The sequence below is a fragment of the Trichosurus vulpecula genome, chromosome 4 (genome assembly GCF_011100635.1).
Source record: "Trichosurus vulpecula isolate mTriVul1 chromosome 4, mTriVul1.pri, whole genome shotgun sequence".
Classification (NCBI taxonomy): domain Eukaryota; kingdom Metazoa; phylum Chordata; class Mammalia; order Diprotodontia; family Phalangeridae; genus Trichosurus; species Trichosurus vulpecula.
In genome coordinates this window covers 67,760,518-68,873,362 of record NC_050576.1, presented here as the reverse complement: position 1 = coordinate 68,873,362, position 1,112,845 = coordinate 67,760,518, and the positions used below count along the sequence as shown (strand labels likewise).

At 39.0% G+C, this 1,112,845-nt stretch overlaps 7 protein-coding genes and 1 non-coding gene across 15 annotated transcripts; 4 read left to right on the top strand and 4 right to left on the bottom strand.

Moving 5' to 3' along the window:
• Positions 1-15,110: 15,110 nt before the first annotated feature.
• TNN (tenascin N) lies at positions 15,111-88,648 on the bottom strand. The gene is made up of 19 exons (XM_036753168.1): positions 88,237-88,648; positions 83,949-84,323; positions 83,333-83,596; positions 75,247-75,432; positions 74,204-74,293; positions 63,047-63,310; positions 60,865-61,128; positions 58,640-58,903; positions 55,455-55,718; positions 47,446-47,709; positions 44,809-45,072; positions 42,745-43,008; positions 36,699-36,829; positions 33,274-33,406; positions 32,230-32,381; positions 22,859-22,955; positions 21,797-21,964; positions 18,453-18,616; positions 15,111-15,263 (listed from the first exon to the last, which is right to left on the bottom strand). Exons 1-19 carry the CDS (start codon positions 88,646-88,648, stop codon positions 15,111-15,113), a joined length of 4,173 nt encoding a protein of 1,390 aa, XP_036609063.1.
• A 53,439-nt stretch (positions 88,649-142,087) lies between these two features.
• MRPS14 (mitochondrial ribosomal protein S14) lies at positions 142,088-149,014 on the top strand. The gene is made up of 3 exons (XM_036754592.1): positions 142,088-142,174; positions 145,195-145,353; positions 148,579-149,014. Exons 1-3 carry the CDS (start codon positions 142,130-142,132, stop codon positions 148,759-148,761), a joined length of 387 nt encoding a protein of 128 aa, XP_036610487.1. The 5' UTR covers positions 142,088-142,129; the 3' UTR covers positions 148,762-149,014.
• A 1,188-nt stretch (positions 149,015-150,202) lies between these two features.
• On the bottom strand, positions 150,203-165,703 carry LOC118846262 (calcyclin binding protein). The gene is made up of 6 exons (XM_036754590.1): positions 165,392-165,703; positions 156,845-157,064; positions 154,479-154,575; positions 154,079-154,178; positions 151,692-151,786; positions 150,203-151,118 (listed from the first exon to the last, which is right to left on the bottom strand). Exons 1-6 carry the CDS (start codon positions 165,410-165,412, stop codon positions 150,962-150,964), a joined length of 690 nt encoding a protein of 229 aa, XP_036610485.1. The 5' UTR covers positions 165,413-165,703; the 3' UTR covers positions 150,203-150,961.
• A 10,741-nt stretch (positions 165,704-176,444) lies between these two features.
• RABGAP1L (RAB GTPase activating protein 1 like) lies at positions 176,445-857,406 on the bottom strand. 5 transcript variants are annotated; one of them, XM_036756234.1, is made up of 26 exons: positions 857,327-857,392; positions 793,934-794,114; positions 791,720-791,909; positions 783,961-784,171; positions 781,607-781,781; positions 776,379-776,536; positions 772,404-772,514; positions 763,243-763,309; positions 755,648-755,750; positions 749,042-749,208; positions 735,278-735,419; positions 694,585-694,678; positions 680,492-680,642; positions 476,267-476,380; positions 451,847-451,921; positions 436,460-436,585; positions 433,489-433,632; positions 371,122-371,163; positions 327,741-327,869; positions 213,124-213,216; positions 203,040-203,150; positions 188,021-188,125; positions 184,518-184,601; positions 181,506-181,577; positions 179,871-180,068; positions 176,445-177,692 (listed from the first exon to the last, which is right to left on the bottom strand). In XM_036756234.1, exons 2-26 carry the CDS (start codon positions 794,069-794,071, stop codon positions 177,540-177,542), a joined length of 3,153 nt encoding a protein of 1,050 aa, XP_036612129.1. In that variant the 5' UTR covers positions 794,072-794,114; positions 857,327-857,392; the 3' UTR covers positions 176,445-177,539. The 5 variants fall into 5 exon arrangements, with proteins under 5 accessions (XP_036612129.1, XP_036612131.1, XP_036612132.1 ...); XM_036756235.1 differs by lacking the exons at positions 176,445-177,692; positions 179,871-180,068; positions 181,506-181,577; ... (1 more) ...; positions 188,021-188,125; positions 203,040-203,150 and adding an exon at positions 212,619-212,925 and having other exon boundaries at positions 857,327-857,406; XM_036756236.1 differs by lacking the exons at positions 371,122-371,163; positions 433,489-433,632; positions 436,460-436,585; ... (13 more) ...; positions 793,934-794,114; positions 857,327-857,392 and adding an exon at positions 335,977-336,688.
• GPR52 (G protein-coupled receptor 52) lies at positions 620,862-623,633 on the bottom strand. The gene is made up of 2 exons (XM_036756239.1): positions 623,413-623,633; positions 620,862-622,509 (listed from the first exon to the last, which is right to left on the bottom strand). The coding sequence occupies exon 2, from the start codon at positions 622,296-622,298 to the stop codon at positions 621,219-621,221; it is 1,080 nt and encodes a 359-aa protein (XP_036612134.1). The 5' UTR covers positions 622,299-622,509; positions 623,413-623,633; the 3' UTR covers positions 620,862-621,218.
• Positions 757,881-757,984, top strand: LOC118849297. The gene has a single exon (XR_005010343.1). It is a non-coding gene; the product is annotated as a U6 spliceosomal RNA (small nuclear RNA).
• A 125,973-nt stretch (positions 857,407-983,379) lies between the features above and the next one.
• Positions 983,380-1,056,736, top strand: RC3H1 (ring finger and CCCH-type domains 1). 4 transcript variants are annotated; one of them, XM_036754081.1, is made up of 20 exons: positions 983,380-983,459; positions 1,011,895-1,012,265; positions 1,018,888-1,019,008; positions 1,022,985-1,023,224; positions 1,025,723-1,025,898; positions 1,026,822-1,027,022; positions 1,029,310-1,029,442; positions 1,034,345-1,034,463; positions 1,035,417-1,035,529; positions 1,036,989-1,037,270; positions 1,037,584-1,037,798; positions 1,041,856-1,042,226; positions 1,042,775-1,042,939; positions 1,047,554-1,047,706; positions 1,049,693-1,049,906; positions 1,050,135-1,050,225; positions 1,051,030-1,051,162; positions 1,052,884-1,053,033; positions 1,054,016-1,054,131; positions 1,054,949-1,056,736. In XM_036754081.1, the coding sequence occupies exons 2-20, from the start codon at positions 1,012,035-1,012,037 to the stop codon at positions 1,055,097-1,055,099; spliced, it is 3,375 nt and encodes a 1,124-aa protein (XP_036609976.1). In that variant the 5' UTR covers positions 983,380-983,459; positions 1,011,895-1,012,034; the 3' UTR covers positions 1,055,100-1,056,736. The 4 variants fall into 4 exon arrangements, with proteins under 4 accessions (XP_036609976.1, XP_036609975.1, XP_036609974.1 ...); XM_036754080.1 differs by having other exon boundaries at positions 1,054,946-1,056,736; XM_036754079.1 differs by having other exon boundaries at positions 1,052,857-1,053,033.
• A 12,337-nt stretch (positions 1,056,737-1,069,073) lies between these two features.
• On the top strand, positions 1,069,074-1,101,938 carry SERPINC1 (serpin family C member 1). Its single transcript, XM_036754082.1, has 7 exons — positions 1,069,074-1,069,240; positions 1,085,382-1,085,754; positions 1,089,328-1,089,543; positions 1,091,132-1,091,269; positions 1,096,281-1,096,677; positions 1,098,663-1,098,727; positions 1,101,686-1,101,938. The coding sequence occupies exons 1-7, from the start codon at positions 1,069,089-1,069,091 to the stop codon at positions 1,101,860-1,101,862; spliced, it is 1,518 nt and encodes a 505-aa protein (XP_036609977.1). The 5' UTR covers positions 1,069,074-1,069,088; the 3' UTR covers positions 1,101,863-1,101,938.
• Positions 1,101,939-1,112,845: the final 10,907 nt, after the last annotated feature.

Below are 1,112,845 nucleotides of genomic sequence, written 5' to 3'. Positions count from 1 at the left end.
GAAATTTTAACATCCCACCAACTCAAAACGAAGTCCCTACCCACTTAAGTGAGTACATCAATTTCTCTAATGGAAGAAGAGTTGTATATTGAATTTGGATAGTCAGGTACAAGAAAGAAGCAAGAGAATGGTGCAGATGTTTACAAGATGGTTATGTATAAACATACATCCCTAGTAAGCATACATTCGAGATATATCCCCAGCCCATGCAAGGCTAAAGAACTTTGGGAGGTAGGCCATCATCCTTATGGAAAATGTGAAGAACAGACAATCCCAGTTAATAAATGAGTATGTTTCAAAAAGGAGTATAAATTCTAAATCAGTTTTTTTTTAAATGGAAACTCATTTCCCTATGGAAGCAATGTCATAAATGATTTTTCAGTGCCTAGACCACTTAAAACCATATTAAACCCAAAGTGTCATAATATAGAGGCAGCCACCCATAGGGGTTAGCTTTACTTAGTGTGGAGTCAGGAATATCTCCTGCCTTTGATACTAGCTGGGTGACCCTGAATAAGTCATTTAACATCTGTGTTCATCAAGTGACTGACTCCCCTAGGTCACACAGCTAGTTAGCTTGGAGTCAGCTTTCAAACTCAAGCCTGTAACTGACTCCCAATCTATGATAACACACTCACTGCCTCCAATGAGGTTGGGCTCTAGTTCAACCAAACATTACAACCTATCCACCATTCAGTTGTCCAAACTCCAACCTGGAAAACCAAAAATCCCTTGGCAGAGGGCATGGAGACTCCATCCCACTGCTCTCCTGTCCAGACTTTTCTAAGGCATGAAAGCAACACAGAATAGATCTGAAGAGTTCTAGGGAGAGTAGGGACAGTTAAAGGAAGTTCTTCTCATCTCTAGGCTGGAGCTGGGTGGTTTCCCCACCCCAGCTTGGGGAGAGTCGGGGAAGGAAGAGAAGTGAGCCCAATTCAAGTGGGTGATAGGAAACAAAAGAAAGGAAGCAGCAGTCTCCTTGGGGAGAAGCCAACAATAGTAGCCTCTCGCAGGAGCTTGAGAAGTGGGAGAACAGCCTGCCAGGGGGAGCTGCTCGTGAGTTTGTGAGTCATATGTTCATAGGTCTATCACTCTATCATTTCTTTTTATTTCCCTGCAACGTAGCCCAAGCTTGGAAAACACCCTAATATCTTTCTGGTACCCTGAGCCCCTCACCCCTTAAAGAAGAATTGCTTCTGACTTAGAGTTGGCACCACTACCTGCCATGTGAAAGATAATTGACAAGTAATGGCCCTGACCCATGTTTGAGATGCCCTGCCCACTCCCCCAGCTAGCTCCAGTCGTCTTCCCATCTTCTACTCCCAGTCCCCAGCCACTGCAAAATCAGATGACCAGAGGGAGAAGCATGTAACATAATAGTAAGTAACAAGCATATTAGGGGTGGGGAGGGGGAGACATCACCCTGGACTTCGGACTTCACAAGTAGCCTAGTCACCATGGAACAGGTCTCCCTGTGTGTGTAGTAGGTTCTCCTTTGCCTGGATATACTTTGGCTCCATACAAGCAATAACCAAAAGGTCTCCTCTCCTCATATGTGTCTGTGACCCAGCACACATGTGCAGAAATTTTCCAGAAGAAACTAATTCCCTTCTAGTGTTGGCACCCTATGGCACTGGAGACACTTTGTTTTCCTACCCACCTTGCCACTCCCTGTTAATTTCTAGTTCATTTTCCACCTCTTCCTTTTTACACTTTTTCCATCACCACACCTTAGGGTCCATTTCTTCCTCTCTTTCCCCAGACTCTTCTGCCAGTGGTACCTACTATATAATGCCTATTCCCTCACTGCCATTGTGTGGCTACAATCCTAACCTCTCTTAGGAGGACAAAGCTAAAGTGAGTCAGTGAGGAGTATAGGGCCTGGACCAACAGCCAGTAGAACCTCTTCCCGGCTTTGAGGGGTAATATGCCTAAATCAGCACAGCCCACGGGAAGCTGGGGCAGAGGCTTCCCCTCCTTCAGGTTTAGAGCTGAGACAGCTCAGCGAAATTCAGCAGGGCCAAGTCAAAGGCCACCTCTCCCCAGCACTCAATAGGTTCACTTGGTTGGCTTATTTTTATCTTTTGAAAACAAGTATCAATGAACTAATATACTTGCACATTGGTATTTTATTTTCTGTACAGTTTGAACAGAGAAAACGTATTTAAATAAAATAAATCAAGTCTTTCTATCTCCCTGCCAACCTCGCTGCAACTTTTTTGGTATTAAAGATCACCCTTTGTGGTTTGTCGGACAGAAGCCATTCTTGGGGACTCGTTGGGGAAAGGGTCCTTGCCCCAATCAATTCGTAAGCTTCATTCTAGAACCTTACAGACCTTTCAAATAATGGGAAGAAAAGTTTCTATAGGAAGAAGAATGACACCTTCAGCCACTGGTGAAAGCGACTTGTGGCTAGGCACAAAAATGACATTTTCTGAAGGACTGACTTCAGAAGGAATACATTGATGGTCCCATTCAGCATTTAGAGTACCCTTTCTGCAGTGAGGTCAATCGATCTTCTTGATGGGGAGAGGGGCCAGAGATAGAATTCTGAGACAGCTCTGGGATAGGGGAGTTGCGGGAAGAAATTCAATCAAGGGGCATTTTGTTTTTATTGATTTGATCCTGGCAAAGATTTACATGTGGTGGAGTGATTATGATGGTCTCTGATTTTTGTCCTAATGAAGATATTTTAAACTGATTTATTTTGCTTTGTCTTACACAGAATCAGAGAGAGAGAGAAGAGGAGAGACAGAGGGAGAGAGACACAGAGACAGAGTCAGAGACAGAGAGGAACAGAGAGATACCACAGAGAGACAGAGAGAGAAGGGGGAGGGGAAACTCCTTTCCTTCAAGTAAAAGTGGCATTGACTTTACCCTTTGATCTTAACCTCCCTGGAGCAGACAGCTACTACCTTCACCTAGGGGAGCTAGGTAGGGCAGTGACCTGGAGTCAGGAAAAGCTGAGTTCACGTCCAGCCTCAGATATATACTAGCTATGTGTCTATGGGCAAGTCATTGCCTCAGTTTCCCTATCTGAAAATGTGAACAATAATATCTCCCTTCTGTTGTCTTATCTCAACCCTTATTTCCCAAGGTTGTTGTGAGGTTAAAATGAGGTAATATCTGTAAAGTACTTTGAAAACATTAAAGCACTATATAATTGCAGATGATGATGGTGACGATGATGATGATGTTGCCTCCTCATTTCTCACCTTGCTGCAGTACTTTTTATTTCTCTTACTTCTTACTTCTCCACCATGTTCTAGGAAAGTTATTATTGGGATAACTTTATCACCCCGTAAGAGCTCATTATACCTTTTCCTCCTCCCCCCTCCACCTTTTTCAGCTTCCTTTCATGTTGTCTTCATCCGTTAAATTATAAGCTCCTTGAGGGCAGGGACTGACTTTCTTTTTTTATATTTGTATCCCCAGTGCTTAGTATAGTGACTGGCACATAGTAGGCACTTAACAAATGTTTGTTGACTATTGATTATTGACTACTATCATCACATTGGGCTCACTTTACTCTTCTCTCTCACTGGGTATTCCAAATTTTTTCTGGACCCTTTTAGACCTGCATCAAAAATTATCAGGGTGGGAGACTGGCAGTTGTTTATTCAAGACCATAGCCAGGCACAGATCTTAACCACTTGTACAGACCAGAATAACCCCACCCCAACCAAGACCCCTCAGGCTCCTGTATGTCTTGCTACATGCCTAACAGACCCTCCATTCATTCAGACTCCATAAGACATAAGAATGATCACATTGGCTCTGACTCAGTCCACCCAACCCAGCCTTCTTCTGTCCTCCCTAAAAAGGCACCAAAGAATGTGCTTTGGAAGGGCGTGGTTGTCTTACTTGACTTCAGCTTCCAAGATTAAGGCATTTTTCACCAACCTTCACCCAAACATCTTAGTTTCCATTAATAATCTTTTTTGAAAATGCCATGCATGAAAATTTTCCTTTAAGGCCTGAAGTGCCACCTCTTCCATGAAGCCTACCTTGGCTCTCCTAGGTCAGAGTGATCTCACCCTCTTCTTCAATTTCATACAGACCTTTATCTGGACTTCTTTGTACTTTGAGGCAGGTGGTTGCACAGTGGCCTAGAGACAGGAAGACCTGAGTTCAAATTTGGCCTCATATACTACCTGTATGACCCTAGGCAAGTCCCTTAATCTCTGTCTGCCTCTATTTCTTTATCTGTAAAATAGAGATAATAGGTTAATAACTGCACCTACCTCCCAGCATTGTTGTGGGGAACACATGAGATGTTAATCACAGAGGACCTGCATGTAATAAGCTCTGTACAAATGTTAGCTATTAATATTTATTTGATTGTCCCTTATATCAAAGTTATTTGCATTCAAGTTCCTTCCCCTACTGTGTGCCTGTAAGTTCCTGAGGCCTGGCACAGGATCATACTCAGAGGGGAGACTTAGTAAATGCTCGCCCATTGAATAGAATTGAATTTCTATTTTCTGCCTCTACCACCACTAAGTTCTCTAAGTCAACCATCTTCTCTGTGAAATGAGGGGCAGTCACTGAAATAGGAACACTCAGAGTCATAACTAGGACATGACAATGAGGGCTTTATACCAGGGTGCCAAAGTTTAGAGGGCTCGGACAGCACCTATATCCTTTCAGCAAGTAGGTAGAAATGACGAAGCATCTGTTTAGCGATAGCATAATTATTTAAACTAGGAAGCTACTGCACAGTTTCCTCCCAGAAGCAACCCAAAGCAAGCTCGCCCCTGGCAGCACCACTCCACTCCCTCCTCCAGTGAAAATTCCCCTTTAGCAGTTTCCAGATATGCCAGGGTCTCTGCATGGGGCCAGAGATCCAAGGTTTCCCTTCAAAAGTTTGAATTTATCTTAAAAGGTTGATTTGGGGGAGGGGAGGTTACTCCTTTCATGCTGCTTGCCCTGGATTATGTTTCAGGGCTGGCCTCAGGCAACAGAATTGTTAGGATTTTATTTATATATTTATTTATATATCGGACCCTATTAGGATGGATAACAATAACAAATGCCCTTACATTATAAAGGCTAGCTCTCCTCCACCTATGGTCAGTCATTAAGGGCAATGATCTAGCTGTCCTGAGCTCATACTGCCACCTGATGACCAGAATGGGAAACTCTCTGCCCCAACATATCTTCCCAATCACCTTTCCTGAAGAAAGGAATGATGCTGTTCATACTTGGCTCCTTTTTTTTCCCACTCTCCACCCCCATTAAAGCTTAGTTTGTTCAACCTCAATACCCCGCTTTTACAAATAGATAGACATCCGCTTTACTTCTCCTTCTCCTTCCTCCCTCCCTTCCCTCCCTCCTCTCCCCCTCTGTCTCTCTCTGTCTCTCCCTCCCTCTCCCTCTCCTCTCTTCCTCTCTCTCTCTCTCCTCTCCTCTCTCTCTCTCTCTCTCTGTCTCTCTCTCTCTCTCTTCCTCTCTCTCCTCTCTCTGTGTCTGTCTGTCCTGTCTGTCTGTCTCTCTCTCTCTCTCTCTCTTCTCCCCCCACCCCCATTTGTGAGTCAAAAAAGATGGTAATAACAGATCATGAGAAGAATCTTGGCATGTTAGAGAGGGCTGGCCTTAGAATCAAGAAAAGCAAGGTTTGAGTCCCACCTCAGACACCTATCAGTCAATGGCCCACGGGCATGTCCTGTAACCCTGGGTGCTCCTGTGCTTCTCAGCAGTAGAGGGAGATTCCATAATAGGAATTCCCCAAACTGATGAAATCACAGGTCCAGATCAAAAACAAAATCACAACCTTGAACTCTAGGCCATGTGAGTTATGCAGATGAAGGGGACACAGCATCTTTACCATGGCATTATGGTACAGGGGAACAGGTACTTATTCGGAAGTCAGAGGACCCGAGTTGAAATCCCTGCTTTGCTTCTTACGTGCCTGCACTAGTTAAAATAAGAAGCTCTGTGAGCAAATCCTTTGTTAATTATAACAACAGCTAGAATTTATAGAGAGATTTAAGGTTTCCAAAGCACTTTATAAATGTGTCTCACTATATGTATGCGATATAATATAAACATATAATTACATTTCTAGAATATTGACATTACGTGAAGACGAACATTCGGTTATGAATTCCTTGATGGCAGGGACTTGTCTTTCTTCCTCTTTCTGTATGCCAAGTGCTTAGCACAGTGCCTGGATAAATGTTGATTGACTGACTAACAATATAATAGCTAGCATTTATAGAGAGCGTTGAAGTTGCAAAGCACTTTACAAAGGCTTTATTTGTATAGATATGATACACACATATTTGATACATATCTATTATACACGTATATGATACAATATAAATTATAAATATGCATTTAAGTATAATAAATGTAAATATATTATATTCATATTATATTGTAACAACAGCCAGCATTTATCTAGGCACTTTTAACATTTGCAAAATGCTTCAAACATGCTCTCAGTTGATCCTCACCATAGGCCTGTGAGGTAGGGGCTATTATTATCCCCATTTTACAGATGAGGCCAAGAGAGATTAAGTGCCTTGCCCAGAGTCACCTAAAAAATGTCCAAGGGAGGATTTTGAACTCAGGTCTTCTGACTCCAAGTCCAGCACTCTATCCACTCCCCACCTCGCTTCCTACCTCAGCCTCAGTGCCTTCATCTGGAAAGTGAGAAGGGTTGGTTTAAATGTGTATTTTCCCCACTCTGGAGGAGAGGAAAATCCATTGTTTGCTAAGTAGAAGAGGTGGCGTTTGAGTGGCTCAAGATGAGCCAATATTGCCATCTCCTGGCAATGGCTGGATAAAACCAGGCCTGCTTCACGCAAGGCATTCGTGGGCTGCACACAGAGAGTATCCAGCTTCTGATTGTTCAGTTCTGTCAAATAGATGTGACCCCTTCTTGAGGTGTTTACAGTAATGACCAAACCATTTCAGCTAAGGACTTTAACAAAAGATGAAGTCTTTCCCGGAAAGGTCCCAGAATGTGTCCTCCCTGTGCCTTTCTCTCACACCCCCAATAAAACTATAAATTACAATCCTTTTCTGTCAGAAAATCTTCCACTTCCCAGTCTTCTCCAGGCTCTTCATTCCTTCTTTTCCTGTGCTAAGCTCTAAGGCTACAAAGTCCCCACCTTCCAGGTGCTTTCTGCCTAATGGGACAATATGAGACATCCACCAATAACTATGATAAAAGGGAGAAATGTAAGGGCAAAAGGGAGGGACACCAAGAGTGCTCTGAAGAAATTTGAGAAGGCAGAGATCACTTTTAGCTTTTCAGGGAAGGCTTCTCAGTGGTGGCACCTGAGCAAGGACCCGAAGTCCTAAGAATCTGGCATAAGATGCAAAATACCCCCACATCTTGGAACATGCTTCTCTAGTACATGCTGTTCCCAGGGAAAAGTTGTTGCCTATAACGAGCAGTCTTTAACTCCATAATCAAAGGACCATGGTGGGGAGGAGGGAGACAGACAGTATAATGAATCAGGTTTCAGCTTGATGCCAGAAAAAAAAAACCTTTCTGACAATAAAAGCCATCACAAAATGGAAGGACTACCTCAGGAGGGAGGCTTGGGGCCACCCTCACTGGAGGCTTTTAAGCAAAGGTATGTCAAGTATGCTACCTCAGAGCAGGGGTTCTCCACCTTGCTTTGTGTCCTAGACCCTTCTGGCAGTCTGGTGAAGCCTATGGATCCTTTCTCAGAATAATACCTTTAAATACATAAAATGAACTATGTAGGACTATGTATTTTGCTAATACCAATTATATTGAAATTAAAGATGTGATTTTTTTTCCCATCCAAGTTCATGAGTCCCCTGAATTTCCTTCCATGGAATCTTTGAGGGTGTATGGACTCCTGGTTAAGAACCACTGGAGCAGATTTCTTGTTCAAGTGTCCCTTCTATAATCCTGGGACCAGGCCTTTGACAGCCTTTAAGACAATCTTTATCCTAACATTGACCTTTTTACATACAGTTATCCCTTCCACATAACAACTTTCCCCGTCTCGGTTTCCACATATCATGGGTCATAATAAGAAATTAAATGGGAATTCTCTGCAGAAGCCACAGATGCACACAGACCAGCAGACAACACAGAAAAGGTTTAGAAACTCAGAAATGCATAAAATATTTTTAAGATAGCATTGTACAATATCAACATATTTTTTTCTTTTAATACCATAATAATTTAGAATTCTTCTCTGGTAAGAAGGGAGAGCCAAAAATTTTTACATGGATCTTCCAGATCATAGAAGGGACAACTGTACTCAGTCTTGTCTTTTCTTTCCCCAGTATTTCAATTGTCTCTTCATTCACAGTGGAGAAATTAAGAAATCATCTTCATTTAGACTTCCCCTATTCCATCATTCTATTTTCAAAACCCGAACGGTGTCTCTTCAAACACTTGCCCTCTCCATCTCGCTGAGACTTCGACAGTCATGCCCTTGACATGAGGCCTTTCCTGAGCCCCCACACATAGTTATTAGTGTCCTCCCTACATTCTGAATAGTGCCTTTTTACTTATCTCCGATACATGATTCTATTCAGTACTCCTTGAGGTCAGGGACTATTTTTTTTTGTCTTTGTGTCCTCAATACACAGGGCCAAGCCTGCAATGAGCATTTAACGAATTTCCCACTCCCTTTCAAATTTTGCCTACTGTATTTCAGTCCTCTGTAATATCTCCATACTGCTGTGGAGAAAGAAAGAAAGGAAGGAGAAAAAAACAAAGGGAAGGAAGGAGGAAGGAAAGAGGGAGGAAGGAAGGAAAAAAAGGAAGAAAAGAAGGGAGGAGGGGATATAGGGAAGAAGAAAGGGATCAGGGAAGGGGTTATAAAGATCAAATGACATTATTTGTAAAGTATTTTGCAAACCTTAAAGTGCTATATAAACACTTAATAGTGCTGTATAGACACTAAGTAATAGTAGTAGAAGCAGCAGCAGCAGCAGTAGTGTCTTCTGTATTGATCAGATCACATTTAGAGTATTGTATCCAGTTCTTAGTGACATGTTGATAGAAGACTTCCAAGCTCTAGGGTACCCGGAGGAGAGTGACCAAGACGTTGAGGGGTCTTCAGATTAGATCCCAAATGGTAGCCATTCCATGGAGGTTAGTTGAAAGAACAAGAGATGCTTAGTCTGGAGAAGAGAAGACCTGGGAGAACATGCTGGCTGTCTTCAAGGATTAGATTTATTCTGCTTCACCTCAAAGGGCAATAGCCAGAAATTACAAAAATGAAAATTTGGACTTAATTTGAAAAAAAAAAACCCTTGCAAACAATGAGAGCTGTCCCTGAATGGAAAGGGCAACCTCAGGAGGAAGAGGGTGGCCCTTCACTGGAGGTCTTCCAACAAAGACTGGGTGACCATTGGTTGGATGCATTGCAGAACTGATTCTTGTTCAGGTCCAGGTTGCATCAGATGTCTCATGAGAATTCTGGGTGTCTGTGAAAGAGATGAGTGTACTCGACCTGCTGGATCATAGAACCAATGGACACTAGCAGGACTGAAGAAAATTAACTAAGAGGAACCTGAAATATTTGAAAGAAGGAGCCTTTAAGTACGTCACAAAAATTAATATGAACTTGGACCATAATGTGTTGGACTGGACCTAAAAGACAGCAGGATTCAAGCTAATATGAATGTGAAGACAAGGTTTTCAATGCTTTACCATGGTCCTGACGCTGCCCTCCTTCTAGGCCACAGCATCGGGCTGTTGGTCTCCTATAAAAAATAACATAATTCTGTGGCACCTCAAGGTTAACCCAGTGCTTTCCTCACAGCATCTCATTTCCCAATGCCACCCACACCACATTGTCTGGTGACAAATGTCTAGATGCAAGCTTGGCCGGTACAATCCAGATAAGCCACATAGACTGGAGCCGTCCAGGGGTGTCATCAGCAGTTGCTTCCTCATCTCTGATGTACGCTGAGTGGGGGTATTGGAGCAGTACAAGCCAAAACCCCAGGCCAAACCTCAAAGCCACTCCTCCACCCCATAATGGCAAAGGGAAGAAGGCCCCAGACCAACACCACAGGAACCACAGCCCGTGTTTCCTAGGGTCTAGCGGCTTCTCCCCTGCCGCTAAATCTAACCAAAGACTAACCGCCGTCCCTCCTCACCATGCTGACGCCCCATCCCCTCTCATTCCCACCTTTGCCTGAGGTAAGCTAGACCTCGGCTCCACTTCAACCCTCGGGCCCACTATCCTCTTCCCAACAGGCAATGGTTGGGACCATCTGCCTTGTCAGTGGGCTCCAACATCCCCCGGGTTTTGCTATCTTTTCTGATGATTTGCCCCCCCCAAACCCCAAGGCCCATCCGGTTTCCATCAACTCCAGAATGGAACCCTCCTATATGTGTTGTCTCCCCTAATTAGAATGGGAGCTCCTGGAGAGTAAGAATTGTCTGTTTTCCTATTTACATTCTCTGCACTTAACACAGTGTTTAATGTAACATAATAGTAACAACTAGTATTTCCACAGCACTTTAAATATTACAAAGTGCTTTACAAATATGATCTCATTTTAACCTCCAACAATGTTAGGAGGTATGTGCTATTGTTATCATCCCCGTTATAAAGATGAGGAAACTGAGGCAGACAGAAGTTAAGTGGCTTACCCAGGGTCGCATAACTAATAAGGGTCTGAGGGAGGATTCGAGCTCAGATCTTCCAGACTCCAAGTCCAGGGCTCTAACCACTGTACCGCCTAGCTGTCTACTGTGTGTTTGGCACATATTGAGTGCTTTGTCCTTTTTTTTTTCCTTTCCATTCCATTCCAGGAAATAAAGGCTGGTCTCTATATCTGCAAGTCATTTGTACACGAACAGCTAACCTTGAGAGACAGCATGCCCTGGCTCTGGGACAAGTCACCTAACATCCCTGGGTCTCAGTTCCACATTTGTAGAATGACAGGATTAGGCTAAATGGATTCCAAAATCCTTTCCAACTCTATGATATAGATATCTATGATGTCTGCATCTCAGTATCCTTAGCTTCTCCTCCCCCCCACCCAGAAATCTCCACACTACCAGATCCCATATACCTCAGCTGTCCCATCCCCTCCTTGGAAAAGATTGGTTCAGGGAGAGCTACATTAGGCACAGCAGCACCTTCATTCACTTCCACCCCGACAGCCCACCATCTCCTGAACTAGGGAGGCACAGTGGTATCATGGGTAGAATGTTTGATTTAGGGTCAAGAAACCCTACTTTTGAATCCCACTTGGATTTCATCATCTACAAAATAGAGCCTTAAATCCCACTTCATTAAAAACACCAAGTCAGTCAAAAAGCATTTATTGATTACTTCTTAGGTGTGTACCAAGCACTGGGAATACAATAAAAGGCAAAAACAATCCTGCCCACAGAGAACTGACATTCGAATGAAGAAAACAACCTGTAAATAGTGAAGTACGTGATATAGTCAGAGAGTACCGAGGAATCTCAGAGGGAAGCCAGCAGTAGAGAAATACGAAAGAGTTCCTACAGAAGGGACATCCAGAAGGATTTGAGCTAAGATGAAGGAAACCAGAGGAAGTCCAGGAGAGCCTGATTACAGGAGGTGTGGAAGAGGGGAAAGTAAAAGGCAGAAAGAGGACTTTACATCTGATCCTGGAGGTAACAGGGAGCCAGTGAAGTTTACTGAGTGAGGCTCAGGAGGGTGAGGGTGTGATTATGGGCACACTTAAGGCTTTGCACCTAAGATGGATCACAATAGGAAAGACTTGAGTTCAGGACACCAGTTAGAAAACTATTAACAATGGTACCAGAGAGGGGTGATGAGGGCTCGAGTTGTGAGTAGAGAAGAGGGGGAAGATGGAAGGAATGTTTTGAGGGTAGAAACAACAAGATTTGGCAACAAACTGGATACGTGGGTGAGAGTGAGGAATCAAGGGTGAGGCCAAGGTCTCGAGCCTGGGTGAATGGGAAGATGGCAGGATATGGTGAGACAAATGGTCTCCACCATTGTCAAAACCATTTGGTGTCCTTGAATAGGAGATGCCAGAAGCTTTCTCTAGAAAGATTACCTCACCTCTGCTGTCTTAAATCAAATGCACCGCTTAATTGTAAAAATGTTTAGTCATCCCACTCTTTCCTGCCCTTCAGCAGGAAGTGTTTGTTTCTCCATCCAAATTACAGATGCCGCCAGCTGTAAGGCAAATGTTCCCCTAGATGCCACCCCCACCCCCATTTGGTCCTTCCTTTCCTGTACTCCTTCAAAAGGCTCTAGCTGGCTTGAGAAAGCCAATTGGTAAATTTTCATTGATATCTCAAAAATCAACAACTTCCACAAAGCGGGGCTTGATTTATTATTTTGCTGATTCACAAGACAAGAAAGTGGGGGGACAACATAGATAGAGCACCAGGCTTGGAATCAGGAAGACTTAACTTCACAAGTTCAAATCCAGCCCCAGACGCTTACTAGCTGTGTGACCTTGGGCAAATCGCTTAATCCTGTTTGCCTTAATTTCTCATGTATAAAAAGGGCTGGAGAAAGAAGTGGCAAGCCACTATAGTATCTTTGCCAAGAAACCCCAAAATGGGGTCACAGAGTTGGGCAGGACCAACAACAACAACAAAAAGAAAGTGGGAGAGAAAATATTAATAATGTGAATTAAACATAAAAGTGTGATCTGTGTTACTTTTATTTTTCAGAGAGCTAGTTGGGTTTTTTGTTTTATTCTTTTTTTCAGAGAGCCAGTTGTTAAACATTTACCAACACACCACTGGCTATTCCCCATCCGACCTAAATTGTTACAGAACGTTGCTTATTAGCTATGTAACCTTTGCAGAGGGAGCCAGGTGTGGAGATAAGTTCTGCTTAAAGAAAGACTAGTCTTTTGTCTAGAGTCATTTTTCCATTATGTGGCTCCCTAAGCTAGTTTAGGACAAACTTTCTAATTTCATTCCAAGGATAAAATGAGATAATATTTGAAAAGCACTTTGCAAACCTTAAAGCACTATATAAATGCTGCCTGGGTATTATTTATCTTCTACTCTGCAGACATACTGGTGGGCAAGAGTTTTTCAAACCAGATTTTGTCAACCCAGGCTGAGAAATTCCTCAACATCCTCAACAGTGGTAGGGAAGCTTAGTTAAAGGGAGAATTTGAGTTGGAAATGCCTACAATTCAAGATATGTAAAGGAAAGAGACAAGGTTGGATCTGGGAATTATCTGCTGAGATGATCATTGGACTCACGGAAGCTAATGACTATGGATCTCACAGGATTATTGTGAGGAGAGGGTGCTATGATCTGAATGCAATTTCTACATGTTTAATTATGATTAGGATTATGATTCCTTTTGCCCCTGTGAAGTAATGTGAGTTTGGTTATTCGCATTTCACAGATGAGCAAATTGAGGCTCAGAGAGAATTAGATTCAGGATTTAAACCTAGCTCTCCTATCCCTAGGAACAAGACTTTTTTTCAATTATATTGCACTACAGTGTGGGCAAAAGAATGAAAGGAAAAAAATTGTAAGATGATGACTTTCCTTTGAATATCCCTCCCAGGTGATTTCCAAATGTGGAGGCATCAAGGCCCTACTTCTGCGTGAAAGGGTTATGGATGACTAATGCCTGAGCTCTGGAAGTACACTGGGCTTTTACAAGGCATTTCCTTCCTTCTCTCCCTCTCTTTCTCCCGGCTCTTCAACTTTTCCACTGTCTCTATTAGCCATCAAACAAATAATAGGGCCTCACCCACCAAGTTCCTTCACTGTGCACAAATTATAACTTCCTGAACACTTGAGTAAAATGTTGAGTTCACATATATTTATGTGGAGGTGGGATCAAAAGAAAGTTGAGAAAAAAAAAGTCAGGGAGTTTTTTTTTTTTAATCAAGTGATTAATTATTTTTTTCAGGAGTAGAAATGTAAGGTACTGAAATGGTCATCAAATTACCTAATAGAAAATGTTCCATAATGGCAGGGAAAAAGCCAAAAATATCTGACTTTTCTGAGTCTCCTATACCAAGCATTAAGGCTTCTGAGTCTATTGTTTGGGGGCTTCACAATATCAAGCAATTTCAAAAAATTCAGGCACAAATAGTTGCTTAACAGCACCAAGCATTAGTGAAGGGTCTGGACAAATGAGCGAGGCTAGGCACAGCAGGGAGGAGCTAGAAACTCTATGTATGGCATAACAATTTTTAAAACACACCAAATTATTTTAAGTCTGAGTAGCTACAAGACTAATCTACAAGGCAAACAGCTCCATGAAAGCAGTTACACAGATTAGACTAAGAATTGTCTTGGGATGGAAAATGGCTAGCATAGTAAAAAGCTTTATTATCTAGCATATTGGGAGAGGAAGGTTTCAGAAAAATTTCCATTAACTATGAGTTTCAGGGGGCCTCCCCACCCCTGCCTTCGTTCGCCATTTCTTTCCTTGCTTTCCCTCCCAATACCTGTAAGTGAGAGAAAGAGCAATGATGCACCCAATGCCAAAGCAGAAATGAGGGGTGGCAAATGCAGTAACCTCATCACAGCTGGACCATTCTATCCCCATTGGGTGGTCTCACTGGGTAGACTATCAATCAATCAATTAACAAGCATTTATTCAGGGACTACTTATGAGCCAGGCACTGCAGATACAAAAAATAGAACAGTCCATGCCCTCAAGGAGCTTACATTCTATCAATGGGCTGACACATGTACATACAAATACATACAAAATATATACTGAGGGAATCCAAGAAATAGCAGTTTCTGGAGCTTTCCCAATTGGTAAAGAGCTAGATGACATGTGTTTTACAGAATTCTCAGGCCATCTCATGTCACTAGAGCATCACTAGAGCATGGGTAAGATTGAACATCCTTGCCAGTATGGTATTAATTTCCCCCTCACATGCCATGCAACCACTTTTTAAAAAATCTAAATCCTAAGTATAGATAATGTTGCATCGGTGACAATAGAGAGGGAAAGGGTATCGCCATGGCTTGGGGCTTGGCACAATGTACCTGTAGATTGGGTTTCTGAAGAGAACAGAAAGTAGAGATCACACACATTCCCCATATAGCCACTCAGATCTGAATTCAATTTTAGCCAATGGGTAATCTACCCACCCCCATCCAAAATCTATGCAGCTTTAACTGATCTCTTCTCATTCTGGCTTCCGGTCAGTTGGATCTTCTGTCAATTATTCTCTTTCCTGCCAACATCCTTTTCTTTCTCCCCAGCACATGCCTCCCACTGAAACCATGAGGGCGGATCTTCAACTCCACATAAGGGATGGAGAATTCATGTCCTTTCCATGGCTCCCAATTCACCCCCTAGAGGAAAAAAAAAAGCCAAGAAGACCCAGGAGACTTAGGAGACAAGAAGGGATAATGGATAAAGACCCTTGTTTGCCTGCTAAACCATTTCCTGTTGGAATATTAGAATGGTAGAAGAAAAGAAAGAAACTGTGGTACAGTGGAGACTAGTACAGGAGACTAGACTCTGGCAGGAGACCAGAATTCTAATCCTATCTCTGCCCATAGCTTAGGCAAGTTCGCACCACCTCTCTTGACCTCAGGTGTCCTCTGTCTAAAGTAAGAACATCAAATTATCTGCTTATAGGAAGAGGGCTGACCAGAAGATCTCCAGAGGTCCATTCCACCTCTATCACTGGGCCAGCCAAGAGGAACAATGGATAATCTGTAGAACTTGGAGTTAAGATGACCTGAGTTCTCCTGCTCTGTCTCAGACACTTACTAGCTGGGCAAATATCTCTGGGCCTCAGTTTCCTCATTTGTTCCCTCAAATTAGGGGGTTGAATTCAATGGCCTCTAAGGTCCCTTCCAGAAATTATATGATCCAAGCAGTGATTAGAGGTTTTCTGATGTGGAAGATGAGACCTTTTTCCCCCAAAATGTCTTCCTCTTTTTGAGAAGTCTTAGCCCAATCAGAATGATACTTGGAGATGGAGCTGCCTTATCACTCCTGACAGAAGCCCCAGGAGATCTCAGTATGAGCAAAATGGGAAAGCAAAGTGGGGGAAGAATCTGTAGAATCTATATGCACACACACGCATGCACACATGCACGCGCGCACACACACACACACTCACCGTCACAAAGGGGGAGGGGCATCAATTATTGAAACACTCTTATTGGCAAGTTGTATAAAAGCAGTTCCACTTCAGATTGCTGGTTTTCTCCTCTGGAGAAACAAATAGCTCACTAAAAACTAAATTCTGTTTTCTGTCATTTGACTGGTGAGTTCAATAATATTCAATTCACTTAATAACCTTGTGACCTGGCCAAGGGATGACCCAAGTGACCATTTTTATGTATTTTAATTTGTGAGGTAAATAATAAATAAGAGTTAAATGCTTTGCAGCCTGTGAGGCAACCCCATTAACCAGATGAATGTCTTTCATTAGAGGATCTAGTGAGGGTTTAAGGCATGCTACTGGCTCATTCTAAATACCTGCTCAGAGGCTCAGACTTCACTATTCGATCTTCATCACTCGGGGCCCTGGCCCTTTCATTGCTGGGTGCCTAACCTCACTTTTCCCATCATCTGTGGATTGGGAGGAACCCTGGTCAGGCCAGTACTAGATAAATCAAAATGCAATGGAGAATCTGGCCTTCAAGTAGTTTACAAAGTGTTTTACTCCCATCATATCATTTGCTCCTCCTTACTCATTCTCCATTGCAGCCAAGCTGGCCTGCACGCCATTCCTCTAGCTTGGCACTCCTTCTTCTGCCTCCGAGCCATTGGCCTAGAATAGATTGCCTTCCTCACCTCATCGCCATGACTTTAGAATCCTTAGCTTCCTTGAAAGCTTAGAACTCAGGAGCCAACTTCTACAGGAAGCCTTTCTTGGATTTAATACTTTCACTTTCCTCAAATTATACTGCATTTAGTTACTTAAAAGTTGTATCCTAGAAGGTAAGAGTCACTTTACAATTTTATCTTTGTGCTCTGCACACAGTAGGTGCTCAATAAATGCTTATTGAATTGATCTTCACAAACCCAGAGAGGCAGTCATTATTTTTCTTATAAGGAACTGAGGCAAAGAGGTGTTAAGTGACTTACCCAAGGTCATCCAGTTAGTAAGACAGTATCAAATCCTTCTCTGACTCCAAATCCAGTGCAAGAGATCCATCCTATAACTACTAATGATGATGTTTGTGGAAAAGAGACCTAGGGAAAAGGAGCTAGACCAGACTAGATAAAGCTAGACCCAGGATATACTAGGTATGAAGAGGGGTGCTATTCAGAGACACGAATGGAACAACCAGTGAAGAAATCTTTAGAGCACAGGAGGGCAGAGGACTCTATCTCAGACGCTAGCCTGGCTTAGGAGCACATGAAAAAAAGAAACTGGTTCAGAGAAATTCCATGGGTAAAATCCAGGGGAGCCTCTGAGTCAGAGGTTGGGTGGTTTGGAACAAAGTAATTTCATGGGTTCAAACAGACAGGGCCTTGTTTTCTGAGGCCTCCAAGAACTTGAGAGAAATAGTTGTAGCCTTGAACGAGGCATTCAAGTGAGGGTAAGCCAGGAAGGGGAATGAGATGTCATTATGAAAGCTTGATTCATATTTAAATCTCTATGAAGGTGAATTAGGTATATATTGTCACATTGTCTTCCAAATTTGTACATAATTTGTCCCCCAAGTTCACCCTTGAATTTTATCAAGGAAAAAAAAATGTGTGCACTTTAAATGCCTGACTCAACTTTAGGCTGATACAATCACAAGGAAGAATGTGGGGAAGAGTCCAGGTCCCAAAGATCTGGAGAAAATGTGGTACAGTGGAGAAACTGTCATAGTAAGGGCAGCAAAAAGTTAGCTAAGCAGTAGCAAAAACCAGCCCAGAGGATTTCTGCTTAGGAATAGCCTCTCAATCAATTCTTTTCAACAATCACATGAGCCTATCATGTGCCAAGCATGATGGTAGGTAGGCTCTAGGATTCAAGGACCAAAGGAAACAGTCCCTGTCTTCCAGGAGTGTATATTCTAGGCAGGGCATAGGGGAAGGGAGAAGAGGTGGGATACAAAATATGTGTAGATAAATACATGCAAAAAAATAAAACATGAAATAAATACAAAGTAATTTGGGGGCAAAAGGAGCACCACCCGCTGAAGAAGCAGGAAAGACTTCTTGAAGAAAATGCTCCTTGAGCTGAGCCTTGCAAAGACTTAAGGTTGCCAGAAGGCACAGATGAGGAGGAAGAACATTCCAGGTTCAGGGAACAGCATGGACAAAGATACAGAAATGGGAAATGGAACGTTCTACACAAGAACAGCAAGGAAGCCAATGTGGCTGGAATGATAAGCGCTGGAATGATAAGCAGTTGAAGGAAGATTGTGAAGGGCTTTAAATACCAAACAGGAGAGTTTGTAGCTTATCCTAGAAGCCAAAGGGATCTAGTGACCCTTCATGAGCCACAGAGTGACATAACCAGACCTGTGTCTCACCCTCTGGCACTAAAGAGGAAGTCTCTCTGAAAGAATATGTCTGCAGTTTACCTCACTGTGCTTGGTTTCTCCATATCGGCCATTGGGGTTTGCCAGGTGGCAATTCTTATACCACCAACCACCATGATGTGTCAGGGCACAGTTGCTGAGAGCAATATCATTGTCTCTGTCAAAGGTGGTGAATTTCCATCCATTGTGATAAGAGAGAGCATCACCTGCAGGGAAGAGATGGAAGCAGAAAGTCTAAGACAGGTACCTAAAGGGTTGACAGTCTTTGGTCCATAAGGAAAAAAGCATTGTAACATGATAGGAGTATAGATTTATAGCAGAAATGAACCTGAAAAGTTACCTAGTATAAGTCCCTGACTTTACAGGTGAGGAAACTGAGACCCAGGGGAGAGGTTAAGAGACTTGCCTAAGGTCACACAGACATCATAAAGTACCATGTTCTAAAACTGACAGGTGTCATTTTCTTGGCCAGACATCTTTTCACTACAGATGCTACCAGATAGTTTAGAGAAGGAGGGATAGCATTATTTTAAATGTATACCTATAGCCTTTTTTTTGCATTCACAGTCTAGTTCTATCTTCCACTTGGGTGATTCTCCATCATCTCAAACTTAACATATTCCAAAACTAAGTTAACCCAATTTCACCCCAAATAAGGATCTCCCCTGGAATATCCTTTCTGATAATGCCACTATCATTAAGGTCATTGGATCATAAATTTTGAGTTGGAAGGAGCGTTAGAGGTCATCATCTATTACCTTGCTCATTTGTTGTTTTGTTGTTCAGTAGCTTTTAGTCACGTCCAACTTTTCATGACACCATTTGTAGTTTTCTTGGCAAAGACACTGGAATGATTTGCCATTTCCTTCCCCAGCTCATTTTACAGATGAGGAAACTGAGGTAAACAAGGTTAAGTGACTTGCCTGGGGTCACAGAGCCAGTAAGTGTCTGAGGCCAGATTTTAACTCAGGGAGATGAGTCTTCTGCATTCCAGGCCCGGCATTCTATCCACCGTGCCATCTAGCTGCCCCTACCTTGCACACAGTAGGCATTTAATAAATATTTGTTGTATGGAGTGGAATTGAATAGTACTCTAGCTCTAAACTATAAAAGGATTCTTGATTCGTCCCTCATATATTCAATATCTCATATTTTTTTCAAAATGTCTCATACTCATAGCTATGTCTCCATTCTACTCTGTACCTGCTACCATTACCCTAATCTAGACCTTCATTACTACTCCTATGTTATTATAATAGCTACTTGGATAATCTCCCAGACTAAAGCATTCCTATCTCACATTCACCACACCCACATCAATCCATCCTAGATCTCTGTGTCCAACTATCTACTTTAAAAACTTGTTTTTGTCATGTTACTCCTAGACTCATACAATTTAGCTGGGTTACACAGTACATGGCACTAAGACTCAGGAAGACCTGAGTTCAAATCTGTCCTCAGACAGAGGCCTAGAGTTCCCAGATTCTATTTATCTTCCCTTTTCTGAAAACCTGGCTAATGTTTGCTCTTTTCCAGGCCAACAGAGCCTCTCCCATTCCCTAGAACCTGTCAAAGATCTTCTTCAGAAATCACCTCTGCCACTTTCTCCAATCCCTGCCTTAATCTGGGCTTGGTGACTTGAGCTCATTGAGGGCAGCTGGGGGCTGCTCTCTCACCATCTTCAGGCCATCTTGGATTTCAGCTCTCTCTAATCTCTCTTTGTTTTGTCATTTCCCAGCCAAAAATCATTCTCATTGGCAGAGAAAAAAGGAAAAAATAAGGCTTGAACATCCCTTCTGTCCATTATCATCTTCCTGCTAAAAACTCTTTCTGTCATCCACAGCATTCCTCCCCAGCCTGATCTCATCAGGAGAATTAGGGCTTCTGGCACTTTTCTTATAGGATCATGACACAGTTTTGTATTAATCCTCTATAACTCTCTTTCATCTCCTGTGCATGTCTTTAAAAATCTAAGTTGGGTGGTGAGTGCCTTTGTCCAATCTCATTTGTCTCTTTCAGATAATCCTTCCTTTTCCTCATCATCTGAATCATTAAAGAGAAGTTCTTTGCAGCTTCAGAATTTCATTCTTAAGAGCTTCTCCTCCCCGCTGTGTTGCCTTCTGCAGTAGAATTTGAGTCAATGGGATCACAACCCTTTACACTCTGTCCTTTCAGTATTTAGAATGCATGGCAGAGAATGTCTGCCTCTGTCAAATTCTAGCCTACTCAGGCACACAAATAACATACTATTTTCCTCTCCAAGTCTTTGCTCATATTTTTCTCCTCTCTTCTCAGCTTTCCAATCCCAAACATCCATCAAGGATCAGCTTGAGTCTCCCTTCTCACCATGAAGCCTCCTTGATTAGTCCAGCTCTTACTAACGTTCTCTGACCCCTCCTCTAAGCTCCTATGTCAGACCTGTACCTACAGCCTATGGTCCACAGCTTAACCTTTGATGGTATGCTGTCGGGTATACTGATTACTTTGTTTTATTAGTCTCACTTGATGATCACATTTACCACCCCTTTACAACTTTGGACCCTCACTTTGAGATCCCTATGATTATTTATCTTTATACTTAGTTGGGTTGGTGACCTCAAAGAATACTTCCTTTATTCATGTAACCAATCAATCAACAAGTATATTAAGAGCCTGCTATGTGATAGGCAATAGGATATAAGGAGAAAGGAAGAAAGAGAGAGAGAGAGAGAGAGAGAGAGAGAGAGAGAGAGAAAGAAAGAGAGAAAGGGAAAGAAGGAAAAAGGGAAGGAAAGAAAGAGAGAAAGAGAGGGAGAAAGTGAAAGGAAAAAGAGGGAAAGGAAGAAAGAAAGAGAGAAAGGGAAAGAAAGAGAAAAAAGAGAGAGAAAGAAAGGAAGGAAGAAAGAGAGAGAAAGGGAAAGAAAGAAGGAAAAAGGGAAGGAAAGAGAGAGAAAGAAAGAGGGAAGGAGAGAAAGAAAGAAAGAAGGAAAGGAAAAAAAGAAACGAAGGATGGAAAGAAAGAGAAAGAAAGGAAAGAAGAGAGAGAAAGAGAAAGAGGCCTTTCTTGATCCCTCAGGTGCCAATTTCTTCCACTCAAAATTATCTAGTATTTACCTTGTTTATATTTTGTATAGACTTATACATACATACATACATATACACATACACATACACATGTCATTCCCTTGATAGAATGAAAACCCCTTGTCTTTGGTGTGCCTGGTGCAGCACCTGGCACAATGTAGGTGCGGAATCAGTATTGACTTATTGGTTGATGGATGCCATGCCTAGAACTTAATAAATGCCCATTGATGGATGGATGATGGCGTAAGCCTATGTGCTCTCCCCAAACCCATGGCGTGCAGCAACCAAGTTGTCAGACTCAGGAGCAAGCCTGGCGTCCTTACCTGCAGTGCCTCTGTATTTCCCCACGGTCAGCTTGTATCTGTCCTTGCTAGAGGCCACTTGGAAGAAGTCATAGACCGCGTAGGCAGATTCGTTTGCTGTCTGTAAATCTACCCGCACTTCATAGCGAACTGGCGTTCCAGTCGTGAGATTGTGTAGCTTCTCCAGTCCTGAAATAAGGAGTAAGAGTTCAATTAATCCACCATTCAAAAAACACGTATTGCACCCTGACTGCCAACGAGACACCACGCGGTATCTGAGGCCCATCATGTAAAACCACTCTCCTTTGCTTTTCACCCTAAAATGTATTTCTCCATATGATGGGGAAAGGGTAGAAAGGGGAGGGGAAGCAAGGAAGGATTTCATGGATCAAGCCACCATTGATTTGTGACCTCCTTGGGCAAGCTACCTTCCAGCTGTCTAATCTTTAAAATGAAAGACATACTATTTGTCATCCATTTGACTCCCCCAAGTAGCACTTGCATTAACTAGTACAGCATCAGAAGGATGTCTATAGCTAAGGGAATAGCAAATACTATCCATTTTTGCTTAATCAGGAGCTAAGGATCCAATGTGTTGATCTTTGAATGCTCCAACCAAGTGCTCCTCACTTTCTCGGCCCTTTCCTTACTCATTAGCACCTTCACCACAGCTGAGGCAGGAAAAAAGGAAAGGGGATAAAATCCTAATTACTGACATTAGTGATGGGGCTTCAGGGAACACTAAAATTGCTAGAGGGACATTGGATCCATTGTTCCACCAGCTCTTTCTGTCTCTTTCCACATAGCTGGCATTTAGCTTTTCTTGGGCTCCAGCCAAATGATAAAGACTGAAACACAGGAAGAAATGCTGCTCTCGCAGGACCTATCCCCGGGTTTCTTCCAAGCCCAGTGTTAGAAAACCTGACCAGAGAGACCTCACCATATGGCCACTCTGATCCGTAGACTCTACAGGCCCATTGTGGTTAGGACCCACCTCTGAATGCTGAGTGCTTCAGGCTGCCCAGCCTTTCAAGGTAGGGAGCATCCTCACCACCATCCCCTAAAAATGGTTAGAGCTCATACCAAACCAGAACTCCCTCATGGGATCGCCAAAACCTTCCACATAGCTCCTCCAACGCTTGAAGAAGTCCAGCTGCCCCGTGTTTCGTCTCTGAAATACCTGTCGTGGGAGAAAAGTAGGTGACATTTCCCCCCTTAAATATATAGATATAGTTCTATAGATGTTGCTGTTGTTCCAGTTAGATCCGACTCTCAATGACTCCATGGTGGGGTTTTCTTGGCAAAGATACTGGAATGTTTTGCCATTTCCTCCTCCAGCTCATTTTACAGATGAGAAAACTGAGGCAAACTTTGTGAAGTGACTCGTCCGGAGTCACACAGCTAGTAAGTGTCTGAGGCCAGATTTGAACTCATAAAGATGAGTCTTCCTGACTTCAGGCCCAGTGCTCTATGTTCTGTGCCACTTAGCTGCATATATATATATATATATATATATATATATATATATGCATGCATGTTTGTATGTGCACATATATACACACGCATATACATACCTGTGTGTATGTGTATGCATATGTATATGTGTTTATATATATACATATGTATTCATATATGTATTGTGTATGTGTATATACAGATATATACATACAAGCGTGTATAAAACTGAGTACAGAAAAGGAATAGCATCTCTCTCCCCTGAGGTATGACTGAGGGGGAAAGGAGTAAAGATTGTTATATGCAGACTTGTTGGTATTCTCCCCTGTTTTTCATATCATTATTATTTGTGGTAGCTCTTTCTAAAGTACCCATTGTGTGCCAAGCATTGCACTGGATGGTGGGATGCCTCAAACAATGAGATTCATACTCTCTGTCCTCAAGGATTTCATGTCGTCAGGAAGTCAGACAGAAGAAGATGATGGGGAGTTTGGGTTGTGGGCAAGAACAAAAACATTCTTGATTTCTTCCTCTAAACTCCTGGGCCTTTGAGCATCAATACAACCCTTAATCATGTGTCTCCTTGTATTATTATCTAGCAGTTACATGTGAGTTTCTCCTTGGTGGGGGGGAGGGTACAATTAGATCAAAAGACATTAATTCTTTTGTGTGTTACGGAGCCCCTGGTCAGTCTGGTAAAGCCAGACTGGACCCCTTCTCAGAATCATGTTGTTAAGCGCGTAAAATAAAATACATAGGATTACAAAGAAAAAGAACTACATTGAAAGAGTTGTCAAAATATCTTTTTTAAAAAACAGATTGATGGACCCCCAAGAGCTTTTGACTCAGACTGATGTCAGAGACTTTGTGGGTTTTTTTCTCATGTCCCCTTCATTGCCAGTATATTCAGAAAATAAATAACCGACATTTATGGGATGTTTTCCCCTGGGGGCCAGTGGTGTATCATTAGCCCTGTTTTGGAGAAGATATAACTGAGGTATATAAACAGGGAGTGATTTACTCCATGACCACGGAACTCACAGTGGCAGTTCTGCCAGGATTCTAACCAAAGTTTTCTGACTCCAATTCCAATGTTTTCTACTGCACCACACAGCCTTTTCAATAAATATTTGTTGAATTGAATGATATTAATGGAGACAATAAGAGCTGTTTTCTATTTCCTTTTCAGAGCATGTATTCCTTCCTTTGGCAGCTAAGTGGAGCGGTGGATAGAGCACTGGGCCTGGAGTCAGGAAGACCAGAGTTCAAATTTGACCTCAGACACTAGCTGTATGACCCTGGGCAAGTCACTTAACTCTTTTTGTCTCAGTTTCCTCATCTGTAAAATGAGCTGGAGAAGGCAATGGCAAGCCACACTAGTCTCTTTGCGCAAAAAAAAAAAAAAAAAAAAACAGAAGAGTAGGACAAGACTGAACAATTCCTTCCTTCTTCCCTCTCTCCCTTCCTTCCTATTTCTTACTTTCTCTCTTCCTTCTTTCTTTTTTTTCCTTCCTTTCTCTCTCCCTTCCTTTTTTCTTTCTTCTTTCCTTTCTTTCTTTCATACTTTTCATTATCCTGAGAGGGCAGCTTTTTCCAGCCAGGGTAAATCAAATCTTTTCAAATGTGGCAAACCTGAAAACCCCATTTGTATGTGTAATGTCTCCACCTCTGTGTACCATCAGAATTGACAGCAGATAGCTCAGCTTGACCATAATGGCCAGGCAAAATGCAATCATAACTAGGCTTAAAATGGATTCTCTCTTAGCAAAAAGGGCAGCCTGGCAGTTCTCTTCTCTCCTCTGTCTACTTTCCTTTGTGTTCATTTAAATGCAGAGGCAGAGTTGAAAACCCAATCATCCATCCTTCTTCCTACCCTGCTTCACAACATTTGCCTTGAGGCAAGAGAATTAGAATGCTAGCTCTCCCGAATTGATAAGATACACTACATCTGGATTCTGTTTGTTCCTTTTACTCTTTTCAGGAGGAGGAGCAACCTTAATCCCATCCATTTCCTTTCCAAGGATGCTGCTACAGGCTCAGGTAGGGAAGTTTGTTCCGATCCTTCCTTGGTGTTAATAATCCATGGGCCAGTAGCACAGGAGCCACGGCAAAACCAAAAAGGAAAAAGCACCTTCCACTTAGGAGAAGCTAGGTGGCACAGTGGATAGAACACCGGGCTTGGAGTCAGGAAGACTTGAGTTCACATCTGGTCTCAAATGCTAGCTGGGTAACCCTGGGCAAGTCACTTAACCCTGTTTGCCTCAGTTTCCTTATTTGTAAAAAATGAACTGGAGAAGGAAATGGCAAACCACTCCAGTATCTTTGCCAAGAAAACTCCAAATGGGTGTCACAGAGAGTCAGCCACTACTGAAATGACTGAACAACAACAACCTCTCACTTAGCTGAGACACAGCCTTTATCCAAAGGCCCTGACTCTTCAAAGCTGCCACATGACGCTTGATATCTTTGTTTGAAAAGTAAGGAGCGCAGGCACATGTTTAGGTACGCCCTTCCTAAAACTAAAGGCAACACTGGTTCCGTGAAAATATGACTTTAACTGAAACAATGTTTGGGGGCATTTGACTCCATAAGCAGGGAGCAGAACAGAGCAGAACTGGAATAAAGTGGGTGAGGGGGTGTGGAGGGTCAGGCAAAGGAGATGGAGTACTGATGAGCCTAGCAAGTTACAGCAGGGATGGGGTTCAAGATGTCATGGCAGGATGTGCTTGTAATGTCTTCATGACGCGATTGGAGCATTTGAGCTCTCAAGCAGAAGTAAAGAAAATGAAGGAAGTGATTGGGCTGAGTCATAGGATCATTGATCAACAGCTGAAAAGGACCTCAGAGATCATCTGGTCCAATGCCCTCATTTCATATATGAGTAAACCGAGGTCCAGGAAGGCTAAGTGACTTGTCCAAGGTCACAAAGATAGTAAGTGTGGTGTGAGAGGAAGGATTAGAACCCAGGTCCTCTGACTCTGGAACCAGGAGCAGGGGTAGAATCCGTGTCTCCTGACTTCCCAGTCAGTGAGTCTGATAACCACTGGAAGCCTACAAGTCCTTTAAGAATCTGACACTTTTTTGTGGGCCTATCAGAGCACCTGCACGGGAAATGTTCTTGGATTTCCTCTTACTAAGGAAGACAATGATATCCCTTTATATAAAACTCAGTCATGTGACATCACTTGAGACCAAAGGCTAATAAAACATGGCTTTTCTATAACACAGCCCTGTCTCCCCTACCATGCCCCTGTCCCATCCCCCAACTCCAGGATTCTAGATTTTTTCACTGTATCTCCCGTCAACATTAAGGATTCCAAGGTAATTTTGATACCAGGCTGAGAATGGAAAAGTTCCTTCAGGGCACCTGGAAGGGAGACTCGAGTCTTGACCCTGGACAAGTCTTAACATCTCTGTGCCTCAGATTCCTCATCTGTAAAGTGAAGGTATTTGACTCAGTGGCCCCCAAGGACCCTGCTAGATTTAAATCTTTGATTCCGCGATGCTTTTAGATAAAACAGCAGGCTTGGCCAAACGTGTCCTTGGATTTAGGATCAAACAAGCTAGATATCTACCAGAGAAGAAGGAAAGCCATCTTCCCTTCCAGCTCTAAAGGTCCACAACTCTTCAATTCTATGAATTTGAATTTATACCTCAGATGAGCCCTAATATGCATGCAGTAACTCAATAAACTCCAGTGGCTCCTTATTACCTCTAGGATTGGCTATAAAGTTCTCTGTGTGGCATTTATAGCCTTTAACAACCAGGTCGCAACCTGCCTTCCCAGCTTTACTGCAAATTACTTCCCTCCACTCACACTTGGGCACAGTCACATTGGCTTCTGGCTACTCTTCATACCCAGCACTCCATCTCCCACTCGTATTGCTTTGCACTGGCTATGCCCCTTCCCTAGAATGCATTTCCTCACCCCCTCCCCCGTCCCCTTTCCCCCCCCCGCCCCGCCCACCTCTTATGATCTCTCACTTCCTTCAAGGCTCAAATCAAGCACCCTGATGTCCTATACCCCGTCCCAAGCTGTTAATGTTTTTCCTCAAAACACAGCCTTTAATCTATTTTGTATAAATTTTGCACGTATCAATATATGTACATGTTATCTTCCTCAACTAAACTATAAGTTCTTTGAGGACAGGAACTATTTTTGCTTTTATCATTGTAACCCCAGAACCTACCACAATGCCTGGTACATTTGTTGTTTTTTAAGTCATGTCTGACTCACCATGACCCCATTTGGGGTTTTCTTGGCAAAGATACAGGAGTGGTTTGCCATTTCCTTCTCCAGTTCATTTTACAGATGAGGAAACTGAGGCAAACAGGGTGAAGTGACTTGCCCAGGGTCACACAGCTAGTAAGAGTCTGAGGCTGGACTCTACCTACTGCATCACCTAGCTGCCCTCATGAACTACCTAGTAGAGTAGAAAGAATGCTGGATGGACCAGAAGTCAGGAGAGACCTGAGTAGTGGGCTTAGCTTTGCTACTTAAACTCTAATCCTTGGTCTCTTTAGCTATAAAATAAAATCAGACCAGATGATTTCTCGGGTCCCTTCCAGCTCTAATATGAATGCCAGCTGTTGCCTCTTAATCATCTGAGCCTCATAAAGCTTTCTATGTAGGCAGAAGCACTCACTACTCTATAATATTTTACCTTGAAAGCAACAAAACATCAAACAATTTTTCTGATGTATCCTGAACCATTCTCTACTTGGGACCTAAGGGAGTCTTACATGTCAGATCTCCCCTTACTTTGAGCAAAAACAAAGTCAGGCAATTTTTTAAAAATAGTGAATAAGAAAGAGGAATTTTGAAGAAACAATAGGTGATAAATATTGGCATACAGAGATTTAAGACTGAAGGGCCCATATTGGAAATTGAGAAATCTTACACACTCTTACACAAAAAATTTAGAATAAATGAGCATTGCGCTCCTTCAGCTCTCTGTGGATTCTCCTCTGGAACCTTAGGCCACATTTTGTCACAGGAAGTTCTTAGACAAATCAGCTACAGATTTAATTTCTTCTCAATACTTCCCTTAATTTTCTAGCTATTTCTGATCTCCTGGCATAATGAATTAATTCATAATGAGGGGAGGGACTAAATCAATACATGAAACCTCAAAGAAATGGCTCCTTAAGGAGCTCATCAACCTCTTGATGGGGTGATTTTCTAATTACTTTTCATATTTGTCATTACATTGGAGACTTTTTGCCACCTTCTTGCAGGTGAGGTGCCATGTCTTCACTCCTCTCTAGGGTCTACCCTGAACTCTCCAGCCCACGGAGTAAACCTATTCAATAAACTCCAACAGCTCCCTCTCCCCTCCAGAACCAAATATAAAGTCTTGTGTGGTTTTCAAAGCTCTTCATAACCTGGCTCTCTCCTACCTTTCCAGCCTTATTACACCTGCTCCCTTCCTTGTACTCCGCAATCCAGCCACTAATGCCTCTTTGCTGTTCCTCAAACAAGACACTGCATCTCCAACTCAGACATTTTCACTGTCTGTCCTCCATGTCTGGAATTCCTTCCCTCGGCCTCCTGGCTTCCCTCTGCAAGAAGCCTTTCCCAATCTTCCTTAATAGCACTGTCTTCCCTCTGAGATTTCTCCCAGTCTATCCTGGCACATAGTAAGCATTTAATAAATGCTATTTGCCTGACTGACTGACTGACTCTCCACAGGGGCCTAAAGTGGATACAATGGAAAAAGTGCTGATTCTGAAATCATAGGACCTGGATTCAAATCCTACCTCCAATTATTTGTTGCCTGGGTGACCTTGGACATGTCACTTAGCCTTCTTAGGCCTCAGTTTCTTTACATGGACTATGAGGGGTTGGACTAAATGGCCTCTGAGGTCGCTTTCACCTCTAGACCAATCATACTAGCCCCTGGATTCAAGTCCCACCTTTGACACATATTAGCTGTGTTGACCTTGGTTAAGTCTCTAACTTTCAAGTGGCCCAGCAAATTCTTGAACACTCTAAATTACAAAGCAGGTGCTGACCCACGTTGATAAAGAAAACATCCTTTCTAGGAATTCTCTACACCAACAAAATCATAGATTCGTTTTGGGATTCTTTTCAAGCCAATGGAAAGATCTGCTATTATGGTCCACAAGCCTTTCAAGATGGAGAAGATAGAAAACAAATATGGAAATGTGGTTCTAGTCTACATAATAAGACTCTAAGTTCTCCCTGATGTTCCTAATTCCAGCTCCCAGCCAAGTCTCTTCTGCCCTCTGCTAAACAGTGAACTTCCTGCCTCCCACTCTACAGAAGATAGCATTCAGCAGCTTGGAACTGCTTTCTAAAGGTGGCCCATAAAAACCAATGAATTTCCTGAACACCACAGATGCTGGAACCACCAACAAAACGTGGTAGGGAGAAGTTAGGGAATTCTGAATACCTCCTGAAGTGTGTTCGCTTTGGGGAGAGAATTGGGAGAGCCTAAATTCACACAATTCATCTTGGGAGACTTGGACAGAAAACAAGAGCTGGGGGAGGTTCACATTGGTTAAACTAATAGTTGGCACTGGTTGTTGCTAAGTAACTTTATTATTATTGGGGTTGATCTCCACGTTCTAGGAAAGAGCAAAGGTATACTGCAGTCAAATAGGGAGGACAGACATTTCCAGGCAGGCTGACTCATCAGATTACCACGAAGAGATGTCTCCTTCCCTTCTTTGCCTAGGATCTCAACAGCCATGAAAGACAGCTTGAAAATTTTTGCCTAGTGATCAACCATAGGCACAATTGCCCAGAATTGAGGCTTTGAGCCTGAAGGGACAACATCTATTGAGTTACAATGGTACAGATGAAAAGCAGCAGGTATAGCCTTGTAGATCTGGTCAGGCGGAAGGCTGCCCACATTACTCTGCTTTCTGTCCCTTTTACAAATCAATCTGGAATTCCCACCCAACCCAATTATTGCCTTTCAGCCATCAGAGGCAGCTGTGCGGTTAATAAGTTTTCTTCTTCACTGCTTAGCAGACAGGATCATTTTATCTGTGGTTGCTCCAGTCCATTTGGCTTCAAAGGCCCCCTGAGCAAATGAGTAAATGAATAAAGTTTGAGCACCCTGAGTTTATGCTTCCTCCCACCTAAAATGAGCCAGGGATGGCAAAACCAGAGCACTGCAGGGCAGTGGGGGAGAGGAAGCAACAAGATAATGTGGGTACAGGCTAGAGAGGATCAGATTGTACTCAATGGCATCTCTTCAGTTAATTGGATGAGTCTGATCTGATCAGGGTAGGAGCCTCAGTGAATTATACAGACACGGCTCTAAGAGAATAAAGCCAAGAAGCAGGCACTTCTGAGAGGGCCAAAAACATCCTACTTTTGTCATCCTGACCCAAGTCTCAAATGCCCTTGTTTCTGTCAAACAGAGCCAGGGCCGCTGTACCTGGGCAACAAGTCTTCATTTAGATGGCCAAGGCAAATGACCCCTATGTAGGTGACCCTGTTCTAGAATGCCTCCAGATAATGTGTTTTCAAGCCAAGAGTGGATTGAGCTGGCTGGCTATTAACATGCTATTGCAGTGGGAAATGTGGGAGAAGAGGAATCTAATCTCAGCTCTGAGACTCATTTGCTGAGTGACAAATCAGTCAGTAAATAAACATTTATTAAGCACGTACTGTATGCTAGGCACTAAGTTATACACTGGGGTTACAGATAAAGGTAACAGATAGCCCCTGCTCTCAATGAATTCACATTCAATGGTAGAGAAAACATGTAAATAATTAGATCCATACAAGATATATACTAAACAAATAGAAGAAAATGAGTGGAACGCAATATCCTTGAGGGCAGGGGCTATTTTCCTTTTTTGTTTCTATAGTGGATAGAGAGAGGAACGGCCTTCACTTCAGGGGTTCATGACTTGGAGTTCATGGATCTCCCCCAAGGGGTCCAACTTTAAATTTCAGGGGATCCACAAACTTGGTTGGGAAAAACTACATCTTTATTTTTCACTGACCTCTAACTAAAACGTAGCATTTCTTTCCATTACGAATTTTTTTAAAAGTTCTGGGATGAGGTTCATAGGCTTCACCAAGTCTAGTCCAAGTCCAGTCTCTGATAACATATTGACTGTGTGATCTGGGGTAAGTACGGTTCCAGGCCACAACTACAAGTTGCTAAACAGTTGTTGATCTGCATTCATAGAGGGCATTCCCTCACCAGGAGTTCTACACCAATGAAATCACAGGTCCACACATAAACAATTTTTTTAAGCCAGCACCTTGCAAAATGCCTGACACAGCTACCTCTTGGATCGGATTTAACTCTTCTGTGCCTCAGTTTCCCCATAAGTGTTGTTATGAAATTCGTAACACAGAGACTTGGGAGCTTTCTTAAAGGTAATCTTGTCTGAGCCCCCTCCTCTTCATTTTACGGTTGAAGAAACTGAGTTCTCAGCAAAGGCCATTGATTGTCCAAAGGCCACCCAACTAGCAAGGAGCAGAGCTGATATGGGAAGCTAGATATTGTGTATAAAATCACTTTGAAAGTATAAAGGACTATGGAAATGAAAGGCCTTAGTATTGTAAACTGAACAGCTAGGTCTTTTTATTTTTGTATCTACAAGGAGGCACATTAAGCCTTGATGTATGTAAGGGAAAACTGCCTGACAATTAGAGCTGCCCAAAAGGGGAATGCTCTGACTTAGGAGATAAATTATTTTCCCTCACTAGGGGTTTTCAAGCAAAGATTGAATGACTACTTATTGGGGATATTGTAGGAGGGATTTATTTTTGACTTTGTGTTGAATTAGATAATTCAAGCCTGGTTCTTTCCAAACCTTGAGAACACAACTTTTTTTTTAATAACTAGTATAAATCTCCTTAAGTAATGCTGCAGGCAAATAGTTTTTCTATTCCACAGAAAATGAAGAAATTAATTTCCCAAGGCTTTGTAAAGAAGATCTTGCCAATCCTTTGGCCAAGAAACAAATGACTAGGTGAAGAACCCTGGGAGAACCGAGTTACTTACAATCCATCCGCCACCATCAGTGTCCATGTCACAGTACACTTGCATGGGCTGGTTGACATCACCATGCAGGTAGATGGTATACATGCCACTGCCAACGTCTCCATTCTGTTGAACCTCACTGCAGTCAGATGGGTGGGGGAAACGAGCCTCAACTGGGAACCAAGTAGAGAAAGCATCATTAAGGGAAGGGAAAGAAATTGTGAGTATAGCTTTTCATTATTCTGAGAGGTCACCATCTGTTTGGCTATTTTGTACTTTGTTGTTGAGTCATTTCAGTCACGTCTAACTCTCTGTGGCCCCATTTGGGGTTTTCTTAGCAAAGATATTGGAGTGGTTTGCCATTTCCTTCTCCAGCTCATTTTACAGATGAGGAAACTGAGGCAAATGGGGTGAAAAGTGACTTGCCCAGGGTCATACAGCTAGTGTCTGTGAGGCCAGATTTAAACTCAGGTCTTCCTGACTCCAGGCCTGGTGTTCTGTCCACTGCACCACCTAGTTGCCCAAGTACCTTATATAGTCTATCTTTCCTGCTTTGCTATCCAACAGTTCTCAAATATGTCTAACAGAGGTGTCTTACAGACATCTCCCTTCCCCCCTCCATATATATATATAGATAGATAGATATATAGATATATACATACATATACACACACACATACATATACATGTATATATATTTTTTGTATATGTATATACACACATGTGTATCTGTATTGTATATATAGGCATATATACGTATATACATACATATATGCACATATATGTACACACCTCTAACCCCCCATATATATGCACACACATACATGTAGATCTATACACAGACATATATCTATTTCTACAGATATATATGTGTATGTGTGTATCAGAGTAATTTGGACTTCTAAGAGCAGCCCTTAATTATAATTCATTTTCATTTCTTCATTCTTACAGAAGCCATAATACTCCACCCACTTGCTCCTTTCTAGACCTCCTCCCTCCTTTTCTGGTACCTGCCATATACAATGCCCATGACATATTATTTCCAGGCTCAAGACCCCATCTTACCTGTGGATAAGTTGGTAGATACTTTCCTGCTCCAGCGAGCACCCTTAAAGGCTACCAGAGAGACAGTGTACCTTACTCCTAGCCCAAGGCCTTGCAGCTCAAACCTCTGGTCCCGAGGCCCCAGCTTCACCTCCTAGCATGCAAACATATGTTACGGAATTAATTATTCAACTGGATGAGTTTGCTTCAACCAGAGTATAATGTTATTCCATTGGATGAGTTTGCATCAACTAGAATATAACATGCAATAGAGGCATTGCAAACTGGCCACATTGTGGTTAAAGTTGGTGCTAGATTTTCGGATAGTTTTTATCACCCACTGGTAATCTCCAATGCCCCTCCCTGATCTAATCCAGAATTAATCAATCAAAAAGTATTTCTTGAACACTTATAATGTACAATAAATTTTGTTAGGCATCGCAGAAGACAAAAGGAAATAGAAGATGGAACTTTTTTCAAAAAGCATACAATCTAGTTTGGGAAGCATAAAAAAATGAACCTAAAAAGATAACTAAAAATATAGAACGGACGACATGACATAATGGGTAGAGAACTGGCCTCAGAGCCAAGAAGACCTAGGTTCAAGCCTGGTCTCTGAGACACATACTAGCTGTGTGACCATGGGAAAGATATTTAATCTCTCAGTGCTCCCAGGCAATTGCCTGACTGTTACCAGTGAATTGCTAATCTTAATGGATAGAGGGAATATCACTACAATGGAGAGTTACTCCCCACTGATAAATTCACAGATTAATACTGTACCCCACCCCGAAAAAAATGAAAACAATGTGGGATGGAATAGTGTACGGTAATAGTATGGCCCAAAGAATGATACAGACAGAAAGCGATATAGGAGTTCAGAATAGGAAGAGAACATCGTGAGCTATGCTGTTTGGGAAAATTTAATTAAGGAAATAAGACTTAAGTGAAGCTTAGTGGGGCAGCCTGGAATTATGTAGAGGAAATGGGAGAACGTTCTGCAGGAAAAAAAATAATGCATAATGGTACAGAGGCATATTTAGAATCTGCTCAGGGAATAATAGTGAGAGATAAGATTGGAAAAGTAGGCCGTGGCCAGAATTTTGCATCCCTACCCCATGGCATAGAGCTCATTGACTTGATTTGACCTTAAATATGAGGAGAATGAGTTTGCACTTTATCCTGTAGGTAATGGGGAACCATTCAAAGATTTAAAGCAAGGGAGTAACACATGGAAAGCCATATTTTAGCAGCATTGAGCAAGATGGCTTTGATTCATTGTTTTGGCAATCAAAATGGGCTCTTAGCACTTAATTCAACCAAGTGCCCTTGAAGATTTTGGCCTTTGTTTCCTTTGATTAATTCAGTGTCTTTGATTGAGTCTTACTAGGTGCTAAGCCCCAGGTCCAAACCCCTATGTATTAGGTGCTAAACCCATGTGGGTATGAAGCCTTCAAGGTCCTAGGGGGAGGTGCTAACTCCAGAGCCAATAGTAAGAGCTTAGATAATGCTTGATGATGGCTAAAGAGTGCATAAAAAGGGAAGACAGAGCTATTTGCTTAGGGCTGTCATTCTTGGTGGCAGCACTGATGTGGAGACTCCAGGCAGCTATAGAGCCCTCCAGCTTGTAAACCTGGGTGTTGGGACTTTGTTAAACTCTGGTAACTATGCATTGAGATTTGAATCAGACAAGGTCTGTTGATGTTTGTAATTTGTTTGTATTTGCTTTGAAGCTCAGGGTGCTGGCTTTTCCCTCTGAACTGAGTGAATGATATTTGTATGGTGAATTTAAAGTAAGATTGTTAACCCCTTAACGTTGCTTTTCCTTAGTAAAGCAGATCAAAAGAACCTGGGCTTGCAGAATTCTGTGAGCTGGTTGTTGTTGGTTTTACACCCTCACAGCAGCTGCTAGCCAGATTGTTGCAACATTCATGAGAAACTGAATATTACATAGGAAGTTACTATAATGAGGATAATAACTGACATTATGCAGCACTTTCACAATTATAAAATAATTTATATTTTTTATCTCATTTGAGAGTAGAGTTGGAACTCAAACCTTGGGCCCTCCTGATTACAAATCCAATACTCTTTGCTATCCCCAGGTGTCCTTTATTTTTTGGGGGGGTTGGAAGAGGACTGGTCTGAATCTGTGAGTTAGTTCAGTAGGCAGACTCCCAGTATGGAAACTCCTTCCATGTCAAAGATTAGCAATTACCTAGTAATTTACCAGGAGGTGCCTGGGAGCCCTGAGAGTTTTAGCATACCTAGTCCTAGAAATAGCATTTTAGACCTCTAGAGTTGGCCCTCTCTGATCTCAACAAGTGATGATACCACATTGCTCAAGTACAACAGATATAGGCTTAAAGTATGGTGAAGGCAACACAAAAGACATCAGGAAAAAAAACAAAACAAAGCCTCGATAAACAAAGCAATTTCAGAGATACCATTCAATCCCAAGCTGAAATGAAGACATGAAGGATTCTGGAGGATGGAAATTTTAGTTCTCAGATGGTAGGATTAGTGATGCTACTGTAACACTACCAATATAATCCTTTTCTTGCCCCTTCCTCCAACACATGCCTCTATGGAACCTGTGGGGCTTGGTCTACCAGAGACCGAAAGCTACTAAGCAAAGAGAATTCTTCCTGCACATCCTGATATACAGAATCAGTCAAAGACATGAGGCCTACAGAGCAGTAAATCCCAAAGCTCTGAAATGGGAATGTCCTATTTCTAGTGTTAGCTATGTTAAATTTGAAGATAAGTAATGGTTGTTGAACCATTGTTTTTTCAGGATGTAAGTTCCTTAAAGGATGTGACATTTCATTTTTTTTTTTTGGCTTTTATCCCAGTGCCTGGCATATTAAGGAATGCTTATAGAACTGGATTGAATTGAATTGAGCTGAATTAAAGACATTTAGGGAGAAAAAGATAATCTTTTGGGCAAAGAGTAGAGTGTTTATCACAAGTTTTTTAAGTGGGAAGTTTTTATTAGGGTGCAGAATGTAAGTCTTATTTTGACAAGAGGGCCTCAAAGGTAGTCAAAGGACAAAATATTGTGAAAAATGTGGCCTCAAGTATTACTCTCACCCAAGATTATTTTACCCCAGACAGGCCAAGACTGGTAGCTATCATTTATCCAAAATGTATATCTATCCAGAAATCATTAAATTGTCATGCTGGGGAAAAAAAAATTGTCATGCTGGGACAGTTGTGACATGGCACACGCCTTCTACTATTTCAGTAAAATGGGATTCACTTCAGAATAACCAAGTCTAGCATGGGAGCTCTGCACATAGTGGACACTCAATACATATTTGTTCATTGATTTATCAGATTGTCACATTGCCCAGTGGTCACCAAGATGGCTAACTGAGCTCAGGTACTTTAAATACAGGTGAGCAAGAGAGGGACAGAAAGAAAAGACACAAAAAGTCAAATACCTTGCTGGTGCCATCTGGAGCTTGGTAAGTTAGAATATAGCCATCAATCTGAGCAGAAGGTGGCATCCAGGTCACAACACCACTAGATTGGGTCACATCAGATGCACGGAGGTTTCTGGGAGGGTCGATATCTGTTTATAAAGAGTTGGTTAATTATTGTTATTAAAGTGGAAAGAAAAAGAAAAGTATATGGGAAAGGAAAGAATGAAAACAAAGCATAATGACAAGGATGAGGAGAGAGGAAAAGAAATAGAAATAGAGATAAAAAAGAGAAAAATAAAGTATATAGAACGTATATATGTATATATGCATATATATATACATGTATATGTATATGTGTATATCTCTGGGGACAGTTTTTAGAAAAGCATTCCATTGCAGTGAGACAAGAAGACATGAATACAGAGATAATGAATTACCGAATAGAATACAGAAAGATAAAAAGAGAAAGAAAGGGTAGTGGAAACAGGGAAAGAATGAATGAAAAAAAATTATTTATTAAGAGCTTACCATGTCCTAAGCAAAGAGAGACAGACACAGAGACAGAGACAAAGAAATGAGACTCTGGCTTTTTTGTTTGTTTGTGTTCCATGTGGTCCACATAAGCTCCAGATGGAATCATGGGTTATGAGAGTTTCTCTGTAGGCAAGAAAACCTAAAATTCAGCAGCACTGTAATTCTCAATTATAATATCTGGGCATTTATCTTAGTTGTTGTTTTTTTTTTTTTTTACCATCCCTAAGACGTGTCTTGAAATTTCCATCTTAAAAAATTCCTTGTTGGAAGTTACTTTAATTTAAGCAGTCCCCCAAAAGATGCCTCCAGGCTAAAAAATTTCCACACAAGGTCTCAGCTCAGAAGTAAATTACTGTGTTTTAATAGGAATCAAACAACTATTGTTCTGAAATTAGAGCTTTATGGGTACTTTGAGTTTCTATAACATCAACTTGGTCTGATTTCCTCAAGTAAGAGGACTGGCATACCTTCTGTTCTTTCCGTTACATGGCAGAATCTAATTTCCTGCTTTGGAAATCAAACTAAATTTAAAAAATAAAAACCTTAACATTAAAAACCAGTTTGTTTTGGTTTAACCCCTTGGTGCCAAGATTCTTCCTCAGAATATGTTGGCTATTAACTGAGAAGAATATAAATTAAATTAAGTGAAATCGCTTGTGGTATACAGTGATGCAAATAAGGGTTGCAGAGTTCGTATGTTCTAGAGATGAAAGAAATCCTAAAGGACAGCTAGTACGACTCCATCATTTTATAGAAGTAAAGCACAGAGGGGATGTAATCATAGATTTTTAGAGTTGGAATAGACCTTAGCAGGAAAGTTAAGGGATTTCTCCAAAAATCACACAGGTAGTTAGTGGCAAAGCTGGAATTTGAACCCAAGCCATGTTATCTGACTTCATATCCTTTACTCTTTTCAGTTCACCAATCTGAACACTTATTACTAACAAATGGCACCACCAAGAGGCTTTCACTTTCTGATTGTTTCTCACTTCCGCCAACCTCCACCCCTCCCAGTCCCAAGTCTTCCCAAAAGAGTAGAGTTACTATTGAACTACTCTGTACCTTCCTTGTGCATCTCCTTAACCCTCTTCCATGACCCCAGTCCATACTCTAATGTCAGATTGGTACAACCAAATCTCCTTTCAGCAGGTGATTGTTGAAAGAACTAAACAACGAATGCTCAGAAGCCAATATCACTGTAATATGAAACAATAAAATCGCTTTGGTAATGGTCGCCAGAGAGTCTTAAAAAGTCAAACATTTTATACTTTGGGCACATCAATCAGCATTTGCACAAGCTGGGTCTGCTGTGTCAGATGCTGGTTAGGTCTGAGACTCTGAACCAAGCACACACCTTTTGTTTGCTTCTCTTTTCCCATCTAAAATAAAATGGAAACAATATTATGCACCATCTTCTTAACTTTACAGAAATAAAAGAGTAAATGAGATCATAGTATATGAATAATCTGTGGTTTTATCAGAGTGGAAAACTTCCCTCCACCAAATAACAATAGATCTATGATTTGGTGACTTAGTCTTGGGGAATTTCTTGGAGAGATTTTAGAATCTATTATTAAAGAGATAAGTGAACACCTAGAAAAAGAAACAGTGGTCCCAAAGAACTAACCTGGATTAACCACAGTAGTGGATCAGAGGACTGCTATAAAGTTTACCTAGCCTTCAGGAAAGTATCTCATTGTATATGTGTGGAAAAGACGGAGAAATATGGGCTAGATAATACTTCAATTAGTTGGACTAAGAACTGGTTGAATGCTCAGATATGAAGAGCAGTCATTGATAGTACCACAATTGGGAAATAAATATCCAATGGGACACTCAGGAATCCTGTGCTGAATTGTTAACATTTTTATCAGTCACTTAGTTAAAGGTATCAAATGAGTATAGGACATAAAACCAGGAGGTATAGCAAACACACTGGATGACAGATGCAGGTTCCAAAGAGAATCTGACAAGCTAAAACACTGGACTAATATTAATCAAATGAAACTAAATAAAGATAAACAAAAAGTCTTTTATTTGGATTCAAGACATTAATTCAAGGAAAGGAGATAAACAAAAGAGAAAAGGATTGACTCTGCAAGGTAGAGGTCTGTGAGCTCGACTTCAATTTCCAATAAAATTCTAGAATACATTACTAAAAGGATAGCTTGTAAATATCTAGAAAAGGAAGTGATGATCACAAAGAACCAAGCATAATTTCATCATGGACAGATCATGGGGGAAAAAAGATTAGATCATGCTTCTCAACTGAGAAATGGTTGAAAGATTTGAAAGGCAGTTCTCAAGAAAAGAAATCCCAGTTATCACTAAGCATGTGAAAAAATGCTCCAAGTCACTAATAATTAGAGAAATGCAAATCAAAGCAACTCTGTGGTTCTATTTCACACCCATCATATGGTAAAATTGATTAAAAAGGGGGGGGGAAATGGAAAAAATTTAGGGGAACTGTGGGGAAAATGGGCATCTTGATGTACTTTTAGTGGAGCTAAATGGTAGAGCCATTATGAAAAGCAATTTGGAACTTTGTCCAAGAAGTTAATAAACTGTGCATACCTTTTAACCCAGCAACATCATTATTAGGCCTACACATGAAAGCTAAAAGAAAGAGAAAAGGGTTCTTAGGTATAAATATTTATAGCAACCCTTTTGTAGTGGCAATTAACTAGAAACTAAGGGGATGCTCATCAATTGGACAATGGCTGAACAAATTCTGGCATATGAATGCAATGAAATATTATTGTGCCGTATGAGATGAAGAAATTATTTCATAGAAACTAGAAAGATCTACATGAACTGATGTAAAAAAAAGATGTAAAGATGTAAAAAGAAAAAAGTGATCAGAATTAGGAGAAAATATCTACTATATCAATACTGTAAAAAGGAACAATTTTTATTGTATTTAGCTTCTGGGACCACATTTTAGGAAGAACTTTGATAAGCTGGAGGGCAGTAATTAGAATAATAATGATACTTGAGTCCATACCACAGAAGAATCGCTTAAAGAAACTGGGGACGTTTAACTAAAGAAGAGTCTTGGGAGAAGGGAACGTGATAGCTGTCTCCCAGTTCTTGAAGGGCTGCCACATGAAAGTTGAGTTAGTCATGTTCAATGTTGCCCCAGACAGGAAAAATGAGGCAAAACTGTAAAGAAGCAGCTTTTAGGTTTGATGTCAGGAAAAACTGCCTAGCAATGAGAGCTGTGTAAAAGTAGAACTGACTGTCTCAGGAGAGGGCGGGGGAGTATTTTCTCATTGGGGGTCTTGAAGAAAAGTCCAGGTGATCACTTGTTACTTTGTCTTGTTATGAGGATTTTTAGAGGGTGTGGCTTGGGTTAGATGACCACTAAGGTTCCTTCCAACTCTGAAATTCTGCAAGTTGCTTGAGATAGATACAGGTTAAATGACTTGCTGAATGATGTTCTCCTCCTCCTCTGTCTCCTCTCCTCTCTTTTCTTCTTTCTTTTCTTCCTTCTTTTTCTTCTTCCTCTTCTTCTCTTCCTCCTTTTCCTTCTTCTCTTCCTCTTTCTCCTCCTTCCTCTTCTCCTTTTCCTTCTTCTCTTCCTCTTTCTCCTTCTTCTTCCTCCTCTTTTCCTCCTCTTCCTTCTTCTCTTCCTCCTTCTCCTTCTTCCTCCTCTTCTCCTCCTCTTCCTTCTTCTCTTCCTCTTTCTCCTTCTTCTTCCTCTTCTTCTCCTCCTCCTCTTCCTTCTTCTCTTCCTCTTCCTTCTTCTCCTTCTTCCTCCTCTTCTCCTTTTCCTTCTTCTCTTCCTCCTTCTCCTTCTTCTTCCTCTCTTCTCTCTCCTTTTCCTTCTTCTCTTCCTCTTTTCTTCTCCTTCTTCTTCCTCCTCTCTCCTCCTTTTCCTTCTTCTCTTCTCCTTCTCCTTTCTTCTTCCTCTTCTTCTCCTCCTCCTTTTCCTTCTTCTCTTCCTCTTTCTTCTTCTCCTTCTTCTTCCTCCTCTTCTCCTCCTTTTCCTTCTTCTCTTCCTCTTTCTCCTTCTCCTCTCTTTCTTCTTCTCTTCCTCCTCCTCCTATTCCTCTACCTCCTCATCATCATCTAGAGACAGCTTGTAGAGCAGACAGAGAGTGAGCCTCAGAGTTGGAAAGACCTGGTTCAAGTCCCAGCTTTGACATATACTGCCTCTGCAGTCCTGCACAGGTCACTTAACCTCTTGGTGCCCCCAAACATTTCTCAAGGATTGTAAGAGGCACAGAAGTAGCCAATATGATGTGATGGAGGGAGTTTCCTCACCATGAGTTCCATATAATACTATATGAGTTCTCAGCATTTAGCACAGTGCCTCATACTTAATAATTATGTATTAACTAACTATTAATGAAACCACAGATTTAAAATTATAATAAGTGGTATATACTTATGCAACATTTTATAGTTACAATATACTTTACCTATATTATCTCCTTTTTTTCTCACCACTACCTTGTGATATAGGTAGTATATGGATAATTCTTCCCATTAGACAAATGAGAAAATGCATAGACTTAGAGGCCAAATGACTTGGCCAAGATCGTGTAGCTATTTGGGCCTTGAACCCAATCCAGTTGCTTTTCCACAATGCTGCTTTATAACTAGCTAAAATCTGCAACCTGAGGATTAGAGCATGGGCAATGATAAACTCAAAGAAGCTCTTCTGGAGGCTCATGCATAGGTAGAAAATAAATCCCGGTGGGAGTGATAGAAAGATGGAAACGTGAGTTCAAGTCACATGTGCAACACATTTTCTTTCCACCCACACAGGAAATGTTGTTGGCTTTGAGAATCCAGAAAAGGAGATCCAGGCTCTTTTGAAGGTACTTTGAGTTTGAGGTACTTTGAGTTTCTTTCAGGGGCACAGAAGGTAGGAGAGAAGGACTAGATAAAAACAAAGTATTCCAAACTCAACCAAAGAGTAAATTAAATATGTGCCATAGAATTAGAATTAGGTCTTTGTTCTGGTACCAGGCAACTGTCTAAGACTTAGCTACTAAATTATGCCAACTTTGCCACTTTTTATGTGGGACTTTGGGGAAGATATATAATCTTTCTGGGCCTGATTTTACTCAACTGTAAAATGAGGGGATTAGGCTACATGATATCTATGGTGCCTTCCAATGTAAGTCTATGAGTCTATGATTCTTAAAAGGATGGCTATCAGCATCAGTGGGGAGTATCCCACACAAGAAGTTCCCTTTGTTGACAAAATCACAGATCCTTCACATAATCAAGTATTCCCTCTATATACCTGCATAGTTAGCACATACATGACTTGGCACAAACAACCCAAAGGAGGCGTTACTCAGAGACTGTTGTACACTAGGATTCTCTGAGACCCTCTACCCATCACTTGAGGCCTATATAACACATAGAAAACAAATATGGCATGCAAGAAAGCCTCAAATATTGGAGGCAGAGGCTTTATTATTCCCTCCTCCCTAATCAAAACAAACCTTCAGAATTGAAAGAGAAAAGACTTCTTTTTCTTCTGTGGGTAACTTAATAGTGGGCCCCTCATTACCTGTCAATGCATTGGTGTTGGCTTTCTTGCTTTCTCGATCTCCCTTCACAGCCCAGACATAGACAGAGTAGTCCATTCCTGGCTTCAGGTCTGTCAGGATAGTGGCAGTCTTGGCTTCCTCTACTGGTATCTCTTTGGTCTCTCCATCAGCTGAGGTGTAGCGCACCATGTACCTGTCTATAACAGCCTGGACTGGGTCCCAGGATATAGTCACTGTGTTCTCTGTCACCTGGTTAGTCATCAAATTCTTGGGATCATCAATGTCTTCAAGAAAAAAATTTGGGGAAAGGATAAATATTGGCACCAAGTTGGCCACCGTCCCCAATCCACCTCCATCCTCTCATGAGAGTGAACTTCTAGAATGAGCATCAGGATCACGCTCAACACAATAACAAAGCTATTCCCTTCATGGCCACCTGGGGGAGCTAAGGGAGCAATTCTCATTGCTCCCAAACCAGTTCCCATTCCCCTAGGTCCATCTGAATTCATTTTCTTAATCAATAGCAAGGCTTCATTATTTTTATTTTTTATTTTTTTTAATTCACGGGACAACTATTTCTATAACAGTACAATAAAAAGATGATTGCTCATGAAACTGCAAATCTCCTATGCACAATTTGCTATTCCTTTCAAATATATAACAAAATTATCATGTAAATTTCTTTGTTTTCTTCCCTGCCCCCCCCCCCACTCTAGAGATGGCTATCATTGACACAAAACTTCTATTTATCAGTTCTTTCTCTTGATGCAGATAGTATCTTTCTTCATATGTCCTTTATCATTAATCTTTATTTTTAAATTTAATTTTTTTCGTTTATAAACATTTGTTTTCTTTCTCCTTTCTACCTTTCATTTCAAAGAAAAAACAGAAAAACAAAACCATTTTAATAAATATGTAACAGAACAATAAAAAGATGAGTGGAACAGGATCTTCTGAGCAGCATTTGGAGCCACCAAATCACTGATTAAACAGCCTCTGCTGTAACTTCCAGGATTCTTACTTGCTTAGAATTAGAGATTTCTTTAGAGTTGGAAGAGACCTTAGAGAGATTATTTAATACAGACCTCTCATTTTATAGATTTTTAAACAATTTAAACATTTTGCTACCTGGACATTCCTTTGGACATCTCCATCATGCCCCCCATGAACAATCAGGAATCTTATCATCCTGCCAGATCACATGAGCCTTGGTAGCCACACCTCATCAGTACCTTCTGCTCCTCTGATTACAGGGTGGAGCAAAGAGATCTTCTCAAAACCTCTATTCAAGAAGGGCACTCTCTTCACTTCCTACTCAGCTACATTCCTTCAGACTTCTCCCACATGCCCAAGCCCACGTCCCCACTTCTGGGAACCTTCTCTCCCACCCCTCCCCACCCTCTTTTCAGTTTCCTTCTATGTGTTGTAACCTCTCCCCATTAAACTAAGATCCTTGAGGGCAGGGACTGTTTCTTTTTCATATTTTCATCCTCATTGCTTAACATAGTGCCTGGCTCATAATAAATATCTATTGAACTATTAATTATGATCACATAGATGAAGAAACTAATTGAGACCCCAATAGGTTCACTGGCTTGCCCAAGGTTGCACAAAGTCCTATGACTCCTAGTCTAGTGTTTCTTCCATTCCACCGTATTACTTTTCCTCACCTATAAGCAGTGGTGTGCTGGTAAATGTTTAACAACTGATTCTCCAGGGGAAAAAAAAATCAATATACTTTTAAATTTAATTTGCATTGTTAACTTTTTCTCCATCACTTTCTTAAGTTGAAACAGTCAACAAAATAATAAATCAAGCCCTGATTTGTAGAGTTTGCAGATTTCTGAGATCTAAGTGCTTACAATGAAAATTTGAGAATTGGCCTTCACTGGTCAGTTTGAGCTGGCCTCCTGCTTATATCTCTGTAAAATGAACTTCTCCATCGCAGCAGATCGATCTCAGGGTGCCTGAGATTTTGGAAAAAGCTGGCTTCTGCTAGATTCCTTCAGCAATGTCACAGTTTAACATCAGCTGACTATCTCTGAGTCAATAAATTGGTTTCTGTTTCTCTCCTCTCCTGTTACCTGTAAGGGCTTCAGTATTGGCTTTCTTGCTCTCCCGGTCTTCCTTCACAGCCCAGACATGAACAGTGTACTCCATGCCTGGCCTTAGGCCTGTTAGTATAGTAGTAGTTTTGTCCTTCCTCACTGGCATCTCCTCGATCTCTCCGTCAGCTGAGGTGTATCGTACCATGTACCTGTCTATGTTGGCCTGGACTGGGTCCCAGGATATAGTGGCTGTATCCTCTGTCACTTGGTCAGTCACTAAGTTTCTAGGGCTATCAATCTCTGAAAGAAAAAAAGATAATCGGTACAGAATTATTAATAAGCACCAAAGTATATGATCTGAAGTTCATTTATCTTAGTCTGAGATAATTTCAGGCCCTTCTTGCTTTTCTGTCTTGTCATTACTTTCAAATTGTCTCACTTGCCCTAGGTGCAAGCGTGTCTCCCCAACTTATTGACTAGTTTTACACGAAGACAGAATGCTATATTAGAAAAAGCACAAAATTAGAGATCAGAACTCATTCTCTTCGTCTCGTAATCCTATCCCTCTTCCTAACTTCACTATTTCTGTTACGGGGGCTGGAGTCCCACCATTGTTTCAGTCACTCATTTTTAGAACTTGTCCTCCTCAGCCCTTCACTTTCATTCATCTCCCAAACAGCTACAAAGTCTTATGCATTCTACCTTTTCAGTGTCTCTTTTATCTATCTCTTTCCACCGAAATAGCCATGTCCTTAGTTCAAAAGTATTACAATAGCCTCCTGATTGGTTTCCTTGCAACTAATCTCTCCTTTCTCCAATCCATCCTCCACACAGCTGGTAAAATGATATCCCTAAAGTATAGATCTGTGAATGTCGCTACCCTCAATTACAACTTTCAATGGCTCCTTACTGCCTCTAAGATAAAACTCAGACACCTCTAGTTAGCATTTAAAGCCTGGTCCACAGTCTGGTTCCAGCCTGTGTTCTGAGGTTGATTGCACATATTCCCCTTCACATCCCCTACATTGCAGACAAATTGGCCAGACAACATGAAAACAGCTACTGTACAAATAATAGAGAAAGGATAAGTAATCACTGGAAGTTGGAACGCAATTGGAAGTAATCAATAAAGGGAAGACACAATTGGGGGGATCAGGAAAAGCTTATTACAGAAGATGGGGTTTTAACTAGGACCTGAAGGAAGTCAGAAAAGCCAGGAGGTAGAAATAAGGAGGGAAATTGTTCCAGGCACTGAGGGACAGACAGTGAAAAGGCCCAAAGTCTGGAGATGGAGTATCTTGCAGCAAGTGTCAATGGCAGGGGAGTAAGGTGTAAGAAATCACTAGTCATAGTGGCGTATATACAGAATTGTAAATCATTCCAGTGAACAGCACTCTGCACCAGGACCCAGACATAGAGGAGCATGCTTCCTGGCATTAGGGATCTTCTCCCACTTCAGATGTATAGGTTCCTCCATGAGCATGCACAACCATACTTCAAAACAACTTTTGGTCTGCCCCTTTCATAAGCCAGCTACCCGCTTAAGGACAAAAACTGGACGTTCTATCATCTGAGCCATCCTGTTCACCGATGTGACTGTGCCCATGGCTAGACCGTCTTTGTCCCAGGTGAGAGATTTTCTGGTTACAGTTCCTTGTGTATGGCACTACTTTCTCACTAAATCTCACTAAAGACTAATGGATGTATCCTACCCTCATCATTTCCCATCTTATTGACACCCCAGACTTCTAAAAAGGTTCTAATGAACTTAGATGAGTCACATCTATATCTATTATAGCCACTGTTCCCTGGAAAACCTATTGTCATTCAAAATTTTAACTTGAGGTTTCATTGTAGCTACTGTTACAGCAGGTACTTTCGGATTTTTAAATTCTCTCTCTCATTTGTTCACAGTAAGACCCAGAAGTACAGTCTAAGAAGACAAAAGGGGGAAGACAGAGCCAAAACAAGAGTCACGGAAGTTTTTGCCCAATCATGGTTTAGAGAACATTACAACTAAGCCCCAATTAATATGAATGATAAATATCGTGAAGAGGTCTCATGTATTCAAATTTGTACTATTCAAAGTTATAATTATGTAAAATGTGGTTATTGGTTCCAACCTGATGGAAATAGGCAGTGCGAATTCAAATAATGTTTCCACTTCACAAGATTCATTATTTGTATTAATTGGGACCTTACTTATACAAAAGTCCTAATTTAAAAGAAGTTATTAAAGGGAATTAGAATTGTAGGCTATGTGTAATGAAGGAAAAAGGAATATTGGCCCTCTTACTCATAAAATATCATTCTGTACCACTGTCAAAGGAAGGAAAAAGGCTTGGATAAACCAGCTAGGAAGCAGCCAGGTGGATAGGGAGCAGGGCCTGGAGTCGAGAAGCCCTGAGTTCAAATTGGCCTTAGATCCTTACTAGTTACGTGACCCTGGGCAAGTCTCTTAACCTCTCCATGCTTCAGTTTCTTCAACTGTAAAATGTAGTTAATTATAGCACTAATCTCCCAAGGTTGTTATGAGGATCCCATGAGATACTATAAAGCACTTAGGATAGTGCATAGCACATAGTAGGTGTCTAATAAATACTTGTTCCCTTTTATTCCCCTGTAGGTCTACTTTGTAATCTCTAATGTTTTCATCTTATCATGATCGATCACCTGTTGGGGCTTTGGTGTTGGCTTTCTTGCTCTCCTGGTCTCCCTTCACAGCCCAGACATGAACAGTGTACTCCATGCCTGGCCTCAGGCCTGTCAGGATGGTGGTGTTCTTGTCCTTCCCCACTGGTATCTCCTTGGTCTCACCATCAGCTGAGATGTATCGCACCACGTACTTGTCTATGACAGCCTGTACTGGCTCCCAGGATATAGTGGCTGTGTCCTCTGTCACCTGATCAGTTATCAGGTTCTTCGGATCATCAATTTCTTTAAGAAGAATGTTTGGAAAAAGATTAGCATTGACATCAATTTAGTCATCAGCACCAAACAATCTTTATGAGTATTGATGGAGATGGCAAGCCTCTAGGACTCTCATCATAGCCATCTTCTACACAACAAGCAAGCCGTTCCTTTCATAGACACCTGAGGAAGTCCATGGAACAGGTAGTTCCTGTTCCCCATTTCCAGGGTCTATTCTAAGTTCATTCTTTTGGACCTCCCTGGATATAGATAACTTCTCAAAGAGAGAGAAGAATGGATCCACCTGAGAAACAACTCTCCTACAACAGAAGTAGTTAGTCTTACTATTTAAGGCCAACTGAGAACATCTGAATAAACAAATTATGAATTTCCAGCAAGATGGCTGAGAGATTGTATATAAGCCTAGTTCTTCCTCCTCACCTTAAAAATAGCTAGAAATGTGCCAAATAAACTAAAAGAACAATTAAAATGTTGAATGGAAAGAAATTCTCATGGAAAAACCAGGACAGATATTTTAGAATTGAGGAAGCAAAGAAAAGAAATAATATGGGGTAAGATAAAGCAAGGAAAATTTTTCAGAGAAGAATAAAGCTATATTAACTATACCTAGAAGGGGGGAAAAAGAATGGAATGACCATAAAAAATCTGAGGGTGCACAGAAGACCTAATAAAATAAATGAAGGAGAAAAAAGAAATGTGAAATTAGAACTCAGTGAAAATTTTTAAAAATAGAATTTATAGCTTTAAATAAAGCAAAGAGGGGACAGGACAACCTGATAAAGAGAATGGAGGCAACAGAACTCAAAAACTCAATAATACAACAAGAATTATTAGAACAAAGTCAAAAGATAGTAAAATCAGAAAAGAAAACATTAGGTCACTGCATAATCAACCTGGAAGACAAGGCTTGGAGACAGAATTTTAAAATCACTTGTGTTCCAGAAAACTATGATGAAACAAAAATCACAAATGCAGTATTTCAGGAAGATATAAAAGAAAATTGTTCGCAAGTACTGGAATCAGAGAGTAAACTATAAGATCCACAAAATCCAAAGGATACAACCAGAGAGAAAACCTAGGTTTATCGCCAGTTGGATGGTCAAGCTCCAGAGTTCCCAGTGGCTCAGAATCTCAGAGTTTGAAGGCATCTAATCTCATCCACATCTGTACAAGAAACTCATCTATAACATAACCAATAGATGGTCATCCAACCTTTGCTTGAGTATTCTCCTGAAGGGGAGCAGCTACCTCCTGCAGCAGCCCATTTCAGGCAACCCATTTCACTCTTTAATAGCCCCGACTGTTAAGAAATTTCCTAAAAACAAGATTAAAATTGCTTCTTTACGACTTAAACCAGTTTCTCCTTGTTTTGCCTTCTGGGCCCATGCAGAACAAGACTAATCTCTTTCCCATGTGACAGCCCTTCAAATACATAAAGACAGCTATTGTGGCCTTGTCTTATCTTTTTTTTTTTTAATTTAAATCTTCTCAGCTCCTTCCATCCTGGCTGCCTTCACGCAGACATACTATAGTTTATCAAAATAGCCCTCACAACTAAAACAGTACTTTACAAGTAGTTTCCTCAGAACAAAATACAATAGGACTATCAGTTAGAATAGACCATTGGGCCTAAAGTCTGAAAGATCTGAGTTCAAATCCAGCCTCAGACACTTACTAGCTATGTGACCCTGGGCAAGTCTCTTAACCTCTGTTTGCCTGTTTCCTCAACTGTATGTTTTATACAAATATACTGTAAGATGAGGATAATAATAGCAGCTATCTCCCAGGGTTGTTATGAGAATCAAATATTTGTCATGTACCTGGAACATGGCAGACACTTAAATTCTTGTTCCCTGTCTTCCTACCTCCTATTATCTTCCTGGTTTTGAACATTATACCTCTTTTATGGCATTGTAATGTTATATTAACTTTCATGGCTACCATATCAAGCTAATAACTAAGGGACTTCGTAGTCCACTAAAACCATCCTTTTTCAGATAAAAGGCTGTCTGGCCAGGCCTCTTCAGTCTTATACTGTGAAGTTTGGGTGTTTTTTTTCTTTTTTTTTTTTTGGAGGGGGGAAGGCAGGGCAATTGGGGTTAAGTGACTTGCACAAAGTCACACAGCTAGTAAGCGTGGCAAGTGTCTGAGGCTGGATTTGAACTCAGGTCCTCCTGACTCCAGGGCTGGTGCTCCATCTAGCTGCCCCTGGTGGGTTTCTTTAACTCAATTGTAAGACCTTTTACCTTTATCAAATTTTCTTATTAGACTTTAGCCCAATATTCTAGCCTGTGATTCTATTATCCAGGGTATAAACTCTCTATTTAAGCTTTGTATCATTGCAAACTGGATATCAGCATCAGCAGTACCAGAAAATCAGTAATCATCAAAACTATTTAGTATTGGCTAAAAAACAGAGTGTTGATCGGTGGAATAGATTATGTACAGTATACAGAAGCAAATAAACGTAGTAGCATAGTGAAGACCCTCACTATTAAGATAAGCTTCAAATAGACATGTGACTTAGGCATGATTTATTACATCATAAACAAATTAGAGAAACAAAGAAGAAAATTCCCTTACAACTATAGACAGGGAAAGAATTTGTGATGAACTAAGCGATAAAGAGGATCAAAGGAAATAAAATGGACAATTTTGATTACATAAAATTTTTAAAGTTTTGTACAAAAAAAATCCAATGTGGTTAAAATTAGAAGAGAAACAGTTAACTGGAGGGGAAAAAATCTTTGTATTGAGTTTCTGTGATAAAAGTCTAATAACCAAGACATACAGGGAACTAATACAAACATAAGAGTAAGAGCTATTTCTCATTAGATAAATTAGCAAATGGTATAAAAAAAAACAGCTTTCAAAGGAAAGAAATCCAAGCTATCAACATCATATGAAAAAATGCTCCAAATTATTATTAGAAAAATGCAAATTAAAGCAACTCTGAATTTCTACCTCACACCCATCAGATGATCAAAAAGAAAAATGACAATTGTTGGAGGGGTTGAGGGTAAACAGGCACATTAATGTCCTGAAAGGGGAGCTGTGAATGGGTCCAACATTCCGGAAAGAAAAAAAAAGGAAGGGGAGCAGTTTAAAATTCCAAGAAGAAAACAAAAGGTCAGAAGGAATCAGAGAGTAGCAGGAGATTTTGTGAAAGTTACGTGTTACCTTATCTGGACTAGGAAAGGGAAGGTAATTTTTTTTAATGTATCAATTATAGTGACAGAAGTAGAATAAAATAAGCAGGGAATTAGGATGAAATAAGAGGGAACAAAGGTATATGAGTCAGAGAGTGTGATCAAGGAGGTTGCTACTGAAAAGGGAAGATTATAAAATAAAAGGAAAAAAATTGTGATTGAAGCCTAGGCCAAGAAGGGAGAGTAAAGAGAGAAGCCTATGATCAGATTATTCCAAGCAATACAGAATTTGTGTACCTTGCGCAGCTAAATGGTGCAGTGGATAGAGTGCTGAGCCTGGAGTCAAGAAGACTCATCTTCCTGAGTTCAGATGTGACCTCAAACACTAGGTGTGTGATCCTGGGCAAGTCACTTTACCCTGTTTGCCTCAGTTTCCTCATCTGTAAAATGAGCTGGAGAAGGAACAAGCAAACTACTCCAGTATCTTTGCCAAGAAAATCCCAAATGAGGTTTTGAAGAGTTGGATGTGACTAAACAACAACAAAAGCTCAAAATACAGATTTCTTTCTTTTAAATGGGCTGGAGGGGAGCAGGGAGAACAAAAAAATGTTATAGCAGCATTTGATAGAGAGAAAATAAACTTAATCACAACTATGAACGTTAATAGGATAAATCTATCCATAAAATAAGGAGGAGGGTGGCAGGATGAATTAGAAACCAAAGTCTAATAACTTACTATATGCAAGAAAACATGCTTAAAACATAAAAGATTCTTACTGTTATAATGATGGGTTGGAGTAGAATTTATTATGACTTTACTGGATCCAAAACAGCAGGAGTAGCAATCATGAATTTAGACAGACAACAGTAAAAACAGACACAGTCAAGAAACAAACAGGGAAACTATACAATATTATGCTTAAAGGCACTGTAGATCATAATTTCTAAAAATCAGCCAAGACCCAAGGAATGAATTAAGGCATGAAGAATAAAAGATTTCTCCCTTCCTGGGAATGTGCATTACTAGAACATTTCTGGATGCAAAGGAGAGAAATAGGTATAGTAATTTCTCAAATTATAATTCTTTCTCCATATGACAGAATAAGCTCTAGTCTCCCCAAGCATTGACTCCCACCTAGGCTCCCAATAAGTTTTTCAATTAGAGAAACACATCTATTGATGCTGCATTTTGCCTTTGTGCTGGTAAAGGATTGATGAGTCTTTCTAATTCTCCTTTTATTACCAGGGAAGTTACTTAGGTTATATCTCCAGAGGGTCACTGCAGTAGACTATGGTATGGTTAATGCAGTTACTTCAACTACCTTTACAAATGATATCTACTAAATGCAGATAAATGAACAGTAAGGTAACACATTATTGCTGAGCAGGAATGATTTGGTATGTCATGCTTTGATCAGAACATTCCATATGTGCAACATGTAAACCAACAAAGAGGCCCACCTAGAATAGAGGCTAAAAGCTGGCTCTCTTCTGACCCAAGAATCTATAGAATGACCAACTTATTAGCCATTTACCATAATCCTCTCTAGCATAACCTATGGTCAGGAGCTCCACTAAGAAATTGCTTCGTCATCCCAAAAAAGCAAACCTGTGACCCTCAACAAGAGGCCAGCATACGTGGTCAGCTCCATTACCGCGTTACAACTTTCCTCTAAGTCACAGGAATATCTGCCAACCAACTGAGATACTTTTGGAATACACTACTAAATGACTAATATTTACATAGCATTTTAAGGTTTATAAAGTGTCTTTCAAATTTTATCTCTTTTTACCTTCAAAATAAGCCTGAGAGGTAGGTGCTATTACTATCCTATCCATTCTGCAGTTGAGGAAACTGAGGCAGGCAGCGCTTAAGTGACTTGCCCAGGGTCACAAAGTGAGTAAATGTCTGAGCTTGGATTTGAACTCAGATCTTTTTGACTCCAGGTCGAGTACTCTGTCCATTGTATCTCCTCGTTGCCTCAGCTAGGTTTAGCAAGGGACCAGAGCACATACTCCACTAAGGGGGTAGGTCATATGGTCAGCTCAATGAGAAGCGCTCTGGTGCAATAGATCTCCCAATTACCCTGTTACACAGAGATTTCCAATTCCTCCTGAATGAGAACTTTGATGGTCCAGACTGACATCAGCCTGCAAACCTGACCCTGACTGGTGTGTCTCTTCTGAACCCCGAAAAGTGGCACCTTTGCCTAAATTACTCTTTGACTTTGACTGATCTACCCTCCTGTCAAACCCGACCTTTATATGATGCCATAATTTTAAAATAAAATATTTAAATAAAATAGTAAAAAAGAATTCTTTAACTAATAAAGCAATTAAAAAAAAACCAGACCTGTGAATTTCATTGATATAAGAAGCTGCTGGTATGTTTCCAATTCCTCCTGAATAAGGATTTTGATGCTCCTGATTGACATCAGCTTGCAAACCTGCCACTGACTGGTGTGTCTCTTCTGAACCCCGATAAGGAAGAATCATTTGAAAAGCTTGTAAAAGTGGCACCTTTGCCTAAGTGCACTCTTTGACTTTGACCGATCTACCTTCCTGTCAGAGCTGACCTTAATATGATGCCATAATTTTAGAATAAAATATATAAATAAATATTTTAAATAAAATAATAAAAAACATTTTTTAATTAATAAAGCAATTTTTCAAAAAACAGACCTTTGAATTTTATTGATATAAGAAGCTGCTGGTAAGGAAATTTCCTCTACTAAGGTAGGTCACCATCTATGCCGCAACTTATAGTCCCAGAGATTTGCCTGAAGCAATAAGAAGTTAAATGATTTACCCAGGGTCTCTCAGCATATGTACTCAATCAACATTCATTAGGCTCCTATTATGTGCCTGGCACTGTGTTAAACACTGGTGATACAAAAAGAGGCAAAAGACAGTCCCTGCCCCCAAGGAACTCACAATCTAATGGGGGATATAACATGTAAACAAATATCTACAAACAAGCTACAGACAGGATAAATATGAAATAACTAACCATGGGAAGGCACTAGAATTAAGATGGGTTGAGAAAGGCTTCCTATAAAAGATGCGTCAGAGGCAAGTCTCCTTCACTCTGCTATGCAATAAACTCCAATGCCTCCCTATCACCTCTGGGAACAAATATAAAATCTTCTGTTTAATATTTAAAGACCTTCTTGGCCTGGCCTCTTCAACTGCTGCAGTCTTCCTGTGTCTTATTCCATGATCCAGCAGCTTTGGCCTCCTTGCTATCACTCACACATGACATTCCACCTCTGAACTCTGATTATTTAGTCGCCACCTCCATACCCAGAATTGCCTCCCTCTTCACCTCGGTCTCCCAAAATCCCATTTTCTGCAAGAAGTCTTTCCTGGTCCTCTTCAATGGTAGAGTCTTCCCTCTGAAATGATCTCCAATGTTTCTGCATACAGTATATCTTATTTGTGCATAGTTGTTTGTATGTTGCCCCCCCTTCCCCAATTAAAGTATGAACTTCTTTAAGCCAATTACTGTTTTTCGTCTTTTTTTATATCATCAGCACTAATCCCAGTGCCTGGTGCATGCGTAGATGCTTAGTAAATGCTTGTTGCCTTGATTTCCTGATTCTGAGAGCAGCTCTTTGTAAGCTCCATCACATCATCTCTCAAAGCAGTTCTTAATTGGAAGAGGGAGTATAGACAGCCTGACTGGGAAAACTTAAATTGTTTATGAAAGTAGAGAAAGGAGTAAACTTTGAGAGTTGAGAAAGGACTTCGGAGGTAAACTAATACAGTCGTCCTGTTCTATGAAATAGTACATGGAGGCTGGGAGGGGTGACATTACTCCCACAGAGCAGCAGAGCCCAGACTAGAACTCAGGCCTTCTCTCAGTCCGTCAGACCACATACATTTATCATGCACCTACTATGTGACAGGCACTGGGCATAAAGAAAGGCATAAGATTATCCCTGCTCTCAAGAAGTTCACAACCTAAATTCTGGCTCCATATCCAGTACATTTTCCATTATATTCAGCTTCTAAATGAAGTCAAAAATAGAGAGGAACACTGAATTTGCAGTCAAAGAGCTTGAGTTGGAATCCAGGTCTGGTACTTACCACGTTTGACACTGGGCAATCACTGACCTTCTCTGAGTCCCAGTTTCTCTAGACGGAACTAGACTAGATGACCCCTAAAGTTCAGTCAAGTTGGTATTTTAGTCTAGTCTTACCCTATACATGAAAAGATGACTTCTGAAGAAAGAATAGAATGCCAAATCTCAAAAAGAACCAAGAATTAAGGTTAATTACTAACAGCTACAGAGCAATTTTAAATTGGTTTCATGATAGAACAATGCCCAGGTATATCACAAATAAACCCACAAACAACAACAACGACAAATTTCTCTTCTCTCCCTTGGCAGCCCGACGGAGAGACCACTAGATGTGAAGTTAAAGAACCTGAATTTGAGGCTTGATTTGATGCTTCCTGGAATATGGCTTACCCCCTACTCCTCAGCTGCACCTTCTATAAAACAGAGATCATCATGTTTGCATTACCTGCCTGACAGGACTGTTGTTCAGGAAGCCCTCTGTGAACCATCAAGTCAACAAAAAGATGAGAACTCTTACCTGTTGGGGCTTTGGTGTTGGCTTTCTTGCTCTCCCGGTCTCCCTTCACAGCCCAGACATGAACAGTGTACTCCATGCCTGGCCTCAGGCCCGTCAGGATGGTGGTGGTCTTGTCCTTCCTGACTGGCATCTCCTTGGTCTCTCCATCAGCTGAGGTGTAGCGCACCATGTACCTGTCTATGTTGGCCTGGACTGGGTCCCAGGATATAGTGGCTGTGTCCTCTGTCACCTGATCAGTTAGCAGGTTCTTGGGGTCATCAATTTCTTCAAGAAGAAAGTTTGGAGAAGGCTACGTGTTGGCACCAAGTTGACTATGGTCCCAATCCATTTTTACCAGAATAGGTGGAGGTGGAGAGTTTCCAGAACCATCATCAGGCCCCCCCGCCATAATAACAAAGCTATCCTCCTCATAGCCACCTGCAAGATTCCACAGGACTGGAAGTACCTAGTTCCTATTCCTTATGGTCTATTACTATAAGTCTGTTCCTTTGGGCCATTTCTGAACTTGCAATTTCTCAGAGTTGGGAGAACTGGATCTCTCTTTGGAGCAGCATTGGAAGCCACCAAACAAAAGCACTGAATAGACTGACTTTCAGTAGGATCTCCAAGTCATTCATTTATTATTTCACTTAGGGCTTCTTTTCTGAAGAGCCAGTGGATCTTTTAGTAAGACTCCAGGAAATTGGATTACAAGTAGTTCAGTACCTGGACTCTAGGAAAAATTGGACAAGTTCCTTAAAGCTCCACTGTCAATATGAAATCTCTCTCTCTCTCTCTCTCTCTCTCTCTCTCTCTCTCTCTCTCTCTCTCTTTCTCTGTGTGTGTGTGTGTGTCTCTCTCTGTCTCTCTCTTTCTCCCTCCCCCCCCACACACATATACATACACACAATTTATTCCACTTTCAGGCCACGTTACCTTGACACCATATACCGGAATCATGGCATGATATGACTTAGGGTTCAGTGGCACCTTGTGGAACCTCTATTACTAATTTCTCATTTTGCATTGGAGGAAATTGAGGTGCTAAGATGTTAAATAACTTGCCCAGGGTGATACGGGTAGTAATTAGCAGAATAGAACTGAACAACTGTCTGACTCTAAATCTAGCATTTTTTCCAATATACCTGTAATAATGGGGGGAATCAGAGGAGTACCACTGACCTCCCAGTCTAGTGCATATGGAGCATGCTCACTGGTCCTTCTGATGGTCAGACGCCATGCTAAAGAAAATTCAAAACCGGGGATTTCTGACCGGTCCCTATGTGCCTCCCCCTGGACTGGCCACTGAGCAGCAAGATTCGCCCACTTGGTACAATTTAAAAGAAGAGGAAACATCCACTTTCACCCTCTTCTTCCTCCCTCACCAAGGTATGGCTAGGAATTCTGAGAGCTCTTCCTCTGCTGATTAGGGCAGGGAAGGGAAGAGAAAGAAGAGGAAGAGGGGGAGGAATTTTGCCACCCTTCCCCATAGCTGGCAGTGTTAGTAGGTGCACATGCATAGCAACAAGAACATGAGCTGCCTAGGTGAGCCTGAGACCTTCTAGCTGTCTCTAACGCATTCTGGTTTTGTTTCTCTGAGCACAGATACCCAAATGGCAATCCTGAAATGGACATTCCCAGGCCTGGGGGCTTCCTTGTGGACTAAGGGGTCTGAAGTCATTAAGAAGTCCAAGTGAACTGCAGCAGGAGGTGCTTCTTACAGCTTTGACACTTCTCTCTGAAGAGGTGACCACAGCCAAGGGGAGGAGCCCTGTCTCACTAGAAATGTGGACCTTGAGGAAGTAGCTCAGTACAGAGACAAAGTGGGAATGAAATGACTGTCCTTGGCTTGTTGGCAAGCATTCATTAAGCGTCTACTATGTGCCAGCCATAGTACCAAGCATAATAGAAGGAAAAAAAAGGAACACAGTCCCTGCCCTCAAAGAGTCTACATTCTAATGGGGGATGACAACATACAAAAGGGGATTAAAAGGGGGCAGGGTAGGGAAGAAGTCCTGAAAGTCAGGAGCAGAGCCAGGAAAGAAGTGAAGGAGTGAGTTTGGCTGGGTTAGGCATTTCATCAAAATGTAGGCTCCAGGGGAAACTTGACAATGGTAGGAGGGTCCCTCAAAATCTTTCCTGTTTTGGTGTTTTAAGTACCAATCTCCAGGCAAGTATATTAATAGTTTCATTTTAAGTCTTTGTCAATGCATACTTTGGAATCTTCCGTGTATTACATACTTCTCTTGGGGTAAGAGGAATAAATAGCTGTCCTATACCTGATATGTAAGTAGTACATCGAGTATCTTTCTAGAAGGAACCCTAATTATCCCCTTGAGACGAACCCTAGATATGAGTCCTATATAAGCTTTAGATGATTTTTCCCTGGGGCTCTGGGTAGTGGCATAAAGAACTGGGGGCCAAAAGAGCCTCCCTTTAGAATCTAGCCTTCCTCCATAGTGAATATAGTCCCTGTGAGTCTAGAACTGGACCCCCTCAGTGGGAGAAAGAGTGATCTGATCTGATCCCTTGTTCTAACAGGTTTTAGGTCCAGCACCATCCTTCCTACCCTACACCACATGACCATCCCATTGGTAAGTCTTCTAAGACAGTAACAACCTTACAATTAATTTAACATCAGCTAGGTATTTCTGAATAAGAAATCCAGTTTATGTCTTCTCTCTCGGCGTCATAGAATAGTGCTGAATTTGGAGCCAGAGGACATGAGTTAATAAGAACAATGATAATAAAATAATAAGAATAGCTGTATTTATATGGTGCTTTAAAGTTTGCAAAGCACTTTGTGAATATTATCTCATTCTATCCCCCACAACAACCCTGGGAGGTAGGTGTTATGATCAACATTTTACAGATGAGGAAACCGAGGAAACAGAGGTTAAGTGACTTGCTCGGGATTACACAGCTAGTCAGTGTCCAAGGCTAGATTGGAACATGGGTCTTCCTGAGTCAAGGTGCAGGGCTTCACCCATCGTGCCAAAACTATAATAGAAATCATTAGATTGCTACTTAGTAGAATTTGGTCCTTAGAAAATTATTTAATCACTGTGTGCCTTAATTGCCTCTCCTATAAAACAAGGATAATAATACCTGCATGCCTGCCTCACAGGATTGTTATCAAGAAAACACTCTGAACTATGAAGCGAATATAACAAGTGAACCGTTATTTGTAATGATGTTTTGGTTACCTGTTGGGGCTTTGGTGTTGGCTTTCTTGCTCTCCCGGTCTCCCTTCACAGCCCAGACATGAACAGTGTACTCCATGCCTGGCCTCAGGCCCGTCAGGATGGTGGTGGTCTTGTCTTTCCCCACTGGCACCTCCTTGGTCTCTCCATCAGCTGAGGTGTAACGCACCACGTACTTGTCTATGTTGGCCTGGACTGGGTCCCAGGATATAGTGGCTGTGTCCTCTGTCACTCGATCAGTTATCAGGTTCTTGGGGTCATCAATTTCTTTAAAAAGAATATTTAGAGAAGGCTAAGCGTTGGCACCAAATTAGCCGCTGCCACCAATCCATCCTTATGAGCGTGGGGTAGAGATGGCAAGCTTCCAGAAATACAGGACTTAAGAATCACAGGACGTGAGAGCTGGAAGGGAGCTTATCAACAAAGCGCTCTTCAGTCAGTGATGTTATTGCTTTCATGGCCTGAGAGTGGGGAAAGGGAGCTAAGGAACAGAAGCGTACTTCCTGGATTTACAGCTCCCCAAAACATGGGCAGAACAGCTTCTCCAGAGTAACCTTTCCAACCAGCAAAACCACTGGTTAAACGGATCTCTCCCAGGGGCAGCTAGGTGGCACAGTGAGTGGAGCACCAGCCCTGGAGTCGGGAGGACCTGAGTTCAAATCTGGCCTCAGACACTTGGCACACTTACTAGCTGTGTGACCTTGGGTAAGTCGCTTAACCCCAATTGCCCTGCCTTCCCCCCCTCCAAAAAAAAACAAATAAAAAAAATTTTTTAATTGATCTCTCCCATACCATCCAGGGCACATATTTCTTACTTAAAGACCATCACAACCTAGCCCCAACCTCTGCATTCAGGTCTCTCTGGACACTATTCCCCCTCCCACATCCTGCAATCCAGCCGTATATACCATATGTGATTCCCCTGTCTCTGTGTCTGAAATATACTCCCTTCTTACCTCTACCTCATGGAATTCCTCTCTCTCTTCAAGATAATAATGACAGCTAATATTTATATGGCGCTTGCCGTGTGCCAAACACCGTGCTTTACAATTATTAGTTCATTTGTTCCGCACAACCACCTCGGGAAGTGGGTGCTATTATCATCCCCGTTTAATAGATGAGAATGCCGAGGCGAACAGCACCACCTTCTACAAGAAGCTTTTCTTGACCGCCCCCCTCAATCAACTGCTACTGTTCTCCCTCCCGAACTACCTTATATTTAACTACCTCATATTCATTCGTATTTATTCTCTTCATATTTATTATGCATTTGCTCATACGCGTTTAATATCTCCACCATCAGAACGTAAGCTCCTTGAGAAGAGGGATGATTCCATTCACTGTATTTGTATTCCCTGACCCTGGCACGATGCATGGCACATTTTTCAGTCATGTCTAACTCTTCGTGACCCCTTTGGGGGTTTTCTTGGCAAAGATACTGGAGTGGTTTTCCATTTCGTTCTCCAGCTCGTTTTACAGATAAGGAAACTGAGGCAAACAGGGTTGAGTGACTTGCTCAGGGTCACACAGCTAGTAAGTGTTTGAGGCCAGAGCTTGGCACATAATAGGTCCTTAATAAATGCTTATTAATTGGCTTACTAATTGATTTCACGTCGGACTTCTTCTTTGCGGAGATCATTACTTTCTATTTGTAAGGATCCTAGAAATGGTATGTGTTTCAATAAGCAAATCTTAGTAAAAGTTTAACTAGTCTCCTAAAGAGGAATTATTAATACAAAATGTCATCCGTTCATATAAACCAATTTAGAAGCCATTTGAACATAACATTGTGGCCAGTGCTGTGACCCATGCTGCCATCTTGCTGTTTCTCTCAGATCTTTTAACACTTTAAAATAATAAGTTATTCCAACTTGCTATCACAGGTACCAGACAGCAATAATCTTAAGATTGGCCACCAGGTGGCCACCTATCAATGAGAAAATGGTGGGGGCAAGCAAGGAGTATCTGCTCCCATTGACTGCCAAGAGTAGTAAAAATACCACTGAATTTGCACTTAGAGAACATGGGTGTAAAATATGTTTGTCACTTAATAGTTTTGTGATCCTGGACAAATTATTTCACCTCTTAGCCTCAGTTTGCTTGTTTTTAAATTGGGATAATAATACTCATTGGCCATAGCTTTTTAAAAAAAAAAATTTTTTAAACACATCATGGATAGAAACGTGTTACCTAATGTGAGCTAGTAATGGTACATTTCCTTCTGTTACCTGTTGGGGCTTTGGTGTTGGCTTTCTTGCTCTCTTGGTCCCCTTTCTCAGCCCAGACATAGACAGTATAATCCATACCCGGCCTCAAGCCAGTCAGTAGAGTGGTGGTCTTGTCTTTCTCCACTGGCATCTCCTTAGTCTCTCCATCAACAGAAGTATAGCTCACCAGGTACCTGTCTATGACGGCCTGAACTGGGTCCCAGGAGATGGTGGCTGTATCCTCAGTTACACGTTCCGTTACCAGATTGGTTGGGCTGTCAATTTCTTTAAGATAAATATCCGGGAAGAGAAGTTTAATGTTTATAATCCTGAAAGGCCAGCATATACACAAATAAGGATTATCTGGAAAAAAATGTCCAAGTTCATTTTGCTATGCAGCAAATGCTGCATTTTTCCAACCTAAAATCAGGACACGTGGCCAGACAAAAGACAGCCTCACAAAAACCAGGACATGTGGTTTTTTCCAAAACCTCATTAGAAGTACTTTCTTTCATAAAACAAGGACCATTCCAGAAAAACCCAGGACATATTCACTTTAATTACATGCCAAGAGTTGTGGTGGTTTAAGCCTTTAACCCAGTGGTCTGAAATTCCAGTGGGAGTTAATATCCTATAATCAGATGTAGGTCTTTTAGATAAAGTCAACATTCCATTTTAACTGCTAGAACTCTGTCCTCAAATTGTCTTCTGAAAAAGTTTCAATTAATCCCCAGTTTCCTCTGCTCCTTATTTTCATGTTATATACTATTTTTATGCCTGTTCTTTGAACTTCAAAGACATTTTAATTCAATGATTCATAATTTCACTAGCATGGGTAATCCTGCCACCAGTACAGATTGTAACCCTTCCAGGCCTTAGCACACAGTCTTAGTGAGTTTCTGTGGCTAAAAAAAATCAGCTAGCCATTTGGTTATAAGCCTCTACAAAATTAATTTGCTTAGACTAGGACAATAGGTATGCTATTCATTGCCAGGCAATATGAAGATAGTTGTGATCAAATATTTGGAGGGGAACCACAAACAATTGGAAGCCACCAGGAAAGCCCTCTTATAGAGGAACCACTTGAGTAGAGCCTTGGATAGAATCCTAGAGTATAAAAAAGAAGCAAATCAGTCAAAAGAGAGAACTAGGCAAGCCCATATTAAAAGACTTCTCTGCACAGTAGGTTCTGCCTAGATGGTAGCCACACGGCACTTGTTTCTCATGCTAAATGCCAATTCCTATTCAAACTCAAACACTGAGCTTACAATTTATGTTGATGGCAGAAAGAAGTGCATTAACTACAAATGAACCTGTTTTCAGCAACCACCCATCAAGAAGACCATTTCTTTTTATCTTTGAAAACATAGGTGGTCTCCCTAAGCAGGCTGCCCTGGATTAATGGATAGCGCCAATCAGAGTGGAGGATTGAACAGAGAAAGTATTACATTGCCGCTCCAGAGTGAAGTCCTATGGTGTCCGTGGGCCTCACAGTTGACTAAATGTCTATAGGAAGGATGTAAGCAGGTCGGATTTATGAAAGCTTAAAGGCATATTCAGTACATTTGTTTCTGTCACATTGGAATGCTAACCATCCCCTTATTTTCTGAAAAAGGCCTACATTATATGCATAGTACCCACCAGTCACTGCAAACCAAGATAAGCTTTCAACTCTTTTGTCAGCCAAATGTTTCAAGCTTTCATGTCCAGAAATGAAAATTAGAAAGTGTCAGCTAATTCTAGGAAAATGCTGCATGAACTTACAGTCCAATTAAGTGTGACCTGCAATATGGAGGTGGAAAAAAACAACTACATATGTGCTAAAGCTTATTTGAGGCTAAAAGGCAAGATTCAATTATGAAAAGAAATCACGTTTGTTTCTCTGAATATTTTGACACCCCAGCTGTCAAAACTGGGCACCAGTCTCCTGATGCAAGATCACCCTTCTCCCTGAGGGAGTTTCTCAGTTTTTATTTTCCTTCTCTCCTTGTGAGAGTCAGTGTAATGCAGTTCTCTAAACATGAGATCTTGAGCCATGTGTAACCATGGACAAATAACTCCTCTAGGCCTGTTTCCTCATCTGTAAAGTGGACCTAAAAACGCCTGTACCTCATGGGATTATTGAAAGCATGGAGTGAAATGAGGACTATAAAAGCACCGTGCAAATCTTAGTCACCATAAATACGTCAGCTATCATTGTTACCTGTTAAGGCCTTGGTGTTGGCTTTCTTACTCTCTTGGCTCCCCTTCTCAGCCCACACATGGACGGTATATTCCATGCCTGGATTCAAGCCCGTCAGAATGGTGCTGCTCTTATCCTTCCCCACAGGTGTCATCTTGACCTCTCCGTTGGCGGAGGTGTAGCGCACTATATACCTATCTATGAGGGCCTGGACAGGATCCCAGGAGACAGAAGCTGTATCCTCCGTCACTCGATCAGTCACCACATTGGTGGGACTGTCAATTCCTTCCAAAAAAAAAAATATCTGAATGAGGAAAGTTAGCACTGGAGGCATTTGGGGGGCTGTGGGTGAGGAGGGCTAGCACAAAAATATTCACTGTCTTGTCATTTCTGTCCTTATTTGAAAACTTGCAGGAGGCCTGTGTATGCTTTTCCTTTCTCTCATTTGTTTAACTCCTTTCACAAGGTACCTAGCACTGTCCCATACCTAGATAGGTGTGCCAAAGGCAGCTAAGTAGCACAGTGGATACAGTGTAGTCAGGAAGGCCTGAGCTTGACTCTTGCCTCAGCCTTAGCAGCTATGTGATCTTGGGCAAGTCACTTACCCTCTCTCTGCCTCAGTTTCTCCATCTGAAAAATGGGCATAATAATAGTACCTAACCTACAGGGTTGTTGTAAGGATCAAATGAGAAAATACATGGAGAACTCTTTGCAAATTTTAAAGAACTATCTAAAGGGGACTCTTCTAGGGATCCGACGGCCTAAAAAAATGTGCTGCAGTGACTACTCATGCTGTGATAGGGAGCCCCAGGAAGCCTCTGGGGAACTTCCAGGGAATCTGTGGCTTCACTAGGTAAAGGCTCCACAACTACATGCAGAAGGATGGTATCTCCAACATCTTTTATAGTACATATCAAAGATGATCAGCGGAGCCCCTTGATTTGCTAGGGTGGGGTACCCTTCACTGAAGGAAAAGTTCTCTGACCCTTTCCTGAACACCAAAAACATGCCTTGCTGAGATGACTCTCAGTCACTTCTTATGGCCAATTCCGACGACTAAGGGATTATGTCAAAGATTCCTGGTGACAGATCTAGGAAGAGTTGCCCACCTTGCAAGTTATAAGAATAACAGAGGAGAAATAGCTCTTTGTTTAAGAGATTCTCTTATAGCAGTTTCTCTTCCCCAGACTCCACTATGTGTGTGTGGATAGGGAGATTGGGGGTGGGAAGGAAGGAGCTCCTGATTGGATTTGCTGCACCATGTCGAGAAGGCACATGTTCTCCAAAAGGGGGCCAGAGACCAAAGGAGGAGGTCAGAGTACACATACAGCTCCATGAGAGCTGTTTTACTCAAGCACATGAGAGGGTTCCCCTGATCATGCTTCTACCACAGTAACCTCCTTCTGTGCCTCTCACCTTCAGTACTGGTGCTAAGGGGCAGTAGGCACATACCCAATGCTTTGGGTGAGACACTTGAATCCAAAAAAGTTGAGGGGAGGGGGAAATGAATAAGAAACATTTGAAACAGAAACAAGAATGCTAAGAAGAGAGATCAAGGCTTCCTCTAAGTCTCAAATCTTTTCTTAATAGGCATAGTCTTGAAGAGTGAACCACGCCCATATGATGTAGGTGCTAACCTACCTTTCTCAAACTCCATTCCAAGATCTATATCATATCCCCAATGACTGTAGAAACTATACTTAATAGGGAAGCTTCCTGTATGTTTTTAGTATCTAAGCACAGAGTGAAAGGGATGAAAAGAAAGAAGGGAATACCATATGAGCTGATTTAAATGGAAAGGAAAACATACTCCTTTTCCCTCTTCTTTCCTCCCCACTCTCTAATCTAAAGATGGCTACTGAAAAGATCTATCTCCTCTTGGCAGTACTTCCACTTCCCAATACTCAGAAATAAGTGTCTGGCAATAAATAGATGTGGAAAGGTGGATAATTTAGGGTATTTCCATGATAAAATCTTCAAGGAGAAAGGTCAGTGCCAGAAGAGGCAAGCTCAGCAACTCTAAAACCACCCAGCATTATATCAAAAAGCTATGGGTATGATTAAGCAAATTTTCCATTCCAGATTCAAATGCTGGATACTCTTTGAGTAGCTAGGGATTCCTGGCCAAGTCAGAGATGAGTAACAGCTGTAGGAATTGCTAGACAGACTTCTCCCCCATATCTTTCTGCTCTGATCTCCTCCACACATTAAAGAGATAGCCTCCTACCATTTGAAACCACAGACTTAAGCTGGGACCTGCCTCTGATCAGTCTAGAAGAAAAAACCCAAAGGCTCAGACACATGGTAGGTAAAACCTTTAGATTTACAGCTTTCATTTTAATATAAGAAGACATCCCATTTCTTCAAGAGATAGGGACAGGGTCTAGACATGCAATTTCACTGGTATATTGAACTCCTTGGTGAGGTACTCCCTCTACCAAAACACGTCATCACTTTCACTGAAACTTATATTCTTAAAGAATTGCCTAGAGAGCCAAGAGTTTAAGTGACTTGCCTGGAAGGAAACTCAACTTATAAAAATATGAATTTAAGTAACAGACAAATTAGGAAAGACTTGTGACATTACAAAGGGATGTATCCCAAAGTTCTCATAGTGAAAGATTAGACTTAATCTATACATTGCCAATGGTAATGCCAAGCAACATACAGTCACAGGCAAGAAGGTCTGAGTTAACACGTTAATCCATAATTTATCTTTCAGCTTTTTCAATTAGGTGACCATAAATTGAAGGAGCTAATCTTGGAATATTAGGGATTCAAGGGGGAAAATTTTTTTTTCTTGTGCTGGGCCACTAAGAAATAAATGTGGAAGTAAAGGATACTATAGGCCTCTAATTAAAATTATTTCTTTCTGAAAGCGTATAGCAGTATTTTAGACCAAGGTTTCAGCCAAGCCCATAGCTGGAAACAATGGCAACCATGGCCATGCATTAAAGGCATGCATTCCACCAAGGCTTGTGTTCCAAAAGCCTAGAGGATGTATCATATGCCATAAGGAGCAGTCTGAGGATATCACATGCCATAAGGAGCAATCTGAGGATATCACATAAAGGCATTGGGGGGAAGGGAGTAGCACTGAAGGGGAATGTTGCCCTTGGGCACATGAGTTCCTATTAGTGTTCTTCTCCACTTGTAAATTCTTTGGGTATTTTCTCTTCCCATTGACTGTGTGTCCATGTGGGAGAGTGTATCCCAGGTTTATGGGGATAGGTTTTGTTGTTACTTTTCTTACTCTACCATTTCAGTAATGCCTTTGCTTTGAGCTAATTGTTTCCTTTATCTGACTATCAAAAAGAAAACACAGATAGAGATTCATGAACTATATGCTTATGTGTTCTGACTCAAAGCGTACTTCGAAACTGGGAAAGTAGTCTACTAAAGGACCCAACCTATAATTTCAGGTTGTGGGGGTAGCCACTGGGGATGCTACCACCTAGGTATTTCCTGTGTTCCCACCACAAAACTGATAACTTTTTCCCCACAGATTTCAGTTATGTTTCATTATGTCTTAAAGAAACCCAGCTACTTGCCTCACCCTGGGCTACTTGTTTTACACTTGTTTCCTACCTTCAGCTCAAAGAATAGTAATTCAGTGGCTAAAAATTTAAATTCTGACCTCTAAGAAAATTGTCAAGATGGTTCTACCACTAACTTATTTATGATTCATTGAAAAATAGAAAATGCCAGCAAGGGCCAACTCTAACACAAGAACTGCCTGAATAGACTAAGTCATATCAACTTGGTTTTTGTCATCCATTCTCCTCGCCCAACAAATAGGAAGCAGTAAGGAAGACAGCATGAAAGTTTGCAAGCTGGCTGCCCCCAAGAATTGTCTTTTTACTCATTCTTGTCATTGGAGGTAAAGTATAGATCCTGAGAATAATTGCTCCATCACACCCAAAGGCAAAAAAATGCAAACCCAGACCCTAGCTCCCCAGAGCAAACTAGGGCAGCACTGTGATTAGTAAAGGCCTGCAGGGAGATTCAGTGTTAGAACTCATTGACCAAAAGTCAGATGAAAGAAAAACCTGACTTTCTCAATCGAGTCCTCCAGCTAATCATTTATTGGTATGCCTTGTGACAGCTGGGCCACTATGGTAACTGAATTCAGTAACAGCTTTATACTCTGAGTTGCCAATAGATTTTTTTTAAATCATATGTGGAGCTGACCTACTTACGGAACCCTCCTTCAGCCTGATTGTAAATCTGAAGTAGCAGTAATTCTATAGAAGTACAAGGTCTACAATGTCTTCAGCATTGTTTTGGCATTACACATCCAGGCAGAATTAGGATAAAGCGTTTGTTATCCCTGGGTAAGGCTGGAAAAATTGTGCTCGGCTGTTTTTGAAAAAGTGTACCCTCTGTTACTCTCTACCATAGGCTTTGAGTCTTCACCATAATGCCTGGCACTTGACATCCCCAGATAAATATCTAGTTATGGTAAGTAAACTCTCCATAGAGAGAGTAAACTCTCCATAGCACATAGGTATTTATTTGATTGTGGCACGAAAAACATATATATTCATAAAACACAATTGTTTACCAGGATTAAGTTGTATTATTTCTTGTTATTATATTGAACTGATAATAACAATTGGGGATAGTCATTGGGGCTAATTAATAATGAGCTGGGCCCAAAATTTAACGGGAGCAGAGCAGGCTAGATTGTTCTTTTAATGACCCCAAACCTCTCCTTGAAACAAAGGCTCGCCTTTACAATCCCAATAAATTCTACCAGTGTTGTCTGGATGTGAGACATGGAACAATACAGTCCCAGAAGAATTTAAAAGTAATATATCACTAGAAGACAATGGTGGCTCTGAGTAGGCAGCAGCACATTACAAAGAAGAAATTATGAAGGAGAATAAAGGATATTGTCAAAGAAATATATGAGTGAAAAAGAAAATGAAAGAATGAGGGATAATCGATGGACAGCACATGTCCTCCATTGGTATCCTCATAATGACAAAAGAAAACCCATTGGGCACATTCTATAATAAATAAATGGTCAAAGTACGAAAAGGCAGTCTTCAAAGAAAGAAATCCAAGCTATCAACAACCTTATGAAAAAAATGCTCTAAATTCTAATAATTAGAGAAATGCAAATTAAATAACTTTGAGGTTCCCACTACCAGAAAACCTTGTTCTTACCCAGAGACTCCTCAATTACAGCTGAGTCAACAGATGCTTTTTCTCCCCTTGGTTCCCCTGGACCCTTTGTTGTGGTGCATGGCCCTGAGACTTTGGCTGGTGTGAGCCAGACCAACCTCTTATTGGTAAGCAATAAAGGCAAAAAAGTTAAACATTTTTTGTTCTAAAGGATTTATCTCTGGTTACCAGTCCTTAAACTCTGACATAGGCCTTTAATATCAAAGTTCGGGGCTAGGAAAGCAGGGCCTATTTGAAAAAAGGAATTTTTTTAGCCAAGAAAGTAAGTATGAAAAGATTGTTCTGTTTTTCAGATGAAAAGTTTGATTAAAAGTTTCCCTTTGCAAAATACATATTTTTAACTTGTTTGGTTATTTTTAAAATCAAGCTTAGTTAAATCATAGTTGGTTGAATGAAAAATAATGTTCCTTATAGTTGACTATTCAATAGTAAAATTCCCTGGGTCCTCACCCTAATGAAATGTCATCCACATGCCTATTGCTGAGAAGTCTTTTGGTTGATGAACATAGCAGGGAGAAAGAACTGTTTTCTCTTTCAACATTCTTTGCCTGCATTCCCTTGGTGGAACATCAGGCATGGGGGTTCTGTATACACATCTTCCCCTTTCCATGATCTATAGGTTCATGTGGTTCAGACTCTTCAGCCACACCTGGAGGATTGGGAGGGCACAAAGGAGAAGGTTTTGCGAGATAGAGGTAGACAGCTCCAGCTAGGAATCCAACCTTTTTCTTTTCTTCTCCCTATGTTTAATAATGTGTGGTCAAAAGATGTTGAGTATCTGAGTCTTGTGAATGAAGCTGGTTGTAACCATAGATAGGAGAGTCCAACTTTAGAGTGTTGTTGTCCAGTCATTTCAGTATGTCTGACTATTTGTGCCCCCATTTGGGGTTTTCTTGGCAAAGATACTAGAGTGGTTTGCCATTTCCTTCTCCAGCTCATTTTACAGATGAGGAAACTGAGGCAAATAGGGTTAAGTGACTTGTCCAGGATCACACAGCTAATAAGTGTCTGAGGTCAGATTTGAACTCAGGGAGATGAGTTTTCCTGACTCCAGGCCCGGTGTTCTATCCACTGTACCACCTAGCTGTCCAGGTTTAGATTTGGGGCTCTAAAGCCATAAATTCCATATTTTTAAATGTTTTGAGCAATATTCCATTTTATTCCTAGCTAAATTCTGAAACTTAACTTCTAGGATAGTGGTGGTAAGGGGAGCACTCTAGGCCTTCACAGGCTAGGTGCCCTGATTTTTCAAAGGAGATACTGCATTCTTTGGGGAGGTTTAGCTCATACAATCAAGAGCTGGGGACTGTGATATCTACTGGTGCGGTTCCTATCTCCCACGTTACTTGTGGGTGATCTCTTCCTATCTACCACATCACCTGTAGGTGGCTCAAGGTGAGTACCACCTGGTAACACAACTCACCTATTACACTCTCTTGCTAGATAATTAAAACATTAACACTGCCCTCCTATAGACTTAAGGAAGAATCATGAGTGCCATTTTGGACTGCTGCCCCTACTGTGACTCCAAGGGTCACATGAAAGGTGGCCCTCTTACATGGAACCTAAACCTACCAACATAGAATTTTTCTGCCTCTTGCTATCTGAGGCCAAGTAAAGTAAGATGAATCCCTCTTCCATGTAACAGTCCTCAAGAGAATTGAAAACTGCTAACATGCCCCACTTTCTCCTATTCCTTCTACCTTCCTTCACATATTCATGTTTTCATTTCTCTGTACTAAATAGTCCCAGTTCCTTCAACCTGGAAATGCAGTCAGGAAGACTTGAGTTCAAATTTGACCTCATACATTTACTAGCTGTGTGACCCTGGGCACATCACTTAAGTTCTCCCAGCCTCAGTCTCTTTACCTGTAAAATGTGCCTACCTCCCAGGGTTGTTGTGAGAATAAAGTCAGATAATATTTGTAAAGAGCTTTGCAAACCTTAAAGCACTATGGACACACTAGTTCTCTCTACTATCACAGACACCCTCTTATGTACATGCTTCAGTTTATCACCGTCCTTCCTAAAATGTTCCACGGAACTGAACACAGCGATTTATCTGTGATCTGATCAGGGCAGAGAACAGCTCAACACCACTTCCCTAGTCTTGGACTCTAATGCAGACTGGGATAATAGTTGGGGGTGTTTTGTATTTAGTTGTCATATAACTGTTGAGTCATGTTGAAATCCTAGCCCACCCTTTGATTGTTTCTACTACCTAGCAGTAACATCTAGCCGTGTGTCCCCCATCCTGTACTTGTAAAATGGATTTTTGAATCCAGGTGAAAGAACTTCATTAGCTATGGGGGATTCTTTGTTTGAGGGTGTGATAAGCCTTTTTAATATGTTATGAGATTCTACCAATTTCAGTTCAGTCATTTTTTCAGTCATAACCAACTGTTTGTGAACTCATTTGGGGTTTTCTTGGCAAAGATACCAAAGTGGTTTGCCATTTCCTTCTCCAGCTCATTTTACAGATGAGGAAACTGAGGTACACACAGTGACTTACCCAGAATCATAGAGCTACTAAGTGTCTCAGGCCAGATTTGAACTCATGAAGATAAGTCTTCCTGATTCCAGGTCTGGTACTCTATCCACTGTATCACCTAACTGCCCTGATTCTACCTTTACTTCAGCCTAAACCAAGGTTTGGCAACCTACAACACATAATATCAAAGGAGGCCATGGGAAATGGCTAAGGTGGGTTCTAAATAAGACTTCCTTCTTGGTGCCTCACCATTTCACCTCTAATACACCTATCCTATATTCCGCCTTGATTTAAGATACTTGAACTAAACCTTCCTAACGTATTAAGTAGTAATTCAGCTATTAACTAATAAGGATTAAAATATAATGTCTTCTCTGAAATGTTTCGATTGTAAAAGAGAGCCCTTTCAAAAAACACTCTTTAGGCCTTGTCGATGAATAAAGGTGCCAATCCCTGCCCTACAGATGTCACAAATAAGAAGCAAAGGTTAACTGCATGTCTCTGCTGAACTAGAGAGATTCTAGTATAAGGTGTATCCTACTTAAATAGCAGGAAGGGGTCAAGGATAAGAGTACATTTTTATCGATGACTTTCTAGAAGGCCAAGAGGAAAGACTAATATCATCTAATCACAGACTCATCCAAATAAAGAAATATGGTCCATTTGTATGTTAGAAATAGAATAGGACAGATTTAGTGTCGAAGTCATTATCATCCTCCTTCCCTACATGAAAGTATAAGAAAGGACAAAGATTTGAAAGCCTGATATAACTCAGGTAAGTCATTGGGACAAGGGATTCGTTAATTCACATCAGTGAATTAATTCACATTCATTAATTCACATCCTTCCTTATACTAAGTTATTGGAAAACTCAGACACATGCTTTAGGCACTATGAATTAAGGTACTCCAGGGGGATTATCTGACTGAAATGGAATCTGAGCCGATATAATCTAATTGAAGTATTCTAGAGTCTATCCAAAGCCAGAGTTGTCAAAACTATCTAAGTTGATGATGGAGCCAGGGCAGGCTTGTGAGAACCAAAGTGGTGTCTCTGGCATGTATCAGAGATTAAGATAGAATTATAGCTTCTCGTTTGGCAGTGGAGAGCTATGACATCATTGTATCTCCCTAAGAAAATGTTTAAAGATTCCAAAATTTAAAAAGAAACAAAAAATGTGGTCTTGGACTGATTTTTTTCCCATCATATTTCAGCTCTGAGGAACTCAAAATGGCAGCTTTTTCTGAGTAGTTGGTGGTGGTTTTGTGGGAGATTTTAGTCATATGAATGTGAACAGCCTCCTCAAGAAAAAGTCATAGAAATTGTATCAATTAGTAAAAACTGATTGTCTCTAAGTCTCTGAGGGAGAAATTTCACGAACCAGAATTTTGGTCTGCATTTTTACTTGCTGCCTTGAGAACTGGCCTAGTTCTGAGACTTGGTCTCATTTTTCTACAGGCAGATGCTGAGTGCCGACTGTCAATCCAACCCTTCCCTTTAACTAGCGATTCAAACAGAAAAATACCTGAAATGTGCCATTAGTTTCTCTCATTGTCGCATGTGCTACTCTTGAATTCCAACTCATTTTCACTTCCTAGTCTGAGGATAAGGGGGTGATAAAAGTTTGTAGAAAACTGACTTTTCATATTAAGAAAAATAAATTGGATTGGTATTAATGGTTCTACTGAATTTGCAGCTTTCTTCTCAAATCCATTTTCATCTTTTTTTTTTTGTTGTGCAGATGAAAAATGTAATCCCAGTTTGTTTTGAATCCAATTATCTTTGCCATGCTTTTGAGATCTAGCTTCCTCCAGCTTCGTATTCAACAAAAAGTCAATTGAACAAATATTAGTGAAGCCCCTCCTGCTTCACTAGGAAGCAATAGGGAAGCTAGGCCCTTCACTAGGCAAGAGAGGGAGTACAAAGGTGAATTAGACATGAACCCTCGGCTTGAGGAGTTTACAGTTTCATTGCAAAAACGGGACTTGAAAAGTGAAGTAACAACAAAAGACAATGTGGAGTTAATGCCCTGGGAATTCTGATCACTATGAGTTAGAGCAGCTTCATGGAATAAACAGAACATGAGCAAGGCTTTGTGGGATAGATAGTATTGGGATAAAGGCCAGAGGAATAACTTGAGGAAAAATAGAGTCAAGAATAAACAAGTCATGTCTAAGGGGCAGTGAAAAGACCAGCCTGATTATATGGAGAAACAATGGGAGATAAATTTGGAAAGGCACGGTGGGGCCAGATTATGAAGAGCCTTGAATGAACTCATGGGGAGTGAAAAATGACAAATGATAAAACTGAGGGCATTGGTAATTGTACCAATCTCCATGCCTGGGGCCCATTGCTTTCCATATTTTCCCACTTAACTTCAGTTGACATGAAATGTTTAGAGCAGTTCTCTTAAACCATGACACTTTGGTTACTTTAGTTAATGGATAAACAAGACAAGACCTTGGCAACTTCTGCAGTGTGTGTCTTCATTCTTCTTCTAACAACATTTCTCTTTCCTCCCTGCTGTCAATTTCTGGTATAAGGAACATGAGTCAATTGTAGGTAGATAAACTTATAAAACATAGAGAAGCAATGGAGGATGGAACCAGCTTAAAGAAAACTTGAAAAGACATCCAACAAAGCAAAGGAAACTTGGGGGCATTAAAGGTAAAAAAAAAAATGGACAGAGGAGAAAATAGGAGAAAAATGGAAAACATCTGTAAATATAACTCTAACAAACTACTTTCACAACTGAGGACAGTGTAACCACATTTGGATTATAACATCATAGTCCCAAATGTGTTTATAACAGAGATAGAAATGGCACTAAAGAGAGCAAAAATGGTGAAACCCACTAGGATAGACCTAATGTATGTACAGAAAATCTGACGGAGGCAGCACAACTGTGAAGACATTGAGGGATTGTTATATGAAGTTATCTGAAGAAAAGGAAGATGCCAAAGACACACAGGGGCAGGGAGAAACTCAGACTAAAAACAATGGTGACTGAGAAAATAGCAACCACTACCAACTTACATGCCTACTTTGCCACCTATACAAAATACTTGTAATTTTCATCTATACCCAGATCCAGGCCATCCATGCTGAAGGTATTACTGGTATGGAACAAGCAAATTTTTGCAAGTGATATTCAATAATGAACCACTGTTACATGACAGCAAAAGTCTTGGGATGATCAACTGATTAAAAGCCATCATAGCCAAGCTATCAGAGATAACCTTTTTCCTCCAAGACTCCCAGCATTAAGAAGAGATTGCTGTGACCATGAAAATTTTCACTAACACACTAAGTCGGCCTCCCTCCACCCACCCACACACCCACCCAAATGGACATCTGTCCAGAAAAGGAATGTTTATCCATAAACTTGTTCTTCCCTACTTCTCATGGGACCCAGAACTTTTATCTAAGGATGAAGGAAAATTGCCAAAAAAAAAAACCCAGCATGAGGAGAGGTAGATGTCCAAAGGAGCCCTTACCAGTGGTGCCACTCAGGGAAATTGGTTTGCCTTCCAGCCCACCTCTTATGGGTATCACAGTGATCTTGTAATCAGTCCCAGGCTGCAAACCTAGAAAGGAACCAGCAGGCACAGCATTAGGGATTACTGACGATGGCTAACTCCCAGGCCAGAAGTCCCAGAGGTCGTCCAGGTTTCCTTTGGACCAGGAGCAAATGAGATACTGAGCTTCTCCTTGGAGTACACATCTGAAAGGCATGGTAAGAGCTGATCCTAACGCAGTCAGGACTGGCCCGTAAAGAATTCCTTTATTTAGTGGCCTGCCATTCAGTAGATGTGCTGTCAGAAGGGTAAGGCCACTTTGCTGACAGATACAGCTGATTAGATTTTCTTCATTTGTGGGGAAGAAAGCAGTAGGGACCGACGCTTGCTTCATGATTTGCTCTGTGGTCACAAGTGGCTTTCTAGTAACTGAAAAACACTCCTGCTAGGGTCTCTCTCTCTCTCTCTCTCTCTCAGTCTGAGGCTTTCAATGGCTATCCAGCCACTGGGGCAGCTCAACTGTCAGTAATTCTTAGGATGGAAAGTCAGATTCAGTAGATTAAATCTGCACACATGGACACACACACACACACACACAAACACACACACACACACACTCATGAGAAAGGAATCCTTGCTAGCAATCAGATCCATTTTCAGAAGTAAGCACCAGAGCCAGGATTAGATCATCTCAGACCACATCCCCCACTGAAACCTTCTAAGCAGGCAAACATGAGAGAAGGCAGTCATCAGTAGAATATTGGGGCAGGATCTGAAAGCCAGAGGAAGGTTCTAGCTCAGTCAGGAAGTTTATCGTGTCTAAGGAATTCAGGGATGAGGCTTCAAGTGTACCCAGTACTCTCTGTGTGGCACCTGAGTTACTGAGAAGTAGGCTTCCCAGAAGCAGACCTCAACCTCAGAGACACCAATTCCCTCTTTTCCCATAATCCCCTCAGTCTTTGCACTGGACATCAGGCCACATACTAAGTTAAAGTTCCATCAGCAATTTAAACTTTTCTTACCTGTGATGTCGTATCTGCTCTTGGGGTCACTGCTCTTGGGCACAGTCACCTCCTCCACCTCCTGCCCTTGCAAAGTGCCGTACCTGAGTTTGTAATAATCAACTTCCACAGGCGGGTTCTCCCATTCCACATCCAGGGAGTACTCTGTCTCATCAGTCACCCAAGCAGTGCCAATCACAGACGTGTCTAGGGCAGAAGAAGAGTAAAGGAGAAAAAAAAATAAAAGGGAAGTAAGATGAAGAGACGTGAACAGATCTCCCACCAGCTCCCAAGCCTTTGTGTGTGAAGTAATGAGCACCACTTCTCTGACAACCTTGCAACAAAGACCTTGAAGATGCTCATGTTAATTGTACCTTTTCCTCTTTCCTGTTCACCTCCATTCCTATTCCCTTACCAACAGACCTTTGCCTTCAAACCCTCAGCTCTCTTCATGCCCAGAATGCCAGGCAGTCTTCCAAGAGCCGCAATCAAGGAACAAGGGCTGGTACAAAGTACTTCGACACAGTGACCAGATTTCCTTGTGTTTTTATACTTGTCTCTGCCTCTGCTTTCAGGGAACTGGCTACAAGACATGAGGTCCAGACACCTTGATAAAGAAGTTTAAAAATTAGCTTGAAGGTGGTGCAGAGAGTAGAGCACTGGCCCTGGAGTCAGGAGGACCTGAGTTCAAATCTGGCCTCAGACATTTGACATTATTAGCTGTGTGAACTTGGGCAAGTCACTTAACTCCAATTGCCCTTCCTCACTACCCATTTCCCTCCAAAAAAAAATTAAAAATTAAAAAAGAAAGAATTAGCTTGGAGAAGTCTAAGACATTTCCTATTGATTACCTCCATAGCAATCTGACCACACACTTTCTCAGCTTTTCCAATTCCATCGTCATCTTCTCCCCTACTTAAGCCACCGTAATCAACTAATCAATAAGCATTTTTTAAGTCAGAATGCCAGGCCCTCTACTAGATCACAGGAACATGAAGATAAAAAGGAGCTTATATTCTAACAGGGGAGATAAAATGTGGACATGAAAGTATTTACAAAATACATAAATCTGAGATAAATGGGGAGGAGCACTAGCAGCCAAGAGAATCAAGGAGGTGATGAGTAAACATGAGGCAGGTAGGTGGTGCCATAGTGCACAGAGCACCGGGCCTGGAGTCAGGAAATTCATCTTCCTGAGTTCAAATCCAGCCTCAGACACTTACTAACCATGTGACCCTGGGCAAGTCACTTAACTCTGTTGGCCTTAGTTTCCTCATCTGTAAAATGAGCTGGAGAGGGAAATGGCAAACCACTCTAGTACCTTTACCAAGAAAACCCCAAATGGGGTCACAAAGAGTTGGATACGACTAAAACAACAACAACATAAGTGTAAATATACTCTAGGCATATGGGATGCATGAAACAACCCATCTCTAGGAATCCTTTATTCCATTTCCTCTTCTTAAACCTTTAATGTGGAGGCTTAACAAGGGTCTGTGCAAAGGTACGGAGTCAGATCTTAGATCTTGCCACTCTTGGGTATGTACGGTCTTCCAGACTCAGAACATTTCAAATTCCACAACTTCCCATTCTCTCACTCTTATAAACATCAAACTCATTCTTTGCCCTCATTCTCACCTTTAATCCCTTGCCCCATCCCTTGCTAGTCTGAATAATCCTATTTCCCCACTCCTCTGTCAGGAACACTGAGTGTCGCCAGAGAAAGTCATAAAATTGAGCTGATTTCACCCTCTATAAACTCATGCTATATGGCTTCAATTGGCTTCTCACTGTAGCTTTGCCATCCTCCAGTCCTACACTCAGTGACTCATTTCATGCCCCACAGATATTATGCCAATTATTTTCCTTCCCTCAGAAATATAGCCCAACACTTAGTACACAGATGACTTAGCCTTCTGCTTACTTCACTAAGAAGATTAAAGCAATTTCACATGAACTCCCTCAGCAACCCACCTCCTATATTTCAAAGCATTTTTCAGCATGATCTCCCATTCCCTCTGCCTCCTTTCTCTTCCCTGTCCCGTCCCTTACGGCCTCCTCCAAAAACATTCCCCAGGAATTGTCTTTCATTTCTCCTCCACTGGCTCCTTCCCATCCTTCTACAAATGCACTCATCTCACCACAATCTTAAAATGATCATCTCTTTGTCGTATACTCCATCGAGCTATAATCCCATCTTTTTTCTCCTTCTTTACTGCTAAACTTCTTGAAAAGGTTGCATACACCCCACTTCCTCACTACCCATTTCCCAAACCTTAACGACCTAGCTTCTGCTCCCACCACTCTACTGTAAATATCTCCAAAAGGTCACCAGTTCTTAGTGTCCGTGTGACAATAGGCAAATATCGACCTTCCTGGGGCTCCACTTTCTCATTTGTATGTAATGGGGCTTTTGGAGCATGCCCAGATCACTTAACACAGGGGAATCTCTAAGGGGGCTTGCCAGAGCCTGTACAGATTCCCTAACATGGAGGCCTTCCCCCTGGGATGGGCCCAGAAAAGGAGGTGATCTTAAAACAGGCAAGACTGAGACAGTCCATCTCTTTGTGTCTCACACTCTTTCATGCTGCGCCCGGAGAGTGAAGGTCACAGTTCACCCAAGGCCCAGGACTCCTAATTAAGCCTGTGAGAAGTGAAGGACTTCTTTTCCCTGCTCTCCCTCTCTTCTACCCTAAATCTAAGAAATGAGCCTGGGGGTGCTTGTTTCTGTTCTCTTTCATTTGTCTTTCTCAGTTTCAGGTGCCAATGGTGATCCCCACCGGACACGGGAGCTCAAGCCATGGTGGCCAGATTGTAAGCAGGATGGTGCAGCCAGGCAGCCCGGCAGGGAAGCCTGAAGAAGCCAGGGTGCCTGGGACTTAAGCCAGAAGGAGGGATTCCTTTTGTGTATGGGTTGGATTAAATGGCTACTGAGGTCCTTCCCAAACCTTAAATCCTGTGATTCTGGATAAGACAGGTGAGAAGCGGTCAGGACTGCATATATAGATTCAATAGTCATGATAATGAATTCGATAGACAAGGGAAAGAGTGAAGACGTTGAAGAGAAAAGAGCTAAGGACAGACCATTGGGAAAGATCCACATTAAAGGATGGGGCAGAGAAATAAATAGTGGTTAGAAGGGTAGAAGAACCAGGAGAAAGTGATATCACTGAAATCATAGGAGGAGCTAGAGGGGGAGATCAACTGTTTTCAAAGCTCTGGAGAAGAAAAGGAGAATGAGGGTTAGAAAAACGTCATTGGCTTTGGTAATTAGAAGACCATCAGCTCATAGGATCATAGGATTTGAGAGCTAAAGGGGACTTGGAAGTCAACTAGCCCAGCCCCCTCACTTTACACGTAACACTGCTACCCTGACCCCCATTGCACGAAGGCCGGTTAGGTTACATTTCACAACTCCTTAAAAAGGAAAAGGTGTCCAAGATCTCAACAAATGGCTCCAGACTCCACTGATGGTGTTTCCCCAAATGTGAGGGGTGGGTCCCCTGTAGCCCAATTCCATTTAGCAACTTAACAATCCTACTAGCTTTTACAAAGAAATATTAACTTTAAAGGTTACCACCAATCAATTTCGAAGTCCTACTGACTGCACCTCCACATCTCTTGAATTTCTCCATTCCTCTACTGCCACTATCCTTATAAAGATCCTCATTATCAACTGCCCCTACTATCGTAAGAGTCTTCCAGACTTCATTACCTGTCTTCCCCACCAATCCATTCCTCATACCACTGCCATAATAATCTTTCTTCTACATAAATTGAGTCATATTATACCTCTGCTCAAAATTTCTTCAGTAGCTCCCTATTATCGAAGGAGTAAAGTTCAAATTCATTTTTCTAGCACTCAAAACCCTCCAAATCTTGTACTAGCCTTAACTTCCTATTTTTATCTCGTATTGCTTTTCTTCCATGTACTCTATACTCCCAAACAAACTAGATCAGGTTGGGGAACCTGCAGCCTCGAGGTCACATGTGGCCCTCTAGATCCTCAAGTGTGGCCCTTTGACTCCAAACTTCACAGAACAAATTCCCCACCCCTGAACTAGACTATGCTTTGCTCCCCAAACATGGCCCTTGCTTCCCTGCCCCAAATGCCTTTGCTCACCCTGATGCCTATGCTTGAAATGCTTTCCCTCCCCCTCTTAATCTGCTGAATTTCTCTCCATTCTTTAAATTCCAACAAAAGTTCCCAAGCCTTCCTAGTTCCTTTCTTCATTCGTTCATTCATTGATTCAATCAGCATTTATTAAGTGTTTGCTATGTGCCAGACATTGTGCTAGGCAGAAAACAATATGTACATAGAAAATTAAATACAAAATATATACAGAGTCATAGGGAAGGACAGCGCTCACAACTGGGTGTTGAGACAGGCTTCCTATGAGAGATAGCGCTTGAGCTGAGCTTTGGAGGAAACCAGGGATTCTACAAGGTAGACATGAGGAAAGAGTGTATTCCAGTCATGGAGGCCAACCTTTGCCAAAGCAGAGAAACCAGAGATAGAATATCCTATATGTAGCACAACAAACAGGACAGCTGAGGTCAAAACTATTTTCATAATAATACAAAGATGTCTTAATTTCAAATCAGATGCTGCTCTAATTAGATCTAATAGAAACTGGTAGATATGACTCACATAAACAAAAACTCCTGGGAATGGGGGTGTGGTCCCCAATAGTTTTTCAGAATGCAAAGAAGTCCTAAGTCTGTAAAGTAGGAGAATTGCTTCCAATGAAGACACTCCCTCTGCAAATATAGATTAGCACCTTCTCTGATCACGGTCATACAAACAATATGGGTCAATGACAGGATTTGAACTCAGGTCTTCTGGACTCTGAAGGTATCCTCAATAACATACTGGCTGACTACATTATGAAGGGCTTCAAAATTTAAACAGAAGAGTTTTTATTTCATCCTAGAGGCAAAAACTTTTTGAATAGGAGAGTGACATAGTAAGGATTGCACTTTGGGAATATCACTTTGACAGCTATGTGGAGGCTGGATTGAAGGGAGGAGACCCTGGAGGCTGAAGAGCTATTACAATAGCCCAGGCTGGAGATAATGAAGGCCTGAACACAGATGGGGGCTGAGAAGGCGGAGAGGAGATGGATGCCAGATATGCAAGACTTGGCAATTGATCGGAGGTGGGAGTGAAGGAGAGGGAAGAAAGATTAAAAAATGCAGAAGGAATGAGGAGAAAATATAACCCCTTCCCTTTCGCAGAGGTAGGAGAGTGTGGGTTTAGAACACAACATATACTGTCAGAATCAGTAACTTTTACTCAAGTGGGTTTTTTCCTCTTTTTTTGTTGTCCTTCATTACATAGGATGGTTTGCCAAGTCAGGGTAGAGGGAAGGATGTACCAGAAATTAAGGTGATATAAAAACAAAAGATACAAATAATTTTTAAATGCGAATTTTTCCTTAGAGATTTGACCTAAGAGGGAAAAAACTTGAGATGATTCCAGGGAAGACTAATGAAAAAGGTTAAGAAAGAAGGATAAGTTCGAAGAAATTGGGATGATTTTTCAAACAGAATAGCAGAAACTTAATAATTGTATTTGAAAACATTTTAGAGAAAGTGACTCCCAAGCCAAGTTCTCCCTGGGGACAAAGCCAGAGAAAATGGGTTTAACTTGAATCAGGAGAGACATAAAGACAAATTTCGTGGTTAGAGAATTTTATGAGTTTTTGGTGCAAGGGAGATTATTCAAACCTTCTTCCTCTTAAGATCTTTCGGAAATAGATTGCTACTCATTAGCCTAAAATGGTCGAAGTGCCACCTACTCTGCCTGAAACCAAGGGTATCAACCAGACAGTTTTCAGATGCTCTTTAATCATTCTTAAGCTAGCACTTTTTTATCTTCTAGCTATTTGAAAGGGAGACATAATAAGGGGCTTCTCCCTTCATCTTGACTTATTCCGGGTTAAGTGACTAACCTTTCTCACCCCCAATTTCCTCATCTGTAAAACGAACTTAATAATAACACATACCTCACAGAGTTGTTGCAAGAATCATATGAGATAATGAATGTAAAGAGCTTTAAGCACTACATAAATGCTGGCTATTAGTATTGTCATCAATAATACTGAACTAGCCTCCAATTTGAGCTTCCTTCCTCCGGTCTCTCCCCTCTTCAGTCCATTCTCCACATAACGCCAAAGCGATATTTAGAGTTGGGAGGGACCTCAAAGGTCATATAGTGCAACCCTCTCAACTTACAGATGAAGAAACTGAAGTCGAGTGACTTACCTAAGGTCACACAAGGAATAAAGTAGAAAAGGGAGGATCTGAACCCAGGTCCTCTTTCCATTATAGACTGGACTATATTGTTCAGCATCTTAGAGTCCTTTAGAACTCGGCTCTAACAGCCCTCTCCAATCTTATTTATTAGAAATTGCTCCTCTTCAAGTATTCTACAGTCTAACTGGGACTTTTTGTTGTTCCTCTCAAATGAAATCCCACCTCCTATATCCTTGCTTCTGTATAAGCTGTACCCCATGCCGGGAACACAGTCCTTCCTTTCCTCTGCTTCCTGGTATCCCTGGTTTCCTTCAGGACTTGGCTTAACACGAGGGCCTTTATGACCTTTCCAACCACCAGAACTCTTCCCTTGTTGATTTTGTATACTCCATATACATATAATACATATGTGCTTATATATATGTATATACATGTATGTGTGTATATGCGTGTGTTTATACATATATGCATATATGTATATAGTCTCCCCAATAGAATGCAAACTCCTTGAGGGCAGGAACCATTTTATCTTTTTCTTTTGTATTCTCAGCACCCACTACAGTGCTTGTCACACTGTAGGTGCTTAATAAATGCTTATCAATCGATTACCACCTAGGAAGAGGAGCCAATTGAATCTCCAATCTTCTTCCTTGTGAAGTATTTGTAGTAACAGGGAAGAACAAATTCCATGCCGGGGGTTGCCAAGTCACTCAATGCTTATTTTTCCTTTTTCCCCCCCAAGGTAAGATTTGTGCTAGCATTCCTCATTGAATCGAGGCGACATGACAATGACCCTGTAGAGCTCTGCCAGCAAAGCATAAGCTCTGGCAAGTCTTACCAGACTGGACAGGCTCTGAGCATTGGCCTAGTAATGGACTGTGGCTGGTACCTGAGGACCAGCCCAGCTAAGTTTGGAGCAGGCTGGTGGCTGGATGATGAATTTCCCAATCTCAACAACAACAACTCATGAAGACCATCTACCAAGGCCAATAAGGCTTGCTCCCTGTGGTCATGCCTACCTTGAATGCCTTTACAGATCCTTGAAGTAAAGTCAAATTAGGCAACACTTAAGTCTTCTGCCTAACAGTGTCATGCATGGGGTGGCTCAACTTTGACCTCAAATCTAGGTGTGACTCAGGAGCTGCTTGGGCCCTCCAGTACCAAACCACAACTGAGGTGGGCCCAAGAAGGCCATAGCCACTCAAGATGTTGAGGGCATAGGGTCTGGGGTTGGTGTTCCAGGACCCCTCGGGCATCTCAGTGTACCCTAAGAAGTTTCACTCGGTGTGAGAAGCTGATTATGTGTAGGGAATAAATCCCACCTCCTTTGCACTTCCAACATTAAGGTGCTGCAGGCTTCCAAGGCTTACCCAATCTAAAACCTCACAAGTTAGTCTCAGAGGCAACCTTTTTGCTATCATGGATCACTCTGGCATTCTGGTGAAACCTATGGACCCTTCTCAAAATAATGTTTCTAAATGCATAAAATAAGATACAAAGGAAACCAATTATCTTGAAATACACTTGTCAAAATGCCTTTTAAAACAAGTTCATGGATCCCAGGTTAAGAATCCCTTAAGAAACCTTAGAATTTAGGCACAGGTCAGGACACTTAGCTGCCTAAATGTGAGAGCCAGATAATAAAATCTGTATTGATCTAAGGGGGATTGATCAGTGCCTGATATATAGTAAGTGCTAAATAAATGTCTTCTCTGTCTGTCTATCTATCTACTTACTTTGTTGGTTGCTAACAGATACAAAGTTTGGGCTTGGATGATTTTTGATTTGGTTTGGTGGTAGAGAGCAAAGTGAGGGTCTTCTCATAGCCTGCCATCCCTATGTCCCTTACCTGTAGAGGCCAGCAGATGCTGTGGGTTACTGGAAGTCCCCTTTTTCACATTGCGTAAGTTGATAATGTACTTGGTGCTGGGCTTCAGGTTCTGAATCTCGTAACTCAGCTGATCTTTGGGGACTTTAATCTGCTTCATCAAAGTATTTGCCCCCAAGGGATAATAGCTGAGCAGGTAATGGTCTACATCCACTTCTGGATCCCAGTTCACCAGCAGAGAGTCCTCAGTGCTTTTGAGTAGGTGCAGACTCTGAGGAGTAGAAACTAGAAACAAAAGGAGTGGGGAGAGACAGAGGAATCCATCAGTATGAATTTATTAAGCACCTCCCAAATCCTCAGTCCTTTCCTGGAGGCTAGCAGAGAACCCAAAAAGGTAACTGAGGAAGGCAAGCAATGTCTAAAAACAAGGGACATGATAGTCCCAGGGTACTTTGACATGGTCAGACCACATCTAGAGTCTTATGTACAGTTTTAGGCACCACATTTTAAGAAGAACACTTACAAATTGGAGAGGGAGGAAGGAAGATGGAAAGGGAGAGAAAGGAGAGGACAGAGAGGAGGAAGAGGAGGGAGGAAAAGTTGGAATAGGAATGGCCTGGGAAGAGGTGGTTCTCACCCTGCGAGCAGTCCAGGCCAGTGAAGCCCTCCTCACAGTAACACTCTCCTGTGTCACAGAAGCCATGGCCGCTGCAGTCATTGGGACATCTCTTCTCACTGCAGTCCTCTGATGTGAAATCCTCGTAGCAGTGGCAAACACCCCTCACGCAGATTCCATTCCCACTACAGTTCTCAGGGCAGGGTAGGTAGCCACAGTCCTCACCAATGTAGGGCTCATCACAAATGCATTGGCCATCCACACAGCGCCCATGGCCACTGCATCCCCCAGGACAGCTGGGGAGGGAGCAGTAAGGGCCTTCCCAGCCTTTGTCACACCTGCATCCACAAGTGTCTTGGATGAAAATTCCATGCCCACTGCAGAGGTTGCTGAGGCCTGAGCAGAAAAGTATCAGGTACCAAAGAACAAAGAGAGAAGAAGGGTGGGGGAGGTAGGAGAAAGGAAAAACAAAAATGATGATTTGGAAACACCAAGGGATACCTGAGAATCTTCTTCCCCGGAAATCTTAGAGAAATTACATTCTATTTCATGTCATCTGTTCTATCTATTGACATCGATTCAGGCATGATTTGTAGGCAGAGGTAGGGGGCAAGACTCAACTAAAAAGTGGTTCATGGGGAGCGATGAAGCAGGGCCTGAAACCAACCTATTTCAGACTCTCTCATGAAACCCATCACTCAGTCCACTTCTTCAGTTCTCCAATGTAAGATTAGACAAACCACCTCATTTCCCCTTTCTTCTCATTCCAAGTAACAATTACATGAATTCTCCTGATGCTTTGCCTTCTCTGTGATTCTCTCTTTTTTTAGGGGGGTGGGGAGAGGGAGCGGGAACAGGGGACCAGATCTGTGATTTTGTTTGTTTAGAAAAATCCCAGTGAGGAAACCCACAGTGCCAATATAGACCAGCATCTGCCCTACAACATATAGTAACAGAGAATTGTAACTCCAAGGTCAATTCTCTATCTGTTACACAATGGTTGCCTCTTATGGTAAATCCATAATACATTATTATAATAACTCACATTTATGAGAGGCAATATGATACGAGGAATAGAGAGCTAACCTTAGAATGATGAATACCTGTAATCAACTCTCTAAGGTGATCTATTTAAGAGGAGGTGCTGAGCTGCACCAAGAGGAAGGGGTTTCCTCATCTGGGAGATCCCTATTCCAAAGAAACCATAGGGCTAATCCTCATACCTTCTATTTACATGGCCCTAATTTAAAGTTTTCAAAATGCTTTCGTATGCATCAGCTCATTTGATCCCTCCAAACATGTCATGAGGTAAGCGATGTAGTTATCATCCCATTTTTTTTATGAGAGACCTGAGCACCAGAAAGGTCAAGTGAAGTCCACAGTCACACAGCTGTGATAGTGACAAGATTAGGATCCAATAATTTTCTTATTCCTACCCTAGGGTTTTCTTATTTTCTACCTGTTGCAAAAGGGACTCTAACTGCTTTGAGAGATGTTAGATTACTGAATAAATACAAAGAAGAACTTAATCACAGAAAGAGGCAGGGACTATTTTCCCCAGGATTGATGGCTTAACTAGAGTTCAGGTCTCCTGGTTGGTAAACCAAGGAATCCTGCTTTTACTTGTTACATAAAACTGAGAAGGCTAGGATCCTGCTCTCTGAACTAAGGCCAAATAAAATTCAGGGGTGGTGGTTCAGACCAACTAGAAGATGGTACAAAACAGCCAGGTGGCTTGTGTAAAATAGTAAAAAGAACCCTGGCTCTGGAGACAGAAGATCTGGATTCAAAATCTAACTCTGCTGATACCTCTGTGTCCATGGAAAAGTTTCTTCACTTTTCTGAGCCTTGGTTTTCTCATGTGTAAAATGAGAGAGATAGACTAGATTGAACCCAAAGTTCCCTTCCTACTCTAAATCCCATGATTATCCAGGGATAAACATATCTTTTGGGGGGATTAACCAGACGCAGGGTTTTTTTTCCCCACAGATGTCAGTTTTCACTGTGCCTATAGTCAGAATTGAGTGATGGGTGGATTAACAGTGGAAATAAGGTCTCAAATCTCTATGTGCCCTCATCCTTGCCTCCACATTGCAGATGGTCAAGCCCTCCATGACTTCCTGTCTTCTCATGCCCTCTCCTGTTTCCTATATCACCTCCCTTTCTTCCTACAATGAACTTCCAAAATGGACTATGACCATCTTCCCTTCCTTTTGGAACATCTGTATCCCATGTATAATGACTCCATGTGCATTATATTAAGGATGTTATTACACCTCTCTTTCTACCTCAACTAATCAAGGTGGGTTTTGTTAACTTTCAGTCAGAGGGGAATCTAATTGGGCCCTAATTTGGAAAAAAAAAAAGAAGATAGACCACAATAGCACAGAGTACAGTGAGAGGAGGCCAGTCAGCTGTGGGACCAAATGACCTAGACATGGCATCTCTCATCATTGAAACCCAGAGCTTGGAATGAAAAGAAAGACTCCCTGCCTCAGTTACCAAGAAATCCCTGTTCTCTGAGTCTGGGCTTCCAGTCTAGTACCGATACTTTAGGACTCTATTTGAGGAAAAATCAGGAAACTAGGGGACAGATCTCAGCTGATGTGGTAATGGGGGGGGGGGGGGGAGGGAATGTATAAGAGGGGGAAGGAAGCCTAGCTCCTTCAGAAACATGAGGATTTAGAAATAGCCTGAGTACGGAGTAATCCACCAAAAATAGACCACCCCACCCACACCCCTCACTCATATTAATTTTGCTGGGAAAGGGTCTATGACTTACTTTACCTTCTCAGAGACGTGGTGGCCCCTGAAGTGCCACTTTTTATTCACATCATTTTCCCACACTAACTTTGCCCTCTCCTCAAGACGCATCTGTTCAGGCCTCTGTCTTAACTCTAGGTGGAGTCCAACCAAACTGACACCACACAGAGGTGGGTAGCATTGTAAATAAAGACTCGGAGGATGTGGGAGCCCCAAGGAAAAGGGTTACCTACTGGACACATTTGGAGGGGGAAGGCCATAGAACACTAGGGAGAAAGCAGCAAGGTCCATTGGAGGCAAGGCAGTGTGGCCCAATGGAAGGAGTACTAGACCGGTGGCAGAAAACCTGGCTTTGAATTCAGGCCCTGCTGTAACCTTGGGTGATCTGTGTCACCTCTCCAGCTTTCAGTTTCCCCATTTTTAAAATGAGGGGGGTTTGTCGTTGTTATTGTGTCGTTTCATTCATGATCCGCTCTCCGTGACCTCATTTGGAGTTTTCTTGGCAGAGACACCAGAGTGGTTTGCCATTTCCTTCTCCAGCTCATTTTACAGATGAGGAACTGAGGTAAACAGGGTGAGGTATATTATGATCCCTTCCAGCCCTAAGAGACTTCTAAGCAAGATTTATCTGTATGAAATAAACAGCATTTACATTTTAAGTAAGATAATATGCAAAACGGCATATAATATCTGAGTCAACATTTGGGGCCTGTTTGTTTGTTTTTAATTAAAAAATAGAGCTCTATTACTGTTTGTAACTCAGACGGTTAACATCTTCCTTGGGGCTAACACGGGATTTGTAGGGAATGATAATAGCTAACGTTTATATAGAACCTTAAGGTTTGAAAAGTGCTTTTTATATTTTGTATCTCATTTGTTTCTCACAACAACCCTGTGAGGAAGGTGCTGTTATTAATCCCAATTTTATATATGAGGAAACTGAGGCTGAGAAAGGTTAAAAGGCTTGCCCAGGGTCACATGTCTGGTAAGTATCTGAGCCAAGTTCTAAATGCAGATCTTCCTAACTCCAAGTCTGGCCTTCTCTCCACTATGTCAGATAGCTGACTATATGACCAGTTGGGGAATTCTTTTTTTTTTTAATAATTACTAAATTGGATTTTTTTTCAATTAGCAAACATTTATTTTCTCTCTTTCCCGTCTTCCCTTTGCTCCGAGAAAACCTTTGCAATATAGTTCAGCAAAACAAATTCCCACATTGGCCATATCCTAAAATGGAAGCATTTAGAAAAGACTGAAGAGCTCTGATCAATAAAACCATCTGCCATGATTTCAGGGCACTAATGAGACCTCCTGTTAGGTCATGAACTAAATATGTAGCTGGGTAATTCTTGACTGAAATCCAATTCCAGAGGTCTGGAACCTGAGGTCTTAGAGGTCTCATGTTCCCAGCAGCTGTTACCATGAAGCTCCTGTCTATGCACAGGACGACAGCACCCATGAGGACCCAAGGACCTGGAATGCCACAGGCATTATGGACCATGGCTCACACTGGAACCATCCTTCAGAAGACAGGACATGCATTTACCTGGGGCTCCCTGGCAGCACTGCTGGGTACCACACTTCTCCTTCATCTCTGCCATCTCTTCCTCCAGCTTCTTCACCCGGGCCAACAGGTCCTGGAGGCTGCCTGACAATTCGCAGTCTCCCCTTGGGGTCTGAAGGCGGATATTGTGCCGGAAGATGATATTCTGTTCTTCGCCAGCCTCCCCAGGGAGGAGCAGCCTTCCCCCATCATCTCTGAGTGGTTCAGGATCAGCCTCCACCTGGATCAGGGAGGACTTCGGTACATCAATCTTGTAGGTGTGGCTAAACATGACCTGCTTCTCTTGATTGCTGCAGATGACAGGGTCAGGAATTGCTGGAGCTGATGCTGTCTGTTGTATGGACCAGAGCAAGAGCCCCAAAGGGAAATAAAATATATGGTAGAAACCCATCATGGGCTTCCTTGGAGCAGAGGAGAGTAGATTCTTCCTGGAGGCCTGTATCCGGAGAAAGAAATAAAGAGAGTCATAGGACCATAGAGTGGCAGTTAGAGGCCATTGTGTCCAGCCCCACCACATACTTTACAGATGAGGAAACGGAGAACCAGAAAAGTCGATTGATTTGCCCACAGTCACACAGCCAGTAAGTAGCAAAACTAGGACTCAAACCTAGGTCTTTTGACACCACCCCCCTCCCCAAGCCTCATTTACGGATTTCAGGAATTTCCATGGACATGACGCAACACATTGGTCCACTATCTCCTGGTAGCTTCCCAGAGCAGGATGTTGAGCCCAGATATCTGCTGTCCTTCTTCCACTGCCATCATAAGACCCACAGCCCCTGGGAGGCTGATGACATAGACCTTTAACCTCAAGCAGTGGATGCAAGTCCACAATTCATTTCCTCTGAGTACCACAAACTACCTCCCCATCCTGTTTTGCTATAACTCTAGGTTGCTACCAAGTTGAAATAGATCAGAACCAGACTACATTGACATGTAACTTAGAGGTCTTAAAAATCAACTAGATTTTAAATACTACTCTTGTGCTAACCCAGCAATAACGCTGAAAAGTCAATCTGATTCTTTACCAATTACCAATTAATACTCCATCCTCTCAGAAGTAGAATTCTGCAACTACTTTGGGATGCCTGGGGAATTTTGGAGAGTGTGAATTAATTAATAAATCAACCAACAAGCATTTACTAAATACTTACTATGTTCAAAGCATGGTGCTAATTGCTAGAGATATAAAGAAAAAGAAAAATATTGTCTGCCCTCAAGGAGCTTATATTCTAATGGGAGAAGCAACATGTACATATAGGTATGTACAAGATCCATACAAAGCAAATACAAGATAATCATTGAGGAGAAGGTACTAGCAACTGGAATGGGGAGAGGAGGGAGGAAAGGGCTCCTGTAGTAAACTGTGCTTGAGCTGAATTGAAGGAAACCAGGGATGCCAAGAAGCAGAGACATGAAGGATAGCCAATGCATGGAGATGGACATGGAGTGTTGTTTATGAGGAACCGTTGAGTGCATGGATGGGAGTAATGTGTAAGAAGACCATTAAGATAAGAAGGGGTCAGGATTTAAGTTCCAAAAAAGTGGGGTTTATAGTTGATTCTAGAGGTCATAAGGAACCAGTGGAACTTATTTAGTGAGGGGAGGGTGGCACAGTCACATTTATACTTTAGAAAGATCACTTTGGCAGCTGCATGGAGGATAGATTAGAGTGGGGGGGGGAGACTTGAGCCAGAGAAATGAGTTGGGGGCCTATGGCCACAGTCCAGGCAAGACGTGATGAAGGACTGAGATAGGATGTTGGTTGTCTGAGCAGGGAGGAGGAGATGTATATGAGAGATGTCATGGAAATGGATACAACAAGATTTGAGAATTGTTTGGAATTGTAGATTGAGTAAGAGTGAAGAGTTGAGGATGACATTGAGGTTACAATCCTGGATAAATGGGAGGATGGCGATACCTTGAACAGTGACAAGAAAGATAAAAAGTAGAGGGATTAGATGGTTGGGGAGGGGAGATGAAATAGTAAGTTCTGTTTTGGAAATACTGAGGTTGAGATGCTTTGGGGACATCCATTTAAAAATATCCTATAAATAGAGATGTGGAACTCATGAGAGAAACTAGGGCCAGAAATATAGATTTGGCAGTCATTTACATTAGGATCATCCAAATCATTCATTCATTGACAGCAAGTAAGCACCTACTGCGTGCCACTGTCAAAAACTCCCCCTTTCTGGTCAAAAACAAAGCTGTAAAAGTTAACTCCTCCTCTCTCCCTGTCCTTTTCATCTCACTAATCTTCTTAGACACAAATCGAGTGCAGATGGCTTTCTAAAGAAGTTTTGAATCAATGCAAAATAGCCCACAAACTCTTGCCATAAACCACAGCAGGGCTGCCCAAAACCTTCCCTTACAATGTTTGTTTTTGGAGACTGGAAGATGAGAACCCCTAGAAACCCTAGCATTAGCCCCCAGTGTTACTTGTCATCCTCAGCTGCAACATGATGTCCTTGCTAATTACAGTCCTAAAGATTCCACACATCATTCTCAGATTTTCCTGGGCAGGCCAATTGCTCAAAAGAAATTGGGGAGCAAGGGGACCTTTTCAACCTAGCACATCTGTCAAGTGCATAAGGAAAAAAAGAATTCTTCTGAATTTTCCACCCAACACTCTAAAGGAAAGAGATTTTCCTTGTTGTTTTAACATGTAGGGAAGGGAGTGATGTAACCAAATTTCTTAGCATAGGCAGATGTCTGTTGGTGAGAGAAGGGGACAGATGGAGGGGGAAATAGAAATTAGTGGTTCAAAGATGTACCACTAATGGATGAAGAAGATTTTCCTAATTTTAAGGACTATTAAAATGAGAAATTGTTTCCCAGGAAATGTAATGGAAATCCCACAGATATGTATTGTAAAACTTCCCTGCTAGGTTCCTAGGCAACAGAGATGATATCTAGTAGGTCTTTTCACCCATAATTTCTCTAGTTCTGCCCAGGATAGCATTGAAGGGACATGAGATGCTATGAATAGTAAGACTCCAAACACAAGTTGATCTCCATTTTCTTGGGAGAAGATCTATGAGTTCAGCCCTCTTGATCGCCAACTAAATGAGATCATTCCTTGCTGTCTCCTCCCCACAGGCAGCCTCAGTCTGGGTTAGTGTACATGCGCTGAAAGAATCCATTAAGAGGCTCATTAAATAAGGTGAATGTTTTCTTCCCTGTTAAATTTAAAAGGGTTTTCTTTTGAAAGTGAGGGATTCAAGGCATTTTGTGGGTATTTTATTAGAATTTTCAAGGCATCTTATTATAGTGGCTAGACCATTGGCCTTGGAGTCAGGAAAATCTGGATTCAAATCCTTTCTTTGATATTTGCTAGCTGTATGAGCATGGGCCAGTCTAAGCCTCAGGATCCTCACTTATAAAATAATAACACCACTTCCCAGTGATTCCATGAAGCTCAAATGTGATCATCTACAGAAATGCCACTTAGTGCTGTATTAGTCAATCAGTAAAGCCTATGGCTCTTCTCTCTTGGCATCGATAATTCCTGTCTCATTGAAAGACAAACTACAGATCAATTGAAACTTTTTCCCATCAAAGAAGTGGCTTGTTAACGTGAGTAGTTATAGACTTCCTTTCCCCGGGGGAACACTGGAGAGTATTAAATTGTTCAACTATTGGATAAAACTGGAGAAACTACTGTCTGTCTGGGATGGTTTAGTGCAGGGTTATTAACCTGGGATCTGTGAATTTAAAAAAAAACATATATTTTGATAGGGAACAGCTAGGTGGCACAGTAGATAGATCACCAGCCCTGAAGTCAGGAGAACCTGAGTTCAAATCTAGTCTCAAACACTTACAAGCTGTTCAACTCTGAGCAAGTCAACCATAATTGCCTCAAAAAGAAATATTTTGATAATTATATTTCACTATGATTGGCTTCCTTTATAATTCTATTTATTTTATCTTATGCACTCAAAAACATTATATGCTTCACCAAGACTATCAAATGGGTCCATGTCACACACATGAAAAAAGGTTAAGAACTCCTAGTTTAGATAAAGGTCTAACTAGGGACAGGGGGATGGTAGATGACTCCTCCAAACCAGTGGTTAGATGACTTACTTTCAATTCAAATTCTCTGAAAAGAAACTGGCACACTGGGATAGGGATGAATAATACTGTCTGCCCTGAACAAAGAGTTGAAACCAATTCCTAGCCACTGCTACAGATATTTATATTTAATGACAGGGTTTTCTCCCTCCCTCCTCACCCCAAAATTACCATTAACCACAAATTGGTATAAATGAGGGTACCATTTCTGGTTTTAGAAGAACTCTCCTATCCGTGATTTCCAAAAGAGTCACTTAGGAAGATATTCCTAATGGTCTAAGCATTTGGGCAGACACCAATGCATTATACATAATCTCCATCTCTCTTCCTACTGAGTATGTGATTCTAGTTATTTCCCCAATCCACGCCTCAGTCTCTTCACCTGTGAAATTCTACTTTAGCCTTTTATTCCAACCCACGGGAGTATCAGAATTGCCCAATAACTGGTTTCAAACACTGCTAGAAAATCAGGTTTAAAATACTGCTCATTCTAAACTCAACAAGAACTAAAGACATTTGCTTCAATGGGATGGGAAAATTGATATCAATGTTTTAACTTTCAAGAAAATGTCTGATGGCCGCAGAGAAAGACATGTTCATAATAACCAGTAGCAGATCCTGACATTTTAGGGAGACAAATGGACTAATGGCAGGACCTTGTCTATGTTTTTGACAACCCTGTTCCCACTCCCCTATCTGCCCCTCCCAACACACACACACACACACACACACACACACACACACACACACTTTCCTTTTGCCAAGACGTTTCTTCCCCTAAGGAATCTAACAGTCCTTAGCAAACAAGTTGTTATTCGTTCACATCCAAAAGAGATGTAGCAATCCTGAGGGCTTCCCAGAGTTACAGCCGCAAGGGTCAAGATTCAAACTTCCTGACCAAGGTAAGACTCTTATCCACCAAACATTTAACGCATCAGCTGAGGCAGCTAAGGGTCTAGCATCCTAGCGCCACGAGAACGTGTCTATTGTGCTTTGCGATGGAAGTCTGACCCTGCTCCCACATCGTTACAGGATGAGGGTCAAGCTGCTCCCTATGGGAAAAAGCCTTTTACTCTCCCTCTGAGCTCATTCAGATTCTTTCTCTGCACCTTGGTCCCATTGATCTAATTTTGCTGACTTTGCAATGGCCTTTGGCTAAAGTAACAAGGTGCTGACCTGCGTTTAGATCGGGAAACCACTCAGAATGTATTGACTTTCCCTCAGTGTCATATCCATAACTCGATACTCTATTTATTTTTATAAATGTTACCATGGCAACTGTGGAAATCCCATGGTCAAAGTCAAATGAATATCAAATCCAGCCGACTCAAAAAAAAATTAGTATTTTTGAGTGGGGCCCTGAACTTGGGGGCCAAGCAGAATCCAAAACTGAGTCCATTTTTTTTTCTGGATAATCCAGGCCAAACTTCCTCTTTAATTTCAACAGGCAGAAGGTCATGGGGGGTTGGGCTTGAATTATCAAGATAATTAAGACTGTGACACCTTGGCCAGGTATTAGAACGCCACAACTGTCTGTCAGCAACATGCTTTTCCTGACAGGAACCAGAAACCATCCAGTGCTTGAGAGGCAGGATGGTGTTTAAAAAAAAGGCAATGTCACAGAGAGGAAAGACTACTCACTTCAGAGTCAGGAAAGCTGGGATCAAATCCTGGCTCTGACATTTATTTGTGTGACCTTAAGCAAATCCCTTATCCTCTATGACCCTTGGCCTCTGCTTCCCACAATGGGGATAACTGTCCTTGTATTACCAACCTCACAGGGTTGCTATACAGAAAGTACTTTGCAAAGTTCTGTGATTACTACACGCTCAGAGAAAAGGGCATCATGGCCCCGAGTCAGGTCACCTGCTCTGTTTAGCCAATAAAATAGCCAACAAGCTGTGTAACCTCTGGAATTTAACTTCATCTCCCACATTTCCTCATCTCTCAAGTGAGGACTGTAGGATTTATATCTGAAGGAGACCTTAGAGTTCATCTGGCCAGCATTATTTTGCAGATGAGTAAAACTCTAAGACTCTCAGCCTCAGTTTCTTCGTCTGCAAAATGGAGGATCTGCAAAATGAGCCCTTACTCACAGGGCTGTTGTGTGGTTCAAATGAGATAACATATGTAAAGTACTTTGGAAATGTTAAAGCACTGTATAAATGCTAGCCATAACCAGGACAGGGCAAGGGAGCTTTATCCCAGGCATTCCTCCACCCAGCAATGAAGCATTCCATTTTGCCACCCATCCCACTTCTCTTCTCATACACATAATACACACAGTGAGGAAGAGACCTGAATGAATACATGAATACATGATACATGAACCTGCTTGGCTTGGGTCTGGTCTTTCCTGGTTACACTGACTTCACATCTCAAGGGAAGGATTTAAAGTTATCCCTGTCTAGGGACAGAAATGGTAGTTTATGGAGGAGAGATCAATTCCACTCCTGTGGGACTCCCTAGATGGGCTGTGCACAGACTAACGAGAAGCTAGTTAATAAGAATAAATTTGATGTTACCTTCAAAACATCCTCTTGTCTGTATTTCCTTCCAAACTTTCTGTTCTCTTTTGTGCATTTTAAAATATGTCTCTGTGGCCCTCTTTTTGGGGAAAGGGGGTCATCACTATTGCTAATCCTCTCTCCTCTCACCCCCTTCCCCAATTAAAAACTGAAAAAGAAAAAGAAACCCTCCAATACCTGTTTCTCAGTCTTCACTCTTCTTGAGACTTCGTGGCAGGCTGTTGATCACCTCCTGGATACGCTCTCCTCCCTGGGATTTCATGACAATAATCTTTCCTGGTTTTTCCTCCCAGGCACCCCTCCTTCCCAGTCTTACACAGGTTCTCAGTCTCCTTTGCTGGATCTTCATGTCCCAAAGCTAAGCATGATCCTAAGGCTCTCTCCTGGACCCTCCTCTCTACTCTGCCCTTTTTCTCCCTGATTTCATTAGCTCCCATGGAATCATGTCTTTATCATCTCAGGTGTACAAATGGCAGCTCTAATTTCTCTCCTAGCCTCTAGTCCTGCTTCACCAACTGTTAGACTCTGTGTGGTTATTTCCTAGGCATCTCAAACTCAACACATTTAAAAGGGAAATCATGCTTTCCCCTCCAAACTTGAACTCCCATCTATCTAGTGGTGCAGTGGATAGAGCCTTGGGCCTGAAGTCAGGAAGACCCAAGCTTAAATCCTGCCTCATACACTTACTAGCTGTGTGACCTTGGACAAGTCACTTAACAACTTCTGTTTGCATCAGTTTCTTCATCTGTAAAATGCGGATAATCATAGCATCCTCCCTCCCAGAGTTGTGATGAGGATTAAATGAGATAATTGTAGAGTGCTTAGCCCAGGGCCTGGCATATAGTGGGTAGTATGCTAGTTGTTGTAATTATCATTAGAATCATGATCCTTCCATTCACCCAGGTGCAGAACTTTGGCCTCATCTTCCCTTCTTCTTTCTCCCTTATCCCCACATACAATGACTTGTCAAGTCTTACTAACTCACCTACAATGTGTCTCCCCTCATCTCTACTCCTATGAGGAACACTAGTCTAGGATTTTATCTGCACTTAACTAATCAGCTACAACAGTCTTCTCCAGATTTCATTTCCTCTCCTCTACAATCCAGCCTCCACATGGCTTCCAAAGTGATCTTCCTGAAGCACAAATCCAGCTGCGCTGCTCCTCTGCTCAAAAACCTTCTCTGGATCCATTTTACCTCTGGTCTAAGATAAAGTTCCTCTGCTTATCATTTGAAACCCTTCACAGTCTGGTTCCATTCTACCTTTCCAGGCTAATTTCACATTTACTGCCCTTTCTGCCCTCTACCTTCCAGGTGAATCCGCCAGCTTGCTGTTCCCTGTACTGGGCATTTTATCTCTCCCATCTCTGTGCTTTCGCACACAGTGGCCAGTTAGTGGCATGAACTCCTTCTTGACCTCGACCTCCTAGAATCCCTACCTTCCTTCAAAGCTAAGCTCACATACCACCTCCTACCAGAAGGCTTTCCTGACCTCCTTAGTTATTAGGGCTCTCTTCCTCCTCAAATTATCACATGTATCTTGGCGTAGTCTATCATCCCAAAAGAATGTAAGCTCCTAGAGGGTGGAGACTGCTTTTTGTTTTGCCCTTGTACTCCCAGAGTCCTATACAGTGCCTTTTGATTGAAATTATATCTTGTCATGGTCCCCACAACCATTCAACCAGTTAGTAGAGTAGGTAAGGACCTAAGTGGCCGGAATACGGTAATAATTAATAGGAAATAGGCACTAAGAGTGTGAGGAAGGAACAGAGACGTCACTTGCCAAAACTGCCTCCTAAATGAATTAAGGCCACATCCAGAGACTATGTGCTGAATTAAGAGAAGCTAGGTAGGCCCCAATAAGTGGCCCTTGGTCTACAAGCTGCAGATAAGCACCAGACATTCACAGTAAAACCAGAGAAACGTTATGCTAATAAGGCAACCCTAAGGTGGTACAGATAAGGTTTAGGCCATCCCCCCATCAGAACCCTATAAAAATAGGATCCCTAAACCTTGCCCCATGAGTACTCCTCCAAGTGCAATGGGTCTAAGCTACCAGTTTCCAACTCCCCTCTGCAGCTATTTAAATGGTTCTATGTGCCCCTCTCCCTCCCAGGCTGTCTGCCTCCCTCGCCCAGCCCATTCCCCATTCCATCTGCCCATCTACTCTTTGTGCCTTATTAAAGTATCATTGATTCCTTGTTTGCTGTCAATGTGATCTTTCCCAGTGAGTATCCAAAGAATTGGGCTTGTTCACCCTCACAAAACCAGGACCTCCTCGTGGTCTCTTCCATTACAGTATAAGCTAGATACCTGGGCTGAGCCTTAATTTGTCAGCAGCCACGACTACCACGGGCCTGCATCTCCCCCTGAATCCACCGACAGAAAGCAAGGACTGACAAGGAACCCTGTGCCCCTCTGGATAAGGACTGGCCCTCAGGCTGGGCTTAAACACCAGCCTTGTACAAAGTTAATAAATGCTTATTAGATTGGATTGGAGTAAATTACAAGCTGCCAGATGATCCAAATGGATGGGCTTTTCTCCCCACTCATGACAGTGTCTTATAGTTTCTGTGTCCCTATCCCCCATCCCCAACTGATAGCGACTGTCCTATCTCCTGTCCCAAGTACCAAAAGTCCTAGTTTTAGCTCTGTAGATAAGGAAACTGAGATCCAGAGAGGTAAGTGACTTCCTAAGGCTTTATAGGAAATAAATAGAAAGGAGTTAGGATTTGAACCCAGGACCTTTTACTCCGAAGCCATCACCCCCACAATTCCACTACAACATGCTCCAAAAAAGTTTTATCCAAATGTGACAATATCTGTCCCACCATATCTAATTTGTCCATCTATAGTCAGAATCAAATGAGATAATGTTTATGAAACACTGTTGAAAGTACTAAATAATGATAAAGTATAATCATTATTCCTCAGGCAAATTATAATTGGACGAAATTAGATTTTGTCTCAGGCACAAATTAAGAACATTAGGTTTGTTCTTCTCTTGACTCTAGATCACTTCCCTATAGGAGTTTAAACTATAACAAAAGAGAGCAGAGTGATGGAAGAAATGAGAAACTGGCATTACAATATTGGTATTATTAATTAACAGTATATTAATATTAATCATTGGTATTTACATAGCTCTGGGTTTACCAATAACTTTTTACAAATGAACAAAGCATAATGAGCCTGCAAGATAGGTAATATTGTCCCCATTTTTATAGACTAAGAAATTGAAGTTTCAGGAAATTGAATGATACCCAAGGTCACACAGCTAGTAAGAGGCAGAGCCGGAATTTGAAACCAGACTTGGCACCAAAAAGGGACATCAAATTTAGTTCATAAAGGGACCGTAGATAACATCTAGTCCACTCTCTCCTCATTTTATAGATGGGGACACTGAAGCCTAGGAAAATCAAGTGATTCACCTAAGGTCACTGTGTCATACAAAAAGTTTGAGAGACACAATTTCTGGGTAATTAATCCTTGTATTAATCCTACTAGCATGTAATTAATAAAAGGGGTCAGTGACACTCTCAAACGCCAAAGAGGGGAAGCAACAACTCCACCTGGTAAAATAGTCTAGGTGAGGTAAATTTTTGGGAAAGGTCAGGCATCTCCCCAATAATTTATTATTTCCTAATCATTCTTCTTAGTCACACAGGTGATAAATAGCACCCCCAGGTGCTTTAAATCCAATGCTCTCGCTACTAGACCATACTATTTATACGTCTTCTACCTTCCTCAATACCTTCCATTCATTATCTCCAAAATCTACAAGTAGCCATCTGTGTCTTCCTAAGACACATCTAGCTTCTATGTCATTTGGAGATCAGGCATTACCAAATGGGAATTTCTGTCCTTTTATATATGGACAGAGGTAGGTGGGTCTATAACTAAGGCAGGGTAGTTTGGGCTTTGCCCAGGACAGGAATTTTGCAGGGCACTGACAGTACCTTCCTGAAGCACTTTCTCCCTCCCCCACCCCCACCCATCTCTTTCCCCAGCAGCAGTGGAGCTACCTGCCCTAAACTAGACTTTTTCTACTGGTATCCTTGCTCTCTTGGCCACTCCTTCTTCCCTAGGTAGTCCTACTTTCAGCAGGTGAGAACCTATGGTGTCCCGATGTGTACATTCTCCCCCACTCATACATAAAGTCCTAGGCCTGCAGTCCAGAAGACCTGAGTTCAAACCTGGCCTCAGACCATGAGACCCCTCGGCAAGTCACCTAACCTCTGCTTGCCTCAGTTTCCCCAACTGTAAAGTGGAGATAGTAATAGTACCTACCTCCCATGACAACATGGGGATCAAAAGACAATATTTGTAACTTACTTAGCACCATGCCTAGCACTTAATAAACGCTTATTTTCGTCCTTCCCACCACACTAGACTCCAGGGGAGTTTTCCCATCTCCTACCATTTGCCACTGGGGAAAATTTTATTAGTGATAGCTATAAAATATAATATAGTATTCTAGAAAATAGTTTGGGTTCCTTTTAACAAAATATGCCGTCTTTCATATATGAAGATGACACCAAAAGATCCAGCTACCATTAAAAGGGAAAGTTCTCTGAGATTCTCAGTAAATTTACACAGACTCACTTTCACTCACTCAGTCTCCGTGAGGACAAATAGCACACATTTGTAAGATACAGCTAGGTCCTCCAACCTGAAAGTATTTAACCAGCTTAGCCAATATTTTATTACCAAAGCTGGTCATTAAATGGGTAAGGATCTATGTCCAGCCTCATACTGAGCTAGGTTTTGTTTGTTCATTTTTTAATATGAGTTATGCACATCTAACATAGTATGTATATATAATATATATACATAATATGTAACATGTTTTATATATGTAGCTATGGATATAAAATATATCTATGTCTAAATACACATCTATCTATATACCAAATTGTGCATGGATTTGGGCGTAGAAGGAGTAAAGGAAAGAGGGTAGAGGTGAGGGAAGCACCACAGTTATAAGTAAGGATGTTCTTACTGATGTGACCTATAATGGTTATACTTCCGTTTTTCACTTGTGAATTTTAGTTTTGTTTTGGATAATCCTATATATGGGTTACATGTGAATATAGGCAAATCCCTAAGCCTCTCAGTGCCCCAAGAAACTCTCTACGTTTACTCACAAATGAGTCACCAATCCAAATCTATTAAAGGAGCTTCTGTGATAAAGGTTCTTACAATGATGAAATTATAGGTCCAGACCAAAGAAAAAGAGATATCGGTCATTGGAGTAAGGGGTTCAGCCCATGGCCAAGGAACTGTGCGGCTAAGATTACCAACCTGTACAGAGAACAAATGCAATAGAGAGCTGGCCTCATGGCCAGGAAGTCCTAAGTTCAAATGCTGCCTAAGATAATATGTGACCCTGGGAAAGCCAGTTAATCTTTCTCAGCCTCAATTTCTTTATCTATATGAGGAAGTTAAACTCAATGACCTCTAAGGTCCTTTCCAGCTCTCAATCTATGATCATGTACCCAAGCTGGTCTTCTGAGCATGACTAGTTTGGCTGACATGGAGCCCATTGCATCCCCTACCATGTTCCCTACTATGTAGGTGTGGGTAGCCTCCTCAACCGGCTGCCTGCTACATTAAAACTGGTAAGACCAAGAGGATCGCTCTCTTTTCCATCTTTTTAGCCATGGGCTCCTTGTTAGCCAAATTGGAACATGGGCATGCTCAGAAGGCCAACCGAGATTACAAGCTAATGGCTAGCCCTTGTTGGCTGACCAGATTCAAGTACTGCTTCTGAGATGTACTGGCAATATGACCCTGGGCAAGTCATTTAACTAACCTCTTCACATTAGTAGAGGGAGTCTCTTCCCTAGGAACTCTGTAAACTAAGGAAATCAGAGGTCCAATTCAAAAATATACTATATTCTACTGGATCCTTAGCATAATACAGAAACTGGACCTCTTGGGACTTATGCCTGCCCTATGAGACCTTCTACAACCTGTGGCTCAAATAGCTGCCAGTAGCTTCCACAGGGGCAGGGAACACTGTCCACACGCACTTTCTTGGGAACAGTCTACTGCCCACATTTCAAACCAAAAACAAAATTTTTGAAAGCAAAACCTCCAACCACAAGACAATTTGGGAGCAGCCCTACAATTTGCTTACTTCTTCTACAGGAATTTGGGCAGCAGCCCAAACCAGGCTACTCAAGGGAAAAGGTACTGAATGAGAAGACCTGGGCCTAAATAGGTAATCTTGGACAAGACGCTTCACCCCTCTGGGCCTCAGTTGCCTTCTGTGTAAGAGGGGAGGATTGGACTAAATAATCCTTAAGGTCTTGTCAGTCTCTAAGAACTTATTCTCCAAGGCTCAATACATTTTTGTTGAGTGATTCAACAATGAGAAGGAAGAAACCCTCTATAAAATAATGCCAACCAAATTCTTTATCAACCACCAATGATTTTTCCTCCTCTTGGGGGAAAAAATTACCAAAGTTTTTCCTTTACTCTTTCCCTGCCTCTCAAGTTAGGAAGAGTTTGGGAAATGACAGATTCTGAGGAGAGCTGTTTCTATGTGGAAACACACTCTACCACCTGTTCTACTGTGGGGACTAAGCCTTGCATTCTCTTTGCTTTTACCAGATGAGCTTTCTGCTTTCACAGGATCAGAGATTCTCTCTTGGCATAATGCTACAGTCTCTTAAGATACCTTTGGAAGACGTGAACTCAAATCCTCCCTCAGACACAGACGGAGTGTGATCCCAGGCAATTCACTTAACCTCTCTTTGCCTTATTTTCCTAATCTGGGAGTAATACTAGTACCTTCTACCCAGGATGGTTGTGAGAATCAAATGAGAATATATATGTAAAAGGGCTTTGAAAACTTTTAAAAGCCCTATGCCTTCTATTATTGTTACTGCTTGCCAGCAGCACATTCTCCCTAATACCCAGAGACCTTCAGTCCTCATTGCTAGCTCGTTGTTCATATAAGAGTGGTTGATTATTACTACTTTGAGATTTTGCTTACAGTATATTGTACTTCTTTGTAACTCAAATTCAGCACTTATTAAAGGAAACCCTGACTGTTACCAAAGAATGTTTTTCAACATGAGTACACCCCAACATTTAAAGATATTTTTCCTCTTAATTAACAGCCAAAGGTAAAAACTAGTGAAGTGCCCTGATCAAAAGCAAGAGAACTCAAATTCTAACCCTAGTTTTTGAAGGAAAATGGGATGACGACAAAAATACCATCAAAATTATAAAGAAAATACCCAAAGAAAGCACAATGAGAGAGAGAGAGAAAAAGAGAGAGAGAGAGAGATGCTGAAATACAAATAAAATAAATATCTTCACATCGGTTTTGTTTGATTTTTTTACCAAACAACCAGAAGACAGCTTTCCTAGGAGTTCAAAGATAGCGCTACTTTCAATTTACATATTGTTTATCAATATTCTTTCATTCAATTTCAATAAATTCCCACAGGGTAAATAGGCAGTGAGTTTGCATTTTCAAGTTAAAGACATTGAGGCAAGAAATATCAAAATGATGCGGTGAGCATCACATGGTAAATCCAGGCTCGGGGGTTGGGGACTCTCACGGTAGAAGTGTTTTCCTTCACCAGCCATCTAACATATTGTCCCTAAAGCCCACTATCCCCTTCAGCCACCTTCCTTCTCTCGTCGATAAGGGTTTGAAAATTGAGATCCTTACCTCAGAAGTTACTGGGCACACCCCAACTCTTTTGCCACCTTAGGAGAAAGCACTCTTGAGGGCTTAAGTCTGTCCTGGATCTCCTCTGCCCTCTTTTGTTCCGGAGAACCCTTCTTCCCTCTCTGAGTTTAAATCCTTTCTGGATAAGACCAGGATAGCCAATAGGGATGCTTGGGTGTTGCCCTTTCTTGCAGACAGGGATTCCATTTGAGATCCAACAAGGAATTTCTTCTCCCACTCCTTATATTAACTGGAAAAAAGATGCACACTTTTCCCCATTTCTTCCTTCTGCTTTGTTTACACGGCAGCTAGAAACACTGGAGGATGTTTCCATTTAAGCAGATGCAAAGCTAGGCTATTAAAAGGGTTAGAATGTCTTGTGGCAGGGAAGCGAGGTCTTTGGATGTATTTCTATGTGCTTATTTGTACAGTCTCTTTCCTGTCTCGGGGGTTTCTGAGTCCTTTCCAGTATCTCTTTAAGCTGAACTCTCAAGCATGTAAGAAGTTCTTTGTGGTCAAACAGAATGGAGTAAAGGCATTTATGCTGCCCTCTTGCCATTGTAGTGTAGTTCTATGCCATCCAAAGCAGTGTAGTACAGTAGAGTGAGGCCTGGATTTGGAGTTAGAAGAACTGAGTTGTGATCTCAAGCTCCTTGTCTATTTCTTCTTTCTGTCCAGGTCGTCCACAATAAATTCCAATGACAAAATCCATTCTTTTTCTCCTTCCTTTAACCTCTCAAATACTTCCTGCCATACTTTACCTTTCTGGGCCCTAAATTTCCTCAAATGAGTATAGGTGGTACACTTTATAGAGCTCTGGACCTAGCTGTGCGACCCTGGGAAAGACATTTAACCTCTTTGTTACTAAATTTCCTCGTCTGTAAAATGGGGATGATAATAGCACCTACCTTTCAGGATTGTGAGAATCAAATGAGAAATTCGTAAAGTGCTTTTGCAAACCTTAAAGAGCTGTATAAATGCTGCTAGCTATTACTATCATTATCATTATATACAATGCTAACCTACTCTTCCTGCTATGAATCTGTTTTCTTTTTAATAAGGTAGACCTATCCAGAGTTATAGTTGAGTCATAGTTCTCCCGAGTAAGTCATCACCTTTGAGTGCTACTCTTCTCGCACTCGCTGCACCAAAAAACTTGAACTTTAGTCCTGATTCTCTCAGCTTTGAAAGCTGAGATTTTTGGCTTATCTTGCCGAGATAGCCACACAATGTCACAAAGTCTCCTCTCTATGGGTTATCTTCCCCTATTAGAACATAAGCTCCTTGAGGACAGAGACTGCCATGCTTGCTTGTATTTGTATCCTAAGCACTTAGCAAAGTGGCTGGCATATAGTAAGTGCTTAATAAATATTCTGCCTATCTATCTACCTATCTACTGATCACCCTATCTTCCTCTGCCTTACGTTATACGGCTACATGACCTTTCAGCTGACACATTATATGGCTCTACTAAACCATCTTTGGAAGAACAAATAGTTTCTTTCTCCTCTTCAGAAAGTGCCTCAGATCTGTTTTTAAGCTCCAACTGTGAAGGTGTCTTTTCTCTACTTTTAAATTCCCTACCATCCTGGCAAGAGTCAAACGTCTTTTTTTCCATATTGAAGCTTTGTTTCTATTTCCTTTAGGAATCCCCCTATCTATCCTAATAACTTGAAGGGAGAGAGGGAGAGAAAAAAAGAATAGAGTCTGCACACTGGAGGTCAGTGTACTTAATTTTGAATCCTAGAAAAATTATAGAACATGTCATTAAAAAGCTGCTTGGCAGACATCCACATAGTGAATGAAAGAGTCAGGATCCAAAAAAAAAAAGTACTTGACAGACTAGAACATTGAGCTGAATCTAATAAGATGAAATTCAATAGAGAGAAATAGAAAGTCCTCTCCTTAGATTAAAAAAAATCTTTACAAGTATCATAACATCTAAATAGGGAAATTGTAATCACAAAAGTGCTAGCATAGCTTCATCAAGTATAAGTCATGCCAATCTAACCTCATCTCCTTTTTTGACAGGACTAGTATATGAGGAAAATGCTATAGATATAGCTAACCTTGATTTTAATAAAGTATCTCATTCTAGTCTTGTAGAGAAAATGGGGAGATAGGGATTAAATCAGAGGTGTCAAACTCGAATAGAAAGGAGGGCCACTAAACCATACATAAGATCCCTGCAGGTTTCATATTGACTTAGAAACCCTCATTTTAATATTATCTGCATTTTATTGTATTTATATTTATTTTGTTAACTATTTCCCAATTACATTTTAATCTGGTTTGGGACCTTTTCACAGGCTTCAGTTCCTCAGGTCAGGCTATGTGCCTGATGCCTCTAGTTTAGATGATAATATTGTGAGATGGATTGTAACAATTTGGCTAGCAGTAGCTGTTGAGGTGGAAGACCCAACAAGAGCAGCACACAGGAGGGCTGCCAGCACAAGTTCTTTGATCTGCTTTTTTAAGGGAAGCAACTTTAAGGGGTTAATAATCTCACTTTAATCAAACATACATATATCATTCGCTTAGTTCAGGGGGAAAAGCCAGCACTCTGAACTTCAGAGCAAATACAAACAAATTACAAACATACATTACATAAACAGAGCAAATAAACATGAATCAACAGACAGGCCTCTTATCTGTCTGACCAAATCACAATAGTTACCAAAGAACCAATGGGTCTGGGTTAGCAAAGCTGCGGGGGCGGTTACAACAGCTTGCCCAGAGTCTCAACACTCCTTCCATGAGTGAGCCCCAAATGCAAGAAGCCAACCTCTGACTTTATATACCCTGTTCAGGGTCCAAGGGTGTCACAACATGCAACATAAACCCACATGACCTAAAAGCTTCTGGCATCACAAACATGTGACTCAAACCCATGTAAACTAGGCTTTCCCTAGAGGTAAGCAGGTCATCAAAGACTCCTGATTTAATCAAGAAACAAAGGCCGGATTAATCAAGAGCACTTGATTAAATGAGTGCTGCAAAAGAGAAAACAGTAAAAAAGTCCCACCTTAATTACTGACACATGGATTCAGAACTAGTCCAATAGTTGGACTCAAAGTGTAGTTGTTAATGATTTAGTGTCAGCATGGCAAGAGATTTCCAGTGGAGTATCCTCAGGATCTTTACTTGACCCTTATACGTTCCTTGGTGCGCTCATTAAATTTGCAGGTAACACAAAACTGGAAGAGAGAGCTAACACAGTAGATGACTAGAGTCAGGCTCCAAAGACTGATTGACAGATTAGAGCATTGAGCTGAATCTGATATGATTAAATTCAATATGGATAAATGTAAAGTCTTGCCCTTAGATACAAAAAACATCTGTGCAGGCATTATAATAACTTCTGCATAGACAGTAATTAGTCTGAAACAGACTATAAGCACATCAGCAGCATGATGCATCAGCCAAGAAGCTAAACGTGTTCTTGGGCTATGTGAAGACAAGCATAGCTTCCAGGAGCAAGAACATGATAGCGTCACCATATTCTGCGTTCACCAGACCCCATCTGGAGAATTCTGTTCAGTTCTGGGACTTCTGGCTGAAGGAGGACATTGATAAGTTGGAGAGTATCCAGAAGAAACCATTCATAATGGTGGCTCCTAAGCCAATGCCAAATGAGGATCTGTTAAAGGAGCTGGGCATGACCAGCATGATGAAGAAAAGGCTCAGAGACAGCATACTAGCTGGCTTCAAGTAATTGAAGGACTATCACATGAAGAAAGTACTCAACTTGCTCCATTTAGCCCCAGAGGACAGAACCAGAAGCAAAGCATGGAAGCAGCAGGATCAAATTTAAGCTCAATGTGAGAAAAGCTACCTAACAATTTGTTGTTATTGAGTCATTTTTTCAGCCTTGTTGGGCTTTTTGTGACGCCATTTGGAGTTTTCTTGGCAAAGATACTGGAGTGGTTTGCCATTTCCTTCTCCAGCTCATTTGACAGATGAGGAAACTGAGGCAAATAGGATAAAGAGACTTGCCCAGGGTCACACAGCTAGTAAACATCTGAGGCTGGATTTGAACTCCTGACTCCAGGGCCAGAGCTCTATCCACTGCGTCTCCTGGCTGCCTTTCAATTAGAGCTATCCAGAAGTGGAGAGTGACCTCAAAGTGATAGATTCCCTCTCCTTAGAGGATTTCAAACACAGGCTGGACTAAGTACTATTCATTTTATGTAGGGGTTGGACTAGATGAATCCTGAGTACCTTTCTGATTCTCAAACTTAGTGAGTCTATATAAAAATGCCCCATAATAAAGACCTACTGCTCTAACCACCTAACTCTTTTGTAAAAGCCTCTGTAAGTCACAAAATGGCTAGAGTAAAATGAGCCAAAAGTAAAAAAAAAAAAATAAGTTAAAAAAATAGTTAAGGAAATAATTAGCTCAAAGCAAAGCGTTGCATGTTGTCTTGGTCAACTTCATTATGTCGGTTTTCTTTCTTACAAAATCACCAAACCAACAAATAAACCAATGAGTTTAATCTAAGGAAGTCTGAGATGGTTTCAACTGGTTTGAAGTTGGCCTGTGCCAGTTTTAGTTGGAGGCTATTTTTTCCGCTGGTACAATTGGTATTAATCTAATTCAGTTGAGTAAAAATGAGTCAGAACTACACTGTCAGGATACCTGTTTTGACTCTTTGCTTAGGCTATAAATAAAAGTTATTTTGAACCTATGATTTTGTTTGCCCCTCAATTTATTTTTGCAAAATAGGAGGAAACAAAATGATAAGAATGTGTGTTGGGAAGTGAAATCCTAGCCTGTTCACTGGGCAAGAATAAGTGACTCTTAAAATAAACTTAACAGACTGTGGGTTTTGGCAGAGGAAGAAATGAATTTCTCCTCAAGGCTAAGAGTGACCTCAGTCTCGCCTCAGATAATATTTGCCTCTCCTGGATCAATATATTTTTATATCTGTCTCAGCAAAAGTGCATAGGATTTCTCTTTCCCATAATGATGGACATGAACCAGTGCTACATGGGAATAGAGGACCAAGAGGATGGTACCAGGCCAAGGACTGAATCAAAAAGTCCCTATAAGTTAATGGGCTCTAGGAATTAGCCCCCAGGAACATTGATCTGATGATCACTTATCTCCACTATCACAGATTTTTTTAAAGAATCCATGCCATCTATGCTTGATTAGGATTTGTTCTTGTAGTTATTCACTTATCATTAACAATAATAGCTAACTTTATGTAATAATAACTATCATCTACATATTTTTACTTATGGTATCTCTTTGATCCATTCCACAACCCTGAAAGGTAGAGGTTATATATGTCCCTATTGTACAGCTGAAAAAGCTGAGGATAAAAGAGATTAAGTGACTTGCAGCTGGGTCACAAAACTGACAAGTTTCTGAGATGAGATTTACATTCGGTTCTTTATCCATTGCACCACCTACCTGCCTCAAGTGTTTGTATGTCCAGTCTCATTTGATCTATTATTTCTTGATTTCTCAGTTCTTGAACATGAATCTTGAACCAGGAGTCAAATGGCATTTCAATTTAAAATTGGATCTTCAAAGTAACTACACAGAGGAAATTCATGCTGGAGTCAAGACAACAAACTTGACGGCATGGAAGGACCAGGTTTTAATAAACTTGAAAGAAGAGAACTGACGGATTAGGAAAAATCATGGACTACATTATTAGGGATAGGGACTAGGCAAGATTTCACCAGGAATTTTTTTTTTTTTTTTTGCAATAGACCACATCTTTAAAGTCACACAGTTAACTAAAATGGTTAATAAAACAGTTCACAACCTGTGGGTCATGATTGAGGGATGGGGTGGGGAGGAGTCATAGATCTACAAATCCATTTGTAAATCTCCAAATAAGCAAAAATATCTTCCATAAATTAGATAAGTAATGTCTTTCACACTTGTATATTTTTTTCAAGTTTTTAACATTTCTGTGATTAATTTAACAAAAATTTATTTAAAAGCATTATTTAATTCATAGTAGCTTTTTCATTACTATCATGTAGGGAACTCTCGAACAGCTTTTTACTAAATCAGAACCTAGCATTTCAGGGGCAGAGACCGATGTTCTGCTGAGAAGAGGATGAGGATGATGGCCAAAGTACAGGCAAAAAGTATGGCATGGAAATGGTAGTGAAGCCTAGGGAATATATGGTCCCACTGTGATTAATGCATGTTTTTGTGCTACTCCTATTCAGCCATTTCTCTCTTCCTTTTCCTCTCCCTACTTCGCTTCTCTCCTACCCTCCCCACCCCCACTCCCCATCAGCTCCAAGTTCTAATCATGGCCTATGATCAAATCAATGATGCTATTGTTCCCATATGATACAGGTCAGTCTATTCCCCTGTGGTCTTACTATCTCTATAGCTTTCCAAACCAAAGTGCCCCTCCTTGGCCACTACTGCCCTTTATGTGTTGTCTTCCTCATTAGAAGGTAAGCTCCTTGAGAGGCCAACCCCAGTCATCCTGTATGTTTTGCCACTGGACCCAAAAGGCTCCAGATGAGAAAGTGAGGCTGGTGACTTTGCACGGCCCTCCCTCACTTAAATCCAATTCACGTGCAAGTCATGGCATCACTTTCCTGATGTCATTGTCCTCTTCAAGAAGGAAAGACAAACAACAATAATGAACAACAGCGAGCTCCTTGAAGGCAGGGACTGTCTTTGCTTTTGTATTCATATCCCCAGCACTTAGCACTGTGCTTAGCACATAGTAAGAACTTAAGTGCTTTTTTTTTAATTCATTCATTCATTTTTTAAGTATTTAATAAAGTAGAGCAGAACATAACTTTAAAGGTTTTCTTCCAAAGTGTGACCACAGAAAAAATTTTGTTCACTATTCCTTTGATTACTAATATGAGGTAAGGTGTTGATGTCATTGGTCCTCTTTGAGAATGAGGGTCTTCCCCTCCCAGAATGATTTTTTCTTTTTGAGTAGGTAAAAGAGGCCATTTTTCCCTCATTTCTTACCTCATCTTAATCACTGAATGGGTGTTTCCTCAGACAAACTGAGACCTGGAAAAGACATTGTCTCAAAGAGACCAAGGTCTCCCACTGCATCTGAGGCCATCTCCAGTCATGCTGATCTATGTCTTGCCACTGGGCCCAGAGGAGGAGAGAGTGAGGGTGATGATTTTGCACAGCCCTGCCTCATTTAAGTCCAATTCATTTGCAAGTCAAGACATCACCTTTGAGAAGGACAAACAACAATAAACAAACAAACAAACAACAGTGAGGTAAGGAATAAAAGAAGAAAATGTGTGCTCACTAAAAATATTTGCCATTGTCATTGAAGATGTCATGAGCAGAGTTCAAAAGGAAAAGAGATTGACCTATAGATGACAAATCTTCCTCCAAATACTTTTTAGATGGCATTATTCCGATTACATCAAACCCTAGAATACTATAGGGCCTCCTCAAAGAGAGCCGTGACCACTCACAATACATCAGCCTCACAAATCTCACAGGAAAAATCAAACAGATGAGGAATCCGTGTTCAGAATATCAGGTGGAGTTAGATGGACAGCACACTGAGCTGGTCTATCATTGAACAGGTACTGCAGGAGAAGAATGAGCTGGGCCCAGAAGAGACTGGGAGATAGAGAATAGTGAAAAATTTATAGCACATTCGAGGATTCTCTAGCTGCCCTTTGACACAAGAATCCACCCATCCAATAGCACTGCTGTTCTATTGACTACATAACTACAAATCACAGAACAGCAAAATTTCTGGAGAGTCAGAATTGTGGATCACTCCAAATTCAATGGAGAACTGAATAGCATCCTTCGATGGTGATTTGCTTCCAAGAAAGAATATAAAAGAGCCAAGATGGAGGCTGGAAAGCAGGGACTAGCATGAGCTCCCTGCCAAGTCCCTCCAAAAACCTATAAAAAATGTCTCTGAACCAATTCTAGAATGGCAGAACCCACAAAACAGCAGAGGGAAGCAGGGCTCCAGCCCAGGACAGCCTGGATGGTCTCTGGGTGAGGTCTATCCCCCATGGAGCTGGGAGTTGGGAACTGGGAGCTGGGAGCTGGGAACGGAGCAGAGCCCAGCGTGAGCAGTGCAGACCAACCAGACCAGCAGCTGGGCGGAATGTGCCCTACCACCCTGAATCAGGGAGCTGCGGCAGTTACCAGACTTATCAACCCACAAACACCAAAGACAGCGGAGAAGGTTAGTGGAAAAAGCTGCGGGAGTGGAAGGAGTTCAAGGTTCGGCTACCAGCCCCGGGGGCAGCGGAAGTGGGGCAGCTACAGCTGCAGTTGCTTCTGGCCCCAGGCCCACCTGGTGGGAGGAATTAAGTGGCGAATCAGAGCAGGAGTGCACAGCCTGCTGAAGATTTAAACCCAGTCCGGGTTGGGGGTTCTTGGGGAAGGAGCAGTGCTGGTGTGGCAGAGCTGGCACATCCCCCCCAAACGTGGAACATAGAACTCTTTAGTCTACAAGCAGTCGTACCCCGCTGAAAAACTCAAGGGTCAAGTTAGTTGGTTGGGAATATGGCCAGATAGCGAAAACGTACCCAGATTGAGTCTCAGACTTTGGATTCTTTCTTTGGTGACAAAGAAGACCAAGACATACAGACAGAGGAAGTTAACAAAGTCAAAGAGCCTGCAACAGAAACCTCCAAGAAAAACATGAACTGGTCCCAGGCCACGGAAGAGCTCAAAAAGGATTTGGAAAAGCAAGTTAGAGAAGTAGAGGAAAAATTGGGAAGAGAAATGAGAAGGATGCGAGAAAACCATGAAAAACAAGTCAATGACTTGCTAAAGGAGACCCAAAAATATACTGAAAAATACACTGAAGAAAACAACACCTTAAAAAATAGACTAACTCAAATGGCAAAAGAGCTCCAAAAAGCCAATGAGGAGAAGAATGCCTTGAAAGGCAGAATTAATCAAATGGAAAAGGAGGTCCAAAAGACCACTGAAGAAAATACTACTTTAAAAATTAGATCGGAGCAAGTGGAAGCTAGTGACTTTTTGAGAAATCAAGATATTATAAAACAGAACCAAAGGAATGAAAAAATGGAAGACAATGTGAAATATCTCATTGGAAAAACCACTGACCGGGAAAATAGATACAGGAGAGATAATTTAAAAATTATTGGACTACCTGAAAGCCATGATCAAAAAAAGAGCCTAGATATCATCTTTCAAGAAATTATCAAGGAGAACTGTCCTGATATTTTAGAGCCACGGGGCATAATAGAAATTGAAAGAATCCATCGATTGCCTCCTCAAATAGATCCCAAAAAGAAATCTCCTAGGAATATTGTCGCCAAATTCCAGAGCTCCCAGATCAAGGAGAAAATACTGCAAGCAGCCAGAAAGAAACAATTTGAGTATTGTGGAAATACAATCAGAATAATCCAAGATCTAGCAGCTTTTACATTAAGAGATCGAAGGGCTTGGAATACAATATTCTGGAGGTCAATGGAGCGAGGATTAAAACCTAGAATCACCTACCCAGCAAAACTGAGTATCATGCTCCAAGGCAAAATATGGATTTTCAATAAAATAGAGGACTTTCAAGCTTTCTCAGTGAAAAGACCAGAACTGAATGGAAAATTTGACTTTCAAACAGAAGAATCAAGAGATGCATGAAAAGGTAATCAAGAAAAAGACCAAGAAAAAGAAATTGCAAGGGACTTACTAAAGTTGAACTGTTTTGTTTACATTCCTACATAGAAAGATGACAAGTATGATTCATGAGACCTCATTAGGGTAGCTGAAGGGAATATGCATATATATATGTTTATGTATATATGTAAGTGAATGTGTATGTATGTATATCTATGTATATATCTATTATATATATATTATATATATATATATATATATATATATAGAGAGAGAGAGAGAGAGAGAGAGAGAGAGAGAGAGAGAGAGAGGGCGGACACAGGGTGAGTTGAACATGAAGGGAAGATATCTAAAAGAAATTAAGGGATGAGAGAGGAACATACTGAGAGAGGGAGATAGGGAGAGATAGAATGGGGTGGATTATCTCCCATAAAAGTGGCAAGAAAAAGCAGTTCTGTGGGAGGAGGGGAGAGGGCAGGTGAGGGGGGAATGAGTGAACCTTGCTCTCATCAGATTTGGCCTGAGGAGGGAATACCATACATACTCAATTGGGTATCTTACCCCACAGGAAAGAAGAGGGAAGAAGATTAAAAAAAAGGGGGGATGATGGAGGGCAGGGCAGATTGGGGTGGAGGTAATCAAAAACAAACACTTTGGAAAGGGGACAGGGTCAAGGGAGAAAATTCAATAAAGGGGGATGGGTTGGGAAGGAGCAAAATATAGTTAGTCTTTCACAACATGAGTATTGTGGAAGGGTTATACATAATGATACACATGTGGCCTATGATGAATTGCTTGACTTGTTAGGGAGAGTGGGTGGGAAGGGAAGAGGGGAGAGAATTTGAAACTCAAAGTTTTAAAAACAGATGTTCAAAAACAAAAAATAAAGTTTTTGCATGCAACTAGAAAATAAGATACACAGGCAATGGGGTGTAGAAATTTATCTTGCCCTACAAGAAAGGAAGGGAAAAGGGGATGAGAGGGGAGTGGGGTGACAGAGGGGAGGGCTGGCTGGGGAACAGGGCAACCAGAATATACGCCATTTTGGAGTGGGGGGGAGGGTTGAAATGGGGAGAAAATTTGTAATTCAAACTCATGTGAAAATCAATGCTGAAAACTAAATATGTTAAATAAATAAATTTAAATTTAAAAAAAAGAATATAAAAGATATTGTCTGAGAAATGGAGAAACGTATGACTAGAAAACAAGGTGAGCCAGTCTTCTGAGAGAGCAGTGGATAACAGACGGAAAGCTTCGGTGTTTTACTAGTACCCAGGGAATGTTAAAGAAGTTAGAATAAGGTCTCTGGTACACAGGTAGATGTTTGGAACAGCAGCCACACTGGCATACCCAGGACGGCCGCTAGCGCAGCTTCTTAGATCTGCTTCACTATGAAAGATAGCTGTTTAAGGGGTCAACGATCCTTTTCAATTACATAAAATACTAACAGAGAAAATACAGAGCAGAGAAATAAAGACCAACAGACAGGGCTCTACTGCCTGAATCAAAGCAATATTGCTATACACTTTCCATACCTCCCTGGATTGAGAGAGTCTTTAGCTCTGAGCAGTGGGGAGCTCTGAACATAGGGCCACTCAGAATCTCGACCAGGGAATCACAAGATCCTTCTCATAAGCAAACTCCCAAAGCAAAACTTCACCTCTCAGAATACATACTGTTTTGGCTAATAGGCTCAGAGCCTGAAGCCATCACAACCCTCACTCAGGGCCTAATTAGCTTATTAGCAAAAGGCTTCGGGCAAGCAAGCTCCTCCTTAGGCAAGTCCCTCCCTCAGTGGGCTCCATGTGAGGCCTATTAATGGGTGGGACATTACAACGTTCAATTGCATATTTATAGGAGGACATGGACAAAAATTAAAGTTTTCATTTGTAGAATTGAGAAGTTTCCATACTGATGAAATCACAGATGCATTAAAATGAAACTGAAGTGACAGAAGTTACCAAAAAATTTTACTAAAGATCACCTCCTTTCTTCTCTGGAGGTCTTAGAAGATTCCCCCTAAAGTGGAACACAGTTAGACCACTCAGGTAGGAGGTGACAAAAGTAAGAATTCAAATCACAGAAATGTAGAAGAGTCCAGCAAACAAATACTAAATATCAGTCTACTAGTAAAACAAAACAAACCAGACTGCCTTGCCCTTACACCTAGAAGAAGTATTTAGAAGCTCTGTAACTCTTGAGGGATCTTGTCTCACGTGTGTGTCCCCAGAAAAGCGATGCAAGATGCTCTATGGAGCTGCATCCATTCAAAATCATTATTTGTGAGCCCTTACTGTTATGTTTACTTTGACTAGTCATCCAGATGATATAACCAGTTCGAAGCAACGAAATTTAATGAAATTGTGTGTTAAGAAAAGTAGCAATGGAATATTCCTAAACAAAGCTGGGTCACACCCTTCCATAAATACATAGATCATCAGTGGGAAGGGTAGATAAGCATGGGAGAAATCATGGTAACACATATTAAGGGAGCACATAATGGCCAGGCCACACATGTGGAGGGACAACTCATGTTTCTGATGCTACAGGGCTACTTATGTCTTCTGGTAAGAGCTCCACACTGTTCATTTTGACCCTGCTCCTTGATGGGCACTGAACCTGGGCATTGCATTGTTTGTGTGCCATTTCTAAATGGTTGTTGTAGCAAAGGCGCTCTGTCTCCCCCCACCCCAACTTCCCTCTGCCACACACGCAGAGATTTTCAACTGAACTATATGTGTCACTATGTTGGTCTCATTGTCTCTGCTGGGCAATGATCTCTACCATCAACTTCTGGGCTTCATCTCATGAGGGCCATCTGCCAACCATCTCAACTCCAGTCTCTTTGGATATGGTGACTGAAAAGCCTGTCTCTGATTGGGTCAGCCTGAAAATTCTTTAGTCAAAGTCAGAGGCTCTATATGAACCACTACACCTAACAAAAGCCATGGAAAGTACTCCCACACACACATAACTATATATCTATACACATACACACACACACAGAGCCCTGTGTGTGTGTGTGTGTGTGTGTGTGTGTGTGTGCGCTCATGCATGCGCATGTGTGTCTCAAAAATATCAAGGTTGGATGGTATATCTTGGCCAGCAAAACAAACACAAAAACATTCCTTGTCTCGAAACAAATCCTATCAGTAAAGTCAGTGTTTTTCTCTACTCACCTGACACAAATAATTATTCATCTTAGACAGCAGGTCAGCAGCTATTTGACTGTGTATTTTTATACATAACCTTAGGTATACAGTATGTTCCTTAGAGTTTCTAGCACAGTAGTAGACACATAATAGATGCTCAACAAAAACTTTTTAAATTTTTTGTTGCCAAAAAGTAGTTTAACTTGCATTTTATTTCTTTATTTGCTTGCTTATTCATTCATTTATTCATTTTATTGGATTCCCGAATCAGCCCAACTAGCTTGTTTATGTGTCGTAAGTTGGGTCTTGGAATTACAGTACTGAAAGGAACCTCCAGTCTTTTATTTTATTTTCTTGTCTGCACCTAAACCACCTAGAAAAAAATGTCTAGCAAAAGAATACCTCTCTTTGAGAAGAAAGGAGTGATAAATGGCTTTCTGACTGTCATCCATTGGAAGGCCAGAAGTGTCTGCCTTGGGGTGGGGGGCTGGGGGGGTGGGGAAGGTCTTGTCATAATCTGAAACTTTTAACATGAGTGGATTGTACTCACATTCATCAGTGGAACGGTCCTGATTTCAGTCCTAGATGAAGGTTTTCAATGAGACTTAGGTCACAAGAATCTAGTCTAACTGTAAGGGGGAAGCTATGTAGCCTGGGATTGTTCTTGCCACTAAATTAGGAACTAACCCAGATAGAAAAACTCATCTTCTCTGCCTCTTTATTTCTCACCTATAAAACGGAGACATTCGGGAATGTTGCTACATTGTTATCCCTTAACAAACTCATAGTCTCTGGAATAACAGCGCCTAAAAGTGTTTCAAGATCTTAACTGGACAGAGAAAACTGATATCACATGAGCAAGACGAAATGAAGTCTCTCCACTTCCTAACTCTAAATCAACGCAGGAATGGGCCCAGGAGATCTCCTTCTGAATATGATTACACTCTCATAATCTAATAAGAAAACCCAGTCCTTTCCATGTTCCACTGAGTCACAGGTTCCCTTCTCTAACATTCTCTGATGCATCCCCACTGTCTGGAATAGACTTCAGGCTCATATGACTCCTCCCCCTCCCCCCCCACAAGAAAATACAATTTATTCTCCACTGGTTGCCATAGGGCTTCTTTTCTCAGGGGTGTAGGGTTACTCCTAGGCAACTGTGGGACAGGCAACTATCCCATATCATGCAGGGGAAAAGCCACACAGTAATGATGAGTTTTGCTAGCTAAATGTAGAAGGTCACTCACTGCCTTTTAACCAACTTGTGCTCTTTTTCCTTGGAACCCAGAATTTATGTCATTCACAGAGAGACTAAGAGTAGCAGCTCAGGCGGATCATCTGTCTTTTACCAGGGAAATTCAATGCTTTCACCCAAAGGCATGGTCAATAGTATTAGAGACATTAAAGGCAAGCTAATGGAGTAGAATTCGCAGCTAGTTCCTAAGATGCCCTTCAAGTTACCAAGACATTTAAAATTCATCTATAAAATCGTTACTAAAGCTACCCTTTCTTTTTTTGATCAGGATCTGAGTAGCCTAGAGGGAAGGAAAAAGAAAAAAAAACAATTCCAGAGGGTGGCAGTCCAGCAGCTGTGTGTGGTTTGATCAAGGCCTGAGTCTGACATGTTTGCCCTCTACCCAAATTTTTTAATGATAATATTCAGCATTTAAATGCTACAGTATGTCTTCCCCACCCTTCCCTGTGATGTTCTACCCTGCAGTTTGGCATGGAAAACTTGCCTTTTGAAGAAAATTTTCCAATTCTGACTTTCTCTAGTTGTACAATCATGGAATCTGAGCTGCAGAGATCTTCAGCTCCCATCTTCTCTAGGCCAGAGCTGAACTGGAATCCTTTCTGCACCTTACCCAGTAAGTGGCCATCCAGATTTACTCAAAGACTTCCAGGTTTGGGGGTTGGGGGAGAGACATATTACCTCTAAAGACAGTTCTAATTCTCCCCAAGTTTTTCCTGACATTAAGCCTAAGTCTGCCTCTTTGCACCTTCTGCCTTTAGTTCCTAGTTCTGCCCTCTGGGGACAAGTAGAATAAGTTGAATCCCATCTTTTTAACCAGAGAACACTCCGAATATTTGAAGCCAGTTGTCATATCCTCAGTGGGTCTTCTCATCCCTGCTTCTTTCAACCAATTCTTTTACTGCATGACGTCCAGGCCCTTCATCGTCCTGATGGCCCTCCTCGGAATATGCTCCCGTTTATAAATGTCCTTTCTAAATGTGGCACCCAAAAGCTAACATACTCAAGACATGATGGGATGAGGGCAAAACACAGTAGAAGTATCACCTGCCTAGTTCTAAACCCTATCATTTAGCTCTTTCCTGTTATTATTCTATTTCAGTGGTTCTCAAACAGTGGTCCACCCCAGACCCTTTCAGGGGATCCCTGAGGTCAAAACTATTTTCATAATAGTGCTAAGATGTTATTTGTCTATTAAAATACTCTTCCCTTTTCTTTTTTTTTTTAGGGTCTGCTTTTAAAACTTTGAGTTCCAAATTTTCTCACCTGTCCCCTTCCCACCCACCCTCCCTAAGAAGGCAAACAATTCCACATAGGCCACACATGTATCATTATGTAAAACACTTCCACAATACTCATGTTGTGAAAGACTACCTATATTTCCCTCCATCCTATCCTGTCCACATTAATTCAGTTTTCTTCCTTGACCCTGTCCCTTTGCACTCCCTTCTATCATCCCCCCTTTTATATCCCCTTCCCCTACTTTCCTGTGGGGTAAGATACCCAATTGAGTGTATATGTCATTCCCTCCTCAGGTTAAATCCAATGAGAGCAAGATTCACTCATTCCCTCTCACCTGCCCCCTCTTGCCTTCCTACAGAACTGCTTTTTCTTGCCACTTTTATGCAAGATAACTTACCCCATTCTATCTCTCCCTTTCTCTCTCTCTCAATATATTCCTCTCTCATCCCTTAGTTTTATTTTATTTTTTTAGATATCATCCCTTCATATTCAACTCACCCTGTGCCCTCTGTCTATATATGTGTGTGTGTGTGTGTGTGTGTGTGTGTGTGTGTGTGTGTATTCCCTTCAGCTACCCTAATACTGAGGTCTCATGAATTATACACATCATCTTTCCATGTAGGAATATAAACAAAACAGTTCAGCTTTAGTAGGTGCCTTATGATTTCTCTTTCTTGTTTAGCTTTTCATGCTTCTCTTGATTCTTGTGTTTGAAAGTCAAATTTTCTATTCATCTTTGGTCTTTTCATTAAGAAAGCTTGAAAGTCCCCTATTTTATTGAAAGTCCAAGGGGTAGCTAGGTGGTGCAGTGAGTAGAGCACTGGCCCTGGAGTCAGGAGGACCTGAGTTCAAATCTGGCCTCAGATACTTGACACATTTACTAGCTGTGTGACCTTGGGCAAGTCACTTAAACCCAATTACCCTGCCCCCCCCCCAAAAAAAGTCCATATTTTGCCTTGGAGCATTATACTCAGTTTTGCTGGGTAGGTGATTCTTGGTTTTAATCCTAGCTCCTTTGACCTCTGGAATATCATATTCCAACCTCTTCAATCCCTTAATGTAGAGGGTGCTAGATCTTGTGTCATCCTGATTGTATTTCCACAATATTCAAATTGTTTCTTTCTGGCTGCTTGCAGTATTTTCTCCTTGACCTGGGAACTCTGGAATTTGGCAACAATGTTCCTAGGAGTCTTCTTTTTGGGATCTTTTTCAAGAGGTGACTGGTGGATTCTTTCAATTTCTATTTTACCCTCAGGGCAGTTTTCCTTGATAGTTTCTTGAAAGATGATATCTAGGCTCTTTTTTTGATCATGGCTTTCAAGTAGTCCAATAATTTTTAAATTATCTCTCCTGGATCTATTCTCCAGGTCAGTGGTTTTTCCAAAGAGATATTTCACCTTGTCTTCCATTTTTTCATTCCTTTGGTTATGTTTTATAATATCTTGATTTCTCATAAAGTCACTAGCTTCCACTTGCTCCAATTTAATTTTTAAGGTGGCACTTTCTTCACTGGTCTTTTGGACCTCCTTTTCCATTTGGCTAATTCTGCCTTTTAAGGCATTCTTCTCCTCTTTGGGTTTTTGGAGCTCTTTTGCCATTTAGGTTAGTCTATTTTTAAGGTGTTATTTTCTTCAGTATTTTTTTGGGGTCTCCTTTAGCAAGTCATTGACTTGTTTTTCACGGTTTTCTTGCATCACTCTCATTTCTCTTCCCAATTTTTCTTCCACTTCTTTCACTTGCTTTTCCAAATCTTTTTTGAGCTCTTCAATGGCCTCAGACCAATTCACACTTTTCTTGGAGGCTTTTGATGTAGGCTCTTTGACTTTGCTGACTTCTTCTGGCTGTATGTTTTGATCTTCTTTGTTACCAAAAAAGGATTCTAGAGTCTGAGTCTGAGTCTGCGTCCTTTTTCGCTGCCTGGCCATGTTCCCAGCCAACTACTTGACCTTTGAGCTTTTTGTCAGGGTATGATTGCTTGTAGAGTAGAGAGTGCTTTGTCCCAAGCTTTAGGGGCTATGCTGCTGTTTTCAGCGCTACTTCTACTCCACTGTCACTCCAAGCTCTGCCACAGCAGCACTCCTTCTGCCCCAAGAACCACTAACCAGGATTGCGGCCTAGATCCAAGCAGGGCAAAACAAGACCTGCACTCCTGCTCTGGTCTGCCGCTTGATTCCTCCCACCATGTGAGCCAGGGACTCAGGAAGCAGCTGACGCTGGGGCTCCACCAACTGCCACCCCCAGGGTTGGTGGTCGGACTGCTCTCTAACCCCCTCTAGCAGCTTACCCACTAACCTGCACCGTGGTCTTTGGCGTTTGTGAGTTGAGAAGTCTGGTAACTGCCACAGCTCAATGATTCATGGCCTTAATGCCTGCTCTAGTTGAATCCCAGTCTAGTCTGTCCTGGCACGGCCCATGCTGGGCTGTGCTCTGCTCCCAGCACCACGCAATAGACCCTTCCCAGGAACCATCCTGGCTGTCCTGGGCCGGAGACCTGCTTCCCTCTGCTATTTCATGGGTTCTGCAGCTCTAGAATTTGTTCAGAGCCATTTTTTATGGGTGTTTGGAGGGATTTGGAGGAGAGCTTAAGCAAGTCCCTGCTTCCCAGCCTCCATCTTGGCTCCACCCCCTTCCCTTTTCTGACAACATTACTTGTGTAAGGCCAGATTTTTTTTCATATACTTGCCCCAGAACCATATATCACAATAAATTGAATACTGAAGAAGATATGAGATTCTAAGTGTCTACTACTAAGCCAAACATTAAAGATTTTTGTAAACATAGGTAAACCAAGGTCACTCTTCTCATTATTTTTAAAAATACCATTATTTTTCATAAAACTGTTATTCATGTGTGATATATTTATTGTTATTCTTTTAAATTCATAAATATTTAAAATTTTCATCCTTTTAAATTTCTAATATAGTAAATGTCAGTATATAAAACCCACATAAACAAAAGCTCTCTCGGGGCCTCCATTTTTAAGAGTATAAAAGAATCATGAGGCCAAAAAAGTTGAGAATTGATTTTCTATCCCAAAACTAGTGTTTTAGGGTTTGACACCATAAGCCTATCACTAGAGCTGAATTAAACTGTGAGCTCCATGAGGGCAGGACCATTTTTGTGCCTTTCTTTTTATTTCTAGTAATTAGCAAAGTGCCTGGCATATAGTAAGTGCTTAATAAATGCTTATTGATTGACCAGCACTGACTCTGGAATCTGAGGATGTAAGCTCACATCTCACCTCTGCTACTTACTATCTGTGTGACCTCAGGAAGTCATTTAACTAGCCAGCTTGGTTGAGCAGCTCTGAGCCTGGAGCCAGAAAGACCTGAGTTTAAATCTGGCCACATACATTTACTTACAGTGTGAGCCTGGGTAAATCTTAACCTCTTTCCCTCTCAGTTTCCTCAACTGTAAGATGAGAACACAGGGATGTTGTGAGGACCAAACAAGATGATATTTGTGAAGTGCTAAGTATGGTGCAGTAGGAGCTTACTAAGTGCTTGTTCCCTTCCCCTACCTTCTCTAGACCTCAGTTTCCTCTTCTGTAAAATGAGAGAAGTAGACTAGATTGATTCCAGTGTCCCTCCCAGACAGGATCTTATGACAATAAAGTGCTAACTTCATGTGGGGCAGTTCTCCAGAACAGATTGGATACTGGGGTCAGTGGTGGACTCCCAGGGCCTTCCCTAGTTTAGAATCACATACTCAGAGAAAACCTAGCATCTTTTTGCAGATCAGCCATAAAGAAGCCCAGTGGGCACTGAAGGCATTTGTGCAAGCATAGGCAGTGCTCAGTGAAGTCAATATTAAGCACTTACTATGTGCCACACACTGTGCCAGGTGCTCACACTTCTTCTTCAAAGAGGACTAATGACATCACAGGGATGATGTCTTGACTTGCTTGTGAATTGGGTTTAAGTGAGGCAGCGTTGGGCAAAGTCATCAGGTCATCAGCCTCATTCTCTCTTCCAGAGTCATCAAAGTCCAGTGGCAAGGTAAAAGTCAAGACAACTGGTGACAGCCCAGGATGTAGTGGACAACCTTGGCATCTTCCATGTCTGACCGAGCTCTTTAGCTGCCTTCATGGCCTTTGGAATGAATTGTTCTCATCTGCCCATTCTGCCAGCGGAAGTCTTCACATCCTTGGGTTGGACATCCCCATACCTCGCCAGTGGGTCTGAGGCCCATTGGTTACCCTTAACCTGGTATAGCCTTATACTGAGATAGTTTTAATGTGCTGTGGCTCCTGCACATGCTACAGTTTTTTGGAGTATAATTTTTTCACTTTATTTTTTTTTGCTTTTTTTGTAACATGGCTAAAATGGAAATATATTTTGTATGATTTCACATATGTAATTGATATCATATTGCTTGTCTTTGCAATGGGTAGGGAGTGGAGAGAGGGAGAGAAATTAGAACTCAAAAAATTTTAAGGAAGAATTATAAGTAAATACTTTTTAAAAAATAATATATTTTTGATGTCTTACAAATCAAATCAAAATGACTTCAAACTAAAGAGGTTGGGGGAGAGAGAAAACTACATATACATCACCTAGCTAGATACCACACAGAGTAGCTACAAGGAAAAGAGGTTAACAAGAGACAAAATCCAAGAACCAAAACGAAATTTAGGCACTAAGATGACCTAAAGACCTTGATGCAAAGAGGCAAATTTAATCTTATAAATACTACTGAGACTTGTTAGGATGGAAAAATTCATAACAGGAACGTGGTCCTAGATGAGTACTTTCCAAAGAAATGGGATAAGTAAAAGGATGGTGAGGGCAGCTAGGTGGCATAGTTGATAAGAGTGCCAGACCTGGAGTCAGGAAGACTTGAGTTCAAATCTGGCTTCAAACACTTACTAGCTGTTTGACCCTAAACAAGTCATTAACCCTGTTTGCCTCAGTTTCCTCATCTGTAAAATGAGCTGGAGAAGGAAATGGCAAACGACTCCAGTATCTCTGCCAAGAAAACCCCAAATGGGGTCACACAGGTGGACACAACTGAACAACAACAAAACAAAAGGAAGGTGGGATGCGATTTATTATATATTAAGATCTGCTTTGTGAAAAATTATGAGAAACAGAACAGGAAAGCCTAGTGGAAAGAATTTGGATAAAGATAAACGTAGGGAGAAATAAGTGATATTTTGTCATCCAGTTATACTATAAATCACTTATATGAGAGAATAGATGAGGAGATTGGGCACTGAGGCATAGTATAATACTGATGGGAGACTTCAATTGGGTAGGCATCAGGGGAGTTCTCTCTGTCCCAAAAAGAGAGCAACTAATGACTCAGGGCTCGCAAATCCAATGCAACATTGAAGTTCCAGTGTATCATCCAGCACCCACTGCAGAAGCATCTGACTGTCATACCAACCCCTACTTTAAAGCTGGGACATACCTTTTTGTGTTAATACAGTTCTAATCAGACCAATAGGGGCTCAACAATTATTGATAAATGTTCAAAAAAAGAAAGCAGGGAAGGAAGAAAGAGGAAGAAAAACATTAAGCACTCCCTGCAACAGGCACTATGCTAAGCACTAGAGATAGAATTTTTTTTAAAAGAGAGACAGTCCTTGTTCTTCAGGAATTTATATTTTAATAGGGAAAGACGCTTCATAAAAAAGGAAAGATGATTAGAAAAAAGAATTTTGTTGTGTAGAGGAGGTGCAAACAGGGAAGAGGAAATGGGAGTGGTGTAATGACCTGAATGAATGAATGGTCTGATGGAATATGAAGCTGAAGTATTTGCTCCACACTTAGCACAGTGCAGGTACTTAATAAATGCTACTTGGCCTGACTTAATTTGACTTGGTACCTAGGGCTAGCCTGCAGAAAGAGTGGGCTAGTCTGCACACTTTCAGTTACCAATCAAGTGGGTTGGGCCCTAGTGCAAGAGCTGTAGAGGATAAATTCCCCAGAGACCAGGGCATGATGATGGAGATTCTGGTGTCTCCTTCCCCTCCCTAATTCCTAATCTCTCCCCATTGCCCACTCTCATCTCAGACCACTGACCTCTTAGATTTAGAGGTGCCCTGGAAAATCGTACACAGAATAAGACTCCACTCTCCTCATCATACAGAAGACAACACAATACTTTTCTGAGCCCCTTAGTGTATCCCCTGGTCTAGAGAGGGTACATACAGTTCATTCTGCTGGGAAAGAAAGGTTAAGTGACCAATGGTTGTACTATTACCATCCCATTGATGACAAACATCTCCCTCTCTACCAAATAGCCATTAAAACTCTCAACATGTGAGAGTGGGTAGACTATAGCATGGTAACCAGCAATGCATGGCTATACATTTGCTTTGGCACCCAATTGCTTTTATGAGGAGTTGTCTGTCTGCTAGCCTTACAGAATAAAGAAAGTCACCTTGCCAGTAACCCTTAAATGAGAACTGGCAGTCGTATCCTATGTGTGGTCTGTATCCCTTCCATGAAGAGGTAATCAGCACTGGCCATGAGAGCCTAGCAAATAACTGCTAGTTTGTTTATGTCTGTGCCCTTGGTGCTAACACTGAGCTATAGAAATGCCTTGCAATCCTTTGTTTAAAATTACAAACTATAAGTGAGGCAAAAATTAAAGAGGTGGCAATGTTTCTCTGTTAAAATTGTGGAAATGTGTTCCATCCTTAATGAACCACAACTGGATAGAAAATGAAATCATGTCTTTACAAAAAATTAGCTTTGTTTGCAAAGATGTTTTCAATTTAATTCAACAAATATTAATTAAACATCTGCTACATGCAATAAATTGTGCTAGGAACTAGGGATTTAATGGCAAAAACAAAAGCCTCAGCCTTCAAAAAGTTTATATTTTACATTAGGGAGGAGGGCGCCATAGAACACATACATGTTTTGCTTTTGTTAAATCCATTAGTGCCCACAAATAAGTACTTTGGGATTTAAATTTCATTGTCACTAACAAAGTTGCATCTAAACATAAAAATGGCTTACAAGTACTTCTGGGAAAGGCAAAGAAAAGAAATGGTGGCTTTGGCTTTATCATACGCTAAAAAGCAATGAGAAACATTTCATGGGACATTGGTCATCTTGTGCTGCAAGGCTCATGATAAGGAACCAAAAATAAAAAAAACATCATGAAAATAAATGCAGCTTATGTACTAACAGTGATGGCAGGGAATGAACAGGTAGAGGGATTCCTAAAAGAACTTAATAATACTCTCCAAATTAAATCAACACGCACTTTGATACTCAATATCTTCAATGCCATTGTGGGTCAGGATGAGGAGAAACATTTCAGATGTCATGGTTTAGGAAGAAGGAATGAGAAAGATTAAAGACCACAAAGATATCTTATGCCTTTACATTTTGTATATTTTCTTTTACAAAAGAATTGGTAGGCACTGAACATAGTGAGTACCAAATGATATTTTATAAATGAAATTGTATTTTGACAGGAAAAGACTCATAAATGTAGGAGTCATCTTTGAATCAACTGTCTTTGTATAGTCATACCACAGACCTGTCAGAACAAAGATCAGAATTAGTGAAAAGTCAGAAAAAAAAAATAACAATAGGGAAAAGATAGAGCATAAAGTTGAAACAGCTCAATTCTAAGCTATTTAAGCAAGTAATTGATAATGAAAATAGAAAATTTACAATATGAATTATAACATTTTAACCAGAAATTTAAGCTATACAAACTAATTGCCACAACACAAAGATCAAAAGAACCATTTAACACACTTAGTAAACAGAGAGATATGATGGCCAAAGGCAACACCAGGTTAGAATGTAGATTTATTTGTAAAAATCTAAGAAAGGGGGATGATGGGTGATTATGAGCAATATCACCTTATAAAACAGAAAGAAGCAGTGGAGAATAGAATCAAATTAAAGAAATTTGGCAAGAGAGCCAGGGAAATGAAGCCATCCCAAAAAATTTAAGGATGAAAAAAGAAAGGCAACAGACAGAAAAAAAAATGGAAAAAATCTGCCAACGATTATTTCAAGAAATTGTTTTCAGTCAAGGATAGTGAAACCATGAACACATCAACTCATATCATCACAATTCCAAATGCACATATAAGAGGGGTAGAAATAGTTCTTAAAAGAATGAAGACAAAAAAGGAGCTGTATCGGAGCAAGTTTATATAGAAGACATTCAAGGCATAGGTGATAAAATTGTGAGAGATTGAATCACAAGACATATGAAAGAAGGGAAGATTCCAAAGACATGGAAAAAATCTTGAACATTATTAACCCTCCTCCCCTCCCCCCCACAAAGTGCAAGAAAACATAAGCAACTAATGGCTTTTATGCCTACTTTCCCATCTACACAGTCCTAAACCCTGAACTACCACAATGGAATGGAGGCTTAAACCAAAGGCAATAGAAAGCTTCCTCAATCCCTCAGGAGTATCCCTACAATTCCAAGGAAGGAGATTTAGCTAGTCTTACTCTGGGGGACAGCAGCAACATGCAGCGTTGGTAGATCTAACTCATTGGTATGAGGGAGGGGGTTGGGATAAGGATCCTCAGGGTTTAAAAGGGTGATATTAGGAATCATAAAGATTGTATCTCCCGACTCTCCATAGGTAGAAAAGGACTACAGTGACTGATTGATCAGCAATGACCCCAGTCCCTTTGCCAATGGAGTGGACTTAGCCAGGAACTAGAGCAGTGTTGCCGAGCTATGCAACTGATCTGTAATCCTCCCTCCTTCCTTTGCAATTGAAGAAGCTGGAAACAGGAAATACCAGTGAAAGAAGTGAGCACGTGGCAGCTTCCCTAATTGGAGAGACAAGAAAATTGTGTTTTTTTGTTCTTTAAAAAACTTTGTTTATTAAGATGTTTTCCTAAAAGAACAGTCCAATTAAGCCAAGGCCAGAATTCACTTGGAAAAGCTGGCTGGTCAAACCCTGAATTTCAAAACCTATTATTATTTCTCCCAGAGTCATGCAGCCAGCACCTCAGAAATGACAAAGGACAGGAAACATCCCTCAGGAATCCTGTTTGCCCGGCCAACATAAAAACCATAATCCAGTTTAATCAGTAAATTTTGGTGAAGCACTGTGTACTTCATAGGCAGCATATTCTGCCTAGGGTCATTCATTTGTACCTTAAACAGAGGAGCTGACCTTTTTACAAACCACCGGACCACTTAGTCCATTTCATTGTGCCTCAGTAAGTAAAAGATCTTACTGAGGCTGAAGAAAGATCAGTCACCATTCAATTTCATTTCAACTCCATTTCACAAATGCTTATTAAGGGCCTACTATGTGCAAGACAATGTGCTGGCTGCTAGAGATACAAAGACAAAGCAGTAACAACAAAAAAACATTTCTGCCTCTGAGGAGCTAAGACCTCCAAGGAGAGATGTAGGCAGATGAGTAAGTGCAAGGTAATTTGAGAAGGCTGAGTGCTGCTTGATAACTTTGGAAGGGATGGCTCAGCAAAATATTCTACTTGAAGGCAGTACCTGAGGGAACCCTCAGAGGAAAACAAGGATTCTGAGAGGTTGTGATAAAAAGGGAGAATATTCCATTCAATCCAACAAACTTTTATTGAGTACCTACTATGTTCAAAGCACCATGCTAGGCATGTATATTCCCAGGCATGGCGGGCAATTGGGGTAAAATTATGGAGGCACAAAATGAAATGCCAAGTTAGGGAATGAGGTAACAGTTCAGTTTAACTGGAACATAGAGAGGTTAAAGGAGAAGAATAGGGAACAAAACTGGAAAGATAGCAGAGGGTCTTGAATACCAGGCTGAATAGTTTGTATTTTATCCTAAAGGCTGTCTGTAAGCAAGGCAATGGGATTATCTGATCTGTTCCTACATTAATTTGGTAGTTGTGTGTTGAACAGATGATAGAGGGGAGAGACTGGGAACAGAGAGACCAATTAGGAGGCTGTTAGAGGAGCCCAACTGAGAGCCGGTCAAAGCCTAAGTGAATAGAGGGAAAGAAGGCAACACATTCAAAATACATCATGGAAATGGAATCAACTAGACCTGACAACTCACTGAATATGGAAGGTAAGGGAAAGGGAAGAAGCTAGGATGTAGCTATAAACCTGAGTGACAGGGTCAATGGTAGCACAAGTTTAGAGGAAAGATGATATTTTTAGTTAGCCACAGGTTGACTCTGCAATAATGAGCTATCTAGATGGAGATATCCATCAGGCAGTTGTAGACTGAGTGTTGGAGTTCAGAAGAGAGGTTAGCACTAGGTGTTTAGACCTGGGAATCATCTTTGTAGAGATGAACATCGAACCCATGGGAGATAATGAGACTGTCAGAAGAGAGAGAATAGAGAGAAAGAAAGGGCCCAGACCAGAGAGTATGGGAGATAGATAAGGAACCACCAAAGAAGACTGAAAAAGGAGAATCAGGCAGGTGGGAGATGATTTCTCACCATTCGAATTATTCTGCTGCAACTTGGTCACTAAGCATCCACACATAATAATCCAAATAACTATCCCTGACACTACTAAGGGAAATCAGAGATGAGATCAAGGCTAGGTAAAATTTTAAAATGGGGGTAGCTAGGTGGCACAGTGAATAGACCACCACACTGGCCCTGGAGTCAGGAGGACTTGAGTTCAAATCCGGCCTCAGACACTTGACACACTTACTAGCTGTGTGACCTTGGGCAAGTCACTTACCCCCAATTGCCCTGCCTTCCCCCCTCCAAAATCATTTAAATGAAGCTTTTACAACAGATATGATGGAAATTCTTCAAGAGTTCTTCTCCTGGAACAAGCCATAATGGATCTCAAGAACGATTCTAAAACAAATAGAATGTGAGCATCCAAAGACCCATCTTATAGATAGAAAAATATCTCTAACTTTATAATCTCTATCTTGAAGTAATTTTTACCTACTGTAGTCCTAAATATACTAAATTAACATTTCAAATAGAGTTAGATTCTGTGAAAAAGGGTCTTAGACTAATGCAAGGAAATGCTACTGCTTAATAATGCAACCATGACATAGAAGGAAAGGGTCATCACTGGCCTAGATGATAGTGTAGTTAGATGAATTTGAAACTAGTTGAAGAAGTAAAAGAAGACTGGGCTGATGTCAGCTTGGAGAGAGGTATCTGTCAGAAAGCCCCAGGGATATGTACTTGGCCCTATAATGTTTGGCAATTTTAATAGTTACTTGGATAAAGGTATTAATGAAATGCTTACTAAATCGACAAATGGCATGAAGGGAGAAGAGATTGCTAACATACCAGATGACAAAAAATATCTTTGCAGTCTAGAACAATGACCTACATGAAACAAGATAAAATTTAATAGAGATAGATATGAAGTCCTGCACGTGAAGTCAAAATAAAAATCAACTTTGTAAATATAGGGTGGGGAAAAATAGTTAGAGATTATTTCCAGTGAAAAAGATCTGAGGTTTTTAGTAGATTGAAAGCTCGATATAAGTTAATAGTGTGATGTGATGGCCAAAAAATGCTAATAAAACAATAGATGGCATTAAGAGAGGTCAAGTATCCAAGACTAGGAAGGTGATCATCCCACTGTATATAATACACTGGATGTTATTTTCCCATATTTACAGGCATTGCTAACATTCACCTATGATTATTTTGTACTCGTAGTTTTTACAAAATAAAATCGACAACATTTTTGCTCATGCTTCTGAAATAAAATATGAATTAAGTATAGTTAATTTCACCCTACTTATTGACTCCTCTACTTCTAACCAATCAGTCAATCACCTAATCAATAAACATTTATTATCTACTATATGTCAATAAACATTTATTAAGTATCTACTATATGTATCTACTATATATACATTATGCTGTAAACACTGAGGATACAAAGAGGTAAAAGATACTCTCTGCTTTTGAGAAGCTCATAATGTAATGGAAGAAACAACAGACAAATATAGACAAACAAGTTATATACAGGACAAGTTGTAAATAATCAGCAGAGGGAAGTCATTGGAAATGAGGAGTTAGGAAAGGTTTCCTGTGTAAGTTGGTATTTTAGCTAGGACTTGAAGGAAGCCGGGGAATCCAGGAAACAGAAATGAGGAAATTTCAGGCACGAGGGATATCCCAGAGTTTGGACACTGTTTTGTGTGCGGGACAGCAAGTAGGCCAGGGTCACTGGATTGCATACATGGTGGGGTGGGAGGGGCTGTATAGCGTAAGATTGGAAAGAGAAGGGAAGGGCAAGTTATGAAGGGCTTTGAAGGTCAAACAGAGGATTTTATATTTGATATTGGAAGTGATAGGAAGTGGGGGTATATTGAGTGGGGGACAAGGGTGACATGGTTAGATCTACACTTTAGGGAGATCACTTTAATAGCTGAGTGGAAGATGGACTGGAGTAGGGAGAGATTTATAGCAGGCAGATCAACCAGCAGGCCACAGCGGTAGGCCAGATGGAAGGCAACAAGGGTCTGCATCAAGGTGATAACAGTGTCAGTGGAGAGAAGGGAACATATTCAAAATGGACAGGCCTTGGCAACAGATCGGACATGAAGGGTGATAGAGGGTGAAAAGCTGAGGATGATATGGGATTGGGATTGGGAGAATGGTGGCACCCTCAACAGTAATTGGGAAGTTTAGAAGTGGAGAGGGCTTGAGAGGAAAGGTCATGAGTTCAGTTTTGAACATGTTGAATTTAAAATATCCACAAGGCATCCAGTTCGAGATGTCTGATAGGCAGCTGGAGATGCTAGACTGGAGGTCAAGAAAGAGATGAGTCAATCTGAGAATCATCAGCATGGAGGTGAAAATTGAATCTGTGGAAGCTGATGAAGTCACCAAGGGAAATAATATAAAGGGAAAAGAGAAATGGACCCTGTGGGACACCTAAAGTTAGCATCGCCTACATAAAGATCCAGCAAAGGAGACTGAAAAGAAGCAGTCAGATAACCAGGAAGGAGTAAAGTCATAAAAACCTAGAGAAAAGAAAGTTACCAAGAAGAGGAGGATGATTGACAGTGTCAAAGGCTGCAGAGAGGTCAAGAAAGATGAGGATTTCAAAAAGACCATTAGATTTGGCAATCAAGGGATTATTAGTAATTTTGGATGGAGCAGTGTTGGCTAAATGATGAGATTGGAAGCCAGACTGTAGAGTTAAGGAGAGAGTGAGAGGAAAGGAAGTGGAACCCTCTGTTGCAGACAGTCTTCTAAAGGAATTTAGCAACAAAAGGAAGGAGAGATACGGGATGGCAATTAACAAGGATGGATGGATCAAGTTAGGTTTTTTTGATTGACTTATTACAAGACCTTGGATTAGGTCTTAGTTTCACAACCTGTAAGATGGAGTTAATGATTCCTTCAACCTGACTCATCAGATCCTTGAGGATACCCTCGGTACCTTTATCCTGTAAATCAATTCATCAATAAGGTTATGCCCCTCTACTTCTTTTGTTTCTCAAATTAAAGGGCCATTATAATTACCAAGTTTTATTATACCAGAGAATTGCATTGCTCCCATCGCTAACTTTCTTTTGTTTGTGCTTCTGTTCTTTGATTCCTAGAACTTTGTATTTTAATAAATGTTAATAGTAATATAATGCCCTTTTCCTGAAGTGGAAGGGGAAACCAAATGCAGCAAAGAGGGGAAAAAGGGAATCTGACAAAATGTCTCTTCAGTAATTATGTACATCCCATACAGACAAATGTACTTAAAAGCAAAATAACCACATGTGTGGCTTTCTTCCCCCTTCTTCATTACATCATATTTTCCTGCTGGAACACCATTCCCTATCATTCCTACAAATGTTCCTCTCCCAGGAGCAGACCCCTGTGGTTTATACAAAGCATTAAGCTGAGGTTTTATGCAGCCTGCCAGTTCAATTCAGTGATTGAGGCATGGAGTCTGACGTCACCCAGTGAGGACAGCCTTCAGATGACTACGCTTGCTAGGAGTCTGGTCTTTCCAACCCAACAGGAAGAACACTTTTATTTGGTCTTGTGGTCCTATGACACATGGGGATTTTAAAAAGAACCAGGTCACAAAATCACAGAATCATAGAATCACAGTGCTAGAAAGGATTTCAGAGATAACCTAGTCAATTTTGGAGTTGAGAAAACCAATGTCCAGAGAAATGAAGTGACCTACCCATGGTTACACAGCTCAGTATACTTGAGATTGGTAGTGTTGGGATTTGAACCCAGGCTTTCTAAGTCTAGCGCTCTTTTCGCTACACTGGTTGGAGGAATTTTCAGGCTAGAAGGATACCTAGAGTCATCATTCCAATTCTAATGCCTTTCAGTGTCTACATAATAGGTCTTATCGTCTCTTCATTGCAAATGCATGACAGAGTCCCAATCTCTCTATTAGGTAACCAGTAAAAGAGAATGCAATCTGAGCCCCATGGCTATATAGCAGAGCAGATGTTAGAATCTTAAAATGCTAGATATGAAAAAGAACCTTAGCAATCATTTCATCATGGGATCATAGACTTAAAGCTGGAAGGAACCTAAGAGGTCAACAAGTCCAACCTTTTCTCTTTACAAATGAGGAAACTGAGGCCCAGAGAGGTTAAATGATTTACTCAAACTTATAAAGCTGGTTAGTAGAAGAACCATATCTAGAATCTAGGTCTGCCGTCTCCAGTCCAGTATACTATGTTGTTTTCAGCATCAAAAAGTTGTTCCATTATAGACACCAATGAACTAATGAATTTACATGTTTCACTTATTCTTTTAAGAGCATTTGCTGTGTTGCGAGGGTGGGTGAGGCCAATCAGTAAGTGAAAGATCTTTCCCACCCCTTCAATAGGCCTCAGGTGGGACCAACAAAGGGAGGTTTGTTTGTAGGCAGACCTAATCCCTTTACTTACTAGACACTAAGCCTCAGGAGCACACCCTTTTGCTGATTGGACCCGAGGCCTTCGGGCCCTAAAAAGAGTATATAGACCCAGAAGGTAGTAATTGGGAACTGAGAATTCTGAAGTCAGAAGAGAAGCCAGAATTTAGCCCAAGGAGAAGGAGTCAACAGAGCTGCAGAAGGAGTTAACATTGCTGCAGAAGAGAGTGCTGATCAGAGAGTGGAAACCAGGGAGCTTCAGAGACCAGAGAATTGAGGGGGGTAGCGAATGAAGGCAAGCAGACAGTTAGGATTCGTGAGTGATTGTTTACAGGAAGGCCCTAGCAGGTGGGAAGGTTACAGGATGACTTGGTTCCTTCCTGTAATACTGTGTTATAATTTCCTTGTTGCTACATTGAGGTGGGCTTACTGGTTTTGGAATATAATTACTGCTATATTGAATTGGAATTACTGGTCCTGGGATTGGATTCTCTGGTGTCTAAATAAATGTTAACCTTCCTCAGCCTTCTACCTAGAGAGTTTTTCATACTTTGCAATTCCAAACCATTCAGGCATGTTCATGGTCATCTTTGAGGTCATGAATCTTGTCTTACTGATACAGGGTGGTATCTGGTGTTAAAGAACCTGCAGAAGACATTGTCTTCTTTACATTCTAGGGAGTTGGAAGCAACATGACAGTGAATAGGGCACCAAACTTCGAGTCAGGAAGACTGGGTTCAAATCTCATCTTAAATACTTACTCGCATTGTGACCCTGACTTTCCTTTTTCATCTGTAAAATAAAGGGATTGGACCTGATAGATTCTTAGGGTCCCCTTTAGCTCTAAATCTATGAGTGGTAAACATTTAGAATCCCCCCTCCCTGCTAATTTATTTTTGCTTTTATCTCTTTTTTCTGTAAGTGGGAGACAAAAGTTAGAGATCTAGATATCTATGGATTATACCAAGGGAAAGGAAAAGAAAAACATACTATATACTAGAAAGCTGATATCCAAAGAAGTCAACAAGTCAAAGAGCATTTATTAAGCATTTACCATGTGGCAGGCTTTGTGCTTTGCACTGGGAATACAAAGAAAGGCAAAGAACAGCCTCTGCCTTCATTTTAATGGGGGAATCAACATGCAAACAATTATATACATACAAAATTATATATTTTTGGTAACCTGGAGGTAATCTCAGAAGGAATGCACCAGCAATGGGAAGCCCATCCAGAAAGCTTTTGTAATAGTTCAGTAGTGAGATGATGGGCTGCCTGCACCAGGATGATGACTCTATGAGCAGAGAGGAGGGGATGTACATGAGAAATGTTGTTAAGGTCAAATCAACAGGCCTCGGCAACAGATTGGATGTGAGGGGTGAGAAAGAATGAGGAGTTGAGGATGACACCTAATTTATGATACTGGGTCACTAGCAGATTAGTGGTACCCTCTTCAACAGTAATAAGTAATTTGGAAGAGGAACATAATTTTTGGGAAAAGATAATAAGTTTAGTTTCAGGCATAGGGAATTCAGTTTCAGGACATCTGATTCAAGAAGTCCATTATGCAGTTGGTGATGTGAGTAGTGGTCAGAATAGAGGTTAGGTTGGGATAAAAAGATCTGAGACCCATCTGTGTACAGATTATAATTAAATCCATGGGAGCTGATGAGATCACCAAGTGAGACAATACTGAGGGAAAAGAAAAGAGGGCCAAAGACAGACCCATGGGGAACACCCACTGGAATTTAATCTAGTAAATCAATTTATCAACCAAAAACTTTTACTGAACACCTTCTGTATACTAAGCACAATGCTGGGCACCACGAGTAAATAGAAGACATGCACAAGACATGGTCACTGCCCTTACTGTTTGTACTCTATTGGGAAGGAAAGACAAATACAAATAACACAATAAAAAAACCAATACTGGAATTAGATGCCAACTATTGTTGACACTGCGGGGGAACAGAAGCAAAATACCCTCACATACAATTTTTACAACTCCTTTTCCTTGGCAAATCAGGACAAAATTAAATTAGATTAATATAATAAGCCCCCTGCCAAACTCCTTATGGGTTGGGGGTTTAAGTGTACATAGAACCTTGGTAGCTTCCCTCATATACAACAGAGTAACCTAAGTTTCAAGAAGTTGGACTAGGTGAGCTTTCAAGTCCCTTATTACTCCAAACAATTCCATTGAAATGGTTATGAAAAAGGAGAGACAACTTCATGATTGTATAGGATCTTCTTAAGAAGGGCTGAAAAATTGATAGATTGATGAAGATTTTCAAAAGGACTCAAGACAGAGGAGGAAAAGAAAAGGGAGAATAGGGATATTAATTAAAAATTCACTATCAATGATTTGGATATTGTGGGAATGTAGGGCAAAAGTTGCCACCTGCACTTTGATCTTTCAGTCTAGTTAAGTGAAGGTAGAGGATATTCTTGAAGGTTCTATTGCTAGCAGATGGGGGCAAGGTAGGGGTTGAAAGGAATTTACTCATTCCAGCCAAAATATCAGATGGGCTCGGAAGAGAAATCAGTGTCCAAAATACAGATTTGACCTTAGGGATCTTGCTATGCAGGCTAGGTGCAACTTAAGATTTGCTTCACAAAAGAGCTATAATAGCCCTGAGGTCATTGGATAGTTTACAAATGAATTGGAAGTATCTCTTGCAGAGAATGAAGTCACCTGGTAGGTATGATTCAATGGAGAAACAGCAAGGGCCAATAAGAGTTCAGTAGAAAGAAAGTAAATAAGAAAACAGCCCCACAAGTGTTATCAAAAGATCAGCAAATGAAAGAGTAGCTTTATGGGAAGGTAATAAGATAAAACTTCCAATGCAGACAAGTGTTCCACCTGGGTTGTAACCTTTGGAGCACAAGTTAAGCAGACTGTTTTTTCTGCCAGTGATGGCACAGGAATTTGTGGGAAAATGTGCCCCTGCGTTTATAAGAGGACTTTTCCTGCTTATTTATATTACTACTGTGTGAGGTAAATAAAATGGGAAGACTTCACAGGGAAGATATGTATAAATATAAATATATATATACTAAAATATATATATATATACTAAAATATATATTACTAAAATATATATATATATATATATACTAAGAAATGTTTAAAAATCAAGAAATAGGAAAGTGAAAAAAAAAATTCTGAGGCTGTGAAAGTCTGATGGCTCAGCCTCTGGGAAAGTTTACCCCGAAACTTTTTGTTCTTTCTTCTGGTTCTGGTTTAAAGATTTGCTCAGTAAGAATAGGGTCATAACAACCTGTTTTTCTCCACTGTAAAGAATGGAGAGGGTTTCCCCCTCCCCTTACCCTATTCTCCTTCTTCCGATTTATAGATGTTACCTCAGTTGTAATCATTAACTAAGGGAATGGGAATCGGAGTTTCTGTGCCTCAATTTCCCGGTTCTTTGTCCAGCTTCACGCTCAGATTGTAAGCCCACCTCCCAGCCAATGGTGAGAAGAGTCAGAGGTGGGCGGGAATTCTCTTGTGTTAGGTATAATTATGCGTGCCTAGCCCCTTGTAAAGCGCCTTCCTTGCTGGATTTGTTCTAGCGGGGGATGCCCAATTCTTGAGAATTGAATAAAATTTATTTCTGTTCTCACCCTGAGATGGCTCCTTATTAACTTTTAATTGGTGAGGGTCTTTCATCCCACACACTACTGTGTTTAACTAAATACCTTTGCTTTGAGTTAAGGTATAATATAGTTTGGCTATTTGCTTTGTTTTGTATTTGTCTTGTTTTGTTTTGATTTGATTTTAGAGAAAAGGATTGGAGTAGGGCTCGTGGTATATGGTTTTAGTTAGATGCCAACTGAAAGAGGGAGATTGAGTACATTGAATTTGGGTGTAGCTGTTTGGAGCCCACAATGATGAGAGCTTGGGCTACAAACTAAATGTTTTTTGTACAAATGAAAACCGGCCAAGGGCATTGCAAAAGAAAGTAGGTGTATCCTCACCACCAGAGTCAGCTTGAAACATTATGTTTCAGTCTAGGCCACAAGTGAGCTGGCAAAGTGTACCCTGAGGGAAAATTAAGCCAGTCCCAAACCCCAGAACAAAATATATAGTTCATTCTTAGGAGTTACAAGGTGGTATTCAAATGCACACATGTGTACACATATGAAGAGAATATATTCATAATAAAAATTAAGATAACTGTAACAAAGGAAGCTAAAAAAGAGCAGGAAAAGAAACTCAACACGATTGGCCCCAGAAAGCTCAGGATTATCCCTCTTCCTAGAACAGGACTTGGAGTCAAACCAAGGAGTCATTCTCTTTCCACACTTGGTAGGTAAAAGCATTTCATTTAAGAGAAAAGCAGAGTGAATCAATGTCACTTATACTGAAGGAGGTGAGCTGAAAATAAAGATTCTGGATGCCATCACCATCCCCCCAAAACATTTATTTAAATGCCTGTTATTTTCAAGGTACTGTGAAATAAAAGCACTGGAGATACAAAGAGGTAAAAGACTAACTCCCTGTTCTCCAACAATTTACAATATAATAATTCATAGAAGTCACTGCATTTACACAATGCTTGGAAGACATGGAGTGCTTTGCATACATGAGTTTATCTGATCTTCCTGTCCTCTGATTCCTACGAGACAGAAAATGAAGATGTTATTGTCTCTGGTTTCCAAATAAGTAAACTGTGGCTCAGAGTGGGTAAAGGGATTTCTCTAGGGTCATAAAGCTATTAAATGACTACCCCAGGATTAGAATTTAGGTCTTCTGACTCCAAAGCCAGTTACTCTTTGAATGACATATTCATTACAAGAAAGGTTCATCCTAGAAAAAATGAAAGAACATACTGGTTCTTTTTTCTTCTACGACCCAGAGACTGGTGAACCTGGGTTTTGATGCCAGTTATGCTACTTGTTTTCTGGGTGACCTTGGGCAAGTCACTTAACCTCTCAAGGTCTCAGTTTCTTTATTTTTAAATTAGGAGGGAATTTAGATCTCTATTAGGATATAAGTTCCTTGAGAGTAGGGTTTTTTCTCTTCTTTATATTTGCATCCTTAGAACCTAGAACATAATAGACACTTAATAAACACTTGTCGATCGTTCAATTGGATGACTGATTGACTGGTCCCTTCCAGATATGTCTCATGATCCAATGATTATAAGTCAGGCACACAGAGACTTGACCTGAGAGAAAAGCCTAGGGATAATTTGAAGAGCTAGCTGGTATTTTGTGCTGACCCTTCCTGACTTTCTTGACTTGATAGTTAGCATCTATTCAGTTGGTCAGAGCCTGGTCAAGGTAGTGGGTTCCTTCACTCTATGTCCCTCACCCAAGGGTCAGCATTCTCACAAATCTGTGAAGGTATGGGTAGGTGTAGGCAAAACTATCACAACTAATGGACAAAGGCTACTATAAACACATTCCCTTCTGATGATGGGTTGGAAGTGTCAGCTTCATATATAAAGGACAACACTTTAAAAAGCCATTCCGCCCCCCCCCCCTTTTATTTCACCCAGCATACATGACAGGATAACTAGAACTGATTTTGGGGGCACTCTGCTCAGATGAAGCACCAGCACCACCTTGTGTGCAAGTCATAAAACTTGTGTCTATAGCACAAGACTGGAATCTAATTGACATGCCATACAGGTCAGTTCCTGCAGCAGCACCTAGTAGTAAGAAGGTGATGTTTCCCACACTTTACTGCCAAGGTACTAAGTCAATCAGATCTGGTAATGATGTTTAATGGGTTCAGATAAAAAAAAAAAGACAGATGTTTCACTCATCCCCTACATATAACACACCATCTCATAGTCTGAGTAGAAGGAACTAAATGTCCAACCTGGTGATACTGTAGTGAGCATACAGTTTTCTCATGGTGCAGGATTTTCTACTTAAATGACTTCTAATTTGAGGAACAAAATAAAATGCAATCTTTACATTCCTCCCAATTTCAAATGCAGGATCAAAGGAAAAGAAAGGCTTCCCTCCTCCCCCCAACTCTTGCTACTAGATCTAATTTTCATCTTCCCCAGCTTTCTTTTTCTTTCCCCACCCTTCTTCCCCTTCTGTTCAGTTTTCTCCTCACAGTCACTACCACCACCATTCTGGCCCCACATACAAATAACGTGCACTGAACACACATGGACCACCCAAAGGCTCTTCCTCTTTCCCAGGAATCTCCTCTCACTTTTGGCCAAACCACATCCATCTCTTATGTGGGAGAGAAGAGACAGGAACATCATGTCCTCTCTTGGGGAACAGCTGCTGGTCAGCAGGAAGGAGCTGGATATGGAAGAAGTGGTAAAGCCAAGCACATGGGGGTATGTATGTGTCAGCTTTGATGGATATAGATGTCATATGGTAGGGTCAAGCCCTGCCATCTGGACTGTTCTCGCCATCAGACTTTCAGGCTACACTAATAGAAAATTGACTGGCAGAATTTAACACTTCCCATTTTTAAGCAATATAAAGAACCTTAAATAATTATTGGATTATCTTCTCCAAAACCAAAAGGTATTAAGGAAATGTTACCTATCCACCTGAGGAATAACGGAACAAAGGGGTAGAGATTAATTCATCTGAGAAGAGCAGATAACACAGAAATGAAGATGAGAAAGGACAGGGAGAGGAGGGAAGGAGGAAATGACTGACTTGCTGGTAGATGATGTGTGGTACGAATTTACGAATCCAAGAATTAAAACAGAGGCATCCCAAGGTGAAAGTAGAAAGGAAAATTTATTATGATCCCACGGGAAAGGGCAATTCTAGGCACCAAAAGGACTGGGGGTCCTCTCAGTGTCAGAAAATTGGGGTGTTTATATAGGTCCCTAACCGCAATTCCCCCTCCCAACCTCCTTCCTCTCAGCTTGCAGACGTAAGCTTTGAGGGTACAATCTGGACGCGATAAATCTATCCCAGGGACAATGGCAAGGAACAAATAGTATGGTTATTTTTGACAAGCAGGTGAGGGACATAATCTTCCCACCATTCTTATCCCATTCTCCAATCAATCTGAAGTGATAAATCTATCTTAATGACAATGACAACGAACAAATGGTTTGGTTATCTGTGACAGGCAGAAGCCAGTTGTTGGTTACCTCATCATCATATCTGTGGCAAACTAGCCTTTCCCATCACCCTTACACCTGTGACAGATATCCCCAGCACCCTTACACCTTGTCTCCCATCATTCTTATACCTAACTGGTCTTGCACGTCTACATTGCACCTGGCTTTCCGGCTTCTCATCCATTCTTCTCCCAAGCTGGGGGTCCCTTATCCTGGGGTCAATGCACAGCAGGTGAGCATCCTGTGTCCTATCCTTACTTTCAGAGGATTTTATGGTTGCTGACATATTCACCTCAACCCTTCCTTCTTTCAGGCCTCTCGCCATTAGGTAAATACACAGGATGTGACCTATTCTTAACCTCGGGGGCCTTAGGGTTGCTAGCTTGGCTTATAGAGGGAAAAACATCTAAGTAGAGAAATGGCTTTACAGAAAGGAAAATATCTAAGTAGAGAGATGGGACTCACTATCCTACTTATTTCTATTTATTTAATTTGTCCTCTTTCATGAGAGGTCTTCACTCGTTCCACACAATGGGAAGTTTCTTGATTTTCTGGCCAAGACTCTATACTGGTCCCCAAGAAATGAGGATAATCCCTTTGAAGAGGCATCACAGATTTAGGGCTGGAAGACACCTTAGAGGTCACCTAGTCTGACCCCCTCATTTTAAAGATGAGGACACTGAGGTTCAAAGAGATTATTACTTGCCTGATATAAGTAGTAAGGAGCTGGAAAGAGATTTGAACCTAAGGCCCCTACCTCCAAATCTAGGGCTCTGAAGACACAGCCACAGGCTCATCATCTACTACCTTTATGCCACTAAAAAAGAAAATAGGTTAACTTTAAAAGTATCAGAGGATTCTGAACTAAGGGAAAAACAGTCTCTAGATATTTTAAAATAAAGAAATCCTTAAACATAAAACCTTAGGACTGTTTCTTGATATCCTGTACTTTTTAAGTCCCAGAACATCCTCTGAGGGTCTTTGAAGTGGAAAGCAGAATGTAAGGTCCTTCTGAACAGGAGGCAGTTTTCTTGTAGCCCCAGACCAGCCACAGTATCCCAGTCTATCATCGTGGGCAGCTCCTTAATAAATGTTTTCTTGTTTGTTAAATTGAAATTTTAAGATTCTCCTTTGCTCTTCTTCCTTGTTCACTTCTGTTTTCTAATTGGGCTCTTTATACTTTATCTCATGGGTCATAACCGTTTCTTAAAATGATCATATTAGCAGTCCGAAGCCTTATCTTGCATTTCTATTGGTCCATTCATTGTCCTGTCTCACCAGTCAGCAGCTGTACTCCAGAGAGGAGTGAGAGCTTCTACTTCTATTGTTTCTGCCACACTTCCCTGCACAGGGTTGGGCATACATCGGGTACTCAATAGATACTTCAGACAGGCAGGCAAGAAGCACTTATTAGGCACTTATTGTGTGCCAAGAACTGTGCGAAGGAAGCACCCGGGATGCAAAGAAAGGCAAAAACAATCTCTGTCCTCAGGGAGCTCACACACTAATGGAGATAACTAGGAATAATAATAATTATATTAAAAATTAACAATAATAATAGGAAATAATTAGGCCCATACAAGATTTATACAGAGTAGATCAAAGGTGATTAAACGAATTTTTTTAGAAAGGAAAGAACAAAAGCTTTAGCTATCAGGTTACCTTCCATTTACTCTGTGATGATGATGATGATGGCTAGTATTTATATAGTGCTTATAAATATTGTCTTATTCGATCCTATTATCTCCGTTTTACAGAGGAGTAACCAGACTTGACCAGGATCACTCAGTTAATAAGCGAGTGAGGCAGCATTTGAACTCGGATCTCCTTGACTCCACAGCGCTCTGTTCACTAATAACTAGGCTCTTAAAGTTTTACGGTTTGCAAAGCGCTTTACAAATAGTTTATTATTCTGTCCTGACCCTGGGAGGCAGGTACTATTATTATCAGCTCCATGGAGGCTGAGAGCGTTTAAAAGGCTGGTCTCCAGGGTCCCACCCTTTACCCCTGGGCTGCCCCAGTAAATTCGGTTACTTATACTTGGTCTCTCCCATTAGAATGGCAGCTCCCTGAGGGTACGGACCAGGTTTATCCCTTTCTTCTCATCCCCGGCGCTTAACGCAGAGCCTGGCACATAGTGTGCGTTTTTATAAATGTTTGTGGGCTGCTTGACTAAGAGAAGGGAGGGTGCTTTTGATCTGTTTCTAAACGTCACCTGTTTTCGCCCCTGCACGCTTGTCTTTTTAAACACTTAGGTTCTATCACCACCCAGAGTGAGCAGAGGCAGGTAACGCAAAATCTGCCTGGAGGTTGGGAAATGTGAGCAAGCGCAGTGACGTCATGGGAGGGGGGGAGCACCTCAGCCGAGCAGTCTCACTGCGCATCCTCCTAGCGCATGCTCACCAGGGATTTCCTTCTCACCTTCCCCGCCCCCTGTCACGGCACGAGGCCCCGCCTCCCGGTGTCACTTCCTCTCCCCTCCAGTGTCGATAAAGTTGCGGAACTTTGAATGTCGTGTCCGGCAACATGGCGGCCTCCGTGCTGACTTCTCTGGTGCGGTCCGTACGTCAGGTCAGTGTCGCGCGTAGTGTGCTCCTTCTCCCTGCTCTTTTGTCCCCCGGCCGCTCCCCGACCCCCTAAACTGGCCGGCCCGGAGACCTCCCGGGGGAGCAGAGGAATGAGCGCACGAGTGTAGACAATTATATGGAGAGAGCCGGAAGCACCTCCGAGGTCATTGGGCAAATGAGGAAACTGAGGCCCCAGATAACAGTGCTGATGATTAGAACAATGGCTAGCATTTAGACGGTGCTTTTAAGGTTTGAAAGCGCTCCTTTTGATCCTCATAGTAGCCCGGGGAAGTAGGTACATTATTATGACCTCCATTTTACAGGTGAGGAAACTGAGGCAGGGGGCGGATAAAGGACTCAGCCAGAGTCATCCCTCTCGCAGGTGGGGTGTCTGAGCAGATTCGAACTCGGGTCCTCTTGACTCTGGTTCGATGTCTCCACTGGGTCACCCAGCTGCCCAGGCCTCTCGGGGACCAAACCGCAGAGTGGACTTTTGAATCCAGGCCCCTTGACTATCGTCCTCTCTTCACCCCCTCGGGGGGTTCTACGCCCCCCGCAGGCAGCCTCGGGCCCTGACATGTACAGGGCGCTTTAAGGTCTAGGGAGTAATTTACAAATACTGCCTCGTTTCAACCGCACTGCAGCCCCGGGTGCTGGGTGCTGTCATTAAACCCGTTTCACAGGATAGGAAACTGAGGCCGGAAGAGGCTTGCTAAGGGTGCGTTAGAGGCGGGGTATGAAGCCAGCTGCAGAATCTGTGAAAATCATAGATTTGGAAGAGAGGAACCTCCCACCCCTGCTTCAAGCCCATCATTTTAAAAATTAAAAAAAAACCGAGAAGGGGCATTGCTTGCCTAACATCGTACAACCAAGTAACAGCCAGGGCGTGAATCTGGGTCTCCTCAAAGCCCAGGGGACCTTGCAGTCATTAAACAAATACTGAGCTCCTCTGGAGGATACAAAGAAATCACTCCCTAAGTCCTTCAACTGCTTAACCCAAGGCTTTTTGGCTTCCCGCTTGACCGCTGCAGCTTTTGACATGTTGACCAACCCACATGGTCCTGGATGACTTGTGTGACCCTGTTCCCTCCAGGTTCTTTCCTAAGTCACTGACCATCTCCTGCATGGAAGGTTGTGTCTTGGGCACTTTTCTGTATCTGTACATACTCTCTGTACTGTGATCACCTTGGCTTCCAAAGGATCATTATCATCTCTACACAGATGAATCCCAAATCCAATCCAGACTTCTGTCCTGGACGCCTGTCCTGCATCTCCAGCTGCATGCTGGACGTCTGCAAACTCAGCATTTCCAAAAACAAAACCTAACCATCTTTTTCACCATGGTGGGCAGCTAGGAGACAGTGAATTTAGAGCATGGTACTTGGAATCAGAAATACCTGAATGCAAATCCTGATTCAGAAACTTCCTTTGTTGGGTGACTCTGGGCAAATCACTTAACTGCTTTCTTCCTCAGTTTTCTCATCTGTCGAATGGGCATAATAATAGAACCATCTCAAAAGATCTTTGTGGATCCTGTGAGGTAATACGTAAAGCACTTTGCAAACCTCAGCAAGCATTTGTTAAGTGCCTACTATATGACAGACATAGGCACTGGGGATACTAACACAAAAAACATGCTGCTGCCCTCCAGAAGCTCACTTCCTATTGGAGGGAAACATACATGGTTAAGTAAATATTTTAAAATGTCTATATTATATGTGAAATAGTTTGAGGAAAAGCACTCAGGGGGGATCCACAAAGCCTTGTGTGGCCAGGCAGTACTAGGATGCAGACCCTGAGTCATTCTTGACTGTTCCCTCTGCCTCCCTTGCTCTCGTATCCTATTAGCTGCCCAATCTTCTTGATTTCATTTACACAACACCTCTCAGCTCCATCCCTTTCACTTGTCACAGTAGCTGTCCTCAGCCAGGTCCCCAGCCCCTCTCTCCAGGACTATTTCAATAGTTCCCTAATTGATTTTCTATTTCAGTATCTCCCTTTTCCATTCTATCTTCCACACAGCTGCCAAATTAGTACACTTAAGACTGACTATATCATTCCCTTGTTTTTGCTTCTAAGACTCCTCAACCTAGCCTTTCGAGCTGTCTGTTATTTGGCTCTCACTTACCTTTTCAGATATTTCATGTGACTTCCCTTTGCGTATTTGTGTTCTTGCCAGACTGGCTTGCTTGATATTTCTCCAAAGTCAACATTTTCTTATCTTGGTACCTCCAATTCTGGAACATATTCCTCTTTATCTCTACCTCTTAAAATCTAAAATTCCTAGTTTTCTTTAAGACTCAGCTACAAATCCCTATTCAGAACCTTTGCTCATCCCCTCAGTTATAATATTCTTTCCCTCCTCAATTTTCCTGTATTTACTTGCCTGTATGTATGCTATTTTCGTTCAGTGGGAAGTAAGTTCCTTGAAAGCCAAAATTTGTTGTTATTTTCTTTGTATCCTCAGTACCTGGCACTGTGCTTAGTGTATAGCAACCGCTTAAAAATATTTATTGAATGAATGACCTCAAGGAATTCTAGGATAGTAAGAGAACAGGGGTTGCTCACATGGCAAGAGCAAGGAATGACAGACAGGTGGTCAACTAGAGTCCTCCATGGTACCCTCATGATATTGGGAGAAATTGAGGAAGGCTTCCGGCATGCTGGGTGGACTAATGGGGAACCTTTGGGAGAACATAAACAAAAGTCCCATCGGATGAGGGAGGAATGGATGAATTGCTGTGTCCCTCACTGGAGGAACTCCAAGATTACAAATCTGTCTGAGTGCATGTCACCTTCCCTTGGTAGATTATAAGCTTCTGGAGGGCAGAAACTGTTTCGGTTTTTCTCTTTACTCCCTGCACCTAGTGCCTTCTCTAGAGCAAACGCTTAATAAATATTGAATTAGAAATATTAAGTTACATTGCACAAAAGCTATAAAGGGGGTGGGGGATTATCAGCACAAGGAACAAAGCATCAATTTTACAGCCTTTTTGGGTTTGTTTTTTTTTTGACCATCGTTAGATGGTTCCTTTTTCAGGTACAGGACAGATAAGAAGTTACTATGTGGATTGGAGAATGCTTCGTGATGTAAAGAGGAGAAAGATGGCCTTTGAATTTGCAGATGAAAGACTTCGGATCAACTCCCTCAGAAAGAACACTATATTGCCAAAAGATCTCCAAGTAAGTTTATTTAAGATTTAAAGCTAAGAAATTACACAAACAAATTTTCTTGAAACTGTCCTCAAAATGCCAAGGTTCAAGAATGCTATTCACGTTTAACTGCCCTTTCATCCATTGTATAATATGATCTTAATCATTGTGACATTTTATCCAACACATATTTATAAGCTACATACTGTGTGCAAGGCACTGTGAAAGACACTTTTGTAGTCACTCTAAAAGAATCAGAGAATTGGAGGGCCCTGGTATCTTGAGGACCACTCACCTCTCACCTGAAGTCAACCTTGCAACACCCATGACAATTCCTACCTATCATTCAAGGCAAATCTCTATGAGCCATATCATTCTCCTGTGGCTTAGCCATCTCCCTTACGACCGTTTGTTTATCTTTTATTGTTCTCTGAAGGGGTGACACAACTTTTGATACCTCACAAATCCCAACAGAGGGTTCAGTATGAAGTATGTACAGGAAGCCTTAGAGGTACATGGTAAACTGGAGCTTGTTGCCGCTTCTCACTGCAGTTCATCTGACAGAAACCTCCCACCGCAACACAGAAATAGCCTTGAAAAGTATGTGACTGACTTGTAGATCAAAAGGGCAGATGCCAATACATTTAAGGCAAGACACTAGCTATTTCTTTTTGTCATTTTGTACAAGGTCCCTAACATCCAGCACTACTCGTGATAGAGGAAAAGGAGGAAGATATATATATATATATTTATATTTTTATACATACACACACATCTATATACATCCACTGTGTGTGTGTGTGTGTGAGTGAGAGTGAGTGAGTGAGTGAGTGAGTGAGTGAGAGAGTGAGAGAGAGAGAGAGAGAGAGAGAGAGAGAGAGAGAGAGAGAGAGAGAGATAACCTCATTTCTGTCTTTACTAGCCCAAGTATATCTCTTTGGGAAATAAGTTTGTTGGGTTTAAAAATTGCCTATGGCTGACTTTTTTCCATGCCAGGGCATATCCTATTCTGTGGTTAAGCTCTGGCCTTAATTCTACAAAAAAGTGAACCTAGTCATGGTTAATTTCATCTATAGTAATTAATGTAAAGCTCTTCAGTAGGGTTGATAAATCAGTTTATATGATGGGAGAAATGTGGACAAAGCAATTCCTATCAGTGAGTCAGGAAGCATTTATTAAGTGTATACTGGTGGCAGGCATTGTGCCAAGTACTGGGGCTACAAAGAAAGGCAAAAAAGGTCCCTGCCCTCAGGAGCTGACAATCTAATGAGGCAGACAACGTGTAGACAGCTATGTACAAACAAGCTATATACAGCAGAAACTGGAGATACTCTCAGAGTGAAGAGACTAAGGTTAAAGAGGACCTGGAAAAGCTTCTTAGCAAAGGTGGGATTTTAGCTGTGACTGAAAGACAGTCATGGAAACCAGGAAGTGGAGATTGCTAAGAAAACCAGGTAGGAAGGGACCAGATTATGAAGGACTTTTAAAGTCAAACAGAAGATTTTACCTTGGATGTGGGAAGTAATAGGGAGCCACTGAAGTTTGTTGAATACGGTGACATGGTCAGACCTGTGCTTTAGGGGGCTTTGGTGGCTGTGTGGAGGGTGGATTGTAGTGGGCAGAAACTTGAGGCAGGGAAACCACTTAGAAGGCTATTGCAGTAATCCATACATGAGGTAATGAGGGCCAAAGGAAAGGAGTGTCTATGAGAGATGCTATAAAGGTAAAAATGACAGGAGTTTGCAGTAGATTGAATACAGAGGTGAGAACGAGTGAGTTGAGGATAAAACCTAGGTCACAAGCCTGGGAGACTGAGAGGATGGTGGTGCCCTGTGTAGTAATAGCAAAGTTAAGAAGAGGGAGGATAAGGGGGGACGTTAATGAGTTAAGTTTTGAACATATTGCATTTAAGAGATAAAAGAGATATCCAGAGATGTCTAATAGGCAGATGGAGGTCAGGAGAAACGGTAGGGCTAGATAACTAGATCGTGAATCATCTGCCTTGAGATGAGAGTTGAATCCCTAGGACCTAATTTGATCACTAAGCAAAATAAAACAAGGGAAAAAGGACCCAAAACAGAGGCTTGGGGGTTTCCCATGGTTAGTGAGATCCGGATGAAAGTCCAGCAGAGGACAGGGAGGAATGGTCAGACCGGTAGGAGGAGAAACAGGAGAGAGCAATGTCACAAACATCTAGAGAATGTATCAGGACAGCATGAAAGGCTGCAGAGAGGTCAAGGAGAATAAGGATGGAGAAAAACCCATTAAGAGTTCATTGGTCATTTTGGCAAGAGCTCTTGCAGTTGGATGATTTCAGAAGCCAGATGACAGAGTCAAGAGGAAAAGTGGAGTTATTGATTGTAGGCAGCCTTCTTGAGGTTCATGTGGAAAAAACAAAATCAGTTCTGAGGGCTTTAGTAGATTGCAAGGTCATTATGATGTGTGTGACAGTGTGACACACAACCCAACAAAATGTAGTCTTAGGCTGCTTTGAAGAGTTAGTGTCCTGAACAAGGAAGATGCTGGTACCACTCTACTCTGTCCTGTTCCGAGCACACCTGGAGTACTTTGTTCATTTTTAGAAAGTCCACTCACTGACCAGCTGGACCGTACCCACAGGAGGGCATGCAAGCTAGTTAGGAAACTGGATACTGTACTGTGTAAGAGTCATTGAAGGCATCAGAGGAATTTAATTGAGAAGACTAGTAGGGCAGAGAGCAGCGGAGGGTGAAAGATGTCACCTTAAGTGTTTAAAGAGCTCTCATGTGGGAGAGATACGTAGATGTGTTTTGCCAGATTCCAGAGTGTAGAATCAGATGTAGTTAGAAGGAACCTCAGCATTCTAGTTCAAGCCCTCCATTTTACAGATTAACAAGCGTGAGGAGGCTAAATGCTGTCCCAACCAATGAGTTTCAGAAGCTGCAGAGCTAAGTGTAGACTCATTGTGAGAAAAAGCTTCTGAATAATTAGAACTGTTCTTAAGTGTAATGAGTTGCCTTGCCTTAAGAAGTAGTCATGTCCTCACAGGAGATCTTCAAGTGGAGGCTGAAAGCCACTTCTCAGGGGTAGGGGATTCTTACTGGCTGGACTAGGTGACATCCAAATTCACGTTCAATTCTGAGATCCTGTGAGAATGAGAGTAAATCCCTAAAAAGCCCTGAGAAAAAGCTTGTTGACTTTCTCCACTGGAAAATTCATATAGACTGCTGATACTAATGAATAAAAGTTAGACAGTGATACTCTTTTTTTTCCTAGGAAGTAGCAGATCAGGAAATTGCTGCTCTTCCCAGAGATAGCTGTCCTGTCAGAATACGAAATCGTTGTGTTATGACGTCTCGACCCCGGGGAGTGAAGAGGCGCTGGAGACTCAGCCGGATTGTCTTCCGGCATCTGGCTGATCATGGACAACTTTCTGGGGTCCAGAGAGCAATCTGGTGATTCAACTCTAGCACCTAATTACAGCAAAGTGGACACCGTGCTTGAGTGTTTGACATTGTCATTAAGTAATGTGACCACCATCATGAATTAACAAGCAGTAAACCATAGCCCCATGGTAGAACTGCTTTCCTTAAGTTGATTTTTTAGCAGAAAAAATCTTGGTATTGTAGAAATCTTTGGAGAACTGAATTGCTTTCTTATAATTTAGCTTGTTAATACTGGTAAAGAAAAAAAAAGATTTTGATGTGAAGAACTTTGTCTTTTTACTTTATTTCTGCTTGGTTTAAAGCAAAAGTACACTAAAACCCTGCTACTTGGAAGTGCAGGGGAAGGCATCTGAATCTTGGAAGGCTCTGCTAATGGAACACAAGCTCTGGAAGGTCCTGTTAAGCTGGAGTCGAGTCAGGTCAGGTCAGGTCAACAAGCATTTATTAAACACTTTATGATGTGCCAGGCATTGCCCTAATGCTGAAGATACAGAAAAGGGAGTGGGGAGTAGTCCTTTTTCCCAAGGGCCTCACAGTTCCATGGGAGAGAAAACATGCAAACAACTTAAGTACAAACAAGATATATACAGGATAAATTAGAAATACTCTCAGAGGAAAGGCACCAAGGTAGAAAAGCTACTTCCTGAAGGTAGGATTTTAGCTTTGACTTAAAAGTCATGGAAGCCAGAAGGTAGAGATAAGAAGAGACAGCAAGAGCAAATTCCAGACATGAAAAATGACTAGTGAAAATGCCTGGAGTTGGAAGAGTGTCTTGTTCAAGAAACAAAATGAGAGTCCATGTCACTCATTGGATTATAGAGTACAGAGTAGGTGAAAGAAGACTAGAAAGATGGGAAGGGGCCAGATTATGAAGGACTTTAAGAGCCAAACCAAAGATTTTACATTTTATCTTGGAGGTAATAGGGAGTTTATTGAATAAGGTAACATGGTCAGACCTGCACTTATGGAACATCACTTTGGTGACTGTGTGGAGGGTGGATGGTGGACTGTAGTGGGTACAAACCTGAGGCAGGGAAACCAAACAGAAGGCTACTGCAACAGTCCATGCATGAGGTAACAGGAGCCATCATCAGAGGAATGGAGTGTATAGGAGAGGTGCAGTAAAGGTAGAAATGATGGCAGTTAGCAGCAGATTGGATAGAGGTGGTGAGAGTATTTAAGTGGCATTTCCCAATCTAATCCAGTGTTAGTCAAGTTTAAACAAGCAGAGGTTGGGACAGAGGTTTCTAGATTATCACTGTTTTAGGGGTTGGCCATTTTTGTCCCAAGGGGAATTACTTTCATTCATTCCATTTATAACTTAAGGTAATAACTTTAAATTTTTTTATATCTTCCCAAGGAATCAGATAAAACTTTTACTATGTTATATTCCTCTTCTGTCGATAATCTCTGGCAGTTAATGATGAATGCAAAAAAAAAAAAAAAGACAAAGATTGCTAGTTATGTTTTCTTTATTTTATTACTGTTATTGACTGTTAAATTCAAGAGGAATTTGAGATTAGTTCATAACCATTGTAGGCTTATTTGTTCTCAGTTATGACTTGTTTGAATTTTTACTATATTTTCAAATAATTCCCTAATATTTATAGACATGCCTTGTGGTAACACCTGGTTATTAAGTTAATCTTTCAAACTTCAATGAAGTGCCCTTTATATTAATTATAACAGTAACTGAACATTCCCCCCTCCCTGTTCCTTAAGGAGCAAGGGCCAATTTTTACCACAACCTATTAACGCAGGCTCACACCTCAAATTTTACAACCGCTCCTCCTAAACTAAAATACCAAGTTGAAGCACTTGACTAGATGTCCGTGCCAACCTTGAAGGAAAAGCAAGATTATTTTGAGCGTAGTCAACCCTTTTAATTGTGCAGATGAACACCAGAGATAAGGAATATATAGCTTTTTAATTAGCAAGACTTTTTTTTGACATTGAAGTGAGGAAACAATGACCCTTTCTTGCACACAAAAACCAGGGCACTAAGGCAACTTTCCTTGAAAGAAGTGTTTTAAAATAAGCATATTTTATTTTAAATAAATCCTCCAGCATGAAATGGAAAGAGTTCACCACGGTCTTTGCTTGGAAGAAGGCTGTGTAAACAATATACTTGTCAGATGCATCTGTGCAGCTTAGCAACAGTTCCTTATTGGAAAGGCTATTTCCACATTTGTGGCTGAAAGGACTTTTTTACCTCAAAATTCACTCTCTCCTTTGGCTTGTTTCTCCCTTGACTCTACCCAGGCTTTATTAATAGTTCTCTTCATTTCATCATCTCCATCTTCATAAATTTTCTTCAAAACATTCATCAGCCCCTCACTAGGATCTGTGTCATTATCAAAGGAAGATTTTCTGTAGAAAAAAGAAAATGGAATAAAGCTTTACAACAAAACTTCCCTGCAATGAACAAATATCAAATCAGAAAAAATGGTTTTTTTTTTAAATGTCCTACATTCATTTGGGTCAGTTAGACCACCCAGTTAGAACACAGTGCTCTAGGAGGCCAAGGTTAGATAACTTAAGCTTCTTCCCCAACTCTGGCTAGCTGCTTCAAAGAAACATGCCACTAATCACAAGCTGGCTGGCCCAAAAGAGAGGGTTGGCTAGCTAAGTTCAATTCATTACCTTAAGACAACAGAACATGACACACCCCATAAATATCACTGGACTTAAAAGTGTAATAATTCCTAATCACATGCTTTCCTCAGGATCTGCTTTGACAAAGAGAAGCAGCAAAACTTTAAGAAAACAATTGATTAGCCCCCTTCTAGCCAGCAAGTCAGGTTATAACCCCGCCACCCCCCTCCAACAAAAACCACTCTGTAAAAACCTAAAGTGTCCGCAGTTCAAAATCGGTACACAGCACAATCATTTTGTACAACTATCTAAGCTGCAATTCTTAGAAATATAAGGAAAAAGACTCACTCCTTCTCTTTGCATTCTTTCTCCACCTGGGTCAGGTAATCCCATTTCTGTTCCTGCTTCTTTTTGCATAGTACAAGAACGGTATCAGTCTTGATCTAGAAGAGCCGGGAAAAAATACAAACTTTAAGATACAACAGATTCTGTATGTGTATTCTTTGATATTCATAACTTTTCCACTCCATAAATAATTTATGCATTGTCTCACCTGACCCCTAGAAATCCTCTATGGTTTGCCAGAAAGTACACATTGAGCAGTGCCAGGATCTGAACCCTTATCTTCCCATCTTCAGTTTAGTGATTTTTCTACTATACCACACACTCAATAACAAGGGGGACTGTAACATCTTGTAACAGCTATGTTAACAGCGTTGCGTTAGGGACAAATGAATGTGCTTTGGCAGATATAAAATGCCACAAAACTACAAGGATGAACAACAGTTTGTAGTGAAAAGACCACTCAATTTGGAGTCAAAAGGGCCAGGTTCATGCTCTGCCACTTACAAGGTTAATTCTAGTTCTAAAATCATTTTTCCAGAGGTTATTAGCGTAAATGCTAATAAGGTTTTACCACAGTAGTGAGCCACAGTTAGTAAAGTGAAGGGTTGTCACGTAGAAAGGGTTAGGTTTGTTATGTGTAATCACAGAGGACACAAATAAGAGGTATAGGAAGAAGCAGATTTTGCCTTAATATAGAGGAAAAAATTCCTATTAGAGCCGTTTAGAAATGAAATGGAATAGGCTGCCCCAACTGATACCAGTTTTTCTGTCATGTGAGGTATTATCAAGATGACCACACGTTGAAGATACTCCTGGTTGTACCAGATAACCTCAGGGTTCCCCTCCAGTGGTAAAATTCTGTGATTCTTATCCTACTATTTCTTATCCACACATTCCTCAGAAATCCCCCATAGATGCTTCATAGTTAACCTCTTTTAGTTCTCTAGCTAAGCCCTCATTACGTTGGTGTTTCAGTGCCCATAGATTTCTTTTGTGGGCATCCGAGTCCAAACGTGTCAGTTCTGCCACTGATAAACTATATCATTTTAGAAATGGTGACAGATCTGTGTTCCAGTCTCATCTAGATTTGCTCTTGGGATGATACAATTCAGTTGGGTCTCACACCAAGCTTCCTGCAGACTCATTTCCTCCTCTTCCTTTTTCACTGATTTGTGCTAAGCTACTGCTCATTATTTTGCACGACCTCCCTTTATACCACCATTTTGTGAACAAGTAAATATTTTAAACCTTTGTTGCTGTGTCTCTCCAAGGAAAATGTTTGCCAACTATAGTTAAGGAGCTATACTCTGGTTTACTTGTTGTGAGGACTGTTTTCTATCAGTTGAAATTCCAAGGAAACGGTAATATCACTGCTTCCAGTCACCTGTTACTATACATTTATCTCACTGTGAACAGTTTTATGATTTGATTGGCTGCTCACTAATTTCACTTGCTAATGACTAAATTTTATTTAAAGCTTTAACCTCTCAGAAAATAAATTATTAATCGCCGTAACTGTCTCCAGAAACCATTTCTATTTCTAAATTTCAACCACTGAAAAAAACACAGATTGGAAGATAAAAAACACTACTAAACAATGGAATCGTATGCCAACAGCAGAATTTGAGGTTTACAAAAGTAGCTATAACCTTGTGCCAATGTCTAATTTTATCTCTATAAAGAATTACAGAATAGCAAATATGAATAGTTCCACTATATGATGCTAATTATAAGTAATCTGAAAGGAGGTTAGTTTATATTAGTAGTAAATATAGGTTATAGAATTTTTTAAAGGCAGTTTCATATTTTTATTAGTATTTATCAACCTCCCAATAGAAAAGAACCTTTAAAGGACTGTCTTTAATGAATAAGAATAATATTTTTATACATTTCTTTTGAGACTGGGCTGGAAGTGCAAGTGGCCACTCTGGGGCCTGACCCCACTGCTGATATCATAGAAACTGTGACCACCTCTGTGTCCAACTATCCCTTCCTAGCAGCCTAGTGGCTCCCCATTTCAAGGAAGTCACCATGCTGATGCCAGACAGTGCTGACATCCCCCTTGGCTTTAGCTCAGAATTCTCAAATCAAAGGGATCCACCAGCTTCACTTAGCCTCCTTAGAACCAGAATTATTGGCATGTGCTACCATACCTGGCCATAAATGCCACCACCTTCCACCCTGTATTTTCTAAATGCTCCAAATAGCTTTTCCTCATTTTCATTACAGAGCAATCACTTTCCCCCATGATGAGGAAAAAAGCAAACTTCAGCCCAACCTCTGAATTTTCAAATTTAGACTTAGCAGGGTCTGAGTTAATTAGATTGTACAATGCAATTATACAATGATGTACTTTAAAAAAAAAAAAAGGAAAAACCTAGAAGACTCACCTTTCTTAAACTACCTTCTACAGAGATGGGCTTCAAGAGGTTGTTGACAGTCATAGAGTAGTTTTTCCCATTAAGATTCTTTACAAGAACTTCAAATGACCTATAAGGTAAATAAAATGATAGATGCATTATCTTCTTGGTTCTATGAGACTCTTAAGATGTTAAGGAAAGTGGCCAAAAAGCCTGAAATATTAGGTTGTCTTAGGGCCTTATAATCCCTGCTGCTCCCTGCAGGATTTGATGAGCTAAGTCCCAAATATAAAGACAGATTTTTTAAAGTCACAGAATGGAGAAATTGATCACAAAATTAAACAGACTTACAGGAAATTTATCACGACTAATAAAGCAATCAATGAAGGACAAAAGGCCGTGTATATTCCAAATTACATTGTACACTCACCTCTCTGTGAACTGCACCTGTACATTCTCAGTGGGGACTTGCTGAACACCTTTTAAGGTGATGTAGATTTTCACATATTTATCTGATTGATCCCATCCTACACACAAAGAAAGGTAGATTAGCCCAACAACTCTCTGAATTTGCTCCATAACACAATAGGTAGCTATGGCTCATACTTCTACTTGGTAATAAAAATAGACAATGGAAGGAATGTAAGAATGGGAGTGTTTCTTATGTATACAGTAAAAGTTCATATTCATAAAATACCTTATTGGTTTACAAAACTCACAAGTATATAGTGTAAACACTGCAATCCTCCATTTTGCAGATGGGAAAACTCAGGCTTGGAGAACTTAAGTGTTTAAGTGATTTTAGTAAGCTAAAGTGCTATAATTCAAACTTAATTCTGCTGAGTATATATCCCACAGTGCTGTGCTGGCTCCACAATTAACCCCATCAATCACAAAAGCAAGGCCTAGAATTAAGAAGCACAGAACTAGAAAAGACCTCACAATCTTTTAGAAAATGTGAAAGCTAAATACATTCTTGTCATGTACCTTCTCTTCTACACTTATTCTGGTGGTTTACTCAGCTCTACCACCTGCATTAAAAAAAAATTTTGGTTTCACAGCATTTTCCTACCTCTTTATGGTACTTTAAATGTCTAGTTCTTTATCCATTAAGGTACTTTATAATCATAGTGTTCTACAGTTTTTAAGGTGTATTCACATACACACTCAAGACAAGAGACTCAAAAGTTCACAGACCCAATGTCACATGGCACAAAAATCAGGACTTGAACCCAAGTCTTGCGCCTCCTAGTCCAGCGACCAAGGGATTTAGACAGAGACCTTTGAGATACTCTCATTCAAACCCCTTCATGTTGTTAAGGAAAATGAGGACAAAAAAAAGTGAAATAAGCAGAGCTGGGCTCTGAACTGAGGTGCACTGGACCCAATCTGGGGGATCCTGCTACTACATCTTCCAATCTAAGACATCAGTATTCTGCTTCAGGGCCTTAAAATAGCAGGTACCAGCAAATATTTATTATATGCCCCACAGGGCACATACTGTCTTTTTGCCTTTCTCTGTATCCCTATTGCTTAGCATAGGGCCTGGCACACAGCACGTACTTTATAAATGCTTGTTGACTGACTGACCAAGGATACTTTTTAACAAGAGCTTGTATTCTTTCCCCAACCCGCTTAAAATGTAATGAATCCTCAATCAACATTAACATGTACATAAACTACATATAAAAGGCATGGTTTAGTTATCAGGATGGAGTAGAAATGTGGATGTTATGTAAATGAATATTGACCAGGGTAGACTTCTAACAAATATGTTTGAGCCAAATTTTAAATAAGAACAATGCAGGAAGGTAGAAAGAACACTCAACTGGAAATCAGGAACTAGGAATGGAGTCCAAGCTTCCTTAACCTTTTTTGCGAAATGGACCCCTTTGTCAGTCTGGTGAAGCCCATGGACACCTCAGAATAAAGTTTTTAAATGCATAAAATAAGATACATAGGATTACAAAGAAATCCAATTATATTGAAACACTTATCAAAATAATTTTTTAAAAAGAGTTAACGGATTCCAGATTAAGAACCCATTATCGACCAAACTCTACCACTTAATTAGCTATGTGTTAAACAAATCACATCAATGGAATCACAGAATTAAAAAACTGGAAATGTTAGGTCATTTAGTCCAATAGCATAAATATACAACAGGGAACTAATTCACGACTTCCTAATTCAGTCCATTCTACCTTTTTAAAAACAGCTTTCTAAATTCTTAAAAGTCTTCTTTAAAATGAGTCAAAATCTATCTCTATTCCTAGATCTGCCCTCTAAAGCCAAATAGACCCTCTTCCACGTAACAAGTCTTTAAATATTTGCAGAAGCAACATTTCCCTCCAATAAATTTTCTCTCCTTAGTTCTTTCAATTAAAGCATGCTCAGATGGCATTCCAACCCTGTAAGCTTCAGTTTTCATGTCCCTTCCAACACTAAAAATCAATGATTCTGCCATAAATATGGATTTCTTGTCTCAGATAATTTCTGTGGTTGGTTAGCAGAGGGCAGAGAAAGACTAGAAAGCATTATTTAGGATACACTGGATCCTGAACCCTTCTCATCATTAATTTAAACAGTCTAGCTCTCTTGCATAGGCCTTTTGGGATGCAGTCTTGTTTTTCTTCTTTAGCACTGAAAAAGAGGGATTCCTCAGATTAAACAAGAACTGTGAAACCCTCTTACCGCCTCCTACCATTTACAACAATGAGCACAACAAAAAAAAAATTCATGTGTTGGTGAGTTCACAAAGAAGCAAGAGCTGGGATGTGGGAGCAGTAATCGTACCATAATTGTTGATTTTCACTGTGTACCCGACTGAAATGGGGGCGACCACAGCGGCTGGTTTCTCATTTTCAATGGCTTCTCCTTTCTCCTGTCCCTTCTGCTTTGTCTTGTGCTTGATCTCGGTTTCTAGCTTGGATTTTTCTGCTGTTAGGACATCACGGACTCTTTTCCTAGTGGCCTTTCCCAGCAACTCCTTCACTTCTTCCAGGTCTTTCCGTAGCTGTTTAAAGACAACAAAATACTTTTACTGTGACTTAAAGGATAAAGATCCATTTATTATACCCAACTTATACCCTAATTATTGAAATAGAAATAAGCTCTTCTCTGTTATTCTGGCTTGGTAGACCTCCTTGACGTGTGATTTTCAGATTTGGAAAGGACTTCAGAGTTCAACCTATACTTTACCAAAAATCTCCTCTACAATTAACCTGCCTGACAGGTACCCAGGCTTTTCTTGAAGCCCTCCTGTGAAGGAGAACCAATTCACCTCCTGAGACTTATCATGCCACTTTGGAATAACAAGTTTTCCCCTTATATCAAAACTTAACCCACGAATTCCACCTATTGTTTCTAGTCCCCCAAAGGTAGGACCTAGCAGAATAAATCTGATCTCACTTCCATATGGATAGTCCTTCAAATATTCAGAACTATCATGTTCTTCCTCAGTTTTCTCTTCTCTAGACTTAACATTCTCAGGTCCTGAAACAACAATGTTGCTAACAGCTGCTGTGGGTGTGTAAGACCAACAACACCAGCACACAAGAGGGCTGCTAGCACAGATTCTTTGATCTGCTTTTCTACGGAAAGCAACTTTAAGGGGTTTACAATCTCACTTTAATTAAACATACATATATCATTCACTTAATTCAGTGGAAAAAGTCAGCACCCTGAACTTCAGAGAAAACACAAACAGAAATTACAAGCAGAAATTATATAAACAGAGCAAATAACACAAAGTAGCAGACAGGGCTTCTGTCTGTCCATAGCAATACATGCAGTTACTAGAGAAAGCAGCACCAACGTCTGGGTTTTCAAAGCTGGGGAGCTCTTTAACGGCTACCCGGAGTCTCAAATGGCCAAACTGCATGAACACTCTTCCAGGGAGTGAGCTCCCAAGCAAAATGCTAACCTTAGAGTACATATACACTTCTTCAGGGTCAGAGGGCCTCACAACCACGTGACTCAAGGTTTCTTGTGACTTAAGCAGGTCATCAAAGACTCTTGATTCAAAGGCACTTGATTGCCTTAATGCTGCTGAGAAGCACTCCAAAAGAAAAAAGTGAAAAGTCCCACTTTGCTTGCCATTACAGATCCTTCAACGAATCTTCTTGTGGAATGATCCCTAAGGCCCTTCACTATCCTGGGGGTCCTCTTATAAATGCTCTCCGCCTCTACATCTTTCTTAATGACCCTAAATTCTCACTGGCTTTTCCTTTCTTCCTGTTGAACGAGCTTTTTTTTCCCTTGTGCCCCTTAAAAATACCCCTCAAATTGATAGTCAATTTTGAATTCCCTAATCAACACGACATGTTTCACTGGATAGATAACTTTCCCTATTTTGGAGTGTTTTATTTCTTCATCACATATTTGAAAAAAGAATCATATAATCAGAGCTGGCAAGTATATAAGAAATGTACTACCCTGTCCAAAATATCCAGCACGATTATTTCCTTTCTGAAGCTCTGCCATGATTGAAAAGCTACAACCTCCCTCAAAACAGGCAGCCCTAACACCACTACGTGTTATAAAAAAATGAAAGGAAAAATAAATGAGTGGGTATATGATGACGGCACAACTTATTAAAAAAAAACCTGAATTCCCAAACCTACCTATCGGACCTTGGGAAAGTCAGCGAAATTGCAGGGGCTAAACTGGATGTGCTGAGGTCCCTCTAGATCTATGATCTTATGAAGTGGGACCACAATCCCAAAAAATTCACAGCCTACATTTTGTGCAACTTACATAATTACGACACTATACTATATGCCAGACTATTTGGATGGAGATCTGATTTTTCTATGCCTCGGGATTTTTCTATACTGAACAATGTTGTTCCCGTGATATCAGCCAATCTATGATGTCTTTGAGTGCACTTAATATAATGTAACACCAGTGCCAGTCTTTGGAACTCAGTGATGTACTTTAATGGTTTCAACAGTAATGGCATAACTACTAATGTTCAGATCATGCATATGGTCCTGCTGCTCATGGAACATTTATTTCTTCAGGTATGTGAAACAAAGCACATTTATCTAATACTATCATTCCAGTTCTCTTCCTACTAACTGAACTCTACTAGGGCTATTTCTTAAAAGTCAATGCATTCAGCTCTTTTTGGGGGAGCAGATGCAGAGGTGATTAAAAGTCTTAATGTTTACCTTGTGTTTTATGGAAACTCCCAGAGACTAGCCTATCTTTGCCCTATCCTAACTCTTTTCTAGTCTAGCCCTACTACCAGGAGCCTGAATTTAGAGAAAAAAAAATGGGGTGGAAGGGGAAGAGATGGAAAGGCTGCAAATGATCCCTACCTACCAAAATCATATTTTTGAATAATTAACGGCTGACTATAAGCCACCTTAAAAAAAAGGAAATTAAAAAATAATGTATGTTCCTGCTTTCCTTCACACAAACACATATTAGTCTAAGTATGAGTTATCTCAGTTTATTTTAAGATTCTACCTTGATGGGGTAGAACAAGTATTTTAATGGAGTTCCTGGCTTAAAAAAAATATCTAACAGCAAAAAACACTGAATGAATTGTACATGGACAGCTGCTAAAATAAAGACTAAGTCTCAAGCAGATAGAATGGTACTTGAATCATGACCCCTTAAACATGCCTTATTCAGAACATTTTAAAAATACATAATACAAAGCACAGCCAAGAAATTTATAAAACTGCCTTTTCTAGCTTAGCTGCATAAGTGCATTGTCACAACGGTATTCATGTTTAGCTTGATGTAAAACAGAAAAGGGCATTTTAGTTCAAAGCTACTATTTCTATCACAATATTTTTACGGAAAATAAAACTGATAATCTGTACTGTACTGAAACATTTTACAGTAAGTCTTATATTCTCCTAATATAGCATTTGGCTAGAATTAACAAAAACTTACCAATTTTCCTAAATAGATGAATATTTTGCCTTTAGAAGAACATTTTAGTAAAAATCAAAATTTTGACACAGACCGATTTTTTTTTAAATCACTCATTTCTTATCAAAAGCTATCACAGCAAGGATGCTTGTAGAAGTCATTCACAGTGCAAAAAAACTAGCTGTGGCCAGCATCTCAAAATTCCATAGTAGAGGAAGCACTATATAGTATGACATAGGGACAATGTAATCAGCATAGATCCGTTCCCAAATAGCATCCCCAGGCCCTCTATATCTAGTTTTCACTCTTAAATAACCTTTTAAAGCCATGTCCCCTGAGGTCTATAGTTCTGTACCTAATGGCTTCTCAGCCCATGTTATGTGAACACATAAGCACCCTATTATTTCTCCCTCCTCCCCAATCTGAGATCCTCTCACTTTACTGAAAAACAAAACAAAACAAAAAAAAATCTAATCAAAGCTCCCTTCTCCTCACTGTACAACCCCTTGATATTATCCCTACAATTTCCTCCTGATGAAGAGATTCCCCTTCTCATCAAGGCCAACAAGTCCTTCATTCTCTCCTCCCTCTGGAAAGTTCCTTCTCTTCTACTACAAACATATGCAAGTCTCCTCTATGCTGGGCAGAAACTCTATCATCCTGTACTTCCTTCTGTCAAAATCCTTGAAAAAGCCAACTATATGCTGGCTCCATCTTCTTTTCTCTTATTTTCTTCTTGACTGCCTGCAAAATGGCTTCCAACCTCACTCAACTGCACCTGCTCTCTCCAAAATGAACAATGATCTATTGGCCAATCTCCATCCTCCTTGGCCTCTCTGCAGCACCGGATCCTTAACTACCTTCTCCCTCTTCATCTTTGTGACACTGTTCCCTCCTGGTTCTCCTCCCATCTGACTGCTCCTTTTCAGTCAAGTCAGTCGGTCAACACGATAATAGGTGCTGCGGTTACTAAGAATGACAAAAACACAGTACCTGCTCTCAAGGAACTCAGTCTAATGGAGAAAACAACATGTAAACAATTATGAACAAACCACCCCCCAAGATAATGTGGAGATAATCAACAGAGGGAAACCACCAGCATTAAGGGCAATCAAAAAATGCTTCTTGTAAAAGATGGAATTTGAGATTTAACTTTAGGGAAGCCTGGCAGATGGGAGAAAGGGGAGAATTCCAGTATGAGACAGCCAGGGAAAATGCTCAGAGTTGGGAGATGGAGTAACTTGCAGAAGAATAGCAAGAAGCCCAGTGTCACTGGATCAGAATATGGCTTCTTTAAAGACCACGTAGGGGAATTCTATATTTGATCCTGGAGGTGATAGGGAGCCACTGGAATTTGCTGAAGGAGGGTGGATGGTGGTAGGTGGTGTGGACAATGTCAGACTTGTGCTTTTGGGAAAGTTATTTTGACAGACAGGTGGAGAATAGGCTGGAGTGGGGAGGTTTATGGCAAGGAGATTAAATAAAAGGCTGTTGCAATAGTACAGGCATGAGATGATAGGGGTGTGCACCAGGGTGATGGTAAAGCCAGGAGAGTAGAGGGAATATGAGATGTATGAAGGTAAAACTGACTGGCTTTGGCAACAGACTGGATATGCAGGGATTTAGGATGATACTTAGATTGTTAGTTTAGATGACTGGTAGTGGTACCCTTCCCAGTAATAGTCCAAGAAACAGAAGGGTTTGGAGAGAAATGTAATGAGTTAGCTGAGTTTAATGTTTATGGGACATCCAGTTCAAGATGTATAATAGTCAGTCAATTAGCATTTATTAAGTGCCTACTATGTGCCAAGAACAGTGATAAGGGATAGGGGTACAAAAGGGGGCGGTAAACAGTCTCTGCTCTCAAGGGGCTCACAGTGTAATGGGGGAAGACAATATGAAAACAACTATGTAAAAATACAAGATATACATAGAGTAAGCTGGAGACACATGACTGTAGGTCAGTAGAGGGCTGGACAAGTAGATATGAAAATTAACAGATAATAATTAAATCCATGGGAGCTAATGAGATCACCAAATAAAATAGTTTTGAGGAAAAAGAGAGAACCAAAGTCCCAAGTTATCAGATGAGGACTGGATGAACAAGTGAGGAAATAGGCAGGAGAACGGGGATAGTGGTGGCAAGACTAAAGTATCCAGAAGGTTATCAATAGTGTCAAAGGAAAAAAAGTCAAGAAAGATGAGGACTGAGATGGGGCCATTAGATTTTGGAAAGACCAGTTTTGGTAGACTGAGGTCAGGAGTCAAAAGAAAAAAAGGCAAGGAGACACACTGATTATAGACAGTCTTCCCCAGAAGTTTGGCTGGAAAAAGGAAGAAGAGATAGGATACAATTACAGGTGGGGATGTATAACTCTAGTGAGGATTTTTCTGAGGATGGGAGAGACACAGGCATATTTGTAGGCAGTAGGAAAGCAACCAGTAGGTAGATAACAGGAAGATGGAGGGATGAAAAGGAGAGAGGTAGAGAAATAGGGAATGAGGGGGAGAGGGGAAGGGAGAGGAAGGAGAGAGATAAAAATATAGTTGAGAGAGGAGTCAATCTGTTAAGAAGAAATGGGATAAATTGTGCATGTAAAGGGGTTTGCTGTGGCAAGAAAAGGGCTGCTTCTTATGTGAGATGGGGTAGAGGAGATGGTGACAAAAGGCAAGTGAGTGATGTGAAATGAAGAGGAAGGAAAAAGAGAACCTCTTGGCAAATGGCCTCAATGTTTTTAGAATCAGTATCCTTTGCTGATTCATCATTGCTATGTACTACAACGTTCCTTTCTGGGACTTTTTCTCTATTTTGGTCACTTGATCTGCTTTCATTGGAGCCGGATAAATTCTCTCTCTCTCCCCAGTGTCTCTCCTCACTCCAGTTAGTCCTACATTTCCAACTGCCCAATGGACATTTTCAACTGGATATTCTTGAGACATTTCCAACTCCACACGTCTAAAACACAACTCATCTTTTCCCTAAGCCCATTCCTCTTCCAAATTTCCAAAATATTGAACAAGGCAACGCTATCCTTCCAATTACCAAGGTGGTAAGTACATACAACCAGGTTATTGGCATTTAACTATCTTTCCAACCTGGCTCCTTCTACCTCTCCAGACTACTTACCGTTTACCCAGCTGTCCTCCGGAATACGCTAGCATACTTACTGTTTGGTACACAGGACACCCAATCTCCTGTCTGTGGTTTTGTACTGGCTGCTCCCCATGTTTGAAAGCACTTCCTCCGCAGCTTGACCTCTTGGAACTCCTAGTTTCCTTCAAGCCTCAGTTTAAGTGCCATCATGTATATGAAGCATTTCCTAGTTTCCATTTGCTAGGGCACCCCAAACTACCTTATGTTTATTCTGTCTGGATTTAATGTAAACTTCTGTGTGAACATGTGCTGTCCCTTATTAGAAAGTAACTTTAAGGAGAGGACAGTTTTCATCCATTTGTGTGCAACAAGCGCTGCAAACTATTTATTACCCGAGATTCCTCATCTACTAGCCTTTAGATGACCAGCAATTTTGATTGTGTATTCCACGATCACAGCAACATACATCCAGAAAAATGGACAATAGCAATCTAATTTATTCTTTGTCATACACATCATTTCCAACTTTGTAGTCATGCATAATTCATCAGAAAAATTTATTTCCAAGTTGCCAGATACAAAATTACTAACTCACACATTAAAAAAAAATTCTATTTGAATAGTGATTGCTGTTCAGTCCTTCATGACCCCATTTTGGGTTTTCTTGGCAAAAAATACTGCAGCAGTTTGCCATTTTCTTCTCCAGCTCATTTTACAGATAAAGAAACTGAGGCAAACAGGGTTAAATGACTTGCCCAGGGTTACACATCTACTAAGTGTCTGAAGCCAGATCTGAACACAAGAAGTCTTCCAGGCTCCAGGTCCCCATTCTATCCACTGCTCCGTAGAGATTACCCCCAATCAATGACATAAACATATATGTTGGTTAATGTGAATATATGAGGTAGATATTTCCAATTTACTCAGGGGATAAACAGCATTGTTTGTTAGCAATATAAAGATGCCTGGATTTGGAACTGATACTTGTGTTCCAGGCCCCATAAACGCTGAGCCTCAGTTTCTCCATCTGTAAAATAATACCTGCTGGGGCAGCTAGGTGGCGCAGTGAGTAGAGTACCGGCCCTGGAGTCAGGAGGACCTGAGTTCAAATGTGGTTTCAGACACTTGACACATGTACTAGCTGTATGACCTTGGACAAATCACTGAACCCCAATTGCCGTGCCAAAAAAAAAAAATACCTGTAGTAAGTACCTTACAACAATGTTGTGGTAATCAAGTCAAATAATGGCTGGAAAACACTGTGTATTTTAAAAGTAATTAACGCATAATAGATGCGTTAATACTCCTACGAATAGCCTACTAGTCTAACTGCTCACTTTTACAGAGGAGGAAACTGAAGCCTGGGAGGTACAATCACTTACCCGAGATCACACAGTTAATTAGTGGCAGGGCAGAACATAGAAACTAGGTCTCTGTTTAAGACTGTTCTTTGTACTCCTGCAAGCTGAAAGGCACAATTATGTCTCTGGGGGTTAACCCTTTATCAGACGGGCGCAACTATACATAGATACGTAATTCACTACACCCCCGAGGCTGCTCCTCTCCTAAGTTCTACAATTTGCAAACTGAAAAAATGTAAAACTGTGGGGAGCTTAACAAATTCAGGTTTTTAAACAAAGTTTAAATTCGGAGGTAAAACTGAGAGTCAGTGTCTTTATGATGCTGAAAAACAAGATCTCAAGATAAAGCGCTGTTACTAACTTCGGACTCCGGCCGTGACGGTCCCTTTCCTAACAAGTTTTCCTCGGTCTCGGTTACCGGGAGCAGGTGTGGACATGCCCGACACATCCGTCCCAGTAAATCCTCTGGGGAAAAACGAAAGTGCGGGACCAAGGTCACGCCCTGCTCCTTTACCCTCCGAACGCGCGGCCCGACGCCCGGAGCCCTCCTCGTTAGCTCGGCGCCTATTTAACTCTCTACGTTCACAACCACCGCGGGGTGTCAGGCCCGCCGCCCCAGCCTCAAAGCCGCCCTGGTCCGCGTTAAGTTGCACTCCTTCCCGGTACGAGGCGCTGGACGGAGCTACGGGGACGAGGCCCGGCGGTCAGGAGCCCTCTTCACTAGGCCGGCAGCATCGGGGGCTATCGGGAGGGCTCCGGCGCTGACACCACCTGCCTGCGGCCCGGGCTCTCTCCCGCCCGGTCCCCCGGGCCACGAGGAACTTTCCCGCGGGAGCCGAGGCTTCGGGGGCCGCGCCACCGCACACTGGAAGCGGGCGGGAGAAGGGGCTTTGCAAGAAGCGGGAGCGGGGCCCACAGGAGAAGGACGGCGCCGGGGCATGTGCGGAAGAGCTCCCGGGGACCGCACGGGCGGGAAGGGTCCGGGGCGTGGGGCCTTACCTCCTCCAGGGCTGCCGCCATGGCTTGCCGCCACCGCCAGGAGTAACGCGAGCTGCGACCACGCAGAGGAGACGCCCCGGGATCCCACTCCGCAAGGACTGGGCTCAGAGCGCGGACCCTACTGCCACGAGCCGCTGCCCCCAGCGCCTCCTGCGCACGTATCGGATGTTCGCGGGCCGCCCTCTACGCCGCCTGCGCGAGGACCGGCCCGGCACGAGCCGCTCCTTAGGCCGCCTGCGCGAGGACGGACCGGACGCGTCTCGGCCGGTCTCCAGAGCCGCGCCCCCTCCTCATGGCCCACCCCCTTCCTCTAGCGCGAGATGCGTCTGGAAGCTTCGCGAGCCACCCACGTGGAGCCTCCGCCAAGTCCTAAGCCCCGCCCAGTCAGCCTCTCGCGCATGAGCCCTGCCTGCGGAAGCCAGCGTCGCGCGGCCACGGGAGCTGACTGGCCGTTGGAGGAAAGAAACGCAGCCGCAGCTCACCCTACGACCGGAAGGATTTCCCGATCGTGGGTGATTAGTGGGCCAGGCCTGGAGCGTCCGCAGTTTTGCTTCCTCTTGGACGCTGGGCCGCCCCAGGGCGCTGTGATCTTGCTGAAAGCAAAATCTTGAAAAACTTGTGAGGCCCGAAGCCGATCGGCCTATCGTGGACAGAAGAGGCCGATTTAAAGTGGAAGGCTACTTGGGTCTTTATTGTTTGAGCTTACGTCACGTCACCGCCAGTTGCGGGGGCGGGGCCACTGCTCCAAGGGGTGGGGTGCGGGGGTCCTTTGCTGCACCTGCCCGCCCTGGCGGTCTCGGCCCCGTCCCCCGCCCCCCACCTGGAGACGGCTCCGGATGTAAATGCCAGAACCACACCAGGCTGGTCCTGGAAAGTCCGTGTCTGTACGTGTACACACTCTCGGGCTGTCTCTGTTGATCCCTACGGTCCAGTGCAGACTGAAGTCAGGAAGCGCTTATAAAGCACCAGCTGCTGGCGCCGTGCTCTCCTCTAGGGGTTTGAGGATACAAATACCAAAGTGAGACCAGCCCCTTGCTGCCTTCTCAGCAATATTAGGGGCTTCCTTCAGCGTGCCAGGCATTGTGCTAGTAGATGGGGATGCAAAGAAAGGCAAAAACAACCCCTGCTCTTAAGGAGCTCGCCATCGAATGGGAGACGACAAGCTGTGTGCAGATGAGATACATGTACTAAGCTGCAGGTGCTCTCAGGGGAGGCGCGAGCTTTGAGGGGGACCTGCAAAGGCATCTTGCAGAAGGTGGAATTTTAGCCAAGACTAGTAGGAAGCCAGGAAGTGTAGAGGAGGCTTCCTTATTCCCCGAAAGGCCCACAAGTAAATACAAGGCAGATTACTAAAAAGGAGGGTCTCACGACCGGAAGTATCAGGAAGGATGCTGGGCCGAGGGTAGTGCAAGGGAAAGAATCCCGGATCGGAGTTAGAGTTCAAGTATTGGTACAGTTACTGCTTAATGTCTGTAACCTTGAACAAGTCATTTTCTCTATCAGTAAACTGAGGGTGCTGGACTTCATGAGCCTCAAGGACCCTTACACCTCCAGATTGGTGACTTTAGGTGGAACTTAGAATGAACCTTAAAGAGGTCTAGAATTCTGAAAAGGTTTGGGTGATGAGGAAGAGCATTCTGTCTCTGGGGGGACAGTCAGTGCAAAGGTATGGAGGTGGGAGTGTATTGGTACCCCCTCTGGAAACTAATACAACTGTAAGAGACACTTGGTTTTGTGGTTTGGATACACGAAGGGTTAGGGTTAAATTCGCGAGGCCTTTAGGGTTAGGGTTGGGTTAGGGTTAGGGTTAGAGTCGGAGGTGCGCATTTAGGGTTTGAGGAAGAGTAATGTGTGATCAGCCTAGAAATGTAGGTGGTCCACCAGAGGGGGATAACCAAACAGAGGAGTTTTGCATTTTAAATAAAGTTGCTAGAGCTTCTGGAGCGGGGGATGACATAGTAAGACCCGTGCTGTAAAAAGGTCAGTCTGGCAGTTCTGTTGAGAATGGATTGGAGTGGAATGAGATTAGATGTAGGGAAATTAGTAGATTGAGGCTATGGCAATATTGATGGCCTGAGCCAGATAATAACTAAAATAGGTAAGGTAGAGAGTTACAACACAAATTTCCAAGTGAGGTTTGAAGGAACAATTAAGACAGAAGGAGTCTGGGAACCTACCCTGAAGGCGCTGGCATTTGACTTGAGCTTTTAAAGAAAGGGCCAAAAGGCTAAAAACAGGCATAGGAGACAGTCTGGTGTAGGGCCCAAAGGTCCAGGGGTCAGAGGCTTTAGTTATCCCATGTCAGGCTAGAGTGTACTAGAGCATGGGCAGAGGAATAAGAGAGAAGGCAGGACAGGTAGGATGGCGTCAGATTTTACTAAAGGGCTTTGAATACAGGCAGAAGGGTGTGAATTGGGTAGTTACTGAGTAGAAGAGAGCCAGTGAAGGTTTTTGTGCAGAGTGACATGAAGAATGGATTGGAGTGGGAACAATAGAGGTGGAAAGACCTGGAAGGGGGCTATTGCAGTAATTCACTATCCCACATAATAAGGGGCTGGATTAAGGTGGTGGCAGTGGAAACAGAGGAGAAGAAACACTTCATTGCCCCTTCTTCCACTTCTCAATCCCTTACAATCTAGATTCCAACCTTTCTCCAACTAAAACTGCTCTCTCCAAAGTTGTGATCTCTTAGGGCCTATTCTCAGGCGTCTTTGTCCTTGACCTCTCAGGAGAGTTTGACTTCTCCCTAGGTAACTGTTCTTTCCGGGGTTCTTGTGGTGGTCACAGCTCTTCCCTGGTTCTCCTACCTGTAACGACCATTCTCCCTTTCATTCTATTGCTGGATCATCATCTAAATTCTATTCCCTCAGTAGAGGGCAGGTCTCTGCTAACCATGGGTACCCCAGGCTCTGTCCTGGGCATCCCATTTTTCTCTACATCTTTTTTCTTGGTGGTCTCATTATTTCCTGAAGTTTCAATTAATTAACTATGCAGATTATACTCCAACTTATATATCCAGCCCCAGTCTATCTCCTGAACTCCAGTTTCATATTACCAAATGCCCACTGGCCATCTCCACTTGGATGACATATAGTTATTGTAAACTCAACATTCTCAACAAAATATCTTTAAAATATTCAGAACCATTATCTTTCCTCCTGAATACATGCCTCCTCTAAACTTCCTGTTTCTGTTGTACACACTACCCAGTTTTGCAACTTTGGCATCATTTTCCATTCTTTCCCTATCCCCCCATATCCAATTATTTGCCAAGTCTTGAAGATTCCACCTGCACAACATCTTCAAATCCATCTCCTTCTCCACATTCCCATGGCTAACACCAGATTATCAAATTAGATAATATTTGTACAGCACTCATTTACAATGCTTGGCATATAGTAGGCATTTAATGTATTTTTTCCTCCCCCCTTTTAGGCCTTCATCATCTCTTGCCACCTCAGACAGCTAGGTGGTGGAGTAGTTAAGAGTGCTGGGTCTGAGTCAGGAAGAACTGAATTCATCTTCAGCCACACACTTACCAGCTGTGTGACCCTGGGCAAGTCACTTAATTTCTGGCTATCTCTGTTTCCTCTTCTATGAAATGGGGATTATTAATAACAGTACATCCCTTCCAGGGGTATTGTTGAAAGAGATTATATTTACAAAAGTGCCTGGCACATAGTAGCATTTAATAAATGCTCGTTCCCTTCTACTTCCCCCTCTTTCCTTGAGCATTGCAATAGCCTCCTAATTGGACTGCTGGCTTCTAGTCTTTTCTTCTGTCCAATCCGTCATCCATACAACTGCCAAAAGAATCCTTCTAAAGCACAACTGTTCCTATGTCACTCCCCTGCCTAAGAGATTTCAGTGATTGCCTGTTGCCTTTAGGTTTTAATACAGAGGTCTCATCTTGGCCTTTACTACCAGGTTTCTAGCCTCGTTTTCAAGACTTACAGCACATTACTTCCTTTTGCACACATTACATTTCACTAAAAATAAACTGTTTGCTGTACAGCCTGAAGTTATAATTCCATCTCCCACCTCCATGTTTTGGCTCATGTTCCCCATGCCTAGACGGCATTCCTTCTGTCCTCTACTTCTTGGAATCCCTAGCTTCCTTCAAGATTTAGCCCATGTGCCCTCTCCTGTGGAAACCCTAGGTGTCAGTCCTCAGTCCTAAAAATCATTATGTAAAAACAACATTTGTGTTTATAGGTTATATCCTCTGATAAACTCCTTGAGGGCATGGAATGTTTTTTTTCTTTTCATCCTTATGTTCCTAGAACCCAGCAGAATGTCTTTACCATTGAGGGTTGGGGATGGGAAGGGAGGAAAGAGGTAGGTCTAGACCTATTGTTTCTAACATTATACTCAGTGTTTCCCAGCCTTGGATGTCCCTACCTGTAAAGCAGTCATAAAGTACATTAGCACAGGGCTTAGCACATAGTAGGTGCTTAATGTTTGCTTCCTTCTCCTGTTTAGGGCCTCATCATCTCTTGCCATTAATTATCCCCATTATCCTCATCCTAGTGGTGAGAGGTGTCTTCTTATATCTCTCCTTTCTGGCCAAGCTCGTTTATAATTTTGCAACACTTTTTTTGTGGTTGTTTTTACCATTTACACTATTATAGTCATTGTGTATAATCTTCTCCTGGCTCGGCTTACTTCATTTTCTTAACATCACAATAATAATTGATGACATTCATGGCCCACAGTTTGTTTTGCCATTCCTCAAGATGCCTCAGTGGGCATCTATTTTGTTTCTAGTTCTTTGCTGCCAAAAAAAATAAAAGTGCTACTAGAAGCATTTTGCTGTAAATGAAGCCATGATGATGTCATTTTTCAGCTCAAAAACGTTTAGGGAATCCCCCAACCTGATATTTTTAAGCCTCTTAACAAACTCCAATCAACTTCGTCCAGACATTTCACATGACTTCCCATCATTGGGATTAAAAGGGCTTTGCAGAATAATTAGATGAGTAGGTCCAGTGCTAGAGGAAGGAATGGAGCTGCCAATCAAGCCAATCAACCAACAAGGAAGCATAATGCCTACTACTTACCAGGCACTGAAGATACAAAGACAGACATGAAACAGTTCCTCTCCTCAAGGAACTTTGAATCCTAATAGGAAGACATATGTACATATATAGGTGTATACAAGATACATATCATGTAGATGCAATGTAACTATCAAGGAAAAAGAATTTTGGAGAGGGGGGGTGGTATGGAGTGAGAGAATGGACTAAAACAGGTCCTGCAGTCATCAATATTTATTAAGCATTTACTGTGTTCCAGGGACTATGTTATGCTCTGATACAAAAAGGCAAAAAAAAAACCAGTTCCTGCCCTCAAGGAACATATATTCTAATGAAAGAGACAACCAGTCACTAACTAAACTCATAGAAGATCTATGCAGAGTAGATGAGGGTAGTGTGAAAAGGGAAGGTGTGGCCAGCTGGGCGCACTAGGAAAGTTTTCCTGTAAGATGAGGGATTTGAACTGAGTACTGAAGGAAGCCAGGGACCCCATGAAGTGGCAGTGGTGAGGGGACAGAGCATGGGGGACATAGGCAATGAAAAGGTCAAGAGACAGAATATGGGATAGCCTATACAGAGAACTGTAGCTAAGTTGTGTAGTATGTGGAAGGGAGTGAGAGTTGAAAAGTTAGGAAGGGGCAAGGGTTGAAGATCCTAGAATGCCAAACTTGGCAGTTTATGTTTGATTCTGAAGGTAAAAGTCACTGAGTTTACTGAGCAGGACCATGGCATGGTCATGTTCCTAGGGCAGCCAGGTGATAAGTGCAGAGTGCTGGACTTAGTTCTGACCAAGCCCTGTGACCCTGGGCCTGGAGTGGGGATGAGGCAGGAAAGCCAATGAGGAGACTGCCGCAATGATCTAAGCAAGTAGTTGCTGTGTGAATGAAGAGAAGATTCCAGATGTGAGACATATGAAGGTAGAAACAGCACAACTGGGCAACTGATCTGACATATAGAGTGAAGGTAAGGGAGAGTTTAGGGTAATGCAGAGATTACAAATGTAGGAGCCTGGAAGGAGGGTGCCTTTGATAGTGCCTTTAACAGAAATAATGAAGGCTGGAAGAGGGGAGGGTTTGGGGGGAAAATTTGTTAACAAATTTACTTTGGGGCATATTGAGTCTTCGTGTATTCAGGAAATCTGACTTCAAATGTCCGATAGGCAGCTGGCAATGTGAGCTTGAGCTCTAAGGGAGGAGAGCCTGGAACTGGGTATCTGCAGAGAGACAAGAGCTAGGCCCTCCCACCCCAGAGAAAGGAGAGGGCCAGAGACACTGCATAGATGCAGCACTCAGCTTCTGCCGCCTCCCCCATGAGGGAAATATCAGCAAAGCAGGGCCAGACTCAGGACCAAGGCTGATTGTTAGCTTGTAGGGCTCATCCTGGCTCAGGGTTGAAGGGAGTGAGAAGCATTAACAACTTAGAAAAACAGGCTCCTGGCAGCCATTTCCTTTGTATTTCTTTTTATTTTACAAGGGATCAATCATTCACACAATGAAAACAAGATACCCTCCAAACAAGTTCTTAACAATTAGAAAAGTAAACATTTGTTGAGACAATGTACAATAAATCGCACTTTTCATAGCAAGCATTTACATTGATAATTGTACCATACATAATACATGGATTTATGGAAAACATCTAATTGTCAGTGGTCCCCGATTTGGGGAACAACGTGGTCAGAAAGTTTCTCCTTGTAGCCTTTATAATATTTGCATTTGGGGGGGTGGATGTCAATCAATTCATTTGTTTTAGAACTTGTATTCAGAGGTATAGATGAGTCATAGGAACAGTATAGGAAAGCAATTAGCACAAAGGTGATTTCTTTTACCTCCTGGTCAGTACAAAGACAGGGATCAGAAAAAGAGGGAGAAGGGTGGGTGGAGAAGGAAATCTTTTTTTTCTCATTTGAAATACAAGATCCATGAATTATGTAAAATACTAAAAATAGAGAAACTGGTGCAAAAAGCTATTAAGATATCTTGGATTCTGGGACCACCTCCAGCATCACTTCTGTGCTTTGATGACACTAGAGTCCTTTGATGTATTTATATTTTTGTAATTCAGTTTCATACATATTAGTCTGTGACTAATATACAGTTTTCTCCAAATTACATACATACTGAAACCTTTACACATTAAATAATTTCCACTGAATAAAGGACATTTCTGAAAAATTTTCCTGCCCATTTTTAGATAAAAACATTCCCAATAAAACCTTCCAAGAAAATCTGTAGTATAAGCTAAGGAAAATATGGACATGTCATTAATGGTTCTGTTTTACTAACATAGTCCTCTGGCCATGTGCTAGACAATAATTCTGTATCTGAGGTAATTTACTCACCCTCAAACTGGGCAAGGAAAGCCCTAGCAGCCAGCTGTTATCTATGAAATGACTCTGTAAATGTCTCCTTTTCAAATCCTAACTCCAGATCTTTTCATGCTCAGTACTTTCTGTATCTTTAGTTTCCCAGTTTAATGGCTTTTGTAGGGTCAGGGAAATTCCATAGACAGTATCCACTCCAGTATTATACAGCCCCCTTTGTGAAGGGAAAATAAGACCTTCCCTTAAGGATGAATTTTGTAACATGTGGGCCAAAAGAAACATGAACTTGGCAGCCAGAGAAATGAAGAAGAGATAACAGTTAATGGGAAAAACAAGACTGGGCACTGTGCTGGCTTCCGATCTGCTGTCTCAGATTCCCACGTGCCTTGGTATGTGGGGACACGCACTATGTGGGCCTAACAGATAAGCAAACTGTTCAGGAAGTCTATCTAATCTTCAAATTACTGAAGTTTGCTCGTTCTTTTGACTATCTGGAAATGAAGCAAGAGAAGCAGGTTATTCAGGATCTTGTTTAAGCTTATTAAATCAACAACTTCCTTAATCATTCATCAAAGGGACTGTTTTCTAGCGGAAAAAAAAAACAAAACAAGCTGCTGAAATATTTTACTGAGAAGCAAAAAATCACATGATTGACTTACACGGGTGCTTGATGAACACAGTCAATCAGTACTTAGCTTTCACTTAGCGACCCAAGAAAATGAACTTTTGCAACAAAGTGTCTGTCACAAAGTTACATTTGTCATCCTCATTCTAAGTGACAGGTCATCCCTTCCAATATTCCAAGACTCTTAATATGGCTTTTGAGACTCTCAGAGCCAAAAGTTGGGTCATTCGGATTTTCCATATTTTCTCTCATACTGAGAAATTAAACCATCAGGTTATTACTTAATAATAGAGTGTTTTAAACAGATAGGAGAGGAAGAGAACCCACTATGTAGGGAGACATTCAAAAGGTTGGGGAAACATAAGAGAAAGTAAAACACTGTTAAAATGTTGGTGACTTCAGCAAAAAAGATTATTTTGAAAAGAAAAATTAACCCAAACCAATGGAAAAGAACGTTGATTTAATAGGTAGGAAAGACAGAGAGATGTGTAGGTTGCCTTGCAAGATAAAGAGTATATGCCGAACTGGTACACCTAGCAATGTTTCTGATAAGCACTTGTAGAGGGTTAAGATCTTCTCTAAAGGAAATTGTCTACATAAATATAACTACTTATGAGATGGTTCAGGATTTGGGAAGCTATTAAACACATGCACTACTAAATTCAGCTTTGTTTTCTTTGACCTTTAAAGAAAATAAGAAATTTTAAAGAAATAAAATCTTCAAGATATGTATATAAACTAATTTAATAAATAGTACTTAATTTAGTATGTAAAGAGGTGGGATTCAGAATTTGTCCCCCCAAAAACTAATTATTTTTCAAAATGTTGTAAACATTGGATTTTGGAAAGGATTTGTTCTGCACTCTGTATGTAAGGGAAAGACTACAAGTGAATTAAGATTAAACAACTATGTCAGAAAAACACTCCATTGTGCGTAAGAATTTTCAGGTTTCTCAGCTGTCTTTTTCTTGGTTCCTAGAAAGAATCCAAAGTGAAGAGGGGCAGTTTATATAACCCTCTCAAATTAACTGAAGTCAATCCATTAATCGACAAGTACTCATTAAGGGCCTCCCACACAAAGATGAAGCAGCCCCCTGCCCTCACTAAGATGCTGACATCTTCAAAGCTTCACTTGTCCTTGGGCGTGCCGCTAGGAAGGGTGCTATTCCAGCATATTAAATGAAAACTACATCTTACATATCAAACTTTGGTCCTTTCATCTTGCATCTTTCCTGCTGCTGGTGGCAAATAGATACTTCAGCATGGGATAGACTAAGCTCCTGGCACGGCAGGTCATGCCACACATCGCCATTGGCACTAGACGGGAGAAGAAGCAACTCAGCACTATTAATATACATCACTGAAAGCACTAAATGGAATTCTGAAATGTCTTAACTTTCCTTTCAAAACAAAACACCAGTTTCTAAATCTGTACAACATGTAGATATGTTTTTTTCTCCATCAGATATACATTGAGTTGCATTAGTTTTATTTAAAATTAAAGTGCTGTTCTTGTCAGAAAAAAAATGATGAAAATGATGTAGAATTTTAATATTCACTCACTTCTACATAAACTCTGTTAAAGTAATCAAAATATAACTTCTAGTATTAAGTTCTACACATTTCATCTTGGGATCCAAAAATTCAACTGAACCTCAAGATTAGCCAGCTGAGTCCAAATATCAGTTTAGATGTAAGAACCTGATTTTTTTTTTTGAGGGGGGAGGGAGCAATGGAGGACGAGGAGTCTGTGACAAACATGGTCTATATAACCATTCTAGAGGCATCTACAAGACTCCTGTCCAAGTCTGAGTAGGCAGCATGCAGCAACTTTATTTTTTCTTCTCAACTAAGGATAACCTTGCAGCATAAGCCCAATTCTGCTGGTTCTGAGAAGTGGAAGGCAATGGGGTAGCTCCATGGGATCAGGCCCCAGGAGAAATGAGCATCTTCTGCTTAGTTGGCAATTTCATTCAGGAGGCTGAATCAAGGTAATGGGGTTTATGGGAGTCAACGCAGAAATGCCAAATAAATGGAGGCCAATGTAGCATGTTATAAGGTGCCATTTTATACAGAAAGCATTTTCTAGCCATTATTATATACTTTGGAGAAGAGTGCATACTTTAAAAACCAAATTGTAGCTAACACCCAAATCAAAGTTGACACAATAATGAACTAGGTAGTATGACCATCAGTTTATAAGTTAACACATTCAAAACTTTTAAGTTCAGTTTATCAAAAAGGTTCTTATTTCTCAAAATGTAGTTGGCCACTAGCAAGTGGCTAAAATAGTTTTCACAATTTTGAAAGTGTTACACAATTTTCTTTTTCTAATAAATGTTTTCATGAAAAATGTCGGACAAAACCATCCTCCTTTGAGGGAGCCCCTATTTGAGTAGGATGTGAAGAATTAAACAATGTGTTTTTGTGAGTTTTTTCATAAACTGTTACAGTTGAGGGGTACACAACTCTTTAGGATTAAATAGTCCTTTCTAGGGGAAGTGGGCAAGACATTCCCTATGACTGAATTTCAATAAATGCCTTAGGAATGAAACTATAATTTGATTACGGATTAATCTTCCCAAAGTAAAACATGGCACAGATAAGAGTCTCACTGGCACTACAGCTTCAGATCATTTGCAAACAAGATGCTTGACAATGAAGCCAGTCATTGACTAATATTATTTAACTTTATTGTATAGACCTGATGGAAGAATTAATTTGAGTTAAAAGCATTTGGGTCCAGAGGACCCACCCCCTACTCCTGAACAGATAAGATGGAAAACTTAATATACAACTAACATCTTTGGCCCTGTTTGGGAGACTTCCTGGCAAGGCCTTTTTATATAGGCATGTTAAATATAATTTAAAAACATTTCCATCAAATTTCAAACTATAGTTTTACCTTTCAATGAAATAAGTATTTCTATAAACATTTTATGTTCAATCAAAAAATGTTACAAATGCCTTTGCCCCTCTCCACCTTTGGGATAAAAAGGGCACATTTTTAGATAGTTACAGAAATCAGGAAGAGTTACACAGCATAAGACTAAAAAGTTGGCCTTTACTTCCCCTTTCCGTATCTTTAACACAAAACTGTTACAGCCAATTAGTGTTTCCTCAGCTAGTGCTCATCCAAATTAAATGGCATATGAATTCACTGGTCCTGTCCTCCTACTTACTTTTCATTCAGAAGTTCTGATTTCATACTAAGCCCAACAGCTGTATCTGGATATTCCTAGGTGCTCTGGTGAAAGTTTTCTAAGGCTACTCCTCACAAAAATACCTTTTGCATTACACATCCACAAGACTGTCTGTCATACCTGAGGCCATGCACACAGGCAGACTCTTGAGATTCATGGATGGAGTTCTTAAAAGAACTGAGGCCAAGGTGATATAGGCTTTATTTGAGTTTGCTGAAATCCCAGTTCCCTTGCTCTAGTGTGCACGCCAGAAGACAAAGGATAAGAGAGCCTCTGGAACATCAAACATCTATGTAGGGAGCTCATTTCCAAATGAACCCAGCAGAAAATTTTTTTTAAAAAAATGAGTCTCTTTTCAGGAGATTAGTCTGTGGTCATTCCTCTTTCCAAAGCAAAGTGCTTCTCGGTAGGATGTTACCATCCCTCTTGTAAACTACTGGGATCATGTCTAGGATAAGACCTAGACAGTGATCATGGCCTGCCCCTACAATGTGCTTTATTTTAAGTTTCAAGTCCTGAAAATGATCAAGGCTTAAATTTTAATCTCTTCCTTGCCCTGACTGATATCCCATCTCCCACCATGTCAACCCTGAAATAGCAAAAAAATCTACTGTTTTATGCAAGATACAAAATAATTAGGAATAATTAGTTCTAAATAAAACATTTAACTCTGAATTATTTATTTCCAACTTAACATCTAGATATAATAAAATAAGGTGTAAAAAGGTTGATGGTGGTTTTTAGTGAGGAAGGTGGAAAATAGATATTCAACATAAAACAGGACTCTAAAGAACTTTCCTTTGAAAAGCATCACACCAGATGAATGAAAGATGCTGAAGGATTTCAGTTTGAGGCTTGCCCCCTGGCCTTCCTTACTTCCCCTCAAAGGGATACTGGGACAATCTGCCAGGGCTTCAGTTGCTTGAATCGTTGTGTTCTTGGGTGTGGAATTTGACAGGAACTACGTGCTCTCTTTGGGTGGCTGGGATGGCTGAGGCTGCTGGGGTGGCTGTGTGCCTGTAGCTGTTTTGATAGAGTTCAGGGTTTTGCTAAACCAAGAGTTTTTTGCAGCTTGAATTTCATTCATGAGGGCTCCTCTCTGGTGTTCAAGCTCCTAAAGAAAGAAAGAAAGACAATCATTGAGGTCGGGGGCCTCTTTCTCTGTATTTAAAACCCTTCAGTACAGCTGTTTAGCTATTTCTAGATCACTGAGGATAGTTTTCATACCAGCAATAAATTCTACTGACTAGAGATGGAAGGCAATGAGGGCAGACATCCCTTCAAGAAACTGGGCAGTGAAAGCAAGGAAGAAAAACAGCAGCTGCTTCCTAGGTTTAAATGGCCTGTAAGATGGTCTGGGAAAGAATGCTGGCCCGGGAGTCAGCTCAGATTGGGACCACTCCCTACCTGTCTTAACTGGCCTTCAATGTCCTCACTGGAAAAGATGGATGTTGAGTCAGACCATCTTCAAGGACCTTTCCTGCTCTAACATTCTAAGACAATCATCTCCCTGTTTTAGGAAAAGGCATGTACTTATTTCTTCTGAGAGGTGAAATAGAACAATTTTCTCTTCAGAATTCCAGTATTAAGTTTGGGTTGAACTCTTTGATATAATGTCAGGTTGGCATTTAATATTTACAATATATTTTATTATGGTGATAGACTATGCTAGGTACTGTACAAGATTAAAAAAAAGATATATTTCTTTCCTTGGGCACTTAAAAAGGTGTCTCACATCTCTAGAGCAGAAGTACATGTAATGACAATGGGTGTTTTTTGTTTTGGGGCATTGGTACAATATCCAACCACTGTAAAGGAGATGGAGAAATTTGGGCAACAGATACTGAAGCCTTGCCCACCATGGGTGTGATGCCTGCACACATACTTGCCAGTGATTAAGGCTGCCAAAGCCTTAAAGAGACAGAAAGGCTGAGGTACAAGTCATGACAAGAAAGGGGAAACAGAATACCATCCAGGGTGCTTTGGGCAGTAAAGGGGCTTAATAAATGGTTGTGGAAGTGAATTGTTTAAAATTCCTGGGTAAAGAAATGCAAGGGGCTGGGCTGCAGGCACCACAGAGACTGGGGATGGGGACTCAAGGCCAGAGGGTAGAAAAAGGGAAGAATACTCAGCCTCAGTGAAGTGATGCTTTGTCTCTGGTGGCACTCTTTATAGATACAGCACACTACCCATGTGTTAGAGGTCAGAGAATTTCTTTTTCTCTCTTCCTTTTTCCTCTCTCTGTTCACTTCTCTCTGTCTTTCTCTCTCTTCCCCTTCCATATTGGGTCACTATTTTGTCCATGATGGAAGTATAGCAGGCACTCTCTGATCCTAATAGACTTGAACCTATTGCTGACATGGAAGCTTAGACCTGCTCCATATCCAACCTGGACTGGCTTGCCCTCTTTAGATAGCCTGGTGGGTCTCCACTCCTGGAGGATCACCATATTGCTGGAGGATTTAGTGCAGACACTGGATCAGCTTTAGTTTTAATGCAGCTTAGAATGCCTGATCTCAAGTGATCCACAAGTCTCATTAGCAGGGATTACATGTTATGCCACCATGGAGGGAATTTCCCCTAAAGGATGTTAATTTACAGCTAGAGAAAGAGATTATGTAGAAGAGACTTTCACAAGATTGTTTGAAAAGGGGTTTAAAGGGAGGGATGAATGGCTAGAGAGAAGAAAACTTGAATTATGTCCTCAAATATTTCTTCCATTTTTAGAATGTTTAATTATTTGTAAGACATATGCCTAGTTTTTAAAACTCACAAAACGTGTGTGTGTATGTATGTGTATGTGTGTGTGTCTATGTATATTATAGCAAGCCAAGCAACTATGATCTGACCACCTTACAGAAGATGGTCTCCATGGATTGCTATGCCTGAAAGGTTCACTATTTTGTGGCCAACATGGTGATGAGCCTTTCTGAATTTGGCCAGACCAAGTGGTCCTTTACCAAGAGACACATGTAGCCCGTTGACAGGCTGACATCTACAGCCTTTCCAGCTTAATAACAGTATTGCTTTCAACACCTTGGGCTGGTCTCCAACCCATGATGAAGCAACAAAGTAGAATGATGATAAGTAAAAACAAGTGCAGGTTCCTTTCTTAGCTGTGTTTACAAACACACGGAGTCAAAAGCAAGTATTAAAGAGAAAAGAAGAGCCAAACACTTGGAGTGAATGGCAAGCCCTCCAAGAGTCTGGAGAAGGGACGCCGGGACTGAAAGTGCCCAAACACTTCCAGCTGTGAACGCCTTCTCAATGAGTCTGGCAGCAAGTCACCAACCTGGATTTTACACTTGGCCTCCACCAGCTGCAGTTTGGTCTGGGCCAGTTCCAGCTCCATTTCCCGCAGTTGTTTCTTGAGTGAGTCCTTCTCATCATCGATCTCAATGCCCTGGTTTTCTTTGCTTATAGTTGCTAACTTCAGCGCCCCTTCCTTATTGAAAATCTCACTGCAGTGTTTGCACGCCATCACCTTCCCCTGCAACATCCAAGCAGATAAGCAATTACATCTCATTTCATGGGACTGATCATTCCCTAGAACACGCTTGTTCCTTGTGTGCTTATGTTGATACTGTCTGTGGGTGCAGAAACTGTATGGTGGAAAGAGGGCTAGATGGGCAGCAGGAAGTCTTTCGAGCTCAAATTCTCCGATCCAATCATGTAAGTGCTTGGAGCCTCAGCTCTTTCATCTGTAAATTCAGAGGATTGTACTAGATGATCTCAAAGGGCCTTACAGGGAGACCTATTCTGTAGCAGGCATTTTTCTTGTATTTCCAACTCCACTGGAAGAGGCCACAAGGCCACCCAGTACATGTTCTTGGAACCTGACAATATTATATCCCAGGAATCTAAGCACAATAGCCTTCTTCTCCAAGAGAAGGGGAAGAGAATGAGCATTTATATAGCACCTACTATGTGCCAGGCACATCCCATGTGATCCTCACAACCCTCGGAGGTAGATGCCATTATTATCGCCAATTTATAGTGGAGGAAACTGAAGCAAAACAGAGTTAACGTTAAGTGTTCAAGATTCTACTGTGAAGTGTCTGAGGCAGAATCGGGATTCAGGTCTTTCTGACTCCAGGCCCAGTACTCTGATCCACTGTGCCACCTGGCTGCCTAAAAGATCTTCACAGATCAAGATTTCTCAGAATTCTGCTTTAAAATCTAACTTTGCCTAAAATGAAATATATCTCCTTTAATGCTCAGCCTAAATCTAGATGCCTCCTCTGACAAGTGAAGCCTATATCATCTTCCATTCTCAGAAAAGGTGGAAAATACCTGGACACTGTCTCTGAAAAAAATTAACTCCACCCCCAAATGAATGAGTTTGTTCTCCAAATTTAACATGTAAATAAGAAGGTTGCCCACTAGGTGGCAGTATGTAAGCAGAATCTTTGTTTTCTCTCCAAAGTAGATTAGTTTGGCTGATTTGGTTGAAGATAATTAGGCAATCAGCACACAAATATTTATTGAGTACCTACTAAATCTTTTGTTGTTTATGAAAATACATAGGGTGTTATGAAGGATGATGTATCTTCTAAGTTTAAGCCACAGCTCTCAGGGAAGCTGCTGGTAGGGCTGACTTACCTCTCTGAAGCAGAGTCTGGGTTAACATATGTGATCTTGAACCTCTCCCCTTATTGCTTGCTTTTTCCCTGTCCAACTCTCAGGTCCACACAGGTAAGCATAAGCCTTCAAATGGCAGAGGAGAGGGCCATACAGAGCCAAGGGAGGGAAGTACAACATTAGTGCTCAAGAAGGGAATGCCTCCTGGGAATGGACATGTGTAGAATCTGACGCACTTATGGACTGGCTTGTTGATGAGGCAACATAAGGTAGTGTTTCCCCTGCTATGTCCTCATGTAGCGTGCGTACATGTGGAAGCAATGGTGCTGAAGTTTCACTCTCCTACCTTGACAACTTCTAGCTCCTCCTTGTTGGCTGCTTGTTGCTTTTCCAGTCTGGTACTCAACTGGGAGCAGATCTAAAGAAGAGAAAAAGAGTTTCTTTGTTGGAAGAGGCCAGCTTTTTTATAAACTGTGTGCATCGTTATTGTTAGCATCTATATAGCACTTCAAGTTTTTCCACAATAACCCTGGGAGGTAGGTGCTAATTATTATCTTCCATTTTACAGATGAGGAAACTAAGGTTGAGAAAGGTTAAGTGATTTGCCCATGGTCATGTGGCCAGTAAGTGCCTTCTGAGGCAGGATCTGAACACAGGTCTTTCTGATTCCAAACCAACTCTAATGTTTTGTGCACTGTGCTATTTAGCTCTGAATCAACTTTTAGGTTTCAGAAGACATCTGGTCCTGTAAATCATTGACCATCTTCCCCTCTGTGTTTTTGCAGGAGGAAGTCTAAAAATGTCATTTCAAACTGAAGGGGCAGCTCTGAAGAGGTAGATTTAGCTTTTTCATTTCACTGACTCACTGGTCACTGACAAATAACTTCATGTTTCAACTTAGAAGCAAGCAACCAGCTAATATTGTCTGAGCCCCAACTTGTTCAGGGTTGTGGAATCTGATGAGCCACCACTTTGGCTAAGCCTCCTTGGGCAGAACCACAAAAATATCCTTTGAGGAAAACATATAGTGAACAAGTCAAAAATAAAAACTACCCTTAGGTAATTTGGTCTGAAATGAGATGTCCCCAAGCAAGGAGGAGTTTTCAGGCTTTTGACGCAGAAAAGGGCCATTTTTGTTTATAGACTATCTTATACAAATAAAAACTGCTATTCTATTTAGTATCTTCTCTGCATGCCATTATTTTTTAAAACATTTATATTTTAATTTTTCCCCAATTACATGTTAAAGCAATTTTAAACATTTTTTAAAAGTTTTGAGTTCCAAATTCTACCCCCCCAACCCCCCGATGGTAAGCAATCCAGTACAGGTTATACATGTGCAATCATGTAAAACATTTCCATATTAGTCATTTGCTACATAGGAAGATTCAAAAAAAAGAATGAAAGTGAAAAAAGGCATGCTCCAGTCTATTCAGACAATATCAGTTCTTTTTCTGAAGACAGATAATATGTTTCATCATGAGTCCTTGGGATCGTCTTGGATCACTGTATTGCTGAGAATAGTGAAGTCATTCACAGTTGTTCATCATACAATACTGCTATTACTGTGTACGATGGTTCTGCTCATTTTGCTTTGTATCAGTTTGTGTAAGTCTTTCAGGTTTCTCTGATTATCATTCTACTTGTAATTTCTCATAGCACAATAATATTCCATTACAATCACATACCACAACTTGTTCAGCCATTCCCCAATTGATAGGCACCCACCCCCTTGATGTCCAACTCTCAACCATCACAAAAGAGCTGCTATAAATATTTTTGTACAAGTAGGTCCTTTTCCTATTTTTAAAAAATCTCTTTGGGATATAAACCTAACGGTGGTATTGCTACATCAAAGAGTATACATAGTTTGATAGCCCTTTGGGCATAGTTCCAAATTACTCTCCAGAATAGTTGGATCAATTCATAATTCTACCCACAGTGCATCAGTGTCCCAGTTTTCCAACATCCCCTCCAATATTTATCATTTTCATTTTTTGGTGTGAGGTGGTACCTCAGAGTTCTTTTAATTTGCATTTCTCTAATCAGTAGTGATTTAGAGCATTTTTTCATATGACTATAGATAGCTTTGATTTCTTTTTCTGAAAGCTGCATGTTTATATCTTTTAACCATTTATGAATTGGGAATGACTTATATGCTTATAAATTTGACTCAGTTCTCTCTATATTTGAGAAATAAGGTTCTTATCAGAGAGACCTGCTGCAAAATTTTTTCCCCAGTTTTCTGCTTTCTTTCTAATTTTGGTTGCACTGGTTTTGTTTGTGCAAAAACGTTTAAATTTTATATAAAATTATCTATTTTACATTTTGCAGTGCTCTCTATATCTTGTTTGGTCCTAATTTCTTCCCTTATATATAGATCTGAGAGGGAAACTGTTCCATGATCTTCTAATTTCCTTATAGTATCACCTTTTATTTCTAAATCATGTACCCATTTTGACCTTATCTTGGTATACACTATGAGATGTTGGTCTATACTTAGTTTCTGCTATATTGTTTTCCCAGCTGTTTTTGTCAAATAATGAGTTTCTGTCTCAAAATCTGGGATCTTTTGGTTTATCATAAACTATTACTATGGTCATTTACTGCAATGTACCTAATCTATTCCACTCATCCACTATTGTATTTCTTAGTCAGTACAAGATTGTTTTGATAATTACTGCTTTATAATACAGGTTGAGATCTGGAACAGCTAGACCTCTGTGTGTCATTATAAAGCAAATGAAATCAAACTGATCCCAGAGGTAACGTGGGACTCCCTGGAATCTGCTGACTTAGGCAGGACATGGACCGATTTCATTTTGGTAACTGTGTGGAGAATAGACTGGAGTGAGGATAGACAAGACAAGGAAGGAACCAATCTAGAGGCTACAAGAATAGCCACATGGGAAGTGATGAGGGCCTGAACTTCGGTCACTATGGAAGTGGAGAGAAGAGGATGTTGTTGAGAGGCGCGGAAGCAGAAATAACATGATTTGTCTTGTCAACTGAAGAGATACAGGGAAGAGAGAGGAGTCAATGATGAGGCCAGCCTGCGAATCTAGAGGGCTTTTGTTTTTAGCCTAGTCATTTTTCATTAACCTTCTTCTCCCCTACCCCAGCGATATCTTCCTTGAAACCATAGCAAGGACAACAAAACTTAAACCAGTAAGCACCATGACAGTAGAAACCATGCCTTAACCAAATTCTGTATCTCCCAAGCACCCTTAATAAAGGGTTTGTTGAAATAAGCTGAATGCAAACTGGTTCGATCTAATTTAAAAACTTACAAACTCTTGTTGAAAGAAAAAGGAGCAGTTTCTGGTGCCCCGTCTGAGAAGAGAGGGCGCTCTCTTACCTGTTTGTACTCAGCAATGATGGCCGTTGTTTTCTTTATTTCTGATTCTGCCTTCTCGAGCTGTCTCCTAAAGACTTCTTTTAGCTAGGGAATGCAAGAAAGAGGAAAATAAGGGACAGCCCATGATCAGGCTGGTTTCACAAAGACCTTTCTTTAAGTCTTATCAATCACAATAATAACAAGAACGATAAATGCAGACGATCTGCACTTCAGATGGAGTGCCATCTTATGAGACCTAATCTTCAGAGACATGATGAAGCTTGCCTTTTTTTCCTAGAAAAGAATTTTTTTCTGTGAACATCAACAGTCAGTCAACAAAAATCTAATAAGTACTTACTATGATCCAGGCACAGTGCAAAGCACTGGGGATTAAAAAAAAATCAAAAGACAGTCCCTGCCCTAAAGGAGTTTACAATCTATGGGGGAAGACAAAAGACAAAAGGAAGGTAAAAAGTGGGGAGGGAACAACTGGAGAGCAATGTTACAATATTTATTATATTTGTTATTTACTAATTGGTACTATTAAATAAATACAATTTAGTGCCTATCCAGACACATTCTGAAATCCTAACACAAATGCAAAGTTACTGAAATTCCAGTCTGCAATTGCCTGCCTCTTGTTTCCCTGAGAGGGCTTTTATTCTCTGAGTCTCCAGACAGTGCAGTGTTATAACTGAGCCAGGAATAAAGAAACAAAAGTCTATCCATCTACCTAGCTGGCCACCTGCCACTGCTGTTCTCCTAGAGACGAGAGTCATGAAGGTGGTGTCAAAAGACAGAGAGGCAGTCAGTGCAACGGAGTTAGGAAAAAACAAAGGTCACAGGACTCTGGAGGATGAAGGAGGCAAGCAGTGAGCCAGAAGAGCTACGTTTCCACAGGAAGTCAGCCCCTGCTCCAGGCACGTAGGCACCTGGATTTCTTACAAGGAATGATCACAGTATAATTATAAATACTGCATTTAAAACCATAGCCCTGTATTTTAGCTTAAGAGCTCTAGAATTTTAGGTGCAGAAGCATTCATATGGGAGCCCCGTGAAAAGGTGTGCTCAGATATGCCATATTCATGAACAAGAAAATTCTGTTCAATACCATGGTATCCTCATCCAAATGAATGAAGAAAGAGCATCTTCTGGTACAGTTGCCTATATTATTAATGAGTTGGGCTAGAGATTCACTAATTTGTAAAACACTGTAATTTACAGCTGGTCTCCCTATAATTAGAGTTTGTTTGTGGGATCTCATCATACTTGTTACCTCATGAGATGCTGAGAGCAATCTGTAAATTTTGCTGATATAGGCCTTGCTAGTCATACTTATTTCTGTCTTTGAGAATGTGTTATTTGGAGACATGAACAGCAAGTGATACCAAGAAGAGGAAAAGAGACTAGGTTCCTGGACAAATACAAATAGTTATCTATCTGCAGAGGCAAATTTTAGCTCAATCTAAAAGGGAAGGCTTCCCAGCAATTAGAACTTCCCAAAAGCAGCATGAGCTGCCTCCAGTGGAGTCTCCCATTACCAAAGGTCTTCCAGTACAGGGTGGCTGGATGAGCGCCACTTGTCAGAGATGTTAGAGAGGAAATTCTATTCAGCTGTTGGTTGGACTAGATCAGTAGGGCCAAACTAAAACAGAAATAGTTCCCAGGAGGCTCATGTGGACTTCAAAAATCACAAATTAACTATCTGTGGTATTCTTATTTTGTTAAACATTACCAATTACAGTTTAATCTGGTTCAGCTGGAAAAAAGAGCAGAAGTGGGTGATTAAAATCCATTGTCAGTTCATACCTTCTCTGCCAAGAGTTTTTTTCTTCCCAAATTAAACCTCCTACTAAAGTTTCCACAAAACAAACAAAAAAACCCAAAACAAAACAAAGAACCGGCCCCCCCCACAAACAAACCTCCCCAGGAAACTGCTTTGAAGAAGAATATAGTATAGTAGACAGCATTCTGGATTTGTAGTTAGGGGACTGGGGTTTGGATCCTGGATCTGTCACTTACAACCTTGGTTATATAAATTATTTAACCTCTCTGAGCCTCAGTCCCCTTGCTTGCATAGTAAAGTAGTCACAATTAATGGCTTCTATCTCTTTCTGCTCCAAATCATAAAGCCAAAAGTTTTACCTCCTTTCTCTGGTTAAGGTGGTAACAAATAACAAAACGGAAAAGAGACAGGTGGGAGGGTCCAAGTTTCAAAGACCTAAGATAACCCATAAAATGGAAATTAGGTCCAAAGCTCATAAAAGAAATCAGGGCTAGGGTTCATGCCAAATGGCCCAACGCTTTTTTTTTTTGTCACTGTACTGAAATTAAAGTGACTAGCTGGTTTACAGCTCTGAGAAAATGCTAAAATTACATGTTGCCCTTTAATAAATGAATTTATTGGTGGTTGCTCTGGTTTACCTAGTTCTAATTCTTTGAAATGCTAGGTATTATAGGATAGATATTTGGCACTATTTCTGTCTCAGAATAGAACTTAAAATATACAAGTCAACAAAAGTTAATAATCAAGATTTTAACAAGTCTACAAACTTTACTATTGCTTGGTTCTACTAGTAAAATTCTAAGTAAGCACTTTCAAAATTGGCTTTTGGCTGATGCACTAGTTGGTTGTGAAGAAGACCTAATGCATAAAACAAAACTACATGAGCTTTTTTGGCTCTTGTTTCTCACACTCAGAATCTAAGGGATCCAGAGCACAGGTGAAGTGGTATGTTCTTCCTTGGGGAACCTACTGACTTAACACTTGGGGCTAAAAGTCTATGATGCTGCAAATACCGTACTGTATTCCTTTGTAACAGCAGTCTCTATCAGTTAAGTCTTTAATGGATCACAAGATCATAGATTTTGAGCTGGAGGAGACCTTAGAAACTATGGAATGCAACCCCCTCATTGTACTGATGGGGAAACTGAGGCAGAGAGAGGCAGCATGAGCAAGATCACACAAGTAGAAAGCGGCAGCTCTCTTTTCACGATACCATGCTGCAGGGTGATGGCCTGAAGTCTGGTCCCCAAAGAATTCTAGAGCTCTAATGGGAACATCTCAACACCATGCTCCTAAGATGAATGAAGGGAATTTCTCCTGATTGGCCGAAGGAGTGTGCAGCAACACCCATTGAAAGTCACCTCCAATGGCTTTATCGAAGGAATTTGATGTCATTCATTGTCTTATTAAAGAGCCTGGATCATGTCTCTCACATACTGAATTTAGAGCAAACTACTGAATAGCTTTACTTGGAATACATTACTGAAGGCAACCTCCATAAATATTCCTATTTCTTTTTATAAAAGGCTGCACATGAAGAATATAGCCTCTCCACACCCCCCAACTCCCAATGGAATTTATAGGCTCAATGCTTCATTCTAAGAAGATAATTCTATAGGTTCCCCCCGAAAGCTTCTTGATTTTGAATGAACACGCTGCTATAGCTTTCTTGTTTGTTTTCTGAAGATGTTTAGCCCTTAGTCAATAAACCTACTACTATAAGAGTGAGTCAGAATACCTGAGCAGTTTCTTCCTCTTGTTTCCTCTTCTCTTCTTCAGTTTCCACTAGTCTCTGTTTGGTCAGGAGCAGCTCTTTATTTAAAACATCTGCCTTGTCTTCAGCCTGTAATCACAGGGAAATTAAATGTCATGAGTGGGCGTGCATTGTAGCATTTCCTATAGCCTTAAACAGTTTTTGAACACTGGGCAATTGTTGATATGGCTATCTATAGATATGTGGATATTATATGTAATACAACATACTTATCTATTGTATCCATCCATATATCAATCCATCCATCCATCCACAACCATGTCTTATTAAAAGATGATGATACTTTGTTTGAATGTCCCCCAAGATTCTCTCTTGTGCCCTTGTCTCTTTTCTCTCTTCACCCTTTCTCTTAGTGATATTGGTTCATGAATTAAATTATCTCGGAATCACAGACTTTAAGAGGCAGAAAGGCCCTTAGTGGTCTTTAGTCAAATTCATAGCTGAAAAAGAATCCCCACAATCACAAGCCCTATGAAGTCATCTAGCCTCTTTGAAGACCTCCATTTTTATACAAATGATGTTGAAATCCCTATAGCTAGCTCTCATCCCTCCTCTGAACTCCAGGTCTTCATTACCGACTGCTTGCTGGCCATCTCCATTGGGATATGCCATAAGCAGCTCAAAGTCAATATGTCCAAAGTGGAACTTCCCTGTTCCCCTAAATCCACCCCTCTTCCTAACTTCCTTATTTTGATTGATGGCACTAGTATCCTTTTAGTCACCCAGATTCAGAACTTCAGAGTTAACTTTTATTCCTTCTTTCCCCTCCCCCCATCTCCAATCAGTTGCCAAGTCTTGTCACTTCTACCTCCATAGCATCTCTCACATCTGCCTGTCTCACCACCAAAACAGTCACCACCCTAATTTAGGTACCTGGCACTTCTCAATTCCAGTATTACAACAGTCTTAGGTTTGTTCTCTGTTCCCTCTCTAATCAATTTTTCACATAGCCGCCAAATTAATATTGCTAAAAGCAAAGATCTAACCAAGTCATTCCCTTACTCTGAAGCTTCAGTGGTTCCCAGCTGCTTCTAAGGTAAAATTTTAAATCCTTAGGTTGGCATTTAAAGCCTTCCACAATATTTCTCCCACTTTTCTTTTCAAACCGACTTTCCATTATCATCCTTCATGTTCTTCCCAAGCCTTTACACAGGCTGCTGCCTAGAATGTACACCATCCTCGCCTCTACCTTTTAGCATCTCTACCATCCTCCAAGGCAGTTAGGTGGTACCATAGTGCACAGAGAGCCGGGCCTGGAGTCAGGAAGACCTGAGTTTCAATTTGACCTCAAACACTTACTAGCTGAGTGACCCTGGGCAAGTCACTTCACCCTGTTTGTCTTAGATTCCTCATCTGTAAAATGAGCTGGAGAAGAAAATGACAAACCACTCCAGTATCTTTGCCTAGAAAACCCCAAATAGGTCACAAAGAGTCAGACATGACCAAAATGAGTAAACAACAACAAACAATAAGACAGCCGCCAAAGCACAGCAGGAGAACTGCCCCAACTTTAGACTTTTCCTGATTCCCTTAGCAGTTGGTCAATTTGCACAAATTTGCACGTACTTATTGGTATGCTTGTTATATTTCTTCCAGTGGAGTATCAGTACCTTACAGGTGGGGATTATTTCATTTTTGCCTCAGTACACCCAGTGCCTTGCACACAGTAGGCTGTAAATAAATGTTCGTTGACCGGAATGGAACACTAAGGGCTGTTCATAGGCTTATTCATTCATGGGTAGTGGCTGCAAAGGCTGACAGCTCTTCTCACTCATGGCCCATGAAGACTTTTCTCTGGCATAGAGCTACAACCGCCAATTGTGAAGCTGCCATGATCTGCGATACTCTGGCTCTGGAACACGTTGTTGGGCACATAGACTTTATTCCTAAAGAATCATCCCATTCCTCACAACCATGTGCAGCCTGTCCCATCTGTGGCTGTGCTGCTGTTTTCCATCAGTTCCTACAGTCATGTTCCATTATTTGAAATTGTGCATCATCGAGATGTGTCAACTCTCCATGCTTATTATTACCCCATTTCAACTTGATATAGAACAGCTGGCTGACTGTCTTGTTACCATCTCTTCTCTGTATAGAAACCCCTACTTGTCCCCATGCTCTAACAAGTGCCAGAGCAATCAAACCCAGTGGCTCCTTTTCACCTCTAGGATCAAATACAAATTCTTCTGTTTGACATTTAAAGGCCTTTCCAATCTGAACTCAATCTACTGTGTTGGCCTAATTATACCTTATAACCCTTTAAGTCCTTACTCTACAGTCAAACTGGCTCTCTCACTGTTCTTCATGCTTGGAACTCCATCTCACAACCCTAAGCCTTTGTCCCTGCTCATCCCTCGTGCCTGGAATGCATGACCTCCTCACTTCCTCCTCTTAGAATCCTTCGCTATTCAGCTCACGCACCACCTTCTACATTCTGAAGCCTTTCCTGATCTCTCCAGGTGCTTGTGGCTTCCCATCCTGCCCCCCAATCACTTTGCATCTATTTTGCCTTCACCTGTATGTGCCCGAGTCTCCTTCAACAGAATGCAGGCTCCTTGGGGACAGGGACAATACCTAATACAGTACCTCTCCAGAGTAGGCATTTAAGAAACATTTTTTGATAAACTGAAATTGAATTTCAGAGACACTTATGTTTATGCCAATTGTTGGTAGCAAGAAGAGACTATAGACAAAGAAATACATGCATAGGTAAAACAAGCAAAGTGGAAGAAGCCAAAATGGTTCTCTGAATTGGAACTCTGAATTGTAAGAAGCTTGGAATGCAAAGAAAAAAATGGGATCCAGAATGAATGAGGGGACAGTGTAATTAACAAATGTCTCAGAAGTACATGGACACTCAGCTGAATCAGCAAGAGTAGGTCAGGCAAGCTGGCCCCAAGTGCTAAAGAAATTCTCCAGGCAGAATCCTGAGAAGCCACTAAGGCTGGGCTCTAATCATTGGTGCAGAAAACAGTTTCAGCTGAAGACAAAAAAGTTTCAGGCCTAGGGCTGAAGGCATAAGAACTCTATTTTCAATGTGTTCAAGAAGAGATGAATGTTGGAAGAACTGGAAATGCCTAGAGATGCCTAAACTGTGTGGTTTTAACTTACCAAACCTGTGTGTAAGCTGTATCCCACAAGCCTCTCAGATGGTGGCACATTCTGAGCTGCAGTGGACTTGGGGTGAGGTAAGGAGTCCTTTGGGAGAAGGCTACAGACTCATTTCTCCCTGCAGGAGTAATACTAACAGCCTGGGTAGAGGCAACCACAATTCACTGAAGCAGCATAGGGATCAGGCAGGGAACTTTCTGTTTGTGTTCCTTCTTACGCCACATGTCTAGCCCTGAAGAGCTCTATCGTATTTTTGTTTGTTTGTTTGGGGAGGAGGTTACATTTTGAGTTCCTCCCAACACCGCAGTAGAGGAGGCCAACATTTGATACAGATATATATATGTGAAACCATACAATACAAACTTCCATATAGCAGTTCTTTGTCTGGAGGTGGAGAGCATCGTTCTTCATAGGTCCTCTGTAGTTGATTTGAATATTCATATTACTCAGAATAGCTTAGTCGAGCTCTGTGGCACAGTGAAGCTGGCAGAGTGGCTACGCTCTAGGACTGCGTACGTCATTGTCCTAGAGCATACGCATTTTTCACATTGCAACTGTCACATCTTTGTCGTTAGGGATTTTGCTGCTACCAGAAATTTGTGATACAACAGACTCCCCTCACGCTATCATTTGTAGGTACGCTAGAGATTTTGGACAAAATACACATATATTAGGGTGTCCCCAAAGTCTTAAAACTGCCCTGCTTTTGGGACATCCTGTGTGTGTGTGTGTGTGTGTGTGTGTGTAATTGGTTTTCTTTTTAATTCTACGTATTTTATGCATTTAAAACATGATTCTGAGAAAGGGGCCATAGGCTTCACCAGACTGCCAAAGGGGCTCAGAACACAAACAAGGTTAAGAGCCTTGGAATTAGTACAACTTCTCACTCTATGCAGAAATCTCTTCTATAGCTCACTTCTGATGGACGGTCATCCAGGATCTAAAAGAACGTGCTAGGTGTCAGGGAACTCACTACTCACTACTTTGGGAGGCAGCTTGTTCTGCTGTTGAGTAGCTAGCATTTCTACAGAACTTCAAAGTTTGCAAAGTCCTTTACAAATATTATCTCATTTTATTGTCAGAACCACCAGGGAAGTGGTGCTATTATCATCTCCATTTTACAGATAAACCAAGGCAGACAGCTGTTAAGTGCTTTGCCAGGATCACACTGTTAGTGTCAGCAGTCTCATATGAACTCAGGTCTTTCACATTGACCTGAAGTCTACGTCTTGTAACTTCCACGTAGCTCTACCCTCTGAAGAAAAGCATGATGACTTTTTGGATGTCTGAAGACAGCAATAGTATCATATCTCCCTTTTGTCTTTTCTCTTCCAGGCTAAACATTCCGAGTCTGTCTATCTGTTTTTGGGAAAAGAATTCTCTTGTAACCTGAGGATAATTCCCTTTAGTTATCTGGTTTGTTGGTTTTATTTTTCTATTTAAGGTTTTTAAAAAAAAACATATTTTTGGTTTTTAGCTGAGGTTCTGTAGTGAGAATTCAATAGGCATCCTACTACATGCTCACGCTCTAAGATAGTTTTGAGTTTCATGACATAATAGTTTGGATTTGGGCAATAACAGAAACATCAGTGGCAAACACAAACAAGAAGATTTCTCTTAGTAATTTTTAATTAGCACTTAAATGAATGCCTATATGACAACCATTCATTAATATTAAGTAAATAACAGTTCCTGTTGTGCACACTTTTTGTAAACAGTCTCTCAAGTCTCACTTTATCCATAGATCTATCAATACATACTATGGCTGTGCCACAAAACAAAACTAATATGGCAGGGTTCTGATTGGTATGCTTTCCCTACTTGGGCAGAGTTTCTTTTGTTAGTGGGTACTTCATACTTAGTAGCACAGAGGTTCTATGTCATGATGCTCCCCAGGGACCATGAATCATAAAACACTTTGTTTTAGAAGCAAAATTGGATACCACTCACAACTTCAAATCTGGCCCCATTTTGCTAATCCACTAAGAGTAGGGTCGACCCAAGGCAGGAGCATTAGTGTTATGAACTTACTAACAGCAAGGATCAACCTGAGGCAAGTGTGAATAAATAATGCTGCAGTCTTGGGTCCCATGTGGCCAGAGATCCTGTAACTGCAGTTCGACTCAGCTTAGCTCTTAGCTCTGCTCTAAGACACAGCCCTGTCAGAGGGCGGGACTGTATGCTATTAGTAAAACAGAGCCAGATTTGAAGTTGTGAGTGTGGCATCTAATTTTGCTTCTAAACAAAGTGTTTTATGATTCATGGTCCCTGGGGAGCATCATGACAGCACAAGTCATCAACATCGACACTTACTGAGAACCTCAGTGCTTCTAAGTGTGAAGTACCCACTAACAACAGAAATTCTGCCCAACTATGGGAGGCATACCAATTAGAACACCGCCATATTAGTTCCTCTAATAGACTTCTTAAAAATGTCTGAGCTGGGGGTATCAAAGTAACATGGCACATGGACATTATATATGCCACAATGAAACATGTGAGATAACCAGTTTCTTTTCTGAACAAAATGTTCAGTTCTCTCAGAATAAATAAGGTCCCTTCATACTTCCTTGAAATACTTTTTGAAGAAACTGGCAAAACAAGATAAGAAATTAGCAATCTACTTTATATGTTTCAAATGGGCAGATTCTGGCCTGGGAAATAAAAGGGAAGGGATGGTTCTACTATTTTCCTAAACGGTTAAAAGGATTTTAAAAAATTATTAAAGTAACAGGGACTCAGAGCTCCTACTGGAAAGGTGCCAGTTGCTTCTTTTCTCCCTATTTAAAAATTCCTTTCCAGGAATGGAAGGGATGAAAAGAGCCAGAAAAAGATATGGAGAACTGCATCTTTCTTTCCTCCCTGGCAGATTCTTCTCTGAGGTAGCTAAGAAAAGGAGAGACTGAGAAAGAGAAAATTGAGGGCTCAGAGAATTTTTAAAAATCTATTTTCAACTGGGCTCTCACTGTTACACAGCGATTCTTTTATTTTTCTCTGATTGACTCTTGATTATACTTCCCCTCCCCACCCCATGAGTGTTCCAAACCTCTTCCAAGTTTCTTCTCAACCCCACCCTATACTCATCCACCTACTCCCTCAAGCAGATAATTCTGCCTTCTCCTCTACTGAACTGGCTGTGGGCTTCCTCATTATTCCATCTTTATCTCGCTGTAAAATCCCTTTACATCCTCTCCCATCCTTACTTCCTTTATTTGAATCTCTGAGAAGGAGACTCCTTGCCAAGCCTAGCCCCTCTCTTTCACTGAATCACAGAATCTCTGAGCTGAAAGAAACTTCATAGGCCATCAAATACAATCAGTGTTGGCTTCTAGGTTTTCTATTTACCAAGTGTGTACATCCGGCTCTTATGAGAAGCATTTCCCTCTAGTGAGGGAGAACACATTCTCATTGGAAGCAGTTCATTCCATTTTTGGATAGTTCTGACCATTAAGGCATTTTCTGTACGTTAACCCTAAATTGACCTCTCTGAAACTTCCAAGCATTACTGCTCATTCTGCCCTCAGGTGTAAGCAGAACAAGTGGAATTCCACTATCACATATTACCCCTTCCAACACTTAAGGTAAGCGTCATGTCCTAGCTAATTCTTCTCAAGGCCAAGAAGGCTTCTCAGATCCTTCCAATGATCCTCCCTATGGATGGTATCATCTGGAAGCCTTTCACCATCCTGCTCCCACTCCCCTTCTCTTTCCATCCCCTTCAAATGATGTCTCATCAATTTTTTCTGTTTTCTCCTTTAATCTCGATCTTTCCCTACAGCCAGATATGCCTAGATCTTTATATTTATTATCCTAGCTTTCTCTTACCTCTCCCTGTCAGACTCCTAGGAATAATGGCTACATTTGCTGCCTCTTTTCTCGCTGCCCACTCACTCCTCAATCCTTGCAGCTTTGCTTCTAGACCCACCACTTTCCTTGAAATCGCTCTCAAATGGCACCAATGATCTCTTCACTATGAAACCCACCGTCACGTCTTAGACTGCGTCTTCCCTGACCTCTGTGAAGTTCTCGGCACTCCTCTCCTCCTACATGTCTCTCTCCTCTCTTCATTCCCACAACGTCATTCTCTCCTAGTTACCTATCATTCTGTTCCTTCCCAGTATTGTTGGTTGTATTGTCATCCATCTCCTCCTCCAATATTGAAAGATTCTCCTAAGGCTGTTTTAGGTTCTCTGCTCTCTACATGTTCTCCTTTGGTCCGCTCATCAGCCCCCACTAGTCCATTTATCATCTCAGGATCACAGAATCTCAGAGCTGGAAGAGATCAGAGGCCACTAATACAACCTGTGCCTGAAACAAAAATCCTCTCTATAGTGTCCCTGAAAAGTGATCATCCAGCTTTTGTCTGAGGACTTCTGGTGAGGAGGAATCTATGACAAGTTCTCAGTCTGCGTCATTACGAAGCCCTCCTCATCTCAGGTATCCTGGGCACTATCATAACTAACTGACAGTGTACCTTCTTTTTAGCTGTTTGGAACTGGGATGAGGGGAGAGCTGTAGAATAATGCTCCCTTCCTTCTACCTGGTTCCAACCAATACAGGAACTGTCCTCAGCAGGTCATGGATCTGATTCAAAACCGACTCCTTCCTTATAACACAGCCAATACTTTTGCAGAGCTGGTAGAGTCGATGGAAGGAGATAAATTATTGTCTCACCCTTAGGGCAAAAGCTGAGGAGTAGTATTGGATACTGGCAAGAAGCAACATGACTAGGATTATATGACTGGGTTTGTCACATGACAGGACAATTGGGGCAGGGGATCGAGTGCTGGGACTAGAGTCAGGAAGACTCATCTTCCTGAGTTCAAATCTTGCCTCAGACACTTACTAGCTGTGTGACCCTGGGCAAATCGCTTATCCCTATTTGCCTCAGTTTCCTCATCTGTGAAATGAGCTGAAGGAGGAAATGGAAAAACACTCCAGCATCTTTGTCTAGAGTCATTTTTTACAGGTGTCTGGAGGGATTTAGGGGAGAGCTTAAGCAAGTCCCTGCTTTCAAGAAGCCATCTTGGCTCTGCCCCTCCCATCAGTTCTCTCCAGTACCTTTGTTAAGAAAACTCCAATGGGGACAAGAAGAGTAAGACACAACTGAAATGACTCAAAAACAACCACAAAAGGACAGTTATCAGTTGTTAATCAAGTGTCTTCTTTCCCCCAAGAACAACTATGTCTTATTCCATTGTTAGGGTTATTTCTTTAGAACTATGACTTTATTGCTATAGGGGATCTCCCAGATGAAGAAACTACCCTGCTAATGCAGGTCTGCACCTTCTCTTCAAGTTATAAGTCTTACTGAGTGGTCTGGAGCAACAAGAGGTTACAGAGACTTGCCCAGGGTCACACAGCCACTGTGTCTCAGAGGTGGGTTAAGAAACTTTAATTGCCTAACAGTAACTATTTATTTGCAAGTTTATATGGAGTTAGGAATTTCCCATGGTATTATATGTACTTGATATCAACCTTACTGAGTTTATACTATGTGGTTATTACTGAGCTAATAATTTGCTCCATAAACCATGTGTCTTGTGGTCCACGTTAAATGTTCCTCTCTCAAGCAATGCTGCTATTTTGTGAGGTTCAACTTTTAGGGATTCTTGTGACTGTGAACAGAAGACCCCAAGGATACTTGCCCCCAAAAGATATGGGGGCATAAGGAGGCCTGATAACAACACCAGTAACACCCCAATCTATGAACATCAGTCCCACACTGTGAATTACCCACCAGACATCACCAGGATGTTCTGTTTGCACCAAAGCTAACATGAGCAAAACAGAACCTGTTATTTTCCCCCACCTAGCCAGGCGGTCCCTCTTACAAACCCCTCTATTTCTGCAGAAGGCAGACTCATTTCTGAGTCGCTCAAATTTGTAAACTCAGAGTTAATCCTGACTCTTACTTCTACTGTCCCCCTTGCTGCCCTGCTGCAGGTTATTCAAAAAGTTGCCAAATTTTGTTCATTCTTTCTCTGGACAGCCCTCACATTAGCTCCTTTCTCTTCCATCACCTCCTGTCTGAACTTTTGTAAGACACTCTGTTTTAGTCTGCTCAGTCTCTCCCCTCTCCAAAACACTGCTGCTCCACACGGCTGCTAAAACAATCTTCACCAGGCCTAAGTCTGACCCTGCCATTCCCTACTGCCTCAAGAATAAAACAGAAGTGTCCCCCGCCTCCCCGCAACTTACCTTACCAGACTTATTTCATATCATTCCCCTTCACAGTGCTGAAGTTTCAGCCAAACTGGACTTCTTGCTGGTTCCCCACGTGACACTCCCATCTTCCATCTCTGTATAGCTGCACAACTGTCTCCTGAGCTTGGAGTCAACTCCCCTTTCAGTTCAGCCTTTCAGAATCCTTGTCCTTTAAGTCTCAGCTCAGGTTCTAACTCCACCCCTTAGCCTTCCTTGATCCCCACTCCCCTCTCCGCATTTGCTCGCTTCTCTCTTTTCAGATTTCTTGGTATCATCTTTGAGTCTCTGTTGTATCACTTCCAGCAGAATGTAGCTTCACTGAGGGAAGGTAACATCCCACTTTTGTGTTTCTCTTTGCTTTGGTTTTGTATATGTACACACACTTAAAAGAGGCTTCAATCTGTGGGTTGGGGTCCTGATGCTGAGGAAGCCTAATGTCCAGAGGGCTGAGAATAAAATCAGGTTCTTATTTTGAAATTGAGCAAAAGAGGGAATGGACTAAACACATTCAAAGTTAGAATAGAGTACACTTGTACCTTAGAGTTTTTTAGCTTTTAACAAACAAAATCAGAAAAATCCTTGAGGGCCAAGATTATTTCTTACTCATCTTAGTATCTCACCAAACACCAGCTTCATGCTAGTATGTAGCAACTGCTTAACAAAAAGTTATTGAACTGAGCAACTTTATCAAAATGTTATGAAGTTTTTAAAAACTGCTTGTTACCTCAATAAAGAGGGTTTTTAAAAATGAGGTACAGAAAAATCTGTTGCTAACTTGAATCAAGTGTAAACATTTTAGCAAGTGCCAGTCATCAGTTTTGACCCTGATTGTGGCATCCTCCGTAGCCACAAAGGCTTCAAGGGGAGGTTATTTTATGAGGTATCCCAGGTTCCCAGTTTTTCTGTCATAGTTAAAGGCTAATCCCTTGTAGCTGGGTCCCTAGTTCCACTATCCCTGGCAATGTTATAGTTAACAGGGGCAGTTTCTTGGAAAGACCATTTGATTCAATACTGCAGACTCCAAGGAGGCAGTGTATTTGTTCACTTAATATGCATCAGATGCCCCCAAGCCCACCCCTCTTGCTAATTTTCCTACCATTCTCCCCACCTCTCAGCTTGCAATCTCAATGTCATCTCTCCTCACCCAAAGTTACCCCACATACCCATTTTGTTTCCAAGCCTGTCATTGTTACCTTCACAACAACTCTTGTATATGTCCCCTTATCTCTCCATTCAAATTAGCTTCATGTTGGTGGGAGGCTGGTACAGTTGCTTCATGACTAGACAAGAGCCTTCTCTTTGGTCTTCCTGACTAGAGTCTCTCTGCACTCCAGACCACTCTCTAGTCACTGGCCAAAGTTATCTTCCTAAGTGGAGGTCTGAGCGTGTCACTTCTCTACTAAATAAACTCTAGTGCTTCTCAATTACTTCTAGGATCAAATGCAAAAATACTCTTTTAAAGCCCTCGTCACCTGGCCCCTTTCTATTTTTCCACCGTCTTCCCCTTCCTTCCCCTCCACGGACTCAAGGATTCAGTGACACCGGCCTTCTTGCTGCCCCTCCACATGATAGTATCTAGTTACCTTGTGTCTGTTCACCCCGGCTGTCCCCCACACCTGGAATGCTCTTTCTCCCTTCTGCCTCCTGGCTTCCATGGCCTCCTTCCAGATTCCGTTAAAATCCCATCATCTTTAAGAGGCTCTTCCCCTCCTTTCTCCTACCCCAGTGTCCTCCCTCTGATCTGACCTTCCACTGTTTACACTCAGCATGTATCTTGTATGTACTAGCTATGTGTAAGCTCTCCCCCTCATAAGAACATGAGTACCCTGGGGGCAGGGACTCTTTTTGCCACACTTCGTCTCTCCAGTGCTCAGCATGATGCCTAGTATATAGTAAGCACTTAATAAACACTTGCTGACTGACAGACTCCTTCCAAACTGATTTACTCCCATTTTCATAGTTTCCATTGCAGAAAAGTACTATGTCACCTCCAAGCTTTGGAAAGGCAACTGTATCACCTCCAAGGAGGTAAAGCTGAAAGGGGAGGAGATGTAATGACTAAACCTATGGTCTAGCATTATTAGAAAGTGGGTTTGGTCTTTGACCCTGTCTACCATGGAGGGAGCAAGAATTTACCAGCTAAGGTTCTATTTCTTCTTATGCCTAAGGACAAGAGAGCAGGGCTGCCTTGTGTGCCTCTCCCTTTCCCTTCTGTCCCTCTCTTCCTCTCCCAGGAGCTGAAAGATCCATGCTTTTTTATCCAGGAAGGCCTAGCTGGGCTTAGGTCAGCTACTGATTGTAATGCATTTTAATTGTCTTTACAGAAATCATCACGTGCTTTCTAATTTTAGAATTATTTTTTAAAGATTTTATTTTTATTACTGATGAGCCACACACTTGGTAGTTCAATTTACACTCAACTGATATGCTTAGTACCAAGCTAAAAATTCTCTCATAACCTCTATTTTGAAAATCCCCATTTAATACTTTCCTCTTTAAAGCTATGTAGTTACTTTGGGGGTTCACTTTTGCTGGTATGCTGAGATCAACATCAAAAATCAACCTCAAAAGATTTTGAGGTACAACAGGAAATACTTGGGAGAAAGTGTGGGGTGTTCCCTTCTGCTACCAGCCTCATTAACAGCTAAGACCAAGAAACCTTCAAGGTCCTTTCCACCCTAAAATGAAGAAATCACTTTTTGAAACGCTTCCCTCTGACACTGAAACTTCAAGAACAGAAATGGTTACTGACTATCTCTGGGCTTTTCCATCAAGCCCCAGAAACCTCTTCATCCAAACAAAGACCACTTCCCAGACTTCCTTAGTTCCCTTTGCCCCTGGGGCCCCTCCCTTGAGGGTGGAGGGCTCCTCCCAGAACCTGCAAGCAGGTGAGCCATCCCTTCTTTCCCTCCCTCCCTGCACTGTACTCCTCGGGACTGCTCCATTATGCCCCCATGCCCTTTTCAGCTCTCTTAGAATAGAAGTTCCTTAAGGGCACAGACCCTTTTTTGTATTTGTATTCCCAGAACTCAGCACAATGCCTGGCACATTTGGTGTTGTTCAATTATGTCTGACTCTTCATGACCCAATGGACCACACCATCCCAAAATCCATTGGGTTTTCTTGGCAAAGATAATGGAGTGGTTTGTCAGGTCCTTCTCTAGTGGATTAAAGCAAACAGGTTAAGTGACTTGTCCAGGGTCAAACAACCAGTGAATGTCTGAGGCTGCATTTGAATTCAGGTCTTCGACTCCAGGCCAGTGCTCTATCCACTGAGCCATCTAGCTGCCTCACCTGGCACACAGTAAGTGCTTAATAAATGTTTGCTGACTTGTCTTCTTGATGTGTCTTCTCAACTAGACTATACATTTTGAGTTCAGGGACTATGATTTTTTTTAATCACTCTTACTTCTTACCTTGCATAGTACTATGCACCTTTTATGTGCATCTTCCTTGGGAAAGATACTACAGTGGTTTGCCATTTCCTTCTCCAGCTCATTTTACAGATAAGGAAACTGAGACAAATAGGGTGAAGGGAACTGCTCCGTGTCACACAGCTAGTAAGTGTCTGAGGCCAGCTTTGAATGCAGGAAGATGAAGCTTCTTGAATCCAGGCCTGGCATGCCACGCACTGTGCCACCTAACTGACCTAAAATACTTGTAGGATATATCAGTTTAGGGGTATTCATGTTAACAGCCATTATAAACTGTGTTTTATTGGAAAAAAGGGGGCTTTTCCTACCGAGGAAATATTCTCAGTGCAGTGGCTAAGAGGCCACACTCTGCTGGACACTCTGCTGCACCACCAGGTTTCTCAATTTCATCACTATTGCCTTAATCTGGGTGCCTTCCATTGTCAGAGGGAAGCACTCATTTGAAGTATAATTTTTCAGACTAGCTAAGTAGAAGAAGAAAATGCTGAATAGATGGACTCAAAAAAGCAAAAGCAAATAACCAATTCTCCTGTAAATAAAAGCTAATCCCTTCTCTCTCTCTGAGGACAAAAGCAATTTCTAGAAATATGTTGGGAATAACTTTTCACTATCTTCCAGCCACCATTTCCAAACCATGCAGCCTCCACTCTGACCAACATGGTTATCTGCCCCTCCCCCACTTACCAGAACCTTTGATTCTGTCCCAGGGATCAGCCAAGGCTCTGCTAGGTGAGCCATCATCTTTCCTGCCTAGAACCAGACCTCCATTGTACTTCCCAGAGACCATTTCCAACCATGAATGCCGCCATGCACGTATTCTCCCACCCTTTTTCCTGCTTCCCTTTATGTGCTGTCTTCTGCCCATTAGAACATAAGCTCACTGAAGACAAAGACTGTCTTGCTTGCTTTGCTTTATCCATGTATGTACTATATTACTTCTAACTTTTCATCACATAGATTACACATAAATTAAAATTGGTTTGGACTAGCAGACTGAGGGCTAGCCTTGAAGTTAGATAGTCCTGGATTGAAGTCACACCTCTGACAAATTAGCTATGTGATCATGGGAAAGTCCCGTAAACTCTCAGGGCCCAGGCAGCTCTCTAAGACTATACGTAACTGATGAGTTGCCAATGAAATCAAAAGTGTAGATAATTCCAGCCGTCAGACCCAAACTTTATACGTAATGTCAAGGATAAATGGGAAATGGATGGATTTGCACTGATAAAACACGGAGGAAGAAGGACCCGGACAAAATTTCCTCTCCTGTTGCTACACTTTCAGTCACACCTTCACTTGAATAACCTCCAACAATAGTCTTGACAATGAATATTTGAAAAACAGGAAGGTGTTTTACAGTGAAGTCTTTCCTGTCAGATCTCTTTTGAATCTCCTGTAACTACTGACAGCTAAAGCAGCTTGATAGCTTGGAAAGAAAGGCACCATATTGTTATTCTTTAAACAGAACTGGGCTTGTTGCTAACTAAGCCCATGACATAGACAAGTCATTTCTTCTGTGGTCTACCTGTCTTCCAAGTCCTGGGCACCAATGAGCAAAGTGTGCTCCTTGGCATCTTAAGAGCTGACTAAATGTCAGTGATATTGTAAAAGGGTTATGTGTGAGACAGGGGGTTGGACCAGACCTCTTAGGAAGGTCCTTTCCAACATAAGAGTCTGATTTTCCAGGCTCCCCCCCCACCCCCAGACAGGATTCTTGATACCCTTCCCACACTGATGGTCTCCCACTGTTACACTTTGTTGTTCGTATCTATAGGTGGAGTTTTCAAAGGGAAGCAGAACTCTAAAGTTGACAGCATTATGGGAAAGGCCAAGATTAAGTCAGTACCTGCAGCTAATCCACTTATGGTCCTCCTAGGTTTGCTAAATGCCCCCTGAACTTGTGTCCTTTGTACAAAACTTCCAGATTCACAACAGCTAAGACACTTTGCAGAATTTCAGCTGGCATCAATGTACCCCTAGAGAATTTTTTCCTGGCAGCCACACCTGGCAGTTGGCGGTTTGGGAGGAGCAGGTGAGGGGGTAGAAACTAGAGAGGTTCAAAGGCTGTGGTGGGGTGGAGGGGAAGAGTGGGTCACATACTCTTTTAGAACCAAGAAGAAGCCAACTCTCTCCTAACAGCAGGCACTGTTTACTTCTCTCACCAGAGGGAAGACTTTTCTTTAAGGTAAGAGTCACATTCTTAATTCTACTTCATGTATGACTAGTTTTACCTGGTCCAAGTCATTTCGCAGAGCGATTTTGCTGGTTACAAGTTCATGAGCAAGGTCATCATTCTCTTGTTCTAGCCGCATGCTGGCTTCCTGCAACCTCCGGTTCTCTCTCTGTGAAAAAAAGGCAAGAGCCAAAAGGGAAAGTGAACACCTGTACAGACTAGCAGAAACAAAAGGCAGAGGGTAGGGGAGGGGGGAGGGGGGCAAAACAAGGGTGAATCTTAGAAGTGTAGGTAGGAGAAGGCAGACGTGGCACAGTAAGGCAGGACTGCTGTTTGGGGGAAACAACAGTGAGTTAAGCCAGCGGTGCAGATGCAGTACTCTACCCAGCAAAATTCCCAACTCCCCAGTACGCCCTCAGATGAAACACATTGCTATAAAAAAAGGAAAAGTCTTCCAGACATATTCTCAGCTCTAGGCCTTTACCTCACTATGTTTTAATACAGATTTAGAACCTCCATGTGGGCCAGAAACACAGAGAAGAATCAGTTCCTCATCCCCAATAGGAAACTGCAGACCATGGTACTAGAACTGGAGAAAATATTAAGAGATACTTCTAATCTTTTTTTTTTTTCAAAATCAGGCAAAAAAAAAATCAATCATGTTTTATTTAGACTACAAGCCTGGAAATCAAGATACTCAGGGTCTGCAACAACTCATAACTGTGAATAGCCAAGCAAACTTTTGCGGACCCCAATTTCCCTGTCAAATGGAAGCAATGGTATTGAAGATAATATCTGAATGGCAAGGAAATCATTGGATGAAAAGCACTGTATAAATGTAAATTACTGGGCTAGATTCCTCTGGGTCATTACTAGAGTTCTCAGTCAAGTCAATGAGAACACCATTAGCAAAAGGTATGGCTAAGAGATCCCACCCCATTGCAAAAAACAAAGTCCTCTGAAGCTTCCATTCTTCCATAAAGACCCCCAGAAATACTCTATCAACAACTGGATTATTTATCTTAACATTCTTCCTACACTTATGATTTTGAGAGATATAAACTTAATTTTTTTTTAAAGAATAACAATTTGGTGCCTTTCTTTCCAAGGTATCAAAATGCTTTAGCTGTCATTAATCACAGGAGATTCAAAAGAGATCTGACAGGAAAGACTTCAATGTAAGACACCTTCCTGTTTTTCAAATATGCATCGTCAAGACTATTTTCTGCAAGACAGGCAAAAATTCAAGCAAAGGAGTCAAATCCATAGCTCTGGGAAATACTGCAATAGAGTGAACTGAATAGAGCACTAGGAAAGACACTGCTATTTGTGGACCTCATTTAAAAATAAAATAAAACAAACCAACCAGAGAGCTCAACAAAGTAGGTGACTGCGTGATGCTCCTAAGTGTATGCCAAACAATCTCATGCACACTGTGGACTATGTGCTGATGGGTGGGCCACCCCTACTGAGCTAACCTCCAAAGGCTCCACTTGGGGGTCTTCCCAAGACTTAGGGTCTCTCCACTTTCCACTGTGAGATGTACAGAAGATAGTGGCAAGTTTTGGAAAATTATTCTAAGAGCAACACTGTAAAATTTTTATGTTGATAAATTTTTTTGGTGGTGGTGGGGAGTCCCAGAAAAAAAAAAACCTTTTTTACAAGAGCATTCTTTTCCCTTTTGAAGGTTGTTTCCTACATAGGACACACTGGGACAAAATACAGCGTAACAGCTTGTAATCAAGTCTGAAGTATTGCCTTACCAATAAAACTTTCCAAGACACTCCTTAAATGAAAACGTTTACCCCTCAGTAATTCTGTCTGTCCCTTCAGTGGAGTCTTTCAACTCTATCCCACCCTCCTAAGCATGATGAAACAGTTTGCATGTCACAGAAAAACAAAATCAGTGTCCCCATCACATCTTTCTAAATTCTACAAGAGACAACAAATTGTACACAAAGGCCAGACAATCCTGCTTTCAGTACCCTTCTCTGACAACATCTTTTCTATGGGCTATGAGCTATGTGTGGGGACGTTTCTGAAGCCCTTTTTTTTTTTTTTTTTTTTTTTTTTTTGGTAAAAATTTTTAACAAGGCCAGGAAACAGGTATTTTGCAAACAACTAGTCTTCAGTTTCAATAGAACTTGTGCAACACAGGTTGCACGGTAAAGGAGCTTTGTAATTTCTTTCATTTTGGTGAGTTCCTTTTGCGTAGTCTAAGAAAGGACTAGTCTTTTATCTCAGCTAAACAACTTCACTGCTTCTTAAAACATTCTTGCATAACTGTCTCCTAGGCATACAAAAGTCCCCAGAGAACTACATTTATATTATACTGACTGGACTATAAGGAACAAGGAGAAGTTTGTAGCCTCTAGGGTTCTTCAGGTTACACTGTAGAAGTGAGTGAAATGAGTCTCCAGCTAAAGGTGCTGGATGTTTCCCGAGCAGTATTTGGTTGAAAACCTTCCTACAATGTCCCAAGGTAATCAACCATCTGACTTTGGATCAGAGATCAGCTGACCATGTTTTGTTTTGGTTTTTTTTGGTGGAACAACAACAAAAAGATGAGTTCACTTTCGATCCTGGCCAGAAGTAGGAATTCCATATTAAAGTAATTACTGGAATTGTAATAATCCTTCTTTAGAGGAATACAGGCTAGAGGAAGATCTTATAGAAACCAGGAATGTCGGACGACCCCCTTAAGATAGGTACAAAGTAATGGGGTGGGGTGGGGGGCTGTCCCCCTTCGCAAGAAGCTTCAGTTCAGTGTCTGCAAAGCAAGCAGCACGTGAGGTCTCAGGCTCCTGCTTCACTCACAGACAAGTGGGAAAGCAAGCAAAGTGGCTAAAAATGCAGTGTCCTCCTCCTCTTCTTCCTCCTCCGGGGAATGTTACAAAAAGGAGAGACTATCTGTTATGCTAGTGAATAAATCACTGCTACTGAAGAGAGTCATTTCCAAAGACCAAGGAAACCGCCTGACCCTCTTTTCCTACAACCAGCCACAAGCCAAAGGAAATAAGGCTGCATTATTGGGCTGGCTGTCCGGGCCCCTACTGTGAAGGAACTGTAACTGACGGATTCCTTGGGAGAAACCTCAGGGTTATACAAATGAACACTACACTAAAAGGAAGAGAAGAGACTTTCATTTTGATGTATTTCAGAAAGCTTTGTCTAGGTCATTCTGAAACCTGGGCAAGGAATCTCTCTTGCTATGCATGGAGAGTGATTTTTGAGATTTAGTTTGATGGCCAAGGGGCTCCTTTGTCTTTGTGGGAGCATTCTATAATCTTGCACAAGCAGACCAGTCAGACTTGCTGAATGCTCAGAGCTGGTAAACAGACAATTGCTTCCTGCTCCCTCTCTGAAGAGACTGCAGTAGGCACTGTATTTCTAACATTTACAATTCTCACTTGACTTGAAGCACCCTCCAATATCACTTGGCCGACAGCCTCTGAATAAAAAGAGGGAGTCCTTTCCTCCTGGATTCTCTTCCCCTGCTCTTCCATAGGGGAAGGAGGTATAGCAGGGAAAGTTTGGTGAATAACTTTGAGAGGAGGATACTGCATTTTCCAAAGAGACAGACACGATTACAGACATACACAAATGAAAAACTTACCTCCTGCAAAGTCAGAGACCAACTACTGTTTTCAATCATAGGTACAAAAATAATGGAAAAAAGGATATCCAATGAAATTTAAATGCCTACTAATAAAATTAGGAAACAGCAACAACAAAAGAGACACTTGTTAATTCTATTTTGTTAATTTTTTCTCCTTAGAGCCTTCTCTATGACAGCAAACATTTGGTGAAAGAAAGCTGACTTGAGAAAGCCAGTGGGCAAGTCCCAACTCAGGAAGACCGATAAACTCAAACTCCACCCTCTCCATGATGCTATTCTCAGCTTGCATGACGGATGAATATGTTTGTACATAGCATGATTAGTAGTCGTGGTGTAAGTTGTTTCCACTGCTGTCATGAAAGCTGGGTGGGACTCATTTACATGTACAGTGTCAGAAACCTTACAAAATAGCTAATCTTCAGGCAACAGAGGGAGATCTCAGTGCATGCACAAAGGGCTGCTTGGTGATGAAAAAAAAGCAAAAAATTTGTTCAGATTCTTTTCTGTGTCTCTCTGTGGGCTAAGGTCTGGATGAGACAGACAAGGAACTGGAATATAGTTAGTTCCAGGACGGGAAACTTGAGAAATGTTCACTGGCAACCAAAAGAAAATGTGGTAAGGTTTAAAGGGGGAAAAAAATCATCTGGAGGAATGAGGTTTTAGAAACCCAACTCTGTTTTGGGTGTGTTGTCTGCTGCTATGATGAATTCTTGGCACATAGATTTAAGTGACTTAAGGGTCAAGAAAAATTCTTCTCTAAGTGAGAAGCATAATTTTATTAGCAAGTATATACTCTGCTAGCAAACAGTTTCTTTTTTTTATATCTCACTCTTGAAAAAATAAGTAACCAACAATATTGACATTTTGAGCTGACAATCTCAAGGCACACAAGGACAAATGTACCCAGATGACATATTTTAAAATTCTACACAATCTGAAAAATGAAGACTTAAAAATAACAAGTTTGCATTTTTGAAGCCTTAGTCTAAGACCATATGTGGCAATTTCCTCCCTTTCTTTGACATATTCCCTAAGGAGAATCTCTTACATTGAATGTGAACAACAGTTTCTGATCTTTTAAAAATCGCAACAATAAAATTAAATGACAGTTGGCAATCCAGACTGCATTTCTTTTTTGCATCTCAAGACCATCTTTGGAAATACCAGCTGATACTCCAACATGAAAATGAGATTAAAATAAAATAAACAAATTTCATAGGTGTTATGGAAACCTGTTAGCGTGATGCAAATTTCTCACTGATACTACTGCAACAATGAACTATATATACTAAAGATAGATTAGTTCTGAACCACATCTTTCTTTAAATGAAAGACACGGGACATGGCATCTAGAGGCCTTGTTACTTTTATACTAAATCAGCTGACAATGATTCAAGTGTAGGCATGAACTAAGGTCTTCAGGGATCTTATGTGGTTTGGGCTTGGCATTTCTCTGCATCCAAAAACACTCAAATTCATTAAGTTCTTTAATATCAAAGGGAATGTGTGTCAACTTCTTAGAATTTATCATAAAGTTTTACTTTGGAAAGGCAGGGTCTTAGGATGTGGTATAGTGAGGAGATCAAACGTTAACCTGGATTCAAAGTCCAGTTTATGGCTTACTAACTTTGTAACCTGGGGACATGCCAGTTCACTTTTATGGGCCTCTCTCTCATCATGAAGGGGCTAGACTTGATCTCTAAGGTTCAGACTGAAGTCCTGTGTTCCTAGAGAGAGAATGTGGCATAGCAGGAAGAAAGATAGACCAAGAGTCAGGAGACCAGGATTCTAGTCCCAAGTCGCAGTGAATTCACTGAGTGATTTTTGGTAACCTCTCTGGGCCTCAGTTTCCTCATCTGAAAAATGAAGGAAATATGCTGGATGACTTCTGAAGTCCCTCTCAGCTCTAAATCTATTGTCCTTACATAGAATTCTACGTTCTAGAAACATTTTTTTTGTCTATTGTTACGCATTTCAAATACAACAACATTTCATAGCAGAAACATTTTTCAAAAGCTAATAGTTGTTTCTGTGGTACAAGAGAGCCTGAGTCAGAATACAGTGAATTTATCTCCCTTTGCAGAAGAAAACTCTTATGCCCAGAGATGGACACATTTATCTTAACTTCACTTCGGGAGGGGCCTAAACTATGTAAGAGGGACAGGCAGAGTAATTATTTCTAAAGTAAGACATTTAATATCAAACTTTCCCCTTCTTCAGTGGGCAAGACAAAAGGTAATCTATAAATTCTTTAAGTGACTACCACCAGTTAATGAGAAGCAAATAAGGTGACAACGCAAAACAATTAATCTATCCCTCAAACACTTATGTTGTTGCATGAACAAGACCCAATAAAATGATTTGAAGAGTTCAAGTTACTTTTAGTGGGAACCACTGAAAATCAGAAAATGTGGGGGGATTTCTCAGTAAGCTTAAAGTAGAACTGGCCACTGTTTTTCTGTCAACTCATTCTATTAAGCGAATAATTTAAAAAAATATATCAACAAAGTATAACCAACCTCAGAAACAAAACTGAAACACAAATTAAAACATCTGGTCTTTGGTTTGTTTATATTATTCATGAATATAAGGCTTCGTCTAAAAATTAAAACTATGCATACACCAATTCAGGAGTGTGAGGAATCCTCACAACCTTTCATAGATTTCCTATCTAGATCAGATAAGAAATTACAGCTTTTTATGCTTTGGGGGGTTCATACAATTTAATTAATTAGCTAGATTCTTCAAGGCTCAATCCTCATTTGTGCAAGCAGTTCTTTAATTAAACAAGAAAACCTAATGTCTTCTGGAAGCAAGTTAATTTGGCTTTTTTCTAAAATTCTTTATGTAGGACAGAGCCCTAGAAAACTTAGGAGGTTCTTCAAACAAAATAAATTCATTCTTTAGAAGCTGAACTGAAACTTTCATTTAATGAACTAATAGTCACAACTCCGGTGCCAAGTCATTAATATGTCAATGTCATCTTTAAATAGATACACTTAGACAAAAGTTCAAATGAAGCATGATATTAATGTTTCTTAACAGATGAACAGTTAGTCCACATTTTATTCCATTTGCAGTCAGTAAATTGCTTCCTACCTAAATACTAGGCTGGACAAGTGAGCACTACACTAAACTGACAAGGTAATGAATGACAGTTAGTAGGAGTTAGAGAGTCAATGTTTTATATTTTTCTGGCCTCAGTGCTTTTCTTTCTACTTCTGGGTTAACTTTTAATGTGACAAAGAACAAGAAAACCCCAGTAATTATAAGCTCCCACCATGGGGTTCAGAGTATCAGATATAGGCTAGTATAAAGGTAAAGCCAGCCAGTGTTTCAAATTAAACCTAGAAATAAACAGGAGTCAATATTAAAAAAAAAAACCACACACACACAGTAGGCCCAGGCATGATGTGCATTCACTAAAAGTCTGAAATGGTCCAAACTAAGGCCTCCCTCTCACAGAGCACTGTGCTGACTTGGGTAGGGCTGGTGAAAGGGTTTTTTTCAGAGTGAAGAGACGTTTCCTAGAAAAATTTACTTTAGATCCATCCCTCGGGCTTAGATTGCAATTCCATCTGCTTCCACATAGTTTACATTTGGGTGACCTGAAATGGTGGCCAAAAGGTGAACTCTGATTTAACCGAGGCCTAAGGCATAGAAATGTATTCAGGGCCTAATACAGGCTTCCACATACACTGCCTAAAGGAAGCTGAGCCAGACTCATCCCATCATTACTCACTTCTATGTTACTAGAGATCTAAACCCATTTCTAGGGCAGCTCCATCAGCATCTGTGGCCTTTTTTAACCCTCTGAACCCCACCTCCCATTTCTTTTTCCCTCCTCATCTCACACCAAGATGCAGGTGGAATCACTGTCAGAGTGGGATTAAGTGTATTACACTTCAATTCCGGTATAATTGCAGGTTAGCAGGAGAGCCTGAGTCTCTGCCCAACAAAGCCACCTTCCCCATCTACCTTTGTGACAAATGGGATGAAAAAGAAAGGGGTGATTTATGGGGAAGGTGAGGCCACCACACAATTGCTTCATATTTTCTTCCAAACCTCCTCCTTTAGGGTCCTAAATTAACTTCCCAGTTACTCTTTAGCTAGCTATGTTCCAAGGTCCACTTCTAGGTATTATATAGCTCTGAGTGGGAGGATTTTAACCTTGGATTTTATAAGACATATTTAGGAGACATTTGTTGGCACTCACCAATGAGCCTTCACAATCCAGTTGTGACGCTGACAGTTGAATATTTCTAAACAATATGGTGGTTTGGAAGATCAGTGCTTTTGATTTTACACACGACCACTGACTACTACTTTCAAAATGTAATATGGTTGGGCATAAAAGCACTTTAGAAAGTCAGACACCTCCATGTGTTTTAACAGATTTTCCTTAGCCTGGTAACCTATAAAAATGTTAAGTGAAATATTTTGATAAATTCACCAGAGAAACACAGACAGAAACAGCTAAAATCTGTGACCCAGAGTTCATATGAAGCCAGAAACTAAGGACTTATTCAACGTTAAAAATAATATTTGTCTGTGGGGAAAAAAATAGAAGCAAACTAAAAAGGGCAAATTGTACTTTTACCTTTCAAATACAAATACTTATTGGTAGCCAATCTTGCTGATAATAAAAAAAAACTTTAAAAATTAGCATTTAAATTCCCAGAGCTTCCAGAATGACTTCAAATAATGATGAAGATAATAATTGACATTTATAAAGTGCTTTAAGGTTTGCAAAGTACTTTTCACACTTTGCCTTATTTGACACCCTCAACAATCCAGGGAGCTAAGTGCTATAGGTATTCTTATTTCCATTTTACAGATGAAGAAACTGAGGGTCAAACACTGAGAGTGTCAGAGATGGAATATGAATCCAGGTTTCTCCTGATCCCGGCTTTAGCACCCTTTCTGGCACCAAGCTGCCTCTCCACAATATACTTTTGACCTATGTTCTTCCCTTGACCTCGGGTCTGTATTTGGAGTCAAAAGACCCTGTGTTTAAATCCAAATCTGCTATATAATCCCTTTTAGACCTTGGGCAAACCATTTTAGCTCTTTAGGCTGTGGTTTCTGTATCTGTATCATGTGAGGGTATTGACTTGGTGGCCTCTATGCTCCTACGGCCTTATTTATTATATACCTGCTAAAGCCGGCACCAATCGAAAAGCTGATGACACAATCCATACTGTCTCCATTGGCTACAGAAACACCTTCTCTGAAGTCTCTCTAAAACAGCAAACTAATTATGATGCCTGAAGATTCTGAAAAAAGTTACTTTTGAACATTCCCTCTTTTGTTAGGTAAAGGCATTCTAGAGGCAGAGAAAACAAGAACATTGATATAGGGTGGGTGAGAAGGAGGAAGTATGATGAGAGATTGGTGCCTCAGGCCTCTAGAAATCCGGTAACACAGGGGAGATACCTACAGTGAAACCAAGAGAAGTAACCCCATGACATTCCCTTCCTTTAATTGCACAGGGGCCAACCTGGTAAGAAAGAGAAAAGGCTCCCCACAGTGGTGAAATGGAAGTCATACATGTTAGAAGGATGCTTTGGAAGTAACAAATTATGGGACGCAATGCTCTGACCCATAGAGGGATGGCACCTCAGTGCTGGGAAGGATGTATATAGAGTGTTCCAAAAGTCTGAGTGCAGTTTTAAGCTTTAATGGCTTACACTCAGACTCTGGGGACACTCTGTATAACAGGACTAGCTACAAAGTAAACCTCAGCCTAAAAACGTGCTTGGAGACTGACGTGCTGTTAAATTGTTTGATAAACCCAAAGATGCTTCCGTTGAACAAAGGAACTTTGCAAAGCTGCACTCCTCCAACTGTGAGGTCAACACCTAAGAGCTGTGTATTTGCAAATGGCCCATGGCAATCACTAAGGTGATGATGCTCCGAAGCTGGCTCCATCCTGAATCTGCAGGGTGTGGGAAGATGTCACTAGTAAAGCTGTAATTTACCACTTGTGGAAATAAATGTCGTGAGAGACACCATTACTCTGCTTCATACACCTTGGAGGTTTTATTCTTCTCTCAGAAGGGCAAATGCTGATCATTAACATTTGCTACAGACAGAGGGGACTTAAAAACATCCTTATGTCAGTCTTGACACAGTTCACCTTCTAAAAAGTCTTTGGAAATGTAACCACGCACAGCTAAAAACAGTATCTGTAATCTCCTCCTTTCTTATTCTGTAAGTAGTTGGGAGCCACTGTTTCTCTCTCTGTCTCCCCCTCTCTCTGTCAGCATCTCATGTGGGATCCCAGTATAAACGCAACAGCGGGAGTTACCTACAAACATACAAACTGAAAGAAAAGAAATATTATGTTTGGCTATTCTGGGGTTCCCATGGAAATGGGGGTAAAATGAAAACACCCCTGTCAATGAAGAGTCTCCAAAGCATCCATAAAGAAGATATGGAGCCTGGACCCACCACTACGCAGGGGTACAATGGTGAACCTTGGGCACATTCCTTAGAAAGAACTTTCCCACACTGCCCATACCTTGTATCTGTCCATAGGGTCTTCTTGTTGCAGCTGACTCTCTCGCATGGTTTGATACTCTTTCTCATATTTCTTCAACTTCTTAGTCGGCACCTGAAGAGTGGAGCGAAAGCACATTATAAGAAGAAAATCTAGGGAAGATCTGATGATGTACTCCCTGGTAGACAAGAAACTTAGAGAACCTTTAAGCACTTCCCACAAAAGCAGCACTTCCCACAAAAGCATGTTTGGTACAGAATCTGAAACACTTCTGGTACTAAAAAATTTTCTATATCTTTATAACAATACATTTAATGGTGTTAATAATCATTTTCCTTATAATGATTTCATAATCATTTATGTACTTAATCTACCACTATAATTACAACTTAGGGATCTAGGCAAGGAGTATAAAGAAAAATGAAATTTATTTTCTATATTACAATGTTAAATTTCTTTTTAGGCCAAAACATGCAACATGAAGAATTACTTTAACTGAATATTAGGATTATATTTGGCTTTTCCACCAAACCTATTAACCCATACCCTCAAAAAGAGTATATAGGAGAAAGGATAAAGAGGACTAGATTTGTGCCAGGCACTGTGCTGCTAAGCACTTTTACAAATACCTCATTCTATCCTTACAACAATCCTGAGAAGTAGATGGTATTATTATCCCCATTTTACAGTTGAGGAAACTGAGGCAAACAGAAGTTAAGTAACTTGCCCAGGGTAACACAGCTAGTAAGGGTCTGAGGCTAGATTTGAGCTCAAGTCTTCCTCACTCCAGGCCCAGCCCTTCAACTTCGGCCATATCACATCATTGAGTAAAATGAGGTCTACCAGTCAGTAAACAGTAAACAGTTATTAAGCATCTACTATGTGCCATGCTCTGTGCTAAGCACTTTTACAAATATTATCTCATTTGATCCTCACAACAGACAGTAGGTGCTCTTATTACCTCCCATTTTAAAGATGAGAAACTTGAGGCAAACAGAGGTTACATAACTTGCCTAGGGGTCATACAGCTACACAGGCTGAATTTAAACTCAGGCCTTCTTGACTCCAAGCCCAGTGCTGCATATTGGTACAGAAAAGCCCCTTCTGGATAAGGAACGCCCTTCTACCAATGGAGGCTGGCACCTAGAACACCGGCCCGGGGCCATATGGCTGATCCATGCAGGAGGGAGGACTTAGACCCAGATCTTCCCGGGTATGAGGCCAAGTCTCTGTTTTTCACGTCACTCTGTCTCTCTTATACCAGAAAGCAGATCCAAAAGTTTGCCGAAGAATAAGAAATGCCGGAAATCGAAGCAGTACTGAATCAGGGCTCTTTTGGTTCAGAGTGAACTTTACCTAATCTATGCCCCACTCTGTGTTTTCCTCTTTTCTTTGAAAAACTCTTTAAAGAATCATTCTCCAATCTCCATTGATATTCTTTTCTCTCTTAACTCTTATAGATGTTAGAAAAATCTGTTCTAACATGAAACCCAAAGAGGAAAAAATTTCCACTGCATTTTATTCTATTCCCTATAAAATCTTCCTGTTATTATATCTCTTTCTAGCACAGGCTAACTATTCATGCCCCTATTTTAAGTTCTCAAGTTAAAGACAGAAGGGGGCGGGGTGATAGGGATTATTTGCGAGTGGGTGCTCTGCTGAATTCATGATGTCTTTCTTGTGGATAAAGATTGGTTCATAAACTTCTCATTGTCCTGTGGAGTTCCTGGCACACAATGCTAAAAAGACATAGTAGCTGATCAATACATATTTCCCCAGATGTCTGTTGGGGAATTATTTGTTGCTGTTTTAAAAATGGTGTTTAGTCAAACTATCTTGTTAGTGTCAGAGAAAGGCAAGGAGCCAGAATGAATAGAAAAGTAAGTCTACTGCTTTCTAGAGTTTAGGAGCATTGTCAATTAAATGAGGAGTTTTGGGTTTATTTCTAAACTCCACGGAAACTGAGGACAGAATTTGTTAAATAAAAATGGGGGTGTCATTTGTTGCCCCTCATCTTCCTTCCTCTTCTCAACTTCTGACCTTTCCACCAAGGGATATCCTTTTTGAGTCTTGGGAGACCTGTAATGCCTGCTTCTGACCACAGTGAGGAAATTTTGCAAGCTTATTCAATTAAATGTGACAGCCTGCAACAATTCCATTCCATCCCATTAAATTCCTGTTCAGTGCAAGGAACTGCAGAATTGTGTGAGGGATGAGGATAGAAAGACAGGAAATGACATGACTTAAAACCAATAGTCTAATAGAGGGGATGTTGGGGGGCAGGGTTAAAGGAGGGAAGGGGGAAAAGAGAGAGGAGGGAGAAAGAGAGAGATGGAGGGAGGGAGGGGAGAGAGAGAGAGATGGAGGGAGGGAGAGGGAGACAGGGAGGGAGACAGAGGGAGGGGGACAGAGGGAGGGGGGGGAGGTGAAGAAAGGGAGGGAGAACATGAAAGTATGATGGGTTTATGTAATAGGAGGAAGGAGAGAAAAGGTGCTCAAGAAAAATGGATGAGGGGGTGACTTTCAGCTGGTGAAACAATCAGGAAAAAATTTCTTGGAGGAGATGCAGCCTAAGCTGAGCCTTGAAGAAAGAACAAGATTTCAACAGGCAGAGATGAATAGAGAACACATCCCAAGCTTGGGGGAAAGCTTACAGGAATTCAGACAGAGAATGCAGGAGACTGGGGAACACCTCTAGTATAGAATGAACAAAGAAAGCATGAAGTAGAATAGGATGAAATAAGGCCAGAAAGGTAGCTTAGATACTTTCTGGAGTCATATAAATGCGAAGGAATTTTGATTTTATGCCATTGCAACCGTCACTGGTTATTTTTTAACAAGGCAGTGACGCTGTTAGCAAAACTGTGGCACTGATTAATTCTACCTTAAATCACAGTAGGAAAGTGAAAAGAAGTGAGGAGGGCCAAAACGCTTACCTATAACCATTGTACTTCTTTGGCATATGTAACAACTGTTAACATTTACCTCCAAACTTGGGGGTTACCTGAACTATTTCTTCAACTACCTTTTTGTTCACCTTCTATTTTTCAGCTACACTTTCTTGCCAGTGGTTCACAACATTGTCTTGTCTCAAGTTTTCTAGTTTTTACTATATTTTGCCAATAAATCATTAATCAACCATATTTCTGTCAATATAATTAGAGGAAAAAAGTCATAGAGGGTACAAATGGTTGGCAATTGTGTTTTCAAAGGGGTTGCTAAATTTCATAGCCATTGCTGAAGATTTCTAATTGTTCATGAGACACTAACCTTTGATTGTCTATCTCATGAGGCCATTAACAGCCTAGCTGTGACCACCTGCAGTGAAAATAGAGAAGGAAGCACCACCAGCTAATTGTAGAACCTAGCGGCAAAAAAGAAGGGAACTAGATACAGCACCATAAGCTCTTAACACTAATTTTTGCAACTATTTTTAGAACCAGTAGTTTCAGTTCCCTATAGGGATCCTTCTTGTACATGTATAAAACATACCAAGGCCAATAAAAAGAGATGTTCAAATAAAAGGAAAAACAACTGGACTGAAATACAGTCTCCTGAATATGCCTGGGGCTAAGGGGCAAATGCCTGAAGGGGTGAGCAAGGGTGAGGTCTTTTAGACAAGCTTCCCAAATGACCAGTAAGCTCTCCTCTCTAACTGTATCATCTACCACAGAAAGTTTAGTTCACGTAAAGACTTTTTCTAAAATCAAAAGATCGACCATCATTGCAATTCCTGTGATTTAAGTTCATGTAAAAAGTTGAATAATTTTGCTGTTTATGCTTAAAGCTGAATTTCAAAATGAAAATTTAATGAAACCCACTAAACGCCCTCAAAAGGTAATCCTTTCCCATCTGGCCAAGCATCTAGGCTGTTCAGCTTGGTCTTGCTCAGGGAAACATAGCAGGTTCCCAGAACAATATGTTGCTAGGATACCTTCCAAGCTTATTTATCTTGTGCCTATGGTGTGATGTTGAGTATCCACCTGTGACTGGCACAAAATGAAAGGGAGAAAAAAGATAGGGGAAGGGAGGAAAGGGGTAATGGTGTAGGACTACTGTTATTTATGAAGCAATAAAAGAAAACAGAAAAGACTGTTCCCACTTTAAAAACTTCATTTCAGGGTGAAACTGGTTATTTTAGGCAGTAGAACACTGAGGGGTGGAAATTTTCCTATCACCAAAAGGTAAGAGAATTTAGGTGGGGGTGGGAGAGAAAATCATACCCAGTTGTGAAGAAACAGTAAGAAAACTCTTTAAGTACGCACATCTAATGAAAAGAACAGTACATCTCTACCTAGAACTATTGGGCACGTCATAAAACAACCTATTATCTCAATGTAGAGCATAGATATTCCTCTCTTTAGTAAAAATTACCTAAATGTAATTCTAAACTTAAGGAATTCACTAACCCAATCACCAATTTACTTGAAGGAATAGCAGTCCACAGACATCAGTTATTTGAGGGTCCTATACCAGCACCCACTACTATCTATCTTCCTATTACCAACATGAAGGGGAGTAGACAGCTCACCCTACTGCATTCATTACAGATAACCTCAAGACACTGTGTAATACTCACCATAAAACCAATGCCTTATGATAATAGAGTGCTTTAAGGTTTGTCAAACATTCTGCATACCTGAGCTCATCTGACTTTCCCAATATCCCTCTGAAATAGGGTGGGAACAGTAAGTATTCTCCTTCTCATTTTACAGATGAGAAACCGAAGCTAGGAGAAGTAAGGTAATTTATTTTCCCATGGTCAAACTGTAAGTGTCCCAGGCAGAATTCAAACCTAGGTCTTGCCTAACCACAAGAACAGTACTATTTCCAAAATGTACACTGCTTCTCACAATAATAAGCACTTAGCATTGCATAAAAATAACAAGAAAATAAAATAAATTAGGAACTACCACAGCAAGAGGAACAGTATAAGGGAGGACTACACCAGGTTGGGAATGCTTCGGACAGTTTATTTCCGTGACCTATTGTACAGTCCCCTGTGTCCTGCTGGTGGTAGATCATTAAGTATTTACTAATGGTACAAATACTGCATTGTTCCATCTTGGTAGGTTAAACCAGTCAAACCAGTCTATTGAGATTTTCTAGGTGACAACTCAGAAAGACCTCAGATTGAAATTTGTTTATAACAGGGAACACAGACTTTTGAAAGAGTTTGGAACATAGTAGGCACTTAATAAATGCTTACTGATTGATGAACCAAAGTCTAAATATATGTTGCCTCTACTAGGGATTCTGTAGGAAATTTACACATACAACTTGCCCAAAAGTAAGTTGGAAATAATCCCTTACTCTTCTCTCTTGAACAACATGTAGTTGGTAAACATCATACTGCTTAAGGTGGCAGGTGAAGAAGCAGACAAGAGGGTTTAACAATTCAGTTCTGTTCAATTTATCAAAAATTTGTTCAGCACCTATTAGATGCCCAGTGCTGTTATAAATGTTGATACAAGACAAATCCTTCTCTTCAAGAAGCTGATATTCTTCTGAGGAAAAACTAACACATATATAGACAAAGTAAATACATATGTGTGAGGGTCAGTGCCAATACTCACCCTCACACTTCTGTGGATCTTGTAAGGACAGCAAGGGAGATGAGCCTTGACTCTCAGTGGTACAAGGAAGGAAGGCAAGCAGTCCAGTCAGAGGCATGAAGGTGGGACACAGAATGTAACATACCTTCTTTATAAGCTAATTTATCTGGAATGGAGACTGTATGATGGCCACTACTGGGAAATAAGTCTGGAAGGATAGGCTGGAGCTAGATTGTAGATGTCTTATTTTGAAAGTCAATGAACATGGTAAAATTTCCTATCACTCACTCAAACACGCACTCAAGTATTTATTAAGCCCTGTATGCCAAGAACTGTGCCAAACCCTCCCTTCTTCCTAAAATTGCTATTTTTGTCAAGGGCACTATCATTCTCCCAGTTACCCAGGCTCACGACCTAAGTGTCATGCTTGACTTTTCACACTTTCTCTCTCTTCAGAGCCAAAGTGTTGCCAAGGCCTGTCAATTTTACCTTTGCAACATTTCTTGCATATACATCCTTCTCTCCTCCGACACTGCCATGCCACTTTGGTGCCACCTTATCACCTCACACCTGGACTGTTTCAATAGTATTCTGGTGATCTCCTTGCCTCATATCTCTCCCCACTCCAGTCCATCCTCCAGTCTGTTTTCAAAGGGATCTTCCTCTAGTGAAAGTCTGACCACATCACCCCACCTGCCCCCTACTCACTAAATGCCAGGTGACATGCCAGGTGATCCTGTCACCTCCAGGATCAAAAAGAAAATGCTGTTTGCCATTCAAAGCCCTTCATAATCTGGCCTATTCCTACCTGACTAGTTGGTTTGTTTTGTTTTTTTTTTTAACTTTACTGCTTTTTCCATGTATTCTTCCATCCAGTAACACTGATCTCTTTATTGGTCTTCGCACACCACACTCCTGACTGTGTGCGTTCATGAACAGCCCAATGCTCTCCTGCATCATTTCTACCTCCCGGCTTCCTCCAAGTCTTATCTACAATTTTCCCATCCATAAGAAGCTTTTCCTAGTCCCCTTTAATGGGTCCCCTCCCTCTGCTGATTTCTCCAGCTGATCCTCTATATAGCTTTTTCATACACAATTTTTTGCATGTTGTCTCTCCTTTAGTCTGTGAACTCCTGGAGAGCAGGGAGGTTTTGCCTTTCTTTATATTGCCAGTGCTTAGTACAGTGCCCAGCACAGAGTAAGTGCCTAGTAAAGGCTTACTTGCTCCTGCTGACTTGTCACAGGAATACTGTATTCTGTTAGAGGACACATTCTTATATCATATTCCCAGTCACTGCTGCTCTGCAGGCTTCCCTCTGCACAACCGTCTGCCCTTTCCACCAGTAAGATGAGGTTTCGTTTTGAAGAATGGTCCCCTCTCTGCCGGCTTCTTGAGTGTTGTTTAGTATAGCACCACTTCACTATCAATAATCTTTGTTCACATTCTTTCATTCCGGCTTTATGTCCCCACTTTTTTTTTTTATCTTAAAGCATTTCCAAAACAATTGGTTTGTAACTGAACTTCATATACTAGACAACAATTAGTCTAGAGAACCTATTAAAATCTCAATCATTAATGGTAGCAGAACACTACTTAGAAGACTTAAAAATCTGAAGGAGGGAAAACTAATATATAGTTTATGTATCAAATTTATCTATGTATTATTTTCCTGCCTTCAAATTTATGTGTGCACGGGTATCTGTGTGCTCTGTGAAGTCTTCCTGACTCTAGGCTCAATGCTCTATCCACTGCACCACCTAGCTGCCCTGATAAATATGTTAGAGACCGCTATATGAGGTGGGAAGGAAGCATTATCAGCTGAAGGTTGGTATCTGAGGTGGCCTTTAAAGGATGGGGTAGGATTTCAGAGACAAAGGAGGAGGATATTTAAGGGATGGGCAACTATGAGAACAAAGGCACAAAACCAGGAAAGCGCTAGGTGTGCTCAGCGCATGTAGTTCAGTATGGATGGAGAGTACAGAGTATATGGAAAATAGTTTTTAAAGATAAGGCTGGATAGGCAGAATGGCACCAGATTGCTGAAGGCCTTGAATACCAGGTAAAAGTGTCTGAATGCTTGTTAGGAGGCAACAGGAAACCACTGAAGATTTTTGGACAGAGGAGAGATAAAAATAGGGTCTCTGAATAATGAGTTCATTTCTCAGTTATTCTTCTCCAGGCTCATTAAAATAAGATTTGAAATCATGGTAGATTTAAGCTGATTTGGCTCTTGGTGCATCTCTTGCATCTGAATATGTTTGTAAGGATTTTATACAGTAATAAAATGCTAATATGCATTAATTTCTTACATTAGCTGAAAATTTGTAGATTTGCAATTCTTCATTTCATTTCTTTAGCTTTTCAAACTACTTAAACCTAATGACTTATAGGCTTGTCACAGATTTTAGGACCCATTCATAAATAATGGTATTGTGTTAGCCACTTTTCAATCTCTATGGCTTACCCCAGAATGTAGCAGGCTCATAAAAGTGTCTGCAGAAGCTTTTTCAGTATTGATTTCTACTTTCTTTAGCATAGTCCGATATAAGTTGTCTGGTCCTGGTGCTTGGTCAACATTAGTACCTTTGTGTAGTTTACAAAACCTGCTTACCTGTTCATCTAATACGATAAATTTTGTCTTGAACTTTCGCTTGGATGGTAGTTTTCATATCTGTTATGATCCTAATCCTACCTCATATGTAAATGAGAGCAGGGCATAAGATACCACCAAAACGTTACCATATATGGATATATCTATCTTTATACACATATAAACATGTATATCTATCTAGATATCTTCTGCTAAAGAAAAACTAGACTTTCACTGGGTTTGTAATTCTAACACACAGGAAAACACAACAAGGTGATGCTTCATTAGGTAAGTAGGATATTGGAGTTAAGATTCCAGACTTGGTTTTACAACTTGGCAATAATTGAATATTCTGCAGGTGTATTACTTTTAATTCACATAGCATATGTTCTGCTTCATATATGTGCCCTTGGGGAGAATGGCTTGAAATTTAAGTATCCCCAAAATTTCTTTTAAATATGTAGACATCAGATCCAAAGAATAAGGACGTGGCAAGTCATGAGGAGATAACAGGGCATATTAGAAAAGGGGGAATGTGTGAAAGGGTTCTGATTTTGGAAAGGGAAACTTCACTATCCGCCTGGAAGGGTTTGACTATCACAAGTGACTGGTGAAAGAATTTCATCTCTATTTCATCTGATGATTTGTTTAGGGTTTTAAATGAATAGACACTAAGATCTAGAAAATATATAAACTGTTGGAGCTGCAGTCCAATAGAACCTCAGACTTTAATATTCCACAGTTACAAGGTTTTCATTTTCAGATATAGGTGGAGTCCCTCCTTCCTACACTATGAGAATATAGGCAGGGCTGCCCTTTTGAATGCTACTGTAATTTAAAATCCTTTAGGGAAGAGATCCTTTCTTTTTTGTCTGGGCAGCATCAGCATCTGGCACAGTATCCTGCATATAGTAGGTATTTAAGAAATCTTTGTAGAATTAAATTGCCTTTGTAGAAATCTTTGTAAAATTAAATTCAAATTGCCCGGGATTCAGTTTCATTAGCTAAACCACTATGGCTGTTATGGAGATACCTGCACTACTGCTTGATGAGGATGCTGTCAATAAACTTTGGCGCTTGAATCATCTATGCTATTTTTAAAAAAATGAACTTTGTATGCAATTTGACTTTTCATCAACAAATATTCAAATGCAGCTTCCTGATTCTTACATAAGATCTGGAAACATAACTAGAACAACCAGTTTAGTTAGCATAGGCAGAGAAAAAAAATTGGTATAATCTGGCTGGTTATACAAAGTTCCTGTTGCAAGCAGGGATCTAACAGGAAATCACAAGGTACAGAGTACATCAGAGCATTCTGCAGGGTGAATCTGGGAACCAAATGACAAAGATGCTGTTTGAACTTGGATTGCGGTTTATGGGTAGGGCTCTACAAAACTTCTATCTCCTAAATGAACAAATATGGAGGGTTTGCTCTCAAATAGCCAGTTATAGTATAAATATGAGTGACAAACAGCTAGACATTTGAGTAATTCCAATTCACTGACTGAGATCTGACTTTAGAGAATCAGTTAGTATCAATTAATGACATGCTATAACTACCACCAGACATAACCCTAAAGAAAAGAAATATTCCCCTGTGATGTATAATCATTGATCTGTAAAGATTACAATTCCCCATCCATTGTGGGTTGGGGATTAATAGCTTGATTGCTGACAAGGGAATTGTAGGAATATTAATAATAATATTAATATGCACACACTAATGTAACATGCCAAAATGTAAAGTGACCAAATAAATCCCTTTCCCCCAAATCCATGCAACTTAAGACAAACAATATGTGAAAGATACTCAGAAGGAATCTATCCTAATGAAATATCCCAAGAATAAAAACATAAATAACAAAAATGGTCTAGTGGTTTAGCCAGTGGATCAGGAAAGTTAAACTCTGCCCATTTAATCATTGATGGACTGTGAGATCTTAGAAAGTCACATAATCTCTCTCTGCTTGTTTCCCCAATTTGTGAAATGGAGACCCTGTACTGAGAATGAGAAATAAGATAGGCAGGTTGGTAAGTGAATTAACCTCCTCAGGCCAGGGGAGTATAATTTGAGAGGTAACAGAATCAAATGGGAAAAGCACTAGATGCAGAGTCTGGAGGGCTTGGATTCAAATCGCAGTTCTGATGTTAGGTTACAATGACCCTAGGGGTGTTACTTTACCTCTATCAGCCCCAGAGCTTTCTGATCTGCAAAAATGGGCAGAGAGGATAATAATACTTGTATGACAGACTTCACAGGCTCTTGGGAAAACCATTTTGAAAATCTTCAAGTGCTATAGATAGGTAAGATATTTTTAGTTTGATTTTATTATTAATAAATCACCGCTTCATTGACTGGATCTGCTCAACTAAGCCCAGTGTGAGAAGAATGAACCGCAGGGCAACTGAGAAAGTGATACTTAAGTGGTTTAAAAAGGACAGATGAAATCTTAAAAGGGCCTGGGTCACATACAAAGAGGAGTTTGTTTATTCCACTGATACTTGCCAGGCAGTAAGCATTTAATATGCACTCACTGGACATGGTGTGATATAAGAGAGAAATGCCTTGGAACAACCACGAGACATACAAATTATTCTTAATATTGGAAAAATCATCTCAGTGCTTGGACTGATTTGGGCCAAGGGAAAGCTAACAAAATTTCTTGCTATTAAAAAAAAATCAGGATTGAAGCACCCTGACCTAAAAACTTCCTCATCTTATCAAGTGCTGGATGGATCAAAGGATCCCAGCTTTAGTGCTATTATTTGAAGGAAAATAGGAAGGAGATTTTTTTTCCCCCATCAAAAGCCCATGTTCCTTGGTGCCAGTCTTTTTTTGTCTTTCTCTCTGGATTTACAAGTGATATCCTCTCCCCCAGGAAACTCATCCTCCTGATTTCAAATCCAGCCTCAGACACTTCCCAGCCTTGTCATCCTGGGCAAGTCACTTAACCCTGTTTGCTTCAGTTTCCTCATCTGTAAAATGAGCTGGAGAAGGAAATGGAAAACCATTCCAGTATCTTTGCCAAAAAACGCTAAAGGGGATCATGGAGAGTCAGACAAAACTGAAAAACAACTGAACAACAAATGTAGGACCCATTCTCACCTACTGTATTCAATAACCTTTAAGTGTGTGTTCAGGTATGGGGATACACAATGCTTATTCTCTTTTAAAAGTTGTAAAGCCACATCTTAATGATTCATTATTAGGTTGCTAAGTGTTTCAAAGCTCTTCTGGAAAAAAAAGGTATAGTATGTCTAAAATAAAATTGAGTTTTTAAGTGATTTTTTGGCTAGAAGTTTATCAGTTAAAGACTAGAGCATAATGTTCGAACCAGAGAGCAATAGAAATGATTAAAAAGTGCTAAAAAATTAAGATCTAGAATAGTATACAATCCACTATATCCTGTTACATGTTAGAATAACATTGGTCAGAATCCAGGTAGCACATTAACTAGATGTATTCTTAAAGTTGGGTCATGGAAACATGATACTTTTTTCCCTTTAGAAAGTTAATTAAGCTTATTTAAGACTCAATTTTAACAGAGTAGCAGGTAAAAAAAAAAGTAACCTAAGACTTCTTCGTTTTTTATAATCATCCAAGCAGATAAGATTGTTATCATGTCCTGTCCACCAGAGTAAGACTGTTAAGAAGCCTGAGCAAGTACTTTAAGATTCTGGTCACAAAGGATTTGATAGAAAATGAGATAAACAACTATTCCCTCCCTTATAAAGCTACAGAATACAACAGATACATTTATACTATAAGAAGTGTACTTCAAAAGACTAATATGCAAAACTGGTTGTGGTGTAATCTGAAAAACATCATCTCTGGGGACCTTGAATTGAACAATAGTTGTCTCTCTGGGAGGGGGGAAACAAAAAAGATTGGGGGGAACAAAGAGAAAGAAGGAATATTTTGCTTTATTTCAATCATGTAGATTCTACTTTTAGGACTTGGCTAAGGGAGAAGACAGCTGAAGCTAAAGGATGATCCAAGTTTTCAATACCAAAGGCAAGACTTAGAAAACTCCACACCGGATAAATCACCACTAAGGAGACACTGTACTGTTTATGGGAAGAAAGTGTTACTGTTATACAAAAGGATTAGGATAGTAAGTGAAAGATTTCTACCATCTCTAGGCCTTCAGTTCACAATTTCTCAGTATGCCTAAGCTATCAGTCTTTGGCATTTTCATCTTTTTCTTTTTCCCACTCTTATATTCTTTCAATTATCTTTATCTATTCATTTTGGTCTTCTTCCAGGCCTCCTACACTGGCTCACTATATTTACTTGGAAGTCTACTTAGGATAAAAAAGAAAAAAGCAAATACTTCACAGACTAGCTGGCGCAGGAGTGGTTTATAAGTAAAAAGATTTTCATACAAATTCTTCCATTCTCTCCATACCTAGAGCAGAAGTTAGTAAAGAAGGTATTAAGAAATACATTTAAATATGAACTTCTGATCCTAGTATCACAGAATGACATTACATTATATTCAAGCCTTTGATTTCTTTGTGAACCAGGAGTAAAATTCATCTTTTTATGTATCTTAGCAATTATCGCTGACTCAAGTGAAAATGGTTTAGCCAGTTAAAGGGACACTCTCCATAAATAATTTCCTAGCACTTAACTAGAGCTCTGTTTAAGAACTAGAAATTCCATCTAATATATCTTTGACATCTCTTATATCTTTGACAAGTGGTGATTCGGCCTTCGCCCAAAGACCTCCAGTGACCTCTCAGTGGGGAGGTAATCCATTCTCCACTTCCTTTTCAGAAAATTCTCATTATTATAAAGCTCTTCCTTAGAGTGAATTGAAATTTCCTCTACAACTTCCACCTACCAATCACAGTGTTGCCTTTCTGTGATATTTATTCAATAATACTGCACTTACTAGGTGCAAGGGACTGTAAATAAGACACAGAAAAAAAAAACTTGTAACCTTGAAAAAATTTGCAGTCTAAAAGAGATTTTAAAATACCTCAAGTGGTTAATAATTATAAGGCAAAATCTCCAAGTGTCATAAGAGAGATTCCTGCTGACAGCAATGTGGGAATGTTTTGCTGAAGAGATAGCATCTGAGGCCGGCCTTGAAGGGTGGGTTAGGACTGAAATAGGCCAACACGTGTAGGGAAGGTATGCCACGCAAAGGCAATAGCATCAATCAATCACTGAGTACTTATGAAGCACCTACTGTATACCAGGCACTTTGTTAGGTATCAGAAACAAATGAAGAGCTGGAAAGGACAAAGCATGTTTGATGAACAGGCATTAATATAAATTGGCTAATGTATAGGAGAGCTGTGAGCTGGAGACAAGCTAGAAGGAGAGCAGAGAGGCCTGTGAAAAGTAAGCAGGATAATCTGGAACCTACTTTAGTAGGTAATGGGGAGAGCCACCGACGGTTTTTAAGCAAAGGAGTGACATGATCAGAACTATGCTTTTGTAAGACAAAATGACAGTAATGTGTAAACAGAGGGAAGGTAAACTCGGGAAAGAAAGAACAATTATGAGGCTAATGCAATCATTCAAGCATGAGATAAGGTCCTGATTTTCCTTTATGTCAAAGCGGGAGTGGGAAGGAAGGGACATAAGAAGAGATACTGTAGAGGTAGAACTGACAAGAGAAAAAGACGGCCTGGTGCAGCAGGTAAGAAACAGGTCAGAGTCATGGCTAACTCTCTTCAAGCAGAAGTCGACTGGTGCCCTAGAATTTGAAGCCAGGAAGACCCGAGTTCAAATTTAGCCTCAGTAATTTAGCCTGACTAGCTGTATGACCTTAGGCAAGTCGCTTAAACTCCTCCAGTCTCATTTCCTCACCTGTAAAATTGGTGATACAACAGAACTAGGTGACATACTGGATGGGGGTGCAGGGAGGGGATTCTTCTTCATGAGTTCAAATCCAGTCTCAGACACTTACTAGCTGTGTGACTCTGGGCAAGTCACTTAACCCTGTTTGCCTCAGGTCCTCATCTGTAAAATGAGTTGGAAGAGGAAATGGCAAACCACTCCAGTGTCTTTGTCAAGAAAACCCCAAAATGGGAGAGTCAGACATGACTGAAAAACAACAGTAAGTGGGATAATAAAAGTATCTACCTCCCAGGGCTGTTGTGGACAGCACTCTGCAAAGCTTAAAGCACTATAAAAATATTAGCTACTTCTATTATTACTCAGAGAAAAGTGATAATTCAAAAGGAGCTTGTCCATAGTAAACATGAACTATCTTCTATTCTGCTTCATTCACCAAGGATTTGTACTCTTAATTCCAAGTAAACCCATCATCTAACCCACCAAACTTCCTGACTTCTTTTTTTTTCTGTTATTAGAGCCAACTAAGAAAAGCAGTGTTAACCTTTTTTTCTGGAAGCCCTTGAACTAGGATAGAGAGACTTTCACAGGTCTGGGATCATTCTATTTCATTCCAATTTTGAGGCAAGGGGATAATTTAAATAATCTTTCCTGGTCCCTTCCAATCTCTGTTATAATTATGGTAAGCAGTATGCTATTGAGCTCAAACTTAAATGGATATATTTTTCAGTTCAATTGAGAGTATTAAGAGAGAAAGTATCTGATGTATTTCGAATACTTTACAGTTAGGAATAAAGTATATCCTGGTGTTAATCCCTTCTGGAGCTTTCAGAATGAGCATTTCTCTAGGGACAGCACATCAGAGCAAAACCTGACTAGTGAACAGATGTAATTGCTCCCAAAAGATGCTTTTAGTGTAGGTTTGAAAATATTATTGCAGGAAAAGAAAATTCTTAGCTTCCTTTCTTTTAAAAGTAAATAATAATTTGAAGGTGTAAGGTGTTTTTAGGGGGGATCATTTGGGTGTTGAGAAGTATAGCTTATGTGTGACCCTTGCCAATTCACTTCACCCTGTTTGCCTCAGTTTGCTCATCTGTAAAATGAGCTGGAGAAAGAAATGGCCAACCTTTCCAGTATCTTTCCCAAGAAAACCCCCAAAGGGGTCACAAAAATTCAGAGGCTACTAAAAACAACTGAACAAAAAATAAGAACCCCAAGAAATACTTTGTAAGCCTGAGAACATCAGGTATAATCAAAATATTATATGACGTTTCATGGGGAAGATTATGATTAATCGAGGAGAATTATGGTTCAAGGAAGGTGTCGGAGAAGAAATTATATTGGTGCTAGACTTTAAAAGCTGGGTAGTAATTCAGTGGGGAATGGAGAGGAAAAGAAGAGAACATCCAGACACAAGGAAGTGTTATGAACCAAAGCCTCTATAAAAAAGTTATCAATCAGGCAGGCATAAGGGATAATGAATAGTACAGTTTGGGCGGTATGATTAGTACATGTATTTACTCAAATAAGTATTTGAGTTTGTGTGCCAAAGTATGAGATTAGTTGCAAGACAGGACAGTGTCTGACTGTGGAGGGTCTTGAATGTCTAACAAAAGAGAGTGAGCTTTACTTAATGGACAATAGGGAACACAAAAGGGTTTGGGGCAGAAGTGGCATGATTAGGTCTCTCCATCAGGAAGATAAGCCTGGCAGCATTGTCAAGGAGAGGGAAAGAACGAACATAGAAATACCTATTAAGAAGCTATTAATAGTGTCATACCAATCACACTACAAAAAAATATTTTATAGAACTAAATAAAAGTCACAAAATTCATCTGGAAGAACAAATGGTCAAGAATATCAGGGAATTAATGAAAAGAAATGCAAGGAAATGTGGTCTAGTTGTACCACATCTAAAACTGTATTATAAAGCAGCAATTATCAAAACTATGTGGTACAGGCTAAAAAGAGTGATGGGTCAGTGGAACAGGTTAGGTACACAAGACACAGTAGTAAATGACTGTGGTAATCTACTGTTTGATGAACCCAAAGACTCCAGCTTCTGGGATGAGAACTCACTATTTGACAGTTCTGGGAAAACTGGGAAATAGTATGGCAGAAACTAAGCACAGATCAACATCTTACACCATACATCAAGATAAATATATGTGATTTAGACATAAAGGGTGATACTATAAGCAAATTAGGAGAGCAAGGAATAAATAACCTGTCAGATCTATGGAAAGGGAAGAATTTATGACCATACAAGATATGGAGAACATTATGAAATGCAAAATGTATAACTCTGATTATACTAAATTAAAAGGTTTTTGCACAAACAAAGCCAGTACACCCAAGATTAGAAAGGAAACAGAAAGCTAGGAAACAATTTTTACAGTCAGTGTCTCTGACAAAGGCCTCATCTCTAAAATATAAAGAACTGAATCAAATTTATAAGAAAAGTCATTTCCCAGTTGGTAAATGGTCAAAGGATATGAACAAGCAGTTTTCAGAGGAAGAAATTAAAGATATCTACAGTCATATGAAAAATGCTCTAAATTACTATTGATTACAGAAATGCAAAGCAAAACAACTCTGAGGTACCACATCATACCTATCAGATTGGCCAACATGACAAAACAGGAAAATGATAAATGCTGGAGAAGATGTGGGAAAATTGGAACACTAATGCATTGCTGGTGGAGTTGTGAACTGATCCAACCATTTTGGAGAGCAATTTGAAACTATGTTGAAAGGGCTATAAAACTGTGCATACCCTTTGATCCAGCAATACCACTACTAGGTCCGTATCCCAAAGAAATCACAAAAAAGAGAAAAAGACCCACATGCGCAAAAATATTTATAGCAGCTCTTTTTGTGGTGGCAAAGAAATGGAAATTGAAGGGATGCCCATCAACTGGGGGATGGCTGAACAAGTTGTGGTATATGAATCTAATGGAATCCTATTGTTCCATAACAAATGATGAGCAGGCAGATTTCAGAAAAACCTGGAAAGCCTTACATGAACTGAAGCTGAGTGAAGTGAGCAGAACCAGAACACCGTACACAGTAACAGCAACATTAGTACGATGACCAACTTTGACAGACTTAGCTCTTCTTAGAAATGCAGTGATCTAAGGCAATTCCAAAAGACTCATGAGGGGAAAATCCTATCCGGATCCAGGGAAAGAACTATAGAGTCTGAATGCAAATTGAAGACGACTGTTTTCTCTCTCTTTTTTGTTGTTGGTTTTCTCTTTCTCATGGTTTCCCCCTTTTGTTCTGATTCTTCTTTCACAACATGACCAATGTGGAAATATGTTTAATATGATTGTACATGTATAGCTTATATCAAATAGGGAGGGAGGAGGGAGGGAAAAAATTGGAACTCAAAATCTTGTAAAAGTGAACACTGAAAATTATCTTTGCATGTAATTGGAAAAAATAAAGTACTATTAAGTGGGAAAAAAGCTAAGGTAAGAAGTGTAGCTATGAAAGAAGATCACAATAATAAAAATAAAAATAATAGCTGGCAAAAAGAAGCTATTAATAGTAGCTAGCATTCGTATAGCTCTTTCAAGTTTATAAAGCTCTTTACAAAGGTTACCTCATTTTATCCTCACAACAACTCCGGGAGAGAGGTGCTGCTATTATTATGCCCTTTATAAATGATGAGGAAAATGAAGCTGAGGAAGGTTAGGTAATGTACCCAGGTTCATATAGCTAGTAAGTGTCTGATGCCGGATTTGAACTCAGGTCTTCCTGACTTCAGGTCGAGCTCTATCTACTGAGTCACCAAGTTGCCCTTACTATAGTAATCTACCGAGGCACTAATTAGGGCATGTATTAAGGCAACAGCAGCAAAAAAAAAAAAAGGATATATCCTCTAACATAATATCTCTTCAATGAAATCGACAGTCATTTGAAAAGATCAGTAAAATCAGTAACTCGGGAAAAGCAACTTGGACAAAACAAAACAGGATTATTGTGTCTTTCCTCCACAGCAGCCCACTGAGGTAGTCCATTAAATGTATATACATCTTAGCTATGTGCCACAGATGGACACTGAGTTATGCACAAGACCGAAAAGGAGGAAAAAAGGCTCTATCACATTGGGGAAAATGTATGGCACTTCCACTGATCCTAAGCTGCTCACTGCCACAAAAACCTAGTTTTTAAAACAGTAATATTCTCACTGCGAAGCTAGGTAACATGAATCGTTGACCACCAGGATTTCAGAAGAACAAAAATGACAAGTGACATAAAGGGAATAGGTTTGCCTTTTTTGGCACGAGCTAAACACTGTGTCTTACAGAGAATGATAAAGTAGAAGAAGCAGTTAATTTAGGAGTCAGAAAACCCAGGTTTGCTTTTTTTAGGTTTGCTATTAGTCAGTGGATAAGCATTTTTTTAAAGCACCTGGTATATAACCAGGCATTGTGCTAAGTGCTAGGGATAAAAAAGAGGCAAAAGACAAGTTCCCACCCTAGAGGAATTCACAGTCTAGTGGGGAGACAAGCAAAGAAAGTCGTAGGATTATAGGCTCATAAATTTAGAGCTAGAAGGGACCATAAAAGGTCATGAAGTCCACTTTACAGATGAGGAATCTGAAGTCCACTGAAGTTAAGTGACTTGCCCAGGGTCTGAAGCAGGATTTGAACCCCAGCTCTTTGTTTTCCTTCATGTCCAATGCACAATTCCTTACACCACGTTGCCATCCCAGTTTTCCTAGTTTCTTATGCCTGAAATGGCAATAATAAGAATTCATATTAAATGTATTGATTCAGTTCAATTCATAAAGTATTTAGCCAGTGCCTACTGTGTGCCAGGCACTGTGACTCGTACTTTGCCAAAGGACTGATGATGAAACATATATCCCTCATCTTAGGGTAGCAGGGGGCGGGGGTGGGGGTGGGGGGAGTACTCATCTATGGGTGGAGAAAGTTTCCTAAGCTGCCAGAAGCAGACACTGTATCAACTCATTTAGAATAATGTTTCTTCTTTAAGGGAAGTTTCTATAGGGAAGATTTACTAGGAAGTGAACGTGGTTTCAAAAAGAGAAGGTATCAGGAAAATATTACGAAAAAAATCAAATGGGCACCATAACATCTCCCTCAAGACACATTGTTTTGAGAACAAAATGAAAATCATGACAGCGAATGTCCTTTGAAACTCTGGGACATAAACGCAGCTACCAATGCTCAGTAGAAATCTAAATGGAATTAGTGCCTGTTATTACAGTCTCCAATAGAACTGCTGCTCTCCAGCATGGGTTGGACTCTATGTTCCCATTTCCATGGAAACAGTTGGGAGGCAAAGAAAAAAAAAGGAAAGGAAAATGTCTGTTCCAACACCCTTACCTTATTTCCATCTAGTCCTCATTTCCATGGGAACAGGAGTTGAAAGACCTCCAGGAGCTGAAAGTGAAAGCTCAGTCCTAGATTTCAGCAGCTGAATGTCAGCTGAGAGCACCAAATGACAGTTTATAGCAGCTGTTAAAATTTTTAAGTGGTGTTTTCTCTAATAAATCCCCCCTCTAATAATTGACAAGAGGGAAACAGACTATACAACTCATGCTATGAAGAACACTCAAAAGGGAACTTTTCAAACTCAGGCTGTTGCCTTCCTTCCTAATTCTAATGTCAGACATTATTTAAAACAAAATGACTGGGAAAGGCAAATAAAGAGAAACGAGTCGTTTGCTGATGGAGCTCCTTTGATGTCAGTCTTTTCTCCAAAGGGTAGATGAGGGAAAAGTGAGGAGAGGAACTAATTAAAATGAGCTGAAGCAATGGGTATATCTAGTACCATGTCTGGATTGCAATAAATTTTTAGCAGTATTAACTACTCTTTATGCACAAAATCTTTGAGGTTAAAATCAAGAGGTGCCCTCAGATAAGTATATTTGGAGCTCATCCCATCCATGTTTCCGTGTGAAGGGAGAGTTTAATGATCTACACATTTGTCTGGTTATACAAGGTATCCCAAAAGTCCTAGTGAAGATTTAAGCTTTAATAGCTTCACTAGGACTTTTGGGACACCCTATATTATGTACCCAGAGCCATAATTAGTAATTCTGGCACCCTAAGCAAATGGCATGAAATACACTCAATTCAACTTGTTAAAACAAGTTTGGTTGTTTTTTCTTTTCATTTTTTTGAGGGTGGGGTGGATTGGTGGAACAAGAAAGAGACAAGAGACCCTAGGATGGAATGAGGAGGCCAGTGGGGAACTGCCAAGTTGGAGCTGGGAAAAAGAAGCAACTGCTATGGGGAGGAAGCATGTACTACATATGGTGGCATCCTGTTTTAATTAATTATTCTTGCTAACTAGGTGCTAAGTTTGTTTCTATACTGCTGCAGAAGGGTAAGGGCTGTCAGCACCCATTAAATTTCAGAGTCAAGCACATATTTACTACCCTGCCCTAGTTACAGTATTCTTCTCTGCATGTGCATGTAAGCATGTGGGTGTGCATCTTACCCATTTACGTTTCTTATATTTTTGTATTTCAAAACACAAATGTGAAAATAAATCACAATTGAAATTTGGCTTATAATTTTTCAGCTTGAAGAGAAATGTCTCCCTTTACTAAAACAAATATCTTCCTTAAAAATTTGAAAATAGTTTTGGGGTTTTTTTTAAGCTCATTTTGGTTTGACTACCACATAATCTAAAGAAAAATTCTGGGATATCAATTTTTCCAACTCATTTTAAGTGGGATCTTACTTCGATTTGCTATTCAGCACAATCTGACTCAATCACATATTCCTAAAGCAAATACAAAACCAGAGCATTAGCTAAGACAATTCAACACAACAGGATTGAAGATATCTCCCCACCCCCCAAAAAAAGATGAAGTAATATTCTACTAGATTGATGAGACTTACATGGGCCTCTTATCACAGTCACAAAGAGGGTGATTCTTAAGACAAGAATATAGCTGGAATATGTATATACAATTTATTACTGGCATCTTGTATAGAGGGGATTCTTCACCTGGTTGTGGGCTAGACTAGATGCTTTCTTCTACTTCCAGGATGCTGTGATTCTGTGAGTGGGGCCTCAACCTACTTCTCAAACCCTATGGGTGATCTAATTTACAATCTTTTTTGCTTTCATCATCATGTTAGAGGGCTTTTATTTAAATTATTTTTAAAATGTTGACACAAATTGTTACTAATGTTATCCTTTTTCGAGTGAGATTCACTTTAAAATATTATAAACTAACATTTTAAGATTTAGACTTTTTTTTAAAATACAGAGAGGCAACATGGTATTAAGCAGCAACATTGGATTGGAATTCAGGAGAACCAGCTACTAGTCTTTACCAATATCTTGTTATCAGCTAAACAGCTACCAGGGCATCCCATGTCCCAGTCACGCAGCACACATTAGCTCTTTCACAAACAGGTAAGGAAGCTGTTCCCAAGATCTTATTGGCCCAGAAGGCTGAAATGATCATACTGATTCTGCATGATCTTTTAACTGATTCTATGTATAGATAGTTAATTTTGTCCTGTAAGTAAGTCATGGTTCTTTGTCTCTGGACTTTGTTCAGAAATTCAGTCATCCTGTAAACTAGTTAAGTTTAGAAATCCAGTTCTCCTGCTAATCACTATTCTATCTTGCCTCAAGGAAATCTATGAGGGATGCGGGTGGACGCCAGGGGGTCTGGCCTCATCCACTGTCTCTAACCTTGCAGGTGGACTCAAATAATGAACACGTCATAGTCACAGGAGGGAAGGAGGGGGTTGTTGCTAGCCCCTCATTCCCATCCCTCCCCGCAATGATATTGTCTCCCACGCCTCAGCTCTGTGACCAGTCATACTGATTTTGCTATTCATGATGTCGAGCTCTTTTAACCAATCATCACTTGTTCCCCACTTACGAAATCCTGGTCTTTGTTCTGTATTCTCCAAAACTATGAGAGAGATGTCCCCCTCATGCAGTATCTCAGCTTTGCTGAGGAAACCGAGATCCTATTTACTGGTAAATTTGCATTTTACTAATAAATTGATCACGCTCAGAACTTTGTGCCTCAGTTTACCTTATTTTGACTGTAACAAGGTAAAGGTTCTAGCTTTGACTTGCTACAGTTAACAGTAGCTTCCTCATGGCATCCTGGTCCCCTAAGGGCATAAAAAACCCATGTGAAGTTAAGCCCTTCGGACTTGGCAGATGTCCTCCTCTCTGTGAGGTACCACACCCTACTGTGACACATCACTGGGAGATGGGGGAGGAGGGCATCTTACTGGGCTAAATGTTGTATCCTAGGTAGGTATCCTTTCAATGCTATGGCTAAGGAAACCTTCTTTTGTTAGCTTTTGGAATGGCCTACGAGAGTCTCATTTTCTTTCAATATGGAGACAGAGAACTAGCCTGAGACAGGTCCCAGTCCACATAACATTACTATGTTACTAAGTCATTTAAATTGTCTGGACCTTTTCTCACCTGTAAAATGAAAGACTTAAGCTAGATGGTCCGAAAGAAAGAGCATGTGGAGTCAAGAAAACAGGGGTTCACATCCCTCCTCAGCCACTTATTACTGACTCCTGGGCAAGTCCTTCTCCCCTGTCAGTTTTCTTACCTGTAAAATGAGAGGACTAGACACAAGGGCCTTTAAAGTCCTTCCATTCCTAAATTTCTACCCTATGATATTTAAATTCAGTTTATGAATATGCTTATAATTTTTTCAGACAAACATTTCTAGGGATTTTAAATACAGTTTGGGAATTCATTTTTAAAAAATATTTTCAATATAAACAATTTCCTGTGTAATTTCTTTTACTTTATGCATTTAAAAATACTATTTTAAGAAGGAGTCCACAGGCTTCATTTTTCTGCCAAAACAGTTAATGAAAAAAAAAAGTTTAGAACCACTGATTTATAGTAACATTTATCATGCAAACATTCCCAATATGTAACATCTAAACAATGGCTAAAGATGTATATAGTAAGTTATCTAGTTCATTTTTCAGTTAGTCTAGGATTTCTTGCCTGTCATCTTTTTGTGCCCAATTGAGAAAGAATTTAAAACAGACACTAAAGTATATTCTCCAGGTATTTAGTACTGGGGCTCTGTTTCTGTGGCCCAAGTCTGAAGGATTACCAACATCCTTTCCAAGATAGAGGCAATAATACTAGGCTCGAAAGGATATCCCACCTCTGGCCCGTCAAAGACAATAAATCCTAGGATGGATCCAAATCTAAGTCACAGGGTATATTTGGCCTCCCAGGAGACTTAGAATTAATAATAGCTAACATTTACATAGCACTTCAAAGTTCATAAAGCCCTTTACCATATGTCATGTCACATATATCTTACAACAACTCCTTGAGGTAGCTGCTATTATTTTCCCTATTTTACAGATAGGGAAATTGAGGCGGACAGCGTTTAAGTGATTTACCCAGAGTCACATAGCTAGGAAGTGGCTGAGAGAGGAATGTGAACTTAGGTCTTCTTGATTCCAAGTGTGGCACTCTGGTCGCTGTGCCTGTCCCCCACCAGAGCTGATGTGGTTTAGAAAATAATCCACTGACTGTGAGGCACCAGACTGGGGGTGCTTCTGCAGGGCTTCCTTGGACTCTATTGGTGGGGCCCAGAGGGAGGGTCACCTGGCTCATCATAACAGTTTCTTGGTTATCCTGCTGATAGCCAATCTCTTTTTCTGTCCTCAGGCAGGTTTAATGATTATTAAAATACAGACTGACTTGACACATGCTAAAGCTGAAATGTTGGTGCTTTTAGATATGTCATTTAATGCTGAAGGGCACGTGTAGATCTCACTGATGAAAATGCTTGAGACAAGTCTTAATGTGGTGCCTGTGCTGGAGTAAGACCTTACGGCTACATGTAATTCAGCCTCAATTAGCTAAAAATCCTCTGGGAAGAGGACATTCTGTTAAGTGAAATGTCTAGCTAACCCGTGGTCAACCAGAAAACTCTTTTTGTTGAGCATCAGTTTATTTCCCCTGAAAAGGATATACTGAACATGACTGAATCTTTCTTTGATGTCTCATGATCTCGCAGTGCTTCACTGAGAGCAAGGAGAGGAAGATCCCTGGTTCTGAAGTCAGGAGACCTGGATTTAAAGTCCTGGCTCTGCCATTTATTGGATGTACCAGCTTGGGCAGGCCACCCCTCCCTCCACACACACACACCTTCTCTGACGCATCATTTCCTCATCTAGAAAATCTGAGCAATATCCGTACTGTTGATCTCCAATGTGAGTCATGAGGAAAATGCTTTGTAATCTATAAAATGCATTATAAATGTGACCTATTGTTCCCAGCATCCATTTTTCACTGTATTGTACTATCTACATATTTGGGGCATGCTCAAATCCTGGAGAGGATTTTGTTAGAGATTATGTGGATAGAGTGCCAGGCCTGGAGTGAAGAAGACTCCTCTTCTTGATTTCAAACCTGGCCTCAGATGCTTAATAGCTGTGTGACCCTGGGAAAGTCACTTAACCCCGTTTGCTTCAGTTTCCTCATCTGTAAAATGAGCTAGAGAAGGAAATGGCAAATCACTTCAGTATCTCCGTCAACAAAACCCCAAAAGGGGTTGTGAAGAGTCAGATATGACTGAAAAACAACTAAAAACAAAATGTTTGCATGTATGTACATACATATGTTCATATGTATCCAGTACACATATAGTGAAGCTGACCATCTTTTTACTATATATGGACCTATAAGGTATTTCTCTTCATAAGATGGTTTAAGTTTTCTGACAGAGACCTTGCCCACAGAGAGCAGGAGCTGGTGTTATGGGTTCCTAAGAGCTTCAAGCCAAGGGCAAGGAATCTTTTTTTAGAGATGAAATGCCTGTTATGATAACAAAGACTTTGAGAATTGATGGTCTGTCCTTATAAGATTAGAAGCCACAAAAAATATTTTTTAATACTCTAATGACTGGGTTTGTAAGAGCCCTGACTTGCTAAAAGCTTAGGCCTCTTAGTTTTAAGCTAAAAGAGAGATGCTGGGTCTACTTGTCCTCTTATAAGGAAGTAGCACCTCACCTGATATGTGCTGCAGCTCAAGTCAGCTCTTGAGTTGACTGTTAAATTTTCAGTGTGACCCTTTACACTTCAGAAATGGCAACGCTATGAATTAAGGGTTCATTTATTTATTTGTTTGTGTATTGTTATTTCATTCCTATACTTAAAAAAGTGAAGGGGAAAATGTTAATACTGTAGATTAAATTCAACAGCTTGTTGGGGGTACATTTTTTTTCTTGGAGATCCAGTTGTTAAACCTTTACCGCACACCCTTTACTTTAGCTGAAGCCAAAAACTGTAAGCAAAGAAATCTATAACCTTGTACCAAGTGGAAGAGAGTCTAGCAGTGGCCAGTAGTGACTACAGAACCAGTGAAGGACCATTAAACAACAGCCACCAAAGGACAGCAGGAAGCAATGTCTGGCAGAGACTATACGATGACCCCACCATGTAAGACAGCCAGGAGCAGTAGAAGAGAAGCAGGTGACATTACTAGAAGACATCAATGACATAGCAGCACTGACAGTGCCCCGCTCCTGCATGTGTTCTGGCCATATGTGTTCCCTCCACATGTGCTTCTTGACTTATGTTCCCTACATCATGGATAGATGGTATGTATATTTGTCATCTGTTTTCTCGCAACTTTTCTTGCTATGCCGTTTTATTAAATGTCTTTGTTTTGAATTGTGTCTTTTGACTAATAAAAGTAAACACATCAGTAGGGGCTCGTGATCTATGCTTTTGAGCAGATACAGACCCATAGAATACAGAGAGATGACTTCATTTGGTGGATCCACAGGTAAGTTGTGTGTGCAGGGGAAGGGAGGTGTACTTGGAAGACGGAGATTCTCTGAATACATACTGAATTCTGGACACTCCCTGGAAGTATGTTTTTAAGAAATTGTTAAATTTCACATACCCATGGGTACTCAACATGGAGCAGTACATGCCATGAGCCATGAATCAGGATCCTGTTCTATTTACCACTTGTGTTACCTTGGGTAATTCAGACCTCTCTGATTTTCAATTTCTCTGCTGTTTAAAAGGAGAAGGCTAAAGATGATGGTGGCAGAGGAACAGTCCAAAAGGAGAGGGAGGTGCAAAGAGTATGCATGCTTGTTTCTCTACATGCCTTTCTTTGAATGCCCAGGGCTTAGGCAAAGAGTAAATACTTAATAGATACTGGTTGACTTAATGGCTGACTCATGACCCAGTGTGCCTAGGGGCAAGAGAAAAGGAACATCAAGTACTAGAGGGGTTGGACAGTGACAAAGTAGCTTCCTGGAGAAGCCAGGTTTCTCAGAGGGCAAGAATATGCAAGAAGTGTGAGTGGGAGATTTAATATGAAGGCAGTTTGTTAATGATGGAATGGGAATTCCAGAGTGCACAATGCAAGACAAGGCTGAGGTGAATGTGGACAAGGCTACAGGACAAGGTCTCAGAGGTCTCAGAATTTTCATAGAGGCAGTTGCTGACTCTGAGATCACAGGTGTTTGTAGAGAAGGAGAGAAATGCTTAGCCACAGGACTCCTAAGTGTGGGGGCTGGGATGGCTCTGCTCTGACCCTAGACTAAAACTGAATGGACCCTAGTTTAGGAGCCCTCAATGAATTTACTCATCGTCCCCAGACGGTAATGACAGCCCTGTCCCAGAACCAACTTGTGCACTGATTTGGAAGAAGGAAAGAAGAGAGGGTACCAGGTGTCAAGAGGCCTAGAGACTCAGCCCTCACCACCTATGAGGCAGCTGGAGGCTATGAGCAGCTATGAGGCACAGTGGATAGAGTGCTGGACCAGGAGTCAGGAAATCTGGCCTAAGGAACTTCCCAGCTGCATGACCCCAGGCAAGCCATTTAAACTTGGTTTGCCTCAGTTTCCTCAACTGTAAAATGGGAATATTTACTTTGCAGGGTTTGTTGTGAGGATCAGATTATATTTATAAAGTGCTCAGCACAGTGCCTAGGCACCTAGCAGGCATTATATAAATGCTTATTCCCTTCTTTCCCCCCTTTTCACTCTCCCACTTAAGAAGTTTGGTAGCTACCTTTTATCTCTATGATAAAATACAAACTATTCTTTTGAAATGTAAAGCCCTTCACAACCTGGCTTCAGCCTACTGTCCAGACTGACTTCATATCATTCTTTGTCATACAGTCAAACCAGCTAGTTGCTGTTCCCTGTACACAGCATGCCAATGCCTGGAATGCCCTCCCTCCTCACTTTCACCCTTGAGAATCCCCTGCCCCCTTCAGGATTCAAGTCAACCTTCCTACAGGAGGTTTTTCCTGAAGCCCTGTTATTTGTGTTCTTCCCTCCCCCTTCTGTTCCCCTATCACTTTGCATTTACTTTTGATATGTTTTATATTTATATTTCCTTATTTGCGTCAATGTTATTTCCCTCAGGAGAAAGTATGCTACCTGAGGGATTCAATTTTAACACTGTATCCCCAGAATCTAGCACAGGGCCTTGCACATCATCTATGTTCAATTAAAATTTATTGAACTGAATTTCTTGAGATTTATTTCTCATCAAAATGGTGGAGAGAAAAATTCCGATGACCTGAAGGTTAGCTGAATTCCAATTGATCAGAGCTGTGCCTCAGAAACCATACACTTGCCATCTCTGCGGGCCTGGGCATGGGCTGCAGCCTGGGAGTCACCCTCGCTGTCACACTCTCAGCCCACCCACTTCGGATTCAGCTGTCCATTGGGTTGTAGACTGCCTATGTAGCAAAACTGAGGGGCAGCTTTCAGCTCTGCCCGGCCATCAAACTCATTGGGTAATGTTTCCCTACTGTAGGTTTGCAAGGAGCCAAGACTGTTCCTTTGGGTTTAATAGCAGTCCACAGGGCTGCGCTGACATTTAGCAGGCTCAACAGGAACCATGTTTAGAGTGGGTGACAGCCATGAACCTCAGGAGGTTTGAACTAGTTAAACATTATTGGCATGTCTAACCCTCAGCCAATTAAAATTTGCTGATGATTCTGAACAGGGTAGGATGTCGGGCATCCTAAAGAACCAGATTACAAAATGACTTCTATCAATTAAAGAAGTAGGCAGTTGTAAATGTAATGGGGCATGGGAGTGGGGAGAATCAATCCACAAACCCACAAATAGTTATTGAGTACTTACTACAGGCTTAGGACAACTTTCCAAACTAGAACTACTGGAATGAGTGATCAAGGGAGAAGGTAGGATCTCCTTCCTACCGTACAAAAGAGTAAACTATTCTCCTTTTTACCAACTTTTAAAGAAAAGGACAGGCTATCTTTTGGGGAAATTTTTTGCTGCAGTCCTATAAAGAGGCAGGGTCAGGAGAGGCATTAGGTGATTATTTCATGTCCTTCCTAGCTCTATAAAGTCTATGAATTCTATCCCATTTTTAATGTAACTGTTAGAAATCCCTTAGAATTGTCTTCTGAGGTAAAGTATTATAATGTATAGAAAAGAAGTCTAAGAATGTCCCTACCTTAAAGGTGCCTGGATTTAGGTGAGAAGATAAAACTAATCAAAATGAAAGTTATGCAACTTAAGCAGGAAAAACATTTCACAGAGACAGAACAGAAAAAACCTCAGGGACTTTGTAAACCACAAAGAAACAATAGGACACTAAGGTATGTAAACATGAATATGGTCTCAGGAATGAATGTGGTAGTCTCCTTTATTCTCAGGCCTGATTAAGTGATTAATAGAATAATGCATACAATTTTAGACCCTGTAACTGAAGTATGTAAAAGAGAAACTGGAAAGAAAAGAACTGTTAAAAGTTTGGGAGGAATAAGTTTCCATTTAGGAAGGGAAAAGAAAGAGTTATCAAGCTTAGAAAAGGGTATGGTGGAGGGTGGAAGGAAAGCACAAAAAAAAACATTGATAGATAAATATCCTTTCTCTGTTCCCATTAATAATAAGGAAAAATGGAAGAGGTTTTCATTTCAACACAAGAGATTGAGATTAGATATGGGGAAGCTTTCCAAACTAGAACCACTGGAATAAGTCACCAAGGGAAACAGTGGGATCTCCTTTGTACCAACTTTTAAAGGAAAAGGTTGGCTATCTTTCTGGGAAAATGTTGCTGCAATCGTATACAGAGGCAGGATCAGGAGAGACATTAAATGGTTACTTCACGTCCTTTCGAGATCTAGAAGCCTATGAATTTTCTATCCCATTTTTTAATGTAACTTAAATTTGCCCCGGAGTTGTATTCCGAGATGAATGTGATAGTTTTAAAGAGTTCATTATGTAGTGCTGCTATACACTCAACTAATCCCAGAGAATTAAACAAAACAATTATTAGCTAGTAAATAAAGGCAGGATTTGCATCCAGTTTTCCCTGACTCCAAGAATCCACCCACCATGCCACGAAAATAACTTGAAAATTAAAAATCAGTGAGCTTGTTAGACTTCTAGGTGACCAAATGCCTACCAGAAAACTACACCTCTAACGACAATATGAAAAAGAACACTGTTAACTTATCCTTAAAAGAATATTACAAAATATTACTTAAGCAGGAAAAACATTCCACAAACAGGGATAGCACAGGAAAAAACCTCAGGGACTTTGTTAACTACAAAGAAATGATAGGGCACTGGGATGTGTAACACGAAAGAATGTTGCAAAACAGCATAAATGTCTATTTAGTGAGGTAAAGGACGATGTTTCTTCTATAAGAGAAGCACACACCTATGAGATATCTGTCAAAAATGTAAGGGCTCTTACTGGTTAGGTAAGTAATTCAGATTCAATAATGTAGTATATAAGAGCTTACAACAGGTGCCCTCTTTATTTTTAAACACCCCAAACTTTCTTGTCAGAATCAAGTGATAACTTGGCTTAATACAGCTATAAAAACCTTATATAAATACTGACATAGACAAGTTCCAGAAGGAATATGAGAAATGAAAGCCTTATATGTAGAAAAAATTAGAAGCTGCCCCCTTTTAGCCAAAGAGAAGCTTAGGCTATCTACCACATTTAAATATAAAACCCTGCATTATTAGCAACAAAGATTCTGAATTTTATTAAGTTGATCTATTACATGGCTTGCTATGAATTCCTCCCTTTAAGAAAAATGAAAGCCTAAGAAGAAGAAATACACAAGTACATTCTCTCTCTCTCTGTCTATCTCTTTCTTCCCCTTCTCCCCCTTTCCCCCAACCCTGATAAGAATTACATGTTATGTGAACATATATAGTCTAAAGAACACCTACACTAAACCAGAAAGATTAATATACAATGGAGGTAAAGAATGAGCAGAAGGTTTCTGGGAGAAAAGGAAGGAAAAGAAAAAAGGATGGGAGGTAGAAGGGGAAATTTAAGTAAATCATTTTAGAATTGCTTATTACTGAGAAAGGTAACAACTAACAAGGCTTTACTTTGACTTCAGCTACTGGTCCACATTTCACATATCTGAGTTCCCAAAGAAAAACACTAGTTGGATCTCTGGGTGTAATTATAGTAGAAATACCACAAATTCTTGTCTGACTCCAAGTATTTTTATTTTTAAAATTTAGGATATTTTATTCCCTTCCACTTATAATGTTCCTGTCTTCAAATACTATAATAATACCATTGTATTACCTAGCAACTAGAATAGAACCTCACAACAGCTCATTTTAATCTACATTTAGATATACAGAAGACACAATCACATACGGTAAAAGCCTGCTAGAAAACAATTCACAAAACTTACAATCCTTACACTTTTCATATTTCAATCCCTGAGATATACTTTTTTGTATATCCATGCTAGAGGCAAACAAAGTTTCCTCTGCCCCTTAGAAAAATTAAGGGAGCATTAAAAAAATTAATCCATGCAATTTTACTAACTAAAAAAGGACAATTTTAAATTTATAAATTTTTTAAAAGATGTTGCTTATATAAAGTCAATAAAATAGAAACAGAAGATAGAAAATAGATAGGAAAAATATTTGCAAGCATCACAAAAAAAAATCTGCCATCCAGTATAAAGGGAATTGAAATCATTATATAACACCAAGAGTTATTGCCCAAAATAGAAATAGTTAAAAGCTACAAACAAACCATTTTCCAAAGATCTATAGATAAATCAACAAATGAAAACAAGTTATGTGTTCCTATTACTTAGAGAAATGTAAATTGAACCAACTTTTGAGATTTCATCAAATTCCACGCAAACAGGCAAAGATGAAAATAAAATGAGAACAGTTAATTCAATGTCAGAATATCTATGTAAAGATACTTTAGAGTTCTAGTATTGGTAGAACTCTAAAGCAGTTCAATTAATCTGTATCTCAATTTGGAATCATTAAAAATGACTAAACTATTTTCTTTTTTTTAAGTTATAAGTTTTATAACTTCAAATTTTTTTATTAATTTATTTTTAGTTTTCAAAGCCTACAGTCTTTGAACTAATCAGAAGGAGTCTGCCCTGTTCTCCTCTCTCTGATCAGCCCAGGAAAGACTCCTCCCTTGAAGTAATTAGGGTAGTGACCCCACAAGGGCAAGGGGCCCTTTGTACAGCCCAGTAACAGGAATGATCTCCTTCTCAATGCTCTGAAGGGATCAGGCATAACAATCACAGCTAACAAATAGAGAGCACTTTAAGGTCTGCAGAGTGCTTCACAAATATTATCATTTCATCCTCACTATAACCTTGTGTTGTTTTTCATTGTTCAGTTGTGTTTGACTCTGTGACCCCATTTGGAGTTATCTTGGCAAAAATACTGGAGTGGTTTGCCATTTCCTTGTCCAGTTTATTTTAAAGACAAAGAAACTGAGGCAAACTGGGTTAAGTGACTTGCTCAGGGTCACACAGCTAGTAAGTCTCTAAGGCTGTATTTGAACCCAGGGAGATGAGCCCTCCTGACTCCAGGTCTAGTACTATATCTACTGCACCACCTAGCCGTCCAAATTACCTTGTGAGGAAGGTGCTAGTGGCAGGGAAGAGGGAAGAGGGAGGGAAGATATTTAAGAGAAGGGTATGGTAGTCAGAATTCTCAGAGTATTGCTACAAGTGAGAAATGAGATGTCTGAACAGAGCTCCCTCCTTAAATGAAATTATATGGTGTTCACAGCTCCACCTTCCAATCAGAGAGGTAGAATGTAGTGATGAGTTTGTATTTTACTCTAAAAAACAGAGGAGTTTGTATTTTATCCTGAAATCAACGGAGAGACACCCTAAGTTTCTTCAGTGACACAATCAGATTCCCCAATTTAGGAATAACAGCTTGGAAGCTACTCGGAGGATGAGTTCAAGAGGGGAGAGAATGGATGCAGGGAGACCAATCAGGAGGTTCTAACAGTCTAGGATAGAGGTGAAGAGCATGTGCTGTCTGGGGGCTGTGGCACAGATGAAGATGCAGAAGATGTTTTTCAAACAACTGGATCTGGGAGTGAGAGTAAACAGCTGAAGATGATTCCTACGTGACAAACCTTGTCCATGTGACACAATTAGGGGAGCCAGGAAGTTATGTGAGCTTAGGGAGAAAAATAATGAGTTTTGCTTTGGACATATTAAGGTTGAAATGTTTACAGGACCTATTGGTGAAGATGTCATTTGGAGATGTGGGACCAGAGCCATCCTAAACTTCAGAGGATACAATGGAAGTTTATTTAGGTCAGGTCCTTGTCTTCTAATACCTCTTTCTTATTTATGTCAGGTCTTCTTGTTGTTGAAGACAAGACTTACACAGCAGACAGAAAAGGAGTATTACAAAACATCATGAGATCAATCGCCAAAAACATACATAGGGATTAGTGTTCAAGGATGCACAGATGCTGATCCTCACCTGGAAAGTTTAACTTTAACACCTGTGAACAACTCTGGCAATAATAAAAGCAGCCGGTATGGGTTTCACGGGGATTTCCCGAATAGAACCAAACTTTAACTCAACAAAAAAATCATCTCCTTGAGGATTTTTAATTGCTTACACATCAAAAGGGAAGGCCAGAAGAAAAAATCTTGTTTTCTCCTATAGAGAAGAGTTTGCCTAAAATGGAAACTATTTCTGCTCTGAAGAATTGGCTGCCCATTCTTCACTTGTAGAGATAGTCAAAACAGCTAAATACGGCCAAAGAAGGGTGTAACTGAGTGTGGGTTTTATTGCTAACCCCTTTGTCAGTGTAGCTCCTGGAGGATGACCCATCTAAAGAGGCCTGCAATGTTAGTCTGTTATTCTGTAGCACTAGGTACTAGTTTGCTGAAGCACATTTAGTCGGTGCACTCACTGTTACACCTCCACCCCTCAGGACCTAGGCTTCATTTCCCACCTGGCTGCACTTCCATCATGGCCTCCACGTACTTGCCATCCAGCAAGATGACAACAACTCTGAAACTTGCACCTTCTTAGTATCCCCTGGTCCCGGAGCCTTTCCCTCTCTTACTGGAGAGGGCAAGAATCACTGGAGAGCTCCTCCCCCATTTTCCATTTACAGAGGCCACCCAGGCCAACCATCTCATCATCATCATCTCCCCCCCAATGCCTCCTTTCCCTCCTACTGTGTTCCCCCTCCCCACTTTTTGGCTTCTTCTTATGTGTTGTCTCCCCACTAGAAGGTTAGTTCCTTGAGGGAAGGATTTCTTTTGCCCTTCTTTGTATTCCCAGCACTTAGGGTACCTGGCACATAGTAGACATTTGATAAATGTTTACTGACTGAATGACCTTAGAAATCTTAAAAAAAAAAAAGACTCATTTTTGCCACCTCATGAATTCTGTATGATAAAACCTTCTTACTTTTGAAACAACTTCTTTTGGTAGGTCATAGATTATTTCATAAAACATTTGCCTCAGATTAAATCTTACTGTCCATTATTGAGATGGCAAGCTGCTAATCAAACCGCAAGAACATGTGTTATTTAGACATTACACAGCTAAAATGAGCTGAATCTAACTGAAAACTGAAGGTGAATACTTTCTAATGAGGTCAAAATAGGGTCTGAGAATTTGGGTGTTTTTTTTAAGCTATTTTGTTAACTATTTCAGTATAACTGGTTTTCTTTGTAATCATATGTATTTTGTTTTATGCATTTAGGGGTCAATTCACCAGGCTACCCAAAGGATCTAGAAAACAATGAAGGTTAAGAACTCCCCGCACTAGATAGTCATTGAATGCCTAGAGTGGTAGCACTCAACTGGATTTGGTCATATACCTATAAACAGTGTGGTTTTATTGACAGCTGAAGAACAATAGATGGAAGAAGGAAGGTCATTTCCTTTTTGTTTTTGTACTATTTACATCTTTCAAATAGGTTTGATAAGTTCTGAAAATTCTGAAGAATTCCTTGAGGACAGGCTATTTTTCCATCTTGGAGTTCTTTACAAAGCTTGAAACATCATAAGCAATCCATAAGTATTTGCTGAATGACTGAATGAATCTGTTGTTGAAACTCACTTTGGCAACTGTAATTTCCTCCTCTATTTCTGGGCTCCCTTCACCAAAAACCTGGTTCATTCATGTCACTAGGAAGATAGATCCTTTACTGATCCAAGGACACTATCTTTGGGAGGTACAGGTATAATGAAGTTTCTTAGGACAACTAAACAGGTTCCAAACATAAATGCAAGAGAAAAATGTTTTTACATTGGCTATTTTACATTTGGTCCTCCTGTAATCTGGGGGCTGTTTATATGGGGCTCAGATATCCTTTCAGCGGAAGGGGCTTGAAGAAATTGGAGTTCTGTGGTTTATATTATTAAAAACTTCCACCTGCTTTATTCAACACAAATCGGATCCCCAAGTACTCTTTATGGTACGATGTGAGATATATATACATATATATGTATGTATGTATATAATGCGATAACATTTTTTAAAAAGGCAAATATGAAATGCATCCCTCATCTGTGAAAATTTAGCACTTGACATCTGAAAATCAGTTCAGGCAACAGCAGACCCACAATCAGTATATTTGAACACACAAAGCAATGAAAGAGTTTATACAATAGCCACAGTTAGTGTTCAATTCTTAAGCATCTCTTGCAGATAAATATTCTGGCCAATGGTACACAATACAAACTTACCTTTTTAAAATGGAAAATTATTCAGATTTTGATGGCACCTGCTATTTCCTGGTCATCCATCAGATATGAAATCCCCGGCTGCTATAGTCACTTTCATTTTATAGAGGGTTTGGGATCAGATCTATACTTGTGATTTTGTTAGTACAGGGAACTCCCAAGTGTATGAACTCCCAACCAATGTAGGGCAGCATCTTCTATGCAACCTAAAGTCTTCAAATAAGAGTTCTTAATCTTTTTTGTCATAGACCCCGCCCCACCTTTGGCAATCTGGTGAAGCCTGTGGATCTCATTTCAGAATGTTTTTAGATGCGTGAAAAATACGGAGGCTCAAAAGGGGGAAAATTATACTGAGATACAGTTACCGAAATATTTTTTAAAAAGCAGATCCCAGGTTAAGGACCTGTCTTAGAGAGCTGCCCGGAGCCGGTGACATCACATGCAATACTCCCAAGTTCTCTGAACCAGATTAAAATGTAATTTGGGAAGCATTTAATGAAATAAATCACAATATAACATAACATAGATAATGGTAATATTTTTCTAAGTCAATATGTTGCTGCAAGGATACTTGTATATGGTCTGCTGGCCCTGTTTCTATTTGAGTTTGATACCCTGGCCCAGAGACATTAAGTGTCTTGCCTAACATTCATAGCCCTACATGTCAGGGGCAGGATTGAAATTCAGCTCTCCCTAGTTCCGAGGCCAACTCTCTTTCCGTGGCACCATGCTTCCTCAATATAACAATATCATATAACTGACATTACTGGTATTAAAAGAATATTTAAAACTGGGGAATAGAGATTCACCTCTGAACCAGTGGTGCCTAAAATCAGAATTTCATGACCAAAAGAGAATCTGAGATGTGTCCTTTAGTCAGTGGAATCATAAGGCAGCTTAATAGGTACCAAATTAGTAAAAAAAAAAAAAAAAATTCTAGATCTTTGGAGCAAGAATGTAAAGTATTATGTGTAAAAGAAACTACTATGATATATGAAACTAGAATGTAATTTAGATAATATTTAGTCTAATCTCTTGATTTTACAGATAATGAGGCCAGGAAATGTTAAATGCCTTGCCAGTGTCTTATTGCTAGCCAGTATTACCGAGTTTTAGATGAGGCCTTAGAGTTTCTCCCCATATTAGGGGCTTAGCCATCTAGGTCTCAGCATTGTCTTCCTCATGGAACAGTGATTTAAGTCAAAATAGCTAGAAAACAAAATAATTTTTAGGGTCATATAGCTATATCATATAGCCCTTGGAAAAAAACACCTCTAGAGAGTTTATACATGAATTAAGAATGAAAACTTCTTTAGGGTACAAAGCTGCAGTCTACATTATATATATGTATATATTAGGAAACAATGTATACTTGTCACACTCTGTTGACTGGCAATTAAACTTTATGTAATGGTGTTGTTTAATGTGCTCACACTGGGTGACAAAGGAAATGCCAACAATAAGAAGCTGCTGACATTAAAATGCTATTATTCCATACCACCCTCTCTATCTTGTCATTGATTTTAAACATTTTCTGCATGAATTATACATATCATAAACTTCAGAAACATAATCATTACTAGATTATAAACCTTAAATGGCAAAGCTCATCCTTTAATTCAAACTGGCAACCCAAACCTCCTGCATTTGTTTGTATCTTATATATGGTGCAAAACCATTTAATGAAACCCAATTGGCTCTAATCATTCCCTAACTCTGTCCCACCTGCCCTTAACAGACTTATATTCCCACATGAGCGCACATTTGTCTATAAGTTGTTTTTCCAAAGTCTTATGTTGTGTTTATTAAAGTAATTTTAAAAATTATATATATGTGTCTTTTCTCTAGGCCACATGTCCATGAAATCAGCTTCCTTGCTGTATCTAAGTTTTGAACATCCCTGATTACTTCACACAATTACCTGCACACGATAGGCAGCTAATAGATATTTGCTGAATTAAATTAAGTTTAATTTAAATTCAGCTTAAATCTAATTTTGCTTTTTCATATCATTTCATGTCTTCTCTTGGTTTTAGATTCATCCTTATATTATTATTTGTATTTATTATTTTTGTGACACATTGATATTAAATTACATTGCCATACTGAAACAGCACAGACACCAACTACACAGTTTTATTCAGAAATTTAACTGATATAAATCAGTTGCCATAACAAGGAGACCAAAAGAAACTAAAAGTGCCTTTAGTTGAGCAAACATATTATACTATTCAATGGACTACATTTTTACTGCCTTGTAATTATAAAGAATATGATTCTATTTTATTTATTCTTTGTTGATTATAGAAAAGTATTTGCTATGGTTGAGTAAAGTATCCCCTTTAAAGGATCTCTTTCAATAAGTTGTCTCCTATCTGTATATCAAAGTCACCCAAGATTGCTTGAAAGATATAATAGAAATAATCCCCATTCAACAACCCTGTGATGATAAGTGCAATTGAAAATGACACTAAAAGGAAGCAGAACTCTGAATAATTGTAACAAACAATTGTAACGAACAACGGGATGGAGTATAGATACTGACATCTCCCTCCCTCCTCTGAACAAAGAGGTGGAGGACTACAGGTGCTGCTTATGCATTGCTTACTGTCAGACATTATCAAAGTGTTGTTTGCTATTGCCACTTAATGGTTTTTCTGTGTAACAAGAAAGGGTGTGATATGGCGGAGGTGGGGAGGGCATATACAGAAATGATGGCTGTAAAACCCAAGAGAATCAATAAAACATTAACAAAACAAACAAAACAAAGAAACAAGAACACCCATAATATAAAATTGTCATGCCAAAGAACTACTCAAATTTTAAGTCCTGGGGTGTATCAGCAAGGCCGTAATCACAATATAGGTGATTACGGCCTTGCTGATACACAGGGTCAATTAGGCAACTAGCATTTATTAAATACCTACTATGTGCCAGGCGCTGTGCTAAGTACTGGAGATGGGAAGGCAAAGGATTGTTCCAACTCTCAAGGGGCTCACAGGCTCATGGAGTCACGTATCCAAATTCTGCCATTAGCTGTCTTTTCCCTGAAGTTTTCCAACAAGGCTATCAACCACTCATCCAAAACTATTTAACTTCATGCCATCCTACATCTGCCAACTCTCGAATTTCTCCCAATATATAGCTCCCTTTTTACATCTATCTGTCTTCTAAACTGACTCCCTGATCATTTTCCTAAAATGTGGCAGATGGCTTATTTCCAGATCCTACCCACCTAGAAATTAGATTGCACTCTAAATACAGCGCAAACCTTTCAACAGGAATTGTATATATCCTGACATTGCCAGAAGCCTCACTGTCATACAAAGCACCCCTTTTCTTAGCAATATGTATTTAGTCCTGTGCTTTTTTATCCAGTGAGAATATGAACTCATCTGATTAGAATTCATTTTGCTCTAGACATGAACACACTCATCTCGCAGGTGCACTGTTCTGCATCACCAAAAAAAAAAAATCATTGAATTTGCAGACTTCAGTAGAGCAGCAGAATGTGCCAAAGATCTGTGGGTCCATCACAGGGTATAAGGTACATGTGACACGATACTGGGTGACTCAATATACATTAACACATATTTTATTCTTGGTCTCAGTGTAACAGTTCCCCACTTCTCACTAGATACATATTTCAAGAACTTAGAACACCAAATGAAAGAAATACAGCTTTGCCTTCCCCCTCCAAAAAAACCTTTCCCCAAACACCTGGGATGTGCTTGAAGTTGGCAAAACATTTTAAGTAGTAATAAAACCGTCTTTTAAAAAATAGCCAATCAATAAAAAAGTGGAAAATGGGTTCATTTAAACACCTTCTTTGAACAGTAATTCTTTTTAAGTTATTATTCTTGCCAAAAGAGGCAGCGCGGTTACAAACAGGGGCGTTCACACCCTTGGCCTTGTCATTACGCACAAGAATGCCACTTCCAAGATAGAGAACACCTCTATAATTCCTTTATCCAATTACCACCTCCTATTATTTTCTCTTTCCCCAATGCCGTACTTCTTCATCATTAAAAGCTTCCACCCGCAAGTATTATTCCTGCCCTATCACCTCTGCTCTGGCTATATTCTTCTCCCCATCTCAAAACCTTAGTGAACCATTTCAGCTCAACACTAAGTACTACCCTTGAGACTCTTGATCCCTTGCCATTTCAATGCTTGCCTTTTGCCAAACCTCAATCCTGGGTCACTCTCACCAACTACCTCCCCAGTGCCTACTCACATACTCTTGAGCAGAGCCAGAGGAACTGGGAAAACTAGATAAACTACAAATTTATTCATGTTATCTAATCTTAACTGGCACCCACCACTTCAGGGCAATCCTTTTATTCCTAATTGATTTTTTTTTTCTCCTCCTCAACACAGTGTCTTTCCTCCTTCAGCTTCATGTTGCACTTCTCCCCAACCAGATGACCTGAGGACCTCATGTCACCAAAAAAACTGGGGCCTTTTATTAACCTCCTCACTCTCACTCCATATACCCAAACAATTGTCAATATCCGACCAGTCATCACATGTGCTCCCTTCTCTCTGCTCGTATAGCCTAGTCAGGGCTTGATCACTTCTCACCTAAAATATCACAATATGTAGTCTCCTGGACTCAAGTCTCTTTTCCATTTACCCTCCACATTGCCAGTGATTTTCCTCAAGTATAACTCTAACCATGCCACCTCCCCACTCAAAAAATTCCAGTGGTTCCTTATTACCTCTAGGATCAAATATAAAGTTTGTATGGTACTTAGAGCTCTTCATAATTTCTTTCCAGACTTATTCTTTACTCTCCTCTACACAAGGTATGGTCTAGCCATAAGGATGCTTGCTTTCTTGCTCTTCCTCACATATAACATTACATCTCCCATCTCTGGGCTTTTGCACTGGCTAGCTCCCATGTCTGGATCTCTTGGAATGCCTGCTTTCCTTCAAAGCTCAACTTAAGTACCACTTTCTACATGAAACTCTTCCTGATCATTCCAGGTACAAGTGCCCTTTCTCCCCAAATTACCTTGTATTCATTTGGTATATATTCTGCATGTACTCATATATGTATGTGTCATTTTGCCCGTTAACATGTAAGCCTCTTGAGGGAAGGAACTGGTTCACTTATTTTCTATGTATCCCAGAGCTTAGCATCGTTGCCTGGAATATAGCAGGCACTAACATATAAGCCCTGACTGACTGACAAGAGTGCTAGATTTGGAGTCAGAAGAGATCTGCCTTACAATCCCACCTCTGACACCAGTTATGTAACCATGGGCAAGTTAATTAAACCCTTCAAATCGTGGTTTTTCTCATGCAGGGAATGGAGATGATAATAACTGAAGTATTATCCTACTGAATTGTTTTGGGGCTCAAATGAGCTAAAATGTGTAAAGTACCTTGGAAACCAAATGACAGCTATAAATGTAAGCTAATATTATTACTGGTTCTTGTTTTATACAATTCCTTATCAATTTATTATGGGTTTCTACCCAAACAAGATCAGTTGTGCTTTGACTACCCGGTCTCAGTACATGCTTCCTGCATAACAGAGAATGCTTCCTGTGCCTTATATACTCCAGTAACTCCACTGCTGTCCAAATAATCTGCTTGGAAAAGGCAAACCATCTTACAATTTGAATCTTACAAATCTTTTCCATCTGGGCATATGTTGAAACATTTTGAACTAGCTCTGTTCCTGTAATTCTATATACAAGTTAGGTGACAATTTTTTCTTTAAAAAAAATCCTGGGACAGCTAGGTGGCGCAGTGAGTAGAGTGCCGGCCCTCGAGTCAGGAGGACCTGAGTTCAAATCCAGCCTCAGACACTTGACACATTTACTAGCTGTGTGACCTTGGGCAAGTCATTCAACCCCAATTGCCCTGCCTTCCCCCCTCCAAAAAAAATTCTTCCATTTCCACCAACAAAATTTTTATAGAGAAAAAGGCTCTAATAGTTTCATTACTGAATAGCATAACTGTAAAATAGCTCCATGAAGATAAGCTGTCAAGTTGAGCATAACTTTTTGCAACTGATAAGGCCAGTAATTCTAGTTCTCTGAATAATACATTTCATTTATATTCCTTAATGGCAACGGATTATTACAATCCAATGTTTAAATGTTAACTGCTTCTTCATTAATAATTAAATGGCCTCTGACAATGTAAAGGTATTAGAAATGGAAGGAGCAGGTAGCCCAAAGGACAAACTGAGAAGTCATATATCTACCCAACTTAAATTTCAACTCTGCCCTGACATGAGACAAGAGACAATGAGGAAAGTTAAAGTGTCTATATTATTATTCTGTTACACATTTCCAATAAGTCTTTTCAAGGATCTTCAGAACTAGAAATCATATTTACCTCCCCAAGTACATACTGAACTACTAATGAAAAAAATTTAGCCTAATTCTTCCAAAGAATTTTTTAATTTTATAATCATCAAAATTGTTAATGTGTCAGGATCCCAATACAAAATCCCTATTGAAACTATTCTGTTAAGAAAATTATCAGTAGATTCCTACTAATATAAGCTCTCACATTTGTGGCCTTCTCTCAAATGGATTTTTCCTGGGAGTTTTGCTGAATCTTTATCGAGTCCATAGTCTATTCTATAATTAACTCCAGCTTTGCTTGGACATACATTTTGCTTTACTGTATTGAGAAATTATATTTAATTTAGATAAAGCCTCATATCTATTGGTACAATACTCACTTGTATGACCCTGTGAGGTACAGTCACTCTTTTTATACTTCATACAAAATGCCTCTCTTTGTATGCGACAGGGCAAGGCTACATAAAGGACTTCAGGGCTCAAAAATGAGTAATTGGCTTAATAACAGGCATAAACTAAAAGCCAAAGAGTAAAAGCTGGATTACAATAGTGTATTTGAAAGTGTTTAATAAAGCAGGCTTTCATCTGAAAGACCATGCTTCACAGATTAAGGAAAACCTTCATTTCTAACCTTTTCATCACTGTTGCAAAATTAAAGTAATAAAGGTTAGGGTTCTGTTAACAAAAGTAACACAGTGTGAAATAACTAATGTCATTGCAAAGTATATATGCTAAGCATTCTTTGTGAACTTTAGTGATGCTATTAGGATGATGAGACTTTGTGAAACAAACATACAAACAAGATACAGAGATACTTTTCCTAGTGAAATCATTGTATGGATGGGCCTTCAGCCTTCAGATCACACTGTACTATTTACTGAATATCTACTGTTCCAGTTTGTACGATCTATTTGTTTTCCCCTTTACTTTGTTATCTCTGCTCTCCCTGAAGTTACAGGTATCCTCTGCTGTTTCCCTAGCCTAATCCTCAGATCTGAGGGTAGAAGCAAGAAAAGAAATCAAACTGTTTTTCCCTCTGAAGAGTGAGCAGACAGGCCCATCCTCATCTCCTCTACTTTTTCTTTTTCTCCTTTCATAAAATGGCTATCTTAAAGTAATGAAGGGATGTCATTCCACCTCCCCCGACCCAGTCTAACGGTGGGCCAATATGATTTTGGAAATGATGTCATTCCATCGGTTTGGCACTTCCAGGCTCACTTCCAAAACAAGGAAACATCCTCCACCAATGCAGTTCAGCACCCTCTTTGCTATGCAGAGTCTTAGAGAGTTGCCTTGCCTAGAGAACTGAAAGGTTAAGTGATTTGCACAGGGTCACACAGCCAGCATGTGTCAATGGGGACTTGAACCCATGTCTTCCTGGTTCCAAGGTTGGCTCTCTATCCACTACACCATTACTGTTTCATAACAAACTAGTGACAGTAGTGGGAGAAATCCTTCTAGTTTGACCCAGTCAAGTCAACAAGTCAACAATCATTTATTAAGTATTTACTATGTCTCAGGAACTGTGCTAAAGGCCAAAGACTTGTAAATTGATGGTGTGGTACATTAACTCACAGGGTAACTAAATTATGTAAAATTAAAAACAAATTTAAAGTCCTTTAAAAGCCTTTTTATCATTTAAGACGATGAAGCAGGATCAACATCTTTTTATGACCTACTTGAGGAATCTCTTGAGGGATACTGCATTGAATCTTAGGCATTCTTTTAAGAGAGGTGATAGGTAGCTCTCCATTTCAAGATAATAAACAACCACATCACTTCTACAGCACTTGATACTTTTTGGATGGCTATATATCATAGAGTCCTGTAGGACAGGAAGGTATCATTATCCCCACTTAATAGACTCACCACCTATCAGGTGAATAGAGTGCCTTGGCTCATTCCCTGGGGGTCAGAACAGTGATAAGCTAGAAAGGAGGGGGATCATTTTATTGCTTTGGAAAGATTACCAAAAGATATGGCATTGGAAAGAAAGACTGGGTGGAAAGTTATCTCTTGGCAAGAGTTTGCTCACCAAGAAACTTTCCTTTTCTCCTTGATCCTCTAACAAACCTACTCCTTGTACCCTAAATATTCTTTTATTTTATACCCCTATTCCATTCTCTGTCTATTTCCCTGAAGTACCTATGGGAATGTTCTTTTTACCTCAGAGATGAACTTGGAATCCAGCCAACTCTGATGTACCACACAGCTGTGTTACATATATTCAGGTCCATCCCTCTCTTCCCTTCCCCACATTCCTAGGATAGCTAGGTCATTCTGAATTCCATTTACTTGGATAGCACTCAAGTGATATAGACTTAACTTAGAATTGCATACATTTGTTTTAAATCTTCTCTCAATTTCAGATTGATAAAGAGACTGCCTATTTACAGAGAATCACATTACTTTAAATGGGGGAAATGTTTCCTGTTTTACTAATACAAAGGAATATAAGGATCCAAGGGATAGTGGAAAAAACAGGAGGCTGCAATTTAGGAATCTAGGTTTTAGGCCCAGTTCTGCCACCAGTTCTGCAGTTGGAGCAAAGTCAATTAACCTTTCTACGCCTCAGCTTTCTAACTTATCAAATGAAGGGATTTCAAACTGTGTCAACAGAGGAAGTACCCAAACCGATGAAATCATAGTTCTTTGAAGTTAAAAAAATTTATAACTGTGTATTAGATTATTATGAAAAATGTTATTTTAAATATATATTGAATGTAACATGTTAACAAGATTATCATGTTTATGTTCCCTTCTGAACTTTTCTTCTGTATATTTTAAAATTATTTTATCGATGCTCTTTAAGTATAAATGGGAGCATATTCCTTGTTAAACATAAATACAGCAGAGTTAGATACTGTGAAACAGTATAGTAATGTTTCTTTTGGCTAAACTCTTATTCCTAGTGAGTCCCTACTTCCTAAATGTCAAATCCCATACTCGTGACCTTCTAAAACACAAAAGCCCCTAAAGGCTATGGATCACAGCACCTTCAGAAACCAATTTTTCTGTAGCTCCTAGCTCATGAATAGTCCTTGCTGCCATGGCCAGGGTTTCTGAGAACCATCAAGTTTGAAGTCTCATTTTTGATTTACATTTCTCTTTCACTCATCATCTTTTTACCTAGTCATGCAAACTTCCCAAATTTGCAGATATACAGTGTTTGTAAAATATCTTTAGAAATCTTTGCTCCGATGGAATGACATCAAATAGGATGCCTGATGGCCTTGTGGCAATAAATTGATTGTGTCTGTCATGTGACTGCTAGATAAGCTTCTAGGTGAGGAAAGCCATGACAGAAGGATAACTGGACACTGAAGTCAGGTGTCGGATAAAGTTTCCAAGGGGGACTTAAATCAAATAAAGTCTTTGCTTAGCTGACAATTCAGGATCAATAAGTGGTTGATGTTTGTATCCTTTCTTTTTTATTATAAGCGGAACAATTACCAAACATGAATATTTCAGTATAATAGAGGACTGAATATGAAAATGTGAACTTGTGTCCCTTTTTAAAACACGTATACTAAGTTTGACACATTAACAAAATTGTCCTGTTTTTTACTCTGAGTTTTTTGTTTTCTTCTGTGTATTTTTGAAATGTTCTGTTGATGCCTTTCCCCCCTTTTTTGGATCCCTCTCTACCCACTAACTCCCCTCTGCGCCCCTCCTCCCCCGATTAGAAGCCTTCCCTTGTTACAAAAAAGTATAGTCAAGAAACACAATTCCATACATTGGTCAGTCTTATTTTGCACATCTAGTCCATGACCTTTCTGCCTAGAGGTAGGTGAAATGCTTTATGGTCATTCTAAAGTCATGAATGGCTATGACACTAATTAAGAGTTCTGTAGTTTTTCCAAAGTTAATTTCCTTTACGTTATTGTGGTTATCATGTAAATTGTTCTCTTGGTTCTTTTTATTTCACCCTATGTCAACTGATCATATAAGTCTTCCCTTCCCAGGTTGTTCATGTCACTTGCATGTAGATAATGTCACTACTCCTGGGTTTCCCTTCTAATTACAGGTCTTATAGTTGATTTGCCACATGTCACTAACAGCGAATGTCTTAGACAGCCCTGAGGTATTGTGAAACAGCTGGCTGGTTTGCCCTACCTTCCCCTAAAACACTGGGTGAAATCTTAGTGTTCTCCTTCAGCACAGAATATATGAATTATTACCTCTGATCTTGCATAAACTGAATCAGCAGGAAAAACCCAAGGCTTCTGGCTATGAACCATTTATAGCTGAAATAGACATTACGTGATCTAATCAGAAATCAGTTCTCCTTAGGTTGCACATGCTGTACATTTCCAATGGGAAAAATCCTAATTCAACCTAAGCATCAGCAGTCCTGCATCTTGCCGGCCCCTCCAGAATGGAGAGGTGTGGTCACAGGGCTCCTCCCACTTGGCAGACTTCAGATCATTCCTGCCACTTGCTAGCCACAGCGATATATTGAGACAGCACATTCACACATCTTACACAGACAAACTGATAGAGGAAGAAGTAATTAGAGTTCTCCATCTCTATCTTCCAATTGAAATTCAAAGAAATGACGATTTCCTAAGATATTTGGCATTGTGTTCCTACTCTGGCATCTGTCTTCATCAACATTTAAATGTCAGTATGTCTAAAGCAATGGGCTAGGTGGCGTACAAAGATTTCTGGAAGGATTTTGTATATTTGGGAGAGAATACACCAACTCAGTAAAGGACAGATGGTTCAAATTCCTTATAGCTGAACAACAGTGGATTATAGAATATCAGAGAGATGAAGGAGACCTCCAGAGATCACCTCAACCAAAATGCAAAAGGATACCCTGCACAGCAAGAATTCCTAACTTTTCTTTTGTCATGGACCCCGTTGGGCAGTCTGGTGAGGCCCATGGACCTGTCTTACTAACTGTCCCTTATGCCTCAATTTGTCTCCCTTCTCATCTCCATCTCCTAGTTTTCCTGGCTTCCTTTAAGTCCCAGCTAAATCCCACCTTCTATCAATCAAGCAACCAACCAATAAACATTTATTAAGCATCTATTATGTGCCAGGCACTGTTCTAAGCACTGGGGATACAAAAAGAGCTCAAAGATAGTCCCTGCCCTCAAAGAGCTTCCAATCTAATGGAGGAGACAGCATGCAAACAAATATATACGAGGTGAGCTATATAGAAAATAACAGAGGGAAGGCACTGGAATTAAGAAGGTTGAGAAAGGTTTACTGTAGAAGGTGAGATTTTATATGGGACTTAAAGAAAGCCAGGGAGGTCAGTAGTCATAGTGGAGGAGGGGGAGCATTCCAAGTATGGGGGAATAGCCAGGGAGAATGTCCACAGTAACCTGCGTTTCAGGAGAATCACTTTAGTGGCTGAATGGAGATGGATTGGAATGGGGAGACTTCAGGTAGACAGACCCGCTATTATGCTATTATAATAATCCAGGCATGAGTTGATAAGAGCTGGTACCAGAGTGGGGGCAGTATTAGAGGAGAAAAGGGAGTGTATTTGAGAGATGATGCGAAGGAGAAATCAATGGGCCTTTGATAACAGCTTGGATATGGGGAGTGAGAGATAGTGAGGAACCCAGGATAACTGAACAAGGGACTGGGAACATAATGTTGCCTTCTACAGTAATAAGGAAGGGAGGAGGTGAAGGAAGGTTTGGGGAAAAGAGAATGAGTTCTGGTTTTGGACATATTGCGTTTAAGATTTCTATTGGACATCCAATTTGAGATATCTAAAAGGCAGCTGGAAATGTGAAATTGGAGGTCAGCAGAAAGCTGGAGCAAAAAAGGCAGATTTGAGAATCATCAGCATTAAATCCATGGAAGCTTATGAGACTATCAAGTTAAGTAGCATAGGGGGAAAAGAGAAGAAGGCCCAGGATAGAAGCCCGAGGGTCACCCGCAGTTAGAGGATGTGATCTGGAAGAGGATTCAGCAAAGAAGACAGAGAAGGAGCTGTCAGATGGGTAGGAGGAGAACCAGGAGAGAGTGGTGCCCCAAAAACTTAGAGAAAAGAGAGTATCAAGGAGGAGAGAACGATAAGTGTGAAAGGCTACAGAGAAGTCAAGACTTCTAAAAGACTTCCCTGATGTTCTCTTAATGCTAGCACCTTTGCCCTGTTGATTATCTCCATTTTATGCTGTATTCATCTTGGTCATTTGCATGCTAGCTTCCCCATAAGCTCCTTGAGAGTAGGACCTTTTTTCCTCTTTGTTTTCCTAGCACTTAATACATTGCCGGACACATGGAAGGTGCTTTATAAATTGCTTGTTAACTGGCTGTTAACTGAATTCTCAGAATGTTTTTAAATTTAGAAAATAAAATGTGTAGGATTATAAACTGTTGAAATACAGTTATCACTATGTTATTTTTTAAAAGTTCATAAATCCCAGGTTAAGAACCCCTGTCTGCAGTGCTCATCTATTTTTTATTTGACCCTACCATTCCCTTTTCACTTTTGGACAGCTTTAATTGTTAAAAGATTTATAACAGGGAAACCTGCCTCTCTGCAGCCTCCACCTAGTGCTTCCAGCTCTGTTCTCTGAGTCCAAGCAGACCAAGTTTAATCCTTCTTCCACATGTCAAGTATCTCTCAAATACTTGAAGATAGAGCTACAGTGCCTCCCAGAGTGACTAGTCTTCCCTAGACTGGAGAAAAAGTAATTTTTAAACTGAAACATGTAGGTCATGTTTCCAATTCTTTCACTACCCTGGTTGTCCTTATATGAATACCATTCATGATACTGTGCTGCCTAAAATACAATGCCAAGAAATGAACAAAATATTCTAGATATAGTCTATCCAAGACTGAATACAGAACAGCTACAAACCTGTAGCAAGGAACCAGAAACAAAGTAGGTACCTATCATTTTGGGGAAAATGAACAAATTGTGATACATGAATATAGTGGGTCATAAAAAATGATGGGAGCAGGGGTGGGGGGACGGAAGAAAGAAGAAAAAAGGGAGGAAGGGAGAGAGGAAGGGAGGGAAAAAGGGAGGGAAAAAGGGAGGGAGGGAGAAAGGGATTATTAAGTGTCAAGCAGACTGCTAAGTGCTTTACAAATATTATCTCATTTGTACACAACAACCAAGGGAGTTAAGTGTTATTATCTCTATTTTACAGTTGAAGAAACTGAGATAAACAAAGGTCAAGAGACAGCTATTAAGTGTCTGGAACAGAATCTGAACTCTTCCTAACTCCAGGCCTAGCTTTTTATCTACTGTACCACCTAGCTGCCTCCAAGGGTCCTTAATAGGTAGAAACAAATGAAACAAAATAGAATATCTGGAGGTGGGGGGGATTATTTCTTAGTAATGTCATATAATCATATCATGAATTTGTTCTGCCTTTAGGTCAAGGTCACCCTTGAAAGGGAAAGTAGAAAAACGGGAGGGGGACTGTGGGTTTGAGAACTGGGATTTGTGGTCTAAAATTCCTAGCTCCACATCTGGCTTTTCTATTTCTTAGTGAAAATAAGAAATGTAATGAATTTGGAGAACAGAACTTAATTCAATTCAACAAAGTTTTATTAAGCCTCTCATATGGGTAAGACAGTTGCATCTCTAGGAAAAGTATACATTATGGTTATATGTACATACATACAGATAGGTAGATAAATAGATCGATACATAGCCAGACAGACAGACAGATAGATAGATAGATACACAGATAGATGGATAGATAAAAAAAATGCAAGATCCAAATGAGTCTTAAGAATTAATCAACTCAAGCTGCATCAATTTAAAATAAATCAGATAGGATGTAGAATACAGTAAACTCTATCTTCCAGTTAAAAGAAAAAATAGTCATAGACTCAACCCATATTTCTTATTTTCTAACCTGTACAATAAGGAGAGGTCATCAACATGAGGAAGAAGAATGAGACATTCCACAAATATTTATTAAGCACCTAAGAGTATGGAAAATTTTGCTAATGTTGGGGAAGAGGCAATATTTAGATAAGGTCCTGTCTCTGGCCACATGAAGTTTATAGTCTAGTGGGGAGGGGGGGGGTCTAACATATGATAAATAACTTTACTGCAAAATAATGCATGAATGGTGTATAAAAGTTCCAAGAAAAAAAGGTTATCAGGAAGGGTTTCTTGAAGAAGGCAGCATTTCAGATGTGTTTTAAAGCATGTACAGAAGTACAACAAAGGATAGGGATGAAAGGGAATAATTTTAGTTAGAGGAAAGGACTGTACAGGAAGGTACAGATTATATATGGAGGATCATCTATGTTGCTTGTGGCACATATGAAAGGAATAACATAAAGCTAGAAAGATGGAATGGGAATAGACTGTTGACAGCCTTGAATGCAAGAATAGGGAGCCTCAACTTTACTTGGTAAATCTTGTTGTTCCATCATTTCAGTCCAACTTTTCACGATCCCATTTAGGGTTTTCTTGGCAAAGATACACTGGAGTAGTTTGCCATTTCTTTCTCCAGATCATTTTACAGATGAGGAAACCGAAGCAAACAGGGTTAAGTGATTTGCCCAGGTCACACAGCTAGTAAGTATCTGAGGCCAGATTTGAACTCAGGAAGATGAATCTTTCTGACTCCAGGTTCAGGGCTCTATCCACTGGGCCACCCAGCTGCCCATACTTGGTAAATAATAAACAACAAAGAGAGTGGGTTTTGTGCAGGGGTGTGATCACTAGATCTACTCATAAGCAAGATGTCTTGAATGTTAGAATAAGGAGGGAGTCTCAAGTTGGTAAGTAACTCATAACAAATAGGGCAAGTCTGTGTCAATATTAAAACTATACAAAAGGAAGATGTCCAGGCTACACTACTTTAGGATTTAGTCTGATTGACTTTTCCACCATAGCTCAGGATGTTCATTATTGGTATAACCTCATCATCCTGTGAGAAATCATCAGACTCAGTACTCCGGGATCTCATCACTAACCTCAGTCTCTCTGATTAAAGGGTGGGATCATGAACTTGAAACCTCTATTAGACGAGAAAGGCCAGCTCAGACATCTCATCATTTCTCACCTGGCTGTACTACTTTGTGACTTCTCTCATTGCCTGCAGCAGTATGCCCCAGCATGAGTATCTTTTCCAGCTTTTCAGTTTCCAAGTACCTCTCTAGTAGGACACCACCATTCCCACCCCACCTCAGCAAGCTTTTTAACTTCCTTTTGTGTGTTGTCTTCCACAACTAGATTGTAAGCTCCTGAAGAACAGGGAGTGTCTTTTTCTTTTTGTATATGTATTCACAGCTCTTAGCACAGTGCTAGGCATATAGGAGATGATTAAAAAATGTTTACTGACTACGAGAGTAAGGAAAGTAAGATATGGACCAGAATATGCCTTAAAAATAAGATTGTCTAATCTTAAGTGTGAAGAAACTGAGGTTTAGAGAGGAGAATAATTTGCCTAAGGGTCACACAACAGTCAGGGTTCAAACCTAGTCCGATGGTCCTGGGATGCCAAGTCAAGTTCTTTGTCTACCATCAGCACACTGACTCTCAAAAGAAGGGAAAGCTAAGGCAGGATGCTTAAACATCACAACAGTTCATGCTCCTGGTGATAAAGCCTGTATTAAGTAAGGTAAAATAAGAGTACATAGGAGACATGTGATAGCAGTAGCATCAATATGATTTGGTAATGAGAGAAGAGGGAGAAGAGTCAGTCAAACATAGCACCAAAGTTTCGATAGTTTAAATGGTGGTGTCACTGAATGAAAAAGTGAAGTCAGAAGAAATAACCAGTTAGAAGAGAGAGTAAGTCTAGAACAGAGGTTCCCAAACTTATTTAGCCTACCATCCCCTTTAAAAAAAAAATTTACTCCACACCCCTCTGGAAATCTACTTTCTTTAACCCTTTAGCAGTTTTATTTTTTTTTAATTTGCATCATTTCAAAAATACATACTTTTTAAAAAAATAATGCATCTTAAATTTAATAATGTATTGTAAATTTGTGGGAGTTTTCCTGCATTGAAATTTTGATGATGCAATGTCTTGTAACAGTATAGTATTGTACTGTAAGCAAGTCATTGCAACCATATATTCCTGCCAATGCATGCTGGACTTCCCAACAATGTGTGGCTGTGCTGCCAACACTTGCTTGTTAAGACCTGTTGGTGGACTTGACCACTGATCCGTTACAACTTGCATTTTAAGTATTTGGGAAACAATGTAATCACTAAGACTATAACTCTGTTACACAACAGATGAAACATGTATGAGTGGTTTTTCAAAATTTCTTTTTCTTCTTTCCCTATGCTTCCACTGCCCCCTTATTTTTATTCAATGCCCTCTTGGGTTATTCCAGGGCCCCTCCAAGGGGCAGTATCACCCATTTTGAGCACCTCTCAAAAGAGCAGTTAGCACTGAAGATATGGATCTAAGCCACATTTGCATAGAAATGATCACTGCAAACAAGGAAGTGAATAAGGTGGGCAAAAGAGAAAGCATATATGAAGGAAGATGGTCTCTGCCCTCAGGGAGCTTATAGTCTAATTGAGGAAGGTACACAAGAGGGAGCTGAAAAAATCTTGGAGAACATCAAAGGTCAGGAAAAATATAAGGGCTTAGTGATGAAGACAAAGGCAGGATGGGTAGAGAGGTAGATCAATAATGAGAAGAGTACGACTGGTCTAAACATGAGTTTCAAACAGCTCTCCAAAGAAGGGGGAAAAGGAATCTCCTTTGCCCACATAGGTTTGCTTGCCAGAAAGTAATAAGGAAAGCACAGAAAGAGCGAGGTTAGGACAGTTCTAGATTGACTTATGACACCCTGATGATTTCTTGTTAAGTTCTTGGTGCTTGGGATTTTCCCTCAAGATAAAAATCAATTATTCCTGGGGCAGCTAGGTGGCACAGTGAATAGCACCCCTGCCCTGGAGTCAGGAGGACCTGAGTTCAAATCCGGCCTCAGACACAATGACACACTTACCAGCTGTGTCACCTTGGGCAAGTTACTTAATCCCAATTGCCCTGCCTTTCTCCCTTGCAAAAAATAAAAAAAAATATTAAAAAAATGAATTATTCCCACAAATTTATATTTCTAAGAAGCCTCTGGGCTTCCTGGAATTTAACAATTTCAGATATTCTAGCAATAATTTTCAGGAAGTATATTATCAGCTAATATATACTTAATGATGGATTCCCATGTGAATTTATATCATATCACAGAATCTCATTTGGAAGGAAAGTTAGAGGCTATCTAATCCAACCTGATCAAGATAACAGGATGAAACAATTTGATAGGATAAAATTAATATTTACCTTTAAATGGGCAACCTGGTCAGAAGGTATATTCTATTAGACTTGCAAAACTTAGATATATGTGACTCTTTAAGAGTTTTAAAATATAAATTTTGAACTCCAAGAATTTAAGGATTCAAATACTTTCTTATCTTCTCTGTTGCTCAAGGTGAAGAAATAAAATTACTTAGATTTCTCCACAACTCATTAGACAAAGGAAGAAAGATTATTAACAACACAGGTTTGAAATCAATGGAAAATATCTACCGACCTGGTTTAAAAGGCTATTCCAGGCAGAACAGAGAAAGGACCTATCGGTTTTGTATTAATATAGATGATTGGCTGTCTACCAGTACAAGCTCTATACAATAAGGAAATTGTATATGAAAGGACTGGGGGAGGGAACAGCATAGAAAGAGTAAAAGGAACATTAAATTAGAAAACAGAAAGCTAGCATTCAAATTCTAGCTTGAATATTATTACCTTAGGCAAGTCACAACCTTTCCAAGCTTCAGTTTCCTCATGGGGGATAAAAACGGCCTAACAATTTACCTTTGGTGGGTAGACTGTGGCTGAGGAATAAATGAGATAACATATGTAAAGTATTTTGTAAGCCATAAAGCATTATTACAATGTAAGATATTATTACGTCTGATTAATAATAATGGGTCTCAAATCTGTCCTCACGCTAAAGTTATTTTTCTACTTGTATCTAACAGACCCTTTTCAGTCTGTCAAATGACTATAAATTCCTACCCATTAAAATATTCTTTCTGCTAGTCACAAAAAAACGACTTTAGGTTTTTGTGTCATTTGTCCTGGCAAATAACTTGCTGAGTCTTTTTTGCCCCAGGAACACTTTTTAGCTTTTTAACCCTGGCCATACCTGAGTTCCAAAATTTTCTTATACCAATTTCTCTTTTCTCTCTCAGAGGAAGAGTGAGTGGGCAGAGGACAGGTTCCAGGTTAAGGTATAGGTAACTGCCACAAAGAAAATGTCTAGAACTCACTTTTGAAAACCATTGTAGTTAATAGGATTTTACTATCACTCATAGGATCAGAGACATTCCACCAGCAAATGAAGTCTAATTCCAGAATGGAATTCAATTAATGCTAAGAAACTATTGAATAGGTTTAGAAATAATACCTAGATATTTATCCAATCCCTAAGGTCGATTTTTATAATGGCAGGAATGTAGCATACTTCACTGCACAGCAATGAATCAAACTATACAGCAAAGGATGGATTTCATACTGGGAAAATCCATGAGTGTTTATCTCTCTTTCATATAGAGATGCTTCCCTGACCATAATTTTAAGAGCTTCTATCTCCCATAAAAGAAGAATCAATACTGATTCAAAAGGAGAAGGCAAATATTCTCTCCTCACAGCTTTTACAGCTGCACCAAACCAACGTTTCAAAAGAAAACTGCCCAAGAGGAAGCCCAGCACACTGTCATTTCTCAACTGGTAAAAAAAAAAAAAAATTAAGTATATCACAGAGCAGACACAATGAAAACCAAGAGGATACAATGTAAACCATTAACCACCACACCTTTATTATTAAGAAGAGTGATAACCGGTTTGCAAAGCAAGAGCATTCATTGCCTTGCCAGGCTGCTGGCCAAAATCTGAAGGGCCATTTTGCCTTGAGAGACTCAAGAAATACTTGAAGAGACTGGATTTACACCAAACCTATAACCTGTCTGTCAAAGGTTGATAGAGCCCAAGAGCAGAAGGGTATTACTGGTAGGCATCGTATTAGGCTACTCATTTGTTTAAATATACGCGTGTGTCTGTGTATTACATGTGTGTACGTAGTATATGTGAATGATTAAATAACCGCCAGCCTGAGGTTCAGAAGCATTGTTCCTTCACAACAACATAATCATTATAAGGACTCTATGCTTAGAGTGTACAGTCAATAGACAGCCCCCCACACCCCACCTCTCAAAAGCAAACACAAGACTACACAATAAGCCTACTTTAGTAGAAGGATGCCAGCTTTTGATTATGCAATCAATCAGTAGGTAAGAGAAGTTGCTATTGTTAGCTTCTTTCGAAGAGGGGATTCAGGGACAAGAAGAAAAGATAAAACTCAAGTTGGGTATTTACGAGTAGTTCTGATTTAAAAAGAAATGGTCTGAAATTATTAGGCAAAGCGTGTTTTCAGGATCATCCATATACTTCAATGACTCTTGTAGTAAATTTTAGATAAGGTGCCAACAGATAAGGGCTTGAGTCACACAGCTTGTGTGAGACTTGGACAAGTCACTTCTGAGCTTCAGTCTCCTTGTCTGAAATGGGGAGGATAAGACATAACCTGCCTCACAAGGCTGTTGTGAGCAGAGATTTATAAAATTTAAAGGGATATGTGAATGTGAACAATTATAATCATTGACTACAGATATATACATTATTTGTATATACTTTCTTCATTATACAGGGGCAGCATGACATGATAATGGCAGCACCAGACTGAGGCAAAAAACGTTCATCCTAGTCCCAGATATACTCAGGTTTTTTGTCGCCCAAGACAAGTCACTTCAACTAATCCTTCTTTGCTCTCCTATAAAATGGGAGTAACAGAAGTTCACCCTACCTACCTAACAGGATTGGTTTAAATTAGATGTTGGCATTTCATAGGGCAGAAGCTATCCAAAGGGAAACAAAGATTTTTAAAAACTATGCTTTAAGTATAAACAGTACACAAACCCAATTTGTTTATGTGAATAAACCACTGCTCTAAAATATCAAATCCCTCTAGAGAAAGATAAATTTTGGTAGAATCAAACTTATTCTCAAGCAAATAGTTTATATACCTGGCATGCTCTGACCTTGTCAGAGGGCAGTATTTCTCTACCGATTGTCCCTCACTTTAAATTTCAACATATTCACAATACCTCTGAAAGTTTGCATAAAGTCCTGGGGATCATCACCTGCTATCTCAGAGCACAGACAACCAAACACAAACACATCCTTTTTCTACCTCTAGTCATGACGACAAGAACTATAAACAAAAAATCCTTTCTACCTTAGTCTTTAGAAAATAGTTGAAATGTTTCACAAACATGAAATCCCAAACAAAATTGCACCACAGAATATTTTCACAATCATTCCCAAAACAAGTAACAATCTGTAGAGTCTGAAAATTAAAATTATCTGGTTTGGTTACATAATTAAACATACATTTAGAGTATCTGTATTGTTGACCATTTATGGAGAAGTACAACTGCAAAGAGGAAGAAATATAAGTAGTAAATGTCTGTGCTATTTGTGTGTGTATATAAGTGTGTATAAACATAATATGTTTATATACGTACTTGTTTATACAGGATCATATGTGTGTGAGTGTGAATACATATAAATATACATTCATATACATATATACACACACAAACACACATACATACATTTCAGTATTTGTATATTTGTACACACATGTAACTCTATATATCTAAATTTATATCTATATATCTAAATTTACATACACATATATATGGCAGGTACTTTGCACCAACTAGAGTTTTCCAATTCAAAAATTCTTCCATCATTAGCACACCTTAAATAATTTACTTAAAGTTTAACATATCTACATACATATGATGTACTATTCCAAATATCTTACAATAGTATATAGTGTGCATAAACCAGAGAAAAAATGTAGGTTCCCACTGTTTTTTGTACTTGAACCCATAAGCAATACTCTTATTCTCATCCCCAGTAAACTAAAATTTGGCTGCAGCAGGAACGACTACTCTATTAGACATGGATAATCATATCTATATCCACACTAGTTCCATGAAACATCACCTACCATAGTTTTGGGTTTGCTGATTGCCACAAGACTTGTAAGGAAATCCTCATCATACAGCTGGCTAAAAACATGGGCATCATAGGCTACCATTATGGAGATTTCTTCCATCATCTTGCCAGCTGGCTTCCCAACAGCAGCAGCAGCAACTGCACCAGAGCCAGACCAGGTTCACTATCCAAAGAAAAATCTTGCTGCAAGCTCAGTGCCAATGAACACACCCACCTGAAGAAGCTAGAGTGGGTGGAGTGTCACAACCCAAAGAAAAAAAAAAAAAGAAAAAAAGAAAGAAAAGACAGATACCAAAGCCTTGTCTTGCAGTTCACTCCTGGTGGGAAGAATAAGGGAGGCTGCTGTTATCTCTGTAGGAAGTGAATGCTATAAATTCGTCTTGCATTCTCAACTCAGGACTTGGAAAATTCAGTTTCTGAAATTTTTCCTCAAACCTCAGGAAAAAAAAAATTCCCTTAGTTAATATTAGAAACTGAACGCCCACTAAGAAAAAGGTAACTGTTAACAAAGTTTTTCAGTTCTTGGTAGAAAGATGAAAATTTCAATCAAAACAAAATTCTTCTTAACAGTCCATCTTTGTCCAGTATGTCTCTATATGAAGATCTTCTTCTTGGGGGAGTTAAGATTTTCTTTTCTCGTTAATTCTGCACGTTCAAAGGAAAGGATGGGATGACAACTTTTAGTTTTTAAAGTAGTTACGAATTTAAAAATATCTTCCACATTGCAGAAAAAAAGCATTTTCTCTCACAGCATTTTTGTTTCTAAGTTGCAAAAAAGCAAAATGATATATGGATAGCAACAATAACCACACCCCAACCTCCAGCCCTCCAAGGGGAAAAAAAAAACCAAAACCAAAACCAAAACCTGACATCCAAGAGCTTTCAACTGAGTTCTAGATGTGGCTTTCTATTGTTCACCAAAAAGTAAAGTTACTGCTTGAAAAATTATAAGGTACTTGCTTAGAGAAAGTCAAGTATTTCTAATCAAAACAAACCATTCTTGGAAAGAAAAGACTCCCTGCATTTTATTTTATACAAAAGAAAAACAACATAAATCTCCTCCCTCAAGTTTAATTTTCTTTATCACTGATTTTCAAGGGTAGATCTACTTTTAATTACAAAAGTGAGAAGAGGACAGCTATGGTCGGTTACTGCCTCAGTAACAAATGGAAAAGGTTCAACTGTGGAGGGCAAAGAACTTCCGTAAATACCTCCAGAGAAAGAAAAGAGGGTGGGAGATGAATTTTGAAAGCTCTGAAAAATTGCTTTAAAAAGTTATTTAAATGATTTCATAGAAAATACCATCTATAGGGGAAGAATGAAGTGATGAGAAAAACAAAATGCAGAACAAACACCTACAAAACCTGTATTTAAAGTGACCTGATAAGAGGTAGCCATCAATATTTAAAAAAAAAAAAAAACAAACCCTATCCTAAAGTAGTGCTGAAGAAAGGTATCCCTTCAAATTTGTCAATGGTGGGAGTCCAAAATCCAGAAGACTGCTGGTCATATGGAAATCTCTCCAAATGACCAGTAACAATGACACTGAGTTGTCACAGGTTTGCTTTCCAGAACAAAAACAGGATAAGCCCTAAGGCGTCCTCCTCTTCCTCCCAGCCGTCCCCCCTACTCTGGGGGAAACTAGTTTATCTCTCACCAAGATGGACGTGGTTATTTAAATAGCACCAAGCTAAATTTGCATGTGAAAAGATCTAAGCAACAGCTGGAGCATTCTGGATTAAAAACCAAACAAACCTTTCCTTTAAACAGGAAGAAGGGGGTGGGGGGGAAGACACCTTATTGCTAGGAAACCGAAAATCGTTCTAATAGGCTTAGTTGAGCAAAAATGCAACACTTGAGGTGAAATCCTCAAGATTAAAACAGCTGCCAACTCTATTTAACTCTTGCTAAGGCAAGTTAACATTTTCATTTAGAATTTTGCTGCATGGAAGCATTGTGACTTTAGTGACTAATTTTCTCTTAAAGATATCCCCCCCTTGCCCCAGGATATTTCTATTCTTTAACACTAAGGTGAAAAAAGAAAGTGAAATAAGTAAACAGGGCATTTTACTAGGAGTTCAGAGAGTTCATACCTGGTAGCCTTTTAAAATGCTCCTTGATCTTTTCAGAAGTGCTTTAAAGAGTATTAGCACTTCCTGGTGTACTCACTAGTAGCCGAAAGCTTCAGCTTGGTCTTGTAGCACTTTTTGCACTGAAGGGGAAAGCAGTCCTTCCAGACTTTGGAATTCTGCTTTGCTACTGAGACTAGGTGCTTCCCAATGTACCCTGTGATATCTGAATGAGGTACAGTGTCACAGACACCTGTTGTCGAAGGTAAGAGAGTGGCTTCCCATGATTCCTCACTCTCTGCTGTCAGCCACCCAGTGGCAAACAAGAATTATAACTGCCTTGGAGCAGTCACAAAGGCAGGGAGGGAGCCGGTGTACAGTGTAACAATAAACATGATTATTCCCTGCTAATGAGATCACTACACCTAGTCAACAGAAGGGAAGGAGGGAGGGAAGAACAATACAGAGAAGTCTAGGTGGCTGATTGCATTTTGTTTATTCATAATATCCTAAGATTTTAGCCTTGGAAAGTATCTTAAAAGATCATTGAGTCAAAACTCCCTCATTTTATAAACAAGAGAGGTTAGAAGAGATTACAGTTATATAGGAATAAGCAGCAAAAGGGAACTTAGAAAAGCTAGATCATTTCATTCCAAATCCAGTGTGTTCTTTTTCCTGTCTCATTTTAAAATGCACCTAAGATCATCACATTAATCCCAAAATATTTTTAAAAATATACTTCCTCAAAGATTACAAACAGGGGTTTATATTTTCCATCAATACCCTAAGGCTGGTATAACATTAAATGCAATGTCTAGAATGTCATATAAATTATTTGGTATTTAAATATTCCAAGTAGTTGGTTTGTGTTTACTTAATTAGGCAAAGTCTGACTAGGATTATATCTACTTAGTCCCCATGTGAGAGGTCCTCTAATATAAACACAAAAATTCCATTAGATGTTTTATAGAGTATCCTAGCTCCTCTTGCTTAGATATGCTCTCACTAGGTTTTTCACATTTTTGTGGCATCTTTAAAATGTTTCCTCCTACTCAATTTCAGAGGTTAGGGATAAAAGAGAAGCATGAAGCTACTCTCTTTTGCAAAGAAAGGCTATTTTGGATTCTGCAAGAAGTTGTGTTTCTGATAAATATTCTTTGAAAATGACTTTTATGAACACATTACTAATTCCTCTCCTGTCTCTAATACCACTGTCCTAAAGCTATCACACTGACATGTATGGTGATGGGTAATCCTTCCCTCAATGCCTTGGCCTCCTTCTGCAGCGTCCATGGGACTCACTGTCTCACCGACCAACTCCAAAAGGAAATGGTTGTAGCAGATGGATGTAGTGAAATGGTTCCCAAATTTTTACAGGAAAGGACAGAATGCCAAAGGGAAGACAGTGTTAAAAGTGTGGACAACTTTGCAGCATCCCTAGGCAAGTCCCTCTGGCCCCAAGAAACTTCCATAGATGGTAAGAATAAGAGCTCCATTTAAAAGGTGGTCTCTCTGAGTACAATCATATACAGTCTGGTGCAGAAGCATTCATTAAGGGCCTACTATGTGCCATAAAACAGTCTCTGCTCTCAAGGAGCTCGCATCTTAATGGTAGAATCTTTTCTTAAATGGGAGGGTCAAGGCTTGGGTTCAAGTCCCAACTCTGTCATTAAGTAACCTTGTGACCTGGGGCAAGTGACAATATTCACTTGGTCATCACTGAGACATTTACTATATATCTATTACCAGCAATGTATTTGCTAAATCCTGGACATCTCTGGAATTAATTTTCTTTATCTATACAATGAGAGGAATGGGATGAAATGATCTCTAAAATTTGTACCAGCACTGACAACTGAAGATTTTTGAAAACAATCCCTCACTAGGTTGGGAAAGGGGTTAGTAGGGAGGGAATAATGACTTGCTTCCTGTAATAATGCATTTGGGACAGCTTCAAAAAAATATGGTGGGTGGAAAAACGAATACTGTGACAGTCACTTGGAAAATAACTAAATGAGTTTCCTTTGGAAATTTACACGTACACACAATTTGTCAAATTTAATTCACCATGAGATATGGCACAAGAAGGGTGATATTGAGTGATCAGGACAATAGTAAACTAATAAATGTCACTCCTGGGAGTGGAGACTCTTTGAAGATGCGCTACAGATACTGCTAAACTCATATATTTATTGTACTGCTTCCAGATAGTGCTTACTTCACAGAAACTCCCAAACAGGATTCCACTGGAAATGGTTTTACTGCCAAAAGTCCAAGAACACATGTTTTCCTGAACGACCACTTTAATGTTATGCACCCTAGGCAAGAAGGGTCTTTACAGTTTCTTCTAAATTTTTTATGTGGATGGCTCTGCATATTCATATTTTTTTGGATCTTGGCATTGCTATAGCCATTCATCATCAGAGGTACACTCTCAATCCATTTGCATGGTTGATTTCACACTTTTTTTTTCTTCTATTACTCCTCCAAGGAAGCTAGAGATGGTTTCAGGAATCATCTGACTGGCAGAAGAAAGCCAATGATTCTATTTATCTGTTTTTAAACTCTCTGTATGTTCTGACTCTACCCTAATGAGAAGAGTGGACCCCACCATGGTGCTTTATAGGTTACTGTGCACTATTCTCACAATGATCAATCAATAAACATTAATTAAGCACCTACTATGCATCAGGTGCTAAGAGCTGAGGATATAAAAAGAGGGAAAAGATAGTCCCTGTCCTCAAGGAAGTTAATAATCCAATGAGACAACATGCAAACAAACATATACAGAGCAAGCTTCATACAGGATAAGTAGAATATAATTAACCAAGGGAAGAATTAAGGGGAAAGGTTCTAATATAAGATGGGATTTTGGTTGGGACTTAAAAGGAAGCTGGCAGGGTGAGGAGGGAGTAGGTGGATCACTTCTTACGGGACATTAAAGTAGCTTGTCTGCTTGTAAGGTCTTAGCTAAAATCATCTATATATCATTCCCTTCCCTTAAGGGGTCCCTGAAGTTTTTGTATAGGAAACATCTATCATATTAAGACATAATGAAAAGTAAACCCTGATCTCTAGAAAGTCCCTCATGATTCCCAAGTAACCACATGGCTCACCTAAAGGACCTTTTCAGCTTTTATCAATTAGTCAATCGAGAGGTTTGATTAAGCGCATGGCGAGTGGGGGGTGGGGCAGCAGGGTGTCAGGCACAGTTCTAGGCACTGAGGATACAATCTCCAAGAATGAAACAATCCTTCCCCCATCGTGAGCTTCCATTCTAATGAGGAAAACAACAATTCCATCGAAAAATGTATATAGCATAAATATAAAGTTAATAAACACAAATAGTAGTTAAATACAAGGTATTATGGGAGAGCGGGTACCAGCAGTTGTGGGGTCGCCTGAGATGACACCTTTGTTGATCCTTAAAGGAAGACAAGGATTCTATGAGGTAGAGATAAAGAAAGAGTGCAGTCCAGGGATGTGGGATGGCCAGTGCAAAGGCATGATGACAAGGGATTGAGCGTTATGTGTGAAGAATAAAGGGAAGGCCATTTTGACTGGTGTGCAGAGTGTAAGAGGAAAGCGTAGTACACAATGAGGCTGGAAGGAAAGGGTTTCTAATTTAACCTAGTCAACAGAAAGTCCTTGGAATGTTGTGAGCAGAGGAGTCACATGGTCAGATCTGGGCTTAAGGAAAATTACTTGGACAGCAGTATGACCAGTGGACTGGAGAGGAAAAAGATGTGAGGCTGGGAGCCTGATGAAGAGACTGCTGCAGCAATCTAAGGGTGATGGTGGCTACGAGAGTGGAGAGAAGGGGAGGATGTGGGAGGTGTTGGGAGGGAAGAAATAATAAGATCTGGCAACTGAATGGAAACATGAGGTCAGGGAGAATGAAGAGTCCAGGATAATTGCAAATTTGGAAGCCTGGAAGTGAGCGGGCAGGTTACTTTATGATTAATAATTATATTAATGATTAAACTGAAACATATGTGGCTATAAAACAATTGTTGAATCAGCCATAGATCAAAGATCCCATTAAGATAAGAAAATATCCTATAATGCTGTGCCACTGATGCTTTTCAAATGTTGTTTGTTTCAAGTTCTCATATTCAAAGGGTAACCACAAGTTCCCTGCGACACTTGCTGATTTAGGCCTGAAAATCATTCTCACAGGGCTGCTTTTCTTAGCCCTATGCTCTACTAAGCAAATCAAATAGCCCAGGTTTCTGTCCTCTTAAGTTTTAAGGCCAGTAAAGTTCATGAAAACACAAAAGGAAATAGGGATTTATGTAATAAGACACGAATATAGAAACCAAATCAGCAATATTTCATATGCTTTGCTATTTTGTTATTGATCCATATAGAGAGATTTCAGGGCATTAAAAAGACCATCAATTTTGGCCTTTGGCCTCAACCCACCTCTGCTCCCATATAGTCATACCCTCCATGGACCTATCAGTGTAAAATATGAAGGAGAAAAAATATAAAGGAAGGACAAAAATATGACCAGAGAACAGAGAGGGCTCTGAAAACTTAGAGTCAGGACCCTCCTACCCCTTAGTGAGATGCATCTTTGTTAAGTTCTACATATAGATCTTAACAGATGACTTACTTCCTCCTCCTCCTGCTGAACAAATGAATGGTCTTGAGATGTCTCCAAAATAAATTAATATGTTACATACATTCAGTAATTATTCTCTAGTCATATTAAATTCCACAAGCACTTATTTAACATCTACTGAGTGCAAGGCCCTCTCTCTTTCTCTCTCTCTCTCCCCCCTTCCTTTATATATATATATATATATATATATATATATATATATATATATATATATATATATATATATATATATATATATATATATATATATAATATACATATTTTTATTTATATACGTATATAAATAAAAATATGTATGCATGTGTGTGTATATATATGTGTGTGTATATATATATGTACACACATACATATGTATGTATATCTCAGAAATGGCAAAATGTTTACAGTATATACAGAGATTCCAGAAATGGCCATGGAAAGAAAGTTCATTACAGTACAGGAAAGATAAATGCCATAACTACCTGTGTAACAAAAGGGTGGATATTCTAAGCAGGATCTTAGCTCAGTTTAATCAAAGATCTTTACGACATTTAAGGAAACAGCCAGGTGGCTCAGTGGATAGAATGCTGGGCCTGGAGTCAGGAAGACACTTACTAGCTGTCTGACCCTGGGCAATAATAACCTCTAGGTTTTTTACAAATCCCCTCTAGGGATTTGTCACACCATTTCAATAGAAGAAATAAGAAATTGGGACTGTAAATTCTAGTACTTGAAAAGAAGGAATAATGATAATCATAAACAGAAACAGGGACAGATTCAGACTCTTAAAAAGATGAAGGCAATGGCTAGATGCAGCCTGTTCCACTTCAAGCTCTGCACACCATGAGATTTTACTGCCACATATATCTCTTCTTTACTTCACTTAGAAAGCACTCTCTACAGACCTAATGATTTAAAATAATTCACTCATGACCACAAGCTTCTATCAAGAAAACCAGTGTGCTATTTGTTCCTTGTAAAAGGCTCATATTGGGCACTCAGACTGCATGACGAGGCATGAAAGGACCGGAACAGATAAAGAACCTAACAATAACTGGATGATGGTCACGCGTCACAGAGCAGTGCTGTGGCTTGGTGAAAAGCCTAACAAAAACATTTCTTCCGCATCATGATGAAATAAGGGGGGAATGCAGTTTATGGGTTTTTTTTGTTTTATTTTGAAAAGAAACTTCCAAAATCCAGGTCTGATCTCAAGAAATGTGATTTACCAAATGCTCTATTACGTATATGTTACCTCTAGTAAATGTTCTGAGGGAATATTGACTATCAGTTTATGTCCCTTGTCTTCAACAAGACAGGATATACAGAAATGAAAAACTAAACAATGTGATGCCATATAAGAGGAAGAGACAAATAACTGGTACAAATATTAAAGTGCTCCAGGGATTTAGAAAAAGAAGAGACCATTTTGGGCCAGAGTGGTCAGGGAAGACTTCCTGGAGGTGGTGGACTCTGTGTGACACTAAAGGATGGGTAAAATATGGTAAGGAGCAGAATAGAGATAATATTCTTGGAGTAAAGTAAATAGTGTAGTCCTATAATTGAAGGATAGTAGAAAATAATGTGGTAAAGAAAGATTAGGAACAGATGGTGGGTCTAAGCTAAATATCTCAGCCTGAATACAAGGCTAAGAAATAACCACTTCATCTTGTAAATAATCAGGATTTGGGAGGCAGAGAAGTCATATGACAAAGTGATGCTAGCAATGAGCAAATGGTATTGGAAGAAGGAAGAGAATGTAGACAAGGAGATCAGATGGGAAGCAAGTACAACAATCACAGGATCATAGCTTCATAGATTTAGAGATGGAAGGGACAATACTGGGCAGTGAATTGCCAAAGGTCACACAGATGGCAGTCAACATTTGCACCCAGGACCTCTCACTCCAAATCCTGAACTGTTCCACTCTATCACCACTACCTTCTCCCTAGGTGTGAAGAGATAGGAGATGGGACTAGGGTGTCTACAGAATAGAAAGTTATGGAATTATGGAAGAGACTTAACTAGCGTAGAATAAATGGGACTTGATGCCTGACTGGATACAGGTAAATGGGGATGATGGCGCTAATGACTAACAGGAAAGACAGGAAGAGGAGGGTCATAGCAGCTGCTAAACAAATATTTGTTGATCGCATGAATGACTGAATGGTGGTTTGCATTTATAGAACACAGAGGTGGCAAGGAATCAAAGGAAGGAAATAGAAAAGGAGTAGGAAGGACTCCTACCTGGACAGACTGTATTTGGCAAACAGTATGGATAGGCTTGAGCTGAAGTTTCTGGTGGCAATTTGGTATGGCAGAGAGAGCACTGACTTTGCAGCAATCAATCAAGCATTTCTTTAAGTATTCACTAAGTACCTGCTATCACTGGGAAGAGATGGGACAAAAGAAAACAGCCCCTGCCCTCCAGGAGTTTACTTTTTAATTTGCAAGTACCCAGGGAGGTGGTGCAGAGGAGAGAGCACTGGGTTTGGAATCAGGAGGACTCATCTTCCTGAGATAAAATCCAGACTCAGACACTTATCTGTGTGACCCTGGGCAAATCATGTGACCCTTTTTGCCTCAGTTTCCTCATCTGTAAAGTGAGTTGGAGAAGGAGACGGAAAACTACTCCAGCAGCTTTGCCAGGAAAATCCCAAGTGGGGTCCAAGAGTTGAACATGACTGAAAGGGCTCATCATCATCATCATCGTCATCATTTTAGAGAATCTGAATTTGAACCCAAGCTTTGCTACTTAACTACCTAAGTGACTTAAGAATTCCCTTCTATCTAAAGGGGCATCAGATTTCTTATCACTAAATTAAGGACCCCTTCCAGTTCGGTGAATAGATCACCGGGCCTGGGGTCTGGAAGACCTGAGTTCAAATCTGGCCTCAGACACTTACTAGCTGTGGGAGCCTGGGTAAGTCAATTTGTTTCTATTTGCCTCGGTTTCCTCGCCTGTAAAATGGGAATCATAATCGCACTTACCTCCCAGGGTTCTTATGAGGATCCAGCGAGATGAAATTGTAAAGCACTTAGCACCATACCTGGCACATGGTGAGCACTACATAAATGTCTGTTATTATTTCAAGGCAGTAGAAGAAAGTGAACATGATGAGGAGAAGGATGGAGAAAAATAAGGGGTAGAAAAAATAGATCCTTAGAAATTGAGAAGGGGAGAGGAACGAGGGCAAAGATGAAGGAGTTAACCTTTGAAAAGAAAAACGTTTGTGACAATGGAGTAAAGATTGAAGAGCCTCTTTCCTCAGTTTACTCAATAAAATAGGAGGTAAGAAAATCAATTTCTCAAGCACTTCCTTTGTTGCCTCCAGACATGATCTGCCAAGATTAAGAGTGGGATGGTAGGACTGAAGGTGAAAGGGAATTCAGGGGAGTCATCTAAGTTTGCAGGAGCTGGAACAGAAAGGGAGTCATTTTCCTAACATTAAAGAAATCCAGCGACCTGGAGACTCCTGCACAGAAAAGCAAGGGAGCCACGCACAGATCGGCCTCATTGCTTTCCTCCCAAAGCCTGTATCTTTTTGTACATTGCTCTGTTTTGGTGGATGATTTGGAAATTTCACTGAGTTTCTGGTCATGGATGACTGGTAAAGGCTAGTAGAGCTGGAGGTTAAATGCACGCTTAGCAGGAAGAACAACAAACTCTGTTCCTTCACATCTCCCTGACTGTGCTACAAGCAGCACATCATTGATTTTTATTATGAAGAGTGACTGTTAAATGGACAGGGAACAAAGAAAAAAAAATTATTGTATAGGAATATTTATCTATTATAACTGTATCAACAAAACACTCATTACTATGGGCCATGCCATGGAAACAGCTTTGCACTGAGCAGAATCTTTCTCTGTGTGGTTTACAGTCATGGGGTTTTCCAATGTCCCAGTTTTACTGATTTTTATCTTTATTAAAGATCCAAATGAAATATCTTGTTGAAAACAGCTGTTTTCTTTGTCAAGTATGAAGTGACCTTTGAAATTTCAGCCAAGTGCAATTCTAAGGTACCACCTATGAACTTTGAAAGACAATTTAAAATGGATTTGGCTTACTAATATAGGAGATTCAGAACCTCTGCGTAAGAAGCTACCAAGTTTCCAAAGTTTGTCTCAGTGTTCTATTTCTCTGTTAAAACTGTTTTAATTTATATTGTAAAGTACTAAAAATGCTGAAAATAAAAATGTACCACTAATATCACATTTGTAATACAGAATATAAGGAGAAAAACCTAACTTTAAGACAAAAATCATCAGTGTCTTTTTCCACATGATAGTCAAGTTCAGGTGATTATTAGAATGTGCCTGTACACAAGGTAAAGAGAGCAAAAAGACTTTAAGGCTAGCAAAGTGTTTTAGAGATGGACATTACCTCACTTAACAACCCCTGGAAGCAAGTGCTACTGTTAGTCTCACAGTGACTTCTACTTGTGCCTTATTGACAGTAGTAGATTATAAACCCCACAATGATAAGAAGCTGTCTACAAGGCTTAATAATAAAAATAGCAACTCAAGTTTATATGGTGCTTTAGGGTATATAAAAGGTTTCAAGTGTTCTTATTAGCTCCATCTTACAAATTGGGAAACTGAAGCAGACAGCAGTTAAGTGACTTGCCCAGAGTCACACAAAGAGTAAATAAAGTATCTGAGTCTGAATGTGAACTCAGGTTGTCATGACTGCAGGTTCTGTACTCTATTCCCTGGGCCACACAGCTGCCTAGGCAAAATCTGAACCCAAGTCTTCTGTTTCCAAGTCTAGAGTTCTTTCTATTAAAGTCTTTTCTATTTAAAAGTTATTTGTTAAAGTTTACTTTATGAGTTTTTACTTATTATTTTTATTACAGTTATTTCAATTAAATTTTCAATTAGGTGTTGGAGAAATCAAGTAATTTCTAGATCACAGTCTCCCCAACTACAAAATGAGAGAGTTGTACTAAATGATCTCTACGATCACACTCAAATGTTTTTTTTTCAGGTACTCAAATGAAGTGTTATTAATTGCCTGGTCTTTAATAATTAATCCATTGATAATTATTAGAAATGTCAGTTTATTCTTCTAAATCTTTTAGGAATAATTTTAACATTAGTCTTTTTTTTTTTACATTAGCCATTTTTAAATGTGTTTTAGGAATCATTTCAGAATTAGCCATTTCTAAATGCCACTTTAAATTGGAAGTTTGGACTTTAGCCACAACACATTGTAAAACATAGTACAAATGTCTGGAAGATTATTTTTATTTTATATAACTGTTTAGATGGTTTCATTGAAGTATCAAGATAATAAAAGCTTCTTGGTACAAACGGTCCTTACAATTCTCCAGGTAACCTGTACAACAGCCAGCCTCTTTGTCTTTAAACATCTCCATTCTTTCAACTTGCTACTGCGTTCTTGATTTAAAAAAAAAGTCTGATGTATGAACACTTACACATCAACAATGCACAAAGAACTTACAGAAGATAGTTAATAAGCCCTCTATTTTCTAAGGTGGTATTATGTTCCCCCTCCTACTCCTGACTTATAAAAAACTATATCCATTAACAATTCCAATTTTATCAGTAGCTACTTGCAAAGCTTCTCTTTACATGAGGCAAACCTTTTACTGGAGATCTATCATAAAAGCTCATGATGAATCTGTGAGCATAATTAATCATTAGACAAGTGATAGGCCAGGAGTTTCTTCTTGTAAAAGATTACTGGCTATAAATTTCCATGGTACCGCCTGACTGGCTCTGAATTCAAAAGCAACCACCCTGAACTGTAGCTTCCTCCTAAGCAAAAAAACAAAGCAAAACAAAACACAAAATCCTGATTCTCACTGTACATATTCCATCTCTGCCAACACCTTTATGATGTATAATAACATTTTTCATAGACCACACCTTTTAACTGCAACACCACAGAATATAAACTGGAAGTTAGTTTATTATATGCTAGATTTTATTTGAATGATGTTGTTAAAAGCACAGAGATGGTAAAGGAAACCAGGATGGGGGATGTGCTACTTTGGCTTTGGGTAAATGGATAAATTAGATGTCTGTACTAACCAATGCAATGTGGCAGGAGCTTAGGAGCCTAGATACTCAGGGTTGTCACTGTAGTGCTGTGAGTCATATAACTAAAAAATGACTGGGAGTGGATATCAATCATCAATCAAGCATGTTTCTCCTTTAATTAAAAAAATAAAACAAACTTCCGAATGATGAGATGTTCCTGAAATTGGTACTCAGTCGAGCCATTTTTTTTTTTAATCTAGCATACATCATTAACAGGCCTTAATCAGCTGGGGTAGACTGCCTGAAACAAAAGACGAAAACATAGTCATTCTAATGCAAGAAGAAAACAGAAGTCGAAATGAGAAGGGAATCCAAATCAAAGATATTGGGTTGTTACTCCATCCAGTGCACTGCCACCCACTTTCACCCACAAGGCGGCTACAGAAATAATGCCAAAGTCAGAGGAAATGGAAGGGAAACCACTTCCGGTCTCTGTGAAGAAAGCTGCTAGCTCAGTTGTGGGAGTGTTCCTCCCCTCCCCTTCCCTCCTCTCTTCCCAGAAATAAATAAATAAATAAGACCTTCAGGCCTAGGAAACTATAGGACCATTAGTTATTTTGTCAGTTGCTAAGCAACAGGCTTTGCTGTAGGGTGAAAGCATGGAATTAGCACTTTTTGAGAAAAAAAATAAAGATAAATTAAATGTAAAATTAGGGAATGCCACCTGAATGGCAGAAGGGGGAACAAAGGATTAAGTGGGCACCTTTAAAAAGATGTTTTTAGTGAGTGACAGAAATGATCAATGTGGTTGGGGGTTTTGTTTAGTTTTAAATGCCAATGAAATTCTAAAGTACACCTAAAAAGTAAATATGGCAATGTTTATTTAAACAATAGTGATTTATAATCACCTTATGCTGATTACTTATTAGCTCCCTTCAACATCTCAAAACACTGAATTTCAGGAAGCTGGAAGGGACCTCAGACATTATCAATACAACCCAGACTTAAAACAAGAATTTCCTTCTGAACACTACCTGAGTGGCCACACTAAACTCTGCTACCCCAGCAGTCCTTTCCACTTTGAGAGTCCTCTAATTTTTAGGGGGGAAAATTCCTTACATCAAATTTGTTTCTGAACAATTTATGCTCATTTCTCCAAGCTCTGTTTTCTGGGGTCAGGCAGAACAAACCTATTCCTTTTCTGCATCGTGACCCTTCCAATTCTACTTCATGCCAGATATGATACCGCCTCCCAAGTCTCTTCTCTAGGCTAAAAATCCCCTCTTTCCTTAAATAGATCTTCAACAGACATGGTCTGTAGGCCCTTCACCCTTTCGGCACTCTCCATAGCTCATTAGTGTCCATCCTAAGATGTGGAGCCAAGATATAAAAACAGTACTCCAGATATGGTCAGACCAGGGCTGAGTAGGGCAGGACCCTGGTCAGTCACCTCCCTTGGTAGGACACTATGTCTCCTACAGCACTTCCCTCCCAGGACTGCTGGGAGGGATCAAATGAGATATTATAATAAAACATTTAGCTCAGCGCTTTATATTCTATTCAGCTAGCAGTCCACTCGATCTCCCGCAGCTTCTTCATATAAACTACTAGCCACATATGCCCAATCTTGTACCCAGGAAGCTCATTTTTGTGCACCTTAGTGTAAGAGCTTCCATTGATCCCTATTAAATTGGATTCAATTAGGTATGGCTTGACCTTCTGGCTTATTGTGCTCTTTTTGGATCCTGGCTTTCTCATCCCTGTGTGTATTAGGTAGCTAGCCCAGCTATGTAGTCCGCATATCTGATAAGCATGTCATCTATGCCTTTATGTCAGTAATTGTTAGGAATGTTCAACAACACGGGATAAAGCATAAATCAATCCCTGGGGCCTTCCACTGGCAACCTTTCCAAACTGACATTGACCAACTAATGGCTCTTTTTCAGGTATGGCCCTTAATTCTATACTGCCTCTCACATGGCTAGTCTACCTCTTTCCCTCTTTTCCCACAAGAGTAGCTTGAGAAACTTTTTCAAATGCTAAGTAAACGAAATCTCCAGAATTATCTTGGTTTAGTAGTCTAGCAATTCTGTTAAAAAAAGAAAGGTGTTTAGTCTGGTGTGGCCTCTTCCTATTTTAAAAATTTCGTTCTGAACTTTAACACCAAATAAAATAGGCATTTCTATACACATGTTAGGACAGGAAAATAGGATTGTATAGCTAACTGTGAATTTTTATTATGTATAGCTGGCTTTTCTTTTTTAAACATATAATAACCACAATATGTAACTTTTAAAAACATTTTTTTTTTAATATGTAACATTCAAAGCTGCCTTGAGTATCGGTGAATGTTTCTGGCCTTCATTCTGTTCCTTTCTATGAATTTAAAAATGTTTCGATGACTTTCTTTTCTTTCTTTCCTTTTTTGGGGGGTTATTCTATTGCTAGACCTGCTTCCCCTCCCACCTCACCTCTACTGGAATAAAAAACGAAAAAAGAAAGCTTTTAAAAAAATTAAACAAATAGTCAAGCAAAACAAAGCTCCACACTGGTTTTGTGGCATGGCCTATTCTTGGCAAAATGCCCTGAAAGGTCATACCTGCTCTTTGCATTCACCAGTTCCTTTCTTAGGCATTCACTTATCTTTTCTTTAACAGTACATTCTGGAATTTTGCTGGGAATTGATATCAGAGCACAGTTAGTATTACTGAGAATCAGTTACAAGATCCCCTTTCTTTTATGATGTACTGGTCTCAAACCTTAGTGTCTAGTTACCCTGTTGCTGTATTTTTTTGTTGCATATATAGGCACATGTGACATAAATGTGACATAAAAGTATTAAAGCACAGTTGCATAATTCTGCCTTCTGTATCAAATTCATTTCTAACTTCACTTACTGATTCCTGAAAATTCTGTCTTAATGTTAGTATTCTGGAATATTCACTTCTTTTCATAGAGAGCTTACAGAATCTACTCAGAAAGGAAATTAAAATGCTCCTGAGAGAATTAAGAGAGAGTAGAGGTCATTTTATTAAGAGGACAGGCAAATATAAGAAAGAAAAATTACTGTAGAGGTCTAGCTGATGCAGGGGAGAAGGACGAAGTGAAGCACATTATTGCATCGGCTTGAGGATTTACGGGAAGTCTCTCCTCTCCTTTTATAGGCATGCCCATATCCGTTCCTTTAATTGCAGTAGGACATGAGTGGAATAAGAATTGCTTAGGGAGAAAATAATGTTCTGACCCGAAAGATGTTAAGATTATGGAAACACTGGCATCTCTGGATATTTTTCAATTGAAATGTGTCATTTCCTCTATGTATTAAATAACTAGCCTTTGAAGAAGAATATTAAAGAAATCTCCCTTCCCAAAGTCTTAAATTTACCCCATAGGAAGAGGGAAGGAACATTCCATTTATTAAGTGTCTGCTATGTGCCAGGCACCATGCTAAATGTTTTTTTTTCCTTTTTTTTTTCTTTTAGAGGGGGAAGGCAGGGCAATTGGGATTAAGTGACTTGCCCAAGGTCACACAGCTAATAAGTGTGTCCAGTGTCTGAGGCCGGATTTGAACACAGGTCCTCCTGACTCCAGTGCCGGTGCTAAACTCACTGCGCCATCTAGCTGCCCCTAAATGTTTTACAAATAGTATCTCAATTGATTCTCATAACAATCTTTTTCCCCCACCTCGCTGCTTTCCTGGACTTCATGATTTCTACTCCAAAATTCACACCTCTTTAGCACCAACTTCCTCCGATTAGAGAAGATGGCAGGGGAGGAGAGGACAGTGTGATGGTCCCAGATCCCCTGGGCTTAGCACAGTGCCTGGCACATAGTAGGTCCATAACATTTAATGACTGACAACTACCCTGTGTGGCAGGTGCTATTATTAACCCCATTTTATAGCTGAGGAAAATGAGGCAGACAAAGGTTAAGTGACTTGCCCAGGAAATATCTGAGACTGGATGCGAACTCAGGTCTTCCCAAATTCTGACTTTGACTCCAGGCTCAGTGCTCCGTCCATTCACTAAGCCACCAAGCTACCACAGGAAATATAACTCGATAAAGCAGCTATTTTGAGTTAAAAGATTATCTTTATTTAAAGGAACTCAGAAATGAAAGACTAAATGAAGGATTCAAATACTGTCTTAATTATCCTTATATATAAGCTTATTATACAATATTATGTTTTCTGTTTCATTGTGGTAGCTCAAGTTGTCTACCTATTGCTTGGTGGTAATAATAATATATCCCATTTATATAGGATAGATATATATCCATTTTATATTTCACATGTAAATAATATTTTATGACTTTATATAAATTACATGTTTTATGTTACATTTATATATATTATAGGATATATCTCATTTGTATATATATATGCATATATACATATATATGTTTATATTTCACAGTTTACAGAGTGAATTTTTTCATTCAACAAGGATTTATTAGGTGTCCAATGTATGAGATATAAAGCCAGTAATGAAACAATCCCTGTTCTCAAGGAACTTACATTAGATGGTGAGTCCTCCAGATCCTCCTCTTCATGGATGATGTCGTACTATCTGTATCAAGCCCAGAGAAATTACAGGGCCTCCTTAATGACATTTGTGTTTATTCAAAAGAGTTGGCTGGACCACAGTGGACGAGGCAGCCCATGAAACCTGACCAGGAATTCCTTCTACATCACTGATAAGTGATCCTTAAGCCTCTACCTGAAAACCTCCAGGGAGAGGAAATTCATCATTTCCTGGGGCAGCCCATCCCAATTATGGATAGCTCCTACTCTTAGAAAGTATTTCCTTATATCAAATCAAAGTTGTCTCCTCAAAAGAACAAATTTAGGATCTTTTACATGATGGCCCTTAAGATACTTGAAGACAACTATTATGCCCTCCCAATCTTTTCTCTTCTTCAAGATGAGTTTTTAGTTCCTTCACTGATGGGGTCTCTCATTCTCTTGGCCCTTTTTTAGAAATGCTCTGCCCCAAATGGAACATACCACTCTAGATTTATCTTAATGGGGCAGAATGTACTGGGACTGTCATCTTCCTTATTTTGGCCATTATGTTACTCTTACTGCATCTTGTTTGACTACCATATCATTATGCTGACTCGATTTGAATTTTCAGTTCATTAAAACCCCTAGATCTCACATGAACCAAGCCAAACATCTCCACTCTTTCTGAAGATGAATTCTTGAACCCAAGTATGGGGCTTTACATTTATCTCTAATTTCTCCTTATTAGATGTGGCACCTTATTCTAGCCTATTGATATCTTTTTGGATTCTCACTCTCTATCATCTAAAGTGTTTGCTATCTCTCCTAGGTTTGTGCCAACTGTGAATTTGACTAGCATGCCATATATGTCTTTATCTAATTCACTGATGAAAATATCAAAAAGCACAGGGCCAAGGGCAATCCCCTGGGGGCATATCATACTAGAAGTATTGCTCCCTCAGTGACACCATTTGGGTAAAGGCATCCAAAACGACAATACAAGAGACTTTACAGATTTTTTTTTTTTGCTACAACCATTTCCCTAGTTTAGCCAGGTAATTACTTACTGTAACTAAAAGCAAGAATTAGTCTGTCATGAGTTGTCCCTTTGCAAAATTAAAATTTTAATACATTTACACATTTTGTTTTGACAGGATTGATATTTCCCAACCAATAACAATCCTAGCATCCCACCCTGACACCCAACCTGAAAAAAGTTAAGCAGCACTACCTAATAGTGTGACTTTGCCTGACAGTCTTGCAGGTAGTGACTGTTAACAGAAACGAAGCACCATACTTCATCTTTGATAGTATAGAACCGAAGTTGCCCATTGTACTTGACCTGAGTTTTTTTTTTTTCCTTTTTCTTTTTTTTCTTTTTGGAGGGGGGAAGGCAGGGCAATTGGGGTTAAGTGACTTGCCCAAGGTCACACAGCTAGTAAGTGTGTCAAGTGTCTGAGGCCAGATTTGAACTCAGGTCCTCCTGACTCCAGGGCTGGTGCTCTACTCACTGCACCACCTAGCTGCCCCTTGACCTGAGTTTTGTCCTATGATCTGTGCTTGATGAGACTATACTAGCTCTCTGTGATTGCTGCTTCCCTTTCTAGGTGCTTACAAACAATCCCTTTAATAACCACGAACTTTGCCCAATATTGAAGACAGGCTTAGTGTAAGTCTTTACTGTCTAGAGTATTGTCCTTTCTGTCTACGTGTTCTGTCCTGCCTCCATACTGCCACCCTTTCTCTCAAGCATTTGTTCTTCTCTGGTCTAGTAGTTCTTCTCGTGCTCTACCTTTCAAAGATTAGACAGTGACTCAGCAACACTCCTGGTATTCTCATCCTATGGATCTGAAACTGCATGGTTTCCTCTCACATGCTATTATTTGACATATGCAGGTCTGATACAAGTTAATTATTAAATTTATCTTTCACGGTTCTAGTTAAATTGAACATGGTAAGACAAGAGACCCAGCACTATGGAACCTATGTTCCTACAATTATTTTTTTTCCTTTCTTTCCTCCTCTGTGTGGCATTGTTTTACTTTCCAACCACTTGACAAGAATCAAGTGTCCCCTGGTCATTCAGATTCTTTTTCATCCATTAAAGCCCAGTCTCCATCTGTTGTGGTATGTAAGAATGATTCAATGTCTCTGATAATATGGAGTGTGGAGAGATACTCTCGAGTCTCTTTATCTTCTTTTTTGGGAGTTAAACCAAGATGAATGAATGAGTGAACAAAAAAGGTTTTTATTAAGTACTTATTATGTGCAATAAGCAGTGTGCTAAGCACTGGAAATACAAATAGAAAAGACAGTCCCTGTTCTCCAGGAGTTTACATTCTAATGAGGGAGACCCAATATATGGAAGGTTTGGAACACAGTCATTTGGCTATGACAGAAATACAAACATTATACACTCAGTGCGTGTCAACACAAAATTACACTCACTAATTTGTACTGGGTCCCTTCAGTGGAGTATAAACTCTTTGAGGGCATGGACAGTCTCACTTTTATATTTATGTTCCCAGGACATGACTGATTCTATTTATAATCTGGAGGCAATAATCAGTAGAGAAATTCTGGAAGGATCAAATGCAGTATGTATAGGGAAAGAGTAGGGTAGTAAAAATGAATGATGATGAGTAGAGTTATTAACAGGTGGAAATGAAGATTAATATTATTAGATTGGGTTATTAGGCAGGGTTTGGAGTGAAGAAAAATATGTTCAGGTTGGAATATTCAATTCAAGGTGGATTTAAAGGAAGAACAAAAAGACGCTTAGAGTATCTGGAAGGGTGGGACTAGAATATTCGTTCACTTAACAAATATTACCAACTGCCCTGTCCCACAGTATGGACTAGGAGTATAACCTAGCCTGAATAACCCTAAAGCATAGATCTCTGAACATATAGTGAGTGATAAGAGGATTCACAACAATGATACATCAGGAGAATACCTGAATGATGAACTACCATTTTTTCTCAGCAGCATGGCTGAACAGATATTGGACTTGGAATTAGGAAGACCTGGGTTCATATCCTGCCTCTTAAACTTACTAGCTATGTAACTATAGCCAAGTCACTTAGTTCCTCTGATGGTGAGCCTCAGACAACTCCCAAAGCCTTATTTACAATGTTATAGACAAGACGCAATCCATGTGCTAGAGATGGAGGGAGATCCCATATCTAGGAAATCACAGATGCTTGATTTACTACTGTATCATTTCTCCTCAATCTAAGTACTTCCTCTTTCAAGAGGTTTTTCTGAATCACCTAGTTTTAGTGTCCCTCCCATTCATTGTATGTGTGTACACACACACACACACACACACACACACACACACTACACACAATGCTTTTTTATATAATGTACTTATTTATCTGCACATGTTGACTCTTGACTCTTGTATCAGAGCATAAGTTCCTTAAAGGCAAGAATGGTCTAATTTTCATATTCGTATTTCCAGCTCCTCAGTCAATAAAAAGTTAAGCACCTACTACGTGTTACGCAATGTGCTAAGTGTTAGGGATAGAGCCACCTAATCTAATCTATCACATGACTAGCCCAAAGCAGATAAATGATTGTTGACTGATTTCTCATACACACTTCAGAGCACGCAGCCCTAGATTATATAATTTTTAAAAAGTTATTCTTCCATATTTTAAAATCCATTACAGATAATATTTCTCAAGTCGATTTACAAAGATATTAATGAATAAAAAATAAGCTCTCAATGGAATACTGTGTAAAGAACAAGGCACAGATAAAGAAAAGAATGAAAATTAAATAAAATTGTCACTATTCAGTAACAGACTTCTTCCATTAAGAAATTCTTTTCATTCATCTTAGAAGTATACGTTTCTCAACACAGTAAGTGTCCACTTCCAGCAAACCACAAGGCTTTCTGAGCTTCAACAGATTCTCATTTTGTTCCTTCCTGATACAATTATACTTTAGTGTGTTTTGTTTTACATAGACTTCCAGAATGTGCTCTCTCAAATTAACTTACGTTAAAATGATACTCAGATTTCTGTGGTCTATTTGGGAGCTGGGTACTAATGCTTCTAAAGACTTAAAGAATGATGACTTTTCTAGTGCTGTGGTTTGAACTTATTGATGCTATCCCAATAATACGCCTGTTACTTACTATGAAGACTATGACGAAGATGTCTACAATTTCCCCGTGCCTTTGGTTTACTATGGGCTTTCCAAGTAACAACATGATTTCATTTAAAGCATCAAAAGGTGACATTTTCAGTCCAAGTGCCAACCAGAGGCCTGAGAAATACCTGTGGGTACCACCTGACACCACTAGAAGGCATAAGGGCAGACTTTGTTTTTAAGGAGACAAAAGGGAGAAGATAAACAGTATACAAGCAAGGGATAAAGGAGGAGAAGAAAGAAGGAAGAAAATATTAAGTAGAGTTAAAGAAAAATACATACGGTAATGGTAATGAGTAATAGAGTGCTATGAAGAAATGCCTCAAGTATTACCCAACTGCAGCAACATCATCACAGGCTGCCTGTCCTGGGAACAATGTATGACAGGTACATGAGCAAACACAGCTACCCTGAACAATCTGCATGCTGCGCACAATTTTACTAGCTAGCTCATCATTGACTAGGCAGTATGGAAAGGGAAGGGGGGGAGGGGAATAGAGAAGGACCAGCATGTATTACATTATTACAACCATTGATAATAATACTTTTTTACATAGTGTTATTGTTCAGTCATCTTTCAGACATGTACAATTCTTCATAACCCCATTTGGGGTTTTCTTGTCAAGGATACTGAAATGGTCTGTCATTTCCTTTTATAAATGAGGAAACTGAGGCAAACAGGGTCAAGGGACTTGTCCAGGGTCATTGAGCTACTAAGTATCTGAGGCTGGATTTGAACTCAGGTTTTCCTGATTTCAGGCCTGGCACTCTATCCACTGAGCCATCTAGCTGCATATGCCATTCTACAAAGTACTTTTAGTTCATTGTTACATTCGAGCATCCCCGAAAACTTATAAAGTTGTACATATATTTTCAACTCCATGTATAGATTAGAAAACATGCTCAGAAAGGCTAAGCAGTTTAGAATCAAAGCTTATCAAGTTCATCCTGTAAATCTCCTTATCTTGCAGTGAAGTAACCAGAAGAAAAAAGGACTAATGAAGTGAATTGTCCAAGGTCCTATAGCTAGTAGGAGAAGAACCAGATGCCTAACCCAAATCTGACTCCAAATCAGGAACACTCTCTGCTAAACCAGCTGCTGGAAGACTAGATCATCCTCCCCAGACTTCTTTTTTTTTTTAATACAGTTGGAAAACCTGTAATTCCTTCAATATATTGATAATTAGGTTTATGCACTGAAGGTTTTTGGTTAAAAGATGTAAATTCAAATATATTTCAATGGATTGAAAATAATACAATACATACAAGCCTTTTCATTCTGTGTGAATCTGTTCTAGGTATTCCCATAAATCTTAAACAGAATGATTTACCCAAAATACTGGGGGCCTTCTTCTAGACTGATACCATATATCTACAGGGGCCTTACTGTATCACAAGAGACCCACTTATTTCTAGTTTCCCAGCCCTCTTATGACATCATTTATGCCATTTCTGTACAATTCATCATTCAGAATGCTGCAGTCTAGGAAAGCCTGCTACATACCACTCTAGCAACCTTCTAGAGATCCTTAACAGTAATTCTTCAGATTGTGGTAATCCGTGATACTAAAATGTGAAGAATAAAGATAATCACAGAAAGAATTTTTGTGTCTAGACAGAGAAAGAGAGCTATGGATTTAGGACTGCTAGTACTTAATCTTAAAATTTGGTTTTAAATCTGTTTTTGTATCCTAATAAGCAATTCATTAGTTGGACATAATAATCAGAAAACCCCTGCCAAATACCAGGAAATCTAACTTCTTGTATCCTGGAAAGCACAAATAAGTGATCTGTCAGAACAGTTCCTATCCTTTTGCCACTTGCCATAGTGTTTATACATACATACATACATACATACATATATACGTAATACACACATACACACATATATACACACATATATCCTACAAACATTACAACCGATTTTTCCCAAAAATAATAATATATCTTTTTATGGAATGAAATGATCCTCAAATTCCTCATCTATTCGCCAACCTCTCATGACGAATCTCTCTATGCTTAGCTATATTGGTCAGATGGCAAGCAGACTCTGTTGCTAGGACTAGGAAGGCAGGCACTATTATCATCTCCATTTCACAGTTGACGAAACTGAGGCAAACAGAGGTGAAGTAACTTGTCCAGGGTCATATACCTAGTAAGCATCTGAGGTCAGATTTTGAACTTAGGTCTTCCTAACTCCAGGTCCAGAACTCTATTCATTGTGCCATCTTGCTACCTATGTACAAGATACAAGTGGAAGATAATCTCAGAGGTGAAACTGCTAGGTGGTGTAGTCGATATAGTGCCAGGCCTGGAATCAGGAAGACTCGTCTTCCCGAGTTCAAACCTGGCCTCAGACACTGTGTTACCCTGGGCAAGTCACTTAACCCTGTTTACCTCAGTTTCCTCATCTGTAAAATAGACTGGAGAAGGAAATGGCAAATCACTCCAGTATCTTTGCCATGATAATCCCAAATGGGATCACAAAGAATCAGATATGAAATGAACGAACAACAACAATCGTACAGGTAAAGCATTAGCAATGTGAGAGCAAAGGAAAGACCTTCTGAAGAAAATGAGGTTTGAGCTGAGACTGGACAGAAGCCAGGGAAGCCAAAAGGCAGTGGTGAGAATGGAGAGCATTCCACGCATAGCAGATGACCATCGAAAAGCCACAGAGTCAGGAGATGGAGAGTTGTGTTCAAGAAACAGAAAGGATGCCAGTGTTGCTGGGTTGTAAATGTAAGAAAACTAGAAAGGCAGGAAAGAGCCAGGTTGAGAACAGCCAAAGAGAGGATTTTATATTTGATATAGAAGTTAATAAGAAGGCACTGGAGATTATTGATTAGGGGGGTGATATGGTCAGGGAAATCACATCAACAGCTGAACGGATTGTAGTGGGGAGAGACTGGAGGCAGGGACTCTTGCAGCAGTCTGGCTTTGAGGTGATGAAAAACTGCAACAGAATGTCATTTATGAATGAAAAGGATGTTGAACAGAGATGCTGTACAGTGAGAAATGACAAGACATGCCATAACACTGGTTATGTGGAATGAGTATGAATGAGGACCCGAGAATGACGAAACTGAGCTGCACAGTCTTTGAGAGCTCAGGGTTACCACCTCCATGCCACAAGATACTCGGAAATATAACTTATCACCTTAGAAAGATACCCAAAGCTTCTTCAAATATTTCTTTTTAAAAAGTCACTGTTCCTGAATCTAAAAAAATAAAATAAAAATAATCCAAGAAAAACAAGAAGGTTATGAAAGGAAAGTCAACTAATTAGAAAAGGAGATCCAGAATCTCGAGGAAGATGACACCTTGAAAATTAGAATTGGGCAAAGTGAAGCCACTCAAATTATAATAGATCAAGAAATAATTAAACAAAACATGAATAATGAAAAAATAGAAGAGAAAGTGAAACATAAGAAAAACAACAGATTTGGAGAATAGATCAAGAAGAGGAAATATAAAAATAACTGGAATAAGTGAAAGTTATGATCAAAAAAAGAATCTTGATACAATAATACAAGAAAAAATTAAAGAAAATTGTCCTGAAGCATTAGAACAAGGCAGGGAAGTAAAAATAGAAAAAAAATCCATCGAACATCACTTAAAAGAGATCCTATGAGGAAAACTCACAGGAATATCATAGTCTAATTCTGGAACCCCCAGCTCAAGGATAAAATAGTAAAAGAATCAAGATTAAAACAATTCAAATATGATGGTGCCACAATTAGAATTACACAAGACCTAGCAGCAGAGACAGTAAAGGACCACAGGTCTTGGAACACAATATATAGAAGAGCAAAAGACCTGGAGCTCTGGCCGAAAATAACATACCCTTCAAATTTAAGTATTATCTTGAATGAAAAAAAAATGGACATTTGACAAACCCTCAGACTTTCAAGACTTTGTTAAAAAAATCCTCAACTTAATAGAAGACTTGTCATACAAGAACCAAGAGAAACATAAGGTGCATACCAAAGACTGACTATAAGAGATTCATAAGGACAGACTGTTTACCTTTTATATAACATAAAATGTAAAATGTTTGTCTAAGATTCTTATTAATAATTGTCGAGCCTATAGAGGGAGGTAAACTTGACTATGATATGAATTTTAAAAGTAAAACCATTTAGAAAAAGCTAAAAAGAGTAACTATTTTTTATGAGTTACAAGAGGAAGAAAGGATACAGAGGATTTAGATGGGGGAGGAAGGCTGGTAGTTCTGGTAACCTACTTTCATTGGGAATAGGTTTAAGAGGGAACAATACATATATATTTAGAAGAGTATAAAAGTCTTCTAAATTTAGAAGAAATAAAATGGTAAGGGTATAGTGAAGGGTGAGAGGACAGAGGAGGGATTAGGACAAGGGAGGGATTTTTAGAGGGGAGAATGAGGGAATAGGTAAAGGATGTTTAGATTAATGGTAATTGGAGGAGAAGGGAGGGATCCTTGGAGGGGGGAAGGCAAGTAATAGGAGGACAGGGTGGTTGGTGGAGGAGGGGGATAGGCAAGTAATAAGAGGGCAATGCAGCAGGCAGAAGTAAAGTAGAGAAGGCAGGAAGGATGGGAAACAAGAGATATGTACAAACATAAAAACAAAGATCAGGAGTAGAGTATGTTTGGGAAAGCATATGTCTATATACACATGCATATATGTATAAGTGTATGTATATCTGTATGTGTATGTATATATCAAGAAACATACCTAAACTATATTGTAGCCTTCTGGGGCAGGGGAGAGGGGAAAAAAAGAACAAACTTAAAAAGTGAACAGCAGAAAACAAAAGAAAACACAAGGAGGCAAAGAAAAGAAGGACAATTCTCAACACAAAGTGTATTATTTATCATACAGGCTTTCTTTAAATGAAAATTTATTTTCATATATTTTGAATCCCCTCTTATGTTCTGCTACGCATGTGACATGCTTTATTTTTCTTTCTTTGTATTTAAGTTTCAATATTTAAGTTTATGATAATGTTTTTGTTTCTTTTCTCTATTCTGTATTTGTGTAAAATTAAGAAAAAATAGAAAAAAAAAGTCACCATGCCTTGTCAAGTTAAATGAAACCCAAGAGATAAATCGGAATATTTTATGATCAGTACTCTTTTCTCTTGAGTCTAGATAGGATCCAACAGGTCTAGCTTGGGCCTATGCCACCCCAAGTGGACAGGACCCTGAGCATTGGGTGATTCAGGCCCAAACTAGAGATTAGGATCTATTTCATAGTGGGCCCCTGGATCTAAAGCCATTTGTAAGGCTTACTGGCTTTCTAAGCTGAATTACAGAGAAGGCAGGACAGAGTACATAGAATCAGACAAAGATTGGCTAAATCAGTACCTTTCATGATAGTGCTAATCTAGAATTGAAGACAGACTAACCTATACTCAGTTTTGCTGTAACTCATGTTTCAAAAACACAAATTTTTTCCATTGATATTCTAAGGAATATTTTGAGGATAACTTGAATTTCAGGTAAGCTTCTGTGTGTTTTCTTCCTTGAGAAACAGCAAGAATGCGGAAAACTGTACCATTTCACAATAATTCACAAGCTGTAGTCCTTCAATGCCCACTGCCACGAACAAACTTCAGGTCTCTGGCAAGGTAAAGCTCCATGTTTACAAATCTTCCCTATTTATTATATATTTACAATAAAAGCTGTGAGTGGAGAAGAATGAGTCTGCACCCTCCTACCTCCCACCTCCTTCAACCCTGGCCCCAGGCCAGAGTCCCAGAGCTGGACCTGCCCAGTTTGTTCAGGGCAGCCTGAGCAGCAGCCCAAGGCCATGTATGGGCAACCTCTATTTACTAGAGAATTTATACATTTCTTACCCATTTTACATGTTAACTGGGCTACCATTTTTATTAAGTTTCTATCTTTTTTTATGTGTCACTGATAAAGTTTTTAAGCCACTGTACCTCTAAATCCATTTTCCTCATGAGCTCTGCGGTTTTTATTAATTTTTGTACAGCTTAGTGTTTTGTTGGGACATATATGCTGTATAACAGCAGAACTGACTCTGTCTAGTGATGCATATGTTTAACAACCATTTACCTCCACATACGCTTTCAACCCCTCAACAAAGTTTCTGGTAATTAATTCTCTTGGAATGTTTGCTGAAAATATATGCTAAGAAAAATAGCCTAGGAAAAGGAGCCTTTAGAAAGAATCTTAGTTGGGGGAAAGACAGCTAAAGTATTTAAGAAGGCAGTTTACATTAAGTTACCAGGAGCCAGAATTCTTCACAGGCAAAATTCTGCTTTTAAATACAGAAGTATAATCTATAAATATATTGCTCATTTCCTGGCTGCTTAGGCCATTAAGGTTCTAATCTATTTCCTGAGTTGAAACTAGCTAATGGAAAAATATAATAGTAATCATACACCGAGATGGGTTTTTTGGCATCTATTGACCCCAAACATATTCATAGTCACATTTGACTTTGGCAATTGGTGTTGGGTTTTTTTTATGGATTCATTTCATTTCTTATCATATAGAGATCTTGTAATACACAAATAAACAGGTGACATTTTTGCTGGGCATTGAATAGGGGTACCTCTCTGCAACATTCTTTAATCTCAAGAGACCTTAACAAATGTGTAGTAGAAGTTTCTGAAATGTGCTAATTGAACTCTTGCTTAGAAATTAATGAAAGTTTCAGATACTCTACTAACTGAAGACCCAAACTACTGCTTTCACATGAAAATTTTATCTATGTGCCACAAAAGTTAATTAAAATAACATGAAAGCACCAACTTTACAATATTATCAGTAGGCACAAAAGCCAGAATGACTAAAAGGAAGACAATATTATAACAGAGTTGAACATAACATGAACACTTAGTATATGGTATGACATTCTTTCTCTTGCATGAGACCCCAATTCAGTACATTTCTATAGTACAATCAAATATGGATCATTGACAAAAAAAATTAATTTCATTGGAAAACTGACTTATCCTTGTTCTATATACCTCTGAATCACCTATTTAGCTGTAGTATCTACCTTTCAGGGGTATTGAGGCTCAGATGAGATACATGAATATAAAGTGCCTGGAAAACTAAAGTGATATATAAATGTCAGGTTTTTATCTAACGCATGCACAGGGAGAATAAGCTCATTCTATTATTAATCTAGGTGAAAAATAATTATGTAAATAGGTCTTTAAAACAAATCATAATTATTATGAAAGCCAGAAGAAAAAAAAGAACTGTGAAAAAGCAGAAGGAAATCCTAACCAATGTCTGGAGGTTGGAGGGTGGGAAAAAATGTCTCACAAAAAGACAGGAAGAAGGACAGCTGAATGCTTTAAGCCAAAAAGCATATTTGAAGTTCTTCCTAAAAGGGAGTCCAATGTTGTGAGGAAACAGCAGCTACTTGTCCTATATGGTAGCAATGACAAACCCAAATAGAAACTGATCTTCTAAACAGTACATATGGATTCCTTCAGGCCAAATACTAACTTAGAAAACCATATCAACATTATCTATATTCTACTGAATTTTTATTTATTTTGTTAAGTCTTTCCCACTTATATTTTAATCTGGTTTCAGGGCACTAGGAGTATCGCCAGGCTTGACAACTCTGCTCCAGGCAATGATGATGCAGTTCCACAGATGCTGTCAGATGGCAAAAAATGAACCTCACTGATAGCACTGAAATTCGGTACGATGGGGCTCATTGCTGGAATATGGCTCTGGAAGGATATACTTTATTCAGAAAGCAAAGAGTTCAGGAAGGCGCTGGGGGTGGGGTAGTATTGTATAAGAAGATGTACTCATGAGAAGAAATACATGAATCAGAGAGGGAGAGCCTTATGGAGTCCGAAAAAAAAAATTAAAAAATGATAAAATCTTGAGAGGAAGTAACTGCTCCATTTTAGATTTTATCCTAGAGAAGATGAGGAAAGCCAGGCCAGATGTAGACTGGTTTAACATCCACCTTAGGTTGTGGAAGAGGAGTTTTCAAAGAATCCACCCAACAACACACAGACACAAAGGTAGGATTCTATGTTAGACCTGTGCTTAAGGAAAATCGCTTTGGCATCATGTGAGAAATGGATCACAGTAGGGGAAGACTTGAAGCCAGAAGACTGGTTAGAAGACTGTTGCAATAACCTTCGCAAGAGATGCCTAAGACTGGTATTAAGGTGGTAGCTGTGTGAGTGAAGAGAAGGGGGTCAGATATGAAATATGACTGACTGAATATATGGGATGTGGGAGAGGAAAGAGTCCTCCGTGTCCTAACCACCTGCCAAACTCTTCTAACTCTCTAGTTGCCTAAAATGTCCTGATGTCTATGTGTCTTTGGCAAATCATTTCCCATAGCTGGAATGCCCTCCTTCTATATTTGTCTACTAACTGAAATCCTATTCTATCATTTACCCAACTCACATGCTACTTATTCCATGTAAGCTTCCCTGACCTCCACAGTCAGAAGTAGTCCCACCTCCTTTAAACTCTCATTGCACTGTGTGCTATCTCATGAAATAGTTACATGTTACATAACCACATTTTATCGTTCGGCTAGACTGATTACCCCTTAAGGGCAATATCTATGTCGATTAATCGACCAACAAATATTTATTAATTGCTTACCATGTGCTAGGCACGGATATGAAGAGTGAAACAACCTGTACTAGCAATAAGCTTATGTTCTCCAGATGAAGAGAACAAGTAAATATATAAGTATGTAAAGAAAAAATGTAAATAAACATATCTTTATATCGCCCAAAGATTATAGGCATTCAGTGTGTGGTGCATTAAATATTACTAAACACTGAAGTCTAAAGTGCTGAATTTTCCTTTACTGACTCAATGTGCATTGGGTGAATCATTCCACTATCCTGAAATCTCTATAACAAGTTGACATTTTATTACACATCTACTTGTATCAGCTCCTCTGAGTAACAATCAGCAAGTCCCAGTTTACAAGGCATTGTATAGATCTCCATATGCAAAAATATTATATATATATTATATATATGAATACTTATACCAAAGTTAGATTGTTTCATAGCAGAAAATAGAAATTCTAAATTAATTGAGAGAAACTGTAGTATCTGGCAGATAAATGCAAGCTATCTATTCAGTCCTAGACAGAATTGCCATTGGAACCACAGAGAAGCAGAAGGAAAATGTCTTCTTATTTTAAAAATACCTTATCAAAAAGCATATAATTAGATAAATTAAATGAAGACAAATTTTTCCGTGTCATTTTGTTACACCGATACTTGGGAACTACTCCCATGCAATTTTAAACACCAAGGCCATATACACTCTGTCAATTAAATTTTTGTCTCAGTAATGGCATCTGAAATGAAAAGACCTCATTGCTCCATGAGAAGTAAGAAAGTATTCAGACAGGAATGCAACATGTCATTAAGACTGTCATCTGACGGAAAAACAAAAAAAAAGTTGTGAGACTAGCATAAAAAAATAAAAACCTGCTGACCCTCTCCACGATCACCCTGAGATTGCCACCAGATAAAACAAAAGCGTAACCAATCTGAGCTGTGCCTGGGAGAGAGAAATTCAGACAGGAAGGGACTAAGGCCCCCAAGCAGAACTCAGCCCGCCCAAGGCTCCTACTCCCTGCCCACACCACTCTCGGCCTCGCTGTTCCAGTTGCCATTGTGGCCGCCACAGGATCTGGCCATCAGGGCTGCAATGTCCTCAGACAAGCACAAGGGTTTAAAAGGGTCGTTTCCTCAAAAAACAAATATAGACAAAACAAAACGACAGAAATACAAAAATAGGTACAGGAAAAATGAAGACAATTTCAAAACAAAGTCAATCACTGCTTGGGACAGGTTTCAGGAGTGAACAATAAGGGAGACAAAATAAGAGACTCAAGATTTTAAACACAAAGCAAATTTAAGTTTAAAAAAGCTCCAAGTATCTTCAAGATACTCCTTTCTAGTAAGTCTTATTCTAGTCTTACTTCTAGGTCTAGGCCCTAAGCCTCCTCCTTGGGTCTGACACTTCTTATCTACAGCTGGACTTGACCTCATTGGATCCAACTCTGTTGGAAGGCCCTGGGTTTTGGGTCATCCAGCACTAAGCTAGCATTCACCTCTTCACCCTGATGGGAGGTCTCCTTTCAGTGGCTCCAGAGCCTACAGAGTCCTAACTTGGCTCCTGACTCATTCCTTTCTGTTCTGTTTGGTTTTTCTTGAAGCACGGTCATTAGCCAGTTGTTAAAGGAAGTCCTCCATCCTGAAGAAGCTAGGCTTCCTCACTGACTGCTAGGAAGGTGTATTTCCCATGAGTCTCTCCCTATAGTCACACGGCCGTAATGGCGGCACAGCTCCTCCTGAGAACCTGCCGGCATTATATAGGTGCTCTCCAATGGCCAGATGCAGACTCCCCCTCTTTCCTGTTTCAAAAGCTCCTTTTTCTTGTGGGGGTGGGGAAGGGACGACCCACAAAGCTCTCATTTCCTATCTGAGGAACATGTCCACCTTTCATCTTTTATACAATAGCTCCCGGCAGTGTGGACTGAGCCCAACAAATGGTCAAGCCTTGTCTGACCCTGGCTTCATCTGATTCCTCAGGTCCTGGGGACAAGTCAAAACTCAGGGCTCCCCAGGAAGTGACTTTACGCAATCCTCTCATTGAAGTTTTACATGAAAAATACTTTAAAGAGATTCAGACTGGGAGGAGGAGCATTCTGTTACAGCTCCTTGTGTATACATGGTAAGTACATACACAATAAATGATCACTGAACTGAGAGTGACTGTAAACTAAGTATTTAATAACTATTTAATAATAAATGGGACAGGTCAGTTTACTAAAGAAGCTCACATCTGTTGTGGCGGGGGAGACTCAGAAGACCCGAGTTCTAGTTCTGACTCTGTCATTTACTAGTCAGGTGACTGGGGATAAGCTATTTAAGTTTTCTGGTTCTCAGTTCCTCATGCATAAAATAAGAGAGACAGATGGCTAAGACTTCTTCGGCCTCTAAACACCTATGATTCTATGATTCTAGGAAGAGTTTGAGAAATCGGTAAGCACAGACGAGAATGGAGGTAAAATGAGTGATTTTAAGTTCAGTCTCCAATGAAGCTGCCCAGGACTTTGGGTGAATAAACGTGTTTCTCATCTCAATGAAGACATGAATCTTACCATGACCAGGTAATTGTGATACAATTCAGCCTGGCAACTGAAGTGAGACGATGAGATGCCTGCTAGGGTGCCAGACATCTGTTTGCCTCAGCCTGTCCATATGCCTCCAGAAGCAGGAGAGCAAGGCTTTCTCCACAGGAATAGGGGCTGACCCCCTTATGCTTCTCTACGGCCAATGTGTGTGTACAAAGCCCTAGCTTCAGATTGGTTCTTAGAGAACTGTGACCCAGAGAAATTCTGTAACAGGAAAAGTCACATTTTCCATGGTGCACGACTCTTTGTTCAGTTTATGAGTACCATGTTTTTAGAATGAATAAACTGCAAGTCCAGTTACCAAATGTGAGTCAAAATCTTATGGAACAATCATGAAAAATCCAAAATTATAAATTCTGCCCTCGCCCACAGGCCCGCTGAATCATAGCATTTTATTCATTTTATTGGTGTGTTTATACTGAGATTCTCTACAAAAACTACCCCCCAAAGTAGTCTGAAGTCCTATCTATATGACAGTGATGCCTGATGAGGAGAAAATAGCATGTGCAACACCACTACTAATAAGCTCCACCGGCAGCTAGAGAACGACAAAATTGAAATACTTTTTAGAAATACTATATTGTTACAAGTTATTAACATTTATCAACACCTACAATCCAATTCTACAATCGATAAATTGATAAACATTAGCTAAACTTTTACAAGACAAGGTGCTAGGGGGCTCATCCTGAGGGAGTTTATATCCCATCAAGAGAAATACTTTTAAGTGGTTAATTCAATGGCTGCAGAGGTTGGGGTGGGGGTAGGCAGAAGCTGCCCTGTTCCAGCATACTACCATCATCCCTCTTCCAGTTGTGCTCTTTTAGACTCAGGGCATGTGATATTTATTGGGGCTGTAGGTAAAGAACCAAAGAAACTCAGAAATGGAAGGGACTTCTGATGTTAGTGCAATTCAGACTTCATAAAATCAGAGGACCATACAGGATCGTGGATTTAGAGGAGAAAGGGACCCTACAGACCATCAAGTTACTCCCCCACATACATTTTAGAGGTGAGGCAACCAAGGCAGAGATGTGAAGTGACTTGCCCAGTTGCACTGTTAACTCATTATGACCTTACAATCCAGTAAGATCCCCAGATCTTTTTCAAATTGTTACCTACCCGTACTGAAGTAGAGTTTTTGAACCCCCGTATAAAACTTGACATTTAATCTCCACTGAATCACCTCACTGGATGTGATCCAATTTTCTATCCCTTCAAGATCTTTTTGAATCTTGTCTCTGCCATCTATGTGTTAGCTACGGCTTCTAACTTTGTGCCATTATCTGTACTTTTAAAAAACTTAGAACAAATGTCAAACAAAAATGTCAGGGCCCGAGCCCAGGACCATAGAGACCTTCTAATCTCACATCTCGCAATTAATGACTGCTTTTAAATTCACCATTCAGCCAATTCTGAAACTACCTAAGTGTCCTACTGTCCAGCCTACACTGCCATCTTTTCCACAAAAATAGCATGAGAGACTTGGTCAAAAATGTTTTGGTAATGCTCCCCAGGTCAGATTTTCCCCCCTCACCAAATTTGTATTTCAGTATGAGTTGGGCCAATCTAAGTTAAACAGTAAGAAGGTAGAATCAAAAGTTTAGGCCTGTACAGAATCTTTTGGTAGGAGCTAAGGGAAAGAGGAAAAGCTAAGGGGAGAAAATGCTATCCTAAATACACAGAAACTATCCTTCAAGTTCCCTCACAAAACCAGGCATCCTAACTCACCTCTGTTTGCCCCCAAATTCATTTATTTTCTCAAAGTAATCACTATGTATGAGGCACAGAGTAAGTGCTTAATAAATGCTTCTTGACTGAAAACGGTAACCAATACAAAATGCACACACAAGCATGCAAAACAGCACAAATACTGAAGTTCTGGAATAAAGGTATATGCATTGCAATACATTTTTTGGAAAGCAACACAAATAATTATTTGCATTAGGGGGTGTATTCTCTCTTTTTCTGTGTTGTGAGCATCACTGTTCACCTGCATATTCAGCCTCTGTAGCCCGAGAATGCTTTTTAAGCTGTATACTTATTACCATAAATTCCACTACTGAAAAAATGTGGTTGCCCTGTGGAATTTATTGCCACAGGGATCTGGCCTGTAGAAGATCAATCTTCTTCATTATTGCCAGCAATTGGTACAGTAAATCATCAGCAAGTTCAGGTAGACACAAATCACTTTTTAAAACTACTTTTGGGATCAAAAATAGTAGGTGTCCTTTTAATAAGGTCGTGCTGAGGTACCAGATTTGATAATATAACTGACTGAAGTCCGACACTAGTTTATTTTTTTTAAATGATTTTTAGTTTTGAGGGGAATGAGGGGTGAGGAAGGGAAGGATAAAGGTAAAATAATATAAAGGAAAATAAATATTTACAAAACATTTACTACCAATACTTTGAAATTAAAGTCAACTATACAGATTCAGAAGGCAAATTTATGTGGTTAGCAGAAAAAGTGGACTTGAGTCTTGAGAGAAATTTTAAGAAGCGACTAGTCCTGCCTCTGGATGCTCACTATTTGTGTATCTTTGGGTAAGTCACTTAACCTCCCTGGACCTGTTTCCTCATCAGTAAAATGAGAGACTTAGATCAGAAGGCCTCTGTTATCTCCTCCAGCTTTAGCTCTATGAGCCTTTAGTACAAGGGATGGGAGGGGGCAGGACCACAGTGGAACAGTATGACATGGAAACAGAAAAGATGGAGCTACGTAGTCATGTATTCATCCTCTCTCCCCATCACACCTGCTCACCCCAGTGATGTGTAGGGGATGGCTGGTGAATGCTAGAGATGGGCCTGACATCTCCCATCTGGGGCATTGGGAGCTTGACTTGGATCACAGTTACACAGCTTGTCTGATCCAATTACCAGCTATGTCTGCGTGGGAAAGGATGTTTGGATTCACTTTCCGATTACTGATCTGGATCACCTGATGACATTAGTTGGATTCCTCTTGAGAGTAACAACTGTCCACTAAGCAAGTTCTAACTAATCCAAGTTTCCCTAGGACATCAATAATGTGTTAATAATGCTACTTCACAAAATATTGTCATTGTTATCTAGTTTTTTATTTAAATAAGGATAAAGTACTAGATTTCCCCCCTTTTGGTGTCATGTCCACTTCTTTATCCCTTAATACTGAAAGAGAATATATTTCCCACAATCTTCTTCCCATCCTCATCAACAAAATACTAGACTAATCAAAAAGAAAAGGAGCTAGGACTTAGGTCTTATGAGAGATCTCTTAATTTAATTCCTGTTTATTAGGAAAGGATAATGTTTTACTCTCCTCATGTATAATTTTCCTAACTCAAAGATCTACCGTGTCACTCCCCTACCGAATACGGTCCACTGGTTCTCTGTTCCCTTTAGGATGAAATATAAACTCTTCTGCTTGGAATTTGACACAACCTGGCCCCAATCTACCCTTCCTAAGGGTACTGTAAAATATTACTGCTCCTCTTACATTTTCCATTTAAGCCAAATGGGCCTTCTTGCTGTAGCACACACACAACACTAGCTCCTATCTCCACACTTTTCACTGGGCTGTCCCTGATGCCTGAAATACTTTTACCACATCCATTTTTCAAAACCCCATTTCCTTCAAGACTCAGTTTAAACACCAACTTCTTCACGAAGCTTATCCTAATCCCAATAGATCCTAGTTCTCTCTCCACAAATTACTTTGTGTTCATGTTACAGTCCAGACATACTTACATATGTACATGTGGTCTCCCTCCATTAGGAGGCAAACTCCTTGAGGACAGGGACACTTCTGTCTTTGTTTCTCCAGAACTCAGCACAGTGCTGAGCCCACAGCAGATCATTTAACAGATAACTGATGATTTTGTGATTTAAATATACAGCGAATTCTTTCAGTAGCTGAGTTTTTTTACTCATGGCACACCATGACAGACAGATGAAGGTATAGATAAATAACTCCTGTCAGATTTTATTTTGAATAATACAAACCATAAAAGAAAGACTCTCTAGTTATACTTGCTTAACATCAAAGTGGTAAAGGGCAGAGTCTATAGTTATTTTCAGAAAAAGCAGATTAATTGGGGTCAAGGTTAATTTAAGAGGAAGCATGGTAGGTACAAAGGGAAGAAAACAGAAGACCTGGGTTTAAACCTTGGCCAGGCCATTTACTATCTGTGTGACCTTGGCTAAGTGTCTTTGGACATCAGTCTCCTGATCCGTAAAATGAGGGGGTTGGACTAGATGACCTTGAAGACCCCTTCTAGCTCTAAACCTTGATCCTATCATCCTAATAATAAAATTTCCCAATTGAACAATTAGGTAGATACATTTTGAAAATCGTTCTTGTTCAATTAAATTCAACAAACATTTATTATTCATCTACTCGTTAAGATGAAAAATGATAGTGTCTGCCCTTAAGGAGGGCATGCACTACTGAGGGAGGGAAAATAACAGGTACAGAAATAAGTATAACACAGGGTGGACCAAGAGCTCTAGATAAATTCAAAAGGCAAAATACTTTGTTGTTGGGGGGCAGGGAGGGAAGCAGGGGAAGATCATGGAAAGTTTCATGGAGAATCTGGCACCAGAGCTGAGCTTGAAAGAAAAATAGCATTTCAACAGGCAAAAACCAAGAGCAAGTCCATCATTCATGCATGAGGGTTGTCCCAGGCAAATAGACAGTGGTGGGGGAGCACAAGACACGATCTAGAAACAGCCATTAATCCTGTATGGTTAAAGCTCAATGTATGAAGGGGAGCAATATATCTTTAAAAGCTGGAGAAGTAGGTTAGAACCCGACTGTAAAAGTTCTCAAATGCTAGGTTAAAGAATGTTTACATTATTATATAGGTAATGGGGAGCCACTGAAAGTTTTTGAGATAGCAAATGTAAACATCAGGATTTAGAGCTATAAAGGATGTTACACATGGCCCAATGCAACTCACCTTATTTTATGTATGGAAAAACTGAGGCCCAGAGGGGCCGCTCTGCTCAAGGTCACACCAGCACTGATAAGAAACACAAGATTCAATCCTAGCCCTGTCCCCTAACTCCAAGCTTTGTTCTCTGCAAAAGGCCAGGCTCCCTCGGAGGTAGCTGCCTGAAGGTTTATGTGCACAGGACTGGACAAGGAAGGCTATGGAGGAAGGCAGACTAGAGGTGGAGGTAAGGCCACTACATCAGAGAAGGCAAGACAAGCGCTGGTGAGGGGCCTAAACTAGGGCTGTGGCAGGGAGAGTGAAGAAAAAGTGCAAAGATACTGGTGGGTTCAGTTCTGGGTTATTGGGGAGGATGGTTACAAAAGAAGAGGAAAACGGAAGCCTGTAGGAGGTGTAGGTATAGGGGGAAAAGATGAGATTTAGTCTGGGATATTTTGAGTTTGTGGTGGCCAGGGTATTCAGGTGGAGATGCTGACAGGTTCCTGGCCTAACAATGGATGATTAATTATTAATTCATTTGACCAATTCGCCCTCCCTGTCCACATGCTACCTTCCTATCCAAATCTAATCAGAAGATGGGGACCGTGTGTGCCATTTTGTCTAAAGAGCCCAAACGGTTAGGAATTCCACAGGACCAGAAGCTACTACAAGCTCCTAAAACAAATAAAGTTTCAAACCCAGAAACACGAGGCTGACTACCCCTTTGTTGATTTGTTCCTTTTTTCCTCTTGAAGGATATAAGTTCCTTCTTTTATCTTCTTTCGGGGGGGGGGGGGCTATTGGCTTGATGGCCTTTAAACCACACTGCAACATTCTCAATTCAGAGCCTCCATTCTGCATCAGTAACCATGACAGCTTGACTAATATACTGCTACCATGTATAGAATATTCAGTTGAATCAGATGGTTTCCACTAAAGTTTATTGAAAACAACACACAAGCAACTTAAATATTCTATAGTCTAGGCATGACACTAATGCCCATTCTTTGGCCTGGCTTAAATTTATGAGAAAGTATGAGAAGTTGGGCATAGGGTCAGGAGTGTCAAACACCCAGGCCACAAGTGGCCCACAAAAGGAATGCCAATATACAACTAGCTTACAACTTCCTGGGAACTTTGTTGTGGTTGCCCTTGTTGTTCAGTCGTTTTCCAGTCATGTCTTACTCTCTGTGACCTCATTTGGGGTTTTCTTGGCAAAGGCAGTGGAGAAGTTTGTCATTTCCTTCTCCAGTTCATTTTACAGATGAGGAAACTGAGGCAAACAGGGTGAAGTGAGTTGCCCAGGGTCATACCGCTAGCAAGTGTCTGAGGCCAGATTTGAACTCAGAAAGATGAGTCTTCCTGACTCTAGGACAAGCACTCTATCCACTGTGCCACCCAGCAGTCCCTCTTGGGATGCTGTAAGCAGTATTAGCATCTTTTTGAGTAGTATCCTTTCTTCCTATGTCATTCCCATGCTATCCAGTATAATAATACCAACAAGTAAGGGATGTCAGAGATAGCTTTCACTTCGATTTTATCACAGTCATTTTCACTTTGGAAAATGAAGACTCTACTAAGCCAAAAAAATATAAATGATAGAAGGCTGATCATACAATAATATAATCATAATGATAGAGCTTCCAGGTCATATAATTAATCTCCTTGCCTCTGAGCAAATTAGTCTATAAACTAAGATAGATGAGGTCTCATCTATTCTTAAAGCTTTCCAGGGACGGAAATTTCTCTTGATAACTTGCTTTGGTGTTTAATTACTCTGATGGTTCAGGAGATATGGGACTAAACTCCTCAAAATCAGAATGTACATCAATGGGTTTGGCTGAGCATTTTTCCTCTCCCTGGATTACCATCCAATTCACCTCACTACGGATAATCTTATTGTTTGCTTTATGAGGTCACTCCCAGGGGAAACTGTAGAGCCCCAAATCCTCTCTGTTCTACATGGGCAAGATACTGCAGAGGCTGACATCACCATGAACATCATTAGCCCACATATTTCTTCACAGTAGAAATAAATTACTCCATTTAGGAGGAGGGAATAGAAATGAGTAAAAAAGACAAGCAGGTCCCAACAGCTTCTGTGGGGTACAAGAAGCAAGAGAATGAAGTTTCATGGAAAACATGGAGGGAATGGATGTGGAGGAGGAGGAGGTCAAGGAGAATTAGGAGCTGGAAAGAGCCACTGGATGTAGTCACTGGTGAACATTGAGAAAAGAATCTTGTTAGAGAATTGGGGAGAGGGGTGGTGGAATGAAAGTAAGACCACAGAATCAGAATCTCAGAATTAGAAGGGACCTCATCAATCACCTAGTCTAGTGGTCTTCAAACTCTTTTGATCATACATCATTATCAAAAAAAACAACACCCCCCCACCAACTATAAGAACAACATTGAGCATGCACTCTAATATGTTTATTTATGCTAATATGTTTGTAAATTGATTGATCAAATGGTTGCTTTGAATAGGCCACTGACCTTGAAGTAAGGAAGTCAGCTGTTCAAATCTGGCCACATTTATTAGCTGTGCGACTCTGGGCAAGAATGATTGGTGGTCGGGTTTTGTTTTGTTTTTTTTGCCAAATTTACGAAATAATTCATTATCAATGCCATAATCATAGATACAGTTTTCTGAGTTTTATAAGCCTATATTATTAAAACTAAAGAACAATATAGAGTAGTAAGTACACATGTAAAGAACACTAAATAAAAAGAACTGCCTGGGAGGAGGGGAAAAAAAAAAACCTCTTTGTAACTCAAGTTTCCTCATCTCTAAAATGATGGGACTGGACTGGACGGCCTCTAAAGTTCCTCCCACCTCTACATCTAATCTATGATCCCTTGCAATCAGGCCCTTAGAGGCCAGGGACATCTGCTTTGGAGACCACTGATCTAGTCCATCTCAAGGTTGTAAGAAATTAAGAAGTAAGCAGGGGTAAGGAAGTGCAGGAAGCATGACAAGACATTCTAGCAAAGTGACATTAAAAGGAAGGAAAAAGAAGGTTGAAGTTTCCCTATTTACTGGCTTCTTTTGTGCTGCCAGACACGTGTCTCCCTTACTTCAGAAATTCTCACTTGATCCTGCCATGCCCATTCCTTCCCTTATGGGATGAACCTGAAAAAGTCATATATGCTCAGTGCCTCTACATCCTTTCTTCACATTCTTTTCTGGCGTTATGGATCGTTCATTAATTTATGAAATCATGAAATGGGGCAGCACACCCGGTTCTTTGGGAACTTACCAGAAAAGACCACTATGGCAGTGGAAAGTGAGGCTGCAATCACACCTTAATAGCTACAGAGGGTGTGGAGGCAAACAGGTACAAAGAGTACAATACACTTTGTGATTTCACAAAGTGGTGAAAAGGGAGCAGAGGCAGACAGCAGATGAGAGGATGGAATAGTGAAGGAAAGCAGCATGGGGAAAAGGATGGGGAGAGGCAAAGGCATAGAGTACCACTCCTGTGATCATGGACTAGGGTTGGGAGCACTTGGCAGCATGGACCCAAAAGAATAGGCAGAGGGCTGGGGGTGGGGGGAGGCAGGAGTTTGAGGTCTTATTTTTATAGAGTTTTGGGGGAACAGACTAACTCTTTTCTGTGCCATCTTGGGATTAGTTCATTAACATATCCATATTATCTCAAAGTCTTTTGGTGTTCTGCTGGTCTTACTGTGAATGTCTGGAACTTATCTGAGACTTACAGATTGTACGACCAAAAGGCCCTGACAGCAAGGCCTAGATGGCTTTCCCTGATTTAGCATATATTACCAGGATATGATTTTTGGTTAATATGTGATACAGTTTGCGAATTATGCTTCTCCAATCTTTGGGTTGGTCTGTATGTGACTTCTAGGTTCCCCTTTGCAATCTTACTTCCTGCTATTGCTACTTTATACTGGCTACTTATAAACTGGGGTGGTCAGGGGGACCAGAACAAAATACAATTTTAACACAATCTACCCCCTGGTCCCCTGACCATTACTTGTCTATGGATTCATTCAATTGAAAATGAAATTGAGATCGGCCTCTCCAAAGTTACCAGTGATCGCTTGATTGCCCAATCCAACAGCCTGTTCTTAGTCTGGATCATTCTTGATGTCTCTGCAGTATTTGACACCGATGATTACCTACTCCCCCTGGATATTCTTGCCCTTCTATGCTTTCTGCATCAACCCTGATCTGAGCCAACCACTTCCTGGATTCTGTCTGCCCAGCGAACCCTGTGTCAGACTTGATCATTCTAGAACATCCAGTTCTCTGGAGGCTTTCCTCAGACCTGTCTCTGTGTTCAACAACCAGATCCTGCCTCCTAACAAGACTCCCCCAGGCCATACCTTTGGCTGGTCCTTCCTGCTGTGAGATGGGCCCCCTGGTTCTCACTGGACACAACTTGTTACCACATTGGACCTCCAAAGAAGACCCTGAACAGTCTGTGTAGGGTGAGACCACCCGCCAGCAATTAATTTAAAAAATCAGAGGTCTCTCAAATTTACAAACAGAAAACCTTCTTTATTTTGATCCCACAGGAAAGGGCAGTCTCCGAACCAATAGACAATCATAGGCAGAGGCGGGGCCCAGGGCAGAACCCAGCCTTATATTCTAAGGTAAACAACACTCCCCCCACCCTCACCACTGGCCTTTTACTCTCACTGGTGGAGTCCAGGCTCAAAATTTCGTGGAAATCTACTACCCTAGGTACAATTTAGCCAACGCCAAACTCTTAAAGACACTTTTTCCTTATTTGGCAAGGAGGACACGGTTCAGGTGATTTTTGTAACTCGAAACTTAGGCTTAGCTGTCAACCAGAAGCCCTGAGCCATGCTGAAAGGTCCCCATCACCACTCATTCCATTCAACTCACAGAAAGGCCAAGATCCAGATTCCATGAGAGGGCTTCACCATCTCACTCAAGCCTAATTACTTTCCTCCCTCAGTGGATCTCTTTCCAGCTCCTGATACTCTCTTTGGATTTATTCCTCAACGACTGGCATACTCCCACTCCCTTATCCTTTCCCCATTCCAGTAACTGTGAACACTGGGCCACAAAAGTACAAACCTCATTCCACATCCCCGGTTTCCACACCCTCATTCCTATCTCCCTGAACTACACACTCCAAATGTCCCACTCCAGATCTACCCGCCCCTTCCCCTGGGTTCTTCAGAACGGCTATTTAGTAGGTAACAAACTTGCTGTCACCTTAAACATTTTACTTTCTCCATCTTCTGTCACTCACTGAGACCTGGCTCACTCCTGATCACTCTTTCCACTCCCTATCCACCCTTGCCAATACTGCTGCAGTGCTACTCGCAGCCCTGAACTCACTGGTTGAGGTGCGGGAGTTGGAATACTCTGTTTCCCACACCACCTCCAGATTCTTCCTGTAACATCATCACTCAGCAGCCTCTCTTCCATGGGGGCTGACACTATTCGAATTCATCATCCAAGGGAGATCCTGGTAGCTGTTATCTACCAACCCCAGGACACTCTCCTTCCTTCCCCAGTGACTTCAGTGCCTGACTCACCACCTTTCTTCCCCTATTCCTGTCTCCATACTTAAACATACACATACATTGATTTCCACTGCCTCAATCTACTCCATTCCCATGAACGACTCCTATGTTCTACCTCAGCTACAGACAGAAATGGTTACACCCTGGATTGTCACCACCACCAAGCGTTTTACTTCCACGTGGGCCTTCTTTTCTTTACCTTCATACTATGTCAATTTGGTGATCCCACAGCTCTAACTAGCTCAATTATTATCTCTATACAGATGGTACCAGATAAATACATCTCCAGTGTCTCTCCTGAGTTACAGACCTGCATCAACAACTGTCTTTTGAACATCTTGAACTGGATATCTGTAGCCAGAATGGCCTTTGTTTTCTTTGAATGACTCAGCTTACCTCATTGAGCCTCTGGACACTGTGGCAGTGTAGCCAGAATGGCCTTTGTTTTCTTTGAATGACTCAGCTTACCTCATTGAGCCTCTGGACACTGTGGCTTGCTCTTCCGGGGCAGGAAGCCCAAAGAGCATTCCAGGAAGCAGACAACTTCCTGTGTGATGAGTCATGGGGCTGGCTGAGGGGAGGTGTTAACGGCTATGCTAGGGGGAGGGGCCAAGTCAAGAACCAATCGGCCCTGGTCGTTCAGGCGGTGCTTGATGATGTCAAAAACTCTATAAGAGGGGAGAGGACAGCTTGAAGATCCTCTTTTCCTTTTCCGGTTGGAGCCAGCGACAGTTACAGCGACAGTTACAGCGACAATTACAGCGACAGTTACAGTTGCAGTCACAGCCACAGCCACAGACACAGCTGAAGCAGGAGCTGCCAGTAGCAGAGCTGACCTACGGGAGAAAGCTGAACAAAGACTTCAGGCCAGTGGGTAATCTTATTACCATAGAGGGGGAAACATGATTTTGCTTTACGCAATCATGCTTCTCTGTAGCCTCCTGGTTACTCTTTCAAGGCGTACTTATTGGGCCTGGAAGCTTTTGATCAATATATCAAAATGGGGTTGCTGGTTCATGGGTTGGTTACTGTGGAGCCTAAATAAATGTTTTGATTCTTCTGCCTTCTACTTTGAGAGTTTCTTATATCCGGCGGTTCCGAACGTTTCAGACATGTTTATGATCCTCTTTGAGATTATAAACTCTGCCCTCCTGATACATTTGGCGACCAGGATGGGATCGCTAGGTATAAGATCTCTATTTAGAAGCAGAACAATTCCAGAGGAAGAGATGAATATCCCAGGATGGGAGGATCCATTTTATTCCTCCCTAGCAAAAGAATTGGCTAAAAAAGCTGGACCCTGTGAAAACTGGGAACCAAGGCTACGGAGAGGAGATCCTAGGGATTTGGAAAAGTGTTTACGAGAAGTTGGGATTCAGTCAGGGGCATCACTATCTAGGCAAAGCTGGATAGTGTTATCAGCCTACCGGCTAGTATACGAAAGATTGAGATTAAGTGAAAGACATGGGGGCACTCCTACCCCACAGGAAGAAGGGGAATCTCAGATAGCAGGAGACCAAACTGACTCAAATGAGAACTTTTCTATTAATGTGGCTAAGAGCAACAGGAGACCAAAAAAGCCCAGAGTGCATTTCAACCCAGTCCAGAAAGAGCCTGACTGCCTGCTTCGTCCTAGCCATGGTGGCAGAGGAAGTGAGTGGGGAGAGAATGAGACAATGTTAGGGGCTGAGGCACAAAACACTACTGGGGTTCAGGATGTGCCTCACACAGAGCATAGGAGATGGTTAAATGATCAGACAAGGGCTCGACCCATACAAAGGAGGAAGACAGAAACCCGAGGTGAAGATTCAGTTACAAGGGAAATTCAGGAAGATTTCTCACCGCAAGAGGTCACAGATATTTTGAGTAGATTCAGCCAAAGAATAGGAGAACCATTGATATCTTGGATGGTAAGACTCAGTGATCAAGGGGCCAGTGGAATATCAGTAGATAGGACAGACTGCATGAGATTCATAGGTATCAGCCATGATCCTCTAGTTCAACAAGCTTTTAGGGAACATCATCAGCAAGGAGATGGTGATAGCAGGACTACTCTGTTGGCATTAGCCGCTGTGGGATGCAATAAGAGATATGCTACTGATTCTATGTGGCCCACTGAGCACAGACCCTGGTATTCACTTAGAGATTGTATCATGAGACTAAAGGAGGAGGTAATGAAGACTGCCATTATGATAGGAACTGCAGACAAATATTACAATGATCCAATGGAACTGCCTCATAGGAATTTAATAATTAGGACAGCTCCCCCTGCTTATAAACAACTAATTTTGAATTTATTACTTGGAGAAGTAGGGAGCCGTCTTACAACAGTGATAAATAAGATTTTACAGTTATATGACTTAGGTGACTGGGGAAGGGATAGATCTCCTCGAGAGAGAAGGGTGAATAACCAGCAAACTTGGCGCCAAAGGAGAGTAACAAGGAAAGAAATGTTTACTGCTTTATTGAGAGCAGGGGTAGGTTTTGAAATGATAGATGGAATTCCAACCAATGAATTATATAGAATGTACAGAGATAAAGGCCTTGATAACAGGAGAGATAGGGAAATAAGAACTGCTCCTGCAAATACTACAGATGTTGAACCTTCAAACCCAAGTGAATCATATGAAAGGGAATACTAGGGAACAGGCCGAGCCCCAGTCCAAATTAAGGAAATACACAGGCTGGATTGTAGACCTCACATTAACTTGACCATATATTGGAAAAATGGGTCAAGTACGGTAACTGAGGCATTAATAGATACTGGGGCCGAGGCCACCCTTATTTACGGAAATCCAGACAAGTTCAGCCATGGAACTCCTATTACCATTACAGGACTAGGAGGGACTGAAATATCAGCCAGGCAAGTTAAATTAATGATGAAAATTGGACAGTTGCCCAAGAAAGAATATAGTGTGGTTATTGTGCCTATTCCCGAATACATCATTGGAATAGACATATTGAAGGGTATGACCTTAAATTTACCCGAAGGGAAATACCAATTTGCTGTGAGGAAAATGGGCATTAATGCAGTCTTAGTGGGGAAAATCAAGATGGATCCAATCACTTTGCCCGAACCTTCTAAAATAATTACTTTGAGGCAATATCGTGTGCCAGGTGGGCAAGATGAAATTGCCAACACTATAAGAGAATGTGTTGAGGCAGGAGTGTTAGTCCCTACAACTACTCAATGGAACAACCCTGTCTGGCCAGTCCGAAAGTCAGATGGAACATGGAGGATGACAGTAGATTATAGACAGCTGAACAAAGTGACTCCTCCCTTGTATGCTGCTGTCCCAGACACGGTTACTTTAATAGAGAGAATACAAAAACGTGAAGGGACTTGGTATGCAGTTATTGATTTGGCCAATGCCTTCTTTACAATCCCAATAGACCCCAAGCAATGGAATCAGTTTGCTTTTACTTGGCAAGGCCGACAGTATACATTTACACGCCTGCCGCAAGGATATATTCATAGCCCAACTATTTGCCACAGGATTGTAGCTGAACATTTGGATGAATTAAAGTTACCTGGTGTACAGCTTATACATTACATAGATGACATCATGATACAGGGAAAGAATATAAAGGAGGTGGAGGAGAGTTTAGTATTATTAATTGACCATATGAAAAGCAAAGGATGGGAAATCAACCCCGCAAAGGTTCAAGGGCCAGCTCAAACTGTAAAATTCTTGGGGATACAGTGGAATAGAGGACTGCGAGAAATTCTCCCACAAGCTCGACAAAAAATCCAGGATTTTCCCACCCCTACCAATAAGAAAGAGGCCCAAAAGTTCATAGGGCTGTTTGGTTATTGGAGACACCACATCCCACATTTGGGACAGATTTTAAAACCCTTGTATAAAGTCACCAGAAAGAAATATGAATTTGACTGGGGACTTGAACAAAGTAGAGCTTTTGAGGAAGCAAAGGCTGCTATTCAATTAGCTCTAGACTTATGGCCTATGCAAAATGGGCCAGTGGAGTTACAAGTGACTGTACAAGATGACTATGCAAATTGGAGTCTGTGGCAAAAACAACAAAGCCGAAGTGTACCTTTAGGCTTTTGGTCAAGGAAACTGCCCTCATCTGGAGTGCAATATACACCTTTTGAGAAGCAGCTGTTAGCTGCATATTGGGCTTTAGTAGAAACTGAGCAACTAACTCTGGGTCATGAAGTGGTATTAAGGCCTGGAATTCCAATTATGACTTGGGTAATGAGTACCCCAGCTTCTCACAGAATTGGACATGCACAAGAGGCAAGCATAATCAAATGGAAGTGGTATATTCAGAATAGGTCCAGAGCAGGCAAAAATGGAGTTTCTGCTCTACATGAATCTGTGGCGAACATTGATACTGAGAGCAATGAAAAGCCCCTTGAATCTAAGCAACAGATGGTACCATCCTTAGTGAAATGGAATAATGGATATGACGGACTAAATGAAGAACAGAAGAAACATGCTTGGTTTACTGATGGGACAGCAAAATATTTAGGACAGAAGAGACATTGGAAAGCAGTAGCCTATAACCCCTGTACAAGGAGAACTCTGGAAAGTTCTGGGATAGGTGGAAGTAGCCAATATGCTGAACTGATGGCAGTGCATCAGGCCATCAGAGCAGAGAAAGGAGGACAGTGTCATATATTTACTGACTCGTGGGCGGTAGCTAATGGATTAGCTACGTGGATGCCTATATGGAGGAATCAGAATTGGGAGATTCATGGCAAACAAGTTTGGGGTAAAGAGTTATGGGAAAATATATGGGACATGTCTTTGGTTACAGATCTGTCAGTTTTTCATGTTGATGCTCATGCAACCCTGACCACACCAGAACGTGAGTACAATGCACATGCGGATCGACTAGCAAAGATTGCTACTGAATGTATTGTCCCTACTCCGACTCCAACTGATGACCCAGCCTTAGCAAGATGGGTCCACCAGACTGCTGGCCATTTAGGGGTCCAGGCCACCCATCGATGGGCACAGGATCGAGGTATCAGTATTTCTCATGCGTTGTTAAAACAAATAACAGAGGAGTGTTGTATATGCCAATTAGAAAAAGAACGAACTCTTCCTAGGATAGTTACTGGAGAAATAGCAAGGGGAAAAGTTCCAGCCCAAATTTGGCAGATAGATTATATTGGCCCACTACCCCAGGATAAAGGATGTAAATATGTATGTACGTGTGTTGACACCTATTCCGGTGTACTAGTGGCTTGTCCTTATAAAGACGCAACTCAGAAAAACACCTGTAAAACTCTAGATATTGTAAGTTTATATTATGGAACCCCAATGCAGATTCAAAGTGACAATGGGTCACATTTCAAGGGCAAAGAAGTGAAAAGATATTGTGTGTTGAATAATATAGAATGGATATATCATATTCCATATTACCCACAAGCATCTGGGCTAATTGAAAGAATGAATGGATTGTTGAAAGAACAGCTGAGAAAATTAAGCTCAAATAATTCATATCGACATTGGAAGGATAATTTGTCTATTGCCTTACGTAATTTGAATAATAGGCCCTTAGGGGGGAGTACACCTCTAGCCAGAATGATGACCCCAAATCTGCAGATCAGAGAACAGCAAACATGTGAGATCCAAAACATTGAATTTTGGACTGTGAGGGAAGATGTCCCACTACCAAGTCCAGGAACACCTGGTTCAGCAGGATATGATTTACATTGTATAGAGAATTTTAGGTTAAATAGGAAAGAGATAAGAAAAACCCCTACTGGAGTATGTATGAGAATCCCCAAGAATCATCTTGGACGGATATTACCTAAACCAGGATTAGCGGCTCAAGGAATACATGTATTGGCTGGAGTGATAGATTCTAATTATCAAAAAGAAATTGTTGTGACACTCCAGAATATGGGTAAAAAACCTGTACAATTTTGTAGAAATGATAGGATGGTTCAAGTCATTATTATCCCCTGTGAAAAAATACCCTTTGTGAAAACTGACCCTCCTCCCAAAATAACTACTAGAGGGGCAAAAGGGTCTTGCTCCATTAATAGAATAAAGTCAGGAGCTAAGGTATGGGTAAAACGGAAGCCAGATGATATTCCAAAGGCTGCAGAAGTTATAGCCCATGGGAAGGACAACACTGTAACAGTTGTCTATTCAGGGGAAAATAATTACCAAATCGTACCCCTGAACCATATATTTTACCGTGAATAGGTTATAATAATAGATTCACAGACTCCACACGTATGGCTGATGCTGGTAAATGCCATAAGCCACTCAGAGGAAAGGTAACTTTGTGTGATTAACGGATGAAAACTTGTACATTTGGGGAAAGGCTGGGAGGACAATCTTAGTCTATATCTAGGGTGGGATCCTCTTGGCTTCCTCATTATGTTCCTTTTGAAAAGAAACATTTCCCACCTGAGTTTGGCTCTGATGTTGGATCTTTGCATAACTGAAATCTCAACCAAACTTGAGATGATTTTATTTGAAGAATTATAGTCCATACTTGTCTATTCTTTTTGTCCTTTGTTTTGGCTAACCTTGTTGCTAGTTTTGTTTCCTTCAGGCTTAAGCACCTTGCACTTTCCGGTGACTGCCTAAGCATGTAGCATTCTTGGAATTCCTGCCAGCTCGTTAAAGAAATGACCTCTGGAATGGGACTTTTTGGGGGCAGGGCCATCTCTACATCCAATTTCAGCATGAAGAAGCTATGGAAAATGAGACCTTCACCCCTCACCCCAAGATTTTGAGCCCCAATCGTTCAAGGGGGGTGGAAATGATGATAGTGTTCTGTTTACTTATTTTGTGTTATCCTTGCTGTGTTGTTTTATTGTTATGATATTATTGATCCTATGTAATGGATACAAGGATTTAGGGGTGGACATTTGAATTATTAATAATTATTTTGGGGATGATTGATTGAAGAGATTATCTTGCTGGGACCTAGGGGTGGATCACATTTGAATCGTAAACCAATATTTAGGAATGTCACCAAATGATATGTTTTGCTTTACAATGAATGATATGTTTTAGTTTCCTTTGTAATTGGATCACAATGTATGTTCTAGGATACATGGCTGATTAGATTATGTATCCTATAACAAGGGGTGGAGTGTAGCCAGAATGGCCTTTGTTTTCTTTGAATGACTCAGCTTACCTCATTGAGCCTCTGGACACTGTGGCAGTGTAGCCAGAATGGCCTTTGTTTTCTTTGAATGACTCAGCTTACCTCATTGAGCCTCTGGACACTGTGGCTTGCTCTTCCGGGGCAGGAAGCCCAAAGAGCATTCCAGGAAGCAGACAACTTCCTGTGTGATGAGTCATGGGGCTGGCTGAGGGGAGGTGTTAACGGCTATGCTAGGGGGAGGGGCCAAGTCAAGAACCAATCGGCCCTGGTCGTTCAGGCGGTGCTTGATGATGTCAAAAACTCTATAAGAGGGGAGAGGACAGCTTGAAGATCCTCTTTTCCTTTTCCGGTTGGAGCCAGCGACAGTTACAGCGACAGTTACAGCGACAGTTACAGTTGCAGTCACAGCCACAGCCACAGACACAGCTGAAGCAGGAGCTGCCAGTAGCAGAGCTGACCTACGGGAGAAAGCTGAACAAAGACTTCAGGCCAGTGGGTAATCTTATTACCATAGAGGGGGAAACATGATTTTGCTTTACGCAATCATGCTTCTCTGTAGCCTCCTGGTTACTCTTTCAAGGCGTACTTATTGGGCCTGGAAGCTTTTGATCAATATATCAAAATGGGGTTGCTGGTTCATGGGTTGGTTACTGTGGAGCCTAAATAAATGTTTTGATTCTTCTGCCTTCTACTTTGAGAGTTTCTTATATCCGGCAGTTCCGAACGTTTCAGACATGTTTATGATCCTCTTTGAGATTATAAACTCTGCCCTCCTAATACAATATCCTGCAGGTATCCCACACTCAAAATACCCAAAACAGGTATCACTATCTTTCCCCTGAAACCATTCAACCCATCCGAATTTCCCTATTACTATAGAAGGCACCACCATCCTCCCAGGCACTCAAAACCAAAACCTTTGTGCCATCCCTGACACCTCAGTCTCACTAATTCCATATATCCAATCTGTCAGGCTGATTTTTTTTAAGCAGAGTTCTGACATGACTCTTCTTGTTCAATGAACTCCAATGGCTCCATCTTACATCGAGGAAAAAATAAAAATTCCTCTATTAAGCATCTAAAGCTCTTTATAGCCTTTGTCCTTCTGCTTTTTCCAGATTTCTGATACCCGCCCCCCCCCCCCAATTAATGAACTCTGAGCTAGCTATAATAAGCCTGCAAATAGCAGCTCCTTGAACATGACAATCCATCTCTCACCCATTTTTGGACCTTGCCAGTGGCTATTCTCCATTTCTGGAATTCTTTGCCCCAGCCCATCACGACCACCTCTTGGTTTCCATGGCTTTCTTCAAGACCCAGCTCAAAGGAGGTCATCAGCTAATTCCCTCCCATATATGTGAACATGTTTTTATGGACCTAGTTATCTGTCTCCATTATTAGAATGTATGCTCTTGGAAAGTAGGGTCTAGTTTTGTTTGTCTCTTTTTTGGCGGGGGCAGGGGGAGAGGGGATTCTCTGTAGCCCCAGAGCTTACCTTAAGTATCTAGCACATAGAAAGTATTTTAAAAAATGCTTGTCAATAGACTGACTGAAGAAGAATCTAGGTAAGTGAGGGTTATTACCTTCTATTGTTTTTATTTTAAGGTTTGGGAAACCTGAGAGTGAGTGTGTGTGTGTGTGTGTGTGTGTGTGTGACACATACTTATTAGTTATGTGTTGAAAGCGTGCAAGAGCTGAATTAATCCAAAGACAGTAATAACTATCCAAATGAAACAGGGTTTTGCTTTGCACCTGTGGCTCTGATATTTTTCCCTCACAAACATAAAATCGCTTTTCATACAAATTTATCTCCTTCACTTTTACATGGTGGATTGTGTTCATATAGAGTGGGGCACCACTTTTCCAAACTGGATGTGATCTTTCAGATGGAACAACAAACAACACAAAAAGAACTGAGAACGGCGGAAAAAAGCAATCCCAAAAGGCATCTCTATCTCCAGATAGGGAGATTAGGTCTGGGAGCAAGAAATTAATTTCCAGGACAGGGTGATACTGAAGAATCACAATCTAAGAGGCGTGGGTGGCAAGCCTCACTGGGGCAGCCCTGGCATGGCAAGTTAGAAGAAGTCTAGGAAAATGGTGGCTGGTAAAGCAAGCAACAAGGATTTGAGGAGAGACATCTGAGGGCAAGTGAAAATGGCACATGAGCAAGCCCGTGGTGTCACAAGAAAGCTAAATATAAGCTTTGGTATGAGGTCCAAAAAAAGAACTTTCCCACCTGAGAAATATGCCAGGAATAAAATAATCAATATCTAGTCTACCTATTTCAGTTAATGGGAAAACATCCCTAATAGAATAAACTGGATCACTTAAAAAGGTGAAGTAGTTATAATGACCCTAAGACAGCAGAAGACACTCATATTTAGAGTCGATCGGCAAAGTCTACCAAAGGTGAAGCACACACACAAGGGATGTCCCTAGCGCCCAGTTTTCTGAATAACTGGACAGGGCCGATGAAGTCTGGAAAGGCCTAGTGTCTTCCCTGTTTGTCTATACAATGGAAATTTCACTTTTCTCATAAGGAAAGGGAGGCATTTTCTGATCTCTCTGCTCAAAAAGAAGCCACAGTTCTCAAAAAGTACTGAGAATTAATGAATGCTGGCCGAGGCTTAGAAGGAGGCAATATAAATGTTCATATGTTCAGACCCACAGATCTGCTCTTTGCTCTCTTTCTTTGGCAATTGGCTAACAGTAGAACCTCCATGTTCTCCCTGTCTATGACTTCATAAACATTTCCATTCCAAAAGATTATGAAGCTTTGAACTAAAGGTTCCCAAATGTGGTTACAACCTTAAAAAGCAATAGTTTTTATTTATGGGGAAAATAACAAAAGATGTAGCTCATCAAAAACACAATCTTTTAAGTTCTGAAAACACAAGGACCAATTTAAGAGCCATGGACTTGAACAAAAGCTTTTGTGTGACCTCACTGCTAATTCCAAAGAAGCTTGTTTGGGAGAATACATTCTTGTTTCCACATTAACAATGACAAGCAATAAATGGCAGCTAACAAAAAGAAATTAATAGTAAAATAAATTGCGTTTCAGTCAAAATGTTCTCTATTTGCTGTTTTACCTGCAAATAAATACACCTTCATGTTTACAAATATAGACACAAAGAGCCTCATTGGGGCAATTATTGCCATTACTGTCAATTTCCAGATAATTTTTACTAAAGATGTGATTTGTGTAGAGGCAAGACTAAACCGTGCTGATCCATCCTCAGAAAAGATTCTTATCTAGGCCTTGGAGTCAAAAAGACCTAGGTCAAATACTTGTTCTGTGGCCATGGGCCAATAACCTTACTACAAGGCCCTGGGGCGGTCCCCAAGACCGTACTGAGAGAAAAGTTCCCAATTTCAATTGGTGGAGGAAGTTCTCATAATAGGATTCTCCTGTATCAGTGCAACATAATATACAATAATATAATATGCAATACAATCAATACAATATCAATACAGGTCTAGATGAGGATAAACTGTCATGTGGACAGTAAGAGAAACTAGGCAGTAACAACAAAGTTTGGGATTTTCTTTGGTAAGAGGCTCCCTTATGAATGCATCTTCAGAAGGAGAGGAACATGACACTATGCTGTCTTTCCCCACCCTGTTCTCTCTTCATTCCCACTACCTCCTCTGCCATCTTAGGACTTTCCTTAGGTAATTCAAGGCTACCTTTCAACCATTTTATCTTCATCATCAGGCTAAAGTGATTTTTGGGAAAGTAAAAAAGTAACAATATGTTTATAATCCCCCATCCCCCCAGCTTCACCCTAACTCTGGTTAAGAGTCTGTTACTACATTTTAAGGTATGGTGTAAACATCCAGAGGTCCTTCTTAGATATCATCTTCTTCCTAAGACTATGTGGTATAGTGGGAAGCATATTTGCTCTGGAGTCAGAGGGCCTGGGTTCAAGTCCCATCACAGGTGCTTATTTCCTATGTGACCCTGAGCAAGTTATAATCTCCCTGGTCTCTTTCCTCATTTGTAAAACATGGGTGATGGGTTAGATGGCCTCTGAAATCCTTTTCAGTTCCGGATGCAGGATCCCATAAACTGGCTATTCACTCTTCAAATTGGATGTCTTCTAAAGCTCCATCTTTCAATCAGCAGCAGTAATGAAAACAATAGCTATGTCTGTAAGATCTTCAATCGCTTGCCAAGAACTTCCTGACAATGCTTCCTGGGTTTCTGCACATTTGTCCCTGCATAAAGCATCAGAAGTAAGTACTAGTCTGTGTTCTGACAAGCCCTGGGAAACCCTCTATTATATCTTGTATGCACACTCCAGGAAGGCAGCAGATCTCTACTGCTCCTGTCAGGTCGACAAAAGGCTAGCCTTCTGAAGTGAATCAGAGACACACCTGCCACCCTCCCCTGCTGCTCCTCTTCTTCCTCTGACCAGTACTGTGCAATTTTTTCCCCCTGGTAACACACCTGTGGATTCACATCCTTGCAAATATTCAGTGGCTTTTCTTCCCTTCCCCCTTGGTTACATGTTCCACCTTCTAAATTCCTAATAAAACTAGAATTCTCCTCTGCCTCTTTACAAATGCCTTCTGTTAACACTAAACAATCTTTCAAACATGAAATCTTTAGGTGGAAATATTTTGTTTTTATACATTAATTACAGATTTTTCAAGACTTATTTTGCTCAGAAATGGGTTTACCAGGAGAAGAAAATATATTAGGTTTGATATTTGACAAGTTCTTATGTTGCAAAAATTACTGAAAGACTATGCTGAGATGTTTTTATTTTTATCAGCTTTTAATTGCTGTTATCACTGATACGACCTCTACCCAAGAGAAATTAACCCTTTGCAATATTTGCCCCCTAAATTTCAGACTTCTCTTTTGGAGAATGCCTATATGGGACTTCACTTAAATATAAAAAAGAATCTAAAATATTGGAAACAATACTTTCTAATTATTAAATACTTCTGTTATCTTTTCAAATTTCCATATAACATCAAATGTAGGAATAAAATTAATTTAAAAGACATTAAAATCATCTGTCATTTACATCATTAGCCCATAATATTTTGAAAAAAGCATTGTAGAACAGCATAATACTGAATAAAAATAAGCATGCACACAGTGGGACAATTAAGCCAATCAACAACTAAAAGAAGGGCTTATTTGATTTTACACAGGCACTTACAGGAACAAGGGCTTTTGTTATAAAAGTAACTGTGGAATCGTGACAAATCTGAGGCTGTCTTATTTATTAGGACAGCTTTAAGAGATGGAAAATAAGTACAAAATAGAGAGGACATTAATTCATTAATACAGAGAAGTCCTGGGTGAGGAAAGGACTTCTACCACTTCAAGTCAACACCTTTTCTGCAACTTTTAGGGAGCTGCCTTCAGCTCTGAAAGGTTAGTGACTTGCACAGGATTACAAAAATAGTATATATTAGAGGCAAGATTTGAACCCAGGTCTTTCTTCTGACTTTTGTTATGACAGGAGAAAGCATTTTAATAAAAAACTAACTTCTTGAGCAAGTCGCTTGAGCAAACCTCTGGGTGGAGGTTTTACAATCTCTAGTACGAGGGAATTAAATCAGGTGATCTCTAGGGTCATCTTTTATGGAAATTCTGAAATTAATCTTAAATGAGCTATTAATAAGGAGTTCAGCAATCAAAATATTTGCCTACTTGTGAGTATGACATCATTATTATTTTGAATCTCTAAGAACAATAGTTGACATTTCTATATCCCTTTAAGTTTTGCAATGTGCTTTTTACATATATGAACCCACTTCATTCTCACAAAAGTCCTAAGAAATAGGTTCTGGAGTTATGATCATCCTGAGGCTTGAAGAAACCAAGGTCAGAGCCAGGACTAGAACTCAGGTCTTTTGACTCTCTGACCATGGTTCTTTCCACTACAGCAGGCTGCCTGTCTACCCTACATCCCCTTCTGATAAAGCAAGCATCAGCTCTTTAAAACAGCTAGCACATAGCACTGTACTGGTGATTTTTGACTCTCCTCCTTACCTACGTACATGCTTCCATTATTAACTACAGTGCTTCTGCCTTTGATGTTTTCGCTAAGATACAGTAGCCAGATCTTACATAATCAAGGAAAACTCAGGAGATACGTATCCCTGATGAGGATATGACACTCACATTTTCCCTCCCTCAGGTTCCCCATCTGACCAATTTTTGTGGATATTACATGAAAAAAGAAGGATATAGCCTGTGGGAAGTACTCCAAATACCTTGGGGAAAAGTATAACCACAAAAATCATGTTTATGATTGGTTATAATTAAATAAATTACCTAGACTTCATATAACACATCTCCCGCGGGCATTTACTTTTCAAACCATATTTTAGGTCTTTTCAACAACATTTGCTATTTCTACTTCTTGTGAATCCTATTTTCTTCACTTGGCAACCACTGGCTACCTCTGCTCCCTGTAAAGACTCTTCAGTTCTACTGTGAAAAAGCAGTCCCCTGAAGCTCTGGAAATCTTGGATATACATTCCTGGTTTTTTGGTCTCTTTAATTCTTCATCACTTGATGGAAAAAATTCCTTTGAAAATATGCCTTTTAAAAATAGTAGCCCTTATTTTCCCACCATTTCACTTTTGAGATAAATGCTCTAATTTGTCCCAAAGGATATTCTTGATTATCCCTATATAGCTGAAATTACAGATGACCCAAAAAGCAACTGAGAGGCTTAAGGCAGGTATACACAGGTTGCAGTATTTTGCTAATGATAATCTGTGTGCAAAAAGTAATATAAAAAATGTTTCCCAGAAAATATATAATCAAAAAAGGAAAGTGGGTCTGTTCTGTAGAATGAATGAGTAGATAAGTGACAGACAGGTGCTTCAGTGGTACTCAGAGAATATCAAAAGACCTCCAGGCCTTTGGACAGCTGATGGGATGATCTGAACAAGAAGTTCTCAGGCTAAGATGATGACAATGGTTTGCCACCAGTACTACCTAAGACTTTAAAGTAAAAAGTGGTCGACTCAAATGAGCAATAAATTAATTGTGAGAAACATAGAATATTTCTTTAATTTGAGAGGAAATTAAGTAACTGACAAGAAAAAAATATTAGGGTATATGTGAGACACCATTGCACATATACAGGGAGACCTAAAAGTCCCACAGTCCTTACTTTCTAAGATTTCTGGGACATCCTTTATGTCTGTGCATCCATCCATCCATCCATCCATCCATGTGTGTATGCATATATACATATTCGCATACACATACATACACACACCCTAGGTGTGTATGTACACATGTATGTTTATATACATATATAAAACATCATCAAATCTCCTAAAGTTGGGTAGTAAAGTGAGAGTGAGATGATCTCTAAGGTCCCTTTAAGGACTAACATTTTATAATCTATTATAAAAAAAAATCTTATGGAATGTCTAAACGGGTAAATGAAGAACTCTGTCTAGTATTAGTTTAGGCACATCTTATGTAGAGGCAGAGGGATATGGCTGGGTGAGAGCTTGAGGTCTCATCATTTTAAAGTTCAAGGCATGAACACTGCTGTCCAGAGGAATTCATTCTCATCCTCACTGTCATTTAACACTCCAAATACCTAGATAGATAAATATGTGAAACCCATTCTAGCCCAGGTTTAAAATATTAGCATGTGTATGTTTTTAAATGTAGTCTGATTTCCCTAATCGATGTGCTTGCAATAATTTCAATGCATATGGGACAGATGGAGGCAGAGATCAGATAATTAGGTGCTCAAACCTTTTTAGATCTTCACAGAGAGTGAAGAACTGCATAGGCATGCTCTTTTTTGTTGCCTTGAACACCGTTAAGCCAGATGGTGAAAGCGGAACATCAAGTCTGCTGCTATGGAAACCACCATCACAGCAGCCCACTCAAGACCCTAACCTATTGGGCAAGCCTTTGATTTCCTATTGTCACTAGCTGGACCCGCTGTCCCTCACATAAAGCTACCACACAGCCACCAACATGATAGAAATATCTAAGAACCTAAATGTCCTTCACTCTAAAAAATGTAGAATTAGAGTGTAGAACAAAGCAGACCACTAGAAAACCAAGGCAAAATGTAACATGTTTCTTTTCACCAATCTAGTCAAAACCCAGCAATTCACAAAGGAACAATTTAATATCTCTCTTCATGTTCTCTTGCCATTCTTCAAATTCCACCTTTATTCAGTAAATAGATACTACATGTGAAAGTCAGTAAATGAAACTGAGGCAGCTTACCTTAATGTTACATGCTTGTTCCATCAATCTCCGGGCATTTTCTTCTGCCCTGTACCTCTTTGGAAGCTGGACTCTGAAAAACTTTAAAGCACCTTCGAAGTCAGCCTGCAGAAGGTCTTCCTTGGATGTCTGTAACATATTTCCAAGGGAAATCATGACATTTTTGTCTCTATTCATGATAACAATTATAAAGATGATATATTTTCCTGAACAATCAATGTTGCAAAGTTTATAAACCCATTCTTTGGACGGGGAAACACACCTGTCCTCTCTGCCATAAGCTAAAATTGATTGCATACACCCAGAAATCTCATTCGAAGAAGCAATCTGAGAAGGCTCTAACAAATTAACTTGCTTGTCCTATGGCAGATGAAAGTTAGGAAAGTTCATCTTCCAACAGCTTAGCCAGACACAAGTTCTGAGTAAGGAAAAAGCCTTGCAAAGAGGACTTTGGTATTTTAAGGCTAATTTGTAATTCTGGGTTTTTGTTTTTCTTTTCAGGGAACTCTTCTGAAGATGTGGGAAGATACAACCAGGGTGATCCCAGTCCTTCTGGAAGACCTCCACAAGAAGTTTAGAAAATTAAAAACAGAGTGAGGAGATTTAGAAAACTACCCAACTTGAAATCTCACTTAGCACACTACGAAAATGGTTGTGGAAGTAAACCAACGAGACTTAAACCTTACTGCTAAGTTAATTACAGAAAATTTACATCTAGAGAAAAAAACATGCTTATATATTTCAACATTGAAAATGCTTCTTTAAGACCACACATAAATAATTTTCATTTCAAATGATGTGAATATAAAATAAGGCTCAGATGGAGGATATATAAGCCCAAACAAAACATTCTTCAAAGCAGTCAATGGCTGTTATTAAAGAGAAAGAATGAGCAAAGAAATAAAAAGTCAAAACCATAGAGACTGGGAACCATAAAGCTACATGTTATGTTAAAATTTGTTGTCACTTAAATTCCATTATAAACACAGGTAAAATTTGCTATATACCTACATACATAAATACATACATAACATATATACACACACACATTCCTGCACTTGGTGGAGCATGACCGACATCCAGTAGCCTAGCATCCAGTAGCCCTGCTCCTACTGCTTTACCTGTGGTGAATTCCTCTGGATTCCTGCCCCTCCTCAACTTCCATTTCAATTTATATTAACATTAAACTGAAACAAATAAAAATTCAATTGCTATTAATGTTGGGCAGGATTTCATAATCCTTTAATCAGAGGACAGAGCCAATAATGGTGGTGGTCATAGAAAATTAAACGTTTAAGTGGCCATCTGATTTTGCATCATTTTCCGTAGCTCCTTACTCATGGCAGGACATAGAGGTAGTTGGGAGAGTTTTAGCACTGTCTTGGGTGTCACCCAAGGAGTCCTTGGGGTCAGGAAGGCCTCAGTTGAAATCTGGCCTCAGTCATTTACTAGCTGGATGACTCTGGGCAAGTCACTTGCCCCCAGTTGCCTTTCCATCCCCACCCCCTCTCCTCCCAAGAAAAAAATAAACAAAAGGAATGAAAGATGTTAGGCTCTAGAATAGCCCTTTTCCTACTATCTCAGTGCCCATCTGCTGATGGACATTCCTGCTCTACCTCCAGTTGGATTGCTGTCTCATTATTATTGATATTATTATATATTATTATAATTATCAATTATCATCTCATTGGATCCTCACAACAACCTTGGGAGAATGTGCTATTAGTATCACTGCTTTACAGAAAAGGAAACTGAAGAAAACAGAAGAAAGAAACTAGCAGAAAAGAAAGGTTTGGAGCCCTGCTTTTTAGGTTCTTTCCTGGCGATTTCTTCTTAATTTCTAATTTCTGTTTTCTATCTCCATATCATGTCATTCTGCTCCTCTGGCTCATATCCTCATCTCCCTCCCACCATGAAACCTTGGGCTCCAGAGATGCATCCCTAACTCAGATGAGTGAGCCTTTGCCTTCCCTAGCCAGGACCCAAGCCCTCCAAGATACTTCCTGGCCATCCCTACAACACGGCTACTCCACCATGCTTCTGCACAGACTGTTCCCTCTTCCCCTTTGCACCACTCTTTTATGTGTCTGCTGATTTTTTTCCTATTTAAAATGTAAGTAAGTTCCTTGAGGACAAGAATTGTCTTGTTTGCTTTTATTTGATGACAAAGATTAATGTCTATATAGCACCAGCAATATGCTAAGCATTCCACATTTGATCTTCACAACAACCCTGGGAAGTAGGTGCTATTACTATCTCCCTTTTACAGAGACTGAGGCAAACAGATGTTAAGTAACTTGTCCAGGTGAATGTTAGAGTCTAAATTTGAACTGTTCTGTCCAGGCTTGCCACTCTATATAGCTGACTTAGCTATTCAGTATTTGTATCTTCGGTACTTAACACAGTGCCTGGCACATAGTAAGCACTAATAAATGCTTGCTCATTCTATCTTCTCGCTCTCTCTCGCTCTCTCTCTCTCTCTGTCTCATTGTATTGTCATTGTGTACTATGATTAACTGGAAAAAAAAATCTTCAGGAGTTAACTGTTCATGTTCCAACCTGATCTCTATCTGAGATACCTCCTACCCTTCACAGAAGTAATACTTTAATAAGCTACTCCCCATTGGTTAGATATATTACCAAATATTTAATAAAGTGGCATCAAATAAATGTCAATCTCAGTAAGAGATTATAAAATCTAAACTAGAGCATCAAGCTAAGTCACAGTGTTTTCTATTCTTAAAGGAAAAGGATGTAGACCAGTGACTCAGTGAGAATGAGAAAAAAAACAAAGGACCAGCTGGCTACAATGGTAGTCCTGAAAACATTAAAGGAAACAGGGTATAGCCTAGAGCATGTTTTGCAGTTTGTCTAGGGAAGATTTATACAAAGATATTAATAAGAATGGAGGGATTCCAATCTGCACTAATAGAGGATGTAACCACACCAATGGCATTGGTTGGTTGGTTGGTTGTTGTCCTTTGTTCTCGAAGAGGGACAAAATGACCTCACTATGCTTGATCAGATTCAATGTGTCCAACTGTGGCTGATCGGGCCAGTACTAGCTCAGAATGTTCTACCACAGGTTGGCCACAAATAGTCTGTGTGAACATTTGGGGTGGATACTCCAAATTTGCACATCCTGCATTTCCTTTGAGTTGTTTCAATTCTGTTTTGCATAGAACACAGCACCTTCTCTGATGAGGGCACACCATGCTCAGAGGTCCTGTGCCAATGTCTCCCATGTCACACAATCAATTTCAAAGTTCTTGAGAGCTTGAGAGTGTCCTTGTATCACTTCTTTTGACCACCATGTGAATGCTTGCCCTGTGTGAGTTCTCCATAAGATATTCTTTTTGGCAAGCGTATGTTTTGCATTTGGATTGTCTTAGGAAGATTCTGAAGATCACCTGACAGGAGAAGGTACCAGACACTGAGGTTCTTACTCGAACTACACTGCTAAGCATTCAAACCAATGGTATTACAGATCTGTCCAAATACAACTAAAAAGAAACCCAAGGAAATCGATTGGAACTCATTTCACCTGTTAAGCCAAGACTCAGAAAAATATCTCTGAAAACAATAACAGCTCTCTAATGTAATCAATCAATGAGCATTTATTAAATAATAGTTGCGAGGCACCAGAGATGCAAAAAAAAGCAAAAAAGTCCCTGACCTCAAGGAGTTTACATTAGAGGGGAGAAGAGAATATAAATAATGATGATGATAGCATTTATGTAGTATTTAAAAGTTTACAAAGTGCTTTATACATAATATCCCATTTAATCTTTGCAACAACCCTGCCAAATAGATGCTGCTATCTTCCTTTTATAGATGAGGAAACCTAAGCTGAAAGGTTGATTGGGTTTCCCAGGGTCACATGGCTCATTCGGTTTCTGAGATAGAATCTGAACCCAGGTCTTACTGACTCCAGATCTGATACTCTATCCACTGTGCCACCGAGCTATCTAAATGGGTATATATCTAACATAAAGGGTGGATGAAAAGCAACCTGAAGAGACGAAGGCATTGGCAGATAGGCAGAATTAGAAAGGGCCTCTGGAGATGGGGGCATTTACATAATAATTAGTGATGTAGCAACTGTGGCAATAGGTGTCATTCTTAAGAACAAAAAATTAATTTTACGATAACATGAGAATTAATACCCAACCCTGTCAATGAATAGAGGCTTATGCTTCAATCACTCTAGTGATAACTTCTGAGGTTTAAAATATATGTATCCCCCAAAACATAAAGACTGATACTTAAGCAACGAAATGAGCAAGATCAAACAGGTTATGCTGATTCTTGGATTACTGCTTTCTAGTTATTGTAACCATAGGAAGGGAAATTGATTAAAACTAAAGAGGATGTTCTTCAAATGGAAAATACTCAGTTAGAGTTTGTCTACATTTCCGAAAGCACAGCACCCAGGGAACATTTTCATTGTATGTATTTGTACTCCAAAGTAAAAAAAAAAAGTGGTAGCCTACTCATTTTTTTCCATTTTCCAAAGTATTTTTATTTGCTGGAGAATATTAATAAAAGATAATGTTAACCAGAGCTAAGGGAGTTATAGTAAGGAAAAGAACACAGTAGTTTTTTTTCAGCCCCCAGAAAAATCCTATTATGATTTTGGACTAAAGCCTAGACTGGACATACCTTAAAACTATAGATAGAAGATGCTAACACTCTGCTTTCTATTCCCATACCCTCCAAAAAATTCAAAAGAAAAAAACAGGAAAGTCAAAGTAATTGAGAGACGTTTTATTTACTCTTTTTACAGCATCAAGGGCTGTGCTTGCTCTTGTAGATAATTAGAAACTTTTCACTAATCTGGCATCAAATGGTGATATGATAAAGTAATTAACAATGATAGTCTCAAATACTACCCTTTTCCACATTTAAGTAGAAATTACACAGGAAATCAATCAATTAATAAGCATTTTTATTATTATTCACACCTACAATGTGCCAGGCCTGTGACTGGATTAATAGGCTAGTCTAAGACAAGTCCTAAATGTAGACAAGATAGCAGGTCTCTACATCACTGTGATATGTTATAGAGAAGTAGAAAGTATTCACAATGAGCAAGAAAAGGCAGGAAGGAAGGGTGTTAATTTCCTTGTGGTTCATTTGTAGAGCATCATCTAAAATAAGGCGGCACAGACATATGGAGTTATACTCTATTTTATGCCGATCCAATGTATGAAAATCTATATTTACCAGAGAGATAGGAGGTCATTACTCATTCATACTTCAAAAATATTGTTTCATAACAGGCTTCATCACTGAATTCTTTTAAGTAACGAGTCACTCCATCTAATACCTAATGCATTTAAAATGAAATTCTGCAAAAAACTGATTTACTAATTAACTCAGGATAGTGTAAACTTCAATATTGGACACTTGAGTCTTTCTTTTGAACAGGGCTATCCCAAACCCAATGAGCATCTAGGGACTTGCTTGGATCATAGTAGAAGTGACAAAATTTGGGGTTTGGAGGTTGGATTTTGTTGTTATTGTTGTTGTTTTTGCTATTTCTTAAATTACTTGGCAGCAATATACAGTTTGGTGAATCTGCCCATCAGAACCTTCTCTTATGAAGAGGAACATCTAATGTTCACATCTTTATAACTGGTTTTGAACAGTGATCATCTGGCCCATTTCTAAAAAGTAACACACTGAAATCTCAAATTTAAAGTCTATGTTTAGTCTTTCTAAGGGTATCTCTTTTAACCACACACAAGAATTTAGTGTATTTGTGTACTTTCAATGTTAAACAATGAACAAGGTTCAAAGTTACAAATTCCTAATACCTTACCTCATTCATTAGTAAATCCCCACCCTCCTATGATGCTTTTTAACAATTTATGCTTGTCCTTCTAGTTTTTCAAAGGTGAATGGGTTTCTTCAAGTAATTAACCAGATTTTTTCCACGGTGATTTGATTCCTCCCCATTCATGTTCAAACTATGATTGAAAATGTAAAGAATTATTGTAAATTTCTAAAAACTTCAGCACATGCCCTCTTGACTGATGGCAGAACACAATGCTGCATGTGGCAAGATTCCTCACAGATCCTTCCTATAAGGTTTAGTCATTGATCCCACATCATTAGCCAGTTCAAGACAAGGCTGAACTACTGAACCTCCCACTGTCACAGGTTATAAAGAATAGCAACTCAGAGAAACAGAATTCCCCAACCCAAAAGACATGTTACTAAATATCTGATCCTCAATATGAAAAGTAATATGGTTCTCCCACTGATCTTCCTCAAGTGCAACCATGTGGAAGAGACTCATATAGCTCTAGAGATACCTTTCCACAAGCTTTACATATGAAGTGATGGCAGCAAGTAGCTATTTCTCAGTCTGCCAGTATCAAAACCCCAACTGACCAAATGGATGTCACACCCACAATATCCCAAACTGGCAATGACAAACTCTGTTTAACTGGAAAATGTGAGGTGAATGGGCCTTCTTCAGAAAGCTAGAGAGTGAAACCCAAACTATGCTCTACAGAAAGTTACTCCTAGTTGATGCTAACTAGAGAAAGTTTTTATCCCGAAAGCAGATACCAACATGAGGGAAGCTTTGGCTATCAAGTTTTATTTTATTTTACAATATCTTAAAATACAGAAAGCAATGAGAGGAGGACCTTCTGTTCCTGGAGAGCTCGTACCAAAGACCACTGGGTCATAGAGTTTAAATACTTTTTGAAAAGATGATTATATATAACAAGACCCAAAATACTAATACTCCCTTCCCCACCATGGAATGACAAGAATTTGCTGGGTTTTCATAACTTTAGACTCTTAAGTATCAAAGGTGCTTGTTCCCGATGCTTCTTTAAAATTATTTTACAATAAAAACAATGAATCTACATCTCCTATTTAATTATAAAATTAAGGTTCATGAAAATAGAAATTTAATTGACCAATGGGGATATGAACTGGGCAGAAGACCACACATACTGGGTTCCTTTTATTTACTGCATAAATGAAAATGGAATTATACATCTCAGATAAAATCCTTGCAAAATCTCCAAAACAGTAAAATGTAGCACACATCCTTCCTTGCATATGAGGGGTTTCTCAAATGTTTGCTGAATTAAAATAAATTAAAACTGTCCACAATTGAGAATCCAACCAAGTGTCTCCATCTCAAGACAGACAAGGTACAGAATTCTGTCCAACAGACTTTTCAATAAATATAATCACATGTTTGTTAGTCATCCACCTACAGAGCTGCAGAGCTAGGAAGATGATGGAAGGGCAGAGGTAAATCAACAGCAAGATCTGGGTGAAATTCAGTAAAATAACTCTAGCAGTGAAAGGGTTCCAAAATAACAGAAGTCTAACAATCTGGAATCTTTTTGAGCTGTATCATGCAAAATAGGCAGACTCAATTATTCTGGTCCAATTACCAAATAACGGTGTAGTGCTACCGTAGATATGACAGAACAGTGGCAAGGTGTAGTTACCAAACCACTGAAGGGAAATGGGTAATAATCCTGCATCACCAATTGCTACTACTTAAATTTAACTCTTTGTGGGGAGGAAGGAGGATATGTTTTTTTCCTCTTATTTGGCAATATGAGTGATAAGCAAGTCCTACTTCTCAGTACCATTTGTGAAATATCAGCTTTTCAAAGACCCTCAGTTTAGTTGTCCCAGTAGATAAAAGCATCTTTAACTATTTCCTGAACAGGTATTTTTAGACATCGCTCCCCTCACAAAAATCCAAGTTAGCAACCAAATAGAATGGTTAAATGGCAACAACCCATGATGTTACTGGTTCAGATGACCAGTTATAATGTTGGCTTTTAAATTCAGCTTTAAGATACATGAATGACAAAACTCCTCATACCAAGCATGGGTGCATTCTGCTTTATCATCTTATGTAGCAAACCACAGAAACACACTTGCTAACATGGAGTTAAACCCAGGAAGAGGATTCCAAGCTCTAAGCAAATAGCCTTTGGGATACAGCCCTCCTGAGCTATGATCCCCTCCTGCCAATTAAGGAGTGGCATGGACCAGGTTCAGGAATGGGGCCCCTTGGCAGTCCTTGGCCAAAAGGATAATGGCCATTCAGCAATTCCTTCAAGGTAGGGTGGGTAAAAAGAAGAAAACAGAAGAAACCACAAGCCTCGTCCAGGGTTGCAGGGGATTCTCCTAGGCAAAAAAGGTGACAGATTTCCTAAAAATGAAGTTCAATAAAAAGTGGTCTCACCGCCAGAAGCCGAGGCACAAACAGGCGATGGCCCATCCCCAGAAGCTCCAGCACTCGGCATGCGTACTCATTCACCAGCTTGCTCCTCTCGTCGTGCATGTCCTGGGACTTTTTGACAGGAGGTGTGAGCTTAGTAGCTGGGGCTGGGCAGGGCACCCCTTCTTCCATGAGCAGTAAGAGGTAAGTATCCAGAATGAGAAGACTTGGTCTCTCTATCCACAGTCTGAAGAACTACAGGAGGAGGGGAGACAATCTGAGGTCTCCCCTAGAGGATGTTGTACACGCCTGAGTGTGGTAGGAACTGCCAGCTAACGTCTTGAGAAGAGCATTTTGACTCTAGCCACCATAAAAGCCAACCATCCACTGTTCAGGAGCCCCAGAGTAGATTGGCAAAGCAAAACAAAAAGCAAACGTTGATCTAAATATAAAACAGTGAGAGCCAGTGAAGCTAAGAAAACAGCCAAGAGTGAATGCACAAGAGTTCAGATCTAAAAAAAAAAACAAAAAACCGGCAAGGCCACCTAGCAGGGCCTAGGGTGTGAGTGTGTATGCATGTGTGTGTTTGTGCATAAGTGAGCAGACAGCAGCAGCAGGAGCCAGAAAGCTAAGGCAGTTGTGAGGCTGCAAGGAGAAAAGGATGAGCTCATTGCAATCCTTGATTCGTGACAAGCAGGGCTGCTGCTGCTGCTGCCTCTTGCTGTGAATCAGTAATGAAGGGGTAGGAGAAGAAGGGGAGGGAAGAAGAGGAGGAGGAGGAGGAGGAGGTAGGTGAATGAGCATGCAGGGTGTGTCTCAGGGGAGAATGCTGTAATAAGAAGCCAATGGCGAGCCAGCCATTGGACAGATGCGCTTTCCCCCTCCCAGTCCACCTTCAATCAATGTTAGTCTGACAGCTTATGCTGTTGAAGCCTAAGCCCGCAGACAGATGAACTAGCTCCTCTTAACATGTGATTGCTGAGTGAAAAAAAAATCAGACAGCCTGCCAGCGAAAACCCTGACCTTTATTCCCACTTGCTTTCTAATAACAAGAATAAAAGTCGAAGATTATACTGGGCATTTATACGCAAGATGCTCTAGTTCCCAATGGATCACTGAACAAACCAGAGGGGTGGTACAAGGGCAAATGACAGAGCATAGATGGAAGAGCAAGGACTAAGCCTCGAAGAAGAAGCAGGGATGACACACCCTGTGTCTGAACTGTTTGTGTAACGCTAATGATATTTTGCAGTGCCAGGATGTTCCCAAGCCTTTCAGCATGTTGGTCCCAAGCACACGACTGATTTTATGAGAACACAGAATTACTAAAAGGCAAACATCTTTGATGTGACAAGACTGTTACTGGAAATGCAAACACTTGGAAAATAATAAAATTGAGTTTCTCAGATTAATATTGGAGACCTTCAATAATAAAAGCCAAAATTTTCCATCTAAAACATTATTTTTTATATTCACTGGGTAAATTAATTTGTGTATGAGGATAATATTAAAAGGGCATTGTCTCAATCGTATTATCTTCTACAACGTAGGAATTGCAGAACATCCAAGTGTTCTTGGGTTTATTTTAGATTATTTATATTATTTTCCTTGTAAACAACCAAGTATAGGTTAAGTTGAACCCCAAGGAATGGGCCAACTCTTGGCAACTGGCCAGATATGACAAAGGATCAGTTAGGTCCCATGGCCCAATAAGATGTGTCAGGCATAATACTTCAGTGTATTCTCTCTATATAAGATGTGAGCTATAATAACCCAGGAAACAATGAAAAACTACAAAAAAGAGAATAAAAAGGTCTTTTCCTCTTATTTTTTGGGGTTTTTTTCCCATGAAAAACTAGAAAATCAAAATTCTGACTTTTTTTTCAGGATGACAAAATATTTTAGGTAAAATGTTTACATACTGTAACCTGGACTATACTCCTTCACAATAACTTGTAAAAACAAAACAAAATAAAAAACAAAGCAAAAAAACCTCTATTCAATGGGATTGTAGAATTTAAAACTTAAAGGGCCCTTAAAGATCACCTTTTTGTCTCTCATTTCATGGATGGGGTAAATGAAGCATGCAGAGATTAAAGGACTACTCAAGATCAAATCAGTGAGTAGCTGCTGAAATTCAAATTCACTTCCCTTGATTTCAGATCCAGGACCCTCTACTATGCCCCTCTACCTAGTTGGCAACAATAGCATAAGGTAATAGGTTAAGAACTAAAAAAAATTATCCAATACACAGGCTCTTACCCTGGGGTCCACAGATCCATGAGATGCCCATTGATAGATTATAGGGGGTCTGTGAATAAGTTTAATATTTGATATAGCTGGGTTTCCTTTGTAATCCTACGTATTTTAGTTTATGATTTTAAAAACATTATTCCAAGAGGGATTTTTTTACCAGACTGACAAAAGAGTCGAGACATAAAAATGATTAAAGTGACTTGGACCTGAGCTGGATTTGAACCAAGATTTTCTGGTTTTGGTTTTTGGCTTTTTTTGCTGTGCTGCTCTCAAATTATCGTATACTGACCAGTAGTACTGGCTCCTCTCCCACCAGAGGTCTTCAAGAAGAGGCTGGATGATGCCAAGTGATAGCACAACACAACTCTCCATTTCCAGGGCAAGATCTATTTCTGTTTTAATGGGCTACCACTATTGTCATTAGTGAGGGAAAAATAACTCAGTGCCTTCTTTCCTTGTGGGCTTCCTCCTATTGCCATTAATTTAGATGCTAATGTATCTATGCCTATCCTTATAACCAGGAATCAAAGATATGGAAGAAGGATGAACACTATTAGTTCTGCAATTTGTCACTGTAGACCAGGGATGGGGAACCTGCAGCCTTGAAGCCACATATGGCCCTCTAGGTCCTCAAGTGTGGCCCTTTCACTGAATCCAAACTTCACAGAACAAATCTCTTTAATAAATGGATTTGTTCTGTATAACTTAGACTCAAAAGGCCACGCCCAAGGACCTAGAAGGCCACATGTGGCCTCAAGGCTGCAGGTTCCCCACCCCTGCTCTAAACATTAGAAGCAAAATGTCACTGTAGGCAAGTCACTTAATTTCTCTGGTCCATAGTTTACTCATTTGTAAAATGAGAGTTTGGGACTTTAAGTGCAGATGACCTCCAGCATCCTTTTAAACTCTAAAGCTCTGAGCTGATGATGCTTACCATCTGTTCGACCAGAAGCATCTGGATAGAGTGTTTGGCCTAGAATGAGGAGAATCCAAGTTCAGATTTGGCCTCAGACACTTCCTAGCTGGGAAAGTCACATAAACTCTGCTTGCCTCAGTTTCCCCAAATGTAAAATGGGGCTAGTGACAACACCTCTCTCCCGTGGTTGTTATGAAGATCAAATAAGACAATATTTGTAAATCTTTCTAAAAGGTACTTGGCACACATTTGATTAATAAAGAAATAATAAATGCTTCTTATCTTCCCCTTATTATCTAGTTTTTTAAAAAAGCCTTTGGATAAAGAAATGTCTAAGTTATTGGAGACAGAATGTCTCCTTTTCACACAAATGAGATGATAGGAAGCATATATACATATGTATGCAAATATATGACATACAATTTTATTACTATATATTACTATTATTCTATTCTATCATCCTATTACTATTATTACAACTGGACAAGGAAATGGCAAATCACTCCAGTATCTTTGCCAAGAAAACCCCACGGACAGCATCAGCATGCTATGGTTCCACGGGGTCATGAAGAACAGGACTGAACGACTGACCAACAATATTATTGTTACTGTCATTATTATTATTACATATTTATATATGTACATGCACAAATACATATGTATGTATGTGTGCATATACCATATCCAAATATCCGAACAGATCTGTAATCTTAGCAATGTTGGTATTTACTCCATTAATGGAACATATTGATAACTATCAATTTTGCACAAATCTTTTCCATATCCTCACATATGTTTGGCCACAGGGAGCCCATCCAACATTCTAGGAGTTTACTTGCTAACAGGAAGGAAGGGAAGGAGAGAGGGAGGAAGGAAGGAAGGGAGGGAGGAAGGAAGGAAGGAACAAAAGAAGGAAGGAAGGAAGGGTCTTGAAGATCTTTCTTGGAGACTATCACTACCTCCCGAGGCAGCCCATTCCATTTTGGGAAGACTTTTATTGTTAGAAAATTCTTCATTTTCTCAATTGATAAATGTTCAAAGAATATGCGCAGCCAGTTTTCAGTTTTCAGAAGAAGAAATCAAAGCTAGTAACAGTCACATGAAAAAATGATCTAAATCACTACTGATTACAGAAATGCAAATTAAAAAAACTCTAGAATACCACCTCACACAGATCATACTAACATGACAGAAAAGGAAAACGGCAAGTGTTGGAGGGGATCTGGAAAAATTGAGACACAAATGCACTATTGGTGAAGTTGGTAACTGGTCCAACCATTCTGGGGAACAAAGGGTTCATACCCTTTGACCTTTTAACCACTACTAGGTCAGGATCCCAAAGATATAAAAAAAAGAACCTACGTGTACAAAAGTATTTAGAACAGCTCTTCTTGTGGTGGCAAAGAATTGGAAGTTCTGGGGATGCCCATCAATTGGGGAATGGACAAACAAAATGTAGTATATGATTGTGATGGAATAGTATTATGCTATAAGAAATTACAAGCAGGATACTTTCAGAAAAACTTGGGAAGACTTATATGATTCAATGCAAAGTAAAATGAGCAAAACCAGAGAACAGTGTACACAGTAACAGCAATATTTTATGATGATCAATTGTGAATGACTTAGCTATTATGAACAATGCAATTATCCAAGACAATTCTAAAAGATAAAAATGCTATCCACCTCAAGAGAGAGAACTGATGGAGTAGAATGAAACATAATTTCTTCACTTTATTTTTCTTGCTTTTTTGCAACATGGCTAATATGGAAATATGTTTATCACAATTTTACATATATAATTGATATCATGTTGCCTGCCTTATCAGTGGGGGATGGGCTGGGAGGGAGAAAGGGAGGCAGGAAGTGAATTTGGAACTCAAAATTTAAAAAGAAAAGAAAGTTTAAAATAAATACATAATTATTTTTAAATGAATTTTGAAAATACATAAATAATAATTTAAAAAAGAAATGAGGTATCATCACATTATAAATACAAAAAGAAGAAGAAAAGAAAATTCTGCATGACATTAAGCCCACCTAAATTATTGAAGTTCAAAGTTTCAGCCAATATTCTAGGTTTTGCCTTTTAAAACCAAATTTAAAAGTCTAAACCCTCTTCATATGATGGCCTTTCAAAAAACCAAAACATTTTTGTCATGGTCCCTAGGTGTTTTCTCTTATACAGCCTGAACACTGTTGGTTCCTTCAACTGATTTTCATATAACATCGACCCCTGGCCCTTTATGTATCTGGTTGCCCTCTTCTGGACATTCTCTAGCTTAATGATGTCTTTCCTCAAGTACTAGGTGCTGGCAAATAAGTGGAATGAAGGGGATAACCATCAACTGGGAAATGGCTAAACAAACTGTGATATATGAATACAATGGACTATTATTTTGCTATGAGAAATGAAAAAATAGATGATTTCAAAGAGACATGAAAAGATTTGAATGAACTAATTCAGAACATAGTGAATAAAACCAGAAGAGTAATTTATACAAAAACAATAACTCTGTAAAAAGAAACAACTTTGAAAGCCGTAAAAAGATTTAACATAATGATCATCTATGATTCAGAGAACCAATGACGACACATGCTGTCCACCTCCTGAAAGGAAAGGGGAAGGGAAAGAACATTTATATAGCGCCTACTGAGTGCCAGCTACTGTGCTAAGCATTTAACAAATAATTCTCATTTGATCATCACAATAATCCTGTGAGGTAGCCGCTGTTATTATCTACATTTTACAATTGAGGAAACTGATGCAAACAGGTTAAGTGACTTGCCCAGGGTCATACAGCTAGTAACTATCTCAGGTTGCATTTGAACTTGGTTCTTCCTGATTCCAGGTCAGCGCTCTGTCCACTGAACCACTAGCTTCCTCTAGAAAGAAAAAAAATGGATTCAAGGCACAGAATAAGACATGGTTTTTTTGAACATAGCCAACGAGGGAATTTATTTTGCTTGACATGCATATTTACTACAAGGAATGTTTTTCTTTTTTCTTTTTGTAAAATGGAGATGGAGGTAAAATAGATTCCTGTAAATTAATTTAAAAAAAAGAACTGAACATAATACCAAAGATGTGGTCTTACAATAGCTGAGAATAATGGCACTATTACTTTCTTATTCAAGGAGACTATAGGTCTGCAAAGGGCACTTAAAATCATGTATATACCATAATTTGATCCAAATTTCCATTTTTCTCCAAGGCTTTGGAACATTCAGATATTTTAAATGTTTAGTCCTGCTTACAGATGCCTCATGTCCTTACGGAATAGGATACTGAATGACAGGAAGAAAACTAGTCCCCAACTTTATGCTGATTATGTGAAATCAATCAATATTTGTTAAATACCTACTATGTATCAGGCACTGTACTAGATGCCAGCAATACAGATAATTTTTTTAATTAAAAATAGTATATAAATTCAGAAGTGTGGTTTTAGCAGTTGAAATGATCAACAAAAGATTCAAACAAAAGCTAGTTCTTGAACTGTAACTTGAATGAAGAGATGGTTTTTTGAATTAGAGGTTGGGGGAGTACATTCTATGCATGGGAGACAGCCAGTGCAGAGGCATGTTGACAGGTATGAAGAGCAGAGAGAAGATCAGTTTGGATGGACTATAGATTTCAGGAAAGAGAGCACTGAAAAATGAGGCTGGAAAGATAGGTGAGCGCCAGGCTATGGAGGGCTTTAAAAGCCAGACAGGTTCTATTTTATTGTAGAGGCACTAGGAAGCCAATGGAGTTATTGAGAAGAGTGATATGGTCACATCTGTGATTAAGGAAAATCCCTTTGGCAGCTGTGTGGAGAATGGACTGGAATGAGAAGAACTTGGTAGCAGTCTAAGCAAGGAGAGATAAGAGCCTGAACTAAGGGGGTGGTTGTGTCCACAGACAGAAAGGGTTGACTATGAGGTACTTTACAGAGAAAAATGACAATATTTGGCAGCTGAATATGCTATCATTATTTATGTGGGAGACTGAAATAATGGTGGTGCTTTCCATTGAAATAGGGAAGTTTGAAAGAGGGATGGGTAGAATCGTCGGGTAGAAGATAATGAATTTAAGATGTCTCTGAGACAGCCAGTTTGAAAAGTCCATTAAGCAGTTAGTGATATGGAACCAAAGTTCAGAGGAGAGACTGGGAGACCTGAGAGTTATTTATATAGAGATGATGATGAAAACCATATGAGTTGATGAGACACCAAGAAAAAAAATGCGAAGTGAGAAGCCTGATTAGGACTCTGGTCACAAAGGAGACACGAGTGGTGAGCCAGCTGGGAGGAGTACCAGGAGAGAGTGGCATCACAACACAGAAAAGAGGAATTAACTAGGAAGTGAGGGCAGTCACTAGCAGCAAATGTGGCAGAGAGGTCAAGAAGGATAAGTACTAAGAAAAGACTATCTGACCTGTAAGTCAATTCTAGCCAATAAGTACTTATTAGCCACCTACTATGTGTCAGATACTGTGCTATGCTCTGGAAAGGCAGAGATTGTGGGTGCCTTGAGAGAGCAGTTCCAGTTGAGTGATCAGAATGGAAACCATATTGCAAAGGACTGAAGAATGAGTAAGAGAGGACATGGAGACAATTGGTGCAGACAGCTTTTTTCTTTAAGGATCAGAATTGGAAGAATGGATTTACAAATGGAACTACAAAGTCCTAAAATTATGCATCTGTCTCGTTAAATGAAAAGTTTATCGTCCCCCTAATTCAATCATTGTTGGAGGAGACCCAAAAGTACTAACTTGATTCACAAAATTGTTCTAACATGATATTCCTAGTTATGAAATAACCTGGGAGAAAAAAGATGCTAGAATAAAGTAAGCCCTCTGTGGATTGACCCATTAATAATATTACTCCAATTGACCTGTCAGTCAACAAACAGTTACTATAATGTACCAGTGTTGGGTATACAAAGAAAGAGGAAAAAAATCCACCAGTCCCCACTCTCAAGGAGCTTACAGTCCAAAGAGGGGGATAACATAGAAACAATTATGTACAAACAAGATAGGAAAAATTAGAGATAATCGACAAAGGAAAGACACTAGAATTAAGGGAGACTTAAAAGGGTTTCTTTTAGAAGGTGGGATTTCAGGTGGGACAAGGCAAGAGAGGGAGACCAGAAGGTGGAGATGAGATGGAAAAGAATTCACCCTATTTAATATCAATTTTCTTATGCTTAATCAAAATATCTCTGTGAGTCTACTTAAGGTGGATGAATACTTATTCATCAGGATTCTATTCTATAAATCAGCTCTTCTCATTTGAGACAAGATGACTAAAACAAGGCCCTTTCTAAAGTGAATCATCTTTTGATAGGATATAGTAGATACTCCATTTTGAATCTGAAAGCAGTATAACAAAATTGTTCTTACCCAAACACTGGAAATGAGAATGAAGAAAACGGATTCTAATGACTTTACTACCTGTGTATCTATGAAGAAAAGGGAAAACTGAAAATGCTTTTAAAAATATTTATTTTCAAAGTTAAGAAAGGATTAAAAGATAACCTAACATTGAGAACGAACTGCCTCTCATATCTTGCATTTGAAGACCATTCAAAATATGTCTAGCCAAGCCCTTGGAGCAGGAATCTTCAGGTTAATCTGTCAAGCCCACTTCCAGCTTCTCACTTGAAAATTGGGTAGGGAATTTGCACACTACGTTAAAATACAATAAGCAGCTGGTATCTGTCATTTAATTGTATACCAACTCACCGAATTTTGGTTCATGCTAACCAGATTTAAAATGACAATGCATTATAAATGCTACCTACTAAATAAGTATCTGTTGATGGTTAAGTAATATGTTCAAAGCACCAACCACACAACCAGAAACTGACATACTCTGATAAGCACTTGTGAAAATACTCATGAAATGAACAAAACTTAAATCTGAACAGCTTTGAGATTTGGAAGCCAAACTTCTGGAGAAATGTCAAATTAATTGGGAAACCCAATTAATTTGACATTTCCAAAATGCCAAAAGAATTCAGTTGCCCAGACAGTATAGGGAGGGAAAAAGTCATCTCTAAGATAGCTTTAGGCTAATCCACCTAATTTTTTTTTTTATAGATTACAGCTAATGCATGTGAGAAAAGAAAACTCTCCAATTACATGTCTTATTTCTGCTTCCTCTATTTGATTTGGACAAGAACACAACATAAATATGGGTGTTTTCTAATTTTAAACTGGTATGTAAGTATAGGATTACCCCTGAGCACACAGAAGGAAAGAGAAAAACATGTTCTGGCATAGGAAATGGTTTAAATAAATCGCCTTTAAAAGAGGAAATTTAAGGAAAAAAACCTTAAAGTTGAGAAAAAGAGAACATTCCAAATGAGGAAATAAAAGCAGTGCTAAGGATAAACGACCTGAGCTGTAGCCTAGGCAGAGGTTGACAATTAGAAGGCTCTTGTTTCAAATACAGGATGCAAAAGACAAACCTTTCAGAAGTTTCTGGCAGCTGCCATGGGGTGCAATTTTAACTTCAACTCAAGGAGTAATAAATGGATGACAGTCAGAACTAGCCTCCTTGTTTTGGGTTTGAAACAGACATTTTGCAAACTTGACTTTATAGAGTAAGCTGGACTTTGTGACTCAACTGTGTACTTGGTAAATGGCCTACTAGCCTTCGAGTTTAAATCTCAATATTCCATGTAATATAGAATGTGGATTTTATAGTTTAAATTTCAGACTCAGAGCATTATTCTTTGGATGACTCATTAAAGAGGAAGAAGAGAGGAGAGCCAAAGGGGGCTTGGCCATATTTGAAAGAAAAGAAACATTATTTGAAAAGAATGAACTTCAAGCAAGATATTTTTGAAAAAAAAAAAGAGACAGAATCAAAGGCATGTTTTAGGAAGAATAATGTGGCATCAGTGAGGAAGAACTTCAAGCAAAGGGGTCACTTAAGAAGTTATTGCAATATTCTAGGTGAAAGATAAAGAGACAATCCATGTGGCATAGTAGATAGAGTGCTGGACTTGGGTTCAAATCCTGCCTCAGGCAATTAATAGACCCTGGGCAAATCATTTAAACTCTCTGAGTTTTAGTTTTGTCATTGTGTAAAATGGTGATAAAAAATAACATGTACTTCACAAGGTCGTCCTAAGGATCAAATGAGATAATTGCTAATCATAAAGTGCTATCTAAATGTCTATTATTATTGTTTATTATCTTTAAAATCATTAATAATAAGGCACTGAGTAGAATAGCGAAGACAGCTTTCTGTCAGTTCATGTTTTCATATTTGTCAGTTCTTAAAGTGCTTTAAGATTCCATTTTAGCCATATACCACAATTTCCCAATCGACAGATGTTGACTCTGTTTTCAATTCTTTGTTACCAAAAAAGTGCTGCCACAAGTATTTAGGTATACATGGGGACTTACTTTCTGTTGTGGATCTCCCTGGGTTGTGTGCCTAGCAATGGGATCTCTTGGTCAAAAGGTATGGACATTTGTCACGTTGGTAGCATAATTTCAAACTGCTTTCTAGACTAGCTGGACCAATTCAGATCTCTCAGTAGTGCATTAGTGTGCTTATCTTTTCACAGCCCCTCCAATACTGAGAACTCATAGCCTTTGTCAACTTTGCCATTTTGTTGAGTGTAAAGTGAAACCTTAAAAGTACCCAAAAGAATGGAAGGGAGGTGCTTATTATTTTCCTATAATGAAAGGTATGTATAAACCATTACTATATTTTATAGTTTGTAAAATTGAGTTTTAAGGCAGAAATATAGTTATCAGTTTTACTATTTGACATGACAATAATCACATTCAAAAAACTGAAGTGACTGAACTATAATAGTAAGATCAAATTAAGTGGATAAACCTTATTTTAAAAGCATCAAGTAAGAGGCCTGTTTGCACTGTTGTCCTGGATATACATTCTGATTAAGGGAAGTCACAATTCAGATTGCCCCTGTTCCCCCCTTTTTTCTTACTCATTCTTTACCCAGAGAGTTATAGGCAGGGAAGTATATCACAGGAACAGCAAAGATAACTGTGGGGAGGAATATTAATTCAGAGAAGCAGGCCAAAGGGATCTAGGCTAGGGAGGAAGGTCAGGGCCAACAAGAAAAAAAATTCCTTTAAAATATCCTTCCCCTGCTATGGAGTACAAGAATATAAAAATAAACAAAACAGGATTCATGCCTCATGCTCTTACCTTTACTTCTTGAAGGAAGACAAATGTTTTAAAAGAAACTTTTTAAAGTGAATTATTTATAAGGCCAGGATGCAAACACAATGGGCTTTCTTTCTATTCTTATCACTGATCTCCTATGTCTATGTAGAGTAAAGAAGCAGACCACAGCCTGGTTAAAATGAACTCTTTGGGTCACTGTGATGATTTTCAAGATTACCACAGGTTCAATTCAGATTGTTACATGATCAATGAGGCCATGGTGGTCCATAATCATCATGAAAACTGGCCACAAATATACACACAAACAATTGGAGACATGTAAAAGGCTGAGTTACTCTGTGGTTTGGGGTCAGGAGGCAAAGAAAGGCTACTGTATCCATAAATGGAGTTATGATATTAGTTTTTAAAGTCTGTAGATGCTGCATAAATGCCAGCCATTATTTCTACTTTTGGAAGGAAATCAAGATAATATAAGGTCCTATTCTGCTTCTTGTGATTAGAAAAAGCATTTAATTTGACAGAGCAAAATACTGCCTTCAAGACTCTTATCCAACAAGGCATCTCCCATACCATCTCATACACTAAAATCACTTGAAACTCCTTGAAAGATATAACAACAGAAATAACACTCTTCAGTGACTCTCTAATCACAAACATCAGATAAGGCATAAAATGAGATTTGAGCTTGTCAAACATGTTCAACACAGTGAAAGAGAAGATACAACCTAGAAGGTCCTAGTTGAAGAGGATTCCTAGTAGATTGTGAAATTTTCTAGATATTCCAGTTAGAAGCACTGGGACAGAGAGTACAGATGGACAATGAGTTCAGACAATGGTTAACCAAGTCAAGGAGAGCAGACTGGATTTCCCCTGGGAAACTGCAGAGTTTCTTTAATGACCCTGTGTATCTTACAAACATAAAGAACCATAAATTTAATAGTGACTCACTACCAGTCTTGCTGTATGGCTGCAAAAGATGGAAGAGAATAGTTTTTCAAGAATTAAAAATGGAAACCACACAGATGGCAATGGAAAGAGGCGTTGGTTGATATAAGCAAGGTAAAACATATAACCAATGAGGAACTTTAAAGAACAGAAGTAAAAGATATCATCAAGGAATTGTCTGATAGGAAGAGAAGATGAGTTGGTCATGTGGTAAGGATAAGAGATCACAGATAAAAAGCCAAATTTCTCTACTGATTCCCTTGAGATATCAGGAGAAAGTGAGGAAGGAATTTGTTTATTGAGTAACATGAATTAAAAAGAAGATGGAATATTTTTCTTCTGTTCTTTTTAATGTCTAAGTTAAATAGCCTGTCCTATTCCTACTTTGCTTTGTGGTGCTAGAATGCTTGTCTTATGGTTCACAGGATAGAAAAGATGACTTTTCATTATAATATGAGGTAGTCCTATCTTGATTCATTACTGTGGTCCCCCAACAAGTCATGTGTACTGCACATGATGAAGTAATGTTTCTGTAAATTTGATGGTGATCAGACTCCCTATTAAATGCAAAATTACTTATCCATCATATAGGCTGGCCTCTAGAAGTAAGTGAGTTGACGGATTTATATATAGGCTTGGATACAAATTAGAGTAAAAATTTTACTATTTTTATTTGGTCTGATTTAGGTATATAAGTATCTTTAAACAGAATAAAGGGAAACTGCATATTTCTCATCTCTGCCAAAATTTTGTTGCTTCAAGTTATAACTATGTTAGATATACATTTAAAACAGGTGATTTTAACAAATAATAATTGTTAAAGGATAAATATTTATGAATACTGTCAAGCATGAGTCCTTACTCATAGAAATATGAACCTTTTTTAGAAGACAATTCTTTGGATCACAAAGTTGAGGTTCAAATTTGTATGGCTCAGTTCTCTAAAAGGGTTTTTGGAGAATTCTAACTAATAGATATAGAAATAAAAAGAAATTAGGCAAATCACAGAAATTATAATGGTAAAGAGAAGACTTCTTGACAAATCATAAATTCAAGTGTTAAATTTAGAAAAGACAAAAGCAGAAGGTGGATGGCATCACTGGTACCTACAGAATAGTAAAAGAAGTAGGCAAGGGGCAGCTAGGTGGCACAGTGAGTAAAGCACCAGTCCTGGAGTCAGGAGGACCTGAGTTCAAATCCCACCTCAGACACTTGACACATTTACTAACTGCGTGACCTTCGGCAAGTCACTTAACCCCAATTGCCCTGCCTTCCACCCTCCAAAAAAAAAAAGAAGTAAGCAAAAGGTCTCCAGTATATTGGGCAAATTCTCTATTAAGTATTTTTGGGAGTAAGCACTAGAAGAATTTCTTAGGACAAAAAGATGGAACCATTGATAACTGGTTTCTGATCTGTATCATGGGGGAAAAAGTAACCACATCAATAAGATCAGAGTCCTACTGAAGTAAAAACAAAAAGTTAACTAACTGACTAGGATTTTTAAATGGAAACATTTGGTTTCTAGAAATAGTCAGTAAAATAGCTCAAATCCAGTGTTGGCCTTATGCTATTTTTTTGAAGGTTGCCTGCAAATGTTTGTTGACCTGAAATTATTTGGCTCTTTCAGATGTCTTCTAAACATATTTTTCTTTTCAATTAACAAGCATTTATTTTTCTCTCCCTTCCACCTTTCCCCCTCTCCCAACTGGGAAGGGAAAAATACTTATCAAAATATGTAGAGTGACAAAAAATAAATTCCTAAATTGGCTATATCCAAAAACATATTTCTCATTCTACACCCTGGTCTACCATCTCTCTGTCAGGAGGAACAGGACATGCTTTACCAATGATCCTCTAGATTTTCACAGTTGTCGTAATTGTATTGTAATCATATAAATTGTTCTCCTGGTTCTACTTACTTAACTTTGCAATAGTTCATACAGGTCTTCGCAGGTCTCTCTGAAATCATCTCTCTATTTCCTATAGCATGAGAGTATTATATTACATTCATAAACCATAATTTGTTCAGCTATTGCCCAACAGAGGGACAATCCCTTAGTTTCCTGTTCTTTGGCACTACAAAGAGTAGCTATAAATATTTTTGTACATATAGATACTTTTCCTCTTTCTCTGATCCTTTTGGAGGTGTATTCCCAGGAGTGTAGTGCTGGGTCAAAGGGAATACAGAGTTAAGTTACTTTTGGAGTATAGTTCCAAATTTCTTTCTAGAAACACTATACTAATTAACAACTCCATCAATGCCTCCAACATGCCATATTCCTTTGTTGTCATCTCTGCCAATGTGACAGGTATGAAAAGCAACCTCAGCATTTCATCAATTTGAATTTCCCTGATTATTAATGCTTTGGAACACTTTTTTCATGTACCTATTGATAACTTGGACTTCTTCCTTTGAAAACTGCCTGTTCGTTTCCTTTCGCTATTTATCTGATATGATGTCTTCATAAGTCTACATAAGGCTATGTTTGGATAAAATAAAAATATCTAAAAATATCCTGAAAAATTCAGTCATTAAGATATGATAAGTTTTAAAAACATAGATATTCAATTATGGTTGAAGGGTCTGGAGCATCCCAATAGTTATCACTGTCTTAACAATTACTGGGACAGAATTCAGGCCAGGGAGGTGTTGGACTTAAGCATTTAGACCCATGCTGAAGAGCACTGTTAATTTTCATGGCAGTCACATGGTTCATATTGAAAAAAGATCCATTTGCCATACAAATGTTTTAATATCCTTCTCCTCTGTCTTTACATTGCAATGAGAATGCCTCCCTCATTATTTTCAAGAATGCTTCTGTAGCCAACATATTTTGCAAGAACCACTTTGGTTTCTTTTGCTTACCTTAAAATCAATTAAATTAATATATTTTATTAAATAAATTTTATTATTTATTTTATTATTTATTTTATTAAATAGATTCATAATCAATAAAATTAAAATAAGCTAAATGATTATATTTGGATTTATAATTTCTTAAGAAAAATTTCTTCTTCATTTTAATAAGGGATCATGAATAGCAAAATAATTAAATAATCTCAGCAAATTTAAAGCCTATGGTTTGATTCTCTATTCTGAAAATACCTGATGGGAAATACTGTATTTAAAATATCTTAATATTTTAGGATAATAAATGTTTTAGTTTAAGATAATAAAGATCAGATTATAAATATCTTAAGATATTAAAATTTCTTAATATTTAAAAACTACAGTAATTTAAAGAAAATTTATTAGAGATTGTAGGATATACCCTTCTAAGCGGAGTCTATTCAAGGGAACACATAATGAAATAAGTAGGATGTTTGTGAAATGCTACTCTTTAAGTGGTTTTATAATTAGGAGCAGTAAGAAATGAAAGAACATTATAGGTAAGAAAAAAGTATATGCCGTAAGGAAAATGTGAGAAAAAGTGGTAAAAGTGGTAAAAACAATGAAGAGCTGCTAAAACAAAACGAGGATAAGTCCATAGTTGGGTAATACAGTGTCTCTGAAACAGAAGCAAAAGAAAACCCAAAGTACAGAGATATGCACTGGACCACTTACACAAAAGGCATACAAATTCTAAGTAGTGAGCAATACCACCTGAAGTGTGTTTTTATATTCACATTCTTGATGACTGAATTGAATTGCTACAAACAAAACAGATAAGTATTTTTTTTTCATCACTTTCTGATGAAGATGTAGCTGAGGCACATCCAGTCTTCACTTCTAGCAAAAGGGGTCATGACGGATGGGAAGGACGTGATATGGTTTAACTAGAGTAGTAGAGACAGCTTCAGAAATCTGGCTTTTGGCCTTGCTTCTCCTTTTCCTTCTGGCTTCTTACTTTTTCCTTCCCTTCCATATACTGTGTCAAAATTACAGATTTTGAGTGTTAGAAGAAACCTCTGCACACATCTAGTCCAAGTCATACACCAAAGGATTCCTATGATAATATACCAGACAAATGGTTTTCCAGCCTCAGCTTGAAGACCTGTAAGAAGAGAGAATCCATCACCTCTCGAGACAGCCTTTCCCACTTTTGGACAGTTCAAACCATTGGAAGCTTTTCTTAACATCAAGTTTACATTTGCCTAGATTTGCCTCTGCAACGTCCACCCATCCAGGGTAAAAAATAAAAACAAACAAATCAAATTTCTGCTCAGCATGACAGATATTCAAATACTTGAACATGCTATCATGTTATTCCTGAGTCTTCTCTTCTGAAGGTTAACTGTTGACAGTTTCTTCAACTGATCCTGATGACATGGACTCAACATCTCTTACCAGTGCTCATCAATATATTTCTTAAAGCTTGGCACCCAGAATTGAACACAATACTTAACTCCAAATGAGGTCAGATGATGGCAGAGTAGAGTGGCATTATGACATTCCTGTTCCTGGAAGCTATGTCTCTTTGAATGCAGCCTATGACTGCAACACTTTTTGGACTGACAACACAATGTTGATACATACTAAAGTGTAAACCACCAAAACTCCAGACTGTTTTCAAAACCACTGTCTAACCATGCCTCTCCTATCATGTGCATGTGAAGCTCCGTGTGTATGTGTGTGGGGGGGTGTGTAGGTGCACAAGTACAAACTTTACATTCATATTTATTGAATTTCACACAATAAATCTAGTAAGACTCACGTCAGTGATCTAGCCTGTCAAGATCCTTCAGTCACAGTGTTGTCAGCTATCCTTCCCATCCCTGCATCATCTATGCCTCCATCCAAGTCACTGATAAAACTATTAAACTGCACAGGACCAAGCCTAGATTTCTAGGGTACAACTTTGGAGATCACCTGACATTGAATAAAGTATTCATTGAGTCCAGGCATCTAACTTGTTCTGAATTCACCTCACTGTACTGTCACCCAATTCATATCTCCTCATCTTAATCAGAAGAATGGTGTGAGGTACTTTATAAAAAGGTTTGCTGAAAGATAGGTTAGCATGGGTTCTTAGACTGGGAACTGTAGAGTTAGCTTTTAATATATATCATTTTTAATAGCTATATGTTAGCATACTTGATTTTTTTTGTAATATGCATTTCATTTTACACATTTTAAAACATTATCTGGAGAGAGGGTCTATAGGCTTTACCTACTTGTCAAAGAGGTCCATTACACAAAGAAGGTTATGAAACCTTATGCTAATCTATGGCTACAGTATTTCCCTCATTTACTAATACTGTCCAAAAAGTAAATGAGGTTAGTCTATCATGACCTGTTCTTGACGAAACCATGCTGACTTTGCAATCAGTTCCTATATGTTTGCTAACCATCTCTTTCAGTATTTTCACAGAAACTGAGGTCAAGGCTCACAGCTTCCAGACCCTCATTCTTCTCCCTTTTTGAAAATGGGAATACTTTTCCTTCTCCAAACACGTGATACTCCCCTGCTGTCCAAGGCCTTTCAGGTATCCCTGGTAGTACTTGGCAATCCCATCTGCTTATTCTGTCGGGTCCTAACTAGTTCACTCAATTCTGCATGAGCAGTGAGGTTACCTTTTGCTATCTCCTCACTTATTTTGGGGATCAACTCCAAGTGAGTCATTTTTTATGTCATTTCCAAGACAAAAGTCATTCTCCTTGGCAGAGAAAACAGAAGCAAAATAGGAATTTAACAGCTTTGACTTTTCCCTATTGCCTCTCATTGTCCCATCTAGCCCCCAGCAAAAGTTCCTATTGCTTCTTTAATCTTCCATTTTCTCTGCAAATAGCCATTTTCTCTGCAAAAAAAAACAATACCTATTTGATCAACTTAGCTTTCTCTATCATCCCCAGCTCATTCTGAGCTTTAGCATTTCTGATACTCTTTTACCGGATCATGACATATTTTTATATTCACTCTCTTTTACCTACCTTGGCTTTCATTTTTTGCACATTTCTTTTAAAAGTCTAAGTTAGATGGTGGGCATCCACATCAGTCTTTGCAGTGTTTCTTTTAAAAGCCTAAGTCAGACAGTAGGCATCCCCATCAACTTCTGCAGACAAATCCCCTTTTTGCTCTTCACTGGAATTGTTTCTACTTTTGTCATCATCACCATTTCGTTCTGGAGCATTTCTCATCTCAATTGGGCCGACCTCTTCTGTAGGATTTTAATCCGTGGGATCCTCCCTGGTTTTCCCTTTTTTTCCAGGAATGATTTTGTTTTATGTTTAAAATTATTGCTAAGGATTCTATTTTCATGACAGAGGTAATTTTTATAACATATTATAGTATTATAATATAACCTATCTAATATTAGTATACATAATAATATTAGTTAGCTAAAAAATATACTAGTCTATATGCTGAGGGTTCCCATTAAATCCTTTGCTCTCTCAAGCAAAACTGTGCTGTTACTTTGTGGGCAGTCTGCAAGTGTGCTTTGACTATAGCCTCAAAGACCTTGGAAGTGCTGGCCCTCAACAGATCTGAGAATACAGTAGATGCAATAGCTGGCTGCTTACTGCCATGCTCAGAGTCTTCTGTCTTCTCCCAGAAGGTTTAAGTTCTCTAGGCACTCAATGTGCTTCTGACCTGTTATGCTTGACCTTAAGCCATATTTTCCAATACTTATTCACTACTCACTCTTCCCTATGTTCACTGTTTCATCAAAATCACTGAGTGTTGAAGGATATGTCTATTTAATTTGGAGAGTCTTACTGAGTTATTTGTAGTGCTTTTCCACTTCTTCAAATGTTAATATGTTAACTAAATTATATTCATAGTAAACTTTTTTGTTTATGCTTATCATGAGTAGTGCAAAGTGAGAAAGATAAGGAGACCCACAAAAATGATGTTTCTTGTTGCCTTTGGAAACAAGGCAAAACCAGTTCTGACAACTAATTTTGGATTTCTCCAAAGAAAACCTTTGCATCATCTTTCCAATTAGCTGTAACTCCTTTATGATTCCTGCTTCTGTTTGGAGCAAAAATGTCAATATTGACATTTATTTTTTCACAATATGTCCATTATAGAATCTCAAATTAAAAGTACCAAGTATTCAGGGCAAGTTTTTAGAAATTTTGGAAACAGTGAGACTTTCAGCAGCTATCATCCCCTTTCCCATGATCTAGTTGAAAAATTAATTGCCTGGTAGTAAGCCTGACTTTCTATATTTTGCTAGGCTGGTCCCCAATAAATATTTTTTTCCTCCATGTTAAACATTCCCAATTCCTTCAACTAATCCTTATATGGTTTGACCTGGTAATTTTTATCCTGTAAAAGATTTAGGCAGTCAACCAGCATTTATTAAGCACCTACTATATGCCACACACTGTGCTCAGGGTTGGGGATACAATGATTAAAAAACAGTCCCTACTATCAAGGAGTTCACAGTCTAATATGGGAGACAAAATATAAACAACTATGATATATACATATATATGGATATATATGTGTGTATGTGTATATATCTGTGTGTGTAGAGGGGGGAAAGGAGGGAGGAGGACAGAGAGGGAGAGGGAAACAGAGAGGTTGAGGGAGACAGGGAGAGAGAGACAGGGAGGGAGGGAGAGATCATTGTTTAATCATTTCAGTTGTATCCAATTCTTCAGGATCCCATTTGGGGTTTTCCTGGCAAGGATACTAGAGTGGTCCACCATTTTCTTCTCCAGCCCTTTATACAGATGAGGAACTGAGGCAAACGGTCAAGTGACTTGCCCAGGGACACACAGCTAATAAATGTCTGAAGCTGGATTTGAATTCATGAAGATGAGTCTTACTGACTTCAGGCCCAGTGTTCTAGTTACTGTGCAGCCATTTATGTGTGTGTGTGTGTATATATATACATATGTATACACATACACACATACATATGATAAGATGAGGAACCTGAAGGTCAGAGAAGCTAAATGATTTGGCTCAAGTTCCACAGTTAAGTGCTGGATCTGGGATCTGAAGCCAGGTCTCTCTCTGGCTTTGTCACATATTTTTTTTCACTATATCAAATTTCCCCTCTGTTTAACTAGTTGGCTGTTTAACAAGAACTTATGAAGTACATAGAACTATGTTAGGTATTCTCTGGTATACAAAATAATTTTATGACCTAGTCTTGTTCTTCTAGATAATGTAATTCATTTGGGAAGAAAAGATATACTCATATAAAAGCTATGTAGGCTTAAAGTATAGTGACAGAGTGACAAATTGCAAGGGACTCTTATTTCCTCATTTTCTCCCAGAGACAGCAAAAGAAATGCCAAAAAGATTTTGAAATACCAGAAATCCTCAAAAAGAAAATTTACAAAAGCCACTAAAAACCTGAGCAAGACATAGTTCAGACACAACACAACGGAAACATATCATTCTGAATTAAAAGAAATGAAAAAATGGCAAAGACAGTGGAAATAATTCACTGAAGCAGCACTGACAATAATATTTTTAAAAGGTCAGAATATCTCAATACGCAATCAAATGGATAATAAAAACACTTAAGGAATTAAAAGAAGAAATTCAATTAGCAAAAATAATTTTTTAGAATAAAGCAGTAATTAGATATAGCTAAAGTATCTCAGGGGAAATGATGAAATTAAATTTTTTAAATATGCTTGGAAAAATAAATGGAATTGAGAGAAGTCAGAATTGTTTTTATTGGAGGACAGGTTGGCATGAGGAAAATAAATGTGAAACATTTAAATGATAATAAAAGATACCAAAAGATAAAATACCAAGAAGAATAGTCAGTATGGTCAGTGGACAAGCATTTATTAAGCACCTACTATGTTCCAGGAACTGTGCTAAGCACTGGTGACAAAGGCAAAAACAAATCCTACCCTCAAGAGGCTCACATTCTAAAAAAGGGGGAGATAACATGCAAATAAAATACTGTGTACAAACAACATTTATTACAAGATAAATTAGAGCTAATCTCAGAGAGGATTCTCTAGAATTAAGAGGTACCAGGAAAGGCTTCTCACAGAAGATGAGAATTTCACTGAGACTTTAAGAAAGCCAGGAAAACCAGACAGCAGAGAGATAAAGAGATAGAGGATTCTAGGCCCATGGGAAAACCAGTGAAAATGCACAAGGCCAGGAGACAGAGTGTCTTGCGTGAGAAAAAAAGGGACCAGAGAGGCTGGAGGACAAGACAGGGGAAGAATCGGGAGAGTATCCAGCTATGAAAGCTAAAGAAGGTACCAGGCCCTCAGAACAGTCCTGCAAAGGTATGATAAGGTTAGAGGAAAACAGAATACCTTTATGCTTCTGTTTGGGAACATGCAGGTTTCTGTCAGCAGTTTTTATGTCTATAAAACAAGGCAAGCATACCATTTTGCTACATTATTGGAATTTAATTCTCATGTGATCATATTCCTATTTCTCTCTGTAACTAAAAATTTCTAGCCAGATCACTCCTTCCTTCACATTCAGGATCCTTTTGGCTTACAACATAAAACCATTACGGGCCTGAGCACCAATAGAAATTTTTGGTAGAATTTATGTCGGAATAAAAACCCTCTATCTGTGGAGTGCCAGAGACACTGAGAATAGCTCTCAGCTGAGACTATCTTCTGTGCTGATTCAGCCAATAGAATCTCCTTTTTTTTCTTTTGTCTCATCAGAGGCTAGATCTCTGTTCAATGTTTAATTATATCCATAGGACATTTTCACCATGGGGTAGAAAATGAATGAATAAGCATTAATTAAGCACTTACTTTATGCCAAGCACTGTGTTATGTGTTGGAGACACAAACACAGAAGAAACACAGTCCCTGACCTCAAGGATCTTGCATTCTACTGATAAGAAGATAATGTGCATAAGGGAATGAAAGCCAGGAAAGGGTTCTTTGGTCTGCAACAGGGGTGGGGAACCTGCAGCCTCCAGGCCACATGTAGCCCTGAGGCTGCAGGTTCCCCAGCCCTGGTCTGGAATGCTACAGGAACATCAAAAGAGGCCACAGAGGAGTAGACTGAACTCCCTCTTCTGGGAACAGGGACACAGCTGATTTTTGATCATGGATCCAGAACTGCAGAGAGGCAGGGTGAATAGGAAATGAAGTAAAGTATGGAAGAGGGTTGGGGGAGCTGCCTATAATTGTGGGTCAGATGAGGCCATCACCAACCAGAACAGCAGGAACCCAGGGCAGAATTTCCAGACATGAAAGAGTTGAAACCCTCCAAGGTATGGTCTCTAGTGACAAGGCTTTGGTGAGGCAGTCCTGAAGATGAATGTTGGGAGAGAAAATGCCACTAAGCAGTCAGTCAATAAACATTCATGAAGCAAGTACTATGTGCTAGGCACTGTGCTAAGTGCTGGGGATAAAAGAGACAGACAGACAGACAGGAGACAGGACAGAGAGATGGTCCCTACTTTCAAGGAGCTTACAATCTGATGAGGGAAGAAATCCAAAATGAATACTGTTGGCAAAATCAAAGAAGTAACTGAAAAAAAAAAAAGGTTAAAAAAGTAAAAAAAAAAAAAATGTCCTAGTGTTTGGCCACAAGTTGAAACTACTAATCATTGAGGACGAGTAGTGGTTTCTAAGTTAGTACACAGATGTCAGCTTGCAAACTATATCACAAATGTAACATAAAAAAGGCTGACTGTGAGAGATGCTTTTTACAAATATTAAAGTGCTATTTGTTTCTTATTCCATCTCCAACTTCTGCCACTTACTGAATGTTAATCCCATCCCAAAATTTTAGTAGTACCCACATTATCCTTGTTTTCCTAAGTCTTTCTGACCAGTAAAATATAAAATCCTTAAGGAAAGGAATTTCTTGGTTGTTTTTATATTGCCAATGCCTAGCATTGCATTTTTACTTTTTTTTTTTTTTGGAGTGGGGAAGGTGGATCTAGTAGACTTTGATTTCATCCAGGTAAGGAACTGTCAGTGAAGAAACTCCTTTTACCAAGGAGTATCTACAATTATTCTGTACCTTCTAGTCCAGATGGATTGCCTGGGGCTGCCCATCCCAGGTGGTAGGTGGTTTGCCCAGCCAGTATGGGTCAGAAGCTAGACCTGAAATCAGATTTTTCAAACTCCAAATGCTCGCTGAATTGAATGAGTAAAGCACCAGCTGGGCCAATGTCTAGTACAGGTACAAGGAAACAAGGGGGGAATTAAACAGTCTACCATTTTAACTATCATCTTCCCTAGTAAGAAGAGGGTCCCATAACAATGAGCTTTGGGACAGGTGTTACATATAAATACTATTATGTCTGTACTGCTATGTTTTCACTAGATTTTGAGATAAATCACGATGAAATAAAACTCAAAACTTAAAAATCCAAGAGTTATAAGAACTATGATCTCAATAGGAAATTAGACTACAGGATTAAAAAAGAATTTTTTTTTAAAAAGTATTATTAGAATGTATACTGTTTTATTGTGCTGAATAAAATTTCAATAGGAATATGCATCAAGAGACATTTTCTTCATTAGTGCACATGCTATTTTATGAAACTGCAAGGAGAGTTAACAGGCTTTGTTCTAAAGATATGAACCATTATAATTTAGACCTGTCAGGAAAATTCTCCTTAGCCAAAAGATTAGCAAACAAGTCAGACAGAATGGCAGTTAGGATTTGGTTTGGTTTTGTTGGTCTTTGGGGGAAACTAAGTGAATTTCAGTACGTTCTGAGGAGACTTCATCATCATGTGAATCAAACACTATCTGTTTGAATGCTTCAGTTGAGTGTCATGGCCATATCTGGCTAAAATACCATGATGCCACGCATCAACTTTCATCATGGGTCACTGGCCCCATCAGCACTTTAGGTATTAAGTCTATCTTACCCTGAGAGGCACACCAGTGAGAAGGCCAGAAAAAATAGATTAAAAGACTGGATTCTCTAGTCTCTGTGTCTTTTGCAGATCTGTGGTCGATATAGAGTGGTCAGCTAGAGTGGAATGGAGTTTGATAAGACACAGAATAGGATTTGGGCATAATCACATCTTTAGGTTATAGAAGCACTCTGATTTTTTGTTCACAATTGGTGATATTCTAGACAGGGACTGTTTAAGCTGCATAAACTTTTTATTTTCATTTTTACTAGCATGTTGTCATTATTAATCAGGAACTTGAGGGACTGATTCACAAAGGTGGCAGTGACTACCAGCTATTCTACTCCTCTGGGATCTTTCATTTGGAAGGCAAACAGATCAATAATTTAACCTACGGAGTCCTCAACAATTAGAAGAAGAAACTTTCCCTCCATCCAAAATGAGGCTTCAGCACAGATTTGTGGAACAGATGCTGACTCCATCGGGCCAGTATTAGGAGACAGCTCTCAGATTGGTGATAGGAGTCTTGGTATGTGTGTGAACTTCTGATAAGGATAATTACAGTACACAGACTCCCATTCTATGGACCCAGTATATGACTATGCTATAAAACCTCAATGATTCAGGAATAAGATAATAATGTGTTGGTCCTATTATAAACAATTTGTTAAAAGCATTTTTAAAAAGTGCTCAAAATATCTGGCTACCTTCTTTCAAGTAACTTAAACATCCTCCTTCCCTTCCCTTCTCCCACCCCATTCAAATAGTTTTTGCATTATTCCATTGCTTAGCAAACCATTTTAATAGATTTTTTTTAAAAAAAAAATCCAAATCTGTGAGTTTATCCATGAAGGGAAATTCTAGTATAGAAACTCCTTCCAATGATGCAGATAGGTAATCACTCTAACTTATAGTTTTAGTAGCTGGTACATTGTGGGCACTTAATAAGTGCTTGTTAATTGATTAAAGAGTTACCTAAGGCTCCTAGGTCCTGACTGGCTCATGCTTGTCAAAGAGAAAGCCTGAACCTAGGTCTTCCAGACTCCCAGCCATCTTCTAATCTATGGGCAGCTACATAATGCTGTGTATAGAGCACTGGACCTGGAGTCAGGAGACCTAAATTAGAATCCAGCACATCTTTTATCACAATTATATACTGTCAATCAAATATTTACTAAACATGTCACCAATCTTGCTAAGCTTGAGGTTACAAAGAAAGGTTAAAACATGGGCCCTGCCTTCAGGGAACTAGTTATAATGGGGGAGACCACATGCAAAAAAAAGAGTCCATACAAGATTTACAGAGTATAAATGGAAAATAGCTTGAGAGGCATGGGAGCAGGGGTGGAAGTGCACGGAAGGAGGGCCCTGGAGAGGGCTCTTGCAGAAGGTGTGATTTGAGCTGAGTCCTGAAGGAAGCCTTTTATCCTAAATTAGAATACCCATGATGATTTATTTCATATCCTATATGTTTCCAGGTATCCTAATTTCTGAATCAGAGGGTGTTAAATTAATGAAGTTTTAAGGGTTGATCCATGGTTTCTGAGGTCAGAAACAATTGGATGACTACTGGAATGTGAAAGGCAGTGGCCAGTTTATTATCCCTGAGTCTTCCAATTTTTTAAAGTGAAATAACAGAGGAAAAAGTGTTTTGAAAAAGTAAAAAATGGTATACAGGTTATCCCAAAAGTCTTAGTGCAATTTTGAGCTCAAATAACTCAAATAGCTTAAAACACTAAGATTTTTGGGATATCCTGTATCATACACAACCCTCTTCATTAATATCCTATGCTGATGCCTTGCTATGGATGTCAAAATCTCAAAGGCAATGTACACCCATGGAACACAGGATCTTGGATATTTTATACAACTAAAAAGATTCAAGTGTGGGAGCAGGTATGGACTCTCAACCAAGGACCACAGAGGTTAAGAAAGCTTATCATCAGAAAGGCGGCTACCAGAGGACATCCCCATCCCCCCCCTCTACCCCCCCGCCAAAGAATACCCAGAGCAATGAAAGCAAGGCTCTTGTGAATTACTTAATAAGTATAAGACCAGTCAGGTATTAAGCTGGGATATAACCTTCAGAGAAAATTCTGTAGAAATGCGTAATTTATGTGGGTTATGTTAAGCTTCTAAGGTATATTTGATTTTCTATTGTTTGGCACTAAAAATAAATCTGAGGGAAACATAAGCATAACTAAGCACGGAGCTGGAAAATAGGTCATAAAATAAGATAGAGCCTGAGTAGTTAGCCAAGATAGGAAAAACTGGATACAAAGGAAGAAATGCCGAGATTTCCTTGCTCCACATCAAGGCTTAGAAGCTTTGGCTTTCACAGCCAAGAGCTGGATGATACTGCCACCAACTGATCAACAGATAGATAGTCCTTCATGATAATGATAAAACTCACTGAATTCTGCAAAAAGCACCGGAAGACTGTAAGATTCTATAGAACTACTTGTTAGTTTTTTAAACAGGTCTTTAGAACTCTGATTTTTATTACAGAAATGTAAATTTAAAATAATCCGAACTAGAAGCACTGATATCACTGCGTTTAACTACTAACACAGAAATGGAAGTTATTAGCTTAGGTAGACAAATCAGAAAGTAGAAGACTTAACTTAAAAAAAAAAAAAACCCAGCAATGATTTTCCCAGTGTACTTCCATATATCAAAACTCATTTTGCAGTCACAAGCCTACTTAAATGTCCTCACTGGGGACCATGAAGAAGAGAAGAAAGGAGTCCATACTTCTTCTATTATGATCAAGTCCTCAAGTGAATAGAATGTGTTCTTTAATGTGTATACTTCCCAATATCAACAGAAAGAAGAGATCTGACATTCCTTTATGAAAACAGAGCTTTCTTTCTGAGAGTGTGGTCATGCCTCCAAAAGACTGGTTTATCACGCTTAACGAAAAGCACTCTTTCTTCTACACACAGCTAGAGACAGTGCTAGATCTGAGGTCAGGAAGACCTGACCCTTGGCAAATGACTAAACCTGTACGCCACAATTTTCTCACATATAAAAAAGAGATAATACTGACCTCCCAGAGTTGTAGTGATAAAATGAGATAATATTTTTAAAGTGCCCAGCAAACTAAAATACTATGTTATAGAAATAAATGCTAGTTATTAAGATTGTTATTCCTTCTCTCCTTCCTTCCAAGAAACATATAATATATAGAGACTTGTGCTGCAGAAATAGATTTGAAGTTCACTTAATCCTTATATTCTAAGTGGAATTAATAAGTATGTTAGAAAGGTAGGTATTAGCATTTCTTCTTTGATCTTACTCACACTTGTGCACACAAAATCAATCAATCAATGTTTATTAAGTTCCAGATGTGTGCTAGGCAATGTGCTAAATGCTGGGGATACAAAAAGAGGCAAAAGACAATTCCTGTTCTCAAGTAACTCTCTCCCTGACCCCCCCCCTTTTAAATTATTTGTAAAAAGTCTACTGATAATAATCAGTTTTACTACTCAGCAACTGCTTCAAATGAAAAAGCCAGAGACAAAGGAAGAAGAGCAAAGATGGTAAAATTAACTAATTAGGCAGGAGGTAAGGGCAGCTAGGTGTTGCAGTGGATAGAGTGTTGGGCTTGGAGTCAGGAAGACTCATTTTCATGAGTTCAAATTCAGTCTCCGACATTTATTAGCTGCATGACCCTTGGTACGTCACTTAAACCCTTTTTGCCTCAGTTTCCTCATCTCTAAAATGAGCTGGAGAAGGAGATGGCAAAGAACTCCAGTAGGATTTGCCAAGAAAACCCAAAAAGGGATCATGAAGAGTTGGACATGAGTGAAATGGCTGAAAACAAAAAAGAAGATGGATAGTTTTTCAACTGTGGTTTTTGATTCCTTTGTTTTCTCTACAATGCTCATTCCCACAGTCTGCTCTCCTTCACCTGTCATTCCATTAGGTGAATAGTAACTACTGATTTCACATTTACTGAACAATTTTAAAACGGCATAATGCAACCTACCCAAGTTCCTGCTCTCTATGGCTTTAGAGTTTAGTAAAATAAGGGTGTTATGCAACTTTCTCTTTTTATCGGTTTGATTTGTTTAGCTTTCCTTTTGTTGGGGGGGGCAGGATATGGAAGGCTACATGGGGGGCACTGGAGGCATGTGTGAAAAGAGCAAACACATGGGTTTGAAAAGAAATTTTTTAAAAATATACACATATGTTGAAGGAGGATGAAGAAGAGATTAAGGAAATACAGAAACATGATAAGGGACTATAATAAGTCTAGGAGTGTCCAAATTGTGGGAGTGAACAGTGATTTCTGTGGGGCATCATAATGCTGAGGCTGAAAGACTAGTTAAACAAACACTGCCAGTAACACACAGGGGGCAAAGCTGGGCTGAGGAGAGGGATATTCATGTTCAAACACGGAGGCTCTGACTAAACTGGAGACAATACCACACCAAATTAATTCTGCAAGGACAACGGGATTCTTCTTTCCCATGTAATCAAGCTGCTTCTTTCTGAATGGCAGCAAGGAGGATGAGAACATCTCTGTTCATATCACCCTCATCTGAGAAACCAGCGACTAACCAGTAAATGCTGAGAAAGTGGAATTTAAAAAAAAAGAAAGAAAAGAAACAGATAAAACTGAGCAAGCAGATTATATAACCATTTTTAAACTGAAGTCCTACTTCACCGCCTCATTGTGGAATAGGGGTAACCCTGTGTTCTTGGAGGCTGTGCCAGCAAAACACAAACTCTGGTCATCTTACCCACCTGGAAAGGCTGAGTACAGGTTCGGTGCATACCTATGTGTCTATGGTATAAGGACAACCTGGTCAAGGTCAGAAGTTCATCATCTAGAGCAATGACCAGCAGGTGACAGATTTGGGGGGGGGGTCACAATGAGTTACATGATAATAATATATTAATACACTAAGCCTATGTTGGTTGAAGGAATACCCATACCAATGAAGTCACAGTTCTTTTAAAGTATTTGAAGAAGGGCTGCATAGGTATCTAGTGAATGTAAGGAACATTTAAGTGCTTACTACGTGCCAGTCACCACACTAAGTGTTTGGGCTACAAATATAAGCAAAAAGAAAAATAGTCCCGGCCCTCAAGGAGCATGGTGGGCGGTGGGGAGAAGGCAACACACAAAAGGGAGTGGAAAAGTAACAGGGTGGGGGGGGGAGTCATGAGCAGAGTTGGGAGAGTGAAGGAACGAGTCTGGCTGGCTTAGGCATTCCTCAAATGGAGGTTTTTCAGGAAAAGTGCATCCAAAGAGGGGTGGGGGGAGGCTACAGGGGAAGAGGGTTCTTCCAGGGTCTGAAAACTGCTGGGGCATGGTGGTGAGGTCCAAAGGGTCAGGAGTGGAGCTGAGGAGAGGAGTCAAAGAGAAGTTTCTCTCTTCTTTTAAAAATAGGTGATTTTCTTGTAAGAATGGACCTAAGTAGCTGGGACTACAAATGAGAAATGCTTATACTTTTGCAAAGACAATTTCCCTGGAATTAAGTGAAAGACTGACTCACATTCTGTGGAAGTTGTAAAAACAAAGCAATCATCATTTTTACTAAATGTCAGAGTCTCAGTTTTTTTCCTCTTCTGTTGAGATCCTCCAAATGACGAAGTATGTGATTCAGGCTATCAGGCAGGAAGGGTCGTGGGGATACAAAGAAATGAAGCTCAAAGGGACAGGACCTCATGAAACAAAACGAAACAGTAGGGCCTGAACAGTTGGGTGCCATGTCTGAGAGGCAGATGATTCCTAGGTTTAGAAATAAACCAACGTACCACAGATTCTGATTCATACACTTCTATATGGGACACTGAGAGAAAAAAAGGATAGATATTTCTCAGTTTAATTACTAAGTAAAGATATATGCGTATATATGCATATACACATTTGTATGGAATATATTCATCCACAGCAACTCTCAAATTCACCCCCTTCTCTCCAATGCCAAGGCTACCAGCCTAGTTCTCAGGCTTTTAGCATTGTTTGCCTGGATTACTAATCTATCTTCCTAACTGCTCTTCCTGCTTCAGGTCTTTAATTCACCCGCCATACATTTGATAAATTGACATTCATAAAGCAAAGCTATCACCCCCTCTTCTGAAGAATATTCAGTGGCTCCCTATTACCTCTAAGGCTAATAGGAGGTAGGTGGGCTCAGTGGATAGAGCACTGGGCCTGGAGTCAGGAAGAAGTGGGTTCCAATCTTTCTTTAGACACTTACTAGCTGTGTGACCCTGGGCAAGTCATTTAACCTCTGTTTGCCTTAATCCACTGGAGAAGAAAATGGCAAACCACTCCAGTATCTTAGTGAAGAAAATCCCATTGACAATATGGTCCGGGGGTCACGAAGAGTCAGATACGACTGAACCACAACAATGACACTGTCTCTAAGACAAAACAAAAACTCAGCTTGGCATTTGAAGCCTCTCCCAATCTAGCTTCAGTCTACCTTTCCAGGCTCACTTGACACTGACCCTCTTTAGGCACGCTGTCTAGCCAAACAGGGCTGCATGCTTTTCCCTTCATTGGATTTCTCTCCATTTCCCCAAGACTTTCAAATACTACAAAGGGTATATTTATTTTAAGCTCTGAGTTCTAGTTATCACTACGTGGCTCTCTTTGAAAGGCACACATGGCTAACTTTGCTCACAATAACGCTAAGAGCATAAGTATTATTATCTCCATTGTGCAGATGAGAAGACTTAGGCTAAATGACTTGCCCAAGGTCACATAGCATTAACTATAGAACAAGATACAGAGGGAGCCATCTAGAAGTTCCTTTGTTCCTCTTCTGACAAGTCAGAGTAGACTTACAAGTCCACCCTTCTACTTTCTATTAAAGTCACACTAGAAGTCATCTGTTCCATTTTGAAGTACCATCTGTGATCAGGGTCAACTGACTCTTGCCTACTTTATAATCCATTATAGCATAATTCCTCTGATGCCTCCTGATGTTCTCAAGGGCTATGCCAGCAGAACCCAACTTCTGTCAGGTCTTACCAACCTGAAAGGCTCTGAGGACCGGTCTGCCAATATCTTTCCCTCTGTTGTCTGAGGACCAGATTAACTAAATCTGGACGCCAGGTTCATCCCCAGAACAGCAGCTCCCAAATAATGACACCTTGTTTTTATTTTCAGTTATAGCTCATTAAACAATCTGTGATGTCATGGAAGGGCCACAATAGTGAAGAGATTACATAAACTGAACAATTACAGCTCCTTAAAGGATTGATCATGGGATACATAGTCAATATGTGACTCTAAGAAGTTAATGAGGTTGTGGTATTTAATGATCTAACAAATAAAAATTAAATATGCTATGTTCTGCTAGTTTCTTATTTTTTCTTTTAAAAGGGAAACTCGGTAGTCAAGGTATATATAATCTAATCCACCCAGGTGACACTTAATATATCTTAAATGATGCTGTTTATGCCACCTACTTCACTGAATCATCCTTACTCACTTTTCCACAGCTTCTTCCTTACTTGACAGACTCAACGCCCAACATGGGATTCAAGCACTTTTCAAAAAGTAGAAGCCTTTAGACAATACTATTCTAAGTCAACCATTCTTATCAGAAAACAACATTCCTACTTTCTTTTTTCTCTAGCAAGAAATTTGTTTCTCCCCAAATATAAAAATAGAACAGAACAGCACTGTACCTGTATATGAAAATGTGAGCAAGGAACATCCCTTACCCCCATGGTTTTGAAACTTAAAAAAAAAAGTCTCAGATGTGTCACTTCCAAGCTGTGTGACCTTGAGTATATAATTTCACTCTGCTAGGCCTCAGTTTCCTCCTCTGAAAAATGAGGAGGTTAAACCAAATGATCTCTGAGGTCCTTTCCAGGTCTAAATCAATGACCCCTATCATTACAGTTCAAACATTCTATGAATCCACTCAAAAATAATTTGTGGGCCATTTGGAAGACACATTTCTAGATGAAGGTTGCTCTAAAAGTCTTATTCATAACTACAGTAAAGCTAACAGGATAATTTCTTGTGAATATGATGTACATCCACACATACCATGTTCTATTCATGGCCTATGCCAGCATTCTGCACATGGACTTTTGCCCCTATACTTGTATCTCCTTTTTCTCTATGGGGCATGGGGTCTAGGATAACAGCTGTGCACTTCTTGCCATCCCTATAAATGTTATTCCTGTATTCACAAGCAGAAGGCAAGCCCGCAGCCAGCCTCAGGAATACATGAGAACACGACCCTCAAGCTCTGTATTCAGCAGAACTTCCCCGAAAGGAAGCACAGCAGAGAGAGCAGCATGCTGGACTAACAATAGGGATTCAAATACTACCACTGACCCTTTCTGTGAGGACTGACCATGGGCAAGATCCTTAAATGCCCAAGGTGTATCAGTTTCTTCATCTATGAGATGGAGATAATAACACCTATGTCACCCACCTCACTTGACAGGATTGTGAGTTCCAAATGAGATAATTTATGTAATGTATACTGTAGGGTGCTATACATGCCAAATATTATAAACTCCAGGATTCCTAATCTCTACACTATAGTAACAGGAATGAAAAAGTGTCCTCCTTACATTTTAGTTATCTTATTCCCTATTCTCTTCTTATTTCTTTTTTTTTTTTGAGGGGGAAGGCAGGGCAATTGGGGTTAAGTGACTTGCCCAAGGTCACACAGCTAGTGAGTATGTCAAGTGTCTGAGGCCACCTTTGAACTCAGGTCCTCTTGACTCCAGGGCCAACACTCTACCCACTGCACCTAGCTGCCCCTCTCTTCTTACTTCTTATTCCTTCAAGTCTCATCTAACCACTAAGCTTCTTACAACAGGTATGTAAGTCATATATCCCACCTTCCTCCCCAACTCTCACCCCTCCACTAGGAGGAAGGCTGGTAATATTTAGTGGAAAAAAAAAGAAATTAGGACTATTTCCATATCAGAAAAATGCTTTTTGTAATAAGAATTTTTGGAGCATATATATGTTTTATATTTAATATTTTAGAGGGACCTCCACTCAAGTCCTTCTTTGATGTCTCATTGTGGCAGGGAGTTGATCTTGGGTTCTTGTAGGATATATCAGCAGAATACAAGATTTGGCAGCTCTTCTTAGGCTGTAGAGAAATTCTGAATATGGACCAAGGACCTAAGCATATGTTTTTCATCCAAAGACTAGCCTAGATAAATTCAGAGGCCACTAGGTTGGTCTCAGGGTGATGATTTCCCCAGTCAAAGATCATCTACCAAGTTGTAAAGCTGTAAAAAGAGGTTATGACCTCAGTTGTCCCCTGCAACAAAATCCCAGATATAGGAAACGAAATATTTTTGATGAGAAAATACCACTTACATTATCATTTTTACACTGAATCCCCACTCCCACCCCCCCCCCCCCATTCACATCACTTGGAACCCTAGGGTTCTGAGGAACAGTATGGAAAATGCTCATGTAAGGAGGGCCCACAAAAGCCCTTCTCTCCAAACTGGTCCTCAACAAAGAGCAGAAAGTTAGTGAAAATTGGACCATTAAACCATCATTTTATCTCAAGTGTGCCAGTGGTGCTTTGGAGAGGATCTCCCTGGATATCGAGTCCAGTATCTTGTGTACATCATGAGGCTGAACGGCTCACTGGGACCTGGGAAGCCACCAGCAGTGAGTCTTTCAGTGACGATGATAAACAAACAAATGCAGAGCGCTTTAAGGTTTACAAAGTGCTTTTTATACATGGTCTCTTTTGGTTCTCCCAACAGCCCTGTGAGGTAGGTGCTGCTATTATCCCTATTTTTCAGATGAGGAAACTGAGGTGGAAGGAAATCAGGTGACTTGCCTAGAGTCACAGAGCTGATAAATGAGTGAGATGGATCTCAGTGCAAGTCTCCTTGACTCAAGGGCTCCATAGCTGCCACTCCAGCAACAGAATGATGAAGGGCAAAGACTGCTTAGGCTCTTTCCTTTAACCTAATAGCAAATGTCTTGTTTACACAAGAGCATTAGTAATGTATGAATCTATGGGTATAAAATTCCAAAAAGTAATAATAATTGAATTCTAATACATTTCTTAATTATTTCCAGAACTAGGGAAACAGTTCAAATTGAACTGTAGTAGGCCCCTGCACTGGTAAATAAGGTGGGACTTTCTTACTGTTTTAGGATGATAAATTAATTAAGTCTCTTTGATTGAGTCTTGCTAGGTGCTAAACCCCAGGCCCACACCCTTTTACTACTAGGTGCAAAGCCCCAGGCTGGTTAGCAAACTAGTTCCTAGTTTGAGAGAGGCGGGAAGCCCCCAGGGCCCTAAGGGGAGTTGCTAAGACCAGAGCCAATAGTGGGAGCCTAAGTTCTGGTCGCTCAGATGACATTTGATGATGGCTAAAGACTGTATAAAAAGAGAGAACAGAGCTATTTGCTGGGGGCTCTTACTCTTGGAGGAGTGTTGATGTGGAGACTCTGGGCAGCTGTCGCTAAGAGCCCTCCAGCTTGTGAACCCAGATGGTGATGACTTCTTGGTAACTATGAATTGTATTTGGTCTGTTTAAAACGTATCTTTGTAATCTGTTTGTATTTATCCTGAAGTTCAGGGTGCTAGCTTTTTCCCCTGAACTAAGTGAATGATGTATGTATATGTTGGATTAAAGTAAGATTGTTAACCCCTTAACATTACTTTCCTTAGTAAAGCGGATCAAAGAACCTGTGCTGGCAGTGTTTTTGTTGTTGGGCTTGTGTTGGTCTTTCAACCCCACAATACCTGCCAGGCAAATTGCTGCTACAGACCCTTGTTATCTAGGACACTACTGAAGCTTCTCTATAATTCAATTATATATTCAGGTCATCTCTAGTGACTTCATCTTGGCAAGAAAAAGCTTAAGAAGTACTGGCATTCTTTGGAAGCAGCACAGATTTTACCATTTTTTCACAAGGTCCAACCACCATTAAAAGAAACACTATTTATCCTCCTGATGGATTATCAAGGATTTCATGGGTTGCTCCCTAACTTCCTACCCCCACCTCCAACTGATTCACAAATAAAGCAATAATCCCAAAGGGAAAGCGATGACAATAACAATAACAATACTGAGATTTTAAATGGACTCTTTTTCTTTAACCTTGTGCTCTAGAAAACAAAATTCATCTTAGGTCATTCTAGTCTTGCGGGTAGGCAGAAAATCCATACAGTTTTAAAATTCCAAGAGAGACTTACCTTTAAGAGTGCCAAAGCTACGTGGAAAATTATGTTGAGCCCCTGAAAAAGAAAAGAAGAGAAGGGCTAAACACAATTGTTACATTTATTACTATTTTTAATCATCTTTCCTGCATTTTTGCTAAAGTTCCAAACAGCAATAACAAAATTCATAATTAAAATCCCCACATATAGATACACTAACTTTTTCTGAGGATATCTATATCTATCTAGCTATCTGACTGGAGGGCACATTTTTTTGTCATCTTATATGTTAGTATGCTAGGGTATCATGTTTTATCAAATTCTAGAGTTGTTTCTAGCAGCCTACTACATGATAAAAGTCTTGCCCAGGATGACACAATGATTTGGGGGAAAGCCTAAAAACTGAAAGGAAATATTTCTAAATATCAGGCTTTAATATGTAAGCTAACCTTTAACCTCTAATTCATGAGAGAAAAATTCCTATGTGCCAAGGACGACTTAATGGGGGCACTTAAATGGATTCTCTAGTTAACAGAAAGCTATGGAGAGATGGCTGCTGACTGCTCCTTATCTCCAAGTTATACTAGAAGTGCCCAAATGACCTTACCTTTATTGTATATACATTTTCTCCCCTTAAAAATGTAAGTTTTAAAAGGGAGTTCCATTTTTTTCTTATGCCCAGCACCTGGCAGAATACATGACATAGTAGGTACCTGATAAATGTTGACCGATCATAGGAGAAAGTATCTTTATTGGATATGTCCAACATTTCCCCACCCCCTTCTCCATAAGTATTTATCCAAAAGATCCTCACTTGTCAAAGTAATAGGGAACTAACTTGAACTATCTATCAGATCTTCTCTTCTTCCTTAGTATCTTTCATGTAAAAAAAGGCTTCCTAAGTAAAATCAGGATCTTAAAATTAGGCGAAATACTTCCAGAGAAAAACAAATGAAAGCACGAGAAGTCACACTGGATCAGCCCAACGGAGTCTGAAGAAACATTAAGGGACAAAGGCAGGGAACATTCACGGAAATATTTATAAAGCCAGCGTTGCCACAGACTAGATCAAGCCAAGCCAACCTGAAAGTGCCATGAATAATAAAACGGAGTTCTTCAGGACTTTCTTTCCTGATAAATTTTTTCCTGGCAAGTTCTCCAGAATGTTCTTTCTTTTAAGCGCAGTACCTTCTAAGCTGGGGTACCTGGATGGCACAGTGGATAGAGAACAATGGGCTTGAAGTCAGGAAGACTCATTTTCCTGAGTTCAAATCTGGCCTCAGATATATACTAGCTCTGGGCAAGTCACTAAACCCTGTTTGCTTCAGCTTCTTATCTGTAAAATGAGCTGGAGAAGGAAATGGGAAACCACTCCAGTGTCTTTGCCAAGAAAACCCAAAATGAGGTCACGAAGAGTAGGACAGACTGAAACAACTTAATAATGACAAAAACCTTTTAAGTCAATCTCAGCCAGACTACTTCCCTATCAGAGTACTATAACAACAGCTCATTTATCTAGAGATAAGACTTTTGAACATCCCTCAACCAGGTAAAGTTAAATCAACAAACATATATGACAAAACTATTACGTATCCAGAACATAATCAAGAACCAGATGCTTGTACATTTTACCACCTAAGACTGATCCTCGCTCAGTCTACTGGCTTTTATTTCATACGCAATTCTAATAAGCATGGATGTGCGGTTTCCCAGGCCACAGTAAGTTAGAAAAGAACAAGGGTAGAAAGAGGAGGGAAGAAAAGATATTGGTGGCCGTGTCCCACTGCCTTTTGAGGTTAGGCATACTGCCAGGAGTAAGAAGTTAAATTTCACAAGGGAGGAGATATAGAAACAGTATAAAAAGTACATCCTAGAACTTTAAAGCAAAAATTAAATGTCGAGTAAATAATAATAGCTCATGTATTTAGCACTTGAAGATTTGTAAAGCAAGTTTCTTATAACAACCCAGTGAAGGAGGACTGCAAATATTTCTCCAATTTTACAGTTGAGAAACTGAGCCTTACAGAGAGGTTAACACACACACTAGGGTACACATTTTGTGTAAGAGCTGAGGTTTGAACTCAAGTCTCTTTCTACTACACATAACCAAAAGTTCTTTAGGCCACCACTATGTTATAATTGTGACCCCATCAGTGTGGCTATTTCTCCCACAGGTGCAGAGTAAAATCCTCCATAGTTCCTCTGTGACATTTTCATCCATGTCCTTCAGTAAAAGAGCCATATCCTCTGTAAAAGAGACTCTCAAGGTGCCAGAGGAAGGCCTTCTCCTGAATGGTACCTTCTTAGGGAGCTGATGTAGCAGTTGGAATGTCCATCATCTAAGAAGTCAATAAAGTGTACACTTGAGAACTATTTCTATTAAAATGCGTAAAATAATTGGGGGGAGTGCTTAAATGAGCATTTAGAAAATCTATATTTGTGGAACACATCCTTTGATAATATTGGTTAAAAAAAGTGATGATGTATTATTAATTTACAAAGGTTTGGGTTTTATCCATAAAAAAGAATTCATGAGTGACCTAAAATGAGTCCTGAATAATTCAATAGTCACAAATTCACAAATATCAAGGTAATCTTAGAGTCACATTTGAAGAACTGCCATATGAAAAAGGGATAGATTTGTTCTGCTTGGTCAGAAAGAAAAGAATGCAGATCATTAGCTTTAGTTCTAGGAAGGGATTTTGAACATACTATGTCCAAAAACGGAACAGACTACTTCAGAGTATCATGAATTCTCAGACACTAGAGATTTTGACAAGGTAGATGGATTGCCACTATGTCCAGAGGTGTTACAGAAGGATTCACAACTTAGTTAGTGGCTGACCTACACGGATGACCTTTAGTGTTGGTCCCTGCCAAATCTAAGTTTCTGCCTCATTAGATCTAGAAAAGGTCACAATGCATGCAGAATAACTACTGAAGAAAATCACTATTCAATTTTAAGATGTTAGGTCCAGAGATAGCCTGGTTATTACATCAAGCATAATATCTCCAATAAATCTGTTAAGAAAATATTATGTGAATTCCCCTCATGTTTGGAGGTGAAATCCCGAGGGTTTTTGCTTTGTCTTAAAGGAGGGCATGCATTGCTCCTAGTCAACCTAGAATGCAAGGATGGGAACATTCAGGAACTTTCCTCAAATCAATTAAAAGCAGATCTGTAACTAATAAAAAGTATTTTCTCCCCTAAAAGTTTCTCCTTATAGCATCTGAACTCAAAAATATATTATACTTTACCAAGTTTTTTCCTTTATTGTGTGTGTCCTGAATTCCTTCAAGGAGAGAAAAGTTTTCAGATAATCTTGAGAAGATGATGGGACTCTGGGCATAAAAATTTAGGTAAATATCTGGGTATTTTAAATAAAGCCTAATCAGCCTCAGCAAAATATTACTGGTGTGCTCAAACACCATATCCCTTCTGAAGAGGAGCCTTTGTTGAGTTATTCTCTGGTAGTTCTAAAATATGGAAGTTCTAAAAGGGCTATTAAGGTGGGAGTTTTGTATGAGAGCATGCTTCCTGCCTACAACTGTGCCAATACTATGGCCACTACCCTATATTTTTCTATTCAACAAAACATTTAATTCAAAAAACTGCTGTGCCTAATGTGTTCAAAGAAATATTCTAGGAAATGGTGAGACACAAAGCTTACAGAGGGATATGATTCTTACCCTCATAGAACTTAAGAGACATGGAGAAGGAGAGGACACAATTAACTATAATACAAAATGACTGCACTGGAAAGGTATGAGCAAAGTCCTATGAGTGATCCACAGGGAAAAGGTCATTACTGACTAAGGAGGATCAAGGAAGGCTTCCTAGAAAAGGTATCATTCAAGAGTTTGATTTTAAAGGATAAGCATGAAGAGAATAAATAAGGGGAATGGACGAGATTCCAGGCACAGAATGAGAAAAATCATAAGCACACACAACACATTTAGAGAATATATCCAGGGGGGGTTTTATTTTTTAAGATAAATATTTACTTTAAATATTCTATATACTATATTACATATAATCATGATAACAATGCATTTTAAAGGGCAGATAGGTGGCACAGTAGATAGAACATGGGCTTGGAGTAAGGAAGACTCATCCTCCTGAGTTCAAATCTGATCTCTGACACTTACTAGCTGGGTAATCCTGAGTAAGTCATTTTACCTTGTTTGCCTCAGTTTCATCACCTGTAAAATGAGCTGGAGAAGAAAATGGCAAACCACTTTGTATCTCTGCCAAGAAAACCCTAAATGAAGATCTGGACACGACTGAAACAACTGAACAACAAAAATAAAGATGTTCAAAACTAGGCCCATCGCCCATTGTCCTAGGACACCTTCCTAACACTCTATTATGAAGACTCAGTTCTTGGTATTTTACAGGCAGTGAAGTTTCTGTAGAGCACAGAGAGGCCAGCAGGGAACACCTAAGAACCAAGGCTGTAAAGCTATGATGAAGCAAGACAATGGAGGGCTTTGAATGCCAGGCAAAGGACCTGGAAGTTTATTTAGTAATCAAAGGGAATGAATATTTTTTGGTTGTTGTTTTTAACAGAAGCATTACAAGACAGGATCTATGCATAGTAAAGATTAGTTTCTCAGCAGTATTAAGGTGGGGAAGAGAGTAGGAGTGGGGCAGTCTAGTAAGAGGGCATTAGATGGGTCCATGGGGGTGATGAGAGCTGGGAAGAGCATGTGGAAATGGGAATAGAGAGGAGGAGACAGTTGAAATAGGTATTTCAAGGGTAGATTTCCAGTAATTGGTCACTGATGGATTGATATGAGAAAGGAAGAAGAGGGAGAGTTAAAGAAAATTCTAATGTTTTGAACACAGAGCAGGGGTGGGGAACCACCAGCCACACGATTTGTTCTGTCAAGTCTGGATTCAGTCAAAGGGTTGCACTTGAGGACCTAGAGGACTACATGTGGCCTCAAGACCACAGGTTCCCTGCCCCAGTCTAGGCGACAGGATGATGGATGGTGCCACTGAGAGAGTCAAGTCAGAAAAAAAGAGCAGGTTTCTCAGACAAGATAAAGAGCTTCATTTTGAACATGAGCCTGCATTGCCAGTAAGCAATCCAAGAAGAGATATCTTCAAGGCAGCTGGAGATGAGGGTTCTGGCTACCCCTTGTTGTCTGGCACACTTCAACCTCTTATCAATAACTCTCAGCCTACTTTTCTACATAATTACCTTTCCTTCATCCTACTTAGCATAACCTTATAAAACCATAATTGTATTTTAGATGAGAAAGAGATCAGATGCCTTACTATCCTATATTCCCTTATCAGCAATGTGTAATTCCTGCTCTTTTATTTTTAAAGTAGAGGGCTGACTGGAGGGAGGGAATGTTGCAAAAGTCCTCTTATAGAATAGACAAGTTTTGAGAACCATAAGGTTAGGACGAGTGCTTAAAGTTTTCATCTAAAGCAGAAATTCCTAACCTTTTCTGGATCATAAAGCCTTCAGGTAGTTTATGAATTCTGTGGACCCATTCTCGAATAATGTTTTTAAATAACTGAAGGAAATGCATTTTTTCCCATGCAAATCCTAAGACTCACTGCAATCTATCCACAGGTTCCAGGTTATGAACTCTAGATTTATAAGGAGGCAATAACTTTACGGTACATTGCTATGATCTTTAACCGGCTTGGTAAATAATGGCTGTGCTGGTCAGCAGACTGATGATGATGATGATGATGATGGGTAGGTTTTATACGCTGCTTTAAGATTTGCACATCACTTTGCAGCTATGTCCTTTCAACCTCTCTACTACCTTGGGAGGTAGGCTTTACTAGTATCTCTATTTTACAGTTGAAGAAACTGAGGCAGAAAAAAGGTAAGTGACTTGCCCGGGGTCACACAGCTAGTCAATGTCTGAGGCTAGATTTAAGCTCAGGTCTTCCTGACTTCCTGAGCTCTGTCTGTTGTGTCATCTAGCTGTACAACATATATGTGAAACAGAATTGTCCTTTATTAGAAATGGAAAGCGTAAAATGTTTCCTTTTACTACTATGGAATTGAGGGCATTCTTCACTTCAGGGATAAGCAGAAAATACAAAGAAAAGATAAAGAATGAAACAAGTATTTCTCACTTCCAAAAGTTGAGGATTAAAGAAATAAAAGGCTGTTTTAAACGTTCAAGGTCATAAAAGGACAAGCCTTTTGTGAGAGGCCTGGTCCTCCTGCTGACAAGCCCAGGGCCCAGGTGGATGCAGAAATACTTCCTCAACACATTAGAGTTCTTCTGCTCTAAAATTCAGTCAAGATGTGGCAAAGATTGTGCACCAAGGAACACCTATAATTAATTGCCCCAAATTAAATAATTGCCTCAAAGTACAGCTCATCATGTGCTGACTGAGGTGAGCCAACAATAGAGCCCCCACAATCCCCCACTAAGAAAAGCTCCCGGCTGTGAGCTGACTGAAAGGATGATGCCGACCCTTCTGGCTCTGACATTCAGGCAGCCACGGGCTCTGAGGGGGCTGATGGATTGTGCTGAGAAGCTGTCAGGAACTATACAGCAAATGCTGAAAAGGTGGTGTCCAAAAGTGCCAAACTCCATCATCACCTGGGGGTCTCATGAAATCAGAGACTGAACTAGGCAGGAAGTGAATGGTACCCAGAAAGGGAAATCAGACACAGACACAGACAGACAGACAGACAGACAGACACACACACACACACACACACACACACACACACACACACACACACCATGAAGGAAAGACTACAATAACTGGGCTAGACACAGATGAATGCAAAGTACCCAAAGTTAAGTCAGGATTAACAGCTCCAGTGGTGCTGGATGAGGCAGAAAAGTTCTTTGAGACCCCCTGAAGTCATATTACTTAAATTGGGGGATAAGTAATGCTTTTGATGTCAGAGGCAAGGGCTTGCACTAGCCTAACAAATCAGAGAATTGACATTGACTCTCAGAATCTCAGAATGAGAAAAGACTTTGGACGGAATTGTCCAACCTGACATGAGACCTGCCCCGTTTCCGACAAGAGGCTGTGCAGCCTTTGATGATGAAGTGCCTCCAGCCAGAGGTGAGAGAGACTCCCTTCCTACCAAGGACTTCTATTCCACATTGGGGAAGCTGTTGTCCAGACCCACCATTCCACACTCAACCCTTTGGCTCCAAGTTAAACAAGACTCATTATTCTCCTACACAACTATTTTTCTTCAAATATTGGAAAACAATTTCATGTCTCTGAATTTTTCTCTTATTTAGGTGGAATATCGCCAGTTCCTTAGGTCAGTCCTAACGTGGCATCCTTCTCTGCTCTTGTTGCCCTTTCCTGTTGCCCTCCAGTTTATCAGTATCCTTTCAAAAATGAGGGCACCTAAAGTTCGGCAAAATACTCTACATGTGAGCTAACCAAAACAAATAAAAATGGAATTTAAATCTACATGTTTTGGACACTATGCTTTTTAAAATTAGGGCTTAGTACATCTGTTAGGGGCAGGCAGGTGGCACAGTGGATAGAGCACCAGGCCTGGAGTCAAAGAGACCTGAGTTTAAATCCAGCCTCAGACACAAGCTATGTGACCCTCTGCAAGTCACTTAACTTCTGTTTGCCTCAGGTTCCTCATATGTAAAATGAGCTGGAGAAGCAAATGGCAAATGGTATCTTTGCCAGGAAAACTCCAAATGGGGTCACGAAGAGTCAGACAAAACTGAAGCAAATGAACAACACATCTGTTAATTGGTCCATGGTGCGTGCTTAATAAAAGCTTGTTGGCTTGACTTGGCTAAATTCAGCCTACAATCAAAGTGGCTTTATTGACTGCCATGTCACAATCTTGACTTGTGGCACCTATCCATCTCTACCCTAGCCTGTAATGGTGAACTTCAGTTTTTGAACTCAAGTAGGGGACTTTACATTTATTTCTACTACACTTCATCTTATTAAGTTTAACCCATTATTTCAGTGTGACATGATCTTTTAAAATTCCAGTCTTGAAAATGTATATCTTTAAACACATCAATAAAAGAGAGAAATAGCAAATCAATGAATTAGACATGCACCTAAAAAAGAAGCTAGAAAAAGAATAAATTAAAAATCTCCAATTAAACACCAAAATAGAAATTCTGAAAACCAAAGGAAAGACAGATAAAATTGAAAGTAAAAAAAAATTAAATTAATATATAAAATTAGGGGCTGTTTTATAGGGGGAAGAAGCCATAAAATAGACAAACCATTGGTTAATTTGATTTTTTAAAAGCAGAAAACCAAATTATCAGAATCGAAAACTGAAAGAGTGAATGAATAATGAAGATTAAATTAATGCAATTATAAGGAGCTATTTTACCCAATTTTGTGTCCCCCAAACTGACAATCTAAATGAAATGGAAAAATATTTACAAAAATATAAATTATCCAGATTAACAGAAAAGGAAATAGAAAACTTAAATAACTCTGTCTTAGAAAAAGAAATGGAACAAGCCATGAATGAACTCCCTAAGAAAACTCTCCAGGACCAGATGGAATTACAAGCAAACTGTATTAAGCATTAAAAAAAATTAATTCCAATACTATATAAACTATTTGAAAAAAATAGGTGGAGTCACACCAATTTCCTTCTATGACAACAAATAGTTTTGATACCTAAACCAGAGAGAGTAAAAATAGAGAAAGAAAACTATAGACTAACTTCCCTAATGAATATTGACACAAAAAAATTAAATAAAATCCTAACATGGTGATGATACTGTGGCCTAGTAGGATTTATACTAGGAATACAGGGTTGGTGCAATATTAGGAAAACTACAAGTGTAATTGACATATCAGTAATAAAAACAAGAAAAACATGATTATATCAATAGATGCAGAAAATTTTGACAAAATACAGCACTCATGCCTGTTAAATACATTAGAAGGAATAGGAATAAATGGAACTTTTCTTAAAATATGTACTATCTATCTAAAACCAAACGTAAGCATTATCTGTAAGGGGGATAAACTTAAAGCCTTCCTAATAAGGTCAGGGGTGAAACAAGGATGTCCATCATCACCATTATTATCCAATCTTATTCTAAAAATGCTAGCGATAGCAATAAGGCAAGAAAAAGAAACTAAGGGATTAAGAATAGGCAATGAGGAAACAAAACTAACACTTATTGCAGATGATTTGATAGGACTTGAGAACCTGAGAGAATCAACTAAAAATCAATCAAAACAATGAACATTAACAAAGTTGCAGGATATAAAATAAGCCCATATAAATCATCAGTATTTCTGTATATTACCAGCAAAACCCAGCAAGAAGAGATAGAGAAATTCCATTTAAAATAACTGCAGACAGTATAAAATATGTGGGAGTCTACCTGCCAAGACATGCACAGGAGCTATATGAAAGCAAGCACAAAACATTTTTCACACAAATATAGACAGATCTAAACAAGTGAAGAAATATTGATTGTTCATGTGTACACTGAGACAATATAATAAAAATAATATTACTACCTAAGTTAACCTACTTATTCAGTTCAATATCAAACTACCAAAGGATTATTATATATAGCTAGGAAAAATAATAACAAAAATCATCTAGAAGAGCAAAAGGTAAATATATCAAGGGAATTAATGAATAAAAAGTGAAGGAAGGCAGCCTAGTAATACAAGATCTCAAACTATACTAAAAAGTAATAATCATCAAAACAATCTAGTAGAGGTTAAGAAATACAGTGGCTGATCAATGGAATAGAATAAGTACATAATATAAAGAAATAAATGACCACAGTAATCTAGTGTTCAATAAACCCAAAAAGCCAAGTTATTGAGGCAAGAACTCATTGTTCAAAAAAAAAAACTGCTGGCAAAACTAGAGAGCAGTCTGGCAGAAAGTAGGCAGAGACCAACAACTCACACTATACCAAGATAAATTCAAAATGGGTACATAGTTTAGACATAAAGGATGATTGATATAAGCCAATTAGGAGAGCATGGAAAAATCATCTGTCAGATCTATAAATAAAGGAAGAGTTCATGATAGAAAGGATCACAGGAGGTAAAACGGATAATTTTGATTACACTGAATTAACAAGATTTTGCACATACATGCACACGCGCGCGCGCGCACACACACACACACAAAAGCAACGCAGTCAAAATTAGAAGGAAATCAGAAAGGGAAAAATTTACAGCAAGTTTCTCTAATAAAGGTCTCATTTCTCAAATATATAGAGAATTGAGCCAAACAGATAAAAACAAGAGTCATTCCACAACTGATATATGGTAAAAAGAAGTGAACAGCCAGTTTTCAGAGAAGAAATGAGAGCTATCAATTGTCATAAAAATGTTCTAAATCACTAACAATTAGAGAAATGCACATTAAAACAATTCTGAGGGGACACTGAACACCAGCAAATTGGCTATCATGATAGAAAAGGAAAATTACAAACACTAGAGGGGATATAGAAAAATAGGTACACTAATGCAATTTGGTGGAGTTCTGAACTGTACCAACCACACCGGAAGAACAATTTGCAACTATGTTCATTACAAATACATATGGCCCCAACAAAACCACTACTAATTCTGTATCTCAAAGAAATCAAAGAAAATGGAAAAAGACCCATATGTATGAAAATATTTTAGCAGCTCTTTTTGGGATGGTAAGGAGCTTAAAACTGAAGGGATGTCTATCAACTGGGGAGTGGCTGAACAAGTTGTGGTATACAATTGTGATGGAATACTACTGTGCTATAAAAAATGATGAGCAGGATAGTTTCAGAAAAACTTGGAAAGACATACATGAACTGATGCAAAGTGAAGTGAGCAGAACCAGAAGAACACTGTACACAGTAACAAGCAATACTGCATGATGATCAACTGTGAAAAACTTAGCTACTCTGATTAAGATAATATTTCAAGACAATTATGAAGGATGTATGGTGGAAAATGCTATCTACCTCCAGAAAGAGAACTGATGAATTCCAAGTACAAACTGAAGCATATTTTTTTCCACTTTACTTTTTTTGCTTTTGTTTTTGCAAAATGGCTAAGGTGAAAATATTCTGCATGACTTCATATACATAACAGGTATCCTATTTCTTGCCTTTTCAATGGGTCCCAGAGGGCTGGAGGAAGGGAGAGAATTTGGAACTGAAAAAAACCCTCTAATCTTACTATTCTATATATTAACTATACCTCATGGCATTGCATCTTTTTTTTTTGACAGGATTACTAAACTAGTAGATGAAAGAAATGTGTGGATAAAGTATTTTATACAATTTTTGTGGAGAAAATGGACAGATATGGCTTAGATGATAATATAAAAAGATGGATTAAGAACTGGTTGAATGCCAAGACTCAAGAGTATTTATTAATCGTTCAAGGGATGATATGATCAGCAAATTTGCAGATGACAAAAAGCTGGCTGGAAAAGCTAACACACTGGAGGAAAGAATTAGGACCCAAAAAGATTTTGAAAGATTAGAGCATTAAGATAAATCTACAAGATGAAATTTAATGGAGATAAATATAAAGTCTTACATTTGGATTCAGAAAATCAGCTTCCCATGTACAAAATGAGAAAACCATGGTTAGTCGGCAGAGTTGTTCTGAAAAGGGGGGACTAGGTCTAAATCAGGAATATTTAGCAAACTGTAAACTCAATATGAGTCAACAGTATGGTGTGGCCACTCCAAAAGCTAATACGATGTTGGAAATCATTAAGAGTGGTGTAGCTTCCAGGAATAAGGAGGTGGAATTCCTCTGTACTCTATTCTAGTCGGACTAAACATGAGGTATTATGTTTACCTCTGAACATCATATTTTAAGAAGTACATTGATATATTCTCTGGAAAGCAGACAGGTGATCAACCAGAATGGTGATGGGTCACATTACATGAAAAACAAGTGAAGGAACTAGAGATGTTTAATTTGGAGAAGTGAAGGCTAAGGGGGATAAGAGAGCCATCTTCATGGTCATGTGGGAGATATGTTCTATTCTGTTCCATTTGGCTTTGAGGTGAGGTGGGGGCAGGGGCAGGGGATGGAGTACCAAAAATAATAAATAGAAGTTGTAGAGATGCAATTTAAATTTAGTCTAAGAAAAATTTCTTAAGAATAAAAGCTATCTGTAGCTAATATGGAAATCTGCTTTGCACAACAATACATATTTATAATAGGTTTTCTTTTTCTTGCCTTATCATGGGCTGGGGTGGGGGAGGAGGAGAGAATTTGGGACTGAAGAAAAAGAATTTTAAAAATCTCTATTGAAAAAAGAATTAAATCTATCTTTAAAAGGAATCGGGTATTTCAGGAGCTACTGAGCCCTCCCTCATTAGAGATCTTAAACGAGGATGAAGGACCACTGGGATATGCTGTAGCAGAAATCCCTTTTTGGTTATGTCTGTTACTATATGGCAAATGAGATCACTTCCAACTATTCTGTGATGACGGTGTTAATAACAGCAATAATGGCTAGAATCCACTAAATAATTTTAAGGTTTACAATATTATTTACATACCTTTTCTCATCTGATCCCCACAACAATGCTTGAAGGTACTACAGGTATTGTTACCACATTTTACAAATAAGGAAACTCAGACTGTAGGAAGTGGCTCATTTGTGATCATACAGCTAGTAAGCATTAGAGGTGGGATTTGAACCCCTCTGTCCTGACTTCAACGTTCTTCCATGGATCTGTGATTCCATTAATATAGTCACAGGAAGTTATCTTCTTCAGCTAAAAAGTATTTGAGAGATTTATGGTTCTGTTGTTAAGAAAAAAAAATCCCTAATACAGAGGATGTGGTTAGCCTTTTAGGTACACCCTTCAAAATATTTTGCCAGTTTTTGTTTTTGTTGAGTTACACTTTTGGTGCATATCAGGCCAGAGGTCCCCAACAGATCAAATGAGACTATATAAGATTATTTAGAAGGGATACAGGAACAAATCTAGGCAATCTAAAAACAAAAGATAACAATTTGAAAAATCTGTTAAAATGATTTGTCACTGGAAATTGTTCTTCAAGTCTGTTACTGATACTGTGAATACACGAGCGTTGATTAATGAACATTGCCTTCAAAAAGGCTTTTAATCTCTAACCATAATAATCATTAGAAAAGGTCTTTTAACTTCTTCCAGACACTCTGTAGACTTGGAAGACAATTCCAATCTTCATTATCTAATAGAGTAATTTACAGAAAAACAAATTACGGCGAATTAACTTTCTCCACAAGAGGTCAGCATCACAGCACTAGAATTCAAGCTTGGCTCCCTGAACAGGCTTTGGATGGGATGCTGACAATAGCTTTTCATAGTTTTCTATTTTACCTGCTGGGTCTAAAAGTAATTTTATATTATTGGAAATTACGGAAGAGAAGCTCTCTTGAGAGGGTGGTAGATATTCCTTGATATCACGAACTACTGTGACACGAAATTAGACACACAAATCTAGGTGCTTGGAAAGTTTTCTCAAATAAAAGATTATTTTAAACAAGCCTAGCACACATTCAATTCCGCAAGCATTTGCATATCAAATGTGCATCTAGTCCTAGGTTATACACTCAGGGAATACAAAAGAAGACTGTGCCAGGCCCAGCTTGGGAGGAATATGTAATATTAAGGGGAAGAAACAAATGAAACAAAACACGGACAATTCAAAATCCTAGGTGACTAAGCACCAATGTGTCCATGGTATAGGCAATCAATGAGGATGGGAATTGAGTTAGTTCATGAAGGAGCATAGAAAGTACATTTTTATGGAATGTAAAAGCTATTAGGTTAAGGTCAAAATTAGATTTTTCAATAACTACCTGAATGAGAAATGAAATTATCTGTTCCCACTAAAGATAACCTTGAAAAGCCTTCAGCTAAAAAACATTTCAGAATAACAAGTTCCTGGGCTAAGCAAACACACTGTTATATAAGATATGTACATGGCCAGTCTTCTAAATAGTTGACTATTTTAGATTTTCTTCACATATGCACTCAATATATATATATGTTAATCCGGGGATTCCCAACCAACGAGAGAGGTAATGTGGAAAGAGCTTTGGCCTTGGAATCAAAAGAGCTGGGTCCTAGTCCCTCTTAATAGCTATATGACCTTGAGAGGTCTTATTCCTTCTCTGGGCCTCAGTTTCTTCAACCGTAAAATATGATATGAAATTCCAGTAGACCTTAAACCAGCCAGCTCTTAAGCTTGGTACTACTATTACTATTTTCTCTTCCTTAACTAACTCTGCTTGTTCTCCCCCTACCCCACCCCACCCCCACCACGGTTTGCTGGGAGGATGCCTAATTTCATTCCCAGTCTTAACTGTCAACCTTCTACCTTGCCCTTTCCCAGTCCCTGACTTTAGTATCAGCCTCCCCTACATCCATCCATTGAGAGGTTTAATTGTGAGTGCTATCAGCATCTCTTCCCCATTTCCCCAAATGGATCACAAGACTTTAATGAAAAGAAAAGTAGTTCCCCCTGCAAAAAAAGGACAGTGCCTACTCGTAGGCACTAGACTGATCATTTACTAACTAACAACAATATGAAAACACTATGACGATACTATTTTCTTCTACCAGACTGATTATAAATTATGGTAGATCCTGCTTCTACAAACTCCGCTGCCAGGCTCCAGATTCTTCCCAAATAGATGATTAGGAAGAATTAGCAGCCATGAGCTGTACCATAGAACATCATTTTTCTACAAACCCTTGATGGTATTTTGGTGCATATTTTTGGTTTATCTTTCTTTCCGGTTTCTTTGCCAAGACTAGTGTCACCCTGAATTTTCTCTAAAATTTGAAAAGCTAACTTCTAGATAATTATTAGCACTAAATTTCAAACAAATTACCCCCAAAAGGGTATTATGTGATTTTACTGACTACTGATATGGAGATGAAATGGCCAGTCAGTGTGTCTCATTACTAAACTTTAAGAGTAAAGAGGGATTATCCAATGATACTGAATCAAGCCAGTGTGCATGAAGGGAGAGGAAGCCAAACCTCAGATTGATCAGCAGCCTGAAAGCTAAGCAGAAGCTGCCATTTTAAGCTTATATACAGCAAAATTTATGCAGACTTGCAGGAGAACTTGCAGTCAATTGTGCAGCTTGGAACACTGAGAGTCGAAGAAGACAAGCAACATTTCCTTTTCCTCAAGAAGAAAGAGAAACCTCAGAAAGAATGCAAGAAAGAGGAAGGGGAGAGGAGAGATAGAGGGAAAGAGAGAAGGGAGAGGAGAGAGAGAAAAGGAGGGAGAGGAGAAGGGGGAGAAAGATGGAGAGAGGGAGAGATGTAAAGGAAGAGGGAAGGGAAAGACAGGGAGAGGGAGAAAGAGAGGATGAGAAGAGGAGGAAAGGGAAGGAGAGAGAATAAAAGAGGAGGAGGGGGATGGAGGAGAGGGAGGGAAGGAAGAGATGGAGGGGAAGAGGGAAGGAGAGATGGAGAAGAGGAAGAAGGTGAAAGAAAGGAAGAGGGAGAAAGAATGAAGCAGAGGGAGAAAGGGAGAGGGTGAAGGAGAGGAAGGGGGCAGGAAAGGGGGAAGGAAAAAGAAAGTAGAAAAACTCACAAGCAATGAGGAGAAGAAGTAACCAAATGGGAGAAGATACAGCAAATGAGCGAATGTTAACAAAAGTGAGGAGGGGACTTGTTGAGAAACAGCTGTCTCCAACTCTGTCACAGTTGCTTGGATGATTCAAGGAGAGTTTGTATTATTTTTTTCTATGAGCATATCAAGTCTTTTGGAGTTCTATCTTCTTTCCTAAAATTATTTTGCAAATCCAGCCACCTGGACCTTGGAGCAGCAGCATCTGATTTGCTGGCCCCAAGGAAGAGCTTTATATTCTGTCTGCTCTAAATCTATGATCTGGCATTTAAGTCTCCCTCTTTTGGCTACGGATTACATAGGATAAGAGCTTTAGAGAGACAAATAGAGCACTCTAACTATATACAAATCTTGGCACTAAATAACTTAGTATTATAAGATACTAGGTGATAGATTTAAGAGTTTTACCATATCCCAGAGGCCAGCTAATCTATACCACTCATTTTAAGTCTGAAGAAGCTGGGGGATGGTAATATTACCCAACTTGCTCAGAGTCACAGAGGTAATAAGTAACAAGGCCTGGGTTTAAAGGTAAGTCTTCAGATGCCAAATTCATTGCTCTTTTTACTATACCTTGATGTAATACAGTTAAAACACTAACTTATAGATACCAAGAGATGTATTTTAGTAGTTAGATCTCACCCAAAAGGCAAACTCCAAGGGTGCTCAAGATTTATATTCTTTTATGGCCACTGGCATTGTATTATGTATGCCAGGGTTAAGTGACACAAGACTGGTCGGACATAAAAAGGAAAACTGAATGTTCAAGTAACTACGATGGCATATGATGTATGAAGCTAAGATATTGAACAGTCATTCTGAGAACTATCCATAATAATCACATTATATTACAAAAAAGCAACACAAAAATTTCCCTAAAAAAAGTCCTTTTGTCAAAGTCATAGAGGCTTTACTGTACTATCATAAGATAGCTGTAGTTTCCTTTGATTAGCAAAGGCAATAAATCAGATTTCATTTCCTTATTTCAAATGAGCATGAGTCTAATGAAGGGGTTTAAAATATCAAGATAATTTAAAGTCAAAGATTACATTTTAAGTAATTTAAAATTAATTAGCACCATGCGTATCAACAATGATTCACAAAAACATAAAATGGTTATGGATCCACTGTCTGTTACTCTGTATCTGCTACCAGAAGACCATTAATTTGTCACCACGAAAATTGTTGAATATAGGTTACTGTGATCAAATGTCACGGACTTAGTTCATCAAATTCAAAATAAATGTTTCAGGTATCACACTAAAAAAGACACGGCATCGTGGAAAGAGCCCTGGATGTTCAGTCAGACAACATTGACTAATTGAATGACTTTGGGCAAATGATTTAATCTTTCTCTTCCTCAGGTTATTAATTTTTTTTAAAAAGGGGTTAATCATACCTGCCTGGGACACTTATTAAAATGTAAGGCACTCTATGTAACTGTGACCATCAGCTCTTATAATTATTATTTTTTAAAATTATTTTAATGTTATAGTTAACTATAGTTAGTTATGCAAAAATTCAATCACTTTTTGTAGAACAATCAAACTTAAAAACATCATAAGCAAGGAGATTTGAGCATAAAAATAAGCCCTATCACTCTGAGGGGAAGAACGCTAGATCTATAGTGAGGACCTGGATTACAAGTGGATTCTGTTACTTGTTATCAATACGCCCTTCCTGGAACTCAGTTTCCTCATCTGCAAAATGACAAGTGAGGACTAGGAGATCTTTATTGTCCCTTTCAAGTTCCATAGCTAGTTTTCACAAAATGAAGGGTAAAAGAAATTCTGATGAGATTCAAATTAAGCAAACAAAATTTTAAACTGATGGGTTAGTTTCTTCAAACTTGTTAAAGAGAAGGCATGAAATCAGAGTGCAGAGCATCAGGCCAACTCTATCTTAAAGACATGTAAATTCAGAAATTGGACCATCAACTTTTGGTAGTAAGTATCGTTAACAGAGTGCTTTCAATTTTACAGTGCTTCACATAGATTCTTTCATTTGGGCCTCAATATTCTTGTGAGGGAGAGATATTTAAGATATTATTAAAGATACTGAGGTGGCAAGATGGATAGAAAATTGGATGACCTGAGTTCAAATACAACCTCAGAAACCTATGTGACCATGGGCAAGGCACTTAACTTCCCTTAACCTTACCTTTCTGAGTTGTAAAATGGAGATAACAATGGTACCCACCTTCCTGGATCATTTTGAGGATCTAGCGACACTTTGCAAACTTTAAAGAACTATATGAATTCTAGCGATGATGATGATGATGATGATGATGATGATGATGATTCCATTTTGCAGATAAGGATTGGGGGCTTAGAAGGCTTCAGTGGATGTGGGAAAATTGGAACACTAATACACTGTTGGTGGAGTTGTGAACTGATCCAACCATTCTGAAGCATAATTTGGAACTGTGCCCAAAGGGCCATAAAAATGTGCATACTCTTTGAACCAGCAATACCACTTCTAGGGCTGTATCCCAAACAGATCATAAAAATGGGGAAAGGACCCACATATATAAAAATATTTATAGCAGTTCTTTTTGTAGTGGCAAAGAATTGGAAATTGAGGGGATGTCCATCCATTGGGGAATGGCTATGGCATATGAATGTAATGGAATTGGGGAATGGGGAATAGTTGTGGTATATGAATGTAATGGAATATTACTGTGCTATAAGAAATGAGGAGCAGATGGATTTCAGAAAAACCTGGAAAGACTTATATGAACTGATGCTGAGTGAGATGAGCAGAACCAGCTGAATGATGTACACAGCAAAAGCCACACGGTGTGATGACTGACTTTGATGGATTCAGCTCTTCTCAGCAATGCGAGGATCCAAAACAACTCCAGAAGACTCATGACAGAAAATGCTATCCACATACAGAGAAAGAACTTTGGAGTCTGAATGCAGATGGAAGCACACTATTTGTTCTCTTTTTCTTTTGTTGTTTCATTTTGTTTCTTCTTTCTCATGGTTCCTCCCATTCGTTCTAATTCTTCTTTACATCATGACTAATGTGAAAACATGTTTAATAAGAATGTATAAGTAGATTCTATATCCTATTGCACACCCTCTTGGGGAGAGGGGAAGGGAGAGAGGGTGAGAAAATTTAAAACTCAAAATCTTATGTAAATGGATGTTGAAAACTAAAATTAAATAAATTTTTTTTTTAAAAAGAAGACTTCAGTGAAAGTGTCACACTGCTAGTATGGTCACATTTGAACACAGGTCTTCCTAACTCTAAACCCCATATTTTAGCTACCCATCTACGTAACTTACATTTTATAACGCACATGGGAAATTTCTTTGGTTCACCATAAATCACTTTTCCTTGCAATGATAGCCAAATGGACTCATGCTTGTCAAATAAGTGATTACATCCCCCTAGACCTCACACAAAAAATCTAACCCTTAAATTAAAAAGGAAATAATCATTAAGTTGTAATTAAAAAAGGGAAACAAGAAGAAATAATAAGTGCTAATCAAATATTCTCATAAGTAATTAATTTTCCTGACTGCTAAAAACAGTTCTGGGATTGGCAAAGGTATCATGATTTTCTGCTGTTTTTCATCAGGCACAAAGAACAAATAAGGACAATTTATACTGTACTTTTTCCACATTAATTTAATCACTCATACTATTACAGAAGAAAATGACCTCTTACCACTGAACAACAATAATTATCCATTTTTTTTAAAAGAGATGACTAAATTATCTTTTAATAGTTTTTCTATTAGGAATCACGACTTATAAGGCAAAGTTTCTTCAGGGGATAATTAATTCCTAAAGGAGTAAAATACATATTTCAGGAATGATCCCTCTATTCTGCATCTGTTGCTCTGTCTGGTTTCAACTCCATAGAACAAGATGCTCCTCCCAGGTCAGGCTCATCACCTCTAATCTCATCACCATGCTGTTCACTCAAGCCTTGACTGATACTATCTTCCTCAGCCTCCTCTTTCCTCTGGAGGGCTGGAGGGGAGAATACCACATTCCTCCTAATGCCTTTCTTTATGTTATTCAGTCCTTTTAGTGTTTCAGACCTGTCTGACTCTTTCTGACTCCATTTTTTTCTTGGCAGAGATACTGGAATGGTTTGCTATTTCCTTCTCTATCTCATTTTACAGACGAGGAAACTGAGACAAACAGGGTTAAGTGACTTGCCCAGTAGTGCCTGAGGCCAGATCTGAACTCAGGAAGATGAGTCTTCCTGATTCCAAGCCTAGCTCTTTATCCTCTGCACCAGCAAGTTAGAACAACAGCTCATATCTAATAAGAAAAAATCCTAAAAGGAATTAACAATAAGAACAACTCTGTATCTGCTGCTCTTCCAGGTTTTAACTCACAGAAGATGCTCCTTTATACCATGTAATCTTGGTCTTCTCTTCTCCACCTTTCCTGCCTCCTTTTGTATATTGTCTCCTCCCATAAGAATATTCCTTGGGGGCTGGGACTGTCTTTCTTTTTATTAATTGCATCCCCACTGTGCTTAATATATAGTAGGGACTTAATAAATGTTTACTGGATGTTCTGCCATTTGCTTACTTCTGATCAGAATTCAAAATCTCACATAATTACACTAAATTTCAGGGCTAGAGACAAAATTCTTGGCCGTGAATGACTCTAGCCCATGAGGACTAATTAGACAAGGACAAAGCCATAAACTTAGGGCATTACTCAGGTTCCAGGTTCTCCCAGAGAACCTAGCATTGTTCCTGATTTGGAGGATTCTTGGGCCAAAGAAGACAAAGGGGCTGAATTGCAGGATCATTGTCCCCAGACTTCTCCAGTTCTACAAGGTCACTTTAAACCCTGGAATGGAGTGCCCCAGGGTTGGGAAGTGAAGAAAGTCCCCAAATAACTCAATATAATTTGCTCCACGAGAAGCAACCCTGTCTGAAAGAGATCTTAGAAAGTAAGAGTGTTTTATTCTTCGTATTTCTGTCCCTGGTGTCTGGAGACAACCTTTCTACCCCATACTATTTTAACCCTGGCTTTTGACCCTGACCTGGCTGCTTTCCTTACCAGGGTTATCATGTATGAGGCCTGAAGGAAGCACCTACTACAAAGCTGGGTATCATGCTAAATCCTTCATAAACATTAGCTCATTTAACCTTCCAATAACCCTGTAGGTAGGTACTATTAGTATTTCTATTTTACTGTTGAGGAAACTAAGGAGTTAATGACTTGCCCAGGGTCACACAGTTAGTAAGTGTCTGAGGCCAAATCTCAACTCAAGACTTCTTGACTCCAGGACCAGTGCTCTATCTCCTGGGCTACCTATGGCAGAAAGAGCAATGGACTAGGACTCAGAAGATCTTGCTCTAATTTCACTTCTTATAGGATGTGTGACTTAGTGCAAGTTCTTTCCCTTCTGGGCTTCAGCTTCCTCATCCATCATATGAAATGAGTGGACTAAGCAGTCTTAAAGGTTCCTTCCACATCTAAAATTCCATGACTCTCACATCAAATGAAAATCTAATGAGCAAGTGAATACAGTTTAGGTTGCTTCTTCTAAAGTAACGGAAAAAGAGAAAGATGGAAGCCAAACAGTCCCGCTGCAAGATTTGTTGATCTAGAGCTAAAAAGGCCCCTAGAACTCTCTTATTGTACACAAGGGTAAAACAAGGTCCAGAGAAGTCAAGGGACATTGCCAAGCTCTGTAAGGTGAAGTGACTCACCTATGCTCATGGGCAAGTGGCAGAAGTGGGATTTGAACCCAGATTCCTCTGATTCCAGGGCTAGTACCCCTCCAACTGCTAGAAATTTTAGGTGGGATCAAAAGCCAACATATATATGCAATATGGAAAATGTATGCAAAACGTTTGACTAAACTCTATACTCTTAAGCTCTCAAAAAAGCTATCAGAAACTACCAGCTAAAAGTTTAAGCAAAAATAGATCAAGGGATTTAAGAGCTTATAAAATATCAGGGCAAAGGTGATATGTTCATAGCTTATTCTCTCTCACTGGAGTATTGGTGAGTTCTACTAATTTAGACCTTTGTTTGCATTCCTTATTGCTAGTTGGAACTTTTAAAATGGCTTCAGGAAAGTAGAGAGAGACCTGATAGGAAGAGGACTGACAGTCTCATAAATCAGGCTCCAAGGGAGAGGGAAGTCATCTGATTTCCACTTTCCAGTGTGAGAAAGCACATATAGAACCACATGGCTAAATAGGATCTCTAGATGTAATTTGGTCCATCTATCCTTCCATGTGGGACAGCAGAAACCAAGCCAATGTAGAGAGACCTTGAAGATAACCAGGGAAGTTGATTCCATGATCTTTTTCCCATTCCGGTGTTTTAAAATCCTTACTCTAATGAATGATCTGCCTTTTGTCGTACTGTCACTTCTTTTGCTGCAATTTTTAAAACTCTTTCCTCTTTTCTGTCCTCAAAGGAAAAGGAGAACAGCTGGTAGTAATCCTTCATGTATTGGAAGAATTCCTTTCAAGGAAGCATAGTGAGATAATAATAACTTACACTGGTATATCAGTTTAAGGTTCACAAAGCTCTTTACATACATTACCTCATCTGATCCTCATGATAACCTTGTAAAAATCAGTAATATAAGGATAATTATCTTCATTTTGTTGATGAGAAAAGTGAGGATCAGACATATGAAGTGATTTGCTCATGGTCATATGGCTAATAAGTGAACCCAGATTTTTCTGACTCCAATCGAAGTTCAGTGCTCTTCAAATTAGGAAATCCCAGATCTCTACCTGTATAACCATGGGCAAGTCCCTTACTCTCTCTGAGCCCCAGTTTCTTTATTTGTAAAATAGAGATAGTAGTAGCTCCCTCAAAGGGCTTCTGCAAGAACCCCAATGAGACAAAAACAGAGGGAAAAAACTATAGGCCAATTTCCCTAATGCATATTGATGCAAAACATTTTAAATAAAACACTAGCAAGGAAATTACAGCAATATATCACAAAGATGATAAACTATGACCAAGTGAATTTATACCAGGAATGTGGGGCTGGCTCAATATTACGAAAACTATCAGCATATTTGACTATATCAATAATGAAACCAACAAAAATCTCAATATATGCAGAAAAAGCTTTTGAAAAAATACAACACTCATTCCTATTAAAAACACTAGAAAGTATAGGAATAAATGGAGCTTTCCTTAAAATCATAAGTAGTATCTATCTAAAACCATCACCAAGCATTATCTGTAATGGGGATAATCTAGAAGTAAGATCAAGGGTGAAGCAAGGATGTCCATTAAAAAAAAGAACCCCCATGAGAAGATTATGGGCATAAAGTCTTAAAATTATTTAAATGTTAGTTATTATTAAGAAATCCCAATTCCTTGAATCTGTGTTTATAGTTACTAAATTTTCCATCCTTTCAAGAAAAAAACATTCTATGCCCTCTCTACAAAACATTAAGCTATGGAAGCAAAATTGATTTCATTTCTTGACAAGACTAGTTACTACCCTGGCAAATGAGGTAAGCTGAAAATAGAATGTAATATAGTTAAATGATTTCATGGAGGTAATTAACAAAATTTCTCACTATCCCTCTGCAGGAAAATGAAGAGATATGAGCAAAATACTTATATGGTTTGATAGATTCAGAACAAGTTGGTCAACCGACCCAAAGAGTGTTGACTGATGGGTCAGTGTCAAGCTGGAGGAAGACCTCTTGTAGAATGCTACAAGTTTCTTGGCCCTGATAGCTTAACATTTTTGTCAGTGCAACAGATGAAGGCATTCATGGTATACTTACTAAATTTTAAGATGACACAAAATTGAAAGGCATGGCTAACAAGCTGTGTGTCAGAATTGGGATGCAAAATATCTCAGAAAGTTAGAACAGGTCACATCTAATAAGAAAAAAAAAGTAATTAAAAGCAATTTTGCATTCAAAAGATTCACCACATAAGTACAGGATGAGGAAAACATAGCTGAACAAGAATTCATAAGGAAAGAACTGAGAGTTTTCATGAAATGCGAATTTCATTGAATCAGTAATGCATGGAACATGCAGGATTTCCAAAAGTTAATGTGATGTTAGGTAAACCAAGGTAGGAACCTCAATCATGGCTCTGCCACTTACTACCTATGTAACCTTAAGAAAGGTATTCCTCTCTCTGGCTCTCAGTTTCCAACTCTGTAAAATGAGCGGAATAAACTAGATGTTCTTTAAGGGTTCTATCAGCTCTAGAGCCACGATCCCATGATCCTATGGTCCGTTAATAAAAACACAGTACTCAGAATAAAAGCAGTGATAGATCAAATGTGGTCTATTTTGGTACAGCCCCATGTTGAGTACTGTGTTCAGTGATGCACACCAGATCATTAAGCATACTTTTGAGCTACAGTGTATCTAGCAGGGACTTCATATCATGGCACACAAAAAACTGATGGAGAGAACCAGGGATATTTATCCTAGAGGAAAGAAGTCTTAGAAGGAACATTACAATTACTCTCAAGTATCTGAAAGGCTACAATGTGGAAAAGTTGTTAGGTTTATTTTGCTTGGCTCTAGAAAGTAGAAAAAGGAATAACTGGTGGATATAACAGATAAACATATTTCAGCTTGATTTAAAATCAAGGAAAAATCTCATAACAAGGTTTTACAAAAGTAGAACAGGCTATCTTAGGAGTTAGCAAGCACCCCAACACTTGAGCTCTCAAAGCAGTGATTAGATGCCCACTTCTGAGAGAATTAGTTGGAGGCAAGGGTCCTTTTCAGGAAAGGATTGGAAAAGATCACCTTAAAATCCCTTCCAATTCTGAGATACAATAGTATCTATATTCTATTACTTTGACTTAAGTACGACTAGAGGAATTTTTCATATAACAAAGGATTATCTACTATATTTGGAGGTTTAGAGCTTGCTATCTATTATGGACCCTAAATACTTGTCACACTTGTATAGACATTTCATTTGTAAAATGACTTGGATAAAGGCAGAGATAGCATGATCATCAAATATGGAGAAAAATCTGGAAGGAATAGCTAACACACTGGATGAAAGAGTCACAATCCAAAGAAATATTAACAGGCTATAACAATGAATCCAATCTAATAAGCAGAAATTTAATGGTGACAAATGTAAAATTGTACAGTTTTGTTTCATAAAATGAACATCAGAGGTATAAGAGTATACAGGTGGAAATGGTTGGAATTTTGGGGCAACTGACAACTCCATCCTAGAATTTATGATAAGAGTAAAGGAAATCCAGAAAAAAGCCTGACCTGTACCTGAGATTTCAGGAAAGTAGATTACATTGAGTTCAGAAAAAAGATAGGATCCCATGGATTAAAATGCTTCAGGGAAAGTCCTGGAGGGATGGGAGATACTCAAGAATGAAGTTATAAAGATAAAAAAAGGAAAAAAAATTCAATGAGAAGGAAAAATAGGATTTGTCTGATGATATCCACATGGATACAAAGGGAACTTTTCACTCAATTTAGATAAAAAACAACAATAGATAATGGAAATCAAGCCTGGTAAGAGAAGACTATGAGAAGATGACACAGTCCTATAATAATTGTGTCAGGAATGCTAAAGTTCAGAATGAGCTGAGGATGGCAAGGGAAAAGCTATAGATGCAAAGGATGAGATGATGATAAATGACAGCAGAGAGAAAAAAGACAACGAATCTTATCTTGTTGCTTTCTTTTCTGCCAACAAAAATGACCTTTACACTGGAAATGACAGAACGTGAATAATTGAAAGTTAATACTCAAGATAAGTAAAGATATAATAAAGCAACACCTAGATGCTGTTGATGAATTCAAGTCACCTGGCCCAGATATGCTCAAATCCTGAAAGAACTGGCAGTGGTGACTACTGAGCAACTCTAGCAGTACTGGAAACCATGGAAAATAAGAGGTGTCATAGGACTGAAGAATGGCAAACAGTGCTTTAGTAGAAAGAAAGAAAGAAAGAAAGAAAGAAAGAAAGAAAGAAAGAAAGAGAGGGAGGAAGGGAGAGAGGGGGGGAGAGAGAGAGAGAGAGAGAGAGAGAGAGAGAGAGAGAGAGAGAGAGAGAGAGAGAAGAGAGAGAGAGAGAGAGAGAGAAGGGAAAAGAGAGAGAGAAAGGAAAAGAAAGAGAGAGAGAGAAAGGAAAAGAAAGAGAGAAAGAAAGAGAGAAAGGAAGAAAGGAAGGAAGGAAGGAAGGAAGGAAGGAAGGAAGGAAGGAAGGAAGGAAGGAAGGAAGGAAGGAAGGAAGAATCCAGTTTGCAAACTATAGGCCACTAAGCTTGACCTCCTTTCCTGGGGAAATCTGGGATCATTAAGGAAATATTTGCCAAAAATTTAGAGAGGGAAGCAGTGTTTACAAAGAGTCAGTATGTCTTGAAGACAAGTCATGCCAGCCTAACTTCATTTCCTTTTTTGAAAGGTTTACTAAATTAGCACATGAGGGAAATTCTAAGGACATTGTTTACTAGAATTATAGTCAAGTTTTTTGTAAGCCAAGACTATTCTCATGAAGATAAGGGAGCTATGAATCAGATGATAATATAATAAGGTAGATTCATAATTGGTTGGATGATGACAGATTTCAAAGAGTAGATGTTAATGGTTCACTATCCACTTCGTGGTCCTCCAGTAGAGGACACATAAGATGGAGAGCATCCGGGAGGGCAGCCATGACAGTGAACAGCCTTATAGTCATGCTGTCTGAGAACCACATGAAGGAACTGGGAATATTTAAACTTGGAAAAGACTTAGAAGGGAGATAATAGTTGTCTTCAATATTTGAAGAGCTGTCATATTTAAGAATTAGGCTTGTTCTGCTTGATACTAACTGGGAATTGCCAGGAGGCAGGTTCTGGTCGAGTATACGGGAGAAGAAAAAAAATAGTTATTAACAACTCAAGCCCTCCAGAAGCAGAAATCAGAAGGCATCTGGTTTCCTACTGTTATACATCTTCTAGCAGAAGTTAGAGGACCTCCTATAGAGGATGCTGTAGAAAAATTCCTACTCAGGTATGTGTGGAAATGGGTGATTCCTGAGGTAGCTTCTAAATTTCATATTCTACAAAATATTGTAGTAACTTTGGGGACTTGAAATTTGATTGGATTCTCATCATGGGAACATAAAACTTGAAGGTACTTTGAGTTCATCTAGTCCAAGTATTTTATTTACATGTGGAAAAAAACCCACAAAACTGATACTTAGAAAATGTAAAAGACTTACTCAAGGTCACACAGATAAGCAAGGTCGGGGAGAGGGATCAGAAGGTTCAGTGTGTCACACGACAACATGCTGCCTGTCTAGACTGACTCAAAGAAAGAATAAACTGAATAGATTGAAACACTGTGGGGGCTTTTGAGATCCAGGTCATGGGAAGATATGTGGTAAGCAAGTTAGTAGGTCTAGTATAAAATAAGGTTCTAGAAACAGACTTATTTACACAGTATGAAGTAGTTACATAATTATTTTGCATGGAATACAGTATTTGTTTAGACTAGTGGGTGTTCTAGACACCCTGCAATTTGAAACTGTAACAATAAATTAAGGAAAATACTATGAACTAGAGTAGAAAAGAATATACGAGAAAGACTGGCTAGTTGTGCTGGATGAGAAAAACTTATTGGCGAAAGGTTACTTTTGACAGAGTATCTCTTCCTGGATATAATACTCTTTCTTCTTCACGTGAGAAAAGATACTGTAATTTACAATTTCTAGACTCAGGAAGATTCCAAGAGGACTATAAGAGTTGCTAAATTCTGAAATAAATTTCTCCTTCTCTAGAAATTTTAAATAAAAATGGTGAATGTCCATTTACATGGAATGTCTCAAGACTACTTCTGCCTACTGGCAGAAAAATGGACTAGGTCAGTCTTAGAAATGGTTTCCAAAAATATTCTGGCCTATGTAATTTACTAATTGTTTCAAAACTTTGAATCACAGTGGTGCTGACTCTGTGAGTAGAATAATCAGTAGTCTTAAGAGCAGAAATATGAAGGTTCCAGCCATTCATCTTACTTTTAAAAAAAGCTCTTACCCCACTTGAAGATGTAATTTTAAGACTGATAATTTCTTTTGGATTGTTGGTTGGTGTGTCTGGATTAAATGAGTCCTCAGGATTTGCAAAGGCCCATGAATCTGTTCTGGTATGAACAAGCCCAATTTCCTTTGGTATAAACTTGAAACACAACTTCTAGCAGAAAAAAATGTGGTTACAGAGATAGTCTATCCTGCAAAAGGTCACACTGGTGCTTGAGAGGTTCATGAATGCAGGTTCAGATGAAATAAATCAGAAAGTGTTTGACATTGAAAGGGGGTAAAAAAATCTATTTTTCTGGGGTTTTTGATATTCAAGCCATGAAGCAATTCCTATTTTTTCCAAGTTAAACTACTCAACTAGAATTTATATGGGGCTGTTTTGGTAATTACTTGTTCAGCTCTATTTTTTTAAAGGCACCAGATAGGGTAATCGGGGTTACACATTTTAAATGGAAGTGTAAGTTCCAGCTCAATTCTGAATTGACTCTTGTGAAACATTTTGTTTGATGATTGCAATCTTCAGGCAAACTATTAAGGCCTGGAGGAATACAGGTCCCATGAGGGATCTCTTTGAGCTTCATGTTACTACTGTGGGTAACTTGATCTTTAAATTGAAAGTCATGTGCAGTCCCAAGTCCATTAGGTAGAATCATAAAATGTGAGAACTGGAAAAGACCTCAGAGACTGACTATCTAGTATGAGTCTTATTTTACAGATGAAGTGATTGAGGCCCAAAGAAAAGGACTGATTTGTTTAAGGCTAGTCAGTCAATCAACAAGCATTTATTAAGCATTTACTAAGTTCTAGGCACTGTGCAAAATACTGGAGATACAAAGGAAGGCAAATGATTCTTCATGCCATTAAGGGTAAATGCCCGAATGGGGTATACAACATGTAAATAATGATGAGTACACAAGACTTATACAGGGAAGACAGAAGGGCATCTCAACAAGAAGGCACAACCAACAGATACTGGCCTAAGACCCAAGCCTTCATGATAGCACTTTCTCGACTACCTTATGCTATTCTGAACTCCTCATTACATATTCTGGTGATTCAAATACAAGATTAAATGCCAGAGGGCAAAAGTCTGGTACTTTTCAGTTATAGATTATTGCTTAAAGTGTATCAAGTGACATTCATGGAATAAAGGCAAAGAACAAGAAAAAGAATACTCACATGCCTGTTATCAAAGATGGAGAATGAAGAACCTTGAGGCTACAGGGAAAAGGGGGAGGGGTTGCAGTGGGACAGGAGGATGGTCTTAGAGAGGAATACCCAGGGGACACACAAAAACAAGTTTAATTATCACAATGAAAATCATTTTGGGACATTTTCCTTGTTGGTGGCTACAGTAGTATTTCTATATCTCTGACAGCCTCCACTGAGGGAAATGACATTAGGTAAATATTTACACTGAAAGCTAGAAGTAGAAATGTGGGTGTTGGGATATGCTTATTGCTTTGATGACCTAAAGGTACCTTTAGTTTGCACCTTTAGTACAAAAGGACACTGCCTGACACTGGACTTCCAATTCAACAGATGCTCTAATTCAGGTAAATTAAACTTGAAAGTGTATTCAATCTACATTCTAAAGCTTTCCAAAAAATCCACCAAAAATAAACTGAGAGAGAGTTTACCAATTCCATTTTCTAGGATGGGTAACTAACTTATGACTGAACCATGTATGAGGGTGACTCCTGGATGAATTCTGCTCTAAATTTAATAGTTCTACCTTTGAAGATCATTTTCATGTGAAACCTCATCATTTAAAGATATATAAGAGATGATTTATTTAGTCTTACTCCGTATTTGACACATGAATGTTCTTGGTACAATCTCTGACAAATGATCCCCCACCTTCTGCCAGAACACCTCCCACAGTGGAGGATATCTCATGAGGCAGCAGCCAATTGTGCTCTGCTCTGTTAGGAAGGTTCGTCCCCTTTACATTAAGCCAAAAATCTGTCTCCCAATAACCTCTGCCTCTTCATAGCCCATCTTCATGGGCTATCTGAAGGTAAATAGCATAAGCCCATTGTCCTCATGACAATTCTTCAAATAGCTGAAGAAGGCTATCATGTCTATCTATGTCTTCATATCTCTATACTAAATATGCAGTTTCTGCAAAAGATTCTCATATATGGGGCAGAGCCAAGATGGCGGCTGGAAACCAGGGACTAGAGTGAGCTCCCTGCCAAGTCCCTCCAAAAACCTATAAAAATGGCTCTGAACCAATTCTAGAACTGCAGAACCCCCAAAGTGGCGGAGGGAAACAGGGCTCTAGCCCAGGACAGCTTGGATAGTCTCTGGGTAAGGTATAACCTGCATGGAGCTGGGAGCAGAGGGGAGCGGAGCTGAGCAGAGCAAAGCCCAGCGTGGGCAGGTAGACCAACCAGACCAGGAGCCAGTTGGAGCGTGCCCTAGCGCCCTGAATCAGTGAGCTGCAGCAGTTACCAGACTTCTCAACCCACAAACACCAAAGACAATAGAGTAGGTTAGTGGGAAAAACTGCTGGGGACTGGGATAGAGTTTGCGGTTCAGCCACTGCCCCGGAGGCAGCAGAGGTGGTGCAGCTACAGAACTACAGCTGCAGTTGCTTCCTGCCCCAGGCCCACCCAGTGGGAGGAATTAAGTGGCAGATCAGAGCAGGAGTGAAAAGCCTGCTGAAGATCTAAGTCCAGTCCGGGTTGGGGGTTCTTGGGGAAGGAGGAGTGCTGGTGTGGCAGCACATCCGCCCAAGCTTGGAACATAGAACTCTTTAGTCTACAAGCACTCATACCCCGCTGAAAAACTCAAGAGTCAAGTAAGTTGGCTGGGAACATGGCCAGGCAGCGAAAATGCACCCAGATTCAGTCTCAGACTCATGAATCTTTCTTTGGTGACAAAGAAGACCAAAACATACAGACAGAAGAAGTCAACAAAGTCATAGGGCCTACAACAAAAACCTCCAAGAAAAACATGAACTGGTCTCAGGCCATGGAAAAGCTCAAAAAGGATTTGGAAAAGCAAGTTAGAGAAGTAGAGGAAAAACTGGGAAGAGAAATGAGAAAGATGCGAGAAAACCATGAAAAACAAGTCAATGACTTGCTAAAGGAGACCCAAAAAAATACTGAAAAATACACTGAAGAAAACAACACCTTAAAAAATAGACTAACTCAAATGGCAAAAGAGCTCCAAAAAGCCAATGAGGAGAAGAATGCCTTGAAAGGCAGAATTAGCCAAATGGAAAAGGAGGTGCAAAAGACCAATGAAGAAAATACTACCTTAAAAAATAGACTGGAGCAAGTGGAAGCTAGTCACTTTATGAGAAATCAAGGTATTATCAAACAGAACCAAAGGAATGAAAAAATGGAAGACAATGTGAAACATCTCATTGGAAAAACCACTGACCGGGAAAATAGATCCAGGAGAGATAATTTAAAAATTATTGGACTACCTGAAAGCCATGATCAAAAAAAGAGCCTAGATATCACCTTTCAAGAAATTATCAAGGAGAACTGCCCCGATATTCTAGAACCAGAGGGTAAAATAGAAATTGAAAGAATCCACCTATCGCCTCTTCAAATAGATCCCAAAAAGAAATCTCCTAGGAATATTGTCACCAAATTCCAGAGTTTCCAGGTCAAGGAGAAAATACTGCAAGTAGCCAGAAAGAAACAATTTGAGTATTGTGGAAACGCAATCAGAATAACCCAAGATCTAGCAGCTTCTACATTAAGAGATCGAAGGGCTTGGAATACAATATTCTGGAGGTCAATGGAGCTAGAATTAAAACCAAGAATCACCTACCCAGAAAAACTGAGTATTATGCTCCAAGGCAAAATATGGACTTTCAATAAAATAGAGGACTTTCAAGCTTTCTCAGTGAAAAGACCAGAGCTGAATAGAAAATTTGACTTTCAAACACAAGAATCAAGAGAAGCATGAAAAGGTAATCAAGAAAAAGAACAAGAAAAAGAAATTGCAAGGGACTTACTAAAGTTGAACTGTTTTGTTTACACTCCTACATGGAAAGATGATGTGTATGACTCATGAGACCTCAGTGTTAGGGTAGCTGAAGGGAATATGCATGCGTATATATATATATGTATGTATATGTATATATATGTTTATGTATATATATGTACATGTCAGTATGTATGTGTATATATATGTGTGTGTGTGTGTGTGTATATATATATATATATACATATATATAAAGAGAGAGAGAGAGAGAGAGAGAGAGAGAGAGAGAGCAGGTACAGGGTGAGTTGAAGATGAATAAGGGATGAGAGAGTAATATATTGAGAGAGGGAGATAGGGAGAGATAGAATGGGGTAAATTATCTCACGTAAAAGTGGCAAGAAAAAGCAATTCCGTAGGAAGAGAAGAGAAGGCAGGTGATGGGGAATGAGTGAATCTTGCCCTCATCAGATTTGACCTGAAGAGGGAATACCATACATAGTCAATTGGGTATCTTACCCCATAGGAAAGAAGGAGGAAGAAGATAAAAAAGGGGGGATGATAGAAGGGAGGGCAGATGGGGGTGAAGGTAATCAAAAACAACACTTTCGAAAAAGGGACAGGGTCAAGGGAGAAAATTCAATAAAGGGGGATAGGTTAGGAAGAAGCAAAATATAGTCAGTCTTTCACAACATGAGTATTGTGGAAGGGTTATACATAATGATACGTATGTGGCCCATGCTGAATTGCTTGACTTCTTAGAGAGGGTAGGTGGGAAGGGAAGAGGGGAGAGAATTTGGAACTTGAAGTTTTAAAAAATAGATGTTCAAAAACAAAAACAAAAAAGTTTTTGCATGCAACTAGAAAATAAGATACACAGGCAATGGGGCACAGAAATTTATCTTGCCCTACAAGAAAGAAAGAGAAAAGGGGATGGGAGGGGGTGGGTTGACAGAAGGGAGGGCTGACTGGGGAACAGGGCAACCAGAATATACACCATCTTGGAGTGGGGCAGGGGTAGAAATGGGGAGAAAATTTGTAATTCAAACTCCTGTGAAAATCAATGTCAAAAACTAAATATATTAAATAAAAAATAAAAAAAAGATTCTCATATATAACATAGCTTGAGATCTCACACTGTCCTGGTCACATTTCTTTGGATGCACTTCAATCTGTATCTCTACAAGAATGAGGTACCCAGATTTGAGCAAAATACAACTACTGGTGCCTGAGTAGCACACAGTAGAGTGGAATCAACCAACCTTGGTCAAACAAAATTATAAAAGCACTTCACAAATCTTAAACCACTATAAAAAAGTGAATTATTATTATTATCATAGACATTATCTTTCCAATGCATCTTAATAGACCTAGCCACAGACTAAAATTATGTTCCTAGAGTATTACCAATTTTTAAAACTGATGACTTTAAAAAACTTATCAAGGGCTTCTAAAAATGCTGTGTAAATACCTATGTCAATCAATCCATTAATACATTCTTATTGTACACTTATCTACTCTATATCCAAGACTATGGCAAATGTTAGAGGGCATGCACATGAACAGGTTCCAGAATGTAGGAGCTTGTGAGTATAAAGGAAACACAAAAAGGATAGTTAGAGAATAAAATAAGCCAATAAAATATCAAGAATTAAGTTCTGTTACAGAAAATAGGTGTCATAGGACTTCAGAATGAAAAAGACTGCTGGTCTGAATCATTACTAGCCTATTTTAAATTAGATGACACAAATTAATTTAAATCACTGTCCAGAATACTTTAAAATGATTAGCTATCCAACTAAAAGGCTTTTACTATTTCATTTTCTCATCTTAGACACTGTGTTGTTTTTTATTTTCACTGGACTATAGAATCAACTTTTGCTTACCAGCAGCAGATGGCACTATGCATCAGGAAGGGATTAGGAAAAGAATGAAGCTGTCCAAAACCAATGCCTGCTGGAAAATAGCCCCAAATCTAACAGTTCCATAATTGAGATGAATAATTAGTAGACTCATTGTGATAAAGCATAAAACATGAATAAAAGTTGGTTTTTGAGGTGGGAAAAACCAATCATGGTGATCCATAATTTGGTAAGCTATTTAAAATTTAATTTAATTTTTAATTTATGGAATAAAACAAGTATTTCTATAACAAAGTATAATAAAAAAGATTATTGCACATGAAACTGCAAATCTATTATGTACAACTTGCTATTCCCTCTAAATACACAAAAAAATTATCATATAATTTTTTTCTTCCCTTCCCCTCCTGCCCTAAAAATGGTTAATAAGGAAAAACATCCTAATTAAGAAAAAAATCCAATGTACATTAATTTATGAGTGATATTTATTGCTTGAAATATTGCCCCCAAAGCCTAACTTGGAAATTCCCCCCAAATATTGCAGAATAAAAGTCCATAGGGAAAAGGAAAGTTACAAAATAGATTGAAAGTATAATCCTTTTTTTAAAAGAGTTGCAAAAAGACCATAAAATGATTACTACCTTGTCCTGAAAATCATTTTTGAGCAACAGGCAATTTTAAATATATAATTCATCTAAATTACCTACCTATATTTTTAGGTCACTGGAGAAGAACTATATTTATTGGCCCATCACTAATTATTTTCTTTGTTGTCATACTCTATTGAGCATTCTTATAAAGCACAAGGCAAACCTAGAGGGAAAGCCAAGTCAAACAATGTCTCTTTAAAATACAAGAGGATGTGAGAGCTACCCTTCTTAGGTCAAGGTAAAAGTGAATGGCTTAGCTCAAGAGGCAAACGGAAAGTATTGTTCAGCTGTCTGATCCTGGGATAGACAGTCTCCCTTCTAAGCCTCTCTTTAAAAAAAAATGACAATTCAGAGACACATTTCTTATACAATTTTCAGAAATGAAAAATGAAAGAATAAAAAATGAAAATCTTGGAGGAAATAGAGTGAGATAAACCATCATATGGTGCTTCTGGTCTGTGCTGTGCAATCAGTCAAATTTCTTACCAAAAGCCAAGGAAGAAGTAAGAAGAAATGAAGGAATCATATTTCAGTTTAAAAAAAAGGCCAAAGTTTCTCTGAATTACACTCACTTCCCTCCTGGCCATATTGTCCTGAGAGGACCAATTTAAACAGGTAACTTCCTGCCCTACTTCCTGTGCCAGGGACATGGCTAAGGTGGTACACGGCTCTGATTATTTTTACAAATGTAACTCCTCAGGGCCTGGATCTAGGACTTCAGGTGAGCATTTTGGGAACTATGTGAATACAAAGAAAAATATGAAACCCATGAGGTTCTGTTGGTTACTAGTGCCATGGAGAGTCAGTTAAGATCAGATCATCACATGCAAGGCAAATGACAAGGCACAAGGATTCTTCCCCCTAAAAAAGCCAAGAGACAATGTTATTCAGGAAGCGTCCTTTGGCTTCTGCATATTTAAAAGGCAATACATCTCTTATGTATTTTAATTTCCTGGGTAAATAGGTGTAGCCAGAATGGCCTTTGTTTTCTTTGAATGACTCAGCTTACCTCATTGAGCTTCCCTGGATGCTGGGGCTTGCTCTTCCGGGGCAGGACCAGACAACTTCCTGTGTGAGGAGTCATGGGGCTGGCTGAGGGGAGGTGTTAACGGCTATGCTAGGGGGAGGGGCCAAGTCAAGAACCAATCAGCCCTGGTCATTCAGGCGGAGCTTGATGATGTCAAAAAAAAAACTCTATAAGAGGGGAGAGGACAGCTTGAAGATCCTCTCTTCCTTTTCCGGTTGGAGCCAGCGACAGTTACAACGACAGTTACAGAGGCAGTTACGACAGTTACGTCAGTTACAGCCACAGCCACAGACACAGCTGAAGCAGGAGCTGCCAGTAGCAGAGCTAACCTACGGGAGAAAGCTGAACAAAGACTTCAGGCCATTACAGCGACAGTTACAGCGACAGTTGGAGCCAGAGGCAGTTACAGAGGCAGTTACGACAGTTACGTCAGTTACAGCCACAGCCACAGACACAGCTGAAGCAGGAGCTGCCAGTAGCAGAGCTGACCTACGGGAGAAAGCTGAACAAAGACTTCAGGCCAGTGGGTAATCTTATTACCATAGAGGGGGAAACATGATTTTGCTTTACGCAATCATGCTTCTCTGTAGCCTCCTGGTTACTCTTTCAAGGCGTACTTATTGGGCCTGGAAGCTTTTGATCAATATATCAAAATGGGGTTGCTGGTTCATGGGTTGGTTACTGTGGAGCCTAAATAAATGTTTTGATTCTTCTGCCTTCTACTTTGAGAGTTTCTTATATCCGGCGGTTCCGAACGTTTCAGACATGTTTATGATCCTCTTTGAGATTATAAACTCTGCCCTCCTAATACATTTGGCGACGAGGATGGGATCGCTAGGTATAAGATCTCTATTTAGAAGCAGAACAATTCCAGAGGAAGAGATGAATATCCCAGGATGGGAGGATCCATTTTATTCCTCCCTAGCAAAAGAATTGGCTAAAAAAGCTGGACCCTGTGAAAACTGGGAACCAAGGCTACGGAGAGGAGATCCTAGGGATTTGGAAAAGTGTTTACGAGAAGTTGGGATTCAGTCAGGGGCATCACTATCTAGGCAAAGCTGGATAGTGTTATCAGCCTACCGGCTAGTATACGAAAGATTGAGATTAAGTGAAAGACATGGGGGCACTCCTACCCCACAGGAAGAAGAGGAATCTCAGATAGCAGGAGACCAAACTGACTCAAATGAGAACTTTTCTATTAATGTGGCTAAGAGCAACAGGAGACCAAAAAAGCCCAGAGTGCATTTCAACCCAGCCCAGAAAGAGCCTGACTGCCTGCTTCGTCCTAGCCATGGTGGCAGAGGAAGTGAGTGGGGAGAGAATGAGACAATGTTAGGGGCTGAGGCACAAAACACTACTGGGGTTCAGGATGTGCCTCACACAGAGAATAGGAGATGGTTAAATGATCAGACAAGGGCTCGACCCATACAAAGGAGGAAGACAGAAACCCGAGGTGAAGATTCAGTTACAAGGGAAATTCAGGAAGATTTCTCACCGCAAGAGGTCACAGATATTTTGAGTAGATTCAGCCAAAGAATAGGAGAACCATTGATATCTTGGATGGTAAGACTCAGTGATCAAGGGGCCAGTGGAATATCAGTAGATAGGACAGACTGCATGAGATTCATAGGTATCAGCCATGATCCTCTAGTTCAACAAGCTTTTAGGGAACATCATCAGCAAGGAGATGGTGATAGCAGGACTACTCTGTTGGCATTAGCCGCTGTGGGATGCAATAAGAGATATGATACTGATTCTATGTGGCCCACTGAGCACAGACCCTGGTATTCACTTAGAGATTGTATCATGAGACTAAAGGAGGAGGTAATGAAGACTGCCATTATGATAGGAACTGCAGACAAATATTACAATGATCCAATGGGACTGCCTCATAGGAATTTAATAATTAGGACAGCTCCCCCTGCTTATAAACAACTAATTTTGAATTTATTACTTGGAGAAGTAGGGAGCCGTCTTACAACAGTGATAAATAAGATTTTACAGTTATATGACTTAGGTGACTGGGGAAGGGATAGATCTCCTCGAGAGAGAAGAGTGAATAACCAGCAAACTTGGCGCCAAAGGAGAGTAACAAGGAAAGAAATGTTTACTGCTTTATTGAGAGCAGGGGTAGGTTTTGAAATGATAGATGGAATTCCAACCAATGAATTATACAGAATGTATAGAGGACTTGATAACACGAGAAATAGGGAAATAAGAACTGCTCCTGCAAGCCCACAAGCCACTCAGACTGAAGGTGACCTTGTGTGATTAACGGATGAAAACTTGTACATTTGGGGAAAGGCTGAGAGGACAATCTTAGTCTCTATCTAGGGTGGGATCCTCTTGGCTTCCTCATTATGTTCCTTTTGAAAAGAAACATTTCCCACCTGAGTTTGGCTCTGATGTTGGATCTTTGCATAACTGAAATCTCAACCAAACTTGAGATGATTTTATTTGAAGAATTATAGTCCATACTTGTCTATTCTTTTTGTCCTTTGTTTTGGCTAACCTTGTTGCTAGTTTTGTTTCCTTCAGGCTTAAGCACCCTGCACTTTCCGGTGACTGCCTAAGCATGTAGCATTCTTGGAATTCCTGCCAGCTTGTTAAAGAAATGACCTCTGGAATGGGACTTTTTGGGGGCAGGGCCATCTCTACATCCAATTTCAGCATGAAGAAGCTATGGAAAATGAGACCTTCACCCCTCACCCCAAGATTTTGAGCCCCAATCGTTCAAGGGGGGTGGAAATGATGATAGTGTTCTGTTTACTTATTTTGTGTTATCCTTGCTGTGTTGTTTTATTGTTATGATATTATTGATCCTATGTAATGGATACAAGGATTTAGGGGTGGACATTTGAATTATTAATAATTATTTTGGGGATGATTGATTGAAGAGATTATCTTGCTGGAACCTAGGGGTGGATCACATTTGAATCGTAAACCAATATTTAGGAATGTCACCAAATGATATGTTTTGCTTTATAATGAATGATATGTTTTAGTTTCCTTTGTAATTGGATCACAATGTATGTTCTAGGATACATGGCTGATTAGATTATGTATCCTATAACAAGGGGTGGAGTGTAGCCAGAATGGCCTTTGTTTTCTTTGAATGACTCAGCTTACCTCATTGAGCTTCCCTGGATGCTGGGGCTTGCTCTTCCGGGGCAGGACCAGACAACTTCCTGTGTGAGGAGTCATGGGGCTGGCTGAGGGGAGGTGTTAACGGCTATGCTAGGGGGAGGGGCCAAGTCAAGAACCAATCAGCCCTGGTCATTCAGGCGGAGCTTGATGATGTCAAAAAAAAAACTCTATAAGAGGGGAGAGGACAGCTTGAAGATCCTCTCTTCCTTTTCCGGTTGGAGCCAGCGACAGTTACAACGACAGTTACAGAGGCAGTTACGACAGTTACGTCAGTTACAGCCACAGCCACAGACACAGCTGAAGCAGGAGCTGCCAGTAGCAGAGCTAACCTACGGGAGAAAGCTGAACAAAGACTTCAGGCCATTACAGCGACAGTTACAGCGACAGTTGGAGCCAGAGGCAGTTACAGAGGCAGTTACGACAGTTACGTCAGTTACAGCCACAGCCACAGACACAGCTGAAGCAGGAGCTGCCAGTAGCAGAGCTGACCTACGGGAGAAAGCTGAACAAAGACTTCAGGCCAGTGGGTAATCTTATTACCATAGAGGGGGAAACATGATTTTGCTTTACGCAATCATGCTTCTCTGTAGCCTCCTGGTTACTCTTTCAAGGCGTACTTATTGGGCCTGGAAGCTTTTGATCAATATATCAAAATGGGGTTGCTGGTTCATGGGTTGGTTACTGTGGAGCCTAAATAAATGTTTTGATTCTTCTGCCTTCTACTTTGAGAGTTTCTTATATCCGGCGGTTCCGAACGTTTCAGACATGTTTATGATCCTCTTTGAGATTATAAACTCTGCCCTCCTAATACAATAGGTAGAAAGCCTGACTTTGCAGACACATTCTTCAGACTATATATATTTTCTTGCCTTTCTGTTATCACATTGAAGCACTAGCCTTTCCCCTCAGCTCTGTGTCAGTAATTAACAATCACTTAATTTATCTATTCACATTCTCAGTCCTTTTTGTACACAAAGCCTTTCTGGATTCTACTACAAACATTCTGTAGAGCAACCTCTATGGATCTAGTATTGACCCAAAAAACTTGGCTATCCTTGCAATGTACTGTAATACACTACCTTATTTCATTTGTGGTTTCTTCTTTGCTCCAATTCTGAGAAACCACAGCAGAAAAAAGGAGAAATTAAAGAAAGCTAAACTCTACAATGTTATTATGTACCTAGTCTAACATTCCCTATAAGTCTATAACATTACAACTGATTTTGTTTAAAATCACTATTTGAGATGTTATCATTTAGCCTTAAAGTATTCTTCAGCATGGAAGTTTTAGCAGGTTAAGTGGGAGAAAGTCAAAGATAATTGATAATGACAGTCTTCATTCTGAATTTCTTATTCTCCATGGATCTGTCTCAGTTGATACTAAAATTAAAAATGATTTTTATTTTTCCATAAAATTCTCAACATTCCTATAAATCCATTAATGTTACAGATGGCAGTGACGGAGAGAGATCATCTGTTCATTTCAGTTGACCTTGCATCCATTTTAGGTATTTGCTATTTATTTGCTATTACACTATAATCCTCATCAGGAAAGAACCATCGAAGTTTCAGTAAGAGTATACCAAAATAGAGTATGTACTGCTAAACAATATAGAAATCAGCCAACAAACATTTATTAAGTACTTACCATATGCCAGGCACTGTGTTAAGTACTGGGGACACAGGAGGGGCAAAAACATGGTCTCCACCCTCAAGGAATTTACATTCTACTGAAGCATGGCAGAGTGGATTGAGGGTCAGTCTTGGAATCAAAATGGACCTGGGTTCAAGACCTGCCTCAGACATATATTAGCTCTATGACCATGGGCAATTCACTTAACATCTCAGTTCTTCAGACAACTCTTTAGGACTTTAAAACATCACTGAACAGCTGCTACTCTGTACTGGTAGAGGACATTTCTCCTTACTGAAAGCTCACTGCACTGACCAAATTACAGGTCCACACCAAATATTGCCAAGCACTTTGTGAATGCTTTGGGAAGAGAAACTGAGTGAATACAGTACCCAGATGATTTAGTATTTTAAAGGTTAAAAGCTGCATGCCAGAATTCAACACTAAAAAATCCAATTTAACTCAATAAACTTTTATGAAGTCTGTATTACATGCAAAACAAACAAACAAACAAAATCAAAACCAAAAACTTGTGCTAAGTGGTGGGGACCCAAAAATAAAGAGGAAATAATCCTTTCCATCAAGTATATTTTATTTTACTTGGGTTTTAAAGTTATGACATGAATTCAGATAAGTAAATATAAAATATATGCAATATAATATGAATTATTTTTAAAAGGAAGAGATAATTAATACACTGGGGATCAAGAAAGATCTTTTCTTAGAGAGAGCATCTAAGCTGACCCTTAAAGCAAGCCAGGGATACTAAAATATAGTAAGTAGAACTGAGCATTCCAGAAACATGGGACAACTTCCACATAGGTGGGGGAGATGGGAGATGGGATGTTATATATAAGGACTAGCAAGCAGACCAGTTTGACTCAAACAGAGTGTGTGAAGGGGGATAATATGAGCATGACTGCTGAGTAAAATGGGACTCATATAATGAAGGGTTTGAAATCATAGTATAAGAATTTTTGTGATATTCTCCAAGAGGATCAATGAGTGAAAAGCATCTACAAAGCACTTCTGATGTGTCAAGCATTGTGGTAAGGCCCTGGGTATTGAAAGAGAAAAGTGAGATGATCCCTGCCCTCCAGGTGCTGGCATAACAACAAAGACAACACATATAGAGAAGTGGGGGCCAAGGAAAGCAGTCAGGGTCTGGGAAGTCACAAAGATGGTAAATGAAACAAGGAAGCAGTTCACTGACATGCCCTTTCCAAAGATCATGGGAGTTTTGATTTGATTCTAGTTCTTATACCAAGAGATGGAAAGTATGGGAAAGAACAACAGTGAACGACAGCAGGGCTGAAGACAGCTACAGTTAAGATGTGGCTGCACAATATGCAAGGTTGATAAAAGAGTGACATATCACTCTTTGTCACACTTTTGTCACACTGAGCGACTCTCAATGTTGGAGGGGCTATGGAAACGTAAGTATACAATACATTATTGATATGGCTGTGAAGTGGTACAACTATTCCGAAAAGCCATTTGGAATTACACAAAAAAGGTGACTAAAATGTCCATATTCTTTAACCCAGAGAGATTCTATTACTAAGTATATACTCAAAAGAGATCGATGATGAAAAAGAAATTTCACATATACCAAAATACTTATAGCAGTACTTTTCATGGCAGTGAAGAACTGGTAACAAAGTAGCTATCAATTCATCAGAGAATGACTAAATAAACTGAGGAACATGCAGTTAAAGGAATATGACTGTACTATAAAGAATGATGATCATGAAAGATACAGAGAAGTACGGAAATATTTATTGTTTTTCATTCATGTCTGACTTTTTGTGATCCTATTTGGGGTTTCTTGGCAAAGATAATGGAGTAGTTTGGGAACTGATAGAAACTGACACACGCAAAACCAGAAAAAATATATATAATACATAAATAAATATGTATAATACATATACACACATATAAAATTATTATACCCATGAAAATGGAAAGAACAACAAAAAAATCAAAACTTAATGTTGTCAAATTATAATGACTGAGCTTGGCCACAAAAGAAATAGGAGAGCATACCTCCCCTCTCATTTGTACGAGTTGGAGAAGGGGGTCCATGGGTATGGAATGCAACATATAACATCAGATTTTTCTGATGTATTGGTTACTTTTATGGAATTGTTTTCTTTCTTCCACTTATTTTACTCTTTTATAAGAAAGGACTTCAAGAGGAATAGCAGGAAAAGGGGATTCCATGATATACATGATAGGTAACAAAAGCTATTGATAATTTTTTTTAAAAAAATATGAGATTCATAGCATTATAGAGTGCTAGCTCCTCCTGGGTAGGATCTCTGGAGGTCTGGTTTGGAAGGTGGACAGCAGCAGACAAGCAACAAGGGAAGTAATCAAGTGATGATGAGGCTGCAGGATCTAGGGAATGCTGAGATAGGTGGCTTGGCTCCTCCTAGGCATCGTCTTAAAATGCCAATCTCAGAATCCCCAATGACAAGGATAAATTTGGGACTTATCAAGAGCTAGACTATAACATGAAATACCAAACGGATTCAGTTTGGAGATTTTAATGAAAATAGGTGATATTTATATATGATTTATATATGTATATATAAAATATACATTATATATATTATATATTATTTTACACCATTATCTCATTTGATCTTCACAAGTACCCTATGAAGTAAGTGCCATTATTATCCCCATTACAGATGAGATAAATGAGAGTCAGAGATGTTAAACTGCTTGCCCAGTTTCACACAGCTATCTGAGGCAAGATTTGAACACAGGCCTTCTGGACTCCATGTACAATGCTTTATTCTCTATGCCAGATTGTCTCTGAACAGAAAACAATATTGAAATTTTTAGTATATCTCAGGGATATGTTCCTGAGAAGTTGCACATAAATCAAATTATGTTATCTCATTGGTTTTTATTATCATCTCAGAGATATTTAGTATTTATAGTTGGTACTTCAAGGGGGCTCATAACATTTTATTTTTAAATTTCTCTGCCTGAAAGTCTCCTTTGTGAAACAGTTACTAACATAAACAAATACTAAAATGCAGTATTTAAAGGAATTCTATAGTAAATACTCAAGTAAAGAAAAAAACATTTTGTAAAAATAAATAAATATGCCCTAATTTATCTGCTTTGAAAGTTCTGCCTTTTGGACCTTACAATGTGGAAACCTGCCCAAGTGTAAATAACATATAGAATCATTTACCCATAACCTTAAAATCAAGACACTTTGAAGAACCTTGAAATAATATAAATGCCAAATTCCTTCTGACTTGGGCTAAGCAGAAGAAAGAAATGTCGAGGAAGAATAGGTTCTTCTGCCTTCCCTTATATGTCAGTTCCAAGTGAGAATCAAGTGTATATATGTACTGCAGATCTCTTCTAATGTAGCATTTCTAAACTATGTTCCATGGAACCTTCATGTTCTGAGTGATACAAATGTGGGTTTTCTGAGAAAATGTGTCATCAGTAAAGGCTGGGGTAAGAATCACTAAGAATCACTTAAGAATCCAAACAAATCTGCATTGTTGGTTGCAGAACCATCAGTGTACTGCTGCAATGGAGACGTTATTGCATAGGCAGCACATTTCTTTAGACTCATGCGAAAGGATTAATTAAGTAATTAGAAGACTGGAAGGTCCATACGAACTACAGAATTACAAAATTTTAGAGCTGGAGATTCAGCAGCCTTCTAAAATCCCTACTATAATATAACCAACAAGTGGCCACCCTGGTATGGGGCCTGTAGATCAAGTGTTGGACTTTGAGTCAGACGTGAATTCAAAATTCACCTCTCTTACTTCCTGGCTAGTTATATGACCATGAGGAATCACTTACTCTTTTACTGCAAAACACGTGCAACAATATCTGTAGTACCTACCCACAGAGTTAGTACGAGGACCAAATGAGATAATGTATACACTGTGTTTCTAAATGTTAAAGTTCTAGGAGTCAGTCATCATCATCATCATCATCATCATCGTCGTCGTCATCGTCATCATCATCATCATCATCATCATCATCATCTTATCATGGGTACTAGATCAGTGCTCTGTTTCCACTCCAGAGACCTATCGCTGGCTATTATCCCTTTGCCTACTGACAGTGATAATTATAGCTGACATTTATATAGTACTTCAAGGTCTGCAAAGTGTTTTACAAATATTACCTCATCTGTCCTTATTCAATTTCATCTCATACGGTTCAGTCCTATGGTGCTGCCTGTCAGGATCTTGACTCTATTATCCAACATGTTAGCTAACCCTCCCAGCTGTCATCTGCAAATCTGAAAAAAAATAATATCAACACTGTTTTCTGCACCCAGAGAGGATCCAACAGCCTGACAACCTATAGCAATCAGGGAAACATAAGGCATTTCTGGTGAGTTTTTGAGTAAAGTTTTGTCAGAATTCCCTAGGAATAGAGACAATTGCATTTCTAGGTAAGACATGTACCTGAAACCCCACCTTGTTTCCCTCATATGTGATTATGAAAGAATAAAAACACACTAAGCTGCTATAAAGGGCAAGGAGTGTGCATCAGCCTTCCTTTTGAGTGCCCAGAGCATTATATATAGTAAGGGTTTAATAAATGTCTATAGTTGATGATGATCGCCCAAACAATTCACTCCTATCACTTAAACTTCTTTTATATTCAGTGTTCATACATTCTGGACTGCCAGAACTAAACACAGACTTCTGATAAGAGTCTGAGCACAAGGGAGTAGAGAAGGACTACCACATACTTTTTCTGTTGTTTTGCTTCTTTTAATGTAGTCAAAAAGGGCTTTACTTTTTTGGCTCCCATATTCCACTACTGACTCATATTAAGCTTACAGTCTACTAAATCTTTTACTAAATCTACTGATCTTTTTCAGACCAACCCTTTAGTCTAACCATGGTCCCATCTTACACTTGTAATGTTGATTTCTTGAATTCAACTATAAGATTTATCTCCATTCAATGTGATCTTATTAGATTCATCCCAAGGATCTAGTATATCGAGTTTTTTTAGATTTTGAATCTTTCATCCAATCTATTAGATATCCAAATTTGATAAACATAGCACCTAGGCCTTTATCCAATGCACTGATAAAAACGTTTAAATTCAAACACAGATATGTGGTACACTCCAATGAAGATCTCTTTCCAAGTTAACAATGAATCAGCAGTGATTACATTTTCAATCTCCCTTGAAGCAATTCTGGATGCATTTAATTGTGCTATTGTCTAGTCTATGGCACTCTTCCTTTTTTCACAAAAATATCATGTGGTATTTTATGAAATAGAAGCTGTCTTAAAAGCTTTAGTGATGTTTTAAGTTATTAAAGCTAAATTAAATGCTAAAAAGTCTGGTTATTTTCACTGGTTGTATCCCATGCCTGGAATTCTCTTCCTCCTCATTTCTGTCTTACTGGCTATCTTCAAGTATCAGTTAAAATTTCTTCTACAAGAAGCCCTTCCTGATCCCCCTTGTACTAGTGCCTTCCATCTGTTGATTATCTTAAATTTATCATAAATACGTATATGTATATATGTGTGTGTGTGTTTGTATGTATATATTTTGTATGTACATAATTGTTGCTCTCCCATTAAACTGTAAGTTCCTTGAGGACAGGAACTATTTTTTGCTTTTCTTTGTATCTTCAGTGCTTAACACAGTGCTTTATATATTAAATGTTTAATAAATGCTTGCTGACTGACTAAAATCTAGGTAAACAATGGTTAATGTATACCCCTAAGCCAGCTTAGTAACCAAGTCAAAGAAAGAAACAAGATTAGTCTAGAATGACCTGTTCTTGATGAAGCCATCTAGGTACTTTGTGATCGCCACTTCCTTTTCTCAAAACTCATGATCTTTTTAAATGGATCCTAGATCTAGAAATAGAATCTTTTCAATGAATTCTATGGACCTAGTGTTGTCAGGAATGGAAGTAAAAGCCAAAGACCCTTCATTTCCAAATTTCACTCTCTTCCTTCTTTTGAATATTGGGAAAATATTTGCCTTTCTCTAGACCTATAGCACCTTTCCTATTTTCCAGATAATTCATACATCACAGACACTGATTCAACAATCACATTCGTCAGCACTTTCAGGACCCCCAGGGATGCAGCTCACTTGGAACAGATGTCTTGAATTCAAGCAAAACAAGGATGTTCCCTTGTCTTCACCCTATGTATCTTTTTTTTTTTAAATTATGTATTTATTTATGTTTCCTTATTATTTTTAACATTCGTTTTTTAAAACTTTGAGTTCTAAATTCTCTCCCCCCAACCAGACCCACTGATTGAGAAGGCAAGCAGTATGTCAATTATACATGTGAAATCATGCAAAACATTTTCATATTAGCATGTTGTAAAAAAAGCAAGAAAAAGAAATAAAGAAATTATGCTTTAGTTTTTACTTGGAGTTCATCATTTCTCTCTCTGGAAGTGGACAGAATTGTTCACCATGAGTCAAAACTGTCTTGGATCATTGTATTGATCAGGGTAGCTAAGCCATTCACAGTTGATCATCATACAATGGTTGCTTACTGTATACAATGTTCTCCTGATTCTGTTCACTTCACTTGGAATCAATTTATATAAGTCTTTCCATACCCAATATATCTTGAGTATCGATTCCTTAGCAGTTCTGTCCTTTTCTCTCCAAAAGTTATTTTCTTTGCCACAAAAAATAAAAAATAAAAAAGAATTGCCCAGGTCTATGTTCTCTTTGTTGTCAGTAATTATTACCCCTTCCACCCCAAGCAGAAGTCCCAGCACTTCTTCGATGATTCTTTTTCTCTCAAATAGCATTTTAAGACCTTTCTTTATTTTTTTAGCAGTTCTTAGCTTTCTACAGCAGCTATAGCTCATTCGGACCTTTAGCAGTCCTCATAATGTTTTTTACAGAACTGTTCCACACTCACATTGATTCTGATAGTTAACAAGTATTTATTAAGCACCTACTATGTGCCAGGTACCATTCAAAGTACTAAGGATATAAAGAAAGGCAAAAATGGTCCATGCTCTCAAGAAGTTCACAGTCTAACGGGGAACACAACAAGCAAACAAGTATGCATAAATAAGATATAAATAGACAGGATAAATCAGAAGTAATCTCAGAGCAATAATGGGGTTTGGAAAATGATTCCTTTAGAAAGTGAAATTTCTGCTAGGATTTGAAAGAAGCAAGAGAAGTCAGGAAGCATAAGAGGAAGATGGAGAGAGGAAGAGCCAGGGAAAATACTTGGAATTGAGAAATGGGATGTCTTGTGGGAGAAACAAGACCACACAAGGTCACTAGATCACAGACTATGTGGAGGGGAATAAGGTGTAAAAGGGCCAGGTAATAAAGGGCTTTTAAAAACAAACAGATTTTCTATTCAATCTGGGGCATCAGAGGGAGTCACTTCCCCATTAGAATGTAAACTCCTCATGATCAACTGTTCTCTTCCAAGCTCTGCTTAATGTCTAGCACCCTTATGGGCCCTTGACTAGAGTGTAACCTGATAAGGAGATTACCTGCACCAAAGGCCAGCTTGTTTTCTGTTATTTCTCTTTCCTACAGTAAAACATGCATTTTTGTTCCTGCACCAGGAGATTTCCCTGTCAATCATGTCCAAGGTAGTTCAAAGGAGAGCATAAAACTGGTAAAATGTTAGAGGGAAGGACGAGTTTTGGACTAGTTCAAAATTCATGGAATTACATTGATACATAAGAACAAAAAATTTAGGCCTTATGCGATGATAAGAAATCACTTAGAAGATGGCAGCTGGAAAGCAGGGATTTGCATGAGCTCCCCCACCAGGTCCCTCCAAAAACCTATAAAAAATGGCTCTGAACAAATTCCAGAGCTGTAAAACCCACAGAATAGCAGAGGGAAGCAGGGCTCCAGCCCAGGACAGCCTGGATGGTAACTGGGTAAGATCTATCCCATGGAGCTGGGAGTGGAGGGGAGCAGAGTCCAGCGTGGGCTGCGCCTGGATCTACCAGACTGGGAGCAGGGTGCAACAGGCCCTAGCACCCTGAATCAGTGAACTGTGGCAGTTACCAGACTTCTCAACCCACAAACACCAAAGACAACATGGAAGGTTAGTGGGAAAGGCTGCTAGTACAGAGTGAAAGGAGTTCACAGTTGGGCCACCGCCCCGGGGGCAGCAGAGGTGGTGCAGCTCTGAGGACAGAACTACAGCTGCAGCTGCTTCCAGCCTCAGGCCCACCCGGTGGGAGGAATAAAGTGGCGGATCAGAGTGGGAGTGCAGAGCCTACTTAAGATCTGAGTCAGGTCCGGGTTGGCAGTTCTTGGGGGAGGAGAAGTGCTGGTTTGGCAGACACCAGCTGTGTAGAAATAGCTCTGAAAACAAAAGCACAACCCTTCAAGCTAGGGACAAAGTACTCTTTACTCTACAAGCAGTCATACCCCAACAAAAAACTCAAGGGTCAAGTAAGTTGGCAGAGAACATGGCCAGGCAGTGAAAACAGACTCAGATTCAGATGCAGACTTTGGAATCTTTCTTTGGTGACAAAGAAGACCACAACATCCAGCCAGAAGAAGTCAACAAAGTCAAAGAGCCTACATCAAAAGCCTCCAAGAAAAACACGAACTGGCCTTAAGCCAAGGAAGAGCTCAAAAAGGATTTGGAAAAGCAAGTTAGAGAAGTAGAGGAAAATTGGGAAGAGAAATGAGAGTGATGCGAGAAAACCATGAAAAACAAGTCAATGACTTGCTAAAGGAGACCCAAAAAAATACTGAAAAATACACTGAAGAAAACAACACCTTAAAAAATAGACTAACTCAAATGGCAAAAGAGCTCCAAAAAGCCAATGAGGAGAAGAATGCCTTAAAAGGCAGAATTAGCCAGATGGAAAAGGAAGTCCAAAAGACCACTCAAGAAAATACTACCTTAAAAATTAGACTGGAGCAAGTGGAAGCTAGTCACTTTATGAGAAATCAAGATATAATAAAACAGAACCAAAGGAATGAAAAAATAGAAGACAATGGGAAATATCTCATGGGAAAAAAGACTGACCTGGAAAAGAGATCCAGGAAAGATAATTTAAAAATTATTGGACTACATGAAAGTCATGATCAAAAAAAGAGCCTAGATATCATCTTTCAAGAAATTATCAAGGAGAACTGCCCTGATATTCTAGAACCAGAGGGTAAAATAGAAATTGAAAGAATCCAACGATCACCTCCTGAAAAAGATCCCAAAAAGAAAACTCCTAGGAACATTGTTGCCAAATTCCAGAACTCCTTGATCAAGGCGAAAATACTGCAAGCAGCCAGAAAGAAACAATATGAGTATTGTGGAAACACAATCAGAATAACCCAAGATCTAGCAGCTTCCACATTACGGGATTGAAGAGCTTGGAATATGATATTCCGGAGGTCAGTGGAGCTAGGATTAAAACCAAGAATCATCTACCCAGCAAAACTGAGTATCGTGCTCCAAGGCAAAATATGGATTTTCAATAAAATAGAGGACTTTCAAGCTTTCTCAGTGAAAAGACCAGAGCTGAATAGAAAATTTGACTTTCAAACACAAGAATCAAGAGAAGAATGAAAAGGTAATCAAGAAAGAGAATTTATAAGGGACTTACTAAAGTGGAACTGTTTTGTTTACATTCCTACATGGAAAGATGATGTGTATAATTTATGAGACCTCAGTATTAGGGTAGCTGAAGGGAATATACATATATATGTATATGTGTATATATATGTATATAGACAGAGGGCACAGGGTGAGTTGAATATGAAGGGATGATATCTAAAAAAAATAAAATCAAATTAAGGGATGAGAGAGAAATATATTGAGAGAGGGAGAAAGGGAGAGATAGAATGGGGTAAATTATCTCACATAAAAGTGGCAAGAAAAAGCAGTTCTGTTGGGAGGGAAGACGGGGCAGGTGAGGGGGAATGAGTGAATCTTGCTCTCATCAGATTTGACCTGAGGAGGGAATAACATACACACAGGAAAGAGGGAAGAAGGGGATAAAAAAGGAGGAATGACAGAAGGGAGGGCAGATAAGGGGAGGAGTCAATCAAAAGGAAACACTTTTGAAAAGGAACAGGGTCAAGGGAGAAAATTGGATAAAGGGGGATAGGATAGGAAGGAGTAAAATATAGTTAGTCTTTCACAACATGAGTATTGTGGAAGGGTTTTGCATAATGATTCACATGTGGCCTATGTTGAATTGCTTGCCTTCTTAGGGAGGCTGTGGAGAGAATTTTGAACTCAAAGTTTTAAAAGAAGATGTTCAAAAAATTTTTTTTTCATGCAACTAGGAAGTAAGATATACAAGCAATGGGGCATAAAAATCTATCTTTCCCTATAAGAAAGTCAGGGAAAAGAGGATGGGGGGAAGTGGGGTGACAGAAGGGAGGGTTGACCGGGGAACAGGGCAAGCAGAATCTATGCCATCTTAGAGTGGAAGGAGGGTAGAAATGAGGAGAAAATTTGTAATTCAAACTCTTATGAAAATTAATGCTGAAAAGTAAAAATATTAAATAAACAAATTACATAATAAAAAAATAAAAGAACCTTGAAAGAAAAAAAAAAGAAATCACTTAGATACCCTCAGCAAACTCAAGTCATCAGGGCTAGATGAAGTATATTGCAGGGGCTCAGAAAGAACTAGTAACTATAATCACTGACTCTGTTAGTGATCACTGCAAGAGTCTGAACAGTGGGAGATCCCACTTCTGGGATTCCTATTCTGAAAGAGGGAGAGAAGGAAGCATGTGCAAACCTACTAGGGCAAGCTTAACCTCCCTTCCTGGCAAAACACTAGAATCTATTCTTAAAAGAATGTTTATAAGCTTTTGGAAAAGAAGAAAGTGAACACCAAGAGCCAGCTAAGTTTCATCAAGAACTGTTCAAGCTAGACTCACCTTAATTCCTCTTTTGATAGGGTTAGTAGACTGGTAGTTCAGATAAAATCACAGTCATGGTATATTATGGCTAGGGTGAAAGTAGGGGAGGGAATAAGCATTTTATAGCACTTACTATGATCCAGACACAGTGCTAAGCTCTTTACAAATATTTGTTTGATCTAGAACAGGTTCCCAAAATGGATGATAACCATGGTGCTGGAACAGTCCAGAGGGGACAGTAGTAGACTCGGGTGCAACTGCGGGGCACTGAATAAAAGTAAGTGGGTTGTGGAAGCACAAATAAGAAGAAAATTTTGAAAAACCTTTAGTATATGTTCCATCTCTTGTGTAACAGAGTTAAAGTCATAGTGATTACATTATTTTCCAAACAAACACACAAAATGCAAGCTATAACTGTTCAGTGGTCAAGTCCACTGACAGGTCTTAAAAATCAAGTGTTGGCAGGTGAGTGTGTTGAGCATTGTTGGGAAGTCCAAGATGCATCAGCAGGATTATGCATGTAATGATTTGTTTACAATATGATACTATACGGCTACATGACATAATATTGTGTCATGAAAATTTCAATGGAGGAAAAAAACCCAAAAATTTATAATAAATTATTAAATTTAAGATGTGGCATTTAAAAAAAATTATATATTTTTTGAAATTATGCAAATTTCAGAAAAAACCATTAAAAGGTTAAAAAAAAGTAGATTTCCGGGGTGGGGGATGTGCTGAGTAATTTTTTTTTTTTGGAAAGGGGAGTAGTAGGGCAAATAAGTTTAGTAACCTTTGATCTAGGTGAACAGGATACAATGAAGAAGTCCCCAGGACTTATTAAACTTGATGACTGTTACCCAATTTTGGTGATATGTTCATGGGCATAAATGACACCACCAGAAGAAATCTAGAAAACACTGCTAAGGACTATGAAGTCTTGAACAAGGAACTAAAGACCCTAGGAACACAGGTGGTCTTTTCATCACTGCTACTATTGAAGCCATGGGCCCCAGAAGAGAAAAACAGATTTGGGAAGTGAATATCTAGTTAAGAAGGTAGGTCAGAGGATTAGACTTGCATTTCTAGACCACAATTCAAAATACAGGAATAACAATTTAGCAACATAGTGTACAGGGCCAGCTCTGAGAAAGTCCATTCTGGGATAAGATACAGGCCAGGTTTTCCCTGAGGCCTGTTCTTGCCCTTGGGCTGATAACTTGGTACATGGTCTCTCCATACCTCCCCTCTCGGCATACACGTGCTGTTTAGGATGAAGGCTCTCCAAGCCTCCTTGGTATACACATGCTCTCTCCAAAACCCCCACAGCATACACGTGCTAAACACCACCTGTGGGCTATTAACACAATATTGTTTACGGCAAAAGGGAACTAAGTACAAGGAAGTCATGCATTATAACAAATCCCTCACACGTGGACTTGTTGATTCTGCTTGCCTAAAAGGTATATAAGCCCTGTCCCTCAGTTTAATAAATGGAGCTGTCCTTTATTCTCCTGTCTGGCCCGTGTCTTCTTTTCACCCTCTGTTGCATCCTTTTCACTCTCTGGTGGCCACGGCCACTGGTGGCAAGTGGCAGCAACATAGTGTTTTCAGCAAACCACTAGAGGTAAGAATGTGGAAGAGAAAAGATAGATTTGGCAAGTGACTATCTAGTTAAGAAAATAGTTCAGAGGATTAAATCTTAATTTCCATATCACAGCATATTGCAGGGAGAGGGGATAACTAAATGACTGGATAAAACTCTGTGGCAGAAGTTTGTATAACCAGAGCTCCCCTTCATTATGACAGCATACATTTGTGCCAGATCCACAATATGACCAACCTCCTACTTCTTTCTGTCTAGGGCATCTGCGGCATACTCCAGTGACAAAATACAAAATCACTGCTGTCTCTCCTTCAGTTGACCTTTACCCAAATGTTCTCCCCACTAGGCTTACTTCATCAGGCTCCTGGAGTCTCTCATATGAGTATTCTTTCTTCACAAAAAATCCTAACTGTTCCCCTACCCCCTTTTTAGTTATCCTATTTTTTTTTAACTGAGCTATACCCATCCAGAGACAAATTCCCATTACAGATTTTATCTCACCAAGTCTCAGTGATATTTGGGAGGGTCCAACTTGCCTCCCTGCATTAGGATCTTCAGTTCTTCTTGCTTGTTGCCTAAATTTTGATCACCTATGTATAAACATTTCAGGTTATTGATTCTATCCACACAACATCTCTATTGTCTCTCCTACCCCTTCCACTCACACTGTCACAAACCATTATGAACCACTGTTCATCCTTTATGACCTCACACCTAAGGCTCTAACATCCTTCTAAAGTCTCCCTGTCTTCAAGATCCTCTCTTTCCAATGTATCAAATATGCCCATCTCTCAACCTTGTTTTGCTCCTAAATAGGCCTGACTGTGCTACTCTTCCACCCAATCCTCCTTCTTGGTGACTCTCTGCTGCTTAAGACAACAGCATTGCAGACTCCTCAGCCTGGCACTGAGGGTGCTTCTACACTGGTTCTACCCTGCCCTTCCAGCTTTCTTTCACATTTCACCTTTTCCCATACTTTATGCTCTAGGCAACCTGGACTGTGCACTGTATCCTGAATTCAACATGCATCTCCTGCCTGAGTGCGTTTGCACAGACTTTCACGCTCGTGCCTGGAATGTCCTCCCTTGGCATCTTGACATTTCAGAATCCTTTTCTTTCATCAAAGCCCAACCCAGATGCATCCTACTTTCTTTCTAGTAACGTCTTCCCTCATTCCCTCATGGGAACTGCTCTCTCCCTCATCAAATTTTCTTAGACCACCTGATCATCCCCATATAATTACCTTTATGTCCACCGCTCTACCACTAGCTACATGCCCCCTCCAACCCAACCTCAGTAGAATATAAACTTTTTGAATGTAGGTACCTGTCACTTTTTATATTTCTACAAGGTCTAGCACACTGCTTTGTAGACAATAAGCACATAAAGGTTGAATGGAATTGGAAAAGACAAATATCAATAATGAAAGTATTATCATTGGTTTCAACTCCATCATTATCATCCTCCCCCTAGGATAAGTTCGTCATCAAGAAATTCATCATCAAGGAGATTATCTCAGCTTTGGTACTCACACCTCAGAAGTACCCTCAGCGACCTCTGTCCTCTTTTGGCTTCCTGTTTTGTGTTGACTTCCTCCCATTAGATTTGTAAACTCCTGTAGAGCAGGGATTGCCTTTTTCCCCCTCTTATTTTGTATTCCCAGCTTAACATAATACCAGTCTCATATGCACTATATTGTATTGAACTGCATTATCACTGAATGGTCAATGTGAAGGTCTTTTTTTTTAGTGAAAAAGGGGTGAAAAGATATAGTTTGTTACTACTTTTTCCATGAATAGAATGCCTAAATTTGTAAAACGTCTTCTCACTCTGTTTTTAAAACTAACATTAGCCTGATTTTTAAAAGCAAAAGATCTCCCTGCCTCAAAAAAAAACACTAAGAAGAAAATAAGGTTCATGCCGTTAGTCTAAAATGAATGGACTTATCAAATATTAAAAATGGGAGGGAGGGACCAGGGATGGTATACTAATTATGACTCAGGGAACTGCTATGTAACAAGGAATGCTTAGCTTAGAAAATAGAAGAAAATAAAAGTTTACTGTTCTAAGATTGTGGTCCATCACTTCAAACTATGACAACATTGAAAAAGAAATTAGTACACATTATGAAAGAGTTGCAATTGTACTATTTTTCTTCAAAGATCACAACATTCAGCAGGGCCATGTTGAGAATAATGATTTCTGAAAACATTAACATGAGAGATGGTCTCTAATGCTGACTACTGTTGTCGACAAGCCTGGAAATTCTGAGTGAAAGAGGGTTAATGCAGTATTTGAAAAGCTTAATCTACATTTTTTCCCAATGCACATATTCATATATTTTTGTTTTATGTATTTATTAATCAAGTTGAAGGAATGATAAATATGAAATAAAACATTCTTTGCTCCTACTTAATGGAAAAGAAATGAGTGCTATCTGGATGTTACTTTAGTGCTTAGTAGTCTGCACATTTCTAATTCTTATAAGGGTCATACAGCAATACGACCAAGTGATATTTTAAGTGGATTTGCATAATAAACAATCTGCCAGCTAAAAATGTTCTAAATTTCTTCTCTAAGAGCTCCTGTGGATGGAGCATATTGCTTCTGCATCTTCTATTTTTAATCTTTCTCTCAAAGACTAAGGATTTAAAATGTCTAAAAGCAGAAAAGACGGCTAGTTCCTGGCAAAATTATACAGTATATAAACTTTGATTCAGCATTCCTCTTTAAATGGGTAGCTGCCTAATCTATTTAATTGAAGTGACTTATAAGATGATAGACATAGCAAATAGAATTCTAAAGCAAAGAAATCAGACTGAAATGGTTTTGTAAAAGCTCTGATAAGGAAAGTTTGGTTCGGTTACTTCACCTCAATCTTTTCTCTTGCTAAACGGCTCCATTCCTTAGCTAGCTTAAAAGGATATTACAAAGAAATCAAAATGCACCCAACATTTGACTTATAGGCATTCAAGTATAGGTATTTGAGAGTGAGAAAAAAGTGGGGAGAGAAGAAGGAAGAGAAAAAGGAAAAAAAGAGAAGGGGGAGAAAAGCACTAAGAAGTGAAGAAGGGGAAGAAAAAATGAAGGGAAATGAAAAAAGGAGAAATAACGAGAGAGAAAGGGAGAGGAGAAAGGGGGAGAGGGAGAAGGATAAGGGGGAAAAGTGAAAGGGAGGGAGAAATGAGGAGAGAATTTAAACAATCCTGGAATACCATTTGATTCAATGAGCATATGCTTCTGAGGCAGAGAAAGGAGACTCAAACACACTGTTTTTTTCTGTCAGTCTCAGTTCTCAATATTCTTTGTAGTTCAAGTATATTGGCGTTCAAAGTGGGGTTCTAAAATTTCATCATAATACCTACAGATCACAGTCAAAAAGGATGGATATAACACACTGGATCACTAAATCAGGACACAAACAGATCCTGAAAGGCTCAAGTATTGGATAGATCCTAATAAAAAGAAACTGAATAAGAATAAATACAAAGTCTTGCATTTGGGTCCAAAAAAGAATAATTTCTCAAGTATATGGTGAGGATGGTATGATTTGACTACAGTTGTTCTGAAAGAGATCTGGGGATTAAGTAGATTGCAAGCTCAGTACTGTGATGCAGCAGGCAAAAAAGCAAATGTAGTCCAGAGCTACATTAAAAAGGGGCTTAAGCTTCATGAAAAGAGAGGTGATCATCCAATTGTTCTCTGTTTTCATCAGACTTCATTTGGAAACTGTGCTCAATTCTAGTTTAAGGACACTGGTAAATTGAGGAAGGGAAGACTCAGTGGGGGGGAAGATGGGGGCTGATAGCTATTTTCAAGTACTTGAAGGACTGTCAAGTACAGGAGGGATTAAACTTGTATTTGGCCCCAGGAGGAAAACCAGGAGCAATGGAAGGTAGAACAGACAGACAGACAGACAGACACACACACACACACACACACACACACACACACAGAGAGTAAATTTGGGTCTGTTAGTAAATGCTTCCTAAAAATTAGAATTGTCCTTCCTGGAGATGTTCAAATACAGGCTGGATGACCACTTGTTTGGTATGTCATACAGGGGATTTTTTGTGTGGGTTGAACTCAACGGACAATGACCTTTCCAACTCTCGGATTTTTGGATTCTGTGATTGTGTTTCTATAGCAACCATTTCAAATTCATTTCTTAAAAGAGAAATTTCCTTTTGAAAAAAAGATTCTAGTCCATTTTTATCTACTAATTTACTAATTTAAAGATACTACATTGCCCTTCTAGGTAACTTAAGCAATTTTCAGGGCTATTTTAGCTACGTGGGATTTTCAACTTACACACTGATTTTAGAACCTAATCTCTACGTAAGACAGGATTTTCTTAAAGCAAAGCAGTCATGCCTATCAAGTGCTTTCACCTCCTCCAAGTGGTAAAACTAAGACTACAAATTGGACCCAACTTTAATCTGGCGAGTCAAGAAACTGGTAGTCCCTATCTCTAGGATGTGAGACTAACTGTGGCCATTTTTCTTCTCCATCACATTGCTTAGAGTCATATTCAGGGATTGCTTGTCAGCAGTAATGAGTAAAGACAGCTGACTTTACTACACAGTTTCAATCTTACAGAAGTAAAGAGATACCAAAAACAATGTCAAATAGTCTCATGAAAAGGATTAACAGTGGCAAATTTAGGAAGTGAGATTGGTACTTCTTCACAAGCTACTTTATAAACCACAATATGGGGTTCAACAGGCCCAGTGCCTTTGCTTAAGACTTCCGGACTTACCTAGACTAAAGAAGATCAAAAGGTGATTGGATAGCTAAGAAATGTGGTATCAAACAATGGAGGATAGCTGGGAAGTGCTCAAAGGGTCAGCTGTTGCTGGGACCACTGCGATAATGACTTCAATCTGGGAGGAAAGAAGCAAGCTCTCCAGGACTGAAGAGGAGGATGACATTATCTGCAAAGCCTGCGATCATGCCAAACTGCAAGGATTCAAAGACTCGTGAGAGCCTTGCCTTCAAACTCAAGGTGTTAAGTGAAAATTTATTGAATGAGATGAAAAGCTCTGAATCTCTTTACCAGTTGTACAGACATATGACAAAGGTACCCCAACCATCCCAATCCTGCTCAAAACAAAACAAAAAGCCTTCACAGCTAACTGTTGTAATCCCTCTCACCTTGCTCCCACTCATGGCAAAATGAGAAAAAACACATGCAACTTGGAGGCACAGTGGATAGAGTGCTGCACCTTAGCCCAGCATTTTGGCCTCAGACACTTACTAGCTGTGTAACCCTAAGTAAGACACTTATCTGTTTGCCTCAGTTTCCTTATCTGTAAAAAGAGCTGGAGAAGGAAATGGCAAACACTCCCAGTATCTTTGCCAAAAAAACCCCAAATGGGGTCACAAAGAGTCAGACAAAACTAAAAAATGACCATACAACAACAACAACAACAACCTCAAAGAGGATCAAATGACATATTTGTAAAGTGCTTAACACAATGCCTGGTACACAGTAGGTAATATATAAAGGCTTGTTTTCTCTCTCTTTCTTTATCATGACACCATGTTTCTCATAAGAAGAACCACTCTTCCAAAAAGCCAGCTACAGCCATGGGACTGCATATCCCATAGAAAGAACAGATGCCACAAACAACCCTCGAGGAAAGGAAGCCTGATGATTCTGCAAATGACAGTGGCTCTATATGCAAATGGATGGTGGAGGCAGCTCATTTCTGCAAATCACAGAGCTGAAAAGGATCTCAAAAGTCATGCAGTCCAAAAACAATGGAAGCTGTTGTGGTAAAGCTCATACAGAACTCCCTAAAGTTTGGGTACTGTATGTACACTGGTGGGCAGCTAGGTGGCCCAGTGGATAAAGTGCCAGGCCTGGAGGCAGGAAGACTCATGCAGGTACATTGTCTCATTAAAGCCCCACAGCAGCCCTGCCAGGTGTACACTAAAAGTATCATTAGCCCTTTTTTTATAGATGGAGAAAATGAAACTTAACAAGGTTAAGTGATTTACCTACAGTAACACAGTTAACTAGGCTCAGAGGTCAGATTTGATCTCAGCCCTTCCTGATTCCAAGTCTTAATATTCTATCCACTATTACCATGTAGCTTTCACATGACCCTTGACATTCCTTGATTCTGTGATCTTATGGTGTTTTTTTTAATGCCAGTAATTGAAATCATTTAAAATTAGGAGAGAGTTACTTATAATTACAAAGTTTAAAATATCTTGGAAGGAATGTCAGTTCTTAATGAGTGTTAGTTAGAAATTATTTTCACAATTCAATTTCCCAATGATTGGAACTATTTAGAGAACTCTATATAGTTTGCAGAAGAACACTAAAATAAGTGGGTTTTATTAAAGGTGCCATGTAGTTGTCAGGCCTCATTTTAGATCTATTTTGTTTATTTTAGTGTTCTTCTGCAAACTATAGCAGCTTCATCTAGGTACTCTCCGAGGTCCACTAGAGCTGGACATTAGATATTCCATGATTTTAAGCAGATCTTCAAATTTTTACCTTCTAATCTGAATGGATGGGGAGGCTCTAATGTATGAAATCCTTCCAAGATTCCAAACAGGAAATTACAGTAGTCACATTAGTCACTGTGGGATGCTCTGTTAATTAAATAATGGATAACTATACAAAGTTCTGAGAGATCACTGGCATCACAAAAAGAGAGTGTCAATAGAAGGTGGCCCAATTTAAGCTTTAAAAATGCACAAAGACTTTTGGAACACTTTATATGTAGTACTTACTTGTAAAAGGACAGGTGATAAAGTTGTACAGTCATGTGGGCTAAAGTGGAAAGTAAGATAGACTAGGGCTACACAAATGAGGTTGTCCTTTATCAATAGCTGTCTAAGAAGAATTCATCTCTAGATTCTTATTGTTATCAAGAGGTTAATTTTGGTTCTTTCTAATACCACAAAAAATGAGAAACCACAATGCCATTTGTAGAGCAAATATGCATGTTTAAAATATCCTCCTCAGAGAGGAGGCATAGATCAAGGCTCAGCATAAACAAAGGCTTTCTTCAATGCAAGGCCACATATTGCACCATATGCAAGCCAAGTTCAAACAAAATGAAGGTGGTGTCACTGTAAGAGTCAGGAAATTCTCAATTAATCACTCAAGTTCAAATTCAACTTCAAACTAAGAATAGCTAATGGTGTGGGTCATGGTACCATAATTTCTCTTTCCTTTGCTATTTATAAATGACATTTCAGGTAAGGTTATTGGATTCATAGTCTCAATTTATGGGCCTTCCAGAGTCTCCCCTAATAACTCTCCTGGTAATCTTGAGTAACTATTTAGAGATGTTTGAGAATGCACATTTTTTAAGCAAAATACCCTAGGTAGATTCATGAGGATCAAACATCATTCTGCAAATATGGGCTAACTGTTAAATGCTGAATACATAGAAGAGATACTGTTTAAAACCACTCATATTTCAGGGGGAAGAGGTGAAAAGGACTCAGAACCAAAATAAGGTGAAGGTACCTGGGCTATCTCAAACATATGTTGATTATTTTATATTTTCACTCAACTTTGAAGCTGTCGTGCTTAATACTTTTCACCAAAAAGAAAAATGTTTTAAATAAAAGTTAGTGTCAAGCAATAATAATAATAGCTAGGACTTCCACAGCACTTTAAGGCTTACAAAGCCTTTTACAAATACACTCTCATTTTATAGTTGTAACAACTCTGGGAGATAGGTGCTATTATCATCTCCATATCACAGATGAAGAGACTACAGAAGACTTGCCCAGTGTCATACTGCTAATAAGTGGCTGAGGTCAAATTGGAATTCATGTCTTCCTGGCTCCAACTCCAGCACTCTATCCTTTATGCTACTTAGCTGCCTCTAGAAAGGCACATGAAGCGTTGATGTAGAGGGGCAGGGATTTGTGCTCTATACAACAAATTTTGGCTACTGAGCTAGAATTCATAATGAGACATCCCAGCTACCTTCTGGCAGGCTCAAGGAAAGAGATGAGTTTAGAATGGACAGTATGAGGATAGAATTGTGAGGAATCAGGCTAGCCTGTTGTTTACAAACACAAAGAGAAACATCATAAACAGGACACAATCATGAAGCACAGGTTCCAGAAATCTGAGACCTAAGTCACAAAATGACACATTAGCCAAAGTGTGGAAAGCCAGAGCTCTCAGTCCAAACTCAGTCTGGAAAACTAGTATGGTTATCACAAGGGACGAGGCAGGGCAAAATGACTGCTGCACATTGATTTGACGAGGCTTAGGCTGATTCCATCTCCTTTTGAAGTAGCCACAGGAACCTGCTATCCAGGGCTCAGAGAGCCCTTGACCTAAGGAGCTAGGTGAGACAGATGACAGCACTGGAGTTCCACTGTGCTAGATGGAGTACTGGCTGTATGGCATGGCCAGGAATGGGAGAAACCTTTTAACAGCCATCTTCCCTACAGTGCTTCCAATATGCCAGCTACAGCATGAATGCTGAAGAGGCAGCCTCAACAATTTATTCTGCTATCTGGTTAAATTATGAGATAAGAAAAGCAGATCTCTCCTTCTGTGATATATGATCTCATAAGACAGGGGACTGAAAACAAATTAAATGTAGCCAGAAGCTGGGAACCTCACTAAGAGGGACCTAAGCAAGGCACGAATGACTACAGCCCATTTGTACTGATAAGAAAATTTCTTGTTTATTATGTTAGACAGTCAAAGCACTTATAGTGTTTATCCTTGAGACCAAGTGCTACTTTCAAGAAAACTTTCAAAAGTGTGGGAATTATAGTTTTCTGTCTTCTTTACACCAGTAAAGCCTGATGACATCTAAGTAGCAACCTAAAGTTGCTGAGAAAGGAAGAAACAAAGTCTAGCAATGAGAAAATCCCATAGCTATGTTTCCTTGGAGAATAACTTCTGAAAAATGTCTGTAAAGAAAGAGCCATCCCATTGTAGTGGTGCTATCCATTTCGAGGCTTTTAACACCCAAAAAGTTTAAAACAAAAGCAGGAAATATGCTCTAATTTAAAGGGCCAAGGATGTCTTTAAACTTCAAGAAACTGTAGAAAGATGAATCTATTCAGGCAAAGTGATTCCAGTGTTGGGTAGTCAGTTAACTTGTCAAGGCCAAAAGAAGTGCTAGAGGTTCCTGGTGTCTCCTGAGTATTGGAGAAGGCACTGGAGGCAGGGGAGGGCATTAAACAGAGAACAGAAAACTTCCTTAATCTCAGCTGGCTAAAGAAAGACAAAGGGGCAGGGATTTGTGCTCTATACAACAAATTTTGGCTACTGAGCTAGAATTCATAATGAGACATCCCAGCTACCTTCTGGCAGGCTCAAGGAAAGAGATGAGTTTAGAATGGACAGTGTGAGGACAGAATTGTGAGGAATCAGGCTAGCCTGTTGTTTACAAACACAAAGGGAAACATCATAAACAGGACACAATCATGAAGCACAGGTTCCAGAAATCTGAGACCTAAGTCACAAAATGACACATATTTGGAGGGAGGAAGACAGGGCAACTGGGGTTAAGTGACTTGTCCAAGGTCACACAGCTAGTAAGTGTGTCAAGTGTCTGAGGCCAAATTTGAACTCAGGTTCTCATGATTCCAGGGCTGGTGCTCTACTCACTGCACCACCTAGCTGCCCCAGTTATTGATATATTTTACCTAATAGTCTGTTTCACTTTGTAAAAGTATGCTAGAATAAATGAGGTTGTATTAACTAATTTGATGCTCACAACTACTTTGTACTATTATTATCCCAATTTTACAGAGGAGGAAACTGAGGCAGAAAGTTTACTTACTGTCAGAAAGATTTTGATCTATTTTGGTAGAGTAAATACCCATGCCAGCAAAAACACATATCCTTCATGCAGTGAATTATGAATGTCTATGTACAGAGACACAAGCATTACCCTTCTCATACATGCCTATACACACATCTTGCCTTCACCTCCTTACACCTAATTCATCAATAAAAGCACAAAAGTAGAATCTTCTATTTTTGCCCCCTTTAGACAAGTCCAAAGCTTTAGAACAGAAAACTGTAAAATTTTCAAAATGGAATTTTTCTAGTTTGGCTTAGGTTTCCAAGATAGAGTCACTGTACCTCACAAAGCAGTAAGTCAATGATGTGGAAGACCATGCATAGAGGGAACTTGGCAGTGAAGAGGGTGAGAAACCACTGTGATGCATACATATGAGCCTCCAGGTTCAGGTCACAGAAGTGGCTGTGCAGGTCTGGTAACTGCTCCTAGAATTTAAAGAGGAAAAATAAGGAAGGAGAAATTTAAGTCAGCAAATATTCATTTCGAATCTACTCTGTACAAGGGGTTGTGCTAGGTAACGGGAATGCCAAGATGAATAACAATATAATCCTTGCTCTTAAGAACTCACAGCCTCTGATAGGGATATTGCATTTACACAAATAAGAAGAAAACAATGTAGATTATGTAAAGGGAAAGGACTAAAGCTCCAAAAGTTTTTATTATTGCCGACTTAGTATTTTATGGCAATACAGCCATTATCCCTCAGCCCTAGTCCAACTCAAATGCCTCATAATGGTGCAGAGGTGACCCTGTATTCTCCAAGGCTGTGCCAGCAAATCATAAGCTCAAGAAGCTTCTATCCATCTAGAAAGATTTCCAGGACAGTATAGGTTCAGGAAGAGACTGTATCTGTTGCCCCAGGGCAGCCAGGTCAATATAAGGGAGATTTATCACTAAATTGGTTGCACAGTAATGCATTTTTTTGGCCACACATCTGCTAAGTTATAGAAGGGTAGTGAATGGTCAGCATTAGTGGAGGGAGCATATGTAGTGATGTAATCACAGATCCTCAAAATATTAAAATAAGTGTGAATGTAACAAGAGGCATCAGGGGAGTCCTCCAGATCTACTCTAGTGAGAGCACACCCCACGGAACATTCAGGGAATTGAGCTGAATTTCCCTGGGCCACTTCCAGGAACACATGGTCAGGGTTAAATGACTATGGGATGTGGAAGTCAACCCTTGAAGCTCCTTCAGGCATGGGCACGTGTGCCCCTGAAAGGGTCCAGGAGTGTTTAATACAACTCCACAAATGCTCCACGGGGTATGCACCAGCCAGAATGGATTATGGAGGCTCCACTAATTATGATCATTATAGAAGTATTTCTACTGTCACTTTAATCACCTTCTAAGATTTACCATCAGGAAACATTAGGAAAGTGACAAAAGGACAAGTGGTGGAGCATATAAACAGGCAAGCAAGCAAATAAAATAAATAAAAGTATGTTATGAACACATCAGATCTACGTCACTTGTTCTTCAGAAAATCTCTACCCTTTGGCAAAACAAGACTTTTGCTAGATGAAGAGCACAGAGATAAAAAGATAAAGAACACTTCTATAACTCCAATTCATGTTTTGATAGCCCCACCAATGGTTGAATGCCTAAATATATAAGAAAAAATTGTATTCTTTCCTTTAAGACCAACTAGAATCAAGAGGATTTGTAGAGAAGGGAAGCAGTCTGTCATGGCAGAAAAAGCCTTGGTTAGAGTCAGGCCATCTAATGTCTAGTACTGTCTTTTGAATGAACTAATTTTTTTTAATTTAAGCAAGACACTGTGTTTCCATTTCCTTATCTATAAAATGAAAGGGTTGAATTGAATGATCCTATTTGCCCAGCTCTAACTTTTTATGCCTCAATCCATCCAGTTTCCAGATTATGCAATCATTCCAATGGCTTCTTTGGAACCTACATAGCTTCAACAATACATAAACAATTTTATTTTGCTTTTACAATAATAGTACACCATAATATACTAAACCCAAACAACTGCTAAAATTGTTCAAGTGTGTGGTGTGGGACTAAAATGGCCCTGTATGGAACTTCATTTTTTTCTCCCAGGAAAATAAGTAAATACTCATGTATTCAGAGGAAGTTAAAATTTATCCCCAAAAGCATGGAAGGCAAAATATAGGCCATTAACACAGCCATTTTCACTACTGAAAAGCCAAGGTCAAAATAAAGACGTAATGATTACTTTCTAGTTTCCATGATTAAATCATTGAGAAAACATCAATTATTACACAGGGTGACTGCTTTAAAACTATCACAAATGCATATACATCCTCCAAGTATTTCAAATGGTGCTCATTTCAAATGGTCACACTGTGGATAAATCATATTCTAAAAATGTTAATGGAAGAGAATAAGTTGCTTCACAGCACTTCAGGTTTTTTTGCTCTTCATTCACCATATATAATAAGGTAGGATAAGCGAGGTCAGAAGATTAAGCAATTACATCCAATATAATGTCCTAACTACATTTCATGAAGAAAAATACAAAAATCAACCCAAATCATATGGAGCCAACAGCCATCTACTGTTCAACAACATCAATGCTTAATGTATCAGGATAATGCTTTATGTCATCAGGTTACAAACCTTTGAAAAGCATGAACTTTTTTTCTATACATGAAAATTTAAAATAGCTGAATGACCCTAAAATTACAACGGATATAACGAAATCTCAAAACATCTAGCTTCTTGAATGCTTGGAAAGATCCTAATTTATTATAGTCTTTTCCCCCCTCAATTTCTTAATGACCTTGTTCTTGAGTCTCACTTGACATTCCTTTGTAACAGTGAATAGGACCATGAGACTTGTGTGGGAAAAACTGAAAACATTTCCTGCTTCTAGACCTATATTTGGCCTGTGTGCGTGTTAATTTAGGAAGAGCTCATAACATTCTGAATGCTTTCTCTATAACTCTCCTAATTCTTTCACATCAACAGTGTGGCAATCTGATAGCCAACAACTCTATAAAATGCCTCCCAAATAACTGTACTTTATTAAAATAAAAATCTTTAATGTGTTAGACATAGTAAGTTTCAAAATGTAAGCACCAATTTAATGAAATTTAATTTCTGATGGATGTTAAGACTTATATAAAGATTAGGCAAGGTCCATGCTCATTTCTGTCATCTGTACAATACCCAGTAGTACTTTCTCACTCACCCTGGAATATCCCTATAATGGCCTATCAGATTTCCTCTCACCAATAGACAAAAAGTAATGATTCTGATCTTACCTGCATGAGCCGTTCCAGTTGATAGAATTTACAGTGAAGATCCTCGAAGTTATTTTTGTAGAGATCCCTCAAGCCATAGTCATACATAATCTTCACCAAAACACAGAATGCCTGTTCTTCAGGCATCTGGAGAGGGAAAAATACAATGAGAATGACTGAGGAGCATGAAGGGGAATTCCTTCCTGGTCTTATTTTGCTGTATAAATGGCTCCAGGACCTCAGGAAAAATCGACGCCATAGCTTCCCACAAAACAGTAATGTAGAGAGAACTTTTTCTGTAAGGTCCCCAGATCCACCTTTTAAAATTCTTTTACCTCCTCAGCAGTGCTTTTTTCCTAACAAAGTATTCAGGCACCTCTTTCTTCCCCATAAGATTCTAGTATCTGCAGAGGATCTCATAGGCTTTTTTTACAGTTGGATAGAATGGAAACTCCTTGAGGGCAGGAGACTTTCATTTTTGTATCTGCTTCTTCAGCACTTAACCTAGGGCCTGTCACAAAGGACTGCAATAGACAGGTCATCTCAGGAGCGAAGGCAGTATTTACTGGGACAATCAGGAAAGATGCCCTCTCACAGGAGGAGGGAATTTGAGCTGAGTCTTACATGAAGCCAGAAAAACTAACATGCCACCTTCTACAGAAGCCTTTCCTGATCCCCCCAGCAGCTAGTGCCTCCTCCCTTTTCCACAAAAATTCTTATATTTTTAAAATATAATTTTTGAATACATATATATACATATATGTACATACATGTACACACACACACACACACACGCACGCACACCCTCCTCCAAGGGAATGAAAACACCTTGAGGACAGGGACCACTTAATTTCTGTCCTTTTATTTCTAATACTTAGGATTTTGGTTCAGTCTTTTCAATACTGTCCTTCTCTTTGTGACTCAATTTTTGGGTTTTCTTGGCAAAGATACTTCAGCGGTTTGCTATTTCCTTCTCCAGCTCACTTTAGAGATGAGGAACTGAGGCAAACAGGGTTGAGTGACTTTCCCAGGATCACACGGCTAGTAAGTGTCTGAGGCTGGATGTGAACTCATGAGTCTTCCTGATTTCAAGCCCAGTGCTCTATCCACTGTACCACCCAGCTGTCCCATACTTAGCATAGTACTTGACATATAATAAGAACTTCAAAAAACTTGTTGGTTGATTAGACAAAGAGTTATGAATGTAATGAAATATGAGTCACACAGGCAGCCCAATGGGGAAGTCCTTTGAGGATACCAAGAACCCTGAAATCATATCAAATAAGCAGCTGCCTAACCTACTAATCATCCAGATGTCATGAGCCATCCATCAGAAGTATATACATATACAAAACCACCTATTTTGAAATATGCTTAGTCTAGCTGGCCCTGTCACTTGTTTTAGACCAAATGTGGCTAGTGTATGAAATACCAAAGAACCATTAGGAAAAAAATGAATCATCCTTTGTTTACACATGGCTCAAACTAGCTGTCTTCAGATGAGGAAGGCTACAATTAAATGGTTAACAGGAAGCTGAAACTCAAAGTAAGTGCAGAAGCAAAAAATACTGTTATTGTTGGTCAGCAGTGTCAAATTCTTTGCAACCCCGTGGAACATACTGTCCTTGGGCACTTAATGGTTATTGAAATAAAGTAAGTGCTTTGGAAGAAAGTTGTGAAATTGTGATGACTACGTGTACTACCAAGTCATGCTTTCTAATCTCAACTGGCCCTCACTGCTACAAGGCAATTCTTTTATTCCTCCCTGTTTTATCAATTAGGCTTTCACCAAAGGGGTTCCCAACGTTCTCTTCTCTTCTAAATCTCTTTGCCACCAAGCCTGTATCCCTTTTTGCCTTTCTCTTCCTACTTAGGAGGCTTCTGCGAGTTTCTCTTATTTCCCTTACTCCATATTTCAAAGCCATTTTACACCGTCACTCATCTTTTCGCCTTTGCTCAAGTCTCGAAGAAGTCCCCTAAGTCTGCCTTTTGGTTAAGATTAATATCTCTCCTTATGTCCTCTTTCTATCTCATCTAGGCTCCTTCAGAAGACTGAGCCCGGAATCATTCACCCCCAACTTCGATGTCTCCTGGCTCATGCCAAGATATCTCCTACCCTTCAAATAAAACTTCTCTGGACCCTCCCAGCCTCACATTATTGTCCTATACCTCCCAAGAATAAGACATTGAACTTGCTGACTCATCATCAGTGTTACTGAAACTATCAATCTCTTATCAGTTTAAGCTAATAGTCTTTCCTCAGTCCTCACCTTACTTTTCTTCTTTGTAGTTTTTGATAGGTAGAGCTGAGCAAAGCTTCCCTCTGAATAGTCTCTCCTTCTTCTGAATACTGAGACATTACGCCCTTCTATCTCCTGCCTGTCTGCTGTTTGTATAACTATGAGTACAGCCAGCTGTCATATTACCTTTTACTTACACACAAGTGTACATGTTGTATGTGAATTACGGAATAGCAGGGACTATCTCATTTTTTGTCAGTATCTCCAGAAATTAGAACAGTGTCTTGAACATGGAGAAGGCTTAATAAATGTTGAATTTAATTTAATTGAGTTCCCTAGTTCAGGCCTCATCACCTCTTGCCTATGCCACTGTAATTGCTTCCTAATTGGTCTCATCGCTTTCTAATCCATTCTCTTTATATGGATATAATTAATTAACTCTAAGGCTGTTTTTCCTTGCCTCCACCTCTCATAATTCAGAGTTCTATTAAAGGCCCAAGCAACTCAAGCACCACCATCTACGCAAAGCTATTCTCCACCCACAAAACTGATGGTGCTTCCCAGCCCCGATTATTTTGCATCTGCTTTTATATTTACGTATTTGTGAAGATGGTTCTTTCTTCCAATGGAATGTCGGCTCCTCAAGGGCAGGGAGTATCATTTTTGCTCTTGTATCCTCAGTGCCTATCATTATACCTGGCACATAACAGGCACTTAGGTCACAAATCTTAGAGCTAGAAAGGACCTTAAAGGTGATACAGTAACAATCAGTATGATCACAATAGCAGCTAGCACTTCTATGGCATTTTAAGGTTTGCAATGTGCTCTACAAATACTCTCATGTTACCCTCACAACAACCTGTCAGAGGTAGGTGCCATCATTATCCCCACAGTTATCTGTGTAGAGATGCCTTACCAGCTCTACTGGATTATAACCTTACACATTTATATATAGACAGGTCCATGACAGCAAGGACTCATCTGCAAGACTGGAAATTCCTAATACTAAATATAGCAACTTCAATACTGCTTTAAAGTTACAAAGTTAGATGCTATTCCCTCCATTTTACAGAAACGGAAACTGAGGCTGAAAGACATGGTGACATACACAAGGTCACACAACTAGCAAGCGTCTGAGTCAGGATCTGAACTCAGGTTTTCCCAATTCCAGATCAAGCACTCTACTGACCACACTACATAGCTGCCAAATCAATCTGCAGGTGAGGAACTGAGGCAAAAAGTAGTTAAGTGGTCTCACTCATGTGGATATTTCCTCTGCCAATGTAGACTCCAAGTCAACATGCCTATCTATGCTATGTGACTCACTACCGAGGGTCCACTCAATATGCTGGGTGCCTTCCTTGAGTACACCAATAGAAGACAAGGGCTTCAGGGCTGTTCACTGATCATCCTTTGCTCTTGCCATGGATCTAGGCCTTTTTTTTCTCCTTTCTTTTTTTCTTTAAAGTATCCTTTACTTCCAGGTAAAGTAAATAAGGAAAGAGGATTAACAACTGTGGGGACATACAAGAATTCATAGAGGAAGTGAATGAATGAATAAGCATTTGCTAAACACTTACTATGCACCAGGCAATGTTCGGAGCACTGGGTTACATATATTTTGAAAAAAGATGGTCTGTGCCCTTAAGGAGCTTACATTCTCATGGGGAAGACAAGGCTTACAGGGGAGAATTGACTAGGAAAGAGAGTTTGTTCTGGTGAGGTGGAGTGCTGGGCTGGGGCAGGCAAGGGAGGGTGCTATGCGCATGGCAGTAGATAAATGGCCAGATGGCTTGCCTGGATGGCTGGATGAGATGCTTAGCCGAAGCATGGTCTAGTGCAGGGGTGGGGAAATTCACAGTTGTTTGGATTTGGTCAAAGGGCACACCTGAGGACCTAGAGGGCCACGTATGTCCTTGAGGTCGCAGTTTCCCCACCCATGTTGTATAAGGCCAGCAGTTGGTATTCTGGGTTAAGTAGCCAAATGTGCACATACTCAGGCATCAATCAACTGCACTGCTCCCCTCCACATTCTCTTGATTTAGCTTCATGAGCCTACATTGTGTCCCCCAAATGTAACATCTCTTACCTCTATGCCTTTGTACTGGTGTTCCCCTATTTCTGGAGTTGTAGCTTTTGGCACTCCTCTTTTTTTTTTCTTTCCCTATTTCTGGGATGATCTCCCCTCCTTCCAAAAATTCTTATTCCCTCCCTCTCCTTTCTCCCCTGCCCTCCTCTCCTCCATTGTGTCTCTCTCTCTCCTTTCTTTCCTCTCTCCTTTTCTCTCCCTCTTCATTCATTCTATTTCTCCTTCCCTTCCTCTCTCCCCCTCCCTTCCTTTTCCTCTGTTCCTCCCCCCCACCTTCCTCTCCTCCATTCTCTTTCTCTTCTTCCCTCCCTTTCCCTCTCCTTCCCCCCTCCATCTCTCTTTCTCCTGCCCTTCCTCTGTGTGTATCTGTCCCTCTCTTTCTCTCTCTCTCCCTCCCTCCATTCTCTCCCACCTCTCTCCTGCCTTCCTCTCCTCCACTGTATGTCTCCCTACTTCTCTCCCCTTCTTTCCTTCCTCTTTCCCCTTCCCTCCCCCCTCGATTCTCTTTCTCCTCTCCTCCACATTCTTCCTCCTACCCTCCTCTTCTCTCTCCCTTTTTCCCTCCTCCCAATTATTTACATGTTGTCTCTCCCAGAGGCAAGCAGGTAGTAGAATGGATAAAGCACTGGGACTGGAGTTAGAAAGACCTAAGTTCAAATGCAGCCAAAGACACTTACTAGCATTGTATAATAAATAGTACCTGCCTCACGGGGTAGTTGTGGGGATTAAATAAGATATTTTTAAAGAGTTTAGTACAGTGCCTGGCATGCTTATTTCCTTCCTTCCCATTACAATTTAAGCTCCCTAAAGTCAGGGATATTTTGTGTCTTGTATCCCCACGTAGCAGTGTTTGGCACATAGCAAGGACTTAATAAATGCTTGTTCACTGACTGATCTAAAAAACAAAGGCTATTTCTGAATAGCAGAGTAACAAATAATGTTCAGTTTTGTAGCCTTTCCGTTCTATTAGAACAGACAGCCAAGAATATCTCTTTATTTTATCCAGGCTTGCATACAGTCTAACCCTTTTCTGATGGACCAGCTTATGTAATTCAGTTCTTGGATGAATAAACTGAGCTCATCCCCTACCTCCCATCCTGGAAGCTGGTGTTAAGTCCTGCATTTTTAGTTCACTTATGTGCCACACAAAAATACTAAGTTAATCTCAAGAAATTCCTTAGCAGCTATGGTATAATTAACAATGACTATCTCTACTAGGGTCATTTATACTAATCTAATCCAGAATCTCAGAAACCATCTCATCATAAAACTGTTCAAAGATACCACTAAATAGGAGAGAAAAAAAATCTGAAAACAAACCTCTGGAGAGAAAGGAAAAGCCATAACCATGATAAGCAAGAAAGAGAATCCAGCTGCTCTGAAAAAAAAATAGAAATCTAAACACTATTTCTTGTCCAAAGATTAAAAAGGAATCTGCTGTCCACATTCAATTTAGTTTATCTTTTTCTCTGTATAGCTAGCTAGCCCTGCCAGGCTTGGGGCAAGCTCAGTCTACAACCAAGGCATGTGCCTGATAGCTTGAAGTGGGCCTGCTTCCTCCCCCCCTCTCCTTCCAATGGACGCAATGAGGTAATACAGGGTTAAGATAACTGACTCGGAGTCAGGAAAACCTGAATTCAAATATTGTCCTGACCCAGGGCAAGTGACTCAACCTCCTTGGGACTCAGTTTCTCATCTATAAAATAGTGGTGATAATAGCACCTACCTTCTCGGACTATTGTGAGGATCAAAAGTAATATTTGTAAAGCAATTGGAAAATCTTAAAGCACTAAATAAATGCTAGCTATTATTATTTCTCAGGGCAGACACATCAACTCTAACTGCTTCTTTCCACCATAACAATTCAGGGATTTGTACTGTGTGTCAATGAAAAGTCTCTTAATTGGTTGCTGAAATGGATTTCATAGATATATTAAAGGAGTGATCTCAGGCCTCTCCTACCTGAAGCATTAAAGTATAAGGATGAGAAAGAGACAGACAGACATGGAAACATAAAGAAATAGAGACCATGGAAAGAAAGAGCCTACTTGCTGTTCATTGTGTAAAATGGTTAACTATCAGTCTTTGCAAAGAAATTGTTTGCAAATGTCAAAATGATGCCGAAGTATTAGTCTCTCAACTAGTAGTGAGATATAGGTAGTGAGATATTTCCAGGATTCCGCTTTAATAATTCTATTATCTAGTATTGCTTAGCATTCTCTTTTCTGTGTGGAAATAAAACTACATGTTGCAAAGGTAGAAATCAAAATTCAGAAATCCAAATTCAGAAATGAACCACTGGGGAGGCTAGTTCCCCTATAGAAAGAGATAGCAAATCCAGGGCAAACCTTGAAGGCATGTAAAGATCTGGAGGTGGTGAAGGTCCCCAGCCCCTGTGGCCACAGTCAAGTGGTACCTGATAACCACTCTTCTAGATCTAATAGTGGTTATTGCCTCTGAATCCCTAGCATTTACCAGCACAGTGCCTTAAACATTTATTTATTCATCCATTCATTCATTCAGTGAACATTTAAGTACCTACTATGTGCCAAATAATTCCTGTCCTCAAGAAATTTATGTTCTCTTGGGGGAAAAAGGAGAAGTAAATATAAAATCATTTTTACTCGGTATTACTTCATTGCGTCCATTGGCAGTGGAAGGAGAGGGGGTAGGAAGCAGGCCCACTTCAAGCTATCAGGCATACACCTTGGTTGCAGGTAATTAATGTTAATTGGTGAATTGCTTAATTAATTAACAATAACTGAAACCAAAGGTTTGAATCCCCTAGAACTGATTAGACTACCATAAAACTAGCCTTATACCTGAGCAACCTTGTATATCCTGTGCATTTTCACAGGCTACCTACTGTACCCAGAATTTTCTTCTCATCTCCTGTCTGCTTCCTAGCTTCCCACACTTCCTTCAGGGCCCAGCTGAAAATCCCATCCTCTACAAGTCTTTTCCCTTTGAAATTATTTCCAATCTATCCTGCCTATAGCTTGTTTCATACCAAGCTGTTTGTATGTTGTCTCCTAATTATACTGTGAGCACCTTGAAGGCAGAGATTGTTTTTGCCCTTTTCTGGGGAGCCTAGCACTTCAAGGCCTTCTATAATCTGACTTCTACTTAAATTTATTTTATATAATCCCTTCTTGAAGTTTATGTTCCAGTCAAAATATACCACTCTCTATCCCCCCTTCACAGCAGCAGTGAATAGAGAGTACCAAGCCTGGAGCAGGGAAAACTCTTCTTCTTGAGTTCAAATCTGGTCTTAGACACTTACTAACTGTATGACCCTCGGCAAGTCACCTAAGCCAGTTTGTCTCAGTTCCTCACCTGTAAAATTCTAGTATCTCTGCCAAGAAAACCCTAAATGGGGTCATAAAGATTCGGACATGATTAAAAAACTGACTGAACAGCCATCATTCCTCCTTAATCTTCTCTCTCTTACCTTTGTGCAATGGCCTAAACCAGAGGTGGGGAACCTGTAGCCTTGAGGCCATATGTGGCCCTCTAGGTTCTCAAGTGAGGCTCTTTGACTGAATCCAAACTTCACAGAACAAATCCCCTTAATAAAAGGATTTGTTCTATAAAACTTGGACTCAGTCAGAAGGCCAAACCCAAAGACCTAGAAGGCCACATATGGCCTCGAGGCCACAGTTTCCTCAGCCCTGGCCTAAACCATTCCAGGTATTATCTGGAATGGATTCCCCCACTCCCATTGCCTTGCACCCACGTTAAAAATCTACTGTAATAAGTTCTTTTCTTTAGGCCCAATTGTGATACCACCTTCCCCATGAAAGCCCTTTCTAATATCTAATATCCTCCTACCCTCAAGGGCACATGTAATTTTCCTTTCCTTACACTGGATCTCAGAGAACTGTGAAATTCAAATTCCTCTGTGAAATCACAAGGTCCCAGCTGCAAGGAAAAAACTCCAAGTAAAAATACAGATGGATGAGTTAACTATTCAACAATTTATAGTTTTAGAGAGCTGCCTGGCACCATTGAGAGGTTCAGAGGCTAACTCAATGTCACAAAACTAGTGTGTGAAAGGGGGGGACTTGAACCCATGTCCAAGGCCAGCTCTTTATCTACTTTATGTCATGCTGACTTCAATTATGACTATTGCTGTTATTGAATAATAATTAGAAAAAATAAGCATGTTGTTCAACAGCAAGCTAAAGAAAATACAGAAAATAAGACAAATCAGGTTATCTTGGCAACAGAGTGATCTCCTACTCATTATTAAACATTTTAGGTAACTAGGGATTTATCATATTTTAGCATCAATTCAGAAGGCAACTCTTGTAGACACTATATCTCTTGAGAGATTTCCATCTATGCAAATATAGTACAATAATTAATTTGTATATTAGAACATATACAGCTATGATTTTGGAGATATGAGTTTTAAAAATAAAATAATAATGTCTTGTTCTGCTCTGAGACTAGTATCAGTGTCAGCAATGGCAGCAGCATTGTGGCTAATGTAACATCAGCATGGCACACACTGTAAAGTGTTTTATTTTTCTTACATAGTGATGGGCTGCAATGGCCAATCTATACATTATTCCATTTATATTGACACAGATACACATGCAGACAATGGCTATGTCCTTGGAATAGATGAATTCTAAGTGACCCAATCAGAGCTTAAGACCATGACCTTGACCTCTGAATCATATTCATATAAACAATTAAGCTAACCAGCACAGCTAATTACAAGAAAAATAACAGTAAACTTTATAATGAATGAAGCTTTAAGGACAACATTATTTTCAAGGCTTACAAGTGGAACAATATACATTATTAAGTGCCTATTATGCATGAGAAAAGACAAACAATGAAAAATTCTAGCTTTCAAAGAGTTTACAGTATAACTAGTGTAATACAACATATACACAAATAAACATAATGCAAACAAAATCTGAGAAGGGAAAGAAGATTAACAAGTGGGGAGAATCAGTGAACACTTCATGCAACTGCACTGAACTGCATATTAATGCACATAAATGCTCTGGACTGCATATTAAAGGAGGATAAGGTTTGTGAGCATGAAAGAAGACAACTTGCAATCCAGGCAAGAGGGACAGACAACAAATGCAAAGAAACAAGGCGATTTACTGGCATGCCCTTTCCAAAAACAGTAGTATTGGTCTCAATTATTGTTGAGCAAGAGATGGAAAGTGAGAGGAGGGCATATTTTTGCACTGATATGAATTATTCATTAGCGATACTAGTATGTAGGTTTCTTTCTCCAGTTTATCTCTACCAGGTACAGATATTATGCAAGACGTTTACTTTTCCTATTTTTGTGAACAATTTATGTAATATTGGAATTAATCATTATTTACTTGCTAGAACTGCTTATTAGATTTCCAAAGTCTTTCCAGAAACAACAGCAGCAGCAATACCACCACCTTGTTCAGTTCTTTCAGGTAAATCAGAACTATATTATAGTTCTTTGAGTTGAGTTATTATGTCTTATACAATATCACATCCTAGCACATCAATAAACCTCACCACATAGTACTGTCACTACTTCCTAGCAACTCCCTTCTCAGTTTTCTTTCTACCTTCTCTACAAAACCTGTATGTATATAGTTATTTATATGTTATCTCCCCCATTAAAATGTGAGCTCCTTGAGGCTTGGGAGTTGCCTTTTAACCTTCTTTAAATCACCAGCCCTAGGCACACAGTAAGTGTTTAATAAATGCTTTCTGACTGACTGAGTGACTGAATAAGGAAATGAGTGCCTCGATTAGGTGAAAATGGCACCTCTTTGGCACCTCTTTAAGAAACCTTACGATTTCCATTTTGAACAAGCATAGAGGGTATATAGGAGCATACCTGTAAAACATCCCTAAAACAATAAAGATTCTGAAATTGACCCTCTTCATGTTCCTACCTGATGTCCTTTACTTTATTTCTTTGGAAGTATTAAATTTGCCCAGTTGTAAGAAGTATTAGGTAATAATTTGTATTTCACAGAGATGCCATTCTTATGTTAACTTTTGAATATTCCTAGGCTCATTCAAAAAAATTAGTGGTTCTTTTTTTAAAACTGGGAAGCTTCTAAACTCATGTCTATAAAAATTAGAGTAAAAAAGTTTTAAATGGTTATTTAATTCAAAGGCAAGAATATTTAAATCCTTAACAAAAATATCAAATAAATATGGTTTAAAGTAATTTTTCTGAAATCTACTTGGAGGAAAATTGATCCAAATGGATTGTATGAAATTCTGGTCAGTAGGATACTTGAAATAGTATTTAATTCCATTTGAAATCCAAATGTCAATGTGCTGACTACCAACTTACAAAATAACTAATTGTGGAAACTGTTGTAAAAAATACAACGCAGAATACAAATAATTTTTCAAAGAAAAATTGCAATCCTGAGTTTCAAGCAACCAGATCATAAAAAATTCTTCCTCTGTGGTAAGGGAACTCTCTACAAATCAGTATTACTACATCATGCATATAATAAGCAGTTCATCCTGTGATGAATAATGCTTCTACTGTCTAAGCCCTACTTGATAAACATGTGCTAAAAGCTCTCAACAAAACATCTGGAAACTTTCAAGGGACATTCATTAGTTCACTGAAGCTTCTTCAGTTAAATCCAATAACACTCATCTTTAAAGTAGCAAACTCCATGGAAAAAGATAAATACCTTGATATCTATAATTCACTGGTCTTAAATATCTCATTCATTGTGTATTTCTCCCCTCATAGGTGTCAATATAAAATACAAACCAACAGATCTAGAAAAAACAGCATTATGAAGGGAAGCAGGCTTTGACAATGATTAATGTGGAGCTGCCAACAATGTCCAGAATCTTCAGGTGAGGAAATCTGCAGCTTCAAGACCACATGCGGCCTTCTAGGCCCTTTGGTGTGGCCTTTTGACTGAGTCCAAGTTTTATAGAATAAATCCTTTTATTAAGGGGATTTGTTTGGTGAAGTTTGGAGTCAGTCAAAGGGCCGCATGTGGCCTCGAGGCCACAGGTTCCTCACCCCTGGTCTAGAAGCAAAAAAAGGCAACAGTCTATATAAATGATTAAAAAAAAACAGTAACTCCCTCACTTATTAGAGCTGTAATCAAGCTGATACACCATCTATCCCAGGAGTTCTTAAGTTCGGGTCTGTGAACTTTTAAAAAATATATTGATGACTTTATTCAATTTAATTGGTTTACTTTGTAATCCTACATATTTTATTTCCTGTATTTACAAAAACTTTTCTGTGAAGGAATTGATAGGCTTCATCAGACTCCTAGAGACACGTAACACACAAAAAAGTTAAGAAGCCCAAGTGTAACCTAACTGCATCATTTTATGTAGGTGAAGAAAGTAAAACACCAAGAGAAAAGGATTTGTCCAAGGTATAAGTACAGGTTGTAAAATAAGACAGCCAAGATTCAAACCTGGGTCTTCTCATGATTTCCCCCTTAGAAAACAAACAACTTCCCAACCTTTAAGGACCTGGAAAGGACCTGATGGAAACCACCAAGTCACATCTCTTTACCACGAAGAAAAGGGGTATCTCATCCAATGGCAAATGGACTGAAAGAAGTAACTTTGGTCAAATGGCACAGAGGCCCCTCAATACACCTAAAACTCATATGATTTCTCTAATCATCCAATCAATGACTAGACTAAAGCTGCTTTACTGATAGCATAACATACTGTGAAAGGTGTCATGGCATCAGTTTATTCTTTATTCCTTTCTTTTAAAAGTAGACATTACATTCAACAAACCAAAAAATAAATTGTTGATATGATTCCATTGCTAGGACTCTACCTTAAAGGTAGAAAGAAAAGTAAATTAATCATATGCACCAAAATATTTATAGCTGCTTTATTCATAATGGAAAAACCTGGAAGCATCTTTATATCCCTTAATTAGAGGATAGGAGAATAAGCTATGACATATTCACATGAGGGGACATCAAGATGTCGTAAAAACAATAGAGAAGAAAAAACATCAAAATATTTTTAAAAAGAACAATCATGAGACTCAGAACAGCATGCAAACTGGCTATAGCTCTATATTTTTTAAGGAAAAAAAGTGTCAGATTAATAAGAAGACATAGAGCATACCTAGTTTAGAGTGTTCATTTGTGAATCTGTTTAAATGTATGGATAATATTTTTTCCCATTCTCTTTATCTACTTAGGATGCACAAGGTTTTACTTTGGGAGTTGGGGTTGGAAATTAGCCTCATGTATGGTTCAATCATTGGTGGACTGCTATCTGTTGTAAATACACAGCAGTTATATTTTTTAAAAAATATAATACAAAATTAGCAAAACATTTTGAGTTTTATGTTTATTTGGACTCTAATACACAAACAAAATACTATTCAAGGATATTGAATAAATTACTCAGAGAAGCATTTTTTTTAAACTGAACTCATAAGCATGGCATAGTAGTTGTAAAGTTGTGGACTTAGAATTAGGAAGAACGAGGTTCAAGTCCTGTTTCCAATACTTATGAGTTGTGTGAACACTAGCAAATAGCTTCACCTTTTAAGCCTCAGTTTTCTCATCTGTAAAATGTGGTTAATAATACTGATAATCTCTGTCCTAGAAGTATAAAATCTAATCAAGTATCAAATGGGATAATATTTATAAAGGGCATGGCATAATGCCTGGCACACAGCAGGCATTTGACTAAAGCTTGTTCTCTTTCCTCTTCTCCTCTTTAAGGATGGAAAACAACCAAACTGGGATAAACATAAGCATAGAATACAAAAGGTTTATGTTACTATTTAAAAATAATAATAATCTATAATAGTAACCTCCTAAAACCCAATATATTCATTAAACATGTCATGAAAGAGAGGAAATAGCAAAGTAATGGAATTATACTTAGGGGCTTCATGTGCCCTAAGACTGCTACAGTAGCTATTAAGGCCTAGTTGGAATCCTGAAACTCTGGCTGACTGGGCTCCAACAATTCTACTGACTGAATAAGCAGTATAAACATTTTACTGTCCCTGCTCCTACAAATCTAAGAAAAAGATAAGGGCAGAATAGGGTTGCAAACTGTCCATATTGGCAACTATTGTGTTTAATCAATAAACATTTATTAAGCACTGTCTGTATTGCAAGTACTGTGCTAAGAGCTGGGTGTACAAAAAAAGGCAAAAAACAGGCATGAGGGACAACTAGGGACAATGTGGAGTATTTTATTTGTGGAATAGCAGGGAGGCCGGTGTCACTGGATAGGAGAGCATGTGTTGGGTAGTAACATATAACAAGACTGGAAAGGTAGGAGGCTAATAGGTTGTGAAGGGTTTTGACTGCCAAACAAAGTCTTTTGTATTTACTCCTAGGGCAACAAAAAGCCACTGGAGTTTATTAACTAACTTAATTAGCTTGATACAGAACACAGCAGAGAAAGTGGTACTCCTCTATGTTCTGATTTCACAAGAAGAAAGGATAACTGGGGAAAAAACAATCAGTACTATCAATACCTCAAATGCCATAAATGCTTCAACAGAGGAACAGGCATGTACAGGGAGAAGGAGAGTGAGTTTCAAAAGGACAGAGTCAGAGGGGAAATAGTCATAAGCAAAACAAACTTTAACTTCAGAGAGGGATCATGAAGGAAGGATTAAATGGAGAAAAATAAAGTAGAAGAACCAGGGGTTGGGGTCTGGGCTAGATGAAAAGAGGAAGACCACAGGAATGGGAGTAGATCACTTTAATTAAAGATTACTTCTTGTTGTTCAGTCATTGTAATATCTAACTCTTCATGACCCCATTTGGGGTTTTCTTAGCAAAGATACTAGAGAGGTTTGTCATTTCCTTTTCCAGCTCATTTTACAGATAAAGAAACTGAGGCAAACAGGATTAAGCGACTTGCCCATGGTCACACAGGTAGTAAGTATCTGAGGCCAGATTTGAACTCAGAAAGATAGGTTTTCCTGATTTCAGGCCCTGTACTCCACCCACTGTGCCACCTAAAGATTACTACTGCTATTCACAGTCCATTTTTTTTACTTTCTTTACAAAGAACATTACTTGCAAAGATGGGGTATTGGGGCAATGAGAAAAAAGGTATAAAAGGATATAATAAAGGAAAACTTACAATAAAAAATCATATCAATAAGTGTAAATGGAATTAATTCACTCATAAAATAGAGGAGGGAAGCAGAATGGATTCTAAAGCAAAATCCAACAATAAGTTGTTTACAAGAAACACACTTGAAATTTAATGACTTAGACAGAATTAAAATAAGGATCTAGAGAAGAATTTAATGTTTAAGGTGAATTCAAAAGAGCAGAGATAGAAATCATGACTTCAGACAAGTCAATAGAAAAAACAGACATGGTTGGATGAGATAAGCAGGAAAAATACATTGTGTTCAGAGGTACCATAAATAATATCTACATCTATCTATAAATAGATAATAAATATTATCTATAAATATATAATAATGAAATAATAACCATATGCTACACACACACCCCAAAGAGTATAAAATGCATGTACTTAAAGGAAATGCTAAACATATTACAGTGAGAAATAGAAATTAAAACATAATAGCTGGGCACCTCAATGTAAGGTCTGTCCCCAGATCTAGAAAAAGCTTACAAAAAGACAAAACAAGAATGATCCTAAGGACTGGGAGGGAAATGAAAGTGGCATGTATATGTATATGTATATGTATATGTATATGTATATGTATATGTATATGTATATGTATATGTATATGTATATGTATGTATACGTGTGTGTATGTATGTGTATATGTATATATACACACACATATGTATACATATATATCAACTAAAAATTATATCTTTACAAAAAATGACTATATACTACATTATAAAAATATCCCAAGTAAATGTTTAAAGATAATTCCAGATAAAAAAATTCACTCCCTTAATAAATAGTTCCAATGTGAACAATATGGGTTAGAATAAAGAAATGTTGAATTATGAAAATTCTATATGTGATCTTTATTAGGAAAAGGAAATCAATGAGAAAGGAAGAATAAAGTCAATTAAAAATTAAAGTTCTTGACAGTACTTTCATTTTTCTACAAGATAATTTACTCACATGGAGCAGCAGTACAGCAGCAAGAAAAGACTGTCCTTGGCAATATCCAATATCTTCATCATAGACAGAGTAAGCCTAGAGGATGAGAAGAGGGGAGACAGAAAAAGTAAATTATTAACACCACTGATGCATTTTGACATGTTTAAGGTCTTCTTGTGTGCTTGAAACATTAAAATAAACTGATCAGGCAATTTAGGGAGATGAGAGATGAGGAAAGGTGAGAAAGAAGAACTAGAAGGCACCCAAATGGTCAATCATTTTTTTAATTGGTTCCAGTTACACGATCCCCTCAAATCCAGTATGTGTATCACAACTGCTATATTATTCTCAGATGATATCAAAGGTGTAGGCAACAGTAAAATAGATCCTAGTCTCTTCTAGACCCCAAAGGAGAATGTAAGAAATTGAACTGGAACTCAGGGACATTCAAAGTAGCTAAAGTACCCCCCTAAAAGTCCTCTGTAAGAGGGGGTCAGTTCTAGGATCCATTTGAGGGTTACTATATGATTATGACAAGGCTATTATTTAACCTAAGTTTTAGTTTCCTCCTCCTTAAAATAGAGGTTAAATGACCTCTATTTTATACAACCTATAAAGTAATTGTAAACCTTAAAGTATCAGATACCATCATTATTATTACCTTGAGACGGGGTGGGGGCCTGAATTATGATTCCCTAACACAGTGAAGCAAAACTCCCAGAAGGAGTGGGTCCTCACCTTCCAAAATGATCTTGTCTAAGAGTAGTTTTCCCTCTGCCCCATTGCAGGATCATATATAGGGTATCCCTAAAGTCTTAGAATTAGGTCCCTATTAGTACATATAATGAATCTCCTTAAATGGTCCCATGTATTTGAATTTGCACTATTCTCAGTTATAATTATATAAAATATGGTAACTGGTTCAAGCACAATGGAAATATCCATTATACACTCAAATAACCTGCCCATTTCAGGTTTGTTATTCACACCGAACTGAACCTAGCTGTAGTGAAGTTTTAAGCTATTTAAAGGTTAAAACTTCACTAAGACTTTTGGAACACTCTGTACTTAGAACTGAAAGAGACCTCAGAGGTCATAAAATATAACACCCTCATTTTTTGGTTTGTTTTTTTTTTGACAGGGCAATTGGGGTTAGGTGACTTGCCCAAGGTCACACAGCTAGTACATGTGCCAAGTGTCTGAGGTAAGGTCCTCCTGATTCCAGGGCCAGTGCTCTACTCATTGTGCCACCTAGCTTCCCCCATTACCCTCATTTTAAAGACAAAAAAACCAAGGCACCAAAAGTTTGTTAAGTGCCTTAATAAGATCGTACAGGTACTAAATAGCAATCATGGTTTAACACAGTTCCACTGGCTCCAAGTTTAGCAATCTTTCCGTTGTCTTACACAATCACCTTAAAGTGGCTTTAGGATCAGAATGGATCCTCCTACAATCCAAGAACCAATCTGCACCACCAGTGTACTACAAGGGACCTTCTAGAGCCACTACAACCATCCAATATTGTGGTCAGTAATATCATACTCTATGTCCATATACCATCATGGGTACTATGAACAAAGGACACTCTAATAAGCCTGTAAGACATTTGGTACATAGGCAAATGGTAAAAGAATGAGATTTATGGCATACTGAAGGCACCTGTCATAAAACTAATGCAGCTTAAGCATCACCTATTTGTCTTCCCAGTCAACAGAAATTAATTTAAATTACATGCTTAATTGATTCCTAATTTTCCAAAAAAATGCATTCTTCCTAAACATCTGTGGTTCTAGTTTTTTTGTTGTTTGCTTTTTTAGAAAAGTAAGCTGGAATATTTCTAGGATTTTGTGATTATTTATAGTTAATCAGAACAAAATAAAGTAGAATGGCAACTTGTTCCAAATTATCATTTATTTTTTAAAATAGAATACTACCCCAAATTATACACTTTAGGTATGCCAGATTTTCTAAAAACACTACATATTACATTTCTATGTCATTTTTTTTGATGAAATGGAATCTTTTTAAACTAGCATAATTCTCTCTACTGCAACATTGGGAGTGCTAACGCAATCTCTGCTAATAGTCATGATAACAAATTATGACCAAAGCCACCAAGAATGGAATCTAGCTGATGTGGTCTCAATCAAATGGACTGGTATGGAACCTCTCTCAGTACTACGATAGGCAGAATAGAAGATTCAATGGTCTTCTTCAAATAGTGGCCTTTCTAGAAGCAATTTTTAGTAACTGTTATTATCAAAGGCAAATTCAGTTAAACCAGCCTTCACCAAATAATTTTGATGACAGCAGTGCTGAAACTGATTCACAAATAGTTCTATTCTAACAAGCACAAGTCTATAACACAACCAGGGCCATAGGGATCACGATTCCCCTTAAGGGGAATTTTACCTTCAATATTGCTAAGTTTGAATCTCATCACACAACTGGAATAGTGAGAGTTAAGAGGGCAGAGTGGATTAAAAGAGAGTGAGAAGCTCTCCAGTTTCCTGGTCAGCCTCCAGAGGTAAAAGGATTTGAGAATTCTCTTTTTATTTGGCCTTAGGAGAGAAGCTACTTATTGCCAAATATTAGATAATACATTTTCATCAAGTTCAGGCTACAAGGGCATCAAGTTTGACACCTCTGGATTAGTATGCATTTCTCTTTCTTATCCACAAGAATAGCTTGAGAGATTCATCAAGTGCTTGGCTTAAATCCAGGTAAACTATACCCACCAGCCCTAGTGACCTTGCTTAATAAGGACAAGAGCATAGTCTACCATGATTTGTTCTTGAAAAAAATCATGCTAGCTTTTAGTGATCACCATTTCCTTTTCTAGATGTACACAAAACATCTTTTAAATTGTGGGTTCTTAACCATTTTTTTGTGTGTCACAAACCTTTCTGGCACTGTGGGGAAGCGTATGGATCCATTCTCAGAATAATACTTTTAAAAATATGAAATAAAATACATAGAATTACAAAGGAAACAATTATATTCAAACATAATTATCAAAAGAAAAAGTTCACAGACCCCAGGTTAAGAACTTCAGTTTTGAATAACATATTCCCAAATGTTTTCCAGGAATCAAAGCATACTAACTTATAGTATGCAAGCTCCATTTTCTTTCCTTTTTTGAAATCAAGAGAAAAATGGTCCGGCACAATGCTTTGAAAATCATAAAGATCTTCTCTTCTTTAGGAATTAATTACAAAATGAGAGGACAAACATCTTCCTCTATGATGATACATGGTCTTAATGTCAGTCTAGGCATGTGGTTTCTTCTTTTTTCTTTTAAAGAAGCAATTAATGTATTGGCTATTTCTGGTCAAAAGAAATATGGTATTAGTTATATTAACGCTAAACTCTCATATCAGATAGGTAGTCTCAAAATACCCTCTAAAAGCAATGAAGGAGAAAACGAATCTGTCCAAAGCTTGGTCACAAACTTCTAGAAAAGGCAACAGATTTTGTAGCATTTCTGTGATGATTCTTTTCTTATCAGCTACTACCATACAGATGATGACAGACAACCTCATTCTAATACCTCTACACCTGATGTGCTACATAAGGAAATGGACAAAGATGGGATTGAGAAGAGTGCTTGAACTAGACCAAATGAATACAAAAGAAATTCAAGTTTGAGGTAACATAATTTTGACTACTTGGGGGAAAATCCTTATTTTTAATTTATCTCAAAGAAGAGAATATAGCAAATGATGGGGAAAACACTAAGAGCAGTATTGTTAACCCCCCAAAAGGTGAGAGAGTGGACATTAGCATTTACTGAACCAAATGATTACTTGCTCATAGTGACAAAATTCTTATGACAATGATCTAATATATATTAAGGATATCCTTGCTGAAAATATGAGAAAGAGGACAGTCAAGATTTTGAAAATTATATTCTATCACAGATCATATCTTCCCAGTGACAGAACTGACTGAAAGGTATACAGAATTTAGTTGCTACTGTAAGTTATTTCAAAGGTTGAAATAAAATGAGGCAAAACAATTGTGTACACCAAGTGTATACAATACTGTGCATGTGCATCTGTTCCTATTTACAAGCAGCTAAGTGGCATAACGAATAGAGCACTGGGCCTGGAGTCAGGTACACTTGAGTTCGAATTTGGCCTCAGAAACTTATTAGCTGAATGATTTTGTTCCATTTGCCTCAGTTTCCTCAATTGCAAAATGGGGATCATAATAGCATCCACCCTCTAGCATTATTACAAAGACCAAATAAGATAATATTTGTAAAGCACTTAGCATAGTGTCTGGCACATAGTAGGCACTATATAAATGCTATTATTACTACTGTAATTTCAGATATAAATGCTGTGGGTATATGAATAATAAAGTCAAATAAGGACATTAGGAAAGTCTCAAATAAAGGGATTGATGTATAGATATAGATATACATAGAGGTAGATATAGAAATGACATTTCAGATGGTGTTATCTCACAGGCTAGTTAATTTCTATGAAATTAGATCACCATTTTTTTCTTTCCTCCTATTGCTTCCCTTTGCTTCAAATTTGTTTCTTTGCAATATCCAGCTCCCGTTGATTTTATGACTCTGAGGGCACATTTCCTTTCATGTCAGTAACTACTGACTTCTTCTTGAAATGAGATTTATTACAGAATGTGACTAGATATTTTAAAACAGATTTATACCAATCAATTTTTGGACTGCTTCATCTCAAAAGGTCTATGTGGTCTGTTCCTAAATAAATCTACCCTCCTGTTTATTTTTCATCAATCTGTCTCTATGTTTTGCCATTCTCACTTCTCATTTCTGCTTCAGTTAATAATCATGAGTCCCCACATGTTGATTTCTACTACAGTAAACATCATTCTCAGTTTTGGAATCATGATCAAATCAACTCTGTTCCTATAAAGAGTATGTCAATCTATTCCCTGATGTCCCCTCTCATGACAATCTCTCTAACTTTCCTGACCAAAGTGCTCCTACCTGCTGTATCACCATGCCCCTATGTCTATTGTCTCTCCTAGTATAATTTAAGCTCCCTCATAATGAGGACTGTCTCTGCTATTTTATTTGTATAGACAGAGACAGCACATTCACTTGTTCATTTTTGTTGGTTTAAATCTTTTGACATTTTCTAAATTCCAAAAAGCTTGTGATACTTTTTTTTAAAGGAAGTAATAGAACTCTCATGTACAGAATTACAAATAAATACAGGACTTCAAAATTAGACCATTTACTTCCTCAAATCCTAAACAAATATGCTAAACGCAATTCTTCTCCCCCCTTTTTATATTAACTCAATCGATGGCATAACAAATATGAAACAGTACTATATTTTAACATGCTGCCAATATGCTCCTGGAAAGTCGACCTTCATTTTTTTTTTTTTTTACAAAATGGTTCAATATAGAAAACTATGGCTGAGAAAATGAGTTTGTGTTGTGATTAATTTTAACTGCATGGCCCTTTATGCTCTCGTTATTTATTTTTACTATTCTCAGAAGAGTTAAATTCCTTTCTGATTCAAAAGCAAATCGAAAGAGTATTTAAAAGGGACTCTAACAGCTGGCTTTGAACCAAAGAATAAATACAAGCGTGATTTATCACCTAGTCAGGCTCAACAAATGCAAATTTGATTTGCTAAGAGTCATTAATAAGGACATGAGCCATTAGTTAAACAAATAAACCATTAGGTTGAAATCTGAAGACTGAACACATTTACACTCTACTAAGCAGCTAAAAAAAAAGGAAGAAAAAGAAGAGTTATTAGAGATATACTGAGTAGCTAAACACCCAAAAAAGCGTAGCAGAGAAAAAAGAAGGGCTGGAAGGATACAGAATGCGGGAAGTGAAGACCTGACTGGTCTGGAACATAGCCAAGGAGAATTATCAAATATTAGAGCTAAATGAAGTCTAGAGGAGCAAGGTTCAGCACAACCAGAGATGAAGGGCTTTGTTCTATTTAGAACCAAGAGAGGCTCAAGCTGAAGCAGTCCAGTACTCTGGATAGCTCCATGGGAGAGAAATTGGGAGAAAGGTTACAACTGACTATTGGCTTTTTTGACTATTGGCTTTTTTAAGTGTTTTAGTTCTTAGGCTGTTCATTTGGCTTGCCCCCTCAGATGAAAACTCTGTTAAAGAAGCCATGCCACATTATGATGAACTCAGTTGTCCTTAAAAGGTAGGAAGTTATTTTTATCCATACAAACAAAAGTTTGGTATTTGAATCAAAAGGAAAGATGGATGGGGAAGAGAGAATTGGGATATATGTATGACAAGCTGATCAGGGAAAGCTTGGTATTCTGGAGTCCCTACATTTTCTGAGGCAGGACTGGGGTGGGGGTCTGATGTGATATATTAAAAAGTATGATCCATTTATATGTTGACTAGACAAACTTAGACCTTAAAGCACAGGATATGGGTAAAGTTTAATTGTGTTGGCTTTAACATTTACCTAAGACATAGCTCCTGCAGGAGAAAATGAATATAAAAATAGTCTGACATTCTTTCATTGTGCTTTTTATAACTGAAATGACTTTTAATGAGTTTTAGAAAGAGCATGGCATATGTGCTGAGAGATCTAGCCTCAGTCAAGATGACTTAAGTTCAAAAGTCCCTCCTCTGACTCATGAGTAGCTGTGTGACCCTGTGCAAGTTACTTAGTAACCCCCTCCCTCACCAGGAAACTCTCATAATGTACAGAACAGTTGCTCATCTGCGTTGGTAAATGGAATTTTTTCACCATGGAGCTCCCTATAATAATTAAGTCAAAGCTATAGATGAAAAAAAATTTAAAGGAGTACACTTTTAAAAACTCCCTTATACATGACACTCAACTTTGCTTCATCAAAATGCTTAACAACTCATTTTTGTTCAATTTTAAGTCAATAAAGAAAGTTTCACACAATTTAGTCATCATGGGGAAAACTAGCTTTTCAGGCACCCACATCATTGCCAGAAAATAAATGACAATGCTAACATTATAGTACGGTATTTCTATATTGCTATTTCAAGTATGTAGAGCCTCCATGGAAGGAAGGAAGGAAGGAAGGGAGGGAGGGAGGGAGGAAGGAAGGAAAGAAGGAAGGAAGGAAGGAAGGAAGCAAGGAAGGAAGGAAGGCTCTTACAAATACTGTCCTATTTGATCCTCACACCAAACATTGGAGGCATGTGCTATTATATATCAACCCCACTTTTGCAACTGCAGAAACTGAGGGAGACAGAATTTAAGTGATTTGCCCAGGTTCACACAGCTAGCTAGTATCTGAGGCTGGATTTGAACTCAATTCTTCCCGGCTCCTAGCTCCATCTGATACAGGATAAATCGGAGAAAATCTCAGAGGGACGGCACAAAAAGTTAAGGAACAGGAAAGGATTTTTGCAAAAGGTGGAACTTTGGCTGAAACTTGAAGGAATCCAAAGAAGCCAGAAGGTGGAAAAGAAAAAGGAGAAATTTCCAGGCATGGGGAACAGCCAATGAAAATACTTAAAGTAGGGAGATGGAATGTCACGTATGAAGAACAGCAAGAAAGCTCCATGTCACTAGATTGCAGGATACATGGATAAGAGATCTTCACCATTACTATTTATTTAACATCTATATGCAAAGCTTGGTTGTAAATGCAGTTTTAGGTGGTCTCAAGGTAATTAATTGGGAAATGAACTGCCAAGGAAAATATTTTGCCTTCAGTAACAGACTATGATTTGGCCCCATTCTTGTAGCTTATCAACAGATTGTGCATTACCAATAGAACCAACAGAACACAATACTGAGGTCAGAAATGTGACATCATTCATTGACTTTTGAATTCTTGGAGATAAGGGGTGGAGGGAGGAAAGAAAAGAGAATAACGGAAAAGGTCAAACACCACAGTCTGTGCTGGGTGAGGGATAAGGAAGAGGATCACCAACCAGGGAGAGCAGAAATAGTAATGACAGAGAAGGTTGAAAGAGGAAAAAAAAAGAGTGGTATATCTGGGAGAATGAGGTGTATTCAGATGGGAAAAATGCATGTGTAGGAGAGGAGGAAGAGAGGAACCCTTGGGCAGGACTCCATCCTGTTTCTCAATACTGCAAAGAAAACTGGAAGTAACTTTATGATTACTGGGAGACATTAGTCTCACTGAAAGAAAACCTTTAGCAGTCATATAAACTTCTTAGAAAACTAATCCCAATTCTTAGCTAGCAGGGTACTTTTTCTTTTTAAAAATGCTTTATTCATACTTTTCGGTGTCATACCATAAACATTTCCAAATACGGCTTCTCTCACTATATGAACCCTCCCTTTGAACAAGGAAATGAGGAGAATATGGCATGGTCTGTTCTAGATAAAGCCAGGCAGGGTTTCTGTGATCACTTTTTCGTCTCTAGATACAGGCTTCTTCATCTTTTTGTGTCATGGATCCCTTTCACAGTCAGGCAAAGTCTAGGAACCCCTTCTTAGAATACAGTTTTTAAGTGCATAAAATTAAAATACTAAAGAAAGATATTATATTGAAATGTATTCATTGAAATTTATTTTAAACAAATTCACAGACCCCAGGTTAAGAACTAGTGCTCCAAAGAATGAAACAGAATGGAATGGAATAGCATTAAGTGCTTACTACATGTCAAGCGCTCTGCTAAGCATGAGGGATACAAACAGAAAATTGAGACAGTCATGCTTGCAAGGAGCTCACACTCTAATTGGGACACAACACATAATAGAGAATTCATGTTTATGTTCAGTTCATGGCAGATGGAAAACCCAGTTATTATTTAAGCAGGGAAAGTAGCAGGGCTGTTGAAAAAACCTAGAGGTTCTCTGTTTACCTACCAGTCTTCTCCTTGCTGGCTACATATATACTCAAATTTTTCCAATCCCTTCAAAAAAAGTCTTAGTAATTCTTACCATACTTGTGAGGAAGGTAGTAGAGATACTATTAGTCCCATTTTACAGATGAGGAAACTGAGGCTCAGAGAGATTAAACTAATTGTCTGTGGCTATGCATCTACTAAATATTATAGGTAGGAGGAAACCCAGGTATCTCCTGATTATGAATGTAATACTTATTCTACTACATAATGCTGCCTTTAAATAGAAACTATTGCAATGAATGTAGGAAATATTGGAGAACGCTCTCTATGCAAAAGTATACTTCAAGGCCAAAAAGAAGCAGTCTTCTTGTTAACTTTTTGAAGATAGCCAGAGGAGTGAGGGGGATACTACACCACTCCCACCACAGATCACTTGGGATCAGTTGTCAGAGACCTAATTATAAGATGTGTGTGTGTGTGTGTATGTGTGTGTACAAGAGTGGTATCTGACCCAGTATTTAAATTCTAAGGTTCACTGCCTTTCTGAGAATAGAACCTTTACTACCTGCAGTAAAAAAAAGAACCCAATTCATTTAGAGAACAGGATATAGCTCCCTTTGATCATTTAATGTAGGGAGATATTCCTATCTAAGCCCAGGAGACATCCAAAATACAGACAGGAAAAGACGATAATCCCACCAGCAAATATTCACCAGGGAACAAAATCTTTATTTGGAAAAAAAGTTATTAAACTTATCCTATATGTCTGTAAAAATGAGGGACCTGATGTAGCTTCTAAAAATAGATCCATTGACATGGAATTATCTAAACACTTGAAAAGACAAATGCAGAAGGTTAGATGTGCTCACAAATATTCACTTACAAAGTGATTTTCTTATCTAATAGAGCTGGCAGAATTCCTAGACGTATGCTTCCCTTTACATAACACTAAGGAAAAAGCTCTTGACAACAGCTTAAAAGTGAGCTAATGTATTCTTTTTTAAAAATCTTATAATAAACAGAAAACCACATCTTAAAGATAATTTATAGACTGATACTGATAGTTATCTATCAAAGGTAAACCCTGTTAATGGGGAGCTACTTTTCTGATACAGAATTTATGGCTCAGAACACATAATTTCAACCATACCCATAACATGCTGTGAAACATATAGAAGAAAGAGCCCTGGCCACATGGAGATGACATGTGAAATGTATAGTTAATGCTAACACTTCAAAAAGTCCAAGAGCTAATGGATTAACTCTGTGAATTTATAGAGTGCATTCTAATCTGATAGTCAGATATGACCTCTGTCCTCATAGTGACCTACATGAAACAAACACAGTACAACATATGTGTATAGAGTTAATACAAATGTTGAGTTTCTTATATAAGCTATGGTTCTATCTGTATATCTATTAAACTGTTAAATTATCAAAAAGGGATAATAAATGATAAGGGATTTCAGAGAAGAGAGCGATCATCATAAGTTCATTTCAATTCAATAAACATTCATTAAGTGTCTATTTTTTGTAAGTCACTGTGCTAGGCACTGAGGATACGAGAACAGGGATGAAAACAGTCCCTGCCCTCAAGAAGCTTACATGTGATAGGGGAGGAGCAAAATTACATATATACAACTAAATACAAGGTGTACATGAAATAATATATTATCATTTTAAGACAGAAAGCAAAATTAATTAGGAAGGGTTCAGTAAAGGCTTCATAGAGGGCAGGGGACACCTGAATTGTGCTTTGAAGGAAGCTTGTGATTTGATCAAGTGAAGGTTGAGGGGGCAGGAGGGAGCAGGTGGCTTCTTAGAAAAGGACAAGGTAAATTACAAATAAAGGGGAGGTTTGTATAGTTGGAGAGAAGGTGAAGCTATTCCATGCAATCACCAAGAATAAGGTGATTTCATATATCCAGACTTCCTTGTACTATACGATAATTTTATATAAAATAACTGAACATGAAAGCTACAAAAGTTCTTAGAGATAATCTGCTCAAACTCTCTCATTTTATAGCTGAAGAACTGAGAGGGCTGAAGAGGTTAAAGATCATGTGACCTAGGCACATATGGCTCTCAAAATGTTCACTAACTTCTTACAGGATCTGACAACCATTTTACAAAAGAAAAAAACCAAAATGACTCATTGGAAACTCCATGTGTTTAGTTATTTTGACAAAGCAACCCTCAGTGCTGCAAAGCAATCCTCTCTAAGCATAGTTCCTGCCCAAGCTCCCTTCTGAGAATTGTGGAGGTAGGAGGAAGAGAAGAGACAGGGTATAAAGAGGCATCCTGGGGACTAAAAGGACAACAAAAATAAAATCAACTTAGAAACAGAAATAAACCTGGGGTGCAACCCCCAAACCTCAGCTGCTGCCAGGAATTCAGAAGAGCAGCTGTAGCATTCAAAAGAGATCATGGAAGTGGTTTCATAACTGCCTTATTAGCTTTTCATAGTGTATGTACTACCTTTCCAGGGGCCAGGCCTGTCCTGTAAGTCCTCAAGCAACACTAGGTTTGAAAATAATCACTTCTTGAATCTCACCAGTAAAGTGACCCTGTTGTAAAACTCCACAGTTGGCTTCAATCTTTCTGCTGGAAGGAAATCTGTTAGAATTTTAAAAGGAGATGAAACATTTAGTCTATGTCCTTTATTTATAGACGAGGAAATAGAGTTCCTTAAGTTAAGTGACTTGCCCAAGGTCACACGGTTTTGTTTGTTTTTTGAAAGGCAGAAAGGCAGTTTCCTTAAGGATAAAGATTTAAAGTGACAAACAGATTGAATAATACTCACTGTTCTATATATCATAATATTTGAATATCATAAAATCCCTTGACATAATCCCTCACTCTCTCCCCCTTTACTTCAGTGATGGTGATCTTTTTTCCTCATCAAGTCCATTCTGCTCATAGAGGTACCCTCAGTGTCTTTCAGCAGAATATCACAAACCTCTGGCCTCTTTTCTGATCTTCAATCTCCCTCATTGCTCCTTCTCTACTTCAAAAGGCCCAGTTCTCTCCCACCTTAAAAAAATTTCACTTACACCCACCATTCTCCTTCTGCAGCTATCCTCCCTTTCATGGCTAAACTAGAAAAATCTATCTATGATCATGGCTTCTACATTCTCTCCTCTCATTCATCCCTCAACCCTTTGCAAGTTGACTTCAGTCTTCATCACTTAATTGAAAACTGAAGTTCAATCCAAAGTTATCAATTATCTCTTTTTAAATTTTTTTAAAAGAGTGAGCATTTTTTTATCTCAATTCATTGGAACCCACTGGGAAAAAAAGAAAAAAAACTTAAAACCTCTTGTAACAAATGCACATAATGAAGCAAAACATATTCTCACATTCTCCATGTCCAAAAATATGTCTCTTTAATCTATCACTTCTCTCTCAGGAATTAGGTAGCACTCTTCATCATTGGTCCTCTGGAATCATAGTTGGTCTTTGTATTGAATCAAGTTGCTTATTTTTACAATATTGTTGTAGGAAAAATTAAATTAATGCATTGTTGGTAGAGCCCAGTATTTGTCTAATAATTTGGGGAACTAGTCTGGGCAACTAGAACTATGCCCCCAAAGTTAGTAAACTATGCATACGCTTTGACTGAGAAATATCACTAGTAGGTTTTTATCCCAAAGACATCAAGGAAAGAAGAAAAGGATCTATATGGACATTGGTGATGACCATCTCTTAACTGCCAGATCCAATGGTATTTTCTCAGTGTTCATCCTTCTTGACCTCTTCATAGCATTAGATCACTGTTGACCCCTCTTTTCTTGAATGCACTCTCTTGGTTTTAATGGCTCAACTATCTCTTGGTTCTTCTACCTATCTGACCATTCCTTCTCAGTTTCCTTTGTTGGATCTTAATCCATTTCCTGCCCTCTAACTGTAGATGAACTCTAAGAGTACCCTGGGCCCTTTTCTGCCCTCAACATCCTCTACTGATAAGAGTCCTCACAGATTCAATTATTATCTCAATGCAAATGACTCCCCCCTGTTTCAACAACTTCTGAGTAGACATTTCCAAGAGGATACTCTGTGGGAATTTGAAAGTCACTATGTCCAGAACAGATTTCATTATCTCTGCCCCACACAAATATGTCCCTCTTCCAAATTTTCCTCTTTCTGTTGAGGACATCACCATCCTTCCATTCACAAAAGTTTGCAACCACAAGAGTCATCCTGAAATTTGCACATTGTCCCTAATCCTCCCTTGCCAAAATCATCCAATTGCCAATTTCCCTTCCAAAATGTGTTCTGCATGCATTCACTTTGCTCCTCTCAGATGTGATCACCTCCTCCCCCCACCAAGTTTGGTGGCTCATCTGGAATACTATGATGGCTTCTAAGTTCCCCTACCTTCAAACTGTTCTCCACACAGCTCCCAAGTGATATCCTACAAATCCCAAGTGATAACCCTACAAATCCCCTGATCAGGAAACTCCTGAGGCTCACAATTGCCTCTGCAATAAAAATTACAATCTGCTTTGTTTGTCATGTAAAACCATTTACAATCTGACTCCTGACTATCTTTGGAGATTTACTGGAAAACTGTGGTGGGAGCAACAGCCTAGGCCCCTGCCTTAAATGAATTAGGCTACTTTTACCCTTAAATGTATTAAAGTCAATCCTAAGATTCCATTGGCTACAGAGACTAAGGCTCTGACCACCAAAGTGGCTTCCTTAGCTTAACCTGAGAATACAAAGTCATACAAGAGCTTCCGCTGGGAGCCAATACCGAACCAACAAACTGCCTTGGGAAAGAAATGGAGGCAAGGGAGCTGAATGAATGCAGTGTGCTTTCCAAACATCCTGGATGAATATCCATCCCCTGCCATGACCAACTAAGTCTCCTTTTCCTACATGACAGTCATTTCTACCAATGCTTAATATTGTTCTAATATCAAATCTGAGCAACTGGATTGACCTGGTCAGCCCTAGCCAACAATAGCACTACCCTTCAAACACTCCACTATGTGGCCAAAATGACTTCCTTCTTGGGTCTGAATTACCTTTCATCTCTCGTCTCCATATCTTTGCAGACAGACTCCCATTGTTGGAATGTCCTCCTTCCTTACCTCTTCCTCTGAGAATCCTTACTTTCCTTCAAAGCTCAACTCAAGCATCATTTTCCTATATGAAGCTTTTCCTTAAGCCCCCAACTACTACTGCCTTTCCCACTGTCCCCCAAAATCTCATATTTGCTTTACATACATTTTGTTTCTAATTGTATTGCTTCCCTAGTAGTCAGCTCCTTGACTGCAAGTTCATTTTTGTCTTTTTATCCATAGGGCCTGACACACAGTAGGTAGTTCATAAATGTTTGCTGAGTGATTGCTGGCATCGAGAAAGAAACTTGCCCAAGTTAGATTATGAATGTGGGTATTTCTGAAGCTAGATCCAACGTTTAAAAGACATTAACAGCTCCAGGCCAATTAGTCAGCAAGAAGCAGGAAATGCAATAAAGGTCCTACAAATTGAAGAATATATTGACTAACAGCTGAGAGCTGATTATCTGTACTGGAGGTAAGAAGGTTGATGATTTTGTGTATGCCCTTATCTAAAATCAGTGTTAGGAAAATTATTTGTAAATCTTAAGAGTGCTACAGAAATGTGAGTTATTATCATTATTTTATGAAAAGTGGACTTTAGAAGAAAACAGGAGTAGCATTATTTTCTCAATCTGTCATGTCCCTCCACCACTACCACCACCCTTCCCAGGCTACTTTTTTATTCTTTTATTTCTCAGTTATGTAGGGAGCTGCTCAACAGCCTCACTTTTATTCCTTGAAATTAATATTACTTTCCAAAAGTAGTGACTAGAATGAAACCCTTAGGATTTACAGCAATCCCTTTATTTCTGCCTTCCATTTTTATCTCCATTTTAATCCTACCCTCTTCTCTTCTTTCCCCTAGTAATGGTCTGATGGCTGCAATTAGCCTTCCAGGCAAAAGAAAGTACAAAGTCATCTCAGAAAAGCTCTTGTGGGACTTCAGACTGAGAACCTGGAGAAATTTTTTAAATCTCTTCAGGCACACTTGATAGCATAACAAATCATTCATTCTCTTTCCAGCACTCCAGCCTCAAAAACTTGACCTTCTCACTGGTACAGTCTCAGAAGAAAAATCCATATTTGAAAATCACATTACAGTTTCTCAGCTGAGCATAGATTCACAGAAGGGATATCTTATTAATATGTAAATTAAAATGAAAAGACAGCAAAAAATAATCCTTTGCAGGGAACAATAACAAAGTTTACAACTATCAAAAATCAGCTCATAAAAGGCAAGTTCTAAACTATAAAGAAAAACACCAAAAAAAACTACAAGCCCTTTGTCATCATTTATAAATATATTTCTGTATTGTCCTGAGTGGGAGAAGGGTTCCCAAAAGTTTGGTGACATGATCAGAAGTAGTGGCAGATAAAAAAAGCTACTCTTGAAACAAGGAACAATTGGACATTCTTTGATATCAGTTCATATTTATGTAGTGCTTTCCTTACCACAATCTGTTAAGATAAAAAGAAAAAAAAAACATTATTATCTTTAACATACATAAGGAAACTGAAGATCAGAAAAATTAGGTTAGTGAAAAACATCAAAAGAAAGATCTTTTAAAGTTAAGGTCTCTTTAAGGACTGTCAATAACATTTATATAGCAGCCTTAAAATATTATCTCATTTAATCTTCACTACAACTTTGTGATGTCAAAAGTATATGTATGACTATGTCCATCTGACAGATAAGGAAACTGAGGAACAGAAGTAATCAAAAGGTTACCCAGATGAAAAGTGGAAGAGCCTAGATTCAAACCGCCAAGTCTTCTGACTCCAAGTCCAGTATTCTACACACTCTAGAACATCGTTTTTTTTCTCATTCAGGGGATAGAAGTCAACTAATGGAGTCCATGTGAAAAATCTCATCTCCTATATGTCTGTTATACAGTAGAAAGATTTCTGGCAGAGAGCAAGACCCTGGAGAAAAAAACTTATAGGAACACCAAGAATAATTAAATTGATATTTAACAAATCATCAAAAGATCCTCAACTCAATCATCTGTCAAATTACACTTTATACAGTTCACAGAGAGTGTATCTTTCTCATTTTAATTTCAGATCCAGGAGTAGTTAAGCTGCTGTTTTCTGCCATAGACAGAATTTAAATTAAATCTAAGAACTTTGGAAATACAGTCAACTTTGATCATCCACACAAAAGAAACATATTGGCCCTGAAAATGTAGATGATCTTGTATCTACCATAATGATGTGTACAGTTGAGGATATTGAAGATTCTTTTAAACTAATATGAAGAAAGAAAACAAATTAACGTTGGTTACTGAAGTGACATGAAATTGATGGCTAAGAGCAATCGGGAGATTCTTCCCACTTTGACATTTACACCATTCCAGTATAAAATGCTGCAATATGAAATATTCCAATAACTCACTGTGGCCTAGAGGTAACAGTGGTAACCCTAGGTTTTTAAAGTCTCTTCCAGCAGATCATTAACTATGCTAAGTTCTAATGGGCTGAAAAGGCTTCCAGCATGGTCCCGGACAAACACTGAGGTACCTGTTGAAAGATCAATCTATGAAATGTGTAGACTCTTCACTAGTAGGTGTGATATTTGAGGTCAGAGGTCTTCAAAATCTTTTAATTACGCAACCTTTTCATTAGTAAGGAACCTTCTCGTACATAAGTCAGAAGAAAATGAGAAGTAATGATTTCACTATGAAAGAATGCTGTGCGCGCGCGCACGTGTGTGTGTGTGTGTGTGTGTGTGTGTGTGTGTGTGTGTGTGTGTGTGTGTAAACTGGGGCGGAGGGTAATAGAAGGGAATGGAATATGTCACTTGCCTAATGACCTATCAAGAACCAAAGAGAAACATTTGTATTTTTTTGAAAAGATGCTAGATGTCATTTCCTTCTTGGTGTCTCAGATTTCAGAACTTAGTAGAGACAGTATTGTCTAGTCTTTTCTCCAATCATCCAAGTTCATACCCTCAGTATCATCCCTGGATGAACCAATTAAAGGGAATAGCTATCGTGGGGCTTGTTTCCAATACAAGGGGAAGGGAAGGGAAGAAACATTTAGTAGGTGCCTACTGTGTGCCAGGCAGTTAGGTGGTACAGTGGATAGTGTACCAGCCTGGAGTTAGGAAAATTCATTTTCCTGAGTTCAAATCTGGTGTCAGAAAATTACTAGCTGTGTGACCCTGGTCATGCCACTTAACCTAGTTTGCCTCACTTTCCTCATCTATAAAATGAGCTAGACAAGGAAATGCAAAACACTCCAGTATCTTTGTCAAGAAAACCTCAAACGGGGTCACAAAAAGTTGGACAAACCAAAATGACTCAACAACAAGAACATAAAAAAAATGCACCAGGCACTATGCTAAATACTTTACAAATATTATTTGATCTTCACAACAAACCTGGGAGGTAGGTGCTTTTGTTGTCCCCATTTTACACATGAGGAAACCGAGGGAAACAGAGGGTAAGTGACTTTCCCAGAATCAAACATCCAGTAAGTGTCTGAGGCTACATTTGAACTCAAGTCTTCATGACTATAAGCCTGGTGCTGTATCCACTGAGCCACTGAGACTGAAGTTACTTATCCTTTCTTGTACTCATCTGTAAAATGAGGATGACTCTTTAAGATCTCTTTTGGTTCTAAGCCTATGATGCCATGAATTGCTTGAATAAGAGACTCCATCTACTGACTGTGCATTCTCAGTGAAGGGAACCCTTTTCTGGATGCTCTCCCTCCTCACCTCTGCCTCTTGGCTTCCCTCAAATTCCGGCTAAAAGCCCACCTGGTAAAAGAAACACTTCTTGATGTACCTTAATGCTCTTGACTTCCCTCTGTTAATTATCTACTAGTAATCCTGTATATGGCTTGTTTGTACATAGTTGTCTGCATCTTGTCTCCCCCATTAGACTGTGAGTTCCTTGAGAGTATATACTGGGTTTTTCTTTGCATCCCCAGTGCTTAGGACAGTATCTGTCACATAGTAGGCACTTAATAAATGCTTGTCATTGGACTTACCAATAAAGTTTCAAAATAATATCAATAACACACTGTTTAATTCGATTCAAGGATATACTATGAAATAAGCAAAGAAACAATCTCTGCCCTGAAGGACCATACATTCTATAAGGAGATACCACACGTATTCAGTTAAGTAAATACAAACTAAAACCTATTAATCTCAAAATTTCTTCCCAATGCAAGTTAGAACATGATCTTTATTGAAAGGGTCATTATCATAAAGAGAGAATAACTCATGAGAGTCTCTACCACTGGAATATTTTTCCATGATTCTGCTGGCAATTTATGTTAACCAAATGTCAACTATAGGGGAATGCCAGCTACAAAAGTAGCAGTATTTGGTGTAGCATAACAGCTGAGTTTATCCATGACCAATCCCTGGACCTGGAATCCACCTGTCCAACAAAGCTCTTTAATAACTATTAGATATTCTGGTTAAGAGAGTATGGTCTTCAGGAAACCAAAATAATTTCTGACATTAACATGGAAATCAGTGGTGAAATAAAGCTTTGGGTAACTGCCTGAAACTCATCTAGTTCAGGCTAAACCAAAATTCCATAATGCAGATGAATTCCTTCCACTAGCGGCACGTCAATTTTCAACTTATACTCCTAGGTCTTACTAAAGACCTATGGTATTTTTATTCCAAATTTTGGCCACTCAAGAACATAACTCCTATCTATAACATCCAATCTTAAATTAGTTGCCATTTTATACTGTTTTACCTAACACTGTTTTTGCAGAGCTAAATACAATCCCTAGATTAGTCAGCTATATGAAAAGCTATAGATATTATTAATACATAGCTTTAAGAACTCCAATAGAATATTGGGAGAAGATAATATGGGCTGAAAGCTTGAAGAAGAGTTGAAAAATGAACTGATGTTAATCAATTCTACCCACAGACACAGGGCAATGTTGTTTATCGATGATCTATGGGGATCTAGAAAAAACCAGGAGTAGCTAAGTGGTGAAGTAGAGAGAGCACTGGCCTTGGGGTCCAGAAGATTCATTTACCCAAGTTCAAATTTGGCCTCAGAACTTGCTAATGGTGTAAATTTGGCCAAGTCACTTAACTCTGTTTGCCTCAGTTTCCTAATCTGTAAAGTGAGCTGGAGAAGGAAATGGAAAATCACTTCAGTATCTTTCTGCACAAGAACAATGGAAAACCAGTGGAAAAAACGACACTGTGACCTCTCTACGGAGTTAGTGTTTATCTGTGATCCACAAAGATCTACGAAGAATTTATGCCACCAAGACAGAAGGTAAGGAAGGACTTCTTTCTTATGACAATTACTGTCTTAACAGTTATTTTGAGGAAATCCTGTTTAAAAAAAACTTTGTAAAAGGTTTGTGAGGAGTTAGCAATCAAGTATATAGAAGGTTGTTTCCTGAAGGAAAGACAAAGAGAAAGGGCTAATCCTGAAGAGAAAAATGATGTTTAATTGACTCTGATCATTGTCTGAAGTGAGGTAAATGATTTAAGACTGAGGTTCAAGACAAATGCATAGGAATGAACTACTAATATTTTGAGGGTTAGTAGAGACTTTGATTAAACTCAAAATACTCTTTTAAAAAACTTATTATAGCTTAAAACTTCATTAAGACTTTTTAGGAGACCCTGTCTATATGTGTGTATATGTATATTTATTAAAAATATGAATAAGAATAATTATTCCTTTAAGTTGTTGTATATGCAACATCATCTTCAGGAAGTCTTTCCTGATTCCTTCCCAATTTCTAGTGCCCTCCCACCCTTAATATCTTACATCTAACTATTTGGTACAAATTTGTATTCATTTACTGATTTTTTTATTAATGTACTCACTGTGTCTCCCACTAAAACAGAAGCTTCTTGGGAGTAGGGACTGTTGCATTCTTTGTACTCTCACTCTCAGTGACTAGCTAGCACTGTGCCTGGCACATAGAACATATTTAATAAATACTTGTTGATTGATTAATAAATGGAAAATGGGGTCTCTCAAGTTCATTGGATAATTAATATTTAATGAATTTGAATGAAGTACTTGAGCTAATTAGTTCTAAGTGAGAAGAGAGTGCAAATTTGTTAATGGACTAAATTATCCAACATACTGCTAGGTTGGTGATGCTGTACAAGATCCAAATGAATTAAAAAGAGGAGGAGGTTTGTATCCTGGTGACACAAACTGACATTTGAGATGGGCAATGGGAAAGGACAAATGGTCACGAATAACTTTTTTACGTGTAGCAACTACTGCCATCAAACCCCTGGTGTGAGATCTATATTAAATCAAGTAGACAAAGAACCAAAATAAGAAAATCAATGACGGGAAAAATAATTGGTACCTATTGCTAGAAATGCCAGTTCAGATACAAAAATATAATTGAGATAAGTAAATTTTGTGATTACATCTGAAGCTAGAAAACTCAATGATGATTTTCATATTACAGAATCACAAAGCGCACTCAGCAGCGTCATTGCCAGAAATGCAACTTTTACCTTTGTGCTTAAAGACTAAATAGTTTGCCAAAAGATATCTGGGGAAAGAAAGGTGGCCTTATTTTTTGTTGTTGTTGCTGTTGTTTCAAACCACTGCAATCAAATTATTAACCTAGAAAAACCAGGTTATTGATTTCCCTGAAATATATTCAGTTCCCACTATTAAAGTCACAGCAGTAGCTTCTTTTTCAAAAAATAGTTACTTTAATCAGAAAATAAAAAAGCAACATGCCTCAAATTAGATGGTACATGACAGGTCACTTTAATCTATGATGATGCGAACAATATTTTTGCTGATTGCTTTGACAGGCTGGACTGTTGGTGTCCTTATGAAGAAGTGTAAACCTGAAAATAGACCAGGAAATGCTACCCCTTTGTTTACAGTCACAATCATGCAAACTCAATGAGGGCAATTAAGCAAAAATCTTCAAAATGACAGCAGAGGGCCTTTGGAACACCAGTTATACAGCAAATGGCCAACCCCTAACCTATAAGTAGAGATAACTTGAAATACTAAGAAAAACATTGGACTTACAGTCAGAAATTTGGACCCAAGTCTTGACTCTTACCACTTACTAGCTAAATAACTGTGGGAGAAAATCACTTAAGTTCTCTGAGCCTCAGTTTGCCCATATTCAAAAGGGCATAATATTTCTTACATTACCTAGCTCACAAAAATACTGAATGCTTTATCTGGGCTACAATTATTGGTATTACAAACTGGCTACATCAAAAGATGCATGCAGTTTTTTGTTTTGGGAGATACAACTTGTCCAAGTTGTACAGAAACCTCTTTAATAATGAGTCATTGGCAAGGGTTTGACTCAATTGGTTAAAAAAGAGCAGCTGAGCAGTAGGTTGTTCCTTCTTGCCTATCGCCTCAAGCACCATTTTGATATATGCAACTGCCTTAGCAAAACCCAGAAGCAAAACCTAGACCTATCCCTTTAATAGCTGCAGAAAACTTTGCCATATTCTTGATACTATTTTCAGCCCTAAATTTTTTGACTTAAGATTTTCAACTTCCTCACACAAATTCATGACAACAGAAGAAGCTTTGAACTGTCTTGCTTTCCTTTTAGTCGGAAGATGAGATTAAGAGAAGAAACTAGAATTGACAGCCCCATTAAAACATGACAGCAAGTTTTTAACAGTCTTCCCTCTTATCTGACAGCTCAGATCATTTCTCATTTCACCAGGGCCCATAAAAAACTTTTTTTCAACTCCAATGTCAGACTATTCCATCCTTAAAATTAGAGCTATTTTCCAGACTTTATATAGTTGGAATTCTCCCAATACCTTATTGCTCATTCTAAGAACATTTGTATATTTTGTCTCCATTATGGCCCACTTCAAATTTAGTTTGGTAGTGACCATTCCTGTTTTCAATGTTGTTGTTACATAACGTCATTTTTCAATCATATCTGATTCTTCATGACCCCACTTGGAGTTTTCTTGGCAAAGAAAGTTGTTTGCCATTTCTTTCTCCAGCTCATTTTACAGATGAGAAAACTGAGGCAAACAAGGTTAAGGGTCACACAGCTAGTAAGTGTCTGAAGCCAGATGTGAACTCAGGAAGATGAGTCTTTTGACTCCAGGCCTGGCACTCTATCCATTGAGCCTCCTAGCCGCCCAAGTCAGCCAGATAATTTCAATCAAAGAATGGTGAACAATCATTCTCTGATTAACAGGAATGAGTGTAAATATCTAAAACAGGGGTGGGGAGCCTGCAGCCTTGAGGGCACATGTGGTCCTCTACATCCTCAAATGTGGCCCTTTAACTGAATCCAAACTTCATAGAACAAATCTCCTCAGTAGAAAGATTTGTTTTATAAAACTTGGACTCAGTCAAAAGGCTGCACCCAAGGACCTAGAAAGCCACATGTGGCCTTGAGGCCACAGGTGCCCCACCCCTAGAAAACAACAATAATGTGATTCCCTATACTACAAGCCAGAATATTCAGAGAATGGTGTTCAATTTGAAGTCAAAAATCGTGTTAGTTTGGGGCTAAATACACAGTTTGGGGCATCTTGCTTTTCACTGGATTTTTTAAAAGCCGGTTTACAAAACACAATCTTAAATAGAAAATGTCTTAATTTTTTTTTTTACTTTACAGTAGAGCTATCTTGCATGTTTCTTTGATGGTATCATACAATACGTTTCTTTTGTCAAATTCAATGATGTATTTTTGCCTTCTAAAGAGAGGTCAGTATGCTCTTAAGTTTTAGTCACTTTTATATCTCTAGCTCTGGAGGATACATCCTACATAAAAAGATCTCCCAGAAGAGTATATTCATAACCATCCTATTGTCCTTCATAATGGCCAGGATTTTTCTCAAAAAAGCACAGTAAAAAGCAAGGATGACCCAAGTAGGCTGATCATATAATTCTGAAAATGCTACATTCTTCATAGAGATCTTTTTTTTTTGCCAGTAGTTAAATTCCAAACCTACTGTATTAATGAGGAAAAGCAGACATATTGCTAAAATTAATTTTAAAATAACCCCCCCATAGGAAACTACATCTCAAAGTACAACTGACTGAAAGGTCAAAAGAAATGCACTTTTGATTATTTACAAGTTGATTACTGATTTAATGAATTAACTAGGTCTTCTTTTGCTGCTGGCTGACTTTTGGTCATTTTTCTAATGATTAAAAGTTTAACTTGTGAGTCTTCAAAAATAAGGTTGTGTTACCTGATCTGATAATGTATTTGATGGGGTGAAGGATAAAACTGTTGGTTAATATTGGGTTTCAGGATACTCTGTATTGATTTTTCTATCAATAAAAGACAGTGTGGAATAGTGCATAGAACACTAGGTCGATGTGCATCCAGATGCCATCTTTGACACTTACCAGTGAAATTGGTCAAGTCACAACCTCTGTGTCTTGGCAATGTCTTAGGATTTACTGATGATGTCACACAGAGAGCTTCCACCACAGGAATTCCCCCACACTGATGAAATCACATATCTTTTACTATATGTTGAAGGATAAGGAAGATAATTTTGCATTCTATATAGTCTTAGGAAATGAGATTTTTGAAGGACAGCAATGAGAAACATTGCCACAGGCTATGCTACTATATTAAAATGCTGGCAGGCATGAAAAGCTTTGGTTTCCAGGCATATCAAAATTGAAAGTTTGAAAACTGTTTTTGCAGGCATTCTAACAACGGGAGGGAAGAGGGACACTTCATAACAAAACATCAAGTTAGAAGACAGGTCATAGGAACTCATATTAACAGAGTAGATGGAGTGAACTTAATCTTTTCTCTTTTCTTACCTCTGGTTAAAAAAAATGAAGATGGTTCAGTTTCCATCATTTCCTCTCCTTCTTCACTTCCCTGGCTTTCAAATCCCACCTTTTTCAAGAGGCTTTTCTTAGACTCTTTCCTACCCACTCCCCCACTACTCCCCTCCCCCCAATAGTAGTACCTTCTCTCTGAGATGACCTCCCATTTAGAGAGACAGACAGACAAACAGACAGAGTGCAGAAAGACAGAGAGAAGGAGATGAAAAGAAAGAGACAGAGAAGAGAGAGACAGAGAGAAAATATACATAGTTGTTTGCACACTGTCTCCCCCATCAGAATGATTCCTCAGAATCAGGAACCAGGTTTTTTTTTTCCTCTTTGTATGCTCAGTGCTTAGCACAGTTACTGGTACATAATAAATGCTCAATAACCACTTGTTGACTGACTACCTTATATCCTTATGTACATTCTCCAGATGGGCAGAGCCAGCTGGTAATTCTTGGTGTTTTATTTTTCTATTTCAGTACTGAGAAAATCTTCAGCTCACCTCGTTATAAAAGCAAATCAAACTTGAGGCCATACCATGCTCCAGCATAAGACAAGATTCCTAGTCAAGAGGATAATATTTGTGGACTGAGTCTTGAGGGTACATGATTACAGGGAAGAATGCAATGAAAGTATTGTGCATCCACTGACTATCACAACGACCAAGGCTGCAAATAGGAAATAAAACAATTCTTAAATATAGAATAAGTCTACAGAACTCAGGTAGTGGACTTGGAAAGCAGTCCTTTATTTTTGATTTATAAGAAAGAAAAAAATCTGGATGGAGAGGCTGTACCTTGCAGATTTTATAAAGGGATTCTTGACCATCTCCTCCAGTGTCTTTGAAGTGATCATGTGCAGGAAATGTTCGATGAATGTCTCGTGTTATAACGCTCTCCTGGGCTGAGTCCTAAAAAAATTAAAAAAAAAAACCAGATCACAAACATGAAATTGCCATAAACATGAAAAGATCCTTATAACAGCCCAACTGATTATATCAGGTTAACAATCTAGTCATTTCAGCCCTCCAAAATATAAGGCACACAAGCTCCTATAGAAGATCACATCTGCCTAGGGGAAACAAAGTGATATTTTTCAGAAAGCCAGGTTGCAGAAGCTCCAATATGGGTACCATTCTAAGCCCAGTAGGAAACGATTACTCATTCAATTGGTGTTCTGTTATTCTTGGAAATGTTGGTTATTGTATCTGTCTGAATGTCAAGAAAATAGGCTTTGACTCCTTCCAGCAACCCTAGTGGGTGCATTTATTCCACACACCTCCAGCCAGCAACAAAAGAGTGCTAATTGCAAATTAAAAGCATTGTTTAATGTCTTCTATCTAAACATTTGACTATATCCCTTTCCCTGTCTTGAATAAAAGAAAAGGAATTTTAATTCTTACTCTCTCTTGCCCAGAAAATCAAGAAAAGATGGGGATAGCTGATCAACTATGAGTAAAGCCAATGTCTTCTCTTCCTATCTCTTTTCAACTCAGCTTGTGCTTCATGCTGGGTGGTAATTAGACCTTATATCGTCTAGTGGAAAAAAGGAAACAGACTGCAAAGCTCTATATTTGTCAGCAAGCACCCAAAACATTGCAAATAAGTTTTAAAGAAATTCTGCTAGCTTACAGGAGTAGACAGGAGACAAAATGTCCCTTCTGACTAGCAACAGAACCAAAGTCAAATGGCTCTTTATTCCCTCAACTTTTGCAACGAGACAGAACGAGTTTCTACTTGCAGAAGAAAAAGGAAGAATCCACTCAGGGCAATAAAAATGGCTTTAGGGGAGAGACTTTGAAGTAATTTTCATTTTAAAATAAGAGTGCTTAAGTATTCCAAGTATAGGAAATCAGTTTTCAGAAAGATAGGATGTTTTTATTGCCCAGGTTTTTCCTAGTAGGAGAAAGGAGATCATCTTTTACAATAACAGCCTTCATTTAGTTATGGCCTGAAAAGCTGATGAGAGAAAACATTCTTTACCCAAGGTGGCACTATATTAGGAGTCAGTGGCCTGGAGGCTAACAGTCTTTATCAGGAAATGGCCTAGAAGATCCTAGAAACTTTGCCTGGGAAGCATGGCATCATGGGAATTTACTTAGCCTCCTCAGATTGCAGAAACAAAAATTTTAAAACCGTAGGAACTTAGACTAGGAAAGCACCTTGGAGAACACCAACTTTAATTACTCCTGACCAGATTTGCCCTTTTAGGTTTACTTTTAAGACTCCTGATAGCTGGACATTTATATATTCTTCCCACATACTCAGGTGCTCTGGGGAATAATGCCGGGAACTTCACGAAGTGAGAACGAGCACAATTTAAACTGCTGTTTTTCTATTCCCTTCTCTATTTCCATTTTGCAAACTAAATAAGCACTTTAGCTGCCCTGCTTAGATATATCTTTAATGAAAATGAAGGTCAAGCAGTATAACTGGCTCCTAGAGTAGTAATAACAGTAACAATCGCATTTATGTAGAGCTTTAAGACTGAAAAAGTGCTTTACAGATATGATCTAATTTTATACTCACAAAAGACCTGGGAGGTAGGTATTATTATCCCCACTTTACAGATGAGGAAATTAAGGCACAAAGTATTAAAGTGACTTGCCCAGGGTCACACAAGCTAGTGTCTAAGGGTAGGTTTGAACTCAGGTCTTCCTGATTCCAAGTCTATTGTTCCATCCACTGCAGTACCTCGCTGCTTCTCCAAGCCCAAGAAACAGACTAAGTGGAAATCAAGATGGATTTGGAGTCAGAGGACCTGGTTTTGAATCGAGTTGTCTTCTACCTGTGTGACATCCAGCAAGTCATTCTGCTTTGTTAGGCCTCAGCTTCCTCATCTCTAAAATGACATCAAATGATAATTTAAAAAATTTCCTCTGTGCTGTTCATAAGAAGCAGATAGAGGAAACAGGAACTTAAGACTTCAGAACTTGGCTCCTCCATGGGAGGCCACATCACTGGGTTCCACTGACCCTCAAAAACACTATGGGTGATGTTCCTTCAGGATAAACATACCTCCCTCCACTACCACTCTGAATATCAGAGGCTTAGTTCTCTTTTTTATCATGTATAGATGAATCTTGATATGATCTGTGAACTACCTGCTGCAAGGAGATAATGTAAGTAAAGAGCTCTGAAAACCTTTAAGTACTAAAGAAATGCCATCTATTTTTAAAATTTTTTTCTTCTCCGTAGGTTCTATAACTATTATGTGGAAGCCTCCTAGACCTAAAGCACAATTGTATGCATGTCAGGTATAAATCAAAGGACTCATAGTGATCCTAAACTTTAAAGATTTTACAATTCTTAAAATTTTCAATTTTTTCCAAGATTATTTCCTCCCTGACCCCCAAACATGGAAAGACACACTCCATGTAAAAGAGCAGCATGTAGGTTTTACATATCTTTCTTTCTTTTTTCCAGTGGGTGGGGGAAGGTAGGCAGGAAAAAAAGCAACAAATGCTTGATAATTTTAAAAAAATTAGCATGTATACACACATAAAAAATTGAAGATGATTAATAATAGAAGGCACAAGGCCAAAGTAGGACCATATTTGTCAAAGGTCATGTTGCTGTTCTGAATTCTGTTTTTAGAGATTGAAGGGTATGGTGTGATGCTGGGACAAAAGGAGGGAAAGGGGACCGCTTGGGCATCACCATTTTGTGAAGGTAGGGACCTCCTTGGCTACTACCATCCATTTAAGTCATACGGAAATAATCAAGGTCATAGGTGCTTTGCTCTGTTTCCTGGGGCATTCTTGAGACAAAAATTCCTAAGGGTTGAATTCTGCTTATTCTTGAGAATAAAAAATCCACATATTATTCTCAGAGAATCTAAACTCATTCTGTGAAGATTTTACTTTTTTATTTCCAAATTTTTGAAGCACAAGCCTAAATTATTCTTTAAAAAAACAGACATCAGTCTTGTTAGAAACACACTTACATTTCTAGGAATAAACAATACTCATTGGGAAGCCAGGAACGTTTCAATTATATTTTACATTTATTTGGTCTGAATAAATGGGTACAACCCCTGAACAGAGTACAGGAGAAAGTACAAAGACTCAGATGTACGCCAGTCCTTTTATTGACACCCCCCCCCCCCGCCCCCCGCCCACATCAAATCTCCCGCCAGGCTCTTCATTGTCCAGATGCAAATCCCTGACTGCCTATGTCATGCCTTCGTCAAATGGCTCCTTTAAGCATGCTTGCCAGCCTCTAACCTTTCACCTGACCTGGTCTCTGCTAGATCAGAGCTTTGATTATAACTAGTTCTAATCGGTCACCTGACTTAAAGTTGGAGGCGGGGAGGGAAGAGGGAGAGGGACACTTTCAACTCTGTGGAAACAAAACTGCTCCCCTGTTTCTTACAGTCTGAAGAGTGATAAAAAATCTATGTTCAAATAGAAAAGAGAACTGAGACTGCAGTGGAGATCAGTTAAATACCACTTTCTAGAATGTATGACAAACAACTCGATTAACTTTTGATCATTTTAGAAGTGGATTCAATTTCTCGTTCTAGAGTTGCAGGTATTATACTATCTATCCTTCAAGAATTTTCACCATTGTTATGCTTACAATAATTCATGTGCTTTTGGAGTTTTTATGACCCTTAGGGAGAATCATCAGCTACTCATTTGTCACGGTGGGGGAAGGAAAGCACAGGAGCATCAGCAAGGATTACAAGGAGAGGTCTGGGTGGTTTCAACCTATTGTCTTTGATGTGGTTGGTTCTGTATTGTTAACGAAGTGGCAAAGTATTCAAATGGGGGTGACTTTTCCCAAGTGACCTAATCAATGAATGGAGTGTTAAAACAATGCGCTGCTAGGGGGCATAGTATATCCACTGTGTACCAGGCCTGGGGTCAGGAAAACTCATCTTTCTCAGTTCAAATCCGGCCTCAGACACTTACTAGCTGTGTGACCCTGGGTAAGTCACTTAACCCTGTTTGCCTCAGTTTCCTCATCTGCAAAATGAGCTGGAGAAGGAAATGGAAAACCCCTCCAGTATCTTTGCCAAGAGAACCTCAGAAGGGGTCATGAAGTCAGACATGACTGAAACAACTGAACAACAACAACAAATAAAAGCAGTATCTCCAAGAATAATCAAAAGGTCACAGGATCACAGATCTGGAGCTGTATGGAAATTCAGAAGCCACTGAGTAAATTTCCTCATTTTACAGAATAGGAAAACAAAGACCTGAAAAGTTACAGAACTTATCCAAAGACACAGAGATAGTAAGCATTGGTCGGGACTGATTTGAACCCAAGTCCTGTGCATCCAAAACCAGTGCGCTTCCCTTTGCGCCATACATTCTCTTCTCTAATCATTTAACTCTTCTTTCCTTTGTCCTATTTTCAATAGTACCACACTGTTTTCCTCAATTCCTCAACCAAAGTATTAGCTGCAATTTGCACCTATATCAGACAGAAAGCACTGGACAGAAGGAGAAGAACTGAGTTCAAGTCCTAAATCTTTTTGACCTTAGGAAAGTCAAATAACTCATCTAGGACTCTTTCTTTATGTTGAAGATTAAAGTTTTCTCATATTAAATCAAGACTTAATGCCTTCCAGGCTCCCTTCTACCTTTAAATTCTATGACAAATAACAATTTCCACTTAACACGTGCTATGCCATGTTGTTAGTATATAAAGAGGATCACTGATGGGTTATTGTTAGCCACAACAGGTCGGTTGACAGCTAAAGTTAGGCCTTTAAAAATCTGACCTTTCGAACATGCTTTCTGTTTGAACACCACAGGGATCCCTCCTTTAGTTCCAGAATGTTGTCAGATCTATGCTGAAACATTACCAGCAAGTCTACTTGCAGTTCCTTACAAACAGATGGGTTTACAGGGGTAGATCTGATTTAGTCCGCCTTGATGTTTGCAAAAGGGGAAGGAGAAAATGTAAAAGCAGCTTCCTGTTTCAAGCATGCTACAAAAACCATTAGTTGAAAACAGCAACAGAAAAACCTTGAATCTCTGCCAGTTTTCATTCTTTGAATTATGGGTAAAGGTTTGAACATAACTGGAGAAATACTGAAGCAAAAAGCAAGCCCTGTCTTCTCAAATAAATCATATTAGGAATAATCTGCTTTCTGGGCATTACATGCAAATTGCTAACAATGCTCTGAAAGTCAAAGCATTGACTTAAAGGTCGAAGAAAAGAGACAAAAGAACAATATAGGCCTCAAGAGTAACTATCAACAGTGAGTACAGGCAAAAAGAGAGGCTTGAGGGGGAAAACAAAAAGGAGCCAAACTCTTCCAGAGCCATAGAAGAAAACCTGCTCTGGAAGGGAAGATCATTACAAAAAGGGTTGCATTTGATGGGATCCTGAAAGAATTCTTAAGCGCAAAACAGCCTCTTCAGACACACACCTGAGGTACTTCTGTCTGTGATCCCAGACTGTGTTTCCCAGGGATGTTCCAGCACCTCGGTCAGTAACATGGAGGGATAATTATAAGGAACACCATAGTATCTAGCATCGATTCTTGTTCATATACTGACTCAAAGATTGAGTGGTAGGCTCATACATGAGTTAATTACTGATCACTGAGTTTACATTCCAATAGGTATAAACAACACACATAGGTTAAGGATATTCAGGAAAGGACATTTGGGGCAGGAAAATTACAAGGACCTGAACCAGATGAGTGGAGCCATTGGGGAACTGACTGACATACCCCTTGCAGAAGTAATGAGAGAATCAATTTGATTATGGTTCCAGAAGTATAAAAGGGGGAAGGATGGAACACACACCAGGATGATGGCTGTTGAGAGGATGGCTGGGGAATGGCTGGAGTCAAGCCTCCATTTGGTGGGTGACTGAGTCAACCACCAATCTAGACAGTACAGCCCCAAAGCAGGAGTTCCAAGATTGAAAGGAATAATTGGAGAAGTAAATGGATATCTATAATATAGTCAAAGGAAGAGAGAATTTCAAAAAGGAGTACCATATAAAACTTGTTTTATCACTGACTCCTAGCACTCCACTATTAACATTTCTCTAAGCAAAGAAGCATCCATTTATCCCTGTCCTTTCTTTCTGTTTTTTTAGCCACTTTTCTTTCCATAGCAAAACAAATTCTTTCTTCTCTACTACTTTATTAATTAAACTATGACTGTACACCTAATAAAAAACTTTTTTAAAGCTCTATATTACCTCTGTCCACTGGTCACTCTTTGTTCATATACATGTAATCCCATGCAAAAACTGCAGCATATCTATGGGATGTAAACTTTTAAAAAGAGGACAAGTTGTATATTTACTAAGATATACTTTATCTGACTTGCTTACAGTACCCATCAAAGGAGAAGTTAGTTTGTGACAGACAATTCTCCCCATTAAGGAAAAAAGTAGATGAGAGATTGCTTACTTCCTAGACAGATTATAATAATTTCAATGGAATAGGAAACCCTTGGGATATGTGGTAATTCTACATTTGGACATGAATACCAAAACAGTCTATTAAAAATGTGATTGTGAAATGCTGCCGCATTGTTACTTTCACTTATATCGGAGCTTTTAAAAACAAAAAAACAACTATAATTATTTAGGGACTTATATCCCTTTCCATATTCCTTTCCTTCCAAATGGATTGCAAGCTCTTTAAGAACAAGGTCCAAGTCTTAAAACTCATCTTTGTTTCACCCCCAAAAGAGTGACTTACACATTGGAGTCATTCCATAATTTTTTGCTGAATTGTACTTAACTGAACCAGGAAAGATTTATATTCTACTCTTCATAAAGAGCACATCTCTCTTTTAACATGTGAGTTTTACTGACCTGAGTGTATAAACTACACTGATTACAACTTTACTAATTGGAAAAAAAAATGAATAGGAATGAATAGGTCTAGATATCAATTATAAACTCCACTTAATGGAATGAAATACTTTAAGTTGGTCCAATAAATGTACAATGGTCAAATTATTTTTGCAACAAGATGGTTAACAATTATAACTTACTTCTCTGGAAGCATACAATGTTTATTAAGTCTTCTCTACTGAAAAGGGAGAAACCATATCAAAATTTATCAACTAAATAGTAGGTTTCTGCTTGTTTCCCTCCCCCCTTACAGATTTTCTAATTATACCTCATTCAGAAGAGAGTAGGAATCTTTTTTTGAGACAAGGCATACCCAGAACTTGAGCAATTTTGGTTGAAAACAAAAAAAAAGAAAATTGCAAATGGTACTAACCATGGTAAATGTTTTATGTTCCACTTTGTGCATCCACCAGATGCATCCATAAATGATGATAAACATTATGAAACTTATCATGCAAAGACACCTTCAGGTGCTTGAATATAATACATTAACGAAGTATAACCACAAATTTTTCTAAGATTTTGTAAGATTAAAGAACACAGGAATAGTAATCATCTTTTTATGGGGGTTCAACAAACTAAAAACTTCTTTCTGTAGCTCATGCTCCTAACTCAGTCAAAAGTAGTATGGAAAGCAAATTATCCTTTAGCAAAATTTACATGTATATAAAACAGATTTAGGACAAAATTAGGACTAAAATCCCACATTTCTTTTTTCTCCAAATCAAGATCTTGTCAACAAAAAGCAAGTAATAGATACTTTCACTTGGAATATCAAAGAAGGATGGTACTCACTCTGCTCGATCCCAGAATTCTAAACTGGAACCAAGGGCTAGTTATAAATGCCAAGAAACAGAATGTGGCTCAAAATAAAGAACTTATAAGCAACCAGAGTACCTTAAAAGTGAAATGTGAAGGAGAGAATTATGTCTCATTCAAGGTACTAAAGAAGAATCTCTTCATCCAGGGAGTTAATCTCAATGACCTCCAGAATCCTCAAGACTTTTGATTTAAGGATAGCTCAAGAGCTCAACAATTCTATATAATAAAGGTCACTTTCATTAACAGAAATAGTCCCTGCACCAATATAGACAGACAGCTCCTGACATCAAGGAGCAATTTACATTCTAAAGAGTAAAGACAATACATTGGGGGAAGCGGGAAAAGGGGGAAAGACACGCGGTGGCATAGTATGGAACTGGCCAAGAAATGGTTTACAGGCCTGGTTCCAAGCAAGGTAAGGTGAATGAACACTCCCCTATCAGATCAAGTGGACCCAAGAATGATTATGATGGAGGGGAGATGCAGATGATCAGCTGGTGAGGAGATGGCTGGGATGGGATGCAGTTGGCAGGATGTAAAGCTCTCCAAATGTTTTCATCATGTGGGACTCTTCTCTATGCTATACCATAAATCCTCCCACAAGGACATGTATAACAGACTGGAAGGTTCTCTCATCTATAAGTCTGGATAATACTTATTGTGTTTCTTGGTGGCTGGAAAAATCTATGTTGTTACCAAGCAAAGTTGACAAGGTCAACATTACATTTTTTTCTATAACAAAAACAAACTAATAAAACTTCAATATCTCAAGATTCTGAAGTAACACTTGTGAGATACAACATGGTGGTGAGCTTTTTGAATGTCGCTAGGCTGGTCCTTGGATAAGACTTATCAGTGGGCCTACCCTTGCATCTTTTCTGGCTCAGCAGGACCTGCCAGAGCTTGCGCTCTCAACTGATAAAATATTAACTGTAAATTGTTTTCTGGTGAGACTCTGACTTGAATAATGGACCCAAAGATAAGGAAGAAAATAATCTGAGGTTAATTTTTCACTGACTATTGAAAAACGAAATGGCAAACTTGACTTTAAGACAGACATTGGAAAATGAAATTCTAATGCTGCCTTTAAGGCAATTTTGTCATCCCAAAGATTCTCTAATGTGCATACTGCTTGAGAGTTTTACCTTGTAGTTGTTAACTTCATATCAAAATAATCTTTAAATACTGAGATGTGTGCAAATGTTCTGCTGTTCTTCAATTAACCTCCTTTCCACAAGTGTTAGATGAACTACATAATTCATATGATCAGCTTTCTGCTGGAAACAAACAGGAATCTTTCAAAAACTGAAATTAATTCTCTTTCTCTCATATTAAAATATAACAGTTTGTAAGGTAGTTTTTTTTACTCATTGAAATGGCTTAAAGCAGTTAAGTACACTGAGGGTGAAATAAGCAAGAATTAGAACATTTTTTTCCTATTCAAGGCTTCTCTATTACAATGCTTTATAGATAAAACTAACTTTTTTTTCAGTAGCATAATAAATAACGGGAAGATACAGGACTACATTACAATAATGACACTTCAAAAGTTATAAATAAAGATAGTTGAAATCTTACTTTACTGAGTTCTACAACTCGGCCTGAAAAAAGCATAATGCTACATAAACAAAGAAGTATTTTTCAAAAATTATATTAGGTTCTCCCTAATAATTCAGGAACATGAATAACAGAAACAGGAAGGTCTGTCTACAGACTATAGCTACCCTCTCCTTTCTCACCACTTGTCCCTTGTAACCAATAAGAAGATTCATCATCCCTAATATCATAGGATGATAGGTTTAGAACCCAAAGAGAACGTGTCATGTCATTCAGCATCCTCATTTTACAAATGAGGAACTGAAGACCAAAGAGGTATGAGGGACTAGCCCAAGGTCAAATAAGTGGAAGAACCAAGATTTGAATCTTTGTGGTCTGAGTTCAAAAGTCAACCCTCATCAGGAGGAAAGAGCTGCTCAGGTTTCTGACCAATAGCATGCAGCCTAACTAACACAGAAGCTGAGAAGTTGTGCCCACCTGAATCAATTCTGCGTCCTTACCACAATATCCTTTCCCTGCTATGGCAAAATGAATCTCATTTGTGTTAACTGTCAGATGGCCTACAAGTATCCCACTGCATTCCACTTCCAACCTGCCCTCTCCAACACTTGAAGACAGCTATCAAGCCCTCTCCGAGTCTTCTCTTCTCCACCCTAAACACGCTCAGATCCTTCAACCCAATACTAACGTGGGCCACAAATGTCTTCGCCATCTTGCTTACCCTTCCCCAGACACTCTCCAGTTTATAAATGTCCTTCTTAACCTGTGGTGCCTAAAACGAGACACATTATTTCAGATGAGGTGTGATGAAGGCAGAATTTCATGGGCCTGTCATCCTCTTATTCCTGGAAGTCATGCCTCTTCAATGCAGCCCACGATTACATTAGCTATTTTTGGCTGCTATATATTGTTAATGTTGTTCAGCTGTTTCAGACATGTCATGTCTGACTCTTAGTGACCCTGTTTGGAGTTTTCTTAGCAAAGATAGTGGAGTGGTTAGCCATTTCCTTCTCTCCAGTTCATTTTACAGATGAGTAAACTGAGGCAAAGATGGTCAAGTGACTTGCCTAGGGTCACATAGTTATTAAATGTCCAAGGCTGGATTTGAACACAGATCTTCCTGACTCTAAGCCTGGCGCTCTATCCACTGTGCCACCAAGCTATCGCACATTGCTGACTCATAATGAATGTGAAGTTCATTAAAACTCCCAGATCTTTTTCACAATAATGCTGTCTTAACAATTCTTCTACCATCTTACATTTCTATAATTCATTTTTCAAACCCTGGTGTAAGAATTTATATCTATCTCTACTGAATCTCATCTTATTAAATAAAGACCAACATTCTAACCCATCATGATCCTTTTGAATCCCAACACTGTCATCTAATATATCACTTATCCCTTCCAACTACAAGTCAGCTGAAAATTGTATACACATGTCACTTATATTTTTAACTAAAATCTTGAAAAATATATATACATACATATATGTACATATGTATATATGTATGTTTGTGTACACACACACACATATATGGTACAGATTCCTGGGGTGTTTCATTGAAGACCTGCTGCCATGCTCATTGAACCATTAACAATGATACTCTTTGAGGACTAGAGCACATAGTTCATCTGACCTGAATTCATTAAGAGCTCCTAGGCCCTCTCTTGCTATCTCCTTACTTACCCTGAATATCAATTCTTTGTTAATTACCTTTGTCCTGTCATTTCTAGAGCAAAAGTCATTCTCCTTGGCAAAAAAGAAGGGAAACAAGACTTGAGCAGCACAGTACAATAAAAAAGATGATTGTACATGAAACTGCAAATCTACCATGCACAACGTGCTAATCCCCTCCAAATATACAACAAAAGTTATCATGTAAATTTCTTTTTTTTTCTGAAAGTTTGACAAAAACATGATACTGTCTTATGTAGGCTTGTTTCCAGGTTTCATGCATTTCTTTTTTTTTTTTTAATCTAAGTCACCTGATGAGTTCTTCTTGTATCCATGTTGGTCTCACCAGATAAAACCTATTTTTCCCCATTAAAATGGTTTTCCTTTGTGCCTTCAGAATTTCATTACTGAACATCTCCCATCTCTCTGGGGCTGACTTCCCCTATAGTATGGACTATAGTCTATGTAATCCTACCTATATCTAAAATATCCTTTCTTCCCATTTAAAGTATGTTTTAAACCATGCCCTAATTTCTTCTCCTATCACAAATTCTAAGAGGGATTTGTCATGCCCCACCCTAGGGTTCCCATCATTTTGACCCCAGTAACCTGTTTGTGAATCAGAACTGCATTTCCACTTGTTAATTCCTCCACCTATCATCAAGGTAAGTTTGAAAGTCATTGGGAGATGGGGGTGGCAGGGGCAGGGTGGGGGGAGGGGGGAAAGAAGGAGGTGGGGAAGAGACAGGAAAGGAGGTTAAGACAAACAGACAGACACAGCCTTGATAATTGAAGTCTGACTTGACTACTACTATTTATCAGTCCAGGCATTTGAGTTGTCTCCCATACTTCCCATCTACTTCCTCTTCTTGACCAGGTAGTCTATAACCTTAAGCAAGTCTTCAAAGCTCAGCTGTAATGCCTCTCTCTCCCACAGGCAGAAAAGGAAAACTAAGGAAGCCTGCCAAGTCATTCAAGGTAATTGAACTTCAGAAGGCATATCATATTCTGTTCCCATCACCCCTGACAAACAAGTTTGATTTGAATATGTCCTTAGGCAAGACATATTCTACCACTGATAGCATCCTGTGACAAGATTATCCACACTATCCTCAAACCACCAAAAAAAAGGTTCTGTGGTTTAACAGTTTTGTTTTTAATTACTGTCACAGTCAAATGGCACTATATTTAAGGTCAAAGATGCAAACAAATTAGGTATTAAGAGAATAACTAGGTCAGCATGAAACAGTATACTGGCCTTGTGATCGATCTGAGAGATGCAGGGAGTCCATATGCTTGTGGCTCCCTGACCTTCAGGGGGACATAACTGTTCAGTGAACAAGAGGGCTCCTCTAACGCAAGAGAGACTCTCCCACAGAAGAGCAGGAAAATGGGGCTAGGTAAGATTATATTGCACAGATAACTAGATTCCTCACAAAGTATATATGTGAGTATGTAGGAAAGAAAAGATTTTGTTTTATTTAAGAAAAATAAGTAAAATAGCTCATTTGTGTTTGTTTTGTTCTGTTTTCACTAGAGATTCAAGTGCTTGAGAACCACTGCATGAAACCACTGGCCTGACTGGAAATTAATATTATAACATCCCCAACTAGGGTATGATCCTCTCTATTAGTTTTAAATTACTATACTGTCCTACTTAAGTGGCTTACCAGCTGCCTCACTGTGCTCCAGAGATTCTAATGTTATAATTGTGGTTGAAATAATCCCATACTTTCTATGTCATTTGGTCCTTGGTGCTTTGGCCTAAAAGAAACTCTATTCACTACTAACTAATCATATTGACTTCTCAAGTTTTGCTAAACTGACTTAGTAAGAAAAGAACATGTATTAGTTCAAAGCTTTAGTTTCTGCTATGAATAGAATCAGAAAGCTTTGGTCTAAGGCTGAAAGAGACTGAGAGCGAAAATGAGGACATTCAGATAACAATAAGATAGACACTATTGTTAATGAGAATACCAAGTCTGTAAGACACAAAGAAATTGAATTGATGACCTGGAAAATAAGATCAAATTAAGAAATAACAGGCTAGTTTGAGGTTCCAAAAGACATAAAAGACGATTAAAGGAATAATATTCCCCTCCCCATGAATAAATGGCAAAGATGCTAGAGAAAGTTAATTCACTGCATAATGTGTTTCATCTGACACAAATCAAAACAATACCAATAAACTAACACGGCAGGAATTCATTCCCCATAAAAAATGTGGCTTGAAAATCAGCATACAGACTCAAACTTAGTATGGAGCTTGGAAATATTATTCCAGTCTTGTACTACAGCCTTACCAGCAGAAGATACATTTCTGCCATAAGAGAACTGAGCAACTATGGGCATGGTAGTAATATTAGTGTGGTAATGGTTATCTGTGGAGCAAATGTTTTTGAACTATCCCTGAAAGGAGGTATGCTGGGATAGACTTCAAACTGAAGGCTACTGCCTTCTGACCCTACCCCTTAACACTGGAAACAGAAAAAGGCCATGTTGGGATTTAGGGATGGAGTTATAATCCGGAAGAAGGTATCTCTGAATGTCAAGGAGGAGGGACAGACTTTGTGGCTGAGGTATGACAGAGTTCTTTAAACTTACCCTAGGAGTCAAAGACCCATCAGAAATTTTAGAAAGGGACTCCTCACCCTTTATTAGTTACAAATAAGCAGTTAGGTGCTGGAGGGCTCTGAAATGTAAATTATTTTAGGAACTAGTTAAAGCTGTATGTCAGGCTAGAGAATTACCAAAGTTTTATTGGGCCAATGATGGAAGTGAATTGTATTGTATTCAATGGAAGAGGTGGTAAACTTGTTTAGATTCATACACTCTGCACCATGGTTTTCCTCATACATATAGCCTTCAGACATTTTTCAAAAGCATGAGGAAGAATATGTTCAAAAGAAGTGGTTCTAAGTATTTTGTTCCATATAATGCTCTAAAAGGAAAAAAAAAATATTTGGTTATTTCTCCAAAAGTAGGTTTACAGAAATGCTGACAAAAATTATAAAGCAATTTAATAAGGTACTATAGAATTCCAAAAGCAAAGATAAAGTAAGAGTTTAGTATGAAGGACACTCTTTTCTTGGTTGGTGGGTTATTATAAGAAAACAGACTTGTTTAAGACTTTATTAACCATGGCAAAGAAAGGTATCCCTTCCATAATGGTTTTGTTCTACTTGTAAATAAGGTCCCTTTGCCAAGCTACATAGCTGTCCAGAGCAACAGCAAACTTCAGAGATTCTGGGGTCATCCAGAGATTTAGAAAATGGGAAAGCTGGGAGATGCTCAAGTGTCCCAGATTTCTTCTCCAAGCCTCAGCCAACTCCTGGCTAAATGAGGATGCACTAAGTATGAGGAAATGGCCCTGCCTTTCCCAATTCTACACCTCAGGACTTCTCAAACGTTCTAGAACTTAGTGTAATATGAACCACTCACAGCAGACTGTAATCCTGAGGAGCCTCTGGTACCTGCCTACTTAAGATTACCCAGACTTTCTGATGCAATCAAGGTAGGAATGGGCTACAGAGAAGAGGTGATTTAAAGTGGACTTACCCCTCATCAGAACTGCCCTGAAATGCTGCTACGTAAGCTGAGCACGACACAAATATTAGTACTGGACTACTGAGAGCCCACACTGTGGCTGAGGTATGCTTGACAATCCAAAAATTACTTTAAGATAGAACTGGTCACTGGGGTCCCACAGAGATTTTAAAACCTAGTCACTGTGTGATCTGAGACAATTGTAAAGGATCTATGATGAAAAATGTTCTCTACCTCCACAGAGAAAACGTATTAATTCAGTGCATATGGAAGTGTACTTTTTTCACTTCATTTTTTTTTTTGCTTTTTTGGGGGAAAGAAGGAAGAGCAACATGGTTAATACAGAAATATGTGTTGCATGACTTCATGTGTATAATTTGTATCATATTGCTTGCCTTCTCAATGGGTTAGGAAGGGGCTAAAGGGTAGAGAATTTGGAACTCAAAATTTTAAAAAATGAACGCTAAAAATAAATAAATAATCAATGAATTAAAAGCAAAACAAACAAAAACAAAACAATACAAAAAACTTGTCATTGTACTAGATGCCCTGGTATTCTCAGTAAATATATTAGGTCATTGCCCTCAATAACTTAATCATGCTTCTGAAGAATCTTTTTAAAATAATAAAACTTTAAGTTAAAGTCTATTGAAAAGAATGTTCTAATTTTATAAGTAGGATCTAATAAAAATCGTTTATGTATAGAGTCAGAGATTTACATAATTCAGAGATTCCTAAAGTACAACACAGATGCTACACTTTGGATGACTATTTTGGGCAAAAATGAAGCTAGATTAAAGTATATCTTATTTAAAAGAAACACATATCCACAGACTTTTATCCTGTGGCTTTCTATCCTCAAGCCTAAAGATGTTTTTTAAAAAAAATTCCAGAGGATGGATCGGATATCTTTAGGTTTGGTGCTAAAAGAGTTAGGGATAGGAAAATATTAACCTTAATACCAATCTCCTCTTTCTTGATCTAATAAATGGCTCCCCATTTTCTGAAGGCTAAACTGAATTCTAATTCCTCCATAAAGCCTTTCTTGAACCTCCTCCCACTGGTAGCCATCTTCCCCCACACTTCACACATAGCACTTCTTGAATGCACTTATCAAAGGATCATGGATTCAGAGATGAAAGGGACCCCTGAGGTTATGAAGTTCAATCCCTCATTTTGAAGTTGAGAAAACTGATAGATGTCCAGAGAGATTAAGTGATCTGTCCAAACTCAAGAAGGGAGTCAGTGGTAGTGCCAGGATCTGAATCCAAATATAGTATTCTTTTCACTATACCAAAACAAGGTATTTTGTATTTTAGTGAGTTGTGTTTGCTTTTTAGAACTCTACTAGATCTTAAGCTGCCTGAGGGAAGAGATTAGATCTTACCCTACCTTTGCGTCTTCCCCTAAAACAATTAATAAGCAATTGTTGAATGAATTAATAAATAAATGCTGGAACTTATTTAAAGATCATCAATCAGCAAAGGGGATTGTCAGAGGTGATACTTAAAAACTGCCAAATATCCACACTTAGCAAGCTCATCCTGGCAAAAGTCAGGAGGGATCATTCACCCCAACATGAGCAAAAACTTTATCCTAACTTGATACTGATCATATTAAACATTTAAGACTGTGCACTAGGGATCAGAGATGCCAAGTCCTAAGGGGCTTTATATAAAACTGATGTTTTAAAAAAGTAAAGCCTTAAAGTTTCCCAAGTCAAACAGAGGAAAACCAGAATTTTGAAGGTGCTTTTCTTTACAAGTTACTGACTCAACTGCTTGTGCTATTTTGGAATTTTTCACTCATTCAATTTTTCTTTATAATCCATGTGCAAAATACTGTGCCTTTTCTTTTAGGCAAAATATCATTTTAGTAATATACAGCTTTTAAGTAAGCCCTCCATTTTGTCCTACTCAGATGTCTGACCTTGGAACTGCTGAGTACAAAGTCTCCCTGATCATATAAAGCTGGAGTGGCTCCAAGTCAGAGTATGGAAACAGATTATGTTTTCACAGTATTTTTTTCAGTTTTCACCTGCCTAGTTCAATATGGGAGGGCTCATCATCAAAAGGTGGGATGTGGCAATACTTCACAGGATTAAAGCCTTGAGGGAAGGCAGGGATTCTACCAGGTGGAGGTAAGAAGGGAGTTGTAACGACAATGTGGCTTGCCACTACTGTGGCTGTGTAAAGCCAACACCTCCAGCACACATAAACGCTTCCAGCACAGGTTCTTTGATCTGCTTTTCTAAGGAAAGCCACTTTAAGAGGTTAACAATCTCACTTTAATCAAACATACATAGACAATTCACTTAGTTCAGGGGGTAAAGCCAGCACCCTGAACTTCAGAGCAAATACAAACAGAAGTTACAAACAGAAAATATCAACAGATCAAATAACACAAACCAGTAGACAGGCTTCTAGCTTTATGTCCAACATCTCAGTACCAGGGAAGCACCAACATCTGGATTTTCAAGCCAGGGGGCTCCTTAACAATGGCTACCCAAAGTCTCATCTGCTCAAATCACACAACACTCTTCCAGTGAGTGAGAGCCCCAAACAAAATGCTTACCTCTGAGTTTATATACCCTGTTCAGGGTCAAAGTGAGTCACAACCATGCAATTCAAAACCATGTGAACTAGACTTTCTTGTTTCTTAAGCAGGCCATCAAAGACTCCAGGATTTAGTCAAAGAAACAAAGGCCAGACTCATCAAAGACACCTGATTACTTCAGTGTTCCAAAAGGGAAAACAGTAAAAAAAAAAAAGTCCCACCCTAATTACCAACACAGCAATGCATTCCAGACTAGGGGACAAAGGGTTCAGGGAGAATGCTGTGAATGAAGAACAGTAAAACAGCCAGTTTGACCTTTTACTGGAGAGTATGAGGTAAGTAATAGATAAGAGTGGAAAGGGAGGCTGAAGGTAGGTTGTAAAAATGTCAGACAGTGACTACTGTATTTGATATTAGACATATTAGGGAGCCACTGGAGTTTACTGAGTAGAGAAGTAATATGGTTAGACCTGCACTTGAGGAAAATAATTTTGGTACCTGGTATGGAGAACCAATTGGCAAGGAGAAAGATTCACCCCTTTCCCCACAAATCACCTGTAGGGCAAATATTAATCTGCATTTTGGCAGAAGTTATTTATCTTCCCTAGAAAATTTAGTGGATCTATTTGGAGCCTTCTCTAAGAAATAAAAGTGGTTCTTCAAAACCCATATTTGATTACAGTGGGCCTTATTCTAGAAGAAGAGCCAGCTGGCAAATCTATCTCTGCTCTACCCTTCATTCTCCCTTCTACTTTCCTCATTTCCAGGCCAGTCATTCATTATTTTTTTAATATAGAAGGCTTAAAAAAAAGTTCAAACAAGCAAAAATGAATAAGGTTTTTTATTCTTCTGTTTTGCATTTCTGGTTATATTTATTTTAATGTAAAAGAATGGTGTTCTCATTAGTTCTTAAGTTGTCTCCAGCTGGACAATGTTTCTTTCAGCATTTAACTGAGTGTTGGCAATTGAAAGAGGAGAAGATCAGTGTGATTGGTTAATTAAGATTTCAAAGAACCTGCTGCTCCCTAGAGAGGTGGCTGATTTCTCATTTATAAGCCCATTTATAACTCCAGCTCTGAGAAATGGTCCTAATAAAATTCACAGTTAAGTAGGCCTTCAAATGCATGCCAGCCATTAACATTTGTGCTGCCTGCTGCTAGCAAAATATTAATATTTGATGCTACAGCATTTTCATTTTATAAGTCTATTTAGCATTCATCTGTTTCAGGGTCTTATGAAACAGCTTTCTTTTTTGTATTTAACAGATTGAGCTCAGGCAACAATGGTTGGTTTTAAGCTAACTCCAAAATCTTTCTTCAGTTTCCAGTCATGGAAGACGGCCTTTCCAAACTTTGTGATTCTCTTGCTCCTTACTGACCACTGGTCTTAGGGAGCCTTTAATTTCCTCACTATTCTGCCTTTTTGTTTTGCTCTCTCTGCTCTCGCAGCCTGCAGTGCTCTTCCCCTACATCCAGATCCACTCTCTAAACTCTATTCATCCTTCAGGAGTGAATTCAAATGTTACCTCCTCCAGGAAGTTTTTCCACAGAATCACAGAAGGTCAGAGGTAAAAAAGCACTTGGCTTGTCTGGTGCCTGATGCCTGTATCTCTACTATAATGTACCTGACGAGTGATCATCAAGAATTTGTTTGAAAACCTCGGAGCAAGAGAGGGCATGGGACTCATTTTTCCTGAGATATCCCATTCCACTTTAAGACTGTTCTAAAGATTTAGGGATTTGTTCCTATGTTAAGTAGGTAGTACAGTGGAAAGAGCAACAAACCTGGAGGCAGAGAGTACCAAGTTCAAATCCTGCCTCAGCACTTACCAGCTGTGTGACCCTGGGTAAGTCACTTAAACTTTGTCTGCCTCAGTTTCCTCTTCTGTGAAATATCGACAATAACAGCACCTACCTCTCAGAGGATCAATGAGAGAATATTTGTAAGGCACTTAACACAGTGATTGGCACGTAGTAGCTGCCTAATAAATGCTGAAGAAATTTAGATTTAGAGAAGCTAGGTTACTTGCCTGCGGTCATACAGATAATGTCAGAAGCAGAAATCTGGTTCATCTTGACTCTAACCCTAAAAGTCTACAATGCAAATGCTGCTGAGCTTTAAAACTGGAACTCTTCTATTGCCTTATTTCAAAATATTAAACCTCCCCTATACCAAATACATTCCAAAACCCTAGTTTTAATCTTTTAATTTCTATAACAACCTACAACAACCTACAACTATTATGTAAAGGCTATGATGAGGCTAAAATCAGGTTCCTCCCAACTTTTTTGGTCACACTTCCTGCCATGAATGAAGAAACATAACAGAGACCTCTCTTACTAGTCTCTGATATGTAAATCTGTCAACTAATTAACACTTCATAAATTCAGTGTTAAAACAAAGCCTTGCTTTTGTTAGTCCTAAGAGGCAGGAAATGATTGATACAGAATGGAACCAAAGGAAATTAATTCTGCCTAGAGGTTCATGAGTGAACTTTAAATTCTTACAAAAACATTTTTGTCAAAAATCTTAGTACTGAAAAGGAAAGAAAACCAATCAGTTCAGCTCCCCTGACTCCAGGCAAGAATCTGCTTAAATTATCCTATTTTGTTAACTAACAAAAGGGCAAAAGTACTTATATTTTCAAAGTATGATATAGGAATGTCCCAATTTCAGGAAAATTTTGCCAAGCACATGATAACAAAGGGTAAAAAATGATAACATCTTTAAGGAAGGCATCCTCTAGAAATCAACAAACCAATAATCTGGCACTTTGCTATTCAGCTATTTATCTGTGGAAAACAATCTAGACCAAATATGGGATACCATCTTTTTTCTGTATGTTATTTAAAACAAAACAAAAATTCTGAGTGTTTTTTCTTCTTACAACAGAATATAAAAAAATCAACAGATTTTAAAAATTGAATAAAAAAACTTATTTCCATGAGTTCAAACACAAAATTATATGGATGTACACGTTTCAATTCCATATCACAGAGGCAGGGACTGTTTTTGCTTTTTCTTTGCATGTTCAGCACTTAGCAAAGAGATTGGCACAGAGCAAGTATTTCATTAATGTTTACTGACTGACTTGGAGTAGGGATAGAGGAAAGGGGATGGACAGGGAGAAAAGGAGTGGAGTAAAAAAGAGGAAGAGTCAGTAATGGTTCCAACAAACATTTATTAAGTGTACAATGTGGCAAGCACTGTGCTAAGTGTTGGGCATACAAAAAAATGGTCCCTGCCCTCAAGAAGCATACATTCCAATGACGGAACTGATACATCATAACTAGGTGCATACAAGATACGGAAATAGGGAACGGCTTTCTTTAAGACTCAGCTCAGAGGAAGTCAGCAAAATCATGAAGAGAAAAGGAAGTTAACAGATGAAATAGGAAAAAAAGCAAAAATGGAGGAATAAAAGAGACAAGGAAGAGAAAAACTGCATTTACATAGAAATTCAGTTTACAAATTAGACAAAACATTCACAATCAACAAACATTAATTATGCACCTAATATGAACAAGGCATATACATACATACATATGTACTCATTCATTTGGAAAGGGGCTTGCTGCCAAATAAGGGAAATTAAATGGGTAGGAGAAACTCATCAAATCTTTTCATTTTTAAGTTCCTTGAGCTCAAGAAACCCTCATTCTAACTGTTATACTGGGAGGCCCTAATTCATATCCTGAACAGAAACAAGGAAGTGAGAAGAAGGAGGAGAAATTTCAGAAGGAAAGATTATGACTTTTATTTTGGAGATGTTGATTTTAAGATGCCTATGGACATCTAATTGGCAACATCCAATAGCCAGTTAATGATGCAGGAATGAAGTTCAGGAGAAAAACCAAAGCTAGATACAGGTCTAGTAGTCATCTGGGAAGGGGTCATTGAACCCACTGGAGTTGAAAAGATTGCCAGGACAATGGTGAACAGAGTTCTGGACCTTCTACCTTATTAAAACTATTTTTTTAAATTAAAGAACTAAAAGAAAGGAAAAAGAAAAGAGAAAAATTTATGGTTAGAAAGTGAGGTAGTTTTTGTGGGTGTATTACCAACTTATGCACACGTTGCTTATGTGAACGTGAACTCCTAATAGAATGTGAACTCCTTCCTTGAAGAAAGAGACTATTTCTGCTTTCTCTTTGTTTCTACAGCATGCTGCTTGACATAGGACAAGTCCTTCATAAATTCCTGTTGTTGATCGTCCAACCTGACATGTAATGCTGAAACATGAAACCTGTTTCTTGAACACAAGTGCTATGTATTACTATTGGGCTGTTGACTGATATGTTACTGTTATTTGGGAATTCCAAAAACTAACACTTGATCTGGGCACAAAGTAGAACAATCAGTCAGGTTCAAAGAGCACGTGACACTAGAAAACAGTATTTCAATATTTCACTAAGTACAAATGTCAATGCTATTATTTCACTGACACGTACATGAATCTTTTCAAAGTAAAAAACAATTCTTTGAATATTTGATTGCAACGCCTAAGGACAAAATAAAACTAAAACACTTTATGATAGTATGAAAAAGAGATTGGCAATGTCTTTTTAAGTATTCAACATACCCTTCAATCAGAAAAGTAGATATAACATTGGGTATCTTTTACTCCATCCACAACAAGAAGAACGCCTACAAAGGATACTATCTTAATTTAAGAGCCAATTTCAATATATGTCATTGATCTTCAACTCCTTTTCTGTTTATTTTTTATACAGGTGCTAAACATGAAAATACATTTTTATTTTTTTTTATTTTTAATTTACAACACTCGGTTCTACATAATTTTGAGTTCCAGATTTTCTTCCCTCCCTTCCCCCCTCTGTCCCCAAAATGGCACGGAATCTGATATATCTTCTTGTATAACTTCGCATTGAAGAAAACACATTTTTAAAAGTTATTCTGACTCTTCAGTATAAAGAAGGTACCACTGAAAATAAGATATTACTTTACAGCAGAACTACAGCATCAATTTTCATTCAGTATCTTAACACCATTTATTAAAATCTTCTTTTTCCATAGAACAGTATCAACTTACTGACAATATTAGTCCTTTTTGGATGACTCATCTTTGCATGGAAGTGACCCTAAGTTTTTGAAGGTTCTCCCAATATAGCATAAGCACTATCTTAGGCTAAGGTCTGTCAGACACAACCAATGTGTTAAAACGAGTTCCAAACCATTTTTGGATCATAGATTCCTTTGACAGTCTAGAGAAGCTTATGGAACCCTTTTAGGAATAGTGTTTGTAAGTGTATAAAATTTGCAAAATACAATGATTTACAAAGTAAACAAATTATATTGAAATATATTTATTAAAAAAAAATTTTGAACAAATTCATAGACCATAGGTTAAGGATCCTTGCTTTAAAAAGTTAGACCTGATGAGGCTGGATGATTAACTTAACTGAATACAGAGATCAGAGCTAACTACCACCAAGTCATGGAACCATCCATTGCACTGGCGTGGAGAAGAGCAGCCACAGTGGACAAAAGGAACTACACTGGAGGAGAGGATGCCCATTTTAAAGAAATTATAGTTCTTTTTCGTTGTTCAGTCATTTCAGTCATGTTCAACTCTTGGTGACCCCATTCGGGGTTTTCTTGGCAAAGATCTTGGGGTAGTTTGTCATTTCCTTCTCCAGCTTATTTTACATATGAAGAACTGGGGCAAACAGGATTTGCCTAGCACCTTGGCACTCTATCCACTGTGCTATCTAGCTGCCCATAATAAAAGAAGTGTTTTAAAATATATGTGGGAAGGAAGTAAAGAAACAAGCATTTATTAAGCATCTTCTATGTGGCAGGAACTGTGCTAAAAAGCTTTACAAATATTATTTCATCTGATCCTCACAACAACCCTGGCAGGTTGGTGCTATTAGCTGAAATCTATTATTTCTTTCTGCAAAGTAGCCAAAGGAGAGGAACAAGGAACCAGGATGGTGATAGGCCTTGAGGGTTGTTTAAAGGAACCATGCATGAATAGCCTAAAAAAGAGAAGAATCTGGAAGAACATGATAGCTGTTTTCAGATACATGAAGGACCATCATGTAAAGAAGGGATTAGATTTGTGCTGCTTAGCTCTAGGGAACAGGGCTAGAAGTAATGGGGTAGAAGTTTACAGAAGGCCAACTGGATGTTGTGTCAGAAAACCTTCCTAACAATCAGAGCTGTCCAAAAGCAATGAATGGGCTCTCTCTCTTTGAAGGTCATAAGCAGAGGCTGGATGGTCACTCTTTGGGTATGCTACAGAGGAACTGCTTTCAAGTACAGGTTAGACTAGGTAGTCACCAAGGTTCCTCACGACTCTTAAATGCTTTAACTCTTTTGGGAAACAAAGTTTAACCAATTTAAGCTGTCTGTATTAATGAGGGGCAGTAATAGCATGGATTAACAAAGTGGACAAAATTTTAACTGGTTTGGATTAGACAATATCTCCTTCTCCTTTCTGAGAAAACTTTTGCCAGAGCTGTTATTCACAAGTAGCTAAATGGAATGTCTCTTCCTGCTTTCTAAAAGTAGAGACAGAAACAGTGAAATCACTATGGAAGCAGGCTAAGAGAGGGAAAAGGAGGATCAAAGGCCTGGAAATATTCAGTGAGAATATAATCAAGAATCATAAGTTAAAAGTTTGCTATTTTATATCTTTTTTTTAAAGTGATGAATCCTACTGTGGCTCAGCATCCTCTAAGTTAGGACTAGGAAAATTGTAGGTATAATACTATATGCTATTAAGTGGAACACCTGGCTGTCTGAATTACAATGTGGAATTACAAATTAAGATTTCACATTTATTAAGTACTATTACAGGCTACATGCTTGCCTTGTAATATAATTGGAAAGGTCTTTGATCAAAAGCTTTCAGAAATCACCAATACATCTTACATGAACCTGAATAGAACAGATCATCTTCCAAAGTAGTACCCCTTTTTCAAAAATATTACTGTGCACTCTTCTGACCTCCGTAAAATGGGTCATGGTAAGTGAAGCCTTTGCTTTGAATTTCCTTGGATTTGTAATATTAGTTCTCCAGCACAATTTCAACAGAATTTTTAGTCTGTCTTACAAATTTAAAGTCATCTGTGTCAAGAAGAGCCCAAACATTGGTTTCACGCTTTGACACTGAATAATTTATAAATGTTGTGGGGACATTCAGGTCAATATTAACACATACAAAGGAGTTCTAGAAGAAAAGGTGAGGCTAAAAATGGTTAGAGGAAGTGGGGGTGGCAGAGGCCAGGAGCAGAGTGGGTAGGGAGTAATGGGAAAAGATAAAGGAGCGGGGAAGTGGCGGGGAGGAAGTAATGCTAAAAGGGAAATAAAGGGGGAAGAAAAGAATGGGGGAGAGAAAAGACTAAGGGGAAAGGGAAAGGAGGATGGAGGGAAGTGACTGAGGGGAGAGAGGGAAAGGGAAGAAGGGAATTACCTAGACACAAAACATCGATCATTAAGGTTATTTATAACCAGAGACTTAAAAAGTGTGTGTGTGTGTGTGTGCGCGCGTGTGTGTGTGTGCGCGTGTGTGTATGTGCGCGTGTGTGTGTGTGTGTGTGTGTGTGTGTGTGTGCGCGCGCGCGCAGAGAGACAGTATATTAAGTCTGTCCAGGCTCAACAATATATCACCATTTAGGGGGAGGGAGGAGAGGGAAGTAGTTAATTAAGGAGAATAGGGACAGAGCAATAGGAAGGCAGCAGAAAATAAGGTATGTATACATAGAACATCATTTTTCATTATTGAAAATGTGTAACATCTTATGAATAAAATTAAGCTGATGGAAATAGGGGAAAAAGGCAGCATAATGTAACAGAAAGAACACTGTATTTGGGACTCTGTTGTGGGTTTTAGTCCTGGCTCTGTCTTTGTGTGACCTTGGGAAAATCACTTTCCTTCTTTAGGCTCTAGCTTCCTCATATGCAAAATAAGGACTTAGCACTAGACAACCCAACTCTGAGATCTCTTCTAGCTCTGACCACCTAAGATTCTGAGATTTCTACTTCCTGCCTCTTTAGAGAAGTCCTGGCTATTAGCACCCTGAATCTTTCCTTCTGACAAACACATAATAAGCCCACCCTCTTCCATAGAAAACAAGAAATTGATTTGTTTCTTCCTGACAATGTCCTCATCAAGGCCAGATTATCTACCAAATGAATCCCTAGTCCTTCAAAGCAGACTCATGAAATTGCATACACTCAGAAGAGGCACCAATATTTCTGTGGAAAAAGACTGGATTAAATAACTTCATAAAAGAAAGCTTTGTTTAAAAGCTAGATGGCTCCTTCTTAGGGATGGTGTAGAAGGAACTCCTGTTTAGGTAAGAACTGATTTAAGTGACATCTAAGGTCTTTTCCAATCCAGAGAGTCTATGAATCTATAAACTCTGTCTCTATAATTCATTTGGGGGGCAGCCGGGGCAACAGGGGTTCACAGGGGGTTCCCAGTGGTGAGCAAATAATCCCCACACAAAAGAATCAGAGTCAAGGACATGTGCAATCATCTTTATACTCCAGGATAAAGAAAAAGGTAGCCTGTAAATAGGAAAAAAGAATTTAAAATGCCTAGGAATTTTTTTTGGTTTCGTTTCTTCTTTCTCATGATTCATTCCATTGATTATAATTCTTCTTTACAACTGGACTATTATGTAAATAAGTTCCATGTGAAGGTATATGTAGAACCTACATTGGATTACGTGCCATCTTGAGGGGGAGGGGGAAGGAGAGGGAAGGAGAGAAAATTTAGAACCTCAAAACTTGTGGAACTGAGTGCTATAAACTAAAAAAAAAATAAACTTATAATTAAAAAAAGTCTAGGAAGCTTGGTGAGGCTCTAATTTGTAAAACTTGAGGGCTACTCTTTATTACTATTAGGGACAGCCAGGGATGGAGTATGGCATCTGCAGTCAACAAGATGGAAGTTCAAATTTAGCCTCAGACACTTAGCAACAGCTGTGAGGCCTTGGACCAATCACTTAACCTGTGTACATCTCAGTTTTCTCAACTGTAAAATGGGGATAATAATAACATCTACCTCCAAAGGTTGTTGTGAGAATTAAATAAGATAATATTTGTAAAGTGTTTAGCACAGTTGCTGGCACATAATAAGCACTACATAAATACTAGTTATTCATCATCATCATCATTATTATCCCTCAGAGATCAATCAAAGTAAACATTTTGAAAATGAGTGAGGCATCCTTTGAAGTGGTCATTTATTTTCTACTGGTCATAAAACCTGTGTTGACAACTTCTTTGGTCAACTATACAAGCCTCCTGTTGGAATTTAAAAGGTCTGCAGTAAAGCCAAATCAACAATTTCCTGTCCAACTAACAGCAAAATGACAGAGAGAAATGAACTGGAAAATCCTTGGCCTTGGCCCTGAATATTGCAGCAATAATGGAAGCAATAAAATAAGTGAAATTATTTACCAATCAATCAACAAGCACCCTCCGAGATGATCCACTCTAAATGCATGACTATATGTTGCAATGCAATGCGCTGAAATTCACAAGACAAATCTCTACCACAGTGATTTCGCCACCACTGTCCCCCCCCACATCACACTCCCCTTGGCACAGACACCTGGGTGGGAGACAGTGGAGCAAACACGGTCACCGTGAAATCCAGAAATTCAACCAAAGTCTAATTCCACTGCTCCAAAAGTTCAGAACCTGGCGATGAATCAAATCTGCCCACCTCTGCTTATGACAAGAGGCATCTGACACATAGCCCACACAGAGCACAAGGAATTTTATTTCTTTACTGAAAAGAAGGCCATTTAAATAAGGATTGAAGAGAATATTTAGAAAGGTCTCTTTCTTCTTTCCCTAAAATCTGATTATGACATATAATCAAAGACTCTTAGAACAGGTATGGTCCTCAGTGGTCACCTCAACCAACCCATCCACACCTGAGACACAAAAATCCCCTCTACAAGAATGACAAAGATCATCCAGCCTCTGTTCAATGACCTCCTTCGATGGGGAATTTAGTATGTAGCCAGGCAGCCCAATTCCATTTTTGAACAGCGCTGTTAGGCAGGTTTTCCTTATATTATGTAAAGTTGGTGAATCACAAACCTGGTTTTCTATCAACTCAGGATTTTTCCAGTTACAACAAGCATTATTAAAACATGTTCAGAGCTAAGAGAATTTTACTCTAATTTTTAAAATTGCTTTTCTGAATGTCACTCCTGCTGAAAAACTTTTAGTGGATCCTTATAACATCTAGTCTAAATTACAAACCCCTAAGGCTTGACTTTTAAGGCACTGTACAATATAGCTTTCAACCAACCCGTATACATTATTTCTTTATACATGGCATCTTTGTACTTGATTCACCTTGCTTTTCTTTACACACTGAACATTCCATCCAATATGAATTAATAGCTGTTCCGCTGGCATCAACATTCTTAGCTTTCAGGACAGCCGAAAAAGAGCAGTGATGGATCTGAGTTCAAATTCTGCTACTTATATCGAGTGTGACCTTTGACAAGTGACAACCTTGTTGAGCCTCAGTTTCTCATTTATAAAAGAGGCAGTTGAATTAGATGAACTCTATGGCTGATGAACTACAGTCCTGCACCCCGTCATGACTGGAATGCATTTATTCTTAAAATCTACCTTTCTAAATTACTACTTCCTTCCAGTCTCAACTCAAACTGTGAAACTTCACCTTTGAAACTTTCCCTGATTGCCTTAGTTGCTAATATTATCAAAACCTCATACTTGTCTATAGATGCTGTATCATGACTCCCCATTCCTTCCACCAGACAAATGTCAGTTCCTGGAGGGCAGGAATGTCTTCGCATCTGAGCCATACATCAGCAGTATCATGTGACAGCTGGGGAGTGCAGTGGATAGAGCTCTAGGCCTGGAATCAGGAAGACTTGAGTTCAAATCCCAACCCAAACACTTAGTAGCTGGGAAAGTCATAACTTCTGTCTGGCTTTAGTTTCCTTCATTGTTATAAATATGGATCATAATAGCACCTACTTCCCCAGGGTTGTCTGTGAAGATCAGATGAGATAATATTTATAAAGTATCTAGCACATAGTAGGAGCTATATAGATGCCTGTTTTCTTCCTCCCTTCCTACAAGGGCCTCAAACTTGACATACAGATTTGGAGGTGGAAGTAACCTTGGAGAGAAGCTGAGATTAGTCTCAATATCCAGACAGTCCCTTGGGGAAGTATATTTTGGAGAAGAGATCTTCCTTGGAGCAGGAAAAGAGAGAGAAACCATCCCACATCATCTACCTCTATGTTCAGGGCAGCTGGAGGAGGGAACTGGCTTAATATCAGACTGACTGGTGGGTTGCCCAGTAGAGAAGGAATGGTAAAGGACAGAGGAAGGATCAGAAAGACAGCACAGGGATATTTTGAGAGAGAAAGAGGGCCCAGGGTTTCAAGCTGACCCTTGCATATACATAGAAGTACCAAAAAATTCTAATGCTTTTCTAATACACTGATCTCCATCCTTGTTTTCAGGCTGACTGGCATAGATTCAAATCCAATTCACTTGTAAGTCAAGACATCACTCTCCTGATGTCACTGATCCTTTTCAAGAACAAAGTATGAACAACAACAATATAGAATGCTTCTTTGGTGAACCAAACCTCTGGCCAAGAGGGTCAAGGGACTGTATTGGAAGAAACAGCCTTGGAAGCAGGAATATCTGAATTCAAAGCCCACCTTTGACATATCCTAGTTGTATCATCCTGAGCAATCAGGTAACTTCTCTCAGCCTCAGTTTCCTCAGCTGTAAAATGGGGCTCATGTTAGCACCTAGCTCACATGGATATAGTGAGGATCAAATAAGACAATGTGTATAAAATGCTTTGTAAATCTTAAAGTGATACATAAATACTAGCCACCATTATTCTTGGCCCCATCAACTTCAATCCTCACAAGCTGACCTGAAAATTAAGAAAACTGCAGCTTTCTGAAAGGAAAAGGAAAAAACCTGTATTCAATATTCCAATTTTGTCTTTAGTCCCATTTAACAGTGAAAATGAACTAGGCCTACTATTGTTCTATAATCAGAAATATCTGAAAAGCAAGGCTGAGGTTGAGAAAACTGTCTGGATATCAGGTCTACCATGTTATCAGTTCAAGATGATGTGGCCTCCAGCATAGAAGAAATAAATTTAGCAAAATGGCAACTTTAAAAATCAAAGCTACAGAAGAATTGCTCGACAACACCAGCACTCCAGTGGCAGATCTCCCACACTCTTCATCTGGAATTCTGCATGGATTTCAAGAGCAATGATGAGATATCTCCATGTCATGGAAGGTTTAACAAGAAGTTACCGACCTCTAGTTTTTAAATTCTTATGGCGACAGACTGAAATAAAGAGTCATTGATGTTTCATTCATGTTTTTAATACTCAGACATTTCACAGTGGAAAACAAGGGGACTCTGCTTTCATAGTTTAAAAAAAAGAGATGACAATTAATTATTTTAAAACTGTAGTTATCAAAGAGCTCTCATTCTTTTGAAAAGCTGTGTTAAGAAGTTCTCTCATGTCCTCCCCTACTCTGCTATATTAACTAACATAGAAACAGATGGCTCTTTTAAGATTGCTTACTCCTCCTCTGATGGTACATACTACCACAGGCTCACAAGAATTTTGAGCTGAAGGGACCTTGAGGATTATCTAGTCCAATCCTTTCATTTGAAAGATGAGGAAACAAGGGCCAGCTCTCCCTGTGAAACAGATAGGACAATGACAATCCCAACTGTGTCATTTTAGTTTTTCCATGATAACATAAACTGCATGATTATGCATGTAAAATTCTTCCCATGAGAAAAGAAGATCTAGCAGACTCAGTAGGTGGTTTTTCTGTTTCTAACAGCAACAGACTGGTCATTGCCTTAAAGGATACTCCCCATTTAAGTATTTCCTCTAAAATAAAATGTTTAGATTTGTCTTCTAGGAGTGTAAGCTCCTCATGACAAAAGTGTGTTGTTCAAGAAATGATGATGCGCTTTTCGTAATTTTGCTTTCCCATCCATAATTCGATTACTTTCCAACACCAGTTCTTATCTACTTCCCTCTTCCCCCCAGTACAATAATGGGGGTGACTAATATTAGACGCTACTTATCTCAAAGCTCACAAAGTCAAAAAAATCCTAATCAACCAAGGTCACAAAACTATAATATCATTTGGAAGAGTAATCTTCCCCAACCTGAACCAGTTCATTACAGGATGTTATACCGCTGAATATGACAGCAGGAGTACATATGAATCCTTAAGAAGCGATATTGTGGGAAACTACTGGGAAGTCATAAAAGTGGAAAGGTAAAAGGCTATTTTAAAAAAGCTCCTGTGCTAGTTAAATTAATTGAATATACTATGGACCACAGTGCTGAAGATCTATACCACTCAAAACATCACCACCTCTGCACTCATGTACAATGAACTCTGTACGCTCTTTCCTCATTGTCCCCTATGAACATGGACTACATTATTCCAAAAGATAAGCCTAGAATTTGTACATCAGCTAATTATGGAGAAACCACTTTGTATCTCTCTTGAATATTCTTGTTATTCTCTCCTGAAGTACATTTTGAAAGCCATATTCAAGGTTCTTCAGGCTTTTTAAACTCCAAGGTCTTTTTGAAAGCAGCCTTTGTATAGAGCTACCTAAAGGATAACAGTAAGACCAAGTATAAGAAAGAACAAGGTAAATACTAAATGGGAGAGGAAAGGACAAAGCTGTTGTTGTGCAGATATTTTTTTAGTCATGTCTGACTCTCTGTGACCCCATTTGGGGTTTTCTTGGCAAAGATACTAGAGTGGTTTGCCATTTCCTTCTCCAGATCATTTAACAAGGCAAACAAGATTAAGTGACTTGCCCAGGGCCACACAACTGGCACGTGTCTAAGGCCAGATTTGCACAAGCACTGTGCCGCCTAGCTGCCCTTAAGAACAAGGTCACCTTAAGGCAAAAAAAAAAAGAGCAGTGAGGTGGATAGGCACACAAAGACCAGGGATATCACATGATAACTTGTCTCTTTTGGGCTCCTTTGGCAAGCTGGGACTGTAGCAGTGAAGCACAAAATGGAGCCTTCCCTTAAAGAAGTTATAAGGTGGCAACTAGAGGCCAAATGATTATAACACCCCAGAGCTGAAATTGCTCTAACGTCACCAGTAATTTCTTTATTGCAAAATCCAATGGTGTCTCTTCCTTCCTAACCTCTCTGCAGCATCTGACACTGTCGGCCACCCCCTGCCTCTGAATACTCTTACTTCTCTGAGATTTTGTGTCCTGGTTTTCCTCCCACCAGTCTGGCTTGTCCTCCGCAGCCTCCTTTACAAGAGAGATAAAACATTAAACCTTCACTTCTTCCCAACTATGTTCTTTTGGGGGGGGAGGGGGCAGGGCAATTAGGGTTAAGTGACTTGCCTAAGGTGACACAGTTAGCACATGTGTCAGGTGTCTGAGGCTAGATTTGAACTGAGGTCCTCCTGACTGCAGGGCCAGTGCTCTACTCACTGGGCCACCTAGCTGCCTCCACACCCCAGTATGTTCTTACAGTGAAGGGCACTACTGTCTTCCCAGTCATCTAGGTTTAACAACCTCAGTATCATCCTGGGCTCCTTATCTGAACTCACCCTGCATGTCTATTCCATTATTAAATCTTGTCATTTCTATCTTCGCAACATCTCCCTCATACCTTCCCTCCTCTCCACTTACATGGCTGCCATGCTGGCATAAGTCTTCATCACTTCTCAATAAATGCTTCTTCATTCAGTTAGTCAATCAATCACTCGATAAACATGCATTTAGCACCTACTAAGTGTCAGGCACTGTACACTGTGGATACATAAAGAGGCAAGAGATAGTCCCTGCTCTCAAGGAACTTACAATCCAATGGGGGAGACAACATACAGACAACTATATACAAAGCAAGCCTTGTTGGTTGTTTTAATAAAGTATTCTTTTTCCATACAAAAAAGTATGTTAACAATTCAGCTCATCTCACTTAATTTTGTGTGTGTGTGTGTGTGTCTGTGTGTGTGTGTGTGCATGAGAGAGAGAGGGAGAGGAAGAGAAGGGGGGGGTGGAGAGAGAGACAGAGAGGGAGGGGGAGGGAGAGAGAGAGAGAGAGAGAGAGAGAGAGAGAGAGAGAGAGAGAGAAACCCATGACCAAAACATTACTATATACCTGGAAGTAGTATAGCACAGGTAAAATACAGGGAAAAAATAAATAAATAAAATAGCCTCCTGGGTCAATGGCTTTGAAAACATCAAACTATAAAATATATGTAAACATCACTTTCACAAATTTTATTATAATCATTATAGGATATTTAATGAAAAGTTTTTAGCTATAAGACAGAGTAAAACTAACCTGTATCATTTTTAAGGGCTTTTAAAAGGAATCTCAAGAGTTTTGTTTAAAAAAAAAGAAAAAGAAAAAAAGAGTTTTGTTTAAATTATCTTTAAAACAGCTTGACGAGTGATCATGTTACCATTTGTTGGATCTGCATTGCTCATCAACACTTTTGCAGAGAATCAGTTCCTTGATTTAGTGGGAAAATGTTAATTTTACATTTCTAAGAATGCACTTTACATGAAGCTAGAAGAAATTATTTCAAACAGGTACAAGATGTCTTTTTAAATAAAGGAACTGACATGGAATCACAGCATATAAATCAAAACAAACACTTCACTTTATGATACCTTACCTATCATACTATACTTTGCTTAGATGTAATAAGCACTGTTTAATGAAAAGCTAACATCACAAAATTCTACAGAAAAATTTATAAATGCAAAGCTGAGATGGTTGATTATTTTACTTAAACTCTAATTTATTTCAACTGAACAACCAGTACAGTCAGCTATAAGAGGAAAATTTCTACTTTGCATTGATCACATTTCAACAAAAAGGAATAACTGTTGCAAATGCATAGGAATTTCTTTTTTAGGTATCCTTTTTTTAAAGAAGTTAGTGAGTACAGTTAGGAATGGCTTAATACTCACTGAAACTGAAAAATTAACATTTTAGGAGTTATGTACCCAATGAATGGCAATACAGCCTTTCAAATTTTATCCCACTTAAGTTTCCGGTACGATTAGTTAATACACACACACACACACACACACACACACACACACACACACACACACCCCTTAGACAGACAATGACAATGCAAATCAAGAAAGGGACTTGGGTAAAATTCCAACTTCTGAGGCCTTTAATACAAACTGACAACAGTCAGCACATTAAACTGAAAAGTTTAATGAAAAGTGATTGAGATCTGGTTTCTATTCACAGCTCTAGAACTAGCCAAGTGATCTTGGGAAAATCATTTAACCTTACTGGTCCTCAGTTTCCGCATCCATAACACAAGAGGGTTAGACTAAATAATATCTATGGTGCCTTCAATTTCATAGGCTGCTCGGAAAGTGGTGTTTACCTACTCTTTAAAGTTGCTGGAGCTATTTTTAACTGATGGGTATCTGAAGTTTCCTTGAATTCCAAATGCAGCAAGATTTGGGGGGGTCCATGAATTGTAAATACAAAAAAAATTACATCTTTATCTTTACTTTTGGTTTCCTTTGTAATTAATTCAACATATTTTATTTTAAACATTTTATTAAAGTATTCTGAGTAGGGGTCCACAGGCTTCACCAGACTGCCGAAGGGGTCCAAGACACAAAAGAAGGTTCAGAACCTCTGAACTAGAGGAAGGAAAGACCCCTCTACTGCCACTCTACCCAGTATGTGACCTCCTCTAGCTACATTAGTCTCAGGACATTTGGTACTGGAGTCAGGCTTAGCCCAAGGCCATTTCTTTCTCCAGGGTTTCAGGACCTGGGATATCAAATGTAGGTCAATCAGGCTTCAATGACCAGGGCTAATTAAGGTTCCTCTTCACTGCTTTCAGGATCAGCCTGGGCTAATTTTAGGCTTCTAGACTTCGGAGCAAGCTAGCTTGGCTTTGCAAAAGTATTACTCGGTTTATTCTGTTTCCAAGGATATTTTTAGAAAACCAAAACTTTCCATCTTTAATCTATTTGCACATAATCTAAATTCAAGGCTCTAATTGTAATGAACTTTACACAGTCTTGGAGTGGGCAGAAATGCAGAGTAATGTCAAGAGCATTAGACCAGGGGTAAAAACTTGGTTTGTGATCCAAGCTCTGCTACTTAACCTTAGACAAGTCACCATTTGGGACTTATTTTCTTCAACTCTAAAATCAGAATTCTAGACTGGATGGTCATTAAAGTATATTCATTCATTGATCTACCCACCTCTTGATTTATTCATTCAACAAGCCCCAAGTCCCTGCTATGCACTGCATTTACCATTCTCACACTGTCCCATTAAATGGATACCTAGAGTAAGTGCTCAACAAATATTGATTGGATTGAATTAAGCCAATTATATACATTTTCTCCACTTCACAGTTCTGCTCTTGAACCCTCAAAGAGGAAGGGTCATAGAAATGTAAGACTGGTAGCATGCCATAGGATAATAACAAAGCAGACTTCTCTGACATGTCCAGAAGTACATTTAGCTTCACCATCCAATTTGGACATGGACATAAAAAGACAGATGAGTTTAAGAGTGTGAATTTAGTCTTGAGGGTAATATAAAACTGTTCAAGAAAGGCTCAAGGACAGCTGTTCAGATACATTAACAAAATGACAGCACATGCTACGTAGCATCTGCCTTCACTATCTGAGGTTATCAGTCATTGAGTCTTTCAATTTTTCCTTGGATAGTCATTGTAGTAAGGAACTATTTAGAGCTGAAAGAGAGTTTCTTTTAAATTCTATATTGATTTTGTGATAGTTCTCATTTATGTATTAACCTCCTTGGGAATTTTAGCCTGAGCCTACAAAATATTCAAAATGTGAAGAATGCAAGTATGCCTTTTTTGGTAGCTGAAATACAGGTTATTAAAATAATATCACTGAAGGTTAAATTAGAAATGATTGGAAACAGGGGACAATGAAAACATCTAAAGCATCAGTAACTGTAAACATGGTTAACATGAAGGATTAAACAAATTATGGAATGACTTCTGAATCTTGACATACTTGTATTTATTTGGTTTGTCTTGCTCTATTCCTAATAATTGAATAGAAACAGAAAGTAAAGCATTCTGGAGCACAGACATTTGAAATTTTTGCAATGTTGCTTATAATTTAAGAAAAGACAATAAACTACAGGTATCTATCTATTTCAGTGAGATTGTTCACATCTCATTTAAAATGAGCTACGTGAGCTCGAAAATGAGCTTTCATATAATTGAAACACATTTAGCCCAAATTTAGCCCAAATTTCTAACTCATGGATTAAAGGCCACAATGGCAAAGAAGCCTGTCGAAGGCTTAACAATATTGTTCATTCATCCAATCACGTCCAATACTATGTGACCCCATGGACTTTTTGTCTATGGCGTTTTCCTGGCAAAGATACTGGAATGGTTTGCCATTTCCTTCTCTAGTGTGTTTCCATTTTACAGATGAGGAACTGAGGTAAATATAGGTTAAGTAACTTGCCAGGGTCATACAGCTAGCAAGTGTCTGAAGCCACATCTGAACTCAGATCTTTCTGACTTCAAGCCCATGCTCTGCCCACTGCACCTAGCTGTCCCCTTAACAACATTATTCTCCTAGTTAGAAGGAAAAAATAGGGTTTTGTCCTCTGTTCGGCTTATATAACTCTGACTCCATGAAGCAAGAAAGGTAAAGGTCATTAACATTTTAGATAAGTATATAATAACATATTTGCATTTTTAGAATTCTATCATTATTTCCATTTTTAAATCTGAAAACATATCCCAAAAAATCTGTTTGGCAGATTCATTTTATTGTTTGCAAAGAATTCAAATACCCTTTATCAAGAAGAATGACCTCCCCTTTTAAAGATGGGTGACCAGAAAAGTGAAGGATTTGGTCACAGTCATGGAGTAAACAAGAACAATCTGGAAATAGAATGAACAATTCCTTGGCTCTAACCTGAAGGTCATGCTCTCTCTTAACTGCCTTCAAACCGTGAGATTATTCACAGGTGCTGCAGAGTACACAAGCAATAGCAACCTGGGAAAAGATCCACAATTTTGCCTTTAAAGGCCAGCCTCCTGTGCCACAGAGAGAACCACTCATGACACAACCCCAGGATCTGCTCAAAATAAAGGCTCATTGTCCTTCATAAACACGTTTCCTAACATGGCTTTCCAATACTCCATCCACCATACCATGGTGCATCTTGTGTGAACTCCCAAATGAGTTGCCACTATAGGTCAACATCTTCTCTGTAACTCAGAGTATTAGAGAGCTAGCTGCCCAGAACACTGAGAGAAAAGGTGACCTGCCCAGGGTCACACAGTCAGTAGTTTTAAAAGGCAAGACCTGAATACAGGTTTTCTTGGTTCCAAAGCTGGCTGGCTACCCACCGTACCACCCTGCCTCTAAACAACACACAGAAAGGAAAAGACTGAAGCCTTTTGAATTTGGTGAAATGCTAACACTATAAAGATGCATCCACATTTTGATAAGTAATCTTCTAACTCTAAAGGGGCTTGGTCGTTGCCCTCTACTTACATTCTCATTTTATTGGAAGGCATGCTCTGCTGGCTAAGATATCATGATGCATTTAGTAATACTAAAGCTTGGGAGAGGGGAAATCTTATTAGATTAGCTACCTATAATTAACTGCTTCATCTTAACACAAATGATGCACAACCTGAAGATGGCACCAAATGGTTGCACTCAAGAACACTCTGCCTTCAGTTTCTCACTGACTAATTAGGCACAGAAAGAAGTGAAAACAAGGACAAGCTTTAACAGACTCCACTGCAGAAACAAGGCCAGGGATAGGAGCTGGACATGTCATTTCACTGTAACTCCTGTGTGAAAAATTTCCCTCTACCCATGGAAGTTGGCACTTTCTGGGCAACCTCTAGTCAGAGAATGTTGCCTAGAACACGAAATTAATTAAGTGGTTTGCCCAGGATCAGACTATGGTCCAGTATGGACCAGAGAAAGGACTTGACCCAGTTCCTGCAAGGCCAGTTCTCCATCTACTCTGCCACAATGCCTTGGAAACAGCAAGATACAAACTCTCAATTTCTCCTTACAAACTTAAGGACACAGAGGGAAAAGTCTATTGAGTTTACAGAGACAGAGAATACTATGAGTAAAAAATCATGTCTCTAATGAATTTCAGATGAAAGTTAGTGCTAGAACTTTTGCTTTTTCTTGCCTCCTCCTATTCTTTTCCCCTCCCAGAACCTTTGATTTCTTCAGGTTTGTCCCAGGCCCGACAAACTGCCCTGAAGTCCAAGACAGCCCTGGATATTTGGCAGACACCAAGGAGGAATCAATCTTGATATTCTATAGCTTTCATTTGAAAGGCATTTGAAAATGTTTCCTTTTTCATTACTCCACTCGTGAACAACTTCAGGAAACTTTGGGTTCAAATCCTACCCCTGCCACTTACTGGCAGCAAAACCTCTCTGGGCCTCTGTTTCCCCTTTGTAAATTGAAGGGGTTAGATGAGATCAGAAGCATCAAACTCAAGTCTAGGCCTACAACATTCCAGCCTGTGGCAGAATCAAGTTAAAATGTAATTGGGAAGTATTTAACAAAAAAATGAAAAAAAATGCAATAAAACCTAGATAATGTTAATATGCGGTTTTCTAAGACAATATACAGCCTGCAGGCATCCTTAGGTAATGTTCAGAAGCCTGTCTCTTTTTAAGTTTAACACCAATGGCCTAGCTTATCTCTGAAGTCTTTTTCAGCTCTAAATATATGAAGCTATAATCCTATGACCTTTCTGGTCTCAATTTCCTCATTCATAAGGATGAAGGAGCTAAACTGGATCGTGAATTAGATGACAAACATAGATTGATAGTTCAATACTGGATTTCACATCTCCCCTCATATTTGATTACATAATTCATTTTAACTTCAAGGTAGAAAAAAATATGGCTCAGAATTAGAAGTCAGTGAAGGGAAGTACAGAACACTGAAGAATCTTCATATTCTGCCTACTGATAAATTGTGCATGGTTATCAACAAACCGGAAGCATGAAGGCAAGTATCATATATTTTATATAAGAGGAAGTAAAGAATATTTCAAAGAGCAGGAGAACTGAAGCCAGGACTTGGGTTCAAATCCTAGCTTTGACACATACCAACTATACACCATGGGCAAGCAATGCTAGAAAGCAATGATACAGTACCTATCTCACTATATTGTTGAAAACAATGTTCTGTAAATCTTACAACACTATATTAACGTGAGCTGTGATGAAAATGATTTCATAGCCCATTAAGAAAACTGGTATACAAATTTATGCTGACCTATATGTCCTCTCTGGTTGTAGATTATTTAATATCTTATTTGGTACTTTTTTTTAAAATCTGAAAATTACAAAATCTTGTAATTGAGTCTCTTTCCCAAGAAAGTAAATTAATTAGGTAACAGTCTCACCTTTAGTTTGTTTAGCTATCTTTCCTCCATGATGCTTAAAATCATTTGCTGAAGTCAGTAGACTTTTATTTAATGCCTATCATGTGCAGAGCATTTTACTAACCGGAATTCAAAGACAAAACAAAACAAAACAATCCCTGCTCTCAAGGAGTTTCTATTTTATAAGGAGGCTACAATATAAAGACAGAAAAATAAATACAAAGTAATTTGAAGGAGAGAGCATTAACAACTTGGGGGGATTATGAAATGCAACAGGAAGATGATATCTGAGGTAAGCTTTAAAGGAAGATAAGTATTCTAAGAGACTTGGAGGAGGAAGGACTGCATTTCACTACTGAAAGGTCATTTCTAATGCTGAGATACTGTAAAAGGAAGTTGTGAAGCAAGCTTCTGTTTGGACAAGAGGGCTGCCTGATGACTGAGGAGAATACGGGAGCCAGGAGAGCCAACCTCATCTTCTTTGGGGGTTGTGCTGTTAGGGTGGCACAGAGAACCTGGGACTTAGTTGGAGACTGAAGCAGTCATGCTGGATGAGGCAGGGCAGAATAAGCAAGGGCACACTGCTCCCTGTATTCATGACAAGTTACCTTCTCGGGGGTAGGGAGACTTGGGCTCATAACACAGCAAATATTAATACTGCCTTCCTCGTCAGAAAGAGTCCTTTATGTTTCACTTTTAAGTGCTCCTGTCTAAAATATTTATTATGTGGAGATTGCTTCCTAAAGAATCAGTGTTTGGCCAGTGCTTTATGTATGCTATACCTTCATGCACTTAGTATATCAACAGACCCAAGACAAGATTAAAGGATTCAGAATTTCTCCCAAGGGTTTCAACTAATACACAACAGCTTTATCTTTATTGGGGTCTTTCACACAAATCACATTAATAATACATAGATCAGAAATGCATTCCAAGAATAAATGTACAAATAGCTAAAGCAAGGGTTTTTTCCAACAAACTGAACAAAAGAGACCCCTGAGAAAAATATAAGTATATTTTTATTCCAAGTGTTATTTCTTTATTATTGCTTGATCTTCCATACAGGATTTGAAGTTGCATGTAATCTGTGACTAGTAAGTTTCAACTGATTTTTGAGTCAAATTTAATTTTTGTAGGCAGCTTTGGAAGAGATATATTTGACATGCCACATTAGAAGCATTTTTTTTGCAAACTAACACAAATAGAAAATAATAATTTCAACTGTATATTAATTAAAATATTAATATCATATTAACATCAAATTGGAGCTGGTGCCAGAAGGACCCGTACCTAAATCATGACAGAAGTCATGCTCACTAAAAAATATAATTTTCTAATGCAAAAGAATCAGAAATTAGGAAGGTGAATTAAGCAATTCTGAAGGAAAAAGCATAGGGGGAAACAGTAATGAAGTTCCAGGTTTTCAGTATTCTCATGAAATTGAGAACACAAAGAAGTTTGATTAAGTGTACAAATATGGAAATAAACTATCATTGAGTATTATGTACACATACAATTGTATGCATGTTTTTAGCTCTTTGGCACATACTCGTTTTAAGCACATTTCTGGGGATCTGTAATGCTGTGCTACTACCTCAAGGAGTCACTCCTCTGGAATCCCTCCTTGTATCTCTATTACTTGCTCCCACTGTACCTTCTCATATTCAGTGAGACTTTCAGAGAGCACTACCTATTCCCATGGTTGAAACCATTTCTTGAACCCCACTCCCCCCAAAAAAAGAACAGCTCTAGAGTTCCATCTGTAAAGTTACTACTTTCATTCATTATCATAATGAAAGCTAAGATCACAGTTAAGTTCAATACATGAGAACTCCTGCTAAATGAGGGAGGGTAGAAGTCATGTAAAAATGGTATAATCAAAGAAAAATTAAAACAGTGGACTCAGAATAGGTTTACATAATTTTTCTTCCCTTTGCTCTCTGAGCCTCAGTTTCTTTACCTATAAAATGAGAAAGTCATTAAACGCTTAAGGTTCCTGCCAATTCTATCATTCTATAATCCTAAGGTTCTTTGAGCCTAGTTAGGGTCTTCTGGAAGGATTCTCCACACTTCACATAAGGAAAAAAAAAAAAGAAAATTGCTGAAATCTAAGGAAACAAAGTGATTTTCTTTCTCCCTCTCTCCCATGAACTCAAATGCTGCCAATATTTTTTCCTTTTAATATTCCAAATAACAAGACAAAAGGAAAAGAAAGGGAAGTTCAAGATATAAATGTATTTGTTTAAGAGAACATTAATCACAATTTTCCATGAAAAATCAGCAGTTCTTTTGTGATTCAGGAAATGTAAACAGTTCTGCAGGAGTCCACAGAGCACATGTTTCTTGTCTAACACCTGAGCCCTTCAATCTCCAGTTTTGTGTATTTGGATTTTAAATGACAAAAACAGTATCAGATAATGAAACCTTTCCATCGACCCATGGTTCCTTTGCAGTCGTTTCGGAGCATCAACATATATTTCTGACATATGTGACATTTTAACTCTTTGAATGAAATGTCTTAGTGATTTCTTCCTAAGAAGACTTCCTTTAGGGTTAGTCTCTTGCCTGTACTAATTATGGCACTACATCACCCTTAGGTCTCAAAGGCTAGGCTACAGAAAGAACACAAAGCTGTGGTAGGTGATAAGAAGAGAGAAAGCCTTCACATAGGAACAAAACTTCAGAATGCACATCACCCAAAGCACTGGCAATTAGGTTGTGAATTTTAATGCACATTAACTCATGAAAATCACCTACGAGGGTTTGTGATAGTTAATGATGTCAGACCAGCTGTCTTGTCCAATATTGAAGCCTAGGAAACAATCCATTGAATGTGGACAATGAGATAAGAACCTTAGAAATCCAATCCAATCCAAAAAACATTTATAAAGCTTACACTATGCGCCAGGCACTGTGTTCAGCATTGGAGACACAATTAATTAAAAAAAAAAAAAGACAGTCTTTGCCATCAAGGAGCTTACAATCTAATGGGGCGGGAGGAACAACACACAAGAGAAGACAGGAAAGCAGGGGGTAGGGTGGAGGGAGACCAGGGGAAAAGCTCTCTTTCTTCCAGAGGCAGGCTGCTTAATATATATAGCAGCAGGGGCAGGTACCAAGCAAGGTGGTAGGGCAGAAATACTGAAATGAGAGTCAGAAAATGTCAGTTCTAATCCAAGCTTGGCCAATATTAGTTATGTGGACTTCAATTTTCTCATCTGATAAACAAGGAATTAGATTAAAGGATTTAAAAGAACTTCTCAACTGGAAGGGACATCAACAGCCATAGAATCTAACCCAGGGCTGTCCAAAATGCGGCCACCTACAAGCATAGAAATTTACATAAATGCTTTAGTAAATGAAGCCAAGCTAGAGCAGAACTCTCACTAAAATGGCAAATCAAAATATAATGTCTATCATTTAAATAAAAACCTAAGGTTGGACAGCCCTGAACCCATAGCCAAAGGAGAATCCCACTACAATATTCCTGAGATAAACCAGCTTGTGGTCAAAGACATACATTAGAAGGGGAGCCCCCCGCCCACATCAGTCCATTCTCCTTTTAGCTGTTAGGAAGTTTTCCCTTACAGCAAGCATAAATATATCTATTTGCAATTTTTCCCCAATTCTCAGTAGTTTTATCCTTTGAGTCCAAATAGAAAAAGTCTAATCCCTTTCCCACATGACAGCCCTTCAAATATTTCAAGAAAGCTATAAAATTTCCTCTTAGTTCCCTTTCTTCAGGTTAAGGGACCTATATTTCTTGAGGCATGAACTCAAGATTCTGCTCCATCTTGGTTGCTTTCTCCTGGATTCTCTACAGCTTACAAGCATACTTTTAAAAATTGTTCAGCACTTAACAAACACAAAAAGAAAAAAAATAGTATTTCCATATACGCAGAATGAAAATATCAGACTGCATATGAACCTGAAATCTCTATTACACATGGATTGCTTTCTGAAGAATGTACTTTTTAAAATGTGGTGCCCAGAACTAAACACAATACTTAGAAGTGATACAACAAGAACAGGGTGCAAGAGGACCATCACCTGCTTAGTTCTGGGTTCTAAAGGCCCTATCCACCTGTAATGTTCTATTATAATATTAGCTAGATTGCAGAGAAGCATTTGTAGATGGGGCATGGTAAATAGCATAGTCTCAGCAAATATCTGTCTCCTGAGATCCATTTAATCAGAACCACAAAGGGCAGAAAGAGTACTATCTTTGGCAGGGGTCAAAGGACCTGGGTAAGGATCCAGGCTCTACCCCTTACTACCATTCTCGCTCTGTGATATCAGGTGAGGCAATTTCACCTCTCTGGGCTTGAGTTTCCTCATCTATAAAATGATAGAGTTGGAGGAGATTCAGTTCAACAAGCAGTGATTAACAGCCTGTTAGTGCCAGGTTGTGTGGAAGGCTGAGGATACAGAGGCAAAAATCAATACAGTCTCTGACCCAAGCAAGCTTACATTCTATTGTGGGAAAACAGAATCACAGATGAGTGAACATAAAATAAACATGAAGTAAAAACATATTGGAAAGGAGGGAGGCTCGCTAACAACTGGGAGAATCACTAATAAAAACATATTGGAAGGGAGGGAGACTCAAGAACAGAGAGAATCAGTAAAGACCTTGTAAAGAAGGTAGCAGTTGAGTTGAGCCTTAAATGGGTCTAGGGATTCCAAAAGAAGATGATGAAGGAAAATATTCCAGGCATGGGCTGGAGGTAATAGAGAGCTATAGAAACTTCTTGAGCAGAAGAGTGATATGACCAGACCTGACAGAAATACCAATTTGGAAGCTCTCTAGAGGGTGGATTGGAGAAAAGAGACAGGAAGACCAATTAAGAAACTATTTCAATTTTCCAGGCAAGAGGTAATAAAGGCCTGATGCCATTTTTAATCAGCCCTCCTGCTTACTTTCAAGTCCAAAGAACCTGCCTCTCCCAGGATAAGCTGATCACTTGAAATCCCATCACTGTGCAGACTGACTCAGTTTTTGATACAAAACACTAGCTCAGCTCCCTCAGCTGCCTCTTCCCTTTAAATGGATGGCTGGAGGGTGGAGCAATAAGTTCCTCACAAAGACTCCTTTTATAGAGAGCTCAGACTTTAACTCTCCATAGAATCAAACAGATTTTACTACTGGTTGTACATGGGCAAGGGTAAGAGAGAGAGAAAGGTTGAGGCTGATGAGATTTGTGAACCTGAGTGCCCTGGAAGGTTCTTGGTGTTCTCAAAAGAAACAAGGAAAGTAAGAGGGAAGGCAGGTGGGGCTTAATGGGAAAAGATAACAAGTTACATTTGTGATATGTTTAGCTTAAAAAGCAGTAAGAATTAGGCTTCTGTGACTAGTGATTTTAAGGAAGTAGGGGACAGTGGATGATGACACAAGAATTTTAAAGAATGGAAGAGGGAAGCAGATGTGCTTATGGACTATTCAAGTGAATACCCCCTTGGTAAGGCAGAGGGGGAACTGAGGAAAGAGATGAAACATGGAAAAGTACATTTGAGAATCATCTGCACAGAGATGATAATTAAACCCTTGAGAGCTGATGAGATCACAAAGAGAAAGAATTTATAGAGATAGGGAAGATGAGAGAGCCCAAGACAAGACGCTGGGCTACCCCTTTAAATGGAGGGTGGAGGGATAAGGGGAGTTGAAAACAAAGATGATGAGACTAAGAAGATCAGTTAGACAGGTCTGAAGAGAACCAGGAGAACACAGTGTCCTGGAAACCCAGAGAGGGGGAAGTAAATTATATCTAAGATCCCTTCCAGACACAAATCTATGTCCCTAGGACTCTGAGAGCTGAGTCTAACAGAGACACTACCAAAGGATCTTTATTGGTAATGAAGACCAGGCTGTTTGTTCAGTTTATTCTGACAGTTCATCCTAAGGACAGAAAATGTATTTTGCATGTTTTTAGAGGTACAGGGCTTAAAGTAGGGAGCTGAAAATTAAGTGGTTAATACCCTCATTAATACCAGATAAAGCTCTTAATTTCCCAAATCTCCTTCAGCCACTTTGCATTCAGTTCATCCACATAATATGAACTGTCATAGCAACTCATTCAGTTGTCACTTGCATTTAGGACTGTGGTTTATTTTTAATTTGATTTTCATCTCTGTCACAGAACAACAAGCAGAATACAAAAGCTCATCTTGAGGGAGAGGTACAAAATCACCTTCACAGTTGGGAGGGGAAGCAAATGAGATCATGATTTCAAAGAATCTGCTAAAAATAATATGAAAGTGTTGCCTCAAGTCAGAGGATCAATTATTTACCCAGTAAAAATAATGATAATAATAATTTCAAATGATTGCCCATCTTCAGCAACCTAAAGCTATAAACTGCACAGAAACAGATCACATCCCTTCTATGTCTACATTTGAAGTGAACTATAGCAAAAAAAACATTTTTTAATCCATCTAGAAGCCGCCCTTATAGTTATGAGCTTCCCCCGTGATAGGTAGGCTGGCCTTATTAGTGCAGATACAAAAATCATAGGGAGTCTATATTCAGAGACAGAGAAACAAAAATGAAAAGAACATCCAATCTGAAGTCAGAGGAGTTTGGTTCAAAATCCAGCTCTTCTATTTACTAGCCAGATTACGAGTTATTCCCACAACCTCTCTACATTTCTTCTCCATTGGCCAAATGAAGGGATTAGACTAGATTCTCTAAAAAAACCCTCTTGATCTGAATAAGTGATCCTTTTTAACGAGGGCAACCTCCCTACCCCAGTGAGGCACCTGAATAAGACGTGGGTGGAGGTCCCCCACCTTAAAGATAACATGGATTCAAAAAGTGGCATCAGCTGTAGCTATTGGCACATTACACTCTGCTTGATATAATTACCCTTCGTTAATCATAGAATCACTAACTGATTCCCTAACCATATTATTACTGCTTCTTTTGAGAAAAAAATCTAAGAAAACAAAAATATCTGATAACTTCCCACACAAGCCTTTTCTTTCCCTTTGGTATTCACTTAAGTTGTCCTTCTTAGTCATCCTAGGAACCTGTCACAATTTCATGGAAGGCATATATGCACACAGTTGCAACAGAGTTCACACCAGACAAATTATTTTCACTTTGGAGCCTTTCACACCCAATCTTGCCCTTTAAGTCAGGCAATATAAAACACTGTGAAAGGGCAATACATTTAAATCTCCAGAGTGGGATTTTTTTTCCCCTGCCACTGAAATTATTCATTTTGAATAAATGCTCCAAGTGCAGACCTCATCAATAATTAATATACTGATGAAAGGAGACTTGCACCAGGAAAAAATACACACATGCTGTGGCAGAAAACCTGAGGTGAAAGGCAAGGGCAAAAAATTCCTACTGGAAGAGTAATACTTAGTGTTATCTGAATATCTACGGATGCTGTTCCAACAGCAGCAATGTCACCTATCAAATCAATGGGAAAAGATGCCTTCTTTCAAGGTCAAAACATTCTCTGTGTTTCTTTCACTACAGAAATTGAACTTAATCTTTCAATTTATGCAATTTTTTTACCCTGAAAACAAAATGCATAGGAGAATATGGACTATTCAAGACAAGCTGATAAGCAATTTCTAAAAGATGAAAAGCTGCTATAATATCAGGGTGTTTTTTCATAATCAGAGAGAACATTATTTTCCTTGAAGTTCATCTTTAATCTTTTTGGGAATCTAAAATTCATAGCAAATCAATGATTTCCCTCCGTCCCCATATAGCTACTTTCAGAGGGGCAATGCCAGAGAAATATGATAAAAAAAGGGAGTAAAGTAAAGGAGACCTTATATTAGACTAGAAGGAAGGTAACTTTGAGGTTAGGGATCTTCCTCCATTCTTTCCATGAAAGTTGATATACAAGAAATCAAGATGAACACAGGGTGTTATCCCACCCAAAAGTGCAATGGGGGCATTGTCAGGCCCTGGCACAAAGCCCCAAGCCTGGAAGGAAGGGTGAAGAAATGAACAGACCAAAGAAGACACAAACCACTACAGAGGATAATTGTAGATCCAGTGGTTCCCCAAAAATCAAACCTAGAAAGAGTAATGCCATAACAAATGAAGAGGAAAAAAAGTGAAATCATCTACCTAGAAAAAACTTAAATAACAGTGATTCTCCCTCATCCCCCAAAAAAGAGGACCATTTGAAAAAATAAAATAAAATAATGTACAGAAAGGAATTCAGAAGGAAGTAAAGACAAGCAGGGCAGTTTTCAAAATAATGTGTGAAATTTATTACATAACTTTTTTAAAAAGCAAGTAGTATTAAATGGAAATTGTGAATATCTGCAAAACTCTCTTTTGTTGTTTTAAGTTCAAAAAATAAAATTTAATTTAACAATGCATGGTGGCACAACAGCAACATGTTTTGGGGTTTTCCAGGTGTTTTCCTTACAATAACCTGGTGATAAAATCTGGAAGTTAAGCATGCCTAACTGTGAAGAAGCCCCAGCATAGAAGAATGAAATAAGCATCCATGTGTGTTGCTTTAGCAGAGTTAGGCTTTAAGACTTGGAACTACTGACCCATGTCACCATAACAACTCAACTTACATGAATAAGGGGGAGGCAAAAGACAGACAAGTATCTATACCACATCTCCAATTTGCCAGACACTGTGCTAGGTACTTTTCTTTTTTCAACAAATATTCTCATTTAATCCACTATCATCCAATGCTAAGAATTCTTCTGAAATGTGACACATATATGGGTACCTTTTAAGAGTGACAGAACTTCTATTTCCATTCTTTTTATTGAAAAAGCACAGAAATAAAAACAGTTGAAGCTGTGTGAATTTCTATTGGAAGACGGTAGAAAACTCTTCACTCTGGTTTTAATTTTTTTTAATTCTTCCACTTATGATGAAATTCAAGACAAACATCAGAATAAAGAAAATGCTGAAAACCACATGAAAAATGAATTCAAAGTTCTACAGTGGGATGACACATTCCCAGACATTATAAACTTCGCTATAAATGAAAAAGCTCCCTGGCTGTTACCACAAATACAAAAATATAGAAGTCAGCAATCACAACACTCTATTAAACTGCCTTACTTCAGCCCTAGGGATCGACTATATAATTGCAAAAAATACTTCATCCATTTCATTCTTAATCAAAAAGCAAAGCATCCTATTTTTTTATTTCTTTCCTCTGGATTAATTCAATATATCTTCCTTCCCTGAGCATTATTATGCACTTAAATGACATTTTGACATGATTCCTTTACATGAACACTCTATATTAATCAGACTAGACTATTCCCTGTTCCAGAAACATCTTTCAGATTCCCTGCCTCTGCACAGGTGCATGTGTGATTTCCTCTCTCTGCCATTAAAGCAGAGATGCTCAACTAGGCTTGAGATTTCATAGGGTCATTCTACAAAACACCAACATTCTAAAATTCAGTTTTAATCCCAAGGACAGACAAATGGGGATTTCTGCTAAATGAGGGGATTTCCACTTGCAACTCTTCCATCAGTTTAGTACTGCAGACAAAAAGCATATACGCCTCCCAAATTCTGTTAATCCAGTCCTGCTTGCCCAGGTACAAGGACATACTCAAGCCACACCCATGTGAACTAGCCCCATTCTAATTTCTATTCTAATCCAGTTGTCCTCTCTTGGTATGAATTCCAATTTGGCCTTTGGAAACCCCACTGTATTCTCAACAATTTTCACTTAACATGCCCTTCAATTCACACTTTAATTAAAATGTTCCTAACCCCAGAAGACACCACATACTTTGCAAGTGACTCCAATGGGGGCCACTGATCTCTCCTAGACTCTCAGGGCCAGGAAGGAGGGTGGGCATGCTCCTTGTTTCTGTCTGCCACTTCTAAATCATTCCTCCACTACATGTGTGGCCTTAATGGTCTTTTTTCTCTAGTTGTCCATTAAATCCATTTATACTATCCTCTCCCCATACATGTAGCTACTATCAATGACCTGCAGGTTTTGTTTGTTTGTTTGTTTTTTCCTATTTTGACCAACAGGAGTTGATCAAATCCTATAATTTCATCAGTGTCAGGATTTTCTTTTATGGAAACACTTTATCCATGCTGATGAACGATTTGTCTATAACTTAAAGTTTTAGGGAGTTGCCTAGAACATAAAAAGGCTAGGTGAGAACCTTGGTTCTAGAACCAGAGGGTCAGGGTTCAAATCCAGCCTAGCTGCTTACACCTGTATTACCTTTGGCAAGTCACTTGTGTTCTCTCAGATCCCTCATGTGTTCAATGAGAAAGGATTAGGTGGGCTCTGAAGCCTTTTCTAGCTGTGATCCTATGTCCTTCTGACTTGCCATTAGTCACACAGGTAATATGTGACTGATGCAGGACTTGAACCCATGTTCTCATGATTCTAAGGCTAGAGCTCTTTTCGTTAAGTTATATGCATCTTCAGGTCTATCCAGTAAGAATCTGTGCTGCTTCTTCACCTACGCTCTACTAATTTTCTTAACAACTTTAATAACTGGCTCATGATCCTCTTCATTCCATCTTTTGTATTTATCCTCTGGGACTTCATATTCATATTGTTGACTCCCTTAACAACTGGACCAAACAACCTCCAGGATCAAATACAGAATCTAATTTGGCATTCAAAGCCCTTTATAGCCAGGCCCCTTCCTACCTTGATAGTCTTCTAATGTCTTAACCCTCAGTGAGATTTCCCATCCTCCCATGAACCAACCCCTCCCCCCTCCCACACACACTAATTCATCAACAATGGACTCCTTGCTGTTCCTCACACACAACACTCCATCTCTAGACTCTGAAAGTTTTCACAGGCAGACCTATGTGCTTGGAATTCTTCCTCTCCATCTCTAGACAGTGAAAGTTTTCACAGGCACCTATGCCCTTGGAATTCTTCCCTCCTTATCTTAACCTCCTGACTTCCCTTGCTTCCTTCAAGTCCCAGCTATAATCCTACCTTTCCAAGTAGCCTTTCCTGCCCCACCTCCTTTAACGGTAGTGTCTTGCCCCAGAGATGATCTTTAATCAATTAAAAATATTTATTAAGGGCCTAAACTATGTACCAGGTACTGTGCTAAGTGCTGAGGATGAAAAATGGCCAAAAAAACCCAGTACCTGCCCCCAAGGAGCTTACAATCTAATGGAGGAGACAACTTGCAAACAAATATGTATAAACAAGCTTCCACTCCAAACGTTCACATGGACTATTTGTGTCTGATCTGTGGCAGAGCATTCTGAGCTTGTATTGGTCTGATCAGCCACAGCTAGACACACTGAAACTTTTATTAAACTTGTAATAGAGATGTCATTTTGATCCTCTTTGAAAACAAAGGACAATAACCATAAACAAGCTATATATAACATAAGTAGGAAATAGTTAAAAGAGGGAAGGCACTAGAATTAAGAGGCGTTAGGGAAGCCTTCCTGTTGAAAACTGGGTTTTAGCTGAGTCTTAAAGGAAGCTAGGGAGATCAGTAGTTGGATTTGAGGAGGAAGAGTGTTCCAAGCACAAGGGATAGCCAGAGAAAATGCCTGACCCTGAGAGGAGTGTCTCATTTATAGATAGGAGGTCAAGTGTCATCAGATCAAAGAGTACATTTTGCAGAGTAAGATATAAGAAGTGTAGAAAAGTAGGAGGGGGGCCAGGTTATGATAGTTTATTTGATGGGGGAAGGTGTAACATGACTGGACCTGAGTTTTAGGAAAATCACTTCAGTAGGTGAACAGAGAGCAGATTGAAGTGGGAAGAAACTTGAGGTGGACAGACCCACCAACAGGCTACTGCAATCAGCCAGGTGGGAGGTGATGAGGAGCAGTGGCAATGTCAAAGAAAAGAAGAGGACACATTTGAGAAATATTGCAAAGGTGGAATTAACAGGTCTTGGCAACAGCTTGAATATGGGGATTGAGAGATAGTAAGGAGTCCAGGATACTCCTACGTTACAAGCCTAAGGGACAACCTGCATAGATCTTGTTTGTATGTAGTCATGTGCATGCTGTCTCCCCCGTTAGATTGTGAGCTCCTTGAGGTCAGGGACTGTTTTCTGCCTTTCTGTGAATCCCCAGGGCTTAGCACAGTGCCTGGCACAGAGTAGGAGTTTAATAAATGTTTACTGACTGACTGGTTCCTCAACTCCAAGAGTCTCTCTCTCTGCACTTCACCTTCATACTAGTCAATGTGCCCTCATTTCTTATCATTATAACCCCTTTATGCTACCAATTTTGAACTTACACTCTCGGACCACAATCTTTACACTCTCTGACCACAATCTTACTTTTCCCCTTCTCCAACTCTCTCTTCCCCACTACACGTTTTCTTAGCCTTTTTCACTTCCCCTAGCCCCCTGACACATCCCTGTTCTCCCAATCCATCTCCTCCACTAACTAACTTATCTCCCCAGTGAAACTTCCCAAAGTTAACTTTTGGATCCCTTTTACATTTTTCCTTGGGAAATACTTGCCACTGACTAAAGCTAACACCTTCTTAAGGCACATCAGTGATACCTCTGGGCCATAATGACAGTTCAAATTGCCTGGTTCAAGCTTCCTACCCTCTACCCTCTTCCCTTCAGTATTCAAATTCAAACAAATGTAATCTTGAAAAGGCTCAGAAACTCCAATGAGGTTTCTGGAGGCAATTATACTGTAATACAAATCAAACACCTTCAAGGAAATGTGGTCATGACCACAGAATTCTTCACATTACTTTTCTGTTTAAAAAAGCACTTCCATTTAAGACTCTGAGCGCATTTAGGGTTAAAAATAAAAGATAAAATATAAATAAAAATAAAAGATAAAAAGATAAAAATAAAAGATTAAAGATAAAACAGTCACAAAAATGGTAAATAAGAAATTGTCTGAATCAATATACCACATTAGAAACTCAGAATCATGACAAATGCATTAGTGGGAGTGAAGTCCCAATAATGCTTTCCTTGGGTACTCTTTTGTTGTTGTTTTTTTTTTAAACAATTAAGTGAGTCTTGAAAGGAATGGCAATTATTAGTGTAGGTTTTACTTCCATCCGTGAAGGGAAAAAAAAATACCTTATCTTCACCAGATTTCCCATCATATTATATTGCTACTCAACTCAGTGGAAAAAATTTACTAACTGGGTTTATCACGAACAAAATAGGAAAAGGGAAGTTTACTCTTGGCAGATACAGCTTTCAAATTCATCAGTCAGCACCTACAATAAATTTTATAATTTACTTATTCTGCTAACATATCTTCCACGAAAGAGGTGTCTTTCTAAGGTTGATCACTTGGAGGTTTGGGCCTTTTTTGTTGCTGTTGTCATTGTTATTAATTTTCTAATCTTCCCTGTAACCTGATTCAAAGGAGGGAAGTCTTATGAAATTCAGTTTACTACTATGTGCATCTAAGAAAGAACCAAGAAAGTACTTTATTGTTGTTCAGTTCTTCATGACCCTATTTGGGGTTTTCTTGACAAAGATACCAGAGTGGTTTGCCATTTCTTTCTCCAGCTCATTTTACAGATGAGAAAACAGAGGCAAACAGGGTTAAGTCCAGGTCACATGGCTCAGAAGTATCTGAGGCAAGATTTGAACTTAGGTCTTTCTGACTCCAGGCCTGGCACTTTATCCACTGCCCCACCTTTGCTTGCCTTTATTCGGTGCTTTGATATAAACTAAAAGAGGAGCTGCTAATTTCCAACATAAAGACAGCTGAAGGGAGTGGTCAGAGGGAAGAATTATATCAGAGGAAGGGGCCTTGGAGACAAATTGTTTCAATTCTCCTTCACCTCTTAAATGAGGAAAAGTGAGGGGCAGGGAAAACAAGGGATTTGCCAAAGGTCACACAACTAGCTAGCTGTTTTGTGCCAGCACTGGGATCTGGTTCTTTGGACATTCCAAAATTAAGGAGTGCCTTTTGGGTTATTTATACCACTCCTGCTCCACGAGGCTGGGCAATCAAATATCTGCTATAGCATTAAAAGGGTGTCCTTTATTCAGTCCAATATAAATTGGATTTATTGAGAAAGAATTAAAGAATTAAGAAACATTTATTAAGCACCTACAATGTGCTTAGCCTACTAAACACAGGAGACACAAAGAAAAGTATAAGATGGTCAAGTTCACAATATAATGAGAGAGACAACACATAGAAAGAAGAAACAGAAAAGCGGGGTGGGGGTGGAAGTGATGAAGTGATGCAGCTGGAGTGAGAAATTATCTGAGGAAGTGTGAGTTTCTTTGTTGATTTCATCTTGCAGAATGATGAGTTTCTGGAGATGATGAAGTCCAGGAAAGCAGCCAGATGGGAAATGATAGGGCAACTTCCCTGAGTACCCTCCTTAAAGGGCAAAGGATCAGGGAGGAAGCCCAAGATTCACCTCCCACCCTCTCCAACCAGAAGGAGGAAAGGGCTCCAGGGAGAGAAGATAAGGAGGTGTAAGTTTCACAAATGATTTTATCTTACAAAATTTTGAGCTTCTAGAGACAATGAAGTCCAGGAAAACAGCCAGATGGGGAAGGATGAGGAAAATTCCCTGGGAGCCATCCTTACAGTGGCAAGGTATGTTTAGTTGACTTCTAGATCATGGGACATACTCTTCAATTTATTTCATATTTAGCAAGGACCAAGGTTAGATTTATTAGGCCAAAAGAGAAAAATCACATTTCTTTGCAATTTCATTCGAATCATAAACACACAGAAATAGAAGAGAATTTGAAAATCACTTAGAAATTAGAATCATATTTCTTTACTATATAATCAAATAATAGATTCATAGATGTAGAAGAGAATTTGGAAATCATTTAGAAGTGGGAATAATATTTCTGCACCATTTCAATCAAATCATAGACTTTTAGTAGAAGTGAATTAAAAAATCATTTAGAAGAGAAAATCATTTTTCTTTACTATCTTGTTCAAATCATACTTACAAAAATAGAAGAGGATTCAGAAATTATTTAACCCAGAGACCCCTCATTTAACAGAAAAGGAAATCAGTGATTCAGTGAAGTTGAGAGCAGAAAATCCAAAAAGAGAAAATGGGTTTCTAGACTCCCAGTACAATTTTGCTTTTTATATTTTGGTGATATTTCATAACCTTTTCAGCCTTTCCTCAGATCTCCATTGTTTGTTTAAATATTTCTGCAGATTCAGCAAATTGGTTGGGCATAAAATGTCTATTGATATTTTATTAATATTCTAGGGGGTAAGTCATAGGGACCCACTAATTTATTTGTCCTAGCTTCCCAAGTATCTTTTTACCTTGTTCTAACAATCTATAAGGTCGTAATTGCTTTTTATTTTTCTACATCTGTTTTTACATAATTATTTTATAAATGACAGGTCTAGAAAAGAACATCTCAGTCCCTTGACTTCTTTTTAATCATCCTTAATTTAATCTGGTTTCTTTTATCAGTGGACCTACTTTTCCTCGATATTTCCTTTCCCTCAATATACTTATGCATTAAATTGCCTTTCTTAATCCCCCAGCTGGAACTCACTTGATGTTTTATTGCTTCCCTTGGCTTTGCTGTGTACAGCTTAACTGATTATGTGTATCATTATTTAGTTCCCTTCTTAAATCCAATACAGGTTTTTTTTTATATCCTCTTTATGCTTCTTGCATTTTTCTTTAACAAGGTAATTGGATTCTGTTGTGCTTTAATTACAATGATTTTAAGGTGCTCATACTCATGGATTTGAATACTTATTGCGCTTTATTTGTAGGCATCCAATTATTTTCTTTTTACTGCAAAACAGAATATCCTTGTCCTGAATTCTCTAATTTCTACTTGCTGAGAATATGAAGATCTCTGGTTGTTGCAGAAATGTTCCCACAAATGTAAACAGGCATAAGTGATGGAACTAAGCAGTAGTAAGAGTACACAATTCAGGCACAGGGAAGGCATAAATAAATCTCCTTAAGTTGAATGCAAAACTAATTCATTTACCTAACAGAAAGACAAACAAAAACCCAAAGAACAAATTACAGTTTCAGAGATCATTAAGAATTTTGCCCACAATAGTATAGCTCAAAGTATTCTTTTCCTAGGGTAGCTAAATGGCAGGATAGAGTACTCAGCCTAGAGTCACAAAGACTCATCTTCCTGAGTTCAAATCCATCCTCACACACTTAGTAGCTGTGTAACCCTGTGCAAGTCACTAACCATCTTTGCTTCAGTTCTTCATCTGTAAAATGAGTTGGAGAAGGAAACAGCGAACCAATAGAGTATCTTTTCCAAGAAAACCCCAAATGGGGTCATGAAGAGTCAGACACAATTGAAACAGTTCAACAACAACATATTCTTTTTTATAGAGATAGTGATAGTGTTAGGACAAAATCCCCAGTTTCCTTGGGATGCAGCATAAACAAGTCAGATCAGACATCTTCTCTAAGAACCTTCATGCCCCACTGACCTACTGAAAATGAATAAAATTAATACATGGAGTAAATTCCTTGACTATTAACTAAAAAAAAAAAAAAAACAAATGGCCACTCACCTTAAGACTGGAAACATCCAATCCCTCAAACTTTAATGCTCCTTTTTTATCTTCTATTTAGAGAATACAACCCTAGGTTCTAATACTTAAGGTAAATGAAAAAAAAAAAGACAAATACTATCCATGGTCTGAATGCCTATAATTCTCTATATTCAAATTGTCTCCAACTGGGCATAGAGATACAATGCAACCTCATCTTAAATAAATTTTTATGCACACAAAGGAGAACATCACCAAAAAACCCCAAAACAAAACAAAGCATCTTTCAAGTCAAATAGAGTTATCAAACATTTATTAAGCAACTCCTATGTGCTGGGCACTGGAGATACAAAGAAAAGCAAAATTGATAATAACAATCAATAATAATAGTGATCAAGGAGCTCACAATCTACTTGTTGAGAAAACATGCCAATAACCAGATACAAGCAAGATATAGACAGAATGGGATCCTTGGAGGAAATCTCAAAGGGAAGGCATTAGCATTAAGGTGGATTAGGAAATGCTTCTTTCAGATGCACTTTTGGAATTAAATTGCATCCTGTTTAAATATGTAGTTTGCATCCTTTATTTATACCAAATATAATACCTACTACAAATGTAGTTCTAGCCAATTCAACAACCCAATAAATATTTATTGATCACCTTCTCTATTCAAGTCACTGAGGTAAGTTTTTGAGTATACAATGAACAAAAAAAGATCTCTGCTCTGAAGGAGTTTATATTATGCTGGTGGGAGGTGGGGTATGGGGAAATATAGCATTTGCACAGATAACTTTATACACAATATATATGAAATTATACAAAGTTATTTCTAAAGGAAGACAGCATAAGTAAAGAGAATCAGGAATATCTTTCTGCAGGAGGTCACATTTGAACTGTCTTTTTAAGGAAGACCTATTCTCTCTCTGGAGGGAGATAGCATTTTTCATCATGGGTAATTTGGAATTGTGTTGGATCATTGTCTTGTTCAGAGTAGCTAAGTCTTTCATAGTGGATTATTCTTACAATATTGCTGTTAATATGTACAGTGTTCTGGTTCTGCTCACTTTCCTTTGCATCAGCTGATATAAGTCTACTCAGGTGTAATGACAAGCAGGGTGGGACTTTTTTGTTGTCTTTTGTTTTGGAGTGCTTCTCAGCATTAAGGCAATCAAATGCCTTTAAGTCTTGCCTTTGTTTGAATCAAAAAGTCATTGATTGGAAACAACATATATTATGTGGTGCTAGTGATTAAAAATCTTTCCCACACCGTTTTGCTAAGTAGAATTTAAGCCTCAGGTCTACACCCTTTTGCTAAGCAGGAGCTAAGCCCCAGGGTATATATATGCTCTGAGGTTGGCATTTTGCTTTGGAGGCACACTCATTGGAAGAGTGTTGGTGTGGAGACTCTGGGTAGCCATTAAGGAGCCCGGCTTTGAAAACTCAGATGCTGGTGCTTCTCTCTCTGGTAACTATGTATGCATTGCTATAGTCAGACAGAAACCTGTCTATTGATCTATTTATATTTTTTCTGTTTGTAATTTCTGTTTGTATTTGCTCTGAAGTTCAGGGTGCTCATTTTTTCCCCTGAACTAAGTGAATGATATATGTATGTTTAATTAAAATAAGATTTGTTAACCCCTTAAAGTTGCTTTCCTTAGAAAAGCAGATCAAAGAACCTGTGCTAGAAGCCCTTCTGTGAGCTGGTACTATTGGCCTTACACAGCCACAGTAGCTGCAAGTAACATCATTGTTACACTAGGTTTTTCTAAAACTATTCTGCTCGTCACTTCTGACAGCACAACAGTATTCTATGACAATCATATACCACAACTTCAACTGACTAGCATCCCCTCAATTTCCAATTCTTTGCCACCTTTGTGCTGCTAGAAATTTTTTTTTTTTTGCACGAATAGGTCCTTTTCCTTTTTCTATGATCTCTTTGGGGTATAGACCTAGTAACAGCAATGATGGGTCAAAGGGTATGCACAGTTTTACAGCCCTTTGGGCATAGTTCCAAAGTGTTCTCCAGAATGGTAGGACTAGTTCACAATTCTACCAACAGTGAATTAGTGTCCCAATTTTTCCACATCTCTTCCAGCATTTGTCATCTTCCAAAAAAACAGAAATTCTAAGAAGTTGAAGAGCCTCCATTTGAAACATGAAGGTAATTTTGTACCTTTATAAAGATACAGAGGTATGAGATAGAGTTTCATTTGTGGAGTAAAGTATAAAGCCAGTTTGAGAAGGGTGGAGAGCAAATAAAGGAAGTAATACAAAATAAGATGGTAAAGATAGACAGCCATATTGTGGAGGGCTCTAAATGCCAGACTGATGATTTTATATTTCATTCTATAGCAGCAGCCAATAAAAATTTGAAGGAGAGCAACATGGTCATCTGTGCTATATGAATATAAACTTCACAGCTGTTTAGAGGCTGGTTGGGAAATGGAAAAGATTAGAAACAGGGAGATGATTTATGTTTTGGTATGAATGACAAATGTCGCAAAGAAACTGACAGGATTTGGCAACTAAAAGGATGTTGGCAGCGGAGAAGAGATTTGAGGAAAAGGGAAGATATCAAAGATATCATGGATGACAGGAAGGTTCTGAACTTGGATGACTAAAAAAGTGTTGCCCCCAACACAAACAGGTAAGTTTAGAGGAGTATATATAATCAGTTTGAATATGGTGAGTTAGAGATGCTTTCCCAACATCTAATAGATGTCAGCAGTCAGATGGTAATGCTGGACTCCAACAAAGTAAATGAATGGAATGACATGTTCATGGAAGTCTACAGCATTCTTATTTCACCAAAGTAATACAGGATTTGAAGGCATTGCTCTGGCATACCTTTGAAAACAGGCATGGCAACAGATGCTATCAAAAGCAAAGTCATGCCAGAAACAAAGTTTGTTTGTTTTTTTTACCCTAAAAAAATAAAATTAGTGCACATTAGAGAAGCATTCCAAAGGCTTGGTATTAACAGAAGTAATCACTTTACTAAACATTCATTGAGTACAACCACCATCAAAAACTAAGATGGATTTCTTTACAACCATGGCTGTCATATAAATTAATTCATCTAATATAGCTCATGCCAATGGTTAGACTTTGGAAAGATGTGCTACATCAATGAATTAATTGCCTTGCTCCAACAAGCAATAGCTCATGAGCAAGTCAAATATATACGCTCCACTGTGAAACAAAATAGCGATGAATCAAAACAGGGCCTAACACTGTAGGATCAACCATTACAAGTCAGTGCTTTCACAGACACTTGTTTTTTAAAGTAACTTCTCTTTAAACCCTATTCCTTCATATGTCATTCAGAGAACATTTTTAATGGGATTTTTTTCTTAAATAGCAAATTATATTCTCAGAGCAATAAAGGAATGTCTGAATTGTGAACATAAAAGTGAGAACCGCATTTCCTATTACTGTATGAGGCTGATTTAGGATACTCAGCTTCCAAGGGACAGCCAGTACAATAGCAAGTATCTGGAATGTAGAAGTATCTGGCTACCACAGGCTCAAGTATTAGGAAAACAGATATCGAGCACCACTTCCTCTCAACAAGCCACCCTCTTCTCCCAGTACAGAATGGAGGAAAGAAAAATATAGCATGCAGAGGAATGTAAAAAAGGAAGGAGATATAATAAGGATACAGGAAAGGGATAAAGGAAAATAGGAGGCACAGATTAAACCGTCCAAGCTAGAGAAGTTAAGTGTTATTTATATAGGCCAAACAACCTATATTCTTCACATATGGAAGCTTAAACTGTTTTATAAATATAACATCTGCTAAAGTACAGTGTTGAGGGGCTCAGCATGTGGGGGATTTATAGAATACAAGCATAGGTTTGAAGTTATAGGCCTCTCATTGGTTTTCTCTTTAACATAATTCATACATCACTTTTGTAAAACATAATTTTCCATGAAGATTTCAGTATATGTAGGAAGCATATGCAGACAAGAATAATGAAATTAATGAAAACAGACCAGAGAAGATGTCTGGTTATATCAACTGATTCTTACTTTTAGGAAAGTAAAAGATTCACCATTGAAGAATATCCAATTTATTTATTTAACAAATATCTATTAAGCAACTATTACATTCATGACATTGTGCCATGTAGGGTGGGGGTAGGGTGGGCACCACAAAGGAGAGAGAAAACAAGGATAAATACCCGACATTCTTAGCCAATCAGAGAGACAGAACACTAAAAATCTATATTCACTGCAGCATACTATAGCTTTTATAAGTCAGCCTAGAAAATACTTCAGTTAGCAGTTGAAGGTTATTTACTTATCATTCGAAATACTGCATGATTTAGAATCCACTATACTACAAACATTTTACAAACTACTTAGTGACAGGGCTAATATTTACTAGTCAACAGATGGTTGAAAGTGGTCTTAAGCTAATCTGTGAATATTATGTTGAGAATGTGACAATTCAATGTGATATTACTGTAAATAGGCATGAGATGGTGAGTGGGAGATCACAGGATGCTACTACGCTAGATAGAAACCTTTTATTTTTTCCTTTTCAGATCTATAAATGATCTATCTTCTGTTTGGGGTGGTTCCCAAACAAGCTCGTGGGAACTGAACTATCACAGCTGTAGCCTAGGACATCTGTCCTTAAAGCCCCTCCTAATCTGGTTCCAGACTACTCTTCTAGGCTTATTTGCATATGATTCCCTTTCATATAATTCTCTTTCAAAAGTAAAACCAAGCTACTTGCTCTTCCACCACACAAGTTATTCATCTCCCACTTTTGGCCTCTCGATTACCACCCGTACCTAACACTTATTCACATTCCCCTCTTAGAACCCTAATTTCCATTAAGGCTCAAGTGAAGTGCCACTTTCTACATGAGGTTTATCCTGATCCTGTAGAAGCTAATGGCTGTCCCCAACTCTCAGAATTAGTTTACATGTACTTCATATATTTTTTACATTTACTTATCAGTGTGCATGTCTGTTCTCCTCAAAGAACAGAAGCCCTATCAGTGCAGAAGATGCCTGTGACTTTCAGGATAAAATACAAAACTCCTCTGGATCTTAACCTCATTTACAATGCAGCTTCTAGCTATCCTTCCATGCTGATGACACACTACTCTCCTTCACACATTACTCCTTGTACTCTGGCTTCTGACCTCATCGTTCAACTCAAACTGCTCTCTCCAAAGTTACTGAAATGTCTTAATTGCCAAATCTAATGGCCTTTTCTCAGCCCTCATCCTTCTTGACCTCTCTGCAGCCTTAAAGACTGTCAATCATCTTCTTTTCCCTGATGCTCTCTTTTCTCTAGGTTTTCATGACACTGATCTCTTCTGGTTCTCCTACCTATCTGACAGCTCTGTCTCCTCTGCTGGATCTTTACACCTGGCATGACCAACAATCAGGGGTCCCCCAAGCATCTGTCCTAGTCCCTCTATTTCACTCAGTGGTCTCATCTGCTTCAAATGATTTCAATCATTAACTCAAAGCTGGATGATTCTCCAATCTACTTATAAGTCCCTGAATTCTTTCCAAATGTCCAGGCTTGCCTCTCTAACTGCTTACTAGATACCTCAAATTGGATATCCCAGAGACATCTTGAACTCAGTATGTTCAAAACTGCAGTAATTCGCCTTCCCCTCCAAAACCTCCCCTCTTTCTACCTTTCCTATTGCTGTCAAGGATACCATTTTGTGATGTAGTGACTACTCCCAGTCAGGCAGGTTCACAGTCTAGGTGTCCTCCTCAAACACTCGCTCTCTTTTATCACCTGTATCTGATCACTTGGCAAGTCCTGATGTTCACAACATCACCTGCATATGTCCTCTTCTCTCCTCTGTTTTTGCCATCATCTTGGTAGAGACCTTCATCACACTGAACATGAACTATTATAATAGCCTACTGGTTAGTCACCCTGCCCCAAGTCTCTCTCCACCCCAGTCCATTCTCCACTCAGCCACCAAATTGATCTTCCTAAAACCCAGGTCTGACCATGACCAATGGCCATGTCTGACCATTAAATAGGATCCTCCTATTTAATAAACTCCTACTACCTCCAGGATCAAATATAAAAGCCTGTTTAGCTTTTAAACAATTCATAACATGACCCCATTCTCCCTTTCTAGTCTTCTTATAAGGAAGGAAGGAAGGAAGGAAGGAAGAGAAGAAGGGAGAAGGAAAGAAGGAAGGAAAGAAGGGAGGGAGGGAGGAAGGAAGGAAGGAAGGAAGGAAGGGAGGGAGGGAGGGAGGGAGGGAGGAAGGAAGGAAGGAAGGAAGGAAGGAAGGAAGGAAGGAAGGAAGGAAGGAAGGAAGGAAGGAAGGAAGGAATGTTGGAGAGGATGTGGGAAAATTGGAACTGTTACATTGTTGGTGGAGTTGTGAACTGATCCAGCCATTCTGGAGAGCATTTTGAACTATGCCCAAAGGGCTGTAAAAATGTGCATACCCAGCAATTGATCCAACAATACCACTTCTAGGGTTGTATCCCAAAGAGATCACACAAGTAGGAAAGGAACCCATATGTACAAAAAAATATTTATAGCAGCTCTTTTTGTGGTAGCAAAGAATTGGAAATCAAAGGGGATGCCCATCAATTGGGGAATGGCTGAACAACCTGTGGTATATGAATGTAATGGAATACTTTTGTGCTATAAGAAATGGAGAAGATACAGACTTCATGATAACCTGGAAAGACCTACATGATATAATGCTGAGTGAGTGGAGCAGAACCAGGAGAACATTGTACACAACCACAGATATGTTAATTCTGTGATGACTAACCCCGATAGACTTGGCTCTTCTCAGCAATACAAGGTTCAAAGACAACTCCAAAGAACTCATGATGGAAAGAGCTATCTACATCCAGAGAAAGAACTATGAAGTCTGAATAAAGATTGAGGCAAACTATTTGCTCTCCTTTTTTTCTGTTTTTTTTTCCCTTTTTTTTGGTTCCGTTTCTTTTTTGTCGTGATTCATTCCATTGGTCATAATTCTTCTTTACAACTTGACTGTTGTGTAAATAAGTTCAATGTGAAGTTATGTAGAAAATATATTGGATTCCATGCTGTCTTTGGGAGGGAGGGGGGGAAGACGGGGAAGAAAATCTGGAACTCAAAATCATGCGGAACTGAGTGTTGCAAACTAAAAATAAAAATATCTTAATAAAAAAAGATAGGAAAGATATCTTCCCTCAAAAGCATACAAGCACACACACATTTTATATACAATTTAAAATTTTTAACTATTTTGCTGTCACATGTTCTAAAAATCAGGTATCATCCAATTTCAAGTTATGTCAAGTAGTTGTTAATAAAAAAGACTGCCAACCTTTCCCTAAGTTATATATAAATTATGCATGCCATTTCAGCCACCCATTTAAAGCATATAAACCAATCTACCAGCAATCTATTATGTGCCAATAACAAACATTTATTAAGCACCTAGTTGGTGCCAAGCACTGGGCACATAAAAGAAAGCAAAAAATTGTCCCGCACTCAAGCTGTTCACAATCTAACTAGAATTTATTAAGCATTTCTATGTGCCAGGCACTGTGCTAGGCATTTAAAAAAATGAAACTACTAAACTTCTAGGAACTTTTATATTCTGTTGGGAGAAACAATATGCGCGCGTGCGTGTGTGTGTGTGTGTGTGTGTGTGTATACGTTTAAGTAAATATAATGCACAAAGTAATTGGGTAGCAGGAGAGGTACTAGTAACCAGGAGACTCAGAAAATATTTCATGCACAAGATGGTGGTTGAGTCAAGTGTTTGAGGAAGCTTAGAATTTTAAGAGACAGAAGGGAAACAAGATAACACTTATGACATGGAAGATTGTATATAAAAAGGCATGGAGACAAGACAATGCAAGCCTGGGTTTGACAAACTTTTGCCTAATAAAAACTCACTATTTTCTCTCCATAAGATTCTTCCCCCCCCACCACCACCAAAAAAAACCACTTAACCAGAATTAAAATTTTTAGTACTAGTTCACTAGATTGAACAAGCCCTCATACAAGACTTCTTTGTTATAAATTTAAATGTCATATGAATCTATCAAATGAGGAAACTAATTTAAAACGTTCCTGCACAAAGACAGTGTAGTAATTTTAAAAGGTGAAAATTTAACCAACTTGTTTTTTATTTATGCACAGGATGGATAATTGTGAAGACTTCACAGGGTACGTCTAATGGAGAGGTTTTCGGATTTGGCCTTGTAATTTTGGGAAGGCATGCCCTTCACCCTCTCTGTCTCAGATGTTAGAAGATAATGAACTTCCTGTGAGCTATTTGTTCTCTGCTCTGGGAAGGGTCTCTCCTTCCCCCATCCCATTTCTCCTCCTAGACTTTCAGACGCCACCCTGGCAGTTGAGTTCTGATAGGGAAAAACCTGAACGAACCGGATCAATCTTGGTCCTCTGTGTAGTTTTCACGCCTAGACTGTAAGGCCACCCCCCCACCCCCGCAGCCAATGGTGAGAAGGGATAGAGGTGGGTGGGAATCTTTTTCATTAACACTATAAATTAAGGCAGGTTCCCTTTTACCTCGCCTCCTCCCTTATGGAGGTGTGCCCAAATCTTGCAAGGTTTGTAGAATAAAGTTACTTTGTTTCTCTTAAAGATGTCTCTCCTATTATTTAAAAATTCTGTCCCATACATTTATAAAAAGACAAAACAAAAGACTTTGGGGGGCTTTGAGGGCACACAAATTCTCTGATAGGGTTTCACTGGTCATCTCAGATATTTCAAAGTGCTTATAACTAGTATTGGGAGTGGGGAAACTCACTGACCTTTGAAAATGGGCATCTAAAAGGTGTAAGAGAGCTTAAGTGACTCATATGACACCACAATTTTGTATATCAAGTATATTTCAGCCCATGAAATAACCTGTACATGTTAAGGGGAGTTTGGAGCACTTCATTTAAAAAAAAAAAAGAATAAAATGTGAAAGACTGTTGTTTTGCATTCTTTTTTTTTAAAAGTGGATGAGCAATTAGGGAAAGTAACAAAAAAAAACAAAACAAAACAAAACAAAAAACCATGGGTAGTTCCACTAGTGCAATAAATGATTAGTTCTTATCAGAAACCTACACTGTTTCTAGTAATTAAAATTCATTCTACCCAAGTTGCTATGGCAGCAGAACTTCACTGAACAATAAATTCCTCAAGCTCAGTCATGAATAATGCTGCAAACCTGAAGTCTTTATTTGGGAGGCAGGGAGAAAAAATATATGATTCTCCAGTTTGAGAATGGCTAATCAATATTTGGAATTGCTTCGCAATCTATAGCAAAATTTTTGCTCCCAGAGTCCTAGGGACTATGGCTTTTTTCATTGGGTTTTATTTCCTTGTCCCTTTAGTAACTGAAAACATTCTTGATAAGAACCATTTCGGCAGCGATGCTCACCTCAGGCAGATCGGCTCTGCTATAAATAGCACAATCTGCCATCTGTCTTTCTATTCTGGGGCTCAATGCAGTGCTGGCATTGTGTTCACACTTCACTGGTGCCAAGCCTGATGCTGTAGAGCCAGCAGCAACAGAAAATAATCGTGCAAGACAGAGATAATGAGGTGAAGAACAGAAATGGTACTACTATAATTAACTGCTGTTTTGATATTCATCACTATAAAGCATATATACACAATGGTGCTGAAAGGACCTGAAAGCTGGATTCAGCCTCTACCTTATAAGTGGTTGTGTGCTGACAATGTTGTTTAGAGTCCAGTGACTTCACATCCCTGAAGGTTAATTAAAATGTTAATAGCATAAGCATAGTTAGCAATGTATGACTGTCATGTTAGCAATAAGTAAAATAAAAGCACCATATTCCTCACTCTAATAGTATCCAATGAGGCATTTCTTGTTATAATCAGAGACATTTTTCTTCTGCACTGTTGCCAAACAGGTATGTTTGCTTTAACAGCAGCAACAACAACAAAGAGTCACTTTGACTTAAAATGCATCCCCTTTTCAGCCTTCTCAGTTCTGAGCCCACATGTGACTGATATTTTTGCTCCACAACATGGACCTCCCACTCCTGCACCAGGTGAAGGCTCAGCTAGTGTGGTGCTGTGATGCAGGAACAATTTGATTTTAGTCGGTATTCCCAGTCTAGTCCAGTACCTTCTACAAAGGAGATAGACACTTCCTTAATCAGTGCAAATGGAATGACTTGAGGGTATCTTCTAATTCAATTAAGAGCTAATTCAAAGATTTCTATAACAAAGACAATCAACCTCAGTGACTACACCCCTATATCCTCACAAAAACTAGAAGAGATAAATACTAACAACCCTAGAAAAATGCAAATTTCCATGAACAGGAAAGCCTAAAATCACAGGTATAACCCCTTCCCCAGCCCACCTGAAATGTAACTGAGACAATACCTTGAGGCAAAAGCAAGGCAATCCCAGGCAGGACCAACCAAACACTTGGGAGTGTTCACACTGGATGAAACAGACTGCTCCTCCTAATTCTTCCATTTAGAACAGTTCCCTCTATAAACCCAACTTGTGCCTGCTGCCCCACTGCCTCTTCCATATTAAAGGGAAACACATGGAGCAACTGTATTCTCCTGCAGTCAGAGACCATGGGTTCATCATCTTCTATCTGGACAGTTCCTAGAATTATATCTAGCTGCAGATTTGCTCTTGCTCTCCACTTCCTCAACACCAACTGCCTATTGATAGACACCTTCATTTTTATATCTTGTTGGCATCTTGAATCAATTTTTACTACAGACATGCCTTAAATCAAACTGCCACTACTCATTTTTAATGCTTTTAAAAACACATATACTCTACTGCAATGCATATTACAATATAAACCGTTATTTTTGAGAAACAAGCAACTGAAAACCAGAAGTACATTAGAGGAAACGCAAACAGAACCATAATTAGTGGGTCAGCACTGCTCTGCTCAAATTCTTGAGTTCATTTCCAGGATAACATCCAAAACAGACTCAGACTGGTAGAATGTTTAGCCAACCCCTTTAGAACAACTCTATGGTTTCTCCTAAACAGTAATTATCTTGGGGTTTACAAATGATTATTCAGATTATAGTAACTGAGTAATTAAAATTCCCCCCTCTCCCATTATTGTGGCCCTCTGACAAGCTTTTTTTTTTTCCTGGATCTGATCATTCACTACTTTCATGGTGTTGATTTTTTTGTAGCTTTTGTTTTTTGCTCCACTATAAGTCAACAGCAGGGTTTAAAGCTATATTTATTGCCCCATTTCTAAAAATCTACAACCAAGATTTAGAAAACTGGTCCATTATATGATTCTTTGAAGGGGATTCTCCTTCAAGACTTGGTTAAAATGCCACTAGCAAAAGGTGGACTTTCCTAATCTCCATGCTGTCAGTACTCACTCTTCCTGCCCCACCCCATAACCTAGTATCGAATTTGACATGGTCTATCCTAATAAAATATAAGTTCCCGGAAGGCACGGGCAGTTTCAACTTTGCATGCCTTCCCCTCAACCCACCTAGCACAGTACCAGGCACATAGGACTTACTGATTGATTAGCTTTTTAAAATATAAATTCAATACAGACATTGTCTCTTTAAGCATACAAATACTGGTATGGGGGAAAAAATTCATCCTTTTTGACTCCAGCAACTGACAGTTGTTCTTTGAAAGGCTTTCACTCGAACATATGGAATTCACAAATACTATTTTTGGTCATGTTTTTATTAAATATTCAAATAAGAATGAACTCTGGACTGAGGAGGGGCTCATGGGCTTCATTAGACTGCCAAAGTGGTTTATGACACAAAAAAAGTAAACTATGTAAATCTGTCACTATGGATAGAGTTCTATGGTAGATACCTACAAAGGGAACAGAAGGTATGACTTGTCCACAAGAATCCTATAGTCAAGTGAAAAATGCATAATATCAATACTAGACAGCATTTCTATAGAACTTTAAGTTTCATAAGGTGCTTTCCATGTATCGATCCTCTAAACTCTATGAGAGAGATACACTAATGTTCAAATGCATCTATGATCTCATCCAAAGATGTAGTCTAAAACTCATCCATGCATGCCCATTCTGTCCAACTTTTGTCCATCTCCTAAAGTAATTTCATCACAAGGGAGCAACCAAACATGCTAGAAGTTTTCATCTCATATTCTGGGTAAATTGCTATAGCTGTCCACCAGTAATCTATTACCATGTGACCAGCTGACCTCCTCTTCCTATCTTGATGACATCTTTAACTCCTGTTCTTATCAGGAATTTCTCATTACTATAGATACAAGAATTACTATTTCCATTTAAAGATAAGGAAATTAATTCAGAAAATAAACTGCTGGCTAACAAGGTAGTATCTGAAAACGGATTTAGTATTTCTGAACTACAGCTTAAAACACAGGGATGACAGATTTCTGGCCAGGGATATAGAATACTTAACAAAGGCTGGTAAACCATATTCTTTGGGTGTCTTCTAAATCTAACCAAAAGGGCTTTAAATTAAAAAAAAATGGGAGAAGAGAGAAAACTGCCCATGTTTATCTCCCAAGTTAGATACCAGAGAGGGCAGCTACAAAGAAGGAAAAAGAGTAACAGTTGAGATACCCATAAGTTCACAAGGGACAGAATCTGAGACAAGAAACAGTAGTACAGCCCTTGGCCTCACACATCTATATACAAATGCCCAAAGTTTAATCAAGTAAACAAAGTTGATCTCAGAGGTACCACTGATATTTGGTGGGATAAAGGCTATTACAGTATCATGGCCCTGGCTAGGTATACCTTATTTAAAAAAAGTAGAACAGGTAAGAGGAACATATGTAATGGGGGTTAGCACTGTATATTAATAAAGCATACTCATATGAGGAAATTCAAGAACCAGGGGTGGGATGCATGATGGAGATTATTTGGGTAAAGGTAAATCAAGGAAGAATCACAAATGGTTTTGTCACTGGAGTGTACTACAGAACACCTAGACAAAAAGAGGAAATATTTGAGAGATTTGAGAAACATATCGCAAGCCTCGCATAGAGACATGATAGAATATAGTAGTAATGAAAGATTTCAACTATTCAGACATCTGACAAAAATTCATCACCACCAAAAGCAAAGCAGCTAAAAACTTCTTGATCTGCTTCTGTGATAATTTCATCTTTCAACCAGTAGAAGAACAACAAACAATGGCTTGCTAAGTACAGGAGTATGAGAAATGAAAGTTATATAAAAACAGGAGATTATCAATTAAAAACTTTTCAAAAATGTTATAACCTACTTGTAACCACCATGGCATGATGCCCTTCATATGCAGACTGTGCTGTTTTTTTATTTTGCTGATTGTGTTTACCAGGAGTGCAGGTAATTTAACATTCCAACTTCAATTTAATTGATATATACTGAATGGCTTAATGATTTTCTGTTCCCAGATCTATTTACAGAGTTGGTTGTAAATGGTTGGCAAATAAGGTAGGATGGGTATTAATGGTTAGTATAAGTTATTTCATTTGATTGGAGTCCTTGACAAGTGTTCCTAGGGAAGGTATAGTGAAAATAAGAACCAAGAAAGATTTTTAATAAGGGAAAGAACATAGTTTAGAATTCTTCTAGAATTAGAACAGATGAAAACAGAGTATTCTAACCTGGAAGCACTATATGTGAACAGTAAACCTGGCTAAAAACACTAACACTGTTATTTGTATAATGCTTTCAAATTTTCAAAGCACTTTCAGATACAGTATTTCATTTGTACAGGGAAGAGAGTATAAGATATGTAGTATAAAATACTATCAGAGAAAAAAGGTATTACCTGAGTCAAGCAAAGTTTTAATAAGAAGATCCCAAGGCTTACTATGTAAGAACAAATCAATCAGTGAGCATTAAACTAAACATCTACTATAAACTCTGACTATGGCTTAGTACTAGGCAATCCAGAGAATGTTTGAGACAAAAGGAATGAAGTAGATGGTGATCTAATATAATTCTTACCATCAAAAGATGAGTAGTTACTGAAAAATGGAAATCATTTCCAAGCTGGATTTCACCTTGTTGACATTCTTTTTGCAACATTAGTATTAGCAAGAGCTAGATGGAAGGATACAGATTCACATTATTCACAACTAGCATTGTAGCTGAGGACTTCTGATCACACACACACACACACACACACACACACACACACAAAGAACAAACCCCTGCAAAGTAGTTTACAACAATTTTAGAGCAAGGAAGGACCCTCACATCTAAAGAAATGTCCATTCTTTACCAGAAGCAAACACTTTGGCTTGACTTTATGTAATCCCATTCCCTTTGACTTCCTCTTGGATGTGGCTCCATGAATTATCCCTTCTTTTGCATCTCTAATCTTTCTCTCTCAATTGACTCAATCTGCCTAAAAACATTCTCAGATCTCCAAATCCTATAAAGTCCATTCACTCAAACAGTCATCCCACCCCCACCCCAAGCTACAATTCTCAGCCTCACTTCCTCAACACTAACTCTTTCCCTACAATCGTACTTCACTCTAACCACTCAAGTGAAACTGTTCTTTCAAATGTTCATCTAATCACCAAACCAAAAGCCATTTTTTTTTACAAGCCATGTCCTTCTTGACCTATCTGTAGCATCTATTTATTACCATTTCCTCCTGCTTTAAATTACTTCCTACCAATGTTTCTCTGGCACTAAAATCCTCTGGCACGCCTACTTTTCTGATTGGTTCCTTCTCTTTTTCTTAATGTAGACATCCTTCAAGTTCTATCCTTAATCCTCTTTTCTTAACCTGGGGCCCAAAAACTTGTTTTTTAAAATACATTTTGAAAATTATTTCAATATAATCCATTTCTTTCTTAATCCTATATATGTTAAGAGTTTATTATCATAAGCAAATTAAGGATTATCTGTCAGATCTATGGGTAAGAGAAGAGTTCATGACCAAACAGGAGGTAGAGAAGATCACAGGAAGTAAAATGGATAATGTTGATTACTTGAAATTAAAAAGGTTTTGCACAAACAAAACCAATGCAGCCAAAATTAGAAGGAAAGCAGGAAACAGAAAAAAAAATTTACAGCAAGTTTCTCTAATAAGGGTATTATTTCTCAACTATATAATGAACTGAGACAAACTTATAAAAATAAGGGCCATTCCTCAATTGATAAATGGTCAAAGAATATGAATAGTTTTCAAAATAAGTCAAAGCTACCAAATGTCATACAAAAAATGCTCTAAAACACTAATGATTAATGTCAATTAAAACAATTCTGAGGTACCACTTCACACCTATTAGAGTACCTAATATGACAGAAAAGGAAAATGATAAATGCGGGGGGGGGGGGGGGATATGGAACATTAATGAACTGCTGGTGGAGGTGTGAACTGGTCCAAACATTTTAAATAACAATTTGGAACTACACCCAAAAGGCTACAAAACTGTGCATACCCTTTGACCCAGCAATACCACTACTAGGTCTATAGCCCAAGGAGATCAAAGAAAAGGAAAAGAACCTGTATATATCAAAAATATTTATAAGCAATTCTTTTTGTGGTGGCAAAGAATTATGGCTAAAAAGTTGTAGTATATGCTTGTGATGGGATACTATTGTACTATAAGAAATGAGAAGCAGGATGGTTTCAGAAAAGCCTGAGAAGACTTATATCATGGCTAATATAGAAGTATATTTTGCAGGACTTCACATATATAACTGGTATCACACTACTTGACATCTCAAATGGTGGGAGAAGAGCTGGACGGAGGGAGAGGATTTGGAACTCAAAACTTTAAAAATTAATGCTAAAATAAATAAATGAAAATCAAATATATGCAATTTTATGCATTTTAAAACATTATGAGAAGTCCATAGGCTTTGCAGACTGCCAAAGGAATCCATAACATACATATATACATATAAAATGTTAAGAACTTCTGCTCCTGTCCCTCTCCCCTTTTGGCTCCCATGACTTCAATTATCATGTCTATGAAGATAACCCTCAATGCAATTTCTCTACCCCTGACCTTTCTCCCTAACTCCACCTAAAACAACACTAATCACCCCTCCTCTAAAACTAGTTCTTGCTCATGCCTTTACCATTTTCATTAACGACATTTTTATTCTATCAGTCACTGAGGCTCAAAAACCTGGAGTCATCTTCAACTCCTCTTTCTCCCACTGTCCTCACATCTAAAACCAGGTGCCAAGTTAAATATACCGTATTAACAATAAGAGGAGTCAAAAGTAATTAGCTCCTTTTCATTAAGAAAACTTATCTTCAGATTGCAAAGGCTAGAACAAAAATGGATGAGGGAGCTTAAAAATCTATTGTCAGCAATCACTAAGAAAGTATTAACTACTTTAAAAGAGCTGAAGTCTCCAAGCCTTAAAGAATTTACAGACAGAAATGGCTGCGAAATAGTGGGCAGAGGCAAATGCAGGAAGATAGTGGGATAAGCAAGGTTATACTGACTCTCTCTGCCTCTGGCTAACTCCTCACTCTAAACAACCTTCACTTTCTGGCTTAATTGACATGGACAGGCTTTACTGAGCTTTCATCTACTACTCAGCAGGCTGGGCTACAATAAACATCAACATCAGGAACACAACACTGCTTCCAGGCTCATTCCTAGTAGAATATTGCAGGTACTGTATCCCAGGTCCTTCCTCAGTGAAATCCAATAAAAGATTATAAAAATAGAAAGCTAAAATCTTGAAAACTTAATCATCCTAATAGTAATCTTACTCCTGAGTTTGAAGTTCCATAGGTTTTTGGCCTACCTAAACTGAACAGGTACTTTGTTGGTTGTGATATCCAATTTTCTGTGACCCCATGGACCACAGCACACCAGGCTCTTCCATCCTCCACTATCTCCCAATGTCTGTTCAAGATCATATTCATTGTTTCTATAACACTATCTATCCATCTCATCTTCCGCCATCTCCTCCTTTTGCCTTCAATCTTTCCCAAAATCGGGGTCCTTTCCAATGTGTTCTGTCTTCTCATCATGTGGCCAAAGTACTTAACCTTCAGCTTCGGTACTTAACCTTCCAGTGAATAGTCTGAATTAACTTCTTTAAGTGCTGAAAAAGTCTTTACTACACAGTAATTTATATAGACTAGGAGATCTGGAATAAAAGGCTAGACTTACTAGGAATGTAAAGTCCACAGCTTGTCTAAGCTTTGCCTTTCTCCAGCTTTTCAAGCACAGGGTGCACATAACAAATGCTTAATAAATATTTGGCATATGACATCGAAGGTACTCATGGTAATTTACAAGAGCTGAGGAACACTGAATGTCTTTAAAATAAAATTGAGAATCTGAAATTAAACACCTTTATCTAGCACAGAAGGTTATGATTATGTAGATTAAGCACAATGGACTAGCTCCTATCCTAAGCGAAGCAATGGTGCAGGAACTAGAGATGTATACTTTCAAATGGGAAAGAAGAGACGCTGTTAAGAAAGCATTTTTCCCTAGCAATAATGGAACCTAGACAGCCCTTATATAATACTAAATGTTTACAATTAAGCTAGCCTGTTCTAGATAGTACTAATTCAAAACACTGAAAACTAAATTAATTAGAAAGTTAATATTTCAACTTAAATGAAATTAAAATTGTGTGTTTTTTTCAACACTAGTGGAATAATTATAGGTATTCTGGGCCTGTTTTCTCAATCTGATTATATTTCCTGACTTTCCATCAAGTCCTTGGGGGAATTTCTCTCCCAGCAGGCTTTTCAATGGCATGGCAGTTTCTTTACTTGCCTAATCATGTTCTAAAGTATTTCTAGATTATTTTTAATGAATGATAACCTAATTTTAATTCTAATAAGGTGGGAAAAAAACAAAGAACTCCTTCATTATATTCAAATACAATTAAAATGAACTCATGAGAACATAAGACTTTCCACTTTTAGGTCGGCGCTTCTAGTCCAGAATCCCGTCTGCCTCTGGCTGTGGCTAATGAGGAAGCTGAAGTACACCACAGTAATAGCAATGTTGGTGGTAATAACACTAACTTCTGGAGCTCAGCGCTTTCTGTAACAATAACACGCGTGACTGAGTCATAGTGTTTGACGCTCAACTCATGCTTTATGTACAATAACTCATTTAATCTTCACAGCCATCCTAGAGAGGCAGAACATGCAAGAAATGTCATCTCCAGACCAAAGGCAGGGAAGGTGAAGTTCTAAGAACTAAGTGACTCATCCAAAGGTCCAGGCTAGTTAAGTGGCCAAAGTGAGACTATTGGGATTCTATTTACTCTGAGGTCCTGCTCCGCAACTCTAGCCCCTATATAAAGCATCAAGTGGAGGGCCGTATTATCCCTAGAAGACAGGAAATTGTATCCTAATTTTACAAGAGGAGAGAAGCAAAGAAATTTAATATTTTGATCATGTATACCTAAGTAGTAAATTCCTGAGTCAGGAAAACAATGTCTTCTTATTGCCAGGCAACATATCAAATATACACGTTATTTTGATAGAAAGATCAAAAGAAAACAAAAATTCATAATCTTACAATGTACCTAAGGTCACATTTTCAGAGCCCAATCGTTCCAATGATGCCAAGGACAAGTAGGTAAACCCCTCCAGTTTGTCTAATACTCTATGGCTCTGCAGATGTGCGGTAGCAAGCCAGAAATTTAGTAAGGTAATACCCAGTTGACCCAGGATTCTGGAATCTAGCATATCAAAAAATTTTCCTGGAGAACTTAGACAATGTTTAAAACAATGATCCCTGGTGAATTTGTTTTTGGGACATAAAATATGAAGGCAGTGCCTAAAACTAGATTATAAAGGTACAAAACATTTCTATTCATTATCCTTAACTCTTCAGACACTGTCCCATTTTCTCTCTCTCTCCTGCACAAACGTTCTTACATCAGGATTTTCAAGACAATATTCAATATCATTAAGAATAATTCATATGCAGTATAATTATGTTAGAATCTTTTTCAGTAGATCTGTGTAGGAAACTCATAATATGGAAACTTCTACATGTAAACAATTCATCTGAAACTTACTTAAAGAAATTAGAATTAGGATTCAGAATGATTAGAAATTGGAATTAAAGAAATTCACACTGAGGACATGAAATTTGTCAATAGTCACAGAGTTTGTATGTGTCAGAGACTGGATCTGAACCCCAAATTAATCTGACTATAAGGCCATTTCTCTATCCTCTAATTCAATGATGGACAAAATAGAGGTCCAAACCAAAAGGCCATAGCAGGACTCCAAGGTCTGTGTAATCAGTCAATGAATAGGTGGCATGATGAGTTCTATCATCCCACATGCCTCACATCTATGGGACCGTCAATCTTGGGGCTCATTTCCAATATAATCATGCTCAACCTTTATGCATTATTCCTCAATACTACCCCAAACTCTGTTTCTCCCTCAAACTCTGCTTTGCAGGTTCCCAATCTTCCCCTTTCCTTGCAGGGCAGAAGTCTTTCAGGGCAATTATAACCTAACCATGACCACAGCTGGACAGGCGCAATTAGGAAAATGCTTGCCCCCAGCATACCTACCACTGCTCCCTGGATCACCTCCTTGGCTACAGCAATGAGCAACTAATATATCTCCTTGCTCCAAGCTTCTCATCACTTCAATTCGTCCTCTTGTCAAAGTAATTTCCTAGAGCACAGGTCTGACCATGTCACCCATTACTGAAAGAACACCTGCGACTTCCCAGAGAAGCTATAATGTAATGTAATATCAACAACTCTGTTTGGCATTACAGCCCTCCCAAACTCATCTCAACCTCCCTTTCAGGGCAGCTGAGTGGTGCAGTAGATACAATGCCAAGCCTGAAGTCAGGAAAAAATCATCTTCCTGAGTTCCCATCTGGCCTCAGACACTTACTATCTGTGTGACCCTAGGCGAGTCACTGTTTGCCTCAGTTCCTCATTTGTAAAATAAGCTGGAGAAGGAAACAGCAAACCACTCCAGTATTTTTGCCAAGAAAACCCCAAATGGGGTCATGAAGAATCAGACATGACTAAAACAACTCAACAATAATCTTTTCCACCTTATTATATGTTATTCCCATTTCTCCACTCTATGGTCTAGTCAAATAAGCTTTTTTGATGCTCCTCAAAGTATTAGATTTATATTAAAAACTTTCTGCTGAATAGAAATCAGGCAATTTGCTTCTTGATTTGGGGGGGGGTGTATTGTCTATGGTGAATCCCAACACAGAGAGAAATGACTCCTGCTGTCCTGTTTATGCATTTTTCTGACCTATTATTTAATTGTTGCATTATGTATCTTTCAATAAACAAAATCTTTAGAAAAAAAAATTCACCTGCTTTGGCTAGCTACATTGATCAAACTAACTAAATACTTAATTACTATAAGAACAATTATCATTTATGAATCTGTCCTAATGGGAATATTTTTAAAATAATGAAACCTATTCAATCATATTGTATATGCAGAAAAAAGATTTTATATCATTAATAAAATAAAAATATTTTAAAATTTTTGTGTATTTTTATATTGTGTGAAATATTTTGGTATTGTATACTGTATATTAATTTCTAAATAAATATACACATATTAGGGGCACATGCTCAAGAAAATTTTGCTAATGAGGTACAGTTAAAGCCCTTATTGCACTAATTACTCCATGCTGCCTCTCCCTAGAAGGAACATATGCGTGCGAGCATGGGCACGCGCACACACACACACACACAAAATTAGCGGTTAATCTAGAGATGAAAATGGAGTTCTCCCATAAGAGAGACATGGAATTTGAAGAATCTCAGAAGTCATCCAGCCCAACTCTTAAACCAAAGGAATCCTTACTATACCGTATCTGACAAGTGGCTGCCCAGCCTCTGCCTAAAGACCTACAGAGAAGAGGATGCCTCTATGTCTGTCAAGGCAACTAAGTCCACTTCTGGACAACTTTCATTTTTAAAGAAGTTGTTCTTGACATAAAGCTTAAATCTGCCTCTTTGTAACTTCCAACCATTAATTCTGCTCTCTGGGGCCAAATAGAAGGAGTCAATCTCTCCTCTATGTGATAGCTCTTCAAATGCTTGAGGGTAGCTAGCATGATCTGCATGAGTCTCCTCTTCTTCTGGATGAATGTCTCCAGTTCCTTCAACTGAGCACTATTATAAATCATTTTTACCTCACCTCTTCACACACATATATAACTGTGTGTGTGTGGGGGGGTGTATTTACACAACACACACACAAAAATTCAGTGGAGTTTGAGGGTACTATTGAAGGAAAATACATAAATGTTAACTGTGATTATGTTGGAAATGAGCCCCAAGATTGGCTGTCCCACAGATGTGGGACATATAGGATGATGGAACTCATCATCTCACTTATTGATTGGTTGATTACATAGACCTTGGGTTGATGCTATGGTCTCTTGGGTTTGGCCCTCTATGTTGGACACTACTAAATTAGTAGGGGGTGTGTGTGTGTGTGTGTGTGTGTGTGTGTAATATAAATGTCTATACATATATATATATATATGTATATATGTATTTGGCTTTGAATTCTGAAATAAAAAAATCAGTATCTCTATATAGATACAGAGCTAGCCATCTCATACAAATACATAAACACATTTTAAAAAAAGACAAAGATGCTACATTTATATATCAGACGGACACTATAAATTCTAACCTTCCACAGAGCACAGAAGACAGGAAAAGCAGACATCTCACTCGGGGAAAAATACAACAGGTTAGTCTTTGTTACACAGACTTCCAGGTGAGGACTCAGTGTTTTGATTGTAGGGCACTAAGCCTGCCATTAAAAGAAAGTAGCAAAGCAAGGGGTATTTTTTCATTATTCTCTATACTTTAATTACCTTTCTCCAGCACCATCTGAGGCTGGCTATTTTTATACAGAGATTTTCTATCCAATGATGCTGTAATTACCTTACCCTGAAATAGATTCTGTTCATCCCTATTTATATAATTCTCTGAACATTTAAAAATTACCAATAGATTTTCTTTTAAAAGAGAGTACAGTGCAATCTTCCTCCAATCCAATTAAAATCCAAATTCCAATTTGCCAGGATTCCAAAAGGAATTAAAATGAACATACAAAAAAAGGTGCTATTGGATATGTTATAAACAAATCTTGCTTAGTTATTCCTAAAAAAGACTTTCAATCTTTTCCAGTGACAAAATACATTTGACGTCATTGTCAGTAGTATGAGAAGGGATTAAACACTTAAGGTGAATTCAGCTAGCTTTATGATGAAAATATATGGTACTCCTTCAAGAGAGAACATTCATTTCTTCGAGGTATCCTTGGTCGAGATCTGTCTCACAGATTCATTACTAGGAATAACATTTCTGATGGATGATACTGTAACAATTCCCCCAGCAGTCTCAGGAGATAATCTCTCTCTCAGAAGACAGAACTAGTTATCGGGTAGGATGTACAATTGCCAATGACATGTGTACTTATCATGTGCCATCAAACCATAACCAATTTATCTCTGGCTATAGTTTCATTTAACTGAAGAAGCAATCAACATCATCCCAGAAAAGAGGCACCAGGAATGATGAAAAACTATATTAACAAGGTAAGAAAACAACCCCCTGGATTCAACAACAACAAAAAATAGAATAACTGAAGAGAAGAGGAAGCATAGATAGAAAAAAAAACAAATATATGTATAAATATGTGGGGGGGGGGGAGAGAGAGAGAGAAGGCACAGATTAAATTAACAAATGCAAGTTAAGTATACATCAAACATATAAGGGATAGAGAAGTTAGTCTCCATATCCACTCTATAGAATTTGCTCTCCACTGGCTCAGACTCCATAGGAAAAAAAAAAAACAGAACAATTTAATAACCAGAATTTGACACCCAGAGGTCCCCTCAACTATATGGAGAGAAGAGGGCCCAGTCTCCCCCAAAGGGAAGCATAGCACAGGATGAATTTATAGGCCTTGGAGTAAAGAAAAGTTTATCAAACCCCCTACAAAAGCCTCATCCTTGTCTGGTGTGTGACCCTGAGATCTATGGGATTCAGCAACTAAGCAAGAAGATTCAGTATAGAGTTGGTAAAGCCCAAAGTAGAAGTCTGAGGATGAGCTGTAGATCTAACATTCAAGGATCAACAGAATTAAATTCAAATAGGCTACAGGAAGATCAATTATTTTGTTGTGGAAATTTTCAAAAATTATCTACTAAGTCACAAAGAAATTGCAAACTAGAGGGAATACCCCCACCAAAGAAAACAAGGATCTCTGAATTATTGAAATACTCATAACATTTGTATAATTGCTTTGTTTGCTCAATTTTAAAGCCCTCTTACAAGTTGTCAAGACAACAAATACTGTCTACTGTGCGCCCAGTACTGTGCTAAGCATCAGAATACAGAGAAAATCATAAAAGTCCCTGCTCCTCAGGATCTCATAATCTGATGGGGGAGACGACATGCAAGCAACAATGTACAAACAGAAAATGATATACACACAGAGAATAAATTGGGAATAATCCCGGATAGAAGGTATGAGCATTAAATGGAACTAGAAAAAGCTTTTCGTAAAAGGTAAGATTTTAGCTCTCATTCTTACTTCATTTTTGAAGGGGACCAATGACATCAGGAGTATGATGTCTTGACTTACGAGTGAACTGGATTTAAGTGAGGCAGGGCTGTGCAAAGTCATCAGCCTCACTCTCTCCTCCAGAATCATCAGAGTCCAGTAGCAAGACATAGGTCAGGATTACTGGCAATGGCCCAGGACGCAGTGGGAGACCTTGGCCTTCTTAGGTATCAGACTGTCTGAGGCAACACCCACTCAGTAGTAAAAGGCTAGGTAAGAACTGAGGCAAAAGATGGCCTACTTTGCCTTCACTAAAGAGTCAATCAGGGAGGGGAAGACCCTCAGAGTTTCTGGCCAGAACAAATGCAATTTACACTCACTCTGAGCCATCAAAACTCAAAACATGAGCAAGTGAGGCTTGGGCTGAGATCCATTACTGGCCAATCAGTGAATGCCAGAGTTATCTGGTTTTAAAGGTTAAGACATGAAGGAAACCAGAGATGCTGGAGGCAGAAGTAAGGAGAGAGAGCATTCCAGGCATAGCAGATGGTCACTATAAAGACATGGAGTCTGGAGATGGAGTGGATAGCATGCTCAATATGGAACTTGGCTGTGTTAAAATTCTGCCTTAGACTAACTGAGTAACTCTAGGCAAGTCCCTTAACCCTTCTCAATCTTAATGTCCTTTTCTGCAAAATTTCCTAACACAGAGTTATCTCAAACGAGATAATATACACAAAGAGCTTTCCACACTTTAAAGTGCTATCATTATCATCATCACCATCATCACCATCATCATCACTATTATATTACTGAAAAAACATCCCAACAATTAGAGCTGTCCAATACTGAAAGAGACTGTCTTGGGAAGTAGCCAAGTTCACCTCACTGAAGGTCTCTCAAGAAGCTAGATAACCACCTATTCGGCATCCTATGTTAGAGATTTCTTTTCATTGTAGGTTGAACAAGGCGAACACTGAGCTTCTGAAATTATTAAAAAATTATTTGATTCTGTGAGTATTCTGGAAGAAACAGGAGGCCACTAAAATCATCTCATCCAATAAACTTTTATTAAACACATACACTAAATTTGCGAAGTACTATTTTAGATGTTTGCATTAGTTACAAAGAGAATAAAGAAAATTGTTCCAACTTACAAGGAACATACATTCTATTAGGCAAACACAGCATTTGCTTATTTAAACAGAATATAAGTAATCAGAGGAGAAAGTGAACATAAAGTTGTAGGCCACCTGGCAGAAATGATGAAGGATTTCTGCATGGGGCATGCGGGTGGTCTTATTCTCTAAATTTTCCTCTCATTTTAAAATCCTAATTGAAGTAATCCAAAGAAAAAGAAGCCAAGGGAACATTTAAACATGAATACTGACAGGAGGCTTCATAAAAAGACAAAAGGAACAAAGCTGTACTGAGCGAGACACAGGATTGACACTTAAGGAATATTAAGGACATCCAGGGGGATGGTCCTTTTGACCAAGAAAATTAATTATCTGATCATAAAATACCAAAATAACCAAAGCAACTCAATTTTATCATAAATAAATTACAAATAAAGTTCTTGTTGGTTTTGTCGAGCAAGCAACATGGACACACCTGTGTTTTCAAAAGAAGATTATTTTGGGAGAATGGATTGGAGAGGGAAGACCAGGAAGGAAACAGGAAGAGACCAGTACAGTAGTTTAGGCAAGAAAGAGGGCAGTAGAACCTGAGAGTTAATTATGTGAAAAGAAAGAATGATGGATGGGAGACATTTTGTGGAGATGAAATCTACAGAACTTAGGAAATTACTGGATATGGAGTAAAGGAGAGGGGAAAAATCCAAGGTGACAAACCCGCATGACTAGGAAGGTTACTGGGAATGCTCTCAAAAGACAAAATGAGATTTGGAAAAGAGGAAGACGTGAAGGACATAGCATCTTTTTGTGGTACTACAGTGGAGGTCAGCAGCAGGCAGCTGGCTATGTGAAATCTGAATTCTAGCAACAGAAGAGGACTACATTTGGAAGTCATACACATAGAGATGCTAGGGTAAGTGCTGTCATGATAGCCTAGGTTGGTCTGCATATCTGGTTTATTCTGAACCATTTATCCATTTTCTGGCTTACTAAGGATCTTTGTGTCATTCTTCTTTCTTCTTCTGGTCTTCTCACAGCTTATTATCTCATCCACCAGAAGGCTAGAGCTAATACATCATCATTTTGGATACGTGGTAAAAGGCTTTCTGTGCATAAACATTTGAAAATTAATTTTCTGTATACTTCAAAAACACCTTCCATAATTGTGACACTACAACAAATAAGAAAGCTTTGTAAACAGAGTATCAGAAAGAATCATTACTTTTTGTCTAGGTAGTCCCTTGAAATCTCTAGATTTCTACTGTTCAAATTATGACTGATGGACTAGGCCCAATTTAACAGCATCACTAGCATAAGGTGCAATGCATTGTCCATAAGGATTTGATTAGATAAAATCCTGACCCTTCTTAATTCTAGTGTCTTCCTCCATTAATTAGCTCCTATTTATTCTATATGTAGCTTGTTTGTACATATTTGTTTTCATGTCACCTCCATCCAATTACAAGCTCTTCAAGCAAAAGTACTAAAAACGTGGTCTAACATTCATCACAATACATTAAACACATCTTTAAAATATTTGGCTTCATAAATATGAACAATTATTGACATATTAATCCTCAATGATAAGAGTATGTAGCAATGTAACTTTGGGGGTGGGGACAGAGCAGTAGGTCTGGATTTGTAATTTCTTTGCTATGGAGAACTCAGTCTGGAAACTCCCTTTACCACTCTGTAATTTATATTCTGAGAGAATTGCCTGAGGTTATTGAGAGGTTAAATTACTAGGACATGGTCACACAATTTAGTATGTATGAGAGACAGTACTGGAAACTAGGTTTTCCTAGAAGCGCTTCATATAAAAACCAATGATCCACCAGGACACCAGGGGCTACCCAGGATGGGCATTTTGCCAGGAGCTCTGCCACCATATACTTAGATCATCCCCATCCTGCTTTTACCTCTTACTCTCCCTTGCTCTGAGAACAAGAATAAAAGTAACATTAATATTGCTACTGGAAAGGATGTGATAATCTACTGCCCAGATGCCCCACCTATCATCCCTGGCTTGCCTAGACTAAAATTCCCCTCCTGACCTCAGTAGTCCAAATCATGTTTTATGTCTCTATTTGACTGCATTTGAAAGTAAAATCCTCCTTAGAAGACTTCTGTGAACTCATACAGAGTGATAAAGGGAGAACCAGGAAAACAATATATACAATGACTACAGACAATGTAAAGAAAAGAAAAACAACCAACTTAATTCTAGGTGATAAGAAACAGCACTGGAAAGTTAAGAAAATCAGCTTCCTCTCTTCTTTGGAAAGACAGGAACTACGGTGATATAACATTGGATTCACTGTCAGACTTGGCTGATGTGTTGGTTTGCTTATGCTGAATAGCTTTTTTCTTTCTCTTAAGAAATATTTATTACAATGGATGGTTCAATGGGTAGGGTCAGGGAAGGATGTAGTCAGAAATGAAGGTAATATGAAAACAAAGATAACAATATAAATTTCAAAAAGAAAAATAAAAGAATGCAAAGTCCTTGAGGGTAGGGACATCTAATTTTTTTATTTGTAGCCCTAGCACCTATCACAGTACTTTGTATCTAATAAAGGCTTTGTTGTTTTTTTTTGTTTGTTTAAATTCTGAACACCATCACAATTTGCAGATGAAGTATTCCTTCACACCCTTTGCTTTTGACACAGTACATGCACAAGTGGCCTTTATGAGAGTATGCTGGAAACACATCACGAGGGGCCAATCTGGATAAAAAGGAATCTCAGAGTGAAATAAGTTTTGTTTTTCCAAAATTCCAGAGAGTACCCTGAATTTGAGCTTATAGAACAACAATCTAGCAGAGGTCCACACATAAAAAATAATGATGATTTCTGGGTTTAGAACATGTGTTGACCACAACCCTCATATGGCACAAACTCAAAGTCCTTGGCTATCCTGGCTGCCTTCCTCTCTCTGCCTGCCCTCTAATTTATCAGTGTCCCTCCTGCCTGGGACACCCACATAATACTCCAGAGGGGGTCTGACCAAGCAGAACACAGAAGGACTCATTTGCTTATTCCTGGGGACTATGCCTCTCTCAACGCCTGGTTTGCCTGATACTTGAACTGGGTGGCATGGTGAAAAACAGCAACTCAGGCCACTCAGGAGACTAGGGTTTTGGTGTGATCAAGTCACTTCACTTCTGGCACAGTGGATAAAGCACTGAGCCTGGAGTCAGGAAGTCCTGAGTTCAAATGTAGTCACAAACACTAGCCATGTGATCCTGGGCAAGTCACTTAACTTCTGTCTGCCTCAGTTTCCCCTAAATAAAACTGGGATAATAATAGCACCTACCTCCTAGGGTTGTTGTGAGGATCAGATGAGATAATATTTTTAAAGTGCTTAGCACGGTGTGGCACATAATTAGACACTTAATAAACATTTGTCCCCTTCTCCCTTTATATTCAACTGAGGGGTTTGCCTCTAAGGTCCCTTCCAAAAAATGCACTAACTCTCCATGATTCTAAATGAAGGTTAAGGGTTCAATTTGCTTACTTGAAAGAAAAGCCTAGCAGAGTTTATAGGGAGGCCCTGATAAGTTTCAAAGAACCCACAGAAGGCAGAATAATAATAAAAGAGATAAGTGGTTTTGATTATGTTGAATGTTTTATATAGTTTTATCACCATGGAGAATGACAGAGCTGTAAACACTTACTTGTCAACACAGGCTTCTATGGAGTCAAAGTACCTGGCCACAACTTGGAAAGAGGAACACGTGAAAACACAAAGAAAGTGTAACTAAACATGCAAGGGGCTGCTTTTCTAGAAAATGCTCCTCGATTTACTAAGAGAGCTTATCAATTAGCAACTTTCATATCCCAAATGCATTTTAGATACAAGAGTTCTTGTTCAATCTGATTTAGCAAATATGACTGTACTGCCTCCAGTTCTATCAGAAATGCTGTACTAGAATATATGTGGCATTTCTTAAAAATAGTGAGAAAACAATTCTAAGCATAAAGGTTTACATCTGTTAAGAATGTATCTGCCTGCTAATAGCAACCAATAACTAAGGGTAACCCAAGAGAATTTAGGGCCTCAACTATTGCTAATCGCTTTTTCAACACTGGGCACACTTTCTGCTAGCAACAGCACAGAGATCCTTTCTCTGGAAAGGGTGACTGACCCCTTGAGTCTCACAGAGATGAGGGAAGCAGTTTCGCGGAACTCAGTGAAAATCATGAGGCGAGATTTGTTTTGTAACACAGCATAAGGCAGAAGCAAATGGCACAGCTAATTCTTAGCCTTCATGATCAGCGCAGCATTTACCAAAGTCGCGCCAAGTCATTTCAGTTGGAGAGTTGTGTAAGAGTTTGGCAGTTGTTTTTTGGAAAAAAAATGGGACTATTCCATCCATCTAACACCTGGCTGGCTGGCTGTGCTGACCTTGGAATCCGTACCTAATACCAGGAAGAAATATTGTATGAAATAATAATCACATTATTTCTACAAACTCTATTTAATGTTTCAGATATCTGGCTACCTTGCATAGAGGTAAAAAGCCCAAAACCTTTCTAAGCAACGGAGACAGAATTTTTTTCTTCATCTATTCTGACTTGAGAAAATGAAGGTAAAAGATAATCATATTTCACAGACTTACAGGAATCAGTCTGAATCAATATTTTTAAAATGAATAAACAAAAATGAATATGCTAAGCGGGGATACCTTTCCAAACCTAATTGAGAACTTTTAAAAAGAATGAAATGACTTTTTAAAATCCTATTTCTAAATGTGATTGAAGTAATAGCCATGTAACTAACAGGATCTCAAAAACAAATCAAGCCTGCAAGGTAATGAGTTGACAGGCAGCTTGTGTTCCCCTCCAAGAGATGCTACAGTAATCACCTCATTGTTAAAGCCTCAGAGATGGAAATCAGTAAGAACAGAACGCATTTGAGAGCAGTCAGCACAGGGGAACAAGTGCCAGGACATATCTTCTAGGCATTAACAGAGCCGCACAACCACAAATGAAACATTCAGCATCTCTAGGCTGCTTATATTTTGGAATCAAATCAGCCTTTTTCATTTACAATGGAAATAACAAAACTCAGTTACTAGAGCCTTTTGGTCATATGACAAGATCTGTGGGGATGGGGGGTGTTTTAAATATCCTTTAAACAAAAAATAAATGTAAAAAAAATCTAAAAGTTGATGACATGTTACTTAATTAAAACCAACATTCTAAGATTCTGGCTACTAGGAATTCTTACTTTGTCCAATTTAATCTGCAGATAGGGTAATAAAAAGAAAGGAATCAAAAATATCAGATTTTCTTCATTTCATTAAAACCCTCTAAATGGAAGCTGGTGAGGCAAATGTAGTAATTAACATTTACCTAATGCTTACTATGTACCAGGCACTGTGATAAGTACTTTACAATTATTAACTCATTTGATCTTTACAACAACTCTGCAATATGAGTACTATTATTTCCATTTTACAGGTGGGGAAATTGAGGCAAATAGATATTAAGTGACTTGCCCAGGGTCAAATGATGTATCATATTATGTGTAACTAATAGCAAATTCTCAAACAAGTTTACCATATTTGCTTCTGATTACTTCCATGTAAGGAACCAAGAGGGTACCTTTTTTTTCTTGTTGGTAACATAGGCCCATCCTCTGTTTTCACATCTTTCTTATATTTAATATATTTATATCATTATATGAACTTATTTATTATTATATTAATATACAATATATTAACTACTTATATTTCATACACTTTCATATATTTCTTAAGATTCTTAAGAATCTTAATTCTTTCAGTGAGCCATTTAACAAAATAAAATACAATTTCTATAGCTAAGGAATTCCAGGGTCAAATTACAGAGGGGACAATATGCTGCTCAGGTTACATTGGATATATGACATTTCCTTCTGGACGTTGCCTTTAAGGAAGTTCATTGCTACGCTAGAGAACAAGAGGGCAGGCAATCAGATAGGTGAAGATTCTTAAGATCACATCACATGAGGACAGGTAGAAGGCATTATACTGGGAATGAAAAGGCTCAAGCAAGAGTCTTCCAGGCCCAGGCCACAGGTTCCCCACCCCTGGCACAGGATAAAAGATAAGTTACCTTTAGCTTCTGTAGTTTCTGAATGGAATCAGACTTAAGATCATAAATCAAAGATTAGAAGCCATCTAGTTCAATCTCCTCATTTCACAGATGAGGAAAGCGAGGTCTAGAAACATGAAGAACTTGCCCAAGCACACCCAAGTCTTTTTTGAAAAAGTCAAGGATTTGAGCTCTGGTCTTCTGAATCCAACTCTAGTATGATTTCCCCTGTACCAAGAAGACTTTTTCTACTTGGCCTTGAAGGGCAGATTAAGCAGCAGTGGGTGGTAAATGGAAAAGAGGAAGGTTCAGGACTAATGTCAGAATAACTTAAGAGTTGTCCAAGATAAAGTGGGGAGGTGAACTCCCTCTCATTAGAGACCACAAAGCAAAAGCCAGACCTCTAGTTAGCTGCGTTGTTCATGTATGGGTTGGCCCCTGACATTCAAAGATGTACAGATCACTCAGTATAGTTCCATGATCCACTATGGTGCTCAATGCTTAGCCTAAAAAGCCTTCTGACCTTTTACTTCTAACCTTTTTTCAGCCCTAGCTGTCTATGGTATCACTATCAGCCTCAGCCCTAGGTGACACCAGGAACTATATGGATGGAGTTCTAGGAATAACATGTTATTCCTCTCTGGTTACTTCCACATAAGCAATTAAGGGAGTGCTTTTTTTTTTTTTTTGCTAGTTTGTAACATAAGCCCATCCTCTGTTTTTATACATTTCCCTCCCTGGAAGTAATCAATATCTTAATTCTTTCAGTCAGTCATCTAAACAATAAAATATAATTTCTACAGGGTAAGGGATTTCAGGGTCAAATTACACGGAACAATATTAAAAATTGTTCCTCTTGCCTACCAGTGTACAATCTCAAACAATCACCTCTTTCCTAAACTCCAGACCTAGAAGTCACTGGATTTTCTCTTTATATATTTCTAAGCCCTCCAGCACATTTGCTGCACTTCACCTCTCCAAAGAAGCAAGGGTGATACATGTCTTCCTCTTGAACTAAATTTCTCCCTAAGACTTTAGATCCAGAAAGGCTAGAATGTCTCTTTCTCTAATCTTAGGTGCCCCAGTATAGCTAGTTCCAAATGCAGCTTCTCTTGATTCCATGTTTCTTTTCCTTATTATTACTGAGGAAGAAGTAAACTCTTTTTCATGTGATTCTTCCTACAATACATTTTGTTCATCTTCACTTTTTCTGGGCTTTCTTTTTCTCTCTGCTGTTCTGATAATGTCAGATGGCCTTCACACAGTATAAAATTAGCACTCCTCAAACTCATATGTTCATATTACTTCAAAGGTAACTCTGTCCTACGACAGAAAAAGGGCACAATTACAATGCACACATACTTGAGAAAGGTAAATATTATCACAATATGTGATTTTGCCATACTTGCTCCTAGAAATTCACCAAAGCAAAAAAAAAATCAATGGTAGGACAAATTAATTTGACTGTACTGTCTTTTTAAGATTCCATGTATACGAAACTCTCTAGCTCATTGTCTTGATTTAACAGGGTGAAGTGAGAAATGGTTACTGAGTTTGTCTTTGTTATTATTAGAATGACAGGCAGCATGGTATATGGATAGAGAACTGGCCTTGGATCAAGAAAGATCTGGGTTCCAGTTCTGCCTCTGAAACATGTGAGCTGTATGACCTTGAATAAGTCACTTAACATCTTTAAGTGCTCTAGACAACTCTACAAGTAGTATAGAACACTGAGTCACAGAGAAATGGTCCATCTGCATTAGTAGAGGGCATTTTCTCATTTTGGAGCTCCCTAAACCAATGATATCATAAGATCAGTACTTATCCAGTGGCTAAGAAGGAGTTAAAGCTCAAAGATAAGGTTTAAACTTGATTGGATACTGAGATCATTAAGCCAATTAACAAAACAAACATAAAATAGCTGATTTGAAAAGAAAATAGGAATAAATTGCTACCACTGATTGTATTATTCTTATTAGCAAACAAATGAGCTGAAGACAACTCTTCATATTAGCTCTTATCAAATAACTTACTTTAATCATAAGTAGCAAAGCCACCATTTCTAAGGAGCAAGTACACAGATATTTATGATGTAATTATTTCTTCTTCAGAAGGAGAACTGGTGAACATACTAGTTTCAGGATAAGAAAGATCATGAATCTCTAAGAAAAAATTCTCAAGTCAATTCCAAGAATATCAGTAGATCTAAACACAGTCTCCAACTTATTAAAATAACTGACTGCCTAAAAACTTCATTTATTTAAAAAAAACAGCAGGGAAATAATTAGCAAATTAACATTTACCTTGTATTTAACATGAGGCTGAACTCAGAGGCAATTTAGGTGAGGATCATTTTGGCTAAGACCTGTGAGACACCTGTGATTCCACTGGGATAGGCAAATTCTGGTGAGCAAAATCCTTCTAGGGTTACCTTGAGCAAAAATATGCTTAAAAAGGAGAAGGGAAGAGAATAAGCATTTATATAATGCTTATCATGTGTCAGGCACTGTGATAAGTACTTTAAAATTATTATTTCATCTGATCTTCACAACAACTCTCTGAGGCAAATGCTATCTCCCCATAAGACATCTGAGTAACTGAGGCAAACAGAAGTCAAGTTATTTGCCCAGCATCATAGAGCTGGTAAATGTCTGAGGATGGAGGTGGGCTTAGGTCCTTCCTGACTTTATTCACCTAGCTGCCTCAATCTGCACAAAAGTTTCATAGATGCTCCATTTTTGTTATTAAAAAAGGAGGTTTTTTTTTAAAAAGCTGCATGTCCCACAAGTAAAAAAGGGTTAGTTCATTCATTCATTCAATAGACATTTGTTAAGCCTCCATTATATGTAAGGCATTGAGCCAGATGCTTCAGATTTAAAAGACAATGAAAATTAGTCCTTGCCCTAAGAAATTTATGTCTTAGAGTTTATTAATGTGATAGGGTATGGTGGTGTCATAAAATGATATGCACATGGATACCTGGAAAGACTTACATGAAATAATACAGAATGAAATAACCAGTACCAAAATATACACTTGTTTACTAAATGATGCAAGAAAGGAAAGAAAATAAAGCCAAAGTTGAGAGATTCTTGGGGAGGCCTAGAATGCGACGAAACATCCTATATGCTTGGTTTTTGTTTATTAATTCTTTTCGTTGTATCTTGTTAAACTCTAGATTGTTTGTAAGGCCTGATTGACTATTTTTTGATAGTTATTATATTTACAGTCATTTTAAAAAAAGAGTTTAATAACCATGAAACGAGGAAGCCCATTTCAAACTAAGTCAACTTGATTCTGACAAAGACATGAGAGAGATGAAAAATCAGTGGTACTTGGCAAGTAATAATTATTCTGTATCTAAAAATGATATATTTTTTTCTTCACTCTTGAAAAATGCATTCATTTTCGGGTCTATATAAAAATTTCCACTAAGAATCTAATTTTGTACCTAATTATTAGGTTTTAAGGGACTATATTAGACAAGCCATCTACATAATTACACTACACACTAGTCTATCATAGGTAAGTAGGATAAACAAGGACAGACCACTTCTACAAGTTAATCTTTGAAGTAGCAATAACTGCTAGGAACTACCTAGACCAGCAGTGATTAAAAAAAAATTAGCCCTCTCTTGCAAATCAAAAAGTAACAGGTAGCATTTAACTTTCCTCTCTCCATAGGGTATTTTGTTTTCCTTCTCTAAATTTCCTGAGTGGTATAATTAGACATTTTTTAAAGTGAACAGATAGTATTAGTAAAAAAAAAAAAACAGATTTGAGGGAATTGATAGAAATGGAGAAAAAAGTGGCAAATATGAGGTTTTATTCTGACATGGAATGAAATATGTACAATATAAAAACAATAAGGCACTGACAGAATTAATAGCAACATTTCATTTTTTGGAGAGTGAAATTACTTTGTTTGCAATTCATGTGATCATTTTTACATTACACTACCCATTAGCCAAAACTGTGAGAATGTTTTAAACTGTTGCCAGTTTTTGAACACTGAAAATGAATAATCTCTTCTGAAAGGCTGTCATTTGTAGCTGACTACTACCTATCCACTAACTTCAATAATCTGAAAGCATTAACCATTGCTGGATATTTGGTCAAATTTGACATGGAGGACCTCAGTTAAAAGGAAGGACTAGTTGAGACTGAAATTTTCTCTCTGGTAGAACCATGGCACCATTCCTGCATAGTGCCAGCACTATCCAAGTCACATCAACAAACACTTACAAAGTGCTGACTACAGAGCAGTAGCCAGGCACTGTGTTAAACACCAAAGATACTAAAAAAGGTAAAAAAAAAAAAAAAAAAAAAACTCCACAACCCCTCCTCTAAAGGGGAAGTCTGATAGGGAAAGACAAGGAGCAAACAATCAAGTACAAACAAGATATATACAAGATAAATTGGAGATAATCTGACAGAAGGCCCTAAGGTTAAGTAGAACTGGAGGATGCTTCTTTCTGAACTGGCTTAGATTTGAAGGAAACCAAGAGACAGAGATGAGAAAGGAAAATGTTCCAGGCATGAAGACAAGCCAGTGAAAAGAAGGCAAGAACAGCAGCCAAGGAGTTAAAATACCGGCTTAAGAGAAGCTGCCATTTATTGAGTATACAGTGGGTGGTGGCAGTAGGGATTATTCTCAATTGACTCAATAACTTCTAAATTCTCTTTTGCTACATCATTTAAAGAAAATGGAACCATCTGTTTTCTAATCACTTAACTGAGATTCAAAGTATCTGTCAATATATAAAACAGCTACATTTCTGGAATACTGCCTATGAAGCTAATTTATATATGTTGAAACAGATTTTTCCCATTGACTTCTGTTAAAGGTATGAGCCTCTGAAAAACACTTTAATCCAGAGACATATTGAAATCATACTGAGGATACAGTAAATTCCTTAAATATAGTTACTGAAAGGAAAATAAAAATGGATTAAGATATTAATAAAATATAAGATACAATAAAAGACAATATCTGGAGTGAATTTTCACTTTCATGCTCAAATTACTATATTATCACAAATGTCTGAATATAAATTTAGTATCTGTTTGCCTCAGTTTCCTTATCTATAAAATGGGGGTGATAATAAAAAGCACCTGCCTCCCAGGGTTGCTATAAATATCAAATGAGATAATAATTATAAATTGTTTACCACAGTGCCTGGCACACTATAATGCCTAAACAGTATATAAATGTGAGCTTTTTATCAATACTAGTAATAGTAGTAGTAGTAGTAGTAGTAGTAGTAGTAGTAGTAGTAGTAGTAGCAGTAGCAGTATATGGCTAATACCATTTTTGTTTCTAAAACAAAGCATTTTGAAGAATATGTCAAATTAAATTCCAACATTTATTAAATACATACTCTATACAATGTACCTTGCTTGAATCTAGAGATTCTTACCCTCAAGAAACTTACTTTCTACAGTAAAGATATAGCATGTACATTTAAGTAAGTATAGTCACTACTTATACCCTGGATCCAACCACCTACCCCATCACTTATGAAAGGAGCACCTTCACGATCATCCCCCAGGTCTCTGTAATCTTCACTCCTTATTTTCTGGTTCTGTCCCTGTTGTCTATAAGCCACCAGGTCTCTTTTCCAACCTTAAACCTTCACTTGACCCAAGCATCTCCTCAAGCCATTGTCCTATATCTCTCCTCCCTTTCACAGCTAAACTCCTAAGGGGAAAAAAAAACACTACACTTGTTTCCTCTATTTCCTCAACCCTCACTTCTCAACTTTCTGCAATCTAGATTCAGATCTCATCATTCAACTGAAATTGTTCTCTCTAAAGTTACCAATCACCTTCTGAACTCTCATCCTTCTTGATCTCTCTATGGTGTCTAACACTACAGACCACCTTTTCCTCCTAGATACTATTGCCTCTGGGTTTTCTTGACGTTGTTCTCTCTTGGTTCTCCTCCAACCTGTCTGATCTCTCCTCAGTTTCCTTTGCTGGATTGTAATTCATATCCCATGTCCCTAACTGTGGCTATATTAGAAATCTCTCCTGGTCCCTCTTTACTCTCTTACTCTTAGTTACCTCATTAGCTTTCATAAGTTCAATTAGCATTGTTATAAAGATGACTTCTTAGCTAGTTATCTGGTCAAATTCAGCTCTTCAGACTACTTCTTGATGACCACCCCAATTATCTCATACTGGTGACACCTCCATCTTTACAGGTTCTTCCTCTGACTAGTGAATTCCTCCCTAGGTCCTACATTTTAGGAAGTACCTATGCCATATTCATTTGAAACCTGATTTAGCCCAGGACTTCCCCAACTACTTCTCCATCTTGAGGTTGCCTTTTTTTCCATCCCCCTTTTATGTATATTGACTTCTCCCCTTTAGAATGTAAGCTCCTAAAGGGCATGGACTTTTCTTTTTGCTTATATTTGTAATTCCAGTGTTTAGCAGAGTGCCCTGCACATAGCAACTTCTTAAACACTTCTTCCCACCACTGTGTGTACGTGTGCGTGCACGCGGCGCTCACGCATCTGTCTGTCTCTACCCTAATTCAGGCTTCCTCACTTTTCCTCCAAACTTCTGAAATAGCTTCCTAAATGGTCTCTTTAATCCTTCTTCTATGCAACTATAAAACTGATATTCCTAAAGAATGCCAATTCCTCAACGATGAACTCCAGGAGGATCCAAATCTAGGATGTCTAGCATTCAGCATAAACACTTCTCTGACAATTAAAGCCCCTCACAATCAGTCTCCAGCTAATGACAGTTTTATTTCATGTTACTCCTTTTCACACACTGTGTGGTCTAGCCAAATCAATCTTCCTTCTGTCACATCCAGTGACCTGTCACTTTGCCTTTATGCAAACCTCATATCTGGAATGCACTCCCTACTCCTCTCTTAAAAATTCTAGTTTCTTTCAAAGCTCATCTCAAGGGCTACCTTCATTATAAAGCCTTTCCTGTCACCAGTTGCTGGTGACAAACCCCATTACTTTGTGTTTATTTTGGAGGTACACATATATATATACACACATGATGTTTTACGATAGAATACAAACTCCTTGGAAGGAACCCTGTTCCTATGACCAAGATACAAGGTAGAAAGCAACCCTACCAACTCAGCCACTCTCATTCTTGGGTCAGCTATACTACCTGGGGAGGCCTCTTGTAACCCGTTCTGTCTAGGGAGCACCAGCCACTCTTCACTTTAAGTCCTGGTCATCATCTCACTATCTACCCAGTGGTTCCCTGTACCCTTCACAAGCTCCCCATAGTGGAACAATAATCAAAACAATCTATCAATCAACGGTATGTCAATCTCCTCCCATAAGTCTACATTCACTAACCCAATGACTTTCAAACCAGAATAACCTCCTCTGGCCACAACCACTGTATATGAGCAATCTCTCTGAATCAGATTATAAGCTCCCTGAGGGCAGGGACTGTCTCTGCCTGTGTTTGGATGATACTTAGCACTTAATACAATCTTCAGGACCTTAATAATAGATGTTTTTAATTCATTGATTCATTCATTACTTTGTTCTTATATTCCCAGAGCCCAGAACAGTGACTAACTCGATGGAGCCATTAGGGGTCAAGATGACATTACTATCACAGAAGACAATAACTGCAATAGGTATAAAGCTCCACCTTGAAGAATATCAACATGGTAACACTACATGTTATTAATGATGATATTACTACTTGATTTTGGTTAAACTGATTACTCATGCTTTCTTTTCTGATACTGAGTTAAGTGCCATATTTTTCCTCATAATTACAGAAAGGCCACTTCCTGGACATTTCCACTGGTCATCACCTCTACCTACTCCAGAAAACTGTACATAACTTTTGGTGTCACTCAGAGTTTGAATAAACTAATTTCTGCCTTATCTTGTTTGGCTTCCAGCCTCTGTACACGTTTGGAGAAATCTCCAGTTTCCATTTCTGTGTAGTCTTCTCCCATTACAATGTAAGTTCCTAGAGGGCAGGGACTGTCTTCTTTTCTATTATTTGAACTACAGCCAAAATGCTGAATAATAAATGCTTTATTTATCTAAAGGTAATAAACATCAAATAATTTTTCTTGAATTTCCATTCCATTTGCAATTTTTCTTATCCTCAAAGTATTTGCCTTTTTCAATAGAATAGTCTAAAAAAAAGGTGGGTGTAGTCTTTAATTTATTAAAAAAGGACCCAATATTATGTTGGTAAAGAGCAACAAGCCACTTACTAGGGCATAGAAATAATAGTGAATATTTTTAAGTCAATTTTAAAGAGTATCATTAATCTTTCAATTTCTAAACACAAGATGTCATTTTTGTTAGAAATATTAAGAATATTGAGGTATATAAGAGCAAGACAAAACAATTTTTAAAAAATCTATCACCTACTATATGGAAAGTATTGGGCATACAAAGTTTCATCCAATGTTAGAGACACATTTACTTTTTAAAATTATCTCTACCTTTTGTTTGTATATGATATATTTCCCAATATATTTCTTCATTCTGACATGATCACTGCTCCCACCATCTCTTAGAATAAATAACAAAAAATAAAAATGTACACTTCATAAGCACTAACACATGAAACATGTCCAACATGTATAGTGTTTCACACTCATAGTCTCCCACCTCTTCAGGTTGTAGTTGTATGGTTGTGGTTTGTACTTCATTCTCAAAAAGGACCACGACATCAGGGAGATGATGACATGACTTGCAATTGACTTTGGTTTAAGTGAGGGAAGGATATGCAAAGTCACCAGCCTCACTTTCTCCTCCAAAGTCATCTGGCTCCAGTGGCCAGATATCAATCAGGACAAGTGGAGATGGTCCAAGATGCAGTGGGAGACCCTGGCCCTTTTAAGCTAAGGTCTTTTCAGGTTCTCACCTTGAATGAGACAACACCACCCATTCAGAGTGAATGTAAATAGTAACTGGTTTTCTATCTCTTCAAATAAGGAAAGAAAATACATTCTCATGCCTCTTCTTTGAAGACAATTTTGGTCACTATAATTTCTAAGCAGTTTCCATTATTTTGTTGTTGTCAATGAATATTTATTAATCAAATATGGTGTGCAGAGCACTATACTAGGTCCTACTTCAGATATAAAATTTAGATTAGATAGAACCTCTGGCCTCAAGCAGTTTATTGTCTGGTAGAGGCAAAAAAAGAGAACAACAAATAACTATATTAAATTTTTTATCATAAAAGCTTTCCATTCTAACACTCAATTCCTGCTTGGTGGTGACAATCAGATTAAGGACAGCAGTCAGTAGCCCTTTTTAATATCTCTGCTTTTTAAAGAATGAAACTATTGGGAGCAGAGCCAAGATGGTGGCTGGAAAGCAGGGACTTGCATGAGCTCCTCCCCAGGTCCCTCCAAAAACCTATAAAAAATGGCTCTGAACCAATTCTAGAACTGCAGAACCCACAAAATTAGCAGAGGGAAGCAGAGCTCCAGCCCAGGATAGACTGGATGGTCACTGGGTAAGGTCTATCACGCACAGAGCTGGGAGGGGAGCAGAGCAGAAACCAGCTCAAGACAAACAAGACCAGGAGCTGGGCAGAACAGGCCCTAGCGCACTGAATCAGTGAGCTGTGACAGTTATGAGACTTCACAACCCACAAACACCAAAGACAACAGAGAAGGTTAGTGGGAAAAGCTGTGGGGACAGAGTGAAAGGAGTTCATACTTTGTCCACCCCCCCCCCCCCCACCAACCCGGGGCAGTGGGGGTGGTGCAGCTACAGAACTACAGCTGCAGTTGCTTCCAGCCCCAGGTCCACCTGGTGGGAGGAATTAAGTGGCGGATCAGAGCAGGAGTGCAGAGCCTGCTTAAGATCTGAGTCCAGTCAGGGTTGGTGGTTCTTGGGGGAGGAGGAGCGCTAGTGTGGCAGAACTGGCTGTATAGAAATAGCTCTGAAAACAACAGCGCATCGCCTCAAGCTTGGAACAAAGTATCATAACCTGATGAAAAACTCAAGGGTCAAGTAGGTGGCTGGGAACATGGCCAAACAGCGAAAACGGACTCAGATTCAAACTCAGACTTTGGAATCTTTCTTTGGTGACAAAGAAGACCACAACATCCAGCCAGAAGAAGTCTAACAAAGTCAAAGAGCCTACAACAAAAGCTTCCAAGAAAAAAATGAACTGGTCTCGGGCCATGAAAGAGCTCAAAAAGGAGTTGGAAAAGCAAGTTAGAGAAATAGAGGAAAAATTGGGAAGAGAAATGAGAATGATGCAAGAAAACCATGAAAAACAGGTCAATGACTTGCTAAAGGAGATCCAAAAAAATACTGAAGAAAACAACACCTTAAAAAATAGACTAACTCAAATGGCAAAAGAGCTCCAAGAAGCCAACAAGGAGAAGAATGCTTTAAAAGGCAGAATTAGCCAAATGGAAAAGAAGATCCAAAAGACCACTGAAGAAAATACTACCTTAAAAATTAGACTGGAGCAAGTGGAAGCTAATGACTTTATGAGAAATCAAGATATTATAAAACAGAACCAAAGGAATGAAAAAGTGGAAGACAATGTGAAATATCTCATTGGAAAAACCAGTGACCTGGAAAATAGATCCAGGAGAGATAATTTAAAAATTATTGGATTACCTGAAAGCCATGATCAAAAAAAAGAGCCTGGAGATCATCTTTCAAGAAATTATCAAGGAAAACTGCCTTGATATTCTAGAGCCAGAGGGGAAAATAGAAATTGAAAGAATCCACCAATTGCCTCCTGAAAAAGATCCTAAAAAGAAAACTCCTAGGAATATTGCTGCCAAATTCCAGAGCTCCCAGATCAAGGAGAAAATACTGCAAGCAGCCAGAAAGAAACAATTTCAGTATTGTGGAAACATAATCAGGATAACACAAGATCTAGCAGCTTCTACATTAAGGGATCAAAGGGCTTGGAATACGATATTCCAGAGGTCAAAGGAGCTAGGATTAAAACCAAGAATCACCTACCCAGCAAAACTGAGTATCATGCTCCAAGGCAAAATATGGATTTTCAATAAAATAGAGGACTTTCAAGCTTTCTCAGTGAAAAGACCAGAGCTGAATAGAAAATTTGCCTTTCAAACACAGCAATCAAGAGAAGCATGAAAAGGTAAACAAGAAAGAGAAAGCACAAGGGACTTACTAAAGTGGAACTGTTTTGTTTACATTCCTACATGGAAAGATGATGTGTATGATTCATGAGACCTCAATATTAGGGTAGCTAAAGGGAATATACATATACATATACATACACATATACACACATATATATATATAGAGAGAGGGGGGGGGGCGGCACAGGGTGGGTTGAATATGAAGGGATGATATCTAAAAAAAAAATCAAATTAAGGGATGAGAGAGGAATATATTGAGAGAGGGAGAAAGGGAGAGATAGAATGGGGTAAATTATCTCACATAAAAGTGTCAAGAAAAAGCAGTTCTGTAGGAAGGGAAGAGGGGACAGGTGAGGGGGAATGAGTGAATCTTGCTCTCATCAGATTTGACCTGAGGAGGGGTTAACATACACACTCACTTGGGTATCTTACCCCACAGGAAAGAAGGAGAAAGAAGATTAAAAAAGGGTGGACGATAGAAGGGAGGGCAGATAGGGGGAGGAGGTAATCAAAAACAAACACTTTTGAAAAGGGACAGGGTCAAGGGAGAAAAATGAATAAAGGGGGATAGGATAGGAAGGAGCAAAATACAGCTAGTCTTTCACAACATGAGTATTGTGGAAGGGTTTTACATAATGATACGCATGTGGCTTATGTTGAATTGCTTGCCTTCCTAAGGAGGGTTGGGTGGGGAGGGAAGAAGGGAGAGAATTTGGAACTCAAAGTTTTAAAAACAGATGTTCAAAAAAAAAGTTTTTGCATGCAACTAGGAAATAAGATACATAGGCGATGGGGCACAGAAATTTATCTTACCCTACAAGAAAGGAAGAGAAAAGGGGATGGGAGGGGAGTGGGGTGACGGAAGGGAGGGCTGACTGGGGAATGGGGTAACCAGAATAGATGACATCTTGGAGTGGGCGGGAGGGTAGAAATGGGGAGAAAATTTGTAATTCAAACTCTTTTGAAAATCAATGCTGAAAACTAAATATATTAAAGAAATTAAAGAAATAAAAAAAAAAGAATGAGACTACCTTTATGAGAAATCGAGAAATTATTAGGCACTTTACTTTCAGCAGAGAGAACACCAGTGTATCTCCAAATGAGAGTTGTTTCCCACCATAACTAGAACGTACCAGGCTTATGATCTGTTTCCTGAACTTGCTTCTTTGTTATAGTTTGTCTTCTAGCGACTTCTGGATCTCTCCATCGCTATTCTTCTTAATTATAGTTATCTCCTTTGGTATCAAATTTGGGGGAATGATCCAGGCAGTTCTTTCCTTTCTACATTATTTGCCAATAATAAATAAGTGAAGGCTTCATGATGGAAGATGAGTAACAAAGCAAAGGAAGGATTTCAATAAACAAGGAACACCTGGAGCATAAGGAAAACTATCTGAAGAATTTTGTCAACCATACCATAGAAACTTCGCTCTAGAAGGTCATTTCACCCTTTGACTAGCCCATCTCGGCCCCTCCCCACCCCAGGCCTCACCTTCGGATTGGCTGGCCAGGTCAAAAATTTCTTCATTCTTCTCCATGCTACACTTCTCACTCATCTCCACAGGGTCTTCACACACACACACACACACACACACACACACACACTCTCTCTCTCTCTCTCTCTCTCTCTCTCTCTCTCTCTCTCTCTCCCTCTCCCTCTCTCTCTCTCTCTCTCTCTCTCTCTCTCTCTCTCTCTCTCCATCTTTCATTTATGTGTAGTCTTTCCTCATTAGAATGTAAACTACTTTAGGCCAGGGATTGTCTGTCTTTCTGCTGTATTTGTATTCCCAGAGCTTAGCACAGATACTGGTACAAAGTAATGCTTTAAAATACTTGCTGACTGAATGGACTAATAGTTTGGATGCAGTCAAGGACAAGATGTTATCTGAGCAAGAGTATGGAATACATAAAGAGGAATAACAAGAAATATAGGAAGGGTAGAGATAGATGGTGAAAGGGCTTCAAACACTTGCCTAATGGTTTTAGATTACTGTATAAAGAGAACATTAAAACAAATTTTGACAGCTGGTGGGTTAATCATATAAGTACCATTTTTAAGTCACTTTCTTACATGCTACTCAGTTTGCTAAAGAGAGCACTCTAGATGGCACTAATTTTTTTCTGGTATTATCTAATAACTGCAACCTCTACTGTGCCCTTTTGTTTTAAATCATTTGTAGAAAATCAATTAAGTCTTACATAAATACCACCCACACACTCAGAATGGAAAAAGACATGAGGAAAAGAAGAATCAATTTTAAGATGTGAAAAGATGTCATAAGAAAAACCTCTTTGAATGACAAGCTTTTAAAATGTTAAACACTGTCTTAAACATTTCATCAGTTATCCGAATTCCTAAGTGTCCTTTTATTAAAGAAGCAACTCTATCTTTCTGATAGAGAACAATTTTGGTCCTTTGGTAAATTAAGCATAAATGTAATAACTGAGCAGTGCTGGAAGACACAGATGTTATGGAAGGGCTTCATCCAAATCCCAAGACTGACAACTTCATTTGTTCATTTACCAAGCACCTACTATGTACAAAGTCATCACGCTGTGCTTTAACTTCTTACAAACATGAATCATTTAATTAAAACATCTTGGTTGTAAAGGAAAATGCAGAGTTCTGCTCCCTTCTTTTCAAAGTCTATAATGTTTCATTAAAAATTATACCCTTTGCAGGGGTTAAGGGCATAAGAAAAAATGTTCATAAATTATTTTATACCACTGCTTCACTGTTCGTTAATTTTCAGAGTTAAGACTAAACAGATGGGACTTCCGGCCTTTGAGACATTTTAAAATCAGTAGGGACAGCAAGTTCTAAACAGATCTCCAACTCTTTGGTCTATGGAACCTGGAAGTATTCTTAAAGTTAAGTGGTTTCAAAAAGGTATTACAATTATTTGGACCAATGCCTGAAATAATCCAACAGTAAATGCAAAAATCAAAGCTAAGTCCTGATTATTGCATTGATAAAAGGTTGATTTCTCTTTGTGAATCTAAATATGTATCAAATATTATTATTAGCTTTCTATTCTAGCTAGCACAAGGAGAAAAAGGAAAAGATTTGGACTGAAGGAAAATATGTGTTGAAAAAAGATAACTTCTCTAAAATGCTAGTGGAAGTTGACAGAAGTTTTCCAATAAAGAATTCTTATAAATAAAAAGATTGTCAAATTACATAGATCCCCACTTTAAACTTACTTGGGATATTAACCAAGTTTTTTTCAAAGAGGTGATCCTTATACTTTTACATGAATTCAATACTCCCTTCAAATACTTGTATAGAGATATCATGCTCCCTTTTCCCCCTAAACTTCCCTCTCCTCCCCCCAACCCTCCCCTCTTACTAAATCCCTGTATTGGCAATCAAAATGGGCTCTTAGCACTTAATTCAACCAAGTGTCCTTAAAGACTTTGGCCTTTACTTCCTTGATTAGATTAGAAGCCCTTGATGACCTCCTTGCCTCAAGGCAAAGCCCAGTTTACATGGGTTCTAGTGACATGTTTGTGACAGCAGAGGCTTGTAGACCATGTGGGTTTAAGTCGCATTTTTGTTGACGATTTTAGGTCACATGGGTGAGTCGCATGTGTGACTCACCCATGACCCTGAAAAAGATATAAAACCAGAAGTTGGCTTTCTCTTTCTCTGGAGCTCTGACCCACAGCAGTAGTGGTGTGTGTGACCCTGGGCCAGCCATTGTTATGAGCTCCCCAGTTGACTATGAATTGTATTTGGTCTGTCTGTTGATGTTTGTAATGTGTTTGTATTTGCTATGAAGTTCAGGGTGCTGGCTTTTCTCCCTGAAATAAGTGAATGGTATTTGTATGCTTGCAGCATTTGGTGAGCTGGTTGTTGTTGGTTTTACACCCCCCACAGTAGCTGCTAGCTGGATTATTGAAACAATCCCCTATTACTGTCAAGAATACTACCATGAGGTTAATAAGATAACAATTACTGAACTGCCATGTTCATTTCCCTATAACCTATACTAGGCTCTGTGTGGAATTACATAAAGGACTGTGTTTAATTTTCTCCATTAGCCAATTTTGAAATCTTAATTAACATTTATCTTAGGCATTGACATGAAGAAAAATATAAACTAAAAAAATACACTTATATAAAAGATTTGTATTTATGCTATAGACTACAGAAAATTGTGAATTTCTTTGATGATTTTTTTTTAAAAATAAGTACAACTTTCCTTTAAATACTTAGTTTCCTTGGTGCTGTAAAATATGGATTCAACTTGATTAAATAAAAGTTAATTTAAATATATATATGTGTGTGTGTGTACATATATATGCATATATATGTATATATAAATATACATATACATATATTATATATATATATATATATATATATATATATATATATGCATGTTAACATGGCATGATGTGGTGAAAATCTATGATGAGGAAAACAGAAACCCAGAGAGATTAAGTTACTTGCCCACATTAACACAGCTAATCGGTTGAGAAGAAAGAACTAGATTATAAATCCTCTGACTTTGCTTCAGTTATCTTTCCACTATACCAAAATACTCTTCAATTTAGGCAAACTATTACATCACTTTATAAAGGCTTTTTCAAGAATGCTTTTGACACTACTCATCCAGCTAAATCTTGTCACCTAAAAATATCCAAACCAAAGACCACAGGTTTTGCAAACTATATTTTCTCCTCCTGTAGCTGCTGGTGGGCATGTAGAGAAGTCAGTATATGCTACAAATCCCGATGGGCCTGCAGGACTAACACGATGACCTGCAGAAAATTCAAATACCAGAAGCAAATATGGCTGAGACATTAAGATGTTTTCCACTACGGCTGGACATGCATTTGGATTAAATAATCTTTTAAATTTCTAAAGGTAATCAGTACCATACTGTTCTGTCTGTCTTTAACTCTTCGATTTAAACATTCCATAGCCTTAAAAACCAAAGCACATTTTTGTCACTGAAGGCAGAAGAATGGGACACTTTGGGGGTAGGGGGCACAGAGGTAGAAGAAAACACAAAGTGGCATCTAGAGTGTCAGCATGTTTTCATCATATCTGGGGCACAGAACAGGGGGATCAAGTGTTAGGGTTGGGGGAATTCCATATACAATTCCACCAAGGGCCATAACTACCCAGGATATTTAGAGGAGTGAGAGAGAAAGAGAACAGAATTCATTTATCACGGTTCAGATCAGCTTACATATATATGCTGGTGACTGGGGTGCAAGTAGGCGAAGAGAATGAAGTATGTTGACAGAAAGGTCAGGTTGACTGAGAGAAGGGATTACTTAGTAGTGTAGCACTATGGCATTTGGCAACATGAATTTTTCTCTCTTTTAGTCTTCATTTCTGTAGGAAATTTAAAGATTATCTCTCTTGGTATGAAGCAGTGTGTTATAGTAGAAAGAACATTAGCTCTAGAGTCAAGAAAATGGATTCAATTCCTTTGACCCTGACTACCTAGGTAATGTTGGATAAACCAATTAACTTCCTTGGGACTTCTCAATGTGTAAAAGGAAAATGTAGACTAGATGACCTACCCAGCTGTCTTAGGTCATAGTTTGAGCCTTTCAAGAGACTAGATGCATAATATCTCTAAATAAAGCAACTGAATAATTATACTAATACTACTAATAATAATAACAAATGGATTTTTTTTAAAATTTAAAATAGCTAGCATTTACATAGTGCCTATTATGTACGTGAAGCTTTTACAAATATCTCATTTTATACTCAATACAACCGTGGGAGGTAGGTGCTATTACTTCCCCATTTTTACAACTGAGGAAACTGAGGCAGACAGAGGTTTAAATGATTTTCCAGAGTCACACAGCTAGTTAAGTGTCTGAGGCCAGATTTGAATTCAGGTCCAACACTCCATCCACTGTACCACCAATCTGCCCAGGACAGACTCTGTAATTTAAAGAAAACTGTTTCTGATAAAGGGGCGGAGAAGAGAATTAGTAAAGAAGCTGCTGGTGCACAACAGGTCAGAAGAAAATATGAAAGTAATGCTCTGACTATGAAATAATGTTGCATTTATGCTTATCAATAAAGGCAAGGGGACAGAAGGGAATGGAATATTCCATTTGTTTAATGACCTGCCTAGAACCAAGAATCAAAGAAGAGCAATATTTGTGTTTAAAAAAATAATTTAAAAAAAGATATCACTTCCTTCTCCACATCTGGGCTTTCAGAGGCTGGTGGAGACTGTATTATCTAATATTCACTTAAGGAGTATCATTGTTTGCTATTTGCACATGTAGAAAACCCTGAATTTAGAATTCGAAGACTAAGTTTCAAACCCTGACTCTGTCACTTATTACTTGTGAGAAGTTTGGCAAATAGGATGACTTTCAATCTGCATCCTTTTTGATCTCCCTGCAGCATTTAACAATCAATCAATCAACATTTATTAAGTGCTCACCATGTGCCAGGCATTGCACTAAAGGCTAAAGATGCAAAAAGGGGCAAAAGACACCCTGTGCCCTTCAGAAGCTTACAATTTAATACAGTCATAGCTCCTTTTGTCTTCTTTTTCTTTTTCTTTTTTTTGGAGGGGGGAAGGCAGGGCAATTGGAGTTAAATGATTTGCCCAAGGTCACACAGCTAGTAAGTGTGTCAAGTGTCTGAGGTCGGATTTGAACTCAGGTCCTCCTGACTCCTGCTCTACTCACTGCCCCACCTAGCTGCCCCACTCCTCTTGTCTTCTGTTATGTTGTGTGACATTGTTCCGTCTGGTTTTCCTCCTACCCATCTGGCCCCTTTTCCTCAGTCTCCATTGCTTATCCTGAGCCCTGTTCTCTCTCTGTTCTCATTCAATAATGTCATCATTCCCATGGGTTCAGTTATCATCTCTCTATAGATTTACATACCCAAACCTAGGCTGGTTCTTAAGCTACAGTCCCACATCACCAAATGACTTTTGTACAATTCAAACTGGCATCTCAAACCCAACAGACAAAAACAGAATTCATTATCTTTCTCCCAAACACCACCCTCTTCCAAATTCCCTATTACTGTCAAAGGCTTCACAATCACTCCAGTCATTCAGGATCACAACCTCACTATCATCTTTGGGTTAACCAATAAAAGGGCCTGCCATCTTGTCTCCAATAGAAGGGAAAGAAATAGACGAGAACAAGCTTTTATCCCTAGTACATGCCAGGCACTGTACTAAGTGCTTTACAAGTACCTTATTTAATCCTCACAACAACCTTGTCAAGTAGGTGCTCTTATTATCCCCTTTTTACAGTTGAGGAAAGTGAGGCAAAAAGAAATTAAGTGGAATGTGTGAGGGCAGATTTGAACTCAGGCCTTTCTTACTCCAGGCCCACTGCATGCCATTTAATTGCCTGTTATAGATATAATCTAGAAAAGCCTATTTTTTTTGACTAAGTTTACTCACTCCCTGATCTCTAGAGAATGTGAATCAGTCAACTAGCATTTATTCATCACCTATTATGTGCCAGGCACCAAACTCAATACTGGCACAGAATGGGTGCCTAACAGAGCATACCAGGTCAGGTCTGTCTTCAGAATAAAAGCAACAGAGGGACCCAAAATATACCTAATGGAACCTTGGGTCAAGTAACTTCCCTTTCTATAAATCAGTTTCCTCATCTAAAAGATGAAGGGGTTGGCCCAGATGACTACAAAGGTCCCTTTCAGCTCTATAATTCAGTATCACAGTCTGTTCATAATGTGTCATTTCACTGACCAAACAAGAAGGCACTGCCAAACACAGTTAGTGAAAGTATCAATAAAAAGGGAATGGGGTCAAGCAGATATATGGTGCCACTTCTCTGGGTTGTACCAATAAGGTGTCAACATCCATATCTGTCTAACTATGACATTGGCCACTGCTCAAAAGTATTTTAGGGATGCTGGCAAAGAATCAGAGCTAAAGCAATGTGACTTATGATATATATGGTTCTCCTTAACTAACCCACAAAAAATCATTAAGCTCTTTTACTAGGCAGAATGGAGATCTAACAAAAATGGAAGACATTCTGTGTCCTCAAGGGCTTCCTCTCCAGGCTGTACTCCTGATTCTCTCATTTCCTCTACTATGCCATTGTGTTGGTAACCAAAAATGGGCTCCTTAGCACTTAGTCAACAAGTGCCCTTGAATGGTTTGGCTTTTTCTCTTGAACTAACTGAATGCTGTTTGTACGTTGGATTGGAATAAGCTTGTCGGCCCCTTCACCTTGCTTTCCTTGCTTAAGTAGATCGAAAGAACCTGTGCTTTCCCCAGCATACCTTACAGCCCCACAGAAGCTGGATGGTTAAAAACAGCTTCCATTGGAGCCAGAGGCTGCTACAGCTACAGCCGAAGCTGAAGCAGAAGCAGGAGCTGCCGGTAGCAGAGCTGACCTACATGAGGATTGAGGAGTGCTGAACAAGTACTTGAGGCCAGTGGGTAATCTTTTTATCATAGAGGGGAAGCATGTATATGATTTTGCTTTATACCATCATGCTTCTCTGTGGCCTCCTGGTTACTCTTGTGAGGCGGACTTATTGGGCCTGGAAGCTTTTGATCAAAATATTAAAATGGGGATACTGGTTTGTGGGTTGGTTACTGTGGAGCCTAAATATATGCTTTGATTCTTCTGCCTCCTACTTTGAAGATTCCTTATATCTCGCAGTTCCGAACCTTTCAGACATATATATGATCCTATTTGAAATTATAAACTCTGCCCTCCTAATACAGCCATGAAAACCTCTTCACCCTGGAAGTCCACTCCATAGCAGGGCCCTCTACCCCTGGGGTCTCTCCCTCTAGTTGGCTGGTTCCTTCTAGAACTTCCATTTTAAAGAACAGACCAGGGCCAACCATAACTTCATTCTTCTCCAGGCTGAATTTCTGACTCTCTGGACTTTCTCTATCCTCCCATCACAATCACCCCTTCAAGCCTCCTTTTATGAGTCTTCCTCCCTTAGAATATAAGCTCCTTGAGGGCAGAGAATGTTTTTCTTTCTGCTTATATGCTTGCTGGTAAGTACTTAATAAATGCTTACTGAGTTGTAACCTTACAATTAAGTTGAGTAGATAAAACCACCAAGAAAATAATCACAAACTAATGTATTAAAATAGGTAACTTGTCAAACTACAAATTGAGTATATAATACTTGAGTGGTATGCAGGGCACAGGAATGATCAGAATGGAGCATAGTTAGCCAGAGAAGATTTCCAGGAAGAGATAACAGCCAGGCAAGGTTTTATAGAAGATGAGGGGAATGTATTAGCAGAAAAGGGAGAGAAGGCAATACAAGTATCTTTTCTGGAATGTAGAAGCCATTTAGGGGTTACCAAGATTTCCTAACTTCAAAAGTCATTTAAATTTATTTTTTTAATTTATTTTTAAACTTATTTTTTCAGCACTCTTTCAGCCTCTTTTATACAATGTATTCAGTTCCTAGAACTAGTTCTGAGACCTTGAAAAATGATTCTCTTTCAATTTTGAACATCCTGTAAAACAGACAAGAGGATCACACCCCCTGCCCCCTCTCTGTTCCTGTCTATGTGAAAAAATCAACCAGGAAAGAAAGCCTGGTCATCTTTGACCTACAGAACATACTTTGACTTTTCCACTTATAATTTCTCTAACAGAATTAGAAAATTTCCATCATATAGGCTAAAATGGATCTTCGAGCTGCCCATCAGATTTAAACAGCAAGCATTTTGAAGAGAGATAGCACAAGATGTATCAAGCAAGAAGGTGTCCTTTCCATTTCCAAAATTCCACTAAGTCTTTTCTGAAAACCCTGCTGGTTTGGGCTGTCAATGTATCTAGATTTTCATAGCCACCTAATCAGTTAATGGACTATCTCATGCCTCATTTCAGACACTCCTAGGAAGAAAGCTAAAAGTCCATTAAACAGAGTGGGTAATGTCACATTCCACAAACAAAGCTCTACTGTTTTGAACTGCTCAAATAGGGCCCCTTGGAAATTAAAATAACACAGCTCATTTGTTTTTCAATATGCTTAGATTTTAGCCATGACCATTTTTAGCAACCAAACAAAAACTCATTTTCATGGTGCATTATGGAATCCTATTACAGATGAAACTGAATGAAAATTTGTTTCAGGCTACCTGGCTTTTAAGCATTAATATGCTCATTTTAATACAGTTAACTCTGAATTATTTGGGGTGTGTATCATATGAGAACTTTATTACTACTCCTCTTCTCTCTTTCGATGAGTTAGTAACTAAAAGTGTATAATAGCCTCCAGCAGAGGGTGTACAGGAGACAAAAAAGAGATTAAACTCAACCCAGTGGTTTGCTACTTATTAAGTTCTTAGAGGTAAAAGGTTTGAAGAGTAGAAAAACATAAATCACAATCTGTTTAAAAGGAAGTTTTAAACACATCTGTGAATGTCAATTATCTAAGCTGTTGAGTGGGATCGTGAGGACCCCTCATGAAATCATGAAATCTAAATCTCAACCTTTCTGTAAATCCAATGGGATCTGCATGGCTCAGGGCTTCTGACTGACAGCTAGATCTAAGTTACTGAGAAATCACCTGACTTACAGGAATCTGGAACTTAGAGTAGCTGGACCCACTTCCTACCCACTACCACCCCAGCATGAGCCTCACCAAATAAGGAAAAAGATGTTTTTCACTTCCTTGTTTCTGGGTTAGATTTCTCGCAAGATTGTGAGCCTGAACTCCACCAATGAGGGTGAAGGTCAGTGGTGGGAGGAGGATGGAACCGCTAAGGTATACAGTCACATTTCACTTCCCGTACGCGCCTCCCTTACCAGCTCACTGCTGGTAGTGATGACACCCTTTCTCGCCAGATCCTAATAAAGAAGTTTTCTGTTTCTACCTGGAGAAACCTCTGGTTTTTTTTAATTAAATGCTGGGTAGTCTCACCCCACACACTGTCCTCATTTCACATTAAGAAACCCCACAGATAATAAAAAGCTGAAAAATGATTATGTATGTATATATGCATGTGTTTAACCCTTTTTATTCTATCAGGATAGAATAGAATATTTTATTGTGGCAGCTGAGTGGACTTAGTAGGGAAGATCCAGGCTTATGTTAAGTCCCAGCTAAAATTTCACCTTTTATAAGAAACTTTTCCTGATTCCTCCCCCCTCCACCCCACTTCATTCTAGTACCTTCCCTCTCTACAAATGACCTTGTAGAGAGCTGGTCTGTATATAATTATTTGCTGTCTCCCCCATTAGATTGTAAACTCCATGAGGGTAAGGGCCACCTTTTACCTTTCTTTCAATATCCATCACTCAGCAAATAGTATCTGGCTCACAGGAGGTGCTTAATAAATATTTATGGACTGACTATGGACTATGTTCAAATCTTATTGCAGTCGCTAAACAGCTATCGGACACGGCAAGTCACTTAACTTCTCTTGTCCTCAGTTATCTTTTTCGTAAGATTAGAACAATAAGAATAATATTGGTAGCACTTACAGGGTTGTTTTGAGGCTCAAATTAGGTACTATATATGTAAAGCATTTTATTCCTTTTAAATCACTATGTAAATGCCAACTATTTATTATTATTGTCTTCCTAAAAGGCAATTAACAAAAATTCTGTAGCTCCTACTTATGCAATGAAAAGACGGGGGAAACTTTTTATTGGGGGAAAAAAATAATGCCTTAAGTATAAGTCTCCAATAAACTCTTACTCTGATGGTTCCTAATGACCTAGAGGTGTTTATCATGGAGTCTTAATGGTTCTGCCAGCAAAGGACAAGGTCTAACAGGTGCAAACTATGAATTTTGACTCAGTGACAGAGGGGTGCAGGATAGGTCACCTGAGGACCAACCTAGATGGCTAAGTTCAGAAAGGATCATCTCCAGCCTGACCACCAGGTGATAAACTTTCACAGGCACAGCAACTCACAAAGACATTCTTTTCAGACAAGGAGGACATATGATCAGCATCAGTAGAGAGAATCACTCAGCAAGAAAATTACAGACACCTGTAAAATACTGGAGACAACATAATCCTGTCTATACTGGCAGCATTACAGTGATCTCCTATTAGTATAAGAAATGAAATCTTCATAAATGTCACAGAATATTATCTAAGTGAGGCATATTGAGACATTACACATTCTTTAAAGGTAAATACACTCCTCAAATGCAAATAAAGACTGAGACCATATGGATTTTGTTTGTCAAGGGAAAATGAAAAAAAAATCTCTAACTTCCAGTTTTCATTAAAGCAGGAAAAAAATTTTAATGGAAAAATTCATAATCCTCATTTTAAATAGTGACTTCAATTATCTACCATAATGGCTTCTCAGTAATGAGAAACCAGCCTAATCATGACTCTGATGGAACCTTGTGGTATCCCTGTCATGGGCCAATGCAAAAAACTTTCAATCTCATTCTACAGAGGCAGAGCAGTGCTGTAGAAAGGGGGCTAGAGTCAGTCAATAGAGGCCTAATTTTTAATACAGTGACTCACATAAACTATGTGACCATAGGCAAGCCTTAATCTCTCTGAGCCTCAATTTATTTTGCCTCTGTACAATAAAAACTCCTTAATACGATATTTAAAGGCCACCATGACCAAGCTCCAAACCTCCTTTCCAAACACTTAAGGTCTCCAGACAAGGTGACCTCCCTCTACTTGTACAGATTCCCTCCACCTTTGCCCCAAGCCTAAAATTCACTTTCCTCCCTCTCCCACCTGTTAAGCTACCAAGCTTCTATCCAACGGTAAAAGGGAGCCACTGGAGTTTATTGAAATGGGGAGGGAGAGGAGGAAGAGAAAGAGGCCAGATCTTTACTTCAGGAAGATTCCTTTGGTAGGTGAGTGGAGGATTAGCTAAAGCAGGGAGACCAGGCAGGGAAATCAACAAAAAGGCTCTAAAAGCCTAGGCAAGAGGGGAAGAGGCCTCACTCAGATGGAATAACATATGTAGGGCACTTTCCCAACCTTAAAACACAACATAAATAAATATGAGCTATGACTATATTTAATCATTGCTGTTCTGCAGTAATGGAGCTAGCCTAAGTATATCAAGTACAAATCCCCCCCCCCCACACACACACTTACTGGCTGAGTGATTCTGGACAACTCACTTAACCTTTATGTGCCTCAAGCAATTCCCTAGGACTTATCCATTGAGTCACAGTCAGTGGAGGCATTATCTCCCCACACTAACAAAACTAGAGATCTTTCACATACTAGCTTTTTAATAATAACGAAAGCCATCTGGTATTTTCAGCACCAGATAAAGTCCAAAAGGAAAACTCATTTTTTACTAAATGTTGCCTAATATTTGAGCATCTCTACTGTCAGAATATTTCCCCAAATGGCTTTATGTTTTTAATCTGTTAAATTCCAAGTCTTAGCACTATTTTGTGGGTGTGTGAGCACAAGCGTGTATCAGAATCTAGCATGAAATGGTATTTGGTACTGACTACTTTGCACTTGTTATTTCAAATTCCAAAAGTGAAGTAGTCGGTGGATTTGGTCCCAAATATTCAGGAGGCTTCTTACGTCTAAATTACAGGAGAGTTCAGAAGTCAAAGTGAGTAGACTTGGTTAGTAGCTTGTAAATCTTTGCTGTTTTCATCGAAAGAGCAGAAGGAAACACAGATGCATAAAAAAGAAAAGGTTACAATTAATAGCATGTATCCAAAACTGAAAACTTTCCAAAAACTATCTGTGATCAGTCTCATGTTATTTAACATTTTATCAATGACTTAGGTAAAGGTGTTAAATGTAGGCTTATCAATTTTGTACAATGCAAAATTAGGAGAGAACGGTAACAGGACAAATGACAGACTTAAGGTCCAAAAAATAACTTGATATGCAAGACTGTATAGTTGAACTAAATAAGATGAAATTTAAGAGAAAATGTAAAATTTTCAAATTTGGTTAGAAAAATTTGACTTTAAAAGTACAAGATTGAAATGACTTGGCTCAGTATCATTCATCCAAAATAAGAGCGGAAAGTTTTAGCCAAATGAAATTGCCAAAGGAGTCAATGAACATGATTTTTTTTCTTTTTGGCTTGGCCTCAGATTTCATTACTGTAGGAAATTCCTGAGGTGGAAATGCCCCTTCCCAATGCAGAGTAGCAACTGTTCTACAATTCTGAGCTGCCAGGACCACTGAGGGGTTAAGTCACTTGGCCAGGGTTACACAGCCAGTATGTATCAGCAATGAGACTTCTTGGCCTGGGTCAGTTCTCTATTCACCCTGCCTTGTTCAATGCTGTGATCAGACAGAAAGAAAGAGAAAAGGCTAACATATTCTTGGGCTTTCTTTAGAGTGAAAATGTCAAAACTGAGGCAAGTGATATTTTCATTTTCTCCATGCTCACATATTATTTCTGGAATGTGATGTTCAGGTCTAGATGTTAGGAAGGATGCTGATAGAGAAAAAGTATCCTATGGAGAGTGACTAGGACAGTCAGGGCCTAGTTATCATGCCATGAGGATTAGTTGAAGGAACTAACAGTACTTAAAGTAGAGAAAGTACAGCTTGGAAGGGACACGAAAATTATCTTCAGATATTTGAAGGGAAGTGTCAGGGAAAGAGGGTTAAATTTGTTGGGTTTGACTCCACACACCAAAAGTAGGAATAACTGGCAGAAACTGTATAGAGGCAGATTTAGACTTGATTCACAGAAAGAATTGCTAATGATTAACGCTGCCCAAAAGCTAAATTAACTTTCTTGAGAGGTAGCTGGTTCCCCTGAACCAGAAGTTTCAGGCAGAGGCATAATGGTCATTTGACAGGGCAGTGTACCAATCAGCTAGAATAGATAGCTTACAAGATGCTGTCCCATTCTGTGTGAGGTCTTTTTAAAAAGCCTACCTACGCATGGAGAATGGAGAAATAAACAACACTCAATTATTTCTGAAGCATCTACACTGTGTATGACAGAATATGCTAAAGAAATATGAGTCCAAAGAAAACCAAGTGGAGCACACTGGCTTAATGTAAGGTCTCAGTAGCACCAGAGACAGCTCCTGGTACTTCTGCTAAAGGCCAGAAACAAACGATGTGAAGTTTTTATCTTTGGTAACACAGGTCTTTCTTCTTTTGTCAGCACATTCTTTAAGGCACAGATTTTCTAGGCTTTTTAAAAATCAAAGAATTTCTAGCCTGAAGAAACCTTAGAGATAATCTAGTTCAGCTCCTACATTTTAAAGGTAATAGTCTAAAAGAGGCTAAATGACCTGCCCAAGATCACACAGGTAGTAGGGGCAGGATCACGAACAATGCAATTAAGTTCAAACTATGTCCTCCAAATGAGTCTAGGGGCTTATGAGCCAAGAATTATGCATGTGCAACATCTGTACATGACAATGCAGGGCTACATTCTCTAGGTGGATTCAAGGTTCAAATGTGGGGTTTAGATCCTCAGAAACAAGGTGGAGACTGATTTCTCAGGATTTTCTTTAGCATTTTTAAAGCCCTTCAAAAGGTATCCCCTTCCTACATTTCCAATCTTCTTATACTTTATTCCCATTCAAGTATGAGTAATCCAGTGACAGTGGCCTCCTTGCCTCTATCTCCTGGCTTTCCTGGCTTCCTTTAAGACTAAGCTCAAATCTTGCCTTCTGCAAATGGCCTTTCCCCATCTTTCCCACACCCTTCTTCCAACCCCCACTACTAGAGCCTTTCCTCTGAGATAACCTCCTATTTACTCTGTATCTATCTTTTATACCTGAGAGGTTACATTTTGTTTACTACATCTCCTCCATTAGGGCGGGAGCTACTGGAGAGTAAGTACCATATTTTTCCTTTTCTTTATATCCCCAGCACTTACTGCAATGGCTGTCACATAATAAGTACCTAATAAATGCTTGTGGCCTGAATGACCTCTGCCTTCCAAATGGACTCAGAACCTATACACCAGGCTCCATTCTATACTTCTACTTTCTTATGCCTTACTCCCCCTCACATACTCTGGGATCCAGTCACATGGGTTTCATAATCGGTCTTCCCACAAGACACTCCATCTCCTGGCCTGAAGCCTTTTCCCCAGCTGCCCCCATGCCTGGAACTCTCCATCTTTGTTTCTCTCCTCTAAGCTTCCCTGGCTTCCTTCAAGTCTCAGTTAAAGTCCCACTTTCTGCAAGAAACTTTTCCCAGTATCCTTAATCTTAGGGCCTTCCTTCTGCTATCCCCAACTTATCCTGAATATATTTTGTTTGTACCTAATTGCTTATGTGTTGCTTCCCAGATTGAACTGTGAGCTCCCTGAGAGCAGAGACTCTGTGGTTGTGGCAGAGGTGGGAATGGTTTTGCCTTTATTTGTAACCCCACTATTTAATACAGTGCCTGACATATAGTAGGGGCTTAATGGTCCTTGTTGACTGAATGACTAACTACATGTCCTATACAGCGTCACAAAGTGTAAATATATAAGCATGTAAAAAAAATAGAAAGAGTAGATACAATAAAGCTTTGGGGAGTGAGGGAAGACATTAACAACTGGGTGGGGAGAGCTTCATGTGTGCGTAAGCGTTGAGCTGAGTCTTGAGGGAAACCAGAGATCCACAGTGGCAGAGATCAGGAGGGAGAACATTCGAGGCACAAGGTACATATGGCCAGTGAAAAAGCAGAGATGGGAGATGTAACACTGTACGTGAGGAAGGACAAGAAGGCCGACAAGGCCAACAAGAGCTGGACTACAGAAAGGATGGAAGGGAATAATGTGCATTAACACTAGAATGATCAGGCTGTCAATAGCTAGCATTTACATAGCACCTACTGTGTGCGAGGCACTAGGACAAGAACTTCACAAATGGTATCTCCTTTGATCCTCACAACCACCCTGGGAAGTGCTACTATGATTCCCACTTTATAGATGAAAACACTGAGGCAAATAGAGATTAAGCAATTTGCTCACAGCCATAAAGATACTGTCTAGGGCTGAATTTGAACTTGGGTCTTCCTGACTCCCGGTTCAATACTCTACTTTACCACCTAGCTGCCATGGGAACTGATGAGGTCACCAAGTGAGAGCTTTCAGAAAGAGAAGAGACACTGGTTAGAGCCTCGGTTAGTATAACTATAATCAGTAGTAATGACATGCGTGATATTCCAGCACATCAAAAGACTGACCATAAAGCACCACCACAAAAACAAATATTGCTATTATTTACCTACTACTAATAAAAATTCTTTAATTAGTGTATCAATGCACACAGATCAAGGCCTAATTTCTAAGGCACAGATCCAAATATTTAAATGACTTATAGTAATTTACCTGTGCTTGTTATACATGCATAATTGTATTTCTATTATTAGATATGAAGATATGATAAAAATACACACAAGCATATGTTCAATATTGCTATACCAAAGCAGAAACATTTGTATTTTTTTTTACCACTTGTGTTTTCCTCCCCGCCCATAACACTTTGCTCAGCTATTGGAAAATTCAGAAGAATAAAACAAGCCCTTTAAAATTAAATGAATAAAAAAATCAAATAAAAATTCAATATGGTCTGTGCAAATGCAAGAATATTCCATCTTCTTTTATTTAATTAGTTTTTTTTAGTATACTGCTTAGCTGTGAAGCCAAGGAGAAACAGAAGCATTTTAAATTCATAGAGTATAGGATAATTTTATTCTTCAGGATGTTAAGGTTACAGGTAATATTTTATTTAGAACAGGCTCATCCCAAACAGCCTGAGGTGCTATCTCCTACTCAAAATTCACTGCAAAAAAAAAATCTCTCTCCCACACACTCTTTTCAGGTGTGATCAATTCAATTTATCTGGTCAATCATGAAAAGAAGGCCATCAGAATAAGGGCAGACATTAGTCACCCCAGCACATCAATATGAAATATCCCAAAGCAGCTATATTTCTCTGAATGCCTTCCTGCCCACATGCAGCTCTCAATTTATACACACTTTTCTAACAGGCAAGTCATTTCTATATGCAGTTCTCTACATAACACCCACAAAACTGTACACATGCTACAGTGGCCCCATGTCTGCACATTAGGCTTTCTGCACACTGATAGGGGTCCCTCTCACATGCAGAAAAAGGTTCTGAGACAACTCTGAATAATCTTAGTTTTTGCATATTCGCATTTCACAAATGCTGGATTTGTGATGTTGCATTATGCTCATTTATGTAAATTCACTAGAAACTAACTAGAGCATAAATTCAATAAGAATGTCACTTGGAATCCACTTGGGGCAATTTAATTAATGAAATGTCAAATGCCCCTCGTATAAGGTAGTTTTGCCTGATCAGTCCTTTGATATGAACCAGGGGGGTCACAACATCAGATCATACATTTAGAGTTAAAAGAGACCTTAAAGTACCTTGAAGGTCATTTAATCCAACTTCCTCACTTGTAAAGGAAGTAAATGAGACTCAAAGATTAAGTAACTTGTTAAAGGCAACAAAGATAGAAAATGCCAGAGCCAACATTTGAACCCAGCTCCTTTGACTTTAAACCTATCATACTGCCTCTTGACAGTATATCTGGCCATAATGAATATTAAACAGTCCTTTAGCCTGAAAACAAAAAGTTCTTGCAATAACCCAAACTTTCCTACATAAAGCCATTTGCCAACTTGATATATCATAATTTTTATCACATTCCTCACACTTCATTAACCTCTTTCATTTTCAAAACCTATGTTGGTTTCCAAAGAAGATCAACCTGGAAAAGGGAAGGGAAAGAAAAGCAATGTGATAACATTTTGAAAAAGTCCCCTACTAGTTTTTCTGTGATTACTATGTGTCTGTTGTTAATTGACACAGAGTATAGAAAATCCTCTGTAATTTAAACTAATTGAGACTAGAGATCAATTAACCATATAATAGAATCCACAAATAACCCTCAGACCTCACTTTAGTCACAAGCTTCAATCTTAAGCCAATACGATCTTTCATTGAAATTCTTAGCAACAATTCATTGAATTAAAAGTTACACCTAGAATGGGAAGAGATGCAATAGAATACAAATGAAATAGAAGACATAGTCCCTCTTAACAAGGAGTTCACATCAAACCATCCTAAGTCTTCCCCTGCAACACTTCTCACATTAGTCTCATTTTTCAGGGGGGGAGCAGGCAATTGGGGTCACACAGCTAGTAAGTGTCAAGTGTCTGAGGCCAAATTTGAACTCACGTCCTCCTGACTCTATTCACTGCACCACCTAGGTGCCCCTTAACCTGGATTTTTATGCTCACTGCTAAAGCACTTGGTCAAGCCTTCCCTTCCCTCTTGCCTACACCAGTGATCTCCAAAGTAGGATGTGCCCAGGATGAACCATGGAATGTAAGGAGAAAATATTAGAACTTCTATTCACCTTTATTTTTATCAAAAAAAACCAAGAAATTAAGTTCAAGTAACAATTAACTTATGAATTGACAATGACCTCTTCATGTAGTCCATATGTAAGATGCCCAAACATTATGAACTATACTCAAGGCATTTGGAGGGAAAAGGAAAGAGTTCCACAACCCAGAGAAGTTGACAATGCCATCATTACTTGTTTGCTTTCAGTGTACTGAAAAGTATCGAAGTTTACATTCACTAGTTTAAGTGGATTTATGTATTGTTTTATTTATTTTTAACTAAACTAATAGTCACAACATGGACAAGTGGCTTAACAAGACTGCTACAAAGGAGAATAGCAAAAATGTAAACACAAGAGAGCAAAAAGAAAATGGCTGCACATCTACCCCAGGATAAGGTCTTTATCAGCCACATTAGGAGGTTAAAAAGAGTGACAGTCTAATTAGATATGACAAGAAGTCAGCCAAAAAAGATGAAATTATTAAGACTGTTTGAAATTTGAATTTACATTCCCTTTGGTTAATGATGAATTTCATTAAGTACATATCGTGCCGTGAGCTATTAGCTAATGATAGTTATGAAGCCATCATGATGAGCAAGACATTTAAAAGCTAAGCTTTCATTGCCCAAAAAAAGATTTAAGTATGTCATCTATTAAAACTTCAATATCTGCACACTTTAAAAACTTGGAAGCAGAATTTTCCAACTTGATTAAAAATCTTCAAAATGAAGAGTCTGCGTTTGTATTTTTTTTCATAAAAACATAAAAATGCAATACCTTCTGATTACTTTGCAACAACGATTGATATCAAGGAAGATGGAAATTTACTAGCTGAAGTTCCATGAAATGCTTTGCCTAACTGGTAGATAAGACTTAAAAATGAGTCTGATGATTTAGTAAATACAATCAATGATCCACTTCTTTCATTTGGATCTCGGGTTCTTAGGAGGTATCCTTTTTGGTTGATAGTCATTTAAACCAAAAAACAAAAGCAAGTGAACTTAGAATCAGCTCTTTGAATCACTGAATCATGAAGTGTCAAATGAAGATGATTTTTAAAATAATAAAGTATATTCAATCATGTTGCTTTTTCTGTGTGAGGAAAAAAAGTTTTAGTACTGTTAATAAAGTGAAATTTGTTTTAAAATAATACTTTTCATCTCATCTTGTTTAAATTTCTATTTTATGTTTTATGATATTCATAATTTAGTATATAGTACATGTATACAATTAATAAATATAAGAGCATACATATATTCAGGGTTCATGATCAAAAATATTTTACTAATAGTGCTATGCTATCAAAAAAGTTTGGGAATCACTTGTAAAGACTATGGATGTATTAATGGAAGGAGATGAAAAGAACAAAGCAAAGAAGAATAGGAATAATACCACTATACTTCATGCAGGAATATTTTGAACAATTCTTAGTGCCATATTTTTAAGAAGAAAGCTGACAAACTACAGAATAACTATAAGAAGGCTATAACAGTGTTTTAAGGCTTGCAAAGTGCTATATATATTATCTCATTTCATCTTCACAGGTAGGTAATTTTATTATCCCCATTTTACAGATAAACAAACAGAAACAGAGAGACGTGAATTGACTTTCCCAGGGTCATACAATTAGTAAGTGTGTGAGGTGGGATTTGAACCCTGGTCTTCCTGATTCTAAATCTAGCACTCTTCCCTACTGTTACCTAGCTGATCAGGATGAAGAAGAGGCTTGTAATAGATATTTTTTTAATAGGGAATTACATAAGTCCACTCTTCCAAGCTATATAAATATAGTTATAAATAATAAAAATTATATACTTACGTCATATAGGAAGCATGACATACTGAATAGAGTTCTGGACCTGGAGTCAGTAAGACCTGAGTTGAAATCCAGTTACAACACAGCTTTTTGAGAATGGGGCAAGCTCACTATTATCATGGGCAGAGCTGCTAAGATAGAAGTTCAAATCTGGCCTCAGACACTGGTCTGTGATCCTGAGCAAGGCCTAACTTTGGTCAGTCTTGGCTTCTTTGTAAAACAAGGATAATAATAGGACTTCCCTTGGAGGGCTGGTGTGAGGATCAAATGAGATGATCTATGTAAAACATATGGCAAACCTTAAAGTGCTAAATCAATGCCAGTTATTATTACTTATTATTATTACCCTCTCTGTCAAACGAGGATATTCCCTGTAGCCCCTAGAGAATGGATTAGATATCTGTGGTCCCTTACAACTCTGCAGTTTTCTGACACCTCACAGAGTTATCACGAGCCTCAACTGGTTGTCAAATTGTTGTCATGAAATACAAATGCTAAAGCTTCCTTAGGCAATGTGATTTTATGTGTGTGTATGTGTGTGTGTATGTATGTATGTGTGTGTAAACACATATATATATATATGTATATACACACATAGAGATGTGTGTATACGTTTACATATAAATGCACACAAACATATAAAGGGATGCTTTCAACAAACATGTTTTGAAAAATCTAGGAGGCAATAAAAAATAACTTTAACACTTGTATTTCCTGACTTAAAATATTCACAGTAATTAATAGGCTTAAGGTGACCATGTTTAAGACAACAGGCATTAAAAAATTAACTAACTTGGGCAAAGTATCTATGTATTTAGTATTAAATTCAGTCCAAAATTCTTGGTAGATGAAGGAAAAAGAGTTTTCCAAGTTCCATGGTATTCCTGGTGTTTGTCAAGTAGACATCCTTTCAAAGGAATTTAGGCAGGATGTTTTAATTCATGGAATTTAAACACTAAAGTTTTCGTTTATTGCAAATTGCTTCTGCTATTTCTCTTGTGTCTTAACATCATGAGTTAATAAACAAGGTTGAAAAGGTAACAATAATAAAGGCCCAAATGTATACTGAATGGCAACAAAGGAAATACAGATTCTAAAAACTGAACAGAAGCCATTTTGGGACCTGGAAACTGAACAGTCCAAGAATATCATGCAATTAATGGACAGGAAGAAAAAGAAAAGGTAGCTGTTTTTAAACATCCCTTACTAGCTTTATATAACCAAAAAGGAAAGGCAAAAACAATGGCGCAAGTTATACTGAAAACAGAAGTGCTATTATGGTTAAAAAAATGTATATGTGTGTATACGTATAGAGAGATAGATATATGTATACGTATTGTACATATGTATGGGTCCTGCCCCATGAAAAATGCCTTCAACCCAAGTTCTCACTATGAAGGAAGACATAAAGAGCATAATGCCCTCCATTAACATTTAATTATACAAAATCAGATATTTTGGCACTTTAAAGCTCCAAACCCCTAAAACTTATTACATTCTAATAAGGAAAGGCAATATAATTTTTTTTTAAAAAAACTGGAAAATGAGAAGGGGAGAAGCAGGGTGAAGGTGGAGTAGAGACTGCGGAGAAAGTCTAGGAGGGAATCAGGAATGTAAACTAGAGAGGAATGGAGACACGGGGTCACAGGGGAGGCGCACCTGGGTATCCTCCTTAAAATGGAAACCGTGTAAAGAACCAGTCAATTAAAGAGAGGTCCTGTCTTCAAATTCCAGTTCAGCCACTTACCTGTGTGACCTCTGGTGAGTCACAATCTTTCTGGGCTTAGCTTCTTCCTCTATCAAATGAGAGGTAGGGCTAGATGGCCTGTAAAGTCCTTGCCTGCTCTAGATCAATAGTCTTGTCTTGTGTATTGCTAAAATCCAGCTATACTCTCCTGCTTCATGTTCCCCAAAAGTGACATTCCATCTACCATCTTCACGCTTTCATCCTCCATGGCTACAAAACATTCCCTCATCTCTTCTATCTCTTTGTATGCCTGACTTCCTTCAAGGCTCAGCCTACTTGGCCTACTTAAAGCCTTTCCTGATCGCCCTGGTTGGTAGTATTTTCTCCCTCCTCTAATTAGCTCAAATCAGATTAGATCTCCTCCCTACTACCACCACTGTAGTAGGTAGTACTAGGTAGTAGTAGTAGCAGTAGTAGCAGCAGTGGTAGGGGTACTGGTACTGGTAATGGCAGTGATAGTGGCAGTGGTGGTGGTAGTGCTGGTCCTGGTGATGGTAGTAGTAATTAGTAGAGAAGTAAAAAGAGAAGTATTAGTAGTAATTAGTAAGAAAAGTAACATATGCTTGAAGGTTTGCAAAATATATTTTATACATCATCTCAACTTTAACATCTGCATATTAAAATAAGCTATACAGACTCATTTTGTTGGTAGGTGCATTTAATAAAGAGACATAAGATTATTTATTTTGAAACCTAAGGAAGAAAATTTTGGGGAGTGGCATTAAAATATATTATTGACAAAACTGAAAGTAAGGTAGGGAAAGCTGGGCTTGTGGTAGAAATGAAAAATAAGAGACAATTTTGAAATATATAATGACATATAAATTACTTGGTCTGTAGTAACACTGTGTGAAACAAAAAACTGCTAAGGGGGTAAGAAGATAATGAAAGCCCAAAAGCCATGTCCACTCTGACAATTCTATTCTAGCCTCCAGTTGATCTATAACATCTGTTTTTAGGTAACGGCCCTAGAGATTTTAGAGTCCCAGTGTTTCAATTTGCTTTATTTACTCTTACCCTCATCATGCTGGCTGGCACTCAACATTCAGAAATATTACACCTAGTCAACAATTATTGTTGCTTTGTATGAGCAACAACAACAAAAAAGTCTGACTTGCTGTTGGACACAATAGGGGAGCACTTTTTTAAGTGCGGAAGGCATATTTGAATGTGAGAACAATAGGATGGAAGGAGAAAGGGTCAGGACATCCCCAAAGGGAAAGTTGTTCTTGAATATCAGATAGGCCCTCCCCAAGTGCTTACTACACAATAAGGACCACAAAGTTCTTGCTGATATAACATAAACAGTCAAATCAACTAAATGATACAGGTCTATAATTTGACATCACAGATGGTTCCTGATTAGAATGGAAGCTAGTGGCTAGCAGCTCCCTGAGAAGCCAGAGGAGAAAGGGTAAGATAAGAGCTGAGCTAAGAGAATGATGAATAAGTCAAATGAGTCACCATTAGAGAAAAAGCTCATCAAAGCACTGGTCCCTTCCCTGTCCATCACAAAAACAGCGCATGATGTTAGGCATGAATGGTATGTCTAATGCTTAGCACAGCGTCTGGCACATAGTGAAGAGTCAATGCACACTGACTGACTCGCTAGAGTGGAAGGAACCCTTTAGGAGGGCATGGGTTCAAATTCAGTCTCTGCTCCTTACTAGCCCTGTGACAGTGGGAAAGCCCTTTCATTGTACAACCCTTCAGTTTCCAGAGTTATGATGAGAAGGAGCTCTTAACCTTTTCAGCACTATAGATCACTTTAGCAGTCTGGTAAAGCCTAAAGTATCCTTCTGAGAATTAGAACTTTAAATGCATAAAATAAAGATACAGAGCATAACAAAGCAAACTACTTACATGCAAATGCTTTTATATAAATATCTGAAAACACAAACTCACAGATGCCAAGTTAAGAACCCCTGATAGAAGATCTCTAAGGTCCTTTTCACCTTTAAATCCTGAAATAAGCTGAACTACTACTTAACAGGATTATGAAAGATTTTGTAAAGCTTAAAACTTTACACAAATGAGAATTATTACTCTGACATTTCTGCTGGTCTCACCCCAGGTCTCCAACATGATTCCTCTCATTCTTTGGACTTTGAGGTAGCTCTCCTAAAAGAAACTCCTCACTCTAACACCCATGGCCAGTCTGCCTAGTGGTTAGGTCTCCCTCCCTCAAATTTCTGCCAATTCAGTCCATCCCTCACTCGAATATCAAACTGATCTTCCTAAAGCACGAGATGGACTATGCAACCCCAGTGGCTGCCTCATGGATCAAATATAAAACCCTCTGTTTAGCTTTTAAAGACCTCTATAACCTGGTCCCTTCCTACCCTTCTGGCTTCTAACTTCCTCTGATTCCTTCCTCACTTCCACCCATTCTGGGATCCAGTGACATGGGTTACTCATACCAGACACTCTATCTGCTGCCTCTGGGCAGTACCTCTTGATATCTCCCATACCTGGAACTTTCTCCCTCCACATTCCTGCCTCCTCACTTTGCTGGCTTCAAGTCTCAGCTAAAATCCCACCTTCTGCAAGAAGCCCTTCTCAATGTCCCTTAATTGCCTTCTCTCTGCTGATTATCTCCAATTTTGCACATATCTTGCTTGGATGTAGTTGTCTTCATGTTGTCTCCCCCCAACCCCCATTAGACCCAGAGCTCCTTGAGATCAACAACTATCTTTTGCCTCTCCTTGTATTCCCAGAGCTTAACACAGTGCCTTAACACAGGCACAAAGTAGGTTCTAAATAAAGACTTGTTGACTGCCTTGGTGAATGAAGATAGGTAGAGATAGAAGGCTGGAGGAATGACTCTCCATTCTGTATATTGTCATCAACAACAAAGTATTAATTTTTTTTTAAAAAATGGATAAAGGGCTTAAATGATGAAAACAATGGGAAAAAAATAAGATCTAAAGAGGCAGAGAAGAATCCTGGGATTGAGAGAAGGCAGAAGATTTTCACATGGAGGAAAAAGGGAGGAAGCAGGACCAGTCAACACTCAAAGCTCCCTAATAGGTAAGAAGTTGTCTCCAAAGAGGCGGAAGCCAAGCACCTCTGAGGAAAGGGCAGCTGGTTTGTCCTACTGAAAATGATGAGGTCAGACTTCAGCTGCTGCCAGATAATTGAGTCTGCAGCAAGGGTCAGAAGAAGATGAGAGGCAGTTAGCAGCTCCCTGCAGAAAGGTACAGAAGCAGCCTTTTGTTACCTTAGCTGATTAAAAACAATAGAGAAGTCAGCTATCTTCCTTGGGCATGTTTCCAGGGCATGCCAATGAAAATCCCAAGACCTGTCAAAATGAATGACTGCTCCCCACACTTCTGGCAACTCACGTGGACAGAAATGATCCTGCCAGAAGGAACCTAGAAAATACTGCTAAGATTCTGAAGTCCTGGGCAAGAACCTTAAGCTCTAAAGGAATGGGTGGTGTTTTGTTTTGTTTGAATTTTTGTTTCATTTCTATTAGTACTGCCTGTCAAAGGAAAGCGCTTCAGAAGAAAAAGGCAGATTTGGAACGTGAATAGCTGGCAAAGAGATAGGATCTGAGCCAGGTTTTGTATCTAGACCACAGCTTACCATACAGGAATCTGATCTGAGTTGGGAGTGCCCCTAACAAAGCTTGCTGAGAATATACTTCCCAGAAGTCCTGTTAATCTAGCCAAAGGGGCTTCAAACTGAAAGGGAAAGGGGAGGACATTAACCACAATTGAGGCAGAGACACAAAGATATTCATAGGCCACAAAAATCTAAGAAAGGGGGCAGTAAGAAAATCCATAGCCTCAAAATATGACAAAAATATGTAGATGGGGTACAAGTCACATGAACTAAAGTTCCTAATGCAAGGAGACTCACTCAACCACACAGGTATCAATGAAACTACATGGCATGAGGTCCATGAGGGGCATATGTCTCTGGAAGGGCATAACTCAAAAGTAACAGGAGAGGTAAAAGGGAAACAGGGAACAAGAGAGAGAGAAGCTTTATACATTAAGAAGACATGCTTATGTGAGGAAATCTAGGAATTAGAGGAGGGAAGGATGGTAGGAAATATTTTGATTAAAAAAAATACTAAAAATGGAATATACTAGAGACCACACAGACAGAAAGAAGAAAGGGATGAGGAGCTTAAGAAATATCAAAACTTCTCTATACTTCTGAGTTCTTGTTCTCTCTCCCTCCTTCCCTCCTTCTTCTCTCTCTCTGTCTCCCTCTCCTTCTCTCTCCCTCTCCTCTCTCCCTCCCTCCCTTTCCATGTCTGTCTGTCTCTCTCTTTCTCTTTCCCCCACCTCCTCTTCTGTCTGTCTCTATCTCTTTGTCTCTGTCTGTCTCTCTCCTTCTCCTTCTCCATCTCTTTCTGTCTTCCCCCCACCTCCTCTTCTGTCTCTCTCTCCCTCTCCATCTCTTTCTGTCTCCCTTTCTTTCTGTCTTTCCCTACCTCCTCTTCTGTCTCTGTCTCTCTCTTTCTGTCTCTCTCTCCTCTCCTTCTCCCTCTCTTTCTGCCTCTCTCTCTCTTTCTGTCTTTCTTCCACCTCCTCTTCAGTCTGTCTCTCATCCAAAAACAGAGCAGTCAGACATTCACTGAATTGCCTTCATCCATCAAAAGGTGAACCAACAGGAGGAACTGCAATTTTGAATATGATTCTCATCAGCAAGGAGGAACTGGGTGCTAGGACGAGAAATACTGAGAGCTTTGATGGAAAGAAACTACTCCATTTTAGGATTTGTAAAAGGTCTAAAGAAATCTGGGACTAGTCTAACATGCATCCTAGATTTGGGGAGAGTGGATTTCAAAGGATTCAGGAGAGGGATGGCAGGGGAGGGGAGGATGAAGGTACCAGTGCTGGCACACCATTTTGAAGTCTGCAAAGTCCGTGACTAGGACAGGAGGGGAATGAAGGCAGGTTGAATCTATGTGGTACAATGCACAGGACACTGGGCCTGGAGTCAGAATGACCTTCAATTCTTCGAGAAGAGTTCCCATGTGGCCTCACACAATTACTAGCTATTCAGTCCTGTGGGGCAAGCCACTTTCTCTCTGTCTACCTCAAACGCCCCAACTGTAAAATGGTGATGATAATAGCACTTACCTCATAGAGTTGTTGTTCTGAGGATCAAACAAGACAGTATTTGTAAAGCACTTAGTACAATGCCTGCGACATAGTGGTTACAATATAAATGCTTATTCCCTTCCAATCCTCCACAAAAGAAGGAATTCACAAGTGAGAGAAAGGCACTGCCCTAGATGAGGGATATCTCAAGGTAAAAGGCCATGGGAGCTGCTGGGTGGATGTTCCAGGGCAAGGAGACCTTAAACAGAAAAGTTACAGGGTGAAACAGCAGCAGAGGCATGGTTCAGAAATCCAGAAAATCAGGAGTGACGCTAGGAGGAGGACAAAGGATCTCAAGGTCTATCTCAGGTGGGAATCAGGAATGAGGAGATCTCAAGAATGAAATTCTGAAGACTTAAAGGGAAGCAGGCAATAGGCATTTGTTATGCACTTAATATGTGCCAGACACTGCGCTGGGAAACAAAGGGAGACAATTCCAATGATCTGGAAAAGGTGGAATTATGAGCTAACTTTGATTTTAAAAGAAAAAAATAGAACAGTAGATAGAGGAAGATAAGTACAAAATGGCACAATACTATAAGAATGCCCACAGTTCTAAAGTTTAGAATGAGATGAGGAAAAATAAGGACAAGAAAAAGCATTTTAAGCTAAATTAGGAAAAGAGAAGACTAAATATGAGAAGAAAAACTGTTCAAGGTAAATAGGACAATGAAAATAGGTATCAGAGAAAAGGTGGGGATTGTTTGGCTTTTCTTTGCCTAGGAGAACGGTCTTTGGACTAGAAAGGACAGAATCAATATAGCCAATAGGGATCTGATACTCAGAATGAATAAGAAGAAAATAGAAGAGCATCTGGCTGCTGCTGATGAGCTCGAACCAGCAGGGCTCAAATGAATTACAGTCATGGAGATTGGGAGGGGAAAAAAAAAAACAAAACAGGCATGTCATTGCCAGCCCAATAGTGGTGAGCTCTGAAAAACTAAAGAATAGGAGAGATATCACTGTTCATAGGGAGGGCAAATGTCCTAATTAAAAAAAAAGAAGAGAACAAAGTCTTAAAACTATAAACAGGTGAGCTTGAATTTGATTATTGCAAAATATCAGAACATCTTATTAAAGGGATAGTTAGTGAGCATCTAACAAAAGGATGTGGTGATCTCAAAGAGTCAGAACAGCTTCAGAAAGAAGAGAACATGTCAGACTAATCTTATTTCCATTTTTACAGGATTATCAAACTGGTAAACTAAAATAGGAGGGGCAATGAGGTGGCACAGTGGATAGAGCTTCAGGCCTGGAGTCAGGAAGACTCATGTTCCTGAGTTCAAATCCAGCCTCAGACATTTCCTAGATGGGTGACCCTGGGCAAGTCACTCAATGCTGTTTGCCTCAGTTTCCTCATCTGTAAAATGAGCTGGCGAAGACATGACAAACCACTCCAGTATCTCTGACAACAAAATCCCAACAGGGTCAGGAAGAGTAGGGCATGGCTGAAATGATTAAACAACAGCACAACAAACCAAAAAAACCAGTAGCAGATTAGACAAAGTGCAGTCAGTAAGGCTTGAGTTCAAATTTTTCCTGAGATATTTACAAGCCGTGACTGGGAAGGTCTCTTAACCTCCCTGCCTCAGTTTCCTTATCTGTAAGATGGAAATGATAATAGCACCTACTTCAAAGGGCTGTTATGAGGCTTAAGTGAGATAATATATGTAAAGTTCTCTGTAAACCTTAAGGCATTGTGTTAATGTTACTGGTATTACCAACAAAGCATCTGATGAAGCTCTTCCCTAACCTTCTCCTGGCCCTCCAGCCCTACTAGAGGATTCTGTGAGATGTGTGAGGGGTGGGGAGTCCTTCCCTCCCCCCAAACTTCCTGGCTGTGTTCTCTTTCCTCTTCTCTTTTACAGCTAAATAATGATCTTCGGTCTCCAATCCCTTAAGCAGGCACTCAGTGGCTCCTACTCCACTCTGACCACTTAACAGTCATGAGCCAGGCTTTGACAGTACATATGCAGGCAGGCAGGCAGGCAGGCAGGCAGGCAGACAGACAGACAGACAGACAGACAGACAGACACACACACACACACACACACACACACACACTCCTGATCAAATAGTTTGGATGTGCAGAAAATCACCAACTACAATCCTTCTGGTAAGAAGGAAGACCACAAGGACTTATCTGTGCTGTCGCCACAATCTCTGGACTCTCAGGCACTGTCATCAGACAAGCCAATGTACCCAAAGGACTGCTAGGCCCTGTCTTCCACTCTGAAGCTGAGCCTCCTTTTTACATGTTTAATTTTCCAGTAAGGGGAACCAGGTCCCATAAGAAGAACTCCTTCTCTCTCTGTAGGTATCTACATAAAATCCTGCATGTTTTCATCCTCCTCCCCAGTCCCTGAAACATCAGATTCATTTCCTATCTCAATGTTGTCAGGAAATGCTTTGGTGGGTGCTCCTCAATTCAGTTGTTCTTCCTAACACAAGACTTTATTCTAATTCAACAAATATTTATTAATATACAGAGACAGTACTAGGCACTAGCTATACAAAGCCAAAAAACATCAACTCTACCCCAAATAATCCTGACCATTATCTTATCCCTTTATCCTTCTATAGGATCTATACAGAATCATAAAATTTTACAACTGGAAGATATTTTAGAGATAATTTAGTCTGAAGCCACAAATCTGTGCTAAATTCAACTTGGTTAGGGTGTGGGGGGTGTGAGTGGCTGAGAGAGACTGGAAAGAAATAACATTAGGCCACGAAAGACAGGCAAACCCTTCTCCTGGATCTGTAAGTGAGAACCTGCACTTTCAGGAGAAAGTGAGATTTCAGTGAGGATGAAATGCAGGGATAACAATAGGGGAGGCCTCTATAGGAGCAGAGAAGAAAGGGAAGAAGCTGGAGAAGGATAGGAACAAAGGAGGGCCAGGGTAAGAGAGACAGAGAGGCTAGGAAGTAGAATGGAAAAGGGATTTATGCTTAGGCTGAACGTGACTCTGAATCACAATTACTCGAAGTGCAAGAAGCAGTAACTGGCTAGCCATAGGGCATTCGGCTAAAGCAGATAAACAGAGTTCCAAAGTTCTAACAAGACTGATACAGGAGCCTCCACCAAAGATAGTGGAGGCCCCACACGTGATGACAGGGCCCTCCAAGAGGGTGGGAAATGGATTGTCTGTTTGACTGGGAACGTGTCAAGGGTTCTACTCATCAGCATTTACAAAGTGCTTACTCAGTTCAGCACCTCAGGAAAGAACAGGTCATGCCCGGGTATCATTTGTGGGATGAGAAACCCAAGGCTGAGAAGGATGAAGTGATTTCCTCAACACCACATAGCTAGCTGTGCCCCCAAAAAGATCTAGCATGGAGATCTCTCAATTTTTCTTTCAGCATTCTTTTCTCATAGCCTATAGCCTATTTCCATAGCATATAGCCTATTAATTCAACAACCATTTATTTCGTTCCTACTGTGTGCCAGTGAAGAAAGTACAGTTCCTTCCTTCTTGTAGCTTATTATCCAGCAGGAGAATAAGACAACTGGGTCATTAAAACATTCAGTATTACATTATAAGGGCATTTTGAGAGGCAAAAAAAAGTGTTATGTGAAGTGGGGCAGTGTAAATATAAACTAAGATCATCTGGGAAGGCTTCACAGAGGAGATGGCATCTGAGTGGGAATTTAAAGGATGGATAGGAACTCAATACACAATACACAGTGAATATCTTAAGCAATGGAAACAACATGAGCAACGACCCTGAGGCATGAGAAAACACTGCCTGTCTGGAAAAACAAGGAATAGTCCAATTTGTCTAAAATGTATGATGTAGAGGGAAAAATAATATCATGTAAAGGTTGAAAGGAAGGGTGACCCCAATTTATGGAGGACCTTGACTGTCAAGAACAAAGTTTGAACCTTACTTGGTAAGTAATATAGGGCCACTGGAGTTTTCTCATGATGGAATAACAAGACATCTCTTCATAAGAAAGATTATTCTGACACCTGTTCTCTATAAGGAGCTAAACAAGGTATGTCATTCAAGGTCAAGAACATTTATTCCTCCCTCTACTGTTTGACTAACTGAATAAAAACCAAGAAATACATGATGGATTAATTTTAAAGAAATGAACATTATTACTCAACAAATAACCCCTCAAGACAGAAATTAATAGATAATATTTCAATTACTTATTCAGTGTAGCACAAAGATTAGGAAAGATATTTGATTAGTTCTATTTAAATGTAAATAATAGAAAGCTATTCATAGTTGTTTTGTAATCCCAGCAGAAAACTTCAGATATAAATAGTTCGATTTTAACTACAGTTTAAAACTTACCAAGAGTCTGGGACTATATCATTTATCAATTCATATTCTAAACTGATGTCAAGAATCAAGTTAAGCTTGCAGGTATGAGTACTTATTGATTATATCTTGCTTTTTCTTCTTCCAAGTTGTCTTTCTTTCCTATTTAGAGTGCTTACAAATATTAAGTCTGTTCATCTTTTAGCTATAAATCAACTCCTTCAACACACTGGGGAGGTCCCATGGTATAATGGAAAGAGTACATGATCTTTAGACAAGAGAACCTGGATTCAGAGCCTGGCTTCATTACTTACTGGGTGACTTCAGGCAAGTCACTTAACCTCACTGACCTTCAGTTTCCTCACCTGTAAAATGAAAGTATGGCATTACATAATCTCCAAGGTTCCTTCTAGCTCTATAACTACAGTCAGGATGTCCCTTACTGGAATAATCATTAAACTAATAGGTGAATATTCTCAACCTAAAAATGAAAACATTTTGGTTGCACCTGACTGATTAAGTAATGAAGAGTCACATTGAATAAATAAATTATTCAGGACTTTATGGACTGTCTACTTCCAAAAATGATGTGAGGTAGAAGAACTCAAGGTAAGGGGTTTTTTTTCCCCTCAAAGGAATGAGACTAAAAATTTGACCTACGTATATGTTTTTAAAGTCAGAAATAGATAGGTGAGCCCAACTCCTCCTAAAATAAGGGAAATAATTCATTAAAGAGAATGAATATATGTTTCATTAAGTTCAGCTGTAAACCCAGCCAGACTTCATGAAACACGGATTCCTAGAGACGGAAGAGGAAAGGACATCAGAAGTCATCTAGGTCAATGCCTTCATTTAAAAGATGAGAAAAATGAGGCACAGGGTGGTTAAGTAACTTTTCCAATTTCAAACAGCATAGTAAGCATCAGAGAGATAGCATCCCAACCCAAGTCCTCTGACTCCAGAGCCGGTAACTTACATGGCACTGCAATAACAGAAGAGGGTGAATATCTGGCAGCAAAAGATACTTCCTCATACTTGGCTAAAGTTGGAATAGCAATGGTAAGTGATCTTTCCCTCTACTGAAATTCTATAGCATTTATTGTTTGAATCATGCATAACGTACTTATGTAATGCCTTTTGCTGCAGTTATTTCTGTATATTTCTTCTCCTCACTGTTAGGTTAATTATAAGCTTCTACAAAGTAGAGAAATATATGTTATACGGTTTTGCATTCCTCACAATGCCAAATACAGATCTTTGTACACAGAAATTTTCAATAACTATGAGTTGAACAAATACTTAACCTTTATCAGGTGTTTTTTCTTTATATTTGGTGAGCAATGGGGAGGCTCACAGAATTTTAGGATTTGGGACTCAGGAAAGGCCCAAATCTAAGAGAATATTTAAACCAAACTGTTCATTTCACAGATAAGGAAATTGGGGCCCAGAGACATTAAGTCATTTGTCTAGAGTCACACCCAGTGGCAGATCTAAAGTCCTGTGCTCTTTCTACTATATGACATTTCTCAGTAGACAATTTCCTCTTTGGAGAATGAGTCTTAACATGGTGAGAATAACCTAAAATGGCACCCATCATTGGAATATGTAACCATTATCCTTTTACTTGAAAAGAATTTTTTGTTTTTTTTTTAAATATGAAGACATGAATCTTTATTGTGCCCAACTTACTTTTCTTTTTAAAATTATATAATAAATACAACATAATACTTTTAATGCTGTCCTGCATGCTGTTTTGGCTGTTAACAATTTTTTTTTTCAGTTTTCCTCACCTAATGGTTGGTGGGGTAGCTGAGACTGCCAGAGAGAATTAGAGACTCAGCAAGTTGGAAAGAAGCTCAGAAGTCATCTAATCCAAACTGTATCTCAATGAAAATCACCTGAACAAAATACTTGAATGTTGAACAGCCAGACAATGACCTATGAATACATCAGGTTTACTTTATTTCTTCTAATGGGTTAAAACTCACATTTTGTTGTTGTTTAGTCATTTTCAGTCATGTCTGACTCTTCATGACCCCAGCAGTGGTTTTCTTGGCAGAGATACTGGACTGGTTTGTCATTTTTTTCTCCAGCTCATTTTATAAATGAGGAAACTGAGGCAGACGGCTGACTTGGCTGAGGGTCACATAGCGAGTAAGTGTCTGAGGCCAGATTTTAACTCACAAAGACGAGTCTTCCTGACACCAGAACTGGCACTCTACCCACTGTGCCACCCAGCTGCCCTTCCTGTCCCCTACATTTATATATGTCTACCTATATCATATGTTCCTAACCTGCAGTCCATGAACATTTTTTCTTTTTTTTACTATCCTGATGGCCATTTTAATGTTTTCTTTTTTAACTACACATACTTTATTTTGTGCATTTTACAGGATTCTGAGGAGTATTTACACTTCCCCAGACTGCCAAGGAGGTCCAAGACACAAGAAAGGTTAAGTATCCTTGAAGTAATATCTTTCTAAAAATTAATAATATGAAAACTACTCATATTACCTACAAATACCTGTAACTCTTCAACTCTGCAGTTAATACCTGCTCCTTTGTCCCCTATTTTTGAAGCTTCCCTACCTTTGAAAAGATATATGGGGGGCAAAGCCAAGATGGCAGCTAGGAAGCAGGGACTTGCCTAAAGGTTTCCCCCAGGACCCTCCAAAAACCTATAAAAATGGCTCTGAACAAATTCTAGAACTGCAGAACTCACAAAATAGCAGAGGGAAGCGGGGCTCCAGCCCAGGATAGCCTAGATGTTTGCTAGGCAAGGTTTATTGCATGGAGCTGGGAGCAGAGCAGAGCCCAGCGTGGGCTGTGCCTGGACCAACCAGATCAGGAGTTGGGCAGAACAGGCCCTAGCACCCTGAATCAGTGAACTGTGGCAGTTACCAGACTTCTCAACCCACAAACACTAAACACAACAGAGAAGGTTAGTGGGAAAAAGCTGTGGGGGACAGAGTGAAAGGAGTTCGAGGTTCGGCCACCGTCTTGGGGGCAGCGGAGGTGGTGCAGCTCTGAGGAACTACAGCTGCAGTTGCTTCCAGCCTGAGGCCCACCTGCTGGGAGGAATTAAGTGGCGGATCTGAGCAGGAGTGCAGATCCTGCTTAAGATCTGAGTCAGGTCTGGGTTGGTGGTTCTTGGGGGAGGAAGAGCACTGGTGTGGCAGAGCTTGCTGTGTAGAAATAACTCTGAAAACAACAGCACAACCCCTCAAGCTTGGGACAAAGTACTCTATACTCTACAAGCAGTCATACCCTGACAAAAAACTCAAGGGTCAACTAGTGCAGCGAAAATGGACTCAGATTCAGTCTCAGACTTTGGAATCTTTCTTTGGTGACAAAGAAGACCAAATCATACAGCTAGAAGAAGTCAACAAAGTCAAAGAGCCTACATCAAAAGCCTCCAAGAAAAACATGAACTGGTCTCAGGCCATGGAAGAGCTCAAAATGGAGTTGGAAAAGCAAGTTAGAGAAGTAGAGGAAAAATTGGGAAGAGAAATGAGAAGGATGCGAGAAAACCATGAAAAACAAGTCAATGACTTGCTAAAGGAGACCCAAAACATACTGAAGAAAATACCACCTTAAAAAATAGACTAACTCAAATGGCAAAAGAGCTCCAAAAAGCCAATGAGGAGAAGAATGCCTTAAAAGGTAGAATTAGCCAAATGGAAAAGGAGGTCCAAAAGACCACTGAAAAAAATACTACCTTAAAAATTAGACTGGAGCAAGTAGGAAGCTAGTGACTTTATGAGAAATCAAGATATTATAAAACAGAACCAAAGGAATGAAAAAATGGAAGACAATGTGAAATATCTCCTTGGAAAAACCACTGACCTGGAAAATAGATCCAGGAGAGATAATTTAAAAATTATTGGACTACCTGAAAGCCATGATCAAAAAAAGAGCCTGGAGATCATCTTTCAAGAAATTATCAAGGAAAACTGCCTTGATATTCTAGAGCCAGAGGGGACAATAGAAATTGAAAGAATCCACTGATTGCCTCCTGAAAAAGATCCTAAAAAGAAAACTCCTAGGAATATTTTCACCAAATTCCAGAGCTCCAAGATCAAACAGAAAATACTGCAAGCAGCCAGAAAGAAACAATTTCAGTATTGTGGAAACACAATCAGGATAACACAAGATCTAGCAGCTTCTACATTAAGGGCTTGGAATATGATATTCCAGAGGTCAATGGAGCTAGGATTAAAGCCAAGAATCACCTACCCAGCAAAACTGAGTATCATGCTCCAAGGCAAAATATGGATTTTCAATAAAATAGAGGACTTTCAAGCTTTTTCAGTGAAAAGACCAGAGCTGAATAGAAAATTTGACTTTCAAACACAAGAATCAAGAGAAGCATAAAAAAGTAAACAAGAAAGAGAAATCATAAGGGACTTACTAAAGTGGAACTGTTTTGTTTACACTCCTACATGGAAAGATGACGTGTATGATTCATGAGACCTCAGTATTAGGGTAGCTGCAGGGAATATACATATGTGTGTGTGTGTGTGTGTGTGTGTGTGTGTGTGTGTGTGTGTGTATACAGAGGGCACAGGGTGAGTTGAATATGAAGGGATGATATCTAAAAAAATAAAATCAAATTAAGGGATGAGAGAGGAATATATTGAGAGAGGGAGAAAGGGAGAGATAGAATGGGGTAAATTATCTCACATAAAAGTGGCAAAAAAAAGCAGTTCTGTAGGAAGGGAAGAGGGGGCAGGTGAGGGGGAGTGAGTGAATCTTGCTCTCATCAGATCTGACGTAAGGAGGGAATAACATACACATTCAATTGGGTATCTTACCCACAGGAAAGGAGGAGGAAGAAGATAAAAAGGGGGGATGACAGAAGGGAGGGCAGATAGGGGGAGAAGGTAATCAAAAGGAAACACTTTTGAAAAGGGACAGGGTCAAGGGAGAAAACTGAATAAAGGGCGACAGGATAGGAAGGAGCAAAATACAATTAGTCTTTCACAACATGAGTACTGTGGAAGGGTTTTACATAATGATACACATGTGGCCTATGTTGAATTGCTTGCCTTCTTAGGGAGGGTGGGTGGGCAGGGAAGAGAGGAGAGAATTTGAAACTCAAAGTTTTAAAAGCAGATGTTCAAAAACAAGTTTTAAATGCAACTAGTAAATAAAATGTACAGGCAATGGGGCATAGAAATCTATCTTGCCCTACAAGAAAGTAAGGGAAAAGGTGATGGGGGGGGAGTGGGGTGACAGAAGGGAGGGCTGCTGGAGAATGGGGCAATCAGAATATATGCCATCTTGGAGTGGGGGGGAGGGTAAAAATGGGGAGAAAATTTGTAATTCAAACTTGCGAAAATCAATGCTGAAAAATAAAAATATTAATTAAATAAGTAGAAAATAAGAAAAAAAAATTTAAAAAAAGAAAATAAAAGATATAAGGGCCTTTTCTATCATCATTATCATCATCAATGCTACTATTATGGCACCCAAAATTAGCAATGAATCAGGAAAATTTAGGAATAAATACTTTAATGGATGCCATAATTCTCAATACTCATATTCTAGAAATTATGTGAATGAAAAGTTTTCAAAATATAGAGGAACTGGGGCAGCCAGGTGGCACAGTGAGTAGAGCACCAGCCCTGGAGTCAGGAGGACCTGAGTTCAAATACAGCCTCAGACACTTGACACATGTACTAGCTGTGTGACCTTGGGCAAGTCACTTAACCCCAATTGCCCTGCCAAAAAACAAAACAAAAAAAATATAGAGGAATAGCTGAAGAAATCAAAACCATATGGGGACATGATAAAATACACATATCACCCTGATCATCTTATTTGCTACTGGAATTGTCCCAAATATGATTTTACTGAATATGAACTTACTTACCAATTCTTTTGCTCAATTACAAAAAGCAGGTCATCACCTTGTGCAACTGTCCAATGAATATTAAGCATAAAATAATAATAGAGAGATTGTCACTTGGAGAGTCCATTCTATCTCCACTTCACTGAACAAGATGACAACGAAATGATAACAACAACATTAACTCATATCATGTGTGATTGTATATCATCTCATTGGGCATTTTTATCCATCTTTTAGAGATGAGGAAATTGAGGTTCAGAGAGTTTAGGCAACTCATCCATGGTCACACTGCTGGTAACTATCAAAGGCAGGACCCAGGCTTTACTGATTTCAAGTCTAGCACTTGATTCACAACCTTCCACAGCACTTCAGAAAGACAAAAGCACAGACTTCACTTTGCATGGTCCTAGAGACCATCCCTAAATGAAGTCTGGAGCACCAAAGAGTTTCTTTAATTAACTACTTAGAAATGACTCAGAACTGACTCTAACAACTTAGAAATAACAGTGGGATATTTTCCTTAGAATACTTCCCTATGGCATTAAACAAGTCTTCGCTGTCCACTTTAACATATCTCAAATATCTGAAGATATTTCTCTAGACCCTATAATCCATTCTGTACATTTGCTGAGTACCTGTTATGTGTACAACACATAATAGGTGGTAGATATGAAGAGGGACAAAAGAACACCAAGACATCTCATGCCTTCAAAAAACTAACAATCTAATCCAAAAAAATGATGTGTACATAAATCTAATACAAAATAAAACAATAGTCATTGCTAACATTCCTATAGTACTTAACTATGTGCCAGGCACCAGGCTAAGCACTTTATAATTATCATCTGATTTGCTCCTCACAACAGCTTTGGGAGATAGGTGCTATTATGGTCTCCATTTTACAGATGAGGAAACTGAGGTAAACAGAGGATAAGGGACTTGGCCAGGGTCACACAGCTAGTCTGTGTCTGAGGCTGAATTTGAATTCAGGTCTTTCTGACTCCAGATCCTGTGCTCTATCCACCATACCACCTAATTGCCCCTAGATATATAAGTAGTAATTATTCAGAAACAGGAGCAATCACTTGAGGCTGGGATATCTAGGAAGGCTTCAAGGAAGAGTCAATTATAGAACTGGGCTTTGGAAAGGCTGCATTTTCACAGCGAAACACTTGAGTTTGGCAATGTTCTCATCATCAAAGCAAGTATTTCAACTAAGAGTTGCAGATTTTAATATAAAGCTAGATTTCTACTCAAACTTCTTAGTGATTCAGGCTGGTCATTCCCCAAATAGTCTGAATAAGTGAGAATTAATTGTGTGCATTTATGTCTGTAGAATCTTCTAATTAAAAGACTTCAAAAAAGCCTTTATAATAGAAACCCTCTGCTCAATTGAAAGAAAAATGTGTCCTATAATGACTCCGAACTATATTAAAAATCCATGTTAAGCTCAGTGTATAAAGAGCATATGACTATGAGACAGTTTTTTTTTTCCAAAAAAAAGCTAAATGGAAATAGTGTAAAAGTGATCACTATTCAACTCTGATGGCACAGTTATTCAAAGGCACATAGGCAGTCTTTTTAATTTAAGTCAATACACCTCTTAAATCTAGATGATCAACTCGATTTTTTTAAACTGAAGGGAATTTCCTTAATATTATTAAGAGGACTCAAAGTGTCAAATCATTGATAAATCAACTAGAAATCTATTTTGACATTTTGGTGAATCAGTGACCTCATCAATGTTGGTATTCTCTCTGACAATGCATACCCATCTGTTCCTCCCAATGCTGGGCTCCTCTTTTTACATACTACTCCATACATCATACAAAGGTGGCCCACCCAATACTCTGAAGGCCTTCCTAGAAATCTCCTGACATTGCAAGGACACTCACACAGCTCAGTGGGCAACTCATCAGTCATTCCTCCTTTCTGGAAGACCATCCCATACATCCTTTAAACTACTCTCCCTGTGGAATTCTTTGTTTCTAATATGGTGCAGCCTCCTGCCTACCAGTGTTCTATTTCCCTTTGAGTGACCTTCAATTGTGGAATACCAGAGTTGAGAATATAACTAAATAAAGTTATTCCTCAATAGTCATTATTTAAATTATGAGTTAAGAAAAATCTTCTTTCTATTGGGATAAACACCTATATATTTAAAAGAACCATTTCCATTATGTCAATGAAAAGATTAAATTTCACGTTGCATTTTTCCTATGTCAACCAACAAAGTCTTTATGCTCAAGAATAAGCTGTCAGACAGTCAACCATCTGCATAACACATTATTCATGAATCATTTTTACACAGGCAATGCTATTAAGAGGCAACCACAATATTCTTTTCAAAGTGCTTCCACTGACTAGATGGTTGACCCTGAGAAGATCCGTGTGGTACAAGACAACGTGCAATGTTGTGACTGTCCAAATAAATCCTTCACTCACCAGCTGTTTCCTCTGGCAGCTACTTCACTTCTCTAGGACTCAGTTTCCCTACCTGTAAAACAATACTATTAGATCACATGATGCTAAGGTCCCTTTTTAGCCTTAAATTACCATAATTCCAAATACCTTATCCATTTTGCTGTTGTTGTTGTTGTTGTTTGAGAGGCAATTAAGGTTAAGTGACTTGTCCAGGTCACGCAGCTAGTAAATGTCTGAGACCAGATTTGAACTCAGGTCCTCCTGACTCCAGGGCCTGCGCTCTATCCACAGTGCCACCTAGCTGCCCATCTGTTTGTTTTCGGGGGAAGGGGGTGACTTAAACATTAAATAAGAGGGCTCTTACCCTCTAAAGTTTGTAAGAATCCTTTTGGTATCAGTCAATTCAAAGGCATTAGTTATACAAATAATTACTTTTATGATAAGTGAATATTAAGTTTGCACAGTTACACTTGACAAAACATGTCATTATTATTCCCATTTTGCACTGGAGAGAATCGTTTCACCAAAAGGATGAATTATAAGCCACGGTCATATGAAAACTAGTAGAAATATTCTGCATTACAGATCTTTGGTGCTCCCTCCAGAGACTACCTGAAATGGGTTCACTGGATATTTCAAAAGGGTCTGGAGTGATTAAACATATTGTATTATCTTCAAATGGAGACACAGATTTTGGCAATCTAATGCCATGTATCAATATGCTTTGTAAATGACACTCGGAAAAGCATAAAAATCCTCATTATTTGTGGCCATTCTGCCAATGAACGGTATTGCCTCCAACCAAAATATATAAAAACTGAGAATATGTGCTTGAGACAAGGTCCCTTTTTAGCCCTGTCTAATAAAGGTTAATAATGTATTAAATTATGATAACTGATGTACTGAGTTAACACAGAAATAAGGAATAATGAAGGCAAAAAATCCATGAAAAGTGGCACATTCATATGACCCTTTTACATAACATGTTATGGTACATGTACAGGGTAGCCCAAAAGTTTTAGTGCAGCTTTTATTCTTTATAGTTTTAATAGCTTAACATTGTAACAAGTCTTTTGGAACATCCTGTACATGGATTTCCAAAATGCCTCTTTTTTCCTCTGCATATGAATGGGTTTTCTCTGAAAACCCAGTAATAAGGAATATAGTGACAGCTCATTAATCATCTAGAAGGGAGAAAGAAACAAACAACCCTCAAAGACTAAAGTTTTAATTCTCAATTCTGATCTTTATTCATGACTATTGCACCTCCAAATAAATTACATTTTGAAAATGAGGCTCCTAAACAGAGACACCCTTAATCTAAAAGATAAGGATTCCAAGCACACACAGTGGTTGTCTTGTACAAAGAGAACTTAGATCATTCTAATAATAATTTAATTTATTTGAAAACTTAGAATCAAATTTTGCTTCCAAAAATATGATTTCAAGGAAAATCTAAAAACCATTTTCTTGGCTAAAACTTTTAATTTTAATATTTTTTCCAAAAACAGCAATTCTCTTCACCTGCCCCTACACATGAAATAACAGATCACTAATTTTATATTCTATTTAATGCAAAAAATATGTAAATATGATGGTCTCCTGCTTTTTCTGTTTCATCATTCCTACTTATTAAGTCATATTTGCTTAAGAGTCATTAAAATATATATAGTAATCTGATTTTCAAAAGTGCACTTAACTGTAAGAAATTTACATAATTTTTTCTTAGGACTGCAGTAAACAAATTTTACACTACTGCCTACAACAATTTTTATTTTTTCCTAAGTATGTTTTTATTGTGTTTATTATTTAACATCATTTAAACTAACTTATTTTCTCATATTCTACATATATTTTTACAAAAAAAGTAACACTATTACTTTGGATCTATATAAAGTTAGAAGCTGCTTTTAAAAAATTATTCTACATCAAGCTAGAATCTACAGATAATACTCAGCTAAACTTTCAAAACTCAGAAATGTCATTTCTTTCACACAAGTTGCTATTTCACACTTTAACTTTTGTCACCCCACCAAGTATTATGTGGTGTAAATTCAATTGTCAGAAACTTCTTGCCATTTATCACCCTATATAACTTCAGATTATGTGTACTTTGTATTCATTTCATCTAATAGAACGAAATTGCTATTTTCTAAAGCAGGACAGCATTTAAAATGCAAATCCATTACAATTACAACTTAATTCTTCTAATACTAAATTATCCTCGAAGATTATGCCTTTGCTTGCTGAATATGCCACTCTCTCCAATCCTCTTCAACCCTAAAATATAACTAAGATCAAAACTGAAGACAAGCAACTGAAAGGATCCACGCACCAAAATATATCATCTATTAGCAGAAGGGCAATGTATATAATAAGTAAAGGACTTTCACATCTGACTTAACACAATACATAATTAATTCAACAATTATACTGTCTACATCTTGATCTTTATGCTCATAACAGACATACCCAAAAAAGGTCAGATTCTATTAAAAAGAAAATCCTGAAAGTTTAAGATTACCAAGATTTTAATTTCCAAACCCAGATGATTAGTGATATCAATAATAGTAGCACCACTCATCTGAAATTTCTAACATGAAACTTAAGGCTAATAATCATCTACTTCTCATGGTAGTAATAATCTTATTTGATTATATTGATATCTTCCTAAGAATCTTGAATGCTTTTCTAATTTTATTTTATTAATTAGTAAACAATCTAGGGTAAGTAGAAAGGAAAAGAAATGTAGATACCATTTTTAAAAATGAGGAAACAAAAGAACAAAAAAATTAACTGAATTGCCCATAACTCAATATAACTCTGGTTTCTAAATTTCCCTTCCTTATGCAATGAATAGAAGAATAAGAACAAAATCTATTTGCTACATCAAAGATGTTAAGATTGGGCCATGAATAACTGACATTCCAGTTTTCTCAAACTGCTTACTAAATGCCTTTGTTCACTGTCCACTTGAATCCAAAGACTTTATGAAATATGGGTGCAATGGTGTGTGTATATGTGTGTGTGTGTGTGTGTGTGTGTGTGTATTTTTTTTCCTCTGTGACTGTGATGATAAAGGTTTAGTAGGTCTCTAGTGAAGTACCCTTGAGATCTGCACTAAGGTCTTTGTTTTACATTTTTTTTTAACAGTGACCTGGATATAGGCAGAAATGGCACGCTTACCAGACATTCAGGTGTTACAAAGCTAGGAGACATACCTACTAGAATAGATGACAGAGTACAAACCAAAAAGATCTTAACAACCTAATATTGGTCAAATCAAATAAGATGAAATTTAACAGGGAATAAGGAAAATTCCTACATCTGGTCTGTCTGGGTTTGTTTTGTTTTGTTTTTGTTTTAAAGCTTCACAAGTACAAGATGGAGAAGGCAACAAGTCATCTGTAAAAAGACTGCAAATATGAGCCAGAAAAGCAATATGGCAGTCAAGAACACTAATATAATTTTGTTTCATTAAGACATACACACCTTCCAGGAATAGGGAAGTGACAGACTCACTGTATTCCGCCCTGATCAAATTATATCTGTAGTACTTACTGGTCACCACATCGTAGAAAAGAGACTGATAAGCTACAGAGTGCCCAGAAGAAGGACAAGAATTGTGAACAATTGTAAGTTTAAGCTATAGGAAGACAGGCTGAAAAAACTGAGGATGTTTATATAGAAAGGAGAAAACTTAGAAAGGATGGGAGAGTTATTCTCAAGAACCTGAAAAGTTATCAAATGGAAGAGGGATTGCACTTATTCTGCTCAGCCCCAGAGGGCAGAACTCTGAACAATGAGGAAAAGCTGTGTACCTGTAAATTTAAGCCTAAACTAAGGAAAAATTCTCTTAAAAACTACAGCTTTTACAAAAGGTGAATAGGCTGCCAAATAGTGGGTCCTTCCTCCACTAGGTCTCCAAGCAAAAAATAGATGACCACTTGTTGAGTGTAGAGTAGTAGGAATTCATTTTCAGCTGTGGGCTGGAATAAATGGCCCCTGAGGTCCCTCTTTCAGCTCTTCGATTTTGCGCTTCTTGTGAAAATTTCACCAGTAGTCAGTTCTGCCAACAGTATGACTCAGTTGCTCCAAACTGAGAATCAGTTAGATATTTTGTGAAGGACTTAACATAAAAAAAAATGCCTTAAATGCTACGCAGTCTCACAGTCAGAGATTTTTTCTTAGAATTCTCACATTAGAAAACTTATTTGAAATAAAATATTCATTATCACTGAATAACAAGTAATCATCTCACACATATTATCTTGATGCATCTGAAAATCATGCAGAGCACTGGACCACCTATATGAGCTGCAAGAAGTCATTTATATTTTGCATATGCCCAGAAAGATGCTAACAATTTAAAGAACAGCACAAGTTTTCCATAAAAAGTTGCAAAATCTGTACAAAACAAACAGCATAGTTCCTATTATTGAACTGCAATTATGTGCTTCAAGGTGGTTAAGGACTGCCATTGTTTAGTCTCATTTGCACTCAAGTTCCTCCTAAGAACAGCCTAGTGAGGATAAACATAGAATCACATCCTTAGCAGGTCGCACATGGCATTATATCATGACTATTATTCTCATCCCTAGGTGATAACAACCATGGAATGCCACTTAATAATGGTAATAATAGGGGTAAGAAGAGAAACAGCATTCAACGAAAATTTGCACAGTGCTTTCAAAGTACTATCCTCCTGTTATAGAAATACACACTAAAGGCCAGCGTAAGCAACTTAAATGACATGAGTTAGGGCCTTATGAAACATTATTAAGACCTCTAACATGCCTCACAGTCCTTGATCTAACAGACCTTATAGAGACTGAGAGGCCCTCATTTTTTTCAGTGAAGGGGAAAAATGTGGGGAAAAAAACCATTTTTCTCTTTACAGAAAAAAAGAGGAAATTTATAAGGCTGAACATAATGAAGAATGCTTTAACTGAGGGCTTCAGTTTGACCTTATGCAAAAATGACAAGCTTAGGAACTGGGCTCACCAGACCACTGTTGCAGGGAGAGGTGACTACACAGAAGGAAGAGGAGGCAATAACTTAGGGACGGACAAACAAGGTCTTCTACTATTTAGTATTTACTATGGGTTGGGAAAAGGAATTAAAACTGAAAGATTTAGAATAAGAACAAAGAACAATCAGTTCAGGAGTTTTAACTCAAAGATAAAGATCAAAATTTAAAACATCACTCATTAAAAAAGGCCAAGATTTTAGGGGTTCTGGGAAGAAATATGTGTGGAAAGGACAGAGTTCTAATATACTGGGAAGGCAGAAGCAACAGGTGTTCCAGTAAGATTCATAAAGGTAGAGCCAAGTCCTAGCGTCATACTTCCAGCCCAGAGAATTCAGGCAGAATACAACAAAGCCACATGACAAAAAAATTGCATCCCCAAGCAACAGAACAAACGTAAGGGATTCTGTTTCAAACACAAAGTTAAAGTTCCTTAATTTAGGCTTCCTATTAGAGGGGTCCTTTAACTTGCTATCTAGTTCAAGGGACAAAAATAAGACACCAATGAAGGAACTTAGAGAGGCAAAACATGGCCTCAATCACAAAAAATTCAGATAATCAAATCCTCATCCCTGAAAAGGGAATTCTATCATTCTAAATGCATGACGTCATTAAAATGAGGCAAAGTCCAATTTTGATACATATAATACTATTTTATTTTTAATCTTTCTTACATTTTAAAAAACATACAGGGGTTCAGAACAACCTTAACAAAACAACATGTTCATGTTTAAGGGACCTCTGAAATCAAACCACTGGTGTGCAAACATGGCTGGTTTCCAATGTGAAGGATCCTAGGCACAATTCATTCAATTTTTTGTTTTTTGGTAAAACAAGGAAATCATAGTGCAGCTGTTAGCAAGTCCATTACTCCTAAGTTAGACACTTAAATCCATCTGAAAGACTGGCAGCTTCTGCCCAAAGTAAGATTTATACAGCCCTGTGCTGTTCCCCACTCCCACCCACCCTCCCACCCTAAACCCTCCCCAAACATGCTGCATCTGAACCCCTGGTAACTTATTACACAAACCCATGTAATGCACTTACAAAATTAGTTCATCTCTGAATCTGAAAGCAGATCATTACAAAGGGAAATACTGAAGCTCTTACCTGTATTTGATAATTAAGTAAATTGTCTTCTCACCTCCTCCAAGAACACAGTTTTGTCTAATAAATATCTATTTGACAACGGCACAAAAAGTATTTTTCTCTTAAAGCAAGTTTTTGTTTTTTGTGTATTTTGCATCAATCCTGCAGACTGAAAACAGCATTGACCTATTCAATGTGCTATGAAAACATTAGGCACAGACCACATAATATAATTTACATTTTTTGTTTGAAAAAATACAGTATATGCAAGCAATCACACAAAGGACTTGCAACTACAATAGTGAGCTATATAGTAGACCCAACAGAAAAAGGGTTAATATTGTACTTGAAAAAGAAAATAATTCAAACTACCACTGAGTGATATCTCACTACTAGGTGCATCTCTTGTATCTGCATTAGAATAACCTTGCTAGTGAAAGGGGTAGGGGGGTGGGAGGGGAGGAACCTTAGCTACCAAAAAAAAAAAAATACCATATTAGGCACAGGAACCTGTTTAATAGGACCCAGAGGAGAAAAATGTTTCTAAGAGCTATTAGAACATGTTGAATGAATATCGTTCCCCCCAGCTCCCCAACCAACCAGCTAGGTTGCTTTTTTGGAAGGAAGAGGTTATTAACATTGTAATTACCTTGTACAGTAAGTTCCCTCATTAACTAAGACACTTCTGAATATGGAACCAAAAGATTTAGGGCAGGAAAAACGGGAGGGCTGGGAAGAAGATTTAGAGGAGGCTGTAGAATAGTAGACTTCAATAAACAGGAAAAAAAAGCTTCCACCTTTTAAAAAATAATGATTTTAATTTTGTTTTTTGATGATCATTTGTGCAGCAATGAATACTGTAAAAATATATGCAAGGGTGCTGTGTGACTAGTTATTAAGCTACATTTACTGTGTAGGCTTTGTGGAGATCATTTATGGATAATAGCCTACTATATTTTAAAGCAAAAGGTTATCACATGCTACATATATCATATGCAGCATTTATCTAGAAAGGGAAAATAAGAAAAGGAAATGACTTCCTAAAAAGAGAGAGAAAGATACACAGGAGGAACCTGCTTTGATGTGCCAGTTATTATATGCCCTATGGAAGATTTGAGATACTAATTTGGTTTTTTTTTAATTTTCACTGTTAAATTTCTCTTACCATCATACAAATTCAAAGGAACCACATTCACATGATAAATAATGTCTCATGTATGTTCCCTTTCTAGGTTTCTTTTCCATAGTTTTCTTTTCCATTTAAAAAAAATCACTTTTAGTTTACATGTCATTTCATAGTGAACTATTCAAGTAAATATTTCTGTCGTGGAAAATTCCCAGATGTACCAAATACTATTCCAAAATACTCTCAGACTGTACTTGATTAGCAGTGCAGTTTTCCTTAGATGGAGCAGGAATTAGCCCGTTTTCTGGGCTTGGGGTCCTGGATATCCCGGTCTTTTAAACACATACAAGATGAGCATATTGTCTGTGATAATCTTCGGAGGCCCAACCTAAAAACACTATTGGAGAGGCTATATATTACACAGTTACAGAAACTATTGCTTATAGCAAGCCAGGTTGTTAGGAAGGAGAGAGCGGGATTATCCAGGACTCGGGAGCTCTCCAGAAGGAAGTATATGATGTAGGGGAGCCAGAGCATGTAGAACACACTGGTTATACGAAACAAAACCATGGCATAGCGTTTGTCAGGGCTATGTCCAGTCTCTCCAGCAGCATCAACTTCGTGACTAGGAAATCGGGCCCTTCGGTCGTTGATCTCTTTGGTGTGCTGCCGACAGATTTTGAAAATGTGGAAGTAAGTGAAGCAGATGACAAAGGCAGCAGGAGCATAAAGTAAACAAACAATAAAGCCAGTGAAATAGGCATTGGTGAGCCAAGAGGTGGCACACCATTCAAAAATGTCACCGTGGTAACCAGGTTTCCCCCAGCCAAAAAAAGAAGGCAAGAAAATCAGGCAGGAGTAGATCCAGATCATAATAATGCAGATTCTCAAGCGACAAGGAGTGACCAGCTGGTTGTAGGAAAGAGGTTTGGTGATGGCAAGGTAGCGATCCACACTGATGCAAGCAAGACATGCCATGGAAACACTCTTCAGTACTGAGATGATGTATCCAAAAACCTGGCAAGTCAGTGACTCGTGGACACCTGTGGAATAATGAAGCAAGGACAGAGTGGGAACCAAGCAGCTCACTCCCACGAAGAGATCAGCATAGGCCATGGTCTGGATGAAATAGCTGGTAGTATAATGATGCAAAAGTGGAGCGCAGTGAAAGACAAAAATGACGGTTAAATTCCCAGCAATGATTAAAAACGTCAGCAGGACAATAACAACTGTCTCCAGGATGCAGACGTCCTCTGCATTGTAGTGGCCAAATCCAAGTGGGCAGGAGTGATGCTCAGAAACATTCCCAAAGCTCATGTTGTGAGTCCTTGGTTCAGTCAACCTGGACTCATTCATGGTTTGGGATTAAGAAACCCTGCAGCCAGGATGACAGCAGTCCAGTGATGACCTGTCCAACATCTGCTAACCTCTGCACTTTGGTGGCTCACGCTGTCTCTGCTGACACTGCCAATTGCTTCTGTCACAGATTAGCTTCCCAGAACTGCTCAAGAGTCTTCATCAGCATCAGTTCAGCACTGACACACCTCAGCTGTGGGGGGGAAATAAGCTAGGAAGGAGGTGAAAAGAAGGCCACCGGTTAGCTCCCTCCAGTGCTCTCAAACTACCTTTAACAAACACAAGGCACTTCTAAAGAAAACAGATTCTTTATCTTGCACTATGGAAAATGAAAGTCATTTTTTTTTTTAAATTTCAGCCATTGGGGGATAGAGTGGGGGAGGAAAAAGCTTTTGAGGACTGTTTGTTCTCCTGAGAAAGGCAATTTCTTTGGGATCCACTAGAGAGAACGAGAAAAGGATAAAAGTCTTCCTGTGACTCGGGCTTCCTTGATCAGCAGTGATATGATATAAATGAATGTTTCAGATTCATTTAAATCATTAAAATTTCAGGAGGTCAATAACTGCTTTTAGTTGGAAACCTAGAAAAAGTTCTCTTTAGCACATTATGCCTCTGGGATTTGTTCTGGAGATGACACTCCCTGTCTCATCCCTGTGATCCATCCTTTCATTAAAGAGGTAAGGAAAACCTTCTTGTCAAGGTTAATTCCCAAAGACTCAACACTACTTGGATATGAATCGAGTGGATTCTCTTTAGAGGCAGAATGGAAGGGAAGGAAAAGCAAGGTTTATCCTCCAACTGTAGGAGAGGAAAACAAAACATCTCGAGCGAAGCAGATAAAGTGCAATCGGTTCACACTCCCCAAATGAGATGAACCCATGAAGTTTTAAGTCGGTTTTCAGTTTAAATAGTTTTAGTCCTTTCCAGTTATGGGTGGCAGTGGCAGCTGCATAATTTAAGCCTCTCCCCTTTCCACCTCCCTCCCCTCAAAAATTATCCTTGCATTCAGTTTCAGTCTCGGTAACTGAAAATATTTTTCATTAGCTGGCTTGTCACATTCCTTATAATGAATCGGGACAATAATGTGCATGGCTCAATCAATGTTATTTCTCACCTTTGCAACAACTCAGGAATCCTTTCAAAAGCCCCAAACTTCAGTCTGCATTCTACTCTGACGCTAACGAAACGCTGATTTGACTGGAGATGCTGCCATTGTTTACTACTCAGTTATTCTCAGTCACATCTCCATCCTCTAGGCTGCTCTACCTGGTCTATCTTCGCCGGATGATCAGCATATTAAATAATTACTTCAGCAGCTAGCTTTCCCAGGATTGGAAAATTACCTCGTTTATTACATTTGCAGTTACAGAACAGCCATATGTTAAGAAAATGCTTCTTTTCTTTCTGTGTTCTATTTTGAGGAAATGCTCAATTAGTGCAGGGGCCATTAGGTAGGTTACTAGACAGTCTTGTTTTAAAATGTCCCCAAAGCATCGAGGCAAATTTAAATCCTAGAGTCTGAAATGCTGGAGATCTGGCAGGGCTGGACGAAGCAATTCCAAAAGAAAGGTCTCCAAGGTCATTCAGATATGGTGCTGAAAGTCCTTTAAAAACTACTAGTGTCTCAGAGGTCCCTTTGTTAGGAGTCACAGTGCCTTCTGAAGGAATCTCATGCACTAGAAATAAAAAATTTCCTCTAGTTCTGATGCGGCAGTTTAATAGAAAGCATTCTTTTTAAAGTTCTTTTCTCCGATACATCACCAAGCCATAGAGGGGAGTCCTTCTTCTTTATTCTTTTATAACATCCACAGGACACTCCTCACCACGCATTTCCCACTGTCAATAGCCAATTTCTTCTGTTTCAAAGGAATCACTTTGGGGTTCTCTTGTTATGAGAATAAGGCAACGCTTCTCACCTAGATCCACTCTAATCAGCTGCTATGCTGTGCAGCCTGATTTAGGAGTCCGATTGACTGTGATGCAGTTACAAGGAGGCTGTAGCAATTCCTCACTTCACAGTTGCGCTCTCTGGATTACTGCTTGCACCTGAGCCCCTGCACCTCCTCCTCATCACCCTGAGCTGATGCAGAAGAACTCCCCATCAGAAAGGTGACTCGGTCCTTCTGCCCCAATCAACAGCCCAGCCAATGGCTACTGCAGCTGAAACTGTCACTAGGTAACAGTTGCCAGGCACATGCAGGCTTCTAGCCTTACATGGCAAGCTGCGATCAAGAATGACAAATGAAGACAATGGAACTGACCGATGCTTATAATATATTAATGGCATTTCGAACTTCCAGGGGTACTTCCCTTCTAGCACTTTCACGAGATTTTGCCCTCTGGATGAACAGAACATGAGAATATCTGTAGATATACCTTTAAACCTCAGAGAAACTACCACAAAGGTACTATAAGAGACAGGCTAAAAGAACAAGTCAGCAGAAATTTAATCCTTATTGGCAGAAAATACTTATTAATTATTAAATTGCCAAACCTTCATAAACCCAAACTAATATGACTATTTCCCTTCTCTCAAAATGGTTATATTGTGATTAACAGAAATTGACCATCAGTTTCATACAGCCCCCAAATATGACCAATTCCCTGCTGAAGTTTGGAATTTAAATTAATTGCCCATGCAATAAAGTTATAATACAACAGAATTAATGTTGCACGCTGATTCTCCTGTACCAAAGTCTAGCCTGTGAAATGTTTAAGGTCAAAGAGAAGGGAAAAGGTTAACTGGGGGAAAAAATCTTTGCAGAGAAAACTGAAAACTACAAAACTGCACCTAAATGATCTGCTTAGTTTACCTTTCTGTGCCTAAAACTGCAAAAGGTTAAAAAGAATTTTTCATATGACCCACCAGAGGTGTTTAACTAGATTTAAAAACATCTAACTTCAAAGCAAATACAGGCTATTTTGAATAATTTCTGTTTGGGTCCAATAACTCATCTTTGGAAGTGAATTAGAAAAGGAAAAAGCTTATCTTTAATATCTTAATAAGATTAGAATTTTCAAAAATAGGGAAATGGGGGAAAGAAAGGAGGTTTATTACAACTGGTAATAAAATTACAGAAGAGTATATGAGTCTTTTAATATAATGACATGCTTTTGGCAAAAGTTTTTTTCACTCCTTTGCTCATGAAAAAATAACTTACATCTAAATGTTGGAGGCAATGTGATTACTCTTTTTGTTACAGACCTATGAAATATCTGTATTTTTTGTTCTATTCTTTAGTTTAAAAGAAATATCTGATCTGGTTACAATGAGCTAAACAGACAAAATGCAGAATGATGAATTTAGCCTTGAAAGCAAATATCTTAATTTTGGGAACAAACTCCTAGAAAGTACCATTTAAAAGGAAACAAGTTTCATTTTTAGGCATTCAGATAGACATCACATATCTGGATTTCCTTTTCTTCAGTTTCAGAAGTTTTAAATATTCAAATTACAAACTGAAAGGCAAGAATGAAACTTGCAGACAAAGACATGGATAGAATTTTACTAAAAAAAAAAAACTATTTTCAGTCTGAGTTGCAGAGGCACAGAATGATGAAATATAATCAACTAGGCAGCATCGTTACAGTGGACCAATCACTGTCTGAAGACCTGGCCTGAGTGGACCACTTCCAATATTATTCCAGTCTCCCAGACCCACAACTTGACTCATCCTTGTTCCTTCACCCCATGTAAACAATCATTTGCCAAATTTTGTCTTTTCTCTCTCCACAACATCTCTCACATGTCCCCCTCTCTTTACTCACATAGTCACCCCCCCCAGTTTAGGCCTTCGTTACTTCGCAGCAAGATCAACAGCCTCCTGTGGTTTCTCTGCCTTAAGTCTCCCCTCCCTCCAATCTCTAATCATCACAACTGCTAGTATGATTGTCCTAAATTTCAGGTGTGACCATGTGACTCCTCTACTCAATATAATCCAGTGGTTCCCTATGGCCTTTATGATCAAATGTCAACTACTCTCTTTGGTTTTAAAAGCCTTTGATGACCCGATTCCCATCTCCCTTTCCAGCCTTTTTGTATATTACTCCCACTTCCCTTCCCACATTCCACAGTCCACACAGACTGCCTTTGCTGCTGCTCCTTACACACCATCTTCTATCTCATATCTCCCTGCATTGCTCTGGTGGACCTCCATCCCAGTAATATACTTCTTTGTTTCTGTTTCTTAGAATTCCTAGTTTCCTTCAAAACTTGGCTCAAATACCACCATGCACATAGAGTCTTTTCAGACTTCCTAGACCCAGAGATGCCAACATCTCGTCATCTAATTACCTTGCATTAATTTTCTTTGTATTTATATACACACACATAACGTCTCTTCCCAACAACAGGAGTTGAGGAATGCTTCATTTTTGTCTGTATCCCAACTGCCTAATAGTGACAGGCAAAGAGCAGGCACCTATTACATGCTTGTGAATTGTGTATCTCTGAGCGACTCACTGGACCTCAATTTCCTTATCTGTAAAAGGAATAAGTGGAACTATATAATTACTTAAATCGCTTTCCCACTTTTGTTGTTGTTGCTCAGTATATTCAGTTACGTCCAAGTTTTTATGACCCCACTGGGGGTTTTCTTGGAGTAGTTTGCCATTTCCTTCTGCAACTCATTTTACAGATGAGGAAACTGAGGCACACAGGGTTCAATGACTTGCCCAGGGTCCCACAGCTAGTAACTATCTGAGAACAGATTTGAATTCAGGAAGATGAGTCTTCCTGACTCCAGGTAAGGCACTCTATCTCTGTGCCATTTAACTGCCTCCCTTCCCCCCTTGAAATCTACAATTTTAATAAATGAACTAAAATATACCAACTACAAAATTTTTTTAATTATGCTCTTACCCACTAACATAAGTATCTATGTGATTTTATTTCTCACATTTGGGGAAAATGTGAAAATCAAATAATGAATGACTTTAATTTACATTTTTAACTGTACATTTTTAGGATACCTTATATAATAAAATGAAAAACATCAAAAATCTGTAATTATACATAGGTAGATCTCAAAACATCTAAATGCAAAAGGGAAAATCCATTTAGGTGGCAATTTGGGATGGCAAAATGCTCTAAGCTCAAACTGGTCATAGGATCCTAGGGATCTGAGTGATCTGTTCCAACCTACTAATTTCACACATGAAGAAACCAAATCCCAGAGACCTGCCCGAATTCACACAGCTTGTAAATGGCATGGTAGAGAAGTGAACTCAGGTCCTCAAACTTCAGGTCCAGTGGGGGTTCTTTAATCTGTCCTACCAATATTCTCCTGGGACTGCTAATTAAATTCTTCTGCTTCTTTTTCCATAAATGATCCTTTCTTCTTCAAATCCAATGTCATTTTCTTATCTCCCCTCAGCTGTTTCTTGCTACTTTATACCTGGATTTTAATTGACATTTACACTGAAATGCCAGGAATCTAAGTTTATAGTGGACATTATTTGGATATTTTATTATTGCCATCTTTTATTATTACTCTAATTATTGATTTCCCTCTCCTTTCTCTTGTTGGTGAATTAGGGCCAAAGAACCTTTAAAGGGAATATTATCAGAGAGTCTCTGAGGACTATACATAAAAGCAATCTGACAAACAGAATAGAGATCACATAGACACTGAGCAGAAACAATAGAGGACACAGTGAAACTCCAGGCATTTCACCAGCATAGAATCACCATTTGGCAAGCATCACCGTTGAGTCTGGCTGTACACTAAAGAGCATCATGCTATTATTGTTGTTGTTCATCCTTCATTCTCAAAGAGAACCAATGACACTATGAGGATGATGTCCTGACTTGCCTATGAACTGGATTTAAGTGAAGCAGAGCTGCTAAAAGTCACCTCCTCCAGGGTCATCAGAGTCAGCAATAAGGAGATACCAAATGCACATTGTCTTAAGGTATTAAACACTGGTTTTCACAATATCCTCTCCCTGGTTCCTCAATTTAGAAGTCTTGACTATTTCCTTAAATGACTGAAACACTAGAATAATTCATGGATCTGAAGTCCTACCAAATGAAATGGAGAGACAGGGAGAATGGGAGCAGTTTTTGTACAGTTTGAGATTTTTAAAATGTTTTGAGATCTACCTAGAGAGCATATAATGCTCACAAGAAAGACAAAATCCCAATATAATCTAAATTTCAAAATATTAAAACGGCTTTAAACTCCAGTGGCAAATCAAGGATCCTATTAACTTATCTTATTCTCTCACTTCCCCAAGAGTCATGACATTTTTGAATGTTCATTTAATTCATTGAAAATCATGTTTTGAAAGAAAAAGTATTATTTCATTCCTTTCAGCCTGCCAAATGCTACAGCACAACAATATGATGTGCATTGGCCTCAGCCTAGGCTGCCTCTCCATCTTTGGTTAGAGAAACACCTTGAGATCTTTGAAGATTCTAGAAAATTTGGGGATTCCCATCTTCCATTCAGCATCTCAGCTTCATCTTTGGAACTGTGGACAGCAAAGTCAGCATTAGGAGCCAAGGAAAGACTAGAATACAGGAGATGAGGGAAGCTGACTCAAGATTCTGGGAACAGCCCAGTGGAAAAATGAGCCCATACTTGAGGAAAACATTTTGAGGACTCCAACAAAAGGACTTCCAGGAGTTGTAAGTTACTCCTTTTGCCACATGTGTTCTTGCTAAGCTTAGGTCTACTTTTCCTCAGCATTTAACACAGTGGCTGACCCATACATGCTTACTAAATGGCTGACTGACTGGCTAACTGAGAGTATGTCTTAGACTTTGGGGAGGACATTTTATATCAACTGTTTTCACTATACCATTGTAGTGAATACTCATTCATGAAAGCTAATTAGTTAACTGTGAGGGTTATTATTAACCCCCTTTTTACAGAAGAAACTGAGATGGATAGAGATTAGGTGAATTGCAGTCACAAGAGCTTAAGTATCTCAGGTCCTGACTATAAACCTAATACTCTATTCACTATGCCAACTCATTGTCACTTAAAATGTTTGCTGAATTGAAGTCACAAGAATATAGAATAATATCTGAAAGGAATCTTAGAGATCATCTGCTTCAACACTATGGTTTTAATACTGAGGAAACTGGGACCTAGAGAGGATAAGTGACCTACCCAAAGTCACAGAGGTACTAAGTACTAAAGCCAGGAATTAGCCAAGGACTGTGACTCCAAATTCATAATTCTTGCCACTACAAGCATACTGCCCTAGCTTTACTCATTTAAATTGTGCTATGTATAAAAAAAATTTAAGCAAAGTAGAAATTTAAACTCCTAAATGGATTGCAGTTTTGGAAAAGTGACTAAAAGCTAATTAGGAGGATATAACCAATATTCAAAGTTGTCCCAACCTCTTAGCATTCCAAGTGCCGTTACAAAATGATGATGAGTCCCCTTTTGCCTCACCACCACAAAGCCAGTCACCTAAAAATCACCCAAAAGATTGTCAAGAAATGCCCACAAAATTGTGTCATACTGAAGCATAGCATTTTAAGAAGAATACTGGAAATCTGTTGAAGTAAAGTCCCATTAAGTATGAAAGAGAAGTCTATTGAACACCCTAAAAGAACCTCTGATAAGAATGGGAAGAGAAAATGCATTCAGCCTGTGCTGCTTTCACAGTCTCGGTACACCTGACTCAGGGGGTCAAGCATTTATACTCACAGACACAACATCCTAGATACGAGGTACATGCTTCAGCGAGAAAGAAATCCCTGTTAAATTCCCGTTACACAACTATCTGGGATTGCCCTGGCTAGCTATGATCTCGGATTCAGATTGGTCATACCACTTGGCCAAATGAGCCAAGCCTGTGAGAATGAATATCCTTTTGACAGTGACAAAAGAGGCTTACCTTTTAAGAAAGATGAAGCACTCTAGAGATGCTGAAGTGGCTTTTCAATCTAATACCTACACTGAACTCACGAACTTCTCCCTAAACCCTTCTGAACCTCCCTGTTATATCAAAGGCACCAACATCCTCCAAATCATCCAAGCTCACAGCCTGAACTTCATCCGCAACTTCTTGCACTCAACTGGCCAACATATCCAATCTGTTGCCATTTCTACCTTGGCAACATCTCTCACATATAACCCCTTCTTGCCATTCATGCAGCTACCGCTCTAATTCAGGTCCTCATCATGTCTTGTCCGGACTATTGAAATTATCTTGATCTCCCTGACTCTTCTCTCCCTTTTCCAATCCATCCACCACCACACAGGTGCCAGTGATGTCCCTACAGCATGTCAACACCCTCCCCTCCCCCCTCCCCACCTCATCAAAACACTCCATTTACTTGAAAAAACTCTTTATTGTTAGGATTTTATTAAGAATCTACCAAGTGTCAGGGGCAAGTTGGTATACACTACTGTGCTTAATAAATGCTTGTTGCTTGATCAGAAAAGTTTTTAGACAAGTGATGTCACTTGAGCTGAACAAGGAAAAGAACTAAGGGTTCCACAAGGTGGAGGTAAGGAGGGGCTGCATTTCAGGGAGAGGAGCTAGCAGCTGTGAAAAAGAATAGATAAGAGACAGGTACAGATTCAAGAGGTCCACCCACTTTTTAGGACTTCCTCCCTCCTCAAATTACCTTGCGTTTTCTTTACATGAGTTTCATACACACACACACACACACACACACACACACACACACACACACACACACGTGTATGTACATGTTGCTGCTATTTATTAAAGGTCTGTTGATTGATATTTACCATTGCTTCAGACAAATAATCATGGAAAAGGGGATGAACCAGAAGAGACCCCAGAAGTTTCACAGTACAACTCTCCTTGTTTATGGCTAAAGAAGCGGAAGTCACATGCCCAAGATTACAGAGAGTCAGTGGCAGCCCCAGGTTTCAAACGCAGGGCCTCTGTCCTCAAAGTCAATCTTCTTTTGCCTGTACCCTGCTGCTCTTCAATATTCTATCCCATCCATTTATACCCCAGAATGTTCAGCCAAAGTTCGATTTGCAAGTTTATGTGCATAGACATAAAGGCAATGTAACAGTGGATAGAGAATCTCTCAGTGCTAGGAAGAACTAGATTCAAGTCCCATTTCTTGCATGTACAGCTTTATAAATGCGAGCAAGTCACTTACCCTCACAATGTTCTAGGAAACTAAGACTCTAAAGTTGCCAAGATAGAGACCTACATCACTAGATGAAGTTTCCTAATTGTGGAGTCCCTCATCCAGTGAAATCACAGGTCTAGTTCCTATTCTGAAACCTTAGAAATTTTTTTTTCAAATGGTGGTCTCTTCTTGTGGCATAAACCTAATATTGTGAATCACCACACGGCTAATTTAAAATTTCTTCTTTGCATAGTTCTGAATTATTTTCCAGAATGGTTGGACTAATTCATATCAGCAATAGAGTAGTTTTCCCCAGCTCCTCCAACACTTAAATTTCTCATCTTTGCCAATTTGATGGCTGCGAAGTTAAATATTATTTATTTAAATTATTGGTCTCCTACTTATCTGTATTTGAACAACTTTTCAGATTATTGTTGCTAGATTGAATTTAATTCATTTGAAACCAGCTGATAATCCATCCTTATCTATTAGTAAATGGATGAATTTCTTGCAGATTTTGGACGTCAATTCTTTTTTTTAATCAAAAACATCTAATGCAAAGTTTTTTAAATCTACATCTTTTCTCCCATTTCTAGATGCATTGATATCAGCTAGGAAAAAGCTTTTATTCATTTTATAAAACTGAAATTGTCTATTTTGTCTTTTATCACTTGTATTATCCTCTGTTTGATTAGGAATTCTTCCTAATCCAAAACTGTTAAATACATATCTAGGTTATATCCCAATAATGATCTCCTATAACTGTATTGAGGTGACTTTCTTTTCTTTTTTAATAATTAGTATTTTATTTTCCCTAGTTACATGTAAAAACAATTTTTAATGTTCATTTTTTAAAATTTTGAGTTCCAATTTCTCTGCCTTCCTATCTCTCCATCCCCCCCCTCCCACTTCCACTGAGAAGGCAATCAATTGGATATGGGTAATACACGTGTAGTCATGTAAAACATTTCTATGTTTGTCATGTTGTAAAAGAAATCATAGACCAAAAACCAAAAAACCTCAAGAAAATAAATTTTTAAAAAGTATGCTTCAATCTTTATTCAGACACCACCAATTCTTTCTCTAGGGATAGACAGCATTTTTCATAAGTCCTTCAGAGCTGTCTTGGATCACTATACTGCTGAGAATAGCTAAGTCATTCACAGATCACCTTACAGTATTGCTGTTACTTTGTACACAGTATGTTTCACTTTGCATCAGCTCATGTAAGTATTTCCAGGTTTTTCTGAGAGCCACCTGCTCATCATTTTTAAGAGCCCAATAGTATTCCATCATAATTGCATAGCACAATTTGCTCAGCCATTCCCCAACTGATGGGCATCCCCTCAATTTCTAATCTTTGTCACCAGAAAAGAGCTGCTATAAATATTTTTGTACATATAGGTCCTCTTCCTTTCTGTTTTTTTTTATCTCTTTTGGGATACAGACTTAGTAGTGGTATTGCTAGGTTCAAAGGGTATGCATGATTTTATAGCTCATTGGGCATAGTTCCGAATTGCTCTACAGAATGGTTGAATCAGTTCACAATTCCACCAACAGTGCATTTATGTCTCATTTTTCCCACATCCCCAAGGCAACTTTCTTTCTCTCCCTGCTGTTTTTAGCCTGCAGCTAAGTTAATTTTTATTTAATAACAATTTTTATCTTAAACAAAATCCCATCATTAAATTTCTACCAACCGGATATCTAAACAAAAAAGTTATCCAGGTGTTACCCTGGGGGAAAAAATGATATGTAAAAGGAGAAGCATAAAAGCTGAACACACCTTGAAAAAGACTATTCAAAAGTCTAAAAGCTGATTAACATTCCCAAATTTTTAACTGAATGGATGACATGAGAAAAAAAAAGTTTTAATTGAAAAGGGTTACTTCCTTTATTAAAAAAAAATGAAGAAGATGGCGGCTGGTAAGCACAGACTAGAGTGAGCTCCGTACCCAAGTCCCTCCAAAAACCTATAAAAATGGCTCTGAACCAATTCTAGAACGGCAGAACCCACAGAACAGCAGAGGGAAGCAGGGCTCCAGCCCAGGACAGCCCGGATGGTCTCTGGGTGAGCTCTATTCCACACGGAGCTGGGAGCTGGGAGCTGGGAGCTGGGAACGGAGTGGAGCAGAGCCCAGCCTGAGCGGCGTGGACGATCCAGAGCAGAAGCCGGGCGGAGGGGGCCCTAGCGCCCTGAATATGTGAGCTGCGGCAGTTACCAGACCCCTCGACCCACAAACACCAAAGACTGCGGAGAAGGTTAGTGGGAAAAGCTGCGGGAGTGGAAGGAGTTCGCGGTTCGGCTTCCAGCCCCGGGGGCAGCGGAGGTGGGGCAGCTACAGCTGTTGTTACTTCTGGCTCCAGGCCCACCTGGTGGGAGGAATTAAGTGGCGGATCACAGCAGGGGTGCACAGCCTGCCGAAGATCTGAGCCCAGTCTGGACTGGGGGTCCTTGGGGAAGGAGGAGTGTGGCTCTGACAGAGCTGGCACCTCCCCCCCAAACGTAGAACATAGAACTCTGTAATCTACAAGCAGTCATACCCCACTGAAAAACTCAAGGGTCAAGTTAGTTGGTTGGGAATATGGCCAGGCAGGGAAAACGCGCCCAGATTCAGTCTCAGACTTTGGATTCTTTCTTTGGTGACAAAGAAGACCAAAACATACAGCCTAAAGAAGACAACAAAGTCATAGAGCCTACAACCAAAGCCTCCAAGAAAAATATGAACTGGCCCCAAGCCATAGAAGAACTCAAAAAGGATTTGGAAAAGCAAGTTAGAGAAGTAGAGGAAAAATTGGGAAGAGAAATAAGAAGGATGCGAGAAAACCATGAAAAACAAGTCAATGACTTGCTAAAGGAGACCCAAAAAAATACTGAAAAATACACTGAAGAAAACAACACCTTAAAAAATAGACTAACTCAAATGGCAAAAGAGCTCCAAAAAGCCAATGAGGAGAAGAATTCCTTGAAAGGCAGAATTAGCCAAATGGAAAAGGAGGTCCAAAAGACCACTGAAGAAAATACTACTTTAAAAATTAGATTGGAGCAAGTGGAAGCTAGTGACTTTATGAGAAATCAGGATATTATAAAACAGAACCAGAGGAATGAAAAAATGGAAGACAATGTGAAATTTCTCCTTGGAAAAACCACTGACCTGGAAAATAGATCCAGGAGAGATAATTTAAAAATTATTGGACTACCTGAAAGCCATGATCAAAAAAAGAGCCTAGATACCATCTTTCAGGAAATTATCAAGGAGAACTGCCCTGATATTCTAGAGCCACAGGGCAAAATAGAAATTGAAAGAATCCATCGATCGCCTCCGCAAATAGATCCCAAAAAGAAATCTCCTAGGAATATTGTTGCCAAATTCCAGAGCTCCCAGATCAAGGAGAAAATACTGCAAGCAGCCAGAAAGAAACAATTTGAGTATTGTGGAAACCCAATCAGAATAACCCAAGATCTGGCAGCTTCTACATTAAGAGATCGAAGGGCTTGGAATGCGATATTCCGGAGGTCAATGGAGCTAGGATTAAAACCTAGAATCACCTACCCAGCAAAACTGAGTATCATGTTCCAAGGCAAAATATGGACTTTCAATAAAATAGAGGACTTTCAAGCTTTCTCAGTGAAAAGACCAGAACTGAATAGAAAATTTGACTTTCAAACACAAGAATCTAGAGAAGCATGAAAAGGTAATCAAGAAATGGAAATTGCAAGGGACTTACTAAAGTTGAACTGTTTTGTTTACATTCCTACATGGAAAGATGATGAGTATGATTCATGAGACCTCAGTATTAGGGTAGTTGAAGGGAATATGCATATATATATATATGCATATATATATATATATGTTTAAGTATATATATAAGTGAATGTGTATGTATGTATGTATCTATGTGTATATGTATGTATGTGTATGTATGTGTATATATATATATATATGTAAAAGAGAGAGAGCAGACACAGGGTGAGTTGAGGATGAAGGGAAGATATCTAAAAGAAATAAAATCAAATTAAGGGATGAGAGAGTAACATACTGAGAGAGGGAGATAGGGAGAGATAGAATGGGGTGGATTATCTCGCATAAAGGTGGCAAGAGGAAGCAGTTCTATGGGAGGAGGGGAGAGGGCAGGTGAGGGGGGAATGAGGGAACCTTGCTCTCATCAGATTTGGCCTGAGGGGGAATACCATACATACTCAGTTGGGTATCTTACCCCACAGGAAAGAAGAGGGAGGAAGATAAAAAAAAAAAATAAAAGGCGGGGGGCTGATGGAGTGGAGGGCAGATGGGGGTGGAGGTAATCAAAACAAACACTTTGGAAAGGGGACAGGGTCAAGGGAGAAAATTCAATAAAGCGGGATGGGTTGGGAAGGAGCAAAATGTAGTTAGCCTTTCACAACATGAGTATTGTGGAAGGGTTATACATAATAATACATGTGTGGCCTAGGTTGAATTGCTCAACTTCCTAGGGAGGGTGGGTGGGAAGGGAAGAGGGAAGGGAATTTGGAACTCAAAGTTTTAATATCAGATGTTCAAAAACAAAAAAACTTTTTGTATGCAACTAAAAAATAAGATACACAGGCAATGGGGCGTAGAAATTTATCTTGCCCTACAAGAAAGGAAGGGAAAAGGGGATGAGAGGGGAGGGGGGTGATAGAGGGGAGGGCTGACTGGGGAACAGGGCAACCAGAATATACGCCATCTTGGAGTGGGGGGGGAGGGCAGAAATGGGGAGAAAATTTGTAATTCAAACTGTTGTGAAAATCAATGCTGAAAACCAAATATGTTAAATAAATAAATTGCATTTAAAAAAAAATGAAGGAAGAAATAAAATTTGTTACACTTTTAAAAAGTGATATTTATTGTTATGGCAACTGAAGTGCTAAAAATAATAAAGAAATATCAAAGTTGTTATAGCAACTGGAATTTTAAAAACAGTGAAGTGTGGAATAATCAAACCTTCAGCTGGCTTGAAATGTAACATCTATGACTCAATTTTCAGAAGCAAACTTGAAATACAAATGCTCATACTTCAAGGGGCTGTTACAGGATCTAGGCTCCAAATTTTAAAAAATTCTCCAGAGTAATAGAATTCAGGTCATTTTTTAATCAATAGTTCAAATTTCTGTCCACACTGAATTGCCAAAAGAAGGGGGGAAAAATCTCATTTGTATTGATAGACTTGAAGTTGCCAAGTGTCAAAGGCTGAAAGCAATATTTGTTATTTGAACCAAATTTGTATTGGATCTTCTGATTCTGTTTCCTGCTTCTCTAATAGAACTGAAATGGTAGGAACAAATGCTTCATGCATAGGCAGGCACAAATACACGCCACTCCATCTGAATGTTATACCTAAAATTTATTCAGTCTGGATTTCTTATTGTTTATTAAAAAGATGCTGGAAGTGGGGCAGTTATTACGTCCTGTTTTCACATATTTCGTGTTATCAATTCATCATTAAGCATCAATATAGACTCACAAATTTTATACACATGGCTAATGCTGGTGAATAGATTCATAGGAAAAAATACAATGTAATAGAAAGAGCACTGATTTTGGCATCAGAAGACCTTGGTTCAAATCCCTTTTCCAACATTACCTGTGTGAACCCGGATAAGACATTTAACCTCCCAAGTAGATGATCTGTCTGTAGTCCCTTTAAACCCTGAATCTACTAACCTATGCAATGTGATTCAACAAGCTCTCATTAAGCAACTACTCACTACCAGAGACTGGGTGGGGCATTAAAGAGCAAAGGCTAAAATGTAACAATCCCTGCCCTCAAGGAGCTTACAATCAACTGGGAGAATGGCAAGAAAGAAAGAGAACAATATATACATAGATAAGTAAATTCAAAATATGTACAAAGTAAAATTAGAATGGAATAGTGCTACTAGCTGGTGGGTATCAGAAAGGGTCTCACACAGGAGATGGCAAGTGAGCAGAGTCTTAAATGGAGATAGATGCACAGGGTGAGGAAGGAGTCTATTCCACACGTGGGGGACAGTATATGAAAAGACATGAAGGCAGGAGATGAAGTGCTATATATGAGGAACAGCTAGAATTTCAGTTTAGCTGGAACAGAATATGTGAGGGGGAGTAACATGAAAGAAGTCTACAAAGATGGACTGGAGCCAGGGAGGGAAGGTCTTTAAATGTCAAAAAGAAGAATTTGTACTTTATCTTAGAGACAAACAGGAAACCACAAGAGCTTCTTAAACAAGGGAATGATGTGCTCAGACCTGTCTTTGAAAAATATTATTTTGGTAACTCCTTGAAAGATGGATTGGAGATTGGAGAGATAAGGGGCACAGAGACCACTTTAGCCATTACTGTGATGATACAGGTGAGGAGGGTTTGACCTAGAGTAGGGGCTCTGTGAGTAGAAAGAAGATGAATATGAGAGATATAGGGCAGGAAGAAAGGAAAAAACTTGGAAATGACTGGATATTAAAGGGTATTAAGGGAAAAGTAGAGTCATTTCCCATAGACTACACTGCTTTTGGACTTCTTTGGGACTCTCCATCATTGCCTCTGTGCTAAGTAACCTTCTTCACCCCTTCGCTTTTCTGCTTCCTCTTATGTGTTGTCCACTCATTAGACCTTAAGTTGATTAAGGGCAGGGGCTGTTTTTATTTGTATTTGTATCCCCAATGCTTAGCATAATGCCTGGCACATAGCAAGGTCTTTTTTTTGGGGGGGGGGGGGGAGCAAGGCAATTGAGGTTAAGTGACTTGCCCAAGGTCACATGGCTAGTAAGTGTCAAGTGTCTGAGGCCACATTTGAACTCGGGTCCTCCTGACTCCAGGGCCAGTGCTCTATTCACTGCACCACCTAGCTTCCCCTCATAGTAGGTTCTTAATAAATGTTTACTGAAATTGAAACTGAATTGAAGAAAGGCTCTGAGTTTACAAACTTGAAGTGGTTGGAAGGACAATGGCACTCCTGACAGAACCAGTACAATGAAAAAAGTATAATATATTAGCAATGTGGCGTGTTTCTATCCTGTTCAAACTCTTAGATATGTTTCTCAATATTCTTCCACTCCACCTGAACCTCCTTCCTTTTTTTTCCCCAAGGAAAATCATTGGTTAATTGTCTCTTCTGTCAGGGATCTGGGCCTCAGTTTTCTCACAGACCAGATGATCACTCTTCCACCTCTAAATCTTTTTATCCTAGGTCAAAAATTCTGAAACTAAATGCCTTCATGATGACAGGTGCTTACTGACACAAAGATAACATCTCTTGGTTTGAGCTACTGGGTGCAATATGATTTTTAAGGCCTTCCCTCATAATGTGTGGTGGTCTACGTCAATGATGATCCTCCATTATTTTGCTTTAATTTTTATCCACCTCAAAAGTTATCAACTAGAAGAATTTATTATCTAAAGTGACAAAAAGGTTTTGTCTAAAGGAGAGGGAAAAAACTAAAAGGGCCACTAATTAAGATCAGACATAAGTCAACATGATGTTAATAGGTTGTGCCTACGTGGCAAAAAGTAGAGATCTGACAATCAAACAATCAATACAATCGACAATCCATAGTAACATAGACATTTGCATCACACAGTTGAGTCTTTATGCATATCAAATTCAGAAGGCTGGCAAATCCACAGTGCCAGCTCCATAAATGCTCGTTAATGATGAAGATGCATTCTAGAAAGGTAAGATGGATAAACAAAAGAAAGGCAAAAGGCCAATCACTTTGTTCAGATAACTTCTTGGGAATGTTGTGGAATGGACTCTTGAGGTAAATATCCTCACAAGTTCCATTACATTTAAGGATGTTGGTAATAAAGTAATACAGTATGTTCAAGACTCTATATATCTGGAAAATACAAATTACATAAAATATAAGTAGATGAACACAAAAGCTGAAGAAGACAGAACTGATTTTTACATTTTTATAATTATTCAAAGGAAAACAACTATAGTAACTTAGCATGTCTGCTAAAGATCTCATGACACTTTTTTGGTGAATTCATATATAGTAACAGCAATAGTTAATTCAAGTGAAAGGCCATGTGGAGAAGAAATGAGAAAATGCACCTCCAGTCCTTCAGAAAAGAGGTGGGGGACTACGGATGCAGATCATTGCATACATAACTGTCAAGGTCAACATGTCAGTTGCTTATGCTAATCTATTTTTCTTTTTAGTTAAAACGAAGAGTTTCTGGGGAGTCTGGAAATGACTATGATATAAAAATGACTATGATATCTGGACATGACTATGATTTAAAAATAAAACCTATCAATAAAACTATCTTTTTCAAAAGCTTATGTCAACTATATCTTGTGTTACTCAATTTGATGGCTCAAGGTTAGAGCTGAGCCATAGTTTAGTAGAGAATACTGAATTTGGAGGGAGAAAACCTTGATTCAGTTCATATCTCTGCCACTTATAGAATCAGATTTTGAGCTTCAAGAAAGCTCAGAAAGTCATCTGGTTCATTCCTCTAATTTTAAAAATGAAAACTCTATATTCATGAGAGGTTAAGTAATTGGTCTATGGTTACACAGGCAGTGCCAAAGAGAGGATCTGAACTCAGGTGCCATGACTTTAAATACATGGAGGGAGTATTCTTTCTACCATGCTAGTGTTTCCCACTGTGACACGAGACAAGTCAAGCCAGAGATTCCTCATCCATAAAATAGCTATAGTCATAATTTCCAGAGACAAAGAATCATAATACTTTCACAATCTCTTCACAAGGTTATTATAGGGCAGATAAAACCCTGTATTAAAGCATCTTACAGACTATGAACCACTGTATAAAGGCCAAGCAAAATTACTAAAAATGTTAAACTAAAACACACCAATTTGCTTATTCAAGGTCATATTCAAGATCATTAGGCCTGCCTGTATCTGGGACTTTAAAAGAACTTCCAGGAAAAAAAATCAGACAGCGAACAAAAAGGCTTTAATGGACAACTGCTATTAATCAATCAAAAATCATTTATTAAGCACCTACTACGCATTGCTAAGAGCTGGAGACACAGGCAAAAAAAATCCTACCTTCAAGAATGTTATTTCTCTTCAGGGAGATATAGATACATATAGATATAAACAAATTAAGCAGCTAGAAGGCACAGTGGATAGCGTGCCAGGCCTACAGTCAGGAAGACCTGAGTTCAAATCCAACTTCAGATACTCAGTAGCTGTGTGACCCTGGGCATGTCACTTAACCCGTTTTTTCTCAGTTCCTCATCTGTGAAATGAGCTGGAGAAGGAAATGGCAAACCACTCTAGTATCTTTGCCAAAAAAACCTCAAATGGGGTCATGAAGAATTGGACACAACTGAACAAAAATAATAAATTATATACAAAGTATTTGGAGGACAGGAATCCAGAAAGGCTTCAAGTAAAAGATGGTGCTATGCATTAGCTGAATCTAGAACTAAACTAGGTATTCCAAGAGGGAGAGATGAGGAAGGAGTACAATCAATGTATGAGGGGCAGCCAGTAGAAATGCATGAAGAAGGGAGTCATGATCATCATGTAAGAGGAATGTCAATTAGTTCTGCTTGGCTAAACTGAAGAGTGTGAGAAAAAGAGTAATTAATAATGGCAGGAAGCTAGGTTGGGGCCAGGTTATAAAAGACTTAAATGCCAAACAGAAGAGTTTATATTTGATTCTAGAAACAACAGGAAGCTTCTGGAGAATAGGGGAGCAAAATGGTCACATCAGAACTCTAGAAAAATCACTCTGGCAGATGTGTGGAGAATGCAATGGGGAGTAATTTGACACAGGCGTACATAGGGAACTCTTATCCTGCCTTCACAGGGGCTAGTAAAAGATACATGAAATAGGGACAGAGGAAGGTGACTATTGTGGAATTCACCATACACAAAGTGAGGATTCTCTTATTTTCCTTACTCTTGCACCATTCTCAAAGCTACCTACTGGCACCCACATTAGAGAAGTCCTATGGTTAGATACTGGCTCAGTCCTGTCAGATGGCACTCCAAAGACACAATCCATTTGACAAACCTGTGTTCCAAACCAGAACAATGAAAATTTGCCTTTAAAAGGCAGAGGAGAGAATGATACTCCTCTTCTCAATGAGAATTCAAAGCTATTCAAAAGAACAATTAAAATCATTAAGTTCAACTTATTCAATCCTCCATAGTACCTGTTACAAATCTGAGGAAACGTGAACTCAAACACATCAGCTCATGTCAGCCAAAATACCTCTATTATTTCAGCAGCTATTTTCAAAACAAAATGATAAAATTAACTAGGTAAAATAAGAAAATTGAGAACAGAACCCTGACAGAAATCACTTCAAGGGATAGCAAATTGAAAACAGCAAATAATAAATGTAGCTTTTTCTTTTCAAGTCATGGCTAAAAGGATGCGCTGATTGCCAAACAAGGAGGAGATGGTTTTGAAAAAGAGTTTCATGAGCCTTTTTTTAAAAATTAAACTAGAAAATGTGATGAAGACCTAAATTGGATGATTAAAGCAAATACATTATCTATTTTTAGGTCATTAGGTTGTCAAAAATGGTATATGTTTATGAAACGTTTTGTGGATGGAAACGAGGTAATGGGACAGAGAAATACATAAAGATGCATTTCAGTTGTATCTCAAGAGCAGACAGCTTTATGAGCCATTCCCATTAAATGATACTGATTGACTAAAAATAGAGGTTTGTACCTAGAAAACATAAAGTATTAAAAACGATACAAAAAGACATTGACATGAACTTGAACTCTGTGGCATATGGAGATGTCCACCACCATAAAAACACATGATTAATTTCCCACCTATTAATTTCACATATAGACCAGCAGGCTCAATCTGTCAACTGATTCATAAAAGACTGTTTCCTGAAGAACTTTTTATTTAGTTTGAATTCATAAGGTATGGCTGGGTGGGTTTTTTAAATTAATTTTTCTATATAGATATTTATAAACATCAACTCATGCAGACTGCATATTCCTAGTCACCCAAAATGAACATTATAAAATTCAAGCCAAGTTTTACTGGAATTTCCCAGTACTATCTTGATGGTTAAGGCATTAAATGGTGGCAAATAGAGCACTGCGCCTCATCTTCACTGACCAACATAAATCAAAGAATAAGCATTTATTAAATGCCTTGCATGTACAAGGAGATGTCTTGGGCACTAGAAGTACAAAGACTCAAAACAAAACTAACAAAACTCAAAATCCTGCTCTAAAGTTTATATTCTATTCAGACAAACATGTACACGTATAAATAAATATAAAAGGCAAACCAAGCCCTTGAAATGCCATTATTTGTGAAGAATAGCAAGTGGGACAGTGTTACTGAATTTTACAGTGTGTGAAGGGGAGTCAGGGGCATTAGGTTTGGGAAGGTAGGCCAGAGCCAGACTGTTAAGTGTCAGAGAAGTTTGAGCCTAGAGGCTACCTACAGAAATGTCCTGGAGATTTTTGAGAACAGTTAGACCTGTACTTTTAAGAGGATCACTTTGGCAGCTGTGTGGAGAATGGATTCACTCCACTTCTGACTTTACCATCATTTTTTAAGAATTTAAAAACCTCTCATTTCTATGAATGTTAAGGTTTAAAAAACACTTTCCTCCCAATAATCTTGCGAGGCAAGTAATAGAAGTGCTATTACCTATATTTTATACATGAGGAAACTTAAAAGATTAACTGACTTGCTAACAGTTACACAACTAATATCAGAGTCTGAGCCTGAACAAATTCTCTTTCTTTACTCCAAGGTGAAATTCAGATAGGCAACAGTGTGAGCAGAATGAAAAAAATATTTTTCTCCTAAAGAGCTGATACTAAACACACGCTTAATGTGATTTTAGGTATCATTACTTTTTAGGAATGAAAAGGGAATAGAATTCTGAGAGCTTAACACTGTATTATAAAGCCATAATCATTAAAACTTTTTGGTGTTGGCTAAAAAAAAAATTGAAAAGTAGATCAATAGAAGAGACTTGACATGGAAAAATTAGAAATAAATGTCTCAGGGTACAATAAATACCAAAACATAAATTATCGAGGAAAGAGCTAGGAAAATTTAGAAAGCAATCTGAAACAAATTAGATTTAGATCAGCATCTTATATAAACTCCAAATGTACATGTGACCTAAATACTATAAAAAGATAAAAAATAGAGAGATAGATCAAGTCTCTTTCATAGCTATTATTTGTGAACTTTTTTTTTAAAAAAGGTGGGGCTTGAGATAATTACAAAAGATAAAACAGACTATTTTGATTACACATAATTTTGTACAAGAAACAAGATATATAGAATAAAAGAATGAAATATTTATATAAAAATTTCTGATAATGAATATGAAAACCAAGATACGTAGGAAACTTATGTATACACACACACACACACACACACACACACACACAGACACACACACAGGGGGGGAAGGGGGGGAGAGAGGGAGAGAGGGAGAGAGGGAGAGGGAGAGAGAGAGAGAGAGAGGAGGGGGAGAGATGGAGGGGGTAGGGGGAGAGAGGTAGGGAGGGGAGAGGGGGAGAGAGAGAGGGAGAGGGAGGGGGGGGAGAGAGAGAGACAGAGACAGACTGAGACTAAAAGCAATTCCCCAGTAGATGGGTATCAAAGGATATGGACAAACAATCCTCAAAAGAATTACAAATTGTTAACAGCCATGTGGAAAAAAAATGCTCTAAGTAACAAGAGAAAGGAAAATTATGAAGGACTCTGAAATTTATTAGGAAATTAGCAAAGATGACAAAAGATGAGAATGGTAATTATTGGAAGAGTTGCAGAAAGATGGACACACTAATATATAAACATTTGGCTTTTTTTTAGCTATTCTGCAATTTCTGAAGAGAGTGACAAGAATGTTCACACTCTTTGAGGCAGAGATCACACTGCTAGACATATACCCAAGGGGGTCAATTTTTTAAAGGCCTCCGTATATAGCAAAATGTTTATAGCAAAACTTTTTATAGTAGAAAAGAACTGGAAACAAAACAGATGCCTATCAACTGGCTAACACTGCAGTACTATACATAAAGCCAATGGAATATTATTATGCTATAAACACAAGGAATAAGATAAATCCTAAGAAGCTAGGAAGATTTATACGAAGACACCCAGAAAAACAATATACTAAATGATTCTAACAATGTAAATGGAAAGAATTAAAAAAAAATCAAAACTGAATGTTGTGAAATAACAATATCCAAGCTTGATCCCAAAGAAGAAACAAGAAGGCACCTTCCTCAGATGGAAGGGAGTTATTGGTATGGGTCACTGCAGACCATATTATCAGGTTTTTCCAATGTGTTAGTTTTGTTAAACTTTTATCTTAATGAATAAATAACAGAAAAAAGCATAAAGAAGTTCCCATGTGTCAAGTACTGTACTAAGTACTGGGGATACAAGTACAAACTAGCGATACAACCCCAGCCCTTAAGAATCTTACATATCAATAGAAGAAGAAAACATATATAGGAAGTAGTAGATAAGGGGTAATTTCATTTGATTAACATATCCTTACCACAAATGGTCATGTTAACCTGATAATGGTTCTGAGAGCTAGAATGAGAAAAGAGAAGGGAGAAGGAGGAGGGGGGAATCACCACATGGGGTATCATGTCACAGAGATGGCTAGGGAGGGAGGTGGTGAACCTGGATATGGGCAAGGTAAGTGAAAGGTCACTAATCAGAGCTCAGGGTCCCAGAGATAAGAGCCCTAGGTTCTAAGTGGAGAAAGAATAGGAAGGCAGGAGTGCAGGTAGTATGGTATGGAGATAGCCAATAAGTGCCATGGAAGCGTTGGATAGAGTTAAGATAAGGTGAAAGTTCTGGTGGCCCAGTGGATACAGCATTGAGTCTATAGTCAGTAAGTCCTGAGTTCAAATACAGCCTCAGACACTTACTAGCTATGTGACCCTGGCCAACTCACGTAACGCTGTCTGCCTTAGTTTACCCAAATGTAAACTGGGGGTAAGAACATCTACTTCTTAGAGTTGTTGTGAAGATCAAATGAGATAATCTTTGTAAAAACCTCATAGCACAGTACCTAGCACATAATAAATGTGTACCCCCTTCTTTTTCCTTTCCCTTCTTTGTTATAATGGGAAAGATACACTGGGAAATGCAGGTGAAATACAAAAATAAAATATCAATCAAAATTTTGGAAAAAATTTTTCAAGAAAAATGTAAAAGCACTATTTTTGAAGCAGAACAGATCCTCTTCAAGAATCTCCAGTGGTTCTCTACTGCCTCTATTATAAAGTATAAACACTACTGGCTGGTATTTAGTGCTTTTTTTATTATATGGCTCCACTCTATCTTTCCCAGTTTTTTTACCAGACAAATTAGCCTATTTGCTGCTCGCTGTAAATGACTTTCCCCCTCCTTTCTCCATGACTTTGCAAGGATTATCCCTCAAACCTGGTATATGATTCTCAGTCTCTAAATCTTGTCAAGGCTCAACCCAAAAGCTACATGAGATCTTTCCTGATCTCCGAAGTTGTCATGTTCCTTTACTCATTCCCCAGCATAAATTTTGTATTTACTTATCTTTGTACATGATATTTCCCCACAGCAAAATTTAAGATCCCCGAAGATAAGAATTAGTTTTATTTTATATTTGTATCCCTGATGACTAGCATAGTGCCTGGCACATAACATGGTATTTCTACATGTGTGCTGAACGAATGAATTAAAAACAATAGTTTGATGTGGCTTTTTCTTAAAGATAGGAAACAACCTTATGAAAGTGACACAAGTCCTTATTATGACTAGGAATAAGAGGAAGAAAATATTTGATGTTAAGATCAAGAAAGTGACAAATTCATATAAGCCTTTTATATAACCTATAATCAAAAAAATTTTTAAATAGGAATGAAGCAATGAGATAATTTCATTTAACACCTAACATTCTTCTCTTCATAAGATGGCAGAGTTATGAATATTTCAATTTATTTTTCCTTTTACACTAAATGAATTGTTTCCTTCTGGGGATATATATTACTTTTGCTGGGTAATGGATGAACCATGGGCTCTTTAATGGTTCATTCTTTTAAGTAGGCATCAAGTGTTCAGAAAAGCATTAAGAATTCTCTCTGATAGTAGGTTTTTGTAAAGTGAAAGGGGAACAGTTAATATCTTTACTTTTGTAAATATGTTGGTCCTATTTGTTCAAATGCTTACATATGCAAATGTTATTTGGGTACCAAAATTTTAAAGACAGTGAGAGGCATTCTCTGAGTAGCAATACATTTAGAAGGGTATTTTCCCTGAAGTTTGTCTTCTATCTAGATCTAATACTGAGGGTAAATGCCACTGTGGGAATACTGACGAAAGCTGAGAAGATAATTTTGTGACCTAACATGGCAGTGAACAAAGTTTCCTTTAAAACCTAAAGGAAAGGAGAAGACGTTCAGTCTTATTCAAAAAGTCAGGTCTTGATTATTTATCCCATACTGGTTCAGATGATGGCTAAAAATCAATTCCTATTTAAGGATCTGTAACTCTAGGAGGAAGAACCACTAAGAGAAAGAGTGACATTGATACAATGGAGGTTGGAATTAACGGAGGTTTTAAAAGATAATGTAATCTGGAGTTATAATGAATGTTGAAAATTATTGGCAAAATTAATGTTTCACTATGAATTTATTTTAGAAAATCAAATTCCATTATGTTAAACATTATAGCAAATACCAATGAAGAACTATACAAGATTTTTGTACTCTGATTGACGCCACATACCTAAAGTAAAACATGACCTAAGTGTGACAGGATCAATATTCACCAGAGCTTGTCATTCCCCATTCCCAAGCAGGTTAAGGTTCTTTCTCTCTAAAAGGCCAGGAAGTTGTCCCCCAGACTTGATTAGTCCTTTACCCAACAGCATTGTTAATAAGGAAGCTTCCTGGAAGTTATCAGTTCTAGTTGACATGGTTTCTTTATTCTCTTCGATAACTAAAAAAAAAAAAAATAGCCCACCCACTTAGAATTAGGCCCTTGAGACCTGACAGAAGTGCCAAGGCCAAGTGACTCACCATACCCTGTCCTACTAACCATTACAGAAGGGAGGAGTTTTAGTTACATCTACCTTTAGATTAAGTACAATATCCTGTTATAACTAAGTAAAGTCTTTGTTAACTATTGAATGACCTATGAGTGTCTCATTTTGTCTAAATTTCCAGTGGATGGGCCTGAATAAGGAAGGAAGGGAGAAAGGAAGGGGGGAAAGAGGGAGGGAGGAAAGAAGAGTGAGGGAAAGAGAGTGAGGGAAAGAGAGGAGAGAGAGAAAGAAAAAAGGGAAGAAAGAAGGAAGGAAGAAGAAGGAAAGGAGAGTGGGAAGGAGGGAGAAAAAGAAAATGAGGGAGCGGGAGAAGAAGAGAGAGAAAGAAAAAAGGAAGGAAGAAAAGGAGGGAGGGAAGAAGGAAGGAAGGGGAGGAGGGTGGGATGGAGGGGAAGAGAGAGTTTTGGAGAGAGAGAAAAGAGAAAGAAAGAGAAGGAAGGAAAGAAGGAAGCAAGGAAAGAAGGGGAAGGAAGGAGAGAGGGAGAAGATGGAGTGAGAGAAAAAGAAAGAGAAGAGAGAGGGAGGGAGCAAGAGAACAAGAGAAAGAAAAGAGGAAAGGATGGGGAGGAGAGAGAAAGACAGAAAGAGGAAGGAAAGAAGTAAGGAAGTTTACTGTGATTTAGCTTTAGGGACATTTGAAAAGCAGAGTCAAAATACCTATTCAACTTATTGATGGAAAAGCCATATTTTTGCTTATTTCCCTCCCAAAGGTTATTTCCAAATACATTTTTAAGTTGTATAAAAAGTATAATGCCACTAAAGTGTTAATTATGGGCTCAAATGGAACATAAAGGTCTGCTGTGAATGATGTTATATATAAGTCAATAGAATGTGTTAAAGGCTGACATTTATTCCCATTTTAGTTTCATAGTAGCAATAAGACACTTGGGAAAGGGTGTGATTTTTTCACAGAGGTTACTGCATGTCATGTGGTTGAAATTACTCAGCATCTTTCTCCAGCACCCTTCCCTCTCTTGTGAGGAGAACAAGGAACAAATTGCTGCCCAACTTTGATTCCAATGCAGTTACTGCTAGAATACAGGGAAGACTGCTAGAAACTACCTTAAACAGGTAGAGAACGTCACTATTCCAGAGAGTCTGTGGGATGTTTACATTTCTCATTGCCTTTGAAAACCATTTAGCTGGCTAAAGAAAGATGGTAATAATTGCATCTGGAGAGAAGGACTAAAGGTTAAACTCGGCCCTGTTCTACATTTCACTGATTCTAAATGCCAGGTTGAGAATGGAAAAGTACCAGAATGTCAAGCTACACAGGACAGTGTCTCTACCTACCCTAGAGGCACAAAACCTGTGAAAGGAACAATCACTGTAAAACAGAGGAAGGTCAGTGCTCACCCTTGCCTTAAAGTGCAGTCCTTTAGGAGCTGCTTAGAACAGCAATTACAGAATCTTTGGTACTCGCTGGGCAAAGAAGATATACACTGGTCTAAATAGGACAATGTAGGAGATGGAATTATGGCTTTCTTTTTAGCATCCTTAACAAGTCCCAGAGGTGCTTTCCCCTTCCCTCTCCCCAACTCAAGAAGTAAAATGGGATTCTTCTTAGATTACCTACCTTTGGCCTACATATTTTAAAAACATTCGCATATACACTGGATTTTGTGTGTGTGTGTGTTTTTCATGAAGTGCTACATTTATCGCTGGAGAGATTCAAGTGAATAATAGTCCACCATATCTGCTAGTCATATTTTGGGTAATGTTTACACTTCAGATATGGCTTTGACATGATGACCTTTGAAGCCCCTTCCATTTCTGAGATCATATGATTCTACAATATAAATTATGATACAGAAAATAGAAGGTATTTCAGAGAAGAGGTCACATGTAGACCCAATGTTTGTGAGAAAGCTCAGACTACCTCCCAAGCTCTCAAGAACCTTAAAGTTCTTTCAAAAATAAATGTTAGGGATTGGCAGATCACAGAACCTGACTCTTAGAGAAGCAAACCTCTTATATATTTTCAAATGACTAAAATACTTCTAAAAGCCCTTCAAAAGGTGAAATATAAAAATTATTAAATATAAATATTTATAGAGCATTTTCCTTCCAAAGCACATTACTTAGCATTTAAATAACCTTCTAAAGCCTGCAAAGTGTTTTACAATCTTTTTTTTTTAATAGCTGGTTCAAAATTCAAAGCATAGGCACAAAGCACTCCTGAAATCCTCTGCAGTTCATTTTATGATGAAGGAAAAGAAGAAACCTGACATGTAAGTACATTTTCCAGCTGAGAGAGAAGGAAAGAAATCATCAAGGACAACAGGACAAACGCAAACTTTCATATACTATCATGAAGGACTTTGGAAAGCTATCATTCATTTGATGGAAATGACTGCTTTTCTATTATATTAATAACCAATTATTAAATTAGGATTAAGGCTTTTTCTTCTTTATTTCCTCATTCAGGGACCAGCCTCTGTAAGTCAGTCTCTGAAGGACACTGCTGATAGATGAGATTGCTCAAATCCTCTGGGAACATGCTCCTCGATCTTGGAGACCTTACTTCTGTTCAGAGTGTAAACAGAATCTAATCTAGGCGAATTCCAGCCCCACAGCATTAACCCCATATCCTTGTGTCCCTCCACCGGACTTTGGGGTAACCCAGCTCATGAAGGAGAAAACCAACTAGAGCGGTCTGAATAAAGATGGATTCCTTTGTCCAGACTGTTGGAGGCAGCTCCTGAGTCTCCTGAACAAGCCAGGTTCTCAGCTAGAGGAGCTGAAGGCTTTCAGCCCACCTTCTCATTTGAAAGCCCACTCCCTCATTAAGTATTCATTAATGAAAGTTGATTTTCACTTGTCAGAGGCATCCTCTTTTCCAAAGGTATTTAAGCATTAAGTGACCTCCACAGTTTTGTCTTTGGTAAAGAGACCAGCGACCATCAATTTACTGATTATCAGCTAGACTAATTAATAAACTAATTATTATTAATTACCCAGAAACTACCGTCTCTGTGGCTTTGCTACATTGGCTGCCCTTATGTCTCAAAAACAGTCCCTCTTCATCTCTGTTCCTGAGAATTTGCTCCAAACCTTCCTTAAGAGCCACCTTTTGCATGAGGCCTTTCCTGGTTCTCTCCTCCCACCAAAATCATCTTATAACACATCTGTGGTCTTCCCTAATGTCAGCTGCCTGAGACAGAAACAGTGTCACCTTTGTCACAGTGCCTAGCATAATGCCTTTCATACAGTAGACACATAATGCTTGATAAATGACTGAATACTTCTCGGACCTGATAAAGATCAAAGCAAGGAGAAATAAGACAGAAATTCATAAAATAATTTAAGAGAAACAATACTGAAAGCCAAAAAATTCTGATCAATACAATGATCAGTCAACTCCAGAAGCTTGATGGTTGAACCTATCTTCCTCATCCCAGCTGACAGGGGGCAGACCATGGGTAGGGAATGAGACATTACTTCACAGATGAGGTCTACGTTTTGTTTAACTGTTCTGTTTTGTTTAAGTGTTTTGTTTAACTATCTTCACAGAATGAAGGTTTCTAGGGGGAAAGCTGAGAAGTGACATCATTATTTTCAAAACTACCAGTACAGCAGTTTTATAAACTAAGTACTGAAAGGCACAGATGAGAAAATCCCATTTCACCATATTTTGTCATTTCTCTTTGCTGTCCCTTCTCATCAACACTTCTCAGGACTACTGATTTTTGAATGAGCTCATTATTTAAAGTGCTTCTCTTACTGAGAAGCTACAAATTGGCTTCCTAAAGCAATACTTTTCTTAATGCTTAAATCTAACTAATAAAGAGATCAGCATTAATGATCAAACATCTGCCCTTGGCAAATGGAAAAAAACAAAACAAAACAACAGAAGGTATTTTCCTAATTTTCAGTAATGGGTTGGCTGAACAAAACTAAATTGTATACAAAGGGAAAAAGACAGATAATAAACATGAAAATAAAATGTTAGATTACCAAATCTCTTTAGCAGTCATTACCATAGTAGATAAGCCTTGAATGATGAGTGTTATTAAAAACATATTCCCACAAAAATTATTTGTTACATGTTTTACTCTAATACTGAACATACCCACAAACTAGATAAATATACAACAAAGATATGTATATATAAGGGTCATGTGATTATGCTTAAGGTTCAATCATCAAACAGTTCATGTAATTGACTATTATAAATTCTATCCATTTCTTGGATGTTTCCTTGAGATCCCAGCTATGGTCACTTTACTCCAGAACTGACTCACTCTCTAGATTTCACCTCCTTACCAGCCACCTTGTCCCAACCAGAGTTCTCTTCCTCTTCCTTCTAGCTCCTTTTTCTGTATTGTTTTCCTAATTAGAACCTAAGTTCCTTGAGGGTAGAGACTGTCTTGTCTGCAGTTTGAAGATTTTAGTACATGCTATTTCATTTAAACCAAAAAAGCAACAGTCAGTTTCTAGAACAATATCGATCACATCTTTTTACTTTTTCACAAAACTTCAGTGTTGCTCTCTACCACCTTAAAAAACAATTTCAAATTAATGTCACCAGTTACATGTAATAAAGGAGTTGTTGGTTTCTTTGTTTCTACCAAGGCCATGGACCTGATTTGATTAAAGTACTAGAAAACAGCAATAGGACTTACCTTTCTGGTAAGTAAAATGTATTACAGTTACAAATGTGCTGGGTTGAGTGATACCAGAGCAAGGATTAAGAGAAGCAAATTTTAATTCTAGTTCTTGGCAGTACGCATTCCAGGAGTTAAAGCAGAGAGTCAAGCCTGGAAGAAAGCTACCTTTTCCAAATAGTCATTTTTTTTTCCTTCTCTAATAGTCTGACCTTCTTTCCAAGTTTTCTCTTAAGTGAAATGAAAGGATCACACTATTATGGATGGTGTAACAGGCCAAAATTAGGAACACTTTAGACTGATGCATTCAGTCTTTTAATGTCATTGTTACAGTTACCATTTTTCATTTATATAAAGCAGCATGGTGAGATGAACAGAATCATGAAGGAAAGCAGTGAGGAGACCTGAGTTTTGGCATCGGCCCTGGTACTAGGGTCCCCCGGTGATCTAGGGCAAAGCATGTGACCTCTCTGAAGTTCAGCCCCCTCTTGGGTAAAATGGATATAATAATACTTTCACTATCTAACTCAGAAAGAAGAAAAGCATTTCGTAAGTTGAAAAGTTGATATGTACACATGAATAATAACATTATATTTTAATTAAATTCTATTTTATTTTCAGATCCACATTTGCTGCCTCTCACCTCAAAAGAAAGAAAACCAAAACTTGTTACAAACATATAGTTAAACAAAAAAAAAAATCCTGCATTAGTCATGTCAAAAAAAAAAGTCTCAATTTATACTCTGAGTCCAACACCTTTCTATCTGGAGGCGGGTAACTTGTCTCATCTTGAATCCTCTGGAACTGTGGTTGGTCATTATGTTGATCTAAGTTCTTAATTCTTTCAAAGTTGTTTATCTTTACAATATCGCTATTAGTTTACAATTTTGTCTCCTGGATCTGCTCACTTCGCTCTGCATCAGTTCATACAAATCTTTCCGCATTTCTGCATCATTTCTTATAGTACAATAATATTCCATTATATACATATACCATAACTTGTTCAGTCATTCTCCAGTTGATGGGCAATCCTTCCCATTTCCAATTCTTCACCACCACACACACACACACACACACACACACACACACACACACACAGCTGCTATAATTGTTTTTGTGCAGATGGGTCTTTTTCCCTCTTTCTTTTATCTCTTTTAGTACAGACCTCTTGGTGGCATCACTGGGTCAAAAGATATATATACATATAAGTGTGTGTATGTGTGTATATGTACAAAGATATATATATATATGAATGCATATATATCTATGTATGTATAAAGTGTTATATTTGCATAGCAATTTTTGATGAGGAATTTGTAAATGTTTAAGTTTTTAAGACATCATCTCATTGGCTGAAATTTTTTTTACAATAACAAAAGGATATGTTGTCAACTATAATTGTCTACAGTAATGGCGAGAAGTCATGGCACTGATATATCAAGGTAGCATATAATCTCCAAGTAATTAAATTTATTTTAAATTTATTCTTTTTCTTGGAGCACATTTACCAGAATATTCATGGCTTGAGCCAATATTAAAATGAATTTCCATTTATTGAACACACAAATGGCAAAAAGAAAAAGGAGATTCAGTACATTTTTAATCCTAAACCTATCTCCTTGGGTCACTTAGCAACTTTCTGAGTCTCCTTTTTTTCTGTATAATCTGTGCATAGATAAACTGGAAATGATCACCTGCTTTAATCATTAAGTCAGCCCTTCTACATAGCAGAAGGTATATACCTTGCATCGTGGTGAGGGTACATGCTTAGAGGGGGATCCAGGTGGCAAGTTTCATACTTTAAAGATGGACTTAGTGGAAAACAGGTACATTCTTAACCAGACCCAAATGTGGTGGGGAAATTCCCTGGGGTCACTTAGTGATACCAGACTCTGGTAGGGGAGTTTCCTAATCTAGACCAAAAACTGGGTAAGAATTCAATTGAGTAATTGGGGACCCATAGCTGCGGCAGTCAGTCAGAAGCATCATCCAATCAGGGACAGCTATTTTATTTGTTTGCACAGGGTCAGGATGAGTCAGGAGTACAGGCTCTCTGTCATTGCTTATATGATTATGGTCATTAGTATTCCTTAACCTAAGTGACTACATATTGGAGCCCTATCAAACAATTATTTCAAACATCACAATTATCACAGAGCTTCCATAGCTACTGTAGCAGAAGGATATGACAGGAGATCTTTCCGAATCTAACCTAGTCCTCCATACACCATGCCACACTATCTCTCCAACTTGATGCAAACATAGATGAAATTTGACAAAAAGTTTTGTGACTATACTGTAAAGCAATGGTGTTACATAAATAAGGTTCCCAACTGCTTCCCCTGCTCCAAAAAAACCACACTGCTTAAACAAAATTAAGATCTACTACCTTTTTTTTAATCTAGAAAATTAAGTTCTATAAGTATCAGAAATTTGGTAATACCATCAGTATGAGAGATAGTTTTATCCTACTGTTACACATCCATTTTTAAGCAACTAGACAAGACATAAAATAGCAAAATTTCTATATATGTATAGGAATCTTCAGAAAGGATCTCCCCAACCCAAAAAAAATCCAGTAATATAAATTTTCACATTTAGCATCTTGAAATAATATACTGCTAATTGATGAGAATTCCAGTAAGACAGTCATTCTATCACAAAACAGAGTATTCTCCATTGCCTTAAGCATTGAGCAGTACTGAGTAGAAAAGACAGAAGAAGATGCTAGAATAGCAGATGTTATCAATAATCTTAGATCTATATCCAAATCTACATCTGAAGATGCATTTGACCTTGAATGAATTTCTTAACATTGCTATCCTGGTTATGTGTCAATCGACAATAATATTATTTACAATGTATCTACCTTATAAAGGGAATGTGAAGATTAATTAAAAAATAAGCCACACATAATAAAAACCCGAAGTTTCATACACAATCCTATTTTTTTCCTGTTCTATGTACATGCAAACACCCATTCTACTTGGTACTTGTTAAGTTCAGAATAAAATTTTTTAAAAAAAGAATATTACTTTACATAAAATTTCTAAATCAAATCTTAAATCCAATGAGCTCAAATAAATGAACATATAATGATATTTTGGCAAAGTAGGCAATATATATTCATAAGCTTCATCCATGTGAATTAACATGAGCCCAGTTTTCTAAAGGATAACTGGAATAATAATCCTAAAAGAAAATAAAGGTCTTGATTAAATCAGAGGGTTCATGCACTGATTCACTGCTCTCAGTAACATGAACTATAATGTTGCTAAGCACAGGACAGGCTAGTGACCACTTTGCAGACTGATAAAAACTTTTTTTTGCTAGCTTTTAATAGATACAGATAGAGACAGACATGTATATGTGTGTATATATATATATACATATATACATATGCACGTGTGTGTGTGTGTGTATATATATATATATATACATATATATATATATATATATGTATATTTTTAATCTAAGCCACAAGGCTGATAGAATTGTATGCCTTCTGTTAAAGTACAATTACCCAGTATTTTACCAGGCCATGTTTACACTAGCCAAATATATCACAGAATTTATAAGTCTTATGCAAAATTGCAGCAGCCACAATTTTTGTATCTCACAAGTCTACAGAATTACTGACCAGAAACAATAAAACAAATTAAATAGTCTCCTAATATGAATGGAGTTGGGTTCCTAGTTCAGGAACTGATTTTTTTGTGTATATGTATTTTTCCCATTTTGCAATGGTTTCTAAATCGGAATCAAATATGTTACACAGCATTGTGAGCATCTTATTTCTATTTTTACATCCCATGTTAATAATCTCCTACCTTGAGCCCATGTACCTTAATCATAAATATTCTGAGTTACAACTGAATGTATGAAGCAGCATATAATAAGCACCCACTATGTACCAAACATTATTGATCTCTTTGAGATCATAAACGCATATGTAAGCCAGATAAGCTTTATACATGTTTGTGAAATTCATATACATTATTCCTGACAAGCAGTTACAAAAGTAATAAACTTAAGGGTACTTGAGTTCAATCTAACTGAAGATTAAAATGACAAAAGCATAAACATACTTCAAACAAATGAACAGGCTAACAGCAGTACCCTATTCAGCAGCATTAATCAGTCTTTAGCCCAGAGAGATTCATATGATCTACTGTTAGGATCATTCCAAAATACACAGAAATCCCCCTGATTTAAACTGATAACATTCCCTTCTCATATATACACATATAGTAATATTACTTGAGAATCACTTAACTGCGTTTTATTTCTGTTTTTACTTTTGTCATATTTTGTGGCAATATAAATTCTAATTTTTGAAAGATAAAAGGATATAAATGCAAAATGAAGAATAATCATCTTAGTTTACAAAGAAGCCCTTACAACAGAGGACAGAGTGCTAGACTTGAAACCCAGGAAGACCTGGGCTCATTCCACCTCAGACATGTACTAGTTTTATAACCACAGGTAAGACACACTTAACCTCTCCTATCCTCAGATAACTCCGAGAATATGAACAACAGGCAGTTACAATTAACCTATATGGAAAAAGTCCCGAAACCAACAAAATCATGAGCCTTTAAGGTTTTAATATATTATATTTGGCAATGTGCTACATTTTACTTAAAAGATGAAAAAATCTGTCATTTTTGCCATTAAACTTTCTAATTCCAAATACTCATATGAATATTTATAAGTATTTCAAATTAAAGAGCAGACTTTTAAACATCCAAAGTTGCAACCCTAAAGGTTCATAGATAGCTCATTACAAAGTAGGATCTCCTTGAAATCCTTAATTCACCCTCTTTCACTGGGTACATAAGAAGGCAGTTATGTAGCCAGAAAGTTGTACAAGTAGCCAGCTCTACAGTTTCACTCTGTAAAACAGCCCGAGCAGGCAGCTGGTAAGCAGTTTCCTTTTTAATTAGAGTCCTTTCCTGATTAATTAGTCCCAGAACATTTAATGCAAGACTACCCCATGTCACCAAGATGAAACATGATTCTTTTTACGGCATTAGCTTAGCACTGCCTTTTCACCACAATCAACAAGCTTGATTTATTTCCTATACACATCAAAAAGGGTCTTTTCAAGGAAGAGGGAGCATAAACACCTATGTTTCAATATGCCGATGCTTCCAATTCCAGGGAGAAAAGCCAGGTCACGTCAGAGAAACAGAGGATGAAAAGTATCCAGGGGACTTTCTTGTGTTTTCTGTTTTAATCATAATCACTAAATAAATCACCAACTATTTCTCTCCTATGCCAGTGAAGCAGTCCATTCATAAGGAAGCACACTATTAAAAACCAAGTGAAAGACCTCAATTACTCCCTCATCTTGTAGAGATCCTCATCACGGTAAGGTTATAGGAGTCAAAGATGCTGTAAACGGGGGGGGGGGGGGGGGGGGGGGGGGGGGGGGGGGGGGCGGGGGGGAGGGACAAGGAGAGATAGAACTCTGGGTTTATTTCCCAGGCTTGCCTCTCATGTAACTTTGAGCAAATTATTTAAATTCTCTGGGCCTCTGTTCTCTGTAATGTGCTGTTGCTGTTCATTCATTTTGCAGTCATGTCTGACTCTTTGTGACCTCATTTGGGGTTTTCTTGGCAAAGATACTGAAGTGATTTGCCACTACCTTCTCTTGTTCATTTGACAGATGAGGTACTGAGGCAAATAGGGTTAAGTGACTTGCCCAGAGTCACACAGCTACTAAGTATGTGAAAACAGATTAGAACTCATGCAGATGGGTCTTCCTGACTTTGGGCCTAGCACTCTATCCACTGTGCCGCTTAGGTGCCCCTTTGTTTTTGAAGAGAACCAATGACATCACAGGTGGTGGCTTGTACATGAATTATATTTAAATGAGGCAGAGCTACACAAAGTTGTCAGCCTCATTCTCTCTTCCAGAGTTCTCGAAGTCCAGTGGTGAGACAAAAGTCAAAACAACAGGCTATGGCCTGTGATATAGCGGATGACTTTGGCTTCTTCAATGTCACACCAAGTTCTAAGCGCTCCACAGCACTTGCTTCAGCTGCCTTTGCCTTCTTGGCCATAGGAACAAATTGTTCTTATCAGTCCATTCTGCTGAGGGAAGTCTTTACATGCTTGGGGTAGAGACTCCACTATCTCATCTGCAGGCATGAGGCCGACTGGTTACCCTCAAGCTGTTTTGGGGTGTAACTTTTTTGTGTAACTCTATTACCTCGGTTGAGTCACAAAGTCTCTGAAGTGATTCTGCTTTCACCTGCATCCATTGGTTCATTCCGCAAATGACAGGTATTGAAGAAGCAGTAAGGTTTAGAAGACACAGTTTACACCCTCATGAAGCTCCCCTAGATGGGGAGGGAAAGATAAGACACAAATATGCATCTTATTTGAAATTTCATATTTTAATTAAGCGCATTAGAAAGAAACAAATGAAAAATACTGTGTAACATAAGAATGTAATTACTACCTAGCCTTATCAGCTTCCCCAAAATATCTCCAAGATTAATAAACAATCTGAGGAGGGAACAATTACAGAAGAGAAGGAGTACCACGTTTGAAATCATAGGCTCAAAGGTTTAGAGCTGGAAGGAATTTTAGAGACCACCTAGTCCTACTCTCTCATTTAACAGATGAGGAGCTAAGGCCCACACAGTTTAAGTGACCTACTTGCCCTCGGTAGATTATATGATCTCTATGTGTAGGAACTAGATTTGCACTAGGGTTCATCAAAATACAGTGGTCTTTCCACCAGGACACATTTCCCTGAAGTGACCTGGCTTCAAATCCTGTATCAGCTATTTAATGTATGACCTTCACTTAATCATTTAACCTTCTCACAGTTTATCTAAGGTAAAGAGAAATATCAGATAATATCAGTTTAAGTGAGATTTGTTTTTAAGGATGGGGGAGATACAGCTACAGACCCTAGAGAAGGAGCCAGTATGTTGGAAGAGAATGAAAATTAGAGAAAAAAGAGATATAATTTAAGAGAATTTGTAGCTATTGCCCTCACATAACAAAATAATACTTGGATCTAAACAATCGCTGCATATTGTGTGCTTATTTAAAGAATGTCTAAAAGAATAACTCTTGAAGCATAGTAAAAAAAAAAAAAACAGCCTTCAACCAAAAAAAAAAAAAAAAGACAAACAAGAAATTCAGTTTGTTTAGAAATCAGCCATATATTCAGTGATCAAGATGTTATAATCTTAATCTACTGAAAAGGATTAAATGAACCAAACAGTATTTAGCCCAACATTTAATTTGTTTTAATAAAAACTCAGACTTCAAATGGAGATGTTGGGGCTTTCCCCCCATATATAATAGCAATAATAATATTATCTGGTTTTTAAATAACATCCTTCATAAAGAAATGAAAGTATTTCACAAATGGCGAAAAAACTTCCAAGTCCAAAAGGACCCAAACTTGGTTGGGGCCAACTTGCTGAAGTGGCACACAGAAAGGACTAGGAAGTTAATTTGCAAGGGAGAATTGGAAGTTTGTTGCCATTAAGTCTCTGCTATGAAGAATGTATTTCTCCCATAGAATGCATTACACAAAGCTGCCCGTAAAATGGAAAATAGTTAGGTATTAGAAAAAGAAACACAGAGAATTCTGAGTGTTTCCTAATACAATCTCAAATTCATAACTTCTAATCCAATTTTACAGCCATTAAGTTGGTAGAAGGAAACTAAGAAGTAGTTAAAAAAAAAAGTTAAGAAAGAGAGAAATCAAGAACCAACTGACCTACAGGGAAAATGAAAAATTCTAACTGAAGGCCATTTAAATGAAAACCAAATAAAATTAGTTGGGTGATGCTGGAACTTTAATTTTGTGATTTGAGAGGCATAAAAAAATGTTCTGTTCCCATACTTAAAAAATTAATAGGACATAAGAAACCTAGTTAATAAGTAAATTAAACAATTATAACTATAAACTCAGGTCTATTTTATGGACAAATAAAGAGACAGAAAGATAATGAGAGAATTAATGAAAGAGAAAAAAGAAAGAAGAGGGATAAGGGGATAAGAGGGATAAGAGAAAATTCATATTTAGTAGTATTTAAAAATTTATAAATCACTTTCTTTAAAACTCTGTGTTAAGCAGTGTAGATATTATTATTCCTCTTTTATACATATAGAAACTGGGGCCCAAAGAAGTTAGATGACTTGAACAGGGAAAACCAGCTAGAAAGTATTCAAGGTATACTTGAAGCTAGGTCTTCTTCAGTCATATCCATGCTCTTTTCACCAATCCACATTAACATAAATACAAAGGCAGATAGGAAGTCAATTTTTAAAAGGCTGAAAACATATTTCATGGAGCACACTTCTCCCCAACTTGTGAACTTTTAAGACACTCTCATAAAGATTTTTTTAAGTGACAGTGTGTTTATATAACTATAGGTCCAAAATAAACAGAAGGCTGAAAATGCCATATCCTTTCATTAGATAAGGCTTCTGGCTTAGAAAATGAAAGTAGATTTTTACTCGAGGTTGAAAGAAAAACCTGTGCAAAATAGCATTGTTTCTACTAACAAACCACAGATATTCCCATGCATAATAGAAAGAAGAGAAGCAGTTCAGAGAAAAAGAAAAAGCCTTGGAAAACATTGTTCTGCATTCACAAGACACACTTCAGAAATGTTTGGTGATGACCTTAAGGAGTGGCCCTAAATTCAAAATTGACTACACACTTGTGAAAAGCACCATGAGCAATCTTGTGAAATGTACTGAACACTTCTTGTCCTTACTCTTGACATCTATGAAATTGCAAAAAACCACTGCCACCCACCTACCTCAAAGAGATTTAATGAGTTCTAATGAGTAAATTATAAGAGCCTTGTTTAAATGTGCTACAGAAACGTTATGCCTCTGAATGAACTGTTAAAAAAATAGCCTCCTTTTGAACAGTGCACTCCCACTCCAATTCCATAATAAGTAAGACAACTTCAGAAAACCATCATTTCCTTCAGTTCCTTTAACCCCATTAATATTACAAACTAAAGAGTAGTATAAACTATATTTGCCATATAAGCACAACACAAAACATTCAAAAATGCAAAGTGCTGAGAATTCTTCTGCTAAGGGAGTGGTTGTACTAGCACTGTATGGATTAAATTAACTCCATGATTTCATCTCACATGCAGCAAATAGGAAAAGATTACAAATAATAGGAAGACTCAATGGTGGTGGGGTTATGGGAAGACAGGCACACTGAAATACTGTTGATTGGGCTCTGAACTGGCTCCAACGTTTTAGAAAAAAACCTTGGGGGGGGAGGGACTAACATGTCCATACCGTTTGAGACAGAGATTCTACTGCTAAACCCAAGGAAGTCAAAGACATAACAAAAAGTCTCATGTACACCAAAATATTCACAGCAGCACTTTTGTACTAGTAAAGAATGGTAAACAAAGTCAGAACAACAAATCTGGGAAATTCAAAGAAACATGAAGACATAAAACTAAAGCTTACTGAAGTAAGCATAAATAGGAAGATAGTATACTCAATGACTCTAATAATGTAAAATGAAGGGACAATAAAATTAAACAAAACACTGTTTAATTATGATGAACAAACATGGCCATGAAGAAGACAGAAGAAAATGCACCATTTTCTTTTCCCCAAAGACAGAGGGACAGGGCATGGGGGACTAGGAGTGTAGAATGTTGCAAATGTCATTAGATACATCATCCATATATTGGCTAGTTTTGATAAATTTTTTTTGAAAACTTCATTTAAGGAAAGATTCGTTGAGTGGGAGTGGATGGTACATTCAAGAAATTACCGAGATGAAAAACCAAAAGGCCTCAATAAAACTAAAAATGAACAAAAAAGAAATTACATGGATGTTTCGCTGGCTTCCAGCAAATTGTTAGCCTGTGAATTAATGAAAATGTAAAAATAAATGACTATACAAATTCATGTTTCTCATCTAGATGAGTGGCAATTTAAGGCCATATAAAAGGCCTAGAAAAGGAAAACACAAGAGCCACATGTAAAAAGCACAATCATTTTTAAATAGACATTATCATTTGAGAAAGACTTTTGCATTTATATTCCCATCACTCAGGGGAAAAAACTGGAGTAAGTCGCATTTTCACAAAAGAATTTCTCTCCCAATGATATCTGATAGGCAAAAGATTCTCTTAAGGAAATCCATCCTCACATTTAAAACATTCAAATTACATAATGAATATTTCCTCCTAATCCATCACTTTTTACCTTGCTCTTCCCTAGGATGAGGATAAAGGAGAGAGAAACACACAAATCTGCTGAAGAAAACACAGTGGGTACCAGAGCTCCATCCGTAATGTCCTAGAACAGAGTCTTACCGTGACTTTTATAAATATCAGCGGTACACTCCCAGATGGGATAACCCCATTCTATCAAAAAGCTCATTTCTTACAACTAGACAAGGTGATGACACAGAACAGAGGATCACTGTAATTAAGCAATGCCTTCCTCCTGGTGAGATCCAGTATCCTTATGGTGAGTTTCATTTATTTTATATACAGTTTAAAATTAATTAGCTTTTAAAAGATACAAATTATATAATAAAAAGTAAAATCAACCATTTATCTATCCAATTAAAGTTAATTTTTAATTCACTTATGAAGCATATAATAAAATTTACATGTATCTGAAATTACATATCTGATATAATCATTACTGGACATCTTTTAAGCATTCACCAAATTATATTCAATTATATAAAAATATAATTTTTCATATACCATCTTAGACATTTTTCTTTCAATGTCCAGTTAATGCAATTTTACTGTATAGTATACTGTATTCTCCTAAAATATAAATCGTGATTTCCAAAGTAAAATATACTTCAACCAGATATTTGATCAATGGTTATATACAGCAATTACACATTAGGGAAATCATGTTCCCTTAAGTCATTTAGCATCATATATTGAGAAAGTCAACTATGCCTTTGGAGAGTACTAGTCTGAAAAGAACAAATGAAAAAGAAAGTTTTTTTGTATATACATGCTCAAGAAAGTAAAATACAGAAAAGGATACTATATCGAGGAATGGTTTTTCTTTCTGTAACAGGTTTGTTAATCTGATTATTTCACAAAATTTAGTTCTCTTTCTGTAATATTTACTAGTTTTCTTCATTTTAGCACCAATTACTGTCTGCTTGTCTCTATCTCTGTTTCCCTCTGTATCTCCCTCCCTCCCTCCTCTCCTCTCTCTCTCTCTCTCTCTCTCTCTCTCTCTCACACACACACACACACACACACACACACACACACTTTGATGTGCAGGGGAATGGGACTAGTTAAGCGGTGAAGTATGGGATAACAATTAATATTGCAAGCATTTATTGAGCACTCACCGAACACAAAGCACTAGCTAAATCTAGTCTGACATAAGATCTTTTCCTTTAAAGAATTTACAAGCAAGGAGAGGTACGAAGCAAGCATAATACGCAGTAGGATAAGAGAGGTATAAACAAAATACAATGATCTGTCCAAAAAGAGAACTATTTTGACCAGAGAGATCTCGATGGGATTTCAGCTAGTGGAGAAGGGGAGGTAGGTAGGGGTGGTGTACACAAGGGTGGAAGGTACACTCCAGAAATGGAATGGTCAGAACAAAGATAGAGATGCTAGAAAGCATAGGCCATATACTTTAAGATTTTTACCTGTGTTCTCTCATTTGATACTCACCACAACCTACCTTCTTCAAGAAGCCTTTCCTAGTACTCCCTAATCTTCATGCCTTCTTTCTGAGACTAAGCTCCAATTTCTCCTGTATATACCTTACTTGTGTATAATTGCTTGTATATTGTCTCCCCCATTAGAGTGTAAGCTCTCTGAGGGCAGGGACTGTCTTTTGCCTTGCTTTGTTTGCTCAACAATTAGCACAGTGCTATATAGAAGGTGCTCAATAAGTGGTAGTTAATTGACTGACTGGCTGATAAAGACTTTTATGAGAAAGACAGGAATTTCTGGCAATGAGAAACAGGAAACCTAGTATCCTCCATCAGTGACTGAACCATACAAGATATCTGATTTAGCATTAAGGGGGAATTTCCTTATTGACAGGATTATAGCCTTCATATGTTTAAAGGGCTTTCATGTGGAAGAAAGACTGAACTTATTCTGTTTGATTCCAGTGGGAACAACAGCCACAATATATGGAAATTTCAGAGGGGCAACATTAAGTTTAATATAAGAAAAAAAATTTTAACTATGAGAACTATTTGAAAGTAGAATGAGCTGCTCTGGGGGGAGACCTTTCAAGAAAGACTTCAAGTTTATATGGGTTTCATTTTTCTTTTAAACTGGGCAGGGTGGGGATGGAGGTAAAATAAGTGTTTATTAATCAAAAAAGTTAAAAAATAGTTTTTAAAAAAGAAAGTCGGGTGACCACCTATTGGGCATGTTACAGAAATTATTATGGAATAGATGGCCTTTGAAGACCCTACTAAGATACTAAGGTTAGTAGCAATAATATATCACTATAAGACCTGGATTCAATTCCAAGTCAATCAGTCAATTAGCATTTATAAATGCCTATTATGTGCCAGGAATTGTGCTAAGTGCCAGAGATAAAAAAAAAAGAGGCAAAACCCAGTCCCTGCCCTCAAGGAGTTCCCACTCCAATGGGATTGTGTAACTTTGGGCAAGTCATATTATTATAAAATTTAGCCAACTATCCTCTCTGAGAATGTTTCCTTAAATGTAAAATGGAGACAAGAATAATATCTGTAATGGCAACCTCACAGAATTATAAGCAATGAAAGAGATAAATCCATGTCACCATCTCTTACCCTCATTCAACAAACTCCAGTGGCTACCCATGATCTCCAGGATCAGTTATAAAATGATCTGGAACATCAGGAAATGCCTCCTGCACAAAGTGGGATATGTGTTGAGAAAGGAAGCCAGAAAAGCCAGTTGAAGGAAATGAGGCACCATGCCAGGCAATGGGAATACAAGTACAAAAGCTGAAAACAATCTCTACTCTCAAAGAGTTTACAGACACCACATCTGTAATATGTTTTAAAAGAGACACTGAAAATACAGAGCTTGTCAAAAATAAAGTGATAATGACAATCAAAACCACCATTTAGTGAAAGTGTTAAAGCAAATGGTGATCCAGAGACTGGGCAAAAGAAGATCTCCGAATCAGGGATGGGGTGGGGTGGGGGTGGGGAACCTGTTTTCAACTAGTTTTAAGTAGTGTCATATAAAAGAATAACTGAACTGGCTCTTCTTGATCTCAAAACAAGATATGAGCAGAGGTTACATGGAAGCAGTTTTCATTCAGCAGCATCAATGTTCCTTCTCCTTTAGATAGCTCTATCCTGAACCCTCTTTTCTTCTCTATCTATATTCTATCCCTTGGTAAACTCATCACCTAACAGGGCTTTGATGAATATTTCTATGCAGATAACTATCAGATCAATATATTCAGCTCTAGTTTCTCTTGGGAATTCCAATTCCACATGCCCAATTGCCTCTCGGATTTTTCTGAAGAGCATATCCTACAAGCATGTCAAACTCAATTTCTCTAAATCAGAACTCATCTTTCTCCATCCAAACTCATCTCCTTCCAGACCGCTCTTATTTCTGTTGAGGGCCTCACATTCTTCTAGTAGCCCAGCTATACAATCTTGGAATCATCTTCTTTCTTAATTTTTGAGAATAATTTGTATAGTATTGGTATTAACGTTTCTTTAAAGATTGACAGAGTTCTACCGAAATTCCTTCAGGCCAGAACTTTCCTCTACTACTGTTGTACCAGAAGCAAGTGAGACACGCCACAGAGTATAAGTTTTAAATGGAGAACTTATTAGCCGGCAGCCATCAGGGTTGCTACCCAAATCAATGGCCCCGTGTTGGGGTGAAGGTGTGGCTTATATACGACATGTGGGGGTACAGTGGTTAATTATCTCCGGGAACCTACAGGCCAGGTCACAGGGTGCAGGGAACAGGAACAAAGGTCCTGGCTGATCAAAAGATTCTGTCAGGTTATCATTAAGTGGGATAATCCTATTGACAATCCTTGGTGGAGTCACAGAGCCCCAGGGATATCTGCTAGACAGAAAGGGTCTGCCAGGTTATCCTTCAGTGGGATGGTCCTATCTACTGACATTCCTTGGAGGAGTCACAGGGCCCCAGGGATATCTGCTAAATGCTGAAGAGATCTGAGTCCATTCTTTCTGGGGGTGCTTGTCAGTAGCTAGGGGGTTTCTCAGGGGTTCCTAACAGTAACTGATTTTTCCAGTACCACACTACAACCTTCTTTTGGTAGTTTCTTTTCTTTATAACTAGTTCTATTTCCTTTTCAGATCATGGACTATTTAAGATCTCTATTTTTCTTCCCTTTGGATATTTTATATTTTTGAAGATATTCCTCAATTTCTTTGGTATTCTCAGTTTTGTTAGCATATTGTAAGTTCTGATAGTTCAGTTTCTTCTGGTTTTGGTGTGATTTCACCTTGTTCATTTGTTACTATTAATATGATTTTCAGCCTATTTAATCACATTGGCTAAAGGTTTATCAATTTATTAGTCTTTTCAAAGAACCAGCTCTTCTTGTTTTCTATAGTCTTTTTGGATTTTTATTTATCTGTTTCTCTTCTAATATTCATTATCTCCTCTTTTGTGCTCATTTTGAATTTTTGTTGGTTTTCTAAATTTTAAATGCATATTCAGTTCATTAATTCTTCCCCTTTCTAATCTGCTTATGTAAACAGTTTTAAAAGATATTGTTCTTTCCCATGAGGATTCTTTTATCTGCATCCCAGAAATTTTGGCATTATCATTTTCTATTGAATAACTATTAACTGTTTCTATGATTTCTTCTTTGCCAATTCATTTAGGATTTCATTAAATCTCCATTTGGGTCTATGTCTTGTGTTTGTATTCCCTGAACTGACTACTATTAGTATGGTGTTATGGTCTATAAAGGATATGTTTAGTACTTCTGCTTTCATAGAGCTTTTTGCAATATCTCTGTGCCATACCACATGGTGAATTTCTGTAAAAGTTTCAGATGATGCTGAGAAATACACATATTCTTTAGCAATCCTATGCAAAAAAGGCCATAAATTGTTCACTTTTAGCCTTCTAGAAATTAGTTCAATTCTATATTTCCCTGTTTTATATATCTGTCCAAATCTAAGAAAGGGACACAAATTCTCCTACTTTGATTTTTATTGTCTGTGCCTTCTTGTAATTGTTCACTTTTCTTTTATGAATTTAGATGGTGCTGCATTTGAAGCTTGTAAATTTAATGCTGATATTTGTCATTTATGCTCTTTTCAGCATAATGTAATTTCCTTTTTATTTTTATTATGGATTTTTGTTTTTGTTTTGTCTGATAGTACCTCTGGCTGCATGGAAGTCTCCCTATGCATATTAAATTTTGTTCTTCTCATTTTTGTTTCATCTATGACTTTGCTTTTTAGATATGCTTCTTTTAAGCAACACCATTTCTGGGGTTCACTAGATGTCAGGCATTCATTACTGCCCACCTAGACTACTTCAATAATTTCTTTATTATTTTCTGCTTCAAGTCTTTCTCCATACTAATTTATCCTCCAAAGGGCCACAGAAATGATTTTCCTAAATTACAGGTCTGACCAAGTCTCCCCTCTACTCAAAAAACTCCAGAAGCTCCCTGTTATCCTAAAGGTCAAACATACTCTTTCATTTGGCATTTAAAGCTCAGTAAACCAAGTCCTGTCCTTTGTTTCTAGCCTTTATACAATCCCCTCCAAACACTCTACAACTTAAGCCAGAACGGCCTTTGCACATAGCACCAACTTGCATTTCCCACACTCGTACCTTATCACTGTTCCCCCCCCCTAAAATAGCCGTTCTCCCTCCTCACTTCTGCCTCCTAGAATTGATATGCTTCAAGTTTCAGATCAAGTGTCACCATATAAGACCTTTCCTGGTCCCAACCCCACTCCTTGCCAGAGAAGGACAGGGAGTGGGAGAAGGGGAAAAGAAGAGAGAGGGAAAGAGAGGATGGAGGAGAGAAAGAGAGAAAGAGAAGGATGACAGGTGAAGAGGAAAGAAGTATGAAGAGAAAATAGGTAGAAAAAGAACAGAGGGAGAAAGAGAAGAAAGAAATATGACTTAAGATATGAAGCTATTTTTAGTAAGGCCTCTGAAAGCATGTTATTTTAAATTCACAACTGTCTTGTGAATAACTCAAAGAAAAATCAGGCTGAACAAGTGTTATATGTATATAACAGAACCCTTTTATGATGCTAGTATTGGGAAACAGAAATTACCATTTGCCCAATGAACTTTTCTATACCAAACTCTTTCACATAGTGGTTACATTTTCAAAATACATGGTCTGACACTCAGCATATCTAACTCCAAGTAATAATAAGCTATGTAACAATAAGTCTACTGTAAAATTACTATATAAATTGTCAAGCTTTAAAAAGCAATTACTACACAATAGTCAACCAGAATAAAAATTATAAATTTCATGCTTCAAGTTATGGGATATCACTGGAATATCATAATCTAATTAAAAATGGTACAAATAAGGAACACAAATATAAGTCAACATTTACACGCAATTTTGTGCAATGAAGAAAACAGAGCCAAAAAAAATCAATATATAAAACTACAAGAATATAAAAAGAAAAATATACAGAGAAAGAAATAGACAATGGAACAGCGAATGGGGGAAGGAGATACTAATAAATTATCATTTCAACTTATCACTTATTTCAATAAAAACCAAAAATCTAACCCAGTGTTGCTAAACAACCCATAGTACTAAGGCTCTAAAAAGATAACTTATTTCTTACCTAACACTTTGATTAATGCCTGTAACACCTACAAAACCCTGTGATACATGGGAACACTTTAATTGAGACAAACTGTTTCTAAAGATTCTAAAAAGAGTTTAGCATAGGGCCTGGCACATAGTAGGCATTTAATAAATGTTGACAGATTGATCTAATAGCCCTCTGATTTTTGGTTCCTCATTATATGGACAACAATTATGAAAATGACACAATGAGTTCTGCTAGACTTGTTAAAATAAGTTGCACAGAAACTTCAGAACTCTACATACCCACACATACAATATATACATGTGTACACATATCTTTTTTTCTTTCCTACATCCATGGACTTGAAATACAAGCACAATGTGCTCCCAGTTCTGTCACCCAAGTCAGAATTAATGCATTCTCTACGCCAGATGATTCCTGGCTAACTGTTTCTAAAGGGATAATGCATAGTGAAATTATAATTATACTGGGATTATTCATAATCACTTTAGCAAAAAAATGAGAACATAATGGGAACAACAGAAAACTAAAAAGCTAACACTGCACAATGCAAAGATGGTATATGACTCGAGAATAGTGGAAGTTTATTCATGATCATCTGTAGTGGCACTATTCTCTGATCTCTAAGACAGCAAGTTATGCAGGGATTAGCTAGTTAATCATCAAACATCTATTAAATGCTTACTCTGTGTATAGGCATTGGGCTAAATAATGATGAAACAAAAAAAATGCAAAAACACGGACCCTGTCCTCAAGAAGCTCACATTCTATTAGAGGGATAGGGGTCAAGATAATATGTAATTAGCTATGTTTATACAAGATATTGATACAGAACATATGAAAGGTAATCTCAGAAGAAAGGTATTAGTGTGGGTGGGAGGGGGGCAGGGGTTGAGAGGAGAGACACAGGCCAGGAAAGGCCTCTGCAGAAGATGGAATGCGAGATAAGTCCTAAAGGAAGCCAGGGAATTCAGGAGGCAGAGGGGAGTAGAGAGAACATTCCATGAGGGGTTTGGGGGACAGGGCAGAAGCAGCCAGAGCAAAGGCAGAGTCAGGAGATGGCATACTCTGGCCAAGTTGTGGAACTGCCAAATACATAAAAGGAGATAAGCATAAGAAGACTGGAAAGGTTGAAAAAGGCCAGATTGTGAAGAGATTTAAATGCCAAATAGAGAAATTTCTATTTAGTTTTCAGGGTAATAGGGAGACACCGGATTTTAGTGAGGAGGGCAAGGCTGGGGCAGGGGGTGGAGTGACATGGCCAGATCTACGTTTTAGGAAATTCACTTTGATAGCTGAGTGAAAGATGGATTGGAAAGCAGAAAGACTGAGGCAGTGAGAAGTAACTGGAAGGCCAGCACTAGAATAGCTCAGGTGAGATCTGATTAGGGATGGCAGCAGGGTTGTGGCTAAGTGAGGGGAGAGAACAGGATGCGGACAGTAGATGGTGTGAAGATGGAAACGACTTGACCACAGACCATAGGATAGTGAAGAGTTGAGGACAATTCTATGGTTGAGAACCTGTGTGACTAAGAGGATGGTGGTACCCTGGACAGTTCTATCAAAGTCAGGAAGATAGGGTTTATGGGAACCATCTAGAGTTCTCTTTCGGATCTGCAGGTTAAGATATACAAAGGGAGATAGTGATGTAAGATAGGAGCTCAGGAGATAGATTAGGGTTGGATATAAAGAAGCAGGAATGAGCAACACAGAGATGATAACTGGGAGATGATGTGGAGGTCATCAACCTTTTTTTTCCTATTCTTTTAGTCTGGAGCTCTGATTTTATCAGTCTAGCAAAGCAGGGGTGGGTAAGGGTAAATCTCCCGTTATCATTACAAATCCACAACTTGTCATTTTAACAAAGCCACAGAGAATTTCCTGAGGAATTGAGAGGTTAACCAACTTGCTTGGAGTCACGCTGGCAGTTCCTGTCAATGGCAGGAATGAAACTCAGGTTTTTCTAAGGCCAGCTATCTATGTCATGCTGCTTTCCTGCTATAAAAGATAGCTCTGGAAAGGCCAGTCTTTCAAGAAATATATTTTTGTTGGGTGGTTTATTATAGCTATGCACATATGAATTAAATGAACTCCAGAGGAAAATAATATTCTCTCACACGATAGAAGAGAATAAACAGAAAAGAAAAAGAACAATTACTCTTAAGCTCATAGTAGGGTACCAGGTAACATGGCTAGTATAAGAATTTGCTTTGAAACATGACCATATATTTGTAACAAGTTTTGTTTTTCTTGACTTCTCAATGGATGAGGGAGGAAAAGGAAGTTGAAAGAGAATTTGGAACTAAAAATAAAACTGATTTTTTTAAAAGGGCAGCTAGGTGACAGAGTAGATAGTGCCAACCTGGAGTCAAGAAGACCTGAGTTCAAATCTGGTCTCAGACACTGACCGGCTGTGTAATCCTGGGAAAGTCTTTTAACCCTGTTACATGCCCCAGTTTCCTTACCTGTAAAATAAGCTGAAAAGAGAAACGGCAAACCACTCAAGTATCTTTGCCAAGAAAACCCCAAATGGGGTCACAAAGAGTCAGACATGACTGAAACAACTCAACAACAAAAACAAAATCTCTGTTCTGCTCCTAAATATCTATTTGACCTTAATCTGATTTAATTTCTCCAGGTCTGTTTCTGTACTCACAAAATGAAAAGTTAGATCAGATCTCTAAAGGTCCTATCCAGTTCTAATCCAATTTCTTCAGCACGCCTCCGTGTTTACATAACAAAAATTCTAAGTTTTATCATGTACAATAAAAAGAAAAAAAAATTCCACCCAAAAGATGTGAAAAGTCCAAAGAAATATATGTTATGAAATACCAGGTACAAATTCTCAAATTTTCACAAAATCACAGACCCTTGGTGTTGGAAAGGCTCTCAAAGCTAAGCCAATCCAACCTGTACCCAGCTGATACTTCTGTCTACAACATCCCTTACAATCACCAGTGCCTAATGGAAGACCTCCAGTAAAGGGAAATTCATGGTTTTCTAAATCAGCCCTTTCTATTTTTGGATAAGCCTAATGCTCAGGAATTTTTTTCCTCAATGTTGAGCTTAAATCTGCCTCCCTGCAGTTTCCTTATGGGGCCAAAGAAAACAGATGAATCCTTATTAAAAAACAAAACAAAACATGAAGATAGCTATTATTTGGTGCAGTGGGAAAAGTGCTACATCTGAAATCAAAAAGATCTGAATTCAAGTCTGGCCTCAGACACTCCTTCTCAGACTCTGGGCAAGTCACTTAACCTCTGTTTGCTTCAGTTTCTTCCTCTGTAAAATGAGGATAATAATAGCACCTGCCTCTCAGCGTTGTTGGGAGGATCCAACGACATAATCGTTATAAAGCATTCAGCACAGTGCCTGGCACACAGTAGGTGCTATATAAATGTTAGGGTTTTTTTTTTTCCCACAATCTTTACTCATACATAATCCTGTTTACTCCAAGTTTGAACATCCCTTCCTCCAACAGATCTTATCATATAACAGTCTCAAAACTTCCCATTATCCCATTCAAAATTATCCCAATATTCCCATTATCCCACTTCTCTCCCCTACACAAGGCAGCAGAGGGAATAGAATGCTGGGCCTGCAGTCAAGACCTGAATACACAACCAGCCGCAGACATTTACTGTGTGGGACGTCCTATGCAAGTTACTTAACTTCAGTTTGCCTCGATGTCTTCAACTGTAAAATGGGATGATAACAGCATCAACCTCGCAGGGGTGTCGTGAGGATCCAATGATAGCATCTGTGAAGTGCCCAGCACACAGCAGAAGCTACAGAAATGCTTATCTTCTCTTCCGCCTTCCCGGTCTAATCTGTCTACGTCTTTCACAACAATGCACTGCCACCAAAACTGAAAGCAGTGCTCCAGGAGGGGTGGACACAGCGGAGCACACAGAAAAACTAGTGTGTCCACTATGCCTATATCAATGCCAGCTAAGATAAGGTACCGCTTCTGGGCTGCCATACTATCACACTAGTGATTGCCACCGAGTTTTTCACATTTACTACTGCCTAGCCACACATTCTCCATCCTGAACTTAACTAACTCCTTTCTTTTTTTTTTAACCTAAAGCAGAGCTCTATATTTATTCCTATTAAATTTCATTTCAATAAACGATGTCTTTCTATTAACTCTTCTCCTCTATGTGAAAGTAGACGCTATTTAAGAAAATAGCTCGGAGTCAGTTTTTAAGCCATCTGAGTCAATTTATAAAACTAATCTGTTCCAAAAAAGCAACAAATATATAGAGGTAAATGAATATTAAAACACAAATCAAATTAGCCACTAGCTAGCAGCTGCTACTACTAGAAATAGTTGAGGGGAGAGGAAGTATTAAAAAAGAATAAAATGAAATTGCACTGTTTCTGGCTAGAAGGCCTATGTGGTTCATTTTACTACTTCTATATCTTGTGGAGAAAAGAAGCATGCATCCTATGTGATAGGAAATGTTTAAGCCCCCACGCTGTACTTTAAAGCTAATTACAGTGACTGCTTTAAAAATACTTGGCCTCTTTATATCAGAATCACTCCAATTTAATGAGCTTAGGAGAAATGAGGCTGGAAAAAAAAATGTCTCATTTATAAGTAATATAAATTATTTTACAGCAGGTAGATTATGAGCACTCCAGGATGGGTGGCAACTTAAATAGAATAGATTCAGTTTGTGGAGGTCATGTGCTAGTTGTGTGACTCTAGGCAAGTCACTTAACTTGTTTGCCTCAGTTTCCTTGCCTGTAAAATGGGGGCAATCATTGCACCTACCTCCCAGGGCTGCTGTGAGGAGGAAATGAAATATTTTAAAGCACTTGGACCAATGCCTGGCACATAGTAGGTGCTAAATATATGCTTGTTTCCTTCCTTCTTTCCTTCCTTCCATTAGGAGTGGGGCCAGGTGGCTTCTGAGCTCCCTTTTCTAGTTCTGAGAGTCTGTGATCCCATGTCTCTTTTACTAGAACCATGCAGTCATAGGTCAGGACTGCAGTGGGATATGTTCTTTATCCTAAAGAAACAGCAAAAGCAAAGATGAAAGTACTACTTACAATTAAAACAGAGAGTAGCTTTATGCTGAGCCAGCTCAAAGTTTGAGCACAAAAAAAAGGGAAGGGTTTTTTACTCCAAGTTAAGAACTGAAGGTGGTACTATAACATAAAAATTAAGAAATAATGAGAAAGGTACCAAATTATATGGTGGTTGTCTTTTAAAAATCAAAATATTATATGTGAAAATAAGAACTACTTCCATAAAGAGTTATATTTTGACAAATAACGTGTGGGAAACTAGCGGATATACATTTCTGGAATATTAAACAGGAAAGTCTATCTGAATTTCATATAAGTATGACTAGAGAAGAAACTTGCCAATGTGACACTTGAAACTTGTATATACTGAAACGCAAATTCAGTTTAATCCAGAATTGACCTGTCTCAAAGGCAGAAGTTTCTAAATAGCACCAGCACAAATACACACCGAGGGCACTACTCTGCAAGAATCCACAAACCACTTAGGGACGCTGAAACATTTAATAGAAATTTTCTATGACCACATATCCAGGTATGTTTGACCAACCCAAGTTGGTCATTCTCCTAGCGATGTAACAAGAAAGGACATTTTAAACTGGGCCAAAAGTAGAGACTAATATTTAGGGAGCAATCACCAACAACAGGCAGACGTTCTCCTTAGGTTTATACTCTTATAACTGAAAGGCTAAGTCCCTCTGCACACACATACAAACTTTTATCACCATCTGAATGTCTGTTAATAGTCTGCCTGATTTCCATCTCTAAACATAAAAGCCTGACTGACCATTAAAAAAAATTAAGGCGGAGCCAAGATGGCGGCTGGTAAGCACGGACTAGAGTGAGCTCCGTACCCAAGTCCCTCCAAAAACCTATAAAAATGGCTCTGAACCAATTCTAGAACGGCAGAACCCACAGAACAGCAGAGGGAAGCAGGGCTCCAGCCCAGGACAGCCCGGATGGTCTCTGGGTGAGCTCTATTCCACACGGAGCTGGGAGCTGGGAGCTGGGAGCTGGGAACGGAGTGGAGCAGAGCCCAGCCTGAGCGGCGTGGACGATCCAGACCGGAAGCCGGGCGGAGGGGGCCCTAGCGCCCTGAATATGTGAGCTGCGGCAGTTACCAGACCCCTCGACCCACAAACACCAAAGACTGCGGAGAAGGTTAGTGGGAAAAGCTGCGGGAGTGGAAGGAGTTCGCGGTTCGGCTTCCAGCCCCGGGGGCAGCGGAGGTGGGGCAGCTACAGCTGTTGTTACTTCTGGCTCCAGGCCCACCTGGTGGGAGGAATTAAGTGGCGGATCACAGCAGGGGTGCACAGCCTGCCGAAGATCTGAGCCCAGTCTGGACTGGGGGTCCTTGGGGAAGGAGGAGTGTGGCTCTGACAGAGCTGGCACCTCCCCCCCAAACGTAGAACATAGAACTCTGTAATCTACAAGCAGTCATACCCCACTGAAAAACTCAAGGGTCAAGTTAGTTGGTTGGGAATATGGCCAGGCAGGGAAAACGCGCCCAGATTCAGTCTCAGACTTTGGATTCTTTCTTTGGTGACAAAGAAGACCAAAACATACAGCCTAAAGAAGACAACAAAGTCATAGAGCCTACAACCAAAGCCTCCAAGAAAAATATGAACTGGCCCCAAGCCATAGAAGAACTCAAAAAGGATTTGGAAAAGCAAGTTAGAGAAGTAGAGGAAAAATTGGGAAGAGAAATGAGAAGGATGCGAGAAAACCATGAAAAACAAGTCAATGACTTGCTAAAGGAGACCCAAAAAAATACTGAAAAATACACTGAAGAAAACAACACCTTAAAAAATAGACTAACTCAAATGGCAAAAAAGCTCCAAAAAGCCAATGAGGAGAAGAATTCCTTGAAAGGCAGAATTAGCCAAATGGAAAAGGAGGTCCAAAAGACCACTGAAGAAAATACTACTTTAAAAATTAGATTGGAGCAAGTGGAAGCTAGTGACTTTATGAGAAATCAGGATATTATAAAACAGAACCAGAGGAATGAAAAAATGGAAGACAATGTGAAATTTCTCCTTGGAAAAACCACTGACCTGGAAAATAGATCCAGGAGAGATAATTTAAAAATTATTGGACTACCTGAAAGCCATGATCAAAAAAAGAGCCTAGATACCATCTTTCAGGAAATTATCAAGGAGAACTGCCCTGATATTCTAGAGCCACAGGGCAAAATAGAAATTGAAAGAATCCATCGATCGCCTCCGCAAATAGATCCCAAAAAGAAATCTCCTAGGAATATTGTTGCCAAATTCCAGAGCTCCCAGATCAAGGAGAAAATACTGCAAGCAGCCAGAAAGAAACAATTTGAGTATTGTGGAAACCCAATCAGAATAACCCAAGATCTGGCAGCTTCTACATTAAGAGATCGAAGGGCTTGGAATGCGATATTCCGGAGGTCAATGGAGCTAGGATTAAAACCTAGAATCACCTACCCAGCAAAACTGAGTATCATGTTCCAAGGCAAAATATGGACTTTCAATAAAATAGAGGACTTTCAAGCTTTCTCAGTGAAAAGACCAGAACTGAATAGAAAATTTGACTTTCAAACACAAGAATCAAGAGAAGCATGAAAAGGTAATCAAGAAACGGAAATTGCAAGGGACTTACTAAAGTTGAACTGTTTTGTTTACATTCCTACATGGAAAGATGATGAGTATGATTCATGAGACCTCAGTATTAGGGTAGTTGAAGGGAATATGCATATATATATATATATGCATATATATATATATGTTTAAGTATATATATAAGTGAATGTGAATGTACGTATGTATCTATGTGTATATGTATGTATGTGTATATATATATATATGTAAAAGAGAGAGAGCAGACACAGGGTGAGTTGAGGATGAAGAGAAGATATCTAAAAGAAATAAAATGAAATTAAGGGATGAGAGAGTAACATACTGAGAGAGGGAGATAGGGAGAGATAGAATGGGGTGGATTATCTCCCATAAAGGTGGCAAGAGGAAGCAGTTCTATGGGAGGAGGGGAGAGGACAGGTGAGGGGGGAATGAGTGAACCTTGCTCTCATCAGATTTGGCCTGAGGGGGAATACCATACATACTCAGCTGGGTATCTTACCCCACAGGAAAGAAGAGGGAGGAAGATAAAAAAAAAAATAAAAGGCGGGGGGATGATGGAGTGGAGGGCAGATGGGGGTGGAGGTAATCAAAACAAACACTTTGGAAAGGGGACAGGGTCAAGGGAGAAAATTCAATAAAGCGGGATGGGTTGGGAAGGAGCAAAATGTAGTTAGCCTTTCACAACATGAGTATTGTGGAAGGGTTATACATAATAATACATGTGTGGCCTAGGTTGAATTGCTCAACTTCTTAGGGAGGGTGGGTGGGAAGGGAAGAGGGAAGGGAATTTGGAACTCAAAGTTTTAAAATCAGATGTTCAAAAACAAAAAAACTTTTTGTATGCAACTAAAAAATAAGATACACAGGCAATGGGGCGTAGAAATTTATCTTGCCCTACAAGAAAGGAAAGGAAAAGGGGATGAGAGGGGAGGGGGGTGATAGAGGGGAGGGCTGACTGGGGAACAGGGCAACCAGAATATACGCCATCTTGGAGTGGGGGGGGAGGGCAGAAATGGGGAGAAAATTTGTAATTCAAACTGTTGTGAAAATCAATGCTGAAAACCAAATATGTTAAATAAATAAATTGCATTTAAAAAAAAAAAATTAAAAACCAGAAAATCTAATTTTGTGGCTTGTACAAGTCCCCTTCCTTCCCTCATAAGAGAAAAGTTAAGTACATTTTTTCTTCTCAAAGGGAAAGATTGAGACAAAATTTAACATACCATTAGACTTCCTCCTACAAAAAACTTTGAATTTTGAAGAAAGGTACAACACCATATCACAGGATTCTAAATTATTTGTATTAAAATGTTTCTTTTTTTTAATCATACTGCACAGTTAACAAAGAAAATCATATATACATTTTATGTTGTCATTCATCAGCAGAGTGAATTGGGAACTGTGCTGATTAATTTCTTTAAAATTATTCAGTCCTAAGTAGTGATAAGTTAAACATGTAACAATTAGCTTATATTTTCCTTTTTAAAATAAACTCCAGCCTACATATATTTTTGAAAGAACAATATTCCACAACAGATTTTAACTACTCTTATTATAAATAAATCATCTGACTACAGTTTTTGATGATATTCTCTACACTATTGAGTATATTTGTTACTTTTTTAGAAAGAAAATATCACATATTCAATACAGCTGTCCCAAAAAAGCAGGGGAAGATATAGGTTCTCTGCCATTTTTGTTTGCAGGCCATTCTTAGGAAACTAAATACCAAAGCATACCACCATCACAATTAGATTCCATTACCAATGGTAAACAGCAGTGTGAGTAGATGCAGAATTATACTTCTTAAGAAAAATCTTTACAAGCAATTACAGGAGACCTTTGTTATTGACAAAAGATATGTTCTAAAGGTTGAACAAATGTGGAGATTCTGCAAATACTGTATTGCAACCAATTGGTAATCAACAATGAAAGGGGAGAAAATGCATACAGTGTCTCTATACCCTCCTTTTTCCTTTTAATTCTTCTTCCCAATAAAAGAAAGGATGGCTTTGATTGGGAGACAGCAGACTAAACCAGAATAGCTGAACTGAACTAGCCTCAACAGAGAAGACCAGAATGAACTGGAGGATTCGGAGGTTTACTTCCATCTAAACCAGTCCTAATATCTCAATTTCAACATCAGCATTTTAGAGAAGAGCACTAAACAAAAACCACAAAATGGGCCAAATGCATTTTTTATCACCTTCATACTTCCTCATCCAAACTCCTCTGGGACTTCTTGCTCTCCTCTCCTTCCCCAGATACCCAGTACACTCAGGCTGCCCTATGACTGTCAAAATTTCTCTCCCCAATTAGATCCGACCTGGGTAATAGTCTATATTCCTCATCACCCTAATTAAAATTCCCAATCCCTTACTGATCACCTAGGTGGTGATGTGATTAATTATATACAGATGTGATCACCAGGTATGTATTCCTAACATTATTTGGTTGCTCTAGCTTTGGCTATAAGTCATGCCAGAAAGGGGCATCTACTAGTGTTTAATATATATTACCAATAAGAAAAGCCTCCTAAAAATAATCAGCTGGCTAATTCAGAGGCTAATTCAGTTTGTGGATGGAAAAAACACATATCTTTGGACCATTTCTTTCTACTTATCCAACAATCCACCTAAAAATTATGTAACAGGAAAAGATGGGCTGGTCAGACAGCAAGAGAGCAAGGTACCAAAAGGACAAAGAAAAGAAGTGGGTTGGACCAGATGGCCTCTGAGGTCACTCCCAGTTCTGCAGCCAGGATCCAATGATCCTAGGGGCATGGGAAAACAGAAGGAAAACTCTGAATGCTCCACTAGCATCTTCTTAATGGCATAAAGTCCTCCAGAGCACTGGACAGATCCCATAGGGTGAACTTTTGGGAGAGTATGTATACGGAGCATGGAATGGGCAAGAACACATGGATGGTGATCTGTATCATTGAAGGAACTCTCAAATCAGTGAGGTCACAGATCCATGTGAATTTTAGAATATTAAATAAGGAATCACTAGACCTCTTCAGATATGGGGCAAAATGGCCTCTGAGAGTTCTTTCAGCTCCATATTGGTGATCCTAATTCTATTCAGGTCACAGGACAAGAACTCTTTCAAATGCCTTGTTTCACTCTGCCTAGTAGCTTTGACTGCTGGCACTGCAAAAATTTAAGATGATCACCAAGTGAGCCCGAAGGGTGGAATGAGGGTGGAGATGGAAAAGGGGAAAGGAAAAAAAGGAACAGGATACTTATTCCTCTATTGTCAATCCCACTTATTGCTGCTATCACCATTTAAAAATAAACATCTTGGAAGTCAATGAATTAGTCTGACAAACCTCAGGATTCTTGGGTAATCCCCCTAGCTCTTAGCAAGTTACTTTACTTCTCCTGGGCCAAAAGGCTCTTATATAATAAGATACCATCCTTGCTTCCAAAGCTAAAGTTAAAAAAAAAAACCTTAATCTCAAAATTTTCAGCAAATGTGGAACTCAGGAAACAAAACTTAAGGAGGGACCCCTAGTTCTCCTAAACCAAGAGTTATCTCTACCATCATGGAGACCTATGCAATGGAGCTCGCAATGGTCCCCAGAAAAGCCCTGCAACACCCATAGCATTAGGCTTCCTTGGATGAGAAAGCTTTTGAAAATCAAATTTTTAAAGCTGTTTTCATTTTTCAATTACATTAGCGTATCTCAGGTCTCAGAGAAATTGATATTTATAAATCTCATAAATGCATAATGTTAACCAAAACATGTTAGAAAATATTTAACATATAAATAAAATCCAATATGGCATGCCCTTGTTAAGAAATAACACAAATCCAAAAAGGAAGAGCCAAGGCCAGAAACACTTAGAGGTAACTGGTTTTTTGCTGTTTATTGTCATCCAGTCCAGGTCTGTGACAAAAAGGAAAAACTATTTATCACACATTTCCAATCACTTTGACAAGAAAGACTGAATGTGCCATCTGAGTTCTATGCAAAATGGATTCTTTTAATATGTGTTCCTAGGAAAACAAAACAAAAGTAACTCTTACCTTTGTAATAAGAATTCGGTATTTATCTAGCATAGTCTGGTTGTCATGGCAGCCCGCTAGTAACTGCCATACCTCTGCCCTTAATGCTTCTGGAACCCCACTCTTCACCAGAGTGGATAGCCCTTTGGGCCTTACACGAAGGTTACTGTGCCTAGGAAAAAGAGAAAGAAAGGAAGAGAGACAGAGGGAAACAGAGAGAGAGAAAAAATAGTCACCATAGCCTACATTAATCCTTCATACACATAATGTTAAGAAATCTATAAACAGTTTTCTCTGAATTCATGCAATTGCTATGGAAAGTAAATTTCTGAATTTATACAATATATTAGCTTTAAGTCAAGAAATGATAGGTGGTAAGAAAAAGGAAGGGATATTAAACTCAATTCCACCACTAACTTCATTATTTAGTCCTATTTTGTCTTAAATTATGGAACAAAAACTCTACGGCCTTTGGAAAAATGTTCTTTTCTTCTATTCCTCAATGACCACATTCTTAGTTATGAGTAACAACTTTCATGAAGCAGCCACTCAGGCAGTGAGGATATCTCCTGAATTCTAGAGTGGAGAAGGAAGGAGATTGAACATGGTAAATGACCTGGGTGGGGCAAGGAAGGGGGCAGTACAGATTCCTGACTGTGTGGTTTCTAGGATTCCTCACCAAAACTTCATTTGGAAAGAAGGATGATTTAGGATTGGCACTAAGGAAATATAACCAAACTGGAAGGGTCATAGGAGTACACTCAAATTCTATGGGGCCAACTCATCCAAAAAACAAAGAGCAAAAAAGCCACCCCAAACGAGGAAGCTAGGCACTCTGTTCCTATCAATTATAAAGCTGACCTTAAGAATTAACTTGACTTTAGCTCTAAATTCTATGATTCTGTCGTTTCAAGGTCTACACCAGACTGGAAATGATCTGAGGTCATCTGGACCACTCTCCTCAGAAGAATGCTAGAACATACACAAGCTCCCCTCAGAGGACTTAGATCTCTGATGGAATCACCCACACCCAAACACCCTCTCCCTCTAAGCACTATATTCCTGCTAGCACTTAAGTGTCTACATCTATAAGGGGGCAGAACATTAGGACAGACACTCTGTGAATCTGCAACATTACTTTAGATCTAATATTCTGTTTCGCAGTCTCCCCACTGAATTCCGCATCCATTTCAGCTCAATTCAACATTTAACATGCTCCTAATACCCACAAAACACTAGGAATATAAAGACAAAAACAAGTCCATCCTTGCTTTCAGAGAGCTTATCCTGTAGTGAAGGGATAGAACATATACACAGAGAAGTAAAGATAATTTGAGGAGAGACAGAGAACCAAGAAGAAGAAGGATCAAAGAAGTTCACAGAAAAGGCAACATTGGCCTGAGCTCCGAAGGAAGATGAAGATTCTAAAATATTGAAGTGAGGAAGAAATGAGCTGGAAACCTAGGGGTTACAGACATAATCCTTGTGCCCAGATTAAACCCTGAACTGGGAGCCATGACTATATATTCAGATTCTTCTCCTGTCCACTAACCTAGCTTAGACCTGTGCACTCTAAGCTAGTCGGCCTTCTCTGACTACAAAGCTTTGATCCTCTTGTTTGGCGTTCAGCCCTAGACTTGTGTCATCTTGAAGGAAATGAATGAGGAGGCATTTAGAAAGGGCTACCATATGCCAGGCACAGTGCTAAGGACCAGGGATAGTAACATAAAAGCCCTTAAATTAGGGGTTTTATACTCTAATAGAGGAGAAAACACAAATAAAGGAGCAGTGGCCAGAGAACGGAGTCTGATCTGGAGATTCACAGAGATTTTGAGTGGAGTCACAAGGGACAGCAGTGGCCGCAGGACAGATGGCAAAATGGCTGGGTAGACATCTGGAAGGGGGTGAGAAGCGTAGTTTGGTCTCAGGCCAGAGACATATAACTGGCTGGGGAATTAGTCATTGTCAGTCATCCTCTCATCAGAACAGCTCAGCTCCAGGGCAGGAAACCCAAAACTGAGTGAAGCGGCTCCCCAGGGTTTAGGGACACAGTTTCTGGAAATAAGATCCAGAGAGTTCTCTTCCAAGTGGAAGAAGCTGAGCAGCCCCAGTTTGGGAAAAGGGTGGAGATGGCTGGATTCCACCAGTTACTGTGAAGAATGGAATGCCACTTTCTATGCAAATGAGAGCATCATTCATGATGTTCCAATGTACATGTCACACAGAGTTTCTACGCCAGTGAACCATGCTCCTAGTATTGGCCAGTCCTGTATTGTGGCCACTTTCAAATCCAGGGCCAAATGAGCCGGATGCTCACCACATACTACATTCTAAACAAACCAGATTTTTCATAATCTTGAACTTCCCTGATTCTGTATCTCTGCATACCCATATTCTAGCCATGGAATGGTCTACCTCCACATCACCTAATTGTTGAAATTCTTCTCTTCAGGGCCCAGCTAACATGCGACCTTCTCCATGATACATTGCTTATTCCTCCAGTTACATAAGTAATATCTCCCTGCTAAAATCTCTCATGAAACTTGATGATATTGTGATTTGCATTACAGGGCAACTAAGTAGTACAGTGGAGTCAGGAAGACTCACCTTCCTCAATTCAAATCTGGCCTTAAATACTAGCTGGGTGACCCTGGGCAAGCGACTTAACCCTGTTTGCCTTAGTTTCCTCACCTGTAAAATGAGCTAGAGAAGGAAATGGCAAACCACTCCACTTTGACAAAAGCAAAAAAAAACAAATAGGGTAACAAAGAGTTGGGGTATGACTGCAATGACTGGAATGACTGAACAAGAGCAATTTGCTGTTTGCATTTGTAAAGGCCATCAGTGCATGGGAAGATCTTCCCCGCCCATTTGAGTGGGCTTCAGGGGCGGGGCTCTCAGGGTCCTGGGGGGAGTGGCTAGGACTGGAGCCAATGGTAGGCGCCTGAGTTCTGGTTCACGGGATGACATGAAGCCTGTGGTGGGAGGAGTTTGCTGAATGGTTGGAGCAGCTGGTGAGGCAGTTGGTGAGAGCAGTTAAGAGCTGAAGGAAAGAGGAAGCAGTCAGCTAGCTGGAACACAGCTTGGAGATTGCGGCGGAAGTGGCAGCTATGGCAGCAGGCACTACAAAAAAGCAGCACTGACCCTCGTGGAGACCTGAGAGTGCTGAGCAGGGGCTTGAGGCCAATGAGCGGCCTTCTATCTGGAGGGCCCTGGCATTGGGGGGTTGGGGGGGAAGCACCAGTATGGCTTGGCTTGCTGCCATAATGTTTTTTCTGTGGCCTCCTGGTCACTATTGTCAGATGGGCATACTGGTCTTGGAAGGTTCCTGCCAGGATGTCGAACTGGGGACACTGGTCCATGGGTCTGCTACTTTGGAGTTTCAATAAATGCTTTCACTCCTCTGCCTTCTATTTAGAGAATTCCTTATATCCTGCGATTCTGGACCATTCAGGCATATTCATGGTTATCTTTGAAGTCATGAATTCTCCCTTACTGATATAGCATTACAGCTCTTTGTGTCAGGCCATCAGTCAACAATCATTTATTGTATGCTCACAACAATCATTTTTGTGCCAGGTACTTTGTGAAGCAATGGGAATTCAATACAAAGTGCTCCCTGCAAATAAGAATAGTCAAGGAAAATAAATTAACGTGTTTGTCCTTTCCGAAAATGTAAATCTCATTCTGTACCTACTGTCAATTACTTCTCTGCTAAGAAGTGGGAAGAGTAGTTCATCATGAGGCTTCTACAGTCACAATCGATCAAAGGATTGTATCATCAGAATCTTGCTTAATAAATGCTTCTTGACTGATAAATTGGTGGTCTTTCAAAGTTGTTTTTCTTCATTGTATTACTGTCATTACATGAATCAGAGTTCATAAGTCTGATCGGTTGGTTTCTACAACACTGATGATGTTAGAGTATAAATTCTTTTCCTGCTTCTGCTCACTTTACTCTGCATCAGTTCATCCAGATCATCTCAGGCTTCTGTCTCTCTCATTATTTCTTGTAGCATGATAATCTTCTATTATCTTCATAAACAATCATTTGTGCAGCCATTCTTCAATAGACAGACACATAATTTGTTCCAGTTCTTTACTACAAGAGATGATTTACAAACAGCTTTGTATATATGGGTCTTGGTCTTTTGGGGATACATGCCTCATAGTGGTATCACTGGGTCAAGGCATATTCCATCTCTGGAGAGTTCTAATTAAGAAATTCTTCTTTATATGGAATGAAAATCTGCTTCTGTTCAACCTATCCAACTAATGATGCTCTCTGAGCCAAGAAAAAAAAAGATGCTAATTACTCTTCAATATGTCAAACTTTCAAATACTTGAAGGCAGCTATCATGTTCCCTCTAACTCTTCTTTTTCCAGGTAAAATATTCTAACATAGCATGGTCTCCAGTGCCCTAAGCATCCTGGTCACCTAGCTACCCTTTCTCTGAACACACTATACCTCATCAAAATGCTGCACAAAATATGAAACATGGATCCAAAATACAAAATTTTGGATGTGTCCTGCCCAAAACAGAGTACAGCAGGACTACCATCCCCCTTGTTCTGGAGGCCTCTATGCCTCTATCCTGGTATTGTAAGACAGCATTAGTTTTTGAGGTTGCTATTTCACACTGAGTTTGTAGTCCACTAAAATAGTGAGGTCTTTCTTTTCACATGAACTTTTTCCAGCCATAGCCCCTCTATCTTCCACTTGTGAAGTGAATGATTTTAATCCAAAAGTAAGCCTTTACGTTTATCCCTGATAAACTGTATCTTACTGGATTCTGCCCTATGTCATACACATCCTTGAAAATGCTTTTCATGTGATGTTTCGTTCATCTTAATGAGTAATGTGCTAGAGTTTTCTAACTTTCACCATGTACCCTGGCATTAACTTGCACTTTTGATTCTTCTAAAAGCATCACAGACACGAAGCATTTGTATAGAAGTGAAGTAGCTTAGGACCACATAAAGCAGAGGTCTCAAACTGGGAGGGAACCAGATTAAAAACCAGACAAAAAAGGAAGATGTTGGAGGGGATGTGGGAAAACTTGGATACCAATGCACTGTTAGTGGAGTTGTGAACTGATCTAACTATTCTGGAGAGCAATTAGAAACTATGCCTAAAGGTCTATAAAATTGTGCATGCCCTTCAATCCAGCAATACCACTGCTAGGTCTATATCCCACAGACATCCAAAAAAAAGAGAAAAATATTTATAGCAGTTCTTTTTGCGGTAACTAAGAACTAGAAATCAAAGGGATGCCCATCAATTGGGGAAAAGCTGAACAAGCTGTGGTACATGATATGTTAAATATTATTGTGTTATAAGAAATCACAAGCATGATGATTTTAGAAAAAACTGGAAAGACTTATATGAACTAAGAGTGAAGTGAGCTGAACCAGGAGAACATTGTATACAGTAACAGCAATATTATTTGATGAAGACCTGTGAATGACTTAGCTATTCTCAGCAACACAATGATCCAAGACAATCCCAAAGGACTCATGATGAAGTATACTATCTGCCTCCAAAGAAAGAACTGATATTGATTGAATACAGACTGAAACATGCTATTTTCACTTTCTTTCATTTTTTTCTTTTATTCAAGCTTTTTTGTAAAAAATGACTAATATGGAAATGCTATACATAACTGCACATGTATAACCTGTATCTGATTGCTTACTATCTCAGGAAGGAGGGAAGGATAGAATTTGGAACTCAAAACTTTAAGTTTTTTAAAAAATGTAATTAGGAAATATTTAACAAAATAAACAAGAATAGAACACAAATAAGGTTAAATTGTGGTTTTCTAAGTCAATAAGAATCTGCTTCTATTTGAGTTTGATTCCTGTGTTTCAAAAATGTGATTCAGTTTTGGTCCCAGCTCACTGTCCACAGTACTTGCCTAAAACATACACACTGATGGACTAACTCAAAAGGTTATTGTGTGCTAACAACAATCATCTAATCTGAATGAGCCTGTTTTCTTGCGACTCTCCTTCTGCCCATAAGACTGCTCACTCCTCAATCACTTCTGCTGGGTCCTTATTTGTATACTCTCCCAAAATGCTGGGACTCTACATTGGGCCCTCTGCTCTTCTCCCAGGACTGGAATGAATATGCTCCTCAGCTCCCTCCACCTTCTAGAACCCTTAGAGCTTACCTAAAAGCTTCGCTCAAGCACCATCTCCTACAGGATCCCTATAGGCCCTGATCCTCTCTGGTGCTAGTGCCCCCAGCTTGCTGATGCTACATTCTATCTACGTTGTGTTCAGGTTATCTAGGGAAAGAATGTAAGCTCCCTGAGGGCAGAGACCATTTCATCTTTGTCTCTGAATCCTCACAGCTCCTGGGACACAGCAGCAAATAATAAATGCTCACTGAATGAACCACACATTTCCTCTATACACATAGATTTTTATACATTTTATATGCATTCCTGACTTTATCTTCTTAGCTTTTCTTCATCCTCGTTCATTAATAGTGCTGGTCAATCAATAAGCATTCATTTAAGTGTCTGGCAGATTCTAAATACTGTGTTTCTACTATGATCGTTGGTAAAAATAGGTCACTACATAGATCTTCAGCTCGCCCCTGGCCACCTTCTGTGTTGTCAGCACCGGTGTGTCCTCTCCCACTCCTCATCCCCTCGTTCCACCTTTTACACTGAGAAATGTAATAACAGCCACACTACCCCTGGCTCAGAAAAGAGATAGCCCTTGTTTCATTCATCACTCCAATGGCTTCCGAAGACCAGAACACTCTTCCCTGCCCACCATTACCCTATATGTCAACAAGCATTTTGTTATCTTCCCCATTAGAACATAACTCCTTGAGGATCAGGATTATGTCACTTTTTACTTATATCCTATTGCTTATTACATAACAGTTATTTAATGAGTGCATTTCATTCCTTATTTCATGTGTATAAAAACATCATCACAACTTTTCTACTTTACATCCTTTTATGCTGTTCTCTTCCTACTGTCACCTCTGAATGATTGCAATGGATAGTGTGCTAAGTTCTCTAGAGGGTCATTTCCTCCCCAGAATTTTCTGAGGTTTTCTTTAACCAGTAAGTTAAGAGTTTCTGGAATGTTCCAGAATCTACTGTGACAACTCTTATATAAGATAAACCTTTCTAGGAGCTTATGTTAAAATCAGTGTTTTGACTTTTGTCCAACTACCATTTTTTGGGTTTGTCACTTATGGGTTAAGACTAAGCTACTGTTATAATGTGAAGCATAATCTTTTCATACTTGTCCTTCTAATTCAGTATTTCAATTCACCTTCCCTCTGATTTTGAAATAACTGGTACATCTGTAAGCTGTCTACTCCTGTCTCTTAAAATGTTATGATCATGTTTTTCTCTGCATTGCCCTTTAGAGGAAGTTATTAAGGAGGTGATGTCAGGAGGCAATGAAGCATAGTGAAAGGGTGCTAAATGTGGAATCTGAAAGTATGAATCTCTGGATACTTCTCTTCCCTCTTCCTCACCTTAGGTCACTTCAAAATTTCCCCTCCCCCCAATCTTTTCCTTTACCACTTTTGCACATAAAGGGATAGCCCTTCATCTTCACAAGGCAAACCCATCAACATAGCCATTGATCACATTCCCTCCAATCTTGTCCAGCAGAATCCCCACCCCACCCCCATCCTCCCAACTCTCTAACTCTCAATCTTTCCATATCTATTGGCTCTTTCTCTACTCCCAGCAAACAAGCCCATGAATTCCCTGTTCTAAAAATCAAAAACAAAAAAGAATCAATCCAGCCATCTCTGTTAGCTACAATCCTGTATTCCTCTCCCTTTCTTGTCTAAACTTCTGTTAAAGACATTTACACCAGGTACCTATGTATCTTCCCCTCTCACCAGCTTCTAAACCTTCTACAATTTAGCTTCTGAACTCATCATTCAACTGCAACTGCCCTTTCCAAAGTAATTAATGATCTCTTAATGGCCTTTTCCCATTCTTCACCCTTCTGACTTCTGTGAAACATTTGAACTTGTCAATCATCCTCTTTGCCTAAATACTCATTCCTCTCTAGGTTTCTACTACATTGCTCTTTACAGGTTTTCCTCTTACCTGTCTGACCTCTCCTTTTCAGTCTTCTTTGCTGGATCTTCACCAGGTCACTCTCACTAACAATGAGGATCTCTGTTCTGGGCCTTTCCCCTTCTCCTTCTATGCCATCTCAGTTGTTCAACTGAATGTAACAATGTTTACACACTGTAAATGCTTAATAAATGTTCAACTGAATATAACAATGATGTAGATGTGTGTATATATGTATGTGTGTATTTTGATGTTTTCTTCATATATAAACATATATAATGTACATATGTCTATGTGGATATACATATCTGCATCATTGCTATATTAAACTGAACATTTATTAAGCACTTAGATACACACAAACCTATATTTTATATCCTTATATAAAATATATATAAAAGAAAAAAGTTGAATTCCACGGTATAATCCTAATTGCCAAAAATACAGTTCTCATTCATTCAAATCTCTTAAGAGTCCTAGATATCCTCCTGTTGATGTGTAAGTCTTGTGCTTAGGTGCAAACCAGGCTGCATGACTGCACTGATAACTGGACCATCTTGGGAAGCTCTGCCTTTTCATAATGCTCCTGACCCTATTTACATTTGCAATTTTCCTTCTCTCCTGCTCCCCTCTTCTTCACACTCCACCTGCTCGTCATCTACAGAGCAGCTCCTATCTCTCTAATGCCTCAACAGTTACTTGTTCAGGAGCTAGAGATCCCTACTTAAAATCCTAACATAGTAAATAAATAAATCTAAGGCTTGCTTCTTGTGCCTGTGTAACAGGGTCAGCACAACAGCTTCCAGTGATCCCTCAGCCATCTGCTCTGCCAGGCTTTGTGAAAGCACCTCTTCTAAATATCAAGCCACAATCTATCTTAACTAAACGGTACTGAAAAAGAACTAGGTTACTCCTAAAACTGGTATATTAACATCTCTAATTCCTTGGTTATCCTGGTAACACTGCAACAACAACTACATTACATACAGAAATTGTGTTACTTAATAGATCATCAGTCAGAAAGAGGATCTTATGCCTAATGCTATTAGAGTATATTGATGACCAGGAAAGATACATAAAAAGGACAAATTTTTTTTTTTTTTTTTTTTTTTTGCTTTTTGGCAGGGCAGTTGGGGTTAAGTGACTTGCCCAAGGTCACACAGCTAGTACATGTGTCAATTGTCTGAGGCCGGATTTGAACTCAGGTCCTCCTGACTCCAGGGCCGGTGCTCTACTGACTGCGCCACCTAGCTGCCCTAAAAGGACAAATTTTTAAAATGTACCACTGCTTTAAATATTTCTGGTAAAAATATGAGTATGTAAGTACATTATTTCAACAATATCATCTATTGTTATCAGGATCCTTCAGAATATACAACTGGTTATTACACATGTTTAATTCCCTAAGTTCAACAAATTATAAAACATATCTTACCTAATCTTTTAATGAGTGAGCAAACATGAAATGTACACAGTAACTTTTTCATTTCATGTGAAAATAAGGTGGTATTAGGCTTGTGAGTAACTACAAAGCTACAGTATAAATGGCAATTCTAATGCTCTTTAAAATTTAAACATCAGTTATTTTGATATAACCTTAACACCAGCATATTATCTAGTAGATATGTCCCCCAGGCATATCATCTAGTGTCATGTAGTTAAATCACCCTATGCAGATGAGAATCTAATTTTTGAAATCTCCAAGGAAGAAAGACTTCAAAGGCAGGCTAGCTATTGTTATTAAAATAAGCAGAAAGTTCATGGGTAGGAATAGACAAAAATACATCAAACATGGACATTAAGAGGTCTTTGATTTTACAGAAATCAATTTTGATAGAAAGGCAAGAATAAAAGCCACATTACTAAGAGTTAAAAAGAAATTGAAATCTTAAAAATTAAAGATGAGATGAATAAAATTGAGTATAAAAAACCACTGAATTAATAATAAAACTAGTAGTTGTTTTTATGAAAAAACAAAATAAACAATAAGTTAATTTGGCTAAAAAGAGAGAAGAAAACCAAATTACTAGTGTCAAAAACAAAAGAGTGAACATACCACTAACAAAGATGAAATTAAAGCAATTACAAGGAGGTATCTTGCCTAATTATACGGCAATAAATTTAACAATTTGAGTGAAATGGAAAAACATCTACAAAAATATAAATTCCTATGTCTGCAGAAGAGGAAATAAAATATTTAAATAGACCTACTTTAGAAAAAAGAAATTGAACAGGCCATAAATGAGCTTCCTAAGAAAAAAAACCAAGATCAGATGGATTTACAAGTTAATTCTATGAAACATTAAAAGATGAACTAATTCCAATATTAAATAAATTATGTGGAATAATGGGCAAAGAAGGGATCCTACCAAACACCTTTTATGAAACAAATATGATACTGATATCTAAACTAGGAAGAGTAAAAACAGGGAAAGGGAATTGTAGACCAACTTCATTAACGAATATAGATGCAAAATCCTAAATAAAATACTAGGTAAAAGATTATAACAATATATTACAAAGATCATGCATTATGATCAAGTACAATTCATACCAAGAATGCAGGGACAGTTTAACATACAGAAAACTATTAACATGTTTGATTATGTCAGTAATAAAAGTTTTAAAAAATCATATGATTATATCAATAGATGCAGAAAAAGCTTTTGATAAAGTGCAACACTCACTTCTATTAAAAATACTTGAAATGATGAAGGGGAAAGCGACAAATGTTGGAGGGGATGGGGCACACAGTAAGCATTAAACAAATACATGTTCCCTTCCCTTTTTTTCTTCCTGAGGGACGGAAGTGGGGGAATGGGAAGAGAGAAGATTCTTAACCCCAAATGCCTTTCTCTACACTACATTGTCCCCTTCACCTGGAATGCCTCTCTTCTCTCCTCAGTAAATCCAAAGTGGATCCAATTTCTCAAAACAAAACCTGGCTCTCACCCCTAATAGTTTGCCTAGAAAAATCATTAAATAGTTAGAATAAGAAATACAGAGGCACAGAGAGCTAAATACTATAAAAAGAAATTTAGAATTTCTCTAGGACACAATAGGGAGCCATGGTGAGCTTTTGACTAGTGATGTGAAATGCTGAAACTAATCTACTTTAGGAACATTAATATGATAATCAAATACAGAATAACTGGAGAAGTGAGATGCTTCAGGGAGGACAAACATCAAAGAAATTTGTAAAAATAATCTTGGCTAAGATATAGTGGCAGCAAGAATGCAGCAGAAAGTATCAATCTGAGAAACATTATTAAAAAAAAAAAGACAGCAAGAAATGGGATACAGAGATTGAAGGAGAAGGAAGATGGCTGCCATATTTCAGACCTAGGTGACGGAGGTACTGGTGGATCACTTACTAGTGTTGTGAAATTTGGAAAGCATTTGTTTAGGAAGCCAATTCTATTTTGAAAAGTTTAGGTTGTTGTTTTAGACAGAATAAATCTGGTGATACCATTGTATTTAAATCAGGAATTCTTATTTACCTGGGTTCTATGACCTAGATTTTTTTTTCATTCTTAGTATTTTGATAACTGGATTTCAACATATTTGGTTTCCTTTGTTAAACCCACAGATTTTATCTTGTTCCCTTAAAAACATTATTCTGAGGAGAGATCCATTGGCTTCCCCAGGCTGCCAGTGAGGTATGTGACATAATAAAGGCTAAAAACCTCTGATGTGAATATCCTAAAGGTAACTGAAAATATAGGCCAAAAACAGAAAAGTGAATATTATTAGGACACGGGGGGGGGGGGGAGAAAGAGAGAGAGGGGGAGAGAGAGACAGAGAGAGAGACAGAGAGACAGAGAGACAGAGAGAGAAAGAGAGAGGGGTTAAACCGTACATCATATGAGTTCTCCATAAGAAAAACAGAGTAAAAAAAAAAAGACCAAATGACTCAGTCTTATGGGCACATTCATCTTTAGGGACTCTTACTAAGGTTTAGAAGAAGGAGAAAAGAGGATATAGAAGAAAAAGAAGAAAAATAAGGATAATACAGCATCACTATGTCCCTCCCAAAAAAAGGGTGAAGTTTTAAGGAGTCATGTGTCAACAAAACCAAGTATTACCAAGTAATGAAAGAGAAAAACTAATGAGAAAAGACAAGGGCAAAATATGGAAACAAAAAAAGTCCCTGCTAACTTTCAGGAATTAAGTCTCAGTAAAGAGAAAAAAGATTTCGTGGAACTAAGAAGAAAATATATGGTGAGGGAATGAAGGCAGTAGGAGTGGACCAATTATTTTAAAAATTGGCACTGAAATAAAAAAGAGACAGATGATGGTGGCTACAAAGGCCAGCAGAATAGAAGGATTTAGAGGTGTGTGTGTGTGTGTGTGTGTGTGTGTGTGTGTGTGTGTGTGTTTAAATAAGAAAGAACTGTGTGTTTATAGGCAAGGAACTAAATAAGAAAAAGAAGATTCATCCAATTCATTCTATGAATCATTATCTTATCTACTTGCTATTTCAAGCTCTATCACTAACAAAGAAATATATGTTGTTTTGTTTTGCTAAAACTTGGAGGTGGGAAGGTAGTGGAGGACGTTGGCTAAAGTTTTGGTGTTTTGTTTTTTTCTCTGCAGCTCCAATGAAACTCTGAAAAAATTTCAGTGAGTTTATTAATTTTACTCTACCTACATTCTTTCCCTTCTCAAAAACAGAGCAGGGGCCCTCAGTGGTTTTGAATGTAGGCTTAACAAGCAATTACAGCATTTTTAGTGAGCTTTCTCAACGTTGGATTTAGGATTGGAATGTCACCAGAGCTCCCCAAAGGCGCTTCCTTCCTTCCTGGATTGGCATTGACAGGAAAAACTTAAAAACTAATGTAAAGAAATCATAAAATTATGTGGAAATGAATTCAAGATGGCATGCATCTACTTCATTCTATAATTTATAGTATGGCGAATATATGTATATGAAGTAATCATATAATAAGAACCTGTGGTTTTGTTCTGACATTCTACAAAGGAAAATTTCATCAGATGCCCTACATAGTTAAATAGAGATATATAGCTACAGATCCAGGTCCAGGTATGTAGATATAATCTCAATTCAATTCCATCAATACTTATTACGGGTACAGAGATGCTAGTTGCAAGGAAAGATATGGAATATACTCTACTTAATCACTGCCTGCTTACAGTGAATACTGAAAAGTTTTCTTTTTAAAACTGGTAGTTGTCGGTTACCCAAGATAAATTTCCATACACCTTACTCTATAATGGTTTGTTTTATTTTTATACCAACTAGCTACTTAATTCTACCTGAAACTAATTTTAGCACTTTATTCATATTATTATAATGTTATCTAAAATCTAAGTTGTGATTTGCAGATCTCTAATATAGATTTTGGTTCTATAATAGTAGAGATGGCATGATTTTTTTTTCAAAAGATTTTACTATTTACTTTTATTTGGAAACAAGATAAAAACTTAATCCTAATCCCCAGAGAAACTTCTTTTAAAAAAAAATCATGTCTTTTCAAGCTGAAATTATTTGGCACCAGAAATTAATATGAATTACAAACTAGGGGAAAGTTTGCTTCTCAAAACAATTTATTGCACAGTAGAAAAGATTGAATCTGCCCCTTTTAAAACCAGGTATGGGAAGGAAACACGTATGTAGCAGGTAGAAACATGTGAGACAAATATAGAGAGCCAGGCATAGTACAAATGAATTAGCCCTTTTAATACGAGAATTTAAGTATTTTGACAATAAAGCATGCAATGGACTGTTCTGAACAAAATAATGACAGAATAATGATTAAAATAAGTATTTGAAAATGCAATGACAATGTTTTTGTTGATGTTCAAGCACAGATATTAAACATAGCTACAAATTTATATTGTAATTGATTTTCTGTGCTGTTTTAAACACAGTGCCATCATAAAATTCATTTACAGTAATCCAACTTTTGGCATAATCATAAAGGCTGTAATTTACATGAGGAAGTTAATTCATGCCTCAAAATTCTGTTCAAAGAAAACTTAATAAGTAGATGTTAAATCGGAAAGGATAAAATTGAAATTTACCATCTTCCCAGCAATTCTCCCCACGAATATAAGATCTTCTCAGGGCAATCCTTAGACACATCTCCAGTACCACTTGAGAGTTCATTATCGCTCTCTGAAAAAAAAAAAAGAGAGATAAAACAAAAACATTCGAAAATTTATCAGACAAGAAATACTGAAGTACATTCAAATTAGCACTTTAACTTAACACCATCTCTAAATTTAAAAAAAGCCTTGAAAGCTATATTAATTTATCATCAATAATATAAAGTAACCCAGGTTAAGAATTTCAAAGCACAATCTTTTCCTTATGAAAATTCTCATACATATTTTTCAATTTAAAAATTAAACCACCTAGCTCTTTTCAAAGTAATAGATTAAGTCAAAAAGGTAGAGATCATAATATAATTAGGAACTTTGAACTCGATCTATTGTTCCACTCAATCCATCCTGTAATAATAAAGAATAAATTTACAAAGACAAAAACCCCTAAGTATATGTATGGAAACCACCAAATACACACACATGTACAAAGGCAACACACACACACACACACACACACACACACAGACACTTGCACATGCAACATCTGTGTACACATCTCTGAAAAGACTTAATCAGTAAGTATACCTACCCAAAACTTTTATATTTCTAAAACTAGAACATCTAAGTGGTTTAACTTTTGATAAAAGACAACTTAAATACTTGTATGCCAAAGTGTTTCTTCAATTCCAATTTAAAAAAACTAGAAAATGCATGGAAATCAGGATCAAATGATTTTGATGATTACTGCTTCATGAAACAGTGTGAGGTCTGGAAATCCTATTCTCTGCTTATTCTGACCTGTTTTGATTTCCCTAGACATTTTAGATATTTTGTTCCTCCAAATGAGTTTAGTTATCATTGCTCCACTTCTATAAATTACCTCTTTGCTATTATCACCGTCACTGTAGAAGAATGGCCCAGCCACGAGCACTGACTGTCCTTTCAGTTACTTAACTTTATTTGTTTCTTTAAGCAGCCTTTTATAACTGTCTCTATACACGTGTTGAGTGTGCTCTGGTAGTCTGACACCCATTCAATATTTACATTTTGTAGGCATCTTGGAATGATACTTGCCTTTATATGACAGCCTCCTGGATTTTGTTACTGCTGTGTAGATGTGTTGGGGAATCATTTTGCCACAATACTTTACTAAAGCTATTCGTTGTCTCAATTAGTTCCTCTACTGATTCCCTAGAATGTTTTAAATAAACTATTCTGTCATTAATTTTTTTAAAAAATAGTTTTATTTTCTCTACTCCTATTTTTAAAAGACTTTTACTTCTTTCTCATCTTTCTTCTATTGTTAACGTTTCTAAAACTACATCAAATAATAGATGGGAAAGAAGGAATCCTTGCTTTATATCTTTATTCCTTAGTAAAGCTTCTAATGTAGAAGTTCTTAACTTCTTTTTGTATCATGGACCCCTTTGGCAGTCTGATGATGCCTATGGAGCCCTTCTCAGAATCATGTTTTTAAATACATAAGGTTAAATAGGTGTGTTTAAAAGGAAAACCAATTATACTGAAATAAAGATGTATTTTTTCCCCATCTGAGTTGTTAGCCCTTGCTAAAATCTATACATCAACAAGAAGTCTGTAGACCACAGGTGAAGAAAGTGCTTGCTTGACTGTTCATGTTAGGCCATCTTTTTGGTTTTAGAAAGATACATTTTATTCATTTTTAAAGATTCTTCTCGGCTTCATTTACAAGGTTTAAGCACAAATATTATACTTACTCAAAGGATTTTTCTGCATCTATTAATATAATCATATCACTTCAGACAGTTTTCTTTTTAACTTAATTCATCATTGTTTTCCTAATGTTGAACCAGCCTGGTATCCCTGGCAAAAATCCAAGTTGATCATAATGAATGATTTTTTTTTTATAAATAGCTATAGTCTTTTTGCAATGATCTAATTTAAATTTTTTAATCCATATTCATTAATGATAAGAAACCATAGTTCTCTTTACTCAAACTTTCCCAGGTTTCCCAATTATAAAATTATATTTGTCTCACAAAATGAACGTAAGAGAGTGTTTTATTTCTTGATGTCTTAGGATAATGTGTGCAACGGGCAATAATTCTTCTTTAAAATTTTATAGCATTTTTCTATAAGTCCTTCTAGACAAAGATTTTGTTTCCTTTGAAAGTTCCTATATAGCAAGTTCACTTTCCATTCTGAGCTTGAATAACATTAAGATCTCTATTTGGTGTTCAGTTAATATGAGTATTTTAGATTTTTGTATAATCTTTTACTTTATTTGAATTCTTAGTTTTCTTAGAATATAAATCTGTGTACTAGGCACTAACAATTCTTTTTATTTCTTTTCTATTTGCTACAATTTCCTCTTTTTTGTTTTATTAATATAATTTTCTTCTCTCTTTACTCAGGTTGGTAGAAATCTATCAATTTTTTTGTTAATTTTTTTTTAAAAAACCAGTTCTTAGTTCATTACTAAGTTTCACAGTCTCTTTACTTTCCAATTAATACATTTCTTCTGAAATTTTTCAGACTTCGTCTGTTTTGCTTATTTTGGATTTGTTGAATTTCTAATTTTGTAAACTGCATAACTAGTTCATTAATCTCCCTTTTTTCAATTTTGTTAATATATGCTTTTATTGTTGCTTAGTTGTTTTCAGTCATGGCTGATTGTGACTCCTCTTAGGCTTTTCTTGGCCAAGATACTAGAGTGGTTTGCCATTTCCTTCTCCAGCTCATTTTACAGATGAGGAAACTGAGTCAAACAGGGTTAAATCACTTGCCCAGGATCACATAGCTCGTAAGTACCTGGGGCTAGATTTGAACTCAGGTCTTCCTGACTTCAAGTCCAACACTCTATCTACTGTACCACCTAGTCGACCCATGCTTTTAGCAACATATTTTTTCATATAGTACAGCTTCGGCTGTATTCCAGAAATTCTGGTATGTTGTCTCATCATTATCTTTTTCTTTCACATAGTTTTTGATGTTTCTATGATTTCTCCTGACCTAATCAATAACAACAAACATTTTTTAAGCTCCTACAATGTGCCAGGCAGTGTAGTGTGCTAAGTGCTATGAATACAAAGAAAGGCAAAAGAAGGCCTGCTTTTAAGGAGTTTTAATTTAATGGGAGAGTCAACATGTGATCAATTACATACAAACAAAATATACAGGATAAAACTGAAGGTGATCCCAAGGGAAAAGGCATTAGCATTAGGGGCTATCAAGAAAGGCTTCTTGCAAAAGGTGGGATTTTAGTTGAGACTTAAAGGAACCTACAGGAGCTAGGAGGAGGAACAGGAGCAAGAAGACCATTCCAAGGGTGGAAGATAGCCAGTGAAAATGCATGGAGTCAGTAAGTGAAGTGGCCAGCATCACTAGACTGAAAATACATGGAAAGGAGTAAGGAATAAGAACACTAGTTTTCATCATTGTCTTTATTTAGATCCGTGTGTGTCATTTGCTTGTGATCCCTGTATCAAACACTATTTGTTATGTTATGCTCTGCAAATCATTCTTTATTATTACAGCGCTTACATTTACTTGCAATTCCTCCTGTGTCCTACCCAGTACACAATCTGTTTGTTAAGGTGCCATATGATACTGAGATATGTGTATCTCATTAGTGGTACTATCATATAAATGTCATATTATCTTTTAGTTCTAAATTCTTCAACAGCTCATACATCTCTCTATTTTCCCTCATTTATCTTAATGATGGATGATACAGACTGGACAAGAAGGAACTGGAAATAATTGGACTCAGTATCCAAAACCTGAAAACATAAATTACCCAGGAAGAACTACTCCCTATATGACAAGAATGGCTAGAAAAACTGGAAAATAGTAAGGGAAAAATTAGGTTTAGATAAACATCTTACATGATATAAGGGATAAGAACCGTTATTTCATTGGTATATCCAGCTCCTGGGAGAAGGAAATTGCCTCTGGCATGCAGGTCAGCACCTTCTTAGCAACTACTAGTCCTAGAGAGCTTCCTAAAAGGTTACTCATGTGACCTGACCCACGTCACAGGCTCTACATGACAGAGACAGGTCTTGACCACAGATCTTCCTGGCTCTGAGTTCATATTTCTGTCTACTACACCATGTTGCCTCTGCCTTACATCATATGCCACAGCATATTCAAAATGGATACTTCTTGAACATTTAAAATCATATGATTAAAAAAAAGAGAAACAGATCATATACTGGGCACAAGCATTAAGGGCAGGGTGAGAAGTGAGTTTTTAATCAATAGACAGAGGCAATTACAAAAGATAGAATGAAGAGTTTTAATTACATAAAACTGAAAAAAATTTGCACAAACAAAATAAATACAAAAAGGATAAGAAAGATTTATATCAAATATCTGAGAAGATTCTGATATCCAAAACATGTAAACAGGAATATGTAAGATCAAAAGCCATTCCCCAACAGAAAACTATTAACAACTATATGAAAGAATGCTTTAAATCACTAATAATAAAAGAAATACAAATCAAAACAACACTAGGGCTTCCCTTCACACCAACCATCTTGTCAAAGATTAAAAAAAAAGATGGGAATAGCTAATGCTAGAAATGCTTTGGAAAGACAGGCACACTGAAGTATTTTTGGTAGAGCTATGAATTAGTATAATTAGTACAAATCAATTTGGAATAGTTCAAAGAGGGTGACTAAAATACTCTTTTACACAGAGATACCCCTCCTAGGCATACAGCTCAAGGAAGTCAATGATACATTTATCTAAACTGTAACCAAGACAGTGACATAATACTACATGAAGACACTTGGGTGGGATGAAGACGTTTTATCTAAATCAGAAAAGAAGCTGGATAAAATCTGATAAACAGGCAGCAACAAATTTTTATCAGTTATGTGATAGTTGAATGAAGACTGGCATTAAGTGGACTCCAACAGGGAAAAGTGGGTATATTATTTCAGCATTATCATTATTAATCAGTGATCAATTTTGAAAATAATGAAAAAGTATAGGATACCACCCCCCAAAAAAAACTACCAAAAAGACAAATGTGACAAAGACTGATATGAGTAGCTTGGAGAGTGAACCAAATTAATGTAAGATAAGATTTAAAGATAATATACTTGGGATAAAACAGCCATAATAAATATGGATCTTCAACCCTGTGGGGTGAGCAGGATAAGAATTCTCAAAGCAATGCTATCATCTTAAAAGTCAATCTCATTCTAGAATTGAGGTTAAAGGCTTGGGTAAAGTAAAGATAGAAATAAAAGGTTGCATAACCCAGAAATAATGACATAAAAGAATTGAGGAAATAAATTTGTGCCTCGTCTTAAAATTCTTCTAAAAATTCCTACCATGAAACTACCTTATAAAGAAAATGACTTCATATAGGCAGGCAGCATAGTGTTAAGAGCAATATCACAAAATCTCACACCAACCAGTCCAACTTGTGCCTAAGTAAGAATCCCTGGTATATCATTTCCAACAAATATGAACCTCTAGTGAGAAAGGAATACATCATCTAATGAATCGAGTAAGCCTTTCAATTAGTCCCTACTAAATATAATCTTAATAGATTCAGTCCTCTGCTTGAGACTGTAGATTTTTCAATCTTGATTCTGTTATTCTACCTTTGCACAGCTCAAGTTGTTTAAGATTTGCTCCTCATATTTAGTGAAAATTTACTTCTCTGCAACTTTAAGCAAAATCTTTCTTACTATATAACAACCCATCAAATACTTGAAAACAAATTATTGCATTGCTACTATCCCATGCTACCCAGTACTAGGCTTCTCTTCTCCCACTTATTATCCATGGTTCCTTCATGAAGTTTCATCAACAATTGGATGGCATAAATACCATTACAGGTCTGTATCCCAAAGAGATCATAAAAAAGGGAAAAGGACCAACATGTACAGAAATATTTACAGCAGCTCTTTTTGTGATGGCCAAGAACTGTAAATTGAGAAGATGTCCATCAATTGGGGAATAGCTGAACAAGCTGTGGCATATCAATGTAATGGAATACCACTGTTCTGTAAAGAAATAATGAGCAGACAGATTTCAGAAAAACCTGGGAAGACTTACATGAACTGATACTAAGTGAAGCAAGCAGGAGAACACTGTACACAGTAACAGCAGCACGGTGCAATGACCAACTTTGATAGACTTAGCTCTTCTCAGCAATACAATGATCTAAGACAATTCCAAAAGACTAAAAATGGAAAATGCTATCCATATCCAGAGAAAGAATTAGGGAGTTTGAATACTGGTCTAAGCATACTATTATCTCCTTTTTTTTTTCTCATGGTTTTTCCCTTTTGTTCTGATTCTTCCTTCACAACATGACGAATGTGGAAATATGTCTAATAGGACTGTATATGTATAGCCTATATATAAGACTGCATGCCATCCTGGGGAGTGGTGAGGAGAGGGAAGGAGAGAAAAATTTGGAACTCAAAATGTTATAAAAGTGAATGCTGAAAACTATCTTTACATGTAATTGGGAAAAATAAAATATTAAGTGGGAGGAAAAATAATTGTATGGCATGGCTAGAACCCTTTCTTGTACTCACTGTGACTTGCCAATGTCTTTCTCACAATGGGCATCTAGGATGGGTAGCGATGTTCTATATTAGTGAAACACTAAACCCAATATTTTTTTTACCCAATTCTGGGTGTGTATATGTGTATAAATATATATATATACACACACACACACACACACACACATATATATGTATATATACTTTTTTTAGCCCAATGTAAGGTTTTTAATTTGTCCCTACTATTATAAATAGCCCGTGTTTTAGGCTGTAAAGCACTATTTCTTCTTGATTCTATTATCTACACATTGGCTATAACTCCCACCCCCATGTTATCTGCACATCTGATAAGCGCAGCTTCTCTGAGTCACTAATGAAAATGCTGAACAGAAAAGAATGAAGGATGGAGCTATGGGGAATTGCTTTAGAGCCCTCCCACCAGGTTGGCATCCAACCATTAATCCTGGCTACATGGGTCTTGTCCTTCAATCAGCCTTGAGAAGATTATGTTTAAAATTCCTTTGAATATTCTAAGTGTGGTTGATTTTAATTACATATCATTTTTGAGCCACATAAAGTTTAATGAATAACATATAATTTTAATAACAAACTTCTTTATGTCTGTAATGTTATAAGAGTAAGAGGCACCATGACATACTACATAGTGAGCCAGCCAGCCAGTCAGGAACACTTGGGTTCAAGTCTAGCCTCAAATAAATACTGGCTCTGTGACACTGGATAAGTCATAATCTTACACGGTGATCCAAGTTAATGTTCAAAAACTTTAAGTTACTGACGTGCAATGGTAGAGGGCGTTTCTTCACTAGGAGTTACTTCCCTATGACACTGAAGTCACAGGTCTGGTGGAGAAGTGCTTCTAAATAGTAGCATTACCTTGAAGAACAACAAATCTCTAGATGAGAGCCAAGCATCACAATAACAAATATAAGTTTCACAGCCATCTATGGTATTTTAAAGAATAATTTTAATAGACTTCTGTTAGCTAGTTGAATAATTCAGTTTGGCTATAGCATTGTGTATGAAAAGGCACAGTTTAAGGCTAGACTGGTGGGTTAAGACAAGATCGTGGAAGGCCTCAAATTCAACTCGACAATCATTTTTTATTATTATGTGAAAGGCACTGTGCAGCTACAGTACAAACTAAGCAAGCCCTACCCTCAAGGAGCTTACTAAACAGACATGGCATACAAATGTTTTACTACAGAATTTGTACATTATCCTGTGAGTAATGGGGAATCATGGTGAGATTTGGGACAAGGAAGTGATGTGAGCAGACCTATACCTAATAAATTTTATTTCTGTTCCCTATCATCCTCTAATTTTGAGAGTGGTATTAAAGGGCCTAAGGCAGCAAATATTCTAAGCCATGGAAGAGATGTCAGAGGACCTTTAGTCCAATCTATACCTGAAGAAGGAGAACAATGCAATTGTAAGAGGGAGTAATGCTGTATACTGGCCAGGCTGCATCTGGAAGACTTGGGCAGTTTGGGGCACCACATTTCTGAAAAGACATTGATAAGCTACAGAATGTCAGGGAGGAATAAAGAAGGGCTTTAAGTCCATGTTGGAGGAGGGTCTTTTGAAGGAACTGGAGATGTTTAGCTAAATATGTGCTTGTTTATAAGACTCCTTGTAATAATGAAAGGAAATAAATTTTAAATTGACATTAAAGATACACTGATAAAAGACATGCTTTCCTAGGCCTTAGCAAATGGATAAAAGTCAGTCTTGCTTTATATTGACTGTTACCTTTTAAGGGCTTTTTGTCCTTACATTAAAAACTGTTCTTTACTGTTACATGGTATTGATTCAGAATTTTTAATAATTCGGATAGTGTCTAGGCAGAAATGTACCTTTGTAAAATCAATTTTTAATTATATGTTAAGTAAATGAGTCTTAAAAAGTAGAATGAGACCAAAGGGACTCCTGTGGTGTCAAAAGACTCCTGGTTTGGGAGTAAGAGGGTCTAGGTTAGATTTCTATCTCTGCCCATCGCAGTTGCTTCATAAAGAAAATGAGAGTGTTGGACTAAATGTCCTTCTCTTCTAGCTCTAAATCCAATGGCCCCATGAGTATCTTCAACCCATGTTATATGGAGAATGGTTGAAAGAATCAAGAGATATGTAACCTGAGGGGAAAAAAACAATAGACATCTTCAAACATTTAAGTTATTAACATGGGGATTAAGTGTGTTCTGTTGTAGCTACAGGGGGTAAAACAAAGACCAAGGAAAAGAGTCTCTCTTGGCATGAAGAAAAGTGAGCACCAGCTCTTGTGGTGACAGAAGGCAAGCCATGGATCCGGGAAATCTTGCCTCTGACATATAACAGTTGTGTAATTATGGACAACTCAAACCAGAGACCATGCCCTGTCACCTCTGGAATTTCCCCTCTGGGCCCCACTGTCCTGCTTGGTGACTCTCTCTTCCAGATCACTATTTCAGTTAAGCCCTGTCCATATTTCATTTCACTCCCTAATCCATCAGTCAACTAGTATTTATTAAGTGCCTACCATGTGCCAGGCACTACAGTGAGGACTGGGGATATGCAGATAAACAAAAGATAGCGCCTGCTTTCAAGGGGCTCATCCTGATGGGGAAGACAACTAGCAAACACCATGTACAAACAAGATACATATACGTGATAACTGGGAGGTAATCTCAGAGGGAAGGCACTAAGACTGAGGAGTCCTGGGAATGGCTTCTTACAGAAAGCAGGATTTTAGTTGAGACTTGAAGGAAGCCAGAGACACCAGGAGGCATCTGAAGAGGGAGAGCATTCCAAGCACAGGGGACTGCCAGTGAAAAGGCCAGGAGTCTGGAGATAGAGGTTTACGAGGAAAAGCAATGAGGCCGGCATCACTGGATTGCAGAACGCCTAGAGTGGGGTGGAAGGTATAAGACTGGAAAGGGGCCAGATTATGAAGGCTTTTAAAAGCCAAACAGAGGATTGTTATATTTGATCCTGGGGCAACAGGGAACCACTTGAGTTTACTGAATGGGATATGACATGGTCAGATCTGAGCTTTATGAAGACCACTTTGACAAGAGGAGGAGAGGAGAGGGGTCAGTGATGTAACTTCAATTTTCTCACTTTTATAATGAGGAAGCTGGATTGTAAAAGTTTCTCTTAGAATCAGAAGTCGATGTGAATTTTAGGACTAAGTTCTTTTTGGGGGGAAGGGAGACAACCAGGGTTAAGTGACTTGCCCAGGATCATACAGCTAATAAGTTTCTGAGGCCAAATTTGAACTCAGGTGCTCCTGACTCCAGACCCAGCGCTCTATCCACTGATCCACTTAGATGCCCCTAAGGAAAAGATTCTGAGAATCTACCTAAGTACATTAGAAGATGAGTATAGTGAAATCCCTAGAAATACATGTTTTTATTTCTAGTGTTTTGTTATCTCAATTTAGTTTTCCATACAAGTATTTTGGTATGTGAGAAAACTTAGAATTAAAATAAAGAGGTATTTTAAAAATTTCTCCAGAGTACTGAAATTATTACTAATTCATTAGTAATGAAGGTGCAGTAGAATAATTTTATTTCCAGTACAAAATGACTACAAAGAGACATTATGTATACTCCATATTTGAATCAGACTCAAGTGATGCTTAAGAAAAAAAATGTTACAGTCCATGTTGAAGACTTATTTTATTCTATCTCTGATCATATGTTCCTACTTTCATCAAGGCTCATATGCTAGGGATGATTAGTCTGGAAAAGAGAAGACAGAGGTACAACTTAATGGTGGTCTTCGCATATCTGCCATGTTGCTCTTGAGATGAGGAAATTCGCTATCCTCTACTTACCCCAGAGGGCAGATCTAAGAACAAAGGTAGAAATGGGAAATAAACAGACTTAGGCTCAATATAAACTTTCTAACAGAGCTTCCTAAAATTGGAACGGACTATGATGAGAAGTAGTATTTGCCTAGCAATAGAGGTCTTCAAGGACAGCTAAAAGCCACTTGTCAGGGATATCACAAATGAATTTCTTGTTCAGGTACAAGTTGGACTAGGATATTCCTAAGGTGCTTCCCAACACTCAGTCCTATGATGCTGTAACTGCATGACCCAAAAGCTAGCCATAAATGGAGGAGGCTGCCACACTTAGCAGTTGAGCTCTCTGTCACTGGATGGCAAGATGGCAACCTCCAAAGGACTATTACTGTGGGTGGAGGACTGCCCTAAGTGATGGCTATATTCCTTGTCAACTCTAATGTTCTAGGTTTCTTACAAAGAGCATTTTCAAAACTACAATTGTATCATGAAAGACAAAAAGAGAAAATATAAAGAAAAGATTTTGCAAAAGTTCTAATCAAATCATTTTGTAAGCTACACAAACAGCAGATGTCAAAAATCAAAAGAGATAAAAATTAATATTTTTGTATATCTATATTACCAACATTATGCTTTGGCCTGGTTGGCCCACCTACACTTGGGGAAAATGATTCTCAGCCACAATCGTTATTTATCTACAAGAAAATTAAGACCAATATAGCATAGCAGCTACAGTGACAGACTTGGAGTCAGGAGACCATAGAGTCAAAGCCTACCTATAACATTTATTAGCCATGGGACTTTGGGCATGACACAACATCTCTGTACCTCACTTTCCTCACCTATAAAATAGTGATAATAATACCCATTAGTACCAACTCACACACAGTTGTTGTGAACTTCATAACATATATAAAGAACTGTACACCCCTTTCAGCACTAATAAATACGATTATTACACTAATTTTTAAAATCTGAGTATAAAAAGTGGGTATCCCTTTCTGATTAAGACTTTATTGCCTGAGAGGAGCAGAAAAAAATTTGATAGTTGTTTGAGAAACACTGAAAAAGCAATTCATCAGAGGAATGAGTACATACTCAGGTCAAAGATGGCAAAAATATCTTGTTTCCCAGCATCTAATTTGTATATGGCTGACACAAAGAATTGGAGATTGATTGCTTTGACGTGCTACTACCTAGAAATGTTGGGTGACTAGGGAATGATTGATTGTGTACTTGTGGTTTGGCTGGCAGAAGCGTATATTATGGCTTCTCACCACAATATAGAGATGGGACTTTTTACCCCCTGGAATGGAGCAGTAATGTTGGTCAAAACCAGATTCCCTCAGGTCAAGTCCAGAACTCTGAGAAGGTCTAAGAAAAATCCTTAGATATAGGTAGCAGAATGCTAAAAAGTCTGCCCCATCATCTGCAGCTAGGAAGAAAAAACTAGAAAAAGCTTGACTGAACCGTTCTGGAGAGTAATTTGGAACTATACTCAAAGGGCCATAAAACTGTGCATAGAAATACCACTACTAGGCCTGTATCCCAAAGAGATTAAAAAGAAGGGGAAGGAACTTATTGTACAAAAAGATTTATAGCAGCTCTTTTTATGGTGGCTAAGAACTGGAAATATATAATCACACATTTGGTCATTTGAAAGATCCAACTAACTAGATTTAGCATTAGAAATTCTAAGACTTTTATAAAAGATAAAAAGATATACACCTCTGTTGTTGCTTTGTTCTAAATAAAGGAAGACTGGTAAATTTTAACACAACTAATGACATAACTTCCTTAGGAGAATAAGGTGAAAAAAAGAAGACATTGCCAGTGGACTCAATCACAGAATGGTAACATTACATCAAAACCAAGTAGTAATTCACAGCAGATTTTCTTCTGCGTCTTCTTTTCATACAAATATAATACATTTATATTTTTAAAGCTAAGAAGATAGTGCCAAAGATACAGTAGATGTAAGATTTAGATAAATAAAATAAACATACCTGATACATAAATCAAAATAGTACAAGATGTTTAGCTAAGCTTTTGTGGCAGATTGCTGAGAAAAATTACTATGCTTCTATTAACAAATTATTTCATCCCATTTATAAAAGGAAATTTGAAGCCTAATTCCAATGGCTAACAAAGACAGTTTAAATTTGATGATATTCTTTAATAAATATGATCAAAGAATATCAAGAGATTATGGTTATCTAGCAGTACAACATAAAACCTAGTTTTCTTACAGTATAATTATCCATGTGAAGAATGAAAAGAGAAACTTAATCATGGAAAATGGAATTATTGAAGAGTTTTTCAGAAATGCTTAATTTTTACTTTCTGGTTTTTCTCATAATCTCATACTATCAGTTATCATTCAATAAAAGTTAAGTCCTATTAAGATAACCTTCATCTCTTTACCATGATAATGTTTTAATTTTTTAAAATTATCATTACAATTCTCTTTTCTTCTCCTAAGGGTAGGGGATAGTTTAATTTTTATTTATACATTTTCTTTAAACTTTTATATCAAGTAAGCTCATATCTGAGCTCATTAGAATAAAGATGGTCTATACAGGTCAGTTTTCTTTTTTCCAATTTACTTTGCATATCCTGGCAGGATACAGTATTATCACTTCAGAGGAAAAGACAAGGTTTATTTCGGGCTACTAGTAGGACTCCTCTATTAGGGCATCAGACTACACAGACCTTCCATTCCTTCAACCCAGAGGCCAAATAAGATATCTCTCCAGACAGATCCATCACAGTATTGTGAAATATTTGGTTTAAATTTTTAATCTATACCATGGAAAGATGGAAAAAAGGAAAGTAAGTTCTGACCAACCAATTACCATCAAGTAACAAAAAGGGAAGAATAATAAGAATGCTGTTCTTATGAAACAGATCACTGCTGATTTAGCCATGAAATAGGAAAGAAAACCAAGAAGATCCACTTACAGAAAAGAGGAAAAAACAGTGGCAGCTCAGCAGATAGGCTCATGAAAACTATGTTTGAGAGGGTAAGGCGGACATTTATTATTGCTATTATTATCACTGTCATCATCATAACCAGTAATAATGATGATAATAATAATAGGGGACATTTATATAGTGTATTACATGCATTACCTTATTTGATCTTCACAACAACCCTGTGGGGGAAGTACTATTACCTATCCTACATGTCAATCTAACTAATCTAAAATGGACATTACCATCAGCTCATTTTAGAAGAGGGCACTGAGGGGTCAGAGAAAGTCAGTGACTTGCCCATTATCACTTATCTAGTTAGGAGAGGTGTAATTTGAACCTAGATCTCTCCTAAACCTTAAATAAATGCTTGTTGACTGACTGTTGACTAACACAAGGTATGCTTTACATATACATATCAAACAATAAGCATTTGTTTAGTGCCTACTATGTGCCACACACACACAGGTACATACACACATACATACAATTTGGACCTGGAAGGAATCCTGTCCAACTCTACCTCCCCCTTTTACTGAGGCCACTAAAGAGAAACCATCCAGTACTGTGAAATATTATGAAGTATTGTGATAATGAAACTGAAGTTTCATAGCAAGCAATGACCCTTTCACTGGCCTCAACTATATGGTTTATACATTCCAATATAATTCTACTCATGGCAAGTTCAAGGGTACCATCAAGGATAAGAATAGAAAACTAGTGATAAATGGAAAAGCCATTACTGTCCTCTAGGAATAGGATCCCAAATGGGGAAACGCTAGAGATCAGTATGGAAGACTACACTGGTGGGAGGCTTTTTCTACAGAAAAGGCTGGGGCTCATTTAAAGGGTGGAGATAAGCATGTCATCATTTCTGCTCCTTTTGCTGATGTCCCTACATTCATTATGGGAATGAACCATGAGAAATACAATCATTATCTTAAGATTGTCAGCAATGCTTTCTGTATTTCAACTGCTTGGCTCCCCTTCCCCCCCCATTCCCAACAATACTGCAGAGTCCTTGTCATTACTGCTACCCATAAGATAATAAATGGCCCCACCGGCGAGCCTACAGTTTAATTTGCAAGCTATAGTCTCTTCCTTCTCTTCCTTTTTTTGAAAAGCAGGAAATCATTTGTCCTTCACCAATCATTCCCTAATCTTTTAGAGGTCACTGACAACTGCTCAGCAGTAACATCTGTCAGTTCTATCAGTACATGAAAATGAAATTCATCTTGGTTTCTCCACATCTGGAAAGATGAAATTATCAGTAATAAAGTCAAGAAACTGTTAGCTACTGTGTTTTTGCTTAAGAGGAGAAAGAGAGAGAGAGAGAGAGAGAGACAGAGAGAGAGCTGGCCAGCAAGTGTTTAATCCAAGTTTCCCACCCTTTCTATTCACTACCAGGTATGAGAGAGGTAGGCCTCAAGGTGGGAAAGGCAAGAGGGTGGGTTATCCAAGGAAGAATGGAAAACTTAACTCTCTTCATGGACTGCAGATAATGCTGTGAAGGCAGGAAGACTGTTGATGGTAGTTTGGTGAAGGGCCATGCCCCATTTTCCCCATTTCTCTAACAGAGGTAAAAAAGGTCTCTGCAAGCTAAGACCTCTACAGGTGGTCTGTAGTAAACTCATGACAAGGTTGAACCTGTTTCTGCCCACAGTCAACCCATCAACTAGTCAACAAATATTTGTTGTGTGTCAAGCATTGTACTAAGTACCAGGAATGGAGATAAAAGCAAAAATCTTTACTAGCTTTTAACCAAATTTTCTACCATGTGGCCTGTGCCTGATTCTTGGGTTTCCTCAAATGAGTATGTCTTTCTTATTATGTTCTACCCCAACCCCTCTTTACTTAATCTATTTACTTTAAATAAGCCCCCTCTAGAACCATGTTTCATAGTCTGAGGTCTCAGTGACAATAATAAGATCATATTTGCATTATTATCTCATTTGTTAACCATTTGTTTGCATATATGTATAATAAACACCTGAGGATGAGGATTGTGTTACTGGCTCCTTTCTTGGATTTTGTCTAGTGATCTTCTAAGTACTTCAACTATGTATTCTTCTTCCTACACTGTAGCTGCCCAAGGAATCTAGCTTATTGGATATACATGGCAGTTTTCTCCCACCACATTCATTGTATTATTATTTTAATTTTATCACTGAATTGCTATAAGGAATTCTGACACATAATACTCTTAAAATATCACTGTTTAAATAAAGCCATTAGTACAAGAAAGATAATGTGTGCTAAATAATTTAGTGCCTTTATACCAAAATTATCTTTAGTTATCACTACATTAATTGTTAAGCCTCTTCTCTAACATGACAATTATATTAGGAGATACCCTGTTTTCCAGAGCTAAGGCCCAGCAAGCAAGCTGTACCCCGAGCTTGGCATGACAACAGTCCTTTGCACTCACCCTCTAAATGATCTCAGTCACAGCAATACCCCAGAAGTGTTCCACATAGTCATTGTATTGCTTTGACCAGCACCAGGTTTCTCTGAGCTCGAACGAGGATCTGTTGTATCCACATTCCAGTCATGAAGCCCTGCTATGAATCAAACTCGTCTCATTGTTGCTGCTACCCCTCACTGTCAGGGCTACAACTCACTGTGCAGCCACTGGTACAGTACTGAGATGCGGCTACACTAAAGCGGGTCCCCTGACTGAGGGCAGGGCCCCGGCACATGTGTCCTTGCTTGCAAGCCATTTTCCTCACTTTGAAACTAAACTTGTTTGATTCCTGACTCTCCTGTCTCTAACCTACTCTGTTCAGCTCCAGCCATCCACAGATTAGAGGCCAGTTCCATCCAGTTGACAATAAATTATATCTGATAAAACTATTCTTTTCCCTATCTCACGATAAGCTATTCTATTCTCAGTGTGTGTTCATATTTAATAAGACTGGTGTTACTACGCACTGTATTGTTATTTTAATTTTATCATTGAATTGCTATACAGAATTCTGACACATAATACTCTTAAAATATTACTGCTACCATTGAGGGCCTTAATAAAGCCATTAGTACAAGAAAGATAATGTGTGCTAAATAACTTAGTGCCTTTATACCAAAATTATTTATAGTTATCACTACAGTAATTGTTAAGCCTCTTCTCTAACATTACAATGATTGTGTTGTTCCAACTTTGTTCCACAAAAGTAACATTCTTTTGTTTCCAATGGTGAAAACATTTTTCCTTTAAATTGTCAAATAAGGTCAGTTATTGATCTTCCTGGCCAAGTAAAAGCATGAGGCTTGGGTTTTCTTTTTTTTTTTTTTAGTTCATTCATATACAAATCTTTTCTTATATAATTGTCATGTTTTTCTTTGCTATATACAGTACATCTTAATCCTTAAAATGAATGATGGATTGTAAAACACTGAGATGCGACACATACAACCTAAAAAAAGCCCTGGAAGAAATTCCCAGAGTATCATAAGACATTATCACAACTTCTTGAGGGTCTTTTGCAAAGTAGAACTATCAGCTCATGACCTAACAAACCATATTTATTTCCAGAGGAAAAAAAGTGCTTTTTTTCCCCCAGAAGTGGAAATATGTTTGCAACGAGTCATTCACCTTCTTTACACAATTCTCTTTGTATCTCACATAGTCCACTATAAAAGATCCAAAATACAGGAAAATATGCTTCACTGTGCAATGCCAAATGACCCATACTAGCATGGAACCTGAAACTGAGTTTATGAAGATCAGGTCCTCACTAATTTATCCAATCCAGACGCTCCTTTCCAAAATATATGTCAATTAGAAGATAAGTTAATTCATTAAACAAAATAAAAATAAGTTTGGGGGCACTAAGGAGATAAAAAGGCATTAATTCACAAATTATAGTCATGTTCATTTTAAATGACTATAAGACAATAAATCTTTAGCTTGCCCTTAAAAAAATTAATACTCTTAAGAACAACCTTATTTTGTAAAACAGTGATAATCCAGAGGAGATTTTTGAACCATTGCCAAGTCTACTTCAAAACATGGGAAGTTTTTTTAAAAGCTCTTTTGGAAACTTTTGGTTTGGGACATGGTTATAAAAGAGAACTATATTCATGGCACTGGGGAATTATGAGGCTCTAATTTATTGTAAGAATAAGAGATTCATACCATTTAAAAATATATATATATATATATACACTTTAATTTTGTTTACATAAGTAATACTAAAGATACAAAAATTCTATATCTGTCTTTAAAGAAATATCACAATGGGGAATGCAATGGGAGGAAAAAAAAATGGGAGAAAGAAGAAGCTCTAAATCAAGTATTCTGTGCCTAAGGACCTTAAGCACCCCTCAAGATTATGGTTTCCTCTAACTCCTTACCTTCTCTTTATACAAGGTCTCGGGTTAGCAGACTAATAGCCATTCCCAAGGTAGATGACTCCTAAACTTCCAGCCCTGACCTATACCCCCTTGAGGTCCACCCCCACATTTATGCCAGCTAGATACTTTCATCAAGAGGTCTTCCTCCCAGAACCTTCCCCTCTTCCTGTTCACAGCCAAACTGTCTCAGCAGCCCAGGTAGGAAATCTTGCAGTCAACAGAATCCTAGTGAGAGGACCTGACGTCCTGTCTGTCAGATGACAACGGGGAAAGATGAGGCAGCACAGTAAACAGTGCCCGCTTTCAGACCCTCCACATAATTTTGTAGTGATTTTCCACCAACTCTTCATCAGTAAAACTTAGTGTTCTATTCATACAGGGCCTTTTCACAGAGAAGATGATGAAAACATGGCTAAAACTTTCTTCAGATCAAAAGCAGTTGATATAAGAGTTATACTTCTCACTCAAGAAAATTCTAGGCCACAAATTAAAGTCCTACTTTGAGAATATTTATTATTGTACACTCTTGAAAAAGTATCACTATAGGACTTCCAGAGTTTAAGTATAAGGAGGTAGGAAGCCGAAAGCCAAGCAAGGCAAAACAAGGCATGGCAAAGAATAGCCAAGTAGTGAGAGTGAGCAATACAGATGAGAGGAGGAAATCTGGTGATTCTTTTAATTTAAAAGAAAAAAAAGGTAGCAACCCTAAGTCTTCTTTCTTTCAATTCTGTTCAGGTTTTTTCATATTCAAACTTAATTTAAGCATTAATGCTAAATACTCAGGGAAAAATCTTAATGTGCATAAGTATATACTATTTAGAATCCTTAGACTAGAGTGGTCTTGCTTGTCTCTACTTACAGTTTAATGGAAATGCCAACCGTGCTGTATTATGTAGCCCTTCTGCTGACATACACTTTACAAATGTTTACTCCATGCCAAATATTTAATCAGATGCAGTATTTTTAGCAATACTTTTAAGAAAGTCCAGCTCTCATCCACCAGTTTTAAGAGATTTGGGTCACTAAAACTCTTAGTCCCATATCCAAGTCATTAGGGCACAGTACTGAAGCCAGTCAATCAAAAAGCATGTATTAAACCCATACTATGTACAAAGCACTGTGCTAAGTTCTGGGGATAAAATGAAGACACAAAACAGTTCCTGCTCTCAGTGAGTTCAGAGCCTAATGGAAAATACAACATGCAAACAGCTACATACAAACAAGATATATACATGGAAAACTGGAGATAATCTCAGAAGATCAACAGCTTCAACTCAAAAACCGTGAACATTAACTCTATCTCTCAACTGCTAACAGACAGAGGATTAGCATGTGAGAAATGTTTTATCTAATAATTCTCAGAATTTTTTTAGGTTGAGATACTCTGACATTCCAGAAAAGATAATGAAGAGTCAAAGGATCTGGACTGTATTTCCATCTCTGTCACTAACTAGCTGTAGGATGTGGGCAAGTCACAACCTCCCTAACACTTGCTATCCTTCACCGTAAATTAAAGGGGTTTTAATAAATGGCAATAGCTCATATTTATAGTGATTTACCATTTACAACATGCTTTCCTCACAACAGATCTCCCGAAGGTCCCTTAGAGGCTTAAAATTCTATTACATTCTATAAAATGACTTGCAATTCTGGACAATGATAAACTGTGAACAGTTTAAAAGGATGGCCTTGTCTGCTGGCATCTTATTCTCTCTAAATTATTCCATCAACAAATATTTACTAAACTAATAAGTTCCAGGAACTAGTATCAGGCACCAGGGAAATACATGTAATGAAATAATCCCTATTCGCAAAAAACTTATATTCTGGAGTAGAGACAACAGGACATCCATACCTAAGTTTCTACAAAACAAGCATAACGAGAATAAACACAAAGCAGTTCAATACGATGGGTCAGAGAAGGGATCTGGCAGTAGAGCCGAGCAGGAAAGGCTGAGCTGTTTCTTGAAGGAAGAGAGATTAAGTAAAGCAAAGACGAGGAGAGAGTGCATTCTAGACGTGGGGAACAGCCACATAGGAAGAACCCGGGAGACTAGGAGATGGAGTATTAAGAGAAACAAAAGGCCAGTATGACTGGGCTGCAGAGGGTGGCAGGAGAATGAACATACAATGAGACTGAAAGATGGATGGCAGCAAAGCTGTGAAAGGCCTTTGAAATCTGAATAACACTATTCTAGAGGCAATCGGGTGCCACTGGTATTTACCAAGCAGGAGAGTGACGGTCTGATCTACACTAGAGGAAAATCACACAAGACAATCTTGCCAATGGTGGTCAGGGGAAGAAGGACAGCAATAAACATCTGTTGGGTACATACTGCACACCAGGCACTGTGCCAAGAGCTTTATAAAGAGTATCTCATTTCATCCTCACAACTGCGAGAGGCAGGTACTATTATTATCCCCATTACATGGCTGAGGAAACTGAGGCAAAAAGACATCCAGTGACTTGCCCAGGGTCACACAGCTAGTAAGTATCTGAGAATGGATTTAAATTCTCAGGTCTTCCTGACTCCAGACTTAGCTCTCTAGACACTGCAACACCTAGCTCCCTCATCAATAAGCTATTGCAATAATCTAGACAAGAGGGCTTGAATTTAGGTGGCAGCTATATGCGTGATGGGAAGGGGCAGATGCAAGAGATGTTGCAGGGTTAGAATTGGCAAGATTTGGAAGCTGAATGAATACACGGGGCGAAGAAGAGTGAGAAGTCCTTGATAATGTCAAACTCCTCACCAACTGTATATATTTTTAAAACACTAGGCTTCCTGCTTCTGAATTTATTTTATTTTCTTATTTGACCATAATCCTCACTGTTATGAGAAAGAGTAGTGACAATTTATAAATCTTGGCTGGAGTAAAAGTATCACCACACCTTACATGAGGGTCTAGCCAAAGCTACTGCCATATTGCTACAATATTCAGCTGAATCATTTTTAGTCATTTTACTTACACCAACCTGAATGTTCTTCTACTATGGATACTTACCAAATTATCAATGACCTTCTAAAATAATAGCACCCAGAAATGAATATAATACATCAAATGTGATTTGACCAGGACAGAGTACAATGGAGTTATTGCCTATTCCTGGAAGCAATATAAATCTTAATGAAACCCAAGATCACATTAATATAACTTTCCTGACTGTCATATCACACTGTTGGCTCATACTAAGTCTGCAGACCACTAAAATTTTTTAACTTCCAGCATAAACATTTCCAAGTATAAAATTTTGTAATTTACTATTTTTCTAAAAGTTCAGAAATTTCTGAATATTTTCCCAAACCAAACATTTATCAAATAGCTACTATATGCAATGCACCTTACTTACTACATGCATCACACTGGGGATATATCTAAGAGCCCACCCCCCTCCATTTGGGTCTACGGCAATTTTTCTGACTGAAAATAAGAAGGGCAAGGATTCATCTGAGATTTGTATGTAAAAAACACTAAAAGTATTCTGCATAGACAATAAACTTATCTAGGTCAAAGATGAACCTCAGTGTCTTGGTTCTTAGCTGCCCATTTGCACATGAACAAAAGGAATTTAGATTTAATAACTGGGGAGCTCTGAACCCCAGAACTCTTTTGTGATTATTGGGCAAATGGGTATTGCCTGGTTACAGTTAATCTGATAGAGATGATAATTTCATCAAGATATTAGGTAAGCACTGTGACCTAAAGTGAGGCTCCTCTCTAAGGGGACTCAGCCCTGAAGCAAGAAGGAGTGGTCTAAGACCTCAGACCAGAGAGAGAGAGAAACCATCTCTCTGTGCATTGTTACCTGCTTCCTGAAAGGTACAAACACCTCATGGTCCATTCATGGGGACAGAATGGGGGAAGCTGCAGCCAATTTTAGGCTAAGTGTCTTTGCCCTTTCTGAAACAACAAGGTAGTGAAGAGGCTCAGTCCAAGAAAGCGCAAGCCTGGCCTCCCAGTGACAGAGGAGCAGAGGTAGTAGGTCTGGCCCAGGAATGGAGGAGCCAGCAGTGAAGAAGCCCAGCTCAGTCAGCAGCAGAATCACCTGGTCCAACTATGACACCACAGAAAACTCTGTTGGACATTCTTCCCCAAATAAAAAACAGAGCAAAGATCAACCATGGTTAAGAGTTGCTTTGGTCACATGTACTCCTCATAAATGCGCCTCATTACCAGGGTATTTTAAATTTGTTGTCATTTTCTATGCATTTTTCTATGCATATGTCTATGTTGTCATTTTCTGAGCTGCTGGAAGAGAAAGCCCAAGCATTATTTCATAATTATTACTCCTGCTTTAGTTTCTGAGTGTTTTTTGCTAAAAGTTAATTTAGTCAGCCAGGTGATTTGTTAACGGAAAGTACATCAGTAGAGGTTAGGATCTAGAGTATTAATTGGAACGCTTCTGACCTTGGGGAAATCTCTTAATGACATAGGGTTCTGGCATCCTCATTTAGGAAATGAGAGAGTTGAACCAGACCTTTGAAGTCCCTTCTTTGAGAAATACAAATTAAAACAACTGAGATACCACATCAAACCTATCAGATTGGCTGACAAAACAGGAAAATGATAAATGTTGGAGAAGATGTGGGAAAATTGGAATGCTAATGCATTGTTGGTGGAGTTGTAAACTGATTCAGCCATTCTGAAGAACAACCAGGAACTATGCTCAAAGAGCTATAAAACTGCATGTACCCTTTGACCTGACAATATTACTTCTAGGTCTGTGTCTCAAAGAAATCATACAAATGGGAAAAGGACCCACATGTACAAAAATATTTATAGCAGCTCTTTTTGTGGTAGCAAAGAATCGGAAATTGAGGGGATGTCCATCAATTGGGGAATGGCTGAACAAGTTGTGGTATATGAATCTAATGGAATACTACTGTGCTAAAAGAAATGATGAGCAGCTGGATTTCAGAAAAACCTGAAAAGACTTACAGGAATTGACGCTGAGTGAAGTGAGCAGAACCAGGAGAACATGGTACATAGTAACAGCAACACTGTGTGATGACCAACTTTGATAGACTTAGCTCTTTTCAGCAGTGCAATGATCTAAGACAATTCCAAAAGACTCATCATGAAAAACGGTATCCACATTCAGAGAAAGAACTATATAGTCTGAATGCAGATCGAAGCATACTGTTTTCTCTCTTTTTTGTTTTTTCTTTCTTGTGTTTTTCCCCCTTTTTAGTTCTGATTCTTCTTTACAACATGACTAACGTGAAAATATGTTTAATATGATTGTACATGTATAGCCTACATCAGATTACACGCCACCTTGGGAAGGGGGGAAGAAAGGGAAGGGTAAAAATTTAGAACTCAAAATCTTATGAAAGTGAATGTTGAAAACTAAATTAATTAAAATTTTAAAAAATAAAATACTGAATAGGAAAGAAAAATTTTAGAAAGTCCTTTCTTTGAGGCCCTGTGGCAAGGTAGGTAGAGAACAGCCGCTGGAGTCTGCAGACAGCTCAAATGCTGCCTCTGATAACAACAACAAGAAACCGCATTTATATAGCACTTTCACACAGGCAGCAGACTTTACAAATATCTCAACAACTGGGAGATATTTGCTATTACCATTATTATTACTATTACTATTCCTGTTTTACATATGAGGAAACTAAGGCCCACAAAAGTTGTCCCTGGGATCACACAGCTAACACATGTCTGAAGACAAATCTGAACTTGAGGCTTCCTGACGCCAGGTCCAGGGCTCTAACCACTGCCAGTATATCACTTATATATTCTGGGAAAAGTCATTTAACTCCCTTTTGTAAAATGAAGGAAATAGGCCAAATGGATCTAAAGTCCCTTCCTGTTCTGATCCTATGATCCTTCTCTCTAATAGTAATAATAATTAATAACACTAACAAAGCACTTGCTACATCATGCTACATGGATGCTTTACAATTATTATCTCACTGGACCCTCCCTATCTCTCTTTGATCCTCTCCTATCTCTAAGTGTACAATGCCGCTAGGGCTAATTACCAAATGGAGTGGGAAAAGGCGGAGGTGGGCAACAGAGGCTGGGAGACAGGAAGACCCGAGTTCAAATGCAGCCTCAGACACTCACAAGCTGCTTGTTGCTGGGACGGTCACTTAACCTCTGCTTGCCTCGGCTTTCTAATCTATAAAATGGGGACCATAATAGTCTCTACCTCATAGAGTTATTGTGAGGTTCACATCAGATGACATCAGTTTAAAAATCACACAGCTTCCTCATCCACAAAAATGGTGGGGGAGGAGGGGAACAGATGATCTCTAAAGGTCTCTTTCAACTTTAAAATCTTCTGATCAAAGAACATCGGCAGGGGCGGCGGGGGGGGGGGGGGGGGAGGCGCGAGAGTCACAGGAATGCTGAACACATTTAGAATGTGACACAGAAATTATTACTAATCAAGAAGGCAAAGGTGATGACGACATTTCTTTTCGGAAATCTGGCCAAAGCAACGCTCATTTTCTGATGTCCACAAACAATCTGTAAAAATAGAGAGCAAAACAGGCAAATGGCCAGAAGTAGGGGATGTTGCAGGGAAGGGAAGAATGTCTAATTTTTTTTTTAATGCCTGACAATATCACTTTGAAGTTTCATTCCTACCTTGATTACAAAGCCAATTAATAGCTACACAGCAGATAACATTCCTCTAAGGGCAAACAGCACCTTTATAATGTATAAAATGACCTAAATTTGATGCCAGCATGGAAAGGAAATATAAAATAAACCCACAAAAGTTCAGTATGGGTTTTGAGTAGGATCATTACATGTTGAACGGAATACTACATGTATTTTCTGCTACCTTCATGCCAAAGGTGTCAGGTGTGCAGTCCATTCCACTTGAAGAATACTGTTGTCTAGTGGTTTCTCCTGTTGGTTCTAATTCTTCCTTACAACATAACTAATGTGAAAATAGGTTCAATAGGAATGTATATGTAGCACCTATATAAAATTGCCTGCTGTCTTGGGGGGAGTGGAGGGGAGATATGGGGAGAAAATTTCAAACTCAAAATCTTATGGAAGTGAATGTTGAAAACTAAAAATAAATAAACTAATTTTAAAAAAAAAGAATACTGTTGTTTCCCAACTGAGGGAGAAAACTTGAACACTTACATGTACAAAATATAACCATATTCAAGCCTTGAAAGAAAGTGGCATTAACATTATCTACCTTCAAGTATGCATAACCCTTTCAAATATGCTGCACAAAATACATAAGGCAGCAATATTAATGTCACTGAAAATAAAGCTTACGCAGACATTTTCTGGAACATACTTTATTTAAATTATGTATGCACTGTTATGTTTCGAGGACTGTAACGAGAGAATAGGTTTGGTTAGGTTTTGGGGGTTTGTTTGTTTTGCTTTCTAACCCAGAGGCCTTGCATTAGTAAATTCATTTAAAAGAATAAAAGGGTAATAAGCCTATGAATCGATTCCATACATGGAGCTTTCCAAAAATCAACACATATTAAATATTCAGCTCTGAATGTTTGACAAATGGTTCTTGATTATTATACTGCATGTTTAATGGCCAAGTCAGAAAAAAGAGGCAGCACTTGGCAGTCCTAGTCAGGTGACTCTGGAATGCTTTTATTTCTCAGTGCTGTTCCCCTCTTCATGTGTTTCCCTTTAATCAAAAAAAAAAAAAAAAGCTTCTCTCAAGGGCAAAAGAGACACTTTGCATTTGAGGCATTCCCCTTCAAAGGGCTCACAACCCAAGTGGGATCTTTAACCTTGCACTGAATATATTTTTTAACAGAAATACCCTGAAACAGCCCTCTGACATTATGCATAATGAAACAAAATTTCGTCCAAATTCAGGCTGTCCTGGGCACCGTATCCTATATAATTTAGTTAACTAAAATATCACAATTTATCTCAATTATAAAGTGGCCCCACGAAGAAGCCGAAGTGCAGCAGGTCTGGTGATGATGATGATGATGGTGCCCAAAATGCCGATGGCCACCTACAAATTGAGTGTGCACTGTGTACACCACCTCATAGCTACAATTCACTTTTAAGTGCATGACTCCAAATCACTGAAGAAGCTATCAGAATTTTTTGCACTTACTTTTTCAAAATGAACAACTCCTTTAAAAGGAAATAATCATATTTTATCTTGAAGAGCAGACAATGTACATTTCATGCTTCAAACAAATATGTCACAGCTGGCTTTAGCTCCAAGTCCACGATCAATTCCATAAGCATGTATTGAACATTACTATGTGTCAGGTTCCTATTCTAGAATGGAGAGCAGAGAGAGGTCCTTCATCTGTTTTATGTCCTTTGGCAGTCTAGCAAAGCCCACTGTTGTAAGAATATTAGTTGTTACCTACATTTGTAAGTGAATGAAATGCCAAATTTCCTTGACATCTATAACAATCACTGATCCAGAGAGACAAAGACAAAAACAAAAATAGTCCTCTATTCAAGAGGATTACATTCTAAACAGGTCTACATATAAGAAAATATAGAACATACTGCAAGTAAATATAAAGTAATTTGAGTGGCCACAGGAAGCACTTACAAATAGGGAAATAAAGAAAGGCCCCTGGTGAGAGGCAGCACTAGGCCACACTTTGAATGGATGTAGGGGAAAAAACTATATTGCAACAAATTTTCTACCTGTTAAGGAAGGAATTAGAAGCTTCTAAATGCAGTAATTTTGCTTTAAGAACTGAAATAGATTTTTGTGTGAAAACTGAAAGGTGAACTTGTCTGTCTACATGAGGATTTTATGATGCTAACCTAGGAGTTTATATGCAACTTAGAAAAACGTGTTTTCTTGTGAATAGAATTTTTTTTTTTTTACAAAATGCTATAGATTTACATTCTTTGGAACTTGCACCTCTCTCCCTTTCCCCTCCACACACACACACACACACACACAAACACAAACACAAACACACACACACACACACACACACACACACACTCTCTCTCTCTCTCTCTCTCTCTCTCTCTCTCTCTCTCTCTCACCCACCCCCATCAGCTCTTGTGAGGCTGAAACAAAGGTCATAGTGTGACTGAAGTTAGAACAAGATCAGACCTTAACAGACTGCCTCATGAATTTAACATGGCTGCTTTGTACTTTTAAAAATGGATAAACAAAACAAAAAGGAGGAAGCATGAAAGGAGAGGCAGTGTGGTGGCAGAGAAAGATCAGGGGCTCAGGGACCCAGGACCTTGGTTTACATCTTTGCTCTGACACAATCTGTGTGACATGGGACAGGTCACATCACCTCTCTGGGCCTCAGTTTCCTTTTCTTTAAAATGGGAAAATCACATTCCTAAATGGAAGGGGTGGGGGGGCTGCAGGGAAATTTCTCTTCCAAGAGGCCTGAAAGACGACAGAGTAAGCAGAAGCAGTAGAGACCAGGCCACTCCCACAAGCATGCCAAAGAAGATAAAGGAAGAGCAGTAGACCAAGTGATGATTGAGAAACTCGAGGAAATGGCATGGCAGGTTCATTTTTCCAGGCCAGGTTAGCAAGCAGAGACAGCCAGAAGGCCTAGAGACACAGGCAAAAGCATGGGTACTGGACCAGAGCCAATAGCTATGGATGGAGCAGGGAGCAGGAACAGGAGGGAGAGCAGACAGAAGAGCACTTGCAGATCCCTGCTGTGACCCAGGAGGAAGAGAACAGATTCAGCCCATGACAGGCCTGCAACTGAGTAGCCAATACAGGAAGTGTGAACCAAGGACAAGCCCACAGCTCCATCACCAACCCCAGGGCAGAATCATTGAGGGTAGGACTTGCAAATGAGTTGCCAGGGCAAGGAGTTCAACTGAGGGTGTGGTTATAGTTTTACAGAGTTTTGCAGCTTCCTAGAAAGGGCTAAAACTGGCAACTTTCTACTGGAGCTCCAACTTGGGGAAATTTATCAGTTGTACTACCCAGACCCAAAGAGGGATTAGGAGCCTAAAAGCACAGACCAGAAGGACAGGCCACACCAAGACTGGATGTGTTCATAATCTGCAGCACCATGATTCCAGATAATAGGGGCAGCAAGGTAACACAATGAACAGAAGACTGAGACTGAAGTCAGGAAGCCCTGAATTAAATCCAGCCTCAGATACTCACTAATTGTGTGACTCTGGGCAAATCACTAAACCTCTGTTTGCCTCAGTTTCCTCATCTGTAAAATGGGGATCATAATAACACCTATCTCCCAAGGTTGTTGTGAGGATCAAATGAGATGATACCTGTAAAGCGCTTGGCACAGACGGTGCCTGGCACATAGTAAGTGCTATATGTCAATGTTGGCTATCACCATTATTGTTATTATCACAGATCAGGACCCCATAAAGACCTACAGTAACCTCAGATGCGGACAAAGTCCGGCCTAAACACAAAGCTGCCATGCAAGACGCAAAGTTCAACAAGTGAATACAGAGAAAAAGATTCAATGACAAAGAAGTGTTATTATGGAGGCAGGAACACCAAAAAGATATGTAAAACTGGGGAAGCTAGGTGGTGTAGTGGGGGGGGGGGGGGTGTCAGGAGGACCTGAGTTGAATTCCAGCCTCAGATACTTGACACACTTAATTAGCTGTGTGACCCGGGGCAAGTCACTTAACCCCAACTGCCCTGCCTTCCTCCCTTCAAAACAAAATTTAAAAAAAAAAAAAAGGCACGCAAAACTTAGTAGAATAAGAGACTCCCTGAATTAGAATGGATAAAACAGAAGTTAATAACTCCACAAGACCATTGATTAAATTAAAAACAAAAATGAATAAATATTAAGAACTATTTTTCTGAATAAATCCATAAAACAGATAATGATTAATTTGATTTTTTTAAAAAAGAAAACCAAATAATCCACATCAAAATTTAAAAGGAGAATTCAGAGCAAATGAAGAAGTAAAGGGATTACTGGCAATTATTCTGACCATATGCCAATAAAACTTGAAAATTTAAAATGGATTATAACTTACAAAAACTTAAAATATCCAAATAAACAGATTAAGAAATAAAGAATTCAAATGCTTGTAGCAGCAACCACACTGGCATACCCAGGATGGCTGCTAGTGCAGGTTCTTTTATCTGCTTTACTAGGAATAAAATACGAACAGAGAAAATACAGAGCAGAGAAATAAAAACCAACAGTAGGGCTCTACTACCTGAATGAAAGCAGTATTTACATTCACCACTGGATCAAGAGGGCCTTTGCCTGAGCAGTTGGGGAGCTCTGAACATACGGCTACTCAAGAGTCTTGACCAGGGAATCACAAGGTCCTTCTTGTAAGTGAGCCCCCAAAGCAAAAGCTCACCTTTCAGAATATACACTATTTTGGCTAATAGTGTCAGAGCCAGAAGGCATCACAACCCTCCTGGCTCAGTGCCTAATAAGCCGAGTACCAAAAGGTGTGGAAGCCTTCCTACAAGCAAGCTTCCACTAAGCAAGCTTCACTCAATGGACTCCATGTGAGGTCTATTAGAGTGGGGGGGGGCAGGGAGAAGATCTTATTCTCTATTAACTTTACGATGACCCAATCTCAGAAATATAGATTGAATAAACCACAAATGAACTCCCATCCAAAGAATAATTCATTCTAACAGCACATAAACAATTTACCAAAAAGGGGAAAAAAGGGTATCCTACAAAATTCCTTCTAAGACACAAATATGATCTTGATACCTAAAACCAGGGAAAGACAACATTTAAAAAAAATCTACAGACCAATAACCCTAATGCATGTTGATTCAGTAAAACACTAGCAAAGAGTCTACAGCAACATATCACTAAGATCATATACGATGATCAGGTTGAATTTATACTGGAAATAAATGCAGAATGGATTTAATATTAGGAAAACTCTTCATGGATACACAGAAATAAATAGAGGCATTAATCGCTCATTTTTAGATTGTACAATATAATAAGAATGACAATACCACCTAAATTAATTCAGGGAGATGCAAAGCAAACAATGAAAGCATCAGCTTACAGAAAGAGAAAAAAATTATAAAATCCATCAAGAGGAATGAAAGGTGTTTAAAATCTCAAAAGAAATAATGAAAAACAGTGGGAAGGAAGAGGACCTAGCAGTGCCAGACTTCAAAATGTACTCCAAAGCAGCAGTGATCAAAGCTACTTGGGACTGGTTAAAAATAAAGCAGCTGAATAGTGGAATGAATCAGATACATAGAATACAGAAGCAAATGAGAAGAGTAGTCTAGCGTTTGACATACCCCAAAGTTGCATCTCCTAGGGAAAGGACTCACTATTTGACAAAAACTGCTGAGAAAACTGAAAAGTAATCTGGCAGAAATTAGGCACAGAGCAACATCTCATCAAATTCCAAGATAAGCTCCAAACGATACATGACAAACACAACAGCAGGTATCATAAGCAAAATAAAGGAACAAGGAAGAAATTACCTTTCAGATCAAAGGAAAGAGGAACAGTTCATGATCAAATAAGGGATGTAAAAGATGCCAGATAACAAAATGGACAATTTTGGTTACTTAAGATTTAAAAAGTTTTATACAAATAAAACCAAAGTAGTTAAACTTAAAAGAAAAACATATTTAGGGAAAAAATTTTGTAGCAAGTTGCTTTTCTCATTTCCAAGATATGTAAGGAACTGATTCAAATTTATAACAAGAACCATTCCCCAACAGATAAAATATGAAAAGATATGAATAGGGACTTTACAAAGGAAGTATTTCAGGCTATCAACAGCAATATGAAAAAGAGGTTCCAAATCACCAATAATTTTAAAAATGTAAATTAAAGCAAATATGAGGTATCATCACACTGGCAAATACACATCCTGACTCTGAAAGACATGAAGGAGTAGCCATGGGAAAACAGATACACAAATGTACTGCTTACTGGGAGCTGTGAACTGGTCCAGCCATGATGAAAAGCAATTTGAACTATGTGCCAAAAGGTGTCAAACTATGCACACCCTTTGATCCAGCAATTGCACTACCAAGCCTATGATCTAAAGAGAGATTTTTTTAAATAATAAAAGAGCTCAAGTATACAAAAATACGTGTAGCATCTCACTTTGTGGTGGCAAAGAAATGTCAACTAAAAGTTCATCAACTGGGGAATGACTGAACAAATTAAGGCTTATGAAAGGATTGAAATATATTTGTGCTTTAAAAAACGATAAAAGGGAGAAACCTAGTAAGATCTGCCTGAACTCATGCAGGGTGAAATGATCAGAACCAGGATAATAATTTATATAATAATAACAATATAAAAGAAAACAATTTCTGATCAAATGTATTGACCACCAACCATAATTCCAGAGGATTAGTGACAAAGTGTGCCACCCACCTCCTAACAGAGAGGTGATGGATTCAAGATTCAAAAAGGGGCATACATTTCTGGACATGTACAATTTAGGGATTTATTTTGCTTTACTATGCAAATTTGTCACAAAGCTTTGTTTTTCTTTTTTTTTTCCCAAGGGGAGGGAGGTTGAAAGAGGAGAGGTGAGAGATGGCACTAGAAACAGAATTCTTACAAAATGAAATGAGAACATTTGGCAGATTGTAAGAAATCATAAACAAAAAGAGGGGTTTTGAAAGTTATGTATTTTTTACCTACCAAAAAGAAAAGCAAACTCTGCAAAATAGAGCAAGGGTTCCTAACCTTGGGTCTATGAAATTATTTTTAAAATATCTTATAACTATTTAAATATAATATTTTCTTTATAATACTATTTCTTTTATTTTAGACATTTAAAAACATAATTCGAGAACAGGTTCATAAGATTCTCCAGATTGCCAAGAGTCCATGACAGAAGAAAGTTCTTAAGAATCCAAATAATGGATTCACAGTTTCATGGACAATTGTCTCCCTCTGTTCCATATTTATATATAGAAATGATCATTTCATTTGATGTTTTAAGTTCAGAATAAAAATAAAATAAAATAAAACAATGTTCAATCTATTTTCTTGGAGTAGTCAAACAGTCAGTGTCTGTCTCTGTCTCTCAGCATTTGGGGCAAATGTTGGAACTCTGTACCACTCGTCTGGCATTGAAACAACAATATAAGATTTAAAACGTAAACAAGGATTACACAAATAAAATCAATCACAACTTTAGGACTGGGAAGCATCCCAGCAATCTAGTCCAAACCTCCTTTTAGAGATGAAGAAAATGAAGCTTGGGAATTTAAAATAACCTGTCTAAGGTAGCATGGCACAAATCAATATTGTACAGAATTAACTTTTCATGAGGCCAAAAATAAGATACAAGATAAATTAAACCTTGTTGTTCTTTGTAACAGTTTGAAATATATGTTTATGCCAAATAACATAATATTTCATGCTTCTGTACAATCTAAAAAAAAAAATGTTAACGAAATTGTTATCATGATAACTGGTCATTTATTTGAAGGCCTTCAAGTGAATACGACATCAGACTTGTTTTTCTGGACCAAAGAAAGTCAGTGGATGAAAGCTGCAAACAAATTCATCTGCGATCAATATAAAGGGAAAGTGTGAACAAGTAAATCTGAACCAAGACGGAATCCAGCTACCTGAGAAGTGTTTCCTATCACTACAGCTCTCCACCAATATTCATTGAGGATAACGTTAAGGGGATAACCATTCACTGGGGACAAAGTACAATAAATTCTCAAGGAAGTAAGGGTCAGATTAGCTCTTCTCTGAATTCACTTCCAACTCTGAAGTCTAGGGGTTTACAAGCTGGGGCACATCACAGCCTCTAAGCTTCAGTTTCCTAATCTGTGTAACTGGGATAGTAATGCCTGTGATACCTACTTCATTGGGTTCAGTTGGTTTAGGTGCATGTTAACTTTAGAGAGTTAAATAAATGTGAATAGTTATTTCTCTGGGTTGAATCTTTAAAATTAGCAGATGGTGAAATGGATAAGGTCAGGAAGACCCAAATTCAAATCCTGTCTCACTTAGTGGCTGTGTGAGTCTAAGTAAATCATTTAATCTGTCTACCTCAGTTTCCTCATCTGTGAAATGGGGATAATATTAGCACTTACCTCCCAGGATTACTGTGAAGATCAAATAAGATATCTGTAAAACTCTTTGGAAACCTTAAAGTACCTTTTTTAATGATAACCAGCATTGTTGCTATTGTGATTACATTTACATAATAAATTAAGGAGCCAGTTCTGAAAAACTAAACAACATCCTGAACAAGTCTGCCAAAACACACAGTATTCTGCCACCATAGGCCCCACCAGTCCAAAGAAAGGGAGCCTGCTCGTCTCTCTCTCATGCGGCTAAACTTGGTCATGATTTTACAGCCTTCCATTTCTATTGCTTCACTGCTGGTTTTTCCATTCACATTTTTGTGATTACTGTGTATATTGTTTTCCTGGTTCTCCTAACTTCACTTTGTACCTGTTCATTTGAATCTTCCTATGCTTCTCTACATTATCATATGCATCATTTCCTATATTAGGGTAATATTCTATTATATACGATATTCTATTATTTCCTATATTAGGGTAATATTCTATTATATACTATATATATTTACACACACACACACACACATATATATATATATAATATATATACACATACATATACATATATATATATATATATATATATATATATATATGTATATGTATGTGTATATATATATATAGTAACTTGTTTAGCTGGTACCCAACTAATGAGTATCTTTTGTTTCTAGAATTCTGCTACTATAAAAGTGCTACTATATTTTTCTATTTTAAAAATTATATGCATATAAAAACTATACATTTATTTTTGTTATATATGATATATAATATAATACATGTAATTTTTATATAGACATAAAAGAGAGAGAAAGAGGAAAGGGGAAGGGGACAGAAAGAGAGAGGGAAGAGAAGAAGGGGGAAAGGGGAAAGAAGGGAAAGGGGAGAGAGAGAGGGAAGAGGAGACAGAGAAGGAAGAAAGAAGAAGGGGGAGGAGGGAGAAAGGATGAGAGAGAAAGAGAGAGAGAGAGAGAGAGCGCACACCCTTTTTTTTTTAAACACTGATCTGTAAGGAGCATTTTAAAGTACATGAAGCTAAAATAATGAAACTTCAGTTAACATCTACAAGTTAAATCCTTGCATAATCATCTCAAGGAGCAGTCACGTAAGAAGCCTCCAATATAGCAACAGGACCCTAGGACAGGAGGGATAGGAGGTGAAATTAGAAAAGTAAAATCTTAGACAAAAAGAGCTCTCTGTGGTTCTTTTATCTCACCCCCTCTCTGCTATACTTAGCACTGTTTTTGGATGAAGGTTTTCACACACAAGTACAGGCTGAAGGTTGGGATAAATACTTTTGTGTTGGCCAATTTCAGGGCTAAGAATCCAAACTGTGCTGGATAAGTCTTTCCAACAGATGATTGTTCCCATTGAAACAATGCTGAACAAAAACATTTTCACCTACAAGACGATTAAAATGGTACAGCATCTGTTTTTGAGGGGTACAAAATTTTCTCCCCCTCCATTTTTTCTTTTTTTTTTTTGCAGGGGGGAAGACAGGGCAATTGGGGTTAAGTGACATGCCCAAGGTCACACAGCTAGTAAGTGTGTCGAGTGTCTGAGGCCGGATTGGAACTCAGGTCCTCCTGACTCCAGGGCCAGTACTCTACTCACTGTGCCACCTAGCTGCCCTGCCCTCCATTTTTTCTTACCTGCCCCCCAAACAAATAGTTCTTAAAATCTTTGCTTTGACTTGCTGAAATGGATAGTTTAACAACACAGTGGAGCCACAACAATATTCGCATCTCTTTATTACCTAGACATACACATTTGAAATCAGGTAAGATAAAAAAAAATATTGTAGGCCAAAGAAATATCCTACGGCCATTTCTGAAGTGGCCGGGGGAACTCTTTGTGCAAGCCAGTTCCTTTTTTTTCCTTATAGGTTTTCTCAGTGTTCTTTTCATTTGCAAATTCAGAACTGTCATTACTAAACCTGTTGCTATAGTGAAAGGTTATTTATGAGTGCCAACTCTCTCTAACCAATACTATGGATTAGGAAACCATAAGAAAATAGCCTATGAAATAATTTGGCTTGGAGTTGGTATTTTAGCTATATAATTTAATGGGAGAAAGAATAATAGGCTAATAAAGCTCATTTAAGTTATTTAAACTGAAAAAAAATATTCCTAAAGACTTTTTTTGGTCAATCTGACTAATTCTAAATTAAACCAATCATGAGCAGTTAGGTGGCACAGTGGATAGATCACTGGACCTGGAGTCAGGAAGCCTCCTTTTCCTGAGTTCAAATCTGGCCTCAGACACTTACTAGCTCTGTGACCCTGGGCAAACCACTTGACCCTGTTTGCCTCTGTTTCTTCATCTGTAAAATGAGGGTTGGGATAAACACTTTTGTGTTGGCCAATTTCAGGACTAAGAATCCAAACAGCTGGAGAAGGAAATGGCAAACCACTCCAGTATCTTTAACAAGGAAACCTCAAATGGGGTCACAAAGAGTCAGAAATAAGTGTAACAAATGAACAACAACAAAAAACAAGTATGAAAAAAAGCTGAGCTTCAGCTACCTAAGAATTTATCAATCTGGACTTGGTCAATAACCAACCTTCTTGTCTTTAATGACAATATACCGACCAACTGACTACATCTAGTTGTTCAACCGAAGAGGCCACTCTTGCCACATATGTTCCAAATGACTAGATATATACAACATTAGAAAATCACTGTATGAAATTAATTTAAGGCTACACAAAGAATCATCCATGTTTCAATGGCAGAAACAATTCAGGATATCTGGGAATATACAAACATATATAATCCTCATGTGTTTGTTGCGATGGTCTTTAGTTCTATGCCAAATTTGTATCCTCTGATGTATCTAGTTTGTAAATGTCATTTGAAAAATGAGCACAGAAAGCCTCTTCATTTCGCTTTAGACCTCTCCTAGAAAACTGAGGATAATTCAGTCATCTTAAATCTTTATCCTTTTTTAGGCAAATTACAGGTTGAATTAAAGAGAGCCTGTTACCAAGGCAAGACAATTTAGAATGACTTGAACTTCCACTTTTGCTTTGACAGGCAAATTGTTTAAAATAATTAAATAAAAGAATGCTGTGATTCCCCCCACAGCAGGGAAACATTTATATGCCACCTCCGACTCTGACTTTTGATGTTTGAGTTGACAGAAACATCAATTACAGAACTAATAATAAAATGTATTGAAAGTGTATGAAAGCCTGATCTATAAAAGAAAAGAAAACTCTTAAGCACTACTCTGTGATTTTTGTACCTTTCATAGAGGTGATGGCTAATAGATTTTCAAAAGACAAGCTGACATTTTGGTTTGTGACAGAACCAAAATCTGTTCTTAAGAATGGAAGAAAAATTTGCAGAAAAACAGACCTCTTGGGTTACTAGTTGCTTACTGATCACATGCATTCACAGAATGGGAAATTCTTGTTTTTGGTATTTTGCAATGAATTCTAGAAATTTAAGTTATCTTTGCTTTTTCTTGATATCCTCCAAAGACTGAAGTCACTACAAAATCTACTTTTAGGGATACAGAGGTAAAACAGAAGAGAAAGAAGCAGAAAAGGGAAGTGGGAAGGGCAACTATAGGGACAAAAATGATTCTTCCTATGTGTTAGTCTTAAGGCTTGTGCAGTGTGACTACATCCAAGTTACCTAACTTCTGATTCCATTCTTTTTGCTTTTTGAAATGGGCATGGTGCAGACTTACTCAGAATGGAGTTTCCTCAATTTTTTAAGACCATAAATCAGACCCCTGAAGAGCATGGGCTGCCCTCTTATAGTTTTAGAATCATATAATAGGAATGCAAATATTGGTTGGATGCTGAATCAAATGCAATTCACTTTGCCTAAATGGGTTCTACTTGCTTCTGGAATGGGTACCTCTCTGAGCCTCACCTTGCACATTGTGAGCTATAAAGGTCCTATCCAGCTCTGAATCTATGATGCAGGAAGCCTATCTCCCTAAGCCCTGAATTCAGACCTCCTAGCCTATAACTCCATGTTCCCTAGACTAGGACACTGTGATGAATGCTGGTCAGGAATGGGATCTGATCTGCTGGACAATGAACTAGTCAAGTGGATAGCAGCAGTCATAGGTACAACCTGAATATAGCCTCACTAGCCTTGTATAAATAGAGACTTGGGCCCATCTATGCTCAGCTATAATCACACCTCCTTCCACAGAGGGAGCTGAGCAAGTCAAACCACAGCCAGCTTCTGAAAACAAAGCCAACAGGGACGACTAGATAGAATGGAGAAGTAGGATGAAAATAAAAGCATCAGAGGAAGGCTACTTAATCATTTAGGGGAGGGAGGCAGAGTGGGCAGGGAGCACTGTGGGGCTAGAGAGATAGCCTTAACAAGAAAAGAGAAGAAGCCTGCCCTACCATATGGAGGCTGGGAAGAAACAATGGGATAGGCCTGGGGTCGTAATTAGACCAATAATCATCAGTAGATTTTCTCCACACAGGAATAAGCACAGCAGAAAAGCAGGTTTTCAAAAATCAATTACTTACAGGACAAGCTTTACAAGTCACAAGGGTTCTAGAACTTGATGTGGCAGGAAATCAATTTTTCACTAAGTCTACCTTGTGAAAATATATTTACATACCAGTCACACTATTATTAACTCCAAAGAAGCAGAAGAATTCTTGAGAAGGAAGTAGAAAGGCCTCAGCTCCAGTACAAAACAGATGGCCTGTTACAAAAGCCACAAGGTCCTAGAACCATAGCAAGCAAAACTATGTGGGAAAAAGCTTTCAACACCTAAAATTTTTTTTTAACAAAGCCCTTTTTCTTTTGCCCTCGAAAAGAAACTGATTTTCAATAAACGTTCCAGTACACAAATATTTTGGGCAATTAAAGAAAAAAGGAACAAGGGAAAGGGAGGTTTAATCTGCCACAAATAGTTTGTACAGCTGATGATCTTGGGCATGTAAACTAGGCAGCTCAGTAGCGCAGTGGATGGAGCACCGGACCTGGAAACAGAAAGACCTGAGTTTGAATGTATCCTCAAGCATTTACCAACTATGTGACCTTGGGTGAGTCACGGCACCTCTGTCTGACTCAACTGTAAAAAAGGATCATAATAGCATCTACCTTCCGAGGTTGTTGACAGGATCAAATGAGATAAGACTTGTAAAGCATTCAGCACAGTGCCTGCAGTATGGTAGGTGCTATAGAAAGTGGCTGTTATTAATATGGTTATTGTTGCTGTTATCTTGACCATCCAATAATCAGTCTGCTATTTAAAAGTCTATGTTAACAAAGATCAAGCTCAATGGCAGTTTCTATATAGCTGCATTAAGATCATTTTCCAGGCAACAAATATTAAACAAAGTGAATTTCTCCTCTCACTAATGCATGCCACATTAATTACTCTGAGGGCTGCATGACGCCTTTCAACATATATACAGTTGCTACAAAAACGATCTTATGTCCCTCTATTATAATCAGCCTTAAGTAAATATCAACTTAAAGAAATGGTATACTTCCAAAAAATGGTTTTAAAGACAGTATAGCACAGTGAATAAGGTGGTGGATTTGAAAAATACAGGTTCAAATCTTGCCTGAGACATTGTGCTACCTGTGTGACTCTGAACATGTCACTAATAAAATGAGGTTGTGTTGTTGTTGTTGTTCAGTTGTGTCTGACTCTTTGTAGCCCCATCTGGGATTTTCTTCTGCAAAGATACTGGAGTAGTTTGCCATTTCCTACTCAAGTTCATTTTACAGATGAGCAAACTGAGGCAAACAGGATAAAGTGACTTGCCCAGGGTGCCTGAGGGCAGATTTGACCTCAGGAAGATGAGTCTTCCTGACTCCAGGCCAGTACTTTATCCACTGCACCACCTATAATGGTATCCCAATAAAATGAGGATGATGATAATAAATCCTATGCCACAGGGTTACTGGGAGGATCAAATCAGAGAATACGCATAAAGCAAACTAAAAACCTTAAAGTACTAAATAAATGTGAGCAATTGTCTTCATCATCATCATCATCATTTCTGTTCATCTTCAGGAATTAAACACTCATCTTAGAAATGAGACTTTTATCACAGTAACTTGTGACACAGATTTTTTCCCCCAATTAACTGTTATTCTTTTAATTTTAGTTGCACTGAATTTATCTGTGCAAACATTTTTTAATTTTATGTGATCAAAATTGCCCATTTTATCTTCCTTGATCTTCTCTATCCTTTAGTTAGTCACTAACTCTTTCTCTATAAATCTGAAAGGAAATTCCTTGTGACTCAAATATGTTTATAATATAACCACTGGTGATGGGTACTTTGGTGACGATTATTTATACCACCCTGAAAAAAATGCATACTTCCATAAAAGCAGAAGAGTGAATGACAGAATGGTCACCTCCCCATCTCTTTTGCTAGTTAAAAGAAATAAAAGAAATCAAGTTTCCCCTCTTCTTCACTCCTACAAGGGTTAACAAGTACTGAAATAACCAAAAGCAAGCAATATGAAGACTAAGCAGCCAAAGACATGGATATTCTGTAAACTAGATAATTTGGCCCTTGAATAATCAGTAGGCAAAAGAATTTTAAGGTGTATTTTTCCATGAATCCAGTCAAGAAATAAAGAAGGGAAATGTCAGAAGAAATACTTTGAATTATTTTTAAAGTACTAAAACTTCCATTAGGCAAAAATTACTATTTTCTTTTTGCTTTTAAAATGATTTAGTTGATAATCTTGAATTGTTTCTTAATATTACTCAGAATCATGCCAAGAGGTTAATATTCATATTTTCTAATACACATGTTGAAAATAGCGACAGCTATTTTCTATAAATGACCAGAGGGAGAAACAGAAGGGAAAGGGAGAAAAAAGAGGGACATGGAAAGAGGTGGATGGGAGAGAGCAGAAAAGGAAGGGGAATGAGGAGGAAAAAGAGAATGACCAAGACTAGATAATGTGACAAAGGCCTCAGACAAGGCATTTAAGACAGACTGTGAACTCCTTGAGAGAAGAAATTTTTTTTGCCTTTCTTTGTATCTCCAATGCTTAGCAAAATGTCTGGTACGTAATAAATACTTAATAAATGTTTACTGACTGACACTTCTATTATTTGATATGCATATATTTGTATGTATTTGTGTGTATATTTTTATGCACACACATAACAAGTATCTGTTAAGTGTTTTCTACACAAACAACATAAAATAATCATGGCAGGATTCTTTATTGCCTTGCTTTTCAATCAAACTCAAATGTTCCATAGCACCAAAGTTCAAGATAGAAAACACAAATGACTCAAAAAGAAGGAGCACAGAATTAGTGCTACTCCCTGAATTAATAAGGTTTATTCTAAAACGAATTTGTAGTTGACATAAAGATTTACTCAATTTCTGGGCATTTAGTTAAAAAAATGCTAAAGAAGGCAGTAGTTTCACAAAGAAAAATGTCATGAGAATCCTAAAATGTTTTGTCCAGTCAAGACCACATATAAGGTGAGGAAAGGAAACTTTAAAATAAAGAAAATATTTTTAATTTCTAACCTAAAAAAATAAAATGTTCCAAGGGCATTATTGTAATCCAGTATACTTCACAGAGTACATGGTACCATACCAAAGACTGGGAAAAGAAAGGCTATGTTGGCATTTCTCTAAGATCGCTGATGTGTTTCTTGAACAGGACAGATATCAAGACGATAAAAAGCAAGTGGCCAGTGATGCTAGCATGAAGATTTTGAGATCAGTACCAAAAAAAATCAAAATTAGGTAATAGCAAATGTGAAGCTATGCATATGTCACTTCTAAAAACACTTTAGAGAATTGCTCAAACTGAATGTTATCTGTCATTTCAATTACTTTTTCAATGAAATGTAACAAGCAGTAAAAACAGCCAAATGATGCCGTCAAATATTTAAACACCTGCCAAGTCTAACCTGAAGTACTAAGCAACTGAGAAGTGAAATGATTCGCTGCCTCCAACGACATGCAATGGATCCCAGCCTATGACAACTCGAAAGGAAAAGATGACAACTCATTCTCCCCTCCCTGCACGTGCTGCTCTAATGGGATCCTTTAGCTCTTACCTTCTTCTGCCTCATCTTCCTGGGACGACACCGGACCCCCAGCACTGGTTGGAGTGAGAGGTTCTTCCTTCTCAGACGCCCTCTGCAGAGTCACTACTTCGTAGATGGCATCCCCAGCACTGGCATGGGCTCTTCCCTCAGACTGAAAATACATCAAGTATTTCTCAATATTAGAAATCTCAAGTAAATGTAAAAATATACTCGACAATTCATTCAAAAGAGCTCAGTCAAGGGGGGAGCACAGAATACCTCACATGCAGCTCAGTTTAAGGATACGTAGCCACAATATATTGAGAGGAAAAAACTGAGAGAAAGAAAGTTTACCTCTTAAAATGCATAATTTGAGAAAGGCATTAGCCTGGTCCTGCCTGGTTCTGGCACGTAATAGCTATGTGATATTAGGCAAGACTCAATTTATTTGTTATAATATCATCGGATTTTATCATCATACCCATTTTTATTATTATAATTATTATTAGCTAGCATTCACACAGTGCTTTAAGGTTTGAAAAGCACCTTATAAATATAATCTCATTTAATTCTCACAACCATGGAACATAGATGCTACTGTTATTCTCATTTTACAGACGAGGAAACTGAGACAGACAAAGGTTAAAGGACTTACAATGAGTCACACAGCTAGAAAAGGTCAGAGGCCACATTTGAACTCAGGTTTTTCTGAGTTCAGGAAGACTCCAAATCTAACATTCTATCCATAATGCTACCTAGCTGACTTAGAGCTGAAAAGGCTGCTAAAAATGATCTAATCCAAAATCCTTATTTTACAGATGAGGAAACCAAGGTTTCACTACAGGAAGGGTTCTTAACCTGGAGTTCACACACCCTAAAGGACCTAAAGGAGGCTGTGAACTAGAATGGGGGGGAAATTCCAGCTTTATTTTCCCTAACCTCTGATTGAAATTTAGAATTTCCTACAATTACAAAAGTAGGCAATAGCCACCATTCTGAGGAGCGCATAGGCTTTAACAGACTGCCAAGGAAGTCTATTTTAGAAGGAAACATGCAGTAAACGGTCAAGTGAGAAAGGCCACAGCATCACAAAAGCACAGAGTCTGACAGTTAGGAAGGCCCACCGATGCCAAGCAAGCCAACCCTTGCATTAAAGGCCTGTCCACTCCAACACCCCCAACAAGTGGCTGTGCTGCCTCTCCAGAACTGCCCATTCCACTTTCAGACAGACAACCATTAAGCTTAAACTGGTGTCTGCTCCTAGCTCAGCCCTGCCATCACAAACAAAGCAAAGCTAATCTGTCCTCTTTATGACAGCCCTTCAACAAACTAAGGTCCCCCCTGAGTCTTCTCCCACCCAGCTGAGCTCCATATGACATCAGCTCAAGGCTCTTCACTAACCTGGATGCCCTCCTCTGGACACTCTCTGTGGTTCCCAGAACTGAACAGAATACTCCAGATGACATCTGATGAGGACAGGCTATCACCTTGCTAATCCTAAAAGCTTAGTGCAGTAGCCAATGCATTAGCTTTTTTGGCTACCATATCACGCTGTTAACTCAAAATGAATTTAATTCCTCTATAACACACCTAAATCTCTTTCGGAACTGCAGTCTAACTATTACTTCCCCATCTAATACCTCAGAGATTGAGCTTTTTTACCCAAACACAAGATTTTACATTTGTCCCTGGCAAATGCATATCAACTGATAGGTTTAAGAAGCAAAAACTTGTATCAGTAAAAACTATGCTTAATAGGTCCATTTTGTTTGATAAATGTCTCAAATGTCTCAAAAAATATGATTTTAAATTAACCAGTAGGTATATATTAAGTACCTACTAAATGCCAAGCATTATGCTAGGAAGGTGAGGATAGAAGGCAAAGTGACATAGATCACACCCATAACTCTGTCTCTGAAGGTTAAAACTTTATGTAGGGATTATTTTATTTCAAAATAACAATCTGAATCAAAAATTGAGTTTAAGATGTGTCTCTGTGCACCTTAGTATTGTACCAAACATGAACAAAATGGTCAAGTCCTTCAAAATTATCATGGAACAAAAACATTCACTGAAATGAAATTCTGAATCATCAAACTGAAATCAATCCGATATTTATTGTGCACCTACCATGTTGGAAGCAAGAAAATAGAGACCTTACTTAGTGAGAGCAACAGACCTCATCAAGGTCATTATAAGGATCTGTCTGTCTTACGGCTAATCAGAATAATGAATTCACTCTGGTTTCTACTACAAAAGCTAGAAGTACTTAACCATTTAATTTAGCAACACAGATAACAGATGTCAAAACTATTTAAGAATCTGTAAAATAAGCTCAATAAACTACTGAGAAGAGTTTTATAGACAGGATGTCATCTGAAAAAACGTGACACGATGACTGTGAATGACAGTGCACTGGTGAAGCTAGGTGTGCCAAGTTTAAAAACAGCCTCTCTGGTAGGCCACAGTCACCCTCCTACCTCCTCTTGCTGTGACCTGAAGATGACAATACCCAAAACTCTGGCAACTTCCCTGGTTATAGCATGCTACACATGACCCCCACCTTGCCACAATGCCCCCACCTTCAAGTGTCTCATTTTAGGTCATGGGTCTTCCTTTCTATGAGTTAAAATATGTAGTGATAACGACCCACTCTTTTGTGTAGCATTGGCCTACTGGAATCTTCTGAAATGGCCTCTTACTACCAAAACTGCAGGAACTGATTTGGGAGACAAACCCATCAAAACAATACAAAACAAAAGCCTTACAGAGTTGTAGTCAATGTTTGTATGTTATTTCTAGTTCTTATTTTTTGACTTGTATTATTTCATATATGTCTCTGTATTTTTCTATAACTGGTCAGAAATAAAATTTAAATGAGATAAATACCTAGGAGACAGTGCTGTGTAATTTAAAAAAAGACCTGGATTCAAATGTGGATTCTGCCACATTTACCCATAAGATCAAGTTATTTAACTTCTGTTTGCCTCAGAGTCCTCAAATGCAAAATGGGGATGTTAAGAGTCTCTACCTCTCAGAGTTGCTGTGAGGATCAAAAGAAAATTTGTAAAGCACTTAGCACAGAACCTAGTACGTAATAGGCACTACATAAATGTTAGTGACGAGGAGGAGAAGGAACAGGAGAAGAACAAGAGGAGAAGGAAGAGGAAGAAGAGGAGGAGGAAGGAGGAAGAGGGAGAGAAGAGGAGGGTGGAGAAGGAGGAAGAGGGAAAGGAGGAAAGAGAGAAGGAAAAATGAAGAGGAGGAGGAAGAAGGGGAGAGAAAGAAGAGGAGGAGGAAGAGGGAAAGGAGGAGGAAGTGGAAAGAGAGGAGGAGGAAGTGGAAGAGGAAAAGGGGGAAGAAGAAGGAGGAAGAAGAGGAGAGAGAAGAGGAGGAAGGTTATGGGAAAGACACAACCTCTTTGTCTCTAAGTTCATCCTCTATAAAATGAAAGGGGTAGATTGTTGCCCTCTAGGCTCTCTTCTAATTCTAAACGCATGGTCCTCCAATCCCTGGTTTCCATGCTCCTGTAAAATGAGGAAGTCAACAAATGGCCTCTGAAGTGATGCTGAGCTCTTGATCTGTGATCCTATAGCAAGAACTGTAGGGCTTTTTTCTTCCTTGAATCTTCAGCACTTCTCTATCTTAGGAGTATATAGTAGGCACGTAACATCTGTCGAGTAGAAATGTCTTTTCGTGCTTGATGTTCCAACAGTTAAACAGGTATTACATAATCTTTAATATAAATGGGCTTGGATCCACCCCTCTACAATCAACAAAAGGAGCTGCCTAGACAGCTAACTTGGGAAAGCCCTTTCACATCAATATTCTAGCTAGAACCTTGGGATCAATTTCATCTACAGGCTTCCCACTTGGTATTCGGATCTCATGGTTAACAAGTCTCAACATTCTGCTCTTCTAATTCCTATGTTTCAGAATGGCTAATTACCTAGGTGAAGACCTTTCAAAATTCCTAACCTCCATCCACACTCTTTTATCCATCCCTAGTGCCCAGCCTCCCCTTCCATGACACCCCACTGAACATGCACTGTGGTTCTTAAAATCCCTCTAATCATAGATTTCTTCCTCTCACATTTCTTTCAACTCCTGGCACTTAATGAAACCTGAATTTCTCCTGAAAAAATAAAAGGCCACCCTTTGCCACCCCATTCCATATATAAGGACATGAAGAAATAGAGGCATATTCCTGAAGCATTGTCACTTCCATCCCCCCTGACATAGTTACTCAAAAATCTATCCTCCAATGTTAACACCACCAGACTGATCACCCACAAATATGTCTGTATCCCTAGGGCAGTCATCTACCAACCTCCACCTCACTCTCCTTCCTTCCTAAATGAATTAACTTCACAGTCTTACTCTTCACTCAAACCCTGCATTTACCTTCAGTAACTTCAATTTTCACATTAATGGTCCATCCAGCACCTTGGCTTCTGAGTTCAAAGTCCTTAACTTCACATTATATTACTCAAAAGTTCCCTACCACGAAGACCTTGAACTCAGATGCACCACTGATCATAAAGTTCTGGCTTTCCTCTTCTCCCACTCACTTGCTCATCCTAAACTCTCCACTGTGACTAACAATTCTTGCCCTGTTTTCTAAGGTCATCAGGGTGTTTCGGTCTTACTTCCTTACTTTAACATTTTTAATACTATAGTTATCCAATTTATGATGCTGATGATACTCATCATCATCATGACAACAATAGTAACAATTTACAATTATATGGCACTTTAAGGTTTGCAAATCTCATTTAATCTTCACAACTCCACCTGCCAGGTAGGTGCTACTTTTGTTGTTCAGTCATTTCAGCTGTGTGTGACTCTGTGACCCCAATTGGGTTTTTCTTGGCAAAGACACTACAGTGGTCTGCCATTTCCTTCTTCAGCTCATTTTACAGATGAAGAAACTGAGGCAAACAAGGTTAAAGGACTTGCTCAGAGTTTCAAAGCTAGCAATGGTCAGAGACCAGATTTGACTCAGAAGGTGCTATCATTATCCCCATTTTATAGACGAGGAAACTGCGAATCAGAAATTCAGTGATTTGTACAAGGTGAAACAGGTTTTCCTGACTCTAATTCTGGCATCCATCCATTATGTCACGCTGCCTGTGTACAAGTTCAGCAGGGCCTTGAGTCCCTGGCCTCCTAGTCCTCCTGCTGCTCCTCGTTCCTTGCTATTTCTCAACCCTGATTCACTCCTACCAACCACCTTCTCCGTTCCTATTCTAGAGATGCTGACTGCTGCTGGAGAAAGCTATAAAATCTTACAAGTTAGCTCCACTACAAATGTAACTAAGCCCTCATCTCTAACTATCTTACACCCCTCCCCACCAGCAGCTGTTCCAAACCATAATCACTCTTCTCAAGCCCCTCACTTAACTCTCTCACACATAAACTCATTTCATCCTCTCCTGAGATGGAGGCTCCTTCATCATCCTCTTTCGAATATCAAAACCTCTCCTAATCCTGACCCATCCTTTATTCTCCCCTAATCTGTTCTATTCACATAGATGCCCTATTTTGGGAGCTTGCCCCATCATTTCTAGTGGCTCATCATCTACTGCCCACCTATAAACATGTTTTCATGTTTGTGCTCTCGGGTCTCACTTATCCTTAAAGTGCCTTCCCTACACACCGTCATCCACTCAGGTGATGGTCCTAGCCAGTGGTGGGGAACCTGGTTTCAGTCAAAGGGCCACACCTAAGGAACTAGAGGGCCACATGTGAGCTCAAGACCGCAGGGTCCCCACCATTGTCCTAGACCTAACTCTCCCCACTTTCACTGCCAAACTCCTAATGGTACAACTTACACTTGAAACTTCCATAATACTCATTCATCTTTCACCTCCTCAGGTCTAGCATCCCCATCCCTGACCCCCATACAGTTCAACTGAATCTCATTTAATTATAAACAAAACAGGGCTTTTCTTATTCCTTATCCACCCTGATCTTTCTTCTTCTGAATATTCTTTCATTCCCTAATTTACATGACCCAGCTCTCTCATGGTTCTCCTTCTGTCTATCTGAAAGCTTTTCCTTGGTCTTTAGTGATGATTCGCCATCATCACCTGGCCCCTTAAGTGAAAGTATCCCCCAAAGCTCTTTTTGCCAGGCTTCCTTCCTCCTCTCTCTCTAAGCTCTCCCTCGGCAATCTTACCCACATCTGTGGGTTCAATTATTACACTCTGGCAGACGGCTACCAAATCTATATATTCCTCTTTAATCCCTCTTGAGTTCCAACCCCTACGTTTCCAGTTGCCTGCTAAAATCTCTAGCTAGCTATTTTTCTGGGACCTCAAAGGCAACAAGTTGAAAACCAAATTGATCTTTCTCTAACTCCAGTCCCTCCATTCTGGTTCCCTCTTCTCTGGTTTTGGCCTATTTTTTATATCTAATTCCTCCCCTTCACCTAATTTAAGTAAAATGGATTACTGGATGCTGCTCAAATTCAACACTCTTTCTCAGCATCCTCCAACCTTGGAATACACTCCCTGCTCATCTATGCCTTGCAGAATCCTCCTCCCTTCTTTCAAAGGCTCAACTCCACTGACACTTCCGTCATAAAGCTTTTCCTGATCCCTTCACTTCAAAAGTGTTTTCTCCATCTGCCCCTATCATAACATATTTATCCATGCAAATGTCAAATTCCCCTCCTGCCCAATGGAACAGAAGTCCCTAGACAGCAGAGATTATATCATTCTTTATGTCTGTATCCCAGCTCCCAGCCAAAGCAGGCATTATGTTGAATTGACTTATATTTGTTTGGTGAAATCTACAAAAGCTGAAATTCTATTTCTTCCCAGAATTCCATCATTCTATTAAAGCTCTTCTCTGGAACATCTTAGCAGTACTAATAATAAAATGTTCTTTATCTTGACTGCTGATGTGCACTAGAAATGTACCCACTTTCTTAATATGAACAGCTGACTTCCAAATTAAACTGCTAATGCCGTCAATCATGTTGAACTTGATTGTTATAGAACCAAGTGTTACAAGGTACTTTTTCCTTTACTACTGATGATTTCCTAGGTCTTTTGCACTTCTAAATCCTGTGATCTTAATTCTTTAGGGAGCTATTAAAAAATCAAGTTGTCCTTTGAGTAATGCATCATCAGACTTCCCCAAAATAAGCAAAAATGTAAGAACCACCCCCAGAGCGGCATTTCATTGCTTAAAATGCTGCTGACTCAATTACAGCCTTGAAGAGTGAGCCATTTTTTAACCAAAATCTTCAACAATAACACTCTTCCAAAAACCATTTTAAATTATATTTCAAGATTTGTGCAATCCTCATAGACTCCTAATGGTGAAACAACAGTTCATGAGATATCCCTTCTGAAAAGCTACATCATGGAGTATTGAACTCATAAGCAGAATTGTGTTCTTCATGTTTCTAATCTTATTTTGAAATAGCTTGGCTGTCATCTAGGTTCTTTCTATAAATCTGGGTCAAAAAAAAGGAAAAAAAAAGAAAGAAAAAAGAATAATCTACTTCTATAGAGAAGGACCAAATAAAAATGCTATTTTCCATCATTATGACAAAATGCAGAATTTTTAATTTAAAGCATCTCAAAAGTTTAACCACAGAAATAGATGGAAATTAAGTTTATCCTATGAAATAAATTTGCTGGAAATAATTCTGTGTAAGCATATTTATTCCTTGGACCTATAGGTGCAGTCACCATATTTTCTCAGGCCAAAATCAACACACATCTTTGCAAAACAAATTTTTTTAAAAACTTTATTAAAAGTTCATTTTCTTTTCTTAAAATCTGGATGCCCACAGAACTGCAGCCTTAGCATACACTTAAGCATAAAAGACAGACTTTCCTTCACTAAATTTCAAGAGTGGCCTTTCCCAAGTACATAGATTACCACATTTCTTTTTTAGACAATGGTTAATCCACTGGTTTTTGTATTGTGATACTCTACAACTGAGGTGTCAAATATAGCCCACAGCCACTCTTGAATACAGCCTGAACCAGATTAAGATAAGTTGGGAAATATTTAATAAAATAAATGAGAAATGCAATAAAACATTACATCTTAAAACTGTCAATATGAGGCCCACAGGGATCCTTGTAAACAGTTTAGTCACCCCAATTTCTAGTTGACAGAACTGTTCTACAAGATCAAATTTTTAAAAAAAGGCCTTATATCGAAGGATTAAATCTACCTTGTTTGTGAGTTTTTTAAAGGTTGTATTTTACAACTTCACAAAAGGAATACTCATCAGCCTCTGTGCAAAATATGGTATCTGATTTTGTTAAACTCACCGCAAAATAGGAAAAAGTGGAGCTTCCTTAGGGAAGAATGTGTAATTTTCCAAACGATTCTGATTCAGTATTGTTCATTCAGCCGCCTATCTGTCATACTATGACACAAGCTGCTTTGTCTTCAGACAAATCTAACCCACTCCTCAATTCTGGTTTGATAGACACAACATTAGCATATGGTACCCTGGCAAGTCACACAGCTCAAAAATGGCAGAAATGAGTTCGAAGCCCAGACTTCCTAAGTTGAGTCATATACATGATACATACATGTAAATTATATATCATATATTATTATTATTTTAATGGAATCAATTCAGAGATATATAAGAAATTCTATAAATAGGTTTCACATTTCTCTCTTATCATTAGTCATTGTCTTTTTATTCCTGTTGTTCTACTATAAATGTTTATATTATTTGCCAAAGGAATATTTAACTCTGAAGATCTTCGTAGGAAGTGAATTGCAATATTGGCAATACTACTAGTAATCGCTTCTCTGGGAGGAGAATAAAGCATGTAAAAAAATGTAACCAAAAAAACTAAAGACCTGCAGCATGAAATAAACTCTGCTTCCTAAGGTATAAAATAATAATGATAATTACAATTATTATTATTACAAATAGCATTTATGTAGTACTTTATATTTTGATCTTCACAACAATCCTGGGAGATAAGTGTTATTATAATGGTCGTTTCATAGATGAGGAAAACGAAGCTTAAAGACTTAACAGGATCACACAGCTACTAAGTATCTAAGATCAGATTGGGACCCAGCACTCCTGACCCCAGGTTCAACACCCTAGCTACTATGCCACTCATCTGTCTTTCCCTGGAATGGGAGCTATGATAAAGACAGTTCCATTATGGTGTACAGTAACTTAAATAAACATATGATGGGGCCTGAATTTGTATTCAGTGCCTTATAGACTAAAGACCACCAATGGAATATTGGGTTATTGCTATAGAACTGGATTATCATAAAAAGCTGTGTTTCAGACAGATCACTATCAGCAACTCTTAACAGAACTTTTCATAACACTGGATAACAGAGTGCATGAAAAGCGCATTTTCAGTAATAAAAAAGAAAAGTGATCATAGTTCACTAAGTCAGTGCTCACAGAGTTGTGTTAGAGTGGCTGTATCTAGTACCACTGTAATCTAAAGTAATGAATATCTGTAATAGAAATCCCATTTTTGGATTCTTCAGCTCCACCATAAAAATCCATTTGTATTGACAACCAAAGCATAACGCATTTGTCGTAGCTCAACATTCCCAAACGTTCACTCTTTCTTTTAGCTATTCTGAAAGTACGTTGTATTTACTATAAAAGAGAAAAAAATTAAGTCCACTCCAGTATAACCAAATGAAAAAAGGCTTATTTTTCAAACTATATGTGATATTGCCTAAACATAGGGGACAAAAAAGTATTTGATTCTCTACTATTTACAATACATGTTACAAAATGGCCAAAATACATCTGATAGCACAAGCAATAGCAGCAATATCAAGGGGACAGATGATGTCAGCAGGCTTTGGCCTCCACCCCCAGCTGAGCGGCACACCAAATATGAATGGGTACTGCTAAAAATAGACTAATCAATACATCTGTGTCCTGCTTGCTTCAAGTCAAGGATTTGCTACTCAGATATCATGCTCTGATAAATGCTCACAATGGTAACTATGACTTCCATCATTAGGGCCAGAATTACTAAAAAACAAAGTAGGTCAATTTTGCCTTTAAGACTCTGGTGTCACTCTCTCAGCCCTATAAAAAGCAAAGCCAGTTACCAGGAGGTGGAAGGAAATTAAAAGCCACTGTCCACAGAGACAGGGGAGCCTAAAATGGATAAGGAAGAAGAGAAGGATAACTTGCATTTATATATTGCTTTAAGGTTTGCAAAGCACTTTATAAATATGATCTCAGAGGTTAACTGACTTGTCTGAAGTCATGCAGCCATAAAAGTCAAAGGCTACATTTGAACTCAGGTCTGCCTGACTCTAAACCCAGCACTCTATCCACTGTTCTCCTTAGCTGCCAAATGTCAAGGGATGCAAAAGGTGATAAGGCAGAGCATCTAGTAAAATTTACTATTCTAAAGTAGGGGTTCTGGGACAGGGCTGTAAATTCAGAATAGGGGAGAGGAAAGCAAATGGGAGATTTTCATCAAGAGAGGGACTAGCAGGAAAATGAGGAGAACCTCCATGAAAGAGGCTGTCTATTTAGGAGCAAAAGTAGGCGAAAGGGGACCAGGGCAGGTCTAGATGAACAGTCTTCTTGTTGCCTTACTTAGGCGGAATACATTCCAGAAGGAAAGGGAAAAGGAACAGAAAAATCTAGGGAATTGTGTCCAATACTACAAACCCGAGATACCCAGGGAAGTGGCTAATAGAGGCCCAAGAGGAGAATGGCAAACAAAGGTCTCAATGACTGTATGGAATGCAGAATGCTCATCACACCTGCTTCAGCTGCCTCCTGGAAAGCACTTTTTTCTTCCAAAGGCTGTCTCATGGAAAGACAAGCTATGTTGGTGAAATGGAAATAGTGTTGAATCTGGAAGACTTCTGTCCAAGTCCTAGCTTTGCTATGGACTCTCTCTGTGACAACGGATAAGTCATTTCATCTCTCTGGACTTCACTTTCAGTAAAACAAGGGTGTTCAACTAGGTGATCTCTCAGGTCCCTTTCAGCTCTAAAATCTATCTTGAGAGATCAACATGTAGTACAAAAGGCAAACAGCTGAGAGCCTGAACAGCCCTTGGGAGGGGGCAAAGTGGGAGAGTACTGGGTACTAATGGGTGAAGGAGAATATGGTAGTATTGGAGATAAGCCCTAGGACTGGCTATGACTGGAAGTGTGGGCTGCAACCCATCTTCCCAACTGGCTTATCACATGTCCCTTGGGGTCTTGCCAGAGGCACCAATCACTACTCTCAAATAATTAAAAAAAAAACTAACGCTATGTGACACTCAACCAAGAATACACTATATATGTATCATTCATTAAAAGGAAAGCTATGGAAAATAAAAAGGCTGAAAAAGGGACTTCCATTATGATTGATTTCATTCACAAATGCATGCACACTCACACTAACAGATGTATTTCTAGAAAGAATATTTCCTTATTTATAGCTTCCAACAAAAACCAGTAATGAGTCCTCCAAAAATGAATTATTCATACACAACAGAATGAAGCATTTGCCCATTGATTTAGGCTATATTTTTCTTTAAACAGGAAGATGGTCAACCAAGTTACTTTTAAAATTTTCCAAAGGTTTTCCTTTATACTTCAACATCTAGTAAGCATGATGACTACTCAACATTAAACTACTCAAGTTAGAAGCCATCATCTCACCTTCAAGATTCATTTGAACCAGAATGTATATTTAGCATAGTTGAACACTTTCAAATTAAATCCCTTTGATTCAGAGATGACCTTTTCATGTAATATTTAAATGTGCTGAATTACTAATAAGAGGCATATGTCCCTAATCATTACATGCTTTAAATAAGAGCACAAAATTCCATAACAAAAATCTCTTACATAAAATCCAGACAGATGGTCAGATAAACTATTTCAACCAAGTGTCCATTTCTCAGGAAGCTAGCAGGAGGGATTCATACAAATCTGAACAATTTTTTTAAGCATGGGCACATAGGCAGCAAAGTAAATAGACAGATAAAAGGGTTGGACCTGGAGTCAGAAAGACCTGAGTATGAATGCTGCCTCAGACACTTACTAGCCATAGGACCACAGGAAATAGCTTAACCTCTCTCAGCCTCAGTTTCCTCACAATAATATCCCCTCATAACATTGCTTTGAGGATTAAATAATATATAAAGCACTTTGTAAACTTTAAAGTGCTATATAAGTGCTCACCCTGGAAGAATAACAGCCTCTCTGGCCACACTAGTAAGTGCCCAGCCTTTGTCTACGATGCCACAGACACCTCTTCAATATAGAAGCCCACTCCATCCCTGGACACATCTCCACCCCTGTAGCCTCTCCCTCAGACTGGCTGTTTTGGAAGGAGGATGCTCAAGCCAGCCATGGCTTCATTCCTCTCCAAGCTTCACTCTTGGCTCTCTGAACTTTCTCTCCCCTGCCCCCAAGGGAATACCTTCTTCATCTCTTCCCTTCACCTCTGTTTTTCAGCTTCCTTTTATGTGCAGTCTTCCCCAATTAGAATGCAAACTCCTTGAGGTCAGGGACTATCATTCTTTCTACTTGTATTTATATCACCTTGAAACAAAATTTCTGTCCATCCAGACAGAAGGAGGTTTTGTTGTTAAAACAGTTTAGTTTCCAAAGAAAAAAGAACTGAAATCCAAGGTCTAAGAGACACCCTGAACACCAGGGTGTCTTTTCGAGTCCTCATTAGAATATCCAGTGGGATGTAGTACAAGCAGTAAGAAAAGCTGAGTCACATCACAGCTCTAATAATTTTGGGAAAGAACGTGACTATTTCGAATGAAGCATCTAGCAAATTAGGTTTAATTGAGTCATGATAAAGAGCATTTTTAATATTAAAAGTGGTGGCTGATTTCCACCATTTGTTCACTCTGTTGATATTTTCTCCTGCCGTGCTATATTCAGGCATCTCTTGTAGGCTGAAGCAACAATCATTTTTAAACATGAGAGAGTGGGAGTGCCAACAACAACAATTTATACAAGAGATTTCAATCTATTTAGGTGGATCAAATGTCTTTTTCTTTCCTTTACTAAATGGCCACAAGTTTCTTTTACTGAATAACACTCAATCTCAGATCTTCCTGACTGCTAATAAGGAAAAAAAAAAAAACCCCAGTTACTCTTCCCACATGAATAAGACAAATCTAATAGGAAAACAGTATTTTTTAAAGCAATATTGTCATAGAAACACTATTATTTTTATTAAGGGACTTTTAATGCCACACTGTAAATTGCAAATACTCCATAAGCATACTGATTAATATTCCTTAAAGAAACTTGATTTTGGTCATGAAAGTGACCTGGGATTTAAGTGGTGCAGTGCAAGATCTGAGTTCAAATCTAACCTCATACTTCCTAACTGTGTGACCTTGGCCAAGTCATTCTGTTTGCTTCTGTTTCCTCAAATGTAAAAAATGGGAAAATAACAGCACTTACCTTTCAAGGCTGTTGTAAGGAACAAATGAGATAATTATAAAATGCTCAACACAACGCCCAGGTGCTTAATAAATGCTTATTCCTTCCCCTTCTCTTTAGCCTTCCCTTCCCTTTTCCTTGTGAGGAAAGAAGGGCAGAAGTGATGACAATAACAATACCTTCAGGCATTCAATGTACATCCCAAAAGGACCAAAGTAATTAAGGAGTCATTAATTGTGCATGCCTAAGTCTGACACTTTTAATTGTTTCAAATTCATTCACGATTATTATTATTCCTTACTTTGCCAGCAGGATTCAAAAAACCTTTCCTCAGAACAACTGCACGGAAAAAGAAGAGATTTTTCTTTGTGAAGAAAAAGATGATCCTACCTGTTTAAGCTTCATAAAGAAAGTCTCAGTGAAAGTCTTTCTGCTGAAGTACCAGAAGCGCTCATTGGCCGGGTACACGCGCACCAACGTCTCTAGCAAGAAGCGGACCGGTTCCACCACCTCAGTAACGACCATGTCAACGGCTACAGTCATGAACACCCTTTTATCTAGAGTTGAAAATAGGATTTGTGGTCACAAGTCATGTCACCCAACAGTGAACATCTAACCACACAAAACAGTGAGTTACAGTACATACAGTACACAGCCCAACGTAAGAAAAATGTACTTAATAGGATTCAGCATTCAATTGCTGAATGTTCACTCAGTGCCTAGACCTATGAAAGATACAAACAAAATTTTTAAAATAAGTTCTTATTATCAATGAACTTACAATCTCTGTGGGGAGGCACAGCCACAGAGGAAACAGGCAACAAGATGCTATGCAATGAAATGTCAAAGATAGTTGGTCGACACAATAAATATCAACCGGTTGAGAAAATGGAGAAACTAGTGTGGTCTGAGGTTGCTACGGTATCAACCTCTTTGGACCCATTTCTCAAGCCGTAAAATAACGACAGCTCACATTTGTATAATGTTTTGATGTTTATAAAGACCTTTCACATAACAATTCTGTGAAATGGATAATTTAAGTAATATTGTCCCCAAGAAAACAACTCAAAATGTCCTTTCCCATGGTGACATAACTAGAAAATTGCTAGAAGCAGGACTGAACCTAGACATACTGACTCCAAAAACAATGCTCTGTGCACTATAACACACTGCTTCACACAAAGGGGTGGTCTGGGGTACAGAGAAACACACAGTGTCTCTGCTAACCATAAAATTTTACAATCTAGGCTCTAGTAGGCCACGGTTTTGTGAAGAAGGGACCTACGGTGGGCTTGGTTAGTTCCTTGTAAATAGAGACTGTTTTCATTTTTTGTAATTGTATCCTCAGTACCTATGTACCTGACACATAGTGGGTACTTAATAAATGCTTACTAATCAGCTGAAAGATCTAGATAGACTAAGAAGAAGACAGAAGAGCAACTAAGGGAGTTATGATGCAAGGGAGAGGGTAGATCCAAAGAGTACCTTGTTCAGCTAATTCACTAAGTCTTAAGGCTAAAGAGTAAAAAAATCCTCTCCCTTCCCAACACTAAATGGGACTATAATCTCATAGAGGAGAAGCCAGGAGAGGATAAAATCAACATAAATACAGATAAATTACTGCGTGTGGTGTATTCATGTCTCTAAGGAGGCCTTAAAGGAAGATGGCCTTGTATTCAACTGTAACATTGTTATCTACTCATTTTATTTCCCCAGATTTTTTTAACCCTTTCTTTCCTTGGACCTCATTACACACTTTATCAATATCTCTCAGAAGCCTTATGGTTGAAGGGAACTTGTCAGCTGCCTAGCCCAATGAACAGTTTTAGTAGAACCCCACTAAAACTTGCCCATCCAGCTTGTGGTTCTCCAGTCTCTGCCTGAACACCTTCAATGGTGGACTCATCACTGCCCATACTAGTCCATTCCACTTCTGGGCTGCTCCAATTATTAGGAAAATTCTTCTAACATCAACTCTAAATGTGTCTCTTTCCAACCCCCTACCAAGGCTCCCATGTCTGTTCTTTGGCACCTAACAAAACACAACTAATCCCTGTTCCAAATGACAGTTTTCTGAAAACTTGGAGAACCCTACCATATTCTCCTCAAAATCTTCTCTCCCATAAAATAAACATACCCAGTCTCTTCAACTGCTTCTCATATGACATGGTCTCAAAGGTGTCCTCTACCCTGGTTTCCCTCCTCCCACAGTAGCTATATAGCTTATGAATATCTTTCTTAAACTATGGGGCCCAAAAGTGAACAGAGTACTACAGATGGGCCCAAAGCAAAGTGAAGACCAGAAGGGCTATCACTTCTCTTATGCATTCACCGTGTTCTATTTTTATGTTATGGTTAGTTCTATATATGTTCTCGTACTCTCCCTGCAAGACAGCAAGTTCTATGAGATCAGGACTGATTTTTATTGAACTGTTGGGCTCCCTAATACCTAGTACTTTGAACAAAACTGGTACTTAATAAATGTTTGCTGAGACTAACTTAGGGTTAAACAAGGATGTGAATATTAAATGCTATAAAGTTATGCCTGTTCTAACTCATAATCTAAATGCATATCACTATATAGCTTACATTCATATTAACTAGGGAACAGCCACATTTTCCCTTGACGGCAACTTATTTTTGTACATGCCTACAAGAAGGATGAATTTATAAAAATAAGTGACAAAATATTTGATTTTGTCAAATAAGACCAGAAAATCATTTTACACCAGAAACTGTGTGATTCTCACCCCACCCCATCCCCCACCCCCAAAAAGGATGGTGTTGAACACACAGGATCTCTAAATTCTCTTTCTGGTTCAGCCATATCAGGGGTTGAGAACCTGTGGCCTCAAGACCACATGTGGCTGCTAGGTCCTTGGATGTGGCCTTTTGACTGAGTCTAAGTTTTACAGAGCAAATCCTTTTATTAAAGGGATTTGTTCTGTGAATTATGGATTTAGTCAAAAGGCCTCACCCAAGGACCTAGAGAGCCTCAAGGCCACAGGTTCCCCACCCGTGAGCCATATCAATGTTTTTCCCTGGACAAGTTACTCAATTTTTATAAGTCTTATTTTCTTCATTTAAGACACCATGATAATATTTGCAATCTCTCCCCTTAGCCAGAAAAGTTGTAAGAATTCAAACCCACAAAGCAGGAAGATACAGGATTACAAGGTATTATTTCAAGATTTTTAAAATGTTGATGTACACCTAGTTTTCTATTACTAAAATAGTTAAGGAAATATAATATAGCAATATAATTAATCAAGAGTTACAAAAAGCTGTCTCCTTCTTACCCAAGCCAGAATCATAGACTGATCACTGGAAAAGAGGGTGTCTCTTTTCTTTCTTCATTAAAAAACAAACTGTAGTCCATAGTAAAATGGAAAAGCCTGATACAAGAACTGTCTTCATATAATAGCAAAAATGTTTTGGTTCTGCAGTTTCACTGAAGTAGTTCTAGTGAACTTCTTCAAATTACAAAAGGAAATCTCAATACTTTCTTACCCATGCAGGTCTCCTGGGGAGGGGGAAGGGGGGAGACTCCATGTTTTCTTTTCTTTTATTACAGATGAAAGAAATTACATTAGCCAAGAGTCTACTCTGTTCCTTAATGTGCAAGGGAATCCCTTACTATGTAAGCAAAATTTACACAAATTAAACTAACATCTGAATTGATGAGTTGAGTTTGTACTAGTAACCAATCCTTATGACAACTGATTAGGTTTGGTTCTATTTTTTCAAAGTTTACCAGGTCAAATTAAAAACAATCTCACTTATGCCAAAAGACTTCATGGCCTCTTCACAGCCCCTGCAGCTGTAACACCACAACTCAAGTTCAGATCTGCATCATTTCCCACCTGGCTGGATGCAGCTTTCCACAAATTAGCCTGCCTAACTCAAGGCCTCTCCTACCACTTACAATGCTAAGAATTAATGCTAAAAATAACAGAGATCTCACATGAGACTTGGGACTCTATCCATTAAGCATGAAAACAAAGCAGCACAAAGATTTAGAAATCTTGGAAGCAAATGGACAATCTAGCTTAGAATTTGGCACAGAGAAGGCGTAGAACAAAAGGTTCAGTCTGATGTGCACAGCAGATTTGGCAAGGCCAGATTTCAAAGGGTTCAGAGGAAAAGTGGTCAATATCCCATGACCTAAAATTCTGTAGGGGTGAATGTCTCTACAAGAAGGGTTGGAAATGCTCAAGACTGAAAGTAAGACAAAAAAAAGATATGATTCTGATAAGGGGAAAAAGTGGGAGCAGTTTAAAGAGGTCTATATAGGTTGGGAGGGAAATGACTGACTAACTCAGATTTTAGAAATACATGGAGGAAGGAGGGAAGGAAGAGAGGAAGGAAGGAAGGAACGAAGGAATGAAGGAAGGAAGGAAGGAGGGAAGGAAGTAAGGAAGGAGGGAAGGAAGGAGGGAGGGAGACTCAACCAGCTCCTTCTCACCCCCAAATTTCCTTCATCCTTAAAAAAAATCCTTTACCCAATGCTACTAACCCTTCCCTTTCTCTTGCGAATTCCTTGAAAAACTGTCTAGACTCACTGGCTCTACTTCCACTCCTCTCAGTTCTCAATCGTTTGCAATCAAGCTTCCAACCTCTTCACTCAACTGAAACTTCTCTCTTTCAAGTTATCAATATCTTTATTGCCAAATATGCTTGTTTCTTAGTGCCTATCTTTCTTGACCTATCTGCTAAATTTGATTCTGCTGCCCACATTCTCCTTCTACATGCCTTTTCCTTTCTAAGTTTTCCTCAGACTACTCTCTTCTAGTTCTCTTCTAACTACCTTCTCCACCTCTTTTGTCAGATCATCACCCACATCATGCCCCCTATGGATGCACAAAAGATGCTATCCTGGTGTCCCTGTCTCTCTCTCTCAGTCTCTCTCTCTCTCTCTCTCTCTCAGTCTCTCTCTCTCTCTCTCTCTCTCTCTCCCCCCCCCAAGAGTCAAACTGCAAAGTCTGAGACACGAGTGGAGAAGAAGTGGAAGTAACGAGCATCAACAGTTTTTTCTAGGAGTTTGGCTGAAACAGAACAAGAGATACACTGCATGGCAGCCTGAAGGGATGATTTGGGTCAAGGGAAGGGAGGATTTTAAGGCTGAAAGAGAACTGGTTATGAATAAGGAGCAAGAAGAGAGTAAAAAGAATTGCAGTGCTGCAGCCAGGACACATTTGGAAGTAAAGAACACAAATCTGTAATGGATACAGTTCGGTGGCCAGTGAAAGGCGAGGAGGAGGCAGATGATGTGGGGATTTCAGGGTTGGGGCTTTCTAAAGCATAAGCAATGCTACAGGACACGAGGGAAACGATTTGAGAGTAGGGGAAAGAGCCAAGTTAAACTGGTTAATACTAGGGCAGGCACTTAATAAATGTTTATTGAATGATTAATTTTAACTGGCTAGAAAGAACTCAGAGGAAATATAAGACCTGGAATGAAGAAGATCCACATTTGTCTATTCTTACATATCTGACCCCAACTCAGTCTACCTTGTTGTATCATCATTCACCTCCTGCCCATCAATCATAGGTGTCCCCCACATCTCAGTCCTTGGTCCTCTTCTCACCCTATAAACTCTTTCAATAATCTGATTAGCTTCCAAGGCTTCAATCATCATATTTATGAAGAGGCATTCAATCTTAATCTTTCTCTTGCACAGCCCTTAATCACTCACAGCCTCCTGAACTTCTTAACTTGGAACTCAAACTTTCAAACTCATTATTTTTCCCTTAGGGAAATCCCTTTCTTCATCCAAATGCCCATATTTTCATTAATAATCATCTTTCCCATCTCCCAGGTTCACAATCTCAAAGCAGTCCTTGGCTCTCTCCACTACCTCAGGCCCCATACCTTAACAATTCTAATTCCACAACCCCGCTCACATGCTGTCTCTTTCTAATTACACAGCCACTATCCTAATTCAGGTCCTTGTCATCTCTCTCTTGGTAAAAACCTCCGAACTTGGTATCCCTACTTCCATTCCCTCCTTTCCCTAATCCGGCCCCCATGCAACTATGAAACTGATATTCTTCAAACATAGGCTTGATCCTGTCACTCCCCTGCTCAAAATCTGTAGTACATCCCCACTGTCTCTAGCATAAAGTACAAACACCTATGCCCATTCTTTAAAGCCTTAAGAAATTTAGCTCCCATAAACTTTTGCAGCCCCTTTCCTTCTTAGCTTCCTTTTCCATGACTCTAGATGCTGGTCAGCTTGCCCACTAACTGTTCTCCAAAGTCATTAGGATACCCTCTTTGTGCTTCTGTACAGGCTATCCAATGTTTGGAATGCTCTTCCTCCCAGATGGTTAGAATCTGGAACTTTCTCCCATCTTCACCATTTTCAGGTGCCTTTCCTAAGAAGTCTCGTTTGTTCCCTTTCCCTACTGCTAGAAACTAAATTCCTCTTGAATTTACTTTGTAGTTACTTAACTGTATACATAGTGTCTGTCCACCATTCCTGCATCCCCTATCCAGCTCAATCTCAAATAGAATGTAAAATCCGTAAGGGTCTAAACCAGGAGTGGGGAACCTGTGGCCTCAAGGTCACATGTGACCTTCTAGGTCCTTGGGTGCAGCCTTTTGACTGAATCCAAGTTTTACAGAACAAATCCTTTTATTGAGGGATTTGGTCTGTAAAGTTTGGATTCAGTCAAAGGGCCACACTTGAGGACCTAGAGGGCCACTTGTGTCCTCAAGGCTGCAGGTTCCCCACCCCTGGGACTCAAAACTATTTCCCTTTTGTCTATATATCCTCAGTGCTTTGGATAGGAGTAGACCTTCAATTAGTCTATGTCACATCAAAGTGTTTCTATAACCTGAAGCAGGAACAATTACTTTTGCATCTTTAAGGCTATGACCTTTACTAATAATAACCAATACCAACAAAAATTTTCTAAGTGTTTCATTATAGTAACATTTTCACAGAGCAATATCTTGAGCCAAACAATGAACGATCTTTCGAGAAAATTCACCTTTAGGAGTTTCTTCATTAAGTGCCAAGAATGTAGGTGTGTTGGGGTTCCACATTCCAGTAATAACATAAGCTCTTCCATCGCAGCTCTTTCCCATGGATTCCTATAGATACATGAATATTTGAGCAGGTATTATTTGGAATCTCTTTAGAAAATCAGAATTTGTAATGGCTTTAAGGAAACCAGATATAGGAAAATTTTAGAACTGGACACACGACCAAAAGCCTTTTACTTCAGAAAAATTCTTCTTTAGAAAAATATTTGCCATACAAGTCTCTAAATTGTAGATTCCCTGAGGGCATCAAAAAACCAAAAGTTTAATTTTGTCAGGTTATGAGGAATTCATCTCATGGAAAATGCAAATTACATGAACAAGCTGAATCGCAAAAACAGAACTGCAGCAGCACTAGTATCTTAATTAACCTCATTCTGGTTCAAAAAAAAAATTCATACACCTCTACTCTCCATACACATATAATCCAATGCGGTTACCTTTTCGGGATGACCAATCAACTAATTAATAAGTTTTTATGGGGCAGCTAGGGGGTACAGTGAGTAGAGCACTGGCCCGGGAATCAGGAGGACCTGAGTTCAAATCCGGCCTCAGACACTTGGTATACTTATTAGTTGTATGACATTAGGCCAGTCACTTAACCCCAATTGCCCTGCCAAAAAAAAGCAAAAAACTGAGGCAGACAGGGTGAAGTGACTTGCCCAGGGTCACACAACTAGTAAGTTCCTGAGGCCAGATTTGAACTCAGGAAGATGAGTCTTCCTGACTCCAGGCCTAGCACTCTATCCACTGTGCCACGTATATGCCCTGGCATATAGTAGGTACGTAATAAAAACTTTTTTTTTTAATTCTTTTTTTGAGGAGGGAAGGCAAGGCAAACTCCACGGACAACATGTCCACAGTCACAAAAAGTTGAACACAATTGAACAAGTGAACAATAAAAGGCAGTAGTGAAACTGATGTTAGCTTTTTCCCTCAACAATGAATTTCTTTTTAAAATACTGACATCAATCTACATTATGACACCATCATACCATTAAAGACAATCACTTTTTTTTTCCAGTATTAGTCAACTCTGGATCATCTTAAAAACAATCCTCCACATCATAGATCATCCACATAACCTTGCCTACCATTTAAAGACCCTCACAATCCAGCCACAATCTGGCCTACCTTTCCAACCTTATTAGAATTGATTCCTCTTCTCACTATTTAACATCCAACCAAAATAGACTTCTTGCAGCTTTGCGTCTCTGAAGCTTATGAAGTGAGCTCCCACATGATACAATCTTCCATTGCTATGCTTCAGGACTGGCTATCCCCTAGACCTGGAAGGCCATCACTCCCATCTCCAACTCCTGGAATCCCTTGTTTCCTTCAAGACTCATGTCATGTTTCCCCTTCTATAGGGGAAATCCAAAAATTACCTTGTATTTATTTTGTGTTTTCTTCTTGTTCAGTTGAGTTTTTCTTACTCTTCATAACCCCTTTTGGGGTTTTCTTGGCAAAGATACTAGAGCAAATTCCTTCTCCAGCTCATTTTACAGATGAGGAAACTGAGGCAAACAGGGTTAAGTGACTTGCCCAGGGTCACACAGCTAGTAAGTGTCTGAGGAAAGATCTGAACTCAGGAAGATGAGTCTTCCTGACTCCAGGCCAAGTGCTCTCTCCACTGCACCACCCAATTGTGTGAATTCTATACATGCTTATTTATGTACTTATATTCTCTAATAAAACGTAAGCTCCTGGAGGCCAGGAACCACATCCTTTTTATCTCTGCATCGCCGGCATAGGGCATGGTGAGTGGTATATAGCAGGCACTTTAGAAATATGCACATTGTTTCCTGCTAGTCAGCGCAACCTGATGAATTGAGGGCAGAAATAATTATTCAATTATATTCCAAGTTTTGGCAAATATAAAGGCAGTAACAGCATATTACTAAAGGGAGGTTTGCAATTTTCATGTAGCATTTTATAGATAACATAATTATCATATTTTATTTATATTTATATCTGTACATCTATAGTATCCTCTTTTCTAGGTTATAAATTCCAAGAGGGAAGAGATCATGTCTTATTTAGCATTCTACCTCCTCTGGTACCAAACACAATGCTCCAAAAATAGTAAATACTTAACATATGGTGTTAAATAACATGTTGGTTTAAACATGACTTCTTCCAAACTTTCCCAGCAGTGAAATGATGTTAAATTTCATTTTTGTCCTTACTCCAGGAGCACAAATACTAAAATTGGAAAAAGGCCAAGATTAGCATGGGTCTTGCCCCAGGATTACATAGAAATTCAGGAAGAATTTTATTCTTTTTAAATTTACAGATTTAATGCCATCCCAAATATCAAGGGGATTCTTTTTAGAACTAGACAAAATAATATCAAAACTCATCTGGGAGAATCAGAAGGTCAAGAACATCAAGGAGGGTAAGGAAAAAACATGGGCGCAGAAGCAGCCTAGCATTACCGAATCTCAAATTATACTCTATAATCATCAAAGTTGTTTGGGACAGGTTTTTAAAAATAGCAAAATTGAACAATGAAACTGATTAGGTAAACAAGATCTAAAAGCAACTGAAGATAGCATCCCAGTGTTCAACAAACCCTAGGAGGATATGAACTCCCTACTTGGGGTTGGGGGAGGGAAAACTGCTGAGAAAGTTTGGAAGAAATCACATATGAACCAACAAGTTATACTCTATAACCTCCAAGGGGTGCATGATCTAAATATAAAAGATTACATCATCAACAAAGAGAAGGAGAATGGAAGGAGATACCTTTTACAGCTATGACTCAGGGAGACAATTCTTAACTAAATAAGGGATAGAAGTAATCACAGGGACGAATTCTGCCAATACGTGGAACTTCCTCTGCCAATGCAGACTGGCACTGTCTCCGAACCTTATAGTTTTAGAGAGTTGTGTAGAACACTAAAAAGTTAAGTGACTTGCCCAGGGTCACAAAGCCAGAAAGTCTCGGAGATGAGAACTGAACATCTTCACTCTGACACTGGCTCTCCTTCTACTATGCCACGCTGCATCTCATTTGGGGAGGTAAAACAGATGAGCTGAATGACAAAAAACTGAAAAGCTTTTATATGAACCAAATCAATGCAGCTAGAATTAGAAGATGAGTAATTAATTGGGGAAAAAAATCTCTATCTCCTATCTCTGAGAAAAGTTTAATGTAAAAAAAAAGAATAGAAATTGCTAAAAATAAGAGCCATTTCCCAAATGGAAAAGTGAGCAAGAAGCATAAAGAGGCAGTTTTCAAAAGAAGAATTACAAGTTAGCAGTATGATATCAACATTCCAAATCACTAATGATATGAGAAATGCAATTTTTTAAACTCTGAGATTTAACCTCTCACCTATCAGATTTGTGAAGATGACAAAACACAAAAAAATGATCAATATTAGAGGAGTAGCAATGAAACGGGCATACTAAGGTACCCTTGAGAGACCTATGAACTGGTCCAACCATTGTGAAAAACAATTTGGAATTATTGATCAACAAGCATTTGATTAATGACCTCCTATGTTCTACGCATCAGGCTACATTCTTGGGGTACAACTATAATTGTAATGAAACAAGCCCCACTCAGAAGGAGTTTTAAAAAGTCTGTCAGTCAATCAGTCAATAAGCATTTATTAAGCATCAGCTATGTGGCAGGCATTGTGTTATGCACTGGGGATACAAAAAAAGGCAAAAGAAAGTCATTAAATGGTGCAGTCAATGCATTAGTGTTGCCTTAGCAATATATCACTATTAAACATAGGCCCCAAGAAGAACAAAGACAGAGAGAAAAAGGTCCCATATGTAGAAAGATATTTACAGCAGCAAATAACTACAAAGAAAGTATGTGCCAATCAACTAGTTCAAAACTACATAGTGAAAAGAAGACAAAGGTAAGAGATTTTGCAGAAGTAAGGAACAGTAAGTAACCAGAAAGAGGGGAAAGAAATCCTGAGGGAGTGGGGAAAAATAAGTATGATCCAAGGTTATGAATCTGACCGATTGAAAGGATGTTGGCATCCTCAAAAGAAACTGAGAAGTTCTGAAGGAATGATGGGTTTAGAGGGTAAGATATCACGTTACATTTTGGCCACAACACAAGTTCCTCTTACCTTTCCGTTTTTATTTCATATTATTTCCATTCATACACTTTCTCTTTCAGTCAAAATAGTCTACTAGCCATTCTCTAGACACAGCATTCTATGTCCTATCTCCATGACTCTGAAGAAGTGATCCCTTAAGTGATCTTAAATTGTGCATCGAGATCCCATAGGGGGTCATGAAAAGTTTGGCAACAGTAAAAGGTTTTTGAACATGCCAAGTATCAAAAATTAATTAAAAATCAAACGCGTAATGAATCCAAGGGGTTTCTGGCAGTGCTTGCCCATGTTGCATCACACAACTTCACTGCAGCCTTGGGGTTGAACACAAAACATGCACATTTTGCACTGTGCATGCCATCACGCCATGTAATGCCAGTGAATGCTACTGAAATGTGAAAAAGGGTCGTGGCCCTGCCCCATATCCAAAATCCAATCCTACTTTACCTCTGCCACATACAATTCTTATATTCCTTTAACACCCAACTCAGGTGTCATTTCCCTCACAGGGCAGCCAGGTGGCATAGTGGACAGAGTACTATACTTGGAATCAGAAGACATGAACTCAAATCTGGCCTCAGATACTTAAGGTTACTCAGATTACTTGTATAATCTTGAGCAAGTTTTAACCTCTATCTGCCTCAGTTTCCTCATCTGTAAAATGGGATGAAATGAATAGCTCCTACTTCTAAGATTGTTGTGAAGACAAAGTGTGATAACATTTGTAAAGCACTTTGCAAAACTTAAAATGTCATATAAATGTTAGCTATTATTATTATTATTATTATTAAGATACTCTTTTTCCCTTTCACTGCCAGTGATTATCACTCTCTCCCTCTTTTTTTTTTTATAAATTTCTTTATTTATTTTTGGTTTACCACACACAGTTCTCCATAGTTTTGAGTTCCAGATTTTCTCCCCTCCCTCCCCCCTCCCTCCCCAAGACGGCATGGAGTCTCATAACTGTCATGAATGACTTTGCATTGAATTAATTTATGCACTAGTCAAGTCATGGAGAAGAATTTTGACCAATGGAATGAATCATGAGAAAGAAGAAACAGAACCAAAAAAAAAAAAACCCCCAAAAACAAAAACAAAAGAGAAGCAGAAAAGGCGAGCATGTAGTGTGCCTCAGTCTGTATTCAAACTTCGCAGTTCTTTGTCTGGATGAAGATAGCATTCTCCATCGTGAGTCCCCTGGAGTTGTCCTTGCCCCTTAGGTTGCTGAGAAAAGCGCAGTATGTCAGGGTTGGTCCTCACGGAATCCACATATCTGTGGCTGTGCACAACGTTCTCCTGGCTCTGCTCCGCTCACTCAGCATTATGTCGTGTAGGTTTTTCCAGGTTGTTATGAAGTCTGCATCATCCCCATTTCTTATGGCACAATAGTATTCCATCACCTTCATATACCACAGCTTGTTCAGCCATTCCCCAATTGATGGGCATCCCTTTGCTTTCCAATTCTTGGCTACCACAAAGAGAGCTGCTATAAATATTCTTGTACATATGGGTCCTTTTCCCGCTTGCGTGATTTCTTTGGGATACAACCCTAGAAGTGGTATTGCTGGGTCAAAGGGTATGAACATTTCTATAGCCCTTTGGGTATAGTTCCACACCGCCCTCCAAAATGGCTGGATCAGCTCACAACTCCACCAGCAATGCAACAATGTTCCAATTTCCCCACATCCTTTCCAGCATTTATCATTCTCCTGATTTGTTATTTTAGCCAATCTGACAGGAGAGATGTGGTATCTAAGAGTTGTTTTGATTTGCATTTCTCTAATCAGCAGCGATCCAGAGCATTTTTCCATATGCCTGTAGATAGCTTTAATTTCTTCCTCTGAAAACTGCCTGTTCATATCCTTTGACCATTTCTCAATTGGGGAAGACTCTCTCCCTCTTAAAAGTGCATGTATAGTTTTGATGTCTATGCTTTACATTTCAGTTTCTATATATGTGTCATACCCACCCTACCCTCACTGAGGTATAAGCTCCTTGAAGGCAGGGACAGTCCTGTTTTTGTCTTCTTATCCCAGTGATAGAGTAAAAACAAATATTTGTTGAACTGAACTAAATCTAATCTAGCAGATATTTCTTTTTGTGTAATAAGAATTTACGTTAAAATTATTCAATTCTCAATTAAAGTCATGAAAAGATAACATGGATAAAAAAAAAATAATAAAAATCTACATGGGTATATCAGTCATCCTACCAGTACTCAAATTTGCTTAGTTTCCCTTCACCAGAGGTACTGATGACAACAGCCTCTCTCCACCCCCAAGTACATCCAGCCTTTGAAGGATGATAGACTGCCAAAGACTCTTGAAAAGGTTCAAATAAAGATATACTGAGTCTCTGGGATAAGGCTTTTCAGAGAAATTTGCTACGTCAATCATTATTTTTAAGGCTTTAAAGGTTTACACTTTAACATCTAAACTTCTTAGAATTCTTTATGGCCCAAACCACCTCCTCAGAGAATGCCAGTGTCCTAAATAATCAATGTTTGAACATTCATTAGTGATATAGCATATATATTTACATATACACTCATGCAGAGATGGAAGCTAACAGGCCATGTGTGGCTAATTTAAGTTTCTGGGTTCAAAATGACTGACACATTTAGAAAACTCACGGGAAGCTTTTCCTGATTTATTCTGAAGGAAACTGATTCTTAAGAAATTCAGAGGAATACAACAAAATGAAATCAACATATATGCTATTTTGCAGGAGGAATTCTAGAGAACATGTAGAATACATGTAATATGTAGCATATATGTAATGTGACCGCATGTAATATGGTCAAGAAAATAAATTGATCAAAAAATCTAATACCAACCATAAAGATTAGCTCCTTCCTCTGGGATTTAGAAAAGCTATGCCTGATTTCATCATTAGTGCTAGTAATAAGTGGTACTTCTGATTATCAGCTAAGACTCTGAATGCTGACGTGCAGCTGCTGTAACAAATACCAATTTTCACAAACTCATGTTGGCTTTTAAAGACTTCTTTTAAATGCCATGCTGAAAGGCAATACATTTTTCTAAGGCCATCAAAAAGGTGGTAGAAAAATTCTTTAAAAGAAATGTCAATCATGATATTCAAATTAATAATACTATACTAAAACAAATGAAAGGAAATATATTACCTCTGGAGATGCCTGTTATTTTAATATCCTTACTCTTCCTAGCTCATCAAAGAAAAGACATTTTCCTAAAAGGCTTAAGAACAGATGAATAAAGGGGGCTCTGCCAAAACACTAACATTTATAGGCCTTCACCTTCCTTCCGTAGGAATTTACCCATTTCCCACCTTCTTCAGTACTTTCAGGTCAAGTTTCCAAAAGACCTTATTAAATGAAAGTGTGGACTAGAAAACAGTTCCTTAAGAGATTATGACAAGTATCTCAACAGGGGAACTCTGATCTACACTTGGTTAAAGTCGCTTAAGATGATCATTACCATATCCAGTAAATGCATGTCACTGTTCTTCACGTTTCGACCTGGGCTTAGTAACATTCCAAAACATCTGAAAATATTAAAGAAGAAAAAAAATTTAAGAAACAATAAACCATTAAATCAAAGATTTTAGCCCAGCAGGCAGAAAATCTATTTGTACATTATTGTTCCATCTGAGCACCTCAATTCCTATAAATGGTTATTCATATTTCATCATATATAAACGTAAATTTTCTACAATACTACATTAAATTGCATAATATAACATGGAAATGATAACATCAAATGACCAGCCTGTCATTTTCCATTAAAAAATTAACAACAGTGTAAGCATTCACCATAGGGCATCCTAGAAATGGTCTTCAAATTAAGTGCTGATCAAAAGGGGAGAGAATAATGGCTAAGGTATTAATTTTCAAATAAGAGATTTTGCCTGAATAAAGTAGGTTATTCTTAATATCTAGGTCAAGAATCACTAACCTAATTAATTTGTCAAGGGAGATTTTTGAGGATAAAGACCATAATTACAGTTTCCCAATACACTGGTCTTAGGTAAATACAGATTAAGTATTGGTGGTCATTAAGGAAAGAGTCAAGGTTTAGAGTTTGTACTAGACAACATCTGAGGCCTCTTTCATTTCCCAAGATTCAAGGATTCTGTTATTTCCTCCTTCAAACAAGGATACATTATAAAGAGTCCTTATGATTGAATGATTCCTTCCTCCTTATGATTGAATGATTCCTTCCAAGTATTTTCTCCAGCTTACCAGAAACTAACTGACACCCCATTCCCCGCCAAAAAGGCCAATAAGACTGCTAACTACATAGAATAAACACATATTAGAGCTGAGAGAGACTTGGAGATCACCTAGTCCAACCACCTTCATTTTACAAACCAGGAAGCTGAGTCTTAGACAAGGACATACCTAATGTCACAGAATGAGTTGGTAGCAGAGATGGGACTAAAATACCTACAACACAAAACTCACTACCTTTAGGAGTGACTGCCCCTAAAGCCATACCTCCTCCTTTCTAACTTTCTTACTTCTGTTGAGATCACCACCTTCTTTCATGAGATACCCAGATTTATAAACTAGGATTCATCTGGGCCAACTCACTCTCTCTCACTACTACCCCCATGGCTAATCTTGCCAAGTCTTATTGATTCTATGTCTTCAACACCTCCTATAACCACAGCTCTTCTCTACTCACACCACAACCACCCTATTCTAAGCCAGTAATCATCACCTCTCAACTGGACTACTGAAATAGCTGCAAAATGGCTCCCTCCCTTCCTTCAGTTCCAGCTCTCTCTGATACATACGCCACAGAGCTGTCAAAGTGATACTCCTAAAAGTCAGGGTGTTCCCATGTCATTCCTCTGTTCCAGAAGCTTCCACTGATCCTGCCTCCACAAAATCACTCACATCCATCACCATCTCTCTACCCATACATCCTCTATCCTATTTCAGGGTATTTTGTCCTGACCTTTCTACCTCTCATGGCTTTCTGCCCATCATCTTCCTTCTCTGAAATAGTTTCCACCCACACCTCTGCCTATTAAAATCTGTACTCTCCTTCAAGGCCCAATTCAAGTGCTACCTCCACAATGAAACTTTTCCTAATCCTCCACCCTCATCAAATCTCTCAAACCGTTCTGTTTGAAATCTCACTTGACAATCTACTACAACTTATATTGCAACTTCTTTAATATTTATCATCTCCCCCTCACTAAATTCTAAATTCTTTGGGGTGATGGACTACAATCCTATTTCATTCTGGTGTCCCCAGGACCATAGCACAGTGACCAGTACATAGCAGATATACTCAAAACCCAGTAGAACCTTAGTGGGACTAGAATCAAATATGAATTCTATCATTTAGCATTTAACATCCTTCTTAACTTGGCCCCACCCTACTTATCCAGTGTTATTGAACATTTCTCCTCTTCAGATCCAACACAACTGGCCTCCATGCAGTTCCTCAAACATGGCACTCTGTCTGTCATCTCCAATGGCTTTGCATTGTCAGTCTCTCTATTCCTGGGAAATAGCCCTTTCTCACCTCTGCCTCCTAAAATCCCCAGTTATCTTCAATATTAACTTAAATATCTACATGAAACCTCTCCTTACCTCCCTAGCTACAAATTCCTCCCCACACAAAAAAAAATTATTTTGATTCCATTTTGTCTCCAAGGTTTCAGTTTTATCTCTGTATCCCCAGTTCCTAGCACACAGTAGGCACTGATGCTTCTTTACTGGTTGGTTGATTTTTCACTAAGTTTCTCTTTTTCCAGATCTCTTCCCTTAAATGCTCCTGGTTCTGTCTTTTTAAAATATGATTAGTATTAGTATATAAAGTAGCTATATTCTGGCTAACATACATACATGCCAAAATTTCCTTGGTATTTGCCAACTAATCTGATATGGAGGAAAATTAAATAAGCTGTTTATAAAATGTATTTCTTATCTGATCTCTAACTATCCTAAATAAATCTTTGGTGATATTAATCTTAACTTACAAAGTTAATAAAAAGCCGACAAATCAGAAATTTTTAATGTATCATGTACCTTCTTCTAAAACAAGGAATAACCCTCAACCAGAATTCTGCCAAAAAAATATTACCTGTATATTTCTGACCCAGAAAAAATACTGTTATTCTAATTTCATATAAATAATAATACACAAGTCTCAAGTTCAGGATATAGGAGAGAAATCACAGAAAATACAACCACCTTTCTGGCCAGATTTATGTTCCCCTATTGCAAAGCCATGGAGGATGCATTATAACTATTCCTTCTTTATGTTATTAGAAAAAACTCTTCTAACAAGGCCATACTAATATACTAATAAGCCAAGAAGAATAGACCTTTTGAAAAATAAAACAAGGACTCATAGGACCTTACAAATGAAATATACTACCTGAAACCAATGTAAACTATAGAAAAGGATATGATTACTGAATAAGAATGAATTCTTACATGATGAATGTGGAATAACTAAATGTCAATTTTCTGCATTCATTTCTCAAGATAAACCTATATTTTAATATCAAAGGATAACATCTGCGGGAGAGAATATAGAAGCTTAATTAGAAGCTCAATCCTATTTAAAATAAAGAAATTCAGGAATGTATAACTCTTTGATCATATTTTAACGAAAGGATAAATGATTCTATGGGACTATGGAAAAAATAACAGAAAAATCTTTTAAGGATGAATTTAAATGATAATTGGCTAAAAAAAAATTAACCCAAGGAGAAAAATGTAGTTATATACTACTAAATGGTACTTGAAATCAGAAACAAGCCCATTAGTATTTAAATTATAAGTGAAAAATTCAAATTCAGCCACAAAAATAAAAACATCCTTTACAGTGAATTTTTTGATCCAACTACCTACTTGATCTTCTTAAAATGGAACTAGGATTTAATGCAAGGTTAATTTATTCTTGTAAGTGAATCAGGTGCCATTTTAGCTAGTACTAAAACAGTATTAGCCAAATGGAAGACCAAAAAAACTGTATCAGACTCATAAGGGCCTGAAATTTCAAAGAGACCTCAGAGATCATCTAGTGACCCACAGTTTAAGAAGTCCTGAAGGGGTCAGGAGTAGAAAAAGCTTAACAAGCTCTGTCTAACCCCTTCCTCAAAGATGAGTCCCTCAACTGTCTCTCTTTATAAGTGATCAGTCAACTACAATGCAAAATCTCCAGTGACTGGATGCTGCTAAATCCATTTTTGGATAATTCTAACTGGTAGGAAGTGTTTCCTTATACTGAGCTGAAATCTGTCTCCTATAACTCATACTCACTGTCCTAGTTGGGCCCTCTGAGGTCTTCTGAGCAAAGTCTAAAAATAATCTAATCCCTTTAATATATTAGCTCTTCAAAGTGTTGAAGACGCTAATTTTGCCCATATAAAATCTTCTCTCTAGTGTAAAGCTCCCTATTAGCTTCAGTAATCTTTATGTGGGGTACATATGGAGTCTCTTCAGTCTCCTCATTTCGTCTTCCACCAGTACTGTTCAAGTTTATTTAGATCTTTCCTAAAATATTCAGATGTAGAAAAAAGTTCACAAGATGGTATTCGAGAAGGGCTGCATCCAGTAGAACTCTTCTGGACACCAGAAAGCTATCAATATAGCCTAACATTATTAGCTTTGTTGGCAGTCATGTAACAATATTAATTCTTACTAAGTTGACAATCCATTGGAACCTCCTTATTCTTTGACAATCTGCTTCCTACCTATATCTTCCCATGAGTGTGGGATGCTATTGGAACACCTGGGTAGATATGTTCAGCAAGCATTTGGTGATGTAAGAGAGGAGTTCAAGAGAATGATTACTGGAGGATATACAGATCTGAGAGTCAATATGCTTGGTATGATAACTGATCACATGGAATCAGATAAGTTCACCAAGAAAAAGGGCTACAGAAAGAAGTGAGGAGTGATGACAAAAAGAGCTTTAAACAACACTTCTAGAGGATAGTGGGCAGGTGCTACAATAGCAAAAAAAAAAAACACTAAGAAGGAGTAATTAAATGATTTTGGTTCTATTTCAACTCCACTGTTGCACTTTTGGGCAAGAAGTGATGATCCATAGTTCCAAAAAGCCCAGAGAAGCCAAGAAAGATGAAGTGAGAAAAGAACATTGAATTTAGCAGCTGAAAAATGGTTGGAAATCTTGAAAAGAGTAGTTTTTGTAAGAGTTGAGAATGGATCAGTAGAGAAATCAGTGGAGTTCGGCAGTGAGATATAGGATAATAACTAGAAGGAACGGACAGGGCCAAAAGAAGGTTGTTTTAAGGTTAAGGGAAATCTAGGAATCTCTGAAGGTTTCAAGGAAGGAGCCAGTACTCCCACTACATCCCCCCCAAAAAAAAAGAAAGAAAAGAAAAGAAAAAAGATGAATAAGAGATAAAAATTCATCACTGGGGCACAATCTCAGAGGACAAAAGAATGGTATCCAAGATATAAAGAGAAGAGTTAATAAACCTGACAAAGGAAAAAGGAACCTTCTCCTCAGAGATTAGAGCAAAAGAGCCTGAAGATGCACAAGAAGGTCACCTTTGGGAAATTATAGGAAATATTTTTGAATCTTGAATAATCACTGGGGAATTAATATATGCCTCCAATTTTTATAACATAATACTATAAATCAAGAAAATTATACATATGCATTAAGCCTAAAAGACAAGTGAGCCACTGAATCATTGGACAGTCATTGGATAAATTCAGCAAGAGGTAGAATTTATAAAATCAAACACAACCAACCTATAAAGCAATCAATAGTCCAAGCAGTCTCATTATTCCTTCATGATTTTTAAAAATCTGTGTCAAAAGGTATTAATAAATTTATTTGCTCTATATCAAAAGAAAATAAAACATCAGAAATCAAATTTTCCAGTGTTCCCATTTTTAAAGTTTTTTTTAATTAAATGAAATCTATTTTTTGTCCTTTCCACCCCCTACCCCACTGAAGAGAAAAAAAGAAAAACAAATTCCTTATAACAAACAAGTACAAGCCAAGCAAAATAAATTCCTTCACTGGCCATGTGAGGTAATTTTCTTCAGGAAAATAACACCAGGAAATATATCTTTCAACCATTTCACCCAACAAAAGATATTCAGTATCACTAATTCCTCTTAATATGATTTTTGCTATAAGCCAGCAGGCAGTAAACAAGAATTCAAGGACAATTGATTATTGGAGCAGGAAGCAAGCACATCTCTTCTAAGACACCCAGCAAAGGCTGAAACATAATATTTGTAAGCTCCTAGGGGGCAAGGACTGCCTCACTTTTCTCTTTGTATTTCCAATCCTCAGCATAGTCTCTAGCACACAGTAGACATGTAATAAATGTTTGTTTACTGTTGATAAATATATAAAAATATTTATTTCTGCACTGAATTTTTGCATATTTTAACCATCTATAATGAAAACTATATATAAATCTAAACATAAAGCTACATACAAAACTGTTTGTTGTTGCTCAGTAGCTTTTCAGTCATGTCTGAGACCCCATTTGGGATTTTCTCAGCAAAGATACTGGAGTGGTTTGCCATCTCCTTCTCCAGCTCATTTTACAGATGAGGAAACTGAGGCAAGCAAGGTTAAGTGACCTGCTTAGGATCACACAGCCAGAAAGTGTCTAGGGCCAGATTTGAACTCAGGAAGATGAGTCTTCCTGACTCCAGGTCCGACACTCTATTCACTACACCACCTAACTAACTGCCCTCTTAAAGCTTTAATAAAGCTATCTTTTGACTATTTTAACCAGGTTCATTATATATGATGAAAACCACATATAAAGCACAGGACACAGCACTGCACCTGAAGTCAGTAAGATCTGAATTTAAAACCTGCCTCAGACACTTATTAGCTGTATGACCCTGGGCAAGTCATTTAATTTGTGTTTGCCTCAATTTCCTTATCCACAAAAGGAGGACAGCAATATCACCTATTTCTCAGGGTTATGATGAGGATAAAATGAGACAATATTCATAAGGAGTTTTGCAAATCTTAAAGCACTATGAAAATGCTATTATCATTTTACTTCTATTTAACTAGTGGCATAAAGAAAGGTATCACGCTGCAGTATTTTCATGCAATCCATAATTACTGCTATTTTTTGCACAAAATTCACAGACTGCAGTTTCTCACACTTCTTAAAATTTTAGCCATCTCCAAAACCTAAGTAGATTTTGTGCCAAACACATACAGGAAGAAGATTTTATTCTCAACTTTTTATCAAGAAGGTTGAAACAGGAGAAATATCAACATTCTCTATATGCTGTCAACTTTATAGAAAGCCAAAATATGGCTTTCCCAAATGAAAATTAATTGGCAGAGCAACGAAAGTAATCTGTTCATTTGGATGGAAACGTGTAAATCAAAACTTGCGGAAAGAAGTTGAAATTCTGAATAACACAAAGAAAACACTGTCATCACACCTGCTAGGATCATAGATGATAAAAAGAAAGGAACTTTCCTGAGAAATCCACAAAAAAGTCCAAAGAAATCAACGAAGTGATATGACTAATGACTCTAAAATTTATACTTATGTTCTATTGCCCAGTGTTTTTCCTAATTGTCCTTTTAAAGGAGAAATTAATGGAGAGGGAAATAGTCAAAAGAAAGACAAAGCATGAGGGACCTTGATGGCACAGTGGGTAGAGTAATGGACCTGGCACTTACAAGCTATATGACCTTAGGCAAGTCACTTGAACAGTTTCCCTAAATTTCCTCAGTTGTAAAATGTGAATAATGATAATAATAATAATAGCACCCACAACTCAGGGTTGTTGTGAGGGTAAAATGAGATAATTTTGATAAATCATTTAGCACAGTACCAGGCACATAGCAAACACTGTACTGCTAGCTTTATTACTAGTTATTATGAGAAGAGATACAAACTGAAAAGGTAAAAGAAAATATAGCTATCTACTGAAAAGAAATATATTTTAATCAAAAAATAAAACTTACAGGATGAAAATTTAGGAAAATAAAATCAGCTATGCAGGTAGGGTTTAAAGTAGTCATGAAGCTCAATTGTAAAATATCCCTACAAAGAAAGTACAGGTAGTGAAACTGCCACCCACTGTTACTGTTAGCAATTCTGCCATGACTCAGAGTTCAGACTAAGTCGTTAAATATTCATTAGATCATGAATAATTCTGCATTCTGAAATTATTAATTTTATAAATAACCTTTTTGAAGAGCATAGCGTGGTATGTTGTATATAAAAATTTATGAACCAACATGCATATACATGTGTGTATACAGATATAGAGAGACAGAGACAGAGGAGTATATATGTGTGTATATACAAAGGTGTGTGTATACATGTGTGTGTGTGTATATGCACTATTTGTGTGTGTTCTCTCTCTAAACACTTATTAAGTGTGATTGATAGCAAGGCACAGCATTAGGTGCTGAAGACACCCAGTCTGTGCTTTCAAGGGGCTTAGCTATACGTATACATAGTAAGATTTGCCTATATACACACATCTGGCTTTATGTACACATATGTCAACTGGATAACAGGAAAAGGTTTTTGTTCCCCTATATTGTTGCGTAACAAAAAAAAATCCAACCACAAAATAAACTTTTATTCAACTTTCTGAACGCTACTTCTTAACATTAATATTTGATTTACAAATAAAGAAATATAGGCCCTCAGGAAAATGCATTGTCATTTTCACTTTAAGTAGTTTATAAGAAAATGACATTTAGGCTCCTCTGAGGTTATTCTTTCCTCCTAACTGTTCTTGAACAGTCCAGTCCAGTCCAGTACAATATGGTAGAAACGTTCAAGTCTTTTTCCATCACTTATAAACTCTATAACCTTGGGCAAATCACTTAATCTCTCAAAGTACTTATCTGTAAAACAGAGATTAGAATGTTCCTAGGACTTATTTCACAATGTTGTTATGAGTATAAAATGAGATGAGGTAAATAAAATAGAATGCAACCATACAGCACCATATAAACGCACTCCAACTGTCTGCCAAACTGAATTACTATTCTCTTAAAAGTCTGTTCGATTAGCACCTAAGGCATGAATTTTAAGAATTTACTTGACAAGACTGCCACCTGCTGGACCCCTTTAAAACTGAAGATTTAATCAATTAAAGATTTAATCGTTAAGAATAAGGATGTCTAAAAGTGACCTATTTCTATTTATATTCACATATCATTATTACCTTTATTCGTTTTAAAATAGGACTGTTGCAACAGCAATAATAGTGCTACCTACTGAATATAATGGAGTGTACTTTTGTGATTAGTTCAAAACATTAGGTATTTAAATTATCTCTAGTTAAGATGGAACAATTTATAAATGGACAAATAAAGGTGCTGAACCAGGTGATTTGCCAAAGGACACAGTTAACTAATGGCAAAGCTGGTACTATAAAGCAGGTCTCCTGACCATCCCAACCCACTAAGTTTGTGTGTCTGTACACATATATACATATGAACATAGACGTACATACATACCTAACTGCAGACACGCAAACATAACATACATGTGTGCACATATATCCATCTATGGGTATTGTGCATGCATGTGTGCATACCCACACATAAGCCTAAAACAATCCAGGTCATTTCCATCCCAGATCTTCAGTTTTTAGATTCTCAATCAGGATGTAACTTACCTTTCAATCGCTAGTTCCTTATTGGACAGTTGTTGCACAGTGATCACAACCTTCTTTTCAATTCCTTGCCTCAATTTGAAATAAAATTTCTCTCTGTCCTTAGGCACAGGACTGAAATGTACAAAATAACAGGAATAAAATATATAACACATGAGGATGACCCTCTGAAAATTTAACTACATCAATCCATGCATTTTGCCAATAATAATTATATTTTTAAAAAGCATACCAAGGACTCACTACGCACAGACTAAGCAGTATGGATTCTATAGTTATATTTTAGAAAGCTCACAAAATAGTGGAGGCTATCAACAACTCCTTTTAATTGGATTCAAAAAGCTTGGTATTTCATTCTGATGAAATTAACAAAAACTGTAACTATCAGAATAATATACATATAAAATTTACCTTTTCGATCTTCCATGATGCATTATGCTTTGTTTTTATACACTGCCTAATTTGAACTATGGACTATTAATGCCCTCCTCCATTTACAAAGGAATACATCTTTCTATAACTTAAAATGCAAACTCCAAATCATTGTGCTTATGACTTTTTTTATATTCATAGTAGCTCACAATTTGTATAGCATTTGATAGAACAAAGGGCAGTTCCCCTACAACTCTACGAGGCAGACAATACAACAGTAACAAAATTTTAGAGATAAGGAAACTGATGATCAGAAAAGTCAAGTGCCTTGCCAATGGTCACACGGGTAGTAAATGGCTGAGCCAAGACTCAAACAAGGTCTTCTGACCCTAGTCCAGGGCTCATGACCATGCTGTTGCTCACTTAAATCTCTCAGCACTCCAATGAATCTGTGGACTCATTGATGGGGGTCCTCCCCCTACCTGAACATACTCAAACACATCCTGCGTGACACTTACCATGGCTCGCTCTAACTATTTCACAGAGAGCTTGCTGGAGGCCTTCAAGTTCTTTTGATATTCTGAAGATGCCAGAGCAGCGCCCAGGCCATCCATCACCTAGCCTTTAGTCTCCCAACACGATTGGTCAACAAGCCTCTGACACCATTTTTAAAACCAAGACAAATTAATATAGTGGGGGAAATAAGTTCTCAAGCCAAAAAGATAAGTCACATTAAAGAAAAGATGATATGAAACAGAATGCTAACAGAAACAAAATTAACTTGACAGAAAATTTATGAAATATAATAGGCTCATCATTTCTATCAGCAGTGTTTCTGAAGAAGCTATAAAACTTATTTTCAAAAGTCTACCTTTTAATTCAACATAATCCTTTACAATAGAATTGGACAAATTTGCTTTGAATATGGAAGCTAGGCAGAATTTTTACCTTTTAAAGGAAAATCAACCCAATAAAAAGTTGCATGTAACCACAGGGTATTAGATGCTAGCCTTGGGCTAAAATGCAAAAGAGTCTCAAAAGGAACACAAAAAAGGGCTCAAAGTTTTTGTAAAAATAAGCTTCTCATGAAAGAGGCATGGCAAGGTAGCCCTGTGTCTAGAAAAGATCTGAGGAGTTCAGGAAACTTGCAAGCAGGAAGTCAGCAGTGAGATATGCCAGCTGCACTAAGAGAGGCATGGCAGAAAGGACCAGGAGATAGGTGAGAGACGAAGGGAGGGAGAGAGTGGAGGGGAAAGAAAAGGGAAGAGAGGGAAACCAGACACAGAAAAAGAGAGTCGGGGGAAAGGGAAGAAAGAAGCCTTTCCCAATGACTCATTCTATTGCCTTCCCCCTATTGATTATTTTCTTTTCATCCTGTATATGGCTTGTTTGTGCACAGTTGTTTGCTTGCCTCCATCATTTGACTGTAAGTTCCTAGAGGGCCAGGTGTACCTTTTATCTTTTTTTGTATCCCCAGCACTTAGCACAGTGCTTGGCAACATAGCAGGCATTTAATAAATGCTTACTGACTGATCTGACTGAGGGCAGGAAGGGAGAAACAGAGTAGAGAAGGAAAGACTGAGAAAAGGAACCCGTGTCCTAAGTGGGCCCAAGACACTAGGTTCCTCAAACAATTGCAACAAAACCTAAATTTCTTTGGCCTTTAGGATATGAATATGTCTACATATTCTGGTAACTTATCCCTTAGCTAAGAGAGGTTAAAGGACTTAATTAAAGCTGCAGTCAAATTCTAGACTGAACCTGAGTTAGAAGGCGCAAGCAATGTCACCAAAAACATACTGAACTTGAAGAGAGGAGATCTAGGTTTCAATCCCACTAGGCACTAGCTGGGTGAGCATAGAGGAATCACTTAACTATTCAGAGCCTCAATTTTCTAATCAGCTAAATGGGGTAAAATATGGTGTCCCAAAAGTCTTGGCACAGTGTTGCACTTTAATAGCTAATAAGACTTTCAAGACATTCATTATTTGCACAACCTAACTTACAGGGTCATTGTGAAGAAAATGCTTTACAAACTTCAATGTGCTCCACAAAAATGAGGATTTCTTACCATACCTGCATCCAGAGATTCAGGAAAGAAAACAACTCAAAACAAGAGAAAAATAGTAAAAACTTTACCAAATGGAGTACGGTTAGTGTGTCAGCAGTTAAGTCCCATGCGGTCTATACTTATGAACTGGGTTCTCTCTTCTGCTCACTCACAGAATAACATTGATAGTTCTCATATTCACTCATCAAGAATGCAATAAATGTCTGGTTCTAAAACAAAATGCTACCCAACGATATCACTGTATATTTGCTTGGAACAAGGAGATTTATTCCACGCTTAACAAAGGAAAATACAGCGGTGAGTCACTTTTCCACACACCCAGACTCCTCCATCCCTTTGTGTTTTTTACAATTATTCTTCATACCTATGTAACTACTGTCACCCTTCATCAACGTCACCTACCCACCGACCTTCTTGACGCAGTACACCTTACGCCTCTTAACTGGTAAAAACAAGGGTCATTGCGGAAACCAAGCAAGAAACCGCTCACTTAGACTTCAGCCACATACGCTGACACGGCTTCCTCTTTAACGTGCCCAAACAACAGTCAGCCAAATCTAACCAGGGATCGCCCTCGATCCCCCTGATTAGTTTCATCCTCCCTTTTAACGTTTCTGAAAATTCCTCCAGCTGAGGCAATGGCGGAGCAGCGGATAAAGAGTGTCAGGCCTGGAGCAGGAAGACCTGAATTCAAATCCTGCCTCAGGCACTTCCGAGCTGTTTGACCCTGGTCAAGTCGCTTGACTTCTGTCTGCCTCCTTTCCTCAACTGTAAAACGGGAATGCTAACAGCACCTAGCTCTCAGGGCTGCCATGAGAATCAAATGAGATACTAATTACAAAGTACTATTAGCGCAGGGCCTGGCACACAGCAAGTGATGGATATATTGGCTAGTTAGCGCCACCATCATCACTATTATTATTATGTCCTCTTTGCTTAGGTTGTTATTAGATTAATAAACAGTAAAGAGATACAAAACATAAAATGTAATTTTCATGGCTTCCTCCTAACTAGGAAGGAGGAAACTAGGCACCCACAAAAAGGCCATTTGATACTAAGACAGGAAGCCAAAGGGGGTAAGAGGTGATTTTAAAAAGAAATATATACCTATTCAATCCAAAATTATGTCAATTATGAATCTAGTATACATGAAAGACTATCCTAAGCACTAAGGGTTAAAATAGAGAACAACATAGGCTCAGCATTAGGAAGCTTAATGAGATACAGGGAAAAAGTGTTCAAAGGAGGAAAAAGAGCACTCTAAGAATGCTGAAAAAGGGGAAATTATTTTCAGTTAAGGAGGTCAGAGGAAGCTTTATGTAGAACACAGGATCCAAAAAGGGCCTTGAAAAAAAGGATTTCATGTGAAGACATAGAAGATGGGTGGACTCTACTCAGAAAGAACCAAATCACAAAAACCCACAAATTTTCCCCACCATTTTAAGGAATTATGCTGCAATTTTGCTTTTGGAACTTCTGCATTGGCTAATCTCCTCTTCATGTGCCATTTTCATTCTATTTCCTGGCATCCTTACCTGAAGTTTCCTTTTCCATCATCTTCTTTGACCTCCAGAGAGACACAGAAGGTAAATACGTCACTGTCTGGGGTAGGGACGACAGAGTCCTTTACATCTGACACTTGCCTGGAAGAACGTTTAAATGCTGTACAAAAACTGTATAAAATTCTGCTGACCTAAATGAAAGAATAAAGGAAGAACCATTGTTAGACAAAAGTTTTACCTACTTTCTACTCCCTCCCCATATAATACTTAGGTCTACCTGTCTTTCTTTTTCTCCAAGTCAGAAGTGTACAAGTGGTAAATTAAATACAATTTCAGCAGATATGTGAGGAGCGACTAGTAGAATCTTATGTAGAAAACAGGATTAAAATATTAAATGCGATCATCATCAAAATGCTCTCCACCTCACATAAAGGGCTCCTTTCTAGGGTAAATCCAAAGGCACACCAAGATACTCCACAGACCTGCCCACCATCAACACTGGCAGATTCCTCATTCACTTGGACACTGAGCAATCCTGAAGGAAACATAAACCTCCGGCATCCCCCCCATAACTCAAAACAAATAATCTTCCAGTTTCCTCTGACTTTTAACAAAGACTTTTACTGTTTGTTTGTAGCACCATAAAGTGTAAAAGTAAGCATTTCTGAGCTAGAGATTACTTTGCAACATCATCTTGGCTCTTCTACCTCTTTCCATACTACTCAATACTAACATAAAACTTTCTGTGTCTCTTACTTATTAGAGCACTTTAAAACGTAAATTTACAGACTTTTTAGAAAAAGTTAAATTTGTTATGCTAGACAATAATAATATTCCAAGAGAATTTTTGCTTAAAGTCTCTTAAAAATACCCTTAAAAGTCTTTAAAGCTAATATAGTACATTTATTATATGATTTTTAAGTTGGCTTTTTACAAATTGTCAAGTACCAAATGATGAAAAATAAAAAAAAAAGATTTAAAGCATCAGTGAAAGTAGAAAGGGGAAAAAATGTTTAATAAAAATGGTAACATCCTTGCATACTTCTCCTGTGCTTTCCAGTATTTTGCTCTGCCTGGATTCATTTAGAGGTAGCTAGGTGGCACAGTGGATAGAGCATCAGGCCGGGAGTCAGGAAGACCTGAGTTCAAATCCTGCCTCAGACACTAGCTGTGTGACCCTGGACAAGTCACTTAACCTGTCTACCTCAGTCTCCTCCTCTGTAAAATGAGGATAATAACAGCACCTCCCTCCCAGGTGTTATGAGGATTAAGTGAGATAATAATTGTAAAGAGTTTAGCACAGTGTCTGGCACATATTACGTGTGATATAAATGTTTGTTACTGTTGTTGTTGTTATTTGGATTCCTTTATAACTGTAAAGAAGGGACCACAGATTTCATCCCCCTAGCACAAAGATTAGCTCTAACTCCATCAAGTCACTTCTACTGGGAGTCATCCGGTTTCTCTTTCTCACAGACACTCAAAATGCTCTTTGGGAGGGTCTTGCAGGACTAGGTCAAACATGTCTTACAAGCTCTCCACACATACTTCTAACACAAAGGCCAAAGGGCTGGGCCCAGAACCATCTCCACCAGTGACCGTTTTTCTGCCACTCTTAGGGTGTTCTGCTCACAAAGGTTTGTAATGAAACAGCAATGAGGCTGCAGCTGTTAGTGATGCTGATAAAAGTATTGCTGGAGCTAATCTGGAGCAGACAGAGAAGCACTCATGCTCACAGCAAGTTTTGATTCTATTAACTGCTGTTCTCTAGAAACTATGAAAACTTGGTGAAAGAACGCGAAAATACAAAAAACAAAAGTAATTAGAAACAAACGTTTGGTGATACCCATTCCAATGGCAATGAGAACACGAGCCAACTGGTCAGTCAGCAAGCACTTACATACCAGGCATTGTGCTAAGCACTAAGCATGCAAAAAAAAGCAAAAACACAGTAGCTGCCTTCAAAGAGCTTACATTCTAACACAGAAGAAAATGTGTGTGACTATGTGTGTGTGTGTGTGTGTGTGTGTGTGTGTGTGTATATATGTATATATGTATGTATATTTATTTATGCATGTAAAAAGTGTGCATTTGTGTGTGTGTGCACAGGACACATACAAAGCAGACAGATGGAAGCCTTGGCAGGAAAAGCATTAGCAGACAGAGAGACCAGTACAAGATGGCATTTGAGCTGGGTTTTTAAGGAAATCAGAAATTCTAAAATGTGGAGGTAAGGAGAAGGTACATTCTAGGCACAGGGGAAGAGAAAAAGATTGAGATGCAGTGATACGTAAGCAACAGTAAAACTGGGTATGCAAGGTAAGAAAGAGTGAGGCGTCAAGGATGAGGACCTCGTTATGAACCTGGCTGACTAAAAGGTGGGCGGTGCTCACAAAAGCAATAAGAAACTTCAGAAAAGGGCAGACTCTGAGGAGGGAGGAAAGGTAAGCTCTGTTTTAGACAAACTGAGTTTGGGATGCATCTAGGATACCCAATTCAAAAGGTCTAACAGGTAGATGGAAATGAGAGACTTGAGCTCAGAAGAAAAACTAGGGAAATTAGACAGACAGACAGATAGATATAAACAGACGCACATATACATACTTGTTTGTTTATTTCTGAGTCATTTTGAAATAGATGAAAATTGAACTGAACCCATAACAGGTGATGAGGGACCAAATGAGAATATAGAAAAAACAAGGGAGTCAGAACTGCCCAAGACTTGAAAGATGCCCACAGGTGGGAGCATGGTAGTCCCTACTTTGCCAATATCTTTGCTGTCCCTTTGGGTAAGTCACAAATTCCTTTGCCCTCAGTTTCTTCACTTATAAAATGAAGGAAATGGACACCCTAAGGTCCCCTCCAGCTCTAACATTGTGTGATACCTACAATAAAGCTCAGGAACTACTTAATAAACACTAATCGATGCTTCTTCCTACTTCCAACACAGAGAATTTTACATTAGAGGTTAAAGCCACAAGTGCTGCACAATACAAGCAGACTTCCTTTTAACAATCTGCACCATACAATGTACTTTTGGAAATGAAGTTATACACTGTTTCCAAAATGACTAAAAGAAGAATAGAGCAGACATAAAGGTTCCCCAAATTACAAACATTATATACATCACAATTACATAAAATAGTAAGAAACACATCCCTTTAATTTCCTTCTTCAACAGTCTCTGAGACTTCAAGCAACAAACTTTTCCCATTTTGCTAAATCCATTTCAATGCAAGTAGGCTCCAGGAATCCAAAAATCAAACAGGTATAAAAGCAACAGCTGCCAAATTTGAAATAAAAAGTCTTTTTCCTCACTTCTAATTACGGAGTGTGTAAGGATCAGAAGTAGTTTTCGTTCTCTCTCTCTGTCTCTCTCTCTCTCTGTCTCTCTCTGTCTCTCCCCCTCTCCCTCTCTCTCCCTCCCCACTCCTCCCCTTTGATAACTGCTTTCTACATCTTTTAAGATGTCATGACATAAAGTTCAGAGAGCTAGCCTCAAAACTAGGAAGATGTGGGTTCAAGTCCTACCTCTGACACATACTATGTGACACCAGGCGAGTCACTTGTTGGAGACTTCCCTCCTATGAGGAGGATGATCCTCCATCATTTTCAAAGGACTCTCTGGGAATTCTCATCATTTCCCACCTAGCTGCTTTCTTGGGCTTCATAATCTCCAGAAACTCATCATTCTGCCAAATGAAATAATCCTCAGCTCGTTTCCCTCACTGGCTGCAGGACTTCACCATATCCCTGCACCAGTGACAGCCTTGCCTTCTCTCCTCCTCACTTCTCAGCTTCTTTTATGTGATCTCTTCTCTCATTAAACTGTGAGCTCCTCAAGAGCAGGGACTGACTGATGTACACCTTTCTATATATCCTCAAAATTTAGGACAGTGCCTGGAACATAGTAGGAGCTTAATAAACATTTACTGGTTAAATGGTTGATTGATTGGTAGGAGAAACTGGCTAGTAGTTCAAAAATCCTTCACATTAAGCGTTAATTACTAAATTTTTTTGGTTATCTCACTTGACAAATAAGCACTGGTTAGAAACAAAATAAAAACAAAAACTACAAACCTGTAAAATAAACACTATTCCAAGGTTAACCAATTTTACATAGAGCAACTGCTATTATGTGAATTTTTTAAAGTTGTTTTTAACAATCCTTTAATTAAGAATAATGACAGATACTACTCCTTTCTTTTGACAGTATAAAAAAGTATAAGGAAAAAAAAACTTCATGCTCTTTGACTTCTCCACAACATAGTGCTAAATTGTAATTCACCAAGCAACTGGTGGTAGATAGAGCACAGAGCCTGGAGTCAGAAAACCTGAGTCTGAATCTATCATCAGGCACTTACCAGCTGTGTGACCCTGGGCAGGTCACTTTAACCTCTGCTTGACTCAGTTTACTCATATGTAAAAAGAAAATAATAAGAGCACCTAACTCCCATGATTTTTAAAAGGATCAGAGATAATATTTGTTTTTAAAAAAGTGCTCAACAGAAAGCCTGGCACACAGCAGGCGCCATACAAATGCTTATTCCCTTCTTCCCCTAATGCTGCTAAATGAAACTGGTTTAAGTCTGCACTAAGATAGGCACTCCCTATGATTCAGCTCTCTCCATGTGGCTCCATGCAACCACAAATCATGACTTCCTCTTAAGCAATCTATTCAAATCCTAATGTTATATGTTAATATATGTGCACATATACACTATGATGTACTGACCCTGGAGACACAAAGACCTGAGTTTTAAGTCTCTCTTCTAACACATAATGGCTGTGTGATCCTAGAAGAGCCATTTAACTTCTTGGTGATCGAGGCCGGCAGTTCTCAAAGTGTGATCTTGAGGGTCCCTGAGACCCTTTCCAGGCGTATGAGAGGTCAAGATTATTTTCATAATAACACTAACATAATATATAATTTATAATATGGTAAATATCGACACACATAACCCACATAAACAAAAGAACTTTGGTTGGGATAGGGGAGTCCTCAATAATTTTAAAGAGTGGAAAGGGGTCCCGTGACCACAAAATGAGAGAACCCCTGCTCTACGCAGCTCTCCAGGTCTGCAAGTTGTGGAGAAGGTGCCCACCTACACCAGTACAGGGAGTTTTACTCATCACGGAATAGGAGTGGAGCGCAGGTACAGTCCTGTCCCAACACTAATTAACAAAGATGTAGGTCCTATTAATATTGTTTTAATTACCTTTCTTACTATAGTAGATCACTGGGATACAATGATACTTACAGCCTCCTGAATCTCACAGGAGAAAATGTGTATCTGAAAGTCTTCTGTCCCACGAGAACTCTCTGTAAATGCGAAGCAATCGCTTTCTGTTGTCCCATCATGGCCACGTGCACAAAACAGTATTTTGTAGATAGGGAATGAGGCGATTTCCACATTGCTGGATTGGTTTATTATTCTGCAAAACAAAGATGACCAAAGAACCCAAAATGTGTTTTTCATTGCTCATTTCTTACTTTAGGATTGCAATTAGAAAGAAGGGCTGTCCCCATTCAGGGCTCAAAAGAGCTTTGAAATAAATTCAGGCTTAGGCACAACAACTGGACTTAGATCCCATTAGCTATGGGCAGTTTATAAATTATCAACATAAGGCCACAAGCTCGTGATGGTACATTAAAACCACAACACTAGGCCACCACTTTCTAATAAAAAACTAGTGGCTGGAATGGACAAAGATTACTATCAATAGATGCTCCTTGGGATCAACAAATCCACAGCCAAGATTTAACTCCCTTGTTGTCTTTCACGAACAATCACTAACCATGTCACCAAATGAGATATTAGATGTAAAGAGCTTGGTAAACTTTATAACCATAAATGTTAGCCATTTGTTCTATTTCTTCAAGTTTCTATTTCCTAATTTTTTGTCTACTACAAACGATACTGGTCATAAGTGATCTGTTACTCACATCTACTCACTGGCACAGGAAAAATGCAGTGGAGGACACCAGTGACTTAGTCTGGTAAAGACAGAACCATAACATGTCAGAAGTTTAACCTTCCCTCCCAAATGGTGAGGTTTTTCTTTCCCTAGCAGAGGGTTGAGCATACTGAGTTATGAATCTTATGCTTTTGATTTTATAATTCACTCTCATAAGCTCCTAAAAGCAAAAGCAAAGAAAACATTTGACTCAGGATCTTGCTTACAAATGATTCCATCAGTCTAGGGTTGTGAGGTTCAAGTGGCTTAGAATGTAAACATCTCAGTGGAGCTCAGCCTGCAAAGTAAAGTGCAGAACAGAGGCTCGAACTAAGGGAAAATCATGCCCCAGCACCAATGGAAAGAGGAAGGTGTGGTCTGGGAATAGTGAGTAGCCACTCCCCCCCCCCCCACTTTAAAATTTCAAAGGAAGGAAAGAAAGGAGGGAAGGAAGGGAGAGAGCTAGTGTCTCCTCCTTTTGTTTTCCACCTAAACATCCAAACCTAGTTAGATAATAAAGCCTCCTTGTATTAAAATTGTACTTCTTCTGGACCTCCTGATCACCTCCTCCCCTTCTAGTCAGTATGGTAAGTTATAAGTAACCAGTATAAAGAGGCAAATAGCAGGAAGTAAAATTGCAAAGGGGAACCTGGAAGTCACATACAAACCTTCCCAAAGATCAAAGGAGCATAATTTACAAATTGATCATATATTAACTAAAATTCACATCCTGGTAATATGTGCAGAAATCAGGGGCAACCATCTAGGTGGTATTTGTCATGGTTCTGGTCCTGTGATACGTAAATTCCAGACCTCCACAGCAGAACCTCAAAAAACGTGAGATGAAGACTTTGAAGTTTTACTGATAACTCTGAGATGATCTGAACATCAATGAACTAATCCCAAAATGGCACAGACAGGAGCTGGTCTGTTCATCAAAAAAATGAAATAAAAATGAGACCTCTCTCCCATCGGTTCCATGCTGCTGAATGCTCCCAATCCTAACCCACAGTGATGTGAGTGATCCTCTCAGTGATCCTCCCCATCCCCTTCCTCTTTCCCAGGCTGTCAGCTTCCCTTCACCATCCTATTTCCTGCCCCCATGTGGCCACTGTCTTCCTCTGGATCACTTTTCATCATTTGTCTCTGCCCTTATGGGCTTTTTGCCCCCATAACCTCCATCTTTAATTAAAATGTGACTGCCATCCCATTTCCTAATGCCAGTCATGGTCTTTCCCAATGAGTACCCATAGAACTGGGCATGTCTGCCCCCATTTCATAATTTCATAAATTATCAATTCATTTCTAATTATACTTAGCAAACAGGAAGCAAGAGTTTAAAACAAACCTGTACCTTCATTTTATATGCACAAATAAAATAACTGAATTCAAAGGCAATCTTATGTGGGATTTTTTTTAAAATTGACTCGAGAGCATTTTTTTAGACATAGCTAATGCTGACAATATGTTTTGCTCAACTATACATGTTTGTAATAACTTTTGTTTTCCTTACTTTCTCAAGGTGGGAAAGGGGAAAGTGAGGGAGGAAGAATTTGGAGCTAAAAATAAAACTGAATTAAAAGTAGGAAATAAATTAATTGATAAAATTCAACTGAAGTTCATGTCTTTCTTGAGTGTGGAAACAGTTAAAACTTACCTTACATAGCCTTCTGGAACATTTGGCACATAGAGTGTGACAGGGAAGGGAAACTGGCTTGAAGATTTCATGGTTGCCATTGCTCGTAAAGCTTCTACTTCATTTCGAGGAGAAGAAACTTTCATACATCCTAAGTAAGTCAGTTTATTAAATAATACACTATCTTCCTCTGGCGGTTCACTGGGAGAAGGCGGTCTGAGACTGGAAACTTCTAAAAAGAAAAAAAAATAGAACAAGGATATGCATACTGCTCCCCCCAAAATCATTACATTTGGTGATGAAATGACTGTATTTGGTGTCAGAGGACTTGGATTCAAATCTTGCCTCTTCTAAATACTACTAATGTGACCCTGAGAAAGTCACAACCTCTTTGGGCTTCAATTCATTCATCTGTAAAATGTAGGGAGTTAACTAAATGGTTTTAGTCCCTCTAAAAATCAATCAGTCAAGAGGTATTTATTAAGCACCTATGATTCCGAGAGACAACATGGCATAGTAGATAGAAAGCTGGCCTTGGAGTCAGGAAGACCTTGTGGTTCAATATCCTCCCCTGATACTTATTAGCTTGTGAAAGTCATTTACCCTCTCATTGCCCCAGGCAATAATACTTTAAATACTTTAAAAACTGCAGAAAAGATACTCCTCACCAGGGACTGCCTACACCAGGGGTAGAGAATCTGAGGCCTCCAGGCCACCGCCTGGATGAAATCCAATTTAAAAAAAAAAAACCATGATCCTATAAACAAAACCTACTTCTGAGCATAACTCTCTTGTTTCTGTCGATGGTAACATCATCTTCAGCCCACCAAAAACAGACTACTAAAATCTTCAAAATCATCTTTTACTCTTCCCTCTTCCTTATCACCCACATCCCTTCTTGACTCTACTTCTGTCACCTCTCTCACATCAGGCCCATCCTTTCCACGCCTACTGTTACCATACGAACTTGGGCCTTCATGACTCCTATCTGAACTATTGTTGAGAACTTCCTCCTTGGTGCCCTTGCCTCTCAGGGTCTCCCAACTCCATTCCACCCTTCATGCTGTTCATGCTCTTTATGCATGTCTTACCATGCCTCACATTTCTCATGGTACTTTGTTTTGATCTCTCCTATGCAGCATTTATTTCATTGTCTCATAGTTATCTGTATACATGTTTCTCTCCATTATTATAAGCTCTTTAAGGGTAAGAACTGTGTGGTAGGAATAACATTTGTTTTGCTTGAACTGATTTAGTTTCCTTTCAAGGAAATGAAGAGGCTATTCTAGGGATTTGGTTGGCTTTGAAAACTAGGGATTGAACTTCCTTGTTGCCTGAGGCATAAAAATCCAGCCTACAAGGATTAGTATTACTAAGGTTTGATGAAATTCTCAGTTTCCTGGGAGAAGGACCTCTTTCTGACCCAGAATTGCTGCCTTCATCAATACAGAGGTAAAGGTTACAGTATCAATTCTTAGTAAATAATATCCTTTTAATCCTATTTCAAGTATTACTTTTACTGAATTTTCTGGACTATACATAATTCATTACATTTCAGTCCTGGGCTTCCATCTCTGACACTGGGCTGGCTTCAGTTCCCTCTTGTTTCTACATCTGACTCTCCTAGACTTTACTACTATTGACTCAGCTATCTTCTCGCACGGGAACTTCCCTCAAGATCCCCTAGGGCCCTCTCACCCTGGAAAATCTTTGCAGCATGTCAACCCCCCAACTCCCATTGACGAGTTCCAACCAGGGCCCTCTATTTTATGAATTGGTCCAGGTTGGCCATGCTTCATTCCCCTTCGAGCTCTGCATCTGACCCTATAGCCTTCAACATCATGCCTTCTCAGGGCTAGATTTTCTCCCCTCCTGAGAGAACCTCCTTTTATGTTTTCTCCTCCCCCAGTAGAATGTAAGCTGCTTACAACAGGACCTATCCTTCTTTTTGCTTGTTTTTTTCTTTTGTATTCCCAAACAGTTATAGTGCCTGGCACATAATAAGAGCCTAATAGATGCTATGTAGCCTGCTTTACCTTGCCCAGACTCACCAGGAACAAACTGTGTCTCCTTTTATCACTGGGTCTCCAGTGCCTAGCTCATAGTAGGTATATAATAAATGTTTGAAGAATTTAAGAGAAAAGAAAAGCATGTATTAATCAAACATCTAGCACTGGTAGACAGTCAATACAGAGAAGGATCTTATTCTTGCAAATCGAAACTGAAACAGAAAGGTGTTTCTTATGCAAAACTTTTTAAAAAAAACATTTTGAATTTATCTGCTTTAGATGTCTTATGGAATTTACATAAATTACAATCTCAAATTCTATATTTCATATCTATCTACAGTAAGAAATAAAGAGGCAGTTGTATACTGGGAAAGAATATCAGTATAAGAAAAAGATTGCATGCAAGCCAGATGGAGCTCTCAGCATGTAAACTATTTTTATCACTTGTGTGTGTGGTTCCCCAAACAACCTGACTCATACCTATGCTTTTTCTTGCTCATCCTTGTCATACAGAAACGTGTGTGTGTTTGTGTGTGTATGTTTGTGTGTGTGTGTGTGTGTGTGTGCCCCCACCCAGGCTCGCATATTAAAGGGATAGAGGGGGAAAGGAGTGTCTGTGTGGACAGAAAGACAAAGAAATGGAAAAGAAAGACAGCTGATAGTAGAAGTGGTTATAATATTATTCACTTATAATTCAACTGGCATTTATCAAATTCCTATGTGCAGCATAATGTGATGGGCACTGGAGAAGATACAAAGAAAATCTCACACTGTATATCCCCACTGTCAAGCAGTATTTTCAAATACACATATAAATACCTCATTGATGCTGCACATTTTGGAGAGGTGAATAGAGAAAGATGGATACCAAGGCCAGGAAGTAAAGAGAGAAAATAGAGTGAGAGAGCAAAAGCAAAGGGGAAAGAGGTAATTAAAAATTAACCATCAAAAAAAAAAAAAACTTTAAACACATCTTGATGGAAATCTAGCCAAAACTTCCCTGCCTTAGTAAAACAAACATACTTTCTCCTGTTGAAGACTCAAAGTCATTTCTCTTAATAGCCATGGCTATACCATGTTTTCACAAAGTAATGCCCTTAAGAGTTCCATTAATTTGTACACGGATGCATCCTAAATGCTCCCTCCTCCCTCCTCCCATTTGGCCATGCCTGTCCTGCTCAGTCTGATTCTCCTTGTCCTTGTCAGATAGACCTGCTTCTCTCGATCACTTCCTGTTTATGCTCTTTCCTCTTTACTTCTCCTCCTTTTATCCCTCCCTCTCTCTTTTTGCTTCTTCTGCTCCAAGCTTATCAGCTTTGGCACTGCCTGAGCTTGGCTTTTGTAACTACTGCCAAGTATAAGCAAGGGCTTCTTTATTCTATCCAGTGAATCAACTCACTATATTGGGTCTTTTTTAAAACCCTCATGTCTACTTCATTTCACTAAAGTTCACACCTAAAGAGTTCACCATATTCATGGCTTTTCTAGACAACTAGTCCAAGTGTGTGGCTGCTCTACGCTCTATACATAATGGGCTCTATGGCTAAGAAGTGGGCAAGTCAATACACATTTATTAAGCATTCATGATGTGCAAAGCACTATGCTAAGTGCTAGAAATATGACTATGAAAAACTACAGAACCTGCTATGAAAGGATTTACAATCAAATAGGGGGTTGGAAAATACAATTTATACACTAGTGAGCAGAACATGAGGTGACAGTACAAAGCAGATACTGAGACAAAGACCAGTGGTTTCCAAAACGGGGGCCACCTGGGAAGCCATAGTATGATTCCCAATTTGGATAGGGCAGGAAGATGGGCTGCATCCCATCCTGCCAAGGTAGCCAATCACAGAGATTGTTTCCAACACAACCATACTTACCCTTCACACTCTACTCCCTCCCTCCAAATGGGTAAGTCCCCAACCTTCCTTCCTTCTGAGCCAGATCCAAATGTCAGTCTCTCCAGAGAATTACAACCTAACTCATGACACAAGCAGCTGCCCATCAGTAAAATCCTCCAATTCTCCACCCTTGGCATAAGTAGTAGGAAAAAAATTCTTGATAGAGGTATATGATCAAAAAAAAGTTTGAGGATCATAGTTCTGGGGAATGTTGACAAGGGAGAGAACACATTCAAAGAACCTGGGAAAATTTCATTGAGGAAACAGCACCCAAGTTAAGTCACAAGGAAAGAGAAGGATGTCCACAGGTAGAAAAAACGAGGGCATGCATCGCAGGCCCAGAGTATACTTTGTATGAGTACAGAGGTGGGTGGGAGATAGTAATACAAGCACTGCAATGGACAGTGTGTCCATGGGGCTCAGGAAACTAGGCTGGAAAGGTTGGTTGTAATCAGAAAAGAGAGCCCTGAATGTTTACCAAATAATTTTCCTTAAATATGACTATATGACTCCCCTACTCAATCAACTCTAGGGGCTCCCTATTACCTCTAAGATCAAACATAAACTCCTCTGTTTAGCTTCTAAATCCCTTCACAGTCTAGCCCCAATCCATCTTTCCAGCCACACTAGACATTACTCCCTCTCCTGCACTCTGTGATCCCATCAAATATGCCATACCCCATGCCCAAGTGTATTCTCTCCTCATCCCCACAGAATTCCTCTCTTCACCGCTCAAGCAACAACTTCCATATGAAGACTTTCCTGTGCTCCTATCCACCCATTGAACATTATTGCTCAACTCCTGCCCCTCAAACTGCTGGCCTCCTCCTGACTGTTGTCTCAGACCAGTTTCTCAGAGTTATATAGGCTAACCTCCACCCAAGCAGCTGCACAGACAAAACTCCACCAACACCAGCATCCCGCACCCTGCACTTAATTTCTATGGCTGGTGCCCCAGAGTAAGTTGCTACCCTGCCTCTCCTTTTTCTTTCTGAATGGGACAGAGGACTTTGCATAGAATGAACGAGCACCAGCAGATTGCTTCCTTCACTGCTGATTTCATCATGTGACCTTTCTCCCCAAAAACCACCCCTTCTGAACATGCCAACTTTGAGCATCATACTCCTAACACATCTAAGTTCACAACTTTTGTATCATCCTCAACCCCTCACCCTCCCATCCCATATCTGGTGCCATATATTGTCTTCTCTACTTCCACCAATCTCTCACATCCATTACCTCCTCTCTGTTCACATAGCCACCATCCTGGTCCAGGCCCTCATCATCTCTCATCCAGACTACTGCAACAGCTTCCTAATTGTTCTCCCCATATTGCTTTTCCGCACTAGAATCCACTCTCCACACAGCTGCACAAGGCTGACCCCATCACCTCCCTACTCATTAAACTCTGAAGACTGCCTATGGGCTCTGAGATGTAATAATAATCACATCAAGAACAACAACAAATAGCTAGAATTCACAGAGCGCTCTGAGGTTTGCAAACTGCTTTACAATCATCTCGTTTCATCCCACAGGCGCAGAAGGGAGATGATATTTTTGCCCCTAATATGTAGTGGAGTTTGTGGGATGTGAAGTGATCTGCCCAGTCACACAGCTGCTGAGCATCTGAGGTTCGATCTGTACCCAAGCCTTCTTGACTATAGGCCCAAACCCCTTTCCGCTCTCCTACCTAGCTGCCCAATTCATCCGTAACTAATCATTTTTATTGCATGTTTCTATTCACCAAACCCACTATCATCAACACCAACCTCCGTGGATCAAATGCCTCTGCAAGTCTGCTAAGTACAAGAACCCTGGAGACAGCACTACAAAGTTATAACAGGGACCGCGGACGTCTGTACTACAAGTGATACTGTCTGGTGGCACAAATTACTGCTGGGGAGAGAGAGGACGCAGAGGAATGGAAGCTGGCAAAAGAAGGCAGAACTACCATGTGACCCCCACAGACTTATATCCATGTTAGAATCCTTGCTAATAGTACAAATGGCAACTCATCCATGCCTTTCATTCTTTGTGATTTCTGCCAAAGTTTTTCCACAAGTCCTCCACACAAGATCTATCAGCAGGCATACGGAAAGCCATTTTCTAGGTCTTCATATCTTTTAAAGGTACTCAGGCTACTCAGGCACTCAGGCTACCCATCTGTTATCACTAAATCAAGCCACATGATCAAGCTTTTTCAATAAGATATTTCTTCAAAGAAATCTCTAATACCACCTCTTGCATACAGCTGATCAATGGTAATATGCTGCATCTTTATTTAAACCCTCCATAAATCTCTCCATTGCCCTTTTATTAACCTTGCAACTTTAATTACACAGAGATTATGCTGTTTCAAGATAGGTAAGTAGTTACCTAACTACCTTTCAAGCTTTTGCTCCAATGTGGGCATTCTAATTATCTAAATCAGGGCTGTCCGAAATGCGGCCTGAGGGCCACATGCAGCCCGCAGTATGATTTACGTGGCTGGCCTACAAGCATAAAAATTGATATAAATGCTTTAGTAAACAAAGCTGAGCTACCGCAGAGCTCTCACTAAAATGGCAAATCAAAATATACTGTCTATTGTTTCAATAAAAACCTAAGGTTGGACAGCCCTGATCTAAATTATGGAAATCTAGTTATCAAAATCTTGCCCTAGCTCAAGAACTTCCACCACCATGTAAGACCTTCATGATCCACAATGGCATTCCCTCTTTCTGGAATTCTTACACCTGGTCAATACAACACATTTTTTTGCACTTAATTCTATTATAATCATTTCATGTGTTATAGTTTAGTCTTCCAAGGTAGATTATGAATCCCATGCAAATGGAGACTGTGTATTCTTTTTGTTTTGCATTTCCTGAAACCTAGCCCATAGCACTGGATATCTAAAATTGTTACTCAAACATCAGCTGATTGAATTAGTTGGGAATGAATGAAAAATTAATCACTCAAAAGAGGATTTTTAACTATCACAAAATGTAAAGCACAATTCTCCAAAATATCTTCTAATACTATTCCCAGTGAATCAAATAATACAAATTACATATTTACAACATCACAGCATGATAATTTTCAATAAAACCTAAAATATATAAAAGTGTTCCTATTCTTTGGACAGCTAAAGAAGGGAAGAATGGATTAATCATTTATCCACTGCCTACTACCTGCCAAGCACTGTAATAAGTGTTTTACAAATATTATATCATTCCAGCTTCATGATGACCCAGAGAGACTGGTGCTATTATTATTCCCATTTTACAGCTGAGGAAACTGAGGCCAAAATAGGCAAAGTGACTTGCCCAGGGTCATATAACTAGTAAGTATCTATGGTCAAATTTGAACTCAGCTCTCCTTGGCTCCAGGCCCAACAATCTATTCACCAAAATTCCTAGCTGCCAATGTAAGCCATTGTACTGTACTGTACTGTACTGCAAGTATTGTACAATGAAGTCCTAAAAAATTTAAGTGCTGTCTTAGATAGGGCCAACAAATATTTTTCATGAAACCTTAGGGCATATTTTTCATATTACTTTACATTAATACATGTTAACCCTTAGGGGAAAAAAAGACTAAGTCCTCTTCAACAAGATCTAATTCTAATATGTAAAATTAGCCCAATTTGTAGTAAAAGGACAACAGAAAAAAGCAGGGATCAGCACCTACATCTTAGACCAGCTGCTGATCTCACAAGCTATCCAGGAACAGGGCTGGTTTCAGGGAGAAGAGAAGAACCAAAATGGAAGCTGTCTCCCCTAAGTAGGGTACTTGGGGAATACAAACATTAAATTCACAGTCTGTTCCCAACTTATGTTTTTCTGAAGTTTACACACCTGTTCTTATGCACTAGCAGTAAAGTACCTGTATTAGAAGGATCCAACACTAACTGGAGAGAAGGCCTGTTTGCTTGGTTGGCTGAAACATCAGTAAACGAATGATCAGAAATTTCAGTCGAGCTTTCACAATCAAGAAGATGATTTTGACCTTTTTCAGAATCCCTCAGAATCTCTTCCATTGCCTTCTCCAACTGTTCATCTCCATTGGAGACTATCTATAAGTTAAAAAAAAGCAACAAAATTTGAACTTGCCTACAGACTTAGAGTTATATTATATAAATATAAAATTCAATATGTTTGTTGATTAATGCTTTCTACATGCAAGAAACAAATCAAAACATGCTGTAGCTCAACACAAATAAATTAAGCAATCATATATCACAAAGAGCATACAAACTATACCTAATTTGACATAAATCTCACCTCAAACATTTTTTTAAAAAAAGATAAATGAGAGGATGCTGATTCTCTTGTGGTTTTGCCATGAAATTATAGGGATACAATTTCCTCTTCCTACTGTATTTAAAGTGATTCCATTTACAAAAACTGAATATATACAGTTTAAAGAACAAAACTATCCCATAATTTTTGTATGAAACAGAGAAAGAAAAAAATGCAATGAAGTTCAAGTAAATACTGTCATTTGTGACTATCTTCAAAACTTACTCTTCATGAAAATCTTATCTCATACTAACGATGGTTTAACTTAATAAGGAAAGCTCTTGATGTTCTATTGATTTCTTAAATGACTTGACTGAGGTAATTTTAAACCCTATATATAAGTTATAAAAAACAGCATCTAATTATGCAGTTAAGATTATAATATGTACAACATGTACTCAGCAAAGGCATACCTTACAAATAAACTAACCAACCTTGTTTTTCAGGAACAACTTTTTGTTGTTATTTTAGACCTTTGATTCCAATGTAGGAACTCCCTCTACCAACTGACAGATCCTCCAAGACAGAGAGGTAAATTGCCTGTAATTTCCAGCCTCAGAGAGTTGCCTGAGGCACTGAGAGGCTAAATTAATTACCCATGTTAACATAGATAGTATATGGAATAGGTAGGACAAGGCCAGTCCATTATACCTCACTACCTTCTGATAATACTGACAATATGGAATAACCAAATTCCTTTATGAAAATATCCTTCTGATATCATTTGGCCAATATAGCCTTGTTCTACCTCACTCCCATCACTATGTTTCATCCAGACACGCTTTCAGAGAAATAATGACACAAGGCAGAGTATGTGCCTGTACAATTAAAATTAGTAGAAGATGCATCAAAATCACTACCAAAATATTAAATCATTATATTTTCATTAAATTAATAAAGTATTATTCCTTTGAAGGTAAAAAAAATCAATATTTAATAACTTTCACCTGCTTTCCATTCAAAGGTTCTATTTTCATTCCAAATGTCTGCCTGACTTGCTCCTAAAGCTTTCACAACTCTATCATCTGAATCAAAGGAACATAACTCAAGAATGAATTTAAAAAGTACCACTGAAACTTTTTACTCCTACAACATTTTTCAACACATTCAAGGCACTCAAATCACTTTTTAATCTCAATTTCTAGACATCAGTCAGTCAACAAGCATTTACTAAGCGAAATGTGGTCGAATTATTACATTGCTCTCATGTATCTAAACACTTGAATTGTTACTACTGTGTTACTTTTTGCCACTGAAAACGCACAAGAAACAGAATAATCTCCATACGAATACTCTCAGATGCTAAAAATACTACCAAATATGCACATACAAATCACAGCAACTGTAACAGGACCAACATACCAAAAGGTTCGCCTGAGATACAATATAAAAACCAAAAAGAAAGCAAATTCCCACTAAACCAAAAGTAAAACACACACTCTACTTGATTACTTGCTCAGTATTTGTGAACTATGAACAGAGACTGACAGCATAAATGAACAGAAACATGGGAAATCCAATAACCCCCTTTGGAGTCAACTAAGTAAAAGTTTCAACTCTTTCCCCATGCATCTCACCATCTGCAGCTGTTATTTAGCAGTTCAAAATCCAAAAGGCAAAAAAGATAACCTGGTAAAAAAAAATCGGCTTTGGGGTAAATAAATGTTAACTGGAGTCTTCTGAACACATCAACAGTTAAGGAAGGAAAATTTGATTCCATGTATTTACTTAGAACCCATTCAGATGTTAAAAACATAAAATAAATCAATGTAAGCCATTTAAGGGAAAGAAAATATACCTTTAGTTGAGGCTTTTCATCATCTTTTGTAGAGGAATCATCTGCTTGCTGAGGTACCAAAACAAATTCTTCACTGTTCAGTGTGGTCACAGAATCAGATGACCCACTAATCTTCTGTAAGGAAGCTCTAACCTCCATTTCAGGACTGCAGAATTCTCTTGCCACATTCACCTAGCCAAAACTACAAAGAGAAAAAAAAAACTGCCAGTTAAAACATTTAAAAAGTGTTTTAAATAACCCTTAGTCATTAAAGCAAAAAACCTTTTATATAAACAGGAATCCTGCTGGCTAGATAATTAACTTGAGGCAACCCAGACTGCCTGTTCAAATTGAGCTATGTACAAAGGAAATGTATCCTTTTCACCCTGAGTCTCCAGACTGTCAGAATCATATTGTTTCCTGAAAAACAACACAAACCCCACCCAAATGCAAATTAAACAGACTGTACAAATATTTCAATCTCACTAAACTTCCAGTAGAAATATTGGTCTTCCCTTTTAATAACAGGTAAAAGGGAATAAGTGGCGGGGAGGGAGAAAGATCAGAATCAAGAAAAAAAAATCCCTGAAAGAATTTTATTAACTGAATCTAGATGTTTCAGATAACATTCCTCCTCTAGCACAAGTGTTTCTTGGGCCACAAAGTGATTTTTCTAGGTCAATGAAGTTTGTTGTTTTTTTTTTACTTAAGTTAAAATTACAACCACCTTAAGCCTTGTGTCTTTCCCAGATACTACACTAATTATATAAACAAACAAAAAGCTCTCAAATGATAATCATATAGGAAACCAAGTTTCAGTAATTGTGCATTTGGATGTGCAAAATGTACAGTATTTGTCAGGGAAGAAGCTCAAACCGCACAGTCTAGTAAGCCTGACATCCTTTTGCTGGAGGCAGGGGAAGAAGACAAGGATAGAATATAATCATCATTTCCTCTATACTTTTTTGTGTACCTTATTTGTATATCACTGTACCTCCTTCCCTTCCTTCCCCATCCCACCCCCACAAGAGCACTCTATCATGCAGATATATTGGCCTACCTATAGTTTCTTGAACATAATACTCTACCTCCTGTCTCCCTCTCTTTACGTTGAATGTCCACCATGCCTGCCATGCTCTGCCCCATCACCTCTGCCTCTTAGTTTTCCTGGCTTCTTCCATGAAGAATCAACTCAAAACCCACCTTCTACAGGAAGCTTCTTCTGGTTCCTCCAACTGTTAATGACCTTCCCTTTCAGATTACATTCAACGGTTCTGTATCTTATCTTCTATTTACCTAGTTATTTACATGTTTTCTTCATTACAATGTAATGCTCCTTGATGGAAGCGGTTATGTTTTGCTTTTCTTCATACGCCCAGCACTTAACACAGTGCCTGGCACATAGTAAACACTTAATAAATACTTGTTGATAGTCTAACTGGTATACTAAGGTAGCACCCAGCTGTTCTTGATGAATCTATATCCTGGGCACTTGAGTACTCAAACTTAACTGGCAGACATGACTGCTTAGCCATTGTCAGTATCTGTAAAAAGTAACAGAAACTACATGAGGTGCTTCAGGACTAGCGAAGGACAAGAGCTGTCCCAATTTTCAAAGAAGGCAAAAGCATGGAGTTTGCAAATTACAGACCATAAATCTGAAAAATTCTTGGTAAAATTCTAGAATGTATTATTAGAGGAATGATTAGTGATTATCTACAAAAGGAAGCAATTGCCAGAATGACATAAGCAAGATCTTGTAATGCTAGACCAATCTAGTTTTGTTCTTTAACAAAGTTTCTAAACCATTGTGTATAGGGAGGTAGGAAAGCAAAGAAGGAAGGGAAGAAGCGAAGGAGGGAAGGAAGAGAGGATCATGAAGAAGAAAAGAGGGAGCTTACAAGTATGGAGTCAGAAGGTACATAGAAGAGAGAAGTGCTTATGGTTGAGCAGGATAGGAGACAGTGACCAATGGTCAAAGTAAAATTCTATAGCAGTTGAAGAGGTACAAGGCAATATATTTCAAAAGACCTATGATTTTATTTATCATGCTTATGGCAGACAATCTTTGCATAACATACCAGAGCCTTTGCTTTGTTGGCAATAGCTTTCGTTCCACAGTCATCAATTTAAGCACGTATTATGTGCTAGACACTGTGCTAGGATTGAGACCCCGGCCATCACTTTCGTGATATGTCAAGACATTTGAATAGGGCTTTCACAAGGACATACAAGGGCTAGAAATGAAAATCAACTAAGAGAATATTTTCAAAAAATAAAAATCATAATTAAAAAGCCAAATATCTCAACAATCTACTTTTGATTGAATTGCTAAACTAATATGTATGTTTATGTAAATTTAATTCACCCATGTAATTTTTTTAAGAAGTCAACTGGATTATTAATCTATAGTTTATAAAAATTCAAAAAAGGTAAAGTATATCTTTGTCTATCAATCTATCTAGCTATTCCTCCAAAGGTTCAGGCATCTAAACTGGAAAACCTGCTAAGGTCCCTTTCTACCTCTAAAAAGCTATGGCACTATAACAAGTTTTTCAAACCCAGTTAATTCAGAAGAATCAAAATAGGGCCTGATTTCCATTCACTCAATTCAATGTGATCATTATTTACTGAGCCTACCAAAAGCTCAGCGCTGTGCTAACACTATTAATTTTCCTTTAAGTGTGATAGCCCTATTCTTATTTGTTGACCTAAAGACCAGTAAAGTGATAAAGACTGATAACTCTAAATAAAAATTCATAGGGTTCTTTAACGTTCATTGTTGTCTGTGTCTATGGGGAGGAGACTCCATTTCAATGCATTATTAAGATGTGAGAAATGCATATCAAAGCACTACAAGTCTTGATTAAATTAATAACCATAAGATTGTACTACATGAACAGGTTAATCTGTATTTCTCCTGTTTATACTTTTCCCCCAGTGGCAAGTACAGTGCCCTACATCTACAGGACACTATATAAATGATTTTAACTACAAATGAATCAGACCTACACAAACCCTTGAGAGTTGGAGCATTAAGTTCCAACCAATTTTGTAAAATGAGCAAATATTTGAAATACTCAATGATAAACTAAATTAGAATTTCATTAGAATGGCTAAAATTGCAATTCTACATATTAGAAGGTAGGATGATATTCTTACAACATAACTAAACATATTCAAACACATAAAATCAGAGTATAAAATGTGAAGCTCCCTTCTGAGTCAAACAAAATGACATCAGCCTTCTTGCTTTCAGTTTACGTGGTGGATTCATATCCATTCATTTTCCAAGTAGCTCTTGAACCAAAATAGTAACCTAAATAGTAACCTAAAAACCTAAGTGTGAGTCAAAGTTTGGATACAGTAACAGCCCAGTTAGGAGGAAGTCTAGAAATGACTACAGCTGAACCATTACAAAAATGGAAAAAAGCACTACTATGGATAACAAAGAGAAAACTAGCAACAGTTTCAGAACACCGAGAAAAACAAATACCTTTGCCTTAGTATTTCTGAGGGAAAAATTCTAGCCAGAAAAATAAAACAGCATTTGGCTTTGAGACAGTTTCAGTCTTTAAAAGGGGGAATATTAACCCCCATTTGCCAAAGTCTCTTAGTATTTCTTCTCATTCAAAAGAAAGGATGTGCTATATATTATGGGTTCTGATTTAGAGAAATTTATCTCTGAGGTATGGAAATACCAGCTTGACCATATTGGCAAGCTCAGGTCTGGGCTTGCCATGCTACTTTCCTCATAAACTTTCAGCTGAATGGAAACTTTATAGGAGGGAGAAGCCTGAACACATACTGGCACAGCTACATTTGAAAAGAAGACATTCAGGAGTAGGACCAAATATGTAGATAATCCATTAACCAAAGTGAGGACATGGCTACCATTATCCCATTATTTATCTGCTAGCCAGACTACTACTCTCTTGCCCTCCCAGAATGACTTCAGCACCTGGCTTGGAGTTTTTCTTTCCAGGCAAGTAGGTGTCACGGTGGGTAGAGCACTGGAACTTAAGTCAGGAAGATCTGAATTAAAATCCAGCCTCAGATACCTCCTAACTACGTAACCATAGGCCCTCTGTCTGCTGTAAAATGTGGATGATAATAATAGCACCTACCTCACAGAGTTGTTGTAAGGATCAAATGAAAAAATATTTGTAAAGCCTTTGTACAGTACCTGGCACAAAATAAGCATTTGATGAATGTTTTTCCCCTCCTGCTTCCTTCCAACCCTGCCATCATCCCTGATAACTTCAATGTTCATAATGCCAACCTCCTAATTCATCAACCTCCTCAACTCCCATGACATGCATCTTCATTCTACTTCAGCTATTCACAGGAATGGTCACAACTTTAACTCTGTCCTAACCCTGAACTCCACTACCATCAATATTCTTTTTTTTTTTTTTTTTTTTCTTTATTTATTTTTAGTTTACCACACACGGTTCTACATAGTTTTGAGTTCCAGTTTTTCTCCCCTCCCTCCCCCCTCCCTCCCCAAGACGGCATGAAGTCTCATATAACTGTCATGTATAACTTCGCATTGAATTAATTTATGCTCTATTCAAGTCGTGGAGAAGAATTTTGACCAATGGAATGAATCATAAGAAAGAAGAAACAGAACCAAAAAAAAAAAAAAACAACAAAAAAAAAAACCCAAAACCAAAAACAAAAGAGAAGCAGAAAAGGCGAGCATGTAGTGTGCCTCCGTCTGTATTCAAACTTCGCAGTTCTTTCTCTGAATGAAGATAGCATTCTCCATCGTGAGTCCCCTGGATTTGTCCTTGCCCCTTTAGGTTGCTGAGAGAAGCGCAGTATGTCAGGGTTGGTCCTCACGGAATCCACATATCTGTGGCTGTGCACAACGTTCTCCTGGCTCTACTCCGCTCACTCAGCATTATGTCATGTAGGTTTTTCCAGGTTGTTATGAAGTCTGCATCATCCCCATTTCTTATGGCACAATAGTATTCCATCACCTTCATATACCACAGCTTGTTCAGCCATTCCCCAATTGTACCATCAATATTCTAATTCATGAAATTCCTCTCTCGAATAATTTCCTTCCCTCCCACTTTTCCCACTGCCTCATTCTCCCTGCCTCATTCTCTCTAAACATGCTACATCGTTATTTGGTCTGCTAGAAGGCCCAGTGGCCAGAGTACCAGGCCTGAAGACAGGAAGACTCATTTTCCTGAAATCAAAAATGGCCTCAGACACGGGTGACCCTAGACAAGTCACTTAACCCTGCTTCAGTCCCTCACCTGTAAAATGAGGTGGAGAAGGAAATGACAAACCAGTCCAATATCTTTGCCAGGAAAACCCCAAATGGGGTCAAGAAGAGTTGGACATGACTGAAAGACAGCTGAACTGAACCACTATCCTCCCAGTCCCCCAAGCTTGCAGTCAAGGTGTCATCCTCAACTCCTCACTCTCTTTAATGCAATCTTGGCCTATGTCAAGAGGAGCGAAGCTTCTGAGAAGAAAGAAACAACAATCTCACTATTCTATGGCACATCAGAGCTCACCTGGGGCACTTCAGTCTACCATCACTTAATGAGGATACTGATAAAGTGGAACAGGTCCCGAAGAGGGCGAGCACCACAGTGAAGAGCCCTGGGACCATGTCATACAAGAACTGGGTGAAGGACTCGGGGCAGAGACAACACAGGGAGGTAGGAGGAAGATATCATACCTATCTTCAAGTATTTTTAAGGATGTCGTGAGAAAGAGGAATTAGAGCTGCTCTGTGTGGCCACAGAAGGAAGAACCATCTAGTGCAACAGCCCAGTGTACTGTTACATGGCTCCAGTGCATCCAACCTTGAACGGCTCCTTTGGTCTCAACAAGCCACACTGAGTCCTGCACAAGAAGTGTCTAAGATGTATGCAGTATGACACCAAATTTGATTTTATAACCGGAAAGCACCATTGTTAGCACTGTAGAATGTGTGTCTGTGATAAATGTTGCAGCAACAAAGACCCGCTGTCCTGGATGTGTCTTTGCACACTACATAAGACAATATAAAACGTGTGTCTGCATCTCAACACAGAAAAGTAGTTTTATGACAAACAATTCAAAGCGCCCATGAATGGAGCTGCCTTCTTTATAAAACCAAGATACCTGCTTCTGGATGGAGACAGTCATTATGAAATTGAAATTGTTCAAATTTCAGCTATTCAAATACTAACCAAGGCCTTTACTCCTGCAGTAGGCAACACACCGGGCCACTGGTATGCTACTCCAGTAGCATGAGGCAAGGCCTCAGAATGCCACCCCCCCTCCCCAGAACTTCACTGCCAGTAAAGACTCTTAATTCTAACGACAAAAAAAATAGTAAGTCACCTGGCTAAGAGCCATGCACAAAGCAACCAAACTCCTCTATGAGCTAGCTAGGTGGTGCCATAGTGCATAGAGCACTGAGCCTAGAGTCACAAGGACCTGAGTTCAAATTTGACCTCAGACACTTACCTACTGGCTATATGACTTGGAGCATGTTACTTAACCTCAGTTTCCTCAAATGTAAAATAGGGATAATAAGCACCCAGCTCCCAGGGCTGATGTGAGGATTAAATGAGATAATATTTGTAAAGCCCTTAGCACAGTTCTTGGAACACAGTATGTGCTTGATGAATGCTTGTTCCCTTCCTCCCATCACCACCCCCCCCCCATCTCCATGAATTCTGGGACCAAAGATCAAGAAAGAGTATTTGTGAGACTCAATGCAAATATCTTGGACCCACAGTGGATGTTTGCTGAAGACTCATTTGGTAAGCGTTAAGAAATGCAAGAAAATGTTCGCTGATCCAGTACAATATGTATGTAGTTATTTAATGCTTTAAATGTAGTACCTCACTGGTACTTATATATTGAGGGAGATACTACTGTTAGCATGCTGCTGTTAAACTCTCAGATATTTTTAGCATAAGCCATATATTAATAGTATATACTGGTTTCCTAGTGAGTCATTCTAATGTCCTTTTTTTTTTCTTTTGCATTCTTCTGTAGGAACTAGGGTAAATTTTATTCACTCTATGCTTATAGGAGTAAATGATTCAGGATGTGTTTTGTATTTGGAGTTGAAATGCCCACTAAAACCTGCTTCAATTGCTTTATACAACATTCTTTTATCAAGTCCCTAAGTAGATGGGAGCAAATTTTGATTATTTCTGAAGGGGAAAGTTTATAGCTTTGGTGGTCCAGGTTTTTATATTTTTCACTTGATTAAAATGATCGTTCAGCAATTATGCTGAATTACGATTAAAAACAATTTTTAAATTCTGTATTTATAGTCATTTGTTGCCTGGGAAACCACTACTCCATGCTACCTTTCAAAAAAGAAGTGTACCATCCAGTCAAGTGGTCTTAGAAAGCAATGGATTATAAAATGAATTACAGAACATAACAATCTAACCCATCTCTTCATAAATATTATTTAATTATCATTCCTTCTGCTGAATGATTCTAATAACATATAAGGGGAAAGCTCAGCACAGAAAAACCAAAAACGATTTGAGATAATTTTTCCACAAACCCTTCCTGTTTCATACAAGGCTTATCCATTCTACACCCCTAGTTATAATACAATATATCCTATCAAAAAAAGTTTTTTGGATTACATTATTTTTAACATGCAACAGATATCCAGCACTGTCATTTTTATACACATACAGCTAGGTAGAATGCCAGGACTGTATAGTCAGGAAGGCCTGAGTTCAAATTCAGCCTCAGACACTTACTAACTCTGTAACCCTGGGCAAGTCACTTATCCCTGTTTGCCTCAGTTTCCTCATCTGTAAAATGATCTGGAGAAATAAATGGCAAGCCAAGATAACCCCAAATGGGGTCAGGAAAAGTAGGACACGACTGAAAAACAACTGAATTGACTATTTTGGTTCATGTTGCTTGCTGTGCCTATCATGAATGGGTTCCTCTATATTCCAACTCATCTCTGCTCATCACAATCCTGCCCATCCATCAAGGCTCTGTTTAGGTACAGCTCTTTGCTAGTCTTCCTTGATCTTCACAATCTCATGTACTTCTTTCTCCTATCAACTCCCAAAGCCTACTGTGATTAAGTCTGCTTTACATTGTTATATGTCATTTGGATCCTGATAATTAGAATATAAACTCTTTGAGGGCAGCAGCTAACATGTAGTAGGTGCTCAATAGATATTTGAATCAAACTGTGTTCCAGCTCCACCACCTATTTGACCTTAGGCAAGTCATATGACATCTCTGAGCCTCTGTTTCCTCATCTACAAAATGAGGAAACTAGACTAGGTGAAGGTCTCTTCCAACTGCAGATCTATAATGCTGATGGCCCTAAGTCTGGAGGAGGGCATTCTTCTCTATCTGGGGGTTAGAACATGAAATTTAGGGTCAGAAGCTTGTTTTATTACATTGTTGTACACAAAGGCTTTATGTTACAACAATCAGAGAGACTTCTAATAAACTAATACAAAAGCACTTTCTCCTTTTATTATCACTTTAATTTTAGAAGGTTAAGAAAACTGTGAAATGAAACAGACTTCATTCAGGACAAAAGACCTTACTCAAGTATGATACAATTAGGAAGGAAGAAGATAAGATACGTATCAACTACTTGAGTCTTTCCAGAAAAATGACTTCATGTGATGTTTGGGGGGGGCGGGACGGGGAGAAGTATGAAATAGAAAAAAAAAACTTTATTTAAAGAAGCAGGGCCTTTTTTCACAGCCTACTACCGTAGAGACTGATTTTTAGGAAGCAAAGGAGTTCAAAATACAAATCCGAGTCTGCAGATTTAATTTTCCTTTAAAACACATTGTAACTCTAGCATGTATACAAGATTTCACAAGAAGGGCTTTGTCCAAGATTATATAATGAATACCAAAGTGTTTACAAAAGTAGAAAAAGAGGGCCCTGCCTGAGTGGACATTCTGACCTATGAGCTGAGTCACTAGATCACAAGAACAAAAGTGAATTCAAAGCAGAAATTATGGATTACTGTACTTACAATTCTAATTATATTTGAAAATAAAGTAACTCAGTTTTCATAGTCTAGTAGCAATAACAACTTCTACAACATAAATTTCTAAGCTACTATTTTCAAAATAACATATTTTGTTTGTAACTATCAAAGGCCACATCAGAAAACTATTAAAAATTATTTCTCTGAGACCATTTAAACAGGAAAAGTATATTTTATAAAGTTAACAATTTGTTTCAATTTAACAAAGACTAATTTAAGCACCTGGGTGGCTAGATGACTCAGAAGACTGCTGAGCCTTAAGTCAAAAAGACCTGAGTTCAAATCAGGCCTCAGACACTTACTAGTTGTGCGACCTGGGCAAGTAACTTGACCTCTGTTTGTTTTATTCCACTGGAGAAGAAAATAGCAAACCACTCCAGTATCTCTGCAAGAAAATCCCATGGATAGTACAGTCCATAGGTCAATAAGAGTCAGACACAGCTGAACAACAACAATTAAGCACTATTTACAAAGCATATTCATAAATAAAAGTATCATCAAATGTGTCTGGAAATTTCCATTCTATCATACATCGAGACTTCTGACCCCAAAACAGAAGGCATTAATACATGTAGTAGATGCTTAATAAAATATTTGTTAAGTTTAACTGCATAAAGTTAGTCAAGTGAAATCACGAGCTATGGAGTTCTGCAGATCCAGAGACAAGGTTCACTTCCTTACACTAAGACCTCCCCAACCCTTAGCAAATCTAAAAACCCAAAGTTATCTTGGGAAAAGCACCAAAACTAATTCCGAATTCACATATAGTGAAGGCATCCACAATTCTAAAGCGCAAAGGGGCTCCTCCATTACTTTCATACTTCAACTCCACTTTTACATAGTTTCTCCTTTTGAATACAGTATATCCTTTCACAGCCATATTTCAAATCAAATAAAAATGTTGATTCGGTCACTGGCCTCACTCATTCCAAGAAGTCTCAATGATAACTATGAGGTAAAATTGCATCCCTGCAGTGGAATCTCTATGTTAATAGAGATCTATGGGATCTCTATGTTAGTAGAGATCAAGCATTTCTTCTTCTAACCATTACTGTGTGCAAGCCTCACTTTATGGGATATGTCAATCCACATATTATCATTCTACAGCGCACAGGAAGCCTCTACTTCATAGGCTGGTCCAGTTTCTTCCCACTCCCAGGAAAGCCTCATGCCTATTACTTAACTCTAAACCTTCTGAGCTTTTGCTCCAATGTGAGCATTCTAATTATCTACATTACGTAACTCCTCTAGTTATCAAAATCTTGCCCATCCTTTAAAACCTAGCTCAAGAACTTCCACCAGCATGCAAGACCTTCATGGTCCACAATGGCATTCCCTCTTTCTGGAATTCTATTACACCTGGTCACTGCAACACATTTTTTTGCACTTAACCTTCTCAGCATTGCATTCTTCTCCTGGCTATGTTTCTAACCCAGGTTAGAATTCCCCTGTGCCTATTTCCATGATTTCTCCCTTTTGTTTTCTCCTCAAAACACTTCAGTTCCTTCAAAGACTTCATTTTTCTTCATAGTCTGGGGGATACGTTTCTCCAGCCCTTTTGCCTTCTTTCACACTTTGAGCATATATTGGAGACTACATTCATACTGCAGAAACTCTTATACTGTACTGAAAACTCACTTTAGGTCGCTGAAAAAACACTAGCCTGCAAGGCAAGCCATGCTTTTTGCAGACCCTCCCAAACAAATGAGGTGGCAGATTGCTTGGTTGCCATACCTGCTTGCTGGGCTCTGGATTCATCTGCAAAGAAGCTCCCTGGGTTTCCCCTTTGTCTTTCAAGTTTCTGTCCTGCTGAGGAATTAGTAGGTTTAACATTCTGCTATAGCTTTCCCAGGAATGAGCATATTCCTTATTTGTCTTACTGAAGTGTCTGTTTAAGAACCACTATACTCTTCAGGATGACTGGCAGCCTTTCTTCCCATCTGGAATCCCAAACTTGGCAACAAGTATTTATGTTAACTTTTAAAATAAAAAGAACCTTCCAAAAGCAAGCTTCATCTTGCTGACACTAACGTTCTGCAGCTACTTTCTGTCCAACTAATCAATGCTGATGATTTGGTTTCAATTCAATCCTGCCAACCATCAGCCTTTTGTCCTTTCAGCAGCTCTTTGCCTCCTATAGGCCAGTCACTGTATCATCCTCCCACTGAAATGCACCAGCATGAGCCCTTAGCCTCGAGTGCCATCCTGTGCTTCCCCACCTGCCCTGACTATCTCTGGGGTGGAATAAGGAGCATGTATAGTATGTGTTAGTGGCATCTACACAAGTACAGCAGAGAATGAAGCTCCTGCTGATCTTAATCAGGTCACAACTTCTTTTGTTAATAAACCCTTATCTGGTGCATAAACATGAAAAGCCACAACAGAGAAAGAAAATTTCATAAAATTTTTAATTTCACAAAATTTGATCAGCACTAAGATTTCGTTCTGTATAAAAATTCAAGTTCTAACCTATATTTTGCCCTGTTCCCCACAGCAACAAGTGACTAACTCTCCTTAATATCATGGAAAGAGCAGCAGGTTGGATGTCCTGGGCTCTGTCAGAGTAACTGGTACCCCAACATACAAAATCTAAGTAGGAAGACACACACACACACACACACACACACACACACACACACCCCACAGTGACACAGCCATAAAACTTTAGAGCCAACAGGGACCTTAGAGATCATCTAACAATACCAGACCACCAGGTTAAGAACCCCTGAAATAAACTCTAACTTGAAAAAATAAAATAACTTTAAGATTCAACACAACTTTTTATGAAAAAAAAATCTTTCATTAAACAGAAAAAGAGTTGAAATTTAAAAGCATTTCCATTATTTATAGACCACACAGACACTTGCTCATGTCTTCCAAGAAGAAAATCAAGAAGCACTGGATATGACAAGGACAAAACAACATCATAAAAAGTGAAGGACCTATCCCTATCTTCCTTGGATCTCAGTTTCCTCATCTGTACAAGGGAGTTGGATTAGAAGACCTCAAAGGTCCTTCTAGCTCTAAATCTATGATCCATTATCTAACCATACCACATTCTAGGTCCTGGTTAACAAAAAAATCTCTGTGATTACTGTTGTCGTTTCAGTTGTGTTTGACTCTTCACAACCCCTTTTGAGGTTTTCTTGGCAAAGTTACTGGAGTGGTTGCCATTTCCTTCTCCAGCTCATTTTACAGATGAGGAAACTGAGATAAACAGGGTGAAGTGACTTGCCCAGGGTCACACAGCCAGGAAGTGTCTAAGGCCAGATCTGAAATTGGATCCTCCCGATTCCAGGCCCAGTGCTCTATCTACTGTGCCACCTAGCAGTCCTGTGATCATTATAGCTACTTCTTTTTCAGCAGTCACCAAAAAAAGTACTAAAACCCCCTGTTCTTCACCTTTCAATTTCTCCAATTCCTGATCCTCTCAGTTCTTCCCCAGTTCTTTCCCATCACCGCTACACTCTTCTTCCTTCCCCAGCTTGACCCCTTCATGAATCAGTTCAACTATATACTGTCTGCTTCTCTTGAGTCCCTGCAAGGGACTTATCCTATCACCAATCTTACTAAGCCTTAGCCTTAGACTACTTCCACCATCCACTGCCTTCATGCCTATTCACGTGTTATTGAATTAAACTGGAGGAAAATCAAAAAACCCTGACTGGATCCAATACAAAGTCATGTGACATAAACTCAACTTGACCCTCAAAACAGCAAAGCAATTCCAATCTGTTTATACCTCCCTAATTCAAACACTACTCCACGCACCACAGCAAGTTTTCCAAACCTTTTCTTCCCTCCTTAAATTTCTAATAGCTCCCCTGCCTACCCACTGCCACTCTCTCACCTGAGAACTTTGCCTCATATTTCACCAAAAAAAAATTGATAGCATTTAATAAGAGCTCCCTATTTACCCTTCCTCCTCATCACTCAGATGCTTCCCACCACTATCTTCACCCCCACCACTGTCTTATATGAAGAGCTGGCCTTTCTACCTGCCCTTAAGGCCAATCCCTCCAAATGCACACATGGCCACGTGCCATCCTGTCTTCTCAGGCAGACTGCCACCTTTATTATCCCTACTCTTCCACTATTCTCTAGCTGCTAGAGACAATTTAAAAAAGAGAAGTTTCAAAAAATAATTTTTTTAATTTAAAAATTTAAAAAAAGAAAGCAGTTTCAGTGGAGTGATAAGGTTAGAATGCAGACAAAAGGATTGAAATGTGAATGAAAAGAGAAAAAGTGGAAGCAGTATGTGTAGCTTTTGCTAGAAGTCCAGCTGAGAAAGAGAAAAGAAATATAAAATAAAGAGACAGGAGGGATATAGGAACATATTTTAAGGATGAAAGACATGAGCACATTTGTAGGCAGAAAGGAAGGAGTCAACATACAAGAAGCAATTGAAGATTAGAGACACTATGAGGATAATTGCAGGGGCAACCAGCTGAAAAAGACCACAAGAGATGAACAAATGAATCAAAAATGATTTATTAAGTCTTTTCTATGTGTCATGCACTGTGGTAATGAGGATAAAAATGGGAAAAAATATCTCAAGGATCTCACATCATAGGGTTTAAGTAGAGCAGCTGACCTCTCTAAGGAGAAAGACCACCTCTTCATCCAAAATTGGAATAAAAAAAAGATGAGGGGGTTTTGAGATGCACAGTAAGGGAGAAAAATAAATTGTCTTTATTTTTTTCAATAATTTTTTCGATAGTTATATATTATATGGCAAGATTCTCTGCCAAAAACGGGTGGGAAGGAGGGAAAGTTTAAAATAGGAGCTGTGGAGAATGCAACAAAAATTAGGAAAATTCGGGAATTAGGGAATTTAGGAAACTGGGGAAAAGTAAATGGATTACCTCTGGTCAGTGGGGTACAAATGAGATTAAGAAAAATTTGTAATAGACCATAAAAAGGATTGCATTAATTCCTCTAGCAACATTCAGCAGCATGCATGTAGGAGCAGAGGAGAAAGATGCTGAGAGTAATGCAACGTTATAGCTGGGTAAGGCAAGAGCTGCAACAGGACAAGGAAGCAAGGGATTTGGGAAACAGATAACAGAGTAAATTCATTAAATGATAATGATCAAAATAAAAATAGACTGCTAGGTCACATGAGGAACAAGATGGAGGACTATGACTTTTTTTTGATCCCCACAACCTCTCAAGCTTCTCCAAAGCAGAAATTATATGCCAAAGATAAAGCAACTTCAGTTGCCTCAATAGTCTAAAACACCCAGGATGTAACAGAAGGTTAAAAAAATAACCAACAAATTGACAGTCACTGGCCCCTTAAGCTCATTCAGCACTCCTACTCTATTTCCCATACTACTGAGAAATGCTACACTACCAGACCTAAAGATACACAACAAAATCTAACCCCATGCTGTAGTCCCGCCCCTACCCTTTTTCCAGTGTAGTGGAGACTCTCAGTTCTAGGTTGTGGAAGTTTGCTTGGCCAGTGACAAGCAGCCAGAGCATCAGGCACCAACCTTTCAGAAGCAAAAGCTTACTGGTGGCCACAACCCTGTAGCACCAGTGCTGCAAAGCTTTGAACTGCCTGGGCTGACAACCCTGTAGCACAAGCAGCATTCTGAAGTGTCTGCCAAGCCAGAAAATTGGGGAACAGAGGCAGTAGCACAGAATATCATGCATGGAGAGGGCTATCTACTAAGCCTGAGCACAACATCCAGCTGTATGTTCTAATCATAAAGTTCTGACCACAAAAAAGACACTTGGAGAAGAGACCTAGGCTGGCAAATTGTGAATTTCTCAGCATAGAAGGAGGTTAATACACTTTGAAATCAGATAAAGGAAAATCAGAGAGAAAAAAAAAAGGCTTAAATTACCAAAGATCTCAGGAAGAATAAAATTCAAAGACTTTGAACATAAGCAGATCAATCAACAGGAAAAACATTAACTACAGAAGGAAACATGGCCTCCAGATCTAATAAAGGAGTTCAGGCCTCTATAAATAAATACAGCAAAACAAAGGAAAATGATCCAGCATTTGATGAGACAGAGGACCCTGAGGAAAGTGAGAACATGGAGCCACGATATACTGTTCTTCAATCATTCAAAAGAGAAATGAGAATTGTGAGAAAAAAATTTATGGCCTGTGCAGCAAAAATAATGGGCAAAATAAAAAACTAGAATCAGTGATGGCAAGCATTATCAAAGAAACAAAAGAGAGAACAGTGGGTTGGAAATGCAAATATACAGAAATGAAGAACAATTTAGAAGAGAAGCAAAAAAAAAACCAACAATAACATTAAAAGAAAATATACGCATTAGGCAAGCAAAACATAATGATCTTGAAGATAGAATATACAGAGACAAACTAAGGATCACAGGTGTCCCAGAAGAACACAATAGAAGGGAATTTAAAAAAAAAAACTTTAACACCATAATACTGGAAGAGAACTGTCCAGGACTTCTGAATATAGAAAATGAAACAGCAACTGAAAGAATGCAGAGATCATCACCACAAAGAAAAAACAAAAACCCAACACAGCAAACTCCAAGGCACCTATTGGTTATATTTAACAATTCAATTCAGAAACAAGTTTTACAAGCCATCAGGAGCAAGACCTTCAAAAACAAAGGAAAGGAAACTAGAATTCCGTTAAGACTACACCAACAAGAATCCACAAGAGGGAATGAAATAATGTGTTCTGATAAGCAACGGAGTTCAGGATGCAGCCCAGGATGATCTATATTGCAAACACAAGCTTAATGAAAAACAATAACAAATAATAGTTTTATTAATAATAATAACAAATATAATTAATAATTATAATTAATTTAAAATAATCAATGATCAATAATAAAGGTGTGTTTGAAACACTGTTAGAAAGAAAAGAATTGAAGAAATTATTTGCTTTTCAAAAACCCCAAACAACAGAAATGCAGGAAGAGTGAATAAAATGCAGCAGCCAAAGACAGCAACAGCCACAGAATGATAACAGAAAGATCAATAAGAGGCTTCTTTCTAAACATATATAAGGAGACAGAAGTGAAGAGAGAAGTCCAAGGGAGGTAACAAGGAAGAGGAAGGCCAAGAACCTAGTGACACCCTGCCTACAGATAAATCAATGTTTTTGTGGGACTACATTACAACATGGGAGAGTACATGAAAGGAGAGGAGATCATGTGATATGCCACGGTCAAATCAAAGGCTAGCAACGAGGGGAAGGTGACTCTTATGATCTCAGAAAGGGAAGAGCCTGCAGGGGAATGTATGAGGAGAAGGTGGGGACAGACAGAAAAAGGGGAAAACAAGGAGGCTTTGTTTTGGTGGTATGACATTTGCTCCTATGGGTGAAGAGATATGGTCTATGAAGGGAGATGGGAACCTTGAATTGGATGTGGTCTGGGGGATTCAGCATTTTAAGTCTATTAGTCCTACCACATAGGGAGGAAGTTAGAACTAGTGGCACCTAAGAGTGGGAGAACATGACCCTAAGAAGGAGATTTTGAGGCAAATGGGGGAAAAAAGTAACCAGGGGAAGGTATAGATCAGTGGTGGACTGCTAAATCAGGGACACGATGGGCGAGGGACTCTACCATGGGAAAGTGTCCTTTCTGACATCCTCAATAATTGGCATTCTTCTGGGGGTAAGGAACAATGGAAAGGGGGAATCCAAGGGGCAAACTCCACAGTACCTGTGGAGAGTACCTAGAGGAAAAAGCCTAAAATAGCTACTGATGGAATCCTCATAAAGATAGGCCACATTGAACAACAGGCCCACTGCCCCTAACTAGCCATTCACTCTCCCCAATACTCAATATCCTACCTTATTCATATATGCCTCACTGCTCACTTGAACAGATGTGTCCATGAACTCATTTCTCACAGAAACATCAGGCATGTCCATGTGATGGGATCCCAGTCACTGCTTCTAGCTAGCCACTGCCCCCAGACGCATTCCTCATTTTTCCCCACAGAAATAGCAAGTGTGTCCATGCACTCAACAACAACCACATCCATCTAATCTCAGACAAGACCGCGATACTCAGACAATCAGAAAGCAGCACCACCAGGATACCCAAGCAGGATGTGGACCCCAAAACAATAGAAGGGACTTTCCCTAAGCAGGCAACTGCTCAGGAATAGTAAAGAATTGACCTAGAGTGAATTTATGATGTAGAGAGACTTATTATAATATCATTATCATACATACATACCCCCAATGGGTTTTTCTGTATGTACTGTGGATAATCGCATGCGCAGTTCCACTGTGGCTGGGACCCCTCCCCTATTACCTAATCCCTTAACAAACCCCTCCTGCCTTTTTAATATTCATAATTTCTGCTATGTAACTGCATCTTTACCCTATAAAAATCCATTTTCCTTTCTCTGAAGTTGCTCGTTCCTCTTGGAACTCAGCCTGCTTCATGCGGGGTGTCAATCTCAATAAATGCCCTTACATGGATTAGAGGAGGTCTGACTCTGAATTCTTTGAGATGGTTCCACCACAACACATCATGAAACCACAACACTACCTTGGAAGTATTGATTACAAGAGAAATATGGAGAAAAGAGAGAGACCAGATCACTATAGGGGTCACAGATCAGAAAATATGAGTCTAGAGGAGATAGAGAGGATGGATAATGAACAGATTAAGAAGAACCCTTTTCAGGAAGGGGTTCAAAAATGAACTTTTAAAAACTAATAAACAAGACCAGTTAAAGGGAGGAGAGGAAGGGGGAATCTACTTGACTAAATTAGAGAAACAAAAGTGGGGAAGAATTAGACAGATAAAACAAGAGAGAAAATGGACCTAATAAACAAAACCAGAAAAAGAAAGAGTTAACATATGAGAGAAGGGGATCAAAATGTGAGGGGAAAAGTCAGTGGAAACAGGACCACTTTTTAAAGGATTAAGGTAAAGTTTCTGAAGAAACACAGTAATATGTTTACAGCAGAAAAGGAAGGAAAAAAATCATAACTTGAAAAAAAATATCAGGGACAGAGAGAAGAAAATATAAACCTAACTGTCATAATTTTAAATGTAAATGGATTAAGCAAACCAATAAAATGAAAATGATAGATTGGACAAGAAAACAGAAACCTACAAGAAACATATGAAAACAAAGACATATACAAAATAAAATAGAAGGGATGGGAAAAAATGTGCTATGCATCAAATGAATCCAAAAAAGCAATAACAATTCAAAAAATGAAGAGGGATAAACAAGGAAACTGTATTAGTCTGAAAGGAACCATCAGTAATAAACATATATATTCAAAATGCCTTAGCAACCAAATTCATAAAGGAAACATTAGAGCCTACTAGAAGACATAGGCAGTAGTGATATAATACTGAAAAGAAATTTCAACATTATGCTCTCTGTTGTGAATAAGTACAACAATAAAAAAGGCACTGTAGTTCAATAAGAAAAACATTAGTCATGTAAACAGAGTACATGGGTTCAAGTCCCAGCTCCAACGCTCACTAGTTTTGTGACATTAGCAAAGTAAGTTCACCTCACTGAGAATCAGTTTCTTCATATATAAAATAGTTATGATACTTCTACTGAAAGGGCTTTTCCAAAAAAAAAAAAAAGAGGCTTGTAAATCTTAACACACTATGAAAATGTGAGTTGTTGGCAGAGAGAGGTTTTCGTACTAAGTAGCTGTGGTCTGGTAGACAAGAATGGATTTGGAGTCAGAAGACCTGGGTTCAAATCCTAGCTCTGCTGTAAATAGTTAAGTAACTCTGAGCAAGTCACTTCAGTTCTCAATGACTTAGTTTCCTCATCTGTAAAATGGGGCTGGAAGCAAAACTATCTACCTCATAGCATTGCCATAAGAAAAATATTTAAAGCAGTATAAAAATATCAAGTATTACCACCTTCCCTCCCCCTTCATAATATTTGCTGTTGTTCAGTCATTTCAGTCATGTCCAACTCTTCCTGACCCCATCTGGGGGTTTTCTGGCAGAGATACTGGAGTAGTTAGCCATTTCCTTCTTCAGCTCATTTTACAGATAAGGAAACTGAGGCAAACAGAGTGAAGTGACTTGCCCAGGGTCACATGGCTAGTAAGTGTCTGAGGCTGGATTTGAACTCTTCCTGACTCTAGGCCCGTGCTCTATCCACTGTACCACCTATCTGGCCTAAGATAATACAAAGCAATCCTTGATAATATATAATACTATCTATAGTAAATAATTTATTGTCCTCCACCTTTGAATCACTAGTCCTCCTAATTTTTTGACCTGGCCAGTAGATAGCCCCTATCTTCTACCAGTTCTTATTCCCAGAACAGCCAAAGCTACTTCAAGTCCTGAAACAATATTGACTGGGTCCATTACCAATTCATGCTATATAACTTCAACTGGACCCCTCTACCTAAAAAAGGAACCAGTTAATAAAGAGGTAAATATATATTGCTCTATAAAAAGTGAAATCTTGATTAAACTTGGTCCAGTGCCCTGAAACTCAGCTAGACATCAGCAAAATCTAAACACTGGATCTTTTGCTGACACCAATGCCTGCTATATCATAAGATTGGAAATGGAAGAAGGGACTTTTCAGGTGACAGGTGATTGAATTATAGGCACCTCGACTAAAAAGAAATAAAGAGACTCTATAGTGCCTGATTTGCAAAAACAAACCTAGTAAATATCACCAGATATTATAACTGTCAGACTCAAGAACTATTGGCCTGACAGCCAGTTACTTTCATGAAGGCATACTGGTGGAGTAAGTGAGTTGTATTGGAAAGAATGGCAATCTCTCTTCTCCCATTTAACTACCTCAATGTGATCCAGTAAAGAGAGTGCCAGATTTACAGTCAGAGGACCTGTTCAGATTTCACCTCTGATAGTTACCACCTGGGTAAGCAAGTCACTGCTCCTCACTGGGCTCCAATTTCCTTATTTTTAAAAGAAGGAAGGAATAAATAATCTCTATGGTCCCTTCGAGCTCTAGAGCCATGATCTGAGTGCATGTACAAAGAAGCCCGCCAGCTACCAGAAGCCAGAAAGCCTGCTAGGTCACCACAAGCTGCTCAGCAACATGCTTTACCCCTATTATATAAACCAACTTGGCCTTACATCATTAATTTTCTTGCTATTAAGGAAACACATAACATTAGCTGCTATTCTGAGAAATTACGAAATATGAGATGTTGCTCCAATGAAAAATTACAGTTCCTATATTAAAGAAAGAAGAGAGAGGATAACCTTGGACATCCAAGACCAGTCAAACTAACAGAGCAATAGGATACTATTAAGTCAAATTATCAGATGGTAACGGATGTTTTTGCTTATTTGTTTTTCTTTGTCATGAAGGATAAAAGAATAACTGTAAAATAAATTTTTAAAGTATCAATAAAATATATTTTTAAAAGACCAAGTCCATCAGCCTAACTTGGAATACATAGAGAAATATTAAAATAATTGACCAATTTTTTGAATACCCAGAAGGTTACAAAATACAGAGAAACTAACTTTGTAAGGTCAAAATAACTATGACCTTACATATGCTTTTGGACTTTTTCAATTTATTGATCAGTTGTAATTTTTTCTTCCTCTCTAAAAACTACTATTTGTTATACGGGATGGTTCTCTAAGACAGGGAGGAGAGGGATACCTAGCATAAAATGATGATATAAGAAACAGAAGATATCAACAAAAATTTATTTAAAAAAAAGGTTGAGAACAAGAGACCAAGACAGGATAAAAATGAAAACTATGGAGATGAACACATGCAAAAAAGGGTATGAGACTATTCAGAAAAGAGGTATATCATGGTAGCCCACAAGCTAAAAAACAAAGTCAAACATCATGTTGGAATTCATTAACAGCAGCTGAACATCTAAGAAAAATAGACTCCAACTAGTTCTCCCTATTTATTGTCCTATTTAGTATACTGTGCCATACTTACCTTTAAATTTTAAAAATAGTGGGAAAAAATTGTGGGGAGAAACTGAAAGAGTTAATTGTTAAAGGGATGAGACCTCAGCAGACATATTAAAACTGTGACTACTAAAACTAGACTTAAGGAGGTTATCTATCTACCAGTATTTGAAAGCTTAACAGAAGACTTTCAATTACCTAAACCACTCCATAAGGAAGAAAATAAAAGACCTTAAATTAAGCAGGAGAAGTTCAGATTAGAAGCCACCAAGAACTTCCAGGAAATAAAGTCTGCTAAGAACTTAGAATCCCTAAAGGAGATAAGAAAATAGCTAACTGTGGTCAGTCAATAAGCCTTCATTAAGCACTTACTATGTGCCAGGCACTAAACCCTGAGGATACAAAAAAAGGGAAAAATCAGTCCCTGCACTCCAGTAGCCCACAATTTGTTAAAGATTAGTTGCTCACAAACAAATATATACAAACAAGCTAAATACAGGAAAAATAGGAAATAATTAAAAGAAGAAAGGCACTCGAATTAAGAGGGTATAGAAAATGCTTCCAGTAGAACAGATGTCAAAAATGGCCCAAAACACTGAGCGCTGCATTAAGCCAGGGAAGCCAAGAGGTAGAAAGAGGTTCCAGGGATGGGAGAATAACCAGATTTGATTGATTAATCAATTAAACATTTATTAAACACCAAGTATGTGCCAGGCAAATAAAATGACAAAAAATGAAACAGTCCCTGCCAGCTTATATTCTACCAGGGGAGATATTCACACACATAAATATATGTAAAGTAAGTAGAAGGTATTTTGTGGAAATATATTAGCAACCGATAGGCAACTAGGTGGCACAGTAGATAAGAGTATCAGGTAATCCTATTCCAAAAGCTTCCAATTTAGGTCTGATTTACTCTAAGAAAAGCTTTGGGCAGCTAGTTGGTGCAATGGACAGAGTACCAGGCCTGAAGTCAGGAAGATTCATCTTCAAGTTCAAATCCAGTCTCAGATACTTCCTAGCTGTGTGACCCTAGGCAGTCATTTCACCCTGTTTGCCTCAGTTTCCTCATCTGTCAAATGAGCTGGAGAAGAAAATGGAAAACCATTCCAATATCTTTGCCAAGAAATCCCAAATAAGGTCATGAAGCACCTGACAGGGCTGAAAAATGACTGAATAACACTAGCAGTTATAGGGATCAACTGGAACCGTGGCACTTGAGGTGAGATTTGAAGGAAGCTAGGAATTCCAAGAGGTAACAAAAAAAAGTAGATTCTTAAAAAGTGGTAGACGGTGCAAAAGCACCTAAAGGAGATAAGAATGTGGTATAAAGAACAAGCAAGCCAGTTTTACTACAGAGAATGCATGAAGATAAGTAAATGATATCCTTTACCTGGTCACATAACGAATCCAAGAGTAAAACCATTTTTTCCACTGTATAGGCCAGAAGACCTCTGGAGGTCTCTTCAGGAATGCGATTCCAGATTTGAGGTAGATCCTAAAAGCAACAGTTCCTCTGAGTTTTATTTCTTCTGCATGTAGACTGTGATATACTCAATTCATGAGTAGGGAATAATCCAGTTTGGCTGGGAGAAGGCATGGACAAGACTGGTGTGCAATAAACTCAGCATTATGCTTAACTGACAAGGTCATAAATAAAACTGGCTTCTAAATTATATAGAAGAGAACTCCTTATTTACAACCTCTTTAATTTAGTTCTCATAACAAATATTTCTTCTACCTTAACATATTTAAGGACTTAGGAAGTAAAATTTTTCAAAGCAAGGAAAAAGACAATAGCTCTTCCAAAATGTAATTGACTTATTTCCAATTCCTTTTAATCTACCAATTTAGTTATTTTCAAAATGTTATATATTTGCCATAGTCTGCTGAAGCTTTCAACAAAAAGGGGAATGGATCTCAAAAAGGGGTCAAAATGCCTACCACTAAATTCACTCTTAGCTGAACTCAAGTACCAATGCCCTCTACATGTGCCAAATTTTGTCTAACAATAGGAAAGAAATTTCACCTTTGTACAATTTTTTTAATCTACAAAGACAAAAATGCCATTCTCATCCACTCATCTATATTTTTTAGTCACCTACATAAAAATAAATTTGTCACACACAAAGAAAAATTATAGCTAGTTCTACAAGTCTATAAATTAAGGCTGGTACTAGCTCCCACTTATAAATTATATAATAATTGGTTGAAGAAGAGAATGTGCACTAAGCAAACTAATTGTAGTTCTTAAATTTATGGCAGACATATATTAATCCCACAGTTTTTCAAAGTCAAAAGTATTGCAAGCCTCTAAAATCAAACTACTAGCACACATACAACAAGGTACAATAAATTCATTAAGTTTTAAAAGTTTGCCACAATGTAGTTGCATATGTAAACTCCTCCCTAAGTTAAGTGGATCAGTTATAATGATGAAAACAGTATATGCAGTTCTTAAAAGGGAAGTTTTTTCCAAAGCTAATTGTTAGATATTATTAGATACATAAGCCCAGGGTTGCTGGTTTACTACAAAGCCCCTCTTATTTAGCAGCAAGACTGCACGGTGGATAGAATACTGGATCTAGTAGGCAGGAAGACCTGAGTTCAAAGCTGGCCTCGGATATGTATTAGCTATGATCCTAGACAAGGTCATTTAATCTCTATCCATATCAGTTTCCTCATCTGTTAAATGTGGATCATAATAGCACAAACTTTCCTAAGGTTTCGGGGAAGATGAAATGAGATCATATTTGTAAAATGCTTTACAAACCCTAAGGTGTTACATAAACGCTAGCTATTATTGTTATCATTTTACCTCTTAAATTGTGAGGAATCAAAATATAATCAAGTATTCTATTATGAAAGTATCATATAGGTTACACAAACATACAAAATTAAGGCTGAGTGGCAGTGGGGTACAGCAAAAGGACTACCAGATTTAGAGTAAGGATATCTGGGTTCAAGTCCGAGTTGTCACACCTCCTAGCCGTGTGACCACATGTTCAGTCACTTAACCTTTTATTTTCCTCAACTGTAAAGTTAAAAACTTATACAACCTACCTCCAACCAAGGCTTTGTTAATTTGAGTTATTTCCAGTATAATGTAGTTCTTTGTTCTGTACTTTGCACACAGTGGGCAATTAATAAATATTTTTTGACTTAAGTTGTGTCTCGTGTTTTTTTTGCAAACCCAAAGAAAACTTCATTCTGTACAGTATTTCCTTATATATGAGCCCAGTCCTGGTCTTCAAATTACTCATTTACAATTTTTCACAATTTAGAATTTTCACAATTTGAGAAAGAAAAGTTTTCTCCCCCTGACATAAAATTCTGAGTGTTGGAAATGCCTCTGACAAGGTCAGCCAGAGTCCTCATAGAGAAAGACCAGGTGAAGTCAGGAAGTACCCAACTTTTGTCACCTGGTCTGTGTTTCCCCTACCAGCTTCCTTCCCTGGCTTTTTCAGTTCTCAAACTCTGTGCCTCTTTTTCTTCTGCCCTCTGGGAGGCATAATGGGAGAGGTAAGATGTGCTTCCCTATTCAATGGAAGAGGTTCATGGGACCAAGAAGCAATCTGAGAGGTCACTAAAACACATCTCCAGCACTAAAACAAGACCCCAAAGTCACCTACTCATAGCATACTTAAACAGGCATCTCCTCCCTCCACAAAATCCTCAGTCACCTTCCTAGTTTAGGGATGCCAGGAATAGGCAACCGGTTTCAATTCTAGACAGCTCTACTGATGAAGTTTTTCCATTGGTGGAAAATTTCCACCCTGTCATCCTAAGTCTCTGTGGCTAAGACTAGAATACAATGAGGCAACAAACAAAAAAATATTTAGTGCTTGAGCTAAACAAGTATTTTATTGCTGTCTAGATTAATTGGATAAGTCAAAAGAAACTAAGCCACTGAACCAATCGAAAATTGTGCATAATTTAATGTGTTTCTATTAAAGTAATTCATATGAAAAAACTGGCAAATCAAGTACAACATATATACCTAACATACACAGACCTATAAGTTAAACATGAGGAAAGCAGCAGTCACAATAAATGAATTACATTATGTATTCCTATGGGAACTCAAAAACACTTCTGTTAGATTTTTATTTTGCAAATCAGAAATACCTTATACCATGTTACTAAATGACAATACATCTATGTTTTGAAAAAACAAAATTATTTTATATCAAAACCCAAGCACCAAACAAAACTGTACAAATGGAATTTTTAAACAAACACAAAAGCCTAGATACTACATTAAATTTTCTATCTAAACTGTCTTCCAACTTATCTTGTTTAAATGTTTAAAAATAAGTCATCAAACTCAGTCTCCCATTAGACCTAAGCACCTCAAATGAATCAAACTGTCATCTACCGAAATGCATTTTTGCTAGCACAGCCATCCCCAAAATGGCAACTAACATAAATAAAATTTTATTAGCCTCCAAAACTGCCCCAGTATACAACTTCAGGAATCACTGGGACTGAAAAAAATTAAAATTGAGTAACATTACCAGTGGCCCACAAAGACTGAAATTTAAAAATCCTTTCAACCAAAATACTATTGAAAAATAAGGAAGCATTTCATGGCCTAGCATATCTAAAAGACTTAAAACTGAAAAATGTGGATACCCTTTTTGAATCTTTACAAAATTCCACAAGCCAAGAATGCCAACCAATCAATCCAAAAGCATTTATTAATAATTTATGACACATGAGACACTGCAGTAGGTGCTAAGAATACAAAGTCCAAAATGAAATGGTCCCTTGCCTCAAGAAAGTGATATTCTAAGGCACTAGCAGCTACAAGAACCTGGAAGGGCCTTATGAAGGAGTTAGTGTTGGAGCTGAAGAAGAAGTAATGAGTGTGGAGAAAAAGGATGAGTTTTGTTCTGGACATGTTGAGTTGGAGATGTCTCTGGGAGCTTTCAGTTTGAAATAATCAATAGGCAGTTGATAATGTGTAACTAGATGGAGCTCAGGAAAGAGATTAAGGAAAGCTGAATATATACATTTGGGATTCATCTGCACAGAGATGGTAAGTATACCCCATGTGAGCTGATGGTGTTACCAACAGAGAGATCAAGTTAGAGAAGAAAGGTTCAGGGCCTAAGAGGTTGATGATAACTGCATATATGTAATGAATGCAGTGATGGATTTTGAGACTTATTTAAATCCTGGCTCTGTCCTTTACTATTTTATATGACTCATATGGACAAATCATTTCACCTTCCTGGGCCTCCGTTTTTTTCATCAATATAATGAGGGTGGCTGGACTGGATGACCTCTAAGGTCACTTCCAACTGTACAATACAGGTAGGTGGCACACTGAAGACAGCCCGAGAGTCAAGAAGACCCAACTTCAAATCCTGCCTCATATAGTTACTAGTTATGTGATTGTGAGAAAGTCACTTAATTTTTGCCTGCCTCAATTTCCTTGTAATAGCATCTACGTCACAGGGGTGTTATGAGGATAAAATGAGGTATTTGTGAAGCACTTAGCATAGCAGCTGGCATATAGTAAGCACTTAATAAATGTTTGTTCCCTTCCCTTCTCCCCTTGTTCTCATGATTAAAGTATCCAAGTTCACCTCCAGAAGTGGTTTTCCAAACTACAAGGAGGGAGGCTTTTCTTTTGTTGCTGTTCAGTCATTTTTCTGTCATGTCCAACTCTTTGTGACCCCATTTGGGGTTTTCTTGGCAAAGACACTGGGGTGGTTTGCCATTTCCTTCTCCAGCTCATTTTACAGATGAGGAAACTGAGGCAAACAGGGTTAAGTGACTTGCCCAGGGTCACACAGCTAGGACGTGTTTGAGGCCACATTTGAACTCAGGAAAATGAGTCTTCCTGATTTCAGGCCCAAGTACTATATCCACTATACCACCTGGCTGCCCCAAGGCGTTTCTATTTAGAGTAAATCACACTTAAATTGGACACTTTGGGAATAGGATTGCCAAAATCAAAAGTCAAGGGGGGAAAAGGCATAGCACATCATATCATTAAGTAACAATAGGACTGTATGATAAAATGCCAAATACGAGCTAGCTAGCTGACAACCTGTTACTTAGGGGAAAAAGCCAAGCAACTCGGCCAGGAGAGGTGGTCTATGTACCCATTCATTGTTTAATAACAACCCAGAGATAGAGAGAGGAAAGGGGAAAGGAAGAAGGAGGAAATGGAGGGGAAGAGGGAGAGAAGATGAATGAGAGAAAGAGGAAAGGAATGCTATGCTCTAAAGTCAATGTTTCCCACTCTAAACTATACTAGCAAAATACCTAAATTTTCTACTAGGAGAAGGCACTTCCCTGCCTTCTTCTCTCTTCTGACATTGCCAACACTCTGGTCTAGGACCTCATCTCCTCAGGCCTGGACTACTACAAAAGCCTTTAGTCATTCTTCCTGACTCAAATCTTTCCAGACTCCAATCCATCCTGCACTCAGATGACAAACCAATTGATCTAAAGTACAGGTCAGACCATGTTGTGCCCCACCCCACCCCCAATAAATTCCAGTGTCTCCCTATTACCTCCAAAGTCAACTACAAAATCCTCTGACTTTTAAGCCCTTCATCAACCAGCCCCTTCTTACCTTTCCAGTTCTCCTTTCCACATACTGTGGCCTGGCAACGTGGGGCCTCCTCACTTTTCTCACATGATATACCATCTCCAACTCCTGGCACTTGATTCATTAACTGTCCTCCACACTTAGGGTGCTCTCCCTCCTCATCTCTACCTTCTGGCTTCTCTGACTTCCTTCAAGTCTCAGCTAAATCCCACTTTCTACAAAAACAGCCTTTCCCAGTTCTCTTTATTCCTAGCAACTGCCCTCCGAAATCCTCTACAATTTAATCTGTAAATATCTTGATTGTATCTGTTTGCCCATTGTCTCTCTAATTAGACTGTAAGTGCCTGGAAACTGGGAATGACTAACTTTTTGCCTTTCTTTGTATCCTCACAGTGTTTAGCATGGTGCCTGACACAGAGTAAGTGCTTAATAAATGCTTGTTGGCTTAACTTGACAAGGGACTGGAACCATGAGCCAGGGGAGAAAGAAAGAGCCAGGCATAAGATAGAATGCGGCGATGACTAGGAGTCAGTTTTAATTTTGTAGAGCAAAACTAGAAATTTCTGGTAGAAAAACCTGCCAACCAACGGGCCTGTTCTTAGTAAACACTTCTCTATCTGATGGAAGTATCAGGTGGAAGGCAACTTTACATAAGAAACCTTTTTGTTTGTAACCATTGCTTTTGGTTGACCTTGGGAAAATCCTCGAGTTCTATATATATTGAGTATGACTGGGAGCCAGGTATGTATTTAGACTACATACGGGTCCCTTACGTAGCATAAGTTCCTCCCAATTTTTATCTAAGCCCTAGGAGGTTAATTTGCATCTTTTCAAGGCCCACTCCCAAAACAGGATGCTTAAAAAACACTAGGTAGGGGTCTGAGACAGAAAAAAAGTGACTGTGGGCAGATCAACCTTAAGTGGATGTAATATCCCTATAGTTAAAAAGTCAAAGTTTGGAATATTGGTGGCATGGTGCCATGTGAAGCCCTTGTGGGGGGGGGGAATTATGATCTACTTCAAGCATCTTGACAAAGGTATCATATGGTGGCAATAGAGTATTATTTGTAGCTCTATCTTATGATCTTTTCTTTCTGGGATCTCTACAATCTGATTAACTTTGGGAGTCTCAAAACCAGGAGCTAACAACATCCAAGTTGTTGAAATTGCCTCCAAAGGCTGACATCACACGGGAAGACAACCAGATGGTGAAGAGCCTCAAAATCATGCCACATGAGGAACTGAAGGGACTGAGGATATTTAATATGGAAAGAGAAGACGCTGGGAGAACATGAGATCACAGGTAAGGAGATGAAAGAGGCTGTGGACGTTATCAAGTCAAATTTCTTCCTCTTAAAATAAGAAAACTGAGGTCTTATTCCCCTCTAATGAGGGAAAGATCACATATTTTAAGTGACAAAACTTGGATCTGAACCCCAAGCTCCAATTCCAAATCTAGTGGCTATTTTTATACTACCCTACAATGACTCCTATGAATGGCTGTTATAGGAAGGATCATGTCTTGTTCTATCTGGCTTCAAAGGACAGAATTATGGGCAACAGGTAAAATCTGAAAAACTTAGACTTAATATATGGAAAAATTCCTATCAATCAAGAAATATGCCCAAGTGAAATAGACTGCCTCAAAATTGGCAGCTTGCTCCTCGGGAGAGGGCTACAAGTAATGCTCGATGACCACCTGTCAGCTGTATTACGGCAGAGGTTATTGTTCAGGTATGGACTGGATGGCTTCTGAAGTCCCTTACAAGTCAGATTCTGTTCGGAAAATGCTTTTTAAAAATACCTAATAAGTAATAACAACCAAAAAAAGACAAGCATATAAGCATTCCCTATCGCAATGCTTTCATATGATGACAAAAAAATCCAGGTGACTAAACTGCAAACTTGCAAATGTCACAATGATATAAACTTTAAGTCATTACAAGAGACTTTTTATTTTGCTAAGTGTTTCCACTTTTAAAATTTTAAACCACTGTTGAGTAATCCATGGCCCTAATGCCACCCACGGAGGCTACCATGAAACAGGTCCCTTTCCACTATGGTATTCAACATTAACTTTTATTCTCCTCTTCTCAGGCTCAGTCTCATTTCCGCCCTTTACTGAGAAAACTGAAGCAATAAAACATAAATTCCCTTATCTCCCCTATTATACACCTGGAGATTTTTCTGTTATCATCTTCTATCCTCTCCCCTAGCCCTCTGGTCTCAAAGAATCAATTTGCCCTCCTCCTTCCCAAACCTAAATCCTCTGCCTATGCCCTTGATTATAGCTACTCTAAGGTCAATACTCTCCTTCTCTACTAGCTTCTTCTCTTCTGCCAGGAAACATTTTCAAATCTCTCCTCTCTCCCTCTCTCTCTCCCCTTGCTCTCCCCCTTATTCTTACTACCCCTTCCGCCTTTAACTACTACCTTTCCTTCCCTCCACCCCTCCATTGCTTAATTTCTAGAAGAATAATGTATTCACCCCTGAAATCTGACTTCTTTTTCTATTATTCTCCTAAAACTGCACAATCCTAGGTCATCAAGGACCTCCTTAATGTTCATTTCAATGGCTCCTTGCAAGTCTTCAACCCTAACCTTTCTGTGGCACTGACTATCCTCTGTCCAGTGAACACTAGCTTCTCTCCTGGCTTCTATAACACTGCCCGTTCTCAGTGTTCTTCCTATTCTCCGAATCATTCTCTCTCAGTTTCCTTCCTAGGTTTCTTTCACTCCTCTAACTGTGGGTATTCCCATATAGACTTGTCTTCGGCCCTCTTTTTTTTCTCCCTCTACATCCTCCTTTGAAATCTCACTCTCACTCTCACAGCTTCAATAATCACCACTCAGCAACCGATGGTAAAATGTGTGTCCCTTTTCCAGTCCACAACCTCATGCTCCAGGTCCAGTATTTTATTTCCAATTGCCTACTCAACACTCATACCTCAATGTCCTATTGGTAATTCAAACTCAACATGTCTAAAGCTGAATTCATCATCTTACCCCAAAACTTTTCTCCACCTAACTTTCCTATTTCTGTTGATGGTGCCACCATTCTTCTCATCACCCAGGCTCAAAACCTAGGGTTCTCCTTCCATTGTTCTCTCTCCCTAACCCCCCTTAACAGCCATTAACGTCCTATCTATTTTTACCTCCCTTCCCTCTATTCGTATTGACCATTCTTGTTCAAAACTGGCCTCCCTGTATTACAGTCTTTTCTTGTTCCAACCCATCCTTTAAACAGGTACCAAAGCAGCCTTCCTAATGCACACATCTAAGGGAGAACATTCCAAGCATAAGAGTCTACTTCTGAAAAGAAAGGCACATGGGTAGAAGACAGAAATATCATGTACAGGAAACATCAAAAAGGCCAGAGTGGAAAGACTGGATCTTTAACCCCTTAAGGTCTGGCCCAACGTTTTGCAGATAAGAAAGACTGAAGATCTTTAGGGGCTACAAAAGAAATAAAGAAAGAAAGAAAGAAAGGAGAGAAAGAAAGAAAGAAAAAAAGAAGGAAAGGAAGTTAGAAAGAAACAAAGAAAAACAAAGAAACAAACAGAAAGGAAGAAATGTCTCTTTATACAAATAAATAGATAAACAAACAAATAAATAAAAACATCTTAGCCTGGCATCCAAGTCATTTGGCTCCAACCTACCTTTCTAGTTTTATTCCATTCTCTTCTTTACCTACTCTACATTTTAGTCAAACTAGACTACTGCTTCTAATCTTTAATGTCTTCTCTCTCTTTCAAAAATTTATACGTTTGTCCCTACAGATTCCTGGAATCAATTAATTAACAAACATTTAAATGCCTACATTCCAGATCTTAGGGATGTAAATGCAAAAGTGAAAATGTTCCTGCCCTCAAGGAGCTCAAAGTCAACTGATGAGGGGCTGACCTAGGGTAACAACCATGTGAACAGAGAAAAAAAATGGATGGGAGAAAGATTATGGACATAGATTCAACAAGACTTGGTAATTGATTAAATATGTAAGGTAACAGAAAATGAAGACTTAAGAATGACTCCAGGATACTGAAATAATAATGGTACCCTTTATAAAGACATTAGGTTGGGTGCAGAGGCAAAGACAATGAGTTCTGTTTTAGACATGCTAAGTTTCAAATGCTTATGGTACATCCAAGTGGAGCTTTCCAGCAGAAAGTAGGAGATACAGAGCTGGAATTCCCCTTCTTTACCATGTATTTAATTACTTTTTATTTAATTTTATTTAAATTTTTTATTTTTTATTTTAATTTAATTCACTTATTTGTATATGTGTTCACTGTATAGTTATGCTGTATATATTTTTCTTTACAATTGTCACTCCACCTTAGTATGTAAGCTCCTTGTGCTTAGGGATTGTTTCCTTCTTTGTACTTGTATCTCCAGTACTTACTATGTGCCTGGTACACAGTAACTACTTAATAAATACTTGATTAATAGTGGAGGATTCTAGATGCCAGAGGAATTTGTATTTGATGCAAAAAGCAATAGGGAGTCACTGGAATGACTGTCACTGTCACACTGACAGCGAGAGTCACTGGAGGTTCTTAACTTCAGTGTGACATTGCCAGACCTATACCTTATGTATATGGAGTATGGATTGGAGAGAGAACAACTGTGAGAAAGGTAGACGAACTGGAAGTCTATGGCAATAGTCCAGGCAAGGGGTGATGAGGGCCTAAACTAATATGGTGGCCATGTAACAAAAGAGAAGGGGAATTACATAAGAGGTTGAATGGAGAAAAGTTCATGGACATGAGAGATGTTGTAGAGGTAAAATTACTAAGACCTGGTAGCTGAATGCACATGTGGTGTAAGGGAGTATATAAAGTACCCCAAAGTTATGAACCTGGGTCATGTCTACATGTAAATGACAGAAGCAGAAATGACTATGAGATAGATGTCCCAACATTACAGAAAAAATAAAAAACAAATGTGAAGTTTAACCTCACAGGTCTGGTATGGTGGGTCACCAGAAAGAGAAAAGCAAATTATAACACTTTCCAGTCAACAGCTACTATGCATGGACCTTCTCTATAGCCTCTATTTCTGGGCCCCAATGTTTTCAGCCCTGACCTGGGCCATCATTGCAGACTGCCAAGATACTTTTGACTCTTGATTCCACCCGAATAACCAGTGCATAATTTCAATATATCCTGTTGCATAATTTCACTTAATCCCGCTGTATAAATTTATTTATGTTTAGTCAATAATTCGATGCCTACATAACAGACACCTGCTCAAGTCTTTAACAAGGAACCATTGCTCAAGGCCACAGTGATCTCTCCTTGTTTTTCAATTCCTATTACACATAAACTATTATACTTTTAGCCACTTTTTTCCACGCACGTCAGTTCTGCCACCTTAACTCAATTACAAACTATTTTAAAGATAGAGATCAAATCTTATAGTTCTTGTTTTTTCCATAGGAAATAACATAGCATGGCACATTTCAAGTATTCAAAACCATAAAGGATTAGAGATCAAAGGGACCTTAGAAACCATCTACGACCTCCTCAATTTTACAAATAAGGAAACTGAGATTCAAAGAGGCAAAGCTACTATGGACACCAAATTACTATCTAAGGTTACACAGTTAGTTTATGGCAAAGAAGAAACTAGAAGCCACCTCCCCTGGTTCCCAAGCCAAAATTCTTCTTTCCACTATGCCACAGTAAGTACAAGTTGAATGATGTGCTCCTAAGTTATATCCATAGTTACAGATGTTTCCATCTCAGAACTCTGTTTTTTAAAAACAGCTTTATTTTGGGAAGAAAAGAATTTGGAACTCAAAAAAAAAATTTTTAAGAATGTTAAAAAGAAAAAAAAACTTGAAAAAATTAGTTTTATGTACTTTTACTTACTCTTATTTCAGTCTCTCTGCCATACATAATCTTTTTAACATGTACTATCCTTCCCTCCATTATTACTAATGGGATATAGCCCACTTATGTAACTTATACAATGAATGGATTCATAATGCACATTCAACTCAATACAAACATTATTATGCACCTCTTCTACGAAATTCAAACATTTATTAAGCAGCTACCCCCAGGAATAAATTAAATTGTCCAAGGTGCTAAGGGAGCAAGATGAAACAGTCCCTGTTAGCCTTTTTGGGTTTGAACTTCTTCATTTTGCCAAGTGTTCCCTTCTAAGTATGTTCACAAACAGCACAATTCTATTTCTTTCCTTACCTATTCAGTGTATGCAGGGGTGCCATTCATATTTGAGCAACTTCTCTGACACTAGTGCCATTACACTATTTTTTCATTCATTTTACAAATATTTATTCAGATTCTATTTTATATAAAAGACTGGGATGTCAGCATCATTAGGGAGAGGAAAAAGCAGAAACATATAGTATGGATTCAGCATACACACACACACACACACACACACATACAAGAAAACTTTACAACCCAGTTAGACAAAGCACAAACACATAAAATCTTTAAGTAATAATGCAAGACAGTACAGGATTTACAATCAAATTAGTAATTCAGAGAATAACAAATGACAGATTTCTAGGAGACAGGAAATTAAATGGTTCTGTTTTGAAGAACTTCATGGCAAAGACAAGCCTTGGAGAAAAATAAATAAAGAATGGGAGAGAAAGCATTTAGGGTAAGAGGAACAGTTATCAGTTAAATGAGCAGAGGCAATAATAGACTGGCCTCTTCTAGGGACATCCAAGAGACTGGCCTAAAGTGGGATAAAATCTTCATCCAGAGAAAGAACTGTGAAGTTTGAATGCAGATTGAGGCACACTTCATGCTCGCCTTTTTTCTTCTCTTTTGTTTTTGTTTTTGGGTTTTTTTTTTTTGGTTCTGTCTCTTCTTTCTCATGATTCACCCCATTGGTCATAATTCTTTTCCACAACTTGACTAGTGTATAAATTAATTCAATGCGAAGTTATACATGGTAGTTATATGAGATTCCATGCCGTCTTGGGGAGGGAGGGGAGAAAATCTGGATCTCAAAATTATGTAGAACCGTGTGTTGTAAACTAAAAATAAAAAAAAAATTAATAAAAAAAATACTAATAAAAAAAAATTGGGAAACAGTGGAAAAGGAAGAATGAGGTCAAATTGTAGAAGACCTTCAAATGCCAGTCCAAAGAGTTTGGATTTGAATCTAAAGGCAATGGGGAACCACTGATGGTTTCTAAGCAGAGACATGACAAGATGATTTTCAGAAAAAAGTCACAGCTCATGCTATCCGAAGAATTTTTTTCCCTAATCTAAATTTACTGAAATAATGTTTCCAACTCCTTCAGTATGTTCCACCAATCAGGAATCTTCCCCCTTCACAGTGTAACTTTGTGTTTTCTATATATCTCATTTTTAATTCCTGCTAGGCTATGCTAGAAGATGCCTGAAAAATATTCAATCAACTAATATTTATTAAGGGCTGACATTTATATATAGTAAATACTGTATCTGAGTATAAGTACAGAAATTAAGAATACTGTAAATTAGTATTAAGCAACGGTGAATACTCAACAGTTCTCCTTTTCAAATAGTATGAATAATACTCTCTGTTGATTAATTCGACTGTTTCACTTTTCATTAATTTCATTAATAACAGTTTGCTAAGCCATCTTAAAAAAATAATTTTATAAACTATGAAATCTTCAAACCTTAAAGCACTTTTCATCTTCCAAAGTTTCATCAGTGTGTACTCACTTCTGAAGCTGAGATTTATGCCTCTGGCTCTTTCATTTCTTCATTTTTTTGATTGAAAACTTTGTCCTAGTCCACTTCCCCTTACATTCTATTCTGGTATTTAATTACTCTTAGTCAGGAAGCACTTTTTTATCTCTAACTAAACCCTCTTGCTGCAATCTAAACCAATTTCCTCTTCTGTGGACATGAATTGGTCAGCATACTCCTTGTAATAATTCTCAAATTTATGAAAAGTTAAGTCAATTACTATTCTAATACTATTCTAAATTAATGCACCCCCAAATCTTAACCTGTATCTATCAGTCAATAAGCCTCTATTAAGTACTTAGCATGTGCCAGGCACAGTGCTAAGGGCTGGGGATACCAAAGAAGGCAATTGAATGATCCCCTAATCTCAAGGAGCTTACATTCTGATGAGGGTGACAGCATGTAAACAATCATTTACATATAAAATATAACTGTAAGTGAAAGGCAGAATAGGGTTTCATTGTTTGTCTCAGAATTTTATCTACTTCCTTCCTATCTCCATCAAGATAATAAAACTGGGCACAACACCTAAATAAGGACCTAACTAAAGTTAAGTAAAGCTAAAGGAATATTTCTGAGCTCTTACATGGCATTCTTGTTCATTAATAGCAGTATTACATTAACATAAAAAACAGTTTGGTTTAGTGACCAGAGAGCTGGTCTGGGAATCAAGAAAACGTTGTTCAATTCTAACCTCAGACACATACTAACTGTGTAACCTTGGGCAAGTCATTAACTTGCCAGGATCCCAAGTAACTTTCTAAGAAAATATGATACAGAATAATAGCTTTATTTGCATTTAGAGTTACCTACAAATTCTAACAAAACAAAAAAAAAGAATTTACATTAGCATCTTATTATTCATTTAGTTATTCTCAAGATAATCCAAAAAACTCTATTATGTTTTATGGGCCTCTCAAAAAATGAATAAAAAAGCACTATATGCCAAGTATTATACTGAGTGCTGCAGATACAAATATAAAAGCAAAAAGTCCCTTGTCCTCAAGGAGTTTCAATTCTAATAAGGAAGTACAACACACATAGGAGAGTGGTAGCTAGAGAAAGGTATTTAAGTTACAGGGACGGTGAACAGAGCTATGAAAAGGAAATCAGCTAACACAGCATTTCCAGCATTGATTTGATTATTGGTTCAGAACTGGAAAGAAGCAAGGAGAATAAGCTGACTGAGACAACAGTGAAGTATGGAACTAAGTCAAGTATGTCAGGCCCCACATGAAAAAAATGGGATACCAACAAGGGAGAAGAGAATGCCAGATAGCAGGACTTCTGGTACCCATATATACATTGGTCATGCCTGTTCTCTGCACACCACAAGGAAGTTCTATGAGGAAAATTAACCCTCAAATCTAAATTTCTCATCGCCTTCAGGAAAGAGTTTAAATCTTATTTACTTAAGAAAATAAGTTGCTAATAGAAAATAAATAAGGAAATATTTTATAATACAGTTATGTAACAATATTGAAAGAATAATGAGACTAAGTAAGGTTTTCTGATCTAGTTTAAAATGTCATATAAGCCAATTTCGAGGATGTACCAGATTTAGACTTCAACACATCTGAATGCCATAAGGGGCAAATAAAGGCAATGAAAAGTAAAGGTAAATCCTTTTTGACTATAAATGAAGCATTTTACACCAAGTAAGGCATCAGAGGTTTTGAACAAATCAATTACATAAAAAGGCCCACAAGATCAATGAACTTGACCAAGAACACAGACTGCTTCAGCATCAATGACCCTAACTATTCATTTGCATAAGAACCCAACAAGAATCTTGCAAATACAGTGGGCTGGTTACAAAAAAGTAAAGGTAAAGTCCCTCACCAAGGGAACTGAGCTCTAAACCAGGGATGAATGTCACGCAGGAAAGGCTATAGCTCTCACTTCCTTGGGCGGTGACAAACCTCAGAGCCCTCAAAGCCCAATCCTAGTGTAAGTATCTCACCCTTTCTGAAATAGACTTTCAGCTAAAAAAGAACACTGTAAAGACCTCAACAGAAGGAGTACAGTTGAGCCAAAAGCTAAAGGTAGAGACAGCAGCTGTCCGTCAATGACAGTGCCAAGGGAGTTCAGTGGTTCAACCTGTCCAACAGAGACACAGTGCCTTGTCTTCCTGCTAAGCCTCGCTACAGCACCATCCTGACAGCCGAGCAATGTTGCTTGGCCGAAACCTGAAAAGATAGCCTGAGCCCTGCAAGAAATCTGACTAGCTGAGCCACCATATTGGGTGAGGGGCAAGTTCAGACTAACACATTCATCAACAACATCCTACACAACAGTGAACTTTATAAGGATACTTCAAAAAAAGAAAAGACACTGAAGCCAGAGCTGTAATTTACCCTGGCCAAATGTGCTCCCTACACATGTGTATCACTCCCACTCTCTACCCTCTGGACCCTTGAGAAAGAGTACCTAATAGGGGAGGGGGGAGAAGAAGAAATGTTTTCTAACTACTGTTCTTGCTGTGCCATTTGAATAAATGTCTTTTCTTTAAATAAAAATTAGAGGAAGCGAATGCTGAAGATGTGAATATTGTATGCACTTTCACATGAGGTCAGTGTACTGTTTTCCTTAATGGTTTTACTTTGTTACAAAAGCTCTCTCACAGAGGAGGGGTAATCTGTAAACATTAAAAAAAAAATTCAAAGAACTAATTGAATCCACTAGCTGACTGCTAGTAAGAAGTACCCTAATGGAACTCATGAGCCACAACATTAGGAGTAGTCACCCATCCAGTTCTCCCTAGAACCCCAAGCAGTAGTTGTTCCCTGGGTACTCCACCAGCCAATGCAAGTTGGGAAGCTCCAAGTCAAATCCAGCCTCAAATGTTTACTAGTTGTGTGGCCCTAAGCAAGTCATTTAACCTCTGTTTGCCTCAGGTTCCTTAACTATAAAATGGAATTTAAAATACCACCTACTTCATGGGTTGCTGTGAGGATCAAATGAGAGAACATTTGTAGAGCACATAACACAGTGACTGGAACATAGTTAGCATTTAATAAATGCTTATTCCTTTCCCCTACCCGTCTATTAATGATGACATTAAATGTAGAAAGGTTGATCTCTTCTATAAAAAGAAAAAAGATCGTACACAACATTAAGAAATAAAATAAACAATTTGCTGACTAGCGTATATAAAAAGAAACACACATAAACAGAGTAAGAACGCTAAGAGATAAGTTATACCTCAACAAAACAGGAAAGGCAGGAATAACAACAGTATCAGAAAAAGCAAACGTCATACTAAAACTAAGAGAACAAATAAGAAAACTACACAATGATAAAATTACATTAAACAATGAAAACCTAAAGACTCAAATATTTCAAATGTCCCTAATAACAGCAAAGTACAGAAATAAAAAAAAAATTACAGAAATGAAAAATAATAGAAACACAATACTTCACTATCAGAACACACCCATCAAGTAGGAAAAAAAATTAGATCTAAAAAATACAATGAAAAACTAAAATAGACATGTAAGAGAAGTTAACTGTAGATCAAAAGAACACACTCCTTTCAAATGCCCAACACAAACTGATCATATATAAAAATCTGAGTTCTGAAATCTATAGGAAATTGATATAAATATATAATACTGATAGCTTTTCCCCGATAAAGAAGTGTTTAAAGGGCAGTTCTCAATGAAGAAATGCAAATTATCAACAATAATATGAAAAATGCTTCAAATTACTAATAAAAGCATATTTAAAACAACTCTAAGATAACAGCTCTGATCCCTGCCAGATTAGCAAAAATCACTGGAAATAGTTGATGTGGAAGAGAGCTAGGAAGACAGGAACACTAATGGATTATTGGTATAGGTGTGAATTGGTCCAACTACTCTACATATATGGGTCTTTTTGCTCTCTCTTTGATTTCTTTGGGTGTAGTCCCAAGTAGTATTAATAAACTGGTTCAAAGAGTATGCCAACCAGTGACTTTGGGGGCATGATTCCAAAATGCTTTCCATAATGGCTACACCAACTCACAGATCTACCAACCGTATATTATTAATGTCCCTATTCTCCAGCTCCTCCAACAGTTGTCATTTTCCTTTTTTGTCAATTTTGCCAATCTGAGAGGTGTAAGAACCTGAGAGTTGCTTTAATTTGCATTTCACTTAACACTGGTGATTTGGAGCATTTCTCACAAGGCTATTAATAGCCTGGATTTCTTCATTAAACTACCTATTCATATATCTTGACCATTAATCAACTGGGGCATAGTGCTTATTCTTACAAATTTAAATAAATTCTTTATACATCTTACAAATGACATCCTTAGGTGAGAAACTTGCTACAAATTTTATTCCCCAATTATCTCATTTCAGCCCAACTATTCTGGAAAAAAAAAAAGGAGATTATGAGTAAAAAGTTAATAATTACTGATACCCTTTAACTCGGTAATTCCACTACTGGGCAAATGACCCCCAAGACAACCAGTGACAGAAAGGTCTCATATATACCAAAACATATAAAAGCATTTCTGTAACAGCAAAAAATGGGCACAAAGCACGTGCTCATCTATTGAAGAATTAACAAATTATAATATATAAATGTTAAAGAATATTATTGCAGAGTAAGGAATAACAAATATGAAAACTTCGAGAAGCATGGAAAAATTATATGAACAGAAAAAGGGAAAAGAAAGAAAAACTAGAAGAAATATATACGTGACTACAACAATGTAAATGAAGACAACCCTAAAACATAACAAAACGCAGGTGAAATGCAATGATCAATTCTGGTTCCAAAGGCATGGTGTTGGAATGCATTTTCTCTTGGTAGAACAGTCAAAACATACAACATTTATTGATTAAGTTTGACATCTTGTGTGGGTGTGGTTTGTGGTGCCCCAAAACAACTGGAATAGTAATATCAAAGAACATAGATCACCATAACAGATATAATAATAACAAAAAAAGTTTGAAATACTGCTAGAATTACTAAAATGTGACACAGAGACACAATGTGAGCACATGCTGTTGGAAAAATGGCACTGCTAGATTTGCTCAAAACAGGGTTACCACAAACCTTTGATTTGTAAAAAACACAATATCTGCAAAAGCCCAATAAAATGAAGTATGCCTGTATGTGTGTATATAAATTATGACATTATAAGCATACAATATCTATTCAAAAGTTATAGAATATTGTCAAAGCTGTACTTCCATTTCAGTTACAGAAATAAATTGTCCTATACTAGTAAGCAAAAAAGAGAAATGTATTAGGTTTCTACTTAAAGAACTCAAGAGAACAAAACTACTGAGTCAAAAGATGAGGGAAAAGCAACAGAGCAAATATAAACAAAAGGAGAAAATTAGAAATACAGCTACTTATTGAACGTTTTTAAATGGATGTCTTTCAAGCATCTCAGCCACAACCTACACAATACAGAAATCATTACCTGTCCCCCAGAAAACCAACCCTATTCCAAACTCACTAAATCTGTATTACAAGCTACTCTGTTTCTGTTAAGGAAATCAGCATCCGTCCAATCACGCAGGCTGGCAACTGCGGAGTCAACCTCAAACCTTCCTTCATCCTTATGCCACATAACCAATCAGTTGCCAAATCTTGTTGATTTTACACCTATGGCATCTCTCAAATCCTTCTCTTTCTCTCTACTATCACAACTACCACCCTAGATCAGGCCCTCCTCTCCTCTGGCTGGGCCTTTTGCAATACCTCCCTAATTGTTTTCACTCCTTCAAGCCTCCCCCTTCTCTGATCCACAATCCATGAAGCTGCCAAAGTTATTTTATTAAAACTAATGTCTAAACTCCAAAAGACCTGTGATGGAAAATGCTCTCCACATCCAGAAAAAGAATCACAGAGTCTGAATGCAAAGCGAAGCAGACTATTTGCTCTTTTCTGTTTTGTTTCTTCTTTCTCATGATTCATTCCATTGGTTATAATTCTTCTTTGCAACATGACTAATGTGAAAACACGTTTAATATGAATGTATATGCATGCCATCTTGGGGAGCAGAAGAAGGAAGAGGAGAAGGAGGGGGAGAAAATTTATAACTCAAAAGCTTATGGAACTGAATGTTGTAAACTAAAAAATAATTAATTAATTAATTGGAAAAAAAAAACTAATGTCTAACAAGTTCACTCTCCTGCTCAAGAAACTGCAGTGGCTCCCTATTATCTCTAGGCAAAACACAAACTCTTCAATTTAACATTTAAAAAAACCCTTTACAACCTGGCTCCAACCTTTCTCCTGCTTTATTATAATACATTATTCTCCCTTACACACTGCAAGCCAAAAAGGCCTTCTTGTTTCTCACACACAAACTGCCAATCTCCTCACCTCTGCACTGGTCTCAGTACCCCCTCACCTGTGCCTCTTAGAATCCCTAATGTCTTTCAAACTCATCTTCTACACAAAGCTTTTCCTCCTCCCCTCCTTGTTCCTTTCCCCAAGCAGCTATCTTCTCCCAGAACATACCCTTTATTTATTTTATGTGTTTTATATAGGAAAGGTAGCCTAGCATAGTGTATAGACAACTGTTTGGGAAACCCAGGTTCAATTGTTGTAACGCCAATTATGGCAGCACACCCAAGGACTACAGCTGTGAATAATTTTAAGGGTCTAATCACACAGTATAATGAATTCTCCATTTATTTAGAACTAAACATTATTCAATAAACTAAAGCATAACATTCATAGCAACATAACAACTTATTACTAAGGTGGCCACGTAGTCTTAAACAAAACATATCATTCAGTATATTTTATGGCAGTCCTCAGAATACTCACACAGCATATATCACTGCATCCCCCAAATACTCGTTTACATAAGCAGGGAGTCCCAGGCCAGGGTCCTCCCTAGCACTATATATCATCCTTAAGGAGTATCAGAAAATACAAACACTATCCACTCCTAGGTCACAGCAAGTTACAATCTCCTCAGTCAATACAGAGTGTCCAAGTAAAGTCTTCTTTCATCTTAACTTGAGGTTGACTTCCAAGTCCCATGGCTCTTCCTCAGTAGGCCGACTGCTCCCAGCTCTTCCCTGGGTTCACACACAGGCAGCTCTCCACTCCTGCTTCTTGTCTTAGCTCATGCGGACTGCTCCACTCCAAGCTCTTCCTGCTCCTGCCTGACAGCAGGCTCCAGGGGCTCCTGCCCACAGCTTCTGTTTCTGGGAAAACAAAGCTTGACAGGGCTACAACAATATTTACACACATTATCAGCACCACCATCTCAATTCACTTTAACAGCTCTTAAAAGGGACTTAAGCTAAGCCTCCTTCCCATGGGTAGGTCTCTACCTTTCAGCTCAATTCACTCATAAAGACCAACAGATAGAGCTTCTGTCTGAGAAATTAACACAAACCAACAGAGGGAGCGCTGTCATCTCGAACATTCTTTCTGTTAGGCCTCCTCATAGGCAAGTTCCCCCAGGAAAATCCCTCCCTCTGCCCACTCATGCTAGCTTCTCTCTCTCTCTCAGCTCTACTTCACTCCCACTTCCCGTTCTTTTTCCCATTTTTGGCAAACTCCTCCCACACTGGACTCCACGTGACTCAGGCTCCACGTGATCCAGAATGTATCACCACTATGAGTTGGGCCAGAACTCAAAGCAGGTCACATAGGCCTATTAATGGATGGGAAAGATCTTCCTATTCCATTAACATTACATTAAGCACTTAATTGTTACAGAAACTTAACTCCAAAAGAAAAAAAAAGCAAAAATTCACACTTTGCTTGCCATTACAATTGCTGCCTCTGATATGTATTGACTATGACCCTAAATTAGTCACTAAATCTTCCAGAAAACTCACCAGGACTATATAAATTACATTAAAAAATACTGACCTACATTGGTAGAGGAAGTTTTCTCATCTGAGAGTTCCCATTAAAAATTAAATCTGAGATCCTATCCCTATCCTCTATGATTTGTATACACTTATATATGAGCATCTCTCTCCCAGGAGAATAAATTCTGAGACTGCAGAGACTGTTTCATTTTTGTCTCTGTACTCCACAGCCTCCTAGCATGTCACCTAGCACATAGTCAGCACTTAAATATCTGTTGATGAAATGAAATGATAACTAAAACCAATAATTAATTTTAAAAACTGACCAACAAAATAAAAAGAAATTGTAGACTGACAATCAAAAAAGAGATAAAAGATCTAACACAAAAGTTTTCTTTTAATTGAGAATAATATTTTGAGCTACTTATATGTTAATAAATTTGATGACCATTTCCAAAAATATAAAATACTAAAACTGGAAAAAGTGGTAGAGGTGTCAAATATGCAGTTCACAACCCTACTGAGTGCAACCTGAACTAGATTAAAATGTAATTGGGAAATATGTAACAAAATAAATAAAAACACAACAGAACATACATAATGTTAATATGTGGTTTCCTAAATCAATATGCAGTCCACTGGCATCTTATGTATTGTTTAGTGGCTCCTGTTTCTATGTGAGATTGGCATCACTAGTCTAAAGCACAGAGCATCAACAAACCAACAACAGTGAAGAATTAGGAAAAGTTACCAAAGAATTACTCATCCTTCCCTTAACCTCCCTCCCTGCCTCCCAAAAGGCATCTGGGTCCAGTAGACAAACTAAAGAATTTCCAAAGGACAAATAATTCCTATAATTATATAAACAACTACAAAATACAGAAAAGCTTAGAACAGCATGGCACATTGGAAAGAGGAGTCAGGACAGACCTGGGCCAAAATATCACCACTGATATTTAACAGCTACGTGACCATGGGAAGTAACTCAGCTTTTTTGAACCTCAGTTTCCTCCCTTGTAAAATAAAGATAATACATGTACTATACCTACTTCAGAGTTGTTCTATTAGGTGAAATAACAAGTAACCCTTAAAGCCCTTTTTCAATGCCCTTTTCAAAGTCCTTTTCCATTATTTTTAGCCCCACACCAGACTGGGCCAATGGCAAAAAAGAAAATTACAGATTACTCTCAAGCAATAGACATGGCAAACTTAAATAAAACCTAACAAATATTTTTAATTATTCCTTTTGACCAAATAAGATGTATACTTGAAATACAAAGATAGTATAGCACAGTGGAAAAATAATAACCATAACATTAACAAAAAAAGGAGTTAAAAAAAATTTTTCAAAAGACAGCAAGAAAACACTTAATATAATACAACATATATTGATTAATTTTTTTAATTAGGTAAGGTGTTTCTTTGTTAACATTTTAGAAATACGTATTAAAAACCACAAATCATCATTAGACTTAACAGACATACACTTGAGTCATTCCCTTTACAGACAAGAATAAAACAAGGGTAACAATAGAAATGCTGTTAGTAACTATGACAGGAAAACTACTTTTATATACAAAAACACATATTTTTTGTAGATTTATGACTATATAATCAGAAACTCCAAGGACGTTAACCAAAAGTTGCTAGAGGTAAACAATGAGTTCCCAGCTAAGCATGGGACAAATTAAAAGTATCACTTATATTTTTATATACTAGTAACACGTAGCTAGAAAATACAATGGAAACAGATGTCAGTTGGTATACATAGAGACATATTTAATACTTGGCTACTCGAATAGCTTTGGATATAAATGAATTATTCAAGGAAAATTACAAAACTCTAACTTAAAAGAGAGAGATGCCATGGTCCTCGATGACAATACTCTCAAAGATAAAAATGTAATACTTAATATAAAACTCGAATGTCCTTGACAAAGTAGTATCTTCTTTGGCAGAATCTGTGGCTAAGAATATCAATAAATATGTTCCCAGAACAGGTTTACTATTTGTATCAATTATTTCTGTAAAGGCAATACCTGGGTTCTACTAAGTAAATGACCAAAACAGAAACAATTTATATAGGACTAAATAAAGACAAAAAATAATTATATGGAAAAACAGAAGGTCTAACAATCAAAGAAATACAAATTGAAACTTTAAGGAATCAGTATGCAGCTAACAACAAAAACAATTTTTAGAAATTTGGGTTAAATTGTAAAGCTGGTATACTTACTGAGTCACAGAAAATGTTTAGCTTGCTGGAGAGCAATCTGGCAATGCCTAATATATGAACGAAACTACTTTTAACCTTTGACCCAATCACTCCATTTTTGGAGAATATGCTCAAAGGAAAAAACCTAAAATCAAAATAATTTAATAAAGATGTCTGAAGAAGTACTATTTGGAATGGCATAAACTGGAAACAACCTAAATATCCCCAAACGGGGAAAAGGCTATACCAACTTCATGAGCCAGATGTAAAACATCAAGGCTATGCAATAAGCGCTTTAAAAATCAGCTATTCCAAATGACAAGAATGTAGGCCGCATGGATATATTTGGGGGGAGGGGGGAGATGGGACGGGACAACAGAATACAAAGGAGTATTCACATATTGTTGTAACAACAATCTGCTAGCATCTGCTGTAGGGGTGTAAGACCCACCAACAACCAGCACACAGAAAGCTGCCAACACAGGTTCTTTGACCCACTTTACTGAGGAAAGTAACTTTAAGGGGTTAACAATCTCAGTTTAATCAAACATACAAATATCATTCACAGTTCAGGGGGAAAAGATCAGCCCCCTGAACTTCAAGGCAAATACAAACAGAAATTACAAACATCAACAGAGAGACCTTGTCTGATTCAAAACACAATTCATAGTTACCAGAGAAACACCAATATCTGGGTTGTGAAGCTGGGGGGCAGTTTACAGCTTGCCCAGAGTCTCAACACTCCTTCCACGACTGTGCCCCAAAAGTTAAAAGCCAAGCTCTTCTCAATTATATCCTGTTCAGAGCCCTGAGGGCTCTGACCTCACCCAGGCTGGGTGTGGGAAAGTTCCCCATCCCAAGCAACACATCACATACAAATCAATGACTCCCAATTGTCTCAGTGCTGAGAAATACTCCAAGACAAAAAGATCCCACTTTATCTGCCCCATTCAAACAAAGGCCAGAATCATCAAAGGCACTTAAGAACAGCAAAAAGTCCCACCTTAATTACTATTACAATTGTCAACTACATAAATATGTTTACTTTAACAAAGGTGAAAAAAAAAGTTTGAAATGACAGTTTAATGGACAACTCTACCATTTTCAGTCTCCTTTGCTGGATCCTCATCTACCTCTCTTATTGTGGATGCACCTCAAGGCTTTGTCCTGGGTCCTCTTTTCTCTCTACATTCTCTATGATGGACTCAGCTACCATGGATTCAGTCATCTATACAGTCGTCTTTCTGCTGAGCTGACCAATTGCCTATTAGATACATCCACTGAACATCCACAGGCATGCATCTCAACCCCAACACATCTTACAAAATAGAACTCATTATCTTGCCCCAAATCTGGGTACTCTTCCTAGCTTTTCTGTTTCTATGAAAGAACTTCCATTCTTCCCAATACTCAGGACAGCATCCTCAAAGTCATCCACAACTCTTCCTTCTCTTTCAATCACCATACAGTCAATCATCTGTTGTCTCATCAATTCTATTTGCACATCTCTCATATCCTTCCCCTTTTTTCCACTCACCACCACCCTATTCAAGGCCTGGTCACCTCTTACCAATGTTATTACAACAGCCTCATAATTGATTTCCCTGCTTCAAAGTCTCTCCCCTCCCCAAACCAGCTTCCACAAAAGCTGCCAAAGTGCTGCTTCTTAAAACAAAAGTCTGACCATGTCACTCACCTACTCCACAAAACTCTACTTCAAAACTCAGCTCTATCTACTCCATAAGACCCGTGCAGATCACTGAGCTATGAATGACCACCCTTCCAAATCACTTTTTACTTTGAAAGATCTAACAACTTGTTTCAACAATTCAGCTAGCAGCTGCTATGGGGGTGAAAAACCAACACAAGCCCAACAGCAAGAAATGCTACAAGCCCAGGTTCTTTTGATCTGCTTTACTAGGGAAAGCAACACTAAGGGGTTAACAATCTTACTTTAATCCAGTATATAAATATCATTCACTTAGTTCAGGGGGAAAAGCCAGCACCCTGAACTTCAGAGCAAATACAAACAAATTACAAACATCAACAGACAGACCTTGTCTGATTCAAATGTCAATGCATAGCTACCAGAGTTTAACAAAGTCCGAACATCTGGGTTTACAAGCTGGAGGGCTCTTAACTTTGGGTGCCCAGAGTCTCCACATCAGCACACCACCAAGAGTTGGAGCTCTAAGCAAATAACTCTGTTCTCTCTTTTTATACAGTTTCGGATGTCATCAAATGTCATCTGAGCCACCAGAACTTAGGCTCCTACAATTGGCAACTCCCCTTAGGACTCTGAGGGCTTCACATCTACACAGGCTTAGCACCTAGTAGGTAGAGGTTTGGGCCTGGGGTTTAGCACGTAGTAAGACTCAATCAAAGACACTTAATCATTTTAAAACAGTAAGAAAGTCCCACCTTAATTGATATTACACACCTCTGATAAACTCAATGGAACAAACCACAGTTCCAGAGGACCCAAGATGTTACTCACCTCCAGATAGAGAGGTGATGGACTCAGAGTGCAAACTGAAACATGAGTGGGAGATAACACTTGTGAAGACTTCAGAGGAAGAATACAGGAATTATTTTCTTCTCTTATTCTTGAAATAAGTGGAGTTTGGAGGAATAGAATAGACTCAGGATTTAACCTTGTAGGGATTTGGTTACCTAATTTCTAGGAATCCAGGGCTTGGGGCAATAAGTGCCCTCCCTTCTCTCTCTCTCGGTGCTAGCACAAAGTTTTAACAAAATAAGGATATAATGGACAGCATATGAGTTGTTTGTTCCCTGCTCCAGGAAGGCACCCCCCCTCCCTTTTCCTCATTCCTCTCCTTTACCTTAGCCATATTACTACCACATCAGCAGCTAGTTGCTAAATAAGGAGATACGTTTGGATTGGCTGTGCCTGATTTCCTGGTTCTTCATCTAGCTTTTCGCACCTAGACTGTAAGCCCACCTCCCAGCCAATGGAGAGGAGCGACAGTGGTGGGCGGGAATTTCCTCACATTAGGATATATATTGGTGTCTTGCCTTTTGAAATTTGCCTCCTTCCCCTGGTCTGTCCTAGTGGAGGTGACACCCTTTCTCTTGAGAATTGAATAAATACTTTCTGTTCTTCCTCAAGACTCCTCTTTATTTTATGAATTTTTATATTATATTGGTAAGGGTCTTGTACCCCACACAAACATAACTTTGTTTTGGATATAACTAATATGGAAATTGGTTTTGCTTAAATATATGTATGTATATTTGTAACAAATTTTGTTATTCTTGCTTTCTCAATGGGTGGGGAGTTGTAGGGGGTAGGGAGGGAATCTGGAAGTGAAAATAAAATTTAATTTTTAAAAAATGCTCTATAGTCTGGCTTCCAACTTCATCATTCAACTAAAATTTCTCTCTCCAAAGTTATGAAGGATCTCCTAATTGCCAAATCTAATGGTCTTTTCTCTTCATTCTCTTCCACCTCTCTGTAGCCTCTGACACTAGAAATCACCTTCTTTTACTTAATACACTCTTCATGACACTACTTACTCTTAGTTCTCCTCCAACCTATCCGACTGCTCCTTCTCCGTCTCCTTTGCTGAATCCTTTTTCTACTCTCCCTCTATATTATTTCACTTGATCTCATCAGGTCCTCCGGACTCAATTATCATCTCTATGCTGATGATTCTCTAATCTATTCAGCCAGACATAACCTCTCTCCTGACATTCAGTATCACATCTCCAACCACTTACTGGACATCTAGAATTGGATATCTCGTAGACATATTAAATTCAACATGTTCGGGGCGGAGCCAAGATGGCGGCTGGTAAGCAGGGACTAGCATGAGCTGCGTACTGACTCCCTCCAAAAACCTATAAAAAATGGCTCTGAACCAATTCTAGAATGGCAGAACCCACAAAACAGCAGAAGGAAGCAGGGCTCCAGCCCAGGACAGCCTGGATGGTCTCTGGGTGAGGTCTATCCCACACGGAGCTGGGAGCTGAGAACGGAGTGGAGCAGAGCCCAGCCTGAGCAGCGTGGACCAACAAGACCAGCAACTGGGCAGAGCATGCCCTAGCGCCCTGAATCAGTGAGCTGCGGCAGTTACCAGACTTCTCAACCCATAAACACCAAAGACTGCTGAGGTTAGTGGGAAAAGCTGAGGGAGTGGAAGGAGTTCGAGGTTCGGCTTCCAGCCCCAGGGGCAGCAGAAGGTGGGGCAGCTACGGCTGTTGTTGCTTCCGGCTCCAGGCCCATCTGGTGGGAGGAATTAAGTGGCAGATCAGAGCAGGAGTGCACAGCCTGCTGAAGATCTAAGCCCAGTCCGGGTTGGGAGTTCTTGGGGAGGGAGCAGTGCTGGTGTGGCAGAGTTGGCACCTCCCCCCCAAACGTAGAACATAGAACTCTCTAGTCTACAAGCAGTCATACCCCACTGAAAAACTCAAAGGTCAAATTAGTTGGCTGGGAATATGGCCAGGCAGCGAAAACACACCGAGATTCAGTCTCAGACTTTGCATTCTTTCTTTGCTGACAAAGAAGACCAAAACATACAGCCTAAAGAAGTCAATAAAGTGCAAGAGCCTACACCAAAAGCCTCCAAGAAAAACATGAACTGGTGTAAGGCCATGGAAGAGCTCAAAAAGGATTTGGAAAAGCAAGTTAGAGAAGTAGAGGAAAAATTGGGAAGAGAAATGAGAAGGATGCGAGAAAACCATGAAAAACAAGTCAATGACTTGCTAAAGGAGATCCAAAAAAATACTAAAAAATAACACTGAAGAAAACAACACCTTAAAAAACAGACTAACTCAAATGGCAAAAGAGCTCCAAAAAGCCAATGAGGAGAAGAATGCCTTGAAAGGCAGAATTAGTCAAATGGAAAAGGAGGTCCAAAAAACCAATGAAGAAAATATTACCTTAAAAATTAGATTGGAGCAAATGGAAGCTAGTGACTTTATGAGAAATCAAGATATTATAAAACAGAACTAAATGAATGAAAAAATGGAAGACAATGGGAAATATCTCATTGGAAAAACCGCTGACCTGGAAAATAGATCCAGGAGAGATAATTTTAAAATTATTGGACTACCTGAAAGCCATGATCAAAAAAAGAGCCTAGATATCATCTTTCAAGAAATTATCAAGGAGAACTGCCCTGATATTCTAGAGCCACAGGGCAAAATAGAAATTGAAAGAATCCATCGATCGCCTCCTCAAATAGATCACAAAAAGAAATCTCCCAGGAATATTGTCACCAAATTCCAGAGCTCCCAGATCAAGGAGAAAACACTGCAAGCAGCCAGAAAGAAACAATTTGAGTATTGTGGAAACCCAATCAGAATAACCCAAGATCTGGCAGCCTCTACATTAAGAGGTCAAAGGGCTTGGAATACGATATTCCGGAGGTCAATGGAGCTATGATTAAAACCTAGAATCACCTACCCAGCAAAAAACTGAGTATCATGCTCCAAGGCAAAATATGGACTTTCAATAAAATAGAGGACTTTCAAGCTTTCTCAGTGAAAAGACCAGAGCTGAATAGAAAATTTGACTTTCAAACACAAGAATCAAGAGAAGCATGAAAAGGTAATCAAGAAAAAGAACAAGAAAAAGAAATTGCAAGGGACTTACTAAAGGTGAACTGTTTTGTTGACATTCCTACATGGAAAAATGACAAGTATGATTCATGAGACCTCAGTATTAGGGTAGCTGAAGGGAATATGCATACATATATGTTTATGTATATATATGGGTGAATGTGTATATATGTATATATCTATGTGTGTGTGTGTGTGTGTGTGTGTGTGTGTGTGTATACATAGAGAGAGAGAGAAAGAGAGAGAGTGGACACAGGGTGAGTTGAAGATGAAGGGAAGATATCTAAAAGAAATAAAATCAAATTAAGGGATGAGAGAGGAACATACTGAGAGAGGGAGATAAGGAGAGATAGAATGGGGTGGATTATCTTGCATAAAGGTGGCAACAGGAAGCAGTTCTGTGGGAGGAGGGAAGAGGGCGGGTGAGGGGGGAATGAGTGAACATTGCTCTCATCAGATTTGGCCTAAGGAGGGAATTACCATACATACCCAATTGGGAATCTTACCCCACAGGAAAGAAGAAGGAAGAAGATAAAAAAAATGGGTGGGATGATGGAGGGGAGGGCTGACGGGGGTGGAGGTAGTCAAAAACAAACACTTTCGAAAGGGGACAGGGTCAAGGGAGAAAATTCAATAAAGGGGGATGGGTTGGGAAGGAGCAAAATATAGTTAGTCTTTCACAACATGAGTATTGTGGAAGGGTTATACATAATGATACACATGTGGCCTATGTCGAATTGCTTGACTTCTTAGGGAGGGTGGGTGGGAAGGGAAGAGGGGAGAGAATTTGGAACTCAAAGTTTTAAAAACATTTGTTCAAAAACAAACAAAAATGTTTCTGCATGCAACTAGAAAATAAGATACACAGACAATGGGGCATATAAATTTATCTTGCCCTACAAGAAAGGAAGGGAAAAGGGGATGGGAGGGGAGTGGGGTGACAGAGGGGAGCGCTGACTGGGGAACAGGGCAACCAGAATATATGCCATCTTGGAGTGGGGGGGAGGGTAGAAATGGGGAGAAAATTTGTAACTCAAACTCTTGTGAAAATCAATGCTGAAAATTAAATATGTTAAATAAATAAATTAATTAAATTCAACATGTTCAAAACTGAACTCATTATCTTTATCTCCAAACCCTCCCTCTTCTTAACTTCCCTATTACCATTGAGGGGACCACCATCCTCCCAGTACCCCAGACTTACAACCTAGGTGTCATTCTCAACTCTTCACTTTCTCTCACCCCTCACATCCTATCTGTGCCAAGGCCTGTCAATTCTTCATAACATCTCCTGTACAAATCCCCCTCCCCTCCTCTGCCAGCAACATTCTGTTCCATGTCCTCATCACCTCATGCCTGGACCATAGCAAGAGCCTGCTCGTTAGTCTCCCTGCCACAAGCCTCTCTCCTCCCCACTTCATCCTCCACTTCGTGGTCAAAGTGATCTTCCTAAAGCATAAGTCTAACCATGTCACCACCCCCTACTCAATAAATTCCACTGACTCCCTACCACCTCCAGGATCAAATATAAAAACCCTCTGTTTTGGCCCTTCATAACCTGCCCCCACACACACACACATACTACCCTTCCTGGCTTCCTATACCTTATACCCTGCACCACCCTACCACCACACCCAAGTACTCTGAGATCCCAACACCTCAGGCATCCTCCACACAGGGAATGCTCTTCCTCCTCAGCTCCACCTCCTAGCTTTCTTGGCTCCCTTCAAGATTCAGTTAAAATCCAACCCAACTTCTACAAGAAATCTCTTCTGATCTTCCTTAAAGCTAGTGCTTTCCCTCTGCTGATTACTTCCAATTTATCCCATCTACAACTTGTTTTGTACATAGTCGTTTGCATGTTTGTCTCCCTCATTAGCCTGTAATCTCCTTGAAAGCAGGGATGGTATTTTGCCTTTCTTATGCCCCTAGTTAAAACTTAGCTCACTGGCTAACACACAGTAGGTGCTTAATAAATGTTTATTGAGTGACTGAAATGCTTATTAACTAAATAGCATCTTCCTATTTAAAAGAAAGAATAATCTTATTCTCAAGTTTGATTAAAAAATACTTTACTAAAACTATTACTAGGCAGAAATGTTTATCCTTTGTTTTATCTGAACAATAACCATTTTCTTCTTTGACAAATAGCAAATTGTTGGGAATTTTTATAAATTTCACTTAATTCATATATATTCCTTGAAATTTTACTAAAATTTCCAACCAAGTTTTTCAACTTTCAAGGCAGAACAGTTCAAGTCCTTATTTCCTTTTTTCCCTCCTGTTTTCATTTCCCTGACCTCTAAAAGAGAGTCATCCCTAAAAGGGTTGGCACACAGCCACTGGAAAACACCTAAGAACTTGTCTCCCTAGAAGTCAGTCCCCTATAACTCATTGCCTTGCTTCACTCCTCACGCAAGAGCTACTCAAAAGGAGAAGAGAAATATGAATCAGCAGCAGTTGAGTAGAAAAAGTCAAAGTAGCATCCAAATTAATGGGAATCATTTCCTTACTTTGGTAATTTAACCCGATACTCGAAAGATGACTATTTGCTACTGGGCACATACTTGTCACCTCCAGAGTAAATATGAAATTCAATTTCAAAAGAAAAACTCATTATGAGACTAATAATGCCACCTATTATGTAGCAGTTAATGGTATATACATTTTACCATTTGTAAATTTTCATTTGATCTTCACAATAATACCACTGAGATAGATATTACATTATCCACATTTTAGAGATGAGGAAACTAAGACCTGTACCTAACATATAAGAAGAGCTTTAAAAAATACTTGTTGATTGGCTGAAGCCCAGAGAAGTTAAATACCAAGGCTAAATTGGTCCTAAATTAAAAGGTATAGCAAGAGTAATATAATGTACAGAACAAGAGAAACAAAGCATAAAGTACACTGGACCATAAGTAAGGAAAACTGAGTTCAGGTTCCCCTTAAACCTTAGCTGTGTCAACTTGGGAAAGTCACTTATCTTCTTGGGAGCTAAACTTAAAGCAGAGACAAAGACAACATCTACCACAATAAACTCAACAGGGTTGATCAAATTAATGAATTTATAAAAATTTATAAAAACACTTTGTGAGTCTAGGCAAGTCTTAGCTTCTACAGGGGAGAAGATGCCTTTTTCCATAACATGGGAACAATACCACTTTATCCTTAATAACATAGGAAGCTAGACCTGATTACTAATTGATCCACAAGCTCAATAATAATGGGGAAAGCAGGAGAGTACAATGAAAAGAAAAGTAGCTCCAGAGACAGAAGACCTGGGTTCAAATCTTGTTGCTGATATTAAGCATACTGCTTCATCTCTCTGGGCCTCAGCTCACTCATCAGCAAAATTAGAGGCACAGCCTAGATTGCCCCTGCTCTAACTCTGTGATCCTTTGCATTGAAGTCTTTTCCAAATCCAGCATAATTATCACAAAATCATAGATCTGAAGCTCAAAGAGACCTTACAGGTCACTGAATCCAACTCCCTCTTTTTAACGATGAGAAAATGTTTGAGGTATAATTCATACCAGGTCTTCCTGACTCCAATCCCAGTGCTCTGTCTACTCTATTTATGACTAATCTTAGGTCCACGATCTCTCACAATTACAGGGGAGAAAAGTCATGTTTTACATATGCAGAAATAGGTGAAGAGAATAAGGCACAAGTAAACTACTCAGCATAATTCAGCAAATACTGTCTTAACATAAAATCTGAATCACTTTAGGGTCAATTCAACTATAGCTAGACAAATTATGTGAGCTGATCACAGCCAAATATGCCCTTGTGTGCCTATTTCAGGTCGGCCAGGGTGAGCATAAAGTAACTTGCCTAACTCTAAAAAGGATATCAGAATCCAACATTATGGACTTCCCATTTTCTACAATAACAAACCCCTGTTCCTTTCTAAGGAATAAACTTTTACGAAAGAAATTTGTCTTATTTAGGGACTTTTCTGTTACAATATGAGATCATTAGTCCTACACACAAATACCTTCTTTTAGAATATTTTCCTAACCATACTATAAATATTATGTCATATATACAAATTTATCACTAAATCTATACTAAAGAATTTTTTAAATGTTTCTCCCTCTAGAAAGAAATTAATTTAAAATGGGTAAAAACGGAAGACAAATCCATTTAAGAAAAAAGCTTACAAAAATATATGAGGCTATTTGATGAAGAAACACCATGCTTTCTACCTAGGAAAAGTGACTGACTTCACCTTGAATAATAGATCAGTCTGTCAAATTTACAAACAGAACAAGACACTAGACATTACATCCCTGACAAGCATCAAGATTTAAAGATGATACCAAGTACATGTTTCCCACTATCCTGACTGACTGACCTGAAGGGAAACACTCTAGCTCCCCAGCTTCCAACTTGCAGCACCTGACCCTAGCAATCCATGATTTGTAGCCAAAAAAAAAACCCATTCAACTTTTTAATTGAATTATCTGGCACAAATAATAATGCCAAAAGCACCTGCCCATTGTATCTGTTGAACACCTACCTACCATCAAGGGCCATGCTAACAAGTCTAGATCAATGAGTAACTGCAAAAAATCTGTTGTTGTTGTTGTTTTCAATCATGTCCAATTCTTTGTGATTGTGCTTGAGGTTTTCTTGGCAAAGATACTGGGGTGGTTTGTCATTTCCTTCTCCAGCTCATTTTACAGATGAGGAAACTGAGGCAAACAGAGTTAAGTGACTTGTCCATAACTGGTTAAGTGTCCAGGGCCAGATTTAAACTCAGAAAGATGAATCTTCCCGACTCCAGCATTCTATCCACTGCAACACCTAGTTGCCCATATTAAAATGTTATTGTAAATTATAATACATAATATAAATAATAATATTCATTATTGCTTAATTAATCATGTAAAACTGCAGTAAGACCTTTGAGACACCCTCTACGGTCAATGTATCTCACCTACTACCTATATTGTTGACCCTGATTATGTCATTTAACTCTATCAACCTCATTTTCTATAAGGTGGTAAAGCTTTAATAGCTTAAAACTGAAGTAAGAATTTGGGGACACTATATATACAACATACATATTCATATAAGCTCACATTCAAGCAGAAAAAAAAAAGGTCTTTTATGGTCAATCAGTCAAGTACTTATCAAGCGTCCATGTACTAGAGGCACTGGGCATACAAGTACAAAGAATGAAACCATCTCTGTTCACAAGGAACTTCCATTCTAATGGAGGAGACAAGTACGTATAAAAATATGTACAGCATAAATATAAAGTCAATACAATGTGGTTTAGAAGGGAGGAGATTAGCACAAGAAAGCCCTCATGCAGAAAAGGGGGTCTGAGCTGTATCTTAAACGTAGGGACTCAGGCTGAAAGATAAACTGGCTTTAAAAGGCTAACAGAGAAGCTCTCAGAGCATCATAAATCCCTATAGCCCATCAAATTGAAATTAGGTTAAAAAAAAAACCTCTGCCCCATGTATGCTCTGGTATCATTCTTAAACAAACGTCACACAAGTTTCCAGGTGCTCTTTCCAAATGCTATTTAATAAATAGCAAAACCATTCTAGTTAAAATAAAGATTGCACAGGCAGGATATACTTTCATCAAACTCCCAATTTAATTACAAGGATGCTATCAGTCAGGGATTTTATGAGAAAAGCTTACGCTTAGAAGGAGCTTATAAATGAGATTTCCCCCAATCCTCATCCAATCAAGGGGAAAACAAGATGCAATATGCAGACTGTGAAGGTAAGAGGAAAAAGAAGCACTTCATTAACTAAGGGAGTATAGTGCAGGAAGCAATAACTTTATTCATTCTTATGTATTGTACAGTATTAAACCCTACAGGTTTGGATTACAAAGATAAAGTTTAAAAAGGGTTGGGGGAGGTGGGGGCATAGACAGATTAGGTCACTTGTCCAGGGTCACCCGACCTAGTTAAGTGTCTCACAAGTTAGCAGTCTTCCTGAATCCAAGGTCAGCATTTTATCCACTGCACTCTCTAGCTGCCTACCATCAATGAAATTATCTGCCTCCTTCTTGCTCATCTCTAGCTGGTTCCGTATCACTTCCCCATAGGTGCTGTCTAATCTTCTTACAGTTTTCTCAAGTCCTTAAATCAGGGCTTCTTAACCTGGGGTCCGTGAACTTTTTTTAATTTCAATAACTGTTTTTCTTTGTAATCATATGCATTTTATTTTATGCAATTAATATTATTCTGAAAAAGAGAGCCAAAGACTGGACTGACAAAGGAGTACATGACACAAAAAAGGTAAGAACCCCTGTCCTAAATAAATCCCTGCTTCCCTAATACACAGGGGACAAAACTTACTATTTTACAGAAAAAACTGAAGTCATCTTAAATGTGAATTCTTTCAACTTTCCCCCATCAGTCTATTATATCTTCTTTACCTTCCTTCTTATGTCAAAAGAATAAATACCTCCTTTCCACAACTAAGCCTTCATTTGCACCTTCTGTCTCATTCCTCTTCTCCTCTCCCCACTACAATCATCCCCTCTCTTGAATCTTCCATCTCTCTCCACTGCTTCCCTACCCTACCAACGAATATGTTTAGATCTCTCCAAATTAAAAATACCTTCTATTGATTTTGCCACATTTTGCTACCATCCCTTGTCTCTCCTTACTTCCATGCCAAACTTCTCAAATTGTACATACATGATCCTTCTACTTCCTCACTCCTATCTTATTCTTTCACTCCTATCTTATTCTTTCACTCGCTGTGACCTTACCTCCCTTCCAAAAAAACTATTCTCTCAAAAATCACCAAGGACCTGCAAAATAAAAAGGATTCAGTATCCTTGATTTCTAAGCTGCATTTGAAAGTTAACTATATCTTTCCTAGTAAAGCATTTTTTAGTGAAAAGAGTACTGGATTTAGAGTCAATCAAGAGAAAGCTGGGTTCAAATTCTGCCTGACACTTGGTTTCTCTGCACCTCCCCCCCTTTCACATGAGTAATAAGTCACTTAACCTCCTAAAGCCTCAGTTTTCCCAACTATAAACTGAGGATATGTCTTCAGCACTTACCTCACAAAGATATTTTAAGAATCAAACAAAATAGCATGATTTCCATTGCATTACTGGTTATCTCCTGGTTAACCTGCAACCTCTCTAATCTTTCTCAGTCTCATCTTTCTCCCCACTCCTCCCACTCCATAAATACAGAATTCTTGGGCATTTAGTACTCAGTAATCTTTTCTTTAACTACATCTTCTTCCTTGACAATATCATATACAACCATGTTTCAATTATCACCTTAAGTAGCTGACTCCAGAATCTCCATCTTCTGCACCAACTTTTTCCCGAAACTCTAAACCCTAATGCTTTTCCAAATACTACCATCGTTCTCCTTACATGTCCCACTAGGAGTTCAAATATATCTAAAACCAAATTCAACATTTTTCCTCTGAATGTGATCTTTCTTTTTTGTTAATCTATCACCATCTCCCAAGTCATTCAAGTTCCAAACCTCAGTCAGCTTTGATTCATCCCTCTCCCTCACTACCATCTATATATATTTTGCAAATACATGTAATTTCCATGTAGTCTCCCCTACTCAAATGTGAACTCCATGAAAGTAGAGACCATATTTTTATCCCCAGAGCTTAACACAGCATCTGTCTCACAGGAAACATATAATAAATGTTCACTGATTTGACTCCCATGTTTAGTCAGTTGTGAAGACCTGTTAATTAAGACCTGTTAACTTGGTCACATGGGTATTTAAGAAATACTTGTGAGCTGAATTTAACATATTATCTATATCCCCTCCTCTTCATTAACAATGTCACCACCCTAGCAACACTCTCCTACTGGACACCACCACTAGCAGGCACACACACGCGCGCACACACTGTTCTGCCTCATTAAGTTTCCAAAAGCACAGGGTCAGTCATATAATTTCCCTGTTCAAAAACAGAGAACTCCCTTTCAGTCACTCCACATTGCCTACTGAATTAAGGATTGAATTGTTTAAATTCTCCAGCCTGGCATTCAAAACCATCAACAATATGGTTCCAACCTTAGCTGGACCTTAAGAAGCTAGGTGATCAACCTTAAGAACTCTTAAGTGCTTTCTCTTTCCATTCCACAAACACTTAAGAGACAGAATGGTGCTTTGAAAGGAGTAGCTTTGGAGTCAGAAGCCCTGTGTTCAAATCAAGACAGTTACTACCTGCACGAATATAGGAAAATTACTTCACTTATAGAACTGTAGTTTCCTCATCTGTAAACTAAAGATGATACCTGCAATCTCTACTCCAGAAGGTTGCTATAAGGAAACACAGTTTGTATACCTTAAAGTCAGTCAACTAGCATTAATTAAGTGCCTACTATGTGGTAGGCACTACGTTAAGCCTTATAAAGAATGACAAAAAATGGCCCCTGCCCTCAAGGAGCTCACAGTATGATGGGTTAGATAACAAGCAAACAACTATGTACAAACAAAATATAGAAAGGATAAATTGGGGGTGCTCTCAGAGAGAAGGCAGTAAGACTAAGGAGGACTGAAAAAGACTTCATGAATAAAGTGGGACTTTAGCTGATACCTGAAGGAAGCCAGGAGGCAGAGATGAAAAGAGAAAGCATTCCAGGCATGGGGGACAGTCAGTGAAACACTTGGATTCAGGAGACGAAATGTTGTATGCAAGAAACAGTAGGGAAGCCAATTCACCGAATCACAGAGTACATGAAGGGTTATAAGGTGGAAGAAGCCTGGGAAGGTAGGAAGGGGCAAGGTTATAAAGGGATTTAAAAGCCAAGCAAAGGATTTTATATTTGATCCAGAAGGTGATGGTGAACTACTGGAGTCTATTGAAAGGGGGAAGGGAAGTGACATGACCGGACCTGAATTTTAGCAAGATCAATCTGACAGATAAGTGAAGAATGTATTGTAATGGGGAGGAACTTGAGGCAGGGAAACCAACCAGCAGGTTATTGCAATGGTCCAGACATGATGGGGGGCCTGCACCAAGGTGTTAGCAGTGTCGGGACAGAAGCAGGGGTGAGTGTTGTTACAAAATAAAAACAGTAAGACTTGACAACTGATTGGATTGAGGTGTAAGAAGACTGGAGAGGCAGGAAGGGCCCAGCTTATGAAGAAATCTAAAAGCCAAACAGAAGATTTAACCTGAAAGTGACAGGGAGCCACAGGACTTGACAACTACCTGGATGGGGGGAGGGGCAGTGAAAGAGAGGGAGGAGTCAAGAATAACCCCAAGCTGCAAACCTGAATGCCTGGGTTAAGTGGGTGGTAGAGCCTTTGACAGTAATAGGGCAGTTAGGAAGGGGTAAAGACTGGGGGTGGGGGGGGGTAGGTTTTAGCCACGATGAGACATTAATTCTGTTTTAGGCGTGATAAGATATCTACAGGACATCCAGTTTGAGAAATCTAATAGGCAAGTTGGAGATATGAGACCAGAAGCTGAAGAGAAGCTAGGGCCAGACAAGTAGATTGGAGAGTCACATATATAGATACAATCACTGAACCCATGGTAGCTGATGAAATACTATATAAATACTACATAAATTAATTATTTTAAATGCCTACTCTGCTAGGGATAAAAAGATTAAAGGGAAATAATCCGTGCCCTCAAGAAGTTTACATTCAACTGAAGTGTTTCAAGTTTTTCTAATTCCTGCTTTATCTCCCACTACACATAATGCAAGTTCCAGCCAAAATGCACGTGCTGAACCCAAACTCTGTGTGGTTCCCCAAAGCTTTCTAGTCTCCATGCTTTTGCCTACAATGAAACTTCCAGGAAAAGGGATATACCCTTTCTCATCCAGATTTTCTTCCTATCCAATTCTTACCCAACCCTGTAATCCCAACTCAAACGCTATCTCTTCCATAAAGGTTTCTCTGACCACTCTTCCCCTGCCCACCTGGCAAGCAACACCCAGAGCACACTTCTCCACTTACAGGTTCACATTCTTCCTCAGAGAAGGATTGAATCTGTGATTTTACTGGAATAGGAAATTCCAAGATGAGGAACTTCCTCTTCAACTTGAAATCTCAGAAAGCTGCTTGGGGCCTGAAAAGTGACCTGACTAGCTCCAAGTCACCCAGCCAACATATGTCAGAGGGAGACTTGAACCTGTGACTCCCTGCCTGGGAAGTCAACTCTCTATCTACCATACCACACTGTCTCTCTTTTCCCACTCCCCCCATTGGTTTTAGATATGCCTTATTCCCTACTGGGCTTCTAGCTCCTCCAATTCAATTCAAAAAGCACTTATTAAATGTCTGCCATGTGCAAGGCATTGCTTGAATGCTAAAGATGCCATCAAAAAATAGTCTCTGCCCTCCAAAATTTATATTCTGTTCCTTGGTAATGGGGACCGTGTCTTGTTCTTCTTTCTATAACTTACAACACCTTACATCATGTTTGGCACACTGAATGAATCAAATAAATATTTGCTGAATAAACAAAATTACCCAATTCTGATAGCTTGAATCAGTCACTGAATTAACTTCTCATAGCAAAATGGCTATGTACTTTCTAGAATTCCATTCAGTATCTCCATCTATCTCTATGTCTACATTCTGAATTAACAAGAGATCATTTATCCATAATGTATCATTCTAAGTGGCTAAGTTTTCTGAGCAGTTAAGGATTCACCCCTTTAAGTACAACTTTTTTTTCTCATGTTTTGATTCTTTTTGATGGACATCTTTAAACATTTACATATTTTCCTACTTTCTTAATCTAAGTATGCTGAGGATAAGTTTTTGTTGATGACTCAGGGAGAAAATATTTTAAACCAGAACACCTGGTTTCAAATCTGTCACTTACCCCCTCCTTGGTAACACTTATAAGCGTAAGATTTATAAGCAATATAACTTTGGGCAAGTCACTCAATCACTGTGGATTTCCGCCTTCTCCCCTATAAAACTACAGGTTTGGACTAGTCCCTTCCAGGTCCAGAATTATGAACTTATGAACCTTTATTATTGTAATGTGCAGAGATCCCCTAGAATCTATTGACATGGATGAAGCCATATATACCCCTTCCCTAAACAATCCCAGATTGTTAGGGTGAGTTTTTGTGTCTAATTTTTTTATAATTGCCTCCCCCTCTTGCTAGCAGGCCATCAACTGTCACTCTTTGCTATTGTCAGAGTAGCAGCCCCTCTACTAATTTGCTACAGTGTGGTGGGCTTGGCAATCAGACCACCAATCTTATTAGATGTAAAATAAGGTTAAATGGCTCCGATTGAGAGCTCAACTAGCAGGAATGCTGCTATATCTATTTTGACAACTCAGGCAGATTTTTCGCTTATTTCCTGGTTCTCAGCTGTGTTCAGTTTAGATTCAGCATTTATTTTATTTTCATGTGTCTGTCAGAGAACATAGCTGAATTTATTAGCAGCCAAAAAGTTACAGCACTCCAAATGCTAAAAATAATCTACTGTTTCCATAGTTTACTCATAGTTTCTAAAGTGTACCAAAAACATTTTATCATGAATAGAGCTATTTTAGAAGACTCTATTTCATCCAGAGATGAAAAATATCATCAAAATTTCTGTAGAAAAAAAACTGACACATGCACACACCACAATCAGGTTTAGCTATAAGTTGGAAAGAAAATATTAACTAGAAATATTCACTAGAACTGGGATGAAAATACTTCAATGTGGAAAAGCACTGAATTAATTTCTTTAAGTTTCTGGTAAAACAATGGTAAGTCTTTTTCAAACCAACCATAATTAATTGTGCTCAGTTCAAATACAAATAATCTGAATTTAAAGAAGCTACTGCCTGTTGGATAATGTAAGCCAAATTTTTTAAAATGAAATACCAAGTACCTGAACATTTATAGAACATTCCTTAAAATAATGATGTTCACCAGTCCTTTCTGATGTTTTAAAAAAAGCCACATTACACATTTACCCCATTTTAAGTGGGTCTGAATTCTCAGAGATTGTTCAAACAAATCCAATCTTGTACCCTTTTCATCAACCTCAGGAGCTGGATTTCTCTGTTTCTTAGTGAAAAATAATATTAGTCATAGCTTTCATACATTATGCACTGCATAGAATTCCCATTTTAAAAATGAGGAAATTAAGGCTCAAGGAGATTAAAGGACTTATCTATGGTCACTCTGCTAATAAGTGTTGGAGCTAACACTCAAATTCAGGTCTTCTGTTTCCCAGAATGGTGCTCTTTCTACTAGATGCTCTCAAAAGAACCCACTGTGTAGTCTCAGCTTTTGCCAATTAGTTGGCTGTGACCATGGGTAACTTAGCGGACTTTCTACTTGACTCAGTTTTAACATCTGTAAAACAAGGAGGCTAGCTCTATTGCCCCTTCCAGAGCCAACATTTTGTGATTATGTAATACTAAATTAATGGTATCATCCATTCCAAAAGAGATTACTAGTATTATCATCTTCCCCCAAAAGATATTCCTAACAGTTAACCTAGTTCAATCTAAACAAAAAAATCTTCTATATGAAATGGAAAGAAGCAGAGCCAAGAAAATAACATACACAGTAGACAGAACAACATAAATGGAAAGAACACCACACCAAAGAAATCAAAAGTATATGTAACAAATTTATAAAGATCAGGTGGAACTTGAACGAAGAGATATGAGAGGACACTTCCACCCAACCTACCCCTCCATGGAGGCAGGAGGTTCACAGGTGTTACATGTTGCATATGTTTCCAGATTTCTTTCAATTTAGCAGTTAACGCTGATTTCTTTTCTCTTTAAAAAATACTATTTGTCAGATGAGAGGGCCCTCTTGGAAGGGTTCAGGGGATGCCTGGAAAAACTATGGTGATGTAAGAAACAGAAAATATCAATAAAACTTATTTTCAAAAAAACAGCATCTGTTCCTATGTGGAAAGTGCTATTTTTTATCAAGGCTATATAGTGAAGTTTCCTTATGAATGGCATGCAGAAAGGTTTAAAGTGATATGCAAAAGTGGAAAGAATCAATAAGAGTCAATATGATCTCTAATCAAACTGATTTCTCCAATCAGTGAATATTGAATGTTTTTTCTACAAAACAGCTTTATCTTTGAACAAGTTAACTGATAATCATTACTTCTTTGATATCTGTTAAGCTGATGACAGCAGGATAAACCAGTTTGGTTAGAGCTTCAGTGTTACTCTTCTGGAAGAATCACTCAACACTAAGCAACAAAAACTAATTGAGACCAGGTCTCCTATACCAAAGCAAAGCAGCTATAAAGATGTATAATTAAAGCAAGCAGAATATATGTGCATATAATACAACATCTATATTAGTCAAGTAAGAAAAAAAGGTGTGAAGTAGGAGAAAGAACACAGGATGTGGTAGAACCAGAAGGCCACTCACTAACCATGTGACTATGATCATTGATTGACCTCCTTGAGAGCCTCATCTGTAAAATGAGGGAAATGATAGTTGTACTACCTGTCATATTGTAGGGAGGAAACTATTTTATAAATCTTAAAGCATTATAGAAATCAGAGGGTTTCTTTTAACTGGTTTATTTATTTATTTATTTAATATATTTAGTTTTCAGCATTAATTTTCACAAGAATTTGAATTACAAATTTTCTCCCAATTTCTACCCTCCCGCCCACTCCAAGATGGCATATATTCTGGTTGCCCCATTCCCCAGTCAGCCTTCCCTTCTGTCACCCCACTCCCCTCCCATCCCCTTCTCCCTTCCTTTCTTGTAGGGCAAGATAAATTTATATGCCCCACTGCCTGTGTATCTTATTTCCTAGTTGCATGCAAAAACTTTTTTTTTGTTTTTGAACATCTGTTTTTAAAACTTTAAGTTCCAAATTCTCTCCCCTCTTCCCTTCCCACCCACCATCCCTAAGAAGTCAAGCAATTCAACATAGGCCACATGCGTATCATTATGTAAAACCCTCCCACAATACTCATGTTGTGAAAGACTAATTATATTTTGCTCCTTCCTAACCTATCCCCCTTTACTGAATTTTCTCCCTTGACCCTGTCCCTTTTCGAAAGTGATTGTTTTTGATTACCTCCTCCCCGATCTGCCCTCCCTTCTTTCATCCCCCCTTTCTTATCTTCTTCCTCCTTCTTTCCTGTGGGGTAAGATACCCAATTGAGTGTGTATGGTATTCCTTCCTCAGGTCAAATACGATGAGAGCAAGATTCATGCATTCTCCCTCACCTGCCCCCTCTTCCCTTCCTACAGAACTGCTTTTTCTTGACACTTTTATGCAAGATAATTTACCCCATTCTATCTCTCCCTTTCTCCCTCTCAATATATTCCTCTCTCATCCCTTGATTTGATTTTATTTTTTTTAGATATCATCCCCTCATATTCAACTCACTCTGTGCCCTCTGTCTATACACACACACACACACACAGATACATACACACATATATACATACATACACACACATACATATACACACACACACACATATATGTATATATGCATATATATATGTATATATATATAAATATGCATATTCCCTTCAGCTACCCTAATACTGAGGTCTCATGAATCATACACATCATCTTTCCATGTAGGAATGTAAACAAAACAGTTCAACTTTAGTGAGTCCCTTGTAATTTCTTTCTTGTTTACCTTTTCATGCTTCTCTTAATTCTTGTGTGTGAAAGTCAAATTTTCTATTCAGCTCTGGTCTTTTCACTGAGAAAGCTTGAAAGTCCTCTATTTTATTGAAAATCCATATTTTGCCTTGGAGCATGATACTCAGTTTTGCTGGGTAGGTGATTCTTGGTTTTAATCCTAGCTCCTCTGACCTCTGGAATATCGTATTCCAAGCCCTTTGATCTCTTAATGTAGAAGCTGCTAGATCTTAGGTTATTCTGATTATGTTTCCACAATACTCATATTGTTTCTTTCTGGCTGCTTACAGTATTTTCTCCTTGATCTGGGAGCTCTGGAATTTGGCAACAATATTCCTAGGAGTTTTCTTTTGGGGATCTATTCGAGGAGGTGATTGGTGGATTCTCTCAATTTCTATTTTACCCTCTGGCTCTAGAATATCAGGGCAGTTCTCCTTGATAATTTCTTGAAAGATGATATCTAGGCTCTTTTTTTGATCATGAGGCTTTCAGGTAGTCCAATAATTTTAAAATTATCTCTCCTGGATCTATTTTCCAGGTCAGTGGTTTTTCCAATGAGATATTTCACATTGTCTTCCACTTTTTCATTCCTTGGGTTCTGTTTTATAGTATCTTGGTTTCCCGTAAAGTCACTAGCTTCCACTTGATCCAATCTAATTTTTAAGGTATTATTTTCTTCAGTGGTCTTTTGGACCTCCTTTTCCATTTGGCTAATTCTGCCTTTCAAGACATTCTTCTCATCACTGGCTTTTTGGAGCTCTTTTGCCATTTGAGTTAGTCTATTTTTTAAGGTGTTGTTTCCTTCAGTATTTTTTTGGATCTCCTTTAGCAAGTCATTGACTTGTTTTTCGTGGTTTTCTTGCATCATTCTCATTTCTCTTCCCAATTATTCCTGTACTTCTCTAACTTGCTTTTCCAAATCCTTTTTGAGCTCTTCCATGGCCTTACACCAGTTCATGTTTTTCTTGGAGGCTTTTGATGTAGGCTCTTTGACTTTGCTGACTTCTTCTGGCTGTATGTTTTGGTCTTCTTTGTCACCAAAGAAAGATTCCAAAGTCTGAGACTGAATCTGGGTCCTTTTTCACTGCCTGGCCATGTGCCTAGCCAACTTACTTGACCCTTGAGTTTTTCGTCGGGGTATGACTGCTTGTAAAGAGTACTTTGTTCCGAGCTTGAGGGGATGCACTGTTGTTTTCAGAGCTATTTCTATACAGCCAGCTCTGCCATACCAGCACTCCTCCTTCCCCAAGAACCACCAACCCGAACCTAACTCAGATCTTAAGCAAGCTCTGCACTCCTGCTCTGATCCACCACTTAATTCCTCCCACCAGATGGGCCTGGGGCTGGAAGCAACTGAAGCTGTATTTCTGTAGCTGCACCACCTCCACTGCCCCCAGGGCGGTGGCGAAACCTCAAACTTTCACTCTGTCTCCCGCAGCTGTTCCCACTAACCTTCTCTGTTGTCTTTGGTGTTTCTGGGTTGAGAAGTCTGGTAACTGCCACAGCTCACTGATTCAGGGTGCCAGGGTCTGTTCCGCCCAGGTCCTGGTCTGGTTGGTCCAGGCGCCGCCCACGCTGGGCTCCGCTCCCCTTGGCTCCCAGCTTGGTGCAAGATAGACTTCACCCAGCAACCATCTAGGCTGTCCTGGGCTGGAGCCCTGTTTCCCTCTGCTATTTTGTGGGTTCTGCAGTTCTAGAATTTGTTCAGAGCCATTTTTTATAGGTTTTTGGAGGGACCTGGAAGGGAGCTCACGCAAGTCCCTGCTTTCCAGCCGCCATCTTGGCTCTACTGAAATCAGTTATTATAAATGCCATAAAGAAGTAGGGCCTAACTGGTAATTTATTTAACTCTACTTTATGAGGTTAGACCTAAAATAGATAATGACTGAGGGGGAATCAAGGATAATGTGTTTTAATTTTCTTATTCTTATGCACTTTCCCCCTTCTGAACTGTCCCTTAAACAGGACTAACTTTCCAGGGATACTACAAAATTTAGGTATCCAAATCTATTAACAAGTCTTTGCCTTTCTTTGTATCCCCAGTGCTTACATGGTGCTCTTAGTGTTGTTCAGGCATTTTAATCATGTCCAACTCTTCCTGACTCCATTGGGGGTCTTCTTGACAAAGATATTAGAGTCATTTTGCCATTTCCTTCTCTAGCTCATTTTTACAGATGAAGAAACTGAGGCAAACAGGGTTAAGTGACTACTACAGCTAATAGTGCCTACTATACTTAATGAATGATTTTTGACTAACTGCAGTCAAAGACTGGAGAATCAAGTTGTTTTTCTAACAGTATTTCTCATTTATAGTATGAGCTCATGCTTCCTTTTCACCTCGAAAATAGAAATATATTTTATTCTTGTATTATCAATACAATTATACTAACACTAACATTCACACAAATACATGCATACATGCTTTGTTCATAAATAAGTGAACAGAAGATCTACATGGATCCTGTATGAACTATAGCTGGTGCTATGTCCCAAGGCAAGGAATTCAGACCAAGGGTGAGCCTACAGTTCTGTCACTCTGATCATGGAGCAGAATCTCCAATTCAGACCACAGACTGGGGCTGGAACCTGCAGTAGAATAACCCTGTCAGGAGGCTTGCAGTTCTGTCACTGAGTCTGCAGAGCTTCCAAGGAGCAGAGACTGGGGCTAGCAACTGTAACCTGGATATCTCTAAACAGGGACAAGCTAGCAGCTGTGTCCCCCAAGACCCAAACCAAGCTCAGAAGTCCACCAAGCTCAGACCAGAAAGGTAGCAATTAGAATGAACCTGAGGACAGACTGATTAGAACATACTGAATGCTTGTAGCTTGGTAGCCTGAACTTACTAAGGTCACTGAAGAACACCGAACTCAATACTAAAAGAAAGCAGTAGCAGGACCCCATGAACTACAAAATACATCCAAACGAGACCTAAAAATTCCCATGATAAGTGCAGTGAGCCTAACCCTAACACGATACCCCAATTTTGTAGGTAAGGCTAGAAAGATAAGTAAACAAGAACCAAAAACTCCACAACATCCACAAGGAAGGTCTCAAAGAAAAACACAGCTTGGCAACAAAGTCAACTAGAATTCCTATGATAAATTTTAAAAAACAGAATTTTTTATTTTAAATTTTTTTTAATTTTAAAAAATAGAAATGAAATGAAATCTCTAGGGAAAAGAATAGAAAAGAAATGAAAGCTCTAAAAGAAAGACTTAGAGGGATAATTAACAACTTAGAACAAGAGGTGTAAAGCTATTTATAAAATGAACAGAAATCCCTAAAAATTAGAATGGCCTAAAAGAAGTCAATGGACAAGAAGAAATATTAAAACAACATCAAAAGACTGAAAAAATAGAAGAAAATATAAAGTATCTTATATACAAAACAAATAACCCGGAAAAGAGCAAAAGGGGCAAAAAATGTAAGAATCATTGAGCTACATTAAAGCCTTAACCCAAAAAAGAACCTAGCTATATTTCATGAAATCATGAATGAAAACTACCCAGACCTAGTAGCCTGGTGTTTGCTAAACCCAAAGATCCCAGCTGCTGCAGTAAGGACTCACTATTCATCAAAAAATTCCAGGGAAAACTATAAAGTATGGCAAAAGTTAGGCCTAGAGCGGACTAACACCTGACATCATACACCAAGCTCCAAAGAAGCCTGAATAAGCTCCAAATAGAGCTTAGAGATAAAAAGGCCACTTCATATACAAACTAGAGGAGCAAAGGAGAAATTACTCTTCATGACTAAGGAGAAACAGTTCACAACCAAACAAGGAATTGCAAGGATCTCAGAAGATAAAATGAACAACTTTTATTAATTTAAATTAAGTTTTTTGCACAACTTGTTAAAATTAGAAAGGAAACTAAGAACTTGAAACATTTTTTGCAGTAAGTTTCTCTGATATAAGGAACTGATTCAAATTTAAAAGAAGACCCATTCTCTAATTGATAGTCAAAAGATATGAACGTGCAGTTCTCAAATGAAGAAATCCACGCTACCAACAATCACACAAATAAATGCTACAAATTATGAATAATTAGAGAAATGCAGATTGAAGCAACTCAGATTCTACCTCACAGGCACTACATTGGCAAAAATGACAAAAAAGGAAAATAAAAAATGTGAGAGAGGCTAAGAAATATATGCCTGTTAATATACTGTTAGTGGAGCTGTAAACTGGCCTAGCCATTCTAGAAAGCATTTTGGAACTATAACCACAAAGTCCCTTCACTTGACCAAGTGATGCTACTACAAGGCTGCCTAAAGAGATAAAAAAAAGACCCATGTGTACAAAAATATTTGTAAAAGCTCTTTTTGTGGTGGCAAAGAACTGGAAAGAAAAGGAGTGCCCATCAACTGGGGAATGGCTGAACAAATTATGAATGTAGTGGAATATTAGCATGCCATAAAATATGATGAAAGGTAAGGATTAATTCAGTGAAACCTGGAAGGATTTATATGAACCACTGCAAAATTAAGTGTATAAACCAGGAGAAAAATTTCTACAATAATAACAATAATGTAAAGACAACTCTGAAAGACTTAAGAATTCTGATTAGTGGAATGGTCAACAACAGTTCCATAGTATCTATAATGATGCAAGCTCTCTGTCCTCCTGACATTAATTTGATGGACTCATGATTTAGAATGAGACACACAGTTTTGGACAAGATCAATTTGAGAATCTGTTTTGTTTGACTATTTATATTCGTCACAAAGGTTTTGTTTTTCCTTTTTTTTTTTCATTGAGGGAGAGAGAAGCAGAGGGGGCTGGGGAAAAGGTTTCTCCCTGACTAACCCCTATATATATATATATATATATATATATATATATATATGTATATATATATATATATATGTATATATGTATATGTGTGTGTGTGTGTGTGTGTGTGTGTGTGTGTGTGTGTGTGTGTGTGTGTGTGTGAAGAAAACGGAAGAAAAGCCAGAAGAAATCACAGACAAGTAGGACAGTTTTGAGAATTGCATATTGAATTTATTAAATCTTAAAAAGAACAGCAACATTTACACAACAGAGATTTGCAATTTCACGCATAAACCTCTTCCCTTCTTTACAATGCATATGAAAATGCTCATTTTTAGTGTTTTTTAAGTTCATTAAAAAATAAATTTTACTTATAACATTTGAAGGAGCAGGGAAATCTATGGGAAATTCCACTTTTTAGTTATCAACTTAAAACTGAGAAAATTCTAACACTGAATTCTTTGAACTACTTCCTAAATCTCCTAGGGGTTTTTTTTTAATATATACTTTGTATCCCTAATGGAAAAACTTATGAGGCACTACTAGTTCAATTATCATAGTCACCATTCTCTGAACCAATATTATTTATATAAACTAAATCATTAATGGAATCAGCAAATTACTGACAGTTCTAATAGTATATAGTCTGATTCTAAAACAACAACAATCTCTCACTAATATTATTATATCCTCAATATAGGTGCTGCTACATGTTCTCATGGTCAATGGGAGCTTCACATAACAGTCTTCAACTAAGTAGACCATCTTGTGACATTGTCATGGGCAAGGTGGAATGCATTTTTTTACAGTTCTCATGAGTAATGGCATATCTTTAAAATGTTCGTATGTCTGGCTTTGGAGTATTCAAGTAAATAAACTGCACATATCCTCTGACACTAATGATACCACTAGAGGACATCTAACCCAAGGAGGTGAAACACAGAAGTAGTAAAGGTCCCATTTAAACAAAAATATTTACAGCAGTACATTTTGTAGCAGGAAAAAAAGAGGAAAAATGTGTGTCCACGCAGTGACCAACCAGTCAGGATTTCATAGGACTAATAGTGAAGCATGCTACTAAGTACAGAGGTGGCAAATTATACTATACATTTTCACACATAGCCAATGAGTTGATTCACTTTCTTGAATGTACTTATCATTTAAAAGAGATGGTTCTATGGAGAAGAGTTGCAGAAGAGTCTTAATAATGATATATTTTTAAAAAGTATATCAATAAAACTTTTTTTATAAAGAGAAAGTGTGTCATTCGATGGAATACCAACAGCATTTGATACCATAGAAACAGCTGGAGAAAATTTGACTAGGATCGTTTTGCCATTTCCTTCTCTAGCTCATTTTTACAGATGAAGAAATTGAGGAAAACAGGGTTAAGTGACTACTACAGCTAATAGTGCCTAGTACACTTAACGAATGATTTTTTAACAACTGCTGACATCATGAGGACATTACTTTGGAATTAGAATAGATGATCCATTTAACAAGGGTTGTATATGTTATGCACCCAGAACCTTTATCTTTTGCCATTGCAAAACAAGGGTCCATCATGACAATTCAAACAATAAGTACACAACCATCAGCCTACCCAAGGTCTTACACAGTCACTCTGAGAATTTAGTTTTGCCCATCAGCTTAGTATCCAAGGCAGGTAGGTCATGGCATAAAAAGCATCTCATCTTAACCCAAAAGACTGGGCTGGGAATCCCCATTCTGCCTCTTACCAGCTTGTGACCCTTACATACCACCAAAGAAATGTCAATTATAATAGTCATCTTCTTTCTGACCTATCAATTCCATGGCAGAACCAAGAAGATAAGTCTGAAGAAATTCTTCTGTCTGAGCCACCATGACAAATTTATTTCCTCAGCAATGGAAGTATTTAAAAAAAAATGAACAGAACCTGAGGCAGAATTTTGAGAAGAGTATCCATCAGTATCTCACAGCTATGTTCAGTCAAGAAAATATTTCTAACTAGCCATGCTGCCCTGAATCTCTTACCAAAACTTAGGTTTTAGTAAAACTGATTTCCTGCCTAAACCTAACCTGCCTACCAAATTTATCAACTAGGTCATTTGGAAATTACACTTTAAAAGTGTCATTTGGTATGATTTCTTGCAGGGTTATAGCAATGTCAGTACTGTCCAACCAAAATGGCAAAAAAAAATTCTATAGTCTCTTCAATTCAACAAACAATAATCAATTACTATATAATAGCACACAAAATAGAAAAATAACAAGTCTTGTACTCAAGCAGCTTATATTGTATTTGGATATACATCACATACATGCACATATATATATATATATAATAAAGTTAGCATTTATCTAGTTTTTAAGGTCTGCAAAACTCTTTACAAATATCTATTACTTTCTCCACTTTACAGATGAAGAAACTGAGGCATATCAAGTGTCTTGTCTAGGGTCACACAGCTACTAAGTGTCTAAGGTCGGATTTAACTCAGATCTTCCTGACTCTAGGCTAGCACTCTAGCCACAATCCACCACACAGCTGCATAAAGATAGATGATAGACAGACAGATAAATTCAAAGAGATAAGGGCACACACTAAGTAGCATCCAGTACCCCAACTGCAAGAACAAATACTCGAAAGATCCCCAACTGGTTGCCTCTTAATAGGCCAGTATGGAAACAACAAATATGAACTTAGCCAGACTTTGAGAGATAGTGGAGGATAGAAGGGCTTGGCATGCTATGGTCCCTGGAGTCACAAGGAGTCAGACATGACTGAAGAACTGAACAACAAGAACAACTAATGGGCTGGTGCCATTTTCCATGGTCAAAAGCCAGTGGTGAAGAGGAGAATTCATCCCTAAAACGGACAAGTGCCTAGGTGCTGTCTCCTCCCATCCCAAATCTGGACAAGTAACTCAGTAGAGGAAGGGAGAACTTGCTTACAAATCAATACACAGTCTAAAATCAGCGGTCCCTGCTAGTCTATGTCTCCTTTGAAAGGGCTGGGCTAATAAATCAGTTCTTAATCTAATATCCTAAAATATGTCAAACTATCTGTTCTATTAGTAGAAAGAAATATAATTTACCTACTGAAGAAAATCAACTTACTGACTGGACTAGTGAAGAGCTCTACCAACTGGGAAGAATCAGAAAGGGCTTCATTGGGGAGTGGCAAGGGGTGGTGGCGCCTACCTGGGCTGAGCCCTGAAAGAAGGTAGAAATTTAAGGCTTGTGAAACAGCTTGCACAAAAGCATGGAGATGAGAGATGAAATCTGGTGTTCCTGCTACAGCTAGCTTCCAGGCCAATTGGGATGGAACAGTGTTGGACTGGGAGTAAAAGGAAATGAGTCTGGAAAGATAGGGAGGAGGATGCAGAAGAATTTAAAGGCCAGGCTGGGGATTTGGTTTTTTTTTACCACAGAGGCAATTCTGGGCCACAAATCTGATAAAGAAAATTTCCCCTTAAAAAAAAAAGACTCCTAAATTCAAGGTTCTGTCCCTGGTACACAAATAATTCCACCCTTAAGCATTTACTTACATTGTGGCTGAGGGTCATACATGCTATCAGTAACATAGTAAATAAAGCTTCTCTATTGTTGCAAATGCTCCTCCAGATGGCTACTGAGGCAATATGAAAAGATTATCAAATATAAAAAATCAGTCTAGACTCTTGGCCTCAGATACACCCAGCAATACTCCTCTTCTTCCGTTGCATCTCATACCTGACACATCTACAAAAAGTCAGCTAATGAAACAACTCCAAGTGAAGCATGCCAGTAAATCCAACCTGTCAGTATCACTCTAGATGAGAATATGGTAGTACAAAGTACCTTCTCCTTTCTTGGCAATTCCAAAATTCTTCATTTTGCCATCTTCTATTCAAATCCTAATTACCAAGATCCTAGAGTTCAATTTTTTGTCTCTGCAACATGCACCGTAGTCACTCCCATCTACAGAATTTGGAATGGAATGGAATTTGGTAAAGAAAAGAAAATCCAATATATTCAAAAAGTGACTATACTTGTCCAATCTAAAAAAGTCTGGCTATATAAAGTTCTGGAGGTTTTTAACTCTTTAGTTCCCTATTTTTTTATTGTAAGCTTAACTGGATTTTTTTTTTTAAAGGAGAGGGTGGTATTCTTGGAAATGTTTTTGGTTCTACGACTTATCACACCACCACAGTCTGTGACCACATTCTTCATGTTTTGTTTTTTGTTTAAAATTCTGTTATTCTTATAAATAAATATTTTTAAACAGAAAAGATGAGGCCTCAGAATCTCAAATGCACATATTAGCTTAACTCTAAACACCCAAACTCCTAATCAACTGAAAGTGTACATAGAAATAATATCCTGATACAGGTTTACTATCCAAGATACACAGACAACAGAAATATGTTAAGACCAAAAGCCATTCCATAGAAGATATGTTGTCAAATGATAGAAACAAACAGGTCAAAAGAACTGCAAACTCTGAATATCCTTATGAAAGAATGCTTCAAATCCCTAATAAGGGAAATGAAAATCAATACAACCTTAAACCCTACAAATTGAAAATGATGACAAAAGTCTGGAATAGTCAATGTTGGGGGAGTTGCAGGAATATAGGCACACTAATGAGTTATCCGTGGAACTGTGAATCAGTAAAACCATTCTGGAAAGCAATTTGGAATTATGCAAATAAAGCAACTAAAAGTCAATACCTTTTTTACCCAGAGATATTTCTCTGCTAGACATATATCCCATTTAGGTCATTGATAAAAAGTCTATGTATACATCTAAATATCTATATTAGCACTTTTTATGGTAGCAAAAACCTGGAAATAAAATAGATGCCCATCAATTGGGGAATGGCTAGATAAGAACACGGTATGTGAAAGTTATGAAATGATTACTGTGATGTGAAAAATGACATATATGATATATAGAGAGATGTATGGAAAGCCTTCTATTAACTGATGAAAAGTGAAGTAAGCAGAGCCAGGAAAACAATTTACACAATCATTACAGCAATCAAAAGTGACTTTACAGAGCAAGCCCAGACCCAAAGAAGAGACATGAGATAACACTACCACACCTTTGCAGAGGTGGGTGGTCATTAGGTGTGGAAGACTGCATATACTGTCAGATATTTTTCAATGTATTGATTGGTTTTCTTCTTCCATTTTTTTTCTTTAAAGATAAAGGGAATATGTATCTTTAGTAAAGAAATAAAGAGAAAACTTAAATGATTAAAAATGACATCAATAAAATTTTATTTCAAAAAATGATTTTAAAATGAGGCGAAATGTAAATTATACTAAATGTAACAGGTTAAAAAACAGAAAGTAAGAATATCCTGGGACAGTCCCAAATATTTATACCAGAATTTTCCCCCAAATTACATAAAGAGTCAGCTATTGAAAAACAATTCAAAACCTGCCCTTGATCTTAAATCCTCTATTTCTGAAGAAGGAAGCATCATTCTTCAAAACTTCAGAGTCATATTTGACCCTCTTCTCAGTTCCAGCATCCCATCGAATGCCTAGCATAACACAGTCTTCCCTTGATTTCCATTTCCACTATTATCTGGACAATTATAATAGCCATCTAATTGTTCTCCCTGCTGCCAGTCTCTCCCTCTCCCCAATCCATCCTTAACACTGCTGCCAAGCTAACCTTTTTAATCCTCAGATCTAATCACACAACATCTGTCTTGGATACTTATTACTTGCATGTGACATTGGGCAAGTCACTTTACCTCTACAGGTCTGTTTCCTCATCTGTAAAATGAAGGGGTTGGCCTAGATCAACAGTATCAAATTCAAATAGATAAGGGGCCCCTACACAAGAATTCCTATAGTCTGCATATTGACTTCGTTTTAAAATGTATTATTATCTATGTTTTATCGTGTTTTTATTTATTTTGTTAAATATTTCCCAATTACATTTTAACCTAGGCAGTCTGCACTCTGAAGTGTTGGGAGTATGGTAGGCCACATGTTTGACACCTACTATCTCCACGACCTCTAAGATCCCTGCCAGCTTTGGCTAGACCTATGACCCTGACATTCAGGGCCTTCCACAATCCAGCTCCACCCAGCATTCCATACCACTTACTTCCTTTAGTGAATTCTGTGTTCCAAACTGAGCTACAACCTATTTCCATCTTGCTCTTCCTTATCTTAATTTACTTATAATATATACCCTGAATGGACAGGGCCTGACCCAAATCTTTGCTTGCCAAAATCTCTCCTTTCAAGGCCCAGTTCAGATACCTAGTCTTTGTGCACAGTGCCAGGCCCAGAGCAGACACTCAATAAATGCTTGTTCCTTTCCCTGATTTCACCAACTAAAAGTGATCCTTTAGTCTATCATATTAGTTACTATCTTTTTTCCTATGCATTTAATTATATCTATGTGTGATAGTTATTTTGTGTACATGCCTCTTCCTCATTACAACAGGCTGTAAACTGTTAAAGTTCGGGTTTTTTCATCTCTGAAACATCTTGAACACAGTGGCTTGCACACGGTAGACACCTAAAAAACATTTACTCAATTATTATTGAAACTGCTTAAATAAAATGAACAATACCACATCCATGAGGGTAACATGGGGAGTGAGGAACTGCATAAACAAATGTGGATTCTCCTTAATTCTAAAGTACCCTTTTTTTTGCATCCACTGGCAGTCAAGAAGTTAAAACCAACTTCAAATACTGTCATCACACTAAACAAACACATTCCTTCAATTAATGCTGCCTTGTGCATAGCATTCCATAGTTTAAGTCAAAGAAAATAGCATTTTCCATCAAATTTCCAAAATTTAAATATCCCTCCAAAACGGAGTCTTTCATCACAGCTCAAAATAAGCTCATATATTTTCAAAATTCCATTGTGTCTTGTGGCAAAAAGACTACATTTCCAAAAGAAATCCCTGAGCTGCCCTTGAGGTGCCGGCAGCTGAAATAGTTTTAAGCCGCCACTCAGACCCTGAGGCCACAGTCACACCATACATAATGTAAAAGTTGTACTGTAAGAAGCACATGGCAACTTGTGCAAAATAAGTAAACAATCTCCTGAATCTCACAGGCTGCATTCTCTCTACTTCCATCTCCCCACAATCACTGACACAAGTCCTAAACAGAGCAACCCTGAACTGGGACAACTTCAGGAGGACAGCCACTAAAGCAACAAACAGATGGCACTCTCCAGGATTATATTCTCAAAATAATGGAACTAAGTTACTACTGAATGGTTACTGCACATTAAAGCCTCAAGACTTTAATCTCAAAGACCTAAAACTAGTAATATTTTAACTACTTGTATCAGAATTTAGCTTTTTAAATATTCCAGGAGGAAAAAAAATCTTTCTGCCTTCTCCTTTTGTCTTTGGCTTCAAAAATCATACAGTAGCTCTAGGGGTTGCTTGGATATAAAGTAACTGGGTAATGTGAGTATTTCCTACTTTGGCTAAGGCGATTGGTGAGATTTCTTTTTCAGCTGGGGTCCTTAAAAGCCACCCATTTCAAAATCCAACTGAATGATATACTAAACTATCTCAGTTGACTTCCCTGATTGCCAAAGATGGCCTAATAAAAAGAAACTCTGAAATTAAGGCTCAAAATTTTCTATATAACTATTGAAGAGCTCAACAGAGACTGTATTTTTAGTAATATATCAGTGGGATCAATATATAAACTAAATAACATCTTACCAATGGAAATAATCCAAAGTTCTTAAACAAGTTCCTAGTATACCCTTGTTCACATACTCCAAAACCTACTGGTCACCCCTTAGTTAATGCATTCTCTCAATTCAATTCAATATAGATTTATTAAGCACCTACTATGTGCCAGGCACTGTAATAAGGGCTGAGATTACAAAAAGAGGCAAAAGACTGTCCCAGCCCTCAAAGAGCTTTCAATCTAATGAGGGAGACAACATGCAAATGAATACGTACAAAGCAAGCTACATACAGGACAAATAGGAAATAATTAAAAGAGGGAGAGCTCTGGAATTAAGGGGGGTCAGGGAAGGCTTCCCATAGAAAGTGGAATTTTAGTTGGGACCTAATGGAAGCCAGGGAAATCAGAGGGTGGGGTTGAGGAGGGAGAGCATCCCAGGTATGTGGGACAGCCAGAGAAAATGCCTGGAGTGGAGTGATAAAGTGTCTTGTTTGTGGAACAGCCAGGAGGCCAGAGTCCCTGGATCAAAGAGTACTTGGAGGAAAATAAGGTGCAAAAAGACTGCAAAGGTAGGAAGGAGCTGGATTATGAAGGGCTTTGAATAAGAGAGTATTTTGTATTTGCTCCTAGAGGCAACAAGGAGTTTATTGAGAAGGGAGGTAACATGATTCAGAATTTCATTTTAGGAAAATCACTTCAGTAGCTGAATAGTGAGAAGAGACCTGAGACAGGCAAACCCATCAGCGGGGTAGTGCAGTAATCAAGGGGTGAGGTGATAAGGGCTTGCACTAGAGTGGTGGTAGAGCCAGCGGAAGAGGGGGGCATATAGGGGAGATTTTGCAAAGATGAAATCGACAGGCCCTGGGAACAGCCTGGATTGGGGATTGGGGGGAGTGTAAAGCCATAGTGAGGAGTCAAGGATGCCTCTTAGGTGATGAGCCTAAGGGGCTGGGAAGATGGTGTTGCCCTCTGCTTTAATAGGGAGGGTTCAGGAGGTGGTATGAGGGGGGAGTTTAGGTGGAGGAAATAAGTTCTATTCTGGACATATTGTTCATTGGACATCTAGTTCTCTCCACTCCAGGCTTCAAGATTTCATGTTCTGTCACAACTAAATAGCATGAATGTCAGTAAATAAGCATTTATGAAGCATCCACTATGTGCCAGGCACTGTTCTTAATCAATGGGTGGACTAAGAACGGCAAAAGATCCTGACCTCAAGGAGCTCACGCTGTAATAGAAGAGACAACAAATCTAAATGCCTCTGCACCTGGTTTAAAACATCCCACCATGAATGTGGGCTCCTTGCACATTTTCACTTTCAAATTACCCTATTCCATCTAATTATTACTAGATTATTTATTAAACACATTTCATGTAATAGCACAGTATTAAACTTCATTAGTATAGAGGGAAGCCTTACTTGAAAAAGCCCTGCACAATACCACAGGCAGGTAGGCACTTAATATAATTTGATGATGCCAATGATCCATTATAGCATTAAATTCAACTTCAGACTTTGCTCTTTGCCATCTCACTGTCAGTTTCAAACGTTAACTTCATTGAAATACTGAGTCATACATAAGCCAATATTCCAGGGGCAAACAATTTTGGTTCCAATATTTTCCAGAAGCAAAATCCATTTTCAATTTGACTGCAAGCAAGCTTCGTGCCAATATGGGATGATGAAAGCCAAATTTTGATGCTTAAAAGTTCAAAAGTTTTCAAAGCTGTTTTCCGAAGTATGACACACAATAACCTGTCACCACCCAAATACTATGCAAGTAGGTCTTAACTTGATTAAAAAATCCCTAAACCAGAGGGATTTTTGTAGGCCTTGGGATAAGCTTCCAAAAAGCCAGAGGCTGTCAAGGCAAGCTTAAGTTCTCCTTACAAGTTGTGCATGGCACTGGGCATTCTCCATCACTCACCATCAGTTCTGCAAGCGGTGTAAATTAAGATTCTTGTCTTAAGAACTACTTTTTTTCCCCACCCAATTTGAGAGACCGTAGAGGAAAATGAGGTGGGGGGGGGGAGGGATCCATAAAGCAATGCTGTCCAAATTATCCGAACACCCAGGAAAGTGCCCCGAGTCCGCAGGAGTGAGTGCGGGACCCCCAATGAATGGAGGCAGACCCCCTCCCGGCACCGGCGGCCACCGGGGCGAAGTGCTCGCCGGGTGCCCCAAACTTTGAAGTCGGGGATCCAGGAACGGGGGACCGCTGGGGGGGGGGCCGGGGCAGGGGCGGCGGGGGGGTCGCTTCTGCTTTCTTCATCAGCTACTTTTCAGGGGAGGACCGGCACCGAGACACCTGGACCCCTGGGCAGGTAGCGATCCGCCCGCGCCCCTGCCCCGCCGCAGAGCCGCCTCTTCAGCCCCCGGGCAGAGCCCCAAGCCGCTGGGGAGCGGGGGGCCGCGGGGTGCCCGCCCCTGCCCCCCGGGCCCGCCGGCGGGGCGTCCAGGAAGCAGCGGGTGCCCCCCGGCGCGCGCCTGCCCGGACGGGCTCGGCCCCCGGGGGTCTGCCGCAGCTCCAGCCCCCGCCCCGGCCCGCGCGCCCGCTCCCTCACTCACCGGGGCCAGCGACGATCCCAACTCTTCGTCCTCCGCCGCGCGGCGCGGCGCCCTACTGCCCTCGGCCCGGCCCGTCCCGTTCACTCCGCCGCCGCTACCGCCGCCCAGGGGAGGAGGGAGCGAGAAGTGAGCGAGGGCGGCCGAGCGAGCAGGAAGGGAGGAGGTGCGGAGGGAGGCGGGGGACAGCAGGGAGGGGGGGAAGAGCGGAGCGCGAGCGCGAGCGTCCCGGTCCCGCGGAGTGGCGGCGTGCGCGCTCCCCGCCAGTCTCCCCTCCCCGGCCCGCTCTGGAGGCGCGCGCACGCGCCGCTCTCTACAGAGCGAGCGAGCGAGCGAACGAACGAGCGAATCCTTCCTGCTGCTCTACCCTCACCCACCCGAGCCTGGGCTCTTGGCTCCCTGCGCGCTGCCTGAAAAGCCTCCCACGCGCGCATCCCCAGGCACTCGAAGCGAGCTGCTGCACAGGCTGGGGAGCGGGGGCTGAGGTCCTGCAGAAAGCTTATTTCTGTACCTCTGGGCTGCTGCAAGTGGGTTAGCCTTTAGCTCGGACTCCGTGCGCGCCTTGTGGAGACTGAACCCCCAGAGCCCCAGGCTCTTCGCAGAGTTACCCAAAAGGGCATCTCTGCCCTCTCTAACACCCAAATCCCCCCATCCTTAAAATGCCGCAGACTGGGAGCAAATCCCCCTTGGTCCCCATTGCCAGTGCTAGAGGTTCCCCCGAGCATCGTCTGACTCAGCATTCTCTTCTCCTTTGGGACTTAGTCCACCCATCCACAGCACCCCCTCACCTCCCCCCCAGCCCAAGTCCTTGTCACAGCCATCTACTGACCTTCAAAACACTTTTACTCCTTTCTCGAGGAATTCAATACCGTACTGCAGTTCCCTGAAACACTACTTTCGTACTCCCACATATATCTTGTCCTCTAAAATAGCTGAGCATACTGGTTTATCAAGCCCCATATCACCCTTTACTTAACAGCTTGCCTCCGTTCCATCCAGCCACAAGGACAGTCATACCCTAGCCTAGACCTCGCCGTCATCTCCTTGATTTTGAATTCAGAAATTTCCTTTTCTGGTCTCTTCTATCATCTCTCAACTTCGGTCCTATTCTTTGTCCTCACAGCAACCTTTAGATTTTCCATGCCTCCCAGTTCTGTCAGTCCATCAACCTACTCTGGCCTCGCTTTCCTTTCTTCTCAGGCTAGACTAGTTCAGTTATAACGCTGTCTTCCACCCTTGACTCTGTCCTGTGGCCAACCCTCAACCTTGGCTCTATGCCTCCAACTCCCCTTTTCTTCGCTTGTACTTCTGAAGGGCTACTAAATAAGTCACAGCGTCATTCCGTTGGGTCACAAGGTCACAAGGAGGAGGGTGCTCCAAGTCAAGGTATACCTACTCTAATACCTCAGCCCAATCCCATGCTGCCTCATGGCACTGACGATTAAAAGAGCTCTTCTCTTCCATCTTCCTCTCCCTAGAAACCTACAAAGATGAGTTCAAAGACATTACCAACCTGGTGAACAAAAAATTGTTCCCCAGGGCCCTCTCCTCTTTCTATACATGCTTTCTAGGACGTCTCATCAGCTCCCAAAGTATACTCTCTAAACAAATAACTTCCTAATCTAACTATCCAGCTCTATTCTCTTCCTAGTCATATGCCATCAACTGCCTTCCAGAACCTCCATTTGAAGGAAGAAGCCAAAGGGCAGCCATGTCTACATTCCTCTAAGGATGCGTGCCAGAGACTATTAATATAATTCAGCAAGTGACACCAAGAAAAATGGTCAGACATGCAAGAGGACAATCAGAAGACAGCAATGTCACTGGAGCGAAAAGGATATAAATGTATATAAACGCAATAGAATTTAAGGATCTTAAGAATTAAGAGAACTAGGAGATGTATATGAACTGATGAAGAATGAAGTAAGCAGAACCAGGAAGACTTTGCAGAACAATTACCGCAATATAAATGGAATTAACAACAACAAAAAGAATGAAAATTGTAGTCGTGACAGCCAAACTTGGCCTTGGAGAATAGTTAAGAAAATGTACCTCCCTTCAGAGGTGGGAGCTGAGAATCTGGAATATTTCAAATAGGCAACTAGCAGACAGGACTCTGGGTCTGGAATACCTGAGTTCAAATCCAGCTCAAACATTTACTGACTGTATGATCTTGGGCAAGTCACTTAACCTCTGGCTACCTCAGTTTCCTCATATGTAAAAATGGGGAAAATAATAATAGCATTTATGTCACAAGATTGTTGTGAGGATCAAATGAGGAAATATTTATAAAGTACTTAACACAATGATAATAGGTGCTATATAAATACTTGCTATTATGTATTTTTGTCAGACAGTTTATGTCTAACAATATTTAGTTGGTTTTGCTAAACTATTTTTTCTCTTTTTATTCTTTCTTATAAGGTATGGTTCACTAGGTACAGGGAAGGTAATTTAACAATGAAGGTAATATAAAAACAAAATATAGCAATAAATTTTTTAAAAACAGAAATATCATTGTCAACAAAGTGAAGAGACAGTGCAGCAACGAAAGGTCATTCTTTTCCCAGGACTGGGAACATATGGATTTATGCATGTCTAGAATGCTGAAATGTTCTTAATAAACACATTGCCTAGAGCATTGAGAGGCAGTGTGACATAATGGTTAGAGAGATGGCTTTTAAGCCAGGAAGTCAAATCAACAAGCATTTATAAAGCTCTACTATACACCAGATATTGGCTAAATTCTGGGAAAACTAATACAAGGAAAAAGAAAGTGCCAGCCCTCAAGGAACTTACAGGGAACAGGGGAAGTCTACACATAAAAAAGCGGCCATGGATGTTAGTGAAGTCCTGACTGAGAAGCAGAGCTGGGAAAGGAGTGAAAAAGGACGGCTGACCTGGGCCCTTCCTCAAAATGGAAATTCTGGTAGGAACTCACCAATGAAAGAAGGAGACTGCAGAAGGGAGGGATCCTCCAGGATGAGAAGGCCACAGGGAAAATTTCCAAGGTGAGACAGCAACAGTTAAAAAAGACTAGAGTTCAAGTCCCCGTTGCTTACACTGATAGATGTTTGACTCTGGTCAAGTCATTTAAATTATCATTGCTCCAGGCAATTCTCAAACGTGATATAATTTGCTGTGAAGGTGCCCAACCTGCATCAATACAGGTTTCTTCATCTGGAATTTCTATGTACTGATGCAATCACAGGGCCAGTGCCTATCCCCTTAAAATGAAAAGCAAAGTGGGGGTGGAGAGGAATCCAACAGGCAAAGAACCGGAGGGAGAAAGAATGTTCTAGACCTAGGAAACAGCATTGACAAAGGCATGCAGTCAGGAAAGTTTAGAGCACGTTCAGAGGACCAGAAGTAATCTAGTTTGCCAGCAACTTTGAGTGTGTAAAAATGAGATAAAGCTGAAAAGGTTAGTGGTGTATTCCATCAGGTTGTATACAGCTTTAACTGTCAGGTTAAGGAGTTTAAACTTTAAGAAAAGTCACTGAACACTTTTAAGCAAAGGTATGATGGAAATGGGTTACAGTTCTATGCATATGCAGGCCCAGTAGCTTTGAGAAAAAAAAGAGCTCTATTCCATGGCCACACACACACACACACACACACACACACTGCCTTAATCAAAACTAGCTATCTCAAAAATATACCCCATTGATCAGAAGGAGGACAAGGTAAATGGGTATATAGAATAATTTTGTAAAACCTCTTCCCTTCCCCAATCATAAAAACAACTCTGAACACACGCTGATTGACAGTGGACCTAGTGGTTCAGTTGGGTTATTTTCATGTAGAAAAGACAATGTGTACATTTTACTTATTACAGTCCTGATTTCCTCGATTCTTTATAGCAACATTATCCCAATAACTATGAGAAGATTAAAGGGGAGAGTTAAGATGGTGTGGGGGGGAGGGGGGAGGAAGCTAGATAGAGAACATACTTTATGGCAGTATTCATAGAAGACTTCAGGGAAGATACTATCAAAAATTTTGGCATGGATTCTGATAAAATACAAGCTATATAAAGTAGTATAATGTTGTCTACAATAAAAACCAAATTTTATTTTATAGGATTGTCTCTATAACCTAATCTATTCTTCAAAGTTTTCTAATTCCTCTGTCCTTTTAAGAATAGTAATAATAGCTAGCATTGTTAAGGTTTGTTGTGCACTTTACAAATAGGATCTCATTTGGTCCTCACAACAACCCTGTGAGGTACATGATGTTACTACCCTCATTTTACAAATGAGGAAAATTAGATTGAGAAGTTATAGTCACACTATCAGTGAAAATCTGAACTCAGTTCTTCCTGACTCCAAGTCTAGGGCTCTATCCATTATTTCCCTTTCACAGATGAGGAAAATGGCTAAGTGACTTGCCCAGTGTCCCCCTACCAGTAAATATCTAAACTCAGGTCTTCCTGTCTCCAAGTCTTGTACTCTATGGCACCACCCAGCTCCCTGATGAACCTTACCGGACCATCTTCCCAGTAACTAGGAATGCTTCTTCTACCCCTTCCCGTACTTCAATTTAAATTCAACACTTGTTAAATGCCTACTATGTGCAGAGCACTACAATTCCTCCCCCAAATTCCAGCAATAGAAAATACGGTTATCCCTTCCACATCTCAAGGGTAGGGGAGCCCTGCCCCCACAGTCTGGAGAGATGGGGAAAGTCGAGGTATAGAAGGGATGACTGCAATTACTTGACTTAAGGAAAGACTAATACCTTCTTTAAACATGCAAATTCCCCCAAGAGAAGTATTACTCTAATCTTTATCAGTCTTTTACACCTCATTGCAAAGTTTATCGGATCCTCAGAGAAGGTTTCCAAGAGGAGAGGTTAGAGATATCGAGGATGAAGGCACTAGGTGTGAGAAAGAGGGAAAGGTGCCACAGGAATGAAATAAAGTATACATAAAGTTAAGGCTGGGGCAAAGACAAACTTACCTCCTTAGAATGTTGCCTAAGGCCAATCCTAACTCCTTCCAGATTTTGGTCAATTACAGTTATGTGTCACTTTTGACACTCCTGCAGCTAAAAATGAACAACTGAGTACTTGAGCTTTCCAGGCTTGGGAGTATGGCACTTTCTCAAACACAATAGAAGGAGACAGAGTCAGATTGACACCGAGGTAGAGTAGGTGATATGATTTGAAGAGCACATATAGATTCTGTGCCTAAAAGTATTCTCATCACCCAGCTGTCACTGATAGCCCTTTCTCTCGAATCTCTGCTTTGGGTTAAGGCATTATGCCTTTTGGAAAGCTACTGCCAGAACTCATATGTATTCCCTGGAAAAATAACACATTCATCTCTGTAATACAGCCCATGTAAGTAAACTGGCACCTAGCAGGGATTGAGAATACAAGATATATAAATAGTGATGAAAAGAAAGCCTGAGAAAAAGGCTCCCCAATGCAGAACTCTCCACATAGGCAGCCTAAGGCCAAGTGCTGTAGTGGGTGGCAATGTAAAACTAAGGGATATCATAAGGACAATTAGTTACTAGTATAGGGGTGTTAAGATGGGATTGGGAGGACCAAAAGGGGAACTGTGAATGGAGAATGAAGGAGTGGGTAGCGCTAAAGATAAATATTGCCTTCTCAACAATTTTGCTTAGGACTAGCACTTACATGAGACTTCTGAGGTAAAAACTACTATGAATGGTTGTTACCAATCATACGATCTACTGATAATCTAAACTCTTAAATGTAAGAACAGGAGTTTCTGCTTTTGGCAGATGCCTTTCATAACCCTTGTGGTTTAGCCTGGTGGAATGAGATTATCAAGACTTTGCTTACTAAAACACAATCAACAGTTTTTCTTTCTAATGAATTTTACATTTTATTATTTTTTTTCATCCCAGTCTCCTGTTTTTCCCTAAGCCACTGTAACCGGTAACTTCAGTGTTTATAGTAAGATGTAAGATTCTTTTAAAAATAAATAAAGGTATTTAGCTAGCCTCCTTTAGGGTCATGACGGTCCTGTAGTTGAGTCAATATGATGTCAACCATTTTACCAAAGCTTTCACTGTCTGCTGTTTTCCCAGCACTAGTCCCACAAAAATGCAGCTTTGCCTGGGTACCCCAATACCACTCAAGTCCACAAACTTGCTTCAGAGCCAAGTAGCAGGCTATGGATGTGTGGTAAGAATTAATGGACTGACTTTCCAGGCAGAAATTTGACCAAACTGAAGGGAAAGTTGTTAAATGTGAAAAATAAAATGTGCAATCAGATTTTTTTAAAAATTAATGGACTGAAACAGCTCTTAAAGAAGTCTTAACTACGTAAGGAGCTTCTCAGAGAACTGCGGTGATCCCTGGAAGTGATGATAATGTGTGTGTAATGTGGGGACATTTCTGGGAAAGGAGTTTTTTATAATGCTGGGAAGATGAGTAGTGGGACAAGAAAAATGTCCCACTATAGGGTTTGTGGACTTGAAGATTTTTCTCTCCCTCCTTAGAGTTAGGACATGGGGTATTAAAGCAGCAGCCTTGATGTAGCCTTGGTAGGTTTCCTAGATCCTGCTATGCCTGGCTTGGGACTCAAGGAACTCTTTCAGTTTCATTAGACCTTATCCATTTACACAATCTGCATGTCTGTGGCTATCATGTGGCACATGCTGTTTGTGTTCGTCTGTATAAGTCCTTCCACATTGATCCTTGTTCCACAGGCCAAGAGTAGCTCTGGTATAGCTGCTTAGCTGGAGTGGTGGTTGTTGTTGTTTGTCCCTCCTTCTCAAAGAGGCCCGTGACATCGAGAAGGTGATGTCATAACTTGCAAGTGAATTGCATTTCAGTGAGGCAGGGCTATACAAAGTCACCAACCTCACTCTCCTCTGGAGAGCCATCTCATTCCAGTGGCAAGATATAGATCAGGATGACTAGAAATGGCCTCAGATGCAATGGGAGATCTTGGCCTTTTTAAGCTAACATTGTTTCCAGGTCTCAGTTTGTCTGTGGCAATGCTCATTCAGTGATTAAGGCTGGGTAAGAAATAAGGCAAGGAATGGCCTATTTTACTTAGTTGAATAAACACACACACACATCGCAATCTGGGAGGGGAAAACCCTCTGGATTTCTGACCAAAACAGAAACAGTTGCTATTTACACACACTCTAAACCATCAAAGCCCAAACAATGACCAAATGAAGCTTAGGCTGGGACCTATTGTTGTCCAATCAATGAGACCCAGAGTGATTTGAGTTTAAGGTATGGTCATTAACAAAGAAATCTAGCTCATAAACTCCAAGATACCTTGTGAGGTTTCAGTGATCAAAATTTATATTCCCTTAGGAAGAGCAATCCCAGGTAAGGGTATGATTCCCTCTGTGGACAGAGGGAGGGGAAGGAGGGAAAGGAGGGTGGGAAGGAAGGAAGGAAGGAAGGAAGGAAGGAAGGAAGGAAGGAAGGAAGGAAGGAAGGAAGGAAGGAAGGGGATGGAGGGGGAGAAAGAGTGAGAGAGAGAGAGAGAGAGAGAGAGAGAGAGAGAGAGAGGAAGAGAGAAAGAAGGAATGAAAGAAAGAAAGGAAAGAGAAAGAAAGAAAAGAAGGAAGGAAGGAAGGAAGGAAGGAAGGGGAGGGAGGGGGAGAAGGAGAGAGAGAGAGGGAGAGAGAGAGAGAGAGGGAGAGAGAAAGAAGGAAAGAAAGAAAGAAAGAAAGAAAGAAAGAAAGAAAGAAAGGAAAGAGAAAGAAAGAAAAAGAAAGAAAAGAAGGAAGGAAGGAAAGAAGGAAGGAAGAAGCTGCATTACCCAACTGGAAAAGGCCAGTTGGGTCTCCGGTGGGGCACCTACTGGTATAGATTGTTGATTGTCGTTTGTCCTTCCTTCTTGAAGAGGATGATGACATACGGAATGTGATGTTATGACCTCATTTAGTCATTGTTTGGGATCTGATGGTTCAGAGTGTAAATAACAATTGTTTCTGTTTTGGCCAGAAACTCTAAGCTTCTTCCCCTCCCAGTTGACATTTTTTTTTTTTGGACTAGCTAAAAGAGGCCATTCTTTGCCTCATTTCTTACCTAGCATTAATCACTGAATGGGCCTTGCCTCAGACAAACTGAGACTTGGGAAAGATCTTAACTTAAAAATGCCAAGGCCTCCCACTGCATCTAGGGGCATTTCCAGTCGTCCTGATCTATATCTTGCCACTGAACCCAGATGTCTCCAGAGGAGAGAATGAGGCTGGTGGTGACCTTGCACAACCCTACCTCACTGAAATGCAAGAACCAAAGTCTCATATCCTAAATCACCTGAGAGGCTGGAAATCAGGAAGATAGAAGGAAGTGGCTTGGGATGGGATTGCAATTGATGTATTTTGTTCATCTTGTCCTTGGGTGCTTCTTAACACCATAATGCTTTCCATTTTAAGTTAATTGTCAATATGTGGTCACATGGCAAATACCAATTGGTCTAAAAAAAAAGTAGAAGCACATGAGTATGGCTGTTTTGAATGGATGCTGGTCTTAGTGCGCCATGAATAGGCTAGGATCTTTCAAGAAGGCAGTGATTGAAGGGGGTGGGTGTCCAAAGGCTGCTGCTCTAAGAATTCAAGGTGCAGATTCTTCACAATAAAATACACAGGAATTAATAGGACTTTTATGGTAAAGGGGAGAATTTTACTTCTCTCCTTACTGATAGTCAAGGGGACCATCCTAGTGTAATTTACCTATATCTATTTTTTTAATGCTACTTTTTTTTCAAACCAAGTACTAGAACTCCTGTGCAAGATATAAGCTCCTACTTGGTACGAAGCCTGGGAATTACTAAACTGCAACAGTTTGTAGTTTGATTTTCCCTGGTAAATAAGGGCTTCCAGGGAAATGGCTCTAGTTTCAGGAAGCAAATCGTGGAAACACTTTAGCCTTCAGATACTTGAAAACTCAAACCCATCAGGTATCTTGTTGATTTGAGTACCCTTCCCCCATACATCCATGCATGCCTAGCTTCTTTGATTCTTATCCATGTCTTCCTACAAGGTGACCTATGGGACCAGTAAGATTAAGGGTCAATATTCTCTTCATTGTGAAAGATGATCAGTTCATGATTTCCTGATTTGAATATTTGATTCCTAGCAGTTGGGATCTTCTTGGTTTGTCCATCACAAGTCACTAAATTTTCTTTATTTGGTCTCTTATGGTTATAAGACTAACATAATAATACTAATACCCAACATTTACATAGCTTTTTTTGATTTACAAAGATATATATAGATATAGATATATATAATATATGTTTGTATATGCTTCTGTGTGTGTGTGTGTGTGGTCATTTGACCCTTCCAACAATCCTGTGGTGGTAGGTGGTATAATAAATCTTCATTTTGCAGATGAGGAAACTGAGGCTGAACAAATATTAAGTGACTTGCTCAGGGGCACCCAGCTAATAAATATCTGAGTCATGATCCAAACCCACATCTGACTCCAAGTCCAATATTCTATCAATCAAGCTGCCTTTAATGACCACCAACCTACTCTATAAAATAGGGAATTCTTAACCTTTTTGTATCATAGAGCCCCTTCTTTGATAGTCTGGTGAGACCTATACACTCAATACATGCATTTTAAAAATTCAAAATTAAAAGAAATACCAAATTTCAGCTAGAACTTAGTGAAAATAAACATGTAATTTTTCCCATCCAAGTTCATGGGGTCCCTGGACCCTAGATTAAAAACTCCTGCTCTAAAAAAAAAAGCCTATTTTAAAAATACTAATATTCTACCAGTGATACAGTTCTAAAACATGGAAACTAACAACCTTTGAAAGATTAAAGTTACAGGTTCCCCAAAAGGCAATGTAGAATAATATAGTGGGAAAGAATGGGCTGCAACACATTAGCAATGACAAAGCATGTGAGAAGAATAGTGTAAAAGAAATTACCAAAGAAATATATAGCTAAGAAGTGAGCCGATCATGTAGCAAGAAAAAGGACTGGAGAGATGGACATTCCATGGGCACTGAGGATATGCATTCAATGTCAAGAGAACTAGAGAATGGCCCCCAGCTAGTAGGTGAAATCCCTGTAAAGGATTTACAGGAGGGCATAGACAAGAGTTCCACAAGATAACAGTGTTGATTAGCTGTGATGTACACTTACAGAGGGAGTATCCATATCAACAGAGCTCTCAGATCCATACAAATGCTGAATTAAAATTTGGTCTTTACCAGTAAAAGAAAGTCTGGGGTTTCCATGTGTAGCTGCTTCCAGTTCAGTATCAAGACTTGTTAGTTCCCCTCCCAGCAAGACACTATGTCTAACCTGTTGTTGGTAAGATTCAGCTGCGGTGGTGATGGGAAAGGAAATATTTCTCCAAGGATGATAAGGGTTCATCTTTTCACTCCAGTAAAACTGGCAAACCACAAATTTATATCATGTTAGAATTGGAAGGGGTGTTAAAATTGTTTAAGCCAACCCCATTTTTTATAAATGAGAAAACCAATAGTGCAAGAGATAAAATAACTTACCTAAAGTGAAAAAAGCAATCAATGGCAGAAGTAAAATTGGACTAAGTGAATATCTACATCTTCTCAAGCTGCTGCTGAGTTCAGCCTAGGATCCTAAGTTCATCGTAGACTCTGAACAACCTCAGTCCCCCAGGATTGTGCTTCATTAATGCTTAACTAGAAGGATTAGCCCATAAGAACTAGCTTTTGTATAGTCAGGATTTGAAAGCCCAACAGATTAAATGTACCTGAAACTTCTGGAATACTACTGTCTAGAAAAAAAGAGTCACATTGGGCAGCAGTACTCATAGCCATGTATAAATCACCAATATGCATATTTAATATAATTTTTATTATATGTGTATTATACATGTATATATTATATATGTGTATATTTTATATACATATATATATATATATATATATATATATATATATATATATATATGTGTGTGCTTCTACTAAGTTACTACTATGGTGCATCATTGTGTCATGGACCTAACCCTGGGCTCCTGTGACATTAGAATGTAGCCTCTGGTAGGTCTTACCAGACTGGAAAGGCTTTGAATATAGGCCTGGTGACAGACTGTGCATTGTCTGTGGACCAACATAGCTAATTTCAGGGAAGATCTTCACATTGTTGGGCAATGATTTTTCAGCCACCAACTTTTAAAGATATCATGATGGTACAACTAGGCCTTTCCCTCAAAGAGATCAAAGAAAGAGAAAAAGGACCAATATATTCAAAAAGATTTATAGCAGCTCTCTTTGGAATGGCAAAGATAGTTATTGCAAATTGTATTATTTTGTTTTTACTTTTTATTTTCCAATGGGTTGGAGATGGGAAGAAAAATTCATTTAGATAATTAAATTTTTTCAAAATGTGGTAGAACCAACAAGACTTGACAATTGATTGGACGTGGATCGAGGATGACTCTGAGGTTATAAATGTGGATGAAGGGAAGGACAAGGGTATGCTCAACAGAAAAAGGGAAGTTTAAAGGAGGAATCAGGGGATTTTTCTTTAATATAACAAACTTTTTTGATGTGTTGAGTTGGAGATGCCTATGGGACATTTATATGGAGATATCCAAAAGGTAACTTTAATAATGATTTAATAATAATGATAATAATTGATGGTGTTGGATTGGAGCTCAGGAAAGAAATGAGGTATGGCTATTTAGACATGGGAGCCCTTTGCATAGGCATGATAACTGGAAACGTGAGAGTTCTTCAACAAGTAGGAAGGGGAGGGGGAAACGAGGGACTAAAACAGAGCTTTGAGGATACCATTGAGGCATAAGCACAGGAGATAAATGATGATCCAGGAAAAGAGACTAAGAAAAAATGGTCAGACAGGTAGAAGGAAAACCAAGAGAAACAACAGAATGCACAATCTTTCTCATTTCTGCCTCTTAGAAACCCCTAACTTCATTCAAAGAACAGCTCAGGTACCGTCTCCTGCACAAGGCATTTCCCTGTCAACTTAGCTGTTAACACTCTCCCCCTTGGAATTACTTTATCTGACTTTTTATATATTTTGTGTTTGTTTATCTGTGAATGTAAGCTTCTTGAAAGAAGAAACTATTTCACTTTTTAAAAAAATTTTTAAATAATAAATAAATAATAAAAAAAATTTTTAAATAAGCTGAAGTTAATAAGGAAAGCTAAGGATAACAAACAATGTGAGTTTTTTTCAATATTAGGGAAGAGAAGGAATAGAACTGCAGATTGAGGGTGATGGAACAATGATCACTGACAGCAGAGAGAAGGCAGACCTGCTAATTTCTTGTGTTTCTTATGTTGTGTTTGCCAAAGTAAGCTTTCCTATCACGGGGTGGACTAGATGGCCACTGATGGTCCCTTTCGACTCTGAGGTCCTGTGATTTGGTCAAAGAGAATGATCTTTAGACTAGAAAGGCTAGAATATAAATTATTAATGGATATTTATACTCAACATAAATAAGTAGACAAAAGCTGCTAAAGGTAAGTACAGTTTAGCTGACTCAGATGAAATATTTTCTTGGACAATGAGAGAACTGATATGAGATTGTTAAGTGATTGTCAGAGATCTATGAAAGGTTATAAATGGGAGAGATACTATGAGATTGGAAAATGACCAATGCTGTCCCATTTTTTAAAAAAGGGAAGGAAATGTAGTCTATAACATATAGGCCAATGAGCTTTTACTTACACTTTTGACAAAATTCTAGAACATATTATTAAAGTGATAGTGAATATCTAGAAAGTCTGCCTAGAATAGGTCATGATCCAGTGAAGAAAAACCAGAAACAATCAAACATAGTAGTATCATATTTGATAAACTCCAGGACATAAATTTCTTGGCTAAGGACTCTCTATTATATAGAATTCCTGGGAAAATGAAAGTAGTCTGGTAGAAATTAGGTGCAGACCAGCATCTTTTGCCATATGCTACAATAAATTCTAAACAGATTCAGTCAGTTGGTCAGTCAATAAGCATTTATTAAGCACCAACTATGTGCCAAGCATTGTGCTAAGCACTGGGGATACCCAAAAAAAGGCAAGAAAGTCCTTACCCTTTACATGGTTACAATCTAATGGAGAAGAAGACATGGAAACAACAGATGAAAAGCATTAGAATTGAAGACAGATTAGGAAAGGTTTCCTGTAGAAGGTGAGATTTTAGCTGGGACTTGAAGAAAGCCAAGGGAGCCAAGAGGCAGAAATGAGGAGGAAAAGCATTCCAGGCGTGGAGGATACAAGTAAAAATGTCCAGAGGTAAAAGATAAAGTGTCTTGTTCAAGCAACAGTAAGGAGGCCAGTGACCTAAATACAAACAACAATCTCATAGAAGAGAGAGAGAGAGAAAGAGAGAAAACAAAGAAAGGGGATAATTAAGGGCTCTATATCTCAGTAAGATATAGAGAGCCATAATAGATAAAATGGACAATTTTTATTACAGAAAACTTAAAATCTGCCCAAAAGGAATAAATGCAGTTTGAATCAGAAGAAAAACAACTAATTGGGAAAATCACAGTAAATTTTTCTGATTAAGATATAATCGAGATATATAAAGAATTAATACAAATAAATGTGTGAGTATGCAAATATGCATACACAGATATGCATAACTATATATATATATATATACATATATATATATATATATATATATACACATGTGAATAAGAGCCATTCCTCAGTTAAAAGGTAGTCAAAGGATATGAATAGGTAGTTTTCAAATTTAAAAAAAAAGTGCAAGCTATCACCAATCATATGAAAAAATGCTCCAACATAGTTCAGGGATTTTTTTTTTAGCTTGACTATGCATATATGTTACAAGGTTTTGTTTTTCATTCTTTTTTCCCATTGGAGTGGGGGGAAGCAGAAGGAAAAAGAATGGATATTAGTTTAAAAATTGAACTAAATGTTTAAAATTAAAAAATGATCCAAGGCACTAATAATAAGAGAAATAAAAATTAAAACAACTCTAAGGTTCTACCTCATACCCATCAGATTGCAAAGATGACAGAAGAGGAAATAGCAATTGCTGAAGGGATTATTAGAGTACATCACACTAGTACTTTGTTGGAAAAGCTGTGAATTGGTTCAACCATCCAAAAAACAATTTGGAGCTCTGCCCTAAAAGTCACTGTGTACATAACTGACAATACTACTATTAGGTAAGTACTCTAAGGAGTTCAGAGAAAGAAGAAAAGGACCTAAATGTATAACAATATTTATAGCAGCAATTTTGTGGTAGCAAAGACCTAGAAACCAAAGAGAGGTTATGATCTATGTAAATATAATACAATATAAAAATATAACAGATGTTGAATGTAATGAAATTTCATTGTGCCATAAGAAATGATGAATATAAAAGGGCCAACAGAAAACTATAGAAAGAACTGTATGATCTGATCCAGAGTGAAGTTAGCAGAAAGAGAACAATGTATGGGATAACCACAATAACAATATGAAGGAAAACAACTCTAAAAGACCTCAGAGCTCTGACAAAAAAAAAGCAAGCAATATTGACTTCAAAAAAACTAGTGACAAAGGCTACTTCCCTTCTCTTGGAAGAGAGATGATGGACTAGGTATAGAACCAGATATGCATTCTCCAACACGGCCAATGTGTTGGCTGGTTTTGCTTGACTATGCATATCTTCTACAAGGAAGGTTTTAAACTGTGTTAAGGGGCCAGAAAGCTGGATTGGTGGGTAGTAGTAGATATGAAAAAAGGCATCTTTAAAACATTTTTTTAAGGAAAGAAGGTGCAAAAGGGAAAACAAATAGGACAACTCTATTACTACCTTGTTAAACTTTAAGTATCTATGTTATCCATATATGTATTTTCTTTTAAACTTAAATATAATAAAAGTTCACTTACTAATACAATTCCCTTCTCTGTTCTTCTTTGTATCTTAAAATTTAAAAAATGAAGATTAAGTTAATAAAAATTTTAAATAAAGTTTTTTTTTAAAAATTAGGTCATGCCAGAACCATACTTCTTTTTCTGACTGTTATTAAATCAGTAGATAGAGAGAACCCTGTAGATATAGCTTCTATATGTTTTAACAAAAGTATATGATAAAGTCTCTCTTACTATTCTTGTGGAAAGTTAAAGAGATGTGGTTTAGATGATAAAACAATTAGGTGTTGGTTGAATGATCTATTCAAATAATAGTCATTGACGGGGTATGGTAGAAAGAACACTAGCTTCAGAGGCAAAGGACCCCAATTCAAAATTCTTCCTCTGTTACTTACTACCTTTGAAACCTTGGGCAAGTCACTAAATTTCTTAGGACCTCAGGTTTCTCATCTGTAAAATGAGAGTGTTGAATTAGGTGGCCTCTAAAGTCCTTTCTAGCTCTGAAATCTGTGATCGAATGTCAACTTGGAACAGGGTTTCTTAACTTAGGGTTCGAGGATCTCCAAATGGTCCATGGATAGATTTCAAAAGGTCTGTGAACTTGGATGGGAGGAAAAAAATCTCTTTATTTCAATATTTTCTTTTGTAAACTAATAAGTTTTGTCATACATTTAAAATCATGATTCTTAGAAGGGGTCCATAGGCTTCATCCACCTGCCAAAGGAGTCCATTACACACAAAAAGTTAAGAAGCTCTGAATTACAAGAAGGTTTCCAGGGGAGTGCCCAAGGGATCTATGATTGGCCTTTGCTGTTTACCATTTTTATCAGCAATGTGGATAAAATTATAGCTGGTATGTTTATCCAATTTACAGTTGACACTGTAGCTAGGAGGACACAAGCTAGGAGGAATAGCTAATAATAGATGAGAAATTAAGATACAAAAAGATCTTGGCAGGCTAAAACATTGGGCCTGATCTGATAAAGTGAAATTTAATGGGGATAGATATAAAAAGTCATATACTTTAGTTCCAAAAATAAACTTCACAAGTCCAAGATTGGGAAAGCCTATCTGGACAACAGTTTATCTGGAAAAAAAAAAAGATCTGGGGGGTTCCAGGGAACTGTAAGCTTAATGAGTCAAAGAGGCAGCCAAGAAAACTAAAACAACCTTAAGCAGCTTCAAGAGGTAGAGCATGCAAGAATAAGGAGGTGATAATCCCATTGTACTCGGCCTTGGTCAGAATACATCTGGAGTATTGCAGTCGGTAGTGCCTACCACGCTTCAGGAAGGTACCCTGTAGAAGTCACCGCCTTAGTGGTAATCTTGAAAACATCCAGAGAAAAGAAACCAGGATGGCAAAGGGACTAGAGCTCAGGCCAGATGGAGATGGGTTGAAGTAACTGAAAATATTTATTCTAAAGGAGAAAACAAAAAGGAGTTTGAGTAGGGGGAGGAGTCACGATAGCCATCTTCAGTTACAAGTGTTCTCACTGCACTTAGTCTTATTCTGCTTGGCCCCAGGAGGCAGAGCAACAAATAGAGACAAATTGAGTCTTGATATCAGGGGAGAAAAATGTCCTAAAAATTGGAACTTTTTAAAATGGATGGCTTGTCTCAATGGACTCTACAGACAAAGGCTGGATGATCACTCATCAGTGATATTGTTGGAGATGCCTGTACAGTTATGTGTTGGACCGGAAAGACTCTGAGGTCATCACTTGCAACTCAGATTCTGTTTATACCTGATTTATCAGTGTAAGATGAGAATTTCAGTAATTGCACATTGTATCTTGATAAACAGGGCTCTGAAGCTGGGTTGGTTTACAGTGTGGCAAGTGCAGCAAAATTTCAACAGTTGGTTCTAGATGAAGCAATTGTTGACTTTTACAATATGTGTGGCAGACAGTGGCCATGTTTTCCCTTGCTTTGAGAGAGAAAAAAAAATTTCCTGAGATTTTTCTTTCTTCATTCTCCTCTAAAATATTTGAGTACAGCATATTTCAATGAGCTGAACATATTTCAGCAACGTGCTAGAAAAAGTGATTGTTTGGAGAAGCAAACATCGTGATTGCCACACTTGTTAATTCATCATTTTGGCGGTATGAATATAGGGGAAAGAGGACTGGAAAGAAATCAAAAGGCCTGAGTTCAAATTCTGACTGCCACTTACCAGCTATGCTAACTTGGACAGATGCTTAAACTCTCTTTGCTCCAGTTTATTCATGTGTAAAATAAAGGAGTATACTAAATTTTCTTTGAGCTCTCTTCCATATATAAAATCTCAGATCTTATAATAAGGCCAGAACTGTTAGTTCTTCCCAGGGGCCTGCAATTCTGATATGCTGTCATTAATTTAGTGTTAGTGCTTTGTTTATGGTACTTGGTCTAAATAGCCAGGCTTCCCATGGAGAGGGGTCTACTGAGTAAAAGAAATTAGCATACTTTTTTTTTAATTCAGTTGAGTTAAAAAAAAAAAAGAACTCTGTATTAAGACAGGCATATATCTTGCTTCATATTAGTAATCATGTTTATAAACTTATTTCTAATTAGGGCAATATCTAAATAAGCATCTAAGAAAAATTTATCTCATTATTAATCAGTAACAATAACCACTACTTAATCTAATTCTGATGTATCCTTCCCTATTCTGACTCCTAGGATTAAATAAATCTGTTCCTCATATACAATTTTGCTTATGTTATCAGACCAGATAAAGAAGACCCTTATGCCAAAAATAAGGAATCTCTAGTCCCTAGTCCTGTGTTCTTGTAATCACTAATCCTTATCCTCGGATTTCGAACACCACTAGGCAAAATTTGAAGATACCTGAAATACAGGTCAGAGTATGTCCTGAGAAGCCTGTCATTGATACAGGGGGAAGATGATAAGAGAGAAGGGTTCCAATAGAGTTACTCCCCTCACAATACCTTGGTAGAAACAGTGAAAAGAAGCATGTATATATGTGTGTGTATACATACACATATATGTATATATAGTATGTATATGTACATATATACATATATGAAGCAAGACTTATTTAGATAAGAACACTAAAAATACCAAAAGATAAAATGAGCAAATGAAGAGGCTTGAAATAAAATATCAATGTGCCTGATAAATATGCATGTATATCATATATATAATGTAAATATACATATAATGAATCAACTAAAACAAAGACCAAAGCACCTGAAGCAGTACAGGCAAATAAGAAAGAAAAAGAAACAACTGATAATATCCTGAAAGCCATCCCTAAATCAGTATATGATACATTTTTAAAATTCAAGGAACACTAGCAAATAAAAGAGAGGAAATGAATAAAGAATATGCAGTAATTTGAAAATCCGAGAAAAATTTAAGTTAGACTGAATGGTGCAAAGAAAAAGAGGAAGAAACAATTATTCAGAAAATGAATAATATAGAGAAGACAAAAAATCTGAAATTATCAGTGAAAGGAATCAAGAACACAGTTAATACAGTTGGAAATATAATTACAGACAACATAATAGAAGCAGACAATCTCAGAAAATAACTCAGCTGGGATGCATTTGGAAATCATGCAGCTGTACATGGAAAATCTGAGGACAGAGCAAGCTGGAACAACATAGGGATTCCTAAGATACTAAGAATATGCGTGTTTATGTGTATGTACATATATGCATGCATGTATATGTATATGTATGTACGTACGTATGTGTATATATGTTATAACATAGTAATCAACTTCATATATGTATATATAATATAGTAAATAGCTCTGTATGTATGAAGTTGGCTACTATAAGATATTCAAGCAAAATTTCCAGAATTATTTTTTAAAACAATCTACATTTCTCCAAAAGAAAGAATTCATAGAAATCCAAGAAAAAGAAGATTAAAATTCAATCCTCACCCGGGCATATTATTGTTAAACTTCCAAACTTCCACAACAGCAAGGGGGGAAAATCTTTCAAACTGTTGGAAGAAAGTTAGACATAACAATAAAAATCAATTCAATAAACATTTATTAAGTGCCTACTACGTGCCAGGCACTGTGCTCAGGGTTGAGGACAAAATTAATAAAAAGAAAGACAGTTCCTGCCCACAAGGAGCTTACAGTCTAATGGAGGGAGAAAATACACCAAAGGAGGCAGGAAAATTGGGGCTGGAGGGGAATACCAGAGGTTTCTTAGTGCAGAGGCACCTTGTTCCACAAAGATGAAACCAGATTGAGCAGCAGATGAAAAATGGATTGAGCCGAAAGTCCAGTTTCTGCTCTCTATAAAGGAAGGTTTGGGGAGAAATTTAGTACTACATTCTTTTTTTTTCAGTGCTTTCAGTAATATCTGACTCTTTGTGACCCCATTCAGGGTTTTCTTGGCAAAGATACTGGTATGTTCTGGCATTTCCTCCTCTAGCTCATTTTTACAGATAAGGAACTGAAACAAACAGGGTTAAGTGACTTACCCAGGGTCACACAACTAGTAAATGTCTTGAGGTCAGATTTGAACTCAAGATTAGTCTTCCAAACCGCAGGCCCAGCTCTCTAACCTTTTCCCTGCCTCTGGCCCTGCAGTCAGAGGGGAGAAGAGGCTGAGGAAGGTGATATCAATCAAGGTTTGAGTTAGCAGCATGGTGATGAGCTTAGGGGGGTACTAGGAGGGGTATCTTGTTCCTGGAGTTGAGACCAGGTAGAGCAGCTGACACAAAATGGAATATCAGTCAAGATCATAGCAAAATTTTTTGAGAAATGACTGGAGAAATTGGAATACATGATATGTAAAAATTTTAATTCATGTGTCACGAACTCAGAAACTGTCTTCCAAATCTAAATATGAAAAAATGAATGCTTACCATGTGCCAAACACTGAATCTCTGCCCTCAAGGAACTTACATTCTAGTAGGGGAGACAAAGCCTATCAGGGAGTAATATTCAAGGAAAAGTGTTTTTGTTTGTGAAGTCTCAGGAATGGCAAGAGAAAGTATAGCAAAGTTAGTTGACATGTTCTTTCTTCAAGCAATGATAATACTGATTTAGTTATCATTCCTCAAGCAAGGTCTATGTACAGGGAGAGCCAAAGATAGTAGGGTCTAAGATCTGGGCCTTATAAGATATAGTAGTCCAATTTTATTAATAGTAATTTTTTTAGTAGTAATTTTATTAATTAATTGCATACAGCCCACAATGGTAGTTCCAAAGTTGAGTTGTTTAGATTACACATATCAAGAGGTCTGGTGGGATGAGTAACAGGATTAAGTGGCAAGGAGATAGCCAGTGTGGTGCTATATAAAGACATTTAAAAATTCAAATGACTTTGAAGAATTCATACCAAAAATACACTTAAAAGCAATCTTTGAAATTTGGGGAGCAGGTAGGAGGCACAGTGGATAGAGTGCCAGGCCTAGAATCAGGAATACTTATCTACTTGAGTTCAAATCTGACCTTTATTTTGTTAAATGTTATTTAAAAATAATGAAATGGTGTTTATATTGTGTTGTTAATAGAAATGATAATTTAAAAAATATTATGAAGACAAGACAAATTTAATAATTAATGGCACCACATGTAAATGAATTTAATTCTCCCAGAAAAAGAAAATGTTATGTAATAGATTAAAAAGCTGAATTCTAACGCTATGTGGCTTTACAGAAACAATATTTAATGCAAAAAGAGGCGTATAGATATAAATAATAGCAATACATATATTACATGCCAAAAATTCTACTCAAAGTCAAAGTTATAGCCCTGAGTACTTATCTTAACAAGAAAGAAAACCAGAAACTAAAAACATTGAGTGCACGCTTTAAAAAAAATTGAGAAAAAATAAAAGCAATACTATGAAAAAATTGAAGGAAAGGGGAGATCCAAGACATATTAATAAGACTAATAATTAACAAGATACATTAATAAGACTAATAAGAAAAATAAATCTAATAACTAAAAATAAGACTAATAAGAAAAAAGTTGAAGAGATCAACAAAATACCCCCCAAAAGATAATTAGTCAATTTAACCAAAGAAGAGCTAACTGGAATATCTTATTTCTATTTCTCTAGTCATAGGAAATAAGAAATGGGAGATCACAGGAACTTTTAAAAATCAAGAAATGATCAGAAACTACTAAAAACTTTGTTTAATGAAATTTGGGACCTAAGAGAAATGAATGAATAATTACTGAAAGCTAAAATACCTAAATTGACAAAACAGAAAGTAGAAAATCTAAATAAGCCAAACTGACAATAAGAAATTAGACAGGCCATTAATGAGATGCCCCATAAAGACAAGAGCCTCAGATCAGATGGAATCACAAACAATTTCTTCCAAAATAATAGGTCAATATTATTAATGATTTTTTTGGACTGGACTCATAATTTAAGAGAAAAAAAGTGCTTCATTTATTTCCATAGCAGTTATATCATACAAAATAAAATAAATCTTCTTTATGAAATAAAGTATCTGATGGAAGACTGTGAAGTTACAAAATGTCATCCATAGCAGAATACATTTGAACGGTATGTAACAGGTTAAGCAGGAGAGATAACTCTCCCCCTTACTATGACTAATCTCTCTGCCTACCTCTTCCAGGACCTTGTTCCAGTATCATCATCACTCTGCTCTCAGTTTCTTCTTCTTCAGTTACTCTTTTACAACAAACATGATGAGCTCAGCCCAGTCCTAAAAATACTTTTTTTCTACTGAGTCTTCTGACCCATGCAGATATTGTGCCATATTCTTTTACTACCAAAAAAAGCGCCCCTCCACTTTCTTATTCCCCACTCTTTCCAATTCTTTGTAATCAGGCTTCCATCCCCACCACTCTAGAAAAACTGGACTCTCAAAGGTCATCACTGACCTCTTAATCACCAAATCCAAGGGTGTACTGGAGCCAGCTTGCAAGAGCCCATTGTTAAATTTTTACTGCCAACATTTATACCTCAGGAATTAGCAAACACTACAAATCAGGGCTTACTATTTAATTGATTGTCTAGATTTTTTAAAGTGAGGGAGGGAATGTTAATAATACAAATTAAATTTAAACGGGTATCTTTTTGAGGGTCAGTTGTTAAACCTTTGGCAGCATACCACTGACCAAATCCTATAGATTTTTTTCAGTCTTCACCATCACCTCTTTGTTACTTTTAAAATAATTAAGCACTTCCTCTTGGGTTTAAATCACACCTTTGATAGTTACTGTTTGTGTGACTTTGGGAAGTAACTAAATGTCCCTGGACCTCAGTTTCCTCACCTGTAAAATGAGGTTCGGGCTCATCCCTTTATTGCCTTGGCCATGTTATTTTAACTCTCTGGATCTCCTCTATAAACATGAAGACGATGGAGGATAGAGCCAAGATGGAAGAGAAATGACAGGAATTCGCCTGAGGTCTCCCAAATTCCACTCCAAACAACTAGAAACAATGCCTTAAAACATATTCTGAAGGAGCAAAACCCACAAAAGGATAGAGTGAAATAATTTTCCAGCCCACAACAACTTAGAAGGTCAGCAGCAAAAGTCTATGCCAGGGGTGAAAGTGGAGCACAGGCTGCGCCAGCCCAAGCCACACCCCAGCAAACAGTAGGAAACCTTGGCAGTGAAAATCAGCAGTGGTAATGGCTACTTCCAAAGCCCTTAGCCGATGGTAAAGGTGTTGGGCAACTGGTCAGAAGGAGATTACGGGGTCCCTTTGCTGTCACTGGGTGCAGGACTCTGTTGCATTGCCATACTTGGATCTGGGTCATAGTCCTAGAGTAAGGAGGAACACTCGCACAACAGAGCTTGAAGCCTCAGGAGAACAGAGACCTTGGTCATAGTTCCAGGAAAAGAGTAATTGTAGTCACTTACAGAACAGAGCACAGGTCAGAAGAGTAGTAAATATACCTCTCAGATCATACCACCTTGGAAGAACTGAAGGTTTACAGACCCTCAGAACTAGCTGCACAAAAAATCTGAAGCCCAGGACAGTGCCCCTTGTGCCCCAGAAACCAACTTTAATATAAAGTTAAAAGTTAAGAAATAGGCTGGAAAAATCAGCAACGACCAAAAAATATCCTGACTATAGAAACTTACTATGGTGACAGGGGAGATCAGAACAGAAACTCTGAAGAACACAACGACGTCAAAACTGCTGCATCCAAAGCCTCTAAGAAAAAAAATGTGAATTGGTCTCAGGCACTCAGAGTAGAAAAATCAAATTAGAGAAGTAAAGGAAAAATTGGGGAAAGAAATTACAGCATGAAAGAAAATCATGAAAAAAGAATCAACACCTTGGTAAAGGAGGTACAAAAATACACTGAAGAAAATAACATTTTAAAAAGCAGAATTGGCAAAATGGAAAAAGGGGCACAAATATTCAGTGAAGAAAAGAACTCCTTAAAAAGTAGAATTGGCCAAATAGAAAAAGAGGTACAAAAGCTCACTGACAAAAATAATTCCTTAAAAATCAGAATTGGGCAAGTGGAAGCTAATGAATCCATGAGACATCAAGAAGCAATAAATCAAAACTCAAAGAATGGAAAAATAGAAGAAAATGTGAAATATCTCATTGGGAAAACACCTGACCTGGAAAATAAATCCAGGAGAGATGATTTAAGAATTATTGGACTACCTGAAAGCCATGATAAAAAAAAGAGCCTAGTCATCACCTTTCAAGAAATTATCAAGGACAACTATGCTGATATTCTAGAACCAGAAGGTAAAATACAAATCGAAAGAATCCACCGATCACCTCCTGAAAGAATCCCAAAATGAAAACTCCTAGCCAAATTATAGAGCTCCCAGGTCAAAGAGAAAATAGTGCAAGCAGCCAAAAAGAAAGAATTCAAATATCATGGAACCACAGGATAACACAAGATTTAGCAGCTTCTGTATTAAAGGACCACAGGGCTTGGAATATGATATTCCAGAGGGCAGAGGAGCTAACGACATACAATGATTAACTGTGAATGACTTAGCTATTATCAGCAATACAATGATTCAAGACAATTCCAAAGGATTTATGATGAAAAATGCTCTTCAACTCCAGATAGATGGGGTCTGAATGCAGATCAAAGCATACTCTTAAAATTTTATTTTTCTTAGTGTTTTCTGTCTGTGTTTTCTTTTGCAGCATGGTTAATATGGAAATATATTTTGCAGGACTGCACATGTATAATCTAATATAAATTACTTGCCTTCTCAATGAGGGGGGAGTGAAAGGGGAAGGGAGAAAATTTGGAATTCAAAAAATTTTTAAATTTATATTTCAAAGTGCTTTACAAATATCTCATTTTATCCTCACAACAAGCCTGGGAGAGAAGTGCTATTATCATTCCCATTTTACAGATGAAGAAGCTGAGGCAGGCAGAGGTTAAGTGACTTTTCCATGGTCACACAGCTATTAAGCGTCTGAAGTAGGATTTAAACTCAGAACTCTAGATTCAGAGCTCTAACCACTGTGCCACCTAGCTACTCCTAATAAAAAATACCATTAATATGATAAATATTGTTAAGTGAGCACTGCTCTTCATTCCAGAAATGAATTCATTTGAATAGATACTAGCCTTAGTATACTACTTTGTATCCAAAAGGCTACTTACCTGGAGATATCCTCCATTCCTCATGTCTTCTTCTGCAGGGGAACCAGTGGTTTAAATGATTATCATAGATACATAGAATTTTAGAGAGTATAATAATAGAGAGGCAGCGAGGTGGTGCAATGGACAGGGTGGATCAAGAAGACCTGAGTTCAAATCCAGCCTCAGACACTTACTAGCTGTGTGACCCCAGGGCAAGTCATTTAACCCTGTTTGCTTCAGTTCCTTATCTGTAAAATGAGCTGGAGAAGGAAACAGCAAACCATTTGAGTGCCTCTGCCAAGAAAACCCCCAAATGGGGTCACAAAGAGTCAGACAAAACAGCTAAACAACAACTATAATAGAGATCTTCTCATCCTTCCTCCTCCCTTTGCCTAGGAGGAAACTGAGGCACGAGATAGTTAAGTGACTTGACCAGGGTCATGCAGCTAGTTTGTGGCAAAGTTAGAAACTAGTATGTAAGTCTTCTCACTCCTCTTCCACAGCTGTTCCCAGTACATCATTCTGCCTCTCCATTAAAGAGCTTTGTTACCTCATTACAACCAGAGTAAAACAAAAGTTCCCAACAAAAATGCCAGGGAGCACACTGGTATCCACTATGTGAGCAGAAGAATGGTCACTTGTGTGTCCCAGCTGGCCTTCCCTTGACATTCCTTGACTGGGCTCCCTTACAGAGCTGTTTTGGGTCAGGGTTTTTATGCATTCATTGTGGATACAGCCCATAACTGTGCAGGCCACGAAGCTCTTGGGGTGGCACCGAGAAGCCTGAGCCCACATTGTTTAAAGAGGATGAGGGGCTGGAATCTATCCAGCCAGCAGCTCCTTACGCACATGAATGTAAGTTTTGTGGGGCTCCACCTCAGATCCCCTCTGTGTACCAGACTTGGTTTTCGTCATTCTCTATTCTATATTTACCTCTTTATGATTCCCCCAGTGAAGAAAATGGCAGTCTTTAAGAGGTAATATGTCTAGTCTTCATTTATTTACTCCTTTGACTTGAGGGCAGTATAGTGGCCATCTACAATTCTCACACATCACCCAGAGATGCCAACATAGTATGGAAGAAGTCCAATCAGAAATGTCCTATGGAAATATTTCCCTTAGCCTCTGACTCCTGGCAATGGAGCCAGAGGGTCAGGAAGAGAAGGACACACACAAGCACGCGCACACACACACACACACACACACACACACACACACACACGCAGAACATCTCTTTCTTTAAATTCTCAATCACTGTGGCCACGCCTGGTCTTATGAGTGGGAGGCCTTGTAGACTTTTCATTTTTCAAGAGTCTACTTTTAATATGCAAAGACTCCTGGGAGAGAATCACATTAAAGTCTTTAAAACCTTAGCAAGAATTAGATCTTAACATTTAGAAAAAGACCTTTATACTGTACTTTTAAGTAAACAAACTCATAGAAACATTCCTGGTTGAAAACAGGGAACTTTAAAATAGAGGATAAAGGTCAATGATTAGCTAAACAGCAGCAAATATTAAAAAGCACCATACTTTTTAATATTAACGTTGGGCCACTGCTTGCAACTTTATCAAAATAAATTTCAATTATAAGAAAGGTGATTTAGAACTTGATTTTGCTTCAACTTTTTAAAAAACTACACTTGGGTTTTAACATTAAAAGCTGCAAATTTTAAACTTTCAAGAATGAGCAAAACATTTAGACACACTTAAAAACAATATCAAAAGTTCTCCCCCACAAAAAATTTAAATATCTAAGTTATTTCTAATGTCCAGGATCCTTTTTCCTTAAAAAAAAAATTCTAAATTATTCTTCCATATGGCATGGAAATCTTGAAGTGTTCCAATACGTGTAAGTGTAAAGTCCAGTCTTGATGAAGAAAGCACTAGATGTATGTTGTTTGATGCCTAGATAACTCTAAAGGTGACAAAACCAACAAAACACATTAAGATATTTCTCCTTTTTTAATATAAAGTTGGCTATGGGATGACGAGGTCCATAGTATGACAAAATATCAGCTGCAATAAGTTATTACCAGTGGTTAGACTTTATCTTCAGGGTGTGAGTTAAGATATTTCAACATAGTTCAGATACCATCTCTACATGCACCTCTATTTGAATTAACCTGTATTCTAACCTTTGCCGATCTGTTGTTTTTCTTTTACAATGCTCCCTAGCAAATACTGTTGTTGGTTTACCTGTTACCTGTTGCTGCTGTGGTAGCCAATCCTGTGAGACTTGGCCCATTGTTTGCCTCAGAATTGAAATCTGGAGCTGGCTTTGGGCACTTTAGTGTCTATAAGAAACTTTTCCTGATCCCCCTTAATATCAGTGCCTTCCCTCTATTGATTATCACCAATTTATTTTCTATGTATCTTGTTTGTGCATGTTGTTAACATGTTGTCTCCTTCCATTAGACTGAGTATCTTGAGAGCAGGGACTGTTTTTTTGCCATTTTTTGTATTCTCAGTACTTAGCACAGTGCCTAACATGTAGTAGGTACATGTAGTAGGTGCTTAATAAATGCTTGTTGAGTTAATTTGACTGTTCCCTCTCCTCAAGCCCAGTAACTTCTCAAGCAGAATCAGGTCATCTGGCACTTCTGTCTTCGGGGATGAACCAAATTGGAGCACATCCCTGGTTCCTTCAACCAATCCACAGGTCTTTCCTAAAATGTGGTGCCCAGAACTGAACACAACACTCCAGATGTGGTCTGAATAGTCCAGAGTACAATAACACTATTATCTCCCTAGTCCTGGATGCTACTTCATTCCATGCAGTCTAAGATTATACTAGTTTTCTGGGCCATTCTCTGCCTCATTTCTTACCTACTCTTAATCACTAGCCTCTGTCAAACTGAAACCTGTCAAAGACCTTAGCATAAAAAGAAGAAAGTCTACCACAGCATCCAGGGCTATCTCCAGTCATCCTGTTCTATGTCTGGCCACTGGACCCGGATGGCTGGAGAGGAGAAAGTGAAGCTGGTAACTTTGCACAGCCCTCTTTCACTAAAATCAAATTCACTAGTTTGTCATGGCATCACCTCCCTAATGTCATGGTCTTCTTCAAGAATGAAGGACAAACAAGTTTTCTGGGCTACCTTAAAACACTGTCGTGAGCAGTTCACTACAGACCCTAGATCTTTTTCAGATGCACTGCTGTGTAGCCATGCTTTCCCCCATCTTGTACTTATGAATTTGATTTTTGGAACTCAACTTTCCCATACTGAAGAAAATTCTACCTTGAGGCCCTCTCTCTTAACTGATGAGTCCCTAGCCCAGACCAGCATTTCAGGAGTGATCCCAACCATGCTCATTTCCCTCCTGACTCAAGTAATTCTCTATACTCCTCCCTTTCACCTTTTATGAGTTTTATTCCTCCATTAGAATGTAAGCTCCTTGAGGGTAAACACTAACTTATTTGCTTGATGTGTGTCACCAGCCCTTAGTGCAGTGGTTGGCACATAGTGTTTAATAAATGATTGTCTATCTATCTTGATATTAATCTTTTTTCTTTCTCCCTGCTAAATTTCATTCTATTATTTTGAGCCAATTTTCTAGACTGTCAAAACCTGACTCTGTCATCCCCAATTCTTTAGCTGTCCTTCCCAACTTTGTGATATATGCAAATCTTATAAGTAGATAGGAATAAATTGCTGACTTCATTTTATAGATGAAGAAATCAGAGGTCAGAGAGGTAGAGACTTGCCCAAAATTGGAACCCAAGTCCTCTGATTCCAAATTTACTCCTCTTCCCAATACTCCCAGTGCTACCTCTTAGTGGATAGCTGACTTATAACAAGAATAGAGCACAAGATAGACACCTAGGAAAATAGAAGGAAGCTACTTGAGAGAATCAAGCCAAGCCAACAGGCATTTATTAAATGCCTACTAGGTGTCAGGCACTTTGCTAAGCACTAGGAATACAAAGAAAGGCAAAAGATGGTCCCTGCTTTCAAAGAGCTCACAGTCTAATGGAAGAGACAACACATAAACAACTATGTACAAACAAGGTATGTACCAGATATATTCAAGAGGGAAGAAAGGCTTCCAGACTAACTTTAGCCAGGTCACAATTTTGCCAAGTCTTGGCCACACCATCCAGAATCATCTGGTTTGCTGCCTTGGAAGACATACCAAAAGTTGACAGCTCTTGATCCAGGGCACAAATCTCCATCTTAAAGTAGCATCAGTCCCAGGGGTCAGAATAAAGACATCAATTGCCTGCAAAGGCAAGAAGAAATGGAAGAAGAGGTCCCCGATGGCCCCTTGAATGGAGATAAGTGTTCTTTATTTCATAATTTTGCTTAGAATTGATTCTTGCTAGGCCACTGAAAATGGATTAAGCTGACACTATGAGAAATGCTAAATGAAGGAGCAAAAACCACAGAGCACAAAAGCAAGCATGCAAATAGTCCAGGTATGCCCCCTTGACATCTTTCTGTCTTGCAGAGATGTACACCACTGTAGCTATTTCAGCAACTGGGCTGCTTTCTGTAAACACGCCACTTCCTCTTAAGGGATGTTTCTATTTATCTGACTCCCCTGCTTTGGTTATCGCCCTGACTCTCAGATCAGCAATGATAATCTGAAAGTTGTACCCATGATAAGAATTGTTTGTAATATTTTAATATTCATTCGCTCAGGATTGCTAAAGCACCAGTGTAGATATTATTATTATTTCATTTCACAGATGAGGAAAATACAACATCAAAAGGATTCATTTGTTTAGCACCCATCTACAGGTGGGGTTATACTAAGAACTGAATCATTAAATCTGTTTAGGCTTTTAGAGAATGGTGGTTTTTGACCTGTGGTCCATAGATCCTTGGGGATGTCACTGCAAGGAGTCCACAAATCTATATGTTCACCAAGCATTGTCATTTTGATTATATTTAGATTCTCTGAACTAACTGGTTTGCTTTTCCACCTCCCCCTTCTAACTCTTTTGTGTGTGTGTTTGTGTGTGAATGTGTGTGTGTATGTGTTAGTGTTATCTTCCCCCATTCGAATGTAAGCTTCTTGAGGGCATGGACTATCTTTTTGGTTTGCATTATACCATAGAAATGCTTAACAAATGCTTTATCTAATATCCAAAAAAGTATGCATGATTCAGTATAATAAATTAGCAAATGTTATGTTCCACAGACTGGATAAATTCTATTTCTCACATATTTACATATTACAATTTTTCAAATGTATGAAAATGCTGTCATGATTGATAAACTATGAAATCATTTTTAAAAGGGACTCAATTCACATAAACATTTCATCATTGTTGGCCATGTGCATAATGGGTTAACTTTGGAATAGGGAAGACCTGGATTCAAGTCAGTCAGTCAATAAACGTGTATTAAGCACTTACGATGTGCCAGGCACTTTGGTAACCACTTGCCTCTGACATCTGCAGTATGACCACTATATGGACAAATTACTCAGTTTCTGAGTGTTCCAGGCAGCTCTCCAAGATTATAAGTTACAGATGAACTGCTAGATCAGCATTGGTGGAAGCAACTTCTACGCCAAATGAAGAAGGGTCTGGACCCCTCTAAAATTATTTTTTAATCTATACTAATAGGACAACTACTATTAGTACTGGGGGGGGGGCGGTGCAGGAAGACAGTCTTTATTTTCTAAAATATTAAATAAAAACCTCATACTCAAAAAAATTGAGAACCACTGGTTTACAGTATTTTCTGCTTTCTAGGAGCTTATAGCCTCAGATAAGCGAGACTGATGCAAGATCTTCAAATATGGACAATCTTAGAATTGATAAAGATTTATAGGAAAGGATTGTGATGTAATGGAAAGAACACAAAAGTAGGAATCAGGAGACCCGAATTCTACTCCCGGTTCTTCTATTAATTAGGTCAGGGGTGGGGAACCTGTGGCCTTGAGGCCACACATGGCCTTCTAGGTCCTTTGGTGTAGCCTTTTAATTGAGTCCAAGTTTTACAGAACAAATCCTTTCATTAAGGGGATTTGTTCTGTGAAGTTTGGGTTCAGTCAAAGGGCCACACTTGAGGACCTAGAGGGCCACATGGAGCCTGGAGGCTGCAGGTTCCCCACCCCTAAACTAGATGATACTTCAGATAAATCAGCTAACCTTTCTGGGTCTCAGTTTCCTTATCTGTAAAAACAAAGGAATGAGGTCAGTGAACACTAAGATCCCTTTGGCTCTAAAGTTCTATAATTTAAGAAGATAAATAGGTTTAATGGATTGAGGGAGTTATGTGTTAGGGAGAAATGACTTTATATTTTTTATTTAAAATAAGAGAATTATAGGATCATAAATTTAGAACAGGAAAGGGATGAAAGTTGGAGAAAGATTTCTTAGAAGATCTATATAGGTGGAAGGAAGAGAAATTGATGAGCTTGGAAGTTAAAAAAAAAAAGCCTGTTGGTGTAGAGATGTGGCTTGGGAGAAGGTCCTGAGGTGGAAATGGGGTGAAGAATTGGGTAGGGAATTAAGTAAATTGTGATTAAGTGGTATGCCCAATCTCAACCAAATTGATTTCAGAATTAAAAGGAGAACCAAGATAGAGGAATTGAAATGCACCTTTTACCACAGTCTTCAGCACTGTTAACAGGATTTTCTTGCCTCTTTTGACCACAACCGATATTAATAGTTATTAACACTCAGCAGGCATTAGAAGTGGGTGTGGGTCAGTTTGAAGGGAGGTACGGTGATAAAAATAATCAGGCTGGCAGGGAGGACATCAATGTACCCTTCTAGACACAGGATCATACTTGTTGAAGATATATTCTGGGACACATCCAAAAATTGAAACAATGTGAGTAAGCGGCTTCTATCTCTCATTGCTAAGGATGAAAGTGTGAAAAGGAATTTCTCATGTCTAGTGACAGGTAATACATAAAAAGAAATATTACCAAGAATGTAAAAGAAACATAACCTAAAGAAAACTTCCCACTGACCTGAAAAGGATAATTAAATTCCTCTATCATCTTCAGAAAGCCATTCATACCAAGTCAGCTCAACTCAACAAGGATTTAGGGAGTGCTTTCTGTGTCAGGCACTATGCAAAGCTTTGGGGATACAAAGAAAGACCAAAAAAAATCGCTAAGGTAAAGTTATTACCAGTAACGTATACTTTATCTTCAGGATGTGCTAAGATATTTCAACATATTTTAGATACCGTCTTTAATGAGTAATGCTCTATTTGAGTTAGGCTGTATTCTAACCATTGTAAGACTGTTGCTTTTTTTGTAAAATATTCTCTCCAGGAGCTTACAGTTTAATGGGAAATACAACATGCAAACAACTATGTACCAACAAGATACAGACAAGATACAAACTGCATGACTTCCTAAAATATCCATTTTTTAAAAAGTTAATAAAACCTAAGATGAAATTTCCTTGAACAAGAGAAAATTAATTCCCAATAGCTAGGAACATAGGGGAAAGGATTGTAGTGGCCTGACTATTTTGCAGAGATAAAGAATTCTACATTGAAATAGCTAACATTGAATGATTTTGATCTCTTCAGAAACAGGTTTTCAGACATGAGATCTCACCCCCTCTTTGGCTCAGGGCAATAACAAGTGGCCAGTTTGAGAAATCCTCAATGAGAATTTCCCTCAGGACTGCTCGAAAGGGACAGAACAAAGATGATTTTGTCCAGACCAGTTCCTCAAAGCAGAAAAAAACAAAGCACAGGAGCCCCAAGCTGCCATGCAAATTAGAGCCAAAGGCATCAGGGGGTGAGTAAGTTGCCTGGACTACGTGAAAGATAAGGAAGAGTTTTGACAAATATTTCCCAAAGGATATAAAGTTCATTTGCTTATTCAGCCCATTATTAGCTTTTGTTTCTGTCTTTTGCTTTGTTTTGTTTTGATTTGTTTAATTCTTTTGGTCAAGGAAATAGAAGGAGGGAGGTTGTTTTTATTTTGTTTTGTTTTTCAACCATTGTCCCAACCTTTTTAGTGTACAACCTAAAATTTCTTGTCGTTTGATTTATTTTTAAATAGTTTTGCATTCTGCAAATGATCATTTCCCTCATCAACAAAAGGAGGAAATGGTTCACAGAAGACCCACAGGCATTATTGCTTCAGGTTTTTTTTTAATATCTGTTGTTTTTACATTGCCAAAATGTCTCTCATCACCCCCCTCTCTCTCTCTCCCAGAGAGCCATTCCATGTTACAAATGATATTTTTAAAGGGAAAAAAGGGGAAGAAGAAAAAAATCAGTAAAAATACTCACTTCATTTAAAAAGTCTGAAAATATATGAGATGTTGCACACTTGTGGACCTCCAATTTTTGCAAAAGAGCAGGGAATGTGCCTTCTCATGCCTCTTCTTTGGGGCCATGCTTGTTCTTTTCTTGTAATTTTGCAACGTTCATTTTTGATTGTTTTATGAAAGGTGTTCTTTCCATTTAGTTGTAGTCATTGTGTATATTGTTTTTTTGGCTTTGCTTACTTGACTCTGCATTATTCATGAATGGCTTTCTATGCTTCTTTGTACTCACCATATTTGTCATTTCTTACTCCACAGTAACATTCCATTACATTCATGTCCCACAATTTACTTAGCAATTCCCCCATCAATGGACATCTACTTGGTTTCCAAAAGATAAAGTTATTAGCACAAAGTTTATGATCACAAAGTTGTGAAAAAGTGCTGCTACAAATATTTAGGACTTTCTTCTTATCAATGGCATCCCTGAGGTATGAGGCCTTTAATGGAATCTCTGGTTCTAGGGGTATGGACATTTTAGTCACTTCATTTGCAAAATTCCAAATTGCTTTCCAGTTAAGCTCCTGTCCAACATACATATTTTGCTCTATACTATGCCTCTAATGTTTCCAATTTAATGAATTTTTTTCTTCTCAAAATAACTGGGAATTTTTTTGGAACCAGTGAACTTTCCAAAGAGAGGTAGAATAATGAATATAACATTCTTTCCTGTCCCCCACCACCAAAAAAAGTGTATAAGATCACTAGGGAATTACTCATAGTCCTCTATGGCATAACTTTCTGCACAAGGCCTTTCTGGTCCTCCTAGCTGGTAGTTTCTCTCCTCTCTGCCATCCTCCAGGATATCTTGTATCTACTTCGTATGTGTTTTATATATTCTCAGCATTCCCATGTTTAACTTTCATGACTTCAAGCATTCACATGATTTTATTAGTAACCTAATTTTCACTTTTGCATTGGTAACCATCCATCTTGATGGCTATGCACAGCAGAGAAAAAAATGAGACCCTTGATGCACAATTCTCTAGAGTGGCTGGTATCCTACGGGGCACTTCACTGGTCTTGTTCACCCTACCTTGGTTGAATAAAGAGTTCCCTGTGCATTTGAAGTGTCAGAGGTGATGCTGAGACCTCATCAGTTTCTGTGTCTTCCAACAGAAGCAACTAAAGTCCCAGCAACCTCTTCCTTGATTTTCAGAGACTAACCAAGAGGTTTACAGCAGTATAGTATTATCTGAAAACAATATTTGCTTGTTTGCTTTATTGAGATGTAAGCACAAAAGGTCACAGAATTATAGGGAATTACTAGCAAGAAAAAATATTTTGCATGTTACCAGTTTTATTTTGTTGACTGTTTTTTATGGGTTGTTTCATATTTACTGTGTTAGTAAAAGTGTATGTTATAGGAATGTGTTGTTATAAAGAATTGTATGCAGAAATATGTATATTCAGCAATCTCTAGAAAAATTTTACAGCTTTTAGTGGTTATGGGAACCTAATCCCCTATTTCCCATAGGTTCAATGTATTAACACTCATGTTTTTAACTTTTGTGCCATTTTCTAGGAACCTTACTGCCACATAAGTTTAGGATTGACTGTACCCATATATGTGCATGTTATCACTCCCATTAAAATATGAACTCATTGAGGAAATAAGTGTCTTACTTTTTTTTGTCTCTCTGTTCTCAGTGCTTAGCTCAGCGACTGGACACATAATAGGTGCTTAATAAATTCGTATTGATTTATTGATTAGCTCATTTGTTTTGACTAGATACAACAGCACCTAAGCCATATGCTCATTTCCAGGGGTCATGCATCATGGCAAGAGTGTATGATGAACACCAAAACTGCAAATACTCAATGGACTATGTGGTTGGAGCCACTACAGGTAATGTTAGCAAAGTATTTTTCTTATGAACCAACCATAAACTCAAGAAATTTTCCTTAAAGCTGAAAAAAAACTACATATATTATACAATATTCCTACACTTAAATCCATACCACTTTTTCTTTACCTCATTTAGTCATTGTTTCAACAATCTGGCTAGCAGCTGCTGTGGGGGTGTAAAGCCAACAGCAACCAGCTCACACAATGCTGCAAACTAAGGTTCTTTTGATCTGCTTTACTAAGGAAAACAACGTTAAGGGGTTAACAATCTCAATTTAATCCAGCATGCAAATATCATTCACTTAGTTCAGGGGGAAAAGCCCGCACCCTGAACTTCAGAATAAATACAAACAGATTACAAACATCAACAGACAGACCTTGTCTGATTCAAATCCCAATACATAGTTACCAAAGTTTAACCAAGTCTGAACATCTGGGCAAGCTAGAGGGCTTTTAACTACAGCTGCCCAGAGTCTCCACATCAGCACACCACCAAGAGTGAGAGTCCTAAGCAAATAGCTCTGTCTTCCCTTTTTATGTACTCTTTAGCTGTCATCTGAGCGACCACAACTTAAGCTCTTACTATAGGCTCTGGAGTTAGCACCTACCCCTAGGACCTCAATGCACTCACATTGACTTAGCACCTAATAGCTAGGGATTTTGGGCCTACTTGGGAGTGAAGATATAATCAGACCTCCCTTCATTGGCCCCACCTGGAGCCCCACCTTAGTTACCAATTCACACCCACATAGGCTTAGCACCTAATAGATAGAGGGCCTGGGGCTTAGCACCTAGTAAGACTCAATCAAAGACACTTAATTAATCATTTTAAAACAGTAAGAAAGTCCCAACTTAATTGATATTACAATCATTTCATCATCCCTATTTTTTAGTTTCTAAAGGAGAAGAAAAATAATATAGAGAAGCTGATGTGTTTGCCAAAGGCAAATGGATTTTAATGGAGGTTTTTTTTTAATCTAGGGCAAACCTTTAAGAACCATAATGGGTAGTGCATTGTGTACCATTTTTTTAAAGCCTTTGTCAATACATTTACCATGGTCAAGAGGTGAGAACAAAAGTTTGAAAGTCAGGATTCTTTTTTGTTTTTCATTTTTTCACTTTCTCATTGGCCTTGCACTTCTCTAAAATGGTGACTTTGAGGTAGTCATCTTAAGAATTCTTTTCCTAGGTTTACTGAACTTACAGAACTTAGAAGACTGGTACTTATCTATTAACCTAATAAAATAAATGAAAATTTTGATGCTGGGAGATGAAAGGTAAAAGGCACTGTACCAAGGCTTCTTGTCCTGGCACCTTCACTTAATAGTTTTATTGCCTTGAGTAAGTCATTTAATGTTATTGTTTCTGTTTTCCCATCTGGAAAATGGGGCTCAGAATACCGGCTCTATCTCAAAGTGGTTATGAAGATCAAATGAGATAATGTATGTGAGAGACTTTTAAAGGCTTGTAAAGCAATAGATGCACGCAAAAGACTGCGATTGTTGTTATTTAAATACACGTTCTAATAATTAATGTAGAAATGCAGACTATATTCTGTACTATTGTTGCTTCCTTTCATTTTGTTCTAAAAACCAAAGATTGTCTCCGAAAATCAGTTGAAAACCCTGGAAACGGGAGGATGGTTCCATTTGAGTCAATTAAATCATCCAGGCTGTCCTGTATATGCCAGTTTGGGGCTTTCTGTCTTTTTTTAAATGATAATTTGGTGATGTAATTTGCCTGCATTTATTCCTTCCAATGTTTCATTCCTCTTTTAGGAATTTGTAAGTTTACTCTTTTGCTGCCCTAAATTCTGGGATCCTCTTCCAGCTTTCGATTTTATTAACTAGAGCTTAAACATTAAATTCCACATCAGAAATCCTTACAATGAACATCTGAAACTTATCTTATAGCACTGACCTGAGTAATGAAATTTCTACCAGTATAGTTCTTAGCTTGTAAGGGGAGAACATGGCGGGGCAGAGGCAGAGGCAGGGGCGTGAGGGTAGAATTTGGTGAAAGGGATTTTGATTGACAAGTACACTGTTCTTACTTTGTGAATTACTTACAGCTCAATGACTTAAAAAGCACCCAAATACCCAGTATGAAGAGGCCCCTTTGTCTCTGGGGCTCTGACCTCTTAAACAGTGTCTAGATAGTCTGGTAAGGACTCTGGAGCAGTGATTTACAGATTGCAAGCTGCTAATGAAGAGGCGGCCATGCAACTTGTTAAGATACCGGGAACACAGCCAGCATACAAGATGCTAGTCTTAACAGCTTTCCTAGTTTATGCCATCCAAGGGGAAAGAAAATCTCAAGCCTCACTCTTAAAATCAGATTGACCTCCCACTCCTTCAGCCTTTCGTGTCCAAACCTACATAGAATTCCTTTCTATTTTTAAGCCCCTTGGTACTAAGTGAACACAGTTCGTAAGTATCAGTTCTTGCCTTCCATCCATCAACACTTTGGCTAAAGGCAAACTGCATTGCATGCTATCTGAAGCATGATAGGCTGTTCAGATTGTGTATCTCACACGTATTCTGAGAGAGAGTGTTAACTACAAAAAGATGGTCTTCGCAGTCAGAACCGGAGATAAATCATTTTGTCACTGATTCTCTGGGTGACCTTGGGTAAACTTCTCAGCATGTCCTATAGAATGTGTTATAGGTCTTCTTAGCTCATGAAAACTCCAACTGTGAGATGCCTCACACATGGAAGACACTTAAATATTTGTCGCAGGACTGATCCGTTGACCAGGATGAAGTGTTTTGATTCAAGATATTGCAGAAATGCCGACTATATGAGAGAAATTCAAGAAGTATTTATTGAGCATCTACCACGTGGATTTCAGTTCAATTCAACCAACATCATAACGCACACTACAGGTGCAAAGGGAAAAGCAAAAATAAATTAGTTGTGACCCGCAGCCTGACACCCCAGCCCTTGAGTTTACACAAACTAGCTTCAATCTTGGGAGAAGCTCCCTTCCAAAACTCATAACTCTTTGATTGGTGTTGTTCCATTCAGATTTTGCCTCTAGGAAAGTCTCAGAATGTAACTTAAGCGTAACTTGTAAAGTTCGTAGCTAGGTTTCCATAGATGCTGGTAAAACAGTACCCCGCTTCTATAAAAGTGTGCAAAGTCATAGTGTATATTGGGTATAGGACAGCTTTTATTTCATTCCTGGAAAATGCAGAAGACATATAAAGGATATATAGTAGTCCATAAATAATCAATGTAATTATTCTCACTCTCCAATGAATCCCACCATTTCCACAGGATCCCTTATAAGAAAATACCCCTGACTTTCTGATGAACTCTGATTTTACCCCAGAGACCTAGGCTAGCATTTAGTCTTATGGTCCTACCCCCAGGATTAGTACTGCCTTAGAATAGAAACAAAATTTGGGTTACAATCCAGAAAATATCCCAACATTCTTGACAGTCTCATTTCATTCTAGGAACCCATATAGGCTTCCACCCACATGGTACTACCATGAGGGTTTAAACTCCCGTAGAAGGTAAATGTATTTGGGATTACTAGAGAGGCATTCAATTAGGCCTTGTACCATTCAAATTACTCACAGTAGTACAGGAGGGTGCAATCTATATTTTTTGTTCCCTTATATTGTGGCATTAGCCCCTTTCAGATACTCCTGCTTCAGGAGCCTTGTGTGTGATTCCCTTTTCCCACTGTCCAGAAACTTCCTCTTTTCTCTCTAGAAGGTTGTATCCCCAATTCTCAAACTTGGGATCGATAGTCAAGCAATCCTGAGCCTAGCACTGCTAAGGAGGCTAGGTTTCAGGACTCTCAAAAATTTGGGATCCAGGAATTCTTTTTTAATCTTCGTGGGTAAAAGCACTTGAGGCTTACATATAACTTTTCCCTGAGCCATTAGTGGTCTCCCAGTTAGGGGCAACCTCCCGGGTCCCAGGTACTCTCTTAGTCCTACTGTACTCAATTCTCTCCAAAAAGAGAAAAGGCCAGCTGTGAGACTGAGTTCTCCTTCCTCCTACCACCACCACTTTTTTTTTTTTAGGTCTACCACAAATGGGTGGCTCCAACACAAAATAAACCAGGTGGACTAATACATCTCTAATTAATCTGCAACAGTACAAGCCAATTGTAGGGTAATAGGATCATAGATTTGAAATAAGAATAGACTTTCAGAGGCCATCAAGATCTATTTGTCTACAATCCTAGACTCTCTCTTCACTTCCAGTTTTGAACCTTCAACTGGAGATTTTGAACTGGATGTCCTACACACATCTTAAACTCAGTAAGTCCAAGACTGAACTCATTATCTTTCCACTCAAACCCTCACCGCTTCCTAACTTCACTGTTATTGTCTAGGTTACCTCTATCCTTCCAGTCCCCTGGGCTCAAAACCTAAATATCCTGGATTCTTTTCTTTCTCTCACCCTCCATATCCAAATAGTTGTCAAGTCCCATCAAATCTACCTTTATTTGTTCAGTCGTTTTTTAATCATGTCTGGCTCTCTGTGACCCCATTTGGGGTTTTCTTGGCAAAGATACTGGAGCGGTTTGCCATTTCCTTCTCCAGCTCATTTGACAGATGAAGAAACTGAGGCAAACAGGGTTATGTGTCTTGCCCAGGGTCACACAGCTAAGACACAGTGAGTGTCTGAGGCCAGATCTGAACTCACAAAGAGGAGTTTTCCTGACTCCAGGCCGGGCACTCTGTGTCACCTAGCTGCCCCTAACATCTCTCATTTACGTCCCTTTTTCTCCTCTGACAATTCTACCACTCTGGTGTAAGCCCTAGTCACTTTAAATCTGGGCTATTGAAATTGTCTGCTGGTGTAGATTACTATGTGCACCAGTGCACACTGTGCTAAGCAATTTTTACATATATTACCTCATTTGAGGTAATAGGTAAAGAAAGTAAAGAATGAAGAACAGCACAAATGAAGAAATTTCTAAAAGAAATATGAGCAAAGTCCTGATTGTTGCTATTGTTCAGTTATTTCTGTTGTGTCCAATTCTTCATAACCCCATTTGGGGTTTTCTTGGCAGAGATTTACAGAGTGGTTTGCCATTTCCTTCTCCAGCTCATCATTCAGATGAAGAAACTGAGGCAAACGAGGTTAAGTGACTTGGTTAGTAAGTGTCTGAAGCCGAATTTGAACTCAGGAAGATAAGTCTTCCTGACCCCACGCCTTCCTAACCACTGTGCTACCTAGCTGCCCAATACCTACAAATGGCTTCTTTCTTAATGCCTCAGTTATTAATTTCATCCCCCAATTCATTTATGTATGTATTTATCTTGCATATATCCTGCATTTATTTACAGGAACAGCTTTTAATCCTCCAGGGTAATAGAGATTATTTCAGTTTAGTATTTTCTGCAGTGCCTGGCCTATAATTAGCACTTAATAAATGCTGATTAATTGATTGATTGATCTCTCTAACCATGACACTTAAAGAATAGTAATATCAGACTTGAAACTTTTTTAATATTTATATATTTGTTCTGATTAATCCTACTTTGGCTTCCTTTGATTTGTAAGTTTTATACAGGGTGTCCTAAAAAGCTTTAGTGCAGTTTTAACCTACTAAAGTTTAAGACTAAAACTAAAAAGCTAAAGATTGCAAACAGTTAATTTCCATACAATTATCTTTCCTATAGAAAAATGGAGCTAGAAGAAATGGGGATGTGTAAAATGGTTTCTTGAGGAATAATTATGAAAGCTTCGAACTCCTCAGGCTTTTGGGACACCTTGCATTATAGTCATCATTTTCTTTCATGAAAAAATACTACAACTAAAAGAGGAAAGTTGGGGAGGGGGATGGATGGGATACTTTTGATCTACTATGAAAATATCCGCTATTTGCTACTATTTTTTTGAAGCAGTGAATAGTAACTTGTAAACATAGTAAAGATGTCACAGTAAAGCTATAACAAGAAAGAACAGTAGTAATAAAAAGCATTCCAAAGTATGGGTTTCAGATAGAGGAGAAGAAAGCTAATTCCTTTAAAGTGCAAATGTGCTCTTGGGTGGATCCCTTGAAAAAGAGATAATGCCAGGCAAAAGTTGTGACTTGGGTTTGCAATATGTGAGAGTATAAATCTAAACTAGGACTTGATGTGGGATGTCCCTGGACCCAGGAGCATGAATTCTATCTAAACAGTTCCTCCTAAATGTGTAGGTTTGAGGAGGGTGGGTACCATCCACGAGAAAAGAAGGTCCAAACCTCACTCAAAGGGGCTAAGCAATAAGTGTTTACTGCTTTCTTCCCCAGGTGTTGCTTCTTGATAGTGAAGGCCATGAACAGCAAATCAACACTTTCAGACAAAAGCTGGGCTCACCTAGTCCAGGAGTCAGCTAGCAGCATCTGACTTTCCTAACATGGCCTTTGTTAGATTTGTAGACATCACCTTGAGAGACTTTGGTATTCCACTACTTTGCATATCTATCATAATAATATGAAATCCCTTCAGACTTTTTACCAGTTCGATCAACATAAAATCTGAATACTGGTTTTTAGAAGATTTAACTTCACAATGTCCTACCTCCTGGGTCACTGCAACCAGCATAGTAGATGCAATATTGAAGAAAGTGGCATTTGGATACTTGATGGTCAACTATCTTAACATCTGCTTCCATAAACCAAAAACTTCATAGCTATTCAGTCTTGACCTAATGGATTTAATAAACCACTAGCAGGTGCAGAACATATAGCCAGGTCCAGCTTTCTGCCCTACAAACCAAAACAACTGTAGCATCCAAGAGGTCTGTCCCTCATGAACTCCTATAGGAGTTCTATTGTACCTCCATGATCCTCCTAGGTGAGACCTCCAGTGAGCAACTTTACTGTGACAGCCTGATTACAACCTTATGAATCTGGTTAAAATCATGCCTGTAATGAAGTGAACAGAACCAGGAGAACATTGTACACAGTAGCAGCAATATTGTTTGATGAAGAACTGCGAATGACTTAGCTATTCTCAGCAATAGAAGGACCCAAGACAATCCCAAAGGACTAATAATGAAGCATACTAGCTGCCTCCAGGGAAAAAAAATGATATTGATTGAATAAAGACTGAAATATGCTATTTTTCACTTTCTTTCATTTTTTTCCTTTTATTTGAGTCTTCTTGTACAAAATGACTAATATGGAAATGTTTTACATAATTGTAAATGTATAACCTATATCTGATTGCTTATCAACTCAAGGAGGGGAGAAAGAAGGACAGGAGGTAGGGATAGAATTTGGAATGTGAAACTTTAAATAAAAATGTTTAAAAATTTAAAAAATAGAATCATACATTCCATCGCCTGGGAGTTTCAGTGGTCATGCATACAGCATAGCATATACCAAGTTTGTCCAACCCTAGAAGAGATTTATCTAAACCAAGGACTCCATCAGGAAACTGGCAGAGTTGTTATACCCACTGAGGGCTCCCTTTTCCCTCTAGGTAGCAATGACCTTGAACTTTATGTTGGACTTGGGTATCTTAGGGGTATGATGTAGGCACGATAGTCATAGATGACACATCCTGACCAAGATGATTCATTTCCTCCTCTGTGCAACACTTCCTACTGACTGCTAAAGCAATTTGCCTGTACCTCAAATTAATTTTTTGGCTCCAAGGTCTTTTTTTTCTATCACCTCCAAGGTATATCCCCAGTTTATCTCAGAGTTTTGGACTACACTATTCACTGCCCTACAGGCAAAAGTTTCTCTCCATGGCACATCACTTCCCATCTGATGGAAAGAATAGGTACACTAAACAGACTTCAGTAGAATCCTGGGAAGTACACATTATTGTCAACATGACTTATTCATCTTACTAGTTAATTGTGCTATAATACAGTCACTTATTCAAAACACATCTTTTTATGCAACCTCTGGTTTCCATCCTGGGTTTTGTACATTGTAAGTTCTTAATAAATGTTTTTGGGAAGAGATTATAAAAAAGGGAAAAGGACACACCTGTACAAAAAAATATTTATAGCACTCTTTTTGTGGTGGCAAAGGATGAAGGGATGCACATCAATTAGGGAATGGCTGAACAAGTCATGGTATATGAATATAATGGAACACCAGTGTTCTATAAGAGATGATGGGTGAATGGACTTCAGAAAAACCTGGAAAGACTTTCATGAACTGATGCTGAGTGAAATGAGCAGAACCAGGAGACCATTGCACACAGTAACGGCAACATTGTGTGATGACCAACTTTTATAGACTTAGCTCTTTTCAGCAATGCAACGATCTAAGACAACTCCAAAAGACTCCTGATGGAAAATGCTATCCATGTCCAGAGAGAGAACTATGGAGTCTGAATGCAGATCAAAGCGTACTGTTTTCTCTGTTTTTTCTTTCTTTCTCATGGTTTTCCCCTTTTGTTCTGATTCTTTTTTTACAACATGACTAATGTGGAAATATGTTTAATATGATTGTACATGTATACCCTATATCAGATTGCATGCTGTTTTGTGGAGGGGGGGAGGGAGGGAGGGGGAAAAATTTAGAACTCAAAATCTTATAAAAGTGAATGTTAAAAACTAAAACTAAAAATTTTTTAAAAAATATATTTTAAAAAAGGAAAATACAAATAAAAAATTGTAATTAGAATTTTTTTAAAAATGAAAAATGTTTGTGGAATAGAATAAAATGGAGTGGAAGAGAGTGGAATGGAATTCCCAGTGCTTATATCCTGTTCTTTAGTGACTACTTTGGATGACTACTTAAGAAATTGGAGGCTTCCAAGGTTTTCAACACACACACACACACACACACACAAACACATACACACACACACACACACACACACACACACAGAGTGGGTGACCAAAATTCTATAAAAATGGGAAGCCAAAGGGCATCACACCTCCAGGAAACTCTTATGGATTAAAAATCAAATCTAGGGGGGGCACCCAAATTCTGTAGACAACCCCCCCCAGGAAACTAGCAGACTGAGATATAAATCCTTTCTTAGTCATATAAGTAATAAGCCCTGCAGCCCATGCAATAGAATTACCTGTTTCTGTTCTATTTTAAGAGGGAGAGTATAGTCAACACACCCCTACTACACTGTACGGGATGTTGTGCTGGACTTGCTGTTAGGAGGTCTGGGTTCAAATACTACCTTAGACACATAATAGTTATGTGATTTCAAAGCATCCATTTCCTCATCTTTAAGATCTGGGTAATAATGCTTGTACTACCCCCCTCACAATAATTTTGCAAGATCCCAGACCTTCCCAATGTTCTCTTTTCAGTTAAATAAAAAGTACATACATAATTTTTTTGGGTTTTTAATACATACATAATTTAAAGGGGAGAAAAACAACTACCAAGTTTAGAGTGAGGAAAAAGCTTTGCAAATGTCAAGATGTAAGTAAATATAAATTATTACTACATTAATATTATTTTTGTTGTTGTTTTCTTTCAGTCCTTACCATCATTGGCCAGCCTCAAACTAGGTCTGCATCCACTGAATCCTAGCACTTAACACAGTGCCTGGCATATAGTAAGAGCTTAATAAATGCTAATTGACTGACTCCTTATCCCATCAATCATGGAAAGATAAAAGAAATATGAAGCCTGAGAGACCCCAGACTTAAGAGAGGCAATCAGACCACCCAAATTATACCTCAAAGAGCTATTGACTCTAGGTAAAAAAACACATGGAAACCTGCATAAAATCTGCATATCTCAGAGCTGTGTTATATCTTCCATCAAAGCTATGCTACCAGGTGCAGCTAGGTGGCACAGTGAGTAGAGCACCAGCCCTGGAGTCAGGAGGACAGCTGCGTGACCTTGGGCAAGTCACTTAACCCCAATTGTCCTGCCTTTCCCCCTCCAAAAAAAAAACAAAACAGAGAAAGCTATGCTACCAAGCCATGACCTGAAGGTCCAGGAATGTATTCTGGGAGAAGCAATAATGATAGCTACCACAGTTTCATTGCCTTCAGGTGAGTGGCTACTGGAACTACCTGGCTAGCATGCCATTGCCATAAATAATGGTGCCTTAGTCTAATTTGTTTTTGCACTAATTATCATTAGTAGAAGCTTCTTCCCTTTATGTCATTCTCCTGATGCAGCTCTGAATGGATCTTCCTTGGCTTTGGATGCATAAATCTCAAGCTTAGATCATGTTTTCTTATTAACTCCTAGGTCTATTGTGCATAGATTTCTGGGTTTGAATTTCAAATTCTTTTGCTGATTGTTTATGTAAAAAGACTTTGAAGAGCCACCATAATCCTGAGACATTAGTCTCAGGGAGAACTCCTTGTGAGACTAGCATAAACTATATATGCCATGATTCCTTAGACCCAGAGAGACTTTTATTATTGAGGAGAGAAACTTGTGGTTATAGAGAGGCACCAAAATAGAAAATAATACTGAAGAAGAGAAAGGGAAAGAAGCAGCTATTATAGATTAAGCACCCAATAAGTTGTACTCATTCCAGACAGTTTTGGAGAGCAGGGTGGAAAGAAGGAACAAGTATTTATTGAGCACCTACTATGTGCCCGAAACTTTAAAAATATTCTCTAATTTGGTCCTCATAACAACCCTGGGAATTAGGTCCTATTATGATCCTCATTTCACAGATGAGGAAGCTGAGGACACAGAGACTAAATGACTTGTTCAAGATCACACAGCTAGTAAGTATCTGAGAATATATTTGAATTCAAGCCTTTCCACTGTGGCATCTAGCTGGATTAGATACATGGTAATTTCTTTCCCTGAACCTAAAAAAGACACAGAATGGCCGGGTGGATCTCCACTCATTCTGAGTCAGAGTAAAAAGTACATCCCAAAGCCTGAAGCTAGCTAACAAGTCACCACCACTCAATACGAGCTAGACTTTTCAGGGAATCATGGGATCATAGATTTAGAGCTGGAAACAACCTTAGAGGTCAAGTCCAATTCTGCCTCCTTTTACCAAAGAGAAAACTGAAGCCTAGAGAAATTTAGCAATTTGCCCAAGGGCACGCTCATAGCAAGTGACAGAACCAGGGTTTCTTATTCCCTCGAACTGCCCTTTACACTGTACCATGGACAAAGGAATGGCTGATACAATTCCACAGTAAAAAATAAAAAATCGATCCGACCAAAATGACTGACTGACCACAGAACCCCATTCCCCATTCAGTAACATTATTTTTGATGGAGAGATCACATTTCTGGTGGAATGAGAAATCTCTGAGTTACAACTTACTTTTTCTTACTTCCATTAGGAACTACAATTACATTATGACAGATTTTTTTTTCTACTTGTGCTTTTCCAAACCCTTTAAAAAAAGGAAGAAATAATATTGATTTATTATAAAATGTGCATCTCTCCCACAAAATGAAGATTTGGCTTGGAACATTTAAATCTTGCACTTACACAGAACAATAATAAACAAACAGAAAGGACAATATTGTATAGACCTCAAGAGAGCAAATGAATGAAGATTTAGTAATCCCTTTCTCCACCCAAAAAAGCGCTGGTTCAGGTCTAGGGGACTAGTATATCCTATGTAATGCAAGAAATACAATGGTTTCACTTTGATTCTGCCCCATGATGTTCAAACCACAATTTCTCCAAGCCCTAGTTCCTTCTTATAATAGCATATGAAAGTTATTGTTTCGACATCTGCAAAGGGCAATGCTAAGGATTTGTAAATGAAATGTGATTATAATGTGGTATGAAAGAATAGGGAGCTCATCCAGTTCTCCTTTGATGAAATGTCTGCGAGATGAGATGTTGAGGGAGTCTAAGTTCCAGAACAGGATGTAGGATTCTCCTCCAGGAATTTTCTCCCAGTGACTCATGTTTTGAGAATCACTTTAGTTACCACCACTTCTTGCCAAACTTTTGTAGATTTTACTTATTCATTTAATGAATGAGTGGGGGGAGCAAAGGGAGAAGAGAACAGTGAACAAGGTAGACTGCTTGTTTGATTTACAGAACAAGGCACTATTCATTTATGAGAGTATTCCCTCAAATGTTTGGCAAGGAGTAACAACTGAAGCAATTCTCAAAAAATAATTCACTTAGCCAATATATTTAGTATTTAATATGATTTTTCATTGGCTAAAATTCAGGCTCTAACAAAGTATAAGGCAAATTCAGGAAAGCATTTTGGAACTATGCCCCAAAGGTTATTAATTATACCTACCCTCTGACCCAGAAATACCTCTACTAGACCTATAGCCCAAAGAGATCAAAGAAAGAGGAAAAGAACCCATGTGTACAACAATACATTTTATTGACAAAGAACTGGAAGCTAAGAGGGTGCCTATCAATCGGAGAATGCCTGAAGAAATTATGGAATGTGAATGTAATAGAATACTACAGTGCCTTAAGAAATGAATATGAGATGGTTTCAGAGAAACCAGAGAAGACTTGCATGAACTGATACACAGTGAAGTGAGCAGAACCAGAACAATTTATATAACAACAACATTGTAAAGACAAAAAACTTAGAAATATTCAAGTTATGATCAAGTCAGTGACCAGCCATGATGCCAAACGCTTTAAGGGCTGTGATTTCATCCTTCTGAGAACTTCCTCTCCTGGCCCAGATTCCCAAAAGTAGAAGTTCTCTAAGAATTTCTGTGACTAAAAAACTCATCAGCCTCTGGCCAACCTAAAGGATGAGTCTCTTCAGATTTAACTAGGCTGATTCCATCCTCAAGCCTTTACCTCTCCACCCTAATGAGGGTTGATAGAGATGATACTATATTGGTGTGACCTTCAGGAATCCAGGGTCACTTCCACACCATTATGAAACACTTGGGCAGAAAGATGATGGTGGAAGTGGTGCTATTTCATTATATGCATTTTGTTAAAGTTTTATAAAACAGTAAAATAAGATTTTAGTCTATTTAGCATTGCCCATGTGAACAGTAGAAATAATAGGGAAAATTAAACAACGTCTACAAAATTAGAGAGTCTTTGAAGCCTTAACCATTTTCAAAGATCAATTTGTGTGGGGTCATTTAGAAGTGTATTGTAATACTCAGTTATTACAGCAGAGGGCACCAGGAGTACAAGACAGTCTTTAACTTAAGCAGCAAAATGATTATTACTGGCATCGTTGGGAGGGACTTACTCTAATTTGTTTGCCAAACACCCTGGATATTGACCTAGCTAGGGAGTAAAGTAAGGAAATTTTGAGGTCTTGTGAATACTAGATGAAAGAGATCATCCAAGAAAATACCCAAGAGGCACATAGAATTCGATGCCTTATGTTTATGGTTCAGGTTATAAAGTGGTTCCTATCACTTAGAAGCTTGTAGAACCACACAGGAAATGTCAGCTCACCACCAGGAAATTAGCTTGGCCTAGTGGAGCTTGAGGTTAGGAAGAGCAGTGCTGTACTACAATGTGAAAAGGCAGCAGGTTTGAACCTGTTAGATCTGGGGGGCGGGGGAAGGAACTTGGAAACAAGGCACAATTCTTTGGTATTCCCTTCCTTCCAAGAGGAAATGCTCTGCTTTCAGGCCTGTGTGAGTAAACTCTGGAGCCTACCAGCAGGGACACCAAAGGCCTATCCTAACAGATGAGAGGAATACAACAAAAAGCTGAGTTCCCATTCTCTTCTAACCTTCCTTGAGATTCACCAAATCTTAGAGTCTCCACCCTGGAAGGAACCTCAGAGGTCACTCCATTCCTGAAAAAGAATCCTCTTGACAATATAACTGGAAATTAGAAGAACTGGTGAGAGACCTTTAGCACGTTGGGTAAATCCTCCATGGGATAAGATAGATAAGAATGAGTCTCTCTCTTTTCTCTTATAGCATAAACTCTGTCCACCAAAACTGCCTACTTACTTAATGGTTGCTGTGTATTTGTGCATGACCTTTTGGGAGCTAATCGGTGTTTATGTCAGGCTTGACCTGTGTATTCCTTGTAAGTCTTCTGATACTTTAGAAAAATGAGGATTGAGGTACAGGAGTTCCCTTCCACAATAAACTTGTAAGCCTTAGGAGCTCAGCTTTGGAGGCAACTAATACATGTAGACAGTGACCCTAGTCAATATCCATTTGAGTGGAAAATTTTCAAAGCTATAACTCCAGAAGGAGAAAATGAAGATTGGATCATGTCTATAGAATTTTTTAAATTTAGAATTGGGATGATTGCAATGGAGTATTGAGGGCACCATATTTAGAGAAGTTTTCATGTTGAGATTTTTTTAAATAAGTGCAGAGACTTGGATAATGGATATTACAACTTCAACTAGAGGAACCATGTTATAGGCGTCTTCCCACAGAATGTCAAGGATATAAAGTGTCATTTTGTCATCAGTCTTGCATTTGATTATAATGTTGTTCAGTAGTCTTCAGGTGACCCCATTTGGGGTTTTCTTGGCAAAAATACTGGAGTGGTTTGCCATTTCCTTCACTAACTCATTTTATAGATGAGCAAACTGAGACAGACAGGGTTAAGTGACTTGCTCAGGATCACACAGTCAGTAAGTATCTGAGGCCTAATTGGAACTCAGGTCTACCTGACTCCGGGGCCAGAGCCCTATTTATTGTGCTACCCAGCTGCCCAGATTGTAATGTTATGGGTGTATAACTAATAATAACAACTAATATTATATAACACTTTAAGATTTTCAGAGCACTTTTATACATGCTATCTCATTTGGGCTTCATTACCCTGTGAAGTAAAAATCCTCATTATACAAATAAAGAAACTGAGGCTTAGAGATGTTTAGTGACTAACCCAGGAAGTGTTTCTGAGGCAGGATTCAAATCCAGGCCTTCTTGACCTAAGCTCCAGCACTCTATGCTCTCAAATTTAGGGCAGGCCCCAAGCTGCGTTAAGGGGTGGGAACCAGATTAAAGTGTAATTGGAGATGCTAGGCTGTGGTCATTAACTTTAGTATCCCAAATAAACAGACTTTGAATATGCCCTGAAGATCTAAAGAGATACTCAAACTTACTCACTTCACAATTATAGAGTGTTTTGTGGGGAAAGAAATGTAACTGGAAAGTGTTTCTTAAAAATAAATAAATAATACAATGCAACATAGATCATGTTATTTTGAGGTTTCCAAAAGCAAAATGCATTCCATTTGAGTTTGTCACCAATGTTTCTATGCTATACTTCTTCTCTAACTAGATTTGGGGGTATCAGGCAGTCAAGAAGCATTTATTAAGCACTTACTACAAACCAGGCACTGTGCTAAATGCTAGGAAATACAAAGAAAAGCAAACACACGCTTCCTGCCTTCGAGGAACTCATTTTCTTCTGGGGGAAAAAACATGTGAAAAATTATACATACAAAATGCAATTCCACGGTGGAAGTGGAAGGTAATATCAGAGGTTAGGCATTAGCAATGGGGGAGGTGAAGAAAGGTCTAGTGCAGAAAGAGGAGGCATCTAGGTGGCACAGTGGATAGAGCACTGGCCCTGGAGTCAGGAGGACCTGAATTCAAATCTGGCCTCAGATACTTGACACTTACTAGCTGTGTGACCCTGGGCAGGCAAGTCACCTAACCCCAATTGCCTCCCAAAAATTAACTTCTTAAAGAGGCCTATTCACTGAATGGGCGTTACCTCACTCAAAGTGAGAACTGGAAGGGCCAGGGTCTCCCAGTGCATCCTGGGTCATCTCCAGTCATCCTGGTGAATATCAGGCCACCAGACCCAGGTGGCTCTAGAGGAGAAAGTGAGGCAGGTGACCTTGCAACAGTACTCCCTCACTCAAATCAAAGTCAACTGCAAGTCATATCATTTCCCTAATGTCATGGTCCCCTATTGAGAACGAAGAACAAACACACACCTACTACAAAAAGTGAGACTTGAGCTGAATCTTGAAGGAAGCCAGAGAAGCCAGGCAACAATGAGGAGGGTGATCAATTCAGGCATCATGTGCTGGGAGCAGCAAGAAGGTAACATAGGTTATAAATTACAAGATGGGGAGTAAAACATAAGAAGACTAGAAAGTTAAGAAGGGGACTGAGTTAAAAGGACTTTAAAAGCCAAATGTAGGATTTTACATCTGCTCATGGAGGTAATAGGGAGTCACTGGATTTTATTGAATGGGGGCAGACGGAAGACAGGTGACATGGTCGAACACATTCTCAAGGAAAACCACTTTGGTAGCTGAGCAGAAAATGAACTGGAGTAGGGAGAGATTTGTGGTAAGCAGACTAAGCAGCAGACTATTGCAGTAGTCTAGGAACGAAGTGATAAGAGTCTTTTCCAGGACAGCAACTGGGTCAGAAGAGAGAGATGAGGACATACATGAGCAAAGTCATGAAGGAAGAAACAACAAAACTTGGCAGCAGATTGGTTATGTAGGCTGAGTCTGAGTGAAGAGTTTAGGATAACTCTGTGGCAATGGGCCTGCATAACTGGATAGAAAGAACTAGGGAAACTCAGAGCGGGGGGAGGTTTGGAGCAAAAGTTATTAAGTTCTGTTTTGGACATGTTGAGTTTGAGATGTCCAAGAAGTGTTTAGTGATATAAACCTGGATCTCAGAAAGAAAGACAAGGACTAGACACTTGTATTTGGGAGTCATTTGCATATAGATGATAAATGAACTCATAGATGATGACAAGATCACCAAGCAAGGTGATATAGAGAGAGAAGAGAAGACAACCCAGGACAGATACTTGGCATTAGTGATCTGAAAGAGACTGAAAAGAAGTGATCATCATACAGATAAGGAAAGAACCAGGAGAGAGAGCAATGTCATAAAAAGCCTGGAGAGGAAAGAGAATCCAGGAGAAGAGGGAAATCAAAACTACTAAAGGCTGCAGAGAGGTCAAGATGATAAGGATTAAGAAAAAGGCCATTCATTGTATCTGGCCATTATGTTATTTCTGTTAGCATTCATTATCTCTTAACTATTTGGAATGGTTAACATAATTTGCCAAATCCAACTCAGCTCTGGCTAGGAAAATAGGTCTCAGAAAATGGAGGAACAATGAATCGTTGTCTGTATTAAAGAGGTGGCTTTCTGTTGATGCAAAACTGATTTTCCCCTTAAAGGTCCAAATGATTCTCGTGTAGAGCTCTCTGTTTCTCTCTTTGCTTAGTTTGGAATTGTGTGCCAAGCCCCAGATGGATTACTAGAGGTAATCTAGTTTTATTCTATTTACAGAATGTGTGTAAATTTATCCATCTTTGTGATCTGGATGAAAGATTAGAGAGTGATAGAATATAATACAAAGAGTATAAACAGAGAGAGAGATTAATTAATTGTAGCAAATCAGAAATGCTATAGACTGGGTATTCTTAAACTGATTTCCAGGTAGTCCATGGATAGATTTCAGAAGGGGGAAGGCAGGGCAAAAGGGATATCATATAAACTTTAGAGAATAATGTTATATTATGCCGTGCTACGTCTATGCTAAGGAATAATAGTTGGCCACAAATGGAACATTCTAGAAAGAATGAAAAATTGTTTATTATGTGCCCAAATACAAGAATGAAACAGTCCTTGCCCTCAAGGAGCTTATACTCTAGCAATGAGAAATATACATACACACACATATACATATATATACAAACCCACAAACATGCATACATATACATACATATACACATGTATGCACATATATATGTATGTATAGGAATGGTGGTCAAAGAAGGAAGACTTGGTCTGGAAAATAACAGGTCTCGTGAGTCATAGGTAGATAGATTATCATTCCCTTTCCAACAGTAATAAGAGTGTTGATTGGATGACTGTTTCTAGAGCAAGAAATAGGGGAGGGTACAATGTCTATGACAACAGAACAAATGGAAAGATGCCTGAGTAAGCCCAAGTTTCCTGGTTAATGACTGGATGGCATGTAAATTAAGTCTAGGACTGGCTATTGGGATTGAGTTAAGTGCATTTGTTCTCACTCAACTACCACTTGATTTAGCTTAGCCAGAGGACAGAGGTCCAGGGATGAACATATTAGCTATAGGTGGAAATAGGGCTAGAGTGGAGTGAGGTACATGAAGGATCCTACTGACTTTAGTGTAGCCCAGCACTGATACCAAGTCACCATTTGGTATGTCAGGTAATGATTTGTTGGAACTGAGATGGCTAAGAAAAATTTTGCAGGGAAAGAGGAGAGAGAAAGAAAGCATGATTGGAGCGCTTATGGTGTCCTTTACCTTGTCAGCATATGAGAAGATGCCAGGCTCCCAGGCAGCCTACCCCTCCAGCTCCTTCTTTCAAAGAGATTAAAAGGAGATGCCACATGGCCACAGCTGAGGCCAATAAGGATATCTGCTACCCTGATAAAGGCAATGATTGACGAGCTAACCCAAGTGCCTTTCTCCTCTGCCTCTGAGATGAGGAAAGATACTCCCGTGGTGACAAGCAATTCTTCTGAAGTCTATTTCTTCCCTCCCTCATATAAAGGGGAAGGAATATATGCCAAAAAGTTGTTTCCTGCTCTTGTGGTTTGAAGCACCTGGGGTTGGCTGCTGTATATTCAATGAACTGTGCTCCTTCATCCTCCCTCCTCTCTCTTCTGGTACTGTATTGGCTACTCTCCTTGATACAGTGTCCCAAAAGTCTTAGGGCAGTTTTAAGCTTTAATAGCTTAAAAACAAACACAAATTCACAGACCCTTAGTTTAATAGTAGTTTAGCTTAAAACTGCCCTAAGACTTTTGGGACACTCTCTATAAAAGAAATGAGTGGCTGCTAACACTTGTTGAATAATCAGTTACCATCATGAAATAGAAATTGAGAAAACTGGTTAGTTTGGGTAAAATAAATGCATGCAGTCTCTAGACAGCGGTGCTTAGGCTAGGGTCTGTGAATTTGTAGGGTTTGTTATATATTTTTATTCTATGTATTTAAAAAACATTATTCTGAAAAGGGATCCATAAGATTCACTGAACTGCCAAAGATGCATGACACAAAAAATATTAGGAACCCCTGTACTATTGAGAATCATGAGGGGAGGGAAAGAATAATTTTTTCTTTCTCCAAAAGATAACAAATTCCTTTGGTTACTCTACAATCATATTAATTAACCCAGCTTAAAAGTTGATTTACAGTATAAACAGAGAGAGATTAATTAATTGTAGCAAATCAAAAATGCCACAGACTGGGTGTTCTTAAACTGAGATCCAAGTAGTCCATGGAGAGATTTCAGAGGGGGGAAGACAGGGCAATTGGGGTAAAGTGACTTGCCCGAGGTCACACAGCTAATAAGTATGTCAAGTGTCTGAGGCCAGACTTGAACTCAGGTTCTCCAGACTCCAAGGCCAGTACTCTACTCACTGCACCACCTAGCTGCCCCTATCCATGGATAGATTTCAGGGGGTTCATGAACTTCGAAAGAAAAAAAAATTACACCATTGTTTTCACTGGCTTCTAACTAAAATTTAGCATTTCCTTCCATTATGAATTTTACAAGACTTTATTCTGACAAAGAGTCCTGCTATGGGGTGGAAAAACTGGAAAAAGTATGTCCATTAAATGTTGGTGAACTAGGCAAAATCCTGGCCACCCTACCCTAGGCATGACTAGTTAAACTTTAAAATCTAAACTATTTATATTTTTCTTGAAAAATAATGACATGATAATTTTTACAAAATAATAATAATGTGTTGGTTCTATGTCCCGTTCTAAATCCATCAGTATATTTGTAAGTTGTGTTCCCCGCAACATATTTTAATGTGATTGTAGCAAGTGTATATGTTGTTTTTTTTCTCTGGACTGTACTTTACATTATTTTGTGATGGTCTTTCCATACATACATCTTTCTGCTCTTCATCTTCATTTTTTTAAAAGTAAGACAGCATTCCATTCTGTTAACCCCTCACTATTTGGATGGATCTGTGATCTTCTCAATATGGGTACCCTTTCCAAAAGCTCATATCATAATGCATGCGTACCTTTTAATCTTGCATAATTGCTGCCCAGGTGCTTCTAAAGGTACTGTGCAGGGTGACCACCCAATATACTGGGCCTTCCTCTTAATTGGTTGGCATTGTATGTCTTGTCTGTGTTATTTATCTCTTACTGATGACCATCATGTCATGACCACCCCTCCTCCCGAGTCACCTGAAAATAGTCCTTTGTGACACTGTTCTTTGAGAAGGTCATCTACAATTGGTGGCTCAACTACCATTCCTCTCACTCTGTTCTTAAGTCTTTTCAGTCTGACCCTTAATCTCATCATTCAACTGAAACTGTTCTCTCCAAAGTCACTGATAACCTCTTAAATGTCAAACCTAATGGCCTTTTCTCAATGCTCTCTTTCTTGACCTCTCTGCAGCCTTTAACACTGTCAGTCACCATATTCTTGATACTCTTCTCTCAAGGTTTTCATGACACTGTTCTCTCCTGGTTCTCCTCCTACCTGTCTGACTACTCCTCCTCAGTCTCATTTGCCAGATTTTCATCCAGGTCATGCCCACTAACATCTGCTATCCCCCAAGGCTTTGCTGTCCTCTTTTCCCTATATACTATTTTGCTTGATGATCTCATCATACCTCATGGTGTTGTCATCTCTATGCAGATGATTCTCAGATCTACTTATCTAGCCCTAAATTTTCCTCCTCCTAAATTCTCCTTTCACTCATATATCAGACACCAGAAACTGGGTATCAACAACTCAATAAGCATTTACTAAGTGCCCTAATACATGAAAATGTGCTAAACACTAGGGACACAACAGACAATACAAAACAATGATGTATAAACAAGACAAACTGTAATATTAATTAAGGTGGGACTTTTTTACTGTTTTAGAATGCTAAATTAATTAAATGTCTTTGATTGAGCCTTACTAGGTGCAAAGCCCCAGACTGGTTAGCAAACTAGTTTGCTAGTTTGAGAGAGGCAGGAAGTCCCCCTGGCCCTAAGGGGAGTTGCTAAGACCAGAGCCAGTGGCATGCACCTAAGTCCTGGTCGATCAGATGACATTCTAGTCGATCGGATGACTTCTAAAGACTGTATAAAAAGAGAGAACAGAGTCGTTTGCTTGGGGCTCTCACTCTTGGAGGAGTGTTGATGTGGAGACTCTGGGCAACTGTAGTTAAGAGCCCTCCAGCTTGTGAACCCAGATGTTGATGGTTTCTTGGTAACTATGAATTGTGATCTGGTCTGTTTATATTGTGTATGTTTGTAACTTGTTTGTATTTGCTCTGAAGTTCAGGTTGCTGGCTTTTCCTCCTGAACTAAGTGAATGATATTTGTATGTTGGATTAAAGTAAGATTGTTAACCCCTTAACGTTACTTTCCTTAGTAAAGCAGATCAAAGAACCTGTGCTGGCAACTCTTGTTACTGGTCTTGTTGGGTCTTACACCCCTACAGCAGCTGCTAGCCGGATTGTTGCTACACATATATGGATAAATTGGAAATAATCTTTAGAAGTAAGGCACTTATGTTAATGGGGATCTGGAAACACTTCCTGTAGAAGTTGGGATTTTAAATGGAACTCGAAGGAAGCCAAGGAGGGCAAGAGAAGAGATGAGGAGGTTGAGAATTCCAGGCACAGAGAATAGCCAGTGGAAATGTCTCATAGATACCACAAATTCAACATGTCCAAAACGGAACTCTTTGTTCTTCTCCCCAAACCCTCCCTTCTTCCTGTCTTTCCTATTACTGTTGAGAGCACCACCATCACTCTAGTAACTCAGGCTTACAGTCGAGGACCTTGACTCCTCACTTCCTCTAGACCTACCATATCCAATCTGTTGCCAGAACTTCTTGATTTTGCCTATTGCTGCCTCAAGTCCCTCCCCACTCCAATCAACTATGAAATTGGTCTGACTCTTCCCTCTACTCAATACATTCTAGTAGCTCCCCATTACCTCCAGGATCAAATATAAAATCCCATGTTTGGCTTTTAAAGCCCTTCGTAACTTGGCTCCCTCCTATTTTTTGACTCTTCTTATACCTCATCCCCCTCTCTGTATGCTATGATTCAGTGACACTGGACTCCCTCCTGTTCTTTTCACACATGACTCTTCATCTCCCAACTGTGCATTTTCCTTGGTGATTCCTCATGCTGGGAATTCTCTCCCTCCTTATCTCCACCTCCTGGCTCTACTAAAATCCCATCTTCTTCAAGGAGACTCTCCTGATCCCTCTTAATGCTAACAGTTTCCCCCTGTTGATCATCTCTGATTTATCCCATCTATAGCTCATTTGTACATTGTTGTTTGCGTGTTGTATCCATCATTAAACTGTGAGCTCCTTGAGAGCATGGTCTGGTTTTTTGTTTGTTTTTTTTTTTCTTACTGTTCTCGTATCTCCAAAGCTTAGAACAGTGCCTGAAATGCATGTTGACTTTACATGATTTCTCCTGACCAATTCCTCATTGTTAACTTGTTCCTTTGCACTGACACCCATAATATTTCCCCACTGTCCTTTAGGTGATCTTCAACTGGTATTCTGTGACTCACAGGGGCTCTGTTCTTGTCTTTCTTAGTATCCCTAGAGCTTACTACTGTGTCTTACACATAGTAAGATCTTAATAAATGTTTCTTGACTAACTCATAGCCACACAATATGGCCAGAAGATCATTAACGTTAAAAATATGAGCCTTTGTTTCAGGAAGAAACTTAAGGTATTAAAAGGGTTCCTCAGTTCCCCAAAGTAATCCAGCCCACTTCTTCCCAGTGCTTAGCACGGGATCCGGCATTTAGCACAGTGCCTGGCATATAATAGGTACTTAAATATTTCTTGACTTGATTTGGCTCTTCTCCAGTCCTGTTCTGGATACAACTTACTATCCTTTACAATGCTTATTCAAGAAATATTAATGCACCAGCTTTATGGGCTGTCCGTTCAACTATGTGTATGTTATAGTCCACACAATAGACCTTTTTCATCCTCTTGGTTTTTTCTGTGCACCTAGTTAGGTTGTACTCTTTTGAGTGATTGTAGTTCTTACTTAGAAGTCTCTTCAATATTCTGGGAATTGATAATATCAGCACAATGTCATTCACCTGAATGACTATCAGGGGCATCTCACCATATAGAGAGAAAGCTTTTTTCCATTTGGACCCTCTGGTAGTTTTCCTCCATGACAATGGAAAATACCTTTAGTCTCTGTGTGCTATGTCTCAGTCAATACCAATAATTAAAGAATTATCAAATAAATGAATCTGGTAGTGCATCTTTCGAGGAATCATATATGATTTCAATGAATGCATAGGAAATACTTTGTTGGAGGAAAGCCATTCAAGCACAATTTTTCTCCACCTTTTTCTCCACGCTTTACAGATATTGCATTTTTTTTACACAATCTGAAGGTTTGTGGCAACCCTGCATCAAACAAGTCTATCAGTACCATTTTTCCAACAACATGTGCTCATGTTGTGTCTCTGTGTCACATTTTGGCAATTCTCGCAATATTTCAAACTTTTTCAGTATTATTATATTTGTTATGGTTATCTGTGATCAGCGATCTTTGATGTTACTATTATAATCATTTGGGGAAGACATGAACAACACCCATATAAGATGGCAAACATAATGGATAAATATTGTGTGTGTTCTGAATGCTCCACCTACCTGGCTTTTCCCATTTTTTCCCCTCTCATGGCCCTCCCCATTCCTTGAAACATAAAAATACTGAAGTCATGCCAATTAATAATTGGTCAATAATTAAATCAATTGATGAGGCAAACTTCACTGTTATCTTATTTTTAAGAAATTGCCACTAAAGACTCATGATAGGAAATGCTTTCCACATCCAGAAAAAGAACTATGGAGTCTGAATGCAGACTGAAGCATAATATTTTCTTTTTTGTTTTTGTTTTTGCTTTCTTGTGGTTTTTCCCTTTTCTTTGATTCTTCTTTCACAACATAACTAATGAGGAAATATGTTTAATATGATTGTACATGTATAGCCTACATCAGATTGTCTGCCATCTTGGGGACGGGAAAAATTTAGAACTCAAAATCTTACAAAAGTTAATGTTGAAAACAAAAAATTAATGAGTTAATTAATTTTTAAAAAAGAAATTGCCATAACCACCCCATCCTTCAGCAACTACCACTTTGATCAGTCAGCAGCCATTAACATCAAGGTAAGGCCCTCCACCAGCAAAAAGATCATGACTGGCTAAAGGGTCAGATGATGGGGTTAGCATTTTATTTTTTAGCAATAAGGTATTTTTAATTGAAATATATACTTTTTCTTACGCATAATACTATTGCACACTTAATAAACTACAGTATAATGTAAACATAACTTTTATATGCCCTGGGAAACCAAAAAATTTCTGTGACTCACTTTATTGACACATTTGTTTTATTGTGGTGGTCTGGAACTGAACCCTCAATATCACAAGGTATACCTGTGTACTGTTTTGGTAGTCAACAATAAGTTCGTTGAGATCTTGTATTTTCTACACCTCTCACTCAGTTGTGTGAGTGTAAAGGTGTGATTTTCTTGCATGGAATCATTTGTGAATTTCCTTTTGAAACCTTGACCAAGGATATCCTCTGTACATGTGTAAATTATTCTCATAACTCAAAAAAAAAAGTTCTGAGCAATGGAAAAGTAAGTCAGTAGTTTCTTTTTCTTTATATATTTTCTAAATCATCTTTTTGGGGTAACCAGGTCTCTGCCTTTTTCCAAGCAATTGATAGTCTCCCCTCTTTCGGATATCTTGAGAATTGATCTCTGCTGGGCTGCAAATTGCTGATGTCATCTGCGGGGCCATTTTTCCTCTTTAACTGCTGTCCACTGCTTCTCTTCTGTATTACTACTTCCATCTGCTGTTTCTCTATTGAATTGCAAGTCTTCTGCAGCTTCTTTTCTGGGAAGTGTTTACAACCACACCCAGCCAGGACTACACCTGTTCCTTTGCTAAAAATTATCGTTTTTACTATTTCATTTCCCCCTCAGCACAAGTTCCCCCTAGACACCCTTGGTATATGAGTTGGCATGAATCAAACACCTTTCAGCTCCCATCATGCCCCTGGCTACTGCTTTTGCTTCAGTCATGCTAATTACTCTGGATCTCCAGGTAGCCATTAATTTCAGAGGATTAATTAGGTACCAGGTGGTAGGAGGCATTGTCCTAAAGAGGGAGAGGAGGGTCTCTGAATGATGTGGTAAAAGCAATTGAGCCTAGTTTTCAACAAGATACTCCAACAGCCAAATTCAGTGTCATGTGATGGTTCAGAATGGAGACAGTCCAGGATGTCCAATGATTCTTGTAATGGGGTACAAGGACAGTAAGTTTCGGTAACATCTCAGAAAATCTTTGGGATGCTACTGAGCTCAGACTCATGTGACTAGAGTCCCTCAGGGAAAAATGGACAGCAGTAGGTCATACAATTTACTGCACTAAACAGGGTTAAGTAGAGGGTCATATTGAACCAAATGCAGAGAAAACACAGTGGAACAATGTTCTTTCAACAAATGACAGGCGCATCTGGATTCACTGTTATGAAATTCCCATTCAGAGTCAGTTGTGGAAAGAGGTGAGGGTTTGAAGTCAGAGGAAATGGGTTTGGCTCCCAGTTCTGCTATTTGCTACCCATGTGACTGTAAGAAAGTCACTTAACTTTTCTGGGCCCCAATTTCCTCATCTGTGAAAATGGGAGGGTTAGATAGAGTAGATTATCACTAAAGGTCCCTTCCGACTTGAAATGTTGTGGCAGTTGCAATAGTTAGCTTGACTAGGGCTCCATCAGTTGTGAAATCTTGAAACTAACACCTGGCCAAAAGGCGGGGAAAAGCCAGTTAAAATTCTAGAAATGATCCAATGAGACAACGTAAGTGAAATAAGTCAACCAAGAAAACAATACGCAAAGTGACTACAATGTAGATGGAAAGAACAACCCCCACAAAGGGAATGTTGCAAAGGTGCAAAGAACAAACACACCTTCAATGTACTTCTTTGAAGAGGTTGGAGATCTATGGGTGTGATACATTGCATACAGTTTTCAGACTATCCTAAAGCTCCGACTTCTGCCACTCCCTCAACTCCTACTGTTCTTGGTGGAATTAAGCCAGAGTCCCTCAGGATATACTCCTTGAAGCTGTTTCCTACTTTGACTATGCCATGATTGTCTCAAGAGATGACAAGCTAACTTTTTAAAAAATCCTTTCTTATTGATATATTTTGGGTTTTCATATCACCAAAATTTCTGTGTCTTATCCTCCTCTTCCCTCCCAGAAAGCTACCCCATGTAACAAACTAATATTTTAAAGAAAAGAAAAAAGAGATTTTTTTTAAAAAAACCACAAAACTGATAATACATTGAAAAAGTCTGAAAAATATGGGCTATGCATCATACCCATAAATCTCTAATCCCTTCAAAGAAGTGGGATGAGGGTGTGTCCTCATATCTCTTCTTTGGGCCTTGCTTGGAGCTTTAGGGTAGTATACACAGCCCCTCCTGGATTTATGACCCTTGTCATAGTGGAGGTGCTTGTGTAGCTCGATAAAACTATGAGCTATGCCATGGAAGGTTACCCAAGATGGACAGGTCATAGTGGAGAGTTCTAACAAAAGGTAATCCACTGGAGAAGGAAATGGTAAAACGCTCCAGTATCTTTGCCAAGAAAATACCATGAACAGCATTAAAATGACAAAAGAAATTACATTAGAAGATGAGCCTCTCTAGTCAGAAAGTGTCCAATACACTACTGGGGAAGAGCAGAGGACAACTACAAGGAGCTCCAGTACTAATGAAGCAGCTGGGCCAAAGCCAAAAAGAAGCTCAGCTGTAGATATGTCTGGTGATGAAAGGAAAGTCCAATGCTGTAAAGATCAGTGTTACATAGGAACCTGGAATATAAGATCTATGGATCAAGGTAAGCTGGATGTGGCCAAACAGGAGATGAAAAGATTAAATATCGACATCTTGGGTGTCAGTGAACTCAAATGGGTGGGAATGGGTGAATTTTTTTTTTAAATGCAATTTATTTATTTAACATATTTGGTTTTCAGCATTGATTTTCACAACAGTTTGAATTACAAATTTTCTCCCCATTTCTGCCCTCCCCCCCCACTCCAAGATGGCGTATATTCTGGTTGCCCTGTTCCCCAGTCAGCCCTCCCCTCTATCACCCCCCTCCCCTCTCATCCCCTTTTCCCTTCCTTTCTTGTAGGGCAAGATAAATTTCTACACCCCATTGCCTGTGTATCTTATTTTTTAGTTGCATACAAAAAGTTTTTTTGTTTTTGAGCATCTGATTTTAAAACTTTGAGTTCCAAATTCCCTTCCCTCTTCCCTTCCCACCCACCCTCCCTAAGAAGTTGAGCAGTTCAACCTAGGCCACACATGTATTATTATGTATAACCCTTCCACAATACTCATGTTGTGAAAGGCTAACTACATTTTGCTCCTTCCCAACCCATCCCGCTTTATTGAATTTTCTCCCTTGACCCTGTCCCCTTTCCAAAGTGTTTGTTTTGATTACCTCCACCCCCATCTGCCCTCCACTCCATCATCCCCCTGCCTTTTATTATTTTTTTTTATCTTCCTCCATCTTCTTTCCTGTGGGGTAAGATACCCAACTGAGTATGTATGGTATTCCCCCTCAGGCCAAATCTGATGAGAGCAAGGTTCACTCATTCCCCCCTCACCTGCCTCCTCCCATAGAACTGCTTCCTCTTGCCACCTTTATGCGAGATAATCCACCCCATTCTATCTCTCCCTATCTCCCTCTATCAGTATGTTACTCTCTCATCCCTTAATTTCATTTTATTTCTTTTAGATATCTTCCCTTCATCTTCAACTCACCCTGTGTCTGCTCTCTCTCTTTTACATATATATATATGTATATATATATATATATATATATATATATATATACATATAAACACATATATATACACATACATACACATACATACATATACACATAGATATATACATACATACACATTCACTTATATATATATACATAAACATATATATATACATATATATACACACATATACATATATATATATATGCATATTCCCTTCAACTACCCTAATCTGAGGTCTCATGAATCATACTCATCATCTTTCCATGTAGGAATGTAAACAAAACAGTTCAACTTTAGTAAGTCCCTTGCAATTTCCGTTTCTTGATTACCTTTTCATGCTTCTCTTGATTCTTGTGTTTGAAAGTCAAATTTTCTATTCAGTTCTGGTCTTTTCACTGAGAAAGCTTGAAAGTCCTCTATTTTATTGAAACTCCATCTTTTGCCTTGGAACATGATACTCAGTTTTGCTGGGTAGGTGATTCTAGGTTTTAATCCTAGCTCCATTGACCTCCGGAATATCGCATTCCAAGCCCTTCGATCTCTTAATGTAGAAGCTGCCAGATCTTGGGTTATTCTGATTGGATTTCCACAATACTCAAATTGTTTCTTTCTGGCTGCTTGCAGTATTTTCTCCTTGATCTGGGAGCTCTGGAATTTGGCAACAATATTCCTAGGAGATTTCTTTTTGGGATCTATTTGCGGAGGCGATCGATGGATTCTTTCAATTTCTATTTTGCCTTGTGGCTCTAGAATATCAGGGCAGTTCTCCTTGATAATTTCCTGAAAGATGGTATCTAGGCTCTTTTTTTGATCATGGCTTTCAGGTAGTCCAATAATTTTTAAATTATCTCTCCTGGATCTATTTTCCAGGTCAGTGGTTTTTCCAAGGAGATATTTCACATTGTCTTCCATTTTTTCATTCCTCTGGTTCTGTTTTATAATATCCTGATTTCTCATAAAGTCACTAGCTTCCACTTGCTCCAATCTAATTTTTAAAGTAGTATTTTCTTCAGTGGTCTTTTGGACCTCCTTTTCCATTTGGCTAATTCTGCCTTTCAAGGCATTCTTCTCCTCATTGGCTTTTTGGAGCTCTTTTGCCATTTGAGTTAGTCTATTTTTTAAGGTGTTGTTTTCTTCAGTGTATTTTTCAGTATTTTTTTGGATCTCCTTTAGCAAGTCATTGACTTGTTTTTCATGGTTTTCTCGCATCCTTCTCATTTCTCTTCCCAATTTTTCCTCTACTTCTCTAACTTGCTTTTCCAAATCCTTTTTGAGTTCTTCTATGGTCCTGGGGCCAGTTCATGTTTTTCTTGGAGGCTTTGGTTGTAGGCTCTATGACTTTGTTGTCTTCTTTAGGCTGTATGTTTTGGTCTTCTTTGTCACCAAAGAAAGAATCCAAAGTCTGAGACTGAATCTGGGTGCTGTTTTCGCTGCCTGGCCATATTCCCAACCAACTAACTTGACCCTTGAGTTTTTCAGTGGGGTATGACTGCTTGTAGACTTACAGAGTTCTATGTTCTACGTTTGGGGGGGAGGTGCCAGCTCTGTCAGAGCCGCACTCCTCCTTCCCCAAGGACCCCCAGTCCAGACTGGGCTCAGATCTTCGGCAGGCTGTGCACCCCTGCTGTGATCCGCCACTTAATTCCTCCCACCAGGTGGGCCTGGAGCCGGAAGTAACAACAGCTGTAGCTGCCCCACCTCCGCTGCCCCCGGGGCTGGAAGCCGAACCGCGAACTCCTTCCACTCCCGCAGCTTTTCCCACTAACCTTCTCCGCAGTCTTTGGTGTTTGTGGGTCGAGGGGTCTGGTAACTGCCGCAGCTCACATATTCAGGGCGCTAGGGCCCCCTCCACCCGGCTTCTGGTCTGGATCGTCCACGCCGCTCAGGCTGGGCTCTGCTCCTCTCCGTTCCCAGCTCCCAGCTCCCAGCTCCCAGCTCCCAGCTCCGTGTGGAATAGAGCTCACCCAGAGACCATCCGGGCTGTCCTGGGCTGGAGCCCTGCTTCCCTCTGCTGTTCTGTGGGTTCTGCCGTTCTAGAATTGGTTCAGAGCCATTTTTATAGGTTTTTGGAGGGACTTGGGTACGGAGCTCACTCTAGTCCGTGCTTACCAGCCGCCATCTTGGCTCCGCCCCCGGAATGGGTGAATTTAATTCAGGCGATCATTATATATACTACTGTGGATGAGAATTTCTTAGAAGAAATGGAGTAGCCCTCATAGTCAATAAAAGGGTGGGAAAAGTACTGGTGTATCATCTCAAAAAAGATAGAATGATAACTGTTCGATTCCAAGGCAAACCATCTAACATCACAAGTCTATGCTACAACCACTAATGCTGAAGAGGCCAGAGTTGATTGGTTCTATGAAGACCTACAACATCTTCTAGAAATAACATACACACATACATACACACACACACACACACACACAGACGATGTCATATTCATCATAGGGGATTGGAATTCTAAAGTAGGAAATCAAGAGATGAATGGAACAACAGGCAAGTTTGGCCTTAGAGTACAAAAGGACGCAGGGCAGAGACTAAGAGAGTTTTGTCAAGATAACTTGTTGGTCGTAGCAAACATTCTTTTTCAACAACTGAAAAGGTGGCTCTACACACGGACATCACCAGATGGTCAATATAGAAATCAGATTGATTATAAACTTTGCAAGCAAAGAAGCTCTATAAAATCAGTTAAAATGAGACCTGGAGCTAACTGTGGCTCAGATCATGAGCTTCTTATTGCAAAATTCAGACTTAAATGGAAAAAAGTAGAGGAAACTATTAGACCATATAGATATGACCTAAATAAAACCCCTTATGAATATGAAGTGGAAGAGATGAATAGATTTAAGGGTTTGGTAGATAGGGTGCCTGAAAAACCATAAATACAGGCTCTCATTATTGTACAGGAGGCAGCAACAAAAAACATTCCAAAGAGAAAGAAGAGCAAGAAAACAAAATGGCTGTCTAATGAAGCTTTACAAATAGTTGAGGAAAGAAAGAAAGGGAACTGAACTGAATCCAGAATCCCAGAGAATAGCAAGGAGAGATAATGAGCAATGCAAAGAAATAGAAGAAAACAATACAATGGGAAAGACAAAGTATCTCTTCAAGAAAACTAGAGGGAATTAAGGGTATGTTTCATGCAAAAAAAAAGGCATGATAAATGAAAAAATGGTAGGACTTTACAAAAGTAGAAGAGACTAAGAAAAGGTGGCAAGAATACACAAAGGAACTATACAAGAAAGATCTTAACATCACCAACCATAACGGTATGGTTATTGATCTAGAATCAGACATCCTAGAGAATGAAGTCAAGGGGACCTTAGGAAGCATTGCTAGCAATAAGGTCAATGGACATGATTGCTACCTCTGCCTTTTTTACTTCAGCTGAAGCATGAGATTCTACTCCAGCTTCTTATTTTAATCCCATGTGTCTTTCTGTTTCAAGTGTGTCCTGTAAACAGCACATTGTTGGATTCTGGCTTCTAATCCTTTCTGCTGTCTGCTTTCATTTTATGGGTGAGTTCATTCCATTCACATTCACAGTTATGACTACTATGTTATTTCCCTCCATCCTATGTTCTTCTGTTTATCTCTCTCTCTCTCTCCCTCTCTCTCTCTCTCTCTCTCTGTCTCTTTTCATCTTGACCCTCTGTGAAAGTCTGTTTTGCTTCTGACTACTGCCTCACTTAATCTGCCCTCCCTTTGATCATCCTCCTTCACTTTCTCTTATCCCTTTCTCCTAGTTCCCTGTTGGGTAAGATTGATTTCCATACCCAACTGAGTGGATGTATGTGTATACGCACACACACACACACACACACACACACACACACACACACACACACACCCCTTCCCTCTTTAAACCAATTCTGATGAGATTGAGAGATTGAGGTTCAAGCATTACCCACTTACCCTCCCATTTTTTTCTTCATTATAAAAGCTCTTCCTTGAGCACCTCTTTTATGTGAGATAATTTTCCCCATTCTACCTCTCCCTTCCTCCTCCCAGTGCATCCTTCTTTCTCACTCTTTCATTTTTTTATATCATTGGACATAATTGACTCACACACATACCCTCTGTTTATGTAGACTACTTTTAACTTCCCTAATAATAATAAAGTTCTTAGAAATTACATGTATCTTCCCATATTGGAATGTACACAGTTTAACTTTATTGAGTCACTTATAGTTTCTCTTTTCTGTTTACCTTTTTATGCTTCCCTTGAGTCTTGTGTTTCAATGTCAAATTTTCTATTCATCTTTGACTTTTTCATCAGGAGTGCTTGAAAGTCCTCTATTTCGTTAAATATCTGTTTTCCCTGTGAAGGATTATGCTCAGTTTTGCTGGGCAGATGATTCTTGGTTGTAATCCTAGCTCCTTGGCCTTTCAGAATATCATATTCAAAGCCCTTTGCTCCTTTAACTTGGAAGCAGCTAAATCTTATATGATCATGACTATGGTTCCAAGATATCTAAATTGTTTCTATTTGGCTGCTTGCAATATATTGTCCTTGACATGGGAGCCCTGGAATTTGGGTATGATAATCCTGGGAGTTTTCATTTTGTTATCTCTTTCAGGAGGTGATTGATGGATTCTTTATGTTTCTATTTTATCCTCAGGATCTAAGATATTGGGGTCAGTTTTCCTTAATAATTTCTTAAAATACGATGTCTAGGCTCTCTTTTTCATCATGGCTTTCAGGTAGTTCAATAATTCTTAAATTATCTCCCCTCAACCTATATTCCAGGTCAGCTGTTTTTCTAGTGAGACATTTCACATTTTCTTCTATTTTTTTCATTTTTAAAATTTTGTTTATTGTTCCTTTGTGTTTCATGGAGACATTAGTTTCTAGCTGCCCAAACCCTACTTTTTAAAGAATTATTTTCTTCAGTGAACTTTCATACCTCTTGGCCTATTCTACTACTACTACTACTATTCTACATACCATTTGGCCTATTCTACTTTCTATAGTTCTTCAGTGAATTTTGTGCCTTTTTTTTTTTACCATAAAGCCAATTCTTCTTTGAAAGTATTATTTTCTTTAGTACTTTCTGTGCATTTTTCTTTTACCAACATGTTCATTTTCTTTTCATAATTTTCTTGCATAATTCTCATTTCTTTTCCTAATTTTTCCTCTACCACTCATCTCTTTCTTTACCTCTTCCAAGAACTCTTGTTGAGTTTGTGTTCAATTAGCATTTTTCTCTGAGGCTTTGGTTGTACATGTTTTCACATTGTTGTCTTCTTCTACGTTTGTATCTTGGTCTTGCCACCATAATAGTTTTTGATAGTAAAGTTCTTTTTTGTTGTTGTTATTGTTTGTTCATTTTCCCAGTCTATTTCTTGGCTTTAAAGTTTATGTTAAAAGTGGGCTCTGCACAGCTGGGAGTGGAGAGACACTTTGCCAAGCTTAAGCCTTTTTCATGCTGCTATTTTCAGAGCTATTTCTGGGAGTCTGCAAGTTTTCAGTGCTTCCAAGGTGGTGTGATCTGGGAAGATTACTACTTTCCTGGTCTCTGTTCTGATGTTTACCCAGGAAGGACCCCTGCTCCTCTGCAACTGCAAGCAATAGTGTTCCCCTCTGCCCTAGAACTGTGACAGAGAATTGCATATGGGCAACAGAGTTGCCAATCAGCACCAGCTACACCTAGTGCCAGCAAAGAGTCGTCCCTAAAATCTCTTTCTGACAATTGTCTAACCCCTTTACTATCTCTGAGCTAAAAGCTCCCAAAGCTTCTCTTGCTGCCTATAGCAGCCACCTCTAAGGTCCACTGCTAGTGCTGCCACCATGTGCACTCTAGGCTGTCCTCCACCCCAGAGTCACAAGCCTCTCCTGCCAACCTCCTAAACTGTCTTAGACTGGAAAAATGTCTTGCCCTTACCTTTTGTTGGCTCTGCCACATCAAAATTCTATTTGAAGCATTATTTTAATGTTATTTGGAGGGGAATGTTGGAAGAGTTTGGCTGGGTTGCTACCCTTTCATCCACCATCTTGCCTTTCTACTTCTTCATCTAGGAGTGTGAGCTTCCAGGATGTCCATGGTGGGCTGCAATCTGTATCATACAAGGGAGGACCCACAGACCTGAGATCACGAGTCCATTGATTTTCAAAGCGGAAATGATCAGAATGTTTTCTTCTGTGTTTCAGAATCCCAGCATTTCTTAGCTTTTCTCTTCCTGAGCTGTCTTCCATAACCATCTCTTTCCTCTGCATTGCTTCCAAATTCTTTTCCAGTTGAGTTATTTTCTAAGAATGTTTTTCTGCTTCCACTGAGTTATCTAACATTTTGTGCTCTGCTGTATTAATCCTGCTTTTGTTTTCATGCATTGGCATTTTCAAATTCTCTGACCTATTTTCCACGCTGATGAATTTTAGCATTATTTTCTGTGGAGACTACTTAGCTACATTCAGTTCTTCCTTTAAATCCATAGGGGATTCTTAGCAGCATTCAATTCTTTTAATTCTCCTTATTTAAAAAAAATGTATTTCTTCTCATTCCTTGAGTGTTTCTGTTGTTTGTTTGAAAGTATCTCTCAGGATTTCTTATGTCGTTTCTGATGTTATAACATATACTATTTCATCAAATATTTCTTCTGATACATTTCCTCTTTCTTCTCTTATTCCATAACATTTTTTAAAAATTGTGTCAGAACTCTTCTTCTATTTTTTTGCCTTTTTGGCGAATTTGAATTTTATTGTAAGAATTCCTAGCAATGTTGTTTCCTTTCACCATTCTATAGATGAATGAATGAATGAGTGAGTGAATGAATGAAAAAGCATTTATTGAACATTTACTACCTGAAAAACACTAAGCAATAGGGATATAAATAGTAATGTAAGAAAGCCCCTTATCTCAAGGAGTTCTAGTCAATATTGAAAGAGGTATTTTTAGTGTTAGGTATTTTTGAAAAAGATCATGAGACACCTAGCACCTCCATGACCTAGCACCTCATCATTTCTCAAGAAATCAATGTATTTCTCTTAAAATTACAATTTTGTCTTGAGAAGCTTGCTATACCACTTAATTTAATTGGAGATACTCTTGGGCATTATAAAATGAGGCTCGAATTGCTGAAAGTGTGTGTGTGTGTGTGGTGTGTGTGTGTGTGTGTGTGTGTTTACATATTACCATAGTGATTTTCAATTAGCATGTATTAAGAACATAAAGTTCCTGAACTGTGTCATTTTATCTTTGCATCCCAAGAGCTTAGCATAATGCCTTATACATAGTATGATGCTTAGTAAATATTTGATGACTTGAACTGAATTAATAATGAAACATGTTTCAAGTAGATTTGACCATATTACCGATATTAACTGAAATCAATCAGAGAAGGAAAAACATGTCCCAATAAATTTTCTGATTCTCATTTAAAGAAAACAGTATAGTATATTCTCCAAACAGTAATTCAGGTTCAGGCTCTCTCAACAGGTCTGGGCTTGCTCCAGACTTAAGAGTGAAACACCCAAGGGATATCTGAGTAGAACTGAGCGCTGTTGATTTAGTCTATTTCTTGTTTTCTCTGAGTCAATCCCAAATCAAAGCCACAGTAAGAAACAATGATCACGTTGAGGCTGGAAGATTTATCTTGTGGGTGATGTAGAAGACTAAAGTTGTAGTTATTAATCTATTTCAAAACCCCATCATTGGAGGTAGTTGGTTGCAAGAGTGCAGGTGTCAATGGAATGCTAAGTTAGTCATTGCTTAGATAATTATACTTTGCCTACCTGAAACTCCAGTGGTGGTTTTAGTTAGATAAGGCGTCAGGCTGTTTTTCCTGCCCTAAATTGTTTAGTAAGGGTTCTTCTATGTCATTAAGTTGCTGCCAAGTTTGTCTACCTCTCTCCACAAAGGTGGTGTTTGCGTGTTAGTTCAGGTGATTCATCTGCTACACACCAGGTAAAAATTATAGTTCCCAAGGATGTCGTAAGAATTAATTAATGTTTGCTATGTGTTTTAAGAGCCTCAGATGAAAGGCACTGAGGAAACGTGCTGTGTGCCTGCACAAACTAACACACACATTGTAAAGAAATGTTAGTATCTTTCCACGTGAAAGGCAAGGAGTTAACTTGAAGTTATTATGATTTTTGTTTAACAAAGGATCAAGGAATATTAGAAGGAAAAAGATAACACCCAGGGGATATTGAGGGAATGTAAAAAAAAAGAAAAAAATACAAAAGAATGCCACTTTTTTTCTAACAGTACAGAAAGACATATGCTTTAAATGTCAGTTACCCAATTTTGAGACAAGTTTCAAGTGGGGGAAAGGCAGCAGGAAGGGGAAGGGAATAAGCATTTATATAATGCCTACTGTGTGCCAGGCACTGTTAAAGACTTTTATAATTATTATCTCATTTGACCCTCACAACAACCCTGAAAGGTAAGTACTATTATTATCTTCATTTTACAGTTAAGGAAATTGAGGCAAAAAGAGGTAAAATGACTCACTCAGGGTCACATAGCTAGTTGTATCTGAGGCTGGATTTGAACTCATTTCTTCCTGACTCCAGGCCCAGTGCCATGAACACCACCAGCTGCTTCTAATACAGAGATTAAGGTTTGTGCAATATTTCTGTTAACAGTCTAGTGAAAGAGAACCCTTTAGGAAATTTTTGCTTGATTTTTGCCCTTCTCATCCCCTTGGCCTGGGGGCTGACAGGGACAGGGTAAGGTAGGAGATGGAACAGCTTGAACAAAAGATGGAGAGAAGCAGTTAGTATGAACATAACAGGGGAAATCTACAACCAGTGGCCAAAGTTGGGAGGCAGGGAACATTGAATAACATTTTATCAGAATCCTTATTGAGCTTCATGGTTCGACTCAGGGGTCACCTCCTCCATGAAGCCTTCCCTGATGCCCCAGTTTTTAATATTATCCCCATCCTCACATTATCTTGTATTTATTTAGGATCCTAAGGTCATCAGTTTAGAGGGGGAAGGAATCTTAGAGTCCATGAAGCCCGACCTTCTCATTTTGTATATGAGATGACTGAGGCCCAGAAAAGCTAAGTAATAATCCCGGAGTCACAGAGTTAGCAGATGATAGAAGATGGATTTTAACCCATGTCTTCCTGACTCCAAATCCAGATCTCCATCCACTACTCTGTGTGTGTGTGTGTGTGTGTGTGTGTGTGTGTGTGTGTATGTGTGAGATATGCTCCCAGTAGAATTCAAACTGGCAGGGACTGTTTCTTTTTTTCTTGTTCCCTAGAACAACACTTTGCACATAGTAGGTGTTTAATAAATGTTTGCTGAATTGTTATTAAATTGGATTATCACACATAGTGGTGCCATTCACAGCCACAGTATCTGGGTAGCCTGAAAAGGTAGTATGGTGAGAATGAGGAAGGCTCAGAGCCAAAGAGCCTCACTGGGCCTTTACATCTTCCCACAAAGCCCTGAAATATGGCCAAAGTATGGCTTAGAATGAAGGAGTAATTTTTGATTCATCTCTATCCTTCATTTCTTACTTATAGAGTCAGTCACCAAGTCCTGGAGATTTTTCTTTTGACAGATTAATCTTTCTTAATACTTTTTTCATCACGTTATTCCTCTGCTTAAAAGTCCACTTTGGCTCCCTACTGCCTATATCCAAACTCTTTGGCCAGGCTTTCAAGTCTCTTCATAGTCTAATCCCACCTTACCTATCCATCCTTATACCTCACTGATCCTCAGCACTAACCATTTGGTCCAGTCAAATCAGTGGAATAGACTAAATAAGGCCTAGAAACAAATGGGCTTAATGGTTGAGTGTTCAACAAACCCAAAACACTAACCATTGTGGAAGGAAGGAACTCTTTATTTAATGGGAAGTGTTGGAAAGACTGCAAAACAGTTTGGTGAAAAATAGCTTTAAATCTGTGACTTAGACCTTGTATCACAGTAAATTCCAAATGGATAAATGATCTAAATGTTTAAAGCCACACTCCTTCCTTCCTTCTTTCCTTACTTTCTTCATTCCTTCTTTCCTTCCTTCCTTCCTTCCTCCCTCCCTCCCTCCCTTCCTTCCTTCCTTCCTTTCTATCTTTCTGTCTATCTTTCTTACTTTGTATAGGCAAAGAGAAGGATATATCTTAAATAGCTACAGATAGGGGAAAAATTAATCATCAGACTAGGGGGTAGAAGAGATCATAAACCAGAGAAAATCATAAAAATCAAGTTAAATGATTTCAATTGCATAAAATATAAAGGGTTTTGCACAAATAAAATCAGTGGAAAATAAAAGTCATTGTTGGAGGTACTGCAGAAAAACAAGCATACTGACGCCATGCTAGTGAAGTTGTAAATTAGTTTAAGTCTTCTAGAAAACAACTTGGAATTATGCAACAAAGTTACTAAACTATCCATACCTTTCAAGCCAGAGATTCCATTACTATACTTATATTCCATTGGGGATATTGACAGCGTATCAAAGATGGACTGGGGCACATCTTCATATAAGTGGGCATACACACTGGCTCTTTTCTGTGGCACATGGGTGATCTGTCAACTCTTGATTGATCTTTGGTCCCTGTAACCAGGAGTTTGTCGAAGATGCCTCCCATTCAATAGATTATGAAGAAGAGCTATGAATAGTCTACATCCTTTTGTGGACATATCACTTGGGACTGACACTTCCAGTTTTCCCTTCCATCAATGGAAGCAGCAGCATTGGCCACATACAGCTCAAGCATATGGTAATAAGAAGATGAACTTGCCTGGCTGAGCCTGAGTCCTTTGTTGCCTTTTCTTCATGTGTTTCTTCTTTAAGCACAGGTCTGTGACCTTGCCTTGATGATCTTGCCTTGACAGTGACCCCTTAAGTCTGGGAGATTCTAGGTTCCAAGTTGATGCTGGCTTCCCTTTGGGAAGGACTTCCTGAAACTACACCATTTCACAGAAGAGAAGATAACCATGCACAGGAAGGATCATCTTGGATCTGGGGGACTAAAGACCCATGCCTGACTGGACAAGAGATCTGGAACTTGCGAATTGTTCTGACGGTAAAGTCTGAGATAAAAATACGTCAGCAGAACCACAAAGTATCTTTACCTTTTCAGGAGAGTATAATATACATGATGGGTTACTGTTTTCTGCTTTTAGTATTTATTCATGTGACCTTATGAATCTTTTGTATTTTAACCATTTCTTTTATAGTAGAGGAAATAAATAGCTGCCCTATACCTGATACTTACATTATACATTGAGTACCTTTTCAGAGAAGGGACTCTGTTAATATCATTTAGAAAGACTAGACATGAGCCAACCCCGAGTTTTGTTTTAAAGATTTTCCCCAGAGTTTTACTCCAGGTGAAATGATAAGGAACCAGGGAGGGTAAGAAAAGTCTGAATAACCTTTTGTGGGGTTAATCCATCCCCCAGAAGGTAGACTTTGTGTGAGCCAAAATTGGATGTGAGAAGGGGACCTTGGACCACAAGGTCCTTGTGACTTTGGGTCACAAAAGTAAGAAAAGACCCATGTATACAAAGATACTCATAGCATTTTCCTCCTTAAAACCTCTGATTTTATTGTTGCTGTTCAGTCATTTTCAGTCGTGTCTGACTCTTTGTGACCCCATTTGGGGGGCAAAGATACTGGAGTGGTTTGTCATTTCCTTCTCCAGCCCATTTTACAGATGAAGAAATTGAGGCAAATAGGGCTAAGTGACTTGCCCAGGGTCACATAGCTAGTGTGACTACTCTATGACTGACTACTCCAACTCATAACAATCTCTTCCTTTTCTAAATAAACAGTACTTAGAGTCTGTACCAATTCAATTCAGCTCAACAAATATTTACTAAATACCTAATCTGTTCAATGTACTATATTAAGAGCTAGGGATATACAACTCAGCACTTGACTATATGCTGCCTTATACTTTTGTGTATATGTGTATGTGTATAATAAGGACAACTGGATTATAAGGACTTTGAAGCAAAAAACATGCCATACGTGTTTAAGACCTCATACAATGCTGGGCACATAATAAGTGTTGCCTAGGTGCTTAATTGATTGATCCTAGCAGCGGCAAACTGATTTCTCCCTTCTAGACTCAAGGGAAATCTGAGTAATCGTGTGTGGCAAGCCACTTTATCTCCTTATCTGTAACAGGAGGGGATTGGTCTACACTGCCTTTAAGGTGCATAACAATTCTAAATCAACGATACTCTACAATCTCTATTTTTCTTTGACAAGTCAAAAGCCACTATTTCCCTTATCCTTTATAACTTCTCAGCCTGAATTCATATCCACATGGAGATAATTACAGAATATGTTGAGCTAGAAGAAACCTCAGAGATTATCTCCCTAATCCTATCATTTTACAAGGGAGGAAACTAAAGCCAGGAGAGATGGATTCCCAAAGTCTCGCTACTAGTTAGTGGTCAAATGAAGACTAGACCTAAGGTTGGTGTTCTTTTTATCACTGTTCTGTGTACTCTGAACTTTCTCTAGTCTTGAGAGAAGAGGCCCTAGCTCAGATCTGTTTCATCCTTGGGTTTATCCCTCTTTCGAATCTGGTCTGTCTGAACAATAGCCTCTAATTTAAATACAGGTCTAAGTCAACATTGTTCTTACATTTCTCCAAAGGGATAACTCAAAGTCTGCTACGAGATACAGTTTGAAAAGAATTATTGCTTAAAAATCCAGAATGTGCCACACATTCTTATTGCTTTTTCTTAGTGGACCAAAATACATTACAGCCAATACAGTCTTTAGATTATTCAGGTGTTACTTACAAGATGTCCAGACTTTTAATTTGCCCAAAGTTATGCCCATCCATAACTCAGCCATGAATAATAAAGTTTTTTTGTCTCTAAACTCCTTCCATGAACTCTTTATAGATGAGCCCTTAGTCTAATTTCACCCAAAGACCAAAGTATGATGGTAATATTATATAGATGCTAGAGATCATGGTTGAAATATACATAGTACAAATTGGGAAGGATCAGAAAAATGATCCTCTTGGGATTCAGTAATCTCTCTTGGGGCAGTTAGGTGGCACAGTGAGTAGAGCACTGGCCCTGGAGTCAGGAGGACCTGAGTTCAAATTCGACCTCAGACACTTGACACACTGACTAGCTGTGTGACCTGGGGCAAGTCACTTAACCCCAATTGCCCTGCCTTCCTCCCCTCAAAAAACCCAGTAATCTCTCTCTCTCTCTCTCTCTCTCTCTCTCTCTCTCTCTCTCTCTCTCTCTCTCTCTCTCTCTCCCTTTCTCTCTCTCTCTTTCCTGACAATAACTCTGGGAGGTAAGTATTATCATCATCCCCATTTCATTTATTTTGATTATTTTTTTATAAGAGATCGTGTTTCACTATCTTGCCAAGGATGGAGCACAGTGCTATTAAAAGGTGTGATCCCACTACTAATAGGCATGGGAGTTTTGACCTGTTCCACTTCTGACCTGAGTGGGTTTATCCTTCCTTAGGCAACCTGGTGGTCCCCCATTCTTAGAGAATCACTATATTAATACCAAACTTATTGCAGACACCCAATCAGCATGGCACACATAGCACAGAACCACTGTCCTCAAATGATCCTCTAGCCTAATCCTTCTGAGTAGCTAGGACTACAGGCATGTGACAACATGTGGCTATTATACCCACTTGATTGACTAAGGCAAAGAGAGGTTATGATTTGACCAAGGTCACATAGTAAGATATAACATGTCTGATATAAAAAACTCATTTAGAAAACAAATCAAGGAGAAATCATTTAAGAATCAGTAGCTTCCTTGGAAACCATGATTTCTTAAAAAGCCAAGATAATATATTTTAAGAAATCATAAATGAAAATTATCCAGGTCTTTTAGAACCAGAAGGCAAAGTTAAATACAGAAATAATATATCAATTACTTCTGAAAGGAATCCCAAAAAGGAAAGTCCTAGGAATGTCCTAACCAAAAGTCAAAGCTCCTATTGCAAAGAAAAATTACTTCAGGTATTCCCGAAAAACAAGGAACCATAGTCAGAATGACATAAGATCTGGAAGCTTCTACTTTAAATGAGAGAAAATGTTAGAATAGAATATTCCAAAAGACAAAAGATAGAGGGTTACAACCAAGAGTAGCTTACCTGAAGAACAAATCATGCCCATAGGAGGAAAAATAGACTTTTAATGGAAGAGGACTTTGAATCATTTTTGATGAAAAGCCCAGAATGGAGTAGAAACTTTAAAATACAAACTGAAGGGAAAACCAAAAGGGACAAGAGGGAGAGGTATGAAAAGAAAAGAACCAGAATCTAAAGAGACTGCCTTAGACTGCCTCTTAGACAATTAATGGCTTAAGAAATTGTGGTATATGAATAGAATGGAATATTATTGGCATATTATTATGGCACATAATTGTGTCATAAGAAGTAATAAGACAATTTCTGAGAATCTCAGGTACTATGAACTGACAAGAGTTAAGAGAAACCTAGTAAGGCAAAGTTATTTTGAGCAACTGGAAGGAGCTATATGATTTCTCATAACTGGGGTGAAAAAAAGAGAGTACTAATGAGGAGGAAGAGGTGAGAGGCGTGGGCACCAGATAAATATCACTGTTATCTGAAAATAACAAAGATGTATGTGTGTTGAACATACACACACACAGAGCTTGGTGTAGAAATATATCTTACACAACAGGAAAACAAGTGTAGCTAGGGAGAATACTATTGAATAGGGATTAGTTAAAAGCAAAACAAACTTCCTATTCCTAAAGGGGTAATTAAAAGGGGACAAAACCTAGAATCTAAAGGGAACATCTTGGACTGTCCCTTAGAAAACTGGAGAATATTTGAACAAATTGCAATATAGGAATGTAATGGAATATTTGTCATGCCATAAGAAAAGATGAAAGAGAAAATTTCAGATAATCCTGATCCTGTGAACTATGCATAGTTATGCAGAGTCAAGTGAAAAGAATCAAGAGAAAAATTAAGATGAGAAGTGTAACATTGTAAAGAAAAACAACTTTGAAAGACTTAAGAATTCTGATCAGTGAAATTACCAACCTGGTCTTCAGAGGACCCATATTGAAGCATGTTTTCTACCACTCGCCAGAGAGGTGATGAACTGCAGGTGCAAATGAGACATACATTTTCAGACATGGCCAAAGTGTTGATTTGTTTTATTTGAGTATTTATTAAAAGAAAAAACTTCAGGAGAGGGGGTGATGGGAGAAAGTTAGAAGGAGAGAAGGAGGGAGATAGTGATGCCAAAAAAAAGAAGAAGAAAAGAAAGATGTCAACGAAACATTTTAAACCATGAAGAGAAAAGAAGAGAAGGAAGTCAGGGAGACATGAGCAGGATAGCTTTAGAACTTAAGAGCTGAAATTGTTATATATTTACAAAAAATAAGTTGTACATAATAGCAAGATTCACTGTTTTCTATACAAACTTCTTCTGATCCTTTTATCTGGGAATTTTCTTGTTTATTGATGTTTGTCAGGCTTGGAATAAAAAAATAAATGCACACACACACCAATAAAAGATTCTGCTCCAATTCACCTTATTATCTAGGACTTTGAAAGTGAATTGGCCTTGGGAAGAGAGCTGTTTCAGGTGTAGGAAAACCAGTATCAACTTAACTCTTCTACTTAGCTCCTAGCAAGGTCTAGTCAGGACACAGACTTCTACAGAAAAAATCATTCCTTCCAACTTCTCAATTTCCCATATCCATGGTAAGCAGTGAGGGAAGATTTCCACAATCAAATGGTTTCAAATGCTTCAGTAGCTGGAAATATCAAAGATATACCAGGAAAAGAGTGGGAAGAAAAAATTAAGAGGGTGTATAGGAGGAGAGAGGGTCAGCTAGATGGTGCACTGGAGACAACACTGGGCTTGGAATCAGGAAGATCTGAGTTCAAATCTCCACCTCAGACACTTACCAGCTATGGGACCCTGGGCAAGTTATTTAACCTCTACTTGCCTTTGTTCTTCATCTGTAAAGTGGAGGCACGCTAAGAGAAGGAAATGGCAAACCATTCTAGTATCTTTGCCAAGAAAGTCCATGGGGTCACAGAGAGTTGGACATAACTGAACGACAACAACAATAGGAAGAGAGGCAAGCCTAGGAGTCTGGAATACAAGGAAGGTCAGCTGAAGTTGCTGACTAGCATGGAGCACAAACCAAAGGACTCATTCTCCTATCTGCCCTGGACCACCTCATGCCACTGTCCCCAACATTCATGGCAACTGGTCCTGCTCATTTGCCCCAGCCCAATCATTGCTGACAGCAGCCAGGTCCCTCTCCCAGGAAGTGATCTGCTGCCCACAATTTATGCTGCACATTCTGGTGATATCTCAAAGTCAAGGAAGGGAGGACTGTTATTTCTTCTACCACTCTCTGCTAGGGATGGTGTTGGGGAGGAGGGTGAGGAAGAGTAGTTGATGATAACTGGCTATGTTGTAATGGGAACAAGGCAGACTCCCTGGGAGATGGACCACCCCTCCCTGGGCACAGATGAACAAAAAAGCATTTAACTGCTTCCTGTGTGCTAAGCTCTGTGCTAAGTAATCAGAATACAGAAAAATTAATACCATTCTTACTCTCAAGGAGCTCACCTTCTAGTTGAGGGGAATTTCAGCCTTGTGGCAAATGGAAAGTCCCAAAAGTCCCAAGGGTGCAGCTGAAGGCCTCAACATTGAGTTCCAGGAGTCCTTAGGTTACAGTAGGCCAGGCGATAGAGCTGGGGGTCTGCAGAGTATAGTGGCAGGCCAAAATGGAATGCCTTAAGGCCTTTAGTGATAAAGAAGATGATAAGGCCTGGTGATCATCCTCCATCTCACCAAAAGAAAATGAATTGTTGACGGCCATCCCATCCAAGTCATATGAGCAGTCATGCATCTGAATGGCCTGAGTCTGGGGGAGGACACAAGGTGGAAAGCCAGAGAGGGAAGGGCACCTCTGGTCATGGCATGCACTGAACCATGAGTAGCTCACAGGAAAGTTAGCTCCTTATCACAACATCTAGAATTCTGAATTTCCCACGGTCCAGATGCCTTTCATGCTTTCCTCTCTGTTTGTCCCCATCAAAACTTGCCCTCAGATCCATTAATCGACAAACATTTATTAAGTGCCTACTACATGCCAGGCACTATGCTAGGCACTGCAAATACAAGAACAAAAATGAAACAATCTTTTCTGTGAGGAGCTTAACTTCTAGGGGTAAGGTAGGGAAACCACAGGTACACATACAAATAAATACAAAACATATATGTAATAGAGGTCCCATATGTCACTTAGCAAGAATTCAGAGCATGTGGCCCACTGGAAAAAGATACAACACATGCTCAACTGTGCTCAGTGGGAAAAACCCTAGTCTAACAGATCAAGGAAGGAGAGGGTCTCTTCTGTGACCAAAGCAAAAAAAAAAAAAGATATTAATAGTGTACTCAGCACTACTGCCACAAATCTGCTAGACACAATTTTATTCAATTTAACATTAATCTAAATCCAAATATTTCTAGCCTAAAAAGAAAAATGTCCAAATTGGCACTGTCTACCCATGTTCTCAGATCTCTCTCTCTCTCTCTCTCTCTCTCTCTCTCTCTCTCTCTCTCTCTCTCTCCCTCTCTCTCTCTCTCTCCCTCTGTCTCTAAGAACCTGAAAAAGGAAAAGGTTATTATATGTTAAAATGTAGCTTGAAGTTCATATTCCAGAACCATTGTCACTTAATCTACTAAAATCACAGAAACTACTGGATTCTTTCCTTCACTCCTCCTCTCCTCCTCCCCCCAAGATTTAAAAGACTTCCTTCCCTGTGATTGATATCTTTACCTTGAATGTAAAAAGAGGATACAGCCCCTAGGTGGGTCATGGCATCAATCACTTCAAAGCTTTGGGGAGTTAACGATCTTATCTAGACAGGGTTAGGGTTAGTTATCACCATATATCATTTTCAGGGACCATTGCCTTTGATCTACCCCTTTTCCTAAAGGAAAAAGTCTACAAAGGGTATCAGGATGGAGAAGAGATTATTTCTTGAGATTTTCAGTTGAACTAAAAAGTAGGTTTTTAACATGGTTGTTCCAGATCAGATTATCCTGTTACAATTATATAGTAGATGCAAAGTATTTGGGGGACTTTTAGCAACTGAAGTCATGAGGAAAAGTTACATGTAGGAGGTGGTACTTAGGCAAAGCTTTTTAGGGACTTAGAGATTCTAAGTGACAGAGATAGAAGGGTTTGCATTCTACCCAGAGGGCACAGCCTATGGAAAGGCTTAGACAGGAGATAGAAATGTGTGTACAATGCCAATTTGATGGAAACTGGAAGGAGAGTAATGTATATAATAAGCCTGAGAAGGTGGGCTTCGAGACATGGAAGGATTTTAAATGCCTGATGGAGGAATATGTATTTTATTTTAGGAACAACAAGAAGCCTGTGGAGCATTTTTTTAAGAGGGGAATAAAATGGTCAAGTAAGTTTTCATCATTCCACACTAAGTTATAAGTAACTGATAAAAACTTAAAGGATCATCTCTTCCTGAAGTACTTGCAAATTAACAAGATTTATAGCATCACACAAAGGGATGAGATAGCAGCCACCTCGCTGAGGCAAAATTTCGTGGGAGGGCTATTAAGCTGAAATCAAAATATGCGAAGTAAAATCAAAACAACTCTTAGGTACCACATCTCTCCTGTCAGATTGGCTAAAATGACAAAACAGGAAAATGATAAATGCTGGAGAGGATGTGGGAAAATTGGAACACTGTTACACTGCTGGTGGAGTTGTGCACTGATCCAGACATTCTGGAGAGCAATTTGGCACTATGCCCAAAGGTCTATAAAAATGTTCATACCCTTTGACCCAGCAATACTACTTCTAGGGTTGTATCCCAAAGAGATCACACATGTAGGAAAAGGACCCATATGTACAAAAGTATTTAGAGCATCTCTTTTTGTAATAGCAAAGAATTGGAAATCAAGGGGATGTCCATCAATTGGGGAATGGCTGAACAAATTGTGGTATATGAATGTAATGGAATACTATTGTGCTATAAGAAATGGGGAAGATACGGACTTCATAATAACCTGGAAAGACCTACACGATATAATGCTGAGTGAGCAGAGCAGAACTAGGAGAACATTATACACAACCACAGATATATGGATTCTGTGATGACTAACCTGTGATGACTAGCTCTTCTCAGCAATACAAGGTTCAAAGATAACTCCAAAGGACTCATGAGGGAGAGAGATATCTGTATCCAGAGAAAGAACTAGGGAGACTGAATGCAGATTGAGGCAAACTGTTTGCTCTCTTTTTTTTTCTTTTGGTTTTTGTTTTGTTTTTTTTTTTTTTTTTGGTTTTGTTTCTTCCTTCTCATGATTCATTCCACTGCTAATAATTCTTCTTTATAACTTGACTATTGTGTAAATAAGTTCAACATGAAGTTATATGTAGAAGATATGTTAGATTCCATGCCGTCTTGGGCAGGGAGAGGGGGAGGCGGGGAAGAAAATCTGGAACTCAGGATCGTGCAGAACTGAGTGTTGTAAACTAAAAATAAAAAAATCTTAATTTAAAAAAACATGCTAAGTAGCAGCAGCTTATTTCACCTTCCTGAAAAGGAGGGCCAACTGGGTGAATTGTAATCAACTAAGTTGTAAGAAAGGAATACTCATTTCTTTCACTGAGTCAGATCCAAGTATTCCACCTATGCAAAGGTCCATTGACAAGATCAAGAATGCCCAGGAGATATCTCAGCTAGAATGGGTTGGACAGGTATAACCATATGGAGGTTTCTGCATGATAAAGAATAACAAAGATAAAGAATCCTGAAGTTCCTTGCACATGTAAAATGTGATACTTTTACAAGATGCTTAATAATAACAGCCAGAGTATCAACCATTTAAGAAACAGTAAAAAGGATAAGTGCCTAATGCTAATATATTCTCTTTGACTTTGGAATCTGTAATTATCCTTAAGTAGTCTAAGCAGGCCATTGTGAAGGGAACCTAAGGGAGATTTATATGAACCTGATTTGGAACAAATGATTCATTTCTTTTAACACCTGGAAAATTAGTACAAAGGCTGAAGAGGAAGGACCTCAAAGAACAGCCCAATTTTGAAATACCATTTACAGGAATTCTTTTGTTGTTGAGGTGCATCAGTTTTGGTTCAGTTTAAATTGCTATGAGTAAATTTTCCCCAAAGAGGTGGCAAGAGCATTCTCTAATCCCCCTAGCTGTTAATGTTCTCTCCTTCCTCAAATTATTGTCCCTACTCATCTACACCTGTTTGATTCCTCCAGGAGAAGGTAAGCTCCTGGGATTCTCTCTTGCTTCTATGCAAATTTAACTCTTGATGGACTTTTAAAGCCCACCACAGTCTGGATCCAACCTACTTTTCCAGGCTTAATAGATAGGACTCTCTGACATGCACTTACCCTTTTAGCCAAGCTGGCTTGCCAGCTGCTTACTGGACATGACATCCCACTTCCCACTTTAACCACTTTGCATGTGTTTCTTCCATTCCTCACTTCCATCTCTGACAATCTCTAGTTTCCTTCCAGGCTTCACTCAGGAGCCACTTCCCATACACAAGCTTTTTTTTGGTCCTTCAAGTCATTAGTACTCTCTTTTTCCCTCTCCCTCAAATTATCTTGATTCAACTTCTCTGTTCACATGTTCTGAACCCCCAGTAGAATGGAATCTACTTGAGTACATGGACTGGTTTTTACTTTGCCTTTACATCCCCATCGTGTAGAATAGTGCATTGACCTTGATGGAATTTAAATGCTTAATAAATTGAATTTTAATGATCCTGGACCTGAATAGGAATGCCCTCTACATCTATGGCAAAAGGTTATCCTATTTATGCTTGGAGACCTATAGTTCTTTGATCTAACCTAAATAAACCTTGTTTAACCACTCCACCCTGAAGATCTTAGTGGAAAAATATTTTGAATGAGAACTAAGCATCATGAAATATGTAGTCTTAATTTATCCTTCTAACCAAGATTGGACAGCTAGATGGCATAGTAGATAGAGTCTTTGGCCTGGAATCAGGAAGATCTGAGTTAAAATCCTGACCTCAGACACTTTCTAGTTGTGTGACCCTGGGCAAGTCACTTAACTCTGTTTGTCTCAGTTTCCTCATCTGTCAAATGAGCTGGAGAAAGAAATGGCAAACCACTCCAGTATCTTTGCCAAGAAAACCCTAAATGGGGTAATGAATAGTTGGACATGACTGAAGAACAGCAACCTAGCCAAGATTATTGCAGGCTGTGGAAAATAATAGCAAACAAAAAAATAGCTAGCATTTATAGAGCACTTTAGAAATATTATCTCATTTTTATCCCCAAAACAACCCTGGGAAGTAGGTTCTATTATTACCTCCATATTGCAGATGAAGAAATTGAAGCAGACAGGTTAAATGACTTGCCCAGGATATCTGAGGCTGGATTTGAATTCACATTTTTTTGACTCTAGCTCCCACATTCTAGCCCAGGGGTGGGGTACCTGTGACCTTGTTCTAGGTCCTTGGGTGCAGCCTTTCGACTGGGTCCAAGTTTTACAGAACAAATCCTTTTATTTAGGGGATTTGTTCTGTGAAGTTTGGATTCAGTCAAAGGGCTGCACATGAGGCCCTAGAGGACCACCTGTGGCCTTGAGGCCCCACCCTTGTTCTAGCCACTAACCTACCTAGCTGCCCCGCCAAAAGCATCTGGGTAAGACTAAAAGGGCAGCATTAGCTTTGAATGGCAAGAGAATGAGAGAGACAGAGACAGAGAGAACATCAAAGGAGAGGATGAAGGAGCTCTACATTTCTCTTCATATCGGTGGATAGGAAGAGAAGAGAGGAACAAGGAAGTCATCCACACTTTCAGAACTTCCCTAGCAGCAAAAATGGGACTGTTCCTGGTTGCAGAAACTTAGGGACCTAGGCTCAGTTTACGTCCAAGAAGAAACACCTCTGTAGACTAACTGAACTGTGTTATATCTTGATGAGAAAGGAACCCCCTATTATTCTTTCACTGGAACTCCAAAATTTTACTACTCCCTGCACACTGTATCTCTTATTATTGTGATGATACTTTCCCCTTAAATTCGATTCCTTTAGATAAAATAGTTTGTCCTCTGTTGTCTTGTGGATATGTCTTTAAACTGTTATCAGAGTTTGCAATGGGGGAGGCAAGTTCTGCGGGGTCTTATATTGCAATAACTAAGCTGGAACTCTACTATTCTAGTTTGGGAGTTTGGAGACCATGTGGGGACAAGGTTGAACTAGTAGTGATAAATTTTATTTTACCAATAATTCAGTAAACTCTCCTAACAAGAAAGGAGACTAAAAATAGAATCTAGAGTCATTCACTTCCCCCTCTGACTTAATAAGCCATTCCTTCATTTCTGGCGTGTCATAATTGCCAGGTGTGGCCCTTGGATAGCTGAAGCTAGGATCCTCCTCTGCCCAGACCCAGGAAAAGGGGAAAGGATCATGTAGGGAGTGGGCGGTAGCTAGGAGGGAAAGTCTTGCCAGGAAGTGGACTCAGTAGACATGGGCTGTAAAGATTTTGACTCCCTGCCCTCCCCACCAAAGGAAGAGAGAGCAAGGACTCTCTAGACGTGGCTGCCACAATGACTCCTAAAGGTTACACATTTGTTTAATTAGTCCTAGTTAGTTTAGTCCTCATCGGGCAGTGATGACCCACCCAGCTTTATAACAAAATTTACCAATTTGTACTTAACACAAGAAATATCAGTCACGCATTTATTTTTGGGAGGAGGGAAGGCAAGGCAATTGGGGTTAAGTGACTTGCCCAAGGTCACACAGCTAATAAGTTTCAAGTGCCTGAGGTGGGATTTGAACTCAGGTCTTCCTGACTCCAAGGCAGGTTCTCTACTCACTGCGCCACCTAACTGCCCCAGTCACATATTTTTAACCTTTTTTTTTCCTTAATAAAGATTGTACTGCTAACCAAATCAATCAACAAACACTTATTAAGCTTTCACTATGTACCAGGTGCTAGAGATACAAAGAGGAAATGTAGTCCCTGCCCTCATGGAACTCGCCTTCTAATTGGGGAGTCAACATATATAAATCAGAATATATTAGATCAATACAAAATAGATGGAAAGATGGGGCTGGGGAGGAGGAAGGGAAAAGAGAAGGGGGTGCTTGAATTGGATTGTAAAGAAAAACGCTGATTCTGCCTGTCAGAGGCTAGGAGGAATTTGAGATGTCGATACAAAGAATCATATGAAATGTCTTGTGTTAGGAATACCAAGTAGATCAGTGTTGTTATTATCTAACATTCATATGTAGTGTTTTATGGTTTGCAAAGTGCTCTACATACATTATCTCATTTAATCCTCACAACAGCCCTAACATTGTCTTCCTAACAACCCTGTGAGAGAGGGGCTATTATCCCCATTTTGCAGATGAAACACTCAGAAAGTTTAAGTAACTTACCCAGGGTGACACAGCAAGCAAGCATTTGAGGCAGGATTTGAAGTCAAGTCAACAAGCATTTATCCATCTATCAATCTATCTATTGTGACTTAACTTGGACTGGACTGCCAAGTTACTTTAAAAAAAATTTTTTTAACAAGCATTTGTGAAATACCTACTACAAGCACTATACTAAGCCCTTGGAATCCACAAAAAGGCAAATTCAGTCCCTCAGCTCAAGAAGCTCATAGCCTAATGGGGAAAACTATGCAAACAAATAGGTACAAACAAGATGTACCTAAGATATGCTAGTAATAATCTCAGAGGGAAGGCATTAGCAGTAAGGAGGTCTGGACAAGGCTTCTTACAGAAAGTAGCATTTCATCCAACACTTGAAGAAAGCCAAGGAAACAGCGATAAGAAAAAGAAGAATTTCAGCCAATGCAAATGCACAGAGCAGAGAGATGGAGTATCACATGAGGAATAGCATTTAGGCCAGTGTCAATGGATCACAGGATAAATGGAGACAAGTAACTTGTAGGAAGACTGGAAAGGTAGGAGGAGAGGGCTAGATAATGAAGAGCTTTAAAAGCCAAACAGGATTTTATATTTTATCCTGGAGTTAATAGGGAGCCATAGAGTTATTGGGTAGGAAAGTGACATCATCAAACCTGTAATTTAGGAAGATCACTTTGACAACTGAGTGCAGGATGGAAAAGAAGAGAGAGACCAACCAGCAGGCTCTTACAACAGTCCAGGCTTAAGGAGATGTTTTTGATGAAACCTTCATCCGTATTAGAGGAGAGATAGAGTGGTCAGCCAGGCAGGTGGAGAACCAAGAGAAAACAGTGTCTTGAGTACCTAAAGAGAAGAGAATATCCAGGAAAAGAGGGTGACATCAAAAGTTTACAGAGAGGTCAGGAAGGATGAGAACTGAGAAAAGGCCATTAGACTGGACAATTTGGTAACTTTGTGAAAAGCAATTTCACACGAGGTCCAAATCTGGAATGCAGAGTGAAAAGAATGAGTGCAATATATTGGGAAGCGCTCATAGTAGATGGCCTTCTCAGGGAGTTTAGTCATGAAAAGAAGGCGAGATCTAGGACAACCGAAATTGTTAAACACAATAGGTCATCCTGACTCTAAGCCCAGCACTAGATTAAAACGTGAGGTAGAGAGTAGAATGTAAGGAAATTGGAAAGATAGGAAGGGGCCAAAAACTGAGTTAAGAATGACAAAGCAGCACATTTCTTTATAGTGTTACCCACTTCAGACAAGTGGGCCATTTAAAATATGAAATAGCTCTTCCTGTGATTTTCTTTCAAAATGTTTTCTGATTTAATACAGTCCAATTATAGCTGCTTGACAGAAAGATGGGTACATGAATTCCATTATAAGATAAAATGCTCGATGTCAACTTTTATTTATTTATATTAGTCTAATGACGGGGGAAGAGGGAGTGAGAGACAACATAGTGATTTCCAACTAAAGTGGAGCCTATAAGGAAAAAAAGTAGGCACCTAATTACATGTTGTAATGCGAGGAATGTCAAACAGACCCTGAATAAAGAAATACCTCTTGACTGTTCTATCCCTACAACCGGAAATTCTTATCAGCAGAGTCAGTCTTTTATTTTAAGGCATTGATTCTCCAAGACCCTGTTAAAATGTTACTAGGACTGGGTATCACATCAACCAATAGTTTCCGTTATCATGTTATCATGGATTAGTTTACTAGCAAAGAATAGAACTTAAAGGGACAGGTAAATCCTGGGCGTGAGGCCAAGAAAAGGAAGATCTAGGTGGGGTAATAAAACTGTGGCAGGGCTGCACAGGCAAGGGACAGCTTAAAGGAATCAGTAAAAAGGGAAATAGGTAAGTACAAATGACAAATGCCATTTTCTTGACATTTTAACTTGGGCGTTGTTCCCATCCTTTTGGAAGTGGCAACGCTATCCTTATGTGATTTCATATTACACAAGTAAATGCTCCTAGACATACTCTGTGGCACACTTTTAAAAAATTAAAATAAAAGTAAACTGAATTAGAATTATTCTGTACCACAAATTTCCCAACACTTCTTGAGATAATTGGCAACACACAGAGTGCTCCAGAAATGTAGCTAGGAATCACTGCGAAAGGAGTCTGATGTTAGTATAAATCCAACTTTGGCAGTTGACCACTTTTGCCAAGCTTTAAAAATCCTATTTCATACAATTTGGCAAGGAAAGATTAGATTTGCCCCAAATGAAGTGTGTAATTAAGAAAGTTCGTGTTCTTGAAGAGAGTTCAAGAAATAAATTCAAATGCATGTTGCATTTGTCATAATTTTCCACTTATCACTGAAATTTCTGTAATGCCTTTCCTTTGGAGGGTACTTGTGAAGAATTAATTTTTTTATGTAGACACTAAACTTGCTTGGCAGGTGACCATAGAAGTACAAAACTGGAAACCAGAGTATAGTGCTTATTATTTCAGAATGATCAATGAGCCAAAATTATAGAAAGGAATGTGCAAAATTTATGACAACAACTCATTTAAAGTTGCAGCTTAGTGATTTGAGGCTGAAAATGGATGTAAATATACACTGCCTGTATATTTTAGGAAAACCATAACTAGCAATTTTTACATCTGGGTGAAAAGGCAATGTATTAAACGAGCATGCCTTGAGTCACCAAAGTTTTTAAGTTGCTGAAGGAGAGGAAGCATCCTCTGTTCCCTCCGCTAGAGAGGGGAAGTGTCATCCCCTAGAGGGGTGGTTAGTCACCCCCTAAATCTCTCATTCTGGGCAAAAATCTTGTCTGCTTCCTTTTCATAACGGCTCTGACATTTAGTGATTTTGATAGGTAGGCTGGACAAGTCCTATATTTAGGGCCTAGAGAAAAACCTGAAGACTCATATTGAGAAACTGTTAGGGGAATTTATCTCAGCATATACCTATCAACATTATAGCCCAATTCCAGTATGTCTGTCCCCACCCCATTTTTCAGGGACCAACTTAAAGAGACAAAAAGAAAATCACTTACATTTTCCTTTCATACCTCACTAGATCAAGCTAGCTATTCATATTACTTCATTGCTTTCAATCCTAGGCAGTAAATTGCTAAATCAACCTGTCACCGGATTCTAAAAATTGGTCTATTGATTTTTCTTTGCATCTGACAATTTTTCATAAAGGCTATCACTGTCCTTCCCTAGAGGCTAAGTAAGGTGGTCATTGGTAACAGTAAGCTTTCCAGTATTAGCTGCCTCTGACCTCAGAAGATAAATTTGTAACTTATGAGTACCGTTGCTATTTAATGGTGAAATTATTCTTAAGAAAGGTTCAGAGATACAGAAAGCACGTAGGCCCTAACAGGGAATCTTTGTGGAAGCATCTTTTCTTTTAGCCTAGGGATTCTTAACTTTCAGTTTGTGAACTTTTTTAAAAAAATATTTTGATAACTATATTTCAGTGTAATAAGTTTCTTTTGTAATCATATTTATTTTATGCATTTAAAAACATTGTTCTGAAAAATAGCCCATAGGCTTCAGTAGACTACCAAAGGGGTACAGAAAAAGTTAAGAACTGCTTTTTTAGCCCCTTTTTTTTCTTTTCTTTCTTTTTTTAAAAATTTTTTTAGTATTGTAACGTCCATTCTTAGTCCTCTGTTCTCCTCCATATCTGGTCCCAAAATGACTTCCCTTGCTCCCTATAGGTCTAATTCTAGATTCTTCTCCTGGATGGAATTCAAGCCAACCTGGCCAATCCAACCAACCCCTAAAGTTGCTTTTTCTCCAGTTTTTATGTAGAAACTTGTCTACCAAACATCCCCTTATGAGAAATTTCTAGAAAACATTACCTTTGTTTATATTGTTTATTTTAGATATCAAGAAGGCAGTAGCCAATTCTACCATCTTTGTATAGCACCAAGTGTCTGTTCCATACTTCTCAAAATGATACTCATTATTGGCAATGGTGATGGCCATGTTTCTACCTCTAACAGGGATGATATCCAGAGCATCTGGCTCCTGGTTCAGGGAAAAAATGAAATATCACCTGATGTTTTTTGCGCTTACAATACACAGTACTGAAGAGAGAGCAGTGAGTGCTCAATGATTTCCTGTTAATCGCATTGACATATTCCCCTTTTGTACACAATTGGTGGCCAGTGAGCTCCAATTAATTTATAATTATATTTAGTTTTATGCAACCTCAGAGCTCGGGATGGGCTTTCAATTCCTAGGCATAATGGAAAGGTTGTTTTTTTTTTTTTTAATCTTTATATCCCCAGTATCTAACACGGTGCCTTGAACCTGGTAGATAGTAGGATCAAAGATTTAGAGTTCAGAGAGATCACTTTACATATAAGAAAATTGAGGCTTAAAGACATTAAGTGACTCCTCAGGCTCACACAATTTATCAGTGTCTGAGGCAGAATTCAAATTCAGGTCTTCCTGATGCCAAGTTCAACACTGTATCTTCTACATCAGGGCTGTCCAAAATGCTGCCCACAGGCCGCATGCCACCCCTCAGTGAGATTTATGTGGCCTGCCTACAAGCATAGAAATTTACATAAATGCTTTAGTAAACAAAGCCTGGCTACTGCAGAACTCTCACTAAAATGGCAAATCAAAATACATTGTCTGTTGTTTCAATAAAAACCTAAGGTTGGACAGCTCTGCTCTACATTAAGTTATGTCTGTGTTTAATATGTGTTTGTTTAGTTGGTCTGACACGAAAGGTGCTCATCGAGCTTTCTGCTTCTATGCTTGACAAATGTTTGTTCAATTTGGACTGAATTAAGAAAGCTTCATATTGATCTTCAGCCTACTCCAATTTGGTATCCAATGCTGTGCTCACTCCTTTGCCAAATGGAGACAAAGCTTTCTGCCAAGACTTTTTATGGTAAGGCAAGACTGGCACAGGATGAGCAAGCAGGGGAGCTTTCCATCTAAATCAATAGAAGGAACTTTGGAATGGATGAGATCACAGATGGCTTTGAGTGTTTAGAATCTGGGAGAAGCTGCATAGTGTCATATAGAGAGGGCCAGTCTAAGAGTGAGGAAGACCTGGGTTCAGGTCTTGCCTCTGACATATATCATCTGTATGTTAACCTATCGCTTTCAGGGAACTGTCTTAAAACTATAACTTATAGAAGAACAGCTGATCCACATCAGTGAAGGGAACTTCTATAGCGAGAATTTTCCACATAGATGAAATCATAAAGCCAGACCGAAACACAACAACAACCCAACAACTACCCAAATCTCTTTTTAATGTGTTGTTAATTATAGATCTTACTAAGATGCCTACATTTTATGGTGAGAGAGGCCATTAAGTAGATGAGAAAAGAAATCTCAGATTTAAAATTTGTAGTACCATGAATTACACACACAGGCTAACACCCATAAAATAGCTGTGAATAATGATAATAGTCAAATAATCTCCAACTTTTTCTGGAACTATCAGTTCTGACAGGTAGAGAATAGAGATTCCTGTTCTGATAACATCGCCAGAAGAGTTGAGAGACGGGACCTGACTCCTGATGGCCTGCTCTAGAAGCTAGTTCTATTCTGACTTACCCTGACATCTTTAATCTACTCTGGATCAGACCTCAAGCAGATCACTTAAATTAAGATACACCCTCACATAATCCCTAGTTGCAGTTAGGTCACTCCGTGGATAGCCTGGCCTGGAATAAGGAAGACTTGAGTTCAAATCCAGGCTCAGACACTTACTAGCTGTGTGACTCTGGGTAAGTCACTTAACGTCTGGCTCCCTCAGTTTCCTCAACTGTAAAATAGGGATAATAATAGCACCTACATCCCAGGGATGTTGTGGGGAATCAAATGAGGTAATTGTGAAGCCCTTAGCACAGTGTCTGGAACATAGCAGGTTTTTTAGTAAATGCTTGTTCCATGAGATCCTAAGAAAAACCTGATTGCATGGGGAGTCATTTTAGGATTTAGGTTTCTCTTCAGAAAGAGCCTACATGTAGGACTTCTAGTATCAACATGGTATGGAGCTGAGATGTCAGATCAGCTTGAACTCCTGGTATATCAAAGTAGAGCCTTAAGGCCTATTCTATTTTGGCTATCTAGGCCAGGCTCCAGCAACATATTACATTAGAGTCTGTACCCAGGGAATTTTATGATTCTTTTAAAATTAAACATTTATAGAATATTAAAATTATGCCTAACATGACAGAAAGGAAAATGACAAATGTTGTTCATTCTTCATTTTCAAAGAAGACCAAAGACATGCTGTGATATCTTGACTACAAAAGGAATTAGATTTAAGTGAAATAGAGTTACACAAAGTCGAGACAACCAGCCCAAGAGGCAGTAGATCACCTTGGAGTCTTCAATGCTTGACCAAGCTCTAAGTGCTTCACAGTGCCTGCTTCAGCCACCTTCATGGCTGTTGGAATAATTTATTCTCATCTGCCCATTCCACCAGGGAAAGTCTTCATATGCTTGGGGTAGATATCCCTCTAATTCACTGACAGGTTGGAGGTCTGTTGGTTACTCTCAACCTGGCTTAGCCCATCTGCCAAGACAGTTTACTAGGATTGGCTACTGTATATGCTCCAACTTCTTGAAGCCACAGGTGAGAGCTGGGTGACAGGCAGACACTAAAGATGGATGAGCAGCCCTAAAAAGGACTCAGCAGCTCTCATACCAGAGGTGCTAGTTGTCCTTGAACATCTCATATACCCCACTTAGTAAATACAAGATGGGGAGGCATGGCTAGCCAATGGTTTGTCTGAAAAGTTACGTGGATTTTAGAGGACCACAAACTCAATATGAATATGATACGGTAGCCAAAACAGCTCATACAGCCTCAGACTATATTAGGAGAGGCAGAGCTCCCAGGAATCGAGAAGTGATAGGACTACAGGAACCTGCCATACTGAGAACACACGTGTAAAATTGTGTCCTGTTTGGGGTACTACATTTTGGGAGGACTAATGATAAGCTGAATTAAACCCAGAGAAGGACCACCAGGATGGTGAAGACCTTCAAATTAATACCATATGGAAGTCAGTGGAAGGAACTGGAGATATTTAACCTAGAGAAAAGAATATTTTCTGGGATAGAGAAGGAAGAGATAAGATAAGGGTCTCCCAGTATTTCAAGGCAATGATCTAAGACAATTCCAAAAGACCCATGATGAAAAATGCTATCTACCTCCAGAGACAGGACTATGCAGATTGAAGCGTACTTTTTTTTTTTAACTTCCTTTTTCTTGTCCCTTTGTGTTTTCTTTTGCAACATGGCTAATGTGTTTGATGTAACTTCACATGTATAATTGATATATTGCTTGTCTTCTCAAGGGGGTGGGGGAGAGCGGAAGGGAGGGAACAAATTTGGAAATCAATGTTTTAAAAATGAACATTTAAAATATTTTATATGTAATTAGGAACTATTTAACAAAATAAGTAAAAATATATTTAAAAATATATTAAAACAATAAAAAAAGAAAGCGAAATGCTATCCACTCCAGAGAAAGAGCTGAGTACAGATTAAGACTTTTTTACCACTTGCTTTATTGTTCTTGCTTTTTTTTTTCTTTTTGGAACATGGCTAAAATGAAAGTATGTTTTGCATGACTTCACATTTATAATGGGTATCATGTTGCTTACCTTCTCAATGGGTGGGGGAGGTGGTGGAGGGAGGGAGAAAATTTGGGACTTATTTAAAAAAATGTCAAAAAATAAAAATTTTAAAAATAATCTTAAAATCATAAAGAACATTATTTTTATTCATCAAACCAAATTAAAAATCAAACTTATTTTTTTAAACTAAACTTTAATTTAAAACTTTTTGAAACTTGTAAAATAAGACAATATATCAAATATTTTTTTTAGACATTTTAGTGCCTGGGCATACCTGGCACACCTTGTACTCAGGCCTATGCTTGACTGGCCTGGATTAGAGCTGGAGTCTATGATTGAAGGTTGAGTAGGAGACCATTCATCACCTTATGAGATTTCCTTGGCGCAGTTGGCTGGAACATCTTCCTCCCCTCTCTACTTCATTTCTCCTAGGTTAACCCTAAAGGTCATACCAGAGTAAAAATTCTGTGCTAGTAGAATGAAGATTTGTTTCCTAGTACAAATTCTTCTTCTGGCTTCCAACAACACTTTTAAAATTAATTTTTATTATTTTTAAGACTCTCCACAAAAACAAACACACAGAAACATGCCACAAACCTTCAAAGCAATTGAACAAACCAACAATGAAAAGCGATGCTAATTGATTGTCCATGTCCCTGTGACTTCTTGCAATTTACCATTCAAGAAAAGAAAAAACAACAGTATGCTTTAATTTTTAAAAGCTTAGAGGCTGACCATTGTCTTTGACCTAAGTTTTGCTGCCATTAGATGTCATCTTCACTTACATAACACTGTTCAACACACATTTGCATACTTGGGATTTACTTGTTTTCTATGTATTTTTTGATACTGAATTCAAAAATGCAAATAGAATTTCCTACCCACCATTATGAAGAAGCATGAATCTTGATATAAATTATTCAATATAAGATATAATAGGATGTGATTTGGTTGACAATAGAGGAAAGGAGAGGCGTTAGTGAGAAGTCATTAGTTGGTTTATGCGCTGGTTGCCATTTGTTTAGCATAAATTAGCTTTTATTCATTTTGTACAAATTTTGTATATATGTTCTAGTAGAACCAATATCCTCCTGACTGTGCCAATTATTCTGAGAGGGGCCTGACTCAGAGCAATCCTCTGGTAGTTTATGGACAGCAATCAGTAGTACAGGGCCCAGCAGTGGTGGCCAGGGGCCAGCAGAGCAGGTCTGCCACTGCCCAGTGGCAAAAGAGTGGATATTGGCATGGGCAATGGTAAGATTAGGTCCACTGAAGTGCTATGTTTACCGTAATCTAGAATTGATCAGCCCCTCCACATTACTGCCATTGTAATACCCAGTGGCCATTGGATAGTTCTTCCCTAGGGAAGGCTTGGAAGATAGAGAAGTGGCATGCTTGGGAGGCATTTTGCTTTCTGGAAATAAGAGGTAGGTGAGAGTGTATAGTCAGTTCCCATAGAAGAAGGGGAGCAGTCCCTCAGAGTCTTCTAACGGGTTAAAGATTTGGCATATACCCTATGTTTCTCCTAGAGAGAGCAAGGTCTTGGTTGGTGGGCCAGGAAACACTAAGTAGATCAGGGCACAGGGCAATTCTCCTTTTTCCACTACTGTATGTGGATCGGTATCTCTAGTGGAAGTGTCATCATCCTTGCTGTAGCTCTGATATTCCTAGTGCCACTCCTATTCACAAGTACCTCTTTCAATGAAGACCCACTGTGGCTGTAAAGATTTGGAACCTATCACATGAACCTGACTGTTTAGATCCAGGACTTGGTCCTTCCAAAGGGGGAGAGGGTGAAGCCTGAGACTTCTGGTCTTTGTTCTCCCATATTCAGTCCCCTTTTCCAAGGGGCTCTTCCATTATTTGTTTTGTTTTTCCTATTTTTCTACATCCTATTTCTTATCCTTCTTTAACACTGCTTGTGTCAGGCTTTTTGCATCCCTCAAGTCACAATTGACCACAGACATCTCTAAAGTCATTTAAGTGGAAGAAGGGTGTATATATAGAAGACCATAAAGGCTTTACCATCAAGGGGTGGGGAATAGTGAGAATACTATCCTAACTCTTCATCCCCACGCGAATTAGGCTGGCTTTTCCTGCAAAGGTATTGAAAACATCCTCATCATTTGATTAGCTCAGGAGTCCACAGATTTAAGTTACTGGCATTACTTCCTAGTCATGCAAGTACAAAAGAGTCACAAAGAGCTCCAGTTATAACCTAGTATTTGACTGGTGTATTGAAATGGACATCTCAGAAAACTTAGGCAAGGGAGATTTGCTTAGCTGAATTAACTTGTCCTAGTGGCATATCTTTGTTATATATTCATCCAATCCAATCCAATAAACATTTATTAAGCACCTATTATGTACCAGGCACTGCGCTACATGCTGGAGATATAACTACAAAAAGACAGCATAGCTAATGATAAAATGATATAGCTAAGTATATCTACTTGCATTAAGTACAGAAGGACCTACAAATATCTTATTTTGTTCTAATAACAAACATAAACTAGCAAGGGACTGACCTGAGGAAGGTTCAGCCCAGAATACATATTGTGTCCTCTGATAGAATGTAAGCTCCTTGAAGTCAAGGGTTGTTTCATTGCTTTCTTTTTGTACCCTTAGAGCATAGCCCAGCACCTGGTACTTACTCATATACTTAAATGGATCTATGACCTTACTGATTTGGGAGTTCTCTCCAGTCATGGAGATCACAGTCCATCAATGTCTGCTTATAACTGTGACTCTTGTCTATATCTGTGGCATTTTAAAAAGTTTGAGAGACATAATTTCTGGGTAATTTAATCATATAATTAATAATGCCAGCATCTTGATAAAAGGATGGTCGTTTGGCTGGCTCTCTCTTAGACCAAAGACAATCGTGGTTTATATGTTCTTTTGGAAGAGGAGTATTCAAAAGGATGGCAATCAACTCTGATTGGTTAACAATTAGTGAGAGAATGAATATTTCAATGAGGGACTGGACCTGAACTTTGATTATGGCATTATGCCACCCACTTCTAAGTTTTCCAGCCTTGGGCAATCTATTCAAAGAATTCATCTCCCACCCAAGCCTCCACCGAGCAGTGGTTGCCCCATCTGGGTGGGGTCTAGATAGAGGAGAAGGTTAGCTCAACCTTCAGAGACTGAGGTCTTAAAATGAGGATTAAGAAAAGGGGGAAATCTGAATTTCCCCAAATCAATGGTTATTAATAATAATTTCTCTCAATTCTTTCATAAATTTGCCACCCAACCTGCTGGAAGCATTCCTTAATTTCTCCCAACACTGAGAGTGTGCCAGTGAAGCGCTATCTTTTTTTAACATCAATGTTCTGCTGGTGTTGTCATATGGCAGTGAAACATGAAATATGACTGCCTTCAAAGATCTAAAAGTAGAAGTATCACACAGAGGGCACTAGAAAGGCACATGGTCAGAGTGAGGAGGGGTGAGCAGGCTATAACATATAACCAGTGAACAGCTCTTTAAGAAGAACAAATGTCATCAAGAAATCTTGTGATAGAAGAGAAGAGGTTAGGTAATGTGGCAAGAATGAAGGTGAACAGCCTGCTATGTAAGCAGGAGCTTAACAAACACTTGCTGTTGACCTCTCATTTTAAATCTTGTTTTTTCAATGAATTTGTACTTTGTGGGTGTTGGTGTGCATAGCTTAAATTCTTGGTGTTCTTCCTAAGTGTGTCAATCATCTGAATAGTTTTTGTTACAATACTATGAGTTAACTTTTAAATTTCAGAAATGGAACTTTGCTTCTTTATTTAAAGAATCATGGGAGGTATATTTTGATTTGTAAATTGGATGATAAGGATAAGGCTTGGGAGCCTCACTTGTGTGATATGACTTGTTTTGGTCTTGTAAATGGCTGTGCTCTTTTATAGATATTGTGAATGAGAAGACCATCTGTAGACCACTGTTTGTATTTAACAAATATATCATGAATACCTTGAAAGTTGAACATATTCTGCAATGTCTAAATCCATATCAATCTTAAGGCATGTTTTACCTGTACCAGAAACTTGTAATTTAGATGAAAATGAACTTGATTATTCAGCTTAGAAGGATGAGGCTCTGAGTATGACAAAATGAGAGACTGGCCAGGTAGTGATGTCCCATATGATGTCATCTTTCTACCTTCAGATCATCATCAAATAACTAAAACTAATAAAAATGTCCTTTTTAGTGATTTTAAGTTACCTGAAAATTAAGCTGAACTATTAGCTTCTAGACTAAATGGATTGAACCCATCATGAGAAGGCACCAAACTCTTTTCAAAGCAAAATGCTACTCAATATGTTTCCATCATGAAAATTATTTTTGTCATATGTATAGAAATCTACAAGTGATTACACATTCTTTCATGAGGATTACAATTTGTATGTACTATTCACTGTAGTTTTATTTGTCAATGGGATAACAGAGACAGAAGAAAAAAAGTCTACATTAAAAAAAAAGTAAAGACAAATACAGATTCTGGGAAAGAAAAAATGTGGTAAACCAACCACTGGTTAGTCCTGAATGAAAAATTTGTCAAGGCAGTGTATCAAAATAGTGTAGGGTTTTCTTATTTGAAATATTTCCCAGAATCAGGGAGACTAAAATAAAAGAGTGAATGTTTGTGGATCTTCAAATTAGGGAAATGATGAAGGATGCATATTTTGAGAAATCATTAAATGGAGTTGAATTTGCTGCATGGACATAATTTTTTAAAGCGGCCAACAACTTTTAGGAAAATTACAAGGCAGTGTGACATTCTGGGCAAGGTATATAACCTCTCAGTTCTTTAGGAAGCTCTGTAAGACTGAAAATTTCATAGATGGTGCCAACCTGCATTAATAAAGGGAAATTCCTCATGCAAGAGTTCTCTATGTCAATGAAATCACAGATCCCATCCCTAACCCTATCCTTATTCCTACAAGGCACAAAATTGACAAGATATTGTCAACAATCTTCTCAAGGATTATAAATCTATGAGATGTAATATCACTCAAGATCCATTTCTGGGATTTGGACATCTTCCCGGAAAAGCTAAATGCCATTAGTGAAGTTCATTGAAGACACTTCCATCAAGAAAAAGTACTACTAGGGCAAGGAGTGTCCAGACAAGCTTACTGACTACTGCTGGATACAGAGAAAGGATGACTTACTGGCAAAATACAACAGAAAAGCACAAGCTGTTACATTTCAAAAGAGTTAAAAGAGCACAATATTTGTTTAATAAGAAATCATTTTTTGAAATATAAACTATCCCTGTGAAAATGGCAAGTGATTTTAAAAATTTGAAGCCATATTTTAAATCAACATGAAAATACTATAATATTCACTTATTTTGATAGATGTGACTGAAAATAAACCTTTTGTCCAATGAAATTGCAGGTGGTGTAGATAGTATTCTTTTGGATCTGTTTTCTTCACGTTGCATCGGTGCTTTTTATGTCTTCCCATATTTCTTCGATTCTTCCATATTTGTTGTTCTTCACAAAGTAGTTCTGTTATACAGTAACCTGTGGGCTGACTCTGAAGCTCTTGGTTTATATGGGCCAGATTTGTTTTTGGGTCACGATTTCCCCTGCAAATATCAGGATGTAGTTTGTATATAGTTCTTTACAGGGAAGGTCAAAGGGTAAAAAAAGCCCTTTAACTGTAAAAACAACTCTTCTTCCCATCTTACTGGACCTCTTTCTTTCCAAGGTTTCCATATACTCTCAGAGACTACCATGGTTGGGCCTCCTTCCCCAAAAGGGAAAAAAACATGGGGTCAACAAAGAGTATGTGGGAGTGGCAAGCTCATTGTCCTAGAGTCAGGAGAACTAGCCACTAACCAGCTATGTGACCTCTAGTAAGTCACTTCATTTTTTGAAGCCTCATTTCCTCATCTGTGAAATGAAACAATTAGTTTAGATGACCTCTAAAGTCTTTTCCATCTGCAACAATTTTATTTTAGAAAGCCAGAGAATAGTTGCTTTAACTTGACAGATTTTAAAATATTTTTATGAATGGAGATCATCAAGAGATTTCCCTCCCGGATCAACTTGATAAGGCAAAGATGGGCCATGCCCATGTGATCCTTAAAAGTTGAAGAGTTCAAGATGAGGTCAGTTTGAGGAAGACCCAAAGAGCCACCTAGCTTCCAAAGACATAGACTCAAGGTATATATAAGAAGGGTAGGCCCACAAGAAGCCATATGGAGCTGGGATAGCCAGCAGTACCTGGGTGGGGGTAGGGTTAGGGTCAGGACTCTGGTCCAGCCTGGGAGTGAGGAAGAGTGAGTCAAATGAGCACAAGGGATGTTAGCAAAGATGCTGTATTGCTGAAACACACATTTAATACAGGCCCCTAGGTGTTAATCCTACATTTCCTTTCCATCCTTGGGCTTTGTCTTTTCTGCTGGGGGAAGGAAAGTCGATTTACCTTACTTTGTTCCAAATGTTTGCTTTGTTTTTATAAACAGCAACCCACAAACATTTGCTAAACTGAATGTACTAATGTAGATTAAGTTTAGAAGAGGAAATTGATGGGGAGGCATCACAGGTAAGAAAGAGAGAGTCTAAAAACTGAGGAGTTAGGGGCAGCTAGGTGGTGCAGTGAGTAGAGCACTGGCCCTGGAGTCAGAAGGACATGAGTGAATTCAAATCTGGCTTCAGACATTTGACACACTTACTAGCTGTGCGACCTTGGGTAAGTTACTTAATCCCAATTGCCCTGCCTTCCCCCTGCAAAAAAAAAAAAAAATGAGGAGTTTCTAGAGCATCATCTCTTGGAGCTAAAAAAGATAGACAATTATTGATTCCTCTGTTACAATTTTCCAGAGCAGAGAGAGGATGTTTCTATTTGGAAAGCCATCTAGGTAATGAATCAGTAATAGGTTGGGAAAAGGTAGGGTGAATAGGAGTGTCTGAACAACCCTTGCTCAATAACCCACATCACTGCTACTATATTTGGGACTTTGCAGTTCATTGGGAATGAGTTGGTTAGTTGGATTTGTAGGTCAAAGCCACTCCATTGTCTTAGACTTACATTATCCCCCTCAGCCCTAGGAGGGCTCCTGGACCCCAAGTTTATGACTCTACCATAAACAGGCAACAATATCACCCCTTAGTTTGAGAGATGACAATTATAGAAAAGAGAACCATGGTGCTGAGAGTTGGAAATTCTAGAACCCCAAATTTCTGGAAGATCATTAAAGAATTCCTGAATTTTCTGGGTGGAAGGTTTGGGGTGGTTCCTGGAAGAGAAGAATTCTTTTAGAACTCCAAGTTTGAGAGGTTAGGAACCTTTCTGAGCAACATCCCCACCAGACTCTTCAGAGAAGATTGGGCAAATAGCCCTGCAGTTGGAGAAGCAACAAGGAACTGAGCCAGGAGGCCTTGTTTGTTTTCATTTGTTTATATTCCGTCTTGACCTCCTGTGTGAGTTCATTGGCAAAAGAAACTCCCAGAGTGGAAACTCCTCCATTAATGCTGATCAGCAGCTCTCTATAGCTTTCAGTTCAAGATAGCGGCCAAGGACATCAAGGGGTTAAGTGATCTGTCCATAGTTACACAGCAGTTATCTGTTGAAAGCATCCAAGGACTTTGCCCTCCTTTATTGCTATGAATAATTCTGACAATTCTGTTTGAGGGAGGTTGTCTTTCTAGCAAGCCTAACACGTTTTGTTTTGTTTTGACTTCCTGGGTATGTCTAGTTCTTTAAACGAGGACCATAAAAGGAGTGAATTGTATGTGTAAGGGTAAATTGAAACTCTCCCCACCCCATTTTGGCTGAGATACCTTAACTAGGTGAGAACACATTGTAGTCAGTCAATCAAAAGACCTTAGACTAAGTGTAAAACTCTGTTGTCATTGCTCTTCCTGCTTCAATCTATCCTCTACAAGGCTGCCAAAATGATTTTCCCACAGTGGGAACAAGTCCAACCCCCAATCAATAAGCTCCGGTGGCTCTCTCTCTAACCTCCTCTGCTCTGTATTGAAAGCTATTCGCCTGCAAACTATCCCTATCTTTTTAGTTTTTAAATTCATTCCTTCATGCATTCTAGTCTAGGCATATTGGCCTAATGCAATTCCCAACGCATGACTTTTTGGTACTATTAAATTTCTTATGTTACCACACACACACTAAAGGACTCAGCTCCAGCCCTTCTTCCTTCGGGAGGCATTCCTTCCCTTCTAAGAGGTACCTTCCATCAACCCTACTTTCATCTGGTTTCTGCAGATCTATAGCGATGCTCTATTCTCTCTTCCCCTGTTAGAATGTAAACATAGTAAGCACTCAACAAAACTGGCTGGTTGATGGATCGATTAATTCATATAGGTTTGGAACAAGAGCCTGAGGGTACCAATTCACTCTGAATTAGCCAGAGCGGATGTCGCAGCTGGGTGGTGTAGTGGATAAAGCACCTGCTCTGGACTTAAGAAGACCTGAGCTCAAATTCCGCCTCAGCCAGCTTACTAGCTGGTGACCCGGGGCAAGTCACTTAACCCTGTTTGCCTCAGTTCCTCATCTGTAAAATGGGCTGGAGAAGGAAATGGCAAATCACTCCAAAATCTTTGCCAAGAAAACCCCAAATAGGGTCACAAAGAGTCAGACACAACTGAAATGACTCAGTAGCAACAACGAAGCAAGGCCCTGCTCATTCAGCCATCTCCTTACCATTCATCCTGCGGGGGGGGTATTACTTATCTGCTCCCCTCGTCTTGCCTCTTTCTATCTCTTTGTCTGAGAGCGATAATCAAATCAGTAGTATCAAAGGCTTCTGAGAAAAACACATTTATTGGTTCTGCTCATCATCCCAGCTAGGTGGCTCAGTGGATAGAGCCCTGCAGGAAGACCTAAATTCAAATTTGATCTCAGACACTTATGAACTGAGTGACCCTGATCAAGTGACTGAGGCCGTCTGCCTCAGTTTCCTCATCTGTAAAATAGAGATTGTAATAGCGCCTGCCTCCCAGGGTTGTTGTGAGGATCGAATGCAATAATAATTGGGATGTGCTTGCCATACGGTAAGTGCTATATAAATGTGATCTATTATTAGTCTTTCCAAGCCAAAGCATTCTTCCCTAGTCACCACTTCCTTATCTGTATGGTTTCACCCTACAAGAATGTAAGCTATTTTGGGGCAATGAGTGTCTTGCTTTGGTATTTGTATCCCCAGTACTTAGCTTTGTTGATGTTCAGTCATCATTCGGTCTTGGGGTTTTCTTGGCAAAGGTAATGGAGTGGTTTGCTGTCTCCTTCTCCAGGGATTTTGTGACTTGCCCAGGGTCACACAGCTAGTAAGTATCTGAGGCTATATTTGAATGCAAGTCTTCCTGACTCCAGGCCTCTGTGCTCCATCCACTGAACCACCCAGCTGCCTCCAGTACTTAGCATAATGTTTGGCAAATAGCAAGTTCTTAAAGCATGTTATTCACCCCCATTCATTCATTCATTCATTCATTCACAAGATCTAAGGCTCTTATGCCTTAGTTCTTGTGCCTCTACATTTGTGCAGACCTAAAAACAAATGATATTTGACCTATATTCTGAGGTTCCTAGAAGAAATTCTGGGTAGGGACAAAATGACCCAAAGTGATATGATTGGGAAGGCAAGGTACAGAGGGAGAACTGTCCCCAAGATTGAACTCAGTTTGAGTAAGCTTGAAGTCCTGGAGGAAGGATTGCATTTTATTTTTGCAGAATTCTATAGATTTAAAAGAAAACCACTTACGTAAGTTTTGTTTAACACAAAAACTTATATTAGAAGTCACTTCTTAAAATAAAAATCAGAAGATAAAAATACAGAGTACATGCCTGTAAGACAATTGTGGATAAAACAAACTAGCAAGGGATTCTTTTATCTGAGTTTGTATCCAACTTAAAAATAGTATCACTCCCTAATAATATCTCATATTTACATAGCACCTTATGGCTTGTAAAGTGCTTTCCTTACAACCAGACTGTGGGGTTGATAATGTGAATGTTATACTCACTTTGCAGAGATGAGGCTCTGAGAGATGGAGTAGATGGCCTAGAATAACACAGCCAGTTAAGTGTCTGTGGCAGGATGGGAATCCAGGGCTCCCAATATCAAGTTTTGTACTCTCTTCATTATCTTTGCCTCATTAAATTTCAGGTGAATCCTCCCCCAGCTCATCCATCTTCATAGGAAAAGTCATTTGAATAATTATCATCCTTATTTTACTGAGGAAGAAACTAGTTTTAGTTCTTAACATGGAGAATCATAGAACATTAATAATAAAGGCAAAACCCGATAATTTTTCTATGACATCCTTCATCTGAATGAAATGATGAAAATACAATATGGAACTAAATGATCACCAAGAGTTTGTCCTTTAAAATATATCTTTTTCGCACAATCAGACTTTTTATAGTTGTCTGCTTTTTAGGGCCCATAGAAGGTGTGTGAGGGGTCTTGAGACAGGGGTGAGATATATAAAAGAAGAATTATTTTCAAATTAAACAAGCCACTTGTAAACAGAAACTACCGTGATAATTTGGATGGCTTTATATTTTATGTAAACACAGGATCATAGATTTAGAGCTAAAAGTGACCTCATAGCCTAACCCATTCATTTCACAGATGAGGAAATTGAGGCTTAAGAAAGGTTAATCTGTAACCTCGATTCCCCTAGGGATCCCGCATGACTCTAGGATCCCAGGTTTCGTGTGTTGTTTTCACTTATTAGCTCTTCCACACTAGAGCTTAAGTCTTTATCAATACAACCTCGATGTGAAATCTTCTAAAAGACACATACTTCCAAAATCAATGGCCATTTAATTAAGACAGAATAGGAAGGTAAATAACAGGGAGGCAAATATTTTCTCATGGGAGATGTAGACCATGCCTCCAGGGGGTAATAATCAACTTCTTTAATTTCTCTGCCATCTTGGTAGGACCCGGTTCAAACTGATAGTACCAGTGACGGAGCTCAGGGTTCAATGCCATATTCCTCCTGTGTTTCTCTTGTTTTAGTTTTGGGGTACTAGTCTAGACCAAAGATTATGTGCTGGGGCCAGCTTCCGTCTTGCTGAAGATTCAGAATTTTCATGTCTATAGTCTACTGAGTTCCCTTCGGCTCTCCTCCAAGTTTGTGCTGGTTAGTCTCTAATCACTGCTTTATATGACTGCACTGGACTTCTTCCAAACACACATTGCTTACTTTTCCTTTGCATAAGCCTGCTTTTCCTGCTACATGACTGCTGTCTTCTCCCCAGTCTGTGCCTGCCTGGCACAATCCCATGTTCAGCCACCAGGCACCCTGGACAGGGAGCCTGAGTCCCAGAGCTTTCTCCAGTATGCAGCAGCCCTCATAAAAATGATAGGCTCTATAAGCTACCCGAAGCTCTGTTAAAGAAGGGTGATTAAAGGCCTGAGACCATCTGTGCTCATATCTTATAACCAGTGTACCCCAGGACTTTACTCTGAGTCCTCTTCTGTGTCAGTGATCTCATCATTTTCCATGAATTCAACTATCATTTCTACGTAGATGGTTCCCAAATCTGTACCACCCCTACCTCATACACAATTAGTTGGCAGGTCTTCCTGGTTATACCTTCTGAGTATCCCTCAAATTCCCGTCTCTCTACTCATGCCCACAGATGCCCTATTTCAATTGGCCTTCCTGCATCCGGGTTCATCCTCCTCTAATCCATTTCCATGTAGTTGTCAAATGGATATTCCTGAAACACACATCTGACCATGTCACTTTCCTTTTCAAGAAGCTTTGGGAAGCACTCATCCCCTTGAGGATAATATGTAAACTCTTCTTTTCTGGCATTGGAAGCCTACCTTTCAGGCCACATTATACCGTATTATTGACTTCTAGCCAAACTGTTCATTGTATAAGACATTCTATTTGCTACCTCCTTGCTTTTGCACAGATCGTCCTCTATGGTTGGAATATTCTCCTTCCTCACATCCCTCTGGTGAAACCCCTAGTTCCCTTTAAGGCCGAGACTCAAGAAGACCTTTCAAAGGTGGCCTCTCGTTCCCTCCCACTCCCAATCATTGTCTTTACTCAGTGAACCTGTCCTATTGCTCCAGACACTTTAATGTTTATATCCTTTTAGAGCCTAGCATAGTGTCCAGTCACTTAATGTATGTTTGTCAATCAACTATTTATCTATCTGTACATTCTAGATATGAATGGGAGTGCATTGATCTGACTTCCTACCACACACATTTCATTACTGACAAACAAATCTCTAAAAGGAAAAGTGGCCCAATTTTAATAAGTTGTGATAAAAGCACTTACATCCTAAGACTTCTCCATCTTTTATAAATATTCTTATTTTTTCACTATGTAATTTTTCACCCGAAGAACATTTAAACTCTTAATCCCTTGAGAAATATAATAAATATAAAAAGACAAATTTGAAAATTATATAAAGAACAAATTTAGAAAAGAGGACTGCAATTACCAACCATATTTCTTATACTGAGTAATGAGTTTGGGAATAAAACCCAGTATAATCTATGTCTCAACCATATTCTTTTCCTTCTTGATAAGCTAAGTCATTAGGGACAAATTCTCCCATGAATCTCATAACCATGTCCTTCTTGGAGAGCCCAGAGTATGTAACTAGGCATCATAAGATTTTTTTTTATTATAAATACTATAATCATTTCCTCCCAAGCTGCTCTTGTATCCATCCTGCCAAACCTGCCTGAAGCAGAGATTAAAGCACAGAGCACAACCAAAACTGGAGTCTATCAACCTTACAGAAAGATCAGTTTCAACTGTCAACTTTATGCTCTTAATAGTACAACACTTTGAATCTTTCCTTTTTAAAATTAGCTGAGCTTATTCAGTATGCAAAAAAATGCAATGTGCTCAGTGAAAAATAATTCCATCAGATTACTGGTTTTGTGATTTCTAATGCAGCCCAGTTTTAAACTTAAAAAAATAGTAATTTTTCACTTAAAAACTTTGAAATTTGCAAATCTTTTTGTTGAGATTGACCGGGACTGTTCGTGACAATACTTGCATTCCTGCAAGACTTCTGATTTAATTGGAGTGTATCACAAAAGGCTGTGTGCAGGGCTACACCAAGAAAACGAATTTGGGAAACCCCTCCATTATTAAACTCGGTGAATTTTAATTGCATGTTTCAGGTGGGAGTAATTGCAAAACAATTTTAAGTTTAAAATAGCTTTTGATAAAAGCCTGTGGGGTGTCCTACTTTGTTAGCTGGTTTAAAGTTTTTTATTATCAAGGTTGCTTCCAAGAGATGTTGGGTGAGACTTGCTTTCCCTAAATAGGGAGAGTTGGCATGTTTGCCTAGCAACAGCGGCTGAAGCCTTCTGTTGTGGAAGGTTCCCTTGGAGTGAGAAGGGAGGAGGAGGAAAAGCAGGAGTAACAAATTAATCTGTTTTTTCCTAGCAGGGGACAGGGCAGAGGCCTGGTGGCCTGAGGAGAGAAAGCAGGAGGGAAGAAAGCACATGCTAATCCAATCTCCCGGTGGTAACCCGGGAAGGTTGGCAGGAGGAGCAGGGCTGCAGTTTAATGCATTGAGAAATTAGATACAGCAGGTTTAAAGCTCAGTTGTTCAGGAGAATGACACATCCACAGGCCTTCTGGCCGCCTCTTAGGAGTGTGGTGGAGGCATCAAAAGGTCATCTGGGAAGGGGCTCATTGGAAGGTGGGATGTTTGCATCTCAAGGATAAATAAACAGGCATTTGTTAACACTAGGTAGAACTTTCCTCTCTCTAAAGGTTAAAACCCGCACCTTTGAAAGACTTTGTGTACTTGGCCTTGGTGCTGGAGCACTGGAAGAAGTAGACAAAAACAAATCACTTTCCTTTTGGCAATGACTTGGGGTAAAAAGGTTAGAATGCTAGGTAGCAAAATTAAAGGCGTTGATATGGGGGGAGGGGCAGAACCCGCTCCACGCAGAGGCCTCGGTGAGGAAACCGTTTATGCTCAGACCCTCAATACACCCAGTACCGGGAAAGATCGGACTTCAAGGAATTCTATTGCCAGCTTTAATTCTTGCCAAGAAGTTAGAACTCCGAGTGTTTTTTTTAAAACTCTTACACTCAATCATACCAGCCTAATAAATCAAGAGTCATCCCGCATTTATACTCAACATAACCAACTCCACCCCCCCGCCCCGCTGGGGGCTCATCCTTTTTAGTCTGCGTCAGGGGAGCAAGCGAGTTGGGGGCAGGGGCTTTCAGTACTGGGCCTTGGTATTGGGGAGCGGGGCAGCCCAGCTAACTCACCGGCTGCACAGGGGGAGCAGGGTTTGGGGGGGCAGGTACTAGGCAGCGGGGCTGTGCCTCTGGAGGGGGTGTGCATGTGTGCGCGTGGGGGGCTGTCAGGGTGAAGAGCGCCCCAGAACCAGGTTGCAGAACTGGGGCGAGCTTTAAAAGCCTCAACACGCGCGGCCCAATTTTCCACTTAGCTCTGGACCCTCAGGTCAAGGAGGTCGGGGTGGGGAGGCTCCCTGGCCACGGGTGTGTTGGAGGGTGACCAGGTGAGGGTTGCCAAGATCCCAGGTGACTCAGTGCTTTTTTTTTCTCTCCTCCCTCCCTTCTTTTCCACTCTCGGCTTCCTCCCCTTCCCTCCCCCTTTCCCCTTCTCTCTCCACTTCCCTTCCCCCTCCCTTCTCTCTCCCCCTCCCCTCCTTTCCCCTCTCTCTTTTCCTTCCCTTCCTCCCTCCTTCCTCTCTCCTCTTCTACCCTTCCCGTTCCCCTCCTCCCCTTCCCTCTTTCCTCCCCTCCCCATCCCTCCTTTCTCCTCTTTTCTCCTTCTCTTTCCCCTTCCCCTCCTCCCTTCCATTTATCTATCCTCCTCTCAACTCCCCTCCTATGGGCTCCTTTTACCTCTCCTCTCTATCCCTCCTTTTTCCTTGCTCTCCCTCTCCTCCTTCTCTCCTCCCCCCTCCCTTCCTCCTCCAAATTACTCCTCTCCCCTCTTTCCATTCTTCTCCATCCTTCCTCCCTTCCCTTCCTCTCCATCCTATCTTCTTCCTCTTTCCTGCTTCTCTCTTCCCTCTTCTCTCCCATCCCTCTCCCCATTACTCCTCTCTCCTCTTTCCCCTTTCCTCTTCCCCTTCCTCTCCTCTCTTCCGTCTCCCCTTCCTCCCTATCTCCGTCTCATCTCCCCCTCCTTTCCATCCCTCCTCCTTCCCTTCCTCTCCATCCCTCCTTCTTCTCTCTCCCCCTCCCTTCCCCATTCCTCCCTTCTCCTCTTTCCCCCTCCTTTCTTCCTCTTCCTCTCCTCCCTTCCCTCCCCTTCTCATTTCCTCCTCTCCATCCCTCCTCCTTCCCCTTTCTCTTCCTCTCCATCCCTCTTTCTTCCTCTCTCCCCCCTTGATTTCTCCACCCCTCCCCATTCCTCCTCTTCTCCCCTCATGTCTTCCTCTCCTTCCTTCCCTCTCCCCTTCCTCTCTCCTCCCTCCCTTTCTCATCCCTTCCTTCTCTCTTTCCCCTCCTCTCCCTTCTTCTCCTTCCTCTTTCCCCTCCTCTCCCTCCTCCTTCCCTCCCCCTCTCATCTCCTCCTCTCCTCCCCCTCCTCTCCATCCCTCCCCTTTTGGGTCTCTCCCTCTCCTCTCCATCTCTCCTCCCTCCTCCTCCTCGGCTTTCCTCCCCCGCCCCTCCCTCCTCGCTACCCCTCCCCCTCCCTCCTCTCTCCCCTCCCCTTCCCTCCTCCCCCTCCCTCCCCTTCGGAAGGGGAGGAGCCGCGGCGGGGTCTCGGCCCAGAGCCGCCGCGGCGGGCAGGGGCAGCTGCGGCTTCTGCAGCCTGAGGGAGAGGAGGAGGAGGAGGACGGAGAGGAGGAGGAGGAGGAAGAGGAAGGCGCCCAGGACCCCGAGCGGCGGGGAGGCGGAGGCAGCGGCGCAGGAAGAGGCTGGTTAACAAGATGGCCCCTGCTGCCGGAGCGGCCTCGGCAGCAGCAGGTGGGAGCTGGGAGGCGGCGCTGGCGGCGGCGGGGACCGTGGCCCGGCGGCCCGGGTCCGAGGCGGCGGCGGCAGCAGCAGCGGGGGCGGCGGCGGCGGGGACCGTGACGGCGGCGGCGGCGGTCGCGGGGGCCCGGAGCTGAGAGGCGCTGCCGCTCGGACCGGCGCGGTGAGTGAGGAGGAGGCTGCTGCGGGCGAGGGGAACAATGGGGACGCCGCGGCCGGCGAGCGCGGGGAGGTTCCGCTCTCGGCCTGGGCCTCCGCTGCTAGGCCTCAGGCCTCCGCCGACCTCGAGTGGCTCCGCCGCCTTGGGGGGGGAGGGTTGGGGAGGCCGGGGCCGGGCTCCGCCCTGCAGGCGGGGCGGGCGTTTGCGGGCCCGCCGGGGATGGGCTCCCAGGACCCCGCGGTGGTGGTGGTGGTGGTGTGAAGCCGGCGACCCGACGGCTCCTTGATCGAGAGATTGAGTGATTGATTGATTGGGGCTGGGGGTCTCTCGGACCTGCTGGAAATGCCCCGCCCCTCCATAACCCAGCAGCCGCGGTGAAGGGCCGCCGCCTCGGTCGGCTTGCGTTTGCCCCCCCTCCCCCTGGGGGGGGGGGGCTGTCTCCTGGAAGATACCCCCTCACCCTCCCGCCCTCTATGGATCCCCGCTTGAGCTTGGGGCTGGGGCCCAGACCCCAGAGGGGTCGGGGCGGGGGTTGGAGGGGCTGGTGTTTTCTTTAGCCCAATCCTCGCGTGGTGGTGAATGGGAAGGATGAGGCCGGGCCTTCGGCATTCCTGCCTGGGCTCCCTCCCTCCGTGTGGGCTCTAGGGAGTGGGGCCCCCCGGAGCATCTCTGCTCTATTTACGTCCTAAAATGACAGAGGTGGGAGCAGCATGGTCACGTGTGCAAAACAAAAAGGACCGAACCCCGTTGAATACGATTTTTCTAATTTTGGACTGATATTCACATGTGGCAAAAGAAATGTCATTAAATCTGGGAAAAGAAAAAACCCCAGCTCTCCAGTGAGTCCGTTTCTCCGAGACACATGTGGTCAGATCCAGGAATACAACTCCTGCCCTCCTGGCTCCTAATATCGTGTTATGATTTTGCTTTTCAGTATTTGGCCTAGAATCATTCAATGCCAGCTTTTCTCTCACGGAGTTGGTTTGAAATTTGGATGTTCGGTTTGGGTGGATTATTTTTTTTTCTGAAGTATTAATTTTTTTTTTTTGGAGTAAGAATTTTGCCAACCGAAATGGCAGTATGACAGCTTTTGCTCTGTCCTGTAGTGCCATCTTTCTAAAAATTCCATTTTATATCTGCCATTTCCACCATATCTAATTTTTTTTAGGGGCTCAGCCATTTTAATCCATTTATGAGGATAAAAAAAAAGATCCCTGTGATATATTATGCTCAGGGTTTCCGATTGTAGGCACTGATGTTAAGGAAGCTTGAATATATCAAAGGAAAACATTGCTCTAACATTCCTCTGCCCCAGAGAGATGCTTATTTCTGTCCTAAAAGCAAGATTTGTAGTCTTAACACCTTTCACATATTGGATTCTAACATTATGATTTGGCTTGGACTCAGGCCTCTTGTCATTTAAGGTTGATGTCTAAAGAGTGTTTCGTTTTTTAAAACTTAAACCAGCATTTTATTTCCCAATATATGTATCCATAATCACCAATTACAAGAAGTGACAGTGAAGAATTATTTCAGTTTAGGGAATAGCAATTGTATATTGGCTTTGAAACTGAGCTTCCTTACTATGGTCTTGGGGGATTTAAAAGTATAGCTCCTTGCCTTTTTTTTTTTTTGGCCTGGCCTAAATATTTCATTCTGACATCTAAATGTAAGGGGGTTATTTTTTGCTCTTTCATTGAACAATTGTATTTAGTTCCTGCTGTTGTAAATATGGTTTTGCAAAGCAAATCTATTCCTCTTTTTTTCAAGTGAGTACTTTCTATTTTCATTTCTAAATATTGTTGTTCAGGCCAGCTGAGAGAGGTGTGAGGGAAATGATAAATTCCCCTCACTCAAATCCTTCACATAATGTATATCATCTCAGTTGATGTCCTAGTACTGCATATTGCTATCCACATCTTACTGTCATTTATTTATATTTTTTCTTTTTGGTCAAACTGATGCAAATTCTGTCCACCAATGAAAATTACTCTGTAATCTTCTGTAACTTCAAGTCTTAGTGTCTTGGGACAATGAGAACTTATGGCTTACTCTCCTGATCACAAGTCTGTGTCAGGTAGAACTTAAATTCAGATATCCTTGCATCCAAAGACGGTTCTTTATCCACTACCCACTCTGGCTCTCTGTAGTCAAGTTTGGAAATATACAAGGTTAGGGTCCTTTGGAAATAAAATCTAATTGTGAAGTTTAGAAATATACAAGGTTAGGGTTTTTTGGAAATAGAATCAAATTTTGTTGGACTGGGGATAATTTACCTGATAAGTAACAACTTTAGCCAGTTGTGGTAGGAGTTTTGTATTTGCACTTAAATAAGCAATGTAATTATGACTTAAAGTTTGGTACTACTGACATATTGAGTGTATATATAATACAAAATTGTGATTTTGCTTAGGTAAATCAGTTTAGCTCTATTAATTGCCATAGTGATATATCCATCTCAGTGCTATCTATCCTCCAATATTCTACAAGTCTGTATTATTTGGGGGATGATGACTAAATGTATTTGCCTGTATTTTGGTTCATATTTTACCCTTTCAAAGCATTATATCTTGAAGTATTTAGAACATGGCTGGAAGGGACCTCAGGGCCTTGTAGTCCAACATCCTCATTTTAAAGAGGAAGAAACTAAGGTGCAGGAAGGTTACATGATTTTCCCAAGGCTGTCCATGAAGCTTACTGACCTGTAAAGCAGATGTTCTGATTGATAGTCAAGCATCATAAAGGGATTCTTCTTACTACATTTTGTTATAATTTTTTTCCTTTTTTTCTTCTGCAGTGTTGTGGTCCGTGTTTGGTTCTCTTTCTAATTTGAGGTTAATTTTGTGGACGCAAAATCAAGAAAATAACAAAATTGAGAGATCTGACCTCAATAAGCAACTGTGATATCAATGCATGTTCTTATTATTTCACTTACAATTTTCCCAACTGGTATTTTCTAATCGCTTAATAAATTTTCTCCAAGCTTGAATCAAATTTTCTTTTTTCAAGCTAATATTTCAAGTAACAGACACTTAATAGATGAAAAGATAGGAATAGGTTATCTGTACACAAGTTTATCCTTAGGGACATGTTTATTATTGGAAATGAATTTTGTATGATTTGCTGTATTAAGTCGAGTTTGCTAGTACTTAACTTGGCTGTTCCAAGTGCCTATTTTATTGCTTTACAAGTACACTATGAAGTACTTTTGATAGATTTGATAGTTACTTTATTAATGATATGTGTGTATATGTGTATACACATATATTGTGTACATACACACACATAAACATTTTTAAGCTATTCAGGAAGTGGGAATTTTGTAGTGAAATTCATATTGTACGTATTTGTATGATTTACTATAAAGTTGTCATAGTCTTCATTTGTTATACAATCACTTGTATGCCACAGGAGTATTTCACCATACTGCAGGATTTTAAAAATATGATATAAAAATGAAAACTTTTCATAATATCCAAAGTTGGTCTTATGGGCCTGCTAAAATGTAGGAATGTATAGCCCCCAAAATATGCTTTTTCTGTAAGTTAATGGATTGTTCCGGAGTGCTTCTCTCATTCTTTGAGATCCATGAGGTTTAGCCGCTGTTTAACATTTATGCTCGTTTCTGTGTCCCTTGCAAGTAAATGAGGGGGTCTGACCAAATGATACTTTGACAAATGATAAGCCTCAGGACAGGGTGCCATTTAACTAACCTGGTACTTTGGTTTGGTTTGCAGAGGGCTTTGCTTACAATAAATAATTCTGTCAGGTAGGTACTACAAGTATTGTTATCCCTGTTTTATAGACGAAGAAACTAAGGGATTAAGTGATTTGCCCAGGAGCCATGGTTAAGTAACTGAGGTAGGATTTGAATTCACTTGTGCAGACTTTAGCTCTAAGACTACTTCATATCATACTGCTTCTCAGTGAATTGCACTTGACTCTCTGAATCAACTTGTGGGAAGCCACTGCTTCAGTTTAGAACCCTTTATAATCTTTTTTCTTACCTCTGCAACTGCAGGAATTGACTTACCGGCAAGAATTTTCTTTCTTGTAGGATTTCTAAGGATAATCACTTGTTAAAATAAACTTGATTTAAAGTATGTTTAATTTCCCACCTCCAATTCCAACATTTAGCTTTGGATATTATAGTGTATTTATTTAAACCCTGGACTTAAGGTTTGAGTGTTCTAGGTGCCCCCTTACTCGTCAGTTTAGGTTTGACAGCAGTGTCTTTTTCATCCATTTTTTTTTAAAGGTCTGGTCAGACCCAAGTAATGGATTGGATCCTATTTTCATTGTTTGAATTAAGAAGGTCACATTTTTGTCATGTTGAAATAATTGTTTTGTGCTCTTATTAATTTTCAAAGGATTACTTATTAAAATATTATAAAATGACTAAACGTAGTAACATTCTTTTGATGTTTGTTAGCATCTTAGCAATATATCAGTCTCATCAGTTCTGCCTGAGAGAGTATCATCAGTATAAATACAATAATAATTTGAACTTCTGTGGTTTCTTTCATCTAAATACAGACAGCATTTCACTCTGGTGGTGGAATGAATGTCTTTGAGAGGAGGACTTGTGAAGGAGCCATTTTAAAATCTGTAGGTGTCTTCATTATGAAATTAAAGTAGAGACTGAAAGACTATAATTAAGACTGAAGAAAAAAATGCTGCTTTATGGGATATAATTATATCAAACATCTCAAAGACCACTTCAGAATTCTCTAGGCCCCTCTCTGCCGATGTGTTTAGTAGATAGACACTACTGTAGTTTTAATTCTTTTTGGATACATTTGTATTTTTGTTTTCACTTATGTTGTGGAAACAAGTTGTAACCTCTGGGTAAAATTTTAAAATTTTATTTTAGCTGTCGTTGGAGAATCTCTTCAAACTTGATAACTTGAACAAATCTATTGTTTCCTTTGCCATTTTCGTGTTCTTATAAAGATTTCCTTACCTACTGAGTGTTACAAAATAAACTGGTACTACACTTAATGAATAAGCAGTGAGTGAATCTTGATTTGAAATTTATTCACTATCCATGGGATCTAGGAGGACAAGTTGTTTAATTTCAAGGCCTCATGTCTCAGCTGTTAATGTCTCAACTGTAAGGGACTTGGACGTGATGTCTAAGGTCCCTTCCAGCTCTTACCATCAATAATAGCTAGCATTTATATAGAAATTTGAAATTCTCAAAGCATTTAACAAGTATTTTCTCATTTAATCCTCACAACAACCTGTGTGGTAGATGCTATTATTATCCTCATTTTACATTTGAGGTACAGAGTGTTTAAATGACTCATCCAAAGTCACACAGTTTGAGTGTCTGAGGCAGTATTTGAACTCAGGCTTTCCTGACCACAGGCCCAGCACTCTACCTAGCTGCCTCACATACCTTGTATATAATGCAATGAAAACCAGAGTGGACTTTGGTTTAAAGACAGTTTTCCTATTATTAAAGATATTTTTATAAGGTGCCTTGGCTCTCACAGAAAATGTGTCATAGATAGTTATTAATAATAGCTGGTATTTAAATAATATTTTAAGGTTTTCAAAGAACTTCACGTATTATCTCATTTGATTCTTTTTTGTTTGTTTTTGAGGCAGTCACAATTGTGTAACTTCCCCAGGTTAGTGTTTGGGGCTGGGTTTGAACTTAGGCTCTCCTGATTCCAGGAACAGTGCACTATCCACTGTACCACCTAGCTCCCCCATTTCATTTAAGTCCTATAACAACCTTGTGAGAGAAGTTAAGTAACTTTCCTTCTGGGAAGTAGTGAGTAAGGATGTCTGATGCTGGATTTGAACTCAGTCTTACCAACTCCCAAGTCCAGTGTACTATCCACTGTACCACTAAAGACTAATTTGAAGAATACTAATACTAATTTGAAGAATAACCAGATTAAAAAAAACCCAGTGTATTTATACCATAAGGCTTTTTGGTTAGTAGAGACCTGTTTAAAGGTTGATTATTTTAACTGAAATTTAAAAATTTTTTTACTTCAACCATTTTTTATTCAGAGTTCCAAACCAGACCCTCCCCCATCCATTGAGAAGGTAAGCAATATGGTACCCATTATGCTTGTGAAGTTATGCAAATTATATAAAAGGGGGCGAGGAAGATAAAGTGAAAAAAATATGCTTCATTGTAGAGTTAGTTCTGTCTCTGGGGGTAGATAGCATTTTTCATCATGAGAGGACTGATGTTCATCAAGTTGAACCGTCTTGTTGCTATATTCCAACTCACAGAAAGAAAAAAATGGGAAAATTCCATTAAATATTTATCAGGTACCTCCTGAGATGGGGTGGACACTGAGAATACAAAGTCGAGAGATGATATCACTCCTTGCCTCAAGGACAATCTGGTAGAGAATCAGAGATAGATAGCTGTCTACGTAGTTATAATCTGCACAGCACTTTAAGGTTTGCCAAGTACTTCACACATACCTTCATTACAACTTTTGGAGGTAGGCAGGTACTCTTATTATCCGTATTTTACAGATGAGGGACCTGAGGCAGCTAGAATATAAAGTGACTCACTCAGAAGTGCTTGAGGGTGGATCTGAAGTCCGGTGCTGTCTTCACTGGGTCACTTAGCTATCATTTCAATACAAGTTTAGATCAGCTAGAGTGGCCTGAGAGATTGAAGGAAGGATCCAGTCTTTTCTGCTTGTGGATTAGGAAAGGCTTTGCAGATGAGGTGGCCCCTTTACTACCTGGGCCTTTAAGGAGCGGTGGGATGCCAGTAATCCAGGCATAGTATAGCCTATTTCAAATGTGGGGGACTGCTTCTGTCACTGGAGGGGAGGAGCAGGATGAGATTGGCTGGAGTAATAGAGTACTTGAATGGCAATAATGTGAAATAAGACTGGAAAGGTAGGTTGGAGCCAGAAGTGTTGAATATCCTACAGAAATATTTTATCCTTTAGAATTAAGTCACAGAAGAAAAACAGAATTGAGTCACATGGAGCTTTGGGGCAGGGGGAGTGATGGGGTTAGACCTTTGTTTTAGGTAGTTTGTTTAAGCAGCAGCATCATAAAACTTGCATTCTAGTTGGGGGTGAGGAGGGCAACTGGGCTTTTTATCCGATAAAAGAGGCTCTGAAGCAGGGTTGTAGTGGGAGAAGTGAGTGTAGGGCTGGTGGAAGAATAAAACTTGCTCACAGTTTACTGGGCAGAAAGGTGGCAGCCCCACTCTACTTCCACATTGTGGAATTTCCAGTAGGTGAGCTTCTAGGCTGTATTGAATAGGGGAGCGATCACGTTGATGACTGAGTGGAATAGCATACATGATAGATCATTTTCCAGATATCTAAAGCTATATAAATGTTAGCTCTTGTTAATATTAGGTAGGTTAGACTACAGATGTTCTGTTGTGCTTTACAGTTTGCTTCTAAGCTGCATTTCATCTTTATTTCACATTGCTTTCCTTCATATGCTTCTTGTTCTAACTATACTAGACTATTTGTCTCATCTCCATCTTCCATACATTCTTGTAGGTGGTTCCTGTGGTAGGAATACACCCTCATTTCTTTTGCACATGCTTTAAAACTTAGTTCAGGTACCATTTCTTCCCTAAAGCCTCTCCGAATTCCCATTCTGAAAGTTTCTCTTTTCCCCCATATTCTTGGTATATTTTGTTTGAATGTCCCTTTGCTTCTGTCAGTCTTGACCTCACATGTAAGCTTCCTGAGGGTTAGGACTGTTTGCCTTTTTTGTTTTACCGTTGTTACCGTTTCTATTATAGTGCCTCACACATGGTTGGTGCTTGATAAATGTTTGAATTGAATTGATGTAAGTTTTGTATTTACTTGTTAAGGATATCCAAGAATAGTCATTTATTTCTGTCTGGTCCTATGATTTTGTTGGTGTAGGAAACTCCCAATGAGGAAAACATTTCTATAGCAGATTATGCAATTTCCTGTTTGAGAGTTGTGATTATGCAATTTCCTGTTTGAGAGTTGCCCGGAGTATTGAACCCTTGAGTAACCTGTCCAGAGTTACTTAGCCAGTATGTGTCAGAGCTAGGACTTGAATCCGTAACTTCCTGACTCAGAGGCCATCCCAGGCTGCATTTGTAAGATTATGTGGAAGAAAATTTTAAATTCTTGGTGCTGATAAAATTATTTTGTTTATTCATTTATTGTGTATGTTTTGTTTTTTAACTTGTTCTTTGACCCAGAATTTGGAGACTCTGGATGGGTTGGGATCCTGTACAATGGTATAGGAATGGAGGAAATCTATCTATAGGTTGTGATCTCATCAAATTATTGAAGCATTGTAGTAATTAAAGGATGAGTCATTTGAATGGCTTTCAGTTCAGGAAGCATTTACTAAGCATTCTCCTTGCACTCTGGGCAGTAGGGAAATGAGACGAAAATGAAAGAATCTGCTCTCAAGGAACTTCCATTTCACCAGGGCAATGGTAAAGTCAAAGCATATACAAAGGAATTTGGGGGATTTGGGAAGGAAAAGCACCAACTTGTGGGGAGAGAGGTATGGAACAGAGACATTGAAAGAGGGAGCTAGGGGTGCTGAGAAGTAGTAGAGAGAGGGGGAACAGTCTGCAAAGGTATATGGGGAGAATAGTTTAGATGAAGTGTATGTATAGAATTAGGTACAGAAGAGTAAAATAAATCTGGAAAACTAGTTTGGCACCGGAATGTGAAAGGCTTGTATTTTATCTTAGAGGCAGTAAGGAGCTGCTCCAGCTTTTAGAATGAGGCAAAGACATATTCGGACTGTACTTAAGATTAACCAGGTCTGAGTTTGAATACTGGTACTGGCTCTACCACAGTCTAGCTCTGACTATGGGAAAATCATGACCTAGAAGTCACTTTCTATCATAAAATAAGTACAGCCGTAACATGCTACCAACTTCAGTGGTACTGTGTCAGATGAAATGTGAAAGTGCTTTGTAACCATTAAGCGCTCAACTACACAAATATAAGCTGTCACTATATACTGCTCTGACTTCTAATCTCCTATGGGCTAGGGAACCAGATAACTGTGACAGAGATAGGAGTAATAATTTCTGAGGAAAGAACTGTGGGGCTCTCCTACGAGTTTTAACATGAGCTTGAATTCAGGGATTTTAATGACATCTATTTTCTCTATGCAAAGGCCTTCTCTCCTTATTTCCTGGTTTAAGGTTATATTCCAGATAAGTGAAAGGTTATGGTAAACTATAACTGAATACCCAGTCACCCAGCTTTAAGCCTTATTCTGTTAATTTGGTGTTAGCTTTCCAATAAGTCGTCATTTATAAATAGCCAATGAAGTAAAAACCCCAAAAGGGGGAAAACAGAAAAAATGTGACTCGTTTTTTCAGGAGTGCTCTGATCCGTTCTCCACATAGCTGTCAAACTGACAATCCTAAGCACAGGTTCAGTCATTTTAGTCACATTCCACTTTTCCTGATTGGGGGTTTTCTTGGCAGAGATACTGGAGTGGTTTGTCATTTCCTTCTCCACCTCATTTTTTTTGTCTTTGGGGGGGGGGAATCAATTGGAGTTAAGTGACTTGCCCAAGGTCACACAGCTAGTACATGTATCAAGTGTCTGAGGCTGGATTTGAACTCAGGTCCTCCTGAGTGAACTCAGCACTCCAGGGCCGGTGCTGTGCTCACTGCACCACCTAGCTGCCCCTACAGCTCATTTACAGGTGAGGAATTGAGGCAAACAGGATTATGTGATTTGCCCAGGGTTACCTAAGTAGTGAATGTTTGAGGTCAAATTTGAACTCAGGTCTTCCTGGCACCAGGCCTGATGCTCTATCCACTGAGCCACCTAGTTGCCCCCATGGCTTGCATAATTCCTCCCCAGTTGTTGGTACCCTCTCTCTCTTTAAATTGCTCTAGGTTTACTGTCCATATATTGTTCTCTCACTTTCTCCCCCATCTCTTCACACTACCAAAGGGCTTTTTCAGTTTGATCTTTTTTCTTCCAGTTCCTAAGATAGTCCTTTTAGCATTGTAGTTATTTTATAGATTTTTATTGAATTGGCACATATTCTTCCCCAAAGTACAGTTTGATACCCCATGCCAGTTTTCTTTTGTCTTTGTGCTTCATTGTTTACCAACTCATATTGGGTTTTTTTCAGTTTATAGTGTGAACTTTTGTTTTCATTTCCAAATAAATTAACCACATAAATTAAACCTGTAGTATTGTTGCTTTGTGCTAATGTTTCCCCCTGTAAGTCCTTTCAAGATATTTTTGGGTGCTTAGGCTTCTATTTAAAAGTGGCAATATTATAGGTCCTGATTTTCACAAACAGAAAGTAAACATGGCATGATGGATTGAGAGCTGACCCCAAAACCAAAAAGACACATGATGGGATTCAAGTCCAACTTCAAACATAAACTGTGTTCTTAGAAAAATTGCCTAGCCTCTTAGCCTTTTAGGCCAAAGATGTCAAATAGGCAATTCATCAAAAGTCCACGACACTTCAAGAGTGCAGCCTGAACTAGTTAACAAAATAAATAAAAATACAACAAAATACAGATAATATTACATTTTAAAATTTAAGTCAGTATGTGGCCTGCCTGGATCCTTTTATATGGATTAGTGGACCCCATTTTGATTTTATTTTAACAGCCCTGCTCTAGGCCACTCTCTAAGACTAGAAGTTGTAGATAAGGTGCTGACTAGCATTGATCAGAGGGATTTTCTTCACTTAGAATTTTGCTATATCGGTGAAATCACAGGTCCAGACCTTATCCCTATTCTAAAATGTACACATGAATTTGGTGAGGCCATTGTAATGTTTACATATCTAGCTATAAACTACCTAACTATAGCAGGAATTTTATTTTCAGGGAAATTTCCTGTTAAACTTTAAAGGAAAGTAGTATTCTTCAAAAATTTGTATATAAGTATAGGTTTCTTTTTAACACCTGGATTTTGTGAGGTTGGAAGCCAGATTAAAGAAGATTTACGAAGAGGAAGTGGAGGCACCTGGTAATAAATGACTTCAATGAGTTTACTTTATAAAGGCAAAAGAGAGAAGAGCGTGGTAGAAATAGAACACACACTGTACAGCATGTGGTCTCACCACGTAGAACTAATCCACTTTCTTTTCTGATAATACCTTTCTTGAATGATATCCGATATGATTCTCCTTGTACATAGGTAATCATGGGAAATTTGTGCTTCAGCCTACTTGTGTCCATTATGCCCTTTGGGTCATCTGCAACTTTGTGGCATTCCAGGATTCATAATCATGTAGTATTACTGGGAAAGCGTGTTAATTTTGGGTTTTGTGGCTTTGTGTCATAGAATTGGAGCGAAAGAGGACTTGGAAGTTCATCTTAGCCAACTCATTTTTATAAACAAACAAAGGTACAAGGACTTTAAGTCACTTAAGTGGTAAGTTAATACCAGACCAAGGGCTCAGACTCAGGTTCTCTTACTTCAGATCTTTGATTTTTCTACATATAGTAAAACATTTCTCATTCTGTAGCATTTTAACATTTACAAAGTTGTGCAAGAATTATGGTCTCTATTTTACAAAATGAGACATTTGCCGTGTTCTTCATAAGACTTGGTTCTGTTCTTTAGTAACAAAAGTTCTTATTATTCAATACTTACACTCCTAGAGAATACCAGAGATGTTAAATTTTGCCTTGGGATTCTGAGATAATTTTATTAAGCTCAGGAAAACATCTATTGATATTCAGATTTAAATTGCTTTGCAGACACAGCCACCCCCAGCCCAGCACTCTGTGCTCACAGCCTTTGATCATGAACCCCTGAGGAAGTTCGTGGAAGGCCGAGTTACTTTTGAGCTATTGGCACACGAGGTTTCAAAAAGAGCAGAACACTTCCATGCCCTGAGCATTGTAGAAAAGTATGTATACAACAATTCTTTCAGTCATTAGACACCCACTTTTCTTCCAGTTCTTTTCCAATAAAAAAAGTATCATAAAAATTTTGTATATATGAGACCCTTTTCTCTATCATTCATCTCCTTTGGTCAAAAAGGAGAGGGAAGGAGGGAGAGAAGGGGAGAGAGAGAGAGCGAGAGAGAGTGTGTGTAAGAGAGAGAGGTACATACATACATTATACACATACATTATGCCTAGAAGTGATTGCTCTAATCAGAGATATATAGTTCGGTGACAGTCTTGTTTTATTTAAGTTCAGAATTTAAAAATAAAATTTAAACACCAAAAATATGTATTTTCATATACATAGCAGAACACCAAAAGGGGTTGTATGTTGCTTTTTAAAAAGGATAAAATAAATTACCCACATTACTTTTAAAAACTGCCCTGCTTTGTATGTATAGCCTTCTGAATTTCCATGCATTTAAAAAAGCTTTAGCAGCTCCTTTCTCCCTTTTTTGGGTATCACATGCTTCTCTCCCTGCAACCTCCTAGCTAAAAAGCCTAGATGAAGAAAGGGGAGAAACAGAGACCTTGCGACAAATAGACATAGTTAAGCAAAAGTAATCCACATAGTGGCCATAACCAAATGTGCCTGTGTTTTGGCACTTTGGGTCCATTGCCCCTCTATCCAGAGATGGGTTATTTAATATGGCTTTTTATGGGTCCTCTGGAGACATGGTTGGTTACACATTGATCAGAGGTCAGTGGGGTTTTTCTTTACAGTGTTGTTTCCCTAATTCAATGTTCACTTGATTCTCCATCAGTTCATAGGTAGGATCCTCTGAAATAATTTATTTCATCTTTTCTTATGGTGTAGTAATACTACACTCTAGTACCAAAATAGCCATACTCCAGTTGTCTAACAGGCAGTCTAAAGCATTCTCTTAGATTCTAGTCCTTTTATAAAAAAAACCCTTTTAATCTCCACTTCAGGGTTTGGAAAGTTTTTTGTTTTGTTTTTATTTGTAACTTATCTGCCCCTCCCTACTCCCTATCCTCTGTTTTCTGTGATTTTTCTGTGATTTGGAAGTATTCCTACACCAAACTGTGTAGGTATGAGTTCCACCTTCCATTGTCTCTTTCAGATGAGTGAATTTCAGATAGTGTCCACTCTGCCCACCTCTTCCTCATGTTAGTATACTTTTCTCATGTACCTCAGTTATGAGAAATAGCAAGTTGTACCTCTTTCCTCATTTCTACATTAGTGTATTCCTTTGACTCTCCCTTTTTACTCTTTTCATACAGTTCCTGTCAATTGCTCAAATAATTTTACCATTCTAGGTTTCTTGAACTCTTGCGTTTGTATTTCAGTATTCCTACTTAGCTCCATTATTTTCATCAGAAACGCATGAAAGTCTTCTATGAAAGGTTGGTTTTATTCCCTGTAAGATTGTACTTAGCCTTGTAGGATGAGTTATTTTTGGTTGTAATCTTATTTCTTTTGCCTGTTGGCATATTGTATTCCAAGATCTCTTGTTTTTAGTAGAAGTTGCCAGTTCTTCTGTGGCTACAGCTGTAGTTCCTTGGTACTTGAACTCCTTTCTGGATGCTTATAGTATTTTATTTGATGTGGGAGCTCTGCATTTTGGCTTTGACATTCAGGGACTTTTCCTTTTGTGGTTCTTTTCAGGAGATGATTGATGGTTTCCTTCTATATTTGTCTTCTTATATATATATATGTATGTATGTGTGTGTGTGTGTGTGTGTGTACACACACACACAGCAGTTTAATTTATGATTTCTTGAAATGTAGCATCTAGGCTTTTATTGTTGTTTCCACTATTTTCAAAGAGTCCTGTGATTTTTAAACTATCTTCTTTGACCTATTTTCCAAATTAGTTTTTGATTTTAGATATCTTACGTTTTTATCTTTTAAAAAAATTTTTATTCTAATATTTCCTGCTGTCTTGTGGAACTATTTATTTCTATTTTGTCTGTTCTAGTATTCAAGGAATCCATTTCTTGGATAAGATTTACCACTTAGTTTCTCTCTCTCTCTCTTTTTTTTTTTTTTACTTTTACACTTTTATTTTTAAAAATAATTGTTTTTTAGTTTTCAACACTTGCTTTTATAAGATTTTGAGTTCTAAACTTTCTCCCTTCTCTCTACTTCACCCTCCCCAAGACAGCATGGAATCTGACATAGGCTATACATATTAAACATTTACACATCAGTCACGTTGTTAAAGAAGAATCAGAACAAAAGGAAAAAAAACATGAGAAAGAAAAAACAAAAGAAAGAGAAAATAGTATACTTTACTCTGCCTTCAGACTCCAGAGTTCTTTCTCTGGATGTGGATAGCATTTTCCATTGTGAGTCTCCAGAATTGTCTTAGATTGCTCAGAGGAGCTAAGTCTAAAATTAAAGTCGCAGTGTTGCTGTTACTCTGTTCAGCGTTCTAGTTTTGCTCACTTTACTCAGCATCAGTTTATGTAAGTCTTTCCAGGTTTTTCTGAAGTCCACCTGCTCATCATTTCTTATAGTACAATAGTATTCCATTACATTCATATACCACAACTTCAGCCATTCCCCAGTTGATGGGCATCCCCTCAATTTCCAATTCTTTGCCACCACAAAAAGAGCTGCTATAAATATTTTTGCACATGCACTACTTTCTTTTTCAAGCTATCAGATTCTTTTAATTCTTTACTAAAGATTTTGTTTCATTTTATCTTTTGCTTCATTTCTTCTAGATATTTAGATAGTCCTTGTGGAAAATCAATTTTTGCCCTTGGGTATTTGAGTATTTGCAGTACGGATTTACTTGCTTCTTTTGGTAATCTCTAGATTGGCAATAATTTTTGTACTAGTTGATGTTTTCTTTGATTTACAAATCCAAATTTGGTTAATGAATTTGGGCTCTATGCCAGCACAGAAGCTCTTTTGGACAGGATCTCTGCTTGGTTTCACCTTGGGTTACCTAGGTTCCTGTGCTGACTTACACTCCTGGGACAGAGCCTTCCAATCCCCATCTTCGAGATTCAGAGAACAGATTTTCAGGGCCCCTCTCCTGCAATTTCAGGACAGAGCACCAGGGACCTGGGAGCTCCTGGGCACCTGAGTTTTCTCAATTTGAATACTATCCTTCCTCACTAGTTATTGCTGTTTTCTGGAGCTTCTAGAGGCCAAATTCAGACAACTCTTGAGTTTTTGGGGTAGACAGTTTACCTGTGCTTATGATGGCTTTTAGCTTCCTTTCCTGTTTCACTTACTGTAGTTTGTGCTGGATTTCTTGATCATGCTGTCCGTTGTGATGTAGTCCATGGAGTCACAGAGTTGGACATGACTGAACAACAAATTTTGTCTGGTGTGAATTTTCAGATTTTTACTTGAGTAGATTTAGGAGAGTTGGACTCTCTGCCTCTCTTCAACTTCTTGAACAGCAGGACCAATTTACAGTCCCACTAACAGTGCATTAATAGGCCTTTTTTCTTACAGTCCATCCATCATTTAATATTTTTATCTTTTGTCATCTTTACCTGGTGCATGTAGGTGAAACTTCAGAATTGTTTTTAATTTGTATTTTTCTTACTCTTAAGTCACTAATTATTATTAATGATTTGGAATGTTCTTTGGTTATTGCTAGTTTGCTTTTTATTTTGAAAACTACCTGTTTAGATTTTTGACCACTTAGGTTGTGGGGAATAGCTCTTTTTTTATATATTTGTATTCCTTAATATCACATCTTCATCACTTGTTTAAAGGTGTTTTTTTTTAAAATATTTCCAGTTAACAGTTTTTCTTCTTACTTTAGTTGTATTGGTTTTGTTTCAATAAAAACTTCCCTCTAAACATTAATAAGGGTATTGGTCTACATGAAATCCAGGGTCCTTTCCAGTCCCCAAGTCCTGTGAACCTGTGGTACAGTTGAAACATTGGTGGAACCATATGAAATGTTTATTTCACTCAGTGAAACAACCTTGGATAAATAGGAATCCTGGTTTTCTTAAGCATTTTTGGTTCATTAATACTTGCTTAGTTATGGGGCTCTTGAAAAGAGTATGTCATCAGAACACAGGGGAATGTTGATATTAATCTGTATTAAATTAGGAAGTTGAAATTCCTTGCAAATTCTCAGTGTTAGAAGTAACTGCAGTTGACTTAGCTACTTTAATCAGTACAATAATCCAAGACAGTTCTAAAGGACTCAGAGAGAGAACTGATGAACTGAGTGCAGATTGAAGCACACTCAAAATTTTCACTTACTTTTCTTGCCTTTTTTGGGGGAGGGGGCAACATGGCTAATATGGAAACATGTTTTGTATGACTTCACATGTATAATCGGCATATTGCTTACTTCTCAGTGGGGGAAGGACTGAAGGGAGAGAATTGGGAATTCAACATATTTAAAAAAATGAATATTTCTGAATAAAGTATTTTTGAAAGAAGTAACTACAGCTGTTAGTGTCTACAGCATTGTAAAATGCACATGCCTAAAAGTTAGAGATAGTGCAGGTTCTATGAGAGCTTCTCAGTTGAGTCATTATCTCTGATCCACAGTTTATTTAGATAGCAGAAGACTTTTATGAGCACATTCATTGACTGAACTATGGCTATTTCCAGAGAGCTTTGGTGCTTGAAACTGAAATGGAAAATTAGAGTTATTGCTATTGTTGAGTTGTTTCTGTTGTGACTTCATCTGGGATGTTCTTGGCAGAGATACTGGAGTGCTTTGCCATTTCTTTTTCCAGATCATTTTACAGGTGAGGAACTGAGGCAGACAGGGGTAAGTGACTTGCCCAGGATCACACAGCTAGTAAGTATCTGAGGGCAGATTTGAACTCAGGTCTTCCTAACACCAGGCCTGACATGCTCTCCGCTGAGCCGCCTAACCATCCCTACTTCTTCCATGATTCCTCCCCAATTGGTAGTGCATTCTCTGTTTACTGTCTACTTGCTGTTCTCTCAGTTTCTCCTCCATCTCAAACTACCAAAGGCCTGTTTCACTTTGAATGTTTCCAGTGCCTAGCATAGTCCCTTGAACATGTATTTATTCTCTTAAGCAATACTATATATAGGTATGTTACTGCCTTGTTTCCCTAATTAATTAAAGCTGAAAATCCCCCCTAACAGCTGATAAGACAATTAAAAATTAGGCTCCAAGTGACCTACTTCAAAATCCTAATTTGTCATGGAAAGAAAAAATAATATATGTCTACTAATTGCCTGTTTCCAAACCAATTTGCCACAAAATAAGATCAACTAATCTTCAAAGAGTGCTCTCAGATATTTGTGCAGGCAATTGTGATTTGCTTTTTTATTTTTATTAGCTATAGAGTATAACTTTTTAAGGGACAGCTAGATGGCGCAGTTGATGCCTAAGGAGGACCAGAGTCAGTTGTACACCAGCATGTACAGTCAGGTCTTTTTCTTTTTTAATCGATTGATTGATTGTTAGTTTTCAACATTCACTTTCATAAGTCTTAAATTTTCTCCTCCTCCCTCCCCAAGATGGCATGCAATCTGATATGGCCTTTACACGTACATTCCTATTAAAGACATTTTCACATTAGTCATGTTGCATAGACGAATTATAATGAATGGGAGAAACCATGAGAAAGAAAACAAAACAAAAAAGAAAATAGTCTGCTTCGCTCTGCATTCCAACTCCTTAGTTCTTTCTCTGGATGTATGGTCAGATCTTTTCACTCACAATAGCCTTGCCAGTTAAATTAGTATAAATCATGAAGATTCCCAGTCTAGAGTTGGAAGGGACCTCAGAGGCAGCTGGGGGTGAAGTGGTTAGAGAGCTGAGCCTGGAATCAAGAAGACTTGAGTTCAAATCCATCCTCAGATACTCGCTAGCTGGGTGACCCTGGGCAAGTCACTTACCCCATTTACCTCAGTTCTTCACCTGTAAAATAAGCTGGAGAAGGAAATGGCAAACCACTCCAGTATCTTTGCCAAGAAAACCCTAAATGGGGTCATGGAGAGTCAGAAACAATTGAAACAACTCAATAACCACAATAACTTTTAAATTTTCTACTAAAGCTCTTTTTCTGGAAATGGCTATCGTCCAGTCAGTGCATATGCTCATAAAATAGATTTCGCTCATAGTTCTGCTCTGAGACAGCAGTTGCTTATTGATTATCTGATAAGCTGTAGAACATCAGAATGAATGGAGATACAGCCTGCTTCAATGATCTGCATTTAAATATTTGGAGAACTGTTAGGTTAATAGGTGAGGAATTAACTCTTCTGTCATTATGGGGGAAGTTTAATTGACCTGATTACAGAAAGATGAACAATTTCGTTACTAGCGTAATCTAAGGTCAGGTTGTTTGCAGTGAGTACCCTGTCGATGAACCAAAAAAGGTTGGGAAGAAGACAGGAAAGGAGAGAGAACAGAAAAAAACAGCTTTCAGCACAAGTCAAAGGGAGCCTGTAATGCTGTCTCTGCTCTGTCATTTGTTGTTGGGCAGATTGGTTGGCGTGTGAGAGGCTGGAGTGCTCTCTATTGCCACCTGCTGCTGGGAAGAATAAGGAGACATAGAGAAAGTGGGCTCTCCTGACTGGCTGCTGAGAAGAATAAGGAGGAGTCAAGAAGCCAGAAGGGGAGGAGGGCCCCCCCAAAGGGGCAGAGTTGCAGAGACTTTTGCCAGCTCTAGGCTAAAGGCTGTTAACTTTTTCCTAAAAGAGCATAATGCTACTTCAAGTGAAGATCTGAAGCTGGAAGAGATGGAGCTAAGTCCAGCTAGGCAGAGAATGGGAAAAGCAGCCCATCAGATGGAGGAGTCTGGCCAAGATGGTGTGCCCAGAGAGGGGTCACATTAGCCTAGTGGTAGAAGTATGTATTTGACACTGAAGCTATGCTCTGTAAGGGACATTTGTTTTCTGCAACACGAATAGGGCACTGAAGGCTGTTGTTCAAGACTTAGAAGTTGCCCTGCTATCATGACAAAACAGGAAAATTATAAGTGGTGGAGAAGATGTGGGAGAATTGGAACTCTAATGCATTGTTGGTGGAGATCTGACCATTCTGGAGATCAGTTTGGAACTTTGCCCAAAGGGCTATAAAAATGTGCATACCCTTTGATCCAGCAATACCACTATTAGAGCTGTATGCCAAAGAGATCATACAAGTGGGAAAAGGACACATATGTACAAAAATATAGCAGCTCTTTTAGTGGTGGCAAAGAATTGGAAATCGGGGGGATGTTCATCAATTGGTGAATGGCTAAACAAGTTGTGGTATATGGATGTAATGGAATACTATTGTGCTATAAGAAATGAGGAACAGATAGACTTCATAATAACCTGGAAAGACTTATATAAACCGATGCTGAGTGAGGGGAGCAGAACCAGGAGACCATTATACATGATTACAGACACATTGTATTTGTGATGACTAACTTCTATAGACTTGGCCGTTTTCAGTAATGCAAGGTTCTAAGACAATTGTAAAAGACTTACGAAAGAAAAAAACAATTCACATCCAGAGAAAGAATTATGGAGTCTGAATGCAGATTGAAGCAAACTCTTTGCTCTTTTTTTTTTTGTTTGTTTCTGTTTCTGTTTTGTTTCTTCTGTCTTGTGGTTCATTCCATTAGTTACAATTCTTTACAACTTGACTATTGTGAAAACATGTTTATTGTGAAGGTGTATATAGAATCGATATCGGATTGCATGCCATCTTGGGTGGGGAGGGGGGAATTTGAAACTTAAAAAACTTGAGGAACTGAATGTTGTAAACTAAAAATAAATAAATTTAAAAGAAAAAACAAGTTGCCCTGGCCACATGTGTTCCCTGTATGTGTATTTACTAACCTGGGCCTTTAAGTGAATGCCTACTCTCCCTGTTAACACTGTTCATTGGTGGGAGAGTGTAATTAAGAGTTATTGGTGGAATTTTATGTAATTACTATGCATTTACTTTGCATTTTCAGTAAACTAATTGGTTGTTTTAACTGAAAATTAATGGTTGATTTATAAATGGGAAATATACCAATGAGACTTCATGAGCTATTGAGTTGGTGAGAGTAGTCACCAGCAAAGATTCTAGGATTACCCCCAGGAACTTGAGAGTTGGAATAGTAGCTCTTCGACCATCTTCTTTCCCACACCCTGCCAGGGAACTGCCCAGACCTGTCAGACTGGCTATACGTGAGGTGAGGTGAGCTGAGCAGCAGCTCCAGGCACTGAAAGAGAGAAGGCATAGGGAGAGTTGGGAGCCAGCGCCATGCCCAAGTTACATATAGAAGACTTTCTTTTTTTTTTTTAAACTGGACCTGTGATTTCATTGGTATAGAGAGCTCCTTCCTGGCGAGGAGGTGTGGGAAATAGCCAGAAGTGGAAGATGGGGGAACACAGAGGAGTCCAGTTGGGATAGCGTTTGTATGATGAGCCTGAAACAGATAATTGGTGGCTGGGTTGTTAAGGGCCTCAAGGCTTTTCTTTTTCTACTTAGGTGCCTTTTTATACCACTTAAGTTACCACATTGGTGATTTAGCCGAATATGGGATTGAGCTTTTCATGGATTTTGTAATTTTAGTCAATAGTAGCATTAAAGGATCATTTTAGTGTTAATGAGATGGACTCATAGCACTGAGTAGTTTGGGTAATTGACAGCACAGTGGCATTTCTCAGTTCAGTCTGACCTTGTCTTCCTGCTGTTGGATTCTGAGCCTTCCTCATTCTGTATCTGGGACATAGGCATCTTAATTTGTTTCATTTTTGTAAATTTCCGGAAGCATATTTAATGATAATCAGTGGTGGAAGGTTGTTATAACTTGTAAGATAGGTCTTCTGTAAAGAACATATTTGGTAGGAGTGGTGTAGTGGAAAAGAAGATAAAATTAACAAGGCATCATCGCTTTCTCCCTTTAGGCAGGGGTTCTGAACCTTGTTTGTGTGTCATGGGTACCTTTGGAAGTCTGGTGAAGCCTATGAACCCCTTTTCAGAATCATGTTTTTAAATGATAAAAGAAAAATATGTAAGAAAACCAATAATTGAAACTCCAGTTATCAAAATAAATATTTTTTAAAGTTCATGGATATTGGGATCAGAACTGAGATTCTAAAGTAGCAAAAGAAATATAACTTAGTCTCCCAATACAAGTCCTCCACAAAAATTTAGAAAACTCACCAGATTGAGTCCTGATTGGGAAATAAGGGAGTCATTTCTGGTCCAGGTTAGCTTGGGAGACAGAGAGGTCTGTGGACACTAGATATTTGGCTCCAATACGCAGGCACAGAATATTCCAGCATTCGGGAACTGGAGAGGCCTGAGAATAGGTCCCATACCCATATGAAGGGACCCTGACCTTGTATATGGTGCTGGAACAGGTACTAACTTGAGGACCTTTCCACTATCCAGTTTCAGATCATAGATCCAGGGTGAACTAAGGAAGGGGAATTGTGGTACCTAGGCTGTTTACTGAGCTAGTAACAAGTTTAGTGCCGTTCAGTGTCTTTGTGTCTCTGACCCCAGGAAAAGAGCAGGGTAGGTAGAGTGACAGTAATAATTCTCATTTTCTTTCTAGCAGTAAACAGTATTAAGTGCTTAATTGCTCTACCTTGTATTGTGCTAAATGCTAAGGAGGGAGGGGATTACCCAGTTGGGGGCATGGTAGAGAAGAGCCTGTGCAGAGTCAGGTTCAGTCTAAAGAGGAATAAAGAGCTTGGCCAGGGTGTCCTCCTTAAAATGAAGTTCTGGGAGGAACAACTGGCCAATAAGAGGAAATAAGGCTAGATAATTCTTACAGCTCTTCTAATGGTAAATCTATAATCATAGGACCTAGGCCACTGTTTTGGTAAGCAAAATGGCCTTTGTTTTCTTTGAGTAATCCTTACTAGGTGCTAAGCCTCAGGCCCAAACCCCTATTAGGTGTGTGTGGGACAAAAGACCACTGGCTCAAGTAAAAAAAACAGAGATGTCTTGGTTTCTCAAGGCAGAAAAAAACCAGAAGCTTTATTTGATCAAGTCTCAAGAATTGGGCATCTCTCACTACCAGGGCAGAGATAGCAGTGAAGAGAGGCAAGGGGGGGAAGGCAAGCAGGGAGATATATACCCTTGTACAAACAATTCTGAGAAATCCCACCCCAGAGGCTGGACCCCCATCCCCATTTGAGGAGACAAGTGGCCTCACAATCTAACCAGGAATAAGTTTTTACTCGACACAAGCACAGAGACTACAGAATTACCTTATAGGGAAACTTTTAATGCTAGGATGGCCATTTGTAAGTAGGCTAGGGGAGGGGGAGAGGGGAATATCATCTGGTTTCCCCAAAATCATATGATTTACAGGAAAATGAAACTTAGGCCTGGTGAGGTTCACATCCTAACTAAATTTGTACTATCTCTATTTGAATATTGCCTTGCATGAGTTATTCATAGGGAAGCTTTCACAATCTTGTATTCCATTCACAGCTGAAGTGACATCTATAAATCTAAAGAAGAAGGGGGAGAAAGACATTCCTAAAGGTTAAATAATCAGACTCCCACAGACTCAAACTTATCCCATTTCCCCCTTCTCTAAATATTGATTCTCAAACATTTTAGATATAAATATATACATACACACACACACACACACACATATACCCTGTGAAGTCTTCACACTTTATTCTCTCACTGCGTCACACAGGTGTAAAACCTTAGTGGGTGTGGATTGGCAACTAAGGTGGGGCCCAAGGTAGGGCTAACTCCAGGGAGGGCCTAGTTTACACGTCTGGGACAGCAGAGACCACATGGGTTTACGTCGCCTCTTTGTGATGATTTTAGGTCACGTGGGTGAGTTGCATGTGTGACTCACCCCTGATGCTGAAAAAGATATAAAAACCAGGGGTTGGCTGTCTGTTTCTTGGAGCTCTTTGCCGTAGCAGTGGTGGCTTGACTCTGGGCCAGCCCTTGTTCTGAGCTCCTAGATGTTGGTAACTATGAATTGTATTGGGTCTGTCTGTTGATATTTGTAATTTGTTTGTATTTTGTTCTGAAGTTTATGGTGCTGGCTTTTTCCCCTTAACTAAGTGAATGCTGTTTGTATGCTGAATTAAAAGTAAGCTTGTCAACCCCTTCACCTTGCTTTCCTTAGTTAAGCAGATCAAAAGAACCTGTGCTGTTGGCAGCTTTCTGGGTGCTGGCTGTGGGTGGATCTTACACCCCCCACAGAAGCTGCTAGCTGGATTGTGGAAACAGCCACCACCTTCTCAGGTCATATATATCTGATATTTTACTCCTTTTACCTTTTTTGGCGGGGGGGGGGAATATGTTTATTCAGTTTTCACTATGTCTTTTTAGTTACCCTTTGGGTGGCCCACAATTTAAATACCCTAGAGATTGTGGTATACTGTTATTCCTAGTAATATAGCATCAGCAGAAGAATATTTTTATTTTTTTAAAAAAGAGCCTTCACTTCAGGAAGAGGTTTAAGGTAATGAAAACACTGAACAGTTTCTCCAAGTATAATCCTGCCAGTTCTCCTGTTCATTATCCATTGGCTGGATGTGTGTGTGTGTATATCTGTCAGTGTGTGTCTGTGTGTGCATCTTAGAAATGTTGTATATTAATGTATATAAAATTTGTTGGTACCTCAACAAATCTGCCATTATTTGCCTGAAATAAATTTATTCAATTTGATCTTTCAGTTCTGGCTTATTGAAGAGATGGGTTAATGGGGGGGGAGGGGGAGTAATGAAGTTTTTTAATTGTGTCTTGTCACATAGTAGGTACTTGACAAATGTTTGGATGAATGGATATTCTAAGCCTGTTTCCTTTATGATTATTTGTTTTCTCAACTTGCCTAGAAGCTTATCAATAGAATTTTCTTTTGTATCCTTCCTATGCAAAGATTTATGGATTTTCTTATGTACTTTCACTACAAGGCTTTGTGTATTTAGTAAAAAGCTTATAAATTTCTTCAAAATTAGGTAGGTGATTATATTAGGCAACTCAAAGATTACTTCTGGATTCTCGCTATACTTCTTACCAATATGTTTAAGTCTCTATGGAAACAAATTGAGACCTAAAGGTAAAAACTTTTAAATCTTAGCCCAGCCTCCCCAAAGAAGCTTTTTTTTTTTTAATTTAGTAACTTGAACAGATGTATCTGTCTTCCATTTGGTAGCTAAGTGGTGCAGTGGGTAGAGTACAGAGAATCAGGAAGACTTGTGTTCAAATGTCTCCTCAAACACTTAGCCTGGGCAAGTTGCTCAGTCTCTCTGAGCTTCAGTTGCCTCAGCTATAAAATGAGAATAATAGCCCTTAACCTCTGAGAGTTCTTGTGAGGAAAAGGTGAGATAATATCTGTAAAGTAATTTGTAAGCCTTAAAGTACTATATAAATGCTGCTGTTATTAATAGAAATCCCATCTCTTCAGCTTTTTATACATTTGCAACCTTGAACAAATCAAAGAATCCATCCTCAGTTTCCTCCTCTGTGAAATTAGAGGGTTAGACCATGTGAACCTCTAAGGTTCTTTGGAATTTTAAATCAATGGTAAAGATGACCATCATTGGTATAAAATTCAGGGTTTTTTTTTTTATTCATGCCTTTTATTTTTACTTCTCACTCATTGTGAGTCCATTCTTTTTTTCCCTACCCGGCATACCATCCCTTCTAACAGGAGTGAAAAAAAAGTGAAGCAGAGCCTTTTCAGCTAACTGCACAACACAAGTAGAATTACTGTTTAGGTTTATCAGCTCTTCAAGGGCAAGGACTTTGTAGTTATTAAGCTGTCTGGTACGCTTTTGGACAATCTCAAGTCTTTGTCCTTGAACCTTTCCTCTTGTTTCACTGTGCCTTTTAAACATGCTGTGGATTGAGAATAAGATGTCCTCAATTTAAATCCCAGCTCTGCTTAGTACCTCTTTGACCTTTAGCAAGTCACTGAACATCTCTATCTAAGCCTAATTTCTGCATTTGTAAAATGAAAGGGTTGAACTGAATGGCTTCTGTAAGGCCCTTTGCACCTCCAAAGCATAGATACTGTCATCACATTAAGAGGTCCATCCTTCTCCCTCTCTACTCAGAGTCTCCAATATATCTTGTATGTTCTCTATTCCCATCCCCACCCCACAGTACAAATGCTCTTTATAACCCACTAGATATATTTAGAATAGCCTCTTAACAGGTCTTACTTTGGTTGTGTATCCTCTCTCCCCTCTTGTAATTCCTCCCTATCCCACGTTTTACTCTGTGTGCATATATCTAGTCACTCTCTTGATTGGAACCCATCAGTAGCTCCCAACTGCTTACTAAATAAAGTTCATATGACATGCAAGGCCCTGTACTGTCTGCTTTGTTCTCATTTTTCCAGCCTTCTCTAATACCATTCGCTTCTGTGCTACTCCCCACTCTAGCTAAGCTGGCCTAACTGCCACTTACTCTATCCCCAAATATGTCCAGTATTCTTTTGCTGTATCTTGGCTTATCCTGTTTTCCAGGTTTGGAATCCTCTTCCCTGGAATCTTTGTTGAAAAAACGTTGGATGATTCTGTTTCACCAGTTAATAACATTCAAATAAGGATTGAAATGAGGATTGAAACTGGACTTAAGTTTTTTTTATAACAAAGTATATATTAAATTTGACATGGTAGTAATAATTACCATGCTTATTTTTTTTTGTTTTCTGAGTTGTGTGTTTTTTAATATTCCATCAGTTTCTGCTTTTTAAAAAAAATCATTACTACTTATTTTCTCTTCAATGACCGCCCCCCTCCCCATTGGAAGTTTTTCCTTGTTAAAAGTTGTCCCTCAAAATAAACAAACACATTGCTGTTGCTGTGTCTGAAAACTTATGTCTCATTCTGTGTGGTGAGTGTGTGCATGTTGTTCACTCACACACACACACACACACACACACACACACACAGAGCCAGGTTGTATATGAAGTACTTTACAGATATCTTACTTATCCTCACAACAACCCTGAGTAGTAAGTGCTGTTCTAATACTCATTTCATAGCTGAGAAAGCTGAGGCAGAGATGGGGTGCGTGACTTGTCTAGGATCTCACAGTGAGTGTTTGAGTCTGACTCCACACCCTGTCCTCTGTCTACCCAGCCGTCTCTCCCAGGAGGCTCCTCAGATGTGATCAGTACATTGTCCTCTATAGACAAGTGTCTAGAGGACCACTCAGGAGGAATCCTCAGAGCGAGCTTGAGTTTGATGTTTGTTAGCAGAGGATCATTAGGCTGGGTTATTTCTGTTGTTAGACCTTCCAGGGAATCCTGAATGATCTTGTAGATAGATAGATCTCTACATCTTTTAGTCAGTTGTGAGATGGTAAAGATGTCCATTTGTACAAATGTCTACTTTCCTACTAACACCCTCATCAAGGATGCCCTCATTTCATTATTAAGATGACCTGTATGAAGATTTTCCTCTCTAGGCCATAGCCCTCACTTCTTTACCATGCCCCAGAAACCTTTTCAGGGTAGCCATGTGACACAGTGGCTAGAGTGCCAGGCCTGGAGTCAGGAAGACTTACAACGGGTTCAAATATGGCATCAGACACTTGCTTACTAGCTGTGTGACCCTGGACAAGTCACTTAACCCTGTTTGCCTCAGTTTCCTCATCTGTAAAATGAGCTGGAGAAGGAGATGGCAAACCACTCCAGTATCTTTGCCAAGAAAACCCCAAATGGGGTTATGAAGAGTCAGACAAGACTGAAAAAACCACTGAACAACAAAGAAACTGATTTACCCTGGAAGCTCACTCCTCTCCTGGATTTCATTTTCAAAGTGCCCTTGCAGCTCCTCTCTCTAATTGGCTGATTTCTCTCAGACCTTCCATTTTAAGGAAGAGGCCTAGGCCAACCATGTCTTCATTTTATATATTCCATACCATGCCTCCAGGCCAGGTAATCTCTCCCGGGGTGGGGGTGCCCTTTTCAGCTTCCTTTTATTTGTCAGCTTCCACCATTATAATGTAAGTTTTTTGACGGCCAGGATTGTTATTTTTTTTTTCCTGCATGTATTTGTAGTCCCTGTGCTTAGCACAGTTCTTAACACCTAGTCGGATGCTTAACTAATGGTCTTTGACTCCTTTAGATGGGAAAGTTAGACATGTATATGTTGATAATCTCGTGGTCACCTCTCCCTTCTCTTTTTCTGTTAATAAAGCCAAGCATTTCCATTTCTTTGCTCTTACAATTAAAGCACTCCAGCACAAAAATCTAATTGGGGGGTGGGGCGTTGTTTTAGTCTTTGTTCTAGTACTTCTTCTGAAGCACCTCTGAGATTCATGTCAGTTACTGCCCTAGTGTGGTGGTTCCATTCTCCTTAATGGGGAAAACAGCTCGTTGCAGTGGTTGTTACAAGCTTTTTCATTTTTTCATCTCTGAATATTCTTAGAATGACGTTGCTTAGTTGGAATATTTTGTCCAGCTTTCTATAGACTGTTTTCATCCTCCATTGTTCCTCTGTGCTTTGTAGTTGTTCATCCTCTTTTTAAAGATGTATTTTCTTTGTAAAATTTAAAGAATTTTCAATATTATGTAACCAAAATTGTCCACTTCATCTTCTGTGATCATCTCTATTTCTTGTTAAGTGCTCCTTGTTACTCCTTTTGTTTTTTTTAGGTCGCACATCCATTTGCTGCTGCTGCTGGTGTGTGTGTGTGGTGATCTATGAGAGATATCTTGATATAAACTTATTTCTCTTAGATTGCTTTACAGTTTTTCCAGGAGTTTTTGTCAAATTAAGAACTTCTAACTCCAATAGTTGATTTTGGAGCATTGAACAGTATACTGCTGTATCCAATTACTTTTGGTCCTTGTTTACCTAGTCTCTGCCACTGATCCACTTTTCTGGTTTTTTTAACTAGTAACATAGTTTTGGTGATCAGTAACTTCTTGGTGTCTTGTATTAATATCTTCTAAATCTGGCCTTCCTTATCATTTCCCATTGCCATTGTATATGTACCCTTATTACTTCTTATCTATCCTATTGCATTCTAACCCAGATTTTTATCCCTGGGTTTGAACTATTTTATGCCCTTTATGGATCACTCCGTCATTCCAAAACTCCAAGCTTTTACCTGAAAATGTTCTTCATGTCTTAGATGAATGTCAGTTAATAGTAATTGATTGTTTTAGTCATAGTAGCCCATGTGTTATTAGATGGTGTCCATTTTCCAGTCTGTAGAGCAGGAAAAATGTAGAACTCTTGAAAAATAAAAACAAAGCTCCCTTTATTTTAATCTTTAGCATTATGATTCATCTTAAAATATAAAAAAACCTTAACTGTTTGAGTGGATAGTATAATAGAAAGATTAGGAGATTTTGTTCTAGTCCAGACTTTACCATTAACTGTCTATTTTGCTACATGTCCTTGCAACTATTTCCTTACATGAGGTAGTTAAAAAGGATGATCTGTTAATGTTTCTTCTTTAATATTCTGTGATTTTTATGAAGTTACAAATATATCAACAAGTTCTTACATTTGTAAACATGGTATAAAATACATAGGCAAAAAAATAATAAAAATAATACATAGGCAAAATCTGGATTTTAGGGGAGAATGGAATTTGTTGTTAGAATTTTAAAATACAGAACTGAAAAAATTCTCAAACTTAATACAACCTTTTTTCTTTCTTTTTCCAGGTTATATTTCACACTATGTGCTGACTGTATTTACAGAAGATATTTAAAAAACAAACAAACTTCTTTTTTTTTGAAAGATTTTGATTCCAGTGGAATCTGTGCTTTAGATTTTTGTGTTGTGAATCGTAATTACTTAAGCAATGCCTGTACAAGCTCCGCAATGGACGGATTTCCTCTCCTGCCCAATTTGCACTCAGACATTCGACGAAACGATCAGAAAGCCTATCAGCCTAGGCTGTGGCCACACTGTCTGCAAGATGTGCCTGAACAAGCTTCACCGCAAGGCGTGCCCCTTTGACCAGACCACTATTAACACCGACATAGAGCTCCTGCCTGTGAACTCGGCCTTGCTGCAGTTAGTGGGTGCTCAGGTAAGACGAGCTACTCACTCACTCAGTATCATAGTGTCCATTACTTCGTCTGTGTATTTTAAGGAAAAAACTAATGAAAACATTTTAATAGGCACAATTAAAGTGTGAACTGCGCATATGCTTTTAATTTGAAGGGTTAATCTTTGATATTATTGGTTGAAGGATCCTAGTATTTTTAATCTAAAGCAGTGGCCAAAGTTTCATGCACTTGATGCAGTAGGTAGAGTCAATTGAATGTAGAATGAAGTATCAGAAGCAGCAGCAACAACTGGGAGGTTATGGAACAGAAAGGACCTCCAGGAATCTTCTGCTTATGGTGAGCAGCGAGTATTAATGAGGGGCAGTTGGGTCTCCTGGTAGACTAGGAGTCAGGAACACTTGAGTTTATATCCAGCCTCAGACATTTAGGAACTGTGTGACCTGAGCAAGTCACTTCATTCCTTTCAGCCTCAGTTTCCTGATCTGAAAAATAGGGCTAGTATTACTTACCTTAATATGAACTTCAAACAATATGAAATATAAGGCACTGCAAATCTTGAAGTGCTATATGTAAATGCTAATTGCTGTGATCATCATAATTTATCAATTGAAATTTAGGGTCACCCAAAAGGTAATGGGAGGAGAGGTACGATTGGGTGTCAGTGAGGAAGTTATATTGCATCACAAGTCAATGAAGAATTACACATCAGAAGTGAGATAAAGGGTATCAATGTATGGTTAGAAGAGAGAGGGAAAAAAAAGACCTGGCTTGTGCAAAAGGAATAGCAATTAGCACATATTTATATATTAAGTGTCTGCCACACACCAGTCACTATGCTAGGCACTTGATACACACAAAAATAATTAAACTATTCCTGTTCTCAAGGCTCCTACAATTGGAGGGAGAAATACATATATGAGCATGTAAACATAATATAATAAACACAGGCAACTAGGTGGCAGGTTGGATAGAGTGCTGGATTTGGAACCAGGAAGACCTGCCTTTGAATTCTGCCTCAGGCACTTTAACAACTTTGTGATCTTGGGCAAGTCACTGAACTTTGCCTCAGTTTCTTCATCTGTAAAATGGAGATAATAAAAGCATCTGTGCTTGTTATAGAGGATGAAGTGAGATAGATGTACTCTGTAAACTTTTAAGTACTACATAAATGCTGGCTGTTATCTTTATAAGTGTAAAAGATGAAATGCAAACAATCAAGAACTGTATTAAAAATGCCCCATATCATTTATAAGAAAAAATTCTAATGAAAATAACTGAAGTTTTACCTGACACCCATTAAATCAATAGAAATCGTAAGAAAGGGATAGGAACTGGACCTACAACTCTGCAGAGCCGCCTAAATGGGATCCATAATCACTATAAGAAGGGTAGTCTACCAACACAAGTTAAAAACAAGTGGATGAAGAATACTTATTTTCCAAATGATTTGCAGTTAGATAAACAACCCTATAGAGCAGCAAAGGGGATAAAAAAGAGAGAAAGTTAATGTTGGATGGGCTATGGGAGGGCAGGCCAACAAGCGCACTCTTGGTAAAGCTCTTAGGCCCAACTGTTGTAGAAAACAGTGTAGAATTCACAGAGAAAAAAGAAAACCAAACACTGGACTTCTTTTGACCCAGTAGTACCATTACTTGGAATATACCCCCAAAGAATTCCAAGACAGAAAGTTCCTCTAAAAAATATCCACAGCATAATTCTATATTAACAAAACAACAGTTGGAAACAAAGTAGTTCCCCACAGGGGACTTTGTGGATAAACTGTGCCATATAGAGGTGGATAAATTGTGCCGTCAAGGAGCATATTAGGGGACCTCAAATGACCAGTCTGAAATGCAGAGAAGCATAGGGAGATTTGAATAAACTGACAGAATGAAACAGAACCAGGAAAAAAATTAATTACTATAATAATGTATATAGAAACATTAGTAATAGGAATCCAGTTGACTGGGCTCTTGTTATAGGTGGTGGTTCTGTTTAGTTAGAGTCATTAAGGAATGGCTATGGAGGGAAATAAAATATTTTTGGCAGTGAGCCAAGTTCAGATTAAAGCAGTGCCCCAGGCAGTGGGTATAGAATATTGTATATGCCCTTAAAATTGGTCATTTTGTAAGTTTGCTTTGCTTAATTCATTTTCTTGGTGAGAACTGAAGGTTCAGGGAGGGGAAAGTATGTAGGAAAATATAGTCTTATAATACAGTCTTATAAAAAGAAATAAAAAATGCATAAATAGAAGCTTTTATTAAACAGCTAAGCAATTAGATTAGTAGACAGTTAATAAACTAAAATATAAATTAAAAAAATTTAAGTGCCTGCTGTGTTCCAGGCATTTACTAAGCACTTTATAAGTATTATCTATCTAATTTGATTTTCACCAACCCTTGAAGATAGGTGCTATCATTATTATTATTCTCATTTTATAGTTGAGGAAACTGAGGCAAACAGATGAAAATGACTTGCTCAGAGTTACACAGCTAGTAAGTGCCTCAGTTGGGATTTGAACTCAGGTCTTTTTCTAGGACTAGTGCTCTAACCACTGCAGTATCTAGTTGCCTCAGTGGGGATCAAGGAATAGGCCTGCTCTTTCTTCTGGCTCTATGAGTTTTTAACTTGAGGAGAAGACAGCCTTGGAGAGGGAGCCAAGAGATGAGGTGTCTTCAGGAAAAAGCCATGCAAAGAACCTGCCCTCAAGGAGCTCACAATGTAATGCAAGAAGACAGCACATAAAAAGAGGCTGGAAAGGAGGTGGAATAGATGGGGTACCCCAATGCAGGAACATGATGAAGTCTTGAAGCTGGGTGGGCAGTGCTCTGATGCCCCCCCCCCACCCCCTTAAATTGAAGATCTGGAAAGATCTCTCTGATGTCTACCTTCTACCTTCTCCAGTCAGAAGGAGGAGCCCAGGGATCAGAGAGTACTGCAGAAGCATGAGTTTCAGACTTATTTTGATTGTGCAGGAAAATAAATTGCTAGAGATGGGGTGAAATTCAGGTGAGTAATGATGAGATATATTCCCTGGGTCCCCTCCTTAAACTGAGGATCTAGGAAGAACTCTCCAGTGTTCAACATCCATTCTCTCCAAACAGTAGGAGCCAGTAGGGGTTATCATGGAATAATGGGTTTTTATAGTTGGAAGACATTTCCATGGCCATTTAGTTCAGCCTGTACTCAAAAGGAATTCATACTGTGACATAGGTGACAGTTGGTCAACTAGTTTTTTGTCTTTTTTTTTTCTGAGGACTTGTAACGAGAGAGCCTACAACCTTCCCTGGTAGTCCATTCTACTTTTTAGAAAGCTTTGTTTTTAAGATAATTGCCCAAGTGCCCTATGAGAGAGATATCACTAGATAGCTCAAGTGAAAAGATTGTATGGTTTTATTGCTTGGCAAACATGAGTCATCATTTTGATGAGATTGCTATGATATTGAATGCAAATTTAGCTTCATAAGTAGTAATACAATGCCTAATCCAAGAAACTAATAATAGTTTGAATCCTACTTGGTTAGACCTAATCTGGATAATTGTATTCACTTCTAGGTACCATGTTTTGGGAGGTACATTAATAAACCTCATTTTCCACTTGCAATAGTCAAATGTTAGGAAACTTGAAATGTCCTAAAAGGAGCAATGAAAAAAACTGGTAATATTAGCTTATAGAAGAGATTTATTTGTTTAAAAGATCGTCATACTTAACTAGGGCACAAAGGGCAGTATTGGGTGGATGCCATGACTTTTGGTTAATTGGAGCAGGGGGAGGGGAGTATTGGAGGAAATCCTTCCTTACAGTTAGAGCCAAACTCAAATGAAATTGAGAGATGAGTGCTTTCTTACTAGAAAATTCTAAGTGAAAGATTAATGATAGTTTGTTGAAGGTGTTGATGAAATTTCTTTTTTTATGTATGGATTAACATACAATCCATGTTCTTTAAGATTCTGTGATTGTCATCTTTTTAATTTAAAATCTTTTTTAAGTGTTCATTTGTTTTAAAATTTTGAATTCCAAATTCTGTCCCTCTTTCCTCTCCCCTCTCCTTGAGATGGTGAGCAATCTGATACAGGTTATACATGTGCAATCACGTAAAATATATTTCCAGGTTAGTCATTTTGTGGAAAAAGACTTGAACCAAATAAAAAAGAGAGAAAGAAAGTGAAAAATAGTATGCTCGATCTGTATTCAAGACTCTTATCAGTTCTTTCTCTGCAGGTGGACAGTATTTTTCATCATGAGTCCTTTTGGGTTGTCGTATTGATGAGAATAGCTAAGTTTATCGTACAGTATTACTATTTACTGTGTACAGTGTTCTCCTGGTTCTTCTCAATTCACTCTGCATCAGTTTGTGTAAACCTTCCCAGATTTTTCTGAAATCATTCTGCTTGTCATTTTTTTATAATTCAATAATACTCCATTACAGTCATACCACAACTTGTTTAGCCATTCTCCAGTTGATGGCAACCTCTCAATTTCCAATTCTTTGCCACCACAAAAAGAGTTGCTATAGATATTTTTGTACAAATATGTCCTTTCCCCCTCTTTTTTTTTAAAAATCTCTTTGCAATATAGACCTAGTAGTGGTATTCCTGGGTCACAGGGTATGCACATTTGATAGCCCTTTGGGCACAGTTCCAAATTGCTATCCAGAATGGTTGGATCTGTTCACAACTCCACCAACAGTGTATTAGTGTCTGTTCCAGTTTTTCCACATCCCCTCCAAAATTTTTCATTTTTCTTTTTCTGTCACATTAGCCAGTCTGATCTGTGTGAGGTGGTACTTCAGGGTTGTTGTAATTTGCATTTCTTTAATGGATAGTTGCTTAGAGTATTTTTTCATATGACTATAGATAGCTTTGATTTCTTTGCCTGAAAACTGTCTGTTCATACTCTTTGACCATTTTTCAGGTGGGGAACGATTCGTAGTCTTATAAATTCGACTCACTTGTCTGAGAATTTGAGAAATTAGGCCTTTATCAGAGGTACTTGATTGTAAAGAAATTTTTCCCAGTTTTCTTCTAATTTTGGTTGCATTAGTTTTGTTTGGGCAAAATCTGTTAAATTTAATATGATGAAAATTATCCATTTTACATTTCATAATGCTCTCTGTCTCTTCTTTGGTTCTAAATTCTTCCCTTATCCATAGATCTGACAGGTAAGCTATTCCATGCATTTTGCTTATGGTATCACCCTCTATGTCTAAATCATGTAGCCATTTTAACCATATCTTGGTACACAGTGTGAGATGTTTCTGCCATACTGTTTATCATTTTTCCCAGCAGTTTTTGTGAAAGTGAGATTTTGTCCTAAAAGCTTGGATCTTTGTGTTTATCAACACAAAATTATTATGGTCATTTGCTTTAATTAACCATAACTCGCTGGACATGTTGAACTGGTTCTCTTATTTGTGTGGTTAAGGTAATAATATGTTCTTTTAGGGTTAATTCCTTGTTTAGTACTAGTGTTTGTCCTTCATGGAGGTTCTGTTATTCTAAGACTAATTCTTCAAATTTAGCCTTTCCAATGGAACACCACTAGTCGTGAAAATCTTTCATTTTTTAATGATTCTTTCTTTTTTATTTCTCTTTCTATGGTAACTCGCCCTTCTCTCCAACTTCTATGTTGTACATCCATAAGGATAGCAGTCATGTTTGCCCTTGCATCACAGTTATTTGACAGAGTGCATTGTAAATAATAATAGCCTAAAAAAAGTTTCTTTGACTTAGACTTTTCATTACTTTTTCCAAATAAGCCCTTTACTTTTCTCTCCCTGTCTTTTGGTTTACTATGTTCTTTATGAAATACTCTTTCCTTTAAATCAGCTTCTTTAGATTGTAACAAGCATTCAAAGTCCAGATCAAATATTATCTCCTTTATGAATTTTTTTTGATGTCCCCAGCCCTTTCTCCAAGTTCTGAACTGTTAGACCATTTTGAGTCTCTTTTATTGCCTTGTTGACTTGAAATGAAAAACAGTTTGGTAATTGTATGTAAGAGACAAGAAAGATGCGGAAAGTCCATGGTAATTTAATGTTACTAATGTGGAAGGCCATATGAATAATAATGCAGTAAAAAGGAATGGTAAAATCTCAAAGAAAAATAGTGCTATACCAAAATACAGCTATTGTATAAAAGTTTTGTTATTTGTCATGTTAGAATTTCTATGTGGATGTAATGTTTGGACATCGAAGTGCTTTTTAGACAGTCTTCCATGTGTGAATGGAATTTCAGAATTTCTATAGACAGCATCTTAGACTTAAAACACCTCTCTGGACTTTCTCACCTTTTCATATTTAGAGAGATAAATAAAAAAGTGTCTTTTAGCCACTTAATACACATTGAACACTGTGCAAAGTACTGGGGATAGAAATACAAAGTGAGACAATCCCTGCTCTCAAAGGGTATGGATTCTAATAGGGGAGATAGAGGTGGTGGCCAGGGAAGGTTTCTTTTGTTTAGCAGGTCACAGGGTTGGTGAACGTAACAATGGGGCAGTTGATCGACAAATTCATTTTAGAGCTACTGGTAGTATATCGTCACTTTTAAGAAGACCGGTTATATGCATCTGAAATAATAAGCTGATAAGTGTTGGTGGCATGGGAATATATTAGGTAACCTGTCCTGTTTGATGTGCAGGTCCCTGAGCAGCAGCCCATTACTTTGTGTAGTGGGGTAGAAGATACAAAACATTATGAGGAAGCGAAGAAATGTGTAGAGGAATTAGCATTGTATTTGAAACCACTCAGCAGTGCGCGAGGTGAGTCTTCCATAGTTGGTCAGATTCTTCTTATGAGGAATTTTAGAAAGAACGGTAACTATTCTCATTTTCCAAATGATTTTAATAGAAGTCCTAAAGATAATTTTCTACTATTTGACCTACTTATTTTTGTAAATCCAAATCCATTGCACAACACAACTTTTAGAAAACACTAGTAACAATGAATTTTAACGTGAAAGCCTGGAGACTTTTTTTGGGTGGTGGGGATTCTGACCATCAACCAGTGTGTTGGCTAACCCTCTAGCTTTGTATGAGGCAATCCATTACACTTTTGGATAAGCCTAATTATTTGGAAGCCTTTCTTGCTATCAAACTGAAAGCTACTTTTCTGTAACTTCTGTCCATTCTTTTTTTATTTTGTACTGTGAGGCCAAGCAGAACGATTTAGATTCTTCTTGCATGTTACAGCCCTTTCGGCTAGGTATCTTAGGTAGATAGGTGACACCATATAATGCGTAGAATGCTGGGCCTGGAGTTTATGAGCTGTGTGGCACTGGGCACTTCATCTGTGCATCAGCTTCTTCAGCTGTAAAACAGGGATAATACTAGCAGCTAAATAAGATTATATTTGTGAAGGCCCTCACATGGTGCCTGGCACATAGTAAGTGGTTAATAAATGCTTCTTTCTTTCCCTTGAAGACAGCTTTTATGTCACCCTCTTTTCTGTTCTAAGCTAAGCATCCCCATTTCAGTCATCTGATCCTCATATCATTTGCTGGTTTTTTTCACCTTTGTCATTTTCTAGCTTCTAATCCCTTCTTGAAATGTGTCACCCAGAACTGGACACAGCATTGGCCAGGCCAGAGAAGAATAAGATTTAATGCCCTTACCCTGAACACTTTGAATATCTTATTGCGTCCTCCATGTTATCCTCCATATAACATTTAGATGTTTTGTTTTGTTTCAGCTTATATAGTACCTTAATTGAAATCCTCTCTCATCTTAGAAAGTAAAAATTTTTTTAACTCAGCTATAAGATCCTAGGCTTATTATTCCCTTTAAATTTCATGTTACTGAATTTGGCTCAATGATCTAGTCCATAGAAATCTTTTTTTTTTTTATTGCAGTTCAGTCACCTAATATTTGAGCTAGCTATTCCTAACTTTGTGTCATCTCTAGATTTATTAAGCTTGTGATCTGTACTGCTAACCAATATCAAACAGTTAAGGACTACTTTTGCAGTCAGGCCATCTCTCCCATCTTGTTTCTAAGATTAAGATGTTGGACTTTTTCAAATGTTGTTATTGTAGATCTCCTGCTGTAGGGGATTTAGAAACCCAGGGAGATTAAGTGGCTCTCCCAAGAGACAGGAATGGCACGGTGGTCATCTGACTTCACAGTCACCGTCCTATGCTGCAGTCACTCCTTGTCGTCCCCCCCCCCCCAAAAAAAAAAGGGAAATGAGGTTTTGTCTGGTTTGACCTGTTTTCTAGGTGGATTTCCCATATTCTCTTTTATACGTGTCCAATAATCATCCCTTTAATAATGTTTTCTAAAAGTGTCAGAAATTAACCTTAACCTCACTAGCCTGTTTGGTTTTTTTGAGTAGGCTCCGTTGTCATCTTTTTTCTTGAAAGTCAGAACAGTAGTTCTTTTCTAATTCTGCAAAAATCCTTAGGTGTGGTTCACTAGTCAGATTTGTCAAGTTTGGGGATATGATTCCTTTAGTCCTGTAGATGTAAATTCATCAAGGGCCAAGAGTGCCCTCTTACTCATTTTGTGTTTCACTTCCCTCTTGGCCATTTTTGTTCTACCTTTTCTTGTCAACCTGTCCTTCTCCTTTGTGAAGAAAGCAGAACAAAATGAGAATGAAAGATTGTATCTCTAGGAATGTGCCCTCCCCCACAGAGCACACTTACATCTGTGATCCCAAACACCTTGCTCAGAAGTTGGCGTAGAGTAGTCCCATAATAAATATTTGTGGAATTGGTTGATCCTACTTTATTTTTCTATAGTTTGAAAAGAACAACTCTTGTCCTTAGCATTCCTTGTCAGTCTCATCATTCTGAGCTTCAGCACTGCTGGTGTTAGAATCATCATCATCATCATCACAGGCCTATACCTCACTGTTACAGTCATCCTTTATGTTTGATCTTGCTTCCATTTTCTATACATTTTTTTTTAAAATTATGACTTTTTTTTATGAGTATCTGTGCAATCTCCTCTCCACCTTTTTCCTCTCCCATTTATCCAGTATTTATTAAGCACTTACTATGGGCCAGAGAATGCCTAAGGTGCTGAGCATACAAAGAGAAAAGCAAAAACAGTCCCTACATTTTTTTAGCTAATTTGTTTATTTTTATTTTTGTCACTTATTATTAGGTTAGAGCCCTGAGAAAGTCAAGTGATAAATCCAAGGTCACATAGGTTATGTGTCAGAGGTAGGCATTGAGCCCAGGTCTTCCTGGTTCTGAGGCTGGCCCTCTATCTAATGCTATATGTTACTTCTGCAGGGGGAATAAACCATAAAAGCCAAAGTGTTTACATTTTTAAAAAAAACAAAAATATACTTAAAATAATAGGAGTAACAATCTTTTATCTCCTCTGTGTGGGCATACCATTAAGTCTTGTTCTTTTATATATAGTGGCAGTCTGCATGTATACTAATTCTGCTCTCCTTGTTATGTATCTCTCATAAGTCTTTCCAGGTTTTTTTTATTAATCAGATTTATTTTTAATTGTTACTTTACACTATTTCACAGTTAATTCAGGTGCTCCCTAATTCATGGCCTTTGGGGTTACTCTAGTTTTTTGTTATATTGCAAAATGATTGGGGAATGGCTAATCTGAGCCACAAGAAAAGATGAATATGAAGAATTCAAAGAAACATGGGAAGACTGATAAGAACTGACAGTATAGGCAGTATTGCACAGTCATCTTCCATCTCTGCAAAGGTAGCGAGGAACGTCTTCCAGGACCAAGCTTGGCAATAATAATTACACAGGGTTGAGAGTCACATTTTTTGTTGTTTTTTTCCATTGACAATACTGTAGTCATGTATGGTCCCTGCATCACACTGTCAGTTCTTCTAAGTCTTTTCATATTTCTTTAAATTCTTCCTATTTTTCTTTATGGCTCAGTAATACTACCTTGTTACTGTGCCACAACACTGTATTCACGTACCATAATTTTTGTAGTCATCACTGAATCAGTGGGCATCTACTGTGTTTTTAACACTGTGTATAGTAGTAGCAAAGATATTTTGCAAAAGCACCAAGAATATTTTTATATAATTGTCACTCTTTCTGTAGCATCCTTAGGATACAGGTGGGTTCTTTTTTTTTTAAATTAATTTTTTTATTCCAAACTTATCCATCGATAAAATGGATATTTTCACATACAATACATAAAATTGTGAGTCTCTGTTATGTACATAATATTATATGCACCCTACATGCATAGTAAAGTAAACACTTAAATTTCAAATCCATTCTCCTTGTCTGTGAATTATTCTGGTCTTCCTTCTTTTCTCTTGAGCATTTTTAAAAAGATGCTCCGGGGACTCTCTTTCTCTTCTACCTCCTCCCTCCTCCTAGTTTTGGGGAAAAACTGGAAAAATAAAGTTCAGAAAGATCCTTTTTAAAATAAAAACAACTTGGGTAAAACAAATTCCCACTTTGGCCATATCCAAAAATTTATTTCTTATTTTGCATCTTGAGTCCATTATCTTTCTTTTAGTGGTTCATTATCAGTCCTATGGTACTGGTCCTTCTCCACTATGAAAAAGAACTGCTATAAATTTTTTGTACATATAGTTTCTTTTCCTTTTTGATCTCTTTGTGGTAAAGGCCTAATGGTGGTATCAGTGAGTTGTAATATATGTAGTCTAGTGGCTTACACGTAGTCTTAGAATATAATTTTAACTGTGTTACCACTTAATCAAAGTTAGGATCAGTTTTATGATTGCTAGAGTACTCTCCAGTCTATAGATTAATTTTTATGTTGTGTTTTAAAGGAGTAGGTCTGAACAGCACCACTCAGAGTGTTCTGAGCCGCCCGATGCAGAGGAAATTGGTGACGTTAGTCCACTGCCAGCTAGTGGAAGAAGAAGGTCGGATTCGTGCCATGAGGGCAGCTCGATCTTTAGGTGAACGGACTGTCACAGAACTAATCCTCCAGCACCAGAATCCTCAACAACTTTCTTCAAATCTTTGGGCAGCAGTCAGGGCCAGGGGCTGCCAGTTCCTTGGACCAGGTAAATGATGTAGAGACATATGTGTAGATATCATTCATCTTTATTAGTTCTTAAAATCTTGTCTGGAAGGGCCAGAGAGAGATGGATTTCCAGAGGGTCTTGTTTTAAAATTTTACAGAGGCAGTTATAATTGAGTTTTGCAAAAAACTGAAGTTTAGCCCTATTAAATACTAAAACTTTCTCAAATTTGTTATTCAGTTTGGATGGATTTTATTTACTATTTGTTAGGTACTTCTTTGTTTTCTTAAAATTTACCAAATGTTACTATGATTTAATCTGTCTTCAGTTACTCAATGACGTTTGCTGTACTGTGCTATAATAGTGATGGTACTGAGGTATTTGAAACTGTGTGTCTCTGTAAGCAGACTCCAAGTTGCTGTAGAAATGTAGTTCTTTTGATATCTCACAGTGATATCATCTGTCACTTCCCACTACTCTTGCTTATCTAATCTTTTCAAAATATCCATTTGTCTTGGTGTTGTCCCCAGGGGCTTCTCCTCTTCTTAGAAACAAAATGCTTTAGTTTTTCTGAGAGATGTTTACTGCTCAGAATTGCAGCAGTAACAGCTTTTTTCCAAGTTACTTACTAGTTGAACATAATTGTTCAAAATATACGTGGAATGTCATTTAAAAGCTATAATTAAAGGTGCTGGTAGAAATATTGACAGTCTCAGATATGTAGATGATACCACTCTGATGGCAGAAAGTGAAGAAGAATTAAGCCTTTTGATGATGGTGAAAGAAAAAAATGAAAAGAATGGCTTGAGGCTGAACATTTAAAAAAAAAAAACTAAGGTCATGACATCCTGTCCTATCACTTCCTGGCAATTAGAGGGAGAAGAAATGGAACTAGTGTCAGATTTTATATTCTTGGGCTCAAAGATCACTGTAGATGGCGACTGCAGATATGAAATTAAAAGACACTCCTTGGAAGGAAAGCTATGGCAAATCTTGATAGCATACTAAAAAGCACAGACATCACCTTGCCCACAAAGGCCCATATAGTCAAAGCTGTGGTTTTTCTAGCAGTAATGTATGTCTGAGAGTTAGATCATAAGGAAGGCTGAGCAGTACAGAATCCTTGCTTTTGAATTGTAGTGCTGGAGAAGACAATTGAGAGTTTCTTGGACAGCAAGGAGATCAGATTAATCAATACTTAAATGAATTAACTGACTGTTCATTGGAAGGATAAATACTGAAGCTGAAGCTTAAATACTTTGACCACATAATGAGAAGATAGGACTCATTGGAAAAGACTGTGATACGGGGGAAAATTGAAAGCAAAAGAAGGGGACAGTAGAGGATGAGATGGGTAGATAGTGTCACGAAAGCAATGGACATGAATTTGGACAGACTTTGGAAGATAGTGGAGGAAGGATGGGCCTGACTTGCTGTGGTCTGTGGTATTATGAAGAGTCAGACATAATTGAATGACTGAACAACAATTTAACAGCATGTTTTTAGGTGTAAATGAATTTTGTTTTAAATTTTCCCAATGATGCATTGGGAAAGATGGAGTCTCTAATATAACCCAAGGGCCCCATGGACAGCACCACCACTATCTGTATAGCTCCAAGATGGAGAATTACTATACCAGTAGTCTTTGTTAGTGAAGTTTTGGTATAAGACTGACTACAAAGAAGAGAAAAGGCTTTGGGCTTTGTTTGCTTAGCTACCCATACAGCTCTTGTTCCCTTACCAACAAACAATACATTTGGTTGATAAGTAATTAAGAATAAGAGGACAGTCTCTTTTCCTGTCAAAAATTCTTTTTGTGTAGCTACTGGACCACGAAGGCAAAAAAGTAATTTGTTTCCTTTATTTTAGGCAACCTCTGGGTTGCAAATTCATTAGGTTGGTTGGAGAAGTCATTTTAATTTAATTTTCTGCAGTGTAAATTCCAAAAAACATGGTTGTTATTATGATACAGCAAGATAGAAATGCTGAGGTAATGAGAATAAGTGAACTTAGTCCTGAGAAGCAATTGCCTCGGCAAGAAAGTAGAACCAGGTGATTGCTACTAAACTTAGTCCAGAGAAGTAGAAATAAAAGTTGCAAGTGCAACATAAAATTCAACTCTGCATAGGGTGGAATTGGATTAAATACATAATGATTTGTTTTTTTTTTCCTTTGACTGTAATTCTACCACTGTTTTTTCCATCTTAATTTTAGTTAGAATCCCAGATATGATTCTGCAAAGGTGATGTTATGTGAATAAATTTGCCATGCCCCATGGGTATGGCTGGTCTTTGCGTTCTTTTTTGTTTCTTAGAGTTTATACATAGATGGAGGAATTGAATTTTTCTGGTAGGGAGTTTTATTAGTTAACATCTAACGTCCTTTTCTGATCTTAAGATTTTACGACTTCCTGTCTTGTGGAGAACTTTGTCCAAACTTGGAGGGAATGTGATACTTGTACTAAGCATCAGACCTGAGACCCTACAAGAATTTTCCCATGACAATACAGAATAAAATTTTATTTTTACCTGACTTCCCAGCAATGCAGGAGGAAGCCCTGAAGCTGGTCCTGCTGGCCTTGGAAGATGGATCTGCTTTGTCTCGGAAAGTCTTGGTTCTATTTGTGGTGCAAAGATTGGAGCCACGATTTCCTCAGGCCTCAAAAACCAGCATTGGACATGTTGTTCAGCTATTGTACAGAGCCTCCTGTTTCAAGGTACAAAACTTCTATAAATTGGGTGCTGAGTTTCAAGAAACATGTTCTCTTCCTGCCTACAGAAATGTTAAATAAATCAAGACTACCTGAATGATCTTTGAAAGTCTTCACTATTTGTGTGATTATAGGACAGTATATTAAATATTACTCAAAATTGACCAAACTGGGCCTTAGAAATTTTTTGCTATATAAAAATTTCTATCTTGGAGATATTTGTTAAAATGGGATTTATCCTGGTAGAAAACAAACACTTTTTCAAAAGTAGCTTTATCTGTATTTAAAAGTGTTCTTTGCATGTGAAATTGCAAAGCAGTAGATTTATTTAGTATAGGTGGGGCTAGAATTTGGAATTTGTCTTTTCGAGTTGTCAAAGCTTTGACAAAGTCTAATTCAGTTGGTAAAGAGGATGTTACATTTTTAAGATTTGAGATGAATTAATCTAATGAAGTTATTAAGAAATAAAAATGTCAACATTAATTTTCTTTTAAAACAAGATCAAATGATACAGCACTTAACAAATCTTAAAGATGCTTTATAAATGCTTGATTTTTCATTTAACAAGCATTTATTTTATCCTGCCTCTTCTGCTCAAAGATGAAAAACAAAACCTTTTCTAACAGATATTACAGTGACGATTCTCCTGCCTTCTTGTCACTAGCCCCTCTTGAAATAGTGTTTCCTTGGCACTGGTAAATTCCTTTGGCTATGTTTATTCATTCTTCCTATTGTAAATTTTTATGAAACCATGACATTTGAAAATAAAAACTTCTTGAAGCAGAAGGATAAATTTAATGTTTGCATTTTGCAGTATGGTGGTCATAAACAGAATTTTGTTTAATACATATTATATATGTTTATACATATATATTATAACCATGAATTGTGTGTGTGTCTGTGTGTCTATGTTGTACGTCTCTTCTCAGGTGACAAAACGTGATGAGGATTCCTCCTTAATGCAATTGAAGGAGGAATTTAGGACATATGAAGCTCTTCGTCGGGAACACGATTCCCAGATAGTTCAGATTGCCATGGAGGCAGGCTTGCGCATTGCCCCAGACCAATGGTCTTCTCTTCTTTATGGAGACCAATCACACAAATCCCACATGCAGTCCATTATTGACAAGGTAAAGTCTCTTTTTGTTCCTTATTATAGCTGACTTATCTTTAAGCTTTAGTTACTTGGAAAGCAAACAATTCACATTTTATACAGCTAGGTTTCATTTTCTCATGGTTCTCTATAGTAAACATTTACTTTTATGGACAGAAAATTTGATCAATATCAGCGTTTATTCCTTAGGTTCCATTGTCTACTGAGCTTACTTTGTTTTAATCCCTCTTTTCCTTTTAAAATTTCATTATTCAGTTATCTAAATATATTAAATATACTATATAGTATATAGGCTATACATAGGTAAATAATTGTAGAGTTTAGGTACAATTACTGACCGTAGAGATTTGGTAAAAACCGCATTTGAAAGATCTGTCTGTAATTGGTGTATGGTTATGGCGACTTCTTTCAAAATATTCCTCCTCATAAGTGCCACAAATGTCACAGTTCTGGAATTATTTCCTTGGTGCATCGAGTAAACTCTATGGAACCTGTGAAACTTGGAAAAGAGAAGCTTTTGTTGTTTTGCTTTCTAGTTTTATAATTAACTTTTAAATCTAAATAGACCATCTATCAGATGTGGATTTTATCTCTGACTTATTTATTATCTCTTGAACTTTAGGCAGAGAGATCTTTTCATATTAATTGCAGAAAGAAAAGGTCATATTTGGATTAGTGAATAAAGTGGTAATTCTTACATATGCTCTGAAGCTTTGAGGGTTATAATTTGTTCTTATCGCTTATTTCTTCATTGAGATTCTTTTATGATTAGAAAGATTTTGAATTATGACTGCTTAATGCCGCTAAGTAAGAAGATCCTGTCACTTTCTCAAGATCATATCTTTTCTTCAGTAATAGTGCAGTGTGTCACCACTTTAAAGGAAGTAGTATAAATGTCTGTTTAGTCTCCATGCTCGTCGTGGGCAGAGATTGAATGATTAAGAACAAAAACATTAAAGTGCAGATTTTAAAATATATGCAATTATAAACTTGTATTACAGTTTGAAAAAATGTATATTAACTTAATTATTAAGATCATGCTCATTTGTCCCCTCTTAGAACTAACTACCTTTTCTTATGTGTCTTTTTCTGAATTTTACTTGTCATTTTTCTGTAACATTTTTCCTATGTGTAAATTGTTTTCTTTTGATTCTTTACTACTACTTTACTACTTTACATAGATCTTATTGCATATCTTCATATTTGTCACTTCTTGAGGTGCAACAATATTTCTTTGCATTAATATGCTACAATTTTTTTCACGTGAATACAGTCTTCCAGTGATTTGCTATTACTATTAACTGTTACTATTGAATATTTTTATAGAGTTCTAGAATATAGTACTAGTAGTGGGATCTGTTGGATCAGAAGAGGTATAGATAGTTCTAATGCACACATTTCATGTGCCTGCTTGGTAAATTCAAGTGGCTCTTGTTAACTCTAGGATAAAATGTAAACTCCTGTTTGGCATTTAAAGTATATACACCTAACTCTTTCCAAACCTTATCAGATATTATTCCCCTTAATTCACTGTACAGTTCAGCCAAACTGGCCTTGTTCTTGTTTTCTGCACCTTTGCATAGGCTACCCCCATGCTTAGAAAGCCTTCCTTCCTCTCCTGTACTTAAAATCTTTGGTTTCTTTCAAGGGGCATTTCAAACACCACTCTCACTCTCACATAAGCTGCTAGTTCCTCCTAAAATACCTTATATTTTATAGATATTTTGTATGTATACATAGGAAGCATGCTGATGGCAGAACCTGTTTCATTTTTGGCCTTTTTCATCTTCATTGCCTACTATAATGCCAGCATATAGTAGATGCTTAATAATTTCTTTTTTATTTCTGGCCACATAATGCCATATTGCTTTTCCAGAAAGATTGCCATCAGTTCACAACTCCACCAATAATGTAACATGCCTGTTTGTCCACAGTCCCACCAGTGCTGAACTTAAAAATTTTTAGCTATCTGCCAAGTATGTGGATATGTAATAGGTCTCAGAAGTTGTTTTTAATGAAGATTTCTATAATTATTGCAGTTTAAATAATTTTTCAAGTAGTTATTGGTAATTTATTTCTTTTTTTGTGATTTACCTATTTATATCTTTTGACTATTTGGGGAATGGCCGATTGTACATTCTGATTAACTACTGTTGGAAGGAATTTGATAACAAAGTGAATCTTTCCCTCAGGTGAAAAAATGAAATGCAGTAAACCACAAAAATGAATGATAAAAGGTTTTCCTTTGGAAATGAAAAAGGTTGTCTGACCTTTGGGAAAGTTAATATTTATCTTTTTTTAAGTTGCAGACCCCAGCCTCATTTGCACAGAGCGTTCAGGAACTAACAATTGCTCTTCAGAGGACTGGTGACCCTGCGAACTTGAACCGCCTGCGACCCCATCTGGAACTGTTAGCAAATATTGACCCCAGTCCAGGTAAATTCTCTTGGAATTAATAATGATAACAATAGCTAACCTTTATATACTACACTGCTTGAGATGGTGATCTCATCAGCTTCTATGGATTTAATTGCCATCTCTATGCTGATGATTCTCAAGTCTATCTATCCTTTCTTAGCCCCTCTTCTGACCTCTAGACTGAACATTCGGTAGACATCTTTCTCTCTAAACCCTTCCTCCTCCTACTTTCCCTATTGCTGTGAAGGGGAGCCATCCTCCAGGTTCCCCAGGCTCACAACATCGGTGTCATCCTTGACTCCTTACCATCTCTCACTCGCTTATCCAAGTTGTTGCCAAGGCCTTTGCAGCATCTTTCCAGTATGTGACCTTTTCTCCTCTGACACTCCGGGCATTTTTTTTGTGGGGAGGAGAGGGAGCACTTTTCAATGTCTTTATTAGAAAGAGCAAAAGTTGATTACTATTCCATACATAATTTTACAAAGTTCACATGAGGGAAGAGGGTGGTAATACTGTTAATATGCAAGTCTCAGCCATGTAGGCAATATAATCAGTATTTCTTAAAGGAAGTGGCAATATGACAATTCAGGTAAACTGGCTTGCAGAAAGCAGTCTTGACAATCCCTTAGGCTGTACACAGATGTAACTGCTTACCTTGAGTTGGATTAAATTTTTTGTTGTTTATAGGAGCCTAGCTATGGAGCTAGACTGCCTCTGAAGTCCCTTCCATTTCAGCCCTTTCATCCCTCCATTCTCCACTCCCATTACTGACTTTCATGGCTTCCTTTAAGTTCCATCTTCTCCTAATTCCAGTGCTTTCCCTCTGTTAATTATTTCCCATTTACCCTGTCTGTAGCTTGCTTTGTATATATTTGTTTGTGTGTTGTGTCCGCCATTATATTGTAAGCTCCTTGAGGGCAGGGCCTGACCTTTGCCTCTTTTTCTATCCCCAGTGCTTATTAGTACAGTGCCTGGCACATAGTGGGTGCTTAATTGTTGATTGATTGAGTGTCTGGTAGCATTGGGCTAAACTCTGATGAGAGAGACAAAATAATCACTGCCGTCTATGAGCTTCCATTCTGTTGGGGAAATAACAAAGCAAATTTTTGGCAAATTCAGGAACAAGAGAGTACTAAGATCTTGGGGAACTTCAGGAAAAGCCTGCTGTAGGAAAGGGTACCTGAGCTGAATGTTGAAAGGAGTGAGAAATTCTAATTAGATGTAAAGGTGAGAAGGGAGGCCGTTCTAATGGAAGAATCATTCAGTCAATAAACAGTTATTAAGCACCTAGTACTTTTCAGGCTGTCTTCTAAACATACAAAAAGAAATAGAAGAAAGTCTCTGCCCTTAAGTAGTCTACAATTTTTTTTTTAACATTCACAGACCCTCAGAATTGGAAGGACCTCAGATGCCATCCAGTTAAACTCATATGTAAACAAGAATTCCCTCTGTATCCCCCCTAACTTTGGGTGTACTTCAAGGCTCTATCCTTAGGCATCTGTTCTTTTTTCTCCACTCTCATTTGATGACTTCATCTCTCATGGGTTCAATTATCATCTTTGTGCAGATGACTTCCAAATCTATATATCCAGCTTCTTAAATGTACAGCCTCTATATATAGGTTCTTATTCCTGAGCTCTTCATTCTTGTATCTTTAACTGCCCAATACAGAGGTTCCCAAACTTATTTGGCCTACTGCTCCCTTTAAAAAAAAAATTACTCAGTGTCCCACTGGAAATCTGCTTTCTCTAACCCTTTAGCAGTTTTTTTGGGGGGGGAGAGGAATTTATGTCAATTCAAAAAACTATAAATTTTTTCGAATGTTGCATCTTAAATGTAATAACTTAAAATATTTGTGGTTTTTTCTGCATTGAAATTTTGATACAGTATTGCACCATGTATAATACTGTATTGTAAACAAGTCATTACATGCACATATTCCTACTGATGCATGCTGGACTTCCCAACAATGAACTACATGCTCACTTGCCAGCACTTGGCTTGTTAAGATCTGTCAGCAGACTTGACCGCTAATGGGTTATAACTTGCATTTTGTGTGTTTGTTTGGAAAATAGTGTAATCACTACGACTTTGTCTGTTGCACAACAGATGAAATGTGTGAATGGTTTTTCGACATTTTCTTCTCTTTCCTTATACTTCCAGCACCCCATTATTTTTATTTAACACCTCCCAATTGTACCTGGGGGTGGTGTCACCCACTCTGGTAACCTGTCGCCTAGTGGATATTCCACACTGGGGTGCCCCATGTTTAAACTCATTATCTTTGTCCCTAAACCCACTTCTCTTACACTTCTTTTTAAGTCACTTGGGTTCAGAATTTTGGCAGTTATCCTTGACTTCTTACTTTCCTTTGCACCTCCACATCATCTCTGATATTTGTCAGACCATGTCACTGTGTACTGAATAAATTCTTAAGGGCTCCTTAATGCCGCTAAGATCAAATAGAAACTTTTTCATTTGTAAGTTAAATGCCTTCCTTTTTCAGTCTTCTTACACATGACTGCCATCCCATAATTGAGCCATACTAGCTTCTTTGCTGTTTCTCATACTAGATATTCCACCTCCCATCTCCCTCTCTTGAAATCTCTGGTTTCATTCTAGACTTAGCTCAGGTATTACCTAATTCTTGAAGTCATTTCTTCTCTCATAACCCCTCCCCAAATTGCCTTGTATTTATTTTAAATATATTGCTTGGGGGCCAGGACTGTTGTGCTTTTTATCTTTAAATTTCTTGTGTCCGGCATCTAGTAAACAATAAATTGATATGCAGCTTGTAAAAACATAATACAAAAGAACTATGTTTGTGGTATGTTATCAGTATTAAAATTCTTAAAATTTTGTTCTTCAGTACAAACCTTTTTGTTAACACTGAGTTTCCTCAGTTATAGTAGCAGCGCAGTAAGTTGTCTTTGCTTTAGGAATAGAGGGTAGAGGTGTGATCTTAAAATTGGGAGCTCCCTCTACTACAGCTGGTCAGCCTTTCTCTGTGATTCTGAACTGCCTGTTATCTTTGTATTCACAGCTCTTAGCCCAGTGCCTAGCACCTAATAAATGTTGAATAAATGCTTGTTGATTCAAGGGCAGTGCTCTGTCCATTATTCCACTGCCCTAATTGTTGCTTTAACTAAGCAGAATTAGTCTGAAGAGAAAAATGAGCTCTTTCTCAAACTTGAAGCAATTAGAAATGAAAAGCTTTTGAAGTTCTTGGAAAATGACCAGCATAAAGGAGGTTCACTGTTCCAAGGGAGTGGTTTCCAGCCTATGTGCCCTGGGTCCATGAACCCACTTTATGGCATTAGCACCAACTACATATACATTGTGAATCAGTCTAATAAATGAACACACCTTTTGTAAGTTGTCTGAAGCTTCATTATGCATGATGTTTTTTTAAAATGTATGTCTATGCTGTTTTGATTGATAAACTGCAAGTGAATTTTAAGTATTTGAAATGTCTACTGTCACATGGTGGGGGTCTATGTAATCTTTTTGGTTCAAAAATGGGTCCTTATTCTGGAAAAGATCAGGAACTCATGCTAACGTTTAGTTTACTCTTTGTTCTCTTTATAATCTCTCAATGTTGCATCAACAGCTCCTTCATCTGTGACTGAACTCTCTTTTCGGATTTTTACATATGTCATTGGCCTATCTAAACTTGTTTATTCTGTCCTACCTAAGCTAGACCAGTGTGTGGCCTTGTATTCCTGTTGAGGTACCCACCACACTTCGAAGCAGTTGGGTGGTGCAGTGGATAGAGTTCTGAGTCTGGAGTCAGGAAAACCTGAGTTCAGATCCAAATTCAGACATTTATAAGTTGTGTCACTCTGTCAAGTCAGTATGTCCGCTTTAGTTTCCTCAGCTGTAAAATGGGGATCATGATAGCACCTGCCTCTCAGAGTTGTTGTGGGAATCAAATGAAATATTTGTTAAGGGTTTATTGGTCCAGGGCCTGACACATGGTAGGCACTTAATAAATGTTTGTTCCATCCACCCACCCATCCATACAACATGAGAATCGTTTAAAGAAACTGAGGGTGGTTAGGGTAGGAAAGAGAAGACTTAAGAACTCTGTATGCATAAAGGGCTGTCTTATGGAAGGAGGGTTTGGGCTTGTTCTGCTTAAGCACAACAAGAAGCATTTGACAGTTGAGAGTCAGGTTTCAGCTTGATTTGTGGTAAGTTTTGCAACACATGTTCCAACAGCCTGCCTTGAAAGTGGAAGTGTCATCCGCAGGGATTCTGATCAGGTGTGACTTGAATTCCCATCCAGCTGATAATCTGTGATTCTATAAAAATACGACTTTTAAACTTATTGACATGAAATTTTTTTTTAATTAACCAGCTTCCTGCTAAATGACAAAGCCTTTTTTATATGTGGTTATCCAGGTTCACCAAAGAAATGGATTGCTTATTTTCATCGAAAAAGAACAAAAGGTTTTACTTCAGGGTTCCTTTAAATAGCATCTCTTTGGGCTGTTACGTTAGAAGATGTGGGTGATGTAAGAAGATACCAGTTAAATGTATTTTTTTTTTAATGTAAAAAAGCATCTCCTGTAGTTTTAAAAAATACAGCAGTTTGATTCACGAAGTACTTCTCACAATACTGTGACTGCCAGGGATACCGGGATACTTGTTTTTACCTAAAAAGCTCTACATTTTTTCAAGCTAATGATTTTGCTGAAACTAAAAGGAAAAAAGCTTATGCTAACCCCTGCTCCATCATTCTACATTGGATGGAAAGTTAAATGACATACTGTAGGGAAAGGCCTTATTTTTCTTGGATATCTGAGCATCATATTTTTGTAGTTAAAAATTGTTTTGCCCCTTTTTGTAATTCAATTTTGTGAATGTTTGTACAGCCTTATAAAAAGCTCCTGTTCTTTTTCCTTGTATTCCACATAGATGCACCTCCTCCAACCTGGGAACAACTAGAAAATGGATTGGTTGCTGTGCGCACAGTAGTACATGGACTGGTTGATTATATTCAGAATCACAGCAAGAAAGGAACAGACCAGCAGCAGGTAAGGAGTACTGACATTAAGAAGTGGAATCACCAAAGGCACAGACATCAGAAAGAAAAGTAGGTTAACATTTTCCAAAACTGAATCAGCAATACTTCCTGAGAAACTGACAAAAAATAAAAATTCATTTTTTGTGTTATTATCCTTGTAAACTGGGTTTATGTGCTCATCTAGAAATCTTATTTCAATAAGATTGACCTCCTGATAGCTTGTAATAAAGGTCTGCTATATAGAATAATATGGAGTTAAGTACTCTCACACCTAAAATTTGAGCTTTATCTTGTTTCTTTTAAGAAGAAAAGAAAATTTTGTGGCATTCCTGAATGATGGAATACAATCCCCAAATCTGGTAATAAATAATGGAATGCAGCCAATTTATTTTAGCTTTACGTCATAGAGTATTTGCACTTGAAGAGTTTGTAGACTATCTTTAATCTCTTGCCTTTAAACCTCTCTTTTCTCCATATAGAACTACTGTAATGAGATTTTTTTCAGATTGGTAATTTGATGAAGCATTATCTGATAAAGCTTTAATGTTCTAAATAGTGTCAAATAGACTTTAAAGTGTATATTTAATGAAGCATGGTGTGGTTTAAGGGAAGGTCATCATTGTTGTTAAATAGTATTTATTAAGGTTCCACATTGTTCAGTATTGGCTATTATCAACTAATTGAAAACCATACTTATAATCCTAGACTACAATGGCTTCACTGCTATTAATAATCTGGGAAAAAAATTGGGGTTGCACAGATTGCGGTCATATGTTGAAAAATTATTCTGTTGCTTTGTTTTGATACTAAAGTATATGGAAAGCGTGACATGATTATTTCTTGTTTTCTGCTACTTCAAAGACAGAAATGCTTTTTAAGGCCCTTAAACTTTGTACAGTAACTGTAAGGTCGTCTGTTTAAATGCTTCACTGATTAATTAATTAATTTATTTTTGCTCCTTAGCCTCCTCAGCACAGCAAGTATAAAACTTACATGTGCCGAGACATGAAACAGAGAGGAGGGTGCCCCCGGGGGGCCAGCTGCACATTTGCACACTCCCAGGATGAATTGGAAAAGTAGGTGTCCATCTTGTAGAAATTACTTCAGACTTTTGTTGTATCACTGTTATCACAATATTGAGTTTCGTTAGAAGCAGTGCTTGCCTTTGAAACTCAGGAAATTAGCAGAAGGATTATTATACAATACAATTTTTTATCTTTATATGATGTGTTTAAAAAATATTACTAAAATGAGGAGCAACCAAATTGGGGGAGGATGTGTTGTTAGGGAGAGCTGAGAAAGGGGCAACTTTGTATTTATATATCTCTCTTAAATGAATAATTTTTAGCCCCAAAATAGTGACAGTATTTTGGAAAACAGTTGTGAAAAGTGAGGGCTTTCCCCCCTCCCTCACAGTAGACTAAATGAAAGAATAGACTTTCTTCTTTAGATAAAAATAGCAGGTATTCACAAATGGAAACCATTTGGGATAATTCCATGTTATTTGTGTTTAGGTTTATTTCTAAATTTAAATGTGTATCAAAAGAATCACTATTTTAAAACAAACTTCTCTTCATGGTTGGATGAAGGATGCTGTAGTGTGGGAATTAAATTTTTAACTACAGTAAAGTTTAGACCCTTTAATCTCACATCTAGTTTGGCTTTTTCTGGCATGCTACAACAAAAAGGAACTTCCTTCTTTTTTCCCTATTCATATTTCTTATTTCATAAGTCTCTGTAAATTACCCTGTTGTGTTTTCTTATTACCATTGGAATGTTCCTTATTTAACAATAACAAAAAAAAAATTAATCTTAAGTAACATTGTATTCTGCCACTTCCAGTTAGTCAAAGTTGTCCATTAAGTTGGTTAGTAGTATTTTATGTGCCTTTATGGTAGTTTTCCTCTGGGAATTTAATAAAAGTGGTTTCCCTGTTCAGTCATTGAACACAATAGAGCAAAAGTGTTATTTCAGATCCGGGGCGGGGGTGGGGGGTGTTTTTGTTTTTTCTTCTATTCCTCCAATATACTCTGTAGGGGGTTCAACAAAATGCTTCATAATAGAATGATATGCGAGTGGTGCAGTGATTAAAAAATGTAGACAAAATGATAATTATATGATAAAATATATATCATGATAAAAACATACATATTCAAAATGCTTCAGCTTTAAGGAGTTTCTGACTTTAATCAAAATGTCCCTAACGAAAAACTGTTTCAATCAACAAACCATTTATTTATTGAATACATATGCAAGATTGAATGAAATATGTACATATATTTGGCTTATTTTCCTGCATACACATTCTTGTAGATAAAAGATATTTTCTGTTAGAATTTCTTATGGTAATTTCAAAAGTGGGGGAGTGGCAATCAGGTTTTTATTGTAAGAAATTTGATTGCTGGAAAATTTATGATAAGAATTGGAAGTTTTCCTTATTGTGTCTGTGAAAAGCTATTCCTTTTAGTTGGTGGTTTCACTTTTTTATTTTTGGTTTTTAAAATTTTTTTGGTGTGTGATTTTGTTTTTCTGAAGATTTCGTAAAATGAACAAACGTCTGGTTCCCAGAAGACCCCTGAGTGCCTCCTTAGGCCAGCTCAATGAGGTGGGCCTACCTTCAGCAACTATCCTTTCAGAAGAAGGGGCAGTGGACCTGCCCAGCAGAAAACCTACTGCCCTGCCGAATGGGATTGTGTCAGCAGGGAACACAGTGACACAACTGATCCCCCGAGGGACGGACTCCAGCTACGACTCTGGTCTGAAGCCAGGGAAGATTGACCACCTGAGCAGCAGTGCTCCTGGATCCCCTCCTGACCTGTACGGCTTCCTAATCATTGATTGAGGTTTCCTGTGTGTAAACATGTGGTTAAGGAACAGTGGATATTTTCTAATCTCAAGCTCTTCCACTAGTCTCCTCTTTTCTGGTGGCTTGCATTTCTGTGAGCTAATGATTAAAAAAGCAACAAGGATAGGAGAAATAAGCCACTTTATTTTTTATTAGAGGGTTAACAAATTATTACAAGCTATTTCCTAGAATATGCAAATTTACTCTGTTATATAGTATATTGACTTGGAGGGAACTTCTTCAGACAACTTAATGTTCATTAACACTTTTTCCATTTCCTTTTAGACTGGAACCTGGACCCAAGAACATTTCTGCCTTACCTGTGACTCCCCACCCTGTACCCCCTAGGGGACCAACAGATCTGCCTTCCATGCCGGTTACCAAACCTCTTCCCATGGTACCACGAGGTTCCCAGCTATACTCAGCACCCCAAGCAGATGTGTTTTATCAGGATCCTCGAGGGGCTGCTCCACCTTTTGAGCCAGCACCATATCCTCCAGGTAGTAATACACCTTTGATTTGTGTATCCCATTTTCTCTTAGAGTAGTAGTTAAGTAGTACTTTGTTCATTGTTGCCACATCTTTTATGAAGATAGATGACAAAGTTTATTAACAGGTTACAGATAATACAATTAATAACAAGGATGCAGTGAGCTGTATTAAGTTGTACCAGTGACAGAGCTGGAGTTAAAACCCAAAATAATCTACTAAGTAATGTTATATCTGGAGTGTTCATGTAGTCACAGAAATGACAAGTCATAACAAGAGGGTAAGGAAAATCTGCTTAATAGGTAACAGGATGTTTTCTAGGTTGCTAAATCTTGGACTCTGTCTTTTAGCCTAAAAAATTAATAATGTATTGGACAATGTGCTAGGCAAGTATAGCATATTTCTCCCCTCAGTCAACCAAATATTCTAAGTTCACACTGTATGTGCATTTCAGGAATCATAGAATCATCAGTCTAGACCTGAAAGGGACCACTGAATTCATTTAATACAACTTCTTCATTTTATCCTGAGGTTAAATAATACAGAGAACCAGAAATCTCATCCATTTAAGGGAATCAAGAAAAACTTTGTCACGAAAGTGATTTTTGAGATGGGTATGAAAGAGTGGATAAGCTTTATAAAGGTGCCAGTTCTGGAGACAACTCCATCTAATATCAGCCATCCAGGGTGCATAACTCCTTAGTCCCCCCATGTTCCTTCTAGCCTGTTCTACACTGTCCACTTCTCTGCAGATTCTCTCAGTGCATTCCCACTCGGGTCTCAGGATAGGAGGCGTGAGTGCTCACATGAGGCAGAGGTTTGCTGCATTTGTTCTTACTTCTGTAGACAAGTGATGTCTCTGCCCCTGAACACAGAAAGGAACTGTGTCATTTGACAGTGCTGAGGAAGATGCCCTTCCCTTCATCCCCGGTTCTGGACTCCAGTCCTGTTCCTTACTAGCTTTGTAACACTGGACAAGTCACTTGGCTTCTCTGGGACTGTTTCCTCATTTACAAAAACTGAGGGTTGGATTCTATGATCTTAGAAGCCTGTTCCATCTCTAGCTCTGGGATCCTGTGATTTTATGCTAAAGAATGACAAGAGCAAAAGTGTGAAAGGGGGAAATTGTAGGTCCTTTTCAGAGAATAGTTAGAAGTTCATTTTGGCTCTAAGGATGGGGTGTGTTGAGGCTGGAAAGTGAGGTTGTGACCTTACTGAGAAACAGCTGAAATGATATATCAGCTGAGGAGTTGAGCTCAATTCGTCAGTCAGTGAAAGCTCATTAAAGGTATTTGAGCAGAGGAAAAATATATTCAAAGCTCTGTTAGGAATATTAATCTGGCAGCAACTCATAGGATGAATTAAAGGGCAACCAGAGTTTCAGAGAACTAGAAGAAACATGGACAGCCACCCAGTCCAACCTGGTCTAAACAACATTCCCCTCTACAACACATGGCTATTAGGTCATCGAGCCTTTGCTCAAAATGTTGTTAGGCAGAACCCACTATCTCCCAAGACAGTCTCATTTACTCTTGGATAGCTCTGATTATTGGGAAGTTTCTCCTACTTATTCCTGTCTTTGCTAAAATATAGTACTTCAGCCTGAACATAGATGGTATTGTAGGTGTGATCCGGCAGTAGAAATCGCAGCTCCCCAATACTGGACCATGTGTCTCTTTGAATGTAGTCATTCATTACCTTGGCTTCTTCATATGTCACCATAGCACCTGTTGATTTATATTGACTCTGCAGTTAGTCCACTGAGAGCCTTAGATCTGGTTTTTTTTTGTTTTTTTTTTAGATAAATTTACTTTTATTTGTGAAGTTTACTTTTGAAACCCAAGTGTGAAGTCTTTCATTTATGCCTATTAAATAAGTCATAATATATTTAGCCCCAGTGTTCTAGTCAATCAAGATTTTTCTGAATTCTGACCTCATGCTGCATTGTGTCAGGGAGCTGACCATCCTAACTTGTCATGCTTTCAAGACAGAGACTAGTTCACAGGAGGAGGGGGAAGGAGTGCCTGGTTTAATGGGTAGGATGCTAAATTTGAGTTAGACCCACCCACATTCAAAAACCATCTTCAGAAACACATAATTGCTCTTTGACCTGGGCAAATCACTTGACTTTCCTCTCTCTTAGATTCTTCCTTTGTAAGTAACACTTACCCCCCAGGTTTGTGGTATCATAGGATGATGGATTTAGAATTGCTTAGAAACGGTTTTAGAAACCTCTTTCATTGTACAGATGACTTGCCCAAAATCACACAGTTAGTAAATGTCAGAGTCAAGATTTGAATCTGGGTTCTCACCTCCAGAGCTTGTTTTTTCAACTCTTCCTACAGTTTTACATCTTTGAGGAATCAGATGATATAATGTGTATTGCTTTGCATACATTAAGTACTGGATAAGTGGCACCTGTTTTAACTGTACTAGATGTTACTACTGTGGGCATGGAGTAAAAGATACGGGTTTTAATCTCTTTCCAGACACTAGCTGTGTGACCACAGATGAGTACACTAATCAAAAATGTATGGGATATAGTAGATAGCCTGTTGTAGAATCAGAAACACCCTCTGACCCATGCTGGCCATGTGACATTTAATGCCTCAGTGGCCCAGAGGATGTTAGGACTCTTTGGGTGCAAATCTGCATTGATAAAAAGGGAGTTGAGAATTCTCCTGCATCACTGAATTCACAGACCTGGTTCCCCTATATGTAGATGTGTACACACACACACACACACGATCAAATCTATTACACTTGGAAACTGATTAAATGTTATGACAGAGAGGAGGCCAGAGATACAGAAGAGATTTTAAGCCTGGTTGACTTGTAGAAGAGTGGTACTGCTAAGAAACAGGCAAATCTGGAATAAGAACTGAGTTAGTGAAAGAAAATAGAGTGTTCCTGTCCTATCCAGTGGTCCACATCCAGGTCAAATAAGACCTCCATCTATCAGAGTATGCCTGTTTTTTAAAATATGAATGAATTTAAACAAATAGTCTTTTACAATGATTCTCAGGGTTTGAGAATACTATAGAGAAAGAAGCCTAAAATGGCACTAAAATTTAATGTCTGTGAATGTAAGATGACACCTGAGGACAGTGAAAATGGACCATCCTTAAATCAGAATAGACTACGGGTATTTTTGCAGGCTACTGTGGCTAGCACTGACCGCACACTTCCTTCTCTGCTTTTAAGACAGTAGTTTTGAAGCCTCTCAACTCCTTTATGTGTATGTATACCTTTTTGGCTATTTGTTCAAAGAACCAATCTCATTATTGTTAAAGTAACCTTTATGAAGCTTAAAACTATATCACTGTTGTGTCTCTTCCATCTCTGTGCCCATGTAAAAGTTGGGTTACAGATCTGTGAGCTGGTGGTCATCACAGTCAGCCTGTTGATTCTTTGGTGCAAGACATTTTCCCCATCCCCTGGCTCTAAGGCCGTAATTGAGTAGCATTACACAATAAGCCTCTGGCCTTGAAGTTATTTCCAAATTTATTTGATCATATGCCACCATCAGTAAAATTTTTTATTTATAAACTGTCTATCTATGCATACACACACATATATGCTCTGTAATAATGTTATTTTAATTATATATATATATATAAATACAAAATAAAAAGACTGGGGTAAATATGAAATACGTAGTAATTTTAAATGAATTTTCATTTATTAGTTATATAGTAACACCTTTTTGCCTGGGCTAAAATGTGAGACAGGAGTAGGGGAGGGAGGAGCATTTGGTGGTATCACCAGCCTTTGCCCCTGGGGAGGAGCACAGCAGTCTGACTGTCTGGCATAGCCCACACTGGAGCAGGTTAGGGGAAAGAGCAGTGGTAAGCGGTCAGAGTGAGTATTCTTCAAAGCTTTGCTACTGTTTTCAGGTTTAACATTTTCCCACATTTTACTGGATTGTCTTGCTGTCTATTTTGTAATGCAAAGAATAAATTAATGACTCTTCTCATGATTGGTTAAAGAGGCAAAAAATTAAAGTCCATTTCTCACTAGAAGATTTGCTTACAAATACTGTTTTTGGTGCTTGTTTTATTCTTACAGGGATGTACTATACTCCAACCCCGCAGTGTGTCTCTCGCTTTGTCCGACCTCCACCATCTGCTCCTGAACCTGGTCCTCCATACTTGGATCATTACTCACCCTACCTCCAGGATCGTGTAGTAAACTCCCAGTATGGGACTCAGCCACAGCAGTACCCACCCATGTACCCACCACATTATGATGGCCGTCGTGTGTACCCTACTCAGTCTTATCCACGAGAGGAGATTTTCCAGGAAAGCCCCGTGCCCATTGAGATTCCACCTGCAGCTGTTTCACCTTATGTACCAGAGTCCAGGGAGAGATACCAGCAGATAGAAAGTTATTATCCAGTGGGTCCACATCCAAGTCAGATAAGACCTCCATATATCAGAGTATGCCTATTTTTAAAAATCACTATTTAATGAATTAGTCTCTTGAAATGATTCTCTAACCTTTTGATTAGGTTCGTTAGTGCTACTACCTCGCTACCTAATCTAGCTTTTAAAATATGGGCAAAGATTCTATTTCTGGATTACCAGTTTTTCTTCTTATGCTTTAATAATTTGGTTAATTTGTTATTAAAAGTGAAGCCATGTTCCTTTTTTCTTTCCTTTTTTTGGCCACAATCCTATTTTCTTCATTTCTTGACTTTTTTTTAAAAGATAAAAAATTTTCAGCATAATTGAAGGTTGACAGCTACCTGGTTGACAATAAGAAATCTAGCCTTCTTCTCTTGAGAACTTCGACAGATTTTTGTTGGTTTTAAATTTTGAGCATCAAGTTTGTCAGATTATGTATTTACATAAGGAAGGGGGAGGGGGAAACATTTAAAATAAATGTTATAAAGTGGATGTAACAAAGCTATTAACCATCTAAATATCCGTTAAATATATTCAGTGGGTTTTTAAAGTCATTTCTAAACTTTTCATTTCATGTCTAGGAGCCGTACAGCAGACTTCCACCTCCCCCCCAGGCCCACCCTAGTCTCGATGAGCTACATCGACGACGGAAGGAAATCATGGCCCAACTAGAAGAGAGAAAAGTCATCTCCCCACCTCCTTTTGCACCTTCACCAACCTTGCCCCACTCATTCCATCCAGAGGAAGTAAGCATTATGGTCTTAAATCTTCAGTGTCTGTTTGAAAGCAAATGGACAGCATTCATTCAGGAGTTTTTCATTTGCAATCAAAATGGCTAATGTTTTGATTTGTCTTATGTTAAAATTAAAATAAATATAATGATTCAGATAAATTACCAGTAATGAGCAAGATGAAGTTAGAGTTGGCCCACTTAAGAAAAGTTACTATATTCAGCTCTCTATTTGGATTAATGAGAAATGACAATTAAAGTTTTCTAAATGTATAGATCATTACAAATTAATCAATGAAGTCAAAATATTTTATACTTTTTTTCTTATTTAAATCCACATGATAACAATTTTTTCCCCTTAGTAACAGCAGCAATTGAAAATGTGCTGGAATACTGCTATATAATACCCTTCTACAAAATTCATTATAAGGCTGCTCTTCCGTTCTTGACTCCCTCCTGAAGTACCGAGGAGCACTCCATCCTAGGGCTCTGCTACCTGTTAACCAGCCCCTCTACTACTTACTGATCATGAGATTAGCATCTTCCTGTGAAGGTCAGCGATTATAATTGTAGTTCAATATTACATTAGCTTTAGTTATCTGAAAGTCAGCCTCATGCATCCATGACAGCCTTGTTTGTTTGTTTTCTGAAAAGTAATCAGCATATGTGTGAAAAAAGCAGGAGTAAAACCCTAGCCCCAACATCCCTCCGCCTCTGGAGATAGTAAAAGCAAAAAGAGCAGTAGACCTCGAGATGATGGTGAGATGCCCCAGAATTGCTTAGTCCTCAGAGGTGACAAGGAAACAAAAGGAAGGTCAGATGCAGGAGGGGCAGTAGACAGCCTCGATGATATGCCACCTGGGGATACAGCACTGCACACAGGGCCCAGAAGAGCTAATGAAGAGAGGGAAATGACCACATCTGTCAGGTTTCAGCTGGAAGTACTCGGTGCTGCTTAGATTGCAGCGGCCAGACAGACAGAAATGCTTCTTTCATTGATGAAGCCCTCTCCTTTGCACCGTTTGACAGTACCATGTATGTTGGCACTAAGAGCTTTCTTTTCTGGCTTTTTAGTAGCTGAGTGGATGTCTTCCTGTTTCTGCCACTCAGACTTTGCTTTTGTGACTTGGGCTCCAGGCACTTATTCAGAGCCCTTTGCCCAGAGCTGTCCCACAGAAATTTTGCTGATATTCCTTCAGTCTAAATCTTAATACTGATGATGAAGCCATCATTTATGGCGTCAGAGTACATTAAGAGAGACTATGTAATATTTTAAAAAGAAACAATTTTATTTACTATAGCCCCATCATTTTCTAGATGAGAACACTGAAATCCAAGAAAATAACTTCCTTATCTGAGTAACTTGTCCAAAATCACACAATGAGTTAGAGCTGGACTAGCATCCAGGTCTTTTTTTTTTTTTTTTTACTACCGCCACACAGCTCTTTTGATGGCCTTTCTTGACTTCAGCTAAACAAAAAATCAAGAAGGAAACAGAATCTTCCTCCTATACTTTGCCTCTACTTGTCATATCCCTCCCTTGCCATATCCCACTTCCTTCTAACTACACTACTTGGCTGAAACTGCATTCTTCAAGGTCACCAATATTGCATTAACTATTACATTCCATGGCCTTTTCTCAGTCCTTGTCATCCTTGATTTCCAAAGAGCATTGACTTCCTCCTTGCTTCTTCCTGAATGCTTTTGTCTTTCTGGGTTTTCTTGACACTTCTGTCTCCTGGACAAGTCAACAAACATTTATTAAGTGCCTGCTCTGTGCCAGGCACTGTGCTGAGGACTGAAGATACAAAGAGAGGCTAAAACAGTCCCTGCTCTCAAAGACCTCAACAGTTTCATGGAGGAGACAAAGTGCAAACAACTATGTATAAACAAACCATGTATAGGATAAATTTGAGATAATCAACATAGAAAAGGCATCAGGGATAAGGGATAATGGGAAAGGCTTCTTCCATCTCTGATGGAAGCTGGCAGATAAAATAAGGAGGTAGAGAATCCCAGGCATGGAGGAGAGCCAGTGAACATGCCCAGAGTCCTGAATCTTAAGGGAGGAAAAGGAGGAGGCCACTGTCACTAGATCACAGGGGTATGTGAAGGAAGAGGAAAGTTAGGTGACTTGTATTCCTCTCAGTCCTCTTTATAGGCTTCTTATCCGTGTTTGCCCAGAACTCTGCCCTCGGGCCCTCAACTCTCTGTGCTCTCTCTTGGTGATCTCATTGGCTCTCTTAGTTTTAATTCTGAAATCTACACAGATGACTGGCAATACATCTCTTCCAGCTTCATTCGATTCACCTTCATCTCTTCGAATTCCATATCCCTGCTAGCCAGCTCCACCTGGAAGTTCCATGGGTATTTCAGATTCAACATGTTCAAAGTGGAACTCACTGGTTTTTTCCCTTTAAACTACCTGTGATCTCCACCCCAACCCTCCCTTCACTGAGAGCATTCTCATTGTTCCATTCGGAATCATGTCTGAGTCTTCACTCTTCTCTCCCCCTCCCCTTTCTATCATGTCCAAGTCTTCTCACTTTTGACTCTGTAACGTCTATTTATTCCTTTCTCTCTCTTCACATAGCTACTTCTTTAGTTGATACGCTTGTCACTTTTCACTGTCCTCTGCACCAGGAGTGTTAAATAGAAACATCCTTGCCAGCAACACATTGACTTAGGAAAGCACAAATTAGCAATATCTATGTTGAATTGTATTTTCACCTATTTTGTTAAACGTTTCTTGTTGATATTTTAATCTGGTTCTGGTGCATATGCAGCTTATTTGACACCTCTACATAACTGCTGGTCCTCATCAGGTCACTCTCTGCTCAAGAGCTTTGGTGTCTCCTTCTTGCTTCTACTATTAAATGTAAATGCACTGATATTTGTTTGATCTTAGTCCCTTGTAATTATTATCTAATCTTTCTAGGATGTTATTTTCTCATCACACTGTATTCCATCCTCCCTTTCCCACCAATGTTCCTTACACTCTGCCTTTACATAATACAAACTCTTTTAATGGGCTCCGTCTTTGATTGTTTCAAGCTTCACCCCAAGTGCTGCCTCCTTTAGGTGCTCTCCCCCTCACCTGAAATTACTTTGTGTGTTCTCATCCATGTTATTTTCCTTAGTAGAATGTCAGCTTCCTTGTCAGGAACTTAGTGAACTTCTCATCTTGCTTTGTGCTGGGCGCTGAGGAGACACCTAGTAAATGTTTACTGAGTTGAATTCTTTATAATAAATTTGATTTTAAAAACATCTTTAGTAGCTATTATGTAAACAGCATAGTGCGGCAGACACTTGGCACACATGCTTTTCTCCTAGGTCAAGCTAGTACATGTTAAATACTGTTGGTCCCAGGACCTCAGTTTCTGGCTTGTCTTCAGGTTCCCAAGACTAATATCCTTGCCACTGGGTTCCTTGTTGTCTTCCAGGATAGATAAAACTTTGATCCTTCTTCAGAAAATTTAAATGTAAATCCCCTATGAGTCGAAGGCAGCTAGGCAGCAGAGCGGACAGAGCTGGAGTCAGGAAAGCTCGGTTCAACTCTCACCTCGCTGTGTGACCTTCAGTTTATCAGCCTTATTTGGAAAACGGGAATAGTAACAGCACTTACCTCCTAGGATAAAATGAGACATTGGCGAATATGATCACGGCTGTAGAGCGCTTCGCGTGCCTCCAAGTGTGCTGTCTATGTTGCCTGTTACTGTTATGTAAGAGGTTTTCCATAGGCCGTCATGTAGATATGTGTCACTGCCATTCACTAAAGTAGACCACACCTCACCCCTTTGCTCCACTTACGTCCATAACACCCCCAACACACACGCCCCAGGGCCCTGTCTTTCCTTGGTCAATCAGTAAGACCAGCATGCTTTTTTTTAAGTGCTCTCTGTGTGCCAGGCGCTGTTGTACGGCCAGGATGCTCTTTTTTTTTCTCTAATATATATTGTTTATGCATACGTAGCTGTTTTCATGTTGCCTCCCCTATTCGACTGAGCTCCTTGAGAGCAAGAACTTTTTTTTCTTTTTTTGTGTCCCTAGCACTTAGCACAGGCACTTAGTAAGTTCTTCTTGACTGACTGAGCTCACATTATATTTTGAATTTCTGAGAGACCTCAGAGCAGTCAAATGCTATTGGTTGGTTTGACCTCTCCAATTTATCACATTTTGGATTTTTATCCATATTGAGGCAGACAAATAAGGTATAGTATTTTAACGACTTATGAAATTTATATCAAATTACAAAATTCACTTTTGTAACATGGTAAGTTGTAAGTATTTTTTTTTCACTATAGAATATGATTCTTTACTTGGATTTTTTTTTCTGTTTTCTTTTTGATGAGAACGATGGTATTAAAATCCTGTTTATCACCATTTACAGTAACACTAGTTATGTTTATTTGTATTGACTTGAACTTCAAATGTCTAGAATCTTTAAGCTACAAGAGCAGTTTTTCAGCTTCATAACTTGTGCCAGTAAACAGAAACCCTCTAATGTGAAGCATTTATCTCACAGCACTGTCCCACAGCATTTTGCTTCCAACTAAAAATTAATTTGGAAATGCCCTTGCTTCATCTTTGCCCTGATTACTCACAGCTTCATCCCGTTTCTCATCTCCAGTATTTGGAAGATGACCTGAAAATCGCTGGGAAATACAAAGGGAATGATTACAGCCAGTACTCCCCTTGGTCATGTGACACCATCGGCTCCTACATAGGGACCAAAGATGCAAAACCCAAAGATGCTGTTGCAGCTGGCAGTGTGGAGATGACGGTAGGTACAACAGTGGACTTGTGTAAACAATCTGTAGTCCCAAGTCCTGTCTTTTCAGCAGACTCTGGCCTCTGGCCTGCAAAATGGGCCTATCTTTAGAATTTGCCACCTAGAATCCAGGTTTCCCAGTTCATTTCTGCTTTCCCTACTGTTTGATGTCAACTTTTGTAACAGTGCAGTTCCCCAACAACTGAGACCAAATTGACATGCACTATGTTGTCTTTACTGAATTATAAACTTAAATTTTTTAATAGTTCTGAAGTGTAAATAGTATTACTGCTACAGTTAATGTTTTAAGTGGTAGTAACCCATTAATTCTCACAGTGCTTAAAACAACTTCTGTCTGAAGTCTAGGTAAGCTAATTGTTGCCCTGCTTTGAAGGGCTGTTATTTGAAAAGAGAAAATGGATTTATTTTTAGTGGTTATAGGAGAAAGAAACTAGGACCAGTGGAAGTTAGGAGGTAAATCTCAGTCCAATATCAGGAATAACTTTCTCATAATTTGAGCTGCCTCCAAATTGGAATAGGTAACAGCATTAAGATAGTGAGTTATTTCCCTATTATTTGAGATATTCAAGAAGAATTTTTAGGACTGCTTGTTTGGAGTTTTGTGGCAGAATGTATCAATCTGTTGGACAGTGGTGTGTCAAACTCAAATAGATACTTATCTTTGCTGGCCTCTTGTTGACCTAGAAAACCACAAATTAACATTATCTGTGTTGTATTGCACATTTTGTTAAACATTTCCCAATTACATTTTAATCTCTCTGAGGATAAGGGATTGAACTTGGTGGCTGGTAAGTTCTTCTCCAGCTTTGTGATTTTTTTTTTTTAATATTAGTATATGATCAAAAGTGGGAGGTAGAAAATTAGTCTGTACTTGAGTTTGTATGTGGTGGAGAAAAAAGCGGAGGACCCGATTTTTGGAAAGATCTTGTTAATTGGTCCACAAGCATTTATGCAGGTTCTGTGCCAGGCCCTGAGGAGATAGAGAGAAAAAAAAAGAGACCATCCCTTAAGGAGTTTATCTTCTGTCAGGAAGCAGAACCTTTGTGGCATTGACTAAAAGGAGATATTAATGTAAGTAACAGAAATGTTAATGAAAACAAATCTCCCACCTTTCAACTGGGCAGACAAACATTGCCCACCCTGTCCCACCCTTTAAGCTCTTTCAGACCAGAAATGCGTCATTCAGAGTTCAGCTCTTGGGCTTTTCAATAATTAAAGATTCCTGTAGCAAGTCTTGGAAAACCTCCTAGTCTATGGAAATTGTTCTGGGTTGCTCAGTTTAGCTCAGGGGGTCTCAAACTGGGATCCATGGACCCCCACAGGAAGGGGCATGGATAGATTTCAGGGAAACTGTGAATGTAAATGGCTTTTGATTTTTACCCATCTTTAACTGAATTTTAGCATTTCCTTCAATTATGAATGTTGATAACAAACATTCTTTTGAGAAGAGGCTTCACCAGACTACCAAAGGGAACATTGGCACAAAAAAAAGGTTAAGGACCCTGGTCTGATTCATTTCTTATTCCCTAACTGAAATCCTCTCTGAAAACTTTAGGAAGTGGTTTCATCACTTCCTAGCTGTGTGGACTCAACTTTGCCCTAATTGTCTTTATTATTGGATCAGGGCAGAGGTGTTCACCTTTTTTGTGTCACAGCTACCTTCTCAGAATGTTTTTAAAAGCCCAAAATACAGAACATAGGATTACAAACAAAACCAACTATTTTGAATAATTATCAAAATATAAGACACACAGTGTCATGGACCCCAAAGTTAAGAAAACCTGGACTAGGGGATCCAGAACCAGCTCTACCATTCAGTAATTCTATGTTGAAATAAAATATAGAACACTTCTGAGTCCTTCTACTCCTCTTTCTAGTTTTGTTGTAGTATTTTTAGTCTTATAGAGGTAAAGAACATTATAGTAGAAAAAACTTACGGTGGGGATGGGCTTTCTCTTTTTGACTTGTGTCTACCAGAATGTGGAAAGTAAAAGTGTGAGAGACCAGAGGCTAGAACTTCAGCGAAGGGTAGCAGAAACCAGTGATGATGACCTCATCCCATTTGGTGACCGGCCCACAGTGTCCCGGTTTGGCGCCATATCTCGAACTTCCAAGACCATGTATCAGGGTTCTGGCCCAATGCAGGCTCTGGCAGCTCAGGGGACTTCCACCAAATCAATCAGCATTTCTGGTGAGTGTTTGTGAATTTGTTGAGGGTCAGATGAAATATTTTTGGCTTTTTTCTTTAGTATTGAAGTATTCTTAGCTTGTCGGTATTTAATTTATCTGATTTTTAGAAAATTGTGTTACTATAGGAGGACCTGATGTGAGGCTGTCTAGGAAGCAAGTAACTGTAGCTTAAAGGAAAAGAAGCCAGCATGAATTGGATATTCCCTAAATATCTCTCTTTCTCTTAAAGATTACAGTCCATATGGAGCTCACGGTGGCTGGGGAGGTTCTCCATATTCTCCTCACCAAACAATGCCTTCTCAGGGACACTTCACTGAAAGGTATGTCTGTCTTTCTGTGTGGAGAAGGGGTGGATTGTTTTTCTTTTTCTCTGTGCGTGTTGTAACGATGTTTTGTTTTTAGTATTCTTGTTAGCATTCTTTCCGTTTTAAGTTTTCTTTCCCCTCTCCAAACTCTCCCTTCCCCTGCCCACTGAGAAAGCGAGCAATATATAAATTATCCATGTGAAATCATGCAAAACCTATTTCCGTATTAGCCATAATTTTTTTTAAAGGCAAGAAAAGTAAAGAGTGCAAAAATAATACTTCAGTTGGCACTCAGTTCATCAGTTCTCTGGAGGTGGATAGCATTTTTTCATCACGTCATTTGGAATTATCTCAAATCTTTTTAATGATCGGAGCAGCCAAGGCTTTCACAGTTGATCATCATTACAACATTGCTGTTACTCTGCACAATGATCTCCTGGTTGTTCTCTCTTCACTTTGCATCAATTCATATAGGTCTTACATTTTTTCTGAAACTATCCCCCTTGTTATTTCTTGTAGCACAATGTACTGTTGCCCATCACAATCATACTTGTTAGCTTGTTCAGCCGTTCCCCAGTTGATGAGCATCCTCTTGATTTCCAGTTCTTTGCCACTACAAAAGAGCTGCTATAAATATTTTTGTACATATAGGTCTTTTTCCTTTGATCTCTTTGGGATACAGACGTAGTAGTGGTATCACTGGGTTAAAAGTATTCACAGAGAGTTCTCTGTGAACCTTAAGTGAGTTTTCTCTTGCCGTTCAGTTATTCTGGCTACAATGGTTACACTTCAATTACTTTTATTGTTTTCCCATCAAAGGGAAAGATTGTCCATGTCGGAAGTGGCCAGTCATGGGAAGCCTTTGCCCTCTGCTGAGAGAGAACAGCTCAGACTAGAGCTGCAGCAGTTGAACCACCAGATTAATCAGCACACCCAGCTTCGAGGACTCGAGGTACTTGCCCAGATATGCCTTTGCTTTTTTGGCTAGAGACTTTGAAGGGACAAGAATTATGGTAATGAGGAACAAATGGTCTTAGCTTAATCCTGTTCATTAATGTCATTCAGCAAACGTTTAGGTGCATATTATGTATAAGTGCCCTTTTTTTAAAGTCTTGATTTGTATTCTTTCTCTCTAAGATTGCCACCATTTGTAATTAATTCCATCAGTGATGTTCTTTGAAAAATGGGAGGCAATATATCAGATAGCATGCCATCTTGGGGGGGAAGAGGGGAAGAGAGGGAGGAAGAGAAAATTTGGAACTCAAAAACTTGTAGAACTGAGTGTTATACAGTAAAAATAAAAATAATAAATTTTTTTCTTAAATCTTAAAAAAAAGGGAGGTAAAAAAGTAATGACCTGTGCTCACATTAATCTTTATATATTCTGTGTTTTAGCTAAAGGGGCTTTCTTTTTATTTCCTGAACTCAGTACTCCCATCTGCCCCTGTGCTTTATCTGATACGTAGTCCATATGGCCCTAAGGGTCAGCTCATGGGCTACCTCCTCCAGTCTTGCATGTGCGTATGAGATTTTGGAATAAATTTCAGAAGACAAGCTTGCTGTCTTATTTTGTAATTGTGATTGCAAGTTTGTGAAAGGAATATTGGATATCAAATGTAACAAATAATGTTGGTGGCATCCTTATGGGAGCATAGATGAAGAATGATTAAATCTTCTTGTGCTAAAATTATCACCCTTTGGTGATAATTTCACTTGTCTTCTAGAGAAAACCATTAGAACACCAAGTGTGGATATTAATATATTATTTTCCTTCAGGAAAAATGATTGTTGATTGTTTTGGAGAGAATTATAACTCACCGCAGTCCTTGTTTTTATCATTGAAATAAGAATTGTTGGGGAGGAGGGTGTTTTTAATCTCATGTCTTGCTTTGTGCTATTGTGCTGAGGTTTTTAGCATTCATGGGGTCTGGAATATGTTTATATTTTGCATGTCTGCTTTTTGTCAGTATCATAATTTTGGATTGTCTCAGTCTCCTTTCTGCCACATCTGATCACTGTAATGCAGCTGTGGTTGAGCATATTTATCTTGAATTAGATCCTGCACTTTCAGAAGTTTAGAGTCTTCAGCCCTGGTGCCTTTTTTTCCCTCTAGGAAGATATTTGCAGTCTGTAGATTTATTGCTTAATTTAGTCTTTTATTCTGTCAGTTTCTAGAACTATCTATCTGAAAGGCAGATTAGGGTCATTTCTAACTTTGCTAGCTGCTAGTCACGTCAGTTATTTTAGCCAGACCTCTTTGCCATTACGTTAAATAATCCCCACTGAAAGGTTTATGGGCTTAAAATCCCAGCAGAAATTTTTTTAAATGGGTTGGAATGGGCAAATCTTTACCAGTTTGTCCTACTTAATTAAAAGAAAAAGAACACTAAACATGGAACATCTGAAGTCACTGTAACTTAATAAATACTCAGTTGGGGATACAAAGGAAGGCAAAAACTTAGTGCCTCTAGACCTTAATATTTTACATAGTGTTTAAAGAAAGAGGCAGTGCTTTATGATGCCATCATTTTTGTTGGAAATATATTTGCCCTTATTGTCATAAAGCAGTGATCACCACTTATTCCTCGTTCAGTTTTTTGCATGGTATGAGTGCTGAGTGGTATATGCTTGGCTTTGTGCATTTAGGCTGTTAGTAACAGGCTGCTGTTGCAGAGGGAGACGAACACTCTGGCAGGCCAGCCTCCTCCCCAGCCTCCACCACCACCCCCAAAGTGGCCCGGAATGGTCTCAAGTGAGCAGTTGAGCTTGGAGTTACACCAGGTTGAGCGGGAAATCGGAAAGAGAACTCGGGAGCTGAGCATGGTGAGTGAGTTGAGTAATTGCTATGATCAGAGAGAGATCTGTTGACAGTCAGAGAAGGAGATCACATCGGCTTTATAAAAATTAGCTCTCTCCTTGTTGGATGCTCCTGTTTTGTGTGGTTGTATTCTTTTTTTCCTTCATACTCTGCATTTAGAAAAACTCCTAATTCTTCTATGCAACATGATTGTTGTGAAAATGTGTTTAATAGGAATGTGTGTGTAGAGCCCATATCAGATTGCATGCTGTCTTAGGGAGGGAGGGGGAGAAAATTTAAAACTTAGGGAAGTGAATGTTGAAAACTAAAGGGTAATTAATTGATTAAATAAAAAGTCCTGTCACCTCCAAAAAAAAAAGAAAACAAAAACTCCTACTGAAGGCTCTCTGTTTAAAGAAAGAGACAGAAATTACCTGAAAATGTTTAAACTAGATTTGAAATCTGGAATCAAGTTGGGAGGCATAGAATTGCTGTCACTCACTGTAGAAATAGTGTAGTGTATGAAAGCTCTTACCAGCACCTTTTCCTTTTGTTTTTCCATGCACAATTAGTGACATGCACCCTCTTTACCCATTTCTTCCAAAGAGTACTAGTGTGTGGGGTTTTACTTAGAGTACTGATGTTCTTAGGTTTTGTATTAGTTTTGTATTAGTTTTCTTGGGTTTTCCATGTTAGTAATATGATTTTTTTAAACTGTTTTAAAAGTTGGGGGTTTTTTGTTGTTGTTAAATAGAGTTAACTCCTTTTTTATGAGTAAAATTATCCATTTTGTCTTGGAGCCTACTCCCCTTTATTGCCCATGTAGTCCCAGGACTTTGATCAGTTCACTGGAAGTAAGAACTGGATATTAGAGTAAATTTGACTTCGTTTTTGACTCTGTATTTTAACGCTCAATAAAAATATCTGGAATACCTGCGGTTTTGTATTATCTCTTGTCTATTAGCTTGGGTAATTGAGAGATGACTTGAATTTCCTCCTCTTTCAAAGGAGAACCAATCTTCTCTGGACATGAAGAACAAATTGGGTACCAGTAAGCAAGCAGAAAACGGACAAGCAGAACCACAAAACAAGGTTCCAGCTGAGGACCTGGCATTGACATTCAGGTAAAGAAGTGAGCATTCCTCTGCTCTTTGTAATCTTCTATGTCTATGTGGTATCCAAAGGAAGATTATTTTGGTTTGTGCTAAAATTTAAGAGCTATTTTAAGATCTTGTTAGTTTGAATTTTAATCTTGAATGTATACTTAAGATGAAAAATTTAGCTTTCATAACTCCTCTACCAAAGCTGCTGTAGTGATTTGGCTAATTAACGTAAACTTAATGAAATATTCAAAGGTTTTTTCACTCAGACTCCCTCCTGACTTTCAAATTAATTGTACTAATTAAGGAACTCCCACCATGTCTATTTGTTAAGCTCCCACAATACCCAGCTATACACAACATTACTTTTTAAATGCCATTGTTTCAAATATCTTTGTATTTGAATATAAGATTCAGCTTTAGCACTGTGTGCCATCAAGTAATGATGAGAGTTCTTTAGTGGTTGGAAAAAATAATTTATCATAGACTTTGATATAATTTCTTAAGATGAATTAATAATATGTCAAGAAGATACATTTTCACAGCAGTTGAAAGTGTAGATGCTTTTTCTTTTCTTTTGTCAGTCAAGAGTTAAGTGATTTGCCGAGGGTTACACAACTAGTTAAGTGTCAAGTGTGTGAGGCCGAATTTGAACTCGGGTCCTCCTGACTCCAGAGCCAGTGCTCTATACATTGTGCCCCCTTGCTGCCCCCTGTAGATGTGGAGCAGAGAACACTACATGTGTATTACCCCTTGATAACTTTGTTCATTTCATAGCTAAGTAATCATCTTTCTCATTCTCTCATTTTACACTACTATGTCATCCTTTCGACTTTAGCAGTGAGGTGCCGAATGGATCAACCTTATCACAAGAGAACATCAGCCTCCTGTCAAACAAGACCTCCTCTCTGACCTTGGCTGAGGATCCCGAGGGAGGAGGAGATAACAATGACTCTCAGAGGACAGGAGTCACGCCCAGTTCTGCTCCCTAAAACGAGAGAAGAGCTGCTTTCTTCTTCCCTCGTTCAGTTTGCGGAGGAGAAGGGCAGGAGTGGTGTTCATAACTTCCAGACCTGCTCTGAGGGTAACCAGAGAAACCCAGGAACAGCAGCAGGTTCGGAGACAATGTGCACAGACACCACTACTGAAAACAAAACCTGCACATAGTTCACATTAATGCGTTTTTTAATTAAAAAAAATGAAAATAAGCAGTATCTGCAAGCAATTCAGATTAAATTTGTTTTTGTTCTGTGAATGAACTTTATTTTAATAACTTTGGACGCCTTGGATCCAGGGCTTTAAAAAAAAAAGAAGAAGAAGATATTATATATATACTCTGTTTGATTAATTGTATGATCTTAATGAAGTAGGTTTTTCTTTTATTTTGGTATTATTACATACCCAGTGTATACTTCTTACCCACATCCTTCTTTAACTTGCCTCCCCTCCCCGCCCCAACTTCCCCTAAACAAAAAAGCACCTGAACTCCTTGTGTGAATTTTAAGGTGCTTCAGAGGCAAAAATTCGGTTACTGACTGTAATGTCAGAAAATGTGCAGTAAACTTTTTTTTTACAAAGTGTGTTGTTTTTGTTTTTAATGGCAATCATTAATACCTTTTTTCCTTTGCTAAACATCTTGCCTTTTTGTAAGCAAGTCTTAGGGGTTTTTTTTACCCCTAGATATGAGCTATCATTACCAACTTTCTCTTTGTTATAATTAGAATACTGATTTACCTTACTTAGCCCAGGTTATAATGAAAGCCAATTGTAGCTTAGCACTGAAAGCACAGAATATGCTAACTTTCTTCTGTTAACCAGGTTAGAGATTCTTGTTGCAAATATTGAGGCAGTGCCTAGAAATTTGGGGCTCTGTTGTTGGCTTCTGAACTCCAGTTGAAAAAATCATGGTGTATTCAGAAGCCAGTACATCTTATATGATAGAGTGTATCACTTGGTCTTAACTGAAAATGAATTCAACATCTAAGTTCCTTTTTACATGTCTTAGCTTGTTTTATTTTCTCTTTATGTCCTGAGAAGATAGCACTGGAGACACTGAAAGCTCTTTGTTTCCAAGAAGGATAAAAGAAAGCAAATTGCCTGGCATTTGATGACAGTCTGAATGGCTAATCATCTGTTTTTCTTCAGAACAGTTAGCAGAAGTAGGTAGTTAATACCTGAAAATCAAGTTTGGTGGACTTTCACTGACCATAATTTTAAAAAAATTACTCTTCATTAAGCCATTGGTAGGAATGAAGAATTTTTCTTGCCAGCCACTTAAAAGAACATTTAATTATTGCTGCACGTATTCTGATATTTTATATCTACCTGAGCCCGAAAGCCTCTAAATCTGGTGTTCAGTGGGAATAAATTGATGTAAGTCACCCTTTCTTCCTGCCTATTGCCCTCTCTTGGCCTGATTGTTTTGTTTCCTTTTCTGTATTAGACTACTAAATCAGAAAGCACTGGTTATGTAATAAGTTACTGCATTGCTTTGGTTGGGTAAAAGCAAGAGTTAATATTTTTCTTGTTTATTTTTTTTCTTAACCCTTAACTCCTGCTAAGGTCATAGCAACCTTGGGCTAAGCTTTTTGTCCATCATACTGTTAATTAAGGGAGGGGTGGGGGGGAAGGTGATACAGTCCTGCCATTGCCTACCAGTAGGAGAGTCCAAACAGAACACTCTTTTGAGTAGCAATTATTTAATTTGCCCAGTCAAGGCACCGCATTTATATACTATTTCACATTGAATTTGATTATGCCCTACAGACCTGGCTGGTCAAGGATTTGATATACACATATTGGCTTGGGATTCGAGCTTTCTTTTTTATTTAAATAAAAATTTATATATATATTATATATGTATACACATATACATAGTTATATCTGTATATATATTAAGTATGTTTTAAGGATTTTTTCGCATGAGCGCAGCTGTTGCGATCAAATGTCCGATTGGGAGGTAGAAGCACTGAACTTGAACAAAAACTAGACCTTTTTTCCAGTTAATAGCCACATTTTTTTCTTTTTCGCTCACTTGAAAATTCTGATTTTCTGACCTTTTGAAATTTGACTTCAGAGTATTAAGCCCCTAAGTTGATTCTTCTTTTAAAACCTATTTTCCATGGGGACAAGGAAGAAAAAGCTTCTATATCCCTGATGGATTCTCAAGGTTTCTACTTCATTTTTTTGTACAAACAAAAGGCAATGTGTAGATCTTTCATCAGAGAATGATTTGGACAAATCCCCTTTTCTCATTTGGACATGTTAGATAATTCCTTCATTTGAGAGGCAAGTTGATTAATTTTAGAAGTTATGGTGTATTCCGATGGTAGAAGTAGTTCTGTAGAAGTTTTAGGGACCTCGATTGTGTAGCAGCACAAATAAAGGCAAAGATCCATAGGGAGGTTTCTTTGATGGAAAAATTGGTGAGTTCTACTGCTAGCGCAGCCCTCACTAGCTTATTTTTACCTTTTTTCCTTCAGAAACATTTTTTAAAAAATTTTTTAGTAATGCAAAAGCTTTTTCCAACTAGGTTGAATTTACACTATACATCTATGTGGGTAAACCAAAAAAATTCTGTTGTTTGAACTTGAATTTGTAGCCACCTTGTTTTTATTTTTAAAAATGTGATTTTGAAAAAATAATCTCTGAGTTATTGCATGTATTTACTGTTTCTGATTCCCTATTTCCATATTTCAGAAAAAAAATTGGGCAGGTAGATGATCATTAAAACTATACTCATCACTTGTTTAATTCAAATCCATCTACTTTTTCTCTGTGTACAGCAGCAAAAGAAAATCCAAAATATTGTATGTGGTGGTTCTATTCTCCTCCCCCCCAATTGTATTCATGCTGCACTTTGTACAGTGTCCTTGTTGCGATTAACTTGGCCGGGTGAATGTCCTGTTTGGACATAATCTATTGGCTCTTAAACTAGTTTTTGTTAATATCTGCAAAAGGCATTGATTTCTTTTCCTCACTTGCTTGGGTTAGTTTTAAATTTCTGGTTGTCGTTTCCCTATTTCCATGGAGAAAGTTATTAGCAAGTAAAACCAGTCAGGTTAGAAATATAGTTTACAAACTTTACACTTTTTTAGAAAATTTAAATTCTTCTGAATACTACTTTATAGTCTCTTCCCATGAGTGAGTTTCCTGGGAGGTGTGAGAAACTCTGTAAATATGATTATACCTCCTCTGTAAGAACTGTTGGTTGACACCATAGTTCCTTAGAAAAATGATTTTTCTGAACATTATTATTTCTTCAGGATATCAAAGACATTCATTTCCTGTTTCTGTTTATGCAGTCAGGTTAATGGGAAGTTGGCTTACTGATGTGTACCAGGAAAGTAAAATTTAAGGCATGACCTAAAACATGGCTTTTTTGCCGAACAGTTTTAGAAAAAGCTATAAGGCTTAATTAAAGGTGAGTGGATTAAGGGCAAGACTTTACAAGCATTGCCCTGTGACAGTTCTCTTTTTTCAGCTAGCAGAATAAGGGTTTCATTGGGGTAGGCAATGTTAAACTAAGAATACTCCTTCAGGATTTTTCACAGGTTATCTGGAAGATGATTTTTAGACCCTGTTGCCCTTCTTTAAATATGCAATTTACTTTATTTACCTTAATATTTTTAAAGTAAATCCATCACTTAAGTCTGTAGATTGTCTTCCTTATGTGCCTTTGAAGAGAATGAAATGACTGAGGGTTCATTCCTTGTGACCTTCATGGTTAAAGGGAGAGCTTGTCCTACGAAAGCCCACACTTAGAGAAATGTTTGACAGGGACATAACCCTGCCTCCAAGGCCAGCCTCAGATAATCATCCGGCAAATCAAGAAATACAGATGTATTTGACACCTAGTATTGTGGGGGTGATTCCTCTTCCTCACCTTGTCCATCCCCTATTCCTCACTTGCCCTTTTCCACACTTTATCATTTCATTTATTTCCCATAAGAGAGGAATTGTGTATGATTCTCACTTGCCACTTTATTATTTATTTAATTCCATCACATTGCAGAATAGGAATTCCTAAAACATCTCAAATTTTGCAGCACTATGTTTAGATTTAACCCAAAAAATAATTCCTCGGCTTCCTGGTTTCTTTTGTCAATTTTCCACTCTGCTTATCCCCTTTTGCTCACCCACCACCCTCCCCAATCGTGCAACAGTGACAGCTTGCTGCCTCAAAACAGAGCATTCAAATGAATTCGCTTAGCCAATAACTTCTGTGAAGTTGCCTTTTCTAATGGTGTTATTACTCAGTGATGCACAAATGTGGTATTGCCCTACTGGTAGGCAAACAAAGGTCTGATTAAGAATGGTAGCCTGCTATTTTCTTTAAAGGAGAGCCAAAGACTTGTGCTTTACTCTGTTTTGGTTTGGGGGAATTGGCCTTTTTTTGATTGTGAAACCTTTTAGTGTCTGAGTTGTGATAGTACTGTGCAGACAGATGTGTCTAAAGTTAACTGCTAAAGCCTTATAAAGCATAAAGGTAGTGAAAGTCATTTCTTTAAACTGATTAATATCATATCTTTTACAATAGTGTGTTGTAAGAAACTCATTATTGCTTTCATATACATGTCTTGCATTTCTTTGTATTCTCCCAACCTCTTGTAACTTTGTATATAAAGGAAAGAGAGGCTAATATCATTGTAATCAAGTCATGGGACTCGACAAATTAATTATTGAACAAATCACTGATTAGAAATGGTGTTAAGAGATATCCAGCTTAGTAAGCAAGGTATATTTGTGTTGCATTTGGGAGAGTTTTTTACAAGAACAAGTGGAGTTGTTAATATGCACATAGGTCCTTTTTACCAAAGAGGATACAGTTAATATTACTGATTCCCCACTAGTGAAGGAAGGATCATGTAGTTTTTGAAAATATATTCTAAGGAACTTGAGACTATTTGTTGCCTCTCCTCACTTTTTCTTCTTTTTTAGGGAATCCCTGTGTAAAATCTTTTCAAGCTCCATTGAAAATTTTTTTTTTATCAGAAGTCATAGTGTTATATCAGTCATTTAAACAATTCCCACCTCAACTCCTCCAACCTCTTTATATTTTCCAGAAAATAGTTGCTCAGTCTGTCACTGAGGTTTCTGTTTTGAGCGGTCGTCTTTGATTGTTTTTGCCATTGAAACAAGAGTCCGGGTGGCAGCGGTGTGTGTGGCCCACTTTTTCTCTTCCCCTAGCATGTCTGTCCTTAGTCCACGTGGGTTTTTGGTACAGCACTGTCAGACTGAAGAATAATGTAAGCAGAACATCTGGAATATAATAAGGTGCCTCTCATTAATAGCATTATTTTGCTATGATATCCATTCTTTGTTTGCCTTCATTCATTTATTCCTTCCTGCTGTGACATAGCCTAAATTAAATTTCAATATGATAATTTTTGTGTCCTCAGATAATCTCGTATTTAAAAGTAGAGTGGCTTCTTTTTTTGTTTTTTAAATTCCAGATTTGTTTGCTTCAGTAAATTCTGCTGAAAAGACTTTTAGGTTTGTATTTTTTGGATGTATTGGATTTAACACAAAATATTCTTAAATTAGCTTTTTAGTCACTTCAAAAATATTTTTAATGGGAAATTTGCCTTTTTTAGAAAGAATAGCTAACTTTGAATACCTAAATCTTTTAGATTTTATGTGATCATTAAAAAGCAAAGAAATTTGTTGGATCATTAGGATCCGTAGTTGGCTATCACTTGTAAGTGATGCTAAATAATACATAAAGGATACACTTAGACTATTAAGTTGTTTTCTTGATAAAGAATAAGAAAAATACCACTTCAAATACCAGGAGTAAGAACTATTTTCCCATTAAGAGAACTTTTCTGTACTGTACTGAGCAAAGTGGGTAACAGCCCTTTGAAATTATGAAAAGGAACAAGGAACGTGTGTGTGATGTTACCTAAACTATTAAGCTAAAATTTTTTTTAACAGCTATTCCAACTTTAGCACATATTTATCTGTCCTTGGATTTTCATCCAGATAATGAATTTCTTTCAAACCAAAAGCCTGGCACACCCTTTACTTCCTTTTTCAACTTCTCTTCCTCCCCCCACCCCCACCCCCACCTCCAACAAAAAAGAAAGGAAAAAAAATTCCTAGAGTAATACACTTTTCTTTGGGCTAGAGGGAGAGGCTATATTTTACCAAAAATATTCGGTGTCCAAAATTGAATGTGCATCAAATGAAAAAGATAAACCTGTGGAATATTTAATGTTTCTTATAAAATTTGATGACTGAGTTCTTGTATTGAGGTCTCAGTCTGGTTGGGAGGCAGGAGAGGAGATCCCATTCTCAGCAGGCAAAGCAAGTCTTTGGCATCCAAAACAGAGTGTGCACTCAGTCATTTTACAACTGGAAACTGTCCTGTGGCCCTTCCTAACTTTGTATTTTAAAAAAACTATAGTGAGGCATGAGTTTGTTACCTGTAGCTATCAGTAGTACCATAGATTGGCTTGATCCCTCAGCTTTAATTTGACTGTAATTCAAATACTATCTGAAATAACCCCTTAAAAATTCTTTTGTTTTCTGATTTATGTGGTTTTGAATTTTCATTTTAACTTGTGCATGCCATATATTTTTTCTTTATGCTACTAAGGAATCACCCAGGAAAAGGCTACTCTTTTCCAAGTACATCATTGCCAACATTTTTATACTGTTTTCCTTCCCTTCTGGTAACTGGAACTCGAAATACTCAAAATTATTTTTCTTTCTTTTTTTATTCATTGGTCCAGGTACATGGTTATTTTGCTTTTGGATAGTTCTGTGGCTTTTTGGGAAGATAAGAGATGAAGAAAGAAGGGTTAAGATGTAGTCATGGGATACATTTTTTGAATTCCAAAAGCAACTTTGTAGTTGTGAGGTTCCTTTCATGGTATGTGTGGTTTCTTTTCTCCACCCCACCCCCCACCCCTGTTTCCCTTTTACCTGACTATGGTTATTTGGTCTTTAGGCTCATACCAGTCTCCCGAGACATTTCTGCAGTCATTATCACCTTTTTGGGTGGAATTTATTTTATGTTGTGATTTTTTAAAAAGTAACTTTTTAACATTGGTGCATATATGCTTGGGTTAGAGCTCGTGTAATTTACCAATCGTATTGATTGTATGTGATTGTGCCCTGCAGAGGTATATTTAACAAAGCAAAAATAGTCTAGGTTAATAAAGGAGACCATGAGATTTGAGTCAGATTATAAGTGACTTCACTTATATCTAATCACTTAGAATTTTAGATAAGTGAAAATTCATATCTACTGTTTTAAATCAATGTTAAAATATCTAATCTTTGTTGTAGTTTGGTTTCTCCCTGCCCCTTTTTCCTATGCCTCCGCTCCCTACTCTCTTCCTAACATACCTCTTTTTAAAAAAACAAAAAAACAAATTCATTGAGCCTTACAGCAGCAGCTGATTGAAATTGCTGAATTTTCTAAATGGTGGTTATATTTCTTCTCATGTTTCAAACCCCCCAAAATTGAGTGTAACTGGAATTTGTGGGTGAAATTTGCAATCTGTGAATCATTCTTTCACTCTATTAGGATTTGGGGAAACTGTGAAAGTGGATGTAATGACTATCTCCTAAAAGTCTTTTTGGAGTAAGAGAAAGAAAAGTAGTTTGAAATGGATAATTTTTTTCTGTGTTACATTTTAATCCATTTATGTTTACTTTTTTCAAAAGCCTTCTAAACATTATATGAGGTAGAAAGGAAGAAATAGTAGTTGTGGATGCAAAAGGCAGCAAGCAGCAGCTAATTGGGTCTCAAAAAGTATATATTTCATTTGTTAGAAGTTTTTTCAGAGGTATAGAGCCAATTTTTTTTTCAAGTTTATGTTAGAGGAAAATTGTGTGCATGTTGTTCATATAGAAGATGCCACTCTTCTTCCTTCTCTCCATTACCTTTCAAACTGACTCAGCCTCATGTTGCTCCTGCATAGGGTTTAAGGCTCCTATATGAGTTGCAGATAAGAGAAGTTATTTTAAAAAGTGGAAGGGAGGTGATTCACCTTTTGGTCTGTAAATATATGAAAGTGTCTTTAAGGTCTTATCTGCTTTCTGTCAGCATTTATATTAAATGATAAATTAATGAAGAAATGTGTGGTCTCTTTTTGTTGGAAGAAGAGTAAATGTGCCTATACTACTTTGTTCTGGTATTGGGAAATCTTTCATATCTACTTGTCACACAGCTTGGCCCCAATATTTTAAAAAGCAGGAGGAACATGACAGCTCTTTCATGTAAAATTGCCAACAGGCAACCACAGACTTAGGTTTAATAAGCTGCTAGCACAGAGGTTTAAATGTCACCCATCCCATGTTTTCAGGGATCAGGGGAAAGATTGTAGCCTGCTTTGTGGAGGCATGTCACCTCTGCAGTGTATGGAAGTGTCAGAGTTCTTGGAGTGGCCCAGTGTATGTTGGGGTAGAAGGCCACAAATAACTAGCACAAGATCTATTGTGTTGTGCAGAGTAACATTTGTTGAGAGACATGGAGGACATCAAGAGAAGATGAAAGAGAACCTCCTGAGGTTTTGAGAGGCTGTGGAGAACATGTAGGAACATTGAAGATCACAGGATTGACAGATGGGGAAACTGAGTCTGGGAAAAGATTAGTAATTTGCTAAAGGTTTCACAGTTGTGGGGTTGGGATATGACCTCCAGGCCTCTGAAAGAAGCTCACAAGGGTCTGTCTACCTAAAAAGATCTCTGTCATGACAGCTTTGTGCTAGGCACTGTATGGGGAGGGAGGGAAGTCCCTAAATTCAAGGAACTTAGCTTCTAAAGGGGACAACAGGTCCTGTCACCCCACCCCCCAAAGAAAGGTAAGTACAAGGTACTTTTGAAAAGAAATAAACACTAGCACCTGGGTAGGGATAGCAATCAGAGAATGGTTTCAAATGAGAAGCAGCTCAGGCACTGATTTTAAGAGGTGGGATTGGTTTTAGGCAAGGAGTGGAGATATTGCGGGACTTGTGTGAATGGAGACAAGTGCAGGAGCCCTATAGTTTGGCTAGAATGAAGGTGAGTGTGTACAATAAAGATGAGAAGGGACATTAGAACTTGAGTGTTGAGGCTTTAAACTGAGGAATTTTATCCTAGAGATAGTGAGGCGCCTCTGAAGATTACAGAGCAAAGGAAGTATATAGTTCTACACCTGCAGTTGTGGAAAGATTCTTTTTTCAACTGTGGAGGAGAGACCGAGGAGTGGGGAGACTAGAAACTGTGAGACCAGTGAAGAGGCAGGTGAGAAGCAGTAAGGGCCTGAACTTGGGTGGTGATTGAGTAGAAAGAAGATAGAAGATCTTGTGGAGCAGCACTTAGCAACTGATAGGGACTCAGAAGAGATCAGAAAGCATTGTATGACAAAGACAGGAAAAGGAAGGTGAGATGTGAAAATAGAAACTCTTCTTGAACACAACTTCAAGATGCCAGTGAAGTGTACAGGTCGAAAAGAAGGACAGGTTCAGAAGAGAGTTTGAGGCTATGGAAACAGCCTATTAAATACTATCAGCTATCCTGTCCCCACCTCACACTTCTCCCCAGACTAAATATGTCCAGACCTATGCCTGCCTTGATCCACTTTTCTTTCCCAATGTAAACTAAGAACCTTGTCAGCATCAGCTTTTTATGAGCTATGATGTTCCAACAGTATGTTTTTACAAGAAGGTGACATGCTGTGTTATGTAGCCTTTCATCTTTTGTACATTCTTTTAAAATCTAAAGTGATTTGTATATTCACTGCATTCGCATCAGTCTTTGGATAAATCCTGTGTTTCTCTCTTGTTGGAATATTTTCCCTTCCCTTTTTTCCTTTCTTGAGCATTTCAAGATGCTGACTTTGCTTTAAAAATATTTATTTAGTTTTAGTTTACAACATTGACTTTTATAAGATTTTGAGTTTTAATCTTCCCCTCCCCCTTCCATAAGACAGCATGCAATTTAAGCTACACATGTAGTCTTTTTAAACATTTCCACATTAGTCACGTTGTAAAGAAGAATTAGAACCAAAGGGAAAAAACACAAGAAAGAAAACAAAAGAAAACTAGTATGCTTTGATCTGCATTCAAGACTCCATAATTCTTTTTCTGGATGTGGTTAGCATTTTCCATCATGAGTCTTTTGGAATTCTTAAATCATTGCATTGCAGAGAAGAGCTAAGTCTATCAAAGTTGGTCATCACACTATGTTGCTGTTACTGTATACAATGTTTCCCTGGTTTTGCTCACTTCATTTGGCATCGGTTCATGCAAGTCTTTTCAGGTTTTTCTGAAAGCTGCCTGCTTGTCATTTCTTATAGAACAATAATATTCTGTTACATTCACATAACTACAACTTGTTCAGCCATTCCCCAATTGATAGGCATCCCCTCAATTTCCAATTCTTGGCCACTACAGAAAGAGCTGCTGTAAATATTTTTGTACATGTTGGTCCCTGTCCCATTTTTATGATCTCTTTAGGATACAGATCTAGAAGTGGTATTGCTGGGTCAAAAGGTATGCACAGTCTTATAGCCCTTTGGACATAGTTCCAAATTGCTCTCCAGAATGGTTGGATCAGTTCACAACTCCACCAACAATGCATTAGTCTTGTAGGTTGCATTTTGATTTTTAAACTACTGGGGGGAAGCGGGGGGGCTTATACCTTTTCCCTAAGCACTTGGTTAGAATTTTTGTAACCATGATCTCACGCTCACCTACCTTCCCGTTACCTTTTTCTAATCTTGTTTCACAAATACGCCCCAGCCACCAACCCACTCTATCAATTTGCTTTTCCCTGCAATTTTTCCACTTAACCTTTTGTTATTTACCTCTCCTTAATTTGTCAGCTGTCTGATTTCGTCTCGAGCGCCCCTCTTCATATTTTTTTCCCAATTCACATTAGTCCTTATTTTTTATTCCTTATTATTAGTCCTCTTTGAGAACAAGGGTCCAACAATGTCCTTATTTATCCATAATTCTGCTCTTCTTTCATTCAACCTGGAACCTAGAATCTGGATCTGTCAGGGCCTAGAGGTTGTTCTTCAAATTTTCCTTCAGTTCTCCGAATTTCTTTTAGCCAAATTCAAACTTCAACCCACTTTTAAGAGATCAGTTTCAGTGAAAGGTTGGGATCAGAAGCCAGATTGCATGAGGCAGTTTTTTCAGGAGTTTGGCACTAGGAAAAAAACAAGGTTGCAAACGGTAGTTTGAGAGAATGGTAAGATCTAAAGAATTTGTAAGGGTAAAAAATATGTTACTTATTGGTAATGAGGAAGCAAAAGGGGTGAAAGTGGCAGAGAGGCAAGTATAGGCACTACATAAAGAAAAACTATTCTAATAGAGCTCCTAAAGTCAATGGGCTGTCTTCAAAGGTAATGAGTCCCCTCTCTTTGGAGGTCTTCAAGCAATGGTTGGATAGTCATTTGCAGGGTATGCTAGAGGGGAGACATGAACATAGTGGTTTAGACTAGATGACCTTTGAAGTACCTTCAGTTCAGATTCTGCAATTCTCTTTGCAACTGTGGAATTGGACCAATTTCCAGAGCCAAGATGGTGGAGTAAGGCAGTAACTCGCCTGAGTTCTCCCAAATTCCCTTCCAATCAACTTTGAAATAATGCCTCAAAATGAATTCTGGAGCACAGAACCAACAAAAGGATGGGGTGAGACAGTTTTCCAGCCTGAGACCATTTAGAAGGTGGATAGGAAAGATCTGTCTCACTGAGGTGGGAGTGGAGCACACACCAGTGCAGGTGACCTGGACGAGATAGTAGCAGGCTGCACCCGATACGAGGTAGCAGGGAGGCTGTGTGCTCCTGCACAAGCTAATGTAGGCCTTGGGGGCAACTGAATCAGTGGCTGTGGTTCTCAGAGCTCTCAGGCCACAGATGGTATGGGGGCTGGGCAACTTGTCAGAAGGAAATTACAGGGGACACTTTGCTGGCTCTGGGTGCAGGATTCTTGCATTGCCCAAGTCCCATGGAACCATGGTCAGGATTACACAGGAGCTTCCACACCAAAGGATTGGAGGGCTTAGAATGTGATATTCTAGAAGGCAAAGGAGCTGAGATGACAACCAAGAATCACCTACTCAGCAAAACTGGGTATAAGCCTTCAGGGGAAAAGTGGATATTTAATGAAGTAGAGGACTTTCTAGCATTCTTGATAAAAAGACCAGAACAGAAAATTTGCTCTTCAAATACAAAAGTAAAGAGAAGCATGAAAAGGCAAACAGGAAAGAAAAAACATAAAGGATTCTAATAAGGTTAAACTTTTTATATGTATATATATTTGGTATATATGTTTATAAACTGTTCTACATGGGAAGATCATACTTGTAACTCTTAACTTTATCAATGTTAGGGCAGCTAAAAGGAGGAGAGACATAGAAGGTACAACAGCAAGTTGACTGATGGATGATAAAAAATAAGGGGTAAGAAAGAAGGATGCACTGGGAGAAGGGGGAAAAGGGAGGGTAGAATAGGGTGACTTATCTCACATAAAAGGCAGGAAGGACCTATTACAGTGGAAGGGAAGATTGTGGGGGCAGGGTTGGCAGGCAATCAGGCGATTCTTGAACCGTACAATCATCACAATTGCCTCAAAGAAGAAATAATACACATTCAGTTGGGTATAGATATCTCTTACCCTATAGGAAGGGGGATATAGGGTGGGAGAGAGAACTGAAAGGGAGGTTGGTTTGGTGGAGCATGTGGTCAGAAACAATTGTGGAATTATTTACAGTCTTCCTGGCTATTCCCCAGGATTCTGGATAGGGGCAGTAAGTAAGATCTATGGCTCCAAAAGTACTCTTACTGCCTCAAGATGTCCCACCACAGGAGTTAAATTTGAATAGAATTTAGGTGGGAAATAGGAAATGTCTTTGTAGGACTGTTCTTTCAAGTCCTGGGTGTTTTGCCAAATTGCTATCAGAGAGTTTATCTCTTAGTTACTCAGTAACTCCAAAGATCACTGAAAAGAAACTGAACTCTACAGGAAAAACTGGTGAAGATCCTTGACAAGAGATGATGAAATTTATTGCCTCATCACAACACGAAGGTGAGGGGATATGAGAACAAAATATTGTATACCTTGTCAGACAAGATTTCCGTAGTGGGTGTTTTTCCATTGTCACAAGAGAGAGGGTTCAGTCTCAGGAATGAATGTAATGCAAAGATGAAAAGCATTAGTAAATATAAATATATTTAACAAGAAGACCTTTGAAAGGATATTCAGAGGCAGAGAACACTACTTTCCTTCCATTTATTTTTACCCTGCTTAATATTATAACAATGATACAACTTAAAAACCTAAGCTTCCATTCTAGGCTTTATAGCAAAATTTTGCAGTCTCCCCTCCAGCTCCCAGAAACATACTTGCCGTATACTCTGGGGTGGCAGGACGGAATTCCTTTAAATCTTGAACCACTAAGTCCCAGGGTCTGAGTATAGGTTGTACCTCTACACTCCTATCTCACCCACCTGTGTTTTTTCCTCCCTCTGGGCTCCCAGATAGAACTGTTCTGTTCACTTCAACCTAGATCAAAGCTCCCACCTCGGAAACCTCTCCGTGTACCTCATGCCTCTTAGTCTTTGTGGATTTTCTGCCTCCCATCCTCCACCCCCACAAGGCGATGAAATGAGTGAAAAGTGATGGATGAGTGGGAGGGACATTGCTAGTGATGCAATCTGGCCAGTTATTTACAACCTTTTTTTTTTCCAACTTATGGGTTATTTAATCAGGGAAAAACAGAAACCCCCCCCAAACAAAATTTACTCAGAAAAGTGGTTTTTGATGCAGTTTTTAAAAAATTCCTAAACTGCCTTTGTTTTTATGATCTGTAAAAGATGACAAAGAATGTATATTTGGGCAGAGATGGCTCCTACTTTCTCCTGGCCCAAATGAACTTTAAAACTTCTCTACTGATTAAACAACTGCTCAGCTTCATTCTTTGCTTAACCCTTTGGGGCTGGTCATCAACCTTTGACCTCAGTACTCCCCTTCCTGGCTCTATGGGCCACCCCCCAACCTCCGGGAATTTCAGCCTATCTGAAGGGAATGAATCAGTGCCTGAGAATACACCAGTCTCCATTTTCTCAGGTCTGAAGAGGATATTCGGCGCCATGCTTTTTCATGGGGAAGGACCTGGAGATGGTGGAAGAAGGTAAGAGGAATCTCTCGGTATTGGTACCAAGAGTGGGTATTCGCTCAGTGGGATTTCTGACTTTTAAATGGCAGGCAGATTACCTTGGGAGAGATGACAGCCCTGGCCTGGTTTGCTAGGTTCAGGGGATTGACTAACCTATACCCCAAAGATCTTTTTGGAAGGTGGGATCCTGAAGAACTTTATCCTGAGGCGGAGGGGAAATACTTTTTCATGGAGTTCCTGAATACACAGCTGAAGAGGCCCCTCATTTCACAGCTGAGGGGTAGCGTAGCAGTCATTTTCATGGAGGGAGTCAGTATCACTAGGGTATTCCCTCTGAGAAGCTGCAAATCTGGCAAGATTTAGCTCTTAATAGACTGCCTCTCCTCTGTTTCTACTATGTTGTTGTCATTTAGTCATTTCAGTCCTCATGACCCCATTTGGTTTGCCTTTCTTTCTCCAGCTCATTTTATAAATGAAGAAACTGAGGCAGACAGGTTAAGTGCCTTGCCCAGGGTCACACAGTTAGTAAGTCTGAGGCCAGATTTGAACTCATGTCTTCCTGACTCTACGATCCCACCTAGCTGCCCCTTGTGGCTACCTTCTCCCAATGCTTGATGCCTCCTCCTTCTCTTCTTGTTTCTAGACTCTCAGAGATCCAAAACTAGATACCCAGTCTTGCCATCTCTTGCAGTACCCGTACTACAAAATCCTCACTCTGAAGCTCCCAAAGTGCTATGCTCATTAAAATTGCCAACCAAAAGGACTCTCTCATTACATGACATTATAGGGTGAGATTTTCAAAATGTCGTTTGCCTTTACTGAGCTCCCCCCCATTCATATGCACCAGAACAAAGATGACTATCTTATACCCACTTCTGAAAGGTTGGATACCAGACTCCCTACCCACTATGGAGGTGTTCCAAGGTTGGGAAGGCTGTGACAGTTTGGGGAAGGGTGAGTCAGTGGCCAGAATTTTAAATGAGCCTTCTCTCTATAGACCTCTGTACATGTTCACATATTTGACTAAGAGAATGCCTCTGGACTACATTGGTCCCCAGAGGTTTGTGTTTAAAAACAGATTCCATAGTAGCATGTCCCACAAGACCTTTTTGAAGTATGAAACGGGAAGTTATCAGTATTATAGGTGGACAAACTGAGATAAACTGTGTCTTGCCCAGGGTCATGCAACAAACTGGAGTCAGAGTCAGTGGTATTGATCACTCAGGCTAGGACTTCATCAGGCAGTTGGCCACGTGGTTCCAACCTCCCTCTAATCTCTGATGTCAGCAAAGAAGGCCATTTTCTTTTCCTTCCAAATTTTCTGGGCTTGCTTCTTCAACTTGCAGAAATCATTTGGCAATATGGTCCTCAGCACTCTTCCCTGACTGCCTGTGTATACCTCTGTGTGTGGCTTTTTTCTGAGTCCCTGGGAAGTTGGCATTCCTGAGTGAGCAGACATGATAGATGTTGGGGTGGGGAGGAAAGACTAAAGTTTCAGAGTAAAGTTTAAATGGCCTAAGGAGTGGTTGGTTGGTACATTATTAAATGAAATAATATATGTAAAATGTTTTGTAAATCTTAAAGTACTATGTAAATGTTAGATGATGATGACGATGAAGATGATAATGATGATGATGATAATTCAGAGCCAAAGGGGCCCTGATCACAAATACTCAAGGTAGTCTAAGAAGTCTTGTCAGTGATGTGATTCAATAGGTCGACAAGTTTTCTGTCCTCCTCTGAATTGGTTGGATCTCGGACCCCAGGGCCAGCAATAGAGAAGGAAGACACTGCTGGATTCTTTGCTGAGCCTTGGGGCAAGTTAAACCACAGGGATAAAGAGTTGTAGAAGATTGTTTAGGAGAAAGGAAGCTGAAGGCCAACAGAGCCTGGCACCCTGGATTGGTAGGGGGAAACCTGACTTCTCAGATTTATTTTGTGAGTTCCATGCGGCTTTGTGTTTCTACCCCACCACCTTTCGCATACTAACTGTGCTTCCAGTCTGGGATCAGGAGCAAATGGAAAGGAGAAAGAGAACAGGAGATAAAGAATTATCACCTTAGAGATCACCTTGCACAGCCTCCCTCCCACCTGTTGTCACTGACATTGGATCATCCAAGCTTTGCTTGGACATTTCTCTGATGAGTTTATTGGTTCACAAAACAAACGACTCTGAATGCTGCCCTTTTTTATTTCTACCCTTTGCCTCCGGTCTTGCCCTCTGGGGTCAAGCAGGACAAGTTCTAGCCCCTCTCTCACACAAGTCTTTCAAGTAACCAAAGATGGTATCATATCCTCTCCTCCCTCTCTAAGGCCTTTTCAAGACAAGATTCCAAATGTCTTTAATGGTTCAAACTTCATATGGCAAGGTTTACACATTCCTCACCATTCAGGTCCCCTTCCTGCTGAACATGCTGCCTACAGTTTGTCAATGTCCCACCTCAAATATGGTACCCTGAATGGAACATGTTTCCAGTTTGCTGGCCTAAATGCTTTGGGGGCCCAACACATAGCTCGGTGTTTGGCAGAGGATAGGAATGTAATAAATGCTTATTGATTTGAGTATAGTGGGACTTTATTTATTTGGTTGGTTTTTTTTTTTTAACTCATTCTCGCCTACCTCACCCAGGCTGGAAGTGCAGGAGCCACTTCCAGGTAGATCACACTACCCATCTGTATGGGAACTTTGACCTTGCTTTGTTCCTGTCCTGGGCCAAATTGTTCTTCCTTATGCAACCTGATCACCTGCTTACCCTCACCGCCACCCCCTCCCCTGTCAAAGGCTCACTATATTAATACCATAGTTAGTGTGTATACCAGATTGAGCTAGCCCACTGTAGCTCAGAACCTGAGAAATCTTTTAGGCTTAGTGTTCCAGGTATCTGGGGACACCACCAAGAACAGCTGATCTAGATATCCCCCCGCCCCCCTCCATCTGTGATTACACTAATGGAAGGAACTCTTGACAAGGAAACTCCCTTTACCAATACAGATCCACAGTAGTCTCACAATTTGTAGTCCTAAAGAGTTGTCTGGGGCATCGTGAAGTTTGGAGTTCCCTAAGGGCACACAGCTGGTATGTATCGAGTCTTCCTAGCTTTGAGGCTCTCCAAACATTTACTCCCTCCACAATTCAATTCAACGAGCATTTATTAAGCACCTACTCCATGCCAGGCACTGTATTAAGTTCTGGGGGTACAAAGAAAAAGAAAATCAGTCCCTTCCCTCAAGGAGCTTACTATCTAAGAAGGGAAGACAACACACAAGAGGAAGCTGAAACGCTGGGGTGGGGGGTGCTGACTCGAGAATCTAGATACCAGATTCTAGATTCTGTTCATGCAATTTAAGATATCAGTCTTTTCCAACAGTAAGGGAACCCAGTTGACTCATCCAGAGCTTGCAGTCTACTAGAATCCCTATGTCCTTTTCCCATTCACCGCAGTTTGTTCTCCTCTGCTCCATCCTGTGGGCGGCTAGGTGGTGCAGTGGATAGAGCATTGGGCCTAGAGTCAGAAAGACTCATCTTCTTGAGGTTCAAATCTGTCCTCAGATTCTTAATAGCTGTTTGATCCTGGACAAGTCACTTAACCCTGTTTGCCTCAGTTTCCTCATCTGTAAAATGAGCTGGAGAAGGAAATGGCAAACCACTCCAGTATCTTTGCCAAGAAAACCCCAAAATGGGGCCACAAAGAGTCAGACACAACTGGAATCTCCATGCTGTCCTGGTGCGTTAAAAAACAAAACAACAACAACAAAAAAAAACTCTACAGAGCTTTACATTTCTCCTCTTGCCCAGATATAGTATTTTGGGGGTCTCAATTAGCATTTTTCTCATTCCTCAAAACATTTCCACGCTTTAGCCATGCCATTCCTCTGCCCTGCTTTTATCTTTTGTGGCTGTTCTTAAAATCCCAGCTTCCTGGAGGGTTTCTGGGAAACCACATCTGTCTCCTTAGATGTCTCCTCCTTTTTCTCCTGATCAGGCTCCTTGACAGTTACACTTCCATATTACAACTGAAACATCTGTGTCATGAGAATTTTCATTCCTGGGGCTGCTCACATATCAATCAATAAACACTTATTAAGCCCTACTATGTGCAAGACAGTTGCTGACCCTATGGAGTTTACAATCTCATAAATCAAATTTCTTTTCTAGAATCTGAAACTAGGAAATGCTTTGGGGGGGTAGTTGGGCAGATGAAGTGGGAGGGGGGATACTCACTGTGCTTCCCTCCTTCTGTGTTCCTTGGCTTCTAGCCGTAGTTATATTTTCTGCCTGGGAGTTTCCTCTGTTGAGATCTATTGGATCTTCTTCCTTAACCCCACTCTTCCCTCAAAGTCTTGTTTTTCAGTCATGTTTTCCAACTCTTCACCAGCCCATTTGGGGTTTTCTTGTTAAACACACTGGAGGGGCTTGCCATTGCCTTCTCCAGCTCATCTTATGCATGAGGAAACAGGCAAACAGGGTTAAGTGACACACAGCCAGTAAGTGTCTGAGGCCAGATTGGAGCTCGGAAAGGGGAGTCTTCCCGAGTCCAGGCCTGGAGCTCTATCCACCAGTTGCTCTCACTGCTGAGGAACAAAGTCAATCCTCAATCCATTTCCAGAAAGTGCATCAGAAGTGACGCAACAGAGACACTCTGCTTCTCAGCCTGTTGAGGTCTCTGTCCTTTCAGTGAATGCCAAGATCCGTGTCTTTTTTTTCCTTCCCTGCTGGGTGAAGGTCTGAGCAGGAGAGACAGGGTGTTCCCCTCAATATAGAACAAATGCTTCCAGCAGGGATTCTCCTGCCCAAAGACAGTCTCCAGGGCAGCCTCAGGAAGCCATGGGACCATGCCAGGAACACCCCAGCTGCTGTGAGAATTAGGAAGGTTAGGGCTGAACCACCTTCTCAGTCCAGAAAAACTCTTGATTGGGTAAAATGACTGGTCCTTCACATTCCTCAGAGTTCCAGCTGCTTCTAAAAGGTTCCTGCACATTCCAGACTCTAGGACTAGACCATTCTGGCCCCTGAAAACTAGAGCAGATTTATCCAGAAACACTCTGGCCCCAAACACAAAATAGAAGGGTTTGGAGGCCTTCCTGGAGCGGCCCGGGTGTTAGTCTTCTCTCCTACACCCATCACTGTGTATTTTTATTTTGTAAGAATCCTGGATTTGTTGATCTGTGAACATTTTATATGATTCAAGTTACAGTAACATGTGAACTCCTTAAGGGAAGAAACTGACTCATTTTTATTTGTAGCCCCACTGCCCAAGCATATTTTGTTCAGTCTTGTGTGACTCTTCATGACCCCATGGACCATATTGTCCGTGGGGTTTTCTTGGCAAAGATACTGGAGTACTTTACCATTTCCTTCTCCAGTGAATTAAGGCAAACAGAGGTTAAATGACATGCCCAGGGTCACACAGCTAGTGAGCATCTGAGGCTGGATGTGAACTTAGGCCTTCCTGACTCCAAGCCCACCCTCTACCAACTGAACCCCCACCTGCCTTTGCCTGAGTACATAGGTGCTTAATAAATGGTTACTTACTTGATTGATTGAATAGGGAAGGTGGGAGGCCTCTCAGGGAACACACCCTTTGATCAGCCTATGTCTTTCCTTTAGAATGTGTTTTGTTAATGGTTCAACTTCTGACCTCTGCTCTGCTGGCATGAGGCTTCAGCAGCAAGTGACCGCCTGTCGTTGTTGTTGCTTCCAACTCCATTCCTCCCAAGGACCCCCTGCCGCATCTGGTAGTCTGAGACCACTCTAGAATTAATTTATAAACTTGTCCTCTTTTGGCACATCGATGATAAGAGTCTCCATGTCTCCATAAAATTTTTCCCAGGACTGGGATCTTGGGGATCTCCCTGAGGACAGAATGGAGGTCTAGTTATTATAATTTCCTTTAGTCTCTACTCTATTCACTCAAAAAAGTTCTACCCGCCTTTCCCAGGATAATCTTCCTTGGGACGCAGAATCATAAAATCTCAGAACTTGGAAAGGTCATCTGGTCCAGCCTCCTCCCACAGCCAGGCATCCTCTCTATATGCATCCTTAACATAAGATTATCCAGTCTCTGCTTAAACAATCCCAGTGCCAGGGAGGGAACTCATCACCCCACAGAGGCAGTGTATTGATGAAGAGTTCTAATTGTTCCCTGCACTAAACTGAGATACATCCCCTTGTAATTTCCATTCATCATTCTTAGTCCTGCTATACTCCTTGAGCAACATAAAACAACTTTCTCTCTTCCACAATGACGAATTTTAGGTGCTTGAAGACAGTTGTGATGTTTCCTTTTAGTTTACTCTTTTTTCTAGACTAAACACCCCCAGTTCTGTTAATCAATATTCATTTAATATGGTTCCTAGACCCTTTAACACCCTTATCACCCTGATTGTTCAACTCTGCCTCACTTAAATCTAGTTTATGCATGAATCAAAAGACATCACCCATGCAGTTTTACCATTTTACCTACCTCAAAGTCCTGTGGTGACAGGCAGGTGATAAAGCAGCAGGTGTGGATACACTGGGAGCTGTAGTCACAACCCTGCACACAGGCCGCCTAGGCTATAGGGTTGTCTTCTTACTGGAAGCAGCAGTGGGATTCTGCAGCCTCCTGGGTGTCTGAGCAGCCTTTTAAGGATAGCACTGCTCACCTCCTGGTGTGAGGAAGGGGCTAGAAAAGGTGCCCCCAAAATTGTCTACTTACCCAACCCTGGCCTGATTACTACAGCAGACAGAGATCCCACCCTGTGATCAAAACACAAAAAAATGCAAAAAAACTTCACTCACCACCGGTACATGGAATATGTGCACACTTAATAGACAGCACAAAATCCAGTACTGAAAGATGAACAGCTCTTGTTGTGAGAGAACTCAGCAGGTATCACAGCCAAATAGCAGCCCTGAGTAAAACAAGGCTGGCAAATGAAGGCCAGGTTACTGAAGTCAGAGCTGGGTGCACGGTTTTCTGAGTGGCTGCAGTGAAGGGGAGCACTGTGAAGCTGGCATAGGTTTTGCATTCAAAACTAATCTAGCTGAAAAGCTTTTATGCTTACCAAGAGGAGAGAATGACAGGCTCATGACAATACAATTGCCACTTGCAGGAAAATGCCACGCCACCATCGTCAGCACCTATGCTCCACCATGACTAACCCTGATGAGGTCTAAGAAAAATTTTATGAAGACGTGGAGCCCCTTATCATCAATGTGCCAAAAGAGAAGTTTATAAATTAATGCTAGAGTAGTCTCAGACTACCAGACATGGCAGGGAGTCCTTGGAAGGAATGGAGTTGGAAACAGCAACAGCAATGGTCACTCACTACCGAAGACTCGTGCATCTCGTGACCTCATCACCAACACAGTCTTCCATTTACCTAAATTCAACAAAACTTTGTGGATGCACCCTTGCAGCAAACATTGGCATTTAATAGACTTTGTGATTGTAAGGAGAAGAAACAGACAGCTCGTGAGAGTGACAACGGCAATGTATGGCGCAGAGTGCTGGACTGATCATAGACTTATCCTCTCCAAGCTAAATATTCACATTCAACAAAAATGGCAGCCCCAAAGCAAAATGACTATCAAAAGAACTAATGTCAACAGATTAGAGTTCTCTGAGCAGGAACAGTTCCTAGCTAACTTGCAGGGAAAGTTGAGCCAACACACAGTTGGCAGCGATGGAGGGAAAAAGGAGTGGGCTGCTCTCAGAGATTTGGTGTACAGCACTGCATTTGCTCATCTAGGTCAGAATACTTGCAAACATGAAGACTAGTTTGATGAAAATGAAGCTGCTAAATGAAAAATGAGAACTCCACAGGGTTTACCAGTAGGATAGTTCATCCATCTCTAAGAAGGCAGTATTTAATTCCATCAAAAGTAAAGTAGAAGCAAAGCTTAGTTAGATGTCTTGGCTCAGTGAAAAGGCAAATCAAATTCAGTTTTATGCTGATAGGAACAATCCAAAGCACTTTTATGATGCCCTGAAGGCTGTTTATGGGCCAAAGACCTATGGTGCATCTCAATTACTCAGTGCTGATGGAGTCACATTAATTAGTGATAAAGACATGATCCTAGAGAGATGGGCTGAACACTTCCATAGAGTCTTCAACAGACTGTCATCAATCAATGCTGGAGACATTGATCATTTACCTCAGGTTGAAGTCAATCCCTCCCTAGCTGAAGTTTCAAATGAAGAAGAGGTTTTGAATGCCATTAGGCTCCTTTCATGCGGTACAGACCTGTTGCTGATTCTATTCCAGCTGAGATTAACAAGGTGGGGGGGTTGTCCATTGCTTATACAAAAGCTGAGTGGGATTTTCTGGGTAATATGGCAAGAGGAGGTTATCCCAAGGCTAAAGTGGAAGGAGAGTTGGTGCACGATTTCTTGTTTGAAGATGATTGTGCACTCAATGCAGCCTCTGAAGCTGAGTTGCAGCAAAGTCTGGATTGATTCTCTGCTGCTTGTGCTAATTTTGGCTTAACAATTAACACCAAGAAAACACAGGTGCTCCATAAGCCAGCACTGCACCATCTGTATGTGGAACCATGGGTTACCAACAAATGGAGACGTTCTGAATGTTCTGGATAAGTTCACTTCCCTTGGCAGTATACTTTCCAAGGATCTGCACATTGATAATGAGGTTGACACACGCGTTGCCAGAGCTAGCTTAGTGTTTTGGAGGCTCCGAAGGAAAGTGTGGGAGAGAAGAGGTATTAGAATGACTACCAAACTGAAGGTCTACAGAGCCATTGTGCTGACCTCATTGTTGTATACCTGTGAAACCTGGACAGTCTACCAGTGCCATGCCAGGAAACAATCGCTTCCATTTGAAGTGTCTTAGGAAGATTCTGAAGATTACCCGGCAGGATAAGGTACTAGAAACAGGTCCTTTCTCAAACTAAACTGCCAGGCATTCAAACTCTACTTCAGGGAGGGCAACTCCTATGGGCTGGCCACATTGTTCAAATGCCAAATGTACATTTGCCAAAAAGACTATTTTATGGAGAACTCAGAGCAAGCACTCACATGGTGGGTACTCTCCAAGTGTCTCTTAAGGACTCTGGAACTGATTGTATGACATGGGAGACACTGGCCCAGGACTGCCCAGCATGGTGTGCCTTCATCAGAGAAGGTGCTATGCTCTATGAGCAAAGCAGAACTGAAGTAGCTCAAAAGAAACAGAAGATGAACAAATTTGGAGAATCCACCCCAAATGTTCACACAAACTATTTGTGCCCAACTTGTGCTAGAGCATTCTGAGTTGATATTGGTCTGATTAGCCACAGCTGGACACACCATAACTTGACTCTAGCACAGTGGTGTCATTTTGGTCCTCTTTGAGAACGAAGGACAACAACCAACAGAGCATGTGCCAGGCACGGTGCTAAGCACTTTACAAATGTTGTCTCATGTGATCGTCACAACAATCTTGGGAGGTAGGTGCTATTATTATCCCCATTTTACAGCTGATAAAACTGAGAAAGCGACTTGCCCAGGGTCACACAACTCATAAGTGTCTGAGGTCAGATTTGAACCCAGGTCTTCCTGACTCCGGGCCCATCACATCATCTACATTGTACCACCTGGCTGCTATTCGCTAACTAATTTTTTTTTTATTTTCTATGATAAAATGTTTCTTGAAAACTTCTCCAATAAGGTATCTCCCATGTATGTGTTAGTCATACAAGATTCCTTGAATGATGTAAATATAGAGATAATTTTGTTTGATGACCGACCCTCTGATACGTAGGAAAACATAAAACAGGCAGGGAAACATACACCGACCAGAGGTGTTTGCCTTGTTTATGGAGGCTTTCCAGCATAAAGTAGAAATGAATGTTCCCCATATATGGTGAAGTGTTCTCCATGCTCCAGTTTGTATATAACATCGTGCTGATTGTATCAAGCCCTGGTACAGTACACATCCAAAACCACTCAGAGTATGACTTAAAAATCCACACAGGAAAACACGAGTGGATTGAGAGCAGTCCTTGTCCAGATGGTGATATGCAGTTACAGAGACAACCGATAGATGAAGTTCATCAGTAAAGTATATTCCTGGGGGTTCCCTCACATGGGCCCCCACAAAACCTACCCTAGATTTGAGGTAGTCTTTGTGTTAGCATCTACTCACAAATTATACTTCATGACCCCTCACCAATCAAATAGCATATTCAAAGAAGTGACAACGAAAAAAAAAATCTCCCCATGAACACTTGGGGTATATTCTCTCTTAGGTTAGAACAGGTATGACCAGGAACATGTGGAGGGTATACATGCAAAGAACATACCAAGAACCCATATTCCTGGGTTGGGTGTAGCCAGAGCACACACACTTAGAAGGCACATATGTAGGGGATATGTGTGGCCAAGGGCAACCCCGACACTATAGGGCTGCCAATGCCATCTCTGCTTGACATAGTGTCACAGCTCTCCATTGGGCATATCATCCCTTACTGGTCAGCTTCTCAGGGCATTCTGAGTCTTGGCTTTTGAGTAATAAGAAAGGGTTCTTCTTGAAAAAGCCAGACTAACATTTGTGTACTCCATTGCCAAGGTTATTAGTCACTGAGTCTAACTTTTCGTGTTCAGTTGTTTTCACGTGTGTCCTACTCTTTGGGACCCCATTTGGGTCCCAAAGATACTGGAGTGGTTTGCCATTTTCTTTTCCAGCTCACTTTACAGATAAGGAAACTGAGGCAGACAGGCTTACACAGCTAATAAGTGTCTGAGGCTGGATTTGAACTCAGGTCTTCCTAACTCCAGGCCCTAGGCTCTCTCCACTGTGCCTGCCACCTAGCTGCCCTTAACTAGTCTAAGGATGGACAGACAATAAAAGACCAGACAGAGTGCCCCCCAGTTTAAGAAGTCTATTCTTTTTATTAACTCAGTCTAATACAGATTCAAAGTCCAGATCACTTTCTCACTTAGGTTTAGAAATTCCTTGTAACTATTGTTTAACCAGGGGCAGCTAGTGGATAGAGTGCTGTGCCTAAAGTCAGGAAGACCTGAGTTCAAATGCGACCACAGACGCTTACTAGCTGTGTGACCCCAGGCAAGTCACTTAACCCTGTTTACCTCAGTTTCCTCACCTGTAAAATAAGCTGGAGAAGGAAACAGCAAACCACTGTAGCATCTTTGCCAAGAAAACCCCAAACGGGGTCATGAAAGAGTAGGGCACGACTGAACGACAGCAACTGTTTAACCCTTTGTGTAGATCCTGTGCCCCCAAAGCCCAAATCAGGGCCGGTAACAAAAACAAACAAAAAAACCAAACTCCTCCCCATCCCCACCCCTCAGAAGCTCTGTGAAGGCCAGGCTAGGTCTACAAAACTCATTTTGCTCCAAAAGCAATGGGAAGGAAGTTGAGCAAAGATAATTGCTAAATGGAGAAAGCCAGGTCATTTCCTCGCATCCTCAGGACCCACACTCTTGCTTTTATTATGCTAATTGGTTAACAACAAAGCCTGAATTTTTGACTGACACAAAACCTTGCAAACTCCCCTATATCTGTCTTGGACAATTGCTGTGGGTGGAGGATGACGCTACTGAAACCAAAGTTACACCAGAAGATGAAAGCTACTGTTTTGACTTTAGGAAATTTTGCAGTGATTTTAATAATCCCCCAACTCTACTAGAAACAAAAGGCTCATTTATTTAACATCAGTATTCTTCCAGTGATTCCCAAAGGGCTACAAGTCAGAAGACAGCACCATTGATGAAAAATTAAAGGTCGCCCAAGGGGTAATGGGGAAGGGTACCTCGGGCATAGTTAGCCTACAACAGGTTAACTCAATAGATTTCACAGGGGTAGCAATGTAAAAGCTATTTATTGTCAGAGAGATAGAACTAGAAAAAGAGACATGTTGGTCAGGTAATGAGAATGAGGAATTACTAGTAAAAACAGCTCCACTGATACGCACACCGTATCAACAGATACAAAGGAAAGTATCTGGCAGCTGAGGACAGTCCTGTGGAGGGCACGAGAGTCACATAGGACAAGGAGGCATGCCATGGGTGCGTTTGAAATGTTAGAAGGAGTATTCGTATAGACGAGGTCACAAGTCCATCAATATCAAAGTATTGATAACCTGGAGAGAGTCTAGTAGAGGATGGTCAGGATGGTGAGGGGATTGGGGACCATATCACGTCAGGATTGTTTGGAGTAAATGGGGATGTTTATCCTAGAGAAGATCTGGGGGTGACTTGATAGATGATAAAAGGACCCAGTGAGTTTGCCATCATTGGAGAGTCTTTGAGGGAATGCTCAATGATTAGTTGTTGGAGGAGAAGATTTATGCTCTGGTGGTGTTGGGCCATAGGACCCAGAGATGGAAGGAACCCAAGAAATCAACTGGGGAAACCCTCTTACAGATGAGAGAGAGGAACCTTAAGAAACTAAGTTTCCTTTCAATTTTGAAATTCTTTGATTTCTATAATATGTTCTCCTTTGCACAGAAAGATGCTATTCAATCATCAATCGGGAATGCACTTTGAATTTGTGTTGTTGTTTTAGTAGTGGGGATGAGTTTCTTCTAATCCAGCCATACTCTTTCAAGGTTCCCCCTTGCAACTAATGGCATACACCTGAGCTCGAATCAGAGCAACCACCTGTGCCCAAGGGAGAAAATGGTAGTTAGTTCACCCTCTTAGAAGATGTCTTATTCATCTGAGGGCAGGGATTGTCTTTTGCCTTTTTTTTTGTATTCCCAGTACAATGCCTGGCATATAGTAGGATAATAAAGTTAATAATAAATAATATTAATAAGTCTTAATAAGTTTTTACTGGTTGACCGATTAAGGGAGAGGCCTGGGAAAGGTCAGGAAGAAGAACAGAACCAAGCACCCTAAAAGCTTCAACACACTGAAGGCAACTAACAATATGGTTTGTATGGTGAGGTATGATTTCATTCTTTTCTCCTTTACAGTAAACTCCCTGTTAATCCGGCAAAGATGGGAAATGAAATGCTTTGGCTAATCAAAAGTTCTGGGCAAAAGAGTCACCATTTTTTGCCAGTTTATAAAGTCAGGGGAAATGCTAAAACTATCCTTAGCATAAAATTACCTTTGATCAGTTGAAGGAACTGCGGGTGTTTGGCATGAGAGCCGCGTTTAAGGATCTGAAAGACCGCCGTGTCTAAATCTGTCCTGTTTGGTCCCAGAGGAAGGGGCAGAGAGGCAGACTTCTGGTGATGTATGTAAGGATATACTTCCTTATCAATACAGTGGAATGGTTTTGCTCATGAGGTAGTGGGTTCCCCTTTGTCACTGGTCATCAAGCGAGAGGCTGGGTAACTCTTCCTCAGGATGTTGTAGAAGGGGTTACTGGTCACGGGTTTGAATTAGAATACAGGATCTCCATCCTTGCCGTAAGACTGAGATTCTGTAATTCTAATTTGGTGATTGATTATTTGGAAGGTATCTCAAGATCCCGCACACCTTAGGATTATCGTTCGTATAGAAATGGCAGATAATTCGTGTAGATTTTGGCCGATAGGATGCTGTTTTTACTAATCAAGCCTGTGTAGCTGTCTATGGGGTTGAGGCCTGCCACACAACACGTTTCCAAACCCTTTCAATGGCATGGAGAGGCAAAGCATGAGACTCGACTCTATCTCCCTAATAATAGTAATAGCTAGCATGTATATGGCACCTAGTTTCTTCAGCTGTAAAATCAGCTGGAGAAAGAAATGGCAAGCCGCTCCAGTATCTTTGTCCAGAAAATCCCAAATGAAGAGTCAGACATGACTGAAAACTAATAAACAACAATTTTATAGCATCGTAAAGTCGGCAAAGCTTTATAAACATGTTATCTCATTGGATTCTCGCAACAGTCTTGAAAGGTAGGTACTATTATTACCCCCATTTTACAGATGGGGAAACTGAGTCTGAGAGGGGACTTGTCCAAAGTCACACAGTAGCATCTATGGTAAAAATTTGAACTCAAGTCTTGCTAACTTTAGGTCCATTGGTTTTACCCACTGTACCAACTAGCTGCCTATTCATAGCCATTCTTCAGCTCTGGTCCCAACCTCCTACATAAGTTCCTTTACCTCCTCAGGCCACAGTGATCACAGAATCTCAGAACAGGAGGGGCCTCAGAGATCTAATCTAGTCTCATTGGCACCCGAAAAAAATCCTCTCCACAGCCTATTAGCTGAGAGTTTGTATTTGGTTATGGAGGTACTAAGGAGTAAGCGGAGTTTAATGAGCCGGGTAGTGACTTGATTAGATCCAGGCTTTAGGAAAATCACTTGAGGAGCTGGTGTGGAGGACAGAGGGAGAGGGAAGAAACTCGAGAGAAGTAAACCAATTTGGAGACCTCTTCAGTAGTCTGGGCAAGAGGTGATACTCAACCCAAAGCCCAAAGAGAACTTGTGATCTTGCCGACTCAACTCACCCACCTTCCAGGTTTCCCTGTCTCTTGGAAGTAAAGCCTTTCTCCCTGGTTTGCTTCCCACGTTTCTAGTCGGTCGTCAAATTTTGTCCTTTCTACCTTCAGATCTCCCATCCCTCCTTTCTCCTTACTCACACAACCACCTCCTTAGTTCAGGACCTCGTATGCCTCTAGCCTGGACTACTGTTAATAGCTTCTTAATTGGCCTTCAACATTCACGGGTCTCCTCTCGCCAATCCATCCTCCACACAGCTGCCGAAGTGATTTTCTTAGACCACAGGACTAAATCGTCTCACTATTCAATGAACCCCAAAGGTTCCCTATTACTTCTCTGGTCAACTATAAAAATTCCTTTCTCTGGAATTTAAAGTGCTTCAAAACCTGCCCCCAACTTAATTTTCTAGCCTCATTCTGTATGGGGGAAGGGAGTACCCCTTCACAGTCTTCAGTCTAGACTGATAGAGTGCAGCCCTTGCAGATAGTAAGACCTAAGTTCAAATCTCGCCTCAGGTGCTTACTAGCTATGTGACCCTGGGCAAGGATTTTAACCTGGCTCAGCTTCAAATTCCTCATCCGTAAATTGGAGATGATAATAACCCTACCTCACTAGGTTATTACGAAGATCAAGCAAGATAACATATGTAAAGCATTTTTGCAAACCATAAGTGCTGTTTAAATGCTTATAATAAATCATTATTCTCCTTTGCATCTTTGTCTGTCTTACCAAACTCCTTTCAAAACTTAGTTCAGCAGCTGCCTTTTACTGGAAGCCTATCCTTATCCTTACCTTCCCTCACTTCCCTGAAATTACTTTGTACATGTTTTGTCGACTTTTCTGCGTTTAAGTTTTTTCTCCCTAATAGAATGTAAGCTCCTTGAGAGCAGAGATTGTTATGTTTTTGTCATTGGATCCCAAGCTCCTTGCAGAGTGCCAACAAGTAACTGGTGTTTAATAAATACTTGTTGACTGAGTAAACGATTGGACCTTGGGGGCCCTCTTCCTCTGGATGCTCTCCAGAGGAATCAATGTTCTTTCTGAAACGTGCTGCTCAGAACTTCAGATACGGTCTGATTGGGCAGAGTTAAGGCAGGACAATCAGTTCCCTCATTTTGGAATAGGAGATAGAAAGATAGCTATAGTGTAGACATTGCTTTCAAGACTCTTGCAAATGGATGTGAGGGAAAAGTAAATAGGCAACTCTGATACAACAGCAAGAGAGGTAAGTGCAAAGGACAAGGCCAGATGAAATCTGAGGAAGAAGAAGTCACTTTGACTGGGCTGGGGGAGATGGTCAGGGAAGGCTTCATGAAGGAGGAGGCACCTTAGTTGAGCCTGGAACTTCAACAGACAAAGATGGGGATGGGGGAGGAGAGGAGAGTCCATTCCAGGCACAGGGGGTGGTATGAGCAAAGGTATGTAGGAAAGGAAAGAAAGAGGGATTAAAAGTAGTCCAGTTTGGTTAGAATAAAGGGTCTGTGAAGGGGACTAGGATGAGACGAGGCTGGAAAAGTCAGAGTTGTACTCTGGAGAGCCTTGAGTGTCAGAATCAGTTGGGGTTTCATTCATTGAGGAATGGGAAGTCACTGAAGGGTTTTGAGTAGAGAGGTGAGAATCACAGTATATAGGTGGCAGAGAGATGAGTGGGCTGGATAGAAGAGAGGCAGGAAGCCCAGTCATCTTGGCAGCTATTACAAGTCATCAGAGATGTGTGGGATGAAATCAGAGGTCCTGTCAGCTTGCTTGACTTGCTTTTCTGCCTCCTTTTAGAAAGCTGTGTCTTCTTTCCTTGCTGCTCGTTGGCTTTTGGGGCTGTGTGACCTCTCACTGGAACCCTGTGGGTGACATCTGCACCGCCAAGCCCCGGGATATTCCAGTGAATCCCATGTGCATTTACCGCCACCCGGAGAAGAAACCTTCGGAAGATGAGGGCTTAGAACAAAAGAAGGTCCCGGAGTTGACCAACCCACGGGTGTGGGAACTGTCTGAAGCCAATTCCCGCTTTGCCACAGAGTTCTACAAGCAGGTGGCAGATTCCAAGCATAACAATGACAACATCTTCATGTCGCCTCTCAGTATCTCCACGGCTTTTGCCATGACCAAGCTGGGTGCTTGTAACAACACACTCAAGCAACTCATGGAGGTAATTAAAGAGTGATCTTTAGTCCAAGCTCCCTCTGGGATCAAGGCTTCAACCAGCAGCCTGTGATCACTTCCCTTGATGTATTTGAACAACCTATGTACTCCGGGGAAGCCATTTACTTCTTAGAGGAACAAAGGGGTAGACCTTTTTGTAAAAGAAATCCTTTTGTAATGTGAACGATCACCCCCCAATTTATCATTTTGTAAACCAGTGTTTCTTCAAGTGGGGTATTCCTCTACTGCTCTCTCCTCCTGTCCGTCTCAGACTCAAAGGGCTAGCTGTGGTTGAGGTTTGGATGTATGGAATTCAGGAAAGTCAAGAGATCCCCTGAGGTAGGGTGACGTGGTGGTGAGAGCACTGGGTTCGGAGACCCAGGTCTTGTCCCTATATTTAACACCACATGCAAGACCCTGTTCTTGGTGTTGTGGGTACAGACAAAATTTTATAAAACCCCAGTCATTGATTTTAAGGAGTTGTCATTCCGTTGGGTGGATGCAACATGTAAACAGATGTGTATATTTGACGAAGAGGAAGCAAACTCTCACAATAAAGGGGTCAAGAAGAAAGGCTTCTCCACAAAGCACAGGTTCTTAACCTGCGGTCTGTGAACTTTTTTTGGGGGGGGTAATATTTTGATAACTGTGTTTTAGTATAATTGGTTTCCTTTGTAACCCTGTGTATTTCATTTTATGTATTTAAAAACTTTATTCTGAGCAGGGGTCCATAGATTTCACTAGCCTGCCAAAGGGACCCAATGATACAAACAAGGTTAAGAACCTTTGCCTTAGGTGATGGCCCAGGAAGAAAGGTAGGGATCTGAATCAAATAAAATCCAAGAAGGAATTTTAAGTGCCTACTTGGTAGACAGTGCCATGCCCCTGAGTAGAAATATCTCTTATACTCTGCAAAAGAAGGAACCACCTCTTTTTCTTATAATCTATTCATTAATTCAATTATTTATTTACATTTTTTAAAAAATTTTGAGTTCCAAATTCTCTTCCTCCCTCCAGCTTGTTCCTCACCTTGCACTGAGAAGACAAGCAATATGATTTCAATTATACGTGTGAAGTCATGCAAAACATATTTCCATTATTAGCCATGTTGCAAAAACAAAATAGGGAGAAAGTAAGCTTCAGTTTGTACTTAGAGTTCATCAGTTCTCTCTCTTGAGTTAGGTAGCCTTTTTTATCTTTAGTCCTTCAGAATTGTCATAGATCTTTGTATTGCTGAGAATAGCTAATTCATACACAATTGGTCATTGTACAGTATTGCTGTTACTGCGTTCACTGTTCTCCTGGTTCTGCTCACTTCACTTTACATCGATTCATGTAAGTCTTTCCGGGTTTTTCTAAAACCACAATTTATTCAGCCATTCCCCAATTCATGGGCATCCCCTCAATTCCTAACTCTTTGCCACCACAAAAAGAGCTATTATAAGTATTTTTGTACAAATAAGTCCTTTTCCCTTTTATTTGGGATAGTAGTGGTATCGCTGGGTCAAAAGGTATACACAGTTTTATAGCCCTTTGGGCATAGTTACAAATTGTTCTTCAGAATGGTTGAATCAATTCACAATTCCACCAACAATACATTAGAGTCCCAATTTGTCCACATCCCCTCCAGCATTTGTCATTTTCTTTTTCTGTCTTATTAGCCAATCTGACAGGTATGAGGTGGTAGCTTGGTTATTTTAGTTCGCATTTCTCTAATCAATAGTGATTTAGATTAATTTTTATGTGTTTATTGTTGGCTTTACTTTCTTTTTCTGAAAACTGCCTGTTCATATCCTTTGACTATCAACCAGGGCATGGCTTGTATTTTTATAAATTTGGCTCAGTTCCCCATATGTTTGAGAAATGAGGAACACTTCCTCTTGTTAATAAGATATTCCTAAACTTTTAGCAGAAGGTTCTAGAACTTCTTTTCCTGACCTATTATTCAGAGCATGATGGGAAACAAGGGTTAGTTTACAGGCTTAACCAAACTTGGGAACTTGCGCAGAGAGAGGACTTGGGCCCTCTGAGAACAACTAACTCAGCCCTTTACTTCAGAAGACACCAGAGCTCTGAAAACATGGGGGGGCCACATTGCCTTTTCCATGTCTATCTGTAAACAGTATTTAAATTATTATCGGACTTAAAAACGTCCAAGCCTTTAATGAAGCCCAGTCTCTCTGCTCTGCAAGTTCATAGGTATGATCCTTCCTGGGAGAGGAGCAATAGTTCTGAAATACTGGTTCCAAAACAAGCAACCTTCTCTAGGTCCTCCCTCCCAATGCAGGGGGTAGGCCTGGGTTCTGCATGCCTTCCTTTGAGGTGTGCAGTTGGGCATGGTTTGGAGAGCGGAGTTGGTGGCATGTCGTAGTAAAGAACTCCATCAAAATGGAAACTTGGAACCAAGACTTTGGGCTGGGCCAACCACGAATGGTATGGGGCAGGGTCTAGGGAGGATCACACCTTCCCCTCCACCAAAGTGAACAAAAACATTTAAGTAGCTTATATGTAATGGAGAAATCAGGAAAGGAAAGAAATCAGAAAAAGGAAAGTCCTAAAAGAAGTCACAAGCAGTCTGAAGGGTGAAGATAAAGATCCTAGCAATGTGGGGTTGAGGATTCATTTGTTTGGGGAGGGGTTGGTTGTATGCATATGAATCTCATGTCTTTTTAGTCCCAACCAGCTGGCAAAAGCCTCTTCCTTACTGCTTTCTATTAGGGAGGACCCTGGATAGGAGGATCCCTCCAATCTGGGTGTCAGATGGCCAGTTGGTATAAGGCGGGTTGCCCCTTGTTCCCACTTTAGAAGCAGAGCACAGAGTTTCTTCTGAGATGGCAGGACAGATTCCTTAAGGAAGGAAAGGCAGTGTGTGAGCAGGTGAAGCTTGAATCATTAATGGCCATCGCTATAATTCCACCATTGGGGGTGGTATTTTGTGGGGAAGAAATCCGGGTTAAGTGACTTGAATCACACTGAGATCAGATTTGAACTCAGGTCCTCCTGACTCCAGGGCTGGTGCTTCATCCACTGCGCCACCTAGCCGCCCCTTAATTACACCATTTTGATCCAGCTCCTCCATTTTTTTTTTTTAGGATGAGACAGAACTCTTCCTAACACAAAGTCTCAGTTATAGGAGTGGCAACATGATGTTGGTGGGACACCTTGTTGCTGAACTGGGAGAGCTGAATCAGACCTGAGGTCAAATCCTGACTCTTCCATTTGATACTTGTGTGACCTTTGGCATGTTATTTAAGCTGTCTGGGCATTGAGTTCCTCATCTGTAAATGAAGGGGTTCGACTAAATCAGAGCTTTTTAAACCTGGGGGTCCATAAACTTTTTTGAAAAATTATTTTGATTAAAAATATGTATTTAAAAATAATTTCAAGATAGTTGGCTTCCTTTGGAATCCTATGCATTTTATTTTATGCATTTAAAAACATTATTCTTTGGCTTCATCAGGCTGCCAAGGTGGCACAAATACAGTTAAGAACCCCTGGATTGAATGAACAATAAGGTTCTAGTTCTATGTTCCTACAAACTCCTCTGCTGTCCTTTAGCATCTCTGCTTGGTTTCTTCAGGTGTTCAAGTTTGATACGATCTCAGAGAAAACATCAGATCAGATCCACTTCTTCTTTGCCAAACTGAATTGCCGGCTTTATCGAAAAGCCAACAAATCCTCTGAACTGGTCGCAGCCAATCGCCTCTTTGGAGAAAAGTCGCTCACCTTCAATGAGAGCTACCAGGATATCAGTGAGGTGGTGTATGGAGCCAAGCTTCAGCCACTGGACTTCAAGGTGAGTTTGACGAGTGTCATTCCTTCCATCAGCAGTCTCCCCAAAGCAGTGGAAGGGTCACCATAGGCAAGTGCCCTTGGGATTGTTCCCCTGAAAATTTAGTGCTGTCTTTAAACAAGATGGGCCTGGAATAGACAATAGACAATAACAAGACTGGCCCCCTTGTTGTTGGTTTAGTCGTTCATCCTTTGTTTTTCAATGAGGACAAATGACAGAATCATGGACATGCAGTGATGTCGTGACTTGTGAGTGCACTGGATTTAAGTGAGGCTGAATTGCTGAAGTCATCAACTTTATTCTCTTTTCCTGACTCAATGAAGTCCAGTGGCAAGACAAAAGTCAGACTACTGGAGATGGCTCAGGATGCAGTGGATGACCTTGGTGTCTTCAATGTCTGACCAAGCTCTAAGGGTTCCACAGCTCCTGCTTCAGTTGCCTTCATGGCTGTTTGAACAAATTATTCTTATCTGCCCATTACAATGGGGGAAGTCTTTACATGCTTGGGGTAGACGTACCCCAAGCATGTAAAGACTTCCCCCATTGTAACACCCCTAACTCACCAATGGGTTTGAGGCCTGTTGGTTTAGCGCTTCTGCTGAGAAAGTTTATGGGGGTGTGGCCACTAGGCATGCTACAGCTTCTTGGAGCCACAGGTGAGAGTTGGGTGAAAGTGGACACCAAAGGTGGACGAGAAGCCCTGAAAAGGGCTCGGCAAGCTCTCACACCAGAGCTGCTAGTTCTCCCTGAACACCCTATGCACCCAGACTAAGAGAGTCATTAAAAGGATTGTTTCTCAGATTTTGCCAATTTGTATCTTTCTCTTCTTAGTTGAGTTTCTTGCTTGGACCCTAAACAGGTGGGGAAATTTATTTTTATTTGGCTTTGGAAGTTCAGTAGCTTTCCTGAAAGGCCTTGTACAGTACAGTTCACCAGATTAATTCTTTTTGTTGATTACCGAAGTTCAAATACTACTCTGGGTAGTTGTCTTATGTTATTTTATTTAAAAGGCTGAGAAAAAAACAATTTTTTGGTGTCCCCTGTCTAAAATAATTTCTTCTTCCTCCTCTTCTCTTCACCACTTACTGAGTACCAAAAGATACAAAGCACTGTACAGTTATCCCTTCCACATCACGACTTTCCCCACTGCAGTTTTGATATATCGTGAGTCAGTGTAAAAAATTAAATGGGAATTTTTTGTGAGTTTTGTGGAAGCCACAGACAACACATGAAGGCCAGTAGATGATGGAGAAAAAATTTAGAAACTCAGAAATGCATAAAATATATGTATGGTATTGTATTATATCAACATATTTTATCTTTTAATACCATAAATACACACAATTTCTTCTCCGATACAAAGAGAGGGCCAAAAAATTTTACATGGATTCCAGATCACAAGGGACAATCTTCATGATGTGGAAGGGATAACTCTATTACCTGCCGTTGGAAGCAATCCACATGCTCAAGGAATTTGCAGAAGAATGGACAGATAAGACTAATCTGTACTGTGCTTATACATGTTGCATAAAGAAATGAGTGGACAAATACGGGGAAGCACATACATTTCATTTTTGTTTTGTCTCTCTAGGGAAACCCAGAGCTGTCAAGAATGACCATTAATGACTGGGTTGCAAACAAGACCGAAGGGCTCATCACTGACGTCATTCCTAAGGATGCCATCACTGACCTTACCGTCTTGGTGCTGGTCAACACTATTTACTTCAAGGTACTTAAAAAGCTAGATGCTAGAGATGTCCAGGGGTGTAATTCTCTCCCCATCTTCCCGTGGCAAAGGTTTTGAGGTGAGAAAAAATGCTCACCTAGAGACTTGGGACTGTCCTCTTTACTTCTGAACACACCACCATTGAATTTCAATGCATTTCCTGATCTATTGCAAGGCACTGGTCTAGGACCTATGGAGGAATATAAAGATGAATCAGGTAATAGTTCCTGTCCACTAGGAGAGAAGAAAAGTCATCAGACAAATAACTAGAATAGTTATATGAATATATATATAAAACTATATATAGAATATATGGGATAGAATATTAAAGTCGTCAGAGAGGTACAAAATGAGGAGTCTTCCCAGGTGTGATTATTTCAAGCTGGAAGGATCAAGGAAGGTTTCATGGAGGAGACACCATTCAAGCTGGGGGTCAAGCATGGAACTGGACAGGCAGAAAAAGCTGGGGGGACATTGTGGTGGGCATGCTGCCAGAGAACCATGCCAGGGGTTGGAGGGCCAAGAGAGTAGCTTATGTTCAGTTGCATTTGTCAGGATGGTGTTTGAGGAACAAATACAAAAGTTTCCTCTTTAGGGATTCCAAGTATTAAAGGGTGTAGAGAGCAACACAATTAGTACACTAACTGTGAAGTTTGTTAGTATCAATTAACTCTGTGTATACACATGTTCACAACTGCATGCATGTACAGATACATCAACACAGAGTTAATCAACGCAAGCAACTTGTACAGTGTGTTGGTGATGTTGTGTACTCCTACTGTGTTAAATTAAAGAGAAATTCTGGATCTCTGTGGGCAGCATAGTGATTTAGAAAACCACAAGTTAACGTGATCTATGTTGTATTGCATTTTCATTTATTTTGTTAAGCATTTCCCAGTTACATTTTAATCTGGTTCTGGCCTGCTAATTTAACCCCTCTGTCGTATACCCTTTAGTCTCTTTATTAAAGAATAAAGTGGGGTGCTTGCTCCCTGGATCCAAGCCTGCCCAACTCTAAAAGAGAACAACATTAGCTAACAACCAGGCTCTTGGTTATGTTCTAAACCCTGACTCTGCCAACAAAAATCAAGTTCTGGCAGGAAATTTGGGAATGTTTGAAATACAGGTCCCAGCAATAGGCAATGTGTCTTTCATTTGAGAACCAGCCTATCACCAGAAGGCTGGCTACATGGTGAATTTCTCATGCACAGTAGCTCTTGAAATGTGCCATTGGAGAGTGCATTCTCCATTAGGAAAATTTTAAGTTTTTCAGGATCTCAAGGTACATACATTAATGAACAAAGACAGAGGTCCTTTCCATCTCTGGGAGCTGTGTTGGCACATATGATTGTGCCCACCTGCTCCAGCTTCCTCATCCAGTGTAATGCAGACCCATGAGGCCAGCAATCTTTAAGGATGGGAACCATTGTTCCAATGGGCTGATCCAAGGCTGCTCCATTGAGAAATGAGAGAAGGTGGCAGGCAGGGCGTTGTGGTGGTGCTGAAACAAAGGGCTAGGCAGAGGAATCCTCAAGCCACCCCAGCAGCATCTGGCACATCCTGTACATACAGCAGATGCCGGGAAGATCTCTGCATGGCTGCTCTCTGCCAGGCCAATGCCATCCACCAAGGCCAGAGGCCAGTTGTCCACTGAAGAAGAATGAAGTAACGTTTCTAATTCCTCCAGAGCTGGCCACTTTTGGAAGGGGAAAAGGACAAAGATAGAGATGCACCATGGGCATATTAGATAGAAAGCTGGCTTTAGTCAGGAGGACCTGGGTTCTCCCTCTGACATAAAGGCTATGACCATGGGCAAGTCATTTAACCTGCATCCCAGGCAACTCTCCAGAATTATAAATTGCTGAAGTTGCCTCCTCTGGCATATAATAGGTGCCTAACAAATGTTTGTTGACTGACTACCTGCATTACTAGAGCCTTGGTGGATGGCATTGGCCTGGCAGAGAGCAGCCATGCAGAGAACCCCCAAATCAATGAAATCACAAACACAGCTCCAAATATGGAAACAAATAAATTATGTTTTTAAAGTAACAAATGGCTTTTCAACCAACAAAATACTCAAATGCAACACCAACCTGTAGCATTGCTGAGTCTCTGGCAATTGTAGAAACTCAGCCACTCAAAGGTAACAGTTGCTCTGTAAATCTGGATGTCAAGAATCACCTAGGACTCAGTCTACAAAAATGACCTGCACTTTCTACCTTAGAGAAGCAAAAAATCCTCCAAGGACCTTGTAAAACATCTTGTCCAACCCCCTCATTTAATAAAATATTTTTTATTTATTTCATTCAATATTTCCCAATTACGTGTAAAAAGAATTTTAACAATCATTTAAAAATTTTTTTTGAGTTCCACATTCACTCCTTCCCCAACCCCTACCCTTTGTGGTACAGTAGAGAGAGTGTCAGGCCTGGAATCAGGAGGATCTTTCAAATCTGGCCTCAGATACTAGTGTGACCTTGGGTAAGTCACTTATTTTTGTTTGCCTCAGTTTCCCCATCTGTAAAATGAGCTGGAGAAGGAAATGGTAAACCACTCCAGTGTCTTTGCCCAAAAAACTCCAGACAGGGTGATGAAGAGTCAGACGTGACTGAAAAATGACTGAAAAACAACATACGTGTGAAATCATGCAAAACATATTTCTATATTAGTCATGTTGCAAAAGAAAACAGAGAAGAAAAATAAAACAAGAAAAATAAAGTTTAAAAAAGTATCTTTCAATCTGCTGTGAGAGTTCATTAGTTTTCTCCATAGAGGTAGATAGTATTTTTCATCATGGGTCTTTTGGAATCCTCTTGGATCATTTTACTGATCAGAGTAGCTAAGTCCCTCACAGCTGATCAGCTTTGCCATACTGCTGCTACCAAATAAATATTCTGCTCACTTCACTTTGCATCAGATTATATAGGTCTTCTCAGGTTTTTCTGAAACCATCCTGTTTGTCATTTCTTATAGCACTACAGCGTTCCATCACAATCATACGCCACAATTTATTCAGCCATTTCCCAATTGATGGGCATCCCCTTAATTTCCGATTCTTTGCCACCACTGAAAGAGCTCTTATAAGTATTTTTGTATATATAGGTTTATTTCCTAGATCATTTTGGGATGTAGACCTAATAGTGATATTTCTGGGTCAAAGGGTAAGCACATTTTATAGCCCTTTGGCCGTTGTTTCACATCGTTTTCTAGAATGGTTGGATCAGTTCACAGCACCACCAACAATGTAATAGTGTCCCACTTTTTCCATACTGCCTCCAGCATGTCATTTTCCTTTTCTGTCGTGTTAGCCAATTTGATAGGTGTGAGGTGATATCTTAGACTTGTTTTAATTTGCATTTCTCTAATCAGTAGTGATTTAAAGCATTATTTAATGTGACTCTTGAAAGGTTTGATTTCCTTTTCTGAAAACTGCCTTTTTATATGCTTTGACCATTTATCAACTGGTGCATGTTTTGTATTTTTATAAATTTGGCTCAATTCTCTATCTATTTGAGAAACAAGGCCTTTATCGGAGAAACTTGCTGTAAACATCTCCCCTTGGTTTCCTATTCTTTTAATTTTGCCTGCATTAGTTTTGTTTGTACAAAAGTTTTTTTTTTTTAATTTCATATAATCAAAATGATTAATGTTGCTTCCTGTAATCCTCTCTGTCTCTTGTTTGGTCATAAACTCTTCCCTTATCCACAGATCTGAGAGGTAAATTTTTCCATGCTCCCCTAATTTACTTATGATATCACCCTTTATGTCTAAATCATTTATCATCTTCCAACCACCTCATTTTAAGGAAACTGATGCCCAGGACCATTAATGACTTGGCCAAGGTCACACAAATATTAAGATCAGAGCCAGGATAGAGATAAAAAGATAGCTAGGTAGGGAAAGAGGGACAGAGAGAGAGACAGAGACAGAAAAAAGACAGAGAGAGAGAGAGAAACATACAGAGAGAGAAGAGGAGGAGGTGAGGTTGGCCATTTATTAAGCACTTACTATGTCTCAAGCACTATGCTAAGGATACAAATAAAGCAAGTAAGACAGTTCCTGCCCTCAAGGAGCTTATATTTTAATAGAGGGAAGATAACACTTAAAGTGAGGGAACTGGAAAAGGGTTGGTGGGGGGAGGCTGACATAGGTGGTGGCCTGGTTTGGAAATGGTGGTTCAGGAAGTGATGTGGAGACCCAGTTCTGGACAAGCTGAACAGGTCCTCTGACTCCAGATCCAGATTTAGGCAGTCAGGTGTTAGAGTGAGTAACACACCTGGCCTGGGGTAAGGAAGACCCGAATTCAGATGCAGCCTCAGACACTTACTAGCTAGCTGTGTGACCCTGGCAAGTCACTTAACCTCCGTTTTCTCATCTGTAAAATGAGGATAATAATAGCAGGTACTTCCCAGGGTCATTGTAAAGCACTCAGTGCGATGCCGGCCCATAGTATGTACCATATAAATGTTAGCAACGACTATTATTAATCCCTTTTTTCAGAGTGTCACAGTGTCTCTGACAAACCCAGATTTCCTACTTGGTGACACCTGGGACGGTGCATAGGAAGGAAATGGGAGATTAATCAACCATACGTTTTAGGGAGGGGGATGGGAGAGAAGACTCCTTACTGAACAAATATCTAACTGATGGTGGGCCTGATTTACCTGAGAATGGTGCTACTTCCTTTTGGGGGAAATCTTGGATGCCTTTATCTAAAGGGCAGTAGTACTAGTCTCCAGCCTCAAATTAAGAATGCAAATGGGTGACCTGCCTTCTCGCACTTTTCTAAGAGAGGAGCAGAAGTGCCAGCTCTCCCTGGTGATCTGGCATTATAAAAGAATTCCAGCCATTCCTCGTAGAGGAAGAAGACAAGACTTGGGGAAGATGGGGTTGGAGGAAGGGAAGGCCTGGGGAAGATGGAAGTTACATGTAAGGAAAGAGAGGGATTCACACTCTAATGCAGCCTGGATTTGTGTCTTGTTCGGGAGCCATGACTTTCCTTCTAATCCCCCAGGGCCTGTGGAAGTCAAAGTTCAGCCCTGAGAACACCAAGAAGGAGTTGTTTCACAAGGCTGATGGGAAGCAGTGCTCAGTATCCATGATGTACCAGGAGAACAAGTTCCGCTACAGCCACGTGAGGGGCAGCAGCCAGGTGGAGGTGCTCGAGTTACCCTACAAAGGCGACGACATCACCATGGTGCTGATTCTGCCCAAGCCCGACAAGCCCTTGGACAAGGTGGAGAGGGACCTGACACCTGACATACTTCGTGAATGGCTGGAGAGCCTAGAGGAGACCTTGCTGGCAGTTCACGTACCCCGATTCCGAATCGAGGACAACTTCAGTGTGAAGGATAACCTACAACAGATGGGCCTGGATGATCTTTTCAACCCACAACAGGCCAAGCTGCCAGGTGAGTGTGAGCATTTTAGTACTCTTCCTTCCTCCCAGGATGGTTCTGAAGAGGAAAAGAGCTGGAGACACGATGACAGGTAGAATTCGGGTCCCACAGAGACAGACAGGTAACCAATATTAAAATGCTCCTCTTCTCCCTCTGCCATTCCAAAGAATGCTATAGCCACGAATCACAGAAAGAGAAATGGAAAAGCACATTTAGTTTTTAAGGTTACTAAGGCAATGAATAACTGCTGAATCTATTTGAGAATTTGTCATGTTTTACATAATTAGTCCTAGTTTTATAAAATTTTACCCCTCCAATTTATCTTTTTTTTAGAGGGGGGAAGCCAGGGTAATTGAGGTTAAGTGACTTGCCCAAGGTCACACAGCTAGTATGTGTCAAGTGTCTGAGGCCAGATTTGAATTCAGGTCCTCCTGACTCCAGGGCTGGCGCTCTACTCACTGTGTCACCATCTTTTGAGGAGGAAGGAAACATGTATTTATTAAGGGCTTGCTGTGTGCCAAGTATTGTGCTAAGTGCCTTACAAATATCTTATTTGATCCTCTCAACATCCCTGGGAGGTAGGTGCTATTCTAATGCCCATTTAACAGATGGGGAAACTGAGGCAAACAGAGGTTAAGCGACTTGCTCAGGGTCACCTCGCTAGTGTCTAAGGCCACATGTGAAATCAGGTCTTCCTGACTTCAGGTTCAGCTCTATCCACAGGGTCACAGTGAATGGTAATTAAATTTACTCTTAAAATCAATGCTTCTAAATAGATGGCAAACACCCTCCTAACAAGGAGTACAGATTGATATGCTGTTGTTTGATCATGCAGTCATCTCTGACTCTCTGTGAACCCATCTGGGGTTTTCTTGGCAGAGATGCTAGAATGGTTTGCCATTTCCTTCTCCAGTTAATTTTACAGATGAGGAAACTGAGGCAAACAGGGTGACTTGTCCAAGATCACACAGCTAGTGTCTGAATTCTGATTTGAACTCAGGGAAGATGAGTCTTCCTGACTCCAGGTTCGGTGCCCAGGCACCGTGCCACCTAGCTGCCTGACTGATGTATATATACGTATATTTTAGACATGGACAACAAGGGAATTTGTCTTGCCTTACTGCACTCCTATATTTGTTACAAAGACCTTTTTTTTTCAATGTGTGTGTATGTGATAAGATTGGAGGTAGAAAAGGCTAGTTTTGGTTAATTACAAAATTTTGGTTTTTGAAAATATGATAAAGAATAGATGGCAAATTGGAAGAATAAAGTTTTATAAAATTACCTAAACCCAACACAGAATGTTACATGTTATGTAATAGATCCAGGAGTCACTGTCCTTATGACTTTCACAATTACACGCTTTTCCATTTTTCTTTCTGGGATTTGGGGTTAAGTAACTTGCCCAAGGTCACACAGCTAGTAAGTGTGTCAAGTGCCTGAGGTCAGATTTGAACTCGGGTCCTCCTGATTCCGGGGACGGTGCTCTACTCACTGCACCACCTAGCTGTCCCATACAACATTCTTTACAATGTCAGAGGAAGGGGCATTTTAATATTAGGTATTTATCTGGGTAGGCCTTTCATTATACCTGGCAGTCTGTTGATTGCTGTCACCTCCATTTACAGAGGGCACAATGGGTTTTATAGAGTCTGGCCCGCCCGAGATGCTAAAGCACCCTCATACATGATGCGGCTTTGCTTTTATTTATTTTTCTAGCAATAGGGCTTTTGTGCCATCCTGTATTTGTAAGCACAAATTTGAGTTCATATGAGCCAGTCTGAATGACTGTCTTTCAATGTGTGATAATATGTTGATGATAATGTTGAGTGGGAGGGCTGGGGTCACTTAGTTCAACTGAACTTACTGTAAGTAAGCCTACTGTGTGCAAGGCTTTGTGCTGTATTTTCTGAAACACTTGACCACTTTAACTTGAGGGGATCCTCTCTTGGGAGTAGCTAGCTCCCTCCATGCTTCTATTGTTTTTTTTTTTTCAGGGATCATTGCAGAAGGCCATGGAGATTTTTTTGTTTCAGATGCATTCCACAAGGCATTCCTTGAGGTCAGTAGATCTCTCTGTCCATTTCCTCCTTTTCTTACTGGGATTTGTTCTCACTTTACCCAACTACTTTCCCATAGAGATGTAACTCTGCAGCACCTGCTCCATGGGTGGCTATAGGTATAGGCGGGTGGGAAGGGCATCTTTAATCATGACCAGCAGGGTCTCACCTCTGCAGTCATGAAGGTTTACAACATCCCTTGGTCCCCAAGCCACCAGCTCCTTCTTCCCTTCAGGGTCAAGTGCCATCAAATTCCCCAGAACTGCCCTCCCTGAGGGTCCAATGCAATGCATCTCTTCCTTCTACCATCCTCCACCATCTCTTTATTGAGAATGTCCCTGCTTTGATCCAAGCCCTTCATAGCTTTTTCAGGTAACTTCATAGATGATCTAATAAACCTGTTTTTGGTGTGTTGACAGGGTAACTACAATTCAGTACTTTGGCCTTCTTGGGCAATTTACTTAGTTCTTAACAGAAAACTTCAAGGGCCAAATGGGTGAATAATACATTTCAGACGGTGTGGCTAGTTGAGGTAGGGTAGATATTTTTCTTGGGGTGGTGGGGTTAGGTGCTGCTTAGATAATAACATGGAAGCAACTACTTACTCCCTCTGTACAGAGGACTGACCCTAATGATCAATCAAAAAGGGGGCTACTAGCCTCTCAGATGTTCAACCCTTAAAATAATAGCCTTTAACCACTGGGAACTCAACAAAAAATCGAATTACTATGCATTTTTTTTTACCCACAAATAAAGTTTAACCAGAAGCAGGGAATCCTTATTATCAGTATTACACATTGCTGACAGAGGCCAAGTTCTGAATACAGAAAGTGGGAGGAAGTGATAGATTTCTAATCTTCAACCACGTGAAAAATAAAATGACATCTCAGTTCTGGCAGCCTTCCACTAAAGAGCAATGGTGTATACCTATGTTGTAACCTACCTGACAGATCCTGCTCAAGGTCAAAAAGCCATTTGTTGCTAGTGCATCCTTCCACCTCCCCGCCCCCCGCCCCCCAATAAATCTGTATTTACTTTATATATCAATCAATCAACAAGCATTTAAGTGTTTTTTAGGTGCTAGGCCCTAAGCCAGAGAGCCGTCTTTGAACACAAGCTGAGGGTATGAATGTTGAGAGGGAAGATGGTGTTTACTTAATTGAAATGATGAATTAAGTATACAAAGCACAATGCAGCATTTTCTATAAACACTGAAGAGAAACTCAAAACTTGAATTACTTTTTTGTGAGTTGAAGAAAGAAGGCTTCCTTGTTTCCTCTGACATAGATTTTGTATATAGTTATGAGTTTATATGTTGTCTTCTCCCCAATGGAATGTAAATGCCTTGAGGGCAAGGGATATTTCATTTTTGTCTTTGCCTCTCCACCACCTAGAAGAGTGTCTGGAACGCTGCTGGAGATTAGCAGTTGCCTGAAGTTGACAGATACTGAAAAACATTAGGGCCATAATGTTTGACTTAAGTAGGACTAAACCACTACCTGCGTGGGAACTGGTTCTCTGGCATTTCAAAGCAAAGCTTTCAAAGCCAAATGATTTACCAATGCCATCTGATTGTTAACCCTATTTCAAAATGTGTGAATTTGATTTTGAACGGCCCTAAGAGGGTCATGTAGTCATTTGGCTAAGTGTACTCAGAAGTGGGCCAGGCATTATCGCAGGAAGCTGGAGGTATCTCAGAAGTTAACATATAAGGAAAAGGTGTCTGTTCTTGGGAAGCTTTATAGTCTGTTCCTTTTTTCTGGCCAAATGTTTTAAATTGATCTCACTATCGAGCTGATTTGGGTTCTCCATGGGGAAATTTGCTCCTATCAGCAGAAACTGAAGTGGCTCTGAACTGACGCTGGTAATTCCGTTCCTAGGAACCCAGATAGACTTCTGAACAACTTAGGGGCTTTGGAATACCACTGGAAGAAAGCCCAGGACCGATTTACTCTATGCCACTTGTGGCCACTACACCATAATATCAGTTTTCTGTAGGTCCTCTACGGGGCCCTGAGAAGCCAACACGATCCAGGGTCAGCTTAGAAACCTAAGGGCCACAGCTAACAAGAACTTAATCTCTGGGGAAGTAAGCGATGGAGCCTCTTTTTGTTTGCAGGCCTTGGTGAAACCTACCAGTTAAGCACTGTTCTAGTTTCTGTATTGGGCTCTGTACCCGTGATCGAGAATAGGAACCACTCTCTTGCAATTTTTTTTCAGAATGCCTGGCCTTGCAAAAGCCATGGTGAAGAAGTGGGAATTGAGGGGCATGGAAATCAATGATAGCATCCAACTGTACATAGCAAAGAGCACAGAGTTCCATTTGGAGGGGGCACAAAGAACTTGCTCAAGTGGCATAAATTGAGTTTTGGGGCCCAGGCAAAACTTTTTTTGAGAGATCCACTCTCTAATGTTTCACCTCCAGAAATTCCTTCACTATTCACCAGGGTAGGAGGCCACCTCCCTCTTCTTATGGGTTTTGCATCCTGTGTGGATGCTGGAGGAATTGTGACCTCATTGGCCCAAGAGCAAAATTATGGTTCACTCAGATGGCTTATATCCAGATTCTTCCCGTGAGAGCTAGTGCAACATAACATTACAGCACTGTCAGAATAGACAGGTACTGCCAGTGCTCTATGGAACTCACGTACGGCTGTCTTAGGCTAGGTTGAGATGTCTGGACCTGGGGATGTTGGGATCACTTTTCACGTAGTAACCACTTGATGAATGAAGAATAGGTGTGATTTCAACCGACCCCAGCTTTTTGTACTAGAAGGGCAGGTGTGTTTCTGTAACAAATGCAGTTATGCTCCATTCACCCAGTTTCACCTTCGAGGAGTCGATGTGCTTCCTGATAGGAAGCCCAACAGCATTTTTAAAGAGCTTAAATAGCCAGCCAGGAAGAACTGTTGCATGTTTGTGTCAGCTAATGTGACATCTTTCCCCCCATCTAATGGCAGGTAAATGAGGAAGGTAGTGAAGCTGCTGCAAGCACTTCGGTTGTGATTTCTGGTCGTTCGCTCAACTTCAACAGGGTGACCTTCAAGGCCAATAGGCCTTTCCTGGTTCTGATCAGGGAAGTTGCTCTCAATACTATCATTTTCATGGGCAGAATATCCAACCCTTGTGTGAAGTGAGGTGCTCCTGCTCTTTGGTACCTCTCCCTAGGATGGCATGTGGATACTGGTAAATAAAATGTTGACTATTCCTGTTTTTGGTTACTTGTGAACATTTTATCCTCAAAAACCACTGAGAAGGGGAGGGAGAAGCTACCTGCTACTGGTGGGGTTCCCACAAAACCATCTGCAGTTGAGAAAGTACAGCAGAAAGATTATGCTGCCCTTCTGTGAAAGACTGGGGACACGGCCAAGGAACCGGGGATCCATGAAGTCACAGTATTTCCACCACATAGCCAAATACAAAATTACTGAAAATAAGCTGTTTCCACATACAAAAAAGAGGCGTCAAGATAAGAGTATTAAACCATTTAATTCTCAAACCACTCACATGCATAATGTTCTTTTACACAGTGTTAAAATAAAGAGGAAAATGCATTTTCTTTATACAAACAGAATTTCAAGTATACATTTATAGAATTTTCAAAGATTCCTAACCAACTTGCTAAGTTTTCATTCACATTGTTCTTAAAGCTGTTCAACGAGAAAGCTTTTGCTAAACTGCTTTAAATACATTAATATAGTTCTGTATCTTCACCTTTTGTTTGTTTCCCCTTGCCCCAAACCCAGTCTTCTGCCCACCCTTGTGCCCTCCCCCCACAACACTGTTCCTGGGGCTACCCTCCAGGAGACATGCAGCCCCACCAAGAACTATTATCCTGTGATCTGGGGAAGAGAAGAGTCTAAGGGAAGAGAGTGTTGAGAAAACTTGTGAAATAATCTAAGGGAATAATTCTGATATCTGGAAATAACAGAGTAGGACCACACCTCAACCACTTGGTTCTTCAGTGTGAACACTAACTCTTCAAATCAAAAGGACCTCAACAATCACCTTCCACATTAAGTAGAAGTTAATACAGTTGGGAACTTTACTAACTGTAAAAATAATCCCTAAGGTTGGGAATTTACCCCAAATTTTTGAATGGTGGGGGGAGCTAACATTTTGAGACCTCTTCCCATTTGGGTTGTTTTTTCTTTCTTTGGGGGTAGGGCTCCTTTAAAAAGGGACATCTCTGAATTCCACAATCCCATCAAATGTACTCTTCTTGGGGAAGGGTTGCTGAGGCAGGAGGCAGAGCTGCACTCATTTGCCAGGTGATGGCAGCAGCAGAAAGTCTGGCAACAGCTCTCCCTCCTCAACTCCTACCAAAATGACCTGGCTACAAAGCCAGCAACAGCCACACATAGTAAGATTTAAAGTGCATTTTTTTTCAGTAAGGGAGGGGTGGTTTACATTTAAGTGATAATGGTTAAGAGGTGGGGGAAAAAAATAACCCTACAGTATTCATATCTATCGGTAGATATGTTTAAGGTTACAGTAAAACATACTTTTCAACCTAAGATGCAAATGCCCAGCCCCTCAGCCTCAGCAGTAACAGAGAAGAGGAAAAGCAGTACTGGGCCATTTGTTTTCCTGATGCATCTTTTTAAATGGAGTAATTGCTCCAGGAGAAGGACATAACTTCAAATGTTAATTTTTCAAAAGGGAAAAAGAGACTGGTAAACATTCTAATTGATAAATATAGTCTATCACGTTCTCCCTTTTAGGGGATATTTTAGAAACTGATTGTCTGTTTCAGTGTGAATCCTTCTTGGTTAATTTATGAGGAAAAACCACTTGCAATGTTAGCTAAGCCTGTATGCTGCTTAGGAATGTTATGGTGACCTACAAACTCACAGGGAGAGGTGGGGGCAGTATCATTGTAAGATTGGAAAAAGGGGATTTCTTGCCCCCTCCCCCCCAATTCCTTTAGTTACTACCAGAATATAACCTGGCCATTTTCAATTTGATATTCTACTTCTTAGGAAAACCAAAGCGCTTTCCAAATGGAAGGAAAATGCTACATCCCCAGCTTTGTGCAGAAGTGATAAGCCTGAGGTGAAGAAGGAAAATGTGTCTTGGAAGCCTGGCATCTGAGTTTAGCATGATTTGCTTTTCATAGAGGCCAGTGGGAAGGCACAGTGCCCAGGGATGATGAGGGAGAGATGGGACAATTCCCATCACGTAAGGAAAAGCACCATAGAGAACAGTTTGGATAGACTTCTTTCAGATTGTAATCACCTGAAAGAAACTAAATATTTGCTACATTAGTTTTTCCCTTATCCTACCCTCAACGCCTTCCCACCAGCACAGGCAGACTTCTCACTAAAATTATGAGGAGACAAGTATAAGGGCTATTCGAATCAACCTCTCCCCCTCACTAACTTCAGCTGAAATTCCCAAATTTAAAAGTACTAATTTTGAGTATAAGTAAAGGAGGAGAAAAACTTTTCTGACATTCTCTAAAGGCTAGAAGCATGCCAGACCCAACCTCCCCAATTCACAATTCCTGCTGTCATATTTAGAGGCTCAGACGGATAGTAATGGGGTGAAAAGGACTGGCTAGTAGCACCCTGGAAAAAAAAAACCCTTAGCCAGCTGAAAAGTCAATGGATTAGGATTAGAAATAACTTTCCTCCCATCACTAAATGGAATCTTTAAAGCTGTCTTGTTAGCTGTCTAAAGAAGTATCTTCTAGAGGGTCAAGGAGAAGCAGCACACAAGCCCAGGAGGCCAGGGGAATCTGTCCAAGGTTTACAGTTATTTTGCCAAAATGGAATTTACTTCATCTCTTGCTTCAAGTGCAAGGTGGAAGCTGTTCTTTTTTCTTCCCCATCTCCTCCTGTCTCCCAAAATAAAACACATTAATCCAGTGCGGCTAAGAGTAGCATAAAAATGGAGTAAAGCTTCACAGTAATCCATAGATCCTGCTTCAGTGTGAAAACCCTGCCAAAGGGAGGCACGCGGCATAGTGGGAAGAGTGCTGGATCTGGAGTCTCAAGAACATTGGCTTGAATCTTGGCTCTGTCACTGCTTATACATGGGACACTAGAGAAATCGCTTAAAATCTCTGGGCCTCAGTTTCCTCATCTGGAAAATGAAGGGGTTAGATGGCTTCTAAGGTCCCTTTTGGCCCATCTGACGGTCTCACCATGATGAGCATTAAGTCTCAATGGCAGTAGTAAATGTCTAACGGTCATGACCCAGGGACAGAAAGCTTAGGTCCATCACCCCAAGAGGAAGGAGACCTGTTCTATAAATGGTATAATGAGACTACAACATTTACCAACTCAGTAAACAGAAAGGAACTGCTATATTATCAAAAAGCCCTAAACTGATGCTGACTCAGCTTCTACATCAAACTCCTCCACACCAACCATAAGCAGTCGCCATTGCTTCCCACCCTTCACCAACTAAAATTCAAGTGATAAGTTGTGGCAAATGTAGTGAGCTGAATTTGTTCTCTGAGGCAAGAGACTAGTACCCTGGAACATTTGGGTTGGAATTAGGAATGGCAAAGTGGGAAGAGCTGAGGGGGCTATTATTTTAGATCAATGGTTCATGGGTACTTTCTTCCTTTTTTGGTTGATTACATACCTCATTCTTGCTTTCTCTATTTGGGTAGGGGTAACTGACACAAGGTATCAACCTTTTTAGTACTCTGGTTTTACAAAATATTGAGAACCAGGGATGATGACGGACAAAACAGAAACAAGGCTTCCAGGTAATTGAAGATATAATTCCCTCAAAGATATGATACAGGGCTGTCAGAGCTCCTCATTTGGGAACTAATGGGTTAGGTCTTTTATATTCTAGAATAGATATATTGAAAGGAGCTATTTCAGATTCCTTATTGAATACTTAAAACACCCAGGCATTGGCCAGTGCATTTCATTCAATCACTCCAGTGAATAATGAAAAGCCTCATTTTGGCTGAAATTTCACTTAAGAGTCAAGCTAAGAGACAAATAGTCAAAGTTACCTAGGTCTACCCCCTTTGCTCAGCTTGACTTATACAATTTAATTTATATTATGTAAGTCACTCTCTTTCTTGTTGCCTATCCACCATTCTTCCCGCCCAGCACAAATACACCAAAGGGGAAAGAAACCTGAAATGACAGAGAAATCTTTTTGTGCCTCTTCTGTTAGTCAATAACTGCCTCCAGCAAATGCCTACTTGCCTAGCAGCACACATGACAACTTCTAGGTATCTTGGCTTTGACCATAAGAGCAGGTGGAGCTACAGGAGATACAGTCCAAAGTATTGATCAAGATGTGCTTCAGAAGACTGGAACCTGGGACATGAAAATTATTATAGGAGACAAGTTTTGTAGTCATACATATATATATATATATCTATGTTTTAGGGAGTAATAAGAATGAGTATAGACACACAAAAGTAGACATAGAATGACTTCATCTCTTTTCAGAATTACTTTGATACATTTATCCACAGATTGCCCATTTCATCATTTGCCAATCAGTGACTAAGCATCAGGTAAGCTTCATCTTCACAATTAATGGCCATGCATCAAGGTAGCCTTAGATCAGTCAAATTTAAAAAAGAAGAAAGAAAGAAAGAAAATGGGAGAAGACTCCCTCCCTGTCACTAACCATGAAAAAATTGTCTAGGTTGGCTCCATAATAATAATAATTTCTAAAAACCAGTGTTAATCCAAGACACGTGGAAGAGAGATATAGAAGAGAGGTAGGGTGACTGTATTCTCCCTCCAGCTTCATGGGTTTAACATGCTTTACTAGAATTGCTAGAATTTCTTGGGCATTGATAACTTTGGCTTCATGTGCAGAAAAAAACAATTATTGACTTAGACAAAACCCAGCCATGTATATATGGGCAGCACCAGAACAAAAGAGAATTCTTCTTTGATGAATGAAAAAGTCAAATGAAAGGATTTTCCTAAGCAGGAGTTTATTCCTGAGTCTAGGGTATTACCATGGCTTAGAGACTGAAAACTATTCTAAAGAAGGAAAAAGATAACAAGCAGTCACAGTAAATGAATTCCCATGATTCTACTCACCCTTGCCTTCCTAAAATATTCATAATGTATTTGGGCAGAAGCTTGTGTTGGTCATTACTTTGACCTTTACATGCCCGATAATGTCATTATAACTATTTAAAGCCATCAGTAAGGCTACCTGTCTTGACCTGCCAACTACTACACAGAACAGACGCCCATCTTTGAAACTGGTTCATTCCCTTACCCACTTTTAGCCAGAATTACTGTTTAGTCGCAGTCTGTAAAGCCTTAATAACAGAGGGCCGGCCAAAGCTTTATCACTAAAAGGTAGAAAGCATTAAAAATAGATGGCTATCAACTTCATCGGCTCTAATAAGTACTTTGAAGGCAAAGTGATGGCCTTGTTTTGATTAAGTTTAAGGTTAGAAATTACTCAAAGAAGGAAATCTACTCAGTACTCACAACTACATTCAAAGACTACATGAGGTTTTTTTTTTTTGTTTGTTTGCTTGTTTATTCAGATTAAAAAAACCAAACATGTAGATTTTGATACTTATGTATTTTGAAGATTTTTTTTTTAAATTTAAGATTAAAAAAAACCTTGGATAAATTTGTGTTAATGATTTCATTTTCTGTTTGAAGGTTGTTTTTAGCTATGAATGGTCAATAAGACTTATTTTGTACTATGTTAAAAAAAAAGGATCAAAAAGAGATTGGATCCTAAATAATTATATTTAGGAAAATTTCATATTTTATCACCCTATCTAGATTTAACTTAAATAATCTAGATCATTAATTTAAAAAAATGTATTGGTTTCAAATTTAACCCCTGAATTCTAGAAGTCACATTAACCCTGATGTAAGTTCCTTCAGACTAGAAGAATTTGAGGGTTCTTGGCTGTCAATCAATCCCTTTTCCTGCCAATAGCAGGAAAATCTTTCCCTAACAATGTCAACCAAGTGAAGCATAATTTTAAAGAAGTTAGCTCCCATGAAACCCAGATCTTCAGGCCCATGCATCATCATTAAACTCTCAAGATCTCACTTTGCCAGGTTAACAGTTTTGATGTGTCAAAAAGCCCTAATAAAGACACCAGGGTGTTATCTGGTTTGTGTGTAACTGCGCCTTAGGAGATACTGAGGTGAACTTACATGCCAAGCAAGAAATCATCTTTGTACGACACTACTGCTGTCCATCTGGAGATGAACAGGTAATGTGATAACATGGAAAAAAAAGTGACCACAGGCAGGAAATCTGGGTACTGGTCCCAGTAAGCCAACTAACTAGACTAGGTAGTCTTTACTGTTCACAAATATTTTTCCCAAGAGATACACACACTTACAGGAGTAATAGCATGGGAAGGCATGAAGGAGTTTCTCAGACATACATGCCCTAAAAGCAAACGACTGACCTCTGAGTTTTGGCCCTGTCTAGTCAGAAGTTAATTGACTGTGGGCCAAGGGCAGTCTTAGAAATGAATAAAAACAAAATGGATGATCTGAAAAGGAAAGCCTTAAAACCATTTTATGTAAGCAACCACATTTACTCCCTAACTCCCCATACAAATACAGGCAGACACACCGACAACTCAAGGGGTGTTACCCCCCTAACACTTTACAAACAGTAGTTAAAACAAGAATTTTGGATCTGAATAGACTTTTGAGATTATCTTATTCTATTACTCTTTGAAAAAGTGATTCCATTCCTGCCAAATGAAAGCCTATAGATAAAATATTAAACCAGGTTCTCAAGTGCTTTGAAATGGATTTGATTTGGAAAACTAATAAAAACATTAACACATAAGCCTAGTAAAGAAAACGTCAGACATTGCAGCCTGTCCAATGTGGGCCTGGTTCTTCTTTGCTCCTGTTTGCTGCACATTCCCTTCGGTTAGTGCTTGGAGGTAGAAGGGTTAAAGCAGAACAGAGGATGAAGCAGGCCTTGGCTAACACATCCAGCTTCCACCCGGTGGCGACCAGGCAACTGGGTACATGTTTATTTCTGAATGGGAGGTAGAAGAATCTGCAGTTACTTCTCTGCCTCAACTGAACACCTCTCTTACACAGACACGCAAAAACACCCATACCCACACATCCTACTGGGTGGCTGGCTACCTCACAGCCCTATTAGACCAATCCCTAGAGTTTTTCATAATCTAACTTTTGTATTACTCCCACTTCCATCCCATGTAGATGCAGGCCAGGTTCTATTGAAGTCCCTTTCCTACTTCCCCTAGTTTTTAACATGCACCTTATTTTAACACCTCTATCTCATCTCAAGGGAACAGCTGTATTAAGTGGCTACAATGTGCTATATAGCTTCTTTATAAATAGAAAGTGCAAAGAAACATTTTCTTGGCCAAAATACAACCAAAGCAATAAAAAAGCTCTTTGTCTAGAATTAGAATTTTAGAATCTTTGACATAACTAAATGAAATTATTTTGTTACCAAGATCACAGTAGATGAGTAAATATATTTATAAACATACACTTATGAAAAAAAGATAGATATTATCTAAGAAAATAATCAAACTAACCATGAATTCCTTTGCAGGAGCTATCTTTAATATACCAATCTGTATTCAAATGAATGTGCATAAACTATTGAATTATACTGAATTATATTAGTGTTATTTTAAGTTGGCCAGTTTTCAAAAAAGAAAGAAAAGAGGCTCACTGTTTTAATACAAGTTACATGATTTAAAATTATTTTTGTAAAAATAAAATTAGGAATACCATATAAATTTTAGATATTTTTGCTATGTGACTGCCTTGTCTATTCTATAGAGAGATGTCAGTCACATTTCTCAGTGATTTCCCCCAACTTGGTGTCACTAGCTTTAAGGGGCCACTATTTAAAATAACTTTCCCTCCTTGTAACTGTTTTTACAGTGGCTCTTTTGGCCACTATTTTCTGCCTTATAATTGTTATGTCTATTAAAAACCTAGTTAACGAACTTATACAAATTTTCTCCAGGTTGAGGATGAAAGCAGAAATTCTAACCTTACTGAATCTATTTTTAATTGGCTTATAATTTTCAGACTTTTGCTCCTAAGAAAAGCTAAGCGAGGAAGAATAAAGATCTAGGGTCTTTTCAGGGTCCCCATTCCTTTTATACTATTATCTCATTCACAGTACCAAACTACAAAATCTACTGATATTTAAAATGGGAACCTCTGTTAAGTAAATCACACAATTACTCCATCTAGGAGGAAGAAGAGTAGGCAAAAGAACTAGCTCTCCCAAGAATGATTCCTCCAGGTGATCTTTATGGGTTTTCTCTGTCACAAAGAGCAGGCTCTGAGGTAAGTGGCTCCTATTACAGTAGACAAAGGTGTACCATTTCCCCTTCTTTAAATTAGATGTGAAGCTTGAACAGTAAGCAGCTCTCACCTAGCTTCTCAAATCATGAAGTCCAGAACCTGCTTTCCCCCATCGCTAAGAAGCTGGTGAATCATGACAGAATCAAAGGCCTTGGATTTTCAAGAATCCCCTTTTCCTTTCCTTTGTATGCATTCACCCAGGACTTGATAGGAAGCAATTCTCTCCTCAGACTGTAATTACTGGAGAAGTTAGTAGATAAAGGCACAGGAAATGACTGTCTCAAAATCTTTCTTTAATGAGAAAGATTATTAAATTGGGGTGATCTGCCATGTTAGACTAGGGTTCCAATTTTGCTCCTATTTTCTTTAATGTACCTTTCCTATTAAAAAGAGTGATTGTCTGATTATTACCATCTGGTGCCTTGGAATTATGTTTTAAATCTGATAGATCTATTCAAGAATCCTAAATTTCAGTTACCTATTTTTGTCTAAAATGGGCCTGGCATCACATGCTAATGTTTAAGGATTAAAATTCATGTAAAACTGTGCTGTGGATTTCCCCAGAGGAACCTGTTCATTTCTTAGCATAAACATTTGGGGAAAGAAAAATGTTCGAATTCAGAGATCAGTAAAAGGAGCTCACATTCCAAAGGGAGTTATCATAAAACATGTTTGTGTTAAGGAACCTACAGCTCAGAGAGAGGAGCCACATAAGCATAACAGGCCACAGCATTTACTGTCACCTGCTTGAATACTATGAATGTCATCGAAGTCTCAAATTAGTATGTGTTGACATACCACATTTTTCACCCCTTCGTAGTAACTCTGGCTCACCTTGCATAGCAAAAGCTCCATGTGATATATGGGAGGATGTTCTAAGGTTGGAACACATCTCAAAATAAATGAATCGACATACTGCTACTATGATCCCAGTGCCGAATCAGCCTGAGGTATATTATTGTTGGCTTCTGAAATCAGTCCCATTCTCTTGTTTTTAGCTCCTTCCCTGATCTAAAATAGTTATCAACTGACACTACTGTACCAATAACTATTAGGTTTTTCAAAGCTGAGTAACAAGAAAGCCATGATATTACAATTCAAAAGCCCCCACATGCTACTTTTGCCAGGGCTAACTTTGGAGCACATCATTCATTCACACTAAGACCTAGCAAACTGGTAACTTGGATCTGTGGCAATAACAGCCTAAGATATATAAAGCAAGCTAAGGCTACTGAGAACAATCACCTTCTTAGAGAAAAACTGTTCCAGCATTCCAAAAACTCCTCCAGTCACTTTTGTACTTGATAACATCATGACAACGTACTCCAGCTCACACATAGCCTAGCAGGTGCATGAAGGTTACATGGGGGTAGGGAAAAGAACAGCTGACTAAACTTTTAGTAAGTCCTGCAATCAGAAGACTTGTAAGAGAAATGCACATGTCAAGGATGGACCCACGTGCTCCTGAATTGTCCATACAGGACAGAATGGATTAACTATATATTTATTATCTTTTAAGAGAATCTTGGGTTCACAAACTCAACCGCTTAGGCAGACAGTGAAACAACAGTTCACGTGAAAAGGATCTCAGAGCTTTGGGTGCTGAAAGCTCCCAGCATGAGGCTTCAGTAGGCAACTATGAGTATGCAAAAAGTGGCATAAATACATCTTTGAGGATGTGCAGGAAAGGCTTAAGGAAGTGGATTGGTCATGAAGCAGTGAAGAATAGCTGACAGCATGCTGGGCTGGGAAGCCAGGGAGACCTGAGTTTGACCAGAGAGATCCTCAGACTTTGTGATTCTGGGCCAGTCATTTAAGCTCTCTGTGCCTCAGTTTCCTGGGCTTGATGGTTTCTGAGCTCTCATTCAGCTCTAACTCTACAGTCCTGTGAGCAAGAGCAAGGCATAAAACCTGGACAGAGAAGGTGCTGAGCTGGGACCCACAAAATATTAAAAGCCAGAAAGTGGGCTTCCAGATCATTAAGTACGTGGAGCCTTTGTTGAAGATTCACGGGGAGGAATGGACAGGCAAGGATGGGGAGCAATCTGCACACCAATGAAACTCTGCCCCACTGAAGTACTTCAGCAGCCACAAGCACTGGGCTGCATTGATAAAAGGAGAGTGAGCCCATAAAAGAGATCGTAGTCCCATTTTACTTTGCCCTATCAGACTATATGGAGTAATATATTCAATTCTGGGCACTGAATTTTAGGAAGAACGCTGGGAAGTTGGTGGACACCCAAAAGTGGGTCACCAGGATGATGAAGAAACTCACAGCCACGTTAACTGAAGGAAATGGGAATGTTTACTTTGGAGAAAAGAAGAGCCAGGGAGGGTATAATAGCTGTTTTCAAGTACTTCAAGGGCCAATTGTGTGGAAAAGGGAAAACTTATTCTGCTTGGCCCCAGGGTGCAGAACAAAGACCAGTGGGTGAAAGTTGTAGAAAGGCATATTTTGGCTTGATGTAAGGAAGAATTTCCTAACAATCTTTTCCAGAAGTGGAATGGGCTGTTTTGGGAGGTAGTGGGTTCCTCATTCTTGGAGGGCTTCAAATAGAATTGTCTTCAAATGACAACTTGTCTAGGATGTCATTCTGCTTCTGCTATGGGTCTAGGATTCTATAATCTTTGCTCTATACAGAGGAAGGTCAGAGGTTTCCTAAAGCCTAAATATTCCTTAAAGAAACCTCCAAAGCTATCTGAATAAAATTTTCTTTAATTTCATTTAAAGTGCGTAGATTTAAAAACAGAGTAAGTTGAGGCTGTGTTTGTCAATTACATGGAATCTGGACCACCTTCACTTTTAATAGGCTCCCAATT

Excerpts from the sequence above, each read along its gene's own strand:
- TNN (XM_036753168.1), bottom strand. The coding sequence starts at position 88,648 with ATGATGGGTTTCTACCATATATTTTATTTCCCTTTGGGGCTCTTGCTC. Across the intron at positions 43,009-44,808 it reads CAATACTGAAGCCCTTACAG|ACATTGATGATCCCAAGAAT; the intron begins GTAACAGGAGAG and ends TTTTTCTTGAAG. Across the intron at positions 33,407-36,698 it reads CTCCAGATGGCACCAGCAAG|GAGGTGAAGCTGGGGCCTCG; the intron begins GTATTTGACTTT and ends TTTGCATGCTAG.
- MRPS14 (XM_036754592.1), top strand. The coding sequence starts at position 142,130 with ATGGCGGCCTCCGTGCTGACTTCTCTGGTGCGGTCCGTACGTCAG. Across the intron at positions 142,175-145,194 it reads TGGTGCGGTCCGTACGTCAG|ATGGTTCCTTTTTCAGGTAC; the intron begins GTCAGTGTCGCG and ends GACCATCGTTAG. Across the intron at positions 145,354-148,578 it reads TATTGCCAAAAGATCTCCAA|GAAGTAGCAGATCAGGAAAT; the intron begins GTAAGTTTATTT and ends TTTTTTTCCTAG.
- LOC118846262 (XM_036754590.1), bottom strand. The coding sequence starts at position 165,412 with ATGGCGGCAGCCCTGGAGGAG. Across the intron at positions 154,576-156,844 it reads AGTGAAAATCAACAATTATG|GATGGGATCAATCAGATAAA; the intron begins GTACGATTACTG and ends CTTTGTGTGTAG. Across the intron at positions 151,787-154,078 it reads TAGAAGGTAGTTTAAGAAAG|ATCAAGACTGATACCGTTCT; the intron begins GTGAGTCTTCTA and ends CGGCTCTTCTAG.
- GPR52 (XM_036756239.1), bottom strand. The coding sequence starts at position 622,298 with ATGAATGAGTCCAGGTTGACTGAACCAAGGACTCACAACATGAGCTTT.
- RABGAP1L (XM_036756234.1), bottom strand. The coding sequence starts at position 794,071 with ATGGAGGTTAGAGCTTCCTTACAGAAGATTAGTGGGTCATCTGATTCT. Across the intron at positions 436,586-451,846 it reads CTGCTGTACTGCTGCTCCAT|ATGCCTGAAGAACAGGCATT; the intron begins GTGAGTAAATTA and ends TTCCCTCTCCAG. Across the intron at positions 188,126-203,039 it reads TGCGAAATGACTTGGACCAG|GCTGAAGACAAGGCAGATGT; the intron begins GTAAAACTAGTC and ends CTGTGATTACAG.
- RC3H1 (XM_036754078.1), top strand. The coding sequence starts at position 1,012,035 with ATGCCTGTACAAGCTCCGCAATGGACGGATTTCCTCTCCTGCCCAATT. Across the intron at positions 1,037,799-1,041,855 it reads GCCAGCACCATATCCTCCAG|GGATGTACTATACTCCAACC; the intron begins GTAGTAATACAC and ends TTATTCTTACAG. Across the intron at positions 1,053,034-1,054,015 it reads GAACTCGGGAGCTGAGCATG|GAGAACCAATCTTCTCTGGA; the intron begins GTGAGTGAGTTG and ends CCTCTTTCAAAG.
- SERPINC1 (XM_036754082.1), top strand. The coding sequence starts at position 1,069,089 with ATGGGCCACCCCCCAACCTCCGGGAATTTCAGCCTATCTGAAGGGAAT. Across the intron at positions 1,069,241-1,085,381 it reads CCTGGAGATGGTGGAAGAAG|AAAGCTGTGTCTTCTTTCCT; the intron begins GTAAGAGGAATC and ends GCCTCCTTTTAG. Across the intron at positions 1,091,270-1,096,280 it reads TCAACACTATTTACTTCAAG|GGCCTGTGGAAGTCAAAGTT; the intron begins GTACTTAAAAAG and ends CTAATCCCCCAG.